The sequence below is a fragment of the Balaenoptera physalus genome (assembly GCF_965194825.1).
Source record: "Balaenoptera physalus genome assembly, chromosome: 19".
Taxonomy (NCBI): Eukaryota; Metazoa; Chordata; class Mammalia; order Artiodactyla; family Balaenopteridae; genus Balaenoptera; species Balaenoptera physalus.
In genome coordinates, this window is record NC_138900.1 from 52,246,627 (window position 1) to 53,263,292 (window position 1,016,666).

Here is a 1,016,666-nt window from a genome sequence, read left to right on the forward strand (position 1 = left end):
AGGTCTCACTCATGTGTCTAGCAGTTGGCCAATTGGTTGGTCGAGAAGGACCTTTACTGGGACTTCTCGCCTCCACTCCACGCGGTCTCTCATCCTCCCGCAGATTAGCTCAAGCCTTTTCCCATGGCAGCAGCATCCAAAAGAGTGAGAGCAGAAGCTGTGGGATTCCTTGAGGCCAAGACTCACATCTCACACAGCCTCCCTTCCACTACATTCAAGGAGTGCGGAAATCAACTTGTCCTCTTGATGGGAGGAGCTACAAGGAATTTGTGGCCACTTACAGTCTACCACAGCTAGCAGTCCTGCCACCAGTGTTCTAGGTTTGAATCTGCTCTGGTTGACTGTGCCCGCTTGGGTGACCACTTCATCTCCTCAAGCCCTACTTTTATCTCTTTCATCATCTGGAAAATAAGAGACAGGGATTAGATTATCTCTGAGCACCCTTCAAGGTCTAAAATTTGATGATAGTAAGAATTATAGTTTGATAACAAGTGTTGGCGAGGATGTAGATAAATTGGAACTCTTGTTCACTATTGGTGAGAATGCAAAATGGTGTGACCTGTTTAGAAAACCGTGTAGAGCTCCCTAAAAAATTAAAAATAGAACTTACCATATGATCCAGCAATCCCACTTCTGGGTATTTATCCAAAGGAATTGAAATCAGGATCTCAAAAAGGTGTTAGGGTTCCCATCTTGTTTGCAGCACTATTCACCAATAGTCGAGGAATGAAAATAACTCATATGTCCATTGTTGGGTGAATGGATGAAGAAAAGTGGTATATACATCCAATGGAATTATTATTCAGCTGTAAAAAATAAGGAAATCCTGCAATATGTGACAACGTGGGTGAACCTGGAGGACATTATGCTAAGTGAAATAAACCAGTCACAGAAGGACAATACTGGCTGATTCCACTCATTTGAGGTATCTGAAATAGTTAAACTCATAGAGGCAGAGAGCAGAATAGTGGTTGTCAGGGGCTAGTGAGAGGGACAAATCAATGAGCGTAAAGTTTCAGTTGTACAAGATGAGTAAGTTGTAGAGACCTGTTGTACAACATTGTGTCTGTAAGTTAGCAATATTGTACATTTAAAATCTATTAAGAGAGTACATCTCACAAATGTTCTTACCATTTAATAATAAAATAAATAAAAATGAAAATGAACTAAAAACAAATTATAGCTTATATTTATTGAGTGATTACCATGTGTCAGCATGTTTCTAAGTGTTTTACATAGAATTACCTTGCAACAATCCTAGAAGTCCCATTTTACAGGAGAGGAAACTGGGACAGAAAGAAGTTAAATAACTTGCCCCAAATCACAGGCAGAGCCAGAATATGAACATGAGTTCCCTGACTCCAAAACCCATGGTCATATCTGCTAGCCTGTGTTGCCTGCCTGGAGTATCTCAGTTCCTCCACGAATAATTGAATGACAACAATGCATTAAAGATGATTTGTCTACGTTGGGACTGCTCCTTAAGTGTATTCCTGTGCTTTTAAAAGTGGTTAAACATAGTTCTTCCCCCGTCTTTCTTCTTTCATAATTTTATCCATCTATCCATCCATCCATTCTTCACAAATATTTATTAAATTCACATAAATGTAAAAAGGTGTCATTATTAATAATCACAGTAGCCTGGAATTTTTGTTTTCAGACTGTTTCACTCTCTATTCCTGCTTCAGTTTCATTTCCTCTGGTTTATAGGCTATATATTATTATGCCCATATTACAGATGGAGAAGTTAAAGTATAAAAGGATCATAAGATTGTTTATACATACTTATACCAGGGGCTGGTGATCAAATTGCAGTTATGCTTTTAACTATCCTGTTGTTCCAGAAAACAGATTTTCTTCTCCAATACTTGAGTTACTAATGAATACTTTATGTAAAAACGATACTATATTTTATCTTTTATGGTATTTTATTTTTTAATACTTCATATAGTCCCAAATTTAAAAGGTACAAGGAAGTTTATGGTAAAAGCCTTTTTCCCCAAGTTGCCCAATTCCCCTCTCCATCAACAATCAAATGGTTTTTGTTTCTTGTATGGTTTTTCAGAGCTGTTTTATGCATTTATCAACAAGCACATATACATATACAGATATGTATAGTCATATATATTTTCCCCTTTCAGTAATAAATGGGAACATACCAGACACACAGTTTGGGTGGGTCCTTTTTTGTCAGTTGAAATATATTGATTTACAATATTGCATTATTTTCAGGTTACAGAAAAGTGATTCAGATTTTTTTTCAGATTATTTTCCATTATAGGTCATTACAAGGTATTGAATAGTTCCCTGTGTTTTACAGTAAATCCTTGCTGCTTATCTATTTTATGTATAGTGGTGTGTATCTTTTAATCCAATACTCGTCATTTATCCCTCCCCTCCTTCCCTTTTGGTAACCATAAGTTTGTTTCCTATGTCTATGAGTCTGTTTCTGTTTTGTATATAGATTCATTTGTATTATTTTTTTAGATTACACAAGTGATATATAATATTTGTGTTTGTCTGACTTACTTCACTTAGTATGATATTCTCTAGGTCCATCTGTGTTGCTACAAATGGCAAATTTCATTCTTTTTTATGGCTAATATTCCATTGTGTGTATATGTGTATGTATATACACACACACACACACACACACACACACACACATACATATACATACATATATACCATGACTTCTTAAACCAATCGTCTGTAGATGAGCACTTGGGCTGTTTCTGTGTCCTGGCTATGGTAAATGAACAGTGGGGTACATGTATGTTTTCAAATTAGAGTTTTCATCTTTTCTGGATATATACCCAGGAGTGAAATTTCTGGATCATATGGTAGGTCTACTTTTAGTTTTGTAAGGAAACTTCATACTGTTTTACATAGTGAATCACCAATTTACATTCCCACCACCAGTGTAAGAGAGTTCCCTTTTTTCCACACTCACTCCAGCATGTATTATCTGTAGACTTTTTGATGATGGCCATTCTGACCAGTGTGAGGTGATACCTCAATGTGGTTTTGATCTGCATTTCTCTAATAATTAGCGATGTCGAATATCTTTTCATGTTCCTGTTGGCCATCTGTATGTCTTCACTGGAGAAATGTCTATTTAGGTCTTTTGCCCATTTTTTGATTGGGTTGTTTATTTTTATGATATTGAGTTGTATGAGCTGTTTGTATGTTTTGGATGTTAACCCCTTATTGATCGCATCGTTTGCAAATACTTTCTCCCGTTCCATAGGTTGTCTTTTCGCTTTGTTGATGGTTTCCTTTGCTGACCAGACACACAGTTTTATATTTTGATTTTTTTAACTCAACAATGTATTTTGGAAATAATTCCTCAGTCTTTTATGGATACATGCCATCCCAGTATATGGATGTAAATAATGTTAGTGGTCCCCTACTGATGGACCTTTAGGTTTTCTCTCACCTTTTTCTCATCTATATAATGCTAAAATTGATAACTTTGTATATAAATCTTTTAACAAATGTATGGGTATATCTGTTGCAGGAATTTCTGAAAGAGAAATCACTAGGTTGTAGCAGTAACAAAGGGACAGCAGTAACAAAGAATACACCTAGCAACCAGATCTTGGTTCCTAAATACCATTCCCCACTTAAAGGAACCAGGACTCCTTGGAAAACTGTCAGTTCCAGGACAGGAGCTTGGAAAGCAAGAGATGAACCTGAAACATTTTATTATTCCAGAAAGTAAGGAAGTGCTCAAAGAATAATGGGGACATGTCAAAAGGACCCAGGAGTCAGCTTAAAAGGGTATCTGAAACTATTTGGTCATCAAAATAAATAATAATAGTAACCAATATGTCCTATTAAATCCATGAGTCCATTCTGATATAAATAGGATATTTCCATAGTCACAAAATAATGTCCTCAAAAGATACTTATTAATTACAAAGCAAAAAACTGTAACCTGGCAGATAACCCCATAACCAAGTGATAAAAATAGCATCACCAGTAACAGAGTAAACTGACATCAAGTGTGTACTTATATGATGCACTGAGAAGGACACAATATCACTTCTGTGGGAATTTTGCCAAAAATGCATACCTTGTATCTAATCATGAGGAAATATCAGATGAACCAAAATTGAGCGCTGTCGTACAGAATAACAGACCAGTACTCCTCTGAAGGACATTCATAGGACAGTGGGTGAAATTTAAATAAGATATGTAGATTAGATAATAATATTATGTCAATGTTAATTTCCTGACTTTGACAGCTTTTCTATGGTTAAATAACAGAGTGTCTTTGTTTTTAGAAAATTTTCAGAAGTCATTGGAAAGGTAGTGTGTGGGTACAAATATCTATAGATGCATATAGATCTAGATACAAGTATGTATATACACAGAAGGAAAGAGAGAGGGGAGGGACAGAGAGGAAGAGGGAGGCTGAGAATTGTCATGCAAATGTGGTAAAGTGGGAACATTTTGACAATCTGGAATTCTTTTTACTAATTTCACAACTTTTCTGTAATTTTGAAATCATTTTTTAAGTTAAAAGAAACTATATGTGGATTTGAAATTTTGATAGATTTTATCAAATTGCCTGCTCTAGAAACTGTACAAATATCCTCTCCTACCACTAGCAATGTTGCACTTGATATTTACAAAATACATTCACACATTGCACTGGAAAAATTTATTACTACTCCAGGAAATAGGCAAAGGTGTTTTCTCCCTTTTACATAACTGAAGTGTAGACAGTAAGACTAGTGGTTAAGAACACAGGATTTTGAGACAATAATTATATTTTATTTCACCCCAGTCAGACTGGCAAACATTTGAAAATACTGAGCATTGGCAGAGATGTAAAGAAATGAAAGCTCTCATAGTCTCTTGGAGGGAGTATAATTTACTACAGTCATTTTGTAGAGCGATTTGGTAGTATTTAACAAAGTTGAAGACGTGCACATTCTGCAAGCCAGCAATCCCACTTACAGCTGTATGTCCTAGAGAAGGGCTCACACATGTGTGTGCACAGACACGCACACACACACAGCCGTGTTCCCAGTAGTGGGATTTATGATAGTGAAAAATAGGAGACAAACTAAATGTCCACCAAAAGAAGAATGCTTGGATCCATTACGATCTATTTATTACAATACAATAATTAAAAACAAAGAATTAGACCTATAATTTCAACATAGAAAAAGCTCAAAAACAAACGTTGACTAAAGAAAGCGAACTGCAGAAGAATGTGTACCCTTTAAGTGTGTTTTTTAGAGTGTTATGTATTGTTGGTGAACATACTCACATACATGTAAGAAAGTATAAAATCTTTCCGAGGGAGGATATGGTAGTGGCTTCAGTAGAATGGTTATTTGGGGGAAGAAAGTGAGAGGAGCAGGAATTAAAAAGTCCAAAAGGGAGATTCATCTGTATTTGTAACATTTTATTGCCAAAAAATAGATATAAAGCAGAGATGAAAAAATATTAAAAATTGTAAAATTGGGGTGCTTAGTACCTAGGTATTTATTAGATTATTCTCTGTACTTTTCTGATTGGTTAGAATATATCAATAGGAAAGAAAGAATAGGAAATAATAAACACGTGCCTTGAAGTCAAATAATCCTGGGTTCAAATCTCCTCCAACACTTACCAGTTGTGTTGTGTTAGGTGGTTTCCTTAACATCTCTGGACCTCAGTTTCACCATGTGTAAAATGGGAATGATATTGCTTACTTTGAAAGGCTGGTGTCAAGACTGAATGTGATGATGTATATAGAGCCCCAGCATAATGCCCCTAATAGGTGCTCAAAAATAGTAGTTGTTACTGTAATTCAGTGTGGTTCTCAACCGGGGACAGTCCCTGCCCCATGGGAGACATTCGGCAATGTCTGGAGGCGTTGCCACAGATACGGGGTTGGGGAGATGCTAATGCCATCTAGTTGGTAGAGGCCATGGCTGCTGCTAAACATCCTCCAGTGCACAGGATAGTTCCCCCCACTCCCACAACAAAGAATTATTCAGCCCCAAGTCTCAATAGTGTGGAGGCTGAGAAGCCCTGCTCCAGCCCAAGGTCACCCAGAACTTGAACCAGGCCTCAAGTGGAGTTGAATGTTTTTGCCTCTAAAACATATACGGTTATTAGACCGTGATCTTTCTATTAAGTTACTAGAGTAACTGGTGATGGATATTTACTCTCCTTCTAGCCAATCAGCTTCACACTGGGTAAAACTTAATATGTCACTGAGCAGAACAAAGGCTGGGCATATAGAAGTTCTTCATAAATATGTTTTGAATGAATGAGTCAATCAGTCCTTTAATGAATGAGTGCAACCTCTTAAATCGTGAAGATCTAGTCACTATTCTTGACATGATGTCTCTGTTTCCCGTTCATTTAAAATGAGGACCTGCTCAGTTTTTATTTTCATATAAAGAGAAGAACCAAAAAATGAGTCAGAAGTTCTCAGAGCCTTGTAGCCCATCTCAGAGGGGTCCTCTGACAACTCTGGGCTCTTCCTCCAATGGTCCTTGTCAGGACACCTCTGGAATTTGCTGAGATACACAACGTTTCAGCTTCAACTGATCATGGCCACACAAAGTAAAGTGAGGAATTGACCTAAAGATGATGAGAGTAATTATGACACTTAAATTTGACTTGATTCTAGCACAGCTTGTGGAAAGCACTTATTCTTCTTTTGATGACGCATCAGGACTACATACAATTTCTTGCAACTCTTTACTTTCGCTTTGTCCTAGGCACCGATTTGGGAACCCAGACATTGTGGTTGCTCAGAGGACGACTTTGAACCCCTGCTATCATCGTCTTCATCGTCAGTTTTAGAGAGGGTAAGTACCGCTTCTTTCTGAACTCATTTTTTCTAATGTTTGCTTTGGCATCCCTGAAGCTCTCCACCAATGGCTTCAAAAGGTTTAAAAATTTCCGAAATAATCCAGACATGTTCTAGTTTCTCCTTATGTGCATATGTGTCCAACAGGACTTGAAGGAGAAGAAAGTGACCGAACCACACAGTATAGTGAATACAAAAGGCACTATGACCAGACTTTGCTTCTAGTCCTAACTTCCACTTATAACTGGCTGTGTGACCTTGAGAAGGTTTCTTAATCCCTCAATTTCTTCATCTTCAAAATGAGAAATTTGGGCTGGATTATTCTGAAGGTATTTCCCTAAACTCTTTAATATTGTACTCACGTGGAGATTGAAAAGCACTGATTTAAAGCAGTTACTTCCAAAATATCATGGGCAATCCTTCTGCTTCTATCACTGGAGTGCTTACTAAAAATGTACCGTCCCAAGCCCCTTCCAGATCTACCAAGTGAGAATCTTGAGGCTGAAGAGCAGACATCTGCCTTTTTAACAAACTCTTGAGGTGAATTGGATGCACAGTAATGTTCGACAGTCATTGCCCTAACTATTGAAAGCATTGTTCTGGTCACATGTACATTCAGTTCTGTGAGACGTGATGAACTAGTCCTGAGCCAGGCAGAAACTGGCTGGAATCGTCTTGTATTTGCAGTAGCGTTAACAAGGTCAGCATCTGATGGCCGTTTTACCCTTTGTTTCTTGGCTCTGTACCTTCCCTTTGGCACAGTCCTCCACTCAGTGGTTCATTGGCCAGATCTAGGTGTCTTGTGTAGGCTTCTTGGCTCTCCTCCCCTTGGCTGCAACTGAATGAGAGTAAAATCCTTTAGGAAATGATGGTAAAAGGATGGAATGTGCTCCTAGACTCTATTAAAACAAGATCTTGTCAGTCTTCTTGCTCCCAGAGATTTCATGGTCATCACCTCCTCACTTGCGATAGGCTTCGCCGTTCGTCTTGTTCCCAAGTGTGTCATCACTGTGAAATGACTAAGGGGATGTGGGTTGAGCTAAATCATGTTTGTATGTGGAACGAAGGTGGCAGACTCCTAGAGAGGAGACACCGGTCCAGAGATCCCACATGAGATAGTACCAGACTGTGCTCAGAGATCTGGACCATGAATCAGAAAAGCATTCAGACTGTGCTATAGTTTGATTCTGTTGCCAGTACAGGGTATGTGCCATTTCAGGCTTTCTGTGTTGTGTGCCTAAATCCTCAAGGAATCACAGGCACCCCTAATGAGACTTATGTCTTAAAGGAAAACAAAATCCTGGCTTTGAAATACAAACTGGTCTCCCAATACTGCCTACAGAGACTCCCCACCAGGATCAGACTAATTTCTCAGTGGGGTGACTATTGCTCTTCTCTAGCAGATGCTATTTTCTGGCATCAAATAAAGGGAATTGGAGCTTTAAGAACATAGTGTCGCTGTCGTCTGCTGTGAGTCAGATGTAAAACTCTCCTCCCAAATCACAGGCAAGACGTTGTGTGTGATGTGTTAGGTAAAGTACTAACAAGTGCCCCTTCCTGAGAGAACCACTGGCCCATAAAGAGTGTTCCAGACAACACCCACTGCTGGCTGGGGATGGAGGTGGGCTTTATTTGATTTGGGTTTGATTTATTTGTTTGCCTTGCTTCTAGAACAGCATAACTTGGGTTTAATGTCTCGAATACTGAATCCAATACTTCTAGGTTCACTGACTTGTTATTATTTAGCATTTATGAAGTATATGTCAATGCACTTGGTGCTTTACAATGACTCGTAAAAAGGCATGATCCTGGCCATTGAGCATAAGGTTGCTACCGTTTGAATTACTGCCTGTGTGGAAATGATCACAGGGCAAATCTGGATATCCTTTGTCCCCTAAACAACTAGATATTCTTTTCCATTTTTTAAAAAATTTATTAATTTATTTATTTATGGCTGTGTTGGGTCTTCATTGCTGCACGCAGGCTTTCTCTAGTTGTGGCAAGTGGGGGCTGCTCTTCATCGCGGTGCGCAGGCTTCTCATTGTGGTGGCTTCTCTTGTTGTGGAGCACGGACTCTAGGCGTGCGGGCTCAGTAGTTGTGTCTCGCGGGCTCTAGCATGCAGGCTCAGTAATTGTGGTGCATGGGCTCAGCATCTGGGATCTTCCTGGACTAGGGCTCGAACCCGTGTCCCCTGCATTGGCAGGCGGATTCTTAACCACTGCGCCACCAGGGAAGTCCCCACAACTATATGTTCTGGTTCCTCGTTGCACCTGAGCCCAGACAGAGGTGTGGTAGCTGCTGCTGCCATGTTGATGTCAGCGTCCTCATAACTCGGTGTCCAGCTCCTGACGCTTAGGAAACGCTTAGCAAACATCGATGGATGGATAGATGGATGGATGAGTTGATGGATGGGTGGTTGGATGGATGGATGGAGAACTCTCTAGTCAGTGGACATCTGTAATTTTCTGTTTGTCCCTCCACCCATGGCTTTATTTATGCATTTCACAAACCCTGTGGTTATAGAACTGGCTGACCTGGAAGGAGGGGAACTGTTTCTTCTTAAGTGGCTTTTGGCAGTGAAGATGAGATCAATGTATCTATGAGGTGAACAGAAGCATAATGAGAAACTGATTACTACACTGGCTTTTTCCCCTGGGCCTATGAACATTGGCTCCTTTGTCCTAAACTCAACTTTCCCCTGATCCTTCTGTCCCTTTGAGCTGTCCTCATACAGCTCTCCTTTCCTCATTGTCGAACCTCTTGAGAGATGTTTCTGTACCTGCTGCTTCCTCCCCTTTCTGACCAGACACACGTCCTCTGACCCCTCTCCTTCCCCACCAGTCAGTTGAAGCTGCTTCCTCACAGGTCTGTATTGTTGAACCCAATGCCTCACCTTGGGCCTCCCCTTCCACCTTGTCTGTCACCCCTCATTCTCCACTTTTTCTCTTCCCTTGGCTTCTAGGCCATGCTGCCCTCAGCCCTCCTCCTGTCTTTCTGACCTCATCGTTTCTGGCTTCTCTTCTTATTATCTCTTAATGTTGCCCCAGGTTCTCTCTTCATCACTCTTGCTGTGACTCCACCTTCTCTCCCTTCACATTCTTTGCCATTTTCATGATTAACACTCCATGCTCTGCAGAGTCTCTCCATCGCCAGCTCTAATTCCCTCTCAAGCTTAAATTCCCAGACACGGTCCCTGTACATCTTGCCAGAGCTTCAAATTCTGTGCCTGCACTTCCCCCCTGTATTCTCTTCTCCTCTGGGCTTTGCTCTTTCTCTCCTTTTTTTTTTTTTTTAATTTTATTTATTTATTTATTTATTTATTTATTTATTTATTTATTTTTGGCTGTGTTGGGTCTTCGTTTCTGTGCTAGGGCTTTCTCTAGTTGCAGCAAGCGGGGGCCACTCTTCATCGCAGTGCGCGGGCCTCTCACTATTGCGGCCTCTCACTATCGTGGCCTCTCTTGTTGCGGAGCACAGGCTCCAGACGCGCAGGCTCAGCAATTGTGGCTCACGGGCCTAGTCGCTCCGCAGCATGTGGGATCTTCCCAGACCAGGGCTCGAACCCGTGTCCCCTGCATTGGCAGGTGGACTCCCAACCACTGCGCCACCACGGAAGCCCTTTGCTCTTTCTCTTAATGAGACTCCATTCTGTCTGTCATTCGGGTTGGAACCTTGCATCATCTTGGCCCTTCATATCCATTGCTCTGTCTGTCCTTCCTCCACAGCGTCTCTCCCAGCCTCTCTGTGCCCACGGTCCCTGCTCAGCCCCAGCCTTTGCGGCCTGTCCTTGTGGTCCTATCGGCACCTCTAAGTCAGCCTTTCCACCTTGAGTCTTTTCTCCTTCCAGGCCGTAATAGTCACAATGGCAATTTTATTTTCCTAAAAGCATAGCTTTCATTATGTCCCGTTTGTGCTGAAAAACCTTTGATGGCTCTACATTGGGTATTCGACTCCTTCCTGCCCAGGAGCTAAAAATAATCTCCTCCCAACTAAACTGCCTTGTTTTGTTTTTTTTTTCTTTACATATCTTTTTTTTTAGTACTTATTACTAACCAACTAGTTCTCTAAGCTCATTTCCCCGCCCCTCACTGACCCCCAAAGAAATAAAGACGTGTGTGTGTTTTACTCTTGTTTCTAACTTATTCCTGTGTGTTTTCACCTGGAGTAGCCAGTCTCCCAGAAGGGACGTGGAAGTAGAGCATTCTGTTGGGTTCTACACTTAAATAGGGCTCATGGTGTGTGACTAAGAGTGAGGCTCTGGGGGTCATTCTGCCTGGGTTCAAATCCTGTCATCCTGAACATGTAATTTATCTCCCTGAGGCTTGGTTTCCTCACCTATACAATAGGCTAATAATTGTATGTATGCCGTAGGATTATTACGGTGACTAAGTGAGGTAATGCACAGAAGAGGTTTAGAGCCACACTTGTCACCTGGCAGTGCTCTGTGTTAGCTGTTGTTATTACCATCGTCGTTACTGTTTTATCATGCTTGCAGCATGACGTTATCTACAGCTTAATTATTCACTGTTTGGCACAAGAGACTAACTTGGGAATTATACACAACTGGTGAATTAATATCCTGAGTACTTCCAGTAAGACATCAGGCTAATAATTTTTGGTACTTTAGATAACCCATGATGGGTCCCAAAGGATCCTGAAATCAAGAGCCTACATTTTCCCTAGTAAGAATGAACTTTTTTTTTTTTTTTTTGAGTTTTATCTGTCTGTAGTTTAACATAGCAGCTTCCCCGGCTAGAGAACTGGAAGTTGAACTGAAGAAGGAAGGAAAGTCCTGCTGACACAGAAAGTCTCTGGTTCATCACACGTGAGGTAACACACATGTCTCAGATTGTAGATGAGACCAAGGACCTGGCAAAGGTGGCAAAAGACCAACTGTAGGAAGAAAGAAGGGCTATCTTAGAGGAAGTTTTAAAAAAGCAATGTGAAATATAGAAGTTGATTCTAAAAAATAAAGACATTAAAATGAGGGTTAAAACTGTTCAGGTAGGTGGTTGCATAACATTGTGAATGTAATTAATGCCACTGAATTATACACTTAAAAATGATTAAAATGGCAAATTTTATGTTATATATATTTTACATAATAAAAAAGTAATCAATACATACACCAAAAAAGCTAGACAGCTAAAATTTATAATAATATTTTTATTTGAGAAATGTATTTCCGTATGACAGAGCTGCTTATGTCAGCTTGGTGTTCATTAAGTACCTACAGTTTACAAGCACTCTGCTTGGCACATCATACTATGATAAGTAGCTATTTTTTATGCATTAGTACTGAAGTCTTTATTACTATTAATGAAAGAATGATATCATACACAAAAGAGTAAATGGCCATTAATGCAATCACCACAGACTTGTGGGCAAAGACATCTATCTTAGTTAAAAGAAAAGAAAATTAGCTTCAAAATTGTTTGAAAAGTATCTTCTGCTTTAAACACTGAAGAATGAGCCAAGTAGCTCCTGTATTATCATTATGATGCATAAAAGAACCTATATTTTTTTTTTCCCACCTAACCCTGCGTTAATTCAGTCTAACAACAATCACTAAAGAGGTGTGCAAATAAACAACAAAGTCTCTCGTAAGTAACAGCAGATCCTTGGATCATGTGGTGGCATCAAGCTCACTCATTGAGAACTGGTACAACTTCCTGGTTGCTTTTGAACTCTTCCACATATCTAGGGAGAGGAAGGGTCAGTGACTCTGGCTGATGTAAATGATCATCTTAGAATCTGTTCCTAGCTGTCTTTCCCCAGTTGGAAGACAGGAAAAAAAAAAAAGAAAGAAAAAGAGCAAAAGTAGTGATAGAACAGACAGCTTCTTTTTTTTTTTAATTTTTTAATTTAATTTTATTTTTTTATACAGCAGATTCTTATTAGTCATCCATTTTATCCACATCAGTGTATACATGTCAATCCCAATCTCTCAATTCATCACACCACCACCCCCACCCTGCGCCGCTTTCCCCCCTTGGTGTCCATACGTTCGTTCTCTACATCTGTGTCTCTATTTCTGCCCTGCAAACAGGTTCAGCTGTACCATTTTTGTAGGTTCCACATATATGCGTTAATATACGATATTTGTTTTTCTCTTTCTGACTTACTTCACTCTGTATGACAGTCTCTAGATCCATCCACGTCTCAACAAATGACCCAATATCGTTCCTTTTTATGGCTGAGTAATATTCCATTGTATATATGTACCACATCTTCTTTATCCATTTGTCTGTCGATGGGCATTTAGGTTGCTTCCATGACCTGGCTATTGTAAATAGTGTTGCAGTGAACATTGGGGTGCATGTGTCTTTTTGAATTGTGGTTTTCTCTGGGTATATGCCCAGTAGTGGGATTGCTGGATCATATGGTAATTCTATTTTTAGTTTTTTAAGGAACCTCCATACTGTTCTCCATAGTGGCTGTATCAATTTACATTCCCACCAACAGTGCAGGAGGGTTCCCTTTTCTCCACACCCTCTCCAGCATTTGTAGATTTTCTGATGATGCCCATTCTAACTGGTGTGAGGTGATACCTCATTGTAGTTTTGATTTGCATTTCTCTAATAATTAGTGATGTTGAGCAGCTTTTCATGTGCTTCTTGGCCATCTGTATGTCTTCTTTGGAGAAATGTCTATTTATGTCTTCTGCCCATTTTTGGATTGGGTTGTTTGTTTTTTTAATATCGAGCTGCATGAGCTGTTTATATATTTTGGAGATTAATCCTTTGTCCATTGATTCATTTGCAAATATTTTCTCCCATTCTGAGGGTTGTCTTTTTGTCTTGTTTATGGTTTCCTTTGCTGTGCAAAAGCTTTGAAGTTTCATTAGGTCCCATTTGTTTATTTTTGTTTTTATTTCCATTACTCTAGGAGGTGGATCAAAAAAGATCTTGCTGTGATTTATGTCAAAGAGTGTTCTTCCTATGTTTTCCTCTAAGAGTTTTATAGTGTCCGGTCTTACATTTAGGTCTCTAATCCATTTTGAGTTTATTTTTGTGTATGGTGTTAGGGAGTGTTCTAATTTCATTCTTTTCCATGTAGCTGTCCAGTTTTCCCAGCACCACTTATTGAAGAGGCTGTCTTTTCTCCATTGTATACCCTTGCCTCCTTTGTCATAGATTAGTTGACCATAGGTGCGTGGGTTTACCTCTGGGCTTTCTATCTTGTTCCATTGATCTATGTTTCTGTTTTTGTGCCAGTACCATATTGTCTTGATTACTGTAGCTTTGTAGTATAGTCTGAAGTCAGACAGCTTCTTATAGTGGGAAGAAGAATAAAGCAGAGTTATGAAGCTGGGCAGGCTATAATTTGATTAAACTTGATTTGATATAGCAACAATGAAAAACTTTGGTAGACACAATAATTTGTTTTTATTGTAAAATGTAATATGTATTTGGAAGAGTACATATATACAGTTTAAAGTATAATCGTAAAGCAAACAAGTATGTAAATCACCTCCCAGGTCAAAGCATGGAACATTGCCCGCCTCTCAGAAACCCCAGTCCCCACTGTGAATTCCTTCTTGGTCATAACCTCCTTCTCCAATAGAGGTAGACATTTTCTTGGATTTTATGGCAATCATTTCCTTGCTTTTCTACAGGGTTTTTTTGTTTGTTTGTTTTGTGTTTTTTCATTTTCATCTGGCTTCATTTTATTTTCATTACATTGTAATATTTCACTGTCCAAATAGAATGTAAAGTAGCCTTGTTGATGGATACATGGTTGCTGCTGTGAACATTCTTATGTGTCCTGTACACATGCTCACAGATTTCTCTCAGGTGGTGCTTCTTGTACTTGAGAGCTCATCACCACCACGCAGAGTTCACAGGTGGCAGGGCCCCACCCTCAGAATGTCTGATTCAGTGGAAGTGGCGTGGGATCTGAGAGTTTACACTTCTAACAGGTTCCCAAGTGATGCTGATACTGCCAGCCAGGGCTGGGACAACACTTTGAGAACCACTACTTTAAGTTATGGAAAGGGATTTGCTGGGTCAAGGGATGTGCATCTTTTCAGCTTTACTAATTAATGCAAAACCAATTTCCAAGGTAGTGTCATACATTCCCACCAGAAGTGTATGTGTTCCATTGTTCTGTTACACCCACGCTAACACTTATTATTATCAGACTTCAATTTTTGCGAAGCTCGTGGCTATGGACTTTTTCTCTCCTTGTGGTTTTGATTTGCATTACCTTAATTCCAGTGACTTGAACATTGATTGGTCATTTCAATTTCTTTTTTTGTGAAGTGCCTATTCAAGTCTTTTGCCCATTTTTCTATGGATTATCTGTCTGCCTTTTTCTTACCAATATGTCAGGACTATTAATTGAAAAGGCTACAAAAATTTTTTCATTGATATTTAAAACGTAAAGAAATCTTAGTATAGTTGAATATCTTCTCTAGTAATAGGAAGAGTAGGTACAGAAGAGAGTTCTTTAGATAGCCTCTCTTTTGCAAATGGCTTGAAAGAAATAAGTTAAGGACTTTTTCTCCAAACAAGCTACTGACTGTAGAGGCAAAACCACATAGAAGAAATATCAGCATTCTTCATACGTTCACTGAAAATGTGTCTGTAAGCACAAGACCATCTTTAAACAGTAATAATGCAACTGAAATAGATCATTCAAAGAAAGGAGACCTATTATTGAGGCCAACATGGCCATCTACACTTGTTAGCTTGTCTCTGAAGAACAAAATTCTGAGCAGCAAAAGCTTAAAGCGAATGAAATTGTATCCAACTCTCAATCTAATGAAAATGCTTCGGGCTCTGGGCCAGAGAATAGATTTGGACCACGGATGTGACTTTTTTCAGGATCTTAAATTTAAATGGCTGAATTATTTTTAAAGTATCATCCTACTCAGTCTTTTGGAATAGAAACGTGTTTTTTCAATTTAAAAAGAAAACATCATTTCAACATAAGGATGGAATGCAACATCTTTTTCTAGAAAAGCAGATACTTCATTCTAGTGCATGCTCAGCACGAAGTAATGATACATATTATAGCCTCCCTCAACCCACGAAAAACACACACACACACACACACACGCATACAAATGTACACAGAGACACATGTACATAGTGTGCACACACAAAAAAACACACATACACACACATATATTAAATATACACACATAACATGCACACACACACAGTTTGTGCCTAGAATACTCGAAACAAATATGCATGTACATCAATTTAGCATAAAGGGACGTATCTTCCACTCTGAAAATGCTAAATATTGTATCTTGAAGACATTTATAACACTCAGTTTCTCAACCAGTCAAGAACAAAGGAGCCATTTTAGAATTACTAGTTTGTGTAAAACTTAATTATCTAGGAACTGACGTTAGTTGCTAGAGAGGGAAAGTTTACCTCTAATTGTTTATTTTAAGGATGTCATGCCTGCATAATACATAGAATTGTTTTAAGTACAAGCATTTAAAAGGAAAGATGTTGTTATGGCCCGCGTGCTCATTCATTCTCTCTGTCTCTGTCTCTGTCTCTCTCTCTCTCTGTCTTTCTTGCTCACTTGGTCTTGCCCTCACTCTCTTACATAAATAAGGTAGTATTAACAGTATGTATAATTAATACAACATTGTAAATCAACTATACTTCAATAAAATAAATTTTTTTAAAAACAGTAAGTGTGGACTAATTAAGAGATCTGCTCAGATGGGAAAGACCACCCCCCCTTCCGTAAAAGTCATAATCAAACTGCTTCCGAAAGCTTGCTCACTGCCCACCCCCATGTACCTCAGGGCTCAGTGGGTGGCAGTGGCCCCACTGGCTCCATATGGACCCAGTCAGCCCTGACTCTATTCCCAGTGCATTTACCTCCAGACTTCTTGTCCTCGGCCCTGTGCTCACAGCTCCAACCTCGATGGGGAGATGCTGCTAAGGAACACAGATTCATCTCTGACTTAGGAGCCCACCACTGGCCATGCCCCTTCCTCCAAGACCCTGGCAACGAGGAGGGAGCCAGACCCCAGCGAGGACTGGATGCTGCCAGCAGGGCCTCACATTCAGGGCGCTTTACTTCTGGGCCCTCCATGGACCACCGTGGACCAGCTCTCTCTTTGAATGTCACAACTCTGGGGCTTGGAATCAAGAGACAAATGACAACCTGTCAGCCTGGGAAGGCCCCCTGGCCAAGGTGCCCTGCTTACCAGGACCATCACCAAGAACCTTGGCTGGGAAGCGTAGGACAGCTCACAGGGATGTGGGCCTTCTCGCTATACTCTTGGAGGAGACAGGGCAGTGACCTCCGTGCCACAGTCACAGTGTCTGCCAGCCTTCAGCGGCCTGAAGTATCTCCAATCATGTTCCAAACCCAAGGATCCAACCCTCTTGAAGTGCACAGATCTAAAGAAGCAGGACAAGTTCATCTGTCATAAGTTCTCACCTTGCAGGACCTTTTACCCTCTCTTCTTACCCTTTCACTTTTTCAATTTTCAAGACCTCAAAGTAGTTGGGGTATGAGACTGCCACCTGCCTGCTCATTGCAGAGCTCTGGGGACCTGTTTTAGAACACTGAGATCATCACTAAAGGCTACAATCAGGAGGGTATAATTCAGAAGGTTCTGAAAGAGCCCATGTAGGGTCCAGTTTTGGACTATACATATTCCCCCGAACTTGCCTCTGCCCCGGAAGAGTTCTGAATGGGGTCTTCCACCTTTTTCTCTGCAATGTCCTTGAACACATCCTTGCTTATTGACATAACCTCATCTCAGACGGTCATTTCATTTGTGACATCTCTTGATTTATTCACATATTTATCTATTCATCCAAGAAACATAGGTTAAGTGCGTGCTGCTTACCTGACACAGTGCTGAGAATAGGAATCTAAAGATGAACTAAATATACTCCCTTCCCTCAAGGAGCTTACAGCTTGCAGGAGGAGACAGATGAGTAAATCAACAATGAGAGAACAAAGTGGCAAGTGCTGTTGGCTCTGGGGGAAGTGGAGACAGAAGCTTCTATATCGGTTATCATGTCCACGCAAGTAGCGTTTGATTACCCACAGTGTCGTGCTCCTGACACCCATCCTTTCTTCACAAGGTTTCCAGGGATAGATCGCTGAGCTAACCAGTTGCTCCAGGTCACACCAGTGTGGACCAAGGGTCATGTTGATGTGGGTGGCTTTGACCTCTACCTACAATTTTAGGACCTCCATACTCACTCAAAATTTCCCCCAGGTGGGAAATAACCAGGGAGGGGGATGCCACATGTGCTCACATAAGTCCTCTGAGCCTCCACTGGTCTCTGAGTGCTCCGCCACGTGTGTCTCCTTATGAGTGTGCCTCGTGCTGCCACTGTCCAGGCTGCTGTGAGGGCACATGGCTGCTGTCCCTGCAAAGGTACTGCCTCCTGTCATTCCCAAAGCTGGTGGCATTGCTGTCTGCCAGTTTCTCCCTTGTGCCCGAGCTGGCGATGTCCCACATCACTGTGCCAGTCACTAGGGGAACCTCCTGAAACTGGAGCTGATATGGCCATGAGAACTCAGGCCTACTTCAGGTTGAAATTTCCCAGTTCTACCTTCCCATTTCTACCCTTTGCCATGGCCATCACCTAGAAACAACCACATTGCCAATGGAGAATCCCTTTCCTTCACTTTTGTTCCACACTTAATCACCTTGATCCCAAATGCTCCTAGCTACCGTGTCCTATCACTCAAAAAGGAGTTGTGTGAAAGTCATTCTTGAACCTTTCACTTGTCACCAGGACTTAGCCCTGTGTCCTGGGCTTTGGCCTGGAAGAAGGAGGAAAGAAGGCTCATCTTCACAGTGGGAGGTAGCCCATGTCCTAAATCAAAGGGTCATCTACCCACCCCTTTGATGACCACATCATTCTTCTTGAGTCAAGCTTTATGTGCCTGACCCTCTCCTTGGGGCGAATACTTTTCTAGAAGATTCCTTCGTCTGCCACTCAAAAATATTCCCAGCACAGCTTTCCACAGCTCTCCATCCCAGAAGTGTGGGAATCCCTGTGGGATATTGCTCTTAAGTTGTAGAGCTCTGTTCACGTGACAGACAATGTTTCCCGGTATTCTTTGGGCTCCTTCACTTATCAATTCAGATATTCTCACATATCCTCTAAAGAAGAGGCAACTTAATAATGGGGGGTCCCCAGAAACCAAGAAGAATTGCAGATCCAGAAGCACCAACTTTTATTGGACCAATGGTACCACTTCCCATTCCCCACAGGGACCAACACATCCAAGGTAGCGTTCATGAGTGACCCACACTGAAAATGATCTAAGAGCCCATATCCTTTCTCACCCTTTCTTTCAAGGGAGGGCAGCCTTGCATGGTGCAGTTACTTCTAAGAGCTCCTGGCCATGAGCGTAGCATTCAAACCTGGTACTTGAAGGGAGGGGGCTTCACATCCAGCTGAGACTGAGTGCTTAAGGAACTCTAACATCCTGAGCTTCCGTGCATGCCACTTCAGCAACGACTTTTCTGGCTCCTAGAGGGCTTTTCTTTTTAACTAATTCCAGATAAGTAAGGTAGTTGCTAACAGTTGGATTCTGGATGAGTGAGATGTTGCATAAATCCAGATTAAACCACTGAACAGACTGTACCCGAAAAGCACATTGTGTTAGATGCTTCTGTGTATCCATTGTGATCTTTTTCTATGCCTATAGAATGATGGAATTGCTGAAGCAGAACCCTGATGAAAGCTATTCACAATTTAGCATTTACCATCATATGGAAATGTCAATTCCATCTACCAAAGAGAATATTACAGGCATGTTCAATATAAAATGCAAATATAATAGCTTTGTGGGCCGGATATGTCAGCTGTGTTTCACTTAAACCTATTACCTTGGCAGATTAAATACAGTTCCAGATCTTTTGCAAGGAGGCTATTCTGATGAAGTTACATCTTATATCAGCTTTTGTGGCTCATCAGTTCAATTGGATATGAGTAGAATGGGAACAAAAATGGGTGAGGAATAAGACTGAGTGGGACACAGCCATGGAAAAATAGGAGGATCTGCCCCACAGACCTTCCCTACCCACTAAGGAATGTTACTATTGGCTCAAGGATAAATCTCAGCAATTTGTAGCAAAGATTTATCTCTTAGGTGATGAAATAGGTGAGGATCCACCAATTCTCACCAGGCCTGCCTCACCACTTCCAAATCTTGCTACCTGCTTGTGTAACCCAACTCAGCTGAGCAGAGGTGGGCCCAGCCCGTGCTATGATGCTGACTTCAGCTTGGCACTTCTGTAGCTATTTGGGGCACCCAGCTCCCTTAACTGAACTCAACGGTAGTAGAACCCTCTCTCATTTGACCACACACTCCACACTCTGACCTCAGTTTCACCTTTAAACTCATGCACACATCATACCTTGTCTTGCTAATGCTGCTGTCCTGCTGCATACAACTTCTCTCTTAAATGCCAGAAAATCCCCATCATTTCATGGTGCCACCCAGTTCCTGCAAGGGCTTCCCCTGGACTGCCCTGTCTCACCTCCCACCCCACACCAATGGAAAGGTTGCTGGCTCCTGGAACAGCCCACTTTGAGCCACCACTCAATAAGACAGGCTTGGTGGAAATTAACCAGCCCCGTACACTTTGTCCAGCACAGTTCTCTTGTCCCATCATTGCATGATCAGTTATAAGCTTTGGGGGTTATACAACCAGCAGCGTTTCCCTGTGGACTTTTCTGAGAGAGCATCTTGCAAATTACTGCATAGAACTGCAGAAATACTTGATCCTTTTTAAAAAGAGCATTCCTCTGTAGCTTCTATGATCCTTTTTGCTTTGTCTTACACTGATATGCAGTGAATGTTATTCCTTGATAGCTATTTATATTTGTAGTAAAAAAAAAAAATGAAGAAATCATGCTCAGTAGTTCCTGCTCTAAAATATTCTACTTGGCTAATGCACGGCAAGCACTGAGTCTTTCTGCCAAAGAAGATAGTAACCCACAGAGCAATGGTTTCTGGGCTATTGGGGTGAGAAAGGTGGGTGTGGTAGACAGTTGATAGTTGTGGAAAGAAGTTCTAGAAGGGAAATCTGGGCATGCAGGACTTGACTGCATAGTTGTGAACTGAGTTCCAGAGAGCTGGGTTCTCCTTTTGATTCTGTCCCAACTAGCTATGTGATGCTGTACTGGTTGAATCGTACTCAGCTGATTTTCTCCTCTACACAATGAGGTGGTTGACCTAGAGAGGTTTTTCAACTCCAATCTTCTATGACACCATGAACATGCATTACCCAGAAGTCAGAGCAGATGGTTAGTTAGGAAGCTAGAAAACTGTAACAAAAGCAACAATTACCAACTTCTATTTTCACAGTGTTTTCTGCTGGACTTTGAGTTCAGCACTTTACATACATGACCTCATTTAATCCTCACAGACATTTCTGAAGGTTGGTATCATGCTCTTTATTTCACAGAAGAGGGAACAGTTCTCAGCACCGTTACCCAATTTTGTTAGGATCATAATAATAAATAACAGAGATTCCAATCCTGCTGGAACCAACTCCACACTTACTCATAGTAAGACATAATAAGAGGTTCCAGACCCTTCTCTTATCACTCCCATTATCTGAAATTTTGCCATGCTTCTCTTCTCTTTATACTCTGAATTCTTAATTTATCCCCTTTCCTGGCTGCTCAAATGCATGTCTGTGTCTTTGGCTTGTGTGAAAGAGTAGCATAGTTTTAGCATAGAGTTCTGCATCCATTCTTTGCACCAAGATGGGGATCAATAAGGAAACAGCAAAAACAAATTTCTAAGCAGTTGCTTGCAGTATGAAATGTAAATGAAGATATGACCCAGAGAGGCCAAGATTTAGCTCAAAAGAATAGCTTTATAAGACAGTCGTGTAGGGACTTCCCTGGTGGTGCAGTGGTTAAGAATCTGCCTGCCAGTGCAGGGGACACGGGTTTGAGCCCTGGTCCGGGAAGATCCCACATGCCACGGAGCAACTAAGCCCATGCGCCACAACTACTGAGCCTGTGCTCCAGAGCCCGCGAGCCACAACTACTGAGCCCGTGTGCCACAGCTGCTGAAGCCCACATGCCTAGAGCCCGTGCTCTGCAACAAGAGAAGCCACCGCAATGAGAAGCCTGCGCACCACAACGAGGAGTAGCCCCCGCTCGCCACAACTAGAGAAAGCCCACGCGCAGCAACAAAGACCCAGTGCAGCCAAAAATAAATAAATAAAAATAAAATAATAAAAGTTTAAAAAAAGAGAGACAGGGCTTCCCTGGTGGTGCAGTGGTAAAGAATCTGCCTGCCAATGCAGGGGACACAGGTTCGAGCGCTGGTCCGGGAAGATCCCACATGCTGTGGTACAACTAAGCCTGTGCGCTACAACTACTGAGCCTGTGCTCTAGAGCCTGCGTGCCACAACTACTGAAGCCCGCATGCCTAGAGCCCGTGCTCTGCAACAAGAGAAGCCACCACAATGAGAAGCCCACGCACCACAACGAAGAGTAGCCCCTGCTCACCACAACTAGAGAAAGCCCGCGCGTAGCAACAAAGACCCAGTGCAGCCAAAAATAAATAAATGAAAATAAAATAATAAAAGTTTAAAAAAAGAGAGACAGGGCTTCCCTGGTGGTGCAGTGGTAACGAATCCGCCTGCCAATGCAGGGGACACGGGTTCGAGCGCTGGTCCGGGAAGATCCACATGCCGTGGTACAACTAAGCCTGTGCGCTACAACTACTGAGCCTGTGCTCTAGAGCCTGCGTGCCACAACTACTGAAGCCCGCATGCCTAGAGCCCGTGCTCTGCAACAAGAGAAGCCACCACAATGAGAAGCCCACACACCACAACGAAGAGTAGCCCCTGCTCACCACAACTAGAGAAAGCCCACGCGCAGCAATGAAGACCCAGTGCAGCCAAAAATAAATAAATTAAATAAATAAATTTATTTAAAAAAGAGAGACAGTCATGTAAAATCCTCTTCATATGGACAGAGATGCCTAACATGAGTCTATTTTAATTTTGGGGAGGCCACCTTTGAATCATAAACATCGGAAGGTGGCAGTGGGAGACTTCTCCTAGCTGGTGACAGAGTTTAAATTCTCTCCCAGCCTTTGCATCTCATCACAGCAAACCAGTTTTGTTTCTTTGAGAAAAATGCACCACCCCATCCGCAACAATCAGACAACTTCTAGCAAGTGGCAATTACTTATATGAAGGGTTCCAAGAAAGTGAAGGTGAGGTGATCCTTTGCCAGAAAGAAGTTTTGCACAAATTAAAGAATGGACTCCAAAGTCAAAACTGTGCTGTGAACAAGGTCATCCTAATCTCTATTTGCAGATAAGCAAAACTCTTCTGTTTCATCAATATATACTAGTAGTACAGTCAATTGCATTATTCACAGATTCTGTATTTGCAAATTCACCTACTCACTTAAATTTATTTGTAAGTCCTAAATCAGTACTTGCAGCGCTTTTATAGTAATTGGTGGACCTGTACAGAGAGGCAAAATTTTTGAGTCATCTAATATGCACATCCCAGCTAAGGCTGAATGAGGTAACACTCTGCCTTGTTTCAACTCTACTGTAAACTAGTGTTCTTTTCACTGTCTATTCAGTGTCCTGTTTTTCACTTATTGTGCTTTTGGTTCACTGTTTAAAATGGTGCCCAAGCAGAGTGCTGAAGTGCTGTCTTGTGTTCTTAAGCTCAAAAAGGCTGTGATGTGCCTTAGAGAGCAAACGCATGTACTAGATCAGCTTCAATCAGGCATGGGTTTCAGTGCTATTGAACATGAGTTCAATGCTAATGATTTAACAATACATATTAAATAGGGTGTCTTTAAACAATAATACACATAAAACAAGGTTATGTATTGACCAGTTGACAAGAATACTGTGACCAGAGGCTCAAAGGAACCTAACCCCGTATTTCCCCTAGGAACAATGGTTTAGTTTTTGCTAATTCAAATTCTTTGGTGACTTTATAGAACATAAGTACCAAGAATAATAAGAACCAACCGTCTTTGCAAATTTAGGAATTCCTGACGATGTCTTGAGATATTTCTGGGGACTGCCAGGAGGCTATGGTACTAGTGATTTCATGCCATTTTCTGCTTCATGGGAGATGGGGGCTTACAAAACCATCCTCATTCCTCCTTCTGTGGTGCACATCTTTTCTCACTGTTCAATTCAACCGGTATTAATTGAGTGCTCCAGAATGTAATGCTGCTGGAAGATATGCAAAAGACGCGTTTAGCAGTCTCTGACATCTGGGTTAGGGTTAGGTAAGATTACCTTTGTTGGAAAGACCAGGGTTAAGGTGGCAGATGCAGCCAGGTCAAAAGGAAAGTGGAAACATCTTAGAAATGGCAGGGAAGAGAACAAGCTCTCGGAGGTATAGCCTAAAGGAAACAGGCTATTTTTCTAATAGTAACCTTGAACTGTTAATTTAGTGTTTCCTCCCAGGAACTCTGCAAAGGAAGTTCAGCTTTGGCCAGGGCTTCTAATTAACTCCAAAGTTTCTACCACATCCACAAACACCTAAAGACCACCCCAGTGTTCATTTCTCACCTGACAAAAGTCAAAAAACTGATGTAAGTGAGAATTGCACCATAGGAAATCCTTTTTTCACTATGGGAAATGGTTGCTGTATTTCCCTCAGTTTGATTATTTTGGGGACCTATAACCTTACAGCTAAAAAAATATTATTTATGATACTGAGAATAAAAATAGTAATATTAATTTATTAAGCACACAGTGTATACCAGGACCTGTGCCGGATGCTGGGAATACAGCCTTTAAGTGTCTCACAGTCAAATAGGAGAAACTCACCATTGTAAAACTGGGGTAAATGCCATGAGAGAGGGAGGCAGGGTAGGGGGCTTGTGGCAGCACATGACACAAAGTGGGAGACTTGGGAGGGTGGGTAATGCTTCTTCCTGGAACAGAGTCTTGAAGGTGAAGAAGGAATTGGCCAAATGAAAAAAGTAGAGTTGAACATTCCAGGAGGCGGGAACATTGTATGAAACCCTAGAGGCATGAAAGAGCTATGGGTATTGAATGACCTAGAGCATAGAGCAGGAGATGGAAGAGGTTCAAGAGAGAAGGCTTGGGAGAGGAAAGACCCAGATCATGAGGAGCCTTGAAGGCCAAATTAGGAAAGTGGAATCCACTGAAGGATTTCACAGAAGTGAGCAAAATAATCCCATTTGCACTTTCTCTAGATCAATTAGAAGTAGTACAGAGAATGCACTGTGTGTTAGAAAAGCCACTAGGGAAATAAGCCAAGAGAGGCGCAGTAGGAATATAGTCAAAGAGAGAGGTTAGAAAGCAATTAGGAGAGTAGAGTTGAAAGAACTTGAAGAGCAGTTGACAATGGGGGGAGGGGGAGAGGGAAAAGGGATGCAGAGGAGGAACAGATTTGGGAATGGTGATGAGTTCAGTTCAGGGTGTACTGAGTCGGGGGCACCATGGACCAACCCAAGGAGAGGTCAGCATACAGCCAGATATCTGGGGCTGAGTTCAGGACAGTGGTTTGGGCTGGAGGTTATAATTTGATGACCAGTTCATAGATGACTACTGAAGCCAGGGGCTTACATTTGCACAAATCTAAGTATGTACAGTTGAGAATAGAAGAGAGCCACAGAAACCCTCTTTGGGAGCACTAATATTTAAGGGACTAAAAAGAAGGATGTCTGAGGTGACACCGCCATAAATGAAGGAGGAAATCTAGCATAGAATAGTGTCAGAAATGACAGAGGAGAAGAGTGCCATGGAGGAGGGAGTGGTCAGTGGAATCCAACCATGCCAGGGAGGAAAGCACAGTTTAATTGGGCCTTAATGACCTGAGCAGTTAAATGGGGAAGTAGACATGAAAACAGAGAGCTCTGTGTAGAGATGCAAAAGGGGGTGAAGAAGTAAAGACATGGCACATGTAGACGAGCCTTTGGCTAAACTAGATTTTCAGGGGCAGGAAAGAGATAGGAGCAAATAGCAGAGAGTGGAAAGTTAAGGAGGGTTCCTGCCACTGCCAGTTGGAACTTAGTAGTGGTTCTTAATTGCTGTCAGGGTACAGGGGGCATTTTCAAATTGCACATGACTACAAATTACACAGACTACAAGATGCAAACCTCATAGTGAGGGAGTGAGGTGGGGGGATGATAGAGGATCAAGAATACAGGAAGCATCGGGTCAGGGGTTCTGAAGAGGATTTCCTCTTATGAGACCTATGACAAATGATAAAATGGCAGCAGATGAAGACTCAGAGGCCCCGTGAATGCCTCTTAGTAGCTTTCAACCTCAGGCAATTTCCTCACCTCTCTGAGCCTAGGCTCCTCATCTATAAAATAAGCTAAATACTAACTATCTTGCCTGGTTGTAGTGCGAATTAAACAGGATAATATGTGTGGCGAGCAGCCTGGAAATTGGAAAGCCCTGTGCAATTGTGTGAGAAGACGGGCCCTCTTGCTGCCCTTCACCATCTGCTGAGGCGCTTTTTCCTGTTGAACTTATTTCAGGTGCCGTGGAAAAGCTTTCTTCCAAACTAAAGGCAGGATCTCTCTTTCCTGGGGATTTCTATCTTTTTTTCCTACTCAGTTGCGATGAAGAGTTCTGTTGATAAATAAGAAGAAAAATGTTTTTAAATTTTTTTGATGTTAAAATACTACGAATCACTAATTGTCTTAAAAATTGATGGAGATACACATGAAAAATAGTCAAACATATTCCTTTCTAGATAGTTAATCCTCCCAGTTATAACCGTTGTGAAAAATCTTTGTGGCTCAATCACTACCTTAGATAAAGCTAACATTAGACGCTGCCTGCTAAGATGCCAGTGACCAGCAGACCAGCAGGCCATGCAGATATCCATTTCCTTCCCCTCTTGATTGTTTTGAATTAGCACTTCCCTCTTGGTCCAACAAAACACACACTCCCATGATATTTGCTGTGCAGTTGCTAATATCTATATTTTTTAATTAAAATATTTCACAGAAAGACTGAGCGTTAAAAACATTACAAAATTAACATAAACACCTGTGGTAGTTATTTTAGACTAAAATGAAGACTGCAAACTGGCATGCTATAGGCCAAGGCTGTCCCCACAAATATGCTTTATTTGACCGGTAGAATTTTTAAAAAATAACACTTTATGCCAATATTTCAAAATTGATATTTTTTATATTTAAACATACCAATTTCTATTACCTCTTGGAACATTGGAAGATCAGGCAACACAAGGCAGGGCCTTTATTCCCGTAAATAAAAGTGAGTGGCTGTGTCTCCAGTTCATCCCAAGCCCCACTCCTCCCTATTGCCTCCTCAGGCTGGTACCCACAGATCCCTGGAGAGTTCAGAGTGTGTGACCCCTGGCTTAAAGTCAAACCAGTACAACACAATGGAAGGGGAGAAGTTTGTTTCTAATGATACAGTGGCTAAAATAAAGAAAAAGGAAGCCCAAATACCTGGGGTGGAGTGCCTGATTCTTAGCTCTTAGGCAGCATTCTGTCTGCTTTAGTATGGGGCTCTATAGGAGTGGAAGTTAAATCTTTTCCTTTGTGTACTTCTTTGTATGATAGAGATTAAAATAAAAGCAACTACTTCCTTTGGGAAAGGCCAAAGCATAGCCCAAAAGAAAAATCTGTATTACTTCAAAAGCTGAGGCAACTGGCCAAAAGATTCCAGAAGGCTCTCCCTAGCCTCACAAGGTCAAGAAACTTTGATAACCTGTGACGGCATGGAAAGACATCTGGTAGACCACACTTTACAGTTCGGAAGATAAAGCTCATTCTAAGTTTTATTAACACAGACGTACTGGCCATGGCTGGTCTTTGCCACATAGAAGAAATTCCCAAGCAATGCATTCTTGCGCTCTCATCAAGGGGTCTGTTGGCTGTGGAATTTCCTATTCTCCAGCACCAGAACAGAAAGCAGCCCACCCCCACCCCCAGCTTTGGCCGACATGAGATTTAAAGAGGATCGTTTGTTTTCATTACAGCCCCTTGAAGCCCTTCCTTCCCTCCTCATTAATGAATTTCCAGTCTTTCATCAAAAAACAAAAACAAAAAAACAAACACAAAAAAGGACCTGACAGAGGACATGGTTAAGTGGCTCGCGCATAGCGATGCCGGCTTTAAAGAGAGGAGACGGCCATTTACTGATTGCAAGGAGGGGTTGACATCCTTGGTTAGTATGCTAATTTCGTCTTCTGCATTTAACATTCAGATCAGGTCTGTACAGGCCCTCCAGAGTGGCAGAGTCCAGGGATGGATGGCTGTCTGCCTTGCAGCATTGAACATTCTCTGCATGAATTACATAAATGCCCAAACATTCTGTCTGCTCCGACTTCACTCTCTTCCTCCCTCTCCGAGAGACACACAGACACAGAGCCATACACACACAAGCAAACACATGCACACACACACACACACACACACACACACACACACAGACCCTATAGACACAGGTCTCTATGAATGCTGAAGAAATGCAGTGTAAGATGCCCGAGCCATCCACAACTGGCTTAATTCCTCCTCCTTTGAGTCTCCAAGGCACACTTCTGCAGGATATATTTCTCGTGCTCAGGAAACTTGCAATGTACTGGGGTGTCTGAAATAAGGAAGCAACATGAAGAGTAAATCCCCTGTGAGAAGGAGCATGTCTTTCTATTGACCTTCCAGTCTTGGAAATCCTAAAAACAAACAAACAAACCAAAAAAACCCAACTCCACTCATCTGTAGGGGAACAAGATAGCTCAGTTAACTGAACACCCAGAAAGAAGATCCAGCTCATTTTATTCTTTGGGGTCCCCACTTTGTCATGCGTGTTTGGAACCCTGTGTTAAGAGTCTTAATTCATCATGGTTGGCTTTGGACTCACCAAGTCACAGCTGTGTGACAACAGAAGACGAATCCCAAACTAGCTCCCACATGATGGTCCAGATGGCAAAGACAATCACCTGGCATGTTTTGCCAGAAGCCCAATCAAGGGCAAACTGAATTTCCTCAACCTCCTTTTCCCAGCATCTTTCTGTAACATTGCAGCAGCTTCCTGGAGACAAACAGAGAATCAGCAGCTCCTGTTATCAGTAGGCACACTTAGAGGTCGCTTTCAATAGACAGAAGCTATTTTGAGCAAGCAGGGGCTCCAACTAAAAGAAAAGGACAGGTTGGTCTTTATTATTTTGTTTTGTTTTGATTTCTCAAAGAATGACATAACTGTGTCACCTGGCATGCCATGGCTCTTTCCTCTGGACGTTCTGGTGATCCCTGGCTCTGTTCCCTGGTGCCCACACAATATTCCATTTTCGGCTCAGGAACACTGGGCAGTTCCTGTGGGAGCCTCCAACAGGAGTGATGGGTGTTTTCTCTGAGCTGCAGACTTGATTTGACTGGATTTTTTTTTTTTTTTTTTGGCTCTGGTCCAAGATGTTTTCCTGTCATCATTTCACTGTCTTTTCCAGTAATCCCTTTTTTAAACATGGCCAACAATTAGTCGATTTATCTCCACCACCACCCCACCCCCACCCCATCTCCACACAAACACACAGTCCACTGAGCCCCATCACTGTCTTGTTTTGCCTTGAAGTCTAAGAAATTACAGCTTCTCATTAGCTGGAGAGCACGTTTGGAACGGCTTTGTATTTACTCACTTAGTAAGTGATGCTGGCCTTTTTAATTATTCTCCCTCCGCGTGCCATCGGAGAGCTGCAAGCTGTTCCAGGCAAGCCAAGAGGCTGCATGTCCTCCGCCAGGCAGTTGGAAGTAATCGTGTTTTACCTCCCTGCTGCTGCTTTCTTCCTTTCCTGTCAGCAAGCCAAGGAATCCCCCCAAAGCTCTTACGTAGGAGATACCAAAACTGTGAGTCACTTCTGGCTCCCCGAGGAGAGGGAGTCCAGGGCAGGATGCACGGAACAGCAGACCCAAGATGGGGGTTTCCTCCAAGCCACCAGGAGCCCTGCAACCAGATGTGCAGCCAACGCTTGGTTTTTCTTGCTGTTGCTCCCTCTTTCTCCTCCACCCTCATCCATTCCTTCGTTTCCCAGCACGTTCCTCTTTTTCTCTTCCTTTCTGTGTTGCCGACAGCCGCACACCCAGCAAGAGCTGGGTCCCTCTCGCCTTCTGTTGTTTTTTTCCCCTGCAGCAGGCTTTGGCTGCTACCTCTGCGAGCTGGATCACCAAAGACGCACGACTCACTCACAATGAATAATCAATACAGATATTGATCTGTGGAAAATGTTTGTAAATTCCTGAAAGGGAATCAGGAGCAGGGGGCAGGGAGGCTTGTGGGGGACGACGCTGAAGTGCTGGTGGCGGCAGGCAGCCGAACTTGATTTGGATCCCAAGGCTGGCTGGCTCCGAGGTGACGGTACCGGAATGCGTGCGAACGAGGGTGCGCGCGTGTGAGTGCGCGGGTGACGCCGGTGTTCTGTATTCCCCTTTCTCTACAGCTGCTTTCCCCGAAGAATCAAGAGCCAAATGGTCGGGAGCCCCCGTCAGTGCCATGCCTTGGCTGCGGGCCAGCACTGTTTTGTTTTCATTATCACACGCTACTTTGCAATTTGCATAAATACAGGGTTATTTTTTATCGTGTCGCCCAAAAGATAAAAAAAAAAAAAAGAAATAGAAGTCTTTGTTGTGTGCAAGAGGGGCTCGCTGCACTCATCATGGCTAAGGATTTAGCGTATGTAGAGGGCTCGAGAAGAAATACCGGCAAAGAAGTGGTAATCACAAAGAGAAAAGAATAGAGGAGAGGCGAAGAGAGGAATTGAAAGATAACTGCAGGGGATTCAGCTTGGTGGAACCAAGTATTAGGGATACGTTTTCCTCTATGGAGAAGTGGTAGCACCTTAGTAAAGCAAAGAAGATATAAAGACCACCAAGGTCTAACCAGTGCCCTATGGTATACACATGTCACTCTTACAGCTGGAATGCACTATTTATCTTTGGTGGAAAAGGTACACAGGACGTTGAACACAAACTTGCTTTTTCTGCCTCATCCTAAACCTGGAAAGTATGGGAGCAGATGCAGCGTTTCCAGCAGGCGAGACATTTCAGACCTTGGTCTTTTTTCCCCTCTTGCCTACGGCCTGAGCAGCTCAACCGAGTCTCCCGAATTGCACTTGCCCTAGTATTGAATGGAATTCATCCTCCACTTGGCTTTTTCACCTTCAGAAAAGTGGGTACAGGAGTGTCAACCTAAACGCAAGCTTTGAGTGACTTTCTCCTGAGTGCTCGGAGTCCTGGCTGCAGAGATGAGGCCCCCTGAAGTTATGCCCCCACGTGGATGGCAGGCGTGCTCACGGGTCCCAGGAAGTAGCACCTTTTGTCAGAAAAAGCTTCTAGCTCTCTCAGGCCATTGGGTGGTCCCCCTGTCTTTGATTTCCGATCCTTTCACCTCTCCCCCACTTACTCTGTTTCTGTGATTCGGTAGTAAAATCTCTTTGGGATCCTTCTACTCTTGTCTCACTGCTCTAGCTGTCTCCTCCCGGCCTGGCAACAGAAGGGATGCACCCCCTTTGAGACAGCCATCTCGAGTAAGACCTCCCCGTGAGGACTCAGTTCCGGCACCCCCTGTCCTGAACGGAGCGGTCCGCTCTATCAGCCAGCAGCAGCAGCAGCGGGAAGACGGGTTTTTTTTTTATTCCCTTTCTGGCTTCTGATTAGCTCCAGCAATCCAATTAGCAGAGGAATTTATATCACACAGGCTGAGGTGCCCCTACTCATCACAGCAGCTCAAACCCACTCTTAAATTCTGCCAATAGTACATCTTCCTGTGACGTAGGTTAATTACAGCGCCAAGCCTTCCCGAGTAGATCTACCAGTAAAGGTATAGGTGAATATCAGAATTAAAGAAGAGGCAAAAAGCGATGACTTTTGTGTATCACCAGGGATGCACGAAGGCTGCCTTGTTCGTCCTCCACTCTGCTCATCTCCCATTGTTCTAGTGTGTATCCAAGAGGCCAAGTGAGCATTACAGAGGATTCAGAAGCGGCTAAATCATGGAACACCTGTGCATTTTCTCCCTCTCATTGACACATTTATTATGAAACTTCAGAGCTCTTAGACACTGACTAATTTCCTGCCTCCAGCCTATACTTCCCCCAGAAGACTTAAACTATTTAAAGTAGCTCCATGGAGAGAAATGACATTATCTTCACTGTTATTCCATTCCAGTTGGGTACAATTGTGATATCGTTGTACCCTTGCATCTATCTACAGTTTCATTCCAAATTTATCCTTCCATTCATCAATCTCTAGCATCTATCTCTCCATTCATCTCTCTATATTCATTTATATATCAACTATTTATTCTACTTCCCAGTCATCTCTTCATCCATGTGCATCTAGCTATCCATTTTCTAACCATGTATTGATCTATGAATATCTTTCTATTATCTGTCATCTACTTGTCTATCCATTTGTGTCTCTATTAATTCATTCATCTGTATTATCCATCTATCTGTTTTTCTATCTATTCATTAATCTATTCATGTATCTAGCCATTCAATCATCTATCATTTGCTTATCAGCTACCTTTTTACTTTGTGCCTTTTGTTAGCTATGATCTTAACAGAATCCCAGATTCACATTCTCAATCATTTTTAAGGTAAATAATGCCCAGTTTCCAAATGAAGTCTGTACATGTACTTGGTTATCTGTTCTCTAGTTTAAAAGAGCCTTGTCAACTAAAGAAGTAAGTCAGTAAAATCATACAGTTTTAAATGTGTTAAAAACTACAAGGAAGATATTTTATCCTGGATTCTTGGTACATTTTTCTTACTTACCATGGCTTTAAAAGAGGGGAATTTCACATAAAGTCTACACATAAATCTCATTCAGGTTGTTAAATCTACCACTGAGAGACCTCATGGAAGTGATCCAGTTCAGCTAGAGCTAACTTGAGATTACTTTTATCATAAAGCAAAACAGATACTAAACTCTTACATGGTAATGTGGTCATACATGTTTGAATCTTTCCAGGCTGGGAGTCGAGTAGCAGTTTGGGAACTAAAAATAGATTTTTTTGTTTCCTCATTACTTTTGTTCAGAATATATTCAAGTTTGGGCCAATACTTGAGATTCAACGCCTTCTCAGAGTGACCCCTAGTTTATTAGCTCTTTAGAACATGAAGCATTACTGGGTTGGGAGGAAATGTCAGTGGATGAATCTCATTTGCACTGGGGACAGAAACTACAGTTTGTTGCTATGAGTACTATGGAGTTTGGCTGACTTTTTTCTGTGTTTCTAGGGAATCGCTTCCCAGACGGGGGCCCAGGTCAGAATTCTAATCAAGCAGTCGATCATGTCTCTGACAACACTGGCCATCTCTAATATTTATTAATGTGTAGGCAGTACTATCCATTAAGGATCCAAGTTTGTTTTTCTTTTTGTCTTTTTTTTTTTTTTTTTAACTAAGCCATAGTATATTGATTAAGGTAAAGCCCATAAAGACCTCATCAGTTCCGAAGTTGCCATCCTCAAAGAACCGGCAAGGACGCAAGCCATGTGTCCTCCAAGAAAACAAGGAGATAAAAAGCTCCTCATTCCTCTTCTCATGTTATTTCCATTTGTCCCATCACCATAGCTTTCTGGACTTGGTTATAATCAGAGATGAGATTCCGTGATCTCATGTCCTAGTCCTGGCTTTTTTGTCATGCTAACCAGGGCTGACTTCGCGAGATAACCATAGACGCAGTGCCTAGGGCCCACCACACTTTAAGGGGGCCACGAAAGTCTTTTAATTTCTTTTAAAATAATCAAAAAGGTGAACTTTTTGCTCAAAAGAATTTTAATATGTATTAATATATTCTAATGCCAATGCAATTAGAAAATAGAAGTTTGAATAATTTTTCAGGGAGAAAGAAGCTCATGAAGGCAAAAGCACCCAGAGCCAATGAATGTGGCTTTGACACTAACCAGCTGCTTATAACTTAGTTATGCTCAAAAGAGTGCAGTGGTTAAGGACCTGCTCAGGAGTCAGACTTCCTGGGTTCAAATCCTGGCACCACCACTTATTAAAGTCATTTAACTTCTCTCAATCTCACTTTCCTTAACTGTAAAGTAGAGATAAGAGTGCTTAATGCATAGGAATACTGTCAAGATTAAATGATATTGTATATTTAAATTGCTTAGCATAGAACCTACACATAACGAGGGCTCAAAGAAATTTGTTATAATAATTGTTATTATTATTATTGTTTTGGCTTTGTTTTAAATGTCTACCTCTCCTTATTTCAGCAGCCATGACTAAATTAATTTTTTTATTTAAAAAAATTAGATTGTCTTCTAGTTACCATAGACAGAAGAAAAAGTTGCTAATTGAAATGTCCTCCTTATTCTGGAAATCAGGAAATTTTCTCCCCCAGAAGTTTGAAATTCTGTACTCTCTACCTGGAGCTAGGTCTTTATTCTGTATTATAAAACTCCTCCAATAAATCAGCATCATCTCTCTCAGTTGGAGATTTGATTCTTTCCTAACCTAAAACAATCCTGCAAAAATCTTATTAAGAACCACAGGTTAAAAAGAATATTGTCAAAACTTTCTCTCTCCTTTTCTCTTTACTTTATTATCCCCTCATTTTTTTTTGTCATTTAACTCCAATTATGAGATGCTAAGTGCTTTTGGAAATTTCATTGTTAATATCTTCTTACAGTGCTATTAACGTAAATCAAGTTTAATAGTGTCCCAGCAAGTGTAAAAGCAATCAAAAATTCAGTACTCACGAATCATTCTGTAATTTCAGCATAAAATGTTAATAGAAATAATATCCAATACCATAAAATATCAGTAAATTCAACTTTAAATATATGTGATGAATTACTTCGCCATCCTATAGCATTCATGGAATATTCTAGTATGAAGTACTTAATTGGCCAAGCCATACCTCAGTCATTCTCAGGCTGCCAGAAGTCTCCTCCTCTGCTTTCCCCCTACTAGCCAATCCTGGAAGAATGGACAGCTCAATGACAGGCATTTTTTCATCCCAGGCACACTGAGTTACTTGGCCATAAGGAAAAATGACTCAGGATCAAGGTGGGAAGTACAGTCAACTTGAAGGAATTCAAATTAACGAGAACAAAGACATTGTATTCAGTTCTAAGAATATTGATCAGTAGCTGCAAGGCCTTAGCAACATATACTCAGCAAAGATGGTTAAGATAGAGGCCCTGTCCTTGGAGAGTTCACATTTCATGAGATAGGCCAAGGCTGAGACACATACGACATACAGTATTTCAGGCCCAGCAGTGAGAACAGCTGTCGTGTATGCCCTTAGGAAGGCTCTAATGGAACAGGAGTTGGTTGGTTAATTTTAAAATTTGTCTAAAGCAGGGAAACATAAATGTATATATGATCACATGTACTTTAAGCATCTTAAACTTAAAGCAACATACATCTTTTTGCATGAACCACCGCCATATTGCTTGTCTACAGCTTCCGCTCTTTGAAGTAAAGGGAGAATTTAAGGCACCCAAGAGGCCCTTAGAGTGCAGAATCCTTCAGTTAACACTTCTCCTACCCACACGGCAATTTTCAGCAACTCAGCTGAATGTTTTCACAGAGTTAATTTAGCTGTCATAGAAACAACTCTTTTTGCACGCATGTATCTCTGGTTTATACTTTATTTAATTCAGTTATGAATTTCATGAACAAGAACAACTTCCATAAAGAGGCTTGGGGACAAACACAACTAACTCTTAGGAAGGATATAGCTCAGCTGGTGGGGCCAGGACTGCTCAGGTGCTCCAGGGTGTAGATCATTACCTGGGACCACACTGAGTGCATGGGCCTCAGTCAGCAGGACTTCCAAAGGGCGTGGAGAGTGACTGTCACTTCAGCTAGTTAGTGAAGTGAGTGATGCTTAAGGAGTTTCATAAACAGAAAGGTGAGCCCAGAGACAAAGAATGTAACTTTGGGTCAGAACAAAGATCCATGTTGGCCAATATTTAGTTTGTTCTAGGATTATGTGATGTTGGACACAGTGTTAATGGGTCCATCTGCCGTCAGAGAGTCAAGTTAGTGTCTTTAATACCTCTAATTGAACAGCTCATTGTGGCTCTGACCTCTAGACATTCATTTAAATCTTCTTAAAAGTGACTTCGGGGCTTCCCTGGTGGCGCAGTGGTTGGGAGTCTGCCTGCCAATGCGGGGGACACGGGTTCGAGCCCTGGTCTGGGAGGATCCCACGTGCCGCGGAGCGGCTGGGCCCGTGGGCCACAACTACTGAGCCTGAGCGTCTGGAGCCTCTGCTCCGCAACAAGAGAGGCCGCGATGGTGACAGGCCCGCGCACCGCGATGAAGAGTGGCCCCCACTCACCGCAACTGGAGAGAGCGCTCGCACAGAGGCGAAGACCCAACACAGCCAAAAATAAACATAATAAATAAATAATAAATAAAAATTTTTTAAAAAAAAGTGACTTCATTAATAGTCTATAAGGGTTTCAGAAAAATAAGTCTCAAATGTTTACTCTCTATTATAGACAGTCGCACTTTCTGCATTTGTCCTGAAAGAGCTTTCCTTAAACCAGTATGTCCTCACGTGGGGGATGCATAGCCACAGTGATGTGGAAAATCATGTTTGGAGGTATACTAACAATTTTTTTTTAACATTTATGCACCTATAAAAATATAATAAGCATGTAATCTCATGATTTCATAGATATTGTCTCTTAGGATGAGGCTAAATCTCTTTCAGTAATACTGTAAGTCCGTTGAGAGAAAAATATTTAGTCACAGTGGAGGTGTTGTAGGAATAGGACAGAATCATGAAGATGATAATCAAATGACTGAAGTTTAGGAAAGCCAGCTTAAGCTTTGAGGGATATCTCTAAGTTTGAGAATTCTACAGTTCAGCCACTCTACTATTCACTTTTCAAGTAGAAGATTCTGGAAATCATAGGTAGTTATGCTCATGTGAAGCAACTCACCTTGATTTTGTGTCAGTTTTCTGTGCCTTGCTGTTTTTGTCTATTTGATTGAAACATTTGAGCTTCCACTCACAGGTTTACATTGAAGCAAGACACCTGAGAGACCTCTTTTAAGCAAACAATTCTAGGTGGTTGGTGCAGCCTTTTCATCAGTCTGCCAACATGGAGTTCTTTTTCCTGTAAATAAGACTCTGTTGGCCACAATTCTGCACAAGCTCTTCTGCACAGGTCACACCTAGAGATATGGTGCAAGGTACTTAGAAATAGCACTTTAGGAATATTGCTTATTTGACTTGGCTTGTCTTGCTTAGGTGAGGTCAGCCTGCTCCTCATGACTCTGTACTGGGAAAATTCCATGTCAAGAAACTTGACAGAACCACAGAGAAGTGATCTAGAAGCTCAGTATGTGACTGATTTGAAAATTGAAGAAAATTTTCTGAGTATTTTATATACATATTGTGCTGCTAAATCCACTTTTTATTTTGCATTTTCTTATGTTATAAGGGAAAGTAATATTTTAAATTTTATTTATTTATTTATTTATTTATTTATGTTTGGCTGCATTGGGTCTTCATTGCTGTGCACGGGCTTTCTCTAGTTGCAGCGAGCAGGGGCTACTCTTTGCTGGTGTGTGGGCTTCTCATTGCCGTGGCTTCTCTTGTTGTGGAACACAGGCTATAGGCACGCAGGTTCAGTAGTTGTGGCTTGTGGGCTCTAGAGCGTGGGCTCAGTAGTTGTGGCTCATGGGCTTAGTTGCTCCGTGGCATGTGAGATCTTCCTGGACCAGGACTCGAACCCATGTGCCCTGCATTGGCAGGCAGATTCTTAACCACTGCGCCACCAGGGAAGTCCCATGGGAAAGTAATACTTTAAAGCCGAGTACTTTCAACATGCCATTTTGTGTTATTGATCTTCGTATATGACATTCACATGAGGAGAGATTATTCACACCTCGTAAGTATCTTGTTCATCTTTGGAAAATAATTATAACCAGCAGTGATGACTGTAGGGTTTATAGTGTTATAGAAGTATAAGAAAAAGATGTGAGGCTTCTGGGAAACAATCAGAGATGTGGAAAAAAAAGGGGGTTCATCACTGAGTTACGTATAAGAGAAGAATTTAAAGCAACCTAAATATTCAGCAGTGGGGGTGTATTAAATAAAATATAGCTTGTCCATATAATGGTATACTGTGCAGCCATGTTGTGAAGTGATATTTAAAGACAGGGAAAATATATATAATACATTAATAAGTGATTTTTTAAAAGATTAAAAATAGCATAGATAGGAGATCCCAATTTTATTTTAAAATCTATTAAAATGAAAATTTTAAAATAAAATGTATAGTCATATGTAAACAATCTATAAAAATAAAATACATGCTTATATATAAAGGTGTATAAAATGTATACACCAAAATTGTAACTGTGAACAAAGGTATTACAGTGTTTTTTTTATTTTCTTTGTGTTTTTTGTATTTTCCAAATTTTCTACAATGGTCACATATCTTTTATAAGCAGAAAAAAATAACATATGATATACAATGTGTATATATATATTTATTACAAGGCAAGAAATAGACAGCAGCCTGACATACAGAATTACTTTTATTTATGAGCCATTTGGCTTTAATGCCACCAATTTTGTAATCCTAGAAGCATGTTTATCTAGTAAACCCTGTTTTCCATTATGATCATGGCCATGGGTTGGGATGTTGTGATTAGTCAAATCTTCTTAGAACTATCCCACATGGAGTACCAGTTTTCAGAGAATTCGAATATAAATACATGAAACTAGGCAATATAAAAAATAATTTAATCATCCCGAGTTGATTCAAAAGGAATCTCATAATCCCTTAGTGCTCCAATATTCTTTTCATTTTGAACATCAATGACCTCTGAGGGGAGGAAGCACAGAGGTGAGAGTTAATAGCTGTGTCCGGTTCAGTGCCCAGCTCAGCTTCTCCCTGAAGACTTTCTGGCCTGTGCATCCCACTGATGGCTTCCTCTCTGACTTCTGGGGCTTTTAGAGGATGTACCTCATCCTTGGGCTTTCTGTCAGCTCCTTCCCTGCCTCTGGTCTCCCAGACCTTCATCCTGGACTTCCTAAGACCTTCATCCTGACCAAAGAAGAAAGCACAGCCTCAAGTTCAGTCTTCAGGGAGGTCAGAATTAAATCAAGTTTAGGACCTCAGATATAGTGGCTCAATTACAACAATAGGGTTCTGCCATGCTTCCCGAGATTGCTTGTCTCTAATGAATTCCAAGGTGAAGTGGCTCTAGGGATCAGCCCTTGGATTCCTGTCTTTCCCTGTTCAGGCTGCTATAACAAAAATACCATACACTAAGTGGCTTATAAACAACAGAAATTTATTTTTCTCAGTTCTGGAGGCTGGGAAGTCTCAGATCAAGGTGCCAGCAGATTTGGGGTCTGGTCAGGGCCAACTTTCTTATTCAAAGCTGGCCCTCTTCTCACTGTGTTCTCACATGGTGGAAGGGAGAAGTGAGGTCTCCAAGATCTCTTTCATGAAGGCTCTAATCCCATTCATAAGGACTCTACTCCCATGACCTGACACCTCCCAAAGGCCCCATCTCCTAATATCATCACACTGGGGTTAGGTTTCAACATGTGAATTTGTGGGGAACACAAGCATTCAGTCTATAGAAATTGCCTTGTTCTTAGTAACTGGTCTTTCCCAGGGCTACAGCCTTGCCCTATTTAGGATATGCCCAGCAATTCCCTAGAATTGTTTGTTCCCTGCATACATCTCCCTCACACACACACACACACACACACACACACACACATCCATCCCCAGTGCTCCACCAAAAAGGGTTCAGGGACTCTGCTACCTACAGAGCACACTTAGGAAAGTTAGAAAAGGGAGACCTTTCTTGGAAGACAAACAAGAACGCAAGTCCTCTGGCTGAACACAGCCCCACAGACCCTTAGTTTGGCAGGCGGAGCACAGCGCACGTCCTTTTCAGCGCGCAGGGATTCCACAGTCAGTGAATTTTAGAGAATACTGAGTGCTGTGTCTGGCCTCTTGGGGTTTCAGAATGCACATGCGTGTATTAAAACGCTCTGCCAAGACCTGTACACCGAGATCTATTTGACTTCCTTTAGCCTAACCTCTGACCATATTTCTCAGACTTATTTGTCAGTGAAACCCATTCCTTTTTTTTCTTTTTTTTTTTTAATGGTTTGCAGTTCACATAGCTTTCCCCCAAATATATTTTGCAGAGGAGCTCTTACCCAGTTTCCTGAGACCCTACTGACCAGGGAAGGCAGCCTTCAAGCTCTCACCCACCTGAACTCTGGATAGGGCCAGTCCAGAAGAAGCCATCACAACTCTCTCTACTCTCTGTCTTATGGGCCATTCCCTTTAGTTCAGGATCTCTTACCACCAACCATTTGTCCAAACAGTGATAGGAAATTACAATATCCTTCAGACAAATGGTCTCACAGTCCAACAGGGCACGTCTTGGGTACCTGTTCTGCCCTAGCCAGCAGATTTCACCTGGTCTCCTCCTGTCTGACACATCCATAGACCACCTGTACTAATTATTTCGCATAATTCTTTCAAGGACATGAACTCATCAAGCAGTCTTGACTGAGTGCCTCTAGTGCCAGTACATGTTGACGGGTGACTGAGAGTAAAATGTTAACAACGTGGTTTGTTAAAAACAACTGCAGCGGGCTTCCCTGGTGGCGCGGTGGTTGAGAATCTGCCTGCCAATGCAGGGGACACGGGTTCGAGTCCTGATCTGGGAAGATCCCACATGCCGCGGAGTGACTAGGCCCGTGAGCCACAACTACTGAGCCTGCGCGTCTGGAGCCTGTGCTCTGCAACAAGAGAGGCTGCGATAGTGAGAGGCCCGCGCACCGCAATGAAGAGTGGCCCCCACTTGCCACAACTAGAGAAAGCCCTCGCACAGAAACGAAGACCCAACACAGCCATAAATTAATTAATTAATTAATTAATTAAAAAAAAAAAAAACCTGAAGACCTTAAAAAAAAAAAAAACAACTGCAACAACAGTAGATCCGTATGTTGTTTCTCTGAATTTCTGTTACCACGAAGAGAAGCAAAACTCAGATCTAAGAAGCCAAATGTCCATCACCAGATGAACGCATAAACAGAATGTGGTACATCTGTACAATGGAATATTATTCAACCGTAAAAGATAGTGAAGTGCCGATACATGCTACAGCAGGGGCCCCCAACCCCCGGGCCATGGACCTGTTAGGAACCGGGCCGCACGGCAGGAAGTGAGTGGCAGGCAAGCGAGCAAAGCTTCATCTGCCGCTCCCCATCTCTCCCCATCGCTCACATTACTGCCTGATCCATCCCCCTCCCGCCACCCCGTCCATGGAAAAATTGCCTTCCACGAAACTGGTCCCTAGTGCCAAAAAGGTTGGGGACCACTGTAGCTACAGTATGAATGAAACTTGATGACGTTATGTTAAGTAGAAGAAGCCAGACACGAAGGGCCACATATTGGGTGATTCCATTTATATGAAATATCCAGAATAGGCAAACACTTAGATAGATAGAAAACAGATTTTTGGTTGCCAGGAGCTGGAGTGAGGAGGGAATGGGGAGTGACTGCAAATAGGTACAGGGTTTCTGTTTGTGATGGTGAAAAAGTGCTGGACTTAGTAGTGATGGTTGCACAACATTGTGAATAACTTAATGCCACTGATTATACACTGTAGAAGGTTAAAATGATAAATTTTATGTTGTGTTTTCAGCACAATTTTTTTAAAAATCAAACTAATTCTAAGAAGGTTCTGGGTATTGTAGAGATGCTTAAAAGTATTAGTTGGGAAATGCCCTGGATCCAGCCCAGGATTATTCTCCGTGATCTTCATCCAAAAAGTTTCTTTGGACAGGTTAATCACTGCCTCTCTGTTGTGAGGTTTTAAGATTGGAATTCCTTTTAACCGAGTGGGCCAAAGCATACTGAGCAGTTTCCTTTTTCTTATTTAGGCATGGTTATGACACATTACAGAATTTTCTAGTGAGCTGTCTCTGGCCTCCTAATGTGTATAAATCTCAGTAAGGCCACACCTTGTATTATGCTCCATTCTGGGTACCCCATTTTGCAGGATGAGTGATTCCAAAACTATACTAAATATAGGATAATTGAAAAGACATGAGAATTGGTGGAGAGGATGGAGTGACATAAAAGCTTTCACTCCCAGAAGAAAACTGGAGGCAACAGTCACTTCTGTACTCTAGAAATGACTCATGGACAATATAAATCACCAATCAATTTTTTTTTTAAGTCCCGGCATCTATAGGTTAAAAGAAATTGGATTTTTTTTTTTTTTTAGGTTAACTACAAAGCTACCAGCAGGGGGAAGTATATAAAGAGATGTCAGGATGCTTTGGGGCCCCAAAATGTCCTGGGCTCCTCTGGAAACAGGGAGGCTTCTTTTGTGCCTTCAGTAGGAAAAATAGTCCTATTGTGAGGCTGTGAGAGAAACAACCTTTAATCCTTGCAAAGCCCAATAATATTATGTATATTGACTAAAACCCTGTAGAGTGGGCCTGACGGGGTTTTTTCATTACCACGGTACATTGTAACCTAGCTACCTTTGAAAAGTAACCAACGTCAAGAGGCACTTGACATTTGCAAAGTATTATGGGTGTCCTCTCTATGTCCTCTCAAGTTCCCAAATTTACAATGGTCTTAATTTAAAAGTTAAGCTGGGGGATCAATTGCTTAGGGTAGGGCCAGGCTGCCCTTTTTAAAACAAAACAAAAAATATCAAACCCCTGTGGGCCAGTGTGACCTGACTTCCTCACGTGGCTCAGGTTTTGGTGGGTCGCATGTTGTCTTGTGTTTAATTTTGAAGGAAGGTGTCTGAACCCCAATTGGACGGTCGTGTTCCACTCCTCCAGGTGTTGCTGAGTTGTATGAAGGAAGCAGCAGCTGGTAATGAGTCGGGGAAAATGAAAAAGGAACATAAGTAGCTTCTTTAGCAAATCCCCTGGAAATGACATGGATCCTTGAGGATCGATAACATCGATCTATCCCAGGGCTACAGCCCTGCTCCATCTGACTCATCTGCAACAGTCTGCCCGGGGAAAACAGCAACATTATTACAGTCAAAACTGCAACCAAATCAACTGGGAAAATCAAACTCCAGCCCGCTTTCAGCTCCCTCTATTTGGGCAATGGCCATGGGTCAACATTAGAGCAAGGATCAGGCTGAAATCCCAAGGGGAGAACTTAAGTAGGCCATGGCCTTGCTTTCAGAACATATCTTTATGACCTTCAATGATATTTGCACCACTATCTACCTCCTACTGAAACTCAGATCATTGTGTAAACCTAGACTCCTGACCTAGGAAACTGTGGAGTCGAAGTTACTTTTTAGAAAATGTTCAGATGACATTTGAGTCTGTTGTAAGCAAATGGTCTGTCAATGTTTCCTGTCAAATTCAGGCAGGCTGCAATCATTACTAAGTAAAAGTAAAAATTCAATTTGTTTACCATAAGCTAGTGCTGAGACTACAAAGATGAATAGGCTGACTCTTGACTCTGAAGTTTCACAGTCTTTCCAGGGAGATAGAGGTAATACTAGTGATATCCAGTGTGGCAACTATGGTTGTAGCAGATCATGGGACCACTCTGGAAACCCAAAGGAGGGGAACCAATTCAGTTTGGGAAGGCTTTGCAGAAAGACTGACACTCAGACTAAAGCTGGATTGGGAGAGGCTCTGAGTGCCACGGCAAAGAGTTTGAACTTACCCTATACATGGCAAGGAGCCATGAAGCAAGAGACTAACATAATAACGTGGCAGTTTTAGAAAGATAACTCAGGTGGCAAGTGTATCAGTCAGCTATTGCCACTATACTGCTGTGTTACAAACCTTTCCCAAAACGTAGTGTCTGAAAACAGCAAACATTTATTTTTCCCTTGTATGTCTATAGGTCAGCTTTGTCTCCACTATGCTTGTCTGGGATCAGCTGAGCTTGGCTCCAGGTTGTAAGATGCATTCAAGTCAGACGCATGCACCAAGTGTTTTGTCATTCTGATACCAGTCACTATTTAGGGCGTATTGTTCTTGTAGCACATCAACAGTGCATAAGAGTGGGAACAGAAAAATGCAGTGCCTCTTGGGCCTCAGTCGAGGGCTAGCACCCATGTGCGCACGCGCACGCGCACACGTACACGTACACACACTCACATTCCATCAGTCAAATAAATTCACATGGTTGAGTCACACACTAATTCAATGAGGAAATACACTCCACTTTTAGTGGAAGGGACCTCACAGTCACAAGGCAAAGGGTGTAGATGTATAATCCAAATACAGAGAAGGCATGAAGAATTGTGAACAGCGATTCATTCCACTACACCAGGTCTCTCCACTACACCTATGGAGAGACCATAGGCAGCTTATGTGGAGTACGGTCTATGTAAAACAGAAGGAAACACTCCATTGAGCGACACAGAACTTTTCTGAAACTGCATAGTCCAACCAAGTTGGTCTCACCCATCTAATCAGAACAGGGAGAAAACTCTAGCTAGAACATTATTAAATGGTTGGTTGAAACATTTAGGAATTCCTGGTTGAATTATAGTCTTGGCAGCAGCTGCCTTCCAGACCCATCTGGTTTGAATTGGCAAAACTGCAGCTGTGCTTGTTGGTATGGGTGAGCCTTTCTTTTGAGTAATGGGCCTGCATGGAAGGGGTGGAGACGGGGAAGAGAAGGATGAAACTGTTGTCATGAAAAACGGGTAGAGAGAACAAGAAAGCTACTACTGTTTCACTTTGCAACATGGAAGTGGGCCTGTGGTTCTGGACTGGAGGACAGATTCTTGTAGGATTACTGGGTCCCCTCTGCTTCTCTTGAGCTGTCGTACACAGTAGATGCTGTCACATCCCATACTTGGGTTATGAATTGATTGTTATGCTTTTATGGCACTGGTATAATTAGTTTCACATTTTTAATTTATAGCATCAGCTAAGCTTTTTAATCCGTTATTTATGGCAAAGACCTAAGAACTAAATTGCCTCCTGCCCCCCCTACCAGAAAGCATTTCAATCCCACAGTTTGTAATCAGTTGTTTGGCTAAGACATGTGGCCTTCTTAAAGGAAAACTTTTCTCACAGAGGAGTGGCTGCAGCTTCTTCGGATTTCTTCCTACGTGAGTCCTGGAAACCCTGAAAAAAAAAAAAAGCCTCAAATATTTAAATGGAGTAATGTGTGTCTAAAGCTCTGCTTTAGGAGAAAGTGAAGCTGTCAGGGATGAGACAGTCATGCCAGAAAAGTCCCATTTCAAGAAAGACTCTTGTGTTGGGTCACATTTTCTGTCTTCGGCCGCCCCCCATGCAGTACTCAGGTGTATTGTTTTTTTTTTCTAAAACAACTAAGGAATGTTGAGTGTATGAGAAGTGAACTCAAGGAGCTGGGATATGTGAGGAGAGGTCTGTGCCGGGAACCAAGGGTCTTGGAGATGAGGCAAGTGAAGGACAAAGCAGCCCGATGGACTCCGAAAGCATCCTGATCTGCTTCTAGTTTATTCCGTAGGGCTCCCGACGCATCTGGTCCGGTTGGGAGAGCAGCTGCGAGGCTTTTTGGCATCCTCCTCCTGTTGAGTGGTACTCATGGCCACACCATAAGTCACTTTGAAAAAATCACAGTCACACTTGTAGATCTGGAAAGACAGGATACCCCATAGCTCACATTCAGCATTGTTGCTGAGATGGCACCAGGGGAATGTGGACCGCTTCCAGACTGGTAGCCCCTGTGGTAGCTTGAGCTGTAAGCTGCAGTTTCGGCTTCAAAGCTGACTTTGATTCTTTGCCCAAGTCCATTTGAGCTGGAGTGTTGAAGGGTTAAAGATGAAGAACTAGACTGCGGCAGGAGCAGCTCCTACAGGACAAAGGAAAGCATTGATGCCGAGCTGGGGTCCACCCCCTTCCCCCCCCCGCCGCCCCCATCGAGGCTAAAGGGTCTCAGTGTTTACTGAATGTTAAATAAATACCAATTGAATAGTATGTTTAATGAGGTGTATCAAACATGTAATAAGATACATATCTATTAAACAGTTGTGAAATCTCAGTAAATATGTTCTTAATAATAAAGGATGCAGATGGCTTACAGATTGGACCAAAGAACAAAGGCTAAAGGAGCTTATGGAAGGAATAGGAGAGCCATCTTCTGAAAACCGAGAAGACAACTGATTTTCAGCCAGAATTTGATACATGTATCTGTGCTCAACGAGAGCAAAAATGGGACCCAGGCCCACAAAGGAGAGGACTATAAACTTCGAAACCTAAAGACTAGGAAAAATAGCGACCAAAATTAAAGACAGAAAAAAGGTGGCTCACAAAAATGTCAGCAAGATTTTAAATATACCTTCAGGTTTTAGCAGGATACAATTCTCAGTATCACATATTTACCCCTTGAATGTCCCCAAAGTGTAGGGTCTAGCCAAGTATTAGAAAACAAAAGAGTCACATGATATGAAGGTAAAGGATTATTAACTTGTTTTCCTTTCTCTAAAAAGTGGTAATTATCATATTATATTGCAATATGCTATTGAAGTTACATCAGAAAACTACTATTGAAAAACAATCTCTTTCTCCTTGCACACACAGGTCAGGCTGAGAGTCTGGTTAAGTGTGATTGTTTGTCAAATAATTGGTGCTTAGAGTTGAGAGAAAAGAGGGAGAAAGCAAAATTTGCAGAGCAGAGGCAGGGTGTCTTACAGTGAATGATGAAACAAACATGAAGCTTGTGACCATGCTTCCCATCCTTTCTCAAGTCTTTGCACACAACAAAAATGATCCTATTTGTTCAGCACCCTGGAACAATCAAAGCTTGGGTGCTATCAGCTCAGGGGCTCTGATCCCTCAGGCATTGCCATACTGTCTTGAGGGCAAAAAAATCACCATCTCGTCATACTGTTTGGGAAGCTTTGTCCTAGGCCATACAGAGAACTAGAGCTTCCAGACCCCAAATGTAACATTCTGTCTTTCTGATCAGAAACCATTCCAGCTTTGAAGTAGTCAAAAAGTGTGCAGATGTATATACAAGGATAATTGACATTTTGATTGCTTTCCATCTGTTTGACATTGTTCTAAGTGTTTACATGTATTAACTTATTTCAATAACATAGTAACTATGAGCTCGGTATTATTATTACATCCACTTAAGAAATGAGGGAATTGGGGGATACAGAAAGTCACTTCCCCAAGATCCCCCCACCTGGTCAGTGGCGGCACTGAGGTTCAAGGCCAGCTAGTCTGGCTGGAGAGGGCATATTTGTAACTCCTACTCTCTATTTGATGCTTTCTAAGGGTTTTAGAGTCGTGGGTCACAGAGAAAAGCCCATTTATAGAGTATATTGAGGTAAACCCTGGAGGTAGCTCATAGCCGCAGGCATAGGGTTGGGGACAGAGCAGCAAGTGGGCGGAGTGGCTCCACGTCGCCCACACTGGAGCCCATTCGCGCTATACGCATGTGCCGTGGCACACCAGACAGGAGGTTCTGCTCTCTGTAGCTCTCAGGATGTTCACAGCAGGGTTGTTTACAATATCAGAACAGATGCCTTGGATAGACTAGATGCATAACAGAAGTGGATAAAGTCCATATGCTAACATCTGGGGAGCCTTTACAAAGTTTGATGTAGAGGTATATTTGCTGGCAAAGAGAAATGTTCATGATATATTACGTAAAAAAAAAATCAAGTGGCAAAACAGGATGTAGAGTTTGATCTCATTTTCATTTTTTCCAAAAGGAGGTAGATAGATAGATTGATCTACAGAGAGAGAGAGAGAGAGAGAGGGAGAGAGACAGGCTTATAGAATAGTCACCAGATGTTTACAGTTGTGATCTCAGTATAATGGGCTTATAGGCGGCTTTTTGTTCCTTTGTATGTTTTCTCTGTCCTTTTTCTATAATGAACATGGGTGACTTGAAAGTTTTTTCTATAAAGAGAAGCCACCTGTTGAATTCCTGCGGAAGAATTATTAACGTTCAGGTTCCGTTTCAGTCCAAACATAGTTTCCCCAGACCAGTGACTTTCAACCTTTCACTGTCACTGTTTTTAGCAGCAGATTTCTTTTGCTAATAAAATCTAACTCATAGCTTCAATATATAAAAGCAGATCAAACAGAACTTCTCTGATTGAAGCCAGATGTCGGGCCCAGAGCCCACCACCCACTTACTGCCCCCTTCCCCACCACCCCAATTCTTAAGTGGGCCTTGTTCACGAAATGCTGCCCTGGACCACTACGGGAGAATCATGGTAGCCTGAAAAACATGCTTGGAAGGAATAAATATATATATATATATAATCAAAATAATAATATTTGAGAAAAATAATAGAAAACTTGATTGTTTAAAAAAATGATTCTTTGTAATTTAAATTTAAATGCATAGACTTTTGCCAGATCCTGCTCTATGGGCACTAAAGAGGGGGTCACCAGGTGGTTTATTCGTGTGGCAACCTCCTTGCATCCAACATGATACCTTTATCACAGATACAGGTAAATTTCCCCTTCTTTGTAGTTTGACTTCTACTGTTTGATTTCTGCTCATTTCTATATTGTCCTTAAGTGTCATTGAACCTCAAGAAGAGTCCAGAAAGAAGCTGAATGCCCAGAAACTCTACTCTCCCACACCTTGTTTAAGCTTGCTTTCATGTTTACCTGCCCCATCAAGGGGCAAGTCAACTGCAAGTGGTAGAAAAAAGATTTTTAAAGAAAACTGGGTTGTTTATCCAAAGAACACGGATACACTGATTTGAAAAGATATATGGGCCCCTGTGTTCGCTGCAGCATTATTTACAATAGCCAAGATATGGAAACAACCTAAGTGTCCATCAGTGGATAAGTGGATAAAGAAGATGAGGTATATATACACAATAGAATACTGCTCAGCTGCAAAGAAGTCCTGATCTTTGCAACAACATGGGTGGACCTTGAAGGTATTATGCTAAGTGAAATAAGTCAAATGGAGAAAGACAAATGCCGGTATGATTTCACTCGTATGTGGAATCTTAAACAAGAGAAATGAACAAAGAAAGTTAAACAAAATTAAACTTACAGATACAGAGATCAGATTAGTGGTTACCAGAGGGGAAGGGGGATGGGGAGCTGGGCAAAATGGGCGAAGGAGGGCAAATGTATGGCGATGAATGGTAACTAGATTTGTGTAATCACTGTGTAGAGTAGACACGTGTCAAATTATAATGCTGTACATCTGAAACTTATGTAATAAAAATGTAAGAAAACTGGGTTGTTGCTTTTTTAATGCAGTATGGTCCCCAACAACCAACATTTATGGCTGATAAATAATGACATTGTGAGACAGACCAGAATCCAGCCTCAAGACTGCCCTTACGTGGACTTCGAATCTAAACTTCATCCTCTGTTTCTCTAGAATGAACCCAACAGTCAACGAAAGAGATATCTTTCTGCTTGTATTTATCATTCATTCACAAGAGGAAAGCTTAGTAGATCCCTAAGAATTGGGTGAATCATCATTCAATCACTGGAGGGCTCTTGTTTTGTTACCTTTGCTTCCTAACTGTTCAGGAAACCAAAATAATATTTGAAAAAAAATCTTTCTGGAAAAGAAGCCCAGATATTCCTACCTCTTTCTTCTTTTCGTAGCTTTCTTGTCTGCCATCTCTGCTGTTCCTGCACACCCCACATAGGAGTAGCTTCGTGACTCTTAGAAAGGATTGTGACACTGTGAGCTCAAGTCCACTGAGCTGAGTTGAAATCTCGTTCTGTATGCTACAGGTTATTAGGGTTAGCCAAAAGAATGTACATTTATTTACTAAAGGTACTTTATAAATCAATACCTTGTTTTTGAATTCAGGTCAATAGGAAGAACTCTGAAACACAAGCAACAACTACAGCAACCCTAAAACAGCACTTTCAACTTATTGATTTTCAGAAAAGTATCTTTTCCTGGCATTATTCACACACCCTTGATAAGCAACTCAATGCAATCAAAAACTTTAATGGATTTTTTTACCCCCCCCCTTCCCAAATATATATATTTTTCAACATGTCTTTGAATTGCAACCAGTTAAGTTCTTGAAAAAGATAAGCTGGGGGGGGCGCGGTGAAAGATGGAGTTTGCATTTATTTCTTCCCATTTGTATGGGGAGGCATTTTGCTGATTCAGTGTGAGAGCACAGCTAACCAGATCCACTAGCTGTTTACCATTTAATTTCATTCAGTCTTTGGGTGATTTTAGATATTTCTCCAACTTCACTGAGAAAATTTTATTTCTTCTTGTGCAACAGTATTTATCACGTACTTAATTGAGCGTGGTCTTGAACTGGGGCACTTAAAAAGCAAAAGTAGCTGGAATAATTCTTACCTTCCTTTCAGGCCAAGTATTCTTAATCTGGGGTGCCCATAGACTTCAGGGTATTAGGGAATCCCCAAAGTTGTTTACAAACTACTGTGTGTGTGTGTGTGTGTATGTGTGTATACATGTGTGTGCATGCTCCTTTCTTGGAGAAGGGAGAACATGCATGGTTCTTGGAAGAACCATGACCCTGAAAAGGGCATGAATCATAGCTCTAAAGCAGCATTTCTCAAAGTATGGTCTGGGAACCCCTGGGTTTCCTGTGGTCTCTGAGGTCAAATGATTTACATATGAATACAAAGACATTATTTTTCACTCTCACTCTCTCACAAGTATACAGTGGAGTTTTCCAGAGGCTACACAACATATTATATTGCAGCAGATTAAATGTAGAGGCAGATCTGAGAATCCAGCTGTCTTCTCTTAAACTAGACATTAGAGATTTACAAAAATGTGACACAGTGGCACTCTTCTCATTAAATTATTTTGGTTTGGGAAATAGAATTATTTTTATAAAAATATGTTACTTATGCTAATGTATAATGGGTTTCTTATTTTATTTTTTACATGAATTAAAACATATTTTTTGAATTTCTCTTTTTCAATCTCTAATATATCCATAGATATAACCTAGACAGACAAAAGCTCTTTAGCATCCTTAATAATTTTTAAGAGTGTAATTAGGCCCTGAGACCAAAAAAGTTTGAGAATCGCTACTTCATAAGATTTCGGGCTTTCTCTGAACAATACTAACAGACAGAAGTAAAAATAAAAATAGACACTCTGATAATTAACTTTACAAGTAAGCAGTTGTGCTGTTCCTAATATAGGGTTGAATCATATGAAATTGCCAGCATGTTACTGTTATTTGCCTACAAAAATGGTTATTTCGTGTAGTAAACCTAGTAAAAAGATATTATTATTAATCTACCAGATGGGTTACAGTTGCTTTGGCGTTTCAGAGTTGTTTGGGCCATGCTGGTAAAAGAGTTCACTGCCTTATCTGCACACTCTTATCCAGGTTCCTTTTGTAAAATAACTTTTTCTTTTCTAAGTATTTTATTCATTAACTTTGATTATAAAAGTAATACATGACCTAGTAGAAGTACAGAAAAGTAGTAGAATGGGCATTCATAATTCATCATCCAGAGGTAGCTTCCTGTGGAACTTTCTTACCAACATATTACTTTCAGTCAGTTTTCTAGGCATATTTTTATCTAAAGAAGAGCGTAATGTATTTTTCGATCTTGAAGCCTACTTTTAACACTATTATATAAACATTTCCCATTTTATTTTAATCTCTTCATTTAAAAAAGTAAATATGTTTTCTGATTAGAAAAATTAACATGCAAACTTTTTTAATCTTTGAAAATGTATAAAATTGTAAAGAATTAAAGTACTCTACATGTCATCACCCAAAATAATCAGGCTTATGATTTTTGTGTTTTTCAGTATTTACACATAATGTTTTACACACTTGATATCATAACGTTTACACAGTTTTATATTCTTTTTTTCATATGATGAACATTTTTTGTATCAGTGGAAAACTTGTCATAAATAGTTTGTTTACAGAATATTTTATCATATGGATATAACATTAGTTATTAACAATTCCACTATTTTTTCTATTGTTTGCACTTTTTCACAAGCACAAATAAGGCTGCTGTGAACATCTTTTTCTCTACTGGAGGTCTTTTCACCTCATTTCTCAAAAATGGAATCATCCCATTTCAACTCAGAGGCTCTTCACACAAGTATGCCGCTAATAGTGTTAAAGCACAGGGGATAGTAGAGAGAATGTTCTAGAAGAAAAGGGCAGCTTCCCTAATTCTGTAGGCTAGATTCCTAGAAGTAGAACTACTGGGCCAAAAAACTTGAACATACATTTGGCTCTTTATTGCCAAACTGTTTTCCAAAAAGTTGTGCTAATTTCCATTTCCATCTGCCATGTTGGAGAGGCTGTTTTACTTATCCATGCCACAACTGGGTTTTCTCTCTTTGTCTCTTACTCATCCTTCCCTCTCCCCTCCTCCCCTCCCCTCCTCTCCCCTCCCCTCTGCTCTCCTATGTTTTCCAAATGAACTTAACAGGAAAAATGTTATCTTATTTTAATTTGCATGATTTTGATCTTTAATGGTGTAGAAATTGTTTTTCCAAATATTCTTTGCTGGCCACCAACTGTGCCTCTCCAATGAGTTACTTTTATTTTCAAGATGGCTGACTAGCGCTAGAATCAATCTTTCATATCCCTAGTCTGTAGTTAGAAAATGGGCAAAGCCAACTGGTCCGCAGGGCTCTGAATTCATTCTTTCGGCTTCATTATTACCTATTTGCTAACCAAATGAACTAATGCCAATCAAATGCCACTGTTAGAAATATCTCTGGCCAGAAACATAAAATGTTGAAACCACAAGTAACCTTCTCATTAGACCCTGCACTGGTCAATAACCCCACTTCAGTCTAATTTGAGGCCCTATCATTTAAGAGGAAAGTGAGTAACTTATACTTCAGAAAAGGGCAGTAACAGAAGAGTAAACTTGAAATGGGTCTTATTTAACTGGGAAACTAGTGCATATCATCTAGTACCTTTCTGGCTCTTTCCTCTGGCTTGAAGTCTCTTGAATGACCTGAACATCCTTTCTCTGTGGATGTGTATCAACATATCTATACACAAAGGTCGTGTTTAGTTCTCTTTTTATAATTCTGCACAAGTAGATCCTTTCTAAGCATTCTGTTTGTTTGTATTTTGAGATTGTGGCTACGTGTAGGGAGGAAAGAAGGAGAATGGGGAGAAAAATTGTTGTAAATATATTTAATAGAAAAAAATACTGAATATATGATAGTAAAGGGGAGGACTCCAGATGCCAATAAGAATCGTTGAATGAAAAACCTTGAGAAACCCTATTTATGATGTAACCAAGCTATGGCCTAGACAGGAAAGGCAATAGTGAACTGTAAGCTTCCCTAGGGATATAAAGAGATCAAAATTGAAAGGGAAACACCCTGACATAAATGTCTAAAAACAGCAGACTCCCTGTTTTCCTGTGTTCTGTTGACCAGATCTCTTTATTAACTATCTCCCAGGCCTCACCAGTATCAATAGTGGTTCATAATGATGACCTGAGGGCAGAGCAAGATCTCGAAGTGCCCTCTGACTCATCAAAGAAATATTAAATTAAATGTATTTTGTTGTGGTCTAATTCTTTTAAAATTGGTAATCCATGTGTGGTATAGATGATAATCCCCTATTAATCCAATATTTTATTCGACCAGAGCAATCTTTGAGTCATCCATTTTCCAACCACAAGGAAGAGTTGATGCTAGTTTTTAAATGTCGTTGAGCGTACATCAGTTGCGTCTCTATTGTACGTCGCTCAAGGAATTTACATAAGCACAGCTGAATATCCATTGTTTTCTTGCTCTGTGATAAAAGTTCATTTTTAAAGCCTCAAATTGTGATTTGTCAAAGTCCATTTGCCAGTTCTCTAACAATTCCAGCCAAATTGTAAATTGTATAACTGTCTGCATCATTTGCATACGTAATCATGTTAGAGTGATGGTATAATCTAGGCACATCATTTATGAGAAGAGGGAACAATAGCAGGGAGCTTCCAATTCTTGGGATACTCAGAGTAATTTATTACATGGCTGATGTTTTCCTTCTAATTTCCACCAAATGATCTCTTTTAGAATGATGAGCACTAAGGATGGCTGTCCCTTGTGTGTTATCTTTGCTGCTTTCCTAATCTTGAATTGAGAGCCAAGACGAGCACCATGTTACACATCCACTTCATTCACACACACACACACACACACACAGTAATTTCAGTCCAAACAACATCAGAAGAGTTCAATGTTCAATGAAACATCCTCCTGAAATGGTGCCCCTGTGTTAAATTAATTTGATCTCTGGATCTAGTTATTGAGTATTCTTTTCTGTGCATTGACAATTCACCAATTGCTTGCTTCCTATTTTTAATCAGTCTTGGAGATAATTTACCAGCCAACTAAATTGTTTTACTGGCCTGTCACACTTCTCTACCTGACAGAGGGCAAAAGTAAATACAATCAGTCTTGTGTTGCACCATCGGAAATTTATGATGACCCCAGGCAAGTAGCTTTCTGCAAGACTAATTTATGTATAGTCACATCTGTCACTATGGCACTTGGACACATCTTAGGCTTTTTTATTAGTTATTCCTGGTAACAACCCTGTGAGATCACAAGGTGGGTCAGATATACCCTTTCTCGAAAGGCCTCTGAAATTTCATTAGACACCTACATTTTGGGACTCAGCCCTCAAGTCAGGAGTATGGTCTAGACCATTGACCAGGGTCACCTCGAGTCCTAGGACTCAGAAGCTCTACCAGGCCCAAATTCATTACTCCATTTATTAATTTCTTCCCCCACAATAAATGCAGAGAGGAAATCACTTTCCTGGGGTCATAAAACAATTTAGTAGTAGTAGGATTAAGCTCCCTTGTAAGTTAATGATTAACACAGGCTCAAACCTGGATTCTTATTCTGACAGCCATTTATTTATTTATTTATTTATTAAATAGAAATTGGTTCAAAGTTTTTTTTTTTAATTTATTTTATTTATTTATTTTTGGCTGTGTTGGGTCTTGGTTGCTGTGCACGGGCTTTCCCTAGTTGCGGCGAGCGGCGGCTACTCTTCGTTGCAGGGCGCGGGCTTCTCATTGCGGTGGCTTCTCTTGTTGCAGAGCACGGGCTCTAGGCGCGCGGGCTTCAGTAGTTGTGGCTCGTGGGCTCTAGAGCGCAGGCTCAGTAGTTGTGGCTCACGGGCTTAGTTGCTCCGCGGCATGTGGGATCTTCCCGCACCAGGGCTCGAACCCATGTCCCCTGCATTGGCAGGTGGATTCTTAACCACTGCACCACTAGGGAAGTCCTCATCCGTTTATTAATGGTGTGACTTTGGAGTTGCCTACCATCTCTTGAAACACTGTCATCTTTCTGAAAGTGAGGGAAACGATGCCTGTCCTTCGGGGGTTGCTGTTAGTGTTGAAGTAGAAACAGGTCCCTGTCTAAGTGTTTTCTGGGACTAGCTATTTATACTCCTTCCTGTGATTAATCCATACCACAGCCTTGCCAGGGGTGGAGGGTGTCTCTGTATAGAACTCCTAGTACAGGATCTACACTCATTATTATTATGACGCTATGTGGTAACTCATTATTATTAGGATACTCTACAGTAGAGAGCGTCACCACGGTTGTCTTTCTTTCCTGCTGTTTATTTACTGTAAACATCTTGGAATTCAGAAAGGAATCTTTTCCATTCAAGTTGCAAAATTACAGTTTAACAGAATTTGAAATAATTTTGGCTTAAAATACTCAAGTGTGGGCAGAGAGCAATTGATGAATCTCTCTGCTGACTCTCAGGACAATCCTTATAATCTCAGCTTTCGTAGACAAGCCTGAAGCTCACCAGATCCAACTCTCTCCCGAGTTACAGATGCACAGCTGTCACTGCTTCTGGCAGGGGTCACGCTCACGTACCATGGAGCGTTACTGAGTGGCGGTTTTATACACATAAGGCTCTTAGAATAGCACGTGTCCTATAGTAAGTGCTCAGTAAGTGTTAGCTGGTATTGTTGATATAAGTATTACCCTGCTCCCATCCCACCCGACTAGTTATGTTTGCTGGATCAGCTTTCTTAATGTCCAAAGCTAGAAAGATTCTCTGGTCCAGTATGAGATTTGTTTGAATGGCTTTCATATTTTTATGGCCTAGTGATACTACATAACTTTCCATAAATGTTTATGGAACAGAAACAAATGTGCACACCCTGTGGACAAGGCATCTTGAGGGATACAAAAATGAAGAAGCTTTGAATCCTCACCTCAAAGACCTTATACTCTGTTGAAGGAGAGGGTGGGGCCTTTCGTTAGGGAAGTCAAACGGGGGAATTTTTTAACATTATGTATGTGTGTAAGTGCAACAGGATGGGAGGGATTAAGGGTTCAGTTATCCTTCCTTCCTTCCAACCATCTCTCCACCCTTCCCACCAAGCACCAGGCACTAAGTGATAGGACCGCGAAGTCAGTGAACGCATGATCTCAGCTATCAGGGTCATTCCACGGAAGAGATACAGGTGTAGGCCAATGGCTATTGGAGAGTGGAGTAAGTGCTCATAAAGTAGGCTCTAGGAGGCACTAGAGGAGCCCAGAGGAGAGTCTTCTGAACTGGAATGAGAGATCAGGGAAAGCTTTCAGGAAGAGGTGATGCTTGAGGCAAATTTTGAACAATAGTTTGAGGAGGTCAAGAAGAGGACAGAAAAGAAGAAAGAAAAAGAGAAAGAAGCTAGATCAGGACACGGAAGCAAGAAAAGGGCTGGAGCGTCATGGCACCCCAGGCAGTTCAGAACATGCAGGCGGGCTGGGAACGAAAGCAGAGCAAGGTAGGCAGGATGGTTAGGTCTTTAAACGGGGCAGGAGGGGAGCAAAGGAGGCAACAATTCCAGACAGAAGGACCAGCATAATCACAAGCACAGAGATGCAAAAAGGGAATTACGTGAAAGAAGGCCAACAGGTGGCATAGCTGGAAGAGAGGTGAGTCTGGAAAGGTAAAATGGGGCAAAGCCCACCTTCCTCCTGTGGAATTCCTGTCTGGCTCCCTCAGCACCATCTGGCTGGCCCAGGTCTCGGTGGTAGAGTATAGTCATTCTGATTCCAGCAGCTCTAACACCCTCCCCTGCCATACCAATGGTCTTATGACTTTGATTTTGATTCTGGGCCAACTTGGCCATATGGCTGGGCTGCCTTAGTACAGAAACTCTTTGAGCCATTTGCCCTGAGTAATGTTTATATTTTCTTCAGATCTCTCTTCCATGTGGCTTTTGACTGGCCTCCCATTTCAGCCAACAGCATCAGAAAAAGATGGTTAGGAAATAAATGCCTAAGAGATAGTTGGTTCAAAATGAAAGCATTCTTTTTTAAAAAAAAAAATTTATTTATTTATTTGGCCTGACCAGGGATCCAACCTGGACCCACTGCATTGGGAGTGCAGAGTCTTAAGCACTGTGCCACCAGGGAACTCCCTGAAGGCATTCTTTTAAAAGTACACATTCTAGAGAATTTCAAGGGCTCAGGAATATTGGGTCTCGCCCAGATTTGGGCCATGTCTCTGAATTCTAACAAGGTTTGCGTTCTTACACATCATCCTGAGGTAAGGAGTGAGTGATGGGCTACAGCAGCCATAGAATGAATAATAGTGAGCTTAAATCTTTGCATTTAAATATTTTTTTTTCAAAGATGATCATGTGAACCACAGAAAAAGAAGGCTCTTCCTATTGATTTACGTTCTTGGTGTTTTCTGGGAATTTTGTCAATCTTCAGAGAACAGCCTGATCATTTTTAGATTGCATTAAATTCCTCAGAAGTACTGGCATGCCATAAGTGTCTTTCACTTTTTTTAATATATATAGTAAGCGTTAATAACTGTCAGAACTTTTTTCTAATAAATTTAGCCCAAAAAATGCCTAGTTTGCACCTAGCTCTTTGTTTGCTGTCGTAGATGTCAATGAAACACAATACATTTAAGGAGATTTTGTATAATTCAGTACTCCCTAAAACAAAACAAAGCAAAAATAGCAAATCTTCCTCTTTCTTATGATTTTTAAGGATTTTTTTACACTCTTCTCTTACTCTAGAAGAGTCTTTCTCAGACCAAGGCAGTTTGCAGGGTCAAGTCTAAGATGTTTTAGCAACATTTTCTTCTCAAATGGACAACAAAATCATTAAACCCCTTTGAATTCAGTGAACCTGCCTACACGTTCCTATTTCAGAACAAAAGGAAATCCATTTGAAGTATGCAGGTTGTTCATAGACAAAATTGCCCTAATTAATAAGGCTCTTTAGGTTGAAACTAACTGGAACCAAACTCACATTAGCTCAAGTAAAAATGGGAATGTATTACTTCATATGCCAAAATGCCTGGGGTAGGTAGGTGGCTTCAGGATCAGCCGGATTCACCAGCTCAAACAGTAATATCGATCTCGCTTCCCTTCTCTCCCTGCTCCCACACCCACCTAGGTTCTGTTTGCCTTATTTCCAAGGGGACTATTTGCATGTGGTAGTCCCTGGCAGCTCCAGGCTCACATCTACCAACATTACCACTCCAAGGGGAGAGAGCCTCTCACTGCCAAAGGCCCCAGCAAAGTCCTGGATTGGGCTCTCGTTGTCTCAGCTTGGGTCCATCATTGTGGACACTGGTATGGTATCCAACTGCCAGGCTTGGGTCAACCTCGAACCCGGGGTTGGGTCAACCCTACCCAAACCAAATAGACTGAGAGCAGAGTGAGGTACCTCCCGCCGCAAAGAAATTTAGAGTACATGTTCCAACAGAAAGGGAAGAGAGCAAACAGCAACCATTGTCCATTACAATTGCCTCAGTAAATTCTAGCGTACTGGAAAAACAGGTGGTACAGTCAGGTGAAGGGCATAAAGCCAAAAATTAACAATAATAATGTAAGTGGCAAAAGACAACTAAAAAGTAAAATATGTCATCAAGTATTTGGGGTTTTTAAATCTTTAAATGCCAAATAGCTCCTTTGATCGGAGTATTTTCACCGACTTCAAGAAATTAAACTATAATTGACCCAGTTGATTCCTAAGCTCACTTTAAGCTTAAAAAAAAAAATTCTATAATTCTATATATTGGTTAGGTTGATTAGTTCATTGTTTTGGAACAATCTAGAAATGGCTTTCGGGTCACATAGCTAGGTAAACTACATGATACTGTGTAAATGGTCTGACACTTACCAGGCTTTTTCAGATGATGGCTTCCCTACAAGACCAGTCTAAGATATACTCCTTCAGGGAATGTTTTTATTTAATATCACTTTGTAAAAGAAACGAAGAGAGAATTCAACTCTGTATTTGGATGAAAATATATCACACCATTTTTTGTATGATTATTTAATAATATTAAATTTTTCCTTGAAATTTATAATCACATTCTCACCATAACTCTAAATATATGAAGTAGAAATTCATGAAGGAATTTTACAGGTAAAATAAAAAGTATTCCCTAGAAATATGTAATAAAATAGCTGATTAATTTTTAATTATAAACTTTTAAAAGCCAAATAATAAAGTCCAAATGTGAGACTAGAAATTCTACCAATTTGATTTGATTTATTACTATGAGCCTAAGTTCTACCTGTCTGGAAAAAAAATACAATTTTTTTTTGTTTATTTCTCTCTTTTTAACACTGGTGTGTTTTACTCAAACAAAGCCTCTCACAAGGTTATTTATTATTCTATTCTATTTTTTCCATCATGCACACATGTCCTTTCATTTCCATCTCCTCCATGTGGAACATTGATTACAATAAAAGGCAAACATCTATTTCACAAATTGACAAGAGCAGTGATTCTTCTTTTTTAAAAATCATAATAGATACACATTTATCAGCTTTAGGGTTATTTCGTAGACCTTTTTTTTTCTTTTAACTAAGTACTGCCAATCTACAAAACACTCTCTACCTCATTTCTGAAAGAAAATTTGCATAGACTTCAGCAGCACATCAAGAATGTGACAACATTCACTTTGGAGTTAGCATTGTTCATGCTCTCATTGTGCATCTGAACTCTTGTGAAGCTACCTTTTCATCCACCAAGGCCTCCCAAAGGTACTTGTTTTAGCGATGTGTTTCACCAATTTTTCCTCATTCCAGAAAAGACAGTAGCCGACTGTCTCTCTCTAGTGGAGTCGGTGATCTTACCTTGAGGTGTTAAGAATTGCTAAGGGCCATAAGGACTTGTGTAAATTACAGCCATGCAGAGAGGCATTGAAAAATCAATAAGTAATGAAATAGTACTGGAGTGAAGTAGCCAAGAGAGCAATGGGTGGGAAACTCCCAAGGACACAGTTTCATTTTGTCAAAAGGTAAAAGAAGATGTTCTGATGTGTATCTATAAAACAGGCTTCCTTGGAAACAAGAGGCTATTGGCATAGATGGCAAGAGGGTCACTCCAACACGCCACTAAACACAGTGGACTGTGGACTTCTTGGTACAACGGTTTTATTTTAGACAACCATGCATTTTATTATTGCAGTTAAGCAGTAAATACGGCGTTTTCTTCACCATTTTGTGTGTCTGCCCCACCACAATTTTTCTGTCCCCTGGATACCCAAGTGTACCCCATTTCCTGCGTTCTGTAAGGGACCGTCCATATGGCCTCCACAAAACATCCTCTTCCTTTCTGACTGTACGTTAGCAACGTTTCCCAAGAATGTGATGGTGTGGTTGAATCTGGACATCAGTTCCCAAGGATTCCCACCCATTCACAGATGACTCTGGTTACATACGGCCTGGAGGCTGGAGCTTTGTAGTCTAAGGAACATTCATATGGTTAAGAGTCCCTGAGCTGATAATTAAATCCGCTGCTTCTTTTTCTTTCCTTTTAAATTTGAAAGGAAATCATGTTGATATTTTTGATATTGATGATTTGTTTTGAGATGGTAGAACTGATTTTTATAAAAAAGATATTGTGGCATATTTGAGTATCACAAAGAAGTAGGTAGGGGGAGGGATCCGATGCAGTCAACTTTGCTTGGGAGAACGTGTTTCCCTCCTGCTGACAGATGAAGGTCCCCTTTTATCTCTGCCCTTTCCAAGGTGATAATGCCCCTTGCTCCTTACATATCCATCTGGTATATAAATGAAGCTATCTGTAGAGAAAGATGAGCCAGGCACCAACTGAATCCCAAGGTCTAGATCAAGAAAAAGGGAACCATGAAGATGTTACCCAAGAACTGATTGAAATGACAGGATTACATTTGCTTTGTGTGTGTGTGTGTGTGTGTGTGTGTGTATGTTTATGTAGCTTCTGTCCTTTGTTTATCAATAGAACAATGAAAACTGGTCCTCAAGCTCTATTTTGGGTCAGCTGGTGTCACTCTAGCTATGGGAGTTGAAACTTTAAAAAAAAAAAAGATACCCGCCTGGAAGAGAAAAAAATAGCCATGAGTGTTTGTACAATTAAAAGACTTGTAGTCTTGGTGAATTGTGACTTGAGTCTTAAAACACCAAATAAAATATTCTACTTATCTCCTTTCCCTTTACCGACACCCAAGTACACTTGGAACACTGACAAGCAGAATCTTTCATATCTGATGAAACAGGGCAGTAACCATCGAGTGAAAAGGATTGAGATGTGAACCAACCGCCAGCCTATTCCCAGCCCATTTATGATATGTCGGGTATGTTTCCTGATAACTAATGAGCTAATTTTTTAATATAAATGTCAGTTACACAGCATTATAATTCAACATGTGTATATACCCCAAAGTGGTGATCACCGTAAGTCTCGTTACCATCCGTCATGATCGAGCCCCTTCACCCTTTACCCACCCGTCCCCTGAACTAGTTTTAATTATTATTTTTTATTCTCAGGCTGTGTCTACCTATTATTATGTAGCATGGGAAATGAAGACATATATCACATTTCATAGAAATCTGTACAAATCAGGTCCAGAGAAACACTTTCTGATAAATAATAAGGAAGCAATGTAGGTAGCTTGGGTTGTTTGACTTTCCTCTTCTCCTTACATGAACATACAGAATCAGATTGCTTTCTTTGTACGCATAATATTCTGTCATGTCTGGGTGAGAGTACCAAGGTGAAAAATCCAACAGACAACAGACAAGTACTTGTGCCACTCACCACTCCCAGCTTGCTTGTCCGTCCACTGCGTGCTGTACTCCTAGTAAGTCCCGGCTGGTCGTGCTCCACACCATGGACAGAGCAATACCCACCTCCTCCAACAATTCATCCGTTGATGCCATTATCCATTGTTTATGACACTGCAACCACAGTAAAGGATTGATATGTCTTGATCTTTGAAATGCTTAGACAAGAGGCCACACATTCTAAGAAAAAACAATGTCAAGACAACTCTATTTAGCAGGGGTTGGAAATGGATACTGTGCAGGAAAATGCATTAAAGTTGAAGAGGGTTTTGTTTAACATGGTGGTTTTAAAGACGTAAACAATTATGATGGGCAATAACTCCTTCAATCGGAAGGTTATGGAGAAGCCCCACATAGGCCAGGGTGCTGGTATGATTCCAAGTGGTGCTACCACGATGAAACACTAGGGGTCACCATATTAATACCAGTGTCCAGGCTCCGTTGCTCTCCAGAGAGCCTACCATCCAGGAGCTCTTGGCTCCCTGTTTATTCAAGGAATGTTGCTCAGTGCCTACCGTTCATGACGTGTCACCCTTTGCAGTTATTTCAAGCACCACTGAAACAATGAGGTAGAGTCCTCTCTAAGCCTCTTTCTGCTGAATGACATTTTTTAAGGGCCACCTAAGTGTATCAATCCATTATTTGGGGCTAGAGATAATTATAAGGGGTGTGTAGGCCAATTAACCAAATATAGAACATTTTCATTCAATAGCTACACAGTATGCCAATTCAAATGTTCTGCTTAATCCTGAATCTCTCAAACCATGTCAATACTTTTTTACTTGCCAGGATTGATATTCTGTTGAGTGTTGACTAAAACATTAATCTCTCTCTTCCTTTGTTTCTCATCTCTTTATGTTTTCAATCCCCAATTCAGAAACTATTCTCCAAAGAAGAAATTTAAGCAGTTGTCTATAATCTACAGATATGTTATCACCAGGCTATACCACAGTCCCTAGAATCAGAACGGGAAACTGCTGACCCAGATCCATAGGAGGCCCCAACCTCATAGTGATATGATTCTGCTTACTCCTATTTTAGTCCTAAGGATAATGCTACCCGCCCCACCATCATAAGTAGGAAACTCTAGTTATCTCATTTGGAGTAGAGCTTCTGAAGGCTAGGATGCAAGCAGTTGATGATCTGTGAACAACATTTAAACCGCATACACGCATACATATACACACACAAAAAAAATCAGTATTGCAAGGGAAACAGATGGCAATTGATAATAATGGTAAATTCATAGCCTGGATAAAGTGCACGTCTAAGTCAATATTAATTTCAAAGCTTCTGGGTTTTTTACGTGTTCTCTTTGTTTCTCTTTATTTATTGAGTATCTAATATGCAGAGGCATGCGTCTGGCAATGGGGGAGATAGAAAGATATACATGTGCAAAGAAGGTAACTAGTGGTTACTATGGCTTTCTCTTCCCTGTCCCCACCATTTGTGCAACTGTCTTACCCAAATATATCCCTTCTTCATCCACCATTTCCCTCCCACCCTGTTCAGTCATGGTCTCGTATTTTCTTCTGCATTTCCTATTATTCTGGACTGTTACTTTCAGCCATCCTTTTTCTCTGCCTCTAGCCCATTTCACAGCACATATTTGTGGAGAAACTGAAATATATTTTGCAGTTTGCATTTCTCTTCCTTATCAGGCCTTTCTTTAAGAAAGAAAAATATTGATATTACTTTTATTTTTGTGTGTAGCTTTCAGTCAATTTTTTTCTGTGGGTTATCATGCCTTGATAGTGAAAACAGAGGATTCCCCCTTTTCTTTCCCTAAAACAACCGTGGTTTAGTGGGAAAGTGATTTAAGATATTTCTATGCAGCAAATTAATTTTGCAAAGCCAATGGTACAGAAGTAGAGAAATAAATCAAAACCATGTCAAGGGTGGTGTTTTTTAAGAAGGTATTTGGGGAGACATGAAATATGCTTCTGTTGAATCTGAAAATTAAACTCTTGTGGGTCCAACCCTTAATTCCTACCAAATTACAATGGAGCCGTCCAGGGTATAATCATATCGAAGGACGTATTTGCTATTATTTGTTTTGTTTTTTAATTTATTTATTTATTTATATTTATTTTTGGCTGCGTTGGGTCTTCATTTCTGTGCGAGGGCTTTCTCCAGTTGCGGCGAGCGGGGGCCACTCTTCATCGCGGTGCGCGGGCCTCTCACCGTCGCGGCCTCTCCCGCTGCGGAGCACAGGCTCCAGACGCGCAGGCTCAGCAGTTGTGGCTCACGGGCCTAGTCGCTCCGCGGCACGCGGGATCTTCCCAGACCAGGGCTCGAACCCGCGTGCCCTGCATTGGCAGGCAGACTCCCAACCACTGCGCCACCAGGGAAGCCCCTATTATTTGTTTTTTAATTTAAGTTCTTCCAAACTCTAGCCTATAAACACCATACATAAGAGAGTTCTTTATCTCCCTTGAAATAAGGAAACTTTCATTGTTAACTAAGAGGTTCACAACTTTGACGTTCCGTTTCTCCAGAACTGGAAATTCTTAACACAGTGACCCTTGGCTCTTTGCAGCTGCCAAAGGGTGGGAAAGAAGGAGAGAGAGAATTTCTCCAAGGCTCTCTCAGAGCAGTGCGGGCTTGGACAAAAATTGCAATGGCATACGTCACAAGCATACTGCTCAAGAAAGAGATTGTATAAAGTCTAGCTCCAGTTCAGTTATATCATACATTTTATTTTCTTTTTGGTTCTCCAGTTGATGTTACCCATAATTTAATTTTTGAATCAGATAAACATCCTCACTGCATACAAAGCTGTACTTGGATAATCCTAATGACCTCATAAACAAGAAGGCAATAAAACAGAAGTTTCTAACCAAGGGTCTGTGGACCCCAGTAATTCCATGGTTTGGTTGTGGTGGAATCCTCTGAAAAATATATGTGAAATTTGGGACTCATATTAACTTTTCTGCGGAGGGAGCCCACAACATTTATCATTTCCTCAAACAAGTCACGTGCCCCCCTACCCCAGCAGCTTAAGAACCCACTGGACTTGAGTGTCTTCTCTGAGTGAGGTCTTCCCTGACTGAGTCAGGAATCTCCTGGTCAGGCTTCATTACTGCATGGACTAGAAAATTTCAATTAATGATAACACCGTTAATATTTACTGAGTGTTTTCCACGTCCCAGAGCACTGTTGTGAGCACGCTGTGTGTAGACATTTCACCTTCTCAGGCGGAAACTACTCGTATCCCCATTTTATAGCTGAGAATGCTGAAACACAGACAGGTAGGCAGCTTGCCCGTGGACACAAGTTGGGAAAGTGGCAGAGTTAAGACAGAGCCAGGGGCTGGCCCTGTAGTCCCTGGGCTTAACCCGTGCTTAGCCACTCTGCATGCTGCCTCGTGACTGGGGGGTCCTCCCAGACGGGGGCTGTCCCTTTCACAACAAAATAGAACCGAGAGTCTAAGGAAATGTGAGCACTAAGAAGTGAGGAAATAAACTTCAACTTGCCTCTTCCTACTCCACGTTCCCAGGATACTAGCAATTCAGGGCAAGGCTAGCAAAATGCCAGGGCACTGCTTGGTGCTAGAGAGGGCTCCGAGGGCAGCAGGCAGGTCTACGGGCCCAAGGAGTCAATTAGTCATCCGCCTTCAGGGCCCTTAGCGCCTCACATTTGAAGACCACTTTCCAGTTGACAATCCTTAGCCGCATCTCTCCCCTCCCCGCTCCCCTGCCAGGGAGACAGGTGGAGATCATTTCACAGACTAGAAAACTGAGGCCCAGAGTGGTCACGGCCTAAGCTACAGCAGAGCTGTGTCTAGGGCCCAGGTCTCCAGACCCTCAGTCCAGTTCTCTTTCCATTGCTCTTTTTTTTTTTTTTTTTTTTTTTTTTTATTTATGGCTGTGTTGGGTCTTCGTTTCTGTGCGAGGCAAGTGGGGGCCACTGTTCATCGCGGTGTGCGGGCCTCTCACTGTCGCGGCCTCTCTTGTCGCGGAGCACAGGCTCCAGACGCGCAGGCTCAGCAATTGTGGCTCACGGGCCTAGTCACTCTGCAGCATGTGGGATCTTCCCAGACCAGGGCTCGAACCCGTGTCCCCTGCATTGGCAGGCAGATTCTCAACCACTGCACCACCAGGGAAGCCCTCCATTGCTCTTTGTTGCCTGGCCCATGGGTATCCCTTGGCATCTTCAACAGAACAACCAAACAGGCAAGAATCCACATGCACTCAACTCCGCTCCAGTGGGAGCCTTTTTATTTGTGGCCGCAGAGTAAGCGCTACCCTGACCCAAGGCAACCACGTTACTTTCACTATCTCATTTAATCCTCAAAACAACCCAGTGAGGTGGCTATTATTTCCTCAGTTTCACAGACAGGGAAACTGAGACATAGTAGCACAGCTTGTCAATTACAAAACCCAGACTTCATACCCAGGCATGTCCGATTCCCCAGTGTTTGCTCTTCACCGCTGGGCCGTGCCACCATCCAGGGAGACAGGAAAGAACAGAGGAGTAGGAAATGAACAGCCCCCACTTGCATGATGAGCAATGCTTTTTACCTTTTCCGAGGACTGCACAAACGGAAATCTGTTTCGAACAGTAGCCCATGAGGTTAAAATTAAAGAGGACAATTACGAGTGATTAGTCACTGGAGTGGGGCTCCGTGGGCATCTTCAAAAATAGGATCAGCTCTCACCCACTTGGACCTGGCACAGAGGAGCCATCGGAGAAGTCCTTTCTAGGCCTGTGATTCTGTGATTAACTCTTTTAAAGGAGTCAGACTGCTGAAGCTCATTAGAAACAATGGCCCCATTTCTCAGGGGCTGTCGAGTCAAGCGGGTCCTGAGGAAATTTCTTTGGCACCCAGGGATCATGAAATTAACACCAGAGCCGCTGGCACAGATCAGTCTCCTCTGTTGAGACCTCAGGAAGGGAACCGTCACTCAACCTTTTTGTCCTGAAAACCCAGGAAGCCCAGACGGCGGGTGGTTTGGGTTTCAGCACCTCTGAATGCATCATTTCAAACAGCCACTCTTCCTAAATTTTCATTCATTCCGAGTTCCCAGGAGAAGCATCCTGAATGAACAGAGGGGCCGGGAGGGCTTTGAAAGGCTGGTGGGAGAAGGTGACTGGGAAGGACTCTGAGCTGGATAGAGGGCAACAAGTGAGGCTCACGTGCCGGTGCCAGGGCGGAAGGGGCCCTTCTGTCTCTGAGCCCTGAAACAGGCCGCCTGAACAGGGGCCTTCGGGAGTTTTGCAGGGACCCCCGGCACGGACAGCCGGCCAGCGCCACCGAGCTGCCGCCAGCAGCGCTTCCAAAGGGGGAGGGTAGAAGGCCACGTCTTTAATGTGCTCAGTGGGTAAAATTCCTCTTTGTGGAACCTTCCCTCGGTTTCCAGCATTATGTCTACTGAAGACTGTTTTCACAGCCCAGAGGAGACCTGGCCCCCCTGCAAGCCAGAGAGGCTGTAAGCCTCCCCTCCAAAGGTGGCTGGGATCCCTGGGGCAGCCCAGAGGGAGAACCAGCCCCAGGCCCCAGAGAATTGGGGTTTCTCCTCCATCAGCAAGAGAAATGTGTATCTCGAGGGTTCTCGCTGAAAGAACTATGGGCTGGAGGGAGCCAGAGAAAGGTCTGACTTATGGCCACTGTAAAAGAAAAGATGAGAAACTGAAAAAAAAAGAAGAAAAGAAAAGAAACAAGTAAGGTGGAGGAGTGTAGGGAAGGGTTGAGGGTTTCTTCTGCCACAGGTTTTCTTTCAGAGATCTGAAATCGGGAAGTGTTACGTCAAAGCTTTCTCCAAATGACTTGATGAGGGTTTTTTGTTCGGTTGCTGCACTCCTGGGACTCATTGGGATGGCAGGATAAAAATTAATTAGAGGCTGTTTGGAGGGGGCTTTGCAAGACAGCCTGAGGCTACGCTTCAGTCTGGTTGTTAGAAGCAATATCATCACCACCTCCTCGCCCAGAGAATAAACCTGCGCTGGGGCGGCCGGGGGGAGCCACGGAACGTTCAACACAGACATCAGAGCCAAGACTTCCTCCCAGAGAGATTACTTACCACAAGCCAGTGGATCTACCTGCTGACAACCTCAGAAATGTGTCTCGTTTCATTTTCAGATTTTTAAGAGGGGTTACATCTGAAGCGTACAGAATCCTGATGAAACGCTTGGTGGAAGAAGAGGTACTTGCCTCTTCCATGCCTCTGAATGTGACCTCTAGGCTGGGTAGAGCTACCAGGCAGGCACGAGGCAGGCCAGATCCTTTCCAGGCTTTGCTTCCTTCTTTTAGGGGGTGGCACACCAAAGAGGAGGACTCTAGGAGTTGGCACGTTTCTGCGTGACCAAGGCTGACCCATGAGTATTTCAAATTCAGATAGTTTACAAGAAAAATAGTGCAAGCCCTCTTCACTCTTCTGTTCTTCCTCTTTCTCCCTTCCCGTCCTCTGCCCTGCGGTCCTCACGTCTCCTCTCTTCTCTCACCCATACGTAATCCTCCTCTACCTGAAGTACTGGTTCAGTGAGTGACCTTGAGGTTGGAATAATTGGGAACTGGCTCCTTAATTCTGGATAAAGTAGTTCAAAGCATGATATTAGTCCCAGCATTTTGTCAGTCACAAGTAGCTTTTCCAGCTGTATATTTCACCCTGAAATGGAAAATGCAAAAGGAGTGGATGCCTGGGTTTCCTTCTTTTTTTTTTTTTTTTTTTTTTTTAATAAGTCAGTTACTTCATAGAAGATGGTACTTATTTTTTTAAATTTTTATTTATTTATTTATTTATTTATGGCTGTGTTGGGTCTTCGTTTCTGTGCGAGGGCCTTCTCTAGTTGCGGCAAGCGGGGGCCACTCTTCATCGTGGTGCGCGGGCCTCTCACCATCGCGGCCTCTCTCGTTGCGGAGCACAGGCTCCAGACGCGCAGGCTCAGTAATTGTGGCTCACGGGCCTAGTTGCTCCGCGGCATGTGGGATCCTCCCAGACCAGGGCTCGAACCCGTGTCCCCCGCATTAGCAGACAGACCCTCAACCACTGCGCCACCAGGGAAGCCCCTGGGTTTCCTTCTTAAGAGCACTTTTAGCCATCATGAAAGATCCTGTGCACTTCATATATATTTATCTCCATATCACTGTAAAAATGTTAGCTAGTTAGTCCTTATAACATTTCCTGTGATGCAAGCAATAATTAAGATCCCTGTCTTATGGATGGAAAAACTGAGATTGTTCCTATTTCCCATGTCCAGAAAAAGGCAATCTGTGTCTGAGCTCAAAGAAAATTTGGAAACTCCGAGGGCCCTCCCCTCTCCCTAGACTTAGCTGTGTCTGTTTTATTGCCTATAATTGCTTCCTTGCGTCATGGTGGGGATGGGGGTAGGGTAAACCAATGGGAACAATTACCAAAAGAAAAATAGCAAGTTTCCCTCCAAACCAGCCATTTCCAAAATGAATTCACCAGCTGCATCATAATATGAAGTCACACAACCGCACAACATTTCAGCAGCTTCCTGCTTTGAAAGATATCAATACATTAAGGTGAGTCTTGTTCCCTTGCCCTTAGACAAGGAGTGATCATGGCACTCACCACATCTTCAGAAGACACAAGAAGCCTTCTCCCTAGGAAGGCTTACCATCAAACCTGAACACTTGGCTTATTTCAGAGGGGTGTGAGGCGGTGGTGAGCCAGGCTAACACCACTTCCATGCTCTGATTTGCTTACACATAACCGGAGAGACAAGACGTAGTCCCCAGTGCACAGAGATGATAGCGGCTGGTTAATGAGCTCAGGGGGGAGCCTAGGACCACCCCTTGCCCACTTGCTCTCTGCCAAAGGGAGGTGAAAGGAGCTACTTGAGGGCTGCTCTCAGAATCCAGGTCCAAACTAAAGTCAGGGTCAAGGGGTATGGCTACATAAAGCCAAATCCTCTCCACTAAGTGCTTTCAAAACTAACCAGTCTGCCCGAAAATCAATCTACTGCTTTATAAGCAGCCAGCATATTTAGAACTGTGGAAATTAAAGATGGAAAAGACCTATTAAGCCTTCTAGATCATTCCCTAGGGCCCAGTGCAGGCTCATTCCCTGTAGTACATTTGTTAGCGCTGTGTCAGGCCTAATTTCAAGTGTCTCAAGCAATGAACATAAAGGAGACAGAGACAGTGGTGTCTGCCCATGCCCGTGAACAATGCTCATGTGATTAGAGTTCTCCGTGCTGCTCTCTGGCCTTTGGCATGCCTGGAGAGGGTTTGGATTCCCCAGGGCTTGGCCCAGAAGATACCAGCAGCTTCTAGAAAGTGGAGACATTTAGAGAACTCCTCACTTCTTTCTGTGTAAGCAGAGTAACACCCTGCCTTTCGGAAGTATCAAGGCACCAGCGTCTCTGTAAATAAATCGCCATAAGGCAAGAAGAGAGAATCCAGGTGTACCAGGACTCATTTTAAAATGAAATAAACCCTACCCCCAAGGAATCCAAGCTTCTCTCTTACAAATTTTATTCTGGGTCGGTCATGGGTTCACTGAACCGCATTTCCAACCAGTGGTGAAATGGAGGAAACATTTTCAGAGATGCCAGGGCTTTATTCTAGAACATTCAGGACCCAGTGATATGAAAATAAGAACAGATGGCTCACAATAGCACAGTCAAGGTTTTTCTGAGAAATCATTTCTCTTTTTATCTCTGTTCCCAGCTAGAGAGGAAGCAGGTCACATTCACAATTTCAGGTGGAAGACTCTTTAAATGAGGGTAAACAGAAGCCAAAGCTAATAGAATCCAGAGAACAAAGGGATCAGAATCGAATGCAAGCCGTGTTCTTTCTACTTCTCCGTTTTGAAACGATGGAGAAAGTCCCTTTAGATATTCACATCAAAAATTCCAAATGCGTGCATTGTAAAGCCCAACTCTGTTACAGGACACGAGCAAAGGGAGTCATTCACGGGTCCAGTGCAAAAACGGTGTGACAAGGACTTCCCTGGTGACGCAGTGGTTAAGAATCCGCCTGCCAATGCAGGGGACACGGGTTTGAGCCCTGGTCCGGGAAGATCCCACATGCCGCGGAGCAACTAAGCCCGTGCGCCACAACTACTGAGCCCTCGTGCCACAACTACTGAGCCCGTGCGCCACAACTACTGAAGCCCACACGCCTAGAGCCTGTGCTCCACAACAAGAGAAGCCACCTCAACGAGAAGCCCACGTACCACAATGAAGAGCCCCCGCTCGCCACAACTAGAGAAAGTCCACGTGCAGCAACGAAGACCCAACACAGTCAAAAATAAATAAATGAAATAAATAAAAATTAGAAAAAAAACCCAATAGTGTGACAGCTCATCGACCCCAAAGATCTTGAAAACGGGACCACATTACATTTCCTGGAATAGGAGTTTCCTCCAAAGAGACTCTCTAACCCCATACCTGTTCTCAAGGATGAGGCCCATTTTCTGTCCCAGATACTTGAAGCAAAACTGAACTTTTCAAAGCCTGAAGTTTGACGCTCGGCCCAGCAGCAAATTCACTTGCCAACCCCCCACTTCCTCCCCATAGCCCTGTTCTCTTCCACTTTAAAGCATTATCTCATCTCAGCATTGCCGCTTTTTTTAAGTTCAATGTCAATAGCTAGTTAGGAGAGGGCAGGAGGGTCAGGGTTTAGGACTCCAAACCGTCCTTGACGTTTCTCTGTAGACGGATCTGCTGTTTGCATCAGCCCCATAAAAAAATTAAAAAAATAAAAATCCCTCTTTACTATCTGAGAAAAGATCAGAACAGGAAAATGTCAGTTTGAGAGCTGACAGAATTCTGATAAGAATGAACTGGAAATGAGAGAAAGAAAGGAAGAAATGCTGTCACTCAGAATTTTTAATTTAATGTTTTTAGACAAATATGTTTCCCACTGAGTGTGTATGTTTTTTTCACACACGACTCTTCCATCCCTCCACCTCTTTTCCAAACGCTCTTCTTGAGAGAAAGGCTGTCTATTTTGACTTGATTTGATTTGATTTTTACGGTCTTTCCACAACCTTTCAAAGATCTGGAAGGGTCAACCCTCCTGGCCTGAGAGCTGTGAGCACATTCACTCCACAGCATTTCTTCTAAGCCCTGGAATCGTTTCCACTTTCAGAAGTATCTATACATATTTTTAGAGTTAGGGAGATAATTTAAATTCTCAGGCTTAATTGAACCGACAGAATGGAGAATGGAGCGCTCCAGATGGAAACACTTTCAGAGTGTGACGACCTCTGAGTTCAAATTTAATACCTACATAATAAAGGCTTGAAGATAATATAATGGGCATTGTTTCTGTTGCCTTATATTTTTTTTTTCACTTGTGTAGCAACTTTCCTATTAGAGGAAATGGCTGGTGTTTTTAAATACAGGCTACACGAAACATCAAGAAATGACCCCCATTAAAAGATATATTTTTCATGAAGAAAAGGCCAAGTCTTTGATGACTAGAATACTCAGTAAGAGTTAAGTGTTCTTCTGAATGGAAAGAAAAAAACAACAACTTTTTCTGGAAACTAGGCAGTTGCCCAGTTCACCAACAAAGCATTTATTGAGCACCTACTCTATGCCTGGCACTCTACCAGGCATTTTATATCATCTCACTTAGATATTATTATCCACATTTTTCAGCTGAGAAGAATGAGGTGAAGAGGGGTGGGTTTGCCCAAGGTGGCAGAGAAATGGCGCGACAGACCCAAGGTGCACACCTGGCGGGTTTGCAGAGCATCCTCTGGGTACAGGCCGTGTCCAGCATTGAGTGACTTTTGTCCTGCATCTTTATGCAGGGTGCCTTAAATGTCCTGTATTCAGCTACTTTTAATAAGTTACAAAAGCTTGCTACAGCTACTTTTCAAATGTAACTAAGTGTTCTGTATTTTTATTTGCTAAATCTGGCACCCCTGACATCTACATCTCAAAATCCCAAATCTAGAGGTTTGCCCCTCCTTCTACACAAATGAAACAGGTCTTTCTGGACACTTGATGCAATGAGCAATGTACACACTAGGCCTGATCTATAGTAGTTAGGAGTGTGCGCTCTGCAGTTGCTGAGACTTGGGTCTCATCCTTGCTCCACCACTTGCAAGCTGTGTGACCTTGGACCTCCCTGAGCTTTAGGCTGCCTAGCTGTAAAATGAGGACCAGAGTAGTACCTACTTCATAGGGTTGTATGGAGATTTAAGAAGAGAATGCATGTAATAAAATAACCCGGTTTCTGGCACACAGTAAGTGTTCAAGAAATATTAGCTATTACCTGTATCTTCAAAATTATTCTACTATGGCTCTTCTAAAGCGCAGCTCTGCTCAAGCATCCCTTTGCCTTAAAACATCAATTCTCGTGCTCGCTTCGGCAGCATGTATACTAAAATTGGAACGATACAGAGAAGATTAACATGGCCCCTGCTACTTGAAGCAAGGATGACACGCAAATTCGTGAAGCGTTCCATATTTTTGCAGCCACATAGCACAGGGAGATCAGCTAGGTGCTTTGTGACCACCTAGAGGGGTGGGATAGGGAGGGTGGGAGGGAGACACAAGAGGGAGGAGATATGGGGATATATGTATATGTATAGCTGATTCACTTTGTTATAAAGCAGAAACTAACACACCATTGTAAAGCAAAAGATGTTAAAAAAAAAAAAAAGAAAATCAATTCTCTACAAGAAACTATGCAGATCCCTTATCTTTGTATGTAATGTCTGACCCCACCAAGCTGTTCCCTGCTACCACACATATGAGACAGTCAGTCAGTGACTGTCAGCATAACCTGCTGAATACAGCTCTGAACGTGACTAAGGAAACAATTATGTTTTCAGATTTAAGTGTGAATTCTTTCTCTGCCAAATAGGATTAACTGATATCGGGTCCTTGGGCTTCTTTGTCCTTATAGGTGGATTTCACTTTTTAATTAAAGATACCATATAACTTAGGGTGTTCTGGGATCCTCTGCACAAGAACACCACGCTGGAGGAGGCAGAATGCTAGAGAAAGTGTCAGTGGGAAGATTTTTGTGGGGAAAAGAGTTCAGGTTTTGTCTGTCCACCACCCTCCAGGCCCACACCCCTCCCTCTGACCAAGCTTACCTCCTGGCTTCAAAGCAGCCAGGCCGTAAACACTAAGGAGGGATTTTACTGGCCCATCCTCAACTTGCTATTTTATTGTCTGGCATTTCCGCTACCTTCTCCGGGAGTTGACAGAAATATCTTCTATATAACGGTGTTTGGTTTTGCTGGCTTGGATTCACGTTGTCCGTGGGGGCTTCCTCTGTAGCTGTGTTGTCTTCTCTAGCCCTTGCCATGCCGTCTCCTGGTCACCCTGTGTTCTTGGGAGGCGTCAACCACTGTCTGGATGCTTCTTTTCCTGACCTGGGAGACGTTGAGAAAGCACCAGGCCCTGATGGCACCCCCAGGCACGGGGCAAACCCTAGAACCCCAGGACGGGGACCAGGCGGGAGGTTAAGTCAGAAGGGAGGGTGGGAAACAACCCCAAAGAGCCGACATTCCCCCTGTGAGAGAAAAGAAGTGGTAGGCCAAAGGCTCGCCTTCGTAAAAGCCAAGGATACAAAGCAGGCCTCTTTATAGACACATGACCTGCATCCCTGAGGCCCTACTCTTTACGGATTCATGCGCTGGCATAAGTTCTAAATTGCTGCCAGTTTCACAACTGTTTTTAATTTAAAGGCCTCCAGGCCATGATATTCCAGGGCAAAGAGAGATTTTTCTTCAAGCCGAGCAGAAGAACGAGATCAGAGCGCCCCCATGGCTCGCGACAGCCGACTTCACCTCCTCAGCTTGGGAAATCATAATTAATTTCTCCCCATCTCCAAAACGTATTTCCATTTGGAGATAAGCGAACACACTGGAAACCATTCAGAGGAGGCTCCAAGGGGCAGAGCAGTGCAGCGCAGCCGCTGTAAACATAACTTCCTTTTCAAAAAAAATAAAAGGACGTCTCAGAGTTTTCCAGAAGTTAAGACGGTGTGTGATGTCTGAGCTGTAACACCAGCCATCTCTGGAGGCCGGTAGAAAGAGAAGGGCTCAGTGACACCCCGGGAATAGGGTTCACGCGGACAGGGAATGCCTGACAAATCCCTTCAGGGAGGAAGAAAACGAAGGGGCGCTCACCTCACTTTACAGTAACCCAGTTGGGAAAGAACAAGAGAGTGAGCCAGGGTAATTATACAGGCATTTTATTAGCCACCACTGCCTTTTAAAAGGCAAAGTATGAACTCCTAAATGCTGCAGTTGGGATCTTCTTCACCTCCTCTTCCTCCCAGCTCCAAGGAAAAGGCCAGAAGGACCAGGGCCTTGTCCAGTGTGTTCTGTACCTTCCTGCCATTTAGGAAAAGGCACTCCCTCTGGAGGGACAGTTAGGAAAAGGTGGCCACACTGGGTAGACAAAAGCCCGTGCACTGCATGCCTGGAGGACCAACTTTGCCTGTGTATGAAGATAAAGTTACCTGCCCTTCCGTCTGGACACCGCCCCGTGTCTGGGCACTCTGCGAGACAGCTTGGCAGATAGAACATCAGCTGGTTTCAGCCCCCAATTGTCCTCTCAGCCAGGCACGTTTACAAAACTCGCAAAACACCCAACCATGCATGGTGGCCCTAATAGGAATTATGCCTCCAACACACTTCTGTGACATATTGACCTTGTATAGATGATCACCTCCCTCCTCCCAATCATCAAAGCCTGTTTATCCCAGAACAGTTTTGCCCAATTCCCTTTGAGTGATAATTGCATATTCACAGCCAAGGGCACAAAAGGAAAGAAATGGAACTTGGGTTAGGAGGGCAGAATTTCACCCCGCCACTGCTCGTAGGTAATGGAGCCAGTGGTGACGTTCAGCAGCCCCGTGAGGGCTTCCCCATCCATCAGGTGGAAACCTGTGCTGCCCCCATCAGAACAGAGGGGTTTGGGGTGACGGTCTCACTCCCACAGGAAGAGCTGGCATAAAGAGATGGCTCTGAAAACGAAACTGCAACCTCGCTTTAGGCCCTCCTTACACAAATTGCTCCAGACATTCCCACAGGCACTTCTCTCACTAAAGAAGATCCCCATATAAAGAAGCAGGATGTCATTGACCATGCAATGCACCTGGGGAGACCAGGATGGCAGACCAGAGCTCTTGTTGCCCTGGCAACCAATATGAATATGCCCGAAAGGGTGGACGAGGCGGGTCGGCAGAAAAATGTTATTGGCTGGGACTCCCCGGTGGTCCAGTGGTTAAGACTCCACGCTCTCAATGCAGGGGCCCCGGGTTCCATCCCTGGTCAGGGAACTAGAACCCGCATGCCACAACTAAGACCTGGTACAGCCAAATAAATAAATAAATGTTAAAAAAAAAAAAAAGCTTATTAGCAACAGTTGCCACCCCCAATCTCCCTGTAGGAGTGGGCTTCATGCCCACTCATGTCTCCTATGTCCTCCCTTCAGCATCTGTGGCCTCATGACCTCCGCTGGCCAGCAGGGCACAGAGACCAGGTATCTGGATCCTTCTAGTGAGTCTAGACCAGACTTGAGAGTAAAAGCAAAAAAAAAAAAGAATGAAATAAGAGGATCCCTTGTGAATGGATCTGAGTCCTGAATCTCTTCCCAGCGTGGCTTTAAATTTTCCCTACAAATATTTGGATCTGTGCATAGCAAGTCTGATTTCATGGAGCAACTTGCTCTCTCGATGACCCCTGGGTCCAAGAGTTGGCTGGAGACAGAAACGACTGGCCAAAGCCTGGATGGATTCAACTGAGCTCAGTCCCTGAAGGCTTTGTTCTTCAATCTGTTTATACAGTTTCCCGTAGGAGTATGTAATTTTAATCAGTAAATATCTCCCTTGATTTATCACCTTCTATTGACATAGTGGTAATTCAAGAAGTGGAACTAAAGCTGGGCCTGCTGTGTGTTTTTTCCCTTCATTGTGCCCGGCCTCTGTTTGATTTTTCTCCATCCTCTTAGGTAATTGGTCCGCCTCTGACACTCTCTGTATGACCGGCTGCAGTCAGGGGTCAGTGGGTTTCCCCTTCCAAAGAGCAGAATATTGTAACCAATCACGATGCAACCCCATCTCAAGTTTGCAAAAAGCAGAGCAGACAAACCACAGACTGATAGGACCCAGTGGATTTCATTTTTAAAGTAGAAATCCAAGATGCTTATAAAGAGCACTGTTACCCTCTCTAGGCCCAGAGACAGTTTGGAGACTTAATCCGCTGATTTAGTATCTCTGAGTTGAACAGGGAGATCCTCTATCCCAAACCTTCTGGAGCTGCCAATTTCCACATTAGTGGATTGATCTCTCTGTAAACACGGGGTTGGAAAAGGCCTGGTATTCAGTTCTACTTTTTATTAATGCATTTATTTATTTAGTATTTATACTAGTAAATTGGTAAAAAAAAATTCCTTGGGCCCACTGTATTTTGATTTCAATATCACATTTGACCAAAAATGATCTCCTTGATAGCCAAGATAAAGAAATGAGGCCTTGCTAGTCATAGAGCTGGGTGGATTCACAGCTGGCTTGATATGCTCCAGAGTTCTGGACTAAGCTACCGGTGTTCGTAGGTTGACTAGAACTAAAAGGAAAGGCTTGATGTTGGAGGACAGGGTCTAGGTTCCCAAAAGATCTCAATAAACTGAAATAATGGGCTGAAAGTTCAAAGGCCAAAATCAATGGAACGTTCTGAACTTTGGTCCCCAAAATCAAATGCCAATGCCCTGAACAAGGGCAATCTGTTTAAGTGTAAGTTTTGTGAGACTTTGTTAGAAGGTTAGGGGTCCACAAGCTCAGTAGATGCTAACTGTGTGATCCATGGCTGCCAAAGTATTGATGAAAGCTTAGGTTGTGTTGGTAGGAATATGGTTTCCTCCAATCATCATCTCACCAAACTTGACTTTCATTGAAGTTTTTCATCTTTTTATCCCCTATAGTAACTAGAACAGTGTCTCCTATCACAGAAGCTTATTTAAGTGTCATTTGGATAGATGGATGGATGGATGGATGGATGACCAGAGGGATGGATGGATAACAAGGGAAGAAAGTGACCCACTGGTCAACACATATCTAAAGTATTATGTTCAGTTTTCAATGCCAATTTTAAGGATGGACATGAATAAAGTAGAAAGTGTCAAGAGAAGAATGCCCGGATAGTGAAAGATTTGGGAATCATGCCCTAGGTGAAAGAGTTGAAGAAATTGGTACATTTAATCAGAAATAGAAGGCAAAGGAGTCTTTGGGAAGGAAGGCACACTGGGAAAGGGGAGAGAAATGTCATCCAGATTTAGAATTGTGAGGGCAGGTACATATGAGAGGGATTACAATAATTTACATTGCTTTAGAGGATACAGCTAGAAGCACATGGTGGATACCTACAGTTATCTACCTACAGACAGGTAGGTTTCAGCTCAGAACAAAGAGGAAATCTCCACCAGTCAGAAGGGTTCCCTGGTGCCTACTAGGGAAGTGGCCTGATTCTACCAATGGGTCTTTCTCTTTCTGATTGTTATAAGCAGCCCCCAACCGGAGCAGCTCCATCCCTATGATGTCTCCACAACTAGCTGTCAATACTCCTTTCTCAGTGCTTTAATTTAATAGTGCTTTACATTACATTTAGTTTATACATCTGTCTCCTTCACTAAGTTACAAATTCCTTGAGAACAAGGACTGTGCCTTTCATATTCTTTATACATAGTCGACACTTAATCAACATTTATTTGTTGAGTTAACTACAACCTGTCTGCCTCTTTGATTCAAGTCTAATACCAAAAAAAAATTGTTTGGTCTAGCCTGAGATCTGTGGAAACACAGAGGGCTCTGGAATGGCAATATAGCCGTGTTGGCTTTTCTCCAAAGTTCTGTATTTGGGGGAAGACTCATCTATGAATCCATTCTTCCCATCTTTAAAGTGAGGATACTTGTATTCTTGAGGTTTACAATACTGTGTATATAATGTTTCATATTCTTTCAAATAGTGGTAATCTCTGAATTTAAGGTGCCATTATAATGATATATATCACACTAAAGAAACATTTTCTTCTTCCTCTTTACCATCAGAATTCTTTTTTGTTCCCAAAGTTCCCGCTATGAAATTCTAGAAAATTCATTTCAATAAAATCATTTTATCTGCTACCCATCCAAACATATGTTGGGTTGCCCAAAAAGTTCATTCGGGTTTTTCTGTAAGGTGTTACGGAAAAACCCGAATGAACTTTTCGGCCAACCCAATATAAACCAGTGGAATCTCTTTTGCATATAAGGGAAGAGATCTTTATTTTCTTCTTCTTAAGGGAATTAATAACTATTTGGGCTTTTCTCAATAACTCAAATCACTGAATAGTTTAGTCTGGGGTATATACAGATTTCACCTTCAGATCACATTAATGGAACAGAGTCTCTCAAATGTGGCGGTAGACGTGTTTCCACGACTGAGTCACACCAGTGGTGCAAATGCAGGTGAGGCCAGGAATTAAATGATGAAGACAGTTGTCCTCAGGCTTATTCTGTTGGATGAAAAGAATGACTCTGATGGAAGCCTTGTGCTATTTCTCATGATTACATCATTGCCTTCATAGTGCATTAGGTTGCAGGGTGGGGCTGCACCAGCACTTCAATATGAAGACTCTTCTGGAAGCTCAGTTTGTATCAAGCCATTCCATCACACTGTCACCTTCTTTCCCAAAGGTGGCAGCTATCTGGTGAATGGTAAAGTAAAAAGATTTCCAGAGGAGTAATCAGTAAAGTGCACAGAGGCTTAAGAACAAAAAAAAAAAAAAAGACAGGCTATCAGTCAATAAATAATAAAAAATTTAGGCGAGGACATTTTCCTTCTTAGTGTTCTTGGCTATGAGAGAGAAAGCGAGATTCATGAGGACAGGTCAGGTTACTGCGTCTTAGCTCACGTTACACAGTTTCTATATAATACAATGGACACCGAGAATGAGTGGTGAGAAGCATCAAAAATGGGGACTGTCGTTTCCTACTATCACTTTAGGCTTTCAGGTGGGGCTGTAAGATACCTGATCTTGGGTATTCGTGGAGTAATTGCATAGACATTGATCTCTTAATGGTAGACGATGAGTTAATTCATCCCCAAACCCTTCTAACTTGGCAGGTGAGGAGTTATTAGTCATAGAACTCACTCTGGGCATTGCATATTCTATTATTTATTATTTACATATAAATGAAAGTGTGAGCCTTTCACAGGAGAAACTGGCCCACAGGCAAGAGAAAAGGATGGAGTGGTGGGGGAGGGATGTGGCAGCCCCTGGAGGATTCAGAGAATTTCCGTCGCCAAGAGCCCAGGGTCAAAACTGGCAAAAGGATGAGAGAATAAATAAATAAATATAGGAATTGGAGAGGAGAGTGTGGCCCAGGAGACGAGGTGGCTTGAGGGTGGCTCTGGTATTAGAAGAGGAAAGGTTAGGAGTCTGATTCATTCCTTTACTCATTGATTCAGCAAATGTTTCTTGTGCTAGATCAGGATATACAGACCTAACCCTGCCCACAGGTAAACAAATAATATGTAATGACAAGTGGGAAAAAGTGGTATGAGGGAAACAAATAGGCTATTACAGGAGAAAATAATAGGGTGGGGGGTTAAAAGGATGGGAACCTATTTGAATAGACTGGTTAGAGAAGATCTCTCGGGGAGTTGACATTTAAACTTAAACTTGAAGGCTAAGAAAGAAACAGCCTGACAAAGATAAAAAGATGAATGGCGGGTGTTTGTGAAGGCCTCGAAGCAGGGAAGTTCTTGGCAAATTCAAAGAGGTAAATGGAATGGCACTTCCATTTATTGAGCCCCTATCACAGTCAGACGCTGGTTTAGGTGCTTTATGTGTTAAAGCATTTACTCCTCCCAACCCTCTGAGTAGACATTGTTGTTGTTCCTACTTTATTGGTGAGGAAAATGAGGCTAGCGTGTCTGGAACATGAAGGACCAAAGAGAGATGGCTCAGTATCAAGTTGGAGAAGTAGGCAGGGCCCACCCAGCAGGGTTCTCAGCAGGGCGATGGGATTAATCTGATTTGGGCTTTCTCATGATCCCTCTGGCTGTTCATTGATGAGTGGACTGAAACAGGGCAAAAGAGGAAACGGAGGGACCATGTAGAAGGCCTTCGGGTTCCAGGCAAGCATGGATGCGGTTGGGCCAGGCACGTGGTAGAGGAGATGGTGGGAAGTCATAGCTTCGAGGCATGTTCTTGCTGTGTTGACATTTGAGAGGCAGCCAAACAGTAAGGACACAGAAAGGAAACACATGAACTCAAACCTCATACCAGCTGCCCTCCACCATGATGGAGAGGAAAGGGAGAGAGAGCTGAGAAAGAGACACTTGGAAACTGGGAGATTTTCAGGCACCTAACCAGGATCCTGGCTCACTGTCAATCTGACTTAAATACCCAGTGCCTGCATGTTGTGGTTTGGCTGCCCTAATTCGTCTCTTGTTTTTTTGTCAAATGGACACACACACCCCTACATGGACCCCCCCTGATCCACTGAGCACTTAGGAACAGTCAACAAGTAAGGCTTGTCTCCATGCAGAGGAGAGAGACCTGCTACCCAGGAAAAGAGAGAGAGAGGAAAAAAAAAAGAAGACTGAGATGTGAAGACAGCTCACCTGGGGAGAGCAGGTCCAGCTAACCTCAAGCCAATCATTAACTCTGCCCAAGGCCTTCAGGACACTCACACACTTGGGAATTTTAGGAGCCCGGAAACTCAGAGCAAAGTTTATTTTCAGAACAAGGCCTGAAGAAGGAAGCAAAGGATAAACAGGGACCAAATGTTTTAATTATTTGAAATGGTTTCCACCGCAACACCATTCCCCAAGTGTTAGAAAGAATGGCCGGGAGGATCTACGGGGAGCCTTTCCCCCCAGCTCACTGCAGCAGTCCCACGCACCCACTTGCACGACAGTTCCTTAGCGGGATGGGTGGCGTGTACCCCTGGCTGTCTTGTGACTGTAGCCAAAACTGGGCGTCGGAGCCTGGTGAGTTTTCCGGGCGGCCGTCTGGAACCGTCCTTGGCTTCGGAGCAGTAGCCACAGTCGGTTCTCCAGAGACCGCCTCTGAGTTTCATGTGATACAGTTCTTCATCTGGGTTTTATAGAGAACAGGGGTCTTGACCCTGGAATGGAAGAGAGCACAGCCTTGTTAGCAAACTGTCCGGGGAAAACTTTAAGGAAAACGAATGCGGTGGAGGCCAGGGAAGCCAGGAAGGGCTGAAGGAATACAGGCCTGTCACCCAGCACGGGGCCCCATCAGACTCCCCGGGCGTGGCCTCCAGACCAGCAAATCAAGTCCAGATAGCTCAGGGAGAGCCAGAGGAGAGGACAGACGTGTCGGCGGGGGGCGGTGGGGGGGGAAATAACTGCTAAGATGATAAAATGACAGAGGATACGACAAGCCGCGGCCCATCGAAGATCTCAGGAAACGCAGCTCGGAAAAAGTACAAAAGTCCTTCAGTGTGAGGTAATGAGGCGCGTCTAATTATATTTAAGAAAGAAACAGCAAGAAATGCTTTCAAAGCCCTCCCCTCTTTCTTCCCTCACGAACCGAGTCCAAATCCCAAACCGAGAGACACCGCAATTTCAGAGAAAGTGAGGAATTTCCGAGAGCATCACGGGAAACAAGGTTGTGATTTTCCCAGAACTGAGAAAAACTATCACACCAACCCTTCCCCGCCTGCTCCCTTTTTTCCCTCCCCAAAAGAGCTCCCATCAGGAAACGGCAGGGGGAGGAAGAAAAAAAAAAAAAAACCAAACCAAACAAAACTCAGGCAGCCCCACCATGAGAAATCAAGGCAGTCGAAATGACATTTGACACCGCCAGGCCACAGCTGAAGAACAAGGGAAAAGTTTTAGGGTGACTGTCACTGACCCATAGTCTCTCACTCCTAACCTTGCTCTCCAACATATGTTTCTCATTTCCTTGCTTATAGCTGGTCCAAGCTAATGATATGTGTTTTGGCCGGGATCCCGTGCTTGGCATACAGCCGGGCTTGTTCTCATTGTCCGGGCTACTTACAGAAACCTCTTTCTCTGTCTCTTTCTCTCTCTCCAAAAACCGGCTTGAAAGAACAGTAAATATGCAAAACAGCCCCCGTGCTCTATACAGCTACCATCTTGAACACGGCCCCCTCTACCCTAACACACCCCATCAATAAAAGCCTAAAGAGACCGTCCACGGGTGTGGGGTATGTTCAACACAAAAGCAGTGGAAATTCAAACAAATTGGCCCATTAGAGTCTCACACGGCTATAAATACAGCTCAGCTTGGGCTATTTTGAGGGACGGTGGCATGGGAAAGTTCGGCCTGGAATCTTGAGTTTGTCAGAGGAGACGGATCTCTCCCAAGACATGGGAAGAAGACGAAGCGCTCGGCAGGCCTTGAGGAAGGAGGACATCGATTCTGGTCAGTCCCAGGGCGAGGCTAAAAGTGGGCAAGGAGGCACGTCCTGGCCTCGCCCCTGTCCTCCAGGGCTGCTGGCCTTGCCATTGGAAGCATGGGCTCTGGTGTCATTCAGAGTGTCCATAACCTTTAAAAAAGCTGAACATGCCCTTTTGCTCCCCAGAGGTCAGTGGACCATTGCACTCTTCCTGAAGAACCGGGCAGGCTGGTGGAGGAGGGGTGGGAACAAGAGTGGCCAAGCAAGTCTGGGCTGGCCCCAGGCAGCGACCGGCATCTCCGGCTGACCCAGAAGGGAATCCTGAGAAGCCCATTTTTGAGGAGCAGACCCCAAAGTATGGCGCCCGTTAAATATATATTATAAAATCAGGGCACAGTCGCATGGATTTTAGGAAATGGGGACCCATGCATGCGTGTTAGCAAAATAAGTAGGCAGACAATGCACATGCAGATGTCGAGAACTGCTTCCCATTTCCCCTCAGGGTGTGTCAACAGAAGGCAATTAACTGCTAACAGTTAGGGATGAGTAAACACAGAATACACATCTACTTACGCATGGCGTACCTGCCTACTTTGGGGAGAGCACAGACCACGCCTTGCAGTGTCCCTGCTGGGTCTATTTGACCTAGGTTCGTGGACCCCATAGCAAGTTCTGTTCAGAAAGCACACCGAGGACAACTTTGGATCTACTCAGTCGGTTAATAAGTTTGAGCACCTACTGTATACCAAACACTCTCCGAGGCCGGGGGTCACACAGACATAGCCCTGACTGCCAGGATTTTCGACCCCGGGAATGCATTTAATCTGTTCTTGACCCTAGAGTTTTCTTGACCGCACATCCCGTCTTGCCCAGGACAGCCCAGCTGGTAGCTGTTGTCCCAGTGTGATTATTAATAGCGCTTTTCACTCTCCAAGTTGTCCCAGTTTGGATAATAAATTCTACGGTTACTTTATCTAGAGTCCCTCTTTCCGAAGTGCTCTTTTGGGTCTGAAATCTAATACACAGAGAGAAAGGTGCAAAAAACATAGCGTCCTCTATTTTAGAGGCTCTTTGGAACTCGCAAAAGTCAAGAGAGGGTTCCCAAATTGTCAAGAAAATGGCTTTAGTGGATTAACTTTTAATTAGTTCACGAACCGCCTCCACTGCATCCTGGGCTTGAATCCTTGCCACACGCTGCAGTTGGGTCTGTCGTGGCAGACCTTGTCTGCTCTGGATTTTCCATGATGCATCTGAAACCTCAAAGTGACTGCCCTCTTCCCCCCAGCATGGGGACAGCCGGGGCACACGAGGGCACTTGTCTCCATACAGCCAGGAGGGGAAGAGCCAATTCAGGTTACCATGACAACACCCTTTCCTGAAAATCTCTGACTGACACTTCCTGGGGAGACGGGAAGTAAGGACAGGAAGACACCAAGGTCACTCTCTTCCCATGTCCAGCTTTCCCCACCTCCCGGACTTGTCTGATATTTGACCTTTCCTAGCTCAGCCTTTCTTCTCCCATTGCCATCAGCTTTTGTCCTGGGGGTAAAAGCAACCAACTGCTTCTGTCCCCTTCTCCACAGCCAGCCATTGGAACCCCCAAATGGTTCAATAATATGCCATATAGAAGTCACGAGTAAGGGAAAGATGCCTCAAAAAGTTAGGCGGCTGATTCCAAAGTGAAAAATTAACAATGCGTGGACTGTCTGCACTTTTGTAATCAATGTTATTATGACATTAATAATCATTCAACAAATGTTACTGAACACTTACTACATGCCAGGCACTGTGCTAGAGATTGTGTATAGAGTATTGAACAAAATGGATAAGGTCCCTGCCTTCTTGGAGCTTACTTACAGTGTCCCGAGGGAGACAGACACGAAAGGGATAATCCCGCAATAAATCCATAACTACAGATTGCAGTGAGTACTGCAAAGGGAAAGTACACAGTGTAGGAGAAAGTACAAGGAGGACTAATTTCTATTTGGGTGAGTCAGGGAAAGCCCCCTACTAAAGCAACGTTAATCTAGGACCTGGATGATGAATAGGAAGTAGGCAAAGAAGTCCATTTATATAGAGTCCACGAGTCTCCACCATGTTGGACATCACCTTCATGCATTACTCAAATATTTCACTTCGAGACTAGAAGAGTTCTGGAGGTATGACCTTCAAACCTACATATTGATAACCTGCATCAAAAATAATGCAAGGGGTAATAATCCCTCACTTCTAGGTTGTTAGTTGTGTGTGAAGTTCCTAGTGCAGGGCTTGAAATGTAGAAAGTAATCAGAGCATGGCATTCACCTCTCTGGAACTATTTTAGCAAATGTAGGGTCTCTCATATCTGAATCCCCAGCAACTAGCATGATTCAAAGTATTATTACCATGTAGTATTTTATGCATTAAGTGCTCAGTATACAATGAACAAATAAAGGAATCAATGAACCAATGAATTAACTTTTATAGGATGTCTTCTATGGATCAGGCACTGTGCGAGGTACTTTCACAAATATCCTCTAATTTCAACACCATAACATTGTTGTACCCATCTCAAGGCTGGGATTCTAATGTGCCAAACCAAACAAGAGCTCTGAAAATAAGTGTAAAATACAACCCTAATGAAGTTTGGAGAAGCAGATAAAGGAGCAAATGCACTTCCAGGGGCATTTTGAAATAGCAAGCAAAGATGCAAGCCAATGAAATGAAAAGGTACAAATGCTCCAAAGAGTCATAAAAGTGGGATGAGACAGAGGCTTTAGAGGGAGAGGAGGTGTGAGGCAAAATGGCGGGCAGCATTGCTAAAACCTGGAGCCCCTTTAACAGCCCATAGAATGTTTTGTAGACAAAGATGATGCAGTTGCATCCTGTCATCCTTGGGACATGTGTTGGATACGCCCCTAAAAGTCTAGGGGTGGGGGGCTTCCCTGGTGGCTCAGTGGTTAAGAATCTGCCTGCCAATGCAGGGGACACAGGTTCGAGCCCAGGAAGATCCCACATGCTGCGGAGCAACAAAGCCTGTGCACCACAACTACTGAGCCTGCGCTCTAGAGCCCATGAGCCACAACTACTGAGCCCACGTGCCTAGAGCCCATGCTCCGCAACAAAAGAAGCCACGACAATGAGAAGCCCGCGCACCGCAATGAAGAGGTCCCCCGCTCTCCACAACTAGAGAAAGCCTGCACACAGCAACGAAGACCCAACACAGACAAAAACAAACAAATTAATTAATTTTTTAAAAACAGTTTAGGGGTGGGGGAATTGGGTTTGGAGAGAATGGAGATAAGAGAATTCAGGCTCCGTGGAACATTTAAGTGCAGAGAAGCTTCAGAAAAGAGAATGTTAAAAGGCTGGCATTTACTGTGCAGGTGGTAGGTAATAGGGCCGTGTTCTGAAACAAAGGTAATGGAAGAAGTATGAAGTCAGAAGTAGCTCCAAATCTCACTGGCTTAAGAAAGGACATTGGATAAAGAAGAAAACTAAGCAGATGATTTTATTTTAAGAGGTTTCTCTAGTCTAAAAGAGGCAAGTCTTACCGTGAACGATTTAGACAAAAGAAAGTTTAAACAGAGGTAGTGTATTTCATCAACGATGGCAGTGGGAAACAGAAAGTCGTTTTAGGGTCGGAAAATCTCGACATTTTAAAACCATTCACATTAAACAGGGGATGAATGCAAAACAGAAATGTCTGAAAAGGTTCAAGGGGGTCGGAAAAAACCTGAAGGCAAAAATAATTGCCTCTTGTAGGGAGCTGTGATGTTCTAGAGGATTTTCTGCAGAAATGGACATGGGTTTAAACTTGGTGCTCTTCTGTTGAATTCCTGCAGTTACCTGAGATGAGGACAAGTTCCATCATTGTTCTAGCTTTATTGTTTTTCTTCCACAAACCTATTTGTGAAAGTGCCATAAAATGGTCTTACCTAACGCTCTCAGTTTCAGGAAATATGATATACAGCAGATCAGGAGAAATTATTATTTTTTTTCCTATTCCACAGCCTCTTGGCACAAGTTCAGCATTGAAATGGTTAAAATATCAGCACATTTCACTGGTCTTGGGTTACTCATAAACATTCAGCAAAGCAATTTCACTCAATCGCACATATTAACTGCTTAAGTTCTTCTCTCTGAGGATGTGGACTGTTATTTTATGCCAAAAGTCCTGTAATTAAGTTTGACATAAGCGCATGGATTAAATATGTGGTTGGGGGGGGGGCGGGTGGAGACGTGGAATGGAAGGTTTTCTCTCCTCGCCTTTTTTGCCATATGGAGACTGTAACCAAATAATGTGCAAAAATTTTTAAGAGAATTTCCAATCTTACTACTCAGAGTTGTTTATCAGGTAATTCAGAAGGCCAGTACAGTTACAAGACCAGTTTTTCTTTTCCCCAATTTAGCAATAAGAACAACAACAAAACATTCCCCTTACAGCACTCCTGGACCCTCATAGTAGAGTCTTTATAAGGCAGAGAGCAGAACAGCTACTAGAAATTCTTCCAATGGGCAAGTGACTGTGGCTATAGTTTCGAGCTAATTTATCAGACTGATCTAATTCAGTGTTATATTTTAAATGCTAAAACCATGATGCGGGTGCTGTGCATTGCATTGCTTCATCAGTTACATAAAGGTAGGCAACATTCGGAGGTACTTCACTCTAAGGGGACTTTTATTTGTGTCCAGATTTTCCCTGTCTGAAGGGTCATCAGGTGACTCTGAAAAGGCCTGAATCACGTAAGCAGCATAATAACAAATTTACTTTCAATTTCTGGCCGTATTCATGAAGGTTTCTTGTGGTTTCAGAGAGGAATGCTCTTGTTCCTCCCTTCCTAAAAGCAGCTGAAAATAGCTTTTTCAAATGTTTGAAAGAGAAAACATCCTCCTTGAGTTTCCCCCAAATCGGAGGGAGCTTGCGGGAGATTAACCCTAAAAGTCGGGCAACAGGCCACCTTCCAGCTTCCCTCCTGGTGAATTTGCTCCAAAGCTCTTGCCCAGTTCCAGATCTTTCTATTCATTGGTTTCACTGAGTTGATTGCCTTCTTGGTGGCTTTGTCCTTATATAACTTCTTTAAAGTATCAAAAAATGTTCTCCAAATCATTGCCAGGGTCAAGTTCTTTCTACTTTATACTGTCACTGGGGAAAATGTCATTACAATCATTTCCAGCTACCTTCTGATTTGTCTCTGACTCTGAATCTTTTCCTTTTGGAGGGCTACAGTCAAGGCGGTTCATAACTTTGGAAGCCCTGTAAATCTGCGTGTTGCGCTGACTTCTAGAGTGGGCTTCTGACCATTTTCGTATGTCCATTTTTATTTTATAATAAGTAGCTCAAACTGAGTGCAGTGTTGAGATAAAGCCTTGATATTCACTGCACAGGAGTGAGAATAATTTACTTAGGCTCCATACAACCCTCTATTTGGGGCAATATCTACCTCATCGTTCAAAAGCCCATCCCAAGCCCTTCAGGAATATTCCTGTTTCTTAGTTTATCTTCCTTGTTTTATAACTTATATTTCTGCTCATTAAATTACATAAGCCTGTTACTAGGCCCACAGCCTTAATGTCTTCCAGGCATTCTGAATTGTACTATACTCTTCTTTATTACCCCCGATCTGGTACAAAATATAATTACCTTCGACTCTACTATCCATGTCATTATTGGGAATTGTCCTGTTCTCTTAAATGGCTTTCACTTTTTCCTTGATATCTTAGGCAGTTCTTTCTATTCTCAAACCTTACTCTCTAGGAGGCTCAGTTCATACGATTTGCCCAGGAGAGGTAATGAAATGCAAAGCCCTGCCCCAGAGCTGAGCTCTTCGGTCACGAGGAGTGGAGAGAAAAGACTCTAGTGGGTTGCCACTCACTGAGTCCAGTCCAGTGACTTGAAATTAACGGGACTGACCCAGGCTGCTCTGAGAGAGGCGGGCGCGTTCTGCTCTCTGACCACGTCTGATTGCATTTTCCACGGACCCAAGTCTGCCATTTTATTTTGTCAATATCCGATTCTTCCGTAACAACTCCAGAAAGAAGCAGAAGCCAGGCCAGGACGCATGTGAGTTTCGACTAGACGCCAGGCTGAGTTGCACGTAGCTGATTTCAATGGGGCTGAGTGTGGTAAGTGAAGAATGCAGGGGCTCTGGCGTAGTTGTGCAGTCGTTCTTGGAGGCCTATTGAAACCTTTCTGCACTTGTGCCTTTTCTCACCTTGGTTCCCAAATAAGAACGTATCCCCATTTTTCGTCTGAGATGCTGTCACACTTTGCCTCCAGGCTGAGGTAATTCCATCATGGACCATACATTTCTCCTGTGCTTCCCATCTTCCCTCTGACTTAGCTGTAGGCCTGAGAACCTATTAGGAACTTTTGAGGCCTGTGCTTACAGCTTTCTAAATCTGACCATAGCCATGTTGAAGAGAATGGTCATTTCCCCTGAAGTTTATGCAGAGCAGTTTTTGGTTTGTCTTCTGGAGCATGACTCAAAATTACACACCCCCATGCTTGTTGGTGAGTGGTGGTATGTAATAGTACAGTGAATAAGAATGTAAGCTCTGAAGCCTGACCACCTGGGTTCAAATCCCAGCTCTGACATTTATTAGCTATCTGACCTCAAGCATGTTAACTTAACCCTCATGACTCATTTGCCTTATCTGTATAATAGGGAATAATAGTACCTCCTTCTTGGGGTCACTGTGAGGATTAAACACATAAAGGGTTTATGAGAGTGCTTGGCACATGGCAAGCGCTCAATAAGTGTTGGCTCTACTCCAGACTTTCTAAGGAGTATCAACTACTCCTTAGCTGTTTTTGGTTTGAGATGAACTGGGCCTTCAAAGACCTAAGATGTTCAAGCTCTCAAGGGGATGAGGGATGAGCACATCTATGTCTTCAGCTTGTACTTCACTTGGCAGCATTTAAGTACAACCTTACATCAAAACTGATAGTCAACCCATGACTCAACCTGTCACAGCCAGGTATTAGTTAAGGACATGGAGACTCAGGAAATGGAAACGTTGGTGTAAAAATTAATCAAAGGATAACCAACAAGGACCTACTGTATAGCACAGGGAACCCTGTTCAATATTATATAACAACCTAAATGGGAAAAGAATTTGAAAAAGAATAAATACTGTATATGTATAATTGAATCACTCAAGGGCAAGAGTCTTTGTTAGGTGTTTGTAATGCCCTATTGCCCACTTCTCCGAGCCCAGCACCTGGTTTAGTGCATATATGTTAGATTAAACTATCACATGGGAAAATTATATATTTCTTGTGAATTGATGAACTTAGGTAACCAAGCCAGACCAAATGCCCTGAAGAGTTAAATCAGGAGAAAAGACACGTAGTCCTAACAGAATGAGAGATGGCCATCTGCATGTCAAATACATGAATGTAGGAGAAACGTTGCCCACTGATCACTGTCAAATCCTGAGGGAAAACCTGTGGAAAATACCTGAAGGCCACATGTTCCTGGAATCTGAGCTCTGCATAAGTAATGCCGTAGAAGGCCAGGAACATGGGTAGCCTCAGTCTTTCCTAAGGACACAGTTATAAATGAACTCAAAGACATTCTTTAGAGGCAATTCTTATTATTATTCTTGAGTTTAGAATAACTTCACTGTTGTTTCCCACTTAGATTCATCTGAAAATAAATATTTTTATTTGTGGAAATATGACACTCCAGGGGCAAGTACAATAGTGGTTTAGAGCAGCAGGGCTTAGAGTGATACCTAATTCAAATCTATGAGCCTTTGAGTATGTCGCTTAACCTCTTTAAGCCTCAGTGTTTCCTTCTGTGAAACAGGAATTTTGTGAGGGTTAAATGAGTCCAGGTATATGAAGAACTTAGTATAGGGCTCAGGACACAGTAAATGTCCAGTAATTATTAACATCCAGTAATAGCAGCAGTAGTAGCAGTCAAAGTCACAGAAATAAAAGATAATTCTTTAAACATATGACCAAGGAATTCCACTCTGAAGCATATATGCAAGAGAAATGAAAACCTATGTCCACATAGAAACTTGCACATAGATGTTCAGAGCAGCATTATTTATAATAGCCAAAGAGTGGAAATGACCCCAACGTCCATCCACTGTTGAATGGATACACACAATGTGGTCTGTCCACTCAATGGAATATTATTCAGCCACAAAAAGCAGTGAAGTACTGACACATGCTCCGACATGGATGAACCTTGACAACATTATGCTAAATGAAAGAAGCAAGTCACAAAGACCGCATATTTTATGATTCCATTTATATGAAGTGTCTAGAACAGTCAAATACATAGAGACAGAAAGTAGATTTGTGGTTGCCAGGAGCTGGTGGGAGGGCGGTGTGCGGAGTAGAGAAGGGTGAGGAGTGACTGTTAATAGGAATGGAGCTTCTTTGGGGGATGATGAAAAGGTTCTAAAAATAGACAATGGTTACTGTTGCACAACTCTGTGAAATACTAAGGCCACTTTAAAAGGGTAAGTTTTATGGTATATAAATTATATCTCAATAAAGCTGTTAATTTTTTAAAGGCATTTCCTTAAAAAAAGTAAATTAACTTATCCTTATCAAAAAATAATCTGTAGTATATACCGTCTTTTCCCTTGATATGAACTAGAAGTTTATAATTTAAGCATTCGACACCAAAATATATATCTTTCGGCCACACCACGCAGCACGTGGGATCTTAGTTCCCCGACCAGGGATTGAACCCACGGCCCCTGCATTGGAAGCGTGGAGTCTTAACCACTGGACCGCCAGGCAAGTTGTAGGGATACACTTTAAAAATAGATTAGTTATTAGTGAAGTTCGTACATCCATTGTGTGTTTTTTTTTTCTTTTCTTTTTCTTTGGCCACACCACATGTGGCTTTAGGGAACTCAGTTCTCTGACCAGGGATTGAACCCGGGCCACAGCAGTGAAAGCACAGAATCCTAAACACTAAGCCACCAGGGAACTCCCATCATCCACAGTGTTTAGGTGAACTTATCAAGGACATATATACATAACCTTCATTTATAAATGCCAATTAGTTATAAGAATTACTCAACGTCAAGAACTATGTGTTGAGGGTCTGCTGTGTGCCGCATATTACCTTGGACATAGGGACATAGGAGAAATAAGGTCCTAGAGTCATAAAGCTTATAGCTCAGCAGTTTTTTGCACAGCACACCAACCAAGATGATTTGGTCATGCTCCAGTTTTCTGTAGTTTATGTCATAAGAACAATGCGATTTTGCCCAATATAAATCATATTATCATCTTATCATCGTGCCTTTTCAAACCCTTCTCTCCAAGGGCACACCACCCCCAGAAAACCTCAGTTCTGGATTCTAGAAGTTTAAATAAGTTCAGGATCCCTAAGTTTTACATAAAGAAGTTCAGAGGTCCACCAGGCCGTACATATATGGATTGCATTTTCTCCCTTGAGGACCTGCAGTAAAAGAAGGAGTCTCAGGGCCTTCCCTGCTGGTCCAGTGGTTGAGACTCCGCACTTCCACTGCAGGGTCAGATCCCTGGTCGGGGAACTAAGATCCTGCATGCTGCACAGCATGGCCAAAAAAAAAAAAAAAAAAAAAAATTTTTTTTTTAATAAAATTAAGAAAAAAGAGGAGTCTCAAATTTTTATGAACATAAAAATCCCCTGGGGAAGTTTGTTGACTATGCAGATTCCTGGGCCTTAGCCCAGATAGGCAAATTCAATAGGTCTGAGGAGCCCAGGAGACGGAGTATTTAACAAGCACCCAAAGTCACTCTGTGCAAGAATGCAGGAGCAGCACTTTGTGAAATACTGCTCTCAAAGGTTGGAAACCAGTGCATTTCTGGCTGTATATTAAGCAGCAGCCTTAAACATAGCACTGTCTAGGCACTTCAGGGGATACATAGACATATAGTGTCTCCCACAAGGAACACATAATGAAGTCTGGAAGGCTTAGAAGACACAAGCATGATAACTGACTGTACACACTGAGTGTCATCAATAACCGATGAGTGACGGACACTCGAAGGGCTGGAAGGACTCAGAAGAGCTGAACCGCTTGATAGGCCCAGGCGGTGGGGAGTGTCACGGAGGAGAGCGGTCCCTCAGGCCTAACCCTAAGAGGCAACGGTGACTGTAAAGAGGAAAACATAAGAATCTGGAACAGACAATGAGGGAGATTTGTCTCAGAGCAGTTGGCTGTAGTGTGTTTATATGTGGAATAAAAAGAGGCCCAGTTGGTAAAGTAGAGTGAGGGCAAATTCTGGAAGGCCCTAAAGGTTTGGCCAAGGGATTGGGACTTTACCCAGAGTGTGGGTACCCACTTAGAACTTTTGAACAGAGAGTGGCATTCTGAGGTCAGTGCTGTGAAAGGATTAATCCGATAATAAGTCACTGGGAGCATTTTTGGAATGAAATGACACATAAATAATGGAGCGATAGCACGATGGAAGTAGAATCCAGAATGGATTGGAACAGAAGGGAGACTAGGGGTGAGAGAACCATTTGGAGGGGCTAGGATTGGCCCCCCCACACCAGAATAAGCATGGCCCCCCCAAAAGAATAAGCATGCCATGACAGAATTCCCATTTTACTTAATACCTATTTTACATTTTACTTAGAAGGGAAAAGCAACACTAATATCCTTTCTTTTGTACACTCATGGTAAGAGAGACGCCAACTTGAAGGAGGCCATTAGGGAGTGAGGTGACCATAACAATAATAAGGGACATGAAGATAGAAGTAAGGATTTAACCAGCCTCAGAGATTAGAAAACATGCCTGTGGGCTAAGGAAGAGGAGGGGTGGCAAAGCACGTGCGCTGAGCCCTGCTGCAGTTCTCACCCTTAGGACCTTGCCCCTGATCACTAGGATAAGGAACAGTGCTTCCCATGAAATTAGCCCACAAGCACATTAGAAGCAACCCTTACAAATGACCACAATGACAACTCAGGAAAACTTAATAAGATACGTAACCTGAAAGGGAGGGTTGTCATTGGCTAGCAGTTAACAATCGTATATCCAAAGAATGCCTTACATTCAAGGACAGATGTCTAATAACAGAGCTTAAAGGAGAAAAATAACGAGCTTGGTTTTCGTTTGTTACACGGCTTTTGCCATATAACAGACCACCCCAAAATTTAGTAGCTTAAAACAGTCAGTCATTTCCCACAATTCTGTGGGTTGGCCAGACAGTGCAGCTGGTTGGAGCTGGTTTGACTGAAATGGACAGACGAGAATGGCCTCACTCTCATGGCTGGCAGTAGGCTCGCTGTCACCTGAAGTGCTGTTCTCACCCTTCACCAGGATAGCCCGGGCTTCTTCACACGGTGGCCTCAGGGTTTCAAAGGGCAGCAAGAGAACCAGCCTTAACGCACAAGCATTTTTCAAGCCTCTGCTGTGTCACATTTGCTATTGTTCCTTTGGCCAAAGAAGGCCACACAGCCAGACCACATCTGTGAGGCACTGCTCAAGAGCACAGGTAAAAGGAGGTGGGGCGGGGGTGGGTGTGTGACCATTTTTACTACCGCAGCAACGTATGGCTAATATATCTTGCACCTCTAAAGGAAGTGGCAATTTTCTACTTAATTCTGCTGAAAGGATCTGGAAAGCCAAGAGTTGGTGTTGGGCTTACGCTATACTTGTCTGAACGTGAATGTTTGAACTACTGTGAAAGAAATTCATAAATATATACTACTGATGAAAAATGTCTTCAAACGGAGGAGAGAGAGAAGAATGAAGGAAGGAAGAAAGGAAGAAAAGAAGGAAGGAAGAAAGAGAGGGAGGAAGGGAGGAAGGGAGAAAGAAAGGAGGAAGGAGAGAGAAAGATATCTTTGTTGGCATATCCAATTTCATTACTTTGCATTGGCCGAACACTACCAGTCTTATAAAGACCCTAAACTATTTGGCTGTCAGCACTTGTCTTGTAAAATAGCCTCCTCTGTCCTGAACTCCTGCGTGGGACAGATTTCTGCCTCTGCGGAGGTGCTCAGCGGTGTATGTCCAGGACCCTGTCAGAGAGCAGAAGCCCAAGTTTCCATTCCAGTGGTAAATGCTTAGACTGCAGGCTCAGCTTTGGAAAGACTGAAGACCAGCCACGCCCCATTCTCAGGACATAATTAATGCGCTATTTTTTTCATCAACAAAAGATTACTAAAATACTGCATGATTTCCTTAAAAAATGTGACCCTCCCTTTCCTGTCTCATTTTTCTTTTCCTGGATCTGAACGTGGTTTCCATTGGCCTCACAAAAACAGTTATTTCTGTTCATTTTCCTCGACTCATCTCTCAGTTCCTTGATCTCAAGGAGTCCAGAAATGCTAAAACGAACTATTAGTAGAAACTTCGGGGCTGCTTCTCTCACTCGGGGTTCTTCTCTAAAATGCTTCTCCTCCTTATGAGGCCAGTGGCTTCTTCTTCATCCCACAGCAAACCTCATGGTGTTATAAAAAGCCAACTAACTAAATAATGCCATAGGAATCTTAATGACTAGGGTCATTTGGCCAACAACATTACACAGTTTTTCCTCTCAGAATTCAAGCATTTAAAATTACAAGTATCACATCCAATTCAAATTTAATTACCACTGTTCAAACTTTAAGAACTTTCTAATTTTCAATTATGTGAAATTGGAAATAATGAACTACTACTGCTGAAAACTGGTGAATTGACTCCTTTTTTAAGAGAGAGCAGGAAAGTGGTATAATTGTTACCTCTTCCTGATAAAATTTCTATTGCTAACTGGCCATTTCTTTACTAAACTTCCCTAAATCACCCAGGTCAGTTTCTCCATATTTATCATCAAGCAAGAATGAAGTTAACCTGTGATGAGCCCTGATGTCTGATTTGGCCATAGAGACTGTCCTTTCCAGAACAAAAGTCCATGTCTGAGAGCTCGGCTGACGCAAGCTTTGACAATGGCAGAGGGCATTTTAAGTAAGAATTGGCACGGGAAATCCAGGACTTAGCAGTTGCCATTAACCCAAACTTAGAGCTATTTCTGCACCATCTGTTGGGAGAGGAAAGGGTATGGGTTGGGCAGCACCTTAGGGGCTTCTAAAGGATCCTGTTCGTGACTTGTCCTCCTGCATGTGAAAGGCTAGACTTTAGAGTCAGGCACTCCTGGCCATGCTTTAGAAACAGAGCTGCTGGGAAGGCTGGGCCCCGAGCAAAGGCTTCCTTCAAGAGAGCCCTACCTACTAGGGAGATATCAGCTTGAAAGAATGATGAACTCGTGGTAGCAGTTCTCTGAAAATCCGTTCCAGTATGCTTTGCCATCTAGTTCATTGCCTCCAATGATCATCTTTGAAAAAGAAAAAATGGTTTTCTTTTAGTGTCCCAAATCACTTTTTTTTTCATATTTTTTTACTGAAGTATATAGTTGATTTACAATATTGTGTTAGTTTCAGGTGTACAGAAAAGTAATTCTGATACATATGTATATATTCAGATATATACATATATTCAGATATAGATATGTGTATATATATATATATTCAGATATAGGTATGTAATATATACAATTCTATTCCTTTCCATTGTAGTTTATTACAAGATACTGAATATAGTTCCCTGTACTAACAGTAGGTCCTTGTTGTTTATCTATTTTATATACAGTAGTTTGTATCTGCTAATCCCAAACTCCTAATTTATCCCTCCCCACTCTTTCCCCTTTGGTAACCATGTTTGTTTTCTATGTCTGTGAGTCTATTTCTGTTTTGTAAATAAGTTCATTTGTATCATTTTTTTAGATTCCACATGTAAGTGATATCATGATATTTGTCTTTCTCTCTCTGACTTACTTCACTTAGTATGATAATCTCTAGGCCCATTCATGTTGCTGTAAATGGGATTATTTCATTCTTTTTATGGCTAATATTCCATTGTATATATTAATATGTACCACATCTTTTTTTAAAATTAATTAATTAATTTTTGGCTCTGTTGGGTCTTTGTTGCTGAACACAGGCTTTCTCTAGTTGTGGCAAGCGGGGGCTACCCTTTGTTGTGCTGCATGGGCTTCTCATTGCAGTGGCTTCTCTTGTTGCGGAGCACGGGCTCTAGGCGTGTGGGCTTCAGTAGTTGTGGCACGTGGGCTCAGTAGTTGTGGCTCGTGGGCTCTAGAGCACAGGCTCAGTAGTTGTGGCACACAGGCTCAGTAGTTGTGACGCACGGGCTTAGTTGCTCCGCGGCATGTGGGATCTTCCCGGACCAGGGCTCGAACCCGTGTGCCCTGCATTGGCAGATGGATTCTTAACCACTGCGCCACCTGGGAAGCCCATACCACATCTTCTTTATCCATTCATCTGTCAGTAGACATTTACGTTGCTTCCATGTCTTGGCAATTGTAAATAATGCTGCTATGGGGCTTCCCTGGTGGCGCAGTGGTTGAGAATCTGCCTGCCAATGCAGGGGACACGGGTTCGAGCCCTGGTCTGGGAGGATCCCACATGCCGCGGAGCGACTAGGCCTGTGAGCCACAGTTGCTGAGCCTGCGCGTCTGGAGCCTGTGCTCCGCAACAAGAGAGGCCGCGACAGTGAGAGGCCCGCGCACCGCGATGAAGAGTGGCCCCCGCTTGCCGCAACTAGAGAAAGCCCTCGCACAGAAACGAAGACCCAACACAGCCATAAATAAATAAATAAATAAATAAATAAATAAATATTTAAAAAATAATAATAATGCTGCGATGAACATTGGGGTGCATGTATCTTTTTGAATTAGAGTTTTCATCTTTTCCTGATATATGTATGCCCAGGAGTGGGATTGCTGGGTCATATGGTAATTCTATTTTTAGTTTTTTAAGGAACCCCCATACTATTCTCCATAGTGACTGTACCAATTTATGTAATGTAAATAGGTACAGCCAAATCACTTCTTTAAGTGGGATCGACTCACCTACCTATCAAATAGTTCATAAAATGAGCCTGACTTTTGCATTCCAGGAAAGAAAGTTACAAATAAATAAATAAACGTTTGTGTATGTATGTATACTCTGTATGATGGCGTAACAACGTGTATCTGAAATATGTGTGGGTATCATTTTATCACCGGCATCCATTTGAAATGGGCTGCATCCTGTCACCACTGGCAGTTCTGTTTACATGGAAGGTTGAGAGATTGGGGTAAAAACTTTATTTTCACCCAGCTTCCTCTTTGGAAACCAGAGTCCTTGTGTCTAGGAGATGCTCCCAGTTTCGTGTAGGAATAACATCCTTTGTATTGACCACTAAAACCTAAAGCCCCAAGGATTATTTACCCTTAAATGTGTGCTGTTTTTGCTTTGGAGCAAGTGGAACTGTTTTGAGGGTATATGTGCCAACTGAAAAAAAAAGTCCTTCTTTATTTTTGTGCTGGAATTCTATTCATCCTTCTTCATTTCCACAAGCTTACCTTTTAGTTTTTTTTTTTAAAGACTTACACTAACCATATCTCTTCCATTCTTCACCTGTCTTTAGTATTACAAGGTTTTCTGAAGGTTGAACGTTTTGTATCTGACCTACACCTTTTCCCCAGAACATATTTCTATTTACCAAAATCTCAAATTACCATGGTAACTATCAAGAGGTCCGAAAAATGTATTTGCTTTTTCTGTACTCAACCTACGGCGAAGTCACCGCAAATGGCCATAGAGATTACATAACAACTACATCCAGGGCTGAGAAAGGAGCCGCCCACCCCCACGTCATTCATTTCTTTCCATTTTAGTGTGTCTTGGGGGAGATTGAATGGCAAACCTTGGAGGAGAATAAAATCGTCTGTACAGACTCTTCTTGTTATTTCACAGACAGGGAGAGACTGTCCAGCGGCTGTGTGTGCCCGGTCAGTGGTGCAGGAGAGAGAAGAGGAAGTGGTGAAAAACGGAACAGGAAACAGATGGGAGACGTGATCTCTCAAAACTCCCCAAATTCTGAAAAACCTCAGACCAGCCTGGTTGCTTGAAGATTAGGACCAAAGTGAGGTCTGTGCATTTACTGAAGAGAGGCAGGCTGAAGCAGGCACAGCAGGGAGTCGTGTCACGTGGATACGAAATCCAACTGGCCCCAGCGCAGCAGCACCAAAGGGAAGTGAGAAAGCTGGACCATTCTGAGTTAATTTGGGCCAAAAGGTGGGGAGCAGGTTCCCACTCTTGCAATGACTGCCTCAATTCTAACTCCTCACTGAAGGCTGAAATCTCTGCAACCGTGTGATTTGGGGTTAAGAATACTTCTTTCTTTACTCAGAACTGACAGGTATTTACTAGGAATGAAGCCTGTAATGATGGCCAGAGGAAAAGGACTCAGTCTTCTACATGTACAACCTTTAGGGCTCATGTAAGGGAAAGGAGAGAGCAGAGTCTGGAATCAATGGGTCGGGGTCATTTTCAGTGACCCCCAAGGCAGAAACGTCAAAGAATCTAAATGGTTTCATTAAAATTCATCCCAAGGTTCAGTTATTTGTCTAAAAATGATCCCTATGCCCAGATTCAGAGCTCTGGGAGAAATGGTGCTGCTGCTTGTTTTCCTGGGTTGGAACAAACATCCAGACTTGATTTGTTCATTTCTTTGCTGGTTTGGCAAGTGGGGTGTGGGAGAAGGGGGAACGATCGCTCCCTAACAACCAGAAAGTTGAACCTGCTTCCTGAGGAGATGCTAAAATCTGAGAGTCCAGCTGACCTCCTCTTAACAAAGCCTGATAGCAGCGCCATCCAAAAATCCCAGACACCCCTCCCCCTTCCAGGCAACTGCATTTCACTTGTGATCTTGCACAGCCTGTGGTCAGGAAAGAGCCTTTGAACACATCTCCAGAGCTGTGGTGATTAGAGGGTCTTTGGTTACTCAGCTCAGCTGGTCCTCCCTTCTCTATATTTCCCAGGTCCCCTCCCTAAGCCCCCTTCACCTCACCCAGTAGCCCAGACAGTTTTTTTTTAATGCAACCAATGTTTTTTCCTCTCTTTTCATTTTCCTATAACATCCTAAACCTCAAGATGTGGTTAACACTAATCCTGATTTATTTAGGGTTTATCTGCATTATTAATTCCAGTCATGAAAAAAAAAGTACTCTAGGCCCTAGTTTGTATACAAAGTTTCAGTGTTTATAAAAAAGACCAGCAATCCTTGGGAAACATATTTTCTTTAGATATCTTTTAAATCCAAACAACTTTCTTTTCTAAACTGGAAATATTCCTTGTGATGGGTCCCCTCCTTCACAGTTTCATTTATTATTATTTTTCCCCCAGTCAATATCCTTTGAAGCTGCTTCCTGCATTAATCTGGACTTAATATGGATTTAAACATTTACAATGGAAAATAATTTAGGTTAAAAAATAATCTCCCTTGATAAAGCTAGAAAACCCCTACAACTGTCACCGTCTCTGACAGCCAGGAATGGAATGAGATTCTTGAATATGCATATTGAAGAAAAAGAGAAGCAAGGCCAACAGGGTGTGTCTTATATTTTATATTTGTCAGCTGTTATGACTGACTGGAGTTGAGTGATATCCAGGGTCTTGACTTGTTGTTTGAATGAATTCATCATCACTCGGAACATATGAACAGTTATTTCATGCCCAGGATGTACTAAAAATCTCTCCCATTGGAGTGAGAGAAGGCTGTCTCTCAGAGGTAGCAACCTGCATCCATCACTCACAGAAAGGCTACTCACTAACAGATTCCAGCCCCTTCTCACCCATCCTTTCCATTTTTGCATTCTTCAGCCTATTAACTGGTATAGCGCTGGATATAGAAAGTTTACATTGCTTTGGGTAGGCCCCAGGCAAGGCCAGTGTTATCAAGGGAATTCTTCCTGGATTTGATTCAAGGAGCACATGGGGATTAGAATATTTTCATGGGAATTTAAAGGAATTCAGATTAGACCTCCAAGTCTATTTTGTCAGACCTCGACACTTAAGACTTGTTTTGATTTCTTGGGGACTTACAAAATGAGGCTAGGCTGAATCCAAGAAGCACCTCTCTTCCAGGGATGGAAAATAACATGGCATGGATACTGTCATTTACCACTCCTATACCCGAGGCAGACATCACTCATCAATCACAACATCCTCTCCCACTGAGCCGGGAGGCAGGCGCTCTATCCTTCTCATCACAAAGCTACCTGCTGTGGATCCAATTTGGGACACATGTTGAAAACCATTTGCCATTCCTGCTGGGCCCTGAGACTCTTGGCTGATCTCCTGGCTTTTAGCTTCTTTCCCCTTTAGCCTACCTTGTACATTGCTGCTGGCTCCTATTCCTGTTCTTGATTATATGGGGACACGGTGTGGGGAACAATTCCAGAAAGAGGGCATGGTCCCTTTGATCACTGTAACTTCCAAAATCACCAGTACTAACGAGACACATTGGAAACCTTTGCTCAGAAGGAGCTACCCCATTCCTGTTCCTGAGCCCCAGAAAGTCTGTCTCTTGTGGATTTCCTTCAGCATCCCTCAGTCACTTGGGCCAGGAGGTAGGGTGGCTGGGATAATCTTCTAGGACTCAATTGACCACTCAGAACCAATTATACCAGACTCAGAGCCTTCACCTAGTTCTTCAAGGCCTTCTTCCAACGAGCCTCTGACCATTTCACCAGGTTCATCCCTCTTAAGGCCCCCTGTTATATCAGCCACTTGCCATATTCCACATGTGACATTTCTTTCCCATCCAGAAAACTTTCCAGGCCACACACCCTCCATTCCCCCCTAAGATGGCTGCCCCAGTTAACTGACTCTATGCCCTTCACCACTTTTTGCTGTATACTTTATTTGAATAACATTTACCTCTTTCCAAAGTAATATAAACTCATTATAGAAATTTTAGAAAATATACCAAAAATTAGAAAATTAAATTGACTTAATAATCCCATTAGGATGTACATATTGACGTATATGCTTCTCTTTTTATGAAATACTTCTTTTCATTGTAAAAAAATTCATATACTTAAAGTGGGTGAATTTCATGATTTCTTATATATTAATTATACCTTAATAAGCTGATCATATATCTATATATTATACATAGAAAAGAGTATATATAGTGTGCGTCTGAACTTTATAGGCATTTTAAACAAAAATATGAGTTTTGTATTTTATGTCTGCTCTTGAAAAGTCTGTAAACTTCACTGTCTGTAAACTTTTAGACCCTAAAATGTATAATTGAATAACCTTGGGGGATATACCTACATTTCCAGTATTCCAAAGATATCTCTATATGTTTGCCCATTCTTTTTAAACTTTCTTAACAGCTTTACTGAGATACAATTTACATACCAAGCAATTCACTCAAAGTGTACAATTTAATGGTTAGGGGTATATTCACAAGTTGTGCAACCATCGTCACATTCAATTTTAAAACATTCTCGTCACCCCCACACCAAGGAGAGCCCCCCACACCCTCTGGCAGTCACTCATACTCCCATTTTTCTCCAAACCCCCTCAGCCCTTGTCAACCACTAATCTACTTCCTGTCTCTCTGAATTTTCATGTTGTGGACGTTTCATATAAATGGAATCATTCAGTATGTGGTCTTTTGTGAATGGCTTCTTTCACTTAGCATGTTTTCAAGATTTATCCGTACATTGTAGCATTCCCTCATTCCTTTTTTTTTTAAATTAATTTATGTATTTATTTATTTTTGGCTGCACTGGGTCTTCTTGCTGCACGCGGCTTTCTCTAGTTGCATCGAGCGGGGGCTACTCATCGTTGGGTGCGCAGGCTTCTCATTGTGGTGGCTTCTCTTGTTGCGGAGCACAGGCTCTAGGCACATGGGCTTCAGTAGTTGTGGCTCACGGGCTCTAGAGTGCAGGCTCAGTAGTTGTGGCACAAGGGCTTAGTTGCTCCGTGGCATGTGGGACCTTCCCAGACCAGGCCTTGAACCCGTGTCCCCTGCATTGGCAGGCGGATTCTTAACCACTGCGTGACCAGGGAAGTCCTCCCCTCATTCCTTTTTATTGCCAAATAATATTCCATTTTCTTTGCCCGTTCGTTATAAGAGTTTGGGTTCTGTTTTTGTTTTAGTGATGTTGATTTTAGTACTTTACTGAATTGAGTGGCCCTCACATCTCCCATCTGCGCACCCTTTAATCCTTCCAGTGATTATTTTTGGTAGGATTCTACTGAACTTACAAAGAAATCCAGTTCAGTTCAGTTCAACAGGTATGAAATGCTGGGGATAGAGAGATAACTGGATGCAACCCTTGTCATTCAGGAGTTTACAATCTATGTACATCAAATCATGAGAGCAAACCATGTCCATGAGTCACCCTGATACCTTTAGCTTTCAACTAATATTTTAATTTACATTAATTAGATGTAAATATATTAATATTTTCCAAGTTGTGTTTTTATGTTTATACCCATGCTATTCTGTAAGCTACCCCAAAACAGGATCTATGGGTTCTATTTCTTTTCTATTATAATAATATGAATGATAACTACAGCAACTACCATTTACTGTATATTTATTTTATTTGATCTGCAAAACAATCCTGTGAGGTAACTACTGTTATTTCCATTTGCTGATGGAGAAACTGAGGCTCAGGGTGATCAAGCAACTTGCTGAAGGTCACTCTTCTGGTAAGGGTGGTCTCTGGACCACACTAGCCCCCAGCTGCATGGAGGGCACTCTTAGCAGCCAGTAGATGATATTGTCCACCTGCCACCCCAGCAGGCAGCTCTGCACTTCGGTCTGGGCAACCTGACATAATCTCTGGGGATAAAGGATAAAGTTAAAGAGTCTCAAATCTTCATCCTATGGCATCCGTAGTTGTGTCCATTCCATTATTCTCTTGATAGTGATGGAAAACCTACCCCCCCAAAGAGCTCCCTCTGCTTGGTACAGAAATCATTGGATGTCTTCTCTGGGATTCACCATTTTGGAATCAAACTTTAGAGGATGCACCTAGGGATAACAAATTAGGAAGCTCTCAACCCCCAAGATGTGCCATTTGATAGAGTAGCATGACAAATGGCAGGATTTGAGAATTCAGGCCTCCTGTTTTGGGTCTCTAGAACTGTCTGACTACCTTGCTAAGACACACTTGACTGTACTGTGCTGTCATCTTCAACAATAAGGCAGGTTACCTCCGTGAATCTACATATCACACTGAAGACACTCGATAAATATTAAATAATAATTATTGTTTCTTTCACATTCGCTGACAAGATAAAATTCCAGTAAAGAGCCTTTAAGGTCTAATTACTTCGTAGGCATTGAAACCAAACTGCTAGTTGAAAAATTAATCGTGGAGCCGTCGGAGATGGAGGATTAGGAAGTTGTTTTGAGCGGTGGTGTCACTATGAAACTCCGTTGAAGATGTGGAGCAATAAACACCAACGTGAGCTGCCAAAAGAGACCGAGCAAGAGGAGACTGGGAGTGCAGCTGGCATTGGACGGACTGGAGTTTGATTACCAATGGTGACTTCAGCACACAAAATACGTGTTGAGCGAGTAAGCAACTGAATTAACTAATAGGCAGAATATGTCGCTAGGGTTATTTAGAGCAATATGCAGATAGACTCCACGGGGCAAATGAAGGCACCCAATATTAATAACAATTGCAATAGTAATTAACATTTGCTGACCACTAGCTATGAGCCAGGCCCTATTTCAAGTGCTTTAAATATATTATCTCATTTAATCCTGACAACAAATTGTGAGGCAAATATCCTCATTTTTTTAAAATTAATTAATTAATTTATTTGGTTGCGTTGGGTCTTTGTTGCTGCGTGCAGGCTTTCTTTAGTTGCGTCGAGCGGGGGCTACTCATCGTTGGGTGCGCAGGCTTCTCATTGCGGTGGCTTCTCTTGTTGCGGAGCACGGGCTCAGTAGTTGTGGCTTACGGGCTCTAGAGCTCGGGCTCAGTAGTTGTGGCACACGGGACTTAGCTGCTCCGCGGCATGTGGGATCTTCCCAGACCAGGGCTCGAACCCGTGTCCCCTGCATTGGCAGGCAGATTCTTAACCACTGCGCCACCAGGGAAGCCCTCCTCATTTTTTAAATGAGGAAGTTGAGGCATAGAGAAGTTAAGCAACCTGCCCAACATCACATATTTAGGTTAAAAAAAATTATTATTTTTTTTTTACTGTGCCATTCTCTAATCTCTGAAGAGATCACTGAGTTTCCAGGACCTTAAAAAATATCCTGGGATTTTTCCAGTCTGTAGTTTTCAAACTGGTCCATGGAACCTTGGAACCTTCAGAAGCTCCACCAACAATAAAGTATTTGTGTCAAGCAGGGATGAGTTTAGCTCCCTCGGGAAATATCTGCTGCTTGAACCTGCTTGGCATATTGGATTTCAACATGGCATTTTGTTTTCAAACAAAAGGGAGAAAGAGTGTTCCACTGTCAGAGGTTTGGGGCCAGCAAACGTTTTCCGTAAAGGGCCAGATGGTAAATATTTTAGGCTTTGCAGGCTACACCATCTCTGTTACAACAACTCAGTTCTACTACTGTAGTACAAAAACAGCCATGGACAATATGTAAATGAATGAGCATGGCTGTGTTCCAATAAAACTTTATTTATAAAAGTAGGCAGTAGGCCATAATTTGCTAACCTCTGATCTAGGTCATCCTCCTGTGGCCAAGTGAACCTAAACTTTCTAAATACCGATTGTCTTGCTAACTCATAAGGGGAAGGTTTATATTGTCCAAGTTCCCCATATTTATTAATGCCCAGTATCAGAAAGCCCATGCCACAGTTTAAGGGAAAGAAAACTAACATGTACTGAATGTGAACTTTGTGTCAGGTACTCTGCTAATAGTTCTACACCTGAATTAATCCTCCTTGTAACTGTGGAGGGTGAAGAGAAGGATTCCCCTCAACAAAGAAGAAAACTGAGACTTGAAGATGTGAAAATAGTCACGAGAGTCAAGCCAAAGTCTCACTCTATGCGATTATACCATGTTGACCTGGATTAAAGTCACATTGCTTGTCCTGTCATGTAATAGACTGGAAGGTTATTGATAAATCACCCTCAGTTGATTCTTCTCTAGGAAAAACCCTTCAAATTCACTTCATAACCTCACTTTGCTCCCCCCAAATGCTTTACCATCTCTGTTAGAGACTTAAAGACCAGTGCTACCATATCTATATGAGTTTTCCCAAGGTATCACACACGAGGAGAATAACCTTGCAATTTCAATAAGCTGTTCTCCCATTTATGCTTTCTAGTCTTTCATTGTCTGTCTTAGCAGGCTGCAATGGGGGTTTGTATTAGCTGGTGATGCTCCATGATCCATATGTGTTTTATAAAGATCATTTTTTATCTCTAAACTTTGTTCTCTGCCTCCTGTACTTGTCTCTCTTGATTTCATACTATACTTCACAAGTCCTCAGTAACTCCTTTTCCTCAAATATTTAATTGCACTACTAGCTTGGTTATATACCACCAGTAGGTAAATCTAATGTCTTCCTCTTGCATGGGATAGGTTGAAAATTTGAGGCTGAGATGTTGATGGTTGGAATACTAAATGTCTTCTAGAACACATGTTCGTCGTCTTCTTTCATGTTCACCAAAATGCCGTGGAACAGAAGGACCTCTTACATCTATTGTCAGTTCATTCTGGATTGGTTTCCTCTCAAGAACCAATCAGACCCATTCAACCAGCAATAGGAGGTTGGTGCCGTCCCAGAAGTCAGTGACAGCATCGCCTCTCGTGGCTCTCGATTCCGGAAAATTCCATGTCCGCGAGCCACTGTAGCCCACCTCCACAACTGAACGGTAACACAGCTGCTTGTGAAACAGAAGAGAAATCCATCACATGTGGAAAACTCAGCCATCAATAAGCAGCTCTGCAAGCCTTTCAGTTGGGGACCAACCACAGAACTGGCTCTCCATCTACAATCAAACACTCTTTAGCCATGATCAGCCACTTCCATCACCTCTGAGACTGGCAGATTTCCAATAAAGCCAATAGCCCCCTCCCCTGGGGTAAGGTCATCAGCAGGAGGCAGGCATTGTCGTTCAGCCCAGCAATTTGACAACAGTGTTAGCTCACACTCTATTAGCCAGCAGCTACACCCTGACCCCTGACCCTGACATTGGCCTCCGACGTCCCTCTCCTGAGGTAGCCTCTGATCATTTGAGGTGGCCCGCCCTGCTGGTTAGCATGAGAGAAGGCCCATCAGGGCCAGGCAGGGCTCCCTGGTCACCCCTGTTCCCAACAGGAGGCTTAAGGCTTGAAGTACAGAAACAAGCCAGAGTTGAACCCAAGATGGCAAAGGTGAAAGTTCAGAAGCATATCCATCAGCAGCCTGTCACCAAAGGACGATGTAAGAACCACGGAAGCTTTCAGAGTAGGGATAGCCATTGTCTCCAGACGGTTCTGCTCCTTAATGGAAAAGACATATCAAAATATGGCTTACAAAATACAAAATAATGGACTGAGATGTACATTATATGAGGGTGTTAGATTGCAATGTACTTTACAGTAGGGGAATTAGGTTGAAGTGATATGCCAGGGTAGTTAGGTTGAAATATGGATTATCCTAGGAAAGTTAGCTTGAGATGTGCTTTATAACACGGTTGTTAAATTAAGACGTGCTCTTCCATGCAAGCATTAGTCTGAGATGTGCATTATAGCAAAATTGTTAGGGGAAGATGTGGATTCCACTTTGGGAGGGGGATAAGAGCAAGAAAAACACCTTGTACTGAATAGTATTCAAGGTTACAGAAAGTCTTGTGCATTACATGGATTTCAGGGGTTTAAATGCAGGGGGAATGAGAGCATGGTGCATATATACAGATAATGTTCTTCCCTTCTCCTTTCTCCCCAGCCAAACAATCTGCCACTTTCCCCACTTTTCCTGTTACGGAATTAAAGGCCTCCCCCCATCAATAAAAACATTAACTCACTAAACAGCCTGATGGCTTTTCCTTCCCTGGCTTAACCCTTTGGGAGCTGGGGTTTCCTTCGGATTTGTAAAGATATTGATCCCAGATAATGTTTGCCTTTCTAACTCTCTCTTCCCTAGACTTGACGGATAGGTTCAGGGCTACATCTCGGCAGCCAACTCACCGCAGCTACCCAGGGAAAGGGGAATGGAAAGAGAGGCAAGTGTTCAGTAGCTAACACCATTGGAACACTTTCCCTGGGATAGACATATAGTAACGTGGTGGCTGGGGAGAGAAGCGGGAGCTGCAGTCTCTTTCAATCAGCACGGGATTTCACTTTGGATTTTCCTCATTCTCGTCTGATCCTTCTACCAAAATTTCTTTAGTTCAACTTAGAGCGTTCTATAATTTCTAATTAATATCAGATGCTGTCTTGAGGTCGGCCGCCCTGAGTTGCATTTGTAAAGACTCCTTTTCCAGTTAAAGAATGTGCTTTTCTCCAGCTTTGTCAACATGGAATGAACACAGGTAGCTGGGTCATTTGCTGGTGATAGTGGCCTAGGTGGGGGCGACTTTAATAAACGCCCCCCTTAAATGCAAATTTTATCCAAGAAAAATAAGTGAAGAAGGATGGGCTCATCCTGTCTCTCATTCACCAGTTGGCCTACAAACGTTCACCAATTGTCTCCCCAACAGTGTTTTTGTTCTTTCCTCTCTTCCTTAGCTCGGAAGATATCGTTTACAGCCTCCAGAAGTCTAGCCACACGTGATTGGATGATGTCCAGCTTTGCCCGAGTAAGAGAGGTGAGTTCCAGCCTTCTTGATTCTCAATGAAAGAAAATGTTATACCAGGTGAGTTAACGCAGTCAAAAAGACTAACCCACCAGACAAGGGTACCAAACAAAACCAAACATTTCAAAGGAAATTGCAGTGTTACTAGACACCTCTGCATTGTGCCTTGAGGTTCCAGGAAAGAGGCAAGCGGGCAATTCTGCATGTGTTTTGTCAGGCCCTGTTTGTCTAGATAGAAACGTGGGTTTGTAGCAGAGCCACGGCACTTACCTTCCCTGGCTGAGCTTCCTAAGGGCAGAACACAGGAATATGACAGAAATACGCTGCCCAAGTAGGAAAGCACTTCCATCCCCCCAGTGCATCTCTGCCAATTTTCATCTTTTTGTCAGCCTTCCTACTCTTCCTGTCTCTGAGCATTTCCTGGTTAAGCACTCCTTAACTCCATTCTGGTGTATTCTTTTCTCTTCTTGGTGTCCATTCCTGCCTCATTTTTTGACATCACATTTTCCTTAAAAATAGGCTTTGAGAGCTATTTCTAGCCCCTGTCAAGGGATATGTCCAGCCAGACTCCCACGGGATGTAGGAATGAGTTTAAAACCAATCCCAGAGAAGAAAGAAAAAAAAGGGAGGTTGGCTTAGTCCCAGACTCCGTATTAAAACAAATCTTCTGTTGGGTCAAGTGAGATATTTGGGGCCCCTCCCTAAATAGAAAAGGGAATTTCATTATGGTTCTCTGGAAACACCACCTAAAATCCCACCCCAAAGAAGAGACCACATACTATCAGGGCAAAATCATGGTGGCCTCGTGGTTGGAAGCAGCTTTGGAATCCACCCCCTGCCCCCCATCACTTAATTGCTTTGTGAATTTGGGCAAAGCACTGGACTTTTCTGAGCCTCAGTTTCTTCATCCATAAAATGGGTTTAATGGTAGTATTGACCTCCAGGTTTTTATGAGGACCAAAAGGGCTAATGCATATAAAATGCTTAATCCAATGCCTGCCACAAGGTAATCCCTCAACCGATGGTGGCTGCCAACTTTACAGTTTTAGCGCCATACCAACAACTTGCCCGTTTACCTTGGGCTCCCGCGACGCTGAGCTATCACATACCACACTGACCCTTGTGTGCTCATTAACACATCTGGTTTTAGAAACATGCTGTATCTCTTAGCCTTGCTCCTTTCCAACACTGCTGTTTATGAGGATATTCTCTGTACAAGTAGAAGGGCAGCCCTGCCAATGAGGGGAGAGACAGATTAGAAGGGCCTCCCTGATGGAATATAATCTGTGCTCTGTACTCACTGGTAACCAGCCATGATTGTATTTCAAAGGTAACAGTTCATCTCCACCGTGGGGATTGGCGTACGATGCACAAATAGGGCCTAATGTGATCCGACAGGCCTGATTTCTCTAGATATGTATTAAAACAACATGCCCAGTGCTGATGGCTCCAAGGTCCTGACCCTTAGCAAGGACTTATGACGTAAGGCAACCTGCCCAGGAGAGCCAGCGGGGCAGGAGGCCAGGGGGACGAGGTCGTCGACTAATGAAGTGGTCAGCATTGAGTTTCTGTCACTCAGCTGGTTAAGAGGAAACTGAGAGGGAAGTAAAAGAAAATGGGAACATTTAAGGAACAAAGGAAAGGACCACATTTGAGCTGAGGCTCTGAAGGTGAGCTGTTGTCAGAGGCAAGGGGACGAGACACAGCCCACCTAAGCCTCCCCTGTGGCCTTGCTCAGTTTTACCTGCTGAACACGGACTGGTTGCAAGAGCATTTGAAAGAGGCTAACTCTGTAGAAATCCCAAGTTAAAATGAAAATGAGCAGGTACTAAACCAGCCTGATCTTTGGTTCAGATTGGTTTCAGACACAGTCAGGAAAAGCGGTCAAGAGCTCGGGCTTGAAAATGGATTCCAGACCGCTTCTCTTTGGTTTCCAAGCAAACTGTCCTCTGAGCTTCAGCATCATTATCTGGAACACTGGTAACAGAACCCACCTCAAAGTGAGGGCGGTAGGAGGAGATGATGCAGTTCACCCAGTGGGCTTCGTGCGGTGCCTGGCACAAATCATCACTCACGTGTCAGCAGTTGTTACTGTTATTCCACGTGCTCTAACAGTCTTAGAGAGGAGGTGTGGGGCTTTTAAAAAAAAAATGGATAGTAAATTGTGTGTTGTTCAGTAAGAGGATGGTTCCACCTGTTTCACAGTGGCAATTCCTAATGCTTCCCACTGGAAGAGCGTTTCAGACTTTTGTACCACTCACCTGGTCAACAAACGTTAATTGAAAACTACCACGTGCTAAGCGCTGTGCTAGGTCTTGAGATGGGGTTGTATTGAATCAGAATCATTCTTGACTTTGTTCTTCAGAGCCTTGCTGGGGAGGCAGAGATATCAAGACCATAGCATAACTGGTAGTCTATTACAAGAATATGGCGAGGGGTGGGGGCAACCAACTCTTCTAGAGAAGGTCAGAGAGAAGTCAAAGAGATGAGGACTTTCATATCTGTTACATCACTTGGTCCTTCAAAGAATGCCTTGGGGCAGGTAAGACTGATGCCACTCTCCCCCTTCGTTTTATGTACAAAAAGGTTGAGACCCAGGCAAGTTAACCCTTGCCTTGTTTGCAGTAGTTCATAGTAGGATAAGACTGTTATCCCAGGCTCCAAACGTCCAGGAGGAAGCGTCCTCTGCAGCATCAGAATGAATCGGGACCACTGATAGCCTTCCAAGGTCCAAGAACATTTCTCCTAACTGGCACTCTCATCAGATATAATCCAGTTCTTGAACATCTCAATGCACAAAAGGGCAGAAGGTTTCCGTTCCATCTCCTGAGTTACTAAAAAGATTCTTTCAAACCTTTTCCCTTTCATTGCTAAAAGTGAGGCGCTATGGGTTAGGCAAAGAAGCACTCAGTGGAGAGATCAAGGACCAGGACGCTGATCTCAGCAGCGCCATGGTTTCCCTCAAGTCCCATAGGCACTAGTGTCTCAGGTCCCCAGATTAGGAGACTTCACGTTCCTTGCCCACTTCTGCCTTACAAAGGTCATCTGGGGATGAACTGAAAGCATTGATCTGAAGAAGCACTTTGAGTGTTTAGTGGGGAGCGTAAAGTTCCAATGGAAATGATGATCAGATTAGACTGTCGTAGCCTGGGAATCAAGAGTTGGAGCGTCACCGCGGCAGCCAACCCCCTGTTCCCATCATGACCCAGCCAAACCTCTTTCTCCGGATTCAGTTCCTTGGGACTTTTTGAGGGGTTTGGGGGCACTAGCAGAGCAGCACAGATACTCACATGCCATTAACCAAGGCTGCTCTCTTTTTTTCTCTCAAATATACACCTAACATTAAGCTTTTTTCTGATTATAAAAAACATATATATAATCTCTTTTTAAAGTGCAAGCAGTTGATCAAAGCAGAAAGAAAATTAAGATCACCCAAAATTCTACCACCCAGAAGCAAACACTGTTAAACTGAAAGGCATCCTATGAGATGCCTGGTCTTCAGACATATACATATATTTGTCTTATTTTATGTCAGTGATATCATATTATACATGTTGTCCAAACACGTACCACACCAGTGAATTACAGATTTGCATGTTCCTTTTGAATGACTGTGTTGCATTCCAGTATTGGATGTACTGTCAGTTATTTAACTAATCCCCTACGGATGGATAGTAATGTTATCTTAAACAATACTCTAATGAACATCCTTGTGCTTGATGAATCTTTCCAGTTGTCTCCTTCGGATAAATTCCCACAAGTTGTAATTTCTGGGAAAGCTGTCCCCTTCAACCCAGTGTTAAGAAAGAATTCACGTGGAGCATCGAGGGAATAAAAGGGCAATGACCAGCCAAGCTGAAGAGTCCTGTCATTCCTAGTGGCCTGTGATGATTGCAGGAACTCTTATCCATTCACCTCTGGGGACATGGGGGTGAGAGAAGGTGAATTTTCATATCCCTGAGGTTAAGCATCATGCCAGGAGGGTCTAGAACTAGATGCTTGCTTTCTTTTACTTCTTACCTGCTATGCCTCTTGCCCTGGCCTTTGGATCCACTGCACATGATACAGCCCTCTCTGCCCCACTCTTCATTTCCTGACACTCTGACCATCAGCCAGTGGATTCCATTTTCCCTTGACTTCCCTTTCTTCCTGCTTTCCTCCATATGGGGCCCAAAGATTGATTAACTCCTTTGGGTAAGAAAAGGCACTGAGACCAGCCAAGCAGTGAGTTGAGTTGGGTGATTACATTGCAATGTTTTAATTTGCCTTTGGACAAATTCTCATAAGCTTTCCCGAGAAAATCTCCCTTTAGACGTAGTCATTTAATTTAAGAACAGTTGGGAGAGGAAGATGAGCTAAGATGACAGATGGAGGAATGCAGATGTGTGTGTGTCTTAGAGGGACTCAGAAGCGCTCGAGGATTTGGCATTCAGTGAAGCACAATGCCAGCTTCTACTGCTTGTGCCCATGGACTTGAGAAATTTTCAAGAAATCATTAAAATACAATGATTTTCTCAGATGACAGGCAGGTTTTATTATTTTCTCTTGTCTGTAAAATCATAACAAGGTCACCAAAAGAACTAGATACCCCCTACACACACCCCAAGTCCAGCAAACACAAAAAATAAAAATGTGAGTAGCCTTGTAGGAAGGCAAAACAAAGCAAAAAAATAATAACAAGGTTGTTATTAGAGAGAAATTTCCTTTGGTCACATTGCCACAAAGATAACTATTTTTAATTCCATGCTTACCCTGGTTTCCTTCAGACAGATTTTCTGAACATCCTAATTTGGTGTTCACATAATTCAATGTCTATTATTGTTTTAGGTCCACAGTTATTATTTTAATTATAATTTAAAGCTGCCTAATATACCCCGAAGTCACTGGGCACCTAAGAGAAATAAATAAAAACAACTTGCCATTTTTAAAAGCAGCATGTTTATTTGGAAGTCCCACGAGCCAATCAACTAAGACATCATAAAACCTTCAAATAAACTAAAACGGAAACAAAATAAAATGTCCAGTCTTAATGTCCTTAGAAGGCATGCAGGAGAAGGTTACAGCTAGCTGAGTGCTGGTGTGAGAGCTCTCAGAATGACTTTATTACTGGGAACCCCAGTGTACATCTTGATGCCCACAGCCCATATCACAATCTGCACAGTCCAAGTCCTAGGTGTATAATCCTTGAGCCTTGGTGTGAAGTTTTAGTCAATGAGAAGTTGGTCTAGCAACGACTTTGGTGCAGAAAAAGAAAAGGGCGTGCCAGAGGATTGGAAATGCCCACCCACTGACTACTTCATCCATATGGTGTTGATGACTTTCTCCAGTGTAGGTGTCAATAAAGCAGGTGCAGGTCTCATTAACTCTGATATTTTAAACGTGGAATTGCTAAAATATCAAAGTCTAGTGATTTTACATTTGGAAGGCTAAAGAAATTTCAAAACAGTTCCGTAATGTTCCTACATGTGAGTTTTCCATAACAGAAAATAGTAAAATCATTTTCAAACCATTTACTGCTAGTATTCTGCATGTAATCAGAGCTGTTATGGTTTGTTAAGCAACAGAATTATCTAGTGGGCAGGAGGTTTATGCTGCTCCAAGACCTTCAAGCTACACAGGTATGCAAATCAGTAAATATTATAGAATCCATTGAATAAGCATAGTCAGGATATCCAGAGGGAAGCATCTATTCCCTCCACCCCCAGAATGGTCTTAGATAGCTTAGGTGACTCTCTTTGGGACCCAAACAGCTGGACTGTCAAATTTGGGTCACTTCAGGTTCTAAGAAAAGGCAGAGAGTTGTGTCCTCAGGGCAGCAAAAAATGGGCTCCCAGAGATCTCCTTCCTTACTGTGGAAGAAGTAAGAACGAAAAGAAAAGAAAAAGAAAAGGAGAGGAGGGGAGTGGAGGGGAGGGAAGGGGAGAGAAGGGGAGAGAAGGGAAGAAAAGATAAAGAAGGAAGTTGACCCCCAGAGAAGCAAACTCCCACGGCTGCATGGATTAAGCAAAGAATACAAATAAGTGAAGTGGGAATGGTATGAGGCAATAAAGAGAGGTGGGGACTGTGGAGAACACGCTCAGCCTTAAGGGCAGCTGCTGCTTAACTCTAGCCCATGGTTCCCAGGCCCAATGTAACCAGAATTTTTGATTTTTCAAGAGAAGCTGGAAATATCCATTTTTTTTACTTGAAATATCTCAAATTTTGAGTGTTGGCCATCAATCTGATATAAATACCCAGGCAACATATGAACCAAATAAAAGATTCAACATGCCACAGTCAGCTCATGGGCCATAAGTTTGTAAACTGTATGAGACGGAAGCAAGAAGTTGGGAATTAAAAGGAGCAACAGATTCTGAAGCATGGAACACAGAATTTATATGAAGGATTCTTTCATTTTCTGTCTCAGATAAGGGAGAATTTTATCAAGTCTTGCCACTAATTCCCATCTATAAAGGAAAATAGATACTTTTTCTCTCCCATGCTATCCAATGCCCTCAAACCTAAAATAACTCTTAATCTACTTCATCCTTTCTTTCTGATTCTCTTTGTAAGTATTGGGCTGGTGAATGAATTCTGGATGTACTGAGCTAGGCAAATGCTTCAGATCTCTTAGCATTCTGAGATGGGGATGGGTCAATGCATAAAAAGTATTCGTAGAAGGTGGAAATCTGTTTTGAGCCTATTTGCAATATTTCTTGGATAAATTATAATGTATTTTATTGGTTATTTAAGGATATTATCCTTATAGCATTTCTGGCACTTGAGCTTAAAAATATTGATATTCAGCAGGTGTATCAGTCAGTTTTTACTAGGTAATGCTGCATTAACAAACAACCCCCAAGCCTTAGTGACTTAAAATGAAGATACATTTTTCGTGTACAAAATTACATGAAAGTAATCCCTCTGTCTCACCTTGCTCCATTTCATCTAAATTACGTGGTTGTATCTTTGCTCCACTTTGTCTTTATTCTGAGTCCTGGGCTGAAGGAGCAGATCCTCCCTTGCTTCAAAACAATATCCTGCTGGAAGGGAGAAAAGAAACAACATGATGGCTTTTAAGGCTTCTGCTCAGAAGTAGCATACATCACTTCCTCTCACATTTTATTGGTGGCCAAAACAAGTCACATGGCCAAGCCTGATGTTGACGAAGCAAGAGAAGTATTACCCTCTCACAGGGAAGGGCAACATTTAGGAATAATGAAAATCTCCCATAGAGGGTACTGCCTCAGGGACTTTGAAAGGGAAAAATAAGGGGAAGCTCCCCAACATCTCCTGTTGGAGAAACAGAACTAGTCCTCAGACTCCATTCTGCCCTTGGTGGGGACCATTGAGGTCATTTGAGCAGTGAGTGGTTAAAAGATGGTACCTGAAGTCAGACTTCCTGAGTTCAAATCTTGGCTCTACCATTTCTTGGCTGTAAGACCTTGTATATATTGCTCAACCCTCTTGTGTCTCGTTTATCCAATGTAAGCCACCTGTCTCATAAGGCTATTGGGAGGATTCAGTGAGTGAAGATATGTATTCATATATGGAGAGAGAATACTTAGAACAGTGTTTTGCTCGTTATACGTATTGACTGTTACTACAGTGATGACGACTAGAAAGCTGTTGGCTCAGATGCATCTCAGCCACCTGCTCACCCCTCTGTAGCTAGATTACTCCAGGTCATTTTGACTTTAAGTATCCCATATGAAAATGCATGTACTTCTGGAAGGTCTAAACCCTTAAGTTTTTATCGACTAATACCTTGCTGGGGAACACTTTGAAAGCAGGTTCCAGCAGGATGAGATATAGGAGAGGGTCCTGGAGACAGTGAGACAGAGAAAACAGAAGTTGGGGAACAAGGACCCTCAAAGTAAATTTGCCACACCTGATGGTTTTACCAAGAGCTACTCTGACCAGACCGGTAATTCTCATCCTTGGCTACATATTAGAATCAACGGGGTGCTCAGACCATACCCTAGACCAGGACATCCAGAATCTCCGTGGGTGGGATTCAGTACTCTGAACATCTTAAAGCGCCCCAGGTTCTTTTCATGTAAAACCAAGGTTGATTAGCCCAGGAGCAGTCTGCCTTCCACTCAGAGCACCTGACTGCCTCTTCCTTGGTTCAAATTTTGCTCCATCATGGATCTGCCTTAACCCCAGTTTCTCCAGCACAGTCCAGATGAACTGACTAGGAGAGGAACATTTGCTGACAAAGAAGAGGGAGAAATATGGCCAAAGTCGAGCATTTGTCTTTCCTCTCCTCCTGATTGATCACTTTATACAATAATAAAACTTTTAAAAGGTTGAACCTGAACTGAGACTGTGACTGTGACACAATTAATCCAACTCTTGAAGAATCATGTTATATTATGTGCTTCAAGCATTGATCTACTTCACTAAAAGTTGGCCTGAAATACAACCTAGACCCAAGATACTGGATCCATAAGAAATGGCTAGGATGCTGTCGATTGCTTTGTGTCTCCATGCGATATGTGGCCGTGCAGCTGACCAGACCTTAAAGCAGGACAAGTTCTAACACATCACAGAGGATGTCACCAGTCCCCACCTTGCCCCAAATTGCTAGGAGTGGAAGTACAGAGAAGAGAAGGCTGAGTATGGTATGATCCTCGAACCTGCTATCACTGCAACTACATAATGATGATATTATTCATCCACAAGGCTCCCAGGCTCCCTACCTGTTCTTGAATTGAACGCAGACAGTACCAGCATCCCTGGTACCATAAACTCTTCCCCATGGAGGTATATTTTTGGGGTCCTCTCTAAATCTAAATTTTATAGGACCAAATGCATCCCCCATTTTAACTCACCAGTAATCATCAAGTCAATAACAATATCTAGCATCTCTGGGCAGTGCCTTCCAGTTAGCCAAACACTTATAAGTCCCCAGACTCACTTGAGCCTCACAACAGCTCCATGAGGTAGGTAGGTGAGCCAGGATTCGTGATCCCCGTTTTACAGAAAAAGAAACTTGCTGGGGAAGTGAAGTGAATTGCCAAGGTCATGGAACTCGTGGTGGAAATGGAACACCTGAATTTAAGACTTGGATCCTTTGGCTTCCTGCAACTTCCAGGCACCATGGGAGACCACAAAAGAAATCAGACCTTGCACTGGCCCCAGGCAGAATCGCATGACAGGCTCAGCTCCCTGGATGTCAACTCCATCCACTTCACCAGCCTTCCCCCTCTCTTCCAGGTGTCCCTCCCACTCTGTGCTGTCCCACTGCATCACCCACGCTTTCACTAGCATCTCCAGAAGTCTCTCTCTGTGCTCCCCCCTTTGAAATTTCCCTGTGGTTTTAGCTAGCTTAGTGAAAATACAGATGTGCCCTCAAAGCCCAGCTCATCCTTGAGACCTAGCTGTGTGACCTTGGGCAAGTTACATTATGCTTTTGAGTTTCCTTCTCTGTAGAATGGGTGATTACTAGTACCTACTTCTTATGGCTGTATGGAGGATTGTATGAGCCATGTACCTGAGGCACTATGGTCAGTGTCTAGCATGTATTAGGCACTCAAAAAGGGCAGTTGTTTTAAAACCATTTATATTTAGTTATTAATTTTATATAATAGGAATAATAGCTAGCGTTTTTCAAGACCTACTATGTAATGACATGTATTGCATTGTTCTCAGTACTCTTCATGTATTCTTTCATTCATTTCTCATGACAACCCTATGAAGCAAGTACTATTATTACCCCGCCTTACTGATGAAGAAACTGAGACACAGAGAAGTTAAATAGAGCCAGCAAGGGCTAGACCCTGGATTTGATCTAAGTGGTGTAACTCTAGAACCAGCACTCTCCATTCAGACACAATCTCCACAAACCTTTAACATTGCTTCTTATCACTTGAATTTTTAAATAACAATATCTTTGAATAAAAGAAGTACCTTAAGCATACACATGGAAAGGAGTGAATCTATAACGGTGAAATATCAGCCATTATAGCAAAGAGGACAGACAATAGGTAGAAACGAGGGCTTTCTGGGTGCTGCTAAAATTATACGATGAATATATTTTTTAAATTGAAGGAAGGAATCACAAGAAAATGTTAACAGTGATAGTTATTGTAGAGCAGAACCAAACTCGGGTGAGGAGAGCAGGGTTTTTCATGTTCATTTTGTTTTTTGTCTGTATTATTTGAGTTTTCAAACCCAGCTCCACACATTGGTTTTGTTTTATACCAACAGGATTTATCGGTAAAATAAAACTATTGCTCTGTTTTGTTACTTGATCTTTTCTTCCTTGTATACTCCACATTAAAAATTGAGTCGTTTTTAAATATTATACCATAAAACCAACCACTCTCCCCACTCCAATGCCACGCCCTCAAGCTGCTGATCATCTCAACGCAGAGATAAGACAGAGCAGAGGAAAGAACTAGAGCGCCCAGCGAGATGGGTTATAATTAAGTGCCCGAGAATGCAGAGCCATCTCTTGAGACCGTAGGAGTCCAGCTCTCTTCCCAAACATGGTATTTTCCCTGATGTTTTTTTTTTCTCCACCAGAAATTTTCCACTTTAATTATGTGGGTTAGGTTAGAGGAGTTCACCTTCGGAACTTTAAATGCACAAACAGCTAATCCCTTCCATAAGACACATTTCTGGGAAAGCCCAAAGATAAATGTTTACAGCCTGTGCTGGAAGAATAGAACCCAGTGAAATTCAAAATGATTTAAGCATGATGTGCCCATGCCTGAAGAAACAATTTAGAGAGACTCTAGCCTCTATGTTCTGGAATTCTGGCCTTCGTTCTCACTAAGAATGGAATCACTGGCAATGCTCATAGGTTAGATTTTCGCCCCCCTTTTCCTGGTTTTTCCTTCAACATGAGAAGGATGGTAATTAAAACCATACTTGAAATATTAAGTCTACTACCTAAAGGAATGAAGTTTATTAAAGTTGCTAGGCGTTAAGTACAGAAACTCAAAATAGCTTGCGCACACTCCCCTTGGCATATACCCAAAATATTGGTCGAGAGGAACCCAAGCGTCGAGGTGGCACGCGTGCACACATACACGTGCACACACACACGCACACACACACACATCAATACATTGATATATCAATAAATGGAAGGCATTTCTCAAGTAACTAACATTTGACAAGCAGAGAGCAAAGATGACCTCCCTAATTAAGGTACTTAGAAGGGCCAGTTACTCAGAAAAATTATTAAATGTTGTCATAAGGGCACGGAGAAAATAAGGACCAATCCTAGGCACCACTTAACCTCTTTGAGACAGTTTCTCATCAATCATGTGGGGTCGGTGATTGATGGGAGGATGTGGGGAAGGTATAAGGAGATAACCTGGCATGATCCCCGGCACAAAGGCAGGAGGTACGTAGTGTCAGGCCCCTTATTCCTGGGGATCTCATGGTGGTTCAGCTGATAAAATATGAGCACTCTTTCTCCTCCCCTTGGGGCTGGCTGGAACCTACAGGTCAATCCAGGTAAATTCCAACTATGCTCAAGGAGTATTCCGTCACCATCCTTTTCTCCTCACCTAAGGTCATAAAGAAACGGCAGTGTGGTGTCGTGGGTAAAGCTCGGTCCTGCTTTGGACATGAGGCAACTCTCATCGCCATCCCAAGGGTTGTTGTGAGGCGTGACTGCGATGCTGAATGGCAGGCGCCCGGCGGGCAGCAGGGTCTTAGCTGCTCTGGGCTGCTCCGCTCTCCAGAGACTCCACGCACCCCTGCACAGCTACCCAGATGGCCTGCAGGCTGGTTATGGACCCAGACCCACTGAGAAAGCACACCAGCATGATGAGGGCTGCTGCCGCTCCCTGTATCCCATCACTCGTTTGGCCTGGGATCCCCTCTGTTCGGTGCTTTCTAAGGAGTTGACGCTGTGGGCAGCCCAAGAGTGTCTTGAAAGGCAGTAGGGACAAGAAATGATTTCCTTATATGTTTGTTTTCAAATTCCTTGAAAAATTCCTTTAGGAATTTCTTGGAGCACACTACCTAGTGCATAGAAGCTGCTCAATAAATGTTTATGGGGAGTTCCCTGGTGGTCCAGTGGTTAGGACTGATTGCTTTCACTGCCATGGCCTGGGTTCAATCCCTGGTCAGGGAACTAAGATTGCACAAGCCACACAGCAAAAAAAGAAAGGAAAGTAAAATAACAAGTAAATAAATAAATAAATGTTTATGAATGAACCATAATTCATGCTACCAATTATTGAGCTGCTATTATGTGCCAGGCCCTGTACTCCAAGAGAATCTTAACTGTCTTATTCTATTTTAACTCCACAAGTGGGAGAAAGGCACTAGAGTTTAACAGAAAAAAGACCAGGCTTGGGGATTATAATTTGAACTGGCTCCCCATCCTTCATTCTAGCTGAGTGACTTCTGGGAAAGTATTTAAATTCTCTGAGCCTCAGTTTTCTCATCTGTAAAATGGACATATTATCTACCTCCTAGGATTGCTGTGAAGATTAAAAGATAGATCGTTAAGTAGGTAGGTAGGTAAGTAGATAGATAGGTAGATAGATAGATAGACAGACAGACAGACAGACAGGTAGATCTTTTATATGTGTGTATACAAACACACACATATAAAATCACATAACACAGTGTCTAGAACCTAGAATATGATGTTAAAAAACAGATGAAAAATGGTATAACAACCCAGTGAGATGGGGGTTATTACCCCCATTTTATACATGAGAAACTCCTCAGAATGGCATCCTTTGACAGAAGTCCATTCAGTCTCTTCCACTGATAAGGAGTTTCTTTGTTTGTATCATGAATGAGTAGGGAATTGATCTGGAGCCTTAGAAAAACCCAAGATTGAGGGAACAAATGGAGAAGGTTATTCCAGACAGGCTCAGACCTTACAGAGGCTTGTGGGAAGGGGTGGTGTAGACAGACTAGTGAGAGAGCAAAAGAAATACTAGCCACATTTTTCTCTTCTCCTCCCATATAGAATGCTTGAGTGTGAGCCAACTGGTGAATTTATTCCCAAGCCTATACTGGAAGACCTGTTATTTATTAAGCAACTAAGCTGAGATCCAGGGTAGGAAAATGGTTAAGAAAAAGTGCTCTGGAGTGATCTGCCTAGGCTTGAATTCCAGCCTGTCATTTACAAGCTGTGTGACCATGGGGAAGTCTTTTAACCTCTCTGAGCTTTGAGTTCCACATTTGTAAAATGAGGATAATAATAGATCCTACTGCAGGGCTGCTTTGAGAATTATACGAATTAACATAAGCAGAGCCTATGCCATGCTTATACCTTGTAAGCATTCAATACATCATAATTTTTATTGTTGTTACTATTTTTATATGCTTTATATACATAGTCCAAGATATGGATGGATTAAGCAATGGGCCAAATCACAAAACTACTAGCAACCGGTAGACACAGGATTCTAAAAACCAATCCCCCTGTACCAGTCAGAAAGGGTTTGGTTATGCTGGGTAACAAACAGGCTCAAAAGTTCAGCAGTGTGACATAATCGAAGTTTATTCCTCACTCACACAAAATCCAGTGCAGTTTTGGACAACTATCCATGTGTTAGCTTAACATTCCAGGGGGTTTTGCTCTTATCCATATGAACACAAGCACCTATGATCACAGTGGCAAGCGAAGAGCAGGAAAGTTGTTCACTAGCAATTAAATGTCCACCCAGAAGGGACACACATTTCATTGGCCCAAACAAGTTACATGGTCATACCTAATTCAAGAAAGAGAAGTGCAATCCTGAGCACTTGCAAGTTCAGAAAACAAGTTATCAGTGAGCACCGAATCTCCCAAAGCCAGTCTCTTAGCAGCTCAACATTGCACCATTCTGCCTCTCTCTGTGAATGGCCCAGCCTTTGGTCAACTTTCTCTTACTGCAGCAGTTAGTTTCAATACCCCTTAAGTGCAGAGAAAAGCATCAAGGTTTTAAATGAACTAATTAATCAGAGACTGTTTCACAAATCCCAGCCTGGCGCTTGTCCCTTTCCTTCCCATCAGCAGCATTCCGTAGTCCATGGCTGTCCTCCAATGCACCCAGTCAGCTCAGTCAAGACCAGGGCCACCCATCCCTCTGTTCGGGGGCCTCTCTTCTTCCCCCATCCATCACCAGGGCCCTGTGATCTCACCTGTCGATGCCCAGCTCTTGCTTGATATCTCAGTTCTGGAACCGAGATGCTCCAGCTGCTACCTGGGAAGGCTGTAGCCCCCAAAATATTTAGTTAGCAGCCATTCAGTTAAGTGGAATTGGCTTTTTATCGGCTTTCCTCTGTACAGCTGCCACCAGCGAAGGCTGCTTCCTCCTTCCCTCTTCTCTGCCTGTCAGTTCACTCCACATTCCTATCGGCAGCCTTTAGCTCTGATCAATACTAACCGCTGTGTAACAGCTCACGCACGGCTGCTCTGGTCTGCATCGATCAGAACCTTCTTCCAACAGGTAGTCAGCTATTCGAGGCAATGACTTGAGATAAACCCCTACTTTTACTTCAGGCTAATTCATTTCAGGTGGATTTCAAGGAGGCTCTGCACACCGTCTCTGTTAGACGAGCTGAAGTCATAGAGTCAAGATCAACTCCTCGTGTGCTCGAGACCCTAGGAGAACTTTCTTCCTCCCCCCTCTTTCCCCCTTCCCTTGTATGTTGTAAGTGCCACTTATAAACAAGATACCAAGACTTGGGACATTGAAAATGCCACTTCGGGAAATGTGTCAGCCAGCCGTCCCTCTTTCCTTTTAATAAGATGCATCCGGGACTGCAGGAAACCCAGGGCTGCCGTGGGGACAGCATTGTCGCCGGGCAACCAAGCATCCTTCCAGCTTCCCCAGAACTAATCTCACAATATCCTGCAACCCTGGTCTCTTACCACCACAGGGGGAAGTCCTTGAATTCCTCCCCATCCTTATTCCAGGCTCACCAGTGAATCTGCCAGGAGCTGATATTGCAAAACCAGTTATTATTTTGCAATTGATTAGGGGTTGGTACAACTTCATGGCATTTGTGTTATAACTAGAAAACACACAAGACTGGATGATGTACACTTTTTTCCAACTTGTACACTAAGTGTGGCTGAATGGTCCATCTGATACCATCGTGACCCTTTCACCTGGGTCCCAAACCTCTTGTCCTGTTTCTCTTTCTCCAGCACCACCCCACGCTTGATACACCCAGTTCATCAGTCCCCTCGTTCTGTTGAGCCTTCCCTTGCGTGCAGTTCTAATATCCTGCCCTTCATCTCGGTTGTTGTCATCTTATTCAAGCCCTCATCTCCTGGTGCTTGGACTACTGCAGTATCTTCTAGCTGGTTGCCTGGCTTCCCGTTGTTCCCTGCTTTGTTAATTTCATGCCGCACAAGGATTTATCTTCCTTGCACTCTGCCGTGACTGCCTTTCTCTTCTCAGAAATCCTCGGTGGCTTCCCATCGCCCATCAGAATAAAGGCACATTCCTCAGCCTATCATTCTGGTCTTCAGTAGTCTGGTCCTTACCTCGCTCTCTCCAGACTGTCTCTTGCTACCCTCCGGCAGAAACCCCACACTCTACTCCATCTGGATAACTCCCTACTTCCTCTATAAGAGTTTTCTAGCTCTGTGCCTAAAAAAAAGAAAGTCACGCCCCACACTGCCTTTGAAATGGGTTCAAATCCTGGCTCCCTTACTTATTAGCTGTGTGACCTCAGTTGGGTTACCTAACTTCTCTCTGCCTCAATTTCTCACCTGTGAAATAGGGATAATAATAGTACTTACCCCATAAGATAGTTATGAAGATTAAATAAATTAACGTACATAAGGTATAAAGAATGGTACCTGCACATAGTAAATTCCAAATAAATATTTGCTCTTATCATTTTGTTATTATTTTCCCAACCCCTCCAAAGCATATCTTGTCCATGAATATTCTCTAGGTCACCCTAGCAAAAAATACTCATTTCCTTTTCTGCCTCTTATAGCCCTTGTTTATAGATGAATGATATTTCATCATAATTACTGGGTGTCAGGTACATGCTCAGTTCTTTGATGCACATTATTCGCCCCAGATCTACTCTCCCTCCTTCGTCACCTTACTTTTCGCCACAGGAGGCTGATCTGTATGTCCAGTGGCTCCTAGTTGGATTTGGCCAACAAGGAACCCTGGCAGGAAATAAGGAGGAAAAAGTGTGGGTCCGAGTTTTTATTCCTCCAGCTCCTTCTCAGACGTGTCACTGCGGAACAGCTCCATCTCTCAACTCGAGGTCATGGCTCCTGCCAGGTGGCCCTCTGGACCCTGCCTGCTGTGTCTCCAGCTCTTGGTCACCTCCTTGTCTCCTCACACCTTCGGTGATAACATGGCCCCAGGGCACTGCACTCTCCCTTGTGGGTCCCTGAACCCTGACCACACCTTTGTAAATACAATTGTTCCTCTATAAACTATACCCAAATTATCCTAATTCCAATGTGCCACGCTGGGTGACACAGTTCTCATTGCAACCCTATGAAGTAGGTGCTGTCATTTTTACCAAAGATGCCCCAGAGCACATCATGCGAGTGATGGAACCACATCTGCCTGGCTCCAAAGCCCATACTCTGAATCATTCTGAATCACACTGTTATAATAAGGTGTAAGTAAGGTGGCTATTTCTCTATGGATTTCCACACCTCTTTGTCAGAATGTATGAGTTTGCTTTTGCCACATGAAAGAACACCCCAAAACTTAGAGGCTTCAAACGACAATCATTTATTAGCCCACCTTTCTGGGGGTTGGCAATTTGGGCTGGGCTCAGCTGGGAAGTTCTTCTGCTGGATTTGCCCAGTTTTGCTTGTATGGTGCAGTCAGCTGGAGGATTTTCTGAGGCCTGGTGGTCCCTGGTGGTGTCACAGACAGGTCTAGCATGTAGGGGGTATCCACAGGGGTGACCAGCTACATGTCCCCAGTATCTAGCAGGTTAACCTAGACTCCTTCACATGGTGGCTGGGTTCCAAAAAGAGCAAAAGAGGGCAAGTCTCAGTGTTCAAGCACTTTTCAAGCCTCTGCTTGCATCAGGCTGTCTAATGTCCCATGGGTATAACCCAGATTCAAGGCCTGGCAAAATCTACTCCACTTCTTTGGCGGGAACAGCTGCAGAATACTTCAGCCATTCTGTTTTCAATCTACCACAAGGGACACTCCTATCTGGAAAGATCTATGCCTTGACAACTTCATATCCTGTATCCTCATAACCCAAGTCAGAAAAGCAATATGGGCAGGTTCTGTGTTTAGGGGGTGGGGAGTATCCGCTTTATAGCTTGGTGAACATCTGACACTCTTCCTGCCTGTTACCACCAGACTGAAAATAATTCTGAAAGGGAAGTCTCTTAAAACTTAGCATGAGGGAATGGAATTTTTTTCTAATTAGGCTTCAGCAGAATTTTTAAAAGAATCTTTCTTTTCTTCAGTTGCCTCTCCCTTGTTATAAATTTTAACTCCACCCAGTGGCATACCACAGCCAGCCCTGCTTCTCCTCCCCGGCCTTCCACACCACTGTTTGCTTGGCAGCAATGCTCAGCTCACTTTGCCACAGAAGGCAGAGGGAGAAGGCTTGCTTCCTGCATTCCTCACTTCCTCTTTTTTTCCCTCCATTCCTCTTGGAGCTCATCCTTGTCTGCTCATTCCTGCTCTGCACCCATCTGGTACCCTCTCAGGATCAGGGTTCTAGGAAAGGCTGAAAGGTTAGCCTATAGGGCTGCTCTGTACAGCCCCCCAGGTTGGGCACTGCACACAGTAACCAAGAGACTCAGCCAAAAGACGGGACCTCCAGGAAGCCCTAAGATAGCATATCAATCTAGAAAGTAGTTGTACGTGAAAGTTCACTTTGAAATACCTGTGATATCATGAACTTGATGTGGTTAGCCATTCATTAATTTATTTCACAAGTATTTACTGAGTACCTACTATGTGCCAGGCACTGTGCAGGCCCTGGAAAATAAAACATGGTCCCTGCCCTTGAGAAACGTATAGTCTGGGGATAGGTGGGAGGGAGACAGACACATGAAGCGACCGTATCGGTTAATGACATAAGTACTATGTAAGAGGGTGTCATGAGAAGCCAGGAAGCCACTGCACCTAGCCTGGGTGACCAGGGAAGGGTTTCTCAAGGAGATGAAACCTGGTAGGGTCTAGTCCAGTGCTGTCCCAGTAGATGTATACTACCAGCCATGTATGTAATTTAAAATTTTCCAGTAACCACATTTAAAAAGTGAAAATATACAGGAGAAAATCATCTTAATGTGTATTATTCAAACCAATATATCCAAGATATTGCTATTTCACAACCTAATCAATATAAAAATTATTAATAAGATATTTTACATTCTTTTTATTGTACAAAGTCTTTGAAATACAGTGTGTATTTTATAGTTACAGAACATCTCAATTTGGACACCAACTTCTCAACAGTTAAAGTAAAATGTAGTCCTATCAAAGCAATAAAGGTGTGTTTAATAGAAACATATTTTATATTGTTCCATATATATTTTTTAATTTAAATTAATTTAAATGGCATAAAATTAAAAATTCAGTTTTTCACTTCCACTAGCCACATTTCAAGAACTCAGTAGCTATGTGTGACTTGCGGCTACCATATTGGAGAACACAGGTCTAAAAGGATAAATAGATGAGAAGCAAAGAAAGTGGAGAGGATTGGGCATTCTTGGCAGGAAAAAAAAAGCAGTGTCAGCAAAGGCATATAAAATTGTATGGGGCTTGGACGGAGCAGTTTAGTATTACTGTGGCATAATGGGCAAGGCTAGTGGTGGGAAATCAGCCAAATGTGGAGGAAGAGGCAAGAGACAGTCAAATGAGCCTTGAGTGCTCCAAAAGAATCAAGGATCATGTGTTTCGTAAGAATGTACTTAATATATGAGGGAAGTTGAGCACAGAGAGAAGTCTCAGGTGTAGGCCCTGGCTGAGGCCACTAAACCCTAATGTGAAGGAAACCACCCTCCTGACAGCCTAGGACAGAGGCTCGGCAAGTCCACATCTGAGATGACGGAGCTTGGCAAAACAAAGTATGGAGTGGAGGAAGTATGTATTTCCTACAACCAGCAGAAGTCAACTCAAACGTACTTCAGTGAGGGGTTTTACTGGCTCAAAGGGAACAATCCAGAGGTAAGGCAGGCCATGTGGCTGGTTGGTTCAAGTGCTCAAGAGTATAAAGAAGGGCCAGAGCTCTTCTTCCCCTCCACTCTGTCAACCACAATGTTGACCTTGTCCTAAAGCCTGTTCCCCTTGGAGTCTTAGGATGCCTGCCAGCCAAGTTTGGAGCCCCATGTTTCCTCATTTATGTCAGTGGTAGAGAGTGTTTCATACCATCATTCCAAGTAGGATTCCTGAAATATACCTGATGGGACCCTCCCAGGACACTATGCCCACCCCTGAAGGAACAACTGTAATCAGGGAAATGAAAGGTGCTGACTGACTCAAGTCATTAGAGCTCACAGCTGGAACAGCCCACAGAGTCCGTAGGCTGCATGCCGGTGCAGTTATCCAGAGGAAAATCTAGATGCTGTTAAGATGGGAGAGGAGGGCATGGATGCCCGGTAGCAACTGACAAATGTCAGCTACAGTCCACCCCTTTGGGTGCCCACTCAGCATCCATTCATGCCCATCTTCCACAGAAACACTTTCCCAATTGCCCATAAAACACATAAAAGTTCATGCAACTCAAATGGAAAGAACCCAAAGGTTCATATAACTGCATCCTGTGAAGTCTCTTTCCTTGAAATCCAGAGGTAGCTCCTTGTGGTTCAGTGACCTGTGGTTAAATGATAAGTTATCTACCCCCAGTGCACCCAATACAGTGGATAAAGAACAGGATGTAGACAAGAAAAACTCTGTTTGGAAAAACAGGGAAAAGAGCATAGCATATCCTATAGAACAGAAATAATTAAGACTCTTGGCAGTAGAAAGAATTCTTGGTACCCAGCATAGACCAAGGAGGATCACCTTTTTCCGTTTGTCCTCTATGAGCCTATCTGAGAAAGGAGCTGGAAGGATGTGCTCTCTGGGAATGATACTGCTTTAGCAGTTCACAACCACTTGGTGCAAGTTTGGGCACTAGGGATTATCCTAAAGTTTTCCTAAGATTTGAGCAATTGCAAACTACTGTCCTCCATTCATGGAGTTTCTGTGGCAGACACACCTCAAGAAAAGCTAGTGGGCTTTCCATCTTTTGCTTCTGGTCAACTCCATTGGACAGCATCCACAGCCAGAGGTTTTGTTTGATCGTGCATTTCAAAGCTGGAAATTTCTATTCTCTAGCCAAAAACCTCTATGCTTCATTGATACATCTAGACGACTGGCTTTCAACCTTTTAGGCCATAGTGAATTCCCTGGCAGTCCCATGGTTAGGACTCCGTGCTTTCACTGCCAAGGGCACGGGTTCAGTCCCTGGTTGGGGAACTAAGATCCTACAAGCCGCGTGGCATGGTCAAAACAAAACAAAAACTTTTAGGCCACAACTCATGATAAGAAATGAACTTTACTTCACAACCCAGTATATAAGTATGCATGTATGTGTATTAATATGTATGCATATATAGCCGGATCAAAAGTTTCCTGCAACAGTATTTACCCTCACTACATGAGGTACTTGCTGATATTTTCTATTCTATTAGGAAAGAAAGAATACAGAAAGGAAGAAAAGAAAAGCTGGTCACAAAACACCAAATTGATTTTACAACCCGCTAACGGGTCACACCCAGAGTTTGAAAGCACTACCTTAGTTGAGGCCTAGTCTAATGGCCTCCCCCTTCATTTTAGCCTCTGCTTTGAAGCAAATAAAAATAATAGCCTTGGATGGAGAGATTCTTATCATTTCTTCTAGCCCTTAGACTGCTACCACATACAATTTCACAAAGCATGTGAGTCTCCCCTTTCTTAGAGACTGTTTAACAGGATGTGCTAGGAGAGCCTAGGATGGGGTGGGTCAGGATTTTTGCCATGTTCCAATCTCATCTCCTGGGAACCCTCTGGCCTCCCTGCTTCTGTGTATGGAACCCATCTGTAGGAATCAAGACCTCCCATCCGTGTTTGATTCCACTGCCTGTTATCTCTTCTGGAACATTCCTTCCTGTGTATTTGTGTCACTCGCCACCTTACCTCACCCCAGTAGTTCACATAGTAGATGTATGTGATAATATCCCACGGGAGTTCTTGCTTAATTGTAATTACTGACATTAAAGCAACACCTTGGATGATGCCCCATCCTCCAGGCTGTAATGTGGACGTGAGAGTGGATAGACGTGGGCCGTGTGCACAATGGCTGGCCCTGGGTTGTTAATTTCTAGGAGGCAGCTTTGTGGAAGCTGGCAGAAGTTCTTGTACTTCCTCGGGGCTTCTGCCAACCCTCAACTAGAACTTGTTCTTTATTTCCCAGCCAGATTTACTGACCTTCAGGATATGGGGAACAGTCTTCTATTATTCTTATATTCTTGTATATTATTCTTATATATTATTCTACATTCCTTCCTAGGAATATAAAACACCTTCCTTCCTCCCTCCCCTCCCCTTCCCTTCTTTCTGCCGGCTTCTCTCTCTCTCTCCTTGTTTCTTATCGTCTCTTTTTCCTGCCATCTTTCCTCTTCCCTCCCGTTGCCCTCCTTCCAGTTTGTCTCTTGTCCTAACTGCTTTTCTTTCTCTCTGTCTCTGTCTCTGTCTCTCTCTCTTCTCCGCTCACCCTTTCTCCCGTGGTTTGCTGCTGCACTGTTTAATTTGTTTTATCATTTTGCATGGATGCCCAGAGACATTCAGGCCAAGGGCAAACTTTGAAAATCCCTAAGACAGTAACATACAAGGTGCAGGGCTTCTGCGGGTGTCTGGGCCTAAAGTGTGGACATGTTCCCAGGGTGTGGAGGGGACCTGCCACGCCCGAATCCAGAGGGGCTGCAGACTTCCCTCCTGGTCAGCCAGGCCCCAGGGCACCGTCTGGGGACCCTCCACCAGCTCCCCTCGACACAGAAGGAAAGTGGGTGGTGTCTGGGGCGCTTCTCTCCTCTCCACCCTTCACTAACCTCCCCCTTCCCATCCTATTAGGAAAAGTGTTTATTGTTATTATTTTTTAATCCTTCCTGCGTGGCTTTGTTGTCATCCTTGTAATTCATGAGACCAAGATTCCCATAGTTCGCTGTATCACAGACCCAACCCCTCTCCCCTCCCTTGGCTCATTTTCTCTGTCTTCTATTTATTGACTCCTCTGTGGTCTCCTGCCTCTCTTTCTCTGACTATCTCATCCTCTCTTCTTTGTTGACACTGTTCCTTATTTCTCTCTGTTGAGATGGGATACCATGGGCAGATGGGAACAGAGAAAAATGGGGGTACTCTGGAGAGAAGTGTGTCAAACATGCCCAGGGCATTACCCAAAGCTTGTTCTAGAGCATCCCTAAAAATGGAGGAAAAGGACAAGGAGACAGACACCCAGGACAGACACTGAGATCCTGAAGCTGCAAACCCGCTCTCCAGCCATCCTTAAGGGATTCTTGAAAGGCAGAGTCAGTGAGCTTCGGGGGTTGGGAAGGACTGAATCTGAATTAGGCTCCATCACCTGCTAGCTGGTGTATTCGAGACTTTGCACAAACATGTTAAACCTTCTGAGCCTTGATTTTTCCATCTGTAAAATGGAGGGATAGTAATACTTTTTGAAGTTCCCGGCACAGAATGAAATAGTAAATAGGACAAGTGTTTGGAAGGTGTTAAGTACACAGTGAATATTAATTTCCTTCTTTCCTCCGAGAGAATATTGAAACTGCTAAGACTTAGGATAAATAATAAAGCTTGGTAGCTGAAGCTGGTGAGAGCACAGCATTTCATGTACTGGTTGGTGCTGTTTCCTATGAATGGCTAGAGTCTACAGGTCAATTTTTATTCTGGTTATGCTGTAGTAACTGCATTCGATTCTTTAATGCTTAGATAGTGTCTGTTTTCCCTTAGCTGGCATGATGATTAGACTTCCCATTAGTGTGCTTATTTATTTATTTTTAATTTCACTAGCAATGCATGAAAGCATTCTCATAGAAAAAACAAAATCAAGAAAGATAGGATAAAACAAAACTCAGTCCCAGAGGTAGTAACAGCTTGGCATGTGTCCGTTCAGACCAAAAGGAAAAACTTTCATTCACATGCATATGTGTACATACAGGAATGTCTAGATTTATTTTGTGATTTTAAACATAAAATATATCCTGACATTATTTTGCAACTTGCCTGTTTGTTTCTTTACTATTTAAAATGCTCTGGAGATCTTTTGTTGTCATTATGCAGAGCCCCATCTCATTTTTCTACCTGCTGCTGTGCATTCCATAATCCTTCTACTAAAATATAGGCTCAATAAGAGATGTTGTCTTCATTTCTTTGTCCCTTAAACCTCTAACATAACCTGTCACATAATAGGTGTTTTACTACTATGTTAACAGTTACAACTATTTCTTAAATGTTTAAATGAATTAACATGGATATAACTACATGCATTTTTTTAACCATTGCCCTACTGATTGACTTTAGGTTATTTCTTTTTTTCCTATTACAAACAACACTGCAGTGAACATCCTTACGCTTGTTTTGTTGTGCACATATGCGTGGATTTCTCTGGTGTAGGTCCTGAGAAGTGAAATTGCTAGGGCAAAGAAGACATCTTCTTCTAAATATTGATTGCCACAATGTCTTCCAAAGATGGTGGTGCCAGTCTACAGCCCTACATTAATACCTTTTCTTAGGTGTCTTTTTGAAAATATGTTTCCAAAATAATGATATGTTACCCTCCTCTGTTTTGATTTCAGGGAATGAGGAGGTATGATGATTAGAATGATTAGAATTAGAATGAAGTAAGAGGTGGTACAGAAATTCACTCATTCGTTCATTTTTCCAATCACTGATTTCATTCTAGGCCCTGCTCTAAATGCTGGGCACGGAAAGATAAATGAGACCTGCTACATACCCCAGAGGATTTCATAGTGTGGACTGAATACTTAATTCTTAAAATGCAATGACATAAAGAGACATGACAACTAAATGCAAAGTCTGATCCTGGATTTGATCCTGGACCAGGAGAAACAATGGCCATAAAGAAAAAAATTGGGACATTTGATGAAATTCCAATGGGGTCAGTGGATTAATGTCATATTGATGTTAAATTTTCTGATTTAGATCATTGTACTGTGGTTGTGTAAAAAAATGTTTATGTTCTTAGAAAGTACACATTGAAGTGTTTAGGGGTAAATATACATGATTTCTCCAACTGACTCTTAAATGGCTCAAAAATATGCATTCATATAACTCAGAGCTTTCCAGTGAAGCTTTCCATGATGATGGAAATGTTCTATACCTGCTCTGACAATATGGAAGCCAAGAGCGTCACATGACCACCAAGCACTTGAAATATGGCTAATGCAACTGAAGAGCTGAATTATTAATTTTATTCCATTTAAATATAAATAGCTACGTGTGGCTGGCTAGTGGCTACCATATTGGATAGCACAGATATAGAAAGAGAAAAAATATACTAAAACAAATGGGACAAAATATAAAGAATTGGTGAACTTGCATAAAGGGTACATGGAAATTCTTTGGATTATTCTTATAATTTTTATTTAGGTTTGAATTACATATTTTTAATTCCATAATAAATGCAATGTCAGAGAAAATCAAATTAAAATATCACTGAGGTATATTTTATTACAATTAAATTGTCACAAATAAATAAAATTATACTAACCAGGAGCCACAGAAAGGACACACTTAGACATTACTGTTAGGTGTGTAAATAGGCACAACCATTCATAATATACACTTGCACAGGTACATGAGAACATGTATAAGGATGTCATTGTAGCTTTATTTGTAATACCAAGAAATTGGAGATGGTTGAAATGTTCAACAACAACAGAATGGTTAAAGGTATTTTGCTTTGTTCTTATTCTGGATTACTGTAATGCTCTTTATCACATTAAGGCAAAACTTTTTAAAAATTTATTGAAGTATAGTTGAATTTACAATGTTGTGTTAATTTCTACTAATCACTTTTCTGATCAGTAAAGTGATTCAGTTATACATATATATATGTTCTTTTTCATATTCTTTTTCATTATGGTTTTTCATAGGATACTGAATATAGTTCCCTGTGCTATACAGTAGAACCTTGTTGTTTATCCATTTGATATATAATAGTTTGCATCTACTAATCCCAAACTCCCAATCCATCCGTCCCCCACCCCCTCTCCCCCTTGACAACCACAAGTCTGTTCTCTATGTCTATGAGTCTGTTTCTGTTTTGTAGATAAGTTCATTTGTGTCATATTTTAGATTCTACACAAAGTGATATCATATGATATTTGTCTTTCTCTTTCTGACTTACTTCATTTAGTATGATAATCTCTAGGTCCATCCATGTTGCTGCAAATGGCATTATTTCATTCCTTTTTATGGCTGAGTAGTATTCCACTGTGTATATATTCCACATCTTCTTTATCCATTCATCTGTTGATGGACATTTAGGTCGCTTCCATGTCTTGGCTATTGTAAATAGTCCTGCAATGAGCATTGGGGTGCTGTATCTTTTCAAATTACAGTTTTCTCCAGATATATGCCCAGTTGTGGGATTGCAGGATCATATGACAACTCTATTTTTAGTTTTTTGAGGAACCTCCAAACTGTTTTCCATAGTGGCGGCACCAATTTACGTTCCCACCAACAGTGTAGGAGGGTTTCCTTTTCTCCATACCCTCTCCAGCATTTGTTATTTGTAGACCTTTAATGATGGCCATTCTGACTGGTGTGAGGTGGTACCTCACTGTAGTTTTGATTTGCATTTCTCTAATAATTAGCGATGTTCAGCATTTTTTCACGTGCCTTTTGGCCATCTGTATGTCTTCTTTGGAGAAGTGTCTATTTAGGTCTTCTGCTCATTTTTGGATTGAGTTTTTTGTTGTTGTTATTGCATTGTACGAGCTGTTTGTGCCTTTTGGAAATTAAGCCCTTGTAGGTCACATTATCTGAGGCAAAACTTTAAGCACTGATAGGGAAAAGTGTCCAAGAGAGATTGTTGGGTGAACAAAAAAGCAATTTGCCAAACAAGATGTTTAGTCTGATTGCATTTTTATAATAAGAACACTAAAACTACACACACACACACACTCACTCACTCATTCACATTTATATGCACATAGAAAAAAAGTTTGGCGAAATACACATGAAACAGTTACAGGACCATTCTCCAGAAATTCCTCAAGTCCTGTGGAAAAACCACCCAGCTCCATCCCTCAAGTCCTTGGGCTGGCTGTGGAGGGTCCTCTGAGCACCTTGTGCTGTAACAACAGAGGTGCCTCCAGCCAGGCAAAAATCTCAAGCTGGTGCCCATCGGCTTGTTAGCTGCACCTCTGCGCCTGCACCACCAAATCTCCAGGAAATGCCCCCTAGCATGGCCTGCCACTTCCAGGCCCACACAGTGCCCCTCCCCATAGCCACCGGGCCTGTGGGGCAGGCAGGGTCATTACTGAGTTCCAAGAAGGGAGTGTTTATTATTGTTGTCAGTTTGATGCTGATCCCAAAAGGACCTAATCAACAGGTAATAAGACCTCATGGGAGCGATTAGAAACCTCAACTTTAACCCTGTTATAACCACAGCAGAGACGACTAGACTCCCTGCAGGACTGTGCCCCTTGCGAACAGGGCCTGATGGGAAGAGATGGATGGGGAAGTAGGAGGGACAGCCAGAGAGGTACTGGTGGGTGTGCTCAGGGATGGGCTGAAAAGGGAATCTGGGAGGAGAGGGCACATCTAAAATTGAGTCTGCCCAATAATATCCATCATCATCATCATCATCATCATCATCATCATCATCATCATCATCTTGCTTAACCGAAGAGCTGTGCTAGGTACATGTGGTACAAAAGTAAATAAGCCAGGGTCCTGCCGCCAAGATGCTCACAGACATGAGAATAAAGACTTGCAATATGATAGGAGCTACACTACAGGATAGGTTTATTCAGGGCACAGGGCTGGTACAGAGGCGGGAATTATCACCCTTGTTGGGTGAGTCAGGAAAGGCAAATGTGTCAGTAAAGTGATATCTCATAGTATGTAGTCGTGACAGCGTCTGTTGGTTGCCTAAAGGGCCTCCATTTAGACACCCGCTTGTAACATGGACCGCTCTGTGTCTTCGAAGCTTCCTTAAATCCTTTTTCTTTCTTTGTAAGGCTGGATATAAATAAATAAAACTAAGTAGTAATTAATTTAAAAGTATATACTTAAACACTTGCTTTTTGGTGTTGCAAGTGACTCTACTGGCCAACCAGTGAGATAGAAAGTTAGAACTAAAGTGAGATAGAAAGTCTCATCCATTAGCAAAACTTAATAATGCCTGATAAGATAACAGTGTCATGACCATTTCTCATTACCCACATAGTGACGAACTGTGTTGTTACATAATTATCACATGAGAACACCCTTGGAACGGAACCGACTGACTACGCACAGGCACACCGCCATCGCTGTCGATGGAGAGTTGATAGATGTTTTAATTACTTAAAGTTTCCAAAGCAGGGCCTCTGTGATGAATGATGGAGACAAAGAAATGAAGTCACATCTGCAAAGGCCAAATCAGCCCGCAGGTTTTTCCAACTTGTGTAGAATTGCAACAGTTTTTCTGGTTATTGTTGCACAAGATTTTGCATCTTGCATAAAACTAGTTGCAAATGTCACATTGGCCATCTTGATTAGGCCCAAGAATACAATAAACAGGGTGAAATTGGACAGCAGGATGGCAGCCGTCTCAGTGCTCAACCTTTTATGGCCCTTAGAGAAGGAGAGTTTGTACATTTGCAACTTGCTTATTCCTGGGTTCCCACTCTCCTTTTGTTAGAACAAAAGTCCTGGAAACCAAAATCTGACACCATACAAAAACCAGTGTACATTTAAAGTCTTCGCAGAGCTGGTAAAGAACTTCAACTTCATTAAATGGAAAATTATACAGATTCTTCTTTCACAAACATTCATCCAGGGCTTCCCTGGTTCCACAGCGGTTAAGAACCCGCCTGCCAATACAGGGGACATGGGTTCGAGCCCTGGTCTGGGAAGATCCCACATGCCGCGGAGCAACTAAGCCCGTGCGCCACAACTACTGAGCCTGCACTCTAGAGCCTGCGAGCCACAACTACTGAAGCCTGCGTGCCTAGAGCCTATGCTCTGCAACAAGAGAAGCCACCGCAATGAGAAGCCCGCGCACCGCAATGAAGAGTAGCCCCCGCTCGCTGCAACTAGTGAAAGCCTGTGGGCAGCAGCGAAGACCCAACGCAGCCAAAAATAAATAATAAATAAATAAATAAAATTTTAAAAATAATAAATTAATTAAAAAAAAAATTCATCCAGCCACCTAGCCCCTGGCACTGGGTGCAGGAAAAAAAACAAGATCCTTGCCCTTAGAGAGCTTGCACTCTAATTAAAGGAAACAGAAATAATCAGAGCATGATGAGAAAGGTCAGGCAGTAGCAGAAGCTCAGGGAACTAAGAGGAGACAAGCCTAACATGACTTGGGGAAAGGGGTCTGGGAAGAATTCAGAGGGCCATGTGATCTGGGTTTTGCATGATGGAGGGGATTCTCCCGGTTCTGGGGCTGGTGTTCCAGGCAGAGGGGACTGTGTGTGCACAAGCACAGAGGTTGGAGACGGTAGGTCAGCATGTACATGGTGAAGTGAGAGAGATGAGGAGTCAGCGGGTAGAGTGAATCCAAAGAAATCTCAATCTTAAAGGTCTTGAAGGCCACGAGAACAAATTTTGACCTACAAGACCAGGGAAGTGTTTTTGTTTGTTTGTTTTTGTTTTGTAGAATTAGCAAACAGAAATTGTTAACAAAAAAAAAAAACCAGTGGCCGAGGATATATTTATGTAAGAATTTGTGTCACCAAGCACAGTGAATGGCTGGGTATTGTAAGCTGATATCTGGTGGTCACGGTCCCTCTGCAGGACACTTACATCATCTCATGTGCTCTCAGAATGGCCCAGTGACAGACATGTTGGACAGGCCCCTGCCTTCAGGGAGCACACAGTCAAGTGAGGGACAAACTCCACAGTGTAATGATGGAAATGAACGTGAGACACTGTGGGAGCACATTGGGGGACAGAGGGCAGGGTTGAAGGGATGGCCAAGGAAGCCTTCCTAAAGTCAGTGAGACTTGAGCTATGTGTTGAAAGTTGACTGGGACTTAGCCAGGTGGAGAGAGTGCAGAGCAGGTCAACACCTCAAGTCAGCTGCAGCCCAGAAGCGGCTGTTCTCTGGATGCTCTGTTTGTTCCCACTAATTTTTAATTGGAGTATAATTGCTTTACAATGTTGTGTTAGTTTCTGCTGTACATGCAGTGAATCAGCTATATGTATACCTATATTCCCTCCCTCTTGGACCTCCCTCCCCCCACCCCGATCCCACCCATCTAGGTCATCACAGAGCACCGAGCTGAGCTTCCTGTGCTTTATGGCAGGTTCCCACTAGCTATCCATTTTATACATGGTAGTGTATATACGTCCATTCTAATCTTCCAATTTGTCCCACCCTCCCCTTCCCCCTCCTATGTCCACATGTCCATTCTCTACGTCTACATCTCTATTCCTGCCCTGCAAATAGGTTCATCTGTACCATTTTTCTAGATTCCACATATATGCGTTAATATATGACATTTGTTTTTCTCTTTCTGGTTTACTTTACTCTGTATGACAGACTCTAGGTCCATCCACATCTCTACAAATGACCCAATTTCATTCCTTTTTATGGCTGAGTAATATTACATTGTCTATATAGCTAAGTCTATGAACTGTAAGTCAGCCTGCCTTAATTGGTGAGCATTTTTCCAGAGTCCCTCAAAAAGAAAATGTCCTCAGCACTTCACTGAGAGATTTGCCCAAATGGTCATATTTGAATCCATAGGTAGCACCTAATTCCAAGGTGTGGAAACTAAACACATCATTTTGCCCCATTATTTTGGAAATAGTTTCAGTGGCTGTCCTCTGGAGGCCCACCTACTGCTCCAGGTGGAGACAGATGTCTTTCATAATCTCCCCTATCAATTGACTTTGTCCCAAAGAGACTTGGCCAGTTCTTCCTTTGAGGTCACATCACCAAATATTCCATGAGAAGCCATGAGACAAGGGGTTTGACAAGACATCAGGAGACCCCCCAGTTACCTTGGGACTTTAGCCAAATCACTAAACTCCTAGTCTTGGTTTCTATGTCTTTCTCACAGTATCCACCAGAACAACCCTAGTTTGGTCCGCAGATCCAGGAAGATGATCTTATGTTAAAAAAAAAAAAAAAAAAAAAAAATCCTCTGTAAACAAAAGTTGTTATTTCATCAAACCCAGAAAATGTTCATCAAGCTCTTAGAATTTTCCAAGTACTGTGATTGGGACAGAAAGAGTTATGAGACATAATCCCCACCCTGAGGAGTTCATATACAAAAACAAATGAACTGTCATGCAACATGAGATGTGCTATCACAGAGGGAAGTTCAAAGTGCTGGGGAAACATGGATGAGTAAGTGTCTGCAAACTGGTGGGGGAGGGAGAAGAGGGGAGGGGGGAGGGAACTTCTGTAGGACATGACTCGGGGCGGGGGGAGGTGAGGGCCATCCATCTGCTGACCATTTTTTAATTTTTTTTTTCCTGCTCACCAGCCCAACTCACAGAAATTAGGAAAAGGAGAGGGAAAGAAACTAAATGAAGCTCACAGTTTGGTTACTCGCTAAGGGTTTTAGTGAGCAGTTTGATGGTGAAGTCCTGGAAATTACCAACAGTGAAACCGAAGGCTTCTCTCCAAGTGTCCTTTGTCCGAATTCTCCTTGCCCCCATCCTCGGGTGTAATGGGCTGATTATTATAGTGAGATGGTGAACATGTAGCTAACATCTCAAGTCCTCAAGACAATGTTCCCAGGAAAAGGTATTCCACTGAAGGGACCCCAGATCAAGTAGAAGCAAAAGGTCCATTGCAGTAACACCAAGGCATGGCAGGTGCTAACGGCAGACTGAGGGACCCAGATCAAGCTGAGCATGTGACCTGTTCCCACTCCCTCCCTACCCCCAGCCCCACTTCTGTTTCCGCTGGGAACAGGATGCACAAAGCTCACCTCTTAATATTTCCAAATAATGCCGCTTTAAGAACCTGGTTGGCTGGTGTGTGACAAAAGTTAAAAAAAACCCTGACAACAAAAATTACTATTCAAAGTAAAGTATTATTTTAGGGTGACATTATTTTTTAAATTCACATTTTTTGTTTGTTATAACATGTAGCAGTTCTGTGAACACATAGATAAGAGGATACAATAGATATTTGACAGTGTAGTTCTCAGAATATTTGCATATCCAAGAGATTATTTCAGCAAGTATACTTAGACTGACCCTATTAACCATTCATAATATTTTGTCTTGAATCCAATTCACACTCTGTAGACATGTCCAATTCACATTTCAGCTCTTATGCTGTTTTTCCTCTTAGACTTTATATTAGGAAGTAAATCCATAACATCAAATTTCATGACAACATCTGCTCTGGCTGACATGATTGAAGGGGAATTTCACTCATGCCAGGTTATTCTGTTTCTTAACTTGTTCTTTATCATACTTGAGAAGCAGCGTGTTTTATCAAGTCCAATATAGAGAATGGAACCTACTGGTGCAGAATTCACAACTGGCACCAGCCTCAGTGACGCCAGAAGGTGACTACAAGAAGTGCTCTTAGGTGGCAGTGCTGACAGGATGGCTGGAGAGTAATTACCAGGCATGAATGGCTTTGCCACGTGTGCCCAGGCCAGCTCTGCCAAGCTAACAGGCAGAGCATTCAAGATGAAGGTAGATCAGTGTATATAATGGGCAATGACCTTTAATGAAAAAATATATTAGTCCCTGTATACTAGGGACTCAGTTTGTTATAGACCAATTCACAGCCAAAAGCCAGAAACAATGCTCATAGACAAAAGCTAGAAACAACCCAAATGGCCATGAACAGATGAATGGATAAACAAAATGTGGTATATCCATACAGGGGAATATTATTCAGCCATAGAAAGGAATGAAGTTCCCATACATGCCACAACATAGATGAACCTTGGAAGCGTTATGCTCAGTGAAATAAACCAGACACAAAAGGACAAATATTGTGTGATTCTACCTATATGAAATATCCAGAATAGGCAACTCCATAGAGACAGAAAGTAGATTCGAGGTTTCCAAGGGCTGAGGGCAGGAGGGAGTGGGGAGTTGATGCTTAATGGGTACAGAGTCTCTTTTGGGGGTGATGAGAAATTTTGGAAATAGTTACTGGTGAGAGATATGCACCATTGTGAATGTAATCCAGTGATTCACCCCACTGGATTGTGCACTAAAAAAACAACCATACAATGGCAAATTTTATGCTATATATATTTTACCACAGTGAGAAATTAAATAATTATATATATAATTACTTAGTTAATATATATTTTTAAAAAGCTGCTTTCCTAACGTCAGGAGGTTGAGGGTTGTGTTCTCAACTTCTAAGTACAGACGGAGGGAAACAGTAAGCCCCGCTTCAGATGGTCACGGGGCCCCCACGGTTCTAACGCTTACAACCTCCTGACGTTAGGATACCTAGCAGCATTGTTAAACATTATTTAATTAATATATAATTATTTAATTTTTTTATTGTGGAGATATATGTATATATATCCACAGGTAAAATCTAAAACCAGACAATCGATTTTTTTTGAAAAAACCATGAAAGCGGTACACGGGAAATTAAGCAAACTGAAGGAAGAAAACACAGTAAGCCGCCATCTCAGAGCTACACAATTCAGACTGTCCCAGAAAGAAATACCTCTCTTATCTTGCTCTTGCCTGGGCTTCCCTGTGGACGTGGGTATTTGTTTACAGCACATACCCGTGGCCGCCTTTCCAGACCTCATCTCCCACGTTTGGGGCGACGGCGCCTGTCTCCCCTGGCTGAACGCTCCTCTGTGCCAGCACGCCTGGCGTGAGATGAGGCTCCAGAAGCCAGCTTGCTCCTGGACGTTCTGGAGGAGCAGTGGTAACACGATGTCACACTCTCTGCCTGCTCCTGGCCCCGCTTCCTTCCCACCATCAGAACATCGGCTTCAGCTCCTACCTACTGGGAATTCTGTGTTTTCACCGGTTGAAGAGCCATGAAGGGCCCCCGGGAGACGGCCTGTGGAAGGTGGGGAGGTCTCCTGAGCTCTCGGGCCATGAAAGACCTGCCTGCCTCTCAGCCTCCAGTTCCTACTTGTTGTCAGAAGGAGAAAAGGCTAATTTCTGGAACCGTTCCGGGAGCCCAAACACAGCACGGGCAGCAGGAGCAGGCGGGCGGGCAGTAAAGTTTCCAGATCCCGGGGGATGTAATCACATTCTCCAACCAGGTGCTGGCAGGCAGGCTTGTGGCTTCCAACCTTCTTGGCCCGAGGCCAGAGTTTCCAGGCTTCCCTCCACCCTTGAGCTCCTTCCCATCATCTTTCCAACCAGAAGCTTGTTAACTGTTTTCCTGTGCTTTTATCCAGATTTCAAGGCACCCTCTGTGTGTTAAACTTCAAAGAAAGTTTGCTACAGTAAGTGCAACGCTGTAGCAAGGGCAAGCTCCAATCAGCTCTGTTGAAAATGGTTTTGTTCAAATGAATGGGGCTGGGACTCTTTCCTCTCCCCCCTCCCCACCCTATTTCTTTCAAATGAAATTGCATTTGTGTCTGGATTAAGTTGCCTGGTATCAATCCTGAAATTTTTAAAGATGAAAAGCAGAACAGCCACACAGTATTTAAAATGTGAAATGATTACAAAATGGCACCGGGCCAATGTTTATGAATCATTGAATATGATCATAAAATCATAAAAAATAATCACCAAAAGGTAAATAAATTACCCAGCTTACTGCTTATTTTCACGTAGGGTCTGACACAAAAGCGGCAGCCATGAATGATTTATACCTGTTTTAACAATAATACTCATTTTACTGAAAGATGGTCAGCACTTGGGCTGCTGTGGGCAGCATGCCAGTTGTCGAAAGGTTAATGTTTCAGCAGCAATACATTAAATTATGAATAATACCGGTCCCAAAATGGAAGGTTATTAGCTCAGTATGCTTAATTAGCCCAGCTAGAACTTTGCCATCAAGTAGCAGTGCCCATTACTGCAGCACTAGCCGTGATGGGAAATGGCAGCTTTGGGACTCTAATGCCAGGAGCGGGGGCAGGTAGAGGCAGGAGGGGTTGGGGGGGGGGGGTCCTTTATTTTCTTTTCACTCAGGGCACCATTATGAGAAGCATCTCCGAAGCTGGTTTTCAGGCTTTTGAACTCTCCCGTGAAGTCTTCCCAGCAGGAAAGAGCAGAAATCACTTGGGAGGGGCATGGTACTTAGTGTTGCAAGCCATGATCTGGTTCCACATCTGCTTGTTGCTGCTTAACTTGGGACCTGCCAGTGACACAGGGGACCATTCACAGGCTGGGCCAACCCATCAGCACTCATCCAACATGGGCATTTATTGAACAACTACTGCCTACCAGGCAGGCACGTGCAAAATGGTTAATGAGACCAACACGTTCTTAGGTCTAAAGGAGGGGAGAGCCCTTAAACAGCCAGCTATGCAATTAGTGCCTTAATTACAGCCACGTGACTGCCAGGAAGGGCAGGTTTAGAGCCCCAGCACCTGGGCTGGAGTCAGGGTAGAGGTTTTGGGAGAAGGCTTCCTGAAGGAAATACCATTTGCTCTGATCTCTAAAGGCTGTGTAGAAATTAGCTAGCGGAACCTGCAGGAAAAAGTCTTCCAGGCAGGGAATAGCTAAACCACGCCAGAGTCTCCAGAAAGGACGGTGCTAGAGAAGCATGCAGGCCCTGCGTAAAAGGAGTATTGGCAGTGCGTTTGCCTGCCAGGGCCTTAAAAATGCTATTGCGCACCTAGTTTGTGTGGGCGTGTGAGTCTGTGTGTGCGTATGTGTCTACACATGGCCTCACAACCACCCGACTTCCTCGCCCCATCCTGGCTTTGCCCTGCCAGGTGCTCCAGTTTAAAACTCGCAGTTTACAGCCAGGGGTAGGGCCGGGACTCGCCCATGCCCTGCCGGCTACATCCCCACTGTCTGCACCACCGCCCTGCTCTACTTAGTACTATTAGTAGCTTGTTTTCCTAAGCCCTAAAATTCATTTTCTTTTCCCGCCTCGCTTCCAGAAAAATAAATAAAAGTGAACACATCACTCATTTAAGACGAGGAATGGAATTTAGGTTGCGTTTTTCTTTCTATTTTTATGATTAGTTAGAATTTTCCTGGGAACGCCGCCAGGAGGGCATTATGGTGAGATAATGTCCTGTATTTAATCAGTGCTGCAATGGTGAACTGTGTTCTGTGGGGAGAAGGCGAGTTAACGCATCCTTCTCTGTCTTGTGTGTTTTCAGGATACAACGGGTTAGCCCAAGATGAAGACAAGGCCGAGAGGCGGCCGGGCTCGGGGCTTGTGTGACGGCCCACGGGCGGACAGGATGCAGCCGTGACTGTCTTCACGCAGGACCCATCAGCCTTGAGAGCCCTGAAACCCCCAAAAGAGCGGAGTGAAAGAGGCCCCCAAAGTGACGGGCCTTGGTCCTGCATCCGGGGGACACCTCGGCCGTCTTCCTCCGCAGCCTTCACACAGCCTGTCGGCCCGGACACGCTTCTTGCTTTCACGCGGGCCTCCCGCCCCTTTGCAACCCGCCCCGACACCACGTGCGCAGGGGAAGCACAAGGCTTCTAAGTGCACCTGGAGGTCAGCCACAGGTAGGACAAATTGGCTCCTTCACTCCGCGCGTGCGAGGCCGTCCAGAGACCGTCCCCCCCGACCCCGACCCCGGCCCCCCGCGGGAGGCGATGGTGGTGGTTTACAGGTTTCCGAGCGGCTCTAGTTTTCCAAGATGGTTGTTCCATCGCTGAAGAATGAAAGAATCCCTGGCAGTGGTAAAATAGAAACAGATATCTTAGAGAGATGGCTTAGTGAAGAGTCTCCAAGGCAGGAAAGAGGAGAATGGATTTAACCTCAAGGAGGGGAGCCTGGAGAATAGGCGGATGGATGCAGATTGTCCTTTCTGTGCAGTTAGCACGGGTGGCCGGGAAGACAGGAGCGTGGGGTCACACAGAGCCTTTTGCATTTACTGTCGTCCCTTATTAAATGTGGGGTCTGCGGGAGCCGACTGTCCGGGTAAGGGCAGTGGAGAGCACAGGGTGCCCCAAGCAACCCATAAATAGCAGGGTGAAGACAAAGTGTTTATTGCTTAGCCTCATGAAGCCCATGTAAGTGCTCTCCCGGGGCGCGAGAGAGCGGGAGCATGCGTGAGCCGGCCTGCCCGTGTCCGGGGAATGGGAGTCCCAGACCCGCTGTTCGCGCTTGGCTTGACGCTATGAAGGCGTCTATTTGATGGAACGTACTGGAACAGTTCATAGCCAGCCCAGCAAACCTTGTGTGGAGACAGAGCTTTCTTTTTCTCTTTCCTTTTCCTGTTTGCAGCGAGAATGAGGCCTTTCTCTTCTCGGCCCTTTGCTCTCCCCAAAGTTGTCTCACGAGGTCATTGCCAGCTGACAGACTGCCTTTCAGTGCAAGGTTTGGATGGAAACAATGCCCTGTTTTCCATCAGGGCCCAGGGCTGGTGAAGCTCTGGGCCTATTCCTGACCAGGATGCCCTATATTTAAATGGGTTATTGTTTTAGCAGGGCTATCGCTTTCTATAGACAATTTGGTCTATGTGATGCAAGACTTGCTTCTTCTAGTTTGTGTGTGTGTGTGTATATATATATATATATATATATATATTACCATATATATGTACATATATATGAACATACGTATACACATACCATCAATACTTAGTGGCAGAAAGGTGGTTTAAGATCATCATGTTTACGTTCAAGCCAGGTTCGGCCATTCACTCACTGTGTGTCCTTGGGCAACTTACTTACCCTCTCCAGCCGGGCATTAGCGTCCTCAGTTCAGACAAGTCTACCTACGAGATCCCTTCTCGTTCAAACATACTTTGACTCTGCGATTGCAAGATATTACATTACCATGTTCAACGACGAGCTTAAAAGCACTTTCTCTGAATAGCTTATCCATCGACAGAACTGATTTCTAAGAGCAGTGAAGGATGTGTGCTGAATGTTCTATTGAATCTCCTGAACGCTGAAGTTAGTGGTTTGCAGAAATGAATGGCAAGGAGTGGAAAGTAGAAGAGATCTGTGTTGTCAAGTTCGGAGATCTTGAAAAATCGTCATAGTTGCACTCAGGGTTGTCAGCTACAATACTCTTTGTCACCAACGGATAATATTTGGAGAATTAAGAAGCACTTTCAAAAGCTGCATATTGAGGAATTTCTGAATGAGGACCCAGCTCTGCAAACTCTTTCGCTGGCTGAGGAATAGCCAACAGATAAAAGCAATTCACCAAAACTAAGGTTAACTATTTTTCATTATTAATAATGATCAAATAACGATAATATCACATATCGGAGGCCTCAGAGGAAGCTGGTAGGACAGTGCCGGAACTTAGCAAGGCCCAGCCTCTGGGGTGCTAGGCGCCCTCTGGCATAGCCAGCCGCGGGCTGGTGCTGGCTGGCTCTGCAGAACTGTCGCCAGCACAGAACCATGCACTGGCCTTTCAGGAAGCTAAGTGACTAGCTGGGCCAAGAAAGAGGGATTCCCCAGGGTTCTGCCAGTAGCTGCACTGGGGATCACAGTCCTGCAGCCACTAACAACCATGGCCCACTCCTCTGTAGATCTCCCGAGATGGTCTGTCCCAGGCTGGCTGGCCAAAATCCCTTTTGGAAGAGCCTGACACTACCGTCTGCCTGCTTAGAGGTCTTTACTCCTTCTTTAACCTACTTCTTTCCTTCCTTCCTTCCCTCCACCAGCATTGATTGAACATATACTATACACGGTAGGCACTGGGTAAGGCACACAGTACTCATGTTCTTAAACAAATGGTCCCTGAGCTCAAAGTCCTCTCTGCTTCACAAGTGAGAGAATCAAGTAGACAAATAATCACCAATATATTTTAAATAGAGTTACGTACACTGAACTTGGAGAGCACAGAGCAGGAAGAAAGTAGCTCAGCCTAGAGAGTGTCTCAGAGGAGATGTTTTAGGTATTGACAGAGAGGGAGAAGGCATTCCCAGCAAAGGAAACACAGTCTATTGAGAAATCACGGGTAGATATTTTGTGGGTCACATCCGGGATTTAGGCAAGAATCGAGGCTGGAGATGAGTTCAGGGATCCGCAGCCTCAAAGCAACCACAGCCTGGGTTCAGGAATATTTCTTCATCCTTACACCCTGCAGACAATTGCCCAGGCCTGGACATTGGTGGGGGAGAATCTCCAAACCTTTCCAGTCATTGGTAAAAAAAAAAACCTGATGATCATTATTAAAGCCTGCAGTTCAGTCTCTCAGGGTGACATCCTGCCTCAGGCTCTGTGTCTGTAAGGATGGGAGCTCTGCCTGGTTCACTCATCCTATCCAGGAATGAATTGTGAGTCAGAGGACTTCTGAGACCTGTACCCTGATTCCTAACAGTACAGTCAATGCAGGGTCCATGGATAGTGTGGGCACCACATCCACGATTTAATCACAGTGGAGTCCTTGATGTTTCTTGCATTACACTTTTGATTTTTTTTAATTTTAGTTTTATTGGAGTGTAATTGATTTACAATGTTGTGTTAGTTTCAGATGTACAGCAAACTGATCCAGTTATATATATACATATATTCATTCTTTTTTAGATTCTTTTCTCATATAGGTTATCACAGAATATTGAGTGGAGTTCCCTCTGCTATATAGTAGGTTCTTGTTGATTACCTATGTTATATATAGTAGTATGTGTATGTTCATCCCAAGCTCCTGATTTATCCCTCCCCCTTGGTAACCATAAGTTTGTTTTCAATATCTGTAAGTCTGTAAATAAGTTCATTTGTATCTTTTTTTATATTAGATTCCACATATGAGTGATATCATATGATATTTGTCTTTCTCTGTCTGACTTACTTCACTTAGTATGATAATCTCTAGATCCATCCACGTTGCGGCAAGTGGCATTATTTCATTCCTGTTTGTGGCTGAGTACTATTCCATTGCGTATACGTACTACATCTTCTTTATCCATTCCTCTGTCGATGGACATTTAGGCAGCTTCCATGTCTTGGCTATTGTAAATAGTGCCGCAATGAACATTGGGGTGTATGTGTCTTTTCAGATTATGGTTTTCTCTGGATAGACCCTTTGTTCAATGATATAGTTGATTTCATGTTGACCTAACTCTCTCCTTTTTGATTTCTCCTTGGTAAAAGATATGCATTGATTGAAGAGATGCAAGTGCGTACTAAAGACGAAACAGCACCTTTGCCTTTGGAAGTAGGTGTATGGCTATGCAGGCTCCTGAGATCCAGGCCCGGGGCTGTATTATATCCATAGGCAGAGGCCCCACCCAAGCCTAAGCCTTCCCATGAGCCACACCCTTCTGCTTCCGGCTCTCTCTGCCTACACCCCTCCTCCACAGCCCTCCCGTAGAGATTAAGTAGAATGACCTCCCTTTCAGGACCTATGCAGGGCCAAGACTCTCCAATGACTAGCCAACGTGGCCAGCACACTAGGGGTTAGAAGACCACCCTTCTTGTGATAAGACAAGCTCCTATTAGCAGTTCTGTCTTCTGAAACAGTTGTCTCAATATCCCTGATCTCCTGAGCCTATACATTGGATGGCCTTGAACTTCAAGACCTCCTTGTTAATGTTTTAAATCTCGTGTGATTACCTGGATTTGTGGTCCCACAACCTACTCTGAGCCCTAATCCTCATTTGCCCTGCTCATTTCTCCCTTGTGCTTCTCCATGCCTAGACTTGACACTAAGACAGACTTCATCCAGGTGACTCCTCTTGTGTTCCAGGCTATATGTAATCAATGCAGATGGTAAGTACAGGTATATGAAATAAAAGAAATGGAAGTCTGGCTTGGCCGATAAACTTTCTTGTCCCTTACAATTTAAAACATTTTCTGATCTTTGAACCACATTAAATCTCATAGGTTATTAGAATTTGGTGACACTTACCACTGGAAAGAGCCCAAAGATTACTTTGACATGAACAAAGTAATCTTGTCCATGAAAGAAGGTGTATGAATGCCATTTGCTTATAGAGTCCTGTGGGGTTCTTGTCTGTCATCCTCCATTTTTAATTAGAACTGTAATCATCTCTCAAGAGGCACCTGGAGGCTTCATTAAATCTACCAGCTTCCCTATGATTATAAAACTGGTGAGGTTTAAAATCTTGGCCATATCAAAAATACTAGGAATTCGGGGTAAATGTATCTGTCATCTAAGGGCTTCAGGTAAAATGAGTTCCCCTTTCATTCCTATAGAACCGAGACTTTCCTGCAGTCAGCAAAAGAACCCAGCACACTTTGCAGTTGGTACATTTGCTTCACGTCCACCTCACATTCCTGGAGCCTTCCGTTGTCCAGTTACATCTTTATTAGCTGTTGTTCATAGCCCTTTTATGACCATGAACGTGGCTCATTGATGCGTCTTGCATGATTCTACTGAGCCTTCATTCTTCCATCTGCAGAGAAGGAAGTTGCCCTCTGAGTGGGGTTCACCAAGGCTCTTTCCAGTAAGCTACTCTGAGGTCAAACCTATAGCTATCAGGAGCATTCTAGAACCTCTCCACTTCCATTCAGGCTGCCATCCAAACCAGTGCACTAGGTAGGGCTTCCAGCCTTGGTACCCTCACCTCACCATGGAACTGCAAAGTATCTTATAGTGTTTGTCACCTGTGAGTTACTTCACAGACCCACAACAGGTGATTACATGACCCTTTGTAATGAACCAGTCTTTCCAGACTTGGGCCTAGAGTCATAGCTATAGATCAGGGATTCTCAGTAGTGGTATTCTTGATGCTTTTTAAAAATTTTTTATTTTATATTGGAGTACAGTTGATTAACAACATTGTGTTAGTTTCAGGTGTACAGCAAAGTGATTCAGTTATACCTATACAAATACCTCTTCTTTTTCAAATTCTTTTCCCATTTAGATTATTAGAGAATATTGAACAGAGTTACCTGTTCTATACAGTAGGTCTTTGTTGGTTATCTATTTTAAATATAGTAATGTATACATATCAATCCTGAAAATTTTTATTGAGATAATTGCTCTTGGCATTTTGAACCAGATAATTCTTTGTTGGTAGAGAGAGGCTGTCCTGTTCACTGTAGGATATTTAGCCACATCCCTGCCTCTACCCACTAGATGCCAGTGGCACCTGTCCCTCAGTTGTGACAAGCAGAAATGTCTCCAGACATTGCCAAATGTCCCTGGGGTAGGGAGGCAGACACACCCCCGAGTTGGGAATCACTGCTCTAGACCTCATGCTGTGTGGGGCTATGTGGCTTTTCCAGTGGAATAATATTCCGGAGTACTTGTGGAATCTTCTCTGGCCTCTAAGAAACAGGAAAGACAAGACCTGACCACGAGGGAAGTCACTTGACCCAAGGAAACTGCAAAATTTTCCACCATTCATTTATAGTTTTTACCCTCACTATCTTATGTATCAGAGAATTACTCAGATGTGTTAGCAGTTGTGATGTAGGGAGAAGCTAGATTTCCTTGTCCAGCCATCTCATGTCCTACGGAAACACTTGTCTCTGTCATCACAAGAGGTCTTGTTAGAAAGCCCATAAGAAACTTTATCTGCTTGTTATGCTGACTTTGGTGGTTCCACTAAGCCAAGGGTTTTTTGAAACGCCGTTTCCTGCGTCTCATTTGGCCATTGCCACAGATTCTAGTAAAGTTGTGATGTTTCAGAAACTGTGTCATCATTTCTCAGTGTTTACATCACACTTCATTTCAAAGAGAGCCTTTATTCTAACAAGCTCATTTGAGTGAGTAGTGACTAAGAGCAACATCTGGGCCTGTGGAGGTCTGTCCAGGCCCACCACTTCCTTTGCGCCTAAGAAGCGTAGTCTCCCAATATTCACTGCAGAGTCTGCTTTCATCTTGCACAAAAAGTGAAAGTAAATCAGTGGGAATAAAATGTAAAATCCATTCATTCACTCAAAGAAAAGTTACCAAGTAGGACGCTGTGCTAGTTACTGTGAGATATTTAGAGACACATAAGGCACAACTTCAGAGTTCAAGAGCTCTTTGTGTAGTAGTAGAGTCAAATGTGGACAAGAGCACTGACAATACAAGTCAAGGGTCCTAGAACCTAAGTGCCATAGGTGTTCAGAACAAGGTCATAGGAAAAGAAGGTGGATTCTGAACACTGCCATCCTTTGCCTGGCCACAGATTCCAAAATGCACGTGTAAATGGCCTGTGAGAATGTTTCATTTCCCTCTTGGACAGGGTTAGTATAGACCGGTGGATCAAGGAAATATGGAAGACAAAAAATAGCTGGGCTTTCCTGAGGCACTTGGCAAATGACAAGTTGTCCATTTATCTCATGGGAAAGAAGACAAAGTATGAGTTTGTTAGTAATTGGTTGACTGTCGTCATTGGTGTCAATGTGAAGAGAGATTCCCTGTGCTATGACCTTAAGGTTTTTCATCTTGATCCATGTGTGGTTGTCATAAAGTCATATGTTGAGGATGAAGAACTCAACAGATTTTGATAAGTTGGGGCAATGCAGCAGATCTAACAAGATAAAACATAGAACAAGAAAATAGAAGGGCTTGTCTTGAATCCGAAAACCCATCTGCACGAAGAGAGGGGCAGGGGGCCAGACTTGGCAACAGATGTTTCCCCCAGATTTTGTGTGCATTAAGAGTCATCTTGGGGACTTCCCTGCTGGCGCAGTGGTTAATGCAGGGGACACGGGTTTGAGCCCTGGTCCAGGAAGAACCCACATGCCGTGGAGCAACTAAGCCCGTGAGCCACAACTACTGAAGCCCGCGCACCTAGAGCCTGTGCTCCGCAGCAAGAGAAGCCTGCGCACTGCAACGAAGAGTAGCCCCTGCTCGCCGCAACTAGAGAAAGCTTGCTCGCAGCAATGAGGACCCAATGCAGCCAAAAATAAATAAATAAATTTATATTAAAAAAAAAAAAAAAAGGGCTTCCCTGGTGGCGCAGTGGTTGAGAATCTGCCTGCCAATGCAGGGGACACGGGTTCAAGCCCTGGTCTGGGAGGACCCCACATGCCGCGGAGCAACTGGGCCCGTGAGCCACAACTACTGAGCCTGCGCGTCTGGAGCCTGTGCTCCGCAACAAGAGAGGCCGCGACAGTGAGAGGCCCGCGCACCGTGATGAAGAGTGGCCCCCTCTCGCCGTAACTAGAGAAAGCCCTCACACAGAAACGAAGACCCAAAACAGCCAGAAATAAATAAATAAATTTATATAAAAAAAAAAAAGAATCATCTGGCATGCTTGTTTAAAGTGTGGATTCCCAGGTGTCACCCTCAGATGGTCAGATTCAACAAGTTTGAGGTAGAGCCCAAGAATCTGCATTTATTAAGGCTCCTAGGCCATTCTGTGGTAGAAGCTCTGTAAGCCACACTTTGCAAACCACTGTCTTGAAGGTCTGAGTTGATAGGAAGAGAATTCAACAATGGTTTTGAGTAAAGTGTGATGAGGAGAACAAAGGAGGTAAGAACCCTGCTCTACTGGGCTAGGCAGAGCAGATGTGAATAATTTACACTGAATCTTGGGCCATGACCCTTGAAGAAGAGAATCAAACTAGAAACAGGGAGGCAGAGGGACTCAGAACCAGGTGATGCAAAGAATTGTTGAAGGAACTGACAGTGCCTAGAAAGACCAGAGAGAAGAGGACAGAACCGGAGAAAGGTGATCTGCATAAATTTGCTCTGTGTGGCCTCACAGAATGACACTAGAATCAGTGTGCAGGAGCTACGGGGGAATCAAGTTAGGCTCAAAATAGTGACCATCCTTCTCCAATAGGCAGATGCGCACAGGGCTAGAGGTGTTCAATCATGGACTGGAGAACATGTTTAAATGATTCTTTTAGGAAGTTGGTGGTAAAAGGAAGAGTGGGATGTTGAATAGGTGGTAGGATCGAGGGAAGTTTTGTTTGTTTTATTTCATTTTTAACAGGAGAGAATAGAGCATGTTTAGGTTTCCAAATAAAAATGGATGGATTAAAGAAAACTAGGAGTGGGATGGGGGCAGGCACATGGCGGGGACGGGAGTAGAGAGAGATAAATACACGAAGAAGCAGGGGATTGGATGGACCTAGAAGGGTTGGGCTCTAGAGCCCAGGGAAGATTTGCAGTGGAAGCAAGCAGAATAGAAGAAAGGATGTAATGGTTAAGGATCCAAAGGCATTTTATAGTGGAAAAGGGGGTGCCGTGCAAGGTACCTTAGGGTAATGCAACGGGCAAGTTGAAGTTCATTCCAATTATGGTTTCAAGAAACAAGGGGTTGAAATGTGTTGTCCAGAGTTAAGAAAGAGTAGGGTTGGTGAGGGCTTGAGGAATGTGGAAGAAGTGTGGAGTAGCAGGTTTGTGGAATTCGTTGAGGAGCCAGCAGCCATCCCTGATTGGCTATTGCATTGTAGAACGTTTAACAGGGTACATTCAACTCAAGTTCTTTGCATTCCTGCAGTGTTGATCAATCCAAAGGCTTCAGTGAAGAGAGCAGGCAGCTGGGGGTAACATGGGCTGGGAACTGGCCTGGTGGACCCAAGAAATGATTAAAAAAAAAAAACAACAACTTAAACTTCAGGCTCACAAAAATTGGTAAATACCAAGCTTTGACCTGTCAAGGGCAATGGGGTTTTCTTCTTCAGAGCCTCTGAATAAATAAGCATCTACCTCCACGAAACGTAGAAACTCTACACTCTAGAGATACTTACTCAGAAGTACTCAAGATATTTGAATTTTATTTCAAGAATGTCACCTCTGTGCTCCCATCTTGGTCTTTACAGAACTGGGGCTGTTCTGACTTTGAGATGGTATCATGCAGCGTGTGTTCTAGAAATGGTGGGCTTTTACTAAGCCCTGAGATTTTAGGAAGTGTGCAGACCCTATGGCCACTGTAATTTATGTTAAGAGGTGTAAGCTATGAGGCTTCTTATATGTTTTCTTCTATTTTTCTCATTTACTTCCTAGTGGATTTGCAATATATTTATGGAAAATAATGGCTTTGACTTGCCTGAAGCTTGCAAGATTGACACAATTGGAAATTCACCATAGCTGTCTTTGGCCTTGAACCCATTCAATTCAGAAATCTTTTCAGATAATACCTAAATCCGTGGGGGAAAACTGAAAACAGGCCTGTCAAAGTAGAGGTCTTAAGCCTTGACCATTTGCTTCCTCATTGTTTTTTCATGGTCAACTTTTAAATAGTCCTTAAACGCTGGTAGAAATACCTTCTTTTTTTTTTTTAAGTAAATTCTTTGCAGGGCAGACGTTTTTTATAAGGGAATCTCATTATTGGCTAAAATCATGGGAGAGTAACTTTGTTTTTAAAAACTTGGCAGGACTGAAAAGAAGCAGGATTAATGCCTCTATTTTTAAAAAGCAAAAGGGAAGCTCATAATGTCCTAATCTGGAACTTTACCTGAAAAAAAATCACCAAATCATTTCTAGAATAATCTATAGTGAATACAGTGTTGGGAACCTATATCACTTGACAGAATAAGTCCTGTCAAACTGATTCATTTCCTTCCATGAAAGAGTAACAAGATTTTAGTAGATTGCGGGGAAATGATAAATGTAATCTATATTTTATTTAGCAAGATGCTTGAACCTGTTCCATCCAACATCTTGGTCGATAAATTCAGAAAATTTGGGGATTGCATTAGATGTCCAGGGGGCAACTGAGCACCTATCCTGGGGTCTGGATTTAATGGCACGTCCCTTTTGAGAGGCTCTGCAACAGAGGAGAAGTTACCTGATCTGCTTTAAGAGGAAGAAATGATGGCAACTTACTCCAGAAGGACCCTTTGAGTCCTGAAAAATGTATCTGATGTGTTCATCATTCATGGTTTTGATTATGTAGATATGCTCAGAAGATCAGTTATGAATATATATGTTTTTGTCAAGTAAAATGGATGCTGGCTGCTCACAGTCATTCATATATCCTGCTTGTACATCCTTCTGAAAATTCCCCAAGAACTTCCTGACAGAACTGGTTCTCAGGCTTCTCTGTCACCAAAGAGGAGGGGGAAAAAATAAGAGGAAACAATAACTCTGAAAGCAAGTGAGATGTGTGGAAATAAATCTGTCAGACTCTGTAATTCCAAAAGGGAAAGATACTTCTGGAAATTCTATTCCAGCCTAGGAAAGAGTCTGTTGCTAGAAATGGTGAGGATATTATGCTGATGATTATTTCTCGGATGTACATATGCCCTCTGCTGCAGGGAACCCAAGTACCTTCCTAACTTGTGTCATTTTTTAACTACTAATCTTCCCAAGACCCCACCTGAGGAAGTCTGGTGGGTGCTTGAGCTCCTCATGTTTCAGTAACTTTATGGCCGGAATTGGGTATATCAGATACCTGTATATGGAGAAAGTTCGTCCTTGATAATATATCTTAATCTCTGCCTCATTTCCCAATACTAACAGATTTAACCCAGCGCCCAATAATACCTAAAAAGAGTATTTTAGCTTTGTTGAGGGCCCTCTAGTTTTATGCTGCACTTTCACCATCATTCGATCTTCACACTCCAACCCAGCAGTGCAGACAGGCCAATAGTATTGGGATAATGTTCAGCATTTCTGCTGTGTATTGAACACACGCCATGCGTCAGGCATTGTGCTAGACACGTTACATGTACCGTCTCATTTAATCCTCCAACAACCCTGTGGGGTGTGTGCTGTGATCTCCATTTTACCGGGAGGAAACACACACGAGGATCAAGTGACTCCCTGGAGGCCATCCATCCCTTAGTGGCAGAGCTGGGACTAGGACCCAAGTCTTATGTGATCTTTCCACTCTCTACATTTTAAGAAAAGATCTTGATTCTTCCAGGTAGTTAAGGAGTTCTTTCTCATATTTGTTTACCTTTCTGTATGCTTTTAAATCTGTTTATTGATTTCTATGTTGTACGTCACTGCAATGTGCATCCATCTCTAGCTCACCATCTTTCTTCATGCCTTGACCATAAGGCACATCTGTCCTGAGCTGCCAGCATCATCTCCCTGATGACCTGCCCTGAGCAGATTAGGAGAGAGAGTCTATCTATGGTGTAGGTACCAGCAAAGTACTTTCTGTTCTGTGGTCATTTGCCTTAAGAGCGAGAAGTATTAGGTAACTAAATCATGTTTTTAAAACTAGGCTGATGATAAAAAGCGATTGTCAATCCACTTTGTGTTATTGTTATGCCATTTTGGCCCGGCCCACAGGCTCAGCAGTTGAGATTGTTTCTTTTAATAAGTAATACTAGAGTAAATATTTTTTTAAATAAAAATAAAGAACCAGATGTCAGAAAAACACTCAGTGGAAGTCTTAAACGTTATTCATTCATTCTGTCTTTGTTAAGCATATCTCTATGCCCAGAACTGTTTTCATCCTGGAATCATTAGCAATTCAGTGTCATCTCTGTCATCCTCATCGTCGTCATCATCAACATTATCATTATTCTCCTCTTCACCATGGGCACATCACTGAGTACCAATTAGCACTGTGGGCATTTATGGAGATGTGTACAGTGTAAGCGCCATATGGCGCCTACCCTTGGGGGAAGCAGGTGGGGTGGCCCATAACAAGAATACAGATCTGTTCATGAATGCATGTGCGTTTTCACGTCGTCACGGGTATTCAGTAGTGAGACAAATGGATCTTATGGATGCTCTTTTGCCGCCTGTATAAACTAATCCAGGAAGTCTACCCAGAGAGCTGAATATGAGAAACTAGATGAGGTTGACTTCAACACTGGGCCAGGGGCGGGGTCCACGTGAGGAGGTGAGCCTGAGCTAGACTCAAGGATGGGGAAAGGACTTCCCACACATCCTTTCCCAGATCCCTCCAAGTTGAAAGTTGCCATATTGAAAGATCGAGAACACTTTTATGTTTTCTGCATAATTCCCATTGCCTTATGTCACCTCTCTCTACCACTTTGGGCTTCGCTTGGGTAGTGTAAAGTCCGTGCCACAGGCTTCTCCAGCCCACGGCCAGGAACCTGTGCTCCATCTTATTCTTTTGTACTTTAAGTCAGGGAGGGCTCCATAAATATTCATGGAGATGATAAGAATGGCATTGAGACTCTCAACACCACTTTATGCAGGTTCTAAAACCACAAAAATCATTGACTTGACCCACAGAGCTATCTGCCTAATTGACAACTCAAAACAGCAAGTCCTTGGCCTATAACATTTGGAAGTTAAAATTAGAACTTCTACAACATATCGAAAGTTCTGGATTTCCAGCATGTCTGAAGAGGATTTAGATCCTGACGTGCCTGAAGAGACACATCTATAACCGGACCTACTGAACCAGACCCTTCTGCCAGTATTGTACACTGATCTGTGACAAGGCCTCCAAAAGGTAACGTCATAATACTTGAATGCTCTCCTTGCTGGCTGCCAGGGCCAGTTTAACAGTATTGGAAGTGTTTCTCAAGAAACAGGAATGCATCTGAACATTGACGACCAGTACTCTTTTAACGTTGAAAGTCCCTTCTCTAGATTTTACTAGGGTCCTCCAACAGGATGTTGTATTTCTGATTTTCCGTGTAACCTGGTGGTAAACTTGCCCACGAAAGCACGTCCTCCCTTAGAGTCCCACCTCTATGCGTGTTGGGGATTATGAGTTCTCACCTTAAGTAATGATTGCTTAATAACCTCACTTTTGCGTGACCGTCCCATTCCCCCTTCTACCTCACTGCCCCATCCCGAACTCTAACGTGTATGAACTCAGGAGAGAACAGCCTGGGGTGGAAGGTGGGCGCAAAAGGGCAGGTGAGAATCTGCATTCTGCCCCTTGGCCAGGCCAGCCGTTCCCTGCGATCGCCCCGGTTGTTTTACCCTCCGGCCTCACCACCTCATGGTCTACTTTTGAGGCAGTTTCCAGGGACATCACATCTCCACCTTTCTGTAAGGATAAATAAACAGTTTGAGGCTCTCGTGTCTTTATTAAACATTTCCTCTAAACGGCATGCTTTGGCTGTGTGCCCACATGAACCAAGAAAGCTTTCTGGGAGCAGCCGAACCCCAGAGCCCGGCCACACGGTTCCTCGTCTAAATAGCCCTTTGAGCAGGCAGGAGGCACCTGCGCTGATCGCCGCCCTTCCTCCCTGACTCCTGAGTCTTCAGAACTCCCTGGGTCCTGGGCTGGAAGGGTGCTGAGAAGCCTCCTGGGCCCCTGGCAAAATGAGGAACAGCAGCCGAGAAGAGACCACGACCCAGTTACAGGTGCCGCCTCTGCACAGGCTGCTGGGGCCTGTGGTCTGGCTGTGGGGAGGGAAGGGCGCCCCTGCCTGCAGCAGTGGTGGAAACGCGGGAGAGGAAAGGCAGAGAAGAAAGAAAGAAATAAGGCCTGTTTGACCAAACCCCCAACACCTAAATCTCTAAGCCCACTGGAGCAGGAAATTGAGTGGCTGGACAGAGCGGCCTGGCTCTGCCCTTCCCCCATCCTTGGTCTGGAAGGTTTTCTAGGCCTTACAGACTTTTTTTTTTTTTTAAGAAATCTCCAACCTATAGAGAAAGAGGAAGTGTATTTTTAAAACAGAGTGAAGACTCAGTAGCCACAGATCTGAAAGAGAATGAAAGGGGAAGAAAGGCTTGTGGAAGAAGGGAAAGGAAAAGCGCCTACAGAAGAGTGTCTGTGTGTGTGTGTCCAAGACAGCTTAGGAGACAGCCTACAAGGAACAAGAAAACAAAGGGAAGTGTGACACGAGAAAGACAGAGAAATAAGTGGGAGCAGGCGTGAGTGGTGGGGGGAGGAGGCCGGTGGCGGAGAGAGGCGGGCAGAATGGATGCCGGAATGCGGCCGAGCTGGGAGGGAGGGAGGGAGGCTGCACATGTGTGAGAGAAAGACAATGATGTCAGCATTTCCTTCTGGATTGGTCACATGGTCCTTGCCAGGTAAACAGACTGGAAATAGACTCCGTAAAGGCCGAGCCTGCTGGGGGAGGGTGGCAGGCCCTGCCACTTCACCCTTTCCTCTCTGTGGCGTCCTGAACAAGCCGGTTTTTTTCATGTTTGTGACAAGGTGGTCTCGGAGTGGAATTGCATTTTTACGAGCCAAGGAACATGACTCAGGGAGGGAAAGCTATTTGCTTTTATAATTAGCTCAAGGAGTTAAGAGACATTTTGATTTTAAAAAAGAACAGAGGTGGGGTGAATATAAATTTAAGCTCAGATGCTGTGTCTTGGGGGGTGGATTGCTTATCCTCATTTGTCTCCTTTGGAAGAGGGTCAGATGGGTCTCGATGAAGGATGGATAGGAAGGCTGCAGTTTAGAATGAAAGGATCAGATGCTGTGATTATCAAGATTAGGAAAAAGAAAATGCTAACAGACTCAAGGTGAATATATTAAAGGAGTGTGATACAGCTCAGTAGTGACCATGGTGCCACAGGAGGAATGGAGACGCCATGAAAGAGATGAGGTGAAAAAGACAAGTTACTGTGACTTTCAGAGTTGTTGTCGTTGTTTTTTTCCCCAAAATGATGGTTCCCAACCCAAACAGGGCAGAGCATTTTAGAATGGCAAAAGCATGTCTGGAAACTTTATCTGAAAAGCAAAGTGGATGGAACAGGTAATTTTCCCACTTGGAAGGCTGTAGAATCCAAAATGGTAGGGGTGGGGAGAAGAACATGGCTCTTTCTTCAAATTCCTGGAAATAGGGCCTTTGCATCATGTTGCAATAGCTTATTTAGGTCATTCTTTGAATAATTTTGAATTGAAAGGAGCTACCTTATTTTGGTCATAATTTTCTACGTCCTTGTGGAAATTTGGCCAAAGCCTGTGGGAGGGAGGGTGGCCAACTGTCTCAGTCTTCCAGGGTTGAGGGCATTTCTGGGATGCAGTTTTAAATCTAGGATAGTCTTGGGCAAAGTGGGACCAGTTGGTCATGGTAGTGGGAGGCCTAGTCTAGTGGACATAGAAATAATAATTCGTCCCCACCCTGCTCCACCAACAAACAAAACAGAACTCTTTCACTCTTTTTCTACTCATTTCTTCCTCTCTCCCCCATCATTCCTTCCCCTCAACTTTTCTTGATCCTTTCAGAGCAGGGACCCCTGCAAGACGAATTTGAGCGTATGTGACTGTGTACCTGGACTTGGGAGCCGGCAGAATACAGCTGAGGTGAACAGTTGGCTTTAGTTACCCCTGGAAAAAGGAAGGGAGAAGGAAACGTTCATCCTTGCTGCTTCTGCTTCCTCCCTGCCTTCCGCTTCCCCCATTCATTGGAGGGGGAGGAGGGGTCCATCAGTGCTACAAGTGTACTTTCAGCCCTTGGGTTGAAAGATAGATATTTGATACCCCTCTCCGTTAACAAAGTACGTCACTCTGACAAGACTCCCAGCCCAGAGTTATTTTTGCAGCATTATGTAACTGGATTCCCTGGTCAGGAGGACTTCCTTAACAAGGCTTTCAGCAACCCCTCCGTGGGGGCCTGGCCAGTCCTGCCCAATTACGCACACTCACTCTTGTGCAGTTTCAGCCCAGGTCAACCCAGTGAAACCCAGTGAGGAGACGTCAGCCCTCGCTGCTGACCTGCTCACCGTATCCCCATGCTGTAGAGCCCCTAGAAAGAGTGTTTCAGTGCCTGGTGGCCAGAGTTGGGGGAAGACTCTCCCATGGCAAACCTCAACATCCACACAGCAGGCATTCTTGTTCGGAGGGAGCTGCGGGCTGGCTGCAGCCCAGACCCTCCCCTGTGCCTACCCTTCCACCCGCCCCACCAAGGCCTGCAAAAGTGAGCTCCTGGGGCCAGCCCTGAAGGGACTAGGAGACCCTCCGAAGGCCTGCCATTTGGATGTCGCTGCCGTCTCTTCTTCCCGGTCTTCTGGATTTCCTCATATTTGTTCATGAGTAACTGGTCATCTGATCATCCCTTCCTGTTAGGCTGCTGACTCACAGAAGTTAGAAATTTGTCTGAGCTTCAGACACAGTAAGAAAATTTACAAAGAAAAACAAAAGGTCAGGTATGAACTTCTCCTGGTATGGCCACCGTAGGCCTACAAATCCAGGGGTATACTGGGCAGCTGTTTCGGGGTGACAGCATGCTGCCGTCCTCCTGGGAGCTTGTTCATGCTGTTGTGTTTCATTGTCATGTCTGTCTTTTGGCCTTGAGACAACATCCTCCATGACCTTCAGTAGCCCGTCTCCTCGCCTTGGATCCAGTCCGGATTCCATACCAAAACCGAAGAACCCCTCCCACAGTATTTTCCTTTCCCTCCCCTCAGCCCACGGCACCTCGTATCTCTCTTTTATTTTCTCTTGAGCCCCTGGTTCTCCTGTCTTAACAAGAGGCAGACGGTATAATAGAAATAGCTTTAAAGCCAGATGGAGCTGGGTTCACATTCAAGCTAAGCCCTGAATAGCTGTGCGATCTTCATCTCTGAGTCTGATATTTCTCATCCATAAAATGGGACTAATAATACCCATTTCCCAAGGCCACTGGCAGAATTGAATACAGTAACCTATAAAGTGCCTTCCAGGGGACCCACACATAGTAGGTGCTCAATAAGTGGCAGGCCTTCAGGGAGGGAGGAGGGAGGAAGAGGAAAGCGCCAGTTTGCCAGGTTCCTGAGAGCTAATTTCCATCTCCTTTACTACACCATCGATCTCCCACGGGAATGCCCTTTTTAAGGCTGCTGAAATGAGTCTCACCATCCTTTGTTGGGGGGCGTGGGTGCGGGAAGCAAAGAAATGCTCTTGGTCTCAGCCTCTCAGCACACCAGCACAGGGTCCCTGGGATAGAGACCCCTGTGGCTGGTCCTTTTGGGAAATCTTCCCAGCCTGAAGGATCTGTCTTCCCCCCACGCCGGCCCCCCTTATAACCAAGGTCTCCCTGCAGACCCCTCCAATGCTAGGCATTATGTTCAATATATTAGCTCTGGTTTTGTCTGCGCCAAGTTGCAGGGGCCACCAAGTACCCAGAGCAAAGGGAAAAGGGATGAGTGTGGTTTCTCCCAGAGTATCCGCCTGTGTGAACCAGGTGGAACCGGCACGTGAGGGATGCTGAGGGCAAACTGAGGTATAAATAATGGGGAGAGGAGGCAAGAAGGTTCCCTGGAGGCGGGGGTGGGATGGGAATAGCCACCACCCGGGGGCACCTCTCCCTGAAGGGCACAAAGGCCAAGAGCTAGTGACTTTGGCTGTACCTGGAGTGCGGGCTGGGCAGGGTGGAGGAGAGCCTATGGCAGCCGCACCACTGTTCCAGTTGGCAGAAAGCCCTTCCCTGAAGACTGTGAGTTTAACCTTTAGCATTCAAGTGTCGGAGCTTAAGTGTCGTTATGAGCAATTCTTCCTGCTGCAGCGTTCCCAGACTGCGGGAAGAGGGGTCGGCAGAAATCCACCCGCTTTCCTTTTTCTTCCCAGACAAAACGAGAGGGAGGGAGACACGCAGAACCAAACACGCAGACACAGGCACTGCTCAAGTCGGGCCCTCGCTAACCCTAAACATCCAGTCCCATCCCCTTGGCCAGTCTTGTTTCTCCAGGCCTGAGTGTCTAGGGGGTCCCCCACTCCCAGCTCCCCTGGGGCTGTGGGGTTCAGAACCACCCTCTGGCCCCCCAAGCCTCAGCTGGGAGTGTTGCCTGGGAACCCCGCCCCTTGCTCTCTGCAGCTGGATCCAGGGCCCCCAACTGCCCCCAGCTTGGTGGCCCGCAGGTTGGGGTTGGGGCACCTGTGTCCTGAAAGAAGCTGGGAAGTCTGGCGTGGGCGGTGGAGAAAGGATGCCGTCGAGCGGCCCGGGGTGGGGAGTGGGATGCAACGGGGACAGGCGCTGGGCCTGGGCGTCTCAGGCCAAGCGCAAGAGGTGCGCCCGCCGCCGCCACGCCCTCTCCTTCCCAGGTGGCTGCCGGCGCCGGGCGTGGTGGTTTTCTGGGGGGGGGAGGGGGGCGCCCCGCAGGGTAGCTCCAGTTGCTCCGCGGGGGGTCATTCCCCCCCCCCCCAGAGCCAGCCGCCGTGCTTTGCGCGCACCTGTGAGGGTTGCCCAGGTCCCAGGGCAGCGGTTCTGCGCCGGCTTAAGTTCCCCAGCTGGCCTCTCCAGGGGCCTGAGCGCCCGGGCTTCCTGTCGGGAGCTCGGAGCCGGCGGGAGAATAAAGCTTTCCCGAAATGGGGCTGGGTGTGCCAGACTTTAGGGACGCGAGCCCTGGCTCAGTGAACTGTGTGGTCAGTGTCTCGGGAAACTGTCGGGATCCTTGAGGTTGTGGTTCATGGGAAGGAGGGAACAGCGCAAGGTCTCTACCGAGCCCCGGGGGAAGGAGAGCAGCGGTGAAAAGCGTGCGCCCTATGCCCGGGCCAGAGGAAGGTGGCGTCGAATGTCCCTGCTGCCCCACTGGGCCTTGGAATTAAACAGGGAGGTGGCTGCGCCCACAGGGGACCGCTGTCTTGCCCGTTGCCCCGGCACAGGCTGGGCCCGCAGGACATCCGCGGGGAGTCCAGCTATAGCCAGAGCCCCCCGGGCCTGGCGTGCACTGGACTCTTCGAAGCCCGTGGGGCCGCGCGGCGTTCTCCGCCCGCCGGCCTTAACCAAGCGCTGGTTCCAAATTTCGTGCCATCCGTGTGCAGGAAGATTGGGTTTGCCTTTTTCTCTATTTCTAAGAATAGGAAACAAACGAATTGGAAAATTTTTGCTCTGGAAAAATATCTGTTCGATGTCGTTTGGTGCTTAAATTGTCCTTGGATTTTTTTTTTTCCAGCTTCGTTTGAAAAAAAAAGAAAGTTGATGTGCGTCCCAAACCTTGTTTCTCTTTAAACCGTCCCCTTAGACGTGCAGTCGGTTGCTGCAGATGTTTTCTGGGGCAAAGAGAGTGAAATGCAATGGGAGGGGGGATGAGGACTGGGACTCTCTCATTTTAAATCCCATTACTGTCTTTGAGGAGAAGCACAAAAAAATCAGGAAAAGATGGTTCGTCCCCCACTGATTTCCCTCACTTCAAAGATTTCCCTCACTCCTTAAATCAGAAATATTATGGCGCTAGGTATTTATCAAGAAAAAAAATGCACATGTTTCTTCAGAATATGTACACGGTACAGGTCCCTTTTTACATTTCTCAGCAAAAAAAAAAAAAGGGGGGGGTGGATATCAGGCACTCAATTCCTTGGCTATTAAACAAGCCATGCCTGCAAGAAACGCAGGCATCGGGGGAATGTTCAGCCTCGCATCCCTCCATTAGCGCAGGCTTGCGGGTCTGCGTGTCAACAATGCACGTGCTACCATGGGCACCGACTCCCCACGCCGGCCCCAGCAGGCTCTGGGCAAATGGGTGCTAGGTCCCAGTTACGCGGTCGCCGCCTTGCTCCCCAGCCCGCCGCCCGTGCCTCTCAAGGATCCCTTTTTCTGCCTCCGTCTGGCGAGTCGGAAGCCTCGATCATTCCCCGCCAAGTAGCCCTTGGAATTCCCTAAAGCGCATGTAGCCTGACCGAGGGTCTCTTGTCCTCGAGTTGTTCACTTTGTTACGTTAAGATGAGGTTAGTTCTCTCTCTGCTTCACCCGCCCCAGGCTTTAGATGTAGTGCAAACTTCTGGTACCAGGTCACCAAAAGGGGAGCCAGCGCTTGTCAGTGGTGTGGGCGGTGCGGAACCTAGGAGAGCCACCAGCTCCGAGGCGCCTCCTGCCCCAAGGCTGGAATTCAGATTTCTATTGTAAAGGAGCCGAGGAAACTGGGAATCTGACTCAAACCCTGGAACTGACTAATTGCCCTGCATTTTCACAATGCGCCATGTATTCGAAATGAAGGGCAGGCTTTATCATTTGGAACTCTTTCAAGGACCCGGGCGCTCCAAGTTTGGGGCTAATTCTTTAAAGGTTTTACTTCTGAGAAATAAGGAGAAAAGAATGAAAGAATGAAATATACCCACAATCCATGTACTGGGGATGGCACTCAAGAGTAGGTTGTGGTCTCTTTTGAATCGGGAGTTCAAAAGGAAAAAAAAAAAAGTCTGTTCCCTCCCCCTTGCCCCAGGGATGAAACCTCTCTAGATTCTAGCGGCCAATTTGGTTTGATTTCCGCGGTTTGGAGGCTCTGGTGGGGTAAAGGGCGGCGGGGCTCGGAAGACAGACCTCAGCTGCCTTCTGGACCAGCTGGTCCGCTCTTGGCCCTGGAAGCAGAAGCTGAAATCGGGGTGATTCACCCTCGCCCTGGCAGCTGGAGAGAGCGTCTGGGGAGCGCGACGCTGAGCCTCCCGGGCCGTGCCCTTGTATGTGGACCTCCTAGCTCCCTCCTCTCCCTATCTACTCTCGGCACCCCCCACCTGCCTACTGTCCCCTAGGGATCTAGTTCCCCTTTCTGTCATTTCGAGCCAGTTCTTTTCCCACCAGAAACTCCTTTTTCTTGGAGTAACTTTCCAAAAGAGCTGTCGTTGTCCTGAAGTCCAACCTTGTGGGGGTGGATTTGGGAAGCCCTTTCTCAATTAAAGCTCCTTCTCTGGGCACCGTGTACATGCCCCTACAGTCCCTAGGACATCACCTGGGCACTGAGACCCACAACTTGGCTCACCCGGCCCAGCGCCAAAACAAAAGGGGACTTCAGTCGCTTTTCTCTTTTCCAGTGAAACGCCTCAGAAACAAATCTGAATTTGGTTTTTGGTTATCTTGCAGGCATGAAATATATTTTCACAAAAGTATTCTTCAGGCTGCCTTAGATGCGGGGTTGGGGGGAAAGCTTTTGACCAAGAATACGGGCACAAAGCAAGAAGCTGCAAGTAATGGACACCACTGTGTACATCCGTTCTTGACTGTGAGGAGTGCAACCCGAGTCTGAGGGACTGGTGCCAGCATCCAAAGTCCCCCATTCTGCCAAGAGCACCCCTGATTTCTACAAACAGAGAGCATTTTCTACCCAGACCTAGCTGCTCACCATCTGGTGCCTTAAGAGCAAACTTTCTGATTTGGTGGTTGAGGCTCAGGGCACCGTGGTTTCACCGTAGGACAGAGTTGCGGGTGGAGCAATTCTGGACGCTCAGAAGCACCTCGCCCTGCACCCCTAGGAGAAAGGGGGGAACTGTTCGATTTGTCTGGGGGTCAGGAGGTGGGCTGGGGGGCGCGGGGAGGGAACGGATGTATGGAGCGCCAAGTGCCGGGCTGCCTCTGTCTCCTGTTTCTCCCTCCCTACCTCATCTTCTGCCATTTCCAGAGGCAGGAGAAAGGTGATCTCGGACTTGACCCCTAAATCACAGCTGCTGGTGGCTGCACCTCGCTCCGGGATGAGCGCAGCCCCTTCCCCGGGCTCGAGCAGCTTAACCCTTTCGTCCCCGCGCGCTCAGGGGCCGACGGCAGCGGCGCCTCTGACCTCGGCACTGCGGTGCAGCCCGCCTCCTCCGCGCGGCACCTTGGATCCCACCAGGAGACCACAAAAGGGCGAGACTGCGGGGCGCTGCAAGCCTGGGGCACGGGCCGGGCGGCCCAGAGCGCTGCCGGGGAGCCGGAGGAAAAGCCGGAGTTAGCGGAACGAAGAGGGATGTTTGGATCGTGTTAACTACCCAGACAGATGCACTTCGGCATGTCTGCATTTATGGAATCCATATGTTGTCGTGGCAAATGAGAGGACAGCAACACGTACATACAATAGACTTAGAATAACAATATACATTCAGAAAGGGACTGCACATTCTTCACCCTGCAACCCTTCTCTTAGATCTAGCTCTGGAGTTGTACGGAGAGGCAGCGTTTCAACCTCCCCTGCCTCCACACGGGCTTTTCTTTTTCCTTCCTCCTCCCTTTTTTGTTTTTGTGTCCCCAGTCCCCCAGCAGAAGAGAACCCAGGGCCCAGAAGCTAGGCTCTTTGGGAGTGAGATCTGCTAAGATCAAGTCCATCTCCCTTCTCCCTTAAAAAAAGACTGGCCCATCGCATGTTTTAGCCCTTGGAGCAAATAATAGCTGCTCACATTGAAAACTGACTCTGAAAATTGCAGGGGAGCAGATTCTTAATCAAATTTGCCATCCATATCTTCATCATTAAACCAACATTTCTATGTTATAGTTGCAAAAAAGTAGCTTCAAACAGATCTGGAAACAGAAACCCTCAGCCGGAGAGCACAGCTCTGTACAGTACCTGCATTTATGTACACCTTGTATATTTGTGTGCACATATATTCATGTGCACACAGAGGCAAAGACATCTAAAGTCATTCAAATGTATATTTATGTACTCATTTATGCATATATCTTTGTGTTTATGTGTACATCCATTCATTTGAGCGAGAGCCAGGGAAATATACATATCAATGCAATATTTAGCCTACATTCCACTTTCCCTCCCTACTGTAAACGTCTTAAAAACAGATTGGTCTAAAATTTTCTGTCCTCTTGCCAGCTTAATGAAGGATTTAGATTCTGAATTTCTTGGTTCCTTTTTTCATTTTGTACATAAATAATCCATATAGATGCTGGATTATCGCCTGAGCATTATTCAATCATATGAGCTTGGTACCTCTCCTCCTTATAACGAATTCACTCAGTAAAATTAGCATAAGTATTTACCAGATTAAGCTGACATTTTCCTATATTGCAACACGAAATACATTTATATCCAGAATTTCCCTCAAATCGCCTATACCACTGGAGAGACTGATTTCCTCCATGCCGTTTTGTATATGATACAAGCTACAAGTTCGCTTCTAGTACTAGTTACATTTTTAAAAGAATATAAATACATAGCATTTAAGTGAGATTTCAACATCTACAAGGAGAAATTGAATTCTGGTACATCTTCAAAAAATAAACTAACAGATTTATGAAGATTCATGAAGACAGATAAATAGGAAGCAAATATACTCCTGAGGGTCTGAACAATTTTCCTTACCTGACGTATAATGGAAAAATTCAGAATTTACCCGTCTTCTTTCAGTCAGCTACACTTTACACTGACCTGCACTTTGGACTGAAAGGGAAAAAAAAAAAAAAGATTAACTGTTGCCAATGAAAATTTTAAAATAATAATCAGAAACTGGACAAACTGAAGGTAAAAATATACAATGGCTATGATAAAGATAAATATTTATTTAATCAAAGTAGAAGTTGTGTTTGGGCTGTAGGAATGTTTCATCCTTCCCTTAAAAAAAAAAAAAAAAATCAAGAAAGAAAAAAGCCAGAGTCTTTGCAGACTCCTGGAGAGTTCCCATTGTCCAGGGCTATCGAGAGCCCAGAATGGCATTAACCTCACAAAAGACACATTGTGCAGGGGACAAAAAAAAGCCCCTTCTTCTACAATAACTTTTAGCTTTTTTATTTTTAGAAAATGACAAAGGTTTTGCAAGCACTGACTGGTGAAACCTGTAGCAAGCCAGGCTGGACTTGGCTTTATTGATCTACTGTCCCGCGTGGAAAGCAGCCAGGAAAAGTTTGAATGGCAATCCAGATTTGGCTCATAGAGAGGAAACCCCCGATTTTTCTAAATGTATTTTTTTCCTAAATAAAACAGCATTATTCCCAGAGTGAATTCAGAAGGATTAGATGAGGTAACCCTGCAAAATCCTAAACCGGTTTTCTCCTCTTAGTCTTGACTAAGAAGCTGCATGCACTTAAGAGCACTGGAAAATCTCTCAAAATGAAGAATTCCCTTGTAGTCAAACAGATTTCCCGATTAATTCCCCAATTCCTTCTAAAATAAATAATCCAGCTAGGCTGGGACAAAAAAATTTTTTTCTCTAAAAAATATGTTTTAGTGCGTATTCTCTCTCTACCTGATGTTTACAGAGTTCACGAATAATGCCTTCAAAAACATAAATGTTGTTTTTACATTTGTGTGCAGATCACTTAAAGTGCAAATTGCATTTTATTTTATTCCAGACATTGTAATTTCAATGGTACTAGTTCATATTTAGAACTTACATAAATACATACTTGTCATTTAAAAAAAATCTATTGCAGTAGCAGTGATGGTAAGGCTAGGATTTGAAAGGGGGGGAGAAAAAAGGGAGAGAGAGAGAGAGAGAGAGAGAGTCCTGTTCTTCCTGCGTTTGTTTGCTTGCTTTTTGGAGGTATCATACACCCGCCTAAGTGATGGCTTTGATGTACTGGGAATCGGTACAGTAGCAGGGTCCCTGGTTGCTGTCTTTGATTCTAGGGATCTCCTTTGGGCTCTGGTGGGATGTACCGCTCCTAGTCTTTATCTGAAATCCATCCTCTCATTTCAAGCCCTTTGGCTTCGAGACTCTGCTCCAAACTCTTGGAGGTAGCTATGAGACTTTTTTTTTCTTTTTCTTTTTTTTTTTTTGGCATTTAGGGAAGGGGTATGTAATCCCCCCCCCCATTCTAGACCTTTCCTCGCTATTTAAATATATTGGCTTTCTTTCTTACGAATTTAGTCTGAAATTATTTTTCACTGCCTTTATTACATCCCTGCTTTTGATGGCAAAATAGCTTCCTGTGTTTTGAAAACATCTGCTTTCCAGGTTTTACACGAGAAAATTGATTTTACTTTTCTCTTAAGTCCAGAAAGGTAGAAAGTTGGACTTGTTTCCAAGTGCAACTTTTCCTTTTCTTGTCTTTCCTTGAGTTACCCCCTTTCAGTTCTGATTCACTTTCACCCTTTTACTTCTAATCATCACTCCCCCCTTCCCCTCTCCTAAAGAACCAGAGAAGATTGATTGCGTCTTATTTCAGAGGACAAAATTAACATATTATATCTTTTTTCGTCTAGTCTATGGTACGGTTAAAGTTTTCTCCATTTGTCCTCTGATTTGGGGGGGGGGTAATTTTCCTCCTTTTTAAAAAAATCTCCGATTTGCAATTTAAAGTGGCCTCTATTCTAAGTCTCTGCTGCTTCTCTGCTCTTTCACTTAAATCTTTGCTTTAAGCCGTCCCACTCCATTATTGCCCCCCCCCTTACTCTTCTTTGAAGATGCTCTCTTCCTATTTAATTTAAACATTGCTGCGTTTGCCTAAAAAAGAAAGAAAAAAAGAAAGGGGGAAAGAAAAAACAAGAAAGAAAGAAAAGAGAGAAAAAAGAGAAAGAAAAAAAATCTTTTAAAAAATCTTAGCCAGGTTCCTATTGTTGCTTCTCTGCATTTCTCTTCTCGGTGTGTGTGTGTGTGTGTGTGTGTGTGTGTGTGTGTGGTGTGCGCGCGCGCGTGTGTGTATGTGTTTTTAATACATGCATAAACTTTTGGTGCCTCTCTCCCTCTTCCTGGGCTCTTCTCCCATCCTCTCTTCCTGCTCTCCTCGCCCTGCTCATCACTTTCCCCTGGTTTTTTTTTTTTTTTTTCCCTCCCTTCCTCCCCTCTGCCTCCCTCCACCTCCTCCTTTTCTTTTTTGCTGAATCTTATTGATCCAGAAGGTGGCTAATTAGCCCTTCCCGTCGTGCCTGGGTAATGAAGCACATGCGCACTGAATTAATCACAGCCATTTTTTGCAGGAAACTAATTAGCAGAATAAAGATCCAAAGACTTTTTTTTCTTTTCACTCATCAGCTCCCACTTCCAGCGCGTCCCCTCCGACCGCTGCAGCCGCCGCCGCCGCCTCCTCCTCCTCCTCCTCCCGGCCGCAGCCGCCGCCGCCACCGCCTGCTTTGCATCCCAATTACAGCCTAGAGCCGCTGCCGCCGCCGCCGCCGCTTCTCCTCCGTGGCCCCTGCCCGCTCCGGGGGCTGTAAACTCCCCGCCAACCATGCTGCTCGGCGGCAGCGGCGGCGGCGGCTCCGGCTCCCCGGCTGCGGCCGCCTCCCGCCCCGGGCTCCGCCGAGCGCGCTCCAGCTCCGCCGCCGCCGCCGCCGCCGCCGCCAGCAGCGCGTCCTCCGCCGCCGCCGACCCCCGCCAGCCGCCGCTGCTGCCTTGATGGGCTCCGCGGCCCGAGCGCCTCTTTTCGGGATTAAAAGCGCCGCCAGCTCCCGCCGCCAACGCCGCCGCCAGCAGCGCCTCTGCAGCCGCCGCCGCCGGAGAAGCAACCGCGTAAGTGGCAACTTTTCCCTCTTTTTTTTTTTTCCCGCCGCCGCCGCCGCCGCCTGCTCCTCCTCCTCCCGCCGCCACCGCCCGGACGCGGGGCTCCTCGGGGCGCCCGGGCTGCTTTGCATGGGGCTCGTCCTGCCCCCTCCCGGCTCCCGCGCCCGGCCGCCGCCGCCCGCGCTCCCCGCGCCCGCGCCCTGCTCGCTCGCTGCGTCCCTCTCGCCTTCCCCCTGCGCCAAACTTTCTCTTTCTCTTCTTCTTCCTCCTCCTCCCGCCGCCGCCGCCGCCGCCGCCTAGCCCGGGCCGCCCCCTCCTCCCGGCCCCCGCGCCGCCGCCGCCGGCGACCCCCGGGAGGGTGGAGGAGCCCGGGGCGAGGCCCGCGCGGCGAGTTTGGAGGCGCCGCCGGGCAGGGCCGGCCGGGGCGCGGGCCGAGGGCGGGAGGGCGGCCGGGGTCCGGGCGCCGAGACAAAGGCGGCGGTCGGCGGGGGGGGGTCCACGGTGCCGAGCTCCCCCGCCCTCGGCCCCCAACTTTGCCCCACCCCGGGAGGCGCCGGAGCCCCGGGCTGAGCCGCGGCGCGGGGCGCGCACCCGGCCCGGAGCCGTCGCTGCGGCTGCCGCAGCTGGCCGGCCGGCCGGGCGCCTTCCGCGCCAGGGCTTCACTTGCCGGGAACGCGGCCGCCGGGCCGGAGCCCCGGGGTCCGAGAGCGGGCGAGGGGGCGAGGCGGCAGCCCGACCTTCTCTACCTGCGCGCTCTCCGCCCTGCCCCACTGGCAGCGCCGCGAGCGCCCTGAGGGGCCTCTGCCCTGGACACTAGGGGCTCCCGGGGGCTCGGGGCTGCGCCGCCGGCCGGGACCAGACCTCGCCTGGCCGGCCTCTCCTTGGCCAGCTGAGTTGAGAGACATCAGAGGATTCCTTCTTCTATTTTTTTCCCCCTCTCTTGTTTTTTGTTTCTTTCCTTTTCTTTTTCTTTCTTTCTTTTTCTTCTTTTTTCCCTTTTCTTTCTTTTTTTTTTTTTTGCTCACGCGAATCTGGGATTGTTTACGTTCCGTTCCCCACTTTCACCCTCGTCCTGTTCCACTCTTCTTCTCCATGTATTTTCCCCATTAGATGCAAAAATCACGTTCCTGAATTTTGCATTATGCATTTTCATGTACATCTTTTTGCATATCTATTGCAGAGTAGAGTTAAGTGTATTTTATGCCGGGTATTTAAATTGTGTATGGACTCAGTAGGCTCCTTGTGGAGCTGTTGAAAATATACATTTTACTTTGCAAATTAATCTGTTGCTCAGACTCTGACTTTTGCAAAATGTTGTGCAGTTCCTTCGACTGTGGCAAATTCTTTGATTACAAGTGCTTGCAAAAATCACCCACTCTTAACTTTTTCCCCTTGTTGCTTTGAAGTAGGGTAAATATGACAATTTTTATTGGTCTCAATTATTGAAACTTGATCTATGGACTATATGGAAGAAGGAGGCTGATTGCCTTTTTCTGGCCTCCAGTTCTAGTGACTTTTAAAAGGGTGTTTGTTAAGTACCTTTGAAGAGTATGACATACGGTGATCGCTTGGCTGTAATGCAAATTACAGAACATAAATTCACTTTGAAATTAAAAAAAAAGACTCGAGCCCTTTCAGTGGGGACACTTGAGGATTTATTATGTTTTTTAAAAAATTACTTTTTTCTCCCTAGTTGGGAGAATGGCTAGTTCCAGACCAACTTATTTGGAGGTCTATGGAAAGAGGCTTGGGAAATGGGAGAGGGGAGAAGATTGATCACAATCTGCATAATCGATAGGGCAGCCTGCTGCAATCTTGTACCTACATTTACTGTAAATTTCTACAGTATCTGCAGCGTGGGTGCTCCAGTGCCTTGCTCGGCTTCTTGGAGCAGATTTAGAGGCAGTACAAGCAGAATTTACTGCCAGCCCTCCGGAATAATATAGGGGAAGGCTACTGGATTGTGGCTCATTTTAAACCTCCTTCATAGTACTGTACATTTTTTTTTGGTGAATCTGTTTACATGTGAGGGTTTCGGGTACTGAACCCCCAAAGTGTAGGTATCCTATAGGTTGGGAGTGGAAAGTATTGGAAGGGGGGTTAGGAGATGGGAATTCACTTACTGAATCACCACTTCGGGGGTCCTTGCTTATCTTATAATGTGAAATATCTTTAACAAGTGCAGGGAATTTAGAGTGAGGAATATGAGAGAGTAATACACCAGAGACTGAAGCAGTGTGAAAAGTAAGGATTGCTGTGTGTGTGCATGAGAGAGAGAGAGGGGAGAGAGGGGAGAGAGAGAGAGAGAGAGAGAGGCAGAGAGAGAGTGAGGGAGAGAGAGAGAGAGAGAGAGAGATAATACAGACACTTATCTTATAGTCAGGCTTGAAAGCTTGGTGGTAGGTGAATCCATATTTGGAGATGATTTTGAAATAGTCTAGCAAATGGTGCATGAACAGGATTTCGTAAAAAGTGTGTATGGAGTCAGTTTTGAAAGGATTGCCGTTCGGGGAGATGAGGTGTGGGAAGGAAAACCCACTCTAGGCCAGCAGCCTTCCTCTGTCTGTGTCTCTTCCCTTCCCCCTCCCTGAGTTCTAGTTTTTAATTACTTAATGCTGAAACGCACAGGGCTTATATAAATATTTGCAAATGCTCTTTCCTATTGATTTCTCTGGATAAACTGCCCTGCTCAGGTCCAGAGAGGAGGCAATTCAGATCTGTGGACTTTTTAAACATACAAAGTCTCTGGAGGAGGGTTGGTCTGTGCACGTGTGCGCTTATGGGTAGAGTTGTAGACGTGAAGATTTTGGGGGGCTGCAAGGAGAGTTTAGGCTCCTCTGGGCTGGAGCTGGCCCCAAGGCCTGGCAGTTCTGACAGATGCCTGTGTGTGTGTGTGTGTGTGTGTACGTGTACGTGTACGTGTGTACAGGTACGTACTGTGCGGGGGGGGGGTCTCCCCTGGGGGAGTCTGAATGCATATGCACTTACAGCACCTCCCCCCCGCCCCCCATTAAATATGGAGCAGTTTTCCAGGGCTCGGAGACTGCCTTCTCCTCAGGGTCACGTTGAGTTCGAATCTAACCTAAGGTGCAGGAATCCTGCAATGGGGAAATAAAAGGATATATAGAATGGGGTCAGGTCAGCTGCTCAGAGGCCAAAACCCTTACAGCTGCTTTGATTTTATTTTTTTGTGTATATTTTAGGCTCCTCCTGCCATGTTACAAATTGGGCCTCCCCCTCTCAGGTGTTTGCTCTGTAGCTTAAAGGCACCAGAGCCTCTGCCTGCTTAGATGTCTGTTTCCAGCAAGAACAGAAAACCCACGATACCAAATCCAAAACAAAACAGAGGAAGGAGGGGGAGGAAAAACACCCCTATTGAGTTCAGGCAAATAAGGTTGGGTCTCCAGATCCGATTACAAAGCAGCTCTGAATATGCAAGACAGCACACAGGACCTGTTATTCCAGTTACAACAAACTATTAAAAAAAGAGAGAGAGAAAAAGAAGAGGCATGTTTAGGTCGTAATTTGTTAGTACAAGGAAAAGAATCCCACATAAAGCTGCCGTTTTCCCCCCTCCCTTTGCTGGCTTCACATAGAATTCACTCACCCTTTTCTGATTTGTCTACTGTATAGGTTCTTTTATTAAAATCTTTGGGTTTAGGAAGATCGCTGCAAGCAACACATTTTCTGTATTTTTTTTTCCTTTATCTTAGAGGAGAGTTGGCAGGGGTTCTGTGGTTTGCAGTTACACAATATGTTATCATGTTTTTAATCACTAAATCATTGCAGTGGTTATAGATTTACAGTCTTGGGGTATTACAGAGAAGAGCAAGGCGGCTATATGTATGCTTTTAAATTACACCAATGTAAACTGAGTACAGCAGCTGTGAATATGGTCGGCAGACTTCATCCCTCCTCCACCCCCAAGCATCTTCGTTCTTTTTCCCTCTGTGATTTTTTTTAAAATTGTTCAGTTTGCTTAAAAGAACCATCCCCCCTCCTATATTCCTTTTCTCTTCATCCTCCCCCACAAAATATTTTTATTTCAGACTTCTGACCCAAGGTAAGGTGGAATTGAAACTCTTGAAATATGACTTTGGATCAGGGAGTATAGTAATAATAATTTAAAAAGTGGATTTCCTAAGAAATCCTCTTGGTTTTCATACCCATCTCCTGTAGAGGGATGGAGGGTGGATTGTAGATCGTGAGGTGGGGTGGCCAGAGTGGAGGGAAGGCAGGCTTGTGGCGCTTGCCTGCCTGGAATCTCCAGTGTCCTGTCACTGTGAGCCCACTTTCAGCTTCTGTTTTTCATATTATTATGTAACAGAATCCTTGGCAGCATTAAAAATTCAGTATTACAAGCTGATTGTAATGCTGCCTCATTAGACAGCACTGCCTGGCCTTGTATTAAGTGAAACACAGAGCATGGCTTTTAGATTATAAACACCAATAAATATTAAGGGTCAGCAGAGGGGGGAAATAGTCAGCTGGGTTTTTGGCCCCTTCTGGTTTTATATCCCTTCCCATCTTCCCTTCGTCATCCCCCCTCCGCCCGCCCCTCTGACCCTGGGCCTTGGTAACTGTCATCTGTTTTCTTGGGATGCTGATGTGTCGACCTTGGTGACATTTTAGGAGGGCTTTTTATAGAGTTATCTTGTATACACAAAAGGTTTGGAAGTTTGTTTTGTTTTGATCTGCAATAAACAGGCCCTTCACTTTGCTGATGTCATTTCCGTTCATATTTGAGTTGTTTATTGTGCTTCTTCGCAGGGCCCTCTCATCCCTACCCCCACCTTGCTTTTCAGCCAGAGTCTGTGGCCGCCTGGGGAAGGGGGAATGCGTTCCTAAGCTGCCAGGTCTGGGTTCAAAGGCTGAGGGTTGCGTGTCACTGTGTCGTCCTAGGGTTCGCCCGCTGGGGAAGATGTTTCTAGCTTCGAATCTGGTTAAGCACTCCGACATCCACTTGCCCTGGTATTTTCATGGCATGCAGTGATTCACCTCAGCTTCCTTTCTTTGAAGCACCCCCCCGCCCCGCGCGCACGTGCACACACACACACCCACACACACACACCTTGTCTATGTCTTTAGGACATCCTTATTGCCCACATCTCCACGCAACGCCCCCCCCCCCCAAAAAAAAACACCACCTAATCTTGTAATGATGACTTTGATTCAGTTGCAAATCTGAAGCTGGCTTTAGGGACTTCATGCTGTGAAAAAAAGAAAACGTTTCCAGGCGTTGCCCCACGGTCTCGCTGCAACCCCGCACCTTCTATCCCTGTTCAGTTTTTTTTTTCTCCTTTTGCATTTTTCTGTTCCCTGCCTTTTCATAGACGTAAAGGCTATTCTGGTGTTACTAAAAATGACCGTAATGACCAGTGTCTCTTACTTCCATGTGATCCACAATCGGAATACCCCTTCCTCAAAAAAAAAAAAAAAAAAAAAAAAAGAGGGTGGGGAGAGGAAGGAGGAAAAACTGAGTGTGTAGACCCCCAAGGCTTTCCTCTAATAGGATGATGGGTTTTAGGTTAAAAAAAATATTATTGTTTTGTTCTTTTAGGTTTAGAAATAATAGGGGGAGAGGGAAAAGCAGTCATTAGGAAGTTCACTGAGCTGCTTTCCAACTAAGACGGGTGAAAAATGAACCTGCATTGACACTTGGCTCCATGTGAAAGCCCCAGTAACCTCTCCCCCCTTCCGTTGCCCTGGCCTTTTGTTCCTGGAGAACGGAGCTAAGGTGCTTTTTCTCCCAGACCAAAGGCAGCAGGCAAGGAGTCCCCTTGTGTGCGCATCGCCTTTAGATGGCCTTCTCATGGTAATTGTCAATGCAGACTCCCCCAAACAATTGCTCCAGGGAGACACAAAAGCAAAAACATTTGTCCTATTTTTTTAACCTCTTTGTTTTAGATTTTTTTTTTAATCCATTCTTTAAATTTCACAGTTTCTATTTGTCTGCAGAGAGACAAACGGAACAGCATGAAGCAAGCGCATTTTACCATAGGCCTCACTGGCAATTGGAACGGCCTCAATAGAAATCCAGATTCTTAAAACACTGGCTGACTTGGAGGAGATGTGAAATTTCAGCTTGGGGCTCTTAAGTGAGATTAGCACAGATTTCGAACAAAAATGCACTAAAAGGAAAAGATAAGACAATGGGATGCTGGAATCATTTAGGGGAAGTGTGAAAAGGGTCACCTTTTGTTTATCTCTTAGGATCCTGCCCCAAGAAGTGGTCGCTTGATGGGAAGGAATTGCAAATCCAAATGCAATTCTTCATTTAAAAAAAGATATGATTCTGGTCGTTGTGCTATTGGTGTGTCGTTTCAGTGTTGGTTTTAAAGCACTGAACCAGTGTGGGGACTGCTGGTACGCACTGTGGGATTGATGCTGTGTTGAGAATTTTTTTTTGAAACTGCGATTGATATAGAGAGGCCATATCCCCTCCCCCCTTTTCTTTCCTCTCCCGTTTCCTTTTTCCTTTCTTCTCCCTCCAACCCGCTTCCCCTCCAAGAATGCAGTGGTTTGAGGCTGAGGGCAGAGGGATGTGTCAGACTGTGGGGATGGCCTGTGAACAGAATAGGAGTCCACCTCTCTTCCCTGGCCCCGAACAAAGCACCTCTCTCCTGTAATGTATGGGCCCTGATTGCAGTGTTGTCCTTAAGCATCTGTCTGCCTTTTTTATTAAAATTCTCAATTTCAAGGTTTAGAAACACAAATATAAGAATCCCCCTGGGTATAAAAGTCTTGCATGGCAAATTCTCTTTGCCCTTTCAGAAATAATATTTTTGTTTAAAAAAAAAAAAAAAGAGCGCAAGCTCTTTACCTGATGTCTTGAAGCTGTTTTAAGGCAAAGTCTTTGTTTTTGCTTTCTGAAAACTTGGCCTTTGTAACTTAAAATTAAGGAAAGCTTTTCTCTATCACAGTTTTAAAAAAATGGTTCCTCATTTGTGTCTTTTCTAGATGTGTCATTGACAGCTTTAGGGTCTGAGCTGAGGAGGGTGGGGAAGTGAACCAGATAAGTTTCCACTTACGATTTGGGGGGTAAAAATTAATCTAGGGAATTAGCATTGTAGCGAGAGATGGAGACCTTGAGGTTTGTGACAGAGAAATGTGAATCAAAACATGTTAGGCCTTGGCACACCAGCCTCCAGCGGTTCTGAAGGTGAGTGTGGGCTGTTCTGAGGAAGGCCTGCATTCTGTACCATACCCAGGAGGGCCTGGCCACGCAGTGGGTACCAGGCTGCCTAGAAAGGATGGGGTGAATTCAGGGCATGCAGTGCAGTTCAGCTCCAAATGGATCCTTGCTTATTTCAGGGACTTTTGTTTTTGTTTTGTTTTGTTTTGTGCCCTCTTCTGGCTTTTTCTTTGTTAAAGCCTCAGGGTTATTTAAGCACTAGTTTTAAAATCAACGTGTATGTATAATTTAATAAAAATAGAAGGATCTGAAAGAATACACAAATCCGCTTCAACCCAGTTGTGCTGTGAAGATAGAGCCCAGGTTTAGCTAGAAGTCAGCAGGCTGACATTCGCTGTCTCTTAGCTCAGAGATCATATTTACCTTTGCTGAAGTGAAAGGAACAGCATTGGCGAGTGAGTGTATATGTGGAGTGAGAGAGAGAGAGAGAGAAAGAAACAACCAGTTTGGCTCGGATGGGATCTTTGTAATTTACCAGCCAGCTAAGTAAGCATTAGGGGGCTGGCCTCTGGCTTGGAGAGTGGCTAAGGGGAGGAGTGAGGGAAGGGTTAGCATTGCCTGATTTATTTTTAAATATTTATCCTTTTGGCTGTTGCCAGTTACGCTTTCCAGATGAGACGAGACTAGTTATGGAGAGCTGGAAGGAAAGAATTGCCTTTTCTGAGAGTGGGTTTATTTGTCAACAGTTTTCAGGACGGAGAGCGCCGGGCTGTCACTGCTGGGTAGGCCGTAGGTGTCACGTCAGGCAGCTGCCCTGGGAAGAGCTGGGGCCTTTCAGAGCTGGGGGACAGAATTTGTAACATGTACGTCAGAGAAACTGTTGATTCCATATGGAAGTGCAAAAGTTGCAAATTCCCTCTGAAAAGGTATTGTTTTGATTAGCGATGGAAATAAGTTTTGGTCGAGGTAACACACCCGCTTTTGTGTGATCCTTTATATTCCTGATGATCCAGAGGCCATAGATTACTGGCCTGTGGATTATCTGTTAAATTTGTGTCTGTAACAAAGGCAAGCCTGACCAGGCCTCACTGTGTCTGTAGCTGGTGTCGGATTAAGATAAAGGAAAGGGACTCGGGGTCACTCTCAGCTCTACGTGTCAGGACTCTCAGGTGCAGCAGGCAGGTGCAAGTGTCTGCCACTTGGGACGGGCGCTTTCAGGGCAGACCCCCTCAGGGCCTTCTGCCCGGAGCCTCCACATACTTCCAGGTTGCTTTGTAGCTGGTTCTTTGGGCTTTCTAGCTTTCACTGTATTGAAAATATTTATCTGTTGGCCCACCAGGTTCATGATGTCACCAGATTAGGTTTTCCCCTGTTAACAAAAGTTAAGACAGAGCAGCAAAATTCGATTTTCTGGGAGTATAAACATTTTCGTATTGTCGTTAATTTATCTGCTGGGCCGTGGGTTGCTTCCAGGCAAGAATGGGGGCCTAGAGTCTTCATTCTCCTGAAGACGTTTCCAGAGACGTCTCTGAGTTGTGTGCGCCGCGTTACTTGCGTTATCGCTAGCATCATCATCTACATGTATTATTCATAGTCACTTTTTCAATTAAATTATTCATTAGTTTTCTTTAAGGTGTTCTCAACTCATGTGGCTAACATAAATAATAGCGTGTTTTGAAAACACCACCTGTTCTTGGGCCTGAAGTCAGGCGGTCTGGAAACAGCTCTGCGGTGGCCATACTCTGGTTTACAAAATCATCCTCCACTTTGCTTTTCCTATCTTCACTCCCCCCCACCCCCCCCACCCCGTCACTCTCTCATGTGTGACAGAATTTGGCTTGTGCTCTCCTTTGTCCCTAATCGGACATGATTCCCTAGAGGCAGTCTTTTCTCCCCAGGCCCTAGCTGGAAAAAAAAAATTTTTTGGAGTCTCTTTTTTGGACTAAAATGTAGAGAGGGGTTGTCCTTCCCCAACAGGTAAGATAGTTACGTTAATCTGAACCCGAATTATATTGTGCAAAATGCCTTCTAGTTTTCACCATCCTTTTCTCCTGCATCAGTGTGTGCTTAATGCTAATACGATTCCATACATACAGCTCTTCGCCTCGTGAGCTTATTATATTTCTAACACTTGCACGGTTCATTATTGTGCAGTCAGAAAGGACTCTCAAGGCTCTGGGGCCAGCCTGGGTGGGTGGCTTTCAGAAAGGGTAAAAGCAGGTGCCTTTCTGTGCTGAGAATCGGGAGTAAATTCAGACCGAGCGTGGGATTCTGGCAGGGAGGACAGGGGACTTCCGGTGAGATTTCTGTGGCGCTGCCTTTTCATATCGGAATGGAGAAGGTGAACCTGGGGAGATACAAAAGTGTCCAGCGATTACTTTGACCACCTGGGGTAGCCGCATTAAATTTGACCCGGGGGGTAGAGTCTTCCTACGCAGGGCATGATCTGTGCCCTTATCTGTGGCTTTTTAAGGCATCTTGTTTAAGACCCTAAGGTTAACTGCAGACTGCGACTTTTCTTCCTCTCTTTATGTCTCTTTTTTCCTTTTTCTCCCATGAAAAACTCTATCCTTAAACTCTCAGTGGAGAGCAGGGGATGTTTTTATAAGTTTCTGCAGCTGAAAAACAGAAGTGCTTTGTAAAGCAGTTAATAGGATGGGTGTGTGTTTCAAATAAATTCCTGTCCACATTGGCTAATGTCCCCATGCTAGAGTGGCCTGGCAGTGACGTGGCTGGGGCCCAGAGACCGATGGCTTCTGTTCGGAGGCCCCAGGCTCCTTCTTGTGGCCGAGGGCATGTCCCTTTCTTCTCGCCGTTTTCTAGGCCGGCCCCTGACTTTTGATGAGTGAGGGGTCAGCGCCTGGGGAGGACCGTGCTTTGTTCCCGCCGGGCCGGTTCTCCGCGCCGCGCAGGCCGAGCCGCCCGGGGCTCCGGTCCCCGGGCGCGAGGTTCGGCCTGCCCGGAGGCCCGTGCTCGGAGCGCGGCCGAGTGCTCGGGCCTCGCGCGCCCGTGTGTGTCCCCGTCTTCCCGCGGGCGCGGCCGCCGCCGAGCACCCGGCCTGCGCCCGGCACGACTGTAGATGTCAGGCTTTGCCCGGGGAGCCGAGCGGCGGCGGGGCTGTGAGTTTCAAATTAACCTTCCGCTTTGTTGCTGTGTAATGTGGATCCCCGAAGGCCCCCCGCCCCGCCCGCCCCCCTTCCCCGGGCGGTGCGCGCTGCGAACTGCGAGTTGAGCTTCATTTACATAAAGCGATTCCGGGCGGGCGGGCGGCCGAGCCGGCAGCGGGCAGGCCGGCGACCGGGACGCGAGCGCCGCGCCCCGTGGGTGAATCTCCGCCGCGCGCTCGGGGACCCTCCCTCCCGGGGAGGGGCGGCTGCCAGCCCCGGCCGCCACCATGAGCCCCGCTCCCCTGCCCCGGGCCCCCCCGCACCCAGCCAGAGCCACCTCGGAGCCCCGGGGGCAGCGGGAGGTGGGGAAAAGGCCGCCTGGGGTGGGTAAGTTCGGGGCTCGGGTGCCGCTGGAGTTTCCCATTGTCGCGCCTGCCTCGGCCCCCGGACCCGCGAGTGCCTCCTCCCTCCGGAGGTGTGCGGAGCCTTTGTGTGCCAGGTGAGTGCAGCCTCCCTCCCCCGCCCGCCCTCCGGGTCCGCGCAGCCGGCCTGGAGCTGCGGGCAGGTGTAGCGCGTCTTGGCTGAACTTCCCATTCTCTTGGGGCGTGTGGGGGAAGGGCAGGCTGGATGCACCTGAACTACTAGGACTCCAATTGGAACCGACCTGGGGCGAGAGCCTCTGAATTCTGCTGGGCGCAGAGTACAGACCTTCCTCCTTCCCTCCCTCCCTTCCATCTTTCCTCCCCCCTCCCCCTTCTCCGGCCTTCCTTATTTTGCTTTTGGATTAGTTCCTGCCTTCTGAATATTTGCGGTGCTGGTGTCATTTAGAAGTTTGAGTTTCCTCCGCCTAAAAATGCACCCTTTTCATCGCGAGAGAAGTCACTGGCCAGTTGGAAACAATGTGAAGAACGGGCTTATTGGGGAGTAATTAAAGGGAGAATCAGAGTTTGGGAGCTGGAAAACACCTTTGGAGATCGATTTGTCCACCCTCAACTTTGAGTCTGTTGGCACTCTGGAAAAACAGAGCAGCGTTCATTTCCGTGGGGAGGGGGGTGGGCAAGAGGGAGAGCTGAGACGTTTGTCCTGTTAAAAGAAGAGGAAGGCCCAAGTTAGGTCAGTAGCAGAAAAAAAAGTAATCATGGCAGTCTAGAGGGAAAAGAACTTTCTGGAAAATGGTCCTTTCTGCTTTGGATATACCTGTGTTACAATGATGGGAAAATGCCTAGAGGGCAAAGATCACAGCCCATGCCTGGTGTAGTCCAAGAGTGCATTGCCTGGCACAGTGGTGCACAGTATATAAACTGGTTTAAATGAAACTGTCTAGCAGGTGAATCCAAGAGGGTCCTCCCCCCTCTCCCCGCCCTACATTTGTGTCCTTTAACTGGCCTTGAGGACTCTAAAAGCCACTGACAGATAACCTCAGAGAGGACAGATGGCCCCACTTGGACACAGGGAGAAGGCCTCTCTCTCAGGCTGGGGCCTGCATGGTGGAATGCATCAAGGCAAAGCAAGGAAAACAACCTTAAGCCTTGAAGGTAGATAGTGAGAAAGTTACACGTCATCTTATTTCATTCCCATGCTTTGAGATCCTTGGGGAAAGGTCACTAAATAAATAGAGTATAATTTAGAGCTCATGCTAGCTGAGGAACTTCGTTGCTTTGCCATCGAGCAGCAGGTGTGTTTGTAGAGTTGGCCCCTGGAGTCCCCTCATTCCTAAATTCAGGAGGTGTCAAACCTTCATGTTCTTTTAATGGCTGTGGTTTCTGGATAGGTTTCAAGGGGAAACCCTAAAAATCACGAGCTCCAGTAGGCTGGGCTGGAGAGGGAAGCCTGAGTGAGAGGGCAGAGACTACATCGGAGAGGAAAACATACACCTTCCAGGGTAACCTGATCAAGAAAGGCCGAGGCCAGGAACACGGGCCTGTTCCTTGTTATCAGAACAGCCACTAGCGGCATGAGATTCTGATTCCTTCTTGTTACCCAACGCAAAAGCAATTAGGGGACAGAGGTGGTGGAATGTGAGGGAAGTCAGGAGACTGGGGTTCTCAATAATTTAAGGGTTTCAAGAATAGGGTCATTGGAGAGAGGTACATACCTGGATGTTTGCACACCTGTATTTGTGTTCATTCTCTTTTGTGGAGACCCCGAAGGCCCCCTTTCAGAGGCATGTGGCTATGAAGGCCAAGAGAAACTTTTCCTCTCCCCTTTCCTTAAATTACGGGACTAAGGAGATTGTCTGCGTTTAGTTTCCAGCATGTTTTCAGAGAGCGTGTAAGTGCCTCTCAGAATGGGCTAGGGTCACACTTTGTTCTTTTATTTAATTACACAAGTATTATTTAACAACATGGGGCAGATGCAGAAGCAAGCACTTTTACACTTTAAAATCAGTCCTTTTGGAATCACAAGGAATTAAGTGACTTGGAGACCTTCTGTCTTGATGACATGGGTCACCTCCCTTTGCCAGCTCTCTTTTGAAATGGCTGCATTTTCTATTGGATAGAGCTGCTATTTTCCAGTTCTCTGGAGAACAGTTTTGATTGACAGGGGACTATTGAGAAACACTTGCTAACTCTTCCAAAATAGAAAAAAATCTGAGCTGCTTCCCCAGCCACCTGAAACTTTAATTTTGGTTTTTCCCTTCCATCTTTTATTTGCACAAATGAATACTCAGGGAGAGCGGAAAGGACCCAAATAAAACAGTATTCTCAGCAGGCCTCTGTTTGCCTCTTCCCAACAGGACAATGCCGTGCCTGCCTTCTTGCTGTTTTGGGGTTGGATTTAACTGCTGTATCAGCTCTGTGCCAACTGGACTGCCCAGTGGCAAGGCGCTAAACTAAGCAAGATTTCAGTTTTCATCATTATGACTTTAACTGATGATTAGTAGACACTCCCAGGACAGTACTGGCTCACCTTGGGTGACCCAAAGGTTGCTAGTTCATTAGAATAAATCTGTGATTGCAGACTACTAGTAAAGTCTTATCTGGGACTGGTGATGATTTAGCTTGGTTCCTTCAGTTCTAGTCACAAGTGGTGTCCAGAGAGCATGTCCTTATTTTCACTGTGTGCTGTCGTTCCTTTTGCACGTTGGGCTTTTTTTTTTTGTCTTTTGTTTTGCTTCTGAAGTGTTCAGAGTGAGAGGCTAGAAATATTCCAGGGCCCAAAGCATATCTTTATCTAAGAAATAATTTTTATTGCAGGGTTGCAACAGTCTCATGTTAAAAAGTAAATATTTAAGTGACTAAGCCACATTTAATAAAAGGGTAGGGACTTGCTCTAAGGGAAAGAAAGTGAACTGTCTGCACACCCACTTTTTAGAGTAGCTTAGGGTTTGTCTCCTCCTCTTACAGGGGAGGCAGTGGTGATTCTGGCCTGAAGAAACCTGCAAGCTCCATCTCACACTTCCCTGTATTACAAAGATAATGCACCTGATGCTGAACGTTAGTAACCTCAAGAAATACAGTATGTGTTGTGGTTTATACTTGCATTTGTTATTAAAATGGTTGCTCGCTCTTAGCCTGGCCCATTTCTGTAGTGCTTGGGCCTGTTGGCCTTCTCTGGTTCCCGAGGCTGGTGTAATTCACCAGGATAGGGGCGTTACTGTAAAAATACAACGTGAAGGCAGATTCCATTACAGTGAACTTCAGAGGGCTATCGAAATGTTCTGGTATGAGATTTTGGTTGTAACGGTGGCTGTTAGAAATCACAGCAGAGCGCAGAACTACCGTCCTCTGCCTGGGTTTGAAACTGTGGTCAGGGAAATGGAGACCTAGTTTTAATAGAATCCAGATAAGGGAATTCCTTTGCAGGAGCTAATCTCAATCAAATATTAAAAGGTGCCTGTTCTGTCCAAAGCAGTGTCCTGAGTCCTTAGACTGCTCAAATTGAGGAACAAACACACAGAAGCTAAGATTGAGTCAGACTGCCCCCAGGGAGAGACCCAGGCAAAAATCTTGGCTCACTGGCAAGCCACTCTCAAAATCCAGATTAAGGAGGAAAACTACAAAATCAACAACTGTCAGATTTCTTTTCTATATGATTTAAAGTTGGCTGCCAGATTGTTCTCTTTGAACATGTGCGAACTGACAGTCAGATGTTAGAGGGTTGTTTTGTTTTGTTTTGTTTTGTTTTTAGCTAATAAAGTAAATGACTCATATGAACAGGAACTGGGGAATTGACAGCAGTATTGTGCTAAAGCTTCAGAAGCAGTGAGGCAACTTGAATGCTTTTTTCTGGTTTTCATTCTTCGGGGCAGGGGACAAGATGGTGAGGACAAGGCAGTGAGTGGTCTAGCAGTGACGGGTGTGTTTCTAGAGAATTCTTTGCCTAAGGAAGGTGGCTTGGCTTACTTGTCACTTTTAAAGGTGATTTTTCGTTAGATGTTTCCGCCCTTCTTTCACCCTTAATTCCTGGAATTTCTTGCTTTTGCAAGGATAAGGGTGTGAATAAAAATAGGGAAAGAGACATAGAAAGTTTGCTAAGTGGCAAATTTGACTTCATTTCAGAATAAGACTTCTGTGCTGTTGGTTTTAATCCCAGACAGGGCCTCTTAGCAAAATGCCTGGGCTTAATCTGCCTTTTGGGTGAGCCCTTCTCCCTTCCCACAGGAGGGTCACCATGCAGTCTTGTCAACATGGGGATTAATGCACGGGAGGTTTTGATGTGTACCCCTCCAGAGAGGCCTTAGCTGGCCTCCTGGGGGCGGGGGGGTGTCTTAGGTGATTCAGCTGCTTATTCTTTGAATTTTGGTATTAACACATGTGCCGCCTCCAAGATTTTTCCATCCTCTTCCCTCCCTGAAGTCAGTCTGAGGCTTCCAAGGAAGGGAGGAGTGGGGTATGCAAAACATGTGCTCCCTTCCCACCCGCTGCCCCTTCTGGCTGCTGCAGGTTTGGGACTGAAGCCATCAAACCCCCCTTGCAGGCTGCTCCTCGTGAAGATGGGGAAACCCCCGAGCCCTCTCTCCTCCTATTCTGCTAATCACATAATGGCCTTGAAGGCTTTCTTACATGATTATCTTGTCTTTAATTTTAAGTGGGTCTTTTGGGGCAACAGTTGGGAGTTTGTGGAGTATCTTCTGTCATCTGTAGGCAGACTCTGAACTGGGAAAACTGGCTCCATCGGACGCTGTGAAAAGACGGTGGAATTTTCATCTGCTGCCGATTTCACGCACTGTCCTGAAAGTGATTTCGGCCACAAACCTTTGATCTGAGAGTGAAACTTGCCCCCCCTTCGTGTGCTTCTGGAGGCAGGAGTTGGTGGCTGCTCAGACCTCCTACTCTTTGTGTGTGTGAGTGTGTGTGTGAGTGAGTGAGTGTGTGTGTGTGTGTGTGTGTGTGTGTGTGTGTGTGTGTGTGGTGGGGGTGAGTTAGCTAAAGAGAAGGGCTGAACTACTTGTGGGTCTTTGGTGGTGGGCGAAAAAGCAATTCTGCTGGGTTCTTGGTTGTGCCTGATTTTATCCAGGAACGTGACTGGAGAAAAATTCTTCTGGGAGTCTATTGGTTGAGCTAGATTTTGAATGAGAACTGTTGCCCGTGCACATCTCTGTTGTAGGCTCTGCATTTCCATATGAAAATTCCAGTTCACAGCCGGCTCTCTGTCTTCTTTGAGTCTCCTTAGTGGAGAGGCCAGAGTCAGAGTCAGATGAGCTGAATGAAGACAGGGGGGCTTAATTCGATACTTGAGTTCAGGCCTCATCTGCCCCCCCCCAAAATTATATAGATCCCTGTTCAGATATGAAGTCTCGATCCAGTATATAAAAAGCTCTTTTCAAGAGTTTAAGCTCCTGAAAGCCTGTAAGAAGTACATATGTGTAGCCGTCAGCTTACTTGCTTTCCACACTTATGGTTTCGGAGCGGCCTATTTTGGACAGCTTTTCTCTTCCTGACATGTTTGTCCAGTGAAAATATGCTAAAGAACACGTGTGTGCCTTTTTTCTCCTCCTCAGCAACTTTCCTGTCTTTTTTTTTTTTTTTTCTTTTAAACAGTTTTTCTTAACTGCTCAAACAATGTAAGCCTCTTCCACCATTTCAGGCCCTCTTCCTAAAATGCTCTTTGGCTCGGGGCCTTGGTTCTTAATGTACATTTGGCTGGTAGGGGGAGTGGTTTTTGCTTTCCTTGTAACATTGCCGCATTTCCCCGTGGAATATCTGTGTCGTTGCTCAAGCGTCAAGTCAACTTGTGGATGCTTAAAGAAGAGGCCCGTGGATTCAGTGTGTGTTAGAAGGCTGATGTCACTGCAAAAGCAGCTGCTTTCAAACTGCTCTTAAAATGTAGTTGCAGGTAAAGAATGGCAGGGGTGAAAATTCTGGGGGTTCCCCCACTTTTTCAAAGAGGAGGTGAAGCTGGTTTTTCCTGCAACAGGTATGAAACCAGAGGTAGAGGTATCTTTGGGGAAAGCAGAGAACTTTTACACCTTTTGGGAAAGGACTGTCAGTTTATTTTTCGCTTGCTGGGGAATCTAGTGTTTGTCCAGACGTTGGAGATATTGTCTGATAAAGGAAATCCTGGTGCAAACTCCTAAGTGTCTAATTGGAGGAGGTGCGATCTTGCTCATTGGTGAAAGAAATGAGATAATTACAAAATACAACAGGGTAGGGTTCAGGTCAGGATCAGAGTGCTGCTTATGAGTCAGCCCTTGAAATGGGGGTGCTGGTGTCCACACTCTGTTGTCCTGGGAGAAGCAGAGATGAATCAAATGAGCCTGCTTTTTGGGAATTCTGTTCTCCACTCTGCTCTAGTCTGGGACCCCTCTGCTGGGGTCGTAGGCGTAGGGCCTGGCTCTGTTCCAGCCTGACGACGGTGTGACTGTGGACCCACCATGCAACCTCTCTGAGCCTTATTACTTCCTTTCTCTGCAAAATGGGCATAATGCACACCTCACACCTAAGAGTGGGAATGAAATGAAATAGAAAACAAGTCTTCCCGGTGCATATTCGGTAGCCTCTCTACAAATGTTAGTTCCCATCCGCATGTCCTTTCCTTTATGTTTCTTTTGTCCCCGCCGACGGCCCTGGCTCCCTTGTTTCCCAGCACCCTGGAAGAAAGAAACTAAAAGGTCCAGTGTTTCTTCTGTTCTTCCCTTAGGGGCTGGGAATACAGCCAGCTCTTTTTGACATCCTGCAACTGCGATCAGGAGTGAAAGGGTCTGAAATTGACACAGTGTCCCCATCCTCCCCAGCCCTCCCCTCATGTGCCCCCCCTCGCCGCCCTCCCCCACCCCCCAAGCTGGCAGGCGGCCTTCGAAGTGAGCAGCCCACTCAATGACCCACCTAGAGAGGCCTTCGCGGGCTGGCTTGTATATGCTAATAGGCCTGACTTGTCCTGGCTTGTTTGTCGTGATTTGTGGAGGCATTTATATGCAAATACTATCAACTTGCTGAGTTAATTATCATTTGCCCCCCCCCCCCCCCGCTGCCTTCCTGCACAGCTTCCCAGCCGGGCTCCGCGAAAGGGGCTGTTCACATTCATCCTGGAGCTCTTCCTGTCTTGGCCTCCTCCGTCCGCTGCCCTGTCCCCTTCCTGTCCCTGCAGGCCCGCTCACAGCTGCCTCGCTGCTCTGCCGCCCGGCGCAGGAACCTCTGTGGTCTGGGCTGGGGAACTGGGCATGCCAGTGGCTTGCCCAATTCGGAGCCTCCGCGAGAGGCGTCACTCTGCATGCGGTGCGGGGTCAGGCTCACGTTGCACGGAGCTTTTAAACCCCATTTGCTACCGAGTAGCCTGAAACACAGCTGCCCAGACCTTTCAGCCCTTGAAACTCAGTTCTCAGTCTGGTGAGAAAATGAATATAGTTTTAACGTTATTATCATTACTTTCATTTTCCCACATCGTGAATACCACTGAGACCTGTATCCAGTCCTGAGCCCTGCAGAGAAGCCATTTTGCAAAGGGATGCCCCCCCCTCCAGCCCCCCGCCCCTGGAAATCTGAGTATTAAAGATGTGGTTTCGTGGACCTCATCTAGTCCTTGCCCGGTTGTGTGTGGGCATGGTTGACACTTGGGTTTGATAATTTTTTGTTGGGGGGGTGGTGTCCCTCACTTCTTCAGGTCAGATGCCAGCAGTGCCCCCCTGCCCCCCAACTCCCAATCAAAAATGTCTCCCGGAATTGCCACTGTCTCCTGGGGAGGAAGAATTGCCCCTTCCCCCCAGTTGAGAACCACTGGGATAGACATTGCATTTGCTTTTCTTGGATAAAAAGAGGGCAGCTTCCTCCCACCTCCAAGTTAGACATACTTGTCAGGCATCCTCTGAGATAGTGATTTGACATAGCTGATATCAGATGTTGCCATTTGCTTAATTTTATGGTCTTTTTAGCATCTAAAAATTAAGACTCTTGCCTTTTAGGGCATGGTCATGGGCTGGTGTTTGAGGTTGTAACATTTTCGTCCCCTGGAGGGCCAGCCCATAGAAATAGAACCCATATGTAATTGTACACTTTCCAGGCATCACGTTAATAAAAAGTAAAAAGATACAGGCGGAATGAAGTTTAAAATGTCTTTTTTTGCACAACCCACAGTATCCCCACAACATTCTCAGCTCAGCAGTTGGGACTCACCCCGTTTCCAGAGCTCAGGAGCAGTGTATGGGCAGTGGCCACCATACTGGACAGGTCAGCCCTATCTGGGATCATTCTGGTGGTTGCCGCCATATTGGACAGCTCAGCGATATCTAGGATGATTCATGCCCTTTCCAGCTGTGGGATCAAACCATTTTCTACAGTTCCTGAGTCTGGGAGAAAGTTTTTTTCTTTCCTTAAAAAAAAAAAAAAGGCTTTGTGTTTATTCTGTGCAGCGTAGGGCCTTGGCTGCACAGATGCAGCTGTGTGGTGCGGAGGCCGGGGCAGCGGGGCCTCTAATCTCCCGGGAGGCTCCCCCGGCCTCCGTGGGGGAGCACCTTGGACCGGGCCTGGGAGGAGGGTAAATAATTCCGAGGGCTCAGTGTCCTCTCTCACACCGCACAAACTAATGGTTCGGGTTAATTTTGTGTACAAGGTCCCTTTTGTTGGAGAAGGGGGTGAAAGTCCGCAGCTGTGACCGGAAACAGGGGAAGGGCCTACTGGGATGACCTTGTTTCGGAAAGTCTAAATGGAACACTAATGGCAGAGATCTGAGACGGGTGATGTATGTGTGTGTTTGACTGGGCCTAAAGATAAGGTGAAGAGTATTTTAAAAGTTACTTTAGTGCAACCTCCCAGATAACCATAGGCGGGAGGCCAGTTACAATTTATGGCGAGCTGGTAGTCAGGCCTGTGTCTTGGCCTCATTTTATCTTTTGAGTCCAGGCTCTGTAGCTTAACTGGTGGTGCTCTGTTTGTTTATTTTATCTTTTTTTGGAGGGGGGAGGGCAGTGGGGGCTGGTCAGGATTTGCAGTGAAGCTTAGTGGCATTTTATAATGCACAGAGAGCCGTTCATATTTCTGCCCCTGGGTGCTTTGGGACGTGTCACTCCTTGCTGTCCCTAATAATAATGTCCCCTGGGCGTTGCACTGTAGAGTTTCCAGTAGCCCGGAGTGCAGGCCCACCCCTTGCACGGTGACACAAGCTTGCCAAAGATGTGACCAGGGCAGGAGGTGTGGAGTCTTTAATATAGCCGCGAGCCCCAGGTTTCTTTCATCTCTGAGGTCAGTCAGCCTTTTCCTGTTGCCTCTAGAGGCACTGGGCGGGCGTCACTGGGCCGGCCGGCACACCCGGCACGCTTTGCTAGTGAACAGGGCGGCTTTGGGTGGCGAGTTCCTGGCTGTTTCTGGACAGCAGGTGCTCCAGGGGTATCTTCCGACACCCGATGGGATCCCTGCACTGAGCCATTTCCTCAACGCTCCCTTTCTTAGAACTTAAAGAGATCCCAAAGTTTACGAAGTCCCCACGACTGGATGCTCTCCTTCCTACCCCAGTATCCCAAGGAAGGACCTTGCAAACTGCTCCCCATGATGCATTTTATCATCGGGTTGCAGCATTTGCAACAAAATCTTGCTTATTTCTTATTTGCACTTTGACTAGGTACAGGTTTCTTTGGGGGGGGGGTTCTTTCCTGAGGGGCGGTAAGGATAAAATAGGAAGTTCTTCTGAGTTTTGGACCTATCTACAAAAATAACCTCTTGATTGGTAGATTGGAGTAGGTTTGTGGATAACTTTTTTTTTTTTCTGAGGGTGGGTGATGCGGTCTAAGGTTCCTTCAGACTTTTCATGTTACCAGTCCCGTAAGCCACTGCCATCTGCTTTAAAATTTTTATTTTTTCATTTTAAATCCTCAAAGACAAAGGGACCTGGAAGCTCAGACCTGTCCTGCCACATTCCTGAGTAATTTGGTTTTGATTAACCCAAGGAGAAAAGTTGGTTTCTCCTAGCGACCGAGGGGATCAAAGCACCAGGAGGGGCAGTTCTAATACACGCCGTCCCCCCTCTTCTCACTCCCCCTCCCTGGGCGTTTCACCCTTCCCCCTCTTTAGAAAGCCTGAGCAGCAGTTATTTCCACTTTCTGACTCTCAGAGAAGTGGAAGTGTGTCACAGAGTTTTGGATGGACAGACTGGGGAGAAATAGCTCCCCCCCCCATTCCTTTCTTCCTAAACTCCTTTTCCCCCCACAAAGCTGCAAAGCACATTCCTGTGCTAATCCTGCTGCTGGAGGAATGCAAATGGCTGTAATTGTGTGCCCCAGGATGGGCCTTCCGCATCTGTGCAGCTTTTCTTCTTTGAGGAGGTGGCTAAAAAGTTCATTTACATGGAGAAATGAGACTGGCCTGTGATCCCTCGTGGTAGGATGGGCACTGTCTCATAGGAGAGGGGCCATGTCTGTGTGCTCTGCCCCTTGCTCCCCTTCCCTTCCCATTTTATAGTGTGTGTATGTGAGGGTGGGGTGCGGCTGGGTACCAGCCTCCTGCTGGGCATATTTTATGGGAAGGGCAGTTAAAAGAGAGAACTCTGCTCTCCATAGTGAGAAAGGCAGCTGGAGGAGGAGGCAAGCCTTGTAATGGGCAGTCCTTGTATTACACCACAATAAACAACTTTTTACTATTTTTCAAAGACGATGATTGGTCTCAGACGTGATTGATAACATTTTGAAAGAGGGTGTGTCACTCCACTGGCCTTGTCTAGCTTCTGATGCACATCTGACCTTCTACCTCCCCCTCCCCCAACCCATTGCCAAATGGCAAGTGTAAGTGATTTGGATACTAAGATTTTTTCAGCACAATTAGAAGTATCACTTGGGAGTCCATACGTTGTAGCTTCAGGCGGGGATGTTCAAAATCGACAAGAAAATTCTGTCTCAGTCCTATTCAAGAACACTTTACTCCTGGCTGAGTCTGAAGTTGAAAGACAGACTGAGTTTCTAGAATAGCACCATCCAATAGAAGTACAGTACAGGAGTTACATATATAATTTAAAAATTTCTAGTATACACATTAAAAATACTAGAAGGAAACCGGTGACATTAATTTTATTTATATTTTCTGTAGCCCACTATATCTGAAATGTTATCATTTTAACATGTAATCAATATAAAGAAAACTGTGAATGAGACATTTTGCATCCTTAAAAAAAATCCCACGTGTATTTTATACTTAGAGCATATCTCATTTCGGACTAGCCCCCTTTCCTCGGCTCAGTACCCCTGAGGGGCTAGTGGCTGCCTGTCGACAGGGCAGGGCTGGCATTTCAGGATGCTGCGCTGGGCTCGTCTGAGGCATTCTATTGATGGAGCTGAGTCAGCCGCCATCTCTTGTGACCAGCTGCTTCCACTTACTGGGGTTCAGGGGTACAGGCTGCATCTATCTACACAGTTTCTTCTGTAAAAATCGCCCAAGTCTGCTGACATCCTTATGGGATTGTTAGGAGGCAAAAAATGTGATGTTGCTGTGCAAGTGTTTTTTAAACTGTTTCCTGACACGTAGGTGGGTGGAGGAAGTATCCACCTGGCTTTGAAGGCCATTCCAAACAAAGAACAGCAGAGTGACAGCAAGGTGGTCCCAACCCTGTGGGAGAGGGCAGGACAGCCTTTGTATGTGTGAGTTCTGGTGGGTTTATTACAACAGTCTTATTGCTTTATGCGTCACCCCTTGCTTTTTTGTGCCCTCAGAGTGGCATGGCTGCAGGGAGCTTCTGGAAACCATCCGTTTCACCCTGTCCGTGGTGGCTTACTAGTCTGTGGTGGGACGGGGACCGTGGACGTGTGGGTGATCAGTGCACTGTCCTCTCTGACACCACACAGGCTTCCTGGTTGGTTGACCTGGGCCGATGGCGGTGTGTTGCTTGGAGGGGCCTGTCTTTTGGAAGCTCCCGTGCTGCCTAGGCGCTGCTGTTGCTCGTCTCCAATCCCAGCAAAAGACCCCTTCTCTTCTTCCCTTAGTGTTTATTCGAATTTCTGATTTGTCACATCTTGATGCCACACAGCGGAGCCCTCTTTCACTGTCCAGGGCCAGTGGTCTTCTCTAGTTGGAGGTGGAGAAAGAGGGAGGCAAAGGGTGATAAGGAAAAATCAGAAACCGCCTTGCACATGAGGATAAGAGAAGGGATATGACAGAGGCAAGAAGTCCCACCCTAGACTTTTTTTTAAAAATTTTTTTAAGGCTGTTCATACGTTTCTCTTGTTCGCTCCTGAAGGGACTTCTTCTCAAAGTTAGAGGATTTAAGTCCTACTGACATTACAGCCCCAATGAGTAAAGCAGCAAGGATGGCTTTCGCCTGGCTTCTGCTGTCGGAGAGAGCAGCTGTAAACCTGTCCCACAGAGGATGCGCGTTCTTGCTCAGTGGCGGTTAAGTGCTGGGGTTTTCTCACTATTGATCTCAGCGTTCCTTAGTCGATGCGTGTGATAAGAACAATCTTCCTTCACCATCGCTGTGCCCAGGGCACACAGCCAGCCTCGGCCAATCCGAGGCCCTCCTCCAGGAGGACAGTGGGAGGTGTGCCCCTGGTAAGCTGAGAGGCGGGTGTGGGTTTGGGGTTTTAGGGAAGGAGGTATCTAATTCCCTCAACGGGCCGGCCTCCTGTGCAGGCAGGAAAAAGCCTGTGAAAGTGTGAGGTTGCGTGGCCCCGGCGCCGGCCTCTGCTGGGGCTGGAGGAGTGCAGCGGTCTGACCCTGGGTGAAAAGTTCAAATCTGCATTTAAAAGGAGTGCCAGGACCTCCCCCCACTTTTACCCCAGTCAAGTTGAAACTGTGTTTTAGAGGATATGGTCAGGCCTCGCGGCCGGACATCAGACAGCTCCTGGTTCCCTTCTGCCACAACCCGCCGATGCGGGAAGCTGTGTGTGTGTGTGGGAGGGTCTTTTGTAAGATGTCGTTCTTGGGTAACAATAATTCTTGAGGGACACCACCCCGACTGGGCGCCTGGGGGAGTCGGAAGCTTGTTCCCTTGGTCTGACGCTGGGTGTTTAACCCCTTTCCCCACGTGCTCTTGGCAAGGCCTTTCCTTTTCCGACCGCCTCCCTCCAAGGCCACTGTGGGTGGTGTGGAGGCGCTGGCAGGCCTGAGGGAGGGGGGAGGGGGGAGGCAAGGTGACGTCTGGTGGCCACGGTCCCCTCTCCAGGGAGGAGCTGCTCCCTGTCTTGGCCTTGTGGTTTAGAATGCTCTGCTGGGCCCGACTGGGGCTAGTCGGCCAGCCTCCTCCTCCTCTGTGCCCATTGGCAGTCCTGAGCAAGGGGTGCTCTGTACTTTTCTGGAAGCTTCTGTGGCCTCGGTGGAATCAAAATGGGGCCGCACAGGGTCAAGGAGGGCGCGGGCTTGGGGGTGGGGAGGAGCAGGGGTGGTGGGGTGGGAAGGGGAGCCTGGCCTCCACCGGTCTTCAGTCCAGGAGAAGTGACAGAAGTGCCGCGGCAGCCTTCTTCCCCTCCCCCCTCCCCCCATCCTGCTACCCCGCACAGAAGGGGGTCTGGTCACAGCCGCCCGGAAACCCCTGCACTCGGGCCCTGATCTGTTTACTCGAGCATTAGGTGAATGTAAACAGTTCAACCTCTCCGATTTTATATCCCTAAAGGGTCTGAGTGTGAATACAAATGGGTATTAGGCCCCTGCGGTTTCAATGACTGCCCCCACCCGCTCCCTTGCTAACTAGCAGGTCTTTAACCTGCCCAGAGGAAGATAAGGTCCTCGGCAAAGCCCAGGGCTCCGGGTGCCTCCTTTTTCTTTTCTTTTTGGTTTTGAATGCTGAGATTTAAAAAGTGGTTTTGGGAGGCCTCCATCTGTAGGACTGAATGTTGAAGAGAGCAGAGAGAAGGGCTTCTGTTAAGGGGAAGTCTGTAGTTATTTTGATCTCTTATTTGGGGAGGAAGAGAAGTTTTCTGTGTTCCCCTTACTTTGTCAAAAGCGCTTGTGAATGTTGACTCTTTGGTTAAAGTAATACTTTTGCACCAATCAGGTGGTATCGTATATCTTTGTTTCATTCTTTCTGAATCTTTTTTCTTATTTAAAGCCTAGTTGGGAACTTAGGCTTTTGGACACTCCTCCCTGTAAGAAGGGTGGTCTCTAGGGAAGGATCTTTCGGGTGGGTTTAACACATCTTATTTTCTCCCCTACTGGGGTGGGACACATACATTTTTGTTTTCTTCAGGAGATCATGGGAACTCAAAGTCTTGAGGGTCATGCCAGGTCACTTTACTCACAAGGTTCTAGAATATACATTCTGTTAGGGAGCTGGCATTCCTTCTGAAATCCCAGCACCCTCACTCCCCCACTCCTGACTTCTCCCACTCTACTCCCCCTGCCCCACCCAGTTCCAATAAGGGGTTCCCTTCTTTGCAACCAGAGGGCCGTCGTGACCCGCAGAGGAAGGAGCAGAACGTCCCCCCCACCCCTGCCTCGTACGTTTGCGTTCTGGTTCATGTGTTCAAGGCCCGGGCAGTTCTGTTCCTGTGGTGGCTCTGAGTCCAGTCACGCCATCACAGGGGCATTTTAATTAGTAGTGCCTTAGTCATTAGTGAGTTATTGTTTTTGTCTGGAAACACTTAAGTACTGTTTACTTGATGTCTCAACGAAATGCAAAACAGCAATTAAGCAGAAATTTGTTGTATGAGGCAGGAGCCAAAATGGATTGTCAAAAGCAGGTCGTGGTTCCTCCAGACCAAGTAAAATCGCTCTTCCCTTTGGCATCCTGATAACTGGAATGCTCCAAGTCCTCTCTTTCTTCAAGACCTGCCCCCTGGAGTTATCTGATAGAAATACTCCAGAACGTCGTGTCTTCCTGTGTCCTGCCTTCGTTGGTGTGGATAGTTAGGTTTGGTGAAGTGTTAATGTTTACCTTTTTCCTCCCTGGCCTTTTTGTCCACTACCTGGGATATTTCAAAACCCTTTCCAATGAAGATTATTATTCGTGAAAACTTGCATATCCTTGTGTGCTGGTTGATGGAACTTGAGTCTGTTTTCTTTATGCTTCTTGAGACCAAGTGCCATTGTTAGTCTGATAGCTACTTCGCGACCCCTTGAGAGGGTTGGGATGCTGGGATAGATATCCCTTTTACGTAAGAAAATCTTTTTTATAGATTGGTGAAAAAGAAGCTAAAATGAAGAATTCTGGCTGAGGCGGAGCCGGAGAGGCACTAGAATGAAAAGAAAACAGGTGCGTGTGAATTGCCTGCAACTTGGGCAAGAATCATTGACCCCAAAGGGAGGAGTAGCTCCTTGCTGAGACGAACAAATAGACAAATGGCCTCTGCTTTGGTAGGATTCCCGCCCCCCAGAATCCAAGGTTCATGGAAAATGGAATCATGTGAGAAGGCTAAGGGGCCATCTAGGGGGTCAAGTTAACTCTAAATCACATCATCCTGGCTTCCATTCCAGGAGACAGGTTGATGTAAAAACTCTTGGTACCAAGTTCGTCATTGGGGACCCCAGTTTCTAACTGCTCAGGCTCTCGTCACTCCCTGTCTCTCTCTCTCTCTCTCTCTCTTTTTTTCTTCTTTCCCCTTCAAACAATATCTTCTGACTTCCAGATTTCTGATAAATTGATAAGAGGCATTGCGTGAGTCAATAGAGCTGTAGACACTTTGCCAATATAACCCCGGCTCTATTGATCTGCCAGTAAATTAAAGTCTTACTTAGAGGCTGCCGATATTTCTAATCTCCTGCCTCACCAATTACATCCTCCCAGCTACCTGGAAAGGGGACTTGAGCCTTTGAACCTTTATTTGTTGTTGTTGCGAGCGGGCCGCTGTCCTTCCACGGGCCTGGGGGCGCTTGCCTGCTTATCAGGTAGGAGAAGGGGGAGCATGGAGGAAAATGAGCCAACTTAACTCCTTGCCTGGGATCGGTTTTCATGCTACAAGGTTCATTAGTAAAAATTTCTGGAAAACAAATTCCATCATGGTGGTCACGAACATTTTATCGCAAGTCTGCAGGTCACTTTTACCCTTGACTTTGCCCCAAGTTTGGAGGTAGAGAAACTTGAGAGTAGCTGGTATTGGGGGTCTCCCTGGCATGTTTCCTGGCTCGCTCTCACTTGAAAAAAGTGCCGACAGCTTTCCTCTTGCACTGAGAGAGAAGGAGAGTTAGGATCAAAAGCTGGATTATTAGTGTTTGTCACTTCTAAAAAATGCCCAAGAGTGTGGAAAAGAACAGAGGAGGGGTGCCCAAAATAGGAATGGCTGGAGGCCCACGTATGTGCTTGCTGCTTTTTTGGGTTTTGTTCTGTAGCCGTTTTGCGTTCTCATTGGAGCAGAGGCCCAGGGGAGAGAGAATTCCCTTCTTTGTCCATTGTCACTCTTACCCATGGTGTCCCCTCTGCCACTCCCCTCTCTGCCTTCTCACTCACTTGTTTGAAGTCAAGTAACAATAACAGCTGCTTCAAGAAGTCACCCTGGAACAGTGGGGCCCGTCCAGTTCCCTCCTGGGGTGCCCACTTTCCACGATGGCGGTGGGAGCAGATCATTTGTCTGATAAGCTCTTTCAAGTCCTGTTTATGTGGTTGACTTCGGGAGGAAATCTCCAGGTAAATGCTGTGTTCTCTCTAATACTCCAGAGCAAAAAATCAATGGGCGGGATAATTTCTCCTTGTCCAGCACACACTTCTCATGTGTTTCTTCCCCGAGCGGCGCTCAGAAAAATTTCAATGATAAATCCAGTCCTGAGTCCCATCTCTTCCCCAGCATTCTTCAGGAGGACGCATGAGGAGGTGCCTGGATCCCCTTTAGGAGAAAGAACAGCTCAGACCCTGGGGCCTGGGGGTCTTCCCTCTGCCTTCTTCCTCTGCTTACCTCTCACATGGGAGATTTGAGTGCTGAGCTAGGGTCAGGTAGTGTGGGAAGCTTGGTCCATCCGCTGGCTGAGTTAGGGATGGATGGAAGGTGCGCCCAGGGGTCCTGGGGACCCAGGAACTGGGTGTGAGGCGTTAATGGCCTCCCCTTCTGCCAGAGGGTGACTGGATTGGTGGCCCGCGGGGGGCGGCAAAGGATCCTGCTTCAGGGCTGGTTAGGTCTCCGCGCCCTGGCCTGGAGACAGCCTCTCCCATGCGTTCCCTTGGCTCCCTTGGGCTGAGTGAGCGAAGAAGATGTTAGACAAGGAGAAACCCCAGGAGGTTGGGATTGACTTTCCCCTTTGTTTGGATTGCATTGTATTGTAGGAGGTGTTTAAATCTTGTTCACACCTGTCGAGGCTGAGGCCTGGCTTTGAGAGCGGTTTGTAACAAGACTTCTGTTGTTGTTGCCCAAAAGGTTTCTAGCTCACCATAGAGGAACTTTATTGTAGCAACTTGTTAATGTTCAATTAGGCAAATTCTGGGTGCCCCAGGGCAGTGGAAGGGCATGCTGGCTCTCCCTGGCTGCCCACGGCCCCTGTTGGCAGGGATGGGGCGGGAGACGCAAAGTCTTGGCCGCGGGCTCCTCCGGGGGCGACAGGTGGGGCCTTGGCTGAGGCTGCGCAGTCCTTCCGAGGCGTCTGAGGTTGGTGGCGGGGGAGCGAGCAGGTTGATGCCAGCCCTTCCGTGTAACAGTCTCTGGCTCTCCCACTCCCACCCTCGGGTGTGGCACCAGCTGTGCATCATGCCCAGTCCTCCTGTGGGTCGGGAGGAGGGAGGGAGGACCCCAAACCTCACGTGTGGCCGCTCCGGCATCCTGCTGTCCCGGGCTGTGGAACCCTGTTATCTTTCAGAATCTGAGCCTGCCTGGCCACATCTGGGGATGTTCTCTGGCTTTGGTCCTGGCGTGATTCCTCTTGAATGACTGTCCCATACCTCGATGGGCAGTGTTTTCCAGCTCCTGGTAGACTGAGGTCTTGACTGTGGAAAGGGAAAAACAGGAAGCACATTTCTCTTATGGGAGGTTTTCTTAGAGGTGCTTCCATTCTGCCTCATGAACATGGTGGGCTGACAGTTGTCTTTTCACAGTGGAGGAAAAGAAGCTGGAGCTTGAAGGGATTGGAGTTGTGCTTCTAAAAAAGGCAAAAGGGAGATGCTCAGAGGGTTCCTACTCTATCCTGTCCTCCCCTGGCCCACTGTCAGGGTGCACTTGGGACCTGGCAGCCGGGAAGGAGGTGGGAGGCGGGTGTGCCTTCCCCACCGGGGCAGGGAGTCTTTTGTGCTGGTGAGGCCTGGCTGTAAACTATGGGCCCCCGTGTCAGCCTCTCGCCACGCTGTTGAGCGATGAGGAGTGCGGGGCAGCCGGCAGTGTATTAAACACTAGTTGAGCACAGGAGGGGCAGTATATCACAGGAGAGAGATAAGCAAAGTTCTCTGATAGTGGATCAATAAAGGTTAGTGACATCATATCTCAAAGTGAGGGAACCTGCTTTCTGCACAGCAATTTATCAGATCACAGCCTGGAAGGGCCTTAACCCCTTTCTGGCCACATTTCTTCTTACTGAACACAGAGAGACAGAAACTCCTTCTGGGAGCTGGGGGGTGCACTCACCCCAACACTGTATTTAACGACACTGTTAAATACACGTGTGCTGGTTTTGGACATAAATGCCTTCTGCAGTTAGCATATTACTCCCACACTGGCTTGGGCGTGCCCTGTGCGTTTATGGAAAGTTTCTTAACTTTGAAATTTGTGCAAAAATTCCCATTAAAAGGCAGTGCTTCTACAGAAGTCTTAAGACTCGGCCAGCGTGTTATGGGTGCACAGCTGTATTGCTGCTGGACACTTGGGGGCTGGAGTTTGTGTTTGGTGTCGGATGGTCAAGCAGTTTCACTGGACGAGACTATTACAATTGTAATGAGCCTGAGAATGATTTGCCCTTTTTGCCTGTGGTGTTCTAGATATTTACAAGTCTCCCAGTGGGCTGGGATCGGCAAACTATAAGCCTGCAGGCCAGATGTGACCCAACGCCTGTTTTTGGATAGTCTTCGAGCTAAGAATGGTTTTTACCTTTTTAAATGGTGGGGGGAGTCCAAAAAAGAATGTTACTTCATGACACATGAAATTACGCAAAAATTGTACTTGTGTCCATAAATAACATTTGTAAAACAGCCAAGCTTGTTCGTTTACGTGTTGTCTGTAGTGGCTTTCATGCTACAGTGACAGAGCTGAGCAGTTGCAGCAGACACTGAATGGCCCACAAAGCCGAAAATACTTACCTAGCTCTTTACGGAAAAAAGTTTGCCAATCTCTAGTCTAGCCTCTAATATCAAATCCACTGCTAACTAGCTGTGTGACCTTAGGTAAGTCACTTAACTTCTCTGTTTCATTGGTCTCTGTAATAAAATCTTGTCTCTTGCCTACTCCAGGGTGTTCTGAAAGTCAAATGAAAATTGGTGAGAGATGCGTTTGAAAAATAGCTTGTGTTTGCACGGTATTTATTATTAAATTAGCAGACCCTTCAGCATGTAAATCTATCTAAGACTGCTAGGATGTGGGGACTTGCCTTTTTGAAACCTAGTACCTGGCGTGATAGTTAGAGCTTGTCTCATCCCTGCGTTGTGTTGGGTGAAGTTTGAGTTTCTTTGTCTCCCTGAAAACTTGAAGACATGCAGCTTCCCAGAGTGAACATCTTTTGCTTTGCAAGGGAACATCAATTTTCCTCAGCGACTGCTGAGATTTTTATCCTTAAAGAGTTGGATCACTTTTCTTTCCTTCCCACTGGTGATTTATAGATGGAGAGAGCAGGCCTTTTCCTGTAGGTCTCTGGCTGTTTATCTTTTAGGTTGGGCCCTGACAATATGCTGGCTGGGTTGTTCGCATTGGCCGGGGCATTTGGGGGCGAGATGCCAGTTCCAGGGCCCAGGGGTGGTTGGGGGACGGGGCAGGCCGGAGATTCCAGCCCAAGGCTAATGGGCTGATGTCCAAGTGGAAAGTGTATTTTCATTGAGGAAGTGTAGGTATTAGTGGAGCCTGGATTACTGTGTGATTGTGCTGTCAATACTGCCGTATTGAGTCTGTGAGAGCCCGCACAATACGGGGAAACACTTAGCTCAGTACTGCTGCTTATTGAGAAGCCAATAGCAATTTGCTTGCTGACACTTGACATCAAATCCATTCCCAGGGGTGGAGCTCCCGCTTATTCCCGGGGCCCTCCCACCTTGGGGGCCCGGCGGGGGCGCGATGGGGGAAGGCTCCTGTTTAACTTTCAGAGCTGACAAGACGTTTTCTTCTCCTCCTAATCGCTCTTGTCCGCGTCTTCTTTCAACAAGTGCTCAGTGGCCCCCTCTTCATTCCTCCCTGGGGTGTGAGTTTTCTACACGTGGGAACTGTCTCCTCCTCTTCTTCACAAAGAAGTTGGTTCCTTAAAATGGATACGTGAGGAAATCATATGAGGGAGAGGGCCGAGCAGTGTCTTTAGGAGATGGGCGGGCATCTGGGGGAAGGCCAGGAGGGTGCTGCGTTGGGGAGTAGAGAGACCCCGTGGTACCCGGGGCAGGGGGCTGGGCCTCCCTGTGCCCAGGGGCTTGGTGGGGGGGCTGGGGAAGGGGGCGTGTGACTCCAGAGCTGCTGGGATCGGGCACAGCTGGACACTCCGTTCCTTCTGTAACTAGTCATGTGGGGTGTGTCTGCAAAGCGTACCGCTGCTTGATGTAGTGTTTTTACACGGCCACGTCATTTAGATGCCTTCAGACCCCAGGTTCTTCTCCCAATGGTCAGCTTGCAAATCAGGGCAACTGGATTCTGGGAGGCATTTGGGGGTGACCAGCCCACGGCTCCCATTGGCTGTTCTGGCCTCACTGAACGCCGATACCACTGAGTTTTGTCTCTGTGTCCCCGCGCCTCGGGGCCCAGTCCAGAGATTTCTTTCCTAGTGTGTCTTACGTGGATTTCTCTGCAGCCACGTCCTGCTGGTTGGGTGAAGGGAGAATGAGGCTTACGTTGTGATGGTTGGAGAATCTCAAACCCTATCACCGTCACCGTGGATGGTGCTGTTGCCTGTGGGTGGGGGAGGGAAAGCAGGGGGAGGAGGCCCAGGCCTGTGGGATATCATGAGGCTCCGTGGAGACCGGCCAGTAACTCCCTGGAGTCTGCTGCCTTCACATGGAAGGTACCGCCCGTGGGAGATTGCCCTGCCTCACTCCTTCCTTGTCCTTCCCTTCTCCTACCTTTCCCTGCTCACCCGGCCTCCTCCTTCCTCTGCCAAAGACTCAGTTATTTCATTCACCTCAAGCAAAGCAGAGCAGCGTGGAAGTGAGGTTAGGGGCCTCTGACTGTTTTACCTTTTCTCCAGTGACCTGGATCAGACCCAGCGTCTGATGCCGATCAAGGCAGCCTGTGCCTCTGCTCTTGGTGATGCACCATGCCGGGGACGATGCTATTTAATTATGATAATGCTTTGTTATAGGATAACTTTCTCTCAGAAGATGACAGCACTTAAAGGAGGTCATTCTACCCCGTTTACAGAAAGCTGGTGTCGTTCCCCGCACCCCCCAACCTTGGGCCTGTCCAGAAATGGATGTGTCACTCAGAGCTCTTCTGCTTTCTGTCACCGCCTAGCATAGATGAAGTCACATTGCCTTGGACCGACACGATGGTGTCTGCTGTCAGAGTGACCTTCTGGTTGCTCCAGGCTCCGGGATCAGCGTAGGTGGGGGCAAAGCAACACGAAGTGCGCCTGGTGGTTTTGAGGTTGTGGACCTGATCTGTGATTCCACCAAACTTCAGATGCTCTCTTTAACCCTTGCCGAAGCCCTGCTTTCTTTAACACAAAGGGACCGTCTTGAAGGATGCCTTAGGGGTCCTTCTCGGTCCAGATTACCATGGGAGGGAGTCCGGAAGGTGCCTGGACCTGGCAGGGGCGGCAGGAAGCGTTCTCGTCAGCATGGCGACGTTGCCCCAGTTCCTGGGGGAGGTTGAGCTCTCGATCTGGCTGTTCCTCGGCTGGTGGTCTGGGTGGATTGAACGGCAGGGGAAGGTCCACGCAGGTGGCCATGCTGGTTCCTGACCAGTGTGAAGATGGGGAGGCCTTGGCTTTGTCCAGGACGGGTTAAAGGCTTAGGATCAGGTAGGTGCAGGCTCACTCGCCTTCTGGAATTAAGGGTGGGACTTTGTGCATTCATTTTCATCTTCAAGAGACTCTCCAAAGTCTGCAGCTATTACTCTGACACCTGCAGTGAAGACCTGTGTTTTAGTAACATCTGGGGAGTTGGCCTGGTGTGCTTATGTCATTTCAACTTAAGTTTCTGGGACTTGGCCCTTTTCTTCAGCCTCATTCTCACAGGCCCCATCCCTTTGTGGCTGAACTCCTGCAGGTTCTGAGGAATCTCCAGTCTTCCCATCCTCTGCCTCCAGGCAGCCTCTATCTGGAGATTTCAAAGTCGTGGCCTGCAGGCAAAACCTGGCCTAGAGACGAGTTTTGTGCAGCACCTATGGTATTTTAAAAATAGACATATTTCAACATAAAAATCTGGATTGGAACCTTCTCCTGGAAAAAAAATGGGGGGATTTGGTACTTCTCGGACCTTGAGGGCAAAAGCCAGCTAGAGCAGTGACTGCCCCTCTTAGAAAGGACGTGTGCTTTTTAGGTCGCCAGGGTGGGTCCCTGTCACAGGTGTACCTTACACCTGGCCAGCTCGCTCACCTATGTTCCCTGCTGGTCCTTGTAGGTATGTGCTTTCTGGGGTCACTCTGTGTACACATTACCACAGAAACTCTGTTGCAGTGGTTCTCAAAGGGGCCGATTTTCCCTTCCCCTCGTCCCAGGGGGACATGTTGTCACATGTGTCTGGAGACACTTGTGATTATCATAACTTGGGGGGAGATGCTACCGGGATCTGGTGGGTGGAGGCCAGGGGTGCGGCTAAGCCTCCTGCAGTGGGCGGGACAGCCTCCCACCCCCATAAGAACTGTTCAGCCCAAGGCGTCCGTAGTGCCAAGGTCAAGAGACCCTGCCCTCTTTTCTTCCTCCCGTTCTCCTGATCAGGAGCCCACAGTGGCTCCTCGATGCCTAGCATTTTCCACCTGCCTGCAAGGACTTGGGAGCCCTGTGGCCATGGGGCCAGCCCCTCCCGCTCGGCCTGCTTGCCCCACTGAAGCTTCCAGGGTCGGGGCTGCGCTCCACGTTGCTGCCGCCTCTGGCCTCAGGCTCCTGCCTGCCCTTGACCTTTTGTCCACTTTTTCATCAGATGTTTGAGGACGTCTCCACTGTTCTAGGCGCTGGCACTCCTGCATTGGGGGGAGGGAACCATCCTTGTCTTCATGGAGCTTATGCTCCCTCAGTATACGTAATTAGTAAGAAAAATGCAGTGTTTTAAAAGAGGTTAAACGCTATGGAGAAAAAGCCGAGCAGGGGAAGAGGGAGTGCCGTGGAGGAGAGTGGTTTGCGGGTGAGGAGGGCCTCGGGAGGGGACGACGCGAGAGCAGAGGCTGGAGGGAGTAAGTGATGGAGAGAGTTCTGGACGGGGAGAAGCTCCTTCAGGGATCCTGCGTGGAGCGCGCCTGGTGTGGCTGGAGCGGGTGTGGGAAGGGGACGGGGTACATCCTGTAGGGCCTCGAAGGCCACTGTGAGGCTTTCCCCTCTGCTCTGAGCCAGGTGGCCGTTGCGGGGGGATTCGTCCGCAGGAGTGACGTGACCAGGCTGGCACTGGACAAGCTCCCTCTGGCAGCTGTGCTGGGCGGAGGGTGGGAGCACGGAGACCAGAGGGAGATAATTGCAGCCAGCTGGGCAAGAGGCGGCTCTGGCCAGGGCCCTCGCGGCGCAGGGGTGAGAAGTGGTGAGTTAGTGTCCTGTGGCTGCCAGAGTGAAGACTCATAAGCCGAGTGGCTTACAACAGCAGAAGTTTGTTTTTTCACGGCTCTGGAGGCTCCAAGTCTGAGATCAAGGTGTCAGCAGGGCCGTGGTCCCTCTGAAGGCTTAGCCAAGGGTCCTTCCTAGCTTCCATTGGATGCCAGCAGTCCTTGGCATTCCTTGGCTTGTAGCTGAATCCCTCTAATTTCTGCCTTGGTCTTCACATGGCCTTCTTCCCTGTGTGTCCTCTTCCATTCTGAGGGCACCAGTCATTGGATTTGGGACCCACCCTCATCCAGTATGACCTCTACTTAATCGTACCTGCAAAGAGCCGATTTCCAAATAAGGACACATTCTGAGGTTCTTGGTGGACATGAAATTTTGAGAGACACTATAAGCGGTCACCCTTTGAATGTATGTCGAAGGTGGGGTGTGGGGCAGGAGAGAAGGTGGAGGAGTCAGGGATGCCTTGAGTGACCGAAGGATGGCTGTGAGCTTGGCCGGGCCCCTCGCCCCGGAGCCGCAAGCTCCACCCGTGGGGTTGCATCTTTCCTCGTGGCTCTAAGCCCCATCGATGTTTTATTGAGCTACTACATGTGCACTCGGCGTCACTGTTTAGGCCCCTGAGTTAGCCACTCAAGTATTAAACTGTTTAATTCTAAATAAATTCTAAATAGAAGGGAGAGGTGTCACATCTGTCTGAGGAAAACGGGAAAGGAATTTAAGAGGCTTCATTTTTCAAAGCCCTGGAGCCTGTGTCCATTCCACTAATCCGCACAGTTGTTCTGTAAGGTATGCAGGGTGGGGACACGTCATCTTTTCTGGAAAAACCGAGAGGCTAAGTGTCTTAAGAGGATCACCTAGCAGTTGGTTCAGATCTGACTTTGAACTCCAGTGGGCAGGCAGGGCATCAAGTGGAAGAGTGTTGGGGGGATGGAGTGGGGGTGGATCGTAGGGAGACGGTCTCTGCTCCCTGCCCCCCGCCTCACCCCAGGATGGCTCAGAATCCAGACAGGGAGGCCTCAGAACCACCTGAGTGCATGATGGGGACTCAGCCTCTGAGGGCCTGTATGAGGAAGGGAAGCACGAGCTGTACTCCTCCTCTTCAGATGAGTGGGCTTTTCCATAGTTGGCAGAGTGTGTAGAGAAGAAGGACAGATCAAGATGAGCTTCTGGCCGGAAACTATTTCATGTAGGAACCAGACATGCTGCAGGCAATTCTCACGATTGGTTTGTTGGCTGGTATACAGGCGACCCTACCAGGAGAATGTCTTGTGCTCTCAAAGCCTCTGGTGTTTGAGAAACCAGGGACTGGATTCGTGCTCTGCTTTTACCTAACTGTGTGACCTTGGGAAAGTTACTTGGACTCCCTGGGCCTCGATTTCCTTGTGGGCAAAATAGGATCGGTGCTAGTACCCATCTCACAGGTTGTCAGGAGAATGAAACCAAGTGTGCAGCTAGAATGTTTACTGTACTTCCTGGTGCATAAAGCTATAGGTGTTAATTGTGCAGTTACACTTCATGCTTTGTAATGTTGTCCCCACTTTTAGCTAGATAAAATAAGAAAGAAAAGGACCATTGACCATGCCTGTGACTCCCTAACCTTACCCTTAAACTAGTCAACATTTGAATGGAAAAATGTCTAGCCCACGTAGGACAATCACTGAGTCGAACCCAGCATTGGAGGTCTGAACTGATCAGTGCCACTTGATTTCAGTTTCGATAACGTTATTGCCGAGTCCTGGTTGGCAAGCGCTGCCGAAGTCAGCACGGTGGGTCTGGCCTGGGCGGCTGGTTTCTCAGTGGTTTATTCCATGTGTTCTGCGTTTCCCACTTTCTGTGTGTTTCAGAAGCTGTCCCATACCGTGAGGCCGTTCCTGGCCCTTCGGGCTGTGTGGGGAATGTTTTCCTTTCCAAATTTAAGGTGGAGACCTTTTGTTTTGAAACTCCTTGTAAGAAATCAGAACTATATCTTTATTTTTTCATGGAACGATAGCAGTGTTGGGCCTCTTTATGGTTTCCCTGGGCAATCTCCCTTTGATCTGATCTGAAATTTGGTCTCGATCACCAGGGAAATGTTCTTCCAATGTAAAGTTTTTGTATGTGGGTGATTATATTTATTTAAACAAATTTTAAAATAAAGTATCCTGACATCTCTGTAGAGTAATCGGGGTGTTGGTGCCTCTCGTACTGGTGACAGTGGCCTTTCCCACGTTTCTGGGGCGTCCTCTTTCTTTCTCTTACATGCTCAGCCCCCAGACCAAGAATGTGAAGGGTCCGTGTGAGATGTTGCAGGGTAAAGTGGATTTTGTCTTTCAGTGATGATAAGGAGTGGTGATAGTCAATTCCCATGGAATGTCCGCAGCTCTTTCGAAAGGTTAAAGAGGTCGGTTTCCGACCCAAGCAGAGTTGGAGCGTACATTTTTTTAAAAGTGTTTATGCCCTGCCAGGAATGGCAGACAGCTCTCTCATTTTTCTTACCAGCGGACTAAGCAAATAAGCAGTCCCAGTTGTGGGTAGATGGAGGGAGAGATCTTGAAAAGGCTGTAGAGAGAGGGGATGGGGTGGGTGAGCCTGAGCGTGTTATGAGAACCGGGGCGCGGGGGCGGGGGCAGAGAAATCTCTCTAGGAACTGGGTCAAGCCTTGGATGGAGCAGTTGCTTCCTGCTCGTAGTGATGACTCACACTTTCCAGGTTCATGCCCTTTAGAGCAGGAAGGTCTACACAAGGAAAATGTTAACCTGAGGGTGCAGATGCAGGCTGTGTGGCGCAGTCGCCCGGGGTCAGTTCAGGTTTGGACAGGAAAGCGCTGCTCCCTCCATGCTGCAGTGAGGCTGGGAGGGGCCCGGGGTGGGGGTGGGGGTCTGGGCAGAGGCTTCAGGTGGGCACACTGGTGGGGAAGGATGGGTGTGTGTTTAGATGTGATGGGAGGGTGGCAGTGGCCGATCAACCACACAGCTTATGCACACACACACACACACACACACACACACACACACACACACACACACACACACACACACACACACACACACACGTGCTGGTGCTGATTGAAGATTCCAAGGCCCCTCTGGGGCTTAGTGTTGTGCCTGAGGGCCACTTTCTTGGGTCTTTAAAGATCAAGTGGGAGTGAGGCAGACATTTACTGGCTGCATTGGGCCACTTCCCAAGATCAACTGGCCACAAGATCCTTGCCTCATAGGGGTCGCTTTGTAAAGTCACAAGTGGATTGAATCCCAGCTCTGACTGGAGACAGGCTGAGAAGGTGCCAGATGTATTACTGTGTTGCTCTCACGTCCAGTGACGGTGTTCAGGACCCTTGGGTGATGCGTCTGATCACGTGGAGCACTAGGTCTCCTGGGTGCGTGTTCCTGGAAAGCTCGGTCAGAGTCTTCGTGGAGCCAGAAACTTGGGCACCAGCAGTAGGGCACAAGCAAAGCTGGATGCCGAGTTAGTTTGGGCTTGGCTTGAGGAGGATAACCTTTGAATGAGAAGAATTGTAGCTTTGGGGATAAAATCGTGGCAGAGAAGGATTGGGGAGTTCAGCGCTTAGAATTTACGGAGACTGGCTTCTGTCTTCAAGGGAAAGAGCGGCTTCAGATTGAGAATGTGGCAGTACACACCAAGCGTGGGTTGATTTAGCTCAGGAGCCCCTAAAAACTTCAATTAAAGAAAATTCTCATCATTTATTGACTAAAGTCAGCTTTTAAAATAAGATTAAAACTCATGAAAACATAGGTCTTCCCTCCCCAACCCTTTTAAAAAACCCAGAATTTTCTGGCTAAACTGGGGAAATCCTTCCCAGAAAAGAAGGAAGTAAAAGTAGGGGCAAAAGGAGGGTCCGAAGAACTGGATGGGAGCTCTGTGCTGGCAGCAGGAGTCTTGGCCTGGTGGGCTCATGGCCCACCTCATCCGCAGCCCATAGGACAGTCCCTGGCACACCGGAGCCACTCGGATATTTGAGTGCATGGGTGGGCCGCTCCCTAGACAGACTCCGACTGGGGGGTGCTAAGCTGGAAAGGCCCTTTGTGCAGGACCACGATTTCTAGCACCCTGGAGTCGAAGAAGTCAGCTGCAGATCCTAGAGCCTCAGGCTAGTGTGTTGAACAGAAGAGGAGGCAGTCTTGAGACATGAGGGCAGCCGAGCCATAGGTGGGGAGCCCAGGGAAGCGCAGTGGAGAAAAGTATCCGCAAAGCCTTGGGGGCTTGGCGAGGGGAACCTTTGGGATGGGGGCTGGAAACGATTTGGAGCACTTTCAGATACTCCTTCTAAGTATTCCTGTGGCCAGTGGAGGATGTCTTCTGGGACATCTTCTCATATCCGCCTCCCTGAATAAAAACAAAATCAAGACGCCCACCCCCACTCCCGTTAATCCAAGCGTAAAAGAACCCAAACCATGTCTTGAGATCACAGCTAGTTGCCCATCCAGCCTTTGGTATTCCTTTGTCATTTTTAAAGGCGCTTTAGAGCAAAAGAAGTATTCATCTAACTCTCTGGGGAGTTGAAATTGGGTAGGGTCCCAAGTGAGCTCATATTGTAGTGGAGAGATTCCGCCCCAGAGCCACCCTGCCCTCACCAGGGCGTGATCCCACATCCGTGGGCGGCACAGAGAACATGCTCGGTTCACGTAGAGGTTACAGAGTGGCTGTAAATGGACATTCGTGTAGAAGAAGAGGAAATTACTGGAATCAGAGCTCTGGTGCAAGGGCTTTAAAAGAAGGCCATAAATTAGTCGTAAGAGCTAAGGAAGATGGGATTCTATTTCTAGGGCTGGTTTATTTTGAGGGGGGCATAAGAAGAAGCAGTAGATAAAGAAAGAGAAACTGGTCAAGTAGCATAAAGATTTTGAGTCTTGGGCAAATTAGACGCCAGTTTTCCCAGAATTCACCTTCTCTTGGACTTTGAATATTCGAAACTGCATCTTTGTTAAGCAGAGGCTGAATGAGAATCCTTTGTGGAAGATGGGTGAAATTTTTTTTTTTTTGACTACTTTACCTTGTTTCAAGTAGCTCCTTGTACATGTGCACTGAAATCGCATGTTTAAATCCTACTGAGGAAGCCTAGTTACCCTGACCCTAAACATTGTAACACAGTACTTCATGTTACCTGTTAAAAAGGAAATGGGCCAGACTGGGAGAGAGTAAACAACTTGGAGGATTGGGAGAATTAAGTAGTATATGGGTGTGGAGGGTTAAGTGGAAGGAAGGTCTAACTTGTGATTGAAAGCAAGCCCAGGTAGACTGGAGTAGGAAGACCCTGGTGGGATCCTGCTTTGCACAGTCAGTGAGAAGAATGCACTTTGCGCGGAGGCCGAGGTGGAGCGCAGATGCATTTCATTGCTCTGCGGCAGGATAGCCTCCACTCTCCACGTGTGGCCGGTCTTTGTGTGGCACGTTCAAGGCACCAGGCCTCGATTTGGTCAACAGTGGCCTGTACCTGTGTAGCGTGTGAAACCCAGTCCTGGAAAGCTGGCTCCTGCAGAGGTGTTGGGCAACTGGGGCCGGCCAGCAGCCAGCTTCTGACGTGTTTGGCTGCCTGGCTCACGCCTCTCAGGTGCTGGCGAGATGGCGAGATCCAGTGGCCCCAGGCTACCACTGAGGTGGGCAGGATGGCACCACCTTCCCGAGCCTTCCTCCTCTCTTTGTCTGCATGAGCCCAATGGGCGTGGGCCTGGACTTTCCAAGGCTTCAAGCTGGCTGCCTGGCATCGAGGTGGGACTTCAGGCCAGCCCACTTGTGGGATCCGTTGGGCGAGGTTGGCTTGGCCCGGCTTCTGTCCGTTTGATAAAAGGAACTTTGGATCTGGGGATTCTTGCCTGTAGATTTTTTTTTTTTTTAAGTCCAGTATCTTCTATTAGATAAAATCAAAATATCGTACACATATAGTCTTGTTTTAACTACTGGTCTTCTATTGTTCTCATGGTTTATTGTGGATATTTATGAATCTCAAACACAGTAGGCTAGGATGGGAGTCTTTTCCGTCTAATGCTAAGATGTTCCACTGAGCACTGCCCTCAAGTCCTAATCCTGGCTTATGGCATCGGGGGCCTCTGGGTCTCATTTTTGGTGATGGAGAAGGAGAGGATTCAGCTGGCTCTTCAAGTCCAGAGAGGCAGGTTTCGTGGATCCCAGTGAGGATGACTCATCCTTGAAGTTCAAGGGCGTTCTTGGTTCTGTGTGTTTATTGTCACAGCCCCCTTTCTCCAGAAGGGTCGTATCAGTTTCCTATTGATGTCACTGCAAATTATTGGTACCCCAAACTTCATGGCTTAAAACAACATCAGTTGATCATCTTACTGTCCTGGAGTCCAGAGTCCAAAATCAGTTTCAGTGAGCTAAAGTCAAGGTGTTGGCAAGGCTGGTTTCATCTGGAGGCTCTGAGTAGAGAACCTGTTTCCTTGCATTTTCTAGATTCTGGAAGCTGCCCCTGTCCTTGGCTCATGACCCTTTCCTCACATCACACCGCCTGTTGCTTCCATCATCACATCTACTTCAGTCTGACTCTGAACTTCTCCTGCATCCTTGTTATAGGGACCCCTGTTATTACATGCGCCACCCCCCCATCATCCAGGATGATCTTGATCCCGTCTACAAAGTCTTATTTGCCATTTAGGGTAACACATTCACAGGTTCCAGGTATGAGAACAGAGACATCTTGGTGGTGCTGTTAGGCAGCCCACCACAGGGGTTCTTGGAGGAATCGGTGCAGTCAGCAAAGAAGGAAAGGCCCACATGGACCCGGATGGAGTTAGATGGCAAAGCTCAACCAAGTATCCCTGTGGAAACTGAAACAAAGGATGCCTGTTCTGGCAAAGGAGGTTCCCTGGGGAATGAGTGGGAGGCTTTGTGGTGAAATCTGTTAGCTTCTCTCCTTGCCAAATAATGTGATATTGTTTTGTTAGATTGTGGTGAGGCGCCAAGAGTAGTATTTGAGAGAGAGTTTACAGAGGGTTCTTGAGGAAGAATCCTAGAGATGTACGATTAAGAGCAGAGGTTCAGGGGAACCCAACAACACTGCGAGGTCAGTCGTAGGGTGCAGTAGGCAGCGGGGATGGGTGGGCTGGAGGGCTCCCACCCCACTGTGTTTCTTGCGCAGCTCCTCAGGCTGGGTGCCTCCCCTACATGAGCGCCAGGTCTGTGGCATGTTGTTCCTGTGTGCTCGGGTGGTGGGCCTAGTCACTGGACCATGGCTTTTTTGGCAGCCTCAGAAGGAAGCATGTTCATAGAATGGGGACATGTTTCTAGAACCACCATGGATACATTTTCTGCTAGAAGTGATAGTGCAAAAGGCACTTCATTCCTTGGCCAGCCCCTGGTGGTATTAGTTTGAACTATGTGGAATTGCTCTTTTTTGTATTACATTAGAGTGATTAAATATCACTGTGGAGGAAGGTGTTAGGTTCTAGGTAAAGATCTTAAAGGAGCAGTTTTGAAACAGGTGTAGGTAATTAGTGCCCAGATCATGTCATACATGCCAGGATCTCAAAAACTTGAGGTCAGAATGATTTCTATGACATTCCTCTTTTTAATATCCAATTGCCAAGATTAAGAAATAAGTGGCTTCAACCGAGCTCCAAGGAGGACTTACGGGATGGAGGCCAGTTGCTGCCCTAGCACGTGGCCCCCGTCAGACACCTGCCGTGGGCTTGGGCCGTGACCCGGTACGGAGGTGGGTGGAGCTGAGATGGTGACACCAGTGCATCGTGGGGTTAAACGGGAGTTCAGGGCTCTCCGCCTACTGTTGGTTGTACCTGTTCCACCAGATGGGTGGTGCTGGAGAACTGAGGTCGAGTTGTCAGTCGGCGGTGGCTTCAAAGCGTAGTTGAGAAGACTGCTCCTTCAGGCGCCTCTAGTTTTAAGTGGCGGTGACGTCTGATTGTAGCTTGAATGTGCTTGATGAGCTAATAGCATGCCTCTATCTGAAGATGGTATTTCAGTCGTGGTGGAAGAGGCACGCTCCTCAGGCCTGGACAGCACCAGCCGGCTTCTGCTCCTTGATAGACTCTTACCTGGTGCCGCTGGAATTCGTACGAAACACCCAAGGAACACCCAGAAAGGGCATCCCACCAAATCGAGTTGAAGGGCGTCTTAATTCTCCTCGCATCATCCCAGCATTATTTTGGGGGTGGGTTAGCTTAAATCTTAAAACTCCATCAGGGGGACTTGTGACATTGAAATGCTGTGTGTTAGCCAGAGGGTCTATGACTTGATTTTAATGACTCCTTATTTTGCGTGGAGCCCGTGCGCCAGACAGCCTGCCCGTGGAGGGCGTGGTTTCCAAAGACGGACACGGAGTGTTCGGCCAAGTTGAGACTTCTGGCTGCCAGCTCCGTCCTTTTATGAGGTGCCTAGAGTCAGTTCCCCCGAGAGGAGGAGGCCGAGATGAGGTAACCGGGCTCCGCAGGTCAGCAGGGGAGGTCCTGCTTCGGGGCGACGCGCGGGCAGTCTGATAACGCAGCATTTTCGCTTTAATGCATCTTAAATGTGGATTATACTATTAATTACTGCTGGACAAAAAGGGATTAGTGCAGCTGGCCTGCTGTCCCCCTGTGCACTTGTACACTTGCCCTGTGCTCGGAGCGGCCAAAGGGCAGTAGGTTTTCCTATCATCTGTCTTTTGTTTTAGCAGCAATGGCTGCTGAAGCTCTTGCGCTCACCAAGTCAAAAGGGAGTGAATGGGGCGCCGTGCAAAGTCCTGAACTCCGTTTTGGTACCGGGGCGGTCGGTGGAGGTGGGGCTCTTTCCTTCCCTGGAGTTGGGTGTTCTTCACCAGGCTCCGCGGGTGTCTGTCTGGTTGGCTTGTCCCCAGGAGGGAGAGCCTCTTAGCTGTCAGAGGGCCTTGCCCAGTGCTTCCCACGGGGCTGCGCGTCCATGGGTGCTGTCAGTGGAAGTCCCAAGGTGCTGCGTCCTTTTATGAATTTCTTAAAGGGCCCAGGAGAGTACAGAGGATGGCTGTGACCTCTGCTGCTGGCCTCCTCTAGTCCCACTGCCAGGGTGGAGATCTTAGTAGCCAGCAATGAGCTCATACCTTGTAATTTGAGACACTCTGAATTCCTAAGTCTTGCTTGTACCATCTTATGCTTGTATAAAATGGTATAGATTTTAAGTGATCTATGATTACATTTTATTTTTTTTCCCATATTCAGGCTAGTATACTCATTTTTCATCCATATGGAATGAATTTTTTTTAAATAGATGAGGCATTAAATAACAACATCTCAGTAATAATACTCCCAGGAGTACATAACGTGGTAGTGTTTGCAATTACACACAGTGTAATCTGTTGTGTGTGCAGGCGTGTGGGCTTTCTATTTACTGGCATCCTTCATTATATGGTAACATAATATACAGAATTTCCCAGTTGCAGAAATTAGAAAGTGGAAAACAGATTTATTCAACATAAATTGGAAAACTGATTTACAGAGTTGGGTTATTTTCTTTTCTTTTTTCTTTTTTTTTTTTAACTTGGTATTGCAAAGTTTGTGGGAAACGAGTTGACAGTGGCATAATGCTTAAAATCATCACTTAATTGAATTAATTTGGGATTTAAATTCATTTTAAGTAATAGGATAAGACTGCAGCAACCAAGATGCACAATATGGGGCATTCCTAAAATGGGAAAGCCGTGGTGAGGGGGTAGAGGAAACTGGGAAGTCTGCTATCTTCTTAGCTGTACATTCAGGAATTTCAGGTTTCAAAATGGTAGCCTGATTGAAACTTGACTAAACGTTTTTTCTTTCTTTTTTTTTTTTTTTTGTACGTTCTTTGCCTTGAAGCTCTTAATTCTTCTGAACTTGGAGATTTCAGAATTAGAGATCATTTTTTTCTCTTCCCTTTTCTAGCCCCAGATGTTTATCATCTTGGAGCCAAGTCTTGCTTAATAAAACCAATCTCTAAATTTCATCAAAGTATGGAAATTTACTTGGTTATATACTTAGTATATCTGGGATGGTTTCATTCCATTTATTGAGAGATGGCTTTGCTTTTTAAATTAATTTTTAAAGAGGCAGTACATGCTCATAATATTTTCAGAAGGTACAGAAGAGAGTTCCTTTTCCCTCTCTTCCCGTGCTGCCTGCCCCTCAGTCACTCAGTTCCCCAGAATCACCTGCTGTTATATCCCTTCTGTAACACATATACTTGGATACAGCCATCACAGCTTTATATAAGTAGTTTTTTTTTTTAAACTAAGCATTAAGTAGTGTTTTCTGCTTAAGAGTTTTTTTCCCCCTTGCCAGAGTTTCTTCATATTCTTTCAGAGATGTTTTTATCCTCTATAGAATACTTAATATTAAAAATATTAATGAAATCCAGTTACTTGAAAATTAAGAAATATTCTCCTGTATCACCTGAGTCAAAGAGGAAGTACTGTTACAGAATCGTCAGGAAATACTGAGAACTCTATGTATCTAAATGTATGGGTTGTTACCAAAGTTTTATTCAGGGATGCATTCATAGCTTTAAATCCTTTCATTATTAAATAAGAGAAAATGAAAATAAATGAATTAAGTATTCAACTTAAAGTTGGAAAGAATAAAACGAGCCTAATAAGATGGAAGTGATGTCAGTGAGTTAGAAAACGAAGAAAACATTGAAGTGATCAATCCAAGAGCTGTTTATTTGGGGAAAAGTCAAGGAAATAGACTAAACCACTATCACGTCTAAGACGAGAGAAAATAAACAAAATAAACAAAACTAAAAATGAGTTGACGCGATAGAATAAAGTAACAAATTAAAAGTTATATTTGAAATAATTATTTTATAATATAAAAATAAAATATAGTAGCTTAAAATACAGCAACTTTGAAAATCTCAGTTGACATGTCTGTTCTAGATGAATCAGAAGTCTGAGTCTTTACACTAGGAACTAGGGAAGAAACTAAGCATTAAAAAAAAAATGATACTTCCAAAGAGGGCTCTGGATGCATGCAGTTTAATGGATGAATTCTTTTAAACTTTGGGGGACAAAATAGTTAATTGCTCAATAAACTGTTTCAGAGCATAGAAAAAGAAGTAAAGCATCCCAGTTGATTTTACAAAGCTAGCACAACTCCGGGAACCAACATCACTGCAAAGATTACACAAAAATAAGGCTGGGGCTTCCCTGGTGGCGCAGTGGTTGAGAATCTGCCTGCCAATGCAGGGGACACGGGTTCGAGCCCTGGTCTGGGAAGATCCCACATGCCGCGGAGCAACTGGGCCCGTGAGCCACAATTGCTGAGCCTGCGCATCTGGAGCCTGTGTTCCGCAACAGGAGAGGCCGTGATAGTGAGAGGCCTGCGCACCGTGATGAAGAGTGGCCCCCGCTTGCCACAACTAGAGAAAGCCCTCGCACAGAAACGAAGACCCAACACAGCCATAAAATAAAAAATAAATAAATTAATTAATTTAAAAAAAAAAAAAAAAAAAAATAAGGCTGAAGATTGAGCTCAGGCACAAGTATAGATGCAAAAATGCCAACTAAAACAGTCACAGCTTGAATTCCACAGTATTTTAAAAGAATCATGACCACATAGGGTTTATCCCAGAAATGTAAGAGGGGCTTAAGATTAGGATGTCTATTCTCCAAATACATGGTGTAAGTAGAACAAAGAAGAAAAACATATATGCAAAAACGCATTTGGTAGTTCTCTATTCTTATTTCTAGTTTGCTGAGAAATTTTTTAAAAAACTTCGCAACAAAGAGATTGCATTAATTCAATGAAGAAACTAGCAGCTCCAACAGTTGGAGACTTAATGGTGAACCAAAAGAGGCAGCATAATGAAATTGGGGATAAAACAAAGATTGCCCATTGTACTCATTTCTTTTTCTTGCCTTGTTGCATTGGCCAGGATATACAAACCAAAGTCAAATAATGTTTAAAAAGAAACAATGTAAGTTATTTGCAGGTGTTACTGTCTTCCTAAAATAACCCAGGACACATTCACATGGAATTAAGTACAGAGTTCAGTTACAAAGTAAAATTTCAAAAATCATTAGCTTTCTCCTATACCAGGAAAACTCACTTGGAAAATGTTAGAGACCACTCAGTGGAATGGAATCAAATAGAAATGTGTCTGGGAAAGGTAGCATTTCAAATAAGTGAGAGGAATTAAAATAATAACAGCTCACATTTTCCAATACTTCTAAGTGCCAGGTGTTATGTTAAACACTTTTACATGAACTCATCTCATTTAATCTTCACAAGAATAGTATGAGGTGGACACTACATATAGTTCCTTTTCATAGATGAGGAAGCTGAGGTTCAGAGAGTTGAAGTAACTTACCCGGTCACACAGACTTGAACACTGATCTCATTGGCAACAAAACCAGTGACCTTCATCACTGTGCTTTACTGTCTCTAGTATTATGCAATTATGCAGTAAATAATTATAGGACAGTTAGATAAACAAATAGGGAAAACTTAAGTTGGAGCCATTCTTCATAGTGTATGTTACCATACATTCTGCATGAATTAGAGAGGTATAAGTAAAACTAAAATCACAAAAGAGCTGGAAGAAAGTATAGGTGAATATTAATCTGAATGTGGGGCAGGGAGGGATATTAGTCCTGACTCTTCTGGTAAAGAAATCATAACGGAAAAAACTGATTTACTACATTAAAAAAAATTCTTTATGCTGGTCACTAATAGTAATATTTAAAGGCATATGACAAACTGGGAAAAGATATTGATGACATGTAACTGACAAAGTTTGTCCTAAATATCCTTAATATATAAAGAGCTCTTAAAATCAGTGATAGAAAAAGATAAGAGAAAAATGAGCAAAGAATACAAAATGAGCAAAGAATACAAATGGACAACTTATATAAAGAATGTATTCAGATTGCCCATTTGAAGAACCAAATGATAGCTCATTGGTTTAACTTATTTGTTTACTAGCAAGATTGAGCTTTCTTGTTTTTTTTCAACCAAGATTTTTTTATAGAGCAAATACCCCGTTATGGTGAGGGAGTGGAAAAAGCGGTGCACCCTTTCTGGAGGGTAGTTTGGTAGTGTATGTCAAAAAGCTTTAAAATAAGATTTATTTAAATTTGTAGCTTGTCTCACCGTGAATTACTGATTCTTCTTACTCTGTCCTATCTTTTCTACCATAGCCTATTTTGCCTAATAAAATACTAAATAGTACTGTTTAGTATTATTAAAATAATTTTCTAAATTAAACTTAAATAATTTTTAAAACTTAAAATAATGTTTAAGTTTATTACCCTTGATTGTCTCCCCTGCTAGAATATAAGCTTCACAAGAAGCAGAGATCTTTGTTTTTTCACAGATTTATCCCTAATGTCTAGAATAGGACCGGTGATCCAGTACCTTCATGTGTAATAAAGAAATCACCAATTGTGCAAGAGGAATTTATAAATAAAGATTTTCATTACACACATTTATAATACTGAAAAATAGCAACCATCTATATCTCTCACAGGGGATTGATTTAAACTGTGGTGCATCCATATGGTAGATTCTTATGTGGTTTTTTAAAGCTCCTGTCTCATGGTTAGGAATGTGGGAAAACAGTGATGTTAAATTACATGAAAGGAGTCTGTGTGTACTATAGGACTTCAATTTAATTTAAAAAATATGCATAAGGGAGAGATTGAAGGATACCTATAACAGAATGTTAACTTGAGTGGTTACAGCTAGGTGGTAGAAGTACAGGCTACTTTTAATACTTGGTTTTCTGAACCCTGAGTAGTGAATATCTGTTACTTTCATAATAAAAAATACATATGTCTAAAAGTTAGTGAGAATGTAGGATCACTTGAATTCTACTGGTCTATGGCTATGTCTAGAAATATTTTGGAGATTATTCAATCTTGCAAATTAGCAAAAGCCTAATTTTTTTTTTTTTTTTAACATCTTTATTGAAGTATAATTGCCTTACAATGGTGTGTTAGCTTCTGCTTTATAACAAAGTGAATCAGTTATACATATACAATATGTTCCCATTTCTCTTCCCTCTTGCATCTCCCTCCCTCCCACCCTCCCCATCCCATCCCTCTAGGTGGTCCCAAAGCACCGAGCTGATCTCCCTGTGCTATGCGGCTGCTTCCCACTAGTTATCTATTTTACATTTGGTAGTGTATATATGTCCATGACACTCTCTTACCCTGTCACATCTCACCCCACCCCCTCCCCATATCCTCAAGTCCATTCTCTAGTAGGTCTGTGTCTTTATTCCCGTCTTGCCACTAGGTTCTTCATGGCCTTCTTTTTTTTTTTTTTTTTTTTTTCCCCTTAGATTCCATATATATGTGTTAGCATACTGTATTTGTTTTTCTCTTTCTGACTTACTTCACTCTGTATGACAGACTCTAACTCCATCCACCTCATTACAAATACCTCCATTTCATTTCTTTTTATGGCTGAGTAATATTCCATTGTATATATGTGCCACATCTTCTTTATCCATTCATCTGTCGATGGACATTTAGATTGCTTCCATGTCCTGGCTATTGTAAATAGAGCTGCAATGAACATTTTGGTACATGACTCTTTTTGACCTATGGTTTTCTCAGGGTATATGCCCAGTAGTGGGATTGCTGGGTCGTATGGTAGTTCTATTTGTAGTTTTTTAAGGAACCTCCATACTGTTCTCCATAGTGGCTGTATCAATTTACATTCCCACCAACAGTGCAAGAGTGTTCCCTTTCCTCCACACCCTCTCCAGCATTTATTGTTTCTAGATTTTTTGATGATGGCCATTCTGACCGGTGTGAGATGATATCTCATTGTAGTTTTGATTTGCATTTCTCTAATGATTAATGATGTTGAGCATTCTTTCATGTGTCTGTAGGCCATCTGTATATCTTCTTTGGAGAAATGTCTATTTAGGTCTTCGGCCCATTTTTGGATTGGGTTGTTCGTTTTTTTGTTATTGAGCTGCATGAGCTGCTTGTAAATCTTGGAGATTAATCCTTTGTCAGTTGCTTCATTTGCAAATATTTTCTCCCATTCTGATGGTTGTCTTTTGGTCTTGTTTATGGTTTCCTTTGCTGTGCAAAAGCTTTTAAGTTTCATTAGGTCCCATTTGTTTATTTGTGTTCTTATTTCCATTTCTCTGGGAGCTGGGTCAAAAAGAATCTTGCTGTGATGTATGTCATAGAGTGTTCTGCCTATGTTTTCCTCTAAGAGTTTTATAGTGTCTGCCCTTACACTTAGGTCTTTAATCCATTTTGAGTTTATTTTTGTGCATGGTGTCAGGGAGTGTTCTATTTTCATACTTTTACATGTACCTGTCCAATTTTCCCAGCACCACTTATTGAAGAGGCTGTCTTTTCTCCACTGTATATGCTTGCCTCCTTTATCAAAAATAAGGTGTCCATATGTGTGTGGGTTTATCTCTGGGCTTTCTATCCTGTTCCATTGATCTATATTTCTGTTTTTGTGCCAGTACCAAACTGTCTTGATTACTGAAGCTTTGTAATATAGTCTGAAGTCAGGGAGCCTGATTCCCCCAGCTCCATTTTTCGTTCTCAAGATTGCTTTGGCTATTCGGGGTCTTTTGTGTTTCCATACAAATTGTGAAATTTTTTGTTCTAGTTCTGTGAAAAATGCCAGTGGTAGTTTGATAGGGATTGCATTGAATCTGTAGATTGCTTTGGGTAGTAGAGTCATTTTCACAATGTTGATTCTTCCAATCCAGGAACATGGTATATCTCTCCATCTATTTGTATCATCTTTAATTTCTTTCATCAGTGTCTTATAATTTTCTGCATACAGGTCTTTTGTCTCCTTAGGTAGGTTTATTCCTAGATATTTTATTCTTTTTGTTGCAATGGTAAATGGGAGTGTTTTCTTAATTTCACTTTCAGATTTTTCGTCATTAGTGTATAGAAATGCAAGAGATTTCTGTGCATTAATTTTGTATCCTGCTACTTTACCAAATTCATTGATTAGCTCTAGGAGTTTTCTGGTAGCATCTTTAGGATTCTCTATGTATAGTATCATGTCATCTGCAAATAGTGACAGAAAAGCCTAATTTTTAAAAAGTCAGCAATAATGCTTCACAAAATGTCCTTAGGCTACTTTGTCTTAATTATTTATGATCTTAACTGTAAGTGTCTAGAGTATGTGTTTGTAAAAATAGTGGAAGTCTTAGTCAGTGATGTGCAAGCTTGTGGAGTCCTCCTGGAGATGCAAGAATACCTCTGCCTATTCAGCTTTCTTGACGGAAATGTTGCCTTGTCTTCCTGATGTGTCACAGAATTTCAAAGTACACTTAGATTGCACTTCAGTGTGAGCCGAGGATGAGGATTTTCAACTCCCACGTTAACCAAGGGGCAAACGGTCTACCTGTTGTGACCCATCACTGTGTGGAAGGACTTTGGGGGATATGCATAGGAGAAGCTGCCAGGTTAGAGGGGAAATGTCAAGTGGGGACCAGCTGCCACAGAATGTTAACAGTGGTGCCAAAAAGAGAAAACCAGGGCTCCTGATGACTTTTCCTAGCCAGCAAATCAGAAGTATGTTCAGTATGTTTGGGCTGAAGTTTCCCGGATCCCTAAGAGTCACATGCCATCTTGGCCAGCATTCGAGTTCCATCTCTGCTGCTTTATGACTGTGAGTCTCAGTTTCTTTATCTGTAAAAGGAGAAGGTTACATTAGCTCCTCTCTTCACTGTGCTTTCAGATCTGCATTCTGAAGGAATCCTGTGTCTTTTTATATTAAAGCATGTATTTTAGGTATGTATGTGTCATCTGTGGTGATGGAGAGGCCCAGTGAGTATTGTCATTTCCTAGCTCCGTGGGCCCAGAAATGAGCTTGATAGCTGAAGCTGCGTGGTGAGGGGAAAGTGCCTATAAAGGATCAGTCTAGCCTAAGTGAGAATCCCAGCTCTGCCACATACTGGCCAAAACTTTCTCCTTTTCATTTGTAGCATGGAGGATGTATTCGTCATCTACTGCTGCATAACAAATTACCCCTGAACTTAGTGGCTTAAAACAACAAACAGTTATTATCTCACAGTTTCTGTGGCTCAGAAATCTGGGTGTGGCTTAACTGGACCCTGTGCCTCCAGATCTCTTGTGAGGCTGCCGTGAAAATGTCCACCAGGGCTACACTCTCATCTGAAGGCTTGGCTGGGGAAGGACCTGTGTCTGAGCTCATTCATGTGTTTGTTGACAGGATTCAGTTTCTCGTGGGCTGTTGGATTGGGGGCCTCTATTCTTGTTGGCTAGGGGATGCCCTCAGTTTCTGGCCACATGGCCCTCTCCTTAGAGCAGCACACAACATGGCACTTGGCTTCTGTTAGGGAGAGCATGGGGTGTACGGAAGACAGAAGCTACAGTGTCTTCGTAACCTCATCCTGGAAGTGACCTCTTGGTAGACTGTTGGTTAGAGGTGCGTCACTGTGCACAGCCCACACCGAAGGGGAGGGGGCTGCACAAGGCTGTGAATACCAGGAGGTGAGATCAGAGGGGCCTGCGCACCAGGAGTTGTAAGGACTGAGAGTGGAGGTGGTCTTCTAAAGTGTCAGGATGTCTTAGGCGCTCAGAATTAGCTCCTACCCCCATCCCTAACCCTTGTTTAAGAACTGCTTTTCTTAAGGATAGTCTGTGAGGTTGAGTGGAGTAGGTTAAAATGGGGCGGGTAGTCTCATTACACGATCTAATGTCTGTTCACCGTCTTCTTACACTGAAGCCTTGAAGTGTCTGTTGGCCAGTCTGTTCGACCCATGACTCCTCATCCTACGTCTGCTGGTTGTGGCATGTCTAGCGTAATTTGAGAGGGAAATGAGTGTTTGGCCGATGAAAAGTCCAGTGTGTATTTCCGTGGGTTAGGCAGCTATTTGGGGGAACGCCCGGGAGCTCTCTGGGAGCCCGTGGGTCAAAACAGAACAGCCCTCCGAGGCTGCCCCTTTTTGTGTCTGAATGCCACCACCTCTGGAGTCGAGGAGGTCTGCCTGGCACCCCCTCTGGGTAAGGGACACTCCAGTGGGTTGAGCTTGGGTGCCAGACATTGCCACAGCCCTAGGAAATGAGTAAGAAAAAAAAATCCAAAGCAGAGACCTCCCCCTAGAACAAGCTGAGCTTTGTGCAGAACAGGCTCCAAATATGAAAAGACCATTGTTCCCGGATGGCTTTTTAATTAATGCTCACCACTCACACCCATCAGCTCGCCAAGAAGAGCCGCCTCCTTCCTTCCTCTCCCCGCGTGCTCGTCCCCCGCTCCTCTTCCCAGGGCCTTGGGGACAGGTTGAGAGACCCTCGGGGGTGGGAGGATGCCAAGAGCAGGGTTGACAGAGAGCCTTCCCCTGTTTCCTCCTGCCGGGCTTAGAGGGGAGCCCTCCACCTGTTGGAGAGCAGCCCTCTGCGTTTCCAGGTTCAGGAGCCAGGCTCGTCCCCTGGGGGCTCCTGGAACAAGTCCCGGCCTCTGCCGTTCCAGTCCTTCCTCCCAAGCTTCACGTGCACCTTCTCTTGCCCGAAGCCAGAGCAGCGAGCCAGAAGTGAACAGTTTTCTGTACGTTTCAGTTTTCTTCTGGTGCTCCTGGTCTGGGAGCTGAATCTGGATGGATGAGCCTGCAGAACGTCTTTAGCTTTCTAGTAGTGCTTTCTAGATCAAACCCTCTACTCCTCTGGATAGGGCGGATGTAAGTGCAGGGAAGGGGGCTGATCTGGGAGACGAGAATTCTACCGTTGCACTGCCAGTGCCTTAAGGGGCTGATTTGGGAGTCGCTGCGGGGGCAGTGCGCCTGGTGGCTCAGTGGGACCCCCTCCCCACCCTCCGTTCCAGCCCTGGCACTGGGAGGTGTGCTGGCCCAGACCTGACTTGCATCGTGATGAGAATCCACGCAGGCTGGGCGCCCTGTTGGGGCGCAGCGCTCAGGACAGACGCGTCACCTCTGAGCTATGGTACTTAAAGTAGCTCTGTGCCACTCCTGCACAGATCCGTTACCAAGTTTTCTGGTTAACAGTTGCTGAGAGCACGGCCTCAACATTTTTATCTTCTGTGGAAAATTTTCCTTCTGTTAACAGGCAATTCCCAAACTCGTGGATTTGTCCTGTGCCTATTTATGCCTTAGGATTCCACAGACGTGCCCTCCCTCAGTCGATTATTCTGCATAATTTTGTATCTATGGTGTATACACATCTTGTGCAACCAGGGCAGAAATAATTCAGTGTGATCTTGAGTTAGAGGTGGGGTCTGTCCTAGCGGAGAACACATCAACAAGGAGCCATCGATGTGGGCGCCAAAGAGTTAAATACACGTCACCGGGAAGATGGTGGATTTGCAAGTTACAGGGTTACAAGGATTTTAAATTAGGGAACCCCAGGGGGTTTACTTGAATGGTGGACAAGCCCTGGAGAGAAGATCTGATTGACCAGATAAGTAGTACACGATTCCTTGAAAATCAGTTCACTCCAGTCCCAGCCAGCTTCAACTTCTTGACATGTCACCCAAATGTAATTGTAAATGCCGTGGGAAAGAATCTTGAGTAGGGGTGAGTTCTGTGAAGTCTGTGACTGGAAAAAACAAGTATGAATTATTACAGTGAGGCCAGATTAGAGTTGTGTTTTAGGTTCTCATCAGCAGAGGATGGCGACGCTTTTGAGATTCCTGCAGTACGGTAGCCGACAGCCACGTGTGACCACTGGGCACTTGAGATGTGGCTGGTCTGCGTTGAGCTGTGCTGTAAGTGAACACGCACAGGTTCGCAAGGCTTAGTATGAGAACAGGGGGGAGATAGCTTAGTAACATGTAGATGGATTGCACTGGAAATATTTTATTTTATTTTATTTGTTTATTTTTGGCTGTGCCACACGGCATGCGGGAGCTTAGTTCCCCAACCAGGGATTGAACCCGTGCCCCCTGCAGTGGAATCACGGAGTCCTGACCACTAGACCGCCAGGGAGGTCCCTGGAAATGATATTTTACACATACTGGTATTAAATAAGACATATTTCAATTAATTTTACTTGTTTGTTTTTTCCCCTTTTTTTAACATGGCTACTAGGAAATTTAAAATTACATATGCGGCTCCCATTTTAGATGAGGGATTTTTTTTTTAACATCTTTATTGGAGTATAATTGCTTTACAATGGTGTGTTAGTTTCTGCTTTATAACAAAGTGAATCAGTTATACATATACATATGTTCCCATATCTCTTCCCTCTTGCGTCTCCCTCCCACCCTCCCTATCCCACCCCTCTAGGTGGTCACAAAGCACCGAGCTGATCTCCCTGTGCTATGCGGTTGCTTCCCACTAGCTATCTATTTTACGTTTGGCAGTGTATATATGTCCATGCCACTCTCTCACTTTGTCCCAGCTTACCCTTCCCCCTCCCCATATCCTCAAGTCCATTCTCTAGTAGGTCTGTGTCTTTGTTCTAGATGAGGGATTTAGATGAAGGATGGCTAAACAAGGGAGACCCAGAGATATGCTGGTTTTGGTTCTCGGTCAGTGAACTTTGGGGAAAGTCAAGTCTGGCTTCAGTTGAGAGTACTGTGACTAACGCCACAGGAGACGATCTGTGTTTGCTTTTGGGGTGAACCCATCCTAGTCAGAAATTGGTTTAGACTGTGTCCTCCTGGCTGTGGTCGGACTGTGAAGGGATGAGACAGATGCTGTGGCCGGGAGAACGAGTCGCCCCAAGTACCTGGGGAGGCCTGAGTGCCATGAGATGCGCAGAGGCTGTGGGCCTTAGCCATGGCAAGCCCTCGGGGAGGCGGGGGAGGGTGATTACTCAAGAGCTGGAGCAGCCCTCCAGGGTGCAGAGCTCTTGCTCAACGGTGAGACCTTTAAGGGAAGACACCATTGCTCAAACGAACCTCTGGACCCTCTGAATCCAATCGTTCCAGTTTACACAGGCCCACAGGCAAGACAGCACCGATTAATTCTTCGGTGGTATTAAGATCTTACCCCACAGTCATGGACGGGCGTCCCAGAGCAGTTCCACATACAGACTGTTTGTGAAGTTGTGCCTTTATATAAAGCAAAGCTAGATTCCTGTTGGCGATTTCCTTTCTCAGCAGGGTTGGGGAGGGTCCCTTCTGGAGCAGGGCCCAACAGTTCTCTTTCTGGAGCGCCAGGTCTTGACCTCCTGCATGGAGGGAGCCCAGGAGGCTTTCTCGCTGACAAGGAATGTCCAGCCTCGCTATTGGCTTTTACCAGCTGAGGGGTCAAGGGTTCACCATCCCAGTTGTCAGTAGTAATATCTAGAGGGCTCGCAAAATGAGATTGACCTTAAGCTGCTTTTAAGTTTGTCTTTCTTGTGATCCTGCATCCAGAGTACTGGTCAAACCAGTCTGTATCTGGCTGATTATTATCAATAAAGTAAACTTAACTCTGCGGCCAGAAACAGTTTCTAGCATCCGGCAGCTTAGATTTACCCGGTGAAGCTGCCATAGTGACTGAGGTTTGCATTTCACGGAGGGCAGTGCCTGTAAAAGTGAGAAGTCGGGGCCATTTCTGCACAGAGAGGGGGGACCAAAACCCGCACCCCTCTTGTAGACGCACAGCCAGTTCCGAGTCTTTCACTGGGTTGGTCTCTTTTCATAGAGAGTCTACGGATAGTTGTTAGCATATTGGTGCTTGAGAATGAATGGGTAACCGTGTGGGCTGTCGATTCCTACCCTTTATTGAGAACCTGTGTGGTGCTGGCTGGTGGTCTGCACACACTGTTTGCAGAAGGTGAAAAGCCACAGTCCCTGCCTGCCAGGAAACCATGTCTAGTTGGACTAATAATTATCCACACAAAGTATTACGTACAGTGAAGGGCACAGGAGAAGCAGAAGAACCTGTGAATAAATATGCATAGTGAAGAGGAAGGCAAGGATAGCACAGTGCCTCTTGAACAGAAAATTGAGAAATTCCGGAGCCTAGTGTTTATTTGCGTTTTCAGTTTGCACTGTTCTCAAATGAGCCCATTGACCCTCTTAACAATCTCGGAGGTCGCTTACTCTGACCAAGACATTCCTGGTACTTGCTGGTGAGCTGCCGAGGCCCCTGTGAAGTTATGTGATTCACCCAAGGTCATGCAGCATCCCGAGCATCAGGACTCCGCGTGGGGCTGGGGCTGATTCTTGGGTTTTTGCTGCACACCACGCCACATCCCTTGCCTACAGTTCCCGCAGAATTTTGGAGAGCTCTGAAGGCTGACTGGTCGCCTCTGTGTGTTTCACATGAGAGGAATATGGGGGCTGGCCTCGGGGAGAAGAATACGACAGCTGTATTTGTGAGTGCGATCGGAGGGTCAGAAAAGGTGTCCATCAGAGAGGTTTGTGCCAGTGGTTTAATTTCCTTTATTTCAGGACTGGAAGTTATTTAAATTATAGACTTCCTGTTTCCTTGCAAGAGCTCATTAAGTCCAGGCTGAACTGCGCCTTGCTGTAATGGAGTGCCTGGACCCGCAGTTCCCATTCCGTCCTCTGGGGGCCCCACGTTGGCGAGGACGGGCTGAGGTTGGAGGAGAGTCGGGGCAGCCCAACCCTTTCATTAGACATCCAGTTATGACTTGACTGACATTGGTGGTCTTCCTCAAGGATAAAGAATTACCCGGCACTCTGGACTCTGTAGGCTACTTTCTGGACTTGTCCATTTCACCATTATGTTATGGAGAAGAGGGAGGCCCGTCTCATCTGGCCATAGGACCTTGCCTACATTTTTGGTGATTAGATGTGATGTTAGAAGCTGATGTGTGTGCAGTAAGGCTGAGGATTTCCCTGGTGATGAGGAACACGAGGCGGCGTAAGTGTGGATTACCTTAGCGCTCTCTCTGTTACTCGACGGAAAAGGGTTTCCGACAGGGATTCCAGAATCGCACTACAGCTTTTGAACCCTGCTCAAAGGCAACTCTTGAAGAGATGTGTATTTGACTAGATGATTTACCTTTAAACTTGCCAAGAAAAGAATTTGTGGTGACCAGGAAACACCCCTCGGCCCTTGTGCATCTATAACTGCTCCATCATGGGGAAAGCTGCCCCTACATTCAGGGCTGAGTTTGTGGGCAGAGTGCTAATCGGGAATAATAGCAACAACAAACAGGTGTTAGGAGGGAGCATAAATGGTGTCAACATCTAGAAGCTGCCGCTGGCTCCCTTTGTGGACCGGCTGTGATGCAGAGAACCGTGCTGCTTGCCTCCGTGCACCTGGGGAAAGGTGGGGACGGCGGAGGTGGATGGGCCGCCACATCCAGGCCTTCCTCCACTCAGTGCATTTTACTTCTTGGTTTGAAGTTGTGTTCTGCACTATATATCCTTTTTTTTTTTTTTTTTTTTTAATTTATTTATTTATTTTTGGGTGTGTTGGGTCTTCGTTTCTGTGCGAGGGCTTTCTCCAGTTCCAGCGAGCGGGGTCCACTCTTCATCGCGGTGCGCGGGCCTCTCACTGTCGTGGCCTCTCTTGTTGCGGGGCACAGGCTCCAGACGCGCAGGCTCAGCAGTCGTGGTTCACGGGCCTAGCCGCTCCGCGGCATGTGGGATCTTCCCAGACCAGGGCTCGAACCCGTGTCCCCTGCATTGGCAGGCAGACTCTCAACCACTGCGCCACCAGGGAAGCCCCTATATATCCTTTTGGTACTCAGTATATACTCCGTTTCAGCAGGTCCAGAAGGTCTATGGGGGAATCCCACACCTGGCAGTTGGGGAGGGGCATCTTTCCTTACTAACAGCCAGACAAGAATCTTTCTAAAAAGGGAGGTAATACAGCGCCTTAAATATAACCTGAGTCCGACTTGCGTGCCTAAGTGCATGCTGTCTTAAATATTCATTTACGACGTTAAGGTTTGTAATTTCTTCATAAGGAATTTTGAAATAATAAAGATGACCTGGTAGGCAAAATTCACTGGTATTTTCTAAAAGCTTTTGATAAGGTTCCTCATAAAAGATTAAGAGAACAAAACCACAGTGTGGCGAGAAGTCCTTGTTGTGGATTGAAGAATGGTTAAGTCATAGGGAACAGCAGAATTGTGGTGGAGACTCACTCTTTGGCGCGGGGAGGGGTTAATAGAGGGGTGTCTGAGTCTGTCGCTGGGGTCGGAGTTATTAAGCGTATTAATTGTTTGGAGAAGGAAATGGAGGGTGAATTGGTGCAGTTGGCTGCTGCTACCTTGGTTTTTGTCACTGGTTTCAACTCGGAGAGTCTATACTGCCTTGAATCTACTGGGGGGTGAGGCGGTGCAGGGTCAGAGGAAATGAAGTTTGCGGAAGCCTGTGACGTAACTCAGATCCGGCAGAAAGTCTAGTCCACACGGAAGAGCTGCGGCGCCCCGTGAAGTCGCTGCCTCTGCTGAGGAAAGAGGTCCAGGAGTTATCACGGGCAACAGCAGTTCAGTGATGTGGCTTTTTTGGTACAGAGCAGATAGAGGAAATGGGGATGGGGTGGAGTTGGAAAATAAAGGGTTTCCTTTATTTTTGTGCTGTCGGGTGTCTTACTGTCCTGCTGTATAGGAAGGAGGGACACTTTTTCAGTCTTTCTGACCATGGTATCTTTTGTGCAGTTAGGTTTATTTTTAGAGTCACAGTAAGGGCCGTCCGCTGTCCATGGACATGCTGCCTCTTGAGTTCTCAGTGGGGACTCTGCACGCTACTGTGAAACACGTTACATACACTTGCGGGCTGCTAGTGGGGTCGGCCCGTTGGACAGGTCTGGTTGAATTACCACATCTGAGCACATGATCATGCAGAACCCTTAGGGCAGGCTACCAGCCTGGCACCTTGAATATTCTTAAGTTTGAGGGGGGCACCTAAAGATTCTAAGTTTGAGGGGTGCGCTTGTGGGAGTGAGTGCGTGCAAGCCAGCTGTGGAGCTGCCCTTGTGCATCCTGCCTTTTTGCATTTCTTTTTGCTACCTCGTTAAGGCTACTTGCTGTGATCCTTCTGTGGCTGAAATGAAAGTTTCTTGTGCAGGGCCATCTGCCTCCAGAGCTGGTGCTTTCCTGAATGGGCTCTTCCAGGCAGGCCATGGATTTTTTTCTTCACCCCTCTTCTTTATCTACTGATTTCCTTTTGTAGCTGTCTCTTTCCCCGGGCCCCACTTTTAATTAAAACCTGGAAAAGTGCTGGCCTCCCTCAGAAATGTTGCTGAGTCCCTCCTTTTGGCTGTGAGCAGATGCCTCTGTGTGGATTGGGGTCCCCAGCAGCCCCCCACCCCATCGCCCTGGGGGAATTTTTGCAGTCTTGGTCCAGCATAGTTAGAAGCTGCAATTACTACTTGGTAGCTAATTACCCGGCCTCACATTAGATCAGTTTACAGAGGGAGCTTGGAGCCTGTCAGCAAAGGTCAGCCTGAGGTCCTCTCGCTAAACAGCCCTCTTGTGATAGCTGTACAAGGAAAAAGGCATTAAGGGGGAAGACTGGGGACCAGCTCCAGGCTGCAGGGTCCTTGCTGGGGTGGGGGGGAATGGGAGAGGGAGAAGAGCCATGGCTGACTAAAGGGGTCACGGAGGCTGGTAACCCTTCTCACAGCCTTCCTCAGAGGGCCTGGAGGAAGGTGCGGCCCTTTCATTGAGAGGCTGTGCTTTAGAGAGGGCAAGGTAGATACACAGGGGAAACCAGGATGTGCCCGCCGCTGACTTTCAATGCTTGACTCTGTTAGAGAGATTGGTTCAGCCACACACAGCCTCTAAGAGGGGAAGTAGGGCCTAAGAGAGAGCTCCCCAAATGTGGAGTGTCCTTTTTGTTATGTCTTTTTACTACCTGTAGTACATTATTTGCTTAGAAATTTTTCTTCTCGTGGATTCCCCTATTAAAACCATAAATAACCTGCTCTAGCATCATCCCAAGCAGTGATATCAGAAGAATCACAAGTTTGGGCTAGTTGTATTGGCTCAAATAAACATTAAATAGGTGACGATTCAAATTTAAAATGTTCACTCACGCATCACCTAGCCTATGGCCAGTGGTGCTTGTAGGACATGCTGGAAAATAATGGTGTGAAAGACACCAGTGCAGAAGTGTGAGTGTTTGTTTTCCAGGCCAGCACTGCTTTCTCATGAGATGTGAAACTGTGGGTGAGTCTCCCTGCTTCTCTGAACCTTAAAAATGAGGATGCAGTCTCTCTTAGATTTTATGCGAATGAAACAATTTTATGCACACTCTGTGTGTGTGTGTGTATAAAGGTTAATAACTAAAACATATTAAGCATTTACTGTGCTAAATACTTCAGTGTCTTATTAATCCTTACAACCATATGGGGCAAATATGATCTCTACACCCATTATAGGTATGATGAACCCAAAGTAGGTTAAGAATTTGCAGCTTCTCAATGGCCTCTGTGCTGGAATGCCAGCTCAGGGCATATGCTTGTAGCCTGTTGTATACTATACTGTACTGTACTACACTATGTATAGGGATTTTTATTTATTTATTTTTTTGTCACTGACCCACTTCAAGGTGTTAGTTTAGAGCCCCTCTGACAGCTGCTTGTGGGGTGTAGCATTAGATAAAAATCATTTGACGTGAGAAGTGGAAAGATTAGAGTGTTCAGCTCCTCATGGGTGGATCTCTAAATTTCCTCAGCAGCTGTGGCACGGTCCTTAGTGCTCCATTCCAGTCGTCTGTTCAGCCCTTCACTGGTTGGGACAGGCCTGGACTTCACCGTAGCTCCCCCGCTTCACATCAGGGCCAGATCAGTACGCAGTTGGTGGGCACCCGGCAGGCAGGGGTACGATGCGTTATGTTGATAAAGGGCTTGCAGCCCGAGCCCTGGGCTTCGGAGCAGTTTCAGAACTCTGTGTTCCGTCTCACTGCAGGTACGCGGTGTCTCCCCAGCACCAGAGGCTGTGGCACTGCCAGGACCCTGGAGGACACTGTGCCATCCTGACCCTCCGAAATAGTCGAAGGACGGTGGGTGCTGGGAGGTGTCACGTGGGCCCCTCCATCACTTTGAGTGGCACTGCTGCCCCCTACACTATTGTGGTCAGGGTTGTGTGCCCCTCTTTGGATTGGCTGAGTGTGAAATGAGCCCTAGCATGTTTTGTTTTGTTTTTTTAAATAATTTTATTATTCCCTTCTTTTATTCCCAAAGTCTTTTTTTAAAATAATTAATTAATTTATTTATTTATTTTTGGCTGCATTGGGTCTTCGTTGCTGCACGCGGGCTTTCCCTAGTTGCAGCAAGTGGGGGCTACTCTTCGTTGCGGTGCGCAGGCTTCTCATTGCGGTGGCTTCTCTTGTTGCGGAACACGGGCTCTAGGCGTGCAGGCTTCAGTAGTTGTGGCACGTGGGCTCAGTAGTTGTGGCTCACGGGCTCTAGAGCTCAGGCTCAGTAGTTGTGACGCACGGGCCTAGTTGCTCTGCGGCATGTGGGATCTTCCCGGAGCAGGAGCCCCAGCATGTTTTGATTTGTATAACAAATGTGCAGAGAGGAAAGGAACCCCGGGTATTTTGTAAGTTAGGAAAGTTCTCCTGTCGGGGGTATTGAATGGGCTCTGGAAGCTCTGTCAGCTGAAGGTTCGGAGGTGGAACCTAGGCCTCTGCCACGTGATTCCTCTTCTCTTCCTGGGCCCGGGGAGCTCCCGGCCTGCGTGTGAAACATGCCTTACAAAACTGTTTTACCGAACTTCCACCCGCTGGGTGCTGACTAACACCACTTCCCCTCATATAACTTCACATTTGTGTAATTAACATATAATTTGATACCTGGAAACTCATGCTGGGTGGAGCTGGAAAGGATTACTCAGCTTTTAGCAATCCAGACTCTTGGTTTATACAGCGCATGTGCTGCGTCCTGGTTCTGCTGTTACTGCTGACTTGTTTTGCCAATATCCTTGCTATTAATCCTTCCTTCTGTCCTGTGAAGATGAGTGGAAATGATGATACAGTGTGTTTTTTTTTTTAATCTTTTTTTTTTTTTTTTTTTTGAAAGGAAGACTAGTGACTTTTATTTGCATCTGAGACACGGTCAGAACAAGAAAGTGTCACTGTTGCGTTAAGACATGTTGGGGTCAGGTAGAAAAGGGTTTTCTGGGCTGCAAGCTTCCATGAGGGTCTTAATTATGTCTTCTCTCAGGCCTGTCTACAGCAGCCCCAATTATTCCATGAAGGCCCCACTGAGATCAGAGCAATAGAAACCAACATTCTGGAGATCTCGCTTAACAATTTTTCGTCATTGCTTTTTTTTACAATACTACAATGAACTACTGATAAAACACTGGTAGCATGAAAATTTGGCCCCAAAGTGCCGCCAACAGACCTTTGGCAGTGGGGAGCCGTGGTCAGCGAGCCAGACCCGCGTGGGTGACGCTTCATTCCCTCCGGCCGGGGTCAAGGGGCCTTTCCCCCTTCACTTGCAGTGCGAGCGAGGGGATCGGGGCTGGGAGCGCAGGCCTGGCCTAGGGCGGCACCTGAGCCACAGGGCAGGGGGCCGGCAGCCACTCCCCGAGCGAGCGCGCTCCTCGCAGAGGCCATGACTACCAGCGGTGCCAAAAGTGTGCGCCTTGTTCGGAGGGCGGAGGTCAGGGGCCCTGCGCCGCCTCCCACCTCCCGACGCGCGCGTCGCAACCCTTATCAGGCCCTCTGGGACCCGGGACCCGGGACCCCCAGAGCGCAGGATGCCGGAGCCGCCGAGCTCCCGGGCAGGCAAAGGCCGTCCGTGGCGTCCTCGCTCACTCTTAATATTTTAACAACTGAAGGGTTGTGGACTGCCTGCCTCTCGAGCAAACATGTTCTTAACTTTCTTCTCCCATCAGCTAGTGGTACCATAGTTTTACTTCCCGTTTCTTCGTGAAGGCAGTACCATCAGAATTAAAAAAAAAACGCAGTAAGTAATTATCAGGGGAGAATAAAGATGAAAAATTAGGACGATTTTGCAATTTAAATTTAGAGTGTATGCTGATGGTTATAAGTTTTTTTTGAGAAATTACTTATTGTGTTGACACGTATTAATGTGGGGGGGGGGAAATCACAGTTCTTAACATACGTGATACCTGCCTACTGAAAGATAAAAAGGCTGGGTGAACTCTGACCCAGAGCTGAGAATCAGCATAGTTGAAAGCCAATCAGGATATCTTGAAAATAAATCTGAATGTTCACATGCCTTGAAAGAGGACATTTAGTGCAGCACAGATGGAAAATCATATCTGATGTGAAGTCAAAGGAAGGAAAAGAGTGAATCCCTTAAACATCAGTAGTCACAGCTTTCTGATCCAGCGGGTTGAGGAGGGTCCAGAGTCCCGGTCCCAGGTGAGCCTGCTGTCATCGGTGAGCTACAGGGGAGGTGGGAGTGGGGAGAGTAGCCCGGAGGCTAGCCGTTTGTTCCCTTCCGTGGATGGTGCTTGTGAGCCTCTCAGGGTTTGAGAACTTGACTCTGGAAAGCTTCTAAATTTGTTCCTAGTGGGCTGATTTATTTTGTTGAGGTCAAATTAGAACTAATGGCCCTGATGGTTTACAATGCTCCTAAATGGTTCTTAGCACTTAGGAGGGCTTGGCTGGCCGTTGTGGGCGGGTTTCCAAGTGTGGACCGTATCGTTCCGAGGGTGTATTTTTTGTTGAAGTTTTTGTTGAGAGTACAACTTATGTGTGTGAGTGAGGTTAAAAGGTAACAGCAGAATTAGTCACACTTAATATTCAACTTTCTCTTGGTATCAGATCCAGGGATGTGTTTGTGAACACGGGCCCCGTGGGCATTTGGTGCGTGAGCAGGGCATCTAGCTGGGAGTTAGTAGTTGATGACCGTTTGTCCTCTGCCACTTTGCCTAGGAGTGTATCATTCATGAAAGTCAGTAAGAGGGAAGCCTCAGATTTCCTCCTGCCATTTCTGGTTGCCAAGCAGTTCCTGTAAGAGCGGGTAACCAGGTTAAACGAATCTCGGTGCATCCCTTCCAGCCATGCTGTGGTATCTGTGAGTTCATGGCAAGGTCTTTGGCAAGGGGATCATACTCTACATAAAATTGGCTCCAGTCTCCTGATTTCTGTGTGATTGTGAGTAGGCGGAGCAGACAGGTGTCTACAAAGGAGCTGCATGTCTCTACTGGTCCACAGAATTAAACCGTGCATGTGTGCGCACACAGGCAGGCTCCGTGGGCAGTGATCTCCCAGAGCTGCTGGGGGCAGCTGACTCGGGAGAGAATCAGGAGGGTCAGGGCTTCAGTGCCTAAGCTGAGGTCGTGGTGCAAGGTCAAGACAGGAGCATTGGTTAACGATTTCTCCATGCTTTGATTGAAAAGAAAGAAGCTGCCTCCAAATCATCTTTCTTTGGCTCATCAACTCTCAGAGCAGTGCCCCTAAGTTGCAAATGTGGTTTTGAAGGCCAAGTCCAGTCAAATTCTGTTAAGGGTAAAATCCTGATGGTCACTATGGCCTGAGCCAGCGTTATTCAGGGCTGAGTGAGAAATGGGGGCTTCTATTGCTAATGTCATAACTACTGGCTTCTTCTCAAAACTTGGGTTCCTTTTTTTCTTCTTGCACACTCTGAAAACACACTTTTAGTATATTTGCAAGCTTTGCATCCTGAAGCTGCCATACTTACTCTCAGGACCCAGTGAGTTTTCCCTAGAACAATTTGAAGAGCATTAATGCTGTCTGTGAGATGCTTACTTCTGTTGAGAAACATTTCCACATTCATCTAGTTCATCTTGAAAATAATATCACAGCATGTGAAAATACTATCACAGTCATCATCAACAGTGCTATTAATCCAAAGACTTGGGTCTCAAGGCAGATAGCTGTGTTTATAACCAAGGTGTTAATTCCACTGTTAATAAAACGGAGCTGTTGCACTGGGCATGAATAGAACTCGAGACATGAGCCCAGTGTAGTAGCCAAAGTCACCCCTGAGTTGTGTTGGCAGAAAGGCATTCTAGAATCACCATTTGACTGTGTTCAGTTGGTTCCGTGGCCACCAGGTTCTCCAGAGAAGTTTTAATTACAAACCAAGGTGATGTGGTTTCTTAAACGTGCTGTAACAAATGGATGTTAGCTCAAGAAGCCCTGAGCAGCCCCCTCCATCAATGAAACCCCATAATTATCGCATGGCGGGCTTTGAGGAGGAAATCTTAACGCCCTGAATGTCTAGTCGGCTGTGCTTCCGGCCTCCCTTTCCTGAAGTTGGGGGCAGGGTGAGGGTGTGGAAGGTGAGCCCTTTCCTCAGAGGCCCCTGAGAGTCATGACACACCCAGGACAGGCTCTGGTGCTGTCCCAGGGAGGAACATATTCATAGCCTGGGGGTGAGGTCTGCTTTTTGGTGATGGGCCAGGGGTGGAAGTTTGGGGGAGGAGGGGTGCTTAAAATGGAAGATCTTGAAACGGCAAATCTTTATTAGTTTTGTAAACAGCTTTAGGAAGCACTGGGAGCATCTTGCAGGGACCCTGCAATTATCATAATAAACAGTTTTATCATCTGCTTGGCAATCAATACTGTGGCTTATGCTGCTTTAGTATCTCAGTGGTATTGATTACCTTAACAACTGTGCTGCGGTCAGCTTCCATTAACCCCTGCTCTGCCGGCAGGGCCTGTGCCTTCCCTGGTTGGATGGAAGACTGTTCTGGTTCCAGCCCAAGCAAGTGCCAGAATTTGAAGGCCTGCCAGGGAGTCATACACAGCTTTTATCTCAAGGTGCCCGACAGAAGGAAGGGTTTTAAACAGGGAAGCTAATGCAACTTTTAAAAGGCATTTTGTGTGTGTGTGTGTGTGTGTGTGTGTGTGTGTGTGTGTAGACAGTGTATAAAACAATTATAGCAGTGGGGTTTCAACTGTGACTTGGGAATTTTTGAGTGTTAAGAGCTAAAATCCTGATTCTTCCGTGCCTTGGCTATGTCTAGTGGTCCTCTCTACTCCACCCCACCCTTCCCACGATGGAACTGAGGACTGCAGTGCTGACGCCCTTATGTAACAGGCATTCCTGGGACGCTTCGAGCACTTTGCTTTGTGTACCACATTTTACTTTTAGAGAGAAACGGCTTACTTGGGGACATCTAGTTCTAGGATTCAGGTTCCTCCGGACCAATGAGTGTCTGAAGTGAAATGGTTGATCATAAGATGACAGAATGCTGGAGATGGATTTTGGTGCCACTTTAGATTATGCCACTCTCACTGGCTATCTCCTGTCTCTGGTCTGGTTCATGTTTACATCTCCCTTTTCTCCTGACGAAACAAACGCAACAAGGATACTTAGCTCTGGGGAGCAACTGGGATGGAGTCCCCAGACCCAGCCTGTAGTTAAGGGTTAGGTAGTGGTAAGTGACAGTCATCCAGACACTTTCAGGACAAGATCTTGGTAGCAGCAGTGGGGGTGATGGTGGTTTGTGTGTGTGTTGACTTTCTATGTCGTTTTTGTCTTGTAACTGCTATATTTTGTTTTGCTTTAAATGAGAAATACGTATATATGTGTATGCATATGTATGTGTCTGTATATATGATATATATGCATGTATGTATATATGTATTCATATATAAAATGAGTATAAATGAAGCTGGGAGGGAGGTGAGCTTGCACACCATATCCAGCAACTTAACCCCTTTGACCCAATTTTAGTGCAAGCTGTCATGAGGGTCTTTATAGACCAAACAACACAGGTGCTGTTCAACCTGAGTGACATTGACCTCTAGTGAGAAGCCAGCTACTACACCTAGGAGTCAGTTTTAAAAGTTGGTGAGTTTCATGGAGTCTCTGGGGAGTGGAGGAGGATGAGGTGGTAATAGTTGGACCAGGGGGAGGGCGAATTGCTTTGGCAGCTGTCACCTTCCTGCCCTTCTCGCCAGGCTGCAGCCTCTGGCTTCCTTATCCCTCATGGTTACCCAAGAGGATCCAGGAATGGAAGTTTATCAAATGGGGAGGAGGCCAGTAGGTATGTGATGAAGGCAAGGGCTGCGGACTGAGCTTGGAGAAGTGTAGGTAGGTATAGACAAGAGGGTTGCAGGTGTATGGGATTCCAGGTCATGAGATTCAAGTCCCAAGCAGAAAAGAGTCCACATAAGAGAGGGTCAGGAAGCCAGACTATAGAGTCTGGGCAGCAAGATGTAAGGCTGTAGACTCTGTCTGGTGAGGCCCAGGGTAGTAACAGCAAGACATGACTGTGGTATCCAGCCACAGGCTTGATGAGCAGGGCTGAGCCCACAGATGGCAGTGAGTAGATAGGCCTGTGCAGGTGAGAGAATGGCCCCAGAGAGTAATGGTGGGAAGTTGGTGGGAGTAGTCCTCCTGACAAAGTTGAAGAGTCTACCCAGGGCCATAGCTTAAGCAAGCTTTCCCTCCTGACCCCACCCTACCAGGTCACCCTCTCTCCAATTGGGATGTCAAGGGATCCCCATCACTGTCTTGTATTCTGGACCCACCCACTTCTGTCCTCAATCTCTCTTTGCCCAGACTACCTTGGTTGCACAAGTTGGAAAGTTTTATTTTAAGCATAATGTTCTTCCTAAAATGTCAGATCAGTTAGGCTTAGAGGGTGGGCAGTGGTTAAGTTGACCAAAGTTCCACTACTTTCCATTATGATAGGGACTGTAGCTCAAAGGGCTCCACTGTGACGGAGGCAGAGGGTAGACCAGATGGCCCTTACCTATAGAGTAAGCAACATTCATGATGGGGATGAAACCCCCATTTTTAGTTTTATGTAGATTTGTGCACTTTGATTGGGTTATAATGCAGTAATACTGTGGCCCAAACCACCCTTTGCATTACCCCACTGGTCTTAACTCGAACTCTGCATTGATACTAGCTCTTCTAAGTTTGACTTCATTCATGAGGAGCTCCTACATGTTGACAGCTTTTTACTTTGCTCTTTTCACAAATAGCTCTTTGAGCCACGTGGTCAGACTTTACGGCAGTAATATTGTCTATGTGGTAGAGAATGTTTTAGAGGGAGTCACATTCTGTGTAAAATTTTAAGACTTAATGTCTTGCATCAAGGTTCTTGGCTGTGTGGAGCAACCCAGTATTTGGTGTTATTTATAACTCTGCTTTTTAGGTGTGAGCAGAGCAGTGACATATCTTTTTTTGGGTCTTTGGTGTACTCAGATTTTTTTCTCATTTAGAAGATGAAAAGTGATCTTTGAAGGGTTTGGAAAGACGATTCTTTTTCAAGAAATGATGTCTTCATAGAGAAAAGAACACTGGAGTAGAAACTGGAGAATGGCTCCTGGTTCCTGATTTGCTGCTAACCAGCTGGTGACCTTGGGAAAGAATGACTCAGAGTAGTTGCTCTGATGTTTTAGAATCTTTTTAAGCCTGTAAAACCTGAATTATGGTTCCTAGTCTGTCTGCTTAACAAGACAAGATTGTTGGTGGTCAAATGAGAAATGAATATAAGAGTGTTTGAAAATGTATAAACCACCATATAAATCAAAGAAGCATTGTTATTTGTTCCTGGGGAAGTTGGTGCTGGGTGTGACTATTTTCTTGGTCAAATGCTAATGCTACTGTGAAAAAGTTTTTTGCAAAGAGTATTTCCCAGGAAGCTGTAGCATGGTGATAGATGTGTGTGGGCCAACATATGGCAAGAAGCCCACTTATCATTGGGTCATCCTACTTGAAGATGAGCACAAGAGAACCAGCCCAGTGGGAACCAGCTCAGTTCAGACTTTACAAAGCAATTAAGGTGACTTATATAAAACATTCATACTGAGATGAAAGACAGTGAGCTCAAAAACTATGGTTGGTAAACATCGCCTCATTTTGTAAATTCACTGGAAGTGTTTAAAATTACTTTTTAACCCACTAAATCAACCAGTGGAGGCTTTTAACTTATCAGTGGATGTGTTTTTCTTAATCAGAGTTTGACTCCATGCTCTAAATCAAGCTCTTATGTAATCTTCGGCTGTTACATTGGGCTCATTTTTGCCCAGTAATGATAGTGATAGTTGCCATGTATAAAGTATCAGGGACTGTGCCCAGAGCATGATGCATATCATCTCTTGGTGTATTAGTGGCAGGGTGGTGCCTCGTACCTTCTAAGGGTAGGAGTAAGGGTGGGGTCAGCAAATGGTGAGTTTTGAACAAGATTTAGAGGAAGCTGGGGCCTAAAGTACTTCTTTGGAAGTCCTTTAGCTCTTCTAAAGAAAGAAGAATTCCTATTTCCTTGAAAAAAGGCTTAGCTTGCCATGAATATGTCAACTCAAGGCTGAGACGCTTGGCTCTGGCCAGTGCAGTTCTTTTTTCAGAAGGTGCTCCTGAACTGGGTAAAGACAGAACTTTCTTTTTTAAAAGGAAAAAAAAAAAGTGTATTGTATAAACAAGAAAATAATATGATGAACCCCATCACTTAGACTTGACAACAATTCACTTTTTGTTGGATTTGTTTAACCTTTTTGTTCATTGGCTTTGATTTTAGAGCCAATGAAAGATATCATGATGCTTCATTATTTTCTTAGGTGATAATAATATTGTGTCAACATAACAAAATTAACACATTCTTAACATCATCAAATCCCAAATTGTTGTTCAAACTTACCTGATTGTCCCCAGAATGGCTTTTTACAGTTGGTTGGTTAGAATGGGTATCCAAATGAGGTCTACCTAGTACATTTAGGTGTTTGGCTCTTAGATCTCTTAATCTAATTCAGCCCCCTCGCCCCCAACTGTAGCCTCCTCCATATGTGCCCGCAAAACCAGCCCATGGATTTTGAAGGATGATGGGGAGTAGCTACGTGTGGTAGCAAGGGCACTGTCAGTGTGGTGTGAAGAAACCCAGGTCCTATTTCTAGCTCTGCCACTGACCAGCTGTCTGACCTTGGATAAACCACCAGCACTCTCTGGGGTCATTATTCTCATCCATCAAAGGAGGCAGTGAGACTGAATGGCCTCAAACCGAAGCCTTCTTATTATGACCTCCTCGAAGGTACTGCTTGCTACCTAGTCCTTATCCCAATTTTTGTAATTGAGAAATTGTTGGTGCTAAATAATCCTGAGCGATGGGCTTGTTCTTTTTCTCTTGGACATTGTGAATAGTGTACCTTAAACAAGGCTATTATGTTTTCCTTCTGGACTTTAAGAAAGCTTAGAGCCACATTTATGGCTCAATGTGTTGGTTATTATTGTATGTATTTTAAGCTTCATTTTTGGCTCAAGTTTCCTCCACTGTTGTTTTTTGTTTCTTCTCTTGCCCTGGCCTCAATTTATGCTATCATGTATTGTGTATTCTTGTAAGCAGTGTGAATAAATAACTGTGTGCTGGGTATTCTCACGTGACTCTGACCTCTCTGCAAGCTCATTCACCCAGGGTCCCTGTCTTATGTAGTCTCTGCTTTGTAGAGCCACAGCTTAGGTGCTCAGTAAAAACTTACTGATAGATTTTGATTTGACGTATTGTCCTCACTTACGCATTTCCATTTTTTTTTTTTCCATTTTAGTGGTGAACAGTTGTTTGGAACAGTATTAATTTTGTGTGTGTGGCCTGGTCCTTCTCTGATTCACATTTTATGTGGCAGAATGGCCAAAGGAGGAGGTCTGGTGAGCCACCGGGCTGATGATTGTTTTGTTTTGTTTTGTTTTGTTGGTAGAACTTGTCTTTTTGAGTAGCCCCTTGCTATTTTTTCCCCTTGGTGAGTGAAGCAGTATTTGCTGGGCAAACAGTTGGGGGAGGGGGTGTTAACTGCTAAAACAGTAGCCATTCTACGCATTCTGAAGAGTTCACCTCTGGTTCCAGCCTTGGACGCGAGGATCACTGTTGTTGAGATGTGTAGGGTGACAGAGGTGGGTGTATCAGTCAGTCGTCTGCTCTACCTGGCAAAAAGCAGACCAGGCAATCAGATGTGCTTCATCCTAAGACTCACGCGTGAGTGGGCGAGTTCTCTAGTGGGCGAGTTCTCTCGTTGGCTCTCACGCAGCCTGCCTTTGCTGTCAGGGAGGCTGTGCTAATACTCAGTAAGTCATTGGTCCCAGCTGGCTCTCTCCCTTACCTCCCAGGACCTCTGCTTCCGTGACTGTCCAGGAGAGAGAAGGATGTTCCTCCAGCAGCACTAGGGGAGGATCTGTGTCTGTGCTTGTTGAGCCCCTGGCACACAGTAGGTGCTCAATAAATACGTGGTCAGTGCCTTCAGGAGCATCTCTGTGAGTGGTTGGGAGACATATTTACAACCATTGCTAGTGGCCTCCTCTTTTCTTGTTTGTGACACTTGGAAAGGGAGCCGTTAAGCATTGGTTTTGAGGGGCTGTGGGGCGTGGTTTTGCGGGCTCCTCTTCTGGGTCCCTGGATGACTTCTCTCTCATCCGCAGAGAACTGCGGTGCCCTTGTTGGTGGAAGGAGTCCTGCCAATGTTCCTCTCCCAGCCAGACACCCTCTCAGGCCGGTAGCGCGGCCCTGATGCTTTCATTCCCACGTGGAGGAGGGTGCTTCCGAGCCTCTGCTCTGTGCAGACCTAGTCCAGAGGAAGGCAGGACCCCTGGGGGGTCCTGGGTGTGGCGAGGAAGTTGAGGCTCATGGCTTGCAAGTTTTCTTCTAATGGAATTTCCCATCACTTACTGCCCTGCTGATTTCTGATCAATGAAAATGAAATTGCATCACCTCCTCAGAGGCTCCACGTATGCCTGCTGCTTCCAGCTGTGTCAGTTCCGGTAAAATAATCTCATCAGGCGTGCGAGAGGGTAATAGGAAATAAAAATAAAAACCCGCAATTAGCAAGAGGCCTTGCAGCTGAGTAACACTTTCCATCCCAGAGGCAGAAGGGCTGGGGAATGAATGCTTAGGAAAGATTCCCTTTAAAAAAAAAAAGAAAAGAAAAATTCCCGGTCTTTTTCTTCTCCCTTCTTTTTCCCTCCTTGCCCTGAACTCTCTCCCGACCCTTTGGGTGGGGACGGTTTAAAACTGTGCTCAGGTTTCCCCTGCCCTTTGTGTGAGGTCAGTAGAATTGCTCCGTGATGGGCACACATGAGGGTGGCTTTTGCTTTCTCTCTCCCCACCCGCCCCACCCCAGATAGGCACCAAAGGAAATACAGAAATTTCAGCTTCTTCCAATGACCTGTGATAGGAAACCAGACGGTTGTGGGGGGACAACTCGAAGCCGAGTTAAAGTTGGTAAATAGGCTTCTCAGAGCTGGTTCATTTTAATTCCTAGACTTTAGGCTTCAATTATCAGCCCATTAAGAACCAGATAACCGCTGTGTTATTCCCTGGAACTTTCAGGACCATGTCGTGAACACGGGGAGGCTCTGTCGGAGGGCGATGTTTGGTTGTGTGGAAGCTGGAGCGTGGGGACAGGCCCGCTCCAGCACCTCCGGAAAGGGCTGGGGGACGGTGAACGCTGCCTCTGAAATATTCGGCTACTGTGTGTGTGTGTGTGTGTGTGTGTGTGCGTGTGCGTGCGCGCGCGGGCGGAGCCTCTCAGGTCACTGGCTCCAGCCTAAAGGGGAACTGAGGCCAGAGACACCAGGGTGGGGGGATGCTCAGGGCAGGTGACGATGAGGGAACCTGTTGGATCACCTGAGAGGAGCCAGTGGAAGTGAAATCGCACCATGTCTTGTCAACGTCCAAGGAGAAGAAATGCTTACGTGAAGGCCAGTTCAGTGGTTCTGGCATTTTTTCATAAGTTATTTGGGGGACAGCATGCCTTCATCCTGGGCCATCAGGAAATGGTCCATCTCAGACATGGACCACTGACTCTCATGCAGGTTGAAGGTGAGACCCTTGAGAGGGATGGGCACGGCTGGGGGTTGTGGTAGGGGTGGACCCAGGCACCAGCACTGTGGTGTCCCCAGCACCATAGGGGCTCAGGGTAATGGCACAACTCGCCAAACCATGAGTTGCAGTAGTTGAGCCATGTTTCTAAATGCAGTGGACATCAGAGGTCCTCACTGGCCACATCTGGTTAATAGAAGGACAGATTCTGGCCTTAGAGCAGGAAGGCTCTGGAATGGGGGGAGTGGTAACCTGGATAACTGTGTTGATACCGTGAATCCAGCAGCACGTGAAGCTCTGTGTCTCTCCCTGCTAGCACCCTGCCCTGGATGGTCGCCGCCGTCCAGGTTCTTACTTTGCATGTCTGAACTCTAGTGAGAGCAAGCTAGTAGGAGTCTGTATTGATAGGAGGGATGCTGTGTATATTGTAGGCACTCAGTGAACATCTGTTGTGTGAATGGATGAAAATCATTAGAGCAGCCAGTGAGTTTCTGGCTAAGCATGATTCACAGAAATTTAAAGCTAAGACCAACGGGGCCAGAACCCCAGTAGCCTCTTTATTATTGTGGCCTAAGAAATTGGCCCTGTTAACCAGCCAGGTTGGATTCCCCCAATCTCAGCATGGCTTAACGCTGCGATCTTTCGGAGCTGCAGAAACAGTTTCCGCCAGCTTGCTCTTGTTCTGGCGCTGTCCAGGATTAGGGCTGCGGGCTGGAAGTTTTGGTGGGAAGAGCCGAACTGTAGGGGTGAGAGGAGAGAGGGTGCCACTTCAGAAGGAAGCTGAAGTTCTCAATGTTAACGTGCAGTTTTCATTTTGTGTGAAATGATGTTTGTGTGTTTGCACCGATACGTTTCTGTTCTCTGATCTTAGACACTTAGCACAGGGTCTTGATCTACATTGATCACTTTTTATGACTTGAACTGGCAATTCCCTCCCCCCGCCAGGGATCAGACCTAACCAGGGTGTTCAGGAAGCCATTAAGGAAAAATATGTAACCACACTCATTCCCAAACTCAATTGTTCGGTCTTAGCAGTGCTTGGATAACAGACTTTCAAGCATAATTAATTCAAGTCCTATTTAACGTGGCCTTGGTGGTTCTTCACAGCAGCTATTGACCCAAAAGCAGCATTTGGAGCAGCAAGAGGAGAAAGACCGCCTGGGCCATTTGTGCTGAGTTTGTGAGGGTGGCATTGTTACCCTCAGTCACTTGGCTCTTCGGGTGGCTTTTGGAGGGTTGAGGAAGTGCAAACGCTCGTATCCTTACACTTGAAGAAGAAATTTTCCTTTGTTGTTTTGCCTAATTCCCAGGGCCACTCTTTGAAGTGGCCAGTGGTAAATAGGTCTCAATGTGTTTTTCTTGATTAAAAGTAACGGTGCAAAGAATTGGCTTCCTAGTTGCCACGTGGGATGGAGAAGGGGCTGTGAAGAGTAGGACACGTAATTAAGTTTCACTCCCCGCACGTCTGCAACCCGCACACCCACCCACCCAACACCTAGTTGGCTTTTTAAGCTTTGGAATTTGGAAGTCCTTCAAACACACTCAGAGGGCGAACAGAATCTGTACCCTCTTTAGTCCGTCTTGAAGTCCTCCAAGGTCACCATGACTGCTGTTCCACTTTGCCATAAGGAAGGGAACTGAAATGTAAAATAACTCCTTAGGCCTCTAGGATTTAAGGACTACCCAACAGGAAGTGTGCTTCTCAAACCTTCAGCTGAGTACAATGAAGCTGTTGAGGAGGAAATTCTGTGATGGAATTGCCATCTACAGTGTACTTTCCAAATAGGGAGCTAGGGAGATGCCGGCCGCACACCACCTAGAGGGTATCAGCCAAGGCGCCCCCTTCCTGAGGCCTGGGGAAGACCCCGTGCACTGGCTTTCCACCCCCCTTGGTGCACTTGCCAATGGCTGGGGCTGTACAGCCTCCATTCCTGCTTTATTTAGTGGTGCCTCTTGCTCCCTGCTGCTTGAAAAGCTGTTTACGCTAACGAGCCAGGGAAGATCTGAAGACCTCGCTGTGCCTGCACTGGTGAGAGGCCCTGTGTGTGTGTGTTGCCCCATTAATGAGCCTTCGAAGGGCAACCCTTGTTTGTCTTGTCATGGTGCCAACTCCGGAGCCTTGTGCCAGAGTGCGCTGCTGATGGCGAGCCCGCCATGTGGCGTTCTTCCTGCCGGGAGGAAAACACACTCCTTTTTCAGAGAGTCATTTTGGAGATGCGCGCTGAGGGAGACTTTCCTTCCCCAAGGCCACCTCTCCCCTCACCCTTCCCAGGCTTCCCGATCATCCCTGAACGACAGGTGGCAGAGTTAGCGGAGAGCAGGAGTTCCTCTATCCGGGAAGGTTGGATGGGGTTTCCCAGGTGCTGCCGCGGGACCAGAGAAAAGCAGCTAACAGGTTATTCATTTGTTCTCGCATAGATCTGATCTATACAAAAGAAAGCTTAAGGCCCGTGGCTGCGTCTACCTGCATCCTGGAAATAGCAAGTACAAACAAAGAATGTGCTCAACTCAGTTTCTCTTGGGTCTGTGCAGCTTGAACCCCCGCAGTTTCTCCTGCTATTCAAATTAAATGTTCTGCTGACCAAGAACTACTTCATAGGAACCTCTTACCCTAGTGAGCCTAGCGCTGATAGCTCTTTCCATGAGGCAGAAACCTTGTCCATACCTGATTCCCCTCACTCTCCCCTTGAAACCCAGAATTATATTTAGGGACTTGCTTGGCTTCCTGGATTTCTGTTTCGTTGACCGTCTATTTAAGGTGGCTGGAATGAGGGCCGCCTCTGTAGACTTCAGAGCTTTCGGATATTTGGAATAGGAAATAATAAATCACAAAATACTGAGGTACTCAGGTGTCGTACCTGAGCCTCAGAATTAGGATGAATGGGTCTTTGGTGATCAATTATATGTAACGTTCAGATCAACACGCTCCCACTAACGTTATTTAAGATGTATCCTAGAGAGAGGGAGTGCTCTTTCTAATCAAGCTAATCATGTTTTAATTAAGTTAAAACTCAATCAAGTTTTTTATCCATCCTGCACGCTTTTAGCACTGTGCTAGGAGATGAACAGAATTATAAGCTGATGTTTGCCTTCAAGCAGCTTATCGTCCATTTGTAGAGATAGAAGTACCCAAGCTGCAGCAAGGAGGGAACGTTTTAGTGTCAGTGTGGTGGTGATTACTTTCGGAGTTCAGAGAGGAGAGAGTTTTGTGGGTTTGAGTGACAGGAGGGGAGTTTATTGCCTCCGTGGAACTGGAGCTTGTGCTTCTTAAAGGACGTCCAAGGTTTGGATAAATGTTGAGGAAGAGAGAGAACGTCCACAGGGCCTGGGGCTGCAGAAACAGAGGCAAGAATGTGACGATGGGGAGGAGACCCTGCTGTTGGGGAAGTGAGAGAGCTGATTGATTAATAGTGTGGTGGCCGATTTCAGAGTGTTTTAAAACCAGTCTGGAGAGCATCAGTTTGAATATGAGTATCAGCTGTCTCTTGCCTGGGACGGGCACTGGGCGAATATGACGGCGGGGAGGCCAGAGTGATCTTCCCTTTCTGTTTTCTGGAATCAAAGATGGTACCGAGAGTTCCATCTGGGGAGCCCAGGGCGTTCAGTGAGGGGCAGTTCCACTTGGACATGTCGAGCCACGCTGAGTGTGGAGTGATGGAAGGCTAGCCGCTTGCAGACATCTTGCGGTCTGCTGAAAGTATGAGATGCATATTCAAGCGATAAGTCAGGAATGGAAATTTTTGTTTTGGGAGTCAACTCATAATTTCAGTAATTGAAACCACAGAAGTAGTTAAGGTAGTTGAGGTACAGAGATAAGAGCAGAGAGCCAAGGGGGAAGAAAGAATGATGGTGGTTAAATACTATAGAACAGAGAGGAGAGACTTCTGTGGGTTAATGTAAGAGGGAATTTTATCGAATAACTGGAAAAGTGCATCCATGGAGGGCTGAAGGGATGGGAAGAGGGGCAGGCAGGGTAGAGGTTGGAGAGGTAGGAGGAGAGCCAGAGAACCATGTCAGAGAAGTGAAGGGGGGAGAAGATTTCAAGGGGACAGTCAGCAGTTTTGAATGCAGGGGAGATTGAAGAGTATTGAAGAGAGGAAAAGAGGAACAACTATTGGTTACCCCAAGAAGGGCATTGGTGACCTTGGAGAGAGGGCCGAATCTTGGAGACATGGGGCCTTCTGACCCCCCTGAAGCAGTGTCCAGCGCCCCCTCCGGAGAGCCTGAGCCTGTATTCTGGGGTGGGGCCCAGTGTCTCTGTGTATCTCCGCTCAGCTCTGTGGTTGGGTGTGCTGCACAGCAAAGCTTGAGAACTGTTGCCGTGAGGCGGTCCAGCTCCCGCTACGCACACAGAGCCGGAGGAGCCAGCTGGCTTTAGAAGATTAGAGTCAGGGAAGTGAAGCCATGGGCACAGTCCTCTCGCTTAAAGGAGCTGAGATCCAAGGGAAGGACGAAGCAGCATTGTGTGCCTGGCGGTGTGAGTGGTCAGGCTTCCATTCAGGAGCTCACGTGGGAGTAGAATATGGTGGCCAGTCAAGTGGGACGGGTGGCCAGTAAAACCCTATGAAGCCCTCTTATTAATCATCATGGAAAGGGCAACACACCCCTGCCATAGAAGTAACAGGCAATTAACAAAAGAAATAGAAATTGCCAATAACTATCTGCAGATGGGTTCTCTCTTACTAGCAAAAAATGTATGTTAAAATGAGATGCCGTTTCTTGCCTGCCAAATTTACATTTTTTTAAACAAAATAATACCCACTATTGATGAGGGTGCAGGAAAATTGAGGCTTGTGTGCCAATGAGCATGAGTTGGAAAGGCTTTCCTAGAGGGCCATTTGGCCTATGCCGGGGAGCCTGAAATATTCCTAGCTTTTGAGCCAGCAGTTACACTTCCAGAAATACGTCCTAAGAAAATAGAGATGGAATGTTATGGGTGAAATGCTAGGTTTTAAAGTAGGAAGGAAGGCTTACCTGCTTTTGAAGGCTGACTTAGCTAGTATGTGACTTGTATAAGGCATTTAACCCTCTAACCCTCAATTTCCTCATCTGTAAAATGGGCTGTTGAAAGGATCGAATGAAATGATGTCTATTTAAAAAGTGCTTAGAACCATGCCTGGCCCTACTAAGAGGGTAGTAATAGAGCTGCTACTTATTTTTATTATTTTGTTATTATATATGCACAAAGATTTATGAGAGTTTATTGCAGCGTTAACAGCAAAATATTAGGGATTGCCTAAATGTCCAGTAATAGAGCTTAGTGAAATTATGCTATGTCCATAGGATGCAGTATGTATGCACGCATTAATTCTAAGTTACGAAGAATGTTTCATGTCATGGGAACAGTTTAATGCCTAAATTAAGTTAAAGGGGCAGTCCACTTAAGGAGCAGTGTGATCTGAGGTTGGTAAAGATGTGTTAACTATCGATACATAGAAGAAAAAAACCTAAAAATTTTCAACCTCCCAGTGGCTCTCTGGCTGGTGGGATTATAGGTGATTTTTATTTCAGCTTTTGAGCTTTTCTTCACATACCCCCAAATTTTTAAAATACCAAGTTCATACTCCTTTCATAAGAAGAAATTATTTAAAATAAGTCTAACATGATGAGATGCCAGAATGAAACTGTAACGGGCCAGATGGTACATTTTACATCATTTCCTAGCTTTTGCTCCACAGCCCAGTAGGAAAAACAGAGAGATCAGAAATGGGATCTTTTAAGAGGGATTTTTAGGAAATCAGAGATGAAAAGTTTTGGGTGCTGGCAAAAGAAGGCACTGAAGTAGTACACTCAGTGGGGGAAGGTATCCAGTTCAGTGGGGAAAGCACTGAGGGATGGGCGAGGACGGAGAGGCTGAGGTACGCACCTGTCAGGTAGGAGGGGCAGTTGATGCAAGAGGGAAGTTAAAGGGGCTGCATTTGGTGGAAGGAGGGGCTGCTTCACATCTGGGAGGTGGGGGGAATCCATGTGTTATGGTGCATAAATCCAGGTCAGGAGAGAACCATTCAGGCCAGAGGTGGACAAAGGATGCTGGCCTGTAGTCCTCAGGATATGGTAGAGAGGTCTCAGGGTAGACACTGAGGTAAGTACCTAAGTGTTGGGATAGCTGGTTAAATTGCCCCAAATCCTTTTTTTTTTTTTTTTTTTTAAGAAAAACGCAGAGAATTAAGTAATAGCTGAGTCATTTCACTTTTTGTTACTGTATTCCTGGGTTTGGTGTTTTTGAACTGTGAGTGTGTCCGTGTGTATAGTAACAAATTCTCTTCCCCTAAATACCAGCTCATCTCTCCCAACACCCGCAGCCTGGGCTCCTAGACCTGGCTCTGCTTATGATCTCACGGCTCCACTGGAGCCAGAATAATCATGGTAGTTGTGGATTCCCTGCAGAATGGACTGAGCTAGCAGTTTTCACTTCCAGGCTGATTTATGTTCACGCTGGAAAGAGCACAGATGCACTTATTAGCAAACACGAAGCCCAGGGCCTGGACAGTTCTCTGGGCCTTCCGGGCAATGGTCCTCCTGCAACACAAGAGACCTGTTCCAGCATGTGTGTGTTTTCTGACCTCGCCATAGTTACAGAATAATTCTTAAGGCTACTGGGAAATTGCTACCAAGAGGATGGAATCTCACCGATTTATGGTTTAACACTTACTGACTTATACACAACAGCAATATACAAATACAGTTATTGTATAAAGCACAGAATGGAATTGGATATGGTTCTTCAGTGGCTTCCAAGCTAAACAGATGAGGGTATTATTTCTTTGCCCCTTGAATGAGGTTTCTACTTATCTCAGAATCTAGGTTGCCCTTGGCTTTTTTTTTTTTTTTTTTTTTTTTTTTGAGGCCAAGGGGATAGTTTATTCATTGTTGTGTATTTTCGCGAATGTGTTTTAGTCTAGGTTAAGCAACGCCCACCCTCTGTAGGTCGCCGGGGTTCTTTTCTGCGGTGGCTGCTTCTGCCATTATATTTAGAATTGCTCTTCACCAAGTTAGGGAAATCTGTCCTGAGTCAGGATCATGGGTGTCTTAGTAAATAGAGTGTGTGTTACTTGCAATTCCGCCTGACTTAGAATGGCCGTTTGTCTCCTCCAACCAGGGGGCTCTATCTAGGACCTCTCGGCTGAAGGAAGGGAAGACCAGTTTTCTCTGTCTGTCTGCACCTCCCCGTCCAGCCTCGCAGCCTCCCTCCTTTCATGAAGCGGTGCCAGGAATGGATTTCAGATGAAGATAAGGCTAGGGGATCAGGCTGGGTTGGCTGTTCATAGGTATTTTGGGAGGTTCAACATGTAGAATTCCTGCACTGGACAATTTCTTTTTTCTTTTTCTTTTGATATAATTTCAGATGTACAAGAAAGTTATAATAATAGGACAAAGAATTCTAACATACCTTTCCTCCAGACCCCCGCCACCCAAGTTAGCATTTTCTAAGTTCTGTTTGTATGTTTGTATTTATGCAGGTCTGTACAGACAACACATTCTCACACGTTTTTTACTAAGCAGTTTGAAAATCAAGACATCATGCCCCTTCACCTCTAGATGTATCAGTGTCTATGTCTTAAAAACAAAGATATTCTCTTATATAACCATACTGCAGTTATCAAAATTAGGAAATGAACATTCATCTACTACTATTACCCAATCTACAGATCTTTATCAGATTTTGCAAGTTGTCCCAATTGTACCCTTTATAGGGAAAGAGAATCCAGATTCTTTGTTATGTTCATTGGTCATGTCTCTTTAGTCCCCTTTAATCTGTCTTTCTGCCTCCTGACTGACATTTCTGAAGAGCCTAGGACATGTTTTTTTCTATTTATTTTTATTTATTTATTTATGGCTGCGTTGGGTCTTTGGTGCGGCGTGCGGGCTTTCTCTACTTGTGGCGAGCGGGGGCTACTCCTCGTGCTTCTCATTGCGTTGACTTCCCTTGTTGCAGAGCACGGGCTCTAGGCGCGTGGGCTTCAGTAGTTGTGGCACGCGGGCTCAGTAGGAGCCTAGGACATTTTGTAGACTGTCCCCAGTTTGGATTTGCCTGATGCTCCCTCCATGATTAGACTCAGGTTTTGCATTTTTGGCAGGCATGTCAGGGAAGGGATGTTGTGTTCTTCTCAGTGTATCCTCTCAGGAGGCACAGGATGGCTATTTGTCTCATTCCTGGTGATCCTAACTTTGATCACATGGTGAAGGAAGGTGATGTCTGCCAGGTTTCTCCACTGTAGAGTTACTGTTTCTTCTTCTGTAGTTAATAAGTGTCTTGTGGGGAGATACTTTGAGACTGTGTAAATATTCTGTAACTACTCAAACTTTCATCCACCAGTTTTAGTATCCATTGATTCTTTCCTGAATGGGTTATTATGATGATGGTTACCAAATGGTGTTTTTCTAAATCCGTAATTGCCTCTGCATATGTTAGTTGGATTTCCACCCTAAGCAAGAACTCTCCCTTCTCCCACTTTTTTTTTTTTTAATTTATAGAAGTATGGAATCATGGATTCTTATGTTATGTATTGGGTGACAGTTCTTTACTCTCATGTAACTTTCTTGCTCACATTGTCCCAGGTTCAGGCAGTGAGAGCCCCTGCAGCCTGCTCCTGGGTTCTTTGGTCACACTTTCTTCATTCTTAGAGCACTTCCTTATGTTCTGGCTCAGAAAGATGCCCCACGCTCATCCTGCACTCTTTCTGCCCCAGCCCAAGAACCGGCCAGTTCTACAAGGAGACCTGGTTCCATTTAGAGGAGAATGGTTACACCACACATTTCTTCAACTAAGAGGAAAAGTAAGAATGTGTACAGGGGTCATCTTTTTTTCTTCCCTCTCAAAGTGTTATCATTTCTCCTACTGTCTTAATTTTCCCCATGGTTTTTTTAAGCATCTATTACATCTTGGATGTGGACAGTACAGAGGTGAATGAGACATGGAACCTACTCTCAAGCTGCTTTCAGCCTAGTGGCAGAAATAGACCAGCCAACATATAATTACAGCAGTGCGATAACCCCAGAATTGCAATGTATCGCCATATGCAAAACACTATGGGATCACAGAGGAGGAGGTTAAAGCTGATAAAGCTGACTGAGCAACCCGATGGATCACTAGGAATGAATAGAATCTTCGCATTTCAGAGGACCCCAGAGGCTGCCTGATGGAACCTCCGGCCATGGCAAGATGTCTTTTTTCTCCATTCATGAAACCAGAGTCAGCATTCCATTTGGGAGCTTTGATAATCTAGAGAAAGATTTTCATTTATATTGAGTTGAACTCTAATTTTTTATAAATTCCCCCTCATTACTCCTAGTTAAACCCTGAAGCTAAGTAGAAGACGCGGAACTAATCCTCAGTGTACGTGGCAGGCGGGCCTTCGCGTGGCTGAGGATAGTTGTCTTGCCCTGCAATGGGGACCCCTCTTTTCTTTGCTCTTGAGCTGATCGTGGTCAAGCCATTCATTTGTCAGTACCCCCCTTACGAGATTTCCCCATGTGGCTCATAACATTCTTCATGCAGGCAGAGAAAATGATGGGGCTGTGATCCTGCTGAGTTTGAACAGGTAGAGGTACCCCCTGTAGCCCAGAGGCCACATTTACGTCTTTGGTCACCATGTCAGCTTTGGGCTGCCACTGAATTTGTAGTGAAGTAACACCTCCAGGGTTTCTTTGCATGAACTACTGTTAATCCAAGTCTCTTCCGTTCTCTGTTGGTTTTACTGCTTGCCTGAACTGAAATACAAGGCTTCCTATTTATCCTTTCAAAATTTCATCTTGTTTGTTTCAGCCTGTTGTTCCAACTTATTGAGATTTTTTTTTTTTAAGTCCTGATTCCACTAATTAGCATATTAGTTAGTCCTCTCGACTTTATTTACTTTGCAAATTGGTGTATGTGCTTGGTCTTGTCTGCCCCTCAGGTTGTTGATTTAAGTGAAGGGAACCAGGGATAAGGCAGGAATTAAGGCATGTCCCCAGGCACACTGACCTTTGAGTGGGTACTGTATATCCTCCTCTCCCCCCCCCCGCCCCCGCCACCCCATGCTGCGTGGCATGCAACATCTTACCCCAACCAGGGATCGAACCTTGTGCCCCCTGTAGTGGGAGTGCAGAGTCTTAACCACTGGACTACCAGGGAATTCCCTGAGTGGGTACTTTAGGTAACGGCATCCTCCAGCTTTAAAATCAGGCAGACTTTATTATTTGAAAGACATTTTGCTACCCTAGATACAAAGAAATGATAAACTTTGGGATACGTTATTAAAATCAAAAAGTACCCTCTACTGCATTTCTCAGATCATTGAATCTAAGTGAAGCTGTTTTTCAGTTTATTTTATGTGGATTTTCTTACTGAACCTGCAGCTAATTGCTAATTCCTCAGGACCTTTTTCTCCCCAGATGCTATTCAGCAACTGTCGACTCTGTTCTAAAACTGTGGGGAACTTGCAGTATATAATCTATAACGTATCCTTTTAAATCAAATATATATATTTATATTTACTTTATCCAAAATGATGATACACATCACTCCTTCCCCTTCTCTTGTTTTATATTACTTCTGAGTGCTTTTTCACATTTAACATTGTATTTATTTGTTTGCAGTCTTTTCCCCACAAGAATGTAAGCTGAGACCTGTCTATTGTTGATTCCCTAGCATCTGGCACATAATAGGTGTGCAGTAAATGTTGAGTTAATGAATGAATGAATGAATACATTTCTAGATTTATAGTTTCTGGAATCTGCCTTTTTTTTTTCTTGAAAGAAGTCAGGATAATGGGCCTACCATACAGTTCCTTGCAACAGCAAAGAACTTTTATTCCCTTCTCTCCTCTATGAAGATATCCAAGTAAGAGAGTCCATTTTGAACTCTCCTCCCCCTCCACTCCCAAGCAAAAAAAAAATAAGGGCGTGTGTATGAACTGGCAGTGTTCCATTACATAGCAATCCTGATAGCCCATGATCTTAGAACAGTCCCTGGTACCTAAAGATTGAATGTAAATGTCAGATGTTCTGAAGTTCTCCTTGAGAAACAGACACTAAAGAAAAACATAGTAGAGTGGCAAAGAACACAGACTCCACAGCCAGACCATGGTTTTGTCATTTAGGCTGCATAACTTGAGCAACCTCAGTTTTCCCTTCTTCAAAATGGGGATAAAAATAGCACCCATCTCACTCAGGACTTCTCTGGTGGTCCAGTGGTTAAGACTTCGCTTTCCAATGCAGGGGGTGCAGGTTCAATCCCTGGTCGGGGAGCTAAGATCCCACATGCCTCACAGCCAAAAAGCCAAAACATAAAACAGAAGCAATATTGTAACAAATTCCATAAAGACTAGCAATGGTCCACATCAAAAAAAAAAAAAATTAAAAAAAAATAGCACCCATCTCATGGAATGTTATGAGCATCGAGGTGGCATTGAACCCACAGGCCTTACCATGATGCCACACACAGGAAGCGATGACTTCCCTTAAGATGATTTTCATTTTAAAAAGCCTTGGGAAATAAAGGCGCAAAGGAGGAAATGAAGTGGCCCATAACCTCATCCCTTAGCAATTACCGTTGTAAAATTTTTTGATATAAATCTCATGTATTTCCATATGCAGACCTATATAGGCTTTGTTCACTCAGCATCCTGTGTGATCATTTTCCCATGCCCGTAACTAGTTTCTTTTAAAAATGCTATTTTTTAACATCCTATGGAACGCTATGCACTGTAATTTATTTAGAGAGTACCTTGTTTCCCCAGATTATTTCCATCTCTTTTTTTTGTTATGAACATTGTGATGAATAATCTTATATCTCTATGCATATCTTGGATTGTTTCCTGGAATGGGGGAATTGCTGAGTCAAAGGGCATGTGCATTTTTGAGGCTTTTGATACCCACTGCCAAATCGCCTTCAGGAAGCCGGTGCTCATCGAATCCCCCTCCAGCAGACCAGGGAGTCCCCGGGAGCCCTCCGGTTTACTTCTCTCTGGCGATGCTGCATGGGTTATTCACGAGGCGGGGGGCAAGTTTCTAGCAGTCTCTGCTCTTCTTTGTTTTTCTTTTCTTACCCTTTGTTTCCTTTCTTGGTTTTCTGCCAAACTGCCTCTTGTGAAAGGACCGCCTAATTAACCCTGTGCTAATTAACAATTTAAAATTACACAGTGCGACTGTTCATGTTTAATTCTCCAGGAGCTGGCGCACCAGTGGAGCCCCCTCCCCTTCCGAGTGACTGCACCTCCCACCCCGGCTTCCCTGTAACTGTTGCGTGGAGCCCAGTTCTGTCTCCTTAAGGGAATGGGATAAAGCTGTCACATCACATCTTCTCAGTTGAAAGAGAGAGATGGGGGGGGGTGGTGGCGCCCAGGATGACAGGGTGGAGTTTTATAATTTTAAACCATCTTTGAAAAATAAAGACCGATATTGGCAAAGATGCAGGGGCTTTACAGGTAGGTTCCAAGGAAGCTATAACTTGTGAGAGAAGACGTTAGAACTTTTCTGTGCAAGATGACTTCTCACACGGCAGAGGGAGGTGCCCAGCAGAGAGTGCGAGGCTAGATCCCTCCTGTCTCTTCCCTTTAACTCTCTTACTGGAGAGATGTGCTCAATTGAAATCTAACTGAATTCTTAAAACCACACACACACACAAAAACCCTTGCTGAGTACAACACTGGTGGTCATGAGTAGAGCACGTCTGTGTTTGAAGGGGATTTTGGGGTGTAAATGGCTGGAGGGAAGCAGGCTGCAGGAGGGGTTGCGGGTTTGTGGTGTGTGAGCTGGCCCTGGCAGTACTGGAGGATGAGGAGGGGTGCAGAGCCGCGGGTATGGGGGCTGTGAGAGCACGGGGACCCGCTGGATTCCCAGGCTGCCCTCCGTAACTGAAGATCATTGATTTTACGGGAAACCGTGTTTACAGACAGAGTGCCGATCGACCTGCTGAGTTGACTTCTGCCTCCTTAAGTAAGAACTATCTTTTTCTTATTGACTGGCTGATAAACAGAGTGAAAGGAACTGCCGGCCGGGTAGGAGAGTGGTAGAGGGCCTGAGGTCCTGGAGCTGAAGGATGGGGCAGGGCTAAGAGATTTCTTCATCTCTGTGCTCTGGTCCCCTCTTGGCCACCCGCATCCCTGCGCTTCCCAGGGACTGGTGGGCGGGCCCAAGACTGACCCTGCCTGGTTACCTAGCAGTGCAGGTCCCAGGCATGGAGGAGCTGGTGGTCTGGTGAAGATGTTGTAAAATAGAGCGTGTCTCACTCAAGCTTTAATAATGCACATCCCCTGGGCATTTGTATTAAAAATGCAGATTCTGATCTGAGAGTCTGCGTTTCTCACAGGCTCACTGGTGAGCTCACTGGCCCTGGACCACACGTGACTTAGCAGAGTTGTAAGAGCTTCTGATTGCCCTGGCCAGCAAGCATTGAAAGGAAGCCCAGAACTGGTGCCTGAGGTCCAGAGTGGGATCCTTCTTTCCCACCAGCGTCTCAGTGGGCTGTCGCCCCTGCGAATGAGTGGTCCCCTCGCATGGGGCTAGCGTCACCGTGACGGGCGCATCTGTCTTTGCCTATAAGGTCATCTTTTCTTGACACCTTTTGCTGAGGAATAGAAAACAAAGTTAGGTGAGTTTTTAGAAGTCCCAGTCCCTTAGCTGGATGATTTGTGGAGGAGGAGGAGGAAGAGAGCAGAGCAAGAAAAGCCCACCAATTAACTGGTAAATGCTTGCAGGTTTCTTTGCCCAGTCCAGTCTGGAGAGGAGGTTGGCTTTGCTGTCGATACATAAGTCCCTGGCGAAGCATCAAAGCTGTCCTCCTTTATCAATCGTGGCCTCCCCTTCCCGCATGTTCCTGTAACTTACCAAGCATTTATGACATTGATTTTACAATCGGGCTGTTAACCCTCCCGCCCCTTCAGGCCTGCCAACCTTTTTGGCCTGAGCTGTCAATCAGATGTCATCCAGCCAATTATGTGCGTCCTTAGGAAGAGCCACCCTGGATTCTCACCTGTATCCCAGCTGAGCCTTGCGAGGAAGTCTCATTGCATTTGCTGTTTGGTTTGGTGAGGTTATCTTTGTTTAAAGTCAATATGTCTTTTCTAAGGCACACGGAACCTTGTTGTAATGGAGTTTGAGGTTATATGCTGAGAGGTGGTGTGTGTGTGTGTGTGTGTGTTTTAAACAAAACGTGACCCGTTCTTCCAAAAAGTTGTTTCTCCTGAGACTTCTGGTAAACCTGCCTCCCCCATCTTTTCCCGAGGGGGAGCTATTGGCTCACTGTGCAGGCGAGAATCAAGCAATGAAGAAAGAGTGGGAAGATGGGGGTTGGTGGGGAGGGAGACCAAACGCAGCCAAAACCTTCATCCACTGTGTGTGAATGAGATGGTGGGTGGAGAAGCAGCCAAGTGTTCTCCTGGAAGGAGGTGTGGCGGGAGGGTGGCCTGGGATTTGCAGCGAATGGTCAGGGCCGTGCGAGGCGCTGAGTTGCCTGCTGGAGTGGGGCCGGACGGAAGAAATACTCCTGTGATGTTGTTGCCACAGGAGCAGAGCGGTGGCGGGTGATCTGATGTCTCCCTCCCCAGGGACGCAAGGTCTCAGAGGGCAAATTCAGCTTAGTGGCACTTTGGAGTCGGAAACGGAAAAGCCCCAGGGCTGAAGGACAGCTGCTTTGGGTAGCGACTAATAACTAAGAGGCAGGTGTGGAGCGGGGGCTGGCGGAGCCCAGCTGCCATCTCGGCTCGCCGCGAAGATCCTTGACAGCAGAAACCACCCAGCCAGTGGCGAACAGACAGGCTCACCCAGACAGGGCGAGATCCTCTCTGCTGGCGGGGGGTCGGCCCGTTGAGAGTCTGGGCGGTTCTTCTTAGAAACATCAAGCTCACGTTTTGCACCTACATATTTGGAGTCTGAAACCAGCTGAGTCACAAGCAAGGGTGTTCTGTGGGTTGTAGGGAGGGGATGGGAATTGGGAGATCCGCCTTCCTCAGCGCCCGGATGGCATTGGCCTCGTTTTTAGATTTAGGCCCTCAGTTTTACTGCTTGTAAAATGGGACGATGTCTCCCAGACTCGGAGAGGATGAATGCAGCCGTGGGCCCTTTTGGGGGCTTCACAGAGCTCTTCCAGGCCTGCACGCTTGCCCTTGAGCCCCGTAGTCCTGAACGCTTTTCCGTGAGCTTCTCAAACTAGAAATCTGGTCAGTAAGAGCAACGGCACAGCTTCGCCTCTAAATCAAATGGCGTATCCCCTCCCAGGTTGATGATCCTTCCTCGAGGGCTGCGAAGTCTTCCTCCTCCTGTCTGTCTGTCCCCGGCGTCCCCCGGGCCCCCAGACGGTGCGGGCAGCCGGGGTGGCTTTGTGCTGCGATCTGTGTGCGGCGGGGCCGCTGTTCTGCGTCCTCGGCGGGGCCTGGCGAGTTGATGCGGTCCTCCTCCTCCCCTGTGGCTCGTCGCCCGGCCCCGACTCTGACGCTGTGCTTGCAAAGAACACAGATTCGAACCCGTCTCCAGGGGTAGAGCTGCCGACAGTCTGAAGACAAAGAGGGATTCTCCTGATGCCCCTTTCCCCGCACCTCCACCCCCGCTCCTGCCACGCACCCCGGCCGTGACACCCAGGGGCGCCGCCCACCCTCTGCGCCTCGACGGGGTGGGGCGACGGCCGGGGTCCCCACTGCCCTGCGGTCTCTGTTGTGGGTGTGGACAGAAGCCTGTTAGAGCGCTCTGTGTGGGACCTTAGCCTCGGCCCTCCTAACCTCTTTCCTTTCTCTCTCTCTTCCCCCTCTCTCCCTCCTCTCCCCCTTGCCTCCGCCCTTCAGGTCCGATCCGTACTGGGTGCAATGAAAGCTCCACGCAGGCCTTACCATGGAAGGCTGTGACTCGCCTGTCGTCTCGGGGAAGGACAATGGGTGCGGTATCCCTCAGCACCAGCAATGGACTGAACCCAACAGCGCCCACCTCCCCGACAAACCCAGTAGCATGGAGCAGTCCGCAAGCGAGAGCCACGGGCCCCTGGACGGCCTGAGGGCCCCCTTCAATGAGCGCCTCGCGGAGGGCACCGTCCCGGCCGGCCCCGCGGCCGAGCCCGCCGGCAAGGAGGTCAGCTGCAACGAGTGCTCGGCCTCCTTCGCCAGCCTCCAGACCTACATGGAGCACCGCTGCCCCGGCGCGCGCCCCCCGCCGCCCCTGCGGGAGGAGAGCGGGGGCGACAGCAGTGAGGAGGGCGACGAGGAGAGTGACGTGGAGAACCTGGCCGGGGAGATCGTGTACCAGCCGGACGGCTCGGCCTACATCGTCGAGAGCCTGAGCCAGCTGACCCCGGGCGGGGGCGGGGGCGGGGGCGGCGGCGGGCCCCTCCCGTCGCTCTTCCTGAACTCTCTCCCCGCCTCGGCGGGCAAGCAGGGGGACCCTTCCTGCGCTGCGCCCGTCTACCCACAGATCATCAACACTTTCCACATAGCCTCATCCTTCGGGAAATGGTTTGAGGGCCCAGACCAGGCTTTCCCGAATACCTCAGCCCTGACGGGGCTCAGCCCCGTCCTGCACAGCTTCCGCGTATTTGACGTGCGACACAAAAGCAACAAGGATTACCTGAACAGTGACGGCTCTGCCAAAAGCTCCTGCGTATCCAAAGATGTTCCCAACAATGTGGACCTGTCCAGATTTGATGGCTTCGTGCTCTATGGCAAGAGGAAGCCCATCCTGATGTGTTTCTTGTGCAAACTCTCCTTCGGGTACGTCCGTTCGTTTGTGACCCATGCGGTGCACGACCATCGAATGACCCTGAGTGAAGACGAGCGGAAACTTCTTAGCAATAAGAACATCTCCGCTATCATCCAAGGGATCGGCAAAGACAAGGAACCCCTTGTAAGTTTTCTGGAACCAAAAAACAAAAACTTTCAACTCCCTTTAGTTTCCACCGCTAACCTCATAGGCCCCGGACACAGTTTTTATGGTAAATTTAGTGGCATTCGAATGGAAGGGGAGGAGGCTCTCCCAGCCGGCCCTGCCGCCGGCCCCGAGCAGCCCCAGGCTGGTATCTTGACCCCCAGCACCCTCTTGAACCTTGGCGGGCTCACCAGCTCAGTCCTGAAGACCCCCATTACCTCAGTCCCCCTGGGGCCTCTGGCCTCCAGTCCTACCAAATCCTCAGAGGGCAAGGACTCTGGGGCAGCAGAAGGAGAGAAGCAAGAAGTGGGCGATGTGGATTGCTTCTCCGAGAAAGCAGAGCCGGCCGAGGAGGAGGCCGAGGAGGAGGAGGACGAGGAGGAGGAGGAGGTGGAGGAGGAGGAGGACGAGGAGGAGGAAGAGGAGGAGGAGGAGGAGGACGAGGGCTGCAAAGGACTCTTTCCAAGCGAGTTGGACGACGAGCTGGAGGACAGGCCCTCCGAGGAGTCTGGGGCCGCAGCAGGTAGTAGCAGCAAAAAGGACCTTGCTCTCTCAAACCAAAGCATTTCTAACTCCCCCTTAATGCCTAACGTGCTCCAGACCCTGTCGAGGGGCGCAGCTTCTACTAGTTCTAATTCCGCTTCTTCCTTTGTTGTCTTTGATGGTGCGAACAGGAGGAATCGTTTAAGCTTTAACAGTGAGGGCGTCAGGGCCAACGTGGCAGAGGGCGGCAGGAGGCTGGACTTTGCTGATGAAAGTGCCAATAAAGACAATGCCACAGCACCAGAACCAAATGAAAGCACAGAGGGGGACGATGGGGGCTTCGTCCCCCATCACCAGCATGCTGGCTCCCTCTGCGAGCTTGGGGTGGGGGAGTGCCCCTCGGGGAGTGGCGTGGAGTGCCCCAAATGCGACACGGTCCTGGGCTCCTCCCGCTCGCTGGGCGGCCACATGACTATGATGCATTCTCGCAACTCGTGCAAGACACTCAAGTGCCCCAAGTGCAACTGGCACTACAAGTACCAGCAGACGCTGGAGGCGCACATGAAGGAGAAGCACCCGGAGCCGGGGGGCTCCTGCGTCTACTGCAAGAGCGGGCAGCCCCACCCTCGGCTGGCCCGAGGCGAGAGCTACACGTGTGGTTACAAGCCTTTCCGCTGTGAGGTGTGTAACTACTCCACAACTACCAAAGGCAACCTCAGCATTCATATGCAGTCCGACAAGCATCTCAACAACATGCAGAACCTGCAGAACGGAGGGGGCGAGCAGGTCTTCAGCCACACGGCTGGGGCGGCGGCGGCCGCTGCTGCGGCGGCGGCGGCCGCGGCCAGTATCGGCAGCTCCTGTGGGGCCCCCTCGCCCACCAAACCAAAAACCAAACCCACCTGGCGGTGTGAGGTGTGCGATTACGAGACCAACGTGGCCAGGAACCTCCGCATCCACATGACGAGCGAGAAGCACATGCACAACATGATGTTGCTGCAGCAGAACATGACCCAGATCCAACATAACCGCCACCTGGGCCTTGGCAGCCTGCCCTCGCCCGCGGAGGCCGAGCTCTACCAGTACTACCTGGCCCAGAACATGAACCTGCCCAACCTGAAGGTGGACAGCGCGGCCCCAGACGCCCAGTTCGTGATGGGCGGATTCCAGCTGGACCCCGCCGGGCCCATGGCCGCCATGACGCCCGCTCTAGGTGAGGCTGACTCCGTGTGTGTCTGTTCTGAGGATGGGAGTTAAACCGGGGGAAGCTGAGAGCGGGCCGAGATCGTGTTGACTTGGTGGATTCTGTCGAGTCCTGTGGATTTGGGGGATCTTTATTTTCTCGAGAGTTGTTTTGTGCTCGACTTGAGCGTCCAGCCGTCACGTCTTTTTCTCAAGAATCCCTTGAACTCTGTGTGAGCCTGTGGAAGGTGATTTGCGTTCAGCAGAGACGTGGTTGCACTCCGGCTCCGCGGGCCGGGATTAAAATATAAGTGTTTCCTCTAGTTTTTGGCTTCGGGTCAACTTTCCCTTCTGTTCCCATTCCCCCTTTCTCTGTCCCTTTCTCGATTTGAAAAATTGCCACAATTCCCCTAAACTTTGGGGTTCCATTAAATATTTATTGAAATGTACAGGAAACAGTAGCTGGAGTTTTAAATAGGAACAGTCATCTCCGGAAGAGGAACGGGAAACCGTAGTGTGTCTTATTTAAATAAGCCAAGGCTGGTTCTGAGCTGACTGGGAGCCACCCAGATACGTTTCTCAAAGCTCTCCAGTGTTTTCACCAGGACCTTGATGAAAGAGACGGGTTCTTTCTCTTTCTTATTTGCATGAGTTACCAGTGATCAGTATAGTTGGGAATTAGATGACCCTGGGGCACCGTGAGGAGTGGTGTGATAGATGAGAGATGACTAAATTCTAAAACTGTAAATTAAAGAAAGCCCAGGTTTAATATCAGATCCCGGTTAACGGAGCCTTTGTTGCCATGGAGGACATGGCTCCACGTTAGAAGACGTGGGTTGGCTGTTTTACTATTGGCCTAATAGAGCTAGAACGGGACCAAGAGGATAGGATTTGAACGCCAAAAGCCATGACTCTTTCTTTGTTTAATTTTTAAAAAAGTATTTTATTGGAGTATAGTTGATTTACAGTGTTGTGTTAGTTTCAGGTGTACAGCAAAGTGAATCAGTTATACATATGTTCACTTTTTTTTTTTTTTTGAAGATTCTTCTCCCATTGACAGAGTATTGAGTAGAGTTCCCTGTGCTATATACTAGGTCTTTATTAGTTATCTATTTTATATATAGTAGTGTGTATATGTCAATCCCAATCTCCCAATTTATCCCTTCCCACCCCCCACACCCCCTGGTAACCGTAAGTTTGTTGTCTACATCCGTGACTCTACTTCTGTTTTGTAAATAAGTTCATTTGTACCTTTTTCTTAGATTCCACATATAGGCGATACCATATGATATTTGTCTTTCTGTGTCTGACTTACTTCACTCAGTATGACAGTCTCTAGGTCCATCCATGTTGCTGCAGAAGCCATGACTCTTTATCATGGATCAAAGGATCAAAGGATCATGACCATTTCTGGGGGAGAGCTTCTGTAGCAAGAAAATGTACAAACCAGTTTCGCGGGGACCAGTGTGATGGTTGGGCCCCTCCTGCCCCAACTACGCGTGCCTCGGACACACACTGCCTGGTCTTCATTCCCTGATCCCGCTAACCTCCTGAGACCAGCAGTGATGTCCTGAATGAAACAGGATACCCTTCCTGACATGGGAGTGAGTTGTTCTCGGCAACAAAGCATGAGCAAGTGCCTTTATCCTAGGATGGCTTAGGTTCATGCCAGAGGGCTAAACCTCCCCAGTAGGCATGTCTTTATTCATGTGGTGTTGCAGTGCTAATTGCTGCTGATGAGTTATATTTCACAGCATTTAATTTGTTGTTCCTACCGTGCATTTAAATTTGAATCCTTGCTACTTTAATCTTGTTTTCTGTTTTGGAACATTGACCTGTTGATCTTTTCTTACCAAACGATTTGAAGATGTTTTACCCACTGGATAATCATGGATGCATAGGGATCAGTCATCTTGTTCGTCCCCAGAGTGAGCCACAGGGGATGCACCCCTGGGAGTGGCATCAGTACTCGAAGACTTTTCACTTTTTAAAGCCTATGGGAATTGGGGTTTTCTCGTCTGGAGATTTAAAATCTTGGGGAGGCAGATCTTGGAGTAAATCAAAGATAATGTTGAGTGGAATGAAGACACAGAAAATGGATGGGTTCATACTGGGTCACAATGAAGACTTTTTAATTACCTTGAAAACCAGTAATTCTGACTAAGGCTTGCATTGAGTGGTAGAGAAATAGTTTGCTTTTAACACCTGCTGTCTGTGAGTCTGCGGGGCATCATGCATTCCGGGCAGACGGCAGATGCACATACATAGAGGATCCAGACTTCATTTCTTAAAGAGAATAGAGTGATAGAGTGCTTCCTTCTGAAGACCTTACCCAGGTAGCCAAGGAGGGCCCTGAATTCCCAGTGTCGCTGCTTGTCAGCCGAGGTGAGTCTCTGGAGACCTCCTGTGCCTGCCTTAAGCCACAAGAGCCGTCGAGGTGGAGTGAGGGCGACAAATACTTTATGCCGGAAGCCGGCGTGGGTATGATAGGACGTGTCCACTTGGACCCACAGTTTAAGTCGCACGACCTCTGTAGAAGCCAACGTATGCAAATGAAAAGAGCGTAACTTTCAGTTCTGTCTGCAGCTCAACTGATTCTTCCTTAGGCCGTTTATGAGAAGGCTGTGGGCGCCATTAGGTATTACTGGGCTCTACAGGGGGAAGGTAGTGTGTGTGAACTACACTCTTGCTTACACAGTTAATGTTCTCATACTGCCTTTGACAGAAACTTCTCCTTCCTGTTATCAAACAGATGCTGATCCTGGGGATGCTTTCTTCCCAGAGGCCTTCAGGGAAAAGTTCGGCACCCTTGGTCTGGTCTGGTTGAATTTGCCTCCATTTGTAGACCAGATATTAGGCTTGAGGCCAGATGAACATCCTTCCAGACATTCCTTTGGACTACAGTTGAGCACAGCACAGAAAAATGGGTAGCTTGCCAAGGCGTCTACATGTTTCCTGAGTAGCCAGCCAGCCACAGGACACCTACATGAGCTTTAAGAGCTCCTCTGATTCTGCTTTTGATTGTAGAGGTGTCTTTTAATCCTTCTGCCTCTCTGAGGGTGTGCTCATGGGCGGGACTCAGGTACCAGGGTGTCAGCTTCCAGCCTTAAAGTCAGGTGTGTGGGGAGATGGGGCCCACTCCTCTCCAAGACCATCTGTCCGGCATGATTCAAGAGTGGGCACCCGCTAAGTTCTCAATGTGGACGCTCTCCTCCCGCCTGCCTGTGAATTGGGTGAGGTTCCTCTATTTCTTGGGGGCTGAATTAGTTCCTTGCAGCCCTATGGATTTGTAGGTTTCCAAGCCCTAGGGGTGTTTCTCCAGGGTATAGTTCTCAAGGGAGTTTTGGCTTGCCTGTCGCCCACATTTCACTGCTTCTCTGCTTCTGTCTTTGATTTGCATTTCATTTTAAGAGCTTGGGATGGCAATAGGGACCTATTTCCTCTGCGTGTTCTGAGGACTTCTCATTTTCACTCAGGCATCCAGCAAGCGACAGCTGAATTTCTCTTTAGAGCAATATTGATGTGCTGAGGTTAAATTTAAAAAGTGAAAAAGATCTGATGTTTCAGGTGGTCGGCATCAGAAACAAATATGTGTTTGCTCCTTGTCTTGCCCTCCGGGCAGTTTCTGCTTTCACTGAACACCGCACATGTTTCGTGGATGCTGCCTGGCCTTCGTCCCCATCAAGGGATGGAGCTTTTAGGCTTCTTTCCCCTATCTCTTTTTCTCTCTTGCCCTAAAAAGAATGTCACAGTTATGGCTCCTCTCACCAGGGGAGATGGCAAGAGAGAAGACAAGCAGAAAGCTTCCCCAGTCTTCTGACACGCGTGCGCAAAAGATTCCTGTGTCTTGCTAGACTGTCCACAGGCTTCAGATGCAGCCACTCTGCTCAGTCAAGCCTGTACTGAGCTGCTCGCTCCAAGTGCCTTGTGTAGCATAAATAAGAAAACCTTTTTTTAAAAAAAAAAAATAATAAAGTCTTTTCCTTGATTAGCCACTAACTTGGATTCTAATCAGTCATTAAAAAAAAAAAAAAAACCTCAGCCCAACCACATGTAAAAGGTCAAGTTTAGATATCAGTTGGGGAGTGACAGGGGCAGACGTAATAGCTGAAGCGTGCGTATGTTTAGGGGAGGGGCAAAAAACAGAAGCCGGAGCTCAGCATTCTGCTTGACTGTTCGCTTCTAGGTAATGGAGGGAAGGCTGCTCTTTCCAGGCCTTTCCCGTGCTATAACTAAGAGCTCAAAGTATTAATTTACCGCCGGTGAATGAGAGCGGGTCCCTGGTTTACGCAGGGCAGTGATGGACTGAGAAAGAGCAGGGGTGGAGAAGGAGGAGCTGAGCTTTCTCAGACCCTTTTTTTCAGGGCTGTGAGCTGACCTTTGCCTTTCACTGTCCATCTTAATCCAACTTCCCAAACCTGTAACATTTTGGCTGCTTTTTACCTTGTCTGGCACATCAGACGTTTGAGCCTCTGAGCAGGGGCCTATGTACCCTCTAGAGGTTCAACAAGGAGAAGACTGGACCCTCGTCCTAAAGAGGCTACACCCTGATGGGGACACACCGGCCAGTATGAGGCTCTGTGTGTGGCTGAAATATGCCAAAGGAGAGTGTGACACGTCCCATAGTAGACCTACATTCCGCGCCGTCTAGGGGGCTCATGGAGGGGAAATGATCGTACTCTTGGGGAGGTGTGGGAGGAGCCAGTGCCACTGACAGGTAGGTAGGCTGTTGACCAGTGGGGTGTGACGAGGAATAGGGAGATCATTCCCGAAATCTCAGATATAGAGCTGTGCTGTCCAAGACAGTAGCCACTAACCTAAATGTAAATGAATTAAAAATAAATAAAACTAAAAATTCAGTTCTTCAGTTATACCTTAGCCGTATTTCAGTTGTCCAGTAGCCACACGTGACTAGTGATTTCCACACTGGACAGTGCAGATACAAAATGTTTCCATCTTCGCAGGAAGTTCCTGTTAGATAGCACTGCCTGAGGTAAATTCTGGGCCCACTTCTGATTCACCATGAAGGCGTGGTGTCTTCAACATTTCAGGGACTGGAGTTTCAGATTCTATTATGTCCTGTGAATGATGCTTTTATTTCTGTCTTTTCTTGGGTCTGAGCGAGGAGCTGAATTGAAATATTCAAGAGATTAAGTGGTTCCTACGTTCTTCTAGGCGTTCTTTTCCAAAAGAAGAAACAAACAAACAAACATACAGCCTTCCACACGTTTCAGAATGTCCGTAGGAAAGATGCGAACACATCAAGTTGATTTTTGTTGCAGTTTTTCCCAGTTAGTAGCACCTTGCAGTGCTTGAAATGGGATCTCTTTTCTGCTGGAACCTGGGTTGAGGGTGGGGGAGGGCCGGTGGTGCCTCAGTTAGGGCTGCCGCTGTGAGCCTGGCCTCTGATTCTCTGCCCCTCTCCTTCCCTGCAGTGGGCGGTGAGATCCCCCTAGACATGCGGCTCGGGGGCGGGCAGCTGGTGTCAGAGGAGCTGATGAACCTGGGCGAGAGCTTCATCCAGACCAACGACCCGTCGCTGAAGCTCTTCCAGTGTGCCGTCTGCAACAAGTTCACCACGGACACCCTGGACCTGCTGGGGCTGCACATGAACGTGGAACGCAGCCTCCCTGAGGACGAGTGGAAGGCCGTGCTGGGAGACTCGTACCAGTGCAAGCTCTGCCGCTACAACACGCAGCTCAAGGCCAACTTCCAGCTGCACTGCAAGACAGACAAGCACGTGCAGAAGTACCAGCTGGTGGCCCACATCAAGGAGGGCGGCAAAGCCAACGAGTGGCGGCTCAAGTGCGTGGCCATCGGCAACCCTGTCCACCTCAAGTGCAACGCCTGCGACTATTACACCAATAGCTTGGAGAAGCTGCGGCTGCACACGGTCAACTCCAGGCACGAGGCCAGCCTGAAGCTGTACAAGGTAAGACCCAGGCTGTCTCTGGAAGGGAGTTCATTGGATCCCTGGGTGACGGGGAGGGCTGGGGGTGGACAGACACAGAGGGGCTGGTGGCTGGCTGGCACCCTGGCGTTGGGAGGGGAGCTGGCAACCTGGCGGTGGGCTTCAGCCGGGAACTGCAGGGTCTGTGTGTGGGGTGCCTCATTTGGGGGGCAGGTTGTGTTTCCAGCAGCCCGATACTGTACATTGTTTCCTTTACCCTCCCACTGTCTTTAGAACTGGCTTTCCTCCTACCTCACATTTGCCATTTCCCTAGTTCTGGCTTTGCCTTTGGTCGCCTGTGTTTCCCCTCTCTCCTGCAGGCTTTCTGTTCTCCTTTTCCATCTGGTTATTCCCCGTTTTTCAGTCTCTTCTCCCCGGATGCCCCCTGGGGTTCTTTGTTTATGTGTATTCATTCATTCATTTATTCAACAGGCACACATTAAGCCCCAGCCATATACCAGGCCCTGTTCTGGACCTACATCCATGCACAAGGTAGACAAAAAGTCCCTTTCCTCCTAGAGCTTCCATTCTTTTGGGGGGTGGAGGGGTGGATGAGAAACACAATGGATAAATTAGATGGTAGTAAATGCTGTGGGGAAGAATAGGGTCAGGTGAGGGGCCCCTTTGTTCTTTTTCGCTCTGCTTCCCGTGTTCTATGCCTCCTTTCTCTTCCTCATGTTTAAATTTTCCTTCTTCTTGCCGGGCTTCTCCCATCCTCCTCCTCTTACTCTGTCCTCCCTGCTTCTCCTTCCTTCCCATCCCTCCTTCCTCACCCCATCCCTCCTTCTTCACCCCTCCCTGCCCCCTTCATCCTTTCTCTCAGTCCGCAGACGGTAACAAGGAGGAGGTGCTCGGATACTGTAAATAGTCCTTTCACTGGCATGGCAGAATTGCTCCAGACGCTTCTATTGATTTTCACTGGACTTTAAGCCTCACCTTTTTCTCTAATCATCTCATAATGGCTTTAGTATGAACAATCAGGTACCAATCGCCATAAATCTGCCCAGCCTCCCTCTACGTCCCTTCCACACCCTCTCCCTCTCTTTCCATTTCCCTCCCTGTTATTGTCAGTCTCTCTTCTTTCCTTTCACACCGTTTCCCACATCTCTGGGCCAGCGAGCGCCAGGTTTCCCCTCACCCTGAGCTCCTTCTTCCCCTTTCTGCTTACGGTGATTTTAAAGGGAGACTCCAAATAAGGAAGACTCTCATCCTCTCCCCATATCGGCCTCTGCCGAGATTGATACGTGTGATTGATTTTACCATTGCTCGTTCTCAGCTTGTCAAGAGACCTGTGTAACATGGATGAGAAACCATTTTAGGGAAAGGAGGAGAAAGCAGGCATGAGGTAGTGGGAATAGAATGTTCTGGAATTGACTGCTGACTCTGGCACGGATGGGCTCAAGCATTGCAGAGGGGAGGGTCTGGGCACCAAACAGTCACCCTCACCCCTTGTCCTCTGTGAGCAGGACCCTCCCTGGATGGCTTCACCGTGTGCCACCCTTGGAAGGAAAGGCTCCTTGCCATCAGTTTAAATCGGAGGTTTTCATTGGCCACAGGGTGGTGCCGGTGTGGTCACGAAAACCTGATGGAGAAACCGGTGGAAAAAAGAGTTTCTAAAGGACCCGACTGAGTGAAATTAGTACAAAGGACCCGGTGTGGCCCTGGAAGGTTGTATGCAGCTTTGATGGAGGTTGTTTAGAGGTGGCACGAAGCTGGCCTCTTCCATCTGAGGAAAAACATTGCCTTTTAGATTATAAAATGCGTGGGGTGGTAATTAACTCTTCATGCTATGGCCTCCAGTAAGAGTGGACCAGCCCTTGGATTCGCTTCTGAAGGGCCTGGAACCTGGAGGATTCGCTAAGTACATACCTTTCTGGTCCCCGGACCTCGTGCACTGGTCGCACCTGGAGGTTCGGGCTGTGGTGGCTTCCAGGGCGGACGCGAGGGAAGCAGTTGGAGTGTTTCCATTCGTGCTTTGCTGAACTAGCTCTGGATGCCTATCCCCTGCCTTAGTTGTCTCATTTTATGTATGTGTATATATTTGTGTGTGTTTTTGAAGATGGAGGAAACTCCTGCTCCAAAAAGGCAGCATAGCAGAAGCGTTAAGTATTGGGATGCAGGGTAGGATGTGGGAACCAATGCTTAGAGGGGAGGTGCCCAGGCAGTGCGTTTGGCTGGCACATCTTAGGGGTGACCTCCACCCACATTCGGGGCAGAATCCCCTGTGTCAGGAGCCGAAGGTCGTCAGTCTGGTCTCATTGGGTAACGAGTGTCCCCGTGACTCCGCTGTGGGGGTGGGGAGTTCTCCCACCCACTCCTGGATGTGACCCAGAAACTTGGCATCTCAGTGCCTGCCCCGGGCCTTTCTGTCGTACAGCGTGACTGAGATAAACTCCTCTTGTCCCCGAGGGGGGTCCCTCTCACAGGGTCTTGTGAGTCCTCGGATTTGGGGTGGGGCTTGGAGGTGTTTGAGAGTCAGTTTTTCTCTAGGCCCTGGTGTGGCCTGTGGTAAATGGAGATTGATTGCATGTTATTTTTCCTCTTGCTAATGTAATCCATTAGCCCAGCACATGCATAATCAGTTTAGAGCACAGTTAACTGGATATAATCGAGTTCTTTACTGTCTGCTAGAGAAACAGCTCCAGATGCTGCTGACCCGGGGAGGGCACCCGGCTTCTCACACACGGCCCTCCTCACTAACCCCTTCCCCAAGGCCTACCCTGACCCCCGCCCCGCTCCCACGCCACCCCACCCCATCTTGGTCCCCTGGCAAATTACTCATGATCGGTCGGCGAGATACCCACACTTGCTTTCTGTTGCATCTGCTCAAGTGGTCGTGATGCATCCGACTTCCTCGTTGGTCTCCCAACCTCTTTCCCCTCCTCTTCCTCTGGCATGCTGAAGGCGACAGAGCAGCGGTCTCGGGAGATGCAGGCAGAAGTGTAGCTTTCCGGTCTGTCCTTGGACACGCTGGTCCAGAGTCATTTCTCTTGGTGTCATAAATCCTGGCATGTACGTTGCTGGATTAGGACTGAGCTGTCTGAAAGCATGAGATAATTCCTAATCTGGACACAAGAGGGTTGGGCTAATCTGCAAAAAGGAGAAACTGGCGATACTCTCTCTCTTGCGTGGCTGGAATTGTCTAGTTTGGATTATTGTGTGAGAGCAATTTTTAAATCGAGATTAACGTTCATCGAATTCTTCCTCCCTGCCTCCTGGAAGTGAAGGGAAGTGGGGGTCAGCTGGGGAGCCCCAGGCATCAGATGGAAGCTGTTTCCTTTTTTCTTTGCTCCCAGGTTACTTTTCTGAAGTGCTCGTGATTAAATTCCTTGAGTCTTTTTTTTGGGTCTTAAGTAGCGGTGGCTCTGGTCCAGCCTCCAGTGGTCGTATGTCCAGACCCTCACAGCTGCCATTATGGGCACTGTGACAGATTGACACAGAGACGCAGCGGGAAGGCCAGGGGCCCCAGTCAGGCTTAGAGGCTGAGCTCTTGTTTTTTTGCCTATAGTGATTCATCTGAGCCGGAATGGAAGTGTGTTGTGGGAAAGGTACTTGTCTCTCATTAGGACTTGAGCTCCAGAACAGGAATTCCTCACCTTACTGCTTTCCCACATAGATGTTTCACTCTTCTCCTAGAGGACCTGCTCCCAGGCCCCTGTCTCCCACTCCTTCCCCCCACAGAGTTGCGGGGTGTTCTTGCTTGTCTTAAATAGGGGGGCAGCAGGTACTGATAGCGACTGCCCTCCACTCTCCTCCATGCTAGCGCAGATCCTGAGTCCAGTTTGTGGGTTCAGAGCTAGTGGGAGCTCTTCTGTGTTTATCTGGACTTGCCTGCTGTGTGGCTTCCCTGGTGAGCTCTCTGAAATTTGTAGTGTTTTCCGCTTGGGGGAGGAGGGTGCAGAAAGGGCAGTTGGAGATCAGTGCACACCTGCCAACTATTAGAATCTGTTTTTCACTTTGATGTTTTTCTTCACCTGAGAGTCATTGGGATGGAAATCCATCAACTTGAGCAGAGAGATTAAGACCCCACCAGAATCTATTACTCAAACAGTTCCCAGCTGAGTTTTCTTTGATTGGGCCCAGCCCAAAAGTTTCATATTAATCTTAAATTATACACAAAGAAGGTTGTCTACCACAGGTTTGAGTCTGGGCCCCATGTGAGCTGCATCGGACCAGCTAGGCAAACCGAGGGGGAGACGCCAGATCTATTCGGTTTCAAGTAGGAGGTAGAGTATGGCACCAACTGACTGAACAATACTTACCCAAATTCTCCACATAGTGGGCTTTGATGCTTGCCATCCTATTGGGATTATTCGAGGTAGAATGAAGGAAGAAACCCTCTGTCAGACTCTGCATTACTTCAGAATCCATCTTCTCAGTTCTTTCCCTGACGGGGTTCACTCTCCCAGCAGGGCAATAAATTCACCATAGGATGGATGGACAGATTGGAAGATGTACCAACAAGTCAGACAGAGGTTTGGTTTGCAATTTGCATTCTTCATGCTCCTTTATGGGTGCACGGGGTGGGGGTCTTAGGCACACATCGGCACGCTTCATGCCCACAGATGGTGACCGGCAGCCTTTGTCTTGCTTGGAAAGCAAAAAGCTGTCCCTCCTCCCTCCTCCCTCCTCCCTCCTCCCTCCTCCCTCCTCCCTCCTCGTCCTCTCCACCCTGGTGTGGCTTCATGTTTGAAGCCCTGGTACAGGTGCCATCTGGTTTCCATTGTCACTCTGGAACCAGTTTCCTCAAACCTTGCTTTCTCATTAGGTCGACTATTTTTTTTAAGTGCATAGTTATGCCTTCTTCTCTCCATACCTTGGTGCTTTCAACCAAAAATGAAAGGCAGGGAATGTTTTCCTGTGGTTGATTTAGAAGGTGTGAAGGGCCAGATGTTTTGGTAAATTTGAACACGTTTCGCCTTCATGCCCTCCATCTCCCGGAGCAGCTGGGGGTCTGAAGTTCATTTCCCTCACTTGATGGCTGGGCTCGCGGGATGGGGGGCTTCTGGGGCTGGGCTGGGAGACTGCATGCACATGGGCCCCATGGTCACCACTGGAGAGCCCGGGGGGCTCTGGCGGTGTTTCTGGCCACACGATAACTTCAAGGGGACTCTAGGAAGGTTGAAAAATCAAATCTTTTTTGGAGGCAGGGCTCCTGTTGGGACAGATTTAATCCTTCACTGCTGTAGGAATTATGGCCAACATATGATATAGGAACGTGTGGCCAACGCATGGCCAGTGGGTGCAGTGTGAAAAATCGGCACCTCAGTGCAGTCCTGCCCTCCCTCCAAAACCATCCCACCCACCTTCATCTGAATCCCTCTGGTGGGTGCCATTTCATTCAACACATTCATTCAGCTGATTGGCTTTAAGCACAAGCTTTGCCTAGATCCCTCTGGTTACTGCGTTATACACACCTTCATGTCAAGGAGGTTGGGTCATTGTTACCTTTTGGCTCCACGCTTTAGATACCAAATAATGGAATTGAAATCTTATTAGGTGTGCCCGTTTTTTTAAAAGTCCAGCAGTAAATATGCTACCTGTTGAAAAACCAGTTTCATAACCATTAACCATAACACTTTCCCCTTTTTTCCAGATGCTTTTAGTATTTTTATTTTCTCTCATTTTTCCCCTGCATCCTTTTTGTGGATGGTAAAGAACTGATCAGACCCCTTTAGATTATTATTGTATTCTTAATTATTTCTTCAAGACTGGCATCCCATGTTTACCTCAAGTGTAAGCTAATAATAAAATGTGGATTCCTTATTTTTATGGTAGAAATTATTAGTGTGAGTAATGTGTGTTCACTGTAGAAAATTTGAAAAATCCAGGGAAGTATAAGAGAAAATAATCATCAGCCTAAACCCCATCATATGACAACATATTTTTATTTCTTTCTTTTTGCATATAACAAGATGCATAAGTCATCTTACAAAATTGGAATTATGCTGCATGTATACAGTATTATACCTTAGCCCTTATATCTTTAAGTATTTTTCAGTACTTTTTAAAATGGAAGTCCTTTTTCTACTCTCCAGCTCTGCTCTCCAGAAACAAATCACTGTTGTTTAGATGATCTCCTTTTGGTTTTTTTTTTTCCTATGCTTATACTGATAGAAATATGTGTGCATGTGTGTACACATACATACTGTTCACTTAAGAAATCTTCATAGACACATGCTGTGCTTTCGGCTTGCTTTTCTCATATAACTGTTTATCCTGAAAATCATTTCAGGTTATTACATACTGATCTAGCTCACTCTTTTTAGTGGCTACATAGATTTCCATTTACTGACCAGGTCCTCACTGATGTACATTTATGTTACCTGCAGTTTTGATCTTCCAGACAGTGAGGTGTAGGGAACATCTCTCTACACTTGAGCTGTTCCAAGAAGTGGGCCTGCTGGGTTCCAGGGTGTCATGCCTGTAGATAGAGTACTTTCTAATGGCCCTTCAGAAAGAAGACCCTGTCAGAATATTATTCACATTGTTAAGAACATTTTAAATACTATTAAGTTTTAAGTATTTTAACTATTTTAAACATTTCAAGTTTTATTAAGAACATTTCATCCCCTCCCTAATATTAGGTGATGCTCAAACCCCCGCATGGTGACCTACACTACGTTATTTTTTTGTTTTCATCAGATTGGCAAATTTGTTCCAATGTGGGTCTCTTTAATTGTTAGATAGGGTGAACGTTTTTTCATGCATTTATTGGCTGTTTGAATTTTTTCCTTTTAATATTTTATTTATTTATTTATTTATTTTTGGCTGCATTGGGTCTTCGTTGCTGCCCGCGGGCTTTCTCTAGTTGAGGCGAGCGAGGGCTACTCTGCATTGCGGTGCACGGGCTTCTCATTGCGGTGGCTTCTCTTGTTGTGAAGTACGGGCTCTAGGTGCGTGGGCTCAGTAGTTGTGGCTCGTGGGCTGTAGAGTGCAGGCTCAGTAGTTGTGGTGCACGGGCTTAGCTGCTCCACGGCTTGTGGGATCTTCCTGGACCAGGGCTCGAACCCGTGTCCCCTGCATTGGCAGGCGGATTCTTAACCACTACGCCACCAGGGAAGCCCATCCTGAATTTTTAAAGAATATTTATTTATTTGGCTGTGCTGGGTCTTAGTTGTGGCACGTGGGATCTTCGTTGTGGCATGCAGGATCTTTAGTTGCGGCATGTGGGATCTAGTTCCCTGACCAGGGATCTAATCTGGGCCCCTTGCATTGGGAGCGTGGAGTCTTAACTGCTGGACCACCAGCAAAGTCCCTTGGCTGTTTGAATTTCTTTAGTGGCTTTCCTTTTCGTAGCCTTTGCCCTGTATTCATTCATTCATTCATTCATTCAGTTCATTCATTCATTTTGGGGGTTTGGTCTTTTTTCTGATTGGTTTGCAAGAGCTCTTGGTTTATCAGGGCCAACGGTCCTTACTGTGCTGTGGATGCTGCAGAAATTTCTCCGAGTCTTTTATTCATCTTTCACTTAGCTTAATGGTGTGCTTCAGCCTACAGAAACTTTTTTGTTTGTATGTTGTCCAATCTGCATCTCTGTTTCTTTATCCTTCTAACTCTTCTCTTTTTCCAGGGAGGCTCTCTCTCACTGCTAATGTTATAAAATAATAACAGTAATAGCTAGCTCCTATACGACACTTATCGCAAGCAGGTACTGTCATACCTGCTTTACAGGATTAATTGATTTACTCTTCTGTTAACCCACCTGTTTTCAAATGGGGGAACCCGAGGCAGAGGGCGTTACAAGTCACCAGCTAGTGAGTGTTGTTGGAGTGGGTCTTCAAACCCAGGCAGGTGGGCACCGCTTGATTGATAGTTTCTTCAATACTTTCTCCCCCTGTTTAAGACTTTAATTTATGAGGAATGTATTTTGTATATGGTACATTGTAGGACTCTGTTTTTGTGTGTTGTGTGATTTAGGATCATGTTTTCTTTCAAATTGGATGGTTGGTTGTCCAACAGATTCTTAAATAGCCATTCTTTCCTTGCTGATGTGAAAAGCCCTGTGTATCATCCCCCGTCTGTAGATCTTACAGAGCACCTCCTGAATACTTCGCAGATTTGGGTCAGTCCACGCATATTTCCGGAGTATTGCTTGTCAAAAGCACTGAGACACAAGAAGAGGGAACACTCAGGCGGTTCTCTTTTCCAGGCATGTAAAGCCCTGTGGATGAGATTTCTTCCTCTCTCCTTTTCCTCTTCCTCTCTGGTGCATTCCCCAGGGTGAAATTTCTTGGATTAATTACCTTCATCTCAAATACACCGGGATGAGAGAGTCTCCGGGAGAAAAGGGGACTTGAGAGAGGGACCAAATTTTTTATTGTTTCTTAATGGAGACTGTGGGTCTCACCTTTTTTTTCCTTTTTTTTTTTTTTTATAAATAAGACAGAGAACAAATACTGAAAGTCTGAGAATTTCCCTTTTCTGAAGTTCTTACTCGGATAGCATGGGGATAGCGTGGCTGTGTCTGCTTATTTCCAGGAGCAGCTGTTTTCAGCTACTGGTGACAAGTCTCCTTTTGGATTCCAGGGAAGGTGTGCCGTGGCCCCGACTCAGGCTGAGGAGCGGGGTCGTCTAATTTCAGAAAATCCAGTAACCACCGCTTTGTCGAAATACTTGAAACCCTCCCACGTCCAGTCTCCCCCGCCCCACAAATCCTTGAGCTCAAAGCCCTAGGCCTTCTTGGGAAAGAAGAATCTCAAACTATCCACCCCCTCCAGCCCAGCCCCGTGGAGAGGAGTAAGCCATACTACTTGCGGAGTCCTTTGCACGAATGCCACCTGCTGTCTTAGGGTGGTCTGTAACCCTGAGAATTTTGCTGCAAATATTCCATTGCCTCCACATTCCAGAATAATCCTGTGCGTTACACTTGCCCCAGGTAAACCCTGTCTGGAGGAAAGTGGTGCCAGCTAGCAGGGGGCAAAGACCTAAACCCAATTTTGAGTCCTTTCAACTTGCTCAGGACTTGGACTAAAAGGACAAATTTGCATACATTTAGTCCCAACAGGTGTTTCTGGTTTTTTGTTTTGAAAGGGAAATTGTAAGGGAACAATTAAGCATTGTCAGGAACGTTGTCAGAAGGCGAGAGTTTTTAAAGGATTACATAATACACCTGAACCAGTCTTTATTCCTTTTTCAACATAACTTGAAACTCTAAATGCTATTTAAGTGTAGGGTGGGAAAGGCTGTTGCTATGAAAACCCTTTCGGTAGCACTGAGTCATTTAACACTTTAATATTTAATAAAATTAGGTTTCCAGCACTTTTTTTTTTTTTTTTTTTAAGCAGCCAGGTTGTAGGGTGAACGTTAAAAATGTTAAAGACAGAAAAAGTCTGTTGCTCACAGAGATGTTGGAGGTTACTGAAACCAGCAACATCAGGCTGGTGACCCTGAGGAGCATTGAAAAGACCACAGCAGGGACCTTGGGGTCAAGTTGCCAAATGTAGCAAATAAAAATGTGAAATACCCAGTCAAATGTAAATTTCAGACAGACAACAAATAATTTTTTGTTATAAGTATGCACCATAAAATATAATTATATTTACTTATCTGAAATTCACGTTTACCTGGGCATCCTGTGTTTTCTCTGGTAACTCTTCCTCTGGATGACGAAGAAATTCTTTCCTAGTGTCCTACCAACTGGCCCGGTGGGAGCGTAAAGAGAGATAAGTGGCTTCCTTGTTGGTAAAGCCTCTGTTTTTTTTTTTTAATGGGTCCCAACAAAAGAGGAAAATTACAAAGGCCTGTAGTGATGATTTCCAATTTTTGTTATTTATAGAAAACTCATATCAGATTTTCACATTTTCTACATTAAATAAAGTGCTTTTCCTATAATGAAATCTGAAATTTTCTCCAGAGCTACTTGTTAAGATCTGCTTTTCAGTAATTTTTTCATTATTTCCTTTTATTTGAAGTGCTTTCACGTTGCACAGCGAGACGGACGGCAGGATGCCCAGTTCAGTTCGCTGCAGTCTTGCCAGAGGCTTCCACTGTCCTTGCTCACGCTTGACTCCTTGGGCCTCTTTCTGCATTGTTATTTGTATGTAAGTGGTAGAAATTCACAGCCCTTGAGCATCGGCTGTTGTACTTGTGCCCTCCCACAGGCAGGACTCTCCGAGGAGACGCTGAAAGTGGGTTTGAATCGGGACTAATCATCAAGAATGATTAAGGAACCTTCTCTAGGGTCTGTATCCTCATTTTGTAAGAGGCAAACTAGTTAGAAGGTTAGAAATGTTTATCTACCGATAGTATTTGATTTGTAACATGTTAATTAGCAGGGCAGGTTCCCAGTCCCAGGACGAGGGCCTCCAAAGCATATCTGGTCTCTTAGGTCAACAGTTTTAACCACCATTTCGTTTGCTGGGTCAGCCTGTGTGTTGGAATGGCGGGGAGAATTTCTCGTGTCCTTGCTGTCTCTGTTGAGTCTTTCTCTTTCTCTCTCTGACCACAGGCTCCTTCTTGAGGATTGTTGGGCCCTTGTAGCCGCTTCTGAGCCAACCTCTGGACTTCCCTGGGTGACGTATCACACCAGGTTGTCCTTCTTTTCCTACAGAAGACAGGGCCCTGTGGCCCCTGGTTCTGGGATGGGAGTGTCCCTGCACCTGTCACCCTGATTTGCTCTCCTGCTGCTGGTTTGGACCCCAGCACTTAGGACACCATTCCCTGGTTTTGTCTATGGGACACCAATAAATGGGAAGGGGATTTCTCCCTCTGGGTCAAAAACATTTATTGAGTCTGATTTTGTGCTGAGCCCTGAAGTAGGATTTCTGACTCAGGCTAATAAATCTTGTAACATGTTATTTAAAAACCTCTTTTGTGTAGGGAGCTCATAGTGAGCGGCACGCGCTGGGAGTGTGTTTTACCTCCAGCGTCTGTGCTCTGGGACGGGGACCCCAGCCCCTGCATCTGTCTGTTTGCCTTTCACGTTGCTCTTGCTTCTGAATCTTCGTCCTTTTGGAAGAGTGCCCAGGGAGATACGAGCAGACACCAGGTGTAGTTCTGAGTTAGGAGAAAATCACTTTCCAAAAACCTGGGGCACACAAGTCGTACCTGTGTGGGGCTGGAACTTTTTTCTGGTCTACCCTTACTTCCTTTCTCTCTTCTTCCAGCCAAAAAGCTGGAAGGATCCCACAACCAAGCACAACCTTGCTGATACCTGCCCTCCTGTGACAAGTAGGGAGGACAGAATCCTGAGTGACCTCAAGGCTTTTCCAGCAGGATTCTGTCCCCCTCAACTGTTGGAGGAGCACCGGTGTCCCCCGGCCGGGGGTTGGTCTTGTGGTCTTGCGCACGTATGTGGATTGTACTCAGTTCCTTTTTTTGGCTTTTATGTTGATGTGTCTTAGGGCCTTTGGGACGGTGGGAACAGTCATGTCGGGATTTGGTGTTTGCTCCCGGGTTCCCTTTGCCCCGTGCGAGGGAGGGCTGGGTCACTGCGGAGAACCTGCCGATGAGATGTGGATGTCGGAGCTCCTGGAGATCTAGGAGAGGCTTTGATTTTATTTACGGCAGAGGCTGGCCTGGTGGCATGACCCCGTCTCTCTTTGGAACACGTTTTGCTGATTTAAAATAGGACTCATTTGAGTTCCTGACTCCTCGTGAACCTTTGACTGTCGTGGGCCACGAAGGTTCTCTGAGCAGCATCACGTGTTTCTCCTGCACTGCGCGTATGTGTGGGGGGGATAAAGGGTCACCCCAGATGGTCACCCCCGCGCCAGGGTGGTTTTCAGGGTGACCCGCCCCCCTCTGCTGGGCCTTCCCGTTTCTGGATCTCCCTTCTCCCACCAGCTCTCGCGCTTTCTGAAATCATTAAAGGTAGATGGAGCCTGGGGAGCGTTCCTAGGTTCTTCCAGTCACAGCCGGGCCAGGAGGCGCGCGTCCCGGGACCGTGATGTCCTCAGTGTCCTAGACGTGAGTCAGTGAGTGCGACCCTGCAGCCGGCTGTGGTTTAGGAAGCGCTGTGGGGAGCGATTTGGCTGGAGGCATCTGCTTGTGTGTGTTTCTTTCACTTCTGGTTTTCAGATTAGGATCCAAGCATTTTTCATTATTATTATTTTTTTGTCCAGTCTGGGTTTCTGTTAGTGATGGCCACAGCTGCCAGTGTGGGAAGACCAAACCATTTCTCCAGGGACAAGAGTTCTGTAAAGTCAAGTCCAGTCTCGTCGTGTCCAACTTTGAATCCATATCCCACCTCTCCCATCTCCATCATCTTGCTGCGGTCGTTTGCATTTCTGGGCCTTCGCCACTTTGAGTTTATCCAGAGTTCAGGCTCGGGGCATCTGTGGGTTTGTTCTGAGGTGGCGAGTTCTTGAGTCATTCTTCCTCTCTGACTTTTTCCTCTCCGATGTTCTAGCACCCAGAGGACCCCAAAAGTCACCGAGACACTCCTTCTGCATTCTCAGTGCCTCCCACAAACACTGTCACATGCTTTTCTCCCTTTCCTGGTCTACTCTTTATTCCTCTTGGTACATGGCATTTGGAATAAAATCTCACCTGGGGAGGTCTCAGACAGCAGCGACAAAGCCCAGCTCCACTGAGGGGAGACTAATTACACAGCTAATTAATCCAACAGATGTCACTGTAAATGCTCGTTTCTTTGTAATTTGGATCTACATCGCCGAGATAGGCTTTGGGCCCCGCTGGAAATGTCCTTTTTATCAGACTTTAAGGAATAGCATATTTCCGGCCTCGCCTTTATGCTCTTGTGACACATCCCTGGTTTTCCAGAAAGCTCTCCCCCACTACTGCAGTCACAGATGGTGTCTCTGCCCTGAGTGCATGTCACACCGTTTGCCACCAGGCTTGTCTCTTGTCTCATGTTGTTAGTTTGTTTCTCCAACTGGTTTGTAAACCTCTTCAGAATGTCAGCTGCCTTAACCAGTGTTTATCTCTCGAGAATGCACCATGACACAAGACAAGCAGACACCCAGAGATGGTCACCAGTTTCTTTCCCTTTGCTTCCTTGTCTTTCCTGCAAGCAAGTTTGTTTGTGATGAATGCAGCTGAAGAGTATTTGAAATATCAGATGGTGAAGAAGCATAGAACACCTGTGATGTGGTTAGTGAAATCGAAAAACTCACAGATGGAACAACCAAAGGGTTCTTGGAGGCGGGGGAGGGGTGTCGGGAAGCAGGAGGGAGGTGGTGATTTTGTTCCCTCCCTGCTCAGTGGTATGAGTGGAACAGACAGGATGCAAGGCTCTGCTTTCTGCAGGCGGCCTGGGGGCGCTGTGCGCCATCGCTGGTGGTCCTGGGCCGCAGGCTGGCAGCCTGTGCCTGCAGAAGCTGACTAGTTCCTAGTGGGGTATTGCCACCCGCCCAAGGCCGTGATGACTGAGTTCTGTTTGCTAACGTCCCCTTGACCTCCCTTGGTCATGCCCGCCTGTGAGTGAAGTCACAGTGTCCCCTCCTGGCTTCCGCGACACCAGTCTTCTGGTTTGTCTTGTCCCTCTCTGGCCCGTCTCCTTGGTCCCCTTGCTGGCTTCTCTTCTGTTATTTACAGTAAATGCTAGAGTCCCCAGGGCTTGGCTCAGGCCCTCTTCTTTTTTCTGTTTGTAATTCTCCCTAAGCGTCATGCTCAGCTTTTAAACAACATCTCCCTTCTGGTGACACTGGAATCACGGTCTCGAAGCCTGGGCTCTCCTTCTATCTGCCTCTGTACTGAGCCCTTCCGGTGAATGTCTGATAGTTGACTCCTCAGACTTAGCATGGCCTGAAGAGAAGTCTTGCTGACCATGTAACTCCCAAGCCCCTTTCTCCCCTGGGCTCCCTTGGTCAGGGCCATGCCAGTCTACCATTTGTTCAAGCCTGACAGCCGGGGGTTATCGTGGCCACCTCCTTCTTTCACTCCCCTGTAGCCAAATCATCACTACGTCCTGCTGACCCCACCTTCAAAATATGTTTCCACCACCTTCCCCATTGTCTCTCACTGTGTCAGCTCTCTCCTGGCCGCTACTCTTGCCCCTTACAATCTACTCCCCATGCAGTGATTTCATGAAGAGGAAAATCAGGTCATGTCACTCCCCTGCAAAGACCCAACAATGGCTTTCCATCCCACCTAAAATAGAAGGCAACCTTTCTACCCTGGCTAACAAACCTCCTTGTGACCTGGGCTCCACCTGCCATACCAGCCTCATCTTATAACACCCCCTCCCCTTCCCATGACACTTCAGCCACACTGGCCTTCTCACTGTTCCTTCAGCGGGCCAAGCTGGTACCTCCTGCTGGGCCTTTGCACTTGGGGTTCCACTGCCTGGAATGTGCTTCCTTGACCTCGACATCCAGCTCTAGTCCTCAGAGAGGCTTCCCCTGACCACCCACTCTCAACTAGTGACTGAGAGTAGCTCCATCTGAGTTTACTTCTCTGCGTTGACAGTTACTATCTATTTTTTGTATTCATTCATTTATTTATTTGTCTACCAAAAGATCGGCTACCTCGGTTGTCTTACTAATGGCTATATCCCTGGCATTTAGAACAGTGTCTGACACCAGCTCAGTAAATACTCATTGAATGACAGAAGTACTAGCAGAACGTGCCCATGGTTTCTCCTCTGCTCTAGGATCTAGTATAGCAGTGTAGTCTGAACACTTGGCTTTACATAATTGAGAGTCCAAAAGCACATGTCAGAGTAAACTGGATGTCATGTGTGGACCAGAGCTTTCCAGAGCTGTTTATAACCATGTTACTTACCATCAATTTTGTGCAGCTTTTTTCTGTATTGACCCACTGGGAAACAGTCCTGGGACTATTGTGCAGCTTGTGTCCAAGTATTTTGAAAATTCCCACATGCAGCTGGCCTTGGCTCTGTGTCCCCAAATTCTACCAGCCAGAATCACACCTCTTTTCACTCAGCAGTCATAGAGATTGATGTTGAGGTAGAAAAAGTGGTGGCACTTTCCTCCTACTTCATATTATAGTCTATTTTTATAGTGGTCTTTTTCCTCTACTCAATTACAAGACCCTTTACAGCAGGATTTGTTTATTCTTATCCAACTTTGTATCCTTCCCAGTCCTGCAGGTATTAGATAGTCAGTCAGTCAGTGTCAATTGAAGATTTGATACCAAAGACAAAAATCTAAAATATAGAAACTTAAAGATTAGGCTCAGTCCTGAAAAGGCTGCTCCTTCTGTTTCCTTAGAATCTGCTCTGTTCACTCTCCAACTCTCTGTGTCTAAATGATGCTGCTTAGCCCCATATCTGGTTTTCTCCAGGAGAACCACGTGGCAGAATGTATTCCCAGTAAGAGAGGAACTCCAGTCTCCTGCCCCACGTTCAAGCTGCATATCTTTGAACACCTTTAAGGAGCAGGATAACGTACTGGCTTCTTTAGGGCTGTGGTCTTAAACTTTGTAAAGTTTGTTGACTAGAATACAAAAAGAGATACATTTTAATTGGTGACCCAGCACATACATATAGAGAGATATTTTATATATATAGCTGAAACAAAAGTTTTACAAAATAATTTTATCCTTACTACATGTGCTGCATTCTGATACTTTCTTTTCTGTCCTATTCCTTTTTTTTTTTTTTTTTACACAAATGCTGGTTGTATTCATGGCATGGATTTTATGATTCACTAATGCAATGACTCTCTACCCAGGGAGGAGAGGCCTGCCTGGCCCAACCCTCAGAGATTCTGATTTCGTAGACTGGGGGTTTCTAATAGCTCCAGGTTCAGAACCACTGCACTGAAGGATCAGGAACTGCAGTTTGAAAAACATTGTCATGCAGGACACAAAGAAGAGTTGATCGGTGCTGGCAGATGTGTACACCAAAGTTATCCAAGTCTGGAAGGAGTTAGAGGGAGAGAGAAATCACAGCCAATTGGTTAGATCAGAACAGACCTCCTGGAAGGAGGGAAGCTGGAGTTTGTTTGGGCAAGCTTTGAAGAGGGAATGATCACATAGACGGGCAAGCTGGACAGAGGACAAAGGCAGATTCATCTCTTCTACATACTAAACCCGAGGCCGTAATTCTAAACTGATTTTTGTAACTAGTCCTTCCTTTCATGCAGTGTGGTGGTCACTATAACTTCCCCAAAAAAAATCAGTGTGAGCCAAACATTTCCTACTAGTAACACACTGGAATTGGGGCCTCTTCAGTATTGTATTAGTAAGGAAGTCTGCTCATATAATCTGTTAAAATAATAAAAAAGATTTTTAAAAAGTACCGCATAAACAAATATTGAACTATAGTTAACACCATGTGTGCTAAAGTATTTGCGGGGGCCGGGGGGGCAGGTGTAAAGTGTATTTGTCTGCAGTTGACTTTGAAATGCATCAAAAATGGAAGCTTCATTGATAAATGGATAAAAGGATATTACATTTATAAATATATAGAGCAAACTAATATATATATACACATATATATGTACACATACATATACAAACTAATATATATACACATACACAAACTAATGTGTGTGTGTGTGTGTGTGTGTGTGTATATATATATATATATATATATATACAGCAAAGTATTAGTTTTAGCATCTGGGTGATAAGTGTCTAGTATATGATTTTTTTTCAACTCTTCTCTATTACTGAAAATTTTCATAATACAACATGAGTGTAGAATACTAAAACCTGATGGTTAGGTGGTATTTCTACTCTGAAGTCCACACGTGGAGGCTGCAGGTTCACTGTGAGGTCTCTTCTCCACCTGCACTGTCCTCCCCTCTGCCTTCCCACGCAGATGTTCTGTTGTGTCTCTGAAGGTAGGGCTCAGGTATTTCTCTCTTTTTCAGGCAAGCACATATATTTCGCTGGAGGCAGAAACCCTCCCAACTGAGAGGTCTCAAACCACTGCAGGAGAGGCAGTGGGAATTGAACAGGCTCTTGGTCATTCCAGAAGTTTCAGATGCTCACTAGATGCCAGGCGCTAGAAAACTTCCAGATAGGCTGCCCACGTGTCTGAGGGGAAAGCCAGGTAGCTCTTGGGGTTTTAAAGAGAGAGGGGCTCCCTGGTGTCAGGCTGCCTGGGTTTGAATCTTAGCTCCTGCCCTTCACAGATGTGTGGCTTCGGACGTGAAACTTAATCCCTCTGTGTTCTTCCACTGTGAAACGGGCTCCTGAAACGACCTGCCTGGTAGGACTATTGAGCGAGTTAAATGTGATCCTACGTGGGACGTGCCTGCAGTGTAGTCGGCACACGGCACAAAACAATTTGCTCTTCTCTAACAGTGCCACTTTCCTGCGTTAGATTTTCCGTTGTCTTATGTAGACCACATAATTGAAGTTATTTTATAATTTGGTTTTCATTAGTTTTGAACTTGGCATGCTTTTTGTTTGGGGGACAGAAAGGCTGGTGGGATTTTTTGGTTTGCAGGAGGGAGAAAGAATTTCCCTGGAGAGATGTGACCAATGTGTAGTGAAGACTTTGGGCAAGTAATTTAACCTCGGTCAGTCAGCTGTGGTCCCATCGGAAGAATGAGGGGCTGGGAGGGACCACTGAGTTCCCTTTCAACACTAAGAGTGTGTGTCTGCAGGATTTTTTTTTTTTTTAAAGGAATACATCAGTCTCTTCTATGTAATGCAGCGAGAAGTGATCTAGTGAAGTACTTAGGAAAGTTAGAAAGTGATCCAAGTCCAGCTTTATTTTGGCTACTCCTTCTTCGACTCCTTCTCTGAGACGTGCCTAACAGGTCTTCAGCTGGGAGAGGAAAGAGCAGTGAAGTTACTTTTACTGACATAATTTTATAATGTTGTCCTGCCTAACCTGGGGGACCTTGGGGACTTCAGAATTTGATTTTTTTAAGCAGGCCTACCCCGCCAGCCCCAATACACCCATATTTCCCTTGCGTGACCAAAACTAGGTGCAAGTAAGAATTGAGACTTGGAAACTGGTTCAGAGTACACGGCACACTCAGGACTGTAGTCTCTGTTTTTCCCCTTCCCTTATATACATTATTTTCTGATTAAAGCTAATGCAGATTCACTCTAAAGAAATTATAATCCAGAAATGCACAGCATGGAGGGCAAAGATTGAAAAGTGAAGGTTACATACTAGTTAAACGGGAATGTATTTGGCTTTGGCGTCTCTTTAATGTCTTGTATTTGTGCCTGTTTACGTTTTGTAACCTTGGCAATACCACAGACTATCGTAAAGGGGGAACAGCCTCTGAACACAAATGAAGTATTAGCCAGAGCTGCAAAGCTGCCTTACCCACCTTGCCTAAGTGAGTTCATTTATGTTGAAAACCACAGTGTTGGTGGCACGGATGGCTTAACATTGCCTTAGGACTCTTCTTTCAGTGTTTACCTTTGTGTCCCTGCTTGTGGCTGTACCACCCCAGCCTCCATTCACTGTAGCGAACACCTGCAGTCAAGTACACAAAACGTTTCCATGGCAACTGTTTGTTATCCATTAATTTACAATATTCCAAAATTTTTCTTCGGCTGAAACTTTTTTTTCTTTAAACTGTGCATTCCTCCTCTTCCTTTATTTGTACGTTGGAAGTTAATCTCCTTGGCTACTCAAGTTATGGATGTTTTCTCCCTACCCCACCTCTTTTGAAAGCTGATTTTTTTTTTTTTTTTTTTTTTTGGTTTTATGAACTAAATGGCTAAACTTGGGATCTCTGATTACAGCTCTGAGTCAGTAAGTGGGAAGAGAGGCCTCCCTCCTTGATTTGAAAGAAACAAGACTTAATGTGAAACAATCTTTAACATCTGAAACGATGTGCAAAGTATGTGCAACAGAAAAATCTCACCAAGTTCATTGCCTGCCTGATGATTAGATCAGCATGAGCGGATCTGGCAAGTATACTTGGGAAACAGAGCAGCTTTTTGTCATTTGAATGGTGAATTTAATGGCTACTCTTGAGGACTGCGTTTGGGCAATGTAAGTTTCACGCTGGTGTCCAGAGGCCTGTAAGGAATGTATCCACGGCTGACGTTTGGGAACACCTACGAAATGAAATGCAAATCAACGGCAGTAACATGCTAAGGTTGCAAATTTGGACACAAATGAGGAAATGCAAAAGGAAGTTTTGCATAGCAACACTCACTTCACATGTGATTATTACTACTAACTATGATATTCTAATACGCAGGATGTGGGGCATCATTATGCCACACAATTATTACTCCTTGGGTGAAATTTTACATTTTATAACTATCGTATGAGAGTCTTTTGCATTTCTTACACGCTCGGATGTAGGTAATGATTCTGTCATTTATCTTCAGTATAATCATAACCTTCCTTATTTTGGAAACGTACAGGCATTATCTTTGTTTTCTTCCCTAGTAGGTTTTATGGGTATTTCTAAATGTTATCGACTCTGAGCAGTTTTTCCCAGTTGACAGTGGCAGGTGAAGGCAAACGCTAGTTTGGTTTTGTTGCTGGACAGCTTGAATTACTGTTGTCTTCCTAGCTATTTCAGTTTTGAAGCGTGTCCTGGTCATTTTGGGCGTTAGGACTTTTGCACCTTGTGTCCTGGTCCTTTTGGGTGTTAGGACTTATGTTGGCTTCCAGATATACTTTGGACTTAGAAAGCCTGTCTGTAAGAGTAGATCACACAGAGTTCATTACCCTCCCCACCCCCCCAATTTAAAAAATAAATTTACTTTTGTTTTCCTCCAATTCTAAATAGTTTGGCAAAGATTTTTAAGAAGAATCTTAAAGGAGTACTTTATCAGAGACCACGCCTCTCTCATGGAATAATATGAAGAGTGGACAGGAAGCTGTGTCTGTAAGGGGAGTAGGTGTGAAGTATGTTATAGAATATATATGTATATAGATGTGTATTTTAAGTGACGCTTCCTTTTCCTCTTCTCCCCCTCTTCATGCTGGGGGTCTCGGAGCCCAGCACATCCCTCTGACTGTAGTTGATTCAGCATAATTGATGCGGTCTCATTTCCCACAGCTGATGAGGATTATATCAGCTCGGTTTAACAGTCTCATTTTCTGCTCCCAGTGCACACTTGTTTTAATGTGTTTCAGCTAATGAGGTAGAAGAGAGAACAAGGTGTCACTGTTTATACACAGACAGTGAGCTTGTGTGGAGAGCCCTGCTGCAGCCCACGTGGCCCTGGGCGTCCTCGGGGGCGGGTCCCACAGAGCGAAGCCACCTTTTGGGAACATTTTTTTTTGTGGCTAAAGATAATGATCATTAGCCATAAGCTTCGCCAGATAGTCTTCTTACTACTTCTCTCTTCTCGGTGTGTCTCTCGTGTGTCATGATGAGAAGTTAAAAGGTGTCTCAGAGCTCAGGGTGCAGTCGAGGGCATTGATCAAAACCCACGCCCCCGCCAAAAGCTTCGTTAAACTCCAAGTTCCATCCCCCAGCCCCAGGCCCCTAGGTGGACCCTTCCCCACTAACGGTCAGTTCATTTGAAGTAACTCAAGTGAGACCATTTTCAGAAGTCCAAGAGCAACCATACCTGTGACTGGGGAACGCTGAGAGTCTGAAATAGGCACTAAGAATTTGTATTTTATGAGCTATGGGTCAGAACAGTGTTATTGGTAGGGATGGTGGAAGAGGTGGAAGAAACTTCCAGGGTGATTTTCTATGAGCGGGGGTCTGGTCTGGGTCATGACTTGGCTGTTGCTTCTTTGGGAGGTGGGGCGCCGGAGGTTGGAGGCTGGTGTAATCGAGGTACAGATGCTGCCGCCCTCCTTCCCTCCCTCCCTCACCCCTTTCTTCAAGCTGCTTGTTGAGCAGGTTGCTGCCTCAGGGCAGCCAGGAAACCGAGGCTGGTGGGCCTTTTGCATGCATTCAGATCTCCAGCTTCTGGACACGTGGGAAATAAAGGGGGTGTGAAGGGGGCGGGGGCACAGCAGAGGGGACCTTTCCCTCTTTGGGACCACCCTGAGCCACTTTGTGGAAGGACACACTCTCGTGCCTCCAACGCCCTCTCCTGCCATGTTTCACTGAAGTCCTTTCCTTTCCCTCTCTCTGTCTCTCTCTCAACGTGGAGCGCCCTAAATGGTTAAACCTGTCCCCTGGCCTTGGCGTGGTGCCAGCCCCATGGGGCGCTGCGCCGGGCCGGCTCGAGGCCCCCAGCACATCCCAGCTTCCCGAAGGCACAGCAGCCGTGGGTTTCAGCAGGAATTAAACAATTACTAAGTCTTAGTCCTCCCCACCTTCCGTGGATTGACTCTATAAATTGTCAGCCTGTTGACATTTTAATGCGAATTATGTCATGTGGTATCCCCTTTGATTTCGACATGCCTCAGTTTGTAAATACATGAGCCACTGAAAGGCTTGTGGTTAGTGTACACTCCGGAGGCCTCGGGGTTTTTGGTGGGGGAGAGAGCGCGGCGGAGCGCGCAGTGCTGGGAGTGTGCCTGGCGTGGAAAGCCTTTCACAGCTACCCCGGGCGGCTTGGAGGGCAGGCGGGCTGTGCACGGGCCCTGCTGGGAGCCCCAGTGCCATGCTGCTGGCCTTCCGGGGCACCAGGAAGGCCACCACTGCCTGTGGTACCAAATCACAGGGTATTTTTATCAGATGCATTGATGGCTGAGCGTCTCCCCAAAGTTCCTGTGCAGCTCCGCTCCGCCTTTTGTGAAGCGTGTCACCTCACCCCACCCCCAGCACCTGGAGAAGAACTGACTCATTCTAGATAAGAGAGCAAGCCAGGAGGGCAAGGGAGCGTTACCCGCAGCAGGTGTTTCCCTGGAGAAATGATTCCAGAAGGCTTTTTAAGGAAATGATTGATGGAGGTTGAGAAGCTGAGGAAGAAGAAAGGTGTAGAGTAAGGATGATTAAGATGTAGAGAGGAAAGAGGAAGACTCGCCATTTGTGCGGGAAAGGAATGGAAGATTCTGAATGTTCAGCTCCCAGAAGTGAAGCTAAGGGAAGAAATATTGAAGTAGGTTTTAAGAGGCAGTTTTCCAGTGAGAACAGTCCAGAAACCCTGTGCTAGGACTCTTCTCCAGCTCACTGTTCTTAACACCCTATTTTCCAGCTTCTGATCTCTCCTTATTTCCTTTAAAATTAATAAGCCCGGAGGCGCTGACTTCTTGGCGATGCCTTGTCTGTAGAGTGTCAGTACTCAGAAAAGTTAGAATTAGCCATTTTGAGATTGGATGTGTTGTGCCTGGAGGTGGTTGGCCGGGATGACATCATCGATAGACCCTAAGGATAGACCAGAAGTAGGAACGCTGGTTTCTGCTTTGTCCACAAGAGGCATGAAATCATTCCTCCTCTGAATCCAGCAACTGCTGGGCCTGCTGTCTGTGTTGCATTTTGGCTGACTTACAAATATGTCATGGGATCTTTAATGGCCATGGGTGGTTGGGACCTATTTCCCACGTGCTGAGTAATTCCAGTTTCATGTGTGAATAATGCCCATATTAAAGCACTTTGAGCTACACATAATCTGAAAAGGAAGAAAGGACCCAAATTCCTGTTGATCACAGACACTTGCAGCTCATTGATTTCTCCAGTAACTTCCATGAGGTTTGGGAAAAGTTTTTTCTTTTTTGATGGATTCTAGATCTTAATTCATTTTTCAAAAGTTGTAACACAAACAAGTGTTTGGAAAGTAGGGTTGCTGCTGAGATCCCTTCTTTTGCCGCCTCCATGGATTTATCTGGCTTTTATTACTTGGGGAAGGAAGTGAGTAAGAGGGTGGGATGGAGTGAGAGAGACAGGAAGAGGGAGTGCGTGTGTGTGTGTGTGTGTATGAGACAGAGAGAGAGAGAGAGAAAGAGACTGCTTAGAAGCACTGTTTAGTTGGTTATCATGAGAAATTATACTTGGTCCCTGTCCAACATCTAGTTAGAGTTTAGCTGTAAGAGACATGTGAAATAAAATGACAAGACATTATAAGCATCATGGCCCATAAGAACATTACTCCTTGCTAATCAAAAAGTTCCAATTGATGTTTTTTTCCAAATTAAAAAAAAAAAACAACAGAACAGTGGCTTCCAGCCTTTAAAATGAGCCCTGTGCTTTGTGAAAAGATCATAAAATGTTGCTTGCAACAGGTACATAGGTCTTGGTTACCTGCCTCCTCTATATTAGTCAACTGTTTATATGGTAACAGTTGGAAACATGCTTTCAGACACGAATTTAGGGCCCTTTTCAATAACCTGACATGTATTCTGTAGCTTGCTTGGGAGTGGGAGCCTGTGCGTCTTTTCATTTCATTCTTGTCTTCCAGAAGATGTAAAACTTGTGATCCCTGCCTGCCCTTGGCTGGTGCCCATTCCAGCCCCCTAGAAAATTGGTCTGGGATGGATTGGGCCACAAGGTGACAGTTGGTTTCTCAGCCTGTAAATGAGAAGAATCCTGGGTGATGGTAGAGTTGCAGATGAGGGTATCAGTGAATTTGCTTTTGCTCCTTTCTTCCTTCTTCCTCAGTCTTAGTTCTTCAAAAATCAAGGCAACTCAAGGTGTTGCGGAAGGTAATAGAAGGACCCAGGAAGCGGGTAAGAGTTGTGGGCTGTATTTTGGCACAGGTGGGGACTGGCATCCTGAGAACCTCCATCCTTCACCAGCGCTGTGTGTCCTCGACATTGCACTGTGGTTGGAGCTGTTCAATCTGACCTGCGACATGCTCATACCCCATGAAATTTTCTGACACCCCTGGGCTCTAGAACTCTCTTGCCCTATACAGAGTTAGGGGCCCCGAGATTCCTTTTTTTAAATATTTATTTTATTTATTTATTTCCTTTTGGCTGCGTTGGGTCTTAGTTGCAGCATGCGGGATCTTTCGTTGTGGTGCGCGGGTTCTTTGTTGCAGCGCGGGGGCTCGTCTCTAGTTGTGGTGCGCGGGCTCCAGAGCGCGTGGGCTCTGTAGTTTGCGGCACGCAGGCTCTCTCATTGAGGCGTGCGAGCTCAGCAGTTGTGGTTCGCGGGCTTAGTTGCCTCGCAGCATGTGAGATCTTAGTTCCCTGACCAGGGCTTGAACCTGTGTCCCTTGCATTGGAAGGTGGATTCTTTAACACTGGACCGCCAGGGAAGTCCCCCGAGATTCTTTTTTTGGCCTTTTTTTTTTTTTTAAAGTCTAGCTAGCTAGCTGAAGGAATAATTGATGAGTAAAAATGCACGGGACTCGCAGTGACCAAGCTGAACCCGGAGCTGCATTGATGGTGGCCGAGGCTTGCTCAGAAGGAAGAAGCCGGCCAGCCGCTGGGCAGCTGGGGAAAATGGGCAGCGACTGACCCATTTCTATAGCACAGCCATGGCTTTGTGTTCAGTCCACATTCCAGCTTGTCCCGGCCCCACAGGTTATTTGCATAGCACACAAACAGCGGATTGTACAATGCATACAGGTATCGCCGGCATTGGCAGTGGACCACAAACATGAATGGGATCTGTGTGTCCCTGTTGTAAGACCTTCCCAAACCACCCCCGCTACTTCCTGGACAGAGTTCAGACCTGCTGGGGGGTGGGGGGAGGGCGGTACCCGACCCATCTGCGATCTCACTTCTGAAAATGCATTTATAGAAAGGGTAGGAGGAGATGGGATTAAAATCCTGCAGGAAAGAAGTACCCCAAGGAAGAAAGCCCAGGAGGTTAGTTTAATAAGAAGAGAAAAAAAAGAGGGACGTTCGAGGGAGGCGGGGGATGAATGAGAGAGTGAATGAGAAGGGTTTCTGACAATTAACTAATTCTCCTTGCTCTAGCCCATGACAGAATTAATCACACATTAACACACTGACAGCAAAATTGATGTCATATGCAAATTAATAGTGCAGGCTTGGCATTCAACAGCCTGTTGGCTTTTTAAGGCTGGCATTGTAGTTACACCCTCTGGCTGCAGCCCACACAGGCTGCTGCATCGGTGCCCACCCCACCCCCCAGTCTACCTGAGAATACCCAGTGCAACTTTGGTGGAACCGAAGCGACATCCCTTCCGCTGACTTGAAACAACTTATGGCAAAACCCATCAGCCGTTGCGACTGTTTGCTTCTCATGGAGCGAGAAGAGTCAGGAATAAAACAAGTGTTGGTTAGGAGCTCTTTGGTTCTTACCTCCACCGTAGTTTTCCCAGCAGTGACTACCCTTGTAGGAAAGCAGAGGTAATTTTCTTGAAACACTCCTAGGAAGCTACTGTCGTGTTGCTTTGGAGATGCCTTCATACGAGACACCTTGGGTTGGAGAGTTGAGTTTAGAGCCCGGTCAAATCTAACGTCATTCTATCAACAGTTTTTTGTTATGAGCTGCAAAGTGAAGATTGTCTTATGTGGCTTCCAAGAGGTTTAACCTATTGAAACCAACTCTAAAAGAGAAAATGGGAGCCTCTTGATGTTACAAAATAAATAACCAACCAGAAGAAGGAACAGTCTGTTTCAGAACATTCTGATGGCTGAGCTTGAGTGCCCGGGGCAAGTGGGATCCAGCCCTGTTAGCGCTGATGACTAACCCACTTGTGAATTCGCCATCTGGGATAATTATTATTTTGACACTTAATGAGTAATAGCATCATGAAGCAGGCGTTATATGGAACCTAAAGACATGATCCTGCCTGGGAGGCATTCCAGAAAGGACGAGGGAATTCAAACTAGGATAAAAACGGTCAACTGTTCATGTTGATTTCGAATGAGTATTGGCATTTTCTTAGTGGTGCTGATTTCCTTAGGTTTTTCATTAGCTCCCACTTCATCTACTACCAGGGAGAAGGGACTTGAGATTGATGAGGTCAGGACAGAGATCTGGGCAGCAGTGTTGCTGGCTGTGGGATAGTGTTAATTCCTGGGTGTGCTGGTGCTTCTTTTCATTGCGTGTCTAAAACAGCCCGAGACTGACTGCCCGGCCTAAATCAGGGCCATAGAAATGGGGACCCTAGAAAAATCACTGACATAATACTTGATTTTATAAATGAAGTGAGGAGTTTGCCTGTATCAAGGATACAGTATATCCCTTCTATCCCTGATACCCAGATGGATGGACAGATGGATGGATAGATAATGGATGCCAGTTACGTATATGTATGTAACATATAAATAGATATACATATAAATACACGCACATATGTGTATATATTTGCTGTAATTTTTATGTATGATATAGTGCCTTAGATACTCCTAATTTCATCCGTCCTTACAGTGTCTTTACCATAGATGGGCTTAATACTCATACCTAAGGGACTTGGTATGGACAGAGCAGGAAGCTAGATTGGGGAGTGGGATTCTGGTTTGTTCCTAGCTCTGGCATGTACCAGCCTCGGACCCTGCCCGGGTACCTTAATGGCATCTGTAAAATGGACCTGTTTGCCTCCCAGAGTTACTAGGATTGGATATTCTGGTAGATGTGAAGGAGTTCCAGAAACAGTACAGCACATAGCAATTGAAAGCAAATTTCTTATGATTAATATCTGATCACACAAGATAATTTCATAGATGAAAACCAGATAATGGAAAAGCACCTGGAGTAACAGTGTGCTACGGCCGTATGTGCCATAAAATGTGCTCGGCTGCACCCATGCTTATCTGGCACTAGCTTTTACTCCAGTCCCTTTGTTGAAGGTGACGACCCGATGGACCTCCTTGCTGTGACATCCAGGGCTGGCCTAGATGTTGGCCCTTTCCTATACGTGCTGTAGAGTTAGGGTAAGTCCTCGTGTCAGTCATCACTCCTCCCACTTGGCTTTCGTTGGCATAATGGGTTAAGTAGAATGTGGTGAACTTAGGCTGATAGAGAAGGAACGGTTGACAGTGCACAAAGGGAAGGTCCTTTGTCTGGAACAGGTGGGCCCGAGCTGGTGCCATGGTTGGGAGATGAGGGGGACCTAAGCCTGTTTAGCAGAGGGTGATGCCAAATGGAGCAGGCTTGTCAAATTAACTGCAGAGGGAAGAATTGGGTTGCAAAGAGAAGAGTCAAGGCGTGGGTGCCTTGGATATCACTGCCTGGGATTAAAGTTCTGAGGACAGTGGGGTGTGCCCTTCTGGTTATCACATCCCTGAAACGTGGAAAGGAAGTCTGCTGTTTCTATCCCACCGTGGCAGGGTGTGAGGTCGCCGGTGTGAATGTGTTCTGCAGATGCTGCAGGGCCAAGGAGAAGGAAGTGAGACCTCCTCCGTAGCTGGTACCCCAAATGCCTTTCGGTGGAGCTTGGTTTGGGGGCTAGTTCCCAGGGGCCCTGGGTCCTGCCACGCCTAACTGGGAGCTGGGCCTGCTTCAGTTTTGCATCTGTGCCTGTGGCCATTTAAATTTTTCCCTGGATGCTGCCTGCTGCCTGCAAGGGTTGCTAGGAAACCGGCAGAGGCCTATCTTCTTCCTTAGGGCAAGGCCCTACCAGCTTCCCGGGGCCTGGAACCGGCATGAATCACAAGCACACAAGAGCCAATCTAGATACACTGGCCTCTCTCTGCCTTGGCCCTTTACTTCAAGACGCCTTGCCTCCTTTTGGCACATGGTGGCCATTTGCAGCATGGTAGCATTCAGGGGAAGCCAGGCCACGTCAGCTGTCTCTGTCTTGCCTGTCACCTTGGTAGTCAGATGCCTTGATCAGGGGGTGGGGGTAATCCTAAATCCAAACGACAGTGAGGTTTCCTCTGATGATTTTTCTAAGGCCTTTCTCAGGTCACACCTGAGCAGCCCAAACCCCCTCAGCTCTCTGTCCCCCTCTGTCTACTGCCCCATGGTCTCTTGGAAGAGCCCCCTGTATCTCCTGCTTCTCCAGCAATGCCTCGTGCCTTCTGAAGGAAAGAGAAGCTGGATGCATTTGGGCCATGGAGTCCTGGAGGGAAGTAACCAGTCTCATTTCTGTATGGGCTCGTCCAAGTCCCTAGAAGCCGCATCTCCTGGAGGCTCTGCTGGTTGTTGCCCCGTTACCTGCCTGTGTCGGAGCCCGGTGCTGGGTGTGGGGGGAGGAGGAGAGGGCCGGGTATGGACTTCAGAACTGGGCTCTGGAGTTAAGAGGCAAAGAATGCCCGTGCGTTCTGCAAGGAGGTTTTCTTCTGATCTTTGTTGGATTGCTTTAAAACTTAAGAAAGTTGTCTTCTTCCATTTGGAGAAACTGCTCTGCAGGTTCCACACAGACTAGCAGTTTTCCCCCTAAATGTTTATCATCTTCCTAATTGTGAGGGAATCCAGGGGCCAGTGTGTCCTGTTGGTGAGCCTGTAGTTTAGTGTGATTTTCTGCCGATGTGTATCCAAATGTAAAGTGGCCTTAGTCTCTTATGAGGCACTCCGACTTATGGTTGTTGATATGTTTGAAATGCTCCTCATTACAGCGTTGTTTAATTCAAGGTTTCTTTTCTTTTCTTTTTTTTTTAAGTTGGTAAACTGGTCATTTGGACTGCATAAAATCATTACTGCAAGTTCTTGCTGTGCATTACTATGCAGCTGTTAAAAAAGATGGTGCATATGTATCTTTTAGTTGGAAAAATGGTCTCAACATAGTATAAAAATGTTACATATATAGATTATTCCATTTATGTGAAATTGTGATGTATTCTGCATATAGATTAGAGATGGTCAAGATGGATATTGGCCAGAAGTGTTCATCTTAGTGACAGAATTTGGTGATTTTTACTTCTTTTGTTTCTTTCAATATTGCCTTAAAAAAAAAAAAAAAGATATTTCTTAAAAACCTATTAACGATTTCACCTTTCCAAGGGTTTCTGAACCTGATTGTGCATCAGAATAGGCTGGTGAATCCTTTAAAGTACAGTTTCTGGAGTTTTGCCTATGAGTTTGACCTGAGTCTGGGCTGGGGAAATACAAGGGATCTATGTTTCTGACAAGCTCCTGGTCCTTGAAGGGCATTTAGGAAGTATTGACCCTGATGAAGGAATATCCTCTAGAAATACCTCTAACCAGTAGTCATCGAGTTCTCTTGAGTGTTTCCACTTTCTTTACCTACAGGAGTCTAGGGGCACCCCTAATTGTTAGAATTCTTTCTGTTGAGATACTGTCTACTTTGTTGCCTGCAAGGGTAGAGACAGTTGTTTCTTGTTCCACTCCCAAAAGAGCATCTTCCTGCTGATGTTAATTCATTGTAGAACGTAAGTGATACTGTGTGCATTTCGTAACAGGCTGCTTTAAACTTTGCCATGTGTGCTTTTTTGATACCCCTAAATATTTCTCTGTCACTTGATTTTTCGTAGCTGCGCAGGGCAACCTGGCAGGAAGGTGCTGTAGTTTCTATTTAGCTTTGTGCTCCCACCTCTTTTTGTCACTTGTCCCTGTGCGTGTCCCTTTTCCATTCAACTGAGTGCACATCTCTGGTGTTTCTAATTTTTCCTATGAAACGGTTTCCAAGGTCCTTATCATCCCTGTCACCTGCCTCTGACGTGTTTGCCTGTGGATGCGTCTCCTGGGTGATGATGCTTATTGTGGGATGTGGTCTTCTTGGTTGAACCTCACTGGTTGGTTAGAGTCTTTTCCCCTTCCTTGATATAGACACCGAATCATTAACTTTCTGTTCTTTTATTAAGAAACCAAATCAAACCCTTGGCTTCTGTGGAACGTGTGGTCCCCTGAAATGAGCAGGGTTTTTGTTTTCATAGAGTTGACAGTTAAACCAGGCCTCTCTGCCCCCTGAACCTGAGGACAGGACTTGACATTTATTGCTGTTTTCCTTCATCCTGTTGATTGTGTTGTCTCAGTGCTGGCCGCCGTCCCACGTGTATAATATCTGGAAATGTGGCTGTAAAGTTGTCCTCTCTTTCTGTGTATATATATATATATTTTCTTTTATTTATTTTTATTTTTTATTTTTGAGTTCAAAAGTATTTCTTGTCTTTTGTTTTTTTTTAAAAAAAAACTTCTAGAAATGCAGAGAAGCACAGAAGAGAAAATCATCCCTAATCTCACCACCCAAAGATGGTTTTAATTTTAAACATTTTGGCATATGTAATTTTAGCCTTTTCTGTACAGATGGGATATTATTATTTTTTAGAATTTGAACGGTGCTATATCTTGTAACTGGCTTTTAACTTTACGATGTTTGATTTTTTTTTTGATGTCACTAAATATGTTTATACCGCATGATAATAACTGCACAGTGCACCACTGTATGAAGATGCCGTGATTTATTTAGCTGTCCCTCCACTTAGCATTCATGTTGTTTCCAATATTTTACTATTATAAATAATATTTTGGTAAATATATCATGTAAATAAACAAATTAGAAGAGCTCTTTCTGTATAAAAACTGCTAAACGTGTGTTTGTTCACTGTTACAGTTTCATCCGTCCATTTATCATTATCTTTTACTGTTTATGTGTTTTGAGATTCCCAAGTTACAAATTTTTATGTAGTGAAGTCTTTTCATTTCTGCTTCCTTCCCCTTTGTTAAGCTTAGAAATCCCTTTCCCCTGCCAAGATCATGTTCACTTATGTTCGCTGTTAGTTCTTCTATGGTTTCATGTTTTGACACTAAACTCCGTAATCCATCTGGAGTTTATTTTGGTATATGTTGTGAGGCAAGGATCCCTCCATGTTTATTTTTTTCTCAATTAGTTATCCTGCCCAGCCCCACTTACTAAGCAACCCACTCATCCTTTCCTGCAGCGCTTACACATGCCACCATATCACACACTAAATTCTTATTTGGATCCGTTCCTACACTTTTCTCTTGTTTCATTAATTTGCCTTAACTTGGGCCCATACAGGACTGTTTTAATTACTTTAGTTTCATACTGCCTAGTATTAAAGTATTATGATTCTCATCAGTCATCTTTTTAAAGTGTTTTAAATTTCACCTGTTCATTGTTCTCTTATGACTTTTAGACTCATGGTTGTGGGGTTCTTTTTGATAGGCAGGACTTCTGTCTCTATTCGCACCTTACTGGAACTGTTAGACAAGAGAGGTCCAGTGAGATCGTTGTGATCTCCTGTAGACATTTTCCTCCAGGTGGACTTTCATTCAGGATCAGTGTCCTTTCAGCCACATTCATGTCCTTTCAGTATGGTAAGAGGCACCCTACCATACTAGAATCAGATCCTCCTGTTTCCCGATTATTCACAAGGATATCATGAGAGACAAAATCAGATGCCATTAATCTCTAATAATCTGCTGACCAACCAGTTCAGTATTAGTAATAAGAGCAGTAGTGGTGTTATTTGGGGGGGAAATAAAGGGGAGAGTTAAGGAAAGAAAGATATTAGCCTCTTGTTCTGCACTTGGTGAACGTATGTTTATTTTTTAAATTTTTTAATTTTTTTAAATTTATTTTTTAACTTTTTATCTTATATTGGAGTATAGCCGATTAACAATGTTGTGATAGTTTCAGGTGCACAGCACAGCAACTCAGCTGTACATATACATGTGTCCGTTCTCCCCCCAGACTCCCCTCCCATCCAGGCTGCCACGTAACATTGAGCAGAGTTCCCTGTGCTGTACAGTAGGTCCTTGTTGGTTATCCTTTTTAAATATAGCAGTGTGTACATGTCAGTCCCAAACTCCCTAACTATCCCTTCCCTCCACCCTTCCCCCACCGGTAACCATAAGATCATTCTCTAAGTCCGTGAGTCCATTTCTGTTTTGTAAATACAGTTGAACGTATGTTTACTTCTAGCGATTCATTACTTTTCTAGGCACTTACAAATATCTGCTTAAGTGATTTTAGGTTTTTGCCACACATCATGCTCCAGTCTATAAGTTACAGGCTTTGGTGCCGTGAAAAATTGGGAAATGTGCCCCTCTTGAATATTATTTTATTGTTTCTGACTGAGGTAAAACCTTGAAATGCATGAGAAGGAATACATTAAAATGTTATGCAGTTACCTCTAGGATGGTTGGTGATGAATGTTTTTTTTCAACAGCCCTGAGAACCATGCCTGGCACATAGTAAGCATTCAGATATCCGCTGTTAACCGCACTCCTCTGCATTTGTGTTATTAATTTATTTATTTGGTTGCACCAGGTCTCAGTTGCAGCAGGCGGGCTCCTTAGTTGCAGCTCGCCAGCTCCTTAGTTGCGGCACACGGGCTCCTTAGTTGTGGCACGTGGGATCTAGTTCCCTGACCAGGGGCGGAACCCAGGCCCCCTGCACTGGAAGCGTGGAGTCTTATCCACTGCGCCACCAGGGAAGTCCCAGCACTCCTCTGCATTTAATAAAATATGTCTATGCACTTTTAAAATGCACACTGAGACTCCGTCTTGAGAGAAGGTGTTTCTGTTTTCCTCTTAAGACCTAGCTGGATGGATGTGTTTAAACAGAGGCCGACCGCGCTGATCCGGGAAACTTACACGGAGACAAGCACCAAAGGCTGTACCTTCTGTTCCCTGTTCTGTAATTCTCGGTATTGACAGAAGACCTGCTGTCTGCCCACTTGCGAGATGGGATTGGGGTGGTGTTAGAATTGACATAGTTCTGTATTAGTGGCATTTTAAAGGCAAATTTTTGCAGGAGAAACAATTGGAGAACAGTACAAGCAAGAGTTAATGGAGGAGAAATGAACGGGATATTTAGAGAAGACAGTGGTGTGGAGCGGACATCCAGGAAAGGGACATTTATTGCTCCCCGCTTGCTTCTTCGTCGTTTTTCTCTGTGGCGAAAGATAATGGTAAAGATCAGTGTGGGAACTGAGTAATGTGGGCTACTGGGGAAGGCGGCAGCTGTCCACATGTTCCTGGTTCCTTTCTTGTTTTTCTAGAAACAGCTCATTTCCTTGTTTCTTTTTGATGTCAGTATATCAAAGAGTTAATGGTTGGGATTAAACAAGCCCACGTTGCAGATCGGACAGGTCAAGGGCCAAGGGTCTTCCCCCGTCTGGGTGGTTGGTCTCTTTCTGTCTTATATCCTCTCTCTCCCCAGCCAGACAGACTTGCTCCAGCCTTGACCTCTGTGCTCTGTTGCTGACTCCAGAAGTGTCTTCTGAGGGTGTTACAGTGAACCCTCAGAAGCATAGGAATAGTCATTGTTATTGGGGGGGAGATTTCCAAGCTGGTCTCTGTGACACATGGGCTGGGATATCAGTAAGCATTGTGGTCCATGGATTTTGAGCGTCTTCTATGCCTGTGGACGGAGAGGTCCTTTGACGAGCTCAGGTGTCCTGTATTCCCTGCCTCTCTCTAAAGGTAAAGGAGGACTGTCTTCTGTTGAAACCCTGCCCCCACCCCCCGCCCCAGAGCATCTTGGTTTTGTTGGGCCTACTTAGCCCGGCAGTGTTGATCCTAGGAATGCCACTGTGGGTGTGCTTCTCTCCAGAGAAGCCTCTGTCCCATTTGGGTCTTTTTTTTTTTTTTTTTAATTCATTCATTCATTCATGTATTTATTTTTGGCTGCATTGGGTCTTCGTTGCTGCGCGCGGGCTTTCTCTAGTTGCGTTGAGCGGGGGCTATTCTTTGTTGCGGTGTGCGTGCTTCTCATCGCGATGGCTTCTCTTATTGCGGAACACAGGCTCTAGGCGTGCGGGCTTCAGTAGTTGTGGCGCCCAGGCTCTGTAGTTGTGGTGCACGGGCTTAGTTGCTCTGCAGCATCTGGGGTCTTCCCGGACCAGGGCTTGAACCCATGTCCCCTGCATTGGGAGGTGGATTCTTAACCACTACACCACCAGGGAAGTCCCCATTTGGGTCTTGACATCTTGCCCCAAGTCACTCTTCTCCATGAATTACACTTTGCTGCTGCATTTGACTGTCCTGAAATTTTGGAGTTGTATACTGAGAAGCAGGATCACAGAGAGCTCTCTAGACAGCATGATGTCTAGAGCCAGGAGGCCAGAGTTCGAATCCTGCCCCACCATTTACTAACTGTGTTAACACGAGCAAGCGACTGACCCTCTTTGTGCCACGTTTCCCCACTTGTAGTTTGGAGTTGATCAGTATAATGTTGCAGCCTCACTTTCATCAGGCTGTTCTGAGGATTAAATGAGTTAATACATCTAAGTGGGCAGGACGCTGCCTGGCTTGGAGTGAGGGCTCTGCAGTTGTGGGCATTTGTTCATCTATGTTGTTGAGAATCCACGTATTGAAAACAAAGACGACAACTCTGACCTTGTAGACAGACATCTTCCTTAGATACTTCTGTTTGCACAAAGAGAAGGTTATCTCTTTTAAGGGATATTTTAATCTTATTTAACAGCATAGTAACCGGAAGGTGGCACTTCATTCCCCTCCTCTTGACTGTGGGCTGGACTTAGTGACTCACTTCTGGTGAATCAAGTATGGAAAGGGAAAGAAAGTAACTTGCCAGTGGAGGAGCCTGGCAGGATCACCTCCTCTGAGTGATGAAGGTTAACCTGACCAGTGATTAGTCATGTTGATGTCATGTCCTCCCCCGGCCCCCTGCCCCCGCCATGCGATGCAGTAACCTCAATCAAATCTTGAGAAAACATCTGACAAATTAAAATTGAGAGATGCTCTACAGACACCTGACCAGCACTCTTCAAAAGTGACCAGGTCACCAAAGACGAACTGGCACGGATTGGAGATTAACATCTAAACTCTGTGTGGGATCCTGCTTTGGAACCTGGCACAGAAAAAGGACGTGAGTGGAAAAACGATGTAAATACATAAAGTCTATTCTTCAGTAACAGTATTGTACCAACGTCTATTTCTTGGTTTTGACAAACGTCCCGGATGTTAAGACGCCAGACGTTAACAGCAGGGGAAGCTGGGTGCGGGCACGTGGGAACTCTGTACTATCCTGCTCTTCTGTCCATCTAAAATTATTTCAAACTAAGAAGTTTTTTTAAAAAACCAAACAAAAACAACTAAATAACGCATCATACGTGTTTGTTTGAAAAATGAATCATCGGTTTTAAAGAATGTGAAGTTAAAGTGGAAGGCCCTTCCCCGCCTCCTGTTCTCTGTGGCCACGCCTCTCAAGGGCAGCAACTGTGAACAGTTGGTGTTCCTCCCAGACCTCCTTCTAAGGGCACGTAAACGTTTGTATTAAACATCGTAAAAAGCCTTCTTTTACTCCTATTCTGCTTGTATGCCTTAGACGTTTTCCAAACGTTTTCATTTTAGTACATCAATTTTCCAGATTCCTTTTTGGACACATTTTGGCTCTTCCATAAGGCTTATTTAAAGCAGTGTTTGTTTAGCCAGCGCTTAATTTTATTTTCCACTCAGACTTCTAACCCACCCAGGTCCCTTTTATATTGCCTCTGCCCTTGCCCGTCTTACGAAAGCCTCCCAAATTAGCATCATCGGAGAATTTAATTAACTTGCTGTTTACTAACCCTCTCCTTTCAAGATAATTAATGAGGATGTGAAGTGACACTGGGTCCGACACCGCTCCCGGTGGCACCTACCCGGGCGGGCCCCGCGGGGTGGCCATCTCCCTCTTGTTTACCTTTAGCTGCGTGGCCACACTAGGTGCAGGTACAGATGGCAAATGTTTGCTCAAAACCAGGCTTTCCTGCCTCACCTTTTATCCACCCGTTTTTCTGCCTTGTTAATTAAACAAAGCCTCATTTTACTTAGAATGGAATGCTTATTTTTGTGTGTGTTATTCCCTAGACAAGAGTCTACATTACTGGGCTTGAAATTAACTAGCTGAGAGAGTCAAGTATTACAGTTCCCTTTTGTTTCTGTGAAGGTGCCAGCATAGCATCTCCCTGCCCCCAACTTTCTCTTTAATCCAGGAAGGAAGAGGTTATTCTCCACCTAGAATTCAGTGCTGTCCCTGGAACCTTCCAAGACGTTGGAAGTGTTCTATATGTTCTCTCACGTGGCAGCCACTAGCCACGTGTGGCTATGAGCACTTGAAATGTGGCCTGCGTGGCTGAGGAACGGGACTTTAAATTTTTTTGAAATTAATTCAAATGGGTGTCATCACAAGCGGCTAATGGCTACCATATTGGACCACCACTCTTTGATCTGCCTGGGCTTATCTGTGGCAGATCTGAAATTCCTGGCGGTTTCTGTAGCCTCCCAAGCAGCTTTCTTCTCTGACGGAGAAGGTAAACTGATTTCTCCATCACATTCGGCAAGCTGTGACTAGGAAGGTGAGTTTTCTGAGGGAAAAAGATGTTACTTTCTAAATCCACATGTAAATGACTTGGATTATCCGTGTCACTGAGCGCTTCATTCATGCAGTTAATTGAGAATTGACAGTGTCCTTTTCCCTCAATTACTTCCTGATAGTTCCATGTGTTACAATGGGAGGAACATGGAGCTGTTTTTAAATAGCTATGTTAATGTCCTCATTAATTTTACCTTTTCCTACCAATTAACAAATATTAACTCCTGTGGCAGAACTAAGTTGGCTTCCCTCACGAAGCCACATTCATCCTGAACACCCTTATCACCCGAGCGCGCTGTAGCTCAGCTTTTCGCCTTCGGTTTTGTGGTCTGCCGCTCCAGCAGAGGCGCTGGTTTTCAGGGGGATCTTTGCACTGGGTTATTCACAGTGTAGCACAGTGTGGCGTCACCAACGCCAATCCAGGATGAGACGACCCGGGGTCGACTTGCACGGCCCCCACTCACAAGCCCCATTCTCTTTTACACATGGCACAGCCCAGTGGAGACCAACCCAGGTGCCCACGGGGGCTGCGCAGGCATCATACATGGGTGCTAGTGCTGCTTGGACAGCACCTGCCCCATCTTATCCAGATAATTGTAAAACAGAGTCTGAAAATCTCAGTTGCATGGGAAAGTCACAGATTTTAAAGTGTTAGTCATGAATCAAGAATTTTTTAAAACTCCAAGAATTTTGCAGCTCATACCCACAGTCTTCCCAGTTGCTGCCGGTTTGTCATCTTCGGCGTAACTCTCTCCTCTGTCCACGAGACAGTGAAGAAAGGCATCTGTATCCCCTTAATTTCACAAGGTAGTTGTGAGAATCAGTTGAAATAATGAAGGACCAAACCCTTTGAAGTCTCTATAAGGCTACATAAACATAGATGGTGTTATTGAGAGAATGTTTAAATATTTTATTTCTCTAAATCCAGACTTCTTGATCACTCATTGTTGGATGTCAAAATCATTGCTGGCATTCTCCTTTTAAGAGATGCTTAGGAAAGAGAAGCGTGGTGTGCAAGATGATACACAGGAACGATCATGACCTGATTTTTCACCTTTTCGTTTTGCTCCCTGGCTCTTTAAACATGGATTATTTTCATCTGCTAGAGGGCACAGAGGACACGTGCATTTTTATTGTCATTAGCAATTCCGTCATTAGTTTGGTTAAAAGTTGAATCAGTTACAGGTATTGTTTAGTTCTGAATAAATGTATAACCTTAACTCTCACTCATGCGGCATTGTTCACGGTGGTTGTAGACTGAGATGTGGAACTTGAGAACGGGTACCGCCAACTACAGAGCACATTTACACGCAAGTTCTTACGTTCAAATGCCTGAAAACAAGGATGAAGCTTAACTGTTCTGGAGTGATTTCATAATTCTGAGTTAAATGGTACTTGAATTACTACTGACCTTCAGTTTGAAACAGTTTACTTTTATAACAAGTTTGCATGTCTGGCTCTTACTGAGTTTTGACAAGTTGGAGGGAACTTATTTTGCTTAACAAAGTTGTGTGTGTGTGTGTGTGTGTGTGTGTGTGTGTGTGTTCGTTCTCCCCTCTTCACTGATATTCTGAATGATTGGGTAAATTTTTCTCAAAGTTTTACATCAGGGCTTAGCACATGGCTACTAGATGGAAAAAATCCAGCCAGTTATTTGTTTTTATAAATAAAGTTTTATTGGAACACAGTCCATCATTGCTTTTGTGCTCTGGTGGCAGGGTTAGGCAGTGGTGACAGACCAGATGGCCCTCAGCCTAAAATATTTACTGTCCAGATATTTAGAGAAAAAGTTGGCTGACAGCTGGTCTAGATGATAGAAATATGTCTTTTAAGAGGTTGTATTTTTATGAATTCTGGGGAAATTGTGGACTAAGAAATTATTCTCGCCCCAATCCACCCTTAAAAATGCAGTTGTCAGCTCTGTCGGCTCTGGTGTATTTCTGTGATCTTAAGAAGTTGCTTATCAGGATGCAGTGACCCTGGTTTCATGGTAACTAAACCCGCATCAGCTTCCTGCTAATGTACTGCTAGTCATTTTATTCAGTAGACTGAGTAGCTTTCAGTGTTTCTATGGGAAGGACACTGCTCATTAACGGATATGTTCAGCCTTCAGTTTAGCTAAAATCTGAATGCTTTCTCAACCTGAAACAGTGGGCATTATTCTAAATGTTAAGTAATATAGCTCTCCACAAAGACAGAGCGCTTCCCAGGCATTACAAGCTGTGCGCCATCGTCATTCCTCACCGAAATGCTGTGAAGTAGGTTCTTCGTGTTGCCATCCAGATTTTATCACTGAAGCGGGAAAGGGTGACTCGCTGAAGGTCACATAATAACAAAGCCCACTGGCAATTCGTGTCATCTCGTGAGTCATGTTGGCGCTGGGGAATGCAGCTGACACCAGTGGGACTCACACCCGGGGCTAGCCAGTCCTCCTAACCGGTTTCTCCCCGGCAGAACCGATGATTTCATTAGCGAGGTAAGTGAACGGGTGATCCAGTAATTAATTCGTCGTTGTCTAGACTTAGGACCCCAGTGAAATCAGATGGTGGGGAAGGCTTGCTGAGTCTTCAGGTGCCCCCTCCAACCGATTCTCATCACCCAGCGTTTTTTCTGTGAATTCTGCCTGACCGTTTATGAAGTACACTCACGTTGATTTACTCTCTGGATCCTCATGGCCCCGCATCGTGTGGCAACCTTACTCCACGTTACACTTGAGGAGGGGGCGCGGTGTCAGAGCCCCCTCTCCCTCGCATGGCTCCCAACTCCCAAGCCTGTGTTCTCGCTACGGGATGACCTGACTGCTGGGCACGCGGTACGGGGCGCACGGTCCCTGCCTTCGGGGGCCTTCCAGTCTCGTGGGGGAACATGCCACATACGTAAAGCTGATAACCGTCGCTCAGGGTTTCAGACGTGCCGTGAGATGGAGGCTTTGAGTTCAGAGGAGAAGGAATCACCGTGGACAGAAATAGGGGCAGAGATGTGATGCTCAGAAAGGGAAGTAGGATTTGGCTAAGCTGGGAGGGAAGTATGCACGGGAGGGAGTGGCGTGACCCAGTATCACACGCACACGCACACAGACGCGCACACGCGCCCGAGAAGCCACTGAGGGACTGAGTCAGTAGACAGCCGAGCTGGCTGGAGATGGGTGTGGTACAGCGGAGGAGAGGGTGAGAAGATGCCCTGGTGGAGGACCTTTCTCACCTACAGAGAATGATGGAAACAGTGGAAACAGAGAAGATTTGTAATCTCTCTCATTGTTGTGAAGGAAACAGGAAGCAGGAACGTGGATAGACAAACGGGAAATGAATGAGTCCAAAGGTGGAAGAAAGACCGCTGTAAAAATATGTGTCACCAGAAACCGGACTGGCTGTTGGTTCCTCTGGCCTCATGTTATTATAGAGTAATCTGGAAAGGTCATTGAAAAATTTGTATTTTAATACTCTCAGCCTTTAAAGCACCTGCTAAAAAGAGTATCTATAGTCTGTATGAATACAGAGTAGCTTCCTGGATTTGAGATTCCACAAAGATGCAAATTGTGGTGTGAATGAGTGGCCATATCCTAATACTGTGGCCCCAGGAGGCAACTGCAGGCCGGTTTGTGTCCAGATGTCACCGTGCCCCCGTCACACAGTCCCTACTAACATGCGCAGTGCGTGCCAGAGCATCCTGGTGCCCCAAGGCTGGCAGGATCTCAGCCATCCTCTCCCTAGTCCTGCCTTTCTCCAGCATCCTCTAGACCCGCCTTAAACCCCATCATGCTGCTCAAAGAAATTTCCCCAGTTTCCAGTTTTATAGATGCAGTTTTCTGAAACTTGGATTTCACTGAGGAAGATCCCTCACGGTTCTCCAGCAGGTTTTGTAAACCATCAATCTGTCCAGGATGAAACTGTGCCTCCAGCAGGTCTTCTACTGTGGGTCCTTCCCACCTCACAGTGGTTCTTGGACCTGCTGGACCAGAGTGAGCTTGGATGAAAATGGGGAAAGGATGTGTTGGTCAATGTGGGCTGGTTGATGAAAACCCTCCGTGTATTTCACCATTTAAAAATACGATTAAAAAAATATATCTCACTGATGGCCCTCACAGCCACATTCTGTTGGGAGGTTGAGAGCAGAACTGGGAGATGGTATCCCTGGACCAAGGGTCCAGGGTCTTGGAAGACCCTGGGGAGGGTCTGTCGTAAGTGGGACCAGCCAGTCAGAAGGCTGGCAAGCCCAGAGCTTGGGCATAAACCGGAAGGGGAGGGGGGCACAGCTGGGTGTTCAGCTTCTGAGCCCGTGTGGAGAATGGTTCCTTCCTCGCAGGTCCCAGAACTTGAAAATTGATGAAAGTGTAAGACGTAACCAGTTCCTTGGGGTCCAGATAGCAGCAGTTCTCAGCATATAGGAGGACAGGAAACTCGGGAAGAACATAAAGATGTATGTGTGTGTGTGTTTGTTTAAAAAAAAAAAAAAAGTCCTAATCCTGATTCTTCAAATCTGGAGACAGTCCAGCTGCTCTGCCGTGCATCCTGGAGGTGCCACTCAGTCACCTCCTTCCAGATGTCCGAGCACTGTCACGTCACTCCGTTGTCTCTCGTAGGATCTTATGTTTAGAACCAAACTATGCACTCAGTTGTTTTTATCTTCGGAGGCGCGGTGGACACTTGTGAGCTCGTCCTCGGAGTTCTCGTGGCCGAGTTACTCCCCCTGCGAGGCATCTGCCCTGTGTGCTCTCCACCCACGTCTTCTGTGATCGTAGGTGTTCTAGCTGTTTCTCAGTGTCTCCAAGTCTTGCAGCTATTTGTCAGTTTAATAGTAAAAGAACTCTGGTAAAAGGGGATAGCGATGTTAAACCCATGTAAATACAGCAAGGGGTGTAGACGAAATGGAGGCTAGAATGACAGTGACCGGCTAAGCTGGCCTCTGGCTGGGAGACACTTGGCTGATTTGGAGGGAGGACGGCCCTTTTGTGATCCATATACTGAAATAACGAAGTCGCTAAATACAGCCATTTATAGTCATTATCTCCTGCCAAAAACCCTTATTTAAACGAGCGGCGTATATTAGCAAACTTATTTATTCCCTCAGCCCCAGCGTCCCATCTGGGTCATCAAGGACCGCAGAGCCCCGTGTGGAAGTCCAGGGAAGCATTTCCTGAAAAGAATGACTCACGGTGGGCTTGGGTGGGATCACCTGTGCTCTGCCATCCCAGAGGCGAGGAGACGGGGTTCTGGCTCAGGGGTGATGGGGAAAGACTTCAGGCCGAGGCGCTATCTGCCTCCTCCGGTGGCTGTGCAGCCTTTTAGCAGGTGGAGAGGGTGTTGGGGAGAGATTCCAGGCAGGAGAGGCGCCGAGACCAGAAAGACGAGGGTTGGTGGTTGAGGTGGCAACTGCCAGCCGTCTAGTTGTATGTGGGGCATGGCGTGGAGTGGAGGGTTGAAATCTGAGATGGAGGAAGGGAATTGGACTCGATTAGCTCGGTCTTGAGTGGCCAGCTGAAGACTGAGAGCAGCAGTGGGGCATTAGAGGAGATTGTTTAAACTTTCAGCCGGCCATCGCTCAGTACCTGCTGTGGGTTGGGAGCTCTGCCCAGAACCGAGATAGAAAGTTGTCCCCACCTGTGAGGTGCTGTCCGACAGTGTGGCGGAGGAGCAGGGGGCGGTTTGAACCACAGTGAGATGAGTACAGTGTGGACCCTGCTCCTGGCGGTTTGCCGGCCCAGAGGAGGGAGAGGTGGAGCTGGGAGCTGGGAAGGGCTTTGGAGAAGGAGTGGCCTGGGAGCTGGGACTTTGCACAAGGGAGGGATCTGATGTCTCTAGCTGTATATTTATTTTCTTTTATTCTGCTCATCCCCATACCTTTAAAAAGACTGTTATTCTCATTTTACTTCATTCACATTATGCAACTGTTAACTTTTGAAATTCAGTAGTGTGACCCACTCCGTGATCTTTTCCAACTAATAAAATGGAGTTTTCAGATGGGTCTCATTCCTTTGGTTTCATTATTCCCAGAGGTCTTGCATTCTGGAGCAGATGGGTGGTGGGCCCTGATGCAAACCTCAGGGAAAATAGAGGTTTTATAGATATATCTTGGGCACTGAACTGTTTCTGATCCAGAAAGGACCAACTTGCTAACTTACTCATCCTCTAAGACAGTGATTGTCAAATGAGCTTGCATCGGAAGCGTCAGATGAACTCGGCCTGCACCCTCGAGGCTCCCGTAGACCTGGACAGGGTCTGAAAGGTTCCTAGGAAGTGCTGACGCTGTTGGTCCAGGGCCCACACTTTGGGAACCCCTGCTCTGTCTAAGCCATGCAGCCACTGGGAAAAGGCACTGCTGTATTCTTGGTGGAATGTTCCTTTACATGGCCCTTTCTTAAGGACTTCCCCAGTGGGCTGTCTTCCTAGCCAGTCACAGCAGGAACAAGGGTGCAGACACACAGTGCCCTCCAAGGGAGAAAAGATGGCTCTCCAGACTCCCCAGGAGCCCTCCAGGTTATCCTTGTGGGAATTCAAACTCCTGCAGAGCCTGTGCGAATTGCAAAGATGCTGGGACAGGTGAAGTGGGATTCTAGACTCTTTTTTTTTTTAATTAATTTTTTAATCTTTGGTTGCATTGGGTCTTCGTTGCTGTGCACAGGCTTTCTCTAGTTGTGGCGAGCAGGGGCTACTCTTCGTTGAGGGGCACGGGCTTCCCACTGCGGCGGCTTCTCTTGTTGCGGAGCATGGGCTCTAGGTGGGTGGGCTCAGTAGTTGTGGCTTGCGGGCTCCAGAGCTCAGGCTCAGTAGTTGTGGCACACGGGCTTAGTTGCCCCGCGGCATGTGGGATCTTCCCAGGCCAGGGCTCGAACCCGTGTCCCCTGCATTGGCAGGCGGATTCTTAACCTCTGCGCCACCAGGGAAGCCCTGGCATTCTAGACTCTTGACTTTCCTCCTCCTTGTCTGTGAGGGCTCACCCATTCTCAGGAACAAAACTCGATCTCAAAAGCTGACATCACCTGTGAAGAGCAGCAGATTTGTTCTTGTCCGGCTTCAGTCCGTGGCCCCCCCATTGTGGCTGTCAGAAACCAAGATTCAGCCTGGTCTCCCTTCTCTCCTTCCGTGAGAGGCCCCTCTTGTAGTCTGGAAACGGGGTGGGGGGGGATGAGGGCCCTAAGAGTGACAGCCCACGGGAAACCAGCAGACACCCAGAGATCCCCCAGCTCAACGGGCGCTCCCGTGCTTTGAGCTCACACCCATTGGAATGATTAATTGATGTCCTCCACTCTGCTGGACAATTAAGGAAAGCAGGAGAAGGAGGGAAAAGTCTTCAGTTGGACCTAATTTGGCACCATATTGTTTCCTGTTAATCTATTTTGTTTTCTGTCCATCTGTCCCCGGGGACGGGTGCCTTGCTGCTTGCTGAAGCATGCATAACTAATGTCCTCATTAAGGGCTGATCTGTTTATCAGGGCCATGCGAGGAAGCCAGCCTGCCAAACCTAGGTGCAAGCAGGGGGCTGTTACCTCCCTCTGGGCCTTAGCCCCACCTCATTAAGCTGGTCCGGGCTATTGATTGGGAGCCTGTGTTTGGAAGAGTCTTACTTACTCCATGCATTATCTTGACAGATTGATCAGACCTGATTGAGAACCTCTTAAAGGAACGAACAGCTGTAATGGGAAAGTTGGACTCTGTCATCCGTTAGGATGATTCTGGGAGCAAGAAGAACAAGTCTGACATCTTGGAGCAATTGTATTTACAATTAACATGGCTGAAAACGATTGCCTCTATTGATCCCCCCTTCCTGCAATTACAGCCCCATTGTTTACATTCCAGCACTTCAGTTATAAAAAGGAAATTCAATAATTATTGCATTATTTAAAGTTAAAGTGCCACAGAGTTTGCTGGCTACGCTTGCTGGTTGATTTAACGTTCAGTAAAATCCATGCTGAGCTCTCCATCTTGAGGCCGAACAGTATCGGCTTTTAATGAGACTTAAAAAGGGGGGGAAGGAGAGCAAAACCTAGTGTACAGGGTGTTTGTCTGGGTTATTTATGGGGGGGGGGAGTGGAAACCTGAAAGCAGGGCAGAGAAACTAGCCATGTCATCTTTCGCAAAACTGTGTCCCCTCTCACCACGTGGCCGTCCACTCTGCAGCCAGCCATCTCCTGGTCTCTCGGCTCCACTTCCTCAAAGAAGCATTTTTCTCTTTCTACTCTCTCGGTCCCTTGTCCCCCTCCCACAAGTGTAACTTATCTTCCTCAACCTTCAACAAAATCCAGATAATTTAAGGAGAAAGGATGAAATGTCTTAGCAGCCAGAATGAGCGACATCAAAGGCATTTGTTTAGAGGGAATTTTTCTCTCGTGCCTGGTCACTTTCCCATTTTCTGTTTCAAGGGAAGAAATGAAATAAAAATTAAGCCCCTCTTACGAGGAAGAAATCAGCCCTGTGCGTGCCCGCTGCCCCCTGCCCATCTCATGCTGGCGGCCCGTGTTCTTCTCTCATAATGAAGGTGATGAGGGTATTTGAGCTTGAGCTTGAGCTCGTGGGAGCTCAAGAGAAACCTCCAGGTTGGAGCCCCAAGTTCATGCTCTCAGCAGCAGCAGCGAGAAAGTTCAAGAGCATGGGGGGAATTTTAAAGACCATTTTATTTTGCTCATATTTGGTGGAAGCTCTCCCGTGGGCTCGGTTCCAGCGAGACATCTGGATAGGTGCACTCAGCAGGGTGCAGGGCTCGCAGGGAAAAAGTGATGCCTCATGCCTCGCCATCAAGAGTCACGCCTTCAGCCACAGCCCCACGAAATTTTAGACTGCAGGTGTGAAAGGGGAGAGGAAGATGAATAGAGCCAGTTCCGACTTTTATGAAGTATCTGGAGCAGGCCAGTAGCAGGCAGCTGCTTCCGTGTGACTGTTTCATTAAAGGGGTAAATTCTTGTGTGCAGGCGTTGCATGATGTATCAAGTGCAGTTTGCTAGAATCTGAAATACTCTTTGGGAAAAGGCGGGCAGCTCGGAAATGTTAGGCCTTGGAAATTTTCCTTTGTACGGGGGAATGTCTCCATGTATTCTGACTTAGGTCTCTGTTCTGTGGCAGTTGCTGTCCAAAGCAGCTGTTCTCAGAGTGTGATCCCAGACCAGGAACGTCAGCATTCCGCCAGGAAGATTGTTAGAAGTGCAAATTCTCCATCCTTACCCCAGACCCGGTGAATCAGAAACCCCTGGGGTGGGCCCGACACTCTGCGGCATGGCGCACCCCCCCCCTCGCCCCCGCCACCACCAGGTGCTTCTGATGCACGCTCCAGTTAGAGGACCGCTGAGCTGGAACACATCTGCATCATTAACCACCAAGCCCATGGCGGTGTACCTGCCAATCAGAGGTGAGGAAGCAAAATCTGGTCTCAAGGTAGAGAGATGATGCCTGTGCCAGATATTCAGGTAGTCCTTCACACCTTCTGAGTGATCTTCACATTTGTTTGCTCATGTGGTTTTTTAAAATTCCCTCCAAGGAAGACAGGGCAAGTATAAACATCTGTATTTTACAGATGAAGTAACGCACCTGTTTTGACCACCAGACAAGTATGTTTTTCCTGCTGTGTTGACTGTCATGGGGTTGGAGATACAAATAAGCAAATCCTTCAGAGCGGATTTGGGGAATCGGCGCCATGTCTGCAGCCTTTTCAGCAAAGTTCTCCTTTCCTGGTTCTCACCTGGGATGTTGGCAGATGTGATAAAAGAGCAAGGGTTCTGATTTTCATTATATTGACACCTCACGGGCAGAGAGATCCAGAGAGAACAGATGGGGTTCTGTGGCAAGGACATGGACCTGGGGTGTGATCCTGGCTCTGCCTGCACCAGCTGCACGACTTGGGCAAGGGACTTAAAATAAAAATTAAGCACCTCTTGTAAGGAAGAAGTCGGTCCCGTGTGTGTGCAATTTCCCCTCTATTTTATAATTTCTGTGCATCGCAGTTTCTTTATTGTCAACAAGGGATTCTTCTTTGGCCCGGGGGGGTGGTGTGGGGATGTGGTTCCCAGGGAGGGGGCAGGATAGATCGGTCATAAGGAGGGAAATGTCAAATAGGTAAATTCAGTAGACATTCATTTCTATTCCTAATCCCCAAAGCTTAACTAGTTTGAAAGATAATGATAGTAATAATAATAGCCTTGTTGATTCTGAAGGCAAGCCGTACATCGGGCACTGTATTACGCACTTTGTGTGAGTTATCCCGTTGACCTCTCCCCGTGGTGCTATGAGGAGCTTCTGCTGTTGTTCCAACATTGCAGATGAGGCAACTGAGGCCCACCCCGTGTGTGTAGTTTGCTGAAGGGAGCACAGAGGGAGGGTTTTCCCTGGCCTGCCTTAATCCAGAGTTCACCTTAAACCACCGTTATGACAACAGTGTGACATGGAGTTGAATGAGGACCAGCTTGAGTAGCATGTATATGGCGGCCTTTGTTTTGTGTGGGGACTTACACCTGTGAGAGCTGGAAAGCAGCGTAAGGGAAGAAGCACATCTTAATGAACTCACTGTTACCAGTGCCCTTAGAGAAGGGCTGATCTTCAGATCCAGGGAGCTTTGGGTAGTTCCTGGAGGATAGTCAGTTTGATGTTAGCCTTGTGGGACCCACTTGATTGTTTTCCCCACCACATACCTCCGTTGGCTTCCGAGCTTATGTAGATGCCCATTTGCCTGTCGTGGAAACTAGCCCTTATTTTGCTTGAGACCTCAGGCTCCGATGGGCCCTTTCCTTAGGGAGGACTCCTACACACCTTATCAGCTTTCTCTCTGTGTATAGTTACGCCACAGTCCTTTCTGGAGTTTTCCCAACAGAGGGAAATGAAATCTGTTAGGGATGCATCAACATTCCACAAGAGTCCATGCTTGTATTTTTCTAGAAAAGATTTCAAAGCCAAGGCCGATATAACCTATAGATTGCAGATTTATGCTTATTTTTTCCCTAGAACTTACTATACTTCTGTCAAGGAACATTCATCTTGAGACTTTTGAATGAGGAAATATCATTCATGCAAGCGAGGAGATGCAGGGCTAGAAAGTCTTGACTCTGGCCTTGGAGCTTGGATGCTGAGAGCGAACAGTCATGGCTTGTTCCAGGGCCTGAGGAGACTGGCCTAGAAACTGGAAAATAGGTCAGAGCAACGCAAATGGATTGATCTAAGGGAATATTTTTACTTCCTTTCACGTTCCCTTGTAAATGGTGGTTGGGGCTTATATCTTACGCTGTCTGCTGGGCTCCTGCAGTGAAATAGGACTAAATTAACAGGTGCCGAGGATGAGGGCATGAGTGGGTGAAAAGCCAACATGAAACAGAGAATACATATATATTTAGGTTGACCTTCCGGAAGCTTTCCTAAGAATGCGACATTAAATTTGGAACTGTAACACAACCCCTGATTAAAAAAATTAACCACCCCCATTCTGGATTGCATTACACCTGAAACAATTTCTTTTTTAGGCATTCAAAGTGAATACCCGGGTCTGGAGAGTCCCGTGTTCCAGAACGCACCCCGTGGTCATTGCAGTGTAGCTGGGCAGCCGTGGGCCTGGCCTCCAGCCCTGGGTTCCTGTCCTGTTTCTTCCATGCTCTGTGGGACCTTGGGGGCAAGGGGTCACATGACTTCTTGGAGCTTTGGGTTTCTCCAAGGACAGGAGCCAAACGCTGCCCACGTCAGGGTGTCATGAGAAAATTAAATGTGTGAAGGTGCTTCCTCAGCAGTAAATGCCATGCACGGGTATGATGGTGAATTAACACCTGCTTCCTTCTTCCTTATTTCATCTTACTGGGTAATTAGCAGCTTCGCTCCGGACCCTCATCTTCCTGTTCCTTCTCACTGGAAGTGTTGGTGAGACTTTCATAGTCCTCACCCCAAGCCCCGGGCTTGCTGTGGTTAACAGTGTTTTCCCTCCAGAGGCCTGATGCAACAGCAGCCTGTTGCGTTGGGGACCTCTGTCTTATGGATTGAGAGGCTCTTCTCCCTGTCTGTGCCGGGTTGCACTTCCGAGCTCCACAGGTGTGTTGGGCCTTTATGGACGCCCGCCGTGGGGCTTCCTCTCTGTGATGCGGGAGGTGTCTGGTCTGCCGCTTGCCCGGAGGGCTGCCTGGGAGCTGCTTTACCCCATCAGGGAGCTTCGCTGTTTGCTTTGCCCTCCGAGTACAGTTGCATTGTATCCATGGGAGGATGTGGTGAGCGGGGTGGGCGTTCGTGTGTTCATTGTAACAGTTATTATTCCCCGAGGAACCTTCGTTTGTGAATCATGTGTTTTCATTTGTGAGTGTGCGTGTGTGTGTGTGTGTGTGTCAGAGTGTACTTTGTCCATTTCTCCTTTAAAGGGGAGGCTTTGACAAAACCTGATCAATATTTTGCATTCCATGCATGAAGAACCAGATGTTAGAAGTTTCCTATTGTTGGGGAGGAGGAGGGAGCCGGGGCCCCTCCAGATTTATAGAAATCGATGTCCTCTGACAGAACTTGGTTAGTTTTCCTGGGAAACAAGTAACAGGAACACATTTTTTTGATTTTCACGATGAATTATTTTCTAACAAGAGCCCTCTTTTCGTCTCTTGGACTTTCATTCGTTGGCCAGGGTGGACGAGCCCAACATGTTAATGGGGTGGAATCCCACAAATAACGTGGGCTGGCTCCTTTCCTTTCTTTTTTAATTATTAGTTTGCTTTTTGCACTCGGCCTCACGTGCCAGGCCTATTATTCAAGGCACCTCTTGTTGTATTGAGGTCTTCTTTTCCAAGTTCTTCCCTCGGAACCAGACCCAGAAGGGAAGACGTGGGACATTGGATGTTTCCGTGTCAGGCGCACAGGAGTGTCTCCTGCCAGCTAAACCAGAACAGGACGAGCATTTTAAATTATAAATGCTCCGACGGGATCAGACAGATGGACAGGAAAGGGTCCCTGACCAGTGTGAGGGAGCCCCGCTTGCTCATTTCCAGCACAGGTGCTGCCCACCTAGTGTGTGTGAATCCAGTTGCTACTCGATTGCTGTGAGGACAATCTATTTTCTGCCGCACGGTGGTCAGTTGGAGAAGTTGGAGTTTGTTGGGCTCTTTCTCTGTTTCCATTTATGAGTCACACTGGATACTTATTCCCTTCTTGTGGGTCCTTGTACTTCTCTGAGCTTTCAGGAAGTAAATCCTCTTGCCACGTGTAGAAGTTTCTTTCGGTGGAAACAACAGTACACTTGCAGTTCATATAACCCAGTGTTTTGCAGGCACTTTAAAAAACAGCCAGTGAGATTGGGGGAAAACAAGGAAACCCTAGGCGGTTCAGGGTTCACGGTTATAGGAGAGGCTGGCTGAACCGAGTGAGTTTGGTTGGACCTCGGTTGCCACTCTTCTTTAACTGGGTAGATCTCCCTTTCTTGATTTACTAGTTGGTCCTGCTTATTCATTATTCATTGGTGGGTAGATGTTGATTTTTCTTGAGTGAGCCAGTGATTTTCACCGGTCCAGCTGGAGGGTGTATTCTCACAATGGTATTCACAATAGAGGGGTGCCCTCCTTATATCCCTTGGCCTGTCTGCCAAGTCACCACCATCACTGCCTTATTATCTGCAGGGTCATGCCCTAGGGTAGGGCATAGTCTGTGTGTGTGTGTGTGTGTGTGTGTGTGTGTGTGTGTATGTGTTTACATAGTGTCTCGTGTGTTGTAGATGCTTAGAACTGAACCAAAACCAAACCCTGCTTGATGGGCTCAGTGGCCAGTTTTCTTTGGGTCCACGTGTAGCACACTAACCACAGTTGAAGTTATTGTTCTGTTTTCTTTTTTCAACTGCACACCTGACCCGATAGAGGTGAGCAGTTAAGAATCTTGAGCACAGAGTAAAGAAATAAATGGAAAAAGCCAAACAAGACCTGGGTCCTGCTTCCCAAGGATGGGCAGCCTTTGTGAAGGGGAGAGTGTTGGGGGAGTCCAGTATCTGCGTGGGAGAAGAATTTCCTGCCTGCAGAGGAGAGCAAGAACTCCGAAGGGAGGCAGGCAGCTCCCCCACTGAGTGTTCCACTGGGATTTGTGCCTTGGTGGATTCTCCATATATTACAGTGAATTTAATTAAATACATTGTGATCCCAATTGAGGGTATTCTAATTAGCTGGGACAGGAACAAGTCATTCTCCCTCTCTCTCCAGATGAAAACGTCTACTCTCTTCTGCAGGGAAAGCTTGTCCTTGGCTGACTGGCGTGCCCCGTGGAGTCCTCATCGGCCTCTGCAGCCCCATCCCCTCCTGCTGCGTCTTATTAGGCAGGTTCCAAGGGTGGAATTCTGGGGATGGGCCAGGGCATCTTGGGAGGGAGAGGGTGCCTGGCCAACAAGGTCAGGGCACTGACGCACTCAAGGCCTCGGAAATGACCAGATGTTGTGGAGTAGGTCACAGAAGTCAGGACCCAGGACCCTGCTGCTCGCTTTGGGCCCCCGTTTGCTGGAGATTGGACAGCCTGAGAATTACCGAGCTTACAAGATGTGGTGAGAACAGGAGCTGTCACATGCAGGTAGACCTCAAGAGACTCCAGTTGTGAGTGGAAGTTTGGGTTAGGTATAACCTTTATAAGCAGGTGTTTCCTAGGATGGAGAAATAGTTTATTCTGGATTTTTGTGTGTATGTCTTGAAGAATGAACTTGGAGTGCAAAAGCAAGCTTGGAATTTTGAATTATGCTTCTGTGCAAGTCTCTAAGAGAGGACCCTAAACGTTCCCTGCACCGGGATCAGTGGGAAAGGCCGTGGCTCTGTTTTCCGCGTTTCCTTTTATTCTTTTCTCTACCATTTGTAGCATGTAACCATTTCCCTTCCAAAATGGTTCTCACGTGGCAGACAGAAGAATTCCTGGTGGCAGTAGAGACTGCCGCTGACCACCATGAGTCAGGTGTAGTGGTTTGGGGACATCATCCTTATACAGTTATTTTTTAAACAGGAGTCCCCAGTATCATGTTTATTTTAGTTCAGGATTTATACAGCCCTGTCACCCAGGAACCCATGGATTTGAGGACAAAATACATCTGACATCTGACAACTCCCATCCAACACTTTTTGGCCATGTTATTCTCTCTTCTGGCTCAGAGACTGGAAACCCCAGCTGTTTGGAAAAGAACCCTCACATCCATATTAAAATTTTATGTTTAAGATTCAGAGCTTTAGTGCAAGGAAGTCCTGTTTCATGGGAAAGTAATGAGAATTTGGGGTTAGGGCATTAATGGTACTTGCTCTGATTTCATAGTTCATGATACCACCAAAATCCCTCGACAGAGCTTACTGCTTTAGATGCCATGGGTATTTTCCCTGTTATCTTTCATTCAGTCAGTTTTTGTTGAAACTTTAATAAATGTCATTCTTTTGGTCTTAGTGATCCAAGACAGCAGTTTCTGGCTCCTGTACAAGTTTCCTGTTCCTCAATCCCAAGCCAAACTCTTGCTCCCAGGAATATCCTGGTGCAGTTTTTGGCTTTCGGGGGTCCCTGTGGAGAAGTCGGGGAGAAGGAGCATGGACAAGCGCATCATTTTCCTTTCCACCTAGCCCCTCAGACTCTCCTTCTCCCCAGGGTTGCAGCCTCCAGAAAACTTTGCTTTGATGCTTTCCATACTCCTGAAATCCTCTGTGAGGAGCCTTATGTCAGAGGCAGCAAATTGAAGATAAACGATTAAAAAAAAAATCAGCTCAAATTTATTTCAAGAAAAGTAGCTTTATATTTTCAGTTGTTATAACTTGACAGTTAACACTGAGCTTGCTAGTTCTTCAAACTCCTTCTGGTTGTGATTGTTCTAGGACAGCTAGTATGGAGCCGGGGCAGGGAGGGAGGATATTGCTTTGTTCCAAGGCTCTGCACTTGAGTGTGTTAAATCACCCATTTCGAGGACAGAAGGGATTGTTCTCTCTTGGTACCGGTGAAGCCCTTCACTCTGTTATCTGCAAGTTGGCCCCAGAGCAAAAGTTATTATAGTAGTGTAGTTTTTCTACAGCACTCTATTGTTGCATTCGTATTTCCTCTTCCAACAAGGTCTATACGTGCTTCTGGAATGTTCACACTTTTTCCGTGAACATAGGATGTGTGCATGTGAGCACGTGAGCTTCAGAGCCGTGTCATCCAATAGGAAGTACTGCTAGGGCCACTCTGGTATTTTCAGTATTAGGCAGAGTGCAGGACATTCTGACTGCTGTGCTTTCTGAGTGTGTCACCATATAGTGTGGACAAGAAAGATATCCAAGCAGGACCAGAAACAGTTATCAGGCATGGGCATCAAATAGAACAAGTGTGGTCAGAAATGAGAGGGGCCGGACAAAGAAGTGCCGAGGCATTTATCGTGTACTCTGTGTGGTCCCTTGGGCCAGGCTCTGGGGACTAGAGGTGGGGATGAGGGTGAGGAGGAAGAGGGACGGACCGGTGGAAACATGAGCCCATAAAATGCATTATCTGAACTTCCTCCTCCAAAAGGATGCTGGGGGATGTGAGACCCAGCTTCTAGTTCTCTCTCCCACTGACTAGCTGGGTTACCTTGGGTCAACCACTTAAACTTTTTGGAATTGTTTCTCCTGCTTTATGTGCACCCAATAGAAAAGTTCCCTCTTCCCCTAAAATGAACCATTTGAAATGAAGGAGGCGGCCTTCCTATACCAGGAGCGTGTCAATTCCCTAATTGCTAATAAAAAGGGTCCATAGCTTTCAGCTGTATTCTCAAAGAGGCCCCGAAAGGATGTGAACATTGTGCTTGGATAATCTTTAAGCCTTCTCCTAAATGCAGAAGTCTGGAGTCGGCTAACTGTTTCCATGGCCTCCACTGTCTTGTGCATCAGACTTTATGCCTGTGTGTGCCTGCTTTCTGGCAGCTCTGGGGCTTCTGTGTTCTGAAATCAGAGTACTGTGTTGACACAAACACAACACAGAGTGTTATTTTGACCATCTGAGCACTAAGCCAAATGACCTTGAGATGTTGACAGGGAAACTAGTCTGGAGAAATTTATTTTTCTGTCTTTTTTTTTTTTAATCCAGGGGAAAACCTAATTTTGGGTTCTCCGAATAGTCTGTAGTTCTAAATACAAAAACTTGAGTCATCTTTCTTGTGAAATAGCCAAACAGCAGCTTTGGCGCTGTGTTACTGACCTAAGAGTCTATACAGGTAAGGTGACTATGTGGACCATCCCCTAAAACAGGGGCTGGTCACTTTTTCCGTAAAGGGCCAGATGATAAGATTTTAGGCTTTGCAGGCCAAACAGTCTCTCTTTTTTTTTAAATTTGTTTATTTATTTATCTATGGCTGTGTTGGGTCTTAGTTTCTGTGCGAGGGCTTTCTCTAGTTGCGGCAAGCGGGGGTCACTCTTCATCGCGGTGCGCGGGCCTCTCACTGTCGTGGCCTCTCCCGTTGCAGAGCACAGGCTCCAGATGCGCAGGCTCAGTAATCGTGGCTCACGGGCCCAATTGCTCCGCGGCATGTGAGATCTTCCCAGACCAGAGCTCGAACCCGTGTCCCCTGCATTGGCAGGCAGATTCTCAACCACTGCGCCACCAGGGAAGCCCCAAACAGTCTCTATTGCAACTATGGAACTCTGGTGTTTAGAGAGCAGCCATAGACAATACACAAATTAACAGATGTGGCTGTGTTCCCATAAAACCCTATTTACAGAAATAGGCAGCAGGGTGGATTTGGCCTTTGGGCCATAGCTTGCCGACCCCTGTTCTAAATAAAGCAGGACACTTTGGAGAGTGGAAGGAGGAACCTTTAATTATTGTGCCAGGAAGACCAGTTTTATACTGGGAGGGTCGGATCCGTCAGCGTTTTCAGCACGCTGACGCGTGTGAGGGAGACGGGAACGAGAGCCAGCTTGGTACCGGTGAAGCCCTTCACTCTGTTATCTGCAAGTTGGCCCCAGAGCTGCTGGGGAAGGACCCGCTGGGAAAAACCAGGCAACCCCCATGAGGGGTCCTTGGGCTGCTGCCAGGGCATGGTGGGCTTGGAGTGGCTAACCTGAGGCGTGTCCCTCTTTTTCACCCCTGTAGCACCTGCAGCAGCACGAGAGCGGCGTGGAGGGCGAGAGCTGCTACTACCACTGCGTCCTGTGCAAGTACTCCACCAAGGCCAAGCTCAACCTTATCCAGCACGTGCGCTCCATGAAGCATCAGCGTGGCGAGAGCCTGCGCAAGCTGCAGCGGCTGCAGAAGGGCCTTCCGGAGGAGGACGAGGACCTGGGGCAGATCTTCACCATCCGGAGGTGCCCCTCCACCGACCCCGGTGAGTGGTCTCGTGGGCATGGGAGGCCCGGGGCCGCCTGGGCAGTGGCCTCCTGAGGGCTGCGGCTTGGTGCAGCTGGCCCTCACGTCCATTACCAGCCTCACAGGTGACCGCTGTGTTCTGAAGGGGACACGCAGGGATTGTTGCTTTTCCCATTTTTTAAAGGAACTTAGCACCACACTTTTCTTCAGATGTCACAAGCCGCTGCCCAGGGAGCAAGCCAACAGACGATGTTTTGTCCCCTCTCCCCACGTTCTTCTGAGGTGCGCTCTAGATTCAGTGTTTTGGTTCAGATCAACATAAAGCAAATGCTAAACGATGTCTTGCTCAGTGTTGAGAATGGGCAGTGTGTGACCTCGAGTCTGGTCTGTAAGAATGAACTTCAGAGAGGATCGAAACGTGTTTGTTATAAACATTGTGATTGTATTTGAGAGCGACCCAGTTGTTCCTGGCTCAGTGCTGGCTGTTACTTCACAAAGAGGGGGGAGACCTTCCAGGGGAGCTCACCCCACACTTCCGCCTCCACCGTGTCCTCTCACCCGCCGTCCCCTTCTCCTTCCTTCCCTGTGTGACTTGCACTCCCACCGGGACCTCACTCGGTAGAATCTCCCCTCTCTCTTATTTTTTCACCCTTCCAGTCCCTTTCTCTCTGGTTGGGAACACAGGACAGTCACCTGTCTCTTTAAAAACCATTTATGGTTAAAGCCCTCCCTTAATCCTGTGTTCCACTCTCTCTCTCCAACAGCATCTTCAGATTCTTGAAAGAACACTCTGTGTTGGTCCATCTCCTGTTCACACGTCAGCCTATCATAGCCCGTTTCCTCTCGTCATCAAACCATCCTTGAGAAGGTCACCACTGACTTCGGATTTTCCGAGCCCAGTGGCTACGTGCTGAGCCTTTTTCTTTCCGTGGTCTTTGAGATTGCTGCCCATTCCCTTCTGGAAGCGCCCTTCCCTGGACGTGTTTCTCTCTTGTCCTCCTGCTGCTCTGGACTATCCTCCACGCCACCGCCCAAGCCCCCGCCCCACACCCCAGCTCGTGGTCCTCAGGCTGCCCTACGTGCCGTCATCACCCGGGCACTAGGCCTGGCCCTCGGCTCCCAGCCTCTTGAAACTTTGTCTCCTGGTGTTGGCACGTGCCCTTCACACAGCTTCCTGGACCTCTCATGGGTGCCACCTCATACACGCTGGGCTCACAACTTCCCCTGCAGACCTCTCCTTCCGAGGGCATGCTGTCGAATGACCTAGCCGGGCTGCAGACTCAGGCCTTTTGCTCTCTCCATTGCCTACCGCATCCTCTCAGCCTCTCACGTGTCGTGGCCATGTGGGGACTTTAATCCTAATGTTGTCATTCACATTTTTATGAAGTTTTTAAAGGCAAAAAGTTATATAAACCTTACTGTGAAAAATGGCATAGCCCCTGCCAGTCCCATTCCCCAGAGCACCGCCTTTCAAGTTTAATTGTTCCTTTTGTTACTTATTTCCATATTTCTTAACGAGCTTCTACTACTATTTCTTGATCAAAAAAAATTTTTTTTGGTAAGTTGTACACATTATCTATTGGCTTTCTACTCCAGAAGATGGGGATTTTACTAGTATGCCATTGTGCAAGCTCACACACTCATACCACTCACACACATACCCCCCATAATCCATACGCACCCTCTCTTACACACACACACACAGACACGGTACCCACACACCCCGGCGCCCTACACACTCAATCTTCCCCTCCCTTCATCTTCCATTATGATTAATAATTTGGGGTCATATTAATATTCAGTGTTTTTATTATTCTGACTCTATAAATATTAATCACAGCTGAGCCATGTAGAGTTTTATAATTTCATTTACCTTCTTGTACAACTTTTTTGTTTTCCCTGGTTTTCTAGGTACCTATGATTAATTCATAGCTAACTCTCTGCCAGAGTAGATATTTTCTCATCTCCAAAGGCTCTGCTGTATCAGTTTATCTGTTAGCTTTGTTTCCTCCTGGAGACATCCCTCCCGAGCCCTTATGGACCCCTCTGCCCATGGCTCTTGTCTCCATCACCTGGCTGTAGCTTTGCTCCCTTTTTCCGTATAAATGAAACCGGATTCTCCAGTGATGGGATATACCAAAATTCGAGAATGCTTCCCCCCTGCTAGAGTAGGATTAGCACAGAGGAGGGGCCAGTCCTCCCGGCAGTCAATCTGAATTGTTGCTTAGGGAAAGTACTGTGTGGGTACCAGGATGATTTTTGTCACCTACAGGTCACTGCAAGACTGACTGTGCCTTCCCATGTGTATTGTAAATGCTTCTTTTGGTTAAAGTTCAGTTTCTGGGGCTTGTGCTTCGTGTCTGACCCCATGGCTCTGCATGTGAGCCAGGGACGGGGCCCAGCGCCCACAGACATGCCAGTGCCATCCAGCTGTGGGAATCCCTGCTCCCCACTGGGGCACTTTGTCCTGTTTGAGCCTGCCATTCCCTATTATTCTGCTATTAAGTCATTTCACAGGATTCTCCTTCCTCTGCCAATATACTCAGACCTATTTATTTCAGGGTTTAAAATTTTTTTTTTCTTTTTTTTTTGCGAGCTCTGCATACATCATTGTTTCAATCTTCCGCTAAAAGCTGGTCCCTTTCGCCCCTCAATTCTTTCTTTCAGTCTGCTCAGAATTCCCTTTTTATTAATGAGGTGCCCCAAACTAAATAGTGTACAGCTGCCATTTCACCCGGGGTCTATGGACTGGAACAGACAGTTCCCTGTTTTATAATGTAATACTCCTATTTATGCAGTCGCTCTGGAATTGCTTTCTTACACCATTGCCTTCTGGGTTTCTCTCATTTAATGCGTATTAGGGTTTTTTTTTTTCCTCCTCCCGAAGTGTATGAGCAACTTTAGTCTAGATGATAGACTTCCTTTCTGTATTTCAAAATCCTTTTGTATTGTCTTTGGCCTGGAGTCATGTTTTTGCTCTCCACCCACCTCCCTCCCAACCCTGCACCCCTCCCACTCGTACGCTCTAGCTACGTTTATTTATACTCTTTACTAATGACAAAAGGGACAGATTATTAGATAATACTCATATTGGCATTAACAGTAACTCGGTTCTGTTTTAGAAACTCCTTTAAGATAACTCATCTTAAAATATATCCTTTTCCCTCCTGCCGGGAATTGACTCTTAAAAACTTCTTGGAAGAATGTCTTCAAGAAAAGGGACGCTGTGGGCCTAGTAGAATTAAGACATTGAAGGTCATCAGCTTCAAGTTTTGTAAACACAGACTTTATAAAATACAGGCATACCTCCTTTCACTGTGCTCCACGTACTTCATTCTTTTACAAATAGAAGGTTTGTGGCCGCCCTGCATGGAGCAAGTCTGTGGGCCCCGTTCTTCCAACAGCACTTGCTCGCTTTGTGTCTCTGTGTCACATTTTGGTAATTCTCGCAATATTTTTTTTTTTTTAAAGAAATCTCCATTTTAATTTTTATTTATTTATTTATGGCTGTGTCGGGTCTTCGTTTCTTTTTTTTTTTTTTTTTTTTTTTTTTTTTTTTTTTTAGTATATTAAGTGTATTTTTTTTTTTTTTTTTAACATCTTTATTGAGGTATAATTGCCTTACAATGGTGTGTTAGCTTCTGCTTTATAACAAAGTGAATCAGTTATACATATACAATATGTTCCCATTTCTCTTCCCTCTTGCATCTCCCTCCCTCTAGGTGGTCACAAAGCACCGAGCTGATCTCCCTGTGCTATGCGGCTGCTTCCCACTAGTTATCTATTTTACATTTGGTAGTGTATATATGTCCATGACACTCTCTTACCCTGTCACATCTCACCCCACCCCCTCCCCATATCCTCAAGTCCATTCTCTAGTAGGTCTGTGTCTTTATTCCCGTCTTGCCACTAGGTTCTTCATGGCCTTTTTTTTTTTTTTTTTTTTTTTTTTTTCCCCTTAGATTCCGTATATATGTGTTAGCATACTGTATTTGTTTTTCTCTTTCTGACTTACTTCACTCTGTATGACAGACTCTAACTCCATCCACCTCATTACAAATACCTCCATTTCATTTCTTTTTATGGCTGAGTAATATTCCATTGTATATATGTGCCACATCTTCTTTATCCATTCATCTGTCGATGGACATTTAGATTGCTTCCATGTCCTGGCTATTGTAAATAGAGCTGCAATGAACATTTTGGTACATGACTCTTTTTGACCTATGGTTTTCTCAGGGTATATGCCCAGTAGTGGGATTGCTGGGTCGTATGGTAGTTCTATTTGTAGTTTTTTAAGGAACCTCCATACTGTTCTCCATAGTGGCTGTATCAATTTACATTCCCACCAACAGTGCAAGAGTGTTCCCTTTCCTCCACACCCTCTCCAGCATTTATTGTTTCTAGATTTTTTGATGATGGCCATTCTGACCGGTGTGAGATGATATCTCATTGTAGTTTTGATTTGCATTTCTCTAATGATTAATGATGTTGAGCATTCTTTCATGTGTCTGTAGGCCATCTGTATATCTTCTTTGGAGAAATGTCTATTTAGGTCTTCTGCCCATTTTTGGATTGGGTTGTTCGTTTTCTTGTTATTGAGCTGCATGAGCTGCTTGTAAATCTTGGAGATTAATCCTTTGTCAGTTGCTTCATTTGCAAATATTTTCTCCCATTCTAATGGTTGTCTTTTGGTCTTGTTTATGGTTTCCTTTGCTGTGCAAAAGCTTTTAAGTTTCATTAGGTCCCATTTGTTTATTTGTGTTCTTATTTCCATTTCTCTGGGAGCTGGGTCAAAAAGAATCTTGCTGTGATGTATGTCATAGAGTGTTCTGCCTATGTTTTCCTCTAAGAGTTTGATAGTGTCTGCCCTTACACTTAGGTCTTTAATCCATTTTGAGTTTATTTTTGTGCATGGTGTCAGGGAGTGTTCTATTTTCATACTTTTACATGTACCTGTCCAATTTTCCCAGCACCACTTATTGAAGAGGCTGTCTTTTCTCCACTGTATATGCTTGCCTCCTTTATCAAAAATAAGGTGCCCATATGTGTGTGGGTTTATCTCTGGGCTTTCTATCCTGTTCCATTGATCTATATTTCTGTTTTTGTGCCAGTACCAAACTGTCTTGATTACTGAAGCTTTGTAATATAGTCTGAAGTCAGGGAGCCTGATTCCCCCAGCTCCATTTTTCGTTCTCAAGATTGCTTTGGCTATTCGGGGTCTTTTGTGTTTCCATACAAATTGTGGGGTCTTCGTTTCTGTGTGAGGGCTTTCTCTAGTTGCGGCAAGCGGGGGCCACTCCTCATCGCGGTGCGCGGACCCCTCACCATCGCGGCCTCTCTTGCTGCGGAGCACAGGCTCCAGACGCGCAGGCTCAGTAGTTGTGGCTCACGGGCCCAGCCGCTCCGCGGCATGTGGGATCTTCCCAGACCAGGGCTCGAACCCATGTCCCCTGCACCGGCAGGCGGACTCTCAACCACCGCGCCACCAGGGAAGCCCCTCTCGCAATATTTTAAACCTTCCACCAGCAAAAAATATTACGACCCCCTGAAGGCTCAGATGATGGTTAACATTTTCTAGCAATAAAGTATTTTTTAATTAAGGTATGTAGATTTTTTTAGACATAATGCTGTTGAACACTTAATAGACTACAGTATAGTGTAAATGTAACTTTTATACACCCTGAGAAACCACAAAATTCGTGTGACTCGCTTTATTGTAATACTCGATTTATCGCAATGCTCTGGAGGTGAACCTCTGCAATATCTCTGAGGTATGCCTGTATTCCCAGTTTTCTCCTCTGGAACATAAGGATTGGGACACTAATCTTCAGCTGGAAACATCATTCATGTAGCATAGGGCGGCCTCAGGGAATCTTTGGGCACCTTTCGGGAGCCCTGCCTATTCTGACGCTAAGCCGCATATAAACGGTGGTGCTGTCTAGGGTTTTCGTTCCTGGTATTCTGTCATCGTCTGGTTAAATGATGGTGTTCTCTCTCCTTTCCTTCCTTTTCTTTCCTCCTCTCTTATCCACATACAAGAAAGTTTTACACAAAAGCCATCAGAAATAACTTCCTTTCCTCCTGTCAGCCCAGGACCTCAGACCCCAGTCTCCTGTCGCCTTCTGCAGGGGGCAGGGCTTCCCTTGCTGAGGCTGATGGAGTGGACTGTGGGTGTCACCCAGTGGGTGACAGAAATATCACTTCTTCAAATCTTACTTGTTAACTTAAGCCCACGTGTTTTCCAATCAGTCAGGCTGACCACGTAGCCTGCCAACCCACATGGAAGTGTGGAGAAGGAGAAATTGTGAAGGTCTCCTCTGCCCTTCAGAACTTTGTGGCAGTGGCAGGGATTTACACCCACCACAGGCCCTGTAACCCCTTGAGAGGCCTCATGACCAGACGTAAAGCATCTAGGTCCTGCCCTGCTGCACCAAAGGACTGAGTCTTGGTTGCTGACCATGGGCTAATAAGTAGTCCACCCTCCCCTACACGGTCCTGCTTGCGGTCAGGCTTCACCCTTGCATCAGTGGGCAGCCTGAGTCCTGTATTATGTTGTCTTTAACCGAGGGTGATGGTCTTTGTCCATGCTACAAACACACATGCGCACACGCACACGTGCGTGCACACACACACACGGCCTTCCCATTAAAAAAAAAAGTCTTGGAATTATACATCTCAGAGAAAAGAAAGTAACCAAACTAGATGAGGTTCACTGCATCCCAACATTTTTTGTGTGTGACCTGGTCTTTCCATTTGTGGCTTGAGTGTATTTTCTGCAAGAGCAAGTGTTCTCCTGACTTTGTTGGGACTTGGCTTTTCTGTTTCATCCCCACACACAGATAAAGGAAGAGAAAGCCTGTTGTTGTGGCCACACCCTGGGTTATATCTCCCAGTTGCTGGCTTTGGCTGTTTGCTTCCCCTTAGTTGACCAGAAGCTCTTGCAAGATGGAAAGCTCTCGTAGGTGGACCGTGTGTAGGATGAGCGTCCCTGTTCGCTTATTAAGAAGGCATTTCTGGCTCCCGGGTGAAACTGTAGTTAATTTCACTCTATCAGTGCCCTGGGCTTCCAGAAGACAAGAGGTGCTTTGTGTTTCTGTCCTCAGCCTTCCTCTCCTTTTCCTCCTCCTGTTTCTCTTACCCTCGCCTTAACTCCTTCTTTCACGGAGAGGTCGACCTCCGAACATTGCACGGAAGTAATTTAATGATTCTTCATTGAGCACCTACTATGTGCAAGACTTTGAGTTGGGGGCACAGCTGCTGCTCTCCCTTCAGCTCTTGGTGTGGATACACTGCATAATATGCCAGCCCAGGCATCCGGGGCAACTGGACGGTGGCTCAGTTTACAGAGGGCACGCTCATTCAGAGTTTAGGGGAATATTTTGCTTGGAGCGGAAGACGGCGGCCTCCTTCACTGACACATCTTTGGCGCTCAAGGTAGTGAATTCCTGGGGTCAGGGAGGCAGACACAGCTGGCCAGGTGATGATGTGGTTTTGGTGACAGCCTTTACTGGAACACTCACCGGCTTCACTTGATGGGTTATTTTTTTGAACCAACTTCCAGGGAGTTCTGCTTAACTCGTACAGTTTAAGAGAATAAGAAAATGTACTGTTTTCCACTTTCTCATTTGTTTTTGTTTTGATTTTTCAAAATTGGCATAAGGCTGCCTTCTGAATATGAAAGGCATTTTTTTTTTTTTTTGGAAATGGCTAAATTATATGCAATTTCAGTGTAATTTTTCTTATAGCACTAAAATATGTTGTGGCCGGTTCTGCAGTTCTGAAGCACTGTTTTCATAAAACCAGAACAGTTATGCTCTTTCCTTTTTCCTTCTATGTGTCTTGTCCATGGGGTTTGGGAAAAATTAGGGGTAAAGTATTTCTAACTAGAAAAGTTAAATGTAAGAAGAACGTCAGAACAAATCGGGGTGACTGAAAATTTAAGCACTCATGGAGGAGTAGAGAAAGTATGACTTGATCTGTTTTACATCCATTCCCTGATGAAGGACTGTTCGGACAAAGATTGTGAATTTCAGTGTGCTTTTTTAGAAAGCTGCTTTTCAGTGCAGGGATAAAGAGACATCATTATGTAGCGACATGGAAAGAGAGTATAATATTGTTAAATGAAAAATGGAGTTTACAGAATAGCGTATAGTTTGACTCTAATTTTTTTTAAAGCTTTTAAACTAACCATTCTAAGCATAGTTTGTAATTGGCATTTCTGGCTGTTTCATGGGTGGGATCTAATAGAGTGTCAGGCACATGGCAAGAGCTCAAATAGTGGTGGAGCTCATTGACAGAGGTATTAGCAAAATTGCTCACAAGAAACCAAGGGGTGAACCTTGGTTGTCTTTTGTTCATGGAGATAGTTTTCCGTTTGCCAATATAAAGTATACGTAGTTTGATTACTGTCTGATTTGCTTGCATTTTGCATCTACATGAAGAGGACAGGAGTACTTCTTAGGGTGTGTACTGTCTTGTTTTTCTGTTGGAACAGTGTTCCTGATTTGCCTTAATTAGTCCTCTAACAATCTACAAAGGTCAGCGCCAATTGCCTGTTCATTTACATTTGTAATTGTGATGGCTTCTGATTACATATTCCTTGTCTTTAGTCCTTCCTCTAAGTATATGCTAGTGTGTCCTCCCCTCCTCCCACACATATGTGTGCATGCGCAGGCGTGCATGTGCACATACACACACAGACACCCACACCCCAGGCCAGTGTAGAAGCCAAGGCTCTGTCTCTTCATACAACACAGCTTTGTAGTGATGGCACTGTCTTCCCCGGAACGTCAGAGTCTGTTATGAAGAGGCATCTTGGAGAGGCTGTTGCTTCTAAGCTAGGAATATAATGAAGCCAGAGTCAGGGAAATTACGTGGATACCAGGCAAGAAGTCCAAGAGCCATTATCTAGGAGCTTTCTTGAACTGGGTAATTAAGGGCAATTAAAGTCTTCTGCTTGCTGTCTGCAAAGTATGCTAATGATCTGGTGTGTTGGAAGGTGGACGTGGGCAGAGTGCTGGTTCACTGCTGTCCCGTGCTCCTGGTCTAGAGGGGTCCCTCTGGAGACGATGTGACATCACCAGGATAGTCCTCGGGCAGTGGGTTCAGGGTCTACGACCTCCCACCTACTCTGTTTCCCCTCTGTCTTCGCCAGAAGAGATGAGCATCTGCACCAAGACATTGCACCTTTTAGAAATTATCTGAGATCTGGCTGCAGTAACCTGAGTTGCAGTGATTATCATTTATGCGCCCTTTGATATTCTGGATCCACCATGTACTAGTTGCTTTGTTTTTATGGGAGGGTCAGAGCTGTCGAGGTTTGGGTTTATCTCAGTATATAGCACTGGAGCACACGTTGCCTGTATATTGGGCTGTATGTATGGCTAGGCGTTGCCTGCCCGGTTAGCCCTGTGCTCAGCTGGGGGCTCTAGCTGTCTTGCGTGCTGTCCCCCTGGGTAGGCAGTGGTGTGTGCCCTTATCGCCGCCCTGCCCTGCCCGCTCTGAGAGGTGGCAACACTGGCTGCTCCCTTCCAGGGAGGGTGATACCAAGCGGCACAGCAAAAAGATAAAAGAAAAAAAGGCGCCTGCTGATGGTAACTGGAATTAGGAGAGACTGGGGGTCCTTTTGGAGGGGGGGTATTGCGGGTGAGCGTTCGGGGGTCTCCTGTTTAGGGTGTGAGCATGTCAGAGAGCCCAGAAACACAGGGATCCCCAAGGGAGACAGAGAATGTCATGACACACCAAGTATCACTTCAGTGAAACTTTTCTGCCAAGTCACCTTTGAAAGGGGCATCCAAGGAGCCTGAAAGTTTGCAGCTTGACAGATGAACAGGGCTAGCTAGCCCGTGAGCCGGTGTTTGCGCTGGGCTGGGGTTAGGGTTGTGCACCTGGATTTCCTGTGGGTTGGGGATGGCGGTAGCGGGATGGAGCGGTCACCATCTACTGTCCTCCACCACGTGGGCAGATCCTCGTCCCAGCCTCTGCACTTCACACCTCCTGTGCTGCCCAAATGTAATTTTTCAAGAGAAAGGAAGATTTGTAGTTGTTTTGCCTTTAGGAATGTCTAAAGAATCCATTTCTTGGGCTAGTTATATTAAACTTGTTCCTGACCTTGGTAGGGGGCCAGGGAAGTAGAACACGCATCTGTCTCTTTGCTTACAGAAATAGCTCAAAGCCTTCTTCTCAGAGTTATAGATGTTAAGGAAGAAGCCCCTTCAAACTGTGACCCAATTAGGAGAATTAGAGTCCCACATGATTTTTTTCAAACATTGACTAGCAGCGGAAAGTTTTCTGGCCTCCCAAATCAGCATAAGCGCTGTCCAGAGTCCCCCGGTGGTTGGGTTTCTAGACCCCTTGAGAGCAGCACGGAGGCGCCCCCAGATTCTCTGTCTGCCCGCTCTGCGCGGCAGCCGCAAGCCCCCCCGTGGCTGTTTAAGCTTAAATTAATTAGGGTTAAACAAAAATTTAAAGTTCAGTCTCTCTTGTCATACTAGCCAAATTTCAAGTGCTTCTTAGTCACATGTGGTTCATGGCTACCTTGGTGGACAGAACAGATTTCTGGAACAGTTCAGAAGGTTCTGACGGACAGCGCTGGCCGGCTGTGAGGGCGCGTGACACACTTACCCCGGCTCTGGGTTCCTCGCTGGGATCCTGCAGGTCCAGGCTGGGTTTGGGCTGTACTTTCCATAAAACTCTGGCTTCCGTTTTAAAGAATATGGTGCCTACCTGCCACCTGCTTTCTGCCAGGCTGTGTAGGGTGTATTCTTTATTGCTTTCCCATTTCTCTTTTTGCTTTTTTTTTTTCCCCTCAGTTTTTCTCAGTATGGGAGAAATATGTTTTCAAATAGACATTTACTTTTGGTTTTGCCACTTTAGCCTAATCCATTAGCAGTTCTGAGGGAGTTCGGAAGGACTTTGTAAAGATGTATCCTTCAGAGTGGTTGTTAAAGGGCTTTTTATAGTTTTATACCTCAAGACTATATCTTGAGACCTTTTGTGTGTTTGTTAATAAAAAGAGCTATTTATTGCTTTTAAAAGATCCTTGACTTCTGCTCTAATTAGAATATTAAAAATTGGACAGTATGTGATTTTTCTTGGAAAAAGCCTGTCTGTTGTTTTAACTCAGTTTTATCCAGATCTGTTGTCCTCTCATGAAGACACAAAAAGAATCTATGTGCTTTTCTCTCACCATTTTCCTTGGTTTAAAATCCTCTGCTTAGGACAGAGTTTGTCCTTTCAGACTGCCTTAGTTTGCTTAGAGCTGCCATAACAAAATACCGTAGGCCGAGTGCCTTAAACAACAGAACTTAATTTACTCACGGTTCTGGAGGCTGGAAGTCCAAGGTGTTGGCAGGTTTTGTTTCTCCTGAGGCCACTTTCCTTGGCATACAGACGGCTGCTTCTCTTCTTCCATGGCCTTTGCTCTGTGCTCAGCCCTGTGTCTCTCTGTATGTCATAATCTCCTCTTCTTATAAGGACATCAGTTGGGGTGAGCCCTAATCCAATCTAACACTCATTTTTAACTTAATCACGGCCTTAAAGGTCTTCCTCCAAATACAGTCACATCTGAGGTGTTGGGGGTTAGAGCTTCGACGTATGAATTTGGGGAACACATTTCAGGCCGTAACGTTGACTATCTGACATCTGAGGCCAGTGTCTTGTTTCTTTTTCTGTGGTCCTTTTGGATGTGGAAGGAGGGCGGGAGGTGGAGGTGGACGCAGAGGCGGAGGGCGGTGGAGAGACCCTGGACGCAGCCCTCCTGCAGCATTGTCAGTACCTGCTGGTCCCTCCGTAGCTTCCTGCTCCCGGCGCTTGGTCCTCGAGGAGGGCCTTGGCCTGTGAAGAAACAGAGCAAGCTTCTTGGCCGGGGACTCCAGAGGAGTCCCCTCGTTAGGTCAGGAAAGGGGTCAGAGCACTGTGCCCACTGAGCTCGTTGAACCAGGAGTCTTTTCTCACCTGTCCTGGCACAGCCTCTGCTCAAACCTTCCACTGATGAGCCCCAAGGGCACAGCCGGCGCCATGCAGGGATAGTCTCGTGCCTGTGAAACTTGGCAGTCTGTGCCTCGGGACAGCTTGCCCTTGTCGAGGCTTCTCCGGTAGGCTGTCACGTGTGAGGCTCTTGTGGGAGGATCTATAGCAGTAGTGACTCCTCCCTGTTACCCACGGGTGCTTTCAAGGACAAGCACGGCTCCCTTGTGGATTTGTGCATGGTGTTCAGTGGCCCTGTTTGGGTTTTGTCCTGGCTGGAGTAAGTGCCCACCCACGCCCCCTAGACCTTGCCACCTTCTGTGACCTGCTTTGGTAGAGAATTCTATATGGTGTCTGTTGGCTGGGCTTCCATCCAAAGCATTTTTTCGGTTGCCGGAAGTACGTGCAGGACTCTGGCTCCACGTGGTTTTTACCTTATCTGTGTCAGATCCTCCAGGGTGAAGGCCCCCGTGTGTGAGCTTTCACCCGTTTCATTTAGGGCCCACCCCTCACACGTGTCCATAGGGCAGGTGCATCCTCTTCCCCAGCCCTCCTCTTTCCCAGATGCGGATCTGGGGTGCAGGTTTCACGGCCGACCTCCAGAAGGGCCTTCCTCTGCAAGAGTGTAAAGCAAGGCACGTTCACTGCTTCTCAGCCATCGTAGGTCTCAAGTCTCCGGGTTCCCACTGTTCCAGACTGTTTGTGCTCAGTGCCACGTGTGACTGGTAGCTGCCGTATTAGACGGTGCAGACAGAGGAAAGCATGTCCTGCGGGAGGTTCTCACGGATGGTGCTGCTGTAGACAGAGGCTCATGGCAGCGCTCTTCCCGGTGTGTCTTGCCTCCTTCCTGTGGGCTGACGAACTCAGCCAAGGGACAAGCAGCGCTTTGCCCCAGGGACAGGGTTCTTCATATCCAGAAAGGAGTATAATCCACTGCCGGATCCTCTCAGGGTAGAAATGAAGAAACCCGTCAGACAGGTGAGAGAAGGGGCAGCAGTTATTTGTGACTCTCCAGCCAGCAGAGCGTAAGCCTCGGTTTTCTCCGAGAACTGGAAATGGTGTGCGCGGTTTTCCTAATATTCAAAACCCTTTTGTGATTTTCTTGTGTGAGTCAATCCAAGAAGGACTGAGGAACCACACAGAATGGAAGGGGCAGCCCTGCCCTGGTGGGCTTGGGCGGGAGTCTGTACGGAGTGGTTCCCGGCCCGTCCCCGGGAACTGTGTGAGGCGCTTAAGAGATGAGGGTGCAGCCGGCCATCGGCCATACGAGCGTGTGTCCGCCCCAGACATTTTCATGCTGATTTCGTAGTAGATGTGAGCTGGAATTTGGGTTGGTGGGTCTTGAATTATTAACAAAGCAATGAAGTCTGTGCAGGCAGTTAAATTTAGAACAAAATCAAAATTGGGGCCATGATTTTTGAAAAAGGGAGGGAAAGAAGGTATAAGGAGGATGGGCAAGTGCTGAAGAGTTTGGAAATGAAGAGGCGAAGATGAGGCACAAGTAGGGAGAAGACAGCGTCTGACTTGCCTTGCTTCTTTTAGAAGAGAACCACGGCAGGGGAAGCAGTGACTGGTTTGAGGCCAGAAGTGGAGCTCTTTAATCCTGCACGCATGGGCGTGTCCTTAGTGTGGCCACACACGCTCTAGGCTCTGGGAAAGCCGCCCGCAGGGAGAGAATGCAAAGTCTGGACTTTTCCCTCTAGTAAGGGGGAGACAGACACCAGATAAACAAGTAGAGGATGTCAGGTGTGCAAGGTGCTATAAATATAGAGCCAGGCGGGGCAGGGTGTTATATAAGGCGCTCCGGAAAGGTCTCTGGGGAGGTGACATCGGAGCTGAGTGGGAGCAGCCCTGGCAGAGGGCCCAGCAAGTGCACAGCCCCTCGGCTGGTTGGAGGAGCAGCGGGGAAGGCGGGCAGAGGGCTGGCGAGCCGGGAGCTGTGGTCCAAGCAGCCCGGTCCTGTGGACCCTGGCAGGATGCAGGGGGATTTGGAATTTGCTCCCATCAAGATGGGAAAGGTCAAAGCAGAGGAGTGGCAGTGTGACTTCCACTGTTCAGGTTACCATGGAAACTTGACTTGCATGTCCACTGTTGTACAGATGTGAGCTGTCTCCCTCCCCATCACCCCCAAGTAAAGGAGCCCCTCAGGCAGGGAGGAGAGGGGGCACCACAGGGTGCAGTCTCTGCAGGCTGCTTGTGAGCCAGGATGACCACAAGGAGAAGGGACTGCGTTGACCTTGAACTGCTTAGAAGCCACTTTCTGGGATCAGCGTAGCTCTTTGGAGTTCTCTGGTCTAGCCCAGGGGTCAGCGGTTTTTTCATAAAACAAAATCCATTTCTGGTGAGTCACCACGCAAGTGTGAAGCACAGAACAGACTCGTGTCCTGTAGACTCGAGGAAGGGCTGTCTCTACTACAGCGTAAACACTGTATGTGAGGAAGAAGAAACTGGCTCTGGGCAGGGTACGTGTTAGGATGACTAGAGTGAAGTAATAACCTTCCGTCCCCTCCTGCCCTCCACCTTCTGAGGGGCGTTCACATTCCACACAGCATCTTGGTGTGTCAGAGGGTGATGTGTATTTCCTGGACAAGAATTCCATTTCACTACTTAGTATCGTAATCCAGAAAGTGCTCAGTGCCCTAACACCTGTGTTCTCTTTTTTTTTTAATTTTAATTATTAGCACCTTTAAATTATTATTTATTTATTTATTTATTTATTGGCTGTGTTGGGTCTTCGTTTCTGTGCGAGGGCTTCCTCTAGTTGCGGCAAGCAGGGACCACTCTTCATCGCGGTGCGCGGGCCTCTCACTGTCGTGGCCTCTCCTGTTGCGGAGCACAGGCTCCAGACGCGCAGGCTCAGTAGTTGTGGCTCACGGGCCCAGTTGCTCTGCGGCATGTGGGATCTTCCCAGACCAGGGCTCGAACCCGTGTCCCCTGCATTGGCAGGCAGACTCTCAACCACTGCTCCATCAGGGAAGCCCCACCTGTGTTCTCTTGGTGTCCCTGGTGCTGCGTGTCCAGAGGTCATTATCCCGTTCTGGGAGGCTGATGACCTCGCTCTGACTTGCCTGTCTAGCCAGCCTTTGACAGACAGCCCTGATCTAATTCTGCAGCCATTTTTTCTCTCCGTGGACATGTGTCCAGACCCCAGGCAGATCTGAAGACTCCCTTAGAACACATAAGACCAGGAAGATTTGTGCCCTACTCTACTGTTTTCTCTGGGCTTTGCTTTAATCAGGAATGCAGACTGGGGTGTGTGTGTATGCGTGTGTGTATTTCCAGTAGATGGTGTGCAGGTGCAGGGCCTTCATTCCCTTCTGTGAGTCAGTATTACACGGCTAAGTAAATTTAAAATGGGAAATAGTGATTCTTTTTCAATAACGGGGGTCACTCCTCCCCGCTCGCGGCCCTGGTCCCTTTGGGATTGTCAGGCTCACATTGAAAGGGCCCTGGAGGGAAGGATGTTGCTATATATCATGGATATTTGGAAAGAATGTTTCAGCTACACCTGGCTGCCGTGTGTGAGGACAGATCTAATTTATTTTAAAAATTTGGCCACAGGCAGCCTTTTCTGTCTGTTTCTTTGGGGCAGGGAGGTGGGGACCGGGATTGGAGAGCAGCAGCAAGCTATGGTTTGCATTTGTTTTCTTCCAGATTTGACCAGCCAGCAGAAGAGAGATTATCTCTAACGGATATGAAAGGTTTAATCATTTTAATTTTGTTTTTATTAAAGTTTATCATAACTTTTTCCCCCAACGTGCCCTGGTAGAACAGAGGGGAGAGAAGAGGAGGTAATATAAATATACACAAACCCCCAAGCACTTGGTTAATAAACTCTCTAAGGGGAGGGCCCACGTGGGGAGGAAGTGGCTGGATGGCTGGGGACAGTGGTCTGACCGGGGCATGCCGTGACAACCCTGAAACGTGGCCGGCATCTCCTAAGCTTCCCGGCCCCTCCAGCAGACACTTGCCGTGGGGAGCTCTTGGTGTTCATTAAAGAGAGAGAGAGGAAGCTTCAACTTTTGTCTTACTCTATCACGGTTCTCAAACGGACTGGATCCCCAAGCCATTTCTAGCTATAAAGAAGCCTAAATTTGTAGAGAATAATAGAATTTGCTTAGATTCTTCTACCCCTTATCATAACAATGAAATGTGTGAACCTGGATATTCTGAAGACTTATTTTAGGTCAAAATCCCTGCGGTGTTGTGTATGTTTTATGAAACAGCAAAGTTGGGATAAAAATAGTCTTTAGTGTTTGGGGTAGGAAAACTGTCCTGTGCATGATGGTGAAACAGAGCAGGTAGGATCCTAGAGGAACGGGACTGTTGGCTCATTTTCCGTTTAGGGCAGTAAAAGAAGCTTGTTTCAAAGTGAATTGTCCCAAATCACCTGGGTGTGGACTGGAGTCCCCCCTGGCCTCAGCTCAGTCTTCCCTCTCGTCTGTGGCTGGAAAACCCCATGGAGGCATGACTGTTTGGAATCCCATCACCTACACCAGGTGGGATGTCGCATGGCCTGGGAATGATGACATTGTGTTCACGCCTGTGTTCTCATCGAGGCTGGAAATTGGACTTGCGCACTTCCGCCATTTTTTAAAGCAGTGGGATGAAAGCATTGTCATCTCCTTAAACGTGACTTAAGCAGGTAGCTCACTTAACCTTAATACATACCAGTCTTGAAATTCTGGGATACGTTGAGGTTTTACAGTACTTTCTCTGCCATTGTTGGGTGGGGGGGTTCATCAGTAGAGAAGCAGCTTTCCTAGTGGCGGCTGAGACTCCAATTCCTCGAATCAAGCAGAAACTGCACTGAGGAGGGTTCGACCCAGCCGCTAGCGTGAGTGAATGACTTGGCCCCTGGCAGGCCGTGTGTGCGGTCACATGCTCCATACAGGTTCCCTTGGGGTCTGGGGGCTTCCGTGAGGAGCTGTGTTGGGTGGAAGGCTTCCCAAACCAAGTCTGTCTTCTGAGAAGGAAAGCCAGAGCCAGAGGCTGTCCCAGGTTTGCAGGCATCTGTTGTGCCCAGCAGGCTGTGTCCAGGCAGGAGAGTGTACCAGTGACAGCGCAGCAGCCTGTCACTTTGGAATTGTCTTATGAGAGTGACTTGAACCAGTGAGGGGCAGCTTTCTTGGTCACTGTCAGCTGGGGTTGTGTGAACAGTAGAAATGCACAAACGCAGGCCCATGTCATTCCCTGCAGGCTCTTACCCACAGTTTAGGCAGCCCTCCATGAGAGGAGGAGAGACCTGGCTATTCCACAGAATTTCTAGTTTGTGTATGAGGTCTTAGTCCCATATTTTCAAAGCTGTGTAGACTATGAAGACAGTAGAAGGTGGGGAAACAAAAATAATCTCTTCTTTTATCTCACAGCATTCAGCTGTGAGTTGCAGAGGCACCCCAAGAGTGCTTACATGAATTAGGGGCTTCATTTTCCCTCACATAAGCAGACTTGGGAGGAGAGCAGTCGAGTGCAGGAGCGAAGGCCGCACAGGGTCAGCAGGGACCCAGCTTCCTTCCATCTTCCCACACAGCTGTCCTCGTCGTCTCAGGATGGCCGCTCCATCCGTGCTCTGGGCGGGAGGAAGCGGGAAGGGGAAAGCACAGGTACCACCTGAATTCGCTTCTTCAGAGAGCTTTCCCCAAAGCATCACCCAGGTACTTCCTCCTGCATCTCATTGGCTGGAACTGGTCACATGACACTCTCTGGGCACAGAAGAAACTGGGAGATGCAGATTTTAACTGGGGGTATTGCTGCCCTGAATAAAATGAGTGCTCTGTCACAAGGAAGAGCAGTTATTAGGAAGGCAGATAGGAGCCTCTGCCACACATCTTTTAAAAGATAAGGAGGGGATTAAGTCAACTGTGTTATGAAAATGTGGTGGAAATCTGGGTAGCCATTAGGAATAATGTTCTTAATTAATATTTAAGGATATCGAAGAAAGTTCAATAGACAGGGAAGCAAGACCCAAAATCATATATAATTGTCCTAGTTTCCTTTAAAGTATATATAAATATATTGAGATGTTACCACTGATTATGGGCGATTTTTACTTCCTTCACACTTTTTGTATTTTCAAGATTTTCAACAGTAGGCACTTATTGCTTTTATGATCAGGGGGAAAAAAGGCAAACCTTAAGTGTAAGGAATAGAGAACTTGGTAATTACTATCTTGTATATGAAATATACTTGATGGAAAAAATAAAATGAGTAATAAAGGGGAAAATCTATAAACCTGTAGTGATAATGGAACGATGATGAGTAACTGTAGTGCTATGGATTCATCAGGAACAAATCCCATCATGCTAATAAGATAAAAGGAAATAATGTATGTCAATTCTCATTGCAAAGGGAAGTTGTATTGTGCAAATGCAAACTTATATTCTGGAGGCTTTAAATGTACTTCAGAAACATTCACCATCCTCTCCAAGCGTCGTTTCAAGGTGACTCAGGGGCCGTTCTTTCCCCCATTTTTACTCTGGAAGTACTGGGGCGTGTTGAGCTTTGCAGTTGTTTAAGCCCCTGTTAGTGTAAACACTAGTTTCTGTGGAAAAGTATGAAAGAATAGGAGAAATGACCCCTGCCTATTGTCTTTCGGGAGGATTTCTCACACACACACACACACACACACACACACACACACACACACACACACACGCACGCACGATTAACACAGTTCAGGATAATCCATGGTAATCACTAGATAGTAGGGCAGGGCAATTGAAGATCCTGGGCCTTCTGAGGTGTGAGGAATTCTTGGGTTGAACGACTAGGGAAGCTCCAAGAAGCAAGCGAACCTGTTCCTGGTAGAGTAAGATTCTCGGCGTTCTGGGCGAGTTCAGGAGTTTGGTCGGGGGCCAGGGAGCCAGGCCATTCAGCCAGACAAAGGACCCTGGGCAAGGACCACCAGCTGTAGACCCATTTCCTTCCATCATTTGTATCTGGCTTCCTCCGCTCTCCCCTCCACCACGCCTGTCTGCCCCTTTGAGAGGCAGATAGGATTGCAAGTGTGAATATCATCGGTGTATTAAAAACAAATACATCAAAACTACTGTCTTTTCCATAACCTCCTTATCAAATTCTGAGCCTAAAGAGAAATGTTTACATGTGTTGAAGCCTGACTAAAAGAAAGACTAATGAGCAGGGATCATATATTGATTTCTGGGCTGTATGTGCTGAGGGGAACTGCAAATGCTGGTGAAAGTTTTGTTTTTATTTAACATTTTCATTAGTAACTTGAAAACAAATAGTAAATGAAATTTGCATACAATCTAAAATATTTATGCAGTAATGTGTGTAATTGCCAATACTTAAGAACACAAAAATATATATAATTGGACTAGAGATGTTAGGAATCTTACTGTATTTTATTTTCAATTTGTAGGTTTGTTTGGTCCATGGTTGTTCAGCAGTTAGTTGTGATTTTGGTGTTTTTGTGAGAGGGGATGAGCTCACGTCCTTCTACTCTGCCATCTTGTCTCTGCCTCTCAATTTGTACTTTTTAAATTTTTTTATTTTGATGTAATTGCAGACTTACAGAAAAGTAAAGAGTAAAAAGAATTCCCATATATCTTTACCCAGATTCCCCAAATGTTAACATTTTAGCACATTTGCTTTCTCAAGCTCTCTCGCTCTCTCACACACACTTACTGTCTACATACCTATGTAGGATACACACACACACACACACACACACACACGGAGGTATACACATTTTTATTTTTTCCGCCCATTTAAGAGTAAATTTCAGACATGGTGCCATTTGATCTCCAAATATGTTAGTGTGTACTTCCTAAGAACAAGGACATTATCTTACATAACCACAGAAAAATGGTCAAAATCAAAAAATTAACATTGATACAAAACTACTAGGTAATCTACAGATCTTCTTCAGATTTTCCCAGTTATACCATTTATATGAAAAAAATCCCAGATCACAAGTTGTATTTGGATGTCCATCTCTTTTAAAGTCCTGTAATCTAGAACAGTTTCTCATTCTTTCCTTTGTCTTTTACAGCCTCAACATATTTGATGAGTATAGGTTAGTTAATTTGTAGCGTGTCCTTCAATTTGAGTGTGTCTGATGTTTCCTTATGATTAGAATCAGGCTTTGCATTTTGGTAGAAATTCCCAAAAAGTGATGTTGTTCTTCCTAGTACATTGTATCAGAAAGGACATCGTATTGATATGTCTCTTTATTGGTGATGTCAACTTTGATCAGTTAGATATGGTGACAGATAGTGATTACTTTGTTATGTTAGTGAAGAGTCAGTAGTTATGATGATTAGTTATCCATTGTAAAGTCACTATTTTCCCCTTTGTAACTAATGAGAATCTAGTGGAAGGATACATTGGGTATATTCAATAAGGAATTGAATTTTTAAATGGGATTATTTGGAAAAATGTATGGTAATAAAAAATCAATAGGTAGAAATATTTGGCAAAAAGAAAGAAGTATAGTCATTAAAGTTGATTTTTAAAGCTTATGTATTATTTACCAGTTTCTAGAGGATTAAGTAATTTGACAGCCCAGAATATTGAAAGAGTGTAAAGAATTTTCAAAAATGCCCCTGATGGTAGAGTGAATGAGGAACACTGAAAGGAACCAAAGAAGTGGTTCTAGTGTAAGAAGGAAGATAAGCGTCAGCTTGCCCAGAGCCTGAAGAGCAGGGTCTTAGGAATGTGAAAGTTGGGACTAGGGTAAATCTGAATTCATTTCTAATTCCATTATCTTTGGAAAACAAGCACCTCTTGATCTCGTCGGTGTGCTCGGATGTGAGTGGGCCTCTGGTTGTGGAAAGCTCCAGCAGGGTGGGTCGGTAGCCGAGTGCAGCGCGCAGAGGGGAACGTGGGCTTCTGGTGGGCATCCTGCTGCGCCGCGTGTCTGGTTCCCTCCTCCGGTCCCGCAGTGCTTTACCGTAAGCCCTAGTGAGGGCACTTGATGAGCTTTCCTTTCCTCTCTGCTAAATCGAATACAGATCTCTGTGCTTGTTCCTCTCCTCTCCGTCTTCTCCCCTGTCTTGAGGGGCGCGGGGAGAAGGCCCCTCTGCCTGGGGATGGCTCGGAAGGCACGGCCTCCTTCATCTTACTGGCTCTGGTGGAGATACGGCCTCCTCATTTTTCTTCTTCTTGCATCAAATTGTGGTCAGCTGCTTCTCCTGTCCATTCTTAGAATTCCTGCCCCATGCTTACCTGTCTTCCTTTCTGGAGGGGATTATTCCTCCCTTCATCTTCAAGGCTGTACATGCAGTAGGGCCCTGTCTCCCCGACTCCTTAGGTGAACAGAGGTCTAGTGAGCCCTTGGTGGCGCAAAGGAGACGGAGAAGCCGAAGGGGAACGGGACATGCTCTGTGCCCCAGGGGGCTCGCTGTCTAACAGGAAAAGACTCCTAAACAGACCACTGACATTGACTCGGCACACTGCTGATGTGCCAGTGTGTAGAGGGCACGGGCCGTTCTCTGTGGCCAGTGTGTGAAGCGTGAGCAGGTGGAGAGGGTGGAAGCAAGTCCCCAGTGGGGCTGGGGTGGCCCATGTTCTCCAGGAGAAAGGGGGTTTGGACTTCTCTCTTGGAACCGGGAACCGTGAGATGCTTGTACTTAGCAGAGTCATGGGACCTCACCCTGTTTTAGGCAAGCAGTGCTGGCTCCTGGGTGGAAGGCGGAAGGGTTTGAAGGTGAAGCTCACGTGAGGTGACAGGTGAGGATCTGCGCTAATGGAACTGGGGAGGGCGGATGGTGGTACGAGTGAGATACTCAGTTCTGTTTAGGTGGCTCCGTCTGGGAGACATGGAGAGAAGGCAGCTAAGGATGATTGTATGGTGTCTGGCGTGGGTCCCTAGGTGGGTGCCGGCGCTCTAAGTAGGAGAGCAAATCGAGATGGCGGTGTGGGTAGGAAGGGAAGTTGTCGTTGAAAGCACTTCATCGGCCTCCTCTCCCAGTTTCTTAATGAATATAATGCTTAATCTGTACCACAGAGTCTTACACGTAATTATAATTATGTACTGTTTATTTATCTCATATTGTTCCGAAGAGATTTGATAGCCTTGTCTGGCTGATTATTTCATATCTGCTGACTGTTCACCCCTAAAATTGTAAACCTCTGTGGAGCAGGGACCGTGTCTTCTGCTGCTGGCGTGGCACCCGGTCCAGGATCTGGGCCGCTGGCGAGCAGCTCAGCCAGTGTCCTCTCGCTGGATCCCTCTGGGTCCTGAGGTCAGCTCTGAGCCTGCCCTGCCCCTCACACTTACTCTGCTGCTTCCCCACTGCTGCTGTCTTTTTCCTGCGTCTCTAAACCTTCACCCCCTTGCGATCTTTAGTGAGAGCTCGCCAGAAGAACGACCTGAGCAGGTTTGTGCACTGACCGGGGGCACCATCCGAAGAGGAAAGCTGCCACCTTGACAAAAAAATACTGCCTGGTCATGTACAACATCATTTCTCTTTCGTTTCTGCGAAAGATCGTACTCTCCCTGGGTCCGCTGCTTTTCACCTTGGCTAGACATTTGACAGGAAATGACTACACGCGCAAAAACAGATGGTCCGTCCAAAACAAATGTGGATTACAGGTTTAATCTGCTGTCAGCACCAAATGGAGGAAGAGCTGAGCTGCCTGCTCACTGGCTCCGAGGGGGCACTGGCTCACAGCAGCGCTACAGCGCTGCTCCTTACGGCCCACAGAGTGGGGCGTGTTTTGTCTTCCGAAAGGTTTTCCGTGTGTCTCTCCATCCTCTGGATAGAAGGGGGACACACTCGAGAGCCCCAGTACATGTCTCCCGACTCAGGGTGACCCAGAAAACGCACCTCTCTCGTTTGATAAAGTGCACCTTTCCTTTGTTCTCTTATCTGGGTGATGCTATTCTCGACTTTCCCCGACCCTGCTTAAGAAGTTCTGGTTTTTCTAAATTTAGTGAAACTACTCAGGGTTATCACATAACATGCTACCCTGCTGTCATTCGCTGTGTCGAGTAGAACTAAGGGTGTGCTTTTCTCAGCAGAGTCACAGATGACAGGTTTCTGGAACATTTAGGGCTGGGGCTAAGGATGCCGACCAGATAGTCTTATGCTGGGTTAGTGAGACTTGACACCAGACCCTCCAAACTAAGGAAAGCAAGACATGCTTACTATTTGTAAAATTGCAATGTGTGTATGAGGGGTTGGGAAATCCCACAGCCTATAAGGATGAGACTTCCTCCTCCCCAAAGACAATGGCGATTCATATTCTGCAGAACTTCCTTCCAGAAAGACTGTAATTTAGGGAATCTGGATACTTAATGTTTGTCCTGTCATCCCCAGGTCATTTTCTGACTTCAGGGAGAGCTGGGCTGCAGGTTGGCGGGGCTGTGCTTGTATCAATGATGGAGACAGGGAGGAGAGGACCAAGGGGGGTTCCACGAAGAAAGGTCGCTCTTGTACACTGAACGTTTCCAAGAGCTGAAATCGCTTTGAAGAACCCCTGGGTTAGATTGAAAAAGCCCCGTGAATGTGCTCAGACCTTCTGCTGTGACCCAGCGCCCACCTCCTCTGCTTCTTCATCTCCTCAACTCCAAGGAAACATCTAGGTTTTCTTCCTTTCTCTCGCAGCAAACCTTGGGGGACTTTAGGATCAGACCTGGTTTCGAGACCTTTTTAAAAGTCACATGGTAGTTTAGATCCTGGCTTTTCTGTGCTGGCTGACTTTGGTCAAGTTACATAATCCGGGGATTCTTGACCTTTCCAGGTAATCTGATACACGAAATGGTCCCTCACCCCCCAAAAAATGCATGGATACAAAAAATGCCTTGTGTTTACTTCAGGGACCCCCAATAGCACACCTCTAAAGCATCAGTTCTTTTATCTGTAAAAGGGGCACTCATGCACAATTTGGGGTCTGTCTCAGTAATTCTCATATGACAGTTAAGTGAGAGAAGACACATAAAAGTTTCATCCTTAACATGAAGTCTGGCACAGAGCTGATGCATGTTCTTTCTGTCCCTCATTCACTCTCACTCTCCTCCTCTCTCCCCCAAACGGCTGTGCCTTGGCCTAGAGTACATTTGCCAAGGCAGTAAAGTTAGTCTCATTTCATTTGGGGATCATTTGTTAGGATAGAGCCCTGCCAGATTTTCACTTTTTTCTGTCCACAATGATTTCTTTGTTCCTTTTTTTCTCCCTCCTCTTAGGGCATCTCATGGCCGGAAGCGTCGCATTATCTTTTTGGTCTGCAGCTTTCACACACCCATTTCTTTCCTGTAGGAGGGGGTTGAGCTCGGAGAAGCTCCGTGTCTGTTTCTTCCACTCACGTTGTTCTGGAGTCACGCAGAATCTCCATGGTGGCGTTTCCTTTACCCTCGAGGGCAGTGGAAGCCCTGCTCCACATTTCATGCTTCAAACAAGCATGAATGGCATAACTGTGACCTTGACCCGCAGGGCACACGGCTCCACCAAGGGATGGAGATACCGGGGCCATTGGTGGAATTGGGAAGAGCCGGCCCTGGCGGTGGGAACGCTCGTTTGTCATGGGTGGAAGGTGACCCTGACCTCAACTGTAGCGTCTGGATATTTCCAAAAAGCTTGCCGTGTGGATGATCGATGGCTTTCATTCTTGATTCAGAATCTGATTTAGGCCACAGTTGTTGGAACTAGTAGTCCTAATGGACACCAATGTGACTCAGTGACACTGGAGCCATTTGCGAGGTCAGTCATCCACCTGACATGATCGGACTTCCCCGTAGGTTGCCTAGTATGCAGTTTGTCACACATTCCTGTCCTCATAGAGGACATACCGTTTCAGGGAGTGAAAGACAGAAAACTAGACAGAAACCAGTTACACCTATTCTTGTGCCAAATTTTTAAAACACAAGGACTTTCGCGTTCTTGCATCTTTTGCCCCTTGGTGACTTCACTTTTTTCAGATAGGATTCTTCTCTGATGTGATCTTCCAGTCCCAGACTCTGGTTTGCAGGGAAGCATTTGGGGCTTCCTCACGGGTGTCAGGTTGTTCTCTTGCTTTCATGAGACTGAAATTCCTGAAGTGTAAGGATTCACTGGTGTAAGGAAATGTGTGTGTGGGTAGGGAATGGTCTTGTTTTACAGACTCAGAGGACTAACGTGAGCTCCCACTTGGGACCCGTCCTCTCGTCTGGAGCTGCAGGGCTGCCCGCGCGGCCGTGCTGGCGCTCAGCTACAGTGAGGGGGCCTGTCTGCGTCTGAGGTGCTGCCTGCCCTGGTCCTGGGGCTTACGTTCGCTTTGCTCCGTTACTAATGTGAGTGTTTCCACCACATGCTTAGAGGAAAGACCTAACGTCCCTTTATCTTTGCTGCTATTATTCTTTATAGAGACATTTAAATTTGGAGAAGGGGGAGGTGCTGTAGGACAAACAGCCTGTGACAAGACAGCCCTGTAGCTGTAGGGACCAGTAGGTACCAAGGCACTTCAGAAGAGCCGTGTGGATGTTCACAGCACCGGGGATGTAGGTGTCTGCCAGCCGGACGTGGGTTTGCGTCGTTTGAATGGGAAACGGAAGAGCAAGGTGTACGCTGGTTAGTTGCTCTTAGCCAGGTAAGAAGAAGGTGAAGGAAAGCGGTGAAAGCAGGGTTTGTAACTTGGGAAAACACTGCGAGGCTGTAAAGGCAACTTGAGAGATGTCAGAGGAGCAGCCAGATGTGGGTAAAGATCTGAAAAGTAAGGGTGACTGAGGGTTTAGCCAAAGGCTGTCCTACGGGGGCAGGGAGACCCACAAGGTGGCAGCTCCAAAGGTGACTTAAAAGTTTATAGATTATGAAGGAGGTGGAAAGGGACAAGTCTTTAATATTGATTAAGTGATGAAAAGGGAAAACAAGAGTGAACTTAGCAAGTTTTTTTTTATAGTTGTTAAATATGTGGATCTGCAACTTCCCACAGGAAAACGGGGACATTCAAACTAGTACCTGATGAATCAGGAAGGGCTGCCCGAGCACCATCCCAGCCCACTCCCTCCCGGGGCCCCGCTCGGACAGGCTCCACGTCTCCCCCCGGCTCTAAACAGAAGGTAGATTTTCTGGCTGGGAATCTGAATCTCTTAAAAATAATGGACAAGGAGCCCAGTATTATTTATCTAAGTAGGGAAGGCTGAGAGGGAGGACTCAGTCTGAAGAGAGGAGGAATGCCGTGCTTCGGCTGCCGGAGAACAGAGTTCTTCCCTTGCCCTGCGAGGGGTCGCAGACATCCGTCACGTGGAAAAGGCGGGCAAGTAAGAACTCTTGGCCCGTCAGAGCCCCCAGGTTTGGGCCTTTGAAATAAGCTTCTCTCCTCCTTGTTTGTGTTGTCACTTGTCACCCATTTCTGTACACCGTCCTCTGAACCTCTTGCCTCGGAGCAGGTACCACCTCTGGGGTTGGGTCCTCCTGACATAAACTCTCCTGACTTCAGGACCATGAACAAGCAGCAGGCAGACAGATGTGTTCTTATGTCCCTGACCGGAAGTGGCCATAATCAGACTGTCCCTGACCAGCGTCCTGCGGGTTCTTGTGTGGCCGGGCAACTCTTTGTAGACTGCAGAATGGTGTCGGTAAAACTCACTCCTGCCCTGGACTCCGCCTGTGTTCTCGTGAAGATGGGGAGCTTCAGCCTGTGGTCTTGTCTGCTGCAATTCACGTGAAGTTAAAGCTATATTTTAACTTCCCTCTGTGTCTATATTTCCCTCAATGGGAGACAGGAAAAAGTGGGACCTTGTTAATGGACCAGCAGATTTCCAAAGATTCCCACCACAACTGAAGAAGGGAAGTTGCAGAAAGACAGCTGAGGTGGTGATGGGCGGTGGGCTTTCGTCTCATGCCTCCATGTGGCCTCACTGAGACGATGATGGTTGTCATGGAAACCCACACCCACAGACAGGCCTTTGCCCCATTTCCACCCACAAGGAATGGAATGCAGAGAACTCTCCTGCCTTCTGGACGTGGAGGGAATGGCTGAGTTGGTGAGAGGGAGAAACAGAGGATTGGTCCAACTGTGTTTATTCATCTGAGTTGGATATTTCTGGGGAGAGTAAGTCAGCATCATCTTTTTGGTAGAAATGCCTTTCTGTGGATTGCTTTTTTTTTTTTTTTTTTAAGCAACCTTAAGGTGCAAGTTAGTTCTCTTTTTGGAAACGTGAAGTTATATTGCCCGGTTGGAGGCATCCAGTCAACACGTGGAGGGCTTGCAGGGGTGCAGGTAGAAGCCAGCGGGGAGAGCACGTGGGGGTAGCCTGGGAATGTCCCCGAGTGGCCAGCCTTGCCTGTCTGCCAGTGAGGTGGCCTCGGGAGCCGAGTATGAGAAGCAGGCAGAGGCCGAAGCTGAGCTGGGCATAGCTTTCTAGATTAGCTCCCTGCAACTGCCCTGTTGGGATTGGCCTGGAGCTGAGCAGGAGGCCCGTCCAGCTTTCTGGAAGCGGAGCCAGCCCTGCCTGCCGGTCAGGGACCGTTCTGCCCGTGCCTCTGCCCTGCACCTCGCCCAGGTTGCAGCAGCTGGTGCCCAGACGGGGCAGCGTGGCCACGTCTCTCCTTTCCTCTGCACAAATTGGAAACGACTAACCTTGCCATATTTAGTGCAGCACTGACGGCCACTTGCCTCTAAGGGGTAATCATGCAGGCATAAATTCGGAAAGTTGCTAAGCTGTGAGCAGTCTTATGAGCATTAAAAGTGTCCTCTTTGCCAGAAAGGTCATTCATAACTTGGCTCCCCTGCTGATGTACAGTCAGTGATATTGATTGATTAATGTATAAAAGCACCAGATCCATTTGCTTCTATGAAAGCGAATAAAGTGCAGTCGACTCTCTCTTTATTTTCACCTCATCCTTTTGTTTGAAGGACATTTTTTTCCCCTTCTCGTTTGGCCGGCTAGGTTTAAGGGGGTTACAGAAAGCCAGTTTCTGCCAAGTAATGTGTTCACAAAGGGAACATTGATTCACATCAGTGTCGCTTGAATTACCCTTAAAGGTTTGCCAAGGAGTTGCTCTTATATTAACCTTCTGTTCGCGGAGGAAGAAATAAATAAATAAGTCATAAAGTGAAGTTCGTTGCTTTGGATTTAGTTTTGGAACTGTTCTAAAATAATTTCTTCCGTGGCTGATTGGGTTGAAGGGCATTGCCCAGAAAGTTCCCTGTTCATTTTTGAGGTACAGGCTGGGATGGGAATAAAGGGAAGCGAGCCCACCCCCCTCTGCCTGAGCCCTACTGGGCACCAGATCAGGGAACAGAGGCAGAATTTACTTCCAGGGTAGAGATTAGTTCTGATTGGCTGCCTTGCATTCAGGCTGAAGCGCTGTGGTCCCCTTCCTTGCTGTCCTAGGCAGTTCACACAATCAGGTGATGGAAACAGCAAGAAAGACCCTCCTTTGTCTGGAAGATGAAGGATTCTGGAAGGCGACTTGGCTTCTCAACTTTGATGGAATGAGTTAGTTACCCAGTTTTGAGAGTCATCCTAAATTTCCTTGTTCTTTACAAACCTAGCAGGGCAGTAGCCTAAAGCTGGGGAAAAAGAACTCCTCAGCTTTTTGTTTTAACCTCCAATTAAGTGTGGTTAGTTACAGTTGTTGTTGTTGTAATTTTTCCATTATGCAGGCAGTCTGGAGACTTTCCTGTTCTTGAAAAACCAAAATGGTGTTGGTGGATTCTGAAACCCAGAGCGTATTGATTCCCTTGTAATTCGGTGAGCCTTGGGTATTGTATGGGGTAGAGCATTTTGCCAATAATGGGCTCTGTTACTAAGGCTTCTTTCAATGACTTGATGAGAAAGTCCTGGAAGATAGCCCCGCACTGGGCACATCTGAGGACATCCATCAGTGTCAGCTGACTGGCCATCTCGGATTCTTCAGCATCTGGCATGACCATTTTCAGAGCAGGAAGCGTTTCCAAACAGTGTTTCAAGGAGGCTGGGAAGCCAGGGGAAGGTGGAATTCTGGAACATTGGCTGCGCTGAGCTCCCGGGGAGGTGCGGTCTGAGGCATGGCCTGCAGGTGCCAGTGTGGAGCTCCCGTATCAGCTGCTCCGGCAGGGAGTGAACACTGGTCAGTCTGCACGTCTGTTCTTCTAAGCCAGGCCCCGTGCACTTGGCGAAATCTCCCTTGCCAGGCCCAAGCTGTTCATTCACAGGACCCGGCAGAAGGTGGCCACCTTCTTTCTCTCAAGGCTCCTGCAGATGCTGGAAGAACTAGTTTTAGGTTAGTTCGCACAGCTCTTGACCTTGGAGAGTGTTGATGGCTGGGAGCCACAGAGGACTTTTCTCTGGGCTTAGGGAGCATCGACACCTCAGTCTTCCCTGGGAATCTGGGCCCTGGGACCCACATGCACCTTCCCTCTGCCCTGGGCAGCCACGACCCAGTAGTGTAAAAGCGGCAGGCGAAAAAGTAGATTGCTGTTTTTCCCCTCCCAGAAGTGGTTTGGGAGTTTGAAGGTTCCTAAGCCCCTGAGAATCCCTCCTAGTTAGAAGGAGCCTCCCGGTGAGCTAGCTGCACCTGTCCTGTGCTTTGGTGGAGAGGCGCTTCTTCACTTGGGGGCACCGGAAGGCCCCCATGGCGCCCCCCAGACACTTTGAGTGATGTCACCTGTTCAGCCGGGGGTCGTCCAGGCTGCTGATGGCTTGCGGTCCGTCCGCCCAGCGCAGATGCTCGTGTCAGTCTCACCGGCTTCTTCGTTCTAGAGCGAAGCAGGGAACCACAGGCAGACAGGTCCAGGGTCTAGCTTTATAGTCACACGTACACTGTGTCATGAGTTTCTTCCCCTTCATAACAGCCGGAGCTCTAAATGCTTGCTGCCAAGCTAACGCCAAGACACTGGGGAAGTGTTGGCCCATATGGGGAGCCACACTAACTTTATGTAATTGTTTAATTGAAACCTTGGTTTTCTAATTGCAGCCTAAACATAAGTGCCTTTTGTTAATGAAAGGCAACCTCCGTACTTGGTGCTTTTGTGCACAGCGTTTCTTCCCCCCCCCCCCCCCCCGCTTTTTTTTCCAACTTGAAAATCACCATTTAAGTTCCCACCGTGGGGAGCTGGCAGGTGGCGTTTCTCGGCACTGGGGGAGACGGTCCACAGTTCCTTTTGTCCATCCTCGTCAGCATCTTATCTCGGCTGTGGTTGCCTTTCTGATTTCATATTGCAGTGAATCAAATTTGAAAGCCCCTTCACCTGCTAGAATAATCAGAAAGCCAGAGAGAAAAACCACCAAGTTTCTGTGGCGTAAGCATTATTTTCCGTATTCCTGGTGCAGGAGTTGAAACAGATACATTTTCATGTTTGCTCTTTAAAGGAGAAACCTTCCCTTGATTTCCAGATGAATCTTGGCACCTTCCCCCCCCTGCTGAGGTGATAGGAGCTGGCTCAGAGGATATACTGAGAAGGAATCCATTTTCTTTCCTCTGTCTCTGCAGAATAAATTAGAATTTGCCTGATTTAATAAAATGGCTTCATCTCCCTGCCGTCTTCGCCATCTCCAGAGTATTCCTTCTGCAGTGGCCTGCTCTTCTATAATGGATCTCAGCGCCGTATCTCCTTATTACAGGGTAGTGGTTTCATATGTAATGCTTTCCCTTGCACTCTCACGCAGGCACCGTGTCACACATGTGTGCACACGCCAGCTTTGGGGGATCCTGATGGCTAAAGATGCAGAAATTTGTCACCAGACCTCATTTTCCCCATTGTCTGGCGTGATGGTTTATAATTGATGTAGAGGTCGGTGCAATTTGTCGTTCATCTGCCATTAACCCAGCCTCCTGGAGTTGATGTGACCACAATGTAGAATGTATTTTGGGGGGAAGAGAGAGAGGTTGAAGATGGAGGTTTGCAGCGTAAATCTTCTCACTCTGCCCCAGCTCTTTCTCTTTTTAACTGGAACATGTTTATCTCTGTGTGTGGTGGAGTACTTTGCTATCTCCCTGTTGCTCTCAGATGGACTGATGGAAGTTTGTTGTTGGAATTGGGGATGGTTTTTCCGTTTGGACCTCCCCCTACCCCTTAAATTTGTGTTTTAATTTCTATTTCCTAGGTTGATTTTTTTTTTTTTTCTTTCCTTTCCATTCTGACACTAATTATGCCAGCTGCACTGGGAGCCCTCACTGCTGGGAGGTACCCAGCTAAGTGTTAAGAAGGGTTTTAAAAACAGGCTGAACTCTTTCTTAATGAGGCTCAATCGGGCTCTCCTCCGGGTGGTTTTGTTTTGCTGATCTGTCAGTTTTTCAAGGATTTAATTGCACTTTTTTTCGTATTAGTCTTTGAAATTGGCCTATACAATCTTGCTATAAAATAACATTTTTTTTAAAGCAAAAAGTTAGTAGCTTTTGTTTCCCCCCTTTTATGGTGGCTGGGAATTTTACTTTTTCACTTTCATCTCTCAGGACCATCTTCTGCCAGCCACTCTTGGGACCTAGCAGTAGTGAAGAGCCCAGAATGGAGTGGCAGGAAGGGCCCACAGAGGCCACAGAGCCTGATCTCCAGGCCTCACAGGCAATTTCCGCATTTCTTCGGCTTCTGTCTTTGGGACTTTGATAAATGCAGCTCGGCTTATGTCTCCGCTGCTGGGTCTGCTCTGGGTCAGGGACTGGGAGAGGCACACCGCTGTTTCTTTAGGCCCGGAAGTGACAGATTCCATCCAGCAGTGCCAGGCCAGCTAACCAGCATCTTGAGTCTTCAACCGTGGGAGGTGGAGGAAAGAAAGAGTCCAAAAGACAGAAGGCAGAAGTCTCCAGGCAGGGGAGGGGGAGAGAAGCAAGGCCATAGCCTTTATTCTATTATCTTTATGGCGTAGAAAAACATGCTTGAAGCAATCAGCATGAAATTCTTAATTGCTTCACTTACTTCTGCGCTCCTCATGGGACAGATTGTGCAAATGCCAGAGCTGCCAGGACCCTCATGTTAGCACACTGTCCCTGCTGCACACACTATTTTTAACTAGTGCTTTGTTTTGCAGAGATACACAGAGCTTTTTCTTTCTTTCTTTCTTTTTTCTTCCCAAGGATGCTAATAAACAGCAGAGGCAATAAAGAGCTGCTCCAGCCACCCTGACAAGCAGCTACGCTTCTTAGGCTGCGTGCCTCGCTCTTTCTCCCTGCCACCCTGCCTTCTGCTTCCTCTCTCTGGATTTCTTCTTTCCCTCCCATTCGGTCTGAGTTTTGGCTTTAAAAAAAATTTTTTTTTTTTTTAAATTTTTGCTTCTGAATTTATCCTGTGAACAAACCAGTTTCCCTTTCCCCTTTCCGCTCCCCTGAACCTGACTTGCCTCCGTCTGCTCCTCTCTCTTCTGATGTGTATCTTCCTCTTTGAGATTTCCAGTCCCCTCTCATGAGGATGTAAAATCCAAGAACCAGATCTCAGAGATTTCAAAATAAAATAAAAGTAAACTCTGCTTAAAAAACACTTTAGCGGGAAAGCCAGGCTAATTGTAAATCAATGGGTCTTAAAATGCAGCATCGATCTCCAGTTAGAAGTTTGAAGGGGAAAGCAGTAATTACTGCACCAGAAGGTAGTTTTTCCTCTTAGTAAGTTCTGGGCAGAAAGAAGGCTCATTAGGGCAGCACTTTGGAATCTGAGTAATTAGTTTAAAAAGTACTTTTGTGGTGTTATTCCCTTGGCTAGAAATTATTGGAGTCTTCACAGATTTATAGCTCAATTCTGATAAGATTTGATTTATTATTGTGTTTGGTGTGGAAGAACCTTGATACAAAATCACCCAGGTGAAGATTCAGGAAAGTGCGGGTCAGAGTCTTGGGAGCGAAGAGGCTTTTTGAAGTAGGGGGGGCTTGATTCTTTCAAGTTTCCGGCTGTTCACTGAGTGTTGAATATGGCCAGCTTGGAACCCTAACATGGGAGCCAGTTAGACCAGTCTTGGCCAACCTTGCCGTCCCTCAGGCAAGCAAGCAGAAACCTTAGTAAAGAGAGGTGATTTTCTTGTCCGAGTGCCTGTTGACATGAAGGTTCAGTGACCAGGTGGGGCATAACACAGCCATCCTCTGTCACCCAAGGCAGGTCTGCTGGAGGGTAAGTTCCATGAGGGCAGGAATGTCTCCTTGTCCAGTTGGATCCACAGTGTCTGGGACTTAGCTGCAAACTAATGGATATGTTTCATGACTTGGCAAATAACTACATGAACAGACAAGTCTTCTTCTCTTAGAGAGAGAGCTCCTAAGCCCTTGTCTTTTGTGGTGGTGGGGGGGGAAACTGCCACGGAAGCTTCTTTCTGGTTAGGTTATCAGCTGCCTCTCTGAGCAGGTCACTCTTGCAGACCAAGCAAATGGCCCTTTCTTAAAGGGACTGGGTTTTTGCTTCCATGGAAGGTCATCAAGAGGTCATTCTGCTCCTTTATGTTTTTATTGCAAAGAAAATACACGACATGAAACAGTACTTTTACGTCAACTATGATCTCACACCGAGGCGTAGCTCGCTCCATTTTGCCGCAGTATCTTTCTCCTGCCAGGGTGGTATGACTAGTGGGTTAAATGTACATCAGAGTGCGTTATCAACTCAGAGCTGTGAGTTTTTAAATTCTTACTAGAAACTTCAAGTTTTCCACGTTCTTTCCCGGAGAGGTTCTCTGAAGTGTGCCCTCCACTGTTGATCTAATATTATATGTAAGATGGAACAGTGGTTTGTAAACTTTTATTAGTGGAGCCCCCTTTCTTAAAAAATGAAAACTAATTTGAACCCACTAAATAATGTTTTTTTAAAAAGCTTTGTAACTATAGTTATTTTAGGAGTTTAGATTTGTAATATTTGTGCATCAAAAAAAAAATAAATAAATAAAGCAGAGCCGATCAACATTTTGATCAAAATTAAGAGTTATGGAAGGTAGTTAAATAGTCTGGACTAAGCTTCTGTTTTGTTTATGTATTTTGTTTTGGTTCCATTATTTTACAAGTCTTCATTCATGTGGAGGAGTAGTTCCAAATGGTAATGGTTTTCAGCAGTGTGCCTGGTAATCTAAATGTCAGAAGTTGTTTTACTCGGAGGTCTACACAAAAACTAGTTAACTTAGCCACACAAGTTAATGCCCTGGCCTCCAGTGTGTTAAATTTTGGCCTATATCACATTTGAGTATGTTTATTATAACAGTGTTTAATAATAACCAGTAGATTTTTTTGATAATGGCCATTCTGGCCAGTGTGAGGTGGTAGTTTTGGTTTGCATTTCTCTAATAATTAGCGATGTTGAGCATCTTTTCATGTGCCTCTTGGCCATCTGTATGTCTTCTTTGGTGAAATGTCTATTTAGGTCTTCTGCCCATTTTTTGATTGGGTTGTTGGTTTTTCTGATATTGAGCAGGGCAGGAGTAGAAACGCAGATGTAGAGAACAGACATGTGGACACGGGGTGGGGGAAGGGGAGGGTAGGATGAATTGCGAGACTAGGTTTGACATAAATACACTACCATGTGTAAAAGAGATAGCTAGTGGGAACCTGCTGTATAGCACAGGGAGCTCAGCTCAGTGCTCTGTGATGACCTGAATGGGTGGGATTGGGGGGAGGGGGGAGGGAGGTCCACGAGGGAGGGGATATATGTATACATATAGCTGATTCACTTCACTGTACAGCAGAAACTAACACACCATTGCAAAGCAATTATACTCCAATAAAAAAATAAATAATAACCAGTAGCTTAATAACCAACTTAAAATGGAACTAGATTCAGAATTTGCAGAACCCCTGCAGCATCATGAGGTTCCCCAGAGAACAGTTCAGGCACCGTTGCACTACAGGACAGCTACCCTAGAAGTACACTGGGACTCTTGCCATTGGAAGAGCCTAAGCCTGTTCTTGCTGAAAAACATCACCGTGGTGTGGAATGGCTGATGAAGGGCCCCTCGTCTGGGTGTCCCCCTGTCACCTGAATCAGATGACTGCTGCCACGTGGAAGGCAGCCTTCTGTTCCAGGTGGAGAGTGGCTGTGCAGGTGGAAGAGGTCTCGGCCTTCGCTCTGTGGCCTCGTGGCCCCTCCTCTCTCTGCTCTCTGTCAGTCTCCATCCTGAGAGGATGTCGCCCGGCCGGGGCGTCTCTCTCCGGCCCCTGCCTTGGTCTGTTGAGGACTCGCCTCTGTGCTGTGAATATGGAAGAACTGCTGGTCCACGTGGAAAAATGTCACTTTACGTTTATAAATGAGAGGAAATATTTCTACTGTTTATGCTAGAAGCCCCGAGCCGTGCTTTCAAACTCTGAGAATTATGTCCCTCAGCGTGGCCTCGTTGGCCTCCTGTGCTCTGTCACTGCTCTACCCAGAGCTGCTTTCTTCCTCACCCCCCATCTGCTTTTCACCACTTCTTGTAGCTTGTACCCTCTCTCCTTGAGTTAAATGTTTGTGCTTGCAAAGCTTATTAATAGCACCAGCACCGCTGAGTGGAGTAGTGATTTGCTTCCCCTTTTTAATTTAATTTTGGCTTTCAGAAACAAATCTGGAAGAATATTTCAGGCTGCTCCCTTTTGAGGCGAACTCCAGTTAATCCTTTTAAAGCACGTCTTGGGGGGTCAAGTATCCCCCACGTACTCTCCCAAAGCCATAGGCACTTCAGCTCATCCCCTTTGCAGTGGCGTACATGCCCCGGTGGTCGCTAGTCACCGGTGGGGTCCAGCTCTAAATCCATGGCTCTGGAACCACCTGACACCCTATCCCTGAGCCTTTTCTAAAACAACCTACCTAAAGACATGTTGCTGCCCAGGGAAATTTTTTTCCCCAGCTGTGACTTGACAATGATCCTAGTGCTGTTTGAAGGATTTATTGAGCACGTTTCAGCAAACATCAGAATGCCACTTGTGTGTGTCAATTTACTGGTGGTGATGGTGGGGTGGCGGCTCCTGTGTGACAAGCCCTTTCCATACTGGAGCTTGGGATTTAAGATGGGCAGGCAGTGATTTCATACAGAGTCCGTCCGTTGGAGGCACTGAGTGAGGTGGATGCCGTCAGGTGTGGTCGGCAGGTGTGATTGTGGACCGGGGGTCTGGGGCGGCTCCCCCAGGTGTGCGGAGGGCGGATGACGGTGGTTTGTGTTTTCAGGCTGGTCCCGTCGTCGCCTCTCCCAGTGCCTCGTCTAGAAACTTCTCCCGATGCCCGCAGTCCTGCTGTTTGCTGTAACTGTCCGCAGCCCCTCACACCTGTCCTTCTAGCTTATGTATCCTGACAGAGAGCGGCACTCTTGTCACCAGAGAACATGGAAAGGTGATTTTCGAATGAAAGTGGAGGTGGGGGGTAGGTGTGATTTTTGTTCGTTTGTTTGTTGTCTTGATAGTTGAGCCCCAAGTGGCAGAGAGACGACCTGAAGGGGAGTTGAGAACCAGGAACTCTGCGTGAAGGGGCGCCTGGCGTGGCTTTGTCTCCTATCTCTGAGCAGCCCGGGGAGCCAACGGCAGCCGCTGGCCAGGAATTGATTGCATTAATTGATATGCCAATAAGAGAGCTTGTTACATCCGCCATTGGTTAGGAGGCCAGCTAACAAGTCTGCTGATCAATGGCACCAATAAAGATTTCATCCATTAATGAGCAACATGGTAATTAATGTTATCCATAAGCCAGTTAGCCTGGCGAGCTGTCGCGCTGGTTTGCGCCGTGAGTGGCGGCACCGGAAGTGGCCGGGCAGCCACCCCGTTCGGGGTGGAGTGGGGCCTTCAAGCAGGATCATGGGCTGTGAGAGAGCCTCAGACTCCGGAGGGTTTATTCCGAGTGGAGCAAGGAAGGAGAACCTGGAGCGTGCAGAGCCCTGGCTGAGGAGGCCGGCGGAGTCCTTGCTGGGCCCCAGGCTGGAGCGCAGCTGCGCCCGCCTCGTCCCCCATACCTGCTGGGACGGGAGCGGGACGCACTTTTCTCTTCCAGCCCCTTTGGCTGCAGAGCTTTCCCACGCGAGTCTCTCGGGGCTCCTAGGGGCGTGATGGAATGACTGAGTCCCCGGGTCACTCCGGTCCCAGCTGGGCACGCTCTCCCCAGGGACAGCCCCCATCAGTGGCTCACACGCACTGCCCTGAGCTCCTGGAGGGTGGGCCGTGGCCTCTTCTGGGAACCGTGAACAAGTGGTGAAGTAACTCACATCCCCCCCCACCTTCCCCCAGCCCCCTGCCTCCGTGTTTCACCAGGAAGAAACATTTTGCTAGAAGAAAGAAAGAAAGGAGAAACAGATGATTTGAAGCCATGCCTTTTTCCTTCCCCCTGGTTTTCTGAAATGACATCAGTGGGTTGTTTGCCAAGCATAACCTGGCAGCCCGGCGGCTCTGCCTGACTGCCTGAGATTTCTGGGGACTGTGCAGCTCGCCAGCTCCAGCCGTGGCTGCGTGCCAAGGTGACGTTCAGTGACTAAGCAGAAACGAGGGAGAGGGAGAGAGGGAGGAAGAAGGTATGTGTGGTTGGGGAGCTGGGGGGGAGAGAGTGGTCCCGGGGCTGGGTGTGGCGTGGGGAGATGTGGAGGCATGTCCGGGTCACCCGATCAAGAGGGCGGGTGTCGGGGACGCTCTGGCAGGCCAGGGAGTGTCCCTGTGGCACCGGGTGGGGGCAGGGAAGGGGGGTGTGCAGGGCAGCAGCCGCAGATTCAGCCTGGGTGGTGGCCAAAGGGGTCTGACTTGGGAGGGAACCGAATAAGCCGAAGCAAAGGTGACAGCCCCGAGGGCCTGGAGCTATTGAGAAGGAGGCTTAGAGAAGCTTTTATCAGCATCAGGCCCAATACTCCTCAGCGGAGTTTCCTTTGCATTGTTAGGTATTGACCCTCAGAGACCCCTTGTGGGTTCCCTAATTGAAAATTAATACTAGATCAATGCCATGGGCAATTTGCATATTGATCATAAACAACTTTGAAGGCACCAAGTGTGCGCGGCAGATCAATAGGGCTCCTGAGTAGGCTGCAGAGGGAGCACCTCCTAGTACAATGCACTCCGAGAAAGGTTAATGATTTGGGAAGTTCCTAACTGCTCAGCGCAGGGAACGGCCCCCATAACGCACAGCGTCAGCGAGAGCGATTAGTACGGGGCCCCAGCCGCTTCCCCCCGGCCACCCCCGTCCCCAGCAGAGGGGAGGATGGCTGAGCTGGTGTGAGACAAGGGCTGGCCCTGGGTGTTTTTATAGTTGCCTTTTTTGGTGATGGATGAAGTCTTGGGGCAGTTTATTCTGGGAAGTGTACTGTAGAAGGCCGCAGCCAAGTTAAGGCTCCAGTAATTACTCTGGCCCCTTCCCCAGCACACGGTTCTCCTGATGACTTGAATGGAATGAAATGAGGACAGGGCAACAGCTCCCTTTACCCAGCCTCCTCCGCAGGCTTCCCATCCCTGGGATCCCGAGCTCGTGTCCACTTTAAGCTGTGATGGGTTTGGCCCCGTTCTGCATCCTGTTCCATTCACCTCCCAGTTTCTGGCTCCGGGCTCCTCGCCCATCACTCACCCTCCCCTGCTGTGTGCCTCCATGTCCTGCTCTGGCATCAGGTCTTGCCTTTCTGGTCCATTCCCAGGTGCTCCCGTGGATCCCCAGCAGGCCTGGGAGGCGCTCCTCCAGGTGGCCCCCCTCACCTGCCCCCTGTTCGCTTCTTTTGTTTTCCTCCCTTCCTCCCTCTGGCTCAGATCGGCTCCTCTTGTCTCCTGGCCACAGAAGCAGTGTGTGGACCAGCTACCCTGTAATTGCTCTGGATTCCCCCATTAATGTTTACAACGAAGCCCAGAACACTTGAGAGCCTGACCACTGATTCTGTCTTCATGCTCCCAGGGTACCTTGAGATGGCTGGTCTGAGGATCGGGGCCAAAGGCAGCCTGAAGAGACAGGTGATGCCTGGCTACCTGGCTCCAGCCCTAACGGTGGAGGGTGGTGGTGCCGGTGGTGGTCGCTAGGGGGAGACGCCTCTTAGGTAGTGGCGAGTAGAGCGGACTTTTTTCCGCAACAGCTCAGCTCCCACCCGCACCCCTCCCCGCCAAATTCATCTTGTCCTAAGAAGAGCTAGCGTTATAATAGCAGCCCTGTCAAGGTCACGTCGCTTTAGATGGTTATTAAGTTTGCAAAGTGTGTTGAAATTCATCGGTGTGGAAGGGCACTACGGTTTCAGAGAAGGGACATGCAGAATGATTGGTGGATGAATTTCTAGGTTGGAGCTGCAGCCCTTCGGCGCCGTGAGTCCTTCACCCCGTCCTGGCGCTGTCCCTTCACCTTCACAGGGAGGTGCTTTGGACCATGGTGGTCTGGTGGGTACTTCTGGCGTATGGCCGTCAAGCCTGTCTGCGTGCTGCCTCATCAAAGAATGGCCCATGTTCCCTTTCTCCTCTTGGCATTTCGTCACCTCAGGGTCGGCTCCTCCCCACCCCCCAGGAAAGGGAAAGGCTCAAGGAGATTTTATCTGTCTCTGCATTTATGTATTACATGTACACATACTTAGAGAAATACGGTAGCCTTTCCCCTGGGAAGCGCTCCCAGGGCAACTGGGCAAGCTGTGTAGGTTGTCCCCACATGCACAGCCCCCTGCTCTGCTGAAGGTGTTGAGCGAGGACCCAGGCCACCCCAGATCTGACCTAACAAACAGGGCGGCAAGTCCGGGGCTATATCTGCCCAGAGGGAGGGGTGAGGAAGGGGAGCCCTTGTTCCGATTTTCACACAAGTACCTACATGTTAGCAGTGCCTCTGGCCCAAGGATGGCAGATAAGGCCTGCAGGAACTTGCCCCCAAGACCCAGCTGAGCTCATCTCTGAGCCCCTCCCCCCTCTGCGCTTGCTATTCTTCCGGCAGCCCAGCCCGCCCCCCTCCTTGGGCCCCTGCACCCGCTGTTCCTCGTAGCCTGGAAGGCCTCTTGTGCACACACCCTCACTTCTTCCAGGTCTGGCTTTGAGTGTCTCCCTCTCTGAACTTCCTCTATGAAATAACCCCTGGGATTCCTTTTGTCCCCTGTCCCTGCTTTCTTCTCCTCCCTCATCAGCGTCTCATAATATGTCCACTTGTCTCGCTGCTTTTTGTCTATCTTGCCCCCCACCTTCTTCCTCCCCCTGCTCCTGGAGAGCAGGGGCTCCTCCTGTCCTGTTCACAGCTGTATTCCGTGCCCAGAATAGGTGCTCCGTGGACGTGCGACGGGCGAGTGAGTACACGGACGGCACAAGCAGAAGTGTAGCTTCTCCAGGGGCGCCCACGACGGCAGCTCTAAAGGGAGCCAGTTGAGAGCATGGGCCTTGGCATCAGCTCTGTGGCCTCTGCCAGTACTTTAACCTCTCTGAGCCTCCGTTTCCTCATCTGTGACATGAGAGTAATAATAGTGTCTGCTTCACTTGAGTGATGACTGTACTACTACCATTATGATTATTATTAGATAATAATGACTTAAGCAAATGGAGGCTTTCAAGGAGCCTGTTGTTGGTTTTCATGATAAGGTTCTTTGCAGTGAAGGATTTTACCCAGGCAGGAGAAGAGGAAGGTAGCCAGCATTTTTGTGATCAGTCCCACTTTGCTGGTCCCTTCCTTCTTCTCTTTCCAATCAGGGCACTTGTGATTATGTCAAAGAAAATGTCACGCAGGCCGAAAGCTCCTGGGGCAGGATGAGGGTGACCTGACGTGGAATGTGGGAGCTCACGGAGGTGGGGGTGGGGTGGAGGGTCGCGGGAGGCTGGAGAGCCCCTGTCAGCTCGATTCTGGGCCGGGTGTGGCTGCAGCCCCGCCAGCCCAGCGGGCAGGTGCCGGGCCGTCCCCGCGCATGTGATTGCTTCATTACAGGTAGCCTCTCATTGGCTTGGCTGCACTGTGCTGATGAACTGAGACTGGGGACAAGAGCACGTAATTGAGGGAAATAAATTCCCATCACAGGCCTGGCTGCAGCCAGAAGTGAGTGTCCACGTGTGTGTGTGTGCATGCGGGTGGGTGGCCAGGTGTTCGTGTTCTTCCCGGGGTGCACCTCCCCTGCCTTCCTTCCCTTCCAGAACCTCCTGGGCACTGGCTGCGGGCCCCGTGAGCAGCATCCTTCCAGACCTGCCTCTGTTTCCCCTGCTTGGAGCCGCTTGCATTCCACAGCGCAGTCTTTTCATCCCCCTGAGGGACGGGAACCTGCTGGGGGCTGGGGGTGGTGCACCTGTTCGCACACCTGTTCTTTCTCTTGTTCAATCCATCTCCTTTCGTCTGTTTGTTTGTTCACCTTCAGTCCTGTCTGCGCCCTGTGCTTAGATCTCCATGAAGACGGAGAAGGGGGAGCTCTGGTGCTGCCCTTCTTAATTGAAATCGCATTTCATTCATCTGGGAAATGAGGCAGAGGAGGGGGTGGAGCCGTTTTCCACCGGCAGCTGATTCTCCACGAGACCAGGCTTGAAGATACCAGCTCCACGAATACATAGTACGATCTTAAGAAAGAATTTAGGAACCAAAGCCATTTGCATAAAACTAAACTGAAAACCACATAACCAGCCACATGATTTTAACCACCACACACACACACACACACACACACACACACACACACACACACACACACACACACACACACACACACATGCAAAAAGTCCTACTGTAATGCATTTTCTCAATACCAGGAAATTAGTGGCTCAGGTCACCAGAGCATCTGAAGCTGGTCATTACTAATCAGTTGTTTACAGCAAAGAGATTTTTTCTTCTCCTCCAGTGTTTTCTGGGCCTTAAAAGACATTTCCTGGAATCCTGACTGAAGTCAGTGTGTGCAGTGGGCTGGCGATTCGCATAATGGCTGGCCTGGGGTGGCAGGTTGCCTCAGTTACAAAGAAGCACGGGTGGCGTGAAGGCAGAGCAGAGAGAAATGGAGAGCCCTCACTTGACACCCTCTGACCTCAGCCGGTGGAGCTGAATGCTGGAGAGCTGGGACTGAAATTGCAGTCACTTTAGATTATTTGGAGTGAGGAGAGGCAGGGAAAAAAGGGTCTGTTGACTACAGGAAGCTGAATTCTTCCTCTGCTGAAAAGCTTATTAATGGAAGGGGAAAAAGCAATTACTTGGCTTTTGCTAGTTCTCTGTGGCAGGGATTCAGGGCCGCAGCAGCCCCTTGGACCTCCCCCTGGATCCAGAGTATCTCGAATGGGCACCACCCCGAGCCATTTGGGGGCAGTACTTCTGGGATCCCCCTCTTCCAGAAAGAGTGTGGAGGCGGGGGGAGGAGAGAGAGAGGGAGAGAATGGGAGGGAGAGGGAGAGAGGCAGACTTGTCCTGTCTTTAACGTGATGGTTTTCCTTTGGGTACCACGTTGCCACTGGCAGGAAGTTAACAGGGTACTATTTGCTTAGAAGCATGCATATCTGTGTTCTTAGGGGCTGGTTTTTGGTTCGTTTTGGTTTGGGTGAGGCCATTTTTATCCATGCTGTGCCTTTTATCTCAAAATATAAAGCAAAACTAGAAGTTGCTTTGAACAACTGTGGTACCACTATTAGAATCCATTTGCCTCAATATCACAACTTTAATTGAGGAAGATTCCTGAGGAGCCAGCGTCCAGGGAGCAGGGTGCCAGGCCTCACCTTTCAGTGTTTGTCTGGCTGCGTGAGTGTCACCATGACCACTTGTTCCCTCCATGGCTGGTGCCCCTTGGCCGCCTTTGGAGACCCTCCTTTGGGCTATCTCACTGTGTGGTCTTGGAGCCCTTCCCTTCTCCAGGCTCTGGTCTCCTAGTTTGTAGAATTGAGGTGCTTCAGCTCCGCCAAATCTCTCAAAATAAAGGCAGGTCCCTCTGATGACCAGGTTGCTCCAAACAGCCATTATTTCTCTTTCCTAAATCTGTTTTACTCGTGTTCATGCTTTTATGCCTTCTCCTTGTCTGGACTACCCTACCTATTTTATATTTTATATATTTACATTTATATCATTTTAGAATTTCTAAAGCACACAAATTTTTGATTTCACTACCTTAATTGTATCAAGCTAAATTTTATACACCTCGATTTTTTAGTCCATTGACCCATTTTTGTCTCCGTTCTTCAACTTCGTTTTCTTTAAGGCCCAGTTTCTGTCATTTCGTTTCTCCTAGAACAATTCCTGTTCTTTCCAACCTGTCACCAAAGTTTTTTAGTAGTTGAGTCAGTTCATAGACTAACTCTTTTCAAAAATTGAATTTTTTCTGCCATAATATGTATTTAAGATACACTCTTACCTCCGTTTTTTTTTTTTTTTGGAAAGTATCTCATTGGTTACTGTCTAAATCCTCCTCTTTATTCCTCCTTCTCTTCCTCCTTTTTTAAAAAAATTTATTTATTTTATTTATTTTTGGCTGTGTTGGGTCTTCGTTGCTGCGCATGGGCTTTCTGTAGTTGCGGCGAGCAGGGGCTACTCTTCATTGTGGTGCGCGGGCTTCTCATTGTGGTGGCTTCTCTTGTTGAGGAGCACGGGCTCTAGGCGTGCAGGCTTCAGTAGTTGTGGCGTGTGGGCTCAGTAGTTGTGGCTCGCGGGTTCTAGAGTGCAGGCTCAGTAGTTGTGGCACATGGGCTTAGTTGTTACGCAGTCTGAGGGCTTCTTCCCAGACCAGGGCTCGAACCCGTATCCCCTGCATTGGCAGGCGGATTCTTAACCACTGCACCACCAGGGAAGCCCTCTTCCTCCTTTTTATGTTTAAAGATGTTGCTCCATAAGTGAGGAATCTTTCACTTTTTCTTCCTAATCGTTGGACGATCTAATCTTTAATATTGCATTGCATTTTGGCTACTTTTCATTCACACCTTTGGCTTATTTGACTGCTTTTCTTGCTGTAAATATTGGCCTTACAAAATGAAGCAAAAAATTTTGCTTGGTGAGGGTTCCTTTCCTTATTTGCTCTACTTAGGGTCCATATTCACTTAGAAAAAATTGTCCACTTTTGAAAGTTTGAGGAGGATTCTAACTTAAGGATTTCCCTGTGAGAGGTTTCTGGTACTTTCTCCTCAGTTGCAGTGTGCACACAGAAGAACTTAAACCTCCAAAGTTGTTTCTTTAAAATGTAAATGTGGGCTACAAACTTGTATATCTCCCTTATTCCTACCTGTCCCAAGAACCAACTCTTTGTCTCAGAATCGCGCTTTCTGCCCAGATCCTCGATGACTTTCTCATTTCATGGCAACATTTTCTTTCTCTTTGGTTTCATGTTTTAGTTGTTTACAAATGTTTCCACCATTAAAGAGAATGGGTGTGAGTCTAGAATTTAAGTTCTTTGTTTGCCTTGATGATTGTGACTGTGTGTTTTTTTTTTGTTTGTTTGTTTGTTTTTGCCTTGAGATATATTGCAGGATAAACTTGGGGGTGTGTAATGGATGCTTTGCTCTTCAAAGGATACCAGCCTGTTCTTAGGTCTGAGAAACACCTTACGGGAGGAAAAGCTGAATAGATGCTTACAGGGTCTTAAGGCTGAGACTAAAATACAGTTAGTAGCTCTGGCAGATTTGAGGATGGGCTGCTGTAGCTAAAATCATTGTGAGAGGGCAGGTGTGGTGGCGGGGAGGGGTGGCATCATTTTGTTAAACCGTAGAAAAGGACCATTTCATTGTACAGGATCCAAATTTTTAAAATATAGTCTTTATAGTCAACCATTGGCATAACTTTGGAAGTTTCTAAAAAGGAGGAAGAAGATCCAAGAATTTTCTTTCTCCCTTTGGGCACAAAAGAGCTATACAAGGTGCATGTTAAGAATGACCACAATTTAGCAGTTCCATCTGCTTTTTCTCCCATTAATGCGGGAAAGCTCTTGAACATGAGCCTTTGGATTTTCTCTTTACCTCAGCTTCCTGCTTCACTTTCTTTGCAATTTCCTAGGAAATGTCAACTAAAACATGTTGCTTCTGCTGCCCGGTTGTTTCAGACTGAAGCCGATTTGGGGACTTGATGGTTTTGGGCACTGGCCAAGTTTTTGACTCTCCACGTGAAGATGCATCCTTCAGTGTCTTGGGTGTGACCGTAAAAGCTCGAGTCAGAGGCAGGTTCTTTGCTGCTTGTACCAGGTGGTGAACACGTGGTAGTCACCTGAGGACTCCCCAGCGTGCTTGGAGGTGTAATACTGTTCTGGGCCACCACCAGGTTCATGTGCATGTCTAGCGCTGCATTCTGGGATGTGTGATGCTGTTACGTTTGCGGTGACCTTTGTGTAGCTTGGGTCTGGCCAAGGGAGGGCAGGGTTAGCCAGTGCTTTTCTGGGTACAGCATTGCCTGAAGTCAGCCTGATGTCTGTTTCCCAGATTTGGTTTGGAAAGTGTAAGCCTTTGTTTGTGCTTTGTTTTTATGAATCAGCTGGTTTTACCAGCTGCGCATATAACTGGCCTATGATCATGCAGAATGAAGCTCATTGACAGTCAGCCCGTCACACTGCGGTCCATGGATGGGAGTAGACTAATATTTCTGCATGCATCCTGTGCTTCACAGGGCAAAGCTCTTTTCTTAATAGGCTAGAGACCCTTTGGACGGTGTGGGCTTCAGTGAGGCCACAAAGGGGCTGGAAACTCGAGTCCCACATTTGTGTGTCATGTGACTCAAACCCCTGGTGTCGTGGTTTTATCTTTCTCCGTTGAGTGCTATTCATTTGGTGAAATGTTTACCTGTTACAAAATGTTTACCTGTTTCTCTTTCAGTTTGCTTTTTTGCATGTCCTGTCCCCAAATATTCCATCTTCCCTTTCGCCGCTGTCATATCGTGTCTCCCCCGCATTGTAACACCTCGGGTCTGCATGGCCGCCCCCTACCCCCCTCCTTGCTATCATTCCCGTATAGATTGCGTCCATCAGCATTGGCGTTCCCGTTACCAGAGCCGTCCCACAAGGTTTCACTTATACCCATTAGGTTCTAAACACCATCATCTAATATCACTTCTGGTACATCCTGTTCATTTCCCATACACCTTCATTTGTGTATAGATGCTTAAGTACACTTATAGGCCTGCCTTGACTTTTTTTTTTCATCTATGTATTTCCAACATTTTCCAAGTAAAAATAAATAAATTAGGAAACACCTCATAGGTTTTGTTTTGTTTTGTTTTGCATTAAGCATAAGATCTCTCTCTGACAAGCCCAGTCAGTTTTGACTCAGAAGGTGATACCAGCCTTCTTTAATGGAAACTGTTAATTTTTTTAATTTACACTTTTTCTATCACTCATGTGTGTTTATGTCTCTTGTCTTCTCCCCTCTAACCATGGAGGCCTGGCAGTGTTTATTTCAAACCGGGTGTTATTGAAAGATGGTTGCTTGTAGGGACTGCTCAGTCCTCACACCTGGAATGTTAAAAAGCTTTCAGGCAGATCTGTTGGGTTGAAAGACGTCCCTTTCTGTAGAGGAGGGGGGATGAGGGGGGAAGTGGTACCCCACCAGAGAGGCTTCCCTTCGTCACCCCCATGGGGTCATGACCCCCCAGTTCTGACTATACATCCAGACACCTTAGATGATGCTTTCAAATCCACAAAATGGTTTATTCTGATGAGCAGGCTTATGAGGCCATTCTTCCTCCATCGAGACCCTCCTCCTTCGCTCACCCTGGCTTTTCTCGCCTTTGCCCATCAAATATTCTGCCGTTAAGACGTTACCATTTACTTTCTGCCCTCCGCCTCTCTTTCTCAGTAGCACGCCGAGTTAGAATCAGTACTTTTCTCCATGACTTTGTTTTTAACGGATGGGGGAGTGGGGAGCCACTCTTCTTGGTTTCAAGGACCTTCTATTTTGCTCGCCTCTTCTTTCCAGAACATTCCAGTTTGGTGTGAGGTTAAACTGTGCAAAATACTGTTTGAAAGAAAGGAGAAAAAGAGAAAAGGACTTGTCAAAATGCATTTGTTAGATCACGTTTTAAATGAAGTACAATTGAAGGTAGTTTTTGTCCAAAGAAAGGAAAAACCCCTGCAAATCCGCTGAGCTCCCAGAGAGCGCACCTCCTTTGTCGTCGCCCTGACATTGAAGTGTAATTTTTCATGGTTATTTGGACTGGAAAATGGGGGGGAAGGGGAGAGATGGGCCTGCGATTATTTCCCATAAATGACAACACAATCACATCACGCTCCGCTACAAACATGCTCGGGGAATTTGCCTTTTTTACATTTCATGTGTGGAAGTAGCAGCAGCAATCACAGCTTTGTAGAAATCCAAGGGAATTAATCCCTGCTGAACCCGGTGTTCTTCAGATTCCTGGGACATAGCTGGATTTCTGGTTTAGTGTGGATTCTGAAACCATTTCAGGGCTTGGGTTTGTATTTTACAAACTGGAACTCACATCTTTCAGTTATTTAAAAAAAAAAAAAAAATCTTCCCGGGAATAGCCACCAGGCGAGTCAGCGACATATTTCGTTCCGTTGTGCTTTGTCACCGCACATTGGCTTTCATCCTTTCTGCACTTCTGCAGGGGGCAACCCAGGTGCTTTTGCTGAGAACACAGATAAATGGAACCGGTTGCAATACCGGCTCTAGGTGTTTCCTCCCTTTTTCTCCTCTCGTGACCCCACCCACCCCCTTAATTCTAGCACGGTTTTGACAAGCTGTTCAAATGACCCAGTGGCTTTGCCCGGAAGAGGAGAAACGGCACACGGGAGGACAGCTCAGAGTGGGGCGGTTTTCTCCCGGAGGCCTAGGCGGGCCGTGGCCGCTGTGGACCCATAAAGCGCTCTCTCGTGCCCACGCTCACGTTAGAGGTGAGGCCGAGCGGCAGGCAGACGCAGACGCTCTCCCAGGCGTGCCTCCTGGTCCTCTCTTTCTCCCGCAGGGCTGCGCACACCGGCTGCAGCTTCCCAGGCCCCCTCAGGCTGCACAAGCCCCATTTTTCTTGTTTCTATCAACAGTGGCCAAGATCTTCAAATATACAAAAGCGTAAATGGTCTCTGTTCCCCAATTAGTCATTTTAATAATACCCGGCCTTGCCTTCAGAGTGTTGATTCTTTTAGCCTGGCGCCAAAGCCAGGGGCAGTGGGATGGGGGCGGGAGAGAGGGGCAGGGCGGGTACGAGGGCCCGCTTCCCCACCCCCGCACCGCCCCGGCTTTCCTGGCTTTGCCCGGTGTGCCTGCAGAGGCTTCACCTCGGCCCCGTGCCAGCGAGGCTGGCGGCCCTCCACCGCCTCGCACGCTCTGTCCAGAAACTCCAGGCACGGCGGCCCCAGGTGTATTCGGTAAATGAACACCTAGTGGTGCAAAGAATTCTTGTGGTAAGATGGTCACTGAAGGGATCCACGTGAAAAAAGAACATGTCACTGGAGGGTGGGAGTGGGTCTGATCTTTTCCAAGTCCCCTGTTCCTCTCCCGCTCACATCCTCTTGCCTCTCAGAGGACTGAAATTCTTTATACATGACATCTTCGAGAGGGCAGTTGTGTTTAAAACAGCTGGTTAGCACTTTGGTCACACTTAAAACAAACAAAAAAAAATCCCCTGGGGTGGGGAGATCCCTGTGGGGCTACCAGGCTGACCCCTGACCCTTCACTCCAGCTGGTGGAGAAGAGTCCCCAGCAAGATGACCTGGCCTGGTGGAGAGCTTAGACGGGTGAGGAAGTGGGAAACGCCGAAGACAAGTGCGACCTGGAGGGGGAGACCCACCTCTGCCTGTCCCGTGCTCTGTGCCCCAGACCTGTGGGAGGGTTTGGAGGGGCCGGGCAGGCGGGAGTGCAGGAGGTCACAGTGCCTGTCCTCCACCTGGAGAGCATGCTGTTCACCGAATGCCTTGGACTCTGTTAGGGCACCGGAGTTCTCATGTCTGCTGGGGAAGAAATGGCATCTTATCCTGAGAAGGTGGGACAGTATTACACTTCTGATGCGTAAAGCAGTGCCCCAGCCTTGGAGCCCCTGCCTGCTCCGCCTTCCTACCCTCATCCTTCACCCCTGCAAGGGTTCCTGCCTGGACCGTGTTAGTTGTATCTCATAGTGTTCCTAGTGTATCTCATAGTGTTGACTCGGATCCTGGGCCCTTCATCTTGTGATTTGACTTTTTCTTCAATTAATCTATACCCTGTTAAGAGGTAGGAAGCGGAATGGACAGTGTTTGCCAGCAATTAAAAATAATATTCAGAGGATTACCCGTAAAGGACTCCCAGGGAGGTGTATAAGTTCCCTATTTTATGTGCATGGTGAGAACATGCAGTCACCTCCACCAAGATGCTAAGTCTAAGGACTGATGTGTTAAAAGAACAGTTTGCATTTGTGGTAGGCAAAAAGTACCTTGATTTAAGGGAGAATTTCTGGGGCTGTGGTAGTGTCACTCAGAAAACCTAATGGCTCGAAGCTACCTCTCAGGCAGTTTCCAGCCACGTCATCGGGGCTGGAAAGACACCGTGGAGCAAAACCACGGCATTAACATTTGGAAAGCGTGTTTGGGAATGTTGCGGAGTAGATGATTGCGTCCTGAGTCTGGGAGTCACTGTGTGTTTGCGGTATAGCCCAGAGCACATGGAGTGTCACCTACTGATAGGACCTGCGGTTACCATCCGGTGAGACCACACTTGCCAAAGTGTCACGAGGGAGACCAGCACACTTAGCGGCCATTCACCTCTCCCTCTGCAGCCTGGAGAGGGAAGGAGAGCTAGGGTGACAAGCTGGGGGCAGCAGAGCCGTCTTCTGTCACCATGGCAGATCACATCCTGTTACAAGTTACTCTTGTAGCAGAATTTTAATGCACTGGATCTTATTCGAGATAAGTGATCTAGACCTTAGCTGTCATCTTTCATATTGTAGGATTTGATTTGACCTCTATTTGCAAAGTAAAGCGTACATACTTTGTAGAATACGTCCGTCCGGCCATTAGAGGTTTCCTGTGGATAACAAGAGGCCGAGAGGGTTGGGCAAGCTGGACGGCTCGGCCTTCATTCTCCAGTTGTTACGGTCAGTGCTGCAAGAGGACCGCCGATGTAGGCCAAGGTGTCCTACAGTGAGTCTCTAGTTACAGGAACAAGGGGACAGGACAAGGTCGTGGAATCCCTCCGCCACCACCATGGAGGCTCCAGCAAAAGTAGCCGCCACCCTCGTGTCCCTCCTGCTGGTCAGAGTGTGCCGGGCCTTTCCCGCCCACTTCGGCGGTTGTCCTTGGTTAATTAGGTTGAAAATGGGGAAAGGAAGAGCTTTAACCCTATCTTCAAAGTAAGCAGATTGGTTATTTTGTTTTTCAAAGAAGAGGTCCGATACACAATTAAAACTTGTTTCTGCTAAACCTCATTCCAGGAAAGATGAGCTTTTAACAAAAGGCTTTTGACAGCTGCAGGCTATTTCATTTTTTTTAATGCCGAATGAAAAATCAATACATTTTTCTGGGTTATACATATTCAGAACAGGCCTGATATTTCCATTATAATGGAAAGTGGGTGTCTGTGCACATCTCGCCTGTCAGAGCTGCACTGCCGCATTTTCCAAGCCACTGCTAAATATTTCAAACCTGATTTGATTGTGGTTCATGACAGCTAATGTTTCTCAGCTCTTGAGCCTGCCAACAGGCAAACGCACTTTAGTTTACCGCCCCCCGCCCTCAAACGTTGCTCCCCGCAAAGAAAAGGGAAAGAACAATTTCATTCTTCAGGGATCCCAGACCAGCGTATTATTTAAGTAACGCGGTCGCCTGAGCCCTGGGTACGGACACCCTGGTTCTTAGGAGAATTTCCAAATTTCTATCATGGAAGCCCAGTGGGGGGCTTTGTCAGGTTTGGGGGGAGGTTTGACTTAGTCCACATTATCCTGTTAAGAGTTAGGAACAGTTAGGACTAATCTCAGTCATTGATGGACTCCCCTTCCTTCGCGTCTGTTAAGTGACTTGTAAAATACGCCCAGCGGACACGGACCTCAGCCCTAGTTATTTGGTGAACAGTATCCATTTTTAGCAACTGGTGCTTTTTTTCCTGGGTGCCACACTCGGAGTGTGTGCGGTGGTGGCGGGTGCTGACTTTGTGCTGATGCCACCTCTGTTTTTGCTTCTGCCTCGTGCTCCTTCCACAGACCAATTTCCAGGTTGTTCATAAAATCGTTGCAAATTCCCGTGGGGTTGCCAGTTGGCACACACACCTCCTTCGGGAGCATTTGGGGTAAGCAAAACCACCTTGACTGAAGGGAAATTTTCTGGAGCTGTGGTATCATCACCCCCAAAACCTAAGCTGTCCTAGGCACCCCTCCCTTTTAGAATTGTATTATCTGCTGAAATTCTTACACCTGAGGGCTCTGCCCTTAACCTGCCCTTAACCAGGAGACATGAGTGAGTGCTAGTGAGCACTGTATGGGAGAAGCAGTTGTAAAAAAGTGGTGATGGAAATAGATTTTTTAAAGGCCTTCAGCCGGTCTTTTACATGGAAGTTGAAGGCAGAAGGGACACCAGACTTCACAATTATTCAAGATGTGCTTCTATTTCCCTAACCCTTTAACATGAAAATATAGCCCAACAGGAGGGCTGCCCGAGTTTGAGGGCTACTGTGGGGTTTAGCCACGAAGCAGGCGTCTGTGGTGGGGGTGGTTTGAGGCGCCTCGTCTGGAGTGTCCTGAAGAACAGACCTTCGGTCGGAGCGGGGTCTGCTGCTTCCTGCTAGACCCAGCCGGGCGTGGGGATCCGAAATGACCTCCTCACCCTGGCCCTGGCTGCGCCCCTGAGAAAGCATTCCTGGTGTGTTCCGGTTGGGTTCTGAAATAGTGTTCAATTCTTTGGGGAGAAGAGAGTTTTGATTTTTTTTTTTTTTTGGCCTTAAAAATGGCACAGTGGCTGTTGTCTGTCTTGGGGAAGGAAAGTAACTTTGTCTTCTGAGGGAAAGACAGGATTTTCCAGATGAAACCGGATTGTCGTCCATCAGGTCTTCACTTGTTCCCACCATCTGTCAGTAGCTGATATTAGAGGGGAAAAACCCCCAGACTTCTGTAATGACCCCAGCCAGTTGCCACTGACTTCACGGGGGAGAAAATGCATTCTGTGGTCGGCAGGGAAAAAGCCTCCCCTCTGCTCTGTGCTCTACGAGCGAGTGGGTATCAAATCTATGTTCCTAAAGGGAACGTGGGCCACCTAACCAGCCGCGGGAGCTCAGAGTGTTTCGGAGCTGGATGTCATCCTGCCCCTGGTTCCCACGTGTTCTGGCGTGGGGAGACTCAGGCCCTGCCCATGGGTGCCCAAGGCCCTGGTCTTAGTGAGGTTGCTGGAGGCTTTGGGGACCAATAAAACATACCCCACCTACAGAGCACTGGGGGCCCAAGCTGTCCAGACGAATTCATAGTTTATACCTCCGTTTTTGAATCGTATCTCTACCTTTATTGGTATTCAGAGCTCACAGTTTTCTGGTTACTGTCAGCCTGGGCTTTCATGCATTTTAAAGAGCTATTTTTTCCTCTTGCTGTTGATGATGATGGTATCAAGACAGATGGTGTAACTGCTTATGAATGTCCTATTTTATTTCCCCAGGACCAGACAGTTCACTTGAAGACGTGTATTATTTCCACATGCTCAGGTTAGGCGGCCCAGACGGTGTCTGCCTCCTGCAGCTAGCTGCCCTTCCAGGCCTCGCCATGCAGAGGGCGACACCTGTAGGTCACATGTGGAACTGCAGGGGAGCACCTGCTTGGCTGAATGGGACCTGGTTTTCTAGCGGGGGGTGAGGATACTGATCTGCTTGTAAAGGAAGCTGGCTTGTCCAGGAGTTTCTTAATCATTTCTTCTTCCACCAAGCATATAACAGCTTTTTGGTGTTTAATATATCAGAAATGATAATATTAAATCTAAAAACTTAAAGAGAAGAGGACTTGGTTTTTAAATCTTTAAGAAAAAAAGGAGAAAAAGAAGCAAAAGAAGTTCCTGAGTTAACCTCTATCATCTGCCCTCTCACTGGAGCTCAGCTGCCTTCACTTTTCTGCTTACAGCAGGGCAGGGAGGGAAGAAAGCAAAGACCCAACTAGGCTCATAGAACGAGGGCTCTGGGAATAGTCACAAAGGGCCATGCGGTTTCCTTGCTCATCGCATGAATGATATGCTTATTCTTCAGTCTCTGTCTCTGGGTAGATTTGTTCAGGAAGGTTCAAAGAACTGAGGTCAGTGCCAGAATGACCATGAGTTCTTAACTCTCTGCTTGGGTGGCTGCAGCCACATAGTACATAGGAGAGAGGCACTGGCCTTGGAGCTAGCCTCCCAGTGGGTAAGTTTTTTCCCTCCTCTGCAGAGCAGCGCCCTCAGACACTGTTCATCACATCAGGGTGTTCCCTATTTTGTAGATGTCAGACTCTCCATCTAGGGTGATAATGTGTGTGTGTCCTGGAGAGGAGGGCCTATTGAATCATCTCTTTGTATAATCACATTTGATGAATGTATGGATACAATACAGATATTTTGTATCGTAGGATATATTGGGGCAGTTGAGTATGTTTTAAGAGAGCTAGCTACTTTGGGTAGACTCAACTTGATATTGATTGACTGAATGCTGGTATAACCTTTCAAAGATGGATTTTGTAATTACAGTGTTGAATAGTTTTAACAAAAGCCTAAAAATGTGCATTGAACATCCTGCCTGAACATAATTAAGATGGTACATATAGCACATTGTGTAACTTGCTTATTATAGCTCAACTAACACTTCGTATATATTTTTTTCTCCACTGAAGGATGTACCGTGTTAATATGGTGCTGTATATCTGACTGACTTCAAACCAGGTTGCCTGATTTTTCTCTGTTTGAACTAGGGGTGGGCGTGGGGAGACTTGATGTTAACTTGACTGTGCAGTGAGACAGAAAGGCAACATAGAAATTATTTGTGCAAGCCTCTTAGTTGGAGAGGAAAATAAGCAGTATCTCCTCTCACCCATGTTCCCCATGACTGCCTCATACATCCCCTCTTGGTGGTAATGAAGACATGTTCCCTAATCCCTAGTTCCATTTTCCAGCTCTTGGTCTTCCAGTGTCTTTTTGGGAAGAGTTAGGAAAATTTGGGTCTAAATAGATACTTTCTTCCTCAAGTGTTTTATATACCCTCTGAGGTCAATTTACTTTGAACTCTTTTTACTTCCTTTGTGAGATGAAATTTAGAAGCTATTTTCTGGAGGGTCAGAGGGTACTACACCTTGAAATGTTGAAAAGTAGAGTTGGGGCTAGAGGGACCTAGGGTGATGTTGGAATAACTCCAAGTTCATGGACCTAGATTGGACCGTCACCTCTGGTCCCGTGGATCTGGTCTAGCGCTGGCCTCGGGTGACAGACGTGGGTGGCTGGGTTTCAGTGTCTCCGCACTCAGGAAGGTGTGCTCTTCAAAGTCTCCTAATAATTTAATCATCAACCCACCTTGGTTTGCCTGCCTTATTCATTCATTTAGCCCTTTCTCTTTTTTTGTTTTTTAAACTTTTAAAAAAATTTTTATTTATTTATTTTTTTGGGTGTGTCGTGTCTTCGTTTCTGTGCGAGGGCTTTCTCTGGTTGCGGCGAGCGGTGGCCACTCTTCATCGCGGTGCGCGGGCCTCTCACTATCACGACCTCTCTTGTTGCGGAGCACAGGCTCCAGACAGGCAGGCTCAGTAGTTGTGGCTCACGGGCCCAGTTGCTCCGTGGCATGTGGGATCTTCCCAGACCAGGGCTCGAACCTGTGTCCCCTGCATTGGCAGGCAGATTCTCAACCACTGGGCCACCAGGGAAGCCGCCCAGCCCATTCTTAATGAATGTTTTAGATAATGATCCTGAGGGCCAGGAGATCAAGGGAGAAATGTCTCACTTCCTTTCCCTCAGCATCCAGAGAATCATATCCTCTTCATTCCCACTCCAGCAAGTAAGTGACATTTTACTTCACGAGTAACCTAATGTTGGAAATGACCATTCTTCTCCCTTCACTAAAGCATTGTGTGTTGAGCTGGAGAGAATTTCCTTGGTTCGTTTTAAGCCAGTGGTGGGTAAAGAATGGAATGACTTCAAAAGGGAAGAGTACGATTCTGATGTAAACTTTTTTCTCTTTCTCTACAACTCTAGCTTCTCGCCACTGATGCCTGGCGTGCCCACAGATGTTTGTTTTCTAGACCTCTTCACATTGATGAAATCATATCGCTGATATTCTGTGACTCTTCAGAATATGAATGACTGTAAAAACGTCCCGCCACGGTCTGGCAGGTGCACAGGCACCGAGAGGCCTTATGAGGGATCAAAGATTGGGTCTAGTCTAGTTCAATGCCAGTTCGCAGTGTGGTAGGAGCTAGGCAAGAAGCAAACCTGTGGCTCCTTTTTTGCGTTTGCAAGTGTAAAAGACTTGCATGCGATTTCAGATAATCAGATGGAGTTATTTCCTCAACAGGATTGGCTTTTCAATGAGAAAAGCTCAAATGAGGCATTCAGAACCCATCTGGAAATACCAAGTTTCCGCACGTCTAGAGCAAGTTGTGGTCTCACACCAACGAGTGGGGAAGGAAAGCCCCCGCCGCTTACCCAGACCTCGCATTGTCCGTAGTGCGGTCGGCCTCTCAGGGGCCACTGGGAGGGGAGGCGGGACAGTCATTGGCTGCCTGTGTTTTGTGGTTGGCACTTCTTTGCAGTAGGAGGCAAGAGTCCTTCATCTTCTGTCTACTTTTAATCCTTGATATTTTGTTTTTCTTCTCTTTCAGAAGAAGCCATTGAAGATGTTGAAGGGCCCAGGGAAGCGGCTGCTGACCCCGAGGAGCTTGCTAAAGACCAGGAGAGTGGAGGCGAGAAGGACCAGAGCGAGTGGGCAGGTAGGCTGTGTGGCTGCCCTCCAGCCCCCGGTGCTTCTCCCCTGGCCGAGTGAGGCCAGCAGGTCCGGGGCAGGCGCATCCTTGATCCACCCACAGCAGCTAGGCTGGTTCTGTGTGGGTGGGACGTGGACTTTATTTTTGCTGTTTTTCAGTAGTCACCTTCCTTCTCCTATTATGTTATATTAAGGAATTTTTAAAGTTGTTTGAAATGGCCCCCAAACCAGCTTGTTTATCGAGCGAGCAGCCAGGTGTTTGGCCCTGTCCTAGGGGCTGCTTTGTTTTGAGGTCACATTTCTTTGGCACCTCCTCCCCGTTGTTGTTTTGCCCTTGATGTGATTCTTCCTCCGTGGAAGGTCCAGGGCCCCGTCCCACCTGCTCCCAAGCCCCGTGGAGGGATTTGCTGTGTGGAACTGGATCGGTATCACCCCTGAATCTCTAAGGAGTCAGCAGTGCAGGGTGGGCTTCATCCTGCATGTGGGGGCCTGGGCAGCTCTGCGCGTTCATGGTGTCCTACCTGGGCCTCAAAGGGGAGGCAGGCAGTACAGCCAAGGCAGGAGGATGTCTTACCAAAAGCAGGAGAAATTGAAGAAGTCAGGAAAGGAAGTGCTATTTCTGGAAAAGCTGGTGTTGAGAGAAGGGGCGAATGACCTTCTCGCAAGATGATAGGATTTCTATATCAAGGGAAAGAATTGCTGAGACTGAGAAGAAGAGCTTAGGTCTTTTTTGAGGAGGAGCAAAGTCTTTTTTTTTTTTTTTTAACATCTTTATTGGAGTATAATTGCTTTACAATGTTGTGTTAGTTTCTGCTTTATAACAAAGTGAATCAGCTATACATGTACGTATATCCCCATATCCCCTCCCTCTTGCGTCTCCCTCCCACCCTCCCTATCCCACCGCTCTAGGTGGTCACAAAGCACTGAGCTGATCTCCCTGTGCTATGCAGCTGCTTCCCACTAGCTATCTATTTTACGTTTGGTAGTGTATATATGTCAGTGCGAGCAAGGCCATTTCTGAGAAGACTTATCGGGACAGAGAAGTCTCCCAGAAACCACCACCATAATTAGAGGAAATGATATGACAAGCAACAGAAATTATTTTATTTGGTCAACCTAATTCTTACTGCCTTCCATTATTAATATTGTAATACTTTTTTTTTTTTTTTTTGAGGAAATGTTTACCTTCTGGAGTCCATATTGGTTGGGCCTTTGTTACTTTTCCAGGCGTGACTGTTCTTAAATCATGTTCACTGTTGGCCTTTACTATTTAAACAAGATACAGAATCTTGGAGAGAGGCCAGGGGAGAGCAATGAAAATGACTGAAGGCTGAGAAATATTGCCTCTAAGAAGAGGCTGAAAGAAATTGGGGCTGTTCAGCCTAGAAAAGAGAGATTTGAGTGTAACAGCTTCTAAGTATTGGTAGGGACCCGGCCCCACAGGTGATATGTCGCTGTCCTGCACGTCCTGGGCATCCTGGCAGCCGAGGGACTGGACGGGCACACTGGACGAATTTTACCATCTGTGCTGCTGCTCACGGTCCCCATCTGAACTGGGCTCTGTGGTGTCCAGAGGCCTTTGCTTGAGCTAATACTGAGGGCCACAGTGAGCTAGCTCCCTAGGAGGATCTGGAAGGTGGGACCAGTGAGTAGGGGACGGAGGCCTTCCGCGCTCGAAGGCCGTTGAGTGTGCGGGGAGGATTGTCCTGTGTTGCTTCGCATGGATCAGGATCCCAGACTTTGCTGCACTATTAAGACGATGAGGTCTAAACAGACTTTTCAGGCAGCAGTGTTTATTACACATCTGCCTGGAGGAAGTGAGCTGGGGAAGAGGATTTCACAGACACAGTTTGAAGACTGAGTCACCTTCCAGGCCAATCCGTCCTTTGTTTTCACGATTTGGGTGCCTGGTTTCCTTTTATTTTATTTTATTTATTTTATTTATTTATTTCTTGGCTGCTTTGGGTCTTCGTTGCTGCACGTGGGCTTTCTCTAGTTGTGGCGAGCGGGGGCTACTCTTCGTTGTGGTGCGTGGGCTTCTCATTGCGGTGGCTTCTCTTGTTGTGGAGCACGGGCTCTAGGCGGGCAGGCTTCAGTAATTGTGGCATGAGGGCTCAGTAGTTGTGGCTCACGGGCTCTAGAGCGCAGGCTCAGTAGCTGTGGCGCACGGGCTTAGTTGCTCCGCGGCATGTGGGATCTTCCCGGACCAGGGCTCGAACCTGCGTCCCCTGCACTGGCAGGCGGATTCTTAACCACTGCGCCACCAGGGAAGCCCACGGGTGCCTGGTTTCTAATCCTGCCTCTGCCATGTACTAGCTCTGTGACCTCACTGCAGGTACCTTTGTGTGCCTCAGTTTTCTCCCATGAGATGGGCATTAAGAAAAGCCCCCACTTCCATGGCATTGCTGTGAGGGTTATTTGAATATGGGAAGCTTGGAACAGTGCCTGGCATATAGTAACTCTGTATCGGGAGGGTGTTTTTGGTCTTGTTTTCAGTTTAGTTACATAAAATGAGGAAACCTAATGGCGGTTTCTCTTCGGGTCCTCCCACTTGAATGCAAAACTGTTGCCAGGCAGTGTTGTTTGAGAAGCTGAGGGGAACAACGTAGAAGGATTTCATGGGATGGTGCAGACGCCATGTGGTGCATGTTTCCTGCATTCTGCGTGCTAAGGACACTGAGAGAACGACAAGATGTAGCAGCCATCTGCAGAGCTCTTACTGGGGGCCAGGCTCTGCGCCGGGCACTTGGTGTGTGTCACTCTAATCCTCACCCCAGGTTAGAGCAAGCTTTGTTGGGGGTGGTGCAATTAAGTCTCGTTCGAAGTGTGTATAATTCAGTGGGGATGTGTCCTCACAGCACTGGCAGACGTGCTGGGCAGTCAGGAGACAACACGAGGACTTAAAACGAGCACCCAGAAAATCCAGTGTCTTCAATAAGGCTCCACTTCCTCATTCAGTCGTTCAAGGGACAGACTTAATCTTTATCCGTGTGAGAGAGAGAGGGGGAACGAGTAACTCAGGGATGCGTCTTGCCAGTTGCACAGTAGTGAAGGGCGAGGGGAAAATTCTTCCCTGGCTTCTGCAAGCGATCCTCTTTTGACCTGAAGCATAATTTTGTCTATATTGTTTGAGTGTGTAATGACAGGCTTTATTAAGGTGCTTGGGCCGGTTTGGTCTTGGAATCGATTTAGGTGCCAGCAACCTCTCCTGAGCTTTCTCTGGGATCCTTAGTATTTTATAAAAAATGTCTGCGTTTGTTCCAGTCACTCCCTAAATTGAGCCGTTCCTATCTGATTAAATGTGTTGGGGAGTGCTTCCTCCCGGCAAATAAATAAATAGTGATTTCACAATTTGTCCTGTTGATTAGTGGCTGCTCAGGATTCAGGTTAATAATATTTCAAATGGACCTGGATAATTGGCATTTTCTCAGCTATTGATTATGTAGTTTGGGGTTTGGTGCAGGAATGGATAAGCTTTACTAAAATATTTTTTGTTATTTATTTTTACATTGGAATGGGATTCCTGATTTCCATTTATTTATTCATTCATTCATTCCTTCCTAACATTTATTTTATTCTTTTCTTTAACATCTTTATTGGAGTATAATTGCTTTACAATGTTATGTTAGTTTCTGCTGTATAACAAAGTAAATCAGCTATATGCATACATATATCCCCATATCCCCTCCCTCTTGCATCTCCCTCCCACCCTCCCTATCTCACCCCTCTAGGTGGTCACAAAGCACCGAGCTGATCTCCCTGTGCTATGCGGCTGCTTCCCACTAGCTATCTATTTTACATTTGGTAATGTATATATGTCAACGCTCTCTCTCACTTCCTCCCAGCTTACCCTTTCCCCTCCCCGTGTCCTCAAGTCCATTCTGCACGTCTGCGTCTTTATTCCTGTCCTGCCCCTCGGTTCATCAGAACCATTTTTTTTTAGATTCCATATATATGTGTTAGCATACGGTATTTGTTCTTCTCTTTGTGACTTCCTTCACTCTGTATAACAGACTCTAGGTCCATCCACCTCACTACAAATAACTCAATTTCGTTTCTTTTTACGGCTGACTAATATTCCATTGTACATATGTGCCACATCTTCTTTATCCATTCATCTGTCGGTGGACACTTCGGTTGCTTCCATGTCCTGGCTATTGTAAATAGTGCTGCAGTGAACTCTGTGGTACATGACTCTTTTTGAATTATGGTTTTCTCAGGGTATATGCCCAGTAGTGTGATTCCTGGGTCATATGGTAGTTCTATTTTTAGTTTTTTAAGCAACCTTCATACCATTCTCCATAGTGGCTGTATCAATTTACATTCCCACCGGCAGTGTAGGAGAGTTCCCTTTTCTCCACACCCTCTCCAGCATTTATTGTTTGTAGATTTTTTGATGATGGCCTTTCTGACCGGTGTGAGATGATATCTCATTGTACTTTTGATTTGCATTTCTCTAATGATTAATGACGTTGAGCATTCTTTCATGTGTTTGTTGGCAATCTGTATATCTTCTTTGGAGAAATGTCTATTTAGGTCTTCTGCCCATTTTTGGATTGGGCTGTTTGTTATTTTGATATTGAGCTGCATGAGCTGCTTGTAAGTTTTGGAGATTAATCCTTTGTCAGTTGCTTCATTTGCAAATATTTTCTCCCATTCTGAGGGTTGTCTTTTGGTCTTCTTTATGGTTTCCTTTGCTGTGCAAAAGCTTTTAAGTTTCATTAGGTTCCATTTGTTTATTTTTGTTTTTATTTCCATTTCTCTAGGAGGTGGGTCAGAAAGGATCTTGCTGTCATTTATGTCACAGAGTGTTCTGCCTATGTTTTCCTCTAAGAGTTTTATAGTGTCTGGCCTTACATTTAGGTCTTTAATCCATTTTGAGTTTACTTTTGTGTATGGTGTTAGGCAGTGTTCTAATTTCATTCTTTTACATATAGCTGTCCATCTATGCACCAGTTATTGAAGAGGCTATCTTTTCTCCATTGCATACTCTTGCCTTCTTTATCAAAGATAAGGTGACCATATGTGCATGGGTTTATCTCTGAGCTTTCTATCCTGTTCCATTGACCTATATTTCTGTTTTTGTGCCAGTGCCATACTGTCTTGATGACTGTAGCTTTGTAGTACAGTCTGAAGTTAGGGAGCCTGATTCCTCCAGCTCTGTTTTTCTTTCTCAAGATTGCTTTGGCTATTCGGGGTCTTTTGTGTTTCCATACAAATTGTGAAATTCTTTTGTTCTAGTTCTGTGAAAAATGCCATTGGTAGTTTGATAGGGATTGCACTGAATCTGTAGATTGCTTTGGGTAGTTTAGTCATTTCCTCAATGTTGATTCTTCCAATCCAAGAACATGGTATATCTCCCCATCTGTTTGTATCATCTTTAATTTCTTTCATCAGTGTCTTATACTTTTCTGCATACAGGTCTTTTGTCTCCTTAGGTAGGTTTACTCCTAGGTATTTTATTCTTTTTGTTGCAATGGTAAATGGGAGTGTTTCCTTAATTTCTCTTTCAGATTTTTCATCATTAGTGTATAGGAATGCAAGAGATCTCTGCATTAATTTTGTATCCTGCTACTCTACCAAATTCACTGATTAGCTCTGGTCGTTTTCTGGTAGCATCTTTAGGATTCTCCATGTTTAGTATCATGGCATCTCAAACAGTGACAGTGTTACTTCTTCTTTTCTGATCTGGATTCCTTTAATTTCTTTTTCTTCTCTCATTGCTGTGGCTAAAACTTCCAAAACTATGTTGAATAACAGTGGTGAGGGTGGGCAACCTTGTCTTGTTCCTGATCTTAGAGGAGATGGTTCCAGTTTTTCATCATTGAGAACGATGTTGGCTGTGGGTTTGTCATATATGGCCTTTATTATGTTGAGGTAGGTTCCCTCTATGCCTGCTTTCTGGAGTTTTTATCATAAATGGGTGTTGAATTTTGTCGAAAGCTTTTTCTGCATCTATTGAGATTATCATATGGTTTTTATCTTTCAATTGGTTAATATGGTGTATCACATTGATTGATTTGTGTATATTGAAGAATCCTTACATTCCTGGGATAAACCCCACTTGATCATGGTGTATTATCCTCTTAATGTGCTGTTGGATTCTGTTTGCTAGTATTTTGTTGAGGAGTTTTGTATCTATGTTCATCAGAGATATTGGTCTGGAGTTTTCTCTTTTTGTGACATCTTTGTCTGGTTTTGGTGTCAGGGTGATGGTGGCCTCGTAGAATGAGCTTGGGAGTGTACCTCCATCTGCTGTATTTTGGAAGAGTTTGAGAAGGATAGGTGTTAGCTCTTCTCTAAATGTTTGATAGAATTCGCCTGTGAAGCCATCTGGTCCTGGGCTTTTGTTTGTTGCAAGATTTTTAATCACAGTTTCAATTTCAGTGCTTGTGGTTGGTCTGTTTATATTTTCTATTTCTTCCTGGTTTAGTCTTGAAGGTTGTGCTTTTCTAAGAATTTGTCCATTTCTTCCAGGTTGTCCATTTTATCGGCATATAGTTGCTTGTAGTAATCGCTCATGATCCTTTGTATTTCTGCAGTGTCAGTTGTTACTTCCCCTTTTTCATTTCTAATCCTATTGATTTGAGTCTTCTCCCTTTTTTTCTTGATGAGTCTGGCTAATGGTCTATCCATTTTGTTTATCTTCTCAAAGAACCAGCTTTTAGTTTTATTGATCTTTGCTATTGTTTTCTTTGTTTCTATTTCATTTATTTCTGATCTGATCTTTATGATTTCTTTTGTTCTGCTAACCTTGGGGTTTTTTTTGTTCTTTCTCTAATTGCTTTAGGTGTAAGGTTAGGTTGTTTATTTGAGATGTTTCTTGTTTCTTGAGGTAGGATTGTATTGCTATAAACTTCCCTCTTAGAACTGCTTTTGCTGCATCCCATAGGTTTTGGGTTGTCGTGTTTTCATTGTCATTTGTTTCTAGGTATTGTTTAATTTCCTCTTTGATTTCTTCAGTGATCTCTTGGTTATTTAGTAGTGTATTGTTTAGCCTCCATGTGTTTGTATGTTTTACAGTAATTGCTTTCTAGTCTTATAGTGTTGTGGTCGGAAAAGATACTTGATATGATTTCAATTTTCTTAAATTTACCAAGGCTTGATTTGTGACCCAAGATATGATCTATCCTGGAGAATGTTCCATGAGCACTTGAGAAGAAAGTGTATTCTGTTGTTTTTGGATGGAATGTCCTATAAATATCAATTAAGTCTATCTTGTCTAATGTGTCATTTAAAGCTTGTGTTTCCTTATTTATTTTCATTTTGGATGATCTGTCCATTGGTGAAAGTGGGGTGTTAAAGTCCCCTACTATGATTGTATTACTGTCGATTTCCCCTTTTATGGCTATTAGCATTTGCCTTATGTATTGAGGTACACCTATGTTGGGTGCACATATATTTATAATTGTTATATCTTCTTCTTGGATTGATCCCTTGATCATTATGTAGTGTCCTTCTTTGTCTCTTGTAATAGTCTTTATTTTAAAGCCTGCTTTGTCTGATATGAAAACTGCTACTCCAACTTTCTTCTGATTTCCATATGCATGGTATATCTTTTTCCATCCCCTCACTTTCAGTCTGTATGTGTCCCTAGGTCTGAAGTGGGTCTCTTGTAGACAGCATGTATACGGGTCTTGTTTTTGTATCCATTCAGCCAGTCTATGTCTTTGGGTTGGAGCATTTAATCCATTTACATTTAAGGTAATTATTGATATGTATGTTCCTATTACCATTTTCTTAATTGTTTTGGGTTTGTTATTGTAGGTCCTTTCCTTCTCTTGTGTTTCCTGCCTAGAGAAGTTCCTTTAGGATTTGTTATAAAGCTGGTTTGGTGGTGCTGAATTCTCTTAATTTTTGCTTGTCTGTAAAGGTTTTAATTTATCCATCAAATCTGAATGAGATCCTTGCTGGGTAGAGTAATCTTGGTTGTAGGTTTCTCCCTTTCATCACTTTAAATATGTCCTGTCACTACCTTCTGGTTTGCTGAATTTCTGATGAAAGATCAGCTGTTAACTTTATGGGGATTCCCTTGTATGTTACGTGTTGCTTTTCCCTTGCTGCTTTTAATATTTTTTCTTAGTATTAAATTTTTGATAGTTTGATTAATATGTGTCTTGACATGTTTCTCTTTGGGTTTATCCTGTATGGGACTCTCTAGACTTGACTATTTCCTTTCCCATGTTAGGGAAGTTTTCAGCTATAATCTCTTCAAATATTTTCTCAGGCCGTTTCTTTTTCTCTTCTTTTTCTGGGACACCTGTAATTCGAATGTTGGTGAGTTTAATGTTGTCCCAGAGGGCTCTGAGACTGTCCTCAATTCTTTTCAGTCTTTTTTCTTTATTCTGCTCCCTGGCAGTTATTTCTACCACTTTATCTTCCAGCTCACTTATCCCTTCTTCTGCCTCAGTTATTCTGCTATTGATTCCTTCTAGAGTATTTTTAATTTTAGTTATTGTGTTGTTCATCACTGTTTGTTTGCTCTTTAGTTCTTCTAGATCCTTGTTAAATATTTCTTGTATTTTCTCCATTTTGTCCAAGATTTTGGATCATCTTTACTATCATTACTCTGAATTCTTTTTCAGGTAGTTTGTCTATTTCATCTTCATTTATTTGGTCTTGTAGGTTTTTATCTTGCTCCTTTGTCTGTAACATATTTTTTTGTCGTTTTATTTATTTATTTTTTGATGGGTGGGGCTGTATTCCTGTTTAGTGGTTGTTTGGCCTCAGGCGTCCAGCACTGGAGTTTGTAGGCAGTTAGGTAGAGCTGGGTCTTGGTGCTGAGATGAGGACCTCTGGGAGCCCTCACTCCGATTAATATTCCCTGGGGTCTGAGGTTCTCTGTTATTCCAGCAGTTTAGACTCGGAGCTCCCACCACAGGAGCTCGGGCCCGACCTCCAGCCTGGGAACCAAGATCCTGCAAGCTGGTCACTGGGGATCCCTCCTATCCCCTTAGGTGTCTGTGGTCTCCCACCGGTGCCTGGTAGGTGCCCTAGTTATCCTGATTTCCTTTGTTATGTCTGTTGTAATGGGCCCTCTTTGGGCTTCTTTTATTTAGAAGTCAGGTCTTTTACCTTGAGTGGCAGCAAGACAAGCAGGATAGTGATTTGATGCATGAGAGCATCAATCCCACGGTCAGTGGTTGGGTCCCTGCCACATGCGGGGCAGTGGGCAGAGTTCCACTGATCACAAGTTCCTTGAGATTACAGGCCTTGCCTTCAGGGAGCGTACAACTCTACTGGGTATTTCGGGAACACCCACAGTCATCAAACGGTATTACTATAGGTCAGTGCTGTGTCGATAAAAATGTTCTGCATCTACACTGTACAGTACAGCAGCCACGAGCCACATAGGGCTATTCAGTACTTGCCATGTAGCTAGCATCACTGAGGAGCTCAATTTTAAAGTTTACTTAATTTAAAATTAATTTTACTTAATTTAAATTTCAATGAATTTAAATTTCAGTAGCCTGTGGCTAGCAGCTACCATATTGGCCAGTGCAGGTAGAGATACTCAGAAGGAGCAAAACCAACTTTGAAAGAGTGTGTCTGCAGTTCTCATTGTACTTTCCAGTTATTATTCAGGCTACATTAAGCTGTAACTGCGTGCCAGATTACACCTGTCCTGCCCAGCCGATGTGCCATGAATGGTCACAGATACCGATCTCCATAGCCCTTGGGTTGGCCTGCGGAGGCCAGGGGCTGCTCAGGCCAGGGGCAAGTGCAACTTCATCTGTTGATACTAATTAGCTATGGTTTTCTGTGTGTGCTGCCATATAAAGAAGAGTTGGGCAGCGCTGCTTTGTATACGATTATTTCATTTGATTCTCACCCCCAATGCCGTGAAATAGATACTGGAAGGAACCACCCCCTTGTCCCCCCTCCCACCATTTTGCAGATCAGTGAATGGAGCCCGGGAGAGCTCGAGCAAGTTGCCGAAAGGCATACGAGCAGGTTCGGCTTTGCATACTGGCTCTTCCACGTGCTCTTAGGACAGAGCCCAAGCTCTTAGGATTTCGTTATACATCTCTCCAAGAATGGACTTTTTCAGTCTAATCATTTGATCCCGTTTTCACCCCCATTCTGAGTGTAGAGAACAGCACTCTCCTAAAGTTGTGCAGTGGGAAACAGTAACACGACTGCCACCTTTATGTTCGAAATGAGTGGGGCTGTCAGCCACGAACGTGACTCGTAGTAAGGCAGCGTCGTGCTCAGTCTGAAAGCAGGTTGGTGAGGTGGAAAGAACTCTCTATATTTGGAGTCAGGAAGCCCACCACTTAGCCCATGACCTTGGCCTCTGGGAGCCTAGGAACACAGACAAGTGACACCCACCAGCCGCAGCCTGGGTTCCATGATGGGACGTGGTGGCACATGGACAAGTACCTAGTAGACACCTCGGGTCACGTCTACTCAAGGCAAGTGTAAAGTGCTCCTGTGGGCCACCAGAGGGTGCGGAAAGGGTCTTTGATTCAAAGCCTCTTCCCTAATGCACAGCCGTTTCCACCATCCAACTTTGTGGTTTTCTCTTTTAAAACGTGAAAGCGATCGCTTGTTCTCTTTTAGCAGTGTGGATTTGAAAGTGTGCGTTGTAGATTGAAGAGCCCCCAGTGTCAGCAACTGAACAATAATTAATGCAGTGATTATCCAATCAATCATTAATTGCTATAAATTAAGTGATATACAATTAATGTAATGCTTTATCACCAATAATTAGGGGAAAAAATTGAACCCTTGGCAAATAATCATAGCAAGATGGTTATTTAAATCCTGTAGCCGCCATGGTTTCTAGCCACGGAGCACTAGGCTGGGTCTAGTTAAGCTAATTTGAGACAAGATGACCTGGGGGATATTGGCACTTTAAAAAACAAACAAACAAAGATGGGGCAACACTCCAACTTAAAATGACAACATGATAATGCTTCAGAAATCCCGAACTGATGTCCATGTTTGTATTTTTGTAAAATTTTGGTGTAGAGTTGTAGTTTGAGCACTGCTTTTCAAGGGGAATAGCTTGAAGGGATTTTATTTTATTAATTTCTTTAAATCCATGATGCTCACCTAACGCACAGCAGTTAGTGCAGCGGGGCACCCCTGATTTGAGTCTCTGGAAGGCTGCTATTAAAGGAGGCCTTCATGCGCTGGCACGGTCTGGGCCACTGTTAGGGAAAAGTGTGTTTATGGGATATGGTGCTGGCAGGCACGATTTCAATCGGATTTGACATGTTTAACGTAAATGTATAGTGTGCGGCTCTTGCTGCGTATGAATAATTCCTGCAGACCCACTGCCTTTCTAATTACTGAGGTTGAAAAAAAGCAGGTCAGGAACATCCTGGTGGAAATCTATTACCAGCCCTCCTCCTCTTCTCCCTGTTGTTTACAGCTTTGTATAAATAGGGATGCCATTGTATGGGGAACTAAGTGCCTGAAATGTAATCTGTGGCAGAGAAAGGAAAGGGGCTGAAACAATACTTTTTTGAAAAGACTGAGTCCATAAAGACAAGACAAGGCATGTGCTGAGAGGAAGCACTCTGCACTACGAGAAGGCAGAAGCCCAGGGCTCAGGGCCCAGTCCTGCCAGTGAGATAAGCCACGTGAACTTGGTCTCTGGACCTCAGTTTCACAGTCTGTAAAGTGGCAGGTTTGGACTAAATGGGTTCCTGCAGTTCTGGAACTTATTAAAAATATGATTGGAGGAGGGACAGTTGTACAGTAGTGTAGAATCTTGGAAAACATTAATTTCTAAGGTCAGAATGCTCATAGTTTGCAAGGATGTTCCTGGTCTCTGGCTGGTGGAGAGAGCGTGGGTCAGGAGCCTGGATAGAGTTCCCATGGGCCCCCAAGCCTTCTTCCGTGAAGGTTGGATAGTACCACACGGTCTTTCTTGGTGGGGCATCAGAACACTGAAGCTCTCACCTGGTCCACTGTTACTGGGGCCCATCTCACTGAGTTGTCAGAGCCCGGTGATGAGGACATCAATCTTTGGAGACTCATTGGAGACTCACGAGGGTGTCTTTGAGTGGCTCCCCATGTCCCAGCCCCGTCGTTTGCTGGAAGCTAGGCCATTCACTGCCTCTACGAAAATCATTTTGGCCTAATTCTGTGTCCTTTCGGACTTGGTTCCATCTCTTCACCTCACCCAAAAGTAGATTTGTCTTTGCAGTAGGGTACGTGTGAGGGAATGCTGGGAGCCTGGCCTGCATTGTCCCCTTTGTGGTTCCCGTTCTTGCCAACGGAATCCATTTTTGGTTTTACGTTTTCACACACAGATGGGAAGTGTGTGGCTAAGTCGGCTTTTCCAGAGTCCACTTGTTCCCTTCCCCCACCTCCATTCCCCACGCTCTTTTTTTTCCAGGCCACTTTCAGTATAACTTGGCTGCTTAAGTCACTGCAGGCAGAATTCTGTCTCACAATTGAAAACAAACCATCTGAACTATTTTTATGTTGAGAAGCAAAAATAGATACAGGGTATGGCGTGTATCTGGACTTGCCCGAATTCCAGTAATTCAACCGTCTTGGCTTTGAGAATTTATATTTAAGTCACAAGAGAGATAGGCATCACATCAGTTGAGCAAATATTTTTTGTGCAGATACCTAATGCAGATACGGGAAATACAAAAAAAGTAATTGGAACTCACTTTCTAGAAAGGACGTTATATGCAATCATATAACTATGGTAACAGTGTAGTGAGAATTATCATCAAGGTATAGATAGACAGCAGTGAAAATGTAGATTAAGGAGCAAATTATTTTTCATCGTAGAAAATAACTTATAGATTTGCATATTATTCTTGCTACACGGCCATGTTAATCTTCTTGCTTTGTTTCAGTTTTAGCTTTTGTGCTGTTGGGGAAAGCACCTCTGTTATTAGAATCATGATCATGATTCTAAAAAAAAAATACCATGGTGCCTTTCTCATGGGATATCAGAGCACTTTTCTTAGGCTCTCACATTCTTCCTGGGTCCAACATTATCTTTATTTAGTTCTAGAGAACTAAAACTCATCGATGGGGAACTCCTAGGTGTCAGATTTGTGATCAAACAGCAATTTGCCTTCTGGCTCAGGGATATACTCCCCCGATTATAAAGCTGAAGAACACATAACCTAGTAGCTTTCTCTTACTATACGAAGATTGGAGAAGACTTGAAAATCCTGTTTCTCTAGTTGTCAAACAGAATTGTCACCTCTTTATGGTCAGGGCCATGTGGCATTCATTCATTTTTGTTTTTTGTTTTTTTAAAAGACTGGTTTTTTTAGAGCTGTTTTAGGTTTACAACGAACTTGAGAGGGAGGTACAGGGATTTCCCGTACACCCTCTGCCCTGCTCCCCACCCCCCGACATGCATAGCCTCCCCCATTATCAACATCACTTACCAGGATGGTACTTTTTTTTTTTTTTTTTTAAACCAATGATGAACCTACATTGGTCCATCCTAACCATCCAAAGTCCAAAGTTTACCTTACGATTCACTCTTGATGTACATTCTGTGGATTTGGACAAATGTATAATGACATAGAACCATCATTATAATATCATACAGAGTATTTTTATTGCCCTAAAAATCTTCTGTGCTCTGCCGATGCATCTCTCCCCAACCCCACATTCATGCATTTTTGTAATTGCTACTAGCATCTAGCAAGTGCTTAATACTGTTTGGATGTTTCATTAGCAATCAGTCGGTAAAATAGCATAACCATAAACACTTTAAAGTGCAAGTTATTCAACTTTCTGCTTTTTAGATATTAAACCCATGGGGTGAGTAGAATTCTTCCACGTTGACTTACAGAAAAGGCGAATTCAGGGTGTCTTTGCGTGTCCTTGAAACCAGGCCTCTCCCCTCACTCTGTGGTTATGTGGCCGCACATGCACCTGTATTATTTCCCAGAGATACTTCTAAATATTAAACCATAGCCAACAAACGTTTGAGCTCTCACTGTGTGCTTGACTCTGGTGGGCTTCATGTGCGTAATCTCTCTTGCCAGCCTCCCAGAAGCCCTGTGAGTAGACGCGGTCCTCCCGCTGACAGACATGGAAGCTGAAAGTCCAGTGTAGTCAACTGAAACGCTCAAGGTCACACAGCCGGGACTTGAGCCAGGTTGTGGCAGCCCTGCAAGCCATGTGCTGTGTTCCTTCGCGGGGGAGGGGTTGCGATGCCTCTGTGTAAAGAGAACTTGGCCAGGGAAAGACAAGAGTTACGGAGGAGTGGTGCCCCCGAACTGCCTCCCCCGCCCCTTCACTCACGTCGGCAGTCCTGGGCCTTTGGAGGCTGTGAGCAAACGGAGCGTGGTGGTGAGAGAAACGCTGACGGAAACATTACTCGGTGCGGGGCTCCCCCTCTGTGCTTCCCGAACTCCAAGAGGAGACGTTTCCAGTCTGCTTGGTACTTGAAACCTACAGGGGAAAGTGGAGAGTCATTCTCATTTTCCAGCCCTTCTGGGGACCTGAGTGACGTTTTTCTCCCCCATTACAGATTCTCACGCTCCTGCTGAACCTGAATGAGCGAAGAGAAATCCTCGGCGGGTCCTGGGGAAAAGTTGATTTGTAAGGGTGCGGAGAAGTTAAGGGCAGGGCTCTTTGTGTCTGTCACCATGCTGGACCCAGATTGTATGTTTTTATTGTCACAAGTTCCATTTCACTCTTAAAATTTAGTTAAGTATCTTATGAAGATAGGTTTGGAATGGAGAAAAAACTGGAAGAGTATCCTTCTAGTCTAGTCTCTGGGAGTCTGTGCTGTGTTGGGGCTCAGAGGCTCTGACTAACCTAATTAATATTTGATTTGATGGATGAGCTTCTGTTAATTAACTGCGACCTGGTCCCAGCATGACCCACATCACCTCTTGTTTTGACCTACATCTCGCACCTCTGGACTTTTTCTGTTAGTTCAAGTGTCTCTTAGGTTCTCCCTGTTCTAGTTTTTTCCAAGTCCTTGGTTGTCACAATCCTGTAATGAAGCCAGAGGGCAGAGTGATAATGCAGACCCTGAGGTACCCGCCGACCGTGCCCCATCCTCACCGGGCACTGTGACCACAGCTGCAGATGGCATCTGTGCACAGCTCAGGGGCTCTGCAGGGGAAGACAGGACACTCTGGGGAAGCTGATAAGAGGCCACAGGCAGGCAGGCTGATTTGATACCTCAAAGTGAAGAATTGGGTCTTGGCCCCTTTGGTCCCTGGCTTCTGGCACAAGCCGGGCTCAGGGTGGCAGCCCAACGTTTAGAAGTTATGAATACTCCGACAGCTGATGTTGGTCTAAACGAAGTGGTGGCTGGTGGCTCTGTTTTGACCGGTGGTTCATTCATAAACCTGACAGAGGGAGTAAGGTATCTTGAAACTGAATTGCGGGATGGCCTTTTGGGAGCGCAAATCAGTGCAGTTAAGCAGCCTTATGCATATTTCAACAAGGAATTAGTACAACAGACTGATGCCTCTGACGTGGGACTTAGCACTCCTTTTTCCCCGGAGATGCAGACAAGCAGCAGCAGCCAGCACGCAGCACGGGCCCGCCATCGCGCCTTGGCCGCCCGCTGGGAAGGCATAGCCTCACCCCCCATTCCCAGAGTGCTGACTCGTGGACACAGGCCGGTGTGGGTCTCTGCATCCTTCCCAGGGCCGAAGCAAAGGGGGCCTCGGGCTGGTGTGGCCTGCAGGTGCCGAGACCTGGGAAGCCAGCACCAAAAAGAGGCTTCCTCTTCCTGCAAAGTGGAAAGAGCCCAGAGGCGTTTGTCCTTTTCACAGAGGTTCTCCAGGACACGTGGAAAGACCGAGACTTTCCTAAGCAAGGCAGTCTGTCATTATTCTGGATTACACTGCTAACAGAACACGTAGAGGTTATTCCTTCTGAATTTCTGTCTTTGAAAATGTGTCTGTGTTGGTTTAGAGCAGGCAGGTTCCCTGAGGGACAGCCATATTTAATCTTTCACCTTTGGCCTGAGGGGGAAAACATTGGGCTTTGAGACCAGGCCTGGCTTTTGTCCCCGAGTGTAGATGATGAGAATAGCATTTTCAGCAAGAGTCATTTGAAAGTGGACGGCCAGATCCGCCCGCGCCTGCAGGCCCCCTTATTTAATTCTAGTCCAGCCACAAGGTGGTATGGTTCCTACCAATTACAGAAAGCTCTGGCTCTGACAGCGGTTCTCAAAGTGTGGTCAGACCACCAGCATCACCTGGGAACTCACTGGAAATGCAGATTCTCTGAATCAGACCTATCCTAGGAGGGTGGGGCCTGCCTTCTGTGTGTTAGCAAGCTTTCCAGGGGATTTCTGACTCACAGTTGAGTTTGAGAATGTTGGGGCTCTGACCTCTGTGACATGCGTGAAGTTTGAGACTTATGTCTCCTTTAACCGGATGGCAAGGCCATGAGCCCCCGCCGCGTGAGGAAGGAACTGAGCTTTCCTAAAAGACAGAAGTGTGTAGAAGAGGCACGAGTCCTGGTCTTGGCCGATGGAATCCCGGATCGCAGGAGTGGGAGAGGAGGAGACACGTGGTCATGATGAAGCGTGATCAGAAACCCAGCAATCTTTTTTTGTTTTGTTTTTTTTACCAGCTTATGATTTAATGAAGGGTATGATAAAAGATACAGATGAACAGTCAGATGAAGAGATACATAGGGCAAGGTCTGGAAGGATCCTGAGTGCAGGCGTGTCTGTCCCCACGGAGTTCGGGTGTGCCAACCTGGAATTTTTAAAACTTTGGGGATTTTTATGGAGGCTTCATCAAGTAGGGATGATGGGTCATTAACTCAGTCTCCAAGCCCCTCCCCTTCCTGAAGGATGGGAGGTGAGATTGAAGATCCCAAGCTTCTAATCATGGCTTGGTTTTTCTGGTGACCAACCCCATCCTGAGGCTATCTGGAGCCCACTCAGAGTCACCTCATTGGAACAAAAGATACTTCTGTCACCCAGGAAATTTCAAGGGATTTAGGGGCTCTGTGTCAGGGAGCAGACAATGAACTCAGGCAATGAAACAAGGATTCCCTTTCCCAGGTTCAGCTACTGATGCTTCTTGGGATGACAGCCCCTGCCTCCTCCTGGGGCAGCCTTCCTGGGATCAGCTTCCAGCCTCTGGGGCCCCCTGTGGATCCCTCTCCTTCTCGCTACTCCCTTTTCCTCAGCCTCCTTTTCAGTCCGTCTGCCCTTTCTAAGATTCTTCTTTTCGCTCCTGTCTCCTCCTCAAGTCCCATCTCCCAAGTTAAGTGTCACACATAGAGGCTAGCAGAGGGAATGAAGGAATGCCCAGTATCAGGGGAGGGTGGGGCAAGCCAGAGGGCATGGGGGCATCTGCTCCAGCCCACGGCTACTGCATAGGAATGGAGATCCTGTTGCCAGATTTTTCCACTTATCTGGAGGTCCTTGTCCTTCTGCTTTGTATGAAACTCCCTGTTTTATTTTATTTTATTTTATTTTATTTTATTTTATTTTATTTATTTTATTTTATTTATTTTTGGCTGCATCGGGTCTTAGTTGCGGCACGTGGGATCTTTTGTTGTGGCGTGCAGGCTCCTCTCTAGTTGTGGTGCGATGGCTTCTCTCTAGTTGCAGCGCACGGGCTTAGTTGCCCTGTGGCATGTGGGATCTTAGTTCCCTGACCAGGGATCGAACGTGCATCTCCTGCATTGGAAGGTGGATTCTTTTTTTTTTTTTTTTTTTTTTTTAAACATCTTTATTGGAGTATAATTGCTTTACAATGGTGTGTTAGTTTCTGCTTTATAACAAAGTGAATCAGCTATACATATACATATATCCTCCCTCTTGCATCTCCCTCCCATCCTTCCTATCCCACCCCTCTAGATGGTCACAAAGCACCAAACTGATCTCCCTGTGCTATGTGGCTTCTTCCCACTAGCTATCTACTTTACATTTGGTAGTGTATATATGTCCATGCCACTCTTTCACTTCGGTCCCAGCTTACCCTTCCCCCTCCCCGTGTCCTCAAGTCCATTCTCTACATCTGCGTCTCTATTCCTGTCCTGCACCTAGGTTCTTCATAACCATTTTTTTTGTTGTTAGATTCCATATATATGTGTTAGCATACGGTATTTGTTTTTCTCTTTCTGACTTACTTCACTCTGTATGACAGAGTCTAGGTCCATCCTCCTCACTACAAATAATTCAGTTTCGTTTCTTTTCATGGGTGAGTAATAGTCCATTGTATATATGTGCCACATCTTCTTTATCCATTCATCTGTCGATGGACGCTTAGGTTGCTTCTATGTCCTGGCTATTGTAAATAGAGCTGCAGTGAACATTGTGGTGCATGACTCGTTTTGAATTATGGTTTTCTCAAGGTATATGCCCAGTAGTGGGATTGCTGGGTTGTATGGTAGTTCTATTTTTAGTTTTTTAAGGAGCCTCCATACTGTTCTCCATAGTGGCTGTATCAATTTACATTCCCACCGACAGTGCAAGAGGGTTCCCTTTTCTCCACACCCTCTCCAGCATTTATTGTTTGTAGATTTTTTGATGATGGCCATTCTGACTGGTGTGAGGTGATATCTCATTGTAGTTTTGATTTGCATTTCTCTAATAATTAGTGATGTTGAGCATGCTTTCATGTGTTTGTTGGCAGTCTGTATATCTTCTTTGGAGAAATGTCTATTTAGGTCTTCTGCCCATTTTTGGATTGGGCTGTTTGTTTTTTTGATATTGAGCTGCATGAGCTGCTTGTATATTTTGGAGATTAATCCTTTGTCTGTTGCTTCGTTTGCAAATATTTTCTCCCATTCTGAGGGTTGTCTTTTTGTCTTGTTTATGTTTTCCTTTGCTGTGCAAAAGCTTTTAAGTTTCATTAGGTTCCATTTGTTTATTTTTGTTTTCATTTCCATTTCTCTAGGAGGTGGGTCAAAAAAGATCTTGCTGTGATTTATGTCATAGAGTGTTCTGCCTATGTTTTCCTCTAAGAGTTTTGTAGTGTCTTGGCCTTACATTTAGGTCTTTAATCCATTTTGAGGGTTTTTTTGTGTATGGTGTTAGGGATTGTTCTAATTTCATTCTTTTACAGGTAGCTGTCCAGTTTTCCCAGCATCACTTATTGAAGAGGCTGTCTTTTCTCCATTGTATATTCTTGCTTCCTTTATCAAAAATAAGGTGACCGTATGTGCATGGGTTTATATCTGGGCTTTCTATCCTGTTCCATTGATCTGTATTTCTGTTTTTGTGCCAGTGCCATACTGTCTTGATGATTGTAGCTTTGTAGTATGGTCTGAAGTCCAGGAGCCTTATTCCTCCAGCTCCGTTTTTCTTTCTCAAGATAGCTTTGGCTATTCGGGGTCTTTTGTGTTTCCATACAAATTGTGAAATTTTTTGTTCTAGTTCTGCGAAAAATGCCATTGGTAGTTTGATAGGGATTGCATTGAATCTGTAGATTGCTTTGGGTAGTATAGTCATTTTCACAATGTTGATCCTTCCAATCCAAGAACGTGGTATATCTCTCCATCTGAGAAACCCAGCACTCTTTATCTAAACCCTGGTTAAAAAGAAACACCTGGGTGAAGGGGAAACGGACCTCTCTGTACTATTCTTGCAACTTCCTGTGAATCTATATTTCCAAATAAAAAACAAACTAATAACAACAACAGAAACAACACCGAAGAGCTTCTGGTTTTTCAGAGTGTTGACCTATCTGGTTCATCTTTGAGTTGGAGGAGAAAAATAATGATCCATTCCCCGAGCAGCAGTAATACCCATCTGTAGTATAACTCAAGTTTTCTTTGAAATCCTTCATGGAAACAGGAAGACATGTCTGGTAAGTGGATGAGGCCTGTGTGTCTCGCTCTCTCTACCTAGGCATGTTCTTCTCCTTTTTGAGTACTTCTCTAAAATGCTTTCAAGAGACATGCAGGAGCAGTCTAGCCTGCACTTAACTGAAACCAGGACTGTGTTTTAAATAAAAGGTTCTTACCCTCATGGGGCTGGACTCTGGGCATGGAAGGGTGTAGAGACCCCGCTGGGTGCACCTTCGCCTTGCACAGACTCCCCGATTCCTCTTTGAATCATCTTTAAGTGCTTCGTGGGAGGCAGAGCCGTGCATGTTTAGCGACCAAGTTGGCAGCCGAGCAGACCCTTTAAAGGAACTGTTGCTGTCTGTGTTAGGGAGGGAGAGAATTTAGCCAGCTCTCTGGTCACTTCTCAAGTGCAGTAGCTCTGCAGGAGATGCGAGTACGAAATCCTAGCCTCTCCTCTGGGGAGGGAATTGCAAGCAGATGCCAAGAGCAGCTCCACATTCAGTGACAGTATGAGGATCACAAGTCCAGAGCACAGATTGACCCTCTGGAAACTGTGCATTTCTGCTTTCTAGAGGGGAGTGTGGGGCCTCTGAGAAGCTGAGGGGAAGGGGCTATGGAGAGGGCCCACTGCCCCTTTCATTTCATTTTCATTATGAGCTGAATGACCATTTTCCCATCTGGTGAAGCTTCTGTGACTATCGTGCTGGGGTTGTTGTCCCAACTCAAGCACTGAGTATGGAGCTGTGTGAATGTTTTTTTTTTCTCCTTAGTCAATGGAGATAAAAGATTGCTGTAAATTTCTGGGGCAGGTGGCAAGCTGGTTTACGGAACACAAGGCGATGAGAACCTCTGGCTTACGGAAAGTAGCATGAATTAATAATCATTTAATTGGCTCCTCCATTATGTTGCCGGTTTGGGAGATGGAAGTTTAGATGGAGGGGCTGTCAGTGGTACTTCAGCTCAGAGTCTGATGGTTGAGAAGTGGGGCTGGAGGCTGCCTTTGGCCTCTCCACAAGGATGACATGTCAGGCAGCATCCCAGGGCTTCAGTGGGCTCACCGTGGGGTCCCCAGAAGGAAGGGGGTCAGCATCTTGGTGAACACCACTTCCGAGAGCCACTATGCCATGAAGAGAAGAAACGCAGAAGAAACTTCCCAGTAACGTGGGCAGCTCAGCGCATGCCCAGGATCTCCCCACGGGAGGACTCTGGCCAAAGGCGGGCCTGTGGCAGAGAATGTCCACCATGCCAACAGCACCAGTGGTGTGCTGAGTGATGAGAAGGTCAGTTTTGCTCATGGAACTGAAACTTCCAGTACTTTTGATTGCCGTGGAGGGCAAGTTGATGTCTTGGCAAATGATTAGGGAAAGCCAAAAACTGTGTACCTTAAGGTTCCATTTCTACTTCATTTCCAATTTTTCTTCAGGTTTCTTTTTCAGGAGGCGGCAACTCCCCGCCTTCCCTTGCTTCAGAGTTGTACGACCGCATCACTAGGTGAGAAATGAGGCACGTGTTGGCATTAAGTCTGCTGGCAGTACATGGTATTGCAAGTACAGCTCTCAAGTTTTCTGTCAGCAAAATTTCAGTGACTCAGATTTTAGTTTATTAGTGAGGATTAGGATTGGGTGAGAATTTGTTCTAGGAAAAGTGGTTTTATCAGGTGAAGTGAAAGAGACTGTGTTTCTACCATACTTGACCACTTGATAAGCCCCCTAAATTATACTCTTCTTACCTATTATTCTCTTTTTTAATTTACTTTTTATTTATTTATATTTGGCTGTGTTGGGTCTCTGTTGCTGCACACGGGCTTTCTCTAATTGCGGCGAGCGGGGGCTACTCTTCGTTGTGGTGCGCGGGCTTCTCATTGTGGTGGCTTCTCTTGTTGCGGAGCACGGGCTCTAGGCGCACGTGCTTCAGTAGTTGCAGCACGCGGGCTCAGTAGTTGTGGCTCGCAGGCTGTAGAGCGCAGGCTCAGTAGTTGTGGCGCATGGGCTTAGTTGATCTGTGGCATGTGGGGTCTTCCTGGACCAGTGATTGAACCTGTGTCCCCTGCACTGGCAGGCGGATTCTTAACCACTGCGCCACCAGGGAAGCCCCCTTAACCTATTCTTTACAGTTAGTCACCTCTTACCTGAAACCTTACTAGGCTTGTTTTAATTGTTCTATATGCTTAGAACATAATAAAACCACTTCTTGAAAACTGTAAACAAAACTTGCATGAATTCATATTGGCTCTCTTCTCTTCCCTACTCCCTCTAATTAATATGACAAGAGGGGTAAATTTTTAAGCAATTATTTTTAGAGGTTAAATACCCCAAAGCAAATATGTTAAAAACAAAGGATATCTGGAAGTTGACGTCACAGAAATGATTTTTGTTTTTCCTGAGGAAGCCATGCACTGACGACTGTGTCTTTCCCTTTGAAATGGAATTCTTTTGCTTGGAATGTAGAGGAACCTAAGAGAATGAAATGGAGAGTCATGAATCAGGTCTGCCTCTCAGTACTTGCCTTCGTCAGATATAGTGACCAGCCCATCACAGTTTAAGGTGGAATGGTGGCTTTTGGCCCAGAAAGTTGACTTGGAATTTTCTGTACTCCATAACCAGGACATGCCAGTCCTTTTCCTGCCTCACCAGCGAGTTCAGTGGGGCAACCTTAACTTCTAACAAGTTGAGCAAGTGTTTGTCCACTCCTTAGAAAGTTTGCGTGGCGAGGAGTCCGCAGCTAACATCCTGTCAGGCTGTGCTTGGGGTTTGACCCTGCATTCCCCGATATTGTCCCAGTATCCCTCCTGCCTCGCTTTATAGGGTGTGTAATCGATGGCACTCGCATGATTCCTTGCCACGTTTTTAAACCCTTTGAAGTGCCAGGAGCCCAGCATGTTGCCTGTGGAAGATTCATTGCGATTTAACACATATTTTCATATGACATAGCTGCCAAAATGAGGAAAGATTGCTTTAACCAGCAAAGTAAAAAAACCACCTGATGTTTTGAACAGTATGGATCCAAATATCAACCTTTTCATGGACAGTTGAATTTAAATGCTAAACTCTTTAATTATAATATTAAAAGTAATATAACTACATGACAAACTTAGAAAATGGGGAGATGGTCCGTGATGCCATCACCTAAATATAGCAGTCATTTTCTTCCAGTCTTTTTTTTCTAATACCTATTTTTTACAAAGCTGTATCATGTTATAATGCATACGTTATCTTATTTTTTTCTGATTAACATTCTCAAGAATCTTTCCACATTGCTATCATATGTAATGTCATCTAATACTCAATAGAGTGGCTGTACCATTGTTTACTTAACCGTGCCCTGTCGTAAAATATCTAGATTGTTTCCAGTTCATTTTGTCATTGCTGTAAAAGCCACTACACGTAGTTACCCTTGAAGTTGTTACCAGTATAATCCAGTGGTTCCAGGCACTGTTTAAACTATGGCTTGTCCCTGGAGCGCATCTATTTGTGTTTCACTACTGTGACGTCATAAGGGCTTTAAAGTGATCAGTAATTAATTTTAAAAGGTAATAATGTTTTCTAGACTGTGACATCACTCTTGGAATTTAAGTTAGAGTTTCGAAAAGTCTTCAAAAAAGAAAACCACAGTACTTTCCCTCTTGGTATTCGTACAACCTCATTTACTTATGCCTACAATGTATGCTAGTGACAGAACTAAAGTAGAAATTGATTTTGGGACTCTGGCCCTTTTGAAGTTGTTCAGAGAGAAGAAGCTTGAGAAAACCTTAGACCGTCGTTGTCGGTAGTAAACCCTCTTCCAGCCTGCTGATGGAGAACTTGTGCGACTGTTTACCCATCTACAGAAATTTTATAAACTCTCTGGTACCATGTTTTGATGGGGATTGACGTTTCAATGTCTGGGGTCAAGCTAGGAGGGGCCTGTCAGCCTCGTTAACCTAAACTCCTTGGAGCAGTCCTCACATCACTCAGGGAAGCACAATGGGATTGTAACTGGGTGTTAACAGACTCCGATATAGGAAAGGCACGGCCTTATCTTTAGAGAAGAAGCCTGGCGAGCTGCAGGTGGCTCATGTCCACTTCTAGACAGATCTGATCTAATAAAGATGCAGATTGCCCCAGATGGAAGGGAGATGAGCCCCGGAAGGTTTTACACCAGTGGATGCAGTATTTCATATCATAGCAGAGCTGCTGTGTTACTCCAGAGAAAGAGGACTGAGTGAGCAAGTGCTGATTTTATTTTTCAAAACACTTTAGAACAGCTCCTTAGCTTGAGCTCACAAAGGAAGCTTTAGAATTACAGAGCAATTTGAGAGTATGAAAAAAAAAAAAAAAAAAGGTAATAGAAGTCCCCCTCTCCATGCAGGGGGAAAGAATAGTGGCTTCTGAAACGAGAATTCTCACCTCTGCAACCTCGTCACCATTGATCACGCGTTCAGCATTGAAGGACGAGGGTGGACTCCGGTCCTGTGACGACGCTGATGCTGCACTGGGTTACACCGGGTTTGCTTTGCAGGGAGCGGGATGAGTCGGGTGGTCTCAGCCTCCGCGCTCGTTCATCCACACTGCTGAGCAGCTGCACGGCTGAAAATCATTCTGAAGGGGGGGGGGGGTGTAGCAGGCAGGTTGAGGGCGTTGACAAGGTAGTGTCATGGTCCTGTAAAAGCAAGTGTTTGTTTCAGGTCAGGCAGACTAACAAAAAGACGGGGATGGGTGTTTAGAATAGAATCTGTATCTTGGCTTGCCCCTAGGGGAAGGAGGAGCGGAGAGCGGCTCTTTCCTAACTGTAAGCCCCGAACCTAACCTAATCCTACAGATTGGAGGTGGAAATGGGGAAGGTGGAGGATGGCTCTAACAAATAAGCATCTGAAGTATCATCTAATGTCTCCACCCGCCCCATCTTTAGAATGCCTGGGAAAAGCTATAGAAGAGCTAACATATAGAAGACAGCCAGTAAGCAGAAATGAAAAATGATGGAGAATAAGGAACCTTCTGGGGGCTGGAAGCTCTTACGTCCCCAAAACATTAATTAAAGACTCCTATTGTGGGAGTGTTCAGGCAGGGGCCCATCACACTCCGAGGTCTAAAACCTGCACGCGAGGTTTCGCGGGATCAGGTCTGCCGGGGGCTGGGAGACGGGAAGTGGGCCATGGGGGAACCAGACTAGAATGTTACAGCACCTAGTTAATCGGCAGCCAGTCCATCACATTAAATATCCAGCCGTCATGTATTACCTCTCAAGTGAAAATGAATAACTCCCATTAAGAAGAAAATGGGTTTGAAGTCAATTCGAGACAGATTAAAGTACTGTTATGAATGTGTGTTGGGAGGAGGAGGGGTCCGTGTGTAATATGCTTGTCCTTGTACTTTTTAAATAATAGATGTTCTACAAACTTATGTAGACCAGGTTACCAAGATACTGGGGTTAAAGATCAGAAGATGTGCATTCTGGGAAGAGCATCAACTTCCTGGAATATTTCCTGCATCTCGCATTTTTTTTTCCAAAATTATTGTGTGGCTTTATGATTTTAATGAATAAAATTGAATTTTTACAACTGTTTATTAAAGCACACATCTGTAATGACAGCATCTTGGGTATCCACGTCAGAACAGATTTCAAAGCTGGAAACACATGCTAGATAACTAGGCTGGATGAGACAGAAAGCAGTTTGACCAAAGAGTAAAAATGAGGCTTTCTAAACCAGTGACCTCAGTGCTGAGTCAAATGCTTTTTCAGTGAGGTAGGGAGGGTAGTGGGTAAGTATTGTCTCACTACCATTTTCAGGATTTTTCTTCTTACCACTTGTAGCAAAATTCTGAAAAATGGAGTTCCCGTCCAAAACAAGTGAGAGAGCCAGCCTTAAGATATTGACCAGGTTTTGGAATGACCACATCTGGACCATTTGGAGATTTGTGTTTATACTGGAGGAGCCCTGCTTATTTTTCCTTGTTAAACCCTTTTAGCCCAGCTGTTTTCTCATCAAAATCTTCCAGATCCCTTTCCATGCTTCAGAGAACTCCTTCCGCCAACACTTCCATGCTCACTGTTTGCTGCTTCAGTCTCATGTGACTCTCCTTCCTCATTGGTGTTTTGGTGTTTTGGTGGAGTGGGGTGCAGAGGGCATGTTTCTGGCAAGCAGAGAGGACACTTTCCCTCTGAACCACCCACTCTGAATAAACTCTTATGTCTGGAGCACTGGCTCGATTAGAAGTTGGAGTCACGCCCTATCTAGTTCCACTCTTCAGTTACTTCTTCCCCAGAAGCAAGTTGCTGAACCCAGACTTGATTTTTTTTGCACGTATTTGTATGCAGATATCTGTGTAAACCTTTCTCGGGTCCGTCCCATTCATCATGTCTCCTGTGCTGTGCTGTGCTGTGATTTCAAGAGCTGTGACAATAAAGTTGGAAGCACATCGTTTATTACATCCATGAAAGCAGAGTGTGTCTGGTACTTGGGTTGACTCGTGGTTGGCAGAGCAATTGGTGAGACTTTCCCACCCACCCTCATAAGCCAGCAGATTGTGCGTTGATTGGGGGAGGTCAGAATAGACTGTATGTAGCTTAATCCAACTCAGAGCCTTTTAGTCCATTTCTGTACCTTTTTTTCTTAGTGTTCAGTTGTTAAAGTTGTGTAGTGACAGAAATTCATGGGGGACAAAAAGAAACACTTGCTTCTTTTCTAGCATGCCTGATAAATCAGTCCGGATGCTCATCCTACTTTAATTTTGGTATTTCAAGAAAATCCTGTGCTATAAATGAATGTTGATTTTCACCCAACGCAAACCCTCTGGGAGTTGGCCTGGTCTGGCTGCTGTATTACATCTTCTGCTTTTTCTTCCAGCATCATCAAGCCAAGCAGAGAAAGAGCTGACAGATTCTCCTGCAACCTCCAAACGCATCTCCTTCCCAGGTAGCTCAGAGTCTCCTCTCTCTGCAAAGCGACCAAAAACATCAGAGGAGACCAAAGCGGAGCAGGTGAGGCCAGAAGCGGCTGTGCTGGTGGGGGAGTGTTCCAGATAACTGGGGGAAGGGGGGAGTGGAGTCGGGTGGGCGGGCTTGGGGCGGACACAGTTGCGGTGGGAACTGAAGATTCAGCCGGAGGGGTGGCTGTGTGTTCCCCACAGATGTACCAGTGTCCCTACTGCAAGTACAGCAACGCCGATGTCAACCGGCTGCGGGTGCACGCCATGACGCAGCACTCGGTGCAGCCCATGCTCCGCTGCCCCCTGTGCCAGGACATGCTCAACAACAAGATCCACCTCCAGTTGCACCTCACCCACCTCCACAGCGTGGCGCCCGACTGCGTGGAGAAGCTCATCATGACGGTAAGGCAGCTGGGAGCAGGACCTTGGGGCTTTTCTTTCCCCAGCGGTCCAAGGTGATGCAGCAACATGGGCAGGACACTGTGTTGCTGGATGCGAGAGCCAGTGCAGAGTTGGAAATGTCAAAGATAGTCCTGTGACCTTTGTTCACCTTAGACTTGGCCTGACTGCGGCCCGAAGGGCTGAATACATATGCATTTCTTAACATCCCTTACCATTCCTCTCTCCCCTCAGGACGCAGAGGCCTAGAGTAGCTAACCATTTACATGAAGAAGTTGTTATTCAGATTCTCCAAACCTTTACCGAGCAGGTCATCTTCTAGGTTGCTCTTAAATTCATTATGTCTCATTTCATCCTCACAACCACCCTGTTTTATTTAAAAAGTTTGACACGTTTACATTAACGGCTGAGGAAACTGAGGCTCAGAGAGGTTAACTGACTTGATGCCCCTGCAAGTGGCAAAGTTGAGATGTGAGCCCACATTCTCCAACTCGCAGAGTGTAGCCCTGTGACGTGGGAGTTTCTCAAGTGGATGCTTTCATTCTCAACGCAGGAAGATGCTCAGTTGGGTAGCACGTGGCGAGTCATGGACAAAGGCTTTGCATTTTGAACATGATGTTGCTACACCTGCGGGGCATGGCTCTAAGTGGCCACTGTAAACATGGCCCAAAAGATTAGTATAAGGATTTAAATCTAATGCAATGTGAAAACTTTTCAAACTTCTACAGGCGATACCAATATCCTGCATTCTGTGTATGCTTGGGCTGCTGGAAAGCCCTTTCCTGATCACTAGAGGAAAAACCACCAAAGAGAAAAATTCTCACCTCTAACTTCCTTCAACAGTGGAGTAATAAGTTAATTTGATTGCCTTTTCTTGTGAAGATTCCCATGCAGGTCACAGACGTATAACCTCTAGGCATTTCCCATTCCACTTGGTTATGCAAAATTAATAACATTGTAAGTGATGTTTAGTCGTGAGGAACATACATTTGATGATGCATCAAGAGAACTTTAGCAGCCAATGGCAAGCTCTAAGGTGACCTAGCATGAGTTTCATTTCAAGTATAAATTCACTTCCCATGGGTATTTTCAAATAGACAGACTGGTGAACATTGTTGAAAGGTTCTCTGTAAGTGGAAACTTCCTTTTATGGATGGGTGGTCTTCTGTTACAAGTTTCCCTGGAATTCTCTCCAGCCTTGGAAATAACAAGGGGGATTTTCCTCAGGCCTCATCATACTTCCCACAGATGGCCGGGAACCATGGGAGCCTGAAGAAACAGGAAGAGATGTGGGGAGGGTGGCATTTTCAATACATCGTTCTTCTGCTCTGGTGATTATTTTTCCTGTTTTATATCAGTCTGGTCTAGGAAATGTGAGCCTGTAGTAATCTGTATGATTGGTTTACATTAGACAGTAAGTTTCATTTATACATCCCTAGGGACTACTATATAAATTATATTTCAAATATCCATTGTTTGTCCTACTTCTATAACAGCAACAGTATGGTACATTCAAAGTAGCAAGTCTGGTGGTCATTATGAATCTTCATTAATCAGCAGAGTCTTTGAGAGGAGGATGGTACTGCTGTGTCTGCTTGGGTACCAATCCCTAAGATATTTTTGGGTGTTACCCACTCAAGCAGTGATTCTCAACCTTTTTTTTTGGAGACTCTGGTGAAAACGATTCAGTAGCCTTACTGGGTATTCTGTGCACACTAAAGTTTGACAACTACTATTAAGAACTCTTTCAAATATTCTCCATGTACAAAATTGTGTGTACAATGCCAGAGAGCATAAGGATACCCTAAAATCCATCCATGGAAACAGGTTAATAAACCCTATTTGAGAAGACTCCCTAAGAACATAATTATGTAGGAGAAACACGCTCCCTAAAGGGGCTGTGCTTGGCACCTTGTACAGGAACCCCTGTGTACCTACCTCATTTGCCCATAGCAGACAATGGAGATGTTTTCTAAATATTTCTGAAAAAACGTGCAAATTGTGGGAAATGTGCTGACTATAGGAAGTTCATTTGCTAGCAACAAGAGAAAGTTAATGGATTCAGAAATAAAGTTGAAAGTTGTGGGAAATGTAATCATAAGGGTTTTACACTTGATTTAGAGGCGTATATAAGGATGATTTGGTACCCTATCTTTGCATGAGAAGATGTAGTTACTGCATGGCTGTCAGTATTGAATTGGTTTCTCAAGTCATGAGGATGGTTTGCATCGAGCTAAATGAAGCAATTCCATCTCGATCCTTTAGCAGAATCAGCAGGAAAAGATGAGCAACCAGGGTTAGAGGGGAGTTTGTGGCCATACCTTGGGGGTGAACCCAGCATCCTATTTGAGGACTGGACTGCTGATCTTGGTCTCTACCCTGACAAGTTAAATAGTTGCCATTGTCCTTCCTCTGAAAAGTTTGGTGTTAATATGAAATTTGCAATTGTTTTACAACTAAGTGTTTATAATGAACCTGTGGTTAGAATCATGCCCCTGGAGGATATTTTACAGCAATTTTATTAGAAAATTGGCCAAGGGAAAGTATTGGTTAGGCTTTCTGACGATCTGTCTGTTTGTTCCTGGCCAACTAGAGCAGGAAACTCTGAGAAATGCCCCTCAAATCAGAGCTCCATTTCCTGAACCATATCATTAAGGAATGGTCAGTGTTCAGTCATTCATCCTCCAAGAGGAGAAAGTTACGTCTGCTTTACCCTTGAGTGGCTAGGATGAATGGCAGTGAGAGGAATGACTCTTCTTCCTTGCCAGATTGTTTGACTGAGTTCACTGCCTTTGGCTGCAAACTAGGAAAGCCCGGCAAAATCCACCAAACAGACAACTCCTGGCAGACATGGGGTATGTCCAAGGTATCTAAAGCTATAAATTCTGGTAAATACTTTTTGCTGTCTGGGTCCAAGGTCCCAGGATCTGGCTTGAATTGGGTTTCAGTCTCTCTAAAAGTAAATTCCGCCCTGATAAATGGAAATAGATTACTTTCTATACAATGTCTTTCCGTTCAGTTGTAAATGGAGAGTGTTTTGAGGAGGCTTCATTTAATAATACCTTATCAGACAGCTTTCAGGAACCTGCAGTGTCTAATATGTCTGTTGCTATGGTAACAGCTGCTTGCTTATGCTCTGCATCTCATATCTGTGTCTTCCATGGGCCCCCTTCTTTTTACCGATGAAGGGGCTTGAAAAATATTCTCCACTGGGAACAATTGCAGCTCTGGCCCTCAGCTATGGAAACTGCACCCATACCACTTCATTCTGCTTGGCCTATTGGAAACAGAGCTCCAAAGGGTGTCTTTACACACGTCATATGAAAGACGGAAATCTATAAAGCTTAAGGCAGTGAGACAGGTGCCCCTCCAGACCCAACTGAGCAACCCGCCCCCAGTGTCAGTTCCATAGAATTCTCACCTATTTACAGAGAAGTCCGAGATTCCAAATTGGTGGTGGGGATATGGGAGCTGCTGCTTGTGCCCTCCTTTTTTTCACGGTTTTAGGGGAGGAGGGTTGAGGGCATAAGGGACAGGTTTCTGGCCCCTAAATGAGAATGGGAGAGACCACCTACAGTGCATATCAGTAGCCTTAAATTATTCTGATTGATCACTGCCCTTCTGAGTGGCAGGACACACCACTGGGATCCCGGAGCATTAATACGGGGGAACTGTCTTTGTTCCCCAATCACTTAACAAAGTATGACCTCATGGCAGAGAAAGGGGGGCTGGCTCTGGAGCAGCCCAGGAACACCTTTTTCTCTAGCCCTTCATCTTCACGCCCTCTGGTAGTCCTTACTTATTCTGTACGTTTTGTACATGCACGGATTCCCCTTGGCTGCTCCTGGACCTGCACTGCCTGCAGGTCCCCTCCACCCCCAGCCCGCCCCAGCTGTCTGTCTCCTGTGATGTTTTCGGTCAGCATCTATCTCTGCTCGTCGTGTGCCTGTGCATCCGAGTCTCCAGATCGGGCTGGCTGCTTGGCCCCCCTGCACTGGGGGCTCTCGGGTGGCCAGCGGCCCTGAGGCTATGGCACCCACTTGGGTACCAGCTCTCACTTTGTCTCCATCTCAGAGGAAGGTAATGAAAATAATCGGGCTTCATTAATTCCAAGCCCTGTGAGATGATAGCCATTTGGAGCCTGTTTGCCAATTAGATGGTCTAAATTAGAAGTGACCTTGGTATACTGCCGCTGCTTGCCTCTCCGAGTCTAATGAAGCTTTTCTCTCCAATTCAGTCCCCTTCTCAGCTCTTTTTTCTCTCTCACTCACTGTGTGTGTATGTGTGTGTGAACTGTTCATATGTTTCCTGTTCTCCCACCTACCTCCTTTTTCAGTCTTTCTCATTCTTAGATTTTAAAATCTGGTTCAGGGCTGCATTTGTTTCTGGCCCATATGAATTGTTAATATGGCCCTACAGTTCTTCCTCTTGGGTTTTAGGTTTAAGAAAAACAAATAAAGATAGACAACGACATAGAAGACATTTTAGAAGGGAGACAAGACAAAGAGAGAAACAGCCCTCTAGACTCCGTGGTCCAGCGCCCAGCCTGGCACATTTGGAAGGTAGTAAAGGAAAGGAGGGAGAAACCTCTGCAGCTCTCTCTGCTGCCGTGAGTTGCTGGGCTTGCTGGCTGCAGATGTGCAGAGACCAGCTGGCAGCCATCGAGGTCAGGGGAGGAAGTGAGCAGCCAGACCCTCACTGGCGCCGTCGACTTTGGATCCCCCACTAGCTAGACTGCTCAGTTCTGGAAGCGGTTGGCTTTTAACTCCATGCTTCAGTTTTTTGAACAGGACCAGTGCCTCATTCACAAGGTGTAGAGACTGGCCAGGTCTGTGCCAGGAAGGCCTGTGTCTGAGGCTTTCCCTCTTTCTTTCCCTCCATCTGAGGTTCTTCATTCTATTTTTTTTTACTGAAATATGAAGGATTTGAGTCTCCTTGGGAGTCTAGGTTTTGGCAAATGTATACTTTCACTTGGAATAGAGAGCCTTTCAGAAAGAAGCTCTACTCAGGCGAGCAGTGCCAAGGCTGTGGGGATGAGGGTCTCAGAGAAACCAAGTTCAGTACTTGCTCTAAGAAAATACCTTTGCTTTCCAGCATGTGGAACTTGTTGGTTGCATTGATCTAACCTCAGACAGGGTGGCCTTGAGAGGTGAATTTGCATGAACAGTCCCGTTAAGAATTTAGCGAAGTGTATATACCCCTTGGCTGCTCAAGTTGTGGTATTTGGCCATTTCATATCCATGACCCAGAGAAAGCAAGGAGTGGGGAGGGCTCCTTATAATTCCAGCTTCTTCTGTCGAAAAAGAGTCGACATTCGTGGCCCCTCCCAGATGTCACAGTGGGGACCAGACCCACATCTAAGACTCTGGGTTTTATAAGGTGTGTCCTTGGGGCTTTCAGGCCCACTCACCTCATAGAAACTTGAAAGGCGTTAAGTCATAATCCAAAATAATGGTGAACTGAACAGGAGGTAGGAACTAGGTATTTACAAACCCACGTCACCTTTCCTAGTAGTTCAAGGGCAATTAACTTGAATCCAGGAATTTCCCTCGAGGGAGCCTGTGATTTCCTGAAATTATCTACAGTAGTTTGTTTTAAAAGTATTTTCTCTAGGAGCCTGCAACTTTCATCAGATTTTCTAATGAGTTTATGATCTCTAGAAGGGTAGTTATTCTGGACGTGAGCTTCTTGGACACAGGGACCCGGTCTTGCTCTGTCTCACAAGCGTGCAGCACGGGGACCTTGTACAAGGTTTAGTGAATGACGGTCAAATGAATGCATGAGCAGAGTCATTTGAGGCCCTTCCTTCTCATCAACTAAGTTGTTTTGCAATGGCTTAGGCGTGAAGATTCTTAGTACCAGTGTGGAGCTCTTCTGTTTCTATCGTCATATGTGTGAATTGCTTGAACTTGAAGATTTTCAGCATCAGAGCAGAACTCCACATTTCTCTAGTTATATGTGAGACTTGTTTACTTGTTAGGAAGGTACTGCGCCTGTTCAGATGATATTTTCTTCCTACGTTCCCGTCAACTCTGCATGCTTGACTTGGCTCAGAGGGCTGAGAGGAGCACATGTGGTATCCAGATCATCACCACGGAGCTGCTTTGCGTGGTCACGGCCACCGATCTTGAGAGGCTCACATTCTGAGGAAGTAATGGCGCTAAGCAAGTGAATTTTCTTACCAGAAAAACTTTGACTTTTGGTTAAAAGTCTGTTTTAATAGTCTGAGGTCCCCTCTATACATTAATGAGTAGAGTATGGGGGAATGTAACTTAACATACTCAGTGTTTATGGGTGTAAGATTATTGGAAGAATCAATCTACATGGGTGTCAGTGTAGGAGGTATAGGTGTTTAGACTGACTGTGTACTATTGTCTGGCCAAACCTAAAACTTTTTGTTTGGCTTTTGAGTCTGTGGATGGGAGGGCTGGGGCAGAGAGAGTGAATGTGTAATGCCGCGTATGCTGTCTGTGCAGGGGAGCTGCTGGCAGCATCTAGTCCTCCGAGGGTCTCTGTGGTTTGGGCACGTTTGGGGTGGCTTGGTTATGACGCTGTGGCCAGGTTTTGTCCTCTTACACACTGGCATGCTCCGACGCTCCTAGTGAAAGGGAAGGTCTTTACAGAACTCCGCCCAGCACTGTTGAGCGACTGCCTTTCCCACGGACTTTCAGCCGTCCATCAGAGGCTGGCTGGGATAGACTCAACCTTCCACACTGTGTGGCAGCCAGATATGAGTGGGAAACAAGGAGTGCCAAGGCAAGTATTGAAGGAACTCAGCCTTTGGCCAACTCTCATTTTCTTCCGTGAGCAGAATTCCTCAGTGAGCCATTGGCAGGACCGTATTTTTGGCTCTTTACAAAAAAGCGTGGTAACTTTGAGTGATGAGCTTGAGAAGCTGGTAGGAGAGGGAGGAGTGGACACAGACACGGGAACATTAGCGTCCGAGAGCTGACGTGGGGCCCGCCAGCGTCCTGCACAGCCAAGAGGCTTCCATCGCCACCTCTCTGTTCAGACCCATGCGCAGACAGACCCCACCAGAATTTCTAGATCCTTAGGATTCTCTTTAGGGGTCTTCTTCTTTGCCTTCTGGGAATTTCTTGCCCATTAAGAATTTATATACCAAACCTTTTTTGTTTGTTTTCAGGGAGAGGTTGGGTACACTATAGATGAGAAGATGCAGGTAGATAGAAGTAATTATGTAAACACGTATGAGGCAAGACTTACAGGTTTGGAGGCCCAGATTAAGATGCAGAGGAGCATGTGAGGTTGATGATTATATTTTGGGGAGAGTTAATTGATGGAAGGTGAAGGCAGACAAAGAACCGCTGCTTACTGCCTTCTTGAATCCCAATCAGGAATTATGATTAAAGTCGCGGCGAGACAACAGAGGGCTGATGAATTGGTGTCTTTTTTTTTTCTTTCTTTTTTGCCGTCATTCACACTTGATTGACTTCAACCTTTCAAGTGCAAAAGTCTCTCTTTTCCATTATTATTCATAGCCATCTGAGTTTTTCTAATTAAAGTGTATGAAAACAATTACTGATCCGTCGTACTGAGTCTGTTAGAGGGGATGTCTGCCTTACTGTAATGTGTATAAAAAGCCCACAGTTTTCTATAATGATGTGCAGCTGAGGTGTTAGATAATTTTATTCTTTTTTACTCTGTAGGGCTTTTTTTTTTTTCACTTCTCATGATTCATTTTTCATAATTCCTAAAGATCCCAGGAAAGGACTGATCCCGCAGCTACAGCCGAGAAAGGAGGTGTGGGGGGAGTCTTTTTTCCTTTCCCTTTCTCCCCCTCTTGCCCCCAACCTCGTGCTCCCCCTCGGTCGAGGACTGTAAATTAATCGGTGACCTTTCACTCCTTGGATTCCCGCTGGACTCCCCAACCACACTGGTCAGAAATGCTTTCTATTAAAAAGAAAATAGATGGAATGAGTTTGGCAATCTCCGCTCCATTCCTAACGATTCATCCACAGCTAGCCGTAAGCAGCTGCTGGCGAGCTTTGTGTGAGGGTGCAGATGTCTGTGAGAGCAGGGATTCTGTGTCACATTCACCTGCCATGCACCTGCTCTTCGTAAACGCAGCGTTTCTCAGAGCCCTTCTCCGTAGTGCCTGTTGCTTAATTTTTGCACCTACGGGCATCCGGGTTGCTGAGATTATCCTAATACCCTGAAATGTATTGAGGAGTTACCTTTTTGGATTTATGGGGACAGCTGTCTGAGTTTCCTCTAGGAGTGGAACCTACCACGGATGATTCTAGTGAACATGTCAGCAGTGATTTTGAGCAAGGCCAGGATCCTCAAACCATTAAAAATTAATAGTCATTTATTTTAAATATTTTAAATTTTGAACAGTAATCTAGGTGTTCCAATCTTTGTAACAGCAAGTGAAGATACTATCTCAATAGTTGTGTTTGATGGGAAAGTAATGCCTCCAGGTAGGGGCTGGGCGCCATGTAGAAAGGTTAGTGGTGACTGTAAGTTTCTGTTCCTGTAACCTCAGGGTCAGTTTACTTCTCAGGCTGTCATCAAACAGGGAACGATTTCTAATTCATTTGGGAATATCATCGCCAACTACCTTCCCATCCTATAGTAGGCAAAGGGATATTGCTTCTTCTTAAATGAAGAACCTTTTAGCCTTACGTTGGATATTGAGGGCCTCCTATCATGTTAATGGAGGGCAAATGATAACTTGTTTGGACAAGCTTGTGGCCAGATGGCAGGAAAGCCTGGAGAAATAAATGCCGAAAGATCTGACCTTAAATTGTAGCTCTTTTGACCCAGGCTAATTCTGGAGTCGCTGTATTGGGAAACAACAGCCGTGGCCAAGGTGGGGCTGCCCTGTTGTAGAATGTAGGGTGCGGGGCACCCTCTGTGGCTGGGACACTGGCCAGACGTCCCCTCTGATGCTGTGTACCTCAGGCAAAGACCCCAGGAGAAATCCTGACTGAAGCGAGTCATAAGAAATGCTCATCTGCACTTGATCTCAGCTTGTAAAGGGTTACAAAATGTTGTTTCCTGGAGAATCTGCCAGTGTGTCTGCGTGTCCTTATTAGCCTTCCCTTTGTTCCCTTCTCTTCTTCTCACCCTTTCCTTCGCTCTTATTCCCCTCCTCTTCTTGCCTGAATACATTCTGAAAACAGTACTACAATGCTCCCTGCTTCAAGATTACAGTGTACTTTACTAGGTATGATTTAATTAGGGCCCTTATTATGTTTTCAGCAGCTTAAGGTGGGCCTTTCAACTTATCTACCTAATTGGTTGCACAAGAAGTTTCACAGCCCATGACAAAACATTGTCAGTGATCAAAGTCAAAATTCTGCATAAAGGAAAAATATTAATAATAAGATTATTCTTCAAGTGTGCACTGCTAATTATGTCCAGAATGTAACCGTAGAAACGCTTTTGACGGATGTGAGCTTTGTCTAATAAACATGAATCTTCACTGAGCTACGAAAAGTGACACCTCCAGCTTTACACTGGTGAAGGCTAATTTTGCTTATTAAATAATTTTAACACATTTCCCTATTTTGTGTCTCTTTGCTCGCCCTTTGACTCTCCTCGCTTCTCTACCGCTTGCTCTTCAGGTGACTACCCCTGAGATGGCGATGCCCAGCAGCCTGTTCCTCCCAGCGGCTGTTCCAGATCGGGACGGGAACTCCAGTTTGGAGGAGGCAGGAAAGCAGCCTGGTTAGTGTCATTATTCTTGACCCCTGAGAAGAGTAAACAAAATGAAACCTGGGGCCAAAATTTTCATGGAGCAAGAGTGCCAAGAATTCTTTACGATACTCCTAAAAGCTGAACGTAACTTTGCAAGGGATGAGGGGCACCGTTGTCAGCTACTTGATACTCGGGTTCTTGGCGTGTATTTGTGTACACACTTCGTATGGTTTGAAGTGAGAAAAAACCAGGTGAGAACCAGTGGGGTTTTGGTGGACACGTGTCCCCTTAGACTATACAGCCAGGAAGTGACTAACCAGAGAGTCAGCCAGTAGACCCATGACTGACTTACCACCCTAAGCCATCAAATACTCCCTCTCTGAGGACTTAATTATTAGGGACCTGTGGAGCACATGGGTGATCTCAGGGCACTGAATTAGTTGTCTTTCTAGGTGCTATCTATCTATCTATCTATCTGTGCACAGAGCTCTTCTCTGAGACTTCCAGGAGTGCCTTATGGGGGGCAGCGGAGAGGTGCATTTGGAAAGAACACTGTTGTAGGCATAGATGCTGCTGGTGCCCCACGGTGGGTCCTAGCTGGGCGGGGCCTTAGACCTCTGTTTATGAGTCTCTCCTACATCTTTGACACCTTGTCAGCAGCTAAGGTTTAAGTTGGGAAGAGTTACACCACACTGCTGCCCTACCGTGTCTCCCTTGTGATTTTTCCATATTAGGCAGTGTACAGCTGACCCAAAAAAGGGTCAGAATATTTATGGGTGTGATGATCTCACTGTAGAAAAAAGTTTTAATGTGTTTTCATAATTGGCCACTTGAATGTTCTTTGCTTATTGAATAGAGAGGACAGTCAAAAGTCACGTAATAACAAAAGAAATTATTTAATGCCTAAAAATATATACATGTCCCCACATTTCTTATATTACAGTGGATAGCAGTTCTTGCAAATTCCCCACAGCTTAGGACAGCATTAATTCACATATTCTATAATTCAGATCCATGTAAAGGGGGTATCCCTTCAAGCCAGTTCTCGAGAAGTTGAAATGAATATTGTTTAAAAAAGACAGATTTGTGCTATGGTATAGGCCTACTAGCAGTTGAGGCTTTTTGTATTTCCTTTTCTTCCTCTCTATTCCTGTGCACCTGCTTATATAACACGTGCTCTCAGCGGTGTGGGGCTCTGTGGAGAGTGTGTGTCTGCAGGTTGGTTGGGTTTGTCTGCAGGTTGGTTGGGTATTTCCCTCATCATGAGACTCTGTGTTCATGAGGCCTTGCTGGGTAGAGAGCTCTAAGCCTTCTTTATCATTGGGCTTGATTTTTTTTTTTCCAGAAACCTCAGATGATCTGGGAAAGAACATCGTGCCCTCTGCCGGCACAGAACACAGTGGCGATGTGAAACCCTCTCCTGCTGACCCAGGCTCTGTGAGAGAAGATTCAGGCTTCCTGTGCTGGAAGAAGGGGTGCAACCAGGTTTTCAAAACTTCCGCCACTCTCCAGGCGCACTTCAATGAGGTCCACGCCAAGAGGCCTCAGCTGCCCGTGTCGGATCGCCACGTGTACAAGTACCGCTGCAACCAGTGCAGCCTGGCTTTCAAGACCGTGGAAAAGCTGCAGCTCCACTCTCAGTACCACGTGATCAGAGCTGCCACCATGTGCTGTCTCTGTCAGCGCAGTTTCCGAACTTTCCAGGCTCTGAAAAAACACCTCGAGACGAGCCACCTGGAGTTGAGTGAGGCCGACATCCAACAGCTTTATGGTGGCCTTCTGGCCAATGGAGACCTCCTGGCAATGGGAGACCCCACCCTGGCCGAGGACCATACTATAATCGTTGAGGAAGACAAGGAAGAAGAGAGTGACTTGGAGGATAAACAGAGCCCGACGGGCAGTGACTCTGGGTCGGTACAAGAAGACTCGGGCTCAGAGCCAAAGAGAGCTCTACCTTTCAGAAAAGGCCCCAACTTCACCATGGAAAAATTTCTAGACCCTTCTCGCCCTTACAAGTGTACCGTCTGCAAGGAATCTTTCACTCAGAAGAACATCCTGCTAGTGCACTACAATTCTGTCTCCCACCTGCATAAGTTGAAGAGAGCCCTTCAGGAATCGGCAGCTGGTCAGCCAGAACCCACCAGCAGCCCTGACAACAAACCTTTCAAGTGTAACACTTGTAACGTGGCCTATAGCCAGAGCTCCACGCTGGAGATCCATATGAGGTCTGTGTTGCATCAAACCAAGGCCCGGGCAGCCAAGCTGGAGGCTGCAAGTGGCAGCAGCAATGGCACCGCGAACAGCAGCAGCGTCTCCCTGAGCTCCTCCACCCCAAGTCCTGTGAGCACCAGTAACACCTTTACCACCACCAACCCAAGCAGTGCTGGCATTGCTCCAAGCGCCAGCTTACTGAGCCAAGTGCCCACTGAAAGCGGAGGAATGCTGCCCCTGGGGAATCCCAGCGGTGCCAACACCGCTTCCCCTTCAGAGCCCAAGGAAGCCAATCGGAAGAAGCTGGCAGATATGATCACATCCAGGCAGCAGCAGCAGCAGCAAGCACAGACCCTGGCCCAGGCCCAGGCCCAAGTTCAAGCTCACCTGCAGCAGGAGCTGCAGCAGCAGGCGGCCCTGATCCAGTCCCAGCTGTTCAGCCCCACCCTCCTTCCTCACTTCCCCATGGCCACGGAGACCCTGCTGCAGCTGCAGCAGCAGCAGCAGCTCCTCTTCCCCTTCTACATCCCCAGCGCCGAGTTCCAGCTCAGCCCCGAGGTGAGCCTGCCGGTGACGGGCGGGGCGCTGGCGCTGACGGGGGCGGGCCCAGGCTTGCTGGAAGAGCTGAAGGCGCAGGTGCAGGTCCCGCAGCAGGGCCATCAGCAGGTCCTGCAGCAGCAGCAGCAGCAGCAGCAGCAGAGCCAGCTCTCTCTGCCCCAGAGTCACTCTGCCCTCCTACAGCCCAGCCAGCACATCGAGAAGAAAAACAAATTGGTCATCAAAGAAAAGGAAAAAGAAAGCCAGAGAGAGAGGGACGGTGCCGAGGCGGGAGAGGGCAACTCGGGACCAAAGGAATCACTGCCAGATGCCTTGAAGGCCAAAGAGAAGAAAGAATTGGCCCCAGGGGGTAGTTGTGAGCCTTCCATGCTCCCTCCACGCATCGCCTCGGACGCCAGAGGGAACGCCACCAAGGCCTTGCTGGAGAACTTTGGCTTTGAGCTGGTCATTCAGTACAACGAGAACAAGCAGAAGGTACAGAAGAAGAACGGGAAGACCGAGCAGGGGGAGAATCCGGAAAAGCTCGAGTGCGACTCCTGTGGCAAGTTGTTCTCGAACATCTTGATTTTAAAGAGTCATCAAGAGCATGTTCACCAGAATTACTTTCCCTTTAAACAGCTGGAGAGGTTTGCCAGACAGTACCGAGAGCACTATGACAAGCTGTACCCCTTGAGGCCGCAGACCCCCGAGCCGCCGCCGCCGCCGCCCCCGCCGCCACCCCCGCTTCCGGCAGCGCCGCCCCAGCCGGCCTCCACACCAGCCATCCCTGTGTCAGCGCCACCCATCACCTCGCCCACGATTGCGCCGGCCCAGCCGTCCGTGCCGCTCACCCAGCTCTCCGTGCCCATGGAGCTGCCCATCTTCTCGCCGCTGATGATGCAGACGATGCCGCTGCAGACCTTGCCGGCCCAGCTGCCCCCTCAGCTTGGACCTGTGGAGCCTCTGCCTGCGGACCTGGCCCAGCTCTACCAGCATCAGCTCAATCCAAGTCTGCTCCAGCAGCAGAATAAGAGGCCTCGCACCAGGATCACGGATGACCAGCTCCGAGTCCTGCGGCAATATTTTGACATTAACAACTCCCCCAGTGAAGAGCAGATCAAAGAGATGGCAGACAAGTCCGGGTTGCCCCAGAAAGTGATCAAGCACTGGTTCAGAAACACTCTCTTCAAAGAGCGGCAGCGTAACAAGGACTCCCCTTACAACTTCAGCAACCCTCCCATCACCAGCCTGGAGGAGCTCAAGATCGACTCGCGGCCCCCTTCGCCAGAACCTCAGAAGCAGGAGTACTGGGGGAGCAAGAGGTCTTCAAGAACAAGATTTACTGACTACCAGCTGAGGGTCCTGCAGGACTTCTTTGATGCCAATGCTTACCCCAAGGACGATGAATTTGAGCAACTCTCTAATTTACTGAACCTTCCAACCCGAGTCATAGTGGTCTGGTTTCAAAATGCCCGACAGAAGGCCAGGAAAAATTACGAGAATCAGGGAGAGGGCAAAGACGGAGAGCGGCGGGAACTTACAAATGATAGGTATATTCGAACGAGCAACTTGAACTACCAGTGCAAAAAATGTAGCCTGGTGTTTCAGCGCATCTTTGATCTCATCAAGCACCAGAAGAAGCTGTGTTACAAGGATGAGGATGAGGAGGGGCAGGATGACAGCCAAAACGAGGATTCCATGGACGCCATGGAAATCCTGACGCCCACCAGCTCCTCGTGCAGCACCCCGATGCCCTCCCAGGCTTACAGCACCCCAGCACCAACGGCCAGTACAGCTTCCGCTGCTTTCTTGCAGCTTACATCAGAGGCTGACGAACTGGCCACCTTCAGTTCAAAACCAGAGGCGAGTGATGAGAAACCAAAGCAGGCTGAACCTCCCAGTGCCCAGCCAAACCAGACCCAAGAAAAGCAAGGACCACCAAAGGCAGAGCTGCAGCTGCAAGAGCAGCCCGAGCAGAAGACAAATGCAGCCCAGCAAAAGCTCCCGCAGCTGACGTCCCCCGCTCCGTTGCCCCAGCCTCCCCCGCAAGCGCCGCCCCCTCAGTGCCCCTTACCCCAGTCGAGCCCCAGTCCCTCCCAGCTCTCCCACCTGCCCCTGAAGCCCCTCCACACGTCAACTCCTCAGCAGCTGGCCAGCCTACCTCCTCAGCTAATCCCCTACCAGTGCGAGCAGTGCAAGCTGGCGTTTCCGTCGTTCGAGCACTGGCAGGAGCACCAGCAGCTTCACTTCCTGAGCGCACAGAACCAGTTCCTCCACCCCCAGTTTCTGGACAGGTCCCTGGATATGCCTTTCATGCTGTTTGACCCTAGTAACCCACTGCTGGCAAGCCAGCTGCTCTCTGGGGCCATACCTCAGATTCCGGCAAGCTCGGCCACTTCCCCTTCAACTCCCACCTCCACGATGAACACTCTGAAGAGGAAGCTGGAGGAAAAGGCCAGTGCCAGCCCTGGAGAGAATGACAGTGGGACGGGAGGAGAAGAACCTCAGAGAGACAAGCGTTTGAGGACAACTATCACACCAGAACAGCTAGAAATTCTCTACCAAAAGTATCTCTTGGACTCCAATCCAACTCGAAAGATGTTGGATCACATTGCGCATGAGGTGGGTTTGAAGAAACGCGTGGTACAAGTCTGGTTTCAGAACACCCGAGCCCGGGAACGGAAAGGACAGTTCAGGGCTGTGGGCCCAGCCCAGGCCCACAGGAGATGCCCTTTTTGCAGAGCGCTCTTCAAAGCCAAGACTGCCCTGGAGGCTCATATCCGGTCCCGTCATTGGCATGAAGCCAAGAGAGCTGGCTACAACCTAACTCTGTCTGCCATGCTCTTAGACTGCGATGGGGGACTCCAGATGAAAGGAGATATTTTTGATGGAACTAGCTTTTCCCACCTACCCCCAAGCAGTAGTGATGCCCAAGGTGTTCCCCTCTCACCTGTGAGCAAGACCATGGAGTTGTCTCCTAGAACTCTTCTTAGCCCTTCTTCCATCAAGGTGGAAGGGATTGAAGACTTTGAAAGCCCTTCCATGTCCTCAGTTAATCTAAACTTTGACCAAACTAAGCTGGACAACGACGACTGTTCCTCAGTCAACACAGCGATCACAGATACCACTACTGGAGACGAGGGCAATGCGGATAACGACAGTGCGACGGGAATAGCAACTGAAATCAAATCCTCTTCCGCGCCCAGTGAAGGGTTGACCAAAGCGGCCATGATGGCAATGTCCGAGTATGAAGATCGGTTGTCATCCGGTCTGGTCAGCCCAGCCCCGAGCTTTTACAGCAAGGAATATGACAATGAAGGTACAGTGGACTACAGTGAAACCTCGAGCCTTGCAGACCCCTGCTCCCCAAGCCCTGGTGCAAGTGGGTCAGCAGGCAAATCTGGAGACAGTGGGGATAGGCCCGGGCAGAAACGTTTTCGCACTCAGATGACCAATCTGCAGCTGAAGGTCCTCAAGTCATGCTTTAATGACTACAGGACACCCACCATGCTAGAGTGTGAAGTCCTGGGCAATGACATTGGACTGCCAAAGAGAGTGGTTCAGGTCTGGTTCCAGAATGCCCGGGCAAAAGAAAAGAAGTCCAAGTTAAGCATGGCCAAGCATTTTGGTATAAACCAAACAAGTTACGAGGGACCCAAAACAGAGTGCACTTTGTGTGGCATCAAGTACAGCGCTCGGCTGTCTGTACGTGACCATATCTTTTCCCAACAGCATATCTCCAAAGTTAAAGACACCATTGGAAGCCAGTTGGACAAGGAGAAAGAATACTTTGACCCAGCCACTGTACGTCAGCTGATGGCTCAACAAGAGTTGGACCGGATCAAAAAGGCCAATGAGGTCCTCGGACTGGCAGCACAGCAGCAAGGGATGTTTGACAGCGCCCCTCTTCAGGCTCTCAACCTTCCGACAGCATATCCGGCCATCCAGGGCATTCCGCCCGTGTTGCTCCCCGGCCTCAACAGCCCCTCCTTGCCCGGCTTTACTCCATCCAACACAGGTGGGTTCTGCTCTTGGTGACTCTCCCAGTATTAAATAGCCGCCCAATTAGCGCTTGTTCTATGGCTACCACACAAAACCTCCGAGTGTTGGCCTGATAGGAAGCTTCCCTTTTCTAGTTCTCTAACAGCAGTAAAACCTCAGGTCCCTTCCACTGAGTCTCCCTAGAGCTATGGTGTACGTGACTCTTTGACTTGCCAGTTCAAGGATGGGGACCTTGTGGTTGGAACAGGCTCCTGAAACCATTCTCGTGCCTGGTGTTCAGTAACACCACCAGGGTGTGTGTTATAGGCATGAACTTCAGGGTTCTGGCGTACTAGATCCTGGGGTATTTTCAAGACAGCAGTTTCCATTATAGACCCTTCCATGCAGTCCTTGTGGAAATGCAGATCCCATCTCGATGTGTGTTGAAAATATAAAACATTTGAATGTCTAGCTAATCCTGGATTGTGCCTTCTGGACATTGGTTCAAGAGAATTTAAATCAACTCTTTGCCTTCCTCCGTGGTCCCACCTCCTTTTTCAGAGACGTGCTCTGGCAGGAGAGATGCTACCAGGAAGACGCTCTCATACGGTAGAGCCTTACCCCTGGGGTTCTCTTCTAGTCAGAAATAGAGTGTTATGTTAGTGTTTTTTGTTTGTTGGTTGGTTGATTTTGGGCTGCACCACGCGGCATGTGGGATTTCAGTCCTCCGGCCAGGGATCGAACCTGTGCCCCCTGCAGTGGAAGCACGGAGTCTTAACCCCTGGACTGTCAGGGAAGTCCCTGGTTTTTAATTAGACTGCCTTTGTACTGGAATGCACTGACCAGGAACTCGTATTGGGCACTGTGGTTCTGAATTATGACATGTTATAGTCCTCTAGACAGACAAAAATGTTAATGGTAACACGCCTTCGTTTTCTTCTGCCCGTTTCCCTTTCTAATTCAGAGTCACGTACTTGGTAGTTATTTTTCCACTTCGTAGGGAGTGCCGCGGTTCTTCCTGTGTACCTCTCTTGTTCCTCCTCCTCTGCCCTCACCCGTCTTCTCTGAATCCAGCTGTCTTCCCTAAATTGGACTTTCACTTCCAGGATCCTGTGAGACTGAGGCACAAGTTAGCGGGTCCCTCCACAGCCTGTGTTGACCAGTACACATTCACCAAAGGAGAGCCCCTCAGAGTGCCTCCTTACCTTCAAAACATGGCCCTGTTCCCAGGGGTTGAAGTGGTTCTGCTGCTTCCCAGAGCAGCCCTGGTTTCTGGTTGAATTAAATCCAAGTTTTATAATTTTGGCAGTGTTTTACAGAACGTGAGGGGCTACCTCATTCCAGATCCCAGTTTCTTAACCAAAGAGAAGAACAAGAAAAGAAAGCATTTAAGATTTAGAAGTCGTTGCTTACATTTGTTGGCAAGTAATGTCACAGAATGATGATAAAAGTCAGCTAGACGTAAGCCAAGAAAGCGACTATGGAAGGTGGCTGGGCACTGAGCTTCCCTTGCAGCCCGGGACCTTGGAAGAGGGGCTTGGGAAGGCCCAACATTTCATAATAATGTGAAAATATTAGAATCAAAATGTCTGGTCTATTCCCCTTGTTTTACAGATGAGAAAACTGAGGCCCAGAGAGGTCAAGACCATTCAACAAGCTAGGGTAGGAGCCGGGCTCCCGGTGCTATTACTCCCTTGAAGGCCTCTGGGCTCCCAGTGCTCTGTACTCCTTCCACAGCACCCAGTATGAGCCAGTCAGTCAACAGGTATATGTTTAGTGCTACTCAGGTTCTGACCACTTAGAGTGGACTCCAGGTAGGAGGATAGATATGCTCTTAATCATTCAAGGCAGCCAGGCATGCCCCAGTTACCACCGTCTGACTGTACCACAGCTCCCAGGAGCACTGCATCTGGAATTAGGAAAGAAAGAACTTGTGTTTAATATGTCAGGCCCAATGGTAAGCTCTGTCCATATGAGCTTCCATTTAATCCCTACATCCATCTACTGTGGAAAGCTGAGGTTCCAAGCAGTCAACTAATAGGCCCAATATCACACGGCGATGTGTGTCAGCCACGGTCCATACCTCGTCAGTCCGACTCCAGGAGTACGTGACTCAGCCTCAGGGGGATGAAGTGACTTGTTTGGTTCTGATCTTACAGATGAGAAAACCAAAGCCACAGAATTATTGTGAGAATGTATTGAGCTACTTTATCTCACATGGCTAGTGCAGAGCCTGGTAAATAGCAGAGGTGCAGTACATGTTTCTTAAAATTGAATCTCTTTTGTGCACTGTCAGTTCAAGATAGGGAAAGTCAGTTCTTTTCTGGAAGCCTGATGCCAGAGGGATGGGGAGATCAATAGGCGGTTCCTTCTCTGCCCCACTGATCATTTGGCTCTGGCTACAGCTCCAACCTAAAACTTGGAGCAAGCCTGTTGCCTAGAAATAGACGAAGCCATGTCCCAAGTTGGAATTCATAATCTGCTTTGTGCCACTTTAACCAACAAGCCTTTACTGAGTTTTTCTAAGTCACACACATCTTCTCCTCTGATTTCAGTCCCTTAAGTGCATTCAGGAAATTGGATGACTTAATTTCAGTGGTCCCTTTCTGCCATTTTGGAAGAGTAAATTAATGATGTTATGTGATGCTGAGGGAAGCATCCTACTTGGCTATCCAAAAGTTAATGCCTGTTTTTTCTGGGACTGGCAACTTGAGGCAACCTTGTTCTCTTCACCCAAAATCTGAGGGTTTTTTAATGCAGTGTGATAGCCCAGGGAATACTGCACCACTGGAACCAGAAATCAACATTGTCTTCACGTGGGTTGGGCTTCAGAGTGTTTTTTCTCATGAAGACAGTGACTTGTTTGGAACCCCACCCCAGCTTTCTTGCTGAAGGTGGTCCAGATAAAGTAGTGAGGGGCTGTGGGATTTCTGATTTTACATTTTGGTGTCCTCTGAAGAGAAGGGATGCATACCGTCTAGGGTCTTGGATGTGGTCAGTGCTGTCCTTCACCGCCACCTTGCTAGTCTTCATGAACCAGCAGCAGCCCTCCATCACCCTGAAACAAAAGATTCAACCCAGGAGATAGTTATGGGTCAGGGAGGAGGTTAGGCTCTGGGACTGGGTGAAGGCTTTACAGGTAGTGGTAGATTAGGCCTGAGTGTGACTGAGGATGGGGCTGTGCCCTGCGTGCGCCTGGTGACATGGTCTGCCACCCACAAGCAGTGGTGCCTGGGGTAGGCTGTGATGTCTTAGGAATTGCTGGTGCCAGCACTTTGACATTGCTTTTCTCCTTTTCCTGTGGCTGCTCTCTCAAGCATCTGCAGTCCTAATCTTCCTGTATGTTATTCAGATAGGGGCAGGAGAAGAAAATGCTCATTTTTCCGGTGGACTCCAGAATCCTATTCCTAGGTGGTTACATTTTTCAGCAGATCTGTTAAAGCAGATCAGCTGAGCCAAAGCAGTGCCACTGTTGACCTTGAATGGATTGTTTTCATTTCTTCCCATTGCTCCTCCTCTCTGTGCCCTCCTAACACATCCATTCACCTGCAGCAGTGGAGGTCAGAGAAGCACATGTGTAGAGCCTGTTGTGTTTGTTCAGGTGGTCTTGGTGCCTGGCCGGGTTTCTTGCTTTCGCTCTCTTCTCCAGACAGCTTCTGGTGGGGCCTCTTGACCGTACTATCTCTGTGGGGCTTTTGATGAAGGCCATTGGTTCAGATGGGTCCCGGCTGGCAGCAGCTAGTCTGGGGGCCTCCAGACTAATTGCCTTGGGCAGAGTGAATGGCAGCTGGGAGCACAGCAGAGAAAACATGACCGAGTGGGATGGGTGTGGCACGTTGGGCAGGAAGGTGTTGGAAGTTGTTTAGCTGGTATGGGAGGTATGGGAGCTGACCCAGGGCTGGGCCCGGATAGAATACCTGCTATCCAACCTGGGCCTGGCGGGAAAGCCGTTGGATCAACAGGATCCTCCAAGTTCAAACCTTGAGCTCTTAGACCCTGTGCCAGTGACACAGGTGAAACATCTTGAGCACCAGCCCCAGCACCCCAGAGTGACACGTGATTTCTCTGTCTCCATTCCTTTCAGCTTTAACGTCTCCTAAACCGAACTTGATGGGTCTGCCCAGCACAACAGTTCCTTCCCCCGGCCTCCCCACGTCTGGATTACCAAATAAACCGCCCTCAGCGTCGCTGAGCTCCCCCACCCCAGCACAGGCCCCCACGGCGACGGCCCCTCTGCCAAGCCCCCAACTGCAGCCGCCGCAGGCGCAGCCGCCGCCGCCGCCAGCAGCCCAGCCACCACCCACGCCGCAGCTCCCGCCGCAGCAGCAGCAACAGCAACGCAAGGACAGAGACGGTGAGAAGGGAAAGGAGAAGGAAAAGGCACACAAAGGGAAAGGGGAACCCCTGCCCGTCCCCAAGAAGGAGAAAGGAGAGGCCCCCACGGCGGCCACAGCCACGATCTCAGCACCGCTGCCCGCCATGGAGTATGCAGTGGACCCTGCGCAGCTGCAGGCCCTGCAGGCAGCCTTGACTTCGGACCCCACAGCGTTGCTCACGAGCCAGTTCCTCCCTTACTTTGTACCAGGCTTCTCTCCTTATTACGCCCCCCAGATCCCCGGCGCCCTGCAGAGCGGGTACCTGCAGCCTATGTACGGCATGGAAGGCCTGTTCCCCTACAGCCCTGCGCTGTCGCAGGCCCTGATGGGGCTGTCCCCGGGCTCCCTACTGCAGCAGTACCAGCAATACCAGCAGAGTCTGCAGGAGGCCATCCAGCAGCAGCAGCAGCGGCAGCTGCAGCAGCAAAAAGTGCAGCAGCCCAAAGCAAGCCAAACCCCAGTCCCCCAGGGGGCTGCTTCCCCAGACAAAGACCCTGCCAAAGAATCCCCCAGACCAGAAGAGCAGAAAAACGCACCCCGTGAGGTGTCCCCCCTCCTGCCGAAACCCCCCGAAGAGCCAGAAGCAGAAAGCAAAAGTGCGGACTCCCTCTACGACCCCTTCATTGTTCCAAAGGTGCAGTACAAGTTGGTCTGCCGCAAGTGCCAGGCGGGCTTCAGTGACGAGGAGGCGGCGAGGAGCCACCTGAAGTCCCTCTGCTTCTTCGGCCAGTCTGTGGTGAACCTGCAAGAGATGGTGCTTCACGTCCCCACGGGCGGCGGCGGCGGCGGCGGCGGCGGCTCGTACCACTGCCTGGCGTGCGAGAGCGCGCTCTGTGGGGAGGAAGCTCTGAGTCAACATCTCGAGTCGGCCTTGCACAAACACAGAACAATCACGAGAGCAGCAAGAAACGCCAAAGAGCACCCTAGTTTATTACCTCACTCTGCCTGCTTCCCCGATCCTAGCACCGCATCTACCTCGCAGTCTGCCGCTCACTCAAACGACAGCCCCCCTCCCCTGTCGGCCGCCGCCCCCTCCTCGTCCTCCGCTTCCCCCCACGCCTCCAGGAAGTCTTGGCCGCAAGTGGTCTCCCGGGCTTCGGCCGCGAAGCCCCCTTCTTTTCCTCCTCTCTCCTCATCTTCAACGGTTACCTCAAGTTCATGCAGCACCTCAGGGGTTCAGCCCTCGATGCCAACAGACGACTATTCGGAGGAGTCTGACACGGATCTCAGCCAAAAGTCCGACGGACCGGCGAGCCCGGTGGAGGGTCCCAAAGACCCCAGCTGCCCCAAGGACAGTGGTCTGACCAGTGTAGGAACGGACACCTTCAGATTGTAAGCTTTGAAGATGAACAATACAAACAAATGAATTTAAATAAAAAAATTAATAACAAACCAATTTCAAAAATAGACTAACTGCAATTCCAAAGCTTCTAACCAAAAAAAAAAAAAAAAAAAAAGGAAAAAAAAAAAGGAAAAAAAAGAAAAAGCGTGGGTTGTTTTCCCATATACCTATCTATGCCGGTGATTTTACATTCTTGTCTTTTCTTTTCTAATATTAAAAAAAAAGAAAAAACTTAACCCTGTTACATTGTGTCCTTTTGAAGGTACTATCGGTCTGGGAAACAGAAGTCCACAGGGCCTCCCTATGTCTTTGGAGCTTAAACCCCTTGTATATTTGCCCCTTTTCACTAAATGCCCCACGTTGATAGCACAGAGGAGCCCGGCATGCACTGTATGGGAAAGCAGTCCACCTTGTTACAGTTTTAAATTTCTTGCTATCTTAGCATTCAGATACCAATGGCTTGCTAAAAGAAAAAAAGAAATGTAATGTCTTTTTATTCTCAGGTCAATGGCTCACACTTTGTTCTGTTTTCAGAATCATTGTTTTATATATATTATTTTTTGGGGTTTTTTTTTTTTTTTTTTTTTTGGTTTTTGTTTTCGTTCCAGAAAAGATTTTTTGTTTTGTTAATTTAAAAACGGGCAGAAAGTATTTGAGAAAAACAATGTGAACTGCTTTAGCTTTCTGGGGATTTTAAGGATAGCTTTTCTGCTGAAGCCAATTTCAAGGGGAAAAGTTAAGCACTCCCACTTTCAGAAAAAAAAAAAAAAACCCACACACAGAGTGTTGAGGACTTGTAGCTTAAAAAAATAAGTTTTAAAAACTGACTTTCTGTATTTATGATAGATATGACCATTTTTGGTGTTGAGTAGATTGTTGCATTGGAAATGAACTGAAGCAGTATGGTAGATTTAAAAGGAAAAAAAAAAAAAAACCTTTTGTGTACATTTAGCTTTTTGTATGGTCCAGCTGACAGCTCCTCATTTGATGTTGTCTTGTTCATTCCTAGCAGATAGATTGCAATCCGTTGATTCACCTAAGCTTTTCTCCCCCTTTGTCCCTTAATTCCACTTTCTCTTTCCTCCTCCCACCCTATAATCTCCCACTTAAGGTAGCTGCCTTCGTTTCTTAGAGGGTCGCTGCAGAATTATTTTATAAAACTAAAGAAAGAATTTCAAAGGGTTCTAGGGGTCATTAGGATCCTCACAGATTATTTTTGGTTGGGGAGTTGAAACTTTTTAAAGGCATATAATTCTAGTTACCTATGTCTGTTAGCCTTGTACATTTATTTTTTATTTATCCTTCCTTTGGTTTTTCTTTTCACCCTTTTTTTCCCCTCCTTGTTTGGTAGATGCTTCAAATATTCTTTTCCTAAGCTAAAGCATTTGTTTCGGTTTGTGTAATTGGGCTGTGTGCTTTTCTTTTCTATAAAAGTTTTTGGTTAGGGGTTTGGTTTCTGTGTTTTTGTTTTGTTTTCTTTCCTCTCTCAGAAAAAGAAATTTCATGCTTTAAATAAAATCCAAAGACACACCCTTTCACTGCTGAGGCAGAAAAAAGGGAAAGGGTTCTTGTTACTTGAGAATTTGTTTCTGATTTAAATAAACAAGACTTAGTTTAATAAAAGAAAGAGTAAAACAGAAGATTCCCAGGTTGTTATGTGCTTCTTCTGCAAGCAGAGAGGCAGCTGTTAAAGACAATTCCATATACCAAAAGACACACTTTTTACTTCAAAGTTTTGTCCTTGTGTTAGGCAGTCTGAGCAGCGAGTGATCCAGAGTGCAGCCAACAAAGAAGCAGATAGCAATGTACGTACAGAGAGCAAAAAAGGAACTGTGTGTGAGGCACTTGTGTTTATGTTAATATCCGTATTCCTGCAACACACAACACAACGCAACATACACCCTTTCTCATCTTAAAAAAGCGGTCTGAACTTTGAAAGGAAACCTTTGTGCTGCTATAACGTAGATTTTGGAGACAAATAGATGCTTTGCTGTTTCACCTTCATAACCAAACATCAACAGAAAAAAATCTCCCCTTACCCCGAAAGTGTGAAATCCTTCTCCCCTTCATTCTCTTCCTTATGTTTCAAAAGGGAACTTTGAAGACTGTGAATGCAGGTTCCATCTGGTCACCTTTCGGGCTTCTTCCCCAGTGCTGAAGCCACTCATCGACTTTGCAAAAAGACTGGAGCATTCCAAGATCTGAAAATGAATTTCTTTTTTTTCTCTTTTTCTTTTTTAGCCGGGACTATTTTATTTTTATGAATTTGTTTTTAGTTTAATGAAAGAGTAGATCCTGAACTGTTGTATATATTTCTAACTAGGCTGACTGATGCACAGTGCAAATTCCTTTTTTAATTGTTTTTTTTTTTTAAGTAGAAATACTAAAGAATACCATCTAACTATTCATACCAGTATCCAGTCGTAGCATAAGGTGTCAAAAAACAAGTACGCAAAACATTTGCTGTTTTAACAAGCTATTTCTTTTAACAAGAATTCTTGTATTTCTCCCTGTGTTTGAGATGAACATTTTTAAATTTTGAAGTTGTACAGTTTTTTGTTTTCCATTATTTTATCTTGTTTGTAACTCTATGAAATATATATATATATATTTTTTGCCATTTAACTGTTGTATGTTACTCTGTGTCTGTATCATATAGAAAAAAATTGTTTGTTTTTGGTTCTCTATGTGATATCAATTAACAATTTAACACTAGTTTTACCTGTCAAATTCTGCTAGGTCTTTTCTGAAAACTTTGTTTTTAAAAATGGTAACTGTTTGGTAATAGTGCAATTTCTATCCCTTTCCCTCCCCCCTCAAGTTCATTTCCTTGTAATTTTGCCACCCCTCCCCAAAGTTTTTTTTCTTCTTTCCTTTCTTTTTTCTTTTTTTTTTTTTTTTTTGAGCTACCATGCCATCCTCCCTCTGTGAGGCAGAGTGACTGTCAGTGTTTTTGTTATGCCATGCCTCGACCTGTGGGTGTGTTCGGCAATAGCAAGATGGTTGGGTAGACTGACTAAGCATGCTTCTACCCACCACTGTTCCTCAGTGGGGTTATGTGAGTGTTTCAACCTGGAGTGGGTTGCACACTTAATGCTTTCCTCTACAAGTATACCGCCCACATATACGTACATTCAAAAAAAAAATTCTTCTCAGCATTAACCTAGAAGTAGCAAAGCAGTCGGTGATGGTGAAGCTTAGAGGTCAAACACGAGCTAGTTAGATGTCTGTGGGCTGGCATCCACCACGGCTGTGACCAGTATCATTTACAAAGCATGAATTCACTACAATGCTCAACTGTTTAGATCGGTCCCACTCGGAGAATTTACCCCTGTCTGCTGCATAGTCCACAGCTGAATAGGATATCTCAAATCACTTTTTGAATTAGTTCTTCACCTCCATTGATACTTCATATTTTTGGTTGGTTGTTTTTTTTTCTGAATCTCCACAGTGTGGGTTGGTGCCAGACACCATTCAGTCATAGCACCAAATGGGCCCACAGAATGGGAGTTATTTCCTCCATCCTCCAAAAAGAAACTTAAGAAGGAAACACATAACACACACCTACACATGCATGCGCACACACACACACACACACACACACACACACACACACACACACGGAAAAGTTTAAGTCTAGGAAGTTTTATTTTTAATTAAAAGCTATTTAAAGAGATGAATGTGGCCAAAGTTTTACACAATTGAAAATAAGGTAACACAGACAGCACGTGTTTAAACCTGAGTTTATCAGGCATGGCAGGAAGTTGCAGGAGAGAGAGGCAGAGACCCAAGCCAGTGCACTTGATGTTCATGGACATATTTTTTTTTAAATAATAAATTAAATTAAAACATTTTAAATAGAAGCATAAATTGAGTTGGTTGGTTGTTGGCGCTGAGATACTGCCCACTGTGAAACAAAGCTTTGACTAGTTTGTTTGTTTGTTTACTTTCTTCGGAGGGGAGGGGGGCAAGTTTGGGTAGGAAAGAAAGCATACATGAACGTGACCCTGAGGTGAAGAGGTATATGAACAGCCTTTGCAATGTACAAAAAAACAAAAAAAACAACAAAAAAAAACAAAAAAAAAATAGAGCAAGTGAAACCAAAAATGATGTTCTTGGTGTTTTTCTATAATGTAGTCTTGTTAGCTTTTTTGTTACTGTAACAATGCTGATCTCGAACTGTACCAAAATACATGGAGACTAACAGAACCACATGGAACTTTCAAACTGAAAAAATTTGTCACAAAAACTTTGTTGTCATAGTTAAGTTGATTGTAGATGGTAATTGAATATACTCCTTTGAAAATATTTCATCAAGTATGTTTCCTGCTCATTGTGATACATTAAAAAAAATATGAGCAAAAGTTCTTGTCTCTGTCACCAGAGTTTGTGTGTGCATGTGTGAGAAAGAGGTTGATGGCTGGCAAGGTGTAAGTCTGAACAGCATCCTGAGGTTGTGTGGCCAGGGACACTTATTCTGAGGTACACAAGCTCTCTGGTAATTCTAAGTGTCCTTGTATCTCCTGGCACTCATGAAAGTGCAGGAAGTTTTGGTGATGGTGCTGACTAGCTTATTTCTTTGAGAAGGGTAAGCCTGAGAGCTTGGATGATATTTGGCCCCAAAGAGCCCTAATAGCATTTCTACTTTTAATTCAAATGTTTATATGAGAATTTTAGATACTTGGGACAACCACAAGCAAGGAAGTTTTGCTGATGATGAGGAAAGAGGTAAGTTTAACTTCTCTGAAACGGGAATCAGAGCCCGTGTTTACGACGGAAGGATATGAAAGGTGAGCTGAATTAAATGGATGATCGCCTACATTTACCTTTCCTAGCAAAGGATTTTTTAAACCCCTGTTAGAGCAGAATTTGAGATAAGAACAGTCTTCAAAACAGTAATAGCATTAGTAATTCCTATATACAAGAGGAAACTTGGTCCTCTTATCAAAAACCCTCCCTTACAGCAGAAAATGCATGACATTCATTAATAGGCGTACATTCAAGATCAGGCCCAAAGGCCTTCCATTCATCTCTAATTTATAGCCAAAGCCCATAAATAATTTACACAACTCTAGCAGTAGGCCTGGATGGCACTGCAAGCTAGCTGTGTTCTTGCAAGGTCTGCAACATCTGCCCTCAGCCAACAGGGGTCTTTTCTACCCCAGGAGTTGAGCTCTGAAACCCTCTTCTATTGGCTTAGACAGCCATTGTCCACCAAGTCTTTTTTCTTAGTTCCTGCAGCAGGCATTCAAGAAGCAGCAGTGACCCTATTAACTCAACATTTCAAAGAATTCTACAACTGGTACAGGCATTACTAGAGCTCAGAAAGGAAAAGTTGGTTCCCTCACTGGTAGCTGGAACCTCTATGCCAAACAAGTAGTATCACTGTCCCTAATGAAACCCTGCTCTTTCCCCAGGCATTGCACCTTTCTTTTGGGTGTTCCTGCAGAAGCAGATGGCTTCTACTTCAATGTGTTTTCTTGGCACACAGTTATGTCACTGATCTTTCTTCTGACCCCATGAAAAGGTACAGTATGATAAAAATTGTTCAGACCCAAAGCCACATCTGCCTTTCTAGGCTATAATTATTTTAGGGTCTGGCAGGGTCACACTGAAATGTTTTAAATGGAACTAGTTTTGCAGCAAGGTTTTGCTGCTTCAGCTCTTTGGAGGAAGGTGACTACAATTCAAATTTTTCTTAAGGTAAATTTTTAACAAGAAAATAAGCACCTAAATTACATCGAGAGAGGGCTGGGCAAGGGACTCTTTCTGTTACTGGAAAAGCTTTATACTAAAGGGGAAAGAAGTCTTCCAGTCTGGCTTCAATACCATGTTCATGTGGATATTAGTCTCCTTGGAATTAATAGTCTTCCCCCCCTGGAAAATGTGAAAAGGCAACATCTTAGTACAGCTGGCTGATATGTGTTAGTCGGGTAGGTGTTTCTAATTTCGATTTAAAGAAATGTCTGTAGTGCCTAGCTCCTGTTATAGACTAATGACCTTACAAATCTCACTTTTAACAAGTTTTGACTTTAAGTTACAAGAGCACAAGCAGTTTAAGAGTCAAGCTGAAGGATGAGAAGTTTGCATCTGCTGCTCTGCTCTGCAGCCTTAATTACAGTAGGACAGATGTGCTTGCTCAGTCTCTGTACATTTCTGCTGGGGGTGGACCAGCCAAGGCTCTAGCAAAACTTGCAAAATTAGTGCTCTCAGGGCCATTAAAATAGACAAAGCTTTCCATTACCTTTATTTCATAGCAAAGATGGTGGGTATTTCCCTTCCTCCCTCCATTCCCTCCTCCCTCCTTTCCTTCCTTCCTTCCTTCCTTCTTCCCTTCTTCCTTTCTTTCCTCTCTTCCTTCCCTCTTTCATTCTTTTCTTAACTAGAGGCATATATTTTTTAAATGTCTTATCATTTAGCTTAGATTCCTCTCAAGCTATCTTCTCGAGTTTTTCAATTCCAGATGCAAAAATAAATTTGTTCTTTATCCTTTATGATTGCTTAATTTCTTATCTATATGGAACAAAGAGACTGTTTAATCCAATTTAGGGATCCCTTATTAATATAAGAATGAAGGGCTTCCCTGGTGGCACAGTGGTTGAGAATCTGCCTGCCAATGCAGGGGACACGGGTTCGAGCCCTGGTTTGGGAGGATCCCACATGCCGCGGAGCAGCTAGGCCCGTAAGCCACAACTACTGAGCCTGCGCGTCTGGAACGTGTGCTCCGCAACAAGAGAGGCCGCGATAGTGAGAGGCCCGCGCACCGCGATGAAGAGTGGCCCCCGCTTGCCGCAACTAGAGAAAGCCCTTGCACAGAAACGAAGACCCAACACAGCCATAAATAAAATAAATAAATAAATAAAATTAAAAAAAAAAAGTATGAAAGCTTTCAGATGAACTGTTTTACTCTTGGGGCAAGATCCCTTGGCCTGAGAAATGAGTGCTAAGAAACAACAAAGAGTAGCAAGTGACAAAGGCATCAGCAGACATTCTCTGCCTCCATAACACCAAAAGCTGCTTTGGACACTCACTCTGCCTTGCCTTCCTAAGCTCAATACACTGCTCTTTCCAAAAGCCCCCTTACGCATTGCTGCTGTCTTTTAGACCCCCTCTGTAATGCTTTCTATTGGCTTGACACTTAAAATATTTTGTGAAGTTTTGTAAAATTACTTCTTGCTGCTCAAAATGATCCATAAAGTAGGCAGAGTGGGTGACATTGATCCAAGGTGGTCAGGAGAGTGAGGTAATGAGTGAGGTAATGAGTGAGGGGAGAAGACACTGACCATGCGTTCAGCCTCTGTCCAGTGTTCCTTCTCCCCACACAGCATTAGGAGAGTGGTCGAGAGAGTGGGCTCGAGTCAGACTGACGGGGCTCCACCACTGTAACTTGGATTGCATTATTATTCCCAGTGTAACATGAGGATAAGGGTACCTGCTTCATAGGCTTCTTGTAAAGATTAAATAAGTTAATATCTGTAAAATGTTTCAAACACTGCCTGGTACATACTGAGTGCTGAATACCTGTTGCTCCTATTATTGTCAGTATTAACTCTCCACTTCTTTGCTGTAGGTCCCTTGTAATTGCAGCTTTTTTCTTTTTAATTAATTAATTATTTTTTGGCTGCATTGGGTCTTCGTTGCCGCGCGTGGGCTTTCTCTAGTTGCGGTAAGCGGGGGCTACTCTTCGTTGTGCGCAGGCTTCTCATTGCAGTGGCTTCTCTTGTTACGGAGCATGGGCTCTAGGCACACGGGCTTCAGTAGTTGTGGCACGTGGGCTCAGTAGTTGTGGCTTGTGGGCTCTAGAGTGCAGGCTCAGTAGTTGTGGCGCACGGGCTTAGTTGCTCTGCAGCATGTGGGATCTTCCTGGATCAGGGCTCAAACCTGTGTCCCCTGCATTGGTAGGCGGATTCTTAACCACTGCGCCACCAGGAAAGTCCAGGAATCACAGTTTTCTAACCCTTGCTTTACTTCACAGAGGGTTTGGGGACTGCAGTTATATAAGTCAGTCCCATCAAGCCTTTGCAATATGTTTATAGCTGATGTTTCCCTGTCTGTACATATCTCAGAGGGTGTAGAGATTTTTCAGGGTGTTTCTGCTCATGAGTTGTACAAGAGGACTGTACTGAGTCTGTGCTTCAGTCTTCTCATGTCCAACTTCTAGTGATTAATTTGGTCAGAGGAAAGGATGGCTTATAGTTTGCTTTTGTTTGCAAGAATAGACATTCCTGCCTCACCATGCCTTGGCAGGTGAGCACTTAAATGTCTGGGTTTACAGAATAGAGTAAATGGAATAGCTTGTGACAATCTGCTCACTGCCACTGCCTGTTTTGAGGTGGTTTGAATACACAGGTTGGGAGCAGCAGTGTCTAAAATGAGACTGTGAGAGTGAATGAATTGTACATGAAACAAAATTGAAAGAGGAAATCACCAAAGGAAAGCAGCAAGAGGATCTTTTTACCCCAAAACACAGGAAGAGCTTTAAAAAATACTATTATTCTAGTAACCTGCAAAATAAACATCAGGAAGAGGCACGGGAACAACTGAGTAAAAACTACATTAGCCCAGAGAAAAGGCTTGAGTATAGCCTCTGCATGTATGAACCCATCAGTGACACAGGCTTTAGGAAGCTATGGCTCTGTGAACTTTCTCCATTTTTAATCAGAAACAGTGATGGTACTGGCAATAAGATTGCTGATACTGGTATGAGAGGGCTGGTAAAGGCTATGCAGTATGACTGGTGAGTCATTTTTCCTTTTCTCTGAGGATAATAACATATAAATGAAGCTTTGGCATATTGCCTGTAGATAGGATATTATCATACAGCATCTGCCTTTGATTTCTTTGTTATATGGTTCTAAGTTTGATGTTGTTTGAATAGTTTTCAAAGTCTGATTTGTATTCAGCTAAACTTGTTTCTTTCAGTACTGTAAAGATGTTGCTCCACTGTTCTCTCATTCGAATTGTTTCCAATAAGAAGTCTGCTGTCATCCTTATTTTTTAATGTACTTTTTTCCTCTTTTAAGATTTTTTTCTCTTTATCACAAGTTTTATCACATCATGTTATGATGTGCCTTGGTGTAGTTTCATTTATGTTTCTTGTGTTTGGGATTTGTGGAGCTTCATGGATCTGTGAGGTACTACTTTTTGTCAAAATCAGAAATTCTTCAACCATTATTTCCTCAAATCTTTTTTTTTTTTCTTTTTCTGTCTGCTTCACTCCTTCTCCCCTTCACCTTCAGGGATTCCAGTTATATATGTATTAGACCATTTTAAGTTAACTCATAGCTTACTGATGCTCTGGTTTGGTGAAGTTTCTTTTTTGGAGGCAGGGCACTCTTTACTCTGTGTGCTTCTTTTTTTTTTTTTTTTTTTTTGGTAGCCCATACGGGGAATGAATGTGCTTCATTTTTGACCTTCCATGTCTCTACTTAATTTTTGAACATATCACATACAGTTAAAATAACTGCTTTACTGTCATCCTCTGCTAATCTATGTAAGTTCTAAGTTGGTTGGATTATTTTCCTCATTATGAATTGTGTTTTCTTGCCTCTTTAGAAGTCTAGTAATCTTTGATTGGATACCAGTTATTGTGAATTTTACCTTGTTGAGTGCTGGATATTTTTGTATTCCTATAAATTTCCAGTTTATTCTGGGATGTGCTTAAGCTACTTAAAAACAGTTTGACCCCTTCATATCTTATTTTTAAGTTTTGTTGGGCAGGACCAGCACACTAACCAAGGGCTAATTGTTCCCCATTACTGAAGAAGGAAACTTCTGAGAACTCTACTCAAATGTTCCATGAACTTTTTCTGACCCTGTATGTGCATCAGGTGCTGTTCCCTCTTACCTTTTGGGCTGGTTCTTTCTCAGCCTCAAGTAGTTTCCTAACATGCATGCACTGGTCAGCACTTTTGTGAATAACCATGGAGGACCCTGTGAAGATCTCCAGAGGTCTCTCTTCTCTGGTACTCTGTCCTGCAAATTCTAGCTGCCTTGCTTTCCCCAGACTCACCTTTATCTCCTCAGCTCAGGGAGTCTGCTGGATTCCACCTAGGTTCCTCACCCTAAGTTGTAACCTGGAAACTCTCTTTAAGGCAGTAGGGTGGGATAATCAAAGGGCTTACCTTATTTGTTTCTCATCTCTCAGGGATCACTGTTCTTCACTGTGTGGTGTCCAGTGTCTCAAGAACCATTCTTTAATATATTTTGTCTTGTCTTTTTAGTTGTTTCAGGTGGGAAAGGTACATCTGGTCTCTACTGCTCCATCTCAGCTGAAAGTAGAAGTCAAATATAGTTTTTAGATATATATGGTAAGAGTCCTGCATACCTTTCTAAGTTGCTACCTATGCTTATGAAATTTCCCAAAAGGTGTGAATTAACTTAGGACTCTGATTTCCCCAACAGACTTCCCTGAACATGACGGATGCTGACTCACTCTTAGGATCAAAGTTTGAAACTGCTTCATCCTTTTGCTTAATCACAGTGATGAGCAGTGAAAGAAATGTAGGTAAATGCATAATTCTGGCCACTTTTTGCCTTGCCATAATGCCACATAGAGTGGAAAAACCAGTTGTTAGGTTTTCAAGTTGTCAGCCCATGAAGCAGAAGTATGACTGACAGTAAAACACTATTTCAGCTCTTCCCCCTTGATATAAGGGTTATCACTATTCATAAAGGTAATTCAAGTAAAAGAAAAACACTTTTATTTCAATGACATCCTTCACACAAATCATTTTTCAGGCTAACTAAATGTGGCTCAAGGAAATCCATTAACTTGGAAGTGTGGTTCTTACTCTGAGATGAATTCATTGCACTCAAAGGGCTTACCTTATAACTAACACAGAAGAATGCTAAAAATCTGGCCTCAGCAGACACTAGTCATTCTTGTGAAAGTCAACTTATATTTGTTTGTTATGTTTATTATTTTGGCAGAAATTTGATCCTACTTAAATTGGTAATATAATAATACCTCCATGATAAGTGAAAAACTTAAGTGTTAACTCATTACCTGCTTTCAAAACTCTCAAGATTTGTTCTAGGGTACCCTTCCCACTATGCTTATCTGCAGAAAATCTGCTCCACTAACACCAGTCTACCTTCCAAACACACCCTGTACTTTTCCCTCTATACTTAAAGCCTTAACTAATGTCATTCACTAGATGACATCTATCTCATCACATCTGTCCAGTCCCTTTTCTGAAAAGATCAATGAAACTAAAAGCTGGTTCTTTAAGAAGATAAACAAAATTCATAAACCTTTAGCCAGGCTCATCAAGAAAAGAAGGGAGAGGACTCAGATCAATAAGATTAGAATGGAAAAGGAGAAATTACAATGGACACCACAGAAATACACAGGATCATAAGAGACTGCTACAAGCAACTATATGCCAATAAAATGGACAACCTAGAAGAAATGGACAAATTCTTAGAAAGGTACAATCTTCCAAGACTGAACCAGGAAGAAATAGAAAATATGAACAAACCATTCACAAGCACTGAAATTGAAACTGTGATTAAAAAACTCCCAACAAACAAAAGGTCCAGGACCTGATGGCTTCACAGGTGAATTCTATCAAACATTTAGAGAAGAGTTAACACCTATCCTTCTGAAACTCTTCCAAAAATTGCAGAGGAAGGAACACTCCCAAACTGAATCTATGAGGCCACCATCACCCTGATAACCAAAACCAAAGATACCACAAAAAAAAAGAAAGAAAATTATAGGCCAATATCACTGATGAACATACACACAAAAATCCTCAACAAAATACTAGCAAACCGAATCCAACAATACATTAAAAGGATCATACACCATGATCAAGTGGGATTTACCCAAGGGATGCAAGGACTCCTCAATATCTGCAAATCAGTGTGATACACCACGTTAACAAATTGAAGAAGAAAAACCACATGATCATCTTAGTAGATGCAGAAAAAGCTTTTGACAAAATTCAACACCAATTTATGATAAAAACTCTCCAGAAAGTGGGTACAGAGAGAATCTACCTCAACATAATAAAGGCCATATATGACAAACCCACAGCTAATATCATACTCAACAGCGAAAAGCTGAAAGCATTTCCTCAAAGATGAGGAACAAGACAGGGATGCACACGCTTGCCACTTTCATTCAACATAGTTTTGGAAGTCCTTGCCATGGCAATCAGAGAAGAAAATGAAATAGAAGGAATCCAAACTGGAAAAGAAGAAGTAAAACTGTCATTGTTGGCAGATGACATGATACTATACTATACAGAAAATCCTAAAGATGCTACCAGAAACTACTAGAGCTCATCAATGAATTCGGTAAGGTTGCAGGATACAAAATTAATACACAGATATCTCTTGCCTCACTATACACCAACAACAAAAGATCATAAAGACAAATTAAGGAAACAATCCCATTTACCATCTCATCAAAAAGAATAAAATACCTAGGAATAAACCTACCTAAGGAGGCAAAAGACCTGTACTCTGAAAACTGTAAGATAAGAAATGGATGACACCAAAAGATGAAGAGATATACCATGTTCTTGAATTGCAAGAATCAATACTGTCAAAATGACTATACTACTCACGGCAATCTACAGATTCAATGCAATCTTTATTAAATTACCAATGGCATTTTTCACAGAACCAAACAAAAGAATTTTAAAATTTGTATGGAAACACAAAAGATCTCGAATAGCCAAAGCAATCTTGAGAAAGAAAAATACAGCTGGAGGAATCAGGCTCCCTGACTTCAGACTATACTACAAAGCTACAGTCATCAAAACAGTATGGTACTGGCACAAAAACAGAAATATACATCAATGGAACAGGATAAAAAGCCCAGAAATAAGACCACACACCTATGGTCAATTAATCTATTACAAAGGAGGCCAGAATGTACAATGGAGAAAAGACAGTCTCTTCAATAAGTGGTGCTGGGAAAACTGGACAGCTACATGTAAAAGAATGAAACTAGAACATTCTCTAACACCATACACAATAATAAACTCAAAGTGGATTAAAGACCTAAATGTAAATTGGACACTATAAAACTCTTAGAGGAAAACATAGGTAGAACACTCTGACATAAATCGCAGCAAGATCTTTTCTGACCCACCTCCTGGAGTGATGAAAATAAAACCAAAATAAACAAAAGGGACCTAATTAAACTTAAAAGGTTCTGCACAGTGAAAGAAGCCATAAGCAAACGAGAAGACAAAACACAGAATGTTAGAAAATATTTGCAGATGAAGTGACTGACAAGGGATTTATTTCCAAAATATACAAATAGCTCACACAGCTCTATGTCAAAAAACCAAACAACCTAAACAGAAAATGGGCAGAAGCTCTAAATAGACATTTCTCCAAAGAAGACATACAGATGGCCAAAAAGCACATGAAAAGATGCTCAACATCAGTATCAGAGAAATGCAAATCAAAACTACAAAGAGGTATCACCTCACACTGGTCAGAGTGGCCATCATCAAGAAGTCTACAAACAATAAATGCTGGAGAGGGTGTGGAGAAAAGGGAACCTTCCTATATTGTTAGTGAGAATGTAAATTGGTACAACCATTATGGAGAAAAGTATGGAGGTTCCTTAAAAACCTAAAAATAGAACTACCATATGATCGATCCAGCAGTCCCACTCCTGGGCATATATCTGGAGAAAACTATAAGTAGAAATGATATATGCACCTCAATGCTTATTGCAGCATTATTTACAATAGCCAAGACATGGAAGCAACCTAAATGTCCATCGACAGAGGAATGGATAAAGAAGATGTGGTACATATATACAATGGAATATTACTCAGCCATAAAAAAGAAGGAAATAATGCCATTCGTAGCAACATGATTGGACCTAGAGGTTATCATGCTAAGTAAGTCAGACAGAGAAAGACAAATATCATAGGACATCACTCATATATGGAATCTAATTTTTAAAAGTGATACAAATGAACTTATTTACGAAACAGAAACAGACTTTCAGATATCGAAAACAAAGTTACCAAAGGGGAAATGTGGGGGGAGGGTAAAATCAGGAGTTTGGGATTAACACACACACACTACTATATATAAGACAGATAATCAACAGGACTTACTGTATATCACAGGGAACCCTACTCAATATTCTGTGATAACCTATATGAGAAAAGAATCTGAAAAAGAATGTGTATATGTATAACTGAATCACTTTGCCTTACACCTGAAACTAACACACACTGTAAATCAACTATACTCCAATAAAATTTTTTTAAAAATTAGTGCAGCCACTATGGAAAACAGTATAGAAGTTCCTCAAAAAATTAAAAATATAACTACCATATGATTCAGCAATTCCAGTTCTAGGTATTTATCCAAAGGAAGTGAAATCACTATCTCAAAAAGATATCTGCACCCCATATTCACTGCAACATTATTTACAATAGCCAAGACATGAAAACAATCTAAATGTCCATCAACGGATGAATGGATAGCGAAAATGTTATGTATATATATGATGGAATATTATTCAGCTATAAGAAAGTAGGAAATCCTGCTATTTGCAACAACATGGATGGTAACCTTTAGGGCATTATACTAAGTAAAATAAGTAAAAGAAGGACAAATATCATAAGATCCTACTTATATGTGGAATCAAAAAACCAAACTTAAAGATATAGCAAACAGATTGGTGGTTGCTAGAGGCTGGGGGAGTGGGTGGAATGAGTGAAGGTGGTCAAAAGGTACAATCTTCCAGTTAGAAGACAATTAAGTCCCAGGGGTGTAATGTATAGCATGGTGACTATAGTTCTGTTAACAATACTGTATTGTAAATTTTAAAATTGCTAAGATAGTAGATCTTAAAAGTTCTTACACAAGACAAAAAACTGTAACAATGCGTGGTAATGGATTTTAACTAAACTTACCTTGGCAGTCATTCTGCAATATACCCATATATGAAATCATTATGTTGCACACCTAAAACTAACAATGTTATATGTCAATTATTTCTTAATAATAATAATAAATAAATGAATACTGATCGTATAAAAAATAGCTGTGTAGGTTTTTAAAATACATAGAATTTAAATACACAACAGTAGCACTTAGGTCAGAAGAGGGTAAATGGAGTTAAAATCCTTTATACTTCTTGTATTGTCCATGAAGCAAGTGAAATTACTGATCCCCATTAGGCTTTTGTGTGTTAAGAATGATGGTTTTAATTTTTTTTTTCCCAAACACACACACACACTGTATTTTATTTTTACAAGAGATAAATAGACTGACACCAAGCATTGTACATGGATGACCACAACAAAAGCAACAATGATTGCAATTACCAAACATGAAACACACTCATACTATGTCATAATATTGACATTCAGTCCAGTAATCCTCCACTGTAACAGCTCCTTTACTTTGCAGTGAAAATTGATTTGTATATTCTTTGCCTCTGAGTCCTTGTGGGATTTTTTTTTTAATTCAAACAGAAAGTCACAAAAATTATACTCATCCTCATCAGTTCACTCAGTCCCATGTAATTAATTTTTTTTTATCTTGATCTTTTGTTAGCACTTTTATGAGTTCATCAGTTTTTCATTAGAGTTCTGAAAATGCTTATTCATTCAGTTCAGCAGTACAGTCAGTTACCTGAAACCTGTACTTGTCAGAGTCTTTTCCATGAATTTCTTGAAGATGAAACCCTTTTATAGGAACATATTTGAAAAAGCATCAGAGTACACCCAGAACTGTCTGTAAATGACAAAAAGACTTAAAAATGACCATGGTTGAAGATTTGATGAAAGTTCATAATAATGCAGTTGACAAGAAAATTTGTTATTTCTGAGATATACATTTTAAAGTAATAACTAGGATTATGACTTATAACATTATACCAGAACATATATGATTTTTAGAAATTTCATGTAATGTCTGAAACATTTATATTAACATATTTCCATACAAATAACCCAATGAAAGTTTAGTATTAGTTGTTTTGTTTGTTTGTTTGTTTATACTGCAGGTTCTTATTAGTCATCAATTTTATACACATCAGTGTATACATGTCAATCCCAATCGCCCAATTCAGCACACCACCATCCCCACCCCACTGCAGTTTTCCCCCCTTGGTGTCCATATGTCTGTTCTCTACATCTGTGTCTCAACTTCTGCCCTGCAAACCGGCTCATCTGTACCATTTTTCTAGGTTCCACATACATGCGTTAATATACGATATTTTTCTCTTTCTGACTTACTTCACTCTGTATGACAGTCTCTAGATCTATCCACGTCTCAACAAATTACTCAATTTTGTTCCTTTTTATGGCTGAGTAATATTCCATTGTATATATGTACCACAACTTCTTTATCCATTCGTCTGTTGACGGGCATTTAGGTTGCTTGCATGACCTGGCTATTGTAAATAGTGCTGCAATGAACATTGGGGTGCATGTGTCTTTTTGAATTATGGTTTTCTCTGGGTATATGCCCAGTAGTGGGATTGCTGGGTCATATGGTAATTCTATTTTTAGTTTTTTAAGGAACCTCCATATTGTTCTCCATAGTAGCTGTATCAATTTACATTCCCACCAACAGTGCAAGAGGGGTCCCTTTTCTCCACACCCTCTCCAGCATTTGTTGTTTGTAGATTTTCTGATGATGTCCATTCTAACTGGTGTGAGGTGATACCTCATTGTAGTTTTGATTTGCATTTCTCTAATAATTAGTGATGTTGAGCATCTTTTCATGTGCTTCGTGGCCATCTGTATGTCTTCTTTAGAAAAATGTCTATTTAGATCTTCTGCCCATTTTTGGATTGGGGTGTTTGTTTCTTTAATATTGAGCTGAATGAGCTGTTTATATATTATGGAGATTAATCCTTTGTCCGTTGATTCATTTGCAAATATTTTCTCCCATTCTGAGGGTTGCTTTTCGTCTTGTTTATGGTTTCCTTTGCTGTGCAAAAGCTTTGAAGTTTCATTAGGTCCCATTTGTTTATTTTTGTTTTTATTTCCATTACTCTAGGAGGTGGATCAAAAAAGATCTTGCTGTGATTTATGTCAAAGAGTGTTCTTCCTATGTTTTCCTCTAAGAGTTTTATAGTGTCCAGTCTTACATTTAGGTCTCTAATCCCTTTTGAGTTTATTTTTGCGTATGGTGTTAGGGAGTATTCTAATTTCATTCTTTTACATGTAGCTGTCCAGTTTTCCCAGCACCACTTATTGAAGAGACTGTCTTTTCTCCATTGTATATCTTTGCCTCCTTTGTCATAGATTAGTTGACCATAGGTGTGTGGGTTTATCCCTGGGCTTTCTATCTTGTTCCATTGATCTATGTTTCTGTCTTTGTGCCAGTACCATATTGTCTTGATTACTGTAGCTTTGTAGTATAGTCTGAAGTCAGGGAGTCTGATTCCTCCCGCTCCGTTTCTTTCCCTCAAGACTGCTTTGGCTATTCGGGGTCTTTTGTGTCTCCATACAAATTTTAAGATGATTTGTTCTAGCTCCGTAAAAAATGCCATTGGTAATTTGATAGGGAATGCATTGAATCTGTAGATTGCTTTGGGTAGTACAGTCATTTTCACAATGTTGATTCTTCCAATCCAAGAACATGGTATATCTCTCCATCTGTTGGTATCATCTTTAATTTCTTTCATCAGTGTCTTATAGTTTTCTGCATACAGGTCTTTTGTCTCCCTAGGTAGGTTTATTCCTAGGTATTTTATTCCTTTTGTTGAAATGGTAAATGGGAGTGTTTCCATAATTTCTCTTTCAGATTTTTCATCATTAGTGTATAGGAATGCAAGAGATTTCTGTGCATTAATTTTGTATCCTGCAACTTTACCATATTCATTAATTAGCTCTAGCAGTTTTCTGGTGGCAGTTTTAGGATTCTCTATGTAGAGTATCATGTCATCTGCAAACAGTGACAGTTTTACTTCTTCTTTTCCAATTTGTATTCCTTTTATTTCTTTTTCTTCTCTGATTGCCGTGGCTAGGACTTCCAGAACTATGTTGAATAATAGTGGTGAGAGTGGACATTCTTGTCTCGTTCCTGATCTTAGAGGAAATGCTTTCAGTTTTTCACCATTGAGAATGATGTTTGCTGTGGGTTTGTCATATATGGCCTTTATTATGTTGAGGTAGGTTCCCTCTATGCCCACTTTCTGGAGAGTTTTTATCATAAATGGGTGTTGAATTTTGTCAAAAGCTTTTTCTGCATCTATTGAGATGATCATACGGTTTTTATTCTTCAATTTGTTAATATGGTGTATCACATTGATTGATTTGCGTATATTGAAGAATCCTTGCATCCCTGGGACAAATCCCACTTGATCGTGGTGTATGATCCTTTTAATGTGTTGTTGGATTCTGTTTGCTAGTATTTTGTTGAGGATTTTTGCATCTATATTCATCAGTGATATTGGTCTGTAATTTTCTTTTTTTGTAGTGTCTTTGTCTGGTTTTGGTATCAGGGTGATGGTGGCCTCACAGAATAAGCTTGGGAGTGTTCCTTCCTCTGCAATTTTTTGGAAGAGTTTGAGAAGGATAGGTGTTAGCTCTTCTCTAAATGTTTGATAGAATTCACCTGTGAAGCCATCTGGTCCTGGACTTTTGTTTGTTGGAAGATTTTTCATCACAGTTTCAATTTCATTACTTGTGATTGGTCTGTTCATATTTTCTGTTTCTTCCTGGTTCAGTCTTGGAAGGTTATACCTTTCTAAGAATTTGTCCATTTCTTCCAGGTTGTCCATTTTATTGGCATAAAGTTGCTTGTAGTAGTCTCTTAGGATGCTTCGTATTTCTGCGGTGTCTGTTGTAACTTCTCCTTTTTCATTTCCGATTTTATTGATTTGAGTCCTCTCCCTCTTTTTCTTGATGAGTCTGGCTAATGGCTTATCAATTTTGTTTATCTTCTCAAAGAACCAGCTTTTAGTTTTATTGATCTTTACTACTGTTTTCTTTGTTTCTATTTCATTTATTTCTGCTCTGATCTTTATGATTTCTTTCCTTCTGCTAACTTTACGTTTTGTTTGTTCTTCTTTCTCTAGTTTCTTTAGGTGTAAGGTTAGACTGTTTACTTGAGATTTTTCTTGTTTCTTTAGGTAGGCTTGTATAGCTATAAACTTCCCTCTTAGAACTGCTTTTGCTGCATCCCATAGGTTTGGGGTCGTCGTGTTTTCACTGTCATTTGTCTCTAGGTATTTTTTGATTTCCTCTTTGATTTCTTCAGTGATCTCTTGGTTATTTAGTAACGTATTGTTTAGCCTCCATGTGTTTGTGTTTTTTACGTTTTTTTCCCTGTAATTCATTTCTAATCTCATAGCGTTGTGGTCAGAAAAGATGCTTGATATGATTTCAATTTTCTTAAATTTACTCAAGCTTGATTTGTGACCCAAGATGTGATCTATCCTGGAGAATGTTCCGTGCGCACTTGAGAAGAACGTGTAATCCGCTGTTTTTGGATGGAATGTCCTATAAATATCAATTAAATCTATCTGGTCTATTGGGTCATTTAAAGCTTCTGTTTCCTTATTTATTTTCATTTTGGATGATCTGTCCATTGGTGTAAGTGAGGTGTTAAAGTCCCCCACTATTATTGTGTTACTGTTGATTTCCTCTTTTTTAGCTGTTAGCAGTTGCCTTACGCATTGAGGTGCTCCTATGTTGGGTGCATATATATTTATAATTGTTATATCTTCTTCTTGGATTGATCCCTTGATCATTATGTAGTGTCCTTCCTTTCTCTTGTAACATTATTTTAAAGTCTATTTTATCTGATATGAGTATAGCTACTCCAGCTTTCTTTTGATTTCCATTTGCATGGAATATCTTTTTCCATCCCCTCACTTTCAGTCTGTATGTATCCCTAGGTCTAAAGTGGGTCTCTTGTAGACAGCATATATATGGGTCTTGTTTTTGCATCCATTCAGCAAGCCTGTGTCTTTTGGTTGGAGCATTTAATCCATTCACGTTTAAGGTAATTATCAATATGTATGTTCCTATGACCATTTTCTTAATTGTTTTGGGTTTGTTTTTGTAGTTCCTTTTCTTCTCTTGTGTTTCCCACTTAGAGAAGTTCCTTTAAGCATTTGTTGTAGAGCTGGTTTGGTGGTGCTGAATTCTCTTAGCTTTTGCTTGTCTGTAAAGCTTTTGATTTCTCCATCAAATCTAAATGAGATCCTTGCCGGGTAGAGTAATCTTGGTTGTAGGTTCTTCCCTTTCATCACTTTAAGTATATCATGCCACTCCCTTCTGGCTTGTAGAGTTTCTGCTGAGAAATCAGCTATTAACCTTATGGGAGTTCCCTTTTATGTTATTTGTTGTTTTTCCCTTGCTGCTTTCAATAATTTTTCTTTGTCTTTAATTTTTGCCAATGTGATTACTATGTGTCTCAGCGTGTTTCTCCTTGGGTTTATCCTGTATGGGACTCTCTGTGCTTCCTGGACTTGGGTGGCTATTTCCTTTCCCATGTTAGGGAAGTTTTCGACTATAATCTCTTCAAATATTTTCTCTGGTCCTTTCTCTCTCTCTTCTCCTTCTGGGACCCCTATAATGCGAATGTTGTTGCGTTTAATGTTGTCCCAGAGGTCTCTTAGGCTGTCTTCATTTCTTTTCATTCTTTTTCCTTTAGTCTGTTCCGCAGCAGTGAATTCCACCATTCTGTCTTCCAGGTCACTTATCCGTTCTTCTGCCTAAGTTATTCTGCTATTGATTCCTTCTAGTGTAGTTTTCATTTCAATTATTGTATTGGTCATCTCTGTTTGTTTGTTCTTTAATTCTTCTAGGTCTTTGTTAATCATTTCTTGCATCTTCTCAATCTTTGCCTCCATTCTTATTCTGAGGTCCTGGATCATCTTCACTATCATTATTCTGAATTCTTTTTCTGGAAGGTTGCCTATCTCCACTTCATTTAGTTGTTTTTCTGGGTTTTTTTCTTGTTCCTCCATCTGGTATATAGCCCTCTGCCTTTTCATCTTGTCTTTCTGTAAATGTGGTTTTTGTTCCACAGGCTGCAGGATTGTAGTTTTTCTTGCTTCTGCTGTCTGCCCTCTGGTGGTTGAGGCTATCTAAGAGGCTTGATGGGAGGCTCTGGTGATGGGTAGAGCTGACTGTTGCTGTGGCGGTCAGAGCTCCGTAAAACTTTAATCCACTTGACTGTTGATGGGTGGGGCTGGGTTCCCTCCCTGTTGGTTGTTTTGCCTGAGGCAACCCAACACTGGAGCCTACCTGGGCTCTTTGGTGGGGCTAATGACAGACTCTGGGAGGGCTCACGCCAAGGAGTACTTCCCAGAACCTCCGCTGCCAGTGTCCTTGCCCCCACGGTGAAACAGAGCCAGCCCCCGCCTCTGCAGAAGACTCTCCAACACTAGCAGGTAGGTCTGGTTCAGTCTCCTATGGGGTTACTGCTCCTTCCCCTGGGTCCCGATGCGCACACTATTCCATGTGCGCCCTCCAAGAGTGGGGTCTCTGTTTCCCCCAGTCCTGTCGAAGTCCTACAATCAATTCCCACTAGGCTTCAAAGTCTGATTCTCTATGAATTCCTCCTCCCGTTGCCGGATCCCCAGGTTGGGAAGCCTGACGTGGGGCTCAGAAACTTCACCCCAGTGGGTGGACTTCTGTGGTATAAGTGTTCACCAGTCTGTGAGTCACCCACCCAGCAGTTATGGGATTTGATTTTACTCTGATTGCGCCCCTCCTACCGTCTCACTGTGGCTTCTCCTCTGTCCTTGGACGTGGGGTATCCTCCTTGGTGAAGTCCAGTGTCTTCCTGTCGATGATTGTCCAGCAGCCAGTTGTGATTCTGGTGTTCTCGCAAGAGAGAGTGAGAGCACGTCCTTCTACTCCGCCATCTTGGTTAATCCCCCTCGGTTTTAATTTCTTTTTTTAAGTTTCATGTATTTATGCATTTGTAGTCAATATTCAAAATATGGCACAGGAAGAGCTGAATGTTCAATCAGTTCAATAAATAGTCTATAAATTGAGAAGGCATCCTTGCCATGGAGGAGAAATCAGCATTCAGAAAGAGAAACAAACATTTAAGTTTTTAATTTTCATAACTTCGTTAGCAAAATAAAATACACCCACTAGCCAAACCTCAAACTCTAGTGCCTTCTAAAGAAAAATCCTTGAGTACTACAGACTTATTTTTAAGTCAGATCTACTGAGGTATAATCTACACACAGTAAAAATCATCCCTTTTAGGTGTACAGTTTTATGAGTTTTGACAAATGTATATGTTGGATCACCACCACCAAAATCAACATATAGGATATTTCCATTACCCCTGAAAAGTTCCCTCCTTTGTTGTCAGTCCTCTCCCAATCCCCATCTCAAGCACCACTGATCTGTTTTCTTTCCCTATAGCTTTACCTTTTAGAGAAGAATATAATATAAACAGAAGTATACAGTAGGTAGCCTTTTGTGTCTGGTTTCTTTCACTAAAGGATAAGGCTCTGGAGATCCATCTATGTTGTTAAATGTGTCAACAGTTCCTTTTTTTTCCATGGAATAGTGTTCCACTCTGTGGCTATACCATGATTTAGTTACCCATTCACCAGCTGGTGGATATTTGGGTCTTTTCCAGTTTGGGACAATTTTTAATAAAGCTGCAATAAACATTCATGTGCAGATCTTTGTATGGACATATGTTTTATTTTCTCTTGAGTAAATACCTAGGCATGGGATTGCTGGGTTATATGATAAATGTAAAATATAACTTTATAAGAAGATACCTCTGGTAGACAGACTCTAAGATACCCGCAATTATCCCAGCCTCCTAGTATATATGCCCTGTGTAATACGATTCCCTTGAGTGTAGGTGGGACCTGCTTCTAACCAACAGAATACGGCAAAAGTGATAGGATGTCACTTCCATGATTATATTACATAAAATTTTAACTTTCGTCTTGCTAGCAGACTTCCTCTATTTATTCTCTTTCTTCTTGGTTCTGATGAAGTAAGATGTCATATGAATTAGCCCATTAGCAAGAAACTGAGGGCAACCAACAGCCAACAATGAACTGAGGCTCTCAATCTGATGGCCCATAAGGAACTAAATCCTGCCAACAACCACATGAGCTTGAAATCAGATCTTTCCCCATTTGAGCCTCAGATGAGACTCCAAGCATGAATGACACCTTGACTGCAGTCTTGTTAGAGACCCTAAACAGAGGACTCAGTAAAGCTCAGCCCAGAATCTTGAGTCATAGAAACTCTGATATCACACATATGTTGTTTTAAACAGCTAAGTGTACATAATTTATGTGGCAATTGATAATTAATACACTGCCGGTTTTCTAAAATGATAATACCAATTTACATTCCCATCAGCAATGGGAGTTCCACTTACTTTGCACACCCACTAGTACTTGGTAGTGTCAGTTTTTCTAAATTACAACCATTCTAAAATGTGTGAACTGGTATCTCACTGCAATTTTGTGCTTCCCTTATGACTAATAACTTGGACTGTCTATTCATGCGCTTATTTGCCATCCATCTTTTTATTTTACTAACATTGTATTTTGAAGACCAGAGCTTTAAATTTCAAGACAATTTGTCAATTTTTCTTCTGTGGTATGTACTTTCTGTGATCCAAGAAATCTGTGCTAATCTAAGGTCACTTTAGCCTTTTAAAGACTTTCTCCTACATCTTCTTCTAGAAGTCTTAGAATTTTAGATTTTACATTTAAATCTATGATTCATTCTGAGTTATTACTTTTGTATAGTATGTGAAGCATGGGTTTTGGGGTTCTATTTTTTTTTTTTTTTTGCATATAGATGTCGAATTGTTCCAGTACCATTTGTTGGAAAGACTATCATTCCTCCATTGAATTACCTTTGCATCTTTGTTGAAAATCAATTGACCATATATGTGTGGTACTATTTCTGGACTCTATTCTGGATCATTGATCTCTATGTCTATCCAAATCGACACTGCATTGTCTTGATTACTATAGCGTCTTAGTAAGTCTTGAGATCAGGCACTGTAAGTCCTCTAACTTTGTTCTTCTTTTTCAAAATTGTCAATTCCCTCTAATTTGATGTATATGATTCAATATCATATCCATCAAAAACTCAATAGGCTGTATTGTAGTCATTTCAATAACCTAATTCTAAAATTTATATTGTGTTATGGTCTAAATCTTTGTCTCCCCCCAAAATTCATAAGTGGAAAACCTAATGTCCAAGGTGGTGGTAGTAGCCAGTGGGGGTCTTTGGGAAGTGATTAGGTCATAAGAGCAGAGCCCTCATGAATCAGATTAGTACCCTTATAAAAGAGGCCCCAGAGGGCTAGTTCACTCATTTGCCACATGTGGATACAACAAGAAGTCTGCAACCTGGAAGAGGGCCCTCACCTGACCGTGGTGGCCTCCTGATCTTGGACTTCTAGCATCTAGAACTGGGAGAAATAAATTTCTGTTTGTAAGCTACCCAGTCTGTGGTATTTTGTTATAGCAGTCTGAACAGACTAAGACATGGAAATACAAAAGACCAAAAAGAACCATAACACTCTTGAAGAATAAACACGTAGAATATCTTGTTCTATCAGATATAAAGGCTTGTAATAGAGCTATAGTAATTAAAACAGTGTGAATAGATGCATAGATGGACAAACAGAACATAGAATAGAGAGCCCAGAAATAGACCCACACATATATGGATACTTAACTTATGACAACATTCAGAGCAGTAGGGTAACAATGGTCCTTTCAATAAAAGGTACTAGAAAAACTGGGTATCCATGGGTGAAAAAATATGAAACTGGACCCCTCTGTAGCATCATTTTCTACAGATGGATTATAGACCTAAAATCTCTTTCAGCAAAACAATACAAAATTTTTAGAGGATAATATAGAAGAATATTTTCATGAACTTGGGGTAGGGTGGAGATTTCTTTTTAAAAAATCATTTATGAGAAAGGGAGATGCTGATAAATTTGACTGTATTAAGAACTTCTTCAGCATATCAAAAGACACTAGATAGAATATGAAATGTAAGCCACAGAGGAGGAGAAGGCATTTGCAACATGTATAACTAAACAAAGTACTAGTATTCCCATATACAAAGAACTCCTACTAAAGTCATTAAGAAAACAACAGACAAGTGGATAAATGGGCAAAAAAGCTCAACAGGCACTTCACAAAAGAAGAAATTCAAAAGGCCGATTAACATCTGAAAAGATAATCTCATCAGTAATCAGGGGAATACAGATTAAAAGCACAACGTGATACTATTACATATCCACAAAATTAGCTAAAAATCTGACAATACCAAGTGTTGCTATTGATTTTGAAAACTCTTAAAAACTAATGTGGGCATGTAAATTGGACAACACTCTGGCATTATACAGTAAAGACAGAGATATGCATGACATATGACACAGCAATTCCACTCCTATTTGTATACCCTAAAGAAACTCACCAACAGGTACTTGCTTGCGGTACAAAAACATTATTCTAGCAGCCCTTTTTGTGAAGACCCCATACCAGAAACTCTTTTATTCATAGGTCAAGACTTACAAAGTAAAACTTTAAAGAAAAGCAAGAATGTAATTTCCATGAAAGCCAGGACAGTGGTTATCTCTACTCTAAAGGTGGTGATGAGAAAGGGGCATGTGGAAACAGGAAGGTGTTTCTGGAGTTCTGGGGTTCTATTTCTTAACCTGGGTGATAAGTTTTTCCTTTATATGATTCGGTTAAACTGTGCTTTTAAGTATTTTAAGCCCTTCTCTGTATATGTGTATGTTTTCCACAGTAAAATGGATTTTTACATATACAAGATGCAATACAGGTTGCATAATAAACTAGAGTTTATATATAGAAATAAATAACAAATATATTTATTTTATACATATAAATGTATAAGAGTGTGTGTGTGCGCAATGAGTATCTCTGACGGATTCAAAAGATAATAGAAACAGTGGTTGCTTTTGAGGAACTGGGGGGTCAAAGATGGGAGAGACTTAATTTTCATTTTATTTCCTTTTTACTGTTTGAATTTTATACCAAGTATATTACTTTTACAAAATGTGTTTTAAATGTTATTTAAAACATAACAAACAACAAAAGAAAAATTACATCTTATACTAAATGAGCCTAATATTACAGTGGGCCAAGAAAGTGGGTTCATCTCAGGTTTACTCCAGTGAAGAAGAGATTCAGATGCAAATGCTGCTTCTTTTGTAGCCACTGTTTACCTCTTTGGGATGCTTGGTACCAGCTCACATCCCTGGTTTTAAGTATTTTGGTACAGTGACACCATAATGAGTTTCATCACAAACTAGTGATGAAAAAGTCACTATGGTTCTGGGAAAAACAGAACCTAAACAGGTGACTTGATGAGGCTTAAAAGTGTGTCACTGACCTACTTTGGGTTTGATCTTGATGTTTATTGGTGATGAAGGCATCTCTCTCCCGTAAACCTGACAATTTACTCCCACCCATATCACTTGGATATAATGGCAAAGTAAATCCACTAACAAGTGCCCAGAATCATGAGGTGGCTGGCACACTTACAGAACTTAAAAACAGTTCCAAGAGTTTCCTTAAAGTGTTCTGTTCTTTCAGATTGCTGTAAGTGACTTACAATGTGCTTTTTAAAAAACACTCAGGAAAACTTTTCTGGATGGCAATACTCATAGGAGGAAGAATTGAGACAATAAGAAGGAAGCTCCTATTCAGTAATATGTTTAGTAATTTAGTAAAACTTAATAATTTCAGTAATGTTTTAATGCTAGGAATATGAAGGAAAGAAAATTTTATACAATAGTTAAAACCGATATAGCTGAGAATACTTCACTTAATCCTCTTTCCTAAAGGCCCATGATGATATCTTTTGTTTTCATCCAGTTCCAATCTCTTGCCTACTCCTCAGCTTGCTGTATCAAATCCTTTTATGATGAGGACTACACGTACACATTCCTCAGCTTGCTTGCTTGTTTTTTTCTTTTCTTCTCCTCTTCCCTCCCTCTCTCCCCTTCCCCCCTCCATATTCTCTTTCTCTCCCTCCCTCCCTTTCTTCCTTCTTTCCTTCCTCCCTTCCTTCCATGTATGTGGTTTGGGATCCCATTTCCAGTGACTGGTGATAAATACCCTTCCTTACAATACACTGAGGAATACACTTTTCTTCTTCTATATATTTTTACAGTTAAAAGTTCAAGTAAGGTAGTCATGCTGCTCAAGCCTTTTGGTAGACGTTCTTTTGGTAAAACATACCATAGCATAGTGTGATAAAGATAAATGAAATAAATCTACTGAAGGAAATGAAATATTTTCTGAAACTTCACTTCTTAACTTTCTTTTTAAAGAGTAATTTATGTCCAAGTTTGTTTTTTTTTAATTTAAAGGTCCATTAGATATAAAGACTGCCTATATTAACATAGAAGCAACTGTGATTCTCTAGCAAGAATTTACAAATGATTTCCTACATTTTGGTATCTAATTATAACCATCACAGCTAAAATTTATAAAGGTAAGCACTCAAGATCAAAGCATCCCAATTTATTCAGTTTTAGGTTTGGACTCAGCACTTTAAAGCCATGTTCTTATTTACTGAATGCCGAGAAGTGAATCACTGCAGATTCTTGACTCATGTGGTTGTGAATTCCATCAAAGGCCATTCCTTGTTTAGATACAAGTGAGATTCAAAGGTCAAGTGTAAATTGTTTAAGTAACCACCATATTCTTGTCTTTTCTACCCTAACCATAAGAAATTATGAACATTGTCAATCTAGAACATGGCCTCCTCTGATTGCCCAAGAAGAAGAAAATGTAAACCCCAGTGCTAATATGATATTCTAATCTATAAAGCAACAGATCTTTCAGGACTCTAGGAAATAGCCAGAGGGCTGTCAATAGGAGCACCAAACCCAGGCAAGACATCTAGGACATCCACTCTGGGTTAATCTCTTAGCTTTCACAATAGGAGAACATATCAAAACAAGAAAAAGAAAAGGAAACCAGCAGATATACTAGGGACGATGGAATATCATGTCTAATTACAGGAGAGCTTTGCTTATCCAGTGGCCCCTTCAGATAAAACCTCCCTGAGTTTTTAATGTGTTTTGACAGGACCCCTGCCTGAAATCTTGCAGGACTTCACTGAAGAGGATCTTCCTCGGTCTTTATTAGCAAAAGATTTTCATAGTTGCCAAATACAAACGGCAAATGACTAGCTTAGACCATTGCTGCCCTTTATTTACTTCTTATTTGCCTGGGGCATTTCTGGACCCTCTCCAGGATACAGCAACTGCTCCACACCTTCTAGTTTGTGCAAAGATGAGGACTAGAGCAACAGAGGAGATCCTCCTTGTAAGACATATTTCTTCCCAGAGAAGTCTGTGTTTCTTTATGTTTATAACTGTACGCAAAGGAGCTTGGAATTTGAGCGATTGTAAAACATGAAAAAGAGTTTGCAATCTGCCACATTCTAGTACTTAAGGCTCCCAAAGAAGCCATGTAGTGCATCTGACTATCCTCCAACAAGAACTGTCCTCTGATGTGTCTGAAAGAAAGGTGACCATCATGTGCAGACTCTTCATGGACTGGCTCTCTATTTGGACAGCTGCATAATATCGAGATCTCTGATACCCTGTCTGGGGACAAAATGTTCTCAGCTGTGCAGGTACCAGGTTATCCTGGAATACAGTGAAATAAAACATAAAACATTTCTTTTTGTCTATCGGGCAGAAAAATGATATTGCTTTGTTAAAATCTGGTTTGTTTCCCTTTTCTGTTACCTAACCAGTTCTTCAACCTGGAGGCAGAAGTGATTGAGACTTTAAAACGCTGTGTTACTGGTTGTTTTTTCTAATAAGCACAATGGTTTACTCCCTTTGGAGGCAGGGGCCCCATGTAATGAGTTGATGCTTCTGTTAACTCTAAGAACCCTTAATTATTTCCACCATTTTCTCCATGTGTTTCCTTTGCTGACTGTATGAATCAGAGGCAGGCTGCTGGTTGTCAGAGACTGCAAAAGTCACTGGCCTTCCTTGTTGGCAAGGAACTGAATTCTGCAGCGTCTGAATTCATGGACAGAGTATCCTGTCTCAGAGTTAGTGCAGCACCTTCTGTTTTTAGTTTACTGGTGATCGGGGCACATCACAAGAACTTGGAGTGCAGCTAAAGCCAAATCAGACTTGACAGAAAATTATTAGCAGGGTACAGAAGGAAAAAAGATCCCCCTTCCTTTCTGTAATCAGGTTAATATGTGCATGGAATGTTTCACTTTAAAAGGTAGTGTGTTTTGGCAAAGCTGGTTTCTTCAGCAGAATTTCAGTTCCCATTATTCGAGGCTATCCATTGCTGCTCTGGCAGGGCCTTTGATCAGTAAACTCGGTGGGGGAGAAGGGCATAGGCATATTAATAACTTCAACATGTGGCCCTTCGGCCCAGCTGTACCCTTGTCTTGGAAAAAGGCCAACTGGAAAGGGTTTTCTTAACGTGACCTATGTATGCATATTTTGGAAAGGGGTAAAGGGAAGATAGGGGTTCAAAGAAGAAATAAAATCTGGTTTTATGGTAGTTCTTTCTTTCGTCCCAGTTCCCTACTTGGGGCAGTCTGCTACTACATATTTGGATCCTATGGACTCTGGCTCCATCCTAGACTTTTACTATCTTCATTCCTTCTGCTATAATGTTATAAAGATTAAAGCTGTTGGTTTAATTTACATACTGGCTCAGGCAAGGTTAGGGAGAGGCAGGAGGCTCTGTAAGAGTCTGCTGGGATAAGAGATTAATGGGAACCAGGTGCCTGAAATGGGAGCCCAGGGCCCATTTTGCCAGGACTGTATCTTTTGCCCTTTCCCCCCTGCATTGGTATTTTTGACTGTTTTATTTTAACAATCATAGGCTTTAGGCCTCATTAAATTACTGCCACAGACTAGAGCTCAGCCTGCTCTTTCAGTGTGTGTTTCCTTGTATTATTTCATTTTCTTCTTCTGGGATGTTCATTTGCCAAGTATCCGTGTCTGGTCCTCAAAAGGTTCCTGAGTGACTCTATACCATAGTCATGGAGAGCAGGCTTAGCTCATCACAAGTGGCTTTTCAAAAATGAACTCAGCTGACATTCATCTATTGTTCCCTCTCTCTCCTCCTCTTCCTCCTTCAATTTTATTATATCCTTACCATTTCTTTGATCCAAATTTTCCACCTTTCTAATTCCCTAACCGTCTGATACCAACTTGTCACAGAAGATTAGCAGGGAATGATCCCAGGGATGGGATGTGATACCCAAGGGCACTGTATTACCTAGGATACAAATATGACATCTGTAAAAAAGGCCAAAATAACAATGGTTTAAACAAGGTAGCAGTTACTTTTTGTGTCATGTAACAGTCCAAGCACTAGCAGCAGTGGGGCTGAAAAGGTGGCGCCATTGTCTCAGATACCCTGACTCCTTCTCTCCTGTTGCTTTCTTACTCTCAACACACAGCTTCCATCATATAGTGTAGGATTGCTTCTCCAGTTCCTGTCCTCACAGCAGGAAAGGAGAAAAGTGAGGGGAGGGCATGCTCCTTCCATTTTAAAAGTATTAAGTTGTACTTACTACTTCTTATATTCTACTGTCCAGAACCTAACCACCTGGCCACACTTAGCTGCCAGGGAGATTGGGACATGAATTCTCCAGCTGCTGGTTTTCTTTGCCACAGAAACCTGCTTAGCATTTTGTTTCAGATAACTATGGGCATTGTGAAATTGTGAAAGTTATAAACTGTACTAGCACAACTATGCTGTCTTCTTGGAAAACGTGAAAATTAGAAGAAAAGAACAGGTAATAGTATGATGGTTATGTTTTGCTTGTTTTTGAACTACTGTTCTCTGATCACCTCAGTCATTTATTCAATCAACAAAGTAAGCATGCCAGATACTGTACAAGACTCTGGGCTTACAAAATTGCCTTTAACAGAGGACTTGCCTTTATGTATCTTCCCAGGTAAAGCAGTCAGACAAAAATGCCGATGTGCATGAACATGGAACTTCAGGGGGACTTTCAAAAGGAGTTTGTTCAGCAGACAAAAGGAAAAAAGTTAAGTAGGAATGGGATAATTAAAAAATCTTATATGTCAGAATAAGAAGATTCAAATTTATCCAGTAAAAGACGATAGTGAAATACCAAAGATAAATTACCAAGAAATAACATGAATAGATTTCACTTTCAAGGGTATGATTCTACTAAAAAAGAGTTACTTTATCAATTTGATTACATGAAAAATTTTTTAAAAATCTACTTGGCGAATAGATCAGATTAAGATGGCAGAGGAGTAAGACGTGGAGCTAACCTTCTCCCACAAATACATCAAAAATACATCGACATGTGGATCGATTCTCAAGGAGCATCTACTGAACGCTGGCACAAGACCTCAGATTTCCAAAAGGGTAAGGAAATCTCCACGTAACTGGGTAGGACAAAAGAAAAAAGGAAAAAAAAAGAGAGGAATCGGGATGGGACCTACGCCCCTACGCCCCTGGGAGGGAGCTATGAAAGAGGAAATCTTTCCACACCCTGGGAAGTCCCCTCACTGGCAGGGAAATCAACCAGGACAGAGGGGGAGCTTCGGAGCCTCAGAGGAGAGCATAGCAACCAGTCTGCAGAGGGCAAAGCAGAGAAAGACCTGCACAGATGGTTGGTGCTGCTGCCTGGCACTCCCCAGCCTGAGACGCTCCTTGGCTGGGGCGGGCGGGGGCTGAGTACTGAGGCTCGGTATTCGGAGGTCAGACCCAGCGAGAGGACTGGGGTTGGTTGCCTGGAGACAGCCTGAGGGGGCAAGGGTGAGGTGCAGCACAACTGAGGGAGTAAGGGAAGAGCCTGGGCCCACCAGAGAGGCAAGGCGCCACTGTGGGGGGTCGTGGGAGGAGAGGAGCGGGACCACCATAGGAGCTTCTTTCTCTGTGCCCTCTCTCAGGCAGCAGAGCACCGCCTCCATGAGCTCCAGGGGCAGTCATGAGGCACTGATGCCATCTCAGGCTCCACAGGTGGGTGCAGAACGCCGCCACCACCAAGGGTCCTGTGACCAGGTGGCAACCACTGCCCCTGCCTCCCCAGGAGCATGCATGGGCCGTGCACCTGCTCACCCCCTATCAAGAGGATAACAGCCAGCATAAGCTGAGGAAAGAGATGGCAAGCATCCAAACCAAAAACAGCTCACAAACCAAAAAATACTAAACCCACACAAGCTACGCAGAGACATTCTCACGTATAAATAGCCCTCCAAAACTACAGTAGATAATTGTTTCTCCTAAACTCACAGAGTAAGAGAAATAAAACCAAAATGAAGAAGCAAAGGAAGCACTCCCAATTAAAAGAACAAGAAAGGGACTTCCCTGGTGGTGCAGTGGTTAAGAATCCGCCAGCCAATGCAGGGGACATGGGTTCGAGCCCTGGTCCAGGAGATCCCACATGCTGTGGAGCAACTAAGCCGGTGCGCCACAACTACTGAGCCCACGCACCACAACTACTGAAGCCCGTGCACCTAGAGCCCGTGCTCCGCAACAACAGAAGCCACTGCAAGGAGAAGCCTGCGCACCACAACGAAGGGTAGCCCCAGCTCATTGCAAGTAGAGAGACTGCGCGCAACAACAAAGACCCAACACAGCCAAAAAAAAAAAAAAAAAAGACCAAGAGAATTCCACTGAAAGAACAAACAGTGAAACAGACCTCTTCAGTCTAATAAACACCAAAGTTCAAAAAGGAGGTAATGAAGATACTGAAGGAATTAAGAAAGGCTATTGAAAGAAATGCAGATTAGTGTAAAAAGGAACTAGAAACTATGAGGAGCCAAGAAAACTTAGAAAATTCGTTTGCCAAGACGAAAGCTGAGCTAAAGGCAATAAATAGCAGAATGAATAATACAGAAGAAAGTATAAGTGATCTGGAAGATACAATAATGGAAATTACCCAATCAAAAAAGCAGACAGAAAATAAAATGAAACCAATGTAAGAGACCTATGGGGTAATATAAAGCATGCCAATATACACATAATAGGGGTTCCAGAAGGAGAAGAAAGAGAAAAGGGGATTGAAAATATATTTGAAGAAATTATGGCTGAAAACTTCCCAAACCTAAAGAAGGAAACAGATATCCAGATACAGGAAGCACAGAGTGTCCCCAACAAGGTGAACCCAAACAGAACTATAACAAGACATATTATAATAAAAATGGCAAAAGTTAAAGAGAGGATTCTAAAAGCAGCAAGAGAAAAACAAAGAGTTAATTACAAGGCAACACCCCATAAGGCTGTAATCTGATTTCTCTACAGAAGTGCTGCAGGCCAGAAGGGAGTGGCAAAACGTATTCTAAGTCTTGAAAGGGAAAAATCTGCAACACAGAATACTCTACCAAGCAAGATTATCATTTAGAATAGAAGGAGAAATAAAGAATTCCTCAGACAAGAAAAAACTAAAAGAATACAGCAATACTAAACTACCCTAAAAGAAATATTGAAAGGTCTCCTCTAAATAGAAAAGAAGTGGGCTTCCCTGGTGGCACAGTGGTTGAGAATCTGCCTGCTAATGCAGGGGACACGGGTTCGAGCCCTGGTATGGGAAGATCCCACATGCCGCGGAGCAACTGGGCCCGTGAGCCACAACTACTGAGCCTGCGCGTCTGGAGCCTGTGCTCCGCAACGGGAGAGGCCGTGATAGTGAAGAGGCCCGCGCACCGTGATGAAGAGTGGCCCCCGCTTGCCGCAGCTGGAGGAAGCTCTCTCACAGAAACGAAGACCCAACACAGCCAAAAAGAAATATTAAAAATAATAATAATAAATAAATAAATAAATAAATAGAAAAGAAGCAAGAAGATATAGGAAGGAGGAAATCACAACTGGAAAGTAAATCACTTAAATTAGCCAGTATACAGATCAAAAAGAAAAAAAAAACCTATTTGTGAAAGCGATGAAGAACACAAAGAACTGCAAAAGGATAAACATGAAGATGTGAAAGGACATGAAAATCATAAAATATGGGGAAGGAGAGTAAGAAACTGTAGATTCCTTTGTTTTTTTTTAAGAATGTGTTTGACCCTATCAGTCCAAAGCAAGCAGATATAGGAAGGGGTTAATATACTTGAAAAACAGAGAAACCACAAATCAAAAACATACAACAGATCCACAAAAACCAAAAAGAAGACAACACAAGCATCAAATAAAAGAAAATCATCAAACCACAAAAAGAAAAGCAAAAAGGAAAAGGAACAAAGAAGAAACATAGAATCAACTAGAAAAACGTTTAAATGGCAGTAAATACAGATGCATCAATAATTACCTTAAATGTCAATGGACAGAATGTTCCAATCAAACGACATAGAGTGGCAGATTGGATTAAAAAACAAAATCCTAGGACACACACAGATTCAAAGTGAGGGGATGGAAAAAGATATCTCATGCAAACGGAAATGACAAGAAAGTGGGAGTTGCAATACTCATATCAGACAAAATAGACTTTAAAATGAAGGGCTTCTCCCTCTTGCAAGGGCACCGGAATCACAACGAACTGCTGAACAATCATCAACAGGAAAACCCTGGAACTCACCAAATAAGATACCCCACATCCACAGACAAAGGAGAAGCCGCAATGAGACGGTAGGAGGGGCGCAATCATGATGAAATCAAATCCCATAACCACTGGGTGGGTGACTCACAAACTGGAGAACAACTATACCACAGAAGTCCACCCACTGGAGTGAAGGTTCTGAGCCCCACGTCAGGCTTCCCAATCTGGGATCCAGCAACAGGAGGAGGAATCCCCAGAAAATCGGACTTTGAAGGCCAGTGGGATTTGATTGCAGGACTTCAACAGGACTGGGGGAAACAGAGACTTCACTTTCAGAGGACACACAAAAAGTCTTGTGTGCACAAGGATCCAGTGGGAAAGAGCACTGACCCCATAGGAGATGGGGTGTTGGAGGATCTGCTAGTGTTGGAGGATCTCCTGCAGAGGCAGGGGATGGCTGTGCCTCACCGTGAGGACAAGCACACTGGCAGCAGAAGTTCTGGGAAGTACTCATTGGCATGAGCCCTCCCGGAGTCTGGAATTAGCCCCACCAAAGAGCCTGTAGGCTCCAGTGCTGGGTTGGCTCAGGCCAAACAGCCAACAGGGAGGGAACACGGCCCAACCCATCAGCAGACAAGCAGATTAAAGTTTTACTGAGCTCTGCCCACCAAAGCAACACCCAGCTCTACCCACCACCAGTCCCTCCCATCAGGAAACTTGCACAAGCCTCTTATTTAGCCTCATCCACCATAGGGCAGACAGCAGAAGCAAGAAGAACTACAATCCTGCAGCCTGCAGAACGAAAACCACAATCACAGAAAGATAGACAAAATGAAAAGGCAGAGGATTATGTCCCAGATGAAGTAACAAGATAAAACTGCAGAAAACCAACTAAATGAAGTGGAAATAGGAAACCTTCCAGAAAAAGAATTTAGAATAATGATAGTGAAGATGATCCAGGACCTTGCAAAAAGAATGGAGGCAAAGATCGAGAAGATGCAAGAAATATTTAACAAAGACCTCGATGAATTAAGAACAAACAAAGATGAACAATACAATAACTGCAATGAAAAATACACTAGAAGGAATCAATACCAGAATAACTGAGGCAGAAGAACGGGTAAGTAACCTGGAAGACAGAATAGTGGAAATCACTGCCATGGAACAGAATAAAGAAAAAAAAATGAAAAGAAATGAAGACAGCCTAAGAGGCCTCTAGGACAACATTAAATGCACCAACATTCGCATTATAGGGGTCCCAGAAGGAGAAGAGAGAGAAAGGACCAACCCGAGAAAATATTTGAAGACGTTATAGTCAAAAACTTCCCTGACATGGGAAAGGAAATAGCCACCCAAGTCCAGGAAGTGCAGAGTCCCAGGCAGGATAAACCCAAGGAGAAACACGCCAAGACACACAGTAATCAAATTGACAAAAATTAAAGACAAAGAAAAATTATTAAAAGCGACAAGGGAAAAACGACAAATAACATACAAGGGAACTCCCATAAGGTTAAGAGCTGATTTCTCAGCAGAAACTCTTTAAGCCAGAAGGGAGTGGCACGATATATTTAAAGTGATGAAAGGGAAGAACTTACAACCAACAATACTCTACCCAGTAAGAATCCCATTCGGATTTGACAGAGAAATCAAACGCTTTCCAGACAAGCAAAAGCTAAGAGAATTCACCACCACCAGACCAGCTTTGCAACAAATGCTAAAGGAACTCCTCTAAGCAGGAAAGAGATTAGCAACTTAAAACAACCTTGTACATATATAGACTGCTATATCAAAACCTCTTGGGAAATTCGGTGACCTTGTGGGGCCGCCGCAACACCAGAAGCAGATATTCTGACCCTGGCTAAAGCTCCCATCCGGGCTCCAGCTCCAGCTCCCACTCCTGCTCCTCCTCCAGCTCCAGCTCCTGCTCAGCCCAAATAGCCTCCACCAGCCTCTGCTTTAGAAAATGAAAATGAAAGCACCTATGGGATACAACAAAAGCAGTTCTAAGAGGGAAGTTTACAGCAATACAATCTTACACCAGGAAATAAAAATCTCAAATAAACAACCTAATCTTACACCTAAACCAACTAGAGAAAGAAGAACAAACAAAACCCAAAGTTAGTAAAAGGAAAGAAGTCATAAAGATCAGGGCAGAAATAAATGAAATAGAGACAAAGAAGACAATGGCAAAGATCAATCAAACTAAAACCTGGTTCTTTGAAAAGATAAATGAAATTGATAAACCTTTAGCCAGACTCAACAAGAAAAAAAGGTAAGGGACTCAAATCAATAAAATTAGAAATGAAAAAGGAGAAGTTACAACTGACACCACAGAAATACAAAGGATCATAAGAGACTACTATATGCAACGATATGCCAATAAAATGGACAAACTGGAAGAAATGGACAAATTCTTAGAAAAGTAGTCTCCCAAGACTGAACCAGGAAGAATTAGAAAATATGAATAGACCAATCACAAGCACTGAAATTGAAACTGTAATTAAAAAACTCCCAACAAACAAAACTCCAGGACCTGATGGCTTCACAGGCGAATTCTATCAAACAGAGAAGAGCTAACAGCTATTCTTCTGAAACTGTTCCAAAAAATTGCAGAGGAAGGAAAACTCCCAAACTCACTCTATGAGGCCATGATCACCCTGATACCATAGATATCATACCATACCATACCATAGAAACCACAGACACCACAGACAAAGATATTACAAAAAAAGAAAATTACAGACCAATATCACCGATGAACATAGATGCAAAAGTCCTCAACAAGATACTAGCAATTTGAATCCAACAATACATTAAAAGGATCATACACCATGATCAAGTGGGGCTTATCCCAAGGATGCAAGCGTTTTTCAGTATCCTCAAATCAATCAGTGTGATAAACCACATGAACAAACTGAAGAAGAAAAACCATATAATCATCTAAATAGATGCAGAAAAAGCTTTTGACAAAATTCAACACCCATTTATAATAAAAACTCTCCAGAAAGTGGGCATAGAGGGAATCTACCTCAACATAATAAAGGCCATATATGACAAACCTACAGTTAGCTTCATATTCAATGGTGGAAAGCTGAAACCATTTCCTCTAAGATCAGGAATAAGACAAGGATGCCCACTATCACCACTTTTATTCAACATAGTTTTGGAAGTCCTAGCTATGGCAATTAGAAGAGAAAAAGAATGAAAAGGAATTGGAAAAGAAGAAGTTAAACTGTCACTGTTTGCAGATGACATGATACTATACATAGAAAATCCTAAAGATGCTACCAGAAAACTACTAGAGCTCATCAATGAATCTGGTAAAGTTTCAGGCTACAAAATTAATACACAGAAATCTGTTGCATTTCTATACACTAACAATGAAAGATCAGAAAGAGAAGTTAAAGAAACAATCCCATTTACCATTGCATCAAAAAAGATTAAAATGCCTAGGAATAAACCTACCTACGGAGACAAAAGAACTGTACTCAGAAAAGTATAAGACGCTAATGGAAGAAACTGAAGATGACACAAACAGATGGAAAGATATACCATGTTCCTGGACTGGAAGAATCAATATGGTCAAACTGAGTATACTACCCAAGGCAATCTACAGATTCAATGCAATCCCTATAAAATTACCAATGGCATTTTTCACAGAACTAGAACAAAAAATCTTAAAATTGTATGGAGACTCAAAAGACCCTGAATAGCCAAAGCAATCTTGAGAAAGAAAAATGGAGCTGGAGTAATCAGGTTCCCTGACCTCAGACTATACTACAAAGCTACAGTCATCAAAATAGTATGGTGCTCACACAAAAAGAGAACTATAGATCAATGGAAAAGGATAGAAAGCCCAGGAATCAACTCACGCACCTATGGTCAATTAATCTATGACAAAGGAGGCAAGACTATACAATGGTGGAAAGACAGTCTCTTCAACAAATGGTGCTCAGAAAACTGGACAGCTACATGTAAAAAAAAATGAAATTAGACCATCTTTAACACCATACACAAAATAAGGTCAAGATGGGTTAAAGACCTAAATGAGAGACTGGACGCTATAAAACTCCTAGAGGAAAACATAGGCAGAACACTCTCCAACATAAATCGCAGCCATATCTTTTCTGATCCATCTCCCAGAGTAATGGAAATAAAAACAAAAATAAACAAATGGGACCTAATTAAACTCAAAAGCTTTTGCACAGCAAAGGAAACCATAAATAAAAGGAAAAGACAACCCAGAGATTGGGAGAAAATATTTGCAAATGATGTGACCAACAAGGGATTAGTCTCCAAAATTTACAAACAGCTCATGCGGCTTAATATCATCAAAACAAAAAGCCCAATCGAAAAATTGGCAGAAGACCTAAATAGACATTTCTCCAAAGACATACAGATGGCCAAGAAGCTCATGAAAAGATGCTCAACATCACTAATGATTAGCGAAATGCAAATCAAAACTACGGTGAGATATCACGTCACACCAGTCAAAATAGCTATCATCAAAAAATCCACAAACAATAAATGCTGGAGAGGGTGTGGAGAGAAGGGAATCCTCCTACACTGTTGGTGGGAATGTAAATTGGTACAGCCACTATGGAGAACAGTATGGAGGTTCCTTTAAAAACTAAAAATAGAGCTATCATATGGCCCTACAATCCCACTCCTGGGCATATATCCAGAGAAAAACATGGTCCAAAAGGATACATGCACCCCAAAGTTCATTGCAGTGCTGTTTACAATAACCAAGACATGAAAGCAACCTAAATGCCCATCTACAGAGGAATGCAGAAAGATGTGGTAAATATATACAAGGGAATATTACTCAGCCATAAAAAAGAATGAAATAATGCCATTTGCAGCAACATGGATGGACCTAGAGATTGTCACACTGAGTGAAGTAAGTCAGACAGAGAAAGAGACATGTTGTATGATATCACTTATATGTAGAATACAAAAAGAAATTATACAAATGAACGTATTTACAAAACAGAAATGGACACACAGAATTAGAGAATGAACTTATGGTTACCGGCGGGGGTGGGGAAGGGTGAATGGAAGGGATAGTTAGGGAGTTTGGGATTGACATGTACACACTGCTAGAGTTAAAAAGGATAACCAACAAGGAACTACTGTATAGCACAGGGAACTCTGATCAATGTTATGTGGCAGCCTGGATGGGAGGGGAGTCTGGGGGAGAATGGATACATGTATATGTATGGCTGAGTCACTTTGCTGTGCACCTGAAACTATCACAACATTGTTAATCAGCTATATTCCAATATAAAATAAAAAGTTTTTAAAAATTTAAAAATTAAAAAAATAAAAATGACAAATACTGAATCAAAAAAATAAAATAAGACAAAGGCCTTAAAGAAAGATAAAGAAGGACACTATATAATGGTAAAAGAATCAATACAAGAAGACTATTTTACACTTGTAAACATATATGCACCTAACATAGGAGCACCCAAATACATAAAACAAATACTAACAGACATAAAGGGAGAAACTGATGAGAATACAATAATAGTAGGAGATATTAACACCCCACTCACATCAATGGACAGATTTTCTAGACTGAAAATCAATAAGGCAACAGAGATCCTAAGTGATACAATAGAATTGTATATTTTCAGGACATTACATCCAAAAAAAAAAACCAGAATACACATTCTTTTCATGGAACATTCTCTAGGATTGATCACATCCTAGGGCACAAAACTAACCTCAACAAATTTAACAGAGTAGAAATTATTCAAGCATTTTCTCTGACCACAGTGGCATGAAAGTAGAAATCAACCATACAAAAAGAAATGAGAAAAAAAAAAACGATTACATGGAGACTAAACAACATGCTACTAAAAAACCCAGTAAGTCAACAAGGAAATCAAAAAGGAAATTTTAAAATACCTTGGAACAACAGACAATGATAACGCAACCATACAAAATCTATGGGATGCAGCAAAAGCAGTTCTTAAGAGGGAAGTTCACAGCAATACAGGCCTTCCTCAAAAAACAAGAAAAATCTCAAATAAACAACCTAACATACCACCTAAAAGAATTAGATAGGGAGTTTGGGATTGACATGTACATACTGCTATGTTTAAGGTGGATAACCAACAGGGACCTACTGTATAACACAGGGAACTCTGCTCAATATTTTGTGATGACCTAAATGGGAGGGCAGTTTGAAAAGGAGTGGATACATGTGTATGTGTGGCTGAATCACTTTGCTGTGTGTCTGAAACTAATACAACACTGTTAATCAACTATACTCCAATATTAAGTAAAAACTTTAAAAAAATAAAATAAAATTTAGCTTTTGGCCAATTCTATAAATAAAGTAAAAACCATTGAATTATATTTTAAAAAGAATTAGAAAAAGAAGAACAAACAAAACCTAAAGTCAGCAGAAAGAAGGAAATAACAAAAATTAGGGAGGAAAAAAATTACAAAGAGATTTTAAAAAATAGAAATAAAATCAATAAAACCAAGAGCTGGTTCTTTGAAAGGGTAAATGAATTTGACAAACCTCTGGCCAAGGTCACCAAGAATAGAGAGACAACCCAAATAAACAAAATAAGAAATGAAAAAGGAGAAATCTCAACTGATACCATAGAAATTAAAAAAAATCATAAGAGGATACTATGAACAATTATATGCCAACAAATTTGATAACCTCGAAGAAATGGACAACTTTCTATAAACATAAGCCCACCAAAATTGAATCAAGAAGAAATAGATAATTTGAACAGATCAATCACTAGAAACTAAATAGAATCTGTAATTAAAAAAATAAAAAAATAACTCCCTACAAATAAAAATCCAGGACCAGAAGGCTTCACAGGCAAATTCTACCAAATATACAAAGAAGAACTTATACCAATCCTTTTCAACCTCTTCCAAAAGATCAAAGAGGAGGGAATACTCCCAAAGACATTCTATAAAACCACTATCATCCTGATACCAAAAACAGACAAAGATACCACCAAAAAAGAAAATTACAGGCCAATATCTTTGAAGACTATAGATACAAAAATTCTCAAGAAAATATAAGCAAACCAAATCCAACAACACATTAAAAAGATCATACACCATGACCAAGCGGGATTCATCTCAAGTTCATAAGGATGGTTCAATGTACACAAATCAATCAATGTAATACACCACATTAACAAAAGAAAAGTCAAAAATCACATGACCATCTTAATAGATGCAGAAAAAGCATTTGACAAAATTCAACATCCATTCATGACAAAAACTCTTACCAAAGTGGGTATAGAGGGAACATATCTCAATATAATAAAAGCCATTTATGACAAACCCACAGCCAATATAATACTCAATGGTGAAAAGCTGAAAGCCTTCCCGCTAAAATCTGGAACAAGACAAGAATGCCCACTCTCACCACATCTATTCAACATAGTATTGGAGGTTCTAGCCACAGCAATCAGGCAAGAAAAGGAAATTAGACAGGAAAAGGTATCCAAATTGGAAGAGAAGAGGTAAAACTGTCACTATACGCAAATGACATAATACTATATACAGAAAACCCTAAGGACTCCACACAAAAACTATTAGATATAATAAATGAATTTATCAAAGTAGCAGGATATAAGATTAACATTCAGAAATCAGATGCATTTCTTTACACTAACAAAGAAATATCAGAAAGCGAATGTAAAAAATACCATACCTTTTAAAATTGCAACAACAACAACAAAATACTTAGGAATAAACCTGACCAAGGAGGTGAAAGACTTATACATTGAGAACTATAAAACATTAATACATGAAATTAAAGAGGATTCAAATAAATGGAAAGATATCCCATGCTCTTGGATTAGAAGAATTAATATTGTTAAAATAGAAATACTACCCAAAGCGATCTACAGGTTTAATGCAATCCCTATCAAATTACCCATGACATTTTTCACAAAACTAGAACAAATAATCCAAAAATTTATGTGGAACCATAAAAGACCCAGAATTGCCAAAGCAATACTGAGGGGGAAAAAAACAAAGCAGGAGGCATAACTCTCCCAGACTTCAGACAATACTACAAAGCTACAGTAATCAAAACATTATGGTATTGGCACAAAAACAGACATACAGATCAACAGAAAACAATAGAGAGCCCAGAAATAACCCCACACACCTACGGTCAATTAATCTTCAACAAAGGAGGTAAGAATATAAAATGGGAAAAAGACAGTGTCTTCAGCAAGTGGTGCTAGGAAAATTGGACAGCTGCATGTAAATCAGTGAAGTTAGAACACACCCTCACACCATACACAAAAATAAAGTCAAAATGGCTTAAAGACTTAAACATAAGACATGACACCATAAAATTCCTAGAGGAGAACACAGGCAAAACATTCTCTGACATAAATTGAAGCAACGTTTTCTTAGGTCAGTCTCCCAAGGCAATAGAAATAAAAACAAAAATAAACAAATGGGACTTAATCAAACTTACAAGCTTTTGCACAGCAAAGCAAACCATAAAAAACAAAACAAATGTACAAACAAAAAAACCCCGAAAATACAACCTACAGGATGGGAAAAAGTATTTGCAAATGATGTCACAGACAAGGGCTTAATCTCCAAAATATACAAATAGCTCATACAACTCAACAAAAAAAACACAAACAACCCAATCAAAAAATGGGCAGAAGACCTAAATAGACATTTCTCCAAAGAAAACATACAGATGGCCAGGAGCCACATGAAAAGATGCTCAACAACACTAATTATTAGAGAAATGCAAATCAAAACTACAATGAGGTACCACCTCACACTGGTCAGAATAGCCATCATTATAAAGTCTACAAATAACAAATGCTGGAGAGGGTGTGGAGAAAAAGGAACCCTCTTATACTGTTGGTGGGAATGTAAGTTGGTGAAGCCACTATGAAAAACAGTATAGAAAACTAAAAATAGAACTACCATATGATCCAGCAATCCCATTCCTTGGCATATACCTAGACAAACTATAATTCAAAAAGGTATGTGCACCCCTATGTTCATAGCAGCACTATTCACAATAGCCAAGACATGGAAACAACCTAAATGTCCATCGACAGATGAATGGATAAAGAAGATATGGTACATATATACAATGGAATACTACTCAGCCATAAAAAAAACAAAATAATGCCATTTGCAGCAACATGGATGCAACTAGAGATTATCATATTAAGTGAAGTAAATCAGAAAGAGAAAGACAAATACCATATGATATCACTTATATGCGGAATCTAAAATATGGCACAAATGAACCTATCTACAAAACAGAAACAGACTCACAGACATAGAGAACACAGTTGTGGTTGCCAAGGGGGAGTGGGAGAGGGAGAGGAATGGACTGGGAGTTTGGGGTTAGTAGATGCAAACTATTACGTTTAGAATGGATAAACAACAAGGTCCTACTGTACAGCACATGGAACTATATCCATTCTCCTGAAATAAACCATAATAGAAAAGAATATGTTAAAAAAAAAAAAAGGTATACATGTGTATAACTGAGTCACTGTGCTGTACAACAGAGACTGTCACAACATTGTAAATCAACTATACTTTAAAAAAAATCTACTTGGCACCAACATCATGAACAAAATCAAAAGCTGAATGACAAAGTGAGAAAGATATTAACCACACGTATGACACACAAGGGGCTAATTTCCTCATATGATAATAATAACAACAATAACAATAATAACAGTAATAATAACAATAATAATAATAAAACAATCTAAAAAACAATAACACAAGAGAAAATTACCCAAAGATATGAACAGAAAAAATAAATTACTAATGGAATTTATTCATTAGTAGTATGCTACAGGAAATATGCACAACCTCTCCTAAAAGAAATTAAAATAAAAACTTGACATATTACATCCAAAGTTGCTTATACACCTTATTGGTGAAGGTCGTGAGTCTTGTTAGCACTCAGAGCAAAAAGGATTAAAGGATTAAAATAGCTCCCAATGATTCCTGCTTCCTGGTATTGATGCCCCTGTGTAATCCTCTCCACTTAAGTGTGTGCTGGACCTAGTGACTCTCTTCTAACCAAAAGAATATGGCAAAAGTGATGAGATATTATTTCCAAGATCTAATTACAAATAATTCTAACTTCCATCTTATTCACTCTCTTGCTTTCTCCCTCACTCACTCTGAGGGATACCAACTGCTGCATTGTAAGCTGCTTTTTGCAGAGGCCCACATGGCAAGGAGCTGATTATTTCTAGCCAATAGCCAGTGAGAGAACCTGAGGCCTGCCAACAGCATGTGAGTGAGTTTGGAAGTGGATCTTCCCACATTTGAGCCTTAAGATGACTGCAGCAGCAGCCAACAATTTGATTGCAGCCTTATGAGAGTTTCTGAGCCTGAGGAGTTAGCTCAGCCACACCAGATTCCTCACCCACAAAAACTGTAAGATGATAAATGATTGTCAAAGAGATACAGCTTTGGGACAATCCATTACATAGTAATAGATAACTAATACAGATTTTCATAACTGTGGAACTGGGGTGCTTCCTTGGCTTTGGAAGCAGACAGTGGGCAGAGGCTGGAAAGATTTTGAGGAGCATGTTAGCGAAAGCTTAAATTGCCTTGAATAGACTCTTAGTAGAAATATGGACTTTGAGGATGCTGCCATTAAGGGCACAAAAGAAGTGAAGAACATGTTAGTGGTTATATAGAAAAAGAGGGATCCTTGTTAATGAGTGGCAGAAAGCTTAGCAACACTGTTGCCTTCATTAACATGGAAAGCAGGATATGTGTTGAGTGAACTGGGTGACCTACCTGAGATTCCCAAACAATCTGCTGAGATTACTACTTAATTTTTTCTTGCTGTCTATAATAAAGATGAGAGAACAGAAAGATATATGGAAAGAAGAATGGTTAAACAAAAATGAATCAGAACTGGAGAGTTATGGTAAGATGGTGGAGTAGGAAGCACCAGGAATTCATCTCCATACCTAGACAACATTTGTCCTGGAAGAATCTGCTTGATATAACTTTTGGAACTCTGGAGTCAATTAAAAGGCTTGCAGCTTCCATGGGAAGACTTGGACAGTAAATTACAATAATTTAGGCCAATTTCAACTCTTAGCTCAGTAGCAGCTACCCATTGCCCACCCCCTAAACCAGTGGCAGGCAGCCATGTACATGTTCAAGGAACAGCTTGCAGGTAACTTGCCAGAGCCAATGTAGGTAATAAAAACCCTATCCTCCAGTATCAAGGATCTATGCTCTGATTGCTGATTTCTGCTTCTGATTGCAAAGGTATAGACAAAGAGATGGGAAGCCATTGTTGCAACCCTCACCACCACTGCTGCAAGCCCATCCCTTTCAGCTGAAGTGGCTTCTAGGAGATTTAAAGGGTGGGTCCATTTCCCCCCTTTCATTTTTGTCTCTCCCTGCCTTGTGGAGCCAGACATTTAAAGACTAGAATATTCAGAAGCAACCACATATAAAGGGGAATTTAGAAAGTCACTGTACATACCAAAGGAAAGGTACAGACTCAGAAAAGCCTTGAGAGGACTTTATGAAGTTTATAATTCAGGCTGATTGCTGACACAGAGGTAGGCTATAATTTAAAAAACAAAAAGAGCAAACCCTGGGAAACAGAAAGACTCTTTTTAATTAAATCAACAGACTGTCCACTGAATCAACAGGAACCATCTCTGACAAAGATCAAATGACAGGTTAACCAGACAAAGATTTTAAAGTCAAGAAAATGATGTATGAACAAAGCGGAACTATCAACGAAGAGAAAGAAAATGTAAAAGAAATGAAAAAGAAACTCTGGGCTTCAAAGTACAATAACTGAAATGCAGAATACGCTAGAAGGATTCAAAAGCAGATCTGAACAGGCAGAACACAGAAATCAGTGAGCTTGAAGATAGGACAGCTGAAATTATTGACTATGAGGAACAGAAAGAAAAATGGCTGAAGAAAAGTGAACATGGCTTAAGGTACCTGTGGGACACCATTAAGTGGAAAAACATACACATGATAGGAGTGCCAGAAGGAAAAAAGACAGAGAAAGGGGCAGAGAGAGTATTTGAAGAATTAATCATTGAAAATGTCCCAAATTTGATGAAAGAAATGAATATAAACATCCAAAAGGCTCAACTAACTCCAAGTAGGAAAAACTCAAAGACGATCAGAACAAGACACAATGTAATCAAATTGTTAAAATCCAAAGACTAAGAGAAAATCTTGAAAGCAGCAAGAAAGAAGCAACTCATCACACATAAAGGATCTTCAGTAAGATTATAAGCACATTTATCATCAGAAACTTTGGAGGCCAGAGGACTGATATATTCAAAGGTCTGTAAGAAAAAAAACTGTCAACCAAGAACCCTACGTCCAGCAAAACTGTCCTTCAAAAGTGAGAGAGAAATTAAGACATTCCTAAATAAACAATAGGGAGTTTATTACCACTAAATCTGCCCTACAAGAAATGCTAAAGGGACTCTTTCAGTTTTAAATGAAATGACACTAGACAGAAACATGAAGCAGTATGAAGAAATAAATATCTCTATAATGGTGAATACACAGGCAATTACAAAATCTAGCATCATTTTAACTTTGGTTTGAAATTCCACTTTTTATTTTCTATGTAATTTAAGAGACTGATACTTTTTATATTAATTTTTAAATTTTTTATTCAATTAATTTAAAACAAACAAAGGACAAAAATAGTTCACCTATTTTAAGAAAACAGTTACTAGTCTAAAAGTTAGCATTATTGTAATTTTGGTTTGTAACTCCACTGTTTGTCTTCTACACAGCTTAAGAAACTAATGCATGATAAATTATTAGCCTATGTTTTCAAAGAATGTATAAACATATAATACTGTAATGCCAGGAAGTGAAAGGGAGTGTGGACAAAGCTGTACAGGACTACAGTTTTTGTATGTTATTGAAGTTAGGCTGGTATAAATTCAAATTAGAGTGTTATAACTTAAGGATGTTAAATGTAACTCCCACGGTAACCACAAAGAAAACAGCTATAGAATACAGAAAGAAATGAGAAGGAAATTTTACTTAAAAAAATACACAAAAGAAGACAGTAATGGAGGAAATGAGGAATGACATACCTGTAAGGCATACTGATAACAAAATGACAGAAGATGGATATCATAGAAAGTATCTTCTCTAACCACAACAGGAAGATTTAGAAATCAGTAGGAAAAGGAAAACTGGAAAATTCACAAATTTGTGGAAACTAAACAACACACTCTTAAACAACCAATGTGTCAAAAAAGAAATTACAAGGGAAATTATAAAATACTTAGAAATGAATGAAAACCCAAATACAACATACTAAAATTTATGTCACATGGTGAAAGCAATGCTAAAGGAGGTAATTGATAGCTATAAATACTTAAATTAAAAAAGAAGATCTCAGATCAACAACTTAACTTTATAGCTTAAATGAGAACAAAAAGAAGAACAAAGTAAACCCAAAGCTAGCAGAAGGAGGGAAATAATAAAGATTAGTACAGAGATAAACAAAACAGAATAGAAAAACAATAGAGAAAATCATTGAAAAGTTGGTCCTTTGAAGAGACTAACAAAATAGACCAACCTTTAGCTAGACAGAGTAATAAAGAGAGAGAGAAGACTCAAATGACTAAACTCAGATATGTACGTGGGGATATTACTACCTATTCTACAGAAAGAAAAAGGATTATAAGAGAATACTATGAACAACTGGATGTCAACATATTGGATAACGTAAATGAAAAGGACAAATTCTTAAAAACACACAACCTATCAAGAATAAGTCATGAATAAATAGAATATCTGAATAGACCTATAACTATTAAGGAGATTCAATCAGTAATCAAAACCTCCAGAGGAAGAAAAGCCCTGTATCTGATTATTTCACCAGTGAATTCATCCACACATTTAAAAAAGATCTAATACAATCCTTCTCAAACTTTTACAAAAAATGGAAGAGGAAGGAACATGTCCTAACACATTCTAAGAGGCCAACACTGCCCTGATACCAAAGCCAAACAAAGGCACGTCAAGAAAACTAAAAACTAATGTTCCCTATGAACACTGATGCAAAATCCTCAATAAAATACCAGCAAACCTAATTCAGCATATTAATTCAGCATATACCCCATGACCAAGTGGAAATTATTCCTGGAATCTAATTTACTATGAAAACTGATTAATGTAATATACCACATTAACAGAATAAAGGGAAAAAACCCACATGATAATCTCAATTGATACAGAAAAATCATCTGACAAAATTCAACACCTTTTAATGTTAAAAAATATTCAGCAAACTAGCAATAGAAAGAAACTACCTCAACATAATAAAAGTCATACATGAAAAACCCAAAGCATACATTATACTCAATCATGGAAGACAAAGATTTTCCTCTAAAATCAGAAACAAAGCAAAAATGCTTGCTTTGGGCACTTCTATTAAATATAGTACTGAAAGTTCTAGCCAGAGCAATTAAACAAGAAAAAGAAATAAGAGCTATCCAGATTTAAAAGGCAGAAGTAAAAGTATCTCTGTTCACAGGAGACATAATCATATATGTAGAAAGCCCAAAATATTCCACCAAAAAAACTGTTAGAAGTAATAAACAAATTCAGCAAAATAGAAGGATACAAAATCAATACTCAAAAACCAGTCGTGTTTCCACAGTCTAACAGTGAAGAATTTGAAATGGAAATTAAGAAAACAATTCCATTTACAATAGCATCAAAAAGAATAAAATACCATGCAATTAACTTAACCAAGGAGGTTAAACACTTGTACAATGAAAACTACAAAATGGTGCTGAAAGTAAAGAATTTCCTGAAAACTATGAGACACTGCGGAAAGCAATTGAAGTAGACATAAATAAATGAAAAGATACTCCATGTTCATGAAGAGGAAGAATTAATATTTTTTAAATGTCCAAACTACCCAAAGCCATTTATAGATTCAATGCAATCCCTATGAAAATTCTAATGACATTTTTCATGGAAATAGAAAAACCAATCCTAAAACTCATACAGAACTACAAAAGATCCTAAATAGCTGAAGCAATCTTAAGAAGAACAAAGCTGGAGGCATCATACTTCCTGATTTCCAACTATATTACAAAACTACAGCAATCAAAACAGCATGGTACTGGCAAAAAGACAGACACATAGACCAATGAGACAGAATTGAGAGCCCAGAAATAAACCCATGTATATATGGTCAACTAATGTTTGACAAGGGAACCAAGAATATTCAATGGGGAAAGGATAATCCCTTCAGTAAATATATTGGGAAAACTGAATATTCACACATAAAAGAACTTTGACTCATATCTTATAGAGCTCACAAAAATTAACTCACAATGGATTAAAGACATAAATGTAAGACCTGGAACCATAAAACACCTGGAAGAAAACACAGAGGAAAAGTTCCTCAGCATTGGTCTTGGCAATTACGTTTTGGACATAACACCAAAAGCAAAAGCAACAAAAGCAAAACTAAACAAGTGAGACTACATCAAAATAAAAGGCTTTGTGCAGCAAAAGAAATAACAAAATGAAAAGGAAACCTACAGAATGGGAGGAAAGATTTACAAACCATATATCTGATAAGAAGATAATATCCAAAATATACAAAGAACTCATACAATTCAATAGCAAAGAAACAAATAATCCGATTAAAAATGGGCAAAGAACCTGAATAGACATTTTTCAAAAGAAGATATACAGATGGACAACAGGTACATCAAAAGATTCTCAGCATCACTAATCATGAGGGAAACGGAACTCAAAACCACAAGGAGATATCACCTCACACCTTTAAAATGGCTACTATCAAAAAGACAAGAAATAAGTGTTGGCGAGGATGTGGAGAAAAGGGAACCCTTGTACACTGTTGGTGGTAATGTAAATTGGTGCAGAAACTATGGGAAAAAAGTATGGAGGTTGCTCAAAAAATTGAAAATAGGACTACTATATGATCCAGCAATTCTGCTTCTGGGTATTTATCTGAAGGAAATATAATCACTATTTCAAAGAGATATTTTGCACCCCCATGTTCACTGCAGTATTTTTTACAATAGGCAAGATATGGAAATAACCTGTGTCCATCAACAGATGGATGGATAAAGAAAATGTGATACACACACACAATGGAATATTATTCAGTCATAAAAAAGAAGGAGGGACATCCCTGGTGGTGCAGTGGTTAAAAATCCGCCTGCCAATGCAGGGTACACAGGTTCAATCCCTGGTCTAGGAAGATCCCACACACTGTGGAGCAACTAAGCCTGTGCACCACAACTACTGAGCCTGTGCTCTAGAGCCCGTGAGCCACAACTACTGAAGCCTGTTCACCTAGAGCCCATGCTCCACAACAAGAGAAGCCACCACAATGAGAAGCCCGCGCACCACAATGAAGAGTAGCCCCCACTTGCCGCAACTAGAGAAAGCCCGCGCACAGCAACGATGACCCAACGCAGCCAGAAATAAATAAATAAATAAATTTATTAAAAAAAAAAAAAAAAAAGAAGGAAATCCTACCATGTGAGGGCATTATGCTAGGTGAAAAAAGTCAGACAAAGGAAGACACTGCATGATCTCACTCATGTATAGAATCTATAGGAACCAAACTTGTAGAAACAGAGAACAGATTGGTGGTTTCCAGGAGCAGGGAAAATGATTGAAGGTTGTAAAAGGTACAAACTTCCATTTAAAAGTTCTGGGGATCTAGTACAGCATGGTGACTATAGTTCACAATACCATATACTTGAAAACTGCTAAGAGAGTAAATCTTAGAAGTTCTCAGTACACACGCATACACACAGTGGTAACTAGGTGGGGTGATGGGTGTGTTAACTACCTTATTGTGGTAATCACTTTGCAATATATACATATATCAAGTCATTGCGTATATACCTTGAATTTACACAATGTTATATGTCACTTAATCTAGAAAAAAATAGAAATTAAAGAAGACATAAATAAATGGAAACACATCCCAAGCTCATGGATTGGAAGACAATGTTGTTAAGATGTCAAAGTGATTTACAGATCTGATCAAAATCCCAAAGATTTTTTGGAGAAAAAGAAACCTAAAATTCATATGGAATCTCATGGGACTCAGACTAGCTAAAAAAAGTCTTGAAACAGTACAATAAAGTTGGAGGACTCACACTTATGATTTCAAAATTTACTACAAAGCTGTAGTAATCAAAATACTGTGGTACAGAAATAAAGACATACCTATAGACCAAAGGAATAGAATAGAGAGCCCAGAAATAAACCCTCACATATACGGCTGTCATAGACTGGATTGTGTCCCCTTCCCAAATTCGTATGTTGAAGCCCTACCCTTTCATATAAATGAATTGGAAATAGGGCCTCTAAAGGGGTGACTAAGGTTAAATGAGGTCATAAATGTGGAGTCCTAATCAGATAGAACTGGTACCCTTAAAAGAAGAGGAAGAGATACCAGAGCACTCTCTCTTCCACGTGAGGGCACAGCAAGAAGGCTGGGATCTGAAAGCCAGGAGGAGAGCTCTCACCAGAACCTGACTATGTGGGCACCATGATCTTGGAGTTCCATCCTCCAAAACTGTGAGAAAATAAATCTCTATTTTTTAAGCCACCAAGTCTATAGTATTTTGTTAAGTGTGTCTTACCACAATTAAAAAAACTTTTTTTAAGGAATCAGAACTTGATGGTTTTGAAAATTGTAGCCTCCCCAGATTTAAAAGAAACTAACATTAAGAAATAGCCTCCAAGAAAAGTTCATACTGTAGCACTGCAAGGAGAGCCCTGGCCTAAAGGTGACACCAAGGTGTGAATGTAAAAACCTTTGTTAGGCTATGAAAGATAAAAGGTGGTACCTTCAGAGGACTATGAAGAGTCACACAAAGGGCCTTTTTAAGATTAAGGGTGTGCTTCACGGATCCTCTCAAACAATAGGATCTCTAGGAAGCTGAAGAGCTTTGTCCTACAGATTCCTAGGAGATAAAGAAGGGCTTATCTAGAAGAGTTTTCTGGTTGTGACTTTTGTTTAATGAAGTGAACCCTAATGACATTCACAGGGGCCCCACACTTTTTTTCAAGAATTATTACCAGCAAGAACTCGGCCAGCTTGATCTGAAAGGGGCCAAATGAAAAGTACAGTAAAAAATAAAAAAGAGACCATTAGACCCACCCTTCCCTCCCCCCCCCACCAAACTCTACTGGCAGGAAAAGCAGACTGAAACAACTTCTTTACTGTAACCAGTGGTACTTTTCTTGAAAAAGGAAGGATAACTCTCAGGGTGAAACCAAGAAGCCCAGAGAGCAAAGTCAAAACCTATGGAGAATCATTAGGTCTTGAGACCTAATCAAGGAACTTCCAACATTGGTCTAACTGGATCTCAAAATTGCAATGGACCAGAGACTCTTCTGTGTCTCCCATATCCCTCTTTTTTGAACAAAAAATGTCCATAGTGGTTTTCCTATGCCTGCCTCACTATTGTGTCATGTGGATGGGAAGGAACTTTACAGATTGAGAGGAACTCTAAGAGTTGTACTTAAGAAATATGCCTGACTGTTGGTGGGAATGTAAATTGATACAGCCACTATGGAGAACAGTATGGAGGTTCCTTAGAAAACTAAACATAGAACTACCATATGACCCAGCAATCCCATCCTGGGCATATACCTTGAGAAAACCATAATTCAAAAAGAGTCATGTACCACAATGTTCACTGCAGTTCTATTTACAATAGCCAGGACATGGAAGCAACCGAAGTGTCCATCGACAGATGAATGGATAAAGAAGATGTGGCACATATATATAATGGGATACCACTCAGCCATAAAAAGAAACAAAATTGAGTTATTTGTAGTGAGGTGGATGGACCTAGAGTGTGTCATACAGAGTGAAGTAAGTCACAAAGAGAAAAACAAATACCGTACGCTAACACATATATATGGAAGATTAAAAAAAAAATGGTTCTGAAGAACCTAGGGGCAGGACAGGAATAAAGATGCAGATGTAGAGAATGGACTTGAGGACACGGGGAGGGGGAAGGGTAAGCTGGGACGAAGTGAGAGAGTGGCATGGACATATATATACACTACCAAACGTAAAATAGATAGCTAGTGGGAAGAAGCCACATAGCACAGGGAGATCAGCTCGGTGCTTTGTGACCACCTAGAGGAGTGGGATAGGGAGGGTGGGAGGAAGGGAGGGAGATGCAAGAGGGAAGAGACATGGGGATATATGTATATGTATAGCTGATTCACTTTGTTATAAAGCAGAAACTAACACACCATTGTAAAGCAATTATACTCCAATAAAGATGTTAAAAAAAAAAAAAAGAAAGAAATATGCCTGAAGAGCCTCGTCTACATCAGGGTGTGACTTGATGATGAGGTTCTGAACTATGAGCTGATGCTGTAACTCGATGAGACTTTGGGGGATCTGGGAGTGGGGATGAATATATTTTGAATGTGTGAAGGACAGGAGTCACTGGACATAAGGAAGACTATAATAAACAGCCTCTAAAATGGTCCCCAATGATCCCTGCTTTGTAATATTTATGCCCTTGTGTAATCCCCTCCCTTTGATTGTAGGCTGTACCTAGTGACCCTCTTCTAACCAAAAGAATGTGGCAAAGTGATGATGTCATCTGAGATTAAGCTACAAAAGAACTCTTGCTTCCACCTTGGTCATTCTCTCTCTTGCTTTTTCCCTCACTCACTCTAAGGACACCTACTACCATGTTGTAATTTGTCCTGTAGAGAGGCACACGTGGCAAGGCACTGATATTTCTAGCCAATAGCCAGTGAGGACCTGCGTTCTCATAACAGCCAGGTAAGTAAGGCTGGAAGCTGATCTCTCACAGTTGAGACTTAAGATCACTGCAGTCTTGGTTGACACCTTAACTGCAGTCTTGTGAGAGACCCTGACCCAGAGGACTCAAACTGTGCCAAGATTCCTGATCCAGAGAAACTGTGAAATAATAAATGTTTGTTGTTTAATACTGTTAAATTTGGTGGTAATTTGTTATATAGCAATAGATAACTAATACACCCATAATGAAGATCTAACAATCAGTAATATTTATGTTCAATGGGTATTCAATATACATATTATATTTATACTACATATATACATACATAATAAAGTCTTTTTTCTTTTTTTCTTAAGGGATAGTTTATTTACAATATTATATAAGTTTCAGGTGACTATACTGTCTTTTTAAGAATCTTGAACATTCACAAATGTTATTAAGCCCTCAAAAAAAAAATCAACAAATCCCAAGATACAGAAATAATACAGATAAAATTCTCTGATCAAAAGGGGAAAAACACCCTAGAATATTTTTACAACTTTCTTAACAACTCTTGGAACAAAAAGGAAATCAAAACCAAAATTACACAATTTCTTTCTTAAAAATAACAAAAGAGCACATATCAGTTCATATAGGATAACCACAGAGCTCAGAAAAAAATATGTAACCTTAAATATTTATGTTAATTTATAAGTTATTCAAAGAAGAATAAAAGTTTAAGTTCCCAATTCAAGAAATTAGCGGGCACCAACAAACCATTTAGCTAATAAGTTGTCTAAACAAGAAAAAAGGTAGAAATCATAAATATAAAAATTAGGATGGGGAAATAACATTTTATAATAAATACTAGTCATTATGCTATACACCTTAAAATATGCAGTACTGTATGTCAATTGTATCTCAATAAAACTGAAAGAACAACAATGGGGAAACAGATTCAGAGGAAATATAAAACAAATTACAATAAATTACCTTGTTTAACTCTATATATTTGAAAATATTATTGAAATGGATGAATTTTTAGGAAAAAATCATGAAAATGTACCTCCAGAGGAGAGAGCAAATCTAAATGTATTAAGTACCCTAGGAAAAGAAAACATTTTTTTAATTATCAAAGAGCCACTCTTCCCCCTCAAAATGTACCAAGCCAAGAAGTTTTCAGTAGTTCACTTTTCACCACTATTATTTTGCAGAATTATAGAGTAGCTGATGCAATTAGGTGAGAGAAAGAAATAGGTCTTAAAAGCTGGAAAGGAAAAGGAAAAGCTGTCATTATTTGTAGGAAGTACAATGCCTATTAGACCTTTTCAGGTTCTATAGGTAACATATTCCATGACTAGAAATAGTGCTCTGGCCCCCATATTAGGTAATAAAGAAGGCTGCCAGTTTTGAATGAGTCCAGGAACATGAAAGAGCTCTGTAGAAGGTACAGGCTGTGGTGCAAGTGGCTCAGCCACTTGAGTCATACAATCCAGTAGACCATAGGGTGTTATAGGTATCAGTTGTGATAAAGGGTGCAGTGTGTTTGTAGCAAGCTCTAGGGGAAGAATCACAACGTAGACCCTGAGGTCCTAGAGCAGCCATGACTGCTGTAGCATAAAATTACATGATTTTTAAACAACACCTTCTGGCATGATACTGGAACCTGACAGATCGAATATTTGACCACAGGATACCTAGTGACTGTATATCCAGAACTGCTGAACCCAAGTCATAAAGTTAAGTTGGTCTACCAGTAATCCATTATAAGATATAAATAGGACATAAAGGATAATCACGAGCAGTACCAAAGGATACACTTAAGTTGCATGAGCAGGTAGACCAGACCCCCATATCATCCACTATAGTTCACCAGAGCCCTCCCTTGCTCACATCTATGGCCTATGTACAACCCATGCACAATACATCCATATACAATACACCTGTGTAAAGCATGTGAAGGAGGTGGATAAAGCCTGAACTTTGAGGTAATTAATGGTTAGACTCAAGCCCAAAATGGATGGTAGTTGCATTACAGCCTCATTCAAGGGCAACCTTTAAAGACAGTGGAGAGAGACAATCTTCCCAATGGTCAGAGCTTCAGGCAGTGGTCATCCACTCTGTACAGAAGAAGTGGCTTGTGGTAAGAATATGTATGGACTAATGGGCAGTGACAAATGGCCTGGCCTATTGGTCAGGGATCTGAAAGGTAAGACTGAAAGACAAGGAGCCCTAGGACAAGGCATATGGATAGGCCTATGAGAGTAGACATGAAGTGTAAAGATCTTTGTATCACACAGTAGCATTCACCAGGAAGCATCAATCATGAAAAGAGCATTAAACCACCAAGTAAACAAAATGACTTGGTGAGTTAATATTACTCCATTTTTGTCATAGGCCATGCAGTTCAATGGGCCTATGAATAAAGTTACCAGAGTGGCAGAGATGGAGGCTATTCATGGGGTCAGCATCCCAGACTCTAACCAAGACTGATATAGCTACTGTTGTCTCTAAATGTGCAAGTTTCCAGCAACAGACACCAATACTGAGCCTTCAACATGGTGACCAGCCACTGGATGTAATGTTGATTACATTTCATCCTGGAAGGGCCAGCTGGTTTTTGTTTTTGTTTTTTCTCATAGGAATTGATGATACCTATTCCACATGTGGGTTTGCCTTTCCTTCTCTCAGGGCCTCAGCCAGCACTACTATCTAAGGGCTTAAGGAATACCTATTCCATAGGCATGGAATCCCACACAACATAGCATCCAACCAGGGAAGCCACTTTACAATAAAGGGAGTGTAGAAGTAGGTCCCTGGGATCCACCTGTTGTATCATTCATTGTACCATCTAGAAGCTGCCAACCTAGTAAATCATTGGAAAAGACTGCTGAATGGTAAAGCTAAAGCAACACCTCAAAGGCAATACCCTTCAAGGATGCGGAGCCATCCTCTAGATCATGGTATACACACTGAATCAGAGACCTTTATGTGGTGCCTGTGTCCTCAGTAGGACACAGCATCCAGGAGACAAAGAGTGGAAGCAGGAGGGGCTCCCACGTACCATCACTTTTCACGAATCCAGGGGATCTTGTGTCTCCCAGCTCCACAAATCTGGGCTCCACAGAGTTAGAGGTCCTGGTCCTCAAAGAGGGAACACTCTCACCAGGAGATATAGCAAGAATTCCTTCAAATTGGTATTCTGGAGCTACAAACTACAGCTGCAACATGAGTACTTTAGGCTCCTTGTAAGAGGAGTCACCACCTTGTCAGGGGATAATGCCCCTTGAACAACAGAAGAAAATAGGGTGTCTGCTAAACAGTGGGGCAAAAAGGAACATGTGTGAAATTCAGGTGACACAATTGGGCATCTCTTGATATTTTCTTGCCCAAATGTGACTTAATTGTCACGGGCAATCCTTAGCCTGAGATGAGTATGGTTAGCAAGGACCCAGGCCCCTCAGCAATGAGGATTTGTTTGAGGTCACCCTACCAAGCAAGTCAGTGAGACAAGCAGAGCTGGTAGCTGAAGGTGAAAGGAACTTAGAATGAAAGTGGAATTTGGAGACAATGTGTACCCGTTGTAAAACTGAGACCAACTTGCAACAGTGAGGTTGTAGTTCACCCTGCTGATTTCCCTATTCGAAGTTTCCCCTCAGGAATAGAGGCCCACCGGAGCCCTGGAGGAGCTGCTTTGTATTATTCATGGGCATAATACAAAAGGTGAACCGTGGCGGGCATGGAGATGCACTGCTCAGATTCTTGTTTATGAAAGAATCTGCTGCCCAGTGAAGTCAGCTGACAACTGCCAGCTGTTAGTTTCAGCAGGGTCTGCTTCAGCTTTTGAATCAAGGTCATGCTTTTCCCAGTGCAGTGCCTGGGGAATGACTGAGTAAAGCAGCAGTAGCTGAAGGCATATTCTTCTCAGGGCACTCCCAGCAATGACTGGACTAGGTGGTGGTACCAGTGCCTAGCCAACGCCTGACAAATGCAGGACTCCTCTAATAGGGGATCTTTGCTCTGGAGCCCCTCATAGGGCTGACAAAGACTCAGTCAGGTCAATATCATAGACTAATGCCCTCTCTCTCCCTGCCCAGCTGAGCTTCTTCCTCTTCCTTTCAAAGGTGTTATTTGCACTCCTAACTCCATCTTAGCAACTGCTTCTCAGGGAACACAAACTAAGTCATTGATGTAAGCCTGATATTTTTTCTCCTTATAAGTGACATAAATTTTTTGCCTAACTATCTGAAGGATGCATTCATTATTTTTTGGAATCTTATAACTTTACTAGGATAAGATTCATTTTGGGTCAATTTTGTCCAACATAAAGAGTGTGGCCCTTTCAATATGAAATAGATTAAGAACTTTCATTTTGGGAGTGTTTCTTAAATTATATCTTTAAATATTTGTTCTATTTTCTTTTTGATTTCTTATCTGGGACTACAGTCATGCATGTGTTAGAACTCCTTTGTCTTGTATCTCTCTCCTTCTCCTTCAAACTCTTTTAAACTAATTCTTCATTTTTATTTAATGTTCAATCTTCTCATTTCTATCTTCTATTTGCTTTTATGAATGTTAACTCACTCTGTGTTCCTTTCAATGTTATCTTCATCCAGTTCTTTTCTTCTACTTCTTTAATTATAACCAATATTTTATTTCCTTCTGTTGTTTCACAATCACTTCAGTGCATTCTTGCATTTATGCTTTGTGGTCTTCATTCTAGAAGTGATTTCTTCATTCTTCATCTTTTGTTTTTTATTGAAATTATTCCTTATTTACCTCCTTGAGCACCTTAAATATATTTACCTTAAGAAATCAATTCTGTTTAGAGTGAATTCATATTGTGATTGTTAATTTGGTTGGTTTCTTTCAGATGAGTAAACTTGTTCCTCTGTTTGGAATTTTTAGCTATTTTGAGGTTTATTTCCACCCCACCTCTCTTCCTTCAGTGTTCAATCCAATCCCTAATCAGGCAGGCTTATGTTTACCTCCACCCAAATCCTGATTCCCCAGTTGAGAATGGTGTCTGATAATGGCATGTTAGGATTCCTGCCCCAGGAAGTTGATATGGGGAATATCCCTGATGCTGTCACAAAGCTCACAGGAAGCTTGGTTCTGCTCTGGTTATGAGAATTTATCTTCCCCCAAATGTATCCTGAGTTATCCTGAAAGGCACAGCCCAACATAGTGACCAGAAACTTTTTCCCCCAGACTTCTTTCATGCAAAGATCGCTTACTCCAGCCCCTCAATTCATGTTGTGATCCGGGATTCACACCCCTGGTTCAGATGGAGCACCTGAAGTGCTCCTTATCTCACAGGAGCTACACTCATGGCAAATACTGCTCTTTTGTTTTTTAAACCCACAACACAGAAGGACACTGACTTCAGCTCCACTTACCATTTTGCTTTTCTATGTTTGGTCCACAGAGATATTGATTTGTTTCGAAGTTTACCTCTGTCTTTTGATGCTTTAATATTTTATTGAACATCGCCAAGTGTTGGAGAGTTTCATATCGTAAACTTAATAGGTCATTGTGACTGGAAATTCCCTAAAGGTGGCATTTAAAATAGGAAGCCTTTAAGAAACGTTTTTGGACAAGTGAAAGAGCATTTGGGAAAAAACTGACTCGGATCCTTACCTCATATCTCTTATTAAAATAAATTTTTGGTGAATAAAAGATAAAAACTTTAAAATGAAGCCACTGAGTTATAAAAGATTTCTTAAAGAGGACACAGAAAGTGCTAAATATAAAGGAAAAAACAGACTCACCAGAATGCTGGTGAGGGTGTGGAGGAACTGGAACTCTAAGACATTGCTGGTGGGGGTAGAGGATAGTAAAACGGCTTTCGAAAACTGGTGATATCTACTAAAGCTAACTGTAGGCCTATCAAAGGTCATATCGGTGAAGTCATAGCCCCAGCCAAAGTCACATAGTAAGGAAGCGGAGGAAATGATGTCTATTTGATATCTGAGCCTTTGTTCTTTACTGCTACTCTGCTCTTCCACCATAATCCAGGTCCTTCTAAAAACACAGCAGTGCCTTAAATGAACTTTATTTCTTTTTCTGGTTCAATGTTACTTGAATCTGTTTAAAATGGAAACCCTTATCATAGCCTGGTCCTTGGTTGATTGTGGGGGTTTACTAATAAGCACCTTAACAGAAGCGTAGAACTCAAGTACTGGATCAAGATCAGAAGCAACAAATAAGATCTTAGAAGTTGTTATTTCCTGATGTTAAGTTCAATATCGTCCCTCCCAATACACATCAGAATTATTTGTTAAAACTGTTTTGTCTTGCTACTATTTGTCTTGGTTGTAGCCCTCAGTGTCCAGAATGTCCTCATCTTCTTCCCCTAACCAAAATTCAAGGCCATGGTCTTGCCTAGTATTTCTGTTTCTGATGTCATCTGCCTATTATCTCAGAGTCCTTTGTAGTCTCATACTTGTGAGTCTACTAAACCTAACGGTATTTTATTACTTAAGGATCTCATCTGAAATCAGTTACCTGGAATTCATCATAGTTTTTTTCTTCTAGAAAATTCATTTCTAGAGTCAAGATGGTGGAGGTGTAGGAGGACATGGAATTCACTTCTCCCCACAAATGCATCAGGAATACATCTACAAATGGAACAATTCTCACAGAGTACCTGCTGAACACTAACAGAGGACCTCAGACACCTAAAAGGACAAGAAAGATCCCCGTGTAACTGGGTAGGATGAAAGAAAGAAGGGAAAAGAGAGACAGGAAGCAGGACAGGATCTGTGCCCCTGGCGGGGAGCTGAAGGAGAGGTTCCCACACCCAGGGAAGTCCCATCACCAGCAGGGAGATCAGCTGGGGGAAAATGGGAGCTTCAGGGGCTCAGGCGAGAGTACAGCAACCAGTCTGTGGCAAGCAGGACAGAGTGAGACCCACACAGAGGGTCTGTGCCACAGCTCTGCATGCCCCAGTCTGAGACGTGTGTCCACCATTGCGGATGGGAGCTAGGTGCTGGAACGTGGGATTTGGACAGCAGTCTCAGGGAGAGGACTGCTGTTGGCTGCAAAGAGACAGCATGACAGGACAGGACTGAGGAGCTCCACAACTGGTAATGCTCGTGGAGGAAGCCTGGACTGCCATAGAAGTGAAGCGCCATTGTTGAGAGACGCGCAAAGGGCGAGGCCACCACTGCAGCCTCTCTCCCCACGCGCCAGCCCCTGCCTATGTGGGCATTAGGAAGGGCTTCCGTCGGGGCAGGGGCACTCACAAGCCCCCAGCTACCGCCTTCTCCACCCCCGCCCCGCGAGGGCAGGCTTGCGTGCCCCCAGCCACCACCTACTCTGCCCACTCCTGTTCAGGCAGGCTCATGCACTCTGGGGCACCCTCGGGAGCAGACGCCTGTGGCTGGCCCACAAGCACATGTGGGACTGAAACCACAGCTGAGCCCCAGGGGCAGTGCAACTAAGAAAGAAGGACTGAAATCTCTCTTGTGGCTGAGTGAACTGCAGATTTACACCCCCAAGACTGGCTTTGTAAACTCAGCGTCTACAGAACATCTGAATGGACGAGTGCTCCCACGGCCGAGAGGGATCTAGCTTTAGCAGCTGTGGACTTTGTGGGCATGTACACGTGGGGGTTGGGCCAGGCCAGAGTCTGAGCTGCCTCCAAAGTGCCCATAGCAGGTCCAGATCCATGATTATTGCAATCCTGGGACCTGACTTCAGTGGATCTACGCTGGTAGACTGTTGAAAAGTATGCCGGAGAGACGCCAGGGCCAACTGCAGGCATACTCACAGTTAAGATGGGGCTGACAGCAGCACCAACAACAGTGTAATCTGAGAGCTCAAACAACGGGTGAAAGGTGACACAACAGAGCACACTTACAGGTAAATACCTCCAGAGGAAGAATAGTCAGTGGCTTCTCTCCCAGTGGGAGGGCTCCAATCCCACCTACCTTGTACTGCAGATCAGAAACACAGCAACAAACAGATCTGGGGGTTTCTACGCCAACAACTAGGGAGCACACCCTGCCCCTGACAGGTCAGTGACAACCACAGAGCAAATGGGAGGCCCTGCTCAATATCCAGTGCAGGCTCTGGACACCACAACATGTCACACCCCCTATCAAGGGGATAATGGCCAGCATACACTGAGAAAAGAAGTGGCAGATATCCATACTAAAAACAGCCCTTGCACCAAAAAATATTAAACCCATGCAAGCTACACAGGAATGTTCTCAAATAAAAATAGCCCTCCAAGACAGTCTGAGTGTGTGGCATTGAGAGGAAGAACCTCCATAGCATTTAGCCTTGAAGGCCAGCAGGGCTGGAGTGCAGGAGCTCCACAGGGCTTGGGGAAACAGAGACTCCACTCTTGAAGGACGCACACAAGGTCTCATGTGCACAAAGACCCACCACAAAGCAGTATCTCCATAGGAAACTGGGCTAGACCTACCTAGGGGTCTTGGAGGGTTTCCTGGGGAAGCGAGGGTCAGTTACAGCTCACTGTGGGGGCAAGGACACTGGTAGGAGAGGCTCCAGGGAATACTGATTGGCATCAGCTCTCCCATAGGTCCTAATTTTGGCACCAAGACCCAGACCCACCCAACAGCCTGCAGGTTCTAATGCTGGAACGCTTCAGGCCAAACAACCAACATGATAGGAGTGCAGTCCCATCCATCAGCAGACAGGCTGCCAAAAGTCATACTGAGCTCACAGTCACCTCAAAACACACCCCTTGGCACAGCCCTGCCCACCAGAGGCACAAGACCCAGCTCCACCCACCAGAGGGCAAGCACCAGTGCCTCCCGCCAGGAAGACTGCACAATCCCCTGGACCAACCTCACCCACCAAGAGGTAGACACTAGAAGCAAGAGGAACTATGATCCTGCAGCCTGTGGAAAGGAGACCACAAACACAGAAAGTTAGATAAAATGAGAGGACAGAGAACTATGTTACAGATGAAGAGACAAGATAAAAACACACAAGAACAACTAAATGAAGAGGAGATAAGTAATCTACCTGAAAAACAATTCAGAGTAATAATAGTAAAGATGATCCAAGATCTCAGAAAAGGAATGGAGGAATAGACCGAGAAGATATAAGAGATGTTTAACAAAGAGCTAGAAGATTTAAATAACAAACAAACAGAGATGACCAACAAAATAACAGAAATGAAAAACACACTAGAAGGAATCAATAACAGAATAACTGAGCTAGAAGAACGAATAAGTGAGCTGGAAGACATATTTGTGGAAATCATCCCCACAGAGCAGAATAAAGAAAAAAGAATGAAAGGAAATGAGGACAGTTTAAGAGATCTTAGGGACATTAAACGCACCAGCATCCGCATCATAGGGGTCGCGGAAGAAGAAGAGAAAGGGAAAGGGCCTGAGAAACTATTTGAAGAGATTAAGCCAGAAACTTCCCTAACATGGGAAAGGAAAGAGTCATCCAAGTCCACGAAGCACAGAGAGTCCCATACACGATAAACCCAAGGAGGAACATGCTGAGACACATAACTAAAAAAATTAATACAAAAAAAAAATTAAAAGCAACAAGGGAAAAGCAACAAATAATATATAGAGGAATCCCCATAAGGTTATCAGCTGATTTTTGAGCAGAAACTCTGCAAGCCAGAAGGGAGTGACACAATATATTTAAAGTGTGAAAGGGAAAAACCTACAACCAAGACTACTCTACCCAGCAAGGCTATCATTCAGATTTGAAGAAGAAATCAGAAGCTTTACAGACAAGCAAAAGCTAAGAGACTTCAGCACCACCAAACCAGTCTTACAACAAATGTTAAAGGAACTTCTCTAGGTGGGGAAAGCTCACTGGTAGAGGCAAACATACAGTAAAAGGAGGAAATAATCCACACACAAATATGATATCAAAAGAGGCAACCATAAGAATAGGAGAGTACAAATGCAGGAAATGGCAACTGCATTTGAACTTAAGAGAACAGCAACTTAAAACAACATTGTACATATACAGACTGCTGTATCTAAACTCAAGGGGACTGCAAACCAAAAACTTAAATAGATACACAAACAAAAAAGAAAAAGCAACTCAAACACAACCCTAAAGAGAGTCAAACCATAACAGAACAAAAGAAGAAGGGAAGAAAAAAAAACGACTGGAAAAAACTCATCCAAAACAATTAAGAAAATGGCAACAGGAACATACATATCAATAATTACCTAGAATGTAAATGAATTAAATGCTCCAAACAAAAGCCATAGACTGAGTGCATGAATACAAAAACAAGACCTGTATATATGTTATCTACAAGAGACCCACTTTAGACTCAGGGACACATACAGACTGAAAGTGAGGGGAGAGAAAAAGATATTCCATGCAAATGGAAATCAAAAGAAAGCTAGAGTAGCAATACTTATATCAGACAAAATAGACTTTAAAATAAAGACTGTTACAAGAGATGAGGAAGGACACTTGGATCAATCCAAGAAGAAGATATAACAATTGTAAATATATATGCACCCAACATAAGAGCACTTCAATATATAAGGCAAATGCTAACAGCCATAAGAGGGGAAATCGACAGTGGGGGACAATAACGGTGGGGGATTTTAACACCCCACTTACACCAATGGACAGATCATCCAGACAGAAAATCAATAAGGAAACACAGGCCTTAAATGACACATTAGAAGAGATGGACTTGATATTTATAGGGCATTCCATCCGAAAGCAGCAGAATACACTTTCTTTTCAAGTGCACATGGAACATTCCCCAGGACAGATTACATCTTGGGTCTCAAAACAAGCCTCGGTAAATGTAAGAAAATTGAAATCATATCAAGCATCTTTTCCAACATCAACACTACTAGATTAGAAATCAACTACAAGAAAACAAACTGTAAAAAACACAAACACATACAGGCTAAACAATATGTTACTAAATAGTCAATGGATCGCTGAAGAAATCAAAGAGGAAATTGAAAAATACCTAGATACAAGTGACAACAAAAACACAATGGTCCAAAACCTATGGGAGACAGCAAAAGCAGTTCTAAGAGGCACGTTGACAGCAATACAATCCTACCTCGGGAACCAAGAAAAATCTCAAATAAACAATGTAACCTTCCACCTAAAGCACAGAAGCAGGGCCAAAACCGAAGCTGAGCTCCAGGGGCAGTGCAAACAAAGAGGAGAAAGGGAAATCTCTCTGTGGAGCCTCAGGAGCAGCCTATTAAATCTACAATCGGCTTGGTAAACCCTGCATCTGTGAAATATCTGAATGGACAATGAGTGTTCCCACAACTGAGGCTGTGGACTTTGGAGGCAAGTACATGCTGCAGTAAGGCCAGGTCAGAGTCTGAGCTGGCCGCAGACTGCCCACAGCAGGTCCAGGGACCTGCCGAGAAGTACTGGAGGATTTCCTGGGGAGGCAGGGATTGGCTGTGGCTCCCTGTGGGGGAAAGGACACTGATAGCTGAGGCCACAGGAAAACATTATTACTACTACTATTCTTTTTTCATTTTTTTCTGTTGTTGTCTTTTTTAAAATTATTCTTTCTTTTTAATACATCTTTATTGGAGTATAATTGCTTCACAACACTGTATTCGTTTCTCTTGTACACCAAAGTGAATCAGCCATATGCGTACACATGTCCCCGTATCCCCTCCCTCTTGAGCCTCTCTCCCATCCTCCCTATCCCACCCCTCTAGGTCATTGAAAAGCACCGAGCTGATCTCCCTGTACTATGATGCTGCTTCCCACTACCTATTTTACATTCAGTATTGTATTTATGTTCATGATACTCTTACTTCACGCCAGCTTCCCCTTCCCACCCCGTGTCCTCAAGTCCATTCTCTATGTCTACATCTTTATCCCTGCCCTGCAGCTAGGTTCATCAGTATCATTTTTTTTTTTTTTTTAGATTCCATATATATGTGTTAGCATACGGTATTCGTTTTTCTCTTTCTGACTTACTTCACTCTGTATGACACACTCTAGGTCCATCCATCTCACTACAAGTAACTCAATTTCATTTCTTTTTATGGCTGAGTAATATTCCATTGTATATATGTGCAACATCTTCATTGTCCATTCATCTGTCGATGGACATTTAGGTTGGTTCCATGTCCTGGCTATTGTGAATAGTGCTGCAATGAACATTGTGGTACACGTCTCTTTTTGAATTATGGTTTTCTCAGGGTATATGCCCAGTAGTGGGATTGTTGGGTCATACGGTAGTTCTATTTTTAGTTTTTTCAGAAACCTCCATACTGTTTTCCATAGTGGTTGTATCAATTTACATTCCCACCAACAGTGCAGGAGGGTTCCCTTTTCACCACACCCTTTCCAGCATTTTTTGTTTCTAGATTTTTTGATATGGCCATTCTGACAGGCGTGAGGTTATACCTCATTGTAGTTCTGATTTGCATTTCTCTAATAATCAGTGATGTTGAGCATCTTTTCATGTGCCTCTTGGCCATCTGTATGTCTTCCTTGGTGAAATGTCTATTTAGGTCTTCCACCCCTTTTTTAATTAGATTGTTGCTTTTTTTGACATTGAGCTCCAAGAGCTGTTTGTATATTTTAGAGATTAATCCTTTATCTGTTGTTTCATTTGCAAATATTTTCTCCCATTTTGAGTTTTGTCTTTTTTGTCTTCTTTATGGTTTACTTTGTTGTGCAAAAGCTTTTAAGTTTAATTAAGTCCCATTTGTTTATTTTTCTTTTTATTTCCGTTACTCTAGGAGGTGGGTCAAAAAAGATCCTGCTGTGATTTATGTCAAAGAGTGTTTTCCCTATGTTATCCTCTAAGAGTTTTATAGTGTCCAGTCTTACATTTAGGTCTTTAATGCATTTGGAGTTTATTTTTGTGTACGGTGTTAGGTAGTGCTCTAATTTCATTCTTTTACATGTACCTGTCCAGTTTTCCCAGCACCACTTATTGAAGAGGCTGTCTATTCTCCATTGTATGTTCTTGCCTCCTCTGTTGTAAATTAGGTGACCATATGTGTGTGGGTTTATCTCTGGGCATTCTATCCTGTACCACTGATCTACTTTTCTGCTTTTGTGCCAGTACCATACTGTTTTGAATACTGCAGCTTTCTGGTAGAGTTTGAAGTTGAGGAGACTGATTCCTCCAACTCTGCTTTTCTTTCTCAAGATTGCTTTGGCTATTCAGGGTCTTTTGTGTCTCCATACAAGTTTTAAGATTTTTTGTTCTAGTTCTGTGGAATATGCCATTGGTAATTTGATAGGGATTGCACCAAATCTGCAGATTGCTTTTGGTATTATAGTCATTTTCACAGTATTGATTCTTCCAATCCAAGAATGTGGTATATTTCTCCATCTATTTATGTCATCTTTGATTTCTTTCATCAGTGTTTTATAGTTTTCTGAGTACAGGTCTTTTACTTCCTTAGGTAGGTTTATTGCTAGGTATTCTATTCTTTTTGTTGTAATGGTAAATGGGATTGTTTCTTTAATTGCTCTTTCTGATCTTTTGTTGTTAGTGTATAGGAATGCAAGAGATTTCTGTGCATTAATTTTGTACCCTGTAACTTTAGCAAAGTCACTGTTTAGCTCTAGTAGTTTTCTGGTGGCATCTTTAGGATTTTCTATGTATAGTATCATGTCATCTGCAAACAGTGACAGTTTTACTTCTTCTTTTCCAATTTGTATTCTTTTTATTTCTTTTTCTTCTCTGACTGCTGTGGCTAGGACTTCCAACACTATGTCGAATAATAGTGGAGAGAGTGGACATTCTTGTCTTTATTCTGATCTTAGTGGAAATGCTTTCAATTTTTCACCATTGTGTATGATGCTTGCTGTGGGTTTGTCATATATGGCCTTTATTATGTTGAGGTAAGTTCCCTCTGTGCCCACTTTCTGGAGAGTTTTTATCATAAATGGGTGTTGAATTTTGTCGAAAGCTTTTTCTGCATCTATGCAGATGATCATGGTTTTTATTCCTTAATTTCTTAATGTGGTGTATCACATTGATTGATTTGCATATATTGAAGAATCCTTGCATCCCTAGGATAAATCCCACTTAATCATGGTGTATGATGCTTTTAATGTGTTGTCAGATTGTGTTTGCTAGTATTTTGTTCAGGACTTTTGCATCTATGTTCATCACTGATATTGGTCTATAATTTTCTTTTTTTGTGATGTCTTTTACAGATTTTGGTATCAGGGTGATGGTGGCTTCGTAGAATAAATTTGGGAGTGTTTCTCCCTCTGCAAGTTTTTGGAAGAGTTTGAGAGGGACTGGTGTTATCTCTTCTCTAAATGTTTGATAGAATTTGCCTGTGAAGCCATCTGGTCCTGGATTTGTTTGTTGGAAGATTTTTAACTACGGTTTCAATTTCATTACTTGTGATGGGTCTGTTTATATTTGCTAATTCTTCCTGGTTCAGTCTTGGAAAATTGTACCTTTCCAAGGATTTGTCCATTTCTTCGTGGTTGTCCATTTTATTGGCATATAGTTGTTTGTAGTAGTCTCTTATAATCCTTTGCATTTCTGCAGTGTCAGTTGTGATTTCTCCTTTTTCATTTCTAATTTTATTGATTTGTGTCCTGTCTCTTTTTTTCTTGAAGAGTCTGGCTAAGGGTTTATCAATTTTGTTTATCTTCTCAAAGAACCAGCTTTTAGTTTTATTGATCTTTGCTATTGTTTTCTTCGTTTCTAGTTCATTTATTTCTTTTTTTTTTTTTTTTTTTTTTTTTAAATTTATTTTAATTTATTTATTTTTATTTTTGGCTGTGTTGGGTCTTTGCTTCTGTGCGAGGGCTTTCTCTAGTTGCGGCAAGCGGGGACCACTCTTCATCACGGTGCGCGGGCCTCTCACTATCGCGGCCTCTCTTTGTTGCGGAGCACAGGCTCCAGACGCGCAGGCTCAGTAGTTGTGGCTCACGGGCCTAGCCGCTCCGCGGCATGTGGGATCCTCCCAGACCAGGGCTCGAACCCGTGTCCCCTGCATCGGCAGGCAGACTCTCAACCACTGCGCCACCAGGGAAGCCCTAGTTCATTTATTTCTGCTCTGATATTTATGATTTCTTTCCTTCTACTGACTTTGGGTTTTCTTTGTTCTTTCGATAGTTGTTCTAAGTGTAGGGGAAGATTGTTTGAGATTTTTCTTGTTTCTTGAAGTGAGACTGAATTGCTGTAAACTTCCCTCTTAGAACTGCTTTTGCTGTGTCCCATAGGTTTTGGGTCGTCGTGCTTTCATTGTCATTTGTTTCTATGTATTTTTAAATTTCTTCTATGATTTCCTTAGTGTTCTCTTGGTTCTTTAGTAGTGCACTGTTTAGCCTCCATGTATTTGTATTTTTTGCAGTTTTTTTTTTTCTTCCTGTAATTGATTTCCAATCTCATAGCATTGTGGACAGAAAAGATGCTTGATACGATTTCAATTTTCTAAAATTTTCCGAGGCTTCATTTGTGACCCAAGATGAGATCTATCCTGAAGAATGTTCTGTGTGCACTTCAGAAGAAACTGTATTCTGCAACTTTTGGGTGGGATGTTTTATAAATAACAATTATATCTATATGGTCTATTGTCTCATTTAAATCTTGTTTTTCCTTATTTATTTTCAATTTGGATTATCTGTCCACTGGTGTAAGTGGGGTGTTAAAAGTCCCCTACTATTATTGTGTTACTGTCAATTTCTCCTTTCATGGTTGTTAGCATCTGCCTTATGCACTGAGGTGCTCCTATGGTGGGTGCATAAATATTTATAATTGTTATATCTTCTTCTTGGATTGATCCTTTGATCATTATGTACTGTCCCACTTTAAAGTCTATTTTATCTGATACGAGTACTGCTAATCCAGCTTTCTTTTGATTTCCCTTTGCAAGGAATATCTTTTTCCATCCCTTCACTTTCAGTCTGTACGTGTTCCTAGGTCTTTTAGACAGCATATATATGGGTCTTGTTTTTGTATACATTCAGCCAGTCTGTGTCTTTTGGTTGGGGCATTTAATCCATTTACGTTCAAGGTTAAAATTGACATGTATGTTCCTATTACCATTTTCTTAATTGTTCTCGTGGATCTTTTTCTTTTCTTGTGTTTCCCACCTAGCGAAGATTCTTTTGCATTTGTTGTAAAGTTGGTTTGGTGGTGCTGAATTCTCTTAGCTTTCTCTTGTCTGAAAAGCTTTTGATTTCTCTGTCGAATCTGAATGAGATCCTTGCTGGGTAGAGTAATCTTGGTTGTAGGTTTTTCTCTTTCATCACTTTAAGTATATCCTGCCACTCTCTTCTTGCCTGCAGAATTTCTGCTGAAAAATCAGCTAATAACCTTATGGTGATTCCCTTGTATGTCATTTGTTGCTTTTCCATTGCTGCTTTTAATACTGTTTCTTTGTATTTAATTTTTAATAGTTTGATTAATATGTGTCTCAGAGTGTTTCTCCTTGGGTTTATCCTGTATGGGACTCTCTCTGCTTCCTGGACTTGATTGACTCTTTCCTTTCCCATGTGAGGTAAGTTTTCGAATGTAATCTCTTCAAATATTTTCTCAGACCCTTTCTGTTTCTCTTCTTCTTCTGGGACCCCTATAATTCGAATGTTGCTGCGTTTAGTGTTGTCCCAGAGGACTCAGACTGTCCTCAATTTTTTTCATTGTTCTTTCTTTATTCTGCTCCTTGGCAGTTTTTTCCACCATTTTGTCTTCCAGCTCACTTATTAATTCTTCTGCCTCAGTTATTCTGTTATTGATTCCTTCTAGTGTATTTTTCATTTCAGTTATTGTGCTGTTCATCTCTGTTCGTTCTTTATTTCTTCTAGATCTTTGTTAAACATTTCTTGTATTTTCTCAATCCATGCCTCCATTGTATTTCCGAGACTCTGGATCATCTTTACTATCATTACTCTGAATTATTTTTCAGGTAGATTGCCTATTTCCTCTTCATTTATATGGTTTTGTAGGTTTTTACCTTGCTCCTTCATCTGTGACATATGTTTTTGCAGAGTCATTTTTTTTTTCTTTTTTTATGAGTGGGATTGTGTTCCTGTCTTACTGGTTGTTGGCCCGAGGTTTACAACACTGGAGTTTGCAGGCTGCTGGGTAAAGCTGGGTCTTGGTGCTGAGATGAGGACCTCCATGAGACCACACTCCAATGACTAGTCCCTGGGGTCTGAGGTTCTCTGTTAGTCTAGTGGTTCGGACTCAGAGCTCCAAAGGCCAGAACTTCGGCCCGACCCCCGGCTTGTGCACCAAGACCCCTCAAGCCGCGTGAGGCGGCGGTTCAACTGGGGGTTCCTCCCGTCTCCTTGGGCATCTGGGTCCCCACCAGTGGCCTGCAGGCGCTCTAGTTGTGGGGAGACGAGAACTCAGCATCTTCCCGCAGCACCATCTTCTGTGTGCTCTTCTATTATTCTTTTATTTTTATTTACTTTTCTTTTTATGCTTTTATTTTTAATACATTTTTTATTTTATTTTTTTCTATCTGTAGTGTACTTTTTTTATATTGCATTTTCTCCTTCTTTTTGTTCTTTTCCTTTCTTTTGCTTTATTTTTATCTTTTTAACTATATTTTCCATTTTTCTATTTTTACTTTACTTCTTTGTTTTGTATTTTTCCCTTTGGTTTTCAACTTTCGTTTTGACTTTTAATCATTTTTGTGTGTTTCTTGTATGCTTTCTTTACCTTTTTTTAGTATGCTTTCTCTGTTTGATTTGTTTTTGTTTTTTTGTTTATGTTAGTCTAGTTTTTAGTGTTTGTTTTCATTTTGGGGTTTGTTTATTGGTTTGGTTGCTCTCTTCTTTTTTGTTTTCCAATTTTTTTCTTTTCTTTTTGTGAGTGTGTGTGTTTCTTTGTGTTTTTGTCTGTTTAGTTTTGCTTTTATCATTTGTCTTGGGATCTTGTATGTTCATTTTCTTTTCTTTACTTTCTTTTTCTGCTGTGCCATGCACCTTGCAGGGTCTTGGTGCTCTGGCCAGGGGTTGGGCCTGAGCCTCTGAGGTGGGAAAGCCGAGTCCAGGACATTGGACCACCAGAGAACTCGCAGCCCCAGGGAATATTAATCAGCAAGAGCTGTCCCAGACAGCTCCATTTCAACACTAACACCCAGCTCCACCCAAAGGCCAGCAAGCTCCAGTGCTGGACGCCTCATGCCAAAAAACTAGCAAGACAGGAACACAACACCACCCATTAGCAGACAGGCTGCCTAAGGTCATACTAAGCTCACAGAGACCCCAAAACACATCCCTTGTCACAGCCCTGCCCACCAGAGGGATGAAACCAAGCTCCACCCACCAGAACTCCCCCTACCAGGAAGCCTACACAAGCCAGTGGACCAACCTCACCCATAGGGGGCAGACACCAGAAGTAAGAGGGACTACGAACCTACAGCCTGTGGAAAGGAGACCCCAAACACAGTAAGTTAAACAAAATGAGAAGACAGAGAAATATGCCGCAGATGAAGGAGCAAGGTAAAAACCCACAACACCAAACAAATGAACAGGAAATAGGCAGTCTACCTGAAAAAGAATTCAGAGTAATGATACTAAGGATGATCCAAAACCTCGGAAATAGAATGGAGAAAAGAAACGTTTAGCATAGACCTAGAAGAACTAAAGAGCAAACAAACAGTGATGAACAGCACAATAACTGAAATTAAGAACACTCTAGAAGGAATCAATAGCAGAATAACTGAGGCAGAAGAATGGATAAGTGTGCTGGAAGATAGAATGGTGGAAATAACTGCTGAGGAGCAGAATAAAGAAAAGAGAATGAAAAAAATTGAGGACAGTCTCAGAGACCTCTGTGACACATTAAACACACCAACATTCGAATTATAGAGGTCCCAGAAGAAGAGAAACAGAAAGGGTCTGAGGAAATATTTGAAGACATTAGAGTTGATAACTTCCCTAACATGGGAAAGGAAAGAGTCAATCAAGTTTGGGAAGTGGAGAGAGTCCCATACAGGATAAACCCAAGGAGAAACACTCCGAGACACATACTAATCAAACTATTAAAAATTAAATTCAAAGAAAAAATATTAAAAGCAGCAATGGAAAAGCAACAAATGACATTCAAGGGAATCCCCATAAGGTTATTAGCTGATTTTTCAGCAGAAACGCTGCAGGCCAGAAGCGAGTGGCATGATATATTTACAATGATGAAAGGAAAAAACCTACAACCAAGATTACTCTACCCAGCAAGGATCTCATTCAGATTTGATAGAGAAATCAAAAACTCTACAGACAAGCAAAAGCTAAGAGAATTCAGCACCACCAAACCAGCTCAATACAAATGTTAAAGGAACTTCTCTAAGCAGGAAACACAGGAGAAGAAAAGGACATACAGAAAAAAACCCAAAAACAATTAAGAAAATGGTAATAGGAGCATACATATCAAGAATTACCTTAAATGTGAGTGGATTAAATGCTCCAACCAAAAGACAGAGACTGGCTGAATAGATAGAAAATCAAGACCATACATATGCTGTCTACAAGAGACCCACTTCAGCCTTAGGGACACATACAGACTGAAGGTGAGGGGATGGAAAAAGATATTACCTGCAAGTGGAAATCAAAAGAAAACTGGAGTAGCAATAGGCATATAAGATAAAATAGACTTTGAAATAAAGAATGTTACAAGAGACAAGGAAGGACACTAAATAATGATCAAGGGATCAATCCAAGAAGAAGATATAATTATAAATATATATATGCACCAAACATAAGAGCACCTCAATACATAAGGCAAATGCTAACAGCTATGAAAGGGGAAATAGACAGTAACACAATAATAGTGGGGGACTTTAACACCTCACTTACACCAAAGAACAGATCATCCACACAGAAAATTAATAATGAAATACAAGCTTTAAATGACACAACAGACCAGATAGATTTAATTATATTTATAGGAAATTCTATCCGAAAGCAGCAGATTACACTTTCTTCTCAAGTGCACACAAAACATTCTCCAGGATAGATTACATCTTGGGTCACAAATCAAGCCTTGGAAAATTTAAGAAAACTGAAATCGTATCAAGCATCTTTTCTGACCACAACTCTATGAGATTAGAAATCAATTACAGGAAAAAAACTGTAAAAAACACAAACACATGGAGGCTAAACAATACGCTACTAAATAACCAAGAGATCACTGAAGAAACCAAAGAAGAAACAAAAAACACCTAGAGACAAATGACAATAAAAACACAATGACCCAAAAATTATGGGATGCAGCAAAAGCAGTTTTAAGACAGAATTTTATACCAATACAATCCTACCTCAAGAAACAAGAAAAATCTCAAATAAACAACCTAACCCTACACTCAGAACAACTAGCGAAAGAAAAAAGAAAACCCAAAGTCAGTAGAAGAAAAGAAATCATAAAGATCAGAGCAGAAGCAAATTAAATAGAAACAAAGAAAACAACAGCATAGATCAATAAAACTAAAAGCTGATTCTTTGAGAAGATAAACAAAATTGATAAACCTTTAGCCAGACTTATCAAGAAAAAAAGGGAGAAGACTCAAAGCAATAAAATTAGAAATGAAAACCTATAAGTTACAAGTGACACCTGAGAAATACAAAGTGTCATTAAGAGACTACTACATGCAACAATATGCCAATAAAATGGAGAACCTGAAAGAAATGGCCAAATTCTTAGAAAGGTATAACATTCCAAGACTGAACCAAGAATAAATAGAAAATATGACCAGACCTATCACAAGTAATGAAATTGAAACTATGATTAAAAATCTTGCAACAACATTAGTCCAGGACTAGATGGCTTCACAGGTGAATTCTATCAAACATTTAGAGAAGAGCTAACACCTATCCTTCTCAAACTCTTCCAAAATTGCAGAGGAAGGAACACTCTCAAACTCATTCTACGAGGCCAGCATCACCCTGATACCAAAATCAGGCAAAGATATTACAAAAAAAAGAAAATTACAGACGAATATCACTGATAAATATAGATTCAAAAACCCTGAACAAAATACTAGCAAACAGAATCCAACAACTCATTAAAAGGATCATATACCATGATCAAGTGGGATTTATCCCAGGGATGCAAGGATTCTTCAATATACACATATCAACCAATGTGATACACCATATTAATAAATTGATGAATAAAAACCATATGATCATCTCAATAGATGCAGAAAAAATTTTGACAAAATTCAACACCCATTTATGATAAAACACTCTCCACAAAGGGGGCATAGAGGGAAGGGAACCTACCTCTACATAATAAAGGCCATATATGACAAACCCACAGCAATCATCATACTCAATGGTGAAAAAATGAGAGCATTTCCTCTAAGATCAGGAATAAGACCAGGATGTCCACTCTCGCCACTATTATTCAAGATAGTTTTGGAAGTCCTAGCCATGGCAATGAGAGAAGAAAAAGAAATAAAAGTAATACAAATTGGAAAAGAATGACTTTGGTAAAGTTACAGGATACAAAATTAATGCACAGAAATCTCTTGCATTCCTATACACTAACAACAAAAGATCAGAAAGAGCAATTAAAGAAACAATCCCATTCACCATTGCAACAAAAAGAATAAAATACCTAGGAATAAACCTACCTAAGGAAGTAAAAGACCTGTACTCAGAAAACTATAAAGCACTGATGAAAGAAATCAAAGATGACATAAATAGATGGAGAAATATACCATGTTCTTGGATTGGAATAATCAATACTGTGAAAACGACTATACTACCGAAAGCAATCTACAGATTCAATGCAATCGCTATCACATTACCAATGGCATTTTTCACAGAACTAGAACAAAAAATCTAAAAACTTGTATGGAGACACAAGAGACGCCTAAGAGCCAAAGCAATCTTGAGAGAAAAAAGTGGAGCTGGAGGAATCAGACTCCCTGACTTCAGACTATACTACAAAGCTGCAGTAATCAAGACAGTATGGTACTGGCACAAAAACAGAAATACAGATCAATGGAACAGGATAAAAACCCCAGAAATAAATCCACGCACCTATGGTCAACTAATCTATGAAAAAGGAGGCAAGGATATACAATGGAGAAAAGACAGTCTCTTCAATAAGTGCTGCTGGGAAAAATAGACAGCTACATGTAAAACAATGAAATTAGAACACTCCGTAACACCATAAACAAAATACTCAAAATGGATTAAAGATCTAAATGTAAGATTGGACACTATAAAACTCTTAGAGGATATTGTAGGCAAAACACTCTCTGACATAAATCACAGCAAGATCTTTTTTGACCCACCTCCCAAAGTAATGGAAATAAAAACAAAACTAAACAAGTGGGACTTAATTAAACTGAAAAGCTTCTGCACAGCAAAGAAACCGTAAACAAGACGAAAAGACAACCCTCAGAATGGGAGAAAATATCTGCAAACAAATCAATGGACAAAGGATTAATTTCCAAAATACACAAACAGCTCATGGAGCTCAATATCAAAAAAACAAACAAACCAATCAAAAAATGGGCAGAAGACCTAAATAGACATTTCTCCACAGAAGACATACAGATGGCTAAGAGACACATGAAAAGATGCTCAACATCACTAATAATTAGAGAAATGCAAATCAAAACTACAATGAGGTATTACCTCACACTGGTCAAAATGGCCATCATTAAAAAATATACAAACAATAAATGCTGGAGAGGGTGTGGAGAAAAGGGAACCCTTTTGCACTGTTTCTGGGAATGTAAATTGATACAGACACTATGGAGAACAGTATGGAGGTTCCTTAAAAAACTAAAAATAGAACTACCAAATGACCCAGTAATCCCACTACTGGGCATATATCCAGAGAAAACCATAATTCAAAAAGACACATGCACCCCAATGTTCTCTGCAGCACTGTTTACAATAGCCAAGACATGGAAGAAACCTAAATGTCCATCTACAGAGGAACTGATAAAGAATATGTGGTACATATATACAATGGAATATTACTCAGCCATAAAAAGGAATGAAATTGGGTCATTTTTAGAGACATGGATATACCTAGACACTGTCATACAGAGTGAGGTAAGTCAGAAAGAGAAAAATAAATATTGTATATTAATGCATATATTGTGGAATCTAGAAAAATGGTACAGATGAACTGGTTTGCAAGGCAGAAATAGAGACACAGATGTAGAGAACAAACACATTTGACACCAAGTGGGGAAGGGGGTGGTGGGATGAATTGGGAGATTGCAATTGACATATATATATTAATATGTATAAAATAGATAACTAATGAGAACCTGCTGCATAGCACAGGGAACTGCACTTTGCTGTACAGTAGAAACTAACATAACATTGTAAAACAACTACACCCCAATTAAAATTTAAAAAATAAATGAAATAGAGATGAAGAATACAATAGAAAAGATAAATGAAAATTGAAGAAATGGACAAGTTCTTAGAAAGATACAACCTCCCAAGACTGAACCAGGAAGAAATAGAAAATATGAAGAGACCAATCACAAGCACTGAAACTGAAACAGTGATTAAAAAACTTCCACCAAACAAAAAGTCGAGGACCAGATGGTTTCTCAGGCGAATTCCATCAAACATTTAGAGAAGAGCTAACACCAATCCTTCTCAAACTCTTCCAAAAAATTGCAGAGGAAGGAACACTCCCAAACTCACTCTGTGAGGCCACCATCACCCTGATATCAAAACCAGACAAAAATATCACAAAAAGATTACAGGCCAATATCACTGATTAACACAGACAGAAAATCCCTCAACAAAATACTAGCAACCAAATCGAACAACACATTAAAAGGATCATACACCATGATCAAGTGAGATTTATCCCAGGGATGCAAGGATTCTTCAATATCTGCAAATCAATCAATGTGACACACTACATTAACAAACTGAAGAAGAAAAACCATATAATTATTTCAATAGATGCAGAAAAAGCTTTTGACAAAATTTAACATCCATTTATGATAAAAAAAAAAACTTCCCAGAAAGTGGGATAGAGGGAACCTACCTCAACATAATAAAGGCCATATACGACAAACCACGGCTAACATCATTCTCAATGGTGAAAAACTGAAAGCGTTTCCTGTAAGATCAGGAACAAGACAAGTATGTCCACTCCCAGCACTTTTTTTTTTTAATTTATTTTTTATATCAGAGTATAATTATTTATTTATTTATTATTTATTTTTGGCTGTGTTGGGTCTTCGTTTCTGTGCGAGGACTTTCCCTAGTTGTGGCGAGCGGGGGCCACTCTTCATCGCGGTGAGCAGGCCTCACACTGTCGCGGCCTCTCTTGTTGTGGAGCACAGGCTCCAGACGCGCAGGCTCAGTAATTGTGGCTCACGGGCCTAGTTGCTCCGTGGCATGTGGGATCCTCCCAGACCAGGGCTCGAACCCATGTCCCCTGCATTGGCAGGCAGATTCTCAACCACTGCGCCACCAGGGAAGTCCCACTCTCAGCACTTTTATTCAATATAATTTTGGAAGTTCTAGCCATGGCATTCAGAGAAGAAAAAGAAATAGAAGGAATCCAAATTGGAAAAGTATAAGTAAAACTATCACTGTTTGCAGATGGCATGATACTACACATAGGAAGTCATAAGACGCTACCAGAATACTATTAGAGCTCATCAATGAATTTGTTAAAGTTGCAGGATACAAAATTAATACACAGAAATCTCTTGCATTCCTATACACTAACAACGAAAGATCAAGAAAAGAAATCAAGGAAACAATACCATTTACCACTGCATCAGAAAGAATAAAATACTAGGAATAAACCTCCTAAGGAGGTAAAAGACTTGTACTCAGAACACTATAAGACGCCAATGTAAGAAATCAAAGGTGACACAAACAGATGGAGAGATACACCGTGTTCTTGGATTGGAAGAATAAATAGTGTCAGAATGACTACAACCAAAGCAATCTACAGATTCAATCCAATACCTATGAAATTAACAGTGGCATTTTTCACAGAATTAGAACAAAACATTTTATAATTCCTATGGAAACACAAAAGACACTGAATAGCCAATGCAGTCTTAAGAAAGAAAAACAAAGCTGGAGGAATGAGTCTCCCTGACTTCAGACTGTACTACAAAGCTTCAGTCATCAAAACAGTATGGTACTGGCGCAAAAACAGAAATATAGATCAATGCAACAGGATAGAAAGCCAGAAGTAAACCCACAAACCTATGGTCAATTAATCAATGACAAAGGTGGCAAGACAATGCAACGGAGAAAAGACAGTCTCTTCAATATACGGTGCTGGGAAAACTGGACAGCTACATGTAAAAAATATAATTAGAACATTCTTTAACACCATACACAAAAATAAAATCAAGATGGATTAAAGACCTAAATGTAAAACTGCATACTATAAAACTCTTTGAGGAAAACACAGGCAAAACTCTCTTTGACATAAATCGCAGAAAGATCTCTTTCGATCCATCTCCTAGAGTAATGGAAATAAAAACAAAAATAAACAAATGGGACCTAATTTAACTCAAATTTCTGCACAGGAAAGGAAACCATAAGCAAAATGAAAAGAGAAGCCACAGAATGGGAGAAAATATTTGTAAATGAAGCGACCAAGAAAAAATTAATCTCCAAAATTTACAAACAGCTCATGCACCTCAATATCAAAAGAACAAACAACCCAGTCAAAAAATGGGCAGAAGATCTAAATAGACATTACTCCAAAGAAGACATACAGATGGCCAAGAGGCATATGAAAGTATGCCCAACATCACTAATTATTAGAGAAATGCAAATCAAAACTACAATGAGGTATCAACTCACACCAGTCAGAATGGCCATCTTCAAAAAGTCTACGAACAATAATTGCTGGAGAGGGAGTGGAGAAAAGGGAACTCTCCTACACTGTTGGTTTGCCAATGTAAATTGGTACAGCCACTATGGAGAAAAGTATGAACGTTCCTTAGAAAACTAAAAATAGAGCTACCATATGATCCAGCAATCCCCCTCTAGGGCATATATACAAAGAAAACATGTTTCAAAAGGATACATGCACCCCAATGTTCATTGCGCTGTTTACAATAGCCAAGACATGGAAGAAACCTAAATGTCCATCTACAGAGGAATGAATAAAGAAGATGTGGTACATATATACAATGGAATATTACTCAGCCATTAAAAAGAATAAAATAATGCCATTTGCAGCAACATGGATGGACATGGAGATTACTATACTAAGTGAAGTATTTCAGAGAAAGAGAAATATCATATGATACTGCTTTTATGTGGAATCTAAAAAAAAAAATGATACAAGTGAACTTATTTACAAAACAGAAACAGACTCACAGACTTAGAGAACGAACTTACGGTTACGGGGGGAGGGAGGGGAGGGGAGGATAAACTGGGAGATTGGGATTGATATATACACATTACTATATATAAAATAGATAACTAATAAGGACCTACTGTATAGCACAGGGAACTCTGCTCAACATTCTGTAATAACCTAAATAGGAAAAGAATTTGAGAAAAATAGATATATGTATACGTATGACTGAATCCCTTTGCCGTACACCTGAAAGTAACACAACATTGTAAATCAACTATAGTCCAGTATAAAATTTAAAAAATTTTTTAATTCATTTCTGTTGCTTATCAGGATCCAGGAAATCTGCATCACTGAAATCCTAAAATTTGTAATCCTTGTGGTCAAAACTTCTTAAAACTTTCCAAATATTTGTCATTCGGACAATGTTAAACTTCTGCTTTCCTTTCCAGTCTATGTATGTCCAATCATACAGAAGCACCAAACCTGGGCACCTAAATATTCCTGTGATAATTAATATCGCCACATTGATCTGATGAGTTAACAAATCTTATCAATGTCACATTGGAGCCTAAAAGGCACACGTGGAATGTTCCATTAAAAAGCAGTAGCTTAGAAACTATAGAAGCTTACTTTGTGTTATTTAATAATAGTAATATTCACCCTGAAGGTCCCTCAACTACTTAGGAATCCCTTTTAAAACATTTTAAGAATACTTTTTAAACTGCTGAAAAATTTTAGATAGCACCTAAGAGAGAAAGAAGACTCTCAAATTCCAGTAAAAGGCCTGAATATTTCAGTCTGCTGGAACAAAGTGAAACAAAGAAATCTCCCCAGATGTCAACCTCTTCCCTGGAGATCAAGAGGCTTGGACATGGACAGGAGCAAGGAGGAGTATTCCTCTAAGTTCTGAATCTGCAGGAGAGCTTTTTCTTGATTGATTAAAGAAGCAAAAACGGCTGAGAATTAAAGCAATCTGGCCAAATGAGAGAACAGGTTCATAATGACTTTTTCCTCCTCCTTAAGACATTTTATGACTACTTCGCACATGTGGGAATACACTGGCTTCTTCAGCACAATCTTCATTTCAGAATTTGAATCTGTGAAGAGTTCTTCCATATGAACAACATGCAATGAAGACTAAATATTTTAAACAGAAGTTAATGCTGCATTATGATAAATCACAAATAATTTCAAATATTCAATAATATACATTTATATACATGCATATTATCACACTGCTTTTTATCAAAGTTTGGTTCATATTGTGCTATATACCCCAGTGCTCATATTGATTCAAAAAAAACTATTGCCAATTTCTTTTGTTCCTCTTTGTTGCCTTAATTTGCACAGTCTGATATAACAAAATACCATAGACTAGGTGGCTTATAAACAACAGAAATTTATTTCTCACAATTCTGAAGGCTGAGAAGTCCAAGATGAAGGCACCAGAAGATTTGGTGTCTGGTGAGGACCTCAATTCCTGACTCACAGACAGCCGTCTTTTTACTATGTCCTGACGTGGCAGAAGAGATAAGGAATCTCTCTGGGGTCTCAATTATAAGAGCACTAATCCCATTCATGAGGGCTCTACCCTCATTACTAATCACCTCCCAAAGGTCTCATCTCCAAATACCATCACACTGGGGATTAAGTTCCAGCACATGAATTTTGGGGGGCCATAAACCTTCAGTCTATGGCAATTAAAAACAATTGTCCTGAAGCTCAAGTTTCTTGCATTTTCCTATGTTTCTGAGACCTCTGCCTCACCTGAGGGTTCTTCTTTTTGCCTCTGAGCCTGGTGCTAAAGCGTTCACAGCAATAAAATTCTGAGTCAGGGGCTGTAGAATGGAACCAGCCAGAAGGGTCTGACTGAAGGCAGTGGATATCAGGTTCTGAGGTAGGACAGCAGTACCCAGGGATATCCTTCCTGGAACCCACCTTCCTCTACCTTTGGCCACTTTGGAGATCAAACTTCCAGGTGGACCATTACTAGTTTTGTCCTCGCTCATTCTTACAGAATAATAGATGTTACATATATTTTCTTTTAAAAATAAAAGGAAGAGGAGAAGGATATTTCTTAGAAGTATCACTTGTGCTGTATGTTATTCCCTTTGCTCTCTTGATCTTCATCACAGTCAGAGTTCATTTCTACCCTTCTGTGACCGGCAAGTTTCCTGCAGACCCTTCTCATACCTCCCTGGAATTCTATTTGCCCCCAAAGGTAATTAGGTCAGCTCTTTTTCTTTTTTTAATAAAAAGTAGAAAAGTGAATGCCAAAAATTTATAAGAAGCACTAGATAATTATTAGAAACATCAGTTTCCACCTCTGACCTACTGAATTAGAATCCATGAGAGGGACCCAGGAATCTTTACTTTTAATAGGAACCCCAAGTGATATTTTCATTAGGTAACTTTAGGACACACTGAAGAAAGTCATAGTACTTCTGGTTTTATATATGGGATGACCATATAATTTACCATCTAAACAGGACAGTTTTGAAAGGAAAAGCTGGGCTGTTAATAATTCATTGGCCCAACTGGCAAAAACTGGGACAATTCTGGGCAAATCAGGACACATGGTCATCCTAGTTATAGATCACTACCTTCATCTCCACCTAGATCCTTTATTTCTGTAACAATTTTATGGAGACATATTTCATATATCATGCAATTCACCTATTTAAAATGTCCAGTGCAATGTTTTCTTAGAGTATATTCAGAAAGTTTTATGACCATCACCACAATTTTACAACATTTTCATCATCCCTGAAAGGAACCCTGTAACCTTTAGCAGTCACTCTCACCTCCCCATGCCCCTTCCCAAACCCTAAGCAACTACTCTTCTCATTTCTGTCTCTATAGATCTGCCTGTTCTTGAAATTTTCTAGAAATGGAATCATATGATAGGTGGTCTTTTATGACTTGCTTATTTCACTTGGTATAATGTTTTCAATGTTCCATGTTGTAGCATGTATCAGTACTTCATTCCTTCTCAGTGCTGAATAATATTCCACTGTATGGATATACCACATATAAATATTCATCAGTTGACAGACGTTTAGGCTGTTTCCACTTTTTGGCTATGAACATTTGTGTAGAAGTGTTTGTGTGGACATATATTTTGATTCCTCTCGGGTATATACCAACACCACCCCCCTTTTTTTGTCACCCCTACCTTGGAAGACTCTAATGAAGAGTTTTCACAAGCCTTGTACAAGAGCAAGAAATCAGTAGGAAGGACTGAAAGGCAGAAAACTGTGTTACTTAGATTAAATGAAATAGCTATTCTGTTTCAAAAATACATTTATTCCATTTCTAGCAATGACTCAAATACCTGTTCAGAAATTAAAGTGGTTGAGAAAAAGACACAGGCAGGGAAGGAACTAACCTTAAGGATCAGCAAAAATCCCTGCTGGGCTACCAAAGATCCTTCTTTCAGAGTTTAAAGCCATTCATTTAAAGGCAGATGGACTAATACATCAAAGCTAATATAATAGTTGCAAAAAGCTCCTGGGTCTTTGTTCTCTGACCAAATATTTGCATTCTGTGTCTTGAATCAAAACTTTTAATTTCTCGTGTTAATGGTTTACTCACTGATGACTTCTTTAATTTGGTCTTTTTCATGACACAGACAGGCTGAGCTTTCAGGAGATGTGTTTAACCTTATAAAGATCTACACATAGGTGTAATGGTCTTATGTGAGGAGAGACACAGTAAAGTTAGTTGTGTTAAAGTAAAATCAATACCTACAGAAGAGAAAATTAGAAAGAAACTGCTGGTTTTCCTTTCCTCTTTTTTTTCTTTTTTCCTGTCACTAGTCCGTACAAGGCTGGAACTCTAAGAACCATTATATTATAAAAGTCTCCAGGTTTCCATTCTAATGGGTTCCAGGTTTTCCTGCTATGGGGATGAATCTAGCAGACTTGAGTAAATCCTTATTTATTTGTCCCAAAGGCCAGGCAGTACTCTTTCTTCTCTGGTGCTGGTTTCTATTCACTCTCTGCCTCTTCTCAGGTTCTTTTGCTGCCCATCATTAATCTTTCAAGCTACAGCTGGTGGGTTCAGAACAAAACCATCAGAGGAACTGAAAAATGAAATATTTACCTGCAGCAATGGGGAAAAAGGCCTATCAACCTTGTCCCTTCAATGAGATCACATTTTTATTTCATTTTATTCATTTTCTAGATAGAAGACAGAATACATGCATACACACACACACACACACACACACACACACACACACACATATATATTCCCTCTTTGTGTTAATATATTATTTTTTTTTACTATCCATCCTCATTTGTAATGAGGTGTAATATATAGAGCTCAGTTAGTTACCATGGAGACACTAGTCCTCTGTTTCTTATCACAGAGCCACACTATCGTCTGGTGTCAGCCAAGGAGGGATGACAAAGGCCTCCCCAAGATCCTAGCCCTGCAATTACTGAGCAATCAAGCACCTCTTTTAATAGCGCACATCCAGGTATACATGGCACCTCACTCAGCACTGTCTTCTTTTCTTCCTTTTTAAACTTACACAGCAGGATGCAGTTACCAAGTAGAGATATCTTCCTCTGTTAGATGGTCTGTTTATTCAGGATTTCAATGATATTCTTTGGTTTATCTAATAAAGCTTACTAGCTACCATCCTCTTTATTTTGAAATCTCCCATATTTTTTAACTTCAACAAGTATTATTTCCTTCCTAAGATATACAGTGATCTTCCTTTTAAGTGTTAATCTGTTTTTATGGTTTGTCATTAACTAATGAAATGAAGGAGTGGATAAATGAAAATCAAAGTCTCTAAATTTCTTCTTACTCCAGACTTTTCCTTATCTTCTCTAGACAAATCGCTAAACCTATCAACAAAAAATTTTAAACGTGAATGACTGGTGTTCATTCTTTAGCTTCTGGTGTTCATTCTTTAGCTTCTGGTGGTGGTATAAATGAGAAGCTAAATGGATCAAACACATATAATAGGAGAAACAAGAAAAACTAGTTTTTCTTCAAGGATTTTTAACTTATTTGGGGGTTGGCATGACTTCTCCAGAGACGACTGACTCTGGAGATGCTCTGACTCAGACGTTCTAAACTCACTTGGAAATCTGGGGTGAAACAGGGTATAGAGGTATGCCCTGAGGCATTCTAACTGAACTCAGTCTGTTATTGTATTATAGATAGGCTTCTTACAAGAACAGCTAAATTTTGCCTTGTGTAGTATCTATGATGCTATAAAATATACAGTTGTCTTTGATTCAGTTCAAAAGGTCTAAAACTTTGCTAACATGGCCTTTTCCTTGGAAGGAGGAATGTTCAGGTGTTTTAAAAAGCATGATTGGGACACTTCCTTGGTGGCGCAGTGGTTAAGAATCCACCTGCCAATGCAGGGGACACGGGTTGGAGCCCTGGTTTGGGAAGATCCTACATGCTGCGGAGCAACTAAGCCTGTGCGCCACAACTACTGAGCCTGCGTGCCACAGCTGCTGAAGCCCAAGTGCCTGGAGCCCGTGCTCCAAAACGAGAGAAGCCACTGCTATGAAAAGGCCGCGCACCGCAATGAAGAGTAGCCCCCGCTTGCTGCAACTAGAGAAAGCCCGCATGCAGCAATGAAGACCCAACACAGCCAAAAATAAACTAAAAAAAAAAAAAAAAAAAGCATGATCACTGTTGGGTGGGGAGAAATGGAAACAATGAGAAACTAAAAATGTCTATGATATGGTCACTGCTCTAAAAAAAACTTAAACTGGGAAAACAAGCCTTTAAACTTATATGCAAGGCTCAATAATATGAATTAAATAGCAAAAAGTATCTAACAGCATAGTGGGGGGAAGAACAAAGATCAACCAAGTCCAGAGTTAGTAAGATTTACTGGAAGGGGTGAGATTTAAGATTGGTCTTGAAGGATGAAAGAAGAGAAAAAAGCATTTAGGCAAGGAAAATAGCAGATGCTAAAATGTGACAGGGGGAATGGTCATGGTCTTCTCAGAGGACCATGATAACGTTAGCATTACTGAAACAAACTTATTCTTGAGTTTCAAGAAAACTTCTAGAATCAGTTCAGATGATGATGTTAGTTTCCTCCTATTATATGACCACCTCCAACCCCACAAAGGTTCTTCTATTCTCCCTTTACTAGAAAAGCAAGAGAGAGAGAAAGAGAGAAAAGGGAGGGAGGGAGGAAGGGAGAAAAGGACAGGGAAGGATGGAAGAGGTGGGAAGAGAGGAGGGAGGGGGAAAAAAGAAAAGAAAAAGGGAGAGGGAGAGAGGGAGGGAAAGAAGAGAAAGAGAGAACAACTGTACTCAAAATTACACAATAAAGAAACAAAAAGCAGAGGTTGCCAATTTTTTTTTTCAGGTAGAGAACAAAGTGGGTTTCTGCAGGCAGAGTATGAACACATTCTGTGTTATATGATCCCCATATGCCAGGAATGTCATTAATTAGACAGAAATGAATGACCAGAGACTTGCCAAATGCAGCTCAGGAGATCAAGGGCTACATACTCACACATTTTCACCTATGCTCTGGAATCCTTGGCATAGCTACACCGTGTGTATAGGTTTCGTCAGGAGCTTGACAGGAGCCTGAATTAATACTAGGTTTTTAGTAGACCACTGGCTCCTGGCATTTTTGTTACCAAAAGATGGTCTCATAAATATACAATTTCTTTCAGCTGGACACTGAAGAGAAAGATATTTGATCAGTGGCATGAGCTGAGGGAAAAGCCAACATAAAGCTTTATTGGGGCTCCTTGAAAAGTTTGCAGAAAAGGTTTACTGGGAGGTGACTGGAAGGAATGAAGATGTTCATGATAACAGTAAGTGCTCCATAAACATGATCTATTCTATGTGCCTACTACTATGCTAAACACGCTGTGTGCACGATCTCATGTAATCCTTACAACCCTGAGCTCAACCTCCACATGTTATAGATGAGGAAACTGGGGTTCAAGAGAGGTTACATAACCTGCCCAAATTCACATGTGACATTGACCTAATGGAACATAATGGCCTGAATCTATTATAACAAAGGCAGGATTTGTTTCAAAAGATATAATTACTATAGTATGTATTTCTTCAGCATTTTCTTCTCCACCATTTTCTTTGATAAGATTATAATGAAAAGGCATAAAAGAAATAATCTCTATTTCCTTTGTAAATTTTATCAAAAAGTAAGCATTGGGGAGAATATTTCTGAATAGTCAAAGAAGGAGGAATGGAGGCATGGTATTCGAAGGTAAAGACTTCTAAGGACACTAAGGGAAAGTAGTAAAACAGTCAAGATAATTCTGTTCTTTAAAATGGTTCATCTTGTCTTTTTAACTATGAAAGGACACATGCAAAAATAAAAATTTATAAGTAAAGAGATTTTAGCATTTCTTATCTTCTCTCATTCATTTGTCATTCTGTGGCTATAAGATTACAAGTTCCAAGGATCTTTACTTACTATATGACTTGGCCTTCTTGTCATTCCTTGAATAAGCCAAGTGTGTTCCTGTCACAGAGTCTTCACAATGCTTGTTCCCTCCACCTGGAATTTATGGCAGACTTCTCAACACGCATGGCTCTGGTTCAGCTATCAGATCCTCAGATTGACCTTTCCTGACTAACCTATTTAAAATGTTTCTCCTTGTTCCCTGCCCACAACTCACAATCTTCCTCACACTCTATTTCAAGAGCCTGCTTTTTTCTCTTCACAGCACTTAACACTTTCTGAACTTCTTTATTAATTCATTTTTGTTATGCATTTTTGTTTTATTTACATATTTATGCATAAAATTTTATGTTTTAGTCATTACTATTTTTCTAGTACTTATAAAAAGTAGTTGGCACATAGTATGCACTTGGTAAACATTTGTTGAGTGAATGAATGACCCCTATATCCATCAATGGGAAGGGGACAATCCTAAAGGAGATACGTTTGATGATGCTTCACAATGTAGCAAGCGCTTACACATACTTCAGTAATCAATATCCCACAGGAGGTTATTCTGCATAACAACTAGTTATATTAAAAAACCTATAAACCAGGGAATTCTGTTTGCTATCAGAAGTCTTATTTGCTTGAAGGCCCTCAGCTCAATTTAAATTCTTGGCATGGTTGTGTGCCCAGTTACTGCTCAAATTCCTTTCAAAGCACTGGTAAAAAGGACAGTCAGTAGAATGTAGAAGAGTAACAAAATGTGTTATTTCAAAGAGTTTTGGAGTTTTTATTGCCATTTCCAACAGACAGTAAAGTTCTTGCTTTCATTTGCCAGAAATGTCCCTGAAAAAAGTGAAGTTTTTATTTCTGCTTTTCGGACTAGTACAAATTTGCTGCCCTGAATAGCTACAAGATAACATCATGTGCTAGAGACTGAATATTTGTGTTCCCCCAAAATTTGTATGCTGAAACCTATTCCCTCAATGTGGTAGTGTTAGAAGTTGCGGTCTTTGGGAGATGTTTAGGTCATGAGGGCAGAGCTCTCATGAATGGGATTAGTACCCTTATAAAGGAAACCCCAGAAAAATCCCTCACACCTCTTGCCCATGTGAAGACCCAGAAAAGACAGCCATCTGAGCCAAGAAGCAGGTTCTCACCAGACACCAAATCTGCTGATAACTTGACCTTGGACTTCCCAGTCTCTAGAACTGTGGGAAATAAATTTCTGTTGTTTATAAGCCACCTAGTGTATGCTGTTTTGTTTTAACAGCCCAAACAGACTAAGACACCATAGCTAACAAATGAAAACCAGCCGGTTAGAGCAGGTAATTTTTTTTGTTTATAACCAAGAGTTGATTTTGAATTTTCTGAGTACTCAAGGAGAGAATGGCATGCAGGGCTGAGAATTCAATCTCACACTCTTGGATGTTCATATGTTTCCTTTGTTGGTTTATCTAGGAATTTGGAACGTGCCCATCATGGGTTCCATCCCATTCCAATTTCACTGGCCTGATGTTATACTGAAGAATTAGCAGCCTGAATCTGTCTCTTGCTGCTCAATCTCCCACTATTGGGCTTGGCAAACCCATTATCTTTGGATTTGGCAGAAGATACAGGTAGCAAATGGTTAACTTTAAGCTGAGAAGCAACTATGTTTCAAAAATAATTACTGGCATTTTTGCTGCCAAATGATTTTTTTGTATGTTTTCATTTACAAAATAAGGCTTAGGTAACAAATATCAATAAGAAAGTCCTATGTTGGAATTGACAAAGAGAACCCAGTTCCTTCCAGTATCTCCAATGGCAGTCTTGACGTTTTTGGTTAAATTGATGACTGAAGGATTTTCCTACTGTCTTTTCTTTTCAACCAGAGGCAGAGACTACAGTTCACAATGACTTCCATCCAGATTTCTGCTCTTAATTCATCAAGGAGTTCTGTTTCATTTTTAGGATATCACACATTGTTTCAAACCTTTTTTCACTATGGGAAATGAAAACAGATGTTGAGTTCCTTGGACATATCTGGTGGAAAAGAACCCCACTCTTGGTGTCGTCTCCAGTCACAAGAGCCCTTCCTAACTGACTGCTCATTACTAATCATTGTATTTTGTGGATTATTGTGCAAATGTATATCCCATTATGTATTCATTAATTGATAATTTTTAAAGATTTATAAGTTGTATGTTTATCTTGGAAACATTTGTAGCAATTTAACTTTAAAAACTTGCATTGTGGTTCATTTACCTGAAAAGGATGTCTTAAGTAAAACATAGTGTTCAATGTTTCATATGAAATTCTTTCAGGGAAACTTTCGGCCCTTTATCATCATTCCAGGGCAGGTGTAAAGTGAGAAAGCTGATAGAATCAGCACAGAGGACAACATTTAGTGAACTACACAAAGGCAAACAATATGGTAAAGAGACCCTTAATAAACCCAACGTTATCAGGACTGCAATAGAATATAGAAAATGGCAGTGCAAGAATGCATCTTTGAACAGCTATGCAAAGCCTTTCAGATCACCCAAGTGTAACAGAAGTCTCATCTCCAGCTTCCGTCGTTACTAAAGTTGACAAATCCTGGCTTGCCACCCTCCCTTCCTTTTTCTGTTTTAAGTAGCTGGTATTTTTTTAATAGAATATAAAAACAAATATTAACAGAAAGAAAGAATATCAACAAGATGTGGTAACATCCAAGAGGTACATATATTAGCAGAAAATGGTAAGTAAAATGAATAAAAGGCCAAATTATGGTCCTTATCCTTTAAGTATTTTTATCCTCATTCTATAAGAATGTATGCAAGAAATTATCATTATAAATTATGACTTATTTTTAAACTTTATTAAATGTTTTCATTAAAAAGTTAGTATGTACAATATTACTGATGATTAAAATAAGTACACTAACATTCATACAACCAAGTGAGGATTTTCCCTTACAGTGGGGAAAATTACGTATCTATTCCACTGATAAATGTACTATATACATTTTTTGTTTTCTAGCAAATTCCTTCTGGAATTGCCTTGAGTATCAGTTTCAGAAGCCACAGACAAAATCCACCTAACTACTATTAAAATTCATCTTTTTTGTTATATAACTAAAAATCTCCCACCTTTGTCACTAGATTTATTTCCAAATGACTCTTGATTGTTTCAAAAACAAAGATACTCTCAATTCAAAAGCTTTAGAAGTTAGTATGCATGTGTCATTAGGGACCTTATGATATCTCTTGCATCCATCTTTTCTTTTTCATTCCCTCAGTCAATGTCCCAGTCCAAGCCCTCATTTCTCCTTCCAAGACCTCTCTCTTTTAACTAATGTCTTTCTGATGATCAATTATGCACAGTACCACCAAGATCATCTTCTCAAAGCATAACTCCTATCTTTTTGCCCTCTTGCTCAAAAACTTTCAGTGGCTTCCAGGGAAGATTCTCCACTCTCTCACCTTCTAACACTTACATAGTACTTGCTATGTGCCCAGCATTATTCTAGGTGGTTACACATATTATTCTTCAAATCAACCCTGCAAGGTAGGTAAAAATATTATCCCCATTTTACAGATGAGGAACCAAGACACAGAGTTCAAATCACCTGTCAAAGAACGCAGATAATATGTTTCACTACAAAGATTTTTACCCAGGGATTCTGGCTCCAGAGATCTATCTCCCTGTTTTTTTTCCTAGCTTAACTACTATTCATCATTCTCTGACCAAACCAAATGCTTTTCTGCTTTTGGGTCTTGGTTACAATTTTCTCTGTGCCTGCTGTCCACATCCATCAAGATCCATCTGAGATGCTATCTCTTCCGTGGAACTCACTCAGATACTTCTTCTACAAATAGAATTTGTACATACATTTCAATTTGTACATACATTGCTAAATTATAACTCTTGGAGGAGTGGAACCATTTCTTATTTTTCACTGTTCCCTTTCAGCACTCAGTTACTAACAGATGGAAGATTGGCAGGCAATTGCTATAATTAAAAATAAATGAACTATTGATGGGTGAAATCATGATGATAAATAAATTAATAAATAAATAAATACACACACACACACACACACACACACACACACACACACACACACACACACACCCCATAGGCAGTCAGCACATGTTAACTGATATGAAAAGATGAGTGTATTCAAAAGACTGTACTGCAGGCTCTGAAGGCAATTCCAGAACTGTTTTGGACATTGATGTAATAAAAATAAAGCATCCCAAAAGAATAACTGTAAAAAAACAACATATTTTTATGGAGTCACTCAACTATTATTATTTATTGAGCACCAACTACATGCCAAGCACAAGAGATATGAAAATACAAAAAAAAAAAAACTTCTAGTGGGTTACACACACACACTCACATTCACAATCCATCTAGCCTCCTCAAATTCTTGAGGAATGATGTCTTAATGACGAAATATAATTGAGAATATTCCTGTGCCATGAAGTCTCTAAAAAACTTACCAACAGGGCACAGGTCTCTCTTCAGTGGAGATAATCAGAAGGAACCCAAAGAAAAAGTTCTAAAAACAATGAGATATAATTCATACACTCCCAGGGACTTGCATGAAGAAAAGGTCTATGATTCATGTATTTTAACATGTAATAACTATTATGTATAGAATTTCTGGGAATTTGAGATTCTTGGGTAGGAGATGCTACAGTAGTTCAAAGTATGATGAAGATGATAGCTTTGCCATCAAAATACAGCTTTTATATATATATATACATATATATATATATATATATATATATATATGGGTATGTTTGAAGCTGTGTATTTCCTAGATCTTTACATGATAATATCCTCAAAAGAGAAGTCTAGGACATTGAGAACTGCAGATTTGTCTCCTTTATTTCCACAGATGTCTGCTTCTATTTTGTGCCACTCTTCCTCTTATTCCTATGGATTAAACTCAAGCAAAATGTTCCTTTTCCTTAAGTTTTCGTTTATTTAATTAAGATTATTTTCTACATGATTGATTATAAAGGCCATAATTATACTATCAAGTTCCTATCAAAATAACAATTTAATGTAAAATGTTAACACTTGGCAGTGTTTAAATCTAAAACATAATAATAAAAAAGAAAACTCTGGGGGGCTTCCCTGGTGGCGCAGTGGTTGAGAATCTGCCTGCCAATGCAGGGGACACGGGTTCGAGCCCTGGTCTGGGAAGATCCCACATGCCGCGGAGCAACTGGGCCCGTGAGCCACAACTGCTGAGCCTGCGCCCCGCAACGGGAGGGGCCGCGATAGTGAAAGGCCCGCACACCACGATGAAGAGTAGCCCCCGTTTGCTGCAACTAGAGAAAGCCCTCGCACGAAACGAAGACCCAACACAGCCAAAAATAAATAAAAATAAATAAAGTAGCTATTAAAAACAAACAAACAAAAAAACTCTGTGTATGAATAAGGTGAATTTATTCAGGCTATTTATTTCCGCTGGAGTGCAAAAGAAAGTTATGGCTACCTTATTATTTACTATCACACACTACTGTAAAGAGAAAACGTTTATAAGTTGTTAGAAATAGCAGATGGCTGTGCCAAACTAAGATCCTTTCTGACATGTTTATAAAGGGCATCAGCTATTATGAAACCAGGAAGGACAGTATGACAAGAGAAGAATATAGCCCAAGCGAGGTACACACTAGCAGGTAATATTTATAGTTAAAATGTTTCAGAAAAACAGAATCAGAGGATCATGGGGCTAGAAGGGGATTCATTAGAATCTTCCCAAGGGGTGAGAGACAAGATGGCAGAGTACAAGGACTTGAGCTCACCTCCTCTCACAAAAACACCAAAATCACAACTAACTGCTGAAGAACCATTGACAAAAAAAGACTGGAACCTACCATAAAAACATATTCTACATCTAAAGACAAAGAAGAAGCCACAACAAGATGGTAGGAGTGGTGCTTTCACAATATAATCAAAACCCATACCTGCCAGCTGGGCGACCCACAAACTGGAAAATAATTATATCACAGAGGATCTCCCACAAGACTGAGAGTTCTGAGACCCATGTGAGGCTACCCAGCCTGGGGGTCTGGCATTGAGGAGTCCCCAGAGCATTTGCCTTTGAGGCCAGTAGGGCTCGAGTGCAAGAGCTCCATAGGACTGGGGAAAACAGAGACTCCAGGGTGTGCACAAGGTTTCACGTGTACTGAGAGGGTGTGGAGAAAAGGGAACCCTCCTACATTGTTGGTGGGAATGTAAACTGGTACAGCCACTATGCAGAACAGTATGGAGGTTCCTTAAGAAACTAAAAATAGAGCTACCATATGACCCAGCAATCCCACTCCTGGGCATATGTCTGGAAAAAAAACATGGTTCAAAAGGATATATGCACCCCAAAGTTCACTGCAGTGCTGTTTACAATAGCCAAGACATGAAAGCAACCTAAATGTTCATCTACAGAGTAATGGATAAAGAAGTTGTGGTAAATATATACAAGGGAATATTACTCAGCCATAAAAAAAGAATGAAATAATGCCATTTGCAGCAACATGGATGGACCTAGAGATTATCATACTAAGTGAAGTCAGACAGAGAAAGACAAATAACATATGATATCACTTATATGTGGAATCTTAAAAAATGATACAAAGGAATTTACAGAACAGACTCACAGACTTCAAAAACAAACTTATGGTTACCAAAGGGGAAAGGTTGGGGGGGAGGGATAAATTAGGAGCTTGGGATTAACATATACACATGACTATATATAAAACAGATCATCTACAAGGACCTACTGTATAGCACAGGGAACTCTACTCAATATTCTGTAATAACTTACATGGGAAAAGAATCTGAAAAAGAATGTATATATGTATATGTATAACTGAATCACTTTGCTGTACACCAGTAACTAACACAACATTGGAAATCAACTAAACTCCAATATGAAATAAAAATTAAATTAAAAATTAAAAAAATAACCTTTTCATTATGCATAGGAAAACAAAGAATCTTCTCTTTTCTTTGGGAACACATGTACACAGCTATTCTAGGTAAATTAAGAATATTCTTTGTGTCTAGCCTCTCTTAGGGTTGGAGATTCTATCATTCTCTTTGGTTATCCATATTGTATTTATGCAACATTTAAGTCTATTTCTCTTTTTCTGTCCTGAAGATGCACAAGAACGGGCAACCATCCTTTCTGTAACAAGAGCCTTCCTGTACCTGAAGATAATGCTTAATCACTCATCAGCTTTATTGTCTCAAGAACCAAAAAAATTAACTTTTTTAAAGTTGTTAGAGGATATGGTTTAATGTTGACCCACATATAACATCCAAAAACCTGAAAGAAGTGAGGGAAGAGGAAAGGATTAATCAAAAAGAAAGGAACAGCAGGCCAGATGAAATAGGAAATAAAGGCTAAAAGGAGAGAAGAAAGAAAACATCCTTGACAGACTTCAAAAATAATATCTGAGTGCTTACCATATGCAAGGCACTATGTAGAGGGCTTTATACAACTGTCGTATAGCTAACACTTAACTGAATGTGTACCTCGTGTCAGGCATCATTCTACATGCTTTCCATATATGAGCTCACATAATCTTCACAATATCCCAAGGGTAAGATATTCCCGTATTTCAGATAAGGAACTAAAACACAGGCTCATAATTCCTTCATATTTTTGGTGTGTTCTATGAAGGACATCATTATTTCTATTTTATAGATGTGAAAACTGAGTATCACATTAAATAACATGCCCATGATCAAAAGAGCTGGTAAGTGATAGAGCTGGGTTTTTTACCAAGAATTCTCTGATTCCAAAGTACCTACATGTCTAACTTAAGAGAAGAAAGAAAATAGTAATAACAATAAGCACAAGAGAGTATATCACATGCCTGGCACTATTCAAAGAGTTGGGGAAATGGGACTCAAACCCAGAAGTCCAGTCCCAGAGCTATGCTCTTCCCACAACATTATACTGCCTCTTGTAATTAAAATATATAATGGGAGCAACTGTTTGGGATCATGAAAAATAAGAATGGTCTAGTAGGTAAATATACACTGTTACTACTATATAACTAATATTTCTTGAACACTTACTAAATACTTCTGGTAGACATTGTAACATGCCACCCAGATCCCCCTCAGGAATGAAGGACTTATTTCACCAGTTGACGGGAGTCCTAGAAGAAGACAGCCCTCAACTGTCAGCTCTCACTGAAAAAACTTACCTGTGGGGTTGGCTGAGGTCTTTGTTGGGATGCAGTACAGCTCATTTCCCACAGGTGTTGATCCAAAATGCACTTCCTAATAAATAATAAACATCCTGAATGTTAAGTTTGACCTGAGAGTTTGCTTCCCTAGGAACCCAACCTGAAACAACATTTTACAGAATCTCTTTTAATTCTCACCATCCTATGAATCAGGTGCTATTATCTTCGTATACTCATTTTACAAATGTAGACACTAAGGCCTAAATTTCCCAAGGTCATAGAGCTGGTCAAGGATGGAAAAGAATTGGAACAGAGAATGTATAATTCTGGAGGCTGTACCCTCAACTTCTACATGACTGTATATATAGAGACAGGCTCTATATACAGGCTATATATATAAAATATCTCTCTCTCTCTCTCTCTCTCTCTCTCTCTATATATATATATATATACAGACTGTATATATTGAGACTTGTCATTAGTTCAACATGGATTTAATACCGAGGGGAAAGAGGCACTCTGAGTACTCTCAAATCTTGAGGGAAAAGAAATTTAACATTTATGTGTAAAGCATAGGTAAGAATAATGTTCGTAGTTGGAATGACTGAAATGTAAACCAGGTGCCCTGAAAAGGAAGACTGGTCAAGAAAATAGTCAAACAATTTTTACCTCTGTGCCTTCTACAATTTATTTCTTAAGGAGAGAGAGCTAAGGACCAAAAAAAGTCCCCATATGAAAGAGAGGAAAATGTTCAATTAAAGATATACCTTACATATTAAATTATCTTAAATTCAAAGAGAAAAGGCTTCACTCTCCAATATGCAATGTTTATCATCTGATACATCTATCTAGCATCTTTCCTCATGAGAGAAGTTGAAAACATAAAATGCCAGCATATGACCCGGACTTCAATGAAAAGTTACAGGGTATGATATCTGTTCACAGTATTCTAAAAGATATGGGGCAGTGTTAAAAGATGGGGTGGGGAGAGAGGAGTTGAGGTGGCATAGAGCCATACCTTTTGCCTGACTTATGCTATTCAATCACAGATTTTCTCCAATGTTTTAAATTCCAAGTACTATTAGCCATCTTAACTTTTTCACTTTTTCCAGGACAGATAAGATTGAAGACATAAATCCCTTGACTCATACGTAAGCTTAAATTGTGTAGAATCCACTTTTTAAAATTACACTTTTTTATGGGCATGGATAATTCCCCGTATTTCCAATGGAGGGAAGGGAAAAATTACAACTAAAAAAAAATTCAGTATTAAATTTATCCTCTCAGTGCTCATGTGTCCTGGGTGCATCTTTGATTTCACTCAAAACCTAAAGTAAATCTAAAACACACCCAGAACATAAGAGGGCCTGAAAAACCAAGTTCAGAGAAAATGGGATGCAGTTAGCAAAGATTACATGCATCAGTGAACTGTAGTAAATTGAACACTTTTAAATGCCAGAGGTTTTCTCTGTGAAACTAGGGGGTTTGAAAGGAAAATCAATAATGTTGGGAAAGAGAAACCCTCTTTACACATCTCTAATTAGTCATAGCAGAATCTGGTAGATTTCCATATTACAACTGGATCAAACTTGTGAAATTGGTTTTGATCCCAGACTCATTCAGTACCTCTTCCAGAAGAAGCTCCACTCAAGACAATCAAAGGCTTTTCAACCTTGAATGATCCCCAACATCACTGTTTTAGTGTGCATCCATGCTATATTATGTTCAGTGTCTGTGTAATGTTGCCTCCAGCAAATCTCCCTGGAATTACCCTAAAAAAGCTCCATTTATAAGAACAGGCAAAGAATCTTCAAACTGGTCGGCTTCAACTTTAGCTTGAGCCTTCAAAATCTATATTGTAAGTGAAACCAGGCATAAAGAGGCACAGTTCTTCAGATCTTTCATTTTTTTAATAAATCGAATAAATATTGGCCATATTGTTTATATTAGGGCACGAACCCCTCTGTAAAGCCACTGCTTAAGTCTAATAATGAAATAGGTAAAGGGTTTCTGTATTTTTCTGAATAATCAATATCAAAGCTGCTGATGCAAATTTATTTGAACCCCAGGGAGCACATCCTTTGAAGTTCTGGGAAATTTTTAAATATAGTGTGCAAATCAATAAGTGGACAAAAACATCTCTGTCAATGTGTTCATTTTTATTTGGAGAGGAAATATATCTTTAAATGTAATCTCTTTCTCACTCCCTCTATGAACCCTTTCCCCAAATCATTTCTTTTACAAAAGAAACTCATGACTGTCAGCTGAACATAAAACATTCTTTTTGGCCATAATTAGAAGTGGTGTAGTGTCACCTCTCTGAAAAGGATGACTCCTCAAGCCTGAAAGACAGTCTGCCTGTTTCTACTCTTTTGTAATACTCTCATGCTTTTCTCTTTTCCCATCATTTCACATCCAGTTTTGGAGTCTTAGCTAACTGGTATGGTTTGAGGGCATTTTCAGAAGGGATTCTACCAGTCTGGTTTGGTGGTATGTGCTGTTTTGAATGGGATGCATCTATGAGATTAAAAATATATTTTTTCATTACTGCCGATTTTCACAGTCCACTAAGCAAAAACACAGAACAATTCCCCCACCCCCCATTCTCCCTTTCTCCTCTTTTTTCCCCTGTGGAGTTCAAATTAAAGAAAGGTGAAAATTGAAGCTGCTGTAGGCAAGGCGATTGCAACATGCATATTTGATTTTTATGATGGATCTAAATTGCTGAATAAGGCCATGGAACAAAGGGAGACTGCAGCTTCCTGCCCATCACACGCAGCCACTGAATGCAGAACAAAAGCTTCGGCCATTAAGGGCTCAGCAGGGAGACACATTATATAAATGACTTTGTCTTTTTTGCCCCCTCCCCCCACCACTGGGTGCACTGGACAGGGATGGGTGTGTGTGTGTGTGTGTGTGTGTGTGTGTGTGTGTGTGTGTGTGTGTGTTATGATTTGCCAGGGCAGGAGATAAGAAATCCTGGAAGCAGCAATGGGAATAGAAAAGGTACAGCGTATTATGACTCAAAAAAGCCATGCTTTACTCACTGGACCAGTGTAGCTCTGAGCACTGTTGGTCAGAGCACCACCAAAGATAACCACTTCTCTGAGAAACTTGGTGTCTTTTCAGAACAACCTGTAGCTTTTCTCTTAACTATTTCATTTCTTTCATCATGAATGATGAAGCATAAAGAAAAACACTTGGAAAAAATATGAAAGCCTAGAATTCCAAGGTAAATTGCCAGACCTGCTTAAAGAACAAACTGACATAGTTCATTGCAGCACTAATTTCCTAAGAAGCTACTACTTTTAATTCTTCCTTCCAGACTCACAGTTTTTCTTTTGGCAGTAAAAGAGAACTATGTATCAATAAAAATCATAAGCCATCACATAGCTGAGTCAACCTGTTTTTAAGAGGCCTCCTGTGGTGGTGACCTGAGTAGGTGCTACTGTTTTTCCTGGCTCGAAACACCAGCAATCCTATATATACACATTTAACAATCTTTGCACAGAATTGGTTTTGTAGGATTTTAGTGTGCTCCACAGAGGTGAATTATTTTATTATTTCTAATATCACTGTGAAAGGTAGGGATTAGGACAGATTCTCTTTGCAGGTTCTAGGTTAAAGAACAGAGTGATTAAGTACATTGAAGGTGACACACTGAGTTGGAGGCAGGCTAAGAGTGAAACCCAGGTCACTGGATGCTCACTTCAGGCCTAAGTATCACTGTATGTTTCATGAGCTCAGTGGTAAGTTTCTATTTCTTAGTACAATTCAGAAGTTATACTAAGATGTTCCGACAGTCCTCCAACTCTCTTATATAGTAGAGAAAACAGTCCCACTGTGGACCAAAGTAACTGAAAGTCAGTGTCAGGTGCTGCAGAACTAGAACTGAGGGTTCTTGGTAAGACTGAATCCCAAAGACAAACTCAACATAAGGGCATATACATCCTTAAGTAACCTAACGATAATGGAATTGTGTAAAGCTAGCTAAGCAAAATGCCATTCGTCATATACATTACTACTCTGTCTCAAAATGGGCAATTCATTTAAAATAAAGTAGACTCTTATCATTTATATGAAAGCTGAGGGACAGACAGTGGGTTATTACTGTAGAGTAATTCAGTTCTGAGGTACAGAGGTCACCAAGCTACCTTTTTACAAATTCTTTTGGGTCTTACTCTAAGATGGTTAAATTCCTTATTATTGGGTAGGAAAAGGTCTCTCAATAAAGACTGCTTAATGGATTAGGATAGTACTGAGACTTACACTTACTGATAGTTTTAAGCAAATGGAATGAATAAACAGATAAGGGGAGTCCCTAACACTACACGGCCAGAGGTGGGGGGTGATAGTATGGATAAATAAGCAGATGGATCAGTTTAGTAGAGAAGAGACTGCTGAACAGTTACCCATTTCTTTATTCATTTATTCAGTTATCAAATATTCATTAACGGCCTACTATGATTCTATGTGCTGTGGAATCAGTGTGAGTAAGACACGGTTCCTGCCCTAAATAATAATCTTATATGTGGTTAGGGGTTGTGGTAAAGATATTAAATAGTTACATAAATATCTACATAGATTAACATATGGCAAGATATGAAGAGGAAGAGCAGTGCTCTATGAGAATGTTAACTGGGAGGACCTACCTCATCGGCGGGGGTCAGGGATGGCTTTAATGAAAATGAGACATTCAAGCTGAGGCAGGAAAGAAAAAGTTAGATATGCTCTAATTTTGTACATTTCACCTTCTGAGGTACAATACATCTCAAGATATCAATTTAAAATGAGAGTCAAGGAAATGATGTATTTCTTTAGGTTTTCATATACCTTCACTTCTCATTTATCCTATCAAAAAAGAAAACTTCATTACTTTGCTTAAAAGTAAAACAAAATACAAATTTGGCTATAGGCCTCTGGCAATTTAAATTTATTTCAGAGTAAGAGCAAAAGGCCAGAAGGCTTTAGCTGCACTATACAATATGGTAGCCATACATGACTATTTCAATTTAATTTAATTTAATTTAATTTAAAATTAAGTTCTCCAGCTACATTAGCCACACTTCCAGTGTTCAACAGCCACTATACTGGACACAATTGCAGCTAGAGGCTATTAAAATTAAAATTAAATTAAACTAAGCACTGAGTTCCTCAATTGTACTAGCTATATTTTGAGTGCTCAATTTCAAGTGAATAGTGGCTATCAGTGGACAGCAGATACAGAACATTTCTATCACTGCAGAAACTGCTATTGAGCAGCATTACAAGACTATGTGGCACCTGTTGACTCTCTAGTCTCATTTTCTACCATCCTTGTTTACACTACCCTAGCCATGCTGGAATCCTTGCTGATCCTTCAGTATACCAGGTATGATCCTGCCTCAGGACTTCTGCATAGCTTAGAAGGTCCTACCTTCCTCTCCAGCCACATCTTATATAACAGTCTCCAGCTGCTTTCTGTATCCTTAGCCATGCCAATTTTCTTTCTATATCCCTCATTTTCCAGGTCTCCTTTATCTCAGGACTTTGCAAATATTATTACCTTTCCTTGGAAGGCTCCTCCTTCCTTACTTTACCTTTCCTTCAAATATCAGCTTACTTATTTCATCAAGAAAGCCTTTTCTGACTAGGTCAAATTCTCTTCTTACAAACTCACATCCTTCTCTTGCATAGTGCTTATTACAGTTGCAGGTTTACTTTTATTTATGTCATTTTTAATTCATGTCACACACTTCATATCCACTGAGAGTTCCATGAGAGCAGGGACCATGTCTGTTTTTGATCACTGTTGTATTCTCAAAAGGTAGCAGAATGTATGGAACAAAACAGGAGTGTAATAAAAATCTATGATTGAATTATCAATGAATGAATGCTTGGGGAAGAAATAGCCAATGGTCAGTTTAAAATATATATGCTGTCCTGCTTCTTCCATGCATGTCAAGTACCCAAATTTCAAAGTAAGAGTATAGACAGTGAACAAAAATGAATGATGGGGAATGTAATAATTTCAGAAGTATGAAGTACTTCTTTCAGATTGATAAAAAGTACTGCTCCCCCAAAGGATAACAGAATTAGTTTAGGTATAATTTGTATTCTTTTTGCTTATCTGAATTTTCTAATATTTCTCCGTCATCACATATTAGTGTTGTAAGGACGTTATTTTTTATTGCAACACCAAAAATTATTATACTCCAACGCATCAGAAAGCCAAAATACCTAGGAGGTACAGGGGTTAAAAAGAAGAGTACTTTTTTTTCCTGCCAGACAAACCAGAGGTGAATTCCTTGTTCTGAATTTTGCTCGTTCTGTGACCTTAAGCATATCATCTCAACTCTCTGAACCTTGCCTTTCAAATGAAGATCATAATAGTATTCACTATACAGGGTGGTTGGGAAGATTTAATAAGATAATGGATATAAAACATTCAATAAATGGTAGCTTAAAATGTACATGCTGAAATGGCCATATTTAAAGTGTCATGGCTAACTAAGCAAAGATCTCAATAACTATTTTGTTTCTTAATTATTAATTAGAAAGTAAAAGATTTTAGGTCACAGATACCAAGTTTGGCATTGCATACTGGATTTGCTCCCAAGTTATCTTTCTTTTGAATGTGACCGGTCCACATACTCTAGGAATTCAAGGTAATTCCAAGCAATTAAATTTATTCAACTTGTTCAACAAATATTTTTGTGTGCCTCCTGTATATCAGGCACTGGGTTACGGATGATATAGTTAGATAAAGATATTACTACATCTCTTTCAACGTAAATAACCTACATGATGCCTGGGTGAGCATCTAAGATGAAAATTTAGTTACCAACTGTCACAAACTATTTGCATTATACTGGTACGAAAGTATTTGAATAAATGATTTTTTAATGAGTGCTTTTTATAGATGTGTGAAAAGTACTTTTATAAGGATATTCTCTTAGCACTGTGTTTATACTATTGAGTATTTAAGTGCCCAATAATTGTGGCTTAGTTACATAAGTGATAATAAATCCATATAATGGAATACTATGTAACTATTAAAAATGCAGTGGTAGAAATATATTCACTGGTATGGAAAGAAATTTATGACATGTTGGTAAATCTAAATGATATAGATTTTAAACTTTAAAAGGTTTCAAAGTTGCATGCTTAGTAAGAACCTATTTATATAAAAATTCCATAGTGTATGTCTATGTAAGCAAAAAGACTGAAAGGACAACATCAAAATGTTATCATTTTCTATATCAGTTGTTCACAAATGTGACTGCATATTAAAATCAACAGGGGAATTTAAAAAATAAACTGATGTAGGGACACAATTAGAAATTCTGATTTAATTGGTCCTCTAAGGGGCCCAGGTGTTGATATTTAAATTATGCATTCTAGGTGATTCCAATGTGCATCTAGGATTGAAAACACTTTTTCCTAAGTGGTGGACTATATTTTATTTTGGTATCTTTTTTTCTAAATTATATACATGAGCATTATAGATTACTTATGCAATGAAAAGTGATGTCACAAGCAGAACACTGTTAATATTACTATAGGTTGCCAAATAGTGAATTAGGATATACAGTAAGGTTCCTCATTTTTTAATTCCTGAATTTGGTTAGTTATGCCTTTTTCAAAAAAAACAATGAGTTTATGATGAGTCTTGCCTGGGAATAAACATCAATTTTAATTATATCAAGAAACAACTTTTGCCTTTGTTGATTTGTTGAATGTTTGTTCATTACTTTATTTATTTTCTTCTAGCTTCTTTTGGTTTTAATTTGTTGTTTTTAACTTCTTCAGATGGATACTTAGATCATGAGTTTTCAGTTTTTCTTCTTTTCTAATATATGCATCTAAAGCCAAAATTTTCCCTCTAAGAATGCTTTAGCTATACTCTTACAAGTTTTGATATGTAATATTTTCATTATTATTTATTGTAAAATATTCTCTATTTTTCCATTGTGATTTTTTCCCCTTGAGACATGGGATATTTAACAGTATATTTTAAAATCTCCAAATATATGAGACTTTTCTAATTACCTTTATGATATTCTTTTCTAGTCTAATTCCATAGTGATCTGAGAAAATACTGTACTGTTTCAATATTTTGACATTTTTTGATAATATCTGTGTGGCAGGACTACAAATTATTCTGTGTGCACTTAAAAATAATGGGTATTATAAGTCAGACAGAGGAATACAAATATCATATGATATCACTTATATGTAGAATCTAAAAAAATATACAAATGAACTTATTTACAAAACAGAAGTAGACTCACAGAAATAGAAAACAAACTTATGGTTACCAAAGGGGAAAGGGAGGGAGAGGGATAAATTACGAGTTTGGAATTAACAGATAGACACTACTATACATAAAATAGATAAACAACAAGGACCTACTGTACAGCACAGGAAACTAATATTCAGTATCTTGTAATAACCTATGATAGAAAAGTATCTGAAAAAGAATATATATCTATATATATCTGAGTCACTTTGCTATATACCTGAAACTAATAAAACATTGTGAATCAACTATACTTCAATAAAAAAATATTTAATAATGGGTATTATGTAGCTGTCATACGCATTCTGAAGTTTTACATACAAGATAAATAAATCAAGTTTGTTAACTGAGTTGTTCAAATTTTCCTTCTATTAATTTTTGTCTGCGTATTCTAAAAGTCATTGAGAATGGTGTGTTATAATCTCCCACTGTAAAGAAAAAAAAAAAATCTCCCACTGTGATAATGAATTTCCATATTTCTCCTTCTGTCTTATAAATTTTTGTGTTCTATATTTTGAGGCTATGTTATTAGGTACATACCTATTTAGAATTATTTTAGCTTCCAGGTGAATTAAGTATTTTGTCAAGAAATGTCACTGTTTATAACTAACAACAATATTTTTAAATGACTTTATATGATCTTAATATAGCATTCACATATTTCTTTCGATTAGTGTTTAAATTATTTGGTACACTGTATTACTGACCCTAGTTCTTCACCCCTTCCAGTGTCTACATCCTTTGTCATGTGACTGCTCTTCCTTCCACTAGAGGCAGAGTACCTCCCTGAACTTTGCCTTTGGGCTCAGTCATAGGACTCTTTTTGGCCTTGAGATGTTAGTAGCTATACTGCATCCAAAGACTTAAAATGTGCTTGTTCAGTTTAACTTTCCCATGCTTCTACCATCATCCTAAGAATATGCCCTGACTATACTGGTGGTCCAAGGAAGAAAACCTGATCTTTACTCAAATTCCAGTTTGGAGCCAAGCTAAGCCTATCAACTCCTCCCAAGATGTCTGAGAAGAAATAAATTATTTTTGTTTTAAGCCACTGAATCAGGGACATTATTGTGGCAAAAGTGAACAGATATAGAAGATGGTTAAGATATAAGTGGGGTGCTCCAGTAGTAAAAACCTAAAATATATAAGAGTAGATTTGGAACCAGGAAGCAGGTAGTGAGGAAACTGTAATAAGACGCTGTAAAAACGGCAAGGAAATCATTAAGGAAGACTGGGAAAATAATGACTCATGTAATGGCAAAACATTTTGTAAAAATGTTGCATGGGATTATCTGACAAAAAATTATTTAATAAACTTGGGGGAGCTAATAAAAGGTTGGGGGAGTAGAATTTGAGGGAAAATGTTAAATGTACAAAATGTTTGTTTCTAGCTGTACCTGGTCAGATTATACAAGAAAGAGATTACTTCAGAAAAAAAGTGGTCTGTTTGCAAGCAGAATTAAAGAGACTACAAATTGCCCAGACATTTCAGGATTGGAAAATAAAACTTTCTTATCCAATAAAAGCTGTAGCCATTAAGAAACAGCTTCAGGGAGAAGACCAAACCCAGGGTATCAAGTAAAGAGCAAATCAAGGGCATGGCTATTAGACTTTTTGTTAAGACCTCTGGAAGAACTGAAGAGGTGCCCTGCAAATCATCTCTATGGGAGGAAAAAGGTGACTTTCAGAAATATAAAAGGCATAGTCCCACAAGAATGTGATGCACACCCGAGTATCTGTAATTCAAGTGTGGAGAGAAGAACATGTCTCAAAAAGAATTGTGGGGGTGGGAGAGGATCAAGATGGCAAAGCAGTAGGACATGGAGCTCACATTCTCCCACAAAAACATTAAAAATACACCTACAGGGCTTCCCTGGTGGCGCAGTGGATCAGACTCTGCCTGCCAATGCCGGGGACACGGGTTCGATCCCTGGTCCGGGAAGATCCCACATGCCGCGGAGCAACTAAGCCCGTGCGCCACAACTACTGAGCCTGCCCTCTAGAGCCCACGAGCCACAACTACTGAAGCCTGGGCACCTAGAGCCCGTGTTCTGCAACAAGAGAAGTCACTGCAATGAGAAGCTCGTGCACCACAACGAAGAGTAGCCTCCGCTCACCACAACTACAGAAAGCCTGTGTGCAGCAATGAAGACCCAACACAGCCAAAAATAAATAAATAAATAAATTAATTAATTTAAAAAAATACATCTACAAGTGGAACAGTTCACACAGAACATCTACAGAACACTGAAGGAAGACCTCAGACTTCCAAAAAGGCAAGAAAACCTCCACATAACTGGATACAACAAGAGGAAAAAGAAAAAGAAGGAACTGGGACAGGGCCTGCACCCCAGGGAGGGAGCTGTGAAGGAGGAATGGTTCCCGCACCCAGGGAAGTCTCCTAATCTGCGGGAAGATCAACCTGGATGGAGGGGTGCTTTGGAGCCTAGAAGTAGAGTGCAGCAACTGGTTTGTGGAAGGAAAAATGGAGAGTAACCTGCACAGAAGGTCAGCACCACTGCCCTGCACTCCCCAGCCTGACACACTCGTCTGTCGTTAGGGTTAGGGGCTGGGTCCTATCCCAGTGCACAGAGAGGACTGGAGATGGCTGCACAGAGACAGCCTGAAGAGGCTGGACTGTGGCAACGGAGGGTGTACCCACCAGAGAGGCAAGGCACCATTACTGTGGGGCACATGAGGAGAGGAGAGACCACCATAAGAGCTTCTTTCCCTGTGAGCATTCTCAGGCAACAATACCACCCAAAGCAGCACCGGGGGCACGTGTGACTTGCTGCCACCATCATGGGCTCCAGGAGTAGGCACAGGCCGCCGCTACAAGACCCACGAGCAGGTGTCAAGCGCTGCCCCTGCTGTCCCAGGTGTGCACAAGGGCCACTGTACCTGCGCGCCCCGTACACTTGTTCATCATCATCGGACAACCTGCATCTATTTTATACTTTCTTTCAATTTTAGTGCTAATGCCAGTAACTAGCATTATTGAAAACAAGTCCCCAAAATGAAGAGACTTTGTAATATAACACATTACCCTGGTCTTGTAAACCAAAAAAGGAGAACGACACACTTCCCTAAGACTCAAGGAAGAAGCCCTAAACTTCACCACTAGCACCCAAAGCTGAAATTCTATTTAAACTATTCCCTGAAATTATAAGACATTCACAAAATTACAGTACTATGTCAGTATTAAAACAATCCATTTTATCACGCACCACTATGTACATCGTGCATGTCTGCACTACTCAAGGGGATAACGGCCAGCACACACTGAGGAAAGAGGCAGAAAGTGTCCAAACTAAAAGGAGCCCCTCAATTCCAGAAGACATGGTTGAACAGAAGGATTTGAGCTCACCTCCTCCCACAAAAACACCAAAATCACAACTAACTGCTGAATAGCCATCAACAAAAAAGACTGGAACTGGACTTCCCTGGTGGCACAGTCGTTAAGAATCTGCTTGCCAATGCAGGGGACACGGGTTCAAGCCCTGGTCTGGGAAGATCCCACATGCTGAGGAGCAACTAAGCCAATGAGCCACAACTACTGAGCCTGTGCTCTGGAGCCCATGAGCCACAACTACTGAGCCCGTGTGCCACAACTACTGAAGCCTGCACACCTAGAGCCCGTGCTCTGCAACAAGAGAAGCCATTGCAATGAGAAGCCCGTGCACTGCAACGAAGAGTAGCCCCTGCTCGCTGCAACTAGAGAAAGCCCACGCGCAGCAACGAAGACCCAACACAGCCATAAATAAATTAAAAAAAAAAAAAAAAAGACTGGAACCTACCAAAAAACATATTTTACATTCAAAGACAAAAAAGAAGCCACAGGGAGAGAGTAAGAGGGGTTCTTTCACAACATAATCAATCCTAAAACCACCAGGTGGGTGACCCACAAACGAGGAAATAATTATATTGCAGAGATTATCCCACAAGAGAGAGTCCTGAGCCCCACATCAGGCCTCAGCATGAGGATCTGGCATGGAGAGGAGGAACCCGCAGAGCAATTGGATTTGAAGGCCAGTAGGGCTTGAGTGCAGAAGCTCCACAGGACTGGGGAAAACAGGGACTCCACTCTTGGAGGGCACACACAAGATTTCATGTACACTGGGACTCAGCACAAACCAATAATTCCATAGGAGCAAGGGCTGGACTTCCCTATGAATCTTGAAGGGTCTCCTGGGGAGGCAGAGGTCAGCCATGGCTCACTGTGGGGGCAAGAACACTGGTGGCAGAGGCCCCAGAGAATATTGATCAGTGTGAGCTCTCCCAGAGGTCATCATTTTGGCATCAAGATGTTGCCAGACCAAAGAGCCTACAGACTCCAGTGCTAGAATGCCTCAGGCCAAACAACCAGCAGGATAGGAACACAGCCCCACCCATCAGCAGGCAGGGTGCCTAAAGCCATACAGAGTTCACAGCCACCTCTAAACACACCCCGTGACACAGGCCTGCCCACCAGAGGGACAACCCCATTTCTATCCACAAGTGGGCAGGCATCAGTCCCTCCCACCAGGAAGACTGCACAAGCCTCAGGACTACCTGACCCAGCAGAGGGCAGACACCAGAAGCAAGAGGGGAGATGATCCAAGAGCCAGTGGAAAGGAGACCACAACACAGAAAGTGAGACAAAATGAGACAGCAGAGAAATATATTCCAGATGAAGGAACAAGATAAAAACCCACTAGAACAACTAAATGAAGTGGAAATAGGCAACCTACCTGAAAAAGAGTTCAGAGTAATGATAGTAAAGATGATCCAAGATCTTGGAAAAAGAACGTAGGCACAGATCGAAAATTACAAGAGATGTTTAACAAAAAGCTAGAAGATTTAAAGAACAAACAGAGATGAACAATTCACAACAACTGTTGTGAAAAATACTTTAGAATGAATCAATAGCAGAATGACTGAGGCAGAAGAATAGATAAGTGAGCTGGAAGACAGAATCGTGGAAATCACAGCTGCAAAACAGAATAAAGAAAAAAAGAATGAAAAGAAATAACAACAGTATAAGAGACCTATGGGACAACATTAAATGCACCAACATTCACACAACAGAGGTCCCAGGGGGAGAAGAGAGATAGAAAGATCCTGATAAAATATTTGAAGAGATTATAGTGGAAAACTTCCCTAACATAAGAAAAGAAACACTTGCTCAAGTCCAGGAAGTCCCAAACAAGATAAATCCAGGGATGAAGATGCTGAGAAATGTATTAAACAAACTGACAAAAATCCAAGACACAGAAACAATATAAAAAGGAGCAAGGGAAAAGCAACACATAACATACAAGGGAATCCCCATAAGGTTACCAGCTGATTTTTCAGCAAAAACTATGCAGGCCAGAAGAGAGTGGCACAATATATTTAAAGTGATGAAAGGGAAAAACCTACAACACTCTACCTAGCAAAGCTTTCATTCAGATTCAACGGAGACATCACAAGATTTACAGACAAACAAAAGCTAAGAAAATTCAGCACCACCAAACCGTCTTTACTTCAAATCCTAAGGGATTTGGCACAACTAGAATCAAGAAAATTATGAATGGGAAAGCACACCAGTAAAGGCAAACATAAAGTAAAGGTAGGAAATCATCGACACACAAATATGATATCAAAACCAGCGATCGTGAGGAGAGTACAAATGCAAGATATTGGAAACGCATTTGAAAATAGGAGACCAGAAGCTTGAAACAATCTTTACATATATAGCCAGCTATATCAAAATCTCATGGAAATCACAAACTAAAAATCTACACTAGATACACACACAAAAAGAAAAAGCAATCCAAACACAATACTAAAGGTAGACATCAAATCACAAGAGAAGAGAACAAAAGAGGAAGAAAAAAGACCTTCAAAAACAAATCCAAAACAATTAACAAAATGGCAATAAGAATATTTGTAATGGACTTATGATTACCACGGGGGAAGGGTGGGGGACAGGGATGGATTGGGAGCTTGCAATTGACATGTACATATTGCTATATTTAAAACACATAACCAACAAGGACCTACTGTATAGCACAGGGAACTCTGTTCATTATTCTATAATAACGTGAGTAAGAAAACAATTTGAAAAAGAATAAAAAATTTGAAAAAAGAATATTCATATCGATAATTACCTTAAATGTAAATGGATTAAACTCTCCAACCAAAAGATATAGAACGGCTGAATGGATACAAAAACAAGACCTGTATATATGCTATGTATAAGAGACCCACTTCAGATCTAGGGACACATACAGAATGAAAGTGAGGAGATGGAAAAGGGTATTAATCCATGCATATGGAAATCAAAAGAACCTGGAGCAACAATACTCATATCAGACAAAATAGACTTTAAAATAAAGACTGTTATAAGAGACAAAGAAGGACCCTACATAATGATCAAGGGATCAATCCAAGAAGACGATATAACAATTGTAAATATATATGCACCCAACATGGCAGCACCTCAATATATAAGGCAATTACTAACAGCCATAAAGGGAGAAATCGACAGTAACACAGTAATAGTGGGGGACATTAACACCCCACTTTCATCAACAGAGAGATCATCCAGAGAGAAAATCAATAAAGAAACACAGGCCTTAAGTGACACATTAGACCAGATGGACTTAATTGATATTTATAAGAGCATTCCATTCAAAAGCAGAATACACTTTCTTCTCAAGTGCACATGGAACATTCTCCAGGACTGATCACATGCTGCACCACAAAGCAAGCCTCGATAAATTTAAGAAAACTGAAATCATATCAAGCATCTTTCCTGACCACACTGCATGAATTTAGATATCAATTACAAGGAAAAAAACTGGAAAAAGCACAGACACCTGGAGGCTAAACAACATGCTACTAAACAACCGATGGATAACTCAAGAAATCAAAGAGGAAATAAAAAAACACCTAGAGACAAATGACAATGAAAATACGATGGTCTGAAACCTATGGGACACAGCAAAAGCAGTTCTAAGAGGGAAGTTTATAGCAATACAATCTTACCACGGGAAACAAGAAAAATCTCAAATAACCTAACCTTACATTTAAAGCAACTAGAGAAAAAAGAACAAACAAAACCCAAAGTTAAAAGAAAACTAACCCTAAAACCCTAACTCTAACCCTAACACTTTGAAAGAAATCATAAAGATCAGAGCAGAAATAAACGAAACAGAGACGAAGAAAACATTAGAAAAGATCAATGAAACTAAAATCTAGTTTTTTGAGAAGATAAACTATCTTGATAAACCTTTAGCCAGACTAATCAAGAAAAAAAGGGAGAGGACTCAAATCAGTAAAATCAGAAATAAAAAAGAAGTTACAATGGTCACCACAGAAATACAAAGGATCATAAGTGACTACTACAAACAACTATATGCCAATAAAATGGACAATCTAGAAAAAAATGGACAAATTCCTAGAAAGGTACAACCTTCCAAGACTGAACAAGGAAGAAACAGAAAATGTGAACGATTTCACAATTACTGAAATTGAAACAGTGATTTAAAAACTTCCACCAAACAGAAGTCCAGGACCAGATGACTTCACAGGTGAATTCTATCACACATTTAGAGAAGAGTTAACACCTATCCTTCAGAAACGTTTCCAAAAAATTGCAGAAGAAGGGCCTTCCCTGGTGGTCCAGTGGTTAAGACTTCGCCTTCCAATGCAGAGGGTGCGGGTTTGATCCCTGGTTGGGGAGCTAAGATCCCACGTGCCTCGGGGCCAAAAAACCAAAACGTAAAACAGAAGCAATATTGTAACAAATTCAATAAAGACTTTAAAAATGGTCCACATCAAAACAATCTTACCAAAAAGAAAAAAAAAAAAAGTACCACCAAAACTGCAGAAGAAGGAACACTCCCAAGCTCTTTATATGAGGCCACCAACACTCTGATACCAAACCAGACAAAGATACCACAAAAAAAGAAAATTACAGGCCAATATCACTGATGAAAAGGGATGCAAAAATACTCAAAAAAATATTAGCAAGCCAAATCCAACAATACTTTAAAAGGATCATACACCATGATCAAGTGGGATTTATCCCAGGGATGCAAGGATTCTTCAATATACTCAAATCAATCAGTGTGACATACCACGTTAACAAACTGAAGAAGAAAAACCATATGACCATCTCAATAGATGCAGAAAAAGCTTTTGACAAAATTCAACACCCATTTATCATAAAAACTCTCCAGAAAGTGGGCACAGAGGGAACCTACCTCAACAAGTAAAGGCCATATATGACAAACTCACAGCTAACATCATTCTCAAAGGTAAAAAGCTGAAAGCATTCCCTTTAAGGTCAGAAACAAGACAACGATGTCCACTCTCAGTACTTTTATTCAACATAGTTTTGGAAGTCCTAGCCATGGCAATCAGAGAAGAAAAAGAAATAAAAGGAATCCAAATTGGAAAAGAAGTAAAACTACCACTGACTGCAGATGACATGATACTATACATAGAAAATCCTAAAGATGCTACCAGAAAACTACTAGAGCTCATCAAAGAATTTGGGAAGGTTGCAGGATACAAAATTAATATACAGAAATCTCTTGTATTCCTATACACTAACAACGAAAGATCAGAAAGAGAAATTAAGGAAACAATCCCATTTGCCATCACATCAAAAAGAATAAAATACCTAGGAATAAACTTACCTAAAAGGGCAAAAGACCTGTACTCTGAGGAGTATAAGACACTGATGAAAGAAATCAAAGATGACACAAACAGATGAAAAGATATACCATGTTCTTGGATGGGAAGAATCAATATTGTCAAAATGAGTATACTACCCAATGCAATCTAAAGATTGAATGCAATCGCTATCAAATTACCAATGGCATTTTTCACAGAACTAGAACAAAAAATTTTAAAATTTGTATGGAAACACAGAACACCCTAAATAGCCAAAGCAATCCTGAGAAAGAAAAACAGAGTTGGGACTTCCCTGGTGTCCAGGGGCTAAGACAATGCAGGGGGCCCAGGTTCGATCCCTGGTCAGGGAACTAGATCCACATGCTGCAACTAAGAGTTCACATGCCACAACTAAAGATACCGTGTGCTGCAACTAAAGGATCCCACATGCCACAACTAAAAGGTCCTGCATGTCACAACTAAAGAGCCCACATACCGCAATGAAGATGCTGCATGCGGCAACGAAGATCCCACGTGCTGCAACTAAGATCCAGAGCAGCCAAATAAATAAATAAATAAATATTAAAAGAAAGAAAGAAAAAACAGAGCTGGAGGAATCAGGCTCCCTGGCTTCAGACTATACTACAAAGCTACAGTCATTAAAACAGTATGCTACCAGCACAAAAATAGAAATATAGATCAATGGAACAGGATAGAAAGCCCAGAGATAAACCCACACACCTACAGTCAATTAATCTATGATAAAGGAGGCAAGAATATACAATGGAGAAAAGACAGTATCTTCAGTAAGTCGTGCTGGGAAAACTGAATAGCTACATGTAAAAGAACGAAATTAGAACATTCTCTAACACAATACACAAAAATAAACTCAAAACGGACCAAAGACCTGAATGTAAGGCCAGACACTATAAAACTCTTACAGGAAAACATAGGCAGAACACTCATTGACATAAATCTCAGCAACATCTTTTTTGATCCACCTCCTAGAGTAATGAAAATGAAAACAAATATAAACAAATGTGACCTAATTAAACTTAAAAGCTTCTGCACAGCTAAAGAAACCATAAACAAAACGAAAAGACAACCTCAGAATGGGAGAAAATATTTGCAAATGAAGTAACCAACAAGGGATTAATCTCCAAAATATACAAACAGCTCATACAGCTCTATGTCAAAAAAACAACCCAATCAAAAAATGGGCAGAAGATCTAAACAGACATTTCCCCAAAGAAGACATACAGATGGCCAAAAAGCAGATGAAAAGATGCTCAACATAACTAATTATCAGAGAAATGCAAATCAAAACTACAATGAGGTACCATCTCACACCGGTCCAAATGGCTATCATCAAAAAGTCTACAAATAGTAAATGCTGGAGAGGGCATGGAGAAAAGGGAACCCTCCTAGACCGTTGGTGGGAATGTAAATTCATACAACCACTATGGAGAACAGTATGGAGGCTCCTTAAAAATCTAAAAGTAGAACTACCTTATGATCCAGCAATCCCACTCCAGGGCATATATCTAGAGAAAAGCATAATTCAAAAAGATACATGCACCTCAATGTTCAGTGCAGAACTATTTATAATAGCCAAGACATGAAAGCAACCTAAATGTCCATCTTCAGGGGAATGAACAAAGAAGATGTGGTACTTATATACAATGGAATATTACTCAGCCATAAAAAAGGATGAAATAATGCCATTTGCAGCAACATGGATGAACCTAGAGATTATCATACTAAGTGAAGTAAGTCAGACAGAGAAAGACAAATATCATATGATATCATTCATATGTGGAAACTAAGTTTAAAAATGATACAAATGGACTTATTTTCAAAAGAGAAACAGACTCACAGATATCGAAAACTAACTTATGGTTATCAAGAAGAAACGTGGCAGGGAGGGATAAATCAGGAGTTTGGGATTAACGTACACACACTACTATATACAAGATAGATAACCAACAATAACCTACTGTATACCACAAGGAACTTTACTCAATATTCTGTTATAACCTACATGAAAAAAGAATCTGAAAAAGAATGAATATATGTATTACTGAATCACTTTGCTGTACGCCTGAAACTAACACAACATTGTAAATCAACTATAATCCAAGAAATTTTTTTTAAAAAGAATATTGGGTATTGTTTTTCAAATATAGAGTTGATCAGAATCTAATATGAAATCCCAGGCAGTTTTTGAGAGAGATCAATCAGTAGAAATGCTGCCATCCTGAAATAAAAGGAATTACTATATACTGAGGTGTAAAAAGACTTCTGGATACCACTACACACCTATTAGGAATGACAAAAATCCAGAATAGTGACAACACCAAATGCTGGGAAGAATGTGGAGCAACAGGAATTCTCATTAATTGCTAGTGGGAATGCAAAATGGTACAGCCACCTTGGAAGGCAGTTTGGCAGACTCTTACAAAACTAAACACACTCTTATCATATAACTCCTCAATTGTATTCACTGGTATTTACTCAAAGGAGTTGAAAACTCATGTCTACAGAAAAATTTGTAATACAGATGCTTATAGCAGCTTTATTCATAATTACCAAAACTTGGAGTAACCAAGAGCCATTCTCTGGCAAATAGATAAAGTGTGGTACAGCCAGACAATGGAATATTATTCAGTGTTAAAAAGAAATGAGCTGTCAAGCCATGAAAAGATAAGGAGAACCTCAAATGGATAATCACTAAATGAAAGAAGTCAATCTGAAAAGGCTTTCCACACGCTGCATGATTCCAATTATATGATATTCTAGAAGAGACAAAACTACAGAGACAGTAAAAAGATCAGAGGTTGCCAGGGGAAGGAGAGGGAGGAATGAATAGGTGGAACACAGAGGATTTTTAGGGCAGTGAAAATACTCTGTATGACACTATAATGGTGGATACACATCATTATACTTTTGACCAAACCCATAAAATAGACAACAGCAAGAGTGAACCCTAGTGTAAACTATGGACTTTGTGATAATGCTGTAGCAATGTAGGTTCATCAGATGTAACTAATGTACCACTCTGGCGGGGGATAGTGATAATGGGGTAGGGCTATACACGTGGGGAGGGGGTATATGAGAAATCTCTGTATCTTCCTCTCAATTTTGCTAGGAACCTAAAACTGTTCTAAAATATATAAGGTCTTAAAAAAAGACTTCTGTGCCAAGAGGATTCTGGGAAGATAGTGAGTTAAAAATACTCTACCAGGAATCTTTCTCTCCACCTAGGTAACAACTGCAGTGACAGAATATGTCTGATGTAACTATTTTGGAACTATGGAATCTATTTGAAGGCTTGTAACTTCCAAATGAATGCTTGAACAATAAACAGCAGTTAATTTTGGCCAGGTCTTATTACAGTCGCAGTACCCATCCCCCACTCCCCAGTCCCATGGCAAGCAGCCTTGCACATGTTCCAGAGAGCAGCTTGTATGTAGTTTGTGAGAGTCATGGTGGGCAATAAGGAACCTGTCCTCCAAATACTGGGGACATGGGCTCTGATTGCTGCTCTTGACAGTGGAAGGACAGATGCAGATTCAGGCAGCCATTGCTGTAAGTCCCTCTACCTCCATGTGAATTGACTGCCAGTGATTTAAAGGGCTCACATACTTTTCTCCCCCTTCATTTCTGTATTTTTCTCCCTTTGGAAGCCACATATTTAAGGAGTAGGAAATTCAAAACAAACTATATATACAGAATTTAGAAAGTCATGGCATAGGCCCATAGAAAGGTGCAGGGGAAAAGACCTAAGAAGAAGACCTTAAGTTTACATCTCAGTCTGACCCCAACACAGAATCAGCCTACAACAACAAAAAACAAACAAACAGCAAACCCTGGGGAAGAGGGGGAATTTAACTTCCAGAGTTACTACATTATAGGATTCAGTTTTTGTCCAGTTTTCAACAACAACAAATCACAAGGAATACAAAGAAATAGGAAAGTATGGCCCATTCAAAGGAAAAAATTGACAGAATATACTATTGATATATGATGTTAACAGAATAAAGGGGAAAAAACCCACATGACCATCTTGATTGATTCCAAAAAAGCATTTGACAAAATTCAACATCCTTTCATGATAAAAAAAAACAAACACTCAATAAACTAGGAATAAAAGGAAACTACCTCAATGTAATCAAAGCCATATATGAAAAACCCACAGCTAACCTTATCCTCAATGGTGAAAGACTATTAGCTTTTCCTCTAAGACCAGGAGCAAGGCTAGCATGCCTATTTTAGCCAGTTCTATTCAACATAATACTGGAAGTTCTAGTCAAAGCAATTAGGCAAGATAAAGAAATGGAAACAGAGAAGTAAATTTATCTGTTTGCAGATGATATGCTCTTAAATGTAGAAAATCCTAGAGATTCCACAAAAGAAAAAAATGATAGAATAAACAAATTGAGCAAAATAGCCAGATACAAAATCAACAAACAAACATTAGTGGCACTTCTATACACTAACGGTGAACAACCTGAAAAGGGATTTAAGATAATTTCGTTGGCAATACCATCCAAAATGCTTATGAATTTTAACCAAGGAGGTGAAAGATTTGTAAAAGCAAAAACACAAAACACTCCTGAAAGAAATCAAAAACGACATAAGTAAAAAGAAAGGCATCCCATGTTCATGGACTGGCTACTTAATATCATTAAGATGTCAACACTACCCACAGTGATCTACAGATTCAATGTAATACCTATCAAAATTCCAATGCTGTTTTCTGTAGAAATAGAAAAACCCATGCTAAAATTCATATGGAATCTCATGGGACCCCTAATAGCCAAAACAATCTTGAAAAAGAACAAAGTTGGAGGACTCACACTAATGATTTCAAAACTTACTAAAGCTACAGTAATCCTAACAGAGTAGTACAGGCTAAAAGACAGACATATAGACCAACGGAATAAAGTAGAGGGCACAGAAGTAAACCCTCACATATATGCTTGCTATGGACTAAACTGTATGCCCCTGAAATTCATATGTTGAAGCCCTATCTTCTCATGTGACTGTGTTGGACATAGGGCTTTAAGGAGTGACTTAGGTTAAATGAAGCTGTAAGGGTAGAGCCCTGATCTGACAGACTTAGTGCCTTATAAGAAGAAACATTACAAGTCTCTATCATATGAGGACACAGCAAGAATATAGCCACTTGCAAGCCTGGAAAAAAATCTCTCACCAGAACCCAACCAGGCTACACCCTGATCTTGGACTTCCAGCCCCCAGAACTCTGAGAAAATTTCTGTTGTTTAAGCCACTCAGTCTATGGTGTTTTGTCATGGCATCCCGAGCTCACTAATACAATGGTCAAGGATGCCAAGACCATTCAGTGGGAGAAAGGACAATCTTTTCAACAAACAGTGCTGGGAAAACTGTATATCCACATGCAAAATAATGAAGTTAGACCCTTACCTAACACCATATCCAAAAATTTTGAGTTCAAAATGGATCAAAGACTGAAACATAAGAGCTAAAACTATAACACTCTTACAAGAAATATAGGACAAAAGTGTCATGACCCTGGATTTGGCAATGATTTCTTGTATATGACACAACAGGTACAGGCAATAAAATTATAAATAAACAAGCTGGACTTCATGAAAATTTAAAACTTTTGTGTATCAACGGATACTATCAACAGAGTAAAAATGCAGCCTACAGAAAAGGATAAAATATTTGGAAATCACATATCTAATAAGGGATTAATATTGGAATACATAGAAAGCTCCTTATTAAGCATATTCATTATGAAATCTCTGTCTAAAAACTATTATCTGACTCATCTGTATAAGTCTCTTTCTATTAGGTGTTGTTTCTCTTGATTTTCTATCGGGTGGTTTTACCTTTTCCTGTGCCTGTTTTTTATGTTGACTGAGCACCAATATGTGTATATAAACAATTGCAGAGAGACAGTTGGCAGACTAGGATAATTTTATCTTCCACTATAAAAGGTTTAACTTTATATCTTGGAGTGGGTAAGGGCACTAGCAATTTTGTGCCATCTAAATCAGATCAAGATTTGAAATAATGTGAAGCCTGCTTTCAGTCCCTGGGTAGGCTGGTCTATTTCAGGTTCATCCTTCCTCTTAGATCTAATCAGGTATTATCCCCTCTATGTAGGCTTGAACTCCAGGTTTTCCCACAGGCTTCATGATTCTGAGTATCTCTACTTAGCTTCTCAGCCTTTTAGCCATCTTTATTAGAAATGACAGATATTTGGGTCTGCAGGAAATGGCAGACACCTCTGGGGGAAAAGCACTTCTAAATGCCAGATTCATCTCTCCTGAATGAACTCTGAGTTGGTCTCATAGGTTTCCACTATATTGTTAGCATTACAAGGTCTCAAACAGATTTTTTGTTTCGATTTCACCCAGCTTTTCTAATTGTTCTCAGTAGGGGAGATGGTCCAAACTACTTGGTCTACCATTATTACTAGAAGCCAAACTCCATACCTTACTTTTTAAAAGCATATTTAACTGTCAAAGTAAATTTTCACAAACTGGTCTGCAGATCATTTATTTAAGTATCATCTATGATGCTGGTTTAAAATGTAAATTCCTGAATTCTCTCTCTAATTTAGCTGAGTCAGAAATGCACTTTTAAATAGCATCCCAGTTCACTGGGTACCTACTGAATATATGTATATTAAAAATGAATAACTGGAGAGATACCTTTATTTATACAATGATAATTGACCAGCTAGTCATTTAGTAAGTACTACTTAACAGAAGAGTTAAGGGAAGTATTTGTCTTCTAAACAAAAGTTACCAGTATAATTTGCATCTTTAAAATGTTATTAGGTAAAAGTAAGGAGAAATACGAAGCAAACTTCCATAGTTTCAAAATGATCTTTCTTAAATGGGTAAGCAAATATAGTGGCAAACTTTGCACATAAAAAAAATGTTACCTTTATGATCTTTTATTTAAATGTAAACTTATTTTAAAACATGATTAGGAGATCTGTATCTCTATGTGTAAAATATGAAATGTAAAGATACAAATCAAGACAATCTCACCTCATTAATAAGATAAAGATATGTTATAATGAGAAACTATCCAATAACAGAAACCATTTTATCTTTTCTGTACTAATTAGGGCTTTTTATTCAGTGAATTGTGAGATCAAAGAATTATAAGATGAAGATAAATGGTAAGGGTAAACATTATAGAACATACTTAAAACTTAGCCTAATGAATCTTAGTTAAAATTTCCTAATGGTGAGCTTAAAATTTAATGTTTAGGAAGAAATGATAAACAATTTTATTCTCTTACATATATAACCCCCAGTGGCATGTTAGACACCTTATATTTCTTCTTGAAATTTTAAATGTTTATGGCCAGTTCTCATTTAGTTTTTGCTTAGCCAAGCCTTACACAGTAACTTGTATTAAACCTGACTGAAATATTAGTTTCTTTTAACTCTTCAATGTCTGAAAATATAGTTTCATTAATTTCCTTTATTAAAATCTTCAAAATGCAACACAGTTTTCTTGTATAGTCATGCTGAAAGAAATAGAAGCACATAACTATATTCCTTCCAGTTATATGCCATATAATTTTTCATATAATTACTACTTTACCAGGTAGGAACATTTTAATCAATTTTATTTCCCTAATATTTGTTTCTACCTATTACTTAGTCATTTTCATAAAAGTTCTGCACAGTCTTTGATCTTTTAACCCAGTCTAACCGTAACACTTCCCAGCACTCTATTCATCCTCTCAGAATCTTCATCTCTGGTACAAAAAAAAAAAGATGACTTTCAATTGCGCTGCCCAGTCCTCATGGGATTCTGCCTCTTTAAACCAATGTGTTTTTTCTTCCCGCTCTGTAACTGCCCTCTTTATAAAACTTCCTATGAAACATTTTACAAACACTCAATCCAAACTATTGTGTTACTAGGGAAAAACAGAAAGCCAATAAGATTAAAAGAGAACAACCCAACTACCTGATGGTCAATTCAAGTTATTCAGGCCAAGCGTATTTTGCTTTGGGATGAATTGTATGAATTGGCTGTTTATTTGATTCTGAATTCTACATATAATTGTATCATGCATGATCTGCTCTCTATCCCCCAAATACTACTCTTGAGTCCATAAATTAATCCTCAATAAGAAGCTTCTGGGCATCTACAACATTGAGTTTGAGAATTACAATGTGGGTTTAAAAAAAAAATTGTGTTGCTTAACACATTTTAATTTATGTGCTCAATTTTCTTGTACTTCCTGGTACTCCCATTCTCATTCCAGCCCAATTTATGTTTCTCAATATTAAAGTCAGGGAATCTATCATTTCCTCTCATACAGACAAAGACTGTGTCACTCAACCATACTTGAAGGACTGTATTTACCAAGATTTCCAGTAATAGTCTCTACTTGTCCTCATGAAAATAACCTACAGTGGGGAGAACACTACAGTGCAGAGAACATTAACAGAATAATCTTTCCTAGTTACGATGTGAATTAGGTAAGAAGACAACGCTGGGGTGAAGGCTAGGAGACAATAAATGAAATCATTATTATTAAGTAAAAATTAGTTAATATTTACTTTGGTAAAATTTCATGCCTGAGGGGAAGTTAATTTTAATGGATTTGGTTCACATTTTTCAGGGAAATAGTATTAAGAGAAAAATCTCATGGGAATAATGTCAAAATCAATGAAATTAAAATGTTGAGAAAACTTGCCAGGTTAGAAACCCATTGCTATGGCCATAAAATTTCATATGTCTCTCACATTTCCTTTCTTAGGCTCAGAAAAGAGCCTAAGACTTGAATTAAGGGCTTAGATGTTTTTCTTTTCTCCACTCTGTAAAAATGAGGAGATAAAGGAGGTTGAGAGGAATAGGACTGTGTCCTCCCTTGCCTCTATGATGCCACCTCCAACATAAAAAACGAGATGGTGGCTCACCAAGGAATATTTAAATAAAAAGAATCAAAACAAGTCTGTAAAACACTTGAGGCATTTTAATTGCACTTTTTGTTTGCTGTATATTTTTTCCTTTTTTCAGGGACTTGCAGTGGGAAAGGAAGCTGTGCCCCTGAGAAAGAATTCTCAGTATGCACCATGATTTCTGCTACCTTTGAGGCCTCTGCTCATTAAGAACACCTATGAGTTTCTTCTTTGTTTTTTAAGAGGGCAGAATCCAGTAATAACTCAAGCACCCAGACCTCTCCCCAGACATCATTTTTAACAGTCCAAGAGGAGCTGATTCAAGGTCAGAGGTCATAGACTTTGCTCCATTTGCCAGCTGGCAGTAAGCTCCAAGGACAGAGGGTGCAAGAAGCGTGACTATTCCTCAAGATGCTCATTCACAGAGCACTGAGAATATCCCCACGGATACCTCAGAAATACTCATTTTATCTCAGTTTGGTGGGCTGGGAGAAAAGCGGGTCAATTTTCTGGGGTAGCTTTGCAGATCTTCACATGCTATGATCCCATCTCACTGAAACTGACTTTATTTTACACTAGCACAATAAAGCTTAAGAGAGGATAAAAAGTTTCTATTATAGATAAACATTATCTGCCCTGTGACTCAGAACAGAGCAACACTAACTAAAAGGCAAACATCTGGAATCTCAGTTAAGGCAGAAACAGTGGCTAGTGTAAATACTCTATCTAGAATGATAAGGAAATTTGCAAACAGAAGGAAATGGTGATATTAAAACGTTGATCTACAATTATTTTGGATGAATTCTTTTCTCTCTCAACTTATTCCCCAGTTTTTGTGCACTGGCCCTGTACCACATTCAGAATTTGACTGTTTTTCCTTTCCTAAATGGCTAAACTGAGATGTTGTGTGTAAGAAATGGAAAGTGACAAGATATGACTGAAGCATTGGAAATCAATCCAAACTAAATGTGCTTCTTAACTATAAGTGAACAGTTGAAAACAATCCTCTTTTATAGCCATGGAGATAAACACTCTGTTTTTATTAGGAAAAAATTGCTTTGGACTGAATAAAGTCATTTGATTAACAAGTCAAAGCAGATGGTTTATTGATATTTCAGAAAGGAGTTTACAAGGTCTAGTGAAAAAAGAGACCCAGCTCTGAATTAAGAAATTACCCTGGTATATAGGACATTGACAGTTCACTGCTAATAGATTTATGGGCTACTGCTGGATGTTTCATCCCTATTTGGTTTATTATGATACAATATTGGGGCATGGGTAACCTATAGCCTTATTGCAATATACTATATTGACCTTTGACCTTTAGGACCTGACAGCAAAACTATGTATTAGATTTTTAATTTGTCTTAATCTAACAGGATCAACATCACTGTTGTGTGGTTTACTTTAAAGAGGCTATTCAGTGTAACTAACACAAGGCATGCCGGCTTGGGATTTGCTAGAACTCAGTAAGCTAGCTCTCAGAGGTTATAAAAGTCACATAGATAAGATCCATAAGTCATTGGCAAAATGGCATGTGGTTTGAGTAAAAAAAAAAGTGTCTATAAGGAATCTCACTGTTCAACACAGAAGGAAGTTATTTTTGTCTCTTAGGAAGTTTCAGACTCTGTATTTGAACATAAATCTTTTGATTTCAATGAACTTAATCTTTTAAAAAATCAGTTTAATTTTTTATCTCTATAAGTTCTTTTTTTAAAAATCTGCCTGGATACTTGATACTATCTTTTTTTTTTTAAATAATATGACCTTATTTATTATTTATTTATTTATTTATTTATTTACTTTTGGCTGTGTTGGGTCTTCGTTTTTTTTCTGTGCGAGGGCTTTTCTCTAGTTGCGGCAAGCGGGGACCACTCTTCCTCGCGGTGCGCGGGCCTTTCACTGTCCCGGCCTCTCCTGTTGCGGGGCACAGGCTCCAGACGCGCAGGCTCAGTAGTTGTGGCTCACGGGCCTAGTTGCTCTGCGGCATGTGGGATCTTCCCAGACCAGGGCTCGAACCCGTGTCCCCTGCATTGGCAGGCAGATTTTCAACTACTGCGCCACCAGGGAAGCCCCGATACTATCTGTTCTTTTCTCATGTTTTCCATTATTTCTGGAATTATTTCCATTAAGTATTTAGAACAGTTATTTTATATTCTCTAATAATGCTATTATTGGAAATTCTTGAGCATCTGCTACTGCTATGTTGTGTCTGTTGATTCTTAAGATGGACTACTTTCTTTATTTTCTAATTTTGGGTTACGCGCTCATTTTTAGTGGGGTTCTGTTTTTGAGAATCCCTGGATGAGGGTATGTCTCTCCAAAATTTTTGCTTTTGATTTTTATAGGTACTACAGGGATCTTTCCAGCCTAGGTTGACTTCTTATGACAGTTTCTTAGTCTGGGAATTCCTGAACAATGCAAGCAATGTAAATTTGATCCCAAATCAAAATGAGGGTAGGTCTGTGGCAATGGATACTAAGGAGAAACTAGATATTTATTTTCTCTCTGTTTCTTTCTCTCTCTCCCCATCCTCTTAATCCAGAGCCCAGGGCTAGTTGGACAACTTTTCTTCAGCTCTTACTGTCCCCAAAAGAAGATTTTTTTTAATGTTCTCCCTCTCGCCTGAGATGTCTTAGAGGATTTCACTTTTATATACGGTACTCTTAGCTACAATTCTGTGCCGTTCACAGCTCCAAGTCCTACATGGCCCTTAAAACTTTAAACCCTTGGGTACTGAGACCGGCAAACTGCTCCAGGCAGCTACATGTTGGCTCACGCTTACTCAATTTCTTTATAATCTTTGTTTTGGGTCCCTGGAATATATATAATTTTTCTTACTTTCATATTAACCCATTTATGCATTCAAAAGGATTTTTAAAATAGTTTACCCAGAAATATCTGATAGCAGTTTTCAGGTTAACATATCCACCAAATTGTCAGGATTGGAAGTCAGAATCTTGTTTTAGAAATGTCTCTTTTCACATAAATAAATAAGGTAGAAGCAGGTAGGAAACTCAAGGCTCAGAAAATTTGTCCTACCAACTTTATTCACTTTATACTTGTGAATAACCTGATTTATTGCATTAGCCTACATATCTCACAATTGCATGTTTCTTCTATTCAGTCTTTTTTAAAATATCCTGGATATTGTGTTCAATATTTTGGGACAGCATATAGAATGACACACTAATGACAGCATACAGCACTTTCTAAAACTCCCATGCAAGGCAACCTACTGAATGGGAGAAAATATTTAAATCATATATCTGATAATGGTTTAATATTCAAAATATATAAAAAACTCATACAACTCAATCACAAAAATAAACAATATGATTGAAAAATGGATAGAGGATCTGAATAGACATTTTTCCAAAGAAGATATACAGATGGCCAACAGGTACATGAAAGGATGCTCAACATCACTAACCATCAGGGAAATGCAAATCAAAACCACCAGGAGATATAACCTCATACCCATTAGAATAGCTATCATCAAAACGACAAATAACAAGTGTTGGCAAGGATGCAGAGACAAGGGAACACTTGTTCACTGTTGGTGGGAATTTAGATTGGTGCAGCCACTCTGGAAAAGAGTGTGGATATTCCTCAAAAAACAAATAATAGAAATATGATATAATCTAGTGATTACTCTTCTGGGTATACATCTAAAGGAAATGAAAACACTAACTCAAATGGATATACGCACCCCAGTGTTCGCTGAAGCATTATTTACAATAGCAAAGATGTGGAAAGAACCTAAGTGTTCATCATCAGATGAAAGGATAAAGAAAATGTGATATATATATAATATATATATAGACATTATTCAGCCATAAAAAATTAGGAAATATTGACATTTACAACAATATGGATGGACATTGAGGGCGTTACGCTAAGTGAAGTAATTCAGACAGAGAAAGACAAATACAATGTATTTCAACTTATACAAAGAATCTTTAAAAAAAAAAACTCATAGATACAGAGAACAGATTGGTAGTCGCCAGATTTGGGGAAAATAGGGTGGGGGGCAAAATGGGTGAAGGAGGTCAAAAGGTACAAATTTCCAGATATAAAATAAATAAGTCCTGGGGATGTAATATATAGCATGGTGACTATAGCTAATAATATTCTATTGTATATTTGAAAGTTGTTAAGAGAGTAGGTTTTAAGATTTTTCATCACACAAAAAAAATACTATGTGTGGTGATGGTTGTTAACTAAACTTATCATAGTGACCATTTTGCAATATATACAAATGTCAAATCATTATGTTGTACAGCTAAAACTAATGTTATATGTCAATTATTTCTCAATAGTAATAAAAACAATCCCTCCTATCCTTGAAATACAAGATCTGCTTTAAGTGGCCCATTTTATGTAAATGATCAAATCATCGAATTTTCATGGTATAGTAAACATTTAGCTTGGCATGGTATTTTCAAAGGGATTTTACATGGAGCATTCCAAATACGGAAATCATTGTATTTAACGAGCTCACAGATGTACTTTAGAAATCTGCAAGCCTTTAAACATTTCTGCTTTTCCATGGAGCAATGACCAACCAATAAATACAATTAATGCTTCGATCTTTGTGACTCCCATATTCCTTACTGCCATAATACTGGATATGACAATCTCCTTGTGGCATAACATATTTTGACACTACAGATTACTAACCAAAAGATAATAAAAAAGAAGTGATAAAAGGTAAGATTGAGAATTAAAGTTTTGATAGACATCCATACTCCTACCAGACAGAATAAAGATTGAAATGGGGATAAAAGGAAGAAGCCAACAAGGAATAAAATTAGAAAAAAAACTGATGAACTAATACATTTATCATAGGTTTTCTTCCAGGAGATCACGGACATGTTTCAGAAAATGTTAATTTTATGGCATGTTCTTTAGTATAATATATTTAAATTATTTTTCCTACTCTGTGCTTTTGGAATAGAACTTATTACAAAAATGAGAGAGAAACCACTTACTGATAAAGTAATTCAAGGGCTCTATAAAAACTGTTTTTGAAGTACAAGCAATGAAGTTATTGTTGCCTTAACCATGTGATGAGTGAGACTATATCAATGACATTCTTCTGACCTCTTCTCTCAAAATTTTGCTTTGAGCATTCCTTGGATAATAAGGGAAAAGCATTCATTTAGCAAAAATGTCATTTCAAATTTTAGTTTTGTAAATATGAAAGCAAGATTATTGAATTGAATGGGAAAATTGGTACATAGATAATTCTATTCTTGCCCATTAGACTATCCCAAATAGCTCTTGCTTAGTAACTCAACTTGTTATTTGGGTATGGGGTTCTTATTCAACTTTGATATTTATACTCATCATCTGACGACTCCTGCTTATGGTTCAGTCTCTGGTTCAAAACACACACACACACACACACACACACACACACACATACACACCTTACATACTTTATACTGAAGCTTACACTCAATTCTGCCATTAGTTTATTGTTTTCTGCTTGGTCCCCCCAAAATACTAAGAATGAAAGTAGGGCAAGTTTAAAGAACATGTCCAAGAAGTTGTGACATTTTATTACTAAAGCTAGAGGAAGCAATGGAATAGAAGAACAGGTGTTGCCTTTCAAAAATTATACCACAAACTCAATATTAACTCTGGTGCAAGAACAAAAACTCACTCCTACATTTTGAAAATTTGTCTGAAAGAAAATGAATCAGATGATGTTTTCCTTAGGAAAATAAGAGGAAAAGGCTGAGTTATTCTGAATTGGTGGAAGGGAAAATATCAGAAATCCGGAAGTACATGTTAATTTGTATCAAATTTTAGCTCTGCAGTGTTGCTAAACATCATCTGCATCTGATGGTGACATAGTGATGAATGGGACATGAATACATCTTTTATTGCCTCTTCCAGTTTTCTTTAGTGATTGGTGGACAGCTGGATACAGGAATTCTTATGATTTGTTCTGTGGCCTTTTTTCAACCCTCTACTGTAATAGGATCTGCAGAAATAATTTAAAATGCTGAAAGATAATTTAGTGTTTTCTCTATGCCTTCTCTCCTCCACCTCCTTTACACTTTCCACAAGCACTAGGTACCCTCCAAGTGAACTAATCCTACTGTAAAATATTATTTCTGTTCTTCATTCTTCTAATCTATCAACTGTTCTCAGTTTTATTTACAAGGCTTTAGATTAACTGTGATGGAAATCACTGTTCTTGATTTCTGTCTTTTCTTCAGACTTTACTCTTCTCATTTATTCTTTTAAAAACTGCTATTTTTTCTCTCTCTCTCTCCACTTTTCTGTTTGTCCATGAGAGTGGTATTATATAAATATAGAATTGTAGAATTTCAGTTTTCATTCTCTCAAGATTTTATTCAAGAATTCTTACTCTTTGGAAAAATAAACCCCAATTATCAGTATGGTTTTAAATATCTGGGTAAATACATTTTTTGTAAACAAAAATGTTTATTTTATAATTGAAAATTGAAAGTGAACCTATAAAGTAATAATAAACAAGACTTGTTAAATGATATAGCCCACCCAAAATAAACTGTAGGATAAGAGGAGACGTGAACAGCTAAGAAGCTGAACATATTGCTAGGTGACTCTGGAGCATAATCTGCTATGGTTCAAGGATAGAACACTGATAATGTGATACCAAGTCTATAGAGTTAGCCTTAAACAATGGAGGGATGCAAACCTAAGCATTTTTGCTTCAGTGAAACCACTTCTAATGAGATCATAAATGTGTTTCAGAAAGAAAGTGAAGCATTTCAAATTGTGTGTATCTTTCAGATCTGAACTACTTGTCATGACTAGGGTACCTCCAGTCCTTCCTCCTTTTAAGCAATCTTTAGGAGTTGAGACATGCTTATGGAGGAATATACAATGAGCCTCCAAGTCAAAGTAACTCCGTTTTAAGAGCGAGAGTTGTGATAAAAGGCACACACAGATATAAGTGCCAGTATAAGTGATACACTGAATAACTGTTTGGGTTAATGAAGTCCACCAAGTAGCTCTAGGAAGAACCATAATGCTAGCCCAATTTCCGCCACTCCCAAATTGGCATAAATTCCCTTTTATCAGTTGCCCATGGCTTGTCTTTAATCTTGAGTTTTAACCTCTAAAGATAAATGAAAGCGTATTTAAAGGCAGGAAAAAACTTGGGGGTTGTAGTCACAAATTAATCAAATTTATGATGTAAAGGAGGGTTGCAGTTACAACTGTATGCTTTTTGAAAAGCATACAGTTAAAATGAAGACTATTATAAATGAAATGAATAAATGAGAAATGAATTTTAAAAACTGTATAGGAAGTAGAAGAGGGGAGAATGAAAGGACATAATATGCTAATCATCAAGGAAAGCAGACTTAAAATAGGAGACAAAAAACCAAAACAAAATAATGCTCAATATGGCAGTTCAAGGAAATCAAAAGGGATTAAAAATAGATTCAGAAGAGAGTGGGATAGGACACTACAAAGCACAAAAAGTGAGATCTGGCAGGAATGTTAAATAGCTCTTTTGCTTAACTTTCTGTAAAAATGTTAATAATAAGAAAATTAAGAACATTATACAAGACACCAGCAATTGCACCCAAAAGTTGAAAAAAACTATAAACCTAAAGGGTTAATAAGGAGATTGTAAAGAACAATTTATGTAATTATATTTAAATCTACAGTTTTGTATGAAGTAGTCTCAAGAATGAAACTATGGAACACCCATAATTACTCTTGGAGTCCAGTGTTAAACCCATTATCAAAGGACAAACAAAAAACAGACAGACAAAAAGATTCTACTTCCACATTCTCAAGATAACAGAATTTGAAACCTTGTGTTACATAGCCTGGCATAAGTTCCATGAAAACTATAAACTCACTGCTAATTCATATGTAAAGAGCGAAGAGAAAGATGACTAATTGATTACTAGCAACCCGAATTTTTCCTAAATAATCCTTATCAAATAAACCACATAGGATTTTCATAAAACTTGGAATTTACTTAATGACAATTTAGAATGGAGAGAGCAAGAATATTTGGATATCATGAGGCATTTTGCAATACTGACTTACTATTTTAAAAACTTGTGATAATGAATAGATTCCAAGAAAATAAAAGTATCATGGGCTCATTTCTATATGACAGAGTCTGTAAAGGTGACACTGAAGTCCCAGTATTTCATTTTGGTCACATATTGCCTGATTACATGCAGTTGTAATGAACTGAGTGCAAAAGAAAGTGAACTAAAAGCTCATCATACCGTATGTTAGAGTTTGATTAATAAGCCAGGAATAAAGAATAGTCATCTACGGTGAAAGGAATAATAATAGAAAAACTATGAGAAATGGAGTTAAACCCTACATTACTTTCCCTTTTTATCAGTGTCTAAACTAAGCATTGACTCTTTTTCTTTAAGTTAATGGAACACATATCCTACTCTTAGATTTTACGCACAAGGAAAAGATGCGATTCTTTTGAAATTTCTTATCAAAATTTTGTGGAAAAGATAGAGTAGTATGGGAGGAAATGAGTTGGGAAGAAAAAAGAAAACATTTTAAACTGGCATTTAGAGATATTTGTAGAACTCAGGGATGCTTCAGAAATCTAAATGGGGACACCAATTTGAAAGATATTATAGATTCTATTATGAATACCTTTAATAAATGTCAACATCCCTATAAAGGAAAGTAACAATAACTCAGTGAATTCAAATTATGATGAAAAGATTAGAAGATAAACACTAGATGAAGTTTTCCAAATGATCTAAATGGTGTTACATTTTGTAACTCAAAGTTTGGAATACTTGCTTGCTTTTTTTCTACATAGTATAGGAGGTGGATTACAATAATACAAGAAAGAGTGTAGAGATCTCATTTCACGATTAGAATATGTGAATGACAATAATAATAGAATGGAAATCTAATGTCATAATTAGGACAATTCCATAATTATTTTAATATTTGGCTCTAAATAAAAGTATGAAAAATAAGCAGCAATAAACTGTAGTTAGGAAAAAATTCTTAGGGAGATTCTCTGAAGAGACAGAACAACTGAGTAACATAAAAGATGAAGACAAAAATGGAAGAGCCAGACTCAAAACAAATTACCTATTTGTTAAAGTGAAATAGTAATCATATCTTTAAAATGATGAATTTCTGAAATAACTAGACAAAATGAGGCAATCAGTAATTCTAATCTTAATTTTCATAGAAGTAGCAAGAAAATATCCCCCATCATCTTCCAAATGTTCCCTAAAAATACTTTTCAGAATCTAGGACAAACCCATATAGTAAGGTAATGTAAGTTTATGTAATGACTACGGTTCCTAAACTTAATTCATTACCCAAAAGCAGTAGTAGAACCTGATAAATTAGAAAAAAAATGTACACATATCATGAACGTCAGATCCATAGTAAGTTATAAGGGCTCCTAGAAATCTCTAACTTTCTGAGATTTGAAGGGTGGTGAACAACTAGTGACTCCCACAAATATACTCTGGCATTACTTCTGGAAACTGAGTACCATGCTGGTTCAGCTATAGGTATGACAAAGTATGGCAAGTCTCATGTTATATCATAAAGCCTGTTTATACATTATGACTATATTGATTATATTCAGAATGGAATGTTGGAACATATTCTACCAAAATCTACATGAAAAACCAACATCAGAATCCAAAAAATCCAGGTCTAGCAGCAAATTTCTTGACCTATATCATACCAACTCCTTTTCCCCTTAGGTCTTTATTTCTAAATCAGAGATGTACATACAAGTGTTTGTGTATTTTAACTGTTGTCAGGACTGAAGTTTTACAACTTCAGAATTACTGTAGTAGCAAAAAAGAAAGTATTTCTCATCTTTGTGCACATTATAAAGAATCCAGAGCTTGTGTTATACTTGGCAGTAGTACGGATGTTGGAAATAAACATATTCTACATTTAACCAAAACCTATCTTGAAGTTTACAAATATAAAATACATTTTAACAATATAGAGTTTATTTAAAGATGCCAGAGTTACATGAGATTATCCCAATCCATGCCTATATAAAGATCAATATATCACAGGTGATGACAGCTCGAGTAAAGCAAGAAGGATGATGAAAACGGACAATGATAGCTAAGCTTCAGAGTGAATGAAACACACAGAGAAATCTTAAGACTTCTTAGAGGGTGGATATAGATTTTGACTGGTTTATTATGGAGAGGATCAAAAGTCATAGGCTAAATGGGTCTTAGGATGAAATCTGAAGAGTCAGGAAGACTACTCAATACTTCTTTTCAGAGGTGCTTCCAGGTGGTGGGACAAATAAGAGAAATCTATCACCTACCATGATACAAAGATTAAAGGAAAACCCAGAGAAATCTGGAAATTTGCAAAATGAAATGGACTAATAAACTCTTGCTCCTATAAAAAGCAAAGGAAACAGTTCAACAATTTAATTTCACTACTGTTTAACCAAGTTTGCATTCAATTGTAACAAACATCTTGCTGCTCAGTTTTTCTGTTTTACAATCCATCATAAAAATTATTTGATGGAAATACAGGAAGCTGGTAAAGTCCGGAATTCACAGCTGTCATTTTAATGAAGAATAATAGGGAAATGATTAAAATGAAAGATAATTGACCCTACCTAAGGTCAGGAGCCCTTCTCAACAATAAGTAGTCAAAATGGCTCCTAATATTTTGACTATAACATGGTGAAAGATTTCAAGATAAAAAGACATGCTAGGCAGCAAAGAACTCATGGTCAAGGGAATAGTCTTAGTTTCTAAGGAAGCGATACAGATGTTAAGACTAAATAAAAATTTTTAAATAGTAACTAATGGCATCTAGGATGACAAGGATATTGAGGAATATGAAGCTTTCTAAAGAAACTAATTACATTCCAGATGAGCAAAATTAGTAAACCAGATTCTTCTATGCTTTAAATTGGTGGACATGATCAGTTTACTATCTGTTGTTGAAGTGACTGTAGAAATGACAGCTATGCCTCTGACAGATGGGTGAGAATAAAATTATGATAGAGTTACCTCAGGAGTATAAAGAAGGTATGTTCTTGGAGTTTGCTATAAAAATATCTAAGACAATAATGAACAGTATGAACTGTTCAGGTATAGAAGCATCATGCCCCTTTTTTATTTCTTATCATGAAGTTTTTCAAAGAATTAATGATAAAGGTGCTTATGTCTAACCTTTTAACCTCTCCATCCTTCTGGTATTTGGAGTTCTGAATTTAATGAGAGTTAAGATTAGGCTTTCTAATAATGAATAATGTAATACCAAGCATACCACCTAGGCAACTAGAGCCCAAATTAAGGGAGTTCTTATTGTACTTTATATATTCTTGCTGTATATTATATGTGATATTTGCTATATTTTATTTTGAAGAGCTGTTCTCTAACAGTGGGGAGGTTTATTGAAAGAAGTGAATGGGTGATATTCTATTTTGTTTTGTAAAGATTTCAGAACAACCAAATTGTGTTTGTACTTACAGGTATTCAAGTAGCCAAACGATTAACACAAAATATCCTCAAAGCATGAGAAGGGACCTTAGAAATGATTTGGTCCAGTCTTCCATCCAGTGTAGGATTCTCCTCAGTTTCTCAAAGACCAAAAAATCAATTTATTTTATGGTCTAACACCCTTTCACCAACCACGTGGGGGTGGTCTTTCCTTCAACTCTGTGCTGTCCACGATGTTAGGTATAAAAGGAGGAGTTTGAGACAAGATCTCAAATATTCCTTTACACTCATTGATTCTCATATATTTGCTGCCACCTGGAACTTACTGAGCTTAAACATTATGTGTGCTCTCATGATTATGAATATTTTTAAGTGAAAAAGTTAAAGAAGTATTCTAATTCTAAAACCAAAAAAAATGAAGGCTCATACAGAGTTTTTCATGTTGAGCAAACTTTTAAAAAGCATCAAGACTTTCCAAGATGGTGGAGGAGGAGGAGGACGTGGAGTTCATCTCTCCCCACAAACGCATCAAGAATACATCTACACACGGAACAATTCTAACAGAGCATCTGTTGAATGCTAGCAGAGGACACCTAAAAAGACAAGAAAGATCCCCACGTAACTGGGTAGGATGAAAGAAAGAAGAAGAGAAGAGGAAGAGGAGAGGAAACGGGACAGGACTTGCACCCCTGGAGGGGAGCTGGAAGTGAGCAGAGGTTCCCGCATCTCAGGAAGCTCCCTCCCTGGCAGGGAGATCAGCGGGGACAGAAGGGGAGTTTCAGAGACTCGGAGGAGACCAGCAACCGGCCTGTGGCAGACAGGACAGACTGAGACTTACACAGATGGTCAGTGCCACAGCCCTGCACACCCCAGCCTGAGAAGGGTGTCTGCCAGTGCACACAGGGGCGGGGTGCTGGAACATGGGGCTTGGAGAGCAGACCCAGGGAGGGGACCACTGTTGGCTGTGAGGAGACAGCCTAAGGGGATGGGAGTGAGGAGTTCTGCAACTGGAAATGCTCACGGAGGAAGCCCAGATGGCCACAGAAGCGAAGTGCCATTGTTGAGTGATGTGCAAAGAGGGGGGCAGCCACTGCAGCTTCTCTCCTCACATGCTGGCCCCTGCCTCCATGGGCAACCAGGGAGGGCTCCCACAGTAGTCGGCTCGCATGCCACTGGCATCGCCTCCTCTGCACCGCCTCCCCTCCCCCACCGCTCGCTATCCCAGCACCATCCTGCCTGGGCGGTCCATTCACCCCAACTGCCGCCTGATGGGCTCGTGCATTACCAATCGCTACCTTAGCACCTTCCAGCCCGGGTGGCCCACTCACCCCAATTGCTTCCTTGGCTGTTTCCTGCCTGGTGGGCTCCTGTGCTCCGGCAACCTCTGGAGCAGACTCCAGTGCAAGGAATACAGGCAGAGGTGGGGCTGAAATCAGAGCTGAGCCCCAGGGGCCCTGTGACTAAGGAAGAAGAGCTGAAATCTCTCCTTACAGCTGCATAAACCACAGAGTTACACCTCTGCAGACAGTCGCCTAAATTCACCACCTGTGAAACACCCAAAAGGACAACAAGTGCTCCTGCAGCTGGGACAGGTCTGGCTTTAGCAGCTGTGGGCTTTGTGGGCATGAACACACGGAGGTTTGGCAAAGCCAGAGTCTGAGCTGTCTCCACAGCTCCCACTGTGGGTCCAGGTGCACAACTACTGCAGTCCTGGGACCTGACCTCAGTGGATATGCACTGGTGGCTTGGTGAAAACAATGCCTGAGAGTCACCAGGGCCAACTGCCAGCATATCCACAGATAAGGTGGGACTGAGAGCTTTGTCAACAACAGTGTACTTTGTGAGCCCACACAATGGGTGAAAGGGGACACAACAGAGCACATTCACAAGTGAAGAGCTCCAAAGGAGGAATACCCAGTGGTTTCTCTCCCAGTGGGAGTGCTCCAATCCCGCCTACCTTGCACTGCAGATAAGAAAGAAAGCTAAGAAACAGATATGGGGTCTCTACTCCAACAACCAGAGAACAGACCCTGCCCCTGACAGGGCAGTGACAACCACAGAGCAAAGGGTGTGCCCTGCTCAATATCCAGGGTAGGCTCTGGTCACCAAAACATCAGTCAAACCCCCTATCAAAGGTGTAATGGCACAAGCCTCTGGACCAACCTCACCCACAAGGGGGCAGACACCAGAAGAAAGAGGAACTACAATCCTGCAGCCTGTAGAAAGGAGACCAAAAACACAGTAAGTTAAACAAAATGAGATGACAAAGAAATATGTTGCAGACAAAGGAAAAAGATAAAAACCTTCAAGAATTACTAAATTAAGGATGATATGGGGGGCTTCCCTGGTGGCGCAGTGGTTAAGAATCCGCCTGCCAATGCAGGGGACATGGGTTCAAGCTCTGGTCTGGGAAGATCCCACATGCCACGGAGCAACTAAGCCGGTGTGCCACAACTACTGAGCTGCACTCTACAGTCCGCGAGCCACAACTGCTGAACCCCGCACACCTAAAGCCCATGCTCCGCAACAAGAGAAGCCACTGCAATGAGGAGCCCGTGCACCACAACTAATAGTAACCCCTGCTCGCTGCAACTAGAGGAAGCCCCCGCACAGCAACAAAGACCCAACACAACCAAAAATAAATAAATAAATAAATAAATTTAAAAATAAAGAGAGGATATAGGCAACCTACCTGAAAAAGAATTCAGAGTAATGACAGTAAAGATGATTCAAGGTCTCAGAAAGAGAATAGAGGCACGAATTGAGAAGATACAAGAAATGTTTAAAAAAAACACAGAAAAACTAAAGAACAAAGAAACAGAGATGAACACTACAATAACTGAAATGAAAAATACACTAGAAGGAATCAATAGCAGAATAATTGAGGCAGAGGAACGGATAAGTGAGCTGGAAGACAGCATGGTGGAAATCACTGCTGTGGAACTGAATAAAGAAAAAAGAATGGAAAGAAATGAGGACACTCTCAAAGATCTCTGGGACAACATTATAAGCACAAACAATCGAATTATACAGGTCCTAGAAGAAGAAGAAAAAGAGAAAAGGCCTGAGAAAATATTTGAAGAGATTATAGTGAAAAAATTCCCTAACATGGGGAAAAAAATATTCACCTAAATCCAGGAAGTGCAGAGAGTCCCATACAGGATAAACCCAAGGAGGAACACGCCAAGACACATATTACTCAAACTAACAAAAATTAAATACAAAAAAAAAATATTAAAAGCAACAAGGGAAAAGCAGCAAATAACATACAAGAGAATCCCCATAAAGTCATTAGCTAATTTTTCAGCAGAAACTCTGCATGCCAGAAAGGAGTGGCATGATATATTTAAAGTGATAAAAGGGAAAAATCTACAACCAAGAATACCCTACCCAGCAAGGCTCTCATTCATACTCGATGCAGAAATCAAAAGCTTTACAGATAAGCAAAAGCTAAGAGAACTCAGCACAACCAAACCTGCTTTTCAACAAATACTAAAGGAACTTCTCTAGGCAAGGGAAAAAAACATAAGGAGGCCACAACTAGGAACAAGTAAATCACAAGTGGGAAAGCTCATGCATAAAGGCAAAGATATAGCAAAAGAAGGAAATCATCCATACACAAATATGATAACAAAACCAGCAACCATGAGATGAGGAGAGAACAAATGCAGGAAATGGAAACTGCATTTGAAAATAAGAGACCAGCAATTTAAAACAACCTTGTACACAGACTGCTTTATCAAAACCTCATAGGAAATGCAAACCAAAAAACTACAATAGATACACACACAAAAAAGAAAAAGCAACCCAAACACAAAACTAAAGATGGTCATCAAACCACAAGAGAAGAGAACAAAAGAGGAAGGGAAGAAAAAAGACCTATAAAAACAAGCCTAAAACAATTATGTAAATGGCAATAGGTACATACGTATCGATAATTACCTTAAATGTAAATGCATTAAATGCTCCAACCAAAAGACATAGAATGGCTGAATGGATACAAAAACAAGACTCATATACATTCTGTCTACAAAAAACCCACTTAAGATCTAGGGACACATACAGACTGAAAGTTACGGGATGAAAAAAGATATTCCATGCAAATGGAAATCAAAAGAAAGCGAGAGTAGCAATACTCATATCAGGCAAAACAGACTTTAAAATAAAGACTGTTACAAGAGACAAGGAAGGACACTACACAAGGGATAAATCCAAGAAGATATAACAATTGTATATACATATGCACCCAATATAGAAGCACCACAATATATAAGGCAAATGCCAACAGCCATAAAAGGGGAAATTGACAGTAATACAATAATAGTGGGGGACTTTAACACCCCACTTTCATCAATGGACAGATCATTCAAACAGAAAATTAATAAGGAAACACAAGCCTTAAATGACACATTAGACCAGATAGACTTCATTGACATTTATAAGACACTCCATCCAAAAGCAACAGAATATACTTTTTACTCAAGTGCAAATGAACTTTCTTCAGGATAGATCACATCTTAGGTCAAAAATCAAGCCTCGGTAAATTTTAGAAAGTTGAAAACATATCAAGCATCTTTTCCGACCACAACGGTATGAGATTAGAAATCAATTACAGAGAAAAAAAAACTGTAAAAAACACAAACACATGGTAGCTAAACAATATGTTACTAAATAACCAATGGATCACTCAAGAGATCAAAGAAGACATCAAAAAATACCTAGAGACAACTGACAAGAAAAACATGACAATCCAAAACCTATGGGACACAGCAAAAGCAGTTCTAAGAGGGAAGTTTATAGCAATACAATCTTACCTCAGGAAACAAGAAAAATCTCAAATAAACAACCTAACCTTACAACTAAAGCAACTACACAAAGAAGAACAAACAAAACACAAAGTTAGTAGGAAGAAAGAAATCATAAAAATCAGAGCACAAATAAATGAAATAGAGACAAAGAAGACACTAGCAAATATCAATCAAACTAAAAGCTGGTTCTTTGAAAAGATAAACAAAATTGATAAAACTTTAGCCAGACTCATCAAGAAAAAAAGGGAGAGGACTCAAATCAATAAAATTAGAAATGAAAAAGAAGTTATAATGGACACAACAAAAATACAAAAGGTCATAAGAGATTGCTACAAGCAACTATATGCCAATAAAATGGACAACCTAGAAGAAATGGACAAATTCTTAGAAAGGTACAACCTTCCAAGACTGAACCAGGTAGAAATAAAAAAAGTGAACAGACCAATCACAAGTACTGAAATTGAAACTGTGATTAAAAATCTTCCAACAAACAAAAGTCCAGGACCAGATGGCCTCACAGGTGAAATCTATCAAACATTCAGAGACGAGTTAACACCTACACTTCTGAAACTATTCCAAAAAATTGCACAGGAAGGGACACTCCAAAGCTCATTCTAGGAGGTCACCATCACCCTGATACCAAAAAAAAGAAAATTACAGGCCAATATCACTGATGAACATAGACAAAAAAAATCCTCAAAAAAAGACTAGCAAACCAAATCGAACAACACATTAAAAGGATCATACACTATGATCAAGTGGGATTTATCCCAGGGATGCAAGGGTTTTTCAATATCTGCCAATCAATCAGTGTGATACACCACATCAACAAATTGAAGAAGAAAAACCATATGATCATCTCAATAGATGCAGAAAAACCTTTTGACAAAATTCAACACCCATTTATGAGAAAAACTCTCCAGAAAGTGGGCATAGAAGGAACCTACCTCAATAAAGGCCACGTATGACAAACACAGAGTAAAAATCATTCTCAGTAGTGAAAAACTAAAAGCATTTCCTCTAAGATCAGGAACAAGGATGTCCACACTCGCCACTATTATTCAACATAGTTTTGGAAGTCCTAGCCATGGCAATCAGAGAAGAAAAAGAAATAAAGGGTATCCAAATTGGAAAAGAAGAAGTAAAACTGTCACTGTTGGCACTTGACATGATTCTATACATAGAAAATCCTAAAGATGCTACCAAAAAGCTACTAGAGCTCATCAATGAATTTGGTAAAGTTGCAGGATACAAAATTTACACACAGAAATCTCTTGCATTCTTATACACGAACAAAAGATCAGAAAAAGAAATTAAGAAAAAAATCCCATTTACCATCACATCAAAAGGAATAAAATACTGAGGAATAAACCTAGCTAAAAGGCAAAAGACGTGGACTCAGAAAAATACAAGACACTGATGAAAGAAATAAAAGATAACACAAACAGATGGAGGTATACCATGTTCTTGGATTGGAAGAATCAATATTGTGAAAATGACTACCCAAGGCAATCTACAGATTGAACGCAATCCCTATCAAATTACCAGTGGCATTTTTCACAGAATTAGAACAAAAAATTTTACAGTTTGTATGGAAACACAAAAGACCCCGAATAGCCAAAGCAATCCTGAGAAAGAAAAACGGAGATGGAGGAATCAGACTCCCTGACTTCAGACTATACTACAAAGCTAGTCATTAAAACAGTATGGTGCTGGCACAATAACAGAAATATAGATCAATGGAAAGGGATAGAAAGCCCAGAAATAAAACCACACACCTATGGTCAATTAACATACAACAAAGGAGGCAAGAATATACAATGGAGAAGAGACAGTCTCTTCAGTAAGTGGTGCTGGGAAAACTGGACAGCTACATGTAAATGAAAGAAATTAGAACATTCTCTAACACCATACACAAAAATAAACTCAAAATGGATTAAATACCTAAATGTAAGACTGGATACTATAAAATTCTTAGAGGAAAACATAGGCAAAACACTCTTTGACATAAATCACAGCAATATCGTTCTGTATCCACCTCCTTGGGTAATGAAAATAAAAACAAAAATAAACAAATGGGATCTAATTAAACTTAAAAGCTTCTGCACAGCAAAGCATACCATAAAGAAAATGGAAAGACAACCCACAGAATGGGAGAAAAATATTTGCATATGAAGCGACCGACAAGGGATTAATCTCCAAAATATACAAACAGCTCCTGCAGCTCTATTTCAAAAAAACCCAAACGACCCAATCAAAAAATGGGCAGAAGATCTAAATAGACATCTCCCCAAAGAAGACATACAGATGCCCAAGAGACTCATGAAAAGATACTCAACATCACTAATTATTAGAGAAATGCAAATCAAAACTACAATGAGGTATCACCTCACATTGGTCAGAATGGCCATCATCAAGAAGTCTACAAAAAATAAATGCTGGAGAGGGTGTGGAGAAAAGGGAACCCTCCTACACTGTTGGTGGGAATGTAAATTGGTACAGCCACTATACAGAACAGTATGGAAGTTCCTTAAGAACCTAAAAATAGAGCTACCACATGACCCAGCAAACCCACTCCTGGGCATATATCTGGGAAAAAAACATGGTTCGAAAGGATACACACACCCCAAAGTTCATTGCAGTGCTGCTTACAGTAGACAAGACATGAAAGCAACCTAAATGTCCATCTACAGAGGAATGGAAAAGAAGATGTGGTAAATGTATACAAGGGAATATTACTCAGCCTTAAAAAAGAATGAAATAATGCCATTTGCAGCAACATGGATGGACCTAGAGATTATCATGCTAAGTGAAGTCAGACAGAGAAAGACAAATATCATATGATATCACTCATATGTGGAATCTTAAAAAATGATACAAATGAATTTATGTACAGAACAGAAACAGACTCAGAGACTTCAAAAAGAAACTTATGGTTATCAAAGGGAAAAGGTGGGGGGTGGGAAGGGATAAATTAGGAGTTTGGGATTAACATATACACACGACTATATATAAAACAGATAATCAACAAGGACCTACTGCATAACACAGGGAACTGTACTCAACACTCTGTAATGGCCTATATGGGAAAAGAATCTTAAAAACAGTGGATATATATATATATATATATATATATATATATATATATATATATGTAACTGATTCACTTTGCTGTACACCTGAAACTAATACAACATTGTAAATCAACTATACTCGAATAAAAATGTTTTAAAAAGATAACAAATTTTTTAAAAAAGCATCTATTTTACAACACTTAATAAGCATATGTAGTCATCCTGAAAAAGAGATTTCTTTATTTATTATTCTGAAAGACTCCTTGCCAATGGGTGATAACATCTTGGGGCTACCTGATTTATGCAGTGACCATTAGAATACTGCCTTGCTAATGGAATTCTGATCTGTAGTTTATTTATTTTGGTTGTTATTTACTCAGATATCAATTCCAATACTCTCCTCAGATGTTACTCTTGCTTATGCTCTTTGTTCTATGGCTGCTGGTGGGGGTACAAGCATGTATTTGCAAATAAGGCTTGCAGCATTGAGGTGTAGATGTGACAGAGGCAGAAGTCAGTTTTGACAAGCAATCAAGGAAGCCTATACGTAATTTAATATAAATTAAAATAAGAACATATTAGAAAGAAGCAATTTGTAAATTTAATTTGGGAGAGAAGGAGGAAGATTAAAAAGAGTTAGGGAAGCTGCTCTGAGGCTTAGTGTAAGTTATATATCTGAGGAAGGAAGTGTCACCTATATGGGACATGAAGTAGATCAGCAGTTATCAATGGAAAGACTAGTAAAATAGCTCAGTACAATTTGCTGAAGATCAATATACTTGTCTGCAGTGTTCTAAGGCTTAATCATTTTTATTACTACTTCTACTTTGTCAACAGCAGTTAAGTACCAACTTGACACAAAATGAGTTCTGTCTACCTGATGTCATTTTACTAGAAGTATGAAGAATGGACTATTTTATTCTTTCTCTGTGGCATGCAGTATATGTAGTCATAATCTTCAAAATCACTATGTCATAAATTCATATCTACTTTGTTATTCATTTTCACCCTTAGGTCTTTTTGACCATTTGACGACTTTCAGATTTCGCTCCCTTTGAATACCTATTTTTATTGTTTTTCTCCTAAAGCACTTGTAGTTTCTATTTTGAAGAGGCAGAATCTCATTTTGTTGTTTTCATTCCATATTTCTAAGCTCTCTGGGTACCTTTATATTGCTTTGCTGCCCTTATTGTTGTTTGCATCACCTCCCAATTTAATATCATCTGTGGATTCCATTAACATTCATTTTACTCCCTATTCTACATCATTAATGCAGCAGCTATATAAGATAGGACAAAACACTGATCTCTGAAGCACCTAGACATATTCCCCAATTTGATACATTTTCCACTTATGGTTTATCAATATTTTTAATGGTTCTCCAGCCAGTTTTGAATACATGTGACTCTGCTTATATCCAGGACCATCTGAGTTAACTGTGCATAGATGTCATGAGATACTGCAACATAGGCTCATGAAATTTCATAAATACTATATCTATGGTATTTTTTCATTTACTAATATTATATATAGAAAACTCACATTCTCAGACTACTAGCTCAATGTTTATATTCTAGCAATCTCTACATATTTATTTCTCTTTTAATATTTGCACCATTACTTTCATGTAATGACTACAAATGACACAATGATTTTTAATTTTTTAACACTCTTTAACTTTTAATTTTGGAATAATTTTAGACTTACAAAAAAGTTACAAAGATAGCAGAGTGAGCTCCCTTATACGATCTAGGACACCACATTGCAATTGGTGGTCATGTCTCCTTAGTCTCAATGATCTGTCACAATTTCTCAGTCTTTCCTTGTTTTTCATTACCTTGACACTTCTGCGGAGTGCTGGTCAGATATTTTATAGAATGTCCCTCATTTTCGGTTTGTCTAATGTTGTCTCACAATAAGACTGGGGTTACAACTTTTTGGGTAGACTATCACAGAGGCTAAATACCCTTTACATTTCATCATACTGGGGGTATATGGCATTAACATGACTTATCATCACTGGTGATGTTAACTTTGATCACTTGTTTAAGGTGGTGTCTGCCAGCTTCCTCCAGAGTAAGTTAGAAATTTTCCCTATCCACACTCTGTCCCATGCATTCTCTGTGAGGGTTATTATAATGCCCCCAAAGGAATAAAAGTTCTTGGGGGGAAAATTTACTTTTTCATGCATAAAACATGGATATACATATAACACATAAACAGATATAAAGTATATTTGTGGTATTAAAAATTTCATCAGGAGTGTGGGGAAGGGTGTTAAGCAAAAATGTCTAAAAAGGCTCATGTGTGTGTCTGTGTGTGTGTTTGATGGCGGGGGGTGATAAAAAAAGAAGAAGAAAAAAAAGGACTAACAGATTCTTTTCTATTCACTGGAATCAAGTTACTAAGCCCAGCCTACATCCAAGCAGAGGGAAATTAAGTTCTACCTCCCAGAGAAGGGAGTATCTACATATGCTATTTGGAATTTTTCTCTAAAAATATTCTTTTTTTAAAAGTCAATTTTGGTCTATTTTCTGTCAATAGCTTGGGTCTGTGTATTAGTTTGGGTTTCCCAAAAAGCAGATGCAAAGATGGTATTAAACATGCAGGAGACTTACTTTTGAAAGACAACAAAGTGGGAGCAAGGGAAGGCAAGAAAGCCTTAGGATACCTGTGATGGAAAAATGGAAGGATGGAAGACTGGGTAGGAAGAATCTCAGACTGCAACACAGTTCTAAGAAGGTTTTGGCCCAGTCAATTGGGAGTCCTTTGCAAAAATATTCCATTAAAGGAGTCCTATATCTCATAGAAAAGAACCTGGATTACAAGCTCCACCATATGGGCTCATGGCCTGGAAGGATCACTTGGGAATCATGGCCTTGGCATGAACTTGGGAATGGGTTCTAAAAGACAGCAGCACCTGCAGCCATCAATCATGTTCCCTACAGCAGGAGGTCGAAGTAGTACATTTTCATGGCCACTGCAGTCGATACTTTTACACAGTCTTATTAAAACACCAGAAATTATTTTTGAAATAATATTACCTAATTCCTTCCCCATTCTAGGAGGTATCTTTTTACTTCTTTAAATATAGCTGCATATAATACAATAACCAACAATTTCTTAGAAACCATACTTTTGTTTTTCCATTTAAAAATACTGCTTTAATGATTTCTGGCACTCATAAGTAGTTAAGTATCTTAAACTAGATAACTCTCCTGACAATGACAATTATAAATTCCGACTAAAAGAAAACAACTATTTGAAGGCACTGTGGAGCAATCAATAGCAGGTAGAAGCTGAAGGGGATATGACCCTTGAAAGAAAGGAAGCCAATAAAATAATATCTACATTTTTCTGATTTTTCTGGTAAGATTATTTCCTTCTCTGCATGGTGCATGTGGAACAGAGCTTAATCAGAAAGCAGCAGTTTTGGGGGCTGAGGAATAAGAAGTTGGAGTTTGAGGCTGCTGGTGCACCTGGAAGTTGAAAGAGGAAGTCTCCAAAAAAGGGAAGCCACTGGGGATTGAGTGAGGGGGAAGGGTAGCTCCAAAATCTGTATAATACCTCTCCTCAAATGCTTGGCTGACTCCTGAACTATGCATGTACAAAGTGATAGCCAAGAAACCTAGAAGAAAGCAACAGCTAAAAGACTAAAACAACTAAGCAGAAATTTCAGCAGTTTACAAGTGATGATGAGTCAGAGTTTGGAAAGTGAATTCCTAAAGGTAGAGGGTCTTGGTAAACACCTCAGACTTTCTAGAAACCCCAGAAGGGGCAGAATTTAAAAGTAAGGTCCATGCCTAAGACTAGGAGAAAAACTGAAATAGATAAATTTGAACCAAGTCTAAAACCAAGCCTCCACAGAATCAATAAATTCTACCAGTAATTTAACCACCTTCTAGAACAATATTCAAAACACTCTTCAGAGGAAGATAACATAATCAAGTTGTTAAACGTATTATCCACAATGGTAACATACTATCAAAAAAATCACAAGCTAAGAGAGAACTTGGGAAAATACAACCCATAGTCAAAAGAAAAAAGTCAACAGAAATGGACTCACTAACAACCCAGATATTGGGATTAACAGACAAATATTTTAAAGTAGTTATGATATATGTTAAAGAATGTACTGGAAAAACAGGATATAATAAGTAAAAACATGAAGAATTCCAGTAGATATAGGAAAACCAAAAATAAAAATCAAATGGAAATACTAGAACTGAAAAATATAATATCTGAAATGATTAAAGAAAATCACTGAATGGAATGGCAGATTGGATAGTGTAGAAGAAAGGCTCAATGACCTTGAAGACAACTCAATAGAAATAATCTAAACTGAAGCAGAGAGAAGAAGAGTATGAAAAAAAATAGCAGATCATCAATAATGTGTGTGTTCAAAATTAAACAATCTAGCATGCTTATAATTGGAGTCCCAGAGGGAAAGGAGAACGAGAAAAGTGCAGAAAAAATATCTGATAAAATATTGGACAAACTTTCCAAAACTGATTAAAACATAAGCCTCTAGATCCAAGATGCACAGCAAACCCCAGGCAGAATACATAAACATAAAACCACAACTAGGCATATCACAGTCAAACTGCTTAAAACCAAAGATAAAGAAAAAAAACAATTTTAGTAGCCAGAGGTGGGTGGGATGGGGGAGTCTATCCAGGGTAACAATGATAAAAATGGTGATTGACTTCTCATTACAGATTACACAAGACAATAGAACCACATCTTTAAAATGATGAAGAAAAAAAATATCAGCCTAAAATTCTATTGTCAGTGAAAATATCCTTCAAAAATGAAGGTGAAATAGATATTTGCTGATAAATGAATAATGAGATAATACATTGTCAACAGACTTGCACTACAAAAAATGCTAAAGGGAATACTATATTAAAATTCAGACCTACAGGAAGAATAAAAAGTAGTAGAATAGTAAATATATGGTAAATATAAAATGCTCTTTCTTACTTTTCTTAAATTCTTTAAAAGTCAATTGACCTTTTAACAAATGGTGTTGGGAAAAAAATGTATATTCACAAGCAAAAGACTGAAGTTGGACACTTACCTTACACTACATATAAAAATTAGCTCAAAATGGCTCAAAGACTTAAACATAAGAGCTAAAACTATAACTCTTTTAGAAGAAAACACAGTGGAAACCTTCACGATATTGTATTTGACAACAATTTCTTTGGTATGACACAAAAGTACAGATAACAAAAGTAAAAACAGATAAATTGGATTATATCGAAATTTAAAACATATGCACATGAAAGGACACAATCAAGTGACTGAAAAGGCAATATACGGAATCCAAGAAAATATTTGCAAATCATATACCTAATAAAGAGTTAATATTCAGAATATATAAAAAACTTCGACAACTTAACAACAAAAACCAAATATCCTGAATAAAAATGGGCAAAGTACTTGAATATACATTTTTCCAAAGAAGATATACAAATGGCCGATGAGCACATGAAAAGAGGCTCAACATCACTTATCATTAGGGACATACAAATCAAAACCACAATGAGATGCCACATCATATCCACTAGGATAGCTACTGTGACAAAAACAAACAAACAGAAACAGCAGTCCTAGAAAGGAAATCCTCACACACACTACAACATGGATTAACCTTGAGAATATTATACTAAATGATATAAGCCAGTCACAAAATGACAAATACAATTATTATTCCACTTATATGAGGTGTTTAAAGCAATCAAATTCATAGAGACAGAAAGCAGAATGGTGGTGGCCAGGGACTTGAGGGAAAGGGACTGGAAAGTTGTTATTTACTAGGCATAGAGTTCCACTATTGCAAGATGAAAAGAGCTCTAGAGAATAGCTGTACAACAATGCAAATGTATTTAACACTGATCTGTACACTTAAAAATGGTGAAGTTGATAAATTTTCTGTTCTTTTACCAAAATCTTTTAAAGTCGATCAACTGCTTAAAGCAAAAATAATAATATATTGTGGAGTTTATAATGTGTAGATGTAAAATACAAGAGAAAATAGTACAAAGGATGGGAGGGAAGTAAATAGTATTACACCCCTGTAAGGTTCTTACCTTGTGAGTGAAGTAGTGTATTAATTTGAGGTAGGCTATTACAACTTAAGTACAGGCATACTTTGGAGATATTACAGGTTCAGTTCCAGACCACCAAAAATAAGGAGACTATGGCAATAAAGCAAGTCACATGAATTTTTTTGTTTCCCAGTGCATACAAAAGTTATGTTTACAGTAAGTCCCCTACATACGAACGAGTTCCATTCTCAGAGCGCATTCGTAAGTCCTATTTGTTTGTAAGTCCAATAAAGTTAGCTGACTAACACAATCGACTATATGGTACTGTAATAGGTTTATAATGCTTTTCACAAAAATAATACATAAAAAATAAACACAAAAAGTAAAGAAAATATTTATAATTTTACTGTACAGTACCTCAAAAAGTACAGTACAGTACAATAGGACAGTACAATAGCTAGCATACAAGGGCTGGCATCGAGTGAACAGGCAATAAGAGTTACTGACTGGAGGAGGGAGAGTAGGTGGGAGATGGTAGAGGTGAAGAATCATCAGCAACGGGAGTTGGAAGGCAAGCTGCAATTTCACTCACGCCTGACAACGATGGAACGCACATTCGCATCTTTGAAAGTTTGCAACTTGAAGGTTCGTATGTAGGGGACTTACTGTACACTATAGTGTAGTCCATCAATTGTGTAAGAGCATTGTGTATAAAAAAATGTACATACATACCTTAATTTAAAAATACTTTATTGCTAAAAAATGCTAACCATCATCTGACAATGCAGGGTTGCCAAAAAACTTCAATTTGTAAAAAAACACAGTATCTGTAAAGTGCAATAAAACTAAGTGTGATAAAACAAGGTATGCCTGTACATGTTGATATACTGTAATCTCTAAAGTGGCCAATACAATAACAACACAAGAAAGTATGACTGAGGATCGAGATAGGATGGTGGAGTAGAAGGACATGAGCTTACCTCTTCTGATGGAAATACTAGGGTCACGACTAAATGCTGAACAACCACCAATGAAGAAATGCTGGAACCTACCAAAAAAGATACACTACATTCAGGGACGGAGAGGAGGCCACAGCAAGATGGTAGGAGGGGCATAATCGCGATAGAAGCAAATCCCAAGCATGCCGGGTGGGTAACCCACAAACTGGAAAATAATTATACCACAGAAGTTCTCCCAAAGGAGTGAAAGTTCTGAGCCCAACATAAGGCTTGGTAGCCTGAGGGTCTGGCAACTGGAGGAGGAGCCCCCAGAGTATCTGACTTTGAAGGCCAGTGGGGTTTAATCGTAGGAATTCCACAGGACCAAGGGAAACAGTGACTCAATGCTTGCAGGGCACACAAAGCGTCTCAAGTGCACCAGGACCCAGGGAAAAAAAGTGGTGACATCATAAGAGACTGGGTCAGAATAAACTGCTAGTAATAGAGGTCTCCTGCAGAGGCAGGGGGTGGGGGGTAGCTGTGGCTCACTGCAGAGACAAGGACACTGGTGGTGGCAGTTCTGGGGAGTACCCACTGGCATGAGCCCTCTTGGAGGCCACAATTTTCTCACCAAGACCTGGCACCATCCAACAGCCTGCAGGCGCCAGTGCTAAGATGCTTCAAGGCAAACAATAAACAGGGCAGGAGCACAGCACCAACCATTAGCAGAAAAGCTGCGTAAAGTCTTCCTGAGTAAACAGCCGCCAGACAAATACACCCCCTGACACAGCCCTGTCCACCAGAGGACAAGCCCCAGCTCCACCCACCAGTTGGTAGGTAACAGTCCCTCCCACCAGAAAACCTGCACAAGTCTCTTAGACAACGTCATCCACCAAGGCGCCGACAGCAAAAGCAAGAGGAACTACAACCCTGCAGCCTAAGGAACAGAAACCGCAATCACAGAAAGTTAGACAAAATGAGATGGCAGAGGAATATACCCAAGATGAAGGAACAAGATAAAACCACAGAAGAACAACTAAGTGAAGTTGAAATAGGCAATCTACCTTTAAAAGAATTCAGAGTAATGATAGTAAAGATGATCCAAGATCTTGGAAAAACAATGGAGGAACAGATTGAGAAGATACAAGAAATGATTATCAAAGACATAAAAGAACTAAAGAAAGAACAGAGATGAACGATAGAAAAACTGAAATAAATAATACACTAGAAGGAATCAATAGCAGAGTAACTGAGGTAAAAGAATGAATAAGTGAGCTGGAAGATACAGTGGTGGAAATCACTGCCACAGAACAGAATAAAGAAAAAAGAATGAAAAGAAATGAGGTCAGCCTAAGAGACTTCTGGGACAACATTAAACACACCAATATTTGCATTACTGGTCCCAGAAGGAGAAAAGACAGAGAAAGGGACTGAGAATATATTTGAAGAAACAATAGCTGGCAACTTCCCTAACATGGGAAAGAAAACATTCCCCCAAGTCCAGGAAGTGCAGAGAGTCCCAGGCAGGATAAACCCAAGAAAAAGCAAGAAAAGACACATAGAAATCAAATGACAAAAATTAAAGACAAAGAAATAATATTAAAAGCAGCAAGGGAAAAGCAACAAATAACATACAAGAAAACTCCCGTAAGGGTCTCAGCTGACTTTTCAGCAAAAACTCTGCAAGCCAGCAAGGAGTGGAATGATATATTTAAAGTGATCAAAGGGGAAGAACCTACAACCAAGAATACTCTACACAGCGAGGCTCTCATTCAGATTCGATGGAGAAATCAAAAGCTTTACAGACAAGCACAAGCTAAAAGAATCCAGCACCACCAGACCAGCTTTACAACAAATGCTAAAGGAACTTCTCTAGGTGGGAAACACAAGAAAAGAGAACAAAAGAGAAAGGGAGAAAGAAGACCTATAAAAACGAACCCAAAACATTAAGAAAATGGCAATAGGAACATACATATTGATAATTACCTTAAATGTAAATGGATTAAATGCTCCAACCAAGAGACAGGCCAGCTGAATGGATATAAAAACAAGACCCATATATATGCTATCTATTAGAGACCCACATCAGACCTAGTGACCCACAGAGACTGAAAGTGTGGGGATGGAAAAAGATATTCCATGCAAATGGAAATCAAAAGAAGGCTGGAGTAGCAATATTCATATCAGATAAAATAGACTTTAAAATAAAGACTGTTACAAGAGACAAGGAAGGACACTATATAGTGATCAAGGGATCAATCCAAGAAGAAGATATAACAATTGTAAACATATATGAACCCAACATAAGAACACCTCAATACATAAGGCAAATGCTAACAGCCATTAAAGGGGAAATCGACAGTAACACAATAATAGTGGGGGACTTTAACACCCCACTTACACCAAAGGACAGATCATTCAGACAGAAAATTAATAAGGAAACACAAGCCTTAAATGACAAATTAGACCAGACAGCCTTCATTGATATTTAGTGGACATTCCATCCAAAAGCAGCAAAACACACTTTCTTCTCAAGTGCACACAGAACATTCTACAGGATAGATGACATCTGAAGCCAAAAATCAATCCTTGGTAAATTTAAGTAAATTGAAATCATATCAAGCATCTTTTCTGACCACAATGCTGAGATTAGAAATCAATTACAGGAAAAAAACTGTTAAAAACACGAACACATGGAGGCTAAACAATGTGTTACTAAATAATCAATGGATCACTGATGAAATCAAAGAGGATATCAAAAAGCACCTAGAGACAAAGGACAAGGAAAACACGATGATCCAAAACCTATGGGATGTAGCAAAAGCAGTTCTAAGAGGGAAGTTCATAGCAATACAACCTTACCTCAAGAAACAAGAAAAATTTAAAGTAAACAACCTATCCTTACACCTAAAGCAACTAGAGAAAGAAGAATAAACAAAACCCAAAGTTAGTAGAAAGAAAGAAATCATAAAGATCAGAGCACAAATAAATGAAATAGAGATGAAGAGAACAATAGGAAAGATCAATGGAACCAAAAGCTGGCTCTTTGAAAAGATAAACAAAATTCATAAACCTTTAGCCAGACTCATCAAGAAAAAAAAAGGAGAGGACTCAAATCGATGAAATTAGAAATGAAAAAGGAGAAGTTACAATGGGCACACAAAAATACACAGGATCGTAAGAGAGTGTTACAAGCAACTATATGCCAGTAAAATGGACAACCTAGAAGAAATGGACAAATTCTTGGAAAGGTACAACCTTCTAAGACTGAAACAGGAAGAAATAAAAAAAAGTGAACAGACCAACCACAAGTACTGAAATTGAAACTGTGATTAAAAATCTTCCAACAAACAAAAGCCCAGGACCAGATGGCTTCACAGGCGAAATCTACCAAACATTTAGACAAGAGTTAACACCTTCCCTTCTGAAACTATCCCCAAAACTTGCAGATGAAGGAACACTCCAAAGCTCATTCTACAAGGCCACAATGACCCTGATACCAAACCAGACAAAGATATCACACAAAAAAAGAATATTCCATGCCAATATCACTGATGAACAAATACGCAAAAACCCTCAACAAAATACTAGCAAACCAAATCCAACAACACATTAAAAGGATCATACACCATGATCAAGTGGGATTTTTCCCAGGGATGCAAGGATTCTTCAATATCCGCAAATCAATCATTGTAATACACCACATCAACAAATTGAAGAAGAAAAATCATATGGTCATCTCAATAGATGCAGAAAAACCTTTTGACAAAATTCAACACCCATTTATGAGAAAAACTCTCCAGAAAGTGGGCAAAGAGGGAACCTACCTCAAGATAATAAAGGCCATATATGACAAATGCACAGCAAAAATCATTCTCAATGGTGAAAAACTGAAAGCATTTCCTCTAAGATCAGGAACAAGACAAGGATGTCCACACTCACCACCATTATCAACATAGTTTCAGAAGTCCTAACCATGGCAATCAGAGAAGAAAAAGAAATAAAGGGAATCCAAATTGGAAAAGAAGTAAAACTGTCTCTGTTTGCAGATGACATGACACTATACATAGAAATCCTAAAGACGCTACCAAAAAAACTACTAGAGCTCATCAATGAATTTGGTAATGTTGCAGGATACAAAATTAATACACAGAAATTTCTTGCATTCCTATACGTTAACAATGAAAGATCAGAATGAGAAATCAAGGAAACAACCCCATTCACCATCGCATCAAAAAGAATAAAATACCTAGGAATAAACCTACCTAAAAAGGCAAAAGACCTGTACTCAGAAAACTATAAGATACTTACGAAAGAAATAAAAGGTGACACAAACAGATGGAGAGAGATCTATCATATCCTTGGATTGGAAGAATCAGTATTGAGAGAATGATTGTACTACCCAAAGCAATCTACAGATTCAATGCAATCCCTATCAAATTACCAATGGCATTTTTCATAGAATTAGAACAAAAACATTTACAATTTGTATGGAAACACGAAAGACCCTGAATAGCCAAAGCAATCTTGAGAAAGAAGAATGGAACTGGAGGAATCAGGCTCCCCGACTCCAGACTATATTGCAAAGTTACAGTCACCAAAACAGTAGGGTACTGGCACAAAAACAGAAATATAGATCAATGGAACAGGATAAGAAAGTCCAGAGGTGAACCCACAAACCTATGTCACCTAATCTATGACAAAGGAAGCAAGAATATACAATGGAGAAAAGACAGCCTCTTAAATAAGTGGTATTGGGAAAACTGAACACCTACATGTTAAAGAATGAAATTAGAACACTCCCTAACACCATACACAAAAATAAACTCAAAATGGATTAAAGACCTAAATATAAGGCCAGATACTATAAAACTCTTAGAGGAAAACATAGGCAGGACACTCTTTGACATAAATTGCAGCAAGATATATTTTTATCCACCTCCTAGAGTAATGGAAATAAAAACAAAAATAAACAAATGGGACCTAATTAAACTTAAAAGCTTTTGCACAGCAGAGGAAACCATAAATAAAATGAAAGGACAACCCTCAGAATGGGAGAAAATATTTGCAAACGAAGCAACCAACAAGGAATTAATCTCCAAAATACACAAACACCTCATGCAACTCAATATCAAAAAAAAGAAACAACCCAATCAAAAAATGGGCAGAAGATCTAAATAGACATTTTTCCAAAGAAGACATACAGATGGCCAAAAATCACATGAAAGGATGGTCAACATCACTAATTATTAGAGAAATGCAAACCAAAACTGCAATGAGGTATCACCTCACACAGGTCAGAATGGCCATCTTCAAAAAATCTACAAACAATAAATGCTGGAGAGGGTGTGGAGGAAAGGGAACCCTCCTACACTGTTGGTGGGAATGTAAACTGGTACAGCTACTATGGGGAACAGTATGGAGGTTACTTTAAAAAGTAAAAACAGAGCTACTATATGATCCAGCAATCCCACTCCTGGGCATATATCGAAGAAAACCATAATTTGAAAAAATACATGCACCCCAATATTCATTGCAGCACTATTTACAATAGCCAGAACATGGAAGCCACCTAAACATCCATCAACAGAGGAATGGATAAAGAAGATGTGGTACGTATACACAATGGAATATTATTACTCAGCCATAAAAAAGAATGAAATAATGCCATTGCAGCAACATGGACTGACCTAGACATTGTCATACTGAGTGAAGGTAAGCCAGACAAAGACAAATATCATAGGATGTGGCTTATATGTGGAATTTAAAAAAAGGGTACAAGTGAACTTATCTACAAAACAGAAATAGTTACAGATGTAGAAAACAAACTTATGGTTACCAGGCGGTAAGGGTGGGAGAGGGATAAACTGGAAGATTGGGAATGATATATACACATTACTATATATAAAACAGATAACTGATAAGGACCTACTATATAGCACAGGGAACTCTACTCAATACTCTGTAATGGCCTATATGGGAAAAGAATCTTAAAAAGAGTAGATATATGTATAACAGATTGACTTTGCTGTACACCTGAAGCTAACACAACATTGTAAATCAACTATACTCCAATAAAAAATTTTTTTAAATTGCCGCTTTTAGAAAATATATTGACAAATATTAACCGTCCCACTGGAGAACTCTTTCTAGATATAAGGTTTTAATATGAAAATTTGCATTATAGATATGATGCCTCATTCTTCAGATAGTTCTAATTTTACCATATGTCATGGTTATATACAAGAGAAATCCATACTAATATCTGTTCTATTAGTTATCTATATTACAGATGTTTTAAAAATGCTTCCAATGAGACAAACTATCAGTAGCACTTCTCCATGAAAAAAGGAAGATGATGGTACAAAACCATGAAAATTTCTTAAAATTGATTTGTTTTGTAGGGGGATTTTTCTTAATGAATTTTTACCCTCGTCTTCTAAATCAGGTCTCACTCTTTTCTCCAGTTGTTTCCAAGGGCTATATTTTTTCAATTTATAGACTTCACGGAAATAGAGGGTAAAAAGACAGATTATGTAAATTTCTTGTTTCTTTTGAAATTTATTTATATATCAAGCCAAGTCCATAGTAGCAAACAGATTTTTAAGTGAAGTTATAGAGGAAGAAAATGGAAATTAAAGCATTTCCCGTATATACTTCTATGTAATTATACCCCTCCCTTTTATAAACACTTGGTATAATGAAAAATGCTTGTGGACCATTCCTTGTTTTCCTTCACAAACATGTTATAATTTCTTATTTGGTTCTCATCTTGGTGCTAATACAATAGATTACCTAATATAAATGGGAAGTAAATTCTTTTTAACGTTTTTTTTTCTTAGCTTGGAAAGCAAGATTTTGTATTTATAAGTCACGTACAGTAATGCCATAAATTTGCTTCTGTCCGAAGATCAAATTCACCCTAAGAAAGTAGCTATAGTTAACATGTAATTTATATTTATGATCTTTTTCAGGTAAACCTGATATTCCTAGGCATTTGACATTTTTAGCTGTGACACTTCAGTAACCTTCTGTCAGCAGCAACGTAACAGAATGAAAAGATTAAAAAAGAATGAAATTGGCATTAGTTTGTCTAATATGCTGATGAGAGTGATGTAACTGATGGATGATGAGGGCAAGTAACTGAGCAGTGATTCAGATACCCGAATCTCCTTCATGTGAGGATTAAAAAAAAGAATGGTAAATATTCCATTATGCGGACTAATAGCTATAGTATACAGCCATCTCCCCCTAGTTAACAATTTTTGTTTAGGCATCCACCCTTTAAAAAAGTGACAGAATCAAAAACTTGGGGATAAATCTGGATTTGTCTAAGCCTGTTCCCAGGTAATTCATAATTCCTTTTTCCTTGCCAGTGATCACATAGGAGGTGAGGATATAGCCCAGCCAATGAGTCATGGAGGCAAGTGTGCTGGAAAGTTTTGGAGAAAGATTTTGTTGTTTTTAAAAAGAAACACAGATGAAGAGATGGTGTTTTTTCTTTTGCCGAACTCTGTTTTGACTTGATTAGAATGAAGCTGCAGTGGTCATCTTCTGACCATGAGGAAACCTAGTCTGTAGACAAGGGCTAACACTTTGAGGATACCAGAGTGAAACAATGGAGAAGATTTGGATCCTGATGATGCCACTGAGAAGCTGAAATAACCAACCTGGGAGCTATCTTATCTTGAAACTTCTTACTTCAGAATACATTTTAGAAAATTTTGAGTAATTTTGAGGTTTAAAATTTTTTTTATTGCAGTTGAAATTACTCTGAAATGTGTACTTACTAGGTATCTAGTATTATGCTAAGTGCTATACCTGGATTATCTCATTTAATACAATAAACCTATGAGCTAGCTATTGTAATGCCCATTTAACAGAAAAGGAAATTTTGTCTCATATACTTAAATCACATTACCCACAGTCACATAGCTAATAAATGGCATAGTTGAGAATTCAAAACATTTTTACTTCAAAGTTAGACTCTTAGATACAGTATCTCTTGAGCTACTGACTCAACGTTCTTTTATCAATATAATTCCACAAAAAATTACTGACAACATATTTTGGGGTATGTACTGTGCTAATCTCCTGAAATTTGTATTCAGATAAAAAGTTTTTTCGAGGAAGCATTATCTAAGATTGTACATGAGAACAAATATTAAGCCAACTCTACCAACAGGCCTGGTAATGGTGTTTTCTATTTGGTAAGTAACAGCCTCACTAAATAAGTAATATGCTTTATTTATTTCTGTAGCTTTAGTTTTAGAGTGGCTTGGAAAGCAGGGCAGACTGCAAAGATCTGTGTTGTGGTTTGGAGAGGTATGAATCACTTCTGTCAGGTCTGCATCTGTTGGGATATATAGGAAGGTCACCTTTGACTAATGGGAATTCTCAAGAGTGTAGCAGCAATCACATGTTCCAAGTGACAATTCTAATTGCAATCATGATATCCTTAAGGGCCTACTTAGAAATCACTAATTACTAAAAGTAAACAAATGTTTACTGAGTATTTTACTAAAGAACACAGAACTGTGCTAGATGTAGGAGACAGAAGAGAAACATGAGCTATGAAATACTAGCTATCGTCAAGCAGTATACACATTCTTGTTTGGGAGATGAGATTAACCCCCACAAAATAGAGAAAGATGCAAAGAAGTATCTATCATCAAACTTTTATTTATATGATAGTGAAAATTAGTTCAGAAAAGAGAAGGGATCTATAATAAGTTGCCAAATGTATATCTATATACCACCTTGCAAATTTCAAAAAGACTTCATGTTTTCTCATGTGATATTCACAAAATTGCATAAAGGTAGAAAAGTCAAATAATATTTAATTAATAATGACAACTACCATTAATGCTAATCTCCAATGGATCAGACATTGTGTAAGGCACTTTTCATTCTCTTTTTCTCATTTTATCCTCATAAGAATCTCGTTTGGTAGGGACTACTGTCCCCATCTCCAGATGCTGAAACTGAATTAAATGAACTGACTGAAAATATGCAACTAATAATTCACGCAGTTTGTACTTAACACTAACAGTGCAAGTTGATGAGTTCTACTACTGAATTTTGCCAATACTGTGAAATCATGAATCTCCAAAACCTATACATACCTTGTCTATAAAGAAAAAATTTCCTTATTTTGTCTGAAATAGCCTGAAACAAAACTTCAGTAAGTCTAACCTTACTTTAAACATCACTTAGATCACTGTGAAGAAATTTTTAAAATGTAGGTCAGTCTGGAAGAGCCAGTGCTATATCCTCATCACACCAAATCTACAACGGCCTCCAAGGCAGTTAGGTTGGGACTAAATAAATGGGGATTTTTCCAGCCTCTCTTACAGTTAGTTGTTGATGAGAAGGTGATGCCAGACAAATATAGGGGTTTGTTACTGTAGCACAGCCTATCTTATCCTATTAAAGAGGCAATATTAATTATGTTTTTAGAGTTATTATTTCAATAGATAATGTTAAATAGGTCATTTGAATCACACTGTTTGTATAACAGAAGTCAGGTACTCTGTTCTTACTGGGCTTCCAGATTTACTATTACTTAGATACTCTATATTCTGGACTCTCAGCCTCACAACCCCAGCTCAGTTAAGCCTAATCGACCAGTAATAACTAGGCCAGTGCACCAAATTCTTCTGAGAATGATTTGTATTTGAAAAGTATCTCATTAATTCATAAAATGAATACCAGAATAGTCCTGATGCATGCTCACAGTATTTTATCCTCAAAAAAAAAAATCTATTTAGAAAACCTAAATAAGATTAAAATAGGAACAAAGACTCAGAACAAAGAAAACTAAAGGCTTTTCTCATTAACTTCTAAGTTAGAGCAGTGATTCTCAAAACCAATACTTACATTGAATTCTTATATATATTATACATAAATTTTAATTGTGTTAAAATACACATAAACATAAATTTTACCACTATAACCATTTTTAAGTGTATGATTCAGTGGCATTAAGTACATTTACAATGTTGTGTGATCACCACCACTATTTTCAGAATGTTTTCATCATCACTCCAAACAGAAATTTTGTATCCATTAAGCATTAACTTCTCATTTGCTCCCTCTACTCCACCTCTGGTAACCTCAAACCTACTTCCTGTCTTTGTGAGTCATACAACTTTTAGAATCATAAAATATAGGCCTTTCATATATGGCTTATTTCACTTAACATAATATTTTCCAAGTCCATCCATCCTGCAGCATTTTTCAAAACTGCATTCCTTTGTATGGTATAATAATATTCCATTGTATGGATATACCACATTTGTTTAACCATTCATTTGTTGATGGACACTTGTGTTGTTTCCACCTTTTGATAACTGTGAATAACACTTTTATGAACATTGGTGTACATGAATCTGTTTACGTTCCTGTTTGGTTACATACTTTGAAGTGGAATTGCTATGTTTAACTTTTTGAAGAACTGCCAAATTGTTTTCCACAACCACTGTACTATTTTACAGTTCCACCAGCAACGTAAGAGTGTTCCAATTTCTCTATATACTTGCCAACACTTTCTTTCTCCCTCTCTCTTGCACTTTCTTTCCTTTTCTTTTCAATAACAGCTATCCTACTGAGTGTGAAGCGGTATCTTATTGTATTTTTTTTCATGGTATATCACTCTATTTTAGATATTATATATGTACTGATAGTTTCAAAGTTTTTAGAATACAGTTACTTCACATCTTATATTTATTCCCACTTATTTGATGTTTTTAGTGTTATTCCTAATTGTTTTCAAAATTTTTCTTCTTAATGTTTGTATATAGAAATACAATTAATTTTTGAATATTAAACTTGTTTCAGTTGACTTTGCTATTACTTTTAACAGTAGTGTTTTTTTAAATTTTTCTATGAATAGAATTTTATTATTTGTGAATAGAACAGTTTTTCCTTCAAGCCCTCTCCAGTTTATAGGCCTTTTATTTATTTCTTCTTACCTTATTGCACTAACCAATTCTTGTTCAATAATAAATGAAAGTACTAATAGTGGGCATTCTTACTGTGTTCCCATTATTTAATAAATGGTACTGGGAAAACTGGACAGCTACATGTAAAAAAAATGAATTTAGAACATTCTTTAACACTGGACGCAAAAGTAAACTCTAAATGGATTAAAGACCTTAATGTAAGATACTATAAAACTCTTAGAGGAAAACATAGGCAGAACACTCTTTGACATAAATTGCAGCAGTATCTTTTTCAATCCGTCTCCTAGAGTAATGGAAATAAAAACAAAAATAAACAAATGGGACCTAATTAAACTCAAAATCTTCTGCACAGCAAAGGAAACCATAAACAAAACAAAAAGACAACCCAAAGAATGAGAGAAAATATTTGCAAACAAAGCAACTGACTAGGGAATAATCTCCAAAATTTACAAACAGCTCATGCAGCTCAATATCAAACAAGCAAACAAACAAACAAACAACCAATCAAAAAATAGGCAGAGGACCTAAATAGACATTTCTCCAGAGAAGACATACTGATGGCCAAGAGGCACATGAAAAGATGCTCAACACCACTAATTATTAGAGAAATGCAAACCAAAACTGTAATAACGTATCACCTCACACAGGTCAGAATGGCCATCTTCAAAAAATCTACAAACAATAAATGCTGGAGAGGGTGTGGAGGAAAGGGAACCCTCCTACACTGTTGGTGGGAATGTAAACTGGTACAGCTACTATGGGGAACAGTATGGAGGTTACTTAAAAAAGTAAAAACAGAGCTACCATATGACCCAGTAATCCCACTCCTGGGCACGTAGCCAGAAAAAAGCATGGTTCGAAAGGATACATGCACCCCAATGTTCATAGCAGCAAGACATGGAAGCAACCTAAATGTTTATCGACAGATGAGTGGATAAAGGAGATGTGGTACATATGTAAGGGAATATTACTCAGCCATTAAAAACAATGAAATAATGCCATTTGCAGCAACATGGATAGACGTGGAGATTATCATACTAAATGAAGTAAGTCAGACAGAGAAAGAGAAATACCATATGATACTGCTTATATGCAGAATCTAAAAAAAAAATGATATAAATGAACTTATTTACAAAACAGAAACAGACTCACAGACTTAGAGAAGGAACTTATGGTTACCAGTGGGGAAGGGTGTGGGGAGGGATAGATTGGGAATTTGGGATTGACATGTACACAGTGCTATATTTAAAATACATAACCAACAAGGACCTACTGTATAGCACAGTACTGGTTCAATACTCTGTAATAACCTAAATGGGAAAAGAATTTGAAAACTAATAGATACATGTATATGTATAACTGAACCACTTGGTTATACACCTGAAACATTGTTAATCAACTATACTCCAATATAAAATAAATTTTAAAAATTCAGATTCATGTGCTTCACCTTGGACCAGCCAAACAGGATTTCATACATAGAGTCCAGCAACCTGCTTATTAAATAAACACCTCATGTTAATCTTAGCCATACTGTTTTGGGAACTATTGCAACTATCAAGTTTCATCTAATTTTGTATATTCTATCTTTTCAATGTTTCTCATCCATTTCTCTCCTTTCCTATGGCCTCTACCCTAGTTTAAGCCTGCTTCATCTCTTAGCTGGACATCTGTAATAGGATTTCCTTGCCTCTAGGATATTTTCTACTCTAATTCATCCTGCACACAGGGGCCTTTTTAATCTTACTAAATCACAGCTCCACTCATTTAATGTGACAAGAACTTATTGAGAGCATACTATATACCAGGTGCTCTAGGGCAGAAGGTTCTAAGTGGGGTTGATAATCAGAATCATTAAGTGGGAGAAACCTTTTAAAGACAGAGATTCTCTAGCACTCCTCCAGGCCTACTAAATTAGAAACTATAGAGCCAGAGTTAAGAAAAGTTTATTGTTAAAAAGTTCCCCAGGTGACTCTGATACTTTTGAGCAACACTAGACTGGAGCATATAAAGATTAAAACATTCTTCTGCATTTCAGATTGTACTGGGGGAGTTGTGAACATATGCAAATAACATATAACACATTGGTTAATGTGTTCCAAGTGCTACAAGAAAGTAATTCTGATTGCATTAAACACTTTTAGTAACACGCCAACCTGGAAGAAATCTTTTCCTCCTCTAATTTCCCACAGTACTTTATAATTCTCTTATAGTCTCATTTTTATCTTGCACTATAATTATTTTTGTATATGTCTCCTGTCCTTTCCACTTGTATTTGAGATCAGAACCTTGGCCTTATCAGAGCACATAATCTGACAAAGAATTTTTTTCAGAGTTCTAATTTATTTACAGGATAAAGCTGTATCCCCCAAAATACTAAATTATGCATGGTTATGCATTTAATAAATTATCTCAGAAATTGGATGTCCTTGTAACTCTTGGATATATGTGGCCAAATTTATGGATTTTAATCTCAGCAAGGCACTTAGTAAAGTTCCTTCAATAAAGCAGGTACTCAATAAAAAAGTTATGTGTGAACCAATGGGATCTAGGGAAAATGTCTTTGCATATGCAAAAACATACTTAGTATGTCCAGTATCTACTTAAGAGGTTATAGATTCCAAATGAAATAATATTCTGGTGGTTTTTGCAAACCAGATCCCTATGAGCCAAAACCAATCAGCTTGTTTTTGTTTGTTTGTTTGGATCACCCGGTATTTTGTTGGTGTGCTGGGATGTGTGTGTGTGTTGTGTTTTGTGTTTTTTGACAAATTTTAATTTGAATGTCTTTGGGCAAATATTCTCTGACTTACCACAGGCTCTCCCACTCCCTATTACCTTACACTAATCTGATGTACACAATTATGTTATCTATAGGTCTAAAGATGAGAGTTCTAATGATGACGGACAACTGCTCCCAATCATTTCTTCTTTTTGAGTGTTGGTTATTGTTACGGACTGAATTGTGTCCCCCCTTAAATTCGTATGCTGAAGTCCTAATCCCCAGTACTTCAGAATGCAACCATACTTGGAGATAAGGTCTTTAAAGAGGTAACTAAATTAAAATGAGGTCTTTAGGATGGGCCCTAATCCAATATGTCTGATGTCCTTATAAGAAGAAATATGGACACAGATGTGTATGTCCGTGAAGTAAAGACCATGTGAAGACAGAGGCAAAACTACATGCCAAGGAGAGAGGCTTCAGAATGAAATCAACCCTGCTGACACCTTGATATTGGACTTTCTAGCCTCTAGAATTGTGCAAAAATTAATTTCTGCTGTTTATTCCCTCAGTCTGTGGTATTCCGTTACAGCAAACCCAGCAAACTAATACAGCTACCAACTATACTTAATACTAATCTTAACTTAGGCATTTTTACATCAGAATTATGTTCAAGTCATTCTGCCAGGTACAGTGGTGAATACAACTCTAAGTAGCTTAGAATCTAGCAGATGAGGCAAACTATATGTAAGATACATTCATCAACATAAATGATAAAAATATTACCAGCCCTAAAGAAAAAAAAGCCAAATAAAGAGTATATTTATAATTCTATAGGTGTTCTGGAGGGAGAGAGTTAACTATGGGTTACAGCTCAAAAAAATTCAGAATGTGACCTGGGTCTTGAGAGATTAGTAAGATTCAACCAAGCAGAGGGGAGAGGCCATTTAGGTGAGAGGAATGGAGAGTACAAAGTCAAATGCTACTATAGAGAACACTGTTTTTCCCAAGTAAATCTAACTTAGATTCAGGTCTCCTTTCTTGGCTTTCTAAACCCTATAACCACTATATATTTCTAATTAATGCCCTAAATCCTTATAAAATTTAGGCATTTTCCCCCTGCAGATAAATAACAGTATAACTGACTTTGTTCAGTATAATACTGACATCCAAAGGATGGTCTGGTTCATCTCTAAAGCCTCTTGGGCTTCTGCTGAGAGTTGGTTTTATTTTCAAATGGTCTATGAGGGCAATAAGCAGCTCACAGAACATTCTGTTTTGAAATCTGGCCATTTTTTGATCTCTTGCTTGTCAAATCTCATCACAGTAGATGGCTCCACAGTGCAGGTGGCCTGTGTTTTCTTAAGTGCCTCTTCTTCTGAAGAATGTGTTACTCTGTTCATTAATGTTTCATACCTAAGTATTCTAATATATTTAATTTCTTATTTAATGAAATTTCTAACCTTCAGGCTGAGTAAGTTATTTGGAATGTTTCATCCAAGCTGCTGGAAAAATGCTCAATAGCAAGGAGTTTTAAAGATGGAATTTTAAGAAAGGGGTTGGCGGGAACCTAAACACATATAGATCTAAGCTTTCATAAATGCTTCCCTGTCTTAAGTGTAGAAGAAGAAATTCTTCTTGATAAGCAGATAAGTTCTGCTGAGTTTTTCTTTTAGATTTTGGAGACAAGAATTTAACGACGACTTTTGTTTTGTTTAAAAGATGTGTTTCAAAGCTGTAAGTTTTTTTTTTAAGTATTATTTGTCTGTAGAAAGCCTTACTTCTCCTCCATCATTTCAACAATGCTTACTTTCTTCCATAAATGAGAGACTTATGTGAGACCATTATCGCCAAAAGAGATACACGTTGAACCAAAGGAGCCATGCATAGCACCTGGTTTCAATTATTTTAGATTCAAGTGATGATCTAAGAAAGGAGGAGCCTCAGCTGAATTAGTTTGATTCCTGTAATGGTCTGGACTCAAAGCACCTGCCCATCTTACCATCTAACTTCAGACTTATGGGAGATTAAGAACTTAGAGAAGCTTTTAGACTGTTACATAAAATTTTAAAATTAAGCTCTTTAATACCCGGTTTAGATGAAATTTGACGGTCAGAAATAACTAGAATTTTAAATTTAACCATAACTCAAGTTGCACCCAATATTTAAAGACTACAAACTGTGTACGATACAGTAAAAATTCACACGGTAAACCATTACTAAATGTTTAGAAATCCAAATTTTCACCTTTTTCTGTTTTTAGTACCCGCTCCCCGGGTGACAAAGTGGACTCAAGTTTCCGTTACCCCTTACCCAACAAGGGGTGGTGGTACTACACGCTTACCTTGGGGAAACAACTTGCACTTTATAACTGGACAGGAAAATCGTTTGGTGAAAGAGAAGGCTAAAGGAAACGGAGGCCGGTGGAGTGACCGTAGCACAGGCCCGCGGTTACTCTTCAGGAGACGGCCTCAGCCCCAAACTACCTGGACCACCTAACAGGACCGCTTTTCCCGCGGCGTCTCACCTTCCGGCTCTAAGTCACCACAGCCCGCCCACCGGAAGCCGTCGTCATGGCAGCGCTGTTTGGTCCCGCCCCATCCCTTCGCCCCGCCCACCGCCTTGTACGCTTGCGGCCAACCGGGCTTCGATTGGCCCATCTGTCCTTCACTCTGGGAGACGTTCCGGGCTGCGAGGCTCTGGAGCTCTTACTTGAATTTGTGGCGCGGAGAGTTCGTGAGGTAAGGAAGGCAGCTGGGCGTCTTGCTGGAGCCAACAAACTGGGTGGTGAGCGACCCCGAGGGGAGAAGGACGAAAAGGGCGGCCGAGGTGCAGGGACGCTGAGTCAAACAAGCCGCCTCGAGATGGGGGGCTTCAGCCGGGCTGCTGCCCTCCCTGAGGCAGCCCCTCTGTTCGCTTCCTCGCAGCCTCTAGGTTCTTCTTCTCACGTCGTTTTCCTCGCGTCTCAGAGACAACGCGCCCGCCCCTCTTCTGTGGTCCCTGGAGGGAGGCTCCCCCTGACGCTCCCTTTTCGTCTTCTTTCCCGAACGGTGTCTCTCAGTTCCTTCCCTCCCCAGTAGCAACCGTCCGACCCTGTCGTGCTTACACCTTCCCCAAGCGTACTTGACTCCTCCCGACCTCTTTCGTAATTATATCCGGCTCTCCATCACCAGCACTGTCAGAAACTTTCTACCTGCCCTTGACAGTGTGGAAAAGACTCCTGAGCAACCTGGGGAGCGCCCCACATCTCACAAACTGAGTCCAGAATGTTCCTTATCAAGGAATAGGATGCTGCTGTCCACTTCTTCCCAACTGGGACGCAGTGAAGGTCCCGTGGAAAGCGGCAAGTGCAAGCGCTGTATAAAGCGCTACAGAAATGTAAGATCTTGTCCCAGTTGCTGACTCTGAATGATTGGATTCCTGTCGAAAACAGGATTATTTTGTTCTTGGTCGGACCCTGTTAACACATACGTTTCGTTTTGGCGTTATGAATACTCTCCAAACCTTAAAACAGAACAAAGCCAATAGGTCTGTTGGGGTACAGTGAAACTGAGGCTTGATCGGTAACATAAAAAACAAACAAGCAAAAAAACACTGATTGAAAAGTGTTCTCTTCATTAACCTTCTGTGTCTATTATGATCTGACTCCCCCCACTACACCCCCATCGATTGAATTTCAAATTGAAATTCAGACCCACTTAGTTTTATAGTATAAATGGACATCTTTTCCTATATCCCTTTTCTATGACTATGCATATCTTCTATTTTCTTTCTAATCTGATCATTCAACTTGATTTTCTGTATGTCCAGCCTCTGGAACAGAGGTTCTTAACTTTTTTTGGGGGGGGGGGTCATAGTCCCCTTTAAGAAGCAAGGAAAACCTTGAATCTTTTGTATAGAATATGACACATACACACAAAAATTTTGTATCAATTTCAGGGTGTTTTAAAGTCCACTCTGAAGTACCGATTTCCATAGGACCTCAGTCCAGTTCTAGAAGTGTATTTATATTTCTTAAAAAGTAGAAATAGTTAAACAGCCAAAGCAGCTAAGTGCTTTACTTCTTAAAAATGGCCGTCATTTAACTTCTGAATTAAGATTTGTTCTGAAGAAAGTTGGGGTGGGAAAGCTTGAAGAAGTTGTATTAGTAGCACCACTTTCAATTGAGCACTGGGTTAAGAATTTTAGAGAAGTCACTGAAATGCTTTCTAAAATTAAAGGAAGGCCATTCACAGATGAGGGTATGGGCACACAGGCATATAAGAAGTAAATTGACAAGATGTTGTATCTTTTTGCATTAACATAAAAATTAGAATACTTGATCAACATCAAGAGTTAAAATAATTTTTGTGCCTTAATGTTTTGGATGTCTTATAGTAAAATGATTTTTATCGTGAAATTCCACTAGCTTGTTCTGACTATAATTTATATCATCAAGCATTATTTTTTCACATTAGAACTTTAGTTCACCTGAAACTTAGTTTTGTGTATGATGTGAGAAATGGTTTTAACTAAAAATTTTTTGTTGTTTTGTTGCTGTTTGGAAAACATTGGCCCATGGGCCAAATCTGACCCACTATCTGGTTATGTAAATAAAATTCTGTGGGAACACAGGTACACCCACTTGTTTACTTGTTGTCTGGCTGCTTTTGTGCTACAACGTCAGAGTTGAGTAGTTGTGACAGAAACTATATGGGCTTCAAAGCCTGATACATTACTGTCTGGCCCTTAACACAAAAAGTTTGCCAACCCCTGGAATAGGACATCCTTTCCTCACTGAATGGATAATGTCATGTTCCCATACAGTTTCTACGTACATATATGTGTGTATGTATATATATATATATATATATATATATATATATGTGTGTGTGTGTGTGTGTTTGCCTTTGTTTTTGAGCTTTTCTAGTCTGTTTCATTTGTCTCGCCCTGCACATATAACATAGTGTTTTAAATTACCTTATCTCTAAACTAAGACAATATTCAGTAGGTTAAACTGCTCTCCTTACCCCTATACCAAGTTGTTCTCTTGTCTTATTTATTCTTGGCCCTTAGATCTTCCATATTAATTTTTATGATCAGTTTATTAAATACCGTGAGAAATCTTCTTGGGGTTTTGATAGGAATTGCTTTGAATATACACATTAATTTGGGAAGAACTGTCATCTTTACAATATTCAGTCTTTCCATCCGTGAACATAGTATATCCTGATTGTTTTTATGTCTTTTAATGTGATCTTAAAATTTTTTTCTTTAGAGTGTTCCATAAGGGAAATTGGTCTTGGTTTTGCTTTCTTGTGATTTTCTGATTTTAGCATTAGGGCAGTGCTGTCTGACTTCTTTAAATGATCTGAGATGTGTTGTATTCTTCTCTGTTTCTTGAAAGATTTTGTATAGGATTGGTATTATTTTTTGTTAAAGATTTGATAGAAAACACCAGTGCATCCATCCAGGCCTGGCGCTTTCTTTTTGAGGAGGTTTTAATGAAATTAGGAAAATGAGAGTAAAATCTATTGGCCTACATCTTACCATTTCTGGCACTCTATCTCTTATTGTAGATGCAAGTTTTCACTAGTTTTCTTCAGTCTGAAGAACTTCCTTTAACATTGCTTATGGTATGGCTTGTTGGTAATGGATTCTATTAGGTTTTTTTTTTTTTTTACTTGAAAAGGTTTTTAGTTCACTTTTCATTTTTGAAAGATTTATTTTTAAGCTGGATATATAATTGTGTTTTTTAGTACTTTAATATTCTATTGTCTTCTGTCTTGTGTTGTTGTTAGTAAGATATTTGGAGTCATTCTGATCTTTGTTCTCCTGTATGTAATGTGTCTTTTTTCCACCCCCTGGCTGCTGCTTTTTATAAAAGCCAGTTTTTTTTAGGCTTAATTTACATATGGTAAAATTCACTCTTTTTAGGAATATAGTTTTATGAATTTTGACAAATATAAGCAATTGTGAACTACTACCATAATCAAGATATAGAGTATTTCTGTTAGTCTATAAAGTTACCTCATGCTCCTTTATAATCAATTCTCAGATCCCATACCTATCCCCTAGCAACCACTGATCTGATATCTGCCACTATACGTTTGTACTTTGAGAACATGGTGTTAATGGAATTCGGTAGTATGCAGCCTTTTATGTCTAGCTTCTTTCACTTGGCATAAAGCATTTAAGATTCATTCATGTTGTTGCATGTATCAGTAGTTTATTCCTTTCTGTGTTTGAATAGTACTCCATTGTACATATGTACCATAATTTGTTTATCCATTAGCCAGTTAATGGACATTTGGGTTGTTTTCAGGTTGTGGCTATTAGCAATAAAGCTGCTATAACCATTTACCTACAGGTCTTTGTGGGACCATAGATTTTTATTTTTGCTGGGTGACTACCTAGGAATGAAGCTGCTATGTTATACCACAGATGTATGATTAACATCCTAAAATACTACCAAACTTTTTCCCAAAGTGGCTATTCCATTTGTTTTCCTGTCAGCAGCGTATAACAGCTCTGGTTATTCACATCAGCTCTTGGTGGTGTTAGTATTTTAAAATTTAACTATTCCATTCAGTGTGTATTGATGTTTCATTGTAATTTTAATTGCATTTCTCTGATAACTCATGATGTAGAGCATCTTTCATTTATTTATTTGCTATATGTATATCTTCTATGGTGAAGCATTATTAAAATCTTTTGCCTATTTTTTGGACAGCTTTATTGAGTTATAATTAACGTACAACAAATTGCATATATTTTTTTAATTATTATTTTTTTATTGGAGTATAATTGCTTTACAATGTTGTGTGAGTTTCTGCTGTACAATTAAGTAAATCAGCTATATGTATACTTATATCCCCTGCCTCTTGGACCTCCCTCCTACTCCTCACACCCCCATCTCACCCATCTAGGTCATCACAGAGCACCAAGCTGAGCTCCCTGTGCTATACAACAGGTTCCCAGTACCTGTTTTACACATGGTAGTGTATTTATGTCAAACATAATCTCCCAATTTGTCCCACCCTCCGCTTCCCACCCTGTGTCCACATGTCTGTTCTCTACGTCTACATCTGTATTCCTGCCCTGCAAATAGGTTCATCTGTACCATTTTTCTAGATTCCACATATATGCATTAATATACGATATTTGTTTTTCTCTTTATGGCTTACTTCACTCTGTATGACAGACTTTAGTCTAGGTCCATCCACATCTCTACAAATGACCCAATTTCGTTCCTTTTTATGGCTGAGTAATATTCCCTTGTATATATGTACCACATCTTCTTTATCCATTCATCTGTCATTGGACATTTAGCTTGTTTCCATGACCTGGGTATTGTAAATAGTGCTGCAGTGAACATTGGGGTACATGTGTCCTTTTGAATTATGGTTTTCTCAGGGTATATGCCCAGTAGTGGGATTGCTGGGTCATATGGTAGTTCTATTTTTAGTTTTTTAAGGAACCTCCATACTGTTCTCCATAGTAGCTGTATCAATTTACATTCCCACCAACAGTGTAGGACGGTTCCCTTTTCTCCACACCCTTTCCAGCATTTATTGTTTGTAGATTTTTTGTTGATGGCCATTCTGACCACTGTGAGGTGATACATCATTGTAGTTTTGATTTGCATTTCTCTAATGATTAGTGATGTTGAGCATCCTTTCATGTGTTTGTTGGCGATCTGTATATCTTCAACAAATGTTGAATGAGAAATGAGAAATGTCTATTTAGGTCTTCTGCCCATTTTTGGATTGGGTTGTTTGTTTTTTTTTAATATTGAGCTCCATGAACAGTTTGTATATTTTGGAGATTAATGCTTTGTCTGTTGATTCGTTTGCAAATATTTACTCCCATTCTGAGGGTTGTCTTTTCATCTTGTTTATGGTTTCCCATGCTGTGCAAATGCTTTTAAGATTAATTAGGTCCCATTTGTTTATTTTTGTTTTTATTTTCATTACTCCAGGAGGTGGGTCAAAAAAGATCTTGCTGTGGTTTATGTCAAGGAGCGTTCTTCCTATGTTTTCCTCTAAGAGTTTTATAGTGTCCAGTCTTACATTTAGGTCTTTAATCCATTTTGAGTTTATTTTTGTGTTTTCTGTTAGGTAGTGTTCTAATTTCATTCTTTTACAAGTAGCTGTCCAGTCTTCCCAGCACCACTTATTGAAGAGGCTGTCTTTTCTCCATTGTATGTTCCTTCTTCCTTTGTTGTAAGTTAGGTGACCATATGTGCATGGGTTTATCTCTGGGCATTCTATCCTGTAACACTGATCTATATTTATGTTTTTGTGCCAGTACCATATGTCTTGATTACTGTAGCTTTGTAGTATAGTTTGAAGTCAGGCCTGATTCCTCCAGCTCTGTTTTTCTTTCTCAAGATTGCTTTGGCTATTCGGGGCTTTTGTGTTTCCATACAAATTGTAAATTTTTTTGTTTTAATTCTGTGAAGAATGCCATTGGTAGTTTGATAGGGATTGCATTGGAACTGTAGATTGGTTTGGGTAGTATAGTAATTTTCACAATATTGATTCTTCCAATCCGAGAACATGGTATATTTCTCCATCTATTTATGTCATCTTGGATTTCTTTCATCAGTGTTTTATAGTTTTCTGAGTACAAGTCTTTTGCCTCCTTAGGTAGGTTTATTCCTAGGTATTTTATTCTTTTTGTTGTGGTGGTAAATGGGATTGTTTCCTTAATTTCTCTTTATGATTTTTAGTTGTTAGTGTATAGGAATGAAAGAGATTTCTATGCATTAATTTTGTATCCTGCAACCTTACCAAATTCGTTGATTAGTTCTAGTAGTTTTCTGGTGGCATCTTTAGGATTTTCTATGTATAGTATCATGTCATCTACAAACAGTGACAGTTTTAATTCTTTTCCAATTTGTATTCCTTTTATTTTTTTTTTCCTCTCTAATTGCTGTGGCTAGGACTTCCAAAACTATGTTGATTAACAGTGGCGTGAATGGACATCCTTGTCTTGTTCCTGATCTTAGTGGAAATGCTTTCAGTTTTTCACCTTTGAAAATGATGTTTGCTGTGGGTTTGTCATATATGGCCTTTATTATGTTGAGGTAGATTCCCTCTATGCCCATTTTCTGGAGAGTTTTTATATCATAAATGGGTGTTGAATTTTGTCAAAAGCTTTTTCTGCATCTATTGAGATGATCATATGGTTTTTATTCTTCAATTTGTTAATATGGTGTATCACATTGATTGATTTGCATATATTGAAGAATCCTTATATTCCTGGTATAAACCCCACTTAATCATGGTGTATGATCCTTTTAATGTGCTGTTGGATTCTGTTTGCTAGTATTTTGTTGAGGATTTTTGCATCTATGTTCATCAGTGATATTGGTCTGTAATTTTCTTTTTCTGTGATATATTAGTCTGGTTTTGGTATCAGGGTGATGGTGGCCTCTTAGAACGAATTTGGGAGTCTTCCTTCCTCTGCAATTTTTTGGAAGAGTTTGAGAAGGGTAAGTGTTAGCTCTTCTCTAAATGTTTGATAGAATTCAGCTGTGAAGCCATCTGGACCAGGACTTTTGTTTGTTGGAAGATTTTTGATTACAGCTTCAATTTCATTACTTGTGAAAAATCTGTTTATATTTTCTAATTCTTCCTGGTTCAGTCTTGGAAAATTGTACCTTTCCACGAATCTGTCCATTTCTTCATCATTGTTGATTTTATTGGTGTATAGTTGTTTGTAGTAGTCTCTTTTTTTTTTTTTAAATAAATTTATTTATTTATTTATTTTTGGCTGCGTTGGGTCTTCATTGCGGTGCACGGACTTCTCATTGTGGTGGCTTCTCTTGTTGCCGAGCACTGGCTTTAGGCGCACGGGCTTCAGTAGTTGTGGCACACGGGCTTCAGTAGTTGTGGCTCGCAGGCTCTAGAGCACAGGCTCAGTAGTTGTGGCGCACGGGCTTAGTTGCTCCGCGGCATGTGGGATCTTCCCGGACCAGGGCTCGAACCCGTGTCCCCTGCATTGGCAGGCAGATTCTTAACCACTGTGCCACCAGGGAAGTCCTGTAGTAGTCTCTTATAATCCTTTGTATTTCTGTGGTGTCAGTTGTGATTTCTCCTTTTTCATTTCTAATTTTATTGATTTGCGTCCTCTCCCTTTTTTTCTTGATGAGTCTGGCTAAAGGCTGATCAATTTTGTTTATTTTCTCAAAGAACCAGCTTTTAGTTTTATTGATCTTTGCTATTGTTTTCTTTGTTTCTATTTCATTTTTTTCTGCTCTGATATTTATGATTTCTTTTCTTCTACTGACTTTGGGTTTTCTTTGTTCTTCTTTCTCTAGTTGCTTTAGGTGTAAGGTTAGATTGTTTATTTGAGATTTTTCTTGTGTCTTGAGGTGAGATTAAATTGTTATAAACTTCCCTCTTAGAAATGCTTTTGCTGTGTCCCATAGGTTTTGGGTTGTTGTCTTTTTATTGTCATCTGTTTCTATGTATTTTTTTATTTCTTCTTTGATTTCTTCAGAGATCTCTTGGTTATTTAGTAGTGCACTGTTTACCCTCCGTGTATTTGTGTTTTTTACAGTTTTTTCCCCCTGTAATTGATTTCTAATCTCATAGCATCGTGGTCAGAAAAGATGCTTGATGCGATTTCAATTTTCTTAAATTTTCCAAGGCTTGATATATGACCCAAGATGTGATCTATCCTGGAGAATGTTCCGTGTGCACTTGTGAAGAAACTGTATTCTGCCACTTTCGGGTGGAACGTCCTATAAATATCAATTAAATCCATCTGGTCTATTGTGTCATTTAAAGCTTGTGTTTCCTTATTTTCTGTTTGGTGATCTCTTCATTGGTGTAAGTGTGGTGTTAAAGTCCCCTACTATTATTGTGTTGCTGTCGATTTCCCCTTTTATGGCTGTTAGCATTTGCCTTATGTATTGAGGTGCTCCTGTGTTGGGTTCATAAATATTTATAATTGTTATAACCTCTTCTTGGATTGATCCCTTGATCATTTCGTAGTGTACTTCTTTGTCTCGTAACAGTCTTTACTGAGTTATATTGAACATACAACAAATTGCATATATTTAATCATATAGTTTAATAAGTTTTGGCATACACCTATTAAGTCATCACTACAATCAAATTAACGTACGTGCTACAACATGGATGAAGCTTGAAAAACATGCTTAGTGAGTGAAGCCAGTCACAAAGGCCATGTATTGTATGTGTCTCTTTATGTAACATGTCCAGAATAGGCAATCTGTAGAGACAGAATGTAGATTAGTGGTTGCTAGGCACTGGGATGGGGAGAATGGGGAGTGGGTATGGGGTTTTGGGGGGAAATGATGAAAATGCTCTGCAATTAGATACTTGTGATGGCTGCGTAGGTTGTGAATACTCTAAAAACTTACTGAGTTGTACAGTTTAAAGGGCAAATCTTGTGGTATGTGAATTATGTCCAATAAAGCTGTTCAAAAAAAGGAAGAAAAATACTAGTTGTAACCCATTAGTGGATTGTTCGAACAGGATTGTTTATAATTGCAAAAACATGGAAACTAACTTAATGTCCATCATTAGAAGAATGATTATAAAAATGGTTGTATTTTCTCAGAATGAAAAAGTGAAGAAGGTATTAAACTAACAAACCAGAGAAATACGTATCAATATGATGAACCTCACAATCATAGTTTGAGCAAAAAAAAAAAAAAGATTGCCAAGGAATCTATAATATGTATAATACCAAATTAAAGTTTAAAAAAATATATAACACTACATAATTTAGTAAAAGTATAAAAAACAAGTATGGGGATCATAAACATCAGCTTCCAGGTAGTAATTTGTTGTGGAGATAACTTGTGGTATGAACTTGTAGGGAGGTGGGGAAGAGAGGAAGAATGTCATTAAGGGAGAAATTATAGAGTGCTTAAACTGTATTTGGCAATGTGTTATTTCTTAAGCTGTATGGTAGATATGTAGAAGTTTTACTTGATTTTTATTTTTAAAATATTTCAAATAATTTTTGTAAGAAAATACAAAGGACACAACAAAATGGAGGTAGAATGTGGAAGGGATATAGAAACTAAATTTTTTTTACTTATAAAAGAGCACAATATCAAATGTACAACTGAGGAAAGATAAGAACCAACCGAGAAAAGGATGTTGGGGGAGGACGAATTGCTTTCATGAGGTCATAATCATATAACTTCTTTTAAAGAAGTTGTGGTTTCTTCTGGGAATACTACCCTAATCAAAAATGTAAAGTATGATGACCTGGAAGCAATTGCACTAATGTATATTTTGGAAAGCAGTGCTACTCTCAGAAGTCAAATCAGTGCCTTCTAGGAGACTTTTGAAACTATGAAATAATCTCAGAGAGAGGAAAACAAGGATGTGGGGTTTGAGGAAAAGCCATAAGGAGATCTTTCTTACATGGCATAGGAATTTATTTAAAAGGTTATCACCTAGTCAGGAGGTCCCCTGAGAAACAGATTACACAGCTGAAACAAAAGGGTACTTGAATGGTTTCTAGTTTATTGATATCAGGCCCCATTCTGGTTTTAGGGAATTATAAAGATTTGAACCTTGTCTTCAAGAAAGACACTAATTTATCCTAACTATACCGTCAAGCCCGTTACCTGGGAAGAGAAATTTTTGTAGGGCTTTATAGAAGTTCAGGGCGCTAGGGTCATTTAAAAATCACTATCCACAGAGATAATAAAGCAAACAGGAGGCCCAGACCTGAAGAACATGGATAGGAATTATTAGAACTTTGTACAACTTCCTAAATTTAGAGACATTTTCTGGTGTGGAATGAATTGTGTTCCCCTGAAATGTGTGTTCAGGTCTTAACCCTTGGTGTTTGTAAAAGTGATCTTGTTTGGAAACAAGGTTTTTGCAGATTTTATCCAAGTTAAGATGAGGTCATACTGGATTAGGATGGGTCCTAATCCAATGTCTGGTGTCTTTATAAGAGAAAGAAGAAGGAGATTTAGACCAAGACACAGAGAGCAAGAGAGTAGATACACACTGAGGGAAGATTCTGGCCGTGTGATGATGGAAGCAGAGATTGGAGTTATGCAGCTGCAAACCAAAGAACACAAAGGATCGCGGGCAACCACTAGAAACTAAGAAGAGGGGAAGAGGGATCCTTCTCTAGACTCTTCAGAGGGAGCATGGCCCTGCCACTACCTTGACTTCAGACTTCTAGTCTCCAGAAGTGTGAGAGAATAAATTTCTATTGTCTTAAACCTCCCAGTTTGTGTGGTAATTTGTCACCACTGTCCTAGGGAACTAATAATACATTCTGCATCTTCATTACTTTTGCTAGGCACTACCTAGTTCCCTACAGCAATTAGCAATAAAATACTTAAAATGAAAATGATTACTAGACTTGCTTGGTGGGACATAAATTAAAAGAAAAACCAAAACACTGGGTGGGTAAATTTTCTTGTTCTTGCATAAAGGAGGAAAAGGTAACCTAAAATGCCCTCTCCCACAAATATATATATTTATATGATATATATATATATATATATATATATATATATATATATATATATATCATATAAAAGGAAAGTCCTCAGGGTCCAGAAACAATTAAGGTGCTGGAAAAAAAGAGCAATAAGCCTGTAGGCTGATTAAACTGCTATACTGAGAGTAAGGAGATATAGGTCTCAGTATTTGAGCGGCTTGAGTTTTAGAGGCATACAGCCTCAAGAGATGAGATCTTGGAGTCCTTAAGAGTCAAGTGGTTAGAAATCAGACCCCTACTGTAAAACTCTTAGAGGAAAACATAGGAAGAACACTCTTTGACATAAATCACAGCAAGATCTTTTTGATCCACCTCCTAGAGTAATGGAAATAAAAACAAAAATAAACAAATGGGACCTAATGAAACTTCAAAGCTTTTGCACAGCAAAGGAAACCATAAACAAGACGAAGACAACCCTCAGAATGGGAGAAAATATTTGCAAATGAATCAACGGACAAAGGATTAATCTCCAAAATATATAAACAACACATGCAGCTCAATATAAAAAAAAAAACCCAATCCAAAAATGGTCAGAAGACCTAAATAGACATTTCTCCAAAGAAGACATACAGATAGCCAAGAAGCACATGAAAAGCTGCTCAACATCACTAATAGAGAAATGCAAATCAAAACTACAATGAGGTATCACCTCACACCGGTTAGAATAAGCATCATCAGAAAATCTACAAACAACAAATGCTAGAGGAGGTGTGGAGAAAAGGGAACCCTCTTGCACTGTTGGTGGGAATGTAAATTGATACAGCCACTATGGAGAACAGTATGGATGTTCCTTAAAAAAACTAAAAAAAAGAATTACCATATGATCCAGCAATCCCGCTACTGGGCATGTACCCAGAGAAAACCATAATTCAAAAAGACACATGCACCCCAGTGTTCATTGCAGCACTATTTACAATAGCCAGGTCATGGAAGCAACCTAAATGCCCATCGACAGACGAATGGGTAAAGAAGACATGGTACTTATATACAATGGAATATTACCCAGCCATAAAAAGGAACAAAATTGGGTCATTTGTAGAGACGTGGATGGATCTAGAGACTGTCATACAGAGTGAAGTAAGTCAGAAAGAGAAAAACAAATATCATATATTAACACATATATGTGGAAACTAGAAAAATGGTACAGATGAACCGCTTTGCAGGGCAGAAATTGAGACACAGATGTAGAGAACAAACGTACGGACACCAAGGGGGGAAAGTGGCAGGGTGGGTGGGGGGTGTGTATGATGAATTGGGCGATTGGGATTGACATGTATACACTGATGTGTATAAAATTGATGACTAATAAGGACCTGCTGTATAAAAAAAATAAATAAAATTCAAAAGTTAAAAAAAAAAGAAATCAGACCCCTGCAGTTTACCCTTTTTAATTTAATATAATTACTAATGTATTAGTAATTATAAATGTATTGATACTTACCATTTACTCTTTGTTTCATCACTTCATTCTGTTTTTTTTCCTTTCCTTTCTTTCCTTTTGTTGGATTGATTTTTTTAAAAATTAATTTCATTTCCCTCCTCTGTTCTATATTCTTGATTTATCAAATCTATTATTAACTTACATTTGCTCTCATATTTTAATATTTTGCTATTACTTTGTATTTTAATTTTTAGATATTTTAAATTCCCTAAGATATTAACATTATTGTAGTTTACCTTTTTTGTGACTTTTCATTCCTTCCTGTGTCTCCTAGCTTCCATTGGTGGGATCATTTTCCTTCTGCCTGAAGAATGCCCTTCAGTATTTATTGAATGTGGATTGTTGAGGACACAGTCTCACAATTTTTCATATATCTGAAAAAAGTCTTTGTTTCACCTTCATTGATGAAGGGTAGTTTTGTCAGTAATGGATCAATAGTTCAGTTTCCCCATCCCTTTGAGGATGTAATTCCATTATCTTCTGGTCTCTACTGTTTTTCCTTAGAAGTTAGCTATCAAACTCATTTTTATGCCTTTAAAAGAAACTGACCTCTCTGAGATTTTCCCTTTTGTGATTTTTAGTTATTTTAATATGGTGTGCCTAGATTTATATATTTTTCATAATATATACTGTTTATCCTTTTGTAGTGTTGAATAACAGCTTGATAACTTTCACCAGTTTTGTAAAATTCTTGATCAATATCTTCTCAGATACAGCTTCTTCCCCGTTCTCTCCCTTTACCCCAATAAATTCCCTGTCCCATTTTCAATCATTTTCCATCCCTTTCCCTCCAACCTTAGGCAACCACTGATGTGCTTTTTGGCTTTATAGATTTGTTTTCATTTTAATGTCATATAAATGAAATTTTACAGTATGTACTGTTTTGTATCTGGTTTCTTTTTCTCAGTATTATATTGTTGACAGTAAGTCATATTTTAATGTGTATCAGTATTATAGTATTTATATATATCTATATCTATATATTATAATTTGTTTATCTATTCATATGTTGATTGACATTTGGGTTGTTTCCATTTTGAAGCTATTATGAATAAAGCTCCTATGAACATTTGTATGCAATCGTTGGGTAAATACCTAGGAAGTGGAATTGCTGGATCATACAGTAATTGTATGTTCAGTTTTATAAGAAATGATCAAACTGTTTTCCAAAGTATTTTTGTGATTTTATGTTGCCTTCAGGAATGTATGAAAGTTGCAATTCTCCACTGGCAGTTCCATTGATTGGAACTGTCAGTCATTTAAATTTTAGCCATTCTAGTGGGTATTTATTTATATCTCACTGTGGTTTTAATTTGTACTGTACTGATGTCTAATGACGTTGACCATATTTTCCTGTGTTTATTTGGGTGTCCAGATATCCTTCATGATGTGTCTATTTAAATATTTGCTAATTTAATAATTGACTTGTTTGCCTTCTTTTTATTGAGTTTTAAAATTTCTTATATATTCTGTATAAAAGTACTTGGTCAATTACATATGTTCAGAGTATCTTCTCCTAGTGTGAGATTTGCCATTTCATTTTTTAATGATGTCTTTTCAAGAGCAGAAGTTTTTTAATTTTGATGGTGTCCAATTTATCCATTTTTAATTTTATGACTCATGTATTCTATATCCTAAGAAATCTTTCTCTACCTAAAGATCACAAAGATATTCTTCCTGTGATTTGTAGTTTTAGCTTTTACATTTAGGTCTCTGATCTATTTTGTGTTGATTTTTGTGTGAGGGAAGTGTTAGGATTAATTTTTTCCCTATGGATATCCAATTCTTCTAACACCATTTTTACCATTCCCAATTAAATTATCATTGCTTCTGGTAATGGAGTACCACCTTTTTGCACAACCCTTCTGCAGTAACAATTATAATCTGTCAAAAAGATGTAAGTTCAACTACTTGAATACAATGGAGAACAACCAAAAGCCAGCAGAAACTGGAGGAGCATCTGCTTAGAAAAGGAGAATGGCACTGGGTGAATTTCCCATGTCTTTATAACCTTTTTTTCCCCCCCATGTGCAGGCCAAGGTAAAACTTGAATAGAATATTGACAGGCTTTTAGCTTGAACAACCAGACAGCAGGATTTGGGGTAACCTCAGCAGCTGGAAAGTGAGTAGGGGAGTGACAGATCCACAAAGGGAAGCTCTAAATTCTGTTTATAAACTCACCTGTATCATCACTTGACCCCTGAACTGGACTTGCATGAGACAGTTTTCAAGCAGTCCAGCTAAACCTAAAAGATCTGAACAGAGATTTCAACTATTACTCATCACTGTAAAAACAATTTGGTGGTTGACTTCAGACAGGTTAACTGCCTGTTGCAATAAAAATATCAGTATTCTTCAGAGAACCACAATATAATTGGGAATCTTTACAACACATCGTTCAGAATGTCCAAAATATAGTCAAAAATATCTAGACACACAAAGCAACAGGAAAATGTGATTTTTATACAAGAGAAAAGGCAGTCAGTGGAATCTGACCTCAACACGATTGAAGTGTTGAATCAGTACACAAGGATTTTAAAGGAAACATCACAAATATGCTCAGTAGTATAAAGGGAAATTTGCTTGTAATAAATTAAGAAGTAGGAAGTCTCACCAGAGAAGTAAAAACTATATTTTAAAAAGTGGTGGTGGGGCTTCCCTGGTGGCGTGGTGGTTAAGAATCCACCTGCCAATGCAGGGGACATGGGTTCGAGCCCTGGTCCAGGAAGATCCCACATGCCGTGGAGCAACTAAGCCCGTGCACCACAACTACCGAGCCTGCACTCTAGAGCCCACGTGCCACAACTACTGAAGCCCGTGCACCTAGAGCCTGTGCTCCACAACAAGAGAAACCACCGCAGTGAGAAGCCCGCACACTGCAACAAAGAGTAGCCCTCTCTCACCACAACTAGAGAAAGCCCACGTGCAGCAACGAAGACCCAACACAGCCAAAAATAATCAATCAATCAATAAATATATTTTTAAAATAAAAAATGGTGGTGGAGGGGAATTCTAGAGTTGAAAATTCGGTACTCACTCCCTCCCCCCGCCCAAGAAACATCACTAGAAGGGCTTAACAGCAGATTGGAGTAACAAGAGACAGTGAACTTGGAGAAAGACTAATAGAAATTATCCAATGTGAAGACAACAGAAAGAAGACTAATCAAAAGTGAACAGAATCTCAGGGACGTGTGGAATAATATATCTAATATGCAACTAATTGGAGTCCCAAAAGAAGAGTTAGAGAGAAACAAAATGATGTGAAAAGACAATGAATGAAAATTTACTAAATTAGTTGAAAGATATAAATTTACAGATTAAGGCGTACAATGAAAAGCAGGGCAAATACAAAGAAAAGGAAGAAAGGTTTAACATTATAGTTAAACTGTTTGAAAAACAAGGTTAAGAGAAAGTCTTGAAAGCATCTAGAGTAAAGTGACATGTTACTTATAGAACAAAGCAATATGAATTAACATTCATTTTTTATCATAAACAATAGAGTCCAGAAACCAAAGGAATGAGGTCTTTAAAGTATTGAGAGAGAGAAAAAAAGCTTTATTCAACTTTCACTGTCTTCAGCAAAAACATCTTCTGAGAATGAAGGTCAAATAAATCATGTTTTAGATAAATAAAACTTAGAGAATTTTCTGCCTGCGGGTCTTCGCTATAAGGAATGCTAAAGGAAGTTCTGAAATACCTTGGCAACTTTGCTGAAAATCAATCAACCTAATGTGCATTATTCTATTTCTGGACTCATTGTTCTGTTCTGCTGATTGATATGTCTGTCTATTATACAGCTACCATATACTGTTTTGAAATTAGGTATAATAATTCTAAGTCTGTAAGACAATATCTAGTACTGTCACTCTTCCAGCTTTTTGTTTCTCTAAGAAGACACCTTTGTGATTGCTGGCCCTTTCCCACATAAATTTTAGAATCAACTGGTCAGTTTCTACACAAAGTTTTCTAAAAACCTGTTTGGGATTACACTGAATCTATGTTAGACCAACAAGTTGGTAATTATCCTAATAAGAAATATGATTCTTACAATCTATGTGGTATCTCCTTTCATTTATTTGTAGTGTCTTTAAATTCTCTCAGCAGTGTTTTGTAGTTTTCCTTGTATAGATCTTGTGCAAATTTTGTTAAATTTGTCTGAGAGTAGTTCATGTTTCTTGATAATATTGCAGATTTTGTTTTCCTTTAATTTTTTTGCTAATTGCCGTTATTTAGGAATGCAATTGATTTTTTGTATTAAAATTCTGTGACCTCTCTAAAATTCACTACTAGTTCACATTTACAAAAACTTATCTATGTTTTACTTCTTTCTTTCAAATATGTATGCCTTTAATTTTATTTTATTTATTTATTTATCATTATTGCATTGTCTAGGACCTCCAGTGTGATGTTTAACAGAAGTGAGGGTACATCTTCACCTTATTCTTGACCTTGGGGAAAAAATGTTTAGTCTGTCTTCATTAAGTATGATGAAAGCTATAGCTTTTTCATAGTTGTCCTTTATCAGGTTGAAGAAATTCCCTTTCATTCCCTATTTTGCTTAGAGTTTTTATCACTAACAGATGTTGAATTTTGCCAAATGGTTTTTCTGTGTCAGTTAAGATGATCATATGGTTTTCTTCTTTATACTACTAGTATGGAGAATTACATTGATTTTTAACTGTGAAACCTACTTTGCATTGTGGGAATAAACTCAACTTCATTATGAAGTATTATTACTGTAATTATTTTTATATTGCCAAGTCAGATTTCCTAATGTTTTGATAAGAATGTTTATGTCTAAGTTTGTGAGGATTATGGTTCTCTAATTTTCTTCCCTGTAGTGGTTTTGTATGATTTTGGTATTGTTGATTTCATAAAATGAAATGGAAAGTGTTTCTTCCTCTTTATTTTTAAAAAAAGTCTGTGAGGAGTTAATGCTATTTCTTTCTCAGTTGTTTAGTAATATTAACTGAGTGGAATGTACAGAGTTCCCATATATCCCCTGTTTCCACTTATGCACAGCCTCCCTCACTGTCAACATCCTGCACCCAGAGAACATTTGTTATGATTGATGGACCTACATTACATATCATTATCACTCAAAGTCCATAGTTTACAGTTTGTGTTCACTCTTGGTGTTTTGTATTTCATGGGTTTTGACACAAGTATAATGACATGTATCCACCATTTTAGTGTTGTACAGAATGTTTTCACTGCCCTAAAAATCCTCTGTGCTCTGCTGATTTATCCCTTCTACCCCCAACCCCTGGCAACTTCTGACCTTTTCACTGTCTCCATAATTCTTTTAATTAATTAATTTATTTATTTATTGATGTATAGTTGATTTACAATGTTGTGTTAGTTTCAGGTGTACAGAAAAGTGATTCAGTTATACATGCATAGAGATCTATTTTTTTTTCAGATCCTTTCCTTTATAGGTTGTTACAAACACTGAGTATAGTTCCCTGTGCTATACAGTAGGTCCTTATTGGTTATCTATTTTATATATAGTCGTGTGTATATGTTAATCCCAACCTCTTAATTTATCCCTCCCCTCCACAACCTTTCCCCTTTGGGAACCATAAGTTTGTTTTTGAAGTCTGTGAGTCTGTTCTGTTTTGTAAATAAATTCCTTTGTATCATTTTTTTTAGATTCTACATATAAGCAATATCATATATTTGATATTTGTCTTTCTCTGTCTGGCTTACTTCACTCAGTATGACAATCTCTAGGTCCATCCATGTTGCTGCAAATGGCATTATTTCATTCTTTTTCATGGCTGAGTAATATTCCATTGTATAAATAAACCACATCTTCTTTATCCATTCATCTATCAGTGGACATTTAGGTTGTTTCCTTGTCTTGGCTATTGTAAATAGTGCTGCAGTGAACATTGGGGTGCTTGTATCTTTTCAAATTGTGGTTTTCTCTGGATATAAGGCCCGGGAGTAGGATTGCTGGATCATATGGTAGCTCTATTTCTAGTTTTTTAAGGAACCTCCATATTGTTCTCCATAGTGGCTGCACCAATTCACACTCCCCCCAAAAGTGTAGGAGGGTTCCTTTTTCTCCACACCCTCTCCAGCATTTGTTATTTGTAGACTTTTTGATAATGGCCATATCGTACAGAATGGGAGAAAATATTTGCAAATGATGCAACTGACATGGGATTAATCTCCAAAAATACAAACAGCTCATACAGCTCAATATCAAAAAAGTAAACAACTCAATCAAAAAATAGGCAGAAGTTCTAAATAGACATTTCTCCAAAGAAGACACACAGATGGCCAAAAGGCACATGAAAAGGTGCTCAACATCGCTAATTATTAGAGAAATGCAAATCAAAACTATAATGAGATATCACCTCACACTGCTCAGAATAGCCATCATCAAAATGTCTCCATAGTTTTACCCCTGCAAAATACCATATTGTTGGAATCATACAGTATGTAGCCTTTTCAAATTGGTTTCTTTCAGTTAGTAATATGCATTTAAGGTTTCAACATGTCTTTTCATAGCACAACAGCATCCGCCTACTGAAGGGCATCTTTCTTACTTCCAAGTTTCGGCAATTATGAATAAAGCTGCTCTAAGCATCCATGTGCAGGTTTTTGTGTAGATGTGAGTTTTCAGTTCCTTTGGGTAAATACCAAAGAGCACAGTTGCTGGGTTGTATGGAAAGAGTATTTTAGTTTTTTAAAAAGAGACAAAACTGCCCAGCTGTCTTCCAACGTTGCTGTACCATTTTACACTTCTACCAGCAACGAATGAGAGTTCCTGTTGGTCCACATCCACATCAGCATTTGGTATTATCAATGTTTTGGATTTTTGGCATTCTTATAGATGTGGTTTCTAATTGTTTTAATTTGCAATTCCCTGATGCATTATGATGTTTAGCATCTTTCCATATGCTTTTTTGCCATCTGTATATCTTCTTTGGTGAGATATCTTTTCAGATCTTTTGCCTCTTTATAAATGGGGTTCATTTTTTATGGTTGACTTTTGGGAGTTATGTTCAACAACTGTCTCTGGTTGGTTTTGACAGATTGTATCAGGGGAAAGCACTTTTTGTACTAGTGAGCTCTGAGTAAGTTCACATAATGACAGCCTTACATGTGGAGTCTTTCGTGTCCAATAACGACCTTTCTCTGGGAATGGGGCTTTGAAAGAATTCCAACATCTTGGACTGCCAGACTTGACTGTGGCTGTTGTTTTTCAAGACTCCAGTGGAGCTGGGGATGGGCAGATGGGCAAAGGGCAAATTAAAATGCCACAAAGCTCATTGTTCTTATTTAGCTCTTTTTCTTGAATAATCATTCCCTAGATTGCTGCATGTCTTTGGTTAATTTCTAGCATTTTGAAAAAGTTGATTCTGACAGTTTTTGCTAGTGTTCTCATTGCTTTTATGGAGGAAAGGTTTTTAGAACTCTTTACTCTGAGATTTTCAATGATATCCACTGTCCTTTTGTGAACAGTGACATAAAATTTATTAGTTAGTGCTGTGAGATCTGGAAGAAATTCCTTGCCTGTAGAACAAACAGGACAACAAGAGCTCAATTAAATGACCAGGGAAGGTAATATAAGTATATCATGTCAGTTTATAATTTTATGGGTGCTGGATCTAGATGAGCCAAATTTTACTCTGCAAATAATGAGTGGTTAAATCTCATCAGCATATAACATATAATGGTTTATGTCCTTTAAAATGAAATGAGGAATTACTATTTATATAAAAACTAATCTAATATCCTCTTCCACCTGAACTTTTTTGCTATCTGGAGTGTCTTTGGAAGAATAGGTATGTTTGTTTGTTTCTTTGCCCTGAATATTTTATAAATAGCGTAATATTTAAGGTTACTGTCAGCTTTTCATCTGAATTTTCTAAATGTGTAGCAGGGACTTTTGATTCTTTATTACTAGATTTTTTTTCCTCACTATTTGTTGCTATATATGGAGTATTATGTGGAGAGAAGAGGGGATGATTGATTTGTGAATGATAGGTTGACCTGGCTAGACAAGTCACGTGTAGGTCAGATTGTTTGAGGGTGACCTGCTAATGTTGTGGAAAGATTTCATTATATTTTTATATTTTACTGGGTTTAATTATATATGTAGGGCAAATGAAAGGTGTAATATAGTTGGTTTTGTGGCATTTCATTCAGTATGATGGGCATTTATATTATAATTACCTATACTGAAAATATTGAGGAGAGGGTTTTAAAATCTGTCTACTTTTTATCATCTTTGAATTTTACACAAAACTCCAAAGTAGTTAGTCATTTAAAATTCTAGATTTCTTTTGCCCTACTGTGTCTGATTAAGTTATATTTGAGATCTAAAAGTTAGAAAGACAGTTTGCTTTTGTCTATGGATATATTGTGAAGTCTAAAATGTTTCATAGTTGTAGTTACATCTCCTAAGTTTATAGGATATGAATTGGGGAAATGGATGGTGGAGCTGTATTTGAATAGTTTTCTTCCATCTGGTGTTATTCTTGTTATACTATTAGCAACTATTTTAATAAGTGGAACTTAATAAAATGTAGACCAATCAACTTTTCCGAAGGATAAATTATTATAGGGCACCTAGCTTTTTTTTTTTTAAAACCATCTATATTTGATGCAGATCATGTACTTAGTAAATTTGTAGCTCTAGGACAAGTGGCAGGAAAACAGAATTTCAATATTTTGTGTGTTGGTTGTTGGAGGCTCCGTTTAGAAGGCATTGCAAGGAAGAAGCTCAGATAAGAACTGTCATTTTTTTTAAAAAACAGGCATGAAAGGAAATTTAAAGGGACAGTAATGTTGGGAGGTGTAATTGTTTTTTAATACTAACTTCTAAAAAATAAAATTTATAAATGTATCGAGTGACAAAGATCAATTAAAACTTGTCTTTTAGCAAGCATCAAATCAGGGATATGACCTTCACAGCCAATGATAAAACCTCAAACTTTATCAAGATGTCTCAGAGTGAAGTTCGACTATTGCTATGGTATCTATTCGTTTCCATTAAACAGAAAATCTTATGAAAAAATCTCTGCCTCTGATCCTTGATAGACCTAAAATTATCATAATTAGGAAGAGAGATGGAAGCCAGAGGGTCAGAAAATAAGAGGTACAGCAACCCTAAAAATGTTTAGAAGAGAACTGTAGATGTGGCTGTTGCTAAGAAACTGACTAAAACAAAATACATAAGAAGCCAGACAACTTTCTGAGAGAACTGTGTATTTTGGCTTAGTAGATACATCCCAGTTTTTCAAAATGGTTGCACCAGTTTGCACTCCCACAAATAGTATATTAGTCAATCTGATTGACTGATAAGTCAAACAGTCAAATAGTGTATTAGCTAATCTTGTGGAGGTTGTAATAGTGGTTTAATTGGCATTTCCTTGATACCTAATGAGGCTGAACATATTTACATATGTTTTCTGACTATTTGGATTTTTCTTTTTTTTTACTGAAGTGTCTGTAGATGACCATTTCTCTTGTTGTTCTGATTGTTCACTGTGCAATAAAGTGTGTCAGGTACACTAATCTTAAGTGTACAGTAACATTTTTTACATTGTTTTATATATATATTATATGTATATGTGTGTGTATGTCTTCAGATAAAGCTGTAGAACATTTCCAGCATCCCATGATTCCTTGTGTTCATTCTCAGTTACTACCACCCCCTGTCTTCCCATAGATGGCCACAGTTCTAGCTGTTAATCAGCATCAATCAGGTTTTTTTCCAATTTATTTTATAGTGGTAATATATACATAGTATAAAATTTACCATCTTAACCATTTTAATTATAGAGTTCAGTGATATTAAATGCATTCATAATCTTCTGCAACCATTACCACCATCCATCTCCATAATTCTTTTCACCCTGTAAACTGAAACTCTATACCCATTGACCAATAACTCCCTCTTTCCCTCTTCTTCCAGCCTCTGGCAACCACCGTTCTACTTTCTGCCTCTGATTTTGACTACTCTAAGTACCTCATATAAGTAGAATCATATAGTATTCGTATTCATGTGATTGGCTTATTTCACTTACCATAGTGTTCTCCGGGTCCATCCATGTTGTAGCATATTGCAGAATTGCCTTTTGGCTGAATAATATTCCACTGGTATATTCCATTGGTATATATATATATATATATATATATATATATATATACCACATTTTGCTTATCCATTCTTTAGTCTGTGGACACTTCAGTTGCTTCCATCTTTTAACTATTGATAATAATGCTGATGAGAATATGGGTGTATAAATAACTCTTCAAGACTCTGCTTTCAATTCTTTTGGGTGTATACCCAGAAGTGGAATTGCTGATGATATGAGAATTATATTTTAAAATTTTAGGGGAACGGCTGTACTGTTTTCCACAGTGGCTGTACTGTTTTACATTTCTACCAACAGTGCACAAGAATTCTGATTTATCCACACCCTTGGCAACACTTATTATTTTCTGAGTTCTTTTTTTTTTTATAGTAGCCATCCTAATGGGTATGAGGTGGTATCTAATTATAGTTTTGACTTGCATTTCCTGAATGGTAGTGATGTTGAGCATCTTTTCTTGTGCTTATTGGCCATTTGTACATCTTCTCTGGAGAAATGTCTTTTCAAGTCCTTTGCCCATTTTTGAATCAGGTTGTTTGTTCTTTTGTTGTTGAATTTTAGAAGTTCTCTGTATGTTCTAGATATTAATCTCTTATCAGATATATGATTTGCAAAATTTTCTCCCATTTTGTGGATTGCCTTTTTACTCGATGAATAGTGTCTTCATGCACAAAATATTTTAATTTTCATGAAGTTCGATTTGTATACTTTTTTTTTGTTACGTGTGCCTTTGGTGTCATATCCAAGAAATCATTGCCAAATCTAATGTCGTGAAGCTTTTGCCCAATGTTTTCTTTTAAGAGTTTTATATTTTAGGCCTTTGATCCATTTTGAGTTAATTTTGTATCAGGTAAGGGTTCAATTTCATTCTTTTGCATGTGCATATACAGTGACCACGGTACCATCTGTTGAAAGGACTATCCTTTCCCCATTAAATGGTCTTGGTACCCCTGTCAAATATCATTTGACCACACATTTATGTAAGGGTTTATTTCTTGGCTCTCTGTTCTATTTCATTGATCAATATATCTGTCTTTATGCCAGTACCACACTATTGTGATTACTGTAGTTTTGTAGTAAGTTTTGAAATCAGGAAGTGTGAATCCTACAGCTTTGTTCTCCCTTTTCAAGATCGTTGTGGCTATTCAAGGTCCCTTAAGATTCAATTTGAATTTTAGGTTGAGTATTTCTATTTTTGCAAAAAATATCATTGGGATTTTCATAAAGATTGCACTGAACCTGTAGATCACTTTGGGTAGTATTGACATCTCAACAATAATAAGTCTTTTATTCCCTGAACATGGAATGTTTTTCCATTTATTTGTATTTTCTTTTAGCAATGTTTTCTAGTTTTCATTGTAGAAGTCTTTCAACATCTTGGTTAAGTTAATTTCTAAGTATTTTATGCATTTTGATGCTATTGTAAATGGAATTGTTTTCATAATTTCTTTTTCATATTGTTCATTGTTAGTGTATAGAAATGCAATGGATTTTTGAATGTTGAATTTGTAACTTGCTACTTTGCTAATAAATTCGTTTATTGGTTCTAAAAATATTTCTGTGGACTCTTCATCTACTACATGAAAGATCACATCAGGACTTCCCTGGTGGTCCAGTGGTAAAGAATCCACCTTACAATGCAGGGGACATGGGTTCAATCCCTGGTCACAGAATGAGATCTCACATGCTGCGGGGCGACTAAGGCTGCATGCCATAACTTTGGAGCTTGTGTGCCTCAACTAGAGAGCCTCTGTACTGCAAACTGCAGAGCCCATGCTCTCTGGAACCCACACGCCACAACTACAGAGCCCATGTGCCCTGGAGCCTGCGCACCACAACTAGGGAAGAGAAAACCCACACACCACAACTAGAGAGAAGCCCACGCATCACAGCAAATAGCCCGCACACCACAACAAAAGATTCCACATGGCTCAACATAAAAGATCCCATGTGCCACAACTAAGACCTGACGCAGACAGAAATAAATAGAATAAATAAATTAATAATAATAATAATAATAAACTATATCTTCTTAAAAAAAAGAAAGATCACATCATCTGTGAACAGAGATAATGTTACTTATTTTCCAATTTGGAGGCCTTTTTTTTCTTCACTAAATGCTCTAACATCCCTTAGTTTTGCTTGATTGTGAACTTCATTTAAAAGTATGTACTACTTTGTGTCTAGTTTATTTTACTTAAAATACCATGCCTATAGCCGTATTTTATTCTTTCTCATTGCTGTGTAATATTGCATTGTATGACTATACTACAGTTTGTTTACCTCCTCTTTTGTTCATACACAATGCAGTCGTTTCCAGTGTTTGGCTATCATTATTCAAGAAGCTATGAATATTCCTGTACATGTCATTTTATAGACATATATACTCATGTTTTTTGTATGTATGTGTATGTATCTATGTATGTGACTGTCTGTCTAGAGAATTGCTGGGTCATAGAGCAGGAATGTCTTAGCTTTAGTAGAAATTGCCAAACAGGTTTCTACAGTTTTTTTTTTTTTAATTTTAACATCTTTATTGGAGTATAATTGCTTTACAATGTTGTGTTAGTTTCTACTGTATAACAAAGTGAATCAGTTATATGTATACAAATATCCCCATAGCCCCTCCCTCTTGCATCTCCCTCCCAACCTCCCTATCCCACCCCTCTAGGTGGTCACAAAGCACCGATCTGATGTCCCTGTGCTATGTAGCTGCTTCCCACTAGCTATCTGTTTTACATTTGGTAGTGTATTTATGTCAGTGCCACTCTCTCACTTGGTCCTAGCTTACCCTTCCCCCTCCCGGTGTCCTCAAGTCCATTCTCTACATCTGCGTCTTTATTCCCATCCTGCCCCTAGGTTCGTCAGAACCTTTTTTTTTTTTTTAGATTCCATATATATTTGTTAGCATATGGTATTTGTTTTTCTCTTTCTGCCTTCACTCTGTATGACACACTCTAGGTCTATCCACCTCACTACAAATAACTCAGTTTCGTTTCTTTTTATGGCTGAGTAATATTCCATTGTATATGCCAAACAGTTTTCTAAAGTGGTTGTACCAATTTACAGTCCCACTTATATAAGAGTTTCATTTGCTTCACATCTTTCCCAATGCTTGGTATTGTCATTAATTTTGACTGTTTTGTTTAGTGTGTCAGTTTATATTTACCCTTCACCAAAGACTTTTCTAGAAAGCTTTAAAACTACCTGGTGAAACAATTTTTTTTTTTTTAATTTTATTTATTTTTGTCTGTGTTGGGTCTTCATTGCTGCACGTGGGCTTTCTCTAGTTGTGGTGAGTAGGAGCTACTCTTCATTGAGGTGTGCAGGCTCCTCACTGTGGTGGCTTCTCTCTTTTTTTTTTTTTTTGAATTTTATTTTATTCATTTTTTTATATAGCAGGTTCTTATTTGTTATCTATTTTATACATATTAGTGTATACATGTCAATCCCAATCTCCCAATTCATCCCACCACCACCACCACACCCCCCACCACTTTCCCCCCTTGGTGTCTATACGTTTGTTCTCTACATCTTTGTCTCTATTTCTGCCTTGCAAACCGTTTATCTGTACCATTTTTGTAGATTCCACATATATGCATTAATATACAATATTTGTTTTTCTCTTTCTGACTTACTTCACTCTGTATGACAGTCTCTAGGTCCATCCATGTCTCTACAAATGACCCAATTTCGTTCGTTTTTATGGCTGAGTAATATTCCATTGTATATAAATACCACATCTTTATCCGTTCATCTGTTGATGGGCATTTAGCTTGCTTCCATGACCTGGCTATTGTAAATAGTGCTGCAATGAACATTGTGATGCATGTATCTTTATTGAATTATGGTTTTCTCTGGGTATATGCCCAGTAGTGGGATTGCTGCATCATATGGTAATTCTATTTTTAGTTTCTTAAGGAACCTCCATACTGTTCTCCATAGTGGCTGTATCAATTTACATTCCCACCAACAGTGCAAGAGGGTTCCCTTTTCTCCATACCCTCTCCAGCATTTGTTATTTGTAGATTTTCTGATGATGCCCGTTCTAACCAGTGTGAGGTGATACTTCATTTTACTTTTCATTTGCATTTCTCTAATAATTAGTGATGTTGACTGTCTTTTCATGTGCCTCTTGGCCATCTGTATGTCTTCTTTGGAGAAATGTCTATTTAGGTCTTCTGACCATTTTTGGATTTTTTTTTTTTTAATATTGAGCTGCATGAGCTGTTTATATATTTTGGAGATTAATCCTTTGTTGATTTGTTTGCAAATATTTTCTACCATTCTGAGGGTTGTCTTTTCATCTTATTTATAGTTTCCTTTGCTGTGCAAAAGCTTTGAAGTTTCATTAGGTCCCATTTGTTTATTTTTGTTTTTATTTCCATTACTCTAGGAGGTGGATCAAAAAAGATCTTGCTGTGATTTATGTCAAGGAGCGTTCTTCCTATGTTTTCCTCTAAGAGTTTTATAGTATCTGGTCTTACATTTAGATCTTTAATCCATTTTGAGTTTATTTTTGTGTATGGTGTTAGGGAATGTTCTAATTTCATTCATTTACATGTAGCTGTCCAGTTTTCCCAGCACCACTTATTTAAGAGACTGTCTTTTCTCCATTGTATAGCCTTGCCTCCATTGTCATAGATTAGTTGACCATAGGTGTGTGGGTTTATCTCTGGGCTTTCTATACTGTTCCATTGATCTATATTTCTGTTTTTTATGCCAGTACCATATTGTCTTGATTACTGTAGCTTTGTAGTATAGTATGAAGTCAGGGAGTCTGATTCCTCCAGCTCCATTTTTTTCCCTCAAGAATCCTTTGGCTATTTGGGGTCTTTTGTGTCTCCATACAAATATTAAGATTTTATGTTCTAGTTCTATAAAAAATGCCATTGGTAATTTGATAAGGATTGCACTGAATTTGTAGATTGCTTCAGGTAGTACTGTCATTTTCACAATATTGATTCTTCAAATCCATGAACATGGTATATATCTCCATCTGTTTGTGTCATCTTTGATTTCTTTCACCAGTGTCTTATAGTTTTCTGAGTGCAGGTCTTTTGTCTCTTTAGGTAATTTTATTCCTAGGTATTTTTTTCTTTTTGTTGCAATGGTGAATGGGATTGTTTCCTTAATTTCTCTTTCTGATCTTTCGTTGTTAGTGTATAGGAATGTAGAGATTTCTATGCATTAATTTTGTATCCTGCAACTTTAGCAAATTCATTGATTAGCTCTAGTAGTTTTCGGGTGGCATCTTTAGGATATCTATGTATAGTATCATGTCATCTGCAAACAGTGACCGCTTTACTTCTTTTCCAATTTGTATTCGTTTTATTTCTTTTTCTTCTGTGATTCCCGTTGCTAGGACTTCCAAAGCTATGTGAATAATAGTGGCAAGAGTGGACATCCTTGTCTTGTTTCTGACCTTAAAGGAAATGCTTTTAGTTTTTCACCATTGAGAATGATGTTTGCTGTGGGTTTGTTGTATATGACCTTTATTATGTTGAGGTAGGTTCCCTCTGTGCCCTCTTTCTGGAGAGTTTTTCTCATAAAGTGGTGTTGAATTTTGTCAAAAGCTTTTTCTGCATCTATGGAGATGATCATATGGTTTTTATTCCTTAATTTGTTAATATGGTGTATCACATTTATTGATTTGCATGTATTGAAGAATCCTTGTATCACTGGGATATATCCCACTTGATCATGGTGTATGATCCTTTTAATGTGTTGTTGGATTCTGTTTGCTAGTATTTTGTTGAGGATTTGTGCATCTATATGCATCAGTGATATTGGTCTGTATTTTCTTTTTTTGTAGTATCTTTGTCTGGTTTTGGTATCAGGGTGATGGTGGCCTCGTAGAATGAGTTTGGAAGTGTTCCTTCCTCTGCAATTTTGGAAAAGTTTGAGAATGATAGGTGTTAGCTCTTCTCTAAATGTTTGATAGAATTCACCTGTGAAGCCATCTGAACCAGGACTTTTGTTTGTTGGAAGATGTTTTTTTTTTTTTTTTGGCTGTGTTGGGTCTTCGTTTCTGTGCAAGGGCTTTCTCTAGTTGCGGCGAGCGGGGGCCACTCTTCATCGTGGTGCGCAGGCCTCTCACTGTTGTGGCCTCTCTTGTCATGGAGCACAGGCTCCAGATGCGCAGGCTCAGTAGTTGTGGCTCACGGGCCCAGTTGCTCCGCGGCATGTGGGATCTTCCCAGACCAGGGTTCATACCCATGCCTCCTGCATTGGCAGGCAGATTCTCAACCACTGACCCACCAGGGAAGCCCCTGTTGGAAGATTTTTCATCACAGTTTCAATTTCATTACTTGTGATTGGTCTGTTCATATTTTCTATTTCTTCCTGGTTCAGTCTTGGAAGGTTATACCTTTCTAAGAATTTGTCCATTTCTTCCAGGTTGTCCATTTTATTGGCATAGAGGTGCTTGTAGTAGTCTTTTATGATGCTTTTTATTTCTGCAGTATGCATTTTAACTTATTTTTCATTTCTAATTTTATTGAGTCCTCTCCCTCTTTTTCTTGATGAGTCTGGCTCAAGGTTTATCAATTTAGTTTATCTTCTCAAAGATCCAGCTTTTACTTTTACTGATCTTTGCTATTGTTTTCTTTGTTTCTATTTCATTTATTTCTGCTCTGCTTCTTCTTTCTACTAACTTTGGGTTTTCTTTGTTCTTCTTTCTCTAGTTCCTTTACGTGTAAGGTTAGATTGTTTACTTGAGATTTTTCTTCTTTCTTGAAGTAGGACTTATTGCTATAAACTTCCATCTTAGAACTGCTTTTGCTACATCCCATAGGTTTTGGATCGTCGTTTTTTCGTTGTCATTTTTCTCTAGGTATTTTTTGATTTCCTCTTTGATTTCTTCAGTGATCTCTTGGCTATTTACTAACGTATTGTTTAGCCTCCATGCATTTGTGTTTTCTACGTTTTTTCCCCTGTAAGTTATTTCTAATCTCATAGCGTTGTGGTCAGAAAAGATGTTTGATATGATTTCAGTTTGCTTAAATTTACCGACGCTTGATTTGTGACCCAAGATGTGATCTATCCTGGAGAATGTTTTGTGTGCACTTGAGAAGAAAGTGTAATCTGCTGTTTTCAGGTGGAATGTCCTAGAAATATCAATTAAATCTATCTGGTCTATTGTGTCATTTAAAGCTTGTATTTCCTGATTAATTTTCTCTCTGGATGATCTGCCCATTGGTGTAAGTGAGGTGTGAGGTCCCCCACATTATTATGTTACCGTTGATTTCCTCTTTTATAGCCATTAGCATTTGCCTTATTTATTGAGGTGCTGCTATTTTGGGTGCACATATATTTATAATTGTTATATCTTCTTCTTGGACTGATCCCTTGATCATTATGTAGTGTCCTTCCTTATGTCTTTTTCACATTCTTTATTTTACAGTGTATTTTGTCTGATATGAATATTGCTACTCCAGCTTTGTTTTGATTTACATTTGCATGGAGTATCTTTTCCCGTCCCCTTACTTTCAGTCTGTAAGAGACAGCATATATATGTGTCCTGTTTTTGTATCCATCCAGCAAGCCTGTGTCTTTTGGTTAGAGCATTTAATCCATTCACATTTAAGGTAATTATTGATATGTATGTTCCTATTACAATTTTCTTAATAGTTTTGGGTTTGTTTTTGTAGGTCCTTTGCTTCTCTTGTGTTTCCCACCTAGAGACGTTCCCTTAGCATTTGTTGTAAAGCTGGTTTTGTGGTGCTGAATTCTCTTAGCTTTTGCTTGTCTGTAAAGCTTTTGATTTCTCTATCGAATCTGAATGAGATCCTTGCCGGGTAGAGTAATCTTGGTTGCATGTTCTTCCCTTTCATTACTTTAAATATATCATGCCACTCCCTTCTGGCTTGTAGAGTTTCAGCTGAAAAATCAGCTATTAACCTTATGGGAGTTCCCTTGTATGTTATTTGTCACTTTTTGCTTGTTGATTTTAATAATTTTTCTTTGTCTTTAACTTTTTTCAGTTTGAGTACTATGTGTCTTGGTGTGTTTCTCCTTGGGTTTATCCTGCCTGGGACTCTCTGCACTTCCTGGACTTGGGTGTCTATGTCCTTTCCCATGTTAGGGAAGTTTTCAACTATAATCTTTTCAAATATTTCCTCGGGTCCTTTCTTTCTCTCTTCTCCTTTTGTGACCCGTATAATGCGAATGTTGGTGCATTTAATGTTGTCCCAGAGGTCTCTTAGGCTGTCTTCATTTCTTTTCATTCTTTTTTCTTTATTCTGTTCCACAGCAGTGAATTCCACCATTCTGTCTTCAAGGTCACTTATCCGTTCTTCTGCCTCAGTTATTCTGCTATTGTTTCCTTCTAGTGTATTTTTCATTTCAGTTATTGTATTGTTCATCTGTTTGTGTGTTCTTTAATTCTTCTAGGTGTTTGTTCTTTAATTCTTCTTGGTCTTTGTTCAACATTTCTTGCATCTCTCAATCTTTGCCTCTATTCTTTTTCCAAGGTCCTAGATCATCTTCACTATCATTATTCTGAAATCTTTTTTGGGGAATGTTGCCTATCTCCACTTCATTTAATTGCTTTTCTGGGGTTTTATCTTGTTCCTTCATCTGGTACATAGCCCTCTGCCTTTTCATTTTGTCTATATTTCTGTGAATGTGGTGGCTTCTCTTTTTGTGGAGCATGGACTCTAGGTGTGCAGACTTCAGTAGTTGCAGCACGTGGGCTCAGTAGTTGTGGCACATGGGCTTAGTTGCTCTACAGCATGTGGGATCTTCCTGGACCAGGGATCAAACCTGTGTCGCCTGCATTGGCAGGCAGATTCTTAACCACTGCATCACCAGGGAAGTCCTGAGGATCTTTTTATTTATTTGTTTTTTTAATTTCTACTTGTATTGTGTGATCAGAATATTTTTATATTGTTTCTACTTTATGGAACATATTGAAGCTTTCTTTGAGACAATACATTTGGTCAATTTTTGTGAATGTTTCATATGTACTTATTAAGGAAATTACTTGTAATGGGAGTTTAAAGATAAAGATATTGAGATATCTTGTTTAGCATATATTTCCATGTCCTTTTATATTTTTTGTACACTGGTATTGAGTTTGGTATGTTGATGTTTTGTATTTGTTTTTTTCTTTTTTGCATCTTTACTTCTCTTTGATTCTATTTTATCATGGTACTCACTGTGTTATTTGGTACATAGATATTCCTAACTATTATATATTTATTTTGAATTGGTCTTTAGATCATAAAATGTTCTTTTTTAGTATGTGACGCTTTTTGGTCTCACCTCTACCATGTCTGATATCAGAATTGCAATACCTACTTTCTCATTGTTTCCATTTGCCTTGAATAAATTTATTTCTTGTATTTTTACTTTTGAATTACTTTATTTTAGATGAGTTTCTCTAATACATTGTAGAGTTGTTTTCCGTTGTAAGTTGATTCAAAATTGTGGGGTTTTTTTTAATTGGAAAGGTTAATCAATGTACATTTATTGTTATGATCGTGTGGTCACTATTCTAACAAAATATTATATTATTATATATGTATTTATCATTTGTATTACATTTCCCCTCTTTCATTTTGTAGTATGTTCCTCCCTTTTTGTATTTTCCTTGGTATTTTGGAAGGTTTGTATTTTTGTTCTAGCGGTTATCTTTATACTACTATTTATAATGCCGTTATTTTTGTCCCTTTTTCGTTTACTTAGGATTTCATTGTTTGGTTTGTCAGATTAAATAACATAATTTGATTCCTGCCTTCCTACTATCTTCCTTTGTGGGCTGCTGCTCAGTAGTCTGATGCCGATTTGATTTTGCTTCCTTTGTAAGTGATCCCAGAAGACTTTTTTCTTATCTTTAAAATCTATTATGTATTACAATACGTCTCAGAATTTTTTGTATCAGTTTTCCCAGATCCTTCTTAGGCCTTTTTAATATTCACGTCTTCTCTTATTTCAGTTATTGTTTTTTTCTTTTGTATTATAGTTTTAAATATTAGCTCTTTAATTTTATGTATGTTGGATCCTCTTTCTCTCTCTTGTATGTTAACACTTTCCCCTGATCCTTGTTACACTCTTGCTTCATTTTGTTTTGTTCCCTGGCTATTTTCATGCTTTTGTTCAGTGCCCCTTATTATATTTTCATTCAATCCTATTCTCTCTTGAATATTTTATAATTCTTCATTTCTAAAATAATTTTTTTCTTGTGCTCAATTTCTTTCATGAGACCAGTTACCTCTCATTTTGTATCTTCCTGATATGAAGATTTTTGCCCATTTCTGGTCTATTTCTGTTTTGAATTATTGAATGTTTGTTTTGAGGTTTTTGAAAAAAAATCTGTAAATACTTTAATAATATATTGTTCAATTTGAGATATTATTGTAGTTTATGGTTTCTTTTTTTCTTTCTTTTTTCTTTTTGGAGAGGGGTGTTTATCAGCTGAAGAGTTTTTGTTCTCATTTTCTGTATTCTTTTATAATAATTTTTTACAGTTGTTGCCTGCTGTTTTGTAATCAGTTTTTTTTTTTTTTAACATTAGCTTTTTTTTTTTTTTAAACTTTGGGTTTATTTATTTATTTATGGCTGTGTTGAGTCTTCGTTTCTGTGCGAGGGCTTTCTCTAGTTGTGGCAAGTGGGGGCCACTCTTCATCGCGGTGCGCGGGCCTCTCACTATCGCGGCCTCTCTTGTTGCGGAGCACAGGCTCCAGACGCGCAGGCTCAGTAATTGTGGCTCACGGGCCTAGTTGCTCCGCGGCATGTGGGATCTTGCCAGACCAGAACTTGAACCCGTGTCCCCTGCATTGGCAGGCAGATTCTCAACCACTGCGCCTCCAGGGAAGCCCTGTAATCAGTTTTGAAAGTTTTATTTTTCATGACCAGCAACAATAGTTTATATAGAAAGTGGTGAAGGAGTTTACAAGGTTTCTTAGTTCAAAAGCACCCTATTCTATTGCTATAATGAAGTGCAGTATCTCGAATCTATGGTGCATTTGTTTGGGAGGGTGAAACAGTTTTCCTTTCTTTAATTTTGTGCTTCCTTTCATTTCTGAAGGATCATTATTTTTTTTACTCTCTTGTTTTCTTCTTTCTCTTTACCACCAAACATCCAAGGAATATCACTTTTAAGTCACTCACTGTCCTCTCCCCAGAAGTGGTGCTTCCCCAAGACTGTCACATCTATTTCTTGAAATTGCAAGCCTCTTCCTTTAGATTCCATAGTAATCAGTGCTCTGATCTAACAAGTCTTAGACCTATTTTTAGGATTTCCCTACTTCCTGCTGCTTATTTTATCTGTACTGGGTCAACCCTAAGCCCCTGTTTCTCTCTCCTCTTATCTACGTAGTCTATATCTCTCTTTCTCCAGCATGGGCTTTAGAAATAGTTGCTGGCTTTTAGTGTTCATTTCTCAACTACACATGTTTGAAGTTTATGGTAGTCTTTGTCTCTTAGCTATGCTGTAGATGTAGATTATGCTTTTTCACTCTGTTTTTATTCTTAAAGTTTTGTTGAGATTATGTGGAGGTATTTGGATTTAGGTGGTTGCCCTTACTTTATGGGAGACTGGAGTATCTTCTATTTTCTTGAACATATTAACCTAAGATACTTTAAAGTCCAGGTCTAATAACTCCAATCTGTATTTTCTGTAGGTCTGTTCTTTTCCTTTTCTGTTCTTTTCTTTAAATCTTATTGTGGTTTTGTCTTCCAGTATGCTTAGTAATTGTCAGAGGAATGTCACACATTGGATGTGATATTCTGAGGATCTGGATGATATTTACTTTTCCCAGAGAGGGTTTAATTTTGCTTCTGGCAGGTAGGTAGAGTAGAGACAATTAAATTTAATCTAATCTGGGATTGAGTTGATATATAGCTGGGTTTCATTCTTCTGATACGTTTCTGGTTTACTGCTAGCAGTGCCCAAACTTCAAAAAATTTTCCCCCTATATGTTATTACTGCTAACAGCTCTGCTTAGCTTCTTGGCCTCCTGTCTGAGGACTGGCAAATGACTTAATAAAGCCCATGCTGAAGGTTGAGCTTATACCTCTCTAAATTTCTCTTTTGTACTTCTTGGCTGCCTTTGGTAGCTCTCTAATGCCTTCACATTGTTGTTTTCCATATTTTACCTACGTTCTCTAGTTATTTTTTATTGGGAGTGTTAGTCTTTTCTGAGATAATCTGCAAAAGCCTCTTCACTGAGTTTTAAAATTTCAAGTACTGTGTATTTAATGTGTATAAATGTCTTGTGAACATTTTATGTCATGTGTTTTTAATCTTCTTTTCTGTGAAGATATTTTTACACTTTAAAAATTATTTTAAACATATTAAACATGGTTATTATATAATCTATGTTGGATAATTCCAAGAAATGAAATCCTTGTAGGTTTGTTTTTAACTGGTTCTCTTTCACAGTGCCCTGTTTACTTGTATATTTAATAGTTTGTGCCACCAGATAACATTTGTGTTTTTTGCATTCTGGCTTGCATACCACTTTGTTTATTTCCTTTTTTGGACCCATTCGTGTGATGTGAACTTGACATGTACATTTACTTGAGTGCTAGATTGTGGTTACAACTTGTTGCTTTATGTTGTCCCCTGTTTTGCTCATTTCTAAGACAGCTTTCCTTACAGTCCCTTAAGCACAGACTCCTGGATAACCTTTACTTTGAGGGGGTAACCCTTTGAGTTCCCAGCTTCTTGGGAGGACAGCCTCTTGTTAGACTCTTAGGTGGTACTTGTGTTTGTTTTCTATCCATTCCAAACCAGATCTGTACATTTTAACTCTGGTCAAAATGGGGAAAAGCAGATTCAGCACTCCACCGACCTTCACTGAGTGTCCACTTTCATTAGATTTTGTATTTGTAATTTCTTACTATTTTTATCAACTGGGATGATTTAAAGATGTTTTTGTATATTACTTTGCATTTTTAGTTGTTTTCAGTGATGGAGTTGGTGCAAATATTTCTGTTATTCTAGGAATTTACTTGTTCTCTACATTGCCTGAAACAACTTTCTGTTTGATGATAAAATTTGGAAAGCCATTCCTAGGAACTTTCTTATTCTCTTACCATTTTCTTTCCACTAAGCATCCACATACCCACACACTCACCTACCCACTCACACCTTTAAAAGGAGACAGATTCTTCTACTTTTTAAACTTTACTTTTAGGAAAAGGTTTATGAAATTCATCTAGTGTTGTCTGTAAAGTTGAGTTTTATTTTTTGGTGCAGGAATGTAATTATTATGGGTAACATTTTAAGCTCTGTGAAGCCCTTGAATAGTTTACAGAAGGAGGTGATTTAGGCTACAATGAATAAATCTGGGATATTTCTGTTATTCTAGGAATTTACTTGTACTCAAGTCATATTACCTTTAATAGTGAAAAATAAGTAAAGGTTTAACATGAAAAGCAGGAATAGTCTCCCTTTCTATTTATGTCCCACCCCTTAGCTCTCCATTTCCTGAATGGTTAGAAATATGGTAAATTAATGGAAATTTTTTTTTTTTAAACATTCTTTTCTCCTTTTATTTATTTATTGATTGATTGATTGATTTATTGGGCTGTGTTGGGTCTTCGTTTCTGTGCGAGGGCTTCCTCTAGCTGCGGCAAGCGGGGGTCACTCCTCATCGCGGTGCGCGGGCCTCTCACTATTGCAGCCTCTCTTGTTTCGGAGCACAGGCTCCAGACGCGCAGGCTCAGTAATTGTGGCTCACGGGCCTAGTTGCTCCGCGGCATGTGGGATCTTCCCGGACCAGGGCTCGAACCCGTGTCCCCTGCATTGGCAGGCAGATTCTCAACCACTGCGCCACCAGGGAAGCCCTGGAAATTTTTTGAGAGTTTGTATAATTATGTGATTAAGTTTTATAAGTAGTTTCAGAATTTATTTTGTCTTTCTTAAAGCATGAATACCCCAAAGACAAGGACTTGTTTTAAGATGATTTAAATAGTTTCCTTTTACGGAAGATTTTATGTTAGTTGATGAAGAGAGATATTTTATGGTAGAGTATTACATAACTTTAGTGTTCCTTTAGTATTTGGCTTTATAAATGAATATGAAAAGCGATTATCTCATAACATTTTTTAAATTCACTTTCTTCTTCCCCAGAAAGTAGCAAAGCAAATGAAACCATCATTCTTTTCTAATCTTCATGAATAATTTCTAACTGGCCCTGAGTGAGAGGCTGTTTTCAGGGCCATCCCATGGTATCTACAAAGATACAGTTTAGACCTTGCAGTTTAGCCTCTGTGAAAATGCTGCTAAATTACCGAAGTGAAGAGAGCTTACACTTAATCTTTGGATAATTTCAGTGTGGACTTTAGAATGAAGCCACTAGGGGGAAAAAGGTTCCTTGTTAGGAGCAAAAAACCTACTGACTGTATCTTGGCCAGTGTTCCCTTTTTTCCAGTAAGCTGTCTGCTATACAGAGGTGTATAACCCTAATGGCTTGTTGTATGCCATTAAAAGGTATTGTACACTCATAAAAGAATGACATTTTGATCAATGCTGTTAAAAGAATTACTGTCTTGACACAGAAAAGCTTTCCTGCTGCAAGTTTAAAAATATGCCTTTAAAAGCTTTTTATTGAATACCTTTGCTTCCCTCAGAAATGTGCCATTTTGGCATGAGGTTACCCTGAAGTATTACGCATCACAACTTAAATACAAAACCTCCTACTTACCTTTAAAAGTAACAGAGTTTAGGTATTTTCCTACCAAATGGAGCTTAAAGACATGGTAGCATCTTAAACCACTCTATCTGATCTAAAAATAGAATTTTTGTAAAGAGAAAGCTGAAAATTAAATTATTACTTTTTATTTTGTGAGGTATTGATTTTTTTTCATGATATTTTGTTTAAACTTTGTGGTTTTAATTTCCCTTTGGATTTAGGAATCATGCCTTTCCACCCACTTCAGAGATAGATCTTTTCTAATCACCTGGGAATTGGTTCTCTTAAATGATGATATGTTTCATGTATTTTTCTACTGTTTCTTTTCTTTTTATTATATTTTTGATTAGGATCTTATGAAAACCATGTCATAATAGACACATGGTTTCTTCTATGCACAGTTGGTCTTCTACAGATTTTCTAATGTACTAATTCTGTAATTTTAGCTTTATTTCACTATTTGTAATACTTCTGCTATTACCTAATTTTTGACTTTATACCATATTTTCTGACTTGTGAACTGAGCGTTTTAAAATCCAGTACCCTGAAAACCACAATTTTTTTAAATAACTCACTATAGAATGATTATTTACTTGATATATTTTAAGTTTTGTACTTTTTAAATTTGACATTTAACCCCAATCTAATGAACTTTACATACGTGAGCATATTTTAAGATAGATGGCATTGATTTTTATAAAACATGTTGCCTTTGTTGTCTGTTTTACTTGTAAAAGCAGGTGTTTTGTTGTTGTTGTTGGTGGTGGTGGTGGTTGTTTTTATTATTCACTACCCACTATGTTCCAGGTGATTTATATATAGTATCGATAAAACTAAAACTTGTTGCAATTATTATGTGCCATGTTCTGTGCTAAAGTACTTTCCATGGCTCAGAGAAGTTATATAACTTGGTCAAACAACAAGTAAGTTGTGGAGTTAAGGTTCAAAGGTTGATAGTGTGACTCTCAATTATTGTGCTGTTCAAACCCTTTTTATATGTTATTTATTTGTTCTAGGTGGTATTATCCCCATTTTACGAATGAGGAGCCTGAAGCTCAGACAGAGTAAGTCCTTTGCCCATTGACACAGAGGGAAGGAGTGACAGAGCTGGCTCTGTTAGACTTCAAAGTATATTTTCTACTACATAATAGTAGTTATTTTTCCTTCATCCTTCTCATCACACCTCACCTTAATTATCTTTGTGTGTTCGAAGATGGTTTTTATTAGAAATTTTGGAAAACGAACTTGTCTCATGGTTTTCACTTATGATTTGGAGAGAAGCATCTCGAAGAGATAGTTGGAGCAGGTATCAGGAGACTTGAATTCTTGTATTATTTCTGATTATGGTCATATAACGTCAGACAAATCACCTTTTGGGGGTCTTAAACATGAGGACATTGGAGTGGATGATTTTAAAGGTTTTCCCAAACTCTAAAATCTAACTTGACTCTGTTTTGATTTAATGTTTATACTTGTTCTCTTTAGTACAGATAGAACTTTACCACCTTTATTTTAGCCCATTAAATATTATATTTTATTAAAGTTAGGGTGCAAGGAGCTCTGATTTTTATTCTCTACTTGCACTATTATATCCAATGTTGAAATTCAATAATGGAAAGAAATTCCATGTAAAGAAGTAATTAATCTTATTATAAGGACACTCTTTTAAACTATTCAAGATTCTCTTAGTTTTTCACTCAGAAAGAATAATTCTGGAAATCTTAATGTTATAAAAGGAAATAAATTGTTTTTAATAGAAAATGTTTCCATCAAAGAAGACAGGAATGGGTGACTGCCACCTTCAAGTCACTTGCAAGTTCTCACCTGTACAATATACTAAGAGCAATTATAGTTATAAGTAAGTTTTATTGGGAATTAATTTTATGCTAAGCATTTTATATACATTGCATCATTTAATACTCATGAAAACCCTATGATGTATGTACAATTAGTATTCCCATTTTACATAGTAGGAAATGGAGAATTGACAGGTGAAGCAATTTCTCTTAAAGCTACAGTGTTGATAAGTGGTGAAGCTGAGATTTGAACCTATAGAATGCCAGAGATTTTCCTCATCTTTACAAAGTGGAGCATAATTGTAAGAGCTTAACCAATGATAATGCTTGTCAACATATGAATATGAATGAAACATGTAAGTTTTTAGGAAAGAGTGGGTCTGATGACTTGTGATGAATGGCAGTTTCTAAGTTCTCAGATTTGATCACTGCTAGTTACATATTTTATTGATATAGTCATAAAACACGTAATAACTTTTGGATAATTTTATAACACCCCTACTTTCTGAAGAATTAATAAATTCATTATAAGTTATAGGAAAACATTCTTTGGGGTTTGGGATGTGGATGGTGAGTGTGTGGAGGTGTATGCACACAAGCACACGCATGTGCATGGATTGGGAGCTGTACATTAGGGTAGCTAATCATCCCAGCTTGCCTAGGCTTGGGTTTCTAGATCATGGAACTTTCAGTGCTAAAACTAGGAACCTTTCAAAAACAGGTAACAGACAAGTATATATCTACATATACATGTATGTATATGTGTGAGTGTGTCTCTAAAGTAATGGTAGTAGTTGAGCTACAAGGAATTCAGATCTTATCGAGCATAAAATAGCTCTGAATTCAGTGCCTAGACTGTTACTTGTCTGTTTTATTAGCAGAAAGCTAAGTCTCCTGTGTTTTCCCCGTTTCAGATAACCTTTTCTTGTCATGAAGAAATTAATTTCTTTGTTGGAATCATTGCAAGTAAACTTGATAGCAGGAGTCCTGTTATTGAGGCAGCTTACACAGTGATTTGCTAAGTACAGCCTCTTCATAAAAGGTGAAGCAGAAATCGATTTATCGATCACTACCAGGATTTCAGTAACCCGTTGAACTACCTGATTTTTTTCGCCTTCTCTTAAAGCCTACTATTTTTATTTCTCTTTATACCTTGCATTTAGTTGTTTCCTTTGGAAACATTTTTTACATGTATTTTCACATCATGTAAACAATTTTTTGTGTGTATTTGCTTTTTTCTAGAGTTTGAACTGTAAAAAACTCTTATTAGATTAAACCACATGAAATTGCCAAGATTTGGCTGTTTTTGACCAATAGCAATGGCATCGTCATATGGTTCAACTAATAGTTAATTCAACTTTTGGTTATTTGAAAATATTAGGCTACTAACCTAAATCTAAGCATAGTATTCCATTGAAACCCTGTTTAATGTTATGGAGGAACTGAGATGAACTTTGGGCTTATTACTCTATGCTGCCCATTTGCTAAAATTACATTTTAAAATGTATAACTCATGTGGAAAAACTGAGCATTGCACAGCCATTAATGTTAGACAGGCATTTAAAAATTTATTTTAACCAAAGGTTAAGACCAAATTTAACCATTTTCTTTCTCAGAATTTTGACCCATTATATTAATTTTAAGCTATAGTGGGTAATGTAAAAGTTTTTTTTGGAAGAAAAATGCTCCTTTCATGGAATATGATTTAAAGTTGTTGCTGTATTACCTTCTTGGATTATTTAGGCTTCTAGAACAAACGCAGGGTACAACTATTAATTTTTTTGAAGAAATGGAGCCAGTTACTACTTGTCTCAGCCTCATATGCTATCATAATTTTGAGATTCTTGTGGTATGTATAAAATTGTACATGTGAATTTTTGATGTTAAAAGCATACTTTTTTGGTTTTTTTTTTTTGTCTTTTGCCTCTTTCATCCCACATTTGTCTAACACTTGGCTCATAAAAAGGGAAGGGATCCCTTTATGGTTCCTAGTTGTGGATACAGTACACTAAGCTGACATGAGCAGTGATTCTACCTTATAAAAATAATAAACTAATATAGAATTTTAAGGAATTAACTACAACTTTAAGACATTTGCATCTCTTACACTCTTTCAGTGACCTGGGAGATAGATATATCTTTTAACAGTATTTTGCAAAATTGGAACTCATATCTGGGTCTCATTCTTTTTCCCATCATGATATTTCTTAAATACTTTTGATGGTGTCTTAATATATCTCTTGATCTGCCTCTGTCATTGATATCAAATATTTTGAGTGCCCTCTCTTACTGAAGTATTGTACTCAATCTTATGTATTTTTCACAAACTATTTTGTTTCTATTAAAGAGTAATATGCATGAATCGTGGTTTGGTAGGTCTTTTCAGGAATAAAGCATCATGATTATCAAGACTATTTAAAAAATACTTTCCTAAGTCTTTAGAATAGAAATCATTCACATTGTTATAAACTATATTATGAGATAATAGACCCAAATATAATGAAACGTGTTCTGTTGCTGTAATATATATCTAACTTGAGTCTATCCTTAAACAGTTTAGCTTGAAAAGCTAAAAAACAAGTAAGTGTAAAACAGGGATGATCTTGATCAAATGGGAATTTGATACTATAGCTTTTCTCAGAGACTAAATTCATGGGACAGTTGATTAGAGGACATGATGTTTCTTGATCACAAAGCTTCTTTGGTCACAAAGATTCACATATTGTAAGTGTACAGCTCAGTGAATTTTTATAACCTGATAATACCTATGAAGCTAGCACCTTGATCAAGAAATAGAACATAACTTGCACCCTGGAATCCCTCTTAGTGCTAGCTTCTAAACTAACATCAGGCTTTATTTACCCAGCTGAATTTTAGTTGAGTATTTAGTTATCGAGATATAAAACTGTCTGAAGAGCAAGACTACTTAATATTTGCACAAATTATCCAGATAGTTACATTTTCATCTTTGGCATACTATCTATGGCAATATTCAGTTTAAATCTATAGAAGTTTAAATGTCTACAGTTTCTTTAGTTGCCTTTGTGATTGCTGAATAAGGATTTAGACAATTTCTGAGGATCCTGATTTTTCTGATTAACTACATTGCTTGGACAGTGACTGACATTCAAAGCTGATTTGATTGACCCCTTAAGGTTCTCTGTTTTGAGCTGCTGAGATTACAAATCTCAATCATATGCAGAGAATTTGCCATTCAGACTGACAGTTCTGTCAGGTCAGATGGTACGATTATTATGCATGCTGCAAGTGCATTGTTATTGCTATGTGGGTTTTTTGTTTTGTTTTTTCCCTTAAAATCTAGGTGGAAGCTCTGGTCTCTGAAGGTGAAAAGCTAGAACATCAGCTTATCTCCATTTGGCTTTAGTTTCGCTGTTGAGTTTCCATCTTTGTGTGCTGAGCTATTCCAGTCACAGTCCCAAACTCAGTTTTTTTCACTAATGTTTGTCAAAGAAAGATCTGTCCTCTTTGGAGAGATTGAAATGAGTAATAGTCTTTTGACACTATTGGCAAGTGGTTTTCACAGTCCATGGCAGATCTAATGAGCTACAGCTGCCTGGTTGGAAAATTCAGCTTTCGATCATGTGAAAGGATCCTTGGAATATGGACTTGAGTTTCTGTGTGCATTAAAACAACAACAACACTATCTTGACAAACTTATAAATGTGTTATAAATTGCTTTGTAAGCTATTTTGTAACAACATTCAGAGGTATCCAGTTTCAACTGCAGAAACCTGGGAAAATGAATAAACTATTTGACAAAGGTTGTTTTGCATCAGGAACTGAATTTTTGGTATATTAGTTCTACAAGGTCAGTTGTTCATATTTAAGAGAAAGGATAGTGTGGATTGTAAATATTGATCTTCTCTTCTTGGAGCATCAAGTTCCTTCATATACAACTAGGTATACCATGATATGGGAATAAATTGTATTTCATGGAATCATATGACAGAGTGTGATAGGCTTGTGGTTTAGTGGATAACACAGTATATATAGGCAGTTACACTCAAGGATTAGGGTTGTAACGTCAGTTATTTCTGTTTTTCTGAGAATAGAGAGTGATCTCCTAATGCTGATATAGAAAAGTAACTAAAGCATTTCGTCTAAGCTCATATGAGGAAAGTATTTCATCTCATGGTTGACGGAACCCCTGTTTATGGGCTTGGAGATTCGTATTTTATTAACTTAAATAAACTACAACTTTAATGTGTCAGTTTCAGGAAGGTGTTTTCTTTGAAATGGCTTGATCACTTGTTCAAAGGGGACATTTAGTTGATTATTTTCATATCAACTACAAGAAAGCTTCATGCAAAACCCTGTCTGACCTTCCACTTTGTAAGCATAACTACCTAGTGACCTCTGACATGCAGTTTTTCTTCTGCTGTGGTATTTGGATAAAGGGGATATCATGGCTCTTGAGAAAGAGAATACAGATAAAAAGAAATGCAGAGAGCTCGTTCAATAACATTGTACAGATCAGTGGGAGTCACTATTAAGCACGGTAATAGTTACAACTATAAAACAGAGCAAAAATTCTTTGAATTTAATATGAGAATCTTGATACAAGGAGGCATGAATCTTACACAGTCTGTTGTGTGGCACATGGAATGATTTAGGGCATGTAGAGAATTAGCACCCAATACAGAATAAGGGTGACAAAACATGAGCATCTAAAACAGGATCAGGATGGGAACACTTCCCTCATCTACACTTACTCTTGAGTAAAGAGCAGTGGGAGTTAACATCAGAATCACATTCTATATTATTTATAATTTTTGGAATAAGTGTTGTATATATTGTATGTGTATATTAATTGATTAGTAAACAAAAAAAAGGAAAGAGGTGGAAAGTTGTGACTTTTCCAGAAGAATCTATAAAAAGCTAGAGTAGAGAAAAGAACAAGGAGGAAAGTAATAGATATTAAGATGTTAAGGAAGGATCTTCATTAAGATCATAAATTACATAACACCCCCCTGCCCCATTTCATCATAGTATTTAATTGAATCCTCCTCTCATTGCCTTCTCTTTGTGACCCAAGTTTTTCTTTTAAAAACTTTATTGAGATATAATTCAATACCATACAATTCACTCATTTAAAATGTACAGTGCAATGACTTTTTTTGTTATTCACAGAGTTGTGCAACTATCACCACAACCAATTTTAGAACATTTTTTATTTTCCCAAAATGAGACCCTGTATTCATTAGCAGTCACTCCCTCTTCTCCCCCAATATTCCAGCCCTAGGCAACCACGAATCTATGTGATCCAAATTTTAAAAATTGTTGATTTGAAATTCCCTGGTGTCTTCCAAGGACATTCTACTTCACACCATTTGATTGATTACACAGGTACAATCAGAAAACCATTACTGTTCTCTTTGTTGATATGTCTTGTAAATCAAAGAAGGTGACGTATAACTGCATTCTTAAATATATAGCTTCTTAAACATGATTTTCAAATGGTTGTTTTTATCATAGATATAGACCTGTTAAATATACCCCTGACTCTGATCCTTAATTTAAAGATTCGGAATATTGATTTTGTCCAAGTCCTAGTTTGTCCAAGTTTTTGGACAAGATGTTCTGACTCATTCTGACAGCATTCCCAAGATACTAATATATAACTCAGAAAACTAATTAGTCAATATAATGTAAAATACATTTGCCCAGGGCACGGGACACTGTATTCCCCCAAACAGCACATTCTCTTCCTATAAGTAAACTATGGGGCAAGCTAAAGTGTCCTCAGTAAGTTGCCTTGCACATATGGAACCAGAATAAGGAGGCTAGTTAGATGGTTCAAACATGGAGTGGCATCACTCTCTTAGTCAGAATGTGGTAGGCAGAATAATGCCCCCACCAACCCCTATAGATACCTGTGTCCTAATCCCTACAACCTGTTACCTTACACAGCAAAGAGGACTTTGCAGATGTGATAAAGTCCTTGAGATGGGGAGATTAGATTGGACACGCCTAGATAATCCACCCTAATCACATTTCTTTATAATGGGAGAACCTTCCTGTGGTGAAAGAGTGATGGGATTATGGAAGAACAAGAGATAGGGCAGTACGGGAAGAGCTCAACCCACCACTGCTGGCTTTGAAGATGGTGGCGAGAGGCCACGTGCCAAGGAATGCTGGTGGCCTCTAGCAGCTGGAAAAGGCAAGGAAGTAGATTCTCTCCTAGAGTTCTCAGAAGGGAATACAGCCCTGCTGACACATTGATCTTAGACCAGTGAGACTCATGTCAGACTTCTGACCTATAAAACTGTACAACAATAAATCTGTATTGTTTTAAGCCACTAAATTTGTGGTAATTGGCTACAGCAGCAATGAAAGACTAAAAAACAGACCTCTAGATTTCTTATAATATGGATCTAGTCAGTAAGCCTTGGGCAAGCACACCTTCTCCTAGGACAGTGCAGGTGGGCCTTGCCCATGTTTGCCTCAGTGGCTCTTCTTTCTTTGTATATCAGATGCCTTTCTCAAAGCCCTTTCTTGAATGACTTATTTATTAAAATGCATTTAATAAGAACACAAACTTAAGAGTTAGATGGGCCTGGGTTGAATTCTGGCTCTGCCATTTTACTAGCTGGATAACCTTGGACAGGTGACAATATTCTAAGCCTTGGTTTTTATGAACAAAGTGGGAATAATAATACCTACCCTTTGGGGATGTTTGGAGAATAAAATGACATAATATATGTAAAATGGCACAATGCTTAGAGCTAGCGTGAAATAGAATGCATTTAATTTAATACAATTAAAAAAAAATCCCTAATGACTGGAATTGTTTTTTCAGTTTTTTAAATCCCTAGTGCCTGGCAAATGGCTGACACATAATAGGCAGCAATAAATGTTTATCGAACTGAACTAAACTGAGTTCTACGCACTTATTCTTTCACAACCTGCTTTGAGTTCATCTCGTTGCTAGTCTAATTTAGGCCTGTTTTTTGGGCCTTGCCTATTAACAGCAGTTGTGAATGGCTCTTTTTGCTCCTGTCTTTTCCCTCTTGATCTTCCACACTACCACCAAACTAGGCAATGACTGTTGTACAGTATATCCTCTTCTATTTAGTCTTCTTTATCTTCAGCCCATTACATACTGCCTAATAGCCATATTTTAAACTCAATGTTTCCCAACTTTTTATGGCATGGTACACTTAGAAAATGATGATATTTGTGTGGTACACTGGGGTAGGAAGCAAGCCATCTTATGACTGGAGGTTTTGGATTCTAAAGGCTGAGTCACCCTCTCAGTACAGCTGTCACCTAATTTGGGCACACCAGTATCCCTTGGTATACTTACTGGGAAGCTCTGCTTAATCTAGCATTTTAGACTGGCTGCAGTTGGAATTCATTCTGTCTTTTACATAGATATTTAATGAACACTGTTTGTGTCCACACTAAGCTCTGGGAGAAAGGAATTGAGAGCACTGTATCAGGTATTCTCCTACATGAGCCCTCAGTTCCAGGCAGACAAATCTGTTTACTGGCCTCCAAATGAGCCTTCAGTATTCCTCTCGTGCCTTTGCTCATTTCTTTTACTGTTTTTGAATAACCTGTATTTCCTTTGTCATCTCTGAATCTTCCTCCTCTCTTCTCTGTGATGCTGTCCCTAATACCGTTAAAAATATGGCAGTTTTGTTTGTTGTATTCTATTACATTATTAACTCATTCAAGTTTGGTGCCCTCTGTAAAGCCCGTATTCTTTCTTTGTATTAATTCTTATTCACTTACTTTCTGTGTTATATTTGTCAGTATTTTCCCTTTATACATGTGCCAATTGTTATCATGATATTTACCCCGCTCCCTCTCCCTACAACTTTATATCATATAAATTCTGAGAAATATTTAATACTATTACAATAAATATAAAATAATATTCATCATGTATGTGTAGTTATCAGGTAATAGCAAATGTTTTTCAAGCCCATACTTGGACCAGGCATTATTCTAAAAGCTTTATGTATATTGAATGTATTTAATCTTCACAGCAGCCCTATAAATATAAAGTATTTTCATATCTCCATTTTACAAATGAGGAAATTGAGACACAGGTAAATCCACTTGCCAAAAGTTGTACGCTGTTAAGTATCAATGCCAGGATTGAAATGTTATCAGTTACAGCGGGCAGTGTTGACACTGAGCCCTTACGAATAAACATTCTGTAATACTATGCTGCCAAAAAACCAAGTTATTTATATCTGAGCAGACCAGTAGGTACTTATACCTAATATTAAACATTCCCACTAAGGTGAGTTAAGCTATATTACAGATAGAAAGAGAAGTTGTAGTCATAAGAAATATACAGTCTGGAGAGTATGATAACATACAATCAGCAAGTGGTCAGTGTTATAGAAATCAAATGTTAATAAGAATATTATTTATGGAGCATCAACTGTATGTGCCAAGAAATGAACTGAGTACTTTACATATATTATCCCATCGAAGCCTTATGATAACACTATTGAGTAGTTGCTATCATCCCTATTTTATAGATGAGGAAAATGAATCTCAAATATGTAACTTGTCCAAAAGTTACTAAGTTGGGAAGTGGTAGAGCTGAGTTGGAACCTGGGCCCATCTGCTCTGTTTTCTTTTCACTGTGCTGTCCTGCCTCTCTGATGGTAGGTGCCCTGGCAGAAGGGCAGGAGATGGGCAGGCTCTCCTTTGTTAGAATGTAGTTAGATCTGTGCTTAATTTTGGAAAAGAGTACTGTGATAATGGTACTTTTTGTCTTCAAATTAGAATTTGAGGAAGGAATATAACTGATATTTTGGAATAGACTCAGGAAAAGCATTATTTGTTTTTGCTAAACCATTACCTTGAGATCTTGGCTAAGCTTCTTTCCCTTTTTGTGCTTCAGCTCTATCTTGGGCAACATATATGTGCTTAATAGGTATCTATTTATATCCAAAGATGTTTTATGATGTTAGGAGTACTGTTCAGACTCTGGAAGTAAGTAGTAAGTACTACACAAATACTAAGTTTTAGTTCTTGGTCTGAATATTGACGTTTGACACCACCATGTTTTTCCTTTATAGCATCACATCTTTACTTTGCTGTCTTTTTTTTCCCTCCTGACACTGACAAAGAGATTTGTTCAGAGAGAACTGACTCTGAAGATGACACTCTTCATTGTATCTCAGTGGCTTAGGCTCCACATGCGGTTTCTTCTCTGTCTTTAATTAAACTTGTTTTTTTCAGTGCTGTAGCTGGGAGCACTGTGTTGACACAACTCATTCTTGTACAGAACAGATTAAAATGTCAGTGTTCTAATGTTCTCATCTGTGGGAAAAAGAAAATATTTGGGATATTTTATTTATAACTTTTAAAAGACTCCTCTGTGGAGAAAGATTACTTGTAGGCTGGAAAGCCATTTGACAGTTAAAGGGACAGAACTCTTTAATATTAGCCTACCAAAAAGGGGGGAAAAGTATGAAAGCTTACTAAAACTCTTTTCTAGGGATTTAGAACACATTTTTCTTTCTCTTTCCTTCTTAATTTTCACTTAATTGTATCTTTTAATTCCGTAGAGTTCTGCTTAATCCTTCTAGATGCTGTGTATGCAGAATATTGACAGTTTCCGCAAAAGGCAGTCATTACAGTAAACACATATATTACGTGGAAGAGGGCTACTAGTCAAGGGAAATGGAGTTGGTGTATTGAGCCTTTAACCTTCAAATCACAAGTCTGAATGTATCTGTTTTCACAATGGAGTCATTAATATTTTCTAGCTAGTTATTGGTGAATAGGCCAGCAAATTCACCGTGCTACAGCTTGAGACTCTTTTCTGCCTATCAGGCATTCACAGGGTATAAGCCACATTAATTAATGCTGGGTGCTGTGCAAATTTTAGAAATCATGGAGTTAGGCTTGCTGCAAATTGATAAGGTAGGCATTTAATAAGAGAGCTAATACTAATAGAACACTTGCATGTATCTGAAATATTTTAAATGTCTATATGTATTGATGTATTGACTGTCTAATCCACACAGCTCTATGAATAGGTGATATTATCTTTGCTGTACAGATGGGAAACTGAGGCCTGTAAATGTAAAGTAACTTGCCCAAGGCAACACAGGAAATGGAGAAGCTGGATTTTGAATCCAGGGAGTTTGGTTCTGTAGCCTATTCTTTTAGAGAGTTTCTGAAAGTTTACTAACTTTAGATATTGTACAATTTGGGGGATTTTACATTGTTAAACCAACACATAATACTGAGTAGATGAAGAAGATAGATATTAAAATGATGAGGAAAGCCCCTTCTTATGTTCATGTGCAAGGTGGTGGCCAGGCAAAATGTCTAGTCTTCTTTGGGTATATCTTATCAATAATTGGCAAAGGAATTATGAATTGTCCTGGTTTGCCCATATAAAGGCAAAAGGTAGCTTTCCAGAAAGGCAGACATTAGCATTCCGAGTGCCCATTCCATACTCCTGGTTTTGGAAGTTAGCTGACCTCTAGCAGAGCATCTGCCTTTCAGACCTTATTTAGAGATTTGCTCAATTTGAGTTGTCCCCTGGGTTAACAGCAGTGGAATCTGTATTTCTTTGGCATTGCTCCCTTCTATGTAAATTACAGATGTTCTCCAATGCCCTTTTGGGTTGCTTTTGGAAAAAAAGAGGAAAGATTAAAAGCTTTTTTTCTTTTTAAAGGAATCTAGCCTAGGTTCTAAGTAGGAGGAAATATATTTACTGAATTTTTCCTCATTTATGTTTCCCTTCAATCTTTGAAACTGCAGCCCTGCTGCTATGGGATCAATTTGTTGGCAAGGGTTATTCAAACATGAGCAGAATTTGTGTCCTCTTTGGATTAAAGTGCTAAAGCCAACAATAACAATTTTCATGTGGGAAGTGGTGCTCGATATCCAAGTCAGACTATACTTGGTGGTCTGTAATTTACTCCAGATTAAAAACAAGCATTTGAGGGGAACGAGGGTCTTTTCCCAGGTTTTTGTTTGTTTTCATTTCCAGTCTTTTTGTTACTTTTTTTTTTTTTAACCTGTTGTTTTTAAATAGACATTGTTTTAGAGGTACTTTTTTGCCTCTTGATTTGGGGGTGGAAGGGGTAGGGTACTTGAACTGAGACATATAATAGAGTTCTTTTTTAAAAAGTTAACATTTATATTAAGGTATAACTTAAAACAGTTGAGTGAACAAATCTGCTTAAATGAATATAGCTTAAATGAACTTTCACATATATATAACTCATTTCTCTTTTCTCCACTTCCATTTTATTCAACTGTTACTCTTTTATCCTGTATGACTGGAGGGAAAAATCACATAATCTTGAAGACTGCTATACTTAGTTTAGATTTTTGGATTTAACTTCATTTGGACCACTGGACCTCCAGGGAAGTCCCTCTTCTTATTCTTTAAAGTTATTTCAAACCTTTGTCACTGTCCTCAGAGTTTCTTTCTTATGATTTACATATTACCTTTTAGCATGTGACTTCACCTCTTAGGTCACCAAAATGTTGAGGCATTCAGGAGGGAGCTCCCTTAACTCCTGGCAGTCCTCTCATTGCTCCCCTGTATTTATATACCCTTATCTGTTCTTCCTTTCTGAAGGTGTGATTACATCCCTTTTGATATCAATGATTCACTTTGTCACTTTATCCCCTTTTTCCCCTTTAGCTTCTCTGTTGACTTCTACTCAGTATATATGCATGGTTGAGACTTCTCAATTAAACAAGTTAATACAAAGTTTGCCCTTGACCTTGAACCAACCTCTAGTTGCTATCCAACCTTTCTTCTTCACCACATGGTCAAGCTTCTTGACTCTTCTCACTGTCTCCACTTCTGATCTCTCATTTGCTCTTCCTCAACTGTAGGATGGCTTTTCATCTCTTTCTTCACTGAAACTGCTTCTGCCAAAATCACCAGTTTTTGAAGTCCCTTCTTTGATATTTTTTTCTCTGATTTTTCCTTCTTCCTGTCTAATCCCTCCTCAGACTCCTTTTGGGAACTCCAGTTATTTTCCCTATCCCTTAAATGTAGGAGTTTTCCAAGATTCGGTCTTTATTTGGACTTACTTCTATTTTTTGCATTTTGTGGACAATCTGGTCCACATGCACAAGGTTTTAATTATTGCCTGTACCTCCTACATTCTGATACTAATTCTATTTTGAATCTCTCTCTTGATCTCCAACTTTCAGACTGACAGTTATGTTTGGATATGTCACAGTCACATATGAAAAACTGACATTATTATCTTACCTCAGCATATCCCTTCCCCAGAATAAACCTGCTTCCCTTGTTGTAGTCTCTACCCTAGTTGGTGGCACCTTCTGCATCCTTCTTTAGTTCATAAGTTTTTTTTTTTCTTTCTTTCTTTCTTTTCTTTACAATGTTCTGTGCCAGGCACTAGGTTCTGGAGTATAGAACTACAAAGACGTTATGAGATAAGGTCCCTGCCCCAATCACAAAGACCAATACAGAGAAGACACATGAACAGAGAACTACATTACATTACAATTTAGTAAATACAATGGTAGAGGTGTGTGCCATATGCATTTATAACACAAAAAGGAACATAGAACTCAAATTGTGGATTCAGGAAAAGCTTCTTGGAGGAGGTGATGCCCGAGTAGAGTCCTCAGAAGTAGGAGCTTGCTATGACCCCTCCCTTTCCCTTTTCTCTTCCATTACTTGCTGAGTACCATTAATTCTAGACTCTTAATGTCTCCCAGATTTGTTGCGTCTTTCCTATCACACCTGCTACTGCCTTAGTTCAGGCTTCTTTAGGATATAGCAGCAATCTCCTAATGTCTTTCCTTTTTCCATTCTTAGTATCCTCTCCCCCCAGTTGATTATCCACATTGACACTACAGTAAATCTTTATAAGAAAACATTCTGATCATAACCTTCACAGGTTTGACTGTAAAGTAATAATTATATGCATATTTCACATTTTACTTATCCATTCATTAGTTGATAGATGTTTGGGTGGTCTCTACTTTTTGGCTATTATGAATGCTGTTGTGACCATTCATGTTAAAGGTTTTGTGTGGACATAGGTTTTCATTTCTCCTGGCTATATACCTAAGAGTGGAATTGCTGGGTCATACGTTTTCCAGACTGTTTTACAAAGCAACTGTGCCATTTTACATTCCTACCAGCAATGTATAAGGGTTCCAATTACCCCATGTTCTTGCCGACACTTGTTATTTTCCTTTTTATTTTTTGATACTAACCAATGGTACTAATACTAATGGATGTAAAGTGGTATCTCCCAGTGTTTTTCATTTGCACTTCCATGATGGCTAAGGATGTTGAGCATCTTTTTATGTGATTTTGGCCATTTGTATATCTTCTTTGAAGAAATATCTATTCAGATCTCATTTTTAAAACTGAGTTATTCTTTCATTTGAGTTATAAGAGTTCTTTATACATTCTAGATACAAATCCCTTATTAGATACATGATTTGCGAATATTCTCTCCCCTTTTGTGGAAGTGTCTTTTCACTTTCTTGTTTTTTTTTTTTTTCTTCATTTTCTTGATAGTGTCTTTTGAAGCATAAAAGTTTTTAATTTTGATGAATCTCCAAATATCTATTTTTTTCTTTTGTCCCATGTACTTTTGGTGTCATATTTTAGAAACCATTGGTCACCCTAAGGTCATAAAGATTTACCCCTAAATATTCTTCCAACAGTTTTAAAGTTTTAGTTCTTATATTTCGGCCTGTGATCTATTTGGAGTTATTTTTGTGTGTATGGTGTGAGGAAGGGGTCCAACTTCATTACTCTGCATGATATCCAGTTGTTCCAGCACTGTTTGTTGAAAAGACTATTTTCCCCCATTGAATTGTCTTGGCACCTTTGTTAAAAAAACAAAAAACCAAAGAAACCTGTTGACCATAAATGTAAAGGTTTATTTATGGAGCCTCAGTTCTATTTGATAGATTTTTACATCTATGCTTATGTCAGTACCACATTATCTTTATTATTGTAGCTTTGTAGTAAGTTTTTAAATTGGGAGGTGTGAATCTTCCAATTTTGTTCTTCTTTTGAAAGGTAGTTTGGCTATTCTGAGTCCTTTGCATTTCCATGTGAATTTTAGGGTCTGAAAAATGCAGCTGTTATTTTGAAACAGGTTGAACTGAATATGTAGATCAATTTAGGAAGTATTGTCATCATAATATTAAGTCATCCAATCGATAAATGTAGGATGTCTTTCCATTTATGTAGATATTCTATAGTTTTTCAACAGTGTTTTATAGTTTTCTATAAGTTTTAAATTCTTTTGTTAAATTTATTATAAAATATTTTATTCTTTTTGATGATATAAGTGGAATATTTTTATTAATTTCATTTTTAGATTGTTTATTTTAAGTGTATATTAGAAGTACAAAGAAGGTATAACAATTGTAAATATTTATGCACCCAACATAGGAGCACCTCAATACATAAGGCAAATACTAACAGCCATAAAAGGGGAAATCGACAGTAACACAATCATAGTAGGGGACTTTAACACCGCACTTTCACCAATGGACAGATCATCCAAAATGAAAATAAATAAGGAAACACAAGCTTTAAATGATACATTAAACAAGATGGACTTAATTGATATTTATAGGACATTCCACCCAAAAACAACAGAATACACATTTTTCTCAAGTGCTCATGGAACATTCTCCAGGATAGATCATATCTTGGGTCACAAATCAAGCCTTGGTAAATTTAAGAAAATTGAAATCATATCAAGTATCTTTTCCGACCACAACGCTATGAGACTAGATATAAATTACAGGAAAAGATCTGTAAAAAATACAAACACATGGAGGCTACACAATACACTACTTAATAACGAAGTGATCACTGAAGAAATCAAAGGGGAAATCAAAAAATACCTAGAAACAAATGACAATGGAGACACGACGACCCAAAACCTATGGGATGCAGCAAAAGCAGTTCTAAGAGGGAAGTTTATAGCAATACAAGCCTACATCAAGAAACAGGAAACATCTCGAATAAACAACCTAACCTTGCACCTAAAGCAATTAGAGAAAGAAGAACAAAAAAAACCCCAAAGCTAGCAGAAGGAAAGAAATCATAAAGATCAGATCAGAAATAAATGAAAAAGAAATGAAGGAGGCAATAGCAAAGATCAATAAAACTAAAAGCTGGTTCTTTGAGAAGATAAACAAAATTGATAAACCATTAGCCAGACTCATCAAGAGAAAAAGGGAGAAGACTCAAATCAATAGAATTAGAAATGAAAAAGGAGAAGTAACAACTGACACTGCAGAAATACAAACGATCATGAGAGATTACTACAAGCAACTCTATGCCAATAAAATGGACAACCTGGAAGAAATGGACAAATTCTTAGAAATGCACAACCTGCCGAGACTGAACCAGGAAGAAGTAGAAAATATGAACAGACCAATCACAAGCACTGAAATTGAAACTGTGATTAAAAATCTTTCAACAAACAAAAGCCCAGGACCAGATGGCTTCACAGGCGAATTCTATCAAACATTTAGAGAAGAGCTAACACCTATCCTTCTCAAACTCTTCCAAAATATTGCACAGGGAGGAACACTCCCCAACTCATTCTACGAGGCCACCATCACTCTGATACCAAAACCAGACAAAGATGTCACAAAGAAAGAAAACTAAAGGCCAATATCACTGATGAACATAGATGTAAAAATCCTCAACAAAATACTAGCAAACAGAATCCAACAGCACATTAAAAGGATCCTACACCATGATCAAGTGGAGTTTATTCCAGGAATGCAAGGATTCTTCAATATATGCAAATCAATCAACGTGATACATCATATTAACAAATTGAAGGATAAAAACCATATGATCATCTCAATAGAGGCAGAGAAAGCTTTCAACAAAATTCAACACCCATTTATGATAAAAGCCCTCCAGAAAGTAGGCATAGAGGGAACTTTCGTCAACATAATAAAGGCCATATATGCCAAACCCACAGCCAACATTGTCCTCAGTGGTGAAAAACTGAAACCATTTCCACTAAGATCAGGAACAAGACAAGGCTGCCCACTCTCACCACTATTATTCAACATAGTTTTGGAATTTTTAGCCACAGCAATCAGAGAAGAAAAAGAAATAAAAGGAATCCAAATCAGAAAAGAAGAAGTAAAGCTGTCACTGTTTGCAGATGACATGATACTATACATAGAGAATCCTAAAGATTCTACCAGAAAACTACTAGAGCTAATCAATGAATTTGGTAAAGTAGCAGGATATAAAATTAATGCACAGAAATCTCTTGCATTCCTATACACTAATGATGAAAAATCTGAAAGTGAAATTAAGAAAACACTCCCATTTACCATTGCAACAAAAAGAATAAAATATCTGGGAATAAACCTACCTAAGGAGACAAAAGACCTGTATGCAGAAAATTATAAGACACTGATGAAAGAAATTAAAGATGATACAAATAGATGGAGAGATATACCATGTTCTTGGATTGGAAGAATCAACATTGTGAAAATGACTCTACTACCCAAAGCAATCTACAGATTCAATGCAATCCCTAGCAAACTACCACTGGCATTTTTCACAGAACTAGAACAAAAAATTTCACAATTTGTATGGAAACACAAAAGACCCCAAATAGCCAAAGCAATCTTGAGAACGAAAAATGGAGCTGGAGGAATCAGGCTCCCTGACTTCAGCCTATATTACAAAGCTACAGTAATCAAGACAGTTTGGTACTGGCACAAAAACAGAAATATAGATCAATGGAACAGGATAGAAAGCCCAGAGTTAAACCCACGCACATATGGTCACCTTATCTTTGATAAAGGAGGCAAGCATGTACAGTGGAGAAAAGACAGCCTCTTCAATAAGTGGTGCTGGGAAAACTGGACAGCTACATGGAAAAGTATGAAATTAGAACACTCCCTAACACCATACACAAAAATAAACTCAAAATGGATTAAAGACCTAAATGTAAGGCCAGACACTATCAAACTCTTAGAGGAAAGCATAGGCAGAACACTCTATGATATAAATCACAGCAAGATCCTTTTTGACCCAACTCCTAGAGAAATGGAAATAAAAGCACAAGTAAACAAATGGGACCTAATGAAACTTAAAAGCTTTTGCACAGCAAAGGAAACCATAAACAAGATGAAAAGACAACCCTCAGAATGGGAGAAAATATTTGCAAATGAAGCAACTGACAAAGGATTAATCTCCAAGATTTACAAGCAGCTCATGCAGCTCAATAACAAAAAAATGAACAACCAAATCCAAAAATGGGCAGAAGACCTAAATAGACATTTCTCCAAAGAAGATATACAGATTGCCAACAGACACATGAAAGAATGCTCAACATCATTAATCATTAGAGAAATGCAAATCAAAACTACAATGAGATATCATCTCACACCGGTCAGAATGGCCATCATCAAAAAATCTAGAAACAATAAATGCTGGAGAGGGTGTGGAGGAAAGGGAACACTCTTGCACTGTTGGTGGGAATGTAAATTGATACAGCCACTATGGAGAACAGTATGGAGGTTCCTTAAAAAACTGAAAATAGAACTACCATACGACCCAGCAATCCCACTACTGGGCATATACCCTGAGAAAACCATAATTCAAAAAGAGTCATGTACCAAAATGTTCATAGCAGCTCTATTTACAATAGCCAGGACATGGAAGCAACCTAAGTGTCCATCATCGGATGAATGGATAAAGAAGATGTGGCACATATATACAATGGAATATTACTCAGCCATAAAAAGAAACGAAATGGAGGTATTTGTAGTGAGGTGGATGGAGTTAGAGTCTGTCATACAGAGTGAAGTAAGTCAGAAAGAGAAAAACAAATACAGTATGCTAACACATATATATGGAATCTAAGGGGAAAAAAAAAAAGTCATGAAGAACCTAGTGGCAAGACGGGAATAAAGACACAGACCTACTAGAGAATGGACTTGAGGATATGGGGAGGGGGAGGGGTAAGATGTGACAGGGTGAGAGAGTGGCATGGACATATATACACTACCAAATGTAAAATAGATAGCTAGTGGGAAGCAGCCGCATAGCACAGGGAGATCAGCTCAGTGCTTTGTGACCACCTAGAGGGGTGGGATAGGGAGGGTGGGAGGGAGGGAGACGCAAGAGGGAAGAGATATGGGAACATATGTATATGTATAACTGATTCACTTTGTTATAAAGCAGAAACTAACACACCATTGTAAAGCAATTATACTCCAATAAAGATGTTAAAATAAAAAAGTACATTTCTACAACCTTACTTAACTGATTTATGGTATCTATTGGATTTTTAGTGGATCCTTAGTATTTTTGATATGTAAGATCATCTTGTCTACAAATAGGGATAGTTTTACTTTTTTGCTTTCAACTAGGTGCCTTTTATTGTATTCTCTTGCCTAATTACCCTGGCTAGAGCTTCCAGTACAATGTTGAACGAAAGTGGTTAGAGTAGATGTCTTTTTTTTTCCTTTTCTTGGAGGGAATACATTAAGTCTTTCACCATCAAGTATGATGTTAGCTGTGTGTTTTTCTTAGATTTTCTTTATCAGGCTGAGTAACTTCTATTCCTAATCTGTTGTGTGTTTTCTTAATCATGAAAGTGTGTTGGGTTTTGACAAATGCTTTTTCTGTTTCTATTTAGGTAATCATGTGATTTTTGCCTTTCTATTCTATTGATATGGGTGTGTGTTGATTTGGATGTTGAGCCATTACTGCATTCCTAGGATGTATCTCACTTGGTCATCAAGTATAATCCTTTTTATATGCCTCTGGATTTAGTTTGCTAGTATTTGTCAAGGATTTTCTCATCTATATTTTAGGAGACATCAGTCTGTAGTCTTCTTTTCTTGTGATGCCTTTGTTTTGTATTGTTATCATGTAATGCTGACTTCATAGAATAATTTGGAAGTGTTTCCTTCTCTTGAATTTGTGAATTTGTACAATTTGTGAAGACATAGAATTAATTCTTTTTCAGATGTGTAGTAGATCTCACTAGTGAAGCTGCCAGCCTGGGCTTGTGGGAAGTTTTTAAACTACTAATTCAGTCTCTTTACTAGTTACTCAGAGGTATTCAAATTTTCTATTTCATCTTGAGCCAGTTTCAAGAAGTAGTTTCTGTCTTTCTAGGAATTTGTCCATTTCTTCCAAGTTATCTAATTTGTTGTTTTAAATTGTTTGTAGTGTTTTCTTCAAATCTTTTTTCTTTCTGTATGGTCAGTAGTGATGTTTCCTCTTTAATTTCTGATTTTAGTAATTTAAGTCTTCTCTCTTTTTCTCTTGGTCAGTCTAGCTAAGGATTTGTCAATTTTGTTAATCATTTCAAAGAAGTAGCATTTGGTTTTGTTGATTTTTCTCTGCCTTCTAAAAATATTTTTATTTCATTAATTTCCACTATTTAACTTTTTTCCTGCTTGCCTTAGGTTTAGTTTTCTCTTCTTTTTTCTAGTATCTTATTGTGGAAGGTTGATCTATTGATTTGAGATCATCTTATTTAATATAGGCATTATAGCTATAAATTTCTATATAAGCACTTCTTTAGCTGCATCCCATAACTTTACCCATAATTTTGCTATGTTTTGTTTTCATCTCATTCTTCTAAAAGAATTTTCTAATATCCTTTGTTATTTCATCTTTGATTAATTGACTATTTAATTGTGTTGTTATTTTCCACATATTTATGGATTTCCCAGATTTCCTTATGTTACTGGTTTCTAATTTCAGTCCACTCTGTATGATATCAGTCATTTTAAATTTATTGAGACTTATTTTATTGCCTAACGTAAGGCCAAATATTATTCTGGAGCACATTTCGTGTGCACTTGAGAAGAATATATGTGTTGCTGTTGTTGGGCAGAGTATTCTTTACATCTAAATGTCTCTTTGGCCCTGTTAGTTGATAGTGTTGTTCAAATCTTCAATTTCCTTACTGGTCTTTGTAGTTGTTCTATCCATTACTTAAAGTGGGATATTGAGATCTTCAAACATAATTTTTTTCCCCAAACATTATTTTTTTAATTGTTTATTTCTCCCTTCAATTCTGTCACTTTTTCCTCACATATTTTATGGCTCTGTTGTTAGGAGTATGTATGTTTATAATTGTTAAATTTTCCTCAGGGATTGACAGTTTTACCATTATAAAATGTTTCTATTCATCTCCAGTAACATTTTTGTTTTAAACCGTATTTTGCCTAGTATTAGAATAGCTGCTCCAGTTTTCTTAGGGTTGCTCTGTGTATTTATATATATATTTTTTCCATCCTTTTACTTTCAACTTATTTAAAGTATATCTCTTGTAGAGAGCATATAACTGGATCTTTTTTTTTAATCAAGTTTGACAATCTCTGCATTGTCATGATTTATAATACTATATTTGTGCTGTAAATTGTTGGTTGTGCTTCATTGCCTAAGTAAACCCACTAAATACAGTGGTGCTCATGGAAGTGTTATATTGAATACTTTCTGAATTTCTTCCTCTTCCTGTCCCTATTTTAGCATTTTGAATGCTGCCATTGTTAGATATAGATATATAAAACCAATGTAACTCATATCATGTAGGTTGTCTGAGCAAAAAAGTAAGTTATCTATTAGCTTTGAAACCAGAGTGCTCAGTGTTAGTGGTTGTTGGATCACATTCCTTTGAGTCAGTAAAGTATAGCATATATATTAGAAGTAAGCAGGACTTTTTTCCTTTAGCAGAAATCTCTCTTAACCCTAACTATGTTAAAGTTAGAGTTTTGGCTTTGGAGTTGCCAGGAATAACTTTACTTTACATGTATGATTAACCAGATTGAATAACAGAGCAAAAGAACATACTTTATTTCCACACTGTGGTAATAATAAAACAGTTACTAATTTTGGAGCTGCACATTATTTCCATAGTTGGATATGTCTTAATAAGGGAGTGGTTTCCTCTCACTAACCTCAAGTCACACCAAGAAACCTGCTTCTGCATAAAGGAGGTTTAACTTATTTTCTAAGCTAAATAATTTTTCAGCATAGGATGTTTAAGTACATATTTTTCTTCAGGCTACAATCTAGAATCTATTAGTAGGAAGGTAAGGTTGAGAATTCCTGCTTTGGTTGATTCAGTGCTTTACAACCTGAACTGTTCCTTGAGGCAAGCTATTTCTCAGTTCCATTTTTTCTATCTATATTCTGAAAATAATAAAGACACCATAGCTATGAGGTAACTTCAATGTCATATCCTACTTGTTTAAAATCAGGGACTTTTTGTGGGGTGGAGGAGGAGGGGAAAGTACTGGGAAAGAAGAGTAAAAATATAATTAAAAAATTTTATTATCCAGACTTCTATATAGTAGTGGCATTTAAAAATAAAACTAGAGAAAGGGTTCTTGGTGATATTTCTTGGTTTCCATTTAATTTTTGGTTGAGGATATTCAATGTTCTGTCAGTTTCTTTGCATTTTTAAATAAAAGCCCACCAAAGAGTTCAAATTTTGATCCTTGAGATGATTAGGTACTTATTTAGATAAAGGCTTAGTTACGTATCACCCTCAAATTTAATTGTTTGTTCTGTGTTCACTGGAATTTTGAAGCAAAATCAAAAGAGCACTGAACACTAAATAGTTTCTCAAGCGGTAACTGCTATTTTTATTTATGTTGAAAAGCTATTTAGCTTAAGGGAGAAAATTAAAATATCCTGGTAATTACTTTGTTCTGCCTGTAGTGTCTTGATAATGATTTATCTTATTCAGATAGAATATGGCAGCTAACACATGATTTCATTTTAACAATTTGTTGGTTGAACCTAATCATCTTTAACTTTAATAGATTTGTATCAATTATATACTCACAGTGAGAATGCCTCACAAAAGGTCTTCTTTCCAAACTACTAACACCTTCCATTGGAGACCAGAAGGCATCACTCACTGCCTATTAGCTGATATTTGTTCCTTATCTGCTATCTTTTTTACATCATATGTCAGTGCCCACTGTGAAAGGAACTAGAAGCCACCTAATCAATAAGATATTCTTAATTTTCTGCCTTCTCTCTCTTTATTTATTTTTGAGGTATAATTTATAAACAATAAAATAAATTAAACAAATTACATAAACATTTTATTATTTTTTAATTTAAAGTTATTTATTTTTATTTAAAATTGTTTATTAAACAAATTTACACAAATTTTAAGTGTACACAAATGTAAATACTAACCCAATTTAAGTATACAGTACTTACATCACCTCAGAAAGTTCCCTTATGCCACTTTTCTGTCAGCCAGGAGGTGAGTGTTTCAGTTCCAAACTCCATCTGAATGCTTGCTTTCTTGAATCACTAATGGTACTAACTGTCCCCGGCTGGCTCCCCAGGATGTAGACTCTGAAAGGGAGTTTAGCTTGCAGAGTGTTTATTAAGGAGTGCCCTTGGGGTCAACATTTGTGAAGGCAGGGGAAGAGAACAGGACTGGGTAGCAGGAAGAGTCAAGCTGCCAGAAGGCCAAATGCCATCCTGGACTGACCCCATGAAGAACTCTGGGCCTTGACTAGCTTTGTAGAGTTATCTGGAGTTGGGGCAAGAGGGTCAAGCCTTTATATTCCCATTTTGATCAGTTGTTGGATGCAGGCTGCCCTGAGAAGAGACTCAACCTTAGAGAATGTGGGTTTCTGCAGTTGAGGCCATCGTAGAAGGGCCTGTCAGATGATGGTTGACCACTCTCTCAGCAGCTGGGCAACAAATCCTTCATCCAAGGGGAATTTGAAAAGTATCTCACATTGTCTCTCACATTGCTGTTAAGGAAATTCAAGCTGCTTGGAAGCGCAGGTGTTTTTTATTCAAGTCTAGAAGGAGGAAACCAGAATTAGAATAAAGAGTAATTGATAGCAGCTAAATACTAGAAAATTCATGATTACATTATTTAAAACTTATTCTAATAATATTTTTGAATATGTTTTATGATTTATTCATTCAAGAAATATTTGAGAGCTTATATTAATGGAGACATTTATCCTTCATCTTGGCCACCTACTAGCTGAATCCCTTATATTTGGGAACTCCTCTGTATGAAGCCAAGCTCATCTACCACATTAGAGACTGAAAATGCAACGTTATTGAAAGGGCTGCAGGCCTCAAACCTAAGCTCTGCCAAACAGACAAATTTTTTAATCAGACCTGGTGTTGTGAAGGACCAGAATTTTGTTTTTAATGGTTTGTTGTGCCAGCAGAATAGTGAGTAAAGCCATATCCACTTTCCAGAGATGGCAGTGTTTCACCAGACTCCACTTTGGTGGAGTCAGCAGTGTAAACACCCAGAGCCAAAGACAGTAGTTTCCTCACCAGACTGGTTCTTTGGCATGCTTCTTTGGGTTTTGTTTCTGACTGGGTAGCCTATCTGCTTAATTAACTAGGATTGGTGTCTGTTGCTTGCCCCTCAAAATCCCTGGCTAATATAGCCTACCCTCCACCAAATGCTCTAGGCAGTAGGATTATCATGGTGAAAAGAAAAACGTTTAGTGGGGAGAGGCTGATGGTTAGTAAGAAGATAAATTGACAATATAATTCTAGACTATAAGTAGCACAAAGGAAGTGAACAGGAAAAAGATAAATAAAAGAGGGGAAATTGGAGATGGGGGGCAAGGGATCCTTAAAGAAGGCTAGGAAAGTAAAATGATTGCCCTGAGACCAGTAGGCTGAGAGGAAGAGTGAGCTGGGTGAAAGGGGAAGGGGTGTGATGAAAAAGAATTTTGCAGCCAGAGACAAGAGCATTTGCAAAACGGGTGAGAATGAACTTGACTTAACTGTTCAAGGAACCAAAAGGAGCGTTGTGGTTGTCAGTTGTGTTTGTTTAGCTAATTTAATAGAGTTTCTCTTTTTAAAGAAAAATACATTTTGATATGAAAACCTATGCTGTAACTGATGGCTGTCTATTAACTCTGAAGCAGTACTGTTTAGATCCAAAAACTTGTCTGATTGACTACATTAGAATCACCAGGGAAGTTTTCAATAAGTACAGATTTCTGGGACCCACCCATAGAGAGTCTAATCAGCCAAATTTGTAATCATTAGTGTTAGACTGCAATGTTATATGAGGTAACACTGTCGGCAAAGCAGAAGCTTACTTTAATTTCAGCTAAAGCACACTGGAGTAACAGCGCTGGTTACTGCAAATGCTGTGCATGTCTCATGCATGTGAGATTGGTATATACCCCTTTACTTGATAGACATAAAGCTTTTACCTGACTAGAAATAAAAAAGGGAGAAATCAGTCTTTCTTTCATTAAATTTTGCCTTTTTATGTAGCATTCTATGCTAGTTGTGTTGTACAAGGTAAAATATATATATATATTTGGAAGTCTAGTTGCTAGCTGTATCTGACAAGGTGAAAATCCTAGTAATTCTCAATAATATTCAGTATTGAATAAAACCCCAGATGCTAATATATTGAATCCTGTTGTGAGGTTATTGTTGACAACAGATTAAAAACTTTTTTTTATTGTCTATAGGACATGTTTTTATCCAGAGTCTCTAAGAATACTATGGATTAGCTTCAGGTTCAGCTAATTTGAAGGGAACCCCAGTCCAGGTTTTATTAACAGATATAATTCAAAGTATATCTTACCAAAGAGTCAACCTAGTTAAAGAACTCTGAGCAGAAGGCAAGCTGTTTTAATTATGAGGTCATTGATAACTTGGAGCTTTTCTAGGTGAGGACCAGTGTATCCAAGTAGAAGCCATGCTATGCTTATTCTGATCACAATCAGACAATTATGCAATTTTGTCTCCCTGAGTATAAATTTTTACCAGAAAACCCCGAGAATGTTACATTAAAATATAAGAAAATTGTTGTCTAAGATTCTGTGTTTGTCAAACTCAAACTGGTGTCTTGTACATTTTATTTCACTCCCCTGAGGTGGGAATAAACATGACACTTCTTTCTGAAGCATCACTTTCCCTTGATGCTCGTGATATAAAACCTTATTTTTGTATGGAAACAAATATGTATATATTCTAGAATAGGGAATTTATTATTTTCATAAAAATGTGTCATTAATATGTAGTGATTTATTGTTTTAAAATGATTTAGTAAATGTTTTTAAATTTTCTCAATTTCCATTATTGCAAATATTAATTGTTATAATCACATAAACAAACTCTTTGGAGTTCTCAATAATTTTAAGAGCATAAAGGAGATCCTGAAACCACAAAGTTTGAACCAGAACCACTGGACTAGGTAAAAGACTACTTTCCCCCAACTTAGCTAACATTTAAATATATCCTCACAGCCTTGTCTATGGAAAATATTTACAGCTTCTTGTTTCACTTTCATTTTTACTCCTTATTTTCTTTCAGTTTTGCAAAGAGTTAGGTAAAGCAAAGACCTGGACTGGGAATGGGGAGCGAGTAAGGAGGCAGATAAGCGTGTTTCCATTATAAGAAGATAGTTTAAAGTATTGGGAGTTGTCAAAGCATATGTTTTCTTTCTATGATTCTGACTTAAAGAAGTAGTAACTTCTGATGTATTTTAAGCCTAGGCAAAGAAGTATATTTTGACTATATCAATGTTTTATTTTTCTTTAAAAACATTTACTTCATCTTTAAGGAAGCGGTGTTTTTAAAATTAATGTTCGTTTTTTTAAAAAATGGTAACTCATTTCCAGTTTTTAGTAGAAGTTATGAGGAAATTGATTCCATTCACTGTATTTGTTTTGCTTTGAAGCCTTCAGGAATGGTTCTGTATATTCTTCAAAAGTGAGATAGATTGACTGATAATCAATGTTAAATCCTTTTTTTTCCCAAACTTTCTGATATAAAAAAAGGAGATTGCTTTCTAGAAAGAACCAATTCTTTTTTCTGAAAGAACTTTAAAAATATAATAATTGTCAGTTGCAGGAATAAATATCCCACCAAAACTCTCATATGTAGATGTAGAAATTTGGCAATTATTTCACCATTATTTGGAAAATTATCTGTGGAAACATTTATTTGCATTTCAAGGGGATGATTATTTTTATATTTTAACTGAGCTGCCATCCTATTCATGAATATGAGGCTTAAGGCATTGGAACGTCTGGGAACCAGAGTTAGATTTTTAATAAAGTCTAACTGTTCTCTTCCAAAAGCAGTAGCGTTAGTGACCACATGTTAGGCTGGGAGTCACCACCAAGAAATGCCAGTAAGTGTCAATGGTTACCACTTGGGAGGACAACAAGGAAATAAAACTACCATGGGGTAAAAAAGTATAAGAGAGAAAAAAAGGAAAAGTGAGGGGTGGTTGTGGTAGAGTCCTTCAGTAGTATCTAGTGAGAATATTCAAAATAATTTAGGGCCATTACGGGTTTCAGGCACTAACCAACAAATAGATAAAGCCAGCAAATCTCTACTGTGATTTGTCAGTTGGTTGGTTAGTCCCCTTGGTCAACATCACTAGCATGCTGTTGATTCCTCTGAGTTGCATGGGTGATATTGTGAGGAGGGTCAGGAAATACTTGATCATACCAGCCAAATATCAGATGCTGGCTTAAGTATTTTGCGTGATATGTTTTTTTAACTGAACTTTTTATCTTGGAATAACTTTAGATTTACAGAAAAGTTGCAAAGATAGTACAGAGTCTGGGTATACCCTTTACCAGATTTCACTTTCCCCTCAGGTTATCATCTTACATTACTGCTTGGTTTCTTTTAATCCTCACAAACAACCTTTGATAGAAGCTAGTATTATTTTGTTTTCTGTAAGAAGAAACTTAGGCCATATTGTGAGGAATAATATATCTATTATTTCAACAAATATCTGAGTGCATACTATGTGGCAGGCATTATTTTAGGGTTGGCCATGGACATACATTGGTGAGTAAGATGGTATGCCTGCCTTCATGGAATTATAATATTTATGTCATTTGTTCTGCATAGTACTACGTTGAACTAATTTCCTTTTTGTTTCTCTAGGAAGTCATTATAGGAAAAGCGCTGAAATGTTTATCTTATGGGTGAAGTAGTATTGACTATCACCCACCACCGAATTTGTTTCCTCAAAATTATGAGATGTAGTTAGCTCAAGGTCTCTACACTTAGCCACCTTCTCAAACTGCTCCGTAATGGTAACATATGCCATTTCGGATTTCTGATTATCTGTATACCCAGTTATATTTATTGCTGTATATTGTCATCCTCTAAACATCCTCTGTTGGCTTACAACCTAAAATGCATTGGCTCTGTAGGTAGTATAGATTATGTGAAAATATAGTTCTCAGCATCAGAAGCCTGCGTTAGATTTTCAGTGATGAAATATAGCCTTCAAGTCTGTTAACAGAAATGGGAATCCCATGACTACCTCACCACACTCCTTGCTGAAAATACTACTGTTCCTGAGGGGGGTGGGTCATTGACCTTTACATCCATTATAGAGGTATGGGAGGAGCAGGGAGGAAGAAGTACCTTAAGTAATAGGTTAGCCACAGAGAGACAAAAGAATAATCAGAACACTTAAAAGCTGGAGGAAGCTTATGAAAGAATGGGGAAGTGAGCTTCTTGTAACAGGGATCCCTGCTGTTCTCTATTTTCAGTGCGGCAAAGCAAACCAGGCCCCTATGGACTCTAAAGAATGAATTATGGACCTGAATAGTAATGTGGTAGTGCTAATGATTTCATCAGTGACCATGGCCTTTGTCATTCCGTTTTGGGTGTATGTGTGTCTATGTGTGTGCATTTGGGCCAATTAACTTATTAAATAACTTATTTGACTTAAAAAATAAATTGTAGTTTTTCAAGAATAATTGTTATTATGAATTTGGCAGTGTGGGAAATGCACGTTATACAGTCATACTGACTGAACAAACAAATAAGTTACATCATTTTTTTGTGTGTTTAGTCCCATGTACATACTGCTTTCAGCCTAGTCCTTTTTCTGTCAGTCTTTTAGATCTTTCTCCAAATTATTCTATCAAAAACTGAAATTTTCAAGTTTTTTCTCTAAATTGTTTTCCCATTTTCTCCCATCATCCTTTAATTCATTCTCATGCATTAGTTTTTATAACCTTCTAGAGGCAATCAGATTTCCTTTTGTTTGTATTTACATTTTTTTCAGAAATCTAGATTTTAATCTTTATATTTGTGAGTTTTATTAAGTGTCTGTTGTGGCAGTAATGATTTATAATAGACTCCCAGTTGTCAATAGAGATGTTATACCACTATTAAGTCTAAAAAATATAATAATGAAATGAATGTTTCTTCTAGACATGTATTTATAGTTCCTCCAGACCAGTATCTAAGACTTAATCCAAAGTTCAGTTAGTTTTAGAAGAGACATTTTACATCTTTCCATACTTCCTCATCTAAAATATTCCTGAACAGTTTATATGCTTTTCATGCTCTCTTTCTCCCAACTGTACATTTATGACATTAATGTTCTTAGAGTTTAGTGTTTCATTAGTTTTCTGGAATCTCATGATTTTCTCAAACCTAATTTTGATTTCATACTACTAGCTTTAAACTTCTCTAAGATTCTCTCAAGGGATCCTTGAGGGAGTTGGACTTGTTCTTGAGGCACTCAAGAATGATTATTCAATCTGTTCTTAAGTATGTGATGTGGGTCAGCATTTCATTGAAGACAAATGAAATATCTCTTAGTTTTAAGGTGAAAGTCACCTCATTCTCTTCATACTCTGCTAAATACCAAGCTACGAACAACCACAGACCACACGTAGATGGAGATACGATGCTGTGCTATGCTAGGCTTCACTACACTACACTGCACTACTTTACACTAAGTGAAAAGTGCAAGGATGGGCTACTGTCCTCAATTTATATGAAGATTTGTGTGAAAGAAATGTACCTCGAAGAGGTGGAGATCCTCCAAAAACCCTCTTCTGCCTAAGGGTGCCCTTTGCTATTGACATTAATTAGCAACTTTGAGCTAGTTTTATGCTGCCCAAAATGAAGTGGAGAATTAATAATTTTCTCTGAATCTGAATTCTCTTCTAGATCATTTGGGACATCAATCTATTTTTTTATTCTTCTACCTAGAGCATGGCCCTTGTGCAAGTGACAGAATTTATATTTCTGTTAAGCTTGAGACTTCTAAGAAATCCCCTTTCTTTTCTACAAAGGGACAATTTAAGATCTCTCACTGAGACTTCCCACGTTGTCTTATGTGCTGAATACTGCTTGCTGAGTTTACATTGCCAATTTCTGTCTAATGGTTTTATCTTCTAGAAATCTCAAAAGCAAATAATTCTGTTGCCATTTTTCTCAAGGTGTGTATATGCCTTTCAAATATTTGGTTGGAAACAGAAGACTGTTCCTGTCTTGCTCATCTGGGTAAAACTCATTTACTGTTTTTCCTTTTAAACTGTTAGCTCAAGTGACCTTACACACGAGTCCCAGCTGTGCATTAGCATTGCTTGGGGATGTGTTTGTATCTTTTGTCTAAAAATACCCAGCCGGTAGGATTCATGATCCATGAAAGCTAATTGAAACAATTTCTCTTCAAGTTTTGGCAAGCGAAGCATGCATTATAAGCATTAATATCTATAAATTGAATTGTTAATGAATCTAGACACTAATAATGAATGCAATTTTGCAGGCTTAACTAGAAACACTAAAATTATCAGGATCTGGAGCAGAATTTTCAATCATTTTTGCTTATTAAATAGCAAAGCTATGCTTTTAATAAGCTAATCATTTTTATTTGACCCCATAGGAGTAGCTCAGTTGATTAGAAACAGGTTTCTAAGTGCAAAACAATGTTGTTTTTCTCTTACTGTTTTAACCGCCAAAGCACTGAAATTTTAAGATGGATATTTGATCTCACAGTCTGTGTCTTCTAATCACATCTGTACATACATTTCAATGCTTTATGAAATATTTACTTACTCCATTTCTCCTACATTAAGCTGTATGTTTGTGTGTATGCGTATGTGTGTGTGTGTGTATGTGCACATGTGCATCCTCTTCAGTTTTTAAAGTCACTGTCACAATTGGCTTAAACAAATGGTCTCATTTTACGTGAAAACATTTGAGAAGAAGATTGCATTATTAAGGTGTAATACAATTTTGAGCGTAATGGTTGCCTGATAGATTTATTATTTTCAGAGCCTTTGATATATATATATATTTGTATTTGAATATCATCTCCTAAAACTTTTGCATAGACCCAGTTTAAATAGCAGCAAAATCTAGTATTGGGTTGGCCAAAAAGTTTGTTCAGTTTTAAGTAAAAAGACATTTTTCATTTTCACCAAGAGTTTTATTGAACAATGTAGTCACTAACCGAATGAACTTTTTGGCCAACCCAATACATAATGTTAAACAACAATGGAGTGTTTTTCCCCTAGTGCTTGAGTGACTTGAGATAGTAAGTCATGCACTGAAGGGTACATTTAGTGCCTTTCAGTAGCTGTATACCAAATAGTTACCAAGTGGCCTGAAAGAGTTAATGCACCTTTCTGTGTCCTTTCGCTTACTACCAAGGAATGACTTAACCACTAGGAAGAATGAAATGGTACTAACTAGGAATATGTGACATCTCTCTCTATATTCTCATGGAGGTGACTGAAACTGGAAGTCAAAGTACCTTTTCTGATTGCTTCTTTCCCTACAAATCTTAAGGATATTTACCACTGCTTTGGCTTGAACTAAAGAAAACTACGATCATAGATTATGATCCTTTGTATTTCTATGGTGTCAGCTGTAACATCTCCTTTTTCATTTCTAATTTTACTGATTTGAGTCCTCTCCCTTTTTTTCTTGATGAGTCTGGCTAAAGGTTTATCAATTTTGTTTATCTTCTCAAAGAACCAGCTTTTAGTTTTATTGATCTTTGCTATTGTTTTCTTCGTTTCTATTTAATTTATTTCCGCTATGATCTTTATGATTTCTTTCCTTCTACTCACTTTGGGTTTTGTACATGTATACAATGGAATATTACTCAGCCATAAAAAGGAATGAAGTTGGGTCATTTGTAGAGAAGTGGATGGACCTAGAGAGTCATACAGAGTGAACTAAGTCAGAAAGAGAAAAGCAAATATAGTATATTAACGCATATATGTGGAATCTAGAAAAATGGTATAGGTGATCTTATTTGCAAAGCAGATATAGAAACACAGACGTAGAAAACAAATATATGGATACCAAGGGGGAAAGGGGTGGGGTGGGAGGAATTGGGAGACCGGGATTGACACATATACATTATTGATACTATGTATAAAATAGACAACTGATGGGAACTTACTGTATAGTACAGGGAACTCTACCTCATGCACTGTGGTAACCTAAATGGGAGGGAAGTCCAAAAGGGAGGGGATATCTGTATGCGTATGGCTGATTCATTTTGTTGTGTAGTGGAGGCTAACACAACAGTGTAAAGCAACCATACTCCAATAAAAATTAATTAAAAAAAAAAAAAGAAAGAAAAGAATACTAAGAAGCCAAAGTGTAGAAGTTGAGTCTGATAGTAATTTTTGCTTCAGAGTTTATAGGTTGGAATTTTTGTGTAAAGGTAGCCCGGAAGGGTTATTAGGATTCTTCGGTATTGTTTTTTTTTGTTTGTTTGTTTTTTCTTCAGCATGTTGCATATTCCTTTTTACTACCAGGTCTAAGAATGTATAACCAATGTATATCATACATATTTTCTCAGGAATGTAGTGTGTATTGTATTATCATTTACGAAATTGTTTTCAGGATTTGTCAGCCATCATAGATGTGATAATTACAGGCATGCACTTTTTTTCCCCTGATGACTATTTTCTTTAGTTAACTAAAGCTTGTACCTTAATTCTTATATACATGTCTTCATCAAAATGGAAATCGAATAGTCTTAGAGCATTTTTACCACTCTTCCCAAAAGCTGATGATCAGTCTACATGTATGTGACTGAATCAGCCCAAGAAAATCTTCCTAGCCACAAAGCCCAAGAAAAAAACAAACAGCAAAACAAAATCCTTCCTCAAAGGACTGTTTAGAGAACACTCATTTCTTAGTTAATAAGCTTTTAGTACTTTCTGGCATTTTGATCAATATTTTAAAATGTTTTTATTGAATTCAGTCTTTCTTTTCCTGTTAGAAATAAAATTTGGATGGACTATATTTTACATATCAGTAAATCTTGATTAAATGATTCCCTGGATTATAATCCTGCCTGGATTTGACTATCTTAATAAATTAATAAAAATTTCCAAGAACATGTAATTTTAAAACTGTATATACCAATCTAAGTTCTGATATCAAAATCTTTTCCAGAATTGCCTAAGTCATTTCGCAACCATTTGACATGGCCACTTGCAGCACAGAAATAATACATGCTCCTGAATAAGCAAGAGTTTTTGCCTATTCAAAACTTCTTGCTATTATCTGGTCAGTTTCATGGGAATGAATTCCACAGACAAGTCTTAATAGTTAAGATCAACCTATTATAAGTGATTATACTTAGAGCAGAGTAGGAATCTTCTACTTTTCTTTCTTATCCAAATATTTGAAAAAATTTTCTACATCAGTTCAGTTTTCTTGAAGTTTTTACAATATCCTGGTCATGTGATAGTTTACATTAGAAACATGACTTAAAATCTTTAAAATAAAATTTATTTCTATTTTTAGTTAGAAGGAAATGTGCTGACATTATCACTGCAGTATTTGATTTTTACACTAGCTCTGTTTCTCAAAAATGTTTCTTTTAATATCTGTGGTGTTATAAATAGAAGGACCAAACTCTGTGTTATACTGAATGACATACCTCATTCCAAGATAGAGCGGGGTTGAAAGGATGTCTCTAACACAAACATTTTCTCTTCTTATAAGTGCTTTTGGAAGATAGCATTCTATAAAAGACATTAAAAACAGTATGTCAAACTTGAACATAAGAATAATTCTTATTGCAAGCTTACTTCTTAAAATATCATCATCTTCATCTTAAAATGTATCCTCATTGTCATTATCTTAAACTATTCCTCTCCGTTAAAATAGTAGGACTTGAGGCTTTGTAATGTTAAAAATCTATTCTGCAGTGCTTATTTTAAAAATACAATGTTAACAGAGTGATTTTAAACCAAATCCTGAGCTATATCTAAAGGTTATGGTTTTACATGACCAAGAACCAGAATTCTCTTTAGATCCTCAGGCCTATGCTTTTCACAGTATCTTTCCATGACTTACATAAGATAAGAAACCAATAGGGACACTTACACATTGCTTATGTGAGGAATCCAGGAAAACAAACACACATAAGAATGGGTAAATTATGAGACTTGGAAATTATGATTACTTGTTAATACTATCCTATTTTTAGAAGTTAACTTAGAAGTACCTTGGGGACATTATGTTCCTTATGACACATTTTACTGTTGTTGTGACCACCCATTGGTTATATTATAGTACAAGCTTTAATGTGGGTTCTAAAACTATATCAGTTACAACTTTATCTTAACTACAGTAGATTAATCCAATATTTTCTCCAATTTCCCATATTATTTCCTTATTTTCAAATAAGTAGTCCAGGGCTTCCCTGGTGACGCAGTGGATAAGAATCTGCCTGCCAATGCAGGGGACACAGGTTCGATCCCTGTTCTGGGAAGATCCCACATGCCGCGGAGCAACTAAGCCCATGCACCACAATTACTGAGCCTGCGCTCTAGAGCCCGCGAGCCACAACTACGGAAGCCCACGGGCCTAGAGCCCATGCTCCGCAACAAGAGAAGCCACTGCAGTGAGAAGCTTGTGCACCGCAGTGAAGAGTAGCCCCCCGCCTGCCGCAACAAGAGAAAGCCCACGTGCAGCAACAAAGACCCAACAGAGCCAAACAAAATTTTTTTAATTAAAAAAAAAAAATCAAATAAGTAGTCCAGAAGTAGGCAGTTCAGAGCTGGTTCATCTACTTGAGGAAGTCATCAAAGACCCAGGTTCCTTCTGGTAATTTCCTGTTCTTCCATAGTTAGTGTGCAGCTTTTGTTTTTCCAGTCAAAATGCTTGTTCTGACTGCAGGCATTGTATCTACATCCCAAGTAAGGAGAAAGGAGAAATAACAAAGGGCAAAATTTATCTTGCTAGTCTTGTGTTTATCAAGAAAGTGAAACTGTCCTCAGGGACTTTCATTTATATCTCATTGGCTAGTACTGTCACATGATCATGCCTAGTTGTGAGGGAATCTGAGGAGGTGAGTACTTTTTTTATTGAGGTATAGTTGATTTACAATATTATATAAGTTTCAGGTATATAACATAGTCACAGTTTTTAATGATTATACTGCATTTATAATTATTATAAAATATTGTCCATATCCCTTGTACTGTACAATATATCCTTGTAGCTTATTTATTTTATACATAATAGTTTGTACCTTTTAATCCTCTATCCCTATCTTACTCCTCCCCACTTCCCTTTCCCCACTGGTAACCACTCGTTTGTTTTCTATATCTGTGAGTCTCATTTTTGTTGTATTCACTAGCTTGTTTTTTTTTTTCAGATTCCACATACAAGTGATAACATATAGTATTTGTCTTTCTCTGTCTGAGTTATTTCACTAAGCATAATACCCTCCAAGTCTATCCATGTTGTTGCAAATGGCAAAATTTCATTCTTTTTTATGGCTGAGTAGTATTCCATAGTGTGGTGTGTGTGTGTGTGTGTGTGTGTGTACACATACATACCTATGGAAGGTGAGTATTTTTTAAAAATTATTTTTTCTGTTTTTTTTAATAGCCAATACAGTCTCAAACTTAAAACATCAAAGTATAGAAGGGTATATTAGTGAGAATCTCCCTTTCATATCACACCTCCTTCATCCTTCCACTTTCATGTACTGCCCCCCCCACACCCCCCACCCAAGAAACAGGTAACCACTGGTTTAGTCTCTTTTTTATCCTTCTAGAAATTTTTTAAATGTATATGATTCAAATATGTGTTCTTTTCTCCCCCCTTTTTTAAATATCGTAAGTGGTGCATGAGATAAGTATCTTTAACTGGTCACATAGCTGCCTCAACCAAACTAAACTAAAAAAACAAACCAGGATTCTTTTAATAAGGAGGGAAGGAGAGTAAAAAACATCTTCCTTGGACTGTTTTATTTATTTATTTTTATCTAAGTTGAGTCCAGTGTTATACAGATAGCTGTGAAACTATTGATTCTATTTAGCAACTGACAAAGGCATAAGTGTTCTTCAGAACAGGTACCTGTATCATCTGTGTAGCACAACCCTGTATAGAGGACTTGATCAATAAATGTATAATATAGAGCTCATGATGTCCTTTACCCCATAACTGCTCATCTTCAACGCAATTAATGAAACTAACATTTGGTAAATTTTTCAGACCAGAAACTAAGTGGTCATTCATTTTTCTCCAGCCTCCAGATGCCTCTCCTTCTCTTATATGCCACATCCATTCAGTCAGTCAGTCAGTCAGTCAGTCCTGCTGATTCTACCTTCAAAAGATATCCCAACCCCTCCACCACCTCTATCCTGAACCTGACCACTGTACCTGTCTCCCTACTTCCCTTCTTGCCCTCTACAATCCATATAATAAACTAAGTGACCTTAAAAATAAATCATTTTCCTGCATAAACCTTTCCAAAGGCTTTCAACTGAAATTAGAACGAAATCCAAAGACTATTCTGAGGCCCATGAAGCCCTAGGTGATAGGGTGTTTGTCTACCTCTTCTTTGTCTCCTCCTACTCCTGCCTCAGTGTCATTGTATTCTCAGTTTTGCATAGTATGCTCTTGTCCCAGCTGCATGCAGGGCTCTTTATTTGGACTCAGCTTACATGGCACCCCCTGTTGACCACTTTTTAATCATCTATACAACCCTTCTTCCTTATACTCCAACATTTTCTGTTTCATTCCTCTGTTTTATTTTCCTCATAACACAACTATCTAAATATTATTATTTGTGTACTTGTTAATTCTCTGGCTTTTCCCACTAAAGTATAAGTTTCATGAGTGCAGGGACTTTGTATTGTTTATTTATTCATTCAGCAAAATGTTTGTTGAGTACCTGTTATGTGCCAGATCCTTTGCCATGCAGGGATGATAACAATAAACAAAATGGACAAAAATTACTTCCTTCATAGAACTTTTATTTGTGTGCATATGTGCATGTACGTTTCTGTATGCCGGAGGATAGACAATAAACAGATAAATAAAATATATAGTAGTTTAAACTTAAGTACTTCTATGAAGAAAAATAAATAAGGAAAGGGGATGAGGATCATCTGGATGTTGGCAGTTGTTTTCACTTTCTCTTTGCTATTTTCACACTAATGATTGTACCAAACCACCTAAAAATCAGTGGCCTTTCAACACCAGACATATCTGTGGGTTTCCTGAGGTTGAAATAATCCAGGCTAGACTTGGCTCCAGTTTATGGCTCAGTTTCAGGTATGTTCCATGTGTCTCCCATTTTTCTGGCACCGGTGGAATACCAAATCATGTTATCCTCCATGGCAAAAAGCAGGAGTATAAGAGCCCAGGCCTAGTAATACAGACCATTTTAAGTCTGCTTGAATCATGTCCAGTAACTTCCCAGTGGCAATAGCAAATCACATGGTCAAGTCTAAAGTCTGGGGGCAAGGATGTACATCTTGGCCACCATAAAGCCAGAGTGTGGATATGTAATGCTACTACAGAGGAGTGAAAAATTGAGACTGATAATGTAATCTAATGTAAGGTCAGGGAAATCCTTGCTGTCATTTGAGTAAAGTGAGAGGTGAAGGAGGGAATCATGTGGCTATCTGGGTGATTCAGGCAGAGAGAACAGCAAACACAAAATTCTAAGGTGAGAATACTCCTGTCCTGTTAGAGGAACAGCAAGAAGGCCAGTGTAAGCAGAGCAGAGTGAGAGTCAGAATAATGGAGAGGTCAGAGAGATTGTGGAGGATGGTGGGAAGGTAGGCTTGTATATCATGGTAAAGACTTGGGCTTTTCTCAGAACGAGATGAGAAGCCTAAGAGGGTTTGAGCAGAAGCATAACATGATCTGACCAGCGCAGAGCCTGGCATGTGATGATTCCCCAGTATATATTTGTTAAGTGAATGCATGGTGATGACACTTATTCTGACTTAAGTAAGCCTTCCCAAAATAATGAAAGAGAGAAATACTTAGAGAGTGAATGGAGTAAAATAACCAAAGGCTTAGAAATGATAGTTATTAACAATCACAAAGAAATGACTCACAAAAAGGGGAGATCCTGGTGAGACAGGAGTAAGGTATTGCTTGCCAAGTGAAAGCCATTTGGTGGAATCTTTTCAACCCAAAGAAAAGCACATTGTGTTTGAAATTGAGCTAGTTATCCAAAAAGTACAAGACTGAACTTGGTGGCCATCCTTTTGGGATTCTGAAGGGGTCAGAGATTCCATCACTGTAAAATGATAGGAAGGAGGTGATTTTAGATGGAAGCAATTCACTGCAAATTAGCATATAGTAAGCACTTAAATACTTACAGAACTAAGAATATAATTGAATTGCAACAGTTTTTTGGCTGTGACCCAAAGAAATCAAGCAAGCCTTAATTCTGTTCTATGGCTACTGTTAATATAAGAGACTAAAAGAAACTTGTCAACTTTATTAATCCAGGATATTAGTTCTCTTCCTGGCCTAGTGGGCTAGCTGTCTCCAAAACAGTTTTATTCCTTTACCTTTCTGTCTTCTGTCTGATAGCATTTCTACAGAAGAATATTATAAAAAGATAGAAATTGTTTTACAAATACATAACATACTTAATTTCTGGTTGAATATCCAAACTAGCCATCCATGAAAAATTTTCTTGAACAATATGAAGATTATCTTTCTGAATATCTTTCGCTTAAGACTTGTAACAAAAGTTCAACTGGTCTGAAAATCACACTTGTCTTTCTTTTTAGCCCCTGTATTGCTCTTCTGTTGTTTATCTATTAAAGATGACAGTTAGTCAACAAAGACAAAAAAACTAAATTATATTCCTTTGATGTCATGAGTGTTCTTTAGTCATTATTTTTAGTTTTAAGGGGACCTTTGGTTCATATTCAAACCCAGTCTGGCTTCAGAGTCTGTACTGTATATAGTATACCCTGTACTGTCTGATCACACAAATTTTTAAACACATTCTTATTGTTATTATACTTACTAATTTTACAATCAGTTATTACTGATATTCACTACCCTGCTATGAATATCCTTGCTCATTTTTGCTTTGTTCACTGCTTCCTCTTGGGTTTGATTTTCTTCCTGTTTAAGTACATCTTTAGTATTGCTTTCAATAAAGGCTGCAGATAGTAAAATTTCTTTATAAAAAAATTTCTTTATATTACTTTATAAAAAGTTTTTATATGTCTGAAACTATTTTTTTTCACCCTCTCTCTTATGCAATAGAATTCTAAGTTTACAGTTATTTTTTGCTCCACATTTTGGTAATATTTTCTGTTACTACTGATGAGAAGTCTGCTGTCAATCTGATTGTCCTTTGTAGACAGTGTATTTCTAGAAGGCATCTTTTATGTTTTTCTCTTTTTCCCTTAATGCTCTGTGGTTTCATTATAATGTGGGTCAGAGTGTGATTATTTTTTTTAACTTCCCAATGATGCCTGCTGGGCCTTTGTAATCTGACGATTCATATTTTTCTGCATGTTTGGAAAATTCTCAGCCATTATCTGTTCAAATATTCCTTCTTTAGTTTTCTCTATTCTCTTCTCCTGGTGCTTTCTATATTAGAGCTCTGCATTTTATCCTCCATATCTACTGACTTCTCTTTCATATCCTCCATGTTTTTATTTCTCTTACTGCACTTTGGGGGATTTCTTTCCCCTTATTTTGAAATTCACTAATTCTCTCTTTAGCTTTGTCCAGGTAACTATTTACCCATTTAAATGGATTTTAAAATTACAACATCTGTTTTTCATGTCCAGACATTCATTTTAATATTTGCCTGTTTTATGATCTCTCATTCTCATTTTATCAGTGGTCTTTTTCTTCCCAGTAACTCTTTGGATATTTATAATCTAAAGTTCCTTTGAAATGTTCAGCTACCACTGGTTCCTAGGATGAAATGTCTCTGTAAGTTATCTGTATTGATATCAGACATTTTTAAAAGTAGTTTTCATATAAAAGAGAAACGTGTGTGTGTGTAATAAAACATATATCCATGTACATACTACCCAGCTTGAGAAATAGAACACACCAGTATGTTAAAAGCGCCTATGTGTTGCTCCCTGTTTTATCCCACTTGCTTTCCTCAGAGTTAACCACCATCCTGAAATTTGTTTTAATGAGTCCCCTACTTTTCTTTATAGTTTTTCCAACTATATTTAGATTCCTAAATGACAGAGTCTTTAGTTTTGCTTGATATTGAACTCGATATGCATGGAACCATCTTGCATATATTCTTCTGTGCTTTTCTCTTTAATATATTTACAGTCATATTTGTAAATTTCAGTCATGGTGGTAAATATACTTTCATTTTCATTTCCACTGCCGTATAATATTTATCCGTTCCATTATTGATGGAAAATTAGGCTCTTTAATGGTTTATGTTGCTATAAATAATGCTGCTAAGAAAATTTTGCATATGTGATATATACACACATCTAGGCTATATTCTCTAAGCTCTGTTCACTTGGGAATAGGATTACTGGGTTGGAGAATATGTGCATGTTCAGTTTTACTAGAAATTCCAAACTTATTTTCCAAAGTGCCTATAGTGGTTTTGTTTTCACTAACAATATGCATAAATTCCTCTTGCTTGACATTCTGGCAACACTGAGATTTGTTAGGATTTTAAAATATTGTCATTATTTTATGGGTCTCATGGGTCTGAAGTGGTATCTTTTGGTTTTAATTTGCAATTACATCATTAATAATAAGATTGTCATGTGTTGATGAACCATTTGTGTTTTCTCTTCTCTGATGTGCTCTTCTCTTTTGCAGATATTTCATTTCTGATTGATTTGTGGGGGTTATTTAAATAGTCTGCATATGACTTCTTTGTTGGATGTATATGTATGCATATTACAGACATCTTTTCTTCGGTTATGGCTTATCTTTAAAAGCTTTTTTAATTGTGCCTTGTTGTACAGAAGTTCTTAATTTGCTGTGGTCCAATTATCAATCTTTGTTTTTTAAATGGTACTTTGGTCTTTTGATTAAGAAATCTTTCCCAGTGTAATATAAAAATTCTGTTACAAATTGTCTTCTAAAACTTTTGTAGTTTGTCTCTCTCATTTAGGACTGTAATCTACCTGGCAGTGATTTCAGTATATGGTGAGAAACAGGGAACCAGTTTAATCTTTTTCCATATTGAAACCCAACTGTCCCATTGTGAGACTGCTTAGTCTGACCTTTTCTCATTGATCATCAATGCCAGCTATGTTAAAAATGAAGTTTTCATAATCAGTGGGTCTATTTCTGAGTTCTCTCTTTTGTTTGTTGGTCCCTGTACTGTGACCACTGTGTGTTTATCTTGGCTTTAATAAGTGTTGGTGTTTGAAAGAGGATTTTTGGTAGGACAATCCCCCTAACTTGTTTTCATGAGTATATTGGCCATTCTTTGCTCTTTGCTTTTCCATGTATATTTTATCATCACTTATCAAATTCAAGGAAAAAGCTATTGAAATTTTTTACATTTATAGATTAACTTGGAGAGAATTACTCTCTTTAAAATAGAGAATGAACCTTTCTTTCTTTATACATGCACTATTATCTCTCCGTTTTTTTATATTGATATCTTACTGTCTTTTAATAAAGTCTTATAATTTTTTTTATAAATCTTATATATTTTGCTGTATTTATTACATATACCTCTTGTGTTGATATTGCCATTGGCTTATTTATTTTACTGGTAAATACTTTAAATATATAAGTAAGAATAGAGAATAATGTAATGAACACCTGTGGACCTATTCCCAGCTTTGTAAAATATTACCACTATGGCTGATTTCCTGCTGCTGCTCTTTCTCCTCCAATTAAGCATTATAAATACAATTACTGTTCCCACTGTGATCCTCTCCTATCTCATTCTCTTCCCTCCCTCCTTCTCTAGTGTTTCACAAATCCAGTGTTTTCATTCTTATACATGTTTTTATATTTCCACTATATGTTTATGTATTTGTTAGCAATATAAAGTATTATTGTGTTTTATAATGTGAATGGCTCGATGTCCTTTATTAAAACAATAGTTTAATATTATTGTATTAGTAGAAAGTAGTCTCTAAAGAAGGTCTTTCTACCTACAGTATTGGTAATTTGTATTTTGCTCCTAGGTTCTAGCTAAAACATTGCATCTTTGTAACTTATACTGTTTTCCTCTTTGAGAAACCTCTAGAGAGAGGAAGGTATAACATTTTCAAATGAAGGAATATATTTGAGCATAATCATGTATGTTTCCCACAGACATTTCCATATCATATGAGAAATATTTGAGTTAATTATTTTAACTATAACTCAATGAGGTGAAATTTTGCTACCATTGCTTTTAGGCATTTTTAGCTCTTGCCTCATTCACCCGTAGCCCAATTTCTTAAACACTTGGCCAAAATAAATAAATGATAGACAAATAAAATATAACCTAAATTATACATAGTATATTCCAAGTCCACAGAACCAAGATCAGTCTGGTTTTATACATAAATTTTCTCTTTAGCTTTGACACTGAAGACAGAGAAGAAAGGCTAAAGTAGTCACTTTTTTGGTTGGATAATTGCTGATGACTGGAAGTAAATTGAAGAATTTTCTTTATTTATTTAGAAGTCTGGTTCAGCTTTCCCTGGTTGTGGATGTATCCTTTCCCAAAGTTTAAACAAATTCAAGTGATGTTTTGCCTACTTTGAGCTAAATATCAACCCATGTCCATGTTCAAGAAATGACACATGGATACATATTTGCTTTTTTTACCTACTAATGTAATGCTTATTTATATGACTATAGGGACTAATTACTGTCCTGCCTGAAAAGAGTATAATAGTTTACCCATGGTTGAAGGAAATAAATATGAGACTTAAATGGAGTACTTCAAGGAGAACTTAAGAATTCATAAGATAAATTTTAAATACTAAGACTTCTGTCACAACGCTTTTTCTGTATTAATGGTACTATTAGAACAAGTGAATCAAACAAGGACTATTTATCTTATGGGTGATTTTAATAAGACAAGTTTAGGTCCTTTATACAAAGACTCATCAAGATGGTAAGTCAGTTTTTGTAGCCTTTTATAAAATATGCTGCCACAAGAGTGATAGAATTTATATTTCTATTTATTAAAATAGAAAAGATATTTAAACCACACCCCAAAAAAGTTAGTTTCATAGGATAGATCCCAGGCTAGGCCACAAAACAAGCCTAGTAAATTTAAGAAAACAAATCACATCAAGCACCTTTTCCAACTACAACGTTATGAGACTAGAAATCAACTAAAAGAAAAAAACTGCAAAAAACACAAACACATGGAGGCTAAATAATATATTACTAAACAACCAGTGGATCGCTGAATAAATCAAAGAGGAAATCAAAAAATACCCAGAGACAAATGAAAACAAAAACACAATGATCCAAAACCTATGGGACTCAGAAAAAGCAGCTCTAAGAGGGAAGTTTATAGTGATACAAGCTTACCTCAGAAAACAAGAAAAATCTCAAATAAACAATCTAAACTTACCCCTAAAGGAACTACAGAAACTACAAACAAAACCCAAAGTTAGTAAAATGAAAGAAATCATAAAGATCAGAGCAGAAATAAATGGAACAGAGATTTTAAAAAAACAGTAAAAAAGATAAATGAAACTAAAATCTGGTTCTTTGAAAAGATAAACAAAATTGATAAACCCTTACAGACTCATCAAGGAAAAACAAGGAAAAGGCCCAAATCAATGAAATCAGAAGTGAAAAAGGAGACGTTGGAACCAACACCACAGAAATACAAAAGATTGCTTTTGTATTTCATTTTTTTGTATTAAGAGACTACTATGAACTATTTTGTATTAAGAGACTACTATGAACAACTATATGCCATTAAAATGGACAACCTAGAAGAAATGGACAAATTCTTAGAAATGTACAATCTCCTAAGACTGAACCAGGAAGAAATAGAAGTAATGAAAAGTCCAATTACCAGTAATGAAATTGATTCAGTAATTTTAAAACTCCCAAGAAACAAGAGTCCAGGACCAGATGGCTTCACAGGTGAATTCTACCAAACATTTAGAGAAGAATTAAGACCTATTCTAATCAAACTATTCCAAAAAATTGCAGAGGAAGGAACACTTCCGAACTCATTCTGTGAGGCCAGTATCATCCTGATATCAAAACCAGACAAAGATATCACAAAAAAAGAAAATTACAGACCAATATCACTGATGAACATAGATGTAAAAATCCTCAATAAAATATTAGCAATCCAAAGCCAACAATACATTAAAAGGATCACACACCATGATCAAATGTGATTTATCCCAGGGATGCAAGGATTTCTCAGTATCTGCAAATCAGTCAAGTATGACACACCACATTAACAACAATAAAAGAAGAATAAAACGATATGTTCATCTCAATATATGCAGAAACAACTTTTGACAAAATTCAACATGCATTTATGATAAAAACTCTCCAGGAAGTGGGCATAGAGGGAACATACCTCAATGTAATAAGGGCCATATATGGCAAACCCATAGCTAACATCATACTCAAAGGTGAAAAGCTGAAAGCATTTCCTATAAGATCAGGAACAAGACAAGGATGCCCACTCTTGCCACTTTTGTTCAACATAGTATTGGAAGTCCTAGCCATGGCAATCAGAGAAGAAAAATAAAAGGAATCCAAATTGGAAAGGAAGAAGTAAAACTGTCACTATTTGCATATGATATGATACTATACATAGAAAATCCTAAAGGCACTACCAGAAAACTACTAGAGCTCATCAACGAATTTGGTAAATTTGCAGGATACAGATTAGTATACGGAAATATGTTGCATTTCTATACACTAACAATCAACTATCAGAAAGAGAAATTAAGGAAAATCCCATCTACCATCACATCAAAAAGAATAAGGTACTTAGGAATAAAATTACCTAATGAGGTAAAAGACCTATACTTGAAAAACTAAGACACTGGTGAAAGAAATTGAAGACGACACAAACAGATGGAACGATATACCATGTTCTTGGGTTGGAAGAATCAATATTGTTAAAATGACCAAACTACCCAAGGCAATCTACAGATTCATTGCAATCCCTATCAAAATACCAATGGCATTTTTCACAGAACTGGAACAAATAATTTTTTAAAAATTTGTATGGAAACGCAAGAGACCCTGAATAGCCAAAACAATCTTTAGAAAGAAGAATGGAGCTGGAAGTATCATGTCCTCTGACTTCAGACTATACTACAAAGCTACAGTAATCAAAACAGCATGGAACTGGCACAAAAACAGACACATAGATCAATGGAACAGAATAGAGAGCCCAGAAATAAACCCACACTGTTATGGTCAATTAATCTATGATGAAGGAGACAAGAATATACAATGGCGAAGAGACAGTCTCTTCAATAAGTGGTGCTGGGAAAGTTGGACAGCTACATGGAAAAGAATGAAATTAGAACATTCTTTAACACCATATTAAAAAAAAAAAAAAAGCCCTCCAAATGGATTAAAGAACTAAATGTGAGACTGGAAACTAGAAAAGCCCTAGAGGAAAACAGGCAGAACACTCTTTGACATAAATCATATAAATATTTTTTTGGATCCTTCTCCTAAAGCAAAGGAAATAAAAACAAAAATAAACAAATGGAACCTAATTGAACTTAAAAGCTCTTGCAAAGCAAAGGAAACCATTGACAAAACAAAAATACAACCTACCAAATGGGAGAAAACACTTGCAAATGAAATGACTGATAAGGGGTTAATATCCAAAATATATAAACAGCTCATACAACACAACATCAAAAAAACAACTTAATTGAAAAATGGGCAGAAGACCTGAATAGACATTTTTCCAAAGAGGACATGCGGATGGCCAACAGGCACATGAAAATATGCTTAACATCACTAATCATTAGGGAAATGCAGATCAAAACCACAATGAGATATCACCTCACACATGTCAGAATGGCTATCATCAAAAAGAGTACAAATAACAAATGTTGGCAAGGATGTTGAGAAAAGGGAATCCTCATACACTCTTGGTGGGAATGTAAATTGGTACAGCCACTGTGGAAAATAATATGGAGGTTTCTCAAAAAACTAAAAATAGAACTACCATATGACCCAGCAGGTCTACTCCTGGGTATATATCTGAAGAAGACAAAAATGCTCTTTTGAAAAGCTACATGCATCCCAATGCATTATTTGCAATTGCCAAGATAAGGAGGCAACCTAAGTGTCCATCAATAGATGAATATGATAGAGAGGATGAGGTATATATATACAGTGGACTACTACTCAGCCATAAAAAAAAGAATGAAATTTTTTTCATTGTGCAACAACATGGGTGGACTTGGAGGGCATTATGCTAAGTGAAATAAATCACACAAAGAAAGATAAATGCTGTATGATATCACTTATATGTAGAATCTAAAAAATGCAACAAACTAGTGAACATAACAAAAAAAAACAGACTCACAGATACAGAGAACAAACTAGTGGTTACCAGTGGGGAGAGGTAAGGGGGAGGGGCAATATAGGGGTAGGAGACTAAGAGGTACAAACTATTATGTATAAAATAAGGTACAAGGATATATTGTACAGCACAGGGAATATAGCCAATATTTTATAATAACTATAAATGGAGTATAACCTTTAAAAATTGTGAATCACTGTATTGTACACTTGTAACATATAATATTGTACCTCAACTATACTTCAGTTTAAAAAAGTTGTTTCAGAAGAAGGTAACAAAATCAGAGATGTGAAATTATTCTAGAAGATAAAATAGAACCTGGCTGTTTAGAGAGCTATAAATAGAGTCACACTATTGTAGTTCTGAACACAGAGGGTAACTTTAATTTTAAATTCTGGAGAATTCAAACATTTTATGCAAGGAAAGGTCAATATTTTTATTTTACTTCCTGAAAATTGCTTTTATCTGGGTTCTTGACACAGTGAAAACACCACAATAACAAGTTCTGACTGCTAGCTTTCATGACTACACTGTGTATGTGGTCATGAAACAATTAGTATACCATTCCTTTTATTCTCCATCATAGATACAGAACAAAGGATACATGACACCTTGGATGGAATCTGCAGCCTCAAAGAAAGATGCCTGAGTTTGGGTAACTTTATCAGTAAATAGAGACGCCTATTAGCTTGTCCATCTGTACCTTTTTAATCCCTTTAGGAATACAGCAAAGGAGTTGCCATGTTTGCTTTAGACACAACTGTAAGGGTAAAGAGAAAAAGGTCACAGAAGCTCTTTGATTTTTCTGGCTATCCTATCTAAACAATGGCCTGCTTCCTCAAAGGAGACTCCATATATAGGAAAGCCAAACTGTAACCTATCAAGGACCTCTGACTTCAATCCTTCTTGCTTTTCTTCTTGTTATTTCATGATATTTTCTACCTTTTTTTTTTTTTACTTAAATATTTTGGGGGGAATTCCCTGGCGGTCCAGTGGTTAGGACTCCATGCTCTCACTAACGAGGGCCCAGGTTTGATCCCTGGTCAGGGAACTAAAATCCCATAAGCCACGCAGCACAGCCAAATATATATATATATATATATATTTTTGAATAGGGAATGTTTCCACAGTATTAAATTCTAAAGGGGAAAACAATACTAAGTGAAACATAATACTACCCTTGTATCCAAACCACGTAGGCCTCTTCTCCAGAAGCAACCACTATCACCAGTTTCTGGTGTGTATTTCCAAGATGTTTTATGTGTATGTGAATATATAAAAATATACACTCATACACACATTTTTTAAAAAGTACACACCTACACATATTATAGTATTCCTTTTATATTGTTACGCACCTTGCCTTTTTAACTTGACATCTCAGATCATACCACAATAGTTCCTATAAAGTTGCTACATTAAAAAAGAAAATGAAGCATAGCATTTTGTTATATAGATGTCTTTATCTAATCAGTTCCCTCATTTCTGACATTTAAGTTGTTTTTAGGTTTCTTAAATTATGAATTCTGTTACAATGGCTATCACTACATGATGATGATTTTTATATATGTATATCTAGGAACTACAAGGTTTAAATGTATGTGCATTTCGCTGGTTTTCTCTTATTGCTATGTTTTTCTGTTTCAATGATGTCCACTCATATATTTATTATTTCCTCCTCTCTTCTTTGATTTAAACTTGTGTGCTTTTTTTTTCACTTTTTAAGATAGAAGCTTAGGTGATTGATTTTGAATTTTTTTTTCTAATTAAAGCATTTAGAGCTATGGATTGCCCTTCAAACACTGCTTTAGCTGCATCCTAAATTTTTCATATGTTGTGTTTTTATTATTATTTCAAAACATTTTATGATTTTCCTGTAATTTCTTATTTGACATATGTGTTATTTAGAAATATGTTGTTTTAATTGTCAACACTTGGGGCTTTTTGAGATATCTTTGTGTGATTGCTTTCTCATTTGATTTGGTTTTGGTCACAACACAAACTGTATATTTTCAATCTTTTAAAATTTGTGACTTCTCAAAATTCATTGAGACACAGCATATGAATTGTTGGATGTTCCTTCTGCACTTGTAAAGAATGTATATCCTGCAGTTTATGGGTTTACTCTTCTATAACAGTTAATTAGGTCAATTTGGTTTTTCAAGTTTTCTATTTCATTTGTTGTCTAATTTTCCTATCAAATACTAACAAAGGGATATTAAAATCTCTAATTATGATTGTGGGTTTGTCTATATCTTTATTTCTGTCAGTATTTAGAAATGTATTTTGAAGCTCTCTTAAGAGTTGGAAACATGTTTACCATTGTTATGTCATCTTAATGAATTGATCTTTTATTATTATGAAACGTCTTTCTTTATCTCTGATAATATTCCTTGTTCTGAAGTCTATTTTGTCTGATCTGAATATAACCAATTTAGCTTTCTTATGCTTAATGCTTGCATGGTATGTTTTTTTCTATTCTTTTACTGTTAATCTATCTGTATTTTTATGTTTAATGTGTGCTCCTTGTAAGTATTGGTCCTTGTGTTTTTTATTGTCAGACAGTTTCTGACTTTTAATGGGAATGTTTTGTCCACTTACATTTAATTTAACTTTGAATAAGCCTTTGCTTAAGCCTACCATCTTGCTATTTGTTTTCTTTTAAGACCTGCTTAAAAGGTCTTTTCTCTGTTGTTTTGTTTTGTTTTTCTTTTTTGCTACCTTCCCTGCCTTTTGAATTAATTCATAGTTTTTAATATATGATTTTTTCCCTCTTTCAGCTTATTAGCCATATCTTTTGTATTATTATTTTCAGTGTTTACTCTAGGGTTTATAATTTAATCTTTAGGTTATCACAATCTGCCTTCAAATAATATAGTACATCACATATAATTTTACACCCCCACCATTCTTTGTTTTTGTTAAATTTTATTTATATCATATTATAAATCAACTTCACAATGTTCAAAGAAATTAAGATATGAAAGAAAATATATTTTGTATTTACCCATACATTTTTCATTTCCAACGCTCTTCATTCTTTGTGTAGATCTGGTATTTTCCTTCAGCCTGAAGAACTTTCCTTAACATTTCTTATAGTGCAAGTCTTCTGAAAACAAATTCTCTGAGCTTTTGTTTGTCTGGGATATGAAATTCTTAGAAAAACATCTTAATCAAACTGGAGATTTTAGACAACACCCTTGATGCTTCTAGATAAACTACCCAGTTTACTTGTTTTCCTTTACCCCCCTTTCTTCCTAGCTCCCTTTGAAGCCAAATGTTTCATTTCTAAATTACAAGATGACTCTAACCATCAGATGATTTGGAAAATGAGTTTCATTAACTCTCCAGACTACTTCACTTCATAGCCTCTCTCCTCTTTTTATCATTCCTATTATTAGGAATACCAATCCATGTGAAATTCAATGTAGGTGACCTGCTTAAAAGGTCTCTAGTCTCATCAACTTTGAAGATTTGGTCTGGTAGACCCAGCCATCTCACGGCACTACAGTCTGCCCTCTGTACCTGTGGGTTCTGCATTAGTGGATTCAACCAACCACAGATAGAAAATATTCGAAAAAAAAATTCCAGAAAGCTCTACAAAGCAAAACTTAAATTTGCCACACACTGCAACTATGCAATACTATGCCATTTTATATGAGACTTGAGCATCCGTGGACTTTTGTATCCACGGGGGACCTGGAACCATACCCCCTTCCCCCGTGGATACTGAGGGATGACTGTATAGGCCTTTTTAAGAAAAGGGAACACTAGGGCATGAAAAGGCACTCTGTAAGACTAGTAGAAGTGTATTTTAAAATTTCCTGTAACATTGTCTGCAGTGATTAAAAGTTCTATTCTTGTACATGAGCAGATGAGGCCTTAAAGGAAATTTAAGGGAGGAGTTTTCAAGTTACACAATATTCATTTTCCTATTTTACAGTTAATATCTTTTATCTCTTGCTGTCAAGAAATAACTTTAGCAGAAGTATGTACTAACCAATCTTATCTCCATCAGCTTTAGGAGACTGTTCTTCAACTGCCAGTCTTCTCTCACTGTATATTCAATCTATCAGCAAAAGCTGTCAGGTTTACCTCCAAAATATATCCCAAATCTGACCATTTTTCTTCACCTCTAGTGCCCTCCCTTAGTAAAAATATTTTGATCTCTTATCTAGACGTGTCTAACAGCCTCTTAACTTGTCTCTTTGCTTTTACTCTTACCTCCTAAAAGTCTATCTTTACACAGCAGCCAGAGTCATCCTTTTAAAATCAAAGTCAGATCATATTACTTACTTCTCTGCTCAAAACCCTTTAATGGTTTCCCTTCATGCTTAAAATAGCAGCCTGTCTTCATCATGGTGTACAGTGCTCTGCATAGTCTGGGTCTACCTCTCAATGCCCTGCCATTTTACCCCTCACTGATTCTGCTCCAGACACATTGGCTTTTCCTTGAACATGCTGAACATGCTGCATTTTCTGGGCTTTATTCTTATTGTTTCTTCTGTCTGAATGTTCTCCCAGGTATTCTCAAAGTTGGCATCCTCTATTTACTCAAGCCTCTTCTCAGAGCCATATCACAGAGCACTTCTAAAGTAGCAACTCTCCCACATTGCCCCCTTGCTAGCATAGTTACCTACCTCTTTGTCCCTAATAAATGAAAGAGACATCAAGAACATGTCAGGCTAAGTGAGGATTTCCAGCAGAAGCCCCTTTCTGATCATGTATGAAGTGCACATATACATTTGTTGTGTGTGCGTTTTATGCTTCTTAAGGAATTAGTTCATTACCTAATGTACATTATGAATTATATTACTGACAAAATTACTAGAAAACTTAGCCAGTTATTAGGAAAGTTATCAGAAAACTTTATAACCTACCTATAGTGAATGTGTATCCCTGCAATATAGAATACATTATTTATGGTTTCATTGTTTCCACCCTTGTTTTTCCCTCTTTTGTTTCACATTTAATTTATGTTCTGCTGTTACATAATGTATTTTTTTTCCAGCTGTCTTAAATTCTTTCTGGAGCAAGGTAGAATATAAATAAATAAACCCAGATGTTATAGCATTGCCCACAGAAATTTAAGTTGGTAGAAATGCCAAATAAAATGAGATGAGTTCTGTCTTCTGTATAGTCACTGTTTTTAGTTCAACAGAAAAAATACATAGGGACATTGATAAATTTTAATATATGAACTTATGGGAGAGAATCTGTGTTTTTTAGGGTAGGGAACATCTGTGGGATAGTGTGTCCAGCATATCCCTTCTGGAAATTTTTTCCCCATTCATATGTTTAACACGACTTTTGGTCCCAGATATGTACTTCAGGGATTATTTGCCCAAGCTTGGACACAGTTCCTTACCTACCAAGGCAAAGTTAATTTGTCCAGGGATAGACACATGACTCATTAGTTAGGTCAATGAGAACCTTCCCTAATAATTTTGTGTTTAGGACTAAAACACTATGATTGAAGCTGTGAAATGTACAACTCCCTAGCTCTAGGCAGCCATGTTTCTCTTTATGTGGAAAAAGGCAGACTGCAGTGATGTTTGAAAACTAAGCTGGCCTGTGGAAATAGATATAAGAAAGAGCCTTTACAAGTTTCAACTGTATCTTTATCCTTCATTTTGTACTTCTTCCTTGTACAGTTTTGCTAAGCCAGTTCAAGATAGTTTTGGTCGCTTGTAACCAGAAGAGTCCTAACTGATAGAGTTAGTTATAGGCAAGGTGAGTAGTAGGAAGTACATGTGGGAAAAGAATCCATATCCTGGGAATTCCCCAGTGGTCCAGTGGTTAGGACTCCACATTCTCACTGCTGAGGACCCTGGTTCGGCCCCTGGTCAGGGAGCTAGGATCCCACAAGATGCACAACGCAGCCAAAACAAAAATGAATTCATATCCTTAACCTGAACTACCTGCACGTGAGAGTCTGCCCAAATATAGAAAGCTGTTATTCCTAGAATTAAATTGTGAAGGTATGCAAATTGATGAGTAGTTAAGAATATATAACACTTCTCATTAAAACACTTTTCTCCAAACTTAGACTGTTTCGGGGTTTTTGTTTGTTTAATATTATTATTTCAGAATCTCATGCCTATGCTTTTATAGGCAGTAATGAAATCAGAGATAATATTAACATTAGGCTATATTTGGTCATTTCGATGAAAAAACCCTTGGAATAAAATGAAGTTTTGTGTAATGTACCTTGTATCATGTGACTGAATGTTAGCCAGGTCCCCAGGGACAAAGCTTTTATCACTGGCAGAGTGTAGCAGCAAAAACTTTCGTCTTATGTTGCAATCAGCACTTTGTGTTTAATGTTTTAAAATATTTGGCAAATACAACAGAAGAAAGGTTGTAGATGTTACCTTTAATTGAACTTTAAAAATTAATACAGTGAAACAGTGTTCTGATTTTTGCCCTTTGCCATTGACCGTATCTGGTCTATCGAGAGTACTTTTCTCAGCTCTATTTTGTTCTTAATGAAGGTAGTGGTATTAAGAAGAAATTATTTGCTCTAAATGGTACTGTAATCAGTTGTATTTTTAGTGGGGTTTTTTCTGTGTATATAATCTATGTACAATAATATTTATATATAATGGTTCTTTATATACGAGAGGGATTATTCCAATAAACATAACTTCATTTCCACCAATAATCTCAATTTTCCCCCCAAAGATGCTAGATGCAGAATAACTGGTTTAGTTTGTATCTGCTCTTCTGAAGCCCTTGCCAATTTCTAATGGATGTACGAATGAAACATCAAAACAGAGAACGCAAACTAGTCTAGATAACCTACAAAGCAAAAATTAATTTTTCAGTTTTTTAATTAACTAAAGTCAAAACGCATATTTCCTCAAGCTTCAGAATTAGATTGATGCTATCACAAGGTAAAAGAGGGTCTTTCATGGGAACTAATGACTTTTGACTTCTCTGGGATTAATGTTCCAAGCCATCAATCTATGCCACAGCCAGCTCCATTGAGAAAGTTCTTCTACCCTTTAGGTGCTCTTATGATTTCTACCAAGACAGAAGTCTAGGAAATGAACCACTCTTTTCCCAGTATATCTGGACTAGGAATTTTTTGGCAGCACCAACAGAATCTGTGCAAAGATCTTTGTCTGCTGGTCAAGCCCTCTACACTTAACTGAATCCTCAACTTAAACAAGTCCTACTAAATTTGCATCTGTAACCTAGAGCATCTGGTGGGCATAATTATAAAAGTATAGAGTTTAGATTTAAGCAGAACTAAGTAAAAATCATTACTCCTCTCTTTAATAGCTATTTAACCTTGAGAAAATTATTTAGCTTCTTGATCTTTTCTGATCTACCACAAAATGTTGTTATCAGATATTATATCCGAAGTATCTTCTATAGTACCAGCCATTTTTCGTTTCCCTAACGTTCCTTAATTCACCATGCTCCATATTTATATCTTCATTGTTCACGAGCCCAAATACTATCCCCTGTAAACTCCTTTCTTTTACCTTAAACTGTCATTCATGTAATGCTCTGTGCGTAGTCTTATGATCTTTCACTGCTTTTGCTCTTCCTCATCCCTTCCATTGTGCCTGGTGGAACTGGTCCTATGAGAAAAAATTACCTTAGGTCCTCAGGCTTTTCTCGGAATTATTCCGGTACTGGCTTCTATTTGGAGCTACACCAAGAATTTGACTACCCCTGAATACACTCTAGAGTGGAAACTCTTTGTCTTCTTCATTATATATCCATATGTCTGGGACATTGGTTACTCAGTATTGTTCAGGTTGTTTTTTTGTTGCTTATAATTCATCATTCCTCTATTCTCTGCTAAAAATAATCTCCTATGGTACAACTGTCTGTCAACAATATGACTATATTGCTTACTTGTGGTCTTCTACCAATCTCCAAGTTACTTTTCCATTTTAATTAAAGGATTATGCCAGGATGGGAGTCCTTTTCCCTAATTTCATAGTATTCTGTGCTTGATGCCATCACTAGACTCAATGAAATGTTCTGTCTGATAACATAGTCACATAGTTTCTTGACATCCTTCTATATCTTGATGACTCTATCCCTGAAATCTTATCTGATATTGTACAAAATCTGGAGATATTGTATAAGAAGTGAATTATTTGCTACATGTATTCCATCTCAGTGTACCCAGGTGAAAGTCTTAACAGTTGCCCTGCACAACGTACCAGGAATCACTGATCACTAGTTTTGTCCTTATTGACAGACAGCCAGTCAGTGAGTGAATCAGCTCTAGAGTTTCATCCTTAGAGTATGCTTTGTAGGGCCACTTATGTCACCAATTCTCTTAGGTTGGGTCCCCTAGAAGCAGAGCTCAAGAAAGAGATTCTTGTGCAGTGATTTAGTAAGAGGATACTCTTCAAAAGAAAATAAGGAAAGCAGGAATGGACAGAAGAAGAAGCTAGACAAAGATGTGGTTTCAGAAGTCTAGCTTCATTTTGACCCCATGGGGAGCTCTGGAGAATGAATGGTACCCCAAAATTATCCTCTTATGGGACAACCCCTCTGTGGACCAAGATGTGATGACTTGGCTTTTGTAGCCCTGTATTTGTTACTCAACTGTTGTGGGCCACCCCTAGGTAGTTGACTCATATCACAGATATACTGCATAAAGAGACTCTCATTAACAAAGGGTAAGATTGGCAATCACTAATTTTAATTAGGTTCCTAGTATTCCAATGTAGGATTATACTTATATTTTGTTTAGCAAGAGCCCTAATTATTAGACATTTTGATTGTTTTCATTTTTTCTGTTGTAAACCAGATGAAGATTAACATATTCTCTAAATAATTGAGCATGTGCAATTTTTTAAAAAGCAATAACAAGATAATTGGAAAAATATGAAAAAAACCTAGACTCCTCAGCTTTTTATTGTGTAATACCTATATAATTTAGGGATGAAATTTGAGTTAAGTTTTGGTTTAAAAGATGAAAATATGTTAAAGTTGTTACATAGATATAGAGATGAGAAGTGGAAATTAAAATGGAACCAAAAACTATGCAAGGAAAATTTTGATAAGTAAGAAAGAGTAGAAGTTTACATTTGTTAGAGAATAAATATAGTTCTTATTTTTAGGTACCTGCATACATTTGCTAATCTCTTAACAAATGTATTGACATATAAGACTTGACTGAAAAGCAGGTTGAGAGATCCTCTTATTGATTTAAGCGGTGAAATTGGACCTATATGCCATAATTAGACCATAATAAGTAATTTAAGAATGTGTATACACCCATAAATGAGAAAGAGGCAACACCAAAAAATGGTCCAAAAATACGTAAGTGAAGGGGAATGCATTGAAGAAGAAGAACAAGGAGAAGAAAAAAAGTTGTATGTAAAGCTAACACTAAGGATTTAGGTAACGGAATAATTAAAGAAAAAAATGATTGCTTTCTTCCAAGATTACTGTGGACATATCACAAGATATTCATTATTCATGCAGGGAAAATGCAGTATTTAGAAAAGAGAATAAATTAGTATAAGATGGAAATGGATAACTAAAATGCCTGAGATAGTTAATTCTTGAAAAAAATACATCTTAGCTATAAGGATACTTAGATAACTGTATAAACAAAAAACATAAATATTTTCATAAAATTCATAAAAGCAATTGCCCCTAAGAGAGAGAAAGAGGTGTGCAATTGGAAAGATGTATATAGATAGCTGCTAAGGTTACTGGGGATGGCATTTTTTAATCTGGGTGGTGGGTACACACATGTTGTTTTTAATATTATGTTTTCAAAACACACTTAGAGATGTCTGACATATTTCCTCATAAAAATAAAATTAAAAATATGTTTTAATACAGCAAAAAGAATTTTAAATAATCAATAAATTAAAAAGAAATTACAGAACTTCCCTGGTGGCACAGTGGTTAAGAATCCGCCTGCCAATGCAGGGTACACGGGTTCAACCCCTGGTCCGGGAAGATCCCACATGCTGCGGAGCAACTAAGCCCATGCGACACAACTACTGAGCCTGTGCCCTAGAGTCCGCACTCCACAACTACTGAAGCCTGCGCACTCTAGGGCCCGTGTGCCGCAACTGCTGAGCCCACGTGCTGCAACTACTGAAGCCCACATGCCTAGAGCCCATGCTCCTCAACAAGAGAAGCCACTGCAATCAGAAGCCTGCACACTGCAATGACGTAGCCCCCGCTCGCAGCAATGAAGACCCAACGCAGCCAAAATAATTATTTTAATTAAAAAAATAAAAGAAATTACAGTTATAAATGTAAGGAGGAACAATAGTTTTGTTCAATTCACATGAACCATATTGATCTTGGTTCAACTTATCAATTCTAAAATACTTAAAATAGAAGCATTCTATTAATCTTTATTCATATAATATAACAACATTATCATGGTAAATTGGTATCTAAAATTTAAGCAACTCATTACACAACAACAGAATTTGGAATAAGATATCCTTGTAAGTTTACATCATGGATGTGAGAAAAGCAGAGTGAGGCTTCCATGCCATTAGACTGCATTTATTAAAAACATAGCAATTGCAGGAGGATAGAAAATTGTCAGTAAAAGCATTGTTATTTTGCTGAAAAACAATCATAATAGTAATTTAGTGCTAATATTAAAAAAATAAAACCAGTGACCCTGAGCATGATTCTGTTTTTGTCCACCATCAGCCACTCCTAAAATAATGAAACAAATATTAAGTGGCAAAAAAGTGGTATGTTCTTAAGAATGCAGCAAGACTATAAACATTGAACAGCCTTAGAATCTAAAAAAATAAAGCATATTAGAACTTTATTAATGATTTATAAGAGAGGATACATATCATGTTAATTAAATTTACAGATGATGCTAAATTGGATAGTGTTGAAAAAACCAGTGAGGGCAGATAAAAGGGACCTAAAGTGGTTAGAAATATGGGCAGGAAATGAAATGTGATTCAACCTGGAAAAATGTAGCTAATACATCTGGGGAAAAATAATCAGAAACACAGCCATTCAATTGGCAGGATATACAGTACTTGGAAAGCAGTAATACCAAGAGACTTTGAGATGATAGTGGGTAGCAAATTATATATGATCTAGTAATGTAATACGACAGTAAAATCAGTCAATGAGATTTTAGTCTGTATATGCAAAAGCTTCACATTGTATGGCTGGAAGATAAAAGTTATTTAAATGGTACTGCTGAGATCACAACGAGAATACCAGGTTAGGGCATAAATACCTCAAATAAATAAATTGAGTAGTGTTCAAACTGGAAAATAAATATACAATGGGCTTCAGACTTTAACTTGTCGGAGAAGATTAAAATAACAAAACATACAAGATCTGTCTATCTCTGACTGAGTCCAATTTTGATAACATTTCACAAATATTTGAAAGATGTAAACATCATGGAAACCAAGTCAGTTTGAAAGGTAGAATAAGGGGTTTATAGTCAAGTAATGGGATGAAATTAAGTAACGGAAATTTAAGACTGAATCGGGGATATGTTTCCTGACAGTGAAATCTATTAGTCTCTGGAATGGATTCCCTAGAGAGGTGAGGGGAAGTTCCATTGCTCTAGTCATTGGACTAGATCAAGGCTTGGACAACACATTATTTAAAAAAAAAAAAAAAAAGTAAAAACTAATTCAATCAGTTTGCATTGGCAGGACTGCTCACGATAACAATGTTGGGTCTCATCCAATTGTCTTAGATGGCCTCAGACTTCTCTGTTATGTCCTATCATTAAGGAGCTGCATGTTACTTTTTTAATGAATGATTTCTAAAAGACCAAATTCATATTTTCCAGCTCATGGACTTCAATTTCCTGGATAATTATTTTTTTCTACCAAGTCATAGGAGTGCTGGAAAACACCCCTCCTTTTCCCTATTGATGAGCTTTGGCCTTAAATATTCCAAGCCTTTTGGAACAAATCAGGTGAGGTAGCTGAACTCTGAAGTCTCACTTATACCAGTGCATTGAAAACATATTTTTACTGCAGTTTCGCAACCACAAATATGCAGTATATAAAAATTCATTCACTTCCTTTTCTCGGTTAATCCACAGAGAGATTTTTACCAGATGGTGTCCTGGAGGTACTATTTACTTTTAGCAAGCAATATAACTGAGTTTGAAAAATATAAAGTATGCACTTCATCCCAACATTAAAACATTCTGTCAGTTGTACTTTTAAGTTATGTAGCCTAAAGTTTGTCTATAATTTTGTTCTGTGTCCCCACTGAGTGAAATGAATGTGGAAGAATTCTTTTAAATGATAATCAATTTTAAACCAAAGTGTGATTCTTCTAAGTAAAAACAAAAACAAATTAAAACTATGTACCAGACTTTGAGGTAAACTTTATATATATGCATATATTTATGTTTTAAGGTATGTATATACACTATATATTTTACATTATTAGTTCTTGTTATTATCTCTGTAGAAAGAAGTAAAGTAAACAGAGACTTCTGTCCTTGAAGTGCTTAACAGAATAGCTGGAGAGAAATATGTGAGAAGCAAATATAGGTGTTATAGATAAATATTAGTAATTTCGTAAAAGCATTTAAACGGAATTGTGCAAATTATGTAGAAGGTGACAAATAGAGTTGATTCAGTGGGGTGGAGAATCTGTTGAGGTTTAATAAGAAATGAGCTGGTGAAATGGGACTACAGAGTTGGAATAGACACAGTGTATGAGGGTTCTCCAGAGAAACAGAACTAATAGGATCGAGAGATAGAGAGAGAGGAAGGGATGGAGGGGGAGAGAGAAAGAAAGGAGGGAGGGGGGGAGAGGGAGAGAAAGGGAGGGAGGGAGGAAGGGAGGAAGGAAGGAAGGAAGGAAGACAAAGGGAAGGCAAGGGAAGGGAAGAAAGTGGAAGGGAAGGAGGTCTAGATCACCTATCTATCTATCTATCATGATTATGGAGGCTGGCGAGTCCAAAATCTGCAGAGTTGATGTTTTAGTTCAAAGGCCATCAGACAGGAAGACCAGATATTACAGTTTGGTCATAAGCCACAAGAATAAATAGAGACTACTAATTTGAGTTTAAAGCTATATATCAGTCTGGCGATTTAATAGTTGTTAAATGGAAATGGGGAAGTTGAGATTATTTTGCTTTATTTGGTTTCCAAAAAAGATTTCTTTTGTCTACCTCTGAAAAACCAATTTTGAAAACCACAGTTTTATTCCAATTTACTCTTAAATATATTAAAAATATTTTTGAGGGAAATAAATGATCAGTTCTGATTTTGGTGTAATTAAAACATGCAGTATAATATGTCATGTAGAGGTGAGTTACAAACATTACATAAGTTCAGGTGAGTTGAAAACTGCCCGTTTTTTCTTCTTGACTGAGTAAATAGTGTTGCTCTAGAAAAGCAGCTCTTCTAACATCATAGAATTAGGATACTTATTTTTTAGTTTTGGGGTGTTTACATATTTTTTGTTATAAACAAAATTCAAAAGTCCCTAATCCAACTAGGTGAGAAAAAATAGCCCCACATAACTTAGAGATAAATCTTGACTTTAGAACAATTCACACTTCTAAACAACATGCCTTAAATTTAATCGTAGAAGCAGAATTCACTTACATAAATAGAATTCATATGTTTGTATATTACTAACATAAGACAGTTGTGAGCAATTGTTGTATGGTAGCTTGCTGGGTAACAGACAGTTCAACTTGCAGAGTTTTTACTTAGCTGTATTTACTCTTTGTGTTGCCTTTTGCTGGAACTTCCAGCTTCTTCCATGAACCTGTAAGAGGTTCCTTAGATGCCAATATTAAGAAAGGGCAGGAGTTTGAGTGGGAGGAGTCTGAATCTCCACTCTGTTTAAACCAGGGCAACTCCAGATTATTTTTGCTTTATTGGGTTTTAGCACTGACATATATGCACTACCAAATGTAAAATGGATGGCTAGTGGGAAGCTGCTGCATAGCATAGGGAGATCAAATCGATGTTTTGTGATGACCTAGAGAGATGCGATAGGGTGGGTGAGGATATGGGGATATATGTATACATATGGCTGATTCACTTTGCTGTACAGCAGAAACTAACACAACATTGTAAAACAATTATACTCCAATAAAGATGTGGAAAAAAAAAACATCTCTTTTGTCCACTCCTAAAAAAAAAAGTTTTGAAAACCACAATTTTATTTCACTTTACTCTTAAATAATATAAAGCTCTGTTGATTTAAATAGTGTGGTAAGAATCTATGAGTAGACAAGCAAATTAATTGATTGCATAGAAAGTACAGAAATAGACTCAAATACATGTGGAAATTTAGCATATAATAAAGGTAATGTTTTGACTTAGTTTGAGAAGAGTAGATTATTCAATAATAAATGATGATGTGACAACTGGTTAGCCATTTGTATACACATAAAATGTTGACTTTTTGCCTCGTACCTTACAACAAAAGTTTCAGATTTAATATTGAAAAATAAAAACATAAAAGTATTAGCAAAAACCCTGGAAGAATTATTTTTTTTAATCACAGAGGTTTGAAGTTCTTTCTAAGTAGGACACAAACCTCAAAAGTCATAATGGAAAAGATTAATTAATTTGACTAAACAAAAATAAAAGAAAAAAATTCCACGTTAAAAAAAACACCAGAAGCAGAGTAAAAAGGCCAACTAAAAACTGGGGAAATGAATTTACAATTCTATGTTGCTGATAAAAGATAACCTTGATATATAAGGAGCTCTTACAAATCGATAATAGAAATACCAACAGTCTGATAAGAATGTATACAGACAGGTGATGAAAAAGGAAATATAGGGACTCCTAAAATTCTGAACAGATGAGAACTTTGAATTAAAACTACAAGAGGAGTCCTGCATCATTGTCTATAAATACCAAAAAGAGTGCAAACAAGATAAATGTCTACCAGGAGAGGACTATTTAAAGAAACTCTGATATAATTCTATGCATAATTCCTCATAAGTAGGGAAGTGTTGTCATTATAACAGAAGTCATGGTGATTCTAATGTGATTTTCATTAGCATGTTAATGCTTTGCGACAAGTAGCGGTGGTTTCAAGTGCTTTTTTATAAACGCTATCTCGCCCATTAATAATGACTGCGGCTTGAACGTTGCCTGGTAGCCCCCAACCAGCCCTGACTGTTGAAGAGCCTACAGGCTGGAAGCTGGGAAGAGGAATGTCTTAGTTTGGGTTGCTCAGAAAAGACCCTGAGACAAGAATTAGAATAAAAGGATTTGAAGACTTTATTTCGGAGGTGATCCCTAGGGACACTGGTAGATAAGTAGGGAAATAAGTAGTCAATAAAGGATGCGGTATCAAGTTAGAGGAGTCCTGTGTATAAATTCTGGGTAACAGTGGAATATAGTGCTTAAGAGTTATTCTCAAATATAGGTGTAGATTCACACTGAATCCCATCAGTCATTGGTAGAGAGCTTTAACTGTTTGTTTTGTTTTTGTTTTAATTCTTCTACCCTTCCAACCAGCTGTGTACAAGCTGTGTACATGAGGGCCTAGGGGAAAGCCTTCATGTTCTGTTAAGCCCTCTGCCAAGAGCAAGAAGGGGGGATGTTTGTGGGGAGGAAGGGGCAGGATGGTAGGAAGGGGGGATAATATCCACTTCTTTAGGCTGTAAGATGGGATGAAATCTGCCACGATAAGCTGCAGAACTGATTGCCAATGCCAAAAGGACTAGGAGAGAGGAAGCTGGCTTAGTCTTCAAGTCTGCAAACTCCTGTTCTTCAGGGTAATTCCTCACCAATATTTTTCTCAGCACCCTGATTTTGCAGAAAATCGGGTGTTTCAGAACTGTCGTAGCAGAAATACCTGTATTTATTACAGTCATTCAGCTTAGATGGAAAATGCAACTTCCTGGTTCAGGCAGAAATGCTTGTACTATGCAGCTATTCAAGTTTTTACATAGGTCAACCATATATGAACTATTGAAAACATCTCTAAGATAAATTAAGCAAACACACACACACACCCTGTGGAGTAAAACAGTTTGAAGAATATATGTTTAAGAAACAGCTACTCCCCAAAGATTTATGCTACCCTTCCACGGAGTAAAGTTGACTAAGTGCCAAGCCAGGGACTAAATTTCCCAGCCTCCCTACATCTAAAAGGACCACATGATTCATATCCAGTAGAATATGTTCAGAGTGATCTGGTGACTTCTAGGCAAGATGGTTGAGAAGCAGTTATGTCTTCTCTTCTCTTTCATTTTCCCCTATTTGTTGTTGAAGTGAAGACTCTAAAGCCCTGAGCTGTGGCAGAACTTGGGCTCCTGAAGCACACATGGAAGCCTGCACACTGAACATTGGACTGTCTGTGTGAACTAACCTTTTGCGTTAAACCACTGACATTTCAGGGTTTAGTTATTGTGGCAGCTAGCTTGACCTTAGCCTAACGGTATGCTGCCATTTGAATGTATCTATAAAACTGAATACATAAATATATGCTTCCTTATATATAGAGTGTGATTGAAGAAATACATAAGAAACTGAGAATGGTGGTTCACCCTGAGGGTGTTGATTTCAGTTTCAGCATATGAGAGAGACTTACTTTTCATGTTCTGCCTTTTATACCATATTGTTTATATGTAATATCTAGCCAAAAAATAAAGAAAAGATAAATATTTGAACTTAGAAAGAAAGGAAACAGTGAAGGGAATATTAAAGATACTGGAGAAATAGTGAATAATTGAGGAAGTAAGTTCAAATGCAATAGGAGGAAACTGAGTCAAAGGCATAAGTGGAAACTTATAAATCAGGAGAGATTCCTCATCCTCTGACATGCGAGGTAGCAGAAATAACAGTTATATTGCCCAGAACAAGACAAATGCAAGTGAAAACTGTACTGAACACAATTTCTCATCTATCAGATGGACAAAACCCCCAAAGTTTGCAAAATCCCATACCCCTTCACAAGGTTATTTTAAAGTCAATCTCAGGCATATTATTGAATCTATAAATATCCACAAGTATTTCACTATGTATCTCTAACACATAAGAACTATTTTTAAACAATCATCACACTACAAATGTTACAATTTCTTATATATCAAAGAAATTTAAAGAATAGCTAATTAGAGTACATTTTTATGAACATTACCTTATATTTCAGTTGCCCTGTTTGCCTCTCTCCTTATAAAGTGTGAGTTTATTGTGGGGCTTTGTAGTACACTTTACTGATAAATTTTCATTTGTAAATAATTTTCTTTTATTTATTTATTTATTTATTTATTTATTTATTTATTTATTTATTTATTTATTTTTGGCTGCATTGGGTCTTCATTGCTGTGTGCGGGCTTTCTCTAGTTGCGGAGAGCGGGGGCTGGGCTACTCTTCGTTGCAGTGCATGGGCATCTCATTGTGGTGGCTTCTCTTGTTGTGGAACATGGGCTCTAGGCACACGGACTTCAGTAGTTGTGGCATGCAGGCTCAGTAGTTGTGGCTTGTGGGCTCTAGAGCGCAGGCTCAGTAGTTGTGGCGCACAGGCTTAGTTGCTCCGTGGCATGTGGGATCTTCCCGGACCAGGGCTCAAATCCATGTCCCCTGCATTGGCAGGCAGATTCTTAACCACTGAACCACCAGGGAAGCCCTGTAAATAATTTTACCATATACTATTCACCCAGGTACCCAAATTGTTATCATATTACCATATTTGCTGTCTATCATCTCCTCTCCACCCTTTCTCTGAATATATATATGAATTTTGTGCATGTATTTTCTTCTGAACCATTTGAGAATAAGTTGCAGACATAATGCTTCTTTACTCCAAAATACCTCAGTACGTATTTCCTAAGAATATTCTGGTACATAATCACAGGAGGAATTAACATTATACAATACTATTATTTAATCTATAAACTTGATTCATAATATACCTATTTTACTTTGTGGTAGCCTTCATAGAAAATAAAATAAATTTTTTCAGATCAAGATCCAATCCAGGATCACACATTGCATTTATTGTCATATGTCTTAGTCTCCTTTAATCTGGAGTGATTTCTCTGTCAGTCTGTTTTTCATGAGTTTGACATTTTTTAAGGAGTACAGGGTAGATATTTTGAAGGATATACTTCAATTTGGGTTTGTCTGATATTTCCTCATGATTAGATCCAGGTTATGAAGTTTTGGCAAAGATATCACATAAGCGATGTGTCTTTCTCAATGTATCATATTTGGAGATATTTGATGTCTTTTTGTCCCATTATTGTTGATGTTAACTTTGATTATTTTGCTTAGGTGATAGTTGGCAGGTTTCTCCATTGTAAAGTTAATTTTTTCTCCCTTGTAATTATTAAGAATTTTGTGGGGAGGTAATTTGAGACCATAGAGGCATCCTATTCCTCATAAAACTTTCACCCACTAGTTGTAACATATATTGATGATATTTGCCTAAATCTATTATTACTTTGCTATTTGTCAAATAGTGATATTCTGCTGTGTAAATAAGTTGATTTGTATTATTTTTTAAGATTCCACATATAAGTGATATGATATTTGTCTTTTTCTGTCTGACTTACTTCATTTAGTATTATGATCTCTAGGTCCATCCATGTTACTGCAGATGGCATTATTTCATTCTTTTTTATGTCTGAGTAATATTTATTTATATATATATATATATATATATATATATATGCATGACACATCTTCTTTACCCATGCATCTGTTGATGGACATTTAGGTTGCTTCCATGTCTTGGCTATTGTAAATTGTGCTGCTATAAGCATTGGGTGCATTTTCAAATTAGTTTTCATCTTTTCCAGATATATGCCCAGGAGTGTAATTGCTGGATCATGTGGCAACTCTATTTTTAGTTATTTAAGGAACCTCCATACTGTTTTCCATAGTGGCTGCACCAATTTACATTCCCACCAACTGTGTAGGAGGGTTCTGTTTTCTCCACATCCTCTCCAGCATTTGTTATTTGTAGACTTTTTGATGATGGCCATTCTGACCAGTGTGAGGTGATAGCTCATGGTAGTTTTGATTTGCATTTCTCTAATTATTAGCAATGTTGAGCACCTTTTCATGTGCCTATTGGCCATTGGTATGCCTTTGGAGAAACAGAAATAGACTCACAGAAACAGAAAGCAAACTTATGGCTACCAAAGGGGAAGGGGAGGAGAGCGATGAATTAGGAATTTGGGGTTAACAGATACACACTACTATATATAAAAAAGATAAACAACAAGGACTACTGTATAGCACAGGGAACTATATTCAATATCTTGTAATAACCTATAATTGAAAAGAATCTGAAAAAGAATAGATACATATATACGTATAACTGAATCACTTTGCTGTACACCTGAAACATTGTAAATCAACTATACTTCAATTAAAAAAAAAGAACTATCTAAAACATAAGACCATATGGTCAAATAGTAGTGATATTCTAACTCTATTATTCCTTCTACATTTATTAGTTGATGTTCTACCCTAACGAAAAACTTTTCCTTCCCTCCCATTTAAAAATAAATTTATATCAGTATGGTTCGTGGATTTTACATTATTTCAATGCTTATACTGTCCCAAATTTAGCCTGTGGAAACGTTTTCAACCTGGCTCTTGTGTCTCTTTGAATGTCTCCAGAATTTTTTTTATCATTTTCTTTCTTTCTGGTCTAACAAGATGTTCCAGGTTTATCTTGTACATTCCTTCCCTCAATTCTTCAATAAGCCATTTCTCCAAGGAGTCCTAGTTTCTTTTAATGGTTGAAATCAAGATCTACATACTAGGTATGCTTATTATTACCAGATTCTCAATTCTTCTAGGCCCAGTATTGACTTTTGAATCATGTAAGTATATTGCCTTTTAAAAATTATAATTTGAAAGTTTAAACGTGAATACACCTGATATCACAAATAGATTGTAAAGCCAGTGAACACAACATCAGGAAAAAACTTTAATATACTGTTTGAAGATGCAGGCTTTAGAGTTGGTTAGCTCTGGGTTCAAATTTATGAGCACCACTTAATAGTTTTGTAATTTCATTTTATTTACCAGCTAATTGGGGATGAATATATATCTCATTGGGTTGTTGTGAGGATTTAATGAGATATAAAACTAGTGACACATAACACACATTTAAACATAGCTGTTGCTTTATGAATAACTATATTTATACTTAGCACAGTTTTGAACATTATATTCAGGAAGTACTTGTTGAGTTGAATTGTAATGCTTTTCTCCCTTAACTCTAAGATACATTTCTAGATTCACTAGTACTGCAATGTTCCTGAGCATTCCCTCAAACCATGAAAAAATATGGAGTCAACTAATTTACAGACATGGGACAAAAGACAAATTGGAGTTGATCTTTAGCTCTAGGATGTTCTGAGTTGAAAGAAACTTGAGGTAACAATGTCTAGATCAGACTTGTTAGATACAGACAAAAGTAATTTATTAAAACCATTTAGTCTAGGTTAAGCCTATATGTGCCTTATTACTAAATTTCCTCAGGTGTACTATTATAGTATTTTATACTTTGCCACTTTAAGAGTAGAGGATGAAAGCAAGAAGCAGGAAGAATAGCATTGAATTTAATATAATAATAGAACACATGCAGTTTATCATAGGAATAGAAAGGAAAATGTTATTGTAAATTACATTTTCAGCTGGTTCATACTTGACATACAAGGTAGGATTGTTCAAATAGATTCTCATCAAGTTCAGGAAGATGGCAAGTTGACTGCTTTTGCAGCCACAACTGTTATATTTTTTTATTCCCCAACAGTTATGAACTATTTCATATTCAAAATACAGAAGTGGCCACTGATAGAAATACTATTATTGTCACTAGTATTCACTTCTACCCTGCCAAATCAGCAGTATATTGAATGTTTTGGATGGGGAAAAAAGGGCAAGCCACTGCAACTATGGTGGTGGTTAGTCACATATACTATAGCAAAGAACAGGCCTGGAGAAGGACCTTTTCCTTCAGCATAACTCTCTATAGTTCATAACCTTTTTTCATGATTATGTTAACCAGCAAAAAAAAAAAAAAAAAAAAAATTCTAATTTATAAAATGGTTACCAACATGAATCAGGTGTTTCTCCTATTTCTCCTTACATGGTTTACCTTGAAGGAATAGATGTTCTTGGGGTGGGTGGGTAGAGTGTGTGCATGTGCATGTGTGTGCACATGTGTGTATGCATTTTAGAAATAATGAAGGAATACAGAAAACATAGATTAAAATTGTGATGGGTAGCTAAAAGTGTTCTTTCTATAGACAAGTAGGCAAAACTATGAAGGGGAAAATAAGGAATTAAGGTAGCTATCATATGAACATTATGTAATAACTATGTAATAGGATTTCATATATATTCTGACAGATTTTTAAAAACTAAGAAATAAGCTAAGATTTTCTTATATTTGGACTTATTTTCTGAGCAGAATGGTCCTTACCATTAATGGGTTATTGTCTATATGGTACTTTTAGGTACACAGTTAAAAGATATTACGAAATAATTACTGCTCTTGTAAAAAAGCATTGCCACAAACTTGTGGCAACATTTGCAGCTCTTCTCAGAAGTCAGTGCTGAGTGGTATAGGTTTGTTACTGCTCCAAACTTTTCAGTAATTACTAATGAATATTTCAACTTGGAAATATAAAACTGTAAACTAGATCGCATTGTCTCACTACAAAAAATTTGTTAGTGGAATGTTCAGGTTTTCAATTTTTATCTGGATAATATCATCTACTCTAATAGTTTTAACTATACATATATGGCAACTTAAACCACACCTCACTACCACCATTTCTACTATAGCAATTCAGAAACAACATTTAGTACCACAAATAGACTACACTCTTTTAATTCTTCATACTCTTTGCTCTGCCAGGAACATCTGATTCTCAGAGGCCCCACTATTCCACTTCAGGTCTTACTTAACTAACTTCTACTCATACTTCAAAATAGTTTGCAAACCATCTCTTCTAGAAAGTTTTCCCTGACTACCTGCTACCATTCATGGACTTTCTCCCCATCACCAACATGGATGGGGAGGTGCCCCAACTTTTTATTCTTATAACAACTTCACTTCCGTGTTTCATTTCTCAAAGCATATTGAATAATAAATTTTTGGATAATTGGAGACTACATTGCATTATTTTATTTAATTTTTATTTTTCTAGCTTAATTGAGCTGAATATAATTGACAAATGACACGTTATTTTAAATGGAAAAAAAGTACAACCTATATAACAATCCACTAAGGGTATGTGTAAAACATAAAGCCTTTAAAAACTAACTACTTTTAAAATGGATAATGAACTCAGTGAGCATGTTTGTATGCAGTATGAAATGATAAATGCATAGTATCAGATATGAATTTCATTATCCTTCTATATTGCAAAGAACATGTATTAAAACATAAATAAACATGAAATAATACTTTTAAGATGAATAATGTAAAGTACTTTTGGAATGGCAGAGTAAAGACCTCCAAAAACCTTCTCCTCCACTAAATCAATGAAAACTGTGGTGAAAAATTGTCAAAATAAACTTTTGGAGACATTTGGAATTTAACCAAAGACTTGTAACAATCTGAGGAGCACTTAATCAAGAAGAATGGCTGAATCTTGATATGAACAACAAGCTCTGTGGTGTTTTAACTTGCTTTATATCTATTATCCTCTCCCAAGCTTCATGGTAGCCTTGAAAACCAACACCCTCAAAACCATAGTAGCTGTGTAAACTAGAAGCCTAATAGCTAATAAAAGAGGCAGAATGGTTTTGGCATTCTCCAAGAAGCCCCATCCCCAGAGAACTGTCACTATTTGACCTGTCTGACAGCTTCCTTGAAAAGCATTGTTCACAGAGCTTATCTTTATTTCACCTGACTCAGACCTTACCCAGTGAGGAAAGCTCTATTGCTGGGGCATTTGTTGAAAACAGTTAGAAGCAAATCTTTAATATCATAGCTGCCCAAGGCAGTGACATAGTTGGAGCCAACAAAAGGTTGACCAAAATATGTAAATGGAAAATCTGGGGAATGAGATGTCTATAGGATGCTTTGAAAAGCTTGAACATACTCCTGGAAATCTAGAAGGCCACGTTGCACGTGAAGGCTCTTTGCAGGCCCCAGAAATAACTGAGCAGGCCTTAAGATCTCATCTCTGTTTGGTTTTGATGTTCTGTATTAGCAAGAAGAGAAGAAGACAGTGATAGAGGAATGAAGGAACAAAAGAGTTACAAGACCTATAGAAAACAAATAGGCAAATGACGAACCTAAATCATGTGTTATCAGTAATTACATTAAACAAGAGTAGATTAAATATTTGAATCAATAGAGATTTGCAGAATGGATAAAAAAGCATGATCTTACCATACAATATCTATAGGAGACATACTTTAGATTCAAAGACACACATGTGTTAAATGTAAAGGATGGAAATATATAAACCATGGAAACAGTAACCAAAATAGAGCTGAAGTGGCTATCCTAATAATAGACAAAATAGACTTTAAGACAAAAATTGTTGCTAGAATGAAAACAGGATAATTTATAATAAAATGTCACTCCATTAAAAAGATACAAAAATTATAAACCTATATGCACAAATACAGAAAGCAACAACTGATAGAATTGAAGAGAGAAATAGACAATGCAAAAAATGATAAAGACGTCATATCCCACTTTCAATAGTTGATAGAACAACTAGGAAAATGATTAACAAGGAAATGGAGACCTAATGGCATGATCAACTAACAAGAACTAACAGACATCTATAAAACACTCACCCAACAACAGCCAAATACACATTCTTCTCAAGTGTACATGCAGTATTCTCCAGAGTAGATCATCTATTAGTCCATAAAACAAATCTCAATAAGTTGAAATGATTGAAGTCATGCAAATTATGTTTTCCGACACATTGGAATGAAATTAAAAACAAGTGAAGGAAATTTAAGAAATCCAGAAATACCTGAAAGGTAAACAACACACAATCAAAAAAAAAAAAAAACAAAGGAAATTAGAAAATGCTTTGAGATGAATGAAAATGAAAACAAAACATAGGAAAAGTTGAGATGCAGCTAATGCAGTGCTTACATGGAAATTTATAGGTGTAATGCCTATATTAAAAAGCAGACCTGAAATCAAAACCTAATCTTAAAAAGTGATAAAAAAGAATAAACTAAGCACAATGAAGTAGAAAAAAATAAATAACTTAGAGCAAAAATAAATAAAAATATGGAATAGAGAAACAACAGAGAAAATCCACAAACCAAAATTTGCTTCTTCAAGAAGATCAATAAAATTAACAAAAGTTTAGCTGGACTAACAACAAAAAAGAAGACTCAGATTACTAAAATCATGAATGAAACATGATTCTTTCCTGAAAACATGTTCAACACTAATGAACATACAGAAATTAAATGAAAATGTAATCTAAGGTAACACTGTAAGCAACCATATACCAATAAATTAGACAACTTAGATGAAATGGAAAAATTCCTAGAAAGACAAAATGAAATGAAAAATCTCAATAGACCTGTATAATAAGTAAAGAAATTACATTCGTAATTTAAAAGCTTCCCACAAGCCCAGGCACAGGTAGCTTAACTGGGTAATATACCAAACGTTTAAAAAACATTTAACACTAGTCCTTCACAAATGCTTCTTACCAAAAATACCTGAGGAGGGAACACTTTGCAGTTCATTCTGTCAGGCCAAGATTACATTGATATCAAAATTAGACAAAGACAAACTTAAAAAAATGATGTTGACCAGTATCCCTCCTGAATTTAGATGAAAAAAATCTTCAACAAAATAATAGCAAACCAAATCTAGCAACATATTTTTTTAAGTATATGCTCTGATTGAGATTTTATCCAAGGAATGCCAAGTTTGGTTTAACATTTGGTAATCAATGAATGTAATACATCAAATTAATAGAACAAAGGATAGAAACACATGATCATTTGAATAGATGAAGAATAAGCTTTTGACAAAATTCAACATCCTTTCATGATAAAAACATTTAACCAGCTAGAAATAAAAAGGAAATCCTTTAACCTGAAAAAAAAATGTATCTATGAAGAACCCGCAGCTAACAACATACTTAATGGTGAAAGACTAAATACTTTCACCTAAAATCAGGTACCAGATGAGATTGTCCAGTCTCAACTTCTACTTAACATTGTACTGGAAATTCTAGCAAGTTTAAGCAAAAAAAAAAAAAAATAAAAGGCATCCAGATTTGGGGGGAAAAATGATATGAAACTCTCTTTGCAAATGGTGTAATCTCATATATAAAAAACTCTAAAGAATCCACAAAAACAACTGTTAGGTCTATTGAATGAGTTCATTGGGTTGCAGGATAAAAGACCAATATATAAAAATATATTGTATTTCTATACACTCATTCCTACAATGTAGACCCAGTTTCAAAACTTACTACAAAGTTTTGGTAATCAAGACTCTGTGATACTGACATAAGGACACAAGTAGAATAGAACTGAAATCCCAGAAACAAACTCTGGCATTTATGGTAACTTGATTTTTTGACAGTGACAAGACAATACAGTGGGGAAAAGAATAGTATTTTCAATAAATTGTGCTAGTAAAACTAGATATCCACATGGAAAAGAATGAAATTTGACTTCTATGTCAAACCATACATAAAAAATAACTCAAATAACTCAAAGTAGATCATATGCCTAAATGTAAAAGCTAGAACTCTTAGCAGAAAACACAGGAGTAAATATTGATGACCTTGGTTTAGGCAATGGTTTTGTAGTCACCAAAAGCACAGTGACAAAAGAAAAGTATTATGATGTGAATAAAATGAACATCACCAAAATTAAAAACTTTTGTGCTTTAGAGTATTCTGTCAAGAAAGTGAAAAGACAACCCCCAGAATGGCTGAAATTATTTGCAAATCACATACCTCATAAGGGACTTATATCAGGCATATATATATTTTTAAAACTCTTACATCATAACAATAAAATACACCAAACCACCCCATTAAAAATATGCAAAGGATTTGAAGTTTTTCAGAAGAAGACAAGACATACAAATGGTCAATGAGCCCTGAAAAGATACTCAATATCTTGTCATTAGGGAAATCCAGGTGGAAACCACAGTGAGATACTACTTCATTCCTACTTATAAAGGCTAAAATGAAGAAGACAGACAATGACAAGTGTTGACAAGGATGTAGAGTAATTGGAACCCTACTAGTGGGAATCCTACTAATGGGAATGTAAATGCCACAGTCACTTTCAAAAGGAGTTTCACAAAATCTTACACAGAATTATCATATGAGCCAGGAATTCTACTTCTAGGAATAAAATAATCAAGAGAAAACATAAAAACTTGTATGCCATGTTCATAGTAGCATTTTTCATTGTGTCAAAATGTGAAAATATATGGGAGGTAGACATGGAAAATAAGCCCAGTAAGATTCTGGGAATATATCAAAACTGACTTCCTAGGAACTGGTGGAATCAGCCATTATTTCTGGGTAGATTCTGGGCAGTTGCGTCTTATGTTGAGAGCCGTTATATTGCATTGGGTCCTGAGGTAACCTTGCTTCTGCCATTAGTAGGGTGCCATAAGACTGGTGTTTTTCTGAACTATGAGTTGGGTGAGGGTTCAATATGAATAACAGGTCTCTTCTCTGTACTTTTAATGATTCTTTTACAGAAGCTGTTTGGCCCTATTTCTGTACTGGAACAGATTCTGAGCCTCTTAAAAATGTCTTCAGTAACATATCATGAAAGATGAAATACTTGGGAAGTGATTCTGTTTCAGTTTTTTGGCCAGTAAATTTAGTCTCAATAATTCTGGATTCTTTTTAAGTTTTACCAGTGAAAATCAGAATAGATTTTTCTCCTTAATTTTCAATAACTATAAAAATATGATAATAATGCCAGTTTCATAGATGTAAGGGGTATCATTTATCAAGTGCTTTGAAATTCTAAGATAAAATATTGGAGAATTACATTCCTTAACATATCTAATAAAATATTTTTTTAAGTGAAAATAACCCAGAGTCATCAACTGATGAATGGAAAAGTTAACTGTGATATCTCCATACAATAAAACATTATTTGACCATAAAAAGGGATGAAGTAGTGATACATGCCATAACATGGATGAATCTTGGAAGCACTATGCTTAGTGAAAGAGGCCAGTCACAAAAGGTCATATATTGTATGATTACATTTACATGTAGCATTGTGTTTCTTAAAGCATTCAGCTCTTTTGGATAGAGATGACTAAGTGTTAATATTATACTTGTTTCATTTGTATCTTTGGTAAGTGGAATAATGACAAATAGAATTACTCCATTTGAGTAGCTATGAAAGGTCGAAAGTGAAGCTTTCCTATTTATTTAGCTGTCATATGTATTGCTGATATAAAGGAAAACTAGAGGAATTTCTTTTAGTGCAGTGTGAAAGTTCATAAGGTTAGAAATAATTTTCATCCTGACTTAAACCCATAGGTAATTTTTTAAAAAGATTTAATTACAGTTGTCATTTCTGTGATTTCTACTGAGAAAACAGTAGGGAGAATACCCCACTGAATGTTCTCTCTCATTCCTGAATAATTATTATATTCTTGAAACAATGACCTTGTCAGGTGACACATATTGGTAAGGCCAGAGAGCACCTGATTTTCAAAGTGTTTGAATTCATGTATGGCAATTTCACCTTTTAATAAAGTGTAACATTTTGACTAAATGAATCCTTTGACTTTTAGTAGTACTCTAATGCTAGCTCAAGTAAGTAATATTTGCCCTTGATATGTTGACTGAAAAACAGAAAAATCTTTTTGAGGAGCTTTACTGTTTGGGGAAACTTTAAATTTATTGGATTATAGCCATTTTTTGTATATTAAAATATATTAACATACTGTAAAAAAGAGACTGATATAAGCAATACCCACTTGCCTATTTTACAGGTTAATAAATTCTTACCATTTTGTCATGATTGCTGCAGAATTTTTAAATAATAATAATGATACCTTACAGGTACAATTCATGTCTTCCCAAATCTCATTACCTTCCTTCTCAGAAGTAGTTCCTACCTTGAAGTTAGTGGGTTTTATTCCTAAGAGTTTTTACATTATTATTATACAGTTATGTATCCAAAATTGTTACATGATATTATTAAGCATGTTTTTGAGTCATAAATGGTATCACACTATGTTTGTCATTCTGCAATTTGCTTTTTACCTCAACATCCTATTTTTGAGATTTATTTTCATTGACACATTTTTATGGTATTCCATTTAAAGAACATGCCCCAATTTATTTATCCATTCATCTCTTCATAAACATTTGGATAATTTCTCTTTTCCTCAGTGAACATTCTTGGGCATGTCTCCTTGTGCTTACATGTAATATTTTTTGCCTGATTATATACCTAATTATGGAATTGCTGGGTATATGTGTATATTTAACTTTATTAGATGTTGCTGAGTTGTTTTTCAAAGTGATTGTACCAATTTACATGTCAGCTCCATCCTCAGCCATTTTATAAGCACTTTATTGAGATATAATTAACATGCCATAAAGTTCACCTGTATAAAGTGTACAATCCAGTGGGTTTTAGTATATTTACAGAGTTCTACAGCCATCACCAAAAGCTAATTTTAGAATATTTTTATTTCATCACTCCCAAAAGAGATCTTGTACCCATTGGTGGTCACTCTTCATTACTCCTACTTCCATTTGCTTATGACCTAGCCAACCACTAATCTACTTTCTATCTCTATAGATTTACCTATTCTAAACATTTGTATGTATGGTACCATATAGTATGTGATATTTTGTAACTGGCTTTTTTCAGTTACTATAATGTTTTTGAGGTTCATCAATGTTTTAGCATGTATCCGTATTTCATTCATTTTTTTTTCTTTTGCTGAATAATATTACCACATTTCATTTATCCATCCATTCATCATTTGATGGAATTTGGGTTGTTTCCACTTTCTGGCTATTGTAAATAGTGGTGTTATGAACATTTATGTACAGATTTTTGTGTGAATATATATATATTTTTTCATTTCCTGGGGTATATTCTGGAATTGTTGGGCTGGGTCATATGATAATTCTATGTTTAACATTTTGAGGAACAGTCAAAAGTGGCTGCACTATTGTACAATGACGGCAACAATATATGAGGGTTCCAATTTTTCCACATCCTTGCTAATACTTGTTATTGTCTATCTTTTTATTGTGATTATCCTAGTGGGCATGAAATGACATCTTGTTGTGGTTTTTGGTTTGCATTTTCTAAATGACTGATGAGCATCTTTTCATATGCTTGTTGACATTTCTGTATCTTCTTTAGAGGAATTTCTATTCAAATCCTTTACCTTTTTAAAAATTGGGTCTTTAGTCTTTATTGTTGAGTTTTATGTGTTCTTTACATATTTTGAATATATATTTCTTATCAGATAAGTGGTTTGCAAATGCTTTCCCCCTTTCTGTAGGTTGTTTTTTCACTTTCTTGATCGTGTCCTTAGAAATACAAAAGTTTTTAATTTTGATGAAGTCCAATTTATCAAACTTTATTTTATTGCTTGTGCTTTTGGTATCATATCTAAGAAACCATTGCCTAAGCCAAGGTCAAGAATATTTACTCTTATGTTTTCTTCTAAGAGTTTTATAGTTTTAGCTCTTATATTTAGGTCTTTGATCTATTTTGACTTAGTTTTGCATATGGTGTGAGGTACGGACCTGCTTTATTCTTTTCTGTGTGGTTATCCCTTTGTCACTGCACAATTTGTTGAACGGGGAATTTTCTGCCATTGAATTATTTTGGCACCCTTGTTGAAAATCAATTGACCATAAATATAAGGCTTTATTTCTGCGATCGTAATAACTGTGTATCATTGATCTATATTTCTATACTTATGTAATACCACATGGTCTTAATTACTGTAGCTTTCTGGTAAGTTTTGAAATCAGAAATTATGAGTTGTACAGCTTCATATTTCTTCCTCAAGGTTGTTCTGGTTATTCAGGGTCCCTTGCATTTCTATATGAATTTTAGGATCAGCTTGTCATTTTGTGCAAAAAGGCATCTGGAATTTTGCTAGGGATTGTGATGAATCTGTAGATCAATTTGGGGAATATTGCCATCTTAACAATATTGTTTTCCAATTCATGACCATTGGATGTCTTTCCATTTATTTAGGTCTTTAATTTTTTTTCAACAATGTTTTATAGCTTTAGTGTACAAGTCTGCCCTTCTGTTGTCACATTTATTCCTAAGTATTTTATTTTTATTGATGCTATTGTACATGGAATTATTTACTTGATTTTATTTTCAAATTGTCCTCTGTACATTAGTAGTGTATAGAGATACAACTGATTTGTATATATTGGCCTCATATCCTGCAACGTTGCTGAACTCACTTAATATTTCTAATAGCTTTATGTTATTGTTGATTCCTTATGGTTTTGTATACAAAATCCAGCTTAGAGTTTATCCATATTGAGTTTTAAATTTCAGTGACTGTTTTTTCACTTCTAATTTTTTTTTCCATGTCTACCTGTTCTTATTTTATTTCTGCCTCTTTCATTTCATAATTTCTTATTTTCTTTTGCTGGAAATTATTTCTTCCTTTATGTCTTTAAACGTCCTAAACTTACTTCTCTTAAAGTCTTTTTCATACTGTTTCAATAAAACTTATTTTATATGAAGTTAATTTGTTTTCTGTGATTTTTTGCTTCTGTTGGATACATTTGTTAAGATTAGGTTTCTGTGAATTTTGGTTTGCAGGCCTATTTTGAATGAGAAGTTTTATGAGTGTTTTTTTCTTTCTATTTGACTCTACTTATTCCTCACTATGATAATCTTTCAGTTATCTGCATCTGGTTCCCCAAGGCTCCTGTCCAGATGTAGATCTTACAATGACAGTTTGGTTTTCAGCCCAGTGATATTAGAAGTTCTGCAGATTCAGTCACTGAACCATCTTTCATATGAGGGGGAGCCCCACGCCACCCCACAATGTCAAACCCTATAACTTTCTATTCCTTGTTTATGTAAAACCTGTGTTGTCTCCTTTACCACACTGGAGCCTAATTCCTGGCTACCACTATTTCTCTGCAGAGTCCAGCAAGCCAGTAGCCTAAGCACTGCACACTGTTTTGCAGTTCACTTTTCATTCTGGTCCATGAAGGCATATATCTTGTTTATAAGCCTATTAATGTCTTTTGTTTTTAGTTATTTATATTTTATCTCCTTCTACTATGTTTCCTATTTTGAGCAGAGTATGTATGTCAAATTTTATATCAAATTGTGAAGTCACGGTATCTTCATTACTGAAAGCCCAATAGTATTTACTTTTTAAGTTAATTTAAATTGTCAATAGGTTGAAACAAAATTATTTGTTCTTCTATATGGAATGTTATTTTGTTATAATAAAACAAGTCATATAAAGTGAATATTATATTTACATTATCAGATAGGTCTCCCTCTCTTCCATGAAAATCTTTTTGGTAATAAGTATCACTGCTCTATGACAGGCACTGTGCTGAGCATTTCACTTATTTAATCACAACAACCCTACAGAGTTGATATTGTTGTTATTATTATAGAAGAAGAAACTGAATGTTAGACTGTTCAAGAACTTGTCAGTCAGTAGCCAGTAGATCCAATATTCAAATCTAGGTTTGTCTGATTTGAAAGCCTGTGCTTTACATCACTTTTTTATGCTTTTCTATTTTAATTGTTGAGAAGTTTGCATCCTCTTCTCCCTCTTGATAAATTAGTACAATTTGAATGATGTTTTGGTTCAAAAAATGAAAAAACTTTCTCTGAGAAGGGAACAGACTGGATGTTTTCAGCATTTGGTCAGAGCTTTAGCTAGTGTTTACTGTAGTATAGGATTTCAGAATATGTTTGAGGGATATTCCCTGAACTGGTGGGATCTTTCCTGATAAATTTTCATTTTTGTCATTGTTAAAATTTTCAGAGGGTATCCCATGTTCATGGATAATAAAAATTAATATTGTTAAAATGTCAATACTACCAAAAGCCATCTATAGATTCACTGCAATCCCTATCAAGATTCCAATGACATTTTTTACTGAAGTAGAAAAAACACTTCTAAAATTTATTTGGAACCACAGAAGACCCCAAATAGCCAAAGAAATCCTGAGAGAGAAGAACAAAGCAGGAGGCATCACACTCCCTGATTTCAAGCTATAGTATAAAGCTATAGTAATCAAAACAATATGATACTGGCATAAAAACAGACAAATAGACCAATGAAACAGAATTGGAAGCCCAGAAATAAACCCAAGCAGTCAACTAATATTTGACAAAGGAGCCAAGAATACTCAGTGGCGAAAAGACAGTCTCTTCAATAAATGGTGCTGGAATAATTGGATATTCACATGTAAAAAATGTAACTGGACCCCTATTTTACACCACTCACAAAAATTAACTTGAAATGTATTAAAGGCTTAAATATAAGACCTGAAACTATGAAACTCCTAGACTAAAACATAGGACTAAAGCTGCTTCACATGGACCTTGGAAATGGTTTTTTAGATATGATACCTAATGCACTAGTAACAAAACAGAAAATAAACAAGTGGGACTATATTAAACTAAAAAGCTTCTGTGCAGATAAAAAAAAGAAAAAAGAAAAAAGCTTCTGTGCAGGAAGGAAACCATCAACAAAATAAAGGCAACCTATGGAATGGGAGAAAATAATTACAAATTGTATATCTGACAAGGGGTTAATATCCAAAATATGTGAAGAACTCATACAATTCTATAGGAAAAAAAAGAAAGAAAAAAAGCACAAACAATGCAATTAAAAAATGGGCAGAGGAACTGAATTTTCCAAAGAAGACATACAGATGGCCAACAGGTACATGAAAATGTGCTCAACATCATTAGTCATCAGAGAAATGCAAATCAAAACCACAATGAGATACTGTATTACCTCACATTTGTTAGATTGGCTGAATGGCTGTCATAAAAACAGAAGAAATAACAAGTGCTGGCGAGGATGTGTAGAAAAGGGAACACTTGTGCACTGTTGGTGGAAATTTAAATTGATGCAGCCACTATGGAAACCGGTATGGAGGTTCCTCAAAAAGTTAAAAATAAAACTACCATATGATCCAGCAGTTCCACTTCTGGGTATTTATCCAAAGGAAGTGAAATCACTATCTCAAAAAGGTATTTGCACCCCATATTCACTGCAGCGTTATTTACAATAGCCAAGACAGGGAAGCAACCTAATTGTCCATCAATGGATGAATGGATACAGAAAATGTATACACACACACACACACACACACACACACACACACAGGAATATTATTCAGCCATAAAAAAAGAAAGAAATCCTGCCATTTGTGACAATATGGATAAACCTGGAAGGCATAATGCTAAGTGAAACAAATCAGACAGAGAAAGATAAATACTGTATGATCTCCCTTATTTGTGAAATCTAAAAAAACAAAAAACAAATTTAAAAAAACGAAACCAAACTTATAGAAAAAGAGATCAGACATGTGGTTACCAGAGGTGGAGGGTGGGAGGATGGTAAATTGTAGGAAGGTGCTCAAAAGGTACAAATTTCCAGTTATAAGTTAAATAAGTACTAAGGATGTAATGTACAACATTATGACTGTAGTTAACACTGCTGTATGTTATATAGGAGAGTTGTTAAGAGACTAAATCATAAGAGTTCTCATCACAAGGAGAAATTTGTTTTCTTCTTTTTTTTTAATTGATTTACAATGTTGTATTAATTTCTGCTGTACAGCAAAGTGATTCAGTTATACATATATGTACATTCTTTTTTTAATACTTTTCCATTATAGTTTATCACAGAATAATGAATATAGTTCCCTGTGCTATACAGTAGGACCTTGTTGTTTATTCATTTTATATACAATAGTTTACATCTGCTAACCCCAAACTCCCACTCCATTTCTCTCCCACACCCTCCCTCCCCCTTGGCAACCACAAGTCTGTTCTCCCTGTCTGTGAGTCTGTTTCTGTTTCATTAAAGTCTGTGTCATATTTTAGATTCCACATATAAGAGATATCATATGGTATTTGTCTTTGTCCGACTTACTTCACTTAGTATGATAATCTCTAGTTCCATTCATGTTGCTGCAAATGGCATTATTTCATTCTTTTTATGGCTGAGTAGTATTCCATTGTATATATGTACCACATCTTCTTTATCCATTCATCTGTCGATGGACATTTAGGTTGTTTCCATGCCTTGGCTATTTTCTTTCTTTTCTTTATATTGTATCTATGTGAGATGATGGATGTTAGCTGAACCTATTGCAGTAATCATTCCACAATATATGTAAATCAAATCATCATGCTGTGTGTCTTAAACTGATACAGTGATATATGTCGATTATTTCTCAATGAAACTGGAAATTTTTTTTAATAGAAATCAAATCAAAAATAACAAAAAATTTTCAGAGATGATGTTGAGAGAATTTTTTTTCTGGATGTCCATTTTCTTACTTTTATATTGTAAGGTTACTTGTGATTGTGTGTCTTTGGGAACTTTATTTTTTTGGAATAGGGTTAATGTTTTATAATTTTACTTTCTAAGGGAAGTACTAAAGGATAAGAGACAAACGTAATTACAGAAGGACAAAAGAAAGTCAGAGAGTTGGCATTAATGAATTCAGTGATATCTTTGGAAGTTTTTAGCACGATTCCTGTAGTAGGAATCTGTAGATGAAGAATTAAACTTAAATCTTGTATCTGCCAGCACTTATTAACTAAAGAAATATGTAGGTATTTCCAGTAATTAAAAAAGAAGCTTCAGAAGTTTTCACCCTATACTGGATAACTGAACTTAAGGATAAAGAATAATAATGACTGGGCAAAAGTAGTATTGTAAAGGGTTTTAATTTGTAATAAACCGAGAATTAAGATAGCAGGTGTCAGAATCAAGTGACTAAGAAGGAACTACTATGCCAGTGCTCTACTAGGCTGATTTTGAGAGTTTTAATGCTAGTTTGGAGTGGAGCATTGGAGGGACATGCTTTCAGTTAGGTTTTTAGTGATGAAATAAGTAAGAAGGAATAGAATAATTCTTAATGGATTGAAACTATCTGCTGAAATGAATCTCTTCCATGTCTTTCCTCTAATTGTGGGAGATGGTTTATTGGAAATCTCAATTTTGAACTACTCAGGTTCTGTATCCCATCCCTCTAGGGCCAGCTCAGCCCTTCATCCTGTCAAAGCAGATAAAACAGAACAGCCTGCAATTTGCTATAAAGGGGTCCTTGGGATGAAGCATTTTAATGTCCATGAAGAGTAGACAAGACCTTCATTTTTAAAGACTCCCATGGAACATTTCAAATGGCATGGGTTTGTCTTGTTGCCCTTTGCCAAAATTAATAGATTTGGGCTGCAGACTTGGAGGGAAGCTAAGCATTTAGGTCTGCTTATTATCCAATAATATTTTGCTATATTTATCTTATTTTTGTCAAGATGCCCTAAAACCGACAACACATTGAGTAAATAATGCTTAAATAAGAAGGCTACTAATTTTTAGATCTGTGTCAATTAAACATAGGAGGAATACAGAGTTACAATAATATTATCTTAGAAACTAAAAATCAAGTATAATGATCTAGAGAACAAATTAAATTGATCTAATTCGGCCATTGTTTTTTTAAAAATTTTACTTCTATTTATCAGTCTGGGGTTGAACTGCTTTTCCGATTCCCAAAGGCTATTCCAACAAAGAGCCTTCTGATGAGGAAATGACACAGGGATTGGAGTGTAATAAAATACCAAGTGTGCTATTTTGAATTCTTCTCATGCTTGAGAACAGAAATATCTTAAGCTTTGACAAAATGGTGCAATTTTATATTTTCCATTTGACTACTTTAAAACCTTCATTGTCTTTTAATTAAACTACAGGGGGCAAGAGCAGAGATTAAAAGAAGTAGTACTGTAAAAGGGATGGCTTTTAGCTACTAGTACTTGAGTGAAGACACTACAATAAAGCAAGATGGAGAGCAGCAACAAGTTTTGTGCCTTGAAGCCTCCTCTTCTCTGACTGTGGCAGTAATTTGGAGTTAATTTGTACACATTCTCAATAAAAGACTTTGTGTTTTATATTCCTTGATTCTTCCTAGCATCTCTTCCCAGCTGTTCTTTTACCTTCCCTTTCATGCAATCTGGTGCAGCTTATACACTAGATGTGATAATGAGGTAAACCAGTTTAGGTGAGAAGCTTGGACCAGGCTCAGTACATGGATATTTCCTATTCATTAGCTCTTTTTACTTTCCACAAAATAACCACCTCAACTAGCCCCTTCCTCTAATCTCCCACTTTCTGTTCTTACTGATGAGTGGAGGTCTCCTTACTCCTATAGTGATTTGTAGTTTCAGCATGGAGTAAATGTTTGGGTTTCTACATTTGGGAATATTATTGCCTGATAGTTCTTATTTTCCTTTGTCTGCACGAAAATTTTTTTCTTTGTGTCTGTTTTTCTCCCTTTGGTTTCTACTCCCCCACATGTCCCCAAGTCCTTCAAGCCAATGAGGCTGTGGTGACACCTTCTGGGCAGTACTGGGAGTGAATTACAGCCATAAGTTCCATGGCGGTGTTAGCATACCATAGATTTGGTGTATACTACGAAATTTAGTTTGCTTCATCAAAAGAACTGATACAGCATTCTGCTTCTGCTCAGTTTCTAAAACCTGTTAAATATTGATGTCATTTCTTACAATGAGCAGGGGTTTGTAGTTAACTAAACAAAAAGGCAGTGAGTATGCCTGCTTAATAAATATAAGGATATGGTACTTGGTTGGGCCTGAAATAATGTTAACAGAGGAAAAATTAACAATTGCATGTAATTAGAATATCAGCACTGTACACTATTGGTCTTTTCCATGCTCTGATATAACAGTATCATAGCAGTGGGACAATGCCCTATAAAAAGTCTCGGTAGAAACAAGGTCATACATCATGACCATCCACTGCTGGGACAGCGTAGGATGAAGGTTCTCCAGAGACATTCTTGTCCTCCCATAATGTTCATTAGTTTTAAGAAACATGTAAGAAGTCTTCTGCGTAGGTTCTATTGGATCCTTGCTTTTTTCTGATCAGATTTCATTCCTTCCACCTCTACTTCAAAGCTACTTTAACCCTTGTATTAAAAAATTTTTAATTATAGCTTTTTCATATACAGCCTGAATACAATAAGAGATTACTGTTACCAATTTATTTATTTATTTTTTAACCTACCTTTGTTTGGACACTGAACATGCTAAAAGCTACAGTTTTTAAGAAAGTCACTAGATAGTTCTACCAAACCTTATGAAGTTTGTTACTAAGTAATTTCAGAATTCTAAGGAATCTTCCCTCTATTATCTTCAATAACTCAATAGCAAATGCAGAAGTATCGAGCAACAAAGATGTGACTGGCTGTCAAAGCAGCCATAAAGCTAGCCATCTCTATAACATTACCTTAGGGCAGTGTCAAATGGGAAAGCACAAGACATTAGACATAAGGACAAGGACAACTGGTACAGTTGGTTATACAGCCTTTAAAATGGCACTGCATGCTTATCATAGCTCTTTGCATCATTCTTTGATCAAACATTGCATATTCCATATGTGATATACGCATTTATACTTGGTATAGAACCCAATATTTCTATTACTACTACATAATAAAATCAAGGCATAGACACATTGCCTTGTAATTTTGATTTGCAAACAGATGGTAGATAGCTGAAAAATAGACTGGGGCTATAAAAAAAATTGGGGAAAATGCTTTTCTGAAGTTAAAATAAAATAAAGCTAATTTAAAATACTAAGAGTGTGAATGAGTAACAAAAATCATGTAGTAACTGTTGGAGATGATAGTTTTATTTGAAAGGTGGGGGAGGGAAGAGAAAGCTAGAAGGAAGCAAAAACATAATTTGGCCTAAAATTGAATTTCTCTGATAAGGCATTTCAGAAGTGGCTTGTCTTATTCACTCAGCAGCAAAATAATCATATGCGCTTTAATAATCTTTATTTTACAGGAGTGTGTTGCCAGGGTAACCGGATGTAAGCAGGGGAACAGCACCTTGCAGATCACAAAGGCAAATCTGTGGAAAGAAATTTCACTGAGTTTCTCTTTTCCTTACCAGTGTAATAATGACTCTTATTTTTCCTGCACTATTTAATAATCTCACATAAACGTTCTTTTCTCTTTCCATTTCTGTATCTGTTTAAACATGGACAATAACATAAATCTGGAACTGTCAAGCTCAGTGGGTTAAGCAAAAAAACAGATGTTATATCTTTAACATTTTTATATAATTACTTTTTATTACTGTTTTACCCCATCTCCATCCCTCCCAACCTTATTGTTATTTCCTTCTCTTCTGTAAACCAATCTGATGATAGTATCCCAAGTAGGGCGGGCCTGAGGTAGGAGTTGGTATTTGACTACATTAATCAAAATTTTTTATTAGCTAAGCTTGCCTGCATGAAGATTCTAAAGAGGCAGGAATTGCAACTTAAACCATCTATCTTTTTGTAAGGGGGTAAATTGAATTATAGCAAATAGAGTGACAAGCATCCAGGCCAAAAGCTGCAAAAATAATGTTTTCATTACATTCATGCACATACAAACATATATACACATACATAAGAGAGGAGTGAAGAAGGAAAGAAAGCAATATTAGATTCCTTCAGCTTTTCACTGGGCACTGGAACCTCAGTTTGTTCTAGGAAATTGGCTGGTTTGAAATTAACAAAATGAAAGTTGCCAGTGCCTTTGAAAAGAAGTAGAAAACTAGCAATAAGAATGTGCCTACTACTAATAATAATGATTTCCAACTAAAAAAAAAAAAGAAAGAATGTGCCTACTGATCATTTGATTGGATCAAATTTATGACAAAGCTATGGCTTATAAATGTTTGCCTGTCATTATCCTTGTCAAAAGCCATAGGCTGTGAAAGTGAATACAGAAACAAAGTAATATTAGGCTGTGGGACTGGAAAAAAATTTTTAAGGAGGCTTCATGATATTAGATATGAAAATCTATATTCAAATCATGATTAAAGGTTTGAATTCTGCAAAGATTTTTAAGTCAATGCTGCCTCTTAGGTTTCACATGCTCACTGTGTACCCAAGTTGTATAGCTCATACAGTTCTTTATCTAGGTCTATAGAATAATCAGCAACCAAAAACAGGCACTCAAAAACCATTTCTGGATGGATTTCATTATAAATTATATTCTTTCTGGGTTTTGGTGAAATTTACTGAAGTGTAGTTTTAATTATTATTATTATTAATATTAATATTTTTCCTAGAAATTATTCTTTCATCTTAGATAACCCTGCACAAATACTTAAAATTCAAACTAACTAGAGCAACCTTAAAAACAGGTAATGGTAAAAGAAAAAGTAAAATATTAAAAGGCTCATTAAAATGGCAAATTGTAAAGAAAACATTCCATAGTGGTATGGCTATTGTATCTCAGATGTTCAGAAAAATGGAAAAGGGTTAGATTGAAACAGTAAGATTTCTGATGTTCCAGAAGTAATTTTAAACCCAAATGCTACAGGAGTCAAAGCTTGATCATTATTAAGCACTACTGAATGTTTTTGAGAAAAATTTTAAACTTGAGTCCATTTAAAATTGTTTCTCCATATTATAAAACTGTTGATTTAAACTCAGCTCGTGATTATTCATTCTACATAGAGTCAATTTATTTGGGGATTTTTTTAGAGCCAATATTTTCTTTGATACAAAATATCTATTAAACGTCTATAATGTTAATTATTTCTTAAGAGCTTGTAAGTTCCCTAAGATAATGTAGCCAAAAGGGAAGACATTTTTCTCTCCTTGGACTCCTGTTTACATCGTAGATACAACATTCAGTGGAAATACGGTTAGCAGCTTGGGGCACAGAGTTGCATGTCTATTTTCTTAGAATTTGAGCCATAATTTATTCTTGGTACATGAAAATCACCAATAACTACATTTTTATTTAATTGTTTTGAAGATGAGCATATGGTTGGCAAATGAAAGCATGGTGGTAAGTAAATACTGTTAATTTGGTGATCTTACTTTGGCTATAATAATTTTCAAATCATCTGCTAATATTTGCTGTTTCTTATTTGGTGAAAAATAATTATTTCTCCTCACCACCTAAATTTCATGTAGTTTGGAACTATGTGTAACAGGATCTTAAACTGGGACTATCCCTGTTTGTTTTAGCTGAGTCTTAAGAAAAGATTTGAAAGTAAAATATGAAAACACACTCCAGTTTTTACATGAAGAGGAGGGAGAAAACCACTTATGTGATTCTTAAGCCACTTAACCTTGTCAAGGATATAAAAGAATTGGGAGGGTGGAAATTAAGAAAAGGAAGATTCTTGGAGAGAGTTGGTATGCTGAGTGTCCCATCACACCTCCAAGGAGGAGGAGTAAGGATGCATCTCCTTTCATCTGAATCCAAGAGAGAAGCTTCTTGGAGATGACCTAGAAAGCTTAATAACTGACATCTGCATTTTAAGAACTGCTGTCTGACTAATGCCTGAAAGATCTAGAGCTTGATATTGATTGGCCAGCTGCTTTGAAGGTGGAGTGACGAACAGGTGGCTGTATTAGGTAACCTACAATTTCAGGTTTTTTTGGAGCAAATGTTGCTTAAGTGTATGTCATGTCATGGATCAGAGGTAGGCCATATGCACAAGAGAGATGATACAAGGTTGTCTTAGACCCATAGACTGCCTGGAGGAGCCCAGTGATCCCAATAATGAAGTGAACTGCCATTTTGTCAGTAACAGTAAGCAGAAAGAGAGCTTCACCCAAATCAAAGGATCTGCAAGTGAGAGTCAGACACCCTCTTTACCGCTGCAAGCAGACAGCCTACGGCAGAACTGAATTGGGAAAGAAAAGTAGCCATACGTTAAAATATAAAGTTTTTATTACCAGACTAGACTAGATGTATTAATTGTTGAGTATTTTTAATACCTGTAAATGAACAGAAACATGAAATCTGCCCTAAATTTCATGCATGGGCATGGGAAGTCCCATAGAATAAATTATCACATTGAAAGGCAACAATAACTTTTTTTATTATTACACTTGTTCAATTTAATGATTGTGTGTGTGTGTGTGTGTGTGTGTGTGTGTATGGCAAAATGGTGATCTTGAAAGAATAGAAGAGCTGCGTGTTGGGAAATACCATTACACGCTTCTTTTGATCTCTAGCTTATTACCTCTATCTTGGCAGACAGTATTTCTACCCAGGTTACTTGACCCTATCCATACCTCAGTGAGAAGGTACTAAAGCCAGGCAAAAAAATAGTAGATAGGAAGACTTTTGATAGACCGTTTTATCCATGTGATTTTTATCTCTTTTCCAAAACCCCTTTTACAGCCTTTCTTGATTTAATATTTTGTGACATCTTTCTTTCTTTGTCTAGAGCTCAAGAAGGGGTATTAAAAACCAAGGGGCCTTGAATAACCTGCAAACTGGATCACACATTATTAAACATCGGAGAGTTAATGGTAGTATTTTTAGAAGGACATGATCAAGTTCTTAATACAGTATATGGATTAAATAAAAAATAGATATTGTAAGTTAATGCAGTGTTTTCTAAAGGCTCTATATAATCTTTAATAAATTTTAAATACATAAGAAGAATGTCTAAAACATCCAAACACACACATGTTATCTTTATTACAACTTCCAGTTTGGTTTCCTGGGGATACTTTGGCCTCTGAGTTTTGCTGGGCTTGATTAGGCTATAGCCATATTATGCCTTTTATTTAATAGTCAGATGTTAGAAAAACTAGTATTGAAGTGGGAAAAGCATAGAACTCTTTGGAGGGCATTTGGTTGAAAAATTGGAAGCCAATGCTGATGATGTGTGAATGACAAAGGAGAGATGATGTGAATATCTACTTTCATAAATTAGGTCTCATCAAGCCCTCTAAGGGTGATCCCATAATGCTCTCTTCAAAAACTATTCTTCTCTCTTGACCTTAATAGGAATTATATATCTCAATTCAGACAAAGAAATCAACATATTTTTTAAAGTGTCTCTCTCTCTCTCCCTCTCTCTCTCTCAATCAATTTTTAAATATAGTTGGTCTCAGTGCTCTTATACTATTTAATAATTCTTATTAGTTGAATGAGATTTTGTTTATCATTTACAAAGTGATTTATATTACAAACTATACAAATATCAGTGTTTTTTCCTCCAAAGTTCATTTATTGTATACAAGTGTATTTGTATACAAATATTTGTATTTACTATAAAAATTAGTACAGATATTACTAAAAATTGTTATTGAAACATATAATTAAGGAAATTGACTCTTTATTAAACATTTCTAACTGTGCTTATAATTTTATCACAGTGAAGCAGACTGAAAATAATGTCTAACCTGTTCAAGTCTTGACTCTGCCACTTAATAGTTTTGAGACTTTGGGGCAAAGTGTTTTCTGTCTCTCACCTGTAATTTGGAAATAGTATTGATACTTCTTCCCCTGCTTAAAAGATAGAGTTATTGAAAAGGTCAAGATAAGGAAGTATATAAAGGGTAACGTATATCTATATAATATAGGTGTTCTTTTATGTATTATATTCTTTTTTATTATATGATTTAGTCATATTTATGATATTCTTTTTCATTATAATGATATTAAATGCACAAAAGTATCCAGTTGTGCTTCCTCCTTTCCACTACTGAGAATTGTTTGTTGAGTGAAGATATAAGTATATTTTCAGTCAACAAGAAGATTCATCATGTCCCACAATTAAAGGCAAGTCTTGAATTTGAGGGGAAACAGGGCCTTCAGTAGTTTTCATTCATTCAGAAAAAAGCTGAATAGAATAGGGACAAAGCTGTTAGAATAGGGACATAGCAAGGAACAAATCTTATTTAGAAGAATGCTGAAAGAACTATAAAGAGCTTTCCTGAATATTCTATTTAGACATCTAAGCCTGCAGTTTGGCTTTTGGATAACAGATCTCACTATCTCAGTAGTGGAATAAAGTAAAATCCTTAAAAACACACACACACACACACACACAACACACACTTTGCTTTTTTCTCAGGGAACCCACACACGTCCATAGAAGTCTGTTAAAATAAAGAGGATACAGCATCTCTGACTAGAAGTGAGAATAATATAATTAATCACAGATAAAATATTCAAACTCTTAGGAGCAAGTTTTGGGACTAGTGCTAAACTGGACACTTAGTTCATTTAATTCAACAAGGGAAATAATTTTTAGAAATAGTGTAATATCATTAACCCTGAGAATCCCTCCCTCCCTCCCCCAACTCTGTACCCTCTTAATCACAAGTGGTTGAACAAATGTGAGTAATTTGATGTTAGAAAACTGATGGACAAGTTATCTTGGCTATAGTTTTAGCCCAGTGTAATGTGTGATAGCCAAAATGTGTTAACCCTTCCAAACAGAAAACAAACCAGAAATGTTAGCCAAAAAACAGGGATAAGTGACTTCTTGAGACAACAGTAAGCACTTGTCCAGTTCCCAATTTTAAGATCACAAACTAAGAACTTTTGATGTGAAGTTAGAATGCAAGACAAGAACCTTCTAACATCTTATGCTTACTTTATAAACAAGATTTTTTTAACAAGAAGCGTTACATATTTTTATTCCTTTAGGGCATAGCCTATTTATAATGCTTCCTCCCTCATCAGAGAATAGTATAGGCTTATAGGACATTTTTTCCCACAAATTAGCTTAGGCATGCATGTACAGGTAAATTAAGAATCCCTGATAAATAATTCTTTTTCAGATTTTAAAAACTATTTCATCCTTAATATTAATTAACACTTTATAGTGTCTTCTATGTGAATGATTTCATTTTCCTAAGGATAGGAAAAATATGTTCCATGAACTCCAGGAATTTGCAACTTAGGAAGTTATTTCTGTGCTCCATTTAGATAAGAGAAATACCCTTTGTTTAGTGTCCTCAGCTTGAATTCATATTTCTCTAGCTTTGATATATTTTGTATCATGGACTAAGGGAAAAGCAAATTTTTATTTTATTGTTAATATCATTACTTTAACCATTATGATATGAACCATCTACTTATTTTGTAGATGGTTAACTGAGATACTAATAAGATTGTAATTGGATGTCTGGGTTGCAATTCAAATCTTTTGATTCTCAGTATACTACACCACATACACTGGTAATAATTGTGGGCTTTTTGTGGCTGTTGTGTTTGAAATGGTTGCTGATCTCTTGTTGTAGTTAGAGGGTGGATCTTGGCATGACCTACTTCAATATAATATAATTCTTATTAGTAACTCCATTGAAGTGTTAAATGATAAATCCTTTGAAATTTTTTCCTTGGATAATCCTAACTTAACCATATTATGAAAATAGAAATAGCTCTCTAAGGAAGTAGGTGGTGTGTGTGTGTGTGTGTGTGTGTGTGTGTGTGTGTGTGTGTGTGTGTGTGTTAGCCTTTAGTCCTTCTGAAGAGCAGATACTTTGGGCTTCCTTTTGTCTCTAAGAATGTTATTTAAAGCTGTAGTTGACATTTTCCTATGTAATGCAAGGATTTGTGAGAATGCTTTTTCATTTCAAGACGTGTATATAAAACGCAAATATCACAAGACTTAAATGATCCAGTTTCTTACTCTAAAGCAGAGGGGCAACACATCTTTATCCCACCATAAAGTATCATGATGAGGGTGATGTACTCCAAATGTGATAAATCATGTCAGAAAATAGCTTGTCTTTAAACTTTAAGTGTATTTACACCTACATTTTGAGACAGTGGGAATCATCTGCAAATATTATCAGTGATCAGCTAACGAGTTCACCATTGAAAGCAAAGATAACTGTATATCTTAGCTAATTACAGAACTCCAAACCTAAGGATGTTTTGTAGATCATTATAGCTGAAAAGGAATATAAAGAAGGATCACTAATGAAATTGCACAAGGGAAATGGATTCTCATCATTATAACCGAGTATTTGTTACTGACTGCCTTCTCTCCTCTTCTTCTCCACCTCCCTGTACATCTTTCCTTTTCAGGAGAAGAAGTGAACATTTTTATGATTTTTTTCCCTCGTCAAGCTCCATTATCTCTTAAGTGAATAATGAGGTGACAACCTAGTTGTACTAACATAGTCTTACATGCCGGAGATTCTTTAGCTATCATGCCTATTGAGGGTCTGCTCCTTTTCTCTCTCTCTCTCTTTTTTTTTTTAATCTCTTTTAGCTGGGGAAGAACTAACTCATAATCTACCTTAATTTTTACAAGTAAAGGTAAAGTTGGTTTTATTTAAATAAGCCATCATATTCTCAACAGCTTTAATTAGATGATTTACTTTTTCCTGGCGTGGTAACCTAGATTCTCCTGTCTTTTGAAATGGAAACTGTCCTAACCCCATAACCTCAACATCACTGTGAGTAAAACTCTTTCTAATTATATGACTGTGTTGTATGCACATTAGCATTGCTAATCAGCTTACTGCCGTGGAATTGTATCTTTCTACTGATGTTTGTAGAATGTCCAATGACATAATTGCAGCTCTGTTCCAGTGCTTGGGTGCTAGTGTATTTCAAACCACAAGTCTGAAATTCATAGTGCAAACCACAGTATATGGAAATATTTTAAGCCATGTATAATTTTATGTCACTAACTGGAGTTTCCATACAATTTTATTTATCCAAAATGTTCATGGTGTCTAATGCTATATTACACCAGATCTTTAGCTTAAAAAATTGAATTTAAATGAACACTTGATCTCACTTTTTTTTTACTGTATGTTTGTTTCTTCTTTGACTGATAGGCAATCATCTCTTCTGGGGGAAGATTTCTTAATCTGTGTTAAAGAATAGCTGATGATTTCTGAAAATCACTTTCAAAAAGCCTGTGTGAGGTCATCATGATTGCCACAAATGAATATTTATTAATGTCCATTGGATTCTTGACATTCTACTAAGTTTTGCAGAGATTTCACTGAAGATAAACAATGGTGTATAACATTCAGGATTGAGCTAAGGTGTAAAGGGGAAAAGATTTATGTGAATATAATTTTATACACATAAATTTGAAGAAAATTATTACATAATTAGAATGTATGTTTTAGCAAATATACGGTATATCCCTAATGCATATGAACATGGCAGAAATATGATGAAAGAGGCATATATGGAACAATTTCTATATTTACTCCTGGAAACTAAACCAAAGCCTTGTGTAAAATCTCTCTCAAGTTAATGAGATACCAAGAATAAAGCAGAATATAATAGAACCAAATAATTAAGACTCATGTGCTCCCAACATTTGGCACTGCCTTATTTAGTGGAAAGTATAGTTGAGTATAACTGTTGAAAGAAGAGTTTAAGATGGTAAAAGCAATTAAAAAAAAAAAGATATTTGCAAGTCCATTGGCAGTAAAATGATATGGCAAGAGTTTCATGTTAAAAAGATAACTGGCAGTTCTACATGAGGCAAAAAGAAAGGAGAAAGAAGTTAAGAATGGATTACCATGACTACTATAGTAGTCAACGTGAGAAAATTATACTAAATGAAGTCCATAAAACATAAATTTACAAATTTATAATGAGGGATTTGAGAAATAAATGTTCGATAAAAAGAATTAAGGAAGGAAAGGAATACTGATAAAGAATAATAATTGATTCACTTTATCTCTCAATGACACATTTGTTTGCACTGCTCTCTGCCAGCCACTATGCTAGGGGCTAAGTGAAGAATAAAAAAATTTATAAGAGAATTCCTGGACAGGGAATCTAGTATTAAGTTGAAAATTCTCCCACTACTCAACATCCAGAAGTGGTAGCTAAAATGCAACAAATATCCCTTTGAGTCTATAGCTGTGCTTGTCAGAAAGAAAAATCCTCAAGACCTAAAAATGGAGAGGGTTTAAAAAATAGAGTGGCAAGTATGAGTAGTAACATGGGCTGTCCTGGGAATGGGATGGGGGTGGGGGAATGTCCTGGCCCAAGCATATAGGTTTAATAGCCAGTCACGATTGGGAACCCTAGGAATTTGTTCACATAACAGAATTTTTTTTTTTTAAATCTCTCCATCACAGGCAGACCACAAGGTAGATTTTTTCTCAACCTGGACTGTGTGTCTAAGTGAATAAAAAAGCTTCCCTGAGAATTTCTAACCAATAGGCATAACATTTTTTAGGTTTGAGGTCTAAACGTACACTCCTTACATTCCGTATGTTGAGAAATCAATATAAAAATATTAATTGAACATAAATATTCCCTAGGTGCCTTACAAGAAACTAAGATAAAAGCTATTCTAGAATGAAGCACCCTCAACCCAGGCTACACTGTGTTTCCTCAGAAAATGAACTGCTCAACATGGTTTCACTTTACAAAAGTTACAAAATATGCAAGGATATAGCCAATATGAATAAGAGTCAGTAGACCCAATTATACACTAGGATTAGCCTCTGTTAACTTCAGATAATTGAATGGAGAATATATATAGAAAAGTATAAAATATTTTCAACAAAATACCAAAACATTAAAGTAGAATATCTAAAGGTGAAAAAAATTGGCCATTGAAGAGAGAACTGACAACCAGAAGATAGATCTGAGAAAATTACCCTAAAGGCAGTAGAGTTAGAAAAATTGAATTGGAGTTTCATAGACACGGCAAATAAAATGAGAAGATCCAACATACATATAATAGGAGTTGCAGATTGAGACCATGGAAGAATGAAAGAGAGATAATATTTGATGATGAAGTTATTGAGAGTTTTCCCAACAGTTTTGCAAACACCTGAATTTCTGTAATAAAAACTTTTTAAATAAATATATTTAGTTAGTTATTTTTGGCTGTGTTGGGTCTTCGTTGCGGCACACAGGCTTTCTTTTTAGTTGCAGCGAGCGGGGCTACTCTTCATTGTGGTGCGCAGGCCTCTCATTAAGATGGCTTCTCTTGTTGCGGAGCACGGGCTCTAGGTGCACGGGCTTCAGTAGTTGTGGCACATGGACTCAGTATTTGTGGCTCGCAGGCTCTAGAGCGCAGGCTCAGTAGTTGTGGCACATGAGCTTAATTGCTCCATGGCATGTAGGATCTTCCCAGACCAGGGCTCGAAACTGTGTCCCCTGCATTGGCAGGCGGATTCTTAACCACTGCACCACCAGGGAAGCCCATGTAATAAAGGCTTTTTAACTTTATTTATCTGGAATAGTTTCGCTTTTCCTGGCTGACCATGATTGATACATAATCTCACCTAAGCTATTATTTAAGAATGAGAGCATAATAAATAAATTTTCAAAACAAACAAGAAGTGAAAGAGTTTATATACTTATAGACTCTCTGAAAGAATTAGTAAAGAATACTTCATTTGATAGGAGAATGATCCTTGAGGGAAGAATGGCATTATTCTGAGTGAAAAAAGCCAATCTCAAAAGATCATATAAAGTGTGATTCCACTTATACAATATCTTGAAAATGACAAAATTGTAGTGAAGGAGAGCATGTTCATGATTGCCAGGGGTTAAGGATGATGGGTGGAGGGTGGGCAGAGAGGACTGAGGTGACTATAGAAGAGTAGCATGAGAGAGAACTTTGTGATGATGGAACATGCTGTATCTTGATTGCAGTCGTGGTTACATGAATCTACATATGTGATAAAGTGACACAGAGCTATATACAGATGTTTTACCAATGTAAATCTCCTGTGTTTGCTACTTGCCACAGTTATTTAAGATGTAACCATTGGAGGATATTGGATAAAGTGTACATGGACCTCCCTGTATTATCTCTACAAATTCTTTTAATCTATAATTATTTCAAAATAAAAATTTCTCTAAAAAGGAAAAATAAAAGTGGAACTGGAACAATGAAAAATAATATGTAAGAAGGGAGAAGATTTTCCCTTAAGAGTCTTAAATTCCTTGTATTATTTGAGAGGAAGATATACTGATTGATTTTAGATTTTAAGTCAGTTTTCTGTAGTAAAAGCTTAGGTATATCCATTAAAAATATAAAACTGTAATTAATGTGTGATTTCTAAACCAGTATAAAGAAAGGGAGTAGGGCAGAGTAAAGAAAATTTAGGAGATGAATTTTATTTCTGGCAGTGTGGTTAACTAAGTACTAACAGCAACTTCCCACTAAAAACAATTAAAAATGCTGAATAAAAATTTTTTTAACTTAATTCTATCCATGAGTTGGTAAGAAAGTGAGGGAAATTCCAGGAACTGTCCAAGTAAATATCTTAAGGCTGCAACCTGAAAGGAAAAGAGAAGGGAACAAAGTAATTGGAATTAAAAGTTAAGTTTCCTCTAATCTTTAGAAGGAAGGATTGGATATTTAGATTTTTATTAAGCTTGAGCTGTAATAATGTAGGTATGTGTGCAGAAATGTATGTGGAATTACTAAAAGAAAGATAATGGCAGGCTATATATATATATGTGTGTATATATATATATATATATATATATATACATATATATATTTTTTAAGTTTGAAAACCTATATAAATTTCACGTAGACTTTAAGGGAAAAACTGTATTAGAGGTAAGGACATGTTACTACATAAGTATAAAAGTTTCACTACTAGAAGGATACAACATTTCTAAATGCATATGATAAGAGAGGTTAAAAATAAATATAGCAACAATTGACAGAACTGTAGGAGAAATAGACAAATTTACCAGCCTTCTTTGAAGTGTTTAACATGTATCTCTCAGTTTTTGCAAGATTCATCTTCCATTAATAAATTAGTTACTGTAATTAACCACTCATTAAAATCAAGAGCTAGACATACTTTTCACATGTTTTGTAGATATTCTTTTTATTCCCTCATTATTTAATATAATTTTTAAGATTAAAATAACTTTGTCAACAGAAGGCAGAAAAAAACAAGGAAGTTCTAAGGAAGAGCAAAATAAAAATATTAGGTACAAAATAAGATGATAGAAATATACTCAAATATTAGTTTTCAGAAATGTAAAATGTACTAATCTTATCAGATTAAAAAACAATGTTGTCAGATTTTTTTAAATTTATCTACATTTTACTTATGAGAAGCATACTTGACACATTAGGACACAGAGATTAGAAGTGAAGAATAAAAGAAATGTATGAGGCAAACACTCATAAAAAGAAAGCTAATATAATATATTGATATCAGATCCAGTGTTCTTTAAGGCAAAGGCTTTATTAGAGAAAAAGAGCCTACTACAAATTATAAAATGAAAAACTCCAAAGAAAATATAAAAGAAAAACTTGTATGCACCTATTAACTATATACAGCAAAAATTGACAGAATTACAAGAATAAAATGACAAATCTACAGTCATAATGGGAGATTTAATACCCTTTTCTATAATTGCTCAAGCATGCAAATTATTAGTAAGGCTAGAAAAGATTTGAACAAAACAATTAACAGTGTGATCTAATGGATAGACTAACACAGTGATTACAATAGTTAGTGAATATAGTTTTCAAATAAATGTGTGGTATTTGTAAGAATGTACAACATATGAGGGTACAAAGCAAGTCTTAACAAAAGCTTTAAAAAAATCAGTATCACACTAACTGTATTCTCTAACCAACGTAATTAGAAATCAAAACCAACAAGATAATCTCAAACATCCCTTAGCCTTGGAAATTTAAAACCACAGTTCTAAATTCATGAGTCAGAAATAAAAATTGCAACAGAAGATGGAAATTACTTAATATGGCACAATAATCAAAAATATAGTATTTCAGAGCTTGTGAGATGAAGCTAAGGAGGTACTTAGAGGAAAAGTTATAGCTGAATATTTAACTTGAGAAAGAGTAAACTGAGAAAGTAAAAGGAAGGAAATAAAGAGCAGAAGTTGAGGAATTAGAAGATAAAGATAGAATTAAAAGATTTTTCTTTGAAAAGAATAATATAATAGAGAAACATGAAGCAAAACTGATCAAGAAAAGCAGAAAGCCATAAATAATTAGGAGTGAAAAGGGAGTCATAGCTAAAGGTACATTCATATTTTAAAACATAAGGGAATACATTTGAGGATCAAGGATTACCTAGCTCTGTTCCCTTGGAGTTACAAATAATCACCACAGCTGACTTTTGGAATGTGAGCTATGTTTATACCAGGCATCATTGCTTATATGAAAAATGACACTTGATGGGTAAATAACATTGGCCTGGGAGAGCTGTAAACAAGCTGTTAATACCTGGTAGGAAATCATAGCTTTAAACTTCTCTCAGTGTGGTGACTTTAAGGTATCCCTATATTAAAGGAAATATCAGTTACTCCTTTACCCACCCAATGTGATTTTTTTTTTTTTTTAACATCTTTATTGGAGTATAATTGCTTTACAATGGTGTGTTAGTTTCTGCTTTATAACAAAGTGAATCAGTTATACATATACATATGTCCCCATATCTCTTCCCTCTTGCATGTCCCTCCCTCCCACCCTCCCTATCCCACCCCTCTAGGTGGTCACAAGGCACAGAGCTGATCTACCTGTGCTATGCGGCTGCTTCCCACTAGCTACCTATTTCACATTTGGTAGTGTATATATGTCAATGCTACTCTCTCACTTTGTCCCAGCTTACCCTTCCCCCTCCCCATGTCCTCAAGTCCATTCTCTACATCTGCATCTTTATTCCTGTCCTGCCCCTAGGTTCTTCAGAACCATTTTTTTTTTGATTCCATATATATGTGTTAGCATATGGTATTTGTTTTTCTCTTTCTGACTTACTTCACTCTGTATGACAGACTCTAGGTCCATCCACCTCACTACAAATAACTCAATTTCGTTTCTTTTTATGGCTGAGTGATATTCCATTGTATATATGTGCCATATCTTCTTTATCCATTTATCTGTCGATGGACACTTAGGTTGCTTCCATATCCTGGCTATTGTAAATAGTGCTGCAGTGAACATTGTGGTACATGACTCTTTTTGAATTATGGTTTTCTCAGGGTATATGCCCAAAAGTGGGATTACTGGGTCGTATGATAATTCTATTTTCAGTTTTTTAAGGAACCTCCATACTATTCTCCATAGTGGCTGTATCAATTTACATTCTCACCAACAGTGCAAGAGGGTACCCTTTTCTCCACACCCTCTCCAGCATTTATTGTTTGTAGATGTTTTGATGATGGCCATTCTGACCAGTGTGAGATGATACGTCATTGTAGTTTTCATTTGCATTTCTCTAATAATTAGTGATGTTGAGCATCCTTTTATGTGTTTGTTGGCAATCTGTATTTCTTCTTTGGAGAAATGTCTATTTAGGTCTTCTGCCCATTTTTGGATTGAGTTGTTTGTTTTTTTGATATTGAGCTGCATGAGCTGCTTGTATATTTTGGAGATTAATCCTTTGTCAGTTGCTTCGTTTGCAAATATTTTCTCCCATTATGAGAGTTGTCTTTTCATCTTGTTTATGGTTTCCTTTGCTGTGCAAAAGCTTTTATGTTTCATTCGGTCCCATTTATTTATTTTTGTTTCTATTTCCATTTCTCTAGGAGGTGGGTCAAAAAGGATCTTTCTGGGATTTATGTCATGGAGTATGCTGACTATGTTTTCCTCTAAGAGTTTTATAGTGTCTGGCCTTACATTTAGGTCTTTAATCCATTTTGAGTTTATTTTTGTGTATGGTGTTAGGGAGTGTTTTAATTTCATTCTTTTACATGTAGCTGTCCAGTTTTCTCAGCACCACTTATTGAAGAGGCTGTCTTTTCTCCATTGTATATTCTTGCCTCCTTTATCAAAGATAAGTTGACCAGATGTGCGTGGGTTTATCTCTGGGCTTTCTATCCTGTTCCATTGATCTATATTTCTGTTTTTGTGCCACAACTATACTGTCTTCATTCCTGTAGCTTTGTAGTATAGTCTGAAGTCAGGGAGTCTGATTCCTCCAGCTCCGTTTTTCTTTCCCAAGGTTCCTTTGGCTATTCGGGGTCTTCTGTGTTTCCACACAAATTGTGAAATTTTTTGTTCTAGTTCTGTGAAAAATACCATTGGTGGTTTGATAGGGATTGCATTGAATCTGTGGATTGCTTTGGGTAGTATAGTCATTTTCACCATGTTGATTCTTCCAATCCAAGAACATGGTCTATCTCTCCATCTGTTTGTATCATCTTTAATTTCTTTCATCAGTGTCTTATAGTTTTCTGCATACAGGTCCTTTGTCTCCTTAGGTAGGTTTATTTCTAGGTATTTTATTATTTTTGTTGCAGTGGTAAATGGGAGTGTTTCCTTAATTTCTATTTCAGGTTTTTCATCATTAGTGTATAGGAATGCAAGAGGTTTCTTGCATTAATTTTGTATCCTGCTACTTTACCAAATTCATTGATTAGCTCTAGTAGTTTTCTAGTAGCATCTTTAGGATTCTCTTTGTATAGTATCATGTCATCTGCAAACAGTGACAGTTTTACTTCTTTTCCGATTTGGATTCCTTTTATTTCTTTTTCTTCTCTGATTGCTGTGGCTAAAAATTCCAAAACTCTGTTGAATAATAGTGGTGAGAGTGGGCAACGTTGTCTTGTTCCTGATCTTAGTGGAAATGGTTTCAGTTTTTCACCATTGAGAACGATGTTGGCTGTGGGTTTGTCATATATGTTCTTTATTATGTTGAGGTAGGTTCCCTCTATGCCTACTTTCTGGCGGGTTTTTATCATAAATGGGTGTTGAATTTTGTCGAAAGCCTTTTCTGAATCTATTGAGATGATCATATGGTTTTTATCCTTCTATTTGTTAATATGGTGTATCACATTGATTGATTTGTGTATATTGAAGAATCCTTGCATTCATGGGATAAATCCCACTTGATCATGGTGTATGATCCTTTTAATGTGCTGTTGGATTCTGTTGGCTAGTATTTTATTGAGGATTTTGCATCTATGTTCATCAGTGATATTGGCCTTTAGTTTTCTTTCTTTGTGACATCTTTATCTGGTTTCAATTTCAGTGCTTGTGGTTGGTCTGTTTATATTTTCTATTTCTTCCTGGTTTAGTCTTGAAGGTTGTGCTTTTCTAAGAAGTTGTCCATTTCTTCCAGGTTGTCCATTTTATTGGCATGGACAATTGCCAGTTGCTTGTAGTAATCTCTCATGATCCTTCATATTTCTGCAGTGTTAGTTGTTACTTCTCCTTTTTCATTTCTAATTCTGTTGATTTGAGTCTTTTCCCTTTTTTTCTTCATGAGTCTGGCTAATGGTTTATCAGTTTTGTTTATCTTCTCAAAGAACCAGCTTTTAGTTTTATTGATGTTTGCTGTTGTGTCCTTCATTTCTTTTTCATTTATTTCTGATCTGATTTTTATGATTTCTTTCCTTCTGCTAACTTTGGGTTTTGTTGTTGTTCTTCTTCTTCTTTCTCTAATTGCTTTAGGTGCAAGGTTAGGTTTTTTATTTGAGATTTTTCTTGTTTCTTGAGGTAGGATTGTATTGCTATAAACTTCCCTCTTAGAACTGCTTTTGCTGCATCCCATAGGTTTAGGGTCATCGTGTTTTCATTGTCATTTGTTTCTAGGTATTTTTTGATTTCCCCTTTGATTTTTTCAGTGATCTCTTGGTTATTTGGTAGTGTATTGTTTAGCGTCTATATTTTTGTAATGTTTACAGGTTTTTTCCTGTAATTGATACCTAGTCTCATAGCACTGTGGTCGGAAAAGATACTTGATATGATTCCAATTTTCTTAAATTTACCAAGGCTTGATTTGTGACCCAAGATATGATCTATCCTGGAGAATGTTCCATGAGCACTTGAGAAGAAAGTGTATTCTGTTGTTTTTGGATGGAATGTCCTATAAATATCAGTTAAGTCCATCTTGTTTAATGTGCCATTTAAAGTTGTGTTTCCTTATTTATTTTCATTTTGGATGATCTGTCCACTGCTGAAAGTGGGGTGTTAAAGTCCCCTACTATGATTGTGTTGCTGTTGATTTCCCCTTTTGTAGCTGTTAACATTTGCCTTATGTATTGAGGTGCTCCTATGTTGGCTGCATAAATATTTACAATTGTTATATCTTCTTCTTGGATTGATCCCTTGATCATTATGTGTTGTCCTTCTTTGTCTCTTGTAATAGTCTTTATTTTAAAGTCTGTTTTGTCTGATATGAGAATTGCTACTCCAGCTTTCTTTTGATTTCCATTTGCATGGAATATCTTTGTCCATCTCCTCACTTTCAGTCTGTATGTGTCCCTAGGTCTGAAGTGGGTCTCTTGTAGACAGCATATATAAGGGTCTTGTTTTTGTATCCATTCAGCCAGTCTATGTCTTTTGGTTGGAGCATTTAATCCATTTACATTTAAGGTAATTATTGATAAGTATGTTCCTATTCCCATTTTCTTAATTGTTTTGGGTTTGTTATTGTAGGTCTTTTCCTTCTCTTGTGTTTCCTGCCTAGAGAAGATGTTCCTTTAGCATTTGTTGTAAAGCCTGTTTGGTGGTGCTGAATTCTCTTAGCTTTTGCTTGTCTGTAAATGTTTTAATTTGTTCATCGAATCTGAATGAGATTCTTGCTGGGTAGAGTAATCTTGGTTGTAGGTTTTTCCCTTTCATTACTTTAAATATTTCCTGCCACTCCCTTTTGGCTTGCAGAGTTTCTGTTGAAAGATCAGCTGTTAACCTTATGGGGATTCCCTTGAATGTTATTTGTTGCTTTTCCCTTGCTGCTTTTAATATTTTTTCTTTGTATTTAATTTTTGATAGTTTGATTAATGTGTGTCTTGGCGTTTTTCTCCTAGGATTTATCTGGTATCCGGATTTATCGTCAGAGATGTATTGGTGATTAGAGCATTGTACATGTGGTAACCTCTCCAAATTATGAGATTCTCTGGTCCTTCCTACCTTTTCAGACTGGCTTCTGTTCAGGATTTCCAAGCTGCTCTAATTCTGAGTCATTCTCATCTCTGCTCTTCTCCAGTCCTTCTGAAAATTTTGAACCAGGTACTAATCTAGGTCCATGGATTTCAGTAGTAAAAAGGAGTCAAAAATGTCTGGCTTCATGGAGTTTATACTGGTCTTCCTAAAGCCGGGCCATGTGCAGCAGCAACTTCTTCCAGCTGCTCTTCCATAAAGCCCCCAATATGATTTTGTTCCCTCAGTTCTGAGATTAGCTCCTTTTTGGCTTAGTGGCCTGTTGTGATGACTTCTCCTACTCAAGAAAAATGCATGATATTGCCCTGCCAGTATGCTGCATATCCTGACCTGTATTCTGCTAAAAGAATTTACGCCAAGAGTAGCCTATAATAGTTATGTGCATGTAATTGTAGGTTAAGCACAGAAAAACTTCCCCTAGTGGGCATAAATTACTTCGGGCCAATAAATTTGAAAATGTAGCTGAAATGGACTGTTTCCCATTTTAGAAAAATAAAAACTTTAAAAAATTGACTCAAGAGCCGTTAGAAAATATAAATAGAACTGTAATTCTATAAGAAATTAATATATCCATAACTTTTTAAGAAATTAAATTTTTTGTTCACTAGAAGATATGATAGACAGTGAAAATACAATCCAGACACTGGGAAATTATTTTGATACCATGTCATAAGAGCGAAAATGATCATACCCTATGGTAGAGCAAATCCACTTCTAGGTAGTACCTTAAGGAAACTCTCATATATACGTGGGGAGACATGTACAAGAATATTTGTTACATCACTCTAAGAGTGAATAGTTGCAAACAAACTATCCATCAAAAAGAGTATAAATAAATGTCCTGTGATCAGTTAATGTAAAAGTGTATTATATACCCAGTTAATAAATGAACTAGAGCCATTTGCAGCAACATGAGCAAATATGGTAAGCAATGTACAACACAGTAAGCCAAAATATAATGTGTACATTGGGGTGTCATTAATATAAAGTTTTAAAATGCAGAGATAGTGATATGTAATAAAAGTAGAAAAACATGCATGAGAATTTACGATAACCGTTACCTCTACTAGGGGAAGGGGTCGGGATGGAGAGAACTGCACAGGTACTTCAGTTTTATCTTTAATGTTTTATTCCTTCAGCTGGGTGCTAGTTAAATTTCTCATAACTTTTTTGGAAGCATTAAGTGTTGTATTAAAGAAAGGTATATAAGGTACAATACCAATTTTAATGTACTTATATTACAAGAAGGGCTATAAGATGATAACAAACTATTATATTAAAAGGCATTACATAATCACCATAAGAATAGTAAAAAGAACAGGTATGGTACGATTTTAGATAAAATAGCAATGCTTCTCTGTTAGTGTGATGAAAGAAAATTTCATGGAGATGGAGGCATTTGATATTGGTAAAATTCTGATAGATTTGTTTTTAAGGTTCTATTTTGTCCTTTTCCCTCTATTATATATTTAGTGAATCCCTGTGGCATATCTGCAAAGACAGTTGGCAAAGCATGGGGTGTGTTTTAAGGTAGGGCAATTAGATTAATTTGCGAGGGTTAATAGATTTGTGAAGCAAGAAGTGAACAGTAGGGATATAACAAGTAGTTAGGGATAAGATTGTGATAAGTCTTGAATGTCTGGTGTAGAAATTTAGACCTTATTCGTTAAGGAATTGTTTTTCAGTTTTTTGTTTTTAACCATGATTCACAGGATACATTTACATTGTGACTCAAAACACATGACTGGGAAAAAAAGTTTCACAAAATATTATGTACCCTTTAAAAACATTGTTCTTAGCAAATGGAAAGCAATTGAATGCCTTCAAATAGCAATGTGAGATGCAAAAAATTAAAAATAAGCCAAACATGTGTCTGACCATAGTCTGCAGTCTATTTTAAAGTGAATAGATTCTGGGTATAGGGAGATCTGATAAAAAGCTGTTGCATTAGGCTAGACATGATGGCCTTGTCAATTTAAAAAACAGTTGAGAGAATTGTGAAGGAAGAATTAGCAGAACCTGTGACTTTGGAAGTCCTGAAAGAGCTTTTACTACCAAGTGTCAGAACCTTTAACAAAAATGGAAGAATGTGGCATCTGGTCTTTGTCCTAAGGTGTTCACATTCTCATGACACATTGTAAAGGTACAGATTGTGACCCTCATTTGAGGTTGGTGGTCTGCCTTTATGTTAAAGAAAATGCAAATGATTCAAGAAAAATACTGAAAGCATTAGGACATTTAAAGGTACTTGGAGTCCTAATATGAAGTTAACGCTGGAAACAAGTAATTTGGGAATTAGTGGCGTCATGGAAACTGAAAACTAGCAAGGTTAAATAGACTGCAGATAGACACTTGGTCATTGATTAAGTAAGGGCAAATAAAGCAGTAAGTGTAAACTGGATGGGAATTGGGTTATGGTATTTAAAATAACCTGCACTTCGGAGTGAAAAACAGAAATAAAAGATGATGAAGCATTTCTCTAATTTAATATGAAATAAAAGTTAAAAACAGAATTTCTGAGAGAAAAGAGAGAACCACCCAAATGTCAGTTACAGAACTGAGTCTGAAGCAGTTTGCAGCGGGGAAATTTTATAACAGCATACTGATGATTTTCTTTCTTAATATTGCAGAAAGAGAAGAATAAAAAGGAAAAAGTGATATTACTTTTAACACCATTTCTTATTTCACTTGTAAGAAATATGATAAAACACTTCTTTGTCAAAAGGGAAACTACAATTTTAAATAGACTGAATTTTATTTGGGGCTACATTGGCATCTTAAAGATGATGCTTCTTGGGTTTTTTTGTTTGGTTGGGTTTTTTGTTTGTTTTTTGTTTGTTTGTTTATTTTTTTTACTTCTTACTTTCTACCCCCTGCCCTGCCCCCATGAAGCAGATCACTTTTTTAAATTAAATTTTCAATTTTGAGATAATTGTAGATTCACATGCAGTTGCAAGAAATAATATAAAGGGATCCCATATACCCTTTATTCAGTTCCCCTCAATGGTCATATCTTGCAAAACTATAGTACTATATCACAACCAGGATGTTGACATTGATACAGTCAAGATACAAAACATTTCCATCACTGCAAGCATTTCTCATGCTGCTTTTTATAGCTACACGTACCTCCCGTCTCCAGCTTTCCTTATCCCCTGGCAACTAGTAATCTGTTCTCCATTTCTATAATTTTGTCACATCAAGAATGTTATATAAATGGAATACACAATATATAATCTTTTAGGATTGGCTTTTTCTTTACTCAGCATCATACTTCGGAGATTCATCCAGGTTTTTTTGCATGTATCAGTTGTTCTTTCCATTTTATTGCTGAGTGGTATTCAGCAGTGTGGATGTTCCACAGTTTATTTACCCTTTGAAGAACATCAGGGTTGTTTTGTTTTGAGCTGTTTCTGAATAAAACTGCTTGTATTAGTTTCCTGTGGCTACCATAACAAATTACCACAAACTTGGGCTTAAAGCACTGGAAATTTATTCTCTCACATTTCTCTGAGGCCCAGAGTCCAAAATCTAGCAGGACCCTACTCCCTTTGAGAGTCCTGGGGGAGAATCCATTCTTTGCCTCTTAACAGTTTATCTGGCTTCCTTGTAGCTCTATCATTCCAGTTCCTGCCTCTGTCTTCATATCGACTTCCTCTCTCCTATCTGTCAACTGTCCCCTTTGTGTCTCTTACAAGGACACTTGTGTTTAGATTTAGGGCCCACAGATAATCCAGGATGGTCTCTTCATATCAAGATCCTTCATTAGATCTCCAAAAACCCCTTTTCCAAATAAGGTAACATTCACAGGTTCCAGGAATTAGGACATGAACATATCTCTTGGGGAGCCATCGTTCAACCCAGCACACTGCTCTAAACACTCAGGTACCTGATTTTGTTTGAAAGTAAGCCTTCATTTCACTGTGATAAATGCCCTGGAATGCAGTTGCTAGGTTGTATGGTAATTGCATGTTCAGTTTTGTTTTTTTTTTTTCTTTTAGAAAATGCCAGGGTATTTTCCAGAATTGCTTTACCATTTTACATTCCCACCAGCAGTATATGAGAGCTTCATTTTCTCTGCATCCTGAGCAGCAGTTGATGATGTTGCTATTTTTTATTTTAGACATTCTGATAGGTGTATAGTGATGTCTTATTGTGGTTTTACTTTGTATTTCCTTAATGGCTAATAGCTAATGATGCTGAACATCTTTTCATGTGTTTATCTGCCATCTATATATCTTCTTTGGGGAAATGTCTCTGCATGTCTGTTGCCTGTGTTCTAATTGGATTGTGTGCTTTTTTTCACTGTTGAGTTTTAAGCGTTTTTTATATAGTCTAGATACTAATTCTTTGTCAGATATTCCTTTCCAATGCATATGCTATTTATTTCCTTTTCTTGCCTTATTGCACTGGCTAGAACTTCCAGCCATGTTAAGTTAGAGCAATGAGAGCAGACATCCTTCTCTTGTTTCCAATCTTAGAAGGAAAACATTCAGTCTGGTACCATTAAGTATAATATTAGGTGTAGGGTTTTTTTTACAGTTGCTCTAAATTCCCCTCTCTTTTTGTCATTCTGAAATTTTGTCATGAATAGGTATTAAATTTTGTCAAATGCTGTTTTTTTGCATCAGTTGATATGATCATGTGATTTAGCCTTTGAATTTTGAATATTTAACCAGTCTCTATCCCTGTAATAAATCCCACTTGGTCATGGTTTCTAATTCTTTTGGTATATTGTGAATTGCATTTGATAATTTTTGTTAAGCATTTTTGCATCTATGTTAATAAGAGATATTGGTCTGTAGTTCCATCCCCCCTCCTCTCTGTCTTTCTTTCTCTCCTTCTTTCTTTTCTTTCTTTCCTTCCTTCCTTCCTTTTTCTCTTTTTTGGTACTGTCATTGTCTGATTTTGGTATCAGGGTAATGCTAGCTTCATAAAATGAGATAGAAAATGTTCCCTCTTCTTCTGTTTTCTGGAATAGATTGTGTACAGGTGGTGTTAATTCCTCCTTAAACATTTGGTAGCATTCTTCAGGGAAACTGTCTGGGCCTGGGGATTTCTTCTTTGGTGGTTTTTAAAATTATAAATTCAATTTATTTAATACTCACAGGGGTATTCAAGTTATCTCTTTCATACTGAGTGATTTTTGGTGACTTAAGATTTTTTGGAATTAGTCCATTTAATCTAAGTTGTCAAATTTATATGTGTAGAGTTGTCTGCAGCTTTTTTTCATTATCCTTTTGATGTTTGAAGGGTCCGAAGTGGTATTCCCTGTTTTATTCCTGATATTGGTAATTACTATGTTTGTCAACTTTATTGATGTTTTAAAAAAACAGTTTGTTTCATTGATTTTCTCTATTGTTTATCTGTTTTCAATTTCATTGACTTCCTATCTACTCTTTAATATTTCCTTCCTTCTGCTTGTTTTAGGTTGATTTTTATCTTCTCTTTCTAGGTTCTTGAGATTGAGCTTAGATTACTGATTTGAGAATTTTCTTCTTTTCTAGTGTATATAGTTAGTAGTATAAATTTATTGCATTCCATTTACTATACCAAAAACTATCTATATCTATATAATTTTTTAAATTTGCAACAACAGTAAAAAACATAAAGTATATATAGAGGAATAAATTACATAAGGAGGTACATAATCTTTACAGTCAATGATAAACCTTATTAAAAGTTTAAAAATCTGAATAAATGGTCAGAGAAACTATGTTCATTAATAGTAAGACTAAATATCATAAATATAATAGTTTCCCCCAAACTAGCCCTGGTCATTGCAATGGGATTCAAATATTGTGCATTTGAATTGAGTATTTCATACTCATCACATTGACAAAAAAATAAGATTACAAATATTTATAAGCACAGATATGGAGAAATAACCTCAAAAACTACAGATGGTAGCAATAAATAGGTGCAGTCACTTTGAGGAGCAGTTTGGCAATATCTAGAAAAGCTGAAGATGCTCATATGTACCTTTACAAAACTCTCATATATGCCCACAAAGAATGTTAAAATTAATGTTCATTGCTATGTTGTTAATAATAATGAAAAATTGGGAAAACCTGATTGTCCATCAATAAGAGAATGGATGCATGAATTTGGAAATATTCATTCAATGGCACACATATAGCACTTAAAATATATGAACTAGAGGTACATGTATCATTAGGAATAAAACTCCAAAATACAATGTTAAGCATGAAAATATTGCAGACTGTGCACAGCATGATATCATCAGTATAACTCCTAAAACATGCAAAGCATGATGGATGTCAGATTCAGGGTGCAGTTTACATCTGGGGAGGCAAGGAGAGAGGGAAATGAGGTGAGGAAATGTTCCCCATCAGGCTTAAACGATAACTGTAATGTTCTATTTCTTTAAAAATATTAAGCAAATATGGAAACATGTTAAATTTAACAAAACTAGATGATGACTATCCAGGTATTTAATGCCATTATTCTTTTTACTTCTTTGTATGCGTGAAATATTTGATAATTTTTTTTAAATTTTTTGTTTATTTATTTCTTTTGGCTGCGTCGGGACTTCATTGCTGCACATGGGCTTTTCTAGTTGCGGCGAGTGGGGGCTACTCTTCGTTGCGGTGCGTGGGCTTCTCATTGCGGTGGCTTCTCTTGTTGCGGAGCACAGGCTCTAGGCGCGCGGGCTTCAGTGGTTGTGGCTCGCAGGCTCTAGAGCACAGGCTCAGTAGTTGTGGTGCACAGGCTTAGCTGCTCCGTGGCATGTGGGCTCTTCCCGGACCAGGGATCCAACCGGTGTCCCCTGCATTGGCAGGCGGATTGTTAACCGCCGCGCCACCGGGGAAGCCCTATTTGATAACTTCTTAAAAAGAAAATGAAAACAAGGACTTCCCTGGTGGCACAGCGGTTAGGAATCCGCCTGCCAGTGCAGGGGACACGGGTTCGAACCCTAGTCCGGGAAGATCCCACATGCGCAGAGCAGCTAAGCCCGTGCGCCCCAACTACTGAGCCTGCACTCTGGAGCCCATGAGACACAACTACTGAGCCCGTGTGCCACAACTACTGAAGCCCGCACACCTAGAGCCCATGCTCCACAAGAAGAGAAGCCACTGCAATGAGAAGCCCACACACCGCAATGAAGAGTAGCCCCCACTCGCCGCAACTAGAGAAAGCCCGTGTGCAGCAACAAAGACCCAATGGAACCATAAATAAATAAATAAATTTTTTTAAAAAACTAAAAACAGATAGTATTTTGCTAATGGACCCAGGAACCACATACAGAATAGGAATCCCAAAGTAAAAATTATCAAAGACCACTGTGAAAGAAAGTGATATAGTCAGTGTATGTAAGGTTAATCAGTTTGTACCTGTGTAGCTGGCTAATAAATGTTCAGTTTAAACCTCTATATTTGAGGTACTGGGTACCTGTGGAGCCCACAGGCTGAGCCTCACATGACAGCTATTCTCTTTTGCTGTTCATCTCTCTTTATCTGTGTTCCAATCTCTCTTTCTCCTCCCTCTTCCCTAGATGTGATGCTAGTGTAATGTTTTGTCCTTTCATCTGTTGATGAGAAGCAGGAAACATTTCTTTATTTCAATTGATCCCTTTTCTAAGTCAAAGGGCACACACACGAGAGACTTAAAGCAAGTCTCTGTGCCTATAAAAACCCTCAAAGGGGCTTTTTTTTTTTCCTAAAAAGTGGGAGGTAATATTTTCAGGATCTTCCAGTAGAAACCAGTTCTCTTCTCCCTTTTATCTCTAGCCTTCCTCACATAGAAAGCTCTCTCTGTTGAAGTTCACTACCAGGACAGGTATGTGTGTCATGTGTTTGTGATCTATTCAAAGAGCTACTAATTTGATAATATATAAGCCTTAAACATATACACAAAAAATCCTTTGTTAATTCCTATAGGAGAGGATCAGACCCATTTAATGTAATATATTACATAGAATGTGATTCTATGAGGATTCTACCTGATTCATCTTAAAATTGAAAGACTTTGTTATTCTATGCCATGGTTTTCCAAGCCAGCACAATAAGGTAACAGGACAAATTTTCAATCAGCAATCATATTTAGTAAAGCCCTACAGATTCTGTTATCACCAATAGACAAATCTATGTTATTTATGCTAGGTGGTGATAAGTGTTATAGAGAAAAATAAATCTAGGTAAAGGAAATAGAGAGTACCATGGGCAGGGAGAGATTGCTCTTCTATAATGGGTGATCAGGAATGATACCAGAAATAAGAAAGAGAGAGAGACTTGTGGCTCTGAGGAAAGAATATTTCAGCTAGAGGGAGCAGCAGTTATAGGGCTCAGAAAGTGAGAGTGTACCTGACACGTTCCAGGAACAACGAAGAGACCACTGGAAGCTGGAGTAGAGTGAAGGAGATGAAGACTAGTAGGAAATGAGGTCAGAGGAGTGCAGGTGGGAGTGTGGTCTTATCAAGTAGGGCCCAGTAAGTCAAGGTAAGTACTTTGGCTTTGACTTCAAATGAGACAGGAGGCCACTGAAGGATTTTGATCAAAGAAGGGACCTTTGGCTGTGGAGAAAAGAAGATGCCTGTAAGTCAGTCTTCCTTTATAAATTTATAAATGTAACAACAACAACAATAATAATAATAGTTAATATTTGTGTGCTAATAAATATTAGCTATACTGTATTTTTCAAATATTCATGTATTTAATCCTTACCACAACACTATGAAATAGGTCATAATTATCTCCCATTTTCCTAATGAGGAAAGTGAAACACAAAGGGGTTCAGTAAATCGCCCAAGGCCACACAGCCACTAAATGGCATAGCTTGGATTCCAACCCAGGCAGTCTGACTTCATTGCTTCCACTCTTAATTAACAAAAATGCCATACTGCCTCTTGTACTTCAGGGTGGTACTATGAGGAATGTGTGGGTGTGTATATCTTAAAAATGTTAAAATCCACCAAGTACATAAAACCAATGAAGTAATGGAAAGAATAGAATTGTAATAGAAATAAATTATGTAGGTAGCTTTAGGTGTAGAGGATGGCACTTGTGGTAGATCACTGACTTGAGGGGGAAGATGGCTTGTAAAAGATACATGTATGTGAAAAGAATTTTATATTGAAGGAATAAACTTTCTGTAAATGTTTAATTAAAAGGCTAACTTAAAGGATAGGAAAGAATTCATCTAAGTGGCAATATTTTGGCCAGTGAGGATTGCTGCTGGATAAAATTAAATTTGAATAACATCAGCATGTATAAAAACACTAAAGAACTAAAAGTTTTTCTGTTAACTCTGTAGAAGACTGATCTCTGACATGCCACAATATGTCCTGAAAGTACCCACTTCAGTTATTCTTTACCTATTTGCTGGATTAAACTGGGTTTCAAGATCAGTTCCATTTGAAAGGAAAATGTTTCTAGTGGTGGTTTAAGACACTTTTCTTCCTATTCGGTATTTAAACTGAGTCATCCAGTTTGAGACTATTGTGTCACATTTTCCACCTTTCATTCTCCTCAAGAGGCGGGAGTCAGGAGAAACACAAATGATGAACATTAGTGGCAAAGTGTGTGGTTACAAGAATCAATAAACCACAGGATCCTTCAGATTCTGAAACAGTTTTTTTTTTTTTAAAAACAGGTGAGGCCACTATGTGGAGTCCACAAAAAGAGAGATTATCTAAAGGTGGTACTCAGAGTATGAGAACCAGCCTATAATTAAAGCTTCCTTATCCCATTATAACTCCTTCTTTTACGTAGACATCCTGAGAGAACCCATAACCTTGACTGCCTCTGAATGTTTTACAGAATTTATGTTTTACAAAATAACAATGCCGTTTAGTAAAGAAATTAACACATACTGTATAGTACTTAAACTGTAATTGCAACAGTGTTAAACAGTCTTGCATGCAGATTAAAGAAAGCCTCCATTCTCAGATTTTAAGACTTTAAACCAGTTCACTCTAATCTCTCCAGTCTCCTGTGATGATATAAAGCATCACAGCCTCAAAAAACCTGTTTAGGATTTGTATTTTGAATTTTTATTAAAATTCTTTCTTGCTCCTGGCCTGATTTTTTAAGTTTAATTTCTTCCATATTTAATTGTATAACTCAGACTGATAAACTTTTCTTCCCAGCTCTTTAATTGATCCTTTAATTGAACAGATATAGGCTGTACTCTGTGAATTCTAGATTAGCCAAACGAAAGAGAAAACTAGGAAAACCCTGACAGTGGTACCAGTTTTAACATGTCCCTTGTCCTCATTTCTTCAATTCCAGCTTTTATCCACTTAAATTGAGTGGTGTTAGCTTAGATGGGGCCTTCATAATAGAAATAGATTCTAAAAGCAGAGGACTTTTACATTGTTTCAGGAATGAGACAGAAAATATGACAGATAGGAAACAGCAAGAATAGAGATGAACTACAACCCAATCAAAAAATGGGCAGAAGACCTAAATAGACATTTCTCCAAAGAAGACATAGAGATGGCCAAGAGACACATGAAAAGATGCTCAACATCACTAATTATTAGAGAAATACAAATCAAAACTACAATGAGATATCACCTCACACCCGTTAGAATGGGCATCATCAGAAAATCTACAAGCAATAAATGCTGGAGAGGGTGTGGAGAAAAGGGAACCCTCTTGCACTGTTGGTGGGAATGTAAATTGATACAGCCACTATGCAGAACAGTATGGAGGTTCCTTAAAAAACTAAAAATAGAACCACCATACGACCCAGCAATCCCACTACTGGGCATATACCCAGAGAAAACTATAATTCAAAAAGGCATATGCACCCCAGTATTCATTGCAGCACTATTTACAATAGCCAGGACATGGAAGCAACCTAAATGTCCATCGACAGATGAATGGATAAAGAAGATGTGGTACATATATACAATGGAATATTACTCAGCCATAAAAAAGAACATAATTGGGTTATTTGTAGAGACATGGATGGACCTAGAGACTGTCATACAGAGTGAAGTAAGTCAGAAAGAGAAAAACAAATATTGTATATTAATGCATATATGTGGAATCTAGAAAAATGGTACAGATGAACTGGTTTGCAAGGCAGAAATAGGAACACAGATGTAGGGAATAAATATATGGACACCAAGGGGGGAAAGGAGGGGTGGGATGAATTGGGAGAATGGGATTAACATATATACATTAATATGTATAAAATAGATAGCTAATGAGAAACTGCTGTATAGCACAGGGAACTCCACTTCACTGTACAGTAGAAACTAACACAACATTGTAAAACAACTATACCCCAATTTAAAAAATAAAATAAAATGTTACATTTCATTATTAAAAAAAAAAAGAATAGAGGTGAACTAGTTTAAAAAGACAAAGTCTTCCAGACTAAAGAAAAGAGGGTTGTCAATGGGGGCAAATTGAAGGAGGTCTTTCAATTTGATAACACTAAGTATAGTTGTTCTTGTGTGTATTTAAGATGAGCAGGCCTTTAGCTTGCCTATGCAAAGCTGACATTTACTGAGCACCTACTGTGTACCCAACAGTACTTTACTTGTCTCAACTTACTTAATCCTCATAACAACTCTATGAGGTCATTACCATTATTTCTTCCATTTTATAGATGAGTAACTGAGGCATAGAGAATGTAAGTAACTTAACCAGTGTTATGTGCCTTGTGAGTGGTGGTGCCAGGTTTCAAACTCAGATAGTCTAGCACCAGAGCCTGTGCCCTTTACCGCTATGCTAAATCAGCTCTAAGATAGCAATTCTGTACTTCTGCTATACAACAAATTTAAAAGTATTTTTTGCACAAGTCTTAATTTGTCATATATCAGAGGGGAGGATAGTTTCAATGTAGAGAGGTGCCAAGATACTGGACCTACCAAACATGTAACAGAAGCTTTCTGAATTGGGATCCATAGTATAGTGTCATATCTCATTGATTGAGAAAGAGAGGGGAATTTCATTTCACACACTCAAAATTTTTCCTAATCTTTTTGCTCGTTTTGTAGTGATACAAACTATAGAAGCTATTTTCTAAATTTATCTTTAAAAAGTTTTTTTTATAATACTAGATAGAATGAAAAAATATGCACAGATGAAATTAATAGGAAATACTAACTATGAAATTGTCTACTATAAAGAAAATGTGAGAATGAATACTTTGAAGATTATCTAATTTCAACAAAATTTAAATGTTAGTAAATGGTTATATTTCTTGGTGTGGCTACAAGTGATTTTGCACCTTCTTTGTGCTTTTCTTGAATTCTAATATTTCTTTCATTAACTTGTTTTCCCCATTATAACAGAAGTCATTTTTTTAAAGCTTCATGAATTTGAATAAAGAAGTTTAATTAAAGATTATTCTGCAATTAATTTGTAATTTTTTAAAGTGGCTGAGTTAGCTTACTGCATTATAAACTCATTGAGGGCAGAGAATATAAGTTCTCCTTCTTTTAATTTCCCACAATACCTTTTCTTGCAGGTGGTACCAGGCTAATATGTAATCATTGACAAAAAAAAAAATCCTTACTGTGAACACTTAAATTCACCAGAGGGAGAAATAAAATGAAATTTAGAAAATTTAGATGTATCTTCAAAAGCTGGTATAATAGAAGCAAGTGCTAGGGGATAGGGAGTCATGAAACTTAGGGAACTTAGAGCAGAGTAAGAAAAACTCATAAGTATCAGAGTTCCCTGTGCCATCATAATAAAGTACAGCAGCTCAAGTTTTCACTAAAATTTGCAGTTTGCCAAAAGTAGCTCTTGTGATTTCACCAGAAACTTTTTAAAAATATAAGAAAGGTGATATTAAAACCAAACAAGATAACCACAAGAAAATTACAAACTGATCTGTCCCATGAACATAGAAATAAAAATCCTAAACAAATGCCAGCAAATTGAACCCAGTAATATAGAGAAATTATTATAAATTATGACCAAGTGAAGTTTATTCCAGGAATGCATGGGTAGTTTAACATTTCAAAATCAATCAGTGTAATACATTGTATTAATAGAAAAAGAAAAAGGAGAATCACGTGATCATCTCCATAGGGTTTTTTTTTTTTTTGGCTTTGATAAACTTTAATAACCATTCATAATAAAAACTAAGAACAGAAAGGAACTTCTTTAACCTGATTAAGAGAATCTACAAAAATCCATGGCAGAATTCAAAACAAGACAAAGGTGCTCACTATCCATCATTTCTAGTCAGCATTGTACTGGAGTTCCTAGCTAGTACAATAAGACAAGAAAATGAAATCAAAATCATAAGCACTGGAAAGAAATAAAATAGTCATTATTCACAAATGACCTATTAATACACGTGAAAAATCCAAATGAATTCACAGTCTTCTTGGAATAGGCCCATATTTCTTAAACAGAGCACCGAATGCTAACTGCAAAGAAAAATATAATTCATTGAGCTATGTCAAGATTAAGAACTTCTGTTATCAAAAGACACCCTTAAAAAGAATATAAAGGCATACCACACCTAGAAGATATTTACAAAAGAGGACCTGACAAAAGACATAGCTATAATATACAAATAACTCCTACAAATCAATAACAAAAAGCCAGATAACCCAATAGAAAAATAGACAAAAGACTTAAATAGAAGCTTCATAAAAGAGAATACCTGAATGGCAATAAACATATGAAAAAGTGCTCTCAGCCTTATTAGACATAAGGGAAATGCATATAAAAAGAACAGGAATAGCTAAAATACCAAAAGTTGGCAAGAAAAAGAGCAATTAGAATTCTCGCAAGAGCGAGGCGATATGGGGATATATGTATATGTATAGCTGATTCACTTTGTTATAAAGCAGAAACTAACACACCATTGTAAAGCAATTATAATCCAATAAAGATGTTAAAAAAATAATAATTCTCATGCACTGCTGGTAGGAGTGTAAACTGATAAAAAAGCACTATGGAAAACTGCTTAGCAACAACTATAAAACTGAACATATACATACCCTGTACCCAGTAGTTTCACTCCTAGGTATGTGTATATTCACAAAAGACATGTTCTAGAATTTTGTAGCATATATTTATAATAGTCAATACTAGAAATAGCCCAAATGTCCTTCAAGAGTAAAATGGATATGTTGTGGTATAGTCACACAATGGAACACTTTACAGCAGAGGTTAGCAAACTTTTTCTGTGAAGAGCTAGATAGTAAATATTCTAGGTTATATGACATACGAGTTTCTACTCCAGCTACTCAACTCTATTGTTGTAGCATGAAAGCAGCCATAGATAGTACTTAAACAAAAGAGCATGACTGTGTTTTTTTTAACTATTTATGGGCTTTGAAATTTGAATTTCATATAATTTTCATGTCATTAATATTACCTTTCTTTTGATTTTTTAACCATTTAAAAATGTAAAAATCTTTTTTAGCCACAGATCATACAAAAACAGGCAACAGGACACATTTGGTTCACTGGCCATAGTTTGGTGACCCCAGATCTGCAGTAATAAGAATGAAGGAACATAACTACATACATCAATGTAAATTAACTGCACATAATTTTGAGTGAAAAATCTAGACACAAAATAGTACATACTGGATGACTTCATTTATATATAGTTAAAAAGTAGGCACAGTTCATCTGTGACATTAGAAGTCAAGATAGAGACTACCCTTGGGGTAGTTGACAGTCACTGCACAAGAAAGCTTCTGGGACACTAGTAAGACATTCTGCTTCTTGGTCTGGATGCTGGTTACATAAGTATGTGCAGTTAGTGAAAATCCATAGATTATACTTTTAATTTGTGCACTTTTCAGTATTTATGTTACTCGAATAAAAACTTTATTGAAATAAGAGCCTGTTAGTTATGTGGGATTGGAGAGGGGAAAAAGAGGTTTACATGACAGTAGTTCTCTACCAGGAAAAAAAAAAAATTGACAGAAAAGGCACAGTAATCAATGGAAGATTTTTTTTAAAGGATTACTGAAAAAGGTTTAAAAAATTACATCAGTGACAAACAAAACTTCAAAACAAAAGAGGGCCTGTGAAGATGAAATGAAGTATTATTATAAAGTGGCTGAAGTTTTTAACTCCTCTTCAAACACTCCATTTTATAAGGTAATTTGTCTATTTCTTAAGGAAAATGATGTAGATGGATTTTATTGCTGAGAAATCTCCAAAAGGAAAGAAATCAGAGAATCATTCGAGCTTTCATTAAACCTCTAGCCTTTTCAGGCATCTCTGAATATGGACTGATTAGTTCCCTTCTTATGTCTTTGGATCCTGCTAGTACTGTAGTTAAAACTAGGTCATACTCGAAGTGAGAGAGTGACATGGACTTATATATACCACCAAATGTAAAATGGATAGCTAGTGGGAAGCAGCCGCATAGCACAGGGAGATCAGCTCAGTGCTTTGTGACCACCTAGAGGAGTGGGATAGGGAGGGTGGGAGGGAGGGAGATGCAAGAGGGAGGAGATATGGGGATATATGTATATGTATAGCTGATTCACTTTGTTATAAAGCAGAAACTAACACACCATTGTAAAGCAATTATACTCCAATAAAGATGTTAAAAAAAAAAAAAACTAGGTCATACTAAGTCCCAACCATGCAGCCTTGAGAAAATATAGCCCTTTCATTTTATGCTATAGATGTAAAATTTAATTTTCATTTTTTATATTCAAAGAATAAAAAATATTTTATCCAAAGACATTATGTATATTTATACTTGTAGTGATTTAAGTTCCCATGGGTTGATTCCATTGTTTCAGTGGTATCTGTGGGAGACTGAAGAACTTGTTTGGGGGTTTGCTGCAGTAGCCAAGAGGCAGCTTTAGCTACTGGAGTCCATGAAATTTTAAAATAATTTTTTAAACTAAGAATGTACAGAAAGTTTAAGCAAGCTGTTGCATAATTAGAAACCTGTAAGAATTTTTACTTTGTCTGTCACTGAATTTTCTCATAAGATAAATGTAGTTTTTTAAAAAAACTAGAATACTATACTTGCTGAGCTCTCTCTTTACAGCTCCTTAGAGTATTTGCATAATGTAACATTAACTTATTTTCCATTGCTTTTGCAATTCACCTTTTGTGCAACATTACTGAGAATTTTTTCACCAAATTCCTTTTGTTTAAAACCTGCTTTATGTGTACACACACACACACATAGTCCTCTTGAATTGTCATCTTCATTTACAGACCAGCACATACAAACCATTCCAGCCTGATTTCTAGAATTTTTTATAGTTAAAAAAAATCCTGCTGCTTATGGCTGTGATACCTGGTATTTTTTATGGGTTTTCATAAAAAACGGGGGTGAGAAAAAAAATACAGTACTCTCTGGCCTTTCTCTACTTTCTCCTCCTTCTCTATTCCCCCTCTACACAGAGGAGTTTAATTTTAAATGATAAATGTGGAAATTAGAGACCATCGAGAAAATCCAATTTGGTGAGGAGTTTTAAAAATCCCATAATAAACGCAGAGTGAAATGTATGATTTAATGCAGGGCGCCAATGGCTGCTATTATGGGCTATTAGCAAATCGGGGCTGAGAGTGAATCTTTATCACTTGGTGAGTGCGGGTTGGTCCTGCCTTTCCCTCTGCTATTGATTTGTAGCCGCTTGTCATAATGACACCGGGAAGCAATGAATGGAAGATGTGCTTTTGATAGGATTCAGGGGGTCTTAGAGGGGGGAGAGAAAATTCAGCAAGTTTTCTATCTCTTCTGCCTGATTAGATTTTTTTCTTCTTTTAAGAGCTTTCACATTCCAATAAAAATGCTAAATCAGCTCTGTACCAGAATTGTTAGGGTGTAAATAGCTAGTCACATTCAAAGGAGGAAAAGATATAGAAATAGCAACCATACTATGGAATGTTAGATGAGTTTGACTTTATAGAAATGCAGTTCTGTGTGTGTGCATGTGTGCCTCTGAACACATGAGCAGTGTGAAGGAGTGTCAAGGCATAATGCTATTAAGTACACTTACTATATAAAGGTACACCTATTTTTTTGTAAGGATGTGATGGTTTGCATCTAAAATACCGTAGAAGGTGATCTAGCTTTATATGAGTGTCCATTTTATGAAAAGGATACATTCTGTGTGTGTGTGTATGTGTGTGTGTGTGTGTGTGTGTGTGTGTGTTTAACTCCATAGAGGACACATAGAAAGAGGTATACTTGTACTGCTGATTAAGAAAATTAAACTTTCTAAATCTAACTGCTCACAGTGGAGATTCACTCAAAATTTTCAGCATAAGGAAAGCACACTGTTTGAGAACAAAGGCACTCATAGGGTGATCCAATGGGGGGGGGGAAATTCTCTATAGAAAAACTACTTTAATTTTTCTTTAGAATAAATAAAATAGAATAAAATTTTCCTTAGCTGTGGTGATATGGAAATGGTTAGGTGCAACCTGAGTATATTTCAATTCTACACTTTTACGAGGAAACAATTGCTTTCCTTCCATGTTCTTTTAATCCAAGATAATGCAAATCCCTGTCTTCGCATGCAGAAGTGCATGAGTGCAGGCAGTATTATATTAAAGCAATGAATATGGCAAATGCGAGCATGGAGGTAGAGACACATTCAGTGAACATATTAGGCCATCTTGTTGGTTAAATCATATGATAAAACCCATCTTCTCACCTGCTTTATTTCTCAGGCAGGTCAAGATGAGACTTTTAGTAAGAAGAACACAAATATTTCTCCTACAATAAGTAGATACCACTGTTAGATACTTGTTAAATGCTTATGGTTATAATGTATCCCTTTATCTTTACTAGTTGAGGAAGAAAAGACGGCAAAATACACTTGCACTTAAGCAGGGATCAGGTAAGGAAAATAAATACCATCTGGATCCTTAGAACAGCAAACACCACCAGGTTTTCTAGTCTATTGGAATATACCATGAAAAAATTAAATAGGCCTGGTTTATAGTATTTAATGTCGGGGAACCAAAAAGCAAAAAGTTTCGGAAGCAAAAAGTTTCGATTACTTTTTGAAAGCAATCGAAACTATTAAATGTATTTCTCACATCTATGAAGTGAAAAAAGTTGTGTCCTACGCTACGTGTTAATTTCACTAAAACTGTGTGTGTGTGTGTGTGTGTGTGTGTGTGTGTGTGTGTGTGTGATTTAAAACCAATAGTAAGTGATATAGACCAAAAACAATTTATCTGAAGTTAGAACTTTGTGCCAAATAGGGACTGCTTCCTGTTAGCCATACCACCTACCTGAAAGGAGCTTATGAGAGCCTGCACCTTTTCAAACCTTGAGAACAATGCCCTTTAACAGAGAATGTTTCACAGGCTATGTAAACAGCTGCCAGAGTTCATACACTCCCATTCCCCATTCAAGGACTATGCCTAAACTCTGATAAATTAGAATGTTGCCATTTATTATGTATCATTTATTAAAAACTAATTAGTGACAGAAAGAGGAATTTCTCCATTTTCAATGGGGTTTTTATTTTATTGTATATAGTAGGTGATTATTGTTTGGTCTATATATGGCTATTTCATACTACAATGAATTACCTGTATTAAAGTAATAATACCATATGTTCACATAGCTTTTGTTCTTAGGTTAAAGCATAATTAATCATTCCAAGAACACAATGAGGTAGTCCCTTCCATATTTTATATATGTTAAGTGATTTCTACTGTTATCCAACCAAAAGTAATGGAGTTGAAAATAGAAGTGTGAAATATTTTTATTTTTTTACCCTGAGGTTCTATAAGATATAAAGGTAATATATCTCATTTGATAAATTGGGATAAATAAATATTTTATAACTTGAAATTTTTCCAAAATATCTGTGCTATTATTTGCTAGCAAATCTTTGAAAAATTATAATAATGTTTATTGTGAGTTTATTATGTCATTGGTTATTTCCTCTTTCAAAGTGACAGGATAAACATTTTCCTACTATTAAAGATTTTGTCTGTTTGGGGCTTATAAATAATATATACATATAAACTATCAACAATTTTTCTAATTGACACTAACTTGAGCAAATAAATGAAATGAGATTATAGTTTGTTTACAAAGCACTTTCACATATATTAAGTGCTAGGATCATTGTTACAGTTGCTTTTATTATAGTTGAACAACATAGAAATGAGTAGTAGAAGAAAAATGGCCGTGTCTACACATATGAATATAATGAGGGAAGGGAGAAACTCGAGATAAGAATAACTCAGTGTTTTGTGTAAATAGAAGACTAAAGATAAGGCAAATAACATAGAAGAGAAATTAGAAATTCCCGGACATAAAAATATTAACAAATAACACATAATAAAAACAGCACATTGAAGAAATGATCTAGATAAATGGAAATTAAGATGTTTTGCAGAATTTAACCTCATGTTTTATACATCTACTATCTTCTTAAGCTTTTGTGGGGTAGTAAAAGAGCAGGAGCTTTTCCAAAAGTGTTCACAGTACAGTAACATTTCTATAAGTTCTATACATTATCACACTAATCCTCCCATTATCAACACTCCTGTGTTGTTTCTGGTAAGAATTACTGCTCCTGTTTGATTTAGAAGCTGAATCACAGTGGTGATCACTGACTTTGTCAATGTCAGTGGTGAGTCAGGAACAGAAACAGACCAGAGGTTTTTTTTACTCTAAGTGTTGTGGCCTGTTTATACCCATTTCTCTGTCTAGTGCTGTCATCTGTTTGTTAGATCTCCTGTTCTAATTGGACACTGTTCAAGGATTTAGATAACACAAGTACTTGAAGGCTATGTTTCAAGAATATTTCATCTCTAAACGTTGTCCTCTACTAGAAACATTAGGACATGTTGCCTTTTATTTGTTCCAATTATATTTTTGGATTGGTATTATTTAACCTTTTTTTTAATTGAGATATAGTTGATTTTCAGTATTATATAGATTTCAGGTGTACAACATAGTGATTCACAATTGTTAAACATTATATGCTTAAAATTTTGTTTAATCACTTTATCATGCATAGTGCACATTTAAACTTATTTAATGTGCACAATGCAGAATAACATACCTCCCCCCCCAAAAGCCAAACAAAACAAAATTTTAAAATGAAACAGAACTAATAGATCTATGAATTCTAATTTTTCCATCAGTGTTGTTTCCTCATTCATCAGAACACAGTTTCAGAGATCTTACACGTACCCATGTTCTCAGCCAGGGATCTGACCCTCACTTTATTAAACAGAATGACAGAAGTACATAAACAAGCATACGTACACAGACATACCACACACATATACATGCTTAACCTGCTTATTAGTCCTTTAGCTTTTCCTCATCTTTCTCATGCTCTGGCTTTAATTCATTGTACATATGGTCTTTTAAAAGGGAAAACGTTATGCCCAAGATAAAGTGGTAGTTAATGGAGTTACTGGTCTCATGGTTAATATTACTTGGTGTGTATTAGACAATGAACACAATGATTTCCTTCACTCCTTTAAATTTCTTTGTGCTAGTGTCAAAACTGTTTAAAGGAATATATTGCCATTATTTAATACTGCCTTTTGGATTATCTCATGTTTGTTTTGTTCCTGGAATTTAAAGATATACTCACCTTTTAGTCAGGTAATTTGTTTTTCTATGTTTTCGCTTTTGGATTTTGATTAAGCATGAACAAAATTTTTTACTATGTCATCAGAAATAAAAAGTTAAACACAAACAAGTTTTAAAAAATGTTTTTAGGATACCACCAGCCTAAGTAGATAAGTTTCCAGAGACTGAGGTTGAGAGAAGCAATTATTGTCACTTTTAACTTTTTTTTCTGAGAAAACAAACTCTTCTTTTTATAGGTACTATGAAGCACACTAAAATTTTTGCAAATTATTTTCTTTAAAAGCTAACCCTTCGGGCTTCCCTGGTGGTGCAGTGGTTGAGAATCTGCCTGCCAATGCAGGGGACACAGGTTCGAGCCCTGGTCTGGGAAGATCCCACATGCCGGGGAGGAACTAGGCCCGTGAGCCACAACTACTGAGCCTGCGCGTCTGGAGCCTGTGCTCCGCAACAAGAGAGGCCGCGATAGTGAGAGGCCCGCGCACCGTGATGAAGAGTGGCCCCCGCTCGCCGCAACTAGAGAAAGCCCTCGCACAGAAACGAAGACCCAACACAGCCAAAAATAAATAAATAAATAAAAATTTAAAAAAAAAAAAAAAAAAAAAAAAAGCTAACCCTTCAACAAAAAGCCCGTTATTTTTAAAATAGTTGTACCTCATTTCATAAAAGTTAAAAAAAGAAAACCTTCTCCCTCTTTAATATATTATGATAATCTTACTTAGCTGGAATTACAAGCCAGAAAATTGTTCTAAAGCATCACTTATCTTTCTTGGCCCAAGTTCCAAAGAAAACCTAAGGTCCAGTATAAGCAGAACAATTCATGAAAAAATTGATATGAGCACATTTCATTTGCAAGATAGCACTAGAGGGCGCCCTTCAGCAGGTTGCAAGAAAAGGTCTTTCTTACTGGTTTCAGAGCCTGACTTCGTAATGGGGGTTTGAGGAGCTGGTTCAGCGGGTGGGGGAAGATGGCATGTAACCTTTTATAAGCTCTGCTCTTCCAAAAAGACTAGAAAATTGCAGTTAATGCTAATAGTACAATACATACTATGTTTCTTAAAAACATTGTTTTAATTTTCCATGAAGCATGCAATTTTTAGAAATTAATAATCTCAGTTACATCCAAGTGTCTCATCTTTTTAAGAGGGTACATTTATTTTTTTAATTAAGTGTTGTAAGGTTGTTCCCCCCATGTTTCTGTTTATGTCAATATTCTTTTCTACATAGATGAATAGGAAAAAAATTATTGGTACTTCATTTCTGGAATAGGAAGTGCATTTATTTCTCCTCTTAATTTAAAAAAGCTGAAATTAAACCTAAAGTAACATTCTTTATCTTCTCTGATAAACCTTTTTCCTTTCTTCTCCCAGCCATAGATGAAAATCTTTTCCTTTTTTTTCTTTGGAGTTTGCTTTGAAGCAACCTCTTTGCATACTATCCTAATCACTATTCTTATTATTTTATCCTAGTCCACAAAGGAGATATGATCTCTGAATCATATATTTTCTCTTATAGTCCTTTGTTTTTTCCTTCTCTCTTTTCTTTGTCTTACATTTTCATTTTCCCTTTCTTAATACACCATGCTATAAGGCTGCAGGAAGAGGGTAGTCTATCTAAAGATTATTAATTCAGTTTTTCTAACAAGAATTCTGAATCTGTGTAAACAATTGGCATTTAGATTTCTACCTATAGTAGAGATACAGTTGACAGATCACCAGTGTTAATGGCTATAGTTGGGAGGCAGCAAAGCATATCAGATAAGAGGTTGGGCTTTGGAGTTAGATCAACTTGAGTTCCTGCTGGCTTTGTGAGTGTGAGCGAACATCTGTAAACCTTAGTCTCCCTACCGTAAGCATGGGGATAATAATAATAATACTTTAATTCAGAGTTGATGACTGAAATATATATATTCATCAATCACACAATAAGCACTAAGAAAGTATTTGCAATTAGTTATCATTATTTGGATTTAGCTGTGATTTCTAATTGTTAGTATTACCCTACTTGTTTAATTTTTATGCAATGCCTATTTGTTATAGAGTCTTAAAATTATTTACTTGATTTTTATTAACTTTCAAACACAACAAAACAATGTGAAAACAGATAGCATTGCCTTGACTCTTGAAAGACCTTTGGGAGTAAAAACCAGGGATAGAACCAGGACCAGGGTCGGGATTGCAAGGTGCCTATGTAGCAAAATATAAAGAAGGAGCTACTCACTCTCAGATGCCAACCCTGTACTTCCATGACACTGAGACTGAGTGCCTCCTTAAATTTTGAACCCTAGGTATTTCTCTTGCCTCACTCCAGTCCTGGCCCTGATAAGAACCTCAGTTTTCACTTTGACTTTTGCCTTAAGTTCATGGAATCATTGCTTATCAAAAAAGGTAACTTGCATATGGCTCAGCCTGTGTGCAGGGTCTGGGCATAAAGAAGTTTAAAGAACCTTATCCAAGTCCTTCCAATCTATGGACTGACTTGAAGACTCAAAGTGTCTTTGTTATTCAGATGGGTATTTTAACTCATAATAATGGAATGCCTTAAATATCTTGAATATTAAATATGATATAATAACCCTTTTTATTTTTGTCAGGCATATTATAACCTAAAAATCCAACTTAGCCTTTAATTCTTTTATTAAATTTATCTCTGACACAGCATGTTTTAGGCCATTCTAGTAAGGTTACCAATCATCCTTATTGCACCCAAGTCATTTCAGCTGCAAATGAGTAAAGTAAAATAAAAATCACCAGTGTTATATCCAGAAGGGAAAATTACATGGAGGTTTGGGCTGTAAGTAGCTACATTGCAGTTTAGTAAAGTGACAAAGCTAGTGTTTGTTTTGGTCATCACTGAGAGATACACATCTATAGGGGAACAAAGATAACCTTTTTGTGTTCTCATGCCAGACTAAAAGTTCATATCTGATCACAGAACCAGCATTCCTGCTCTTCAGAGACACTGTGTTCTCCACATTCCAATCAGTTCCAAAGCATTCTTTGTGCTAATAGTGGAAATACTTATTCTGTTCATTACTTTCATTTTAAAATCTAACTAATTAAGCCTGCATGCAGGGTCTGGGCATAAAGAAATTTAAAGAACCTTTAACTTTAAAGCTCTTGTGTTTGCCTAATTTGAACCCATTTTCAAACTTTATGGGGACCTCATCATAACAACAATTGCAAACATAAAAGCATATGCATAAAAAAGACTATAAGCTTAAAACAAAATTTCTTGATTAAGTGATAATACCGAAAGCTATCTACCTAGAAGCCTTTCCTAGATCCTCTTGATTTATAAATTCTTATCACTCAGTAAGCTTTCCTTCTCTTGTTGAGTCCAGTAAACTGAGTTAGATTTTCATATAGCCCAAGAAAAGTAAGTCTATTGACATTGATGACTTTTTAGGAAGTATTCCCTCCTGTGAGCCAAACTGAAACCACTTCCTAAACAGAGTTACTCTTGGACTGACATCTTGCTGAAGATGATACTTGTAAAACAATTTAAGGTAACTGAGCAGGAGATTAATTTCTATGTCACTGGACAAACCACTAAACTCATTTGATATTCTTGAAATCTTTGTTCTGCTCACACTTTATATGAGAGTAAAGCTGTCATCATTTGTTCCTACATTATTACTATAAATGTGCAGTGCTTACTCTCTATATAATAAGTCTTCAAAAGATGTTGACTGCCGTAGTTGCTACTGTTTCTAAGAGGGAGGTTTACTAGAAGATGTACTGAGAAAATAGCCTAATAGAATGGTTAGGAGATCAGCCCTAGGTTTGAACTCTGGCTCCTAAATAAGTTAAATTATTTCTGAAAGCCTTAGCTTCTTCATAGGTAACATGAGAATAATGATAGTACCTACCCCATAAGGTGATTATGATAGTCTGTTAAGATAATACATTAAAACACTGATTATTATTTGACATCAGAAGGCTCATGAGAATTTGGTACAATAAATGTGTTCTTTTCTCTAAAAGGCATTAAAATTAATTGGGTTTTTTTATTTTTACTTTAAATAATTGGAGGATATTCTCTCTCTTAGGAGCTTCCATCTCAGTTGAAGTTCTCATCCAGGCTTCAATTATCTGCCTTTAATTTTGTTTTTTTTTTTTTGGCCTTTGATTCTTTTTTTTTTAGCATCTTTATTGGAGTATAATTGCTTTACAATGGTGTGTTAGTTTCTGCTTTATAACAAAGTGAATCAGCTATACATATACATATACATATATCCCCATATCTCCTCCCTCTTGCATCTCCCTCCCACCCTCCCTATCCTTAAATTCTATCTCTAGTCCAGATTTCTGTTCTCCTTGACAGTTCTAAACTTAACCCCAAATCGGCATGTCCAAAACTGTACTCATGATCTTCAAACCCCCACCACTTAAAAAATAAAAACAAAAATCTGTTCTTTTGTCTTTCATTCCTTACCTTTTGTAAATGACTTCACTATCTATCCAATTGCAGAAATATAAGAATTATTTTTTGGAACTCCACCCCATGTCCAATTCATCAAGTTCTGTTAATTTTACTTTACAAATATCTTTTCAATTCAACCACTTCTATCTATATCCATTGCTACCACCCTAAGTCAAGTTACTATCATCTTTCACTTGGTCTACTGCAGGACCTCCTGTTTTTTCCACATCCATTCTTCTGACAATCACTTCTCCATATCACAACCAAGATGATCCTTTTAGAAAACACAAATCTGATTATTTCTCTCCTGTTCATGAAACTTAAGGCTTCCCATTTCTCCTACAATGAAGACTTGACATCCTTAATGTGGCATTCCATGCCAAGCATGATCCGGACTTTGCCTGACTCTCCAACTTCATTATATCACATTTTTCCCTTTATTTTCTGTATCAGTCACATACCTGTTAAATAGGATGTTTGCACAAATCTTTCCTTCTGTATGTAATGATCTTTTTCCTCTCATCTCCCTTTTTCCCTGGGTAACTCTTACTCGTCTTTCAGATCTCAGCTTAGCTTTGAATTCCTCAAGGAAATCTTCCCATACTCTCCCCACCAAACTGAATCAGTTCTCTCTCTTCTATGCTTCTATAGATCCCTATAGTGTTCTTTATACCACTCATGCAATTTTTGATAACATATAACTGTTTGATTAAAGTCTATAAACTTTGGGAGTGGGATCTATGTTTAGTTTTGCTCACAGTTGAATCACCTGAACCTACAAAGCTGGCTAGAACACAATAAATATTGTCACATGAGAGAGAGAAAGTAATCTTACTTGATAAAAGAATGACAATACTCTATATCTTTAGATATCAAGAAACCTTAGAAAGCATTTAGTCATATATATTTGTCTTATAGATTAAGAAGCAACATTCTGAAGTAGAAATTTTATCTTGGAAAAAACTTCTTAATTTCTGCTTAATGAACCAGTAGGAGTCATTGCAATTACTCTGTATCCCATATGGTTTCAGTAGCTAGTAATATATTGATTATCTGTTCTGCAATTGCCTGACTTCTTCATTGTATCCCAAAATAATTATATATATATATATATATATGTGTGTGTGTGTGTGTGTGTGTGTGTGTGTGTATGTACATATGTATATGGGTATCTATGAATATATCTTCCCCCTCTTCTTCCCTTTCTTTATCCCCATTCGCCATAGAATCTATATGTTGAAGTATGGCATAAAGGTGAAAGGTGACAGAAATAAAGTGCAGGCTGAATTTAGAGAGGGACTATTTTACACTATAAAACCAAGAAAGAAAAGTAAGAAGGCAGAGTGTCAGCAAGGAGAAGGTATCACAAAGAGTTTTAATGACTTACAGAACAATGTAGAAAGCCAAAGAGACATCGCTCCCATATCCTAACAATGAACAAAAGCCAGATAATCTACAAAATCATATCTTTGTTGAACCCATCAGAGAGTTGAGCTTGTGAGACAACCAGATGAACTGAATTCCAAAGAGTGGCTAGCTCCTGCGAAGTAATGGGACACACAAGTTCTTTCAACTTTCTCATAGGGAAGAAAGAATACATGGCCTTTATTAGAGTATATAAGAACAAAACCACAATTTTACCGAGTTCTTAAAGGCCTAGTGTGGTTAACTGTGACATTGTAGAATCCCTCAGAGTCCCAGACACAAATGGTGTCTGCATTTATTCGCAAGCTCTTTTCCATAGACTCTTCTACATGCTCATGAGAAAGATTGGGTGCAGGGTTGAGGGGGGAGATTAGTAGATGAAAGAGATCTTCTCTTTGTTACACTCAGGCATGAAATCCTGCTTACTTCCTGGATACTTTTCTCATACAAAGCAAAGTCTTAAGTGGTGGACAAGAAACTCTCCGCTAAGATTCAACAAAGATTCACTGCTTCTGGGGAATGGGTAGACATAAAAGCCAGCACCCCCTCTAGAATAGGAGCTGTCATTACAGAGGAGTTGAGTCAATTTGGTTAGTAGTCGAGGATAAATATTTTTTACCTCAGTCTCTACTGTACTACACACAGTGTCCGTGATTCAATCAATAAAAAATTACAAGACACACAAACTCAAGGGAAAACGATTTCCAGAAAGAAAGCTGTTAGCAGAACCAGACTTGGAGAAGACACAGATGTTGGAAATTTTATACAGGGACTCTAACTATGATTAATAAAAGTGAATGTAGAAAGGGTGGATGCCATTCATGAACATGTAGGAAATTTCAGAAGAGATGAAAACTATAAAAAAGGATTCAATAGATATGCTAAAAAAAAATCACAGATGAAGAATTCATTTGATGGCTTATGAACAGACAGTACACACCTAAGGAAACAGTCAGTGAACCTGAAGATAGATCACTAGAAATTATCCAGAGTGAAAAACAGAGAGGAACAAAAGTAGGGGTAAAAAAAAAAAATTGAACAGGGTACCGAGAACTGTGGAACAATATCAAACTGTCCAATTTATATGTCATGGGAGTCCCAGAAAGAAGAAAGAGAGAGAGAACTAGAGAGAAGAATAATTTGAACATATAAAATTGAGTATTTTTCTAGAAATAAGTAGACAAAATAACACAAATTGAATAGGACCTCAAGTAGGATAAAACACAGACACATGCCCCTAGGGACATCATATTCAAACTGTTAAAAAAAACCAGATATAATCATGCAGGCAGGCAGCCAGAGGGAGAAAGGAATATTACTGAGAAACAAAGATCAAAATTACAGCAGACTTCTCATCGGAAACAGTACAAGTTGAAAGACAATGCACCAGTATCTTTTCTGAAATAAAGAAACTATCAATCCAGAGAGGAGAAACAAAGATGTTTCAGTAAACAAAAGCTGGGAGAATTGTTTGTCCGTAGACCCATGTGACAAGAATATTAGAGGAAGTTGTTCAGGTAGAGTCAGTACGGTAACAGATGAAAATTTGGATCTACACAAAGAAATAAAAAACACCAAATATGGGGAAAATGTTGGTAAATATAAATAAACTTTTTTCTGATTTTTAATCTCTCTACATATAATTGACTGTGTAAAGCAGGGGTCAGCAATTACAGCCCATAGGCCAAATGTGACCCATGGCCTGTTTCTGTATAGCCTGTGAGTGAAGAATATTTTTTTACCTTTCTAAAGTATTGTAATAAATAAAAAGAATATATGACAGAAACCATGTGTGACTCCAAAAGCCTAAAATATTTACTGTCTGGTCTTTAAAAAAAAATGTTTGCCATCTCCTACTCTAGAAATAGTAGCAATATATTGTAGCATTTAAACATATGTGTAAGTAGAAGTAAATCATGTGATAACAGTAGCACAAAAGATGGGGAAGATGAACTGGAAGTGTACTGATAAGATCATAAGTCTCTAACACTGTAAATGAAGTGATGTAATTTTATTTGAAGGAAGACTGTATAAAGTATATATATTATAAACTCTAGAGCAATCACTTCATTAAAAAAAAAAGAGGCATAATTATTAAGCCAGTAGTGGAAATAAAATGGAACCATAAATTAGTACTCAGTTAATACAACAGAAAACAGTATAATAGAGGGGGGAGTGTTGCAGGGAGGGGAGAGAAAACTAACTGCAAAATGGTAGGTGCAAACCAACCTTACTCACAGACAATGATTGTCTAAGTAGAAAATCCCGAAGAGTCTACAAAATTAAGTGAGTTCACCAAGTTCATAGGATACAAGGTCAATAGACAATCACCAATTATATTTCTATTTCTCTATAGTAGCAATGAAAATTTGGAAATTGAAATTTTTAAAATACCATCTACAGTAGCATCAAAAAACATGAAGTAAGAGGGATAAATTTAATAAAATGTATGCAAGATTTTTACACTGATAATTGCAAGACAGTGCTGAGGAAAATTAAAGAAGACCAAACTAAATATAGAGATGTACCATATTTACCTATAGGTTTGCCACAATTCCAATAAGAATTCTAATAGGCTTTTTAAGCATAGAAATTGACAAATTTATGTGGAAAGCAAGGAAACAGAAGAAGAACAAAGTTGGAGGGCTTACATCAGTTGATTTCAAGAGGTGCTACAAAGTTGTAAATAGTAATCAAGACAATGTGATATTTACATACCGTAAGCTCTACAGATCAATGGAACAGGATAGAGTACAGAAAGAATCCCATATGTATATAGTCAGTTGATACTTGACAAAGGTGCCAGGTTGATTCAAATGGGGAAAGGATGATCTTTCAACAAATGATGCTGAAACAGTCAAGTATCTATATGCAAGGAAAAGGAAGGGAGGGAGAAAGGAAAACTATGAACCTTGACTCGTATCTTATACCTATGCAAACATTTTATAGAGGAATATGTAGAAGAAAATCTTTGTGACCTTATATTAGACAAAATTTCCTTAAAAGGAAACAAAGACACCATAAGAAAAATGATGAGTTGGATTTCATCAAATTTTTTTTAAAACTTGCTCTTCAAAATGTTAAAAGAAAATGAAAAGAGAAGCCACCGACAGAAAATCTTTTCAAAACACATAGCTGATAAAGGACTCCTATCTACAGCATATAAAAACTCTAACAACTCAATAATGAAAAAGCAAAACCCACAAATTTTTAAATGGGAAAAAGATTTGAACAGACACATTGTCAAAGTAGATATTCAGATGGCAAATAACCATAGGAAAAAATGTTCACCATAATTAGTCCTTAGGGAAATGTCAATTAAAACCCACAATGCTGTAACACTACTATATCTAATAGAAGGTCTGGAAAAAAATTTCAAACCGTGAGAATCCTAACTGCTGAAAGGATGTAGAACAACTGGAACTGCCATACATCACTGATGGAAATGCAAAATGGCACATCCACTTTGGAAAACAATTTGCAGTTGAAAAGTTAAATACATATTTTAATAGATGACCTGGAAATCCCACTCTTCAGTATTTACAGAAAAAATGTGAAAACGTGGAAAAGGCAAAACTATAGGGACAGAAATCAGATCAACAGTTACCAGAAGCCAGAAGTGGGAAGAGGGGATTGACTGTATAGGGTCATGAGGAACTTTCAGGGGTGATGGAAGTATTATGTACCTTGATTGTGGTGGTGATTTCATGACTCAATACACTGATCAAAACTTATGGAACTGTACACTTAAGAAGGGTGAATTTTATCGACCTTAAAAAAGACATAAATCTTGCCATGTGATAACATGGATGATTCTGGAGGATATTATACTAAGTGAAATAAGCCAGATACAAAAAGACAGATATTGTATGATCTCACTTATATATGGAATCTTTTTTTAAGTCAAACTCATAGTAACAGAGAGTAGAATGGTGATTACCACAGGCTAGGGGTAGGAGTAAAAGGGAGACACTTATCAAAGGGTACAAATATTCAGTTATAAAATGAATTAGTTCTGGAGACCAAATGTACAGCACAGTGACTATAGTTAATAATAGTATACTGTATATCAAAATTCGCTAAAAGAGTAGATATCAACTGTTCTCACTACAAAAAATAATGGTGACTATGGGAGGTGATGAATAATGTTACTTTGTGGTAATTTATTTGTAAAAATGAATAAAAATCAAAACAAGGATGAATTTTACTATATGTAAATTATATCTCATTGAAGCTGATTGTTTTTAATTAAAAAATAACAGGAATGTGATATTTGGCTAATAACTTGATACCAAGAATTGACTACTGAAGTTTAAATGACATCATCAGAGTAAGAAACCATGCTGCATAATCTCTATCTATAAAGTTGAATACTGCTTTTCAACTCTGATTTCTAAGATTCAGTGTTACACCTCAAGTATTATAAAAGTATCATATATAGGTTTTTGCTTTTATAATTTTATAAAGTCTGTATTATGATTGGAGATATTGCTATTAGGCAGTGATACTGCTATATCCAGCCCCAAACATGGTGTAGTTTCTCTTTTGATAGACTGTTTGCTTCTTTAGCAATTTGTATCCCTGAACCACTGTAAAAAGGGTCTCCTATTACATCTAGTTAGGTAACAGGAGTTTCTATCACATTTAAAATTTTCTTTAGCTATAATTAATTATGTTTATAATACAGTAATAATAGCTACTATTTATTGAGCACCTCTGTGTTTTAAGGGCTTTTTTTATTCTTCTATATCTTTGCTGACTTTCAATCTACTTGTTCTATCTATGTATACAGAAAAGAGTGTGGAAATCATCAATTTATACTTGTGTATTTGCCAGTTTCTCATTTCAGGTTTATCGATTTGTCCATCCTTTATGTTGAGGTTCTGTTATCAGGTACATATATATTTAGGATTTGTATGTCTTCTTGATGAATCTACCCTTTTATCATTATGAAATGCTCCTGTTTGTCTCTGGTAATATTCTTTATCCTGGTGTCATTTTGCCTGATGATTAACATAGCCATGCCAGTTTTCTCATGATTAGTATATGAATGTTATATAGTTTTTCATCCTCTTAATCTATGTCTTTGTATTTGAGTTAGATTTGTTGTAGACAGCATATAGTTAGGTTTTGCTTTTTTATTCATTCTGACAGTCTCTGACTTTTAATTGTTTAACCATTTACATTTATTTTTATATTACATTAAATTTAATTTACATTATCAATATAGATGATTTAAATCAACTATCTTGTAGTATAATTCTGTTTCATCTGGTTTTTTCTCTTTTTTTTTCCTTATTTTGGATTATTTCAATATTTATATTTTATCTCCTCTATTATCTCATTAGCCAAATTTATATGTTTAATTTTTTTAGTAGTTGCTCTAGGGTTATAATACACATTTTAACTTTTTACAATCTACTGTAAAAAGATTGCCGCTTCCTATATAACAGAACTATTTTATTATTCTACAACAGTGTACTTCTGTTTCTCTTCCTAACCTTTGTGCTGCTGTTACCAAACATTTTACTCCTGCATAGTTACAAAGTGCACAATGCAATGAGACTAGTTTTGCTTTAAACTAGTGGTCAGCAAACATTTTCCATAAAGGTTCAGATAGTAAATATTTTTGGCTTGGTGAGCCATGTGGTTTGAAATGCTCAACTCAGCCATCAGCCATACACAATATGTAAAAGAATGAGCTTGGCTGTTTTGCAGTAAAACTTTATTTTCCAAAACAGGAACAGATTTGGCTCTTAGTCACAGTTTATTGACTACTGCTCTAAAAAGTCAGTTGTCTTCTAAAGAGGTAAAAAATAAGAAAAAAATGTTATATTCATTCCACATTTTAAACTATTTCTTGTACTCTCCATTTTTTCCCCTGTAGATTCACATTTTAATCTTCTGTGATTTTTCTTCTCCTAAAGAACTTGCTTAAATATATATTTTTTAATTTTAGGTCTTCTGGGGATAGAATTCCTTAGCTTTTATTTATTTGCAGATGTCTTTACTTTACTTTCATATTTAAAGGCTATTTTTGCTAGACATAGAATTCTAAGTTTAAGGGCTCCCCCCAGCACACTGAAGATATCCCCCCTTTTCTTTGGCCATGCCACACAGCTTGTGGGATCTTAGTTTCCCAACCAGGGTTTGAATCCAGGCCCTTGGCAGTGAAAGTGCAGAGTCCTAACCACTGGACCACCAGGGAATTCCCAAGATACCCCATTTTTATAGCTTGTTTGATTTTGAAGAGAAATCAGAAATTGTTACTGTCTTTATTTGCTTGTCTGTAATGTGTCTTCTTTTCCTAGTTACTTTTAAGATTTTCTTATTCTTGCAGTGTTTTTGACAATTCAGTTATGTTTTGCCTTGGTTTGTTTTTCTTTGAGTTTATCATGCTTGCGTTTATTGAGCTTTTTGAATCTGTGGCTTTATACTTTTCATCAACTATGGAAAATTTTTAGCCAATATTTCTACAGACATATTTCTATGAGCCTCTCCCTTTTCCAGGAACTCCAACTGCACGTATGTTAGATCAGTTGATATTGTCCCTCATGTCATTAATGCTCTGTTCATTTTTTCTCATTTCTATTTTCTCTGTGCTTCAGTTTGGATTGTTTCTACTGCTGTGTCTTCAGTCACTCTGCTTTTACACTCATCTAGTGAATTTTTCATTTTGAATATTGTGTTTTTCAACTCTAGAATTTCCCTTTGCTTCTTTTTGATTTTTCCCATTTCTCTCCTCATTATGTTCATCTTTTTTCTTTAAGTCTTTGCACAATTAACAATAGCTGCTTTCAGGTTCATGTATTGTTGTCATCTCTGTTGTTTCCAGATCCTCTTCTATACACTGATTTTTCTCTAGGTATTGAGTCACATTTTCCTGCTTCTTTGCATATCTGTTTTTTTTAATTGGATAAGTTTTACACTATTGAGTCTGGATTTTATTGCCTTCAACTAAAGTGTGCTTAACATGTGTTATGAGGCAGCTAAATTACTTATGGATCAGTTTGATGCTTTTGATGCTTATTTTTAAAAAGCTGTTTTGGTCAGTCTAAAGTAGTGTTTACTCAAGAGTTTAAGTTTAGCCTACTACTAGCTAAGGCATGGTCCTTTGAGGGCTTTACTGAATGTCCTACATGGTCAACAACTTTCTCCACACTATTGGTTAGAATTCAGATATTTTCCAATCTTCTGTGAGCTTTGAGAATTGTTGAAGTTAGAGTTTCTTGGTAGTTCTTTTCCTGGCCGTGAGGATTTTCACCCTACACATATGCAGCTTAGTATTTGGCCAAAGACTATAGGGCATAAAGTGTGGGCCAGAACCCCCTGGGAGTCTTCAGTATCTTTTAGGAATCTGTAAGTTTAGAACTACAGTCGGCCCTCTGTATCCACGGACGCAGAACCCATGGATACAGAGGGCTGACTGTACTATGCCATTTTGTATAAAGGACTTGAGCATTTGTGGATACTGAGGGATAACTATACTTTATTATGATACCAGGGCCCATGAGTTCAAAACTATTTTTATAATTATACTAAGATGTTATTAACCTTTCTACTTTCACTTAGTAGTATACAACAGAGTTTTCCAGAGGCTACATGACATGTGATGTTGCAAAAAAATGAACTCAGAAACAGGTATGAAAATCCACATGTCTTCTCTTAAGCCAGAAAATAAAGAGAACTACCAAAAAAAGTAAAATGTTGCTACTATTCTTACTATCACACTTTTATTTTCATAAAATGTATTTTTCATTAAAATATGTTAACATATGTGGCTTTCATATTTAAATGAATTGATAAACAAATATTACAAATAATTTATAAAGTTGCCAGTTTTAATTTCTAATACACTAAATATTGATAAATATAATCCACAGAAATAAAATCTCTTTGATGTCCTCAATTTTTAAGAGCATAAAGGGGTTCTAAGACCAAAAAGTTTGAGAACCACTGTGCTAGGATATCACTAGGCAGCTTTTTGGACTTCTTTCTCATTGCATCTCCCTCCTTTTGGGTATAAATTCCAGGTACTTTAGTTTTCCTAAACTTTTGTTTCTGTTTCCTCAACCACATGAAACTGCCATGCTCTGCTTGGTTCCATCTCCCTAGGCTTTGGTCTGAAAAGTGCCTCCAGACAGAAAGCTGGGGAGATTGTGGGGCTTGTTTTATTTATTTCCTTCTCTCAGGGATCATAATCCGGTGCTGCCTTTTCTCCAGTGTCTAAGACAAGTTGTTTCATATATTTTGTCCAGTTTTCCCACAAGCACCCTCGCTTTCTGTCTGGAGGTACTTTCCAGACCACAGCCTAGGGAGGAGGAGCCAAGCGGGGCATGAACATAAGGCAGATCTGATACCAGTAACTCCATTGGTCATCTAAGAAAGTTGTTAAATGCTTTTAGATGAACATTTAATTACCACAAGAACACTACAAGTGGGAATTATAATTTTTCCCATTTTAATAGAAAAGAAACTAAAGTTTTATGGAGGGAGGTTATGGTTAAGCCAGAGTCTGAGCCCTGGCAGTCTAACTTCAGAGTCTTAAACTCTATACTACAGTGCCTTCCATTGATTAAACTGATATGTATTGAGTGCATATTATTTGCTAGGTACAGGCTACACATCAGGGAACACAACAGTAAATAAAATAAACAAAATTCCTGTCCTTGCGTAGTTGATATCCTAGTAAGGAGAGGCAAGGAATAAGTTAGATAAGCAAATCGTATTTTTGTTAGGTAAGTATTCACGAGAAAAAGAAAACAATAAAGAAGGATATGGAATGATTCTGAGATGATGAGTATTGTCGATTTAAAATAGTGCATCAAGGAAAAGACTTCACTGAGAAGGTGACATTGAAGGAGGTGAAGAGTAAACTGTGAGAATAACTAAGTAACTAGAATAACAGGAGGAGGGCATGGCTTATGCATAGGCTATGAGGCAGGATTGTACCTGGCAAGTTTGAGGAGGCTAGCATGCAGGAGTAAAGTACACAACGGAGAGAGCAGTGTAGTGGGTGAGATCTTTGAGGTGGTAGAGGACCTGATTGTTCAGAGCCCTATAAAACCTTTGTTTTTCACTCGAAGTGAAATGAGACCTCACTGGAAGTTTTTAAGCAGAGACGTGACATGAACAGATTTATTTCTATGGCCATTATGCTAAGAAATACACTGTCTGGGGGGAGGGGCAACAGTGGGAACAAGAAGACCAGTTAGGAGGCTCTTGCGATATTCCAGGCAAACCCTGAAAATAGCCATGGAGACAGTGAAAAGTGGCTTGTTTTCTCTTGATAAGGATAACAGTAACAGTAATTGTCTGTATGACAGTTACGTTATTTTTGTTGTCATTTGTATTAAATTCCTTAAATTATACTTTCCTTACCATACATCATCTATCAATTATTAAGGTAGTTTTTAGAATCCTTTTTATCAGATATTATTTCTCTCAATATTTTACAAATTTGGTGTATTTAAAAATAAACAGGCACACACACACAAAGCTTCATTACTCCATCACCCACAAACAGTTAATAACATGCTGGTGCTCACTTTACACATAGGCCATTTTGGCCAATACACTCACCCCATGGAACCTATTGTTCATTGTTTGCAAACATTGCCTGAGGATCCATATCTTTCTCTGAGGATTAAGTCTATAAAACACAGCTTGTCCCTTCTTACCATGTGTACATGGGAATTATCTGCTTTAATGCTACAGCTTTCTCTGAGACCCTATTGGGAATGAGACAGCTCCCTCTGTTTTAGTTTACAGGGAGAAACCTGACATCGGTGGTCATTCCTCAGAAACAACAGCTTTATCCTTATGCTTAATTTTCCCTAGGGACAAACAAGCAAGTACAGCCTTGCCTTAAAGGGCAAAATGAGGAAAACAAATAGAAAACAAAGGAAAAAATCTATGGTCTTCAGTTGTCTATGAACATTTGGCTTATCTAGTGGTTAACAATTGGCTTTGAGAGCTTATAATAACAGCCCCTACAATTACAGTTTTAGTTTGTGCTTTTTATTTTCGTGGTAGTGAATTTATCTTTGTCACATTGAGCTGAAAACCCTTAAGACACAAGAAATTGGTTCTCAAACCTACTAATTTACTGTCTTCATTAACACATCGCCTTTCCTAATGGATCTTTTATACCTTGGGTCCAAGATGGTAAAAGAGCTGGTTTTCAATCCTGTTACTCATCTTGGGATTATTTTTCAAAACTATACACAAATGAATATTAGTTGCCCTTGTGGTTTGGAAGTGTGGAAGGAAATACAGAAACTGAGTCCTAATAAATTCCTTCAGAACAGTACCAAATAGCAACAGCTTTTAGCTGTTATTTTCTGCAATAGAGTTTTTACTTTTAAGACTATTGATACAGATCTTAACAGCATGGTTTATTACTGTGTGAGTCACAAAGTAACAGCCTCCTAATCTTTGACCTTGATTTTTTTAAAGCTGTTAGATTTTGCCTTGTTAAATTTTGCATTGATTAAGTGCACTTAATCATACTTACTTTCCTCCCATTGAAAATGAAGGAAGACAATTAACATTTATAACAACATATAACTGCCATACAGAAAATATCGTAGGATTCTGCCTCCTAGTAACAGAAGGATTGAAGCGTGCACTGTTATGTTACCAATCAAGAAAACATCCCAGTTTCCCTTTAATAATGTATTATGAATCTCACATCCATTTATTTATTTAGATTGTTTCAAAACCTATTTATTTTTTTCTTGAAGTAACAATTTCTGAAACTTTACTTTGTTATGTCAAGTAATCCTGTTTCATTTCATCATGTGTGTTCTAGGTTTACCACTTTCAAACTTCAAGAGATGCCCCTAATTCTAGGATAAACTGGTAAATCAGTTTTCATCCTGTTAGAACCTTTATTATTCTCAGCTTTCCAGAGCGAGGCATCCTAACCATTTCAAGTTTGTCTCCCCATTCCCTAACCCCATTGACTTTTAGTGACCTATAGTGTTTTTTTAAGGTTCGAGATCTACGCATAGAATATCAAGCATGAATGCCCTATAGTTTCATGCAAAAAGCCCCTTTGTGGATTCATTCACATGTATTTCAATGCCAGTATTTTAATTTAATTACAGTTGTGGCTGCTGGGACACACTGAGCCAAACTCTTCAGAGAACACTTAGTAACCACTTAAGGAGAAAAGTACTCATTAACATAATGGATCATTTTTTGGAATCTAAAGGTTGAATCACACTAGTTAATGTTTTTCTCAGTTTTGTTTCTGCCATGCATTTTTTTGTCTCCTCAGCCTGTAGATCCAGTTCTGACAGAAGTTAATTTTGAATTACATTTTTACTCTATCTAACCAACTGAGCTAACTTTTTAGATACATTTAAAATAGCATTATAACTACATATACACTCATTCATACCTAGTATCCACAAGGTAAATTGAATTTCCTGGTACCTCCCATATTAGGAAACCTTTGGAAGGGAAAATGGCTTTTGTTGTTTTCTAGAGTGATTTGCCTTAATTTATGGATATCTTTATTCCTACTTGAAAGATAAAGTTATTCCCAACTGTTAACCAAACATTGTTTTTAATTATGTTCAATTACAATACCAACTAAGTGTTCATTTTATCCTGTATATCATTGTTTTTTATCATAGCCAAATTTTGAGATATAAATATAGTTGTTTTTCTGTATTGATGAGAATAGGGGGAATGAGGGAACTTGAATACCAAAAATAGTTGAGTTATTCTTTCTCATGAAGAAGCCTCTGAATCATGCTTTATAAAGAAAGCATCTAATATAATTCAGTGGATTTTCTCTGTGTGATATAATTTCATAGAAATTCAGATATTACTATACTTATTTTTTAAATGGTGACAGGGTTATAGGCAGAGGCATCAGTGGTTCAGTGTTTACAAACAAACTACGTAGTGCTTTGGCTTCTGTATAGGCACAAAGGATTTGATCCATAATTTTATTTGACTCACAATTTGTCTGCTGTCCAATCTGAAGACAGCAAGTAGAACTTCAATCTCAATTATGTAGAAACCAAATGATTGTTTAAATTTGAAGGCAGAGAATAGAGTTCCAAATTAGTGTATCCAGAACATATAGTCTCTTATGACTTCCACAAAGTCGGGAAGAGATGACTTCCTCTGGCATTTAAAATTATGAACACCTTTAGGTCTGAACCAGTCATTCTCATAAAGGATGAAAATAATTCATTCTCCCAGCTAGTTAGTACATGAAAGAATGCCATATCATCAATTTATCCAAGAAAGAGCCAACGTTTCATTAATAGCATCCTATTATCTCAAACTCTAGAATGACTTTGGATAGGTAGATTAAATTGTCCATTTCTCTCAAAGAATATATAAAGTTTTATCCTCTTAAAGCTTTTTTCTTTTTTCCCAAAACCATTGTCCAAACTGGATTGAAATATAATTTTATGAGAGAAAGAACTCACAATTTCTAACTGGAGGAATGATTTTATGGACAGAAAGAGTTCATAATTCTAATTTTAAGAAGGGATTGGAATATAGATATAGAAAAACAAACTAGTGGTTACCAGTGGGAAGAGGAGAGAGAGGAGGGGCAAGATAGGGGTAGGGGACTAAGAGTTACAAACTACTGTGTATAAAATAAATAAGCTGCAAGGATATATTGTACACCACAGGGAATATAGCCAATATAAACTATAGCTATAAATGTAATCTTAAAAAATTTTGTACACCTGAAACATACGATATTGTAAATCAACTACTTCAATAAAAAAAAAAAAGTGGGAAAAGAAGGTGAGGCTATGGAAAGAATACTGATCTAGGAGATAGGAGGACAAAGTTTTAATCCTGATTCTGTTATTAACTAGCTGTGTGAAATTGGATGGGTCACTTAACCATTTTACAACTCTGTTACCTCCTCTCTAAGGGGATTAGGTTAGGTGATCTGATGTCTCATGTATATAATTCTGTAACAAAAGGAGGAATATCTTTCTTTGAAATTCTATAGCCTTATTTACCTAACAAGAAAAGAGTCAGAAGAAAATGAGGTGAGTTATGTGGGTATCTAGGTCTAACATCTATTAATTTGGAACTGAATATCCATAAAGCCTTTGCCCAGGAGTTCTGCGTGCTTTGCAGTCCTTTCCCCTATATTGGTGAAAAGATCAAAGCAGAAGTATGCATTTTGTTCGCTCAAGGCCTTTAGCATACACAACAGCTTGAGTTGGTGTGACATTGCTGGCTACTGTGTCCTATTTTGCTAGTCTGAAATTCATAGCTAACTTAGGGATTTTATAAAGCATTTTCACTCTCCATTCTTTATCAATCACTGACAGACTCATTGTTTTATAATGTACTTCTCAGCAAGCTGTTTGCGACTCATCGCCTGCCTTGCTGTATAGTCTATAAATATTTAATTCTTTAATAAACTGCTTATATGTAATATAAAATGACTGATGCTATTCTCTCTTCCCTCTTTTAATAGTGCTACTATTTGCAAAACAATTCTTTTTTTTTTCCTAAATAGCAATATGTTTCATAAATGTTTGACTTTCCTTTTTCTAAGTAGCAATTTATTCTGGGAGGTTGGTGGAATGACAGGCAGGAAAACAGCCCCTTGCTCCTGGGAACACAATATAACTCTTCCCTCACCCTCACCCCTACCAAGCTGCATACTGATGAGATAAAGAGGATGGACTTTGGAATTGTGGCAGAGAGCGATCACCTGTCTCTCTACAGACCCAGTGTGCAAAACAGCCTTTAAATCTGTAGACTAAATGTATACTTACAGTGAGCAAATATGGTTCCCTCTCTGCTCTGACATTTTTGTCTAGGGGAATCATAAAAGATAGTCAGTGATAGTATACCAGCACCTTAGTGTTCTCATCTTCTTTGTAACTGTGTACTTTATTTTTGCGTGTTGGCTTGATTTGCTTTCTGTGCCATGAAATGATTTTCAATATTTAATGACTCATTTTTAAAAATCAGATAAGTCAGACATTTATTGGGGGTTTATTGTGTGCACTGCACAGCTGTTAACATGTTTTCAAGCAAGCTCCTATTATTTTTCTATAATATTTCAATATAATTTATGAACTCTTAAAAATCAGGAACTGCCTTAGGGGCAGGCAGGGAGGATGAATTGGGGAATGCCAGAACAAATGTTTCTTCAGTGCTTACCACTAATCAGGTACATGTATTATCCCATGGCACTAACTCAGTTCTGCATTTCTTTAACACACTGCCTTTCACTTAGAATACATTCTAAATGTTCTACTAGAACCCAGTATATCTGATTTGGAAAAAGCATGAGGAGTATAGGGGTAGAACATTTGTTTACAAGTTTTAAAAACTTGATTTATATGCTATTTCTACCATGTATTAGCTATTACTTTAGATTTATCATCTAGCCTTTCTTATCTGTAATAAGAGAATAGTTGAAATTATATAGTTTATATAAACACCTATATAATGGGCCATCAAATAATTGTTAATTCTCTAATTGTTCCACTCTAAAGAAGAACATCAAAGCAAAATCAAAATGAGTGAATGTTGTTAATGCAAAGATGGTATAAATTTTATGTAAACAGGAAACGTAATTTCAGTTGTTTATATAATAATAGTGATGGGTTACTTTAAGCAATAAACACTTTTAACTGAGGCTCCTTGTTTAACTGACAGCACACATCTGTGAAGAGACTTACAGGGTCTTTTTACTCTGGAGCAGAGAGGATTTTTAATGCAAAATTGTGTGGGTCAAGTTTTTATCCTTGTTCTTATAATACCTATGATCAATCTAAGTGAGCTAATTTGCTTATACACGTGAAATTATTCCAGCTTCATGTTGCCTGTACCCCACTCCATTTTATATGATACTTTCCCATATTTCATAGATACCATTCCATTTTCTTATTTCATTAGACATTCATAGCACAAATGTGCTTCCATTTTATTTTTCCTAAAACAGAATTGCCTGTGATGCCCTCCATATAACTTTCTACCCTATTTAAGCATCATAAATTTGAACCTGCCTAGGTGAAATTTCAGATTCCCTAATGAGTTCCATTTCCCCTGGTTGTACTGTCTAATTTGCTTCTGAAACAGACTTTAACTTCTACCTTTCTTCCTAACTTGATCTATCATATTTGACCAGTCATTGTCTCATATCTAATTATTTCCTTTGCATATTAAGGTGTATTGAAATGTTATGAAGGTCAATGAGAAAGAATAGATAATTTTAATAATAATAATAATAATATTATTATTATTATTATTATTGAGTTCCTACTATACACTAGGTATTGCTTTAGGATATGTAAACTTTTTCCCTTCATCTTACTCTGTGAGGTCAGAATTTCCAATTCACAGATGAGGAAAACTAAACATATGCAGGTTAAGTAGTTTACTTAAGGTTACATAGCTAGTAAGTAAATCAAACTAGGATTCCAACATAGGTGTTATTGACTCCAAAACCTGTGCTTTGCCTTAATTGCCTTTTGAGAAGCTGAGCAACAACAACAACAAAAAACATGCTGTTTTCATACTATAAAAATGATAGGCATTATTTCTTTTTCTGTTTTAAAAGTGCCACTATTCATTGAAAAATAAATAGCATCAGTTCATGTTATGATGCCTTTTTTTAAAAGCAACAGTATATGTGAAAGTGCTTGGTACATTGTAAAGTCCTAGATAAATGTAAGGTATAATTGTAATAGTAGTAATGAATTCGAAGTACTTTTATTTTAACCTTGTCAATAGTTATGGCATTTTTATCCCAAATATAGGTATATCATGCTCTGTGTAAAAAAAAAGTTTTCTGAAAAATTGTAAGTAATTTAAATTTTTTAAAAAGATAATACTATTTTAAATATATAAAAGAGCTTATGATTTCTGGATAGAGCCTATAACAAAGTCAAGAATTAGTTTGTAATGTGACTAATTCCCTAATTATCTGTTTTGAATCTTAAATTTTTTAGTATTAAAGTTTTTAAAGGAGGGTACTCTTAAATAATGTTGACTGACACCTACAGTCTCTTAAAATAATTGCCCAAAAGACACCATGAGAAGGCTGCTAACTTTTTTTTTTTAATTTTTTGATATAGACCATTTTTAAAGTCTTTATTGAATTTGTTACAATATTGCTCCTGGTTTTTTTTTTTGGCCCTGAGGCATGTGGGATCTTAGCTCCCGGACCAGGGGTTGAACCTTCACCCCCTGCATTGGAAGGCAAAGTCTTAACCACTGGACTGCCAGGGAAATCCTGGCTGCTGACTTATTTTTGAGGTCAGGAACCGTTGTAAGAGCTATACGTTACGGAATCCCTAGGTTTCTGTTAATCCAAAGCCTGAACTATTATCCCTACACATTGATGTCCACTAAAATATGGACAACCAGACATATTTCATTAGAAAAAAATTTAGGTACCCACCTATAAATCAGCTCATATATTTTATGTATGCAGTGAACACATTACTCTGCAATACTCAGATTTGAAAAATATTATGAGAGGCCATATGATATTTCTGTATTACCTATCATTCATTTTCAGACAACATAACATCGGATTCTCTCTATTAAAATAGTATTATTCTATTTTTTTTCTAAAAACCCAATATAAACTTAAATCTTCTCTGGTAATTCTATAAAGATGTATAGGACATCTTTCACTTCATAGAACTAAATTCCTTATACCTCACTCACTATGTTTATTAACCTTCTGATTATTTCTCTTTCATATAAAGTTATGAAATACATATATTATGTATGAATGTATCTGCACACATAAAGAAGCACATATGAGCATTATAATAATGAGTTAAAAGTCATGTTGTTAATCCCTAAGTTGGCCAATTGATTGCAATTTCTTCCATGATCATAAACCGCATTCCTGACTCTAGATATAGCACTCGTTATTGACTATTATGTCAATGGGGGTGGAATTTGAGTGGAAACATGGTAGAAAGCATCTGGATAAGTTTAAAAATAGGAATCAGAAGTAATTGCTTAGGGTGGGTATTCTACAATTTGCGAGGCCAAATGAAGAATATATATAGCAATCCTGATTCAGATGCTAAAAAATATAAACTCATGATATAATGATCATATGGAGTCAACTATTCAAATCCATGCTCAAAGTCTCATGCCACTAAAAGTAAAATTTCTGATAGATTCATGGTTGGCCTTGCTAGTAATTTGCATCCTCAGTAGTTGGAAGAAATGATAGGAAAACTAATTATATGAGCCTAAATTTGCTCAACAAGTGAGAACTTCTCAGAGAGGTAGAAAAAAAATTAGAACCCTGGAAGAAAGTAGTCATTTAATATTAGAGCTTAAAATAGCCAGGAATGGTGAATATTGGACATAATCAGACATATGCCCTATAGCTACCTGTCCAATAAGTTAGCCCATTAAATTAAAATTAGTTAAAATTTAATAAAATTAAAGATCAGTTTCTCAATTGTACTAGCTAGCAGCTACCCTTTTGGACATAATATTTCCATTATTGCCAAAAGTTCTTTCAAACTGTGTTATCCTAGACATCAGAAAGGCAGATTTTTAAATATTTAGATTAAGGATAAATATAACTTTATGAGCATCATCTCTAAAAAGTTAGCTCAAGAAAAATAAGGAGGCCCTCCAAAATAACATTAAAATTGCACCTAACACATAATACATTGTTTTGTAATTGGTTTATTTGCTTGTATTGCAATAAGGCAGGAGTGTGTGTCTCTTTCACTGTACCTGCCACATAGTAAGTGTATTGGTAGGAACTTCAACTGGTAGATAAAATAAAGAAATTCTCAGGCAAAAAAGGAGGGGGGATAAGTAAAGAGCAGTGTGATTTCACAGAGATCTGTTTGATTAAATTTAGATAATTGATTGTGTATAAAAGATATAAGGAGGGACATATAAAGGAGATAATTTGAGAGTTGCTCCTAGGAAAAAGTAAAAGAGAGAGACTTGCTGCAGGATTTTTATCTTCTGTTAAGAAATTACTAAAAGAGAGAGCAGGAGGGATAGATGGAGAGAGAGAGAGAGAATTAATTATTCTCTAAATTCTTTTTCTCTACCTTCTCTGTCAGTAAAAAGACTTTCAGACAAGGAAGAAGAGAATAAATCTGTTATTGGGGGGTGTAGCCCAAGATCAGGTAAAAAGATTAAAAGAGAGCACTAATTGTTGGAATTCAGGTCTCATATCCCAGATATATTACTTTCAGAGGTACTATGAGAATTTGCAGTTGAGCTTGAAGAACTACAGATGTTTTTGAGAAAATATACATATTGGGAGAGGTGCTCGAAGCCTGAATAAGAGGGGAAATTTTCCCAATTTTCTAGAAGTGTGTTGATTTTAAAATCGGTTATTTAAAAATTATTTTTGTAAGCACTTGGAAAAGGGAATTTTGATCACTAGGAATAAATACAGGTTTACAAAGAACAAATGTCTTCACTTCCTTTTCTGATGGAATTATTTCAGAGAGCTTCTATAATCAGAGCTTAGCTCAGACTTTCAATTTTCCTTGCCTAGATAAGAGGCTAAGAAGCAGAGCAGAAAGCTGATGAAAGCCAAATGGAGCTTTTAGCATTCTTACAGTGATGGGAAGACAAAAATTGGAGTTCAGGAGGAAATGGGACCTGGGAGATAAAGTGAGCTAGATGTAATCAGAGCCTTACAAAGACTGTGTCTAGCTTTAAATTATCTTACTCTCTTATTGGATTGGGGTGATTTGTACTTTTTCTGTCCTACTGCTTCCCAGATGATAGGGTACATTTTCTTCAGAGAAAGCTATGACCATTCAAAGCCTGTAAAATTTTCACACACAATATCTAGCATCCATTCTATACTTTCCAGGAATATCAAGAAACAGGACCAAAGGGAGAAAAACAAGTGTACAGTAGAAACGACACAGAGTAAACCAGATATTGGAGGTATCAGAAATAACTCCTAAACTCCAAACTGATAATATTTTGAAGAACAAAAAAACTGCAACTCACAAAAAAAATTAAATGAATATTCTAGAACTGAAAATGCAATAACTGAAATTAAGGCATCTATAAATACATTTAACAGCACAGGTTGGAAACAGATGAAGAGAGGATTATTATATGATAGATAACTAAAAAATATTCAAGCCAAAGCAGGAAGAGCTAAAAGGATGGAAAATGAACAGCATAAAATACACATGAGACATGTTGAAAATATCTAACATATGTGTAATTGGAACCCTACAAGGCAAAGAGAGATTGTAATAAAAATAATATTCCAACTGTTAATAATTTCCAAAAGGGTGGAAAGATATCAAGCCACAGATACCTCAAGCAGGATAAATACAAAGAAAAGCACACCTAGGCACATCAATAGGACTGCTGAAAATGAAAACTGAGGACAAAAATCTTAAAAGAAGGTAAAGAAAGACATTATTTTATAGAAGAAATAATAAGACTAACAGCTGATTTCTCAACAGAAATTATGGAGACCAAAAGCCAATGGAATGACAGCTTTAATATGCTGAAAGAAAATAATTGCCAATCTGGAATTCAATAGTCAGTGAAAATATCATTCAAAACACGATGAAACAACTTTATAGACAAACAAAAACTGAGAGAACTTAGCATCAGCACACCTCACCTAAAAAAACAAACAAACAACAACCAAAAAAAAAAAAGGAAGGGAATTCTTTAGATAGAAGAAAAGCAACCCCAGAAAAAAACATGGAAATAGAGGAAAAAACAAAGAGCAACGCACAAGGTACATATGTTAGTAAGTCAGAATGAATCTTAACTATACATTGAAAAGAAAAAAGAAAACATCTTGTGAGGTTTAAAATATATAAACAATAAAACGAATGCTAACAATAACATGAAGGGTGGTAGAGGGTAAACAAAATGAATTGAATCTAAGGCTCTAGTATCATCTGGGAAGTGGTAAAAGTACTAATTTGTAATTAATAGATTATAGTAAGTCAGAGATGCATGTTGTCATATTTAGGGTAACACCTAATAGTAAAATAATGTATTATTAACAAGCTAATAGAGAAGAAAGTGGAATAACAAAAATACTTGATTAATCTCAAAGAATGCAAAAAGAAAAGGAATGAAACAACATAAATCAGGTAAAATAGGAAACAATAAGGTAATATGTATATAATTTTAAATGTATAAGTAACCACTTTAAATATCAATTGACTCAATTCTCCAGTTAAAAGTCAAAATTGTAAGACTGGATAAAAGATAAAGTCTAACTAAAAACAGATAAAGTTGAAATAACAAGATAAAAAATAATCCACCTATACCAAAATATGACTAGAACAACTGTATTAACATTAGACAAAATAGATTTTAAGGCAAGAGATAAAGATGTATATGGAATAATTTTTAAAGAGTCAATCCAACACAATATAATTTCTTAATTTGTATCCACTTAATAACATAGCCACAAAATAGATAAAGCAAAAATTGACAAAACTAAAAAATATGTACACAAATTCACATCATGGTGTAAGACTTTAACACACTTTTAACACACCTCGCTTGTGGTAACAAATAAAACGAGTATACAAGCAGACAAAAAAATTAGTAAGAATATAGATGAACTAAACAACATAATTATCCAACATAACTTAGTTATACGTAGAACACTGCACCTAACAATGGCAGGATTCATTCTTTTCAAGTGGACATTTACCAAAATTGACCATAATATCCCTTTGGACTGTGTATTTTTATTTTATTTATATTTCTTCAGCTCAAAGAAGTGCTGTGTTGTTGCTTCAGGGCAACACATAAGAGCCTAGTCCTCGTGCCTCAGTGCACTCACCACAGTCTCCCTTGGAACCTGAGGAACCAGCATACAGCGAAGGCAGACAAAGCCATGAGAAGGTGCTTTCCCCGTGGGGAAGAAAAAGACATTTCAGACACCTTGAGAAGGAAAAAGATAACTGTCCTTTCTATGCCTGGCCATCCCAGGGAGTTAGTGCTATGCAATCATGTACATCAAATTGGAACTATCTGGTAGGTTGTCTGAGAAGGGATCTCAACAATTTCCTAAACATATGACAAGAATCAGGGACCCGAATAAATGGTATTAAGTCAAAAAAAAATTGACCATAATACAACTCTCAAAAATAGTCAGAGTTAAATCATTCAGAGTAGACTATGACCACAGAGATATGGAAAGCACTAACAAGAAGCTAAAAATCAATAACACTAAGATAACTAAAAGTTTTGTGAATCCCCAAAGGTGTGGAACTTAAGCCATATACTTCTAAAAAACTATGTTGCAAAGAGGAAATTAGAAAATATTTTGAATCAAATAATAATGAATATATGACATATGAAAAGGTAGGGGTTATATCTAAAGCTATACTTAGAGGAAAATGTATAGCCTTTAAATGAATGTTTAAAAAGAAAAAGAGGCTAAAAATCAGTGATATAATACCTTATCAAGAAATTAGAAATAGAATAAAAAAGGAAACCTAAAGAAAATAGAAGGAAGAAAATAATAAGGACAGAAATGAACTAGATAGAAATTAACTGTATAATAGAGGAAATCAACAGCAGCAGAATATTCATTTTTCTCAAGTGCACATAGCATTTCAAAGAAATAGACCGTATGTTGGGCCATAAAACAAATCTTGAGTTGAAATTACACAGAATATATTCCCTGAATACAGTGGTATTAAATTAGGAATTCATAGTAATAAGATACCCAGAAAAATAACTGAATGTTTGGAAATTAAACAACACACTTCTAAATAATACATGTCCAAGAAGAAATCACAAATCACAAATAAATGATAATGAATACACATCCTATGAAAGTATATGGGATACAACTAAAGCAGTCCTTAGAGGGAGATGTATAGATCTACACATCTATATTAGAAAAGAAGAAAAGTGTAAAATTAATTATCTAAGATTCGACCTTGTGAACCTAGAAAAAGAGAAGCAAATCAAACCCAAAGTAAGTAAAAGAAAGGAAATTATAAAATTAAGAGTAGAAATCAAAAGAAGATCAACATATAGAAGGTGATTCTTCAAAAGATTAATAAAATTGATTTTTAAAAGAACGATCAAGAAAAAAGAAAACACAAATCACTAATATCACAAATGAAAGAGGGGACATTACTAAAGTTTTGACAGACAAAAAGTAGAATAATAACAAGATATTGAACAACTTTGTTCCAATCAATTCGATAACTAAGATGAAATGGACAAATTCCTTGAAAAACACAGCGTACTAAAATTGACAGAAGAAATTAAAAATTTGAATACTCCTAGATCATTTTCTTAAATATTGAATTTATAATTGAAAAACTGCCCACAGTTTTTAGGCCTATAGCTTCACTGGTGTATTGTATCCAATGTTTAAGGACAAAACAGTGACAATCTTACACAAACTTCTTCAGAGTATAGAGGCAGGGGACACTCTCCAACTCAGTCCTTAAAGCCATGAAGACCCTGATAACAATACCAAAGTCATTTAAAGAAAAGAGAATTATAGAACATTCTCTCTCATGAACATGAGTTCAAAAACCCTTAACAAAATATTAGCAGGTAAAATATTGCAATATATAAAAAAATAAATACATCATGAGCAAGTGGGGTTTTTAAGGATTGCAAGGTTGGTTTAACACAATGAAGATCAGTCATTGTAATTCACCATGATAACAACTTTGAACTGTTACTTATTTCAATAGAGGCAGAAAAGGCATTTGACAAAATTTAACAACCATTTAAAAAAAATTCTTAGCAACTGGGAATAGAAGGATCCCTCTTCCACTTGATAAAGGGCATCTTTCTTAATGATGAAAGACTGAATTCTTTCTCTCCTAAATTGAGGAACAAGGCAATGATGTCTCTTAAGATTGGAAGCAAGGCAAGAATGTTCACTTTCACCACTCACCACTTCTATTCAACATTGTGCTAGATGTCCTTACCAAGTTAAAGACAAATGTTAGTGGACATGGTTACTGGAAATGAAGACTTAAGCTATCTATTTACAGATGAATTCATTGCATTTGCAGAAAATTATAAGGATTCCTTTTAAAAACTACCATTTGTGTAAAAAAATGGGAGGGAAAACATATCTGAGTATAATATATCAATATCTGGAAGGATAAACGAGAAACCAGTAACTGATTACCAATTTGGGGGTGAGGTTAGAAAATCATGGCCAGAAGAGGAGCAGGAGGGAGACTTTTTGCTTTCTACATTAAATTATCAATGCTTAAAAATAGTTAATGTTTTACCTATTCAAAAATATCTTTTTTTAAAAAAAGACTGAGGGACTTCCCTGGTGGCTCAGTGGTTAAGAATCCACCTGCCAATGCAGGGTACACGGGTTCAAGCCCTGGTCCGGGAAGATCCCATATGCCGTGGAGCAACTAATCCCGTGTGCCACAACGACTGAGCCTGCGCCCTAGAGCCCGCGAGCCACACTAGCCTGCATGCCACAACTACTGAAGCTGGCGCGCCTAGAGCCTGTGCTCCGCAACAAGAGAAGCCACTGCAATGAGAAGCCCACGCACCGCGACGAAGAGTAGCCCCCGCTCGCCGCAACTAGAGAAAGCCCGCACGCAGCAATGAACACCCAATGCGGCCAAAAATAAAATTAATTAATTAATTTAAAAATATATATGCTAAAAAATTTTTTTAAATAAAAAAGACTGAAAGTTGGCATTGCCCTATCAATTTGGTAAATAATGAGCACCTCTCAGTTCTACAGCTCTCCTCTTAGTTCCCATAGCCCTCCACCGCAAACAGGATAGGACTCTCTTATTAGACTTAGATATTATGCAACATGATCATCATTTCAGAATTACACATACATTTTTAAAGGAACACTTTCATAGGTATATCATGACCTGCATTAATATGAGCTGTAGTTTGACTTTTGATTATTGATAATTCATAATCTATCTACCATAGATACCTATTTAATGCTTTCTCACTAAATCTTTTACCTGCATTGCTCTTTAGTAGTAGCAGTAAAGACTGAATGTTATTTCCTTTACCTTATTCCTCTCTAATACTAACCAATACACTGAAATAATAATAATATAGCAACAATAAAATCTAACATTATTAGTGCTTATTATATGGAAATATGTGCTAAATTCTTTACATGCATTGTTTCAATATTTAATACCCATAATTCTGTCAACAGAGATAGAAAAGATAAGAAGTTACAGGCCTGATTCAGATTAAATAGCCATTCTCCACATTAATTCATTGTACTCTGTAGTTTGGTACACTGTACCAGTTAAGAAGCATGTAATAATTGAGGGTGTGTGTGTGTGTTATAAAGGACACTCATAAATGGAAGTTTGGGGGAAGAGCAACAGAATTTAGAACATGCTTACATGCTCGTATATAAACAGAGAACAGTTTCAGGTCAACATTATGCCATCAGATAGAAATCTGTGCTGGTATACAAACCAGAGCGAAACTGTCTCTGTCTCTAGGTAATTTAAACAGAGGTATAAAGTTGTCTTAACCTGAATTATTAAAGTAATTTGAACTATGTCCACCTGACTAAGGGAAGTAATGAAATCTCTTTTTTTCTGACTGCTGCTTCTTGCTTTGTTTTTCTTTATGAATTCTTTGAGGCCATTAGTAATATTCCAAATATTATATCAGTTCTGAATCCACCCAATAGGTTCATTCACTATTTGTTCATCTCTATTCATCATAAACATGCATTAATCCACACTGGTAATTTTCACATCCTGAAAATGTTAGAAAACCACAGTAATCTTTACCCTGAGAATTAAACAGCACCAACATTATCAGGCCTGCTTAAGCACCCAGATGATTCCACCTGCTCTTTAGCAACATATACTATGATAGCACCAAGAATTCCCTCTGTCACAAATACCTGGACCAGGAGGCACTCTACTGCATCCCCGAATTAGGAGTAGCTGTGCTTTTGGCTTCCGAGCTGTAGACAGCTGCGGGGGGCAGGCACCAAGTTGCCGCTGCTTTCCTCAGCCTCAGACCTAGAAGGGCCTGTCTCTGTGCTCATCTTGGCAAACCCTGATAGCTCCCTGTAATGAGAGCCCCATCTGAGACTAATGAAGAAGCAAAGATGGTTTCTGAAAACCTCCTGTACTACAAAATATTATGCTGTGGCTCTGAATATACTCCTCTTCGTATATTCTCTCTTCTCCCCTCCCTTCCATATCCATGCCCTTGTTTAGTTCCAGTTTCCATTAAAATACTATTTGGGCAACAAATTTCACAGATTGGATCCATCTCGATTCTGCCATGCAAAGAAAACACATCTGTCTGACTCTTCATTTAAAATAAGGAAAAAATTGAAATAGCAAAATGCTGTAGTCGCTCTGAGCTATCTCCTAATGAACCAGTTTGTCCCATGAGCTGTAGTGAGGAGCTTCTCCACGGTGCAAACTCTTTATGCATATTAATATTATGCATGTTTTCCATGTGACTCCTTCTGACTTGCTCTCACCCCATCCTTTGAATTGATTTAAATAAAAATAATTTATGTGGACATTCCTTCAGTCAGGATTTTCTCTCCCCTTCTTAAAGACATCCATAATATTTCGTTGATGCTTTGCATCCAAACCGAGTAGTTATGCTTTTGCATATCATTAGAGCTTTATAAAGAACAACAGCGACATCTGCATGTGCTGCAGCGCTAAGGAGATAGGAAAAATACCGAAAACAAACTCTGTATTGGCTTGGAGGCTGTCTGGCTCTCTGCCTCCCCAGCAGCCCCTGCCACCACCATGGATAGGAGTAATTGTACAGTGTAATCACATCATGCCTCATCTGAATATTCATAGCAGAGACAAAGCTTTAGAGGATAAGGGAGGAGCGGGGATAATTTGAATATAAAACAGCATCTCATTTCCAAATCAACTTGTGCCAGTTAGACTGTGCACCAGAATTCAATATTAAGCAACATTGTTTTACAGTTTGGTAATTGGAAGTGAAAAAGATGGAGGAGAGAAGACACTCGATAAAGAAGGGGTGACATTATATTCTCATCTTGACTGAGGAAAAACAAAACAAAGCAACAATAACAACAGCGACAGAATAAAAATACTTAAAGTGATATTTGAAGAGTCACCAACAGTGGCTAACCAGCTGCTGTTTTACCAGGAATGAAATAGCCTATTGAGGGAGCTTTAAAAGCTCCCAATTAATATGTTGTGCATGTATTGGATCTACAAAGAACTCACTGTATTCCTTCTCTCCCCACAAATCCCCCCAACACACGCATATTCCCTAACCACCACCTTTCTTTCCTGTCGGGTGCAGGGGAAAAAATCAGAGCTACAGAATAATTGACTAATCACTTCAAAAGTGACAACATCCCTCTTCAAAAAGAAAGGACAAAAACAAACATGCACAAAAGGTGACTGTTCATTAATGAAGGGATAAATTACCGATGGCTTCTTCATTCTGTTTAGTTCATTACCCCCCAAAAGAGACAAATATAATCCACATGTTAATATTGGAGTCTTCGTTTTCTTTGCTTTAATATGATGCTCTTTATTATTTTTTTTTAAGTGTTGATATTTGTAGAAGCCTCTGCCACTGCATTCCCCAAAGAGCTACTAGTTTCAACCCACTGGAGTTTATATTCCTTTAATTGTCTAGTGCAGGAACATTTCTGCTGTTTTTAAAAATATACCGCTCTGCAGGAATTAGAAGAATCCAAGGTTGTATCCAACTTCAAAGGTTTCCAAGTCATAATGATTTTAGCAAAAGTAGAAGACAGATCATGGAACAAGTTCCCCGTTTGAAGATAAGCATCATAGGGACCTTTTTTTCTTCCCTCTCTCCCCAACTTTGTACTTCTCCTGGCTCTGAATGCCACTCGCTAACACAGTTTAATGATATGCAAATGAAATATGCATAAAACCATTCTACTGTATGATGATTAAACACTGGAGACATTAGCAGCGGAGGCTTCACTCTTTGTAATAATCCTTCCCGACCATCCACTTTGATTGCGGAGTTATGGAAACCCATAGCAGTTGGCAGAGAGTGAAAGAGAGAGAAGGAAGGAAAGACGCAGGGACACATCACCCATCTCGGTGCTTCTCCCACTCCAGGAGAGGTTCCCCCCCTTTGTACTGCGTTCCTATTGCTGTCTTTTGTAATCCATCCATGCAGTCGCACCACAGCGATTAACGGGAAAAAACCTCTTTTCTCTTAATGTTTCAAAGCTCATTAGCCAAACGATTATTCCTCATTAACAGCGAAAGCTCATTCATTAAAAGGAAGAATATGCCCAAAAAATGCCAGCACGGTTAATCCTGAGTCCCATTCTGGGCTGTAAATCCCATACTACTTGTATATTCCATGCGAAAGGGACACGCGCCAATCCACATTTTTTTAAAAAAAGAAAGAAAAAACAGTTAGTGTGTTTTGTAAAATCCACAAGAGCAGCAATTAATATTCCCATTGAATGACTTTATTTATTTATTTTTTTGTCTCTCCCTTTTGTTTCCAGCACCTGCCCCTGGCTCAGCGCCCGGTGCCAACAGAACACCTTTCAGGATCCACAGCAACGCAGACAACGTAAGTACCAGTCGTTTCCAGAAACCCTTTTTCAGATTTTTTTAAAAAACAACCACCTAAAACATAGAGAAAGACAAGCCTCTTTCCCCTTCTTCTCCCCTGCGTTATGCCACCAGGGTTTCCTAAGTAGCACCTTCCAAATCCCTCTGCCTTCAAGTTTGTGCATGTCTGTGTGGCATCCCTCCTCCTCCTTCACTCCCATAGTGGATCTTGTAAAAGGGCTTCAGATCGGCCCCATTCATCTCCCTGGTGATAGCAGTGAATGTAGATAAATCTCTGACTGCCTGCCTGCTGCTGGAGTATGATTTTTATTTTGCTTTCTGTGTATACCTGGGTCAAAAAGTGGGATGTATGCACACACATACATGCACATACACACATTTCCTTCTCTCTTTCTCTGCCTTCCTCTCCTTTTTCTCACACATGCATACATCCCACATATGTGTGTATATGCATAAACATATACACCAATATACATACCCATACCTACAACACAAAAATATATACATATCTAAACGTTTAAATTGCCTGAAAATGTGTATTTATATACACATACAACCTTACACACGTGTCTATATGCAATCGATAAGTGCCTATCCTTTAATTTATACCCATCTATATCTCCATTTGAATATTCCCTCTCTCCTCCCAGCAGAAGCTGCATGCAATTGCAATCCAGGATTGTAGAAGCGGTATTCTTTCCTTATGATTTCTGTTTGTAGACCTCTCTGCTCCCTTTTCTGCCTTCTTCCAAGCTGTAGAATTGGCATCTTTCCCTGAGGTTTTCCGAATGGCAAGTGGCACCGGCTGTGGCATGCATTCATGCCGCTTCCTATGGCATTTCTCTTCCGATGTCTGCTTTTTCTCTTTGTTTCTTGTTGACTAGGCTGAATGGTGTTTTTTTTAAGTTAATTATAAACGAAGTTGAATAGCAAACAAGCCAACAGCTTGCCCCCACCCAAAAAAAAAAAAAAAAAAAAAGCCCAACAGAAGTGCCTTCTGCTGCAACAGATGCCCAGATCACCCCTGGCATGGGCAAATGGGCACACAATTTTTGTGGTTGTTAATTTTTTTGTTTGTTGCTGTATTTGTTGTATGTTTTCCTTGTTTCTTTCTGATTTTTCAAGGATTCCAGGATCCCGGCCTCTGCTTGGAACGGAACAGTGTCATGGCGGAGATGACGGCCTTTGTCTTGCTGGGTGTGAAAGCATTCGCTGTGCTGGCTCCAATGCGGCAGAATCAAGTTTAAAGGAAAAAAGTGATTAAAGTCAGCTTTGTGCCTCTTTGGTGTGGAAGACCCCCAAACCCCAAGTAGCCGAGTCCCTGGATCCGAGGAAGGGCTCATAGTTGGAGCCAGCCTAGGCTGTAATCCTGGCACTTGCGCCTTCGGTTGCTGCTTGCTGTTCGCTCCTGGGGGTCTGGATTATCTCCCTTGGCTTTACCGCACTGTCTGGCCCGCGTACAGGGCCCCCGTAACATATACCCGCTGCTCCTATCACACGAAACTGTGGCGTTGCCCCTGAATGGATGGCACTGTGCCAACTCTTCTGCCATCCGCCCTTGCAGCTTTTTTCTTTCCTCCCTCCCTCCCCTTCTCCTCCTCCTCCTCCCGTCGACTTGACGTTAATTAACACACGGGTTAATTGATTTTAAAAGCCGAAGAATTACAGTTAACTTTTCCCACAGGGTACAGACGCCAGCCTCTTGGCACACTCTGCTTTTCGCACTGGTGCAGGGGGGCCGGGAAAGCCCGCAGCAAGACTAGCAACTGCTGAGGAACGTTGCCTGCTTATTGGAGTAGAGCCGATAGAAGTCGACGTGGTGCTGCCTCATCCTTACAGTATATATCCATTCTATATTTTCTTAAATAATCAAAGCACAACTCTATCTTCTTCTTCATTCGTCTTTCAAAACAGGAAAACCCTTCAGAAGTTCTTATGGGGGGAATAGACCCTCCCCCAGACTATTTATTTCATCCATAATATGCTTTTTTCCAATAATAAGCAAATACCTGGTGCTTTTTTTTTTTTAAGTCATAAGGAGGAAGGCTACCTCTTCCCTAAATATCACAGGCAAAGGAGAAGATTTTTTTTTTTTAAGGAGAAAGTTCCATAAAGTTCCTTTCTCTCTATCAGTGTTTTGTTTTGTTGCTGTTCCTCATGACTCAGATTCGTTATTTATGATGAAGAATTCCACTAAGAAATTACGTACATTGTAATTAAAAACGAAATTCATATGAAAGCTGCTTGCTTTTTTGTTTCTAAGTGTAGATTTTTGTTTTCTGTCCCCTTCACCCCAACCCCCTGTAGAAAATGAAAGCAATTGATACTGTAGTTGGGAAGGAGACATGCAAGGCTGGAAACTTGATGCTTTCACCTTTTCGTGCTTTCATTTTATTTCATTTTGTTTTTTAAAAGCGTGCGGCAAGTGAAGCGACAAAAGGAATCCATTATGCAAATCATGTCACTTTGCATAATGTCTCATGACTGGAAGATGCAGATGAGCTGTATAATTTATGAGTGCCAGTGTCTGTCTAGAAGTGTTGCACACAATTTACCAAGTGAGCCTGAGAGACATGGGGAAGGCAGCTCTTCCAACTCCATTGCCAGGAAAGCTCTATATATTTTCCTACAAGTGTTCCCTAGTAATATTAAATGCTGTTTAAAAGAAATTAAGGTTCCAAATGTTTATGAAAGATGAAGATTTTCCTTTCACTCCCTTCACCCAAATTCTTTGCCTAAAAGTTTACAAGAAAGTATTAGACTCTAAAACATTAATTTTTAGATTCAATTTGGAAAAGAAAAGTTATTTGAGCCAAACGTGCCATTTGTATATGGATTTTCCTTTCTACAGCAAGGAATGTCTTAGAGAAACAGACACTTTATCCATTTGTCTGGATCTGTGTAGGCAGAGAAATGGGATATTTCATTTTGGTTGGTTTTGTGTGTGCCCTGCTGTGTACACATTTTATAAGTTATAGTCTCTTGGACGTATTAGATATGTAATATGGAAGACTGATACATTCATTATTCTTCTGATGGCATAATTCTGCTTTCATAAAAGTCTTCAAAATAGAAATTCTATTCAATAAAGACTACATTTTAGTTAAGTCAGCTTAGTTGGTCACTCCATGTCTCATTTTGGTAACTTTTTTGAGAAGATGATTCTGTACCTTTTGAGAAGTTATAACATCTTTGATAACCTGACTAATCTGGCCTTATATTTTTCGTTTCAGTCATAGCAAGGTGTGTGAAAGAGAGGTACCGGTTGCCATGAGAATGTATACCAGGAGGATCTAAACTTTGGGGAGCATGTCAGGAAAGGCTTCCTGAAGAAAGTGAATTCAAGATCACTTCTGAAAGTTGAAGAGAAGTTAGACGAAAAAAGGGAGAAAGTATTCTCCATGCAAAGAATATGTTCAGTAAATCCTGAGACAAGGAAAGATCATGGTTGCTTGGAAGAACTAAAATAAAACCAGTGTGGTTAGAGTATAGATTATGGGTCATTGGATCATACTAGGAACAGATCAGGAGGTAAGCATGTGAGTAAGAGGTAACTTATTCATTATTTGTGCCTATTTTCTGATGCTTGGTCTCTTATGTCATTATTAATTGTATGTACATATACATCATTAAGTTCATACTGAGAACTACTTACCATTATAATACTTTTTATAAAATAATTTTTAGATTTTTCAAAATCAACTTATGCGTTGAACCATGAGATTTCTGAATCCAACCTTATGTGACATATTTCTTCTTTTTGTGAAGTTTTATTTTCAAAAAGTTAGTAGCCATTTAAGAAAACAAAAATAAGAACACTCCACCTAATAAGAGCAAAATACAATTTTTTTTCAAGTTTACTTGGAACATTGGCAAACATAGACCACTTTCTGGTTCGTTTAGAAAAAATTAAAATTATTGAAGTCAAGGAAAATATATTTTCTGACCACAAACAAACTAAACTAAAAATCAATAGCAGAAAGATGTCTGGAAAAACCCAAATTTGGGGAAATTAAACACATGAGTCACAGAGGCAGTCACAAGGAAATTAAGAAAATTTGGAATTGAATGACAATGAAAGCACATTACAGAATTTGTAAGCTGCAGCTAAAGAAGTACTTACAGAGAAATAAGCTTTAATGCCTTATTTTAGAAACCAAAAAAGTTTTGAACTGATAATCTAAGTGTCTTAAGGAAACAAATTAGGCCCAAAACAAGAGGAAGGAAGGAAATAATAAAGATAAGAACATAAACCAATGAAACTGAGAAAAATAGGGAAAATCAACATACCCAAAAGCTGATTCTTCATGAAGAATACAAAAATTGATTAACATATAGCCAGACTGAGTAAGAAAAAAAGTGTGAAGACACAGATTATCAAGACCTAGAATAGAAGAGGGGACATCACTACAGATCTGACAGATAGTAAATGGATAATAAGGGATAAATAAATTAAAACTTTGTAAATAAATTTGATAACCTAATTGAAATAGAAAAATTCCTTGAAAGACAGACTACCAGAATTCAAGAAGAAATAACCTGAATAGTTTTAGATCTATTAAAGATATTGAATTTGTAGCTAAAAATACCTTCCTATAAAGAAAACACAGCCCAGATGGTTTGACTGGCAAGTTCTTCCAACATTTAAGGAAGAAATAATGTCAGTCCTAAACAACCTCTTTTAGGAAATAGAAAAGGAAGGAACCCTTTCCAACTGATTTTATGAAGTCAACATTACTCTGATGCCAAGACCAGACAAATACAATATAAGAGCAGAGAACTACAGACCAATAACTCTCATAAGCATAAGCACAAAAATCTTTAACAAAATGTTAGCAAATTGAGGTGAATAATATGAAAAAAGAATGCATGACCAAGTCAGGTTTATTCCAAAAATGAAAGGTTGGGTCAACATTCTAAAATCAGTTTGACTTACCATATCACCAGATTTGTTAAATCATCAATTTAATGGATGTAGAAAAAAATGAGCCACAGTAATCAAAACAGTGTGATAATGAGGTAAGGATGGACATAAAGATTAGTTGAGGAGAAGAGAAAACCCAGAAATAGACACAACTTTTTGAAAAAGGGTCAAAGATAATCCAGTGGAGAGACAATAGCCTTCTCAATACATGATGCTGGAACCAAATAAATAAATACCTTTACCCATGCTTTATATAATACAAACGTTAATTTTAAATGGGTATTGAAACAAAATAAAAATCTAATACTGTAAAAGTTTTTGAAGAAAGTATAAAATAAATATTTGTAACATTGGGCTAGGCAAAAGATTTTATAGAGGGGGAAGATTTTATAGCAGGGAAAGAAACCTGGACCATAAATGAAAAAGATAAGTTGGACTTTAGAAAAGTTGAAAACTTTTGCTATTGGAATGACAATGTCAAATAAGTGAAAAAATAAGCTATGGACAAATATTTGCAACCCATAATGAGATAAATTAATCTAAGTCAAACAAAAATGACACAGAAGATAGAATTAGTAGATGAAGGCATTAAAACAGCCACCACGGGCTTCCCTCGTGGCACAGTGGTTAGGAGTCCACCTGCCAGTGTAGGGGACACGGGTTCGAGCCCTGTTCTGGGAGGATCCCACATGCCACGGAGTAGCTAGGCCTGAGCACCACAGCTGCTGAACCTGCGCTCTGGAGCCCACGAGCCACAACTACTGAGCCCACGGGCTACAACTACTGCAACCCGTGCGCCTAGAGCCCATGCTCTGCAACAGGAGAGGCCACCACATTGGGAGGCCCGTGTACCGCAGCGAGGAGTAGCCCCCGCTCAACACAACTAGAGAAAGCCCACGCACAGCAATGAAGACCCAATGCAGCCAAAACTTAAAAAAACGAACAAGCAAACAAACAAACAAAACAGCCACCACAACTGAATTCCATATATTCAAGAACTTAGAAGACATCAGGAACATATTAAATGTGGATATGAAAGACAAAATAAAAAATACTCTAATTGAACTTGTAGAGACTAAAACTACCATGTCTGAGACGAAGAATACCGTGTCAGGAAGGGATTGACAGATTAAATATTTCAGAAGAAAGGATTAGTCAACTTCAAGACATATAAATAGAAATTATCCAAAATGACACACAGAAAGAAAAGTAACACAAAAATAATGGACAGAGCAACAGCGAGTTGTGGGACAACTTCATGTGGCCTGATATATGTGTAACTGAAGCCCTTGAAGGACAGATAGAAGGGGGACAAAAACTATATTCAAAGAACTAGCTGAAAATTTTCTAAATTTGGTGAAAATTATAAGCCAATGGCTCCAACTATCTCAATGAACTCCAAGCACAAGAAACATGAAGAAAACTACACTAAGGCAGATCATAATCAAATTGCTTAAAATCAGTAAAAAGTAGAACATTTTAAGAGTAGCTAGAGAAAAGAAGATACATTATGTACAGAGGAACAAAGATTAAAATGACAGCAGATTTCTTGTTGAAATTAATGCAAGCCAGAAGACAGTGGAGTAATATCTTTAAAGTATTGAAAGAAAAAAAAAGTTACACTGAAATTCTATAAACAACATAAATATCTTCCAAAAGCAAAAGTGAAATACAAACTTTTTCAGATATACAAAAGCTGAAATAATGCCTCATTAGCAGGCATGCACTACAGGAAAAATAAAATTAAAGGAAATTTTTCAGACAAATGGAAAATTATACCACATGAAGAAGATCCTTCGAAATGGTAATCATGTTGGTAAATTTTTTTAAACTTAAATGTATTTAAAAGCAATTGATATTTAAGGCAAAAGTAGTAACAAGATACTGTTTTTATAACACGTAACAGTAAAATCCAGAACACAGTAGCACAAAAGCTACCGAAGAAAATGGAGAAATGAAAGAATTATGATAAAAGGTTCTTATATGTGAAGTGGCATAACATTACATGAAGGTAGGCTATGATAAGTTAAAGTTGTATACTATAAACCCTAAAAAATAAAATGACATGCTAAAGATATATTTAATATGATAACAGAAGAGAGAAAATTGAATTATTGTTGCCAGATAATCTCTGCTATTTCTGGAACATATTATTCACATTTATAGAAGAGATTTCATTTCTGCAACACATCACCTTCAAAGTCCCCACCTACAGAGGACAGTCACTACTAAGTTACTCAATGATGCTGGTTAAGTGAGTCATCTTCCAGATCCTTCCAGGGTACATAGTAAGCAGGGGTCTGGTCTTATATAACATGTCCACTCCAAGATACCCACTTCTCTGCGGTTTTTATTACTTCCTGAATAATTTATATAACCACTTGTCATATCTCTACTTTGTTTAATGTGGGCTACCACTCTTCAGGTTTCCAAGAACTACCCCATCAGTGTATTAAAAACTGAGTGTTAGGGCCCTTATCAAAGCATTAAGTCTGAGTCATAGAAAAGTTACCCCATTAAAAACAGCTTTGTATTCCACTTCCCTGGTCCAGTGGCCTCAGAATCTACTCCCTGGAATAGTCTATAAGTTCCTACAGTACTTATTAGCCAGGTGCTACAGTCTCTGTTGGCATTCAATCTCTCTTCTCCCTTTGCAGGCTCAAGATTCCCACAGTGGGGCCATGCTGAGAATTAACACTACTATCACTCTGGTGCCCAGGAGGTGAAGTGAAGTCAAGTTCTGAGAAAGGAAACCATTATAAGCCACTTGCCTCATTTGAACCCTCTGCGTGGTCATCAAGGAAGGTGCAGTCTCATCCCCTAACAGGTAGAAGTGGGTCCCTTCCACAGGCCCAAAGGATTTAGGGTAATCTGAGTGTTCCAAATTCTTAACTGCATCAATCCTAATATCCCCAGCCCAAGGCTCAGGGTTCCACTTCTCTATCAGGGTCCTGACTTTGGCATAGAAAATTTGTCTGGGATGAGAAATCAACCTTCTCTTTGGCTCTGCCACTCATAATTAAGTCACATTCCTAATCATAAATCATGCTTGCCCTCTGATTTTTATTTCTCCTTTCAATTTGTGCTCAGTTGACCTAAGTCTGTCATTCTCTTTTTCAATAAATCAGTGGTGCTCAGCAATAATCACCCAGTTCCACAGTCCTAATACTTAACTTTCTCCATCATTGATCTGAAATGCCAGAGAAATTACACAGGCTGGTACATTTCCTTCCACCTGTATCACACCCCATTTACCAAAAGTGAAAGTCTTAATATTTGCACTACTGCAACCTGCCAGACTCTAGGACCTTTCCTAGACCATGCTTCTAATTATCAGTCCTGGTAGCAACTGTCCTAGGTAGGATTCCCTAAAGTCAGAGCCTTTATTGGGCAGAGCCCCAAAAGCATCTACAACAATAGCCAAGTATCCAGTAAAGATATGAAAGTGTGTTTATGCTCATTAGTTATGAAAATGGAAATTAAAACCCAATGAGATAACACACATGTTCCATATGTATCTGGAAAAAAATTATATTCTGCCATTGTTAGATGCATCATTCTAGTAGGTCCAGTTGGTAGCTGTTCTCATCTATATCTTTTCTGATTTTCAGTCATCTTGTTCCATCAATTACTGAGGAAGGAGTGTTAAAATCTTCAGTTTTCAGTAGGTACTTTTATTTCTTTATTTCTGTCATTTTTGTTTCATGTACTTTGAAGTTTTATTTTTTTGATGCATACACTTTTAGTACTGCAATGCATTCCTAGTGAATTGAATGTTTTATCATTATGAAAATATTTTTCTTTGTCCCTGGCAATACTCCTTGTTTTGAAGTTTACTTTGTGTGATGTTAATTGACTAATCGTGTTTCCATAATATATCTTGTTTCACTAAAGTATAGTTTTTAGTAATGCATACTTAGATGGTATTTTTATTAGGAAAAGCAGGTAACTGGAGAACCTAAAAATCAAGGCATTGGTTTTCTTCAGGTGGGGGTGAGCATGTGAGCAGGGAAGACATGATTGGAACATAGCACTTGGGATATTTTTCTGTCACTAGCACGATTTTATTTTTTCACCTGGATAGTGGTAACACAGGGGTCTGCTTTATAATAACTCACTAAACATATAATTATATTTGGTGCACTTTTACATGTTTTATAGTTCACAATGAAAAAACTTCAGAAACAAAAAAGAATGTTCATTATGTCATGCATGCAAAGAATATTTACAAAAATCCACATGCTTTGTCACAAAGAAAATCTCAATAGATGTCAAAAATGTGATATCATTCAGATTGTTTTCTCAGCAATACATAATCATATTCAAAATCAACCATAAAAAGTAATTTTAAAAACCCCATGTGGCTAGGATATATAATACAAGTAATGAGTTATAACCCATAGCATTAAATAAATATCCATGATACTACACTGATATTTAAAAAGTTAAATAAATTGGGATAAAAGGATAGCTTTTTGTTTTAGTAAAATCTCAATAAGTAATGCAGAAAGAATAATGGAAACAGAAAATCACCATAGCAAATACTACAGAAATAATTACTGCAGGCAGTAATCATCCATGGATGCTAAAATTGCTGGATCAAAGTATGCCAAGAAAGAGACTGTTTATCCTTTCCTTGCTTATTTTATCCCATCTCAAAGTATATTCCCTTCAAGATATGAATTAATTACAAAGCTAAAAATCATAACTTTACTATGGGGAATCCTGGCAGACACCATCTTAATAAGTTTTCAAAGTTATTAAAAGTATTGGGGAACTTCCCTGGTGGCCCAGTGGTAAAGAATCCGCCTTCCAATGCAGGGAACTCAGGTTCAATCCCTGGTCAGGGAACTAAGATCCCACAAGCTGCAGAGCAACTAAGCCCATGCACCACAACTACTGAGTTTGCGTGCCTCAACTAGAGAGCCTGTGTGCCACAAACTACAGACCCCACGCACTCTGGAACCCGCGTGCCACAACTACAGAGCCCACGCACCCTGGAGCCTGCATGCCACAACTAGAGAAGAGAAAACCCACACGCCACAACTAGAGAGAAGCCTGCGTGCTGCAACGAAAGATCCCACATGCCTCAACGCAGATCCCACATGCTGCAACTGAGACCTGATGCAGCCAAAATTAAATAAATAAATAATATTTTTTTAAAAAGTATTGGGACATTTTGACTTTGGGTACCTGCTGATATGATACACTCTCACTGTATGCTCTTGAGTTTAGCATCACCTTGGCAAAAATGTATGATCTCAGTCTAATCATGAGAAAACTTCAGACAATGTCAAATTGAGAGATGTTCTATAAGATAACTAATCAGTATTCTGAAGTATCAAGATCATGGGAAAACAAGGAAAGATTGAGAAACTGTCACAGATTGGTGAAGACTAAGGAGACATGATAACTTAAGGCAACCTCTTCTTCCTATACAGACACTTCAATAAGGGATTTGTCCCTACACTAAAACCATAACTACCTTTCATATCTAGTAGGAGATTCTCTATAAAATATACTAAGGTCTTCTCACGTACACAAGTGCCCTTCAACACTGTGAAAATATTCCTTTCTTTATCTATTGCTGCCTGTTCATGGACCATAAGCCCTTATGGCATGCCTTTTCCACTAATCAGAGGTAGTAGTCAGCCAGTTCATTGGTGGGGAGATCCTGCTGGATAAACATATGACACAGAGGTACAAGAAATTAATGATGACCACTCATCACAGACAACTTTGTTCTTCATTTATAAACCGTAATACTCAAAGATCACCATAATATGAGGAAAATCAGCAAAATGAATATGAAAGAATAAAACAAGAAAAAAGAATTACTGACCCCAGAGGAAATAAATGATACAAGAAACACAAACTTTTAAAACTGTAGTTTGAAGCAACCTAAATGTCCATCAGCAGAGGAACAGATAAAGAAGATGTGGTACATATATACAATGCAATATTACTCAGCCATAAAAAGGAATGAAATTGGGTCATTTGTAGAGATGTGGATGGACCTAGAGACTGTCATACAGAGTGAAGTAAGTCAGAAAGAGAAAAACAAATATCATATATTAACACATATGTGTAGAATCTGAAAAAATTGGTATAGACAATCTTATTTACAAAGCAGAAATAGAGACACAGATATAGAGAACAAACAAGCATATGGATACCAAGGGGGAAGGGGAAGTGGATGGGATGAATTGGGAGATTGGGATTGACATATATACACTACTGATACTCTGTATAAAATAGATAACTAATGAGAACCTACTGTATAGCACAGGGAACTCTACTCAGTGCTCTGTGGTGGCCTAAATGGGAAGGAAATACAAAAAAGAGGGGATATATGTATACATACAGCTGATTCACTTTGCTGTACAGTAGAAACTAACACAATATTGTGTTAGCAACTATACCCCAATAAAAATTTTTAAAAAAACAAACTGTAGTTTGACTTTTTAAATGCACTGAGAGAAGCTTTCATGCAAAGGAGAAATCAGAGCAGGAAAGAATTCTTTTTTTTTTTTTTAACATCTTTATTGGAGTATAATTGCTTTACAATGGTGTGTTAGTTTCTGCTGTATACAGGAAAGAATTCTTAAAGGTTAAAAAGCATGACACTCAAAACAGAAAATTCGATAGAATTGATTAAATGACATGACACTGACTGAATTAGTAATGTGAAAGGAAACCTCCCATAACATAGAGCAAAAGACATATAAACAGAGAAGCGTTGAGATGTAGTATCAATGTTTATCTCATCGTTAGTTTCCTTTATTTTAGAGTATTCCTTTTAGTCATTTCAATTTGGAAAAGGCATCTCATACTGTTTTTCCACTGTGAACCCAGAAGTCACAAACTTATAAACATAAAAAATATTCAAAATGTTTAAACTGACGTATAAAGTAGCTTTTCTATAGCCACCAAGTCTATGTATTTACATTGTTCGCATTGCCTTTTTCCAAAACTGAATGTTTATTATTTACTTAGAAATTAACAAATTATTGTTGTAAGACAATGAGGCTTATACATATGTGAAAAGATAAAGTATACCCCATCCCTACTATCCTCATTGCCACTCTCTGAGAGGTAACCATTGTTGACAGCTTTCTGAATATTCAAGTTTTCTATGTATGTACAACTACATAAGCAAAATGTTGAACAAAAATGGGATCCTACTTATTTTTCAGCATCTTGCGTTTTTTATGCAATATCAAATCATTGGATTATTTTCTTGTTTATGTCTACATATCTGTTTCATTTTTAACAGCTACATAGAATTCAGCACTAGGAATACATAAAATGTTTTTTATTATTTCTTTATTTCTTTATTTTTATTAATTAATTTTTTTTTTTTGGCTGCATTGGGTCTTCCTTGCTGTGCATGGGCTTCTTCTCTAGTTGCGGTGAGAGGAGGCTACTCTTTGTTGTGGTGCGTGGGCTTCTCACTGCGGTAGCCTCTCTTGTTGCGAAGCATGGGCTCTAGGTGCGCAGGCTTCAGTAGTAGTTCAGAGCCATGCGGAGCATGGGCTCTAGGTGTGCAGGCTTCAGTAGTTGTGGCACGTGGGCTCAGTAGTTGTGGCTCATGGGCTCTAGAGTGCAGGCTCAGTAGTTGTGGCACACAGGCTTTGTTGCTCCATGGCATGTGGGATCTTCCCATACCAGGGCTCAAACCCGTGTCCCCTGCATTGGCAGGCGGATTCTTAACCACTGTGCCATGGGGGAAGTCCTATTTCTCTTTTTTAATTGAAGTATAGTTGATTTACAATATTATATTAGTTACAAGTGTACAGCATAGAGATTCAGTATTTTTATAGTTTATACTCCATTAAAGGTTATTACAAGATAATGGCTATAATTCCCTATGTTATAGAATATATTCTTGTTGCTTATGTATTTTATTTTATTTTTATTTATTTATATATTTTTTTGGCTGCATTGGTTCTCCATTGATGTGTGCAGGCTTTCTCTAGTTGCGGCGAACAGGGGCTACTCTTCATTGTGGTGCGCGGGCTTCTCATAGTGTGGCTTCTCTTGTTGCAGAGCACGGGCTCTAGGCATGCAGGCTTCCGTAGTTGTGGCTTGCGGGCTCTAGAGCGCAGGCTCAGTAGTTGTGTCACACTGGCTTAGTTGTTCCGTGGCATGTGGGATCTTCCCGAACTAGGGCTCGAACCCATGTCCCCTGCATTGGCAGGCGGATTCTTAACCACTGCGCCACCAGGGAAGTCCCTAAGGATTTTATATATAGTAGTTTGTTTCTCTTAATCCCGTACCCTTAGTGTGCCCCTCCCTGCTTCCCTCTCCCCACTGGTAACCACTAATTTGTTTTCTATATCAGCGAGTCTGTTCCTGTTTTGCTGTATACCATCATTTGTATTATTTTTTAGTTCCACATATAAGTGATATCATACAGTATTTTTCTTTCTCTGATTTATTTCACTAAGCAGAATATTCTCTAGGTCTATTCACATTGCTACAAATGGCAGAATTTCATTCTTTTTTTATGGCCGAGTAATATTCCATTGTGTATATATACCACATCTTCTTTATCCATTCTTCTGTTGATGGATGCATGAGTTGCTTCCATATCTTTACTACTGTAAATAGTGCTTCTATGAACATTGGGTGCATGTATCTTTTTGAATCAGTGTTTTCATATTTTCTGGATATATACCCAGGAGTGGAATTGCTGGGTCATATGGTAGTTCTACTTTTAGTTTTTTGAGGAACCTCAATACTGTTTTCCATAGTGGCTGCATTGATTTACACTCCCACCTAAATGCACAAGGGTTCCCTTTTCTCCACATCCTCACTAACGTTTGTTATTTGTAGACTTTTTGATGATAGCCATTCTGATATATGTGAGGTGATACCTCATTGTGGTTTTGATTTGCATTTCTCTAATAATTAGTGATGTGATTTACATTTCTCTAATAATTAGTGATGTTGAGCATCTTTTCACGTGTTTGTTGGCCATCTGTATGTCTTCTCTGAAGAAATGTCTCTTTAGATCGTCTGCATATTTTTTGATTGGGTTATTTCTCTTTTTTTTTGTTATTGAGTTGTATGAGCTGTTTGTATATTTTGGAAATTAAGCCCTTGTCAGCTGCATCATTTGAAAATATTTTCTCCCAGTCCGTAGGTTGTCTTTTCATTTTGTCTGTGGTTTCCTTTGCTGTGCAAAAGCTTTTAAGTTTAATTAGGTCCCATTTGTTTATTTTTCCTTTTATTTCGTTTGCTTTTACAGACAGATCCCAAAAAATATTGCTACGATTTATGTCATTTATGTCAAGGAATATTCTGCCTTTGTTCTCTTCTAGGAGTTTCATGGTTACAGGTCTTACATTAAGGCCTTTAATCCATTTGAGTTTTCTTTTATAGGGTGTGAGGAAATGTTCTAATTGCATTGTTTTACGTATAACTTTCCAGTTTTCCCAGCACCGCTTATTGAAGAGACTATCTTTTCTCCATTTTTATAGTCTTGCCTGTTTATCATAGATTAATTGACCATAGGTGTGTGAGCTTATTTATGGGCCTTCTGTTCTGTTCCATTGATCTTTGTGTCTGTTTTTGTGCCAGTACTTTGCTGTTTTTGATTACTGTAGCTTTGTAGAGTAGTTTGAAGACAGGGAGCATGATACCTCCAGCTTTGTTCTTTTATTTCATGATTGCTTTGGCAATTCAGGGTCTTTTCCTTGGTTCCACATGAATTTTGGTGTTATTTTTTCTAGTTCTGTGAAATACGTCATGGGTGTTTTGATAAGGATTGCATTAAGTCTGTTGCTTTGGTTAGTATGGCTATTTTAACAATATCAATTCTTCCAATCCAAGAGCATGGAATATCTTTCCATTTCTTTGTATCATTTTCAATTTCCTTCGTCAGTGTTCTATAGTTTTCAGCATAAAGGTCTTTCACCTCCTTGATTAAGTTTCTTGCTAGGTGGGACTTCCCTGGTGGCACAGTGGTTAAGAATCCACCTGCCAATGCAGGGTACATGGGTTTCAGCCCCGGTCTGGGAAGATCCCACATGCCGCGGAACAACTAAGCCTGTGTGCCACAACTACTGAGCCTGTGCTCTAGCGCCCAAGAGCCACAACTATTGAGCCTGCGTGCCACAACTACTGAAGCCTGCGTGCCTAGAGCCCATGCTCCAGAAAAGAGAAGCCACCACAATGAGAAGCCCGCGCACCGCAACAAAGAGTAGCCCCTGCGAATCACAACTAGAGAAAGCCCATGCGCAGCAATGAAGACCCAATGCAGCCAAAAATAAATTAATTAATTTTTTTAAAAAAGATTCTTCCTAGGCATTTTATTCTTTTTGATATGATTTTAAATGGGACTTTTTTTTAACTTTCTCTTTCTGATAGTTCATTATTCGTATATAGAAAAGCAACAGATTTTTGTATATTAATCTTATATCCTGCAACTTTGCTGAATTCATTTATTAGTTCTAATAGTTTTGGGGTAGAGAATTTAGGGTTTTCTGTATAAAGTATCATGTTATCTGCAAATAGTGAGAGTTTTACTTTTTCCCCTCAATTTAGATGTCTTTCATTTCTTTTTCTTGTCTGATTGCTCATAAAAATGAGATCAGAAATACTTGAAAAAGAAATGAAGGACACAATAGCAAAGATCAATAAAACTAAAAGCTGGTTCTTTGAGAAGATAAACAAAATTGATAAACCATTAGCCAGACTCATGAAGAAAAAGAAAAAACTCAAATCAACAGGATTAGAAATGAATAAGGAGAAGTAACAAATGACACTGCAGAAATACAAAGGATCATGAGAGATTACTACAAGCAACTATATGCCAATAAAATGGCAAACCTGGAAGAAAATGGACAAATTCTTAGAAAAGCACAAGCTTCCAAGACTGAACTAGGAAGAAATAGAAAATATGAACAGACCAATCACAAGCACTGAAAATGAAACTGTGATTAAAAATCTTCCAGCAAACAAAAGCCCAGGACCAGATGGCTTCACAGGCGAATTCTATCAAACATTTAGAGAAGAGCTAACACCTATCCTTCTCAAACTCTTCAAAATATAGCAGAGAGAGGAACACTCCCAAACTCATTCTACAAGGCCACCATCACCCTGATACCAAAACCAGACAAAGATGTCACAAAAAAAAGAAAACTACAGGCCAATATCTCTGATGAACATAGATGCAAAAATCCTCAACAAAATACTAGCAAACAGAATCCAACAACACATTAAAAATATCATACACCATGATCAAGTGGGGTTTCTCCCACGAATGCAAGGATTCTTCAGTATATGCAAATCAATCAATGTGATACACCATATTAACAAATTGAAGGATAAAAACCATATGATCATCTCAATAGATGCAGAAAAAGCTTTCGACAAAATTCAACACCCACTTATGATAAAAACCCTCCAGAAAAGGCATAGAGGGAACTCACCTCCACATAATAAAGGCCATACATGACAAACCCACAGGAAACATCATTCTCAATGGTGAAAAACTGAAACCATTTCCACTAAGATCAGGAACAAGACAAGGTTGCCCACTCTCACCACTATTATTCAACATAGTTTTGGAAGTTTTGGCCATAGCAATCAGAGAACAAAAAGAAATAAAAGAAATCCAAATCGGAAAAGGAGAAGTAAAACTGTCACTGTTTGCAGATGACATGATACTATACATAGAGAATCCTAAAGACGCTACCAGAAAAATACTAGAGCTAATCAATGAATTTGGTAAAGTAGCAGGATACAAAATTAATGCAAGTACTCTCTTGCATTCCTATACACTAATGATGAAAAATCTGAAAGAGAAATTAAGGAAACACTCCCATTTACCACTGCAACAAAAGAATAAAATACCTAGGAATAAACCTACCTAATGAGACAAAAGGCCTGTATGCAGAAAACTATAAGACATTGATGAAAGAAATTAAAGATGATACAAACAGATGGAGAGATATACCATGTTCTTGGATTGGAAGGATCAACATTGTGAAAATGACTATATTACCCAAAGCAATCCACAGATTCAATGCAATCCCTGTCAAACTACCAATGGCATATTTCAGAGAACTAGAACCAAAAACTTCACAATTTGTATGGAAACACAAAAGACCCCGAATAGCCAAAGCAATCTTGAGTAAGAAAAATGGAACTGTAGGAATCAGACTCCCTGACTTCAGAGTATACTACAAAGCTACAGTAATCAAGACAGTATGGTACTGGCACAAAAACAGAAATATAGATCAATGGAACAGGATAGAAAGCCCAGAAGTAAACCCACGCACATATGGTCACCTTATTTTTGATAAAGGAGGCAAGAATATACAATGGAAAAAAAACAGCCTCTTCAATAAGTGGTGCTGGGGAAACTGCACAGCTACATGTAAAAGAATGCAATTAGAACACTCCCTAACACCATACACAAAAATAAACTCAAAATGGATTTAAGACCTAAATGTAAGGCCAGACACTATAAAACTCTTCGAGGAAAACATAGGCAGAACACTCTATGACATAAATCCCAGCAAGGTCCTTTTTGACCCACCTCCTAGAGAAATGGAAATAAAAACAAAAATAAACAAGATGAAAAGACAACCCTCAGAATGGGAGAAAATATTTGCCAATGAAGCAACTGACAAAGGATTAATGTCCAAAATTATACAAGCAGCTCTTGCAGCTCAATATCAAAAAAACAAACAACCCAATCCAAACATGGGCAGAAGACCTAAATAGACATTTCTCCAAAGAAGATATACAGATTGCCAACAAACACATGAAAGGATGCTCAACATCACTAATTATTAGAGAAATGCAAATCAAAACTACAATGAGGTATCACCTCACACCAGTTAGGATGCACATCATCAGAAAATCTACAAACAGCAGATGCTGGAGAGGGTGTGGAGAAAAGGGAACCCTCCTGCACTGTTTGTGGGAATGTAGATTGATACAGTCACTATGGAGAACAGTATGGAGGTTCCTTAGAAAACTACAAATAGAACTACCATATGACCCAGCAATCCCACTATTGGGCATATACCCTGAGAAAACCATAATTCAAAAAAGTCATGTACCACAATGTTCATTGCAGCTCTATTTACAATAGCCAGGACGTGGAAGCCACCTAAGTGTCCATCGACAGATGACTGGAAAAAGAAGATGTGGCACATATATACAATGTAATATTACTCAACCATAAAAAGAAATTAAATTGAGTTTTTTGTAGTGAGGTGGATGATGGACCTAGAGTCTTCCATACAGAGTGAAGTAAGTCAGAAAGAGAAAAACAAATACCATATGCTAACACATATATATGGAATCTAAAAAAAAAAAAAATGGTTCTGAAGAACCTAGGTGCAGGACAGTAAAAAAGACGCAGATGTAGAAAATGGGCTTGAGGACACAGGGAGGGGGAAGGGTAAGCTGGGACAAAGTGAGAGAGTGGCATGGACATATATACACTACCAAATATAAAATAGATAGCTAGTGGGAAGCAACCACATAGCACAGGGAGATCAGCTCTGTGCTTTGTGACCGCCTAGAGGGGTGGGATAGGGAGGGTGGGAGGGAGACACAAGAGGGAGGGGTTATGGGGATATATGTATACATATAGCTGATTCACTTTTTTATACAGCAGAAACTAACACAACATTGTAAAGCAATTATACTCCAATAAAGATGTTAAAAAAAAAAAAAGTTGAGGAAAAAATATAAAGTCATTATTGATAGGTGTATACTTTGCCATTATATTACTTGTTTTCCGGTTGTTTTTGTAGTTCTCTGTTTAATTCTTCTTCTTTTTGTTTATTCCCTTGTGGTTTGATGATTTTCTTTAGTAGTATGTTTGTGTTCCTTTCTTTTTAGTTTTTGTGTATTTGTTGTAGGTTTTTGATTTGTGGTTACCATGGGGTTCATATATGTTGACCTATATCTAGTTGTCTTAAACTGGTAGTTCAAATACATTCTAAAAGATCTATATTTTTTACTACCCCCCCATTTTGTGTTTTCTGTGTCATATATTACATCTTCATGCTATCCCTTAACTATTTATCGTAGTTATACTTGCTTTTACTATTTTTTGTCTTTTAATCTTCATACTGGGTTATTTAAGTGGTTGGATCTCAGTGCTTACTATATATTTGCCTTTCCTAGTGGGAATATCCCTTATAGATTCTTACTTCTTTTCCGCTTAGAGAAGACCCTTTAACATTCCTTTTAGTGTAGGTTTAGCATTGATGAACTCTTAGTTTTTACTTCTCAGGGAAGTTGTTTATCTTTTCTTCTTTTCTAAATGATAATCTTGCTGGGTAGAGAATCCTAGGTTGCAGGTTTTTCCCTTTCAGCACTTTGAATATATCTTGCCACTCCTTTCTGTCCTGCAAAGTTTCTGCAGAGAAATCAGCTGATAGACTTATGTGGATTCCTTTGTTTATGACTCTTTTTCTCTTGCTGCCTTTAGAATTCTCTCTTTATCTTTAACTTTGCCATTTTAATTATGATATGCCTTGGTATGGAGCTGTTTGGGTTTATCTTTTTTGGACCTTCTGTGCTTCCATATCTGGATATCTGTTTCTTTCTGCAGTTTTGAGAACGTTTCAGCCATAATTTTCTCAAATACGTTTTTTGTTCCACTTCTCTCTCTCTTCTCTTTCTGAGGCCCCTATAATGCAAATGTTAGTATGCTTAATATTATCCCAGAGATCTCTGAAATTGTTTTCATTTTTTTAAGTTTGTGTTTCTTTTTGCTGTTCTGATTGGGTGGTTTCCATTATTCTATCTTCCAGATCATTTACACATTCTTCTCTATCACTTAGTCTGCTATTCATTCCTTCTAGCATGTTGTTTATTTCAGCTATTGAATTCTTCATTTCTGATTAGGTCTTTTTAATATTTTCTGTTCCTTGTTAAGTGTTTACCATGTACATCAATTTTTTTCCCTATTCAGTTAACATTTTTATTACCAATGCTTTGAATTCTTTAACTGGTAAATTGTTTATTCTGTTTCATTATTTATTCAGGTATTTTCTCTTGCTTTTTCAATTGAAAGTAGTTCCTCTGCCCTTTTATTTTGCCTAACTTTCTCTGCTTCTGTGAATTTAGGTGAAACAGCTATCTATTGTGGTCTTGAAGGGGTGATCTTGTGTGAGAGTATCCCTATACAGACTGTGTGTGCCTAATGCCTATGGTGGGCAAGCTGGATCTGACGTGGATGCAAGTCACATCTTTCCTCAGGGTGTGCTGACAGCTCTCACCTTGGTCGGGGGTGGAGCTAGAGATGGAAGGGCTAGAGCTGAAGCGAGGTGTAAGACAGGACTTCCCCTCTGCTCAGTGGCCATCACCGCCCCATCAAGGGTGAGGTCTAATCCCAAATTGCTGAAGCAGAATCCCTACGGGTTGGGCCAAGCTGGCTCTCTTCCCTTTAAGTGTGTGTTTTTCCCTCTCCCTGCACCAAGACCCTTGCTCCAGAGGAGGGTAGTGCTGAAACAAGGAGGTCCAATGTGGGCTCTCACCTTGTGTTGGCCACAGATAGAAATCTGATGTGTTGCCTGTGCAGTTACCCATAGCTCCACTCAGACACAGCCTCAGGTGCAAGTCCACTTTATCCTTCACAGCAGATCACTCTGCCCCTAGCCTCTGCCATCCCTGACCTGTGGTGGAATCTCTCTACAGGGCAGGTGGGACCCACATGGCTTCTTGGCGTGTATGGGGGTGTTGTTGAGCTGTGGTGGAACAGCTGCCATCAGAGACCAAGGCTGTTTCTGAGGCGCTGCTTGAGGAAGGGCCAACAGTGACCTGTTCAACTACACCCTGGCTGTTAACACCCAAGTTATTCTCAGGGGTGTATTTCACATTCAGCTATTTTTTAGTGTTATTAAGGATGTTGGAGTGCAAACCCATTTTAACCTACCAGTTTCTCTTTGCATTGTTGTAACATGGTTTGGGTTAAGACTGAAATTAGCATTCAAAATTGCTTTTTTGTGTGCTGAACTGTGAATACTAATGATATGTCCCTTGCCTAAAACTAAGTGATATGTATCCTCCCTTTATACATAAATAATTTTTTCCTGAAACAGATCTTAAATCCATTTGCACGTCCAAAGTATTTTGAGAATTCCGTTTGGCAGCAAAACTTAAACCAAGAAATAAATTTACACTGCTTTTTCTTAATATAATACATCACTTTTAACCTCTTCCTTCAGTGGTTGTGGGATACTGCAGTAAAATGCTGAGATCACCTCAGTGTGTTCCTCAAAACACCCATGGCTTTCTGGCCATGCACACTGCCTAAGGGTTCAATCAGTAGGTTAATTCTTCCTTCAGGGTTGCCCTGAGGGTTAAAGTTCCTGATGAGCCAAGTAGATCTTGCATGTAGGAAGAAGGTGGGTGGATTAAGTGTATATGAATGCTGGGGGACAAAAACTACTCATGTGCAGCTGAAGTCACAACATGATCTTTATTCTATTTTTTGTGTTTTATCTATCTGTTTTCATGTTGATTTGTTGTTTTTGGCTTATTTTACAGCCCTATTATAGCCAAGCTCTTTCAACATCTGACAAATGATTGCTATGAAAACATCTTGTATTTTCATGCAGTTGTTTTAGTGGAAGTTTTGCATCTTGTTCCTTTTTACCTTTTCATTTATTCCAAGCCAGTTTCCTATTTTACCTTTTTATAAATAAGATGAACTAAGGAAGGGAAAATCATAATATGGAAAAGTTTAGTTTTATTTGATTAAATCTTTTTTCTATGACATCTCTAATAGTAATAATGATGATCTCCATATATGCTGATATTTTATTTACTTTATGTATTAGCCATTTATTAATATCTTAATAGACTTTACATTTTACCACGGGGAAGAAAACACAGATCCCCTGAATTTAAGTAACTTACCCAAAGTTATGCAGCTAGTAAGTAGCAGAATGAGAGTTAATAGCTAAGAAATAGATTCAAACTCAGATCTATCTGGCTCCTAAGCCAATGCTTTTTCCTCCATGCCAATATTTCTCAGTCTGGGAATCCTAAAAGGTTGGGGTGTCCCAGATGTCATCTTTTGACAAGTTTTTTATTCTTCCAAGTATTTACTGAGTGCTAATTATGTGTTGGATGTTATTCTAGGCACTTGATGTACATTATGGAGGAAAGAAAACAAAATGTTGCTCCTCTAAGAGTTTACATTCTTGTGGGAATGGGGGATATAGACAATAAACAAAGACATAATGTATATAATATGTTAGAAGGTGGCAAGTGCTACAGAAAAGAATATTCTCTGACAGTTTTATATTGTGCTTTCATTGTCTTGATTATAAATATTTAATATAATGATATTGTAAATAATCTTAATGATCTCCTATAACAAAGTACTGACTTGTGATTTCAGAGCAATTATTTATATTTGTGTTTTCTCTCACATAATGGCTAGTGAATGCAAAACAAAAAATGTTATGGTACAATCTAAAAATGAAGGAGTCATACTGGTTCAAAGAGGATTGATTCATTACAGCATGAATGTAAAGATGCCATGAACCCTAAAGAACATACATTGCAGAAGTTGGTTTTATACTGAATTTGAAGTCGCTGTTGTATCGCACAGACCATATCTTTGTATGTAGCTCCTTTAAATAATTCTACAGTGTTTAAAACCCTGTTCTAAATCCCATTAATCAGATTGCTTAGTGCACACTTAAATCACAAGAATATTTAAACATATCTTCAAGTAAAAGATAACTCTACAATGTTAACAATGATACCTTGTTAAAATAGGCACTCAGAGATTGTTTATGGCCAGGTGTTGGTTAAATATAAATCTGATCATAGTATACTGTCAAACAAAGCCTTTAAATTGTGAAAAAATATTAAGGTTTAACTTACGTATATTAAAGTACGGAACACTTTAGTATGCAACTCAGCAAGCATTAAGGCTGTTTTATACAGCATAAATTTTTACTTCTGTAAAGAGACAGGGTCCACATTAGTAACATTAAAATTTTAAACTACAGAAACACATTAAATGTAGAACCAGACCGAAGAAAAATCACCTTATATTAAATCCAATGATAGCAATTTAGTTTTAGTAAAACAAAATAACTTACCATTCAATTACTTTTATTTATACCTTATTGGATTTTCATTGTTTTAATTTGTAAATTTGCTTTAGTTTTATTGTTATAGGAGCTTAAGAAAATGCATTATACCTAATTTATGATTTTATGTTTGTACATACTTAATAGAGCATTGAGATTCTGTGAGATTTCATTGCTAAAAGTCCGTATATTTCTGACATTTGAGAAACACTGCACTATGCATTGCTGTCTCCTTCTAAATAAAATTTTATTTGATAAACAATAATTATATTTGAGCACCTTTAATGCACCACCCATATCTCTTCTCTGATTGCCAAGTTACCATCTAGTAGAATATTGTCTTCTATAGAAACTAGGATCTATATCTATCTAGTTCCCATTTGTAATGCTCTCAGCAAGTAGTAGTCATTCAGGTTGGTGATGAGATTCAAACTATTATCATTTCAAAAATTCCATTTAGTTGGGAATTTTTTACACATATTAATTCTTTCTGTATAGGTCCTTATTATAGAAACTTTATTCATTCTATCCTTTACTGTGTTTTCATGTTAACATTTTTACAATTCTAAATTTCTAAATTTTTGAATTTAGGTTTAAGAGACTGGATTGAAGTAGAATTAAATTTTTAAACATAAATTATATCCAATAAATAATCCATGTTTCCCAGGCCAGTTTGGGGGAAGATTTGGAGAGGTAAAGTGGAGCATCTGTTTACATCATGGCAATGAAAACAACAGCATGTTGTTTAAAATGTCTTTGCCACCTACTGTGAATATAATTAAAGCCATTGAATTGTATGCTTTAAATGGGTGAAATGGGTAAATATAATCTGAATTATATCTCAGTGAAGCTGTTGTTTAAAAGTAGAGCCATGCAACAGTTGATTTTCATTTACCATCTTTTCCTTTGTGATACCAATTTCATATATAGTACATCTGTATACATTAATTCATAGTTCAATGTTATATTTCCATCAGCTAGTCATATTGATGTAAAAATATACTCCTTTAAGTTTACCCAAATATTTTCTATTTCTTTTTCTCATCATTTCTTGCTAGATATCTAAGTTTCCATCTAAATTTCCTCAGCCTGTAGAATTTCCTTTACAATTACTTGTAATACAGCTCTGCTGATAATACATTCTCTCAATTTCAGTTTTTCTTAAAATGTATTTATTTTACTTTCATTTTTTAAGCTAATTTCTTTGGTTATAGAATTTTTTTTATTTTTTATTTTTTATTTTTTTAACGTCTTTACTCGAGTATAATTCCTTTACACTGGTGTGTTAGCTTCTGCTTTATAACAAAGTGAATCAGCTATACATATACATATATCCACATATCTCCTCCCTCTTGCATCTCCCTCCCACCCTCCCTATCCCATCCCTCTAGGTGGTAACAAAGCACAGAGCTGATCTCCCTATGCTGTGCGGCTGCTTCCCACTAGCTATCTATTTTACATCTGGTAGTATATATAAGTACATGCCACTCTCTCACTTCATCCCAGCTTACCCTTCCCCCTCAAGATTGCTTTGGCTATTCGGGGTATTTTGTGTTTCCATACTAATTGTGAAGTTTTTTGTTCTAGTTCTGTGAAAAATGACATTGGTAGTTTGATAGCGATTGCATTGAATCTGTAGATTGCTTTGGGTAATATAGTCATTTTCACAATGTTGATTCTTCCAATCCAAGAACATGGTATATCTCTCCATCTGTTTGTATCATCTTTAATTTCTTTCATCAGTGTCTTAGTTTTCTGCATACAGGCCTTTTGTCTCGTTAGGTAGGTTTATTCCTAGGTATTTTATTCTTTCTGTTGCAGTGGTAAATGGGAGTGTTTCCTTAATTTCTCTTTCAAATTTTTCATCATTAGTGTATAGGAATGCAAGAGATTGCTTGCATTAATTTTGTATCCTGCTACTTTACCAAATTCATTGATTAGCTCTAGTAGTTCTCTGGTAGCATCTTTGGGATTCTCTATGTATAGTATCATGTCATCTGCAAACAGTGACAGTTTTACTTCTTTTCCAATTTGGATTCCTTTTATTTCTTTTTCTTCTCTGATTGCTGTGGCTAAAACTTCCAAAACTATGCTGAATAATAGTGGTGAGAGTGGGCAACCTTGTCTTCTTCCTGATCTTAGTGGAAATGGTTTTAGTTTTTCACCATTGAGAACGATGTTGGTTGTGGGTTTGTCATATATGACCTTCATTATGTTGAGGTAAGTTCCCTCTACGGCTACTTTCTAGAGAGTTTTTATCATAAATGGGTGTTGAATTTTGTCGAAAGATTTTTCTGCATCTATTGAGATGATCATGTGGGTTTTATCCTTCTACTTGTTAATATGTTTTATTATATTGATTTATTTGCGTATACTGAAGAATTCTTGTATTCCTGGAGTAAAACCCACTTGATCATGGTGTATGATATTTTTAATGTAATGTTGGATTCTGTTTGCTAGTATTTTGTTGAGGATTTTTGCATCTATGTTCATCAGAGATATTGGCCTGTAGTTTTCTTTCTTTGTGACATCTTTGGTTTTGGTATCAAGATGATGGTGGTCTCGTAGAATGAGTTCGGGAGTGTTCCTCCCTCTGCTATATTTTGGAAGAGTTTGAGTAGGATAGGTGTTATCTCTTCTCTAAATGTTTGATTGAATTTGCCTGTGAAGCCATCTGGTCCTGGGCTTTTGTGTGTTGGAATATTTTTAATCACAGTTTCAATTTCATTGCTTGTGATTCGTCTGCTTATATTTTCTATTTCTTCCTGGCTCAGTCTCGGAAGGTTGTGCTTTTCTAAGAATTAGTCCATTTCTTCCAGGTTGTCCATTTATTGGCATATAGTTGCTTGTAGTAATCTCTTATGATCCTTTGTATTTCTGCAGTTTCAGTTGTTACTTCTCCTTTTTCATTTCTAATTCTGTTGATTTGAGTCTTCTCCCTTTTTTTCTTCATGAGTCTGGCTAATGGTTTATCAATTTTGTTTATCTTCTCAAAGAACCAGCTTTTAGTTTTATTGATCTTTGCTACTGTGTCCTTCATTTCTTTTTCATTTATTTCTGATCTGATCTTTATGATTTCTTTCCTTCTGCTAACTTTGGGGTTTTTTTGTTCTTCTTTCTCTAATTGCTTTAAGTGTAAGGTTAGGTTGTTTATTTGAGATTTTTCTTGTTTCTTGAGGTGGGATTGTATTGCTATAAACTTCCCTCTTAGGACTGCTTTTGCTTCATCCCATAGGTTTAAGGTCGTCCTTTTTCGTTGTCATTTGTTTCTAGGTACTTTTTGATTTCCTCTTTGATTTCTGCAGTGATCTCTTGGTTATTAAGTAGTGTATTGTTTAGCCTCCATGTGTTTGTATTTTTTACAGTTTTTTTCCTGTAATTGATATCTAGTTTTATAGCATTGTGGTCGGAAAAGATACTTGATACAATTTCAGTTTTCCTAAATTTACCAAGGCTTGATTTGTGACCCAAGATATGATCTATCCTGGAGAATGTTCCATGAGTACTTGAGAAGAAAGTGTATTGTGTGTTTTTTGGATGGAACGTCCTATAAATATCAATTAAGTCCATCTTGTTTAATGTATCATTTAAAGCTTGTGTTTCCTCATTTATTTTCATTTGGATGATCTGTTCATTGCTGAAAGTGGGGTGTTAAAGTCCCCTACTATGATTGTGTTACTGTCTATTTACCCTGTCATGGCTGTTAGCATTTGCCTTATCGAGGTGCTCCAATGTTGGGTGCATAAGTACTTACAATTGTTATATCTTCTTCTTGGATTGATCCCTTGATCATCATGTAGTGTTCTTCTTTGTCTCTTGTAAAACTCTTTATTTTAAAGTCTATTTCGTCTGATATGAGAATTGCTACTCCAGCTTTCTTTTGATTTCCATTTGCATGGAATATCTTTTTCCATCCCCTCACTTTCAGTCTCTATGTGTCCCTAGGTCTGAAGTGGGTCTTTTGTACACAACATATATACAGGTCTTGTTTTGGTATCCATTCAGCCAATCTATGTCTTTTGGTGGGAGCACTTAATCCATTTATGTTTAAGGTAATTATCAATATGTATGTTCCTATTACCATTTTCTTAATTGTTTTTGTTTTGTTATTGTAGGTCTTTTCCTTCTCTTGTGTTTCCTGCCTAGAGAAGTTCCTTTAGTATTCGTTGTAAAGCTGGTTTGGTGGTGCTGAACTTTCTTAGCTTTTGCTTGTCTGTAAAGGTTTTAATTTCTCTGTCAAATCTGAATGAGATCCTTGCTGGGTAGAGTAATCTTGAATGTAGCTTTTTCCGTTTCATCACTTTAAATATGTGCTGCCACTCCCTTCTGGCTTGCAGAGTTTCTGCTGAAAGATCAGCTGTTAACCTTATGGGGATTCCCTTCTATGTTGTTTGTTGTTTTTCCCTTCGTGCTTTTAATATTTTTTCTTTGTATTTAATTTTTGATAGTTTGATTAATATATGTCTTGGCATGTTTCTTCTTGGATTTATCCTGTATGGGACTCTCTGCACTTCCTGGACTTGATTAACTATTTCCTTTCCCATATTAAGGAAGTTTTCAACTATAATCTCTTCAAATATTTTCTCAGTCCCTTGTCTTATCTCTTCTTTTTCTGGGACCCCTATAATTCGAATGTTGGTGCATCTAATGTTGTCCCAGAGGTCTCTGAGACTTTCCTCAATTCTTTTCATTCTTTTTTCTTTATTCTGCTCTGCAGTATTTATTTCCACCCTTTTATCTTCCAGGTCACTTATCCGTTCTTCTGCCTTAGTTATTCTGCTATTGATTCCTTCTAGAGAATTTCTAATTTCATTTATTGTGTTGTTCATCATTGTTTCTTTGCTTTTTAGTTCTTCTAGGTCCTTGTTAAATGTTTCTTGTCTCCATTCTATTTCCAAGATTTTGGACCATGTTTACTATCATTACTCTGAATTCTTTTTCAGGTAGACTGCCTATTTCCTCTTCATTTGTTTGATCTGGTGGGTTTTGACCTTGCTCCTTCATCTGCTGCGTGTTCCTCTGTCTTCTCATTTTGCTTAACTTACTGTGTTTGCGATCTCCTTTTCACAGGCTGCATGTTCATAGTTCCCGTTGTTTTTGGTGTCTGCCCCCAGTGGCTAAGGTTGGTTCAGTGGGTTGTGTAGGCTTACTGGTAGAGGGGACTAGTGCCTATGTTCTGGTGGATGAGGCTGGATCTTGTCTTTCTGGTGGGCATGTCCGCGTCCATTGGTGTGTTTTGGGGTGTCTGTGACCTTATTATGATTTTAGGCAGCCTCTCTGCTGATGGGTGGGGTTGCATTCCTGTCTTGCTAGTTGTTTGGCATAGGGTGTCCAGCACTGTAGCTTGCTGGTCATTGAGTGGATCTAGGTCTTAGCGTTGAGATGGAGATCTCTGGGAGAGCTTTTGCCGTTTGATATTACGTGGAGCTGGGAGGTCTCTGGTGTACCAATGTCCTGAACTCGGCTCCTCCACCTCAGAGGCACAGGCCTGACACGTGGCCAGAGCACCAAGACCCTGTCAGCCACACGGCTCTGAAGAAAAGGGAGAAAGATAGGTAGAAAGGAAGAAAGGAAGGAAGAAAGAAAGATGAATGAATATATAAAATAAAATAAAGTTATTAAAAATAAATAAAAATTAAAAAGTAATTTAAAAAAAAGAAAGAAGGGAGCAACCAAACCAAAAAAGCAAATCCACCAACAATAACAAGCGCTAAAAACTATACTAAAAAAAAAAAAAAAGGACAGACAGAACCCTAGGACAAATGATAAAGCAAAACTATACAGACAAAATCACACAAAGAAGCATACACATACACACTCACAAAAAGAGAAAAAGGAAAAATATATATAGATATCATTGCTCCCAAAGTCCACCACCTGAATTTTGGGATGATTTGTTGTCTATTCAGGTATTCCACAGATGCAGGGTACATCAAGTTGATTGTGGAGATTTAATCCACTGCTCCTGAGTCTGCTGGGAGAGATTTCCCTTTCTTTTCTTTGTTCCCACAGCTCCTGGGATTCAGCTTTGGGTTTGGCCCTGCCTCAGTGTGTAGGTCGCCTGAGGGCGTCTGTTCCCACCCAGACAGGATGGGGTTAAAGTAGCAGCTCATTCCGGGGCTCTGGCTCACTCAGGCCGGGGGGAGGGAGGGGTACAGAATGCGGGGCGAGCCTACAGCGGCAGAGGCCAATGTGACATTGCAACTGCCTGAGGCACACCGTGTATTCTCCTGGGGAAGTTGTCCCGGGATCACAGGACCCTGGCAGTGGCGGGCTGCACAGGCTCCCGGGAGGCAGGGTATGGGTAGTGACCTGTGCTTGCACACAGGCTTCTTGGTGGCTGCAGCAGCAGCCTTAGCGTCTCATGCCTGTCTCTGGTGTCCGTGCTAATAGCCGTGGCTCGCACCCGTCTCTGGAGCTCATTTAGGCAGTGCTCTGAATCCCCTCTCCTCGCACACTCTGAAACAATGGTCTCTTGCCTCTTAGACAGTTCCAGGCTTTTTCCTGGACTCCCTCCCAATTAGCTGTGGCGCACTAGTCCCCTTCAGCCTTTGTTCACGCAGCCAACCCCAGTCTTCTCCCTGGGATCTGACCTCCGAAGCCTGAGCCTCAGTTCCCAGCCCCCACCCGCCCTGGAGGCTGAGCAGACAAGCCTCTCGGGCTGGTGAGTGCTGGTAGGCACCGATGCTCTGTGCGGAATCTCTCCGCTTTGCCCTCTGCACCTCTGTTGCTGCGCTCTCCTCCATGGCTCCGAAGCTTCCCCTCCCTGCCACCCCCCGTCTCTGCCAGTGAAGGGGCTTCTTAGTGTGTGGAAACTTTTCCTCCTCCACAGCTCCGTCCCAGTGGTGCAGGTCCCATCCCTATTCTTTTGTCTCTGTTTTTTCTTTTTTCTTTTGCCCTACCCAGGTATGTGGGGAGTTTCTTGTCTTTTGGGAAGTCTGAGGTTTTCTGCCAGTGTTCAGTAGTTGTTCTGTAGCTGGATATAGAATTTTAATTTAACATTTCCCACTCCCCCAGTATTTTAAAGATGTTGTCCTATTCTCTCCTACCCTCCATAGTTTCTAATGAGAAATCAGTTGTCATTTGTATCATTTTTCCCATTTGTAATGGGGCTTTTTCCCACTGGCTGCTTTTCTCTTTATCTATGTTTTCAGCCAATTAATGAGAATTTGCCTAAATGTGGTTTTCTTTATATTTATGTAAATTGGGAATCATTGATCTTCTTGGATCTGTAAGTTTGTTTTTTCATCAGCTTCGGAAAAATTTGGCCATTATTTCCACAAATATTTTTTCTGCCCAATTTTCTGTCTCCTCTCTGAGAATACAGTTAAATATAACTTAGATCATTTAAATATGGTCCCACACGTGACTGAGTCTTTGTTCTATTTTTTTCAGAATTTTTTCTTTCTTGTCTTCAGATTTAAAATTTTCTATTAATCTGCCTCAGGTTCACTGTTTCCTTTATTTGGCTATCTCTAACCTGCTGTTGTTCCCATCCAGTAAATTTTTCATTTCAGAAGTTGTATATTTCATTTCTAAAATTTTTATTTGGTTCTTCTTTTTGATAGTATGTATTTTCCTTCTGAAATTTGCCAACTGTTTGTGAATTTTGACCACATTTTTAATTCCTTGAACATATTTGTGTAAGCTGTTTAAAAATTTTTATCTTCAAATTCTAACATCTGGCTAATTTTAGGATTGGTTTCTGTTGAGTGTTTTTTCTCTTGAATATGGGTCACATTTTTCTGTTTCTTCACATATTTAGTAATTTTTAGTTGTACCCTTGTAGAGACTATAGATAGCTTCATCTGTGTACTATTTATTTTGTTCTACCAAGCAATTCAAGTAGCTGAGCTCAAACTCCAAACTCTCCCCTGAGCTAAAATTGTCACTTATTTTTTTCAGCCTTCCAGTTGTTGCTTTCTTCCAGGCCCTCGGCACATACGTTAATCAAGGTCAGCCAAGAATTTGAAGGAGTATATATGTAGATTTTGCTCCCCCCAGTTCCTTAGCTTCCTCCTTTCTGAGATTTTCCTTTATTTTCTAGCCATTCCAGCAGTCCAGAACTCTTCCCTCTGAACCTTCAAATCAGTCAAAACTGCATTTTTCTGCTTGAGTTCCAGCTACTTCATGCAGTGCAGACTGGGAGGTGCCTTTAGGTGAAAAGCCACATTAATGCAGAATTAGTGCAGTTTCCTTCTTTCAAGTGTCAACTCCCAACAGCCACTTTAAGTTTCTCTCAAGTACCTTCAAACAATTGTTTGTATATTTTTCCCCAAGGTTTATTGTTATCTATAATGTTTATTGTTACCTTTATGATGGTTAACCTAATAAAAGCCACTCCCCCAACACCAAAAATGTAACTTATGTATTATATTTTTTAACTGGAAGAATAACTACCTAGAGAACATTCCTTTTTTTATAGTCTCTTGTTCTTGTCTCATAAATGCAATCAAGATGTTTTCTTAATTCTCTGAGAATATTCATTATAGGTCTTATGAGGTTATTTTCTCCTTCTTGTTCTTTTATTTCCTCAAAGCTCCTTTTTTTTCTTAATTGGCTTTTCGATGTATCAAGAGAAGACCTTTACTCAAGTATCTATTCCTTGACTTTCAATTTGTATTTGAGTGTGAGGTACTAAAAATATCTTTGAAAACTCTCTCTGCATGAATGTGGATTGTTATCTGTTGGTGTCAGGTTAGGCAAAATAACTGGTCATTTTATTATGAACCTCCAAATGTCAGTATTTCTAAATATTTTATCTTATGATGGATTTTTCAGAGAAGGTTTTTCTAAGCTCCTCTTTTGTGAGTATGAGCTTGGCTTCCAGCATTGTTGGGACCAAGTTTGGGAAAGAAACTAGTATTGTCAGCATTTAATGCACAGAGTTTCAAATAATTCACCTGTTTTCAAGATGAAGATACAGTCTTCAGCCCAATCTGGTGTTCCACTTCACAGTCTCACTGGTTGTGCTTCTCCAAAGAGTATATCTCTAGTCTTCTCCATGGACAAATGAAAGACAGTTTGCTCAGCTACGTGATTGGCAAAGGCTATATGTAGGTCTAAGTCTTTCTAATACAAACTTTTACCCAGTCCTCATTGCTTCCTACCTTAGCTATACCCCCACATTCAGAAGTATCTAGGACCTACAATTTATGTGTCTTTATGAGATTCTGGAGTGTGAATTGACTTGCTTCTGAGCTGTCTCCCCTTCCTGGCTTATCTTTCTATTTTCAGACATTTGTTGAATCAGTTTTGACTTAATCCATCTGCTTTCTGGCTTCTAAAATTTTAATATTTTTTTCTCCTTTTCTGTTATCTTTGGCCTGTGGGTCTATTCCTTTTTGATCATTCTACTGTCATTTTTGTGCAGTTTTCAAAGGGAAAGGTGTAAGTTTTTATGTTCAAGCCACTATTTTTAACTGTAAGTTGGTCTTCATCTGTTGCTTAGGACTATTATGACTATCTAATCTACTTGTCATTATTCTCCTTCCTCCAATTCATTTTGATATTTACCTTCCCCCAACTTCTTCTAGTTTTATTTTAAATTTCTAGTGGGCAGAGACCCAGACTTAAAAAATCTTAATTCATTTTGGAAAGGGCACTGCCCTTATTAGGTATAAATAGTTCTCCTTGGCTTACTGTAGTTTTTGTGGTCTGTAACTATAAATTCTTTGTCATTAGTCAGCAGCATTGGAGAATAAGTGTTTTATACTGTCATCCCCTGACAGGTCATCAATTTTGACAGTAATCCACAAATGAGAGTACCTTTGTGGGAGTCCAGTGGGGAAGTTTCAGCCCACCGTTGAAGCAAAAAAGTCAGAGGATAAATGCATTGAAGAGGGTAAGAATAGTTTCCCTTTATGTGACACCTAACCCCCAAGGCAACACAGCTCAGTGCCAAGAGACACCCCCTTAGCCAACAGTTTCTTCCACAAAACAAATCTTAAGAAATTTAGGGAGATTATTAGGTTACAAAACAAGTCTTAATAAATTTAGGAAGATTGAAATCATACCAAGTATCTTTTCTGCCTACAATAGTATGAAACTAGAAGTGAATAACAGGAGGAAAGCTGGAAAATTCATAAATATGTGGAAATAAACAACACTCTTCTAAACAATCAGTGAGTCAAATGAGAAAACAAAAGGGAAATTAAAATATCTTAAAACAAATGAAAATAGAAAAACAACATACGCAAACCAAGGGGATACAGCAAACCAGTTCTACAAGGCAAGTTTATAGCAATAAATGCCTACATTAAGAAAAAAGAAATATCTCAAAAAAAAAAAAACCCTTTACACCTCAAGGAACTAGAGAAAGAAAACAAAACCTAGCCCAAAGTTAGCAGAAGGAGGGAAATAAAGATCAGAGCATAAATAAATGAAATAGAGAAGAGGAAAACAATAGAAAAGATCAATAAAACTAAGAGCTGGCTTTTTGAAAAGATAAACAAAATTGAAAAACCTTTAGCTAAACCACGAGAAAAGAGAGAAGGCTCAAATAAATGAAGTCATAAATGACATGAAATGAAACAAAATGAAAGAGGAGACATTAAACTGATGCCACATAAATAAAAAGTATCATAAGAAACTGCTAAGAATGATATGTCAACAAACTGAATAACCTAGAAGAAGTGGATAAATTCCTAGAAACCTACAACTGTCCAAGACTGAAACATGAAGCAGTAGGAAATCTAAACGGACTGGTTTAGGCAATTGAATTAGTAATCAAAAACCTCCCCCGGGGCTTCCCTGGTGGCGCAGTGGTTGAGAATCTGCCTGCCAGTGCAGGGGACACGGGTTCGAGCCCTGGTCTGGGAAGATCCCACATGCCGCGGAGCAACTGGGCCCGTGAGCCACAACCACTGAGCCTGAGCGTCTGGAGCCTCTGCTCTGCAACAAGAGAGGCCGCGATAGTGAGAGACCCGCGCACCGCGATGAAGAGTGGCCCCCACTCACCGCAACTGGAGAAAGCCCTCACACAGAAACGAAGACCCAACACAGCCAAAAATAAAAATAATAAATAAATAATAAATTAAAAAATTAAAAGAAAAAAAAACCTCCCCCAAAAAGAAAAGCCTAGGACCAGATGGCTTCACTGGAGAATTCTACCATACATTTTAAAGAAGAATTTATGGCAATCCTTCTCAAACTCTTTAGAAAAAGTGAAGAGGAGGGAATATTTCCAAACTCATTTTATGAGGCCAGCATTACTCTAATACTAAAGCTAGACAAGGACACTACAAGAAAAGAAAATTACAGACCAATATCCCTGATGAACATAGATGTAAACATCCTCAGCAAAATACTAGCAAACTCAATTCAAGAGCACATTAAAATAATCATATACCATGTTCAAGTGGGATTTATCTCTGGGATATAAGGATGCTTCTGCATACACAAATCAGTAAATATGATACAGCACTTAACAGAATGAACTATAAAAGTCATATGATCATCTCAATAGATGCAGAAAAAGCATTTTAAAAAATTCAACATCCTTTCATGATAAAAACTCAACAAATTATATAAGGAATGTACCTCAACATAATAAAGGCCATATATGACAAGCCCACAGCTAACATTATACTTAAAAGTGAAAAGCTGAGGGGCTTCCCTGGTGGCGCAGTGGTTGAGAATCTGCCTGCCAATGCAGGGTACACGGGTTCGAGCCCTGGTCTGGGAAGATCCCACATGCCACGGAGCGGCTGGGCCCGTGAGCCATAATTACTGAGCCTGCGCGTCTGGAGCCTGTGCTCTGCAACAAGAGAGGCCGCGATAGTGAGAGGCCCGTGCACCGCGATGAAGAGTGGCCCCCGCTTGCCACAACTAGAGAAAGCCCTCGCACAGAAACGAAGACCCAACACAGCCATAAATAACTAAATAAATATTTAAAAAAAAAAAAAAGACCTGCTGTATGCTAGGCACTGCTTGGTGCTTCTCACAGGTTAATTTAAAAAAAAGTGAAAAGCTGAGAGTTTTCCTGTATGATTAGGAACAAGACAAGGATACCCACTCTTGCTTCTTCTATCCAGCACAGCAGTGGAAGTCCTAGCCAGAGCAATTAGGTAAGAAGAAGAAATAAAAGTCTTCCAAATTGGAAAGGAGGAAGTAAAATTGTCTCTGTTTGCATCTTAAATGATCTTAGAAATAGAAAACCCTAAAGATTCCAACAACAACAACAACAAAAACTGTTAAAACTAATAAACAAATTCAGTAATGTTGCAGGATGCAAAATCAGCATAACAAATCAGCTGTGTTTCTCTACACTAGCAAGTATGAAAGAAAACTGAAAAAGAAATAAGAAAACAGTCCCATTTAAAATAGCATCAAAAAGAATAAAACACTTAGGGATTAATTTAACCAAGGAGGAGAAAGACCTATACAGTGAAAACTATAAGACATTGATAAAAGAAATTGAAGAAGATGCAAATAAATGGAAAGATAACCCATGTTCATGGATTGGAATAATTAATTTTGTTAGGATGCCCACACTACCCAAAGTGATCTGCAGATTCAGTGCAATCCCTATCAAAATTCCAATGACATTTTTCACAGAAGTATAAAAAACAATCCTAAAGTTTGTGTGGAACCACAGAGGATCCCAAATAGCCAAAGAAATCTTGAGAAAGAATAAAGCTGGAGGCATCACACTTCCTGATTTCGAAATATGTTACAAAACTATAGTAATATTAAAAGTATGGCACTGGCTTAAAAACAGACACATGAATCAATGGAACAGAATAGAGAACCCAAAAATAAACCCACACATATATGGTCAACTAATCTCTGACTAGGATGCCAAGAACACACAGGGGAAAGCATAGTCTCTTCAATAAATGGTGTTGGGTAAACTAGATATCCCCATGCAAAAGAAGGAAATTTAACCCTTACTTACACCATACACAGAAATTAACTGGAGATAGATTAAAGACTTAAACTTAAGACCTGAAAGCATAAAACAAAGAGAAAAGGCTCCTTGACATTGGTTTTGACAATGATTCTTTTGGCTATAATACCAAAAGCACAGGCAACAGAAGCAAAAATAAGCAAATGGGACTACATCAAACTAAAAAGCTTCACAGCAAAGAAAACAGTTAACAAAAGGAAAAGGCAACCTGTGAAATTGGAGAAAATATTTGTGTATATCTGATAAGGGGTTAATATCTAAAATTTATAACAAACTCATACAACTCAATAGCAAACAAATAACCTAATTAAATAATAGGTGAATGACCTAATGAGACATTAGGTCTAATTTCCGAAGAAGACATAAAAATGGCTAACAGATACAAGAAAAGAAGACATACAAATGGCCAACGGGTACAGGAAAAGATGCTCAACATTGCTAATCACCAAAGAAATGCAAATCAACACCACAATGAAATGTCACCTCACAACCTATTAGAATGACAGTTATCAAAAAGTGTTAGGGTTAGGGTTAAGTGTTGATGAGGATGTGGAGGAAAGGGAACACTTGTACACTGTTGGTGGGAATGTAAATTCATATAGCCATTATGGAAAACAGTATGGAGTTTCCTCGAAAAATTAAAAGTCGAACTTTCACATGATCCAGCAGTCCCACTTACATATATATAAATCCAAAGGAAACAAAATCATTATCTTTAAGAGATATCTATGCTCCTATTTCATTGCAGCATTATTCACAATAGCCAAGATATGGAAATAACTTGTGTCAAGAAAACACACAAAATTGAATATTATTCATCCATATAAAAGAAGGAAATGCTGCCATTTATAACAACAGGGATGAACACAAAGGACATTATATTAAGTGAAATAAGCCAGGCAGAGAAAGAAAAATACCTTTTGTCTCCTTCATATGTGGAATATACAAGAAAAAAAAAGTTGAGCTCATAGAAACAAAGAGTACTGTGGTGATTGCCAGGGACTGGGGAGTGGGAGAAATGGGGAGATATTGGTCATGGGGTACAAACTTTCAGTTATAAGATAAATAGGTTCTGGGGTTCTAATGTATAGTATGGTGACTATAGTTAATAATACTGTATTGTATATTTGAAATATGCTAGAGAATAGATGTTAAGCAATCTCACTGCAACAAAAAAATGATAACTATATGAGATGATAGATGTGTTAATAATTTGATTGTAGTAATTATTTCACAATGTATATTTATATCAAACCATCATGTTATACACCTTAAATATATATAGTTTTATTTGTCAATTATACCTCAATAAAGCTGGAAAAAATATTTTGTCATCTGTAATGAGGTGCAGAATTCCAGATGCAAAGAATGACATGAACTGAAAAAATGCTTAGAGTCAGAAAGTGTAAGCTGTGTTCTAGGAACAGCAAGTAACTAGTTCTGTTATACATAGGGGATCTGGTAAAATAAGGCAAAGTGTGATGGGGCTGAATAATTAATGATCTTCAAAGGCAAGCTGAACAGGAATGGATTTGTTAATAATACTGTTTTCAAATTATAGCTTTAGAGACTACTATTAAACTAGAAAAGAAGTTTTATTTGTCTGAGATTTGATGCACATCTTCTTTTAATTGCCACATACTTTTCTCTAGCATATTTCCACATAGGTATAAGTAGTCAGAACTAATGAAAGGCTAGAAATGCCAGTATTTGTTTCTTCTAGCCCTTTTAGTGGAGCTGGGTAAAGATGTTGAGATTAAAGACTTGGTCAACCAAACAACAGTGTCTCTATGCGTACCTATCATGGTAAAAACTGCAAAAAAGAGAGAAGAAATTGATTGCCTGGTCCCTAACACTAGCTGGGTATATATGTAACAAGGCAACATTTTTCTCTTGAAAGCATTGTTATTTATCCTGGAATAGAAAATGGAAGTGATCTTTGGAACCAAGAGGGGACATATCTTTTGTTCTTGGAGCAGATATGCAAAAACCAACAGAAGTTAAATTTATATTAGTCCAGTAGTAGCTGAATCTGGAAATCTCTTCAAATTTATCTACTCTGATACTGCTGGCAGCCTTAAAGAAAATATTTCTGTCTATATTTGAGTACTGACCTCAAAGATCTGAAGCCTAGTCTATTAGTACATGAAGATCTGGCTGTGAGCCAAAATCACAGAAGCGAGGTGGGTAAGTGCAGCTTGAGCTCTTTCCACACACTGGGAGTACTCATGGGTCATAAGTTAGGCAGGCTTGCACTGGGCAGAGTGGCCAGGTTTTCACCAGTCATGTCCAATTTATTGTGCCTCATCCAGTACTGATCAAGGGGTACGGCGCTAGAATATTTTAATAGTTAACAACAAAGACTGTGCTGGGGCTGCCTAGTTGTCTTTGTTTCAACAGGTGTATCTTGTGCCAGTGACATTAGTAACAGCTGAAAAGAATTCATCTCCTTGGTTGACGAAGCAGAGGATGGTCACCAGAACTGACCTGTAAGTCTGAATAAGCATCCCTAGAGTTCTTAGAGTTTTTAACAAAGTGAGCATCCTGAGGAGAGAAGAAAGGGATAGAGGCATTTAATTTGAAAATTAAAAGGAATGTGACATTATTTTGTATTCTAGTCTGATGATAAGAAATGTGTATAGACACATATAACAAACATGTATGTACTGAAACATATGTACTGAAAAGTACTTGATATAATACAGTATCAACAATTGCGTACAAAAAAAATCTAAATAAGGAGCACAGATATGGATTAGAGGGCGTATTTTAACCGTCGGCAGTCAGTATAGGAAATATTCCTGAAGTTACATTCTGAACTAGATGTTGAAGAGGATGAAGCTTATGAATCTTTAAAGTAAAAGAGGGCAGTGGTATAAAGTTAAATTCTAGGCTACCAAGCACCCCCCCAAAAAAAATCCAGGAGAATTTCCTTTTTTGATTGCAGAACAAATGATCCTCTGCGGTTTTTCCCTTCTTTTTGATCTCCCACTCTTACTATGGTGATTAAGGTGTCCTTTCGGCAACGTTATGCTTATGGCAGACCCGAAAGCATGGAAGGCAAGAAAAGTCAAACTTGAGAATAGCAAGTGTAGTAGAGCAGTTGAAGTGAAATATTTTTATGGAAGTAAAATTGTGGTTAGCAAAATCGTAGTTCCAAGGATGAAGAACCTTGAGTGATGGACTTACTAATTAAGATTTTATAAAATAAGGAATAGGCAGCCACTATGAATACTTGGGCTGAAGCATAAATATTGTACAAATATTCTCAAAGTTTGGTTAGTATGGGAAAAGTTAAATGATGAGGAGAATTCCTAACAGGCCATTGTAGTAATCCACACATGAGATAGTTTAGGCCCAAGAGCTAGGAAGTGGCAAAATTGGGGAGTGGGGGTGTGGTGGGTCAATGATGTTGATGGAAAAGTGAATCTCAAAGTTATTACAAAGAAAGCATTAGCAGAATTTGTAACTGTAGGTCAAAATAGAACTAAAGAAAAAAAAGGAAGAAAGAAAAAAGTCATGATACCAAGGTTATAAGCCTTGAAACACTGAAGGGGTTGTTGATAATTATGGGAAAATTTGTAAAGACAGCTCTTGGAGGGAGATGGACTTGTTTTTCAATATGTTTCAGGAGTTGTGGCATTTAAATTAAAATGTTCGATGGACAGTGGTATATAGAGAACTAGAAAGAAGGTAAGTGTATTTGTAAATGGGTGTATGGTAGCCCAAACTTGGTAATATCTGAAGCCATAAGACTCATCTAGAACCTTCAGAAGGTGAGTGTCAAAGGAGTGAAAAATTTAGAATTTAACCTTGGGAAATGCCCAGAATTATAGGAAATGAACTAGTGATGGATGCATCAGTGAGTGCTGGAAGGAATTGTTTAACCTCCAAAGACTCACATAATCCACAATGCCATGAATTCACCTCTAAAAATCTACAAAAGTAGACCTCCAGTCTGCCGTTAGGAACCTAAAGACACATCGTTTCATTTAAGCAAAAGCAAGAGAGAGAGAGAGAGAGTGGAGAAATAATAACTTTGATAGTTTACATTTTATGACATTGCAGATTGTACAGGGCTTGCCTAGACGGTATCTTTATTTCTGCAACAACTCACTGAAATGACTGTTATTGTCCGCCGTGTGCTGATGAGAAACTGAAAGAAGGGCTAATTGTATAAATTTCTTTAAAAATGAAAACAGAGTGGGGGAAAAAATGAATTTGGACAAGGAAGTCATTTGAGAGACATTGAGTTTTTCAAATTTTCGTGATTGGAAAAAATTATTTCCACATAGGCCTTTTAAAGATGGGAACTTCTGCTCTTTTAAAAATCCTTGCTGATGGTGGAAAACTTTCTTTAGTTTGTCATGGAACAATCTCTCATAATGCAGCAGAGTAATAAGCAAATCAAGGCATCCACTCCATTCAAAGTGGTGAATAAACTGTCTTAATGTTTTATTAAAAATAAATGTATCTGTTTAGTTAGAGATATTTCATTTTGATACGACTTCCTATTTCTATGCCTTCTATTCTTGAGGAATGTCTCTGTTTTTCCACAAACTACTGATTTTAACTATAGATAGGGACTGTTTATAGAAAATGCCAGAGAGAAAATGTATAAGTATAATAGGGAAAATACAACTACCCTCATTTATTGTGGATTCAAAGAAGCACATGCAACCCTTAACCTCTCCTCTTCCTTCTAAACTCTCCTTAACATTGTCTTCAATTCATTGTACTTCTCTTTCCCACTTTGTAGTATTTTTCTGTTCCCTTTCTCTCCTTCCCTCCCTCTCTCTCTCTCTCTCTCACTCATTTAAACCTTCCTCAGGGTGGATGTTTTCTTACCATGGTCTACTCAATCTACAAGGAATGGCTACTCAGACAATCACCCCAGTATGTAACCACAAGCAGCCTTCAAAGTTGGAAGATGGGATGTGAGCTGAGAGAGGCTTACTTTCTAAGTTAAACACAGCTTTTTACAAACCTAACAATTAAAAATATTTTCCCTGTTATATGCACTGACATATTTAAATATGTGCATATTCACCTATTTCTATTGTGGTATATTTAATCTAAGCTTCAAAATATATTTGTGGACTTCTATACAGTCATACTATTCACTACTAGCCTGCCCCAAAATTATCTGTAATCTTTGTAAATTCTTAAAATCTGCCTTTTTCTTGGTGTCCTCTATGTTTTCCATTAGTTAAGTGACTCTTGAAAACTACTGCTAACATTGGGAATATAAAATACTCCCATATATCCTCTATGCAGATTGGCCAGTGTTTATTTTTTATACCCCAAAAGCTCTAGATCCATGGATCACAAACTGTGCACCGAGGCACCCCTGGGCACTACAGACAACTCACAGGTGCACTGCAGGATATTTTGAATTTTTGAGAGAAACACAGCGACATCTGTTGGGCATGACCTGAACTACCACTGTTAAATTGTTGGGACTTGTTTTCTAGCCTACACCAATCATGAAAAAAACAATTCCAACACTAAGGGCCCCATAAACTGAGAAAGTTTGGCAATCTCTGCTCTAGGCATTAAGATTTCTTTTGTATTAAATTAGGATTACAATTATTTTTGTACACAGTTGATCAAAACAACTTAAATACATTACCCAAATTTTTATAGTTATTAAACAAAAAAGTACATTTTTATCAAAACCCATCTGTTAATGAGATGCATGGGACATTTTCCCCCCAATTTTTCATGTGTCTATATATGAATTTTACTGACTTTACTGAATCAATTTTTATTTATATTTTTGTTTTGTTGTAAGCCCTGAGAAAACTTGTTTACATAAGTAAATAGATGGAAATAGGAGATTTATTATAGCAGTGTCCTTATGCTTTTAACTCCTTTTGAGTTATATACCAAATATGTAAGCAAGGAATTGGAAAACTACCATACTTGTAGAAAAATTTGTTGTCTAGACCTGTATTGACCAGTAGGCATTAGCCACATGGCTATTTAAATTTCAATTAATTAAAATTAAATGCAATTTAAATTTCAGTTCCTCAGTTGTACTAACTATATTTCACGTGCTCAAAAGCCATGTAACTAGTGGCTACTGTATTAGACAGTGCAGATGTCTAGACCAGCAGTGTCCTATAGAACATTTCCATCATTGCAGAAATTTCTGCGGGATAGTGCTGGTCCAGACATTTAAGCCATCCTCTTTCTCAACACTTACACCAATATTTTAAATAATTTCTGTTTTTGGTACCCCAGAGGTTTTTCCACCCCAGGGTAAATGCACCATAGATATTTATTTTAATATACATGTTTTCATACTAATGTATTTTTATTAATTTGTCTCCTTTTTAATGCATATCAAATGTTTATTATGTATCAATACCTGTGTATACATTATACACATCACATTTAATCTTAAATGAAATCCTTATCTTAAAAATCAAAGCACAATATTACTTCAGTTGACTTACAATATTATATTAGTTTCAGGTGTACAATATAGTGATCAATATTTTTATAGATTACACACCATAAAAAGTTATTGTAATATTATTGGCTGTGTTTCCTGTGCTATACATTACATCCTTGTGACTTATTTATTTTATAACTGGTAGTTTGTACCTCTTAATCCCCTTCACCTATTTCTCCCATCCTGCAACCCCACCCCCACTCGGGCAACCACTAGTTTGTTCTCTGTATCTGTTAGTCTGTCATATTTGTTCGTTTGTTATGTTTTGTAGATTCCACATTAAGTGAAAATATACCGTATGTGTCTTTCTCTGCCTGACTTATTTCACTTAGCATAATACCCTCCAAGTCCATCCATGTTGTTACAAATGGCAAAATGTCATTCTTTTTATGGCTGAATAATATTCCTTTGTGTATATATACCACATCTTCTTTGTCAGTGCACACTTGGGTTGTTTCCATATCTTTGCTTTTGTGAATAATGCTGCAATGAACATTAGCTGCATATATCTTTTTGAATTATTGTTTTTGTTTTCTTCAGATAAAGTACTCAGGAGTGGAATTGCTGGATCATATGGAACTTCTATTTTTAATTTTTTCAGGAACCTCCGTACTGTTTTCCACGGTGGCTGTACCAGTTTACATTCCCACCAACAGTACACAAAGGTTCCTTTTTCTCCACATCCTCACCAACACTTGTCATTTCTTGCCTTTTTGATGATAGCCATTCTGACAGGTGTGAGGTGATATCTCATGGTTTTGATTTACATTTCCCTGATGATTAGCAATGTTGAACATCTTCTTATGTCTGTTGGTCATGGCCATCTGTATGTCTTCTTTGGAAAAATGCTTATTCGGTTTCTCTGCCCTTATTTAATTAGATTTTTTTATATTGAGTCATAAGACTACTTTATATGTTTTGCACATTAACCCATTATCAGACATATCATTTAAAAATAAATATCTTCTCCCATTTGGTAAGCTGCCTTTTCATTTTGTTGTTGGTTTCCTTCACTGTGCAAAAGTTCTTAAGTTTGCTTAGGTCTCATTTGTTTATTTTTTTGTTTTCCTTGACTGTGGAGACATATGCAAAAACATATTGCTAAGACCTATGTCAAAGAGCATACTGCCTATGTCTTGTAGGAGTTTTATGCTTTCAGGTCTTACATTTAAGCCTTTAATCCATTTTGAGTTTATTTTTGTATATAGTGTGAAGAAATGGTCTAGTTTCATTCTATTACATGCCCAGTTTTTCCCAGCACCACTTACTAAAGAGACTGTCTTTTCCCCCATTGTATAATCTTGCCTCCTTTGTCATAGATTAATTGACCATAAGTGTGTGGGTTTATTTCTGGGCCCTCTATTCTGTTCCATTGACCTAAATGTCTGTTTTTGTGCCAGTACCATACTGTAGTATAGTTTGAAGTCAGGAAGCGTGCTACCTCCAACTTTGTTCTTTCTTAAGATCGTTCGGCTATTTGGGGTCTTTTGTTGTTCCATATGAATTTTAGGATTATTGTCCTAGTTATGTGAAAAATGCCATGAGTATTTTGATAGGGATTGCTTTGGCTAGTATGGACATTTTAACTTTATTAATTCTTCCAATCCATGAACATGGGCTATCTTTGCATAACTTTCTTTCATCTTCAATTTCTTTCATCAGTGTCATCAGAGTACAGGTCTTTCACCTCCTTGGTTAAATTTATTCCTAAGTAATCTTTTTGATGCAGTTGTAAATGGGATTATTTTTTTGATTTCTGTTTTTGGTAATTCATTATTAGTGTATAGAAATGCAACCATTTTCTGTATATTGATTCTGTATCCTGCAACTTTACTGAATTCATTTATTAGTTCTAACAGTCTTTTTGTGGAATCTTTTGGGTTTTCTATGTATAGTGTCATGTCATCTGCAAATAGAGACAGTGTTACTTTTCCCTTCCAGTTTCCATGCCTTTTATTTCTTTCTCTTGTCTGATCGCTGTAGCTAGGACTTCCAATACTATGTTGAATAAAAGTGATGAGAGTGAACATTTCTGTCTTGTTCCTGATCTTAGAGGAAAAGCTTTTATCTTTTCTTCACTGAAAGAAAAGCTTTTTTCTTTTCTTCACTCACTCAAACTGTGAGTTTGTCATAAATGGCCATTATCATGTTGAGGTATGTTCCCTCTGTACCTACTTAGTTAAGTTTATCATGAATGGATGTTGAATTTTATCAAAAGCTTTTCTGCATCTATTGAGATGATCATGTGGTTTTTATCCTCATTTTGTTCATGTGGTGTATCATGTTGATTGATTTGCAAATATTCAACTATCCTTGCACCCCTGGAATAAATCTCACTTGATCATTGTGGGAAGAAGTCAGGGCTTCTCCTGGGGAGAGTTGGAACCTGCCACCTTGGAGGGGACAGGGTGGAGCCAGAGGGGCAAGAGCCAGAGTTTGGTGTGGGCCAGGGCTTCTCCCAGGTCATGAGTGATAGGCCTTTTTTATTCAATGTTATGTTTTTAAAATTCAGTCATTGATTTATGTAGCTTTTGGTCATTTGTTTTACTGTTGGATATTTCGTAGTATGAATATGCTTTATCAACTTTCACATGCATGGATAGTTTTTTCCAGTTTCTTTGTCATTAAAACCAGTGCTGCTCTGAAATTCTCGTTTGTGTCTCCTATGGTTCAGGTGCAAATTTCTCTAGAATTTATACACAGGAGTATAATTCCCGAATCATAGGATATTTCCATCTTCAATTTTACTGGATAATGTCAAATTGTTTTCCAAAGTGGCTATACTAAGGCACACTCCCATTAGCAATTCTCACTTCTTCATGTATTATATCAAATTAGGTTTAGCTGTGATTGATGAAAACAAACAAATATGAATAATAGTGGATTAAACAAACAAAAGTTTATTTCTCTTCATGTAGATAAGGTTCAGAGATAAGCACTTCAGTGCAGTGTGGTGGCTCCAGGATCATTAGGGTTCACTCTCCCAACTTGTTGCGCCACCATTCTCAACCTGTGGTTCTCACCTCATGGTACAAGGGGACTGCTTGATCTCTTGCCAGCACGTTTGAATTCAAGCCCTCAGAGAAGGAAGAGGGGGAAAACTTCATGCCTCCCATCCCTGTCATTTATAAAAACATCTCCTCTAATTTGGGCCATCTATATCTTATACCCTATTAGCCAGACCTTAATCCTATAGTCACACCAAGCTACAGGAGTGACTAGAAAATGAGGTCTATGATAATTTATTATAGCAGCACAAAATAAATAAGACAAACATGGATTCAGGGGCACTTATTTTATTCTATAGGTTATAATCCAGTACTATCATTATTTATTTATTTATTAACATCTTTATTGGAGTATAACTGCTTTACAATGGTGTGTTAGTTTCTGCTTTATAACAAAGTGAATCAGATATACATATACATATATCCCCATATCTCCTCCCTCTTGCATCTCCCTCCCACCCTCCCCATCCCACCCCTCTAGGTGGTCACAGAGCACCGAGCTGATCTCCCTGTGCTATGAGGCTGCTTCCCACTAGCTACCTATTTTACATTTGGTAGTGTATATATGTCCATGCCACTCTCTCACTTCATCCCAGCTTGCCCTTCCCCCTCCCCGTTTCCTCAAGTCCATTATGTACATCTGCGACTTTATTCCTGTCCTGCCCCTAGGTTCTTCAGAACTTTTTTTTTTTTAGATTACATATATATGTGTTAGCATACAGTATTTGTTTATCTCTTTCTGACTTACTTCACTCTGTATGACAGACCTAGGTCCATCCACCTCACTACAAATAACTCAATTTCATTTCTTTTCATGGCTGAGTAATATTCCATTGTATATATGTGCCATATCTTCTTTATCCAATCATCTGTCAATGGACACTTAGGTTGCTTCCATGTCCTGGCTATTGTAAATAGAGCCACAATCAACATTGTGGTACATGACTCTTTTTGAATTATGGTTTTCTCAGGGTATATGCCCAGTAGTGGGATGCTGGGTCATATGGTAGTTCTATTTTTAGTTTTGTAAGGAACCTCCATACTGTTTTCCATAGTGGCTTTATCAATTTACATTCCCACTAACAGTGCAATAGGGTTCCCTTTTCTCCACACCCTCTCCAGCATTTATTGTTTGTAGATTTTTTTAAATTTATTTTATTATTATTATTATTTTTGGCTGTGTTGGGTCTTTGTTGCTGCACACAGGCTTTCTCTAGGTTCAGCGAGCAGGGGCTATGCTTCGTTGTAGTGCACGGGCTACTCATTGTGGTGTCTTCTCTTGTAGAGCACAGGCTCTAGGCACGCGGGCTTCAGTGGTTGTGGCACTCAGGCTCAGTGGTTGTGGCTCACGGGCTCTAGAGCGCAGGCTCAGTAGTTGTGGCGCACAGACTTAGTTGCTCCATGGCATGTGGGATCTTCCTGGACCAGGGCTCGAACCTGTGTCCCCTGCATTGGCAGGCGGATTCTTAACCACTGCACCACCGGGGAAGCCCTATTGTTTCTAGATTTTTTGATGATGGTCATTCTGACTGGTGTGAGGTGATTCCTCATTGTTAGTTTTGATTTGCATTTCTCTAATGATTAGTGATGTTGAGCATCCTTTCATATGTTTGTTGGCAATCTGTATATCTTCTTTAGAGAAATTTCTATTTATGTCTTCTGCCCATTTTTGGATGGGTTGTTTGTTTTTTTATATTGAGCTGCATGAGCTGCTTGTAAATCTTGGAGATTAATCCTTTGTCAGTTGCTTCATTTGCAAATATTTTCTCCCATTCTGAGGGTTGTCTTTTCATCTTGTTTATGGTTTCCTTTGCTGTGAAAAAGCTTTTAAGTTTCATTAGGTCCCATTTGTTTATTTTTGTTTTTATTTCCATTTCTCTAGGAAGTGGGTCAAAAAGGATCTTGCTGGGATTTATGTCATGGAGTGTTGTGCCTATGGTTTCCTCTAAGAATTTAATAGTGTCTGGCCTTACATTTAGGTCTTTAATCCATTTTGAGTTTATTTTTGTGTATGGTGTTAGGGAGTGTTCTAATTTCATTCTTTTGCATGTAGCTGTCCAGTTTTCCCATCACCACTTCTTGAAGAGACTGTCTTTCCTCCATTGTATATTCTTGCCTCCTTTATCAAAAATAAGGTGACCATACATGTGTGGGTTTATCTCTGGTCTTTCTATCCTGTTCCATTGATCTATATTTCTGTTTTTGTGACAGTACCGTACTATCTGGATTACTGTAGCTTTCTAGTACAGTCTATAAAGTCTGGGAGCCTGATTCCTCCAGCTCCGTTTTTCTTTCTCAGGATTGCTTTGGCTATTAGGGGTCTTTTGTGTTTCCATACAAATTGTGAAATTTTTTGTTCTAGTTCTGAGAAAAATGCCATTGGTAGTTTGATAGGGATTGTGTTGAATCTGTAGATTGCTTTGGGTAACATAGTCATTTTCACAATGTTGGTTCTTCCAATCCAAGATCATGGTATATCTCTCCATCTGTTTGTATCATCTTTAATTTCTTTCATCAGTGTCTTATAATTTTCTGCATACAGTTCTTTTGTCTCCTTAGGTAGGTTTATTCCTAGGTATTTTATTCTTTTTGTTGCAATGGTAAATGGGAGTGTTTTCTTAGTTTCTCTTTCAGATTTTTCATCGTTAGTGTATAGGAATGAGACAAATTTCTGTGCATTTATTTTTTATCCTGCTACTTTACCAAATCCATTGATTAGCTCTAGTAGTTTTCTGGTAGCATCTTTAGGATTCTGTTTGTATAGTATCATGTCATCTGCAAACAGTGACAGTTTTACTTCTTCTTTTCCGATTTGGATTCCTTTTATTTCTTTTTCTTCTCTGATTGCTATGGCTACAACTTCCAAAACTATGTTGAATAATAGTGGTGAGAGTGGGCAGCGTTGTCTTGTTCCTGATCTTAGTGGAAATGGTTTCAGTTTTTCACCATTGAGAACGATGTTGGCTGTGGGTTTGACATATATGGCCTTTATTATGTTGAGGTAAGATCCCTCTCTGCCTACTTTCTAGAGAGTTTTATCCTAAATGGGTATTGAATTTTGTCGAAAGCTTTTTCTGCATCGATTGAGGTGATCATATGGTTTTTCTCCTTCAATTTGTTAGTATGGTTTATTACATTGATTGGCGTATACTGAAGACTCCTTGCATTCCTGGGATAAACCCCACTTGATCATGGTGTATGATCCTTCTAATGTGCTGTTGGATTCTGTTTGCTAGTATTTTGTTGAGGATTTTTGCATCTATGTTCATCAGAGATATTGACCTGTAGTTTTCTTTCTTTGTGACATCTTTGTCTGGTTTTGGTATCAAGATGATGGTGGCCTCATAGAATGAGTTTGGGAGTGTTCCTCCCTCTGCTCTATTTTGAAGAGTTTGAGAAGGATAGGTGTTAGCTCTTCTCTAAATGTTTGCTAGAATTCGCCTGTGAAGCCATCTGGTGTGGGCTTTTGTGTGTTGGAAGATTTTTAATCACAGTTTCAATATCAGTGCTTGTGACTGGTCTGTTTATATTTTCTATTTCTTCCTGTTTCAGTCTTGGAAGGTTGTGCTTTTCTAAGAATTTGTCCATTTCTTCCAGGTTGTCCATTTTATTGGCATATAGTTGCTTGTAATAATCTCTCATGGTCCTTTGTGTTTCTGCACTGTCAGTTGTTACTTCTTTTTCATTTCCAATTTTATTGATTTGAGTCTTCTCCCTTTTTTTCTTATGAGTCTGGCTAATGGTTTATCAATTTTGTTTATCTTCTCAAAGAACCAGCTTTTAGTTTTATTGATCTTTGCTATTGTTTCCTTCATTTCTTTTTCATTAATTTCTGATCTGATCTTTATGATTTCTTTCCTTCTGCTAATTGTGGGGGTTTTTATGTTCTTCTTTCTCTAATTGCTTTAAGTGTAAGGTTAGGTTGTTTATTTGAGATGTTTCTTGTTTCTTGAGGTAGGATTGTATTGCTATAAACTTCCCTCTTAGAACTGCTTTTGCTGCATCCCATAGGTTTAGGGTCATCGTGTTTTCATTGTCATTTGTTTCTAGGTATTTTTTGATTTCCTCTTTGATTTCTTCAGTGATCTCTTGGTTATTGAGTTGTGTATTGTTTAGCCTCCATGTGTTTGTATATTTTATAGATTTTTTCCTGTAATTGATACCTAATCTCATAAAGTTGTGGTCAGAAAAGATACTTGATACAATTTCAGTTTTCTTAAACTTACCAAGGCTTGATTTGTGTCCCAAGATATGATCTATCCTGGAGAATATCCCATGAGCACTGGAGAAGAAAGTGTATTCTGTTGTTTTTGGATGGAATATCCTATAAATATCAATTAAGTCTATCTTGTTTAATGTATCATTTAAAGCTTGTGTTTCCTTATTTATTTTCATTTTGGATGATCTGTCCATTGGTGAAAGTGGGGAGTTAAAGTCCCCTACTATGATTATGTTACTGTTGATTTCCCCTTTTATGGCTGTTAGTATTTGCCTTATGTACTGAGGTGCTCCTATGTTGCGTGCATAAATATTTACAATTGTTATATCTTCTTCTTGGATTGATCCCTTGATCATTATGTAGTGTCTTCCTTTGTCTCTTGTAATAGTCTTTAATTTAAAGTCTATTTTGTCTGTTATGAGAATTGCTACTCCAGCTTTCTTTTGATTTCCATTTGCATGGAATATCTTTTTCCATCCCCTCACTTTCAGTCTATATGTGTCCCTAGGTCTGAAGTGGGTCTCTTGTACACAGCATATATACAGGTGTTGTTTTTATATCCATTCAGCCAATCTATGTCTTTTTGTTGGAGCATTTAATCCATTCACGTTTACGGACATTATCGATATGTGTGTTCCTATTACCATTTTCTTAATTGTTTTGGGTTTGTTATTGTAGGTCTTCTCTTTCTCTTGTGTTTCCTGCCTAGAGAAGTTCCTTTAGGATTTGTTGTAAAGCTTGTTTGGTGATGCTGAATTCTCTTAGCTTTTGCTTGTCTGTAAAGGTTTTAATTTCTCTGTCAAAACTGAATGAGATCCTCACTGGGTACAGTAATCTTGGTGGTACATTTTTCTCTTTCATCACTTTAAATATGTCCTGCTGCTCCCTTCTGGCTTGCAGAGTTTCTCCTGAAAGATCAGCTGTTAACCTATGGAGATTCCCTTGTATGTTATTTGTTGCTTTTCCCTTGCTGCTTTTAATATTTGTTCTTTGTATTTAATTTTTGATAGTTTGATTAATATGTGTCTTGGCATGTTTATCCTTGGATTTATCCTGTATGGGACTCTCTGTGCTTCCTGGACTTGACTGACTATTTCCTTTCCCATATTAGGGAAGTTTTCAACTATAATCTTCAAATATTTTCTCAGTCCCTTTCTTTTCTCTTCTTCTTCTGGGACCCCTATAAATCAAATGTTGGTGTGTTTAATATTGTCCCAGAGGTCTCTGAGACTGTCCTCGATTCTTTTCATTCTTTTTATTTATTTTGCTCTGCAGTAGTTATTTCCACTATTTTATCTTCCAGGTCACTAATCCGTTTTTCTTCCTCAGTTATTCTGCTATTGATTCCTTCTAGAGAATTTTAAATTTCATTTATTGTGTTGTTCATCATTGTTTGTTTGCTCTTTAGTTCTTCTGGGTCCTTGTTAAATGTTTCTTATATTTTCTCCATTCTATTTCCAAGATTTTGGATATCTTTACTATCATTTCTCTGAATTCTTTTTCAGGTCCACTGCCTATTTCATCTTCATTTGTTTGGTCTGGTGGGTTTTTACGTTGCTCCTTCATCTGCTGTGTGTTTCTCTGTCTTCTCTTTCTGCTTAACTTACTGTGTTTGGGGTCTCCTTTTCGCAGGCTGCAGGTTCATAGTTCCCATTGTTTTTGGTGTCTGCCCCCAGTGGCTAAGGTTGGTTCAGTGGGTTGTGTAGGCTTCCTTGTGGAGGGGACTGTTGCCTGTGTTCTGGTGGATAAGGCTGCATCTTGTCTTTCTTGTGGGCAGGACCGCTTCCGGTGATGTTTTTTGGGGTGCCTGTGACCTTATTGTGATGTTAGGCAGCCTCTCTGCTAATGGTTGGGGTTGTGTTCCTGTCTTGGTAGTTGTTTGGCATAGGGTGTCCAGCACTGTAGCTTGCTGGTCGTTGAGTGGAGCTGGGTCTTAGCGTTGAGATAGAGATCTCTGGGAGAGCTTTTGCCATTTGATATTACGTGGAGCCAGGAGGTCTCTGGTGTACCAATGTCCTGAACTCGGCTCTCACACCTCAGAGGCACAGGCCTGAAACCCGGTCCGGGCTCCAAGACCCTGTCAGCCACTCGGCTTTTGGGAAGTCTGAGGTCTTCTGCCAGCGTTCAGTAGGTGTTCTGTAGGAGTTGTTCCACATGTAGATGTATTTCTGACATGTCTGTAGGGAGGAAGGTGATCTCCACGTCTTACTTCTCCGCCATTTTGAAGGTCTCTCCATTATTATTTTGATATATAAATTTTCCCATATTGTCAAGCAGGAGCCTTTTAAATATTCCTGTATCTTTGATATGTTCCCACTATTCTATGAACATTTCTTTACTTGCTGGAGCAAAATGTTCCAGGCTTATCTTGTACTTCCCTACTCCAGTCTAATATTAGCCTTGTGCCCATGGATCCTAATTACTTTCAGTGGACAGTATAATTTGGAAACCAAGATCTGTACACTAAGTGTGTTCATTGATACTGGTCTATCATTGCGCCTAGGCTCTCTCAACTGATAGAGCTAGGAAGTATTGGGTTGGCCAAAAAGTGCCTTCGGTTTTTAAGTAAAAATAAAGGACACATTTTTCATTTTCACCAAGAACTTTATTGAACAATGTATTCACCACTTTGTTCCACTACCTTCTGCCATTTTTTAGGCAACTTCATAATTCCATCGTCCCAAAACTTTTTATCTTTTTAAGCAAAGAGCTGTTCCAGGTGCCTTTTACAGTCTTCCAGGGAATTGAAATTTTTTCCATTAAGAGAATTTTGTAAAGACCAAAATAAATGGGAATTCGAAGGTGCAATATCTGGTGAATACAGCAGATAAATCAGAACTTCCCAACCAAGCTGTAACAGTTTTTGCCTGGTCATCAAAGAAACATGCAGTCTTGCGGTATCCTGATGGAAAATTATGTGTTTTCTGTTGGCTGATTCTGGACCCTTTTCATCGAGTGCTGCTTTCAGTTGGTCTAATTGGGAACAGTACTTGTTAAAATTAATCGTTTGGTTTTCCAGAAGGAGCTCATAATAAAGGAGTCCCTTCCAATCCCACCATATATACAATATCACCTTCTTTGGTTGAAGACCAGCCTTTGGTGTGGTTGGTGGTGGTGCATTTTGCTTGCCCCATGATCTCTTCCATTCCACATTATTGTACAGCATCCACTTTTCATCACCTGTCACAATATGTTTTAATTATGTTTTCATTACGCTTCAGTAGAGAATCATATGTGGAAATACGGTCAAGAAGGTTTTTTTGCCTTACTTATGTGGAGCCCAAACATCAAAGTGATGAACATAACCAAGCTGGTGCAAATGATTTTCAATGCTTGATTCGGATATTTTGAGTATGTCGGCTGTCTCCTATGTGGTATAACGTTGATTGTTCTCAATTAATATCTCGATTGATCGCTATCAACTTCAACTGGTCTACCTGACCGTGGAGCATTGTCCAGCAGGAAATCTCCAGCATGAAATTTAGCAAATCACTTTTGACATGTTCAATCAGTCACAGCACCTTCTCCATATACTGCACAAATCTTTCTTTGCATTTCAGTTGTGTTTTTACCTTTCTTGAAATAATAAAGCATAATATGCCAAAAATGTTGCTTTTTTTCTTCCATCTTCAATATTAAAATGGCTACACAAAAATTCACCAATTTTGATAAGTCTTTCTTAAAATGCACGCTGATATGACAGCTGTCACATACAATCTAACAAAATTTTTTCAAATGAAGTTAAAGAGAACTAAGTGCTACTAGCGCCATCTTACAGAAAAAAATGAACGAAACTTTTGGTCAATCCAATATATCTTAATATTTCTAAAACACATATATTTTATATACATATATGTATATACCTATATCTATATTTATTTTTCTAACTATCAAAAATGTATTTATCCTGATATCTTTAATTCCAATTTAATACTATATGGTATATTTTAGTCTTCCACCTTTCCATATTTGTAGCTCCCTTCTTTAACAGTGAGAAATCTGGCTTGTGTTATCCTCATTATGTTTACTTATTTGCTCTAGCCTAGAATTCACAGAAGTTAGTTTCAAATTGCTAACTCATTGCAAAAAGAAAGCCCACTAACTGGAATTTAATATTTTATAGCTCTTTTTTTAAGCTAAAATTCACATACAGTGAAATGTGCATGTCTTATGTATACAATTTGATAAGTTTTTTTCCACTTGATAAATTTCACTTTTAGATTTATTTCTATAAATCAATCCGTCTGTCTGCCTATCTATCTACCTTTCTATCTATCTGTCTTCCAGAACTTATAATTGTTATCTGTAGAGAGGTTTGCCTGATATCATTTATTCCACTACTGCCTGAAGTAGAGACCTAATTTTATCATTTTATACAGCAGTGTTGATTTAGACATACCTGTATCTAATATATCCCTTTTTTGATTGTTCATCTGTTTTTACTTGCCATTTCCTATTGCACCATATACTTTCTTTCTGGGATCATTTTATTTTCTTCTTGAGGTATAGCCCTGTGAGTGTCAGCTTATAAGCCCTCAATTTTTGTCTGAAATCTCTTCATTTTAGCTTCATCCTTTAAAGGTAATTTCCTCAATACAATTTTGGGTTACAAATTATTTTCTCTGAGTAATCTAAACATATTCTGTCCCTGGTTTCTAGTTTCCATAGTTGCAGTTGAAAAGTCAGATATCTGTTGATTATTTCATCGTAAATTGTCATTCTCTTTGTTTGCTCTTAAGACCTTCTCTTCAAATTTGGTGCCTTGCAGATTCGCTCTGGTGAGGTAAAATGTATGTGTGGATTTCTTTATATTTATTCTTCTCAGGATCACTGTACTTCCTTATTCTAAAGATTTGTGTATTTCACCATTCCTGGAAAATTCTCAGTAATTATCTGTTTGACTACCTTTCTTATCTTATTTATTATCACACTTAAAACTGTGAATTGATGGTTATTAGGCCTTCTTATTCTCCTCCACATATCATAATTTCTTTTTCATATTTTCCATCTCTGTGTCTCTCTATACTTTATTCTGGCTAATTTCTTTAGTTTTATCTTCTAGTTCACTAATTCTCCCTTTATCTGTGTCAAATCTGATGGTTTACTTGTTCATTGCATTTTAAATTTTAATTATTTTTTTCCATAAGCAATCTAGTTGAATCTTCAAAAACTCTGGTCATAGTTTGTATTCTCTTGTATCTGGCTTATATTTCTATTCCCTCCTTTATTTCTTTACAAATATTATATATATTTATTTTATATTCTGAATTATGTAATTTCAGTATTTGAAATACAGTGTTTGTTCGTCAGATTTCTCTCTTTGTTATTTATGTTGCCTCTTGCTCAAAGTATCTTGTTTCCTCATGGGTTTTGTAATTTTTCTTTTTCTTTTCCATAATGAGATAATGTAAACTGGGACTTTGAGCAAATTCTATGAGGCCAGGGTTGAGGATACATTTTCCTAGAATGGATATGCATTTTTTCCTGCTGGGTGCCTGGAAAGACCTATCAACCAAGAATTACTTTAACTGATCAGTTTGGTTATTTTTCACCCCATATAGATAGTGTGATTTCAATCCCCATACCGACGTGACAACTAACCTGTGGTTATAATTAGGGTGCTCATACATTCTGGTTTGCCCAAAACAGTCCCAGTTAAAATGTCCTTTGTCTTGATGTAATTATTAAAAATACTTTCTTCTACTCCCAGAAGATTCCCTGTTTGGATTATAAATTATATGTCACTCTATTAAGAATACTAAGAGGAGAGAATTTTTACCCCTTCCAACCATAGCCAAGGCGAAACAGAGGTTTTATTATTTCTCCTTTGCAGAGAAGAATTTCTAGTTCACTCTTTCACTGAAGGTGTATCTCCCAGAATCCTGATTTTACACGTTGGGGTTTCCATTCCAACTTCTCAGATAAAAAGCTCTAGGTTTCTGGGGATTGGCAGATGCCCTCAGGGCAGCCGCTGGCTTTAGCATGTTTACCTCTTTGGATTCATGCTTTTGCTTAGTTCTTTGCTTCTAAGGATGTTTCTTACTTTATTGTGAGTGTTTCTTACTTTATTGTGAGCTCAGCTATATATTTAAAAAGATGTTGTAAATCTTTTATCCAGAATATTTAGTTGTTTGGTTGCAGGACATTTTTTTTCCCCTAGAACAAAATCCCTGGGCTCATCATAAATACTGACTTAACTGCATGTGGTATTGGAAGAGCCAATTTTTCTAGTGTTGAGGTAGCCCAGAAGTTTCAAAGAGCAGGTTTCCTATTTGAGAGCTCTAACTTGTCCCACTCTGTTGAAAATAGGAGGACATTTTACTTGAAGGAAAAAAATGTCCATAAAAAATTTATCTCTTAATGTTTTATATTCTACAGATACGCACTGAGAGCATAAAATCACTTTTGTTTTTCTAACAAAGGAAACAGACAAGTTCTAGCATGGAAGATAGAAGATAATATTATTTGCATCTTATAGATGAAGAAAATGAGACAAAGAGAGGCAAAGTAACTTATCCATGGCCCACTATTAGTAAGTGATGGAGCTGATATTGGAAGCCACAGTTAGTCTGTCTGTAATACTTATGACCTTAGCCACTACCTCTTATGCTCCTTTGCACAATCATGCTTTCTTCTATCTCATCATCATAAAATGAATGCTCATGGGGGAAAGTACTGCTACATTGATACCTATTATAGCTTCCTTGTATTTTGGGAGCTGAAAAATATCCAAACTCCACTCGAGATATAAAGGATACAAAAGGATAGGAAAAAAGAAAAAGAATGCCAGTCTTGTTATAGATTATAAGTACTATGGGGAAATACCAACCTTTTAAACCTAAATCATAAATGCTTCCCATATCTTCATCCCTTTTCTTATTCTGTTCTATCTCCCTGGAAGGCTCTTTTCTGTTTGTTATGTGAACATTTCTTGCTTATCTTTTGAATGCAACTCAAATATTATCTCCATTAAAAAAAAATCTCCCATGAATCCCATCCTCCCCACAGCCTTGGTCAGACAGAATTAATGATTCATTCATCTGTGCTATCATAGTATTTTTACATACCTTTATAATAACACTTATTAACTGTATTATGCTGAACCATATTTTTTTGTTTTATTTATTTATTCATTCATTCATTCATTCATTTTTGTCTGCATTGGGTCTTCACTGCTGCGCATGGGCTTCCTCTAGTTGCAGCGAGCAGGGGCTACTCTTCGTTGTGTGTGGTGTGCGGGCTTCTCATTGTGGTCGCTTCTTTTGTTGCGGAGCATGGGCTCTGTGTGCGCGGGCTTCAGTAGTTGTGGCATGCAGGCTCAGTAGTCGTGGCTCGCAGGCTCAGTAGTTGTGGCGCATTGGCTTAGTTGCTCCACAGCATGTGTGATCTTCCCGGACCAGGGCTCAAACCCATGTCCCCTGCATTGGCAGGCAGATTCTTAACCATTGTGCCACTAGGGAAGTCCCTGAACCATATTAAATTATTATTTTCATAGGTCAAGAATGGTTGAATGTCAGCAAGATCATATGGTTCAACCTAATTTTTTTAGTGGGGTATATGTATATCCCACTAGACTTAGGGGTAGAAACCATGAGTTATTTACTTTTGTTTCTTTAATTTAGTGCCTGGGCATATGCTCAAAATATGACTGTTGGATTAAATAAGTGTCCATATGCCAGGCAATATTAAAAAAATATTAATCATTGACATCTACTGCATGGACATCAACTAGTCAGAACATATACTGGCCTTAAACAACTGCTAAAACTGCACCCATTCTATCAGCTGCATATCAGCCCAGCCTATACCAAGGATACATACAAGAATAAGACTTTTGGGTTGTAGTGAACCCCAAAATGGGGTTCTAGCCAACCATATTCAATGCTTAAACCTCCTCTCTATAACAGTGCCACGAAATATCACTTCAATTTGTGACAGGGAACTAAGAACTTTCTGTGGTCACCAGTTCAATCTTTGAGCACTTCTCATCCCTAGAAAATTCTTTCTTCATTAGACACTACAGTCTATCTTCCTTTAATTTCCATCCATAGAGCTTAATTATATCCTTAAAGGCTTATTCCTCTCCTAGATGACAGCTCTTCAGATATTTGAATACGGGCATCGTATCTGCCCTCAAGTTGTTTCTTCTAAAGGTAACGTATCCTTGGTTTCTTAAACCAGTTGCATTTTACATGGTTCATATTCCCCCATAATTGTAGGGTTTTTTTGGTTTGAGGGGGTTTGTTTGTTTGTTTGTTTGTTTGTTTTTACTATTTTTGTCTACCGATGATGTCCAGAACTGAGCCCTGCATTCTGAGTGGGATATGACCAGAACAGAAGAGAGCAGGACTATCCCATCCTTCAACCCCATTTAGGACAAAATTTGACAGCAGGATGCATATGACAGTGTAATACACAATGCATTTCCTGTGGTATAAAACAAAAGTAAAAGCCCAGTCCTAGGGACCCATACTATAGGAAGGACAGGATAGATAACCAAACTAGTCCTGTGGTTCTTAACCCTGGCTGTGCATCAGAAATGCCTGCAAAGGTTTATAAAAACAAAGATGCCTGACCTCCATTCCAGACCTACTGAATATAACAACCTAGATGTGGGACCTTTGAAAAGGATATAAGAGGCAGTATGTGGTCAAGAAGGCATCTCTGGAGCAAGACTGCCTAGATTGAAATCCAGACTCGTAATTTTGTAAATTGCTTAAATCTCTACTTTCTCAACTCTATAAAGGTATAATGACCTCAAAGGGCTGTTGTGAGGATTAAATGAGTTACTATAAGTAAAGAACATAGAACAGTTATTCCTACTGAGTATGTGCTAAGTGAATATTGTCTGTTGTTATGATCTAGGTGTATTTAAATCTCTGCTGCTGGTTTTCATGCACAGGCTGAGAAAGCACTGGTACAGGACATGGTCTGACATGATAGTCCTCTCTGTCAGGAGGGACAGATAGCAGATGATCCTTCTACCTTTCTCAAGCAAGAATTCTTAATTCCTAATTCTCTCCTTTCCCATCAGGTTATCACCATGGTGACCCCAAAGAGACTTCAGTTCTTAGGTAGTCATCAGGACACAACTGCTACTGAGACATCGCCTCTCCCTTCCCCCTGAATTCTCTGGATCAATGCTTCTCACACCTTTATATCTTATAAGCTACTTTAAAAAGTGGGAACATAGATTTGCCAAGCTTTCACATTACCAAGCAAGAGCATTCAAAAATTAAATCACATCTGCTATCATCATAAAAGAAAAAACATTGAAACACTAAAGAGTAGAAAGTTGTAGTATTAGGATAAATAATAAAGCTACCATAATTAAGTTAAATCTATGATCTCTCTGCCTGTGACTGTAGATTGTTTAATTGCATATTTTTGTTAGTTACAAATGGAGAAATTTTATCATTAGTAAACATCACTTTCTTTGACTGAATCCTCACTTGCAATCATAATTATAGCATATGCATAGAGAGACTCTAAAAATGGTAAACACTGCCTGAATTTTAAAAAAATGCTACTCTTGATTTACAGCTAAGTTTTGGCATATTTATGTTTCTGCTTTATAACAAAGTGAATCAGCTATACATATACATATATCCCCATATCCCCTCCCTCTTGGGCCTCCCTCCCACCCTCCCTATCCCACCCCTCTAGGTGGTCACAAAGCACCGAGCTGATCTCCCTGTGCTATGAGGCTGCTTCCCACTAGCGATCTATTTTACATTTCTTAGGGTATATATGTCCATGCCACTCTCTCACTTCATCCCAGCTCACCCTTCCCCCTCCCCGTGTCCTCAGGTCCATTCTCTATGTCTGCGTCTTTATTCCTGTCCTGCCCCTAGGTTCTTCAGAACCATTTTTTTTTTAGATTCCATATATATTTGTTAGCATATGGTATTTGTTTTTCTCTTTCTGACGTACTTCACTCTGTATGACAGACTCTAAGTTGGATTTGTTTTGATAGTCTATTTCAGTAGAAAATTTATGTAGCTGTACTTTTGAATGAAAAATAACATATATTTTCCTATACAATTTTCTCTCATTTTAGCTAATGAAAATTCTGCCGATTATGCAGTGGCAAAGTATCTGTCAGTAGTTAATGCTAATAGAGACACCAGAGCATTCTCTCCACTATTAATCTGTGGATAATGGAAGGCCCATTTCTTACGTACACACAGAAGAAAGAATAGAAAAAATACTGGCTATGACACCAAATGAATTGCCTTCCTCCTACACTACTGTGCCCTTGTAACCTAGGGCATGTAGAGCAGGCTGGCAACCATTGCATTACAGATTTAAAAGTGCTGGAATCTCTCAGTCCTATAGCAGGTTGCCTGATGGATTGGTGAGTAATGTACTTGAAGAGTGCATTACTGAGATCTAGACTAATGGCCACCTCTTGCCCATGGCCTTTATGGTAGATCATTCATTGTGCTGCCTCATCAGTTTCCTGCCAGTCTGTATCTGGCACGAGCACTGGCTGTTCCAAAGCTGATTAATCCCCTAGGAATGAGTCCACCTGCAGATCTCAGTGTGGATTACACAAAAGTGGGAATGTTCTAGTGCTATGGGGACAACACAACTTTTCTTTGAATTCAAGAATCCTCATTTTAGAAGATTAAATTAGTTCACCTATCAAGTATGTTACCACCTATGGCAAATCTTATAAAAAATGTAAGAAATTTCCAATAAAATAAATGCAGAGATTGGTAATTTCCAGGTTTTTAAGTTTTACAAGGATGAAAAAATCTTAGAAGGGATCTCTACAATGTAAAATTGCTAGCATATCAGTAATCTAAGGAGACATCACATCACAACATAACTTTACATTGCATTTTTATTTAGCTTTTCTCTTTCTCAGATGTTTTTATTGGTTCCACAATCTTTTAAAAAGGTGAAAGTCTGTAATTTCTACCTATAAAGTTATGTAGACTTTCCTCTGAAACGCTTATAATATTACCATAAAAAGTAATATTACTATAAGCAAAATGTCAATCACATTTCCATGTATCAGCAACAAAGCATTATAAAATGTAATTTTAGGAAAAAAATATCAATTTACAATAACAGAAATTACAGTCACCTAGGAATAAGTCTAACAAAATATTTAGAGAAACTTCAGGGAGAATATTATAAAACCTTACTGAAAAAAACAATTTTAATAAGATAATGCATAAATATACACCACGTTTGTGTATTAGAAAGGCTTAATATTGTAAAGATTTAAATTCTCCACAAATTAACCTATAAATTCAATGCAATTCAAATAAAAACCCAAAATATGAAAGTTGAGAAACATCATTGTAGCAGGTTTTAATACCTGTAAGCTTAGTGCTCCCTCATAATTTTTTACTTTCTCCGTTTTCAGAGCTATCATTGCAAGTTTGTTTCTCTATATGAAATTTAGTATCAACTTGTCTAACTCCATAAAATACCTTCTTGATACTTGACTGTAATTGTATATAATTTATAAATCAATTTCAGGAGAACTAACAGCTCTGTAATGTTGAGTTGTGCTGTCCAAGAACAGGTGAGGTCTTCCCATTAATAAAGTCTATTTTGGGGTCTTCTGAATGTTTGTAACATTTTTCCCATAAACTTTTACACATTTATTGTTAAACTTATTTATGAGTGCTTATATTCTTTATTGATACTATAAGTGGGGTTTCTCTACTATTATGTCCTCTACTTACTGTTTATGCATAACGGGCTTATGATTTTTGTATGTTAATTTAAAATCTTGCTATCTTGCTGAATTATTGTTTTAGTTAGTTTTACATTTATTTTTCTGGGATTGTCCAAGTATGCTATCATATCATTTGCAAATAGACATAGTTTTACTTCTTTGTCTATACCTATGCCTCTAACTGATTTTTCTTATCTAACTGTATTGGCTAATACCTCTACTACAGTTTTTTTTTTCATATTTTAGAATAATTTTATAAATATTTTAATATATTAATATTTAGATATTTGAATGTTTTTAGAATATTTTTTAACATCTTTATTGGACTATAATTGCTTTACAATGGTGTGTTAGTTTCTGCTTTATAACAAAGTGAATCAGTTATACATATACATAAATCCCCATATCTCTTCCCTCTTGCATCTCCCTCCCTCTCACCCTCGCTATCCCACCCCTCTAGGGGGTCACAAAGCACCGAGCTGATCTCCCTGTGCTATGCGGCTGCTTCCCACTAGCTATCTATTTTACGTTTGGTAGTGTATATATGTCCATGCCACTCTCTTTGTCCCAGCTTACCCTTCCCCCTCCCCATATCCTCAAGTCCATTCTCAGGTAGGTCTGCATCTTTATTCCCGTCTTGCCCCTAGGTTCTTCATGACATTTTTTTTTTTTTTTTAGATTCCATATGTATGTGTTAGCATACAGTATTTGTTTTTCTCTTTCTGACTTACTTCACTCTGTATGACAGTCTCTAGGTCCATCCACCTCACTACAAATAACTCAGTTTCATTCCTTTTTATGGCTGAGTAACATTCCATTGTATATATGTGCCACATCTTCTTTATCCATTCATCTGTTGATGGACACTTAGGTTGCTTCCATGTCCAGGCTATTGTAAATAGAGATGCAATGAACATTGTGGTACATGACTCGTTTTGAATTATGGTTTGCTCAGGGTATATGCCCAGTAGTGGGATTGCTGGGTCGTATGGTAGTTCTATTTTTAGTTTTTTAAGGAACCTCCATACTGTTCTCCATAGTGGCTGTATCAATTTACATTCCCACCAATAGTGCAAGAGGGTTCCCTTTTCTCCACACCCTCTCCAGCATTTATTCTTTGTAGATTTTTTGATGATGGCCATTCTGACCTGTGTGAGATGCTATCTCATTGTAGTTTTGACTTGCATTTCTCTAATGATTAATGATGTTGAGCATTCTTTCATGTGTCTGTTTGCAATCTGTATATCTTCTTTGGAGAAATGTCTATTTAGGTCTTCTGCCCATTTTTGGATTGGGTTGTTTGTTTTTTTGATATTGAGCTGCATAAGCTGCTTGTAAATTTTGGAGATTAATCCTTTGTCCGTTGCTTCATTTGCAGATATTTTCTCCCATTCTGAGGGTTGTCTTTTCGTCTTGTTTATGGTTTCCTTTGCTGTGCAAAAGCTTTTAAGTTTCATTAGGTCCCATTTGTTAATTTTGGTTTTTATTACCATTCCTCTAGGAGGTGGGTCAAAAAGGATCTTGCTGTGATTTATGTCATACAGTGTTCTGCCTATGTTTTCCTCTAAGACTTTGACGGTATCTGGCCTTACATTTAGGTCTTTCATCCATTTGAGTTTATTTTTGTGTATGGTATTAGGGTGTTCTAATTCCATTCTTTTACATGTAGCTGTCCAGTTTTCCCAGCACCACTTATTGAAGAGGCTGTCTTTTCTCCACTATATATTCTTGCCTCCTTTATCAATGATAAGGTGACCATATGTGCGTGGGTTTACCTCTGGGCTTTCTATCCTGTTCCACTGATCTATATTTCTGTTTCTGTGCCAGTAACATACTGTCTTGATTACTGTAGCTTTGTAGTATAGTCTGAAGTCAGGGAGCCTGATTCTCCAGCTCCGCTTTTCTTTCTCAAGATTGCTTTGGCTATTCGGGGTCTTTTGTGTTTCCATACAAATTGTGAAATTTGTTGTTCTAGTTCTGTGAAAAATGCCAGTGGTAGTTTGATAGGGATTGCATTGAATCTGTAGATTGCTTTGGGTAGTAGGGTCATTTTCACAATGTTGATTCTTCCAATCCAAGAACATGGTATATCTCTCCATCTATTTGTATCATCTTTAATTTCTTTCATCAGTGTCATAATTTTCTGCATACAGTTCTTTTGTCTCCTTAGGTAGGTTTATTCCTAGGTATTTTATTCTTTTTGTTGCAATGGTAAATGGGAGTGTTTTCTTAATTTCACTTTCAGATTTTTCATCATTACTGTATAGTAGTGCAAGACATTTCTGTGCATTAATTTTGTACCCTGCTTCTTTACCACATTCATTGATTAGCTCTAGTAGTTTTCTGGTAGCATCTTTAGGATTCTCTACGTATAGTATCATGTCATCTGCAAACAGTGACAGCTTTTCTTCTTCTTTTCTGATTTGGATTCCTTTTATTTCTTTTTCTTCTCTGATTGCTGTGGCTAAAAATTCCAAAACTATGTTGAATAATAGCAGTGAGAGTGGGCAACGTTGTCTTGTTCCTGACCTTAGTGGAAATGGTTTCAGTTTTTCACCATTGAGGACGATGTTGGCTGTGGGTTTCTCATATATGGCCTTTATTATGTTGAGGAAAGTTCCCTCTATGCCTACTTTCTGGAGGGTTTTTATCATAAATGGGTGTTGAATTTTGTCAACAGCTTTCTCTGCATCTATTGAGATGATCATATGGTTTTTCTCCTTCAATTTGTTAATATGGTGTATCACGTTGATTGATTTGCGTATATTGAAGAAGCCTTGCATTCCTGGGATAAACCCCACTTGATCATGGTGTATGATCCTTTTAATGTGCTGTTGGATTCTGTTTGCTAGTATTTTGTTGAGGATTTTTGCATCTATGTTCATCAGTGATATTGGCCTGTAGTTTTCTTTCTTTGTGACATCATTGTCTGGTTTTGGTATCAGAGTGATGGTGGCCTCGTAGAATGAGTTTGGGAGTGTTCCTCCCTCTGCTATATTTTGGAAGAGTTTGAGAAGGATAGGTGTTAGCGCTTCTCTAAATGTTTGATAGAATTCGCCTGTGAAGCCATCTGGTCCTGGGCTTTTGTGTGTTGGAAGATTTTTAATCACAGTTTCAATTTCAGTGCTTGTGATTGGTCTGTTAATATTTTCTATTTCTTCCTGGTTCAGTCTCAAAAAGTTGTGCATTTCTAAGAATTGGTCCATTTCTTCCAGGTTGTCCATTTTATTGGCATATAGTTGCTTGTAGTAATCTCTCATGATCCTTTGTATTTCTGCAGTGTCAGTTGTTACTTCTCCTCTTTCATTTCTAGTTCTATTGATTTGAATCTTCCCCCTTTTTTTCTTCATGAGTCTGGCTAATGGTTTATCAATTTTGTTTATCTTCTCAAAGAACCAGCTTTTAGTTTTATTGGTCTTTGCTATCATTTCCTTCATATTTTTTTCATTTATTTCTGATCTGATCTTTATGATTTCTTTCCTTCTGCTAACTTTGGGGTTTTTATGTTCTTCTTTCTCTAATTGCTTTAGGTGTAAGGTTAGGTTGTTTATTTGAGATGTTTCTTGTTTCTTGAGGTAGGATTGTATTGCTATAAACTTCCCTCTTAGAACGGCTTTTGCTGCATCCCATAGGTTTTGGGTCGTTGTGTTTTCATTGTCATTTGTTTCTAGGTATTTTTTGATTTCCTCTTTGATTTCTTCAGTGATCTCTTGGTTATTAAGTAGTGTGTTGTTTAGCCTCCATGTGTTTGTATTTCTTACAGATGTTTTCCTGTAATTGATATCTAGTCTCATGGCGTTGTGGTCGGAAAAGATACTTGATATGATTTCAATTTTCTTAAATTTACCAAGGCTTCATTTGTGACCCAATATATGATCTCTCCTGGAGAATGTTCCATGAGTATTTGAGAATAATGTGTATTCTGTTGTTTTTGTATGGAATGTCCTATAAATATCAATTAAGTCCATCTTGTTTAATGTATCATTTAAAGCTTGTGTTTCCTTATTTATTTTCATTTTGGATGATCTGTCCATTGGTGAAAGTGGGGTGTTAAAGTCCCCTACTACGATTGTGTTACTGTTGATTTCCCCTTTTATGGCTGTTAGTATTTGCCTTATGTATTGAGGTGCTCCTATGTTGGCTGCTTAAATATTTAAAATTGTTATATCTTCTCCTTGGATTGATCCCTTGATCATTATGTAGTGTCCTTCTTTGTCTCTTGTAATAGTCTTTGCTTTAAAGTCTATTTTGTCTGATATGAGAATTGCTACTTCAGCTTTCTTTTGATTTCCATTTGCATGGAATATCTTTTTCCATCCCCTCACTTTCAGTCTGTATGTGTCCCTAGGTCTGAAGCGGGTCTGTTGTAGACAGCATATATACAGGTCTTGTTTTTGTATCCATTCAGCCAATCTATGTCTTTTGGTTGGAGCATTTAATCCATTTACATTTAAGGTAATTATCGATATGTATGTTCCTATTACCATTTTCTTAATTGTTTTGGGATTATTGTTGTAGGTCTCTTCCTTCTCTTGTGTTTCCTGCCTAGAGAAGTTCCTTTAGCATTTGTTGTAAAGCTGGTTTGGTGAGGCTGAATTCTCTTAGCTTTTGCTTGTCTGTAAAGGTTTTAATTTCTCTGTCAAATCTGAATGAGATCCTCGCTGGGTAGAGTAATCTTGGTTGTAGGTTTTTCTCCTTCATCACTTTAAATATGTCCTGCCACTCCCTTCTGGCTTGCAGAGTTTCTGCTGAAAGATCAGCTGTTTACCTTATGGGGATTCCCTTATGTGTTATTTGTTGTTTTTCCCTTGCTGCTTTTAATATTTGTTCTTTGTATTTAATTTTTGTTAGTTTGATTAATATGTGTCTACGCCTGTTTATCCTTGGATTTATCCTGTATGGGACTCTGTGTTCTTCCTGGACTTGATTAACTATTTCCTTTCCCATATTAGGGAATTTTTCAAGTATAATCTCTTCCAATATTTTGTCAGTCCCTTTCTTTTTCTCTTCTTCTTCTGGGACCCCTGTAATTCGAATGTTGGTGCGTTTAATGTTGTCCCAGAGTTCTCTGAGACTGTCCTCAATTCTTTTCATTCTTTTTTCTTTATTCTGCTCTGCAGTAATTATTTCCACTATTTTATCTTCCAGGTCACTTATCCGTTCTTCTGCCTCAGTTATTCTGCTATTGATCCCTTCTAGAGAATTTTAAATTTCATTTATTGTGCTGTTTTCACTGTTTGTTTGCTCTTTAGTTCTTCTAAGTCCTTGTTAAACGTTTCTTGTATTTTCTCCATTCTATTTCCAAGATTTTGTATCATCTTTACTATCATTATTCTGAATTCTTTTTCAGGTAGACTGCCTATTTCCTCTTCATTTGTTAGGTCTGGTGGGTTTTTGCGTTGCTCCTTCATATGCTGTGTGTTTCTCTGTCTTCTCATTTTGCTTAACTTACTGTGTTTGGGGTCTCCTTTTCACAGGCTGCAGGTTCAGAGTTTCCATTGTTTTTGGTGTCTGTCTCCAGTGGCTAAGGTTGGTTCAGTGGGTTGTGTAGGCTTCCTGGTGGAGGGTACTAGAGCCTGTGTCTGGTGGATGAGGCTGGATCTTGTCTTTCTGGTGGGCAGGTCCACGTCTGGTGGTGTGTTTTGGGGTGTCTGTGGCGTTATTATGATTTTAGGCAGCCTCTCTTCTAGTGGATGGGGCTGTGTTCCTGTCTTGGTAGTTGTTTGGCGTAGGGTGTCCAGCACTGTAGCTTGCTGGTTGTCGAGTGGAGAGTGTGTGGAAACTTTTCCTCCTTCACAGCTCCCTCCCACTGGTGCAGGTCCCATCCCTATTCTTTTGTCTCTGTTTTTTCTTTTGCCCTACCCAGGTACGTGAAGAGTTTCTTGCCTTTTGGGAGGTCTGAGGTCTTCTGCCAGCCTTCAGTAGGTGTTCTGTAGGAGTTGTTCCACACGTAGATGTATTTCTGATGTATTTGTGGGGAGGAAGGTAATCTCCGCATCTTACTCTTCTGCCATCTTGAAGCTCCTCTCTAGTACAGTATTGAATAGTATTGAAGATAGTGGCCTCTTACTTTGTTCCTGATCTTAGTGGAAATGTATTTAGTGTTTCCCCATTATATGATACTAACTTTAAACTTAGGTATATAAATTTTATCACGGTAACAAAGTATTCTACTGTTCCTGTTTTCTTGAGCATTTTCATCAGGAATTGGTGTTGAATTTTGTGAAAGACTTCGTCAACATCTATTCAGGTAATCATATGACCTTTTCCTTAGATTTATTAATATGGTGTATGTCATTAATGGATTTTAAAATATTGAACCAAAAAAATTTTTTTTAATTTAAAAGGAATTCCCTGGTGGTCCAGTGGTTAGTGGTCCAGTGGTTAGGACTCCACACTATCATTTTCTTTTGACCTGAAGAACTTTCTTTAGTATTTCTTATAGTGTAGGTTTGCTCTTGACAGATTCTCAGTTTTTGGGTTTTTTAAATCAGAAAATATCTTTATTTTGCCTGCATTTTGAAGGATGTTTTCACTGGCTGTAGAAGTCTAGATTGATAATTTTCTTTTTTCAGGACTTAAAAGAGTCACTTCATTTTTCCTAGTTTCCATTGTTTCTTATGAAAAGTCAGCCATAATTCTTATCATTGTTTCCCTTCTGGGACTTCAATTACATATGTATTAGACTGCTTAACCTTATTGCATAAATCACTGACACTCTGTTCAGTTTTTTTTTTTTTTATCTTTTTTTCTTTTTGTCTCTGTTTGGATCATTTTTCTAAATGTTTGAACATGTTTATATCAGTTTTTAAAGTCCTGGTCTGCTAATTACACTGTCTGAAGCATCTGTGGATCTACTTCTTATTGTTTTTTTCACTTCTTATTGTTTTTTCTCTGATTGTGCATCATATTTTCCTGCTTCTTTACATGTCTCATAATATTTTTTTATATGCCAGACATTGTGCATAGAAAAAGGATAGAGACTGAAGTATATTTTATTCTGTTCCATTTGATTTTTTCCCCAAGAGGGTTAACTCTTTCTATGTCTGGCATCTGAGGTGAAGAACTGATAACTCAAACTTCACAAGAGGTCAAGTTAGTCTGTGACTAAGATACAGCTTTAATAAAGATTCATCTCACCTTGCATAGCCCAATGTTCAATCCCCCTGGGCTGCCTCCACTGAGAAACTAATCCTTTTATCTTATTAGTATTGAGTTTAGAGGGATATTGCCTGCAGTTGCAACTAATTTCCATTCATCTTTATATTTAGTTACACCGATGTTCTAGGTTCCAGGCATCTCAAGAATGTAAAAGATTATTCAAATTCTTTATTATTTTAAGCCCTGCCTTCACTGTTGCTCTATCAGCAAAATTTGACTTGGAGGAAGAATTACTATGCCAAGTAAACTAGTAGTGTGGATGGGGCTCCTGCAGACTCCAGTCTGCCCCCATCAGCCCTCATTATTGATGATAGCTTGATTGGTTTCCTCTTGACCCCACAAAATCTCTCCATTTTTCATAGACTTTTTTTTTTTTTTTTTTGCTACTTACCTTTGAAGGATTCCCTTTTTCTTTTTCTTCCTTTCTTTCCATCTTTCTTTCTTTCTTTCTCTGCTTACCTTTGGAATGAATTCATCATGACTACCTTGCATCTACTACTATTCTTATAATTTTAATTTTATCTGTTTTTTTGTTTTTTCTTCTTACCATGGGACAAAGTATAGTGAGGTTTATAATTTAGGAAAATTCCCTAACAGTTGTATGCACACTGGATTAAAGTGGTGAGTGGAAACAGTGAAACTTATTATAAGGTGATTGTTAAAGTGTGACCTAAAGATAATAACCTTAATCAAATCTGTTAAGAAAGAATGTAGAAGAATAAGCCAGTCTGAGAAATCAGGGTTTATACTTATGGCAATGTGGAAAGTCTGTAGAATGGAAATTGTTAATGGAAAATAAGATCACAAGATTGTCTAGGACCAGCTTATGAATCTAACAGGATTTTTTAAAATTCAGTAGGCCTTGAGAATTTTTGAGGAGAGGAGTTTAGAGATTAAAGTAGTAATTTTAAAATATTAGTCTAGACATGGAAAGGAGAACAAATTAGAGAGGAAAATAAATTTTAGAAAGAGAAAGTCAGATGGGAAGAATGTTGGCATAATACACAGGACTTACTAAATCTCGAAACTAGGGTGGTATAGCAGGAATGGAGATGAAAGAATAATAATGACAAGCAATAATAATCTTAATAAGTTTATTCCTTTTCATATTATGAAGGGGTACACCGTTAACTCTCAAAGCGTTGATTTGAATCTGTGTCACATTTGATCATTTTCAAAGTTACTATGTACTTCTAGCATTTGGTACCATCTTACTAAGTGATTTCTCAATGGACAATAAGAGAATAAAAGGAAAATTAACCAATTTCAATGATTAAGTTTCATAGCATCTGACTACAGTTAGAATCCAAGCTAATAAAGCTTCATAAATTCTAAAAAGTGTTCCCTATTAAAAATAATTTAAATGGGAACAGAATTATGGTTTCAATAATGCAAAAGAATAGTACAATTAAATATACAATTATAAAAGGTAAAGGATTCTAATCCTGATTTTCAGCTATCATGAGAATATTTTTCTAGATATGGTCAAACTGTTTGTAAACAAAGGCTTTCTCCAGTCTGACTATGAATTCTGGATTATCCTGAAATAGAAAACAATAAGACCGCTACATCTTCCCTCTACAGCAGGGTTTGGCAAACCTTTTTCAAAAAGAGCCAGATAATAAAAGTTTTAGGCTTTATGAGCCATACAGTCTCTGCCATAACTTCTCCATTCTGTCATTGCACCATGAAAGTAGCCATGGACAATGTAAAAGTATGAACATGGCTGTATTCCAATAAATATTTATTTACAAAAATAGGTGGTGGGCCAGGTTTGGCTTCTGGATCATAGTTTGCCAGCCCCTGCTCTACAGAGTCTGTCTATATGGGAATATCCTGGAGACTTTACTAGTATATTCTGGAGCAGTGCTCTTCAGCAGAAATGTAATATAAGCCACAGAAGACCACTAAATTTTCTAATAATTACATTTTAAAAAATTAATTTTAACCATATGTTTTTTAACCCAATATATCCAGAATGTTATCATTCCAACATGTTACATTTATTAATGAGAAACTTACATTCTTTTTTTCAATCTAAGTCTTCAAAATCTGGCATGTATCTTATGCTTACAGTACATCTCAATACAGAGCAGCCACAATTCAAGTGTGGCTATCAGCTATCATATTAGACATTTCATTTCCAGAGACTTCATAGTTATCCAAGATCTAATTGCTTCTTTTTTATCCTGGAAATTACCCACTGGTAAGACTGTTTCTCACCCAGCAAGGTGTTCCTGGTACCCTTTTCCTTCCCTAGCCTCAACTTCATCAGCCTCACCACTAGAAACTATCTCAAGCATTGCTTCTCAAACTTTAATATGCATAAGACTTATTGGGAATCTTATTAAACTGCAGATTCTGTTTCAGTAGGTACAGGACAGACCCTGAGATTTTGCATTTCTAACAAGCTCCCAAGTGGTGCCAATGCTACCAGTCCAAGGACCATACTCTAAGTAGCAAGGATAGAAAATACCACTCCCAAAAGGATATCCATAACTGGAACTGATGTCCTACCTTCCCCTAAGAAGCTATCAGATCTAATCCCAGCATGCCTAATGTCCCTGTTCAGGCCACCACCAGGAATGAAAGTGTCTAAGGCAGCACCGCCCAACGAGAATATAGTGCGAGCTATTTATGTAATTTACAATTTTCTAGTAACCACATTTATGTTTTTAAAAAGTGAAATTAATTTTAATAACGTATTTTCTTTTTTTAATTTTAAAAAAATATTTATCTATCTTTTCATTGGCTGCACTGGGTCTTAATTGTGGCATGTGGGATCTTTCATTGCAGCATGTGGGCTCTTCGTTACAGTGTGCGACCTTCTCTCTAGTTGTGGTGCGCAGGCTCAGTAGTTGCGGCACACAGGCCTAGTTGCCCTGTGGCATGTGGGATCTTAGTTCCTTGAGCAGGGATCAAACTGGCGTCCCCCACATTGCAAGATGGATTCTCAATCACTGGACCACCAGGGAAGTCCCAATAACATATTTTCTTTATCGTAATACGTCCAAAATGTTATTTTAACATTTAATCAATATAAATATATTAATGATGTATTTTAAATTCTTTTCTTTTTTCTTCTTTTTTCTTTTGGTATTAAGTCTTCAAAATCCAGTGTGTGTTTTATATTTACAGCACATTTTAATTCTGACCAGGCACATATAGCTAGTGGCAACTGCATTAGACAGTGGAACTATAAGGTCATCGTCATGACCTGTATGTTTATCCCTATGTGGCTCTTTACCTCCCCAAGCCTGACCCACTTTCCCATCCCTTTCTATTCCCATCAAACCCTCCTACTATATTTTTTGGAACTACTTGTCTATCATCAGAAAAAAAAAAAAGCCCTCTATTATTAACCTCATCTCAAAAATGTTCATTTCACCTCCTTGCTCTAACTATAAACTGGTTATCCCTTAAGGTTCTGTTTCTCCTCCTTCCCTTTCAAGTGGTGGCTGCTTTCTTTCACATATCCTCAGGGCTTTGAAGTGGGATAGACGTCCTCCTTCCACTAATATTTTCCTCTGTCCTTTCTCAGATACCCACTATACCACTTCCAAAATCTAGATTTAAGAATTGCATTTCATTGTGGTACATGTATACAATGGAATATTACTCAGCCATAAAAAGGAACGAAATTGAGTCATTTGTTGAGACGTGGATGGATCTGGAGACTGTCATACAGAGTGAAGTAAGTCAGAAAGAGAAAAACAAATATCGTATATTAACGCATGTATGTGGAACCTAGAAAAATGGTACAGATGAGCCGGTTTGCAGGGCAGAAGTTGAGACACAGATGTAGAGAACAGATATATGGACACCAAGGGGGGAAAACTGTGGTGGGGTGGGGATGGTGGTGTGCTGAATTGGGCGATTGGGATTGACATGTATACACTGATGTGTATAAAACTGATGACTAATAAGAACCTGCAGTATAAAAAAACAAACAAACAAAACAACTAATACTAAACTTTCATTGGGTTATTTGTATGGAAATATGTTAATATATATGTTTCAGACATTACATGAAATTTCTAAAAATCTTAAAAAAAAAAAAAAAAAAGAATTGGGGCTTCCCTGGTGGCGCAGTGGTTGAGAGTCTGCCTGCTAATGCAGGGGACATGGGTTCGAGCCCTGCTCTGGGAAGATCCCACATGCCGTGGAGCAACTGAGCCCGTGAGCCACAACTACTGAGCCTGTGCGTCTGGAGCCTGTGCTCCGCAACAAGAGAGGCCGCGATGGTGAGAGGCCCGCGCACCGCGATGAAAAGTGGCCCCCGCTTGCCGCAGCTGGAGAAAGCCCTCATGCAGAAACGAAGACCCAACACAGCCAAAAATAAATAAATAAATAAGTAAATAAAGAAATAAAATTTAAAAAAAAAGAATTGCACTTCAAAAAACGTTTCCAGCTCACTCAAACTTCAGTATCTATATGCCACCAATTCTTCAAACCATTGTACCCACCCATCAATTGATTCAGCCTCATATTCACTTTTCTCATACAATCAATCCTCATATCATCAATATTATATTTGGTCCATTACTGTAATCATTATGCTATACACTGCCTTGCCCCTCTTTTCCTTATTTAACTTGCTGGTAAACCCAATATTGGTAAATCTATCACACCACCTAGTCTCAGCCCTTACCTAAACAGATAAATGTGGTTAGGGAAAACATGATCATGCTGACTGGTCACATTTAAATTTTTTCACTACAAATGTCAAATCATCCTTTATATTACATACTCTTAGTTGATAATTTCATGTCTTATTTCATTGAGAAATTAGAAACTATCAGAAGAGAACTGGTTCCTCCCATAACCAAATCTACTACCTATAACCTCTACCTTCCCTTCTGTTACAATGACTAACTTGTCCTTGCTCCTGTCTAAGGCTAAAGCCTTGACTTAAGGATTGAATCCCATCCCTTCTTTGGTCAAAGTCATGGTTCCTGCAATTATACACTCTCTCTTACACATCATCCTCTTCCTTTTCTGGTAGGATAGTTCTTGATGGTGTACAAACATCCTATGGTTGCCACCGACTTAAAACCTTCCTTCATCCCAATATAACCCTCCAACTACCACTCCATTTCTTCACTCTTCTTTCTGAGAAAACTCATCAGTAAAGTTGTCTATATTGCTTACTCGGCATTTTTCACACCCCATTTGTCCATAATTCACTTCAGTCGTTTTTGTCCTTATCACTCCACTGAAATTCTTTTGTCAAGGTGAGCAATGATTTCCATCTAGCCACATCAAATAACCAATTCTCAGTTCTCTTTTCTCTCAAACTCCTGGTGGCATTTTATATTATTAATTACTCCCTCCTTTTTCAAATATATTTTTTGTTGTTGTTGTTGTTTTTTGGTGATGTTTTCTGGGTTTTTCTCCTATAACACTGGTTACTCCTTTTCATTCTCCTTTGATACCTCCTTTTCTTCTTCCTGACCTCTGTTTTTTGGAATGTCCCAAAGCCATCTTTGGGCCTTTTCTCTGTCTAAAGTTAATCCTGTGATGATCTCATCCAGTTACATGGCTTGAAATGATATTTATAAGTTTGTAATTACAAAATGTTTATCTCTCTTAACTCCAGATATCTTCTGTGGGCCCCACACTATCTATTCTTGGATATCTAATGGTCATCTCAAATTTAACCTGTCCAGAATGAAGCTTTTTATTTCATTTTCAGTCTGTTTCACTTTACTCTTCTGCCACTCAGTTTAAAGACATCACCATTCTCTTCTTCATCCAATTCCTCAACAAGTTCTATAGCTCTATCTTCAAAATATATCTTGAATCCCACCACCTCTCACCACCTCCATTACCACCTTAAGTTCAAGACACCATAATAATTTCTTGTCTAGACTTCTAAGATAACCTTCTATCTGGTTTCCTTGCTTTCATTCTGCTCCTCTATCTGTACCCTTGAATTTATTCTTTGCAAAACAGTAGGAGTCACCTTAAAGCATAAACGTATGACCTTTGATCGCTTCCATCATAGTTAGGATAAAATTCAAACTCCTTATCATGGTCTTTAAGAGTCTACTTCTGGCCACTGCTTATTTGTCCCAGTACTTTCTCCTCTGTCACTCCACTCCAGCCACATCAGCTGTATTTAAATTTTAATATGCCAACTTGTTCTGGTCTCAAGGCCTTTACATTCTGTCTGGAACACTCATCCCCAAGATCTTCAGAGGGCTTGCTCTTTTACATCGTTAATGTCCCAGCTTGAATGTCAACTCTGTAATAGATCACCCTGTTTCAAATAATTCCCCTTAACACTCTCTATTCTTTTAGATGGCTTCATTTTCCTTCATAGCACTTATAGCTACCTGAAGTTACATTTTTAATTGTCTGTTTACTTTCTGTTTTTTTACTCCTTCAGTAGAAAGTACGTTCATCCAATGAAGAGATGTCATACTACTCACTATTGTATCTCCTGCATCTAGAACAATACCTGGTACACAGTGAGTACTGAGTAAGTGAGTCTGAAAGATTTCAGGAGACAGGTCAGTTGTCTGACCAAATTAGAATTAGCTGCTTCGCTTGTCTTCTAATGCTGACCTGGGTCATATTAAACCACAGAGACGTCTAAGAATGAAAGGTTCTAGTACAAATGAATTCCTGTAATCTGCTCCATACCAGGGAGCTTGTTCCAATGCTTGTTAGTAGTTGGATGCAGAAATTCTCAGTGATCCCTGCTAATCAGCTAATTTGCCTCTTTCTATCAATACTTACTAGCTATTAGTTTCTCCTGGCCAGTCTCCACCTAAATTCCCTTATAAGAGCTTGCTTTTAAATGAGGAATTTTCTTTGCTTGCTTTGCCATCTCCTTGCTTGGCTTTTCTTTCTTTAACAAGCACAACAGCATGCTGCTGCATCTTCAAAGAGTAAATTAATTCCGTCCGCAAAAGGGTCAAGTGCTAGAAAGTGCATAGCCATGCAGTTTGCATGGCAGGATACAGAAGATATGATGCTAATAAGATTCTAAGATGAGAACAGCAGACTGTCTCTGGGGATTCAGATGAAGGGGTCTGTAAATTTTAAAAGAAATAGTCTCCGAAAACTAATGATGTCTGCTTTCCAATTCATTAATAATGTGGAGTGGGGAGATGGGAGTGAGATCCAGGCCATGCTTTGAAATATCAAAATGTAACAAGGAAGAAAACAGTAAGAGCGATCTCAATGGGGTCATAAAGCTGGGAGAAGAAGGCAAACTGTAAGAAGATGTGGTGGTGCTGGTTGGAGGGGAGGGAATCAATCCACCCCATGTGTGTATATTTATGTGCATATAGTACCTTTATCTATACACAAGTAGATAAAAAGTTCTTCTGCTAGGAAAAAAAACACTGCAACATTGATAAGGCTTTTGCAATTTTCATATTTAAGGTGACTCAGAATATTTCAAGTATTGTAAAAACACATCTAAGCTGTCTGCCTTTCCATATTTACAAATCCTGCCCTTCACCTCTTTGCATTGCATACAAGGAACTGAGTAACACAACCTCAACCTTGTTTGCAGTTAATAGTGGAAGAAAAAAACCCTCAGGCAAAGCCTAATGAACCAAGAGCAATTCTGAGCTCTCCTCTCTAATATCTGCCAAGGCAGTGTCTTTCCAAGGGCTGCCTGGACATAGCGTGTGACCTTGCTGCTTTACATCATTAAAATTTCCCATTACTGGAATGGTGTTTGCATGGAAGGGCCGTTGTGCAGATATTATGGCTGAGTTTCTCCCTGCTGCATTCGGAGTTTGTGCTAATAGAAAATGCTTCTCTGCTTGAACAGTTCCCTTGAGCTGGGGGGTGTACAGCAGCAGGAGAGTTTAGCTTTGGCTTTTATTTTGACAAAGCTATTACATTTTGCAGATTGAGGTTATGGTCTTTTCTCCTATCTCTGTATTTTATCTGCATGATATTTTCTGATATCCCTTTTAAACCCCCATTAGTTACGATTGAGGCTCTGAGGTGGCAGCCTGCCTTGGAGCCGTTATATCGTCAGCTTTTCTTACAAGCCACTAAATAGACTGACTGATTCAGTAGTGTTCAGTCATGTGTAACCTTTCTAAGGGGACTAGCTTCAGAAAGGAGACACATATGTGCCAGACAGACACTTGTGTGTTTGTGTGTATGTGTGTGTATGGTTACTGCAACACCAAGGGACCAACAATCTTAAAAATGAAAGTGCATCCTTACTCTCCAGGGCCATAAGTTCCATCGGCCATGTCTTCCTTCTGAGCTTCCCTCTTCTGCCGGTGGCCGACTGCACCATGAAGCTGTGGAGGCTGACAGCATTGATGGCATTTCCAAACTCCAGGTCCACCCTCAGCCTGTTTTACTACCCTCCTAAGAAGCTGCTGTTCCGGCTATTCTTTTCTAAACTTTGTTTCATCCACTGTCATAGTGTTACATGTTCATGCAACTCTAATCTTATAATTTTAGCAGAAAGTTTCACAATAATGAGTGATTTTGCCCAGAGGGAGTAGAAATATTTCACAGTACTGGTTATACAGCCATAAACTGTTTAGAGCCAACTGAAAGGGTGAGATTCCTTGGCCAGCCCTCCCAAATCTCTAAGCAAACCATAGCCAATTGAGAGATTTTGAACCCAGAGTTAGTGCTCTAATTTCTAAAGCAAGATAATGTGACCATTTCTTTCCCTGTGGCTTTCCTATTTTAAGTAAGCACAGTGAATTCTTCCCAATAAATCCTTCTGAAACTGGGAGCGTAGCACAGCCACATGCCTTAAACACTTCACTTTGTCCACCTTCTCTTGAAAGTGTGGGACGTTGTGGTCTAGAGTGGGGAGTGTCACGGAGAGGGGGTTATAGAGGTGAGGAATTTATTTCCCCAGGAAATCTCATTAGCGATGCAGTGCCTGTTTTTCATTTTCATTGAGGCTTCTGCTCTTCGGCTTTGTTTTCAGCTGAGTAACTGAGCCTGAAAGCCGTCTGGTGACTCACAAAAGGTCACACTGAGAGTCGGGGGCACAGACCGGAGCACACTGCCTACCTGTGATTGATGTGTATTAAAGCTGTCTTGAGCCACTCATAAACACAGCAAGAATCCTGTTCTCTTTTCATCAGTGCTCTTGACCAAGACTTGATTTACTGTTTTGAAATCAGCTGCTCCTTCAGTCCTCTACAATAGCTTCTTTAATAGATTGTCATAACAGTTGATGACAATTTGGAAAAGCTCACATATTCAATATATTTTTTAAATTGACTTTGCGCTAGTCTAGGTACCAAGGCTTTATAAACAGTCTAATTGTTCCCTGAGTGTTTGCTGACCAAAAGGAAAGTGTTGATGAATCAGACCCTCCTTTTCTATCTATGAAGGTATTGAGATGTGTATTCAATATCGTAGCAAATCATTGCTGAAAATTGGTTCCATGTCCCTGAGGCGACTTACCTCAAAAGGTGAAACAGCAGAAGTACCTGCTAGACAAGACTGACCAGCGCTGCTATTTCTTTCTTTCTTTCTTTCTTTCTTTCTTTTTTTTTTTTTTTTTTTTGAGATTTCTTGATGATACTCTTTTAAAGTTTGTCCTGACAAGGGATTGAAATTGGATGAGTGTTATAAGAGACAGTACAGTTCTTGTTCTAGTAAAGAATAATAATAATCATTTGTACCCATTGAGTGTGTTTGTCAGTTTGATACCTATGGCTGTATGATAATGAAGTTTAAGACTGATGTCAATCTGACTGAGAGATTAGTTGTATAATCTCAGAAGAAATGTGTGCACAGCATATATAAGATTTAACTGAACACAGCAGCAATTTAAAACAAATCTCTATTTCTGATCAGTTGGTTACCTTTTAATGGCCTGGGAAAGTTGAACTGACCCCCGACCTCCCAACAGCCACTTCCACAGCGGTGTCCAGGAATGCCTGCTGGGGTGATCTTCAGAATATGTAATGACCAATTTGGCAAGTACAGCGACCATTCAGAATGGATTACCAGTCACACAGAATAGATGGCAGTGCCGCTATTCCAGAACATCCAACTGAACATCAGCTCTGCTCCTTAGTCCTCTCCACATGTACAGATTCTACCTATCCTTAAATTTCATTTCTTACATGAAGCCTTTTATGTTCCATACAGTTCTATTTCTTGATTCTGAATTCCTACAATATTACAGCCTGTGCATCCCAAATGTCCCTATACCATGTGCTACGTTCCATTAGTAGTCTATTTTGTACTTCCCCACAGCACAGTGTTGTGCACATACATTTCAAAAATATTTTTGAACGTAGAATATTCTGATGAAAATACCCAGAGATGATGTTTGAAAGTGCTACATTTGATATAGACCTAATTTGAATTTCCTTTGTGGACTTGAACTTGGTATCCAAGTGTCCCATTTTCTTTTAGAGGGGCCACCTGAAAAACATTTCAGCAAAGAACTGTAGCATCAAGACACTGTCACCAGTGCCTTTTCCACTGTAAGTTTTATTTTCTCATGTACTCTACCCATTTTCCAGATGTTGAGACACTTTGCTCCATTATGTTGAATTTGGAGTAGAATTGTGGGCACAACTGCTGTAGCAATGGAAGGGTTTAGTTTTCACCAGAACCTATGGAGGTTTGTACACAGAATAGCTGAATTTATATAAATTAGGTCATAGTTTCAGATTTGAGCAGAATATGTCATTCCTCTAAAGAACAGAAATAATTGCATATTCAGATAAATTTATAGAAAGTCCCCAAGTATTTGGCTTTTTGTTGAAAGTTTAGTTTGATTATTTGGAACTAGGAACATTTTTTTCCCCACATAAATGATATCAAGAGAGTCAAGGTTTCAAGCTAGCCCTACAGTGAATCATTATTATTAAACCCTCCAGCAAAGAAGGGGGCCTGAATTCTGCCAAGAGGGTTTTGGAAAGAAAAGTGGAGATGGATTCTCTGAGAAAGACTGTGAGGGTAGCACCTCCGAGGCATTGGGTATGTCCCCAGGTGATGGCTAATGTATTTCTTTTGTAAAGCTAGAGTAGGATGTAAGGGCTCAAAAGCAAATGTGAGTAAGTGGAAAATTACGGGTTGCTTCCTGAAAGCAACAGGATAAGCCATGGAGGGCAGTAAAGTGAACATCAGAACAGAATTAGGAGAACTAGTTCTAGTCCTAGCTCTGCTACAACTTCTCTGGTTGACCTTCAGTGTGTCACTGCACCTCTCTGGGCCTCTTTCCTCATCTACAAAATGAAAGGCTTCTTGATACAAGGCTTCTTTCAGCTAGCGCAAACCATGGCAATCATCTTTCCTATAATGTCATCTCTACCCAAATCCTTGTTCTGTCCTCTTCATGTGCTTCCATATCTTCTTGTATTTATTTCATTCTGCTGAATCCAGCCAGTCCTTCCACTTAACGCACTTCCTCTCACCTTCCTTTCCCCACAGGCTAACCATAATAAAATAGACAGGGCGGAAAAACACCTCCTGGTTATCATAGACCATATTTTATTTATTATAAATATGTCCATGCTTATTCTCTCTCTTAATCTGAAAACCCCTTGGGAGCAAAGAATATACCTTCTTTTGTTTATTTCTGTAATATATGTTAAAGCACCTGATGGATGTAGAAAATAAGACAATGATGTTGACATGTTGATGTTGACAGTTTTTTTTTAAAGTACATTTGCAAAGAAAAATGAACAATGATTCCCTGCTAAAATCATTTAGACCAGTGAGGCACTTGGGAAAAACAAGTGGGATTTCAGAGGGGAGAAAGAAAAAAATAAGCTAGTTGGTTTGTTCACATTTGAGGTCTGCATGGCATTCTCCCAGATGAAAAACCTGGCTTACCAGGTGAAACACATCAAGTGGAATTTTGATTCACTTCCAAAATGTTGTATTTGGGGATTACCAAGGGGCATGAGAAAACTTTTTGGGGGGTGGAGGGCTGTTGGAAATATTTGATACCTTGATTCTGGTAGCAGCTATGCAACTGTATAAATTTACAGAACTGTACAACTTAGAAGGGTGAATTTAGTGAATGTAAGTTATGCTTTAATAAACCTGACATAAAATTAAAAGATTTTTATAAAAGATACTTATATCTATGCTAGAACAAAGATAACCAAGTAAAGTGATTTGTAGACTTATTTATTCACTTATTTTAAACTTACAAGAGCAAAGTACAAGAAAAGATAAGATATTATATTTTTAAAATTAAACAAACTGACTAGGAAAAAAGTACTATCCCTTTTTCTATTCTTTTAATATTTCTGAAAGCATAACAGAATATTGCTACTTGTGATACACTTGTCATTAACTCTGTGCTAGTTCTAGTGGATACAGTTGGTACAAACCAATGCTAATGGCTTTTATGACACTGCTAATTAAAGCCACCTGTAACTATTTGGTTTGAGTTCTATGATTTCACAGTGAATTGAGAAGCCACTGAGTTTTATGCCAGTGTGTATGTGTGATTATCCTCCCTTACGGAAATATAGAGAGCATTATTGATTCAAGTTGGCTGCTTAGACTGTCAATGGTTACTTGAGTCTGATTGTTGTAGCTCAGGTTTTGGTACTTTTGTCAGATAAGAATGCTGGTGGCATCATCCAATATTTAGATGAATATTTTCAAAGCTCAATTTTTTTTCATATAGGTCCCTTAAGGATTATAGAACAACTTCCAAGCTTGCACTTTCATGAGTAACTGATATTCTTAACTTCTCTGTCATTGTATGTGTGAAAGGTTGCAAGTAATGGCTAATCTATTTTCCAGATCTGTTCTTTTCTTCCTTCATAATAGAGTTATAGCAAGTGATGTGGCTTGTCACATTTCCCAGCCTCCCTCGCAGTTAGTATGATTAAATGAGTAAGTTCTCTCCAATGGTATGTGAGTGGGCATGATGTATACCACTTCTAGGGTGGGGCTTTTAAGAAACCAGGTGTGCCTTCTCTGCGCTCTCTTTTTCCTTCTACTAGTTGGAAAGAAAGAGTTGGTTCCCAGTTCTCCATTTTAGTGAGCAGTGGGAAAAAATCTTTCCCAATGTGCCCATAGAAGACTTCCTCTTACATCTGGAGGGCATGGCCATACCTAGCTCCAAGACTATCTGGGAAATTGGGTATCTAGCTATTTTAGCCTCTACAGTTGGAAGTAGAAAAAGGATAAGGGGGTTAGGAATGGGTAGCCAATAAACAACGCCTGAAATAATGACCTAAGCACACAATACAATAAATTAGAAGAAGTAAAAAAACAATTTGGATGGAGAAAATTAAAAAGTTAAAAAGCAGAAAATAATAATGTAAGCAAAAAGCCTGAAAGGACTACTTAATAAAACCATTACCTGGTTCTTTAAAAGTCCAACGTAATTGTACAATCTCTGGCAATTCTGATCAAGAAAAAATAAAGGAGAAAAGACTCTGACAAGTACAGGTTTCTGGTAACTGACTGTACTGCTAAACTGAATGAATAAGCATTTTCAGAACTCTAATGAAAAACTGATGAACTCAAAAAAGTGCTAACAAAAGATCAAGATGAAAAAAAAAATTTAATTACATGGGACTGAGTGAACTGATGAGGATGAGTATAATTTTTGTGACTTCCTGTCTGAATTAAAAAAAAAAAAATCCCATAAAGACTCAGAGGCAAAGAATATACAAATCAATTTTCACTGCAAAGTAAAGGGGCTGTCACAGTGGAGGATTACTGGACTGAATGTCAATATTATGACATAGTATGAGTGTGTTTCAGGTTTGGTAATTGCAATCATTGTTGCTTTTGTTGTGGTCATCCATGTACAATGCTTCGTGTCAGTCTATTTATCTCTTGTAAAAATAAAATACAGTGTGTGTGTGTGAAAAAAAAAAAAGAAAAAATAAAGGAGACTAAAATAAACCACAGAAGACAGGTAAGATAAATATAGACATAGAAAAAATTTTCAAGTGTGAAAGAAAGGTAGGTTTGAATTAATGCTAACATATTTGAAATCTAAATTAAAAGGTTGATTTTTCTAGAAAAAAATATATAACAAAAATTGGCTAAACAAAAGATAGAATAAGGTCATAGAAGAAATTTTAAAAGTAGTCAAAGATATATCCCTTAAGAAAAACCCAGATCAAATGGTATTATGGATAAATTATATTAAAATTTAAACAGATAATTATTAGGTTAAGAAAAATTTTTCCAGAATATAAAAAGATGGAGAGCTTCCCCACTAACTCTATATGGTTAGCATAATCTTGATTATAAATCCATACAAATAACATTAAATAATAACAGAATAAGCCAATTTTACTATGAACGTATAAATCCTAAATAAAAGTCTACACTGCTTTCAAAGAAAATAATATATTTCTAACAGATATAAGATTCATGTTTTTGATTAATTAAAATTTATGTCTGGAATGCAAGGATAGTTTAACATTAAGAAACCTATTAATTTAATACATTACATTATCAAATTAAAGTAGAAAATCACATAATCATATTAAAAGATGCCAAAGAACAGTTTAACAACTATTCCTAATTAAAAGCAGTTTTAAAAATCCTTTGGCAAGCTGAGAAAGATAAAAACAAATACCTTAATCCAATAAAGGTATATTTCAGAAATCTGTAATAAACATTATAAAACATTATAATTTAAATGTTTGGCAGAGATGGCTAGCTGTACCCTACTACCAGTTCCCCTCGTCTTCCTTAGTAACGTAACCCAGATTTTTAGCCAGGGTTGCGGTTTCCTGGAATAAAAACCACATTTCTCAGTTTCCCTGGCTACTAGGTGTAGCCATATGACTGGATTAGCTAAATTTGACCAATGGATATAAATAAAATACCATGAGCAATTGTCCTTGTCAACAAGGATGAATTTCAAAAGCCCACAGTATCAAGTTACAAAAGGCTACACATGTTTTGATACCAGCTATGTAAATGTTAAAAACACACCAGATAATAAATATAACTTATAGCTGCACATTAAAATCATAAAAATATTTTAAATGTTCTTAAGGGTGAAACACACCAACATCCGAGTGAATGGGAAGGGAAAGGGTTGGTGCTCTAGCTGTGTTTGTAATATTTTATTTCCTTAAAATTAATAAGAACAAAAGCAAAAAAGTCCTGAACCAAATATGGCAAACAAATAGCTATTAAACTTGGGTCATATTAAATGACTTAGCTATTAAATTAAGGTTATATTATTTTATGTGCTTTTCTATGTGCATAATTTTAAAACTTTAGTTGTATAAAACAAAGACTTGAAACAAAAGGAAGTCAAAATAAAGCAGCAGGGGTGTATATGGAAAGAAGAAGCCCCATTGCTTTGTTCTCAGATTCCAGAGTGATTGAACATATATGAGCCTCAGGGTTTGGCCTAATTGCCTCCTCCCTGAGTAAATAAATGTCCCAAAGCAAAAGCTAAAGGTAGTCTCTTTGATTTGTCATATCCCAGAGATTGTTCTGATGAGGGAATCAATTCAGATGCTCTATTGCTAGCAATAAATTATTAAATGACTACAATCAGTGTAAAGCTACCCTTATACCTCTATTTGCTGCAGGATTTGGGTTTTTTCTTTTTTTCTGAATTTATCTAATAACGTTAAATCAAGATATTAGAAAATAAAATGTAATACACTCCTTCATAACCAGAAACACAAAGGAAAAAAAGCCTAAATATAAACTTAACAAGAAATATGCAAGATCTATGTGGAACAAAACTGTAAAAATGTACTGAAAATCATGAAAGGAAATCTAAACAAATGGAAAGATCTATTCTCTAAATGAGAACACTCAATAATTTACCAATGTTAATTCTCCTCAAGTTAATCTATACATTTAAATTAAATCCCAATAAAATGGACCTTGCTAAGCTAATTCTCAGATTCATCTGAAGTAGAATCTCCAGGAATATTTTTCAAAAGACAATGAAGAAAAGTGATCCATATCAAGTATCTAAATACACTACAAAGCTGTAATAATTGAAACAGTGTGGTATTGACAGGTAAATAGAAAACTGAACTGAATAGGCAGTCTAGAAACAGATTAATATATATGAACTTTTAATATAATAAATTTTGTATTTCAAATCAGAAAAGGGAGACAAAATAATATATACACATATATTATATATATGATTATACCTTAACTGTGACATTCACAAATATAAATCCCAAATGGATTAAAGAGCTAAACATAATGAACAACAAATTTATAAAACCATCAGAAGGAAATATAGGAAAATATTTATTTTATGGTAGGGAGGGTCTCCTTAAACTAAAAACAATATCAAGAATTCAAAAACAAAATGTACAGGTTGGGTTTCATAAAAATTGAGGCAAATTGGGAGAACATATTTGCAAGACGTATAATTGAAAAAGGCTTAATAAATAATCAGAATATATAAAAATCAAGAAAAAATCCAATCAAATGTGAGAAAAAGATATGAAAATACAAATGTAGGATAAGAACAAAAACGGCCAACATACATGTGAAAAGATTCTCCATCTCATTAGTAATCAGGCAGAATGCAATTTGAAAAGAGTGAGATTTGCCAGTAGATTGGCCAGCACTTTAAAGATGAATGTTCCTTGGTATTAGAAAGAGGCTGGGGAGGTGGACAGTCTTGTACCTTCATTACCTCTCTCTTCTACTTTCGCCCTTTCTCACTACAGTCCTGCCATACTGGCCTCCTCGTTTTTCTTAGTACACACCAGCTTTCTGTCCTCTTCAGTTACTTTTACTTGCTGTTCCCCCTACCTTGATCCTTTTCCCTCAGATATATGTGTGGCTTGCTCCAGTTCTTTCTTCACGCTTTTCTCAGAGATCACCTTTTTTAGCAAGGTACCTGTACCACCTAACTTAAACATGCACCCTGTCCCTTTCACTCCTAATAACTTTTGACCTGCTTTATTTTCCTCCACGTGTTAGATAGGTGGTGGGTGGGTAGCTGGGAGGTAGATAGATAGGTAAGTAGGGAGGTAAGTAAGTAGCCACTGTGCAAATCTTTTTTGAATGACAGAAAAAATACTGCCACTGGAGAGAGTGTAAATTTGTACAAATTTTTGGAATATTTTGCACTTAATTAAATACTAAAATATGGGTACTCTCTGACCTAGCAATTCCACTTCTACATATCTGTTCTTAATAAATACATTTGTACACAAAGAAACATGCACAAGGATGAGCATGTACATTCAGTGCAACATTGTTTTTAATAATAAAAAAGAAACAACACAAGTAGCCACCAATTGGAAAGAGGTTAAATAAAATGTTGGATATTTATGCAACACAATACTATGCAGCGGTTTTAAAGAACAAGATGGATCTGTACCCATACGTAAAGATATTCTAGTGTTATGATGTTATGTGGAAAACAAATCAAAAAAATAGCTAAAGTATAATCTCATTTATGGAAAAATAATCCAGTATGTGTGGATATATAGATATAAAGATACAGATAAACACATGCATACATGTGAACATATAAATGCAAATTTAATGTATAAAGGATACACACCAAATTGTTAATAATTTATTAGCTTCTCTCTGTGGAGAGGAATTTGGGTGTGGCAGAGCTGGTACAGGAGTATATCCTGTATATTTCCATATTGCTTAGTCTTTTACAGTGAGAATATATTCATGTATTACATTTTTAATTAAAAATAGAATGTCTCCAAGGTTACCCTCTTTCAATGTCAGTCTCACTCATTTGTATCCTGAAATGCTCTCTTGGGTGGCAGTGAATGAGATGAAGTAATGACCAGTGTGCTGGGAATCGCGTTTAGAAGAGCATTGTGCTAGGGAACGTTAGTCAGCCACTGGTGCCCCCATAGAAAAAAAGATTGAGAGCTGTGTTCATGCCCCATTGTTTCATTTCCTCCAGCAGCATCTAGAAACAAAAGAAGCTTCATTTTTCCTTTACTGTGGTCACAATGTGTCAAAAGTGCAGAAGAGGGTTTTGTTTTTTCTTTTTTCTTTTTTTATTTAGACACATTTCATACCTACAGAATAGTTCTTTGTGCTGTATTCTGAGTAATTTTAAATAAAGAAATGCTTCCCTGCTAGCATCAAATACAGTGAAATAAATTGCAGGGCTCAGGGTGCATAAATGAGTATGCTGGCTGTCCCGTCTTTTAACTCTCATGTGTGGATCAGAAAATATAATATATAGCACTCTGACTCACCTTTGCAGGAATTTTTAAATGTTTCCTTATGTGCAATTATTCTCAGTTGTTTTATTGGTTCTTTCCAACTTATACACAAGCATGTGTGTGCTAACACGTGAGAACACATACACACACCCATGCGTGCACACACAGACACACTCACACAGCCAGAACTGCCTGTCTGAATCCCAGGCTTTTTTCTGGATAAGCATTGCTTGACCTTGCGTCTTTTCGCCATCGACATCCTTTTAATGACTACACAGGGTTACAACTCACTGACCCATGGGCCAGTGACAACCTTCTGGGGCAGCTCTGTTTAAATCAGATCCCCTTCTCTTCCTCCTTTTCTCCTTGATTTGACAGGATAGAATTGAGTTGATAGGGTAGGAGAAGGAGGAAAGTGATTTCCATTGAGATGTATTAATAATGATAGAAATAACCAAAATAATAATAATATTATCGGGCACTTGCTATTTGCTAAGCCCTATTCTAGGCACTTTATGGGTCTCATTTCATCTTCGTGATAACCTACAATTCAGATACTATCATTCGTATTACTATGTCCATTTTACAAATGAAGAAAATAAGGTGTAGATAGATTAAATAACTTGCTCGAAGGTCACACAGCTAGTACAGATATAGTGGCCTATATCCGTATCTCTACACATAGTAGATTATTTTTCCATAAATAAGATTATATTTTAGATAGTTTTCCTTGACTTGCTTTTTTCCATCAGGTTAGCTTTTCATATGTGTACATACAAACACATCTTATTCTTTATTACAGCTGCACCATCTTGTGTTACATAAATATACCATACTATATTTAGCTTCTGACCATATCCCTCCACTACCATCTCCCTGATGAAATCTGGGGTGTATCTTTCCATGACTTTTTCCTTATCTATACCAACATAAAGGTATACATATACTTACATAGTTGTCTTATTTATGTATAAATTCCCTTCCCTGTATGGTTTTGAGCTAAGATTGGCTACATAGAAATTTGCATGAGATATGAAAGGCAAAAATGAAGCAGCAGGAATGATTAGATTGCGAAGGTTGGTATAGAGTCAGATACTGTAGCAGTTTATACAAATTTTTTGTGGATCTGGTCTCTCACCTTGTTGGCATCAGGTAGCAGCTGAGCCCACAGATTCTCCAGCTCCCACAGGATCTCCTCCTTAAGCTTCTCCTGCTCTTAGGTCACCTGTATGTTCCACTCCATGACTAAGGGCATCATTTCTCCAGCAGGTCACCCATGTCATCAAAGTTGGAGGTTTGAAGGAAGTGAAAGAGCCACTTGAGTTTCAGTTTGTCCTCCTAGGTTCCAATTTATCCTTGGAATGGCATGCGACTTGTGCCCATCTTTCCCTTCCAACTGCCTATTGTGAAGACTTCAGACCCAACACTGGACACAGAAGCAAGTCATATATAAACTGCTTAACCAGCTCCAACCTTGACCTCACATGAGGTCAAATCCCTGTGATAAATTCCTCATTCTACACGACACCGGGAAGTTCTCCTTCTCCAATCAAACTTTAATACAGTGTGTCTGTTTTTATCTAAATAGAATCAAATTATACACATTGATCTTTAACTTGCTTTCTTCGCTGATAGGCCATAGAGATTCTTACAGGTCGTTACATCTCTTCCCCCACTTCCATACATTTCTCCATATATATTTACACACAATCACACTAAAATACAAATTTTTTTCATTCTAAGAATCTGATTCTGGAAATATGATTCTAGAACATGAATCTGGAAATCATACATTTTAAGTTTGCATGTTGATTTATTATTTTTCTTTTTGTCTCTTTCTTCTCACCAACTCCTGTCTTAAGTCCCACATCCACCCACTAGACAACTTGCGTAACAACTTTATGTATCCTTCTGAATTTTTCTTCATGCTCTTAGATCAATATATGAATTAATACAAACACTATTGCTTATATAAAGTATACTTCCCCTACCAAATTGAGCTACAAATTTTTCATATGTTAAATTCTCATATATATTATGATCTATTTCTGGATTTTCTATTCTGTCAACTTATCTATTCTCATGCTGATACCATATTGATTTGATTACAAAAGCCGTACAATACGTTCTTATATACAGTAAAGAACCCCACACACATACACTGTTCTTTTTCATCTTAATTATTCTAGAATATTTATTCTTACATATGAATTTTAAAATAATAGGAGCTATTTTTTTAAATTCTCTTAGGATCCTAATTGGAGATATACTTTCTTTTATGTTAATTTGGGAGAATCACCACTTTATCACCTATTTTTCCTACCCAAGAACATGAAATGTTTTTCCAATTGCTTAAATCTTGTTTCATACCCTTCAGTAAGATGGTATAGTTTTCTTCATATAATGCTGTGCCTTTCTAGTAATTTTATTCCTAGTTACTTTATATTTTTTTCAGTGTTGTGAACAAAATACTGTTATTTTTATATTTTTATTCCTAGGTCTATATTGCTAAAATACAGAAAATATTTATTTTTAGCATTTATCTTGTATCCAGCCCCCTTAACAGATTATTTTATTAACTCTATCAGTCAGAATTTAGTCAGAGAAGCAGAAGAAATAGTATCATGAAAAGGGGTTTAATTATAGGAACAAGACCTTACATAATTGTGGGAGATGTTAGGAAATAAAGATCTAAAAAAGGAAGTTGGAGAATTAGAGAAAATTCACTACCCAGCCTTTTTAAAGGCTGTGTTAATGGAAATCTGGAAAGCTAGACATATCCAGGTGCCAGAGAGGAAACGTGAAGGCAAAGTGGCAGAAATGTTTCTGGAAATCTGCACCTCTGCATGACTCCCACTTCTGAAGTCTTCAGTCAAGCATCTGTTGGAGGGCCTGGGGCTACTTTTGGTCAGTGGGTCTAGCAGCCAGAAGGTAGAGTTGAACATGGAGTAGAGGAAAACAATGTGACAAACTGGAATTCACTGGGCACCTCTGCATCTGTCCTGCATCATATCTGACCGAGAAGAACTTAAGAAATAGTGGCTACTACTCCACTTCCACATTCCAGGTCTCATGTGACTTTAGATTTTGGCCAACTCTTGCATGAAACCGCAAAGGGAAAGCCTTCTGAAAAACATAGTCCCCTTTGTAATCTTGTTAATATTAGAACAATCCAGCACACCTGTCTTAGTGGGGTTTTTTCCCAATGCTCATGCATATTATTTTCCTGCCACCTTGCAGTCACTAGAATCTCCAAGACAGTGTTAAAATAAGAATTACTGTCAATGGACCTTCCTAAATAGTTCCTAATTTTAATTTAAATAGATTTAGAGTTTTGTTATTTTAGAATGACATTTTCTTTTGGTTTCTGGAAAACCAGCTTTATCATACTTAAGTAGATTCCTTCTGCTTATTACTTATTACGGCTGACTTTTGAATTGTATTAAGAGTCTTTCAACATCTACATACTGATATAGTAATTTTGTCTTTCCTTTTGGATTTGGTGGCACAATGAATTATGTTGATAGATTTTCTGATATTAAAATACTTTTATTCCTGAAATAAATCCTCTTGGTCATAGTGCATTATTATTGCAATGCATTGCTAGATTCCATTTGTTACTCCCTTATAACTTTTGCTTTTGTATTAAAAAATGAGATTACCCTTTTAACTTTTTTAATTTAAAAACGTGTCTTTTTTATTGAAGTATAGTTGCTGTACAATATTATATAAGTTGCAGGTGTACAGTATAGTGATTCACAATTTTTAAAGGTTATACTCCATTTATAGTTATTATAAAATATTGGCTATATTCCCCATCCCGTGTTGTACAGTATATCCATGTAGCTTATTTTATACCTAATAGTTTGTACCTCTTTCTCCCCTACCACTATATTGCCCCTCCCCACTTCCCTCTTCCCACTGGTAACCACTAGTTTGTTCTCTATATCTGTGAGACTGCTTTTTTGTTGTTGTTATGCTCACTAGTTTGTTGTATTTTTTAGATTACACATATAAGTGATATCATACAGTACTTGTCCTTCTGTGACTTGTTTCACTTCACTTAATGCCCTCCACATTCATCCATGTGGCTGCAAATGGCGAAATTTTATTCTTTTTTACGGTTGAGTAGTATTCTGTTGTATATATGTACTACATCGTCTATATCCATTCCTCTGTCGATGGACATTTAGGTTGCTTCCTTATCTTGGCAATTGTAAATAATGCTGCTATGAACATTGGGGTGCATGTATCTTTTCAAATTAGTGTTTTTCTTTCTGAGGGTGATATACCCAGGAGTGGAATTGCTGGGTTACATGGTAGTTCCATTTTTAGTTTTTTGGGAAAACTCCATACTGTTTTCCACAGCGACTGCACCAATTTACATTTCCACCAACCAACAATGTACAAGGGTTTCCTTTTCTCCACATCCTCGCCAACATTTGTTATTTATGTTCTTTTTTATGATAACCATTCTGACAGGTGTGAGGTGATATCTCAGTATGGTTTTGATTCACATTTTCATGATGATTAGTGATATTGAACATCTTTTCATGTGCCATCTGCATATCCTCTTTGGAAATATGTCTATTCAGTTCTTTTACCCATTTTATGTTCAGATTGTTTGTTTTTTTGGATGTTGAGTTGTATGAGCTGTTTATATACATTGGATATTCATCCTTTGTCAGTCATATCATTTGCAAATATTTTCTCCCATTCAATAGGTTGTCTTTTTGTTTTGTCGATGGTTTCCTTTGCTGTGCCAAAGCTTTTAAGTTTAATTAGATCCCATTTGTTTATTTTTGCTTTTATTTCCTTTAGGAGACAGATCCAAAAAATATTGCTGCAATTTATGTGAAAGAGTGTTCTGCCTAAGTTTTCCTCTAGGAGTTTTATAGTATCCAGTCTTACATTTAGGTATTTAATCCATTTTGAGTTTATTTTTGTATATGGTGTTAGAGAATGTTCTCATTTCATTCTTTTACATGTAGCTGTCCTTATAACTTTTGCTTACGTATTAAAAAATGAGATTACCCTTTTTAGATTCATCTGTGTGGATTGTAGAGTATTTTTCTGGGACACTTCACAATAAAGACTCAGTAATTTGAATAGATCATCTGAGGAATTTATAGGTGACAAGCAGGATAGGGAAAGAGGAGGAGATTCAATGTTCACTCTCATGACAGCTTTCCCGTTGCTTGACCTCTGAGTTCTGAGATAAATTACTCACTGCACAACTGATATGCAGTCTCTCATGTCTTTCTCTTCAGCATGTTTATTATTTCATTACATGCTCATTAATGGGAAGGACCATCTGCTATGACGTTTTCATATAACATTTAATTAGTCATTCATTTGGTGCTGAGAAGATAAAGGAAGGCATTCAATACAAAATGCTTTTCTAACTATTTTCTCTGATTTCAGTAGGAAATAAGCACTATTTTCTGGTCATCCCTCAATAAAATTAATATTTATACAATGTTAAAAACATAAGTTTGATTCCATAAAGACCTCACTAGGAATCCAAGTTTTTTCGTATATGTCAACCACAGTGATTTCAATGTTTGTATCAAGTTCATTCCATGAGCCTGATGTTGTCATTCAATAAAAAATCCAATCTGCTACTTCACATGTCCTCTAAACATGTAGATTTCCTACTTGAACTACTAATAAATGCAGGGATCCGTGTACATTTATAATGTGTACAGTCTATTTGATATGAGGGAAAAGGAATAGGTTGCCTTAGTTCTTCTTTCTTGCCTTTGTATAGGGAACAAGTAGATATGGGCTTGTGGGGCAAATGCCAGGCTCATGTTGGAAGGACTCAGAAACAGAGCAAGAACTTTTAGGGGTCAAAGAATCCATAAAGGCAAATTGGCAAATTGGTCAAGCTGTGGTGTTAATATTAGTAGACAGGATGCTGTAGAAATGAGAGGGAGAAAACTATAAAAAGTGATATTTAAATTGCTGTGAAGCTTGAATTTGAGCCCTTTTCTACTATTCCAGAATCACTACTAATATGAGGGAAGCAGAGAGACCCAAGCCAATGAAAAGCTGTAGGAAGCTGCAGAACACATGAAAAGCTGGTGAATAAAATCTATCACGTTGGCAAAACAGTGTGAGTGAAAATCTTTTAAACATGCATCAGCTGCAGGGGCTGGATGTTGAGAAATACAAGGTTAAGATGATGCTGGGGAAAACTGAGGGTCACTCATGCTCACCCCTCTAAGAAAAGCCTGCCTGTGCTGTATTGAGTCACACACCATCAGGGTGATAAGGCAAGCTCAGCTGCTTGAGACACATCTTTCCTATAATGTATATACCGAAAAACACGGCAGAGGTGTTATGGCTCCCTGAATTGAATAATCTCTAAAATGAAGATTCGATATTAAATACTTCTGTTGCTATACTATTAGAGTTATAACAAACCTAAGTGCTAAATTCCCTTAAATATATTGTCCTTCATATTAAGCTGGCAATACCATAGAGATAATAACTCAGGTAGAATATTTAACAAATATTTATAGATCACCTACTATGTGCAAAACTACAAAGATAAATCAGAGGTGGTCCTGGACTTCCATGAGTAAAAGCTCATGTTCTAGTGAGGGAAATAGACATACATAAATAAATTTAACACCAAGCCGATTTTAACAAGAGTAATAGTAGAGTAGAATTCTATCAGGGTGTGTGGGGGGAGGTGGGGGAGGAAGGGTGAATAAAGATGATAGTTTATATCACATTCCAGTGTGATCTAGGAGTTCTCATCCTGACTGCATTACTAACAAGTTGCATGACCTTCCGCAGGTCTCTGGGCCTTCATTTTCTCACCTGTAAAATGAAGGGGTTATTTTATAATGATCTCTCAGGTCCCACTTCAGAACAAAGTCTCTTTAATTTTATTTTCCTATTCACATAGCAGAATGACATGAGTAAAACTGTTCTCCAAAAAAAGCTTAAAAAAACATTTTGCCATAAGGTAGTTTTGTTGGCAGAGCATTTTACATTTACTTTGTACTGCATGTGTCTTCTTCCTGTACACATGCAAACCTCTCTCAAAGTAGCATATTAGACTCTGGGGTAAGAAATGTCAAAATATAGAAAAGAACAAGGAATAATATCACAATCACTTATATTACACATTAAAAAATTAAATGTTAATCATAAAGGTAAAGTCCCCATAACCACCATCCCTCTGTCCAAATCTATTCTTCTCACTGTCTAGAGGCAACTACTACAATTTGCTTTAAATCTGTGCTTCAGATTCATTTATCATATCTTAACATACATTTCTATGCACAAATCCATAAGCTATACATAGATTTTCTGGTATGTTTTAAAATATATGTAATATATTCTATTATTTTGCTTTTTTTACTACTCAATATTATATTTTGGACCTGCCTATTTGACAGTTCATTCTTTTTACTGCAATATAAAATTCCATCATATCATTTCCCCCTTTTATGGATTTTGGGGTTATTTTCAAATGTCTGATACTACAGTCATTACAATGCTTCAGTGAACATACGTGTATAAGGCTCCTTCTGCACATATATGAAAGTTTCTCTCAGATATATATCCTGAAATGGAACAACTTGTTATAGGGGTGTGCATTTCCAAATTTTATTAGGTATTGCCATATGCATTCTGAAGTGGTCGTACCAATTTACAATCCCACCAGAGATGCGTGAAGTCCCCGTATTCTTACCAACATTTGATATTGTCTGACATTTAAATTTCTGACAGTATGGATGAAAATGGTATTGCATTATTGTTTTACTAATGAAACCATATTTCGGTTGTGTGTGTTTGTGTGCCTTCATGAGCATCTTGGTCATTAGTTCGGCTGGTTTTTCTGATAAAAACTGCTTGATACAAACTAGATTTTCTTTTTCTTAATTTATTTTTTATTGCAGTATAATTGATTTACGATGTTGTGTTAATTTCTGCTATACAGCAAAGTGACTCAGTTATACACATATATACATTCTTTTTCATACTCTTTTCCATTATGGTTTATCCCAGGATATTGAAAATAGTTCCCAGTGCTATGTAGTAGGACCTTGTTGTTTATCCATTCTATATGTAATAGTTTGCATCTACTAACACCAAACTCTAGTCCATCCCTCCCCTCATCCCCTCCACCCCACCGCTTGGCAACCACAAGTGTGTTCTCTATGCCCGTGAGTCTGTTTCTGTTTTGTAGATAGGTTTATTTGTGCCATGTTTTAGATTCCACATATAACTGATATTCATATGGTATTTGTCTTTCTCTTTCTGACTTAACTTAGTATGATAATCTCTAGTTGCATCCATGTTGTTGCAAATGGCATTATTTGGTTTTTTATATGACGGGGTAGTATTCCATTATATATATATACCATATCTTCTTTATCCATTTATCTGTCAATGGACATTCAGGTTGTTTCCATGTCTTGGCTATTGTGAATACTGCTGCTATGAACATAGGGGTGCATGTATCTTTTTGAATTATAGTTTTGTCTGGATATATGCCCAGGAGATGGATTGCTGGATTATAAGGTAATTCTATTTTTAGTTTTCTGAGGAACGTCCACACTGTTTTCCGTAGTGGCTGCACCAACTTACATTCCCACCAACAGTGTAGGAGGGTTCCCTTTTCTGCACACCCTCTCCAGCACTTGTTATTTGTAGACTTTTTAAATGATGGCTATTCTGACTGGTGTGAGGTGGTACCTCATTGTGGTTTTGATTTGCATTTCTCTAATAATTAGTGATGTTGAGCGTCTTTTCATTTGCCTATTGGCCATTGTACGTCTTCTTTGGAGAAATGTCTATTTAGGTCTTCTGCCCATTTTTCGATTGGGTTGTTTGTTTTTTTCTTGTTGCTGTTGAATTGTATGAGCTGTTTGTATATTTTGGCAATTAAGTCCTTATTGGTTGCATTCTTTGCAAATATTTTCTCCCATTCCATAGGTTGTCTTTTCGTTAATTTTTTTTAAGGTTTCCTTTGCTGTGCAAAAGCTTGTAAATTTGATTAGGTCCCATTTGTTTATTTTTGTTTTTATTTATATTACCTGGGGAGACTGACTTAAGAAAACATTGGTACAATTTATGTCAAAGAATGTTTTGCCTATGATCTCTTCTAGGAGTTTTATGGTGTCTTGTCTTATTTTTAAGTTTCTAAGCCATTTTAAATTTATTTTTGTGCATGGTGTGAGGGTGTGTTCTAACTTCACTGATTTACATGCAGCTGTCCCACTTTCCCAACACCACTTGCTGAAGAGACTGTCTTTTTCCCATTTATATTCTTGCCTCCTCTGTCAAAGATTAATTGACCACAGGTGTCTGGGTTTATTTCTGGGCTGTCTGTTCTGTTCCATTGATCCGTATGTCTGTTTTTGTGCCAGTGCCACACTATTTTGATTACTGTAGCATTGTAGTATTGTCTGAAGTCTGGGAGGGTTATGCCTCCTGCTTTGTTCTTTTTCCTTAGGATTGTTTTGGCAATTCTGGGTCTTTTATGGTTCCATATAAATTTTAGGATTATTTGTTCTAGTTCTGTGAAAAATGTCATGGGTAATTTGATAGGGATCACATTAAATCTGTAGATTGCTTTGTGTGGTATTGCCATTTTAACAATATTAATTCTTCCTGTCCAACAGCATGGGATATCTTTCCATTTCTTTGAATCATCTTTAATTTCCTTTATTAATGTTTTATAGTTCTCAGCATATAAGTCTGAAAGCATATTTTGGAATATACTTATTAGCCAAGCAGATTTACTCTTCTGTGAGCTGATGCTCCATTCCTTTTGCCATTCTTCTATCGGTAGCTTGTTTTTCCCACTCACTGATATTTAGGAGATCTATACCTATACCTATACTTATAACTATACCTATTCCTATACCTATATCTGTATCTATATCTATTTTTATTTCTATATCTATATACATACTCTAGTACCAAGCCTTTATCTTTTTATTTACGGTAGAGATATCTTCTAGTCTGTCATGGATCTAGTAACTTTAGATTTTTTTTTGTTGTATAGAAGTTTGGATTTTCAAATTTTCTGGTTTGACCTTATTTTAAAATTCTTCCTTACCTTGAAGTAACTCTAGTAGTTTGAGTTTGTTTTTCTCTTTAGTTCTTCAGTCCATCTGGAATATATTTTGTGTGGATGTTTAGGTAAAGAATCTATTTTTAGCCTCCTATGGATAGGCAGTTGTCCAAAACTATATACTGAATAATCTGTTCATTCACTCAAAGATTTGTGAAGTCACTTCCTTCAAATACTGAGTTGCCATAGCTGCTTCAGTCTGTCTGTGGGCTCTTTATACTAATCTGTTGATCTAGCTGACTCAATTATATATATTTTTTCATTCTTTAGGTGATTGATGATATTTAGTAAAAGGATACTAGGTTAATGAATAGGTCCTTTTTTTTTTTTTAAAGGAATAACTGAACAAGGGAGCCTTTTTTTTTTCTTTTTTTGACTGCATTGGGTTTTCGTTGCTGTGCGCAGGCTTTCTCTAATTGCGGCGAGCAAGGGCTACTCTTCGTTGCAGTGCACGGGCTTCTCATTGCAGTGGCTTCTCTTGTTGCAGGGCACAGGCTCTAGGCATGTGGGCTTCAGTAGTTGCAGCACCCGGGCTCTGTAGTTGCATCACGCAGGCCCTAGAGCACACGGGCTTCAGTAGTTGCGGTGTACGGGTTCAGTAGTTGTGGCACGTGGGCTCTAGGGTGTGCAGGCTTCAGTAGTTGTGGTGTGCTGGCTCAGTAGTTGTGGCTCGTGGGCTCTAGAGTGCAGGTTCAGTAGTTGTGGTACACAGGCTTAGTTGCTCCACGGCATGTGGGGTCTTCCCAGCCCAGGGATCGAACCCATGTCCCCTGCATTGGCAGACGGATTCTTAACCACTGCACCACCAGGAAGTCCTGAATATGTCCATTTCTAATACCTCAGTCCAAGGATTTCCCCCCACTCTGCCCTTCTGGGTATCCAAAGTGTCCTGGGGGCTACTGTGGAGAGAAGTCGTCATAAAGTAGGCAAATTATGACAGAACAAAGACTGTAGCACAAGTGGAGCATTGGGCCCACTCGCAAGGTGGCTAGGTGGCTTGTCAGCAAGTTCAGGCTGGAGACTGGAAAATTTGAAGACAAAATTCTGATCTAAGGGAGTTCTGGCAGTTGCAGTGTGCCACTATGGGATCCTTCTTTGGTCTTTTTCTGGCAGCTCCTGGGCAGTAGCCCACCCTCAAATCATTCTCCTGGTGTAGGGTCTTTGGGATGGCTTCTCTTTCTTCCTTCATTTTAGTCTCCACTGCTTCCTTGCTGTATCACTCTTTTATCCTCTCTCCAAAGGTTCTATTCTCTTCTTTTCTTTCACAATAGTCTTTGAGGGACAGTTAGAAAGACCGTCATAAATAGAGCCTTGAACAACCAAATCTCTACAGTACAACTAGTTTCCCCTTCCTTGAGGATAATAAAGAAATTTCCTGGAACAAAACTGCCTGATCTCCATTCCCTGGGGAGGAGAGACAGTGTTTTAACACTTGCTTACAGGATGGTCTAAGTAACTTCTAATTCACAAAAGAAAAGACCAAAGCAACAAAACTGACACTCGACAAATAGTTTACATATAAAAAAATAGGTTGAAAATTCATTTTCTGCTCCATGTGGTTTAGAAATTTTTCAGGAAGTAGAATATTTGTTCTGTTGGATATTCTAACCTGTAACACTAATATAGGAAAAACCACTTAATCCTTTTAAGAGAAATTTCTACTCCACTTACACCTCTTACCAAATCCTTTCAAACTCTTGGACCCCACTTTTCTGAAAGGGAAAGTATCTTGATTGACTCCCTTTCCATTCAACAATGCACTTCCTAGAGTCACTTCCAAGAAAGCAAGTCCTAATTGTGCTGCTCAATACTATATAACAACCTAAATGGGAAAAGAATTTGAAAAAGAATAGATACATATATATGTATAACTGAATCACTTTGCTGTACACCTGAAACTAACACAACATTGTCAATCAACTATACTCCAATATAAAATAAAATGTTAAAAAAAAGATGGAATAAGGAAGTTAAAGTTGTAATGCCTAATAACAGTTGCCGATAGTTTGTGAAGATCGGCATCCCTGAACAAGTATGACTACAGTAGATTCAACCCCATGCAACATCCAGGGTACAGATGAAAATGTTTACACCTGCTCCCATGATGGTAAACAGCTGGGCATCAAGATTGTAACATACTTTGGACTTACTGAAAAAAATCACAATTAGAAATTAAAGTACTATTATTAATTTCCCAACTTGAATTATTTAATATATGCTTTATTACAAGATACCCATTTACTTTGTTTCTGTGAATTACTGATTTTACAATACCACATGAAGATGTTGACTTACCAGCAATGGATTTTTCTTCACTAGTTACAATAATTAAAATAATATTTTCCCTGGAATTGGGAAATATTTTTAAATTGGGAATTGGGAATGGTATATTCTGAATAAATTTTTCATAACTGGGCACCAAATTTGCCATTCCCAGATATGTTTTATTTGTAAAAATGGGTACAAATCATAAACATTTACACTTACTTATTTGAGTCCATTTATACTTAACAGGGTTTTCTTTTAAAAATCATAAATGACAAAGTCAGAGACACTTGAGTTAAAATTAAAATAACATTCCCACCTCTCTCCTTCCAGAGTTCTCTAACTCAGCACAGTGGTGCTTTTCTATATGAGTTTTCGTGGGGTCTGCTTTAAAATAAGTGTGGTAAAAAACATAAGTATGGCCAGCTTATTGCCTGATGGAAATTTTTCTTCATGATAAACATGTTCCCATTGTTCTAGAATTAGGGCAGTATTATAACTTTCTTTCACTCACCATTTTTTAGACTATTCTTGAATCCACCCTATCTTCCATCTTCTTTTTCTCCTTATTATCCTAATTGGCTTTCTAGAAAACTTATAAGAAGCAATTTGAACTCAACAGAATACACATGCACATAAAAAGTCATTTCAAAGGATTAGAGAAAAGGCATTTTAAGACCTCTGGATAGATTGTTTTTTTCAAAACATACTTTTTTGGTTTGTTTTTTGCTTTGCCTTTTTCCCTGTTTGATTTCTAAAACATTTATTGAATTCTTTTTTGGGGCACTTTGCTAAGCACTGTGGGAGATATTAAGTGAACAAGTTGCATTCTCTACCTTTGAAGAACTTTCCACTTATTGGAGAGGTAAAGCATTATATTCTGGCTTCCATTATCTGTATATTAGTGAACTAAGAGAAGCACAAACCAAAGAAATTTATAAAAAATACAAAACTTCTAATTGGGAAAACAAGGGAAAGTGTAATTTAAACTGGGTATTAGGGAGTTTCAAAAAGCAGAAATGATAGAGGAAGAAATGGGATTAGCTAAGATATTGGCAGAATGGAAATGAGGGCTTGCAGGAAACAGGGAATAGGGCATTTTGGAGGGTAGGATTCTGCAGAGCAATAAAGGTTTAAGCCATTGGGAGCCCAAGTTCAAGGGAGCCAAGTATAAATCAACAGAAGTTTTAGGCAGGGAATAACAGGTTGGAAGTCTGCTGTGGAACAACTGATTGGTAGTGGTGCATGAAGTGGTATGAAGGAGGTTTGGGGACTTTACAATATCTTTGTGTGAGATAATGAGGGTTAGACAAATGGCAGTGTAAGAACAGGGAAGAGAGAGGAAGACTGAATGGGGACCCCTGTGCCAAGGTGGCAGAAGTAATAAAGCATAATCCAGTTGCCTGATGAGCAAAAATCCTGGATTCTAGTCCCAATTTACTTACAATCTTTGAGTTATGAGTTTTCCTAGGGTCTACTTTGAACAAAGTGTGGTAGAAAATATAGTAGCCATCTAATTGTCTGATAGAAATTTTTTTCATGATAAGAGTGAGAGTTAAAATATTTTCAATAAAATTAGGCACATTAGAATGATTCAAAGAGAAACTTGAAGTAAGAAGTGCTTTGAGAGCAGAAGCAAGAAGAACTACAATCCTGCAGCCTGTGGAACGAAAACCACATTCACAGAAAGAGAGACAAAATGAAAGGGCAGAGGACTATGTACCAGGTGAAGGAACAAGATAAAACCCCAGAAAAACAATTAAATGAAGTGGAGATAGGCAACCTTCCAGAAAAAGAATTCAGAATAATGATAGTGAAGATGATCCAGGACCTCAGAAAAAGAATGGAGGCAAAGATCAAGAAGATGCAAGAAGTGTTTAACAAAGACCTAGAAGAATTAAAGAACAAACACCTAGAAAAATTAAAGAACAAACAGAGATGAACAATACAATAACTGAAATGAAAAATACACTAGAAGTAATCAATAGCAGAATAACTGAGGCAGAAGAACGGATAAGTGACCTGGAAGACAGAATGGTGGAATTCACTGCCACAGAACAGAATAAAGAAAAAAGAATGAAAAGAAATGAAGACAACCTAAGAGACCTCTGGGACAATGTTAAACACACCAACATTCACATTATAGGGGTCCCCGAAGGAGAAGAGAGAGAGAAAGGACCTAAGAAAATGTTTGAAGAGATTATAGTCAAAAACTTCCCTAACATGGGAAGGAAATAACCACCCAAGTCCAGGAAGCGCAGAGAGTCCTAGGTGGGATAAACCCAAGGAGAAACATGCCAAGACAGATAGTAATCAAACTGACAAAAATTAAAGACAAAGAAAAATTATTGAAAGCAACAAGGGAAAAATGACAAATAACATACAAGGGAGAGTTCCATAAGGTTAACAGCTGATTTCTCAGACTCCTGCAAGTCAGAAGGGAGTGGCACGATATATTTAAAGTGATGAAAAGGAAGAACCTAAAACCAAGATTACTCTACCCAGCAAGGATCTCATTCAGATTCAACAGAGAAATCAAAAGCTTTACAGATGAGCAAACACTAAGAGAATTCAGCGCCACCAAACCAGCTCTACAGCAAATGCTAAAGGAACTTCTCTAAGTGGGAAACACAAGAGAAGAAAAGGACCTACAAAAACAAACCCATAACAATTAATAAAATGGTAATAGGAACATACATATCAATAATTACCTTAAACATGAATGGGTTAACTGCTCCAACCAAAACACACAGGCTTGCTGAATGGATACAAAAACAAGACCCATATATATGCTGTCTACAAGAGACCCACTTCAAACCTAGGGACACATACAGACTGAAAGTGAGGGGATGGAAAAAGATATTCCATGAAAATGGAAATCTAAAGAAAGCTGGAGTAGCAGTCCTCATATCAGATAAAATAGACTTTAAAATAAAGAATGTTACAAGAGGCAAGGAAGGACACTACATAATGATCAAGGGATCAATCCAAGAAGAAGATATAACAAGTATAAATACATATGCACCCAACATAGGAGCACCTCAATACATAAGGCAACTGCTAACAGCTATAAAAGAGGAAATCGACAGTAACACAGTAATAGTGGGGGACTTTAACACCTCACTTACATCAATGGACAGATCATCCAGGCAGAAAATTAATAAGGAAACACAAGCTTTAAATGACACAATAGACCTGATAGATTTAATTGATATTTATAGGACATTCCATCCCAAAACAGCAGATTACACTTTCTTCTCAAGTGCACTAAGAACATTCTCCAGGATAAATCACATCTTGGGTCACAAATCAAGCCTTGGTAAATTAAGAATATTGAAATCATATCAAGCATCTTTTCTGACCACAACGCTATGAGATTAGAAATCAATTACCGGAAGAAATAATGTAAAAAACACAAACACCTGGAGGCTAAACAATATGTTACTAAATAACCAAGAGACCACTGAAGAAATCAAAGAGGAAATCAAAAAATACCTAGAGACAAATGACAATGAGAACATGACCATCCAAAACCTATGGGATTAGTGATGGTGTGAAAGCAACCATAGACATATGTACATGAATGAGCATGTCTGTGTACCAATAAAACTTTATTTATGGGCAAAAAAACAAAAAAACAAAACAAAACCTATGGGATGCAGCAAAAGCAGTTCTAAGAGGGAATTTTATAGCAGTACAATCCTACCTCAAGAAACATGAAAAATCTCAAATAAACAGTCTAACCTTACACCTAAGGGAACTAGAGAAAGAAGAACAAACAAAACCCGAAGTTAGTAGAAGGAAAGAAATTATAAAGATCAGAGCAGAAATAAATGAAACAAATAAAAAAACAATAGCAAAGATCAATAAAACTAAAAGCTGGTTCTTTGAGAAGATAAACAAAATTGATAAACCTTTAGCCAGACTCATCAAGAAAAAGAGGGAGAGCACGCAAATCAATAAAATTAGAAATGAAAAAGGAGAAGTTTCAACAGACACTGAAGAAATACAAAGCATCCTAAGAGACTACTACAAGCAACTCTATGCCAATAAAATGGACAACCTGGAAGAAATGGACGAATTCTTAGAAAGGTATAACCTTCCAAGACTGAACCAGGAAGAAATAGAAAGTATGAGCAGACCAGTCACAAGTAATGAAATTGAAACTGTGATTAAAAATCTTCCAACCAAAGTCCAGGGCCAGATGGCTTCATAGGTGAATTCTATCAAACATTTAGAGAAGAGCTATCACCCATCCTTCTCAAACTATTCCAAAAAATTGCAGAGGAAGGAACACTCCCAAACTCATTCTACAAGGCCACCATCACCCTGACACCAAAACCAGACAGATATACTACAAAAAAAAAATTACAGACCAATATCACTGATGAATATAGATGCAAAAATCCTCAACAAAATACTAGCAAACAGAATCCAACAACACATTAAAAGGATCATACACCATGATCAAGTGGGATTTATCCCAGGGATGCAAGGATTCTTCAATATACGCAAATCAATCAATGTGATACACCATATTAACAAATTGAAGAATAAAAACCATATGATCATCTCAATAGATGCAGAAAAACTTTAGACAAAATTCAACACAGATTTGTGATAAAAACCCTCCAGAAAGTGGGCATAGAGGGAACCTACCTCAACATAATAAAGGCCATATCCGACAAAACCACAGCGAACATCATTCTCAATGGTGAAAAACTGAAAGCATTTCCTCTTAGATCAGGAAAAAGACAAGGATGTCCACTCTCGCCACTATTACTCAACATAGTTTTGGAAGTCCTAGCCACAGCAATCAGAGAATAAAAAGAAATAAAATAAATACAAATTGGAAAAGAAGAAGTAAATCTGTCACTGTTTGCAGATGACATGCTACTATACATAGAGAATCCTAAAGATGCCACCAGAAAACTACTAGACCTAATCAATGAATTTGGTAAAGTTGCAGGATACAAAATTAATGCACAGAAATCTCTTGCATTCCTGTACACTAACAACAAAAGATCAGAAAGAGAAATTAAGGAAAGAATCCCATTCACCACTGCAACAAAAAGAATAAAATACCTAGGAATAAACCTACCTAAGGAGGTAAAAGACCTGTACTCAGAAAACTATAATCAACAGACAAAGGATTAATCTCCAAAATATATAAATAGCTCATGCAGCTCAATATTAAAAAAACAAACAAACCAATCAAAAAATGGGCAGAAGACCTAAATAGACATCTCTCCAAAGAAGACATACAGATGGCCAAGAGGCATATGAAAAGCTGCTCAACATCACTAATTATTAGAGAAATGCAAACAAAACTACAATGAGGTATCACCTCACCCCAGTTAGAATGGGCATCATCAGAAAATCTACAAACAAGAAATGCTGGAGAGGGTGTGGAGAAAAGGGAACCCTCTTGCAATGTTGGTGGGAATGCAAATTGATACAGCCACTATGGAGAACAGTATGGAGGTTCCTTAAAAAACTAAAAATAGAATTACCATATGACCCAGCAATCCCACTACTGGGCATATACCCAGAGAAAACCATAATTCAAAAACACACATGCACCCCAATGTTCATTGCAGCACTATTTACAATAGCCAGGTCATGGAAGCAACCTAAATGCCATCAACAGACAAATGGATAAAGAAGTTGTGGTACATATATACAATGGCATATTACTCAGCCATAAAAAGGAATGAAATTGGGTCATTTGTAGAGACATGGATGCACCTAGCGACTGTCATACATCATGAAGTTAAGTCAGAAAGAGAAAAACAAATATCGTATATTAACGCATATATGTGGAATCTAGAAAAATGGTACAGATGAACCGGTTTGCAAGGCAGAAATAGAGACATAGATGTACAGAACAAATGTATGGACACCAAGGTGGGAAAGTCGGGGGGGGGGGGAGGATGAATTGGGAGATTGGGATTGACATATATACACTAATATGTATAAAATAGATAACTAATAAGAACCTGCTGTATAAAAAATAAATAAACAAAGGCAAAAAAAAACTGCTTTGAATCCTAATCTAGAACAAAGTACATAACTTCTCTGAATTTCTGTTTTCTTGTCTGTAAAACAGGACTAATAATACATACTTTATAAGTTATTTGCAAGGGTTTAAGGTCTAATGACATCATGTATAAGAAGTATCAATACTTCTTATACGAGGCATAGAGTAAGTGCTTAGTAAGTATTAATGCCCCTTTCCTTTTCCTGGTTACTATTTCCAATCCTTGGCAAGACTGATTTTTTTCTAATTTATTTATTTTATTTTATATTTTTTGGCTGTGTTGGGTCTTCATTGCTGTGCGTGGGCTTTCTCTAGTTGCAGCGAGTGGGGGCTGCTCTTCGTTGCGGTGCGTGGGCTTCTCATTGCGATGGCTTCTCTTGTTGCAGAGCACGGGCTCTAGAAGTGCGGGCTTCAGTAGTTGTGGCACGCGGGCTCAGTAGTTGTGGCTCGTCAGGCTCAGTAGTTGTGGCGCACGGGCTTAGTTGTTCCGTGACATGTGGGATCTTCCTGGACCAGGGCTCGAACCTGTGTCCCCTGTATTGGCAGGCAGATTCCTAACCACTGTGCCACCAGGGAAGTCCCAAGACTGATTTTTGATGAGAATAGCTTAAAGACTTGTACATATATTCTCTGAGGTTATTTACATGGGTTGATCTCTTCTACTTTTCTTGTTTTCACTTCTTACTTCATCAATTATTTTTACAATGTATTGTTTGGATGAATTAAAAAGACACTTTAATTGAAAAAATTTTCATTCCAAATAAAAAACTTGATTTGGGTAAAATAAATGTAAGAATGATCAAATTTTGAAAAGAAAGTACCATACCACAATTTATACAATGAGCATGATTCTTAGAATTCTAGATTAACTCAAATTTTGTAAATTTAATTCTGAATTTCATCCTTATATTGGTTTAGATTATAATTTCACATTTATTTAATCTGTCTTTTACTGACAATGGTCCCTAATACTTAAGTTTCAGTTTAATCTTCCTTTTATATAATTAATATTCTGTATAAACAAATTTGAGTGTATTGGCAAATTAAAGAAAGTCCGTTGAGCTGTTTTTATAATATACAGGATTATTTTGTAATTTTCATGATGAAATTTATATGTTGTATCAGATTAACCATGAGTTAAAAAATTAAAATACACAAAGCAACATGGAGGAAAATAATTCTGAAGCAAGAATTGTGAAACCAGGAAAACAAAAATTAACAAGAGTGGTCAAAATAGTCTTTTTTTTTAGGTGTTGAAAGACAGAGATTTTATTATCCAGAGACCTTCTTTGAGATAATTATTCAAGGACATACAACAGCAAAACAAAATGAATATAAGAATGAGGAAGACATGAAATGCAAGAGACTTGTGAGCAAAAGATTATTCAGACTTGGGCTTCCCTTGTTACTCAGTGGTTAAGAATCCGCTTGCCAATGCATGGGACACAAGTTCGAGCCCTGGTCCGGGAAGATCCCATATGCTTTTAAAAATTATTTTAAAAAAGAGATTATTCAGACTCAACCATAAGTGTAATTTTTTTGTTGTTCACAAGAAATTAACAAATCTCTTATCAGAGTGGGAGATTTTTTAACGCATCTCTCAGAAATCTGTAGCTAACCTAGACAAAAACAAATGAAAACAGAAAGGTTTGAATCAACTTGACCCCAAAGAATTTTCGAGATGACAGCTTTGTGGCAACCAGCCCAGGTTGGAGCAAAAAGGCCAGAGGGGTCCAGAAGAGATGCCCCCTCAAAAAGGAACAAATTGATCAACTGACGTATTTGACCCATTTAGGAGGAGAATTACAGCTCTGTCCAAGTTTGAGAGACTGTGTCATTGAAAAGTAAGCAGATGAAAAATCATATAATTAGTGACTCTAGTAAAAACAAAAACCTGCAGAGGCAAGAAAATATAACCATTGTATACTACATAACTCGGCTGTGAAGAATATTCTCATAGCCATAAAAATGTAAGCAATGAATAATGTTTTAGTAAGAAATTGTTTTATAACCATATTGGGAGGATGGGTGAAGGAGAATATAAGTGTGTGTGTGTGCACATGCACAGCATGTAGGGGAAGTGTAAGAGGTAAATCCTCATCCTCCATTCTACAAAGTCAGGATGTCACGCCTGTACTAGAAAAAAATCAAGATGTTGCAAATACCACCATATGTTGTGTTATTTGGAAATGTGGAGACAAATATCAGAAGAAACAGCTAAAATATTTGATAGTATTTAGTTAACTTTGAAGAGTGGAACTTGGCGGTTAAGAGAGATGGAACAGGAAGCAAGGCTGCTGTCTTTTTATCATAGCTTATAGAATATTTTGATTTCCAAAAACATCTACTTAAAAATATTGATAAGAACAAAAATAAATAAATCAATAAATCTGAAAAAGCAATTGACTAGTGATACCTAATCAGCATAGGAAATGATGTGTAATCAAATTAATTGCAGACCAAGATGTACAAAGAACTCAGCACACAAAAGAGTAGTGAGGAATACAGACCCATAAAACAGCAGACTCTGTGTAACTTGACATGCCCATGATATTTTTCTGTTATGCCAAATATTTTTTAAATGTCTTCCTGCTGTGAGTTAAAAATTACATAAATTGTCAGTGAAATGCTATTGCTATTTAATACATTTTAGTTATCATTTTAACTTCTCTCAGTCTGAGTTTCTTGTAAAATGGGAATAATGATTTTACCTTTCTCATAAGGTTGTTGTGAGGATGAAATAAGATGATGCATGATACAGTCTGTTACTGTGCCTGGCATTCAGAAAGTGCTTGATGAATATTTCCTATTATTGTTTAATAATAATAATATAGCATTAATATTAGTAGGCTGTTTTCAATATAAAGTATATTTTTATATTTTCAACAAACAAAAATGATTTATTGAATGTACGTCAAGTTACTTTGGACAATGCCTGCAATTGTTGACTTCATTTGCAGTTATTAATATTGACTAATATAATTTGATCATTATGGGTGATGTTGACACCAAAGTAGTAATTTTAAGTGTTTTTGATGGTAGGTATTGATCTAATCATGTGAACAACACTGATAATAACCTATCATTATGAGTACTGGATGGTTATTTTAACCCATACTTAATAAGGAACAAATAATTTCTGCTTCGCTTTTATATCAATATCTGGAGTTCTTTTCTGTGTTTTCTAGGTTCTATAAAGGAGGCAAAGGTTTTGAAGACTATCAAAGACATCACAGTGGTATCTTCCTAAGGGATTTAGAGGCTCTTCATCAACCAAAGGAAAAGCACCAGTGAGAATCAGGATGTGATTCCAGGCAGGTGCCGCTATTTATTTAAAATGTGTCAAGGTAAGGTGCCTGTATATGTTCAGATCTGTGCCAGCAACCGTGAAGACGCAGAGACTGGAAGGAAGAAACACAGCAGTTTAGTGAATACTAAGTGTTTCACATAGGCCATGGCATTTAATCCTGACAATAACCCTGTAAGGCAAGGCTTATTAGGCCCAATAAATGCCAGAAATATGGGTCAAATCCAGGTTCAAAGTTGATACTCTTTCCACAATACATACTCCTTCTCATAACAGGTATACTAATAAGTGCCTTCCTGGAGGGTGTTGTTGCTACATGACCTATTCTCTCAGGCCTGCCAGATTTTCATCTACATGCATGTTATTTCTCACCAAAATAAACATGATTTACAGAGGACTGAGCCTAAGTAATTTTGCTCAGTTACTCTGTATCAGGAGTCAGCAAACTGTTTCTGTAGACAGATGGTCAGTATGTTAAGCTTGGGGACCAAACAGTCTCTATTGCAACCACATAACTCTGACAGCCATAGATAATATGTAAATGATTGGGTGGGCATGGCTACATTCCATAAAACTTCATTTACAAAAACTGACAGTAAGCCATATTTGGCACATAGGCTGTAGTTTGGCCAATTCTTGCTCTATACCAAAGGTAGTCATTTTTTACATCATTCAGTCTATATAGTTTCAGAGTGTCAGAGTGTTCTGTCTCCTATACTCAAAATCTCCTTAGTACTATATCCAGCAGTGATTCCCCAGTGTCCCTCACCATAGAAGCCCTCATGTTTTATTACAATTCATCCTTGGAGAAGGGTGTGAAACAAGGACCCAAGCCTGTGCCCATCACCGTGAAATTTGTGTCATTAGAAGAATATTTATAAAGGCTCTCAGAGAACTCAGAGTTGGTGCCCCACTGCCAGTATCAGAGCTGGCCCCGTGGTAGGAAATCTCATGCAGAGGGTGGGCTCTAATTTCAGAGGATAAGAACCTGGCCTCCCATGGATGTCTCCGTTGGAACTATTGATTATGTAGTAGAACAAGATGAGATTGACAACACTTGAGCCACCAGCATCTAAATTCTGTGTAGGAAACTGTGTGCCAGTCAACTACACTGATATACCTTCCCATGCTAGCATGTGTCTTTAAACACCCCACAACTCTACCAAATTATTCATGTTGGCCTGATTTTTCCACTCTTCCTCCTTTTCTAGCACTTTTTTATTTTATATATATGCGTAGTTGCTTTAGAGATATTCTGCTATGTTTCTGAACTTGGCTTGATCAGGGGGAGTAGGCAGGCTGTGATTGGAATCTTAATAACCTGTCAAAACAGAGCATTTAAATCCTGTTCATGTTATTTTCTTTCCTTCCCATGGAACACAGATAGCCAGAAAGACAAATAGGAGAGGCCCCTTGGTATTTTCCCCTTGTTTGTGTGATCCTAAGGGTTTTGATGATCTGGCCTTTGCAAGGTACGTTGAGACTGTTCAAGCCAGCTTTGGCTGGATGTGACTTGCTTAATGATTTGGCAAGGATCTGAGGCATTGGAAATCAAAACAAAACAAAAAAGAAGGAAAAAAAACTCGAATCAGATCAGCATACATCATAACAATAGAATCATTCAGCATCTTATCTGGTTACTTATTATAGGTTGTGCAGTGATAGAAATGGAAATAATTTACTCTGGCCACTCTGTGTTACTGCTAAATCATTTATGTGCTATGAAAGGGTTTGCAAACTGTCAAGACTCAAAGATTCCCTAACTGCATTCTCCCGAGGAGTTCTCCAACACCATCCCTGGTTCTGTTTCATATTTTAAACATTTTCTTAGAATGTGAGCTTTATCATCAGTGTTCAAGTTCAGCAAGCCCTACTTTTCCAGATAGATCACCATCAAGAGATACGGTAATATAAAATAAAGCTACTTCTGACGTTTTGATGGTGAATGATATATGATATAACATGATATATTATGCTCCTTGTAATAATTTTTAATTTTTGAAATAGCTAATTCTTTGGGGGCCATTTAATACATAATTCCATAGATTTTAGTGATATCAGGTATCTTTCAAGTATCATTTTAATTGAGCTCTGGGGCTTTTTGTCCCCATCAACTGTGAATCAGGCAGGAGTCCGTTAAATCCTATTGAGTGACAAATCATAGGCCAAGGAAAAATTGGTTCACAAGTTATGCCTGAAGACAAATAAGATTCAATCCCTGCCTTCAAGGAGCATGTGGTTAAATAGAGAGAGAGAGAAAGTATACAGAAAACTACAAAGTAAAAATGTTATGAATTTAGTAAGAGACAAAATGTCATAGGAGTTAGAGAGAATGAGTAGTAACAATTATTATTACAGCAGCTACATTTACTGAGCCATATTTATTTACTTACTATGTGCTAAGCACTCTTTTTTAAACTTACATTTTTTTTTTTAACTTTGAGATACAATCCATTGTACACATGAGAAAAAGAGGTCCAGAGAAGTTAAGCAACTTGGGCAAGGTTTATAGCTATTAGGTGGTAGTCCTGGGTTCACTAAGCAAGACTGTGAAATGATGAAAGTGCATTCCAATACTGGAGAGATTGTATCAGGAGAGATTTAGAGAGGGAGTCTAGTTAATGGAATATTGAAACAATCCATGAGAAATTAAAAAGACTAGACCAGAGTAGTGGCAATGGGGACAGCAAGGAGTGGAGGATAAAAGAGGGTGGGATTTCTGTGAGATTTTTGGAATAAAGGATCACAAATGGGATTTGGTAACTAGTTTCACAATGCGGAATATAGGAAAAGTGAGTCAAAGATGACTAACGTGTTTTGAGCTCCAATGATTAGAAGTAGGGAGGGGAGATTTTAGGGGATTAACCAGAGCACATTGTGCACATTTCTCTTTTCCCAGCCCTCTTTGCATTGTATCTGTAACTATTTGTTCATAGGTCTCTCTCCTCCATTAATTTTGAGCTCCTTATGCCTCATGATTTATATAGGCCCAGCACTCAGAACAGTGCTCCAGACATAGTTAAGTCTTCCATAAACATTCCTTTGGAATAAACTTTAAACATAGTATTTAGAAGTCCTCATTGAATAGTCAAATATGAGTGTTTAGTAGGCAGTTGGAAATAAACAAAGGACATTTTAAAATGGTATCAGAGCTGTAGAAGTAGATTTTGACTATCAGAAAGAGACAATATTTGAAATCCTGAAATCGGGTTAATACTTTGAATGAGAATATGAAAGAGACAGCAAACTGAGTAGAACTGAGGGTTAAAGAAAACAGTAGGAGGCAAAAGGAAGACAGGAATCGAAACAGGATTCAAAAAGAGATTTTATTTAAAGGAATGGCTAATCATTAATGTCAAATGCTAAAGCTTCTGATGGTCTGTAAGAATCCAGAGGAAATTCATGTTTTCTTATTACCCACTTTATACTTGCTGTAATGGAATATTATATTTGAAGAGGTAGTACAGATGCTATATTAATTAGAAGGCTTATTAGCAGGCTTATTTCTCCCTTTTAATAGATGTGTGTATACTCCTCAGGGGAAAGGAAAACATTTGCATAGATAATCAGTCAGATGAAAAATAATTAATACATTACATGAGCTCATCATAAGCTATCCCATTTCAAACCACCCTCATTTAATCACCAGATGTGGAATAACCATTAACTTAAACTTACTTGAAGTTTACCATTGTGACTTTCGTACTGCCTACTGTATTACAATGCCAGATATTCTCCGTTAAAGATATCTGTTTCTGATCTCTTAGCATTTCCTATACATTTTCCCTTTTAGACAAAAGGATTATATGTTTTGGATGAGTTCTGAAGTCATTTGTTTGGAAGAAATTCAGCAAAGTGACTATTTAAGTCTTGTATTTGCATTTGAAATACTTAAAATGTACTCATCATCCGGCCCACTTACTGTACTGAATTATGAAAACTGACTGCAAACATCCTGCATATGTTATTTTGAAAATACAGTTGTTTTGTTGCTGTTCTTTTCAAACAATCACAAAATACCTCATCTTCTTAGTCAGCTATGAACTCAGACCATTAATGAAAAAGAATAAGTAAAGTTATTAGCATTATAAGTATATTATTCTTATAATATATCATAAGAATAAACAGTAGAGGACTTTATTAGGTAAGATATGAAATATCCACTCAGCTATGTCTTGTAACATAATTGATACATTATAAGAAATTATCTCTATCCATGCATTCTGGAGTATACATTTCTCCTTAGACTCAGAATAGAAACCCTAGAATGATTATCTTTTAAAAATCTATTTTGCATTATAACTAAAATAACATATTAATAGCTATAGATGGAAATTTTAACAACTCAGCAGGTGGAGCAAAATCTAGGTTACACACTTCAAAGAAATAATTAGTGATATGTAGGACAGTGGTGAGAAATTCACAGAAAAACAAGGAAATAACATATAGGTAAAAGCAGTTAAGATATAGAGGATATATTGAGAGGCTCCAAGCCACATCTAAAACTAGATCCACAGGAAATGAATAGGAGGAAAGAAGGAAAAAGCTATATTTGAAGAGGTAATAACTTGTAAATTTCCAGAATTCAAAAATCAGCGGCCTTCACATTTAAATGTACCTTGAGGGATTTCCCTGGTGGCGCAGTGGTTAAGAATCTGCCTGCCAAAGCAGGGGACACAGGTTCAATCCCTGGTCTGGGAAGATCCATGTGCCACAGAGCAACTAAGCCCGTGTGGCACAACTACTGAAGCCTGCGCTCTAGAGCCCGTGAGGCACAACTACTGAGCCCATGCGCCACAACTACTGAAGCCCACACACTCTAGGGCCCGCACGCTGCAACTATTGAAGCCTGCGCACCTAGAGCCCGTGCTCTGCAACAAGAGAAACCACCGCAATGAGAAGCCAGTGCACTGCAATGACAAGTAGCCCCCGCTCACCGCAACTAGAGAAAGCCCGCACGCAGCAACAAAGACCTGACACAGCCAAAAATAAATATAAAAATTTTAAAAAATATATACCTTGAATAGAGAGCAGGATAAATAAGTGTAAAATCACTTCAAGTCACATTTATAATGGATCTGTAGAGCATAAAGGATAAAGAAGAATCTTAAAAGCTACCACAGAGAAAAGGTAGATTACCTTAAAAAGGAAAAACAATTTAGACTTCCAGATATCTTCTCAACAGAAACAATAAATGCTAGACTATAATGGTGCTGGGGAGAAATAACGTTCAATTTAGAATTTTATACTCATCTGTATCAACATTCAAAAAGGAGAGCAAAACTACAGACATTCACTACGCAACCATAAAAAGATACAAGTATATTAAAAACAAAGTTAACCCAGAGGGAGACATGGGATATACGAAAGTACAGCAAGCATAAAAATTGATAAATGTTATTAATGGCCAATCATAGACAGACTTAGTAATTTTTTAGTTTCAAAAAGCTTAATCCAAAAGTATAGACAGTTATAACAAGATGGTGGATGGTTATTGTTTAATGGCTAATTAAAGTACAAAAAGATCTATGTCATATACAAGAGGAAGAGAAACACATCTAATAACTTGATATTTTAGACCTTAAGAAACTTTATTTATAAATTAATGTTATAGTTTTCAAACCTAAAATGGAAAAATTTATCAATATTGTACACAGATAAAAAGGAGAGAAAAGCAAGGCAAATAGAAAACACAAAATACTGCTCAGAAATGTGGTCAGATATATCAGTAATCACAATAAATATGTAACAGGTTTATTGAACATGCTGGACTCAGTAAAATGCAATCAAGAAATAGTCTTGTTTTCCTCTCACTAATTCATTTCAGACTTCTGTCTGATCTGCTTTCTCCTAGATAGATCTCATAGCTTCACTTTCAGATATTAATAGACATGCTTCATTTTCAGTAGTAAAAAAGCGCCTAGTCTACTCTAAATAGAAACTTCAGTCTCTCATTCAACTTAAAGCTTCTGTCCCTCTGCTATCCCTTCTGCAGCTCAGACCTAACCAAGACATAGGAACTTGCAGTGGGGGAGTAGTCTCATATTTTGTTCTTTTATGATTCCCCTCTGGTCTTGTTCCCCTTCCTTTTCTCTGGGCTACCTTAGCCCCTCCAAGGCTGGAGTGGAAAGTTATGGGGAAAGGCAACAGAGAATTCTATTATAGCTGTCATATGCCTGAGCATAAGAGATGTCGGAAGGCTGGCTGGTTGGCTGTCATAGAGTGCAAAACAGAAAACAATTAACAAAATGACAATAGAAAGTATTTTATCTATCAATAATTCCTTTAAATGTAAATGGATTAAACTCCCCACTCAAAAGGTATAAAGTGGCTGAAAGGATTAAAAAAAAAAAAGATCCAGTGATATGCTATCTACAGGAGACTCACTTTAGATATAAAGACACACATAACCTGAAAGGGAAGGGATAGAACGAGATGATTAAAAGCAAAACTACAAAGGAAATTTTAAAATATTTAAATATGAATGCAAATTAAAGTACCATATGTTAAAATTCATGTACTATAGGGACTTCTCTGGTGATCCAGTGGCTAAGACTCCTGGCTCCCAATACAGTGGGCCTGGGTTCAATCCCTGGTCAGGGAACTAGATCCCACATGCTGCAACTAAGAGTTCACATGCCGCAACTAAAGATCCTGCATGCCACAACTAAAGATCCTGCATGCCACAGCAAAGATCCAGCATGCTGCCCGGCACAGCCGAATAAATAAAATAAATAAATAAATATATTTTTTAAATTCATGTACTATAACTAAATGGTAGTCAGATGGAAATATATGGCTTTAGATGGATTTGTGAATAACAACACATATTGAAACTAAATGACTTAAGTGTTCCACTCATGAAGCTAGAAGAACAGAATAAACTGAAAGAAAGTAGAAGAAAATAATATAATAGAGATAAAAGCAGAAATTAATAACATTAAAAACAAAGAATAAGAGGCTCAACAAAACAAAAAATAGTCTTAAAAATACTAAAACAGAAAAACTTATAGCAAGAATAATCAAGAAACCAATAAAAAAAAACATAGATTAATAAAAGGATAAAAATAGAACAAAGGTATGGATATATAGAGAATTTTAAAAACACTTATGAGTAACTTTATGCCAGTAAATTTGGAAACATTTTGAAACGGACTTTTTTTAGAAAATACAAATTATAAAAATGATTCAAGAAGAAATTAAAGTTCGCATAAACCAATAATCATTAAAGAAATTGAATTGGTAATCAAGGACTCCCCTACAAAAGACTTCAAACCCTGACAATTTTACCAAATATTTAAGGACAGTTAGTTCCTATTTCATACAAACTTGTCCAGAAAATAGTCAAAATTTAAGGTATGCTAAATTCATCTTATGAAGCTAGAATAATTTCGGTACATAAATGAAAAAGACTGTGTAAGAAAAGAAACTGTTAGTCCAATTGCATTTATGAATATGAATTCAAATCCTAAATAAAACAAAAACAAATCAAATTCAGACAGGCAAAGTAAAGTTTATACCAGGAATACAAGGATTGTATAATATTTGAAAATACAGTGGTGGTGTTTATCATGTAAACCAAATAAAGGATAAAAGCCACACAGTCATCAAAATAAATGCAGGAGAAATGTCTATTTAGGTCTTCTGCCCATTTTAGGATTGGGTTGTTTGTTTTTTTGATATTGAGCTGCATGAGCTGCTTGTAAATTTTGGAGATTAATCCTTTGTCAGTTGCTTCATTTACAAATATTTTCTCCCATTCTGAGGGATGTCTTTTTGTCTTGTTTATGTTTTCCTAAGCTGTGTAAAAGCTTCTAAGTTCCATTAGGTCCCATTTGTTTATTTTTGTTTTTATTTCCATTTCTCTAGAAGGTGGGTCCAAAAGGATCTTGCTGTGATTTATGTCATAGAATGTTCTGCCTATGTTTTCCTCTAAGAGTTTTATAGTGTCTGGCCTTACATTTAGGTCTTTAATCCATTTTGGGTTTATTTTTGTGTATGGTGTTAGGGAGTGTTCTAATATCATTCTTTTACATGTAGCTGTCCAGTTTTCCCAGCACCACTTATTGAAGAGGCTGTCTTTCCTCCATTGTATATTCTTGCCTCCTTTATCAAAGATAAGGTGACCATATGTGCGTGGGTTTATCTCTGGTCTTTCTATCCTGTTCCATTGATCTATGTTTCTGTTTTTGTGCCAGTACCATACTGTCTTGATTACTGTAGCCTTGTAGTAGTATAGTCTGAAGTCCGGGAGCCTGATTCCTCCAGCTCCTTTTTTCTTTCTCAAAGATGCTCAACATCACTAATCATTAGAGAAATGCAAATCAAAACTACAATGAGGTATCACCTCACACCAGTCATAATGGCCATCATCAAAAAATCTACAAACAATAAGTGCTGGAAAGGGTGTGGAGAAAAGGGAACCCTCTTGCACTGTTGGTGGGAATGTAAATTGATACAGCCACTATGCAGAACAGTATGGAGGTTCCTTAAAAAACTAAAAATAGAACTACCATACAACCCAGCAATCCCACTACTGGGCATATACCTTGAGAAAACCATAATTCAAAAAGAGTCATGTACCAAAATGTTCATTGCAGCTCTATTTACAATAGCCAGAACATGGAAGCAACCTAAGTGTCCATCGACAGATGAATGGATAAAGAAGATGTGGCACATATATACAATGAATGGCATATTACTCAGCCATAAAAAGAAACGAAATTGAGTTATTTGTAGTGAGGTGGATGGACCTAGAGTCTGTCATACAGAGTGAAGTAAGTCAGAAAGAGAAAAACAAATACCGTATGCTAACACATATATATGGAATCTAAAAAAAAAAAAAAAAAAAAACTGGCTCTGAAGAACCTAAGGGCAGGACAGGAATAAAGATGCAAACATAGAGAATGGACTTGAGGACACGGGGAGGAGGAAAAGTAAGCTGGAACCGAAGTGAAAGAGCGGCATGGACATATATACTCTACCAAATGTAAAATAGATAGCTAGTGGGAAGCAGCCACATAGCACAGGGAGATCAGCTCAGTGCTTTGTGACCACCTAGAGGGGTCGGATAGAGAGGGTGGGAGGCAGACACAAGAGGGAGGAGATATGGGGATATATGTATATGTATAGCTGATTCACTTTGTTATAAAGCAGAAACTAACACACCATTGTAAAGCAATTATACTCCTATAAAGATGTTTAAATAAATAAATAAATAAATGCAGGAAAAGCATTAAACAAAAATAAAACCCATTCAATTTTTTAAAAATTAGAAGAGGATTTCAGGGAATGTCCTGAACCTGATAGAGTATCTGTCAAAACTGGCAGTCAATCACCATGTAAAACAGATCTCCCACCCAAAAAATTATCTCAATAGATGAAGAAAAAGTATTTAACGAAATTCACCTCATTCGTGATTTTTTTAAAAAAGCTCGGCATGTTAGGAATAAAAGGGAATTTCTTCAAACTAATAAAGGGCTCAACTAAAAGTTAGAGCTAACCCTATTCTTAATGCTGAAAAACAGTGCTGTCCTCTTAAGATCTGTAACAGGATAAGATTTTCCTTCAACATTGTACAGGAGGTACTAGTCAGTGCAATAGGTAAGAATAATAGATTACATGCATACAGATTAGAAAGGAAGGACTAAATTTGCCTTTATTTACAGATGGCATAATAATCTTTACAGAAAATTCCAAAGAATCTTCAAAAAAGCTCCCAAAACTAATAAGTAAGTTTAGTAAGGTCTCATAATACAAGGTCAATATATAAAAATCAAATGCATTTCTATATATAGCAGTCAACAATTGGAAAATGAAATATAAAAACAGTAGTATCAGAAATTATGAAATAAATATTCAAGGCTAAGTCTAACAAAATATGTGTAAGATGTATATGCTGAAAATTACAGAGCGCTGCTGAGAGAAATTAAAGAAAATATAACTACATGGAGAAATATATCATGATCATGGGCTGGAAGACTTAATATGATAAAATGTCAGTTCTCAAATTGGTCCATAGATTGAATGCAATCTTAATCTCAGCAACTTTTTTTCCCCCTAGAAATCGATAGGCTGTTTCTAATATTTATATAAAAAACCAGAAGATCAAGAGTAGACAAAATACTTTTGAAAAAAGGAACACAATTGGAAGACTCATACTACCTGATTTCAAGACTTAATATACAGGTGCAGTAATTAAGACAATACTGTATTGGAAAGATGTATAGATCAACAGAACATAATAGAGATTCCAAAAATAGATCTACACATATGACATCAATTTGATTTTCAACAAAGGTGCTGAAGCAATTCACTGGAGCAAAGATAATCTTTTCAACAAATAGTGCTAGAAAAATTAGACATCCATATGCAAAAAAACCCTCCTCAGTCCTTACTTCATACCATATACAAAAACTCTTAGATTAAAAAAAGATTTTTAGATAGAGCACCAAAAGCATGAACCACAAAAGAAAAAAGTGATACATTGAACTTCATCAAAATTTTTAAAATTCTACTCCTTGAAAGACACTTTTGAAAAATGAAGACAAGCCACAGGCTGTTAGAAAATGTTTGAAGAACTTATATCTGATAAAGGACTTGTAACCAGAGCATGTAAAGAACTTTCAAAACTCAATAATTTAAAAATAAGATTAAAATGGGCATGATTTGGACAACCACTTTACCAAAGAAGATATACAGGTGGTTAATAAGCACAGGAAAAGATGTTCAACATCTTTAGTCATTAGAGAAATGCAAATTAAAACCACAGTGAGATGCCACCATACTCCTATTAAAATATCTAAAATTAAAAATTGATTATATCTAGTGTTGGCAAGGATTTGCAATAACTGGAACTCTCATGAGCTACTGGCTTGGAATATCAACTGCAACAGTCACTTTGGAAGACAATCTGGCAGTTTCTTAAAAAATCAAACATATATCTACCCTATGACCCAACCATTTTAGTCCTAGGTATTTATTCAAGAGAATGAAATAAAAGCATATATCAATATAAAGACTTTTACATGAATGTTAATGGTGGCTTTATTCATAATAGCCTAAACCTGGAAACAACTCAAAAGTCTATCAAAAGATGAATGGATAAACAGATTGTGGTATGTCTGTACAATAGAATACTACTCAAAAATAAAAAGGAATGAATTATTGAAATGCAACAACATGCATGAATCTCAAAATAATTATGTTGAGTGAAAAAAAGCCAGACAATAAAGAGTACATATAGTATAATTACATTTATACAAAATTCTAGAAACCACAAACTAGTCTATAGTGATAGAAAGCAGAGCCATTGTTGCCAGGGGCTGGAAGTAGGGAGAAAGAATATACTACAAAAGGTCATGAGCGGGAGTTCCCTGGTGGCACAGTGGTTAAGAATCCACCTGCCAGTGCAAGGGACACAGGTTCACTTGTGGTCCGGGAAGATCCCACATGCCGCGGAGCAACTAAGCCCATGCACCACAACTACTGAGCCTGCGCTCTAGAGCCCGTGCCCCACAACTACTGAGCCTGCGTGCCACAACTACTGAAGCCCACGCGCCACAACTACTGAAGCCCACGCGCCTAGAGCCCGTGCTCCGCAGCAAGAGACGCCACCACAATGAGAAGCCTGCACACTGCAATGAAGAGTAGCCCCCGCTCGCCACAACTAGAGAAAGCCCGTGTGCAGCAGCGAAGACCCAATGCAGCCAAAAATAAATTAATTAATTAATTTTTTTAAAAATCCAGAAAGATTGATGACCTACATGTGGGAAGTGGGGTAAGCAAAGCATTAAAATTTATGAAGAAAATATAGGAGGGTAGTGTGGTAAGGAAGAAGTTAATAACTAAAATGGAAAAAGCACAAACCAGAAAAGATGTTAATAAACTTGTCCACATTGAAACTTTTAAAATCCTGTTCAACAAAAGATGCCACAAACAAAATTCAAAGATAAGACACAGATGGGGCATTTACAACGTATACCATTGATGTATAGTCACAATATACACAAAAGGATTCATAACCACTATATTTAAAATGTAGTGAACAGTTATTCTTATAGATAAATAAGAAAAAAGACAATTAACAGAAAAGTAAACAAAGGGTAGGAATAGACATTTCACAGAAGACTAGACTTAACAGAAGACTAAACTCAAATAGCCACATTAAAATATGTTCAGCCTCAACAAGTAAACCCAGAATTATAAATTAAGACAATAATGAGAAAATTTTTATTAGATTTTCGAAATGTATATAATTTGATAATCACAAGTGTTGGCAAGGATGTGGAGTTAAGAAATAGTGAGCTTATAAATTAGTTACATCAAGTGGAGGAGCCATCTGGTAACATCTAATAAAGATGAGGATTTGTATATCCTGTGATACAGTTTTGTTACAAATGGGAATATATTTAGAGTGGTGTTTCTAGCAGTGGACTTATTTGGTTTGGGATGGGACAATTCTTTATGTGTTACCACCCAACACATTGAAGGACATTGAGCATCTCTGCTCCCCAGCACTGTAGCTAGTAGTACTCGTCCTTGTAAGTTGACAATCCAGAATGTTCCTACACATTTCCAGGCACTTTTCGGGGTGAGAGGGATACAATATCCTACCTAAGCTGAGAATCACTGCTCCATCGAAACTCTTTCTCACATGCAGAAGGGAACATGTGCAAGACTGTTTGTCTCAGCATTGTTTATAATGGTAAAAACTGGGGAATAAATGAACAACTAATTGACAATAGAAGAATGAGTAGAAAGTGTGGTTTATTCATATAATTAAAAACTTTTCAACTACAGGTATCTATAAGGATAAATCTCAAAAACATCACGTTGCATGAAAAAAGAAAGTTGCATAATTATATATCTACTGTTATTCCACTCACTTAAAACTTATAAAATGCATAACAGCCCTGTATATAGTTTATATATATGCACACATATGTGAGCTACATATATGTGTAAAAAGTATAAAAACATGCTTTGAATGATACACACAGGGCAGTGGTCACCAGTGGAGATGGAAGAGGAGATGGATGAGGCCATGGAAGGGTACAGAGTAGGCCTCAACAGTATCTGTAATGTATTATTTATGTAAAAGAAAAGAATGAATGAAACATAACAAAATATTGATTTGTTACGGTTGAGTGCTGAGTGGGCTACAGTTTCCCTCTGATTTCCTTGAGAAGTTATTTTTCCATAAACACTCTTCATTTTTAGCTACACCCCTTTGTTCTTTCTCAGTAGGAGAGAAAGTTACCTGATCGGTGTGTTTGAAGAGGAACTGGACATTCCCAACTTAGCACCTCTCTCCTCCTCTCTGCAGAGAGCTTGTGCTCTGGTCTGCTGTTGGCTACAAGGTAAGTGTAGTGTTGGAAACCAGGGAAAACTGTGTCCACGTGGCTACAGGTGCCTAAGCTGATTGCTACTCCGTACCCAAGCCATGTTTTCCAAACTTACCAGAAAGAAGCTGCTATTTAGAGCCCTATCTGCCTGTCTTTGTCTTTCTTACTTGTCATTTACAAGTTAGAAGGGAAGATGTGTTGTGTGTTTCTGCACATATCTAGGCCATATCCTCCAACATAGACTTTATTGGTTATACAGCACGCTTTATTTCCATTTGCCTGACTTCTTTGTCTCTCTTAATTGAGTCAGAACTTGGGTAGGGAGGATGAGGGATGAAATTTACTTGCCCTCTCAAACCTCAACGGTAAGTACAAAGATGTTTCTTATATTATTCTCTATATTTTAAAATAATGAACAAGTTTTTTAAAACATATATGTCAAGGTTCTAAATAATTGTGGAGATATATATGTATGTGTATACACACAGAGACACATACTCACTAATACACACACACACCTCTCAATAGCTTGCTTTTCAGAATCAATTTCTCACAGTTATTTAAAATCAAGTAGTAATAGTTAATGAATTGGAAAGACCTGGCTGAACAAGTACCGTACTTAAAGCAAAATCAGAAATTCCATGCTGGAGAAGTAAGCAACTTCTGCTTTTCTATCCACATGAATCAAATAAAAAGAACACTCTGGAAGCAAAGGCACCCATGTTTTGAGCCAACAAGGACTATGTCTGTATCATTTCTATTGTAAAAATATAAAAGAGGGACTTCCCTGGTGGCGCAGTGGTTGGGAATCCGCCTGCCAATGCAGGGGACATGGGTTCGAGCCCTGGTCCGGGAAGATGCCACATCCCGCGGAGCAACTAAGCCCGTGCGCCACATCTACTGAGCCTGTGCTCTAGAGCCTGGGAGCCACAACTACTGAGCCCACGTGCCACAACTACTGAAGCCTACATGCCTAGAGCCCGTGTTCCACAACAAGAGAAGCGACTGCAATAAGAAGCCCGTGCACCGCAACGGAGAGTAGCCCCCGCTCACCGCAACTAGAGAAAGCCCGCACACAGCAAGAAAGACCCAAGGCAGCCAAAAAAAAAAAAAAAAAAAAAAAAAAAAAAAAAAAAAATATATATATATATATATATATATATATATATATAAAAGAAATGGAAAATGGGTTTTAGAGGTAAAGATTTTAACTTTTTACGCATCAGAATTATGGAGTGTAAGAAATTAGTAAAACAGGTATCAAAAGAGGTGCTTGGTTAACATAACATTAAACTGGTTAAATTCACCAAACTTATTATCCCTTCAGGTTTGCTAACTCCTTCACTTCAAGTCTCCTACTTTGTTGTTTTCCTTTTGACCACATTTCTATACTTTCAGGACAAGGGCTTGCCCTGCAGAAAAAGAACTTAGCTGAAATTAGAAGGTTTAATTAAAGCTTTTCTAGACAGCATGAACAATCAACAAACCCTGAACTGGGCAAAATGAAATGCCATTCAAATGGAAACAGCTAGAGCTTGCAGATTTCCCCAACAAAGAACATGATTCCAATCCTAACTCCCCCTCATCTCTTCACTACATACTTTTTTCCAGTGTTAGACGTGAATGAAATGTGGGTTGTTGGCAGAAAGGGGGTTGTGAGGGATGGGGGCTGAATAAGGAAGAGTCACACGACATTGCTTCCTGGTTGCTGCACGGAATGCAAGTCATTATTTTTCAGTGACAGTATACAGAGACAATTTGAATTTGTAGAGGTGTCTCTCTCTTGTGCCTTTTTTTTTTTTTTTTTTTTTGGCAACAGTTTTCAGTTCCTAGAAATTGGCTCATACTTCAGCCTGTAGACATGTCTCAATGTGTCATTTTTTAACCGCTATGAGAGAAACAAAATGTGCTTCTGACTTTAGAAAGGAAGTCAGAGAAGTAAGAGCATATGTCGGATGGACCTCTACATCTAGATGAAGAAATGAGCACAAACAGGTTTCTTTCCCAGCAGGTTGGTGTATTGTGTCATATTCTCAGCACTGTGGATTTATTAATTATGATTCATGGATAGGCATTCTATAGATTAAAAAGGCTGAAATATAATCAATTAAGATGGCCCAATTATACTGCTTCTAGAATAGACTACTTTCAAATAGCTTCCCAAATTTTATAGCCAGCAATGGGAAATCCAACAAGAATGTAATAGATGTCAGATTATTTCAATAGTAAAACCACTAATTCTTCTTTTGCAGATGAATTTAGAAGAATTAATCTATATACTTCCACCTGGACTTTAATGCCCGAATGCTCATTAAAATAGAAAATAATCTTTACTCCTGAAAAGGTAGGATATTGTGTTTTTTAGGTTTTTTGTTGTTGTTAAATGAACTTAAACTCACATTTGCTTACTTCTCAGTCAAATATATTTCACACTTACCATCTTTATTGAGTACAGCAAGGGAACAGGGGTTTATCTTAAAATAATGTAATGAATAGATTAGATGGAGAGGTATGTGCAGGGTTAAAGGAAGCAAGGAGGAGTGGTGAGGTACTCAGAAACTAATTACAGTGGAAGCCATTTCCACCCACCCCCAAGCCTGAAGGGACAAAGGGAAGAATGGAGTTTACCAGAGCCCCTTGAGCGCTGAACATAGAAGAAGGGTTGTCAGGTGGGAGCTTTAGCCATGAAGGACCTAGCCCCTGCCAGAACACCAGAATGCTGGCAAACAAAGATAGAGTACGAGGAATAAATACCCAGATCTCCTCTTGCCCTTCCACCTCCTGCTGGTGCCTCCATTGCATAAGGAAGTCCAGATGATGCAGTCAATAGAGGTCAGCTTCTCAGACATAGAGCTAGAGAAGAGCAAAGAATGGATCTGAGAGTTACCAGAATAACCAGCACACCACCCTTAGACAATTACATTCATCCATACATACATTCACATCTTTGGTTCCTGCCAGCGATTGTCTCAGATATTATATGAGAACATCATAAACATAAATCCCATTTCTCATTCATTCTAAACACTGTACTCCAGCCACACAGTACATCCCAACATCATACATTTTGGCCTCAACCTACCCATCCAATCTCACCCCTGCTAACAATTTTGAACTTCATTCTCTAGATAATAGACAAAGTCTTTAAAGAGATAGGGTTGGTTTTTTGTTTGTTTGGGAAAATGAATCTGGAAACAGTTGAAATATGGACTTGAGTGGAAAGACATTGGTGGCAGGGAGAGTATAGCTGACACTCAGGCAAGAGAGTTCATGAATTCTTCACTAAAGTGGGCTTAGACAGGATGAATGGATTCAGGAGTTGTTGAAATAGATTCTGTATGATTTGGTGACAGATTTGAAATGATGAGGGAGGAAGAAGCAAGAACTGAGAATGAAGCTGATGTTTCTAATTTTGGAGGCTAGATCAATTGTTATAACATTCATCAAGTTAAAGTAAATATAGAAGAACAGGTTTTGGTGAGAGAAGATAATGAATTTAGTCCTAGACATGTTAAATTTGAGATGCCCGAAGGAAATCTCTGAAGACAAATTCAGTGAGGAGAATTCTGGTCAAGATGGCTCTATAGGGACTTCCCTGGTGGCACAGTGGTTAAGAATCTGCCAGCCAATGCAGGGGTCACGGGTTTGATCCATGGTCTGGGAAGATCCCACCTGCTGCGGAGCAACTAAGCCCATGCGCCCAATACTGAGCCTGTGCTCTAGAGCCCGTGAGCCACAACTACTGAGCCCGCGTGCCACAACTACTGAAGCCCACGCATCTAGAGTCTGTGCTCTGCAACAAGAGAAGCCACTGCAATTAAAAGCCTGAGCACCAAAACAAAGAGTAGCCCCCGCTCACCACAACTATAGAAAGCCCGCACGCAGCAACGAAGATCCAAAACACAGCCAAAAATAAATAAAATTTTTTAAAAGAAAGATGGCTCTATAGTTTCTTTTTTTGAGCACCGCCCCCCAACCCCACTCCACACAAAAACAGCAATTAATCAGATATAAAGAGAAAATTAGGGACTTCCCTGGTGATCCAGTGGTAAAGAATCCACCTTCCAACGCAGGGGATGCGTGTTCGACCCCTGGTCGGGGAACTAAGATCCCACATGCCGCAGGGCAATTAAGCCCGTGCATCACAACTACTGAGCTTATGCCCCTCAACGAGAGAGCCCGCGTGCCGCAAACTACAGAGCCCACGCGCTCTGGAGCCCACACGCCACAACTAGGGAGAGAAAAACCCTCCCGCCACAACTAGAGAGAAGCCTGTGCACTGCAACTAGAGAGAAACCCGAGCAGACCGTGCTCTGTAACGAAAAAGATCCCTCATGCCTCAACAAAGATCCCATGTGCCACAACTAAGACCCAACGCAGCCAAAAAATAAGGAAAATAAATAAAATAAAATAAATATTAAAAAAGAAAAGAAAATTAAGAGATATGGTGTATTCATAAATGAGATAAATACCCTTGAGACCAAAAAATGAAACAGAAACTTAAATTAGTGAGTGGCAAGAAGGGTTTGAATCCATGGATGAGGAGGGCTCTGGGAATGGAGACAATGATGACTGGAAGGCCAGCCCCTAAAATAGTTGTTCCTTGTTGCAGAAGGGAGTGGGAAACAGGAGCCAAACTGGATTTCTGAAACCAGGGACTAAGGTGGGGACTCCCCACAGCCCAGACTGAAGGAAGAGCTGCTGCCAAGTCTTGCCAGGGGCTTCAGGAGAAGCCAGACAACCTCAGTACCAGAAAATAAATGTCTTCTCACTAGCTCAGTGACTCTATGGTGATGTGCCCAATACCGCGGTGGGACAGGGGTCCTCAATCCCAAATTTAAGTCTTGGTTTTGGACTTGGGGCCCTGAGAGCTTGCCTGAAGTCAATTACAAACCATTAGACAGGAAGGAGGGAGGGGAGAGAGAGAGAAGGAAAAAAAAAAACAGTTAAAACCCTCCCCAGTGAAAGACCTGGCAAACTAAAGTTCAAAAACATAAATCTATGATAAAAAAAATAGAAATAAAATTTAATCAGAACACAAATTAATTCTAAATGATATTGATTTAATAGCCTAGTTGGACAAAGACTTTAAAATACCACTACGTTTATGTATATCCCACCCCCATAGGAAAGTGTCCTTTAACGCATGACATAAAACATCCATTCTTCTCCTGATCAGGAAAAAAAGGGTTTCCCTTTCTCAGGAGTTTGAAATCTGTTCAATCTAGTGACCTGCTGGAAGGGCCCTTTGGGAGGGGTATAACTGGGGTCCTGGATTTTTTTCCATGGGTCATAATTGTTGAACCCCTTAGGAATAGGAGTCTGCTTCTTCATCTGTTGTTCTTTCCACCTTTGTTCCTGGCAAAGGAACTTCTGGGTCTCCAGCATCACCCTGGTGTTGAAGCCATGTACCATTGAAGCCAGGTAGCCATTTCTGGAGCTGGAGAACCTGGGGTTTTCCGTGACATTCTGGAAGCCTTCCTCAGGGGATTAATTGTGCTCCCAAGAATCCTGGGAGACAGAGCTGGCATTTCTCCTGCTTTGCTGAGGAAGAAAATGGATAAATTCCCTTATCCATTTATTGACTGTGTGGCCTTGGACAAGTTGCTTAATCTCTCTGATAATCCAGTTTTCTTAACTCTGAAATGGGAATACTACTATTTACTGTGGCTACTGCCTTCTGGCACATAGTAGGTTTTTCATTAAAGCCTGCACCACATTTTAAAATTTCATCAGTGTTAAGGTTTTCTTTGAGGGAGGATTTGATATTTTTTAAATTGGTAAAATCCACTCATAGAGAAGTCTTGTAACATGGTGAGTGATTAAACTGAGTAATACTGTCTAGGATTTTAAAAAATGGGGTGTTAAGAGGCTTATTTTCTCATATATCTTGTGTGCTGACACTGAGAGCAATTCTGTAAGAGAAATTTCAAAAATGCTTTAGCAGTGATTAGTGCCGGTAGAGTTAGTGTATAATCTCCCAAGGTGACAACTTCGCTGTGTGGTGTGTAAATTCTGATTTCTTGTTCTACATCATGTATTTCACCAAATTTGTATATACCCTCTAAGCTTATGCATACCTACTTCTTTCTTTCTCTTACCAAATATTTTCCCTAATGCATTTCCGTTTGAGGTGGTAATTTTTTTTTTCTAGCCTAGAAAAGCCACTATACCACTAAACCCAAGAGACAGAGATAGAGCAGCTGTGTGCTCCTACACTCAGATTCGAAAAGTGTCAGTGGAGAAGGGAGGGGCAGGTCAGAAGATAGGTTGTTATTTCCATTGCTGGCAATTTAGGTTCAGAGGCATTTCATCTGCAGTCCCCTCAAGTGTTGCATTGAATAAAAGTAGTAGCAGAAACAGTGGGAAGGGTGGTTGGGGGAGGGGCTGTGAACACTTCTAGCTAAACGTAAAGAGACAGGCAGCTTGTAAGCATGCATCCTCAGCTTGGAATAAGAGCCACAAGAAGCCTGAGAGCCAGCTTTTATTGAAACAAGATGCTGCTGTAGAGAAACAAAACACAGACTGAAATCCATCTACACTGGAAGAGTAGTATGGTTATTGAGTATTTGCTCCTCCAGCCAGAAGGGGCTGTGTAGACGACTGTGTGAATGAGAGGAAGAATAAAGCACTGAAGCATTTGCATCTTGCCTGACATGAATGATTTAAGAATAGACATATATCACATGCATCTTTACTAAGAATGTATGTGCCTATAAAGATTTACTGCTTATTTTACATTCGACTCAACCAGCATTCTCATTTGCATTGAGCTAGACACCATGCAATACAGATTGTGTATGGGAAGCTTATTGTTTACAGAGATGCGGTATCCCACATTCCATTTTTAAGCCAGTTTTCCTTAGAAATATTGTTAAAGATGGTGGGAAGCATCATAAGCTAGCCCTCGATTGTGTTTTTGACAAATAATATACCTAAAGTAAAAGACCAATACAAGGAAAATGAATTAAAAATAATGCTGCAGGAAAAGTAGAAATTTAAACAGGAAAAATATAATTGGATATTGATTTATTTTTCTTGTTGGTAATCTTGAGAAAATGACTTAATTAGTAAAATGAGGAAAAAGATGAAGACTTGTAAGTCTATGAAGGACATTTTAATGTACTTCAGGGATTGTAGAGTTTCAATGCACTGATGCTTTATTATACCTAATTTACCTCAAAAATATGACTTTCTTTTTCATTGATATAGATTTCAGAGTCATATAATAGATATTGATTAAGCCTGTTATATACGAAAGGTACTGTATTGTGTGCTGTAAGAGATACAAGAATTGTCCAAGACAAGTAACCCTTTATCAAGGTGCTGGCAATTTATTTGGGGAGATAAAACATACATGGTACAAAAGTGTATATAATCAATACCATGTGCAGAAATACAGACCAACCGGGAGATACAACATAGAAGCATGAACCTCAAAGACATAGAGCCTTGGTTTTTAATACAGACTCCACTGCCTCCAGCTAAATAACCATGAGCAAATTTCTTAATTTCTTAGAGCTTTGGTGTTCTTACCTATAGAAAGGGGACAAAGTAATTAGGAATGTTAAATGATATAAGGCAAATGGCATACCTAATAAAGACACAAGGTCAGTACTTAATTGGTGTTGGTTCTCACCCTTCCTCTGGTTAACAGAGTGAAAAGACTCACTCTACCTCTACCTGATGGATTAGTGAGGAGTAGATATTTGAATAGGACCTTAAAAACCTGGTAGAATTACAGTTTAGTTTATTTTATATTTATTTTATTTTTTAACTGCCCAGCACCTAAACTCCCTTCTGATAACTGGAGCATTCTCTTCCTTATGAGTTTTGTGGAAAACACCACACACTCATTTTCCAAATCTCTTTCCAGCTAGAGTTGGTCAATCAGCCATTGCAACTATTAACAACATTCTCATATTTCGATATTAATGTTTCAAATCTAGGTGATACCTAATAGACTCCAGGCTGAGGTTCTTTATTCATTCCCGCTACATTCCATCTTGTTATGTACACCTCGTTCCCTACCCACAATTTTCTTTAGCTATATGTCTTAAATTCTTCTGGTGTTTGCCTTTATGATTTTAAATGATTATTTTTAAAAACTTATTCCTTGATTTATTATCCTATGAAAGTATTTTTTAAAAGGTTGTGAAAATACTGCATCAACCCCTCCTTCCGTCGCTTCTCTCCATTGTCCCATCAAATTTTTGGTAGTTGTATAATTTTTACTTTGTCAATGTTTTAACATTTATAATCTTAGTCTTACAGGCATTGTGCATAAGGTGACTCTAAAGTCACCAGATAAAATGCAGTTTTTACGTGATGATTGTATAGTCACCGTAGAACCATGCAGCATGATTGAATCAATAGAGAAAGACATGTAATCCTAGATCATTGAAAGTTTGTTATTCGAACGAGAAATGTCTCAAGCACAAAGATCCCTACTCAGTATTCTTCACATATCTTTCTATCTCCCTTTACTTTTCACTGTCATACTTAGTTTCCATTGTGTGTGGCAGGGGTTTTATTGTATATAATCCTCCTCTTTGGGTTCCTTTGTCATTTACTCAGAATAATCTACTTAAGTAATTTTTAAATATAGGATATGTGGGTGGTAAACTCTCTGAGTGCTTACATGTCCAAAAATTTAATTCCACATTCATATTTAATTGATAGTTTGGCTAAGTACAGATTTTTTTTTTCCTCCTAAGGACTTTGAAGGCTTTGCTTCAAAGTCTACTAACATCCAATGTTGCTGCTGAGATATTTGATATCAGTCTTAGAAATGCTTTTCATTCTGTTATAGCTAACCTTTCCTCCTTCACCAAAAGCTATCAGAGTTTTCTCTTAACTCTTCAAGTTCTGAAATTTTACAAGGATATGTCTAGGAAATTTACAAGGATATGTCTAGGAAACAGAAAATAGCTCTGTTTCCTCCAGGATAAGGAGGAATATTTAGATATTTGGTACTTTCTCTTTTGTTAGATATTTGCTACTTTCTCTTTTGTTTTGTCGATTTTATCAAGTAGCTATGTTCCTTTCTTGTCCATGCATCATTATGAATCAGGATCGTGGTTTCCTCTGTGGTCGATATATATGTTTGCCCAGTAGGCCTCACCAATGGAAAAAAAAAAAAAAGGCTGATTTCCAGTTTCATGTAAATGGCTGACTAGGTTTTGACTGACAGGTAGGGAGCAGGCAGGCTGGTTGGAAATTCCAGTGACTGTGAAAGGCAGGGAGCCTTTCTACTGGAGGTAAGGCACTTTTGCATGCACCATTTCTGAGTGGAACTGTCCTTCTTTTTTGTTTCCATGTCTCGCTTGGTAATACAGAGGTGCTCAGTCTCTGCTCTGCTTCTCTCTTAATCCCCAGAACCCTCCAAGGAATCATCTCTGAGCAGACAAATAACTTTCTTCAGAGAGTAGATCTCAGGCTTTGACCGCAGAGCAAAAGCTTCTGCTAACAATTACTTGATTTGGACAGAGAAAAGAGAAAGGGCCCAACCAAGCTCAGAATGCTGTTCTTTAGTAAATTATCCATCTCCTGCTATCTGTAAATGTTCAAAAGAAGCCCACTTATCTCTGGAACTGTGGGACTTTTTTTTAATCTACCTATCCATCTATTTCTTTTTCTATTTACTTCCATATCTATCTATATATATGTATATATATGTATATTCATATATATTTATAACTATTAGCATATGTACCTTTTTACTGTAAAATAAAGCTGAAATACAGAAAACTATATGGAACAAATGTATATCTTAGTGAATTGGTATAAGGCAAACACCACCTTGATCAAGAAATAGTACTTTTCCAGCCTCCCAGATGTCCCTCCATGTGCAATCACAATTGAAGCTTTCTTCCTCCCTCCTGACTGTGATATTAGACATTTGCATTTCTTTATGTTTTTATGACCCATGTATGCATCTCTAGACACTATTGTTTAGTCTGCTCCTTTTTTTACCTTGATATGTCATTGAAGTCTCTATAGATTACCCCTCCTTTCCTTAAAATCTATTTGTTGAAGAACCCGGGCTGTTTGACCCATAAAATTTCTTCTTAGTCTGGATTTTGCTGATTTCAGACTCATGGTACAGCTCAGTGTGTTCCTCTGTCCCTTGTATTTTCTGCAAGTTGGCAGTTGGATCCAGAGGCTGACCTCTGGAGATTCAAACCCTTTGACAAGAATTGTGTTCTTCCATCAGTAGACACATATGGCTGGCTTTTTTTGCTTTTGTTTTTGTTTTGTTTTTTGTTTATAAATTTATTTATTTATTTGTTTTTGGCTGCGTTGGGTCTTCGTTGCTGCGTGCAGGCTTTCTCTAGTTGTGGTGAGCAGGTGCTACTCTTCGTTGCGGTGTGCGGACTTATCACTGTGGTGGCTTCTCTTGTTGTGGAGCACAGGCTCTAGGCACACGGGCTTCAGTAGTTGTGGTGCACGGGCTCAGTAGTTGTGGCTCGCAGGCTTTAGAGAGCAGGCTCAGTAGTTGTGGCACATGGGCTTAGTTGCTCTGCGGCATGTGGTATCTTCCCAGACCAGGGATCGAACCCATATACCCTGCATTGCAGGCAGATTCTTAACCACTGTGCCACCAGAAAAGTCCCCTTACTGTTTCTTAAATATGTCAAGCATGCTCCCATCTTTGGGCTTTGTATTTGCTGTTCTTTTAGCTAGTAATTTTTATTCTGTGAACTGTCTGGCCATGCACTTTGCCTAATTTTCTATTAGGTTGATGGTATTTTTCTTCTGAGTGTTCTATTATAATTGAAACTGCTATTCCAAAAGAAACATCATGAGTGGTGTGTTAGTAATCGACACTGGTGTGCTTTCACTTCTAGCACTGGTAGAGAAAGGAGACAGTGAAAGGGACAAGGGCTTAAAGTAGATGAGCCTTAAAGGAGAAATAGAAGAACTCTCCGATTGCAATATCTTTGGGGACTTTCTTTTTTGCATCACTGATTTTCCTTATCCAGATCATTCTTTCAAACCATTTTCCTGCCAATTCTAAAAGGCTTTGAATTTGTTGAGCAACTATTATGTGACCACCACTAGGACTCATCTTCTGCTATTCTTTGTTGTTTTCCCACTCTAGTCACCTGACCTCCTTCTGTTCAATGAATAGAACTGTCCTCCCACAAAATCTTTGCATTTGCTGTTTCCTGTGCCTGGAATGCTCTTCCTCCGATTATCTACATGGCTGTCCTCCATTTAGTCATCTTCCAGTGACATCTTCCCTGACCATCCTCCCTAAAATTTCAACACTTGTCCCCGAAGTTGTCTATTCTCCCTTGATTTATTTCTTCTCCTTAGCCCTTGTCATTATCTAACATTCTAAAATCTTAACTTACTTATTTGTGTATATCTTTTATCACCTCCTTTAGAGTATAAGCTCCAAGGGGACAGGTATTTTTGTCTGTTATATTCACTGCTCTATCCCTGAAGACAAGAACAGTGACTGATGCATACTTGGTACAGAAACTCTTTGTTGAATTAATTAATGAATCTAAAAGTGAAGGACAGAGTCTTTGACATTCTATGAGTTTGTACTCTCACTGAAGAGAACACAAACACTAATCCATAAATAAAACACCTAAAGATATAAGTGTCTAGTGACGATGGAATGGAGTACCTAGAGTAATGTAAGAAGAGATTGCTAATTTTGCTTTGGAATTAGTCATGGGCAGGGGGAAGTGATGCTTGAGTTGTGTCATAAGATATTGATAAACCTGGATTGGAAGAGAGACATATGAAGGCATTCCAGAAAGAAAAGAGTAATATGAGTTGGGTTAGGTATACAACCAATTACACTGTTCTGATTAGAACAGAGGAACCAGGTAGAAAGGAGTAAGAATTAAGTTTAGCTAATACCTGAGTATATCAGTCAGGGTCCCAGCAAGAAACAGCTGTCATACTCAGAGTGAGAATTTGAGGAGGGCATACTGAAACAGCTACTTATAAAGGTTTAGGCAGGGGTGCAGGAAAGAGCAAGGAATATTGCAGTATTCTGGCACTGGAGCTAGTAACAGAACAGGGTAGCTGTCACCACCCCAACCTTGAAGGTGAGGAAGAAGAGAGTTGTGTAGACAGGACATCTTGGGAGGTGTTGTGACCTTCAGTCAAAGGACATAGCTGCCCTCAAGTGATCTACAGAGAGGGAGCAGATCTCCTCCCTCCCACTGATGCCTTAATTGAACCAAGTGGAAGCCAGAGCAAGGGGCCAGTTGATGCATTCAGTTCATAGAGGTCAGGCTCCACGGCACGCAGCCGAGTGAAGAAGGACGCAGAGTAGATCTGGAGGGGCAAATGGAAAGTATCCAGCACCCCGAGGTTAAGATAACCTAAAAACTCTTGCTAGGAAGCCTTGAGAACCACTCACAGAGGTCATCATCCCTTTGGTTGAGAAATGTTGCAATTGTTTTCCTGACTGTATACAAATTATATCCTTCTTACAAGACTGTTTTAACCACATCTTCATAATGAAAACATTGCTCAATCTGACATTTGATTAGTACAATACATAACACAAAATTACAGAGGTTCAAAGCATATGAATAAAGAAATTTTTTTAAAAAAAGAAATCAAAGCACCAGCCAATATATAGGTGACTCAATGACCAGTGAAAATCTATGAGGCAAAGCCATTTTTAAAAATTGAGTCATAGCCTCAGTAAAAATGAACTATATTCTCTTTTTTGAGCTCTGTTGTTTATATTCTACCTTCTAACGCTCTTCTATTCCAGTAGTCAACTCTGCCGTTTCTTGTTTTACTTTTATTTCTTCAAATCTTCACCTACATTAGCCATTAGTATTTACCTATTTCTGTGTGTATATTTATAGTTATATAAAATAAATATTGATTATGTACATGAAGAAAAAGTAGACTTCAGCTTTACTGAAAGAAACAGACCAGATACCTATAATTCCTTCTAGCCCATACCTATTGTGGAATTCTATGCCAGTTCTTGGTAACCATTCTTTGACAAAACATTGTGTCACAGCTTCACTATCAGGGAACAGAGAGAAAAAAATTGGATACATACGCAGACAACCACTGTCTTTGGCTCCATAGCTGTTGACCTTGAGTACTTGGAACAGGGTCTCTTTTCTAGCTACACATGTATTTTGACCTAGGCAGTTGTTCAAAATTTATCTGTACTGAAAACATAATTAGCTTATTTACAATAGAGCTGTAAGCCCTCTCATTATTTAGTGATTCTTAAATTGGCTTAATTCTTATTTTCAGTTTCTTTACTCCTGCAATATTATTTTATTCCTACTGTACTGCAGGTTAGCCTCAAATAGTTCGGGACCTTAGTACAAATAGTAAATCTTACAGTTATTATATAATAACTGTAAGAATTCAGAATTCTGGCTCTACCCAGGACAGTATTCCAAACTTTCTAGGAGAGACAGATAATTCATGTAGCCTTCAGCTCCTTTTTGAGATAAGCCATTTTCTACAGTTATTTTATTTAATTAATTTGAAGATATTTATTGATGCCTCCGTATGCAAGCATCTGAATGGATCCAAAGATGAACTGTACCCACCCTCTACCCTTAAGGAGCTTACAGTCTAATAGACAGAAAAAATATCCTTAATACAAATAGTGAATTAGGTTACTCAGAGCTGAAACAGTGATGTGGAATTTCAAAGGCTGGGGAGATCACGTGGTTCAAGATTAGCTAAAGCGGTGAGTAGGATTTTAATAGGTAAGGACCAGCTATAGGCAAGAAAGTAACTGCTTTAAGCTCCTGTTTATTCATCTGTAAAACAAAAATAATATTATTTACCTCATTGAGTTTTTGTGAGGATTAAATGAAAGAATGAATATAAGGCACTTTGCAAAGCTCATGAAAAGAGCACAATAAATGTTAGCTTTAAAAATACCCCTCTCGTAAAATAGATAGCTAGTGGGAAGCAGCTACATAGCACAGGGAGATCAACTCGGTGCTTTGTGACCACCTAGAGGGGTGGGATAGGGAGGGTGGGAGGGAGTTGCAAGAGGGAGGAGATATGGGGATATATGTATATGTATAGCTGATTCACTTTGTTATAAAGCAGAAACTAACACACCATTGTAAAGCAATTATACTCCAATAAAGATGTTAAAAAAAAAAAAAAGAATACCCCTCTCAAAATTCTAGCAGCAGGAATAGACAGGTGGTGTTGGGAGAGTCTGACACTACACCTGAGCACAGGGTTAGTAGAGAGGAGTAAGGAGAGATAAGGCAGCAGAAGAGATTTGAGTGAGAACTCTCATTCAGCAAACATTTATTAAATACATTTTGCTTCCTGGAAAAATAGGGGGAAATGGGGAAATGGTATTAGAAACTAAAGCTGACCTGTTAGGGCGAAGACTCTCTTTGCTTGTTTCCCACTGTGTCCCCAGTGCCTACAAAACAGAGCCAGGCACACATCTGATGTGGAATGACTATTTGTGGGATAACTTTACCTTGTTGGAGAGATGATGAGAAGAGATTCCATAATCCTCAGCATGAGGAAATCAGACTCCACAGAGACAAGTGGAGGAAGAAGAAGGAAAATACTCAAATCTCAAAGCCTCTGCTAGGAGAGAGAGAGAGTGTGTGTGTGTGTGTGTCTGTGTGTGTATGTGTACATATGTAAGTGCATTTCTAAGGACAGTAGATATGCACAGTGGGTATGTGGAGGCCGGCTGGAGCAGTGGAGGGGGTAGAGAATGCTATTGCTTTCCGTAATGAAGTAAGCAGAACTAAGTTGATAGGGGAGCCAGCTGAGGGGGCGAGCTGCAGAAATGATAGGGAAGGAATTTTGGAAAACCAAGAAAGGGCCAGGAATATGGTGATGTAAAACCTCTATCCCTCCAAAATTCAAGGTGTTCACACACACACCCTGTGTGTGTGTTTCATACAAACCAAGTGCCAAGTACTTGTGTAGTACCAAGTACCACACCTGGATTGGTACAGACCAGGCGGAACGGACAGGCCAAAAGAAGTTCCATACCAGTGACATCAAATGTGTGGTAGGACCTGGACTTCAAGCCCCTCAAACCCAGGAATTTACAAAAATCTGGAGGAGGGCATTGGACTTCCCATCAAATGAGGGTTAGGGAGATCAAATCACTTGAAAAATTCATGTCAAATGTAAGGTAACTTCGGCTGCTTTGGTCGTTGTAACTGATAACCTGCTTGCTAATTTTGGCCCAGGAATCATCTGCTCCAGAACAGGATCCATGTGATTTCCTCCCAGGTTTTGTGCTCCTCCTGGGTATTCCTTCATCACCTTTGTTATGGTCTTTCTCCTGTATTGTAATTATTTATGTTTCTGCCTCCCCTATTAGATTGAACATTCAAGACTGGGCAGTGTCCAAGTTCATCAGCATCAGTATAGCTGGGAGGCTACAGCTGGAGTTACACATGTTTGTAAAGAGACACTGAGGCCCATTAGAGAAGGGAGTCAGAAATATAAAATCCAAGCCCAGAATGCACCAGTTAGGAACCAGAACAACCAAAACAAATAAACAAAAACATCAGAGACATTATCAGGGGCTCAGTTGTAATATTTTGACATAGCCATCCACATAGCCACATTTATCTCCAAATCTTTTTTTTTTCATTCAGTCATGTATTCAACAATATGTAGGTTAAAATTTTCTTTCAAGTCATGAAGGATTCCCCCACCCTTCCCCCAATAAGTATTTATAGAGCAAAAAAAAAAAAAAGTCATGAAGGATTCACTTTTATAAGAATTGTCCTCCCACTGTAAACAACTAGAAAATAAGATAAAACATATAAAACAACTGTTTTCAGACATTCTGTTTAGGTAGTACAGGAATGTGATCTCTGAGAGACAAAAAACAAAAGAGGTGAGCCCTGTGATTGGTCCAGATAACTGGCTGGAGTTAGTTTCCAAGACACAGTCTGGGAAAAGAGAACCCAAAGAGAGGATGGTAATCTTGATGAGCTGAGAAGCCTGAGATTGGTATCTCCAAATCTTTAAAATAAGGTGCTGTGGGATCTTTTTTGGTTTGCACTTGGTTTATCTACCACCACCATTTTCTGAAATTTTCAGAAAAAAAAATTTTTTTAATTTCAACAATCACAACAGTGGAAAAAATTTTTATTCCTTTTTCTGAAAGGCTGTATTTATTCTTAACTGTCCTAGAAAGGATGGATGTGAGCTTCATGCACACGGTTAACTACTTAATCCACAAAAAGAAAAAGAAAAACTTCTAGTGATTGTAACACAAAGCCAAGTGTATGTGCTCTGCCTTTGTGTGGATGAAAGGGTCTGTGAGGGTATTTTTCCCTGTCTTTACTCTCTTGCCAACAAAGGAGGAACCAATTAGGCCAAATAATAATATTTAAAATCTGACAGCCCTTGGGAGCCTGAAATGAAAACCTAAATCTGCCATGTGGATGCTTTAGAGCCTGTGTTCTACGTGTGACCAGGGACTCACCCCAGCCTGAAGCCACGTGTACTCCCAGTGCCTGGACATAGCAGAACTAATTAGAGAGCTAGGATTCTCTGCATCTGAATGTCACTCATTATATTTGTTGATGCAAGTTAGAATCCCTCTTCATGTCATATGAGAACAAAAACAGAATAGCCTAGAACACAGTGAATAGTATAGAATACTCAACTTGTCCTTGTGCCTACAACAAAGCAAAAAGGGCTTGAGAGGGATTTTTAACACGTGAAGTGTTTGTGCAGAGACCTAGGACTTCTGTGACGGTGTGTATAGAAGAATTAAACAACAGAAGCACAAATTGAAGAATTTGTGTATTTTGCTGCTGTGACTTCTCCCTGTATCCTCTTCTCTTTTTTTTTTAAACTTTAGATGTCTCTTTTGATAAAGGAATAAAAATTGTTAAGTCTTTTATAAAGGAAGATAAAAACATAGTTTTTAATGTAAGCCAGATACTGTGCATTGCTTTTATTGAATTAGCCAGAGAGTATACAGTATTTTGTGTGTGTGTCACAGGCAGCTGTGTGTACGTGTACAGGCAACAGGACTAGGGGGCGCGTGGATGTTTTTCTGCATTGCCATCATGTGTGTTTGTGTCCTAGCACAGCCATGTGTGTAAGTTTGTGTGTGTCTGAGTGTGGCCGTGTGCAAAGGAAAGGGACTCCTGCTCCATTATTCCAAGCAATTAAACTCCGACAGCACTAGGATGAAGGGGAGGCCCTGATTTTCTTTTCCTCTGCAGTAATTGCCTCAGCAATCATCTTTGATCAGGGAAGAGCAGAGGAGGAGAGTCCTGAAAGTTGACATCCCTGGTATAAATATATACATTTACATACACAGGGGCAGCACAGCTCCACAGCTTTTTACTGACGTCTCTGACCTGAAACCATTGTAGCTCCATTGACACTTCATTTAATTGAATCCTTCCCTAGCCGTGCAGAAGCCAGAGGACTTGAAAGGGGGAGGGGAGAGGAAGGATGGGCAATCAAGGCAGACTCTTCTGCTTGAATGTCTAGAAATGACAGGGAAGTAATTGCTTTCGAAAAGCAAAAAAACAGAAATAGCACAATTTGTTCTATTTAGCAAGATGATAAAAGGGGATAAAGATATGGGGGTTTTGCCCCAAACATACCAAAATCCCTATTCCTGAAAATAAAACTGATTTGGATTTCTGTGCAAATAGGAATGAAATGGTGTTTTTAAAAGAAGAAGAAAGAAAATACAATCCTAAGAAAGAAAAATCCAGAGACCTTCCTCGTTCAAAATGGCCAGAGACAACGGTAAGTTCATTCTGAGCCCAGAGCGACAACACAGCCCCTTTTGTCAGCTTCAAATCAGTGAGCCGGAGGGTCGAATCAGTTTAACCTGCCTCCGTGAAACATCACCCACCCTCCTGACCCCAGAGCGGCCTCATTTTTATGGATGCAGAAGCTCATGGTGTAATTCATTCCCCTGCACACCCTGCTCGTTCAGTCGTCTGCTTTCACCACAAAGGTACACTGCATATTCTCTGCCGGCTGAACAGATGAGATATCAGTCTGCTTCCTGCTTAATGCAGGAGTTACCCTGCCTTACAGCTGAAGAGTAATGTCCCTTACCTGGCATCAATCTGGGGGCCTAGATCAGCCATGCAAATTAGCACATGTCCACAAACTCAGGGTTTTAAAGAAATCAATCTGGATCTGGAGGAATCAGGAAGCAGGTTTAGGAAAAATAAAACGTGAAGGATATTATTTAATAACCTTTGCCTCCTTTGTCATCAGCTCTCCATGTTTGCTTTTTTTGCTTATACGTTAATGAGAACCTGAGAGTGTGTGCACAGCAGGAAGCTGCTTTGCCCTTTGGTTTAGTACATGTTAAGATCTAAAATGAACCAAAATACCCCAACATAATAACAATATGTTTCTAGTATATAGCACCTTTACAAAGCACTCTCACGTACATTGTTAAATTTATCTAGACTTTTCAACAACCTTGAATAGTAGCAATAGCAGCAGCTTTATGACCCCTTATACAGATGAGGAAACCAAGGCCCACATAGTTTAAAAAACTCACACAATTTTTCACTGTTGACGAGGACAGAAGAGATTTCTGAGGTGCAGCAAGAGGGGCCCACTTCTGGACCCCATATTAGAGGGCTCTGCTCTGGCCCTTCTCTGGCTGCATCTCATTCCTTCCCATTGCTTGAGGATGGGATGAAGGGAGGGTACCCACTCCACTTACCAGTCCTCCCCACCTCCAGATTACACTCCACTACCCAGGACTCTCGAATTTCAAGTGTGCTTCCAAGACCTGTATGGGACTCTTCCCTAGGGCCTTCCTCTTGGTCTGTACCACTAGGCCCAAGGAGTAGCCAAGGGATGACTGTTTGCAGGAGCAGGGAATGAATGTTGGATGTGTAGGTAGAGTGTTCACACACATGTTCATGAAATCATTCATAGCAAGGAGCAAAAGCAGGGTAGAAAGAGGAGGGAAATGGGTTGGAGTCTGGGGACTGTGAGCTAATCACAGCTGTGATCTAAAGTCCAAGGATCCCTAAGTAGTACCTGGCCTTCCAGAGTGTTATGAAGATATATATGGGTGTGTGTGTGTGTGTGTGTGTGTGTATGTATATACATATATACACAAATATACAAGTAGGAAGATAGAACATATTTTATGCAACCATTTGATATATAACTTTTAAATATTTAGATATCTGGTATGTACACCTCCATTTAATCTTTCACCCCAGATTCTGCAAACATTAGGGGTAGGCCAGTTGAAGTAGCATTGGTGTATATGGTAGAGATGAATGAAAATTTGGAAGAGATTATGTAATCTAGATTGGCGTAAATTTCCATTAACTCTCTTTAAATGCTCAATTTATTGGCCTTCATAATTCCAGCAGTTTTTCCAACAATTCATTAAAATCTGAAGTATCAATGTCTTCAGTAATTAAGGGTACTAATGATGGATCTGATGGCAAAGTAAACAAGGATTTTATGTTTTATAAGTGTATTAACACAAGCTTTGGGTTAATTACTTTGCCAAGTTCCTAAATAATACTATATTGCCCTGAAAATGTTAATAATATCTTGGATAAAAGTGAAACATTTCCTCCAGGCAATTATTAATTCATCAGCGAGAGCAGGATTAAAACTTTGCCCCAGATTCTTGACTAAGTTGATCAGCTATCCATTTTCAGCAAGAGAGTCAGTTCTGAGAGAAGGAAGGTTGCCCAAAGCAGATGAGAAAATGTATTCATGTGTCTCCCTTCAGGAGTTCACATTTGGTTTCCATAGAGATCCTCCTGCTAACCTAAGGGACAAGCTAAATCTCATCTCTTCCGTGAAGTTCTCTCTCCTAACACTGAACTTCCATAACACTTTGTATTTTTCCCACATGGAGATTACATGAGGTCACATGTGTAGGCAGAGTCATGAAGCCTGTAGTATGGAATTTGGGTTTTCTTCTGGTTGCAATGATGAGTTCCTGGAGGGTTTTCATCATTGGAAAGATGCTATCCGGTTTACATTTTGTTCATTTCCCCATCTACCTCTTTATGCCAAACCATGAGACCCTTCAAGGGATAAACTGTCTTACTTACCCTCAAATCTTCCAGTGTCTGAGCAAAGGGCCTGTTTCTTAGCAGGCGCTTAATAAATAGTTACTGAATGAATGAGCCTCTAATGAATGTCTGCACCTAAGCCTAAGCAAACTGCTTCAAAAAGAGACACAAAAAGTTCGTCAAACAGCTAGATATAGAATTAACTGTATAAGCCAGCAATCCCACTCCTAGGTATATATCCAAAATAATTGAAAAACAGATATTCACACGTATATGTGTACACGAATGTTCATAGCAGAACTATTCACGAAGCCAAAAAAGGTGGAGACAACTCAAATGTCCCCCAACTGATGAATGGTTAAAGAAAATGTGGTATAGCCATACAATGGAATATTATTCAGCCATAAAAAGAAATGAAGCACTGATATATGCTACAACATGGATGAACCTTGAAAAAATTATGCTAAGTAAAAGAAACCGGACATCAAAGTTTACACAGGTCACATTCCATTCATATGAAATATCCAGAATAGGTAAATCCATAGAGACATAAAGATAGAAAATGGTTGCCAGAGGCTGATGAGAGGAGGGAATGGGGAGCGACTGCTTAATGGGTACAACGTCTGCTTTGAGGGTGATGAAAATATTTTATTTATATTTTTTTAATTTACTTATTTTACTTATTTATTTTTGGCTGCATTGGGTCTTCATTGCTGCACGTGGTCTTTCTCTAGTTGCGGGGAGCGGGGGCTACTCTTCGTTGCGGTGCGCAGGCTTCTCATTGCGGTGGCTTCTCTTGTTGTGGAGCACGGGCTCCAGGCATGCGGGCTTCAGTAGTTGTAGCACGCAGGCTCAGTAGTTGTGGCTCGCGGGCTCTAGAGCACAGGCTCAGTTGTGGTGCACGGGCTTAGTTGCTCCGCGGCATGTGGGATCTTCCCAGACCAGGGCTCGAACCCATGTGCCTTGCATTGGCAGGGGGATTCTTAACCACTGCACCGCCAGGGAAGTCCTGAAAATATTTTAGAACTAGATAGAGGTGATAGTTGGACAACATTGTGAATGCACTAAATGCCACTAAATTGTATACTTTAAATGGTTAATTTAATGCGATGTGAATTTCATAAGAGACAGACACACAAACAGACTTTAAATCATTTAAGAAATTTGGCAGATAAAGGAAAGAGAGAAATGGGAGGAAGAGAGAGCTAAATAAATTAGTGGCTCAGAAGGTTTTTGGATAACAGGAAGACTTTTGTGTATTTTAAAGCAAAGAGGAAAAGACTGAGAGCAGGGTAACTCTGGGGTCTTCCCAGGTCTGGGAAGCTGGAGACTCAGACATAACGCGACAGTAAAGAGCTTGATCACACACTCTGGTAAAGAGTGTTGCAACTGGGATACTTCAAGGAGAAGTGCAACTGGAAGGAACATTAGAAATGATCTAGTCCACACTCCCTATTTACTAGTTACTCCCGTTCAAGTGACTTTACCAAGCCCACAGCTGTGTAGTGGAAACCAAGTCTCCAGACTTACTGGGTATAACAACTATGTTTATTTTTACTATATTAATAGTTGGGATTATTCACAAATACCATTTGCTGTTTAATCTGTTGTTTATCCTTCAGTTTTCATTTTTTATTCAACAAGTTTATGTGGTAAAGTGCTAGGAATTCAGGAGGCAGACATGTTTGGCAGATGAGTCCCACTTAACCCTAATTATAATATGTGTGCCATTAACTCCCAAGGCCCGGTAGCCTAATTATATTGCCAAGAAGCTAGCATGCTGGGGATTTATTTACCTTTGTAGCTCTGAAGTCTGATAGCAAAGGAAGTTTGTTCTGTGTGTGTGTGGTTATGGGTGTGCCTATGTATGAGAAGTATCTTTTATTAATTAATTAACTTTTTAAATAGGAAATCATTCTCAGAATGCAAAAAGTACAAAAGGTACACAGTGAAAATTCTCTTTTTCTGTGTCTCCCACCTACCCAATTCCTTTACCTAATGGCAATCCATGTTATCCAGTTTTTGTGTGTCCTTCTAGAGTTATTTTATGCCTACGACAAACAAGTACATGTATGCATATACTCCCTCCCCATTTTTACACAAATAGCATGCTGTATACCCTGGTCTGTACTGTTTTATGACATCATGTTTATAGATATTTATGTTTTTTTCTGGACCTGTCCTGTTATCTATTTTATTTTCCTGAAATGGATACAGAGAAGGAATTTCTATGTAGGAGAGTCCTCAGTCATTTCTATAGCTTCATGACACCCTGTTGTTAGATAAGCCATTATTTTTTTAACTAGTCTCCTACTGAGAGACATTTAGGTAGTTTCTAATATTTTGCTATTAGAAAGCTGTAATGCATAGCCTTTTACATGTGCCATCTTACATGTGTGTGCAGGTATATCTGTAGAATAAGTTATAGAACTGGACTAGCTAGGTCAAAGGGTATATACATGTAATTTTAATGTATCTTGGAAAATTGCATCCCATAGAGTTTGGTGCTGGTTTCCACTCCCATTAGCAATATCTGAAAAAATTTGTTTTGCCACATCTTCACCAGTACATTGTGTTGTCAATAATTTTGGAGTTTTGCCAGTATATTAAGTATAAAATGGTGTCTCAGTGAGGATTTAATTTGCGTTTCTCTTGCTTTGAGTGAGATTGTTTTTATATGTTTAAAAGTCATTTTATTTCTTTTCCTATGAACTATTTGCTTGTTTTCCATTAGGTTATTGGACTTTTATGCATTGATTTATAGCAGGTTTTTGTATATTATAGAAATTAGCAATTTGTTTATGATATGAATTATAGAACTTCCCAGTCTATCTCTCTTTCTACTTTGATTATGATGATTTTTGCCATATAAAAATTTGTTTTATTTTTATTACAGTGATGTTATGTATCCTTATATTATGACTTCTGGGTTTTGTCTCATATTTTGCAAGGACTTCTCTCACTCCAATATTATTCTTTTTAATTCTCTCCTTATTTTTTCTAGTAATTTTGTGGTTTTATTTGTATGCTTTTAATTTATCTGAAATTTATTTTGATGCATTTGGTAAATTGTTGGGTGTTGTCCCAACACCATTTTTCCATCACTGAGCATACAATAAACACAAATGCAATTTGTGTTTATCCCTCCAGTACAACTTGAATCAAAATATGGCTTTGGATTTCCTAATGAATCAATATTGATTGAATTCCTACTATGTGCAAGGCATAATTTCGAAATGTTTTCTTTCTGATTTTCCCTTCGAGAAGAAATGTAGACAGGATTTTAAGCCTTGATATCCAGAAACTTCTTTTAGTAGGTAAAAAAAAAAAAAATCTTCAACAACGAAGGGTCTCTTGCTCTCAGTAGGAACTAGTTGTGACTCTCCAGTGAGACAGTGAGCTAGTCAAAGCTGCAAGCAAAGAAAACACAAATGGTTCTTTGTAGGTGTGAGTCCTCCTCTGTCACTAGGGCAAGAAAATTAAATAGATGACAGGACAGATCTTTAAAATCACAATATCTATGAACATGAGATCCTGCTATGTATATAAAGACAGTGATGATAGACATTATGTAAATATTCACTTGAAATAGGGCTTGTGGGCTCGAAATGCACCAGTACCAAGAGATTCTAAAATAAGGCTTTGTGTTTTAAGTAAACTTTGCTTTAGTACAAGAAAGAATACCATGAAGACTGAAAATCTCAAATCCTGTATTGAAACAATTCTAGTTATATAAACTATTAATAGGAACTCAATGATTTGTTAGAGCTATTGATGAACTGTTCCTCCAGCCTTGCTTTACTACAGTCTGTAATCACTGGCTATTTACTCTTTGACCTAATAGCCATCATGCTTCTAGCCCAAATCTACTAATTATCTGACATTGGAAACATCATACCCTAGAAAAGATTCTAATAAAAACCAAGTTGTACTCTATATTGCACAGATTCATAATGTGCACATGTGTATGTGTGATTTATCCACGTACAATGTTAAAGAAATATCTATGGGGAGGGGGCAGGAATAAGAGCCAGGGGGTATGAGTCACAGGCAGAGGAGAGAGCAAAATGCAAGGAGCAAATACAGGGATACCCACTCTTTTAAAGAACATACAGAAACTAAGGGTGAACAGGAAGGAGAGGCATTTACAGTTTGATATTGCCCATCTATATCATAAATAGCCCTGATTGAAAGCAGCTCCAATAAGACACCAAATTCTATAAATCATTAATTTTCAAATCTCTCTCTCCCACTGGGGTAAATCTGCATTTGCTACGAGGAGAGAGACAGTTGTTTTATTTTGGCTGCTCAGAGTACAACCTTCTCTGAAAGCACATTAAGAGAGAAATTCCCTATCGGCCCCTGTTCTTCTTAGGGCTATGAATGACTTTGCCTCTATCTAGACCTGCTAAGGAAAGGCTAAGGGCGTTTATCTTATGCTGGTTCTAATATAAAATGAGAAATTTTGGACGATTTCATTTTTTTGTATCTGTCATCAGAGAAGTGGGGCTGTTAATGCCCACCCTACAGAGGTTTTCTTATGGTACATCAAATAACATGTGGTCTAGCAGGTAGCTAAACTTCAGTAAAAGGTAATGATGATAGTGATAATGATCAGTGTCTCACGAGACAGAGGTGAGTGAAAATGACCTGATTCCATCATGCTTGGAATCATCTAGTTCCATCTAAGTCTCTCTACTACCGAAAACCCTTACTGTAGATCGAGCCTGGGTCCATCTGAGGATTTGTGAAGCAACATTGGTTCCTCCAGAGCACCAGCTCAGGCTGACCTGTTAACCTCTTGATGTTACCACATTACTTATTCCTACTTCTTTTGTGAGGCATAGGAATAATTTTTGAAACAGTAGCGATAAAAAAAAGTTTCTGATGAAATAATGAGCCTTCCTGATTTTGAGCTTTCCTTTGATGCTTGCCACCTCCCTCCCATTGTGGCTCTTTGTCCACCATTGAAAAGGCCAGTGTCCTCAATTTGTGCCCAGCTGGAGAGAGAACACTGAGCTGAAGAGTGCAAAGAAGCAAAGAAGTCACACTGAGATGATATTTTCCTTTATGAGACATTGCAGCAGTAATAACAGAGAGAATGTCTTATGAGCTGACTATCAGTTTCAAATACGGAAAATGTTTCCTGGCTTTGGGGCAGTCATTATGCCCTTACATTTTAGATGTCACTAACAAAGCAAGTGAGAGGTTTGTCCTATATAAATAACATATTTAACATAAAGAGAGAAAAGAAAAAGATAAAAATGACTGCTTCCTAAATCCTGATATGTACCAAGAGTCCTGCACATTTGGTAAGAGAGTCGCATTCTTGATCCTGATGCTTTATTCTTACCCCTCTCCGGTTCATTTTCTTTTTTTCATAATGTCTAGCTATTTTTGTATGATTTTGATACCTTCTTTTATGTCTTTAATTACTTTCAGTATACTTATTTTGCAGTCCAGATTGTTCAATCACCTGAAGTTCTCAGAGGTCTAAATCTGCTGTTTGCTTTGTCTACTACTCTCACTCATGGCTTTTAGTTTTGTAACATGTCAGTACATCTTTGGCAGGGCTTTCTCTACAAGAAACCTAGGTGACCTATATGAAGCTGTGGCCCTCCAGAGTATTTCTGGATTTGCTCCTGCCCAATGCCACAAGAATATTACCTGCTTGAGACCAAGTTTGATTTTAATTCTTCAGCTTAGAGGTCACTGAACTTGGTGGGTAGTAAATATGATAAATTTCCAAACCTGTAAAACATAGTCACAAATTCTCACGGGAGACTTTCTGAGAATTTCCCATCCATGGACCAAGAAAAGACAAGCACCCTGTGATAACAGATAGATTTATTTTCCCTAGGCCATCCTTTTAAGGGTCACAATTTTACATGGGGATTATCCATTCCAAATTCCTGACTTTCATGGGCCCTGTCCCCATAGGGGGTTAAAACCTAATCCCTGCGGTCACTGAGACTGGGAAGTGCTCCTCAAGGCAGATACATTTTCCATGGCTTACTCCTCTCATTTCAGTTCCCTCTTTGTACCTGAAACTTGGGGAGTTCTGTACTTGCAAACTTAGCCGGGTTTTTTTGGCCATGTAACGTGGCTTACAGTATCCCAGTTCCCTGACTAGGGATCGAACCCGGGCCCCGGCAGTAAAAGCACCAAATCCCAACCACTGGACCGTCAGGGAATTCCCCTTAGCCATTTATTTAAAAGACTGTATGTTCTATTTTATTTGGAACATCTTAACATTTTTGGTGGAAGCATTTTTCGGATAGCTGTTCCACCATATGGCTGGAAATAGAACTGTCAATTCATTCTTCATGCTGCAGCCAGAGAGAATTTTTCAGCATACAAATTTGATTTTGTTATCAGTCTTACTTAAAACTCGAGTTGCTTCCCAATGATCTTAGGGTGGAAACTAAAATTCATAACCTACAAGACCCTGAATGGACATTACCTACTTCCCCATTCTCATGTTGCACCATATCCCTTCTCATTCTCTGTGTTCTACTTACACTAGGGTTCTTTCCAGTCCTAGAATGTATCTCACTTCTTTTTACCGTAGCAACTTTGCACATTCTGTTCCCCCTTTCTTGAACACCCTCACGTTCCTCCAGTTCACTCACCCTTTAGATCTCAACGTAAATGTGCAATTGCTGTTGTCTAGGTAAGTTGTCTAGTTGTCTAATATATGTGTATACTGACCCAGGTACCCTCTCCTTTATTACACCTATCAGAGTTGTGCTTTTACATTTATTTTTGTAATTATTTATTTAATGTCTTTCTCACCCACTGGACTTCAAGCTCTGTGAAGGCAGGTGCCATGTCTGTTCTTGTTCACCATTTTTATTAGTCAGTAAAAGTAACACTAGCTTCTACCTTCACACTAACACAAAAAAATCCTGAAATCTCAATAATTTCATAACATAAAATTTTACTTCTCATGACATAGTCAGATGCAGATTAGCCAACTCTTCTCCAGCTGGACCCCAAAGACCCAGATTGTACCACCATCTTCAACATGTTGCCATCAAGATCACAGTGGAAGGAAAAGAGAACAAAGGATCTTGTGGGAGATTCTTATGAGCCAGACCAGGCATGCATCACTTCCACCCACATTCCATTGGAGGGAACTCAGTCATAAGGCCCTATTACAAAAGAGCTGGGAAGTATAGATTACCTATGTATCCAGGAAGAAGAGGAGAAAATGGTTATCAGTGAGCACTCAAGTCTCTGCCACACCATTGTATTTTCAGCAAAGAGCATTCCTGACAATAGGAAATTCTCAATAAACACAGATTGAATGAATCAACAAATGGATGAATGAATGGATAGAGGATGGATAGGTGATGGAGGGTGGAGGATGGATGGATGGTTTTGTTGTCCGTGATTCAGCTAGTCTGTAAGTTCTTTAAGCATAGAGACCATATCTGTATTGTTCATCATGATAGAGAAGTTTGGGGCATATATTAGGAGCTCACACAAGAATAAATGATCCCCACTACTTGGGAGATTTCGTGGAAGAGATGGACTCCTAGTGGATCTTTAAAGAGTATGGAAAAAATTGGAAAAGCAATTTGAGAAGTGAATTTATGAAGGAATAGATAGGGGGAAAAGTAGAAGAAAGGTTAATGTGAATATGGTTGAGAGTAAAAAGGGAAGGAATTTAAAAAAAAGGGAAGGAATCAGTGGAGAATGGAGAACCTTAGAGAGTAATGCCTCACCAGGCTAGTGTCATCTAAACACCGTGTCTGCCAAGTCCCAGACTCCATCATTTTCTCTTTTGATGTATTACAGCCTTACACCTAGGAATAAGGGTGCCTCTCTAGTGAAATAGCACCTTTTCCCCTCCCATTTTGACCCTTAGTGTTTAAAATGAGTAAAATGTGCTCAGGAAGTATGTATTTGGATTGGTCAGAAGTTGGTACTACAGAAGGCAGTTTGCCCCTAACGATGCAGAATGGTAAACCACACTAGTTCCAGCCCCAGCTGTCAGGCCAGGATTTCGCCCTAGCCCTTCTCCAATCAATACATAGAACTGCCTGGTGCCATCGGGAAGGAGCTGTATTTTAAAAAATGAATGAAGTAGGACAGCCAAAATCTTTCCATTCTTTATGTTCTCCTCTGATTTCTGCCCAGGAATGGGGACCCCTGAGAGCTGCACATGAGCTGTATGAGGGTGCCACCCTCCCCTGACCTGAGACGGGACCAGGGCTACAAAAGTAGCCAGCCCTACATTACAGCTTCTGAAATGCACTGTCAGAGTTAGTGACAGGGGAGCCGCTCTACCTCTGGGGCTACAGCAGTGCAGTGAGCTTTAGTGGATCAATACTTTAGTCTTGTCATGCTAATTGCTCATTGGTTGACATTCATGATCCTTCCTTGCTCCCTCCCTATGTAAACTCTTTACAGCTGGAACAGCGAGATGCAAAAATCCTGAGCCTTCAAAGCCAGCTCCTGAAGAAGAGAGAGGGCCTGGCAGCTGAGGTATGGTGCTCCCCCATTTTCTTGCCTCCCCCCCTTAAAAAAGCTTCATGTGTTTCTGCATGTGATGGTGTGATAGGGAGACGCACAAAAAAATGCCTGGGGTTAACACGCCTGCAACAAGTAAATGGTATTACCTTTTCAGAACAAAACAGTATCTCCTCTCCTTCCACTCCTCTTCCACACCCGCCCCCCCCCCAAAAAAAACCCAGAAAATAGAAAAATACCCACCCTTTCTATGAGTTTGGTTTTGGTCCTTCTTCTGTTTTGGTGAATCGTTCACCTTCCACCAGCTCACGATGAACATGTATCTGTACTGTCCTCTTTGCTCCCTGACTAGGGCATGTCAGACCGAGCTGCCATGTGTGTGTGTGCGTGTGTGTGTGTGTGTGTGTGTGTGTGTGTGTGTGTGTGATCACGCCTACCATATTGGCTTCCTGTCCCTGGAACATCAGCTTTTCTAGCTGGCTGAGCCTGTCCCCACAACCACTGTTGCCACTGAGACCACACCAACTCCTACCCTGTAAGCTTCAGGCCTGTGCTATGCAGGGTTTTGTTAAGCCGTTTAGTATTAATTGATTTTTTTTCCATTTTTTTCTTTCTTTCCCTGGGCGGGTCAATAGCTGGATGCTTCAGGAGCAGAGGATCTATCAGCTGCAGACCAAGCATAGGGAGACGCAGGCAGACCTGGAACAGAAACCCGGCCAGCTCCAGCCGCTCCAACAGTACTTGGTAGCCAGACAGTCGGCAGCAGGAAGTATGCCACGGGCCACGAGGCAGGAAATGACCCAATCCTCGAGGTCTGGTAAGTTTCCTCACTTTTGGAAAGTAAGGCAAATGATAACCAAGCCTGTTTTTCCTTCCTTGACAGAGTCAGCAGCATTTCTGCTGATTTCAGTTAATGAGTTAAAGATCAAAATCGGGATGCCCCCCACAGATCTGCGAGGATGGAGGGGTTGTGAGGGAAGAATGGGAGTTTGCGGGATAGATGAGGGCTAACCAAACTCTGATCCTATGGTGAGCCACCGCAGCCAAGCAGATGTCCTGAGTATCGATCCCTGCATCTTATTGATTTCCTCTTGGGGCCAAGAATGGGGTGGACCTACGGAGGACAAGAGGAGAACCGACACCCTCCCAGAGGGCCATGCAACCGTAATCAGTGATAACAGTGTTAAGTGGTCAGCCTGGAGATGAGGTTTGCTCAGATCTATTGATCTGCACTCCCCTGAGATATAAATCCTTCTGAATTCGCTTCTGTGTATATAAGTATTTATAATTAAAATAGCCTGGGAGCCTCTTCCAGGCACAGGGAGAGTGGCCCATCCCAGGGTGGGGTTTGATATCAGTCTCTTCCCGCTCCCTACTTTGTGCACTCTTCCCACTCTCTTGCATCTGTTTTTACATCTCGTTGTCTCTTTTGAACCCTATTTTGCTCAGCCTCTGAGTGACAGGCACAATGTCTCAGACTATCAGAAACTGGGAAAAATCTATTCTTTCTGAATGCAGCCTCCGGCTGAGGAAGGAGTGCCGCTCTCCCCAGTCAAGGCTATAGTTTCTGCATTCAGGAGCCTGGACTCAGAAAGGAATGGGCTGTTTGGGGAGTGGGGACAGTGAGGGGAAGACTTCTTTCGTTGTTGCTTTGTTCTTGCTTTCATTGGGGCATCAGATTGGTTTCAGTAACAAACAGCTTTATCACCCAAATGTGTTAACCAATGCCAAAACCCTGTGTGCCTTGCTCACTATGTTAAATCTGGGAGGATAATGTGAAGGGCCCCACACTCCCGTTTCTCAGCACCTCATAAATCTAAGCTCACATGAAGTGAACAGAGCATCCCTTACCCAAGGGAAAAAGGAAGGATGCTGAGGACTTATTTAGGAGCAAAGCCCTTGATGCCAGCCAGCAAGAACAAGACCATTGACCAAATCTTTGTCCACTGAAAGGAAAATCTTATAGAGGATTGGAACTATTCAGCTTTAATGTTTAAAAATTTGGGTGGCAAGGAGAATGGTCTTTCAAATCATTTGCTGTGCTCCCTAAACCTACCATCTGCTTTGGTGTCCAGGGTACAAATCTGTTCTTTCTGAATCCATCATCTGCTTTGGTGTCCAGGATACAATCTTTTCAGTTTTGGAACTTCTGACTACTTCCATCAGGTGTCTGCCTTGCTTCAGTGCTTAAACCTTGAACTGTGTGTCTTTGTGCTTCTGCCTCAGCAGGTTTCATTAATTTGTAATTGATGCCTACAGAATTGTTTAAGGACTCCTGGATTTTATGCTCGTCGAGGGTGTGTGTTAGGGTGTGTATGCACTGTCTAGGATGTGGGGAGAATTCACTGGATTTTGCTTCTCCTTATTTTAGAATGTTTAGTCACTCTGGTCCATCTGTGTGAGTTAATAAATGTATGTCTGTGTATCTCTGTGCTGGTATCTGTACTTGGGAAGCAGTGAACATAAGCAGGTTAGAGCAATGCCCCACATTTCTCTACCATTTGCATTAACTGTGTCTTCCCCAGATGCATATTAAGCTTTGCTATTTTTTTCTTTTTATTCAGAGGTGGTAGTTTCAGAACTCAAATCTAGCTCATTTGTCTGTTTTAGCAAATGATTGAGGGTTAGGGATTATTCCAATTGGCAGTCAAGGGTCAGTATTTTGGACTCCACTTGGCTTAGATAATTTATAAAGAATAAAATCTAATAGGTATAATCACAGTAGCCTTGGCTTAAGAATGTTTCTAAGCATACTTGAGACTGATAAACACTTCAAGCTAAAAATGGAAGAATGTTCCGGTTAGTGACTTGTATGCTTCTGTGGTAATGGAGAGAATTGGAATGCAGTTCTCTTTGTTTGATTTATATGGCAACACCCAGAATGTGAAAGGTGTATTTTACTGTAGAAATAAACTTTCAACATTGACCTAGAGAACAGAAGACCCAGGCTGGTACTTAAATCCTTCTCTGCTAGGTTATAATGAAAAGCATAATTTAAAAGAATAGATTTTTTTTTAGGAAGAAAAACCCTGACATTGGTATCTTTCTCCCATTGTTTGCAATATTTGTCAACATGTGCTTGCATGATTTCTCTGAAGAACAAGCTTATTTGGAGAAAATGATCTAAGTTTTAGAACTGAATACACTTCACTAATTAAATGAGTTTTCTTGTGATCTTAGTGCCACTAAATCTAAATAGCACATAAATTAATTCATTGCTGTCTTGTGCTACTGTTTCTACAGGTCGTATTTGAAAGCTTGTTGCCAGCCATAGGGAAATGATTTTATTATGGAATCATCTAGTGGCTTAGGATAACAATCTTCAGTGTCTGCTCTTGTAGGAATTTAGCCCCTATGTTATAGATATAGTCATATGCTATATTTCCCTTTTATGTTTTACTACATAATGATATATTTTTCAGTCCCGTTTTCCTAATAGGTTTTACATTCAACATATTTTATAATGCAAGGATAGAAATATTTCACTGTTGTTTCTGTATTCATTGTGTAGAATATAATGATATCAATATTTCACTGTTATTTCCACAAAACCATGTATGTATCATGTTTCAAGCCTTTCTGAACATCTTGACATACTCATTTGATCCTTAGAGCAAACTTAGGAGACAAGTTAGAGCAAGAGTCATTATCTCCATTTTACCAATAATAAACATGCACAATGTGAGGCAGATATTTGTGTCAGACTTGGGCCTATGACCTGAGGCTATGGGCTCCTGGTCAAGTGCTCTTTGTAAAACTGCCTGCTGCTGCCATTAATGTTTAATAAAATTTTAGCATATTCTGTATTTCCAGCACCTATTACAACCACTGACATGCATATAAGGCAAATGTTGGTCGATCTTAATTGATCATTAGTATTCTACTCATGCAAGAAAAGGTTACAAGTAAGTATTTCAGGCATCTTTCTTTGGCCTTTATCATACCACAAGTAGCTGCAGAATCCAATGTCATGACAAATCTTTTTTGTTAGCCTGAGAAATTCTGTGAATTATTAATATGCCTAATCAATAAGTTTGCTCCCCAGAAACATGCCCCTGTCAAAACATAGTGACTATATATTATTTACTATAAGTCACTGTATTTCACAAAACCATTGCACACATATTTAGTCTTCACACCTACCAACATTTGCTTTTAAAGAAACATTATGTAAAATTTGAAGTATCTAGATGAAGTGCTTAAAGTCAAGCATAAACTTTTCCTCTTCCTGAAAAAAGCACTGCTCCTTCCCTCAACCTTCTCACCAGTTCAGGGATTCTTAACCTTCTCTGTGCCATGAATCCTACTGCCAGTCTGCAATAGACCTGAAGCCTATGGACCTCTTCTCAGAATAATGCCCTTAAATATATGAAATAAACTATATAGAATTACAGAGGAAATTAATTTATATTTAAATTCAGTTATCAAAATATTAAAATCAATTAAATATTAAAAACAATTTTTATGTTATATGTGTACTTTTTATTAATATGTTGATAGTTCCAGTGATGGATCTACAACTATAATTTTAAGGTGGTGATAAGAATGAGAGATATTTAAAAAAAAAAAAAAAAAGAATAAGAGATATTTTGAGATTACCTACAACAATACATGATATGGCTGTAATATGAAAATAGCTGTAACCATTACTGTGGTTTGTTTCCTACAGTTATAATTGAAGGAAATGGTAAATTGTTCAATATTAGTGAAAATAAATGTGTGATTTTTTTTTCCCCATCCAAGTTCACAGACCCACTGAATTCTATCCATGGACTCTTTAGGAATCAGTGGATGCCAGGTTAGGAACCCCTTCTCTAGCTAGTTCCTACTCTTTTTTCAAAACTCAACTGAAGCACCATCTCGTCTAATGAACTTCACCAACCCTCCCCCAGATGGAGTTAGCTGCCACTCTTCTGTGTCCCAAGAGAACCCTCAACCTCTCTAACCCAACACTTAGCACAGCACAAGGTCTGCATTAATTTACTTGTCTGTCCCTCCCAAAGAGAACACATTCTTGAAGCCATGGGTCATGGCTTATATTAACACTACCCAGCACAACGTCTGGCACGTGGCAGCGGTTCACTCGATATTGAAAAGGAAGAGGAAGGAAAATTCAATGAGGAGGAAGCCATAAGTCACAGAAAGTTAAAATTAACAAAAAATTAAAGTCAGTAGCTTAAATGTCTGCTTGAGTCAAATTTTCCGTTAATGGCACCTTCATATCCCAGGCAATAAAGATGTGGATGATGTTCTGCTTCCCTTTTAGTGCAACTCGCAATTTATAGCCTCCTAAAAAATCATAATCCCATATTGAGGGGCTAATAATAATAATAATATCCCAGTTTCAGACCTGTTTTTTTCCTTTTAGGTTCTCATTAATACAGACAAGGGAAAGAGTCTGTAGGGACATTGAGAGAAAGGACTTTCTTCACACCTTGAGCTTTTAGGGCTTTATCAGTCAAATTTAAAAAGCCAAGAAAAGTGATTTTGATTTTAAGGCACATATACAAATGCGTAAATTCTCCCTAAAACCATGTGTACTTGAAAATGATTGTTAAGATTTCCTTGAAAAATAGAACACTACTAATAAAAGCCTCAAGTTCTTAGCACAAATGCTTTGTGTAGGATAAGCATAGATGCCTATTCACAGGAAGCTACCCTTTTAGACATGCCCTCAACTTCTTAATATTAATGCCACATAAAAATCAGCATTTATTCATGCATATTAATGTTGTATGCACCTCTTCTTTCCCAATAATAAATACTTGCCGTCCCTACCCAAATGAATGCACATTTACATATCAATGTGAGGCTGCATATTTCTTGGGTACAAGTTGATTTTTATCCACAATGGACTTGTTTATTATAGGAAGAAGAGGATAGAGATCGAAATGGAGGTAAAATTGGAAAAAATGTATAGCCATTTTTATTGTCTAGTAGCTGTTTTCCATTCAATATTTTTGTGCACGAATGCATATTGAACCTGAGTCTTTGATTACCAGTCCAATAGCTTTCAGTACACCTCTCTCTATAGAATATCTTATTGAAATATACTAGTCAACCCAAAATTTAGATTACAAAATTGAATCTGAGTTAATATAGAGTCCTAAGATCTTGACTCGGATAAAGCTCATATCACACCATCCTTTAAAAAGACACTGACCCATGTGCACTGCATGTATTCTACAAGGATATCTTCTCAGGGTCATTGGTGACTGTCCACAGAGCAGACGCCTAAATATCCTTGTGGACCTGACTCCCATTACAGCATTCACCTGCTTTCACCCACTGAAGCAGAAAGCTGAAAAAGTAGTATTCAAAGTCCTTTATTCCGAAACAGAGTGTTGGTGGAGCAAAGGAAAAAGATTGGACAATGACTCTGACGACAGATAGGGAGAAGTAGCTCGCAGTGGAACTGGGGCTCAGAGGATTAGTCTCAAAGCGGCAATCCATATTTGAGCCTCTTCATCTTTTGAAAGGAAGTTCCCACGTAGCCTTAACTGATATTCTTGTCTCTAGGTTTCGAAAGATACATTGCTTATTGCATGCTCTTTTAACCTTTACCTACCTGCTTCTCTCTGATATTATCATTCTCCTCTTTCATTTTTATTTCTCTCATTTCTGCTCTCCTTACTCTTTTTTTTTTTTTAATAGCTACTTTATTTATTTATTTATTTTTTAGCTGTGTTGGGTCTTTGTTTCGTGCAAGGGCTTTCTCTAGTTGCAGCAAGCGGGGGCCACTCTTCATCGTGGTGTGGGGGCCTGCTCTCCTTACTCTTTTGAAACATTTTATATTTTGAGTTAACTGTTACTTTAAATTTACCGATTTGGCATATAACCCGTGAGCTCTTCAGGAGAAAAGCCTACCCAAATCTAAAAGGGGAGAAATATTTTTAGCAGGCAGATAAATTGCTCTAAATACACAGAAAAACATTTGCTAAGACTTGTTTTGCAAATAAATATAGGCATTCATAGTTGATATGATTATGTTAGAATTACAGCAAGAATTTGATATTTATAATCACCCTTAATTTAGGCAACGCCGTCTTCAAGGCAGGAAGGAAAATATGGCTCTGGAAACACAAGTCAAACAAGCAGACTGGGAAAGAAAGCTTAAATAATATACTATATAACAAAAATTTATTTAAAAGAAACAAAGAAACACCTGGACAAATAGACTGTTAACAGAATCATAGCTTGAAATAAAGAGATTGCATAAAGCAATTGGCTTATGAATTTAATAATCAATAGAAGTTATTTTCAATCATCCACATTTTAAATACTATTTGAAAATTATAAATATTTTAAAAATAGAAAAATATTTTCAAAACAGAACATTGTAAATATTTTCAAAACTATTCTCAGTAATTATCATCTATTAAAATGTAAGCTCTGTGTCTAATAATATAATGAATCAGACGTGAAGAGAGAAAAACTGAGAGTATGTAGAGGATAATGGAGTCAAGAACAGGAAGCAGCTTTGGGGATGGATAAAGGACAAATCATTCCAGACAAATGTGATCACTCTTTTAAATCGCATTATGAGATTAATGGATGAAGGGAATGCACTAGAGGTAATATATATGGATTCTACTAAAGCATTTGATACACTGCTCCATGAATTTCCACTTGCAAAATTAATTCAAATTGGGTAGAATATGTGCATGGTCACATAGATGGAAAATTGGCTGAAGGATCATAAACAAAGGGTAACAACAAATGGTGGTCCCTCACGTTTAGGTGGGAGACAGTGTCCAGGACAACCCTGAGGACTGATGCCCACTTTAGTATCATATAACCACCTCACTAATGATCTGGGGAAAGGGAAGGAAATTAAAGAATTCGCAGAGTTTGACATAGGAAGTGTCACAAACCATGATACAATTAGAGCACAAAAATGAGTTAAAAATAAAAGTGGAGAGTAGAATTAAACATAGGTGATACTTAACCTCTTTTCACAACTAAAAGAACAAAGGATTACTAGGAATATAGTTATATACAATTTTCATTTTAATTGTTAAAACACTGATTAGGGAAAGTCCATTTAAAACCATACTGTCATTAAATAGGGTGGTTCTTTATTCAGTTAGAATGTGAAATGTTATGCTCCTGGTTGCTCCAAATTTGAATTCATATAAAGAATTCATAGATAGGTTGAAGGGACAAGAGATTGATTTCTGAGAAAAGAATTTAATTATATCCACTTAAGTGCATAACTACTAGGGTATCAGTAATTTCCCCAAATACCTGGTAAGTTCAGAGCAAATAAGCACCTTGAATGAACTTTGGCTCACTATAAGAATTTTTCTGATATAAATGTCTCCAAATACCATTTTGATAACTTCCAGGACAACTTTACTATTATTTCTGATGTTGTAGTTGGAATTGTTGAAACCATATAAAATGTCATTGTTTAGAAACAGAATGAACTCTTAAAAAGTGGACTGGATGAAACTTGATTTTCCTTTAACACAGAGCAGGATCTTATTTATAATCAAAGCCCTTTCACATTCACCATCTCATCAAATCCTCTTAGCCACACTGGGAAGGAGGTGTTATCGTCCCCAAATTACAGATGTGGAAATTGAGGCTCAGAAAGGATAAGTGACTTGTCCAAGACTATGCTATTAATAAATGACAGAATCATTTCTAAAGCCCACATTTTATGGACACCTAGCATTGGGATCTTTCCACTAAACAACACTGTTTCCCACGCGTATACCATGAAAGAGACCATCTCAGAAGCCATATGCCAGGATCTGACCTTGACTTTGTTCATCCCGTGCTGAGTTAGAAAACATTATGGAAAGGACCTAGCATGGAATCTGGGACATGGAAGTCAATAATGTTTAGCTCCTTTTCTTTGCTTTTTACCGTATTTACAATGTCTTCATTCAGCAAAGAGTTACCAAGTACCTAATGGGTGCTGGGTGCTGTCCAGCTGTGCACAGCTTAGTTTTTCTTCTTAATCATCTTGGTCTTCCTCTTAAGCTCAGGTCTCCCAAGTTCACCAGAAACTCCACGAGAGAAGACCCTGTGTCTACCCGTTCACTGCAGTGTCCCCAACACCTAGCAAATACTCAAAATACACTTCCTGAGTTAGAGAGAAAACATTCAGCCTCCCGCCTCCAAGCTCCCCTGAACTTTGGCGAGGCTTGTGTGCCTGCTTAGTTCCTTCCCACAGCATCAAATACAATGGCCCACAAGCCACTGCACACACTGAAAGAGTGGGAAAAATGTCCTGGATAGGGGCATGAGGAAGGTAGATAATGAATGCATTTGTCAAGTTACTTTTTCTTCTCTTGCACCAAATCACCCCAAGGGCCTATATTGCCATGACTGATAACAAGCAAACCACCATGCTGAAGTAGTTGGCTACTGGGACATCCTTTGCTGAATAGTAAGAGACAGACATTCTGCTTCTCCTATGCCCATAGCCCAGCTGCTCCACAGAAAGCCCTGCAGAGGCATGGCAGGAGCCCACTGCTTTGCAGCTTCTGGATAATCTTCTTTCCTGCAAATTTGGAAGGAAAGCCTTCATTATAGAAACACTTGGCAGTTCTTTGGTGAGTAGGCCAAGCCAAGGACACAGCAAGGGACACGTAGCCCAGGTAGAGATGCACAACATGGAAGCCCCCATGCATAAAGCCACGGCCAGGGTAAGGACCTGACCAGGGTCACCTCTCCTGCTGTGTCTGCAGTCAGTTCACATTCCCACTAAACAAAGGCAAAAGATGCACATCTGCTCAATTCCTGCCCTTTACCCAGCGCTGCCTGGGAATGTATTACATCACAGATATTTCCACCCACAATTGAATTAGTTATATTATTTTCAAAAAGAATACCTTTGTCATTTCTAACCCTCTTCTTCTGCATTAGGTGTATTACAGTTGGGTGAATGCACCTGAAGTCTTCAGTGAAGTGTCAGGTGTAATTTAGCACTGGGAGATGAATTATGGGATTGCCCTTTAGGAAAAGGCTGGGAGCTCAGCCCTGCCTGTCAAATAGGTCCCTGCCTTCTAGCGGACACTGCAGGTGAATGAATCAGTATTTGGCATATCAGCATTTCATAGAGCCTCCATGCTAATGTCTTTTTGAAATGAAACCGAGAAAGCTGTTAACCTCAGTTAGCCGAGTGTCCCCTCTGTGACCGGGATAAATCATCAGTGTAGAGGCACAGAACTCTGTTCTTATGCTTTGGGGAATGAGAGCCATGGCTGTGGAGAAACGGGTGGAGAGGGCCTCCAACTCTCAGAAAACTGAGGATGTTTATCTCCCTTAAAAGGGAAAATGAATATTACTTCTCCTTGCCTCCTGATTTAGCTGTTCTAAAAGTATTTTGAATAATTTGATTCAGTTAGATAGCATATCCTTACTTATCCTTTTTTCCAAGCCTTTGATCCCTCCTCAGTGAAGCCCCCCAAATATTTATATTATATTGTATATAATTACATTACAATATATGTGTGTATATGTATGTGTGTATATACGTATTTATATATAAATGTGTATTAATCATATAATAGAAAATAATATGAATAATATGTGTTTTATCATAATATATAATAACATATTATATAATTGATATATTAATATTATGTGTATATAGGAACTCCTGGAATCTCTCGCAACTGAAAATCTGGTCTTAACTGCCAGAGTAGCTATGGTCAGGTGACTAGGGATTCTCTAGTCCCTACTAATTCTTGACTATTTTTCCATGGATCAGGTTCAAACAACATCCATACAGAATCCTCACATCAACCTTGTGAGGCAGGAGTCGTTTCTGTTTTCACATTTGAAGAAACTAGGGTGCAAAGAAGTTAAGGGAGGCAAAACTTAGGGTCAAACCCAGGCCTTCTGTCATCTGTTCCTCAGTCAGTAGATGCCGTGCAGCCATCAGTGGCCACCTTCCCTCGTGGTCTAGCGGTTAGGATTCAGCGCTCTCTAACCATCAGTGGCCAGACATGGTACTGCAATTCTTTCCCCACAAACAGATACAAACAGATATGACCTAGGCTTGCAGCCTCCTTTTTTTTTTTTTTTAATTTTTATTTATTTATTTTTGGCTGTGTTGGGTCTTCGTTTCCGTGCGAGGGCTTTCTCTAGTTGTGGCAAGCGGGGGCCACTCTTCATCGCGGTGCGCGGGCCTCTCACTGTCGCGGCCTCTCTTGTTGCGGAGCACAGGCTCCAGACGCGCAGGCTCAGTAGTTGTGGCTCACGGGCCTAGTTGCTCCACGATATGTGGGATCTTCCCAGACCAGGGCTCGAACCCGTGTCCCCTGCATTGGCAGGCAGACTCTCAACCACTGTGCCACCAGGGAAGCCTGCAGCCTCTTTTTTTATCTTGAAGGCTCTTGACTGCTTCCTTCTCCAGGTGTCCCTAAAGGAAGGCTATTTGATTACTACATATGTCTTCAGCCCTTGGTATTTACAATCAACTGTACAATTGCTTTTATTAGTTCCAGTGTGCATTATTCCCCTCCTCACTGCACCTGCCTGAGCTATGTGAGCTAGACGAGGGGGAGATGACTGAAGTTAAGGCCCATGACATTGACTGTTCCAGAGGAGCATGGAGCAAGATGCTAGGAGGTTTCTCAATCAGCAGAGGAACAAAATAGGTTAAGTGGGCTGGAAGGTTTTTAGAATACTTACAGATTCATGGTAAGATTTAGTCTCCAAAATTTCTTGCATCCTAGAAAAAAATTTTAAAGCATAAATTATAAAAATGGTAATAGAATGTTCATAAGCATTCAAGTGTTGTACTTGGAAAAGAAGCTTTCTTGCATGCTCCCATCAGTCTTTGGTTGGAGAGAGGAGGGATCAGAATGGGAAGGAAACTGGCTTGTGTGGACAGAGTTCAAACATTGATGGGATACAAGATAAAAAAAAATGTTTCAAGTCCACCATTGGGTGCAACTGCATCATTTTACAAAAGTGAAAACTGAGTATCTGAAGGGTTAACCAGTTTGCCCGAGGTCACAAAACTTAAGTTGAAGAATTAGGACTTGAATGCAAGTCTTCTGGTGGGAAGCCAGCAGAGGTGGTCTAGAGGCTTGCTTTGCTTTGTTGAAAATCTCACGTGACAGTCCCAAAGGAAAGATGAGACAATGACCATCCAGTGTTACTTATTCTCAAAAGAAGACAGCCTTTATTTCCAGGCCTGTTTTTCACTTTTGTTTACCCAGGCCCAGGCCCTGCCCACCCCCTACCATGCCACACCCCCACTAGCCTTCCCTGACCTCCCCAGATAAATTTAACCATGCCTTTCCCCACGCTACATTTCTAACTTTGAGCAAACCTCTGTAGTTGCACATATCCCCAGATTATAATTTATTTATTTGTTTTTTCTACAGGCTGTTAAGTTCATGTGAACTTATTTACCTCTGCATCCTCTTATAGCTGAAAAATGACAGGGACTTCATAAATGTTAGTTATGTTGAATATCATTTTCTTTCTAGCAAACTGAAGTGGTCAGGTAATTTCCATCTGAGTTTCACATAATCTGGCAGCGACAAAGATTGATTTCCTGGGCCCTCGTGTTGAGGTTTGAAGGTTCATAACAGCTTCTGCTCATTCCCTTGGCCTCTGTTTAAAGACTGATCAGGATAGAAAATAATTTGCAAGTTTTTCTTATACTTATGACTAAATAGTATTGCCAGTGATTCAGAGACCACCAAAGTGTGGTTTTTTCCTCAAAATTGAGATTACATTAATTTTTATTTCAGATTGAGCTACATCTCCTTGAATTTCCTTGGCATCACTTGAACAATAAAGGGCCAAAGGAAAGGAAGGGAAATATGAGAAAATTCACCATTTGTTTAGAACCTGAATTGCTGAGAGCTGATTATATTCACAAGATTAACACAGGTCTCTCCCCATCACTAATGATGTAGGGAAGTGTATGTTCTCCTAGCCTGCATCCTTGATCCAATAAGAAAACCTATGTTGAGGGAGAAATCTCATACCAACCTCTTCATTCTCCATACAATACATGCTGGGGAAACTTTTCTCCCAAAGGAACTCTACATCCCTTCTCCTTTGGTTTCGGCAGAGGGACCACACTCAGTCTTTTTAAGGATCCCTCGGCAGAGGGACTGCACTCAGTCTTTTTAAGGATCCCTCAGGTGAAGGATGCAAGAAGAAAAAGAAATTTGACTAACACTGTTGGAGGCTGGGAACCTGCAGAAATTTGGAACTGTTTTTACTTTCTCAGTTGGGCTTTACTAACATCAAAGGTTGGCAAACTACAGCACATGGGCCAACCACCTTTTTTTGGTAAAGCTTTGTTGCAGCCCAGCCATACCCTCTCATTCACATAATGTCTGTGGCTGTTTTCATGATACAATGGCAGAGCTGAGTAGTTGTGACAGAGACATTCTGACCAACAAAGGCTAAAATATTTACCATTTGACCCTTTACGGAGAAGAAGTCTGTTGGTCCCTGCCAAGATTATCAGCCCTCAGCAGAGAAAAGAGGTAAGAAATCTAAATGAAAGCACAATCTGAATAAGGAGTTTATTAAAAATTGGACCTAAAGCCAGCATTATAAAAGAGTTCAACTACTAGTCAGGACTCTGTTCAGGTGCAGGTGATAGAAACAACAGTGGCCTAAAAGAAATAGGTTTTATTTCCCTCACATAAGAAGTCTAGGTGGTTGCTGGCATTGATTCAGCACCCAAAACTATCATCAAAAAACTGGGCCTTTTCTATCTACTTCATCAGAACTAAAGATGCTGAGATCTTGGCTGTTCTTCATATTGGTTGCAAGATGGGTGCTATGGCATCAACCATCATGTCCATGTTCAAAGAAGGAAGAAGAGGCAAAAAGGAAGAAGGATCATGCCCTCTGCCTATTCCTTTCCACCTGGAAATGAGAGGGTTTCCCAGAAGCCCCTCTCCCACCCTTTCAGCAGATACCTGCTTATACCCCACAGCCAGACAAGTCACATATCCACCCCTTCTGCCTGGAAGGTTGGGAAAGCAAGTACTATCTACCACTCCAGATTCTGTCGGCAGGTTGCAAGAGACAGGGGACTGGGAATGGCTTTGGGGTAGCCAATCAACAGTGCCTTCCATAGACAGTTTTTCTCACTTTAGGTCTGTAGGCATGGAAGGGATGATCAATGAAGAATATTTATTAAGTGACTGAACATACAGAAAGTTAAGTTGATTATTTCCTTTCCTTCATATTAAAGAAGCTATATCCAGACAGGAATTGAAAAGCCTTGTCTAAAGATACTCCCAAGGGGGAATTCCCTGGTGGCGCAGTGGTTAAGAACCTGCCTGCCAATGCAGGGGACACGGGTTCGAGCCCTGGTCCGGGAAGATCCCACATGCCGCGGAGCAACTAAGCCCGTGCACCACAACTACTGAAGCCCGTGCACCTAGAGCCCGTGCTCCGCAACAAGAGAAGCCACCGCAGTGAGAAGCCCGCGCACCGCAACGAAGAGTAGCCCCCACTCACTGCAACTAGAGAAAGACCATGTGCATCAACGAAGACCCAACGCAGCCAAAAATAAATAAATAAATAAATAAATTTTAAAAATAAAATAAAATTTAAAAAAATAAAGATACTCCCAAGGATCTCTCATGATGACAGAAAAAGAGCTGAGAAAAGGGCAGGTGGATGCTATTGGTGAATGGCAGGACAGATGACACCTTTTGTGTTTGCTCACCACATGGTTCTAATTGAACTGGCAAAGGGTAATTTATGGCTCATCTTAGGTACAGGCTCTACCTTGGAATTTGTGTTGGGGTTAAAAAGTGTTTGCCCCATTTCCTATAACAATGTGAACATACCTGCTTGTTGATAAACATTATACTAGTTCCTTTAAATATACCCATAAAATAATGAGATAAGGCCAAAATCTTTAGATTGGCTTAGTCTCATCTAACTATGAAATTGTAAGGAAATCTCTCCTGTTTTTTTAAGCTTACTACTTACAAAGCTATGTATTTGTGGTGTATATTCAAATTTTACTTATAATAGATAACCTCAAGAGTGGAAGAGTTATAAGTTTGAAACACATTGCATCGATACTATCTTAGAGACTTTTGTCATTGTTATAGCCATGTCAGTTTCATCTCTTCATCTATATACTTAGGAAATGTTGCCAGATCTCACCTCCTACACAAACAACCAGAGGACAGAAATTAATCATAGCTCTACAGGGATTTAGTTTTACCAGGTGAGTTTTTCTGTGATTCTATTAGGGTAATAATTTAAAAAACAAAACAGGTTGCTTGCTTTTTCAGGGTCTAACCAGGAAAACGAAGCACTTCAAGTATTTACAACAGAGGGAATTTAATGCAGGGAATTACATGGGGGAGCTGAGCAGCTGGTATGGGTGGTGAAGTTAACAACAGTAGGAAGCCACTACCTTCCCACAAAGACAAGAGGGGAAGGTGGTGCTACCAGAATCCAGGGGCCGGGGTCCCCTCACAGAAACTGGAATCCTGTTAGGCCTACGGGTAGAGCCAGAGCTGCAGAGGAGATAGAGTTGCTGCTGGAATGTATCTCAAAGCAGAGGGAAGGGGGAAAATGTGCCTGGTTTCTCCCTCCTCTCTCCATTCTCCTTCTAGCTCCTCCCATCGGACAAACCTCGCTGGTAGCCAGTTAACTTTGGAGTCTAGAAATGCAGCCTGTGGGACTTCCCTGGTGGTTCAGCGGTTAAGAATCTGTCTTGCAATGCAGGGGACGCCAGTTCAATGCCTGGTCGGGGGACTAAGATCCCACATGCCGTGGGGCAACTAAGCTCACACGCCGCAACTACTGAGTATGCGTGCCACAACTAGAGAGCCCGTGTTCCGCAACTACAGAGCCCACATGCTCTGGAGCCCGCACGCCACAACTAGAGAGAAACCCGCACACAGCTACAAAGAGCCCACGCCCCACAACGAAAGATCCCGTGTGCCGCAACTAAGACCCAACACAGCCAAAAATAAATAAATAAATAAATAAATAAGAAATGCAGGCTGCAGGGGTTCAGCTCCCAGCCCTACAGAGCAGAACAGGGAAAGAATGAGGAATGGAATTGAAAACAAACACTCCCAGAAACAGCACAGAAGCCTCCCCATTGGTGAAGACCTACACTTTGGCCTCTAGCAATTATTAAGTTGTACCTCTCGTCTATCCAACTTGAGTTCTTTCCAGTGTTGGTTAGAATGATTATGTCAGTACTGTAACCATCTTTATTGCATATCAGTGGATGATAAACATTACTAGACTTTGTAGGAAATGTAATAAAATCAAAAACAGAATCCCTGATTAGATGTAGTTTACCCTTACATTTATTTTTTTAAGTAATTTTATTTTTTTTTATATTTATTTATTTTATTTATTTATTTTTATTTTTGGCTGCGTCGGGTCTTAGTTGTGGCACACGGGATCTTCGCTGTGGCATGTGGGATCTTTCATTTTGGCACGTGGACTCTTCATTGCAGCGTGAGGGCTTCTCTTTAGCTGTGGCTCATGGGCTCCAGGGTGTGTGGGCTCTGTAGTTGTGGCGGGCAGGCTCCAGAGCACATGTGCTCTGTAGTTTGCGGCACATGGTCTCTCTAGTTGAGGTGCGCGGACTCAGTAGTTGTAGCTCGCGGGCTTAGTTGCCCCATGGCACGTGGGATCTTAGTTCCCCCACCAGGGATTGAACCCGCGTCCCCTGCTTTGGAAGGCAGATTCTTTACCACTGGACCACCAGGGAAGTCCCTACCCTTACATTTATAATTAATTGGAGAAGACTTCATGAAAGAGATAAATCCTAAAAGAGGAGGTAAAAATTTTCCCAGAAAGGAAGTAGAAAGTAAGAGTAGCCTAAAGAAGTGAGAAGAACATTTTGCGTGACACACAATATCTTTAACTGGAATAGATTCTGGGTGGACTTGGGTAACAAAGAAGTCAATGGAAAACTTTGGAGGACTGACGGAGAACTTTAAATTTGATCAATGGAGAACACAGTAAACTTTCCATGTGAAAAATGGTGTTGAGTTCAGCTGATCCTAGAAAGAGTACTAGGAAGCTGTTGGCATGATCTAGTTACAAGGTAGAGAACCAGGTGGTTAACTATGAAGGGGAATCATAGTTAAGGTGGATAAGAACATAGGTTCTGCAGCAAGATTTCCTGGGTTCAAATCTCAATTCTACCACTTACTAGCTCCTTCTCAGGGAGACAGTAATAGTACTTACCTTGTAATGTTCCAAGCTTCAATTTTGTGCCTGACACATGATAAATGTTAGCTATTATTGAAATCATATTAGTGGATGAGCTTACCAAGGAAGGAAGGGGGAAAGCATAAAACACCCTTCAGGCAGCTCCAATGAATATTTGGAACCGTTTGTAATCTAAATTGTAGTTGAAATCACTGTGAATGCATAAACTGCCCGAGTGAGTTCAGAGGAAGGAAAAACAGAAAGCCCAGGACAGACAGAGGAGACAATAGAAAAAGTAGTCAGAGAAATAATAAGAGAACTCCGTGGACCAGCATATTAAAACCTTAGGGAGTAATAAAGTCTTATAAAACAATGGTCGCTTGGCAGGATATTGAAAATCCTAGATGGATGTCTTCTTTTCAGTTTGCTGAGTTGGTTCTTTGCTTGCTCTGGCCTAGGCATTACCATCATTTTTGCACATTGCAGCATTTTAAATGATATTACTGGAGTAAGAGCCAATCACAATGTTGTATAAGTGCCTGTCATCAATGGGCATTAGAACTAAGTGATACATTATTCTTTCATAGGAAGTTGAGTGTACATCTCTAAATCTTCCAAAGGGACTAATTTGGTGATGACAAGAGCACATTTTTTCATGTGCTCATGTGATCAAGGGTACCAGATCCACCTTGGCTGGTATGAATTTCCTTCCTTCCCACTGAAGGCTAAAGACGTAAGGAGAGGGAGCTCAGGAGATGAAGCCACTACCGACAGCCACAAAGTAGCCAACATTGCTGTAAATGGTCTAGCATTAGCCTGATGCCTGCTCCAGCTGAGGCTGCATGTCTGGATGACATGCAGTTATAATGCCTGAGGTTTGGAGTGAATAATGGAGTGCTGGCCTGGGGTGGAGATAAGGAAGAGAGAGATGGGAAGACAGACTCGCTGTAGGGTTTTGTGTGTTCATTTTCCATTACTGCCTAAAGAATGGATGTGTAGAACTTCAGTTAGTGGCAGCTTGGAGAAAGTACCTTTCTGTGTTTCTCCTTTAATTGAAAGTAGTAGGATCAAAGTGCTTAGGGGGACAGAGGCCAGCAGGGATGGGAAAGAAGCTGTGATCTTACCAAGGGGATCAAATAAGCAGGGTTTTGCAGGTGTTGAGGCTGTGTATCATAGCAAGGGAGAACCATTTCATTTATTTTCCTTAAATGCCTTACAGTTCTTTGTCTCTATTCATCACATGAGCCAACAATTAATTGTTTAAAGAAAAAGGCCAGCAACTGTTTAGTTTCTGTTATAATTAGGGTGACCATATAATTTATCCTTCAAACCTTCTGTTGATACAATGAATACTTTCACTGGAACAACAAACATAAAGTGGGTCTGTCCCAGACTGATTGGAATATGTAATCATCCTACTTACAACCCATTTCAAAGTCTTTTTAGTTCATGTAGCATAGTGGTTAAGGTATGGACTCTGGAGCCAGACCAAGTTCAAATCCCACTTCTACTGGCAACTAGCTGTGTGACCTTGACAAGTCACTTAGCTTCTCTGCAGTTCAGTATCTTCAGCAGTGACATGAGGCATAATGATTGTTCCTACATCTGAGGGTTAAAGTACTAAGTGAGTTAGTATGCGGACAGGCACTTAGGACAATTCCTGGTAGATAGTGTAAGCTGAGTTCTTATTGTTCTTGTTATTTCAGACTCTCTAAGATAAGGAACCTAATCTTACAGAACTGACACCTGACTTCTTGCCCCATGCCCTGACATGGATTTGCATTCAGCCAAGGTTTGCTGAATGCATAAATGAGAAGAAAGAAGGAATGAATAAAGGAAGAAAGGAACACAATTTTTATCCTTTACTTTCATTTTTTTCTTGATTCTTTATTCCTTCACTATTTTTAGGTTACTTTGAAGCACAAGGACACTGAAACCCACTCAAAAAATCGTTGAAATGCCTGTCCTAACCTAGCCTTTACTATACCTGGGATCCCTTGGTTTTGACATTTCCTGTCATCACCTGGCCTATAACCAACACTGGCCTGTTCTCACAGTCTGCTCTTCCATCTGCCTGACCCTCCCAAGCACTTAGACCTTGCTCTAGAAACTTACATCTTGTCCAATAAAACTAATTTTGTCATTAGCACTATTTCTACCACCTCAACGAGGCTTTTCAGCAATCCTTTTATTCGCACTCTACATATTCCCCTAAGATATCATCTTTCCCATTCCTTCAAGCTCACAACCCACTCAGCTACACCTCTCTCTCAAGAGTTGACCTGCTTTCTGCTTTATTGAGATGATACTCTCCAACATGAACTCCTTCAACTAGCACAACTAAGTAATGTATAACCCCTCCTATTATCTTTTTGCCTGTCTCGGAGGGGAAAGTGCCTCCAACTCCTTTCCAGAGCTAATTATTCTCTATCTGCCTTGATCTAAATCCATCCCTCTTCCTTCCAGAGCTCTGCTCCATCAGTTATCCCACTCTGTTTTGATTTTTTACAATTCTCCCAAATCCTTGATTCCTTCCCTTTACATATTAATATGCTCATGTATTTTTCTACCTTAAAACAGCAAGGACAACCAAAATCCTCTCCTTTTTCCTTCTATTCATTACCAAACCTGACAAAATAATCTATACACATTAGCCTCTTTCACACCTTGGTCATTACTAAACCCTTTTAAAATGACCTCTCATACCACTAATTTGAAATTGCCTTCTCTTAAGTTACTATTGACATTTTCACCCCCATATCCAGTGACTTATTCTGAGTCCTTGTCCTCCTCAGTCTCCATATAGCATTTTATGTCGCCGATCACCCTGGCTTTCATGAAATATGTTCCTTGGCTTCCTTGGCTTGGGTTCATCTTGGTTACCCTCTTGCCTCTTTAATTTGTCTTGCCTCTTCTTTCTGCCAAAATAGAGGTGCTCCCCCAAAGTTCAACTCTTCCCTTATGCTCGCTCAATTCCTTTGATGATCTCAACCATTTCCAAGCCCCTGACTATCTCCTCAGTGCAGATGGCCCCAAATCTATATTCCTAGCCCAACAAATCTCCCATGCTTCAAGTCTACATTTCTAGCATTCTGCTGGACTTCTTCATTTACTACAAGCTAGACTCTTCTTCTTGACACATACTCCCAAACCAATTCTACCCTCTGGGTTTCCTGTCCCTGATAATAGCATCTTCATCCTCCCATCCCATCCCCCAGACTTCAAAGTTCAAATTACTTTTGTGCATCCTTCACCTAATTAGTCTCCAGATTCCATCACTTCTACCTCTGCCGCTCTCAAATCCATAGCTTCCTTTCCGTAACCACTGCTGCTAGCCAGGATGCCACCTCTCATCTCACATATCACAACAGCCTGCTAACTGCTCCCATTTCTTCCGACTTATCCTGAATCTTCCACCACTCCCTTTCCTAATAATGTTTCATAGACTACAGGTAAAGACACAAAGTCCTCCATCTGGGCACCCTGATTTTCCCAGAAGTAATTCCTACTGTTGGTCTTTACACACACTGCTCTCCAGCTGATCGAAACTTCACCTCTCAGAATAAGTTCCACACTTCCCACCTCTGAACCACATCTTCTTTCTTCTTGTACTAGTTTACTAGGGCTTCCATAACAAAACACCACAAAATGGGTGGTTTAAGACAACAGAAATGTATATGTTCATAGTACAGGAGGCTAGAAGTCTGAAATCAAGGTATCAGCAGAGCCGTGTTCTCTGTGAAGGCTCTAGGGGAAGAATCCTTCCTTGCCTCTTCTAACTTCTGATGGTTGCTGGCAATCCTTCATATTCCTTTAGCTTGTAAATACTTCACTCCAGTCTCTGCCTCCATCTTCATGTGGCCTCCTCCCCTACCCAGGAGGGGGTCCAAATTTCCCTACCCAATCTGTGTCCAAATTTCCTGCTTCTTATAAGGACACCAGTCATCAAATTAGGGCCAGCTCTAATCCAATTCAATCTCATCTTAACTTGATTACATCTGTAAACTCTCTTTCCAAATGAGGTCATACTCACAGCTTTTGGCGAATAGAACTTCAGCATGCTTTCTGAGGAGACACAATTCAACCCGTAACACTTCCCCTCAGAGATGGATTTCTCCCTCCATCCCACTCCATCTGTCAAAATCCTTCTACTGCTTCAGAGTCTGGTTGATTTTCACCTCTGTCATCCAGTTGCTCATAATTCCCCTTCGCGCCCTCCCTCAAAGTAACGTAGTATTTTGCCCCTTTTATAGCATAGCTATTTCTCCACATCTTCTCTCTGCTGCTAAATTCTAAACCTTTTAAAACATAGGACACATACATCATTCATCTTTGTATCCCTCAAAATGCCTAGCAGAGGGCCTTTTGCTCATGAACTCACCTAGTTAAATCAAATTAAAATAAATTTCCTTCTAGATATGAAATTTTGACCATTCTCTATTTTTGCCACTTAAAGTAATTTTTCACTTTCATCATTAAATCTAAATGTTGGCCAGGCACAAAGAATTTCTACCTAGACTTACTTTTGCATTGAAATGTTTCAACATTAATAACATCTCTTTTTTAAAAAAAACTCTATAAATTGTTTTCTATAGGTCATTTTTCTATGCATCGATTTCTTCCTCAGATTATTTTGAAGTTAATATTGCAGGTGCCCTGAATTCTGTTGGAATCTAATCATCTGACATTCAGAAGATATATCAGGGAGTGGTCCGGGGAGCCTGGATTGAACATTTGACCTCAGCCTTATAGGTAGTACATTGAGAATTGAACCAGCAGAGTCAAACACATGTTCCTTCTTGCCAAATTTTTATATTTTAAATATGTAAATAATTCTTTATTGTAAGGTTGTTAAAAAATATATCGTATTCCCAATCCCATATTAGTTTATTTTTGATTCCTGAAAATTTTAACTTGGAAAAAGATGGAATAACTCATGAGTACTTATATCTTAATTAGAGTAGGTATGTATTCTAGTTTTTCAGCTAGAGTTGCCAAATGCATATTCGTGTGTGTGTCTGTGTGTGCATGTATATGTATTCATGCAATGGCTGAAATCTGATTAATCCCCTAAATAGACTGAGCACATGCTCAGTGGGAGCATCCTGACCCTGGGCTTTTAGTCAAGGATATGGTTCTCTTTTTAATGCATATTTGGGACTGACAGACAGAATTACTAAGGATCAGCAGTCATGGGGAGAAAAGGAAAAACAAGTGAAATGGTAGACTGAAGTGGTGTTTAAGGGCCAGTTTCTCTGCATGCGCATGCTCTACAGAAAAGGTCCTAGGGGCTGTGGGGAAATAGGTGGCCTCGGGGCTGTGAGCTAATGCAGCAGTAGCTGCTGTTTGCATAGCTGCACAGCCCTAGGAGAGACCTGGGAAAGCTAGCTTGAATTCTAATGAATATTTACAATTACACTCCTCCGGAGCCGAATGCAATCACAGCGCTCCAGTCTACAGGTTTTATGCATCAAAAGAAAATGAGAGGAGAGCAGCAAAAATGGAGTTGCCTTTGGAGAGAGTTATAAACACAGATCTCACCCCTTGTGGCAGAACTAAAATGCTATATTTCTGATAGGAGCAGTTTATTCTTCGGGCACCCTCCTTGATACGGGGTTTTGAAGTGAGAAAGTCTTCAGTAGATGGTTTTTAATTCTGAGCAAGGGAAACGTATGGAAGGAATTGTATTACATAATTTTGATTTTGTTTTCTAACAGAAGACCCCAAAGGGAGTGAGAAAATCCCTAAGCCCATCACAAACTCCCTCTTCTTTCAGTTTCTGTTTTTATCCTGGTCTCATAGATTGTCCTTTCTTCCCAGGGCAGCCATAGGAAAAGTTTCCACCATTTTGTGTCCCCAGTTTAAAGCCTTTGGATATTGATTACCAGTAATGCATGCAACCCCCTCACTCATTTTTTCTCATGAGCTGTTGATCCACACCAAAAATCTGGAGAAAACTGGATGGGAAAAATTAGTCAGAGCCTCTTGGACCCAATGAGGCAATTTTAACTTTCAGAGGTGCCAGACTGGATGAAATTGAATGTTTTAAAAGGACTCGTATCAGAACCTGGTCTTGTGGTTCAGCTGACTAATCCCTTGGACTGTCGAGATTTATATTGGATTATTTGCTAGCAGGTTGGGTTGCTGCATTAAGCAGAAGTCCTCTCTACTACCCATCCATACTTTTACCTACTTAGCCCATTTTTTCCCATCAAGATACTACTGTCTCTCATCATTCACCTTCTTGCTGACCCCTTCTACCACTAATCCACACATCCTCTCACATATCTATCTATCCACTTGCTTGTATATATCCAAGCTTGAAGCTAAGGGAGAACAGTCATGTGCCTGTATTTGTGTGACTAGCCATTGGTAAATCTGAGAAAGCATGTTTCCTTCTCAGATTATAATTCCTCAGATTCTTAGTTGGTTCTAGACACAGTGGAATTGCCAAACCACTGCGGGAAAAAAAGAAGCTTTAGGTTCCCATGGTGTCCATCAGCCTTCCCCTATTCTTTTCGTAGATAATCATATTTTGTCATTCATACATAAGTGCTATGCTTCAGGGAACTCCTCCTTTTAACTAGATTGCTGCCTCTAAACTTTCCTTCAATGAAAATCTGTAGCCACTATAGTCGTCATTTAGTAAGTCCCTACTGTATGCAAAGCAGCATATGGTCAATGAATGTGCAATACATGTGTAAATATTTGTTGTAAAAATCCATGGATGTAGGATTGCTAAAGTATGACAAAGAATCACCTTAAACTACTGTGCTTGACTGAGTCTTTACTCTTATGGTCAAAGAAGTATTACACTTAAGCTTAGTAACCCCAGGAGGTTAAAGATGCTCAACATTATTACTCTTTAGGGAAATGCAAATCAAAACCAATGAGATACTACTTTATACCCACTAGGATGGTCATAATTTTTCAAAAAGTAGAAAATAATAAGCACTGGCAAAGATATGGAGAAACTGGAACTGTCACATATCACTGATGGGAATGTAAAATGGTGTAGATGCTGTAGAAAACAATTTGGTGGTACCTCAAAAAGTTAAACATAGAATTGCCATATGGTCCAGCAATTCTACTCCTATGTATATGCACAGAAGAATTAAAAACAGTTTTTGTATTTATATACAAAAACTTGTATATAAACGTTCATATCAACACTATTCACAATAGCCAAAAAGTGGAAACAACCCAGATGTCCATCAAGAGATGAATGAATAATAAAATGTGGTACATCCATACAATGAAATATTATTTATCCATAAAAAGGAATGATACATGCTACAACATAGCATGAAACCTTGAAAATATTATGTTTCACATCCTGAAAATATTATGTTAAGAAGACACTCACGGGGACTTCCCTGGTGGTGCAGTTGTTAAGAATCGGCCTGCCGGGAGATATGGAGATATATGTATATGTATAGCTGATTCATTTTGTTATAAAGCAGAAACTAACACACTATTGTAAAGCAATTATACTCCAATAAAGATGTTAAAAAAAATAATAATAATATGGCAACCTAAAAAAATAAATAAATAAAAGAATCTGCCTGCCAATGCAGGGGACATGGGTTCGAGCCCTTGTCTGGGAAGATCCCACATGCCGCGGTGCAACGAAGCCCGTGCGCCACAACTACTGAGCCTGTGCTTTAGAGCCCGCGAGCCACAACTACTGAGCCCACGTGCCACAACAACTGAAGCCTGCATGCCTAGAGCCTGTGCTCCGCAACAAGAGAAGCCACCGCAATGAGAAGCCCGCGCACTACAACGAAGAGTAGCCCCCTCTCTCCGCAACTAGAGAAAGCCCACGCACAGCCACGAAGACCCAACACAACCAAAAATAAATTAATTAATTAAAAAAAAAAAAAGAAGACACAAAGACCACATATTATATGATTTCATTTATATGAAGTATCCAGAATAGGGAAATCTATAGAAACAGAAAGTAGATTAGTGGTTGCTTAGGGCTGGGGAGAATGGGGTGGGGTGGGAGGAAGTAGAGGAGTGATGGGTAAAGTGTACAGGGTTTCTCTTTGTGGTAATGAAAATATTTTTAAATTACCTGTGATGATGGTTGCACATATCTGTGCATATACTAAAAATCATTGAATTGTACACGTTAAATGAATAAATTTATGGTATGTGAATTATTGCCCAGTAAATCTGCTTACAAAAAAAGAAAAGCAATTTATAAGCCATACTAAAAAACTATTAACTCAATACTCTATGACTGTACCCAATATTTTTAGATAAAGAATAGTGTCATCCATTGTGCTGACTTTTCAGAAGTTTGTTTCCAACCGACTTTTAGCTATTTTTAGTAGTCCAATCTACTGTTAAGTGGCGAACATTGGCCAAAAATGTTAATATCCAAAATAATGGCCAGAGGTCATGAAAGAACTGCCCAGAGAAGAGTTCCCGAAATTTTTACTTGCATCTGTGAAATAAATGGATTTTCTCTTTAGATGACTTAAGGGCAATACTTATTTGGAGATATAAATTCTGGTGTGTATGTTTTTAAAAAAAGTCATTCTTCACATATGTATGTATATATTGGTATATACATATAATTGGGAATACATAAAGTATACAGTGTTTGTGTGCACCCGTGTGTGTATGTGTATGTTCAATCTTTGATTTGTAACAGGACAAGTAGAAGGAAATGGAAATAATTTTTTTTCTACTTATTCATTCAACAGACATTTATTAGGCTCCTAATATATGGTACAAAAATCATACGACAAATTTTTCAAGATAATCCCTTATCTGATTCCATGGGGATAATCCAGATTTTTTGTAAATTCCAGAATTTAGACCAGAGACCAAATAATACATCAGTGCTTAAGAGCAAACTTTGTAAGATAACCAGCAGAGACTGGAGAAGTTCTTTGGCAAATATTTTTTAATGCTCCTAAAAGTGCCTTTGACCAGGAGAATATCCAAAGGTGGTATAAATAATTGTCTTGGCAACAATTTATGTATGGTTTCCATTGACCTACAAAGAGGAATCCATCTTCAGTTCTTCCATTAGTTTCAGGTCCTCCAACACTAGGTACTATGTAACTTTTACCAAAATGCTTCCTGTTGGCCCTATTAACTGATGAAAACTGCATAATAATACAACAGGAGAGGATGTTATAGGTATTGGTGGTATCTTTGAAATCCTGTCCACTGTGCTAATGATCTTTGGATAAAAGAAGTCACGTGTATATTTCTATAGAATTATTTTAAGTTTTTGTCATTTTTCCTTCTGCTAAAAATGTACTCAGTAAAATCGTAATAACTAGCTAACTAATTGCCTCCCCCACTGATGTTCAACTTCTATAGCAACTGGGTTTGAGTGGAAATTTAGCCAGAAAATGATTTCTGTGAACTCAAGTGAAACTAATGATACCACCACATAAGAGTAAAACTGCCACCATCGTATAAAAAAAGTTAGCGCAGAGCATATTGATATCTAAGAGAGGCCCTTTCAACCCTGCAGGCAGTGGTGTTTTCAAAAGTTTGCAAGCCGACTGTTTTATCTGGTATTGTTTGAATGTTCAGATGTCCCCCAGAAGGACAGCTACATATTTTTCTAACCTTGAAATAGACATTCAACGGAAATGGGAAATAATGAGATTTGCCTGTACATTTCTGCTAATATATCAGTTCTCATTAATGGTTCATACATCCAAGATTTAGTTCCTTGGTCAACTTGACTCTCCAACCCACCTTCCAAAACTATTAGTTTGTACTGGTAATATATGACTTTTATTATCGTGGGAAAAAATGTTATTTATATACAAAGCTATAATCTACTTGGATTCCTACCTCTGGGTAACTATTGGTCCAGTCACACCACCCTTTTATGTTTATGTGTACATTTATAAAATACATATAAAATACACAAAATGATACCCAGAGGAATAAAGGAACCAACATTTGTTGCAAACATACTACATGCCAGTTGTTGTACTTGATATTTCATTTTAATCCTCAAAATAACTTTACAGTCAATGAGATTCCCATTTTATAGACAAGAAAATGGAAGTTCAGAGTCATTCAGCCTGTGACCTTTGACGAATGGTGGTACTTTTCCCAAGTGGAAAGTCAAAATCTTTTAAAATGTTCAAGGTCCTACAGGTACATACACACCCCTCCCCACCCCTTTTATCTCGGATCTCATTGTCTCGTCTCCTTCACTGTCCTCCAACCTTGCAAGCCTGTTCCCACCTCAAGGCCTTTGCACTGGCTGTTCTGCGGCCTAAAACCCCCTCCCCCTATATCTAAATGGCTCATCCCCTCATGTTCTCACGTCTTGACTCAAATGTTACCTAATAGGTGAGGTTTCTCCTGATCATCCTATTTAAAACCACCACCCGCTCCCCAGTCACAATCTTTCTTACCCTGCTATTTTCTTTTCCTGTAGCGTTTTCTACCCTCTAATGTTATCTTTATTGTTTGCTCCCCTCGCTAGAATGTATGCTCCACTAAGACATAGATTGTTGTCTGTGTTGTTCTTTGATGCTTCCTCAGCAACTAGAGCTGTGCCTAGCATATAGTGGGGGCTCATTAAGTATTTGTTACAGTAAGTGAGAGACCTGATGACCTCAAAGCCTGTGCTCCTTCCTCAAATGACTCCAGTAATGAGCATCTGGAAATATTTTTAAATATTATTAGTCTAAATCTCTCTTTCTGCTCCCCAGTTTCTCCATCTCATCAAATAATGAGGAACAAACCCTCCCCTCAACTACCTGGCTTGTGTTTATGTGACTGAGGAACGGAAGGGGCAAGACATTATTTCCCTCATAACGTTGGGCCTTTCTGTTATATGTGGGGCTGTGGGAAGATGACCTGCGGTTCTCTGTGTGTGTGTGTGTGTAAGGGCCGAGATTGTCATCTTTATAATTCCCCCAGAAGGGGATTGATAACTCTCTCTGCTAGCTACCCCACAAGTTTGATGAGTGTGTCATGGTGCTGGGCAAGCATGGAGACCAAAGACCCAGAGGGAAGGAAAGGAGCTCTTTCCCCTCTGCCTGCTTGTAGCCTCCTAGGTCCGAAGAAGAGGTCCGTGCTCTGTTTGGCATTTGCAGTCTTGTTTTTGGTTTTTTTATAAATTTATTTATTTATTTATTTATCTTTGGCTGTGTTGGGTCTTCACTGTTGCACATGGGCTTTCTCTAGTTGCAGCGAGTTGGGGCTACTCCATTGCGGTGCATGGGCTTCTCATTGCGGTGGCTTCTCTTGTTGTGGAGCATGGGCTTTAGGCGCACGGGCCTCAGTAGTTGTGGCACGTGGGCTCTGTAGTTGTGGCTCAGGGGCTCTAGAGCGCAGGCTCAGTAGTTGTGGAGCATGGGCTTAGTTGCTCCACGGCACATGGTATCTTCCCAGACCAGGGCTCGAACCCATGTCCCCTGCATTGGCAGGTGGACTCTCAACCACTGCGCCACCAGGGAAGCCTGGCATTTGCAGTCTTGAGGGATGAAAAATAAATCTCAGCTTGGATTACATTTCTAGTTGGTTAAAATTCAGAATTTCATAATGAACAGTCACAAGGCTTAATGGATTTTGTGCTCTGCTCTCACCGTTGGATATTTGTTGAAATTCAACATGGAACTAATTCATCTTTGAAAGCCATCTTAAACTTTCTAATAACCCCTAAGCCTGTTGGAAGAAAGGCAATGACAGAAAAAAAATTCTTGTCATTTCATTGGTGTAGTTCTTTGTAGGCCTGAAATGAACTCATTTTTTTCAGTTTACTAAAAATATATATTTTTTGGCTGACTTGGTATATAATAAGGGAAAATAGGTGGATATAAAACCTTGGAAATGGTTAAATAAGCAAACTTTTTTTTTTAATGCACAAGCTATCTCCTTCCAGACTTTTTTTCAATGTGTGTGTGTGTGAGATTATATACTAGAAAGAAATTTAGTAAGTTGTTATTTCTAAATTGTAAGATTCAGGGTGACCTTTATTTTCTTTATATGTGCATATTTTTCATATTTTTTACCATAAAGTTGTATTGTGTTTATAACCACAAGAGCAATTAATTTTATTAGTCATGTTTAGAAATTTTACATCATTTTCTTTGAAGATCTACAGAAGGTATTCCTATATTCATTGTGTTGCTTTGAAACTATTTGCTCTTTCTTAAGCCCTGCCATGACACTAAAAGCAACAAAAGTGTTTTATTAATTAAAAGACACTTTAATATTTTTTTCACGCTAAAAAGGCATTTTAAAAACCATGAAACCATTTATTCAGTGAGCTTTTTTTCTTCTGGAACTAATGAAAACACACACCCACACACAATATGTATATTTTTTTTAAACTTTGGAGAATGGATCCATAGAAAATGGTGCCCCCCCATCTCCCACCTCCCTACACATTCATCTACTTCAAAATTTTTTAATTTCTTAATATATTTACCAAAGGTCCTGGGGTCATATCTAAACTACTTATCTCATGAACTTACAGATGAAGAAAACAAAGACCCAGCTGGGAGATGCTGGAGTGGAGGCACCTCCTTTTGAGCCCAGGCTTTCAGAGAGGTGAACCACATACCTAATCCTTCCTAATAGATTCCAGAAAGAACACGGATGAAACTTCTCTTGATCTTTTTTTTTCTTACACATATTTAATACTTTGAGCGCTTATAACCAAAAAGCAGTATTTAAAGAAACAGCACAGGTCACTTTTATTATATACAGCACAGTTAGCAAGATACTACCTTGAGTAGCTGTTTAAAGGGATCACACTTCAAAAGGTAATTGACCTAAATTCTCCTTCCTGCTCTGCACTCCAGTGAGTCTTGCCCATGTGCAGCCCTCCCATGCATCTCACACATGCAAGAGATACAGTAGGGTCCTGGGAAGCATGAGAATCTAGGCCACTGTGATTAAAACTAATTCAAACATTATTTTAATGCCTGTGTTTAGTTTGCTAAGAATTCTCAACTTCAGTGGGCGCCTAAGGGCTGACAGCTCCACTCTGGAATGAATCAGAAGTTGATTTATAGAGAAGAACACTTTAAAGTGATTACACCTGCTCTGGTCCCATCTGGTTGGGGGATGATGAAATGGAGTTCTGTGTCTCTGCTTTCAAAGTGTTTGTAATGATTTGATCATAAGCAACATTACTAAACACACATATCTGAAAGACGAAACTGTACCATGAGCAGCCTAATGTTACCTAATTTCTTTTGTTAATCCCACAAAGAACACTAGTGCAAGAACTCTTAGGAGGCGGGGGGGGGGGGGGGTGGGGGGGGCAGATGGTCACAAATTCAGTCACATTATTTGGCGATGTTCGCATTCCAAGGTCATTTCATTGCTCTGCCGCCATGTTGCATTTTAGCTTGTAAATTATCTGCTAGTAATAGTCTTAGGATAAGTGTGTAACTGGTTAATGTATTTTACGACCTACGGGAACGCCAGTTTAAAGTTTTAAATATCCAACATATTAACTGGTTGTAGATATCCTATCAGCATCAACTAACCACTGTTCCAAACATTTTTGGAACAAAATGGAATCAACAGACATCTCTGGTACATGATCTTTCTGGAGTGTTTTTGTGGCTTTCTCCCATTATTTTGGAAAATAATGTCGTTGCTATCATTTCGGAACACTTACAGAAGCAAACTTGGCATTGAAGTTCTGACTCATTTATAAAGCCATATGTTACAAATCACAGCTTTCTGTTTGGTACAAGGTGGATGTTAAGTTGGATGATTTTTGTATTACCTGAGGTTGTCTGCTAGCAAAGAAAGGCATGGGAACCAATTTCTAACTAATATTCATATTTCTTGTATGTGTCATTGTATTAGCAAGTATCCTCATTGTGTGTTCCTCAAACAAAACCATAGCCATCGCCCTTTAAATTATAAAATTAAACAGGATTTAAAAAGAGATGTACACTAAGCCTTTGTTACATAAAGAGTGAAGAAGGCAAAAAAAAAAAAGGTGAGATAGGTAAATGGCTGGGGGAAGGAAACAAAATCAAGCTCCTTGGAGCCTAGTATTATATGAATATGAGCAAAAACCCATAAGAAGTCACTTAATAATGAGGTCAAGAATGCTGAATAATTTAACATACCCTTGGATCTTGATTTGTGACTGTCCAAAACTAATATTTCACAAGCCACATTGCACCTTGTCACAGAGTCCTATTTCTCCCTCAAGATAATGCCCAAGTATTAATGGACCCAATTTGGTGGAAATCACCTAATTGGCTGCAGTCACTTCAACTCGAACGTGACATTTTGGATTGTCCTGTAGTCACAAGGATAAGTTAGAAGCTTGAGCAGCAGAATTGCTCTTTGTGATAATTGTAGCAGAAGCTTGTGTTATCACCGAAGCTTATTATTTTGCAAGTTGTACACTCAGCTTTTTGTAAAAATTGTACTGTAGGGAAAAATCCCTGAGGACGCTTCTTGTCTCTCCTGGTTCTTCTAACACCCCCAGAGGATGACCAAACAAAATGCTATGTGATTGTGTTTAAGCGCACTTAACAACATACCACTTGATAAAATATCTTAGTACCATGAATTAAACAGTTCCTTAATCCTCTGTATTCTTTAGGTTTTGTGCTTATTCAGCTAACCAAATTACTGCTAGTGAATGACATCAGTAAGGGCACTCTTTCTGTCTTAGGGAAATTGTGTACCTACCTCTCCATCAGACAGGTAAATGAGGAGTAAGAAGTCTGCTTCTTGCTAGCACTGTCATTGGCTTCCATTTTGTGCACAAGCATTGTGACTGTGAAAACAGTAAGCTTATTCCTGCACAGGTGAGGGCACCAAACAGTGGACATCTTTCTCTGATTCTTTGTTTTTCTATAATGCTTTATAGTTTCAGGAGAACATATCTTCCCTCCTCCCTCTCTTCCTTCCTTCCTTCTATATTCATTGAGTAAATAAGATGATCCAGGCCCTGTGTTGGGCACTGAAGATACAAAGATAAATGAAACATAGTCTCTGTCCTCAAGGAGTTCCCTGGTTAATAAGGGGAGAAAGAAGAATAACCAATTAATTATAATCCTGTGCAGTGAGTGCTCTAACCATATGTACTACAGAAAATGCTAAGAAGTCAGGAAGCCTTACAGAGAAGGTAATTCTGGGGCCGGAAAGATGAACAGATTTTTTCAGTTGGAGAGTGGGGAGTGATAAGAGGGGATTGGTGAAATGATTGCCTCAGGCAGAAGGGACAGCAGGTGTTAAGGACATCAAGATGTGGAATATGTGGCAGGTGAGGCCACATCAGAAAGGGATCATATGTGCCTTTGTGTGAAATAATAGAATATATGTATTCTATTATTTATTATAGAATTTATTATTTCATATATATATATATACATATATATATATATATATATATATATCTGCCCCCAGTTCCTCTTCTAAATCCCTTGAAATTTCCTGGGTGATAGGAGTGTCTTTTATTCTAATGAGGTGACTCTTCGTGGGCTCATGGGTACCTTCAGGATGGGTGTTGGTCACCAGAAAGACTAAGCGGTGATTAGAAGCTTGGAACTTTTGGCCCCAGCCCCCATCCTCCAGGAAGGAGAGAGGGGCTGGAGATTGAGTTAATGATTGATCATGTATTATGTGATGAAGCCTCCATGAAAATCCCAAAAGTATGGGGTTCAAAGAGCTTCCGGGTCAGTGAACACATCTGTGTGCTGGGAAGGTGGTGTATCCCAACTCCATGGGAACAGAAGCTCCTGTGCTCTGGGTCCCTTCCAGACCTCACCCTATGTATCTCTTCATCTGGCTGTTCATCTGTATTCTTCATCATATCCTTTATTATATAATAAACCAGTAAACGTGAGTTCTGTGAGCTGTTCTAGCAAATAATTGGACCCGAAGATGGGGTCGTGGAAACCTCCAATTTGTAGCCAAGTCAGACAGAAGTTGTGAGTAACCTGGGGACCCTCGACTTGCAATTGGCATCTGAAATGGGGAGCAGTCTTTGGGGAATAAACCCTTGACCTATGGGGCCCGTGCTAACTTTGGTTAGTATCCTAACTGAATTGAATTGTAGGACACCCAGCTAGTGTTAGAGAATTGTTTGGTGTGGAAAACCCACACATCTGGTGTCAGAAGGGTTTGAGAAGTGTTGTGAGTACAAGTAAAGGAAGACAGAAGAGTTTTCCTAGACAGTCTTGTCCAGGTGTCTAGACAAGTCAGCAAGCTTCTTTGAGCTTAGGAGATACACAGAGCCTATTTAACACTTCTCCATGCAGCAATAATTGGCATTAATGCTATTAATGGGCTTTTAGCAACAGTCCATTACATATAGGGTTATATATTTTTCCTAGGCACTGGGTGCTATTAGCCAATGAAAGCTAATGTGACAACTGTAGCCTCCTCTGTCAACCAATGAGCATCAGCGTATCACTCTGCAAACAGTCTTACCCAATGAGCGTTCTACCACACTGCCGGAGTTGAGGGTCTTTTGCGATGCTGATGTTTATTCTGCCATGATCTCGCTTTTTGCAATTTATTTTTGCTCTGAGAAGCAGTTTTGATCCATGTGGCTAACAAAAGGTGTGCAAGTGCTGGTGCTGGAGCAAAGAAATAAAGAGTATCATGCTGGGTGTTCAAATACAAGTGCAATAGCAGCTGCTCAAGTGAATTTCAAGGAAATGGTTGGAGAGAGAGAGTAACAATCAGCAGACAATTAGAGACCCTTGGCAGTCTGACTTTGGGAAGGGCACCATATAGAGCAGGGCATCTTGGGAAGACTGCAAAACCTGGCTGCAGGGACCTTGTGACCTCAGGGAAACTGGAGGGAACAAAGTGGCCATTGCCAGCCATTGCCATGATATTGGGGACACCTCTTTGTAAGATCTACACTTTCATGACCTTGTGCAGTACTAATTCAGGTGGTACACTCCTTTCCTGAAATGAGTGCACCCCTGTGCAAAAAAGAGTAAATGGGGAATTCATGGCTTATTAAGGTGTACCTCTGGGGCCAGGCCATCTGGGTTTCAAACTGAGCTCCACCAATGACCAGCTGTATCATCTTGGATATTGAACCTCACTGACCTCAGTTTCCCTATCTGTAAAATGGAAGTAACAATACTATCTACCAAACGAGGTTATTGTGAAAATAGAATAGTACTTGTAAAGCGCTTAGAATAGTGCCTGGCACGTATTAAATGCTTGAAAATATTAACTATTATTATTACTGCTGTTACTGTTATTTAGTTTTCTGTCTGTAAAATGCAGAAAATTGACTAGATCCCTGAGGTGTCTCCCAGTTCTAACATTACCTGAATTTGCCAGTTCCTTTCATCCTAGGAAAAAAACTGTCAACTCAGAGGTTTTTTTTTTGGCTGTGTTGGGTCTTCGTTTCTATGAGAGGGCTTTCTCTAGTTGTGGCAAGCGGGGGCCACTCTTCATCGCGGTGTGCAGGCCTTTCACTGTCGCGGCCTCTCTTGTTGCAGGGCACAGGCTCCAGTTGCGCAGGCTCAGTAGTTGTGACTCACAGGCTCAGTAGTTGTGGCTCACCAGCCTAGTTGCTCCGCGGCATGTGGGATCTTCCCAGACCAGGGCTCGAACCCGTGTCCCCTGCATTGGCAGGCAGATTCTCAACCACTGCGCCACCAGGGAAGCCCCAACTCAGCGGTTTTGACTGCCTCCATCAAGGTTACATGGGGAGTAAAAAGTAAGATGCAAAACCAGAATTGGAACCCAGGTCTACCAGCCCCTAATCATGTGCCCTTTGTGCCCCTTGATGTACCAAAAACTAACCAGAGTGTTACCCAGAGGGGCCAGAGGGGCCCCTCACTCTTTAACTTCCCCTTCCCAAGGAGTCACAGAAACTCAGCCCACTCATTTGTTTTTGTTTTTGTTTTTTAACCCTTTCCATTCCTCTGCAAATCAAGATGGGAAGTGGCAAGCCTGGGGAGCAAGAGGGAATTTGTTGCCTTGGAAGATATACAACTAATGTTAGAATATTCCTCCCAGCATTTACAGCTCAAGCCCCTGCTGTTGGTCCCAGTGCCGTTAGGAGATTGATCATCCGTGCAGGGCAAGTAGTCCACTTTTCATCCAATGCTACAGTCAGTTTGCAGAAAAGACAGATCTTTGGATTTGGTCCTTTGTTCTAACTACCCTTTGCTTTTGTTTTATGTGGCTAGAATCCTAGCCATACTTGTTCCCCTTCTGCCACAATTATGGCCATTCTGCTCAGTAAAGGTAGAGGAGAGCAGGGAGAGAGATGAAGGGGGCATACTTCCAGCAAACTGACCTATCCTCTAGTGTCAGTCTTGGCAAATTTTGCTTCTCTTTCCTACACTTATGAAGCCTACTTACATGTAGAAGAGACTCTTGGCTCTCACTCCTGGGAATGAAGCTTTCCTCTTTTGTTTATTCTCTCTCTTTTTCCTTGTCTTTGTCCATTTAAATATTAGAATAATCATTACCCTTTTAACAGCAAAAATATCTGGGCAGATTTTTTTAAGTAAGTATTTTTCGTTTGCCTGAACTGATTTTATCAGAGGAGGTTAATGTGATCATTTTAATTTGCAAAATTTCTTCCTCTTTTTGCTTCTTCCACATTGGATTCTGAGCGCACATTTAATAATTTGTGATGGTTTGTATTTCAGCATCAGCTGGATATGCAGAATAGGCTCTCAACAGTCTCAGAATTTGATTATGACCAAGGAACCACTATTCTATAAACACTGAAAATTGGAAATTATCTCTAGAGCTGCTTGTTAACGAAGTCGAAGGCTAACCTTTAGGGCTCATTAAAATTCCACTGATGAAAACTCTCTCACATGTCTCTCTTTCATGAATCCATCCCTGTTACGAGTGCTGGTGTGTGGAAATTGGTTTGGGTCCTCCCCTTTTGCCCTCCCCTTTAATCTCTTGGTCAGGTTTAGGCTGAGATTTTTAAAGCTTATAGGTTTCTCTTTCTCCATATTCAAAGTATGTGTTGTGAATCCAAACAAATACAAACGGGTCTCTGAATGTGTAACTGTTCCTAAACCCCTCTGACCAGGCAGTCCTGCTGAATTTTGCCTTCCTCCATAGGTAAAGGAATGAAGTCACCTAAGGGTAATTAAGAGGGGCAAAAAGAAGGATATGTTTTCTGTACCTGACAGTAGAAATAAGTACACAGGCAGGGGAGATAATGACAAACCTCAAAGTATAGTGCACAAGTGGTGGAATGCAATGAGTTGTTTTAATGAATTTATTTTTTAAATGACAGTCAGTTAAAATACAGATTCTTATCAAGAGATCCCTGCACGGTGACAGCAGCCACTGTCCTGTCCTGCTGATGAATAAGACCTTCTAAATCATCCCAAAGTGCTGTAGCATCCATGTTCAAAAGAGCATTTGAATTCACCTGGTACATCTCTGTAAAGGAAGGATGCCATTGATGGCATATAGCATCACTATTAGTATTGCTAAACAGATGGAAAATAATTGTTTATGGAATTTGTGTTTTAATCGCATTAATGTATTTGGCAGGGAGATCCACCTAAGTACACAATTCAAAGCCTGCCTTTGATCTGGGCCCCTTAGGGGCATTTTCCATGACTGATAAACTGCTCCTCTGAGTTCATAGGCAAATGATAAAAAGAAAAAAGAAGAAGAAGAAAGCCAGGCACCAGCCTCCCATTTGAACATTTTGTCTCCTTGGAGAATCAGACAAGCTAGCCAGGCTTGCAGTCATGCTGACGGCTCAGCACACATCTCAGCCGGTTATACACCCACACAGGGCTCAGTATGAATGCCCTCATCTCTCACCTCCCCCTTCTCCAGTTCCCTCCTCTCCCTTGCACACAAACGCACACACATGCTTGATGCAAGAATACATGTGCTCTGTATTTTCAAAGATTCCTATTGCCTTTTATATGAGCCAGTTTAGATGCTTATAAAGTATTTATCAATAATAGCCCTTTTACACGTTTTCCCCCCTTACCCGTCACACATTTCTTGGTTAGCACTATAATGTGATGTGATAGAAATCAAAAGCTTTCCTTTTAATGAAAATGAATGTTCTAATTATGAAATATTTTGTCTTTTAAATATTCAGCAGTAAATTAGGCTGAGTGCAGCCATAGGCAAAACCAAACCCTGTTATCTTGTCAATTTCCCTCTTACCAAGCCCCCAGAAACAGAATCTAGTGTAGAAAATTTGATAGCTACTGAAAGAAAAGGTTCTATGGATTCCCATTTCGGAAGTACAATCCCCATCTTTCCTCCTCTTGAGGAAGTTGATCAGATGCTTCCCTCCCTTTAGAATAAAGAGATCTGAGGAGGTTTTAAATTCTTAGGTGGATTTGTTTGTTTGTTTGTTTGGTGGATTTTTCCCTCTCATTCTTTCTCCTCTGCAGAACACAACTAGTAAATGATTGGATCTTTGACAGAACAAAGGTATTTTTGATGGGCTCTGTAATCTAGTGCGCTAATGCGCCCAGTCCCCTCATTGTCTTGCTGTCTGATCCCATCCCTTCTGCCAGACAGTCACTGCAGGATGAGTCACTTTTAATGTCTGATAATCAAGGTGAATTTTCAAAAAGCTGCCATTTTGGAATTATGCACTATATCACAGTGTCAGGGACAAGAGGAGGAGGAAGGGTGAAGGAAAGGCTAAGATAGACACCTACTGCTCATTCGGAGAACTGCAGGACACAGCCAGCACTGTGCCAGACAAGATGTGTCTGGAGAGTCTAAGTCAATCAAGGCATCCATAATGAGAAGGAGACTATGTTAATTATAAATTAAAAATAACTTCTATGATAATGAAGGTTATATGCACAGGAGAAAAATGCCTTAGTTAAAACAGACTGGAGGGATGGAATTAAGCACCAACCATTTGGGGGTATGGATTCTGTGGACCAATATAATGTGGTCCATTAAATAACCTAATACAAACTTACATTGGAAAAGGAATAGAAGTGAATTGTGGCTGTCTCCGTGGGTGCTGTATTGTCTGCCATCCTTATTTAAAGCAACATCAGCTGAGGGAGTGTACCTAACAGATGAATACAGCCTCCCTTCAACTAGGGAGACAGGATATTTCTGGAATCACTTAAAGGACTGAAACCTTTTTTCCCCCATGAAATGTCGAGGGAGATATCGGAAACCCCGGGTAAACAAAGGCCAATCAAATATTCTTGCAAGACTTCGACTATTCAAATATACGTTGGTCATTGTCTTCTCTAAGGTAATTAACTAAACCCATTGTTACGTTTTGTGGCTCTGGATTTTTTTTAGTTGTTGGCATTGTATTAAATGGTAGGGTAGTTGAAGGAAAATGATATGAGAATAGCCTGCTACTTCTGTTGGTTAGTCAGATAAGTGAACACCTATAAATAGAACCAGGATGTTTTGACTAGGGAAATGCTGTCCTCATTACAGCTGGGAGATGCTGGGGCGATTTAACGCTGAAGCTTCAAAGCCTGGTCCTGCTTTACAAAAGCACGAAGGTTTTCATGGCTGTTGCAGTGGCCGTCAGAATCTGCAGGTGCTTCATCTGTCCTGGGGGAGGGAGGGAATGACATTTCTGAGAATGCTATTTTGTAACCATGATGAATGCTTACATATTTCCTCTGACAGAGGTATTTAAATACCTGCATATCTTCTTCAACACAAGTTATACTTAGATTTTTATACCTTGTTATTCTCTAGCAAAGTTAACTAGTCCATTGTCTCCGCATTCTCCACTCCCACCTTCACCACTATTATACACACGCGTACACACACACACACACACACGCCCACACAATACTTAACAGCTGCAAAATAAGCAGAGAAAAGAAAATATTTTACTACCGTACTACTGTTCTCATGTATATAAAAGAAGATTAGACATATGGAGAATATTTGAGATGGAAATGACCCCTTGAAGATCTTTTGGTACAACCCTAATTCTACTAAAACAATAGAGAAATGACTTGCCCTAGGACACTCAGCCAGAGCGTGGCAGATGCCAGGCTAGCATCCAGGTGTCTAACTAGCCGGCTGGCATGCTTTCCATGGCAGCATGCTCTCGTCCCATTAAAAGAATCAGGCTCTTGCAGCTTGGCTAAACAGTGATTAATGCACAGATGTCACAATGAAAAAAAGAAAAACCTGAGGAAGAGATAAGAATCATATACATTTTCAATCATGATACATAGGAATAAAATGGAAAATGGTATAAAATGAAGAAAAGCAAAATATTAATAGAACATCTATCTAACAAAACGATCTGCCTACTCAGGAATTCTATTAGAAGGCAGAATTGTCCTTTGAGGAAAATAGTAGAGACATTTGGAACTAGCCAAGAAAGCAAATGCTGCTTGCAAGAGTCACACTGCTTTATTTCTCTATATTTTCATCTGAAATATTAGAATAATTCAGTCATATATGAGCATGGATTCTAAGTGTAGTCACTGAGATCCTGCCTAGGCTCTGTAAATTAGTGACACAGCTGAAACTAGGACTAAACCAGCATTTCCTTCTCTTCTAGAATTTAGATCCTTAGAGGATACAATCCTGCCTTGCTCTCTGAGAAAAGGTCTACCTGATATGACCTGATAGGTACTTTTGCAGCTATAATTTCCTTTTTGTTATATTCGGTCTCTTTCTAGACTAATCTCTGTCTGAAACGTTCTGCACATTTTTATTAAAATATCTCCCTGGTGCATGAGGACCCTGAGGTCCTGAGCATGAAACCCTTGCATCCTCGAGTATATCCCCTATTTTAGTGTGAAACCTGATGGATTTTCTTCACAAACACAGTGACAACAAGGACATTCTTGGAGGCACTAGATAATATAATGATAAATCAGACATTATTATAAACCAGAGCAGGTCCTCCCAAGTATCTCTGCTTTTCCTTTAAAAGGACCTAAAGAAAGGCTGCACTAAGAATTTAAAAGGAGAGATAAAATTTATATCAATTGAGAATGTGTTTTAGCGTGATAGAGAATCTTTGGTAGCTAAAGGGAGGATCAAAAGATCAAGTATTGTGTTAAAAATGTTAACAAATAAGATGGAGGATGGTAATGTGATGGTCAACAGACAATGAAAGGGTTTTAAAAAAAACAAACTGTGATTCCTTCAAGTATCAAAACAAGTGGGCTTTCATAGTCTCTCTGATCCTACTTTTTGCTTCTGGGGGAGAAAAAATTGAAGAACATACATCTGGCTGGTGGGGTAAACACAGAAACATGCTGTGTATGCTTGCTCTGGACACCTATCAGGAGTATTAAAGGGACTTCTGTGTCAATGTCTTGTTAGGAACAGGGAACATTTTGGGCTGGATAATCCTTTGTTGGGGGTAGGGAGTAGAGGCAAGAAGGGAGCTGTCTTGTGTGTTTTATGTTTAGCACCATCCCTGGCCTATACTCACTAGAGGCCAGTAACACCCCTTCCAGTTCTGACAGCTAAAATGTCTTCAGACATTGCCAAATGTCCGTTGGTTGAAAACCACTGGAGTAGAGGGAATGGTTCTCATTTTGGAAAATAGGCTCAGTTGTCCAATGTTTTGGAGACAGTCTACTTACACAATAAGGCCCATGTTTCTGACGATATGTTCAAAACAGAGCAGTCACCTCATGGTCCCTGAGGTTGCCCATGGATTGACTGATGGCTGCTTTTCCCACAGAACTCAGAGCTCAAGATACCTCTAGTCAAATCTAGAGGGATGCGTGTCTCCAAAAAATTGAGCAATTGGTTATTGACATATAGAGTTGACAAGGATCAAATAGGTACAAAGCCAACTACATTTTTGAAAGAGATATAATGTCAACAAAACATTTTGAAAGTAATCAAAGACCTGAATAAATGGTCATGGATTGGAAGATGTTTTTTTCCACATCTTTATTGGAGTATAATTGCTTTATAATGGTGTGTTAGTTTCTGCTTTAGGATTGGAAGATTTCATTTAAGACTGCAACACTTCCCAAAAAGCCATCACCATATTGTTTTTTCATAAAATTATTTATTTGTTTTTGGCTGCATTGGGTCTTCATTGCTGCGCCACAGGCTTTCTCTAGTTGTGGTGAGCGGGGGCTACTCGTCGCGGTGCTCAGGCCTCTCATTGTGGTGGCTTCTCTTGTTGTGGAGCACAGGCTCTAGGCGTGCGGGCTTCAGTAGTTGTGGCACGCAGGCTCAGCAGTAGTGGCTCGTGGGCTCTAGAGTGCAGGCTCAGTAGTTGTGGTGCACGGGCTTTGTTGCTCCGCAGCATGTGGGATCTTCCCGGACCAGGGCTCGAACCTGTGTCCCCTACACTGGCAGGCAGATTCTTAACCACTGCGCCACCAGGGAAGTCCTAGATATTTTTTAATATGACCATTTGAGACAAAAAATGACATTGAAGCCCCCAGTCTTCTGTAGAAAGGAGGCTAAGCCACACTAAGAAGCACATTTTTCAATGTCCTTTTCAGATGTGGCCAAGGAGGAGAAAGGGGGAAAAGGGACCCCTCAGAGCCATGGAGAACAATGAACTGGGAAACTCCCCCAGGGAACAGAACAAGAGCCCAATCAAAACACAGTCCCTACCCCTAAGGCAACCCTTACCATGTCACCCCACAAGGATTTCAGAATTGCTATGAATCAGTGACTATTGCATGATTTCCACTTTCCCTTCTAAATGGGAGTATTTATTATAGTTACCCTATCCCTCTACCACCACTATATGTTGGGCATGTCAGGTGCAAGTATTGGCTTATTAGTTCATAAGTGAATGGATCAAGGGGAGCCATGTGACATCCAGTGCTTTGAGTTTGAAATGTGATTGAATAAGACTTTGGGGTGTCTTTTTAAAAGAAGAGGTGAAAGTATTTTGCATATAAAATAGGGGAGCAAATATTTGTCACTGAAAGAACAGACTGAGGCAGATTTTATTATTCTCAATTATTGGCTGCCCTTCTCTACAAAATGATTATACATACCACTCGTTTTCATTTGATTTTCAGCACCTATCTGTATGGGTGACTGTCTTTGATATTAGGCTTGACTATAAGACTTTCTTTTGCCAATGAAATGTGGGTAGAAGTAATGTGTACAACCTCCCAGCAGAAGATTAGCCATGTTATTATGGTTCAATCATCACTTCTTTTTCTCCATGTCCAACTGAAAACATTGAATGGGCACCACCAAATCAATTCAGAGATTTCAGCAGAAAGAAAGATAGCCATGATCTTGGTTAGGTCTTAGATGTGAGTCTTTTTAAAAAAATCAACCTTGTTTCTCAAAGCATTTCTCAATTTTATCTTTTGCTGGTTGGAAATGAAAAGTAGTTGCATTTTTCAATCTCATTTACAAATTAGCAAATTCTTTCCTGAGCACTGTCATTCTTGTATTACCTAGTCAAATGTAGAAAATTGAAACTAAGGTACACTAGTAACATTCTCTTTCTTATCCTCTACACCTAAATCCAGAGCCAATTAGGTAGATGATCTACCTTCCTGAAAGCCGAACTTAAGCAATGCAATTTTTAAATTCAAAAACAGAGAAATATCTGAAAAAGCATTTGACAAAATCCAACACCATTTCAGATAAAAACACTCAATAAGCTAGAATCAAAAGGAAAATTCTTCAATATGAAAAAGGTCATTTACAAAACCCCAAAGCTAGTATCATAGTTAGTGGTGAAAGACTAAATGCTTTCCCCCTAAGATCAGGAACAAGACAGGGATGTCTGCTCTCACCACTTCTAATCAACATTGTACTAGAGGTTCTAGTCAGGGCAATTAGACAAGAAAAAGAAAAGCCATCTAGGTTGGAAAGGAAAAAGTAAATCTATCTCTATTTTCAGATGATATGATCTTGTATATAGAAAATCCTAGGCAATCCACAAAAAAAGCAACTATTACAACTATTGCAGGATACAGGATACAAGATCAACATACAAAAAATAAATTGTATTGCTATACACTAGCAACGAAAAATCCAAAAAATGAAACTATGGAAAAAATATTATTTATAATAGTATTAAAAAGATACTTGGGAATAAACCCCTGAAGGTTTAAGCTAAGTAGAGCTCATTCTTTTCATCCATTATTATTTGCATTTTTGTGGATCCCTGCTGTGCTCCCTCAAAATGGTTCTACTTGAATAAGAATTTTGTTAGGTGTATCAGGTTCAGGGATAGGGGTGTTGATATGTGTACGTATAGTTTTGGGTGGAGGGTAATTATCCTAATGAAGGTATTTTAACCTATGTCCTTACAAGTGGGAGATTTATATGCACACTTAATTGAAGGTGAATTAGACCTTAGGTTTCCCTTTAGCAACTTCTAGTAATGATTTACCTTAACATTTTGGGAGTCACTTTACCAATATAAATAGCTTTGTACCCTTTTATATTTTCTTACCATGATTCTACATGATAGAGTTAATCACTCTGTCATCCGTACAACATCGGTACCTTGTATAGATTCCTATTTCTGCATGTCTCCTACCATTTTGTAATTATTTGTATACATGTCAGCCTCTGACACCAGACCGTGAAAACGAAGACAGCATTTTATTAACTTTGCATCCCCAATACATAGAACATGTTGAATGTGTGCTTGCCATTCTGAACTCCCACTTCCATGGGACTTCAGCTTTTCACCTGCTTGAAGGCTACCTCCCTGAAGTCTTCTTTCCTCCAAACTCTGTATGTCAGTCCCCTCAAAGTACAGGTTGATATATAAATTAATACATATCCTCTTTATGCATTATATCCATTTCCTTATTTCTAAAGTCACCAGTAACCATCATTTCACCATTGGCCATAATGAGAAACAGCCCATGAGAGTCACATTAAATGTGTCTTCTAAATGGGGTTTCAAGCCACAGTATGAGAATAGCTTATCTGTGAACAATATTTTAAAGGTAAGAAATAAAAATCTCTTCCCATCCTTTCTTTTCACTATCCCTCCTTCATCAATATTTCTTAGCCCTTTTAACAATAATAAAACAATAGTAGATCTGAGAAGCTGAGATCTTCCATCTACTGTTTAAGCACAGACTATGCATGTCTTTTCAGACAGAGACAGCTGCCCTTGTATTTAGAATAAGGACAACAAGAAGCCTGCTTATAGCTCATGCTTGATGAATATTTATTGTTCAGTACAGGCTAAAGAAACCTGCCCTGTAACTAGTGGTTCTATCACTGTGACTATCAAATCAGACATCGTGATAATTGATTGAGATTTGGGTGGGATGGAGGGACATTCTTAATGGTTGATTGACTGAAAAATCCATCACTAAACAATACAGTCAACATTACAGTCACAGCTTATATATTTCTGGTGAGAGTTTTTAATCCACACAGGCATTGTTTTTCTAGAGGTTGACTTGAAGCTCACTGGATTGATAGGTATTTTCTCATAAAGATCATGTCGACTTAACCTGACCAGAGACGGAAGTTTTTCCAAGACCCAAACAGCCAAAATGGTTTAGATCTGAAAGAAAGATATATGAACATTAATTAACAGATTAATGTCTTCCCAAGAGTATATCTTTGTGAGAAAAGTCTCTGTCATTTATCTTGAATAAATCCTTTAAAACAGTGCTACTCAAAGTATGGTCCATAGAACAGTACCAGAGAACTGTTTGTTACTGGTTCATGATGAGATAAATAATACAAAAATTAAGAATAAACATTTAGAAAATTTTATACAGCTTGACAGAGTAGTTTTATGTCTGAGTAATAGAGTCATAAAAAACAGGCATGGTATTTTGTATTTCTTTTATATTTCATTTTTCTGGTATTCATTTTATTGTGTTTTATAAAAGTATTAGTCTATGATGATTTGGATATTTTTAAAAACTGTTCTTTACCATGGATAGTTTGGGAAACACATTAAAATACTATGTCTCATTTCTACTAGTTTGCTAGTCTTATTTGCTTTATTCTAATTTCCAGACTTCATTACATTTTGTAGTCATTGCCATTTTCTCTGAACATGCTAAACTTAAAGACAGTTTTCTCTCTTTAACTTGCAGGCAGCAGGTGTGTTATAGGCTCACGGTTTAAAGCCCTTAGTATTTGGAGGTTTGTTGTGGTCATAAAGCTGAGGAAGCCCCCTACTAGTCCCTTTAACAATGTATTTATCATTTGGGGGGTAGAAAATTTGTTCCTGTTGGTTGTGACTTTGGCTCCTGGAATTATCAAGCTATAACAGGCTTTAGTAAATGATCCTTTCCCTGCCACATTCACAAAAACCATGTGGCCCTTGCAACACTGGAGACGTTCATCTTAATCCACCATGCCCTTCCAGCGTTACCAACCTCCACATCATCTCTGCACAATCCAATATATGTCGGTTCTCCATGAGTATTATTTCAAGTGAACTGATATATCGTTCATTGTTATATTTCATTTGATTCTTGTGCTGAGCAGTCAACCTGTCTCCAGAAGAACTATGTTTAACTGATTATGTCTTAACCTATGACATCATATTTTTTAAAGAACATGATTTGAAGACATTGATATCTATTGCCGTTTACAGCTCCTTTTCATCCAGATTGATTATATGCTCATGAAAGGGATGTGAGTGATGGAGTGGAGAGAGCAAGACCAGAATCAGGGAGACCAGTTGGAAGGTTACCGCAATAATCCAGGCAAGAAAAATAATGAGGGGCTGATCCAGGACAGTGACAGTGGTGATGGAGAAGAAAGGATGAGCATGAGAAATATTGAGGCATCAGGACAAGAGGATTTGGTGTCTAATTAGATGTAGAGACTGAGAATGAGAAAAAGTTGAAGATGGCTCCCCAGTTTTTGGCTTGGGGTAACCATGTAGAGGGTAATGAGATAGGAAGATACGAGGAAGAACAAGTTTGGAGAAATATGGGGAGAGAGGAGGTGACGGATTCAGCTTTGAGCATACTGAGTCTACCAGCGTGACGTCCAGGCAGTTGGATATACAAGTCTGAAACTCAGGAGAGAAGCCTGGGCTACAGATTTGAAGTCATGGATCTATAAGTAATTAGAACCATAGAGTTGAATGAGAACATAGAAATGTGTAACACTTTAAAGTGTCTTTCAACCATTTCAATTTATTCAATTTCCCCTTAAAATTTAAGATTATAATTATGGTTTTTCTATCTTCCATGTGATAAAATAGGGTAAACCAGTTATATCCTAATAGTTTACATATGGGCATTATGGGATTCAATGAAAGGCAAAGCTAATCAAAGAGATCAGTTGAAATACTTCCTAAACTTGGAACTCTACCCATCTACTGGTGTAGTCCAGATTATCCAACTCCCCCTCAGCCAGCTCTCCTCATTAAAAATTAGTAAAAACACACAAATGTATGTATTAGGATTTTATGTGTCAGCCCATTTGATTCAATTTAATCATCACATAACCCCCTAAGAGATATCAGTAAACTCATTTACAGATGAGAACATGAGCTTAGAGATATTACATGAATAGAAAATGGCTAAAGTCACCATACTTTAGCATTGTGAATCTCCTGCCATCTGGTAACATGGGCTATTGGAAAGCAACATATTTAGTGCCCCACTCTGCACTGGTTACTCCAAATGCTGGTACCTCTGTCTGCCTCAATCAAATCAGGCACCAAATTGACTTCTTTAGCTGTACCCCCAAATACAAATAGGAGATACTAACGGACACAGGAGAGAGAGTTGTGTTTCACATGAATGTCTTACCACTTTTTTGCAATAAATCTTACCAAAAGTGCATCAGGAGGCCTGGAAATATTCATCCCTCTTCACCCAGTAACCCTGCTTATACAAAATATCCTAAGGAAATAATCAGAGAGGCACCCCCAAATTTATTCATAACAAATAATTTTAGTGAGTATCTACCAGTCCCAGACACTATGCTAAGAACTGGGAATACAACTGTTAATAAGACATAGTCTCTGTCTCCCAGGAGCTCACAGTCCAGAGCATCAGGAGGAAGTGGTACCCACAGTGATAGAGAACTTGGCTGGGTATCATGGGAATATGGAAGAGGAGGATCTCACCAGCCTGGGGCAGAGAAGCCTTCCTGGAGGAAGTGGTGTTTAGGCTGAGTTGATCATACGTGTTAGCCTGGAAAATGGAAGGTAAGGACATCCCAGACAGAAGCAAATACATATGCAAAATGGTTAGAAAAAAAAAACTACATCAGGGTCTTTCAGGAATGGACAGTTTGGTGATGTTACACACTGTGTTCTGGGGCCTCACTTTTACTCTGTAGGTCAGAGGTTCTCCCAGTGTGTCCAGAGCAACCCTAGTGTTCCTCAGAAGCTTCAGGGACCTTTTTCAACAGGGAGGTGGGGTGGGACTGGGAATTGGTCCAGGCTCTGAACGCCACCCCTAGTTCCCTAGGAAGTTTTACTTAAGATATTTAAAAGAAGGGTTCCACTGCTGAAAAGAAAGTTTGGAAATATTTGATGAGGAGTTGTGGGAAATCTTTAAGCAAGAGAGTGACCAGGACAGATATACATTTCAGGTAGATTACGTTGGTGGCTATGGAGAGGATACCTCTCTCAGTATTTATTTATAACTAGAAACAATCTAAATGTCCAATAATGAGTGTGATAAAATAATAGTAATAATAAATAGCTACCATTTATTGAATGCTTACTGTGTGCAGGCACAATGCTAAGTGCATGTATACTCTATACCATTTAACCTTGATAGAAATCACATGAGGTGAATATTATCAGTATTTTACAGATGTGAGAACTGAGGCTTAATGAGGATAAGTAACTGGTTTTGCATCACCCAACTATTAATGTGTGGGGTTGGAATTCCAATCTGTCTGACTCATAAGTGCGTGCCATTCTGCTTCCTGAGTATGATAAATCCACATGGAGGAATGTTATTCAACCCTTTAAAATCATGCTTTCGAAGACTTTAAAAAGTTAAAAGTCTTTAAACTTAGTTACCCCAAATTCTATTATCTATAGAATAATGTCAAATAAAAAAACTCAAGTACAAAAAAATATAGACTCATTCCAATTTTATTAAACATATTAAAGTGTTCAAAATATTTATCCCTGAGTGTTTGAACTGTAGGTAATTTTAATTTTTGTTCTTATATTTTCCTTCCAAATTGTCTAGAATGAGCATGTTTCTTTTATCATTGGAAGCATAGCTAAAAGTTATATATATATTTTTTAAAACTTATTCAAGGTGAATTGCTGTCATCACTCATTCTCACCCGAGACGCAAGAGGAAGGATCAGTTAGTTCTTTAACACATCTTTCAGAACAACAATGCAAACTATCATATGTGTAGCATGTAAGGGAAATTGGTCTATGCTAATTACTAGTCATATAACCTTGAAGTTAAATTCTCTGGATCTCAGTTTCTTTGCCTAGGGAATGAGGAAGTTAAGCTAAATAGTCTATACAATTCCTAAAAACACTAAATTTCATATTTTTTTTTAGTACAAGTGAAATCAGATGGGGGCATAAAAGAAATATATTAAACTCTTCTTGCTTTAGTTAACATTTCCATGGGCATTTAGGGTGGGTTCTTTGACTGGGTCTTGGCTATCTGGTAATATAAGAATATGCTCAGATGCATTCACCATCTGAGCACCACTCCGTGCTTTCACAAACATTTTTCTCATCTCAACTAACACCTTTCAATGTGAGCATTATTATCCCTATTTTTGCTGATGTAGATCAAGGAGTTAAGGAACTCACAAAAGGTCTCTCATGATATGTTTTGGCCAGATTCAAACCTAAATGCTTCTTTGTGAATTCCTAGAATTTTGTTCATTCAGACATGGAATTATTTGTTTGCTTATTTGTTTGTTTTATCATTTCAACTGCCTACTGTATTGGTTATGAAAAACACAATTCCTGTCCTCAAATATTTTGTATTCTAAAAGAGAGACAAGGTTCTTTTAAAGAAACAATCCTGATATTAAAATTAAGAATGATATGTAATGGGGACAAATGGAGGCTTTCGACAATGTCTCTGTATCCTTTAGTGAGACGCAAACAAAAGGACATTATTATAAAATTGCAAATGGGGGCAGAAACAGTCACTTGTGATTAGTGTCAGGGTCATTTTAATGAAAATTAACCCCAGAAATGCTTGACTAAGCAGAGTAAACCAAGGCCTCATTTGGATCCTGACAGAACCAGGGCAGTTAAATCTTTCCTACCTGCATATGAGCTTAAGAGACTAAATCAGTCCAAAGCCACTGGCCATGCTAATTGCTCTAATTACTATTGCAGGAAATACTAGATAATACCTATGAAGTATACAAGATAACCACAGCCCAAAATAATCTTGTAAACAAAGAATTCCCAGAGGAATACACAGACAGTGCTCACAAAGCCTGGACCAGCCCAGTTGGATAATAAAGCCTAAAAACATGTAGTTTGACAGAGAGGATGGATTCCATAGCATAGGCTGTAGTCTCCTGCAGGGGATTACCCTGGTCAGTGAAAACACAGCACTGACAGGAAGAAATTGGGCAGGGCATTTCAGAGAGTCATTACTGGTAGCTTAGAGACACTTTGGCCCCTGAAGATTGCTTCTGCGTGTGTTTGTGTGTGTGTGCGTGCTTGTGTGTGTGTGTGTATGCATGTGCACACATGCACATGTAGCCTCAGGTAAAGGAACAAAATGTGGTAATTTGTTCATCTGCAGCCCAGCCTTATTTCGTGAAATGTGACTACTCATCTAGCATTTATGGGCTATGTGCAGAGGATTATGTCCAACTAAGAGTTTCCAGGATTTTGTGAGGGGCTATCGACTTCTTAAATTCCCTGCTGTCCTGAGATGAAAGAGTGAGCCAAGGTGGTAAGCTTGATCTCAGAGACTAAGTGAAAACAAGGTGTTTTGTGCATGATCAGCAGTGATTTACCCCATCTGTACATCATTCGGTGCGTGGAGAAGAGTGTGTGGTTTATCATTGCTCCTCCAGTAGGTTATCTTCTAGGTAAAGAAGTAACTATTGTGAAGTGCTCTAGTTGTGTGAGGAATGTTGATATGTGGATAAAGTGGGATGGATAAAAGAGCACTGGACCAGAAGTGGGGAGTTGGCCTCAGCTCCACCACTATGGCTCACAAGTAAATTATTCTACAGGTGCCATTAATTCTCCATTATCAAGAGCAGAATTACATGCTTATTTGCATAAGTAACCCAGAACAAATGAAATAATATTTCAAAGCACTTAAATTTCACTGTAAGTAAAGTATAACAAGGAGCCCTTTTACAGAACCCTATGTGCAACGTACAGGTTCTGTGGGAGACTCAAACAAGATATGGTTCATAACTTTAGGAAGCTTGGAATCTAGTGAGGTGACAGACCAATGCACATACTGCAACCGGTTGAGGAGTAAAAGACATTGAGATCATTGCTGTAGAAAGTTTACTCAGTCATTCAGCAAGTATTGAAAGGCACTGTGCACACTCTAAAAGTAAATCACTTCTCTCTGAGGTTGGAGGAGGCAAAGTCATCTAGCTTAATGGAAATGAGCATTTGGACTGCACATTGAATAAAAGGTTAAAATGTCTTAGCCAGAAGTGAATTGAGACAGGTGTGACAAAGGTAGTGGGGGAGTGAAAGGCATGGGAAATATACAGGGTGTGTTTGGGAAACAGGGAGTGGTCTGGTTGCGCAAAAGTCAAAAATGTGTAATTAGAAAAGGAGAAAGCAGTGAGAGATATGCCTGAAAAGATCACTTGTGGCTAGATTCAAGGTGACCAAGTTGAGAAGCTTGAACTTTATTCTGTAGCCATCAAAGGCTTGTATCTATGCTATAGGACAATACGTTTGTCAGTGGAGTAAAGCAGGAGACGGGAGGAGAAGGAGACTCAGTAGAAGATTTTTGCAGGAGCTCAGACAAAAGACAGCCAAGCTCAGGCAGAGAGGGATGAAAAAGAGAGATGGATGCAGAGATATGGAGGATGCAGAATCCATAGAACATGGCACCAATTTGGACATGAGGCCAAGGAGAGGACAGAGTTGAAGACAACACTTCTCAAGTGTAACTATTTGCCTTTTTCTTTTTTTTTTTTTTTTGCCTTTTTTTTAAGCTTCAGAGATCTCAGTGCCGTACCCCGCCACTGCTGCCAGGCCATGTATGCTTACTTCCTTTCCACTGTCAAATTCTGTCATCTGGAAAGGATGTGAAATTCATCCTATTTGGTAAAAGCTTACAATGTTACCCTTCCCAGGTATTTGCCCTTCGACAAATTTCTAAGCTTTAAGGTAGAGATAGAAACCTTTAAAAAAGAAATTTCTAATGTTAGCTAGTAATTTTCCTACTAACTAGGAAGTATTTTATTCTCAAGTTTCATACATTTCAAACTCTGCCTTGGTCCAGCCTCGTTTGTTGGCAGGGGCAATATTCAAAATACTGAGTAACTCCTTACAGCCCAGTCACTGATTGGTCCATGAAGAACACAGTCACAAGCAACTGCTGGGACCATATCAGAACCTCCAGCTGAGTATCCGCATGGATATTGGCATCTTTTGGGTTATTACAGCCTTACAAATAAGGATGGGCCAGCAGGCCTGTAGTCAAGAATTACACTCAATCTTTTGAAAACTAGATTAAAACAGAATGAAAAGTAAACTCTAATTCACTGCACTGTCACTGAATTTCCAAAGCCTACTGATGCCAGTACACTACCTACTGATCCTGTTTCCTAGGCCAGGTAGGAAGGGGTTATGAAAATTCTGTGACATGACACACCTCCTCAATGTTAACCTTTCTCCCCTGCGCATGGAGTTTTTTCCCCAGTACCTTTGAGACGCTTTGGAAGAAAAGAAGCAAAGCTGCCACTGTTCCTTGCCCTGCTGTATTCCACTCTTCATTCTGCATCCCAGAACAGCAGACCCCTGGCCCAGTGAGGCTGTCTGTCATGACAGGCTAGCCTGCCTCTTATTATCCACTCAAGATTATTCACTCCCTCTTTTATTTGAAAGACCCAAATAATTTTAAATACCACCCATAAGGCTGCAGCTGTCCCCAGAAATGGAATTCTGATTAAATTCCTACTGCTCCTTTAAGAGCCAACTTAAATGTCACCTCTGAATAATAACTGCTGACATTTACTCAGTGCTTACTCTGAGCCAGGCACTTTGCTAAGGGCGTCTAATGGATTTTCTCATTTCAGCCTCAAAATAAACCTCTGTGGTAAGTATTAGTATTATACCCATTCTACAGATGTGGAAACTGAGAGGTTAAAGAACTTACCCAAGGTCTCATAGCTAGTAAGTGGGAGAGCCAGCAGTCCAACACCTGGGCCCTCAGTGCTGGTACGTGGTGGGCATTCAATAAATGACCCAAATGATGGACAGTCTCTGCTTCCCTTTGCAGTGGTCTCAGTGTATCCTTTATAGCATCCTTCACATTTGCAGTGACTTAGTCAGTGCTTGTCTTTCTAAATTCAACAATGCCACCATTACATCCCCCAAGACCTGGTACCGTGCCTGGCGTATTGTGGGTGTGCAATAAATATTTGTGGAAGGAGAAGATAAAGGAGGAAGGGAGGGAAGAACAAAAAGCCTTTCTAATTTGAGGGTTGAAAAATACAGTGACCCAATATGTACTTTTGGATGAAAAGAAGCTGTGTCACTGAGGGCTGCATGGGTCTTAGATTTAAAACACCAGGGTTACAATCCCAACTCTGCCATTTCCTGACCAAGTAACTCCCACACATAGAACTTGAAGCCTCAGTTTCTACGTCTTGTAAAATGGTTTTCTTCTGTGGAGATATGAAAGTTAAATGAAATCACATACATGAATGAGGTCAGCAGAGTGCCAGCTGCTACTCAGTTAATCTTTGGTTGTGTTGTTGCATAAGAGATACACGGAAGGGATTGACGTTATTTCACAGCACATAGCGGAGCATGTAGTCATCACTGATACATAACAAATTGCAGGAGACCAATAACTGTTTTGAGTGATTAGGCCAAATGGCCATATGTCTAAACATTAAAATATGATGTATGCAAGTAGCATCAGGATCATCTACTTTACGTCCCAATGCCATCTTTACCAAGACATGGATCAGTTTATATTTATAATGCAAATGCATTGTGCCATTCCTGGTCAGAATAGTTCAAACGTCTCTTCTTTTTTCTCCCTTGCCCTTCCTGCCTCCCAACAAGTGTACGTATTCCTTCCCCATGCTCTCCCTCCAACACCCTTCATCTGCCTGTCACTTTTCAAAGACAAGCTCCTCAGAATGAAATCTCTGCTTTCTTTGTTTTCCTGGTTTCCATTTTGTATCCTAAAATATTCACTTCAAGTTCCGCTTGACAGACATCCCTAATCTAATCTCCACGTCTGCTTTCTAATTTTCGCAGTCAGGATAAAACAAATAGGTTGGAGTTAATTGCCGGAGCAGCGGGGCCGGAGCTCTGAGCTGTGATTTATGAGCTGAGGGCAGGCGCTCTGCAACACATTTTTCTTAATTTATTTTTAATGAGTCTCTCAATTAATTTTCTTGGAAACATCTTAATGATGTTGGAGGCGGGTGTTAATGAGGTCTGCACCAGCTCCTAATTTTGCATATTTTAAAGTGCCTAATGTCATCTTGAACCCCTTCTTTCCATTTTAAGAGGAGTAGAGGGAGGGGGGAGATTAGTGTTGAACGGAGAATTTTCACTCTTCATGCCTCAGTCTTTGCTTAACCTTTCAGACTTTATGGGCTTATGGTGCGTCTCAGAGCAATCTCCTGCTTCCTACTCCCCTCCCCCACCTGCTCTGGGCTGCCTGAGTCTGAGGAGCCACTGCAGGAAACGGAGAAAAGACACAATCCCCAGGAAACTGTGAGTTCTGGAGAACCATCAGTGGCCCTTAGTGAGGATGTCCAGAGGTGATCTAACCTTTCCTAAAGCAGAAAGTGGATAGGGGAAAATACCAGTAGAAGAAACAAATCAAGGGGTGTCTTATTAGCATCTGGCCATTTGTTCAGAGAACATGGTCTCCCAAATGTCTCTGCAGAGCTTGTGGCACCAGATCCACCTCCGCATCCTGCAAGACCCAGAGCAAAGTGCCTGAGTACTATCTCTGAGCCCTCTCTACTACCTTTCAATTTCTTTTTTTTTTTTTATTAAGTTATTTATTTATTTATTTTTGGCTGCGTTGGGTCTTCATTGCTGCGTGTGGATTTTCTCTAGTTGCGGTGAGCGGCGGCTACTCTTCATTGCCGTGCGCAGACTTCTCATTGCGGTGGCTTCTCTTGTTGCGGAGCAAGGGCTCTAGGCGCGTGGGCTTCAGTAGCTGTGGCATGCGGCTCAGTAGTTGTGACTCTCAGGCTCTAGAGTGCAGGCTCAGTAGATGTGGCGCACGGGCTTAGGTGCTCCGCGGCATGTGGGATCGCCCAGGGCTCGAACCCGTGTACCCTGCATTGGCAGGCGGACTCTTAACCACTGCGACACCAGGGAAGTCCCTACCTTTCAATTTCAAAAGCAGTCTCCACTAAGTCCTCATCGGTCTTTATTATGTATTTTCTAGTTAGAACTTATTTTTCTGATTAAATAGTCATTAAATGCTTATGATAGAAAATTTGGGAAACACGAAAGAATGGATCAAATAAGGAAAACCAAATTCTAGTGCCGAAAAACAGCCGCTATTAAAACTGTGGTGTTTCCTTCTAGACGTCGTTCTTTTTCTATTCATGGGCTTTTGGTTTTATTTTATGCAATTGTGATGATGCTGAATATCATTTTTTCCCAGTTAACATAACACAAGTAACAAACTTCTTTCAAGCATAGTTTTTAATGACTGTTTAATATTCCATCTAGCAGATTTGTCATAATTTACCAAACCATTCCACTGCAACTGGGCATCTAAGCTAATTCTCAAACTGTTATCACACATACTATTGTGATGAACATCTTTGTACAGAAAGCTTTTTTACATTAGGGATTATTTCCTTTGGACTCGCCTGAGGAATTACTGATTTAAAGACTATAATCCTTTTTAAGACTCTTGATATGTACTTCCAAATTACTTTACAAATAGTTATGCCAGTTTACTTCCAATAGTAATACATGAGTGTGTCTATTTCTTCAATCTTTCCATGGTATAGAGTATCACAGTTGTAAAAGATCTTATCTGGCAGATTTAAATGTATTTCTTTAATTTCTCCACCAAGTCCGCTCTTGGGGTAATATTTCAGTTAAACTGAAGGCTACTTTTACTCGGGGACTAACTAGACCATGAACCCCGATGTGGCCAAGGTTTTTCTCATGACATGTAGTAAAGACTCAAGAAATGTTTGTTAAATTGACTTATCCACAAAATGGAAAGTTGAGGATGTATCTCTGAGTGCCCTATTTCCACCTGGATCTGCCCAATGGCCTCTCCAGCTCAGCTTTCCAAAACTGAATGCATGTCTCCTCACCTCACCTTTCCCATCTTGAGTAAAGGTGGCCTCGTTGAGCAGTTCGCATAGGCTCCAGACATGCAAGTCTTCTGCAGTGTAGCCCTGCCCTCACCGCCCCCCAACACATGCACATTCAGTCAGCCATCAAGTCCTGTGGGTGTACTCCCCACATGTTCATGGCTGTCTCTCCTCTTCCTTTCCCACAGTCCTGTTTCAGACCCCCGTCTCTCACCTACACTAGTGCTGTCTCTCACCTCCCAGCGGTCTTCTGCCTCCAGTTTCCCTCTGCATTTTAGCCTTTAATGTGCTGCCTTTTCCAACACAAACAAAAACCCTACAGAGATTCCCTCTTGGTATATAAAATATAGTCCGAAACATCTATGTCATTAGGGTCTTTCACACAATTTGACCCCCTAGTACTTTACCCACTTCTCAAATATGTCATGCACTTTGTTCAGGCCATTTCTTTAGCCTGGCAGGCCCTTTTTCCACTCCCCACATAGCAATTCTGTGCCACCTCTTCCATGAAGGCTTACTCACCACCTTGGCTTCCACCTATGCATCCCTTGCACGTGGCAGATGCCTAGTGAATGTCTGGTGAATGAATAAGGCATCTGTAGAAATGTGTTTCCTTCAAAGCTGTTACCCACTGTACTTTCTGGACTGTTTTACACTCTAAGTTAGATGTTTATATTTGAAAGTTTAAAGAACACTTTAACCTGGGGTTAGATGTTCATGTTTAAAAATTTTAAGAACTCTTCAGCCTGGGAAAAAAAATAGTTTCTCAGGGCATGTCTGTTTTCTGGTAGACTCCATTGACTTATTGCTGGACGTTTCTTAATTTCTGTTTAAGTATCTTTTGAGTGCTTTTCCGGATGATTCCTTGTGCTCAGTGTAAGTATTGTCAGAATATTCCCTGAGAAAAGACCACAGGTTCTAACTTTAGGGTATAATGGGTTCAGATAAGATTCTGTACCCAGATGCAGACTTTAATATCTAGTGGTCTTACAGTTCAAACAGAATCTCTCAAACATTATCTTAAAGCTGAAGGATTTTTTTTAAGCTTTCTGACCAATAGCAACAATTTACTTACAACTGTAAGATTCTGGTCTTTGACCCTAAGCACTTGTCAAATAAATTAATAATAAGTGAAGCTCTGACATCAGAGGCATTGTTTTTGAGATACTTTTAGTTCTGGATTTACACAGGGAAAGAACAGAGATCACTAGTGGATGAAAGCCAGGATGAACAGGTAAGGGTAATAGCAATAGTTTAAGATTTGATGTTGGAGATGGCTGGCATTGATTATGTTACATAACATTACTATTGTTTCTAATATTGACCACTATATTTTAGCATTATTTTTAATACTATAATTAAATGAATCCCTCATTTTTAATTTTTTTTATAAATTTATTTACTTACTTATTTTTGGCTGTGTTGGGTCTTCGTTGCTGTGCGTGGGCTTTCTCTAGTTGCGGCGAGCAGGAGCTACTCTTCATTGGGGTGCACGGGCTGTTCATTGTGGTGGCTTCTCTTGTTGTGGAGCACGGGATCTAGGGGCATGGGCTTCAGTCATTGTGGCACGCAGACTTCAGTAGTTGTGGCTCGCGGGCTCTAGAGCATAGGCTCAGTAGTTGTGGCGCACGGGCTTAGTTGCTTCGTGGCATGTGGGATCTTCCCGGACCAGGGCTCGAACCCGTGTCCCCTGCATTGGCAGGTGGATTCTTAACCACTGTGCCACCAAGGAAGTCCTCTCATTTTATTTTTAATGTTTAAAATTTTGTCGCCAAGTGTATCAATCATGTTAGGTTTTGCTATAGCAAACAACCTCAAATTTCAGAGACTTGATACAACAAACATTTATCTTTTGCTCACACAAAGTTTAAGGTAGATATTTTTAGTAGGATGGCATTTCTGGGCATCTCCCTAGTGAGTCAGGGTTCCAGGCTCTGCTGTCCCTAGGGCATTCTTGGAGTCCTTCAGTGGAGCCTCTGCACTGGGCTGGCCAGTGAGTGAGGGGAGGGTATGTGAAGGGTTGCACTGCACATTTTAGAGGTCAGATGTGTAAGTGTCATACTTCATTTCAGGGGTGCGCCGGAGCCGGCTCATTACAGCTTGCAGCAGCCACCGGTTCAATTTCCAGGCATTTTGCAAGCTGGTTGTTAAACGCAGACATTATTAAAAATTAAATTATATAAACATACAATTAAATTTTTAAAAACAAATTAAATAAAAAACAAAGGTAATAATTATTCAAACTACCTCTTTTACTACATTTTTCTATTATCTAGGCCTGAGATTATTTATGCCTCTTGTATCAGTAAGTGAGAAATATTATAGAATGGTGGCTTCTGTGCTTCTCTTCCTGACTTCATGTTCAATGACATCATGTTGGTTGTTTGAAATTAGATGATGGTGGGGGTATTTACACCATGGAAATTGGAAAACACTATAAATCAGGGCTTGATTTATTGTTTTGTTGATTGCCTAGAGACTTTTAAAAGTTATAGAGAAAGAAATCTATAGAGAAATCTAAAAATACAGATTAATTAAAATCATGTTGTATCTGTAGCCATTACACTATAAATAGCACAAAACATTGAGGAAATATTCTTCTAGTATTTGATGACCATTAACTGATTCAGCAAAGAAGTTGCTGACATTACTAATAAACAAGTAAATTATAACATACGTCTTCATTATTTCACTTACTGAATATTGTAAAAGACAATATCAACCAATATTCGTGTTGGAACTATACTCATTCAACAAATTTGTAACCACAAGTTGGCTACAATACAAGAGTTTGGTAAAAATCAACAAAAGCATTCTGAGAGAATCAATTGGCTATGTGGAAATTACAGTGAAGAATACTGCATATTTTAATGTAATGGTTACATTGTTAATTGTAAATAATGTGCTTCACAACCTTTCTATCAGCAAATGTATAATAAACTCAAGCACATATGCATACACTGTTTTATGGGGAGCCTGTTGTTAAACAGTTACCAGCACACCACTGCCTCTACTTGTGCTCTGTTAGCCAGAACTCAATTACATGGTTTCACCTAGATTCAAGGATTGCACAGTAATTAGAGTAGCTATGTGTCCATGAAAGAGAAAACTGGATATTCATGAGCATAGAGGTCTGTCCCACAGTCTATCCTTCTGGTCACCAAGTATCAGTTTCTTTCTTCTCCCCACATGTAGGGCACGCTCATCTCTCCCCAAGGGGGATGACTCAAAGTCCAGATCTCTCCATCAGGGCAGATGTAACTCTTCTTAGCATGGCAACCAATGAACTAAAAGAAGGAGTTATCTTCTCTCCATCCCACCCCCACCCTATATACTGTAGTGAAGCAGGGGCAAGAATTGCAATTAAAAATTCCTGGTCAGAAAAGGAATGAAAAGGAGGTACACCACAGTCACTCATTCCTAACAAATGCTGGAGTCCTATGGCACCGGCATTGTGAAGGCCTCCTACCCTGTCAAGGACCCAGTTCTGCACTCTAGGAAGAAATCCCTTCATCTATGGATCACATCTGAAATGGGTATTGGGAAGCTGTATATATTTAACAGTCTATGGCCTGCTTTCTGCTTATGCTAGGGAGCCTAATGGTGTTTTATGTCTCAAGCAGTTAACAGCTTCTTTAATCCAGACTCGTGGTTTCTTTAGCAGTACAGTTCTCTGAAAAACTAGTATAGGCTTCTGGTTTATTTGCTCCCCATTCAGTCCCATGAGCCAATAATTTCCTAGATATGATTTTCAACCCTGCCTCATATCTCTGCTTCAGTGCCCTCGAGCCAGTCTCCATCAATTCAAAGGCACTGGCTTGAGACCATCTGGAACCATCAATGGGAATGCCATACCTTCAGTCTGGTCTTTGCCACAAGCTGGGTCGTAGTTCACCTGAGAGGTTTCACCAGGCCTCTGTCACGTATCCTCTACTGTTTGGGGTCTGGAAGGAGTGAGCTTTTTCAACCCTTTGACTATGCAAATGTCTGGACTTTTTTTTATTCCCATTAGTTTCTGTTTATAGACCTGCCAATTCTCTCCTGAGTTCATCTCCTTCTTATAATAACAGCTCAGCAAAAGCAACCAATGAAAATCAACACACATTACAAACAGTCTGTTTTCTACACCCTTCCTCTAGAGCTGCCTTGCTCCGTTTTCTCCTAGCATCTAGCATTAAGAAGTCTGCTCTCTCATGCCTCTGTAGGTGACCTGTTTTTCTATCCCCTCTGGAAACTTTCAGGATCTTCTCTTTATCCCAGATGTTCTGAAATTTCACAGTGATATTCTTTGGTAAAGGCCTAATCTTCATTTCTTGGTCTGGATACTCTGTGCAGCTTTTCAGCCTGAGATTCATGTCTTTGAGTTTGGGGAATTGTTTTGTATCATTTATTTGATGAGTTCCTCTTTCCATTTTATCTCTTTTCTTTCTAGAATTCCTATTAGTTGGGACTTCTAGATTAGGGGTCAGCAAATGTTTTTTGAAAAGGGTCAGATAGTAAATATTATAGGCTTTGGGAGCTATATATGGCCTCTGACACATATTTCTCTTTTTTGTTTAATGTACAACCTTTTGCAAATGTAGAAAGCATTCTTAGCTTAAGGGACATATAAAAACAGGCCATGGGCTACATTTGTTCTATGGGCCATTAATTGCCAACCTCATCTAGATATAAATATCCTATGTCCCTTATCTGTTCTTTCATATTTTTTATTACTTCTTGCTATAATTTCTGGGAGATTTTCTTGGTGTTACATTCCAACTCTTCCACCACATTTTTTAATTCAGAAATCCTATTTTTAAATTCTAAGAACACTCTCTTATTCTCCAAATGTTCTTTTGTATGACAGCTTCTCAAATCTCTCCAAAGATATGAACTAGAGGTTGTTTCTTTTGTTTGTTTTTGGTTTTGTTCTGTACATTATATCTACTTCCTCCATGTTCATTCTTTCTGTTTATCTATTTTTGTTTCTTCCTTTCAGTTTTGGGGTTTTCCTCAAACATCCTTGCCTGTCACTCCTATTTAAATATGAGATTCTAAATGGGGGGGCTTTATTTGGGGGTGGGAATAAGGCATGCCAACTAATGGGCTTTACTTTAGTGTTACCAGGTACAGAATGCTAGTGTGGGGACGTCTAGTCCTAGGGACCTCTAGTTTATCCAGAGAACAAACTTCTGATCTCCTGCCTGGAGGGCAGATATGTAGCTGCTGCTGTTCTGTGCATTGAGGTTAGGAGGTGGGAGGAAGGTGGGAGGTGCTGTTCTGGTCCCTGATTTTGTCCAGTACCTGTGCCTAAATCCCAAGCCCTTTATCCATATCACCCTCTAAATTAACTTTAAGCTTCGGCTTCCATTATTTGCTAAATGAGCCATCTCATTTAGTCATCTGCTTTCTAACTTCCAAAAATCATTGAACTTTCTTATCTGTTCAGTCACCCCTTTCACTCTCTTTCTATAGTGGGTTTGTATCTTTTTTTTTCATTTTATTTTATTTTATTTTATTTTTTAACATCTTTATTGGAGTATAATCGCTTTACAATGATATTAGTTTCTGCTTTATAACAAAGCAAATCAGCTATACATATACATATATCTCCATATCTCCTCCCTCTTGTGTCTCCCTCCCATCCTCCCTATCCCACCCCTCTAGGTGGTCACAAAGCACTGAGCTGATCTCCCTGTGCTATGTGGCTGCTTCCCACTAGCTAGCCATCTTACATTTGGTAGTGTATAAAAGTCCATGCCACTCTCTCACTTCGTCCCAGCTTACCCTTCCCCCTCCCCATGTCCTCAAGTCCATTCTCTATGTCTGCATCTTTATTCCTGTCCTGCCCCTAGGTTCTTCAGACCTTTTTTTTTTTTTTAGATTCCATATATATGTGTTAGCATACGGTATTTGTTTTTCTCTTTCTGACTTACTTCACTCTGTATGACAGACTCTAGGTCCATCCACCTCACTACAAATAACTCAATTTCATTTCTTTTCATGGCTGAGTAATATTCCATTGTATATACGTGCCACATCTTCTTTATCCATTCATCTGTCGATGGACACTTAGGTTGCTTCCATGTCCTGGCTATTGTAAATAGAGCTGCAATGAACATTGTTGTACTTGACTCTTTTTGAATTATGGTTTTCTCAGGGTATATGCCCAGTAGTGGGATTGCTGGGTCATATGATAGTTCTATTACAGTGGGTTTGATTCTTTTTAAAACTTCTGTACAATCATTTTAATAAGGTCTCAGATGTAAGCAGAGATAAACACATGTAGTTAATCCACCATATTTAATCAGGAGTCCTATATGTCTTGTTTTAGGATTTAAGATCACCTTGGATGAATGGAATGCCATTTACCGAGATCTGGAAAGCTGAGTACTATTGAGAGTGAGTGATCTGAGTGAGGATGTTTACTAGATAAAAGTGGTTCCTCACTGCCGGGCAAAGCCTTCACCATTGAGTGATACTGTGTAGCACATGTTTTGCTTACCAATAAGACTATCATGAGCAGGAACAGCTAAGTGTGACCTAACTATTCTACTTTATACTTGAATCTTCTTTAGTCCACTCCAGCCACATAAGTTGATATTCACATGAACTTCTGATACCACCCTTAGTATGAGAGGAAGTGAACATTTCTTTGCTGAGTTTGCTTTGCAGTGAGATATACTTTCAATATTGCTACCATTTTCATAAAGCACATTTTTTTAGAAGATTGGATGGAGTACTTAGATATCTCATGGTACCCTCTATACAAAAACTTTTGTGAGAATCAAGATATTTAACACTTCAGCCTTTAAAAGGAAGAAAATTCTGACATATGCTACAACATGGATGAACCTTGAGGACATTATGCTAAGTGAAATAAGCCAGTCACAAAAAGATAAATACTGTATGATTCCACTTAGATGAGGTACTTATAGTAGTCAAAATCTCAGAGACAGAAAGTAGAATGGTGGTTGCCAGGGGCTGGGGAGAGGGGGAATGAGGAGTTATTGTTTAAGGGTGTAGAGTTTCAGTTTTACAAGATGAAAAGAGCTCTGGAGATGGATGGTGGTGACGGTAGCCCAACATTATGAACTTATTTAATGCCACTGAACTGTACACTTAAAAACAGTTAAGATGGTAAATTTTATGTTATATGCTTTACTACAAAAAAAAATGGAAGAATATTTGACACTGAGCTTTATATTATATCATCATTAAATTCTTTCAGTGAACACCGATTGAGTATCTAGTATGTACGGAACTGTGGTAAGCATGGAGGAGTTAACAGTGAACAAAACAGACACAATCTCTTCCCTGCTGGAGCATATATTCCCATTAAGAAAGGTAATAAACCAAGTATTTAAAATGAAGCAGGGTTAAGGAAGATGAGTGACTAGCGTGCTATTTTGTAGGGTAATCAGGGAAATCCTCTCTGATTATGTGGCACTTGAGCAGAGATCTGAATGATTTTCATTTCTTATGCCATTTTTAAAGAGAATTTATGATTGTGATTTAACCGAACACCCCCCCACACACACACACACTAAAGAACTATACTTGGAGAAAGCTTTTAAATTTCAGTTGCCCCTTGTTCCTACAGTTGATGTTTTTGCTATTTGAGTATTCACCTATGCATTCTCTTTGACTTTTAGCCCACATGCTTTCATTGTTTATATTCACATTAATAATTGTTATTTCATGACATAGACTGAACTTTTCATCCAAAGAAGTCAATGTGCTTGAGTTGATTATCTCTCACCTATGAGGATGAGGCATTATTTTCATTTTATTTGTAAGGAAACTGAGGCACAGAGACCTAAAATCACACGAGAAGTTTCTGGTGAAGCCACACACAAACTTAAGCCCTCTAGCTCCAAGTCTAGTTTGTTTCATAAGACCTGAGTCACCATGTTACTGTGGGAATTGAATTGACAACTTCTCTGAAAGCACCTAGTACACCCTTAAGTGCGTTGCAAAAATTATTTTTCCTTCGACATCTTTTAACTAATAACTGACTCCTAGGGTGATAAAACCACCCCTTGTTACCACTCCCTATCTGGAAAAGGACTTACCTAGCAAAGGATTCACTTGGCAGGCATTTTTCTTTCTTCTTTGATTGTTTCTAGCTTCTTCCATCATATGGTAGTAGGTATTTTGGTGATTTGAGGAACTGGGAAGAGTTGGCTGCTGGATCATTTTAGTGACAAGTGGCCACGAGACTAACTTAATGTCTCCTTTGGCCTGTGGACTCCTGGGGAGCATTGCTCCTGCTGTAGTAGAAAACATTTCACCTCCTCAACACTTTGTTTTGCTTTCGGTCAACCACTGGGAGACTCAGTAGCCATGGGAGTGAAATTGCCCCTGGTTTCCTCACAGCCTGTCAGTCATTGTTAAATCGGAGGAGGCTGAAAAATGGATTCTTTTTTTGTCCCTGTCCAAACGTGGCAGCTGTTTAATTTCAATTAACAAACCTTGAAAAAGAATATTATGCCAGGACTAATGACAGCAGGAAGGGTTCCTTACTCATCTCCACTCCCCCTCCTAACTGAGGATCTGCAGTGTCCCCCAGCAGGGCTGTGAAGTTTGGGTTCTCAGACATTCTGGTGCCTGGGGCTTTGATGTAGCTCTCTTTTCAAACGAGTGACATTTTAGGAAGCACAAGCTTCCAGGAAGGATTCATCTAACTTTTTAAAGTCTAAAAATTAGCTGTACAAATCAGACTGTGTATACCCAAACGCCAACTTGTTCACATCAAACCCTTGCTTTTTCCTCGCTATAAATAGACTGGCTGCTTTCAAAGCTCCTCCTCCTCTCCTGCTGGGGAAGGCTAACCCCCATTCTCCTCCACGAAGCAAGTATTTGTTCTGGTTGACACATTAGAATCTCTACCAAGAAGCAAAGGAACCCCTTACCTGCAACTTCTTAAGTTTCATTGCATCAGTCAAGTGTCTCAGCAGGAAACAGAATTCACACACACACACCCCCACAATGGTACAGATGAAGAGAATTTAAGGAAGGGGCTACTGAGAGAGGAGGGGACGGGATGAAAAGAACAGTCAAGGAAAGGTGGGTCGCCCAGAGACTAGCAATAACGGGAAGCTGTTACTACCCCTACGGTAGAAGGAATAAGGAAGGGACAGAGTCAGTGAGCACTAGGAGAATAGCCCAGCAGAAACTGTAGTCACAGAAGGATGTGATGTTCCCAGAGAGGCTGAAGCAGGGAAGAAATCCCCTCCTGCTTCCCAGTCTCCTGCATGTGCCTCCCTGGCCAACCCAGCCAGGACAGTTAACTGTTGCTGCTTGTGTATGGAGCTTGTTTTCCCAGTTTGTGTATAGTCAACTGTAGACCACTATTATGTCTTCTATTTGTTATCCCATAGGCCTTAACCTAATACTGAGCACATGTGTGCTCAATAAATGCTCTTATGTTATTTGAGTATAATTATTATAGTGTAAAAAAATATAATTGAAAAAAAAGATATCACTGGATATTATTATTATATCATATGTATAATATATAGTGATATTTCTTCTTTCATCCCTTTGTACCTGCAAGGGGCTGATTCCAGGACCCCCTGCAGGTACCAAAATCCACCACGCTCAAGTCCCTGATAAAATAAGGTAGTATTTGCATATAACATATGCACATCCTCCCCTATACTTTAAATCATCTCCAGATTACCTACAATACCTAATACAATATAAATGCTATGAAAATAGTTGTAAATACAATGTAAATGCTATGTACATAGTTACTTTTTGGAACTTTCTGGAATTTTTGAAATGCAGTTGGTTGAATCTGAGGATGCAGAGCCCAGGGAGCCAACTGTATATATTTTTTATTGAGATATACTTGATATGTAACATTCTGTAAGTGTAAGATATACAATGTAGTGATTTGATACATTTATGTATTGCAATATGATTACCACCATAGCGTTAGCTAACACCTCCGTCATGTCTCATAATTATCATTTCTTTTTTTAAAATATTTATGTATTTATTTATTTATTTGGCTGCACTCGGTCTTAGTTGCGGCACGTGGTATCTTAGTTGCAGCATGTGGGATCTTTTTAGTTGCGGCATTCAGGCTCTTAGTTGTGGCATGTGGGATCTAGTTCCCTGACCAGGGATCGAACCCAGGCCCCCTGCATTGGGAGCATGGTGTCTTAACCGCTGGACCACCAGGGAAGTCCCTAATAATTATCATTTCTTTTTTGTGGTAAGAACATTTAAGATCTTGTTTCTTAGCAACTTTGAAGTATATCATACAGTATCGTTAACTATAATCTCTTTTCTTCAATTATATTTTACACTATAACCAGGGCTTCCCTGGTAGCGTAGATGGTTAAGAATCCACCTGCCAATGCAGGGGACACTGGTTCGAGCCCTGGTCTGGGAAGATCCCACATTCCGCGAAGTACCTAAGCCCATGCGCCACAACTGCTGAGCCTGCGCTCTAGAGCCCGCGAGCCACAACTACTGAAGCCCACGCACCTAGAGCCCATGCTCCACGACAAGAGAAGCCACCGCAATGACAAGCCCGGGCACTGCAACAAAGGGCATCACCCACTCTCTGCAACCAGAGAAAACCCGTGCAGCAACGAAGACCCAACGCAGCCAAAAATAAATTTTAAAAAAACAATTAATTATACGCAAATAATCTAACAAGAGCATTGATTGAGCACCTATGTGTAATATGATAATAATATAGAGTGATGTGTGAGTTACCAACGTAAACCAATGAGTAGGTCTCAACCAGAGAGGACCCTCTGTTAAATAAAGTAAAGAAACAGTGGAGTCAGAGAGAAATGACAGTTAAAGGGCATGTTGGCCAGGTACACTGTGCACATGACTTTCTGGATGCAAGTGCTATTTGAGAGGCATTTCCATGGTCTTTTTTAAGAGGATAAGTGATGAGAGGAGAGAAATTCAGTTTCCAGGAAAAAGGCTCAGCAGGGCTGAGTGCCCAGGCCCGAGTGCCCAGGCCCAGCTGGCTATGTGGGATCTATTTAAGAGCAGAGGTGGGGAAGGGGGGCAGCACAGGTGAAACATGGGACTAGGACTCTAGAAAATCATCTAGAAAAGTTCAAAAAGGACTTTGTCACTACTTATCTCTGAGGTATTGCAGAGTCTGAATTCCTTCCTTTTAAGAATTGCTCTTTCTCTCTCTTGCTAGATCATTGATTAGATGGGGACAGGTGTAAGGAAATGTCACTGTGCCACTGTCAACTCACCACGTGGTCCAGCTGACAAAACTGCAGATTCCTTTGCTCCTTCTGACCCATCTGACACTAATGCTTGAAATGTGTATTTCCCCGTATTTAAGTAAATGCTAAGGCAGTCGTCATGCTGTTAAGAAACAGATCCATTTTGTATCAATGAAAAAAATCCACAAATATCATGGAAAAATTAACTTTGATTCTTTCAGTATGCTGTGTGCACCTTTATCCACAACACATTTTAGATCATGGGCTGAATTTTTCCTCTGCCCCAGATCATTGCTGTGCCACCTGCTTCTGCCAATAGTTGCCTGCCAAAAAAGCAAAATAACTTAACTTTACCTTTGGTCAAGTATACTTAGAATAGAAAATTGTGTATTCAATTTAATAACCTTCCAGGGCAGTGGGGGTGGGGTGGTGACTGGGGGCAATGAATGTCTGTGTGAATTACCAAAGAGTCAAGTTAAAAAGTCTCCTCCATCACGTAAATAAACCTTGATTGACCCTGCTGCCCCTTCAGGTTAGCATGTGATTTTTCTCCTTCGTTTGGCTGCCAGCATTCTCAAGTGGGTGATTATGTCTTCCTGCCTCCTTTCCCCCATCACACATTCGTTATTTAGCTCCCAAAAAGCTGACTTCATGGCACTTGTGATGGTTAATTTTACATGTCAGCTTGACTGGGCCATGGAGTGCCCAGACATTTGGTTATCCTAGGCATGTGAGGGTGTTTCTAGATGAGATTAACATTTGAATCCATACACTGAGTAAAGCAGATTGCCCTCCCCAATGTGGGTGGGGCTCATCCAATCAACTGAAGGCCTGAATAAACAAAAAGTCTGAGCAAGAGAGAACTCCTCCTGCCTGAGCAGGGACTTTGGTCTTTTCCAGCCTTCAGACTCATACAGAAACATCTGCTCTTCTTGGGTCTGGAGCCTGCTGGCTTTCAGATTGGAACTTATACCATCAGCTCTCCTGATTCTCAGGTCTTTGGGCTTGGATTTACACATCAGCTTTTCTCGGTCTCCAGCTTGCCGACTGCAGGTCTTGGGACTTCTTGGCCTCTAATTCCTTATAATAAATCTCTTTAATACACACATGCACACACACACAACACACACACACTTTTGGTTCTGCTCCTCTGGAGAAGCCTAACACAGCAGCATTGAAGCTATACTTTCAAATGTCACCAGTACTCTCCCTGTCTGGTTCTATGGGCTGGTCTCCACCCTCACCCTTGTTGATGCTGACATTCACTGTTCCGCCCACCCCTTGGAGGTCCTCCTTCCTCTCCCTGTCTCTTGGTTCTCAGTCCTCCTCTCATAACCTTCCCCAATTCTCACCGCTGCCATTCCCATTTCTCTATTAAATCATAACCCTGAGTTGCCCTCTACCTTTCATCACAGTATCTCCTACCACCTATTAGCCATTGCTCCTCAATACTCCCATCTCATCTAAACTTCAGTGTCTGAATCTTCTTTCCCTTAAAATCATCTCTTTCTCCTCTTAATTCTTACTGTGGCTGAACACCTCTGTGTCTGCTTCCCCCACCCCAGGTTCCAATAATCACCAAGTCCTATTGGTTTTTCCTTTCATCTCCAGACACTCCTTCTTTTCATTCTCTCTGCTTCAACCCTAGCCCAGCCCTCATCGCCACATGCAATAGCCTTCCCGTTGGCCTCCCCGCCTCAGTCGCTCTTGCTTCTCCTTCACCCTGCACACCAGTGCCAGATGGACTGTAGCAGAACATTATTTCATCACATCTGTCCCCTCCTCAGTGACCTCCAGTGACTTAAGGAAAAGCCCAGACTTCCTTCCTGAGCCTCTAAGCCTCACCACCATCTGACCCACCCTTCCAGTGTGGCTCTCAAACAGAACAGAACTCCAGGTATTGGAGCCATGTTGCATAGGACTGCCCACCTGACACACCCTGTACTCCTTCCAACACTGAAAAATATAGAATGTAAATGATTTATTTTCTGATTCAAAATCCCCTTCCTACCTGCATTTTTTTTAACTTTGAGATTACATACAATCTGGGTGAAAATGAGCTTCACAGGAAGTTCACTATAAAACTTTTAGGGAGATAAATGTTTCCTAGCCTGCTTTCAGTTGTTACTGTTAGCTACAGTCATCATTGCTATGCTCAGCTGAGTGAGCTGAGAGCAGTGGCTCGCAAACCAAACTCCCTGGGTTGGAATCCCAGCTCTACCACCTACAGGCTGTGTGGACTTCGGCAAATCCCTTAACCTCTTGGGACCTCAGTTTCATCATCTACAAGATAGAAATAGCAACAGTCACACTCATAGGACTGTTGTAAGGCTTTATAGAAAGTGGTTAGACCAGTATAAATGCTCACAATAAAGGCTGAGCTTTAGCATTCATCACATTGTTGTTGCTGATGGTGAGCTACCAATGTACTGAAATTACCCCACACAGCTGCCCTCCTGCAATGCTGGTATCACAGCCATGAATGAGTGGGCATCCTGATGCCCCCCATCTTGGCTCACCCTCAAAAGTTGTAAATATGTACAGGTCATAGAGGCCCCCTACCTGGAGGTGCCTCTGATTCTGTCTGTTTCTCAGACACTCCATAAGGGCTGTTACATACGTTATCTCATTTCAACCACTCAACCACCCATACAATGAAACTGAGGCTCTCAGTGACTCAGTAATGTGCCTAAGGCTACACAGCTAGAATTTCAGCTCAGATCTAGCTGTGCTTTTTTCTTGTGCCTCTCTGGTTTTGTCCTGTCTCTGCCGTACCCTCCAAGTCACTCTCGCTCACTTCCTCAGACCCCTCCACCCCATCTTCCAATAAGTTGTTATCTAGTCAGGACATTTACTTATTTTTAGTTGATTCAAACAGAGGCAAAGCAGTGAGATATCTTTTCTGGCTCTCTGGTTGTTGTAATTGGAGCTTCCACCTTCCTAAGCAGTGGAAAAAGAAGAGACTGAGGCCTTCAGAGCACCTGATACTTCTAAAGTTTTCCTGCTTATGTTATGCCATGGGGTGTTGAGCGCGATAGGCAGGACTGACCTGCCATGGCTCCTGCTTAATTGTTCCCATGCCAAGGAGGCTCAGAGTATTGTACTTACCTTTTTTTTGCAGCTCAAATGCATGATTATCACAACTTTAGCAAATGGGAGAGGTTTATAATCATTCCACACAGAGTTACAAGGGCATGCAGTGCAGTCTGGGGAAGCCTGTTTCTTATGTGCCTCCAGTGGTTGTACTGTCATTACCGATTTAGTCAGTATAAGATCAACTAAGCTGAAGTAACAAACCCTGAAATCTAGTGGCTTAATACAACAAAAGCTTTTTTCCTTTTCATGCAAAGTCTGAACATTGGGGGTCCTCTGTGCAGTGCCTCAGGGATCTGGCTCCCTCAATTTGGGGCATTGCCATCTCAACAGGAGGCTTCCAGAGTGACCGTGGCAGGAAAGGAGAGAACACAGAGGTGGCACGTGGGCTCTTAAACACCTTAGCCTGGAAGTGACACATGTCACATTCACAAATACTTTAGTGGCTACAACTCGTCACATGGCCCTACCTAACTGCAGATGCGCAGAAGAATGTCATCTTCCTGGGTGACTAGGAAGGAGAGGAGAACAGGATATGCAAGCACAATAGTAACCACTACCATAATATTTACATGAGAAACTACCAGAAACATAAAAACAGAGTTCCCCAAACTTGTCCTGATGAGAATACACTTTTTTAAACTATAAAAGTAATACATCTTCATGATAAAAAATAATTCAAAATGCACAGGAAGGTACCAGGTGAAAAGGAGTGTTTCCCCTCCTGTCTTATTGTTACCCTCTCCCTCCCATCCTTCCCAGAAGTTTCTTATATATCCTTCCTGCTATTCTTTTTTACACAATAATATGTCTTAGTTTCATATCAAAACAACACATAGAGCTACCACCTTCTTTTAAATCCTTACATGAATTTGGTATAAATGGCCAAACAGCCCATTTAGGTTTTTTCTCATTTATTGCTCTCATAAACAATGCTATCTTTGCGTAGTTTAGTTGATGTAGTACATCCTAAGAGAAATTTTTACATGTGGAACGCAGAGTCAGAGGGTATAGGCATTTTAAATCTTGAAATCTACTGCCAAATTGCCCTCTCAAAAGGTGATAGGTACCAATTTGTATTTAAACAAAAAATGGTGTACCGGCTATTTAAATATTGGTGACATTAAGAAATTTTCGTGGATTTTGTTAGACATGACAATGATACTTTTTAAGTTCTTATTTGTTAGGGATAATTACTAAAGTATTTATCGGAGAAATGATCTGAAGACTTAAATTTGCTTTTTAAAAAACTTCAAACAAAAACAGACACATAGATCAATGCAACAGAATAGAGAGCCCAGAAATAAATCCATGCTTATATGGTCAATTAATCTGTGACAAAGGGGGCAAGAATATACAATGAGGAAAAAAGAGTCTCTTCAATAAATAGTGTTGGGAAAAGGGAACAGCTACATGCAAAAGAATCAAACTGGACTACTTTCTCAAACATATATAAAAATAAAATCAAAATGGATCAAAGACTTAAACATAAGACCTGAAATCATAAAACTCCTAGAAGAAAACATAGGCAGTGTACTCTTTGACTCGGTCTTAGCAATATTTTTTGGATCTGTCTCCTCAGGCAAGGGAAACAAAAGCAAAAACAAACAAATGGGACTACATCAAACTAAAAAGTTTTTGCACAGCAAAGGAAACCATTGACAAAACAGAAAGGCAGCCTACTGAATGGCAGAAGATATTTGCAAATGATACATCTGATAAGGGGTTAATACCCAAAGTACACAAAGAACACATACAACTCAACATCAAAAAAACAAATACCCGATTAAAAAATGGACAGAAGACCTGAATAGACATTTTTCCAAAGAAGACATACAGTTGGCCAACAGGCTTGTGAAAAGATGTTCAACATCACTAATCATCAGGTAAATGAAAATCAAAACCACAATGAGATACCACCTCACACCTGTCAGAATGGCTATTATCAAAAAGACAACAAATAACAAGTGTTGGCGAGGATGTGGAGAAAAGGGAACCCTCATGCGCTATTGGTGGGATTGTAAATTGGTGCAGCCACTGTGGAAAACAGTATGGAGGTATCTCACAAAATTAAAAATAGGACTACCATATGATCCAGCAACTTCGCTCCTGGGTACTTACTGAAAGAAATCAAAATGCTAATGCAAAAAGATATATGCACACTAATGTTCCTTGCAACATTATTTACAAGAGCCAAGATATGGGATCAACCTAAGTATCCATCAATTGATGAATGGATAAAGAAGATGTGGTGTATACATTCAATGGAATATTACTCAGCCATTTTAAAAAATGAAATCTTGCCATTTACGACATGGATCGACCTAGAGGGTATCATCTAAGTGAAATAAATCAGACAGAGAAAGACAAATACTGTATGATCTGACTTATATGTGGAATCTAAAAATCAAAACAAAACAAAAACAGACTTACAGATACAAAGAACAAACCGGGTGGTTGCCAGAGGGGAGGGTGTTTGGGGGTTCGGCAAATATGTGAAGGGGATTAAGAGGTATAAACCTCCGATTATAAAATAAATAAACGACCAGGATGTAATGTACAGCATAAGGAATATGCTCAATAATACTGTAACAACTTTGAATGGGAACAGATGGTTACTAGACTTATCGTGGTGATCAGTCATTTCCTAATGTATGTAAATGTTGAATCACTATGTAGTTCACCTAAAACTAACATAATATTTTATGTCAAATATATTTCAATTAAATAAATAAATGAATATTTTAAAGATTTAAAAAAAACTCAAGCAAAAAAAGTGGAATGGGAATGGATGAAACAAGAATGGCAAATCCTTGATCGTTGTTGAAGTGGGTGATTCATTATACTCTTCTCTGACATTTGTATATATTTTATATTTTCCGTAATAAAATGCTAATTCTTTAGGTTTACTCTAAGAGGAGATGTGTGAGACCCTCATCACAGCACATTATCAACTTCCTGATTAAAGTCAGATGTGCCCTGGGTGAGAACACTGTCTAATGTGGTCAGTCAGTCGGGAAGAATTGGAGGGAGATGGAGATTTAAGATGAGGAAGAAACTAGAGTTATAAGAGAAATAGGAGGAAGAGGTTGAAGAAGGAGAAGAAGTAGAGAGGTTGCCACCCTCTCCATCCTCCCTTCCCTCCAGGCGCACCACACAGAAGCTCCTGCTTTCGAGGGTGGAATTGCATTTGGGCTTATAAGACTGTGCTCAGCAAGGGAGGGTGCATGGCAGTGGGTAAGGAGAGAGGAGCAGGGTGAGCAGGGAGACAGAGAGAAGAAACCTCACCGAGTACGCAGCACCTCCTTTGGTGAAGCCATTTGCCATGATGGTGAAGGACTTGGGCTTTACGTTCAAAATTCCAGATTCACTTCCCTCCCTGGGCCAAGCAGGTGTGCTTATCTTCCCAGCAGCACACCCAAAATTATTTGCAGATCAGCCAGAATCAAGCCAGTATTTCGATGATTCCCCTAGTGCCCCTAAACTGTGACCATGGATGTACGAGTGTGTCTGTGTGTAAATCTGTGTGCCCAGCAGGAAAAAGAAATAATACCTGTGAGAGAATTCAGAAAGAGAAAACCCTGATTTTTAGGTAAGAACATGAGCACTTAGCAGAGTGAAACCAAGTGTGAGTGTGGTTGGTGATTACGTCCTCCTCTGGCAAGTTCACTGAAGAAATGTCTAATCCAAGAACTGTCTTCTCGTAGGATCTGAAACCCTGATCTCTAAGACTTCTGTGCAAGAGATCACTATAAGTGAAAGGTCCCTGCACGGACATTCTTAGAACTTCATGAAAGGAAGGCACTCCGCAGCCAGATGGCCACATATGTGTACTGAGCGTAGGCACTGTGCTCTGCATCTGCATCATTGATCCCAGTCCTGTCCTCGCATCATAACCTCTCGTGTATGTGGCAAGAGCCAGCAAAGTGGCCAAGACTAGGATGTGCTGGGATCAGTATACCCACAGCAATCCAGGATGCCCACAGGAGGTTATTTTCATCCTTGACATCCAGCTGCAGTTTGACATACCCTTGTGGTTGCTATAGAAGATGCCACAGAAAGGGAAAAAAATGTCTTGATGAGAAAGTGATTATCCCTTCCAATAGGAGTCATCCATTCAGTGCCGATCCGTGGGAGGAAATCCACTCAGCACATAGCCAAACAGTTCTTCTAGTGACTTTCTGCCTCTGCGCTTCCACAGCCCTGCACTTCAATGGGGCAAGAGGTAGAAAGCATCATTTGCTTCTAAAGAGTCAGATCGCTTTTTTAAATTACGAAAAAGAGTATTTGAAAGCTGGTCCCCTGTTTGTAAGGTCTCCTGATGAAGCTTCCACTACTCTGTCTTTCTCCTAAGCTTTAAGGCCTGGTCCTTGGCCAGAAAGGCAAACTCCCAGCCCATAAATACCAGAATGACATCCACAGTGTTCTGGCCTGCGGTGACAGAATGAATAGTAAATACAGACTGGCCCGTGTGCCAGTCAGAAGAGTATGTACCCTGATGTTGCACTCTCTAATACGGCAGCCACTAGCCACTATGGCTCCTTAAAGTTAATTAAAATTAAACAAAGTTTTAAATCAGTTCTTCAGCCACACTAGCCACATTTCAAGTGCTCAAAAGTCACCTATGCTAGGGGCTATCACACTGGACAGTACAGATCTAGAACATTTCCATCATCACAGAAAGCGGTTGGGCAGCCTTACAGCTCTGATACCATCATTTAAACTGGCATGACGTCTATGAAAGGCCCCAAAACCCATGTGAAGACAAACGACGAAAAAATCGTAAATCAGATGCCAGCCAGGGAGCATAACTACGCATGCGTCCTCTCCTCTGTTCTTTCCCTCCTGTCCTGAATGTTATCATGTGTCTATACGTACAGCGTGCTCCCAGGTGTTGGGACTCTCAGGATCGGCCAAAACGATTCAGATTCTGCTTCTGCTCTTAAAGGACTAACAGTTTGGTTCAGGAGATAAGAACTGTACGTAAGTAGCGATAATACTAGTAGAAAGTGATCGTTTCATTGGAGAAGTGTGCTGAGTGTTCATGGAGTTCAGAGGAGCAAGAACGACTTCCAGCTCAAGAAAAGGAGTGGCTCTCAGAGCAGGAGGAGCGTGGAAGTGGAAGAAAGACTATCCTGAGCTGGAGGAAGGGCCTGAGCAGAGGCCCAGAGGCAGACAGCTTCTTCCCTGGTGGAACGGTGGTCCTCCTGTCTCCCAGCCTCCAGCCTGAGGCTCTGTGCGGGACCCCTGCCGGCCGGCTGATTACCTCTATGCACCCTGCCAAGCAGTGGGGGATGCACGTCTACTCCATTTGCCCTCTGTTTTGATTGAGGGTCAGTCATAGAGAAGAGAATTCACTCTAGCAAGTTAAAGCAGCGTATTACAAAATTACCGGAGAAGCTAAAGACACAGACACTGGGTGGAGCTTTCAAGAGTGACTCTGAGCTCCAGACAATGGAAGAAACTGCTGTCTGGTTTGTGATCAGGAAGCCACCGTGACTGGGAAGCAGTACAGTGAGGAGGTGGCCACCATCAAAAACCCGGACACAGTCACAGTGGTGCCGCGAGAGAAACAGTGGCCCCAGAAAACATGGGCTCCACCCCATGCCACCTTCCGTGTTTCATGCAGGGTCATCTAACTGGCAGAACTTAGATCACATTCAAAACCCTGGGTGCAAAAGCACCTGGTAAATAAAAGAGAGTATGGAAAATAATGGTTGCTAGCTTTCCAGGCTCCAAAGCACAGGAAGGAATGTTGGAAGAAGGTGGGAATCCATTCTGCCTCCAACTTGCCATAGCCTCATACCCCCCAGTGATGGGAGGCTGGAGGGCCAGTCATACTCCAGGCTGGTTAGAACAACTTTCAAAGGTCAGAAACTGAGATCTTTGGCAAGACTGCTAAAAGCAGCAAGCAGGAGACAACACTCATATAATCACATTAACGGGAAAGAAAAATCCAGAAAATATTTTCAAGCGACTGGTAGTCCTTTAAAAATCAAGAGTTCTAGAACTATCCAACCTCTTTCCTTGGATGCAGCCACTGTGATTTCTAGCTTTTTCAAAGAACTGCTGGAGCCAGTGGGGTTTGTACAGCATCCCACCCAGGCACACACTGATGAAGACTGAGGGAGGCTATTTTTAGGGTGAATTTCCAAGTCTGAAAAATGCCAGCAGGAAGCTGGCACCCAGCTCCTAGTTTTGTTTGTCATATCAGTCCCTGCTGAGGAAAGCAAACAGCAGGTAACTGTAGAACACACCTGTCTATAGCAGCTGTTTGATGTTAGCAGGCTTTGATTGTCAACTGAGCAATTTGCTTAGGATTTGGAAACAAAGGAAGGCAATTGTGAAGAGCCGGAGGAGCAGGCGACAGGCAGCATGCCTACGTGGTCCCAGCAGTCAGGAGCAGAACACAGGGGTGAGAGATTGACACCAGAGGTGGTACACTTTGGGGGAGTGACAGCCTCCTACGAGGAAGTAATGGGATCGCTGCAACAAAGTGCCAGCTCCCTATTCCAATAAAGCCTCAATGTCACTAAAGACCGTGCTACTAGTAAACAATTCTAATGAGTGTCAGGGTGGGACCTAGGGGAGGAAACATGCATAGTTAGGGAAAAACATCAGTAAGGACTCCAGAAGGATGCTAGCCAAAATGGTTTATAGTGACAGATTTATTACTTAAAAAAATGTCTAAACCTGCCTGTCTGTCCTTCAAGATCCAGCTCAAATCCCAAATCAATTCATTCACTCACTCATTCATTCATTCAAGGGTATCTGTTCAACTTACAACACACCATGCTAATCAGGGTGTCCATAGGGAGATAAGTGAAAGAGACAATCTTCTCTAAAGCAACTTCTCTCTAATAGGGAGATAAGACATGAATAAATAACTCCAGTACAGGGCAACAGGTAAAATGAAGTGATGTGAACCTTTGAGCATGAGACAGTTAACTTCACTTTGGTGAAGGGAAATCGGGAGAACGATCTGGGAGACCTTCCTGGAAGAAGCAGCCTCTGTGAAAGCCTTCATGAGCACCCCATCCTTGGGTGTTCAGTCCCTCCAAACAACCAGAGTACTTTGCCGCTTAGCCAGCACCTACCTTGTAAAGTTAGTGGTCTGTCAATATATCTAGTCTTCTAAGTTATAGCTGACCTAAATAATGAACTTTGAAAGTATTTTTTAATGAATTGAGATAATATATATAAAGAAGGGTGTTTATCCATACAGTTGATAATTAATAAATATTAGTCCTTTTCTGGGATGGAAATGGGCCCAGAGGGAAAGGTAAATGTTGTAGTTGAATATAAGCTGGAAACGCAGGACAAGCCCTGGACCAACTGCAATGTTAAGGATTGGTATTGGCAGCTTTGCTTGAATTCTTTATTATTACTTGTTTTACAGCCAGTCCCTTCTGTATTCTGGAAGTGTTCACTATCACGTCAGGGAGAATCACTCTGAAAACCGCTGTTTGTTTCTAACTATGATATACAGAGGAGGCATACGTGATTCTAACTGAATTAAAAACCAGATGTAATGTGGGAAGTGTTGAAGATCTTTCTAACAACTGTTGGGAATGAGGAGTATCTATAATGAAAATGTGGACATAGTTCTTTTGACTTTTACACCTCTCAAACTCCAATTTAAATTTAAATCCAAATGCCTTGTTCTAAGGGTAATTGTTCAGCATAAAATTATGAACTCAAATTAGCGTCTCATCACCCTCGCAAGGGAAAGCCTGAGAACTGAGAACTTGGAGCCAAATGTTAGATTTCCCATCAGACACTTCCAGGTCAGCGTTGAAGCACTGCTGGGGAAAGAGCTGGAAAAGCAAAGATGTACTCACAAATTAGGATTCCGTGACAGTCTGGGGGGCTCTGTGAGTCTGTCGCACAGGTGGGGTGGGGACAAGGAGTTCTTCAGTCTGTGAAACCGCAAGTGGAGGAGCAATGAGTGGACATTCATCCAGAGGATCGTAACGCAGCTAAAGCACCCAGAGACACCACCAAGGACAGTCTCCATGTAAGTCGCCGGTGGCGTGCAGAATTGGGGCCCATAGGCTACTCCCCTCTTCCCCAGGCAGCCTCCCATCCCCCAAGGCCTGATCAAGAATGCCCAACTAAGACCTGAGCTGTCCCCTTCCAGCAGAGCCCAACACTAAGTGGATAGTTCCTTGCCTCCCCAATACAGAGGAGGTGGAAAAGAGTGCTGGGTATGGTCAATTCTGGATGTTCACCCAATTTTTATAGGTATTCCACTGAAACTAAAACCGTGTGCTGCCTGAATACAAGAGGGTATAGCTCAGAGGAAGGTCCCACACATGACTGAAGCCAAGACACACCTAACACTGTGTGCTTTAAAATGCTCACCTAAAATAAAATAAAATAAACTGCTCACCTATTTTTGTCAATTTAGTAAGTTTTCTCATTTGAGCAACACTTGTCAAATATAGAAGCATTTGTGTCACAGGAGACTGTAAGACTCCTTAATCCTTAAAAAATGAATGTTCTCTCCCTGAGTTGATAGGCGAGGCAAATGAATTGACTTCAGTCAAGGGAAACGGTGCCGTGGTCAGGCCTTATAGCAGAGAAATGCTGGGGCTCTGGGAACACAGGGCCTGAGCTCAAATGCTGGCTCTGCTACTTACTAGTGTGTGACCTTTGACGAGTTTCTTAGTCTCGCTGTGCCTCAGTTTCCTCATATGTAAGATGAGGTTGTACCTACTTCATAGGGTAATAGTGAGGATTAAATGAATTAAAATTTATAAAGTGTGTAGAATGGTGTCTGGCACCTAGTAAGCACCATAGAAGAGTTAATTGTTACTACTGCTATTTCTGTTGTTGTTATTGTTGTTGTCACCTGGTTCCTATAGCAACTGAGTTTGCAACCCTTGGCCTAGAACAGTGGCTCTCAACTGGGGACAGTTTTGCCCACCAGGAGATATCTGGCAATATCTGGAGACATTCGAGTTGTTGTGACTGAGGTGGGGTCTCTACTGGCTTCTAGTGGGGAGAGGTAAAGAATGCTGCTGAACATCTTACAACGCACAGGATAGTCCCACAGCAAATAATTACCTGGCCCGAAATGTCAACTGTGTCAAGGCTGAGAAACCCTAGCCTGTATGTACCACACATGCACATCACTCTGAGGTCTTGCCCCTCACGTAGACATATTGTCACGTCTCAGGGGACACGTCCCTTCTGCAGTCAGGACTCCCAGACCTTTCTCTACTCCTCCTCTTCCCCTTCCCGCGCCTCCCCTTTCACTCTTCCCAACTTTCACTCTTTTAGGACCTCATCCTTTTGCCTTCCTGTTTCTTCAAAACACCACAGACATTTGGTGAAGACAGGTCCTGCCTGTTCATTGTTAGATGTTTATCATCCCCAGCTCCTTAGAGAACAAAATGCCAATGATACCTCCCATTCATTTGAACTACCAGTAAAACTCAGGAGGGGCATACATTTCCAACACCACCTTTTAGGTCTGGTGATACCCCCATGGGAACCATTATCCTAAGAACTTAAGCTTTAGTACTGTGGAAGTCAGAAAGACCTTTGCTCTGCTTGCAACGTGCCTCCCTGGAGGCAGTGACCAAACTACTTGCTTTCAGAAAGAAAAGGAAAAGAAAAAAAGAAAAATTAGATTGATATATCTGAATAATATCTGGCCACATTCAGGATACTTTCTGCAATAGACATTCAGTGCAAGGATCCCTAGAAACTTGAAGCAGCACAGGGACTTTTTTTGCATCAGCCAGATAGTCATCAAGCTGGATGTTTTCATGGGGCCATTTCCATGAAGCCTCATTCCAACAGCTAGTGTTCAAACTCTGGTTTTTTGTTGCTAGGTAATGTATCTACCAGACATCCCTGACCCTATCCCTGTACCACCAAGGACTGGTAGGGGAGAGGGTGTGGATGGAGTGAGGCACAGGAAGAGTCTGTTTCTTTCATTACTCAGTAGCTGAAGGTACAGTGGTTTGTATTTTGGCAGAGTCAATATAGCTACATCAAAACCTCAGATGCCATCTTCACTCTGAGTCCTGCTGCTTCTTAGGCAAATTTGTACAGCAGGCTTCTTGCAAGAAGAACTAGACCTGCCTCCTCATTTTCCACCAGGATTCACGCTTTCCAAAAGAGAAGATTGGATTGGGTTGGGTTGTCTCCATTCAATCTGCAAAACCCTAATGAGCAGAATCCACAGCAAACTTGTGCAGAGGCTCTGGCCCCTCATGCTCAACCCACAGATGGTTGCCCTTTGCTAAGGCACCAACCCCTTTCATTCGCCCATGGGCCAGTTCTTTCTGCACATAGGACTATAACAAATTGTGCAGGGAGGCTCCCCTTTGACTCAGAAAGGGCAGGCACTCTGGCTCTCTGCCTGGCCAGCACACAATGGGTGGTGGAAAGAACACTGCATCAAGTGTCCTAAGATCTAGATCTTGTCCTTGCTCTGCGTGATTTTGTTCCAGCCCCAACTTTTGTAGATCTTAATCTCTCACCTGAAAAATGTGCCCCACCTACATCATAAGGTTGCTGTGCAGTTCAAATAAGGTAATAGTTATGAAAGTACTTTGAAAAGCTGTAAGAACTGTAATAATGTTATTCCTTGACTATAGATTAATGAACATAATAAAATTGCTATTGCAGGTATTAGCATAATAGCACAGATTGCGTTTCCCTTTAATGAAATTCATCAGGGATAAACACTCAGGCTTTTTCTGAACATTCTCTTGTCATCTTTCTTTGGTCAAAGGCCATGAGGTTCAGTGGTCCCCAGCCACGTACCTCTGTATGCTTAAAGTTTCCAGAAGGCCACTCTGCCTAAAGGGACATTGCTTAGATACAGATTAGACATCTTCCTGGAATCTTCCAAGGCTCTGATTGCCTGAACAGCTCTAACGAGGGGATCAGCAAGCATTTTTAACTAGTAAGTGTAGACATGATGCTTCAGTATAAATCAAACCAATTTTGGTTACAAAACATGTTCAGTGTTATGGATAACTGAACATTTTGCCAGTTACAAGGACAGTGCTACCCCTTCCTAGTTAGAAGTAGCTTGATCTTGTTTAAAGTCCCTGATAGAGGCTGGAGGGCTGGCTCTACCTGAGGACACCCTGCTACCCAGCCCTCTGGACGTGCAGGTGTGGGGCGAGGCTGTCTGGCAAAGGCCTTCCGGAGACTTCAGTGCAGTAGGGCAGGCACAGAGCCATGTGTGCTGCCAATAGCTTGGCATGCGATTTTCTCTCTCCAGATCCAAATGTCACACTACTTCTATAAAATTCATTACAATGCTTCTCTTCATTTCCTCTCTGGCTTCTTTCCTCTCGCAGCCTCCATGGGTACATCTCGTCACCAAGCCCTCTGCGTAGAGTCAGCAGCGACTACCAGCAGCTCATCCGAATTCCACACTGCCATTGTCTCTCTTCTCAGTTTCTCTCCATGTTTCCTATCCCAGCGCAGCGTTAGAACAGTGGCTTCGTACGAGCTGAGTAAGTGATTTGTGACTACATTTCCGCCCTTATTAGAGGGACCTACCCTCTAAAGGGAGCTACTGCAGAAACTACCCTTTTTATCTCTCGAAAGATCTTTCCAATAATCTCCCTATATTTTTAAGTTTCCTGTTGCTTGACCTTTGATGTGGACTCTCTCAGAGCTGGGCTCTGCCTTGTCTTCATTTGGCTATTAAAGCAGGCTTTCTGTCTTTTTTTTTTTTTTTAATTTTATTTATTTATTTATT

The 1,016,666-nt window shown here is 40.6% G+C and overlaps 1 protein-coding gene and 6 long non-coding RNA genes across 14 annotated transcripts; 3 read left to right on the forward strand and 4 right to left on the reverse strand.

Annotated features, from left to right (window-relative positions):
• The first annotated feature begins 5,792 nt into the window (after nucleotides 1–5,792).
• ZFHX3 (zinc finger homeobox 3) lies at nucleotides 5,793–434,244 on the forward strand. Of its 3 annotated transcripts, XM_082436143.1 has the most exons (12): nucleotides 5,793–6,821; nucleotides 108,595–108,674; nucleotides 144,037–144,394; nucleotides 259,149–261,913; nucleotides 267,318–267,814; nucleotides 321,625–321,856; nucleotides 377,161–377,268; nucleotides 403,804–403,937; nucleotides 404,087–404,287; nucleotides 413,875–413,977; nucleotides 415,293–420,713; nucleotides 424,761–434,244. In XM_082436143.1, exons 4-12 carry the CDS (start codon nucleotides 259,195–259,197, stop codon nucleotides 426,386–426,388), a joined length of 11,043 nt encoding a protein of 3,680 aa, XP_082292269.1. In that variant the 5' UTR covers nucleotides 5,793–6,821; nucleotides 108,595–108,674; nucleotides 144,037–144,394; nucleotides 259,149–259,194; the 3' UTR covers nucleotides 426,389–434,244. The 3 variants fall into 3 exon arrangements, with proteins under 3 accessions (XP_082292269.1, XP_082292268.1, XP_082292267.1); XM_082436142.1 differs by lacking the exons at nucleotides 5,793–6,821; nucleotides 108,595–108,674; nucleotides 144,037–144,394 and adding an exon at nucleotides 170,465–170,604; XM_082436141.1 differs by lacking the exons at nucleotides 5,793–6,821; nucleotides 108,595–108,674; nucleotides 144,037–144,394 and adding an exon at nucleotides 180,972–181,336.
• LOC309648081 lies at nucleotides 68,801–112,475 on the reverse strand. Its single transcript, XR_014256467.1, has 3 exons — nucleotides 97,758–112,475; nucleotides 82,274–97,432; nucleotides 68,801–81,845 (listed from the first exon to the last, which is right to left on the reverse strand). It is a non-coding gene; the product is annotated as an uncharacterized lncRNA (long non-coding RNA).
• On the forward strand, nucleotides 207,939–218,745 carry LOC309648714. Its single transcript, XR_014256767.1, has 2 exons — nucleotides 207,939–215,994; nucleotides 216,318–218,745. It is a non-coding gene; the product is annotated as an uncharacterized lncRNA (long non-coding RNA).
• LOC309648079 lies at nucleotides 421,660–424,783 on the reverse strand. 2 transcript variants are annotated; one of them, XR_014256464.1, is made up of 3 exons: nucleotides 423,651–424,783; nucleotides 421,882–422,585; nucleotides 421,660–421,794 (listed from the first exon to the last, which is right to left on the reverse strand). It is a non-coding gene; the product is annotated as an uncharacterized lncRNA (long non-coding RNA). The 2 variants fall into 2 exon arrangements; XR_014256465.1 differs by having other exon boundaries at nucleotides 421,662–421,786.
• LOC309648078 lies at nucleotides 426,522–591,014 on the reverse strand. Its single transcript, XR_014256463.1, has 4 exons — nucleotides 590,715–591,014; nucleotides 522,517–522,592; nucleotides 436,519–436,665; nucleotides 426,522–428,595 (listed from the first exon to the last, which is right to left on the reverse strand). It is a non-coding gene; the product is annotated as an uncharacterized lncRNA (long non-coding RNA).
• A 103-nt stretch (nucleotides 591,015–591,117) lies between these two features.
• On the forward strand, nucleotides 591,118–905,485 carry LOC309648075. Of its 5 annotated transcripts, XR_014256455.1 has the most exons (5): nucleotides 591,118–591,748; nucleotides 629,085–629,132; nucleotides 785,024–785,091; nucleotides 786,219–803,252; nucleotides 902,118–905,485. It is a non-coding gene; the product is annotated as an uncharacterized lncRNA (long non-coding RNA). The 5 variants fall into 5 exon arrangements; XR_014256456.1 differs by lacking the exons at nucleotides 591,118–591,748; nucleotides 629,085–629,132; nucleotides 902,118–905,485 and adding an exon at nucleotides 823,417–830,929 and having other exon boundaries at nucleotides 772,182–792,844; nucleotides 793,629–793,681; XR_014256457.1 differs by lacking the exons at nucleotides 591,118–591,748; nucleotides 629,085–629,132; nucleotides 902,118–905,485 and adding an exon at nucleotides 823,417–830,929 and having other exon boundaries at nucleotides 772,182–788,624; nucleotides 792,675–793,681.
• On the reverse strand, nucleotides 650,652–772,185 carry LOC309648080. The gene is made up of 4 exons (XR_014256466.1): nucleotides 752,322–772,185; nucleotides 739,518–751,997; nucleotides 662,561–662,645; nucleotides 650,652–652,679 (listed from the first exon to the last, which is right to left on the reverse strand). It is a non-coding gene; the product is annotated as an uncharacterized lncRNA (long non-coding RNA).
• Nucleotides 905,486–1,016,666: the final 111,181 nt, after the last annotated feature.

Excerpts from the sequence above, each read along its gene's own strand:
- ZFHX3 (XM_082436143.1), top strand. The coding sequence starts at position 259,195 with ATGGAAGGCTGTGACTCGCCTGTCGTCTCGGGGAAGGACAATGGGTGC. Across the intron at positions 403,938-404,086 it reads AGGAGACCAAAGCGGAGCAG|ATGTACCAGTGTCCCTACTG; the intron begins GTGAGGCCAGAA and ends TGTTCCCCACAG. Across the intron at positions 420,714-424,760 it reads CTTTACTCCATCCAACACAG|CTTTAACGTCTCCTAAACCG; the intron begins GTGGGTTCTGCT and ends CATTCCTTTCAG.